At 35.1% G+C, this 1,153,433-nt stretch overlaps 3 long non-coding RNA genes, 1 other non-coding gene and 2 pseudogenes across 11 annotated transcripts; 3 read left to right on the forward strand and 3 right to left on the reverse strand.

The window, feature by feature from the left end:
- Positions 1 to 615: 615 nt before the first annotated feature.
- On the forward strand, positions 616 to 34,523 carry LOC123795724 (uncharacterized). Its single transcript, XR_006780576.2, has 2 exons — positions 616 to 3,525; positions 34,358 to 34,523. It is a non-coding gene; the product is annotated as an uncharacterized LOC123795724 (long non-coding RNA).
- Positions 34,524 to 65,591: 31,068 nt separating this feature from the next.
- On the forward strand, positions 65,592 to 935,737 carry LOC123795723 (uncharacterized). 8 transcript variants are annotated; one of them, XR_015722996.1, is made up of 10 exons: positions 65,592 to 66,163; positions 100,316 to 100,473; positions 239,816 to 239,997; positions 341,395 to 341,491; positions 435,813 to 435,885; positions 449,214 to 449,318; positions 554,123 to 554,320; positions 675,361 to 675,472; positions 844,081 to 844,225; positions 927,376 to 935,737. It is a non-coding gene; the product is annotated as an uncharacterized LOC123795723 (long non-coding RNA). The 8 variants fall into 8 exon arrangements; XR_015722994.1 differs by lacking the exons at positions 65,592 to 66,163; positions 100,316 to 100,473 and adding exons at positions 115,199 to 115,878; positions 745,522 to 745,595; XR_015722989.1 differs by lacking the exons at positions 65,592 to 66,163; positions 100,316 to 100,473 and adding an exon at positions 115,201 to 115,878.
- Positions 123,393 to 123,499, reverse strand: LOC123795821 (U6 spliceosomal RNA). Its single transcript, XR_006780606.1, has one exon. It is a non-coding gene; the product is annotated as a U6 spliceosomal RNA (small nuclear RNA).
- LOC123795686 (small ribosomal subunit protein eS6 pseudogene) lies at positions 444,243 to 448,455 on the reverse strand (annotated as a pseudogene).
- LOC123795827 (small nucleolar RNA U3) lies at positions 795,784 to 795,879 on the forward strand (annotated as a pseudogene).
- A 37,426-nt stretch (positions 935,738 to 973,163) lies between the features above and the next one.
- On the reverse strand, positions 973,164 to 1,030,436 carry LOC148107104 (uncharacterized). The gene is made up of 4 exons (XR_015723039.1): positions 1,030,359 to 1,030,436; positions 1,030,032 to 1,030,098; positions 1,007,669 to 1,007,758; positions 973,164 to 974,233 (listed from the first exon to the last, which is right to left on the reverse strand). It is a non-coding gene; the product is annotated as an uncharacterized LOC148107104 (long non-coding RNA).
- Positions 1,030,437 to 1,153,433: the final 122,997 nt, after the last annotated feature.

Consider the following 1,153,433-nt stretch of genomic DNA (forward strand, 5'->3'; position numbering starts at 1 on the left):
AGGTAGACAAATGTGTTAAAATATCCCGTCCTAAAATCCAGTAGGCTTTTTCTGAAGTAAGTGATTTCTCTTGAATACAGTGGATTCTCCAGAGTTAATTTATAGAAAGGACAGAAGAAAAGAGATCTATCAAAACATGAAAAAGGTAATAAATACAGTTTAAAGTAAAACATCCTTCCACTTGAACATTAACCTAAGTTTAATGGCAGCTGATGTCTTACTTGTTTCTGTTTTTTGTTTGTTTGTTTGTTTGTTTTGTTTTGTTTAGAATTTCAGTAAGTAGAATTTAAATAATTTACTTTGGAGAATGCAGAATTTTCCACTATTTCAAAAGGTATGTAAAAATAGCTTGCAATTGATGGAATATTTTGACATTCCTTAAAATGCAGATGTGAACCCTTTCTCTGAATGCTTTGGAAATCCAAAGAAACAAAGTTTTAAAATACAAAGTTTGAGGGGCGCCTCGGTGGCTCAGTCGTTAAGCGTCTGCCTTCGGCTCAGGGCGGGATCCCAGAGTCCTGGGATCGAGCCCCACATCACGCTCCTCCGCTGGGAGCCTGCTTCTTCCTCTCCCACTCCCCCTGCTTGTGTTCCCTCTCTCGCTGGCTGTCTCTCTCTCTGTCAGATAAATAAATAAAATCTTTAAAAAAATATATAAAGTTTGAGAGCGCTGATGCAATCAGACAATATTGCATATAGCATTACACGCATTCATGTGTATGCATATACAAAAAGGAGAGTTCAATGCATGACTAGAGAGTTCGTTGCTCACTGTAAAATCATCTTATGGTGTCAGCTCTGAAGGTGGCGTATTAACCACCCAACCATATCAATTAAAACAACTATTAATTTTAGCTTCTTAGTTCTTTTTTCATTTATTCATTATGAAATAGCAAGTCTGTCTCAAAAAATGATGCAAAATTGTACTTGTACATCTACTTTTACTTATAATTATAGTTGTACTTTTAACAAAATAAATTACTCTCTAAGCATTTTAAATAGATTCACAAGATGGACTCAGTGGAATCAGAAAACCCTCCAAATAGTACTTTGCCATTATGAGAAAAGAAGATCTGAACTAATATTGCTAGTAATGAATATTCTGTTGAAGTTTATGCTGCCACCTATGGGAAATGAAAATTCTTAGTAATTAATCTAAAATGTAGAAAGTACTGTTGCCAATTACAAGAGAAAATTGAAACTTCTAAGTGGATTTTATTACCATTTAACTGTCAAAGGAAAGTCCATTTGGAGAAAGCTGTAAATTCTTCACCTGTTCCTTGAAAAACCCAGATTTGATTATATGCCCATGGAAATTAAGCTACATAGTCCACAAGGCTTATTTCTAAGGAATGCCTATTTAAGTGTCAAAGTTGTGTATTTGGAATAAATTAAAAATAGTGTAAACAGAATTAACTCCATTGTGAAATCTTACGTAAATTGACTTAATCATGCTTTTGTTTATTTTCTTCACATCCCCTTCTTTTCACTTCTGCCTATTTAACGTGTACTAGTTTATTCACACTGGGAAGCAAAACAACTGTTTTTAGCCTCTTGTCTGCTAATATACCAATGTAGTGGAATGGAAATAGAAAAGTTCTGATTAAAGGAAGTCTTTTGTTTAAATTCATGGTCTAAAACTTGCTAATTGTATCACGTAAGAAAAGAGACTCTTGAGTATTCATCAGAAAATAGAACTGGTGGTACCAGTATCTTGTAGCAATGCCATAAGAAACATACGCAATACCTTACAATGCTTAACAGAGTGCCTAACACAGAATATTTGTTTTCTCCCAAAACGTACCATTACGTCGACAAGATCTAGAAAAACTGAGTCATACTTCATCCTGTCAGTTTCTACTGATCAATAGAATATGGTACAGGTAATGAGATGTTACTCCCATGATTGCATTATGAAGACTCCTTTGCTGGCTTTGAAGAAGTAAACATCTAGATGGCAAACTAAGGAAGGCCTTTAGAAGCTAAAGGTAGCTTCCAGAAAACAGGCAGCAAGAAGTCAAGGACCTCAGTGTACAATCACAGGGAAATGGATTCTTCCATCAATCTGAGTGAGACTAGAAGTGGACTCTCCTAGTCAGTCTATCCTCCATGAGAGAATCCAGCCTTGGCCATTTCATTAATTACATTCTTGCAGATGACCCAGTTAAAACGTACCTGGATTCCTGAACCACAGAAATTGTGAGATAATAAATGCATGTTTTTTAAGCTGCTAAATTTGTTACACAGTAATAGAAAAACAAATCTAATGACTTTTCTTGGCTAAGTTATATTTTCTTTCCTTTTTTTCTGTATAACTTTAAAAATGTGAAAATATGATTTATAATACATGTACAATATAAATAAGCATCCCTCCCACTCTACACGCCTACATCGCCTTCATCACACTCCCCAGAGGCAACCGTCATTTACTGTTTCATGTTTTCACCTCTGATAAAATGGTTTTCCAAATTCATAAATATATATGAAAATTTGAGAATAATTTATCTTTTAAGCTTTTCCTGATATTTATCATTTTCAAAAGTAACATTTTATTGGGCCATGGTTTTAAAGATATTTTAAAGCTAATGCAAGAAACTATACCATGCTGCATAACATTAAGTCTTAAATTTCATGGTCTATCCATGGGAATTGAAGTAAAGGGAAGCAATAAGCTTGGCCAATAGAAGACTATTTTTTAATAAACCTAGGTTCTTATGCAATATTGCTGCTAACTGGCCATATATCTTTATGGAAACTACTTCCTCTCTATATACCCTTAATTTACACATTCCAGATTTCAAATTACATATTTATATGCACTTTACAGTTTGTGCGTTTTGTCTTTCGTAATGGTACCTGCTGATTTGCAAACCTGACTGATCACAAAAATCATACTTGAAGTATTTAATCATTATCATCATCATCGTCATCATCATCATCATCACCATCATCATCATCATCATCAACAACTAGTCACCATCCCTAGATATTCTGAGTCCATGAATTTAGGACACGATTATGGGAATCTATATGTTACAATATTTTTACAGGTTATTCGGATCCACTTGATTGGAAACGGTAAGTTAGCTATTTTATTTATACACGTGTAAACCTGTAAGATAGTGGTCTGAAATTCACTGTAAACTACATGACAGAGAAGGCAATCATTCCAGTTATGGACTGAATGAAAAAAAAACAATTGCAAATAAAGCAGTTTAGAAAACGTTTAACTTTTGATCCTCTTTTCTCATTTATTCTATATTTTATTCATTCTTGCTTCAGTGGTTACCTTTATATCCTTAACAAAGCACAACTTCTTATCTCATATTCAGAAATCCTCCTCCTTCACTTAGAAGCCCTGATCCTGGGAAGACATGAGAGTCCTTTGGAACTGTCTTGAGTCACCAACCAAAGTTGGATCATTCAGGTGTTTCCGGTCTTCCAGTCCTGTTTTTGGCTTCGTTTTCTCATTGGTGGATCAAACCTGGGAGGTGACAGCTTTATCTGGTGCTTTGATATCATTAAGTAAGTTCTTTAGCAATATCTCCTATTCAAAAGTTGCTTTTGGCTTATACATTGTTACTGTATGTCAATTTTTTTCAACACATTCTTCAGACATGTCAAAAGTGACTTTACTTTGTAATTATTATGGAATTTGTTGGCTGTGCATGACCAGGAAATGAAAGGTAGTTATGGAGACTGAAGCAATTATACAAAGATCTAACCTCAAATATATGAAGACTGTAGCTACCTTACTCTCATCTTTCCTAATTATTTTAAGTGGGTAGGTAGGTAGCTAACTAGCTATAATTCACATAGCATAAAACTCACCCTTAAAGTGCACAACTCATTAGTTTTTTAGTATATTAACAGTGTTTTGTAATTCTCACCACTATGTAATTTTAGGACCTTTTTATTACCTCCAAAACAAACCCTGTATTTATTAGCACATGCTTTCTAACTCTCTCCCCAAGCCTCTGACCACTAATCTATTTACTGTCTCTATAGGTTTGCCTTGTCTATGGGATTGTGAAAAATTCATATAAATTGAATCATACAAATGTGGTGATTTGTGGTTGACTTATTTTCCTTAGGTTGTTGTCAATGTTCATCTACATTATAGCATGTATCAGTACATTATTTCTTTTGATGGCTGAATATTACATTGAATGGATATATCACATTTTGTTTATCTATTCATTGTTTGGTGGACTTTGGGTTGTTTTCATTTTTTGACCATTGTGAATAATGCCACTGTAAATGGTCATGTGTATGGTTTTTTCCCTGTATTTTGGGTATATATCTAGTAGTGGAATTTCTGGGTTATATGACACATCTATTTCTAACATTTTGAGGAAATGCCAAACAGTTTTCTAAAGTTGTCACACCATTTTACATTTCCAGCAATGTATGAGGATTGCAGTTCTTCCACATCCTTCTCAACAGTTGTTTTTGTTCAGTCTAATGGAAGATTAGTGAACCAAGTTTTGATTCTGTTGATTCTCTCTATTTTTTCCTATTCTCTGTTTATTTCTACTCTAATTTCTATTGTTGCCTTTCTTGACCTTGCTTTGGGATTACTTTACTCTTTTTTTCTAATTTCTTAATGTGGAAGATTAAGTTGATTAGAAATCTTTCTTTTTTATTCATAGGTATCCATAAATATATTCCTCTCTATGCACAGTTTAACTGCATTCCGTAAGTTTTGGCATATTGTATATTTATCTTCATACATCTCAAAGCATTTACTAATTTCCATTTTAATTTCTTCTTTAACCCATTGGAAATTTAGGAGTGCATTGTTTAATTTCCACATATTTGTGAAATTTTCTAATTTGCTTCTGCCATTTCTAATCGGATTTTATTGTGGTAAGAGAACATATTTTTCATCATTTATGCCATTTTAACTTCGTATAAGTTATACCATTTCACATTTACTGTGGCTTGCTCTATGGCCTAATATATGGTCTGTGTTGTGACTATTCTGTGTGCACTTGAGAAGAATGTGTTTTCCTCTGTTGTTGGGTAGAGTGGCTTATAGATGTCTGTTAGATTTGCTTGGTTTGTGGTGTCGTTCAAGACATCTATTTCCTTGCCACTCTTAGGCCTTGTTTTCTGTTATTCAAAGTGGGATATTTAAGTTTCCCGTTATTATTGTTATCTATTTATCTCTTTATGTATGTCAGTTTTTGCTTTATGCATTTTGGGGGCTCTTTTACTTATGTGCATATATGCATGTATTATTATTTTCCTGATGACTCGACCCTTTTTTCATTGGAAAATGTTTTCCTTTTTCTCTAGCAACAATTTTTGTCTTAAAGTCTGTTGGATCTGATATTAATATAGCCACTTCAGCTCTCTTTTGGTTATTGTCTACATGGTATTCCTTTTTTGTTCTTTTATTTTCAATCTCTTTGTATATACAAAGTACATCTCTTGTAGACAGAACAAAGTGGGATCATTTTTTAAAATTTATTTTGTCAATTTCTCCTTTCCAATTGGAGAATATAACCCAACAAGGTAAGGTTTAGACCTGCCGTTTTGCTATTTGTTTTCTATATGTCTTGTGTTTTTTTTCTTCATTATTGCCTAGACATTTTTTCTTGTGTACTATATTAATCTCTTTATTGTTTATTGTACTATATTTTTGAGATATATTTCAAAATTGTTGCCCTGAGGATTATAAAGTAACAACTTAAAACACTCTAGTTTTGGTTAATGACAATTTAATTTCAGTAATATACGAAAACTTTTTGTCTAGGAGCTGGGTGTGGAATTCTTGGTTGACAGCCTCTTTCAGCACTTCTAATGTATCATCCCATAGTCTTCTAGCCTTCACTATTTCTGATAGTGAATGTATTTGGGTATGGATGGCTTTGAGTTTAACCTGTTTGAAGTTGATTGAGCTCCTCAGATATATGAATTAATATTCTTCATCAAATTTGGAACTTTTCAGTCATTGTTTGTTCTAATGTTCTTTCTGCTCCTCCTTTCTCTCCTTCTCAACTACCATTATGCATACTTTGGTACATTTGAATGTGTCCAGTAGTTCTCTGAAAATTGGTTAATTTTGTGCATTCCTTTTTCTTTCTGTTCTTCAAAAATAATTAAGAAATGTCAATTGAACTATTTTTAAGTTGGTCTATTCTTTCTCCTGTGAGCTCAAATCTGCTTTTGAACATTTCTAGTGAATTTTCTTTTCAGCAATTTTACTTTTCAACTAAAAAATGCTATTTGGTACTTTTTGAATTTTTTTTTGTCTCAATTGATAACTCTCTGTATAGTGAGATATTATTCTCATACTTTCCCTTAATTCTTCAGACATGGCTTCCTTTATTTTCTTGAAAATATTTATAATAGCAGGTTTTTAAAAATTTGTCTAGTAAGTCCAACACTTGGTTTTCCTAAAAGATGGTTTTATTGACTTCATTGGATTTCTTTCTTTTCTTCCTTCCTTCCTTCCTCCCTCCCACCCTCCCTCCCTCCCTCTCTCTCACCTTCCTTCTTTTTCCCTCCTTCATTCCTTCCCCTCTCCCTCTCTCCCTCCCTCCCTATCTCTTTCCTTCCTTCCTTCCTTCCTTCCTTCCTTCCTTCCTTCCTTCCTTCCTTCCTTCCTTTTTTGTATATGAGCCATATTTTTTTTCTTTGAATGTCTCTCTTTCTCACTCTCTCTTTTTATTTTTTTGTTTTTGTTTTTGTTTTTGTTTTTGGTAGAAAACCGAACATTTGAAATACTATAATGTAGATACTCTGGAAAACAGATTCCTATTCATCATCAGGTTTTGTTGTTATTGTTATTGCTGTTTATGCAATGTTTTTCCTGGACTAATTCTGTAAAGTCTGCATTCTTGGTTAACTAATTTAGTGATCAGCTGATAATTGGACAAATATTTCATTAAATGCCTTGAACCAAAATTTCTCAACCCTTGTTAGAAGGGCTCTGTGTGTGCGTGATGGGGCATGACTTCAACTCTTGAGTTTACAATTATGCATTATTCATTTCCAGCTTGTGCAGATCCTAAAGGTCACCTAGAAGTAATGGATTAGGGGACTCTCAGGGATTCTGGGGTATACACACAAACCCAGGAATATTTTGGAGTCTATTAAAGTCCCATATGGGAATCCCATATATTTTCCTTTTTAAAATTTTTTGGTTATCCTCTTATTTGGTCCAACTGGTATCACTGTCTCAGGCAGCTTCAAGATTAAATAAATTATGCTGATTGCTTTTAACAAACACCCTAAGATAAGGCTTTCTACCGGACAAGCTCTGAGTCACGTCAAATGATGAAAAGCCTCACAAGAGGGCCTCTTCCAGAAAGCTGCTGCAGAGCTCAAATAGTGGCAGTTTTCTGGAAATGGGGATTTTATGGCAGCTTCAAATCTGTTCTTTTCCCTCCAGCGACTATTAGGTTACTGGTTTTTAAGATTACCACAGATCTGGCAAGAGGAGAATATGATAGGGCAAGTTAAAACACCACAAATTCCCTCATCTTACTGACATTCAGCCATTTTTCTCAAATAAATGCTTTCTGGATTTTGAAAGCTTCTTGTCATTTCCAGAATTCTGAAAAAGTTGATTTTGACAAATTTTTCCTGTGTTTTGATTGCTCTTACAAAGGAGCAGTTTTTCAAAGGTCTTTAGTCTACCATTTTAGAAAGACTTGCCTGTTTAATAATCTAATTCTTAAGTAAAGAATAATACATCTTTCCCTACATGTAGGAATTTGAGAACACCACTCCAGTTATGCTGATAGGAAAGAACTTGGTAGATGATTCAGAGTAAGCCTTATTCCCAGAGTTAGGCAGTGGAACAAACCTATTCAGTCACTAGGATATTTCAGGAACACTACCATTGCTTCGTTATTTTACAACTCCATAGATTAAAGAGTGCCACAGAAGAACTTCATTGAATATTCAGAGTTTATAAATGATAGCTCCAACTGTTCTGGTAGGATTTTTAGGCTCACCATTTTAGTGCTTTAAAATATAGACGTGTGTTTATCTGAATGAATTGCATAGATCTGTATTTTATTCTCATTACTAATTAGTTTGATTAGTTCTCAGTATCTATGAGCTCTTCCATTAGACTATAATTTCTTTGAGGGCTGATCCTTCAGTGTATTCAATTTTTAATACCTCATGTCCTATAAAGTGCCTGGTACTTTTTGTTAATTAATCAATTCACAAAATATATTAAGAATCTAGTACATACCAATCACAGTGAATTATACCAGGGATATAAGATGAAAGTCTACTCTTGAAGACCTCATGTCTCTTATAAATTTAATGAATATTCTTCATTTATTTTATTAACACATTATAATTCTGTAAGTGTTTAATTTTCCTGCGTCATATTGAGTAGTATGGATGGCTAGAGAGACTGAATGAGACCATAAGAGAATACCAAATGTAAGGTATCACAGTGTGCTTAACATATGAAAATGTATACATTGCTTAGACAACCATAAAGAGGCTGGTTCCAAGCATTAACATTATTACTACATTCAGCTGATATGTTCTAGTTAACTTGAAAATTCATCAATAATAATGATTGGACTCCTTTTAATATTTGAAATCTTATGGACTTTTAAATATAAGCAAAGAAAATAACATGCTGAGAAAATTAAATATAAGTGAAGAGTTATTAAATATAAATTAAGAAAAATATTTTTATATTCTCCAAATAATTTGGTTATTAAAAATATCCTGGCCTTACATGTAAGTTATTACATTCTGCACTTGAAAGATACAAAAAACTTCATGGCATTTTGTATTGACATTAGATCTTTTCTTTTCAACAAGAGTAGAGTAGAGAATATTATATCAGAATTAGCATTCCATGATAATAGACGTATTCCATGTCCCATTTTCATGAGTATAAAAAGGGGGTGTAGTTGAGTACATGAAATGGATGTCATTTGAATGAAAATGCAATGGCTAAAAAATTGATAATTTTGTTTAAGGATCAAAATTGTCTTAGTCAACTCAGGCTGCTACAAGAAAATACCATAAACTGGGGGCTTACACACCAGACATTTATTTCTAACAGTTCTGGAGTCTGGGAAGTCCAAGACTAAGCTGCTAATGGATTCGGTTCCTGGTGAGAGTGTTCTTCCTTGTTTACAGATGACCGCCTTCTTCTTGTATCCTCACATGGCAGACAGAAAGGGAGCTCTGGTCTCTTCCTCTTATAAAGAAACTAATTCCACTGTGGGTCCCTGCCTTCATGAACTCATCTAAATATAATTATCTCCCAAAGCCCCATCTCCAAATACCATCACTGTGGGGATTTGGGGCTTCAACATATGGATTTGAAGGGATACAAACATTCAGTTCATAACAAAGCATAAGAGAAATGAACATCTAGTTTTAAAACTGAATTCAGAAGATAATTCTTGAGTGTCAACATTTTACAAGACATTGAGGGAAATAGAAGATACTCAGACAAGCAAATGAAAGACACTGGTTCGGTCATTGAGTTTAGTTTCCAGTTTAGTGTCCAGATGGAAAGATAGAGCAATCACAACACACAGTATTATATACAGAACACAATATCAATATTGTGCTATTTATGGTATGGAGCTACTGGAACCCATTTTTGGAATTTACCATTGATATGTTAAAGGAATCCTTTCTAATTGTTCTCCCCCCCCCTTAAAAATAAATTTCTCAGCCTACAGGAGAACGTATTATCCAAAATGAATTAGCAGATACTTTCCAAATAGTTAATTTACTATCTAAAGAGTGTTTGCAGTCTAGTTTTATGTAAGGTTTTAATATTTTTTTTGTTTATAACTTTAAAAAACTGCTTAATTTGACTTTTTATTACTGTATCATCCTCATGTTCTCTGAATAATATCATTAAATTCAAGACCACATTTGTGTATTAATAAAATATATTTCCCCTTTGGTGTTTAACTTTTACTTTATTGTAGTCTTTCATGGTATCTCTCCATGTATTTACGTGTATGAAACCTTAACATAAAGGGAGTTGTTGTAAGAACACTTGAAAAGTAGACTCTCCACAAAATTCCTCCTTCACTAACTCACTTTGGAGGTAATAGAAAACATAATATAAGTAGAACAGTTTAAAACCGCGTATTGTGTTCATATTAGGATTTGCCTTGACGTGATACTTCTACATTGGGTTTTTTATGTAAATGAATACAATCCAGGGTTTGATGATATGCCTCTGGGTTTTCCTGATGCAAATTCATAGAATATTTAAGATGTTTAAAACCACACTTTTTACTTAACTAATTATTCGGCCCATCTTTTGAAACTAAGTTGGCTGTGAAATACACAAGCGTCTCCAAACTCTGTCTCTCAACACTGGGAAAATCTGAGGCATGCTGTGAGCACCTTCATTTTACATGATTTCTTTGCAATGGACACTACAGGATTCTATTAAATAGGAATTGAGGAAAGAACAGTTTAAAGAATTATAGTGAGGGCAAGTCATGGAATTTGATACTACTACTTGTTAACTGCTCTAGGTGATGCGTGTGAAACTTAATTTGTGTTAATCAATGTGAGGTGAAGAGAGCACAAATTAATTTGACATGCAGATTTTGTGCTTTAGTAATGATGCTGAAAATATTCCAGGCCCAAGAAAAGCCAGCATATTCACCTGATAGGTCAGTGGATTACACCGTGTCCTGCCTGTAGCAACATCATGCATATCTTCTTTAAGGCTGAATTGGGTAAAATCTCTAATCTAGTCCCTTTGGTCTTCTTGATAATAAACTGATGGAGCAAACTGACCCCTTGCCCCACAGCCATTATGATTAAGGACATCATACTACAGTGTGGGGTGGGGAAAACAGCGTATTTATTCTTGAAATAAACTTTACAGGAGGTAATTGCACCTTGCCTAGCAGTAGTCTTCAAATTAGATAAAACTACTTTGAGTCCTTAGTGAAAACAAAGATTTCCTTGACTTCTACAATTCCGGTGTCTGCACATACAAGCATGTGATAAAACTGTTGCTTTTCTACCATGAACAGACTGTTACATTAGTAATTATGTGTGTGTGTTTCTGTTAAGAAAACATTGCTGTGAACTGTCTTTCAGAGCTCAGTGTTTTGAAATCTGTACTCGCTTACAAAATATTGCAGCTATTTTATTAATGTCTCTGACTCAGTTTTTCTCTTTCAGAAAAATACAGAGAGCTAAAAATAAATTGTGGTGGAAAACAGAGCTATCTAACATAATGCCTGCTCAGTTAACAACTATTTACCATAATAGCCCTTGAATTTTTCTGTGTTTTTGACAAAGTCTCCTTTTGTTCCAGGATGATGACTTTTCAGTTAGAGGCACACTAAATTAATATGCTATAAAAAGTGATACTTTGACATTTTAATTTCAGGCAAAGACATACTCAATAATTTACTTGACAAAACAGTTCCTAGAAAAATTATAGAAAAATTTTGAATTGTGTCCCATGTTTGGATGAACCCAAAATGTTTCTCTTTTGTATGCATGCCAGTAAAAGGAATGAAGAGATAACATCTCTTTTACTCTTGCATCCCTTGTGCACGTGAACAATTTCCATGTATTTCTAAGTGCTCTTATGATTGATTAGCTTTTCTATTTTGTTTTAAATGTATTAAGTGGAGTTTGAATGCTAGATAGCCATGAGACAGAAAAAATATGAGATATTGGTAATGAAAGTGGTGCAGTAAAAGAATGCACCAATCAAAAAATGATTGCTCCTCATATCTTTTCTTATAGTCTTTTTCTTCTCAAGAATAAGAAACCTCTATATTACTTTTATGTAAAAACCGAATACTTTTGGAAATTGTCTTTTCCTTACATAAACATGTTTATTTTTTTATTTTATTTTTTTAAGATTTTATTTATTTATTTGACAGAGATAGAGACAGCCAGCGAGAGAGGGAACACAAGCAGGGGGAGTGGGAGAGGAAGGAGCAGGCTCATAGCGGAGGAGCCTGATGTGGGACTCGATCCCATAACGCCGGGATCATGCCCTGAGCCGAAGGCAGACGCTCAACCGCTGTGCCATCCAGGTGCCCCCATAAACATGTTTATTATCAATGCGTTTTTCTATCTGTGAACACGTTCATGTGTATGTGTACACAATTTCTTAAACTTTTTATTTAATGAATTGAGACTCTTAAACAAGGAATGAGTGAATTTCCATGAGTCATGGTAGAAACTTTTTAAATTCCTTTTTATCTAGAGTCATATTTTGACAGTCTGAAACACCCTTTATAAAGAATTTGTGAATGTACTATTGTGCATGCCTTTTCCACGTGGAGTTATTTAGGTACATCATTTCTGATTGGCCAAACGGAAGGCAGAATACAACTTAAACACGTTTTAGATGATACTTTAAGTCCTTTGGCTTTTTAAAGTCAGGATAGTTTATAGGAATCTAAAGAGAAAGCTTAAAATGAAAATTTGCATCCAGCTACCAAAGTTTGATGCTCATACTTTGGCCTCCAGGAAGATCACTTGTCCTTTCAATGAAGCAGTCGTTATAGAAGCAGTCAAGACATCATCTCTGAATAGAATAGCTGTAACATGTTGGAAAAGCCAGTGATGCTGTACCATGTTCCAATGTGATGAGAGACATCCGAGTTTAATGATACAGAGTTACCTCTCTCAGAAGTCTTCTGTGAACTTGTTGATATGACTAAACATTGACACCCACAGTGTAAGACCTTAGTGGTTCTGTAGTGCAAAGTTCTTCATTATATACAGCACACAATTAATTGGGCCCATTAATATCATTGCCATGGTGATTTGTTCCTTGATGAAAATACTAAGGGATACATTATTAATATTAGCTCAGTAGGTGCAATGGTTTAACTTTTAGAGCTGGTAAGTTTTTAAATTTTCTTAGGATCTTTAATGTCTTGGTAAATAATATAAGTGCATAACAGGGGATGTTATGCCCCAGTGATTTGAGGAGCATTTTATTTTATTTTTTTAGGAGAGGAGGAGCAGAGGGAGAGAGAGAATCTTAAGCAGACTCCACGTCCAGTGCAGAGCGCACTCAGGGCTGATCTCACAACCCTGAGATCACGACCAGAGCTCAAATCAAGAGTCAGGCACTTAACCAACTGAGCCACCCAGGTGCCCGAGGGGCATTTTAAAATCCTAAAATACAATGAGCATTCGTATATGCCAGACACAAGGTATATGTAAAATTATTATCTAATTTTATCCCCACAAAAATGTCATGAAGCTGTTACACCCTTTCTGTGAATGAGAAAATGGGGGCTCACAGTAATTAAGTTCATTATACTATATCCTTCTGCTACTGCATTGTGGAGCCAGCACCAAGTCCATTATTTAAAATTTATTCCAGAGGCCTACCTATAAACTAATATACAGAAGTACATCTTTCAAGAATGAGATACTGCATTCAATTCTGTCATCAGTGTTTCCCTTATAATTCTCTCAGGTGAAGGCCTTTTACTTTTTTTTTTTTTCCTAAGATTTTATTTATTTATTTGAGAGAGAGAGAGAGAGAGCACGAGGGGGGGGGGAAGGGGCAGAAGGAGAGGGAGAAGCAGACTCCTCACTGATCAGGGAGCCTGACCCCGAGCTCAATCCCAGGACCCTGAGATCGTGACCTGAGCCGAAGGCAGACACTTAACTGACTGAGCCACCCAAGTGCCCGAAAGGCCTTTTAGTTTTGTAAACACTTTTATCCAATTCATTGCCCACAGCAAGATTTATAGATTTATACCAGCTATGAAATCTTAATTTCAGCAATTATTCAGAAATTCAAAAATAATTATTGAATACTCTCAGGGCACCTGAACAGTGCGATTGGTTAAACATCAGACTCTTGGTTTTGGCTCAGGTCGTGATCTCAGTGTTGTGAGATTGAGCTCAGCTGGGAGTCTGCTTAAGACTCTCTGTCCCTCTGCCCATCCACCCCACTTCAGGCTGTCTCTTTCTAAAATAAATAAATCTTTAAACAAAACTTATTGAATACCTTGCTGTGCCACTAGCCACGCTAGGTGGTGGGGATACATCAATAAGTAGAGGCCAGATCCCAGGTCTCCAGGAAAGAGAAAAAAACCCGTATGATTAGGTCCTGAAAACCATGCAGTGGTGAGATAGAGAATAGCTGAGTGCATGTGAGAACTTAATTTATAATCATCTCTTATTCTTGCAACTTTCTCACTTCATTTCCTCACTTTGATCACATCAGGATTTTCATTTCCTAGATATTTTCATTTTCACCTGGCCTAGTTTCACTTGTTTTCTTTCCCCGTAGTTTCTGTAATTTGCTGTCAGCCACTTTCCAGCTAACTTTTTCAATTCCTCTATTATTTTTATTTCTTTTTGCTTTGCACCACTCATACCCAACCTTGGGCTAAAACTATCAACTACTTTCTAGAGAAGAATTATACCATTGCTGAGTGAACCACTACAATGTATTCTGTCAATCTTCAGTTAGGCCTTTAGCATTCCTCAGCCAACTGGTCTTCAATTTAGTTTTGATCGGCTCTTGTTTCTTGTTCCCATATAGCTATTGAACATTATTGCTTTCCTCATAATCCCTACCCATGCTCCTCAAAGTAACTGATCATTTTCCTACTTTGCTTTCAAAAAAAGAGATATAACATAAACTTTCTCAATGACGTGCTCTAACATCACTGGCATTTTCATTTTCTTTTTATTTCCTTTGTTCTGCCTGATATGTAAATTGTAGATGAAGCATCATCCTTCCTTTGAAATACTGATAATGTAGCTCTGTGGCCTTTTTCTTCTCAGGCCCTTCTCCATCCATAATGCAACTTTTTTTTTTTTTCCTTTTTCTTCCCCCTAAGCAAGTACATATACCTGTACCATTCTCCAAAAATAAAGATTAATGATAATGAAATCCTCAAAATTTAGTCCCCTCTTATTCTCATGTCTTTCCTTCTTCATTTTTCCTTCAAATTAAATGTAACTGGGAGTGGTGTTTGTTGAGTGACCTTAATGCCTGAGGTTCTGGAGTGAGTGCTGCAAGCCAGATGCTTCTGGGGTCACTGTAGGGTGGAGTCTGTTCAGCTGACCAGAGACTTGTGGCTGTTGGCTAGCACCCACCTCCCCTGGGCAGCACTGGAGGAAAACACAGTAACCCTCACTTTTTGGCTGAACCTTCTATAACCCCACCCCTTCTTCAGATAGCCTACACTTGCATAGTTTGAAACTTCCCTAAACTAACTTGGGTATTCCTAAAAGTCCAGGCTCATATGTTTATAGATAACTACTTGATTTACATTTATGAATACCTATAATTCTACACAAAAATGATTAGTTATGATACTTTCATCTGTAGTTTTTTTTTTTTCATTTTTACAGCTTTATACTTTGAGATTACATGTATATTCAAATATTGATTTTCTAAATTTCTAAATGATGGAATTTAGGATATCTCCTTTCTAATTTTCCATTTTTTTGGTAATTAAAAAAATACTTAACTGTAAAGTTCTTGTTCATGTACCCTCGTATTAAATATCTGCTTTCACTGTACATTTTCATTTGCTTATTGGCAATCTGTCTTTTCCCTTCAGCTACTTTCAAAATTTGCCATTGTCTTTGGTTTCTATAGTTATATTAATATTTGTCTAGGTATCTATCTTGCTTGTGTGTTTCTTTCAGATCTAAAAATTCATGTTTTTCTACAATTATGAAAAATTCCTGGCCATTTCTTTCTAAAATAATTATTTAAACTCAGCCCTTTTCTCTCTGAGATCTCTCTTTAGAACTTCTCATTCTGTTTTCATTTTTGCTAATTTCACCTTAACTTGGTTAGTTTATAACTTAATGTAAGCTTGTAGAAAATTTTTTTCAGATTTCTCTTCTACTTCATTGTTTCAGTTTTTCAGTTCTCTTCAATCTACTGTTTCATTCAGCTATTCAGTTTAAAATTTTTAAAGCAGGATTTTTAATGTCTAGATTTTTAGTTTACTTCTGAAATTTCTAAAACTGAAGGTGAGATTTTTTGACTGGTGAAAATGTCTCTATTTTAAAAACTGTGATATAACTTTATTTTCTCCCTTATACTCCCCCTGCATCATAGATGGCAGATATGGCAGATGGAATTTCTGAAACTATTTTCTGTAAGTCCCTCTCTCTCTCCCTCTAGTTATATTAACCATTTGGGGTTTTTCCATCTTGTTTTTCCAGAAACTTCCATTTAAATATTCTAAGTTACTAATCTTTTTCAGTACCTAAGTACTAATCTTTTTGTACCTCAGATATTTATATACAAGTGATTTTATATTTTTAGTTCTAAAGTCCATAATTTTTTTTGTCACTAAAGTATCATGGATTTAATGTTCTCTTTGATCTGCTAGGTGTATTATTTGCAGTTTTTTGTTTTTGTTTTTTTTTTACATTTTTGTTATTATTCTAATAACTGTTTTCCCTGTTAGCTTTTCTGATTATTGAGTTTGGTGCTCCTCTAATAATATTTTTTAAAACTTTGTATGCTCATCCTTGTTTTTGAGTTTTCTACTAGTTATTTTCTGATGCTCTACTAGTTTCTCAAATTCCTGTCTCAATGGGTCATGGGTAGTGGTGAGAAGGGCTACCACACACCAAAATTTTGACTTTTTTTTTTTTTTTTAAGATTTATTCATTTATTTGGGGGGGGTACAGAGGGAGAGAATCTCAAGCAGACTCCCCGGAGAGTCTGGGGCCTGAAGCAGGGCTTGATCCCACAACCCATAAGATCACAACCTGAGCCAAAACCAAGAGTCAGAAGCTTAGCCAACTGAGCCATCCAGGTGCCCCCAAAATTTCGACTTCTAAGAATGAGCCCTTACTGCTCTTCCAGAGTCTTGCCAGTGGCCTGTCCCTTGGAGCAAATTGTTCTACCTGTTGTTACAGTGTCAAAAAGCAAGTGTTTCTGTTGCCGGTGCTTAAGACTTTTTGAGTTACACTCTTGCAATCATTTTGCCATTTTTAATCTGTTTTCTTTTTGTGTGTTTTCATCACAGTATTGCTAAGGATAATTAAATAATCCTTTATTCTATAACATAATTTTCTTCTAATTTTCAAAGCTTCTTTAGCTCTTATTTCCTTTCTTTGACACATTTGACTTTTGAATTCTCCTTCCCCAATTCTTTTTTAGTTAGTTTGTTTTACTTTTAATTCTGGCAATTCTTTCTCTCTCTCTCTCTCTCTCCCCCTCCATCCATCCCTCTCTCTCTTTTTCTCTGCTTTCTAATAATTTTTATTTTTATTTAATTTATTTTTGACATGTAAAAAGCTGAACACTTTTAAAGTATATAACTCAGTATGCTTGATGATAAACACATACCCACGAAATCATCACCACCATCAAGTCCATAGACATATCCATCAATTCTCAAAGCTTTCTCTTGCCCCAATTACCAGTATTAATTTTTTCTTTGGAAAACACTTAACATAAAATCTACTCTCTTAGAAAATTTTAAGGATACAATACATTATTCTTAGCTATAGGTTCTATGTCATATAGATCTTCAGACTTATGTATTTGCATAACTGAAATTCTCCAAATCAAAAAGGGAGGCATAAAATTGTCTCTTTTTGTAGTTTACTTGGTCATCTATAAAAAAATCCTAAATATTCCACCAAAAAATCTCACTGATAAACAAATTCAATAAAGTTACAGGAGACATCAACATACAAAAATCAGATGCATTTTTATGTACTATCAATGAACTATCCAAAAAAGATAGGAAAACAATCTCATTCACAGTGACATCAAAAATAAAATACATAGGAATAAATTTAACCAAGAAAATGAAAGATCTGTACACTAAAAGCTATCAAAATATGATGAAAGAAATTGAAGAAGACACAGATAATCAGAAAGATACCAACTGTTGATAGATTGGAAGAAGTAATATTGTTAAAATGTCCATACTACCCAAAGTAATTTACAGATTCAATGTGATCCCTATCAAAATTCCAAAGGCATTTTTCTGAGAGATAGAAAAAGTTATCTTGAAATTCATGTGGAATCACTAAAGAATCTGAACAGACAAAACAATCTTGAGCAAGAGAAACAGCTAGAGGTATCACACTTCCTGATTTCAAATTATACTACAAAGTGATAGTAATGAAAACAGTATGGTAGGGGTGCCTGGGTGGCTCAGTCAGCTAAGCAGCTGCCTTCGGCTCAGGTCATGATCCCAGGGTCTTGGGATCAAGCCATGCACCAGGCTCCCTGCTCAGTGAGGAGTCTGTTTCTCACTCTGCCCCTCCCCCCAGCTCATGCTCTCTCTCCCTCTCTCACTCACTCTCTCTTCTCTCTCTCTCAAATAAATAAGTAAAATCTTTTAAAAAATAGAGAAAACAGTATGGTTTTGGCATAAAAGCTGACACATAGACCAATGGAACAGAATAGAAAGCCCAGAAATAAACTGAGACATATCCAGTCAACTGATCTTTGACAAGGGCTCCAAAAATACAAAAAGGGGAAAGAGCAATTTCTTTAATAAAGTAGTTTGGTGACTCTGTATATCTACTTGCAGAGAATGAAGTTTGACCCATATCTTTTGCCATACATGAAACCAATTCAAAATGAATTAAAGACTTAAATGTAAGACCTGAAACCATAAAATTCCTGGAAGAAAACAGGAAAAAAGCTCCTTCACATTGATTTTGTCAATGATTTTTGATATGGCACTAAAAGCACAGGTAACAAAAGGAAAAATAAAATGGGACTACGTCAAACTAAAAAGCTTCTGCACAACAAAGGAGATAAAATAAATAAGTAATCTCCAAAAAGGGAGAAAATATTTGAAAACCATGCATGTGCCAAAGAGTTAGTCTACAATATATAAGGAAGTCCTATAACTCAAGAGCAGAAAAACAACCTGATAAAAATTGAGCTAGAGACCTAAATAGACATTTCTCAAAGAAGGTATGCAAATGGCCAACAGGTGTGTGTATATGCTCATCATTAATAATTGAAATGTAAATCAAAATGAGTTATCACCTCACACTTAACATGGGTATTAAAAAAATAATAAAAATAAGAAAAGAAAGTTACAAGTGTTGAAGAGAATTTGGAACAAAGGGAACCCTGACATATTGTTGATGGGATTGTCAATGGTATTGCCATTATGAAAAATAGTATAGATGTTTCTCCAAAAATTTAAACTAAGACTACCATATGATCAGCGGTCTCATTCCTGGTTATATATCCAAAGAAAATGACATCAGGATCGTGAAGCGGTATCTTCATTCCCATGTAGGTATCTTCATTCCCATGTACATAGCAACATTATTCACAATAGCCAAGATATGAAAACAACCTAAGTTTCCATCAATGGATGAATGGATAAAGAAAATGTGGTGTATACATATAAGGGAGTATTTTCAGTTTCAGCCTTTAAAAAGAAGAAAACCCTACCATTTATAGCAACATGAATGGACCTGAAGGACATTATGCTAAGTGAAATAAGCCAGACACAGAGAGGCAAATGCTGTATGATCTCACTTTTACATGGAATCTAAAATGGTCAAACTCATAGAAGCAGAGAATAGAATGGTGATTTCCAGAGTTTGTGAGAAGGGAGAAATGAGATGATGGTCAAAGAATACAAAGTGACAAGACTTTTGAATAACCTAATTTTTTCTCAAAAGTTTTTCTTATCATATTTTTCCATTTAATAAATGATAAAAATCCTCAGTCTTATTTCTCAATTGCCCATCATTGTTTTTCATGCTCAACAACTACCATGTAATTTGCTCAATGCATATGGATTACCACTTCAGCCTAGATCTTACTGTCTAGTATACCTCCAACTCAGTATATACTCTAGATTATTATCCATTAGCCCTGAGCATTTATTTTAAATATGTGATCACTTAGAACTTTCCAGTTTCTGAACTTATTTTCTCATTTTAGAATCTATAAATACTTATAACAGCAAAGTAACAGAAGCCAAACAATAAAAACATGTTGTTATTATAGTTAATGTCTGAGGAGTTCATGAGATCTGAATTTTGTCTGTAGATAGAAATGGACTTACTGTGGGCCGCCTGGGTGGCACGTCTGCCTTCAACCCAGGTCATGATCCCAGGGTCCTGGGATAGAGTCCTGTATGGGGCTCCCTGCTCAGTAGGGGTCCTGCTTCTCCCTCTCCCTCTGTTGCCCCCTCCTGCTTGTTCTCTCTGTCAATTAAATAAATAAAATTTTTAAAAAAAGAAATGGACTTACTGCATAGCATAGAGAATCTCTGAGTAGTTCTGTTCTTCAGTTTCTGTGGTGGAAACTGCTCTTATAATATTTTAGGCATAAAACTTCTGCATAAAGCCATGGTTATCAGTAACAAATATTATTCTAAATAGCAAAAGCCATACCATATTTTGTCCATATTTGAACTTTATCCAAAAGAAAGAGTAACTTGGAGATACTGGTGTAAAGTAAGTGGTATTTGCCTCCTAGGAAAATTATGCCTCCTAGATGGTACTGTTTTCTCATCCAAAATGCCATCCAAAATATTCATGACTAATGGCCATGTATTCCTTGCATACAGTCTCTGCAAGTGTGTAGAATAGGTGGGGTTTTGGGGAATAGAACCTTTGCATTCTTTATATGAGGGGCACTCTCATTTCTGAGTCTTTGGTTTTCTCTTCTCTTTCATTATAAGCTGTTTGTAATTTTGGGGGCATTGAGTCATTCTGGTGTGGTGTGTAATTTGTTTTGTTCAGCGGTTTCTTATGCATAGATGAAAATGCCTTTTTTTAATCACTCCTTTAAATTATTATTTTCCTCTGGTGATGGATTTTTGCAGCTTCTGTATTTACTTTATTACTTGTGACTGAGGCATGTTTTCATACTGGGAACTGAACAGAGATTCGCGTTTAGTATTAATTCATCATCATTCAGCACTACACTCTCAGCCATATCCCTACGCAAAGAAAGAGGCAAGGAGTCTATATGTTAAATAGTTTCAGTGAAATAACTCCTGCCTTCCTCCTAGCCTCAGCCTGCATTGCAAATGATGTTACACTTTTACAACCTATATTAACATAGTCTGTTTCCTGGGTCCTATATTTCATACGGTTATGTTTTTGCCTTGAGCAGAAAGGAGACAGTGATAAAATGACATGAGCAGTTTTCTTCCCATCCTTTCTTTCCAAACTCAAATATGGATGTAAAATTTTTATGGAATGTCAAACCTATCCTTGAAGATTTAAGTGAGTGAATAAACTATTGTCAAATTTCTCTAAATCTATCGAGGCTCTTACATCGCTAAAAAAAGAAAAAAAAAGAAAAAGAAAAGAAAACAAAATAAAACAAAAACATGAAAATGTACAGATGTGCTCTTAGCATCTTATTTCTTCTGAATTTTCTGCTTAGTTAATTCCAATGGACCCAAACTTCCTCATTCATTCTTGAAGTTAAATAATTGGAAAGTAGTTTTAGTTGGTTTTAAATCCCATCCCCATTCTTCAGTAGAACCACTTGGAAATTGTCGTAGAAGATAAAAACCTATCCTGTTTGTTAAGAATCTCAGAGGAGCGAACTCCACTTACCTCCTTGTTAATGATCCTACATCGCTCACCGCTTGCTGTTTTCTAAAGCCTAACTAAAATCCTGAAAATAATTTGAGTCTACTTCTTGTGTTCATTCAGAAGCAAATATAACAATTCTTTTATCAAGTCATAGTGCTAGTCTCTGTAAAGCATGCATATTTGAGTCAGACACTGATCTTGCTGTTATAAAATGGTTTAGCCTTCCAGGGTTACCTGGCTGGCTCAGTCAGTGGAGCATAATGACTCTTATCTCAGGGTTGTGAGTTTGAGCCCCACATTGGATGTAGAGATTACTTAAATACATATAAAATAAAATAAAATGTTTTAGCTTTCTAGAAGAGATAATAAGCTAGGTGATTAAACAACTATGGAAAGTACCTTATAACAAAAAATATTCACGTAGTGGTATTATTGTTCAGAGAAATGTTCAGTTTCTTTCAATTGGAGGGATGTGGACTTCCTCTTGAGAACAGCTGAGCTCAATAGTATTAATGCTTGAAGAGTTGTATGAAATCAGGGCATTGGGACATATTATTTAAGATTTTAGATGCCAGTAGAAAGATTTTGAAGTTTATTCTGGCAGGAGCGTTTGGACCCAAGTTCTGTCTTATGGGTTTGGGCCAGCTATAGAAACATTTCTAAGCCCCAGCTTCTCATCTACAAGATCATGATAACAACATACAGGTTTCGACATATCTGTGAGAATAAAGTGAGATAAAATGTACAAAGTGTTTACTATAGTTCTTGGCACGTAGGAAGTACTCAGTAAGAGAAAGAAAGCTGATATTGGTAATGATGACAGTTATAATACTATATATTTTTTGTGACAATAGCAAGCCATCAGGAAATTTTGAGCAGTGGAGTGTGATTATAGTCATATTTCAAGAAAATTAATTTAAGAGTGGTATGTAGATGTGACTAAACAATGGTGATCTAGGAAGTAAGGATAGTTTTATGAAAAATATTCTAGATATTTTTTTGAAAGGCTCAATTAAGGGCAGGGACAATAATGAAGAACGACTGTGGGAAGGGTAATGGAGACAATATTAAGTCAAGAAGAAAACTTTTTCCTTTTAGATAGAGTGAAGTTTTGTATATTTAATTAGCCTTTAATTCATTTTTTAAGAAATCTGGTTCCTTTTGCTTACTGCTTATATTTTACAAAATATTTGGCACCCCTGTAACTCTAGCCATGTCTGTCTTGTGTTCTGCATTAAAGTAATTAAAACCCTCATCTCAATCAATTTCCATAAGGCTTTTCAAAGGTTGGCAAGTGGCAAGTAATAATCCTATCAATTGAGTAATTGAATTTCACAAAATTTAATTTAGGACACATGTTAAACTATAGTGTAAATAGATCATTATAAATTATAATTTTACTTTCCTTCCATATCTTCAAGAAATAGTCATTTCTAGCACCTGAATGGCAAGGGGAATTTGGAAAATTTCTCCAAAAGAGAGTAGTATAGACTTTATTAGATTTTGGTAAATTTATTTTATAACAGTTGAGAATTTGTATTCAGGGATCAAAAGGACCTGTGTTCAATTCAGAGACTGTTATTTACTGAATATGTGACCTTGGTCAAATAACCTTTTCATCTAAGTCAGCTTATTTATCTGTAAGTTAGAGGTAATAGAAGTAATCAATCATAAGGCTATTGTGAAGATTAAAGAAAATAAAGTATATATTTATCACATTGCCTGGTATATGAAATAATATTATTATAACTGCTATTATTACCATTAACATTAAGGTTCAAACAATGGTATATAATCTCCATTTGTTGTGCCTGAATTGTTCATGGTCCTGTTTTGCTCCATTTACTTCAATTCATAACCACCAACCTATAAAGGAAGGAGAAACTAGTTTTGTGTTATCAAATTTGTTTCTAAAAGGCTCAACTTTGAGGGCATATGTTACCAGTTGTCAAGATCCAAGATCTGTTGAAGAATTGCTTAGATATCCAGAGTTCATTAATCAAATTTCTTCCATAGCAGCTAGGAAGGGAGTTAGCCTCCAAATAATATTGGATACTACAGTAAAGAAATTTTTAAGGCATGAACTCAGCTAATTTTGCATTCAATTCCTATTCTGTGTCTTGAGGGCAAATATGAAATCATTATTATTGTTCTGAAGTATGTTGCTTTTCTTCCTCTTCTGACTGCTTAAGTCTTACTACTAGTTGGTTTCTAGTTAATCTTCTCCCAGGAAATCTTGTTTCCAATGTTATATGCAAATAATCAGAGATATATAAGGCAGGAGGGACCCTCAAACAGATCTGTATCTAAACAGTATCTGACAGATGTCAGAAACTGCATAATTTCCTTTGGTGGTCTGCTGTTGTGCTTATCTTGCCTATTTTCTGAAAGTTATGTCTATCCTTGATCACTGGCTGCACTTTAAACTGATTTAATCTGTTCTTTCCACTTTAGAGATCAGGAACATTTGGTTACTATCTCCTCCTTACTAATCCTTTACACATTTGAAAACTATTAATAAATTACCACCAAATTTTCTCCCTTGCAAGCTAAATTATTTCAGTTTCTTCAATCTTATCATTACTCAAAAGACCAATTTGCCAACTCTAAAATCATTTTTATGGCTTGTGCATCGCCTCTTTATTTCTCCAAACTCATTTAAAATTAGAAACTTTAAAAAAGACATAGTTTTATAAAAAAAATGATAGTCATCATTGATGAGCAGGTAGAGAAATTATGCTTTTCAGAGTTTATGCTCTGGAAAAATTTTAAACTGTGACCCAAAATTCTATATCATTTCCAGGATAATTATTTCCAACATGGGCCTAAAAAAATACTCTCTACTTCTGTTGGTCTTCTGTCTCTAAATTCCATAAGCTCCAATCCATACATAGTCTACAGAATGAATTACACACTTAGGGGAAAAACTGTTTTAGCTGGAAATCTAAGATGCTCATATCAATGTATAAGTTTTGTAATATTCAATTCCAGAGTATGAAGTAGAAAAGACCCAATGTTACACATTAAGTAGAAATTTTGGTAAAAGAAAAAAAAATATGTATATACTTGTATGAGCAGAGGTATTTATTCGTAAACCTCTCTCTGTTCTCTGTCCCCCAAAGTATCACCTTTAAGATTGTTCATCGAAGCCTGTGCTTTATATTTAAGGAATTTATCACAGTTTGGAATGTTCTTTTTCTTTGTTCCACAATACTCTAAACTTGGTGAGAGCAGGGACCTTGTGCATTTCTCTTGAAATTGTATCTCTGGTGTTTGGCGTGTAGTAGACAACCTAGCAATACTTGTGGTTTGCACAAACGAATGATGTGTTATTTGTTGGTTGTACCTGAAGAAATAAGCAATTGCTACTTCCCTATGAAGTCTGAAATCCCGCTTTATGTATTCTATTAAAATATGTGATTAAAAGCAAACATTTTCTAGGAGGAGATAATATGCCATTATTGAAAGTAAACATGTTAACTCAAATTTATTCACCCATTCTTAAGAAAGAGAAGACCTATGAAAATGGTAGATAGCAGAGGTCAATTTTGATGAGTGGGAGGTGGGTACAGGATTTGGAGAAAAAATGACTTTGGGAAATCAGCGGTCCTTTGCTACTTTAGCTGGATTCTATAGCAGGAAGACCTAAATAACAAGATATGTCTTCTGTGAAATGTCCTCTCTTTGGAGTATATGGGTCTGGAGAGTTTTAGAGGTGGGAAGACACAATAGGGCTGGTGAATACAGGTACAACATGAGTAAACAAGTACAACAAGAGTGCATGGCTTTTTATCAAAGAGGCAACATTAGGACTTTGAAAATAACCCCTCTATAATAATTTATTCCTTATTGCAACTTTTCTGTGATAAATATGCAAATAAAACATTCTCAATCTGTATTGGTACAGGATAATTCTCTTCACTTTCTAATCATTTACAGGGAGCCTGTGCATCTTATCTCATTTATTTCTTGTTTCTGCAGGCTAGAAATGTAATTTCCAGCAATATTCTTATAATACAGTAGCAGAAGTACATTATGACTTTTTAATATAAGAAATAGTAATAAAAATAATCTAAAATATACTAGACTCTAGATTCCTAATCTTTATGCAACTCCAAATAATTTACTATATCTATAAAACATGAATTCTTATTAAAATGTATAGATTTATATGAAAATATATGTAATATAATAAAATATGTCATGGGAATGACATTCACTTCATGGGAAGTGAAAATGGTATACTACTGGACTAAGAATGAGAACCCTGTGCTTTATATTTATGGAATTTATCACCGTTTGGAATGGTGTCACTGATGCTTTGTAACATGGAACTCAACTCTGGCCTTTCTTGTGTTTTAGTTGTCAGATCAGGAAACTGGTCTTACAAGTACTTTTTAAAAATTTCCACAGCCTTGGGCCCCTGGGTGGTTTAGTCAGGTAAGCGTGTGCCTTCAGCTCAGGTCATGATCCCCGGGTCCTGGGATCAAGCCCCGCATCTTGCTCTCTGCTCAGCAGGGAGCCTCTTCTCCCTCTCCCTCTGCCTGCGCTCCCTGCTTGCGCTCTCTCTCTCTCTCTGTCAAATAAATAAATAAAATCTTCAAAAATTTTCTCACAGTCTGAAAAACGCATATTTAATATTCCCTGTCTTTCAACACTGATGTAAAATGGTATCCTGTTCAGAAATGAAGATTTCTCCTCTATTTCCCATTTCTACTCTCAGTGTCCACATACAGGCTCTCGTTACATTTTCTTTGAGATTGCAACATAGTTTTAGATCATTCTACTTCCTCTTCCATGGTTGCTCCTTTTTTTCCATATTGCTGCTGCCAAATGCAGTTTAATGAAGCGCTGGTTCTCTGCCAGATTTCCTTGTTTAGGAACTTACCATAGTTTATTATTACCTATCACACTTGCATATTTCCTTTCTTTGAAACTTTTGGACCTATCTGAATCAGATACTGTGTGCTGCTTTCCAAATATACATTTCCCCCTTATTCCTTCTTCTCTGTTACATAAGTATTCCACTGTGGCCGGTTGAAGATAAAATAAAACAGAACATGGTTCCCGGGTCCCTGGTACAGGGAGGTGACCATGTGACATAATTTTGGATAAAAAGAGGTGAGTTTACTGGAAGCTTTTGGGAGTAGTAGGTTTCTTTTTCCCCTTCATCTGCCTGGAGCACAGATACCCTGCTCACAGTGCAGGAACTGTGTTGTAACCAGCACACTGAAGATGGTAAGACTGGCAGAACAGAAAAAGAAAAGGCTCCGGGATCTAATAGTGTCCTAGAGCTGCTGTACTGTCCTAAGCTGTCCACCTCCAATTTTCTTATTGTGTAGGATAAATAATCTGTTCTTTGGCTAAGCCACTACAATCAAGTCTCTGGTACATGCAACTGGACATTATATTTAACTGATACATGCTCCACTAATTCAGCCTTATTTTTTATCAGCCTCCCTAACCCATATTTCTGTTATGCCATTGCAATTTGCTCCTATCCATTTCTATGTTTTGGGTTATGTATTTTTATCCCTTACTACCCACGCTGAAGAAAGGTTCTTTCTATTGACATTAGCCTTTCCAAATCTCAGCATTCTTCAAGTCCACTCAAGTTTCACCCTCTCCATGAAGTCTCCTCTCACAAACCAGCCCAAATCTGAATTTCTACAGCACATATGCTTTCCACCACAATACACTACAATGTTATTTGTTCTGTAATTTTGTTCACTTGTGTTAACACTTTAGAGTACATATTCTTTAAGGGCTGGACTGTTTTTAAATTTATTAGAATATCTGTTCCTGAAAGTCAGAGCCAAGTTTTACATCCAACTGTGTTCTTCACTCCCCTCTTCCTCCAGCACCGCTATGCAACATGAGTGCTCAAAAATACCCTTTGTGTATGTATACATTCATACATGCAGAGACTTAGGGCATTTTAAATGACTCAGTGATTAATGATTAATTATATTCTAAATTTATCTTTTTAACCAAGAAATTTATCCTTTAGCACTATCCTTTATTAGAGGTGTTCTCACTCTGAAATGTTTAGCAAATAATTTAAAACACAACCTGTGTGATCTGTTTTCTCCTATCCAACTTACTGATTGTCTTTGTATAGGAATTTTGTGGGGGAACATTTATGAAGTTGACAAAAACTTAACCTTTGTGTCTAGTTATTGCCAGAAGTCAGGGAAAATGTAATGCAAAAGTAATAATTTACATGTTTGTTTACATTTCTATCCTCAATCAATTACATTTGAATAGGGAGATACTTAGAAAACAAACCTTTGAAGAGTGAAAGAGTTGCAACTTAAAGATTTTCTGGCAATCTTAAATCTTTCTAATAAAGAATTTTGTATATTATTTTAAAACTCTAATCACTCTCTCTCCTAGGTCTGGGTGAACAGATTGTGTTAGTATTAAAATCACAGCAGTCATTCTAACATAAAAATCACCAAGGGAAAAATAAAGATATGAATGCAATAGGATTTTTTCACACTCTATAAAGTTTTCCTCTTGTTAAGCTTTAAAGATTTTCTAGTGTTTGCCCATATTAGCACTATTTCTAAAATATCTGACAGTTGTTAGACTGCCTACAATAAATGAAGTAGTACTGAAAATAAGGAATGTGCCTACACCAGCCATTTGAAATGAAGTACTTTGGAGAAAGTGGAATTGCTTTCATTCTAAGGAAGCATTTACAGTCTGTGTAGGCATTTACTGTTTTATGTGCTTTGTATTATGCAAGTTTGGAATGTTCTTTCCATTCAGTCCTCTTAATTTTTTAAAGCACACTCCTGCTCTTGTTGGAAGAAGGCAGTCTGTGGTTCATGGCAGTGCTAACATAAGCTTGCATCACACTACATGGGCCTTACCTGGTTTTCTGGCTAATTGCCTGTGAATGCCAACTCAGGTATCCCTTCTCTACACATACTGTCTTCTCTCCCTCACCTTTCATGTTTGTGCTGGCTTAGGTCCAAACTACAAAATTTATATTGTTACATTGTTAGCTTGACATTTAAACTTGTACCTTTCTGGAAAAAAAAAAAAATGTCTTTTGGGTTCTGTGGATGAGTAGTGCACCAAGAAAGTATGAGAACTTTTTCCATAATGTCCCAAGGGCAGGTGGAGGCTATGATGGGGAAGTATTGAGCCTTCCTTCCTAGAGTTGGCTATCGGTGGCACTTCTGTGGCTCCATGGTTTCCTGGTCTCTATCGAGACCAGGAGGCAGATCTGTCTAGAGGAGCCCCATTAAGTTGTATAGCAGCTCTAATTGGTTGAAATGCCTTTGGAAAACTTAAATGAATCATTCATCTATATTACTTCAGATTTTTAAGTGTTACCCCTTTATAAAGCAATCTGTTCCTTTGTATATTTAAAAAAAGGGAGTGTAAGAGTACAAATTTAAGGAATAAAGTAATCTTTAGGTTAAATTTCCTAAATTTAAAATATTCAAAAGTCCATATGATTTTACTCCTTACCTTGGCCATTGGTGATGAGTAAGAGGTCATTAAGAATCTCAGAGCAAGGGATACTCACAGGTCCTTACAGAATTAAACAGATTTGAGCTGTTAAGTTCTGGCCACAGAACTCAAGAGTCAGATGCAAGACTCCAATCCTTGAAGTGGCCTTGTTCAGAGAGCAAATACTCCATCCCAGAAAGACACATAGTTATTTGGTGGGTTACCAAGTCAGATACCCAACCACAAGAAGTTGAGTTATCAGAAGGGGATTTTTTTTTTTCCATTGTGTGCCCAGAGCATAAAGTGAAGGTCAGAATACCAGCAACAAGACTTCAGTTTTGAAATAGAGCTAGATAAATTCATCCATGTATAAACATGACTGATCTGTGAGTCCATATTTGGGATCAAGGTGATGAGAGAGTCAGCGGCTAAAACTAGGTATGTATATATGCGTGTTTATGTCCATTTGTGGAAATATTGCACATGTGTAGGCTTTTGAGTGCTTCTACTCCCTGTCAAATATGCAACTCAGATAAGAGACGTCTGTTTTACAAAGATATATATATTTTGCCTGTGACCTCTACTTGATAGCCTAATATTTGGAAATAACCTTAATTTTTGAAGACACAAACTATTTGTGTGAAGCTCATACGTTTTTCCTGGATTTTTAAGTGTGTGTAAATCATTTTTATTATCTCTAAGAGGTCAAATTCTGTCAGCAGAACAGCAACAGAGACAGAGGACGTGGTAAGTACAGCTGCAGTCCTAAAGCTATTCTGGTCTTCAGTGCTTTCTTTTTGCACTCTTTGCTGATGACCAATGTTGAGGGAAAATGTAGCTTTCTTTTATCAGTTTCTATTTGTGTGGCAAACTTTGCTTCCTTATCTTTCCTAATTTATTAGCCACAATGAGTTTAGCTTACTTGCTGATGACTGTACACTTTTCTTACTTCCTATAATGTTATCTGTGATAACAGGGATGATCATAAAGATCTGAAGGTGCTTTCTCTAATTTAAAAACAAAAACAAATTCTGTTAATTTAGGACTTTGCCACGCATCCAACTTTCTTCTACTTTACTTCTATATCCATGAAGCCTATATAGTGCCATCCACATTGGTTTAAATTTGAAAAATGTTGTTTGTTTTATTTATGAGACTCATGATTAAACTGCAAATATCTCGAGGGTAAAAAAATTAATGTATTTGATATGAGTGAGGTAAATAAGATTTTATCCACATACCTTGGTGTTTTAACCTAGACTGAACCCCCCCCCCAAAGGAAGTAAATGGTAGAGTCAATACAAGATTCTGAGGTATCAAAGGTAAAATAACCTAGTGCTATGTTCATTGTTCACTGCTGTTTGATAATCACATTGTCTATTGCTGAAATACTGTTCGAAAATCATCTCCTGAGAACAAACCTAAATGCCTTATTTTCTATATCCGTGCATAGAGCACCAACCTGTGGACTGCAGTTCACATACCTGCCTGTTGACTTCAGACAATATAAATTGTCTCTCTAAAAACTAACCAAAAACAGTAATGAGATGCCACTTTTGTTTTTTCTAATAAATTAGCAAAATTAAAAAGAAAAGTTTAATGACTTTTGTGGGGAGAAATAGAAATAGATACTCCAATGTAGTTTTGATGGGAATATATGTTGCAGCAATATTTCAAAAAGCAATTTTTATCTGTAAAAAATTCTTGGATTTTATGACCCTCTAATCTAAAGAAGCTGTTCTACAAAAACAATAGCATGACAAATAAAAATATAGAAAAATATAGACATCACAGCATTTGTTGCAGTCTTGCTTTTAATAAAAATTGGAATTTGCCTAAATTGACTTCCATAGGAAAATGGTTGAGTGAAGTATGGTACACACATACAATGCATGATCTCAGTTAAAATGAATAAATCTTTGTAGACACAATAATGTGGAAAGATGTACATGAAAAGTTTTTAGCTTTAAAAAGCATCGAGGAATACAGTTTGATTCCATTGTGTTAAAAAACTTTGGAAAATGTGTGTGTGTGTGTAAATATGCATATATCTGACTTCATTTACAAATATATAAGAAATATAAATTTTGGAGGCATGGAGGGAAATATTGAATAAACACATGGAAAACTTAGAAGTGTTTCCTTTGGTGGGGAAACACCAGAGCAAATTTCACTTCTTTCACTTAAGTGGGTAATTTTTATGTTTGGAGGCATCTTAGTATGTATGTGTAGGGGAGGTATACTTTTAAGTAATAATAATAATAAATGCTACCAGTTTTGTACTCCTTAAAAATATAGATAAAAACACCTCTCTTTCAGTATTTGTACAAGGAAAAACAATTATATATGTAAAATGCATGCCATATATTTGGTTTTCAAATCTACAAACTGCATTATTATGAAACTGTTGTTCTCAATTATTGTAATGATGAGGACAATCTTATAATCAGTTTGGTGCTTAATTCACAATCATTATTAAATACCCACAGTATAAAAGTCTTTTGTAATTCTTAAGACGATTATCAGAATCTTCCCTCATTTTCCTTAGGATCTCAGGATTTGGTAAGATCTATGATTCTGAGAATGTGCTGAGCCTATACTGGAGAATAATCTTGTATCTGTTCTGACCTTTTGACCTCCGGAATCCGGCTGGCAACCTTAATATACACTTCTAAGAATGTCTTAACTATTACAAATCCAATTTACCTTAGCTATATCCAATTTGTAAGAATTGCTCAGTGAAATTCCAAGGCTCTGTTTTTCTTGAACTTCATCTCTCATACAACCCAAATGCTCACCCAGTACTCAGTACATTCCATCAGTTATTCATACAGTCATACATTTTGCCATTTGTATCTTTGTCCCTTCACCAAAGTATCCAGTTGCACCCCCATCTCCCATTTATTGCTTTCATTGAATTTATCAGAAGTTGTGATTTTTTGGTCTTTTAAAAAGTATGTTTACAATTTTTCATCTTTGCTAGAATGTAAGTTTCAAGACAGCTAGGATAATGTCCATCTCATTCACCATTGTTCTGTACATTTAGCACAGTTCCTGATGTGTGTGAGTGTGTATGACTACTTGGATAAATATTGGCCAAACATTTTAAAATTTAATTAACTTTCTAATTTATTCATTGAACACATGTTTATTGAGAGTTCTGTTTTGCCTGGCCTTATGTTTAATGCTGAAGATTCAAAATTTATGTTAGGTCCAACTCGGGTAGCCCTCCAAATTTGAGTGAGAAGTAGAATTACTGATTTTTATGCCAAAGTCAAAACTGAATATTTTACTGTCTGATCAAACTCATTACTTTTCCCCAAAAGTACTTGAGGTATCCTTTTTATTCTCAGCCTGAGATTTAGTATAGAATATTCAAAACCTAGGTCACAATTTTCTTTTGCTTTTGTTTTCTAACACTTATGAATATTATTTAGGAAATGGTAATACACTAAGTTAAATTTCCTGCTCGAAGCAAAGCGAAAACATCTATAAAAGATCTGTACGTGATAAACACAATTTTTAAAGAGAGCATAACAATTTTTATATAAATCTCAAATCAGTTAATTACCTATCTCAAATGCTTGTTTTATGTTAAGTCTTCAAAAATTAAAGAGATAACTGTTGGAAGGTGACAAACTGTGAGGACTTTTCTTGTTTGTGAGCTTTTTTTTTCTGTAAAATAATAGGCTTATGGGAATCTCTCTTTCTATAATTAGAGAAAAACTGACTTCTGTCTAGATTAGAGTCACTAAAGCAGATTAAAAAGAAACTCTCAAGTCTCACAAATACTTTATGTGGGGGACATATCTTACAGAGCCTGGAATTTTTTCTTTCCTTCCAAAGATCCTGAATTGAAAGGGAAATAGATACCTACTGACTAATGCAGGAAGAATACCTTAGGCATACATTTCATGTGATAATTGCTTTTCTTTTGCATTTAGGAACTACAGGCAAAAGTGAGAGAAATGTAGCTGGTTTTATTACCCAGAGGGAAAGCAATCACTATGCTTGTCAGGTCTATGAACATTTCTCCCATCCTGGGAAATCTTTGAAAAGTAAAATCATGTTGGTGGCTATCTTGCAGTGCAGTCAATTAAAGTTAAGTTGTTAGATTTTTCCCTAAGAAATGTCAGCTACTACCATTACCAAGTATCTGACCAGGTCACATGGAAAATAAACGTGTTCACGCTATACTATCTGCATTTGTCAGGGACTGAGCTAAAAAGAAAGACTGATGGGTATCTCATGGGTATTCTTTCTAGTTTTACTTGGGGCGAATTATATTCATCCTGTAAACTCTTTTATCACAAACTGTTCTCTTTTGCTGCTTGATTTGCCTCTAAAATGTAACGACAATACAGAACTTTATAATTTAAAATTGCAGATCAAATGCAACTGGTTTGTACATAGGCTGGATGAAAATTTGAAAAAAATCTGCCTCATCAAACATTAATAGAAAAAAGATACAATTAGAGACTGGCTGTTCTGTTGAGACTATAACTAAATTTCTGATTTTAGTTTCTGTGGAGGAGAGAGTAGCAAAAAGAGAGAATGAGTGACTAAGATGGTAATTGGGTTTCTGAGATTGTTCTATTTGGAAAATGTCACATTTCAGAGATTCTGCTGCCTTTCTTTCCAGGATAGAAGGTGAGATTCAAGAAAGCTTTTGTGGGTATAGAAAGGGCAAATTGCCTCATCAGTCATCCACTCCATCTTCAACTACTCTAATAACTCTCATTCCAGTGCTCAGCTGAGGCACAGACTCAAGGCCAAAGTCTGCTCCTGAAATAAAGGAAGAGTAGCGTGTATTTTTTAGACTGGAGAACTCGGGAAAAATTAAAACAAAATCTACTGGTCTAGCCCAATGTATTTTCTCAGAATGAGTTTGTCATGATCTTAATCCAAATTCTTTGTTTGCCAACGCTTGCTTTTTGTGATTGAGTTATCTCTAATTTTAGCCATTTGTACCCTGTGATATTGTTTCCAGTTATTCCAAAAAGCAATGAAAATTGCCAAAGCCCTTCAAGGAACATTTCTTTTAGGGTATATAACTTTATCTGCCCTGCCTCTAAATTTTTAGCAAAGGGTAGTGACATCACCTGAAAATGACTTCAATTCTAATATTTTCTTCTATAGATTTTGTTAAAGATGTCCATTTGATTCTTAGAGAGATGCAACTATGAATATTCTTTGAAGGTTTGTTATTATGTTTTTACTTTACTTAAATTTCATCTCCATAGATGGAACTATTCTATCACTATTTTGTCCACTTATGTTTTCAAAGGACTCCCAGCCCAAGGAATATTCACCATAATTTGTTTTACAAGTATTCCAACTATATTTGGTTTTTACAGTGTTCTCTATTATCCTGATTATATTTTTCTTATCTCAGGTTTCATTTATGTGAGAGACACAAAGGAGTTTGCGCAAGTCACACCCTTGCCATATCTAATTATATTAAACTCACTTCACAGTGGAAGCAGTAGTGACCAAAACAGAGCAAGGACGGAAAGAAGGAGAACTTCTTCATTATTTTACTTTCTCTTGCAAATGAGTAAGTCTATTTGTATTACTTTTGATCTGTTACTTGAGATTTTTTTAAAGCTCCAAATATGAATGCTTTTACATGGAGTACTTGTTTCATTATGACTGAAAAAGTAAGTTATCTCAGCAAAGTGGTACAGCATCCATGCCAAGAAAATATGAAAATATTGACTCTTCAGGAAGGAACTAACTTCACAAAGGAGTCTCATAATAAAGGCATATATGTAAATTATTAACAAAGCATAGAACGTGTTTAGCTCAGGAGTTTCCATTGGAAATATTAAATATAATCAATTCAGATATTTGTGGAAAGAAAAGCTAGACTCTAAATGAGAGGTGGAACCATTGTTGAGTAAAGGCCAATTTCTTGGCAGTGATGACTGAAATTAATGCTATGAAGTACACAGCTAAAATGTACAATTGTGAACCAAATCTTGTGGAACTTTGGATTCAAAAGATTAACTACAAATTATGGTGATTTTAAGGCTTTGCTTGTTACTCTTTGCTTATAAGTTTCTTTGCATTTCTGAAAATATACCATCAGAGAATTATAGAAAGTTAAGGCTGAAATTGTACTATGAACTACCAAATCTAATGAATGTTCATTCCGGAGGCAAACATACCAGTACTTCACTTGTGTTTACTTTAATTCTGCAAATGTGAAATATGATTTCAAACACTCTTCAAATATATGTTTATTTGTCCATTAAATATATATAATTCTGTTTCAAATTTATAATGCACATATCTCTCTAATTATGTAGTATTTATTTATTTGTTTTTTTCCTAAAGGCAATCTCCAAATGTTTCCATTGTCTCTGTTAAATAGGGACATGGCTTCATATGGGGAAAAAGATGGACAGTGTGCATAAGTAACTTGCTTTTAAAGCAGGTAATTGCTAATTTCCAGATCATATACTGAGCCTACATCACTTTTCAGGTAATATTTTATTGGCATATCATACAGAATGTGTTTTATAGTATAACTACAGAAATTAAGACAGAAATCTGTTTAAGTAACCACCTATGCATGCTGCCAGCTTAAAGTGGGGCCATTTGGGGTAACTGACTATACGAGGCAGTAAGAGCTGGAAAGAATATCTTATAGTTTCACACAGGATTTATTTTGTGTGTTGAGTAGTGCAAAAGAAGAGAAGAAGTTGGTAAGCTACAGCACCAAAAATGCTTTAGACTGTATTTTTGTTACTCTTCCAAGTGTTTTTTTCCAGACTATCCCTTGAAAGAATTTAAATATGTATTTCATACCTATATTGCATATACCAAGTAAAAAGCCTATGCTATATAATATAAAGTGAATATAGGTGCAAAAAAAAGACATGATTAGGAAGTCTGCATTTTATTATAATACCATATTATGAAGCTTTCCTTGAAGATTGATGTTTATAGTGAATATAGTTACTCTTTGTCAAGGGCCATGGGAAACTGAGATTTTAATTCTGTGGATACCTACCCATCCTCAAACCCCTCCTCGGATACCTGTAAAGGTGCTGGCAATCAATATGGGTTTCTACCATCTGTGTTAAAAGAGTCTCTTTCTCTTTAGCAAGATTTCTGCTCCTTCCCAGCTATACAGTTTCTAGTACTGTGAACTATTTCACTTACCTGTTCCACTTTTTTATAATGTTCTACATAGATTTCTAGTTTATTTCCTATGAAAATTATATTGGTATATAAATATTCAACTGTATGAATTAAGATAGGATCACCAGCTTATTCAGGACTTTTTTTTCTTTGATAGAAACACATGGCTCTGTCCCTGAACATAGGCAATTGGGCAGATTTTTAGGGGGTACTAGTGTTTAATCCTAGAGCTTAATATGAAAACAAAAAAGAAAAATGAGTCACCATGGGTGATTGGAGCAAGAATGTAGAAATTGACCTAGTTTATAAACAGTAGAAAAGCAGAATATCAGTTTAACTACCTTTTATGCCAGTAGGCCAGGGAACATACTCCTTAATTAGAAGAATATGAACTCTACTATTTCCAACATATTTTTAAAAATTTAAGCTACTTTATTAAAAACATTGCTTTCCTGTTTTTATATGTTTCTGTATGTGGAGAACAAGTGACACCGACCTACAGGCATAAACACAAGATTATAGGGATTCTGGAATGCTACAGTATTTTTGTCTCTAATTATTCTACTGAAGATAACTACTTCTATTTCTTTTTAATAATGTCACATGGTAAATTAGTATAAAGAAATGCATAATAAAAGACTTGTGCCAACATCACACATCTAAATCTTTTTTAATCCATGTGAAAGCAGACTTTCCTCCCTTTACTTTTAACAAGGTTAATTCATAGAAATCTCTATAGGACATTTCTTGATTGAGAAAGACTTGTAGCCCTTTAAATATTAGAGCTGTGCTGGAATGTCCATAAATAATTCCTACTCTCCCACAAACCAGAGTGCTAGTAAATGTGCAGACACTGCAGATTTTTACTGTTTTCTCTGCTTGCATTCATATTATAATAAATGAGAATAGATTTCTGATATCCATTTCTATTACATGCTTTAACTGAAGCTGTGGGGGTAAAGTGAAAAATTTGCTATAATTTGAGATACTGGGAAGGCCCATATGCTTATATGTGGGCAGAACATTCAGTATTTCTGCTATGTGTTTTGTTGTTGTTGTTGTTTGTTTGTTTTTGTTTTTGGAATAGCTTAAAATGTTCTGGGTTTGCTAAAGGTTGCAGAGCATTCAAGTACCATTTGTTAGTTTAATTGTAGCCTTTTCTGTAATATTTTTTGGGAGGATGAACCAGTTTCAATTAAAAAGCCCGAACTGAGAGAAAAATTAAGCCAAATTGAAATGTACACGAACAAGTTTAGATTGTGCACTTCTTGGCATTATTTTCTTTCCAATGGATAATTAGCATGAAAATGCACTGTAAAATTGAATTATAAGGAAGTTGTCTTTCTATCCACAAGTGAAATTAAAATAAATCTGGTATTTAGGACAATATAATTTCTTTTATAAATGTTGATTTGCCTATGTCTCAATTGATTTCTTTACTATGGAGGAGTTTAAAGATGTGAATTTCCACACCATAAACTTTTTGGTGGAATATATACCTGTATATCCCCATTTTTTGGCAATGCACATTATAAATACTTGCCAAAAAGGGATTAGAAAATCAATGACAGAGTTGGAATGTGGTCTCTGAAGACTCAAATTAATGGAATTCTGCTAGAGACATAAAAGTTGTTTCCCTGCTGTTCACATCTGTTGCATCCAGGAAAAAAAGAAAATGTTATGTGAAGAGCTGATGCTTGCATAGCTGAGTCTCCCTGATTTGTGCTGATGAAGCTGAAGCTTCAATCTTGGCATCTCCACTGCACATTGTCATCAGCAAGGTAGGAACACATCCCTGAATTAAATTAGAATTCAGTGTGAAATCTGATTTGTTTGACAGAAATTCACTTTCTAGTCTAATCTGTAGAAATGCAACTGTTTTGAAAGTACTACAACAATAGTTGGAAATATTACTAAAGGTAATCTCCCCACAAAAAAAAAAAAAAAAAAAAAGTACTTTTTGAAAAGTTTTCTCGTAGAGAGGACAAGGAATCATAAATACCATACAAAAGTTAAGGCCACAACGAAGGTGAGGAAAAGTCCTGGTCACAGCCACAAAAACCTGATGAAGGGACATAATTAAATGTTTTATAAACCTTGAGTTTATAACCAGTTCTAACTCACACTGTTTTTTTTTTTTCTTTCCTTATCTTTTTTCCTTCTTTTTATTCTTCTTTTGCATTGTACAAAGATCTGCGCTAGTCTTCTACCTCCCTAAGAATAAACATAGTATTAGTGTCAGGGATTTCTTTAACAAGATAAGGAGCATAACAAGATAAGGAGAAGTTTGGGTAAACTGATGGATTAAGAAGGATATTCTGTGGGACAGCCAAATTCTCACCTGGAGGTAATGGGAAGTCCTTGACTTTGAGATACAAACAGGAGAGTGAATAAAATGTAGGTGGCAGTTAACACCATAGAGATAAGTGAGATCATTTAGGGAAGAAAAAAAAAAAAAGTAAAGATAAAGGGGTTAAGTGAAGAAGAAAAATATCCAGCAAAGATACTGAGAATAAATAACTATAGTGGCAGGAAAAGAAGCAGTGTCTTAGAAAGTAGGAAGTAAGAATTTAAAGTAAAAGGGAATGGTTACTAGGGTTGCATGCTACAGAGAAGTTAAGTCAAAGTTAAGGTTGAAAGTGGCTATACAATTTGAATATTGCCAGCTTATTAGATAATTACTGGAGAGCAAAGTGAGCCAGAAAGAGATTTTCAAGATAAAAGAAGAAGTAAACAAACATGAATTAAGCACTGGAAAATAGTGAGAATAACCTCTTAGCAAATTGGACATAGATAAATGTGAGAATGATAGATTGAACCATGATCTTTCTAAATGTATCACGCATGGAGCCTATTTGGGAGGAAAATATATGGAGAAGGGATTTAAAATCTTGAACCCCAGAAAGTATGTGCAACAAGCTCTTCATTTCAGTGATTCGAAATATAGGTGCTATGTTTTTATTCCTACTTGAGATTATAAATTAGTGGATTTGGAAGGAAACTTGTCTTGATACAAAACAAATTTAAAAGGTAAGAAGTAGAGTTCCAAGACTGGATACAGAAATAATTCAAGATGGAATACAGGAAGAACGCTGTGCTAAAGAAGTTAATGATAATCCTCAGCAGCATGACAGATGGAAAATTATAAGAAAAGATAGAAACAAAAGAGTCAAGGAGCAGTACAGATTCCTCACAAGTTATCAGACATTTTCAAATTTTAAAAAGAATTTGACTTTCAATTTCTTATGGAACTATAATGAGTGTTTGTAGTCACGAGAGGGTTGAACAAAACCATGCTGGTAATCTCAGAAAGAAGAGATAACTAGAAATGTCGGTTCCAAAAGGAAGATGGATGTAGACACTTTCCTGGGGTGGGGCAAAGTAGGCCATCCTCAAGTCCATCGATCCTCTTATTTATTTATTGGTTTTCCTTTTATCAGTTATATTTGCACATAGTATAAAGTATCAAATATTTCTACAGGTTTATTTTGAGAAACAGCATCCCCCTGCAGTTCTTTCTCAGCAGCAATTCTATTTCTTTTAGCTGGTAATTTTGAATATCAACTCAATGTCTCTAGATAATTGCCTTCTATTATTAGTTTGTTTTTGTTTTTGTTTTAGAGCATTATATTTTGACATCCAACTATGGAAAATAAGGACTTAACTCTTATTTTCTTTCCTGTTTTCTCTACTTTAAAATTTTTCTGCTAGAGTTGATTTTTCTTTCTTGTTTAGTTTTCATATGTGCATGTCTCTAATTCAACCCAGACTTTTTTCTATTACCTATTACCTATGTCATCTGTCAAGACACTTTGGTGCATTAGGTATTCTGTCACTTTACTTTTTATGAAAAAGTCTCATGTAGAGTAATCTCACCTATTACAATCTGGATGGACTGCCCCTGTACCTGAGTACAACGATCATCCTGGAATCTCTCCTCTGCATCATCCTCGAACACTTTCATCACTCTCTTGCATTTTGTCTTTCATTCATCTGTCCATTAGTCATCTATTCATATTTTTTGTCTGTGTGTGTAATTTGATAGGTACTGTTTTAGGTGCTGGCTATATACCAAAGGGGGGAAAAAGAAATAAAATTCATTACTTTCATTGAATTTATATTACAGTGATAGTCAAAAGAGAATTCCCTTCAGTAATATTTTCCACCTCTACATGGATGCCTGATAAGAAGTATAAGAAAAACTAAATACTCATGGTGTTCTATGGAGAAATAACTATTTCATTATAGTCATAGCTTATCATGTACTACCTAAAAGCAATTTGAGAAAGTCAACAGAAGTGTACTTTTCCATCTTAGTCTTTTCTATAGTTTACTCCACTGTCTAAATAGTGTTTGGGAGGCACTCAAGATGAAACCTCTTTCAGAAATTTTAGAACTCACTTAGTAAGATTCTGCAAAAAGCATTAATGGACTTTTCTAATTTTTACCTCAAAGAGAGTTATGTAAACTTTGAGGACCATGGGGAAGATATATTTTTTAAGTTTTTATTAAAATTCCAGTTAGTTAACATACAATGTCATATTAGTTTCAGGTGTACAATATAATGATTCAGCACTTTCCTACAACAGCCAGGTTTCATCATAGCAAGTGTACTCCTTAATCCCCATCACCTGTTTCACCCATTCTCCCACCCACCGCCCCCCCTTGGTAACCATCAGTGTGTTCTTTATAGTTAAGAATCTGATTCTTGGTTTGTCTCTCTCCCCCCAGCCCTTTTTTTCCCTTGTTGTTTCTTAAATTCCACATATGATTGAAATCTTTGGTATTTGTCATTCTCTGAATGACCTATTCCACTTAGCCAAATACTTTCTAGCTCCATCCATGTCATTACAAATGGCAAAATCTCATTCTTTTTTATGGCTGAGTAATATTCCGTTATATGTATGTATGTGTATACACACACACACACATACACATATACATATACATAGCACTTCTTCTTTATCTTTTCATCGGTTGATGGACACTTGGGTTGTTTCCATAATTTGGCTCTTGTAGATACTGCTCCTATACATCAGGGTGCATGTATCCCTTTGAATTAGTATTTTTGTATTCTTTAGGTAAATACCTACAAATGCAATTGTTGGATCTAGGATAGTTCTGTTTTTAACTTTTTCAGGAACCTCCATGCTGTTTTCCAGAGTGGCTGCCCCAGTTTGCATTCCTTGCAGTGCAAGAGGGTTCCCCTTTCTCCACATCCTTGCCAGCACCTGTTATTTCTTGTGTTGTTGATTTTAGCCATTCTGACAGGTGGGATGGGTTACCTCATTGTAGTGTTGATTTCTATCTCCCTGATGATGAGTGATGTTGAGCATATTTTCATGTGTCTGTTAGCCATCTGGATGTCTTCTTTGGAAAAATGTCTATTCATGTCTTCTGTCCATTTTTTAATTGGATTATTCATTTTGGGGGGTGTTGAATTGTATCAGTTCTTTATATATTTTGGATTCTAACCCTTTATCAGATATGTCATTTACAAATATCTGCTTCATTCCGTAAGTTGCCTTTTAATGTTGTTGTTTCCTTTGCCATGCAGAAGCTATTCATTTTGATATAGTCCCAATAGTTTATTTCTGCTTTTGTTTCCCTTACTTCAGGAAACATACCTAGTAAGAAGTTGCTATGGCCAATGTCAAAGAGGCTGCTGCCTATGTCCTCCTCTAGGATTTTTATGGTTTCAATTCTCACATTTAGGTCTTTAATCCATTTTGAATTTATTTTTGTGTATGGTATAAGAAAGTGGTCCAGTTTCATTCTTTGCATGTTGCTGTCCAGTTTTCCATATACCATTTGTTGAAGAGACTGTCTTTCTCCCATTAGATATTCTTTCCAGCTTTGTTAAAGATTAATTGACCATATAGTTGTGGGTTCATTTCTGGATTTCCTGTTCTGTTCTATTGATCTATATGTCTGTTTTTGTGCCAGCACCATACTGCTTTGATCACTACAGCTTTGTAATATAACTTGAACAAAGTCCAGAATTGAGATGCCTCTAGCTTTGCTTTTCTTCTTCAAGGTTGCTTTGGCTGTTTGGGGTCTTTTGTGGTTCCATACAAATTGTAGGATTGTTTGTCCTAGCTCTGTGAAAAATACTGTTGGTATTTTGATAAGGATTGCATTAAATGTGAAGATTGTTTTGGGTAGTAGAGACATTTTAACAATATTTGTTCTTCCAGTCCATGATTATGGGATGTCTTTCCATTTCTCTTTGTCATCTTCAATTTCTTTCATCAGTGTTTTATAGTTTTCAGAAGATCTTTACCCCTTTGGTTAGGTTTATTTCTAGGTGTCTTATTATTTTGGGTGCAATTATAAGTGGGATTGATTCCTTAATTTCTCTTTCTGGTGCTTCATTATTGGTATATAGAAATGTAACAGATTTCTGTATGTTGATTTTGTATCCTGCAACTTTACTGAAAAGATTTATCAGTTCTGTTTTTCGGCAGGCTTTCAAGTTTTCTATATGGAGTATCATGTCATCTGCAAATAGGAAAGTTTTACTTCTTCCTTGCCAATTTGGCTGCCTTTTATTTCTTTTTGTTGTTTAATACCAAAACCAGATAAAGACTCCACTAAAAAAAAAACTGCAGGCCAATATCCCTGGCGAACATAGATTCAAAAATTCTCAATAAAACACTAGGAAACTAAATCCAACAATACATTTAAGGAATCATTCACCACAACCAACTGGGATTTATTCTTGTGTTACAAGGATGATCCAATATTTGCAAATCAATCAGTGTGATATGCCACATTAATAAAAGAAAGGATAAGAACCATATGATCATTTCAATAGATACTGAAAAAGTATTTGACAAAGTACAATATCCATTCATGGCAAAAATCCTCAACAAAGTAGGTTTAGAAGAAACATACCTCAACATAATAAAAGCCATATATGAAAAACCCACAGCTAGTATCCTCAATGGGGAAAAACTGAGAGCTCTTCCTCGATAGGAACAAGACAGAGATGTCCACTCTTGCTACTGTTATTTAAGATGGTCCTAGCCACAACAACCAAGGAATATTTATTTATTTATATAGTTTTATTTAAACATATTTACTGAAGTGAAAAAAAAGTCACAGGTAAGATACACAGGAAAGGACAAACACAAAAAAAGCAAAGGTACCATTAATACTGTCATCACTCTCAACTATCCTTGAAATCAAAAACAAACCCCAAAAGCTAGATATAAATTTTGATTAAAGAGAATGGGAATATATTTTACATATTTGCTTTTTTTCCTAAATAAATATTTTGAAGTATAATATCTGTATTTGACTCCTTTGTTTCCCATGTAGTTCTTAGACTCTTTCTGAGAAAGGGTATTTACAGGTAAGTTTTTGCAACTTTATACATATTACAATATCTTTATTTTCCAGACACACTGAATTGATATTCAGTCATCAAAAAATTTTAGGTAGTTAATACTTTCTTTCAGAAATCATTTCCAGTGTGGTGAGGAGTAATGCTATGCTGATTTCTTATCTCTTGCTTAAGACTTGTTTTATTCCTATAGAGTCTTTTAGAAGCTTCTCTTTAAAATCCCATTTTCAGAAATTCCAGAATGATGTGCCTTGTTGTGGGTCTGTCTTCCTTGAGCAGAACACTTCATGTGCACCTTCAATCTAGACTTTATATCCTAGGGTTTAGAATAATTATTACTATTATGAATGTTAATAATGTATTCCCTCACATCTTTTTTTCTTTCTTTTCTCCAGAAGCCCAGTTATGTGGATGTTAGTTAGGCCCTTTGAAAAGGGCCTCTAATTGTTTGCTCTTTTCTCTCCTACAATTCATTCCTTTGTCTCTCTGTCAGAATATCTAGGAGATAGCTTCAGTATTTTCTTCCAATACTTATTAATGAGTTTTTAGCACTGACACCAAAATGTTAATGTCCAGAAATTCCTTTTAAATTCACTGAATGTTTCTTTGCCAAGGAACCCCTTTCTCATTTCAGAATTCCTGTATCTTCTCTTATCTTTCTGGTAGATTTTATTTTTATGTTTTCTTTCCTAGGCAGTGATTTTTCTCAAATGTTTTCTTTCTTTTAGTTTGTTTTTGGTGCACATCTTTCATAATAGCATCTTTGCAATCTTTTTAGTTATCCTTTGTTGTTTGCTCAGACTTAGAATTGCAGCACTGTAAAGCTTGTGAAAGCACTGGGCATGTGTGTGGAAAGTGCAGATAGGAGCTTTATTTCATATGGGGTGGTCTAAATGCATATGTTAGTTGAAAATATGCTATCATGAGCTTTCTTTTCCTTTCTTTCCTTTCCTTCCTCTTTCTCTCTTTTTCTTTCTCCTTTTCTCTCCTTCTCCCTCTCTGTCTCTCTGTGTGTGAATGTGTGTGTGTGTGTGTGTGTGTGTGTGTGTGTCTTCTCTTAAGCTATTAAGATTCCTGATACAAGAGTCTTCACATATTTTTTCCTTAAAAAAATGTTTTTTTTTTCCTTAGAGAGCAAAGACCTGGCTCATGTTTTGTTAATTAAGGGAACCCAATGGAGAAAGGGTGCTGAGTGTACATCAGCATCCTTTATATGCATGCACATATTTTTCTTCAGTCTGAAGGATGGTGCCTAGTTTGCCTACAATGAGACTCTACTATTACTTATTCTTTTTAACTTTTTCATTCACAAAATAAATGTACAGTTGTTTTGCAAACTAGGGGAGCAGACATCATCTTGTTAAGCATAGCATGGGAAGGGATTGGATGCTAGAGTGCTTCCTGAACAGGTTTTCAGCTAGTCTTCCTTAGCGTAGCCTTCTTGTTCTTCATCCCAAATCCAGGATTGCCTGGTGACTTTCAGGGCTCTTGGGAAAAAAAATAAATTGGTTCTGAATCATCCCATTAAGAATTTATGATTCAGATTTCTTGCCTGTATTAGGTATTTCCACTTATTCATATGTTTTCCAGCTTACACAGTTGTGATGCTATTGTCTTTTTTTCTCTTTCTTTTCACTTTTGTGGGTTAATGACTTTTAAAAATTCATTTTATTGTTGGTTTGGTAGAATTTCATTAGATAACAAAATAGATATGTGTAGATTTGTATATTCAACCAATCCCCACCTTAATTTCTACTCACCTTCAGCTTTTTTTGAAATATTTTGGGATGATTATACTAACCAACACCATTACAATACCTGACAGTGTTAATATTCAATACACATTTGCTAAATTAACTAAATACATGAAAAATGAATGAATAAAGAAAACTTGCCTGTCTTTCTAGTGATATTGATGAGCACATTAGTAAATATAATAGTAAATAGAAGCATTTGGGAACATATGTGGACTATTTGCCACTTGCAATTGAAGGTTACAATTTGAAAGAACATGTATTTATGAGCAGTGAACAGATGGCTGTGGATATGAAGTTAAAAATAGGATTTTAAAATTCTCATTGTTGAAGACATTGGTTCTTACAGTAGTCAGAATAATGTAGTTAGCAAAACATTCCTATTTGATCAGAATAATTTAAACAAATATCAGAGAAGGGAATGCTCAAAAAAAAAAAAAAAAGCAAAAACAAGAACCGCAAACTAGATTTTATAAAAGAAGGAGGTATGTCATATTAATAATCATTGTAGAGAGAATGCATAGGAATTGCATATAGAGAAATAAAGATATTGATGTGTGGAGCTTCAATAACTGTTTACCAAAACTGCAGATAAAATGAAGACCTGATTATTTTTTTTTTAAGATTTTATTTATGTATTTGACAGAGATAGAGAAAGCCAGCGAGAGAGGGAACACAAGCAGGGGGAGTGGGAGAGGAAGAAGCAGGCTTCCAACGGAGGAGCCTGATGTGGGGCTCGATCCCAGAACTCCAGGATCACGCCCTGAGCCAAAGGCAGACGCTTAACGACTGAGCCACCCAGGCGCCCCAAGACCTGATTATTTTAATAGAAGTAGGTAGATATGTCCTCATGGTTATAAGAGAAATTCAGTGGAATAATATTCATAATTGGAATATGGCTGTTACTTTTAAGAAACAATTCTAGTCAAAGAAGTTGGGTGTAATAAAGTATATAGATGCAAAGTAACCACAAACCAAGTGGGGACGATGGTTCTCACCAGATGGCCCATTTATATACCAATTCTTGCAATTCAGGAAAACCATATACCTGGTTCTGGGCAATGGATTATGGGCAGAAGTGATATGTAACAGTTTTGAGACAGAATGATGAAGATATACACCTGATTTTGTGGTTGGCACTCAGTGAATTGTGACATTCCACGTCTTAGAGATCCTGGTCAACCTGGGACCTTGAACGACTACATGGAACAAGACTCTTCCCACTACCAAGCCTACCTGGGCACATATCATGAAAAAGAAAGAAACTTTCCTTGGTGTTTTTAAGAAATTTATGTTATAGTGCACTAGAACCACCTAACTAAGATAAATACATTAGTGAATTTACTGATGACTATTAGAGTGATGGAAAGCACAGTTTAGCAAAATTTTAGCAAAGAAGGAAAACATACATGTGAAGTGAGAAAATCTTATCCACATTTTGACTGGAAATTGTATTCACTTAACACAAGAATTAATCCTTTTTTTATTTGCCTGGCTGAAAAGTCAAGAGTTTGAATATCTGTCCACAACGGTGATGAATAATTACTAAAGGGTAGTTTGGGCATGGAACTATATTACTAGCATAAAATGATCATGATTATGAAAAATATAAATACAAATTAGAACATACAGTCAGATATATGAACTTCAGGAAATATGTTAAACCTTTACAGAAATAATAGAAATCACACTATAGATTGAAATAATAAAAAAGAAACAGACTGAAGATTGGAAAATGTTTGTTTTTTTTAAAAAAGTTTAAAAAAAAGGAAATATTAAAATGTCAAAGATAAACAAAAAGGAAAAACAAGCAGCTAAAAAAATTACCATTACCCATGTAGATTGCTATTCTATCAGTTCATATTTTAAAAGAATGAGGAAGAAACATACAAGCAAATTAAGAACACTGACTTAAACCTTACTAAGGATATTGACAATGAGATTAGATCTAGGAGTGAGCCAAGGAGGGTACCAGAAACAGAGAAGATTTTTAAATTTTGTTTTGATCATAAAAAAGACCCAAGGGCTCCTGGCTGTCTCAGTCAGTTAAGCATCTGACTCTTGATTTTGGCTCAGGTCATGATCTCAGAGTCCTAGGATGGAACCCTGCATTGGGCTCCCTGCTCAGTGGGGAGCCTGCTTGTCCTTCTCTCTCTGCCCCTTCCCCCGTTAATGTGTGGGCTCTCTCTCTCTCAAATAAATCTTTAAAAAAAGAGAAGGAGAGACACCCACAACTGAGGCAATGTTTGCAGAAAACAAAATTAAATAGAACTCCGTTTTATTTTGCTGCATCAAAGATGGTCTTGAAATTGATTAACATTGTATATCTTGCTTTAATGAGAAAAACACATGAGACATGTAGGGGTATATAAAAAGTCTACCCAGGAAGTTTAATTTCATCATAAACATTTCAACATAAACATCAAGCCTATGTAAATTAATAGAATAGTTTAAGAAATACAGAGAAATCATAGAAATGGGAATAGAATAAGAAAATGAAGATGGGCTGGGATTGCAGTTTTCAATAAAATGGATTCTGAGAATTATAAACTAAGTATAGTGAGCATCTTCAGAAAAAAAATTAAGAAAATGGATTCTTAAAAACAAGATATTGAAGTAATCATAAAGGAATATAGAACCAGAACCAATTCAATAATATAGCAAGGCTTGCTGAACTGATTTTCCTTATTTATTTAGAGTATATTTCAGAATTTTAGAAGAAAATTAATATATTCTCATATAATACTTACAGTGGCACAGTTGTTTTTTTTTTTTTTTAAAGGTATGTTGATGAATATACAGGGTCACATGGATTCTGACCTCTTTGCCAAATATTAGTAAAGGATAGATGTCTGTTGTCTCATTATTCTACAGTTGGCCTCTTCAAAATTTTTATCATGATTTTAATGAAACATAAAAAGCATGCTTATTGAATTTGATAATGACACAGCTCAGAAATCATGCTAATGATCTGAAATACTGAATCCTTTATTTGAATAAATTTGGAATGATTGGGGTAAATCTGACCAAGAAAAATTCCAAGGTTTCTCAGGTGACCCAAATTCAGATTTACAAATAGAAGCATATCAAGTATAGGAAGCAGGTCTTATTTCCACCCTCTGTTATCTGAGGAAACTGTCATTCATCCAGTAAATATTTGTAAACTCCCTACTATGTGCCAGGAACTTAGTCCACTGAGGATCTGTCAAATAATAAACAAGATCTAAGCCTAGAGAGGGAAGAAACATAAAAATTTTAAATATTTCCAAGTCTGTAGTTTAGTAAAGAGATTACAATTTTCTGTTTAGTTCTAAGAGATAAGAACCAATGGCCAAAAACACAAGATATATTAGCTATAAAGAAATACTTTCTCTTCATTGAAACTATTCATCGGTAGAGTAGGGTGCCTGGTAAGATTAAGGCCCCCCCTCTTTTTGATTAAACAGGCCAGATTCTTATCTGGTGTGGATGTTGATCTGACATGGAAGATGCTACCTGAGTTTCTCAAAAGATTATATCCATTATCCCTCCCCAGAGTCTATAGTTACGTAAGTCTTACCAGGCAGGTATTAGAATGTATGGCATTGGTGCATTCATTGCTTTAAAAATACTGGTTCGTGTCTAGCAGAAAATTGAGGAGACAGGATAATGGTGAATATAGTAAATATAAGTAACTTTGGGTTTCAATTACAAAAACAATAGAGCTGTTGTGAGAAATAAAGCAAGCAGTGCGTGTGTAACTGAACTAATGTGAGTTTGCTCCCTGCTAAGTTATAGGTAGAGACTGCACCAGGTGGACTTGTCACACAAAGAAAACTTTATTTGCAGCAAATAAGGAGATAACAGGAATCTTTCAAAGCCATGACTCCTCAAGTGGGAGTGAGTGGGTTTCTTTCATTTAGAATTAGGATGAATATTCAGAAAGGGGAGCTTTGTCATCACATGTAAAGGTGGGCATAAGGTTGCACAGGCATACTTAGAAAACATGCCTATACATGCATCCCATGTTATGGTAATGAAGCTTATGTTCTTCCTAACATGGAGACTAACATTATAGCTGGGGGCCTGAAATGACTTCTTTTTCTGGGGACCCCTAACTCCTCCTGCTTACACATGAGTATTACACGTAGCGTACTTTTATACAACACTGAAGAGTTATTGTCACATTTTGTTTTTACTGCAACATGCACATTTAAAGAAAGACACATAAATTAGGCTAAGCTGCAGGATTTTCAATTCTTATATTGCCTTATAAAAATACTGCATCTGTAAATGAGAGTCTATTGGGACAGGAATAAGTTGCTTGTTTTAGTTAAGGGAGAAATCTGCCATAGGAAGGGAGTTAGATGTATGATTTTGATTCCCTGCAGGATGGAAAAGATGATATCATTAGTATTAAAAACCCATCAACACCCAGCATGTTACTGAGGCTGTGGTTGGAAATGCTAAGTGATACTGACACACAAATGTTTTCAGGGTCATTTGCAGAAAGAGTGTAGAATCAAAACTAGACACTTTTAGACTTGCTGAACAGAAAAACGAATTTGAAAAACAAAATAGTTGAGTTTGCATAGGAATAGTCCTATTTCAAGGTTACTGTTAGTTAAATGATTGACACCAACTCTACACCTTTTCCCTGTTAAATAACAGGAATTAAACTGAGTAAATTTTAAAGATCTAATTGGCTTTATAGAATGATTCATGAATCAGGCAGCATCCCCTCTAGCAAGTAGAAAAGAGTTCCAAAGGGCTACAAAAAGGGAAAGGTTTTAAAAGGTGGGACAAAGCAGTCATAAACTACCAAACAAACAAAAAGGATAATTTGGGGGCAGGTCCCCTTGGGGGACAAGAGGGTCTTCTTAGATTACATTCCTGGGGAAGAATGAAACTGCAGGTATGTTAGGTGTTTAGCCCCAGTTTGGTAATGTGGGTCTAGCACAAGTGACTCCATTTTAGGCCTCTGGTTTTATTTTTAACATCCCACACGCACAACAGCATAGGAGAGACGTGAAGTATGTTAGCTGTTTACTCATTTAAAAGTTTAACCAATTGATTCCATAGAGATTCTGGTTTACAAGGTTAGAAAACCTTTCTACTCTAATTCTTATTTCCCAGAGTGACCACTATAAGATTAAGGTGAAAAAAGAGCAACATTGAAAAAGAAAGCATGGAATATCTGAGTAATAATTCCACTTTAATTAGACAAGTTTATATTTGAAACAAAATCCAATGGGAGAATCAATTTAGCTTACAACAGTTTATATTATTTTTAAGTTCATACATTTTAATTTTAACTCCTTTACAAAACATGCCAATAGTAGTTTAATTAATTTAATCCTAGATCTTTCAAAGGAAAGATTCTTAGATCAATATTTCCAAAGCTTTGACTTAATATGTTAAAAATCTTACCCTGTACTTCTCTTTGCAGTTTTCCAGCCCTCAAACTATGAAGGAGAACAGAATTTGCCACACCAAATGTGTCTCTTTAGCATAAGAATTATTTTGAGCTGGTAATTTTTTTAAAAAAACAGCAGACATGGGAGAAGTTCTAAAACCAAGATAGCCTTTGTAAGAGATATTTATACTTATAAGGGAAATTTCCATTTGTAAAGGTGTCTTCCTATCTGTTCTAGAAAGAGGGATATAATTCCTCAATAGAGAAGGCATGGACCAATGGAGAGGGTATAACAACCATACCCTTGTTTACTGTGCTTTGCCTGATAACTCCCATAACTGGCTACCCTACCTCAAAAATCTACATGTCTTTAGAGGGAGATGGTATTTAAGGTAATGGATTGAGTTATTTTGGGAGTTACTCAGTTTTCTTGGGTGTCCCTCATGTAAACTTCTGTTAATTTTTCTCCTGTTAATTTGTGTTTTATTATAGGGTGGTCTCATTCACAAACCTAGATGAGTAGAGAGAACATTATTTTTCCTCCCTACAAATGCTTTAACTCTCCTTGTTATGCCTCATTCATGAGAAGAATAGGGAGCCTAAAAATAGAGCACATTCTGAAACTAACGGCCAATGCCATTGAGTGGCATGCATCACCCAAAAGTACAGAATCTTAACTTCCTTCCTTTTGTTCATTTCTTTGGAGATAACAATTGCAAGTATTTGCCAAGTAATTTAATAAGTCTTTAAAGTCTGAAACTGGGAATTTATCACTGTACTTAAGTTTCAGGGCATAAATAGTACTTACTTTGACAGTCACAAACTTTACAAATAAAAAGAAAAAAAGAAAGCTCTAAATAGCTCAGCAGTAAATTCATCAGCTTAGCTTCTCACTCTCCTTTTCTTTCCAAGCTAAGCCAGTAGAACAATTGTTGCTGCAACTCAAGCAGAAGTAAATGAAGGAAGTTGTTTTGTTTTTGTTGTTTTGTTTTTATTTCTGTCTTCTGTTGTCTACGAAAGTGGTTTTTTTGTTGTTGTTTTCTCAGTTGTTAATATGCACAGCAATCACCCAGGGATTCTATTAAAATGTAGATTCTGAATCAGTAAATCTGGGCTGGAGGCCTGAGATTTTCATTTCTAATTAACTCTCAGGTTATGCTGATATTGCTGGGCTCAGATCACATTTTTAGTAACAAGTGTCTGCAATCTTAATTTCTTTCTTCTTCTCTTGATGTCATCCTAACATTATTGTTTGAGTTGTTCTCATTTGAGTTTTCTCAGAATTGGCCGTATATCTTGGTATTTATCTTTTTGCAGAAAAATAATCTAGTTTGTATTTATTTATTTATTTCTAACCTAATTGTGGTATTAATGGAGAAGTGGAGAATACAATGCAAGACGATAGATGCTATGGGTAAACCTGCAAGTGGATGTAGTATGAGGGTTGGAGGAAGCTCTGTAATGGAACCAACATGAGGTTGCTCTTTGGTGAATCAGAAACTGCACCACATCAAGTTGCCACACAAAGAAAATTTTATTTGCAGTAGTTGAGGTCACATGGAATGCTTTTGAAAGCTGTGACTCCCCGAGCAAGAGTGAATGGATTCGTTTTATTTAGAGTTAGGATGAATATTTAGATAGGGAAGCCTTGACATCATATGTAGAGATAGGCATAAGGCCGCATATCCATCTTAAGGAAACACGCCTATACACACATTGTATGTTATGTAAATGAAGCTTGTCCTCCTCTTGGGTGGAGATTTTAGTGTTATAATGTGATAAAGGTAGTTGTTGATCATTCTAGAGGTCACTCCATGGTCCATCTGTGCAGGTGTTTATCAGGGTTTAAGCTCAAACTGGTCTGGGTGGTCTGGGCCTGCTGGAAGTCTTGTCAGGGCAGTTGCTTTTGCTCAAAGGGTGGTTTCACTTTGCATCTTCCTGAATTAAGAGATAAACTGGAAAGAAAAGCATAAGGAAAAAGGTGGGACAGAGGTGGGTGAGTACAAGCATTTGGGTAGTAAAGGTCAGGTCTTGGGGTCTAGCTGGTGACAGCTCCACAGCAGAGTGCAGAATGGAGGGGCACTGCTGAGTTTCATCTCTCTCCCTCTGTATTTTGAAGACCAGATCAATAGAAATAGCTCTGGCTTCCATTCATTGAGCAGCTTCTGTATAACAGGTTCTACTTAACACTTTGAAAATATTTGTTTTAATTTTTTTTTAATTTAGAAGTTTATTATCCCTGTTTTGCAGCTAAGAAAAAATCGTTCATCCCATTTGAAAGATGAGGTTTAATTAGTCTGTCAAAAGTTAAACACCTCTCAACTCAGTTTCTGAGGCCAACATTACCTGATTTCCAAAACCAGTTAAGAGAATACAAAAAAGAAAAAAAAAAAAAAGAAAAAGAAAATTATAGACTAATATCTCTCATAAACCTATATGTAAAAATCATTAGAAATATTAGCAAATCAAATTCAATAATATAAGGAAAAAACATAACAACCAAATGAAGTGTATTCTACGTATGTAAGACAGGTTCAACATATGAAAATCAGTCAGTTTAATGTACCATATCAGTAGGATAAGGAGAAAAATCTCACAATCATATCAATTGATGCACAAAAAGTATTTGACAAAGCTAATACCGTTAAGGATAAAAATGATTGAACTAGAAAAAGAGAGACACCTCCTCAACTTGATAAAAATATCTACAAACAAAATCTATAGCTATCATACTTAATGGTGAAAGACTGACTATCCCTCTAAGATTGTGAAGATTTCAATGATGTCCACTCTCACTGCTCTTATTCAACATAGTATTGCAAATTCTAGACTATGTCATACGGCAAAAAAGGGGAGAAAAGGGAAATAAAATCACATAGATTGGAAAGGAAGAAATACAACTATCCCTATTTATAGATGATATGATTACCTCGGTGGAAAATCTTGATTCTCCTAACATAACTAAAATTAGTAGGTTCAGCAAGACTGCTGAATCAACACACACACACACACACACACACACACACACACACAAATTGTATTTTTTTTTTTTAACTCACAACCCTGAGATCAAGACCTGAGCTGAGATCAAGAGTTGAACACTTAACTGACTGAGCCACCCAGGCACCCCAATAAATCACATTTCTGTAGATTAGTAAGGAACATAATGAATCTGCATCAAAACTTTAGTACCATTTACAAATGTTCCAAAGAATATGAAATGCTTACATGTAAATCTAACAAAACATATACAAGATCTGTATGCTGCAATTTACAAAATGTTGATGAAAGAAGTAAAAGAAGACCTGAGTAAATGGAAAGATATATCATGCTCATGGATTGGATGACTCAACATACATGTTGGGGAGAAAGAATTTACTCTGCCTTTAAAGGTCCTTCTAGCTGGACTAAGAATCAGATTGGCATGAGCTAGGTTAACAGGAGAAAATAAAATTTAATAGCATACTTATGGGGAATCCACACAACATGGAAGTTTCAAAGACAGTGGCGCAACATGAAGCTTATATGAGCTGAGGAATGGGGTAGGGTCTAGGATACAAAGGGGAGAAAGACCATTAGCAGAAAGGTGGAAGATATTTGGAAAACAAATATTACCTTATTAGGCAGATAAGTTTCTTAGGTAAAGAGAAATCTCCGTTAAAAAGATCTCTTCCTGGTACAACCAGGCAGTTCAGGGAAAGGTAAAGAGCTTCTCTGAATCTGCGGGGATTTGATTACTTTTAGTTCAAGTAATATTCATCCCACAGTGCCCCAACTGGGGGCAGCCTTACCTTGGTCCCTACATAGGAAATATAAATTAAATCAATCCCTATTAAATTCCCAGCAAGGTCTTTGGCAGCATAGATAGACATACTATAAATGTGTATGTAAAAGGAAAGACCCTGGAATACCCAAAGCAATTCTGAAAAAGAAAAAATGAAGTAGGAGAAATCACTCTTTCTAGTGTTAATAAGACTTACTCTGTAGTTATAGCAGTGATAGTATTATGGCATAGTGAAATAGACATTGTAATACAATTACAGAGAAAGTTACACAGACCAATGGAACAGAATAAAGTAACCAGAAATAGCTTCATATAAATATACTCAATTGATTTTTGACAAAGTTACAAAAGCATTCAATGGAGGAAAAATTGTGTTGGAGTAATTTCATATATAGGCATTTTAAAAAAAAGAGAGAACCTCTATGTAAATCTCACACCTTAATAAAACATTAGCTTAAAATAGATAACGGATTTAAATTTAAAATATAAAAGTGTAAGATTGTAGGGGGAAAAGAAAGAGAAAATCTTCAGGACATAGGACAGATGAAGAGTTGTCAAACTTGACGCCATGAACACACCAATAAAGAAATATTAATAAATTGGGCCAAATCAAATTTAGGATATTGCTGTGCTGATGATCCTGTTAAGAGAATGAAAAGAAAAATCAGAGACTGGGTTAAACTATTTGCAAATTACATATCCAACAGAGGACATTTTTTTCTAGAATATATAAAGAACTCTCAAAAGTCAACATTTAAAAAGCAAATAATCCAACTAAAAAATAGGCAAAAGACATAACCATTTCACTGAAGAAAATCTACAGACATCGAATAAGGACATGAAAAAGTTTTTTCAACATTGTTAGCTACTGGGGAAATGCAATTAAAACCATAGTTGTAATCCAAACACTAAAATTAAAAAAAAGAAAATACTGATAACATCAAATGCAGGTAAGGATGTGGAAAAACTGGATCATTCATACATTGCTGGTGGGAATGTAAAATGGTACATGTAGCTTTAGAAAGTAGTTTAGTAGTTTCTTTTAAAACTAAAGATGGATACTATATAGGACTCAACAGTTGCATTCTTGGGTGTTTATCCCAGAAAAATGAAAACTTATAGCCACAGAAACTTGTACACAAATGTTCATAGCAGCTTCATTTGTAATGGGCCAAATTGAGAATTACTCAAATGTCCTTCATTGGGTGAATGGTTACACAGTCTATGATATACCGGTACCATAAGATACTGCTCAGCCATTAAAGGAACAAGCTATTGATACATGTAACAACTTGGATGAACCGCAAAGAAATTTTGATGAGTGAAAAAAATGCAACCTCAAATCCAATCTTTATCTTTATCTCCATATATATGTATTATATAGGTTTATTAAAAATCTACCCTGTGTATGATTCCATTTATATAATATTCTTTTTTTTTTTTAAGATTTTATTTATTTATTTGACAGAGACAGCCAGCGAGAGAGGGAACACAAGCAGGGGGAGTAGGAGAGGAAGAAGCAGGCTCCCAGCGGAGGAGCCTGATGCGGGGCTCGATCCCAGAATGCCGGGATCACGCCCTGAGCCGGAGGCAGACGCTTAACAACTGCGCCACCCAGGCGCCCCCCATTTATAAAATATTCTTGAAGTAAAATAGTAGAGATGGATAAAAGATTAATAGTAGGCAGCGATTATGGGTGGAGTGATGGGGTGGGTTTGGTTATAAAGAGTGACATAAGGGAGCCCTAATTTATGGTACAATGCCCCATCTTGATTGTGGCAGTAGTTACATGAAAGTACACATATCGTGAAATCGCACAGAAATTCACACACACATATACACACATACAAATGAGTACATGTATAACTGGTAAATGAATTGTACCGATGATAATTGCCTGATTTTGATATTGATGTAGTTTTGGAATATAGGTGAGGTTCAGTGGGGTGGAGTCCAGAGCCAGGACAAAGAAAGAATTCTTGAGATGTCTTTGGTGCAAAATGGTGGTTTATTAAAGCACAGGGACAGGACCCATGGGCAGAAAGAGCTGCTGTCCCCTGGGTAGTGAGGCATGGCTGAATATATATTATGGGGTTAGGGGAGGTAAGGAAAAAGGAGGTTTCAAAAGAACTTCGATATGCTAAAGAGAACCTACAAGATACCCGAGGCCTTGCCAAGTGTCAGGTTGAGGTGGTTTTTCCCCTCTAGCAAGGCATTAACATTAAGATAGTTGGGAGATTCCTGGAAGAGTGTCACACATTGTCCGACCCAGGCGTGGGGGTGGGGGAGGTTGCAGGGTGTCAGCACAGGATTTGTCTTTGGCCAGCCTTCTGCTCCCTCATCAATTTTGTGCTTTGTTATACAAAATGTCAAAATTGGGGAAGGCTGGATACCTGGTGAACTGGACCTCCCTTTACATTCCTCAACTTTTGTGAGCCTATAATTATTTAAAAATAAACATTTAAAGAAATGTCAGTTTTCAGTTAAAATCCTACTTATCTTGAAGGACATATTACTGACTTTCCAGCCTCTCCAGAACACAGTTCTTATCCCTTGTTCCATATTATATTATTCTAAAATCTAACAAGTGATATTTTGGGGTGAAGGTAAGAAGACAAAGCCAGGTTATAAAAGTTAGTATTAGATACAAGAATTCCATGACTTCGGATATATACAGATCTACTATTTGGGAAACCCTATCTTATGTGAAAAGTTGGATTTGTAACCTCAGTAAAACACCTATTTCTCTTTTCTTTTCTGATTCACGTTTTCTGTGCTCACCAAAGTCTAAATTGTGTTGAAATAGAATTCTAGGGGAAAACCTCCCATGTAGCTATTTGCTATCTTCTTTCTTATGGGTGTTACTCTACCGTCCTGAAAGGCTTTTAAAATACAGCACTATTTTTCTGATTCTGATTCTGATTTTAAGCAATAATTATTGCAAAGATATTTCTCTGGCTTAGTTTCAGTTATTTTCCATTCTAAAATGCTTAAAGTTAGTTCTTCCTCCCTAAGTGAATTCTTTCCAAATTGCTAGTTCTGTTTTTTCCCCCTTCTCTCTGTTTTAAGCATATAGAATCACATCTGCTTAACTCAGGGCTTGTTGAGATTTCATGGGGATTTGGGGAGTAGGAGGCATCTTGGCATGGAGATCATTATTACTTTTTGATCCGCCTCCAGTAAGCATTCTGACAATTCCTCCCACACCTTCTACTAAAAGTTTTCTCCTCAGGCTAATTGACTGTTAATGGAAGATAAGTAAGGCATTTATACATCCGTACCTCCTCAGTATACATGATTTATGTCACCCTCTTAAAAAACAAGATTTAAGCAGCAGTCGCCTGTTTTTTTCTCTGCCACATCAGAAACTGGGTTTGTGGGGTGGATCAGGAGACAGATTTTATTTTCTACTTGAGTACTTTCAGGTCCAATCGTGAGCTACTAAAGTTGAAGGTATAGGGATATAAAAAGGGCCATTTTTTATGTAATTGATATATATTTTGGTATTGTTTGAAAAATATTAAATTTTCATTTGAAAACAGTCTTAGCAACATAAATATTTTCTTTTCTGTGAAAATTTACTTGTGGATTAAGAGTTTGGTAGATTAGAAGTCTATAGGTATAGCATCTAATCTCTGACTAGCTTTTGACCTCTTCAACACAACAACAATTTTAAAGTTACAAATTACACTCTTTAGTTTTCCTGGCTAAATAAATACAAATAAAGTCATTTAATTAGCCTTCTTTCAGACTTGTTTTGGAAACAGCTAGTCGTTTTTGAAAAATGCAGTAGGATCTGTGGAAGAGATTGTGTTCTGACTCTATCATGTTCACAATTCCCTCACCAATGGAGATTGAATGGCTCCCCAAGAGAAATACATTCTATGCACAGTTATCTGAGACAGTTGTTTGAAAACAACCCTTTATGAAGTACAAATATTTCAGTTAATTCCAGGAAGTGGGTCTGTTATCCTGTAAATTCTCTCGAAGCTAGTCCTTCTCCTAAATTATACTGTTACTGTTCACACATCAGTCATCTCTTACAATAATGTGCCCTTCCTAATTTCCCAAAATGCAGGTTGTAGTCTTCATTATCCCCAATTAACTTTCTCAAATGCAGATCTTACTATGATACTCTCTTTAAAAATATCTCATTATGTTTCAGCATTGCTGACTAGGCCATGGATTGCATCTTTACTTTGGATTGCTCAAAAATTACTTGACAATGTGTGAACTGTATGTGAAATCAGAGTGTAAATAATTGCACTTATTCCTTGAATGGAAATTTTACTTAAGCATTAGGTAAACTTTTTAAATACAAAATACTGATTTATTATAGACTAGCATGAAATGCCATATGAATTTTATGATAAAATATGAAACCTCAAGGAAATGTCATCCTTGTAAAATCAATCTTTGGATTTTGTGTTCAAACTCCATAGGATATAATTCTCTTAACAATTAGACACCAACTGACACCGTATCCTGCAACTCCGTACTATTGACATTCTTATGAGATATCTCTTGTGGGCCACTATTCCCAAAACTGCCTATGCTCTTCATGCACCTTTTAATTTTTTCATGGTGTCCTCTCTGCCTAGAATACCATTTTCCAGTTTCTCTGAATTATGAATGCTATTCACCCTTAAAGTGTACAAACTTATTTGAACAACATAAATATATTATTCCTTCCTCTGCATCTAAAAAAATATTTCACATAAATCTATTCAAGTATATATTATATTGTATTATGCTTATTTATGTATTTGTTACTTTGACCAGTTATGAAAGCCTTGAAGTAAAAATATATGTCTTATTATTTTTTGTTTGTTTCTGCAGTGTTTTATAATATGGCCACAAATCAAATACTTTGACACTCCTCCCTCCAAAGAGTAAGTTTAGATCCCCTTTCCTTGAGTGTGGGCTGTACTTTATGACTCTCTTTTAACAACTAAAATGTAGTAGAAATTATGGAGTATAACTTCGAAGACTATATCATAATCAATACAAATACCTGGCAGTGTTTCATCATGCTGCCATGACATAGATGTAAAATCTCATTGGAACCGGACAGTGGATAAAACTGGTAGGATTTGGAAAAGAAAAGTAATGAAAGTTTTTACAAGCCTTGAAGAAACTCTGTGTAAAAGAATGGTGACAGTGTAGGGAGCTGTGCATGATGGCTGAAAATAAAGTTATCAGTATCTTAGTGGAACCTAGAGGAAAGGGGATCTTTGGTGTAGGAGTAAAAACGTAAGTAATAGTGACGCCTGCAAAAACATGGAAAGTAGAGAATGTACCTTACGACCTGGGAGATCTAGCTATGGTGCTTTCTAAACTAAATGTGAAGAGGCCATCTGATTTCTTCTTGATATTCATGGTAAAATGTAAGAATAGAGAGACAAACTTTATTAAGTATTGTTAAATATGAAGGAGCAAGGATTTTACTGCTTTGAAAATTCTCGACCACTTCAGATAGCAAACACTACTGAGAAAACATGCTCTACAAATGAAATCAAAGTTAGGACTATAAAATCTTTGTTAAGACTTCATAAAACTCTAAGGTGATGCCTCGGGGTACTATTCAGTAAAAAAAAAAAAAAAAAAAAAAAGGTGCTCTAAAAATTTTAAGAGTACGCCTCACAGATCCTTTAACTCAAGTGACAGAGGTGCTAAGAAGCTTAAGGATAATGCCCATTAGCTTAAGTATAAAGTTAAAAAAAAAAGTATATATTAAAGAGATTCGTCAGTTTGACTTTTGGTACATTAAGATCAACGGAAGATCCAGGCGGTTTTAAAAGAATTACATTTGTGGAAACAATGCCAGCTTAAAATGAAAGGGACAGTCTAAACTAGAGGTGATTTTACCATTGTAATTTTGAGCCTCAGAGTTCTAGCATGATTGGGTGTTGTAAAGTCATCCCAGCAACCATATGAAGTCCACATTTTGAGGAATTGAGATCTCCTACTAATAGCCAGTGAGAAATTAATGTCCCTAGTCAAGGTATATGATTGAGCCAAATTGGTAGTGCATCATTTAGTCTTGTCAAATCTTAAACTGACTGAAGCTCCAGCTAATATTTTGACTCTAACCTCATGAGAGACCCCAAACCAGAACTACCCAGTAAGTTACTCTTATATTTCTGACTCTCAGAAATACTGATATAATAAATATTTGTCTTTGTATGCCTTAAATTTGTGTGAATTTGTTACACAGCAAGAGTTAACTAACAATTTTTTTTTCATCTACTATATAGCTTGGTGTGTAGTTGTCACTTATCTAATATTTACTGGGAGAGGAAAGCAGAGAAAAGATGAAGACATTGTGGGTAGAATACAAAATAGAAAAGGTGTCTTAAGAAATCATGATATTAAATGGCTTTAAAATTCTCTCAATGAAAATTCTGATCATGATATATATTAAAAGTCGTTTGGCTTTAAATGTAAAAAATGTTTGAATTTACATTGACAAATCTAGACAAAGGTGGTGGGCACTGATATTTATTGACTTTTTCTGCACGTCAGATAGGCAGTCTATTTTGATCTTAAGATTTGTCATTTAATCTTAGCAAAAATTCTGGGAGGTAGGTATTATCACCAATTTATAGATGAGGAAACAGCCTGAAAGATATGAAATAATGTGTCCACAGTGATAAATCTAGTAAGTGCAGAGGCTGAATCTGATCCCACTTCTATCAGATTCCAATTTTTCTAATGTTTTTGCTATACTGTGAAATATATATTATTAAAGATGCTAAACTATAATAATTCAGCTTACTGGTTCTAGAATAGTAGGAGATATTTATTTTTCATGTATTATTAATTCAAGTTATTTGCTAAGAAGTTAAAATTACTAGCAGAATATTTAGGGACATTCTGGAGTCAACTATGTTTACTGATATATTAGATCTGCTTGAGGAGACAAAAAATATAAAAGTGTGGGGGCTCAATATAAGTAGGCCTAGGAATATGTTTTTGATAATCTCTATAGAAAAGAGAACAGAAAAATTATTCTAGACATTAAACATACACAATCCTAACTTTCCTTCTTTTCAATCTCATGTTAGCTTTTCAACTTTGTTCTCTCCTTCCTTTTTTCTTCTTTATGAAAACATTTATTGTCTATTGAATGTTTAATATTTTAATAACAAATTCATCATATAACTAAGAAGTAGAAGAATTAGATCATAGATTGAATAGAATTCTGAGATCCTTTACTGAAAATAACACTGACTGTTGTCTACAATGATACTGGAAATAAAAGGTTGAATTGGTTGTAATGCACATATGAAACAAAGAAAATAGTTCATATTAATGCAGGACACAGAAGACATCAGAGTAAGTGGGCTATCTCTCACTGTGGATATTGAATAGTTTATGAGGAATATAAAGTATAAAAAACGTGCAGGTGCCTGCCCGGCTCAGTCAAGAAAACATGCGAATCATAGAAATGAAAGTCAGCATGGGGCAATTAGGTGACTTGTTGACCAAAGCAGGTCATCCCTGTTGAAGAGATACGTGATAAAAGAGATGAGATAACCAAGAGCCTTTCAAATCAGGTTAATCTGGTCCAATCCACTGCTATAGTTTGCAAAAGGCAGACTACAGCAAGAGGGATTATTTAGGATCCTATTGCAGTATTCTGGAAAAGATAACTAAAAACCAGAATTTAGACGTTTTGTTAGGAAGTAATAAGAACTGATGAATCTGACCAGTATTGAAAAAGAAACTACAGAAAATCTGGTAAATAAAATACTGAAACAAAAGATAAAGTCAGTGTATACAGCTTAAATAGCTTACAGAATGACACCACTCCCCACAGTCTTTGGGAAGCTGGAATGATGAATTGTTTTGACAGTAATATTAGCATTATTTGGAATAGACTAACTATTATAATAATTACAAAAATCTTTTAAGTAAAACTTTCTTTTACAGATCTAAAGTATAATATTCCTGGTCTAGGGTTTCTCCAGAGCAGTTCTACTCTACCTGGTGACTCAGGAATTTAGGTCTCTTTGTCATGTGATTTCTTCAAATTTAAGGCCTTAGAGTCCTTTCCTTCCTGCTGCATAGCTGGGTAAAAAGAAATAACATGAGTGTTCGTATGGGAAAGTTTATGGCGAGGCATCCATATGGCATAAATCATTTCAACTATTTTACTAGACAATCAGAAGATCAGAAAGTAGGGCATCAATCAGAAGGTTCCAATTACATACCTACATGTGTGGGAGCTGGGAAATGTAGTGTGCTCAGGAAGAATAGGAAATAAGATATTGGTAAACATGAGTAGTCTCAGAGGTGCCAAAAGGAAATGTTTTAAAGGAGGCACACAAAGGGGTAGAAGGCTGTAATTGGGACTTCAGGTACAGGGCAACAGTAATACATTTCTTGTTTATCTTAGATTATATTTGAAAATATTTGTATTTATGAGACTTTATAAACTAACAATTTATAAATCAAACCGAAGATAGAAAATCACTTATTTAGGTTGTGACCACAAATCTTTAATAAATGATTATTCTTGTTCAATTATTATGTTCCTATCCATTTCTTGCCTTGCCCTGATAATATTCACTTTTAAATGTAAAGGTTCTTCAAAATTCACTGTTTTGTCTTACTTGATTCGAGTTTCTCCTACATTCAGTCCTGCAGTATATGCCACAAAATTTATATCCAATAAATTTATTTTTCTATATTCCTGCATGCTTTCAAAAATCTCTAAACAAATACTGAATTTATCTGTAACTTTTTGATTTAAGTACAGTCTCGGAATATTGTATACATTTGCTCATTCACTCAAAAGCGTAATCATTTTACTGTCTGGAACTTTTTCAGTTGGTGGGTTTTTGTTTTGTGTATGTGTGTGAACTTTACAAATTTATTTTACAAGTTCAAAAAGTTCTTTTAGGTCACCCAAGTAATTGCTGATTATGTGATCCTGGCCAGTGGGATTGTGAAAGCGTGTTGATAATATCAAAACAAGAAAGATAATCACTTCTATTCACAGAGCCCTGAAAATGTTACTTTGTCCTTCTCTTGACATTCTCTATGACTGCTCTGACTCCATGGTTTGCACTTGAGCTGCTCTCACTGTGGAGAGAACCTTGGATTCCCTTAAGTCTAATAAAGTCCAATTAAGGACTGCTAGTTTCTGAGCTGCATACCCTAAGGACACATGTTAATGATGAGTTTAAAATGGTGTCCTATTACAGGCTTATAGAGTGCCAGCCACCTTAGCACTTCATTTTTAAAATGAGTGATAATTGGTAAGACTTTAGCATTCCTATTTAAAAGATAAGGAAGTACAGATTCAGAGAACTTCAGGGACTTGATCAAGGTTACCCAGACAAGTCACATGTACAGCTTCTTAGATTCTAAGTAGATTAAATAATTGAATAACAGAGCTAAAATCTATTTCACCATGGCCCACGTTTTTTTTTTTTAATGCGTGTGTGTGTGTGTGTGTGTGTGTGTGTTTGGATTTTGGAAAGAGGATGCTTCCATTTTTGCCTTCATTTTTAAAGATCTGTCCAGATTTTTATGGAATGGAATTAACCAGAATACTAACAGAAATTCCTTTCGGTGCTATGGAAGAGTGCACCCAAATTTTGGGCCTAGTGTTATGATTTGCAGCTATCATAAAGATTGTTCTTCATGAATCTTAAGAATTGCAAGATTACCCAGGAAAAAGAGTGAAACTATATGGTCACCATCACCCCATTCTTGAAAATGACATTTGCAGCTTGCACATTTGACACCTCATGCTTTCTCCGAAACCCTGTCTCTACGGGGCCTTTTTCATGTGTGTAATAATTCACAAGTGGGCCCCAAATTAGAACAGCTGTTCATCTCAGTGTCCCAGGCTACTAATCCTCCATTAGCATAATTCTCTAAGCCTAGAAAGAAAATGCCCTGGAAAATATCCTGGTGATTGTATTTTGCCTTATACAATCTGAACTTAGGTATCATTTGAATAGATACCCTAAGATTATATAGGAAACACCTAAATGTCACAAGCTGACTTCCATAGATTCAAAGCATTAAGGGATAGAAAGAGATTTTAAAGTGTATATAGCAAAACTATTAACTTACGTATACAGTTTTTATTTAAAGTATGAAAAGTCAGGGGCCCGTGGGTAGTGCAGCCAGTTAGTTGTGCTACTCTTGGTTTTGGCTCAGGTCATAATCATACGGTGGGGAGATCGAGCCCTACTTCAGGCAGGTCATGATCATATGGGGATGAGATCGAGCTTGGCATCAGGCTCCATGCTCAGCTCATAGTCTGCTTTGAGATTCTCTCTCCCTCTCCCGCTGCCTCCCCCACCCCTGCTCCTTCTCTCTTTCTCTCTAAAATAAATACATAATTTTTTTAAAAAGTATGGAAAGTCAGACTCCTAGCTTTTGAATGAGAGAACATCCTAAATAATACAACATTCTTAAATAAAAATATCATAAAGAATACTATTATTTTTATGTGAAAGAAATGGGAAGGAGTGTATGTGTGATGATAATACGGTAATTGGAAGGGGCACTCTCCAAAGAAATGAAAAAAAGAGGGGCCTCTGGGTGGCTCAGTCGTTAAGCGTCTGCCTTTGGCTCAGGGCGTGATCCCAGAGTCCTGGGATCGAGTCCCACATCAGGCTTCTCTGCTGGGAGCCTTCTTCTTCCTCTCCCACTCCCCCTGCCTGTGTTCCCTCTCTTGCTGGCTGGCTCTCTCTCTCTCTCTGTGTCAAATAAATAAATAAATAAATAAATAAATAAATAAATAAATAAATAAGAAACAAAGATAATCCAAAAACATCACAATGAGAAATGAAACAGTGCACCAGAAATTGGAATGGGGACATTACTTTAATACACACACACGCACACACCCCAACTCCAAAATGAATTTACATAATAGCATCTATGCTTAAGTGTATAAAAAGTTCTCTAATTCCTATCTGTGCCCAGGTTAACCTTGAAGATGGAGTAGGGTCAGATAAAGATAGTTCTTAGTGGCATTAGCTTCCAGGGATCCATGAGGATTTTCAGTAAGTATTCTTCATTTTGGGTTCATAGTTATAGGTCACAGATACATGCTTCCCAGAAATATCTTAACAGTTTGGCTGAGAAAGAGATAGTTTGGCAGGTTTTCTCTTTGGGGCATGAAATATTTAGAACATTTCTAAAAGTGCTGTGAAAATTTGAATTTCATTCCATTTTCATATATATTTCTGTCCATTATCTCCTTCATCACAAAATTATAGCAAAGATGGAGGCAGAAGGAAATTACTTTGCAATCCAAGTCATACGGTAAGTAGTAGAGCTTAATCAAGAAGCATCAATAAGATAAGTACCCACGAATAGTCTCTTAAGTATATTATTCTTTCATGGAATTGCTGTTGTTGTTTTTTTCCCCCTAAGACTAGTGATGACGTTTTTCTACATCCTATAAATCCCACAGTGCCACATCCAAAACTGTGTTCACTTGTTTGTTTGATAAGTAGATCAACAGTGAGGTTTGTCAATTCCCTGATACAATAGTTCCACCAGCTGCTTTGAGGTTGCAGAGCAATAATGGTAAGATCTCAGAATCATACCTCTGGCTGACTTCCACATAGGGATGAACAGTAGATCCTAACAAATTTTAAGTAGCTCTAATACGATTACTATATAATTTTGGGGACAGCTGCTGGTGATTTTGAAATTCTTAATTCTGTGATAATAACTCTTCCATTTGGTGTTTTCTAGATAAAATTGGAATACATTTATAAAAGAGACTTAAAAAGGTAAGAAATTAAAGAAACTTGTGCTGTGTTTTTATCCACATTAAATTTCAATGATTCTTGGAATAAATACGCATTTTTTTAGGCTTTTCCTTATTACTCAGCTCTTTTTAAGGAATATTCCCTAGAGCAATAATAATCTTAGAGATGCTTCTTTTGCTATTTTCGTGTTACTTTATAAGAGATAGATATTTGATGAAAGTAAGAAATTGCAATTATTCATTTTAGGGTTTCACCCTGGGAAGTATTTAGTGTCATAATGATACTAGAAACTATATTGTTCAATTTTGACAAGAATTAATATTCTCACATGTTCATGGTTTACTTACCTGGTACTGGTAAAGTATCTTCTGTTAGACACAATGCATATGATTGTTTATTCCTATTTAGAATCTCTATGAGCTTCCACAATTTATTGATCAAGATGTTTTCATAATGATCAGTTTCCAGAAGACATCAATGCTAAGGTTTAGCTCTTCACATTAAAAATTCAGGAGAAAAATCCACAACATTACATTTAGAACGATGGCACTTTAAGCCTGTCATTCTAATATAGCAGGAGTGCTGCCTGAGTCTTTGAAAAGCAAGCAATACTGAGAAACTAGGTATGGTTTAGGGGTTAAATTAAGTATTTAAAAATAAGGATAAAGAGGAGAGGGTCTTTTTCTCCGACTCTGTTGCTTCATGGATTTGGTTTCTGTTTTATGCCATGCAGTCTTTATCGTTGCAGTCAGTGAACAGGATTCGTGTATTTAAGTGTTTCTACTATTATCCAACAAAACCGTGCAGTGCTTCAGGAGGTTAGATGAGTCTGATTTCTATTTTGGTGGGTACTATTGTACTAACAAGATGTCTAGTTCGGGCAGGGTATGTTTACAAGACCTACCACAATGACCATTAAATTCATTCCAGAGTAGAGCAAATTTATTTATCCTGAAATTTATTTGCTCATGTGAAAATGCTCTATATCTTTTCCAGTTTGGTGCTAGGTGGTTACGTTAGTCTTTTTTTCTGCTACAGTGAGATCAGTTTCAATAGTTGGCATGAGATAAAGGATTTGAATATTTAGTAATTATGAGAATCCCCACATGATCGTTCTCTACTTACTCCACCTCTTTGTCTTGGGTTTTGTTTGTTGCTCTGTGCATGGTATTTTTTCCAAAAGACAATGTCAGAACAGGATTATTCCTCACTCTCTCTTATTCTCTTGAGTGTGAGTCACAATATAACAGAACTAATAATCTATTACCTTTTTCTAACAATTAGAAAAATATCTCTGATAAGCCCCCATCCATCTCTGCTCCCTCTCCCTCCTTCCTCACCAAGGATATATTACAGCAATTGGAAAAAACAGTTTGTCTCCTTGAAAGCAGAGGACAAACAAGGATACTAGCTCCTATATTCCTATCTTTTTAGCTTACAGCTGGATAGGAATGATGAAATAAAGAAGATAAAAAACAATATATGTGTGTTTACACCCTAATATGAAATAATACTTTACCAAGTGATAAAGTGGCTTTTTTCCTGAAAAGGTCACTTTGTTTCCATACCTGTTGTCTTATTTATTGGAAACAGAGGCACCGACTGATAAGGAACAGACTCAAAAGTGTGCATATGTCAGTGGCAAAAGAGGGATTCAAACATTTGGACTTTCACTTGCTTGTCTCGACACTCAGCCATTTTGTCTCCTAATATGTATTTCTTCACAATCCAGGAAAACAAGTAATGTCTTCAGTGAGCTAGTAGTTTAAGAAGTTAATAAAGGTCTAAAGAGGCTAACTGCAGTAGTGGCACAGAATAGAATATCTAACTTAACCTTTTGTTGGCATATTTCCAAAGGCAGAGATACGCTTTATAAACTAGAACAACTGTGCATACAAAGGAATGACTTTAATTCATCTTGCTGCAGATGCGAATATAATCCTCTGATATTTCCATATCTGTATTTTTTCTCTAGTTATAAACTCAGCTTTAAAATCTCATTACAGTGAAATATTAAAATATATTGACCGTATATATGAGATGTATGTGTTTGATTATCAAAACTATGCACCTGAAAATGACCGTATTTGAGTGATGGAATTAATGTAATGATTTCTTCTGAGAAAAACATGAAGGTATATTTAGAGCTATGTAAGTTTAAATTTCAAGATTAGAAGCAAACTTAGGATCTAATATAAACATTTCATTTTACAAAAGAGAAAAATAAGGTCCAGAAAATGCAATGTTACTGAAGATTGTATCACATCCATCCATCCATCCATCCATCCATCCATCTGTCAGTGTCTGTCTATCATAGAAGTAATTTAAATAGAAATTAGTTAAGTATTGCATCTGTATTTTAAAGGCAAGGAGACCTGAGCTTCTGAGAAGACCTGATAAATAGTGGTGTGAAAATCTCCCATTCAATACTATTTTGGAGGGGATTTCTTCTGGAAAATGTTTTTCTTTGTAAGTAGATGGATACACAAGAGTTTTAATCTCTCCTTTTCTGTGCAATCATGAGTGCATATATGTGTTTGTGTGGATAGATAGATAGCATATATTAGAGTCTTGAAGGAAAAAGCATTCTAATTAAGTATTGAGGAGTAAATAGATGATTCCAGGTGGAATAATAAAGAGAAGAAATGTGAACATGAGGCACTGGTATGCACAAAGACACAAACATATAAAAACACTAGTTTATTCAAGGTATTCAAAACAAAAGTTATTGCTTGAAATGTCAGGTGTAAGTAAAAGCTAATGAGATTGAAGAAGTCGTTTAAAGACAGATAATAAAGGGTCTTTTATAAGAAATGATACATTTGAAATTTATAGCCCACAATGCCTTTATGCAGGGGAGTTAGATTTGATGTTTTTTTTTTTAAGACTTTATTTATTTATTTGTTTGTTTGTCAGAGAAAGAGAGCACAAGCAAGGAGAGCAGCAGGCAGAGAGAGAAGTAGGCTCTCCACTGAGCAAGGAGCCCAATTCAGGGCTCAATCCCAGAACCCTGGGATCATGACCTGAGCTGAAGGCAATTACTTAACCGACTGAGCCACCCATGCGCCCCTAGATTAGGTTTTTAACAAAGATTATTCTAGCAGCAGTGAGAGGAAAGACCAGAAAGGGGAAATATTGACAATAGGAAGTCCAAAAACAAGGTTGCTATAATGATTCAGAAAAGAAATGAGAATCTGAACAAAGGCAGTAGCAGTAGGGATAGAGAGGGTTAAATAGAAATGAGATGTTTTAATGCTTGAATGTATAAAACTGCTGATGTTATGTCCTCTGTGAAAAGCATAGAAGCATCAAAGATGACACCATCATGTCTAGATGGCCATCTGAACACCAATAACTGAGACAATAAATAGAGGAGAAACAGATTGGAATGAGTATGAAGATACTGAATACTATACTTGATTTGTTATGCTTTGATTGCAAGAGGTTTATTGAATTGGAGATGTCCACATAAGTGACTGGGTTGGGAACTCAGGAGAGAGAACAAAAGAGGAGATGAAGATCTGACAGTCAACAGTTATGTTTTGGTAGAAGTAATCTTATGAAATTATCCCAGGGAATGTATATAGACAAATATAAGTGGGCCGAGGATAAAATCTCAGAGAATACTAAAATGTTGTAATGAATTTTGAAAGTGGAGCCAATAAATTAAATAGAAATAGTATTTTCAGTTGTACAGGAAGTAAACTAGGCAAACCTGATGCCTAGGATCAATAGAAGGAGAGAATTTTAAAAGTTAAAGTGGTAAACAAGGACAGTGGTGCTAACAAAAGTCTAATAGATTAATGATTGAATATAGAGCATTAATTAGATTTGGCAATTTGGGGGTCATCATAAATTTAATAAAAGCATTTCCATAGTGGTAGGAAAGAAAGAAAAAGATTGTGATGGGTTAAATATATATAAGAATATAGAGATCTGTGAACTAAAGTTAGCCTTTTAGTAATAGCAGTCAAAATATAAAAGTAAGAAATAGCAATTATATTTTCTTTTCATTTACTTTAGGGATTATTGTATGAATGAGGCAACAGATCAAGAAAAAAAAGTGATTAAGAGAGCTGTTCCTCCAAATTATTCTTATATGCAAAGTTGGATATAACAAATTAGAATTAGCTGACAACATTGTTGGTGGGTTGAAAAACTGAATATTATGTCAAAAATAGAAGATAATATCAAAGTTATGGGGGAAAAAAAGCAAAGTTCTCCTCAGGGAGAAGGTGATAATTGTTGCTAATGGTCTGTAAATGAGGTGTCATCTCTGTAGAAAGTACTTAAAAGCAATCTTCTCAATCCAGACATTTTTGCCTCATTTTGTATATCTTTGAGGTCTATATGTTTTTTGTGCATGGTGAGAAAAATAAGGATCTGGATTTGTGAGATGGGTGATTGGGGTGCTTTGTTCCTGGATCAACACTGGCATAGGAGGGCAGGTCAGAAAGCAGTCCAAATTGCAAGCTAATGCTCATACTTGAGGTCGAATTCATTTTCTTTGCCATAGGAATCTACTTAGCTTTCACAAAATTGGCAACTTTCTAAAAATAAGATTAAGAAATATAGTTTATTCTTTCATAAACTAAGCAGATAGACCAAACCACGAGCCACTTCCTTCTTAGTGCATGGATTCTTGCCATGAAACATCGATAATAAATTATTCTGTATCCCTAACAATGCTGATTTGTTGGAGGACCACATGATATCATTGAAATAACACTAGATAATGATTGAAGAATCTATATGTTAGTCCCAACTCTGCTAAAAACTCTGAATAGAGAAGTGATTTTAACACATTAAGGATTTAGTTGTCCTTTGCATATTAAAAGTGTTGAATGCAATAATATACAGTGATCCCTCTAACCCTAAAATTTTGTGAGTTAATCAAGCTAGGCCAGAGATAATATTTTCCAGAAGCAATAGTATTAGACTAGATCTGTTTTATTTTGTTTTGTTGTTGTTTAACAAAATATACTGGATTATAACATACATAAAATAAAATGTACGCATACATATATAGTTTGTAAATTTTGGCAAATGTATACACCAATGTAGCCAACACACAATCAAGATTTGAAAACATTTCCATGATTCCAGAAAGCTTCTTTTTCCTTTTTACAGTCAAATATTCCTACGCATCTCCCATCGTGCCTCAAGCAATCACTTATCACCTGTATCACTACTGATTAATTTTGTCTATCCAGAACTTCATATAAATAGAAAAATATCATTCTTACTCTTCTCTTTCTGGCTTCTTTCACACGGTGTACTATTTTTGAGATTCGTTCATTCTTATTACTGCATTTATCAGTTTATTCCTTATTGTTGTGTATTATACCACTGTGAGAATATATTACAATTTGGTTTCCTTTCTCCTGTTGATAAAAATTAGGATTGGTTCTAGTTCAAGGCTCTTCTTTTCATCTCTTTCTATATTTGATTTGTTAATATTTTGTTGAAGATTTATGTGTCCATTCTAATAAGGAATATTGATCAATCATTTGTTTTCTTTTATTCTCTTTGTCAGGTGTTGGTATCAGGATTATGCTGGTCTCATAAAATAATGTGTGAAGCAAACAATTCTCTTCTATTTTCTGGTCAAGTTTGTAAAAGCTTAGAATTAAGTCATTTAAGAATTCAACAATATAATTACCTGACCTTGGAGTTTTATTTATGAATGACCTTTATTTTGAATTAAATTTATTTAATAGTTTTGTTAAGTTTTAAAATTTGTGTTATTTTTTCTATCAGATTTATTCACATAAAATTATTTTTAATATTCTCTTTTTATTATTTTAAAATGTGTAGGAGCTTTTGTGGTATATCCTCTTGCACTCCTAATATAGATAATAATGTTTTCTCTTTTTTCTTTTCTTTTTTTTTTAATGATTTTTTATTATATTATGTTAGTCACCATACAGTACATCCCCGGTTTCCGATGTAAGGCTCGATGATTCATTAGTTGTGTATAACACCCAGTGCACCATGCAATACGTGCCCTCCTTACTACCCATCACCGGTCTATCCCATTACCCCATCCCCCTCCCCTCTGAGGCCCTCAGTTTGTTTTTCATAGTCCATAGTCTCTCATGTTTCATTCCCCCTTCTGATTACCCCCCCTTTCTTTATCCCTTTCTTCCCCTACCGATCATCCTAGTTCTTATGTTCCATAGATGAGAGAAATCATATGATAGTTGTCTTTCTCTGCTTGACTTATTTCACTTAGCATTATCTCCTCCAGTGCCATCCATGTTGTAGCAAATGTTGAGAACTCGTTCTTTCTGATAGCTAAGTAATATTCCATTGTATATATGGACCACAACTTCTTAATCCAGTCATCTGTTGAAGGGCATCTCAGCTCCTTCCACGATTTAGCTATTGTGGACATTGCTGCTATGAACATTGGGTACATATGGCCCTTCTCTTCACTACGTCTGTATCTTTGGGGTAAACACCCAGTAGTGCAATGGCTGGATCATAGGGTAGCTCAATTTTTAACTTTTTAAGGGACCTCCACACTGTTTTCCAGAGTGGCTGTACCAACTTGCATTCCCACCAACAATGTAGGAGGGATCCCCTTTCTCCACATCCTCTCCAACAATTGTTGTTTCTTGCCTTGTCTGTTTTTGCCATTCTAACTGGCGTAAGGTGGTATCTCAGTGTGGTTTTGATTTGAATTTCCTTGATGGCTAATGATTTTGAACATTTTTTCATGTGTCTGTTAGCCATTTGTATGTCTTCATTGGAAAAGTGTCTGTTCATATCTTCTGCCCATTTTTTGATTTGTTTATTTGTTTCTCGTGTATTGAGTTTGAGAAGTTCTTTGTAGATCTTGGATACCAGTCCTTTATCTGTAGTGTCATTTGCAAATATATTCTCCCATTCCGTGGGCTGCCTCTTAGTTTTTCTGACTGTTTCCTTGGCTGTGCAGAAACTTTTAATCTTGATGAAGTCCCATAAATTCATTTTATCTTTTGTTTCTCTTGCCTTTGGGGATGTATCATGAAAAAGGTTGCTTTGGCCGATGTCGTAGAGGTTGCTGCCTATGTTCTCCTCTAGAATTTTGATGGATTCCTGTCTCACATCAAGGTCTTTCATCCATTTGGAGTTTATCTTTGTGTATGGTGTGAGAGAGTGGTCAAGTTTCATTCTTTTGCATGTAGCTGTCCAATTTTCCCAGCACCATTTATTGAAGAGACTGTCTTTTTCCCACCGGATGTTTTTTCCAGCTTTATCAAAGATTAGTTGCCCAAAGAGCCGAGGGTCCATTTCTGGGCTCTCTACTCTGTTCCATTGGTCTATGTGTCTGTTTTTATGCCAGTACCATGCTGTCTTTGTGATCACAGCTTTGTAGTACAGCTCGAAATCCGGCATTGTGATGCCCCCAGCTTTGTTTTTCCTTTTCAACAGTTCCTTGGAGATTCGGGGCCTTTTCTTTCTCTTTTTTCTTGATTAGCATTGCTAGGTGTTTATAAGCTTTATTAATATTTACAATGATTGGATTTTTACATGTTAACTTTCTCTGTTTCCTGCCCAATTTCTGTTTTGTTGGTTTTTATTTATAGAATCTTACATCATTTAGTTTAGTTAATTTAGGCATTAAAATCTCTAAATTTTCCTCCAAGTACCACTTTCACTGTTTCCCATATATTTTGCTACATTTTGTTTACATTATCATTATTTTCTAAATATTTTCTAGTTTACCCCAGGATTTCTTCTTTGATTCATAGATTATTTGTTAATGTGTTGTTTAATCTCCAAATATCTCTTTGTTATTGTTGGCTAATATAATTTTATTATAGTGACACAGAGTACTTCTTAAGATTTAACCTTTGAAATATATTTAGATTAATTCATTGGCCTTGTACATGTTCTGATGAATGTTCCATGTGTACTGAGATTGTGTGTATGTATTCATTCTTCAGAGATGTAGTGTCCTGTAAATGTCAATTAATTCTGATTAGTTGGTAATGTAGGTCAGACTTTCTATATAACCAATGATTTGGGGCGCTGGGGTAGGGTGGGTATTGCCAGGAAGGTTTCCTGTCATTAGGCTATCCTTTTCCCTCTTCTTTGGCTAAGGGAAAGAGGCTTTTTTGTTTGTCCTATTAACAGTTCCAGGTTACAGGCTTCCCCTCCCCCCATCCAGGATGCATGGGAGGCAACAAGGAAACACAGAGAATGTACCACCATGCTGCTCCTAAAATCCCAAATTTCTGGGAAGTCTGTCTTCTTCTTTCACCTTTCAAAGTATTCCTATGTTTATTTGGTCTGTTATGCCAGGGTTATTTAGTTGTCTGAAGGAGATCCTAGGAAAAATGAGATTATTCTGTCTTGGTTAATCAGAAGCCCCATAATTCTTTTTAACACCGTAGACCTCCAGCTGCAGCACCCAAAAGGCCAGAACTTCCCCCTCTGTAACCAAACTTATATGAGTTTGCTCCATAGTGAGTTACAGATAGACATTACACCAGGTAGACTGGTCACGCAAAGGAAATTTTATTTGCAGCAAATAAGGAGATCACAGGAATAACTTCCAAAACCATGCCCCCCCCCCCCAAGCAAGAGTGAGTGGGTTTGTTTTAGTTAGAGTTTAGGATGAATATCCAGAAAAGAGAACTTTGTCATAGCATGTCAAGACAGGCATACTTAGAAAACGTGCATATATATGCATCCTATCTTGTAGTAATGAAAATTGTGCTCTTCCTAGGCTGGAGACTTTATAATGAAGCAGAGATAACTGCCAGACAATGGGAAGGGACTATAGGCTTGCTCTGAGAGCTGTTATAAACCGGATGGCTATTGGGCTCCTTATCTCAGGTAAAGAATACAGGGCTTTGCTTACTTTTGAAACAGCACTGGGAATTTTAGGACTGATTTATTGTCTCTGATATGGTTAGGCTATTTCCTGGCCTGGTAGAAACTGTTCGTTTTTGCACCCCCTTTGTTCCCCTAATATCCTTAACTTCTGTGTTTCTTTGTAATTCTGACACCTCCTAGGAAGTTCTGCAAAAAGTACATCTAGGCAAGTAGAAGTAGATCACAGAAAATAGCTGGAAGGCTGAAATGCTTTCCCTTGTGTCACAAAAGCTATGTGTTGTCTTTCTTTCTCTGGGAACCCCCAATTCTCAGCTTACACCTCCATATCCCACACAGTTTTGGTGTGCAAGCAGGGAACTTATTTTCCATCCCTCAACCAAAAGAAGCAGGTGGTGCTCCTATTTTTTCCCCATGTAGTGTTTTCAGAGCTGAGCGGGAAGTAATGTACCCTGCTCTCTGAGGAAGTAGGTTGTGTCCCAATTTACCCATCAAGGTAATGGCAGTGGGTTCCAACAGTGATCTGAGCTTCCACCCTGACCTGGCAGCAATATGACTAAACAAAGCAGCCAGAAGCAGGGCTAGTTGCACTCTGAGCCCCTGGCCCTGGTGTCGGCATGCCCAGTAGGAACTGATCTTCAGTAGGTGAATGGTTAAACAAACTTATACATGTGATAAAATTGCACAGAACTAAAATACAGACACACACACACACACACACACACACACACATACACAGAATGCATACAAACTAGTAAAATCTGAGTAAGTCATGTGGATGTATCCATGTCAATTCCTTGGTTGTGATATTGTTACTGTAGTTATAACCAGGTAACTAGTGAAGATTTCCAGAATCTCTTTGTATTATTATATACCACTGGAAATGAATCTATAATTTTGTAAAATAAAAAGTTAAGAAAATAAATAAGCCTATGATCATGCCCAACAGCAGCAAAGTATCGCTAAAGTCTGTCTACTCATCTGTGGGTCAGAATTCCAACATCTCCCAGGAAGGCTTGATCTCAGATGTTGATGCAGGCAGGCTGGGTCCAGGGACCCAGGGGAGGGTCGCACAGGATCAGCCAAGAGGGCCCTTGGCTTCACACAGGATAGGCATCAAATGCAAGCCGGAGAAAGTGGAAACAGAGTTTATTGACTAGTAAGTGACAGAGAATAGCAGGAGTGTCTGGGAGACTCAGGAGAAGAGGAGAATGAATCTCACTGTTGCTTGGGACTAGGAGTTTATATTAGAAAAGAGTCTAGGGTACGGGGTTCTTCGGGAATCCATGGTAGAGTCCTATCAGAGGTGAGTGTCAGGTGAAAAATAGGCATTTTTCCATAAATTACTGAAGGTAGGAATGTTGATGCCAGTGCCAGCCGAGATTTGAAGCTAACATCCTGGAACATGTTTGGGATCTGGCTCTTCTTAGGAGTTATCAGGTGTTTGTGGCCTAGGACAAAGCTCAGAGAATGACCAACTTTCTTGCTTCTCCCTTGAAGTGCGAGCATAGCTTCTTTGGCTTTTTTGGAGGCAAAATATGGAACATGAGTGAATGGGGCCTAGCAGAGGAACAGCAGAGGTGGAACCTTTCGAAAATGGAGTCCCGTCAGCTTTCCTACTTCAATATCTCTGTTCTATTCCGAACTCTGTACCATCTGCTTTCTGGTAACCTTTTTATATTACCCTGTGTGCTCATAACCCAGAATCCCCAGGAGACCTTTCCACATGGATTTCTGTGGCTTCAATACCACACCCCTCCTCTTCCAGAAATAGAGGCTGAGCTGTGGTAGTGTCCACCTCTGAGTTCCCTTCTCTCAGGTCACAGTGCTCTGCTACCTGCAATCCAATGCCTAAAAAACAATTGGCTGATAATCCCCCTCCCTACTCTTACCGTTGTTCTTTTAAGAGAGGTATAGTCCAGTGGTAGTTAGCAGTCATGGTTGGGAGCGGAAAACTCCAGGTTAGTTCTAAACCCATTTTCTAGCACCAATGAATGTTATGATTTGGGGCACATCACCTGAGTCTGTTTCCTCATTTATAAAATAATACAAAATTCCCTTTAAAAATCAAGTTCTATCATCATCTAAATAAGTTGCCTTTCCTACTAAATACTAGCCTTCTAACTTTTGTCTGTGGGATCAGCATTTTATAGAAGATGAATAAACTATTTTTAGAATTTAATTGTACAACTCTAAACTGGAGGTTAAGCTAGAGTATACATGAGTCGTAATGTCTATATTTTCAAAAATGTGTCATGAACTTCCCTAATGCATGGATTTATTCTCTTAATAGCAATAATGTTTCACAAAGTTATATTGTCATTAAAAAAAACTTAAAACATCACCACATATCATAATGTTATAATTTAACAAAAAGAACTATGAAGTCCTCCATTATAATGACACATCTGACAGAATCTGCAGTTTGATATGAATCATCCCACCAACACAAAAGTAGTTCTGTAAACAAAGATTACTCTCTTGTACTTCTGTGAGAAATTAATACAAATTTGAAGGAAAATTGTTAGTTTGCTCTGACAGTCTAAATACATATTTCTCCAGGACAAAAAAAAAAAAAAAAGGCTTAACCAGTGCTTTTCTCAAATCAAATTTATTTCAAATACAATTATTCAACTAGAGTTATTTGGGATCATTAAATTCCTGCTTCAAAGTTACAATATCAAAAAGGAAAAAAAAAGTCTCAGAAACAAACAAATCCTAAATTATAGATTATCGGGTTAGGATCCAAATATATTGAATCTCACTGGACTGAAAATGCTTCCTTCTTAGTTGATTGATGTATATAGTTCACCCTGAACCCACCAGTGGGTATATTGGGCTAAGTACCATGGTAGATATAAGAGGTATAATAATTAGTACCTGCCCTTAAGTAGTTACAATTTTATTAATGATAACAACAAAAAAAGACAGCTCACTTAAAAAATTTACGTATTTACGTATTAAAGTGCAGGTCTCTTAAGAGTATAGCACGCTAATGTCAAGTATGTTGTAGAGGCAACAAGTGCTGTATCTTCAACATTTACACCTACAGCTATTACCTTGACCTTATATTTTCACAAACTGTTTAACCCTATGACCTTCATTCCTGTTCAATTTAGTTTTTTTAGAAGCAGACTCAGAGTGGCAACATACCAACATTTGGAACTGTTCAACCACAAACAATTGAATTTGCAATGTCTTTATCCTGCTTTTGTCCTTATCTAAACTTTAGTCTCTCTTTAATTCATTGGCCTTTACCTGGCTACATGCATTTCTCTATTGTACCTGGATCTCACAGTCAGTAAATAGGTCTAATCAAACGTAAATTTTCTAGTTACTGATGAAGGTCTAGAAACAGATTCCTTTCAGTCTATATGACTTGGCTATTATACCAACACCAAAAACAAACAAACAAACAAAACCAAAAAAAGAAAAAAAATCACAAACCGTGGTTAAGCCATCAGCTAGGCCCTCAGGACCTGGGCTGCCCAGCATAAGAGTCACTCAACACATTAAACAGCATGTTAAAACCAGTGACATATAGCATTGAGACCTAAATGCAAATGCTTCATCATAGGCTTCCAACTTCTTTGACATTCTTTTGGATAGAAATCACTATGTTAATCACACAGATTACAAAAACTACAAAACTATTGTCAAATCCCGAAAATAAATTGCTGCTGTTTGTTGAATAGTTGAACAATCACAGATTTAGACAGGACTATATGCTTTAAAATCAGAATAGCAGAATTCAAACCTCAACCCTACCTTAGTCAAATTAATAAATCTGTCAGTATCTCTGCTTCTTCATCTCTATATATTGATAATAATCTTATCTGCCTCATAATATTGCACATATACACACATATTAAGTCCTTAGGATAGTGCTGTTCTATATAAAGTGCTTAATGGACGTTTTTAGATGTATGAATACAGAAGAGCAGTTAGGAGCTTATAGTGTTTGTAGGGGAAAGGTGATGTGTGCCTAAAGTAAAGAGAAGAGGAGATAAATTCGAGATATTTATGATGTATATTGATATGTTGTAGGGTCGATAAGATGTTCGAATAAGTAAATGGGAGCAAAATCAAAGGCCCCTGTTTTCTGGCTTAAGTAACATGGACATTTTTCTTCACTGAAATTTGGTACGTAAGTAAGGAGGAAATTGATAAGAAAATTGGAGGAAAAATAACTAATGTAGTCTGGATCATATAGGATTTATGTATCTTCAAGTTTTTTTTTGTTTTGTTTTGTTTTAAGCTATTTAATCAAATGTTTACCGGGACCAGGCAGGTAATTTAAATGAGGGAGATGGACTTGGCCTGAGTGTGACAAATTGGACAACACGTACTGCTCTACAGGGCACAGATATGACTTAGCTCTGACTGTCGCCATGCTAGAATGTGGATCGATGTTGCTAGAGATCCTTTTTTGTTTTTTTTTCCCCAAACAGAACTTATAATCTAGGTTTAAAAGTTTCTAAATACTGGTATGCAGTATATTCTTAATTATGTCATCCCCCAAAATGCATGTGGTTCACATTCATCCCAAAGATTTCTAGATTGTGACTTCTCATATAGATCCATCCGTACACCCATCTATTTTTTCAAAGCATATTAATTAAATGCTTCCTTAGTGTTAAGAACAATTGTATGTACTGCATATACATGAATGAGTCCTCTGAGGATATGTTGTAGTTAGCGTTGTGTAATTTTAAAAATGTTGTCCAAGAAAATTAGATAATGAAAAGAAATAGATGGTTTGATCAGGTGCCTGCAGAAATACCAATGGAACTGTGATCTAAGGAATGCCTCAGAGAAAGAACAGGAAGAAAATTAGGGGGAATTTGCATGACAGAGATGATAAACTAATTTTAAGAAAGATGTTGTAGTTAACTGAGGCAAAAGTTACAAAAAGACCAGTATAATTTGGGATAAAAATGTGTATTTGGTCTAGTAATAAGTGTGTCAATGGCACCCTTAGAGAAAACAATTTCAGAAAAAAAAAAAAAAGGAATGGAAACCATATTTTAATCCTTGGAGAATGAATGGAAAGTGGAGAAGTGGGTGTGATGAGTATCATTTATTATTTCTAGAGGCTTGGTTAGGAAAGAAAGCACGGAAATAGTGCAGGAGATTGATGGGGAAAGCAAGCACAGAAATAGTGCAGGAGGTAGTTGGAAATACAGGGTTGAAGAAAGAACACATTTTTAAGATGTGAAAAAACTTGAGCATGTATTATAAAAAATCAGCAAAAAGAACAGGACTACAATACAATAAAGTGTGTGTGTGTGTGTGTGTGTGTGTGTGTGTGTGTGTGTGTGTGTGGCGGGAGGTGAACATGAATCAGAATTCCAGAAGAGACGACAGGTTTCTAGCAACTGAGAAACTCCTTTCACCTGATTTTTTCTGTAACCACCAAATTTCAGTTTCCTGGTTGCCTTATACCACTCCTACTCTTGATTATTGCTGCTGGGACTACTCAGTTTCACTCAAGAAAGTTGAAAATATATATATAAAATTTACAAAATATTATCAAATTCTACCTCAGTTTGAGAATCTGTATATGGTGACAGTGCCAAGAAATGATTACTTCTGAGTTGTTTCAGCAGCCAGCTGGACTTTCTCACTGTGTCATCTATCCATCTGTCCATCCATCTATCCATCCATCTATCCATCCACCCCAAAAAACTACATTTTTTTAAAAAAAGATTTTTCATTTATCTATTTGAGAGGGAGAGGGAGAAGCAGGCTCCCTGCTGAGCAGAGAGCCCAAGGCGGGGCTCAATCCCAGGACCCCAAGATCATGACTTGAGCTGAAGGCAGATACTTCAGTGACTGAGCCACCCAGGTGGCCCCCAAAAAACACATATTTTTAAGGACCTTCTCTGCTTGCCTCCAAGCTGGAAAATGACTGAATAGAGACATGATCAGGACCCACCTACAACAAGCTGCTTTGACAGCAAATCCAAAAAAATCTCATTTCACCACTGGACTGGTAGATCCCTTAGGGCAAGAATCGTATCTTATTTATATTTCTGTATGCATTTCTTGGCATGAAGTAGGCCTTAGGTACATTTCTTTTTGGTGTATGATCTGGCTTCTGTCTTCTTCTCCAACTTCATTTCTCACCACTCTGCCTCATCACTGGTGCCTCACCAGTGTTCAGCACCATGGGTCTCTACCCTGCTTCTGGATCATGCCAAGACTTGCCTTATCTATCTCACCAATTGTTCTTTCTCCTGACTCTAATATTCTTCCTCAGAAATTCTATTTGTTGGCTAATTCATATGCATTACTTCTTAGCTTCAATATGAATCCTCAGAATGGCCTTTTCCTGACCACATTACCTAAAAGGGGACATTAACATTCTAAGATATTGCCTTGTTTATCCCTTTGTAAATTTTTGTAGAAATTGCAAACTCATCCTGTGGAGGTCCCCCTTCCAAGTATCAACTTATCTCCAGAATCTATCAAGCATTGTTTACTCTCCAGAGCCTTAGGGTAGATTTTTTTTTTTTATTTTGTTTAATTTTGTCTGAGTTTAGAATCATTATCTGCAGGAAAGCTAATGCACTGGAAGATTAACATGTTTTGATTTCTAAAAAAATCCGAAAAGACCGTATTACTAAAAAAGCATGTGTTTCTTTAGGCATTTTCTTAAAAAGAAGAATAGTAAAAGTACACATTCTAATAATAATCGTCTTCAAAATAAAAAAATAAAAAAAAAATATTGAGATCTATTTCCTGCTACTTCCTTTGTAACACTCTGCCTTTTGACTGTTCTTTTATTTTTTACAATTTTCTATTTCTTGCTCAACTCAATAAGCTCTTAAAGAAGGCTTAAGCATGAGGAGTATTTGACTCATTGACTAAAACACTGCAAGATTCTGCAAGAGCAATACAGGTCTCATATTTTCAGAAAACATTTGAGTTAAAAATTCACAATTTTCTCAATCAAAGAAACGATCCTGTCTATACCCCATTTTTTTTTTCTTTTTCTTAATTACATTTTTATATTCCAAACTTACAAAAATGATTAGTGTACATTGTGAGCTAATTACTTCCCAACTTCATTTTAATTAACAATGCTATTTTTAGAGACACCAGAGCAGTGACATACATAACTCACATAGCTTTGATGTTTATATTTTTGTTACTCTCTTTTTAACTCAAATGACTATTTTTTCCCCTTCAAATTTATAAAAATCAGGGCTCCCATGGGCTCCAACTTAGTATGCTAAGCTTTATTTTAGAGGAAATTTTGTAGTGGAGAACATTAGGGGTTTATAATGGCTAAGTCAGCAGACCTTTAACTATAGTTATAATAAAGGGCATCTCAAGCGGAGAGATCATGCTCTCACAAAAACCTCCACAGTAATATCTCCAAGCTAAAGAGGAACAAGAGCCCCGGATTGGCACTTTGTTACTTGAATGGTCCCCCACTGATGAGGCAGAAAGGACATTAAGGATGATTTTAGCACAATCTAAAATCTCGCTGATGCCAAACTTAAAGCAGTGAAAGCCATAATGCCATTTCTAAAATATGCTCTGGAATCAGGAAAGCTTTGCTTTCCAAGATACCCAGGCCTTATTCTTCTTCCTACTTATTACTTGTAAAAGGCCCTCTTCATCATTCTGTCTCCTGTCTTCCACTGCTCAAGACAAACTAGGGAATAATCTTCATTTATATGCAGCACAATCCTTCTGCTGCTGGTGCCACAATATAAACGTGTTTTATTAAAAATTAAAAATATTGGTTTTACTTTCCATCAGGATGAAAAGTGAAGTCTCATTCGCATTTTCAGTTCTGTTTTCTCACAGCCATCCTTCTACATTGTACCTCAGGACACTGCTATTAACAGATAGGCCACATTCCCAGAGACCTTAAATTATGTCAGCCTTTCCCTAACTCTCAGTTGTGAGACAATAACAGAAGGCAGAGGACTTTTCAAAGGATAGGTAAGGAGATGCAATGCTCCACTGGGATTAAACATCTTTCTTGATCTTGTGTCAGAATGATGCTGAGAAAAATATATGTGGTGTCTTATCATCTTACAGCACATGGCTCTTAAAAGTCGAAAAGGCTATTATACATTGAAGAAAGTTAAAGGCCCAGAGAATTACTCTACAGTATTCGACTCTCCTTAAAAAATAAAAATAACAAGACACATGGTGGATGGTGTTCCCATGGTCATTTGTCTGCTACATTGCATGCTTGTTTCCCTTTTGTAATGTTAACTTTCAGGCTCCTGTTGGTATTTTTGGAAAGCAGAGAAGCATGTATTCCGTTAGTTGCCAAAATTGGCTCCATGGAGCAGCACGCTTTGCAATTTGAAGGTTAAATTCCTTTCAAAGAGACTTGTTGGAACTGCTCTTCTCACTCCTATTAACTAGTGGAACTGTCTGACCTTTATAAGTGCAAGTCAATATTCACACTGTCAGAGGAGTATCAGTGGGAGTAATCTTTTCAGTCCCAGAGAGAAACAGTTTGCCACAGGCAGATCATGACTAGAGAAGGGGAGTTGGTGAGCAGTGACATAAAACACTTTTAAGTGAATTCAAACAATGTCTTTGACACAGCTTGGAACTTTATTCAATTTTAGTTGTAACAGCGCCTACTGGTCCCTCTAAACTGCAAAGGTGTCATTTTGAAATAATACAGACATAGAATGTGAAATGAAGCCTGTTAAATGGGCTCATCCCTTTTTATCCTTACCTTTGAGAACACAGGTGGCTTTTGTCCCCAAAAATATACATCTCTGAAAGCCATTCAGAAAGGAACATTATTATTTTTAATGAGCACTAGTAATTCTTTTCTCCCCCAAGCAAGACCTAATACTGGAGTGACATTTTAATAAACTTGAAAAGAGAAATATATATATATATGCCTTTTGTGTACCCCAAATTGCCATCAGAGTTTAACTCCAAAGCGATTTTTTTCAAGTAAGACATTTTCCAATGTGACATTCACAAAATAAAAATAAGGGAGGGAGCACTGTAATATTGGTTTAAATTTTGGTTGGCTTTCTCTTCCTTAATATATCATTATAATTACATTTGTGATCAACTATGCTATTACAGGGCTTATTTTAATAAAAATATTTTAATGGAAATATAACAAATGTTTATTTAAAAGACTGAGTGAATTATTTAGTTACTATTCCTACCAATAGATAGAATACATCTTAGGAACAAAAAGAAATCTCGAATATTTCTTAAGTGTGTTGTTGTTAATGGCATCAGTGCAGTAAGTCTGAAGCTATTTAATTTATATAATAGAATTGAGGAAATGATTTTAAATATAGATATTATTGGGAATTAAATTCTTCACTGTGAAAAAAGGGAGATCTAGGAAACGGAAGAAGGAAAAATAAAACCACCTCCTAGTTTTTTTATTTGAATTAGAGACAAAATAGACATAATTTTATATACATGCCTAATACATATGTGTACACATGCATATATATAATTCTAAACATATAATGTAATTTTATAATTATATAATAAAGTACTCAAATACTGGGAATGAATTGATTGAGAAAGGATGTTAAAAAGGACTCTCATTGGCCAAATTTAGAAGATACTAAGCATCAAAAAGTAATAGAAAAACTATAGTATTGAATTAAAAACCAATCCATTAATTTATACTGATAATTATTTAAAAAATTAAATTAAAGGGGATATAGGGATAAATATCTCATTTGCAAAAATAAATAAAGCCAACTACGCTATTAAATATAGAAGAATTTATGGAGATAGCTCATTACCATTTCACAATCACCATAGCAATTAGTAGATTCAGGAAAAAGTCATCAATAGATGGTAAAAACTCTGGGGGAAGATATCTTTGAAAAACAGGATACTCATGCAGGATACTCATTCATTAGTTACAAAAGGAAAAAGTACGTTTTCAGTGGATGAATCTGGTGAAGACCGCTTTAATCAAATGACTAAACTTAATATCATTTATCATATAAATTGACATCATGTATTATGCAATATGATGAATTAATCACTCAGGTAGTACTCTCACCTAAATTTCTTAACCTGAATCTAATCATGAAAAATGAAATGAAGAAACAGTTAGAAAACCCAAATTAAGAGACATTCTGTAAAACAATCTACAATAGACTGTCTAAAAATATCAATATTCTGTGCTTTTTAAAAAAGAAAAAATCTGTAAGAAGTCTATAGTTTAAAGGAAGCTGAAGAATATATGACAACTACATAAAATGTGCAATCCATATTTGCATTCTGGATCTTAAAAAGTTTATAGAGCACATTATTGGGATAATTGATAGCAGGCAGAATTTAATATAGACTACATTAGATAATAGTATTGTATCAATGTTAAACGTCCTTTCTATGACAATTTTATTATGGTTATGTGAGAGAATGTCCCTGTTCTTAGATGATTAATGTTTCATGCTGAATTAATTAATGATGAAGTGTCACAATATTTGCAACTAATCCTAAAATGGTTTATTAAGGAATATGAGAAAAGAGAGACTGAGAGAGATTGAGAGAAAGCCAGAGGACAGGTGATAGTAAGAGAGAAAAAGGGAGAAAATGAGTAAAATACTAACAATTGACACATATAGGGTGAGGGCATATGTTCTTCAAACATCAAAAAGTTCCTGCAACTTTTTGATAAATGTAAAGTCTTTCAATATAAAATTTATAAAAGAATTAAAAAGTGCAGTGATTTTTATTCTCTGTTATATATCTCCCATAAAAGAATACAAAAGACTTTATCAATTTTGGCATATATTACGTTATATTCTGTATTACTTAGAATAAAATGTCTAATAATTTCTTGATAAAATATAGTTATTTATGTAGACAGTTCAAATACTTATAGAAATTTAGAGTTGCAAGGGTTTTGAGAGTCAGAGAATATTATAGAATCATAAATTCTCACATATGTTAGCTTTTCGATCATCTTTTTGCTTTCCTGTGTCTTAAATCTCTCTCCATTTATTTTTCTGTTTCTGATCAGCATTTAACATGCTCTACTTAAGACAAACCCCTTTGCTCAACCCAAAGCCTGCCTCTAGATACCACTTACCTGCTCTCTTCCTTCACATCTAAACCTATTCACTCTTTTCATCTGCTATCTCTTCCACACACAGCACTTAACACTACTGAATGGCTTTTGTCAAGGACACCAATGACTTGAATGTTGCTTGATCCAATGGGTACTTTGTAGCCCTTTTCTTGCTTACCCTCTAGAGATCATTTGACAAGGTTTATTTCCTCATTCAGGAGGGAAAAATCAAAGAAAAAACTTTCCTGTAGCTTCCACATTTCCCTCATTATTTTAGGTCTTTTATTGTCAGTCTCCTTTGCTGATTCTGTAGCTGCCCTGGTTCCTTAAATGTCTGATTGACAGATGTCTGTCCTGATGGTGTTGATATTTGGATATTTCATCTTATCTTATGCTTGCAATAACCATCTGTATGCTGGTGGCTACAAAATCTAAGCAGAATAAATGTCCTAATTCAAAATCTTCTTCTCCTCCTCCTCCTCCTCCTCCTCCTCCTCCTCCTCCTCCTCCTTCTTCTTCTGTCTTTTTTTTAAAGTAAGCTCCACATGCAGCATGGAGCCCAGCGCAGGGCTTGAACTCATGACTGTGAGGTCAAGACCTGAGTTGAGATCGAGAGTCAGACATTTAAACAAATTAGTCACCCAGGTGTCCCCTAATGCAAAACTTTTATATCCAGTTTACTATGAATTATCTTCTTTTGAATACCTTGTAGGTATCTGAAATTGAACATGTCCATATTTTATAATTACATTAATCTACTCCATACTAATGGAAATTTTTTTTATTCAAATATATTTATAAAGTGCCTGCCACATACCAGGTTATTTCCCAGGAGCTTGGAATACATCAGGCAACAAAAGAAATAGATTCTTGACCTGGTAGAGCTTTGTCCAGGCCAGAAATCTGAATGGCATCTTTAATGTATTCCTCTTCTTCACTGCCCCATCAAATCAGATATGAATTGGATTCCTTTTCAGTGTGTTAATTTCTTTCTGAGAATAACATATTCCTATTCTCTTTTGTCTATAATATTACGTAATCACTAGAATCAGTTTTAAACTCATGCCAATAACTTTAAACCCATGCTAATTGATCAATTACAACTTCATATCAGTAACCATGCTTCTGAAAACCAGCCAATTAGTAGAAGCCAATTACCAATGCCACAGTCCACACACCTACCTCCTGAAAGTCTGCCAAGTCCTGAATATTTTATTTTACTTTGCTTCTCAAAGCCTTTATAAGATCAGCAGTTTGTTTTGTTCAAAAGTACTGTGTCTTACATGCACAGCTCTCCCTTGATTACCAAGAAAAAATGCAGCTTTTTCCCCCTGATATTGAATGTACATCTTTTCTCATTCCACTGTCATTATCATTACTCTAAACCATATATTAACCATATCTGCCTGGGTTATTGAAACAGCTCTTTCGTTGGTCCACCTAGCTCTATCTTTTTCTCTTGAATCCATTCTTCAAACCTCAAATCATTCATTTTGTGAGCTCAGTATTACCTTGGTGCCAAAACCAGGAGGACACATCTCAAGAAAATAAAATTACATATTAATATCCCTTATGAACATAGATGAGGAAATCCTCAACCAAATACCAGTACACTGAACCCAACAACTGATAGAAAAATGATTATACATCATGACCAAGTGGTATACATTCCTTGGAATGATGGACTGGTTTCGCATATGAAAATCAGTGTAATCCATATTAATGGAACAAAACAACATAGTCATCTCAATTGATGCAGAAAAAACATTTGATAAAATCCAACACCCTTTCATGATAAAAACACTTGACAAGCTAGACATAGGAGGGAACTTCCTCAATTTCATAAGTAATCTGTGGAAAACCTACAGGCAACATTATGCTTAATGTCAAAGAGCAAATACTTTTCTTCTAAGATCAGGAACAAGAAAAGGATGTCCACTTGCTACTTCTTCTATTTAGTATTGTATTGGATGTCCTAGCTAGAAGAACTAGTCAAGAAGAAACAAACAGCATCAAGATTAGAAAGGAGAAATAAAACTATCTCTATTTTTACTTCATAAATTATATGATTTATATATGTAAAATCCAAAGTAATCCTCAAAAAAAAACTAAACAAACTTTTAGAACTAATGAATGAATTCAGCAAAGTTCTAGGATGTAAGATCAATACAGAAGAATCAGTTGTATTTCTGTATATTACCAATGAACAATTTGGAAATGATATTAATAAAACAATTCCATTTGCAATAGCACCCAAAGAATACAAAAAAAAAAAAAAAACCTTAAGTATATATTTAACAAAAGAAATGCAAGTCTTGTACACCCAAAACTATAAAACATCATTGAAAGAAAAGAAATACGACCTAATAAATGGAAAACAATATTTCATGTCCATAGGTTGGAAGAATTAATATTGTTAAGGGAGCTAATACTCCAGATCTACAGATTTATCATAATCCTTATAAAAATCCTAGTTTCTTTTTTTTTCTTTTTCAGAATTGACAAGTTGATTCTAATAGCCAAAACCATCTTAATAAAGACGGACAAAGTTGAAGGACTTACACTTCCTGATTTCAAAACTTATTACAAAGTTACATTAATCAAAACACATTGTGGTACTAGCATAAGGATAGACACATAAAGCAATGGAATATAATTGAGATTCCAGAAATAAATCCATACAATATGCCAGGTAATTTTCAACAAGTGTTCCAGAACCTTTTAATGGGCAAAAATGGTCTCTTCAATAAATGGTGCTAGAACAAATGAATGTCAGCATGCCAAAGAATGATGTTAGATCCTTACCTTACTCCATATACAAAAATAAATTCAGAATGGTTAAACAACCTACGTGTAAGAGCTAAAATTTTTAAATTCTTAGGATAAAACATATGGAAATATCTTTGTGACCTTGGATTGTGCAATAATTTGTTATATATGACAAAAGAATGAAAGACAAAAGAAAATAGAAATTGGACTTCATCAAAATTAAAAAGTTTTATTCTTCAAAGGCAACCATTAGGAAAGTAAAAACACAGAAGACTTGTATCCAGAATATATGTAGACTTTTTATCTCAACTACAAAAAGACAACCCAATTTAAAAATGGACAAAGACTTTGAATTTCTTAAAGAAAATATAGAAATGATCAACAAGCACATGAAAGATGCTCAATATCATTAGTCATCAGGGAAGTGCACAAAAACCACAGTGAGATACCACTTCATACCCTTAACGTGGTTTAAAAAAAAATGTTTAAAGGCATACAATAACAGGGGTGGCAAGGCTATAGAGAGAATTGTAACCCTCATAGATTGTTGGTGGGGATGTAAAAATGGTGCAGCCACTTTGAAACAGTTTGTTTCTCAGATTGTTAAATCTAGAGTTTCCATATAACCCAGCAAACCCACTCGTAGGTATATACCCAAGAGAAATGAAAACATCTCCATATAAAATCTTGTGCGCAAATGTTCAAAACAACATTGTTAGAATATCCATGAAGTAAAAACAACTTAAATGTTCATCAGCAGATGAACATATAAACAAATGTGGTGTATTTCCAGCCGTACGAAGGACTGAAGTTCCAATGCATGCTACAGCATAGTGCTACAACAGACATGACCCTTGAAAAAATGATGCTAAGTGAAATAATCCAGTCCTAGAAAACCACGTATTTTATGATTCAGTGTATATGAAATGTCCAGTGGTTGTTTGGGCTGAATAGAAGGAGGAGCGCAGAGTGAGTGCTAATGACCATGGGGTTTCTTTTTTAGAATGATGAAAATATTCTGGAATTAGATAGTGATGATGGTTGAACAACTCTGTGAATTTCTTTAAAAATGATGAATTGTACATTTTAAAGAGTGGAATTTATGGTGTGTAATGCATTTCTCAGTAACACTACCATAAAAATAAAACCAACCCAAAGCAATTTGTCTAAAATTTAAATCTAACCTTATGCAATCTGATTTTTTTTAAATGCTTTCCAGTAGCCTCCTCTTGTCTTTAGGATAAATTTTAAAGGCCTTGATGTGAGCTTCTTAACACTCCTTAATGGTAATCTCTATGTAACTCTAGTTGCATTTCTTGGGATTTCCAACCCCAACTATAGATACACCAAACTCTATGCTTTTGTCATATTAAACCTCCTTCAAGTCTATACCTTTTGAATTTTGAGTTCCCTTCACTCAGTTCTTCTAGCAGTCTCTTCATCTTTTGCCCTACTATGAAGCCTTCCTTTTCCCACCCTCCATTACTAATAAGTTAAGTATGCTTGCTCAATTATTCCACAAGATGCTAATAATTACTACACTTGAGTATAATTCCTTGTTTACTTTTTTGCCTCTCCCACTAGACTGGAAATCTACAAAGGTAGAGATTGTCTCTTCTATTCTTCTTTTCATTCCCAATGTTATAAGTAACAAAACACATATTTGTTGGATGAATGTATCAGTGAATGAATTCACTCTAGTGTTATTTTCTGAATACATTTTATATACTGGTTTTAGTAGCAGTTCTAATTAATAAAGCTGGACATTTTTTCTATAACATAAAATTTTTCTTACAAAATTTTTTTTGCATTTGTTTACCATGTTTATGATGTTGCTAAACTGATGCCTTAATAGAATACATCATAGTAGGACCATCCCTATGGCTAGACTTCCAGCCATCCTGGTCATCATCACACCCGTGTCTTCACAGGCATCATTATCCTTCATTAAACAAAATGCTTAAGCATCTGAATAATTAGTTTCTGCTTAAAAGAATTGATAATAATAATATAAATAAATTTGCACGGCATCATATTGCTTGAAAAATGAACAAGAATTTGAACATTTCTTTTATTTGTTTAATTTTTTTTTATTTTAATGTTTTTTATTATATTATGTTAGTCACCGTATAGTACATCCCTGGTTTCTGATGTAAAGTTCTATGATTCATTAGTTGCGTATAACACCCGGTGCACCATGCAATATGTGCCCTCCTTACTACCCATCACCAGTCTATCCCATTCCCCCACCTCCCTCCCCTCTGAAGCCCTCAGTTTGTTTCTCAGAGTCCGTAGTGTCTCATGCTTCATTCCCCCCTGAATGAACATTTCTTTTAAAAATGACTATATTTTCCCCTTTGAACATCTAAAACTTATTTTGGTCAGACTAGTCAGATACCATTAGGCTGAGTCTGCTCAAAGCCAGCTATGCAGAGAACAAGATTCCATAGGCCTCTTGAAGTTTTTCCAAGTCGGCTCTGCCCAGTTTGTTATAATAAAAGCATTTGTGTTGACTTCTATTTTCAGATGGGTTATCTTATTAAAACGGACAGCCACAAAGATGGAAAGATGCTTATTTGAAAACCAAGTTTTCCATCTAAATAATGTAGTTTATTTAATAATTCTTGATTAGTAATTAGCGATTTGTTAGATGATGCTTAGTTGGTGATTAGTTAATGTAACATGATCAATTTAATAGGTGTATTAGACAAGGTTCTCTGGAGAAACAGCACCAGTAGGATATAGAACTGAAGAAAGAGGGAGTTTTGATTTATTATAAGTAATTGGCTTATGCAGTTGTGGAGAAGTGCTCAGATCTACAGTCGGTAAGTTGGAGACCCAGGAGAGCTAGTGGTGTAGTACCAGTCTAATGCCCAGCTGACTTGAGACTCAGAAGAGCTAATGTTTCAGTTTGAGTCCAAAGGCAGGAAAATAACCTATGGCCCAACTAGAAAGTTGTCAAGCAGGAAGAATTCCCCCTTATTTGGGAGAGGGCCAGCCTTTTGTTTTATTCAGGCCTTCAACTAATCAAATGAGGCACACTCACATTAGGAAAGGAGATTTGCTTTACTCGGGGCATTGATTTAAATGTTAAATTCATCCAGAAACACTCTCACGGACACACCTGTAGTAATGAGTGACCAAATACCTGGGCATCTATGGCCCAGTCAAGCTAACATATCAAATTAACCATTAAAACAGGCATTTACTACCTGTATCTATTAGGTATCTTACTTTTTGTCTGTTATTATTTTTTATTTCTATTTTTTGAGGAGAGCTCTTGGTAATAGGTGGAATTCCTTGTGCTCCAGTTTTTCAGATTGGTATCTGTGGTAGGCAGAATTCTAAGATGAGCCCTAAAGAGTCATGCCTTCATAAAATCACATCCCCTTGAGTGTGAATTGAACTTGTGACTTGCTTCTACCCAATAGAATATGGCAAAGATAATTGGAAAGTCATTCCCTTGATAATGTTATATATACAATATTCTGTCTTAGCAGATTATATATATATATATATATATATATATATATATATATATATATATATATATATATATGTAATATTCTGCCAGCAGATTGGAGTAAGAGCTTCTGCTGCTGGCTTTGAGGAAGTAAGTTGCATTGTTATGACATAGCTAAGTGGCAAGGGACTGCAAGGGCCACTAGCTGCTGAGAGTGGCACCTAGCTGACAGCCAACAAGAAAGTAGCAACCTCAATTCTACAACCACAAGATAGTAAAGTCTTCCGACAGCCATGTGAGCAACCTGGCAAACAACTAGATTGCAACCTTTGAGATGCTGAGCAGAGGACCCAGTTCAATCATGCCTGAACTCCTGACCCACAAAAACCATGAGATAATTGTACATTGTTCTAAGCCTCTAAGTTTGTAATGATTTGCTAAGCAGCAGTGGATAACTAATGCTATATCCCTGCTACCAAGCTCTTCTCTAACCTCAACGTGAATTTGAAAAGTGGACAGGCAGACTGCATTTAATTATAAATTAATGGGACAAACAGACTGTCCAGAAATTGGAATGAGAATTGAAACCTGTGCAGGAGCAGGGCTACAAGAAATTCCCAACTGATAAGCAGTAAAGATTTGACTCAGACATTTCACATGAGCAAAAGCATGTTGGCAACAAATGCACAATGTATTCAAGTACAGTAGAGGGGATAAGGAAGTAGGCATATTTTGATATCTAAGCGGACTATTTATGTTGCCAGATTTGTAAACTCATAGCCAGGGTTTGGCTTCCAGGCACAACATTTAAATATCTAAGAAGTGATACCGCACAAAGTCAGGGCTCTATTCTAATGAATGACAGCAGCCTTAGCAAGCAGGGACAGGATTTAGGTCCATTGATAAGACAGTTTCTTACTTATGAGAACTGGAATAGACTATAGCGAAGCCCCAGGCTCCAGTGTTTGTGCTATAGTTCCTTTTAGCTAGGTTTGGGTCAGAGAGTTCTAGATTTCTTCCTAATCTGTGACAAATAACCGTCACTGGCATCTAAACAACTAAGCCAAAGATCTTTGCATTTAAGTGCAGGGTATATACATATATACATACATAAATAAAATGACTCTTTTGTTCCTGAGAGCAATTCCTAGGTCTTACAAAATAGGGACTTCCCTGAGAGGCTCTAGCTCCGTGATTATCATAGAGTATACCCACGCAATAGCGTGTCAGAGTGGGGAGAAGTTTACAGTAAAAGACAGATTTGGGCCCAAGCCCATGTCTTTGATAATGTTCGGCAGACATCCATAGCAACAATCCAAACTCCTCTCACAAGATGACTTCATGGAAAGTAGCAGCAGCTGGTCACTTCTCACCCCATTCTTAAACTGAATCAGTCCACACAATGTTTGGCTCTCCATCTCTTTAACTAATTTTTTTCTCTCATTTTTTCTAACAAATCCATTTATCTCTCTTTACCTTAATTCAATGAGCAATCCTAGAGTTTGTTTTTTTTTTTTGATACTTTTAGATGCACATTTATGTGATTCAAGGCTTTGTAAGAAATACTTATATAAGTTACTAAGTTTTTGCTGAGGAATCCTTAATATAAACTCATTTTCAAATCATCTCTTAATACCAAGAGAGTACATGTGCAATGAACAATACAAGCATGCGGATACATCTGGATGGAAAAAAACAAGACAAAACAAAAACCTAAGATTATTTTGTCACATTCAAACTCCCTATCTCAGATCAGGCTGGTCCTGGAGAAAGAACTGAACGTTTCAAATGTCCACAGCTTAGAAGAAAAGGAATACAGAGCATAGGTAATAATGAGGCATCAAACAAGATTATTAAAGCCCAACTCTCTGTAATGCCAGCATTAACTAAAATTCTTATTTAGATTCAGATCAAATGCTAAAAACTAGAGCATCGTTTTCCAAACTCTGCACGATCTCGACCAACAGTATATTTCTAATCTTGAATATAACTTTTTCATTTTACTCTAGCATACGCTATCCTTTTGGCACATTTATATGTGTTCTTTCTGTTCTTTTTGTCCACAATGCCCTTTAACTGGTGGTACTTGCTTTAATACTTCATTTTTTTTCCATAAAGTTTTACATCTTACATTCTGCCTAAAAACGTGGTCAAAATGTTTTTGTTCTAAAATAAATGCAGCCTATATACTGTTCTTGCTTTAAACTATTTCACTATCTTTCTTTATACCAAAAATCATCTTATAGTATCATGCCAGCAAGACAGTTGACTAAATATCCTAGAAAAAAATCTCTCTCCCACTATAGACATCCTAAAAATGCTAAGTAAAACCTAGCCACAAATGTTGTGCTCTTAAGAAAGCAAGTGAAAGCTACAGGTGGTAAGAGTGATGAAGTAGAAAACACGTTTGTTATGAGGATGCTGAAGCCACAGGTGCCTTGAGGCTGTTTGCAGATTTTATTAACTTAGAATCTAGGGAAAATAACATCTTTCCTGAGATTTCACATATGCAGGTCTTTCTTCTTTCACTGGGTTTTGAAATTTGTTATTTATATTACCTATATGGTCCAAGAAATCCTAAGTTGAAACATTAATTTAAAAGTTGTTATTGCCTAGTGGTGCCTAACAGAAAAGAATATAAATATTCTCTGAAGGGATTCAGCCTCAATTCAGGACACATAGATTCCCACACGTAAAACCCTGCTAAAGCTGAGCTCACAATACAAAATTTCCAAAAGTAGAAATAAACAAGCCACCAGAATTAAGAATTAGCAGAAAAAACAAGCGGCAAAATGAAAAGCTCCACAAACTCCACATACTGAAAATTTGGAAACAGAATAGAAGCTAGGTGTGCTTCAAAGATCTAACTAAATAAAATAGTAGAGTAAATTAAAAAACACACTTTGAAAATATACTTACAGTTATTCAAAAAGAAAAAAAATGTTGCATCCATATTTCTCTTACTTCCCAAGGACAGAAACTAATTTCAATTGCCTACTACTAGCTGGTCATTTTATGATGCGCTCACATATATTGTCCCCTAGTATGTACATCTACTCCATGAATAGCATAATATCAGTCATTGCAACTTCTGACACATCATGAGCCATGCAGATTTTTTTTTAAAGAGAGGAATAATAATCTCAACTAATAATGAGAAGACAAACGCAGAGAGGATCTTAGAGCTAACAACCCAGGGAAATGTGTTTAAACTCTTATCTTTCTGAAGGTACACTTTTGCTATTGATTCTCAATCCCTGTTTATAATTTCCAGCTCTGTATTCCATTAACACTTCTAAAAACATATTTCTAAAACTGATTTCATCATTTTATCCTTATAGCTATTTTTTCCATTTTCTTTACCACCTCTCATATTTCCATTGCCATCTTCCGAGTCACTCAAGCATGAAAACTTTGTATTGCTTCTAATTCTCTTTCCTCTTTCTTGCTGTCCACATGTGGTAAGCTACTAACATCAGCCCCTTATTTTCATTTCCATCTTCTTCTTCCTGTTGGTATTATTTCTTGTAAGGCTGTTGAAATTATATTTTAGCTGGATCTTTTCTTTTCAGTCCCCCTCTTCTAGTAGCTAAATTAGCAGAGTAATCTTTGTACAGTCTTACCAAGGCCCTGATATAAAATTTCTCTTTCAGATCTAATACATTTCCAGTGCCCTGTTTAAGGCCCTACCACAGTTGTTGTTGTTGTTGTTGTTGTTGTTAATTTTAATTCCAGTAGTTAACATAGAGGGTTATATTAGTTTCAGGTGTAGAATGTAGAGATTCAACAGGCGGTGTTGGGAAAACTGGACAACCTACTGCAGTTTCTTGACTCAGCAATCCATCGTGATCCTACACATTCACTTTCATGCCAGTTCCTGCTTTTTTCCCTATGACTTTTCCATTTGTGAGTGCCATGTATCTTCTGGTTAAAAAATGTCCTTGGTTGATGATTTATTATAAAATAGCTTAATTTCTTCAGGTCCTGTATATTAACATATTTTTGGCTTATTCCTAACCAAATATGTGTAACATCTCTTTAGTCATTGAGGGCTTCTTCCAGCTTCTTTATCGACTTGACTCTTTGAGGGAGACTCAAAAAGTTGATTTTGGATTTCATTACATGTGGCCGGCAATACCAGGTAGTTTGCAAAACGGATATAATAAACTTTTAGTATTTTCTCCCACCTTTCTCTCTTATGTATATGATTTCCTAACTTTTTATCATATGGCATGTGCATATAATTGTTTGTGTTTATATGAACTAATATCATAAATGAAAGCAGATGCTACAGAGATAACAAGCCGAGGACTCCTGCTGATTCAGGCAAATTAGATGAACATTTGGGCACAGAGTAGTTCATTCAAGACATGCACATCAGTTTTATATCTCACCAATTAGGAAGATTCTCTTTATATAATATTTTATTATTGAATACTATAGATAATAATTTAAGAAAGAAGCCATAGAATATTTCTATTTTGACATTTTAAATATTTGTGACACCTGCCAGAATTATCACTGTTCACCAACATTAGTTGTGCTCAGCTCTTGAGTACAGGAATGATGCCACTGTCTACCCGCTCAATTCATTGTCATGGGAATTGTTCCCAAATACTATTTTGTCTTCATTTTAAGATGCCAATGATTATGACACTCCATCTCTTTAATGATAGCATGTTGATGAAACATCAAGAAGCATTATATTAAGTGGATATATTGATACTTCTCAATATCAGAAATGTCTAAATGAGTATATCTATTTTATAATCAAGGAAAGACAGTGTTTATCCATTTATCTAAAGGAGAATGTATCATGTACTTCTTTGTTTCTTTGTTTGACTTCCTCTGGTGGGAAGAAACTTTTACTTCTCTTCTTAGATGACAAAACATGAAGGGGTAATGACCATGTCTATTTAACTATCTCTGTGTATTGGGTTTTGGAGCATTTTGTGTGATTTGTTCATTCTCCTTGGAGCTATGTGAAAACTAAAGCAGGTCTCCAAGTGGCTGTTAAGAGCCATGTATGAACTACCCAAGCATTCCTTCCCAATCATACATGTGATTGTCCCTCCTTCACGTTTGTGATTTCCCTTTCGAAGAATGGTAGGTATGTGTATATGTGCGTGTGCCAGCCCTAGTGTTCTAGTTGTGAAAGAGAGGTCCATTATCTGTATCTTATCATATATAGTTTCAACATTCTCAAGACTATGAGTGGCAAAATACTGATTTTTAAGTTTCCTCCTTCCTCAAGGGCTTGCTAGGGTTGCATCACTGAGAATTCCAGACACAGAACTACTTTCTGGCTCATACATGGAAGCCCGCCAAAGAGGGAGAGGCTGTAGTTTAAATTAATCTTCAGCTGGGGGTGGGGAAGACTTCGACACTCCCCAGGAGGATTTGGAAAGCATATTTACACTTCCTGCTTTGCCAACAATGAGAGCAAAACAGATCATTGTTCTCTACAGATAGCGTGATGGAAGCATATTTAACTGAGGGGAAGTTAAAAACAACAGTTGCTCAGATTGCCTCAGAACAAGGCATTTCAACAAGGTACTCTATTTTTTTTTTCTGTCCCTTAAATTTTCCAAAGATAGAGTATTCTCCACCTTATTCTTTACCTCTCCTTCATCCCAACGTAAGTGATATGCTGAGCTCAGAAAGAGGTCTTTCCTTATACCGTTTCCGTAGTCTTTCCAAATGAGTTAAAATCTAGAATCTGTAATTCCATTGCAAATATGTCATTGACATATTGTAATTGTCAAAGGGTGAACAGTTGATGCTGGCTTTAGTAATGAGTCTGGCTGTTAGCCCAAGGTTAACAAAGGCAGTACTGAGTTCATGAAGATGTTATTGAGAAGAGTCATAAGTACCCATCCCTCTTCCCTGTCCTTGTTTTGTTCATGCAGTTCCTTGGTGTCGTAGGGTAAGGAATGTGTTGAGATTTTTGGAAAATGTTTCATGCATTTTATCTGATCTTTCCCTATTTGTATCAATTTAAGTATATATTTAACTCTTATTGCAAATTTGCCAACCTGGGCTCTGAATTCCTCAGAAGGCCAATCCACATGAAAGTTTTGTGAATTCCAACAGTCCTGTAAGACATCTGTGAGATTGCTACACTTGTGAACACATTACACCCAATTATGTGGAAGTGAAAACCTATATATTCCAAATATGCAAAGTCTCCTTTTGTTTAAATTATGTCATAAAACTATGCCAATATATGTTTCTGATAGAACCATTTAGTCTTCAAAATGGAAGAGCCATTAGTGACCTCAAGATAAGGAACTTGGTTCTCTTAAATTGCCCAAGGTTAACAGCAGATCAATATGGTTCAACTTCCTGGACTTCTGTTCAAGTGCTTTGCCTGTGTTAGCTTTGATTTGGAACACATTTAATGTTTCCCAGGTGTCCCAATGATAATTTATCAGTTTTGAAAAACATTCATGCCCATGTAGTGAAAGCTTAATAAATATGCTCAAAGTACACCAGTAACCAGAATCAATTCTGGATGATAGCAAATTAACAAACAGTTCAAAATTGGACTTCGGAAATTCTTTGGAGCAATTAGTGGTAGTCAACTCATGAAATGACAGAGAAGAGACTACCACAGGCTATTAAGAAAAAAATAATCACCATCTCATGCAAACATACATTCACACCAAACATTTAGGAATATCCATTCCCTTGTAATCGCAGACATTGTATAGCATGCCCTCCCACTCTTGTGTGCACTACAAGCCGTGTGATAACTTTTTGTAGCATATTTTCTCATTAAAGGGTATTCTGCTGTTCATTTAATCTTTAGGCTCATAAAATTGTTGTAGTCCACAAAATATAACTCAAATTAGAGGAAATGTCCAGCATTTGCTTAGTCAGACATCTCCAATAGTGCTAATCATTTATCCATAAGGAAAAATATACATTAAATGTTACAGGAAAAATATTCATTAAAAATCAGTTACCCTGAGCCTTAAATCACTCATTTTCAGCAATTATTCAAAAAGTGACATCTTTTTGGAAATATATTTATTGTTTAGAGTGTCACTAGGATTATATTTAAGGTAGAAGAGTAATCCATTTCAAATAGCCCTAAAAAGGTTAAAAATACAATTTCAAAAACCTATTTCACCACCTGATACTAGGTTCATTGGAGAAAGTAAAGGATCCACTAGCCATTCAGACAACAACTGAGTGTTGAACACACTCAGGATTTCGTGTGGTACGGGGAGCTTTGATATAAATGTAAAAGAAAATGTACTTACCTCTAAGATGTAACAGTAAAGAAAGTAACCATTACATGCAGAGCCAAATAAATCCTAAAATTATAGGTGAAGAAAGACACACACACACACACACACAGTGTAGGGAACATGGAGAGAGCGATTAGGTTATAGGCATATCAAATAGAATTCAAGAAAAGGAAGTGTAATTGAATCTTTTAAGGGCCAAATTCAGGAGAGTGCTGAAAAGATACCAGGAATTAGAGCTTCCAACTTCTCTTTCTCTGGAGTCTCTGGATCTCCTATGACAGCTTACCTCTTTCGGTCTTGGCACTGTTTTTTCTCTTTTTCTCTTCAACTTATGTAAGGCTCAAATATAGTTCGTAATATACATGTATTTCCATATCCAATAACAATAGCTAATTGATAGAATCTCTTTGTGTCGCAATTTCAAACTCCTAAGACAATTTAATCAACTTGGTTTGGTTCTGTTATTACCCTTGATTAGACTTGGAAACTCCTCGCCTCCTCCCTGGAAAATTTATCTATGAAACTGGTTCATGGCAGGTAAGAACTCCTTTGAGACAACGTTAGCAATTCTAACATATTCTGGTATATTCCCATTCAAGTATTATTAGAGCATTCCCATGGGGAAAACCCTATGTTAGTTTGACACATGCAGAGATTAACAATATATAGTCCTTATATCTAAGGAGCTCAAACTGGAGTGGAGGAAACAGAAGATAACAAATCACCAATTTCAAGAGCTATATGCAATACCAGTGGCTCTGATACATTAGGTATAACCACTCTGGTCTTCTCTTGTTAACTCCTCCCAACAGGGTTGAGGAGTCTACCCGGCCCAGATGTCATAGAGCTGTCTCTGGATATCCTGGCATAGAATTAACCTTCCAAACGGCAGAGGACCTGTGTGAGCTTCATCTACATGATTGTTTTCTAGAAGATTATCCTACATTGTGCATTCTTCTCTGCCTAAAGGGTAGGTGAAAGGGTATGTGACTCAACTTTGGAAGAAACATCTGCATAAGCCCCCTGGGAGGGAAGCAGACAGGATAGTGATAGGGTAGAAAGCCAAAGAACTTGGAATTTGAGCAGGTTACCTCCCTTTGTACTCTTGTCCTAGATAACAAATGTTTGGGGCAAGTCTAAATACCCACTAAAGGACTATCATATAGATATTTTATGGGTGTTATGGGAGTACAGAAGAGAGTCACTATAGTAAAAGCTGATGTAGATATATTTGGAAAGAAAGATGATATTATATCTGAATTGTAAAAGACTATTAATAGTTACGTGAGCAAAGTGATGAAGTTCTTAGAAAGTATAGCATGTGGAAAGGCAGGCAAATCCATATTTGTGTGGTATGATATAAGGACCTATAGAAGGACTTTATGCATGATGCAACATTGGTACATATTAATAGATACTAAGGATTTTCACCTTCCTTTGGTATCAGCAGTGATCTAAGATATTTCCCTTCCTTCCCATCTGTGGCCTCACAAGTTTCTAACTCCTCAGTTGATGATTTCCTGGGAGTTAAAAATACTCAGCAATTCATTGAGCCTTTCCTCTGGAGATGGGCTGGTTATATAAGAGTACCTCCAAGGAGTGAGTAGTCTGCATGTTCTCCATTCAATAAAATAGAGTTTCGATTAATGAAGATTTAAATAAATATTAGGGGTTTACAGTTGAAGGTGGCAGACTGGTCACACACATGGTTTTCCATTCCCCCTTGAAAACCAATAAACTTATAGCAAAGGAATTTATAAAAAAGACTTAAGCCAAAAATGACAAAGATGGTAGAATATAACAATGCGATATTAGGAAAACTGGGAACTGGATGTATACATGGTGTGATGATTAATTTTATGCATCAGCTTGACTGGGCCATGGACTGCCCAGATCAATCATTATTTCAGAGTGTGTCTGTGAAGGTTTGTCTGGAATAAATTAGAATTTGAATTGGTGAACTGAGTAAAGCAGACTACCCTTTCCACCTTCCTTTGTACACTTGAGTGAGAATCATCCAATAGGTTGAGGACCTGAACAAAAATGTGAAGGAAAGAAGTCCCTCTGTCTGTCCGATTGCTTGATCTGGAACACTGGTCTTCTGCTGTTGGGCTAGGACTTACACCATCGGCACTCCTAGTTCTCAGGCCTTTGAACTCAGACTAGAACTACACCGCTGGCTTTCCTGGATTTCCAGCTTGCAGATGGCAGATCATGGGACTCCTTGGCCTTTGTAATCGTATGAGCCAATTCCTCATACTCGGTCAATCAATTAGTCTCTCTTTCTCTCTGGTTCTGTTTCTCAGGAGAGTGCTGACTAATGCACATGAAAAAGGCCTTTAGAAACCTAAGAAAGGTAATTTCTACCTGGCAACGAGCAAAGATGATCAAAAAAATTTGTTATACTGTGGAACACTCAGAAGGGACATCAAGTGCCTTTTGAAGTAGGGGGAAAACGTGAAATCAAATAAAAAAGATAGTTGAAAGTTTAATATTTATACCTGGACCTTCTTTATCTGTTGTGAGGCAGTACTCAGCTGTCAGTAGCATTTACATACTCATGAATTATGTATAGGGAACACTGATGTAACCTAAATGACCATCACAATATAGGTATATTGGGAGAATGAGGGTCTAGTAAGTGTGTGTGAGTGCGGGGGAGGGGTGGTGACAGGGAGGTAGCAGTGTACAAAGGACATCTAGACCCTCATCTTCCATAGAGGGAAGTCAACAGAGAATGCTTAGAAATCAACAACTTAAAAATGGTAATAAAATAATTTATTTAGATATATAGAGATATATAACAAAAGAATAACTTGCAAGATATGAAAGTGGTTGCCTCTGGGGATTGGTAGATTGAAGTGGGGATTAAGATACTGCTAATTTTTGACATAAATCCTATCGTATTATTTGAGCCTTTAAAAGACTACATGAAAATATTATTTAGAAATACAAGCTAAATCAAAAGAAATACCACTAAGTTCCATAAATTTGACATTCTCCCAGAAGAGTACTTGAAGTACTGATATTCTATATTGTATTTCAATTGTCTTCTATCCTTAATAATCAACTGAAGTAAAGGTACATTTTTGCCCATATTTGAATCTTCCTGGTTTCTCCACCTATAAAATAAATATAATTATATGCAGTCATATTTCCTTGCATGAATGTTCTGAGAATACTTGACATACCACACAATATAAATATAATCTATTTAGATCAACTGTAAGTAATTTAAATTTTATATATCATTTGATCAATGTTGAGAGGAGAACTAAGTGAGACCTTTAGAAGTTAATGACCTGCCTGAGGAATTTCTATTGGCAAATAATCATAATGATAGGAAAGTCTTTTAGTATTGTCATATGCTTAACAGAGGTATCCAGTTACATGTTTTTTAATTCTTTTATTCACACCAAATAAAAATAGGGTCTTACTTAAATTTTAATTCAGATTACTTTCATGGAAAGCTGAAGCAGTATCTCTGTAGAAATATCTTGGAATATTTCATAAACATATCATACTGCGTGATAGTTCCATTAATCTAATTTGAAAGTGACAGCATGAAAAATCTTTGATTCATAGAGTATTTTAAAAATACATCTCTGATGTTTTGTTTTGTTTTGACATGTCATTTTATATTATTCTGTCAGTACTTAGTCTAGATGACTGTAGTCAGCAGTGCCAACTAGCCAAGGATCATCCTTGATCTTCTTATATACAAGCTATGGAACATTTTCTTTATCATCAGCTCCAGAAAATGCTATTTATCAAGGCCCCTCAGGCAAAGCCTCCCTAGGGTAGAGTGAGGCCCAGAGTCAACTTTAAGAGTACAGAGGAAAGGTAGTTGAAATAAATACTAAGGAGAGATTCAAGGGAATTAATAAATCACAAAATGGCTTATGTACAAAAATAGGGAACATAAGGGATCCAAGGGTTCCTTGTGTATCTTGGGTCTTTTTATTTTTTCACTCATTGCAGAGGGAAATTCTAGCATCTCTAAGCCCTTTACTCTTTGCTATATGTACTGGTTATTGGCAAGAATGGTTAACTCAACCATACAATTTCTTTTCGGCCAAGTGTTAGGTTACTCTAAATCTTCAGTGTCTTTATCAGATGATTCAATTAAGATTTTTTTTGGTCAGAAATGTTAAGTAAACAGTGCTTATTATAAGAAATAATGATTAGTTTAGAACAAGGTCTCCTCTCTGTAAAAGATCAGACAGTAAATATTTCAGCTTTGCAGACCATACGATCATTGAAAATTATTCCACTCTTTCACAAAGCATGAAAGCAGCCAGAATTGATACACAAATGAATGGGCATGGCTATGTTCTAATAAACCTTTATCTACAAAACAGGAAGCAGATAGAATTTGGCTCATGAGCCATCAAATGCCAACCCCCTGGATTAGGTGCTATTATAACCAAGAAATCAAGGGTGACTAAATCTTGCCATAAATATTATATCCACTACTCAAGAAGTCCCCTAGAAGAATACACACAGTTGTAGTAGTATATGGGGAATCAAATACCCCATAGGTATTTGATTTTTAGGAGGGTAGAAGTTGTGCAACATCCAATGCAAATCTATGGATCTGATCTCTCTGGTTGAATCACATGACTAAGCCTAAGGCCCAAATGAGAGTTTCCTTTCTGTCTACACTGAAAGAGAATCTGACTCTTTGGATATTAGTGATTTCCTCTGTGCCACGTGCCACAGGAAATAAAACAGTGGCAATTATGCAGAGATAATGTTGGCGTGGCTCCTGAAGACTGGTGGGCACCCACTGAGCCACTATACTGAATGGAATAGGGATGGGTGGAATGAAGCAGCTCCAACTACAGAACTGGCCACAGTGTAGTTTACTGAGACAGCTAGATGCCCAGAGGATATATAGAAGAGATCACTCAGATTATTCATTCTCTTTCCAAGAAGTAAAATAAAGAGAACTGAAACTCCTGAGAGAGAGAGAGAGAAAGAGAGAAAGTGAATGAGGTAAAAACAAGTAATATTTCAAAGCAGTTCCTAATAATTGATAGTGATAGTGTCTCAATAAATGTTACTTCCCCCTGAGATCTAACCTTGGCCTTTATACAGATTAGTTGCATATATGGCAAACTTATAAACATTCTTATCCCATCTCTACCAGAGAGATGGGATAATATTAAATCTACCTTACCCAAAGCCTGTTCCTGATCTCAGCCCTATCTTAAATTCTGCAGCAAAGTCTGGCATGATTTCGTCCTGACTTAGGGAAATTAGCCTACTATACATTTTCATTGCTCCATCTACTACAATATTACATACGTTTCTTTTATTATCACACAGTTATTACAGTGTTGTTTTATATTCATTTATGTAGTTACTTGATTAACTTCTATCTCCTCACTAAACCATAGGTCTATTATTCTCTAGCACAGATTTTAGAACTCTTTTCTAGTAGCAATTCCAAGGAATATACACTCAGATTTTAAAACAAAAACAAAACAACAACAACAAAAAACTATTATCCTCTGATTCTCAAGGATCTTCATGTGTTCTTTCATTTTTATACTCCTTCATCATGAAGCCACTCCCATTTTATGACCATGCATTGTGCTAGGTCCTGATGAGACAGGCATGGATTGGCAGGAAGGGTCACCGCCTCATGGAGCATAGAGTCAAGAGCAGGAAACGGCACACATCCATACACAAACACTTATTCAAATATAGCTTTTAAAAAGGTGGTAAGGGATGCCTGGGTGGCTCAGTCAGTTAAGCGTCCAACTTTTGGTTTCAGCTCAGGTCATGATCTCACATTGTGGGGTCGAGCCCCAAGTCCGGGCTTAACACTCAGTGCAGCGTCTACTTCAGATTCTCTCTCCCTCTCCCTCTTGTTCTCTCTCTTTCTCTCTCTCAAATAAATAAATAAATAAATAAAATCTTAAAAAAAAATGCTTGTTAAAAGACAAGCATAGAGGGGCGCCTGGGTGGCTCAGTCATTAAGCGTCTGCCTTTGGCTCAGGGCATGATCCCGGCGTTCTGGGATCGAGCCCCACATCGGGCTCCTATGCTGGGAGCCTGCTTCTTCCTCTCCCACTCCCCTTGCTTGTGTTCCCTCTCTCACTGGCTGTCTCTCTCTCTGTGTCAAATAAATAAATAAAATCTTTAAAAAAAAAAGCATAGAGTGTTGTGAGCATATGAAATTAACATATTTGACTTTGTGAGTGATCTCAGTAGCTTTGAAGAGGAAGCGGCATTTAAGCTTATGCTTGAAGGATGAATTCATAGGTGAAAAGGTATTAGATAGATTACTCACACACACATGCACATGCATGCTGCCCACAAGGCAGTGTATGATAAATGCACATTTAATAATAACTGTAGTTAAAAAAAAATCAGAATATCCAGAAGTGGTCTAAGCTTAGACTTGAGCCATGTTTTGTTTCAGATCAGGACAGAGCTAGGGTCTGAATATTATCCTAGTAATGAATTTAAAGGAAATCCTGGTTAAGTCTGTCTATCTGTCTCTCTCTATACACACACACACACACACACACACACACAAATGCACACATTTGCCACATTTACCACAACTCAGCCATGAAATCTAATGTACTATAACTAAAATATTTTTTTCAGATAATCTGGAATTTTACTGATATAATACTTTACTCATATTCAGATATAGTTTTTTTAATTCCCTATTTTACAACCTTTATTGTATGAGAACTGATCATCCACATTGTCTTCTTTCTGAATTTTAATAAGGGATAATTTAAGACACAAGTATTCTCCATTCTCCCCTTTAATTTTTTTGCAAGGATAATTAAAGTAAATGGGGCATAATAAAGAAAGAATATTAACTTCCATGCAAGAGTTTCTAAAATGAAAAAAAAAAATTCTCTGTACTTTGGACTTGTAGAAAAGAAGACAGTCTAAATTGCAAACTATTTTAAATGTATATATTTCAGTCATTTTATCTATATTCAATAACAAAAATTGGATGTCAGGACTACATGTTGGAAATTGCTTTAAGGAACAGATAAAAATGATTTATAAGTAGACATGTTGGTCTACATTTTTTTTTACTATTGATGTTTTACATAGAGAAATTTTCCTTCATAATTAGTAAAAAGGTCAGTGTCAACTAAGACACTTATTTAATCATCTTAAGTTATAAAGTACTGAAGTTTTCCTCTTTGTATTTTTATCTTTTTTTAAAGATTTTTTTTTTTTTTTTTTGAGAGAGAGAGAGCATGTGAGTGAGAGACCAGAAGCAGAGAGAGAAGCAGAGGGAGAGAAAAAAGCGGACTTGCAGACTCCCCGCTGAACACGTACACCCCCCCCCCCCCCCCCCCCCCGCTGCAGGGCCCATCCCAGGACCCTGGGATCATGACCTAAGCCTAAGGCAGCCGCTTAACCAACTGAGCCACACAGGCGCCCCTGTATTTTTATTTTTATATTACAAATCTTTGGTATTCCTCTAGAAGTATCACCATCTCTAGTATGTTCAAAAATAAAAATGAGCAATTTTAATGCTTACGCAACGTCCACCGAATCTAATAAAAAAAACTCAACATTGTTTAACAGTTTTGTTTTGTTTAACTCCGCTCCAAAGATGGAGATTATTTAATTGCAAAAACAGTCAGATGATTTCTTTTTTCCTTTGAAACAAGTGGTGCGTCATTGAATGGGAAACGCCATTTTATACTTTAAGGGAGCCCTTTGTGAGTTTTAAAAACAAACCTTGGGGAGAGGAAGAGACTCTTGGGTGCTGAGCTGTCAGTCCAGAGATAATAATAACACATGTTTTTGGAATACTGCTAGCTCAGAGATGTGATAATGTGTCAGAAGTAAACACCCCCCACTCATTCCGGTAGTTTTATTGCTTCTGGCGTGTTATGATTAGAGATGTGTGTGGCTTTAAAACTGAAAAGATTGAATTGCTTAACACGCTATGTATTGGAAAGCCTGGGCCAAATGGAAGCTTAATCAGCATTTTTCTTCCTTCTAAATGTAAATGGTATGATGCAGTGTCCTGTAAATGATGCTGTTTATCATATACTGTCAGACGATGCTGCTGAAAGATGCATTTCCATTTGTTTCCTTACTTGAGTTTGATTTGTAAAATCAGATTTAAACAGTGGATGAAATTGAATCTAAATTTCAAGGACAGACAACCTAATAATATTTAGCATAACTAGAACGAAGTCTAGAAATAGTTATTCTAACTCCAGCCTTGAGGATTTGAAAGAACAATGTGTCTTTATTTTTACTTTTAAAATAATTAGCCCAAGTGTAATGAATTTTATGGTAATTATAGTCATTAGCAATGAAACTTAACCTCAGCCAAAATATTCATGTGCACACTATAATTCGTATACTGAGCTACAAAAGACCTTTTTTTTCTTACATGTATATAATACCACAAACAATTTTTAAAAGTGTGATAGAGATATTGCTTTTATTTATAAGTATTTTTATGATTATTATAGTTGTTTTGTGTGATTTTTCAGTGACTGGGAAAGAACATCATAATTTACATAAAAAAAGTCACTGACTCCAAGTTTTGGCATTGACTTGAGGAAACCCCTCTTTGACTCAGTTCTTTCATACATATGTGGATATACACATATAGAGAGCCTCCAAGACCTAACATACTGTGATGAGTTTTACTTTATTCTGAATGCTAACTCATGAAATACTGATAATAACATTTGCCATTTACAGAATTTTACATTGCTAAACTCTACATTGTAGACGTTTTTAGGGCTTTGGGGAACAACAGTACTTTAAGTTCAGTACTGGCTTAGAAAAAAATAGTGCAATCAATCATTTATATAAATGTAATTTGCTAATAAAAACTTCAATGAAAACTTCAACATAATATGATATGTAATTAAAATATAGAAATGTAACTTTTCCCCAGTAACTCTTTCTCTCACAAAATCTATTTTTCTATATTTTTGAAAATTTTAGGAATCAAGGACTATGTTAACAGACATTTCCTTGATTTCTGTGTAGAAGCCAATATCAACATGGTTTTACATCACGCACTTTGAAATATGTTGTAGAAGCCTTGATAATGGATAAAATAGTGACGAACATATTTGAAGTACAGGTTATTCTACAATCACATATTAAGTGCCTACAATAATGCCAGACAACATAGAAGGGACTAAAAAAATTGAGAAGATTTATTTTTAGGAGCTAGTATTTTTGTAAGAGAGATACACATATAATTAGATAATTCTGCCACAAAATGATAAATGATACAATGAAAGGAAAAAGGCTTTGGGAATTTATAGGAAAGGAATGATGAATTCTGCTCGTAGGAATACAGAAAAATATTCTGTTTGTTGTCAGTGGAGCTAGATGTCAGGGATGAGTAGCAGTTTGTGAGATTAGGAAAAGAGGAAGAACATTGCAGAAGTTCTATAGAAATATAGTTCCATAACTACGGCTAAAAAAGGCTTGTCAGAGAAACTGAGCAATTTATTTGTCTGGATATTGAGCCAGGTATATGGCAAATGTGGGAGGCAGTGGTCAAACATGAAGGGGATGAAGATGGCGAGGCAGGTTGAAATCTAAAGATAAAGAGTCTCTCTGGCATGTCATGCTGTATGTTAATTTATCTCCCATGAGTCCTTAGGATTTGGGAAAACTCTTCATGTAATGGACATTATGCATAAGTAGTAATGTATACATATGTGTGAGAAGTAATCTTGACAGAGTGCAGAACATTAACTACAATTTGATTACTCTAACCTGCATTCATTCAAAATTATTTAGAGTGAGTCTACTATGGGCTACTTATTGTACTAGGCAATAAGGTCGAGTTTTGAATATAATACACAAGTTATTTATTCAGATATTATGAAGGTAGAAAGTTCAGGTCCTACTAATGGAGAGAGTATATGTGTATATGGGTATGGGGGGGTGAAAAGAAAGTAGGAAATAAATTATGAGAAAAAAAATCAGAAATTTCTTTTGGAACATAGAATTTTTGACAATGAATGTATGATGGAAAAAGATGAAACAGTTGACTTAGGCATATGTTTAATGTATTTGTGTGACTCATGTAGAGATGTTCTAGAATTCAGTTTGGCCCAAGAAGATGAGAGGAGATAATTTAGATTTGGGAGTTAGTGTTATAGTGATTATGTGCTGAATTACAGGAATGGGAGGGAATCACTTTGGGGGAAAAATCATCAAAATGGTAAGAAATAGTGAAAAAAAAAGTTACAACAGAAGTCTAGGAAAGAGTTTGAGGAATATAAGGTATTCACTCTCAATTTAATTTGTGGAGATGCCAATGAGCAGTTAGACAGTTGGAGAAGGGACTAGAGAAACAAGATAGATTAAGGATCAAGGGTGTGTTGTGTTTTTGTTTTTACTTTTAATAGGAGAATTCAGCATGTTTTTTAGACAGAGAAGCCAGAGGAGATGGCAGCTGTTGAAAAGAGAGGGTGTAATGAACTGGGCAAGGTCTCAGAGGGAAGGCTAGAAAGAATAAAGTCCAAGGAAAAGGTTATCAGGAGTAGAAAGAAGGAAAATCACCTCTTCCTTGACAAAAGGAAGCATTTGGTATAGATTATCCTAGTGTCATTTTAATCTAAAATCATGGAACCATTACTGAGAGGAAAACAAATTACTTTCTCTTAAAATGCTCATAGGCTGCTGGCATTCTATTTCAGCTACATGATTAAATTCCACTTATAACAATGGGCACAGGCTATGGCTGTGCTGAGACCTTATACATGTTCTCCCAAATATAGTGATAACTTTTGAATAAAATAGAAATCCATATAAGGAGAGATTTCATTAGCTGCTAATGAGACTTTATGTACACACATCCCATACAACTTCAGAGTATATGATAACATTAATACAAATGGGAGTGTGGGAAAAATTTACAGTATGTTGATGTCATTTTGTGTCATCCAATGTAGAAATATCAGAGCTAGGAATCTGAGTCTGGCACTCAGGTGTTTATTTATTTATTTATTTATTTATTTATTTATTTATTTATTTTTAAAGATTTTATTTATTTATTTATTTGACAGAGAGAGGGACAGCCAGTGAGAGAGGGCGCACAAGCAGGGGAAGTGGGAGAGGAAGAAGCAGGCTCCCAGCAGAGCATGGAGCCCGATGTGGGGCTCGATCCCAGAACCCTGGGATCATGCCCTGAGCCTAAGGCAGACGCTTGTCGACTGAGCCACCCAGATGCCCCACTCAGGTGTTTAATGAAAGTCTTGATTTCAAGAAAATTTGGGAAAAACTCTCCCAAATATTAATTACATTTTTTCAAGTGATTGCACTGACAAATGGTTAGACATAGCTATAAGAACACAAACCTTGTAATATTATGAAAACAAAACTAAATTCACACAAATGGCAGAATTTTGATACTGATACAAGTCTGTGTGAACATTAGCCACTTTATTAATGGCTTCTATATAGATTTATTGCCCCTATTTGTCCTTATTTTGCCTTTCTTCCTTTATTATTTGTTTTATTTTATTGCATGCATTTTGTTGCCTAAGTTCATTTTTGAAACCAAATATATAAATGAATATAATAATATGTCAGTATCAGAGTTTTGCTTTCAATTTATGAATGCACAATGATTCACTTATTCATTCTAATGAAAATAAAGATTTGGGTTTTTCTAAGATTATAAATAATGCTGCTAAGAATATTTTGTCCATACATCATGTGTACATAGACGTACTTTTGGTATTCGTGATATCAACATCAGTGGAAATTTCTACACTGCTTTTAAAAGCAGATATACCACCTACAGAGTGTGAGTATCCCTAATATTCCTAGGGCAAGCATTAAGGTCAGGAAGGTCCTTTTGACATAGTAAATTGGGCATTCTCCCCACCAAGAACAAGAAGTTCATTTCTCCAACACCTGAGAACATATTGAGAAATAATGTCCAAAAAGGTCAAACTCTTCAAATCTCTATCAATGAATGCAGGTTAGAGTAATCAAACCAGCACTGAGGAGAAATGCCAGTTGGAAACCAGTAATTCTACTATCCCTGGAAGAGTGATACCTATCAAACAAAATAAATTGCCTGGGAAGCATAAGGAAATAGAAACTAAGAATTGCACTGAACGGATATTATGCATCTTGTTCATAATGCTTTTAACAGCCTGCTGTAGCCAGTAAAAAAGCCAGAGGGCCCATGGGAGATGACTGTGGGCTACTGATAACTGAACAAGGTACTGCTTCCTATTGATACGGCTATGCCCAACATTGCCACCATCTTAGATACCTTGGCCATGGTCCTAGGAGTATACCATGCCATAGTGGACTTATCAAAAAAAAAAAAAATTTTTTTTTTCAGTATACCTCTGGCCACCGAGTCACAGATCAGTTTGCCTGCAAGTGGGAGGGGCAACAATGGATCTTTCAAGTGTTTCCCCAAGGTTACCTACACAACCCCATGATATATCATGGGATGATAGCCCAAGATCTGTTCTCCTTCCCCACATCAATATAATGTTTATGTGTGAAAACTTGTCTCTGCTGCAGGACACTCTGTAGACTTTGCTGGAACATCTGTGACTGAGAGGATGAGTGGTGGACTCAGAAAATGCAAGGCCCAGACACCACCAAGTTTCTGGAGTTATATGGCCAAGAGAATCAGGGCAACAAGCTGCCTTTGGGAAGGCGGAAATACTAGTAAAGCAGATTAAAGCTCTGGGCATCTCCCAAGCAGGGCTGCCATTTGAGTTCTATGTATCTGTGACTCTGCAAGGTGTGGGTTGGGCACTGTGGCAGAGACAACAGAAGGAGAGAGTACCCTTAGGATTTCGGTCCCAACTCTCGAAGGGGGCAGGAACTCAATATATCCCCATAGAACAACAGCTCCTCACAGTGATACAATGTGCTCCTCCAGGTAGAGCCTCTTACAAGGGAATAGCATGTCATGGTAAGAACTTTTCTTGCTAATCAAGGGGTGGATTGAGAATATGTTCCATTGATCTACGTCTGCCAGGGCTCAAAACTCCCACTTTGATTAAATGGCAAACCTATTTGCAGCTGAGAAGTTCTTTGTCCGCCAGCCAACTTCTCTAGAAATGTGGACATTACTAGGCCCTGTAGAGTATACAGATCCTCCAAATGCCCCCACCCCTATTCCTGTGGTGGCTTTTGTGGCTTGTAGAGAGGGAATGGGGAGAATTCCCGTTGATGCCTGGTATACAGATGGGCCTAGTCAGGGGAACAAGCCCACTTGGACTGTAGTGGCTATTCTGCCCAACACTGATAACCTTTGGATGGAGACAGGAATGAATCGTAGCAGCCAGTGGGCTGAACTCAAGAGCAGCTTGGCTGGTGATCACTCATAAGCCCTGGCTGTTAACTCTTTGCACTGACAGGCTGTTCTAAAGGGGTTGACCCTATGGCTTGGAAAATGGAAAGCTGAGGTGTGGATGATCACGAATAAGCCCTTGTCAGGATATGTGGAAAAATATCTGGGTTCGCTTACAAGAGCCTGAAGCTGTCCTCACTGTCTTCCATGTCCTGACTCATAAAGTGCAGATACTCCCTGAAAATCAGGAAGCTGATACCCTAGGTCAGGTACCAGCCCTAGCAACTGACTTTTCAGGAGATACAGCTGATTGGGTGCACAGAAAGAGTGACCACTATAGTGCCTAAGAGGGATGGCATATTGCCAAGGATGCCAGATTGCCCTTAAAATGTAGTGACTTGATTAATGTAGTAAGATCATGAACTGTGTGTTCTAAACAACACTCTAGGTAACTGCCAAAGGAGTCTGAGGCCATCCACAGGAGGAACTGGCAAATTGATCGTACTGGCCCCCGTCTTCCTAGCGAGGGTTCTAAGTATGCCTCGGTTTGTGTGGACACGTGTCTGACCTAACCCAAGCTTTTCCTATTGCCATACAAACCAGGCTGCCACCATTAGGGGATGAGAGAAGCTGAGTACCAACTACAGGTACCCCTGTTGAATAGTGATAGGGATCACGTTTCAGAGGTTATGATATGCAAGAGCAGGCAAAAGAACATGACATTGAATAGAGGTTCCATCTCCCGTATAACACACAAGCAGGAGGATTTGTAGAAAGAAAGAATGAAATATTAAAGTATCAGATTAAATTACTAACAACCACCTTGGCTTGGCCGACTATTAATTTATGATGTCCTAATGTTATATCATCTTTATTAGATCACAAGGACACAGATGCATATTCTGAATGATTCGACCCCAGCCTATGGGACTTAATAAATCAGTGGTTTGTGTCAGAGGGCTCATGGTGGGAAAAAATATTGGTACTTATTTTGGGGATCATTATCTTAATCTGTATTTTCTCTTGCATGTGCTTATATTGTTGCTGTGGGATCTGCCTATGGTGCAGCTAGATAGTTGTCAAAGGAACTACCTTCATGCTAACAAACCTGCTGACTGCCCAGGGTACATTGTCAAAGGTGGGGAGACATGTCAGATTGTAAGAGCTGGTCAGGAGAGGTACAGTATTGGAGGAGGTCATCAAGAGGATGTGATTGCTGGTTGACCCCTGAACTGGACCCAGTAATCAGAGGCTCTTTATTCCTTCCCCTATTCTTGGAATGTATGTTCTGCACTTTTTTTTTAATTAACATCTAATGTATTATTTCTTTCAGGGTTACAGGTCTGTGATTCATCAGTCTTGCACAATTCACAGCACTCACCATAGCACATACCCTCCCCAATGTCCATCACCCCTTCCCACATTAGGAAATACTTCAGGTAACGTCCTTAACAGAGTAGTGTGGTATTGAGACCGTCTCAACTATATATGTGCCTGAACCCTGTTAAGGCCTCTAAACTCTTAAGATGCTGGCAGGCAGATACAGAGAGCTACTCCTCTTGCCACCACCCAAGACAAGCCTGGATTGTAAATTTTTTGTCAACGCAAAATGATCAAATCTTTTAGTAATTTTAAAGAGAAAGGAAAAGAGTTTTGTTTAAGCCCAAGTTAGGGCAGCTGCCTGGGATATACAATCTTCACCAAGAAGAGAGTGCTCCAGAAAAGGAACATGTGATGTAGGGTTATATATGTTGTTGTTGTTGTTTTCTATAAAGAGTTACAAACCATCATGCTGGAGGACATTCCAGAAAGTTGATCTTATGTTTTTATCTTATGTTTTTAGTATATGCAAGGCTTATGACTTTAATCTTATGAGAACCAGTGAAGTTTCTCTTATCATATGTTCAGAATGCTCCTTTTTGGGGGTGTCTAGGTCGTACCGTCTGTTAACAGGCAGACTCTTGGTTTCTGCTCAGGTCATGATCTCAGGGTCCTGAGATAGAGCCCTACCTGACAGTCTGTGCTCAGTGGGGAGTCTGCTTCTCTCTCTCTCCTCTGTCCAACCCCCACCCTCTCTCCCCCGCCAAATAAATTTAAAAATCTTAAAAAAAAGAAGAGAGAGAGAGAATGCTCCTTTTTGGTTATTTATTTATTTATTTATTTATTTATTTATTTATTTATAACAAAGCGGACGTGTGCCTGGGGCAGAACTAGAGCCCGTGTTTTGAGGTTTTGCCAGTCATTCTGACCTTGATAGATATTAAAGCATAGCTTCCTTAGGAGCCCAGAAGCAGAGCCCCAAACATTAAAAGTTGAAAATTTCCTCTTGCTTATTAAAACTTCCATCTGCCCATCTGGAATGGTCTACCTCTTCAGTCTCTCCTTGCCCTGTCATATACATGGGCCAGATTTGAATTCACTCTGGGGAAACACCAGAGCTGCAAACCAACAGACTCCACTGGATCAAAGCTGTACTCCGCATGCTTTACTTCTTCACCCTGATGATGTTGTAAACACAGTATGGAAAGAAGCAGCTTGACCAGAGGATTGTAAAAGGCTTTACAGCAGTGGTTCTGCCTTAATATTGTAATACTTACACGTCTTTAGTCTTACCTCAATAATCTTTGCCAGGGTAAGGCAGTCTCCATGAAAACTGCTGCATTCAATGACTGCTTTGTTAATTTGTAACATTTGGGGCCATCCCAGGTGTGAACAGAAAACCCTTCACTCAATCCAGTGTCAGAAGTAACAATTGAAAGATCTCCAGCAACTGCCCATTACATACGGCCGTTGAAAGTGAAGGAGGAAAAGCGTAGGCGCAAAGGGCGGCAGGACTCTGTGTCTGGCAGCGTTTCTGCCGGGAGGGGTCCGGAGCCACGCGGGACATCTCGCAGCTGCCTTCCCCCTGTCCCGCGAGAGGTCGTCCAGCAGGAAGTCAGGACACTTCCGGCTTCTCGCCGCCACAACTTTCTGTGGAGAATCTGAATAGCCTGAAGTGATGAAATTCCCCAGGTTCCCGTTTAATGGTCTCCAGTGCAAATGCCTTTTCACCGAGATTTGAAGGTAAGCCATGCGTGCCTATTCAGAGTTTCAGTTAATATTTTCATTCGCGCTTTTACTGAAGGAAAGCCTCTGCTCCTTGAGGGTTAATTCCGGCATGCCTGGAATTAGTCTGAGCTGTTTTGCTGAAGTAAGATATGTACCAAGACTGTATTGACTCCAGACAAGGCATGACTTGTACTGATTAATGGAGTTGCTTTTCAACTGCGGGGCCAAGATGAGTTTCTGCTTAATTGCACCGGCTTATGAAAATTGTTTGTTAACGGCGAGGTGATGGTTTACACCTGGTTTAGGTGACCTTCCCCCACCCTGACTCTGCCACTGGGGCTGGGTTCCTTCACAATACTACGCTTACATTAGGTCCCCTGGTCTGAGGTACTCTGTACCTATCTTGGTGGTTCGTGATTTGAGGGGAAGTACATCCACTACAACCCTGCAGATGGAGGATAGTAAGAGCTAGCTTGTGGCTTCTGATCTGTGCTGTGAGCAGCCTTTGAAATGAAGTTCCTACTTCAATGCCGCTACCATTTTGTATTCTTTTTTTGCAATAACCTGTAGATTCTTAAGCTTTGGTAATTGCAAGTCCTATGATTGAAACTTGCCTCACTGCCACAATTAGTGAAGCCTCCACCAAGAAAAGCAGAGAAGAAAACAAATAAGCAAAGCAAAACAAAACAGAACGGAAGAAACGGGGAGTGCAAAGAGAAGAAAACAAAAAGGCAAGAAAACCGTAACCCATATCCTCAAGAAGAAAGGGAAGGTGTTTATTGCATCCAAAGCAATAGACTTGGAGGCTATTTGAAAAAACATAAAAAAAAAAAACACAACAAATTCTAGAAAGTTTAGAAGATAAAGTAGGGGAAATCTGAAAAGCAGGAAAGAAGGAAATGAGATGAAACATAGTAGAGAAAGATCCAGGTGTTTAAATATTTTCTAATAGAAGTTCTAGGATGTTGGAGAAAAATGGAAGGGGAGAAAATTAACAATTCACAAAAATCCCAAGAAAGAAAAAGGCAATCTCCACTGTACCAGCCCAATGAATTAAAAGTCTCAACTAAAGAGGAGGGGAAAGATGGCGGAGGAGTAGGGGTTCCCTTTTTCGGCTGGTCCCCTGAGTCGAGCTGGATATATATATCAGACCAGCCTGAATACCCACGGAATCAGCCTGAGACGCAGGAAGACGCATCTGGATCTCTACAAATGAACATCTCCAGCGCTGAGTATTGAGGTACGAAGTGGGGAGCCGTGAAACCGCGCACAGATATCGGAAGATAAACAGAAGGGGGAGGGAGCTGCAGTGCTCGGGCGCCGGGAAGCAGTAGCCACCTGAACTGGGGAGCAGCCAGACTTGTGGACGGGCACCCTCGAGAGAGTTGACTGAGACTGTGAGTCTGGGAACGCGTATGTGACCAGACTGACAACTGGATCTCCGGAGCACACACTTGAACTAGACTGAAACCGAGAGCTTGGGAGCGGGCGCGCGACCAGACTGAAAACCGGCGCTTGGGAGTGCGCGCGAACCGCACTGAAACAGAGAGCTTGGGAGCGCACGAGGGAACCGGGGCTGCTTCTGGTGTTAGAAACACAAAGGACAGAGATGTGCGGGCCCTGGAAGTGAGGGCTGAGACACCGGCTGTGGGGTGTGTAACCCTGGACGCTGCAGGGTTTTTAGCAGCACCAACAGAAACAGAGTTAAAGAGGCCAAGAGAGCTCAGTGGAGAGCAACTGCAGTCTCTCTGTTCTGAGACAGAGGCTGGGATACCGCCACTGCTGCTCTGACTCTCAGAAGAGCCACAGAAAACTGCCAGGGAAAGCCACCAGAGAACAAAAGCCCGGAAATACCAGCTCACATTGTGCCAATGCCCATCCCCCCTTGCAGGGGATAGGGAGACTTTACCCAAACAGGGTTGCCTGAAAATCAGCGTGGAAGGCCCCTCCCCCAAAGAAGCCAACATCCCTAAGGTCCCTATAAAACAAGTGCACATTGCCTGGATCCTGGTCAATAATTTGGGCTCTGGGCAACCCCGCAACCTTTCCTCATCAGAATGACGAGAAGGAGAAATCCCCCCCAGCAAAGAAAAGATAATGAGTCTGTGGCCTCTGCCACAGACCTGATGGATATGGATATAACCAAATTATCCGAAATGGAGTTGGAGTTCAGAGTAACAATGGTCAGGATGATGTGTAGACTTGAAAAAAATATTAATGAAAATATTAACGAGAATATAGAATCTCTAAGGACAGAAATGAGAGCGAATCTGGCAGACATAAAAAATGCTATGAATCAAATGCAGTTAAAACTAGATGCTCTGATGGCCAGGGTAAATGAGGCAGAAGATGAATTAGTGAATTGGACGATGTGATGGTAGAAGAGGAAGTTAAAACAGAAACTTGACTCAAAAAAATCCAATCTCAAGAATGTAGATTATGGGAGATTACTGACTCAATGAAATGTTCCAATGTCAGAATCATTGGCATCCCTGATGGGGTGGAGAAAAACAGAGGTCTAGAAGAGATATTCCAACAAGTTGTAGCTGAAAACTTCCCTAATTTAGCAAAGGAAATAAGCATTCGTGTCCAAGAGGCAGAGAGGACCCCTCCCAAGGTCAACCACAACAAACCTATGCCACGTCATGTCATAGGGCAATTTGCAAATATTAGATCCAAGGATACAGTATTGAAAGCGGCCAGCGCAAAGAAATTCCTCACGTACAGAGGCAAAAATATCAGAATAATGTCAGACCTGTCTACAAAGACCTGGAATGAGAGGAAGGGTTGGCAGGACATTTTTAAAGCTCTATCTGAGAAAAACATGCAGCCAAGGATCCTTTATCCAGCAAGGATGTCATTCAGAATTGATGGAGAGATAAGGACCTTCCAGGATCGCCAGACAGTGACCAAATTCGTAACCATGAAACCACCCCTACAGGAGATATTAAGGGGGGTTCTATAAAAGTAAAAAAGGCCCCAAGAGTGATACAGAACAGAAATTTACAATCTGTAGAAACAAAGACTTTACTGGCAACATGACATCATTAAAATCATATCTCTCAATAATCACTCTTAATGTGAATGGCCTAAACACTCCCATAAATGCCACAGGGTTGCAGATTGGATAAAAAGAGATGACCCATCCATTTGCTGTCTACAAGAGACTCATCTTGAACCTAAAGATAGATCCAGACTGAAAGTGAAGGGATGGAAAACCATTTTTCATGCCAATGGAACTCAAAAGAAAGCTGGGGTAGAAATTCTCATATCAGACAGATTAGATTTTAAACTAAAGATGGTTAGAGATACAGAAGGACACTATATTATTCTTAAAGGATATATCCAACAAGTGGATATGACAATTAAAAATACCTATGCCCCCAACAGGGGAGCAGCAAGATACATAAGCCAACTCTTAACCAGAATAAAGAGACATAAAGATAAAAATACATTAATAGTAGGGGACCTCAACACTCCACTCTCAGCAGTAGACAGATCACCTAAGCAGAAAATCAACAAAGAAACAAGAGCTTTGAATGACGTACTAGACCAGATGGACCTCATAGATATATATATATAGAACACTACACCCCAGAACAACAGAATACTCATTCTTTTTGAATGCACATGGAACTTTCTCCAGAATAGGTCATATACTGGGTCAAAAAACAGGTCTCAACTGATACCAAAAGACTGAAATTATTCCCTGCATATTCTCAGACCACAATGCTTTGAAATTGGAACTCAATCACAAGGAAAAATTTGGAAGAAACTCAAACACTTGGAAACTAAGAACCATCCTGCTCAATAATGATTGGATAAACCAGGAAATCAAAAATCAATTTAAACAATTTATGGAGACCAATGAGAATGAAAACACAATGGTCCAAAACCTATGGGACACTGCAAAGGCAGTCCTAAAGGGAAAACACATAGCCATCCAAGCCTCACTCAAAAGAATAGAAAAATCTAAAATGCAGTTTTTATATTCTCACCTCAAGAAGCTGGAGCTGGAACAGAAGAACAGGCCTAACCCAAGCACGAGAAAGCAGTTGATCAAGATTACAGCAGAGATCAATGAATTAGAAATCAGGAGCACAGTGGAGCAGATCAACAGAACTAGAACCTGGTTCTTTGAAAGAAGAAAAAAGATTGATAATCCACTGGCAAGACTTATTCAAAAGAATAGAGAAAGGACCCAAATTAATAAAATTATGAAGGAAAAGGGAGAGTTCACAACTAACACCAATGAAATAGAAAGGATTATTAGAAACTTTTATCAACAGCTTTATGCCAATAAATTAAACAACCTGGAAGAAATGGATGCCTTCCTGGAAACCTATAAACTACCAAGACTGAAAGAGGAAGAAATCGATTTTTTAAACAGACTGATTAATTATGAAGAGACTGAAGCAGTGATCAAAAACCTCCCAAAAAACAAGAGTCCAGGGACTGACGTATTCCCCGGGGAATTCTCCCAAACATTCAAAAAAGAAATAATACCTATTCTCCTGAAGCTGTTTCAAAAAATAGAAACAGAAGGAAAACTACCAAACTCATTCTATGAGGCCAGTATTACCTTGATCCCCAAACCAGGCAAAGACCTCATCAAAAAGGAGAATTACAGACCAATATCCCTGATGAATATGGACACCGAAATCCTCAACAAGATCCTGGCTAATAGAATCCAACAGTACATTAAAAGGATTATCCATCATGACCAAGTAGGATTCATCCCTGGGATGCAAGGGTGGTCCAACATTCACAAGTTGATCAGTATGATAGATCATATCAACAAGAAAAGAGTCAAGAACAATATGACCCTCTCAATTGATGCAGAAAAAGCATTTGACAAAATACAGCATCCTTTCCTGATTAAAACACTTCAGAGTGTAGGGATAGAGGGTACATTCCTCAATTTCATAAAAACCATCTATGAAAAGCCTACAGCAAATATCATTCTCAATGGGGGAAAAGCTGGAAGCCTTTCCCTTAAGATCAGGAACACGACAAGGATGCCCACTCTTGCCATTATTTTTCAACATAGTACTAGAAGTCCTTGCAACAGCAATCAGACAACAAAAAGGGATAAAATGTATCCAAATCGGCAAAGAAGAAGTCAACTGTCTCTCTTCGCAGATGACATGATACTCTACTTGGAAAACCCAAAAGACTCCACCCCCAAACTACTAGAAGTTATAGAGCAATTCAGTAATGTGGCGGGATACAAAATCAATGCTCAGAAATCAGTTGCAATTCTATACATGAACAGTGACTGAAGAAAGAGAAATTAGGGAATCCATTCCATTTGCAATAGCACCAAAAATCATACGTTACCTTGGAATTAACTTAACCAGAGACATAAAGGATCTATATTCTAGAAACTACAAATCACTCTTGAAAGACATTGAAGAAGATACAAAAAGGTGGAAAGATATTCCATGCTCATGGATCGGAAGAATTAACATAGTTAAAATGTCTGTGCTACCCAGAGCAATCTACACTTTCAGTATCATCCCAATCAAAATACCAATGACATTTTTCAAAGAACTGGAACAAACAGCCCTTTAATTTGTGTGGAACCAGAAAAGGCCCCGAATCGCCAAGGAATTGTTGAAAAGGAAAAACAAAGCTGGGGGCATCACAATGCCAGATTTCAAGCTATACTACAAAGCTGTGATCACAAAGACAGCATGGTACTGACACAAAAACAGACACATAGACCAATGGAACAGAATAGAGAGCCCAGAAATGGACCCTCGGCTCTTTGGGCAACTAATCTTTGACAAAGCTGGAAAAAACATCCAGTGGAAAAAAGATAGTCTCTTCAATAAAAGGTGCTGGGAAAATTGGACAGCTACATGCAAAAGAATGAAACTTAACCACTCTCTCACACCATACACAAAGATAAACTCCAAATGGATGAAAGACCTTGATGTGAGACAGGAATCCATCAAAATCCTAGAGGATAACATAGGCAACAACCTATTTGACATCGGCCACAGCAACTTTTTTCATGACACATCCCCAAATGCAAGAGAAACAAAAGATAAAATGAACTTGTGGGACTTCATCAAGATCAAAAGCTTCTGCACAGCCAAGGAAACAGTCAAAAAAACTAAGAGGCAGCCCAGGGAATGGGAGAAGATATTTGCAAATGACACTACAAATAAAAGACTGGTATCCAAGATCTACAAAGAACTTCTCAAACTCAATACACAAGAAACAATCAAAAAATGGGCAAAAGATATGAATACTTTTCCAATGAAGACATACAAATGGCTAACAGACACATGAAAAAAGTGTTCAAAATCATTAGCCATCAAGGAAATTCAGATCAAAACCACCTTGAGATACCACCTTACAACAATTAGAATGGAAAAAAGTGGACAAGGCAGGAAACAACAAATGTTGGAGAGGATGTGGAGAAAGGGAATCCCTCCTTCATTGTTGGTGGGAATGCAAGTTGGTACAGCCACTCTGGAAGACAGTGTGGAGCTCCCTTAAAAAGTTAAAAATTGAGCTACCTTATGATCCAGCAATTGCACTACTGGGTATTTACCCCAAAGATACAGACGTAGTGAAGAGAAGGGCCATATGCACCCCAGTGTTCACAGCAGCATTGTCCACAATCGCTAAATCGTGGAAGGAGCTGAGATGCCCTTCAACAGATGACTGGATTAAGAAGATGTGGTCCATATATACAATGGAATATTACTCAGCCATCCAAAAGAATGATTTCTCAACATTTGCTGCAACATGGACAGGACTGGAGGAGATAATGCTAAGTGAAATAAGTCAAGCAGAGAAAGACAATTATCATATGGTTTCACTCGTTTATGGAACAAAAGAAGTAGGAAGATCGGTAGGAGAAGAAAGGGAAGAAGAAAGGGTGGGGGTAAACAGAAGTGGGAATAAACCATGAGAGACTATGGACTCTGGGAAACAAACTGAGGCCTTCAGAGGGAAGAGGGGTGGGGGAATGGGATACGCTGGTGATGGGTATTAAGGAGGGCATGTATTGCATGGTGCACTGAGTGTTATACGCAAGTAATGAATCATGGAACTTTACATCAAAAACTAGGGATGTACTGTAAGGTGACTAACATAATATAATAAAAAATATTATTAAATTTAAAAAAGTCTCAACTAAGTTATACTTTATCATGCCATTTTGTAACACCAGAAATAGAAATAAAAAGAAGAGATTTCAGAGAAAAAAGAAAACATGCTAAAAAACAGGATTGTGTGATATAGAATTCCACCAACGCAGAGAAAAATCAAGTATCTCTGGAGAAATTAAAAAAAAAAAAAATTTACAAAGAACGATTTAAAACTTAGAAAATTACAAAATTACAACAATTTCAAAATATATATTTGTAAGTCATGGTCATAAACATATGACTTCAAAAATGTATCAAGATTTTTTTTCATTATACGGAACCAAGGGATTATATAATGTGTGTGTGTGTGTGTGTGTGTGTGTGTGTGTGTGTGCGCGCGCGCGCACACGTGCATATGCACATGCATTTGTGGAATACTTCAGAAATTTGCACGTTGTCCTAGTGCAGGAGACATGCTAAACCTCTCTGTATCATTCTAATTTTAGTATGTGTGCTACTGAAATGAGTATAACTATCAATTGTGGTTAATATGAATACTAATAATTAAAAAATGGTCATATATTTTTTTTAAGTGTTACAAATAGTGGTCACATATTCTTCACTTTACTTCAATAGTAGAGACAACAAAGTTTCTAAATCACTATCCTCTGGTGGACCTGAGGACACTAGAAAATAAAATGTTGGTGTATTGACAATTATTTAAGTGTTAGATGTTTTAAAAAAATATTAGACTTTTTCATTTTTAAAAAGGTCAATAGTGGAAACGTATCAATTTGAAACACATGATAGTGACTGAATATTGTTCTTGATAATCATGGGTTTCTGTATAACACTGAAATACAACCACTGAAGAACAGTCATCAAGGGAAGGGGAGCTTTAAAAAGATACTTATTATTGTATCATTTGATTAATTCCTGTGTTATGTAGTCTGGGTATCAGTGTGCCAGAAAATTTAGCCTGTACATTTCCAAAAGATATTTTCTAAAGGTATTACTAATATTCTGTTTTTTATTACTTCTCAAAGGAAGTCATCTCTTTCTCCCCCCCCCCTTATATTGAATATGTATATTGATAGCAGGAGATAAAGAAGATAAATATATTTTCTTGACATTAAAATGAAGAGACTTTCATAAACAATGTGTATCTATGGCTGTAGTGCTTATGTGTGTGCCTATGTATGTGTTAACTTCATCAGGTTTTAATCCTTAACTGTACTATTGGAGATTACTGAGCACAGGCTTTCTATTTATAATCTCATAGTAGTGATTTTTGAAGGAGGAATAATCTTTGTTGTGTTATTTACTGCATGCAGTGTGGCTTAGTAAATAAATTGCACACAGATACGGTTTATTGTATGAAGGAGAATCTGTAGAGCAAAGAAGACTTGCACTTGTGTGCTCAGCACTAATCCCTCATGCTTTTTGTATTTGTGCCAAAGTACTTTCGGTAATATTAATTGAGAGGAGCCACATGGTGTTTTAAATAGAGTCATGGGAATTTGTCCTATTATACAACTGGGTAACTATACAAAACATCCATCAGTACTGACCACACCATCAAATATTGCATCGTGGCGTCAGCCCAAGACATTACATTTATCTAATCATTGACTTTACATTTACCTCAGTCTATTTCATGACAAGAAATGAAATGCTTGCTGCAAAATTACATTTCCAGCAATTTCTGATAAAGGAAGGAGATGAACTTTGAATAGAGCAATTGTTTTCTAAATGGATTTTTAAGACATGGTGTATTGGGTCTTGAGTTCATTGATTTGTACTGAACCAAGAGACAGGTTGAAAGAGGACATCTGTCCATTGGAGAGAGTTAGAAGGAGATTGCTTGTTCCCTGAATCAAAGGCCCCAAACCAAACTGAAAAACCTGCTCACAGAACAAATTTCTTTTGATTCCTTAAAATTTCAAAAATCTTATAAGCACGAGGATATCTTATATCTTTTAGGTAATTTTAAAGAGAAAAATACAGTAGTTCAGTAGATGGTCAAAGAGTTGGAAATGGGATATAGGACCTTTCACCCCTGGGTTACCATTTGATGAATGCCACACAGCTTTAATATCATAATTCTTTTTATTGTGTTGCACTATGGTCGTTTAAGGAATAGTCTAAGATTTTCATCAAGGTAAGAACCCTTGGATCCCCAGATTCCCAGATAGAAGGATTTCTGAACCTCGAAAAAAGCTATATAGTTGTTTGAGAGAATACATTTACTTATAATAAACCACCAGAATAAAAGGATACGTTTTCTCCAGCTAAGTATCTAATTTTTATTATGAAGCATGCAGATATAAAGCCTTTAATTGCCTCAGCCCCAGCTAAAATAACTACAGATACTCTTTCCATTCACTAAATCAAATCCAGTTTTTTAAGTGCCACTAAACTGTTTGCTTTAGTGTTATCCTGTGGAAATAAATTACATTAATAAAAAAGTTTAATTTTGTCTCTTATTACCATTAACTTTTTTCCTTATCCTTTTAGCAGATAAAAGGTAAATAAGAATATAGAGATAGTATTTATTCCCTGTTCATAATTTTAGAAGTTATATTTCTCTACCACTAAGATGAATGAGTTTGCCTTTTTTTTAAATAAATGCTTCCCATTAGAACTTAATTTAAAAACACATAAAACATCCATACAAATGAGTGGCATAGAAATCCCAACTTATTTCAATGAGAACCTGAGAGGTTCTTGTGTAGCCAATGGCCAGTTTAAACCCTACCTTGCTTTTAAACTGTTGTTGAGTTCAGGGGATGGTTGTGTCCCAGGAATCTCTCATCAAGGAATTTTGCCTTTCAAGAGCATCTGATGGGACTGTTCAGTGATCCTGTAGATGCATTCTATTTAAAGGATCAGGTCATGAACCATTGTGGCACAGAGAGTTGCTTATTTTTTAGATGAAGAATGTTAGAAGTGCTTACAAACAACAACAACAAAAATGTTGCAGTGTTCTCCTTGTGAGTAAATCCAGGGTTATTAATTTGAATTTGAATTCAGGATGCTGTGGTTCAAAAAGGGGCTTTTCCCCCCCACCTGTTTCTTTCTCTAAAATATAGATAAAGTAGCTAGTGTTAAAATGGTAAATGAAGGAGTGTTTGGGTGGCTCACATGGTTAAGCGTCAGACTCTTGGTTTCCACTCAGGTCATGATCTCAGGGTTCTAGGATTGAGCCCAGCCTCGGGCTCTGTGCTCAGCAAGGAGTGTGCTTGGTATTTTCTCTCCCCCTCTTACCTGCCCCTCCCCCCCACTCTCTCTCTCTTAAATAAAATCTTTAAAATGTAAATGAATTGTTATTGGCCATTTCAGATTTATAAATAACCCATTCAGAGGCTTTCAAATGGATGGCATAAAATTCCAGATGGTTTCAAAGTGAACCTGAGAGGTGGCATTTTAATTTATAATGGAAACTGATGAGATGATATAGTCAAAATGTGTCTAACCCTCTCACTTCTTTGGTGTGCAGTATTCAGAACTGCTTTTTCTCTTTTTCTTTCTTTCTTATTTCTCTCCTCTTCCTCTTTCTTTCATTCTTTCTTTCATGCACTAAAAGGAAACCAACATATTATGCTTTTGACTTTTCCATTATTGCTTCATTTTTTGGAGGAGACTAGATGGCATATTTCAAATGGCTGTTAAAATAGAATTTAAACATACTTAAAATAGGTTGATGTCAATAAATTATATTCCTGAAGTGCTTAAGCACATAACAAATTAGAGTACTGAACAAATTTTAATTGATGGTGTTGAAAATCATGTTTAATGGCAGAGTTATAAGTTCAAAGCTGGTAAAATTTTAAAGCTCATATCACCTAATACGGTAATTTCAATGTGCAGTTCATCATTTTACATTCTTTGATCAAATCTACATCCCACAAACATTCTATTATCTATGAAAAAACAAAAATTTAATGGGTAAACATGAAATTGGATTATCAGGGACTACATTTTACAATATAGAATTACCATAAATGATAACCAATGATATACTATATCTATGCACTATGCTTTATTCAAGTTTTGCCTGAGATTGTATAGGATGTGGAAAAAATATTTTTGTGCATTACCTACAAATAAATACATGGAAATCCTTCTTTTTAGCATATTCCATATGTGGAATCACTTTCGTGGTGGTTTTTGTTTTGGAATTTTGTTATCATTTTATATTAGTTTAGCTCTTAAATGTTGTCACTTTGCCCTTATCTATGATAGTAACTCAAGTCTACATTGTACAGTGTGCAGAAATTTAATAACAATATATACCCACCCACCTCTGCCTCAGGATTAGGGTACATACATTTGTGGTGTACATCATCATAATTATTTCTGACTCAAAGCTTCACTTCAACAGATTAATAGATTTCATGAATTAAGTCCATATCCTACCTATACTTTCCTTTCCATGCACACTTGGATATAAAACTTCATGAAACCATACATAATTTCATGGGGTATTTGTGTGTGCTGAATAATTTACTGAAAAATTTAGGAAATGGTAACAATCGTTATCCCCCAAATAGAGTGTATTGAAGACTAACTGATAGCGTCCATTGTTCTAAAAGTAGTTTTTTTCTCCCCAAGTCTTCACTGGTAAATTATTCACTTGTCATGTCTGCTCAAATAATGTATGCTTTTGCACTTTTTCATTGTTTTTCCTTCCTTTCCTTTCATCCCTTTTCATTTTGGAGAAATCACTATAGAAGCAAACGAAAAGGTTCTATACATTGCTGATGCAAAGGAACTTAATCCTCCCTTCATTTTTTCCCCTTTCCCTCTAGACTCTGTCAACAACTCTTTTTTTCCATCAAAGATGTTTCTAAACAAGGACAGTTCATCCTCAAAACAAATTATCCTTCTGTTTTTCAATACTATAAATACTTGAATGGATAAAATGTTTGAGTTATTATTTGCTTATTTCTATGATAACATGCTTGTTTTACAAAAGCCTACTTATGATGAGTAATATATTAAAAGAGTACAGTTCATTTAATAATAATAGGTGGAATTTGTTACACATATACAATCCAGTTTTTCAAGATTATATCTTCCCCTGAGGGTATGAGAGCCTGGTAACCACTGAGCAATTTGTCACTGGTTGGTCCCTAACCAAGTAACATATAGCTAATTGTCATCCTGAAATCAGTTTTCTTTCAGCCGCAAATATATGGGAACACCACCAATGGAATCTTAGTTAAATTCACACATTAGGATGGCAGTGACTCCAGTGGTACCTTTTTTTTTTTAATTAAACAATATATTCATTTCCTACTGTGTGCCAATCATAACATGAGATCCTGAGATTATAGCAGTCTATACAAAAGACGCATAACCATCCCTCATAAAGCTCACTAATGGAAAAGGTACATCTTTCTCAAAGCCATATTCTTCTGGCAGTTCAGCTTCCGATGTCCTAAAAGTCAACAATTCCAGCTCAGTGTGCTTCAAATTGAAATCTCAATATATCTTGTGAATATTTCCTAGCACCAATTGAACATAAATAAGTAGTAATAATACTATGAAATCTACCACCGGCATCAGTACATTAACTGTAGGGTGAACTTCCCAAAAGACCATCCAAAAAACATACTCATGAACTAAATCTTCTTGACGTAGTTTAAGTAGTGTCTTAGGGAATTCAGGAGAGGATATTTATAGGATTTTAAGCCATGAGCTAAATGGTTATGTGGTGACTCTAAGTCTGGAAACTGGTTGGTATTGGGCAGAGTTTGTGACATAATAGCTTTGGATTGGAGAGCAAGAACTTTAAGCAAGCTTTGAAAAATTAGACTTTATAAATAACATAGTTTAGTTGCTTCATAGTTTCCTAAGAGTATGTATTTCATGAAGCAAGTAGCCAAGTTATTTTTGCTTATTCTGAGTATTAATTAGTATAGGAAAAGGAGCATATACCAAACATCAACATTGTATAATACAAGAATCAAATTGTATCAATGTTTAGCTTACTTAAAAAATAATATATTAGGAAGTTCTTAGAACACTTTTTAGACATTTTTAATGTGGCTCATTTGTGAAACTTTTAATTTTGTTAGGATTTTGCTTTTGTTGACTCCTTTCTATTATATACTGTAGTGATGTAGGGCCTAAAGCTAACATCATTTTCTTTCAGTTGGAAAAATACATATATCTGTGTAATTATATATAAACATATATATGAAATACTACATAATATAAAATAAATTTATGTATTTGTATATTACATATACTGAATTTTACTTTCTTGTTTTTACTTTGTGGCAGCGGGGGAAGGTCTTTCCACAGTATTGCACCAAATACCCTGCAGCCTCACGATTATCAAGTTCTTTTCTTTATAGTTAATTCTACATGCTTCATCTGTAGAGAGTCATATCTATTAAAAACAAAAACCAAAACAAAAAGCCCTCATTCATGAAAAACCCCTTCAAAATGTCCTTACAATGACCTCCGATTTACTACAGGTACCACCTAAAATTTTGGTAAGTTGCTTGGTGGTCAAATCCATCCTGACCCACCTTATCTCATAATTTGCTACATTCCATAATTTACTATTCCCCTGGGTGCTTTAGCCACATTGAATTCTCTGTTAATAAATACATTTTAACCTATTTTCCCCCCTTTTCATGAGGTGCCCTTCTTTCTCTGTGTACCTACTTACTGTTTTGTTATCCTTCAAGACTCATTTCAAGCATTTCATTCTTTGTGGAGCTTCTTTTTTTTTTTTTTTTTTTATAATGTTTTTTTATTATGTTATGTTAGTCACCATACAGTACATCCCCAATTTCTGATGTAGTGTTCCATGATTCATTATTTGCGTATAACGCCCAGTGCTCCATGCAATACGTGCCCTCCTTACTACCCATCACCAGCCTATCCCATTCTCCCACCCCCCTCCCCTCCGAGGCCCTCAGTTTGTTTCCCAGAGTCCATAGTCTCTCATGGTTCATTCCCCCTTCTGTTTACCCCCCTTCATTCTTCCCTTTCTTCTCCTACCGATCTTCCTATTTCTTATGTTCCATAAATGAGTGAAACCATATGATAATTGTCTTTCTCTGCTTGACTTATTTCACTTAGCATTATCTCCTCCAGTCCCGTCCATGTTGCTGCAAATGTGGTGAAATTGTTCTCTTTGATGGCTGAGTAATATTCCATTGTATATATGTTCATAGCAGCATTGTCCCCAATAGCTAAATTGTGGAAGGAGCCAAGATGCCCTTCAACAGATGACTGGATTAACAAGCATTTCATTCTTAGGGAAAATTTCTCTAATGTCTTAAGGCAAAAATAATTATTCCTAATCAAATTGTGCATTATGAACATAGTTTCCTAAGAAAAGCATTCTCACTACACTTATTAATGACCATGAGATAACATTTATGTTAGTAATTCAAATAATAGCAAGAAATGTTCAAAAAAATCCATTCATTTATTCATCACAGATAGAGAATGGAAAAGAAATTAAAAGAGACGGCTGTCCTTACAGAAACCAAAGGAAGAAGGCTGCATTGGGATAAGTGAAAATAAAACAAACAAACTTGTTTAGGAAGTGTCAAGAAATGCAGGATAGAGAAGTACAATGGGAGCAAATTAAGCATGAAAAGAAGTTTGAGGTAATGACAAGTTTATCAAAGCAGCTTAAATGTAAAGGTGGAGGTAAAAATCAGATTTGAGGGGGCTGAGGTATGTTTGAGAGAAATAGTAACAAACCACACTCAAAATTGGGTGTGATAGAGACAGATTAGGAAGAAGGACCCATAGTCGAATTTGAAGCTCTTCTGTTTTGCAGGATGGAAAAAGAACAAAGATGATACATTTGTAACACAGGAAAGAAAGAAGATATTAGTTATATCAAATTCCAAGAAGAAGTAAGATTAGGTAGTAACTAGGTAAAACATGAGTAGTGGTATTACTCGTAAAATGGAAAAATGACATCGGATCCAGAGATGGGGAGAAAAGGGGAGGAAAATGGCTGCAGATGTAAATAAGTACCTGAATAAAGATCAATAAATATATGAAGATGGATGCAAGGCAATTTGCTGAGAAAGAAGGGTGTGCTGTCTGGGTAGGAGACTTGAGAGAAGGAGGTCTGGAATGGCAATTGAGGATAACAGAAGTTGTTGATCAAGGATAACTAAAAAGATTGATAAATTATTTTTCAGAATTCCACTAAGTTTGGAAATTGAGAATGCATAATGGCAACAAAGTATACATTTATGTAATTTGTATCTTAAGCTCTTAGAACATAATTGAAACCATGTTTTAGGAGTGTCTGGGTGACTTGGTTAGTTGGGTGTTCAACTCTTGGTTTCGACTCAGGTCATGATCTTAGGGTCTTGGGATTGAGCCCCAACTCAGGCTCCATGCTCGACATGGAGCCAGCTTGAGATTCTCTTCCTCTGCCCCACCCCCCAACTTGTGCATGCATGCACATACTTTCTCTAAAATAAGTAAATCTTTAAAAAAAAAAGCTTGTTTTAGAATGGGGACCTTTTTGAGGATTTTATTTTTTTGTGTTTTTTTGTTTGTTTTTGGTATGTAAAGCAGCAAATCAAGGGGGAAGGAAGTTAGGGTGCTGGTGAGAGATACTGAGCCATGGGATTCAATTTGGGAATGTGAACCAGCTTTATCAGTGGCAACAACCAACCCTAAAATCATAGTGGATAATGACAAAACACTTTTATGACTTGCTGATAGATGTACAGGTCAGCATTGATTTGGCCCTGTTCTACCTTGTTTGTCTTCTTAAAAGAATCTTAGAAACACAGCACGTCATGTCCACTAACATCTCATTGACCAAAGCAAGCCATATCATACGGTCAAGCAGAATATAGGGTACTATACACATTATATAGAGAGGCTTGGCAAATCTAAGCTGTATAAAACTCTTTGGGGAAGGGAGTGGATAATTGGGAAGAATAATAGAATATATTATATCTAACAGCAAAGATGTGAGGCTTAGTGGTAGTTTATGGGTTAAAGTAAAATGAAGTGGACAGGGACTGAAGACTAAAATAAAAGAGTACTGAATTTAATGGGAAGAAAGGACTGAGGCAGCCCAGATATTTATATTAGATGGAGCTAATTAAAACTCCTGAGGTAGACCACTAACCAGCAGTAGGAAGGTCTAGAATGTCATCATGAGAGAATGTTGCTGAAGTAATAGGATGGTGGTATTATTATTAGAGTTGTGGAGGGCAAGTAATTGTGCAACTAGAATTTAGGGTTGTCACCACATTAATGTTGAAAATGCCTAATTTAATAACAAGAGCAATGAGGGAAAAGAAGTCAGTGAAATTCCTGACTCCTGGAGGAGTAGCCCGAGAGTAAATGAATGTAAAAATATAGAGTGGGTAGAAGACTTCCAGTTTACACTCTGAAAGTCTCCACTCTACCCTAATGACAAATAAAAAACTAAAAAGACTGAAAAATCAATAACTTTTTTGATGCATAAGAGAGGGAAGGACATGGCAAGCCCCTCAAGGTTGGAGAGACAGATGAGCAAATGTAGGAAGTTTGGCTTACCATAGCAGAGACTCATGAGCAGAACCTGCTACAGGAACTAGTGTCAGGAACCAGTGCTTAGGTAAGAAAACCAGAACGTAATTGATGAATTGCTGAAGTTGGATGTGACAAATCTGAGAATTAAAAAAGTCCATGGGAATCCAGTGATCAGGGGGCTCCCCAAATATTGTGAAGTTTACCTCTAGGAGCTCAGTGAGATTCCTACAATAAATATTAGAGAAAAATCCCCTCCTGCTTCCTCCTTGGGGTGGTGAGGGAGAAACCATTTTGAAATATGTCAGAGCGCTCTGCTCTTTTCAATAAGACCTACACTCAAGGGAAGTTAACCAGAGTCTGACAGTCTGGGATAGTATCAGAGACTAACTGGTTTGGGGAGGGAGATAAAAAAAACTCCAGCCCATTCTAGCCATCCTGTCACACATAAGGAGGGAGAAGAAAATTAAGTACTTGTGAAGTGGTACAGGCTCACTGGAGGACTGAAACCTACTCATGGGACTGTAGAATGCTTCACCTCTCCAGGCACTTCACCACCATATTACTAAAAGCCTATTTATAGCAATTCCTTCTACTTAGTACATTATATTGGACTATCAAGAAAAAAGTTACAAAGCATACCGAAGGGAGGAAAAAGTGAAGAGACAGAGCAAACATCAAAACCAGACATAGCAGTGATGTTGTATTTGTCCAACTGGGAATTATAAAACAAAAACAAAACTGATTAATATGATAAAGGTTCTAATGGATAGAGTAGGTAGCATGTAAGAACGGATGGGTAATATAAGCAGAGAGATGGGGAATCCTAAGAAGGAACAACAACAACAAAAATGTTAGAGATAGTATTATAGGATAGGATATATGAGGATCAAAAGAGAAAGATAGTTTGGGAAATTATATACTATTTTTTAATAATTATGTGATAATATATGTAATAGTTTCTCAAATATATAAATATACATAAATAAGTAAATATACATACATATTTATGACAGATGGATGGGAAGCAACTCAAAATATGTAGTAGCAAAACCTATTTAATCCAGTCTATTCATATTAAAGTTGGGTCAAATATAGATTTATTTCCCTTTTACTTACTTTCCAGTTGGCCTAAAATATATATAAATGGACACGCTGGAAGGACATAGTCATAATGGTGAGTTTGAGAGAGGGCATGTACTGTTTGAAATAGGATGTATATTGTGATAACACAAGGGAGTTTAACACAAATGATCATTATAGAGCCAGTGTCAGGTGAATATCCACCAGAGGAAAATTTGCCTCAGAGAAGTAGTATTATTTGAAGTTATTCATAGCAACATTGAATATACTCAGGAAATCAAGGCAAGTTTTAGTGTTTTCCGAATATTTTTACTAACTTTTTAAGGTAATTTTATATCAAAATGAGTTTCAACTCTTAATGTTCTTTTATAATTCAATCAAGCGCTGTAATGTGTGCCTTGGAAAATTTTGAAAGTCCTTTCCCTAGCCTAGTGCTATCTGGGCAGGTCTTGAGCTTTTAATATTGCAAATTGCATAACATTTTGGTTTTAGGAAAAAGAAAATTTTAATAATATTAAAACTCATGGGGACTGGTTTAATTCCTTTGGATTTTTCTAAAACTACGTCAGAATACCTACTCGTCACGCATTCATCCAAAAAAAAAAAAAAAATCAGTTCTGAACAAGCTTCCAAATGTAAGACATTAGATATTGTTGTTGCATAACAAATCACACCAAAAATTAATGGCTTAAAATAACGCACTTATTATTTCATAGTTTCTGTGACTCTAGTATCCAGGCATGGCTTAAGTGGATCCTTTGCTTCAGTCTGTCAGAAATCTGCAACCAAGGTATTAGCCAAAGTTTACAGTTCCATCCGATGGCTCCACTAGAAGAGGATCCAATTTCAAGCTTGCTTAGTAGTTGTTGACAGCATTCAGTTCCTAAGGGGTGTTTGACTGAGGACCTCAGTTCTTCCAATAGCTGTTGGTCAGAGTTTCCTGTAGTTAATTGTCATGTGGGCCTCTCCCACATAGCAGTTTGCTTCATCAACCATGTAAGCCAGGAAGGTAATGAAGTGTGCTAGCAGTACAGAAGTCACAACCTTTCGTGACATAATCACAGAAGTGAGATGCTGTTTTTGTTTTTGTTTTTTTTTTGTCCATCTTCTGTTGGTAAAAAGCAAGTCATATATTCCGCCAATACTCAAAGCATGAGTGCTGAGTAGTCAAGAACATGAATACCAGGAGGTGGACATCACTGGAGACCATTTCAGATGTCTGACTGTCACATATGTCTCCTTAGATTTATTTAATTTCCCGCTCTATTGAGATAACATTGACATATAACCTTGCAAGATTAAGGTGTGCAGCCTAATGATTGATATATGTGTATACTGTGAAATGATTACAACCATGAGATTAGTTAACACACCTATCACCTCACATAGTTATAATTTTTGTTCTCGTGATGAGAACTTCTAAGATTTACTCTCTTAACCACTCTAAAATATACAGTATGGTATTGTTAGGAGTAGTCATCATGCCATATATTATATCCCTTGAAATTACTCATCTTTTAACTGGAAGTTTGTACCCTATGATCACCTGCACCCATTTATCCTACCCACCCACACATACGTACATACCCTCATTCTTGGCAACCGCTAATCTACTCTAGTTCTATAAATTTCTTTTTCTTTTCTTTTTTTTTAGATTCTGCATATAAGTGAGATCATACAGTATTTGTCTTTCTCTTATTTCACTTAGCATAATGCAGAAGTCATCCATGTTGCAAATGGCAAGATTTCATTGTTTTTTAATGGCTGAATAATATTCCTGTGTGTGTGTGTGTCTGTATGTGTGTATATGACATCTTCTTTACCCATTATTCCAATGTGTGTGTGTGTGTGTGTGTGTGTTTGTGTGTGTGTGTGTGTGTGTAACATCTTTATCCATTCATCAGCTGATGGACATTTGGGCTGTTTCCATAATTTGGCCATTGTTGATAATTCTGCTATAAGCATTGGGGAGCACATGCCCCTTTGAATCAGTATTTTTGTATCCTTTCGGTAAATACCTACTAGTGCAATTGCTGTGTCATAAGGTAATTCTATTTTTAACTCTCTGAGAAACCTCCATACTGTTTTCCAGAGTGGCTGCATCAGTTTGCATTCCCACCAACAGTGTAAGAGGGTTCCCCTTTCTCTGCATCCTCGCCAACATCTGTTGTTTCCTGTGTTGTTAATTTTAGCCATTCTGACAGGTCTGAGGTGATGCCTCATTGTGGTTTTGATTTGCATTTCCCTGATGATGAGCGATGTTGAGCATCTTTTCATGTGTCTATTAGCCATCTGGATGTCTTCTTTGGAAGAATGTCTATTCATGTCTTCTGCCCATTTCTTAACCGGATTATTTGTTTTTTTCGGTGTTGAGTTTGAGAAGTTCTTTATAGATTTTGGATACTAATCCTATTAAAATATCACCAGAATTTTTCACAGAGCTAGAGCAAACAATCCTAAAATTTGTATGAAACCATAAAAGACCCTGAATAGCCAAAGCAATGTTGAAAAAGGAAAGAAAAGCTGCAGGCATCATGATTCCAGACTTCCAGCTATATTACAAAGCTACAGTCATCAAGACAGTGTGATACTGGCACAAAAACAGATATAGATCGATGGAACAGAATAGAAAACCTGGAAATGGACCCACAACTCTATGGTCAACCAATCTTTGACAAAGCAGGAAAGAATATCCAATGGAAAAAAGACTGTCTCTTCAACAAATGATGTTGGGAAAATTGGACAAGATGCAGAAGAATGAAACTGGGCCACTTTCTTACACCATACACAAAAATAAATTCAAAATGGATGAAAGACCTAAATGTGAGACAGAAAACCATCAAAGTCCTAGAGGAGAACACAGGCAGCCACCTCTTTGACATATGACATAGCAGCTTCTTACTAGACACATCTCTGGAGGCAAGGGAAACAAAACCAAAAATGAACTATTGGGACTTAAGATAAAAAGCTCCTACACAGTGAAGGAAGCAGTCAACAAAACTAAAAGGCAGCCTGTGGAATGGGAGAAGATATTTGCAAATGACATATCTGATAAGATCTACCACATTTTCTTTATCCATTCATCCATCAGTGGACACTTAGGTTGTTTCCAGTCTTGGCTATTGTGGATACTGTTTCAGTAAACATGGGAATGCAAATGTATCTTCAAGATAATGGTTTCATTTCTTTTGGATATATACCCAGAAATGGAACTGCTGGATCATATGGTAGTTCTGTTTCTCATTTTTTGAGGAGTCCATATTGTTTCCATAGTGGCTACACTAGTTTGCATTCATACCAACAGTGAACTGTGGTTACCTTTTATTTACATTGTCACCAGCACTTATCTCTTGCTTTTTTTGGTACTAGCTGGTATGACAGTTGTGATGTGATATCTCATTATGATTTTGATTTGCATTTCCTGATGATTGGTGATGATTGGTGATATGGAGTACCTATTACGTACCTGTTGACCATTTGTGTGTCTTCTTTTAAAAATGTATATTAAGATCTTTTGCCCATTGTATAATTAGATTATTTATTTTTTGGTATTGAGTTGTGTGAGTTCCTTATATAGTTTGAATATTAACCCCTTTTCAGATATGTGATCTGCAAATATTTTCTGTCATTCCATAGATTGCCTTTTCATTTGCTTGACTGTTTCTTTTGCTAAGTTTAAGCTTTATAGTTTAGTATAGCCCCACTTGCTTATTTTTGCTCTTTGTTGCCTGTGCTTTTGGTATTGTATCCATAAAATCATTGCCAAGACCAATGACAAGAAGCTTTTTCTCCCATGTTTTCTTCTAGGAGTTATATGGTTTCAGGTGTTACATTTAAGTCTTTAATTCATCTTAATTTTTGTGAGTGGCATAAAAGAGGGATACTGTTTCATTCTCTTACATGAGATTGTTTAGTTTTCCCAACACCATTTATCAAAGACACTTGTCCTTCCCCGTTGTGTATTCTTGACACCCTTGTGAAAATCAGTTGACTCTGTGTGTGTGTGTGTGGGGGGGGTATTTCTGGGCTCTCCATTTTTCTTTTTTTTTCGTGGATCCATATGTATGTTTTTATGCCAGTACCAAACTCTCTTGGTTATTGGAGCTCTGTAATAATATTCTGAAATCAGGAAGTATAATACCTATATGTTTAATACGATGCATATAGGCTTATCACCATGACTTTTGTTCGGCATATGTTATTTACCAGCGGCTATTAACATCCAATTTATCACTACATTGAAAGCAGTCTGCCTTTGGGTTATACCTCCTGCATTCCAAAAAAGAAAATTCTTCAGTAATGATCACTTAGCGATGAGTTGTTTTTTGAAAAACTTTATCTCAACTAGACCATCATGCACTGTTTTTGAAAGTTAAACTTTAAACTGTGATATGATTGGACAATAGGACACTCAAAAGCACATGAACAAGCAGGCAACTATCATCTAAGAATATGATCTCTATTCCTTTACTCTATTGTGGATAGTCTATTAAATGCTAACTTTCCAACTTTAATTTGCTCCCTGAGCTGTCCTCTTTTTCCAGCTATTCCTGCAAATTATATTTATATAACTTCTAAAACAATTTCTATAACCATTTTGACTATAAACGATAACAGCAACAACAAAAACCAAGCATTTACTAGGGTCTTATCAAGAACCAGAGACTTTAGGGGCACCTGGGTGGCACAGCGGTTAAGCGTCTGCCTTCAGCTCAGGGCGTGATCCCAGCGTTCTGGGATCGAGCCCCACATCAGGCTCTTCTGATGTGAGCCTGCTTCTTCCTCTCCCACTCCCCCTGCTTGTGTTCCCTCTCTCGCTGGCTGTCTCTATCTCTGTCGAATAAATAAGTAAAATCTTAAAAAAAAAAAAAAAAAAAAAAAAGAACCAGAGACTTTAAATATATTACCTCACTTAATTCATGACATTTATCTATAATAGAAATTGGGTAAAGTGAGTATTTTAATTAACTTAAGAAAAAATAGCTAACAGTCAAGATTGGGACAGATGACTTTGAAACAACTTTTGTATACTGGAAAGTTACTCTCTTTTCTAGTCCAAAATCCTTTAGATATGGCATTAAAGGTAAATGCAGAGAATAATTACAATAAAGTACCTCTGTAAAGCACCATTCATATGAATAGCTCAAAGCACTTTTTATTACATTACCTCATTAATCTTTGTGGTATCCTACTGAGTGAGGATGGCAGGAATTTTATTTCTCTTTTATGGATTTTTTTTTTTTTAAAGTGAAACAAGAACTTTAACTTCCAGGTGCTCTCTCCATAGCATATCAATGACTGCTTGAACTAAAAGGTGGTAGGCTTAGATCTCTTATTCCGAAAATACTTCATTAATTTATTAAATCATACTTTTACCTAATAGTTACTGAGTGCAAATATATGTTATGTAATTATTAAAATGAAGGCTCTGAAAGAAGCCTACAATCTGAGAAAGGCTTTAAATATTATACTGTGTTTTTAATGGATGCAGTAGACAGTGGGAGCCCCAGAACAGTTTGAATTGGGGAGTGGACTAATAGAAGCTGCAATCTAGCCTTATAAATGTTCATTTTTGTCAAGTAAATCAGGAAGGACTCTCTGATAAGCTTTATGCAAAAGCCCTCCCTGGAAATTACAGTTTAACAGTCCTCTACCCACAATTTATATAGAGGCAAGGCTTAAGGTGATTTGATTGGTCTGAGTCATTTCAATTCATGACATATTTAGCAAACACCTATTGTGGCCAAGATGCTGAATATAGAAGTGAGAATGTCTCTGCCTGCTCCTTAAAAATATTCAATCTCGGGGCGCCTGGGTGGCTCCGTCATTAAGCATCTGCCTTCGGCTCAGGGTGTGATCCCGGCGTTCTGGGATCCAGCCCCGCATCAGGCTCCTCCGCTGGGAGCCTGCTTCTTCCTCTCCCACTCCCCCTCCTTGTGTTCGCTCTCTTGCTGGCTTTCTGTCTGTCAAATAAATAAATAAAATCTTAAAAAAAAAATTCAATCTCATGGGAAGGTTGAAATAAGTACCTAAATACTATGTAACAGAACATAAATATCATTAGAGAGGTGAAACAAAGTGCTACTGAGATATAAAGGCGAAAGAAAACAGAGTCTATTGGCCGCAAATCAAGAGAGATTTTAGAGAGATTATAACTCTCACAGTACTGCAGCTAGACCTGTGGATGAAGCTGTTTGCCTTTGTGTTTTACCCACAGTGATATGAATAAACAGAATTTCAGCAGGCTCCTATGACATGGTTGTGAGAGGACATTACCTGAAGGGAATACAACATTTTTTTAACAGGCAAGGATAAACATTTACCATGCAACAATTAATGGCTGTATAATTTTCCTTGAGAGTAAATACATAGGATCTGGGACCATCAGGAAAAAATGATTTTGAAAGGCTTTTAATAACAGGCTACTTTTCCTGTATTACGATAATGTATATATGGCTCACCACAAAGAAAAGTAATTTATAATTAATATTAGGTTAAATCATTTTATTTTTTGTAATGAGGGCTTCATCGCTCCAAGTGCTTTATGTTACATTTTGTCTTTATGTTATCCTAATGATCTTCTAACACTGCACATTTACCGTCAAGAAATTATTTCTCCTGCTTTCAGCTGGACCGTTGTTTACTCTGGAGGCTTGGTGCATAATTATCATTTTTCATTTCCCTTTACTGCCCTTCTAGCTAGTATTTACTCTTCCCTAGATATCCTGTCTTCCTCCTTTTTGATTTACTCTGGTGTACATCTGCAAGTAACTTCCCAGGTAAAGATGAGTAGCAGATCAGATTTCTGATGTTTAATTCTATACTCATACTTTTGAGTTTCAATTTAGTGGACATATAACTCAAAAGGAAAGTTACTTCCATTTGAAACTCGGAGTCATTTCCCATTGTCTTTTAGCATGCGGTTTTTCTGATGCAGACTGTAACGCCATTCTAACTTTTGTTCACTTTATATTTTCTGTTTTGGTATTTGTTGTTGTGTTGTTTTGTTTTTGGCTTTCCTTTCTGGAAGCTGTTTGTTATTTTACTCATTTTGGGTATGTGGAAAAAATCACTGTGAGATGTTTGGGTGAGGTCATTTTGTCCGTGGGGGTGTGTGTGCGTGCATGTGCTCAGGGTATTTAATCCTTTTCTCCACTTAGTGAGCCCAATCAATTTTAGTGCTTCTGTCACTTTTTATTACTGTGAAATTTTTTGCTATTATTATTTTACTGTATATCCTATATTCTTTTCAGGAATTTCTATTTGTCTGTTTGACAACATGAAGCATACCTTCATGTCTCCCAAATTTTCAGTTTCTTAGTTGTTTTACTCTAAATTATAAGGCTTTTCTTTGATTCTATCATTTTCTCAGCACTCTTAATTTAAAGTTATTTCTTTTTCTGTCATTTTCCCCCCAGTTTCTCATAGAAACCCATTCTGTTTTTTTATGAATACAAAATCTAGAATTTTTATAAAGATACCAGTTAGATACAGTTTTTTCAATATTTGAAATATCACTTTTTCATCTGGAATCAGGGATTAGCATTCTTATTTGAATTGCAGGTTTCCTTGACATGTTTAGTGGTCTTTGGTCTATTCATTTCTAAATAGGTGGGACTTTTAGGCTATAGACTTAAGCTAAGGAGCCACAGGAATTTAGCTATTATGTAGGATATTCTTAAACCCGTAGTAACACAAATGTGTGCAGACTCTCTTATTGTGTGGTACAGATATCCAATTATCCTATGTCTTTTAAGACTATTGGTTCAAACTCATTAGAGATGACTTTTTTTTTTTAGTCTGTATGTTTTTTCTATAATAGGACTAGAGGAGGCAGGGGAGAGGTTCAGGTGGGCCATCGAACACTTCATTTCCCACCCCCACTTCTCATATCTACCTCTGCCTGTCACTGTATTCCTGATTTTCAGCATCTCTTGGTATTCTTCAAAGCCATTCAGCTGTATCCTCTGCTACTGTTAACATTTTTTTCACTTTTGTTTTTATCCTTGCATTCATCTTCAACTATTTTTTGTCTTCCAGAGAAGTTTTAGCATTTCTTACCCACTCATGTCCTGTATTATATACACTTTATTGATTGTGAAATATACTTTTCTGTTTTACCCTTATATTCTGAAGAATAGAGTATAGACATAGGTGCTTGATTCACCTTCATAAATCATAAATGATGCCATTTTTTTTAAATCAGGGAAGTGATATGATCTGTACTGTGATTTAGAAAAATAACATAATAGTGTGTAATATGGATCAGAGTGGATATAGGAAATAGAATTTTTGAGGTTGTGTATTGTCAACATGCAAAAAGAGATCTATTAAGTATGTGAACAGTGGAAATAAGAAGGAAGAGATTTTAAGAGTTAAATCTGGAATCTATCAACTTTACTAATGTGCTTTGAACTAAGTTTTGTGTTTCTGGAAGTGCTGGAAGTTAATGAAAAAGCAGCATATCTAATACCATAAAATAGAAAAAGGCATTGGCTAATTTGGACATCCTTACATCATGGTAATTAGAGTTCCAAAGGCAAGTGCCCTGACATATAGAGGAAAGCAGAAGCTTTATCCTATTCCTGACCTAGTTCACTTCATCTACTAGTTGTTTGAACATTCACAAGCACCTATTTTCTGTTGGGAAGTATTAGTCACAATGGAAGGGCATAGGGAATCGTGTTGCTATCTATGGAAAATACCACCCATATCAAGAATCAGAATATTGCCAACAGGTATAATCTACTTGTGTATCTTTCTTGATCTCAAATATCCTCCAACAGGTCCTAGCAGACAGATTCCATTAAGGTTGGAGGCTTGGTAAGTGCCATGTTACAGCCCCTGTTTGACATCCAGATTGGTTTTAAGAAAATACAGAACACGGATGTGTCCCACTGTCCTTAGAGCCTTGTGGCTGGTGAAAGACATCTTCCTTTCTGCAATGGAGAGGGACATATATACCAGGAGCACTCAGGATCTGCATTATGACCAGCGAGGGCATTAGGGAGACAGTTCCTCTGACGAAGGATTGATTTGTGTGCTTAATCATTAATCAGTTTAAAATGGATTAATTTTATATTTGGACTAATTTGTTTTGTAAAAAAAATAAGCCTGAAGTACTCACTTTGTCAAAAACAAATACATACATACGCATACATTACACATACATACATACATACATACATTATATGTGTGTGTGTGTGTGTGTGTGTGTGTGTGTGTGTATCCCTATGTAGGTGGCCTAGATTGGTGTTTTCAGCAGAGGGCAGGGGAAGGGCTTTGGAAACCCTTTACTGTATAGTGTGTAGAATTATACTTTGTCTTCCTATTTTCAGTCTGTTCCTTTGTTTTCATCCCTCTTTTAGGTGAACCTCCATTTGGGTCCCTCTAGTTGACTTATTAAGTGAAAGTTGGCAATTTTTTTTCTGTCAAGAGGCAAATAATACGTATTTTTGGCCTTGCAAAACATACAGTCTCTGCTACAACTACTCTGCTCCATACAAAAGCAGCCACAGACAATATGTAAAGGAGTAGGTGTGACTGTGCTCCATTAGTTATTTATAAAATCAGTGATGAGATAGGTATGGCCAGCATACCTATGCATAAACTTCGATTACAGTGCAAAACTCAATTTTTTTTGCTTGGTGAGAGAGAAATAATATATGGAACATGGGTGGAAGGTTCTTTTCCACATACTAGTCAAAATCTGAATTTTTATCTCAACAACTCATTATCACTTTCTGTGGTTTCTGGTCCCTATTCTTCCTGAACATCTCTGGGATTCTGTAAGAAAATTTATTTACTTCCTTCCAGTTTATGTCCAAGTAGGAACTTCAGTATTCTCAAAAGTTCAGAGAAGTTATTTGTTCTGAAAAGTCAGTGACTTCTCATATACTTCTTTTCAGTCTTTCCAAAAGGTAAACGATAAAAACAGACAATTTTTATTGACTCTCTTTGTATTATCCCTTGCCTTTACCCTTTTCAATTTGTACTTTACACCTGTGCTGTATTTTATTAGTGTATCAGAAAGAAGTAGAGGTAAAGGCATGCCTTTACCTGCTCAACTTCTGCCACTAGCTGACCTCTTCCTCTTTTGAATTACCTGATTTCTACTGGTTAATTTACCCAACTTTTGCGACTTTAACGATATAATAACTACTTTGTATAACAATATAATTTTATGAAGCCTTTTTTTTTGGATAACGGAATAAATATAGTAAACATGAATAACCAGAGAATGAAGACTTTGTGGCTTTTTTTCTAACTAGTTAAAAAAAAAAAACAAATTATTATAGCTACACTAGCTACACTTTTGCAAAGGCATGTGTTAATAATCAAACCAATTTGACTCAGTTTGATAACTTCTGCTATAACAAACAACTGGAAGATTCCAATTTACTTAATGTTTGCTTATTTTTTTGGTGTCATTTTTACCATATTTTTTTACTTAATTTTAAAAATTAAATATTTGGGATGCCTGGGTGGCTCAGTCGGTTAAATGGCTGCCTTTGCCTCAGGTCATGATCCCAGGGTCCTGGGATTGAGTTCCACATCAGGCTCCTTGCTCAGCGGGGAGCTTGCTTCTCCCTCTGCCTGCTCTGCCTGCTGCTCCCCATGCTTGTGTACACTCTCTCTCTGACAAATAAATAAAATCGAAAAAAAAAAAAAAGAAAAAAAGAAAAATCAAATATTTGATACTGCTCACCTGGGTTTTCATGTGGGTATAATCTAAGTTTGTATAGTGAAGGTTGTATAATAACTAATTCTGCTATAATAATGAAATGTTTAATTTTTTAATATCTTTGTACGTATCTTTTTGCCAATAGGCATCTTACTTCTAAGGAATATTAAAGAGAAACTAAGACTGGATCCTCTATTTTATTTATTTTTTTATTTCCTTCTAATTAAAAGGGTAGGATGATATTACAGAATATAAACCAGTACCAAAGTGCAACTGTCCGGAGGAGTTTATGTACATCTAACCATTTATGTTCTTTTTTCCATCTCTGAGCAATAAGATAAATTAGTATAAATTAAGTTTGATATAATCTATGTCCCATCTTTAATGGTGTAAACTAGGGTGGCATAATGTTTCTGGTTTTATTCTACTCATTTTATTCAGCTGTCTGGGAAAAGAAAGAGCATATTTCCATTCAGGTACATTTATGATCTAAAAGGAAATTTTCCATCTCAGTAAGCTGTGGGGACTGATAAGCCCTTTGAGCTAGTCACTGGTAAATCACTGTGCAGTGACATGTTTTCTCTCAGTGAGATATTCTCTAGCATTCTCCATAGAAGCCAGTATACTATAGGTAGACCTGAGAAATGGTGAGCCTAATCATGAGACCAGTTTTTCGCATGGTAAGAATCTGAATAGATACCCTAAGACTAATATTGAATATCATGGCAGAATACACATATACTGACAGATGATTCATTGGCCTGCAGTAAAACTAGACATTGCACCAAATTCTTATTCTTATGAAGACCCTAGGGCCCAGTAAATCCCATGAGTTATTATATACATTTCTAAGAAAAATGTTCCTTGTTTTTTGTAAAACTAAGCCTAGAGTATGGGCTTGAGATAACTGTATCCCATACATTACACTCCCAACCAAGGAAGTAATGATAAAGGAAAATTGGTGAGGCAGTTGGTTTACTTCCTAGGTTTCAGAGGTTGTACTGCCACATATCATATCAAGCAGAAATTGTTGGCCTCATGGAATGGTGTACTGGCTTTTTAAAGACCTTCTTAATATGCTTACTAAGGGTGGAGGGATGTCCTACAAACGGTAGTAAATGCTCCAAGCCAGCAGTCAGTAAATGGTTTTCTTTCTCCTTTAACTAGCAAACACGAGTCCAGGAACCAAGGGGAACATGAGAGTCATTCTGTTTTGATTCTGATAACCCAGTCACCAGTGTTGCTTCCTATCTCCACAGGATTAAATACTGTTGGTCTAAAGATTTTAGTTTCAAAGAATAATATTTCCACTAAGATGAAGTTTTCACCAAATTGCATGCTAAGACTGCCACCTGATTCCTTATGACATTGAACCAATGTGGAGGCATAATATACTCCAGTACTCTTATATTGGCATCAGTGAGTAACCTTCGTTAATTTAAAGCATATCTTCGTCTGTACCTCCTGATTTACTCTTTATCATCTCCACTCTTCATTCTGTTCTAGGATGATAAATGGTATAAGCCATATCAACAGTCTCTGATTTCTAGTTTCCGTTAATAGAGGAGACCTGGGAAAGGATCTGAAGTCAGCATGTTTGTGTTCCAGAATTCTTCCTTTAAGATTGCTTTATGCTAACTATTCCCTTGTATTGAAGGTCACTGCTTCTTTGGAGCTAGTTGAACTAAAGCTCTTTTTTAGTTTTTATATTCAATCCATTCCTTTGTTCCTTTAGGCATAAACATGGTGTAGTAACTCAGTTGCTAAAGAACCACAGGTTAATGAACTATTTAATTTGGGGTTTGTAAAGGGGAAGCATGTCTTCCTTTGTGTAAGGATATTATGCCTTTAGGGTGGTTACATCATAATAGTGAAGAATGCTCATGTTGTAATTATTGTATTTGGAATATAAACATGGATAGAAGCTGTAGGGATGCTTATAGCCAAGGTGGTGGAATGTGCCTGATTGTCTCTTAGCCGCTCTGCACCATTCTCTCTCTTCTTTGCTCTCTACGTTATCCTAAGAAGTGAAAGATTGGGAACTACGCTCTTGGTGTCCTTACTAAAAGAATCTAGGTTAGATTCTGCAAGGTATTCATTTGATATTTGGAAGGCAGAAAAAAGACAAAACTCATACTAGTGTAACTTCCAGCAGTGGCAAGCGTGCTCATGAGCAGTGATAGACATGCATTCTGTATGAGTTTCCTGAAAATTACCTGCTTAATTCTGTAGGTAGCTGTGACCTAACTAGTGGTTTTCCTGTGATTCCTGAAACTATCCAATTTCAACTAAACTAGCTGGATTGACCTTCCTGATCTTCATTTTCTGGTCCTTCCAACGTTTTTGAAAGCATCTAAGTTTCTCAATTAAATTTTTTCGTGTGGAAGGCATACAGTGGTTTCTTTTTTCCTGAGTACTTTGATTAACACAGATGGTGTATATTTCCTTTTAATATGCGCATTTTATCATATATAAATGGATCTATCTATATACACACACGCGTGCACACACACACATATATAAAACTATGTATGCATACACAGAGTAAAGTCACTAAGGGAGATGAATTATTTATGCTTTCATTTAATTCATGGTGTGTTGTGAATAGAGAAATAAATTATAGTGCCAAATTAGAAATATGTCTAGGTTCTATATCTGGCAAGAAGATAAAACCATTTCAAGTGCTCCAGTTCTGAAGTATCAGGGAGGATTTTCTCTATGTGAGTTTTAGCTGATTCTGACTGTATGGCTAAGAATTAATCAAGTGAACAAGAAACTGAAGATAGCCTCAGTGGAGGAAAACCATGGGAAATGTGACATTGAAGTAAGAAGAGCCTAGTGTGTGAAAACTAAATGTATTTTGTTATTACAGGACCTCTTTAGAGTGGTGAGAGATGATGCTGGGCCTGGGTCATATAGAGGCGTATTGCCATTTTAAAGCTCTTGGACTTTGTCCTATATGCAATGTGAAAATAAAACAAAGTTAACCAGCTAGAAATGGAATAGATAGATTCAAAGCTCATGAATTAAGAATCACCACAAGTTTGTGTTATGGCAGCAAACGGTATTTAAAATATTAAAATATTTGCCCTTAAAATATTGCAGATTAATTTATATATGAGTAAAGGGCTCCTTCCCATAACTACCGTATAAATTAGGAGCTGGCTGTAGTCATGAAACATGATGGCAGCACTTAGACTTTGCATTGGCTAATTAAATTTAAGTTCTGATTTTGAACTTTTGGTCTACTTAGCCATTCATCGCAAAACATTCAGAAGAGAAACTGTTCTAACTTGAAAGCTCTCACAGGATGCTAAGTTATATAGTTTTAGATGTTGAGTCTAATTTGATAGCACATGAAGTCACTGTGAAGACTTTCTTATTTAAATATTTATGTATCACAATAGACATTAATCTTTGATTTTTCTTGCTTTCACTCATTCAGACAAAATCAGTCTATTTTCCACAAATAGCTAGGGGGTAAAATAAAATCTCCTTAAGGCTTTATTTTTTAAAATTTATTATTTATTTATTTAATTTTTAAGTTTTATTTAGAGAGAGTGCACACAAGTGGAGGAGGGGTAGAGGGAGAAGCAGGCTCCCCGCAGAGCAGGGACCCCCCCCCCCAATGCAGGACTCGATCCCAGGATCCTGGGATCATGACCTGAGCCAAAGGCAGACACCTAACTGACTTAGCCACCCAGACATCCCTCCTTAAGGCTTTAATACTTCTTTTTTGGAATATTGGGTAGAAACACATTGTTATTTTTTTTTAATTATTTTTTTAAGTTGAATGAGAACATAACATTTAAAGGCAAAATATTTAAATAATGATGTCAAACCTGAAAAATACATTTCTTTTTTTTTTTTTTTTAAGATTTTATTTATTTATTTGACAGAGAGAGACAGCCAGTGAGAGAGGGAACACAAGCAGGGGGAGTGGGAGAGGAAAAAGCAGGCTCCCAACAGAGCAGGGAGCCCAATGCGGGGCTTGATCCCAGGACCCTGGGATCATGCCCTGAGCCGAAGGCAGATGCTTAACGACTGAGCCACCCAGGCACCCCTGAAAAATACATTTCTACACTAAAACTTATTTTAAAATCACAAGTTATCATTATCTAGTTATTTAAAAAGGGATCTATGAATATTTAATAGCCTTATTTGTAAAATTTCATGTTTCCAAAAGGAGTATATAATTCAGTATTTACACAAATTCATACTGATTGATTTTATTCTTAATTGAGAGGTTTTTATATTTTATTTTGTTTTCTATTTATTGGGATAGCAGGTTCAGTACGTTAGCTGAAGCATAGGGGAAGCATCTGACACCTAGTATCATGAATGAGAAGTTGTTAATTAAGTCATGTCAAAAATATAAACATGAGGGGCGCCTGGGTGGCTCAGTCGTTAAGCATCTGCCTTCGGCTCAGGGCGTGATCCCGGTGTTATGGCATCGAGCCCCGCATCAGGCTCCTCCACTGGGAGCCTGCTTCTTCCTCTCCCACTACCCCTGCTTGTGTTCCCTCTCTCGCTGACTGTCTCTCTCTCTGTCAAATAAATAAATAAAATATTTTAAAAATATATATATATATCTGTATATATATATAAACATGATTACAATATTCTAAGAATCTAGTGTTATGTTCTCCTTGCAATCAATGCATGCATTAACTAAGTAGAAAAATAATTGCATTTTGTAGATTAAGAGATTGAAGCAAAAATAATCCATATGAGAATATTTTCAGAATAAGCATTGTAATTCTTCTATTTGACAACATAGAGATAAAGCCAAAAATTTAGCCATTATCCTGCTAGTATTTTTCACTATTATTTATAGCTCTGTCTAGGTCAGTAAATTGAATAGGTGGATGTCAATCTGTCTAGTAAAACAGTCAGCATTAAGAACATTGTTACGTTGGGAACACTATTTTCAAAATTAAATTTCCTAAACTCCTTCTTGGCAAGCCCTTACTTTTCTTGGAAGCAGGCAAAAGTGATTACATATTAGCATGAGAGTGAAAGTGGAATTGCAGAAATGAAGGTCTTTGCAGAGAACAATCAATAGAAATGAGGTAACTGAATGAAAATCAAGAGTTTAAACTGTCAATTCATCAGTAGATTTCCCTTGGTAACCATGAACTTTAAAGTTATGACCTTCAGTGGAAATAGATGTTCTTACAAATTGTTCCAAATTGAGAGTCAAAACCTGAGATTCTCTGAGAAAAAAGTTAATTATATCTCCTCTGTATATTAAACATACACAAGTACACACACAAACAGTATGTTAACCTAGTTATATGAACAACTGACTTGGATATAAATATAATTTTGTTTTATCAGTAAAATATAGGGCTAAAATAGATATAAGATAAGGAAAAAAAATAAATCAGATTTTAGATTTGTTTTTGATCTGGAGTAATAATACAACTTCTTTGGCTTCTAGTCCCAGTACAGTATCATCTTTAACTTTACAAGTAGGGTATTTTCTGTCATTGAGTCAAACTACTTATTCAATTTACTGTATTTGTCTTATCCTGGTTTATTTCATGTTACCTAAACGTCCTTAGAAGAGTTTCTCTAATTAAATCTTAATGAAATAGCTTATTTTGTGGACATAGGCTTTTTCTTCTTCCTGAAAGCACTGTATTTACTCAAATATTTGAAATATCTAATATGCCTCTAATTTGTGTGGTGAAATATAAGATTGTATTTCTTCTGTACATATGTTTCTCTAATCTGGCTGCAGTAAGAGAAGCAGTTCTGAAATCTAAAGATTCAGCAAGAGCACGTTCAGACATGCAATTGATTAATTAAATGTCTACATTATTACATTTTGCACATCTGTAACTCTTTTTTCAAGATCTTAGAGATGCCACTATGAAAAATATGTCTGATGGGATTTTATTAGATGGCCAATCTGACCTACATGCTAGTGCTCATGGTTCAGGTGGAAGCACTATATTATGATGCCTACTTTCTTGATTTCCTAGCCCAGTTTATCAGGATATGTAGATAAAATATGTAGATAAAATAAAACTATGCCGTAAAATTCAACATAGTCAATATTATTAAGCATACTGTTACAGAAACATTTCATTATGATTAGTACTCACTTACTTTCAGAAAGTTTGAGAGCTAAATATGATCAACCCAAAGCATAACTCTAATATTTTTGAAGGTAGAAATAAAATAGCTAAGACGTTAGTAGAAAATTTAAAAAAAAAAAGTCAGAGGTGATAATATTTTTATTGTGGTAGGAGCTTTTATGTTTTATACCTGACATGTAGTTATAAGGAAATATAAAGAAATGTAGTTTTAAGTCAAATTTTTAAAAAGTTTGATGGTTCAAACTGTAATACAGAATAACAAATACATATAATTCTATATATCAAATATAACCATAACTGTTTAGAAACTAAAAATCAGATTCTGATATGGATTTCTAGTTTTTAGTCATTTTATAAGTTATTTAAAACACTAATATAGGAGTAGCACGGAAATGGAGTTTCTTCAGGTTAGGTCCTCTGTGTTCTACTCAGAAGTCGTTCTGTGGGTCCTGAGCTGTTGGGTGCCCTCTTCATGAAGGCAGGACCATATTAGTCTAGTTCATTGTTGATGAACTCAAGTACAGAACTTGATAGGAAACCTGGAATATAGAACTCACTTAATAAATGTTGTTGAGTAAACAAATTAAAATTTGAAAGTGGGTGCCACTTTTTTACATAGGAAGTAACAGATTCAGAGGCACCTGGGTGGCTCAGTTGGTTAAGTGTCTGACTCGATATCAGCTCAGGTCTTGATCTTAGGGTCATGAGTTCAAGTCCTATGTTGGGGTCCATGCTGGGCTTGAAACCTACTGAAAGAAAAAGAGAGAGAGAGAGAGAGAGAGAAAAGAAAGAAAGAAAGAAAAGAGAAAGAGAAAAGGAAGAAAGAAAGGGGAGGGAGGAAGGAGAAAGAAAGAAAAGGAGGGAGAGAGAGAGGAAAGAGAAAGAAAGAGAAGAAAGGAAGGAAGGAAGGAAAGAGAAAGAGGGAGGGAGGAAAAGAGAAAGGGGAGGGAAGGAAGAGGAAAGAGGGAGAGAAAGAATGAAAAAGAAAGGGAAAAAGAAAGAAAAAGAAAAAGAAAAACATTCTTAGTCATTAGGTCTATAATTACAAAAATTTAAGCAATATAGTTTTTATATCTGATATTTACAAGGAATTTTAGTTCTTGTTCATCTCTGCAAAATGCATGTCATTACATACTCATTATATAAGAAATGTATTTTCTGTCTCTTTGAAAGGAATTAATTAAAGGAGTTAAAATGTGTAATGCTTTTGGCCAGAGCTTAGCACATATTTTTATTGTTTCTTTTTATTAATTACTTTTGATCTGAGCATTCTGGGTCCTGTGTTTATGCATGGTGATGCAGTAATAGTTGTTTTATTTATTTTTGTTTGTTTGCTTGCTTTGGTTAAAAAAGAGTAAATTCCTGAATTGAGTCTGAGCGGAAAATGGATCGACTATACAGCAAAAGCATGTGTACTATGAGACTTTATTTTGGTCATTGAAGCCAATGGTATTTTTGTTTTTGCTTTTGCTTTTTAATGTAAAAACAGTTACTGCTGCTTTGTCTTGAGCAACTGATGCATTAAATTACACCAGTGATGGGTGTCTTGTGTCGAATGAAGACTTACCTCCCCAGGAAGGGATTCTTAAACTAACCAGTGTTTCATGACATGACATCAATGACCAATTTATTCTTTAACAGCACGATAGTGCAGTCCACAGGGTAGCAGTCCATATTGTAACCTTTTGGTTACTTTGAAATACTCTTATCTGCTTTAGATAAATTAGTTTGGATTCTATTTGGAGGGGAAAAAATGGAGTTTATGGAATCTGAAGCTCATTCCCATCTTGTCATTCTATGATAAATCATGTTGGTTACAAAGCCAGTTGTCCTCTGAGGGCAAATCTAAAATTGCTGTACAAGTATATCTGACCTGTGCATCTATTGCTTCCAATAAATGTTTGCTTTTTAAACTCAGTATTAATGTAGATATATTTTGGGAATGCAAAACACACTTATATGGTTGGGTTAGTTTTTTTCTAAAGAACTGTTTTGTATTCCTTTACTAATAAACTTACATGTTAAGTGATATAACTAGGGTGTTTAACAAAACCCTTCATATTCTTTTTTAAACACAGCCTTTAGTCTCAGCCAATATATGTGGAATTGAACCCTATATTTTAAACTTCAAATTTCATTTATCTGCCCTAACCTGCTTTCAAAGAAAATGAGACTCCCACTCTGACAGCCACTTTACCAACTTAAAAACAAACAAACAAATAAAACTCAGGCTTTGATTCTTATTACCTGAATAAGAACACTGGATAGTAACTGTAACTTGTAGGTCTCACGTTGTAAGGCATGATAATGTGTTTAAAATACCATAGTTGGAGTTAGAGATACATAATTCCATAAATTAAAAGGAAATTTTCTTATCTATGCTAATTTTATAATATGTAGGTAGGCAGTGCTTTGGTTTTGAAATGACAGATATACATATTTCTATCTTAGTTTCAATACATGAGCTGTGTGGCTTGTAGCAAGTTTTGTTGGAATTATATAAAATAAAGTACTTTAGATTGCCTGGCATACTTCTTTTCATATTTTAATTACTGTTGCCAATTATTCAAGTCATTCTTTTCTACTATAGCCATAATGATACCAGCAAGAGAGTGCTAATATGCTGTGTAGTTTTTATTTTTACTGTGAAGGAGCTGTCATTAAGAGTAATGCCTATGAAACATAAAGTGCATTCAGTGCTCTCAATAAATCCATAATCTAGTCATGACGCAGGTTAATATTTGTATATCAAGTGACTCAGGAAACAACCAACATGGAGATTAAGAGAAGGGAATAAATAGATCATTGCGAACCAGAAGAGCAATAAGTTATTAGTAGTAACTGGCATTGAAGGCTTTCTCTATATTACCTCACTTAAAATGAAGACCCAAAGAAATAAAGTGGAAATATTCTCAGTTTACAAAGTTAGAAATTGAGGTTTATTGCCAAAGTCACTGAGTTACTGAGGAGTATAGCAAGATTGGGAATACAAGGAGTCTAACACAAGACTTTGTGTTCTTAATGGTCACAAAGTACAACTTTTTTAGGTCAAGATTTTTGGGTAACAGAGGAGGCTGCAGATAAATGTATGCATGTTAAAGAGCTGGGGCAAAGCAAAAGTACAGATTGAGTGTGTGGTATTTTTGGGACATTGAAAGTTATGGGGGAGATTATAGATTGGGTTACTTAAAATGCGAATGTTAGAAGTGAGATAGTCCAAAGACACCTTTGAATTCAGATACAGAGGAATTAGTTCTAGCCTCAACAACAACAACAAAATATGCACACAAATAGATACCTTTTCACATATTTTAAGTATAAGTGTACAGAATTATTTTGTTTATCCAAAACTTTGATCTCATCTTTCTCTTTCTTAAAATTACCTGGAAACATCCATCAGTCAGTTAGTGACTCAATATGGCAACAGTATTGCTAGGGCTTACTTTATACTGTACTTTGATTCACTGAAAACTGACTTATTATATTGATAACTGATGATGGTTACTCTTAAGCAAAGCGATATCACAGAGTTCTACTTAAACCTGTAGAAAAGATTTTATTGTTTAGCAATGTGCTGTTTTAAAAATATCGTTTCCATTGGTAGCATATTGCATAAGATTTGTAATAAACGCAATTTAAAAAATATTCTAAACATACCATTTCCATATATATTAAGTGAACTGTAAGATAAGAGACTTGTTAAAGTGGGAAAGGAACATCCTTTGTATTACTATAATAATTTCTTAATATCATAGAGCATAGTAGGTTAGGTTCATGTGAGTAGTATAGATGTGGAAAATTCCCACAGGAGTTTTCAAAAAGAAATAACCTGGAGTTACATTTTGGATGCCCTCCAAATTTAATATAACTGTATATAATTTGAAAATATAATATTAGCTGTATATTTTACTGTTATACTAGTTTCATTTTCATGAACTATTCTTGTACTGATGTCCTTGTATACCATCAGTGATATTGGTTAGATGTAGTCAGCTATGCGCTCAGATAGTCTGTTGTACAGCCAACTGTGTGTGTGTGTGTGTGTGTGTGTGTGTGTGTGAGAGAGAGAGAGAGAGAGAGAGAGAGAGAGATGGGAGGGAGAACAAACTCCATAGGATTCAGTCTTATCAAAATAGATTCTATAGATTCTCTTTTCTCTTTTGAATATATTGTTATCAGGATTCTTAGCATTTATTAATGCCTGCAGTTTTATCATATCATATACTTTGGGTTTTTAAACGATAAATCCATAAAATTCCATAAAGCTTCCTTAGAGTCCTTCTGTGCAGCACCTGTTATTTTTTGGTACTTGTATGGAGTTTTATAATTTCTGTAAATTATCAAACCAAATTACATAAACACATCTGCTCATTTAGATACTTCATAAACAATAAAGATGGTTATAATAGAATGGCTAATTTCCCAACAACATTAACCATGGATATTCTCTGATTTTAGAACACAATGGCAAGATTATACTTTCCAGTAGGAAATAATTTGAAAGTGTTTGCAGAACAGCTTTGCTCTTTGTTTCAGTCTTTTAGTAGCAATATATTAGATTATAACTGACTGATTCTTAATGCAAAAGCAAAATATGAAAATCTAATTTACATGTCAAAGCAAAGACAAGATGGGAAGAGAGGTTGAAAGGCTAAATTAATCATTTTATATTTATAATTAGAACGTATCCGTACCTATAAGACATGACAATATGCATACTTTCATATGAAAATAGTGATTACATCAAATCATGAGTTTGCTCTTCTTTTAGTAAAGGAAGTTGCCCTCATTGGCTTCATGTTATTTTCACTAATGAAGGAAGACATTATTGATGTCTCTCAGAGAAACTTTCTTCAAAACCAACCTCTTGAAATTTGAAACTTATCTAATCAAAATATTCCACTTTAGGAGAAATACCCACTCATTTTATTACTATAAGCTTAATGGTTCTAGAGGAATTGCATTTAATATTCCCTTTGAATCTGATTTTTCAAAATCAGTTAATTCTTAATTCTAATTTCAGTTCTTCTGGGCCATTGATTCTTTTCCTCATTAGGCTCTTTTAATCACTTGACTTCCTCAAAAAGCAACAGTTCAAGTTTCTTAGAGAAAAGTTTCTATAAAAAAATTAAATGCATATAAATGTAACAACCTAAATATGTTTTCACTACTAATGCCTTTTTCCCCTGCATTTGTAGTGTGAAGAAGTGTACACCAAACAAAATGAGTAACCTCTCCAGTTCCTTCTGCGCTATCTCTTCAACCTTCACTAACACTCCTGAAGCCACCTGACACATTATAAGAATATCGAGTGCAGTGTTCTTTTTGTACCATGATCTGTAATGGGTGTGATAATTTTTTTAAAACATTGCAACAGACTAGAAAAAAATTGTTTTTATATACTGTCAAATGCATAAATATTTTCTTAAATGTTTGTAGTCCTTAATTTGAATCACGAGTGTGTGCATGTGTGTGTGTGTGTGTGTGACTTTATGAAACCTCCTGTTATTTTTTAAATTCACCCTTGTTATTTTTGCAATATTTCTCAAAAATATTTTTTATCTTCATTGATGTTTTTGTTTTGAGAACATTATTTTACCAGGTTGTTTCTAGAGCAAGTGTTCCAGATTCTGTCCAGTATAATTCCACAATTTGTGAATTCACAAAACTGTCAGAGATTTGGGGGCAAATAATTATTCGTCAGGCTTCAGGAGACTGCATGCCGGGTGACTCAGAACACTCAATTTACTAACTGAATTATTCTTTCAAAAGTGTGAGCATCTGCTATGAATGGAGCAACTGGTTTGGATCTTTGCGTGATCTTGCCAAGTCAGTTATCTTATGTTAACAGCATTAAGAATCTGAAGCAGCCAAAACAATATTTCTTTTCCAACTCTTCTTTCTCACCCATAACACTTTAGCACTTTCTTTTCTTATTTTGTTAGATCTTATAAAAAGAAATGGAAATTTATTTGCTAGAATTCATTCCTTTAATTGGTGAATATCATTATCTATTTTTTTTCTTTACCTATAGACTGTTGCTGGTAACCTGTATTAGAATTTGATTCATATTTATACTCCTGTCACTAGTTAGTTTTATGTTAATTCTCACCAATTACAGTAAAAGCTCTCTGAAGGCAGGGCATTTTTCAAATCCAGTTTGGTTTCAGTATGTGGCACTAAACAAGGGTCTCAGGTAGAAGGGAGGTGTGCAAAGAAGAGTCAAGAGCTTAGAGAGAATGAATAATATCTCAAATGCTCAAATCACCTTGAGAACAGTTTTTTTTTGTAGGCCATATCTATAAATTTGATTTTTAAAACAAAGATAACATCTTTTTCTAAACCATTTCTCTTCTTTAGTGCCATTTTGATCTCTGTTTTCAAAGAGGCCGGTGACCACATGCTTTTCCCAACATTTTTTTCCTCTCAAGGACTCTTTTTAGAATAGAATCCTAAAGAGAGCATGGAGGCAGTGCTGGAAGGGAATACACTCTTGATAAAGAATAATGTGTTACCATTCTGAAGTGTATATGAAATTCAAGCAGGAAGTACATCCTTAACCAGAAGCATAGGCCTTTAATTTTGGAAGTTTCAGCACTGGCAAACTAGTGTGAAATGTATCCTTGAGTCATGATACCAATTTGGCCCCTTGATTTTATATAAAATTATGTAATTTTGATAAGCAACTTTAAGAAGAGTGATTATTGCTTTATGCAAATTATTTCATGTAATCCTAGAGCAACACTATAAAAAAAGTTTTATCTCAGGTTTCCAGAAGAAGAAACTGACATCAAAGAGATTAAGGAATTTGCCTGAGGCCACACAGTAAGTAAAGGAAGGACTCAGAACATAGATTTCTTTAACTCCAAATCTATGTTCTTTCTACTGATTTGCATGTTTACTGGATTTAGACTATTTCTTTCTAAAAATATGAGCTAGGTAATATTCCAGAAATAAAAAGGAGTTGTTGATGTTTATAGTTACATTACTACTATTACTATTAGTGTTTTTCATCATTTATTATAAAAATACACACACACACACACACACACACACACACACACACCCCATAAGTTTCTGAAATTTTGACTTGCAGCCCAGGTATGTTTATCCAAAAGGAAACAAACTGAAAACTGTAACTTTCTCACATATAACAATAGTACTTAGCTATCACTATGAACTAGAATCATGTAAGCTTTGAAAAATCTAGATTCAAGCACAGGCATTCTGATTTAATTGGTGTGAGCTGAGAGACTTGCTTGTTTATCCTACCTATCGATCTATCTAAAATATTTAATTCTCAGGATCGAGGACCACTGCATATGTAATACAAGTGTACACCCAATGTAATAGAAAAAGAACCCTTTTAGAAAAAAAAAAAAATTGATGTGGTCTGTTTCCAGAATAGATTTTCTAAAATATTGATTAGTTATCTATAAGCATCATAAATATAAACAGTACACGTTGAGCCTCCCTACTATCTGAAAACTCATAATACAACTGTTATCATAGTAGGCTAGTATAGTCTGCAGTAACAACCCTAGTATCTAAATAATTGAACCCAGCAGTTATTTCCCAGGTGCTAAATTCACTGATTCCCAATACTTTCCAGGATTTCAATACAATAACTAAATGATCCTCATTGCTTCTGTTTTGTCGCCTTCTTAGTCTGTGTGATGACGAAAGAAATCACAAGGAGAGCTCAGCTCTACTGTTTGTCAGATGGATAAATCATAGTCCATTTGTTCGAACTATTCACAAATCCTCATATTATTTCAGGAAGGTTGGGTAATATAGTGAAATACACGGAATATATAATTGACAGTACTGTTTCTGCCACAGTAAGTGAAGTAAAGAGCCAGGTTTATCTGCTTTTAGTTAGGGAGGAGATAGGTAGATGTTGAGGTGCTAAACAGCTATGGATAGTAGTGCAGACAGAATTTAGAAATGTCCCGTGTAACTTCACTCTCCTCCTGAAGGTATAGGTTTTCAGAAAATGTTTTTTCTTTCTTTCTTTTTTTTTTTTTTCCTCCTCTGAATGAGCTGCTTTTTTCTGTTTCTTTTTTCTTTCCTGGAAATATTATCTATTGAATGTTTAGGATTGTAGTTATATTAGGGTGAGATTAAAACAAGTAGTTTTTCCTCTTAGCATTGGCCACATCACCTAGGAAACGCAGAGTGAGTCAGAAGGCAAAATGGTATAAGTCAAGCCCGTGAAAATGAAAGCCAGGTGGGTTGGTTGCCATTATTCCAATGTGATTGCCTATGATAGTAAAGATGAGTTGGTTTGGATCTTTTACTTAATACCCCTTAGATGAAAATAATCTTACAATGAAAAGCTGCAAAAGGCATAGAACATTTATATTTTTCCTATCTTGGTTACTTTGGCATATATGAGAGTGCATGATTTATTTAGGGAATTTGTTAAGAGCAGCCACCTCTAGGTAACTTCTGATATATATGAGCTAATGATAGTTTGTAAATTTTACTGAGAGTCAAATACAGAGGTTCTTTAGCTAGTCCAAGGCGAAGCACCATTTTGAGCAAGAAGAAAAAGCACATAATTTTTTCAGTGTCAGATGCTCAAAATCAGTTGTTTCATCTATTAGCAATTAGTTTTATCTGCTAAGATGAGATGTATTTTAGGGAATGATCTATTCTGAAGGTTGTTCTCTTTTTATAAAATCTTACATTCATTTCTTATTCTGTTTTTCTCTTGATCCTCTTCAAATTTTAATGTCCTTCCAAATTGCTCAAACTAATTCTCTAGCAATTATTCAATCCATATAGCTGTTGAATTTATACAAAGCTTAACCAGAGAGGCTTCCTTACCTCGATGGCTGATAAGCAATTGATGAAGAAAAACCAATATGATTAGTGCCATGTAAGAATATAAATATCATGTATGGTAACATAGAAGCTGAGAAAAAAATATTTGATAGGAGATATTAAATGGTAGGCATAGTGGCATTTATACTGAGTTGTAAAAAGATGATGAGGATTCTCACAAGTGGAGGTGGGATCACAGAGAATTGCTTAGAGCAGTAGCAAGGTAAGTAATTGTGTAGTTATGGGGGAAATATTTAGAGTGTTGGAAAGATTAAGTGATCCAATATAGGTCAACAAAGTCTGCATGAACAGCACATTTTCTGGAAAATAGATGTTACAGCCTGTTTAAGGAGGATCTACAATTTCGTTCTAAAGGTTAAGCCTATTCTATAAGCAATCAAAGATTCTTGGTCTTTGGTTGATATGATTGTACCAGGCTTTGAGGGAATGACTTAAATATGGAAAAGATGTTTAGCAAGGAAAACATTTAAGAGGTTATTGAAATTTCTTGTGAGACATGATGAAACTAACATAAAGGAAAGGGGATGAATGCCAAAGATGTTGTGGGTAGATGCCCTTATATATTTACCATGGAAGGGTGAGAGGCATTAAAATAATTTTGTGGATTTAAGTACAAATGATTGGGTACTTTTTGGTATCAAAGACAAAAAACAAAAACAAAAAAGCTGAAAGCACAAACTGCATTTTGTGAATGAATCTGAGTTTAACTTTGTATATTTCAGAATATTTGTTTGAAAAGAGAATTACTTCAATTCAGCAGTCTGAACTTTGCTTTACCCTGATTAGCCATACTCAATATATCTTATTTCAGCAGGATATAGAAAATTATATATATTTCTGAGGTTAGATTTTACCTGATCCAAAGGTCCTCTCATCTCTTGTGTGCTATATCTGATTCTCATGTCCAAAACCTTATCTGACCGACCAGTTGAGTTCAGCTTGGGCGTTCTTTCTGGTATCTGATTGCTAGACAGTTTTTTAGCAATATTGCCTTCTTGACCTCTGCTTTTTTCAAACTTCATAATCTGCACCATCCTCCTGGCTTGCTGTTTATTACTGCCTCTTCCCTATATCTGTCATGTTTCTTCTGGTTCTGGATTTTATCCCTTCATCCCTAACCTACCACTACCTTTGACCCAGAAATAAGGCTTATACCTCACTCTTAGATAATATGATACATAATAAAGAAGCTTCAAAGTAGAATTAAGATAGAAACAGCTATTCTGGATGAGTCTATAAGGCCAGTTGACTTCCTTGATAACTTTTTTATGTAAATGGAGGCTAAGAGTGAACATTTGGGGATGGAATTGTCCAAGAGTCAGGAATTCATTTAGATGCTTAGTGTGTAGATTAGGGATATGAGTATCAGTGGGATCTTAGTTATGTGAAAGTAACAACTATTCCAGTACTTTTCAGTGCTCCAGCCAGTCATTGGAGGTAACTAGTATTAATTGTCAAGGGCACTTAAAAGCATCATTTAATACAATTACTAGAAATCATTGTGTGCCAGGATACATAGACTTGTGGCATATTAAAACTGCAGTGGTACTTATGTGTGATCTAATTCTATAATTTAGGACAGGATGGTCGTTTTTACTTCTTTAGTTCTGTGGCAGTGTGTCTACTGCTTTATATGCAATGAATACTAAATGATTGGGTCATATGTGTGACTTGTATTAATGAAATAAATATATTATCTCAGCCTGAATTTCGGACTGTTCTTCCATTGACTTATTTTACGATGAATTTAAAACAAATTGAATCATTTGAAAGATAGAACTTCTCCCCATACAACACATACAATTCTCAGAGGATGATATTTATGTTTCTTTGAATGACAGTCAACACTGTAGAAATTTAGTTAGAAGAATTGTGGGTCAAAGTTCTTGGATGTGAGTGACATTGGCAGCACAAAGAAATGATCAGGGAATAAGTATTTTTTGAACTTTGCCAGTCAATTTCTAGAAGTCAGAAGTCTTATAAGGAAACCTAAAGGAAAGGTTTGCCAAATGCAGTTATATTCTAGAAAAATGGAAACAAAATGAAATAAGGCAGAAAACAAAAGACAAGTGAGCTGAACTTGAGATGACAATTAGTGGTAGAGAGGAATTTAGGTTTGTGTGTGTGTGTGTGTGTGTATTTTACTTATTTTGAAATGATTTTAGATTTACTGAATAGTTGCCAAGATAATACAGAGAGTTCCCACATGCCCTGCACATGGGATAATGTTCACAACTCATACGATCTGGTATATTTATCGAAATGAAGAAATTAACATTGGCACAATATTGTTAACTAATTTCAGATTTGTATTTCAGAAGTGTTTTCGCTAATACCCTTTTTCTGATCCAGTACTCAGGACGGGATACCATGATTTATTTGGTCATCATGTCTTTTTAGTCTTCAATCTGTGATTGTTTTTCAGTCTTTCCTTTTTTTTTTTTTTTTACCTTGATGCCTTGGAAGCATAATTGTATGGTAGAATGTCTCTCAGTGTGGATTTGTCTAATGCATCTCATAATTAGACAGGTTATGGGTCTTGGAGAAGGATACCACAGAGATGAAGTGGCCTTCTTCTCACTTTATATTGTGGGTACATAGTATCTACATGAATTGTTATGGCTGATTTTAGCTTCAATTACTTGGTTAAGATGGTATTTCTGAGTTTCTTCACTACAGTTACTAATTTTTTCCTACTTATATTCTGTTCATTAAAAGCAAGCTACTAAATCCAGCCACCACTTGAGTGGAGGGGAATTTAGCTTTCTCTACTGAAGGGAAGAATATCAGATAGTTTGTGGACATGTTTTAAAACTACCATAGTAATTAATAAATATTTTGAGCAAGCTATGTTGACACCAAGCAAATATCCTAGTCTCTTTAAAGTTTTGCCCTCTGATTTCAACATTCTTCAGTGGATTTTGCCTACATATTAGCACTTTCTTTCTTTCTGTTACTACAAGAAACTCCAGGCTCATCTTGTATTTTTGGCCCTAGTTTTAGAATCAGCCACTGTCCAAGCATCTCCTAGATCTGTTCATTAGAAAATGATATCTAAAAACCAAGATATATACAGATGATGGTTCTGATCATTTCTGGTGGGATGTCAGTGTTTATAGGCTATCTACCATCTTAACATACAGAAGTAGGAAATATATGTATGTATACTAACTCAACTATATACAAACATTTGAGTATTTATCATCTACCTTTGGATCTATTGTGGCCTCACAGGGTTCATTCTAGCCTACCTCTTATTTTTAACTTCTACCTCTTACAATAACTACCCCCCGCTTTTTTTTTTACAGTTTATTTACTTACTTGTTCAACCCCATACATTGGTAGTTTCGGAATTACCAAATAGATTACCAATGTTTATGGACAGTTGTTTTTGTAATTTAATTCTGCATTACCCAGTCAAAACACTGTTTTCCAAAGTTAATTAGGTCAACTTCTTTTATCCTTCCCACCTCCTTCTGTGAGAGTATGTCATTCATTTTAATATAGTGAGATTAATTCTCCGTAATGAGTATTCCATTCAAAACTCCCTGATACCCTATTTATTTTTTTATTTTTTCATAGTAAAACTTATTCTTTGTGGATTATAGCTCTGTTGGTTTTGAAAATGCATAATCATATATCTGCTGACACACTACCACACAGAATACTCCACAAACCTAAAAATTCTCTTGTGTAGCCCTTTGTAGTCATCAAATAAAATCAGCTAATACTGAAGTCTGAGGAATTAATTTTAAATAGGTATAAGGATTTCTTGGTAATAGTGTGGTAAGTTATCAATTAAATATTTACTGAACTGAATTCAACTTAAGAATGTCTTAATTCTAATTATATTACAATGGTTAGGGTACAGCTCTCCTTAGATTCTTTAACTTTTGTACTATGTGTCTACAATTAATTTGAAATTTATTTAAAAGTGATTTATAGGTGAGGAATTGACAATCCAACATTGCAAATTGAATCTCTTTACTAAAAATAATTTCATATTCCAGATTACCTTTACTCAAGTCAGAAGATGAAGATCTGAAAAGATCATCTCACATGCATTCTGTCTCTTAGAGATTGGTAATAATAATATAGATTTATTTTTCTTATATAATTTCAGGCCTTTCATAGTGAAAGTCTAGTGAAAAACACTATATGGGCCTGAATAAAATAGTATTTTTATGAAATGGGACATGTAAGCACCATGACGTTGAAGGACTTTTAAAGAGCCTTGAGTGGTAAGATTATTATGGAAGTAAAGGCACACCTTAGAGATATTGCAGGTTTGGTTCCAGACCATTGCAATACAAATAGTATAGTGAAGTGAGTCAAATGATTCTTTTTTTTTAGTTTCCCAGAGCATATAAGCTAATGTTTATGCTAAACTATAACCTATTAAATATGCAATGGCATTATTTTTCAAAATAATGTATATATCTTAATTTAAAAATACTTTATGAAAAATGCTATTATTTGAGCTTTCAGTGAGTTATAATCACTGATCAGAGATCACCATAAGAAATATAAAAATAATGAAAAAGTTTGAAATATTACAAGTATTGCCAAATTGTGAAACAGAGACACAGAGTGAGCACATATTGTTGGAAAAATGGCACCAATAAACCTGTTCAATGCAGACCTTCAATTTGTAAAGATGGAGTATCTGTGAAGTGCAATAAAAAAGCTGTGTTGTGTTGGTTTGTTGACTGGAGTTTGGTTCTGATCAAAACTACAAGCCAGACATTCTCTTTCTACCTCAGGGCTAAAATTATACCCAACTCATGCTTGCAGATGACCTCTACTTTATTCGTGGGACATGACTTGTCTGCAATAAATTCATTTATTTTTACTGACATTGGATTTAGGGGCTTGATTTAAATCAGCATTAGCATTTACTACAGTATCTGTGCAACCTAAATACAGTAGCTTTCCCCGCCCCAACAAATTCAGAAGAGACTGGAAAGAGAGATCACATTCTAGAACTTTATGTCAAACTAAGTTTTATTCCTGCTATTATCTTTGAAGTTTTTTGAAGATAAATTGTGTGTGCCCAGATTGTTGGCTGAAATACATATGGTGAAGTTTGCAGATACATCTGATCTGGAATTAGATTTTATCAACCAACAGGGACCAGACTAACTGATCACAATGATGCATTCTCTCTAATGCCAGAATTTATGTTTCAGTGATATGCTTCACTGATGGAAATAATAATGGTTACCATTCATTGGTCATCTAACTAACTGTAATTTACCGAGCAACCCTAGAAGGTACACATCATTAGAATCATTTTATTATGAGATTCAAAGCTGTTTGAAATGAATGACTTAAAGTACCACTGGTAAATCTAAGTTTAACATCTTGCTGCTTCCATTATTTCTCACTTTTTCTCATGAAGCAGTATTAATTTATTCATTTCAACATTTTTATTTTTATGTGAGACAAAAACTCTGACCAGGAATTGCTAGAAAGGAGAGGGACTGGACTCCAGGATGAACATCAAACCCAACCCAGTAACTGGAGTGCTCAGACCTCTGTGTTCTAAAATGTTTAACTTGTACAGTCTCTCTTATGCTGTTTGTCAATAACTATTTCCAGATTCTGCAGTTTAGCCTACCAAATATCATCCAGATAGTGAACTACATATTTTGACTTTTTATAGTAGTGTTCTTATCATTACATCCTTATAGCAAAATTATATTCATAGAATGTGGCTGGCCAGTGTTAGAGAAGCATTCTGACTTTGAATGATTGTTCTTAATGTTCTTATTGAGTAGCATGTATTATGTTCCCTGAAAATATAAATTGTGTATCTAATTTGAAGAGTTTTATGAGTGTTAACTGTGATAATAAATGAGGTTTATTGTAAATGAACCTAATCGAGTCTCAATTTAAATGAAATTTAAGTGATTGTCCCTCCCAGTAAAAATGCTATCAACCTTTCAGCCCTGAAAAAAGCATGTGAAACTTGTACATAGTGGCCATCTTAAAATCTATACTGAAGTTCTATACAATGTAATGAATTATTTGGTAAAACATAGGCACAGTCAGATTCAGGAAAGTTGAGTGAATTATGCAACATTCCCTCATTTCTTCTATTCCACTTTTTTTGTGTTGTCTATTCGTGTTTTCTTTCTGGGTACTATCTGTGTGCTTTGTATATTTCTTCTTGTAAAAGTAACTGGAGAAAATAGATAGAATGACAGTTTTTAAAAGTAACTAAAGAAACAATATCTCAAGGTAGTATATGACATATTTTCTGTAGGATCGAGACCCCTTGTTTTTGTCTGCATGCTAGTTTATGCCTTCCATGTAAGTAAAAAATTCAAAGAGATTTTTGTGCTTTCATTATTAACTTCATTGTGCCTCTTGCTCTTAAATTTAGAATTCAGAATTTTCTTTTTAATATTAAGTAGATTTTTAAAGATGCATGCAGAAAGTGCCAATGTTATTTAGGCCTCTCCCACCCTTAACTTATTCCTGCTTCAGGTTCATTTGCAATGCTAAGCTAGTCAGATTAAAATAAGACAGTTCAATTGGGTTTCCTATAAAAATACTGAAGTGTAGCATTAACTGCCGTTATTATACAGAGTTGGTCTTATCAAAGTTCTTCATCTGATCCTGATACAGTACTTGAGGAAATTCTTTATTTCCATGAAAAAACAAACATAATGCCTACTGATAATCTATGCAGTCAGGGCGATAGATTCAATAAAGTATCTGTAGAGTGTTTGCCACACACAAAGTGGGTCATTTGGTGCCATGAATGCTGCTATGAACAAAACAGACCCTGATCCCTGCCTTTGTGGAAGTTACATTCTATCTATTCTAGGGAAGAACCCAGATACTTAACAAGTAATGTATAAATATATTCTAATTATTCTAATGCTAGTGTAAAACATGAATGTTAGGTTTCTAGAATAGTCCTAGGACATGGGTTGAATCTTTTGCAAATGCACAATGCAGAAATAATGACACATAGATCAGAATGTTAGTAATAAAGATGGAGGAAACCCTATAAATTAAAGAGATAATTAAGATTTGAAGTTCATAGGGCTGTTAGTTGAACAGCCATAGGAACTGAAAGGAAATAGGGTTAAAAGATGATTTCAAGTTTCTAGTTGGTAAAATTGGGTGTAAGGTAATGACTATAATGGGGACATGAATCACCGAAGTACAAGGATTCTTAAGGAAGATTAAGAATTCAGACTTGAACATACTGAGTTGGAGTTCTTTATGGGAAGTTTAAGAAAGAGGCTGAATTTTTAAGCATTGCTACATCTACAATCCAAGCAATGGAGGTAAATGGTGAAGGAACACAAGCATAACATGTAAAATAAAATAACTGTCATCTTAATTAGATTATTAAATATTAATCACACTTAGTAAAAGAAAATAAAAATAAGTTCTTAGAATTCTAAATCCTATATTTATCAGAAAGTAAAAATTAAAGTAAAATAAAGTTATTAAATGAAAACTTAAAATTATGACCCAGATTGGTTCTTATTTTTAGTATTTTTCAAGAAATAGTGCAGTGTTTCTCAGAAAACAGTTCAGATTTATGTATAAGTGTTCGTCTAGGAATTTTTGTGTTTTAAAAAAAGACAGATCAAAAGTGTCTAAAAACAAAACAATATAAGGTGTTCTTAGGATTATAATTAAGCACTAAGAGACACTGGTTCATTTGGATTGATAGGTGAAAAATAGATATTTGGCTATTTGGTTAAAAATTAAATAGTCTATCATAAGAACTAAAACTTCATCTTAGTACAAAAACATATGATTAAAGTGAAAACATTTTAAGTATTAAAAAGAATAAATTCTTAAAGGAACACAAAGCTAATGTCTTTTCATTAGTTTGCTCTTATATGGCCTTTTTATGTGTTTCACTCTCTCGTAGCATAATAAAATGCGTTCACATCATCTTGGCTTATTCAGATGTATACATCAAAACTCACACTGCCAGTAATATTTCTCGTCTTTCGGAATGTAATGTTTTCATCATAAAGGAATAATAGAATGGGGGAAGATATGACCTTATATAGGATCTGATGAACTCTAATTCTCACATACCGATAATTTGTGTAAGTCAAGGTGAATGAGCATAAACTACATAAAATAACTGAGAGGTTTAAGAGAATTTACAGTAATTCACTTTGTATCAAATGAATTTTTAATTCATGCAAGTTTTAATAGAAGGAACATAGCAAAGGCATTTCAAAATTTATGTTAAGATACACTCAATTTCAATTAATTCATTGCACCAGTGGAGCAGAAAACAGTTGGCTTAATGAATGTTAGGAATAGTGTCTGATTTCATGGTACCATATATGTTACATTTGACTTCTGCTGCACTGTGTACCATTATAGAAATAAAATGAATTCAGATCTGCAATGAAATGACTATATATACAATAGATGTTTTGATATTATTTAATAAAATGAAGCACTGTATTTTATGTTTGATGACATCTTAATTTGTGTCATATTTTGTTTTCCTTTGTGCTAAAATGCGTTTGAATGAGTATAAAGAAAGTTATTGGGTATCTTACCATGTAAACATGAATTTAAAGTTGAGAAAAATATGTTCCCTTAACAAATTATTGGCATTCGTTTGGATATTTTCAATAAATACTATGTAAATGAGCATTCTAATATATCCATTGATATTGGTTTGAATATTTTATATGTTTATTGTACTAATACATAGTGTTTTGAAGTTGCAGTGTTCAAGACTGTACTTCCAGCTTCCTTTAGGTCTCATAGTACTACATATTTGTCCTACTCAAATTACCTATCCAAGCTAATTTCTAATATTCTCCTAGATACACATATTTTTCATCAAAATTTGTGATCCTACGTTACTTATATTTTGAATACCCTTCCATGGACAGTAACTCCCAGAGCTGTTTCAGACTCATGTTGCTGAAATCATCTTCCCATCCAGTGGTTCTCTCCTCCCTCTTTAAACAGCCTCAGTTCTTCTAAGGTATCATGTTAAGATGCTTAAATTATAATTATTTATGTACACATACTTACAGAAAATTAGAGTTGAGAGAAATAGTAGAGCCTATCTAGTACATTCCTCTCACTTTGCTGATAAGGAAACTTGCATCCTGAGAGGTGAAGTGACTGAAATTGTGGGTTAGAAGTTTACTTTATCTTGGGGTGCCTGGGTGGCTCATTTGGTTAAGCGTCTGACTCTTGGTTTTGGCTTAAGTCATGTTCTCAAGGTCATGAGATGGAGCCCCACCTCAGGCTGCCCACTCAGCAGGGTGTCTGTTTGGGATTCTTTTCCTCTCTCTCCCTTTGCCCCTCCCCCACTTGTGTGAGCTTCCTTGCATGCACTCTTGCTCTAAAATAAATCTTAAAAAAAAAAGTTTACTTTAACCATTCATGTAAATAGTAAAACCTCTAAACTCAAGGTGAGTTTACTGATGGTGCCTGACATCTGTTAGTGACAACGGGCTTCATCAACTCTCAAAATGGTCCCACATTACAAGTACAGTAGTGGGGCCAAGTCATGTTATATTCTTCTCTTCATATGCCACTGGAATTATTTTGTTACTATTTGACTTACAGTTTTCTTATATATTCATGATAGTGCTTGGACTGTGATTTTTCTTTATTGTAGTCCTTGTGAATTTTTTTTGTCAATGTTACTTTTACCTCACAAAATAACTGGTAAATACTGCATATTTTTATATTTTATAGAAGAATTTGTATATGATTTTTCTTATCTCTTCCTTAAATACTTGTAGGAAATCATTGGTAAATACATCTGGGGCTAAGATATTCTTTTTGGGAATATTTTTAATTAATGATGAATTTATTTTTACAAACATATAGAATTATCCAGATTTTCTCCTCTTTTCGCAATTTTATATTTATTTTTCTAAGACATTGTCTCATTTTTATAAATATTTCTTAATATCTTATTAACTTTAACGTAGGATATATTAATGTATTAATATATTGTATTAATATTAACTTTAATATAGGATATATTAAAATTACTTTTTTTTTAAGTCCTGGTATTAGAAATTTGTGCCTCCTTTTCCTACCTCCATTGTAAAAAATCAGTCTTGTAAAGAGTTTATTGATCATACTTTGTCATTCCCTTTTTAACTTCATAAAATAGTGTTTATTTTAGCCTTTTATTTTGTTTCTGTTGTGTGCTTTTAAGGCTGTAAATTAGCTCTGTCATGATTTATCTAAAATCAGTACGTTTTAATGTATTTTCATTACCATTATTTTCATAGTATCTTATAATTTTCATTGGAACTTTCTTCATCCATAGGTTATTTTATTTATTTTTTAAGATTTTTTATTTATTCATTTGAGACAGAGAGGGACAGAGAGAGCATGAACAGGGGAGAGGGGGAGGGAGAAACAGACTCCCTGCTGAGCCAGGAGCCCAACACAGGGCTCCATCCCAGGACTCTGGTATTGTGACCTGAGCCGAAGGCAGACACTTAACTCAGTGAGCCACCCAGGCACCCCATGCATAGGTTATTTTAAAATATACTGTTAGTTCCCTTCTTTAAGGGATTTTCTAGTTTTTATTGTTGATTTCATTTTTTTTCCAACTTTGAGAAACTTGCTTTGTGGCTACTATATAGTCAGTTTTTCATACATACTTTAAAAGAATGGACAGTATGTCTTTTTTAGCTGTGGAGATTAATTTATGTTGAATTGATCAAGTTTGATAATTGTGTCTAATTCTTTAATATATTTTTATATTTTCTGCTTACTTTTTCTATCAACTATTGAGAAAGTAATCTGAAACTTTCTCTAGTTTGGAATAGGCTTCTTTTTTCAAATTTTTCAGTTTTAACTTTATATAATTTGAATAGATAATTATTAGTAATTATAGTTTTATAATGGTCATAAATGACTGATAATCTTTATTACTCCATATATCATTATGTAACTTCTTTCTCATTCTTAAGTACTACTTTCTTTTGTGTAATGTACTTACAGTGTGTGTTTTTTATCCTTTTTTCTTACACTGAACGTGTGATTTTAGTAAGTGATACAGGTATTGTTATTTTCTAACTCACTCTACAAGTTTTACCTAAATATTTAATTACATTTAATGTAGTTACTTATTCATTTGGACTTGTATTTGCTATCTTAGGATTTAGTTTTGTTCCACTGGATTTCCTGCCCTCTTTTTCTCTTTGTGCTGTCTTTTCCATGAACTCTTTATTTTATTTTACTTTTTTTAGAGATGGGCAGAGGGAGGGGAGAGAGAGAATTCCAAGCAGGCTCCACGCCCAGTGCAGAGCCTGATGCAGGGCTCCATCTCACAGTCCTGAGGTCATGACCTGAGCCAAAATCAAGAGTCAGACACTTAACCAGCTGAGCAACCCAAGTGCCCCTGAACTCTTTATTTTAATATTCAGCTTGTTATTATTCTTTTCATAGTTGTGAGTATAAAGTTAACAACACTTTATTTCTACATGGGAAGTTGACCTTGGGTTAACTTTCACTTAGCTATTTCACTTAGCAGAGAGCCCTGATGATAACAGTATTTCAATTGTTATACTAATTATAATTAGTAAACTCCCAGCAGCTGGATTGATAAGGAAGGCCATGGGTGAATTTTAAATATCAGGTTGGAAGATACAGTTTCGATTTTCCTTGTTTGTAAAATGATTTATAAAGAGGGTGTGTTTTGTTTTGTTTTATTGTTTTTGTTTTGGTTTGGTTTTGCGGGGATCTCGAAGTTATTCCCAAGCCTTCTTATGTGAAGCCTGTGGCTTCTAAGATAAAGTTTCTGCACTCAGATGTGTTGTTGCCTTACACCTAAGCTTTCAATTGGTAGGCCAAAGAATTGTTCCTGAATTTTTGTAAAAATTCTTGGTGATGCTGCCCTGTTGGCATCCTGAGTCTCCTGTCATCTTTGTTCCTTTAAAGCTGAGTAAACTGTACTGGGATCGTTTATTCACATCTGGGGTGTAAAAGGTATGGTAATGGATGTTCTATCAGAGTGGGTATTGCAGGGGCGCCTGGGTGGCTCAGCCAGTTGAGTCACTTCGGCTCAGATCATGATCTCAGGGTCCTGGGATGAGCCCTGCATTGGGCTCTGTGCTCACCTGCTCACCATGGAGTCTGCTTCTCTCTCTTCCTTTCCCTCTGTCCATCCCCCCATTTGTGTGCTCACTAGTGCTCTCTCTCTCTTTCTTGCTCTCAAATAAAGTCTTAAAAAAAAAAAAAACAGTGGGTATTGCAGCTGTATTACAGTATGCATCTTATAATATTGTAATAATACCACTTCTCAGATAATTTCATGGCCTTGGGACATTTTAATTCCCAAGTTACTTACGGTAACTTTATTCTCTTTTTTCTGTTTTTGCCATGCAATTTAATTATGCATATATTTTAAATGTTGTTATATTTGTTATTTATACTCAGTGTTATTTACATCCTCCATTTCTGTGCTTCACTCTGAATTGTTACCCTTCTGTGTGAACATTTTGATTTAATAGTTGCTTAGTATCAGTTTTCAGTGGTGAATTACCTCAATTTTTAATCATCTGTAAATGTTTTTACCAAGATTTCACTTATGTAGGATATTTTTACTGGATATGTAATTCTAAACTTGTAATGATTTTTTTTTTTAGTTTTTATTTAAATTCATCCTATTTAACCCATCCCCCCACCCACCTCTCTTCTGGTAACCATTACTTTGTTCTCTATAGTTAAGAGTCTGTTTCTTGGTTTGCCTCTCTCTCTCTCTCTCTCATTTTTTTCCTTTGCTCATTTGTTTCGTTTCTTAAATTCCACATATGGGTGACATCATATGGTATTTGTCTTTCTCTGACTGACTTATTTTGCTTAGCATAATACTCTCTAGCTCCATCCATGCCATTGCAAATGGCAAGATTTCGTTCTTTTTGTGGCTGAGTAGTATTCCCTGGTGCATGTGTGCATGCGTGCACATGTGCACATACCACTTATTTTTCCATTCATCAGTCTCTGGACACTTGGGCTGTCTCCATAATTTGGCAATTACAGATAATGCTGCTATAAACATTGTGGTGTATGTATCCCTTTGAATTAGTATTTTTGTATTCTTTGATTAACTATGTGCAATTGCTAGATCATAGGGAAGTTCTATTTTTAACTTTTTGAGGAATCTCCATACTGTTTTCCAGAGTGGCTGCACCAGTTTGCGTTCCCAACAACAGTGCAAGAGGGTTCCTTTTTCTCCATAACTTTGCCAACACTTGGTGTTTCTTGCATTTTTTTTTTAGAATTTTAGCCATTGTGATAGGTGTGAGGTAATATCTCACTGAAATTTTTGTTTGTATTTCCCTGATAATGACTGATGTTAGCATATTTTGGCATGTTTTGAGTATGTATCTATTGGCCATCTGGATGTCTTTGGAAAAATGTCTATTCTTTTTTTTTTTTTTTTAAAGATTTTATTTTATTTATTTGACAGAGAGACAGCCAGCGAGAGAGGGAACACAAACAGGGGAAGTGGGAAAGGAAGAAGCAGGCTCCCAGAGGAGGAGCCTGATGTGGGGCTCGATCCCATAACACCGGGATCACGCCCTGAGCCAAAGACAGACGCTTAATGACTGAGCCACCCAGGCGCCCCATGAAAAATGTCTATTCTTGGCTTCTGCCCATTTTAATTGGATTTTTTTTTTTTTAGTGTTGGTTTGATAAGTTCTTTTTATATTTTGGATACTAACCCTTTGTTGGATATGTCATTTGCAAGTATCTTTTCCCATTCCATAGGCTGCCTTTTAGTGTAGCTGATTGTTTCCTTTGCTGTATAGAGGCTTTTTATTTTGATGAAGTCCCAATAGTATATCTTTGCTTTTGTTTCCCTTGCCTCAGGAGACCTATCTAGAAAAAAGTTGCTATGGCCAATGTCAAAGAAGTTACTACCTGTGTTCTTCTTTAGGATTTTTATGTTTAAAGTCTCACATTTAGGTTGTTAAAATCCATTTTGAATTCATTTTTGTGTTTGGTGTAATAAAGTGGTCCATTTTCATTCTTTTGCATGTTGCTGTCCAGTTTTTCCAATACCATTTGTTGAAGAGACTATCTTTTTCCCATTGGATATTCTTTTTCTGCTTTGTTGAAGATAAATTGACCATATAGTTGTGGGTTCATCTCTGGGTCTTCTATTCTGTTCTTTTGATATATGTATCTATTTTTGTGCTAGTACCATACTGTCTTGATCACTAAAGCTTTGTAATATAAGTTGAAGTCTGAAATTCTGATGCCTCCAGCTTTGCTTTTCTTTTTCATACACATTTTAGGATTGTTTGTTTTAGCTCTGTGAAAAACGCTGGTGGTATTTTGATAGGGATTACATTAAATGTGTAGATTGCCTTAGGTAGTATAGATATTTTAACAATATTTGTTTTCTAGTCCATGATCATGGAATGTTTTTCCATATCTTTGTGTCATCTTAAATTTCTTTCATCAGTGTTTTATAGTTTCCAGAGTACATGTCTTTCACCTCCTTGGTTAGGTTAATTCTTAGGTATCTTACTGTTTTGGAGCAATTGTAATGGGACTCATTCCTTCGTTCTTTTTCTGCTGCTTCTTTATTGCTATATAGAAATGTAACAGATTTCTATATGTTGATTTTGTATCTTGCAACTTTACTCAATTTTTTAAAATAATTTCTAGGAGTTTTTTGGTGGAATATTTCCTCTATGGTCAGGAACAAGACAGGGTTATCCACTCTTAACCACCGTTACTTAACATAGTATTGGAAGTTCTAGCCACAGCCATCAGACAACAAAAAGTAATAAAAGGCATTCAAATTGGCAAGGAAGAAGTAAAACTTTCACTATTTATAAATGACATGATACTCTATATAGAAAACTTGTAGTATTTCAGCATTTTAAAGCTGTTATTCCATTGTTTCCTGGACTTAATTATTTCTCGTAAGTCAGCTGTAAGTGTATTTTTGCAAGATTGTTAATAGATCTGGCTTTTCTGCATACATCTTCATCTTGGTTCTGCCTATTGCTTTGCACAAAGAATCATTAAATGCTGAGGGGGAGGGTGGTGAGCAGAACATCTGCTAACCTGTGATTGCTTTCTGTCTTTGATCTTGGCCTCTCATTTCTGATGTCCTCAATCCTCTCTGATATTTCTTTTTCTTTCATTTGTCTTTACTTTTTCTAGCTGATGATACTGGTCTGAAGCAAGACAGTTCTTTGTTCATCATACTTAGAAGTGGAAATCTGTACTCATTGATATGTGACTTATTAGTAGTGTCTTTTTTTTTCTTTTTTTTCTTTTTTTTTTTGATGTTGCCATTTGAGTTTATGGTTGCCTAAAAAAGTCACTGAGGAGAAAAATGAGCCACTAGGAGCATATTATTTTTCCTTGCTACAACTGCTATCTCAAATAATGGAATTTTGTGCAAAATCAGTTGCATTGGGTCATAAACTGGATCCAAACTGCCTAATTTATACGTTGAGTCTATCACTTATTAGCTCTATGACCCTAATCTACTTGTTAAATGCCTCTAAGTTTTCATTTACTCATACGTTAATTAAGGATAATACCAGTTTTTACACCATGTTGTTTTTATGATAATTAAATTATACAACTTATTGTTAAGTCTTTGATGATGGTAATATTATAACTAAAATACTACTAATTCTGTAGATATTATATACTTAAAACTGAAGATGATGTTATCCTGTATGAGATAGTTATATATTGTTATATAGTTGTATTTCCCAACTGTACTAATACAGGTGTTGATACTAGCACAGGTGTTATAGCAGCTAATTTCTGTAGGTGATTTTACTAAAACACCTATGGAAATAGTATGTACTTTCACCCAAACTGAAGTTTGGGACTAACATTTCCATATATCATGTAATAGTCTATCTATTTTTGACCTAGTATAGGACCACTTTTTAATATTACAGTTGGATTGATTATTGATTCTCTATTTCTAGGAGAAATCTTATTTACCTAAAATGTGTATCATAAATTAAAAACACCTAGTTTTGTCTTCTTTGTGTATATTTTAACAAAACTTCTCTGTTATCTTGTTCGGGTGTTTTTCTTTATTTAATGCTAGATGTTTAAGAGGAATTGCTAAGTTATGAATTACGTTTTTTGGTATTTTTATGAAGTTCTGTGCTGTGAAACTATCAATTCAGTGGAGTAGTTATGCAATTTCTATGCATTGAGCATGAAGTAGCAGCTTTCATTAGCAGGTTTTCACAGTCAAAACTGTTATTTCTCTACCAACATCTCTAATTTAAAATGCAAGCTGCTTGTTTGCAGACAGAGAAATTGGAACTTGCCAATTATGTTAATCATCAGTTATAAAAATCTCTTGAATGTCTTATGATCTAAAGAACAATTGAAAATTCACTTTTTAATGCCTTGGGTACAACTTTCTATCACATTTTTCTGTCATTTTGACTGAATTACAAAGGGATTTTTAAAAGCCTTTTTTGTCAGTTAATGGATATTATTAATTATTAAATTTTAAGGGATTTAGTTGGGGTTTGCCACTGAATCAACTTACATTAAGTCTTCTATAAGTGAGCAGAAACAATGAGTTCTTCTGTGAAAGCTTAGATTACTCTTTACCATCCCCTACATTGTCTGGCTTAGAAATTTGGGAGTCATAACTTTAGTTCATTATGTCATATTCCAGAAGACTTTAAGATGTTTTAAGTCACTAATTTAATGCAATATTGTGAAAATTTAGATTATTATTCTTTTCTATCAGGCCAGAATAACATAATAACTTATTAATTGTTCACACTAATGATGTCATTACCTTAATATTTGTTACACTAGAAATGTCACTAGAAAATAGATTACCTTTGTTTTCTCATTATATGAAATAGTTTTATCGCTAAGTCTCATTGTCTGTCTTTTTAAAAGTACCTTTGACAAATAAAGCAAAATATATACATGCAAATTAATGTGGTATTTTACTAGCTTGATGCTAGTGTTAATTCTTTGAATCAAATTATTAAAAGTATGAATGCTGTGGATGGTTTCATTTGCATGATGTGTTGTTTTCCTAAAAGAGAACATACTTAGAAAAATAATTCAAGTTTGAAATGAAACATTTTGTATATTTTCACCACTTATTTGTTTAAAAAATACTTTTGTCTACTTTGCAAAATTTTCTATAATTGTTGAATTATTTTGAGTAATCTTTAGATGCTAGTATCAATAAAACTAATTTTTTTATATAGAATTCAAGTTACACATCACTCTTACCATTTTCAGGGACATTCAGAAAGCTAGTGTATCATTCAGTGTATGCTATGAAGGGATATTAATGTTACAATAGGAGTAATCTCATACTTCCTATAATTTAAATTAAGCAATGTGTGCTGTTTCAACTTATATTTGATGCAAAATGAATATACTAGTCCTTAGTACATTTAGGATTCTGGTTTGGGTATTTTGTTGTTCTTGCAGTGGTCACTGTCAGCCTTCTTCCCACCAATTTAGGAAAACTCATAAGTAAATTTAAAAGCTGGTGAACATATTAGCGAAGGTGTACGGGGATCTACAGTTCTTTTATCCAGAGATTGTTCAGAGAGTTTGTCCTCTTTTTGTAGTTTCTGCACCACTAGAGATATCCCTCAAAAAGGCTCTAAGGTCAGTACAAACATGATTCATTGCTAGCAACAACAGGTAAAGCCAAAAATTGTCTCTTCTCTACAGAACTTAGGCAAGCAGAATAAGCAAGGATGACGGGTTAGTTGAAATTCCAAAGAAATAGGGGGTCTGGGAGTGTAATACATGACAATTCTTTATTGTCTATTAAGGCATCTCCCAAATATTTCTATAGGTTAAGGACCAGATAGAGATTAAAAAGGAAAAGTTAGATATGCCATCCTAGAAATTGGAGAATATATACTACTAGAACTTGATGATGTAGTTTAATAAACTATAACCTTGGAGTAGCACACATAAAAATGTTCCTGTTAAACTATTGGCAAATTGTCAACCTTAGAAGTTTCTTTAGTCCTCTGTGCCACAGTGCCTCCATTAGTAAAATGTAAAACACTCCCACTGTGTGACAAAATTTGTAGTAGACAAATAAATGTAGACATACAGCAAAGAAACAGTGATCTTAAGAAGTGAGAAAAATACTTTAAATTTCTTGAGATATGTGATTTTTTAAAAGGCAATAGTCAAGAAAATAGAAAGTACAACTTTTTTTTTTTAATGAGGACTTAAATTTGCTCTCTCTCTTTTTTTTTTTTTTGAAGATTTTATTTCTTTATTTGACAGAGAGAGAGACAGCCAGCGAGAGAGGGAACACAAGCAGGAGGAGTGGGAGAGGAAGAAGCAGGCTCTCAGCAGAGCAGGGAGCCCGATGCAGGGCTTGATGCAGGGCTTGATGCAGGCCTTGATCCGGGGCTTGATCCCAGGACTCAAGGATCATGCCCTGAGCTAAAGGCAGAGGCTTAACGACTGAGCCACCCAGGTGCCCCAAAGTACAACTTCTTTTAAAAATATTTAATGTCGCATGGTAGCTCCCTTCTGATACAGAGGAATGTTTTTTATCAAGAAATGTTGCAATATTAAATGTCCTTAGCTTGCCCATGGAACAGAAATAAGAAAAGGAGGAAATTTTTGGTACCCTTTACTGCTTTCAGCTTAGAAGTAATGGCATAGGATGAGAAATCATGATATCAGGTTTTTAGATACAAAATTATAGATGTGGAGTTGTAGTAAGGTACTAGAAATACCTAATTAGGCATAAGGTGTTAGGCGCCTGGGTGGCTCAGTCGGTAAAGTGTCCAATTCTTGATTTTGGCTCAGGTCCTGATCTCAGGGTTGTGAGATCAATCCCCATGCTGGGCTGTGTGCCAGACATGGAACCTTCTTGAGATTCTCCCTCTGCCCTTCCTTCCGCCTCTCTCTCTCTCTCTTTTAAAGACATTAAAAAGGTGTCTTTAGGAGTACTTTTCCAATCACTGTCCATTGGCTCTGTACCTGAAGAGCCAATTAAATCTGATCCCAGAAAATATATCCCAAATGTCATTGATGTGTGTAAGTGTGGTTCCCTAAAATGCAAATCCCCATACTCTGGTCCATTCTTACCAAGAGAATGATGAATCATAATTTGTTTCTCCTAGTGGTGTATCTAAATAGTGTTAGTGCTCTTTTACTTTAGAATGTAGATTTTAAAGTATAAATCAGTGTTTCTCTGTATTCCTGTCTCAGTTTACTGCAATATCAACAAGAGTCAACTTTCCAAGAATAGTCAAATCTGGAGTTTGACAACATTAAGTCTGTGGACCAGTTGAAAGCATTAACTATCAGTTTACTAAAAAAAAAAACAAAACCAAAAAAACCGCCAAAAACAAACATTGCCCGCCTTATTCATTTGGGATATTGGGGATAAAAGATGACGATAGAAAATATTCAAAGCAAGTTGATATTTTCTGTCCATGTACTGCTTCATATTCAGAATCCTTCCAAAAGTGAGAATCTATTGAAAAATTAAAACTATATTCTGATCTTAACATCATGGATTCATATCTTTATTTATTTTGTGTATTGTAGTCAGGGAATACCATTATATTCAGTAAAAATTTCTGCAATGAAGGATAATAAGATGTGCCGCAGTGAATAGAGATAAAAGTAACATGTGCTAAGTCATCAAGCCCTTTAATTCTCTAGGACAGTTTTACAGTTCACGTGTCATAGTGAATCCTTAGACCATCAATAAAGAGTCATAGAAAATCACTACCTAAGGACAGGTACTCCAGTGTAAAAAAATAAAAAAAAAAAAAAGTCATTCTACTTTTCTGCAAATCAGACCTGCTGGGAATCTGGCTCCTTATTTTGCTTGTTTCTGAGGCCTACACTGACTTAATCCTGTTCAGAAAGCAAATCTAAATCCCTCAGTACTTTCTCAGCAAAGAAGAGGCTCTAGAAGTTCTCCAGAGCACTTGACAAGTGAATATCAATAGATTTTCTTTAAAAGAAAATATTCTATGCGTGAGAACTTTACTGAAATACAGCCAATTTATCTTGTTTTCTCAAGTTTATATTTGCTAACATATATATATATATATATATATAATTTTACATTCTGTCTGTGGAAATTATACATGTCCTCACTTGATAATATATTATTAAAAATAAAAATTTAATTCCCAAATTAAAAAAAGACCATGGGCAATATATTATTATTTAAATTATTTTTGAATCCTTTGATTTTGAATTTGTTGGCATTAGAAATATTAAACTCTGTGAAAAATGCGCCCTCAGAAATGTTCTCTTATGACATCTGTAGTTCAGAGTAATTAGCAAGGCCTATATGCCAAAAGGCAATCAACTACATTATGGCTAATTTTCTGTTTAGTGAAATTGTCAGTTGGTTATGCTTTAAAACTGGAATCATTGGTAGAAGATATGCTAATACTTGATAATACTTACTAATCCAGCAGGAAAGTGACAGCACAATAGATAGAACTAGGCCAAAACTCAATAAATACACGACTACTTAGGGGCTAATTATTGCCACTGTAGAGGCTGGTTCTTATGGGCAATCAATAGCTCCAAGGCACAAATACTGAGATACAGTGGGCTTCATTGTAATTTACACAGCCGTAAACACCTTTAGGATTTATCCAGGGTGTGAGGCAGAGCAGAAGCAAATCCATGATTCTGTAAAATATTGAGCAAATAGGTGGACAGCAGTCAGGGTTCTTTTTTTTTTTTTTTTTTTAAAGGTTTTATTTATTTATTTGACAGAGATAGAAACAGCCAGTGAGAGAGGGAACACAAGCAGGGGGAGTGGGAGAGGAAGAAGCAGGCTCATAGCGGAAGAGCCTGATGTGGGGCTCGATCCCATAACGCCGGGATCACGCCCTGAGCCGAAGGCAGACGCTTAACCGCTGTGCCACCCAGGCGCCCCAGCAGTCAGGGTTCTAAGAGATGTTTGCATGAGAAGAAGTAGGAGCAGATGCAGGTGTGTGGCTGCTGGAGCCACCAAAGACAGAGGGACCTGGTAAGAATTAGCTAGTTTGCCAGGTCTGACCAAGTGTGCAGTGCTGAAGGCTTGAGTGCTAGTCATAGTGGGGAACTATGGTATTAGCCTAGGAAATTAGAACAATTATAGTCAAAGTAAGCACAGGGGAAAAGGAGAAAGCAACAGAAGGAATAGAAAATGTTTTGCCTCAGTCTATTCATGAGCTTAAGGCTAGCACCTGGGGAATGAATCCTTAGTCTTCTTTCAATTAAAAATATTTTGACTAGGGAAAAGTTAAAGTGCATTTTAGGTTATTGATAAACCAGGTAAAACTGGAGACCATCAATTTGCAGAGGCAGTGTACATTTTTTTTCTATAATTTTTTAAAGCATGGGGGGGGAAGGTAGATACTAAGATTGACCCAGAATATTGTATGCTTTGGCCAGTAGATATAATAAGAAGTGAAATAATTGGTAATATAGTTATTAGTGGAATATCTCACTTCCCATCCATCATGACACTGAAGTCCCTGGTAAACTAGTGATTGTTAATAGACTTTTACCATTGAGTCTTTAACTGAATTGTTGAAGTGCATTAAAATCACTTAGTGCAATATAGTCAGTTTAACAGTGTGGCTAGTGTAGGAAGATACCTCCACCCTTTATGAACTTTTAAATTTGCATTATATAGTCACTGCTGGATGGGTTCACAGTGTTTGAGAGAAAGAAGGGAGAGTGAGTGAGAGCAAACTAGTGGAAGCGAGGGAACATGGGAGGAAATAAAACTAAAGTGAAAGGTCCAGCTATGACTATTTTCTATTTTGTGTTGCAAGCCATTAATACTCCAGACAGAAATCTATTCTTAAAAAGGTTTAACTGAACTTTAGCAATGTATTTTGAACAGTATTTTGTGGGGGGAGTTCCAAATGATGGATAGGTTTTGCAAAGATTAATAATTAAAATTATTCAGTGTGTTCTTGGGAAGAATCATTCAAAAAGGATGGTAGTACCTTTTAATCTAGTTTCCCTACTCAATAGTTTATAAATATATATTTTTGTGACTCATTGGAGGAAAATAAAGCTTTCCAAAACTAAGCCATGATAAAAATTAATTGTAGTTTTAAATGTTTGTAATGTCCAATGTTTCTCTTTCAAGGAGTAAATATCATTTAATTTACAAAAAAAATAATAATTTAAAGGTCACGGACTCTTTTTTCCCCCCTCTTTGACACCTTTGTGCATTCATCTCATTGTTTGACTGTTTACTTCATGCATTCGGTAATATAAATTCCTTGGCATTTAGCAGGATCTTTTTTCCCCTTGTGGTTTGAAGTTCTTTCCTTTTTTTAATTAGATTGACCTTTTGGTTCACTTGAATGCCCTCAACCTGACAAAGAATAACTGTTCTCTTCTGAGGCAACTAGAAATGAACAGAGAAAGAGTGAAAACACTGACATAAAATGAAAAATTTTGATGCAGTGATCTAGGTATTATAATTGTATAATCGTTACTTTTCATAGTCACTAATGTAGAGAAATACCGGCTCTGCACAATTCTCAGTACTTTAATGTGGTGAGCTGCTTCTCATCTTCCCAAGTGGACACTTTTATAGTGACTCCTTAAAACTAATGTCTTCAAAGTGTTTTTAAATGTCTAATAACAGCTGACCTGCCTTACCTTTCTAAAACCCAATGACTAGTATTGAACAAATTAAAAAATGTGACTATTCCTCATTGTCATTCTTTCATTGTGTGTCTGTACATATGATACACATATGTGTGTGTGTGCACACGTATAGTTTTTTTCATTTTATAAAAGTAAATGCTAAAGAACATTTAGAACTACAGCTATTTGTTAACATTGAATCCAAACTGCCTAATTTTCAAACTCTTTAAGATTCAAATATTTATTATATACACTTCCATACATGACTCATAATGTGTAACTCATATAAAATTGTGAGACTAGGTAGTAACCCACTTATTTTGACTGGTGCTAAAACTTGAGACATAAAGGAGGTAAGAATTTCCTCTGAAAACTTATGTTGAATACAACAGAGCCATAATAATACTAATGCAGGTTACTTCTAAGACATCACTTTTCAGTTCCCAAAAGAATAAAAAATTATTTTAAAAAGTATAAGTTTGGTATAAACTGACTGATGCATACTCCATTATTTCTGAGTTATCAATTGACAATTTAGGTAGTTGCTTGGTCAACTTGGCCTGAATGTAGGAAAATATGATCATTGGATCTCAAGGTAGGTAAAGCAATTATAAAAGAACACCAAGGTAAAGGCATCCTGTTCAAATTTCTAGCCTTTATCAAATTATATCTGGGATATGGAGCTGAAGATAGAAGAGATATCAGAAAAATAGACTAACAATGTAATTATTTTAAAGTAGACTCTGATGCCAGAACTCTGTAATAGAATATTAATAAAATTATATCACAAGCTCCACTTTATAGAACACTGTGAAGCCACAAAATAATATCTGTAAGTACCAGTGACATGGAAATATATTCATAATTTAATTTTTAGTTAAAAGAATATCAGGATACACAACAGTATATCCTGTTGTATATAGCATCTATATGTATCGGCATATATACAATTCAGGCATCTATTCCACCATTATTTATAATTTGAATGCGTAAAAGAAATTTAAACACTTAGGAAACAGTGTATGAATAGCTTTTGATCATATTAGAATCATAAACCAAAAATTATTCTGGCTCCGGAAAAAAAATTGGGTAGGCGATGAGGGTTTTGAACGTCTTTGTGTTTTTTAAATAGAAATAACTGATGGCGACATTAATGAGTCTATGTAAGGTCTCTGTGTTAAGGTAGGATACTGCATCCTAACAAAAGCTGGGTGTAATAATAATAGTAATCCTAATAATAACAGTATCAGTACCCACAACAAAAGTATGTGCTTGATTCCTTCAAAGGTGGTTAAAATGTTTAGTAATGATCCCCGCACAATTTTACAGAGGTGTTAAGGTGATTTAGTGAAAAGACTGTCTTTTCAAGAAATGGTGCTGAGACAATGAGATACCTATGTACACAAAGATCTATTCAGAGGTTTATCCTATACCATATAGAAAAATTAACTAAAACTAAATGTAAGAGCTCAAACTATAAAATTCTTGGGAGAGAACACAGGGGAAAAATTTTACACATTTGAGGTACATAAATATTTCTTAGCCCCAACAGCAAAACTATATAAAGAAAAAATTTAAATTAGACTTTGTGAGAATTAAAAAATTTTTCACTTCAATAGACACCAGTGAGCTAATGAAAAGACGAAAGAGTTGGGGAAAATATTTGCAAGTCATGTATCTGATAAAGAATGTGTATTTCAGAAAATTAACTTAGAGTTCAATAATATGACCACCAAATAAAAAAGGTAAAGATTTAAAAATTCAAGGATTTTACTGGACATTTCCCCAGAAAGGTTTTCAAATGATATATAAAGACATAAAAAGTGCTCAATCATTAGTTATTAGGGAAATGAAAACTGAAAACACAATAATATATCAGTTCACAAGCAGATACTGGCCAGATTGTGAAGAAACTAGAATTCTCATTCTTTTCTTATGGGAATATCAAATGTGCCAGCCATTTGGAATATAATTTGGCAGTTTCATAAAAAGGTAAACATAAATTTATTATACAAGCCAGCAATTCTACATCTAGGTATCTCAGAGAAATTAAGTTGTACATTAGCACAGTCTTGTATATACATTTTCATAGCAACATTATAATGATAAAAAATTGGAGACAATCCAAATGTGTATCAGCTGGTGAATGGATAAATAAATGTTATATATTCATACAGTGGAATTGGGTTGATGGAAATGTTTTAAAGGTGGAATATTGTTATGGTTGCATAGGTCTGCAAATTTACAAAAAGTCATTTCAATGCACAAATTTAATGTGAATTTTTTAATCAAATTACTCCTAAATATAGTTGTTCATAAAAAGTGCACGACTTAATTTTCTCTTCTTAGTATACATGATAGTAACATGTCACCACTTTTTATACCACAGTGTAATAGAATTTATAACCACTGCAATGAGGCAAGAAAAACAAAAGTATAAAGACTTGAAGAAATAAAATATCCAATATTTTTAAATAGCATAATTAGAGTTACAGGAGTGAAAATGATAGTTATTCTAAAACTCCATGCCTCCACAAAAGCAGTGAATAAGCTCACAAAAACTGTCAGAATGAACTCTTTCTGAATTATGGCATTTAATCAAACACAATAAAAAAATGCTTAACAAAGAAAAAAAGAACAGCTGAATTTTGATAAGAGAGCTTTTTGATAAGAGTGGCATTTTAACATACTCTGTTACCATGTCTCACTCCCCAGGTTGGAGGAACCTTGAAGACAGCAGCCTGCATTCCTGGTGCAGGTTTTTGTTACATAGAGAGTGATAGACCTTAGTCTCCAAAAATTATAGTTGTGTGTTATGACCTGTCTGGTGGTTCCTTGAAGGATCCCTGAGCATTTGCCTTTATTTTGTCTCCTCTGGACACAAGGAAAATTTAAGTGAGATGAATGAAAACAAAAATGTAACATATCAAAACTTAAGGGATTTAGTAAAAGTTTTCCTTGAAGGGAAATTTATATATAAATGCCTGTATTATAAAAAAGGAGAATATCAAATCAATAACCTATGTTTCCAATCAAAGGAAATAGTAGAAAAAGAACAAACTAAGCCCAGAGCAAGCAGAAGAGTAGTGAAATAGAGAATATAAAAACAATAGAATCAACACAACCAAAGATCAACAAAATTGACAGTCCTTAGCTAGAATGACCAAGAAGAAAAGAGATCAAACTCAAAATAATAATATAAAAAATAAAATTGGGGACATTACTTATACCCTTACATAAATTTAAAGAAAAAGGATTTTTAGAGAGTATTATGAATAATTGTATGAATGAATTAGATAACCTATGAAATGGACTTATTCCTAGAAGCACAACAAATACAGAAACTGACTCAAGAAAAAATAGAAAGTTTGAGTAGATGTATGATAAGGAAAGAGATTAAATAATCAAAAATTTCCCAACCAAGAAAAGCCCAGAGCAAGAAGGCTTCATTGGTGGATTTTACCAAATATTTAAAGAAGAATTAACAATAGTCCTTTACAAAGTCTTCCAAAAAATAGGTGGGAGAGAACACTTTAGTTAACTCATTAATGTGATAATGAAGCCATTATTGAAGGCATGACAATAAAACTACAAGCCAATATATCTTATAAATTATTGATGCAAAAATCTTCAGCAAAATACTAGCAAACCAAATCCAGTGGTATATAAAAAAGATTTATATACTATGACAAGTGGAACCTTTTCCAAGAATGCAAAGGTGGCTCATAGTATAAAAGTAATCAACATAGAATGAAGGAAAGCAAAAATGCATGATTATTTCTACTGATGGAGAGAAAGCATTTCACAAAATCTAGCATGCTTTCATGATGAAACAACACCACCAACAAAACACTCAGAAAACTAGTAAACACTAGCAAAGAACAATCTGAAAAGAAAGTTAAAAACAAGTTTCTTTTACAATAATATCAAAAAGAATAAAATCCTTAGTAATAAATTTAACAGAAGGTATAAGACTTGTGTACTGAAAACTAAAACATTGCTAAAATGGTAAGATCCTGTATTTATGGGTAAGAAGTCTTAAATACTGTTAGGATGGCATATCCCTCCTTCCAAAGTGATCTACAGATTTGTTCAGTTCTTATCAAAATTCTAATGGATTTTTCAGAAATGGAAATCCTGATTTTAAAATTCATAAGGAACTTAGGGTGATGAATGTATTCATTCTTATGTTTGTGAGGATGGTACACATATGTGAAAACAAACATGTACAATTATTTTACCTCAGTTATATTTCAAGAAAGCTGTTAAAAGTCAACGTATTTTTTCCTTTGTGTCCTAAAATGTAAGGTGACATGATAGAGCACTGACTTGAGAAACAAGACACCATTTTTATAAGAGACTCTTCTGATTTCTTTTAAACAGTATTCCTGTTATTTTATCATTCTTTTAAATGTTTTGAAATTTTCCAGGGAAATATACCACTCAAATATTTTAAACTTGAATTCGTTGACATGTTTAAATTTTGAAGTAGTGTATTCTGAATGTTACTCTATAAATCGGTAGTTGATATTCAGTGAAAGTCCTCAATCCTTTCCTCTACCAGAATTACTTTGACCAAATTATTTGTATTCGGCTTCATTCTCTCATTTGTCTTTTAATAAATATGCTAATGAGGGTTGAAATGATCAGAAGTTCAGAAAGAGAGCAATAGAGTAGATGCAAAGGGGGTCTGGACAGTGTCTATAGTGGATATGTTGTTCTTGAATAAACAATGATTAACTATAGTCAGAGCAATTGTAGCATAGCAAGGTACTTCTACCCACTATAAAACTAGTGAGCTTTTTGACATCTCCTTTGCCATGATAAAACTAGTGTTATTAGTGTTATTTTTTCTTTATTTTTACATAAATAATCATTAAATCAAATCTAAGACTGGTATTATATATGGTATTTTAGGTTCTCTGCTGAATATAATATTTTTTTTCTGTTTTATAGCATCTGTGTAATTTATTGTTGCAAGACCCAGCAGTTACCAGAATGAGGTATAAATGGTAATGATGGTGATTAACTTCCCTGCTTGTATACATTGAGGTTTTAGTATCATGCTAGGATGCTTTTCATAACATTCTTGACTGCAAGGAACACATGCTAATGAACTTCACATCCAGTTTCAGCTAAATGCATTAGTAGATCATTAGCTCATAAAAAAAAAAGGAAAATAAAAAGTTGAAATCTTGGGGCGCCTGGGTGGCGCAGTCGTTAAGCATCTGCCTTCAGCTCAGGGCGTGATCCCGGCGTTATGGGATCGAGCCCCACATCAGGCTCCTCCGCTGTGAGCCTGCTTCTTCCTCTCCCGCTCCCCCTGCTTGTGTTCCCCCTCTCCTTGGCTGTCTCTATCTCTGTCAAATAAATAAATAAATAAAATCTTAAAAAAAAAAAAAAGTTGAAATCTTATTTTGGATTTTTGGAATCGTATAAGAATTTATACTTTTTTTTTTTTTAAAGATTTTATTTATTTATTTGACAGGGAGAGACAGTGAGAGAGGGAACACAAGCAGGGGGAGTGTGAGAGAGAGAAGCAGGCTTCCCGCGGAGCAGGGAGCCGGATGCAGGGCTCGATGCTTGGCTCAATGCGGTGCTCGATGCGGGGCTCAATCCCAGAACCCTGGGATCATGACCCGAGCCGAAGACAGCCACTTAACGACTGAGCCACCCAGGCACCCCAGAAATTTATGCTTATTTTTAAAGTCACCTCTGAAGGGGCGCCTGGGTGGCTCAGTCATTAAGCGTCTGCCTTTGGCTCAGGGCGTGATCCCAGGGTCCTGGGATCTAGCCCCGCATGAGGCTCCTCCACTGAGAGCCTGCTTCTTCCTCTCCCACTCCCACTGCTTGTGTTCCCTCTCTCACTGCCTGTCTCTCTCTGTCAAATAAATAAATAAAAAATCTTTAAAAATAAATAAATAAAGTCACCTCTGAAGAAAGAAAGATTCCACATTTCGTGTCACATTTCATTGCTTTCCTTGGATATAGTATCTGTATCTATCTATCTATATTTTTCCCAAGACAGAAAACACCTCATTGTCATAACTTTTTCATAAAATATAGAATACATTGTTTTATTAAACAATTTATTTAAATTTATTTCAATTTAATTTTAATAATAAAAAATTTAAATTTATTTAAAAAAATATTTCTTTTCACCTTTGTAGTTGTACAGACTAACCTTCCTTACCCTAAGCTTTTCCTGTCATGCCCACCCTGCTTCTTACACAAGCCTTACCAAACATTAAGCCTAAACTGTCTTTTATTTTTAAATGGAAGAAAATGGCTCACACAAATCACAATGTGAAAATTGTGTAATGAATTGGAGAAACTAAAAAACAGAATGTTCTTTTTTTTAAATTAATGTCTTCGGTAAAACTATAAAAGGATAGAAATATTTGTTTTACTTTTTTTTTTTTTTTTTTTTTTTTTAGAGAGAGAGCGTGTGGGGTGAGCAGAGGGGCAAAGGAAGAGGGAGAGAGAGAATCTTAAGCAGGCTCCACACCCAGCACAGAGCTGGATGCCAGGGGCCTCGATCTCAGGACCCTGAGAAAGAATCCCACGTAGGCTCCATGCCCAGCGCAGAGCCCGATGCAGGGCTCAATTTCACAATCCCGAGGTCATGACCTGAGCCAAAATCAAGAGTCTGAGGATTAACAAAGCGCCCCAGAACTTGTTTTACTTTTAAAAAATTAATCTTATTTATCTTACTACCTTATATTTTTGGGTCACTAATTCTGATACTGCTTGATACCTACCTAATTTTAATTCTTTTTTTTTTTTAAAGATTTTATTTATTTATTAGACAGAGATAGAGAGCCAGCGAGAGAGGGGACACAAGCAGGGGGAGTGGGAGAGGAAGAAGCAGGCTCATAGCGGAGGAGCCTGATGTGGGGCTCGATCCCATAATGCCGGGATCATGCCCTGAGCCGAAGGCAGACGCTTAACCGCTGTGCCACCCAGGCGCCCCCCCCTACCTAATTTTAATTCTGTAAACTAGTTCCTCCTTCCTAAAAGAAAACCAGTTTATTTTGGTAGCCCTTTTCCTCTTTATAGTTCATGCCTCAGTGGAGACTGACACAATCCCTGCATTAGGGGTAGGTTGTGACTGGTCTAAGCTGATCATGGTGGTCCCTTTCCTCTTGCTTGTGACAGGTTTAGCTGTAGGCATATAGTATTATTCCAGCTGATGAGACATGAGTGGCACTCTGCTGCAAAGAGAAGTATATATGAAAACTATTTGATTTTTTTTTTCATTTCTGGAAGTGACACATAGATTTACTAAAGTTGTCTAGTCAGAGGAAACATCTAGGATTCTAAAGATGAATAAAATCTGGGGCCTTTGGGATATTTTTTAACACAGATTTGATGTCTAGATTCTTCCTATGCCTGACCTTCTTGTCCTAGGAGGTTAATACATTTCCTGATGTTAAAAGTTTGAATTCTTTTTTTTTTTTTTTAAGATTTTATTTATTTGAGAGAGAGTGTGTGTGTACAAGTCAGGGTGGGGTGGGGGGCCAAGGGAGAGCAAGAAGTGGACTCCCTGCTGAGCAGGGAGCTAGATCCCAGGACCCTGGAATCATGACCTGAGCTGAAGACAGACACTTAACCGACTGAGCCACCCAGGTGCCCCAAAAATTTGAATTCTTAATCATTTTTGTTACTTGCAGCAGAATGTGTCCTGACTAGTAGTCTCCTACTAAATAATAATAGTGATAATAATAATAATATAAATCATAATAATAGTTACTCTAGGCTATTCTTAGAATTATTTTTGCTGAAAAAAAATCACTCTCATGGGTGGAGAAAAATATGAATCTACATTTCAAATACTTCTGTAAATGTATCTATATTATTTGAATAGATTTTTGATAAACATTTATGGAACATTGATTTATTGGTAATAAAGTGATTAAAAAATACACACAACTTCAGTCTTATTGGCAACTAAGGTGTGTATGGAAAGGCAGACATAGGAAAAAAAACAATGAAAAGCAAATTTATCATAATTGTGGCAATTGTTATATAGGAACAGTTTAATGTATTTTGAAAACACACAATGAAAAGCAAGTGAAATGAAAATGGGATTGAGGTTGACTAGACATGATAATTGAGTAGATACCTTCCAGATAGTGAAATGGATAGGATGTGATTGGATAATTGCAGTTAAAGGAAATAGGATCGGTGAAGGCTTGAGATCAGAAGGAACATGGCATTTTCACGAAATTAAAAGTAAGTTTGCCAGGTTTTAGTTTGGTGACAGTAATGGGAGAGTCACATCCTGTACCTTTAGAAACAGCAGAATCTCACCAGAATAAACACACTTGTTCACGAACCCAGGTGGTTCCAATCATACCCCACAATGAGAAATGAATCCGTTTAATGTATCTTTAGCAAAACTATCTTATGGAAGCCTATAGGATCCAAAGACTATACGGCAGAAATGGTTTGATTATACCTTACCAAATTCAGTGTATGCTTGTCTGGAAAACTGCTGAGGGGGAGAGAAACTGAAACAGATGAATCCGGGTAGATCTGGCAGCTGGTTGGACTGCTTACATAAATGCACTCTTGGTGCAAACACTTTTTCTTTCTCGTGTTGATAGACCATTGCTTAATTTGTTTAGAAATTGGATACAGTATGTGAGTAAGCCAGGTATTTCAATTGCATAATTATTAAAATTAAAGAATTTTTTTTATATATCCAATATAAAAAATACCAAATTTATCTTTTCACAAGCTAAAACAATTTCGTTTTAAAGCAATGTGAAAATGTTGCTAAATGTTTTTTTTAGGAGGAAATGAAGATTGTGAGAGACCATGAACTGATAAGAGACAATATTACTTTTACTTAATAAATTTTTAAATGAAAATTGGAATTCTAAAGTATTCAATAAAAGAAATCAAATTCATTCTTTAATTATGACTAATAAATGAAACTGTTATGGAAAAATAAATGTATTTTATAAAATGACCATTGGAAATTTTAAAAAGTAGCATGGGCGTGCCTGAGCATGTGGCTCAGTTGGATACATGTGTGACTCTTGCTGTCCGCTCAGGTCATGATCTCAGGGTTCTGGGATCAAGCCCAGTCTGGCTCTGCACTGGGCAGTCAGTGGGCTTGAAGATTTTCTCCCTCTGCCCTTCCCCCTACTCTCTTGCACTTTTTTCCTCCTCTCTCTCAAATAAATAAATCTTTTTTTTTTTTAAAGTAGTGCTTTTTAATTATGTTTTGAATACAGTTGCTTTGAAAAATTGCCATGATATCAGAGCAGTGATATTTTATATATTGTGATAGACTGAACAAACAGGAAAGTGCTGAGCAAAACTATACTAATTTTGCTGCTGAACCAATGCAACATCAATGGAAGTAATTCTTTCTTTAAAAAAGTAAATCCAGCCCAAAGTTTTGTTTTCCTTTAAAACGAAGAGACATTTTTACATCTTGGTCTTACCTCATCTGATATAATGATAGTGCAGAAGATCTCAGTAAAATGCATCATTGCTTAGAGAGTTTAAAATTCATAGAAGAAAATGTAACAGATAGTTGTAATTCCTCTATGAAGTGCATTTGTGCAACCATCCACAGGAAGAACTAATGTTTTTTATATACTTATTAGGGCCATTGAAGTTGGGGTTTTAATTTTTAAATTTTAGGGGTTTCATCAGATATATAGAATCACCCCAAACCTCAGGCTATATAAATATATGTGTATATATGTGTATGTATAAATTTAACTTGATTCTTAAAAGATTCTGATATCCTTTAACTCATGTATTTCTGTGCACTTAACAGTTCAAAGATCTCAGATTTTAACCAATAATGACAAGGCTAATACATTTTTGGAGTGGATTCAGCAAGGGGATAACCTTTAAAATAACCTAATATAAATGAAACAAGTCATTTCAAGTGAGAAGTACCGTAATGTTAACTCTAAAGTTGAGAACAAAAATTTACATGAATGAGCTTAACACTGCTTTTTAAAAATGATGTCTGAATATTTGAGTAATTTTAATTTTTATGCTTAAAGAAGCATCAGTATTTAAAAGATTAATATCAATGCATCATTAATAAAAGGGCATAACAAAGAAAATCAAATGCTAATAAAAATTTTTAAAGTATTTGCAGTGAAATCCAGCTTCCTTAAAATTATCTAGTTATCTAGGTGTAGATATCTATAAATATCCAATACAGGTTTATTTCATGAATACCCATTAAAATAGTTGTGATAGGATTGTTTTTCTTGAATTTTGTTTTATTTTTATGTTTTACCCTAGGCCCAAAAGAGTCCTTTTCTTTAAGAATATTGTTTTATTTGATTAACATATGTATGAAATAGCCCATAAGCTAAACCTTAATTGGGTTTTATACATCCTACTCACTACACATAAGCCATAGAAATGAGAACAATAAGAATGTATTGCAGTTGTTCTTAAAGTGTGGGGCTCTCCAAGTGTATACAATATTTTACAAAACTAACTTCTTTAAATGAGGGAAGAAAAGTTGTAAACTAATAGCTTTTCTTTAAATTTATCTTAGCTTCTTTCTTTTATCAGCAAGTGGCCTTTGTTGTAGGTTTTTGGCATCTTTTCTGTCATGAATAATCTTACACCATTTTCTGTTCTATTTAATTATTCTCTCTGGCTCAAAGCATAATCAGCATTAAACCAGCTGTGCAACCTTGAATGAATACCATTTCAATAATACATTGATTTTTTAAAAAGTGCAAGGTGACTATTTATTTTACTTGAAACTCTCCCTCCTGATTCTTGCTAGTACACAGTTTTAGAGGCTGTATCCATTTGCCACTAAGTAGTACTCTCCCTAGTATACTTATTATACCAATGAATTCTCGCAGAGGCTGACACTATGAGTGGCCAGACAACCACTAATAGCCAGGAAGACACCTTTTGAGAAGAAGGCATTCTTAGTATCATGGCTAACCAGATCATGGAAAATCTTTTTAGTAGCACAAAAAACAGACCCGTTTCTTGAAAAAAGAGGGGAATTTTCTGAAAATCTTTTCTAGTAGGATATAATTAGTTCATATATTAAGATGACCTACCTGTAAAGAAACCAGAGTCTTGATAGAAAGGTGTTGATAATTCATTCAATCAATAGCAAAGTCAGATTGCTGGCAGAAAAAGCCTGAAATACTCCAAAAAGAAACACATAAATCATGAATATGTGGTGTCCAGGTCTGAATCTTGGCTAGTGATGAACCATAGGACTTACAGTAAATGAATTACGTGGGTTTTGGCATGAATTCTAAATATCAGATTTCACCTTGTGTGACCCATGCAACTTTATGGAATTTTAAAGTTCTAAAAAAATGATTGTATGCCACCATTCTGTTCCAGAGAGGAGGTCATAAAATCATTGATTATTAGTGCTGGAAAGACCCTTGGTGATTCAGTCTAATTCTTTAGTTAACCAACATAAAAACAAACCAGTAGAACTCAAGTGAATTACCAAATATGCAAAGCCTATTTCTTTTTGTAATTTTTTTTCTTACTTTGGATAAAGTTATATATTGTCACATATAAGATTTATTATCATAGTATGGACCTTTATTAGTTGGATAAACAATACTACCTTCTATAATAACCCCAAATCTCTGTTCCTTACCATAAAATGGGTTCGGTTTTTTCTTATATAAAGTCCAAACTTTGATGTTTCTGGTCAGATGACAATATTCATCCTGATCATTCAGGATTCAAGATTTGTTTAACTTTCTGGTTTTACTGTAGAGCCTTGTCCTTTGCTGGATCATCTGCAACAAGCAGTACATGGAGGAAGACAAGAGTGTGGAGGATTATGCAGGAGAATTTTATGGACCGGGCCCAGAAATTGAATATATCCTTTGGTCATATCCTGGGAGACAGTCCAACATCCTATCTCAGTATTCCATTCACCTTAAAACTTTTCTGGTGATTAGGTGCACTCTCTAGCAGGTCCAGCAATCATTAAATCAGAAAAGACAAGTTATTTGTCCCTAATCTATCAAATACATCATGATGGAGAAGGTCCAGAAAAAAAAAGAAAGAGAGGGAGAGAGGGAGGAAGGAAGGAGAGGGAGGGAGGGTGGAAAGGAGAGAGAGAGTGCAAAAGAGAAGGAAAGATGGAAAGGAAGGAAGGAAGGAAGGAAGGAAGGAAGGAAGGAAGGAAGGAAGGAAGGAAAGAAGGAAAAAAGAGAGAGAGGAAAAAGAAAAGAAAGAAAAAAAGAAAAAGGAAGAAAGAAAGTGGAAATTAAAAGACATGGTATTACAGATACTCTTAATGTTTGATAACCCTGCTGGGCATGCCTTATGGAGGCTCACATTTGCATTAGAGGTTGGTGAGGAAAATCCTTTGATTAGACTCTGATTTTGAATTCTGAAAGAAATATCCCTACTCTATCAATCATTCTCTCAGGGCTTTGGCTCTACCATTTGTAGGGTTCCTTCTTATAATCCTCAGTGCTCATATCTTATGTGAACAAGAGGGTATGTTCTGACTCAGGTCTACATATGCTTGCAGTTTACTTGTTGTTCAGGTGGTTTTGTTGTTTTTAGGTTTGAAAAGCTGCAGGCATTTTGGATGAGAGTCTTAGATATTTTTTTAAAATTTTTATTATTGAAGCATAATTGACGTACGATTTATATTAGTTGCAGGAGACTCTTAGTTTCTTTTGGCTATATAATTCCCACCAAAACTTGTTAAGCTTTTGATCTGAGTCCAGTTGGTTCTATGGGATAATAAGCAAAACCCAAAGTTCTTTCCCAAAGTTCTTAAATGTTTCAAATTTTCTTAACTCTGTCACTCTCTGTTATTCCCTTTCAACTATTTAACTTTCTTACCTATTTAATTTTCCCTGAATCATTTTTGTTCACTTCCCCCCCCCTCATGCTTAGCACTTTTCTAGAGGAGAATCTAGAATAGTTGTCTTTCCAATCCTGAATCTCCCATTCTTTTGAAACTTTGTAAGATAATCCTTTTAGAAACACTTTGCTAAAGGCAAGTCACTTTCTCTAGAGCAGTAGTCTTATTATGTGTTTGACTTGCCTTCCAAGTTATGGCAGATGGGGGTTTTGTCACACTGTAACAAATCTCTAGGGTTTCAGCCTGTGTTACCTGTTTTCTTATACAAATGCCACACAGTTTAGCTTTTTAAAGGCAGCACATTAATTACAGTTATTTTTTTTTTTTTGGTATTAGTTAGGGTAAATAATTATTTAGGGTAAGTATTATAACAAACATACCTCTGAATTTCAGTGTCTTAGCACAATATATTTTTTCTCACTCAACCAAAGTATGGTGTGAATATTTCCAGTCTTAGCATAGCCTTGGACTTGGTCATCTAGACACTTAGACTCCTTTCATATTTTTCTTTGTTATCTTCCTGCTTCTGATCAGTTGTCTGCCTCTGTCCGGCAGCTAGGGAAAGAGAGAGTATGGAAATTACTTGGATATGGAAATTTTTTGGGCTAGTCCTGAAAGCGGTGTACTTCAGCTTCAAAGAAAATCCTTTGGTCAGAACTTGGTCATAGAGCCACATTTAAATGTTAGGAAATGTAGTCTGGCTTCTCTTGCAGGCAGTAGAAATACATTTCATGAACACAGAATATCTGCTGTAGAGTCTTACTGTTTATATATTTTTCACTACATATTACAAAAACTGTAACAATTATTGTGTGACATCATTGCCATTGACAAATTTCATGATCACCTGAGTTCATTTTATTTCTCTGCTATAATATTCTTATATTTTCAAAATAAGATATGCAATATAGGGTTGCCTGGGTGGCTCAGTTAAGCGTCCAACTCTTGATTTCAGCTCAGGTCATAATATCAAGGACATGAGATCAAGCCACGCATCCAGCTCTGTACTGAGCATGGAGCCTGCTTAAGATTCTCTCTCTCTCGAGCTCTGCCCCTCCCCCCTGCTGTTCTTGCACACATAGGAACACTTTCTTTCTCTAAGAAACAAGTAATAATAAGATATGCAATATATTAAGCATGGATGTCACATCAAAAAAATTATTCTGGGGCAACCATATTAATTGATTAAGGATAGGGACAAGCATTGCACTCATAACCAAGCAAAATGATTTTTGGAAAATAACTATTAACTCCTAGAGAGTGTGTGTGTGTGTGTGTGTGTGTGTGTGTGTGTGTATGTGTGTATATAACCAGATTTTGCTTTGTTTCCATTCTCCTGAAATGTACCCTATAATTACATTTAATAGTCCCTAAGTAAATACCATGTAAACTGGAATCTTCTTTAAAGGAGAGAAGCAATCACATATTCACACTGTAATGATGGGGTATTTGCATGGCAATTACCAAGCCATTATATTGTCTTTCCTTTAATTTAGTCAACTTCATCTCTTAAATCTTCTTCAGGCAAAGTGGTTGAGCTAAATAACTTTTAACTACCAAAGTGTATATTTCTTAAAGCAGTTGTCATTGGCATTTTTATAGTTACTCTGATATTTCTCTTATTTTAATAATTTGGGAATAGAACATTTTAGACATCAGTTAAAGATTTATGCAAATAACCTATCTGACTGGTTGTTTCAAAAATATTCCAGCCACAATAATTATCCACAGTCACTATGGAGAATTGAATATTAAATTATAGGTAGAATACAATAAAATTATTCCAAAATACAAACGTACATGAAAGTAAAACCAAAGTTTAAATTATAAAATAATTCTTTCAGTTATGTGTCTAAGTGTCATGTTGCTTTTTAAACTAAACTTTTAATTGAAATACACCATGTATACAAAAATGCACAATTTATAAATTTATTGATTGAGGAATTTTCATAAATTGAATTTACCCATGTAATAATTACAGATACTGTGGATAGAACATTACCAACATCACAGAAACTCCTTTCATGCCCTATTCCAATTATCTTCCTAAAGTTAATTCCTATCCTGATTTCTAGTGCTATATATTAGTTTTACTTCTTTTAAAATTGTATTAAGTTGCAATTATGTGAACTGTAATATAGTGGATCCTGGGTTGTACTATTTTTAGCTTCCCTCAATCCCTTCAAATATTGTTTCTGCGATCATCCTCCAAGAAACTTATGTCCTGCAAATCTCTACCTCAGAGACTGTTCCAGAGAACACATCTAAGACAGTTAGTAATGGAAATGTTTCTGGGGAAAAGTCTCTACAATGGGTTTTTGAAGTTGGAATCCCTGCTAGCAGGCTGACAATGAGAACTATTACTGAAAGTAGGTGGAAAATTGATAACTATTGGAATACACTAATGGTGTAATTGTCAAAACTCTTATTAGTGTTGAATGAGATAGTAGAGAATGCATTATCTATACAATGTCTGATGTATTAGAGAAGTATGGGGGAAGGACTAATTTAAAGTATTATAGAATTGGACTGCTACTGCTGGGTGCCCTTAAAGCACTGAAGAAAGACAATGAAAGTCTGAGCTTGATTAATCACCAATTAAGACTAAATTTGAAAGCCAGAAGTCCTCTTTGGCAGCTTGGAGGCTCTCATTTCTTACAGTCGGATCCAGCGAGAGGTTGAACATGAAGCTTAATTATAAAGGGAGCAGAACTCCAGATAGGATGAGTTCTCAACTCAAGTAGATCTATTCTAAGAGGGCTTCTTGTTGGAAAGAATAGGGACCATGAAATTTGGCATGAAAGCATCCGGGTCAGGTTATTTGAGAACTTTGAAATCCTGAATCCTCATTATTCTTTGGGTCTTACCACATTTAATGTCATTATCAGGTGATCGAGTTGTGGGGCACAAAGGGAAGAAGGAGTGGGGCTTCAAAGCTATGAGCAAACATGAAAAAATGGAGTCAGGATCCTCATTACAGATATCGAACTTACTCATTATTGATTGTTATTTTTAATGTCCATGTTAAATATGAATATTTGGGTCATCCATGGATCATTACTTGATTTTATAGCCCAAAACTCACTTGTAATCTTTGTATAATTTGATCAATGTGAGTTTTGCTCAGTTAAAGGGTTTCTGACTGACCCTGTGGTATTTTCAAGGATTGCTTTCTGAATTCCTATTTTGTCACTTCAGAATGGTGAAACTGCCGAAAATCTCATGGTTTTGGTTTCATTTATATTTATATTTTGGTTTGTTATCGCTCTAGTTGATCTTTATTTAGAATTTGAAAAAACACCAAAATAAAGGATTCATGTTTCTAAGCCTCTCTTGGGAGGTTGGCCCCATAGATGCTAGTTGCTTTTGTAACCCAGGACTCCACCTTTTGCCTTGCAAATTCTATAAGGCTGCAAAAAACCTCTGTTGATCCATCTTTCCCTTAATAGTAGCCTTTTGCTTAGATTTGCCAAAAGTGATTACAGCCCTTGTGGCAAAATTGCCTTACTTATGGTTGATTTCACGTTTTTCTGAGATCTTGGCACTCTAAGTCTTTGATATCTCACCAGATCTCCAAGCCTTCATTGAATCTTTATATGTATCTATGTATCTGTGTATATACAAATATCAATCTGATTGTTTCAGTGGGAGTGTTGGACTTCTACAAGTTGCCCATTGTAGTTAGAAAGTCTTTTGTCAGTATTTTTAAATTAAAATTTCCTATGTTCTTTTTAAGCCTATGTATAGAGAGAAATATACAGACAAACATTAAGTGTCTAAGAAATAAATGGGTGAAGTCAAGTGCAGTTTATCTAAAATGCCATGGTAAGTCTGGGCTGTTGTAAATTTTGTAAGTCATTACCATCATTTCTCTGTTTTGATACTTGATACTGTAGTACTGCCTATTTTGTAAATAAATTTATTTTTCATAACTAAGTGATTTTTTTAAGAAAAATACCATGATAGTTCAGTTGGTTGAGTTCAGCTCCACACTTTTTCAACCCAAGTCTTTGCATTTTAGCACTATCTCTAGTTAGGTAGATTTCATAAAGTACTGTATTTTGGCATCCTGAAACTTAGTGAATGCATTAATCTAATTTTAAAAATAAGTTTTTATCAGTGCTGCAACTCTTTTTATTTACCATTTAGTAAAACATTTTGCAAGTAGAACTTCTCATATTTAAACTCAAAATAGATTTTACATTTATAACTCTAATGTATTGTATTTTTTAATCTGTAGAGTCATATCATCCACTTTTTTAAAACCTTTAAATTCATATAATTTTTTTGTGTATCCTTTTAGAAAAAAATTAATCTTGGTCTGTATCAGTTATTGATTATCTGCAGCAGAAAAGTAAAATTTTTATTGTCATCTTTCATATTGGAAGTCGTACCACAATATAGCACTAACTAGGGATGTAGGGACATTTTGTATGTTTTGTGGATCTTTGTATTGAGGTAAAAATGTGCCTCAAATTATCTGATATGTTTCAGAATTCATAGTTTTTTTGGACATATTTTAGATACTAAGGGTACAGATATTTTTATTATCTTAAGATCTTAAATTTTTACCATTTGTAATATTTTGTAAAATTATAATAAAACTTAAAATAAGAACATAGAAAACTTCAGTAAAAAGCAGTGAATGAGATTCTAAGGTTTTTGTAGAGGTACTTTGCTTTTATTTTTGTTTTTGTATTTTCTCTTAAATTATTTTGTTTATTAATTATCATTATTTTACTTTTTTTTTTTTTTTTTTTTTTGCTGTTGAATTTGAGGCATAGTTGTTTTGTTCCTGTTCTTACACCTAGAAAATTAAGCTTTGTCTTTAGGCCTTGAAAATAAAGTGGGAATAAAATAAATTTAAAAGCTGCAGGGTACCATTAGAAATAAACAGAGGAATGTGAAATGTTGATTAAAGATCAAAGGATAGTAGCAGAATTAATTATCTGGAAGCTGTGAAATCACTTATAAACTGCATAAAGCCAAGGCAAGGGAATTGAAAACTTATTACTAATTAATTCTCATAATACATTAATAAAACGGACAAGGCACATCACAATATTTCAGTGAAAATTTGGCTGTGGTGTCCACAATCATTTTTGAAGGATATATGATTCAATTGATTAAACTCTTAAAAAACTAGCTTCAGAACATGCACATCCAACTGGAATACAGGTCACAATTCAAGTGTAAATGCTACAGAGTTACTGGGTTCCTGTGTACAAATTATGAGGGAGTTTAAAGAATAGGAATATAATAGCATAGTTATAATGAAGTGTGCCCATACCAGAACTCTGTAGGGGAAGTAAAGTAATTCAGACTCAACCACTGAGCAAATATGCAGAACAAAATATATAGAACCATTGAACAAATATATAGAGCAAAGTGAGAGGTATAGACAGAGACCAGGATATTTCAAAATGGAAAAATGGATTTATGCAAGAATTTTAGCCTGTGATTTTCAAGTGGAATAATAGCTTTCAGAGTACAAACCTTCCAAACCTGGATTCCAGATTTAATACCAACAAGACTTTCCCCAGGTCTAGCCACTCTCTCAACTTCATGTTTATCCTTAAACTAGTCCAAGCGTTGAATGAAAAAAAAAGTTATGCATTTCACCTTCATTGTTTTAACATCAGTTGACATTGCCAAGGAGAAGTGCACAACCTTGAAGACTGGAGCTACAAAGCTATACTTTCCAGATAGAGCTGGGATCTAAGCAAAGTCATAAAGCTTTTTGTGGTGCCATAGGCTCTGCAAAACCCATAGATACCATCTTTAGGTATATAGAAATACTGTGTCACACTTGTAAAGGCAATATTCATACCTAATATTTTAGAGCTTAAATGATGTCAGAAAAGAAAAAAAAAAACCCTTCCATCCTCTTACTCCTTAATCTACTGATCTACTCCACTTTTCCATTCTGTCATAGAGACTGTAATTTCTTTCATTTTTCAAAGCTCATGTCTGTTATCTTTACTTCTGCCTCCCACACATCTTTATCAGGAATCTTATACCCCTACTACCTTAATTATTCATTCATTCATTGTCTGTCTTTCTGTTTCTCATTTCTCCTTTTCCTCTGTTGCTCTCCTTCTTTCTTTCTGTCTTTGATCTTTGTCCACGCTACATCTTTTTCCCAATTCTTGTGTTGTAGCATTCTTTAATGATGAAAACAAATTGACCAGGGAGAAGACTATCATTCTCTATTTCCTTTGAAAATTCTTATATCCTTTACCACATATCATCTTGAAATAATATCTGCACTTGTTTTCTCAGCTTTCTCAAATTTCTCAGCAGCACACATTTCTTAAGGCATTAGTGTCTGACCATTACTCACACTATTTTATTCAGTCTTTTAAAAAATTATGTTCAATATCAACTTATGGTGATTGGCTTATATGAAATTATACTAGTTGGTTTATAGAAAATGTTTACCATATTTTACCTCTTTGAGGTATTTGATGGTGTTATCTGGACTCTGAGTTCAATAATATGTTCTTCATTGGCTTCTGCAATTCATTCCTTCTGATAGCACTTGATTCTCCTCCTAAATTTCTGACCTAATCTACCCACAGATTAAATAATGGACTTCAGAGTTATTTTTGGTTTGGTTACTCTGTATTTTTTTAAACACTTACATGAGAAATGTTTAATGGCATATTAACTCTGATAATTTTATTATTTCTAAGCTGGGCATTCTCAAATTGGTATCTCTTTCTCCAAACTACAGTGAATTTCATAATGCCCTTACTGAAAGTTCATACCAATATTTCCATATAGAATTTTCATTCATAATCATTTTAACTCAGACTATTTTGTTGAATTCATGACTTACCTTCACAAGATATTATATATATAAATTATCTTGTCAACAAATTCTATTACTATTTACCCACCTTCTTTTTTTTCTTTTTTATCATAACCCAGTTTTATTGACAGTTTATTAGTCGTTTTATTAAATTAATGAACTTACTCTTGAATGTAGATTTTTCTTTTCTATACTGACAGTGTTTAAATCACCACAAATTAATCTATACTTGCACTATTTCAGGACTATTTCAGAAAATGATCAGGTCTGTCTACCAGTAATCTCTTTGCAGACTGGCTTACCCTGTACTGTGTTGGAAGATTTCTTTTTAAAAAAACAAACCACCCCCTTCAAAACTAGAGGTGTGTCTATTAACCAGGCTTAACCTTACACATTTATCTGTGCCTTAAAAGATAACATCAAATTATTTCGCTTAGTCCAAGAAGTCCTAGATAATCTCTCTCCTGTCTTATTCCCATACTTCACATATATTGCTCTGTTTTGTACTTTGTGATCCTCAAAAATGTTTCTGGAACATAAAAAGCTTCTTAATGACTCTAGTGTTTCTGGTTTCTCTTGAATGCTCTTCTTGATTTTACGTTCAACTTGGAAAAATTTTGCATGTACCAAGCTCTTATTCAAATGTTCTTCTTTTTGTTATTTCCCCAAGACATATTCTCTTCTTTACTATAACTGTGTTTTGCTCTTCTTGTCTTCTCAGAAAACCAATTGAAAACCAAGGTATATTTCCTGAATGATTTAGATAGGGCATATCTAAAGAATTGATGGGATAGATATTTTAGGAATCTTATATGAGGATTTATATGAGGGCCTAAAGCCTTGTAAAATTGTAAATTTATTTAAAAGAAACAGTTCTGCAAATTTAGAGTACTACTCCAAATCTTTTTCTAATCCTGCATTGATGTTAAGCCATTACTATGATTAGGGATAGTGCTGCAGAAAACAAAGATGACCTGTCTTTTTGGGGTGTTCTTTAATTACTTCTGCCCTACAGTTGGATGTTTTGGAAGTATCTTCCTTATTCTCCCAATTTCCTTTTATCATATTATCCTTAAATTATTGGTCTTGAGAGAACTTATTTATCTAAATATTAATAATAAGGACAGTACATCATAAAATAACTCTACTGATAGATAGTAGATAAATATAATGGACAAAAGGTAGATAAATGGTAAAAATAATATGCTGGAATTTTTCTGTAATACAAGAATCAGATGAATACTACCCCCTATCATAAAATAGAGAATATGACTCCTAAGAAAATAAAGGCAATGAAAAATAATTGAGAACCAAGAAGGAATATGATAATAGAAAATAATAAATATTTTTTTCACTTTAGTAGATTCCTAAAGTTTAAATAAAGACATAAAATAAATGAAAGAAATTAGAAGCAATAAAGACTAGGAAGGATACACCTTAAAACTGAGTTAGGGAAATGGGTGTCAAGTTTGAAAAATCATATAATTTGCAGTAGATAAAACCTAGACAGATAAGTAAATAAATACGTGTACCCCAAGAGATGTTGATATATAAAGAAGTTAGGTAAAAAGTTTACGATTTAAGCATAATTGATCTACCTAAAATTAGTAACACTATAAAAGAGTGATGTCATTAGATAAAAATCTGAATCTCCATATCAAGTGGTGTATTTGTCCAAAAAGGGTACTGATATCCTTGTATAGTATTGAACTAATAGAGTAAAAAACTGGGGGACTCTCTGCTTTCAGTTCTCACCAGCATAAAGAAAAAGTCCTGTGAGTATTCAGGCAGACTTGTTCCAAAAAAAATAGGAAAAGCTCTGGTTTGTCTTAATGTTCCACGTTCAATGCAAGATGACCAAGGAGCTTACACATCTTAAGGGAAAAAGAGCATGAACCAAATATTCCTTTTGGGGGCGGTGGGGGGGGCAGCAGCCAAGTTTTCATTTAAATGTAAAGAAGACAGAAGGTTGCAAACACATAAAGCCTTCAAAGATGGTACCATCCAAGCATTCCTGAAAAACAAAATGAAAATGTTTAAATTTAGCCAAGTGATGTAATATAAATTAAATTTTAAATTATTGATAAAATTATGGCATAAAATGATAAAATTATGGTATAGAAGGACTTTCAGTAAGCATTGCATGATAATATTATGGTATAAAAATGATAAAATTGTGGTATAAAAGGACTTTCAGTAAGCATTGCAAACATTTAAATATATAACAGAATGAAATATATGTTCTATCAATGGAAACTAGTGAAATAAAATATGGCAAAATAAAATATTGTGCAGCCTTAAAAACAATGAAATAGCCTTTTTCCATACTAGTATGGAAAAGTATCAAGGATGAATTGTTAAATACAATTTCCTCTTTCTATAACCTATGAGTGTGGGTGTCTGAAATTCTACCATATGTAACCTATCTTTATGGGCATATGTATTCAATAAAGTGACATAATCTACTTATTGAAACATATAGCCCTGAAAGTGGATAATGAACTAAGCAGAATAGACTTTTATGATTTGTGGTGTAACTGTCCTAAGAAAGATGTTTTCGATCAGCAGAAATGGTCCTACGTGGTGATTCAGAATGCAGGCTGCTTGAGACTTCTTTGCCTTTCTCAGTGTGTGGTCTCCATGGTCAACATTCTACCCTACCTTGACAGGAAGAATAGCACAGAGGAAATAAATGGTTTTATGGTCTATAGCTTGAAGTGATACACAACACTTTCATTACCATTTCTGGATAGTACTCAAGTCTTGTGGCTACACATACCTGCAAATGAAACTGGGGAATGTATGCCAAAGGAGAAGTGGAGAAAACAACAGAAACTGCTCGTTTCTTCCATGGCATTCATGATAAATAAATGAGGAAATGTTGTGAATTTAAAACACTGAGCTATTGAAATATCAAATCAGATTAGTTTTCCTTTTTATGACTAGAGTGGAAGAGAATATTAAGGACGGAGGATACATGAAGGGTACTATTCTGGAAGATGTGATGGGACATGTGGGAAGGAAAAATTGAATGAAGAGTTCAGTTACACATTTATCTGTTTTGGGTTTTGTTAATGCTGCTGCCAGCTCCAGGAGGCACAACCACACCACTGGTTCACCTAACTTTGTTCTTCCCCAATATGTTCAACATTGAGCCCTTGAGCCATGTCTCCTTTGAGCTGTTTGAAGTTGAAGTCCCAAAGATAGCAGAAAACTTGTGCTCGGAGTACCAGGAACAAAGGTTATAAGGATTCCAGATTACAGTATTATTCTGGGTTTTATGTGCCAGGGTGGTGACTTCCCATGCCCTAATGGCACTGGCAAGTCCATCTATGGGGAAAAATTTGATGATGAGAATTTCATCCGCAAGTATAGGGGTCCTGCCTGACATCTTGTCCATGGAAAATGCTGGACCCAACATAAACGGTTCCCAGTTTTTCATCTGTATTGCCAAGACTGAGTAGTTGGATGGCAAATACAGTTTTTAGCAAGGTGAAAGAGTACATAAAATGCTGTAGAAGACATGGAGCACTTTGGGTCTGTTATTGAACCCAAGTTTGGCTACTGGTCACTTGAAAGATCATTACTCATGGGACAAGTTGTGATGGAAAGGAATTTGAGCTTTATTCAGGAGGTTGGCAGACTCTTGTCCAAAAGCCATTTCCATCTCTGAGGTTTCCACCTGGCTCAGGGGTTTTTAAAGGGGTTTAAGGTAGTTAATCAGCAAAGGGACTGCAGTAGCCTGGAACATTTCTTAATCACATGAAGACTCAATTCCAGCTACAAACATTATCTCAGTGCTCATGGGTTGTGCAAGTGGGTCCAATTCCTGTTTTGTGATGTGATCTGCAAAGGGGGGTGACGTCTACAGATACACAAAGGGAAGTGAGTAAAGTCATTTGTGTGACCTAAAAGAAAGAAAACCCGCTATTTTTTTTTTTTTTTTTTGCTAGGCTAATCAGAAAGCTGAGGCAGCTTCATATAGACTTGTTGTCCTCTGTGGCCTGGGGAAGTTCCAGTTCTTCACTCCTCAAGGTCAGCAGTCTGCAAATCTCAAAGAAAGTAAACTAGTTCTGTTATAGATCAAGGGCCTTACGTCAGCCAAGTTAACCCTTAAGATTGGCTAGAGTGCCTTATAAGTTCAGGAATAACAAGACCAGCAAGATCACCATTGACCACTGTGAACATCTCTAAAACATTTGACTTGTATTTTATCTCAGCTATCAGACTCCTCCTTTTGTGGCTCCAGAGAGCACCCGTCCACCTCTATCTGCTCTCAGTATTCTATCTTTGTGCTGTCACTGCAGTTCTTTGGGTCCCATATTTTCCTAAATAGGTCTAAATAGATTGCAAGTCTAAATAGATTGCAAGTCTAAATAGATTGCAAGAGTTAAGCTTACAATTATAAAATATGAACTAAACAACAGTTTAAAATTTTTTAACTATTTTGCAGTTTTATCCAATCTGATCAAAGTACAAAACCATCTTTCAAATACCTCAAACTATTTTGTAAACATAAATTTTTGAATGAGTTCAATTATTTTGCTGTATGAAGAGAATTACTTGACCCTTTTTGTATTATAAACAAAAAATCTGAAATAGAGACATTGAAATTTATCTGTATCTGTGTGGATATTCAAATGATGAGTCCCTTGTTATTTATACTTGATTTTCCTCTTGTGGATGATTTTTCAAATGCTGTGTTTAAATATCAAGTTTGATCCCTCACTAAACTGAGAACTTGCTTTGTAGGGAAATGATTCTTTCTCTTTAGCAGATTGTCATGGCAGTCAGTATACCTGCTGCTTAAAATCCCCATTTACTTACTCCTTTTTTTTTTTTTTGGTCATTTCACATATGCATGAAAGTAAAATTATTGAATAACATAATTTTGAGCCCTCTTTAAATATAAGAAACCTTTTCTGAAAGATAGGGTTTAAGGTACAACACCATTTTGAGCCTTAAAAAACATTAATGTATTTTACATTTTATCATGCTTTATTACTATCTAGCACCTTATTTACAATAAAAAAATAATGAGTTGTAGAGATATCTATTAAGGGATTTCATGAGAAATGACTTCATTCTTACTATGAGACTAAATGTAGACAGCAGCACAGTATTGTTCAGGATAAATGGCTGTTTGATAGGATGATTATACCAGGAGGGATAGCCTTCGCTGTGGTGCACAAAGATTCTCAGACTCAGAAATCTAGTCAAATACAAGTAGGAATATCCCTGAGAGACCTTTTCTGGCAATGGATGAGAGCTCTTTCCTTTAGGACATTCAGAGGTCAGTGCTTACAATTTTGCTAGCAACCAATATCTATTTAGAGTGTCCCTTTTTAGAGAAGTGATGGGGATATAGATTTTCCTCAAATTTAATTCCAAAAAATAGAAAGTACCATGAAGAACAAGCAAAAAAGAATGTGGCAAATGTATGTAACAGTATAAAACTGTTATACTTCTATATACCTGTATTCTTCTATATACCTGTATATATACTTCTATATACCTGTATATATACTTCCATATACCTGTATATATACTTCTATATACCTGTAAATGAAGGCTTCACAAACAAAAAGGAATTTGGTAGTCAAGTAGAAATGAAGCCATGAACCTTAAAAACAAAATATCCTTCGTGCTGAGAATCATCTCCACCCTTTCATTTCTAGAAGTGATCACACATGTGACATAACTCTGAAGGATTATTTTGCAAGCCTTTTGTTGTTGTTGCTGTCGTTCTCTTAATCTCAGACTTTGGAGTATTAATGAATTGAACTGGGGATAAACAAGAGACTGCATATAGTGACAAACCTAGGTGCAATTAACTGGTATACAATAATAATGATTTTGAAAACTTTACCATTCCTGAAATTCACATGTATATATAATCCCAGAACATTTTTAGAGTCCGACTTGGCTTGCTTACACAGCTTGGAGTACTCTGGGATAAACAGGATTTTTTTTTTTTCCTGAAACTCATTTAAAGATACATTATGTGCATTTTGGGAGCTGAAGATCGAGGAGGGGACTACGTAAGGAGTGCAGTGAATTTAAAGCTGTTTGTCCTAATTTTCTGCAGTACAGCCTGTGAACCCACTATTGCAACAACTGAACTAACACATCAGTAGTGCCTTACAATCTCTTTGGGAAATGTGAAAAGGCTCTTTCAGTTGAGGTATCCATTTTCCTTAGTGCCACCTAGGTGACATACGCATTATTTATATATAAACTACTGACTGATTAATAATTGGAAAAATTTAAATGAACAAAAGTGTGTGTGTGTGTGTGCACACACACACGTGTGCATGTGTGGGCATATGTTCATGTGTGTGGCAGGGTCACCAAAATAATTGATGAAAGACCTTTTGAATTGAATATAGTTATCTGCTATACTTGATGGAATATGATTTCTTAACCATTCCTCAAATCCATATTTCTTTCAGTGCTGGAATTATTACAAATGAGACATTTGATATCATCTTCCTCCTGTCTCCACACTAAGAGTTGAGTAAACATTTGTCAGGTAACAGCAGAATCTTGTAGTTTTTTCAATACAATTATCCTTACACTTGTCTATGATAACTTATAAGTATTTTACCCAGTTTCCCAGACATAGTTTTGGAAACCTTCAGTCGCACATTCTGTTTCTCTGTCTTTCTCATTCTTATGTTCACTTTTTATTGGCTTTACTCCATATTCTCCAAATCCAAGTGAATCTATTAAAATAATTGGGTCAGGCATATTTTCAAACTATTCTCTCTGTACATTTCATATAGAACGAGGAACATGCATGTATCTATACAAAACAGGGTTAAATCAGAATGTTTCTTTTGCTAAGACATTTATTCAATGAGGAATGATCCGAATTGGTCTGAAGGACCCAGAAATCTCAGAGAATGAACAATTCTTCAGAGAATTCCGCTTTGCTTTGTACCTCAGCACATGTTTGAGGTCAGGGGCACTTGGATCTCCAGCTCAGGAAAGAAATGTAGCTCAGATTTTGAATTCTCAGGTGATGGTGATCCTTTCAAATAACATGCATGGTGAAGTAAAAACATTTCCACCTATTTAATTAAGATGTATATCCTTTACTGCAAAAAGGGAAATTTATGGGGCACCTGGGTAGCGCAGGTGTTGGGCGTCTGCCTTCAGCTCAGGGCATGATCCTGGCATTATGGGATCAAGTCCCACATCGGGCTCCTCCGCTGGGAGCCTGCTTCTTCCTCTCCCACTCCCCTGCTGTGTTCCCTCTCTCGCTGGCTGTCTCTCTGTCACATAAATAAATAGAATCTTAAAAAAAAAAAAAGCGAAATTTATATGTGATAAAGACATGCACTTTCTACTGAGAATTTTAACTGTCATTAAATTTCATAAATCCTTTCTAATTTTTTTTTTCAAATTTGGATCTTCTAAATGTATACCATTTTCCCAAATCTTCTATATTTGTAATTTTTAGAAAGTGTTATTACAGGTTTTCTATTTTGTTCTTCACAGATTGGAAAGGGAAATATCATTCTGTTCATTTTACAGATTAAAAAACCAAAAGAGAAAGAGATTTAGCTTAAATAGTTGATCACTGGCCATACCTAAAAAGCACTTATCCTGATTTCTAGTCACTGCTGTTAACTATGTAGTTATTTTCATTTCATATTCTGGTATTATATTTACTCAGGCTCAGTCATGTGTTTAAAAAAAACTTGTAAAAAAATAATTTAAAAGGTATCAAGTCACTTAAAAATATTTAAGTTTTTCCTGTTTTCGGGAACCATGAAGGAATACAAGAATAAAACAATATAGATTCATTCTGGTTAGGATATACGTCAGTTAAACCCAAGACAGAGAGGCCCTTTAGGAAAGTTCTGCCATATTCCTAGTCCACCTCCCCCTAGCAGAGCATTTCATCATTTGCAGTATGAAATATGCCTTGTTTGAGTCCCTACCAAGAGTAAGCAGCAGAAGAGGGAGCTGTGGATGCTGGCTTAGTCTCAAACTATTTTTAGATTCATTTTATCTATTAGTTTGTTTGCTTTGTGGAGTCTTTGTACTACCTTTTTTTTATCATTTAAAATCTTCAAGGTTTAAAAATAAGTGAACCCATTTTGTGCATTTCAGCATTACTCAACTTCTGATGCTTTTAGTCATGTCATGTTGTCCATGAAATATTTGATGGATGTGCTCTTTTCTTAAGCATCATATTTGCTTCTACAAACATATCTCAAAGTATGAGGAATTTGTAATTTTCATCATAACTGACAGGACTGGCAGACACAGTTCTCTCAATTGACTTGGTGCATATTTTTGATATACATAAATTACGAAAGCAGCATTTATTTGTTTATTACGAAAGCAGCATTTATTTGTTTATAATCTTAAATTCTCAGAGCAGCAAAACTGATTATAACAGACTTGTTCGAAATTAAATGAAAGTGGTATTCAAATTATTTTAGAATAAAACACTATTTTATTGTAGGAAGCTAAGGGTATTTGAAAAGCAAAAATGATGCAGTTAGAAGAATGCAAAGCTGATAAACACTGTGAGTTAAACTTTGTGCTAATAGTGTACATACTGCTTTAAATACACATTATTAAGCTGCCTTAACATAAAAGACTGTTCTGCTTGGTAGGTTCGTGGTAGTATACTGCTTTATGTTTCAAGTTTCAGCTTGGTGAAAATTGAATCAGCTGAGTTGCAAAATCAAATTTATCATAAATGTGGTAACTGACCATTAACTGCTATGTAATGCTGTAAACATGACCCTATCACGAAACTACAAGACGGCCTCTTCTAGAACATGACAAACAGTTAGGAGGAACAGGAAAAGTCAGTGTATTTATCACTAGGAACAGGAGAGATAAAAGAAACATGATCTTGTGTTGTTTCATTGTTTTCTTCACAATTTTAAGACACGCATTGTGCTCTTAATGGCAAATACCTAGAGGAATGGTGCCTTCATTTTAAATTACAGCTAGGTATGTTTAAGACATTGTATCGGCATTTTCAAGGAGTTACTTTTCTATAGTAGATATTTTTTTAAGTGCAGCAAAAGGCCAAGCTCAAAGTCATTCCTAATGAGCCATGTGTTAATGTCAAAGTCTCTGCTGTCCACTCAAATGCCAAAGAACACATCTGACTTTATAATGAGCCAAACAGTTGTCTCTTCATAATCTCCGTTAGCCTTCTGTTAGATAGCTGCATCCAAAATTTATAACACAGTGATGAAGGTTGTTGTTGTAATGACTGAAATCCAATCAAAGATGTAAAACTTCTTATATTGTGTCAATATTATTCCCAAGTCTTTGCCATTCTATCTCCACATCAAATAAACTGACCCAACAAATTCCAAATGGAATCTTGCCTGCTTTTAATCTACTCTATACACTAATGGGGGAGAGATCAAAACGAGATGACAGGCATCAAGGCAATCAGCCAGTGGTGGGGTGATTGGAATATAGGCAAAAGTTTGAAATGGCACTTCCAAATCTTTTTTTCCTCCGGAGAACACCCATTCCAACTAACCACCTAATTTTTATACTTTTAGGTCCTAAATTTGTTTGGTTCCTGATTTGACCCTTGCTGACATTCAAAAAGTTTAATGTTTATCTTTTTTTATTGTCTAGATAATATGTCATAGTTGCTTAACATGAAAATGAATGCCTTTACATAGTCATGGGTAATGAAAAGGATATCTAAAAATAAGGGGATTTGGAGATGTTTTGGGCCAAGTGTCATACATACACATGACAATTTTGAGTTGAAATTAGATATGTAATTCAGGCAAATCTATAAAATTGAGGGATACTCACATTTTTGTTTCATTTCCTAGTGAATCAGTCTATATTGATATAAGTTCCTGGATAGATTTTTCAAGTATTTACGCTTAAGTTTAATAGGGAAATTAGAATATTCATACATTAAGTTGAAAATATTTTACTTTAGTAGTGATAGAAATACATAGAAACACATCAGAAGAAAACCAAGACGTAAGTAGAAAAACAACATTAGAAATAAATGCAGTTAAACGTTACTGTCTTTGATTGATGAGATTATAAGAATTTTTACTTACTTTCTTGTATTTTCTAAATTGACTATAATGAGACTGCAATTTTTAAGGGTTTCAGTTGAAGTAGATAAAGTTCTAACTTCTGGCACTACACAAATTGAGCCTGATACTAGTGGGCTCTACTCAATGAAAGAAGTAGGGGCAAGCGTATTAAAATAATGTCACTAGCTGAGTACCTTTGCTACATGCTTCAGGATCTGTCTTAGTTTTTTTTTTTTTTTTTAATAAGCTTTCTTTAAACATGTCTTATTAGTAAAGAACTTAGCAACTAAAATGACAGTTTATATAAAATTTCTTTTAATGTATATGTTGATAAAATATGTAATTTTAATAATATCAAATATAGCAAGTACCTTAGAATTAATATAACAAAGAATACGCAGAACCCATACGGTAAACTTGTAGGACAAGCAAATTCTAAAATTGCTATGAAATTGCAAAGGGGCAAAAGAGATGGTTTTGAAAAAGGCAAAAACTAAAGGACTTACTTTGTCAGATATCAAAACTAATTACCAAACTATTGGGATTATGAGATTATTTTAAAGAATAGAATGCAATTGTTGAAAAGATCAATTTACTTCAAAGCTAAAAGCGGAAATTGGTGTAGTGATGCATCTCCAAATGAGGAATAAGGGAGAGTGAAGAGTAAGAGAGACTGATTCGCAAATCTGTATCTTTGACTCTGATTTATCCCTGAAATTACAGATTCATATATCCAGCTGTATACTAGACCACATCATTTTGTTGTCTAATATTCACCTCAAATTTAGCATATTCTAAAAAAGAACTATTGATTTCTTATGGTCGTCTTTCACATCTATATTTCTCTCAGTAAATTATTTTACAGTCCCATTCAAGCAAAAATATGGTCATGATCCTTATTTCCTTTGTTTTCTTAATTCCATCCAGTTTCTATTTCTTTCTTCTCTACCAATGCCTGTTAGTCAAAACTACATTTATCATTTTGCAAAACAAAGCAATTATTTCCTAATTGTTTTTCTGATTCCCTTCTTGCCCACCTCTTTATAGTTTGTTCTCAAAAATTTGTTTTCACCTTGGGTTCTGCCTTCAGCCTGGAGTCTGCTTAAGATTCTCTCTCCCCCTCTTCCTATGCCCCTCCCCCCGCACTTGCTCAAGCACTCTCTCTCTAAAATAAATAAATAAATAAATAAATAAATAAATAAATAAATAAATCTTTAAAAAAACATAATTCAGTAATCTGGTATTTACTTATTGATTTACACAACACACAATATGATGTAAATATCTCATAAACAGGACCCTTGTTCTTAGCTGTATCCTTGGTATCTAAAGTATTGCCTAACATGTGTAAGGTTTTTTTTTTTTTTTTAATATACTTATTGTAGAATGTTGAATGAATGATGGATTGCAATGAAAAGGCATACTTTTTTTAAAGATCTTTTTAAAAATAATTATTTGACAGAGAGAGGGCAGGTGAGCAAAAGCAGGGGAAGTGGCAAAGGGAGAGGGAGAATCCCAGCACCCTGGGATCTTGACCTGAGCCAAAGGCAGATGCTTAACTGACTAAGCCACCCAGGTGCCCCAAAAAGGCATACTTTTGCAAGACCAGTGAATGGATTAGGACTGGAACTCTAGTCCTGGAGAAAGTAGGAAAAAGAGTCAAACCAAGAGAAAATATTAGACCAGGCACAGTGAGAAGGTGCTTTCTCTGCAAAGGCAGATGTCAAAAGGAAAAACTTATTCATAGTGTTCGTCTTTTGGAAATTTTTGTCAGATCAGAATAAAATGATTATATCAGTTTCTCACATATTATGAGTCTCTGTATTGGCATAGGACCTTGACACCTACACTTTCTATTACCATACTAACCCAGGTTGCTTGTATTTGGATCTTGAATTATCCTTTTGCCTTTTTTTTCAAATCATAATAGGTGTGATGAGTACTTGTTCTTTATTCTAAACAGAATTTAGATAGTCCAAATTCTTTGGTTTAATTGAATCTCCTTTGCAACTGTAGTAGTGAAAAATAGTATATAGCATACTCTACTTACTTTTTTTCATTAGGAAAACCACAGCCTATTAAAATAATATAGTTTTATTTACAGCTTATATGGCCACTATTTAATTTGTTCTAATAATTGCTAATAAACCAATATTAAAGCAATAGAAGAATAAATATTTTAGGATAGGCAGCATTCTAACTATGATTCAAAATTATAATTCAGTGTTCATAACTTGTTCCCTCTAGGGGAAAAAAAAAGGTTTATGTTGTGTTATGATAATGCGATGTAAATCTTATTAAATCTGTGGCTTAGATCTATGTTCTAATGAATAACTTGTGATAGATGACAATTAGACAATTCAAGAAAATGCTTAGCATCAGTTATAAAAGTGTAGTAAATATAAATAATTATCCAGTACATCTAAATGTGTGTAATATTTTATCTAGGACTACATTTGAGTATATGGTAGTACTATTAATCATAAGAAGAGCGTTGTGACTTACTGTGTTTGATTTTCTTCCTTTCTCTTTTTATTTTTTGCCTAGCAATTGTTTTTGTATTCCCACCCTACTTCATTCTGCATATGGAGACACTCCAATATGAATTGCCCTCTCATATGAAGATTTAAATATTTAAGAAATAAGGATGAGATCTTATCAGCTCTTGTGTAATACTCATATAAGTATATGCATGCAAATTTATTTTATTACCATAAATATTTTTGTGTTTACCATATACCTTTAAACCAAGATTCATATACATTTTCAAAATATCAAAATTATTTTATAAATATTTTTTCTTTAAACTAAGAGCATTTAGGATAACATATTACTCTTAAATATACTCTAACACAGTAATCATTTTTTAAGATTAACTGAGCAATATAAATGGTATTTAGTAAGTTTTATTCATTTTATGCTGTAAAAATTTTAATACACTATCCTTTCAAAAAATACGTTAAAGCTCATATTTTAAGTTGAAACTACTTGATGGTATAGCTCATACTTTACATTTACAAAGCATTGAGTTCAGTTAACTACTTTATCGGATGAATCAATTGCTTAAGAGCTAGGATGTGGATTATCATTCAAATACTCTTCTTCCTTAGAATCAAAGGATCCGCCTCGGCAAAAAAAAAAAAAAAAAAAAAGTTATGTTTTAAATCATATGCAGCACTTAAAGATATGGTATTTAAATGAGTGGCTGCCATATATATAGTTAGCAGATCCTAGCAAATTAAGTAAAAATCTCAACCCAGACCTCTATTAATGGTATACAGAGGACCAACTGTAGAGGGCTAGAGGAATCCAGTTACATCTGTGCTGTGTTCTCGAACTCTGTCTCAGTTAATACCCGATCTATTCCCTGAACTACCTTGGTTGAAAGCTGAAACCCTGGATTAGATTTACCTGCTTCAAATCTCTGGTCTCCCACTTAATAGCTGTTTGACTTTTGTTAATTTACTTAATTTCTCTGCATTTCAACTTTTATTTATAAGGTGGAGATAACAATGGTATCTAACTGCTATGGTTTGAATATTTGTATCCTCCTCAGAATTCTTACATTGAAATCTTAACCGTAAAAGATGATGGTATTAGGAGGTGGGGCCTTTGGGAAATGCTTATGTTATGAGAATAACTCAGATTCTTCCATAATATTGTTGGAAATTTAAGATCATAAGACCCCACAAAAAGAAGATGTTACGGTGTCTCACAAAGGATGAAATAGTGCAGTTTGTTTGTATATCCTGTAGTTTTTCCTCCATTTAGATCTCTTTCTTATATTTAGAAAGAGCAGATATCATAGGACTTGGAAATTATCATTTATAAAGTTTTTAGAAAGCTTATACAAGGAGAGTTAGACCTAGGTATATTGTCATTCACATATTTCTTGAACCATAAGTCACTCAACTTTTCTAACACTCTGTCAGCTAAACAAAAACAAAAACAAAACAAAAACATATTGTCATTCAAATATTTCTTGAACCATAAGTCACTCAACTTTTCTAACACTCTGTCAGCTAAACAAAAACAAAAAACAAAACCAAAAACTGTCTTATTTTATTTTTCTCATTGTGGCAAGTGTACTCTTTAAGCCCCATCAACCATTTTACACATCCCTCCATCCACCTCCCCTCTGGTAACCATCTGTTCCTTCTCTATAATAAAGAGTCTGTTTCTTGTTTTGTCTCTCTGCCCCCCGCCCTTTTTTTCCTTTGCTCATTTCTTTTGTTTCCACATATGAATGAAATTTTATGGTATTTGTCTTTCTCTGACTGACTTACTTCACTTAGCATTGTACTCTCTACCTCTATCCATGTCATTGCAAATGGGAAGATTTCATTCTTTTTTATGGCTGAATAATATTCCATGATTAATCTATCTATCTGCCTACCTGTCTATCATCTATCTCTCTATCTGTCTATCTCAAATTTTCTTTTTCCATTCATCAATTCATCAATTGATGGACACTTGGGCTGCTTCCATAGTTTGGCTATTATAAATAATACCGCAATAAACATAGAGGTGTATGTATCCCTTAGAATTACTGTTTTTATATTTTTGGGGGGTAAATACCTAGTAATGCAATTACTGGATCATAGGATAGTTCTTTTTTTACTGTTTGAGAAACCTCCATACTGTTTTCCACAGTGGCTGCACCAGTTTGCTTTCCTACCAATAGTGTACCAGGGTTCCTTTTTCTCCACATCCTTACCAAAACTTGTTGTTACTTGTATTGTTGATTTTAGCCATTCTGACAGGTGGGAGGTGATATTGCATTGTACTTTTGATTTAAATTTCCTGGTGATGAGTGATATTGAGCATCTTTTCATGTGTCTGTTGGCCACCTAGATGTATGTCTTCTTTGGAGAAATGTCTATTCATGTCTTCTGCCCATTTTTAATTGCATTGTTTATTTTTTGGTTGTTGAGTTTTACACATTCTTTATATATTTTGGATGCTAACCCTTTGTTGGGTATGTCATTTGCAAACGTCTTCTCCCATTCCATAGGTTGCCTTTTAGTTTTGTTGATTGTTTCCTTTGCTGTGCAGAAGCTTTTTATTTTGATGTAGTCCCAAATTTTTATTTTTGCTTTTATTTCCCTTGCCTCAGGAGACACATCTAGAAATATGGTGCTGCTGCCAATGTCAGAGAAATTACTGCCTTTGCTCTCTTTGAGGATTTTAATGGTTTCAGGTCTCACATTTAGATCTTTAACCCATTTTGAATTTATTTCTTGTGTATGGTGAAAGAAAGTGGTCCAGTTTCATTCTTTTGCATGTGTTGTCTATTTTTCCTAACACCATTTGTTGAAGAGACTTTTTTCCCCCATTATATATCCATTTCTCTTTTGTCAAAGATTTATTGACCATATAATGGTGGGTTTATTTCTGGGTTTTTTATTCTATTCCATTGATCTGTGTGTCTCTTTTTATGCCACCACCATACTGGTTTGTTGTTATTATTGTTGTTGTTTTTGTCTTAAGTAGACTCAGCATCCAGTGTGGAGCCCAACGCAGGGCTCAGACTCAAGACCCTGAGATCAAGAGTTGAACTGAAATCAAGAGTCAGATGCTTAACCAACTAAGCCACTCAGTTGCCCAGTACCACACTGTTTTAATTACTGCTGTTTTGTAGTATAACTTAAAGTCTGGAATTGTGATACTTCCAGTTTTATTTTTTGATTCTGTCTTAATTTATATTACTCTGGGACCTTAGGATCTATATTTTGGGTGTGGTAAGACATTGATTTTTACATCCAAGGCATCAGCTCATTGATTTCTTTTTTAGCTCATTTATTTTTTAGGTATGCATAGCAATTAGGAGAGTCCAAGTTGCATAGAAAATTCCCCAGAATACAAATCTACGAAGTTCAAGTTAAGAATGTACCTTGCGAGGATACATGCATATAAAAAAGCAATATGGTTATTTACTTACCACATTTATTCATTTATTTGACAGTTAGTTCTTAAGCATCTATTATGTGCCAGGCACTATTAAGCATATTGCAGAAACATCTGAAAGCAGCAACAAAACAAGCTCCCTGTCTTCTTGGAAGGGAGAGAGAAGTACATAAGCAGATGCATAAATAAGATCATTTCAGAGTGTGATGAGTGGTATGAAAGGTGTTAGAAAGGGTGACTAGAAAGGGAGAGGAAAAAAAAAGAAAGGGAGAGAAAGAAAGGAGAGTTATCTTCAGTAGGATTTAGGTCAGACTTCTTTGAAGAGAAGACATTTGAACTAACTGATTAACGAGATGGGTCTAGTCATGTGAAGATTTGGGCAAGAGTGTTCCAGGCAAAGGGAACACTTAGTTATGCTAGTAAAATAAAAACAACCTTATCCTGATAAGAAGTATGAAGAAGGCCTTTGTTCACTGTAACTTGAAAAGAATGGGGAGAGAAAATCTTAACAGGAGATAAAATTAGTGGGATAGGAGGAACCGTATTTTGAAGTCTCCTGAGCTATGATAAGGTCTTTGGATTTATTTCTTTTTTTTAATATTTTTTTATTATATTATGTTAGTCACCATACGGTACATCCCTGGTTTTTGATGCAAAGCTCGACGATTCATTAGTTGCATATAACACCCAGTGCGCCATGCAATATGTGCCCTCCCCACCACCCATCAATAATAATAATATCTTAATTCTCTGGAACCTCATAGATAGATAAATAGATAGATAGATAGATAGATAGATAGATAGATAGATAGATAGATAGATAATTCAGCTGCGGTTAATTAAAACAAACAGGTAACATGGAACAAAACTGCTTTAAAAAAAACCAAACACTTTCTTTGACAGTCACTAACCTCAATATTATCAATGGCCAATGAACTGTGACTCCTTCATATCTTTAAAATTTTCCATGTATTCTGACAGTTATTTCTCTACCTTGCCAAATTCAGCACCATATTCTTCACTGTTTCTCTTACACATTAATAATATTAATAAAAGAATCTGGACAACTTTTTCTCTTGGATTCTTGGCTCCAGTATTATTCACTGTTGAGTAGTGTTGACTAAAAGAATATCACCTGCAATCTACAGTGGGAGCCAACAATATCCAACACTGTGCTCATAAGCTGGTTAGGGTATTCAAATACATTATCCTAAAAATCATGGCTCCCTTCCTGCCCAAATGAGGGCATATGGTTTTCATAATAGTTAAACTCTGGGTTGTTTTTTCTTATTCATTAAGCACTTATTATAGCTAAACATATCTACTATAATACGACTTTTAGAGCACCAAACTTAGAAGAAAAAAAGATAATTTGCATAGTAAGGGTATAATTTGCATTATAAATTTAAGTAGAAAAGTATGTGACAAATTATGTAATAAAAATACCTACAAATTTTTGGGGGAACAGAGAATAAATATCTCCAGTATTGAAAGAAAAATTAGAGAGCCTTTAACCTCAGGAATCCAGAGAAGTTGGATTTGTTTCTATCTCTGTCCCCTTTTCCAATGAGGATGTTGGACCCCTTTCAGGAACACACATACCACCCCCCCTCCCTGCCAGCCCCCCCCCCCCCCCACACACACACATACACTAGGAGTTAAAGCCCTAGGAGCTAAAACACTAGACTGGGCCACTGGCCAAAGAGAATCAAACCTACTCTTAGTTTGAAATGTCTAAAAATTTAAACAGATCAAACTAGAGAAGTATTACCAAGGTTTTTGTTGTTGTGTTTGTTTGTTTGTTTTTAAGCTGTATTTCAGCAGGTAACTTCCACAAGTAAGGATTAAAACATTTTCATAATAGTAGTATATATAAAGTTTCTTTCATAGAGTACTTGCTCAATAAATATTTGAATATATAAGAAAATATATTTTAGTTGTTAAGCTGCTAAGGCCTCCCTGATACAGTCGGTGCCTTGCCTGCCTTTTGTAATGCCAAATGATACCCATGGTTGTATTGATCAATCTGTTCATTGTAGTTCTTGCCTAACTACAAAGTCCTTACCTACATTTTTTTTTTGGCTGTCTTTTTGGCTGATTCTATTTGAGTTTATTCATATTCACTATTAATGGGCTGGTTTAACTGACCATTCAGGTTTTTGAGACATGCTCTATTTCAGACTATTCTTCTGTGGTCAACATGCAACAAACACAGGTCTAGTGAACAGATTTTATAATGTGTTTTCTGTTTGGTTACTAGATGGTTTGAGTTAGTTCTGCTTTTGCTAGATTCTTGTCATGCTAGGGTTAATTGAAGGTACTATGCAAATAACCTTAAAGTGAAAAGATGTACCTTGTCCTTTTATCCAAAATGAACACTTGAAAAATGTTATTATTTTGATGCATTTGTTAATTACAATATTTCTTTCAAGTCATTGTTAGACTGCCTTTAAGATTTTATTCCTTTCTGTCAAAAATTTAGTTGAGCTTATGTAATATATGTAATTCTAGTAGAAAGTAAAGAGTTTCATTCTGTAATTATCATTCCCTTTGCCATTTTAATAAAAATGTTTCACCTGGGCACTTGTATTTATGGCAATCCTAATTATAGCACTTAATAACCATTACTGTAAGTAGTCTGCTATATATTAATATTCACTCATAGATTGTGAGCATCTTAATGGTCTTCATCATTTGTCCATTCTTGTTGTGCCAATACAGAGCCTTATGTTTTTCTGGAACATAAAATGTGCTCAGTAAATGTTGATTGAAGACATGGATGAATGAGAAAACCATAGTAAAACTTTCATCAACATTGGAGGAAAGTTACATGGCATTCTATCTTTAAAAATAATGAATACTTTTTTTCAGAACTTCAAGGACAATAACTTTAATCCTTTCTAAAGACAAGACAATGTATTGCTTTCTAATCTTTCATAAATACTTATATGTTCAACTATTCATTATGTGTCTTTGTCAATATCTCCACTAACTCACATTTTAGTTATCTTAGTATTTTCTGATAAATATTATCCTCTTGATTTATTCTAATTTCTCATCTGGCTTCATAGTTTAATTCTTTGAGAACTTTGACTTTGCCAATTATATATTCAGATTTTTCTCAAAATATACCTTGGGCATAATAATTTCTGTATTTATATTGCCCTAAAATAAAAATATATATATATATATGTAATAAATTTCTTCTAAGTCAATTCTCACCATTTTTCTTTGATGCACTAGGTCATAAATAAAATACCATTTATTATTAATTCCAGTGTATGGTTGTCCTTTATGTAATGCTGTTAAAATTCTTTCTGAGTTATTTTTCTTCATTAATTTAATTTTTTTACTTTTTGTTATGTATTTTTCTTCCAAGTTTTTATTTAAATTGAAGTTAGTTAGCATACAATGTAATATTAGCTTCTGGTGTAGAATTTAGTGATTCAGCCTTTCCATATAACACCTGGTGCTCATCACAAGTGCCCTCCTTAATCCCTATCACCTATTTAACCTATCTGCCTGCCCACCTCCCCTCTGGTAACCATCACTTTGTTCTCTATAGTTTAGAGTCTTTCTTGGTGTTTCTCTTTTTTTTTTTCCCCTCCCTATGTTCATTTGTTTTGCTTCCTAAATTCCACATATGAATGAAATCATATGGTACTTTGTCTTTCTCTGACTGACTTATTTCACTTAGCATAAGACTTTCTAGCTCCATTCATGTTGTTGCAAATGACAAGATTTCATTCTTTTTTATGGCTGAGTAATATTCCATATTAAATATAATTTTAATACCGGATAGTATTTGGGGTGTGTGTGTGTACCATTTCTTCTTCATTCATCAGTCGATGGACATTTGGGCTCCTTCCATAATTTGGGTATTGTAGATACTGCTGCTATAAACATTGTGGTGCATGTATCCCTTCGAATTGGTACTTTTGTCTCCTTTGGGTAAATATCTAGTAGTGCAGTTGCTGGATCTAGGGTAGTTCTATTTTTAACATTTTGAGTAATCTTCATACTGTTTTCCAGAATGGCTGTACCAGTTTGCATTCCCACCTACAGGGCAGGAGAGTTTCTCTTTCTCCACATCCTCACGAGCACCTATTATTTCTCTTATTGTTGATTTTAGTCATTCTGAAAGGTGTGAGGTGATAGATCTTTGAGGTTTTGATTTCTATCTTCCTGATGATGAGTGATGTTGAGCATCTTTTCATGTGTCTGTTAGCCATCTGGATGTCTTCTCTGGAAAAATATTGATTTATGTCTTCTCCCCATTTTTTAATTGGATTATTTATTTTGGGGGGTGTTGAGTTTGAGAAGTTCTTTAAAGATTTGGATACTAACCCTTTATCAGATATGTCATTTGCAAATATCTTCTCCCATTCCATACGTTTATTTTTAGTTTTGTTGATTGTTTGCTGTGCAGAAGCTTTTTATTTTGATGTACTCCTAATAGTTTATTTTTTCCTTTTGTTTTTCTTGCCTCAGGAGGCCTGTCTTATAAGAACTTACTGTGGCTGATGTCATAAAGGTTACTGCCTGTGTTCTCCCCTAGGATTTTAATGGCTTCAAGTCTCACATTTAGGACTTTAATCCATTTTGAATTTATTTTTGCATATGGTATAAGAAAGTGGTCTAGTTTCATTCTTTTGCATGTTGCTGTCCAGTTTTCCAAACACCATTTGTTGAAGAGACTGCCTTTTTTCCATTGGTTATTTTTTGTTGAAGATTAATTGACCATAAAGTTGTGGGTTCATTTCTGGGTGTTCTATTCTGTTCTTTTGATCTATGTGTCTATTTTTGTGCTTGTGCCATACTGTCTTGATTATTACAGCTTTGTAATATAACTCAAAGTCAAATTGTGATGCCTCCAGCTTTGCTTTGCTTTTTCAAGAATGCTTTGGCTATTCGCGGTTTTCTGCGGTTCCATACAGATCGTAGGATTGTTTGCACTAGCTCTGTAAAAAATGCTGTTGGCGTTTTGATAGGGATTGCATTAAATGTGTAGTATACATGCTTTGGGTAGTATAGACATTTTAAAAATATTTGTTCTTCTAATCCATGAGTGTGGAATGTTTTTCCCTGTCTTTGTGTCATCTTCGATTTCTTTCATAGTGTTTTATAGTTTTCAAAGTACAGATCTTTTACCTCTTTGGTTATGTTTATTCTTCATTTCTCTTTCTGCTGCTTCATTATTAGTATATAGAAATGCAATTGATTTCTGTATGTTGATTTAGTATCCTGTGGCTTTCCTGAATTTGTATATCAATTCTAGCAATTTTTTGGTGGATTCTTTTGCTTTTTCTGTATAGAGTATCATGTCATCTGCAAAGAGTAATAGTTTGACTTATTTCTTGCTTATTTGGATGCCTGTTATTTCTTTGTGTTGTCTGATTGCTGTGGCTAGAGTCCAGTACTATGTTGAATAGTAATGGTGAGAGTGGACATCCCTGTCTTGTTCCTTTCCTAATTAATTTTAAATTTTATTATACATTTTTTTGCTTTTACCTATTTCTGTTTTCTTGATTTCTAAATGTCACAAACATGGGTTTGTATACTTTTGTGTTTTTAAAACACTCTTGTTTAAGTTGTTATCTATCACTTTGTGCGTAGGAACAAAATCTACACCTGTGTACAATGATGTCATTTTGAGCACTTAAGTGCCATGCAATAGGTATCTCTTTCTGACTCTGCCACTCTTCTGATTTCCTCAAAACAAACAAACAGAAACAAAACCAAAAACCAAAAACAGAGAAATCCAGAAAACTGGTGGAATGTATCTACCATCACTTGAAACTCAAGAATGCCTTGACCCATAATAACTCATCTTGACCTTGAAGCATTTTAAAGCTAAGAAAGAAGAAATTTTTGATATTCCTTTCTTGCTGTTGCTTTTTATTGTCATGTCAGCTAATAGGCTTATATTTTTTGTTCACTCTATTCCTGTTCCATTTTGTACAATTAAAACACATACCTATCAGAGTAATAAACAAAATTCTTATATAGTTCCAACTCCTGGAATGTTGTAGATTTTCCACACTGAAGTACTTGAGTTTCTCTTTCATTATGTACATGAGGGCAGGAGCAATTTTTACTCATTTGTAACCATGACCTCCACACCTAGCTCAGGTCTTGTTATGTATCAGGGGCTAAATAAAAGTTATTTAGTAGTGTATACATCTGGATATTAATAAATCATATGACCATCAGAATTGTTTTAATTTCAAGCATTTAATCAGGCTTGTAACTGTAAGATAACCAATCTTTAAGTAGTCTATTGCTGTATCTTCTTTGATTTATCATCACTTACTCTTTAGAATTTTAAGAGATTTAAAGGTCTGTGCTCCTTAGCAAGTCTATTATATGAGATTAGTGAATACTTTATCAAGGAAAAACAATAGCAGGGCATTCCTGGACTTATTTCTCCAGGAAGGAGGTTCTCTTTTAACTTTATTTGCTTCAGTTTGCAGATTTCAAATGTTCTGCCTTTTGTAGTCATTTTGTTTTACACTACAGAATGTTTTTTAGATTGTTTCACATAGACTTGTACTAAAGTAACATTTATTTAAGAAGATAAGAGGGACTGATGAGACATGGATCAAATATAGTAAAGAGTCATAATCAAACCTAGTCTGTTAAAAATAAGAGTAAATAAAACACACGTAAGTAAAATTTAATGTTCACATACTCCCTGAATCTAATAAAACTTTGAAAATGAGAACTAAAAAAATTAAGTACAGAAAAATCAAAGTAAACTTTGTGAATGTTTAGAAATAGAGTGTAAAAAATAAACTTTTAGTAAAGAAAAAAGATAAAATGTCTTGTGCCATGTAGAAGCAGTTGAAATTTTAAGTACAGTTAATTAAATATGACATTTTTTTCTTCTAAGAAAATGACATTTTGTTCTAAGAAATATGACATTTTTTTCTTCTAATTCTAAGTCATAGAGCTGATTTGTTTGAATATTGTATCTTTAACTTTGCTTTCATTGAAAACAAACTGACTTTTCCAACAATAATAAAAATAGGTGGATGGGATAATGTTTCAAGCACAAAATGCTAAATATTTGACTGCATTTCGTAAATTCGCCTTTCTCCCCCCATGCTTTAAAATAGCAACATTGAATTTAATTCTATAGCTTGATATTAAAAATAAATGCATGCTCTTTTAGCAGTTCAAAAGACATAGAAGGTTCTGAAAAAAAAAAAATCTGTACACTGTTCTTCTCATCCCACTTCCAACCCATCCATTCTGCATCTCCAACCTGCCTTTCTAATGCTGTTAATTACTGTTTATATAATTCTATATGTTTCTTTGATTATATAAACGTTTATGCACACAATATTTAATTGATGTTATATGCCTATTTTCAAGCAATAATATGTTATACTCAGTTAGAAATAAACACTTAATTGCCATGGCAATAGTTATAATGAAAGTCTGTATTTTCAATTCAAAGAACACAATTTCCCAGTTGCATTCCCAGTAGTTCCTCAGAAACAGCCAGTAAGAATACTTATAATTTATTACTTCTGCATAAATGACTGCTTCTGTTAGGGAACATAAAAAATAATATATTGAAATAATAGGTATGCTGGAGCATTGAAGAAAGTTTTAGGCCAAAACTTAAAATCACAAAAGCAGAAAATAGAAAAATTAAAGCTTAGCTACCAAGGTTATCAACATTGCATGTATTATAAAATGAAGTTCAACCTGAAGATGTTGAATTACTGAGCAATTGCACAGGTCGGTCTTCCAAATTCAAAGTAACCACATAAAGACAATTCAACATTTCTTTAAAAAGGTACATGATTTGTAATTTAGATCTTTTAACAGTGAAATGTTTGCTTTTCGTAGATGTTAAGATAAATTTTTTAAGGTAGCAAGGGCATTCTATAACCAATGAACTCAGGCTTGCTGGACAGAGCCTAACCAAAGTTCAAATCTGCCAAAAAAGTAGTTAGAGCAGAATGGGAAAAATTAATGACAGGTCTTCAATACTGAATTTGTTCATTTTGTGTCCATTTAACTCCTGGGCTACATAAACTGTGACCATTAGGGTTTTTTTGGTTTTGGTTTTGTTACTTTTTTTTTCATTCAGTTTCTTGCATATGGTCCCGTTTATCAGTGATTGAGAATCCACAGCATTCAAAGTTCCATGTTATATAGTGGTGAGCACAGCAGATAATCCCTGCCCTCAAGGAGTTCACAGTTTAGGACAAAGCAATAAGAAAGATGTGTACTTAGAAGCTAGTTTGCTAAATGCAATGATAGGAGTATAGATCGAGGTTATCAAACCTAGTGTGATTCATTTAGTGCTTAATTTAAAGAAATATTAGTGCTTGAGTTTTCCCCAAAAAAGACAGTATTTGAATAAGATTTGAATGCCTGTGGCATTTAGGTGAGTACGGAGTGGGCAGTATAAGGAAAAAGGAGTACAGAAAGTCAAGCAAGAAGCAGGCTGTGAGATTTAAGATCTTAGAAATAAGAGAGAGCATGATGTGTTCAAGAAATACTGATGCTTAGGAAGTACATGATAAGCCTTGAAGTTATTCAAGGTATAAAGAGGTCCTTGAAGAATGATGGAAGCCTACCCAAAAGGATACACAAGAGCCAGCAGCTTGAAGGGGCCTCCACTGGCCAAATCTGAGACAGTTTTGGCAACAGAATGCATAATGAAGTGTAAAGGATTGTAACTATAAAATGAAATAATATTCCATGACGCCATTATTGATATATACAAATGAAGAAAGAAAACTCTTCCTTGAAGTATAATTTCAAATAATAAATGAAGAAAGCATGATGAAATTAGAAAAATCACTATTTAGAAAGTGCCATAGCAATACTTATTTCAGGCAGAATTCATCAATGGATGTTATATTTAATAGGCAAAAGTATCATAATATATTTACATATTATCAAGGTATATCCTTGTAAGTTATCTTTTAATTCAAAGAGAAAAATAAAGAAGTCTGACAGCAGTTAATGCAGTGAAATGAGCAGTATGTGCATAACCTGCAATGGGACAAATCAGTATTATATGCCTCTTGATATGGTTCCCTTGAGGGGTAAAACATCACTTCTGTGCTATTTCTGCAAAAAATCCTTAATCTATATCGAATCACGATGACATCTCATGGAAATCCAAAGTGAGGGACATTGTACAAAATGACTTATCTATACCCTTTGAAAGTATTGAGGTCATGAAGGACACCTAAGGGAATATTCCAGGTTAAAGGAGAATGATGAGACATGAAAACTATTTATTGGATGTGATTCTGGACTGAATTCTGACTAGGTCATGATTTCTCTTTTGTTTTGCTATGTAGGATATTAGTTTAAAAAATGTTGCTATTTGAATAAGATATATATTGCATCGTTGTTGATTTCCTGAGTTTGATAGTTATATTTAGTTATATAAGAGAACACCATTGCTTTTAGAAAACTCATTTTGAAGTCTATACAAGTAAAGTAAGATTATATTTAAAACCCATTTTCAAGTATTTCAGGGAAAATAGAATAATAAAGCAAATGTGGCAAAGGTTAACATTTGGAGAACCTGGAAAAGGAGTATATAGGAGGCTCCTGGCTGGCATTTTGTAGAGCATGTGACTCTTGATATCAAGGCTGTGAGTTCAAGCCCCACATTGCATGTGGAGCCTACTTAGGGGGGAAAAAAAGATTATACAGGAAATCCTAGGGCTATTTTTGCTTTGCTGTTTTGTAACTCTAAAATTATTTTGAAATTAGGGCTATTGTTAAAAATTTAAAGAGAGAGAGAGAAGCAAACCATCAGAGACTCTTAACTATAGAGAACAAACCAAGGGTTGATGGAAGGAGGTGGGTTGGGGGATGGGCTAGATGGGTGATGGGTATTAAGGAGGGCAGTTGCGATGAGCACTGGGTGTTATATATAGGTGATGAATCACTAAATAAAAAATAATAAATATAAATAAATAAATGCAATGAACATCAGCTCTAAGCTTAAACTAATGCCTTTAAAGTCACTTGCAGGGACGCCTGGGTGGCTCAGTCGGGTAAGTGGCTGCTTTTGGCTCAGGTCATGATCTCAGGGGTCCTGGGATCAAGTCCCGCATTGTGCCCCTTGCTCAGCAGGGAGCTTGCTTCTCCCTCTGCCTCTACGTGCCTCCCCTCCCCGCTTGTGCTCTTTCTCTCTCTGTCAAATGAATAAATAAAATCTTCTAAAAAATAATAGTAATAAAAAAATAAAATCATTTGCAATGCCAAATTTTTATGTTATTTTCCATTAGAGGAAAATGAAATATTCATTACATATTAAAAATCCTGCAATTCCTTATTTCCCTTTTGCTGTCTATTTTTTTTACTTTCCTATTTTTTAATTGAAGTATAGCTGACATGCAATATTATTTTAGTTTCAGGTATACAACATAGTGATTTATCATTTAATGTATTACAAAATGCTCACTACAAGTGTAGTTGCCATCTGTCACCATACGAAGTTATTACAGTATTATTAGCTATATTCCCTATGCTGTACTTTTCATTTCCATAACTTATTTTTCATTTCTATTTTTTATTTTTGTTTTTATATTTTTATTTTGAAGTTTTTATTTGAATTCTAGTTAGTTAACATATATGATAAAATTGGTTTCAAGATGTAGAATTTAGTGATTCATCACTTACATATAACACCCAGTGCTCGTTACAGCAAATGCCCTCCTTAATACCCATCATCCATCTAACCCATCCCCCCACCCACCTCCCTCCATCAACCCTCAGTTTATTCTCTATAGTTAAGAGTCTCTGATGGTTTGCTTCCCCCTCTTTTTTTTTCTACCCTCCTTCCACTATGTTCATCTGTTTTATTTCTAAAAATCCACCTACAGGTGAGATCATATGGTATTTGTCTTTCTCTGGCTGATTTATTTCACTTAGCATATAATACACTCTAGCTCTGTCCATGTCATTGCAAATAGCAAGATTTCATTCTTTTTGATGGCTGAGTAATATTCCTGTGTGTGTGTATCACTTTTTTATCCATTCATCAGTTGATGGACATTTGGGTTCTTTCCATAATTTGGCTATTTTGATAATGCTGCTATAAACATTGGGGTGCAGATGCCCCTTTGAATCAATATTTTTGTATCTTTTGGTTAAATACCTAGTAGTGCAATTGCTGGGTCATAGGGTGGTTCTACTTTTAACTTTTTGAGGAACCTCCATGCTGTTTTCCAGAGTGGCTGCACCAGTTTGGATTCCCACCAACAGTGTAAGAGGGTTCCTCTTTTTCCACATTCTCACCAGCACCTGTTGTTTCCTGTGTTGTTAATTTTAGACATTCTGACAGTATGGGGTGGTATCTTATCATGGTTTTGATTTGTATTTCTCTGATGATGAGTGATGTTGAGTATCTTTTCATGTGTCTGTTGGCCATCAGATATCTTATTTGGAAGAATGTCTATTCACGTCTCCTGTCCATTTCTTAACTGGATTATTTATCTCATGGGTGTTGAGTTTGAGAAGTTCTTTATAGACTTTGGATACTAACCCTTTATCAGATATGTCATTTGCAACTATCTTCTCCCATTCTATTGGCTGTCTTTTAGTTTTGTTGATTGTTTCCTTCACTGTGCAGAAGCTATTTATCTTGATGAAGTTCTAATAGTTCATTTTTGCTTTTGTTTCCCTTGCTTCTGGAGATATGTCTACTAAGAAGTTGCTGCCACTGAGATCAAAGAGGTTGCTGCCTATTGTCTTCTGTAGGATTTTGATGGTTTCCTATCTCACATTTAGGTCTTTCATCCATTTTGAATTTATTTTTGTGTGTGGGGTAAGAAAGTTATCTAGTTTCATTCTTCTTCAGGTTGCTGTCCAGTTTTCCCAACACTATTTATTGAAAAGACTGTCTTTCCCCCATTGTATATTCTTGCTTTTCTTGTGGTAGATTAATTGACCATTTAAGCATGATGTATTCCTGGGCTCTCTGTTGTGTTTTGTTCATATATGTGTCTATCTGTGTGCCATTACCATACTGTTTTGATTGCTGTAGCTTTGTAGTATACCTTGAAATCTGGATTATGATACTTTCAGCTTTGTTCTTCTTTTTCAAGACTGCCTTGGTTATTTGGGGTCTTTTGTGGTTCCATACAAATTTTAGGATTATTTATTCTAGTTCTGTGAATAACACTATTGGTATTTCAGGAGGAATTGCATTGAATTTTTAGTTTGCTTTGGGTAGTATGGATATTTTAATAATATTAATTCTTCCAATCCATGAGTATAACATATCTTTCCTCTTACTTTTGTTGTCTTCAGTTTCCTTCATTGATCTCTTAGAGTTTTCAGGGTACAGGTCTTTCACCTCCTTGGTGAAGTTTATTCCTAGGCATTTTATTCTTCTTGATTCAGTTGTAAGTGGGATTGTTTTCTTAATTGGTCTTTCTGCTAGTTCATTATTAGTAAATAGAAACAACAGATTTCTGTGTATTACTTTTTTATCTTATTTTCTGCATCACTGCTTTATAAATATAAAAGTATAAAATGTTCATGGAGAGAATGTAATAAATTATATATTTCACATATATGTTCTACATATTTTATACAAACATTGCATTCGTAATTATATATATTATATATACATGTACACATTATGTGTCCAAAATTATTGCACACACACATAGGCGTACACAGATTTCTTAGCCAAGGGAGCAGGGAGAGATCTAAAAGGATACCTAACTCAGGTAAATACATAGTTATGATAATAGGAGAATAATGGATGTATAATTATAATTGACTGATTTTGAAAAGAGAATAGAAAAAGAGTAAAGAATAAAAGGCCTTTCTGACTTCCATCATTAATGAGCTAATTTCCATTTTAAAGTTAAACAGATCTTAGAGACCTACATCTTGGTTTTCTATGATCATTTGAGTAGGGAAATAAATTCTTTTCAAAATAAGTACTCTTACATTGCTCTTCTCTTTTAATACAACAGTATTATTAGAATAAGAATGCTAGAATTTGTACTCAAAGTATTAGACTACAATTTAATATGTCCTGAGTGCAAGATCAGGAAGATAAGAAGGTACCATCTCATAGATTGCTAACCTCTCTGTAGGACTAGAAGAGTCTGTCAAAGATACTTTATCTTACGTATGTCCAGGGTACTACTTTTCCAGACTACTTGAATATTGTGAGAATTTAAGAAGAATATAACATCAATTAGAAAAAAAAAAGGTGTAGAAATTTTTTTCTGAAACATATATATTGTTTTAAATGCCTACATTACTCTGAGTTACCACATATAAATTGCTAACTGCTATTTTAATCTCAGCTTGGACTACATATGAAAAATTACATCTTTTAAAAAGGAACTGAATTAATGTAATTGAGGGTGTATGGACGCGCACACATACATTTATGTATACTGAGTATCTTTGATTCAGTATATGAGAAAATGATTCATAACAAAATAATATTTTTGCCACTTAATGTCAATCTTGAACTGTTCATATTTGGATGTAATCTTGAAAAATAATAACTCAGGCCATGTTGAAGACAAAGATGGATAGATAGATAATAGATACAGACATTGGGGGTGCCTGGGTGACTCAGTCGTTAAGCATCTGCCTTCGGCTCAGGGAGTGATCCCAGTGTCCTGGGATCGAGCCCCACATCGGGCTCCCTGCTCCGCTGGGAGCCTGCTTCTCCCTCTTCCATTCCCCCTGCTTGTGTTCCCTCTCTCGCTGGCTGTCTTTCTCTGTCAAATAAATAAATAAAATCTTAAAAAAAAATAGATACAGACATTGATCTCTTCTTTCACATCGAAATAATTTATCCAAACGTTAGAGGGTTTTAAAAATTGTGAAAATACAGTATGTTCCATAACATAGTCAAAGAATGTCATCTAAAAATTAAAATAACTTATATAGTGATTAATGTATTCAAAAATCTAGTGAAGAAGACATTATGTCTTGCCCTGCAGGAAAACAGAAAAACAGTGATCCAAAATTTCAATTGCTTCCGTTCTTGTAGAATAAAGCTATAGCATAAGTACACGCACACACATGCATACTCACACACCCCAAGTTGCTTTTAGGTCCTTAAATTTGTATAATAATGCTTAGCAATTTTTCTTTCCATTAATGCATATTACTTAACCACATCACTTATAAGCCATATTCATATCCTTTAAGTAAGTGTATAGAAATGATCAAATGAAGGAAATAGTTAAGCCTGGTGGGGGAAGTGGGGAAGGGAGACCTCAGATTTTCTTTTGGGTTGTAGACTAAAAGAAAACACCAATTATAGGATTTCAGAAAATAAAAACATAGTGTGAGTAGGTGTTAACTTTAATGAATTAATTGCTTGAACAGTAAGTGTAGTATTCAGCCCTGATGCCTTGGCAAATGATTTGAATACGCAGCGAGGAAACTAAGTGGAAGACAGCCTGAAAAGAATACAGGAACCCTAAGCCACAAACACCTGTTAACTATTCTGAGCATCTTCAGTGCTGATTATGTCATTTCATTTGGCACCCTTTGAATGAATGGCATTGAAATTGTTTCCTGCCTGGTGATCTAGTTAAATGAGTGTACTGTGTTTTCTATCCCAATTAAAAGCAAAGGGTTGGTGGCATTTTTATATCATTATGGAACACTTCCTTTTTTACTTAAATACCTAAAATCGAATCCTGCCTTTCTTTAATCAAAGAAACCTCAAGTACAGTATCTTAGGCTAACACCTTTACTTCCTTTTCTCCTTTGACCACCTGCCTGACCTATTATTATTGACTTCTTGTTATTCAGTTAAGGATGATTGTTAGCAGTGAAGCCCAGAACACTTGGTTCTATTTAAAACAAAAGCCTACTGTTGAATTCAGTGTCAGAGCTGAGGTTTATAGCATTGAAGAATTGGCTTGATAAATGGCCCTGACATTACAGTTTCCACGACTCCACCTTCAATGTCATCACAACACAGCGTAAGTGTTAAAGTATGGCCACTGCTGCCTCCCCAAAACATATTAACTTGATGCTTACTCTATCTCTGGATCCCATAGGCACAATAAATGGAGAAAATAACACATTTACAAACTGATAAAACCCAGCAAAGCTAATAAAATCAGACACTTTATAGCTCGGCTAATCGTGTCCTTTGAAGGGCATCAAATAACACATCATGTACTGCTCAGGGGGAAATCAAATTAGGTGCAGCAATGTCCCTTCAGAACTAACACATTTGAATAGACAGAAGCTATTGTAGCTAATCAGCTTGTATTGTGGATGCTTTATCATTAATACAATGTTTATGTTAAGTGGGCATATGCAGTTTTTGTATGAAAAGGGAGTAAACCTTAAATTGTTCAGTTTGCATTCTGAATCTTTTTTTAAAATTTTTGTTTTGATTTTATTTTTAATATATCTGTCATATGTGGTATACACCCCCGCACATGGTGTTCAAAAGTCATTTAGCCTATAAGGAATTGACCAAGTTACTCGGCTCAGAGATACCCTGCTTTCCATTTTCCCTTCTTCGTATCCCCAGCTCCAAATGATCACCATATCAATGGCTTGGGAAAACATAAAGAAATGCTTGTAACAAATAAGGCCAAGTATCTAGCTGCAGAATGCTTAGCTCTGTCTTAAGCCAAAGTCTATGAAGAGAAAGTGCCAATGTTCTTTCTTCTCCAAATTCTTGAATTCAGGGTTAGTATTCTTTTAGTTATGTGCCAATTCTCTTCCATCAAAGCTTTAAATTACATTTAAAAAATTTTAAAAATGTCTTTTTGCAAGGAAGACAATAAGAAACCCAAAGCCTAGATGTTACTGCTGGGAAGAGGTCATTACAGCATGAAGAGGATCTGGGAATAACATTAAGTTAATGTTCTAAGGCAGGGATCAACAATCTATGGCCTTATAGCCTCTGACCCAAATCTGTCCCACCTGCTTTTATAAATAAAGTTTTATTGGATACAACCACAGTTAATTATCTTAACATGTCGCCTGTGGCTGCTTTCACAAAGTTGTAACAGAAACTGTAAAGCCCAGATTATTTAATAAAGCCAAAAATATTTAATATTTGACCCCCTACAGGAAAAAAAAAATTACTGACCTCAGTTTCAAGGGCATAACTCCATAGACCTTATTAAAGAAGAAAGAATGAAAAAAAAAAAAAAAGATTCCTAGTGAGAATAAGGTCTATATATTTAAGTGAAATCAAAGAAAATCCTTGTCATAAAAAGACTAGGAACCAATGAATCCATACTATTACAAATAAATGATATGAGAAATAAAAACATAGAGAATAGACAAATCTCCTATGCAAAAGAATTCCAAATGGTTCTTGTAAATACTCTGCCCCTAAGGAGGTGGGACATTTACTTCCTATTCCTAAACTGCGCATAGAGACTTCTTCCAAAGAGTACAGTATAGAAAGGAGAATGAAAGAGAGTAACTTTATAATGAGAAACCTAACAAACACTACCTCATTCAGGTGGTGAATGTTAGTATCAAAAATATTAAGTCATGCTGATAGTATGTATCCTTGATATGATGTGATGGAAGTGACATTTTAGTCTTCCTCTCACAAAACACTTAACCCCAGTCTAATCATGAGAAAAACATCAGATAAATCTCAACTGTGGGACATTCTATAAAATACCTGACCAGTTCTCCTCAAAAATGTCAACATCATTAAAAACAAGGAAATTCTGAGAAACTCTCATAATTCTGAGGCACCTCAGAATTGTAAGGAAATATTACAACTAAATGTAGTGTGGTATCCTGCATGAGATCCTTGAATCAAAAAGAATGAGCCTAGGGGCGTCTGGGTGGCTCAGTTGGTTGAGCATCCACTCTGGATTCCGGCCCAGGTCATGCTTTCAGGTCATGGGGTTGAGCCCCATGTGGGTCTTGGTGCTTGGCTTGGAGTCTGCTTGAGATTCTCTCTCTCCCTCTCCCTCTCCCTCCTCCCCCTGCTTATGTTCAGGAGCATGTGCTCTCTCTAAAATAATAAATAAACAAACAATCAAATAAATAAAATCTTAGGGGAAAAAAGGATGAGCCTAGAAATTAGAATATATGAATAATGCATGAACTTTACTTAGTAATAAATGTATCAATATTGGTTCATTAATTGCAACATATTTCATACCAATGTAAGATGCTAATTAGAGAAGGAACTGGTGTGGCTAATATGGGAACTCTGTACTGTCTTTGTAATTTTTCTGTAAATCTTAGCGTTGCTATAATTTTTTAAATTATTTTGAAATGTCTGGAAACTATGTTATGATAATATTTTATCATTTCCAGACTCCAGGTCATTTCTGTGACTTTAAACCCAATAAAAACTCATACTTCTCATATATAACGAAGATTATAAAGTAAGTGTAAATCAAGGAATTGCACAAAGCCTCAATGAATGAATAATATGAAGCTCCTTCATAAAAATGCTTAATGATTGCCCTGCCTGGGTGGCTCAGTCGGTTAAAGCATTTGGCTCTTGGTTTTGGCTGAGATCATGATCTCAGGGTCATGGGATTAAGGCCCATGTTGGGATTCACACTCAGTGAAGAGTCTGGTTGTGATTCTCTCTCCTTCTCCTTCTGCCCCTCCCCCTGCTCACACTCTAAATAAATAAATAAATAATAAATAAATAAATAAATAAATAAATAAATAAATAAATAAATAAATAAAATCTTTTGAAAAATGCTTAATGATTGTAAATACTATAACCAAAAATTAATTGTATGTAAATTACTGCAAACCTGGAACCCAGAATAAAGTTTAGTTACTGTAATACTATTCTGATATGTTCTTCATACCAAATGGCTGCTGACAAGCTTCAATGACTTGGTCAGCTCCTCACAATTATTTTCTAAGCACCAGTCATTCTTGAGGACCTATATCTTACTATCAGGGATAGGGAGGGAAGTGACTAAATCTCTCCATTCATTTTGTTTCCTTTTTTCCTTTCTTCCTTGCGCTTATGTTGTGACTCAAATCATTAAATGACTTGTTGATTACTGTAGAACTAGCAAATGACAGTATTGAAGTTGAGTTGTTGCCTTTGAAATATCTTCATTCATGCATTTACTTACACAAGAAATATTTATTACCAATTTTTTTTAAGATTTTATTTATTTGACAGAGAGAGAGACAGCCAGCGAGAGAGGGAACACAAGCAGGGGGAGTGGGAGAGGAAGAAGCAGGCTCTCAGCGGAGCAGGGATCCTGATGCGGGGCTTGATCCCAGGACCCTGACCTGAAGGCAGACGCTTAATGACTGAGCCACCCAGGTGCTCCTTTATCACCTATTCTCACCATTTGTTGTAGGTCCTGAAGCTTAGATTCAAATACAAAGGTAAGGAGCAATAAAAAAAATGATAAAATATGTACAAAATAAATAGTGGTTTAAAAAGTGATATGTGTAAGAAGGGTGACAGGGAATATGAATGGCAGAAAAGAAATATTTTAGCATCTGAGTAAACTGAGCTGGCTCAATAAAAATAAAGACACACAAGACCAATATAAAAAAATAGAAACTTTTATTATTAAAGGCCTTGCATCTTTCATATCTGTTTTTTTTAAGTTTTATTTATTTATTTATTTATTTATTTATTTATTTATTTATTTATTCATTTAGAGTGAGCGTGCATGCACAAACACACAAGGTGGGGAAGGGCAAAAGGAGAGGGAGAGAAAGAATCTCAAGGAGACCCCAGCACTGAGCACAGAGCCTGGTGATGCGGGGCCTTGATCTCACAACCCTGAGATAATGACCTGAGCCGAAATCAAGAGTTGGACACTTAACTGACTGGGCCACCCAGGCACCCCTTCTTTGTATTTAAAACATTTTATTGCTATACCTACCCCCTTACTTTAGACGGAAAGCCCTGTCTATGTATTTTTAAATTTCAGAGGTGAAGTCACAGCAAATGGGGTGCTCATTAAATGTACCTCTAGGCTAATAGAGACAGAGCTGTATTCTTTATTTTTTTCTAGAACTTACTTAACACCTTTATTTCAAGTAATAGACAACCTTCTTTGAATAAATTTTGTTTCTATGCTCTGAAACATTTTTCTGCCATAACCTTGTCTAGTTGCTAGGCGGTAACATGAAATAAACATCTAAATTATTCAAAGCAAGAGTTGAATATTATTTAAGAGGTAGATGACCATTGGAGGAAAAGGGAGAGGGGAAAAATGGCAAGCAGCTCTTTAAATATATTTTTAAAGTATGTGAAAAGTATGGGAAAAGAAGCATATGAATTAATTTGCAGAAGCTGGTTCCTGCTAGTATAAGCAGCTCTGGAAAGCAATCCGATCTAGATCTATTAGCATAAAAATTAAAAACAAAAAATTTAGATGTTGCATTTGTGATCAATCAACTATCATGCATTATGTTACTAAAGATTTTGCCTCTGCTAGCTATACCACTAACCACAAATTTGGAATGCCACTATTTTTAACATGTGTGTAATTAGTCTAAGCAAGAATATGGTCCAGAAAGAGAAATAATTGTTTTGGCATCGGTGATGCACTGGTTTCACACATTTGTATTAATCTCCTTTTCCTGGAAGCATCATCCTCAATTCCTTATAATAAGATACAAGAAAAAAAAAAAGCAGAAACTTGATTCTAGGGTATAGGAAAATAAATTCCTCAACAGGAGATTCTTGAAATTATTTCCCTTGAATAAATAGAATGTTCACCACTTTACCATAAGGTCCATTATTTTCATTAAACTCTACAAGAATCAGAAAAGCATCCATAAAATCCAAAGAATTATTAATACTAATATCTTTTTATATATACTGCTAAGATGAATTAGGTTTATTTTTCACACAAACATGTGATGGCTCTTCTCTCCTTGTAAGTAAGGTTCATTGTCATCTCGTTTCTCTTAGCAACTCAGTGGACATTACTTGAGGTTAAAATCAAGTCAATTAATCAGGATCTTCAGCTGGTTACAGAGAATGGAAGTTTTCGGCTTGCCAGAACACCTGCGCTACTCAAATGGTCTTGGCGCTTAATTGTTTCCAGGTGCAGCACATGCTCATTCTGGGCTAACACAGAATTGTGAATTTCTGTTGCCAGAGGACGCACTTCGGAAGTTGGAGTTAACTAGAAAGAGAATTAACCCTCAGTTAGAAAAGGTGTATGTGCTGCTTAATTATTAAAATGGAAATTTGCATAATATTCTCTGATATTCAGTTAAGGAACACACTTTTTTGTTGAGCTAACAGATCCTACCCTTGAAAACCTCAAAGATGTATGTACGTGAGTTGGTGATAATTTTGTGAAGTTTACTCTATAAATATTGAACACCCTCTATGTTTCAGGAGCTTGAAGTACAGCAAAACAAAGATCTTTCATGGAGGTTATATTCTCCTGGAGGACATTTTCTTTTCTTTTCCTCTCTTTCCTTTTTTCTTCCTGCCTACTTTCCATCCTTTCTTTCTCTCTCTTTCTTTTTCCCCTACTTTAGAATGTCCTTAAGTAGGATAAACATCTCTTTCAGAGTCTAGTTCGCAGGAAATAAGTGCACAGCTTGGAAACGAGTGGAGATTCAGTTTGGTCTTGCTCTGCAGTCTAACTTATCTTCAGTTCAGAGTACCAGAGAATAAGAAATCCTACTTTGGGACCTGGTGTCTCCCATGTTTTCTTATCTGATTTTACCAGAAATAATGCTCATACTCTGTTTTAATAGCCATCTTACATTTTATATTTAGAACATTGGGAGGAGAATGGATCATCGTGAACTACTCTAGCCTTCTCCCATTGTGCTCCATTTTTTTCTGGAAAATAGTAGCCAAATTATATTTATATTTCAGAGGGTCAGGATTTATGCTCTTCCTCAATAAAGAATGCACAATCCCTATCTCAAAGCAACAGATTACCAACAGAAACTTTGGAGGAATTTTGAGCTGTTTCCTATTTTCAGTTTTTACCCTGCTATGTGATATCACTAAGATGCATCCTCTGAGGGAAGGTAAAACAAGGCGAGAGGAAGTATCATAGCTCTAGGCAGGCATGGAGTCTACATGATTAACATTCATGAGGAAGACTGCTGATAAAAGATTCTGGTTCTTTGCTCATCTATTTTTCTTTTATTTCTTGTTAGGTGAGTATGTGCCAGCTTATTTATAGCCGGAATAAGATCAGAAACCTGGGAGTAAATCTTATCTCTGATTAAGCCAGAAACAGACATCACAGGATTACCTCCCTTTTGGTTAAAGATCTTCATTTATGCTGTAACTGTCCTCTTTTAGCTAGTTCTGTATGAATTAGGATATGAGAAAGATGATGGTACAGGCCAATTACATCTCATTGTAAGGCTAAAAACAAATAAATTACTAACTACTTTGGTAAGAATCTATGATTATCTTAACTCTTTTGAATACTTCAAAAAATTGTTGTTGTTGTTGTTATGTTATGTTATGTTATGTTATTGTTATTTTAAAATAACAAAGCTGACTGTTTATGAGTTACTTTCCAATGGTAAGAATCTATGATTATCTTAACTCTTTTGAATACTTCAAAAAATTGTTGTTGTTGTTGTTATGTTATGTTATGTTATGTTATGTTATTGTTATTTTAAAATAACAAAGCTGACTGTTTATGAGTTACTTTCCAATGACCATGAAGCTGTTTCTCAGGCAGAGTAGTTTCTGTTATTTTTTTTTAATGTATTTTCTTCCTACAGCATCTTACTTGTTTTGAGTGTTCACTGCATTTTCAATTCTGAATAATTTCATGTTTAACTTACACTTATTATTCTTTAGAGATTTAACCAAGTCATTTATATCTCTTTATCTGCCTCATTTTATTCTATGTCATTTCTCTATATTGGCTCTCCAAATTTGTGTTTCACCAAAACATGTGTCTTGTGGCATATTAGCTACTTTTACTCCAAAAGGGAACTAATGTTTTACCAGAAATGATGTCCATTCTGGGCTTTCATAAATATCTGGTATTCATTACCTAATTGGCTAGGTCATTAGAAAGACAATGGGTACCACAAACACTGTTGGTTATATATTCAATATCCATCATTCCTCCTATACTAAGAGAACTCTGAATTTTCTCCGAATGTCCACTCTCATTTCTCAAATGAATCAAACATATTTCAGAGAGGCTTACCCCAGATTAGTTTAACACAGTTATGGGGGTCCCATTAGTCATCATTGTGTGATGAAATTCTGGAAGTGATGAATGAGGAGAAATGTACTCTTGCCTCTAAAACACAGAAGAAAAGATGATCCCTTTGAATTTTGTCATATCCGAGTATCATTTTTACAATTGTTGCAGCTCTCAGTTTTTTTTTTAAATTTTGTGTATTAATATAGGTGACTTTCAAGGATGACTGGCTGCAAAGGAAAACAAAGAAGTGGGGTGGAAACTTATAAGAAAAGTGAAGAAGGTGGAAGAAAAAAAATAGGGAAGCTGATGAGAAAGATCCAGTAGAGAAGGAAAATTAATGGTACAGAAGAGAGTTGGGGAGGAGTGCTGAAGTAATACCCTTGAACAGGTAAGAATGGCTAAGAGGTAAGAATCAAATAGAGAGATGGATTTAGATGGGAGCACAGATAATCCATGCATGTTGTCAGGTTACATAGGGTATTGTGGATATGCCTGAAGGTAGGTGAGAACATATAGTTGTGGAAGTCTTGAAATCTTTCATCTAATTGTTTCAATTTTGAAGTATTCTTGTATTTTCATAATTTGTTCAAGGTCTTATCACTAATGAACTAATAAAGATTTATTTATTTATTTGTGAGAGAGAGAGTACACCCATGCTCACAAGTGGGGGGAGGGGTAGAGGAAGAGAATCTTCAAGCCCACTCCCCACTGAGCTCAGAGCCTGCCCACCACAGGGCTAGATCCCATGACCCTGAAATCTAGACCTGAGCCAGAACCAAGAGTCAGATGCTTGACCGACTGAGCCACCCAGGTGCCACAAGGTCTCATCACTAATAAAGGCAAGAAACAGATCAAACTCAGGAGTCTGTTCATATGTTTTTCCTATAAGCATCATGGCTTCTGAAAGTAGGCAGTATTACAATTCTGTCAAGACAAGATCCCCAAAAAATCTCCTTTCTTACCAAACTCTAGTTATTTTGTGATGCACATGTGAACAAATCTAGGCATTCGTTCATAATTGATCTAAAACCATCATAACAGTTCTCTTCTTCATTGTCCCAGCATCACTTGCAGATATGGGTGGTTCAGTTCTGGACAATAAGGTACAAGTTTGTTATAAATGTTTCTGGAAATGCTTCTTTCTTAATTAAAAGAGACCAGTGTTTCTAGCACTATCCCTATCTCACATTCTGCCTTTATATCTGTATCGAACATTTATGATAGCTGGGGCTACAGCAGCCATCTTGCCGTTATTACAAAATAAAACAAAATACTGTACTTAAGGTTGGTGCATTAGAAAGAATAATAGAACCCAGATTCCTAATGGCATCATAGGACAGCTGACCTGAATATGGATAAATAAATGACAGTTTGAATAAGTTATTTTTATGTAGGTACTTACTGCCTAATGAAGTTGTAAATGATGTGGCTAGAATGCCATCATTCTTTAACTTTTTTGGGGAAAAAAAAAAAAGAACCTAAAACTCTGTTATGATAGAATTCTCAAAACAGATATTAATTATGAAGCTACTGATTTCATGATTCTGCTGTGTTCTAAGAAATGCAAAATTAGTTGTAAATTTTTAATGTAGGTAGAAAATAAATCCTACCACTAAATGTTTAAGTAATGCTTGCACCCTGGTCATTTAAAAATGTTATTCATTTCATGTACTGCTGACACAGTATATTTTAAAATTCTTAAGCAAAAGTAATTTTCTATTGGCTTGAATTAGGAGAAATTAGACATCACATTAGAAGTTTGAAAATTAAGACGTGTCTAAATTAAGCCCATGTTTTTGACTGGAAAATTTCCTTTAATATCACCTTACAAAATTACATAGATCAGTTGGTATGCCAGGAAATGTATTTCCAAGTGTATTTTGATATAAGATTTTATGGTCTGACACTGAAAAATAATTTAAAACTTTATGCAGGCAGAGTGAAAAGAAGAAAGATCTCCTGGGAGTTTCCTAATTGTATTGATCCATTGAATTATCCAATTCAGAAGCTGCTTTACTTATGTTTTCTTGTTATGAGAGATGATGAATGGCCACACTGTTTAAAGCACTTCGAGTTGAATTTATTCTTACTTCAGCCGGTGTCCTAACTGATGAATAGTCAAACAACTCTGGAAAACACTAGAATTAACAAAATTAAAGAATATTGTTTGGAGGGTTAAGTTTATCTTTTGTTTTTTTTTGTTTGTTTTGAATTAGTTTGGTTTTTTGTTTACTGTAGAACTTCACTAAGGCTTTCAAATTCTAAGGTACATATTAAATTCCCTAAGCAAAGAATAAAGTAGGCAGTGTTTTGTAAATTTATTTGATCACAGAAGTTGTTATGTTAGAAGCTGCTCTCCCTACAGACACTTCCTAAAACACATATTAAATGGATCTAGAACTCACAAAATCATAATTTTAGCCTTGAAACACAAGAAAGGGAAAAAAACCAAAGCACCTAAAAGGCCAGACATATGTGGGTTTAAAACTGGTCTTCCAGTGATATACCCAGTTAGCTTTAGCCAAGTGGTCTGACTTTGCAGAGGCTTTGCTTCTTTGTAAACTGAGGAAATAATACTACTGTTTAACAGTGCTAGTTGGAGAATTCAAATGTTGAAATTTATTAAGTGTCTGGAACATACTGAGTACCCAATCAGTGGTGGTGTTCACAATAGCTGTTTATAATACTACCAGCAATGTTAATGGATATTATTAAAATGATGTTTTAGTACTATTATATATTTAATTTATCTATGCTACCCCTGACCCTGAGGGGGCCAATAAGTAACTCCTGCCTTCTTTGATAATTACTTTGCTCATGTTTTATATTATAAATCTGAGCTTTAGTGAACCTATGTCAGGATAGAAACAAACAATGGACACAATTCAAAGGTGGTTTTTTTCTGAATTATCCAAGTGCTAAGAGTGAGAAAGTCCTTGGAACTCTAGAGTTATAGAGAATGCCACTTGAGTTAAGGGTTATAGTTATTTGTTTACCATTCAGTGCAGAAATATTTTTTATCATGTAAATAAATGGAGATGAATAAAAAATTTACTATTTGATTGGTAGAAAAATAGGGCAGTTTTGGAGGATTTTACTGGCTTTCCACTACTACAACCCTCACCTCACAGGTGAAGGATCCATTTTGGGAGTTACTTCAGCTTCTAAGTATGTTTATCAAAATTTGTCCTCAGAGTGGGGAAATGGCCCACTGGGAAAGTTGTGGACCCAGTGGATGCATTTTAAACTAGACTGTAGCCAAGCAAGGCTTAATACTTGCTCCCTATATTTACCACTAGATCCTGTATGTCCCCCCATGTGCTCCATTCTAACTGGGGGACACTTCTGGTCTCTGGGCATCTGTATCAACTCAGCTGTACCCAATAGTCCTCAAAATATCTGAGCACTTCCCTTTTTTCTGCTGTACAGTTACCTGAGTAAATGACCGTAGATAACTTTGGCGATGAACAGGGAAATCTTCATAGCATATACTTACCATGGTTTTGCAAAGTCTACCTCTTCTGTCAGATTGCTCCAGATCTAAATATTGACTCAGGTCCAGGAACCAAGAAGTGTATTGTTGTACTTTATCCACACAATCACACACATTCCTACATTTCCATTCTTGCTTTTTTATTATGGATGTTAAGAATCACCTTCATTGGCTGACTATTTTTTTTCCCCTAGTGTTGTTTATATCTTCCCGAGGATTCATTCCTGTTGGTTGCCTTTCCATCCTTGCCCACCTTTCTATATAGTAACTGTAATCTCCTGGATTTTTGTGTTTAAGTGTCACCACCTGGCCTCTATTATTTCAGTGCCCCAATGTCCCTGTTTACATTGAGAGTAGCTCAGTGAGGGTTAAGTTATTCCTGGACAGCAGCAGAGAGGGACCACTAAACTTCTTACTGATGCAAGTACTCCTTTCAGTAGCACAGTGCTGATTACTTTGGGTGGATGATGTGTCCTCTGGGGTCTCCTATGAAACATAATCCTGGGTTTTCTGGCCTTACTATCATGTATCCTTTCCAGTATGCTCATTTCCCTGAACCTTATTTCTTTTTCTACCATCCTGAAGAATAAAAACGTAGGCATTTCTATTTCACTTACTGTGGGTCATTCTTGCTCCAGGCTTCTAGAGTCATTCTAGCAGTAAGTTTGCCCTATCACTGGGGTCTTGTCAGGTATTGCATCCTATATCTTCAGAAAGTGCCACCAAATTAATAATTTTTTTAATATTTAGTCTTACTGCTGGCCCCTTTGATGAAACACTCCCAAAATTCAATCTTACAGGTATTCCCAATACATGCTAGCTAATACTTGTATCATCTTCAGAGTGTGATGTCTTTCATCCCTATTAGACCCAACATATGCCCCAGCTGAGAAATGTTGAGCTGGAATCAGCAAGACTAGGTAATTCTTAGATTTGAAAATCCAAGAACAAATGAATGCCTCTTAGTCATCGTTTTCTGCTTTCTTTCTATATGTAATGATATTGACAAATTTATTCTTCTTTTTAATTGGTTTTATTTTTATATTATAATTTTTGTACCCTCCTAAAAATGTAACTCAAGTTTTTATTAATATTTGCTATAAACCATCATGAGATGGGAAAAAATTCTGATTTGGACTAATCAAGAAATACTAGTGTGTTTAAAAAATTTTATAGCATCTTTTAAGTGATGATATATTATATGCCTTCCTGTGTTCAAATGTGATTGATTAAGAGAGAGACTGATTCCAATGACTGCAGCCTTGGAGCTCTGTAGTCAATGTAGACTTAAATCCTGGATTGCTTATTAGCTGTGTGACTTATATATACTATAAAAGCTCTAACATAATTTCCATATCTATGTAAAGGGAATAGTTATGCTCTCTCTCGCATAGGGCTGATGTGATAATTTATGAACTAACTAGGACAATGAAAGCACTAAGCTAAGACTTGGCATGGAGTAAGTGCTCAACAAGTGGTACCTACTAGAGGATTATAATGAGATGTCACATCCTTTCTTACTCCCATGTTGGCATATATTGGATCAAATCTCATATCAAATTTTGCTGTATTCATAAATCAAAATAAAATAATTATAGCTAAAATAATCTTTATTTTGCTGACTTCCAGAGAGATTTTTCTATACTTTGCTTAGATTGCTTGTACACTTATTTTTTTTATTTTGATATTCATATAATATCTTCTATCCTAGGATATCATAGATACTTTTTAGAATAGGCATTATGTTTTGAATATTATTTTATCCTTCTACTCCATTCTCTGTAGTGTCTCGTATACACCCGGTGTTCAAACTATATGTTCTAAAACAAATAAGGAGCACTAAATCCTAACTAACATTCATTTTATCAACAATGAAACAGTTATAACTGTATATCCACCCACAGCATTCTTATAAGGACAGTGAGATATAAATTATGAATGTGAAAAGTGAACTGGGGAGAAAAAGCAAATGTAGAAGTTATGGTAGAATTATGTGCATTTGTGTCAAGGTTTCAGGTTCTTACTTTATTAGTACTTATGCCATGAGTGTCATAACTTTTAAGGACAAAGATGTGGGGAGATCATACTGTTGAATATTGCTGAAGTCAGTCTTCAAACATGTGTATAATCCATACCAAATACTTAAGCTTTTGAATGAATCAAGATAAAGACTGTTTTTGCAGCTTCATCTCTCCACCTTTCATCATCTCTTTCTCCTTGCCTTTGTCTTATTTCAAAGCCTAAGTCTGTCAAAAGAAAATAAAAGTATGTGTTTTTTCCTTACCTTTATGGGCCCTTTGCTAAAGCCTTAAATTAGCCCCTCCTTATAAATAGGGCATTTGTTTCCATAAAATGTGAGATCCTTTACTTGTCTAACTTAAAGTGGACAATGTGAACAGAACAGAATGGTTTCATTACTATTCCTCTTTTCCACACAGTTTAATAAATGTATATCCACATTTAAGTACAAAATGCATACACATTTAAATTATAGTTTGAAGGAGCTTGAGAATTATTGTTTTAGACGTTCCTTGAATATTTGTCCTCTTCTAAAAACAACTATTTTCTTTTTGCATTTGCAAATTACCATGAAGCAGGGATGAAAAACTATTATTGACCCCACCTCCCACTTGTTTTTGGAGAATCCGAGAAAAAGTAAATTTAATTGGTGTTACAGAGCCGAATATAGCATTTTCACATTAAAAATGAGGTCGGTCAAGTACTACTATGTCCACTCACACATATATACACAAAGCATTAACAAAGATTCGCTTTTCCACGTATGGTATTTGGATCTATGGTTAATGGTAACTCATAAATAAACTGTAGTATAGTTTAGAATTGGGCATTTTATTGGTTAGCAGTTAGTATATTCAGTTTAGAAAATATATTTTTTTGGTGTTTCTTTCTGTTCTGGTAATAATTCCAAAAACATTTCACCAAGTTTATCAGTGATATATTTCTCATTAGTTTGAAATAATAGAGGTTTTACAGTATTCGTTATATGAGGAAATTTCAAAGAACCACTTAATCAGTGGGTACAGGTTTTAAAAATATAAATCAAGGGGCACCTTGGTGGCTCAGTTGGTTAAGCTCCCAACTCTTGATTTTGGCTCAGGTCATGTTCTTAGGGTCCTGGGATCTGAGCCCCATTTTGGGTTCTGCACTCTGTACAGAGTCTGCTTATCTCTCTCTCCCTCCCTCTCTAACCCTTCTCCCCTAGTTCTCTCTCTGTGTCAAATAAATAAATAAAATCTTAAAAAATATATATAAATCAGTATCTCCCTATGTTAATAGTTTACTTAATATATAGCCCCTTTTGCAAGAACAAACATGTATTAGTTTTACTTTTTGTAGAAAAAAAATGACTGAAATAATGAATACAAAGTTCAACAAAAAATATATCTTTAGAATACCATTTGATATCATTGATCTCTCTGTGAATCTATCTGTGATCAATAATAACATGACCAGGAGTGAAAGAACAGAATAGAAAAAATAGTCACTGGATAACATGGATTCATAATACCGTGTTAGAGGCCATGCATAGTTCAGTTAAAATAATTTGTTCTCTGATTATTTTTCTGTTGTCAGTCCATTCCTAACAAGAAACTGAGGATCCAGGTGACTATCCTAAGCAAATGCAGGACTTCTGAGTTACAGAATTAAGTCACCATTATTGCATTTAGAGAGCCCTTATCATGACACCACTTTAAGATTTATACTATAAAGCTACAATAATTATGACAGACTGTTACTAATGTAAGCATATACATTGAGATCAATGGAAAAAAAACAAAGCCCACATGTAAGCAAATTTGTATATAGTCAATTGATTTTTTTAAAGATTCATTTATTTATCTTAGTGTGTGAGTGAGGGGTGGGGGAGGGGCAGAGGAAAAGAGAGAGAAAGAATCTCAAGCAGACTGCCTGGTGAGCACAAAGCCCAATGCGGGCCTTGATCTCACGACCCAGAGATCATGATCTGCTGAAATCAAGAGTTGGATGCTTACCAGACTGAGCCACCCAAGTGCCCCATGGTCAAGTGATTTTTGACAAAAGTGCCAAAGTAATTCAGTGAGGGAAGAGTAAGTGTGCAGAGTTTGAGAAACCCAGGCCGGGTGGGCACTCTCAATAAAAGCCCTGTAAAGCAAGGCTTGAGTAAGCTTTCCTGGTCGGCAAAACTACACGAATGCTGTCATACCTCATTGCTGGAAGAGTTAGCAAATCCCCAAGTGACTCCATTGGGAAGGAATACCTGTAAGCTTATGCCTGGTTTTTCCTGGACTTTACCCCATGGGCCTTTTCCCTTTGCTGATTTTAATCTGTATCTTTTCACTATTATAAACTATAACCACTAGTTTAACAGCTTTTCTGAGGGTTGTGAGTCCTTATAGCAAATCATTGAGTCTGCTGGTAGCCTTGGAGATCTTGGACCCAACTGTGTTTTCATCAGATGATATTGGAATTTCCAGATGTATATGGAACCAAAACCAAAATCCTAATCCTTATCTTACACCATAATTAAAAATCAATTTGGAATTTGTTACAGGTCTAAATATGTAGGCTAAAACTATAAAACTTCTGAGCAGAAATACGAATAGAAAATATTCATTAACTTAGGATGGGCAGTCATTCCTTACATAAAATGCAAAAAGCAAAAAACACAAAAGAAAAATTGACTGAAGTGTGTCACCCCAAATCCAAATGTTGAAGACTTAACTTTCAGTATGACTGCATTTCAAGGTAGGGCCTAAAGAAGGTGATTGCTAAATGAGTTCATAGGTTTGAGGCCTTGATCCAGTAGGATTAGTATCTTTATAAGAAGAGACACCAGAAAGCTCTTTTCTTTCTTTCTTTCTTTCTTTCTTTCTTTCTTTCTTTCTTTCTTTCTTTCTTCTTTTTTTTTTTTTTTTTTTTTTTTTTTCCTCTGCCATATGAAGACATAGCAAGAAGGGAGCTATTCACAAGCCAGGAAGTGAGCCATCACGGGGAATCCAATCAGCTACCACCTTGAACTTGGACTTCCCAGCCCCCGTAATGCTAGCAAAATAAGTTTCTGTAGTTTAATGCATATAGTCTGTGGTATTTATTATGAAAGCTTGAACTGATTAATATGGATGACAGACGACTTATATTCTGCAATAAAGAACCATACCAACTCAATAAGAAAAGAAGCCCCAACAGTGGGCAAAAAAAAAAATCGAGCAGATGCTTTATAAAAGAAGAAATACAGATGTCCAGTTAGCACATGAAAAGACACTCAAGGCATTTAGTTAAGAAATCCAAATTAATAACATAGTGAGATACCAATAACTAATCAATAGAAAGGCTTTAAAAGTATTAACAATGCCAAGTGATGGAGAAAAGGCATGACTTCAGCTTCATTCACTACTTCTGTGACTTTAAATGATACAGCCACTTTGGAAAATATTTGGCAATTTCTTGCAGAGTTTATTATATACTTACTATATGGCTAAGCAACTCTACTACTAGAAATTTATCCAAAGGAGATGAAGACATATTTGTACAGAAAAATGTACATGTGAATGCTCATGGTAACTTTATTCATAAGAGCCAAAACCCCAAAATAATGTGTATATGTATCAATAGATGAATAGATAAATAAAATAAGCTATGTCCATGCAATATAATATAGTCAATAAAAAAGGAATAAAAACTACATGGATAAAACTCAGAAATATTATGAAGGCAGGAAAAAAAATCGGGCACAAGAAGTATGCCCTTTGATTCCATTCATGTGAAATTCTAGAAATGGAAAAGCTACCTATTGTGGCAGAAAAAAGATCAGTGGTTTCTTGGTATGATGTGAGGGTGCAGGTGCTGATTTTAAAAGGGTACAGATGCACTTTGGCAAATATGGAAATATTCAATATCTTGATTTTCGTGGTATTTATACTGTATATTTGTCATATTTTATTAAAGTTATGTTTAACTATGTGGCTTTATTATTTGTAAATCATACCTCAATAAATTAATTTTAAAAAGAGGGAATGTAATGTGAAACATATATGCATTTAATTTGCATCTCCTGTTATTGTCTCTGTTAACAAATGAGACACTGCCAATATCGGCTGCTTCTTTATAGGGCAATTGTTTTAGGATGGTTTTTCCATGGTGTACCTTAGTATGTGTTTTGAATTTTGAATCAACAAATGTGTTACCTATTAAAAAATTACACTTTTTCCTTATATTCCAGAACCTAAACCATCCCAGGAATAAAGTAGGCACTATTAATGTATATTTAATTAAAACTAAGACTGTGAACTGAATCATGACTTATTGTTTAACACATATTGAGCATATATTATAGTGATAGCTTTCTACATATCTCAGAAGAAAAATTTTTACTGGATAATATTTCAAACAAGTACTATTTTAGGATAATAATAGAAGAAAATTTTGATATGTATCATTAGTTCTTTCAGTATTCTTCAAATTGGCTTTAAGGGGACAATAGTCATGAATCAATACAACAGAAATGTTTAAAACATTGATGTAGTGTCTAGCTGGACAGAAACTGTTACAATCAATAAAACAGAACATCCACTAAGTCATGGCACATAACAGATAGTGGTAAAGATACTTTTTTTTTTTTTTCACAGAAATTTGTAATAAAAACAATATGTAGAATTTGTTGACAACATTTCTGTGGGCTGGTGAATTCAGTTATTCTCTTAAGATACATGTTTTTATTTTGTTATGATTTTATTTTCATTTTCTTCTTTGAATATAGAAGCATTTGTTAAATATCTACTATGTATGAAGGTAATTTTACATCAATACAAAGTTATCTTGTTCCTATAATTACAGTTATTTGTAAACTAAATGACACTGGAAATAAATTTAATACACAGTTTTATTTCTATATAGTTATATATACATAGATTTTAAAATTATAATCTGGAGAATATATTTCAGTATTAGAAAGTTTAGTTTTAAAACATACATTTGAGAACATCTATGAAGATCATTTATCCCATTTATTCTGTTACACCTTTACTTCTTTTGGATATGTGCCACACCCACAATATTGTGTGTGTGTGTGTGTGTGTGTGTGTTTTTCCTCATTAACGCATTTTACAAGGGACACTAATGAATTGGAATGTGTGAAAAAGAAAGTGGCCTCTATAATTAGTGGGTAGGAAGCTATATTGCTGACAGTCAGCTCTCGCTAAAGATCAGCAGAAAAACTTGTGGATAAAGTAAAGATGAATTTACTAGAGTAACTTCAGGAAGGATGAACCAACTTTGAGACAGTCTTAATAGTATCTCAAAAAAGAAAAATTAGTGGAAGATATCTATAGTGTTTTAATGCATTGATTCTGTGATTTTAGGTTGGTGAACAGGGTGGGTGGGCAAAGTTTATGACAAGTTATCTTTGTATTAGTGGGCAAGCTGTGGTGGTGGTCTCGAAGAGAGCCTTGATCAACAAAGTTTTATCTTACTTAAGTGAGGTATTTTGCTAGTTCACAGCTTTGCTTAGCACAGGAAAGGGTGTATCTGTTTTGTCTCAGAATTGTTCAGCACAGGGACAGAAAGTATATTTGTTTTCATTTTCAATGTCAGATGAGTGGCAGTTTAAAAAACTGGGGCTGTTTAGTATAAATTTAACAATACTGTTCCCAGCTTGGAGTAAAGAAGAATGATGGTGATCATTAGTTTCTTAAATAAAAATCTATTGTAAAAAATTCTACAAGAGGGATTGGGCAACTGTATCAGCAGACCTGACATAGTAGCCCGAGCTTAATTTCTTGATGTCCTAAAGAAAAGAAAAAATCTAACACTGTGGAAGTACAGTAAATGTAAAAAGCACATAGAATCAGCTACATAAACTGTAAAAGAATACTAATCTGTGTATTAGTATGAAATCAAAAATTTTCAATTGTCTTCATTTATTTTACATAATATTTAATATAGTATTAGATATTAATAACATTCAGCATTTAACTGGTTTAAGGATTAGAATATTTTCAAAGAAATTTTGTGTCCTACAGGAAAAATAATCTTGTTGTCTTTTTATACTGGTAAGTTTGACATACTATGAGACATGTCCTCAGTGAGAATCTAGTCCTTTCTGGTCTATAAGAAAAAGCACTTTGTTGGAGTAAAAACACTTAGATTTTGATCTCTGCTTTGCCAGTTAATTCTAGCTGTGTGAACAGGAAGAAGCCCTTAACATCATTGACCTCAATGGGTCACTACTAAAATCATTCTAATAATATGAGAGAGAAAATGCATAGGATATTTGAAACACTATTATAAACTAGAACACAGTTTGCAGGTGGCTTAATATCATCTTTTTTTTCTATGAACTTAAAAAAATTCACGCTGAAGTTGTCTCACTTTGTTGAGACAATCTAGCAATCTAGCATTGCTTAGATTTCTACATTCCATTTTTCAGAGAGTACAACTGATTCTTTGGCTTCCTTTTGTTAACAAATGAAACACTGTATTTAAAACACAAAATCATGTGGAATCTGGTATACAAGGAAAGCATATTTCAATAGTCTGTGTGTTAACTGTTGTGTTTCTCAATTCTCTGTGGTGTTTCACTTTGCACAAAGAAGGAAATGTTTTCTACCAAGTAAGACTATTAATTTGGATGCAGGGCTTCTGTAGACTAACTGGGGTACACACATAATACCGTAAATCTTATTCTTGGTATTTTATTAAAATGAGCTATTGCAAAATCTTTGAATTCTGTTCTAGCTAGATATTCCCTGACAAATTTATATAGAACTTTTTCATCTCCACATTTGTTATCTGAATAATTATTTTCCATAATAATTCATAATAACTAAAAAGATTTCTCTGCCTCATATTGTAGTGTCTTTAAGTTTCAATTTTATTCAAAATTGTATACAGAGAATTCTTTTAAGTTTTTAATTCCAGCTAGTTAAAATACAGTGTAATGTTAGTTTCGGGTGTATGATATAGTAATTCAACACTTGCATACATCACCCAGTGCTCATCGCAGCAAGTGCACTCCTTAATCCCCAATAAGTATCTTACCCATGCCCTCATCCACCTCCCCTCTCATAACCATCACTTTGTTCTCTATAGTTAGGAAACTGTTTCTTGGTTTGCCACCCTCTTTTTTCCCTTTTGTTCATTTGTTTTGCTTCTTAAATTCAACATATGGATGAAATCATATGGTACTTGTCTTTATCTGACTAACTTATTTCACTTGGCATAATATTCTCTGGCTCCTTCCACGTCCTTGCAAATGGCAAAATTTTATTCTTCTTTATGACTGAGTAATATTCCATTGTATATATATATATACCACCTCTTCTCTATCCATTTATCAGTTGGTGGACATTTGGGCTCTTTCCATAATTTGGCTATTGTAGATACTGCTGCTATAAACATCTGGGTACATGTATCCTTTTGAATTAGTATTTTTGTATTCTTTGGGCAAATACCTAGTAGTGCAATTGCTAGATCTAGGGTAGTTCTATTTTTAACTTTTTGTGGAGCCTCCATACTGTTTTCCAGAGTGGTTGTACCAGTTTGCATCCCCACCAGTAGTACAAGAGGCTTTCCCTTTCTACAAATCCTCACCAGCACGTGTTGTTTCTTGTATTGTTGATTTTAGCCATTCTGACAGGTGTGAGGTGATATGTCATTGAAATTTTGATTTGCATTTCCCTGATGATAAGTGCTGTTGAGCATCTTTTCATGTGTCTGTTGGCCATCGGGATGTCTTCTTTGAAAAAATATGTATTCATGTCTTCTGCCCATTTTTTAATGTGGATTATTTACTTTTTGGGTGTTATGTTTGGTAAGTTCTTTATTGATTGTGGATACTAACCCTTAATTGGATATGTTATTTGCAAATATCTTCTCCATTCCATAGGTTGCCTTTTAGTTTTGTTGATTGTTTCCTTTGCTGTGCGGAAGCTTTTTTATTTTGATGAAGTCCCAGTAGTTTATTTTCGTTGTTCTTCCCCTTGCCTTAGGAGACATATCTAGAAAGAAGTTGCTATGGCTGATATCAAAAAGGTTACCGCCTGTGTTCTCTAGGATTTTTATGGTTTCTAGTCTCACATTTAGGCATTTAATCCATTTTGAGTTTATTTTTGTGTATGGTGAAAGAAAGTTGTCCAGTTTCATTCGTTTGCATGTTGCTGTCTAGTTTTCCCAACACTGTTTGTTGAAGAGACTGTCTTTTTCACATTGGATATTCTCTCCTGCTTTGTTGAAGGTTCATTGACCATATCGTTTTGGGTTCATTTCTGGGTTTTCTCTTCTGTTCTTTTGATCTATGTGTCTGTTTTTGTGCCAGTATCATACTGTTCTGATGACTACATCTTTGTAATATAGGTTGAAATCTGGAATTGTGATGCTTCCAGCTTTGCTTTTCTCTTTTAAGATTGCTTTGGCTATTCAGGGTCTTTTGTGGTTCCACACAAATTGTAGGAATTTTTGTTAGAGTGCTGTGAAAAATGTTGATGGTAGTTTGATAAGAATTGCATTAAATGTATAGATTGCTTTGGGTAGTATTGACATTTTAACAATGCTTTTTCTTTCAATCCATGAGCGTGGAATGCTTTCCCATTTCTTTGTGTTATCTTCTATTTCTTTCATAAGTGTTCTGTTGTTCAAAGTACAGATCTTTTATACCCCTTTGGTTAGGTTGATTTCTAGGTATCTCTGTTTTTGGTGCAGTTGTAAATGGGATTGATTCCTTGATTTCTCTTTCTGCTGATTCATTTTTGGTGTATAGAAATGAAAAACACACAGCTAATAGTATCCTCAATGGGGAAAAACTGAGAGCTTTTCCTCTATGGTCAGGAGCAAGACAGGGACGTCCACTCTCACCACTGTTATTTAACGTAGTACTGGAAGTCCTAGCCACAGCAATCAGACAACAAAAAGAAACAAAAGGCATCTAAATTGTCAAGGAAGAAATAAAACTTTCACTATTTGCAGATGAGAAGATACCATATATAGAACAACCCAAAAAACCCTACCAACAAACTGCTGGAACTAGTAAATGAATTCAGTAAAGTCGCAGGAAACAAAATCAACGTACAGAAATCTGTTGCATTTCTGTACACTAATCTTTATTTTCCGTTCTACAAAGCAGGAGAAGTGAGAGAAAATAGTACTAAGAAACTATTAATGTTTTTTTTAAATCTCAAGTTTTGAAATGCAATAGCAAAAAGCAAAGCAAATAGACTCTGAAGTTAGGTTACCTGGGTGTGATTATCTTACTCTGTGGTGTGAGTGATGTTAGGCATTATATGGCATCTTTTAACTCAGTCCCCTGATCTGTAAAATAAAGATAATGATAATACCTATGTTTTAGTGTTGTAGAAAGATTAAATAATATGATAGATATGGAAATCTCATAGTGTCTAACACAGTGTGGACACTGAATATTAAGTATTATTTTATAATTGGAGATTGTCTTTCCTTTTCTGCTCCAAGCAATCATATATGCTTGGAGATGCATACATGCACCTGGACACATGGACAGTTTTATCACCCACATTTAGCTTTTTGAATTATGACACTATAACTATGCAACTTAGACCTAATTTGGTAGTTGGAGGAAAATTTTCCATAGAAGTCCTCAAATGACTTGTTTAAGGACTTGTTTAGAGAGTTCATCTTGTAAGTGCTGCCAGGAATAGATAACAAATGCACAGCAGAAAGAGCTAAATATTATAGTCTAGAGAACCAATTCAGCAGACCTTCCTGAAATGTAATATACCCTCTTAACGGTGAATTCGAATATTGGTTTAGTTAGAAGCTTACTGTTGGTGAAGTTAGAAACCTGTGCTTACTGTTCTCTCTAAGGAGAACTAACTTTAAATTTTCTGCTACTTCAGAGGTATGGAGTGCTACACAGAAAGTGAATAAACAGTTTTAATGTAAAAAGTAGAAGAAAACAAGTAATTCTTTACAAAAAGTAATCTGATATATATATTAAGTGTAGAAAATAGGAGGTCTGAATCCAAAGCAGAGGAAATGTCATTTTCAAATCAAATTAAATTTAGACTAAAATTAAAATTAAATGTCAGTATAATATGTTACCATTTCCATATAATGTACTTTGTTGAATAAATGTTTAACTATAAATGTAAGAATTTTACATTCATGAATAAAAATCTATTATAAATTCTTCAACTTGTTTATATCTATATGAAATAAACCAAGAGTCAAACTTTAGGAGATAAACTATATTTTGGATAATAATTAATGTAAACTAAAATATTTTGGAGTCCAAGAAACTTAAGTCCCCCTGCTCCCAAAGGATGATTTCTCAGATAATTTTAAAAAAATAAAATTCACAAAATTTTCTTATTCTTAGGCCTTCCATCAATGTTTTTTTCTGTAATTTGTATATAAGCTTCTTTAATTTTTATCTGACTGTATAGTTCCTTTGTCACATATGTTTGGAAAGTTTTTGATCTGTCTTGAACTAATCACAGTGAGTCCAAAAATAGAATTTTTACAAGCCACACATTGTAAAGAGTTTATCTATGAAAGTAGGACCAGCTCTGATAGATTCGATCTGAATGAATCAAATAACAATTTATGATCAGAGCTGGTGAAGTTCACAGATAAACCCTTTTCCTCAAGTTCTGTTTGTTAACTTGGCAGGAAATAACAACCCTTTTGGTTTAGGCTAAGGATTTGTCACTCCTCCATTGAGATTCTTAGAGACTTTTTTTGCTAAATAATAGTTCTAGGTGTGTGTGTGTGTGTGTGTGTGTGTGTGTGTGTGTGTGTATGTTTTATGCTCATAAGGACAGTTAGTTGTTCAACCTGACTTATAAAGATTCCACTTGATTTCTGCAATTTCTCATTGGCTTAAATTGTGTATCATATATCCTTTCTTGTGGAAGAGAAAAAATACAGAATTGTTTCAGTGTTCTTCTTTTGTTCATTAACCAGCTGTACCAGTTTGAAAAGCATAGGGCATTTTTCTGACATCCAGTTAAACAAACAAACAAACAAACAACAACAACAACAAACAAAACTTGGTCCATTTAGAGCTTGCTTTCTGGCATTGCTAAGGTAGGTACAGAGCATCCTTTATTCTAGGGCAAGACTCTTCTCAGGACTGTACAATATGCTGTGTAATAGGAGGTCTTTCCAAGCTGGCTGCTATGGGCTCTGGGAATTGTTTGACTTACTCTTCTTTGGTTCTTTCCTTGGCCTTGTGGACTTTCATGCCATGCATGTACAAATTTAATGCAACCAAAGATTCAAGAAAACTCTTTTGCATCTTTTAGTAGCCCTTTCTCTATACCGCTCCCCACTCTGTGCTGCTCTGCCCTGCAAATTCTAGTCCCCTCAGTTTCCTTAAAATCTGGTCTCTATGTCCTCAACTCAGCAGAAGAGCGAAAAGGATGTGACTTCACTCTCTGCACTGAGTCTTGGAGACTATGCCATAGCAATACGATAGCATAATTTTAGAGCTCATCTCATTTGTTTCTCCTCTCAGCAATCACAGTCTTGTAGTGACTATTGTCCAATGTCTGAAAACCATTGTTTCATTTCTTTTTCCTCTGGCTTTTTTAATTGGTTAAAGCTGAAACATAGCAGTTTGGCAGTTTCTGGTGAAATCAAACATGAGCTTAACACATAAAATAGCAAAATTCCAGTCCTGGGTATTTACCAAAGAGAAATTAAATCATATATTCAGGAAACAATACAGAAATACTCATAGCAGCTTTATTTATAATAGCTACAATTTTAAATAATCCCAAAACACACAACAAACTTGAGTGGATTAACACATTTTCCTGTATTTGTATAATGAGACTATTACTGAGAAATACAAGAACATATCATTGATATGTACTACATGGAAGAATTTCAAAACTATTTTAATAAAAATAAGGAGCTAAACCAAAAACGAGTGCATTCTTTCTGATTCCATTCATGTGAAGTTCTAGAATGAACAAAACTAAGCTACAGTGATAGAAGTTGGACTGATTATTGCCTAGGGGATGGGGTTGGGAAATTGAACACTAAGAGCCACGAAGGAGGGATCTTTTTAGAGTGGTGGAAAGTTTTCTTATCTTGATTGATATAGTGACCATACACACACACTCTGTAAATTCAACTTAAATACATTTTTCATAAAAGGTAGCTTAGACAAGTGTGGCAGCAATGGAGATGGAATGAAGAATATGAATTTGGAAAATTCTAGATATTTAAAAGAGATAGGATTTAATGATGGAAATGACAGTGAAAGAGGATGGATAGGAAGTTTTTCAAAGGTAACTCTGAGATTTTGGCTCAGGTAGGGGTATATTCACTGAAGCAAGAAACCCTGGGAAAGAACTAGACCGAAAAAAGCTGAAGGTAGCAGGAAGAGGGCTGTAGTTCCAACTTTAGTTGGAAGTGCCTTTGATATATGCAAATAAAAATGCCATGCAATAAATGAATTCATAGGATTGGAACTAAGAGGCATGTATCAGAGAATCTGTCTGCCATTGGCATTTAGGAGTAATTGAACTACTGATGTAGATTAAGCTACCTGAAAGAGTGAAAAGAGAATTGGACTTTCAGGAATTGCAACTTCTATTGGTATTAAGAGGATGCAGATAAAGGATAGATTTATTTACACTTTGGATATTTATTCATTGATTCAGCAGATAATTTAGAATGCCTTTTATTTACCAGATACTATTTATTGTAAGCACTATAGATAAACAATAAATAAGATAGAAAGAGTCCTCCATTTACGATCACAAATTTAGAATGGAATCAGTTTGATCCACTGTGCAATTTTTCCAACAGTTCATTCATTCACTATTGGTGCATAATCAACTATTAATATATTTATGTTGATTCATGATTGGGTTTTTATCACTCACATTCTAAACAACAACAGAAGTTAACAGACTGGCAGCATGATTTGAAGACCATGGAATCTGGATGATAGATAAGAAGGGATATAGAAGTAAGGAAAGTATATGTTATGATTAGCAAGATTATTCTTTCAGAAAACAAAATTGGAAATATAATGAAGATGTCTTCTGATGTCTTGAACATATCATGTATGCTCCTAACTATGGTCCTAACTATGCACTAAACTTTATGTTCCGTCCATATGCAAAGGCTCTATTTGGAGTCCTTTTCATTTCATACAGAAACTGGCTACACACACACACACACACACACACACACACACACGCACACAAGTTGCTGGGCAAACCTTAATATACTTCCCTGCTGTTCTTCTGCATTGTTTTAAATTAATGGATACGTGAATTACCAAACATTCAAAAAAACTATCTTCCTACCAAGGGAAAATACTTTGTAGAAAATTAAAATGAAGATCAGGACAGGCTTACTATCCTTGGAGAAGTGCACAGCTGTCTCAGGGAAAGGACACTTCAAAAGCAACCAAAAAACATAATATGAACATTTAGAATATGTAAGCACATCGTTTACCTATAAATCCAGTTAAATTTACTATCTCTTATGAAATAATGAGCAATTACCACAGAAACTTTTAAAAAGTGATTAAATGTTGCAATTATATTTAAGAAAATAAAATAAATGTTCATTATAGCATTAAATTAAAATTGAGCCTGTTGAAGTGGCAGATACTTTCTGCAAGCAAAATAATAGGAGACATTCATTAATCATAGAGCCAGAGCAACAGCTAATAGAAAAGACACACACCCAACCATGCAAATTATCCTCTTCTATCAGAAAACTGTGCTCCCTTGACAAATATCTCTTGCCAGTTTCTTGACATATTTACAATTCTAGGTTTATTAAAAATACTTGTACAACTGTTCTAAGGAGTCAATATTTCATTCAATTATTTTTTAAAGATTTATTTATTAGAGACAGAGAGAGAGTGGGGAAAGGGGTAGAGAGAGAGAGAGATTCCTGAAGCAGACTCCCTGCTAAACCCAGAGCCCGACTCAGGGCTCAATCTCACCACCGTGAGATCATGAAATCATGACCTGAGCCAAAACCAAAGAATCAGACACTTAACCAACTGAGCCACCCAGGTATCCCACACTCAATTATGAAGTAGTTATAATACTTAATGTACTTGCTATAAAATAATTTTTGATATTCAACTAAGAGCTCCCTTAATTTATGTTTATTCTTCAACTAAAATATACCTCACCATGCTTACCATATGTCAATTCAGACACAGATCCATACCCAAATACCTACATTTTTTTATTATTGTTCCTTCGTTCCTTTCAAAAAATAACTGTGTTGATGATGTTGTTCTTTCTTTGTGCAATGGAAGATTACCATTCATCTCTTCCCTGAGTCCATACCCTATCTTTAATTTGCAGAGATCATCATTTGCAACTTATTTTGCCAAATGATTGAACATAGGATGAGGGCCATCAGATGCAATGATAAATATCATAAGTTGGAGTCAGTTACCTGTATTCAATTCCTAGTTTCAGGTCTAGTAAATGTATGACCTTGAGTAATTGTTTTTAACTTACTCACCTTAACTTCATTATCTGTAAAATGGAGAGAATAGTAGTAGATGGTATTACCAAGCACATATAACATGCTAGGCAAAGGTCTAATGTTAATGTATTAATTCATTAATCCTCTCAATAACTGTATGAGATTATCATCATCAGTATTTGGTTTAAGATGGGAAATTTGAAAAAGTAAGGAGAGAAATAATATACCCAATGCTATATACTTTGAATCAAGTCATAGCGAGTTTATTTAATCATAAACATTGAACAGTGCCAATTGCCCCAGCCCCACAAGAGATCCACCACTTAGTAGAATGCCTGTTACATGGTATGAGTTTCAAAAATATCTAACCTCCCATTTGTTGTGAAGGATTGGTTGACTCAGCTTAGTCAGCTGATGAGTTGGTAGGCATCCTTTTTTTCCTTGCCCGTGAAGCTTGCCTCCCTCAAGCTTCATATATGGTCAAAATGTCAAAAGTAGAGAATAATAAAGAGAAAAGTACTAAAGTTCATTCACCCCCTCCTCCCAGTTCCAACCCAAATATAGTCATTATTAATGATTTAGTGTGTTTTTATGAAGTTGTTTTTCTTTATACATTCCCTACTCACATACACATAGGTCATATACAAATACCTTATTTTCATTAAATAATTTGATTATTACACAAATATTATACTATATGCTCTTTAAAAAATGTATTCAATATATTTAGACAAAAAAAATCAATTCACCTATTCCTCTCATGCCCCATCCCTGCCTCTTGCTCTGTCAATCTGTCCTCTGTATCTACGAGATTGTTTATTTTTTTAGATTCTACATATAAGAGACATCATAAGGTATTTGTCTTACTCTGACTTGTTTCACTTAGCGTAATGCCTTTGAGTTCCATTTATATGTATACTATTTTTTATCCTATTTAAATGGTAGGCAGGTGCCCTGTTTAGATATAACCTATAAATTCTAGTGGCCCTCAGAAGCTGCACTGAAGATCTTGCTGTGGGTAGACAAGGTGCAGCTGTCGGAAGGTGTAGGGGAGGGGATGGCTTGGCCTGCCAGGGCGTTGCTGGTGATGCCGCCACAGAAAAATGGACATAGGCTGCTTTTTTTATGGATCTTAATGCCAAGTCTTTGCTGCCCAGCCCTTTGCAGATCCCTTGGTCAAAGAGATCAGGTTTTTCTTGTTTTTTTTTTTTGTTTGTTTGTTTGTTTGTTTGTTTTTTAAATGTTGTTGTTGTCTTTATCATTCATTTTGTTTGTTGCTTGTTTTCCTGTTGGAGGGCTTCCTGACACAAAATTAGATATGTATAGGTTATATGTATAGGTAAAATGAAACCCAGGTAACTCACAGCTGTCCCGCTTTCAGTATTATGGGCCCCAACCAGTCTACCTTCTTCAGAGTCCTTTTATGGTTGTCTTTTGAATTATTTCTTAAGTATTTAGTTGAATTTAGAAAGAAGGAATAGGGGGAAAAAAAGAAAAAAGAAAAAGAAAGCATAGGGAAAATGGGTTCTATACTCTCTTATCCAAGAACTGAAAGCTCAAAGCATCTATTTTTAATTGTTTTCAGTCATGAATTTTGCTTTTAATTTTATTTAATCCTCTCTTCCACAATATTTGGATTTATTCCATTGCTCTTTTAAATTACTGACCTTAATTTCTAGTATATTCAGTTAAATCTTGTTTCCTAATAAGGTTGGCATTGCAAGTTTTTATTTTGCATAAAAAATAAATGGAGTCACATCCTAGCATTTTTATGCGTAGTGCTTTCCCTGTCTTTTGAAAAAGACATTGTTTACCAAGTGAAATACAGGTACCATATTCCAAAGGTAGAGTTGACATTGGAAGGAAGCAGTCAGCCAGGGACTGCCTTCACACTCTTTTTCTTCCTAGAGTGTCCCTGTGACAATTTCTGGTCAGTAGATTGTGAGCAGAGGGTTTTGTTTTACATCTGTGCCTGGTCAGTATAAACCTCCAGCACACTCAGAAAACAGTGCAGAGCCTGTTAGCCCAAATTTTTGAATAACTCTTTGAAAGTTGCCTTTCTTTGTGTATACACTCGGTATTTACCTGAAAAAGAAATGAACTTCAATTCTGTATATTTCTGTGTACATGTTTAGATCTATAATTTGTAAAGCTTATTTGCAGACTGAATGATTCCCTCATTTGCAGATGAATTATTTAGAAGAGTCTTGAAGTTTAACCAAAAGATTTAATATTTTGGTTAGTTCTTAAATAGTATTTTCTAATTGCATTTATTGCAGTTAAAAATACAACATTAAAAATCTGCTCTTTGGGTTTATTGATATAATCTTTATGAATCCATATACAATTATTGTCATTAGTATTGTATAGGTTTTAGAAAAAAATTAATCTATGTAACTAGAGTACAGCAGTCATTATTTATCTATTAGATCAAGTTTACTAATAGTCAATTTATTCAGCCTGTCTGTATCCTTACTAATATTTTTCCGTTTGTTCTATTGATTTCCAAAAGGAGTATGTTAAATTTTCCAAATAAAATTATGTATTTGATCATTTCAATTTTGTTTATACATTTCAAAGTAATCGTTAAATACACTAATGTTCACAAGTATATCATTAATGTGTTTTTATCTTCAGTAACATATTTTTCTCTTATTCATTTTCTCAAATAATACTATTTTATTTAATATTATGACATTTAAAAATTATTGTCATAGCACTTTATAAAGATCTACCCTCTTAACAAATTTTAAAGTATTGTTACACTTTAAATGTTAATGTAAGTGTTACAGTGTTGTGAACTCTAGGCACAATGGTTGTAGAGCAGATTCCTAGAACCTACTCACCTTGTAACTGAAACTTTAGGCTCATTGAAGAGCAACCACCTCCCTTCACCCTCAGCAGACACCATCCCATTCTTCATGTTTATGAATTTCACTATTTTAGTTATCTCATATAATGGGATCATGTAGCGTTTGTCCTTCTATGGCTGGTTTAATTCACTTAGAATAATGTACCCCAAGCTCATTAATGTGATTGCATATGGAAAGATTTTTTTAAGGCTCAGAAATCATCCAGTGTGTGCGTGTGTGTGTGTGTGTGTGTGTCTGTGTGTGTGTAATCACATTTGTTTATTTATTCATCAGTCAGTGGACCCTTAGGTTATTTCCATATCTTGGCTATTGTGAATAATGCTTCAGTGAATATGGGAATGCATATATCTCTTCAGGATCCTGGTATCAATTATTTGGGGTTTATATGCAGAAGTGGGATTGATCATGTGATCATCCTATTTTGAATTATTTTTAAGTAAGATCCATCCTGATTTCTATAGTGGCTGTACTGTTTAACATCCCCACCAATGCTGTACAAAGGTTCCAAATTAGCCACATCCTCTCCTACACTTGTTATTTTGTATCTTCTTTATATTAACTGTCCTAACCATGTAAGATGATATCTCATTTTGGTTTTGATTTGAGTTTCACTGATGATAAGTGATGTTGAGCATCATTTCATATATCTGTTGATACTTGTATGTCTCTTTTGGAGAAATATCTCTTCAAATCCTTTGTCTTTTTTAAAAAATATTTTTTTGTAGAACAAACCATCCTAGAATTTTTATGGAACCACAAAAGACACTACATAGCCAAAGCAGTCTTGAAAGAGAAAAGCAAAGCTGCAGGCCTCACAATTCTGGACTTCAAGCTATATTACAAAGCTGTGGTCATCAAGACAGTATTATACTGGCACAAAAAACAGACACATAAATCAATGGAACAGAATAGAAAACCCAGAAGTGGACCCACATCTGTACGGTCAACTAATCTTCAACAAAGCAGGAAAGAACAAAAAAAAAGGGAAAAAAGACCATGTCTTCTACAAATGGTGTTAGGAAAACTGGATAGAAACATGCAAAAGAATGAAACTGGACCACTTTCTCATGCCATACACAAAAAATAAATACAAAATGGATGAAAGACCTAAATGTGAAATAGGAAATCATCAAAATCCTAGAGGAGAACACAGGCAGCAACCTCTTTGACCTCGGTCATAGCAACTTCTTACTAGAAACATCTCTGGAGGCAAGGGAAACAAAGGCAAAAATGAACTATTGGGACTTCATCAAGATAAAAAGCTTCTGCACAGTGAAGGAAACAATCACCAAAACCAAAAGGCAGCCAACGGAATGAGGGAAGATATTTGCAAATGACATATCTGATAAAGGGTTAGTATCCAAAATCTATAAAGAACTTATCAAATGCAACACCCAAAAGATAAACAATCCAGTTAAGAAATGGGCAGAAGACATGAATAGACATTTTTCCTAAGAAGATATCCAGATGGCCAACAGACACATGAAAAATGCTCAACATCATTCATCATCAGGGAAACACAAATCAAAACCTCAGTGACATATCAGCTCACACCTATCAGAATGCCTGAAATTAACAACACAGGAAACAACACATGTTGGCAAGGATGCAAAGAAAGGGGAACCCTCTTACACTATTGGTGGGAATGCAAACAATAGTACAACCACTGTGGAAAACATCATGGAGTTTCCTCAGAAAGTTAAAAGTAGAACTACCCTACAACCCAGCAATTGCACTACCAACATATTTACCCAAAGGATAAAAAATACTGATTTGAAGGGGCATTTGCACATCTCAAACAGCACATGCAAATTGGTAAACATGATATGCCACATTAAGAGAATGAAGGATAGAAATCACATGATCATTTCAAAAGAAGCAGAAAAACCATTTGACAAAATTAAACATCTTTCATGATAAAAACAAAGACCAAACTAGGTAAAGAAGGGATGTACCTCAACATAATGTAGGTCAGGTGTTAAAAGCCCACAGCAACATGATTTCAGTGGTAAAAAAAAACTGAAAACTTTTCCTTTAATATCAGGAACAAGACAAAGATGCCCACTCTTGCCACTTCTATTCAACATAGTATTGGCAATCCTGGCAAAATCACTTTGGTAAGAAAAGAAATAACAGTTATCTAAGGCATCTTCCTTCTTAGAAAGGAAAAAGTATAATTGTCTGTTTGCATATTACCTAATCTTATATGTAGAAAACCTTAAGACACCACCAAAAAATTGTTAGAATAAAAGAATTCGTCAAAGTTGCAGGCACACCTAAGGCATTACATTTCTGTATACTAACAGCAAAGTATCAAAAGAATTAAGAAAATAGTCCCATTTACAGGAGCAATTAAAGAATACAGTACTTAGGAATAAATTAACCCACAGAAGTGAAAGATCTCTACATGGAAAATGTCAAAACATTGATGAAAGAAATTGAAGAATATCCTATATTCATGGCTTGATGAATTAATATTGTTAAAATATCCACACTACCCAAAGTGATCTATAAATTCAACGCAATCTCTATGAAGATTCAATGTCATTTTTCAGAGAAACAGATGAAAAACAATCCTAAATGTCTTATGGAACTACAAAAGACCCTGAATAACAAAGCAGTTTTGGACAAGAACAAAGCTGTAGGCATCACCCTTCCTGATTTTAAAATATATTACAAAGCTACAGTAACCATAATAGAATGGTACTGGCATGAAAACAGATCCAGACCAGAGGAACAGAATAAAGAGTTCAGAAATAAGTCTACCCACCTATGGTCAACTGACCTTCAACTGTGTTTCCAAGAACACACAATGAGGAAAAAGAGAATCTCTTCAATAAATGGTGTTGGGAAGTCACCAGAATCACAGGCAGCAAAGCAAAAATAGACACGTGGCATTGCATCAAACTGAAAAGCTTCTGCACTGGCAAAGGATATAATCAACAAAATGAAGTGTCAGCCTAAAGAATAACAGAAAATATTTGTAAATCATACACCTGATAAGGGGTTAGTATCCAAAATATATATGGAACACAAATGAATCAATAGCCAAAAAACAAATAAACTGATTAAAAAATGGGCAAAGGACATGAATATGCATTACTCCAAAGAAGATGTACAAATGGCCAGCACCTACATAAAAAGATGCTCAACATCACTCGTCGTTAGGTAAATGCAAATGAAAAATGCAAATCAAGATGAAATATTGTCCTACATCAGTTACAATAGTTATTATCAAAGAGACGAAAGATTACAAGTGTTGGCAAGGATGTGGAGAAAAGGAAACTCTGATACACTGTTGGTGGTAATGTAAATTGATACCGCCATTATGGAAACAGTATGGAGGTCCCGCAATAATTAGAAATAGAGCTACCGTATGATCCAGCAATCTCACTTCTGGGGATATATTCAAAAGAAATAAAATTGTTATCTACGAGATATACCTGCACTTTCATTGTGTGTGTGTGTGTGTGTGTGTGTGTGTGTGTGTATAAATATATATATATATATATATATATATATATATATATATATATATATGGTATACCTTGTTCACTGCAGTTATTATTCACCATAATCAAGATATTGAAACAACCTAAGTGTCCATCAAACGGATGAATGGGTAAAGAAATTGTGTGTGTGTGTGTGTGTGTCAGTCTTAAAAAAAAGAAATCTTAACATGTATGACAACATGAATGAAACTGGGGAACATTATAGTAAGTGAAATAAGACACAAAAAGACAAATACTGCATGATTTCATTTATATGTGGAATCTAAAAAAGGTTGAACTCATAAAAGCAGAATGATGACTATAATTAATAATACTGCATTTTATACTTGGAAGTTTCTTAGAGAGTAGACCTTAAGTCTTTCCATTACATTCACACAAAAAGGTAGCAATGTTAGGATCTGCATATGTCAATTAGCTTGATTGTGGTAATCATTTCACAATATATACATATATAAAAACATCACATTATATACCTTAAATATATATAATTTTATTTGTCAATTATACCTCATTAAAGTTGGAAGAAAAAAAGTCATATAGACCAGTGGAACACAAAAGAGACCCCAGAAATAAACTCAAGCATGTACAGTCAACTGATCTTTGACAAAGGTGCCAAGAATATATAATGAAGAAAGGATCGCTTCTTTATATCATTTGTTATTAAAACTTCCTTTTTAAAAATTGATAATATTTAGCTGTACAAAAGTAAAAGTATGGTGAAAACATGTAGCTATGGAAGGAACAGAGCTTAAGGAATGAATAGTTTTATAAATGTATTTGAATTTCCAATGAATATATTCTTCTCCCCCCCCCTTCCTGTTTCAGTGAAGCAAATATCCTGAATTTGGTTGTTATTGCTTCCATGATTTTTAAATACATTCTTAATATATGTATGGTTCCTAAGTAATATGTATCATTGATTGTTTTGAATATTTTCATACTTTTAAAAAAGAAATCTGCCTTATATATATTTCAGCAACTTACTTTTTTGATAAAAATGAAGGTTGTAAATTTATCCATATTGTTAACTTTTACTACTGTGTATGTCCCTGTCTGTATTTGTTTAACTATTCTTCTATTGATGATGTTTAGGTAGTTTCTGATTTATTACTATCAGAAACAAGCCTGCTAATTGATGTTTTGTCCCTCACTACTTTTACATATATATTTCTTGTAGTAGATTCACACATGCACACAGGTGAGTGGTTTTTCTGAATGATAGGTGTCATGGAGCTTTCACTTAAAGTAGTTGTCACAATAGTTTCTGACGTGTTTGTGTCTGCTTACATCCTGGTGAGCACTGTATATGAATTGGCTTTCCTTTAAATACTCTTAATATTTATTATTTTAAATATAGATATAAATATGGATACAGATATGAATATATACATGTATATGTGCACATATACACATATGTTGATACTGAGATATATATATATATTTTAGAAAAACCTGAGTATTTTTAACATTCTTTAGTTAGTATACAATATGGCAGTATGGATCAAAAGCATTAACTTCAAAACATTGGCCCATATTCTAGGTCAATTCTAAAGAAATATTTAGGCTTATTTGTAAAGATCCATCCAAAAAACATATACATATATGGAATATATATATATATATATATATATATATATATATAGAATAAAAAAATACATATATATCTCCTAGACTTTAGACTAGGATATATATATATATATAAATATATATATCCTAGACTTTAGACTTTAGAGCAAGTTTAAATTATAATTTTTAGTTATTTTTTCTTAAATTATTACTTGTATCCTCATAATATTTTTAATAAAACACGCTTTAAAATATTGCATCAAACTGCATCAGTCAAACCCTTTGAATATTTTTTAGCTGTTTATGCCAGGAGCATATTTATCTATTAAACCATGGATGGTTTATTGATATTGTTGATAACGTTAACATAGTTCTCCTGCAACTGGGCTTCTTTCCATAGTCAAATAATTTAGCAGCATCAAAGGAATTAGTTAACTATAATTGCTCAGAACATTAATTAAATGTCTGTCAGAATTTAGATTCTGAAATAGTATTTAAAAATCTATTCAGGTTTGGTTGTATTACGAGTATATTTTCTTTTTTTCTGTATTGCAAATGTTTCTGTCAAATTCATCTGTACTTAACACAAGCCAATACCAATAACATATTAAAGCAATTTTAGCTAGTAGTTTCAGAATTGGTTGTTTTGATAAGAGTAATAGCATATGAACAATTGACAATAGAACTTCTGGGAGAATTACCACATTTTTTAAACCTCCTAATAGCATTTAATCCAATATAATCAATAACTACAAATAAATTGAGACAATCGTCTCCATACAAGCTTGCATATTCAGCACATAAATGTATGATGAAATAAACAAAAAGTATCATATTGTTTTTATTTTAGGTAATTTGTTTGAATTTTCTAACTTAAAGTATTTTATGACCTATGGTCTTCAATTGCAGTACACATTAACTGGATAGAAATTTTAGATGTGGCACAAAATGCTATTTGTTTTCTATTTCATAGATTCTATAATGTTCCTTTGAGACCTGTTTTATTGGCTTTTTAGTCTTATGCAGAGTCATATGAATGAATCATAAACTACAACAAAATTATTATCACTGTTTATTTTAAAACAGTCTAGATTTCTAAAAGGCCACAGACAGCTAATAGAGTTACACAGCCTTGATATGCAATCAGATCCTATTTCTACTATGGATATTTGAAACATCCTGGGAGCCCAGGAACTAAGGTATTAAAACCGAACTTACATGGTTTAATTTTTGTTTCTTAAATTAATTTTTTAGAAAGTATTTTATGGAGATAGTGAGATATTACATTCTCTGTTCCTGTGCTTTACTATTTCCTCTCCTGATAAAAGTACTACTACAGTTCAAGCACTTGTTTAATTTCCCCAAACAAAACCCTTGAGGCATAGCAACAATTTGTAAAAACCATACAGGAAGAGATAAATAGATACAAAAATTCACAAAATGTAGAAAAGTGATCAAAGCCTCTAGTATCTTTAAGTTCTATTGCATATGAAAACACTTTAATGGATAATTGTGAATTTTTAAAAGAGATTAGTTATGCAACAATAAAATTATAGTTTCTCTGAACAGAAGAACAAAGAAATTCCCAAAAAATTACTCCATACCTACAGATGAAGGAAGGAAGAACACAAGGAAGAAACAGAGTTAATACATTTGACTTAGCAAAGTGTTCATAGACAGGAGAAAGAGGACAAAATGGGGTGGCTTCAGAACAAAAAAAAAAAATTTTTAATGATTTATTTACTTACTTTTTAGAAAGCCAGGGCAAGCAGGAGGAGCAGAGGAAGAGGGAGAGAGAATCTCAAGCATACTGAGCACAGAGCCCAGTGCAGGGCTTGATCTCATGACCCTGAGATCGCAACCTTGAGATCACAACCTGAGCGAAACCAAGAGTTGGATGCTTAACCAACTGAGCCACCCAGGCGCCCCAGAACTAAACTTCTTAGGCATGTTATGCGTAATTACACTTACAATTAGTTTCCATTTTCTTAGAGTCTAGCATCACCACTTCAAGGTTTCTTTATCTAGAGCTCTGCTATATCTGATGTAGGACAGGAAACACATATTTTATTCTAATATATTTGTGATATTTTAACATTTTATAATAATTTAAGGCAGTATTTGAAGTCAACTACACATTCAAATTCTTTAGCAACTTCCTAAAAAAACTTATCAATGGAAACTGTATTGTGTATGTATTCTGTATTTAAAAGGAAATAATGGGTACTTTTATTAATCTAATACATTATCAAATATCCAGCAACACAGAATAAACTTTCTCATTCATTACAGTACTTTATAACTCCATTTAAAAATCATGTTTTGGTTTCCTGTTGTATAAAAATTGTATTCCAGACATTTCAGTGCATACCAAATTTAAAGATGTATTGAAACCATCAACTATGTAAAATCAAGTAATGAAAACAAAAATAACTGCATTCAGGTATAATTAAATAGGAATTTGAAGTATAGAAAAATGCTATCATGTTACAGAGATAAGGAAACTTTTTAAAAAGACATTTTTTTCAGAGCAGTTTTAGGGTTGACAGAAAAATTGAGCCGAAATACAGAGATTCCCCATGTACTTCCTGTCTCCACACTCATACAACTTCCCCATCAACATCTCCCACCAGAATGGTGCATTTGTTATAAGTGATGACCCTACATTGACAAATCATTACCACCTAAAAGCCATAGTTTATGTTAGGATTTAGTCTTGGTATTATATGTTCTATGCCTTTTGACAAATGTATAATAAAATGTATCCCACGTGATAATACCAAACAGATAATTTTCACTGACCTAAAAATCTTCTGTGTTTTACCAGTGCATCCCTATCTTCCTCCTAACCCTTGGCAAACACTGATATTTTATGGTCTCCATAGTTTTGCCTGTTCCAGAATGTTACATGGTTGGAATCATACAAAAGGTACTCTTTTCAGATTGGCTTCTGTAATATGCATTTAAGTTTTCTCTATGTCATTTCATGATTTGATAGCTCATTTCTCTTAGTGCTGAATAATATTCCATTGTCTGGATATACTGTAGTTTATCCAATTCACTGTCTAAAGGGCATCTTAGTTGCTTCCAAAGTTTGGCAATGTCCCTAATGACATGATATGCATCATCTTTTTACATGTTACTTGCCATGAGTATATTTCTTTGGTGAAGTATCTGTTCAGGTTGTTGCCTACTTTTTAATCAGGTTGCTTTTTTTTATTGTGAAGTTAAGAGTTCTTTGTATATTTTAGGTGACAGTCCTTTATCAGATATATCTATTGCAAATATTTTCTTCCAGTCTGTGGCTTGTATTTTCATTCTCTTGACAGTATCTCTCGCAGAGCAGAAATTTTTTTTAATTTTAATGAGGTTCGGCTTATCAGTACCTTCTTTCATAGATCATGCCCTTGGTGTTGTAGGAAAATGATTTTTTATTTTTATTTATTTATTTATTTTAAGATTTTACTTATTTATTTGACAGAGGGAGACAGCCAGTGAGAGAGGGAACACAAGCAGGGGGAGTGGGAGAGGAAGAAGCAGGCTCCTAGCGGAGGAGCCTGATGTGGGACTCGATCCCAGAACGCTGGGATCACGCCCTGAACCGAAGGCAGATGCTTAATGACTGCGCCACCCAGGTGCCCCGGAAAGTGATTTTTTAGACCTCAGAAGTTCAGAAACAGTATGTGAGACAATGATAATAGTGTCAGCAAAAACATAGAGGTATGAAAATTCATACTTGAGGAAAAAAGAAGTAGTATCATGGTGCTCAAAAATTACACATTTTGAGTGGTAGAGAGTAGGAAATGTTATTGAAAAAATAGTATGGCACTGTATTAGAAAGTAATATGAATAACATCCCAAGGAGTTCCTTTATATCATACAGGTATAGGAGATCATTGAGTTTTTCATTTCTCTCCCTACCCCCACACCCAGGACAAGGCATAAGCAGATTTTTTTTCTTTGTGTTCTAGGAAGTTCATTATGTCGGCAACCATTCATTGATAATAACATCGTTAATTAAGTCCTGAATGTAACAGCATGCTCTATATGTGTATTAACTCATTTAATCCTTACCAAAATTTAGTTTGCGAGAGGCATTAATTTTCAAAAATAACCTTTGTAATAGCAAAAAAACTGGAAACAACCTAAATATCCATCAACATATCCATAGAAAAATTAATTGAAGTTTTATTCATACAATAGAATATTAGCAATGAAAAATTTTAAATAATAGCTATAAACATAGCTCTAGGGGAGCGTGGGTGGCTCAGTCAGTTAAGCCTCCAGCTTTTGGTTTCGGCTCAGGTCATGATCTCATGGATCAAGCCCTGCATCAGGCTCTGCACTCAATGTGGAGTCTGATTCGTATTCTTTCTCCCTCTCCCTCCCCCTCTGCTCCTCCCTGCTCCTGTGCATGCTCTCTCTAATACATAAATAAAATCTTAAATATATATATATATATAGCTCTATGTGGATATACGTACTTCTAACTGGAATTTCCGGACCTTAAATATACATATATTCAAATGTACTAGATAATAAAAAATCATTATTGGAATGCATTTATTTATGTATTTATTTTCCTACCTGTGTATATGATTTCTCTTTCTCCCCTACTTCCCTAATACATGTTACTGTCAGTCTTTTCAATCATTTGTAGCCTACTCTGTATAAAAAGAGTGTTTCATTTTAGTTTTAGTGTGCTTTCCCTGATTAATGTTTAGGTTGGTATTTATTGATTATTTTGTTGAGCAAAATATTCATTGAACAAATTCTGTGGAAGACTGTTTCAGGAACTGGGAAAAAATTGGGATAATATAGATAAAAATCCATGCCCCATGAAGCTGATATTCTATAAATACTTGTTTGTCCACTTTTATTGATGTTCAGACATTTTCAATATATTCCGAATATTAATATTTTATTAGCAAATATTTTCTCTCAGATTGTTGCTTTTATTTTTACTTACTTTTTGTCCTTAACTTGTATCTTTTGATACATAGAAATTCAAATATTTACAGCTTTATCTACATTTTCCTTGAGGATTTGACCTTTTGGTGTTTTTTAAAAGAAATCTTTCTGATATACCTAAGAGTATTTTTCCATAAGGTTAATCTGTAGTCCAAGTACCACCGATTGATGTTCACCCATTTTGTGGCAGAAATCGAGTATATCAACTTGGGTCTGTTTCTGCCTTAAAGTTTCTATTCCATTTTATTTGTTGTCTTCCTGTGCCAATATTATGCTGTCTTATTACTGAAAACATATTACTGAACATATCTGGTGGGATGGGATACCATTACTTGTGTTTCATCATTTGTGTCATACTGTGGCTTTTTAAAGACCATCTTTAACCTATTAAATAAACATATAACCCTGTTGTGATTACTATTGAAATTGCAGTAAATCTATAGATAAAATATGGAGGATTGAATCTTAGTAATAGTTAGGCTTATACAATGACAGCATTTTATTATTCCAAATGTATAGATATCCTTTAATTTTAATACACAACTGTGTGTTTGTGGTTTTACTCTCTTAATGTGGTATTATTTACTAAAAGATATTCTTAATGTTTATGTAATACAATTTTCAGTTTTTCCTGTATGTCTAATGCTTTTTTTTAAATTTAAGAAATCTTTGCATACACTCATATTGAGAATATATTCTTCTATGCCTTTCTTTTTGTTTATTTTTATTGTTTTGCTGTGAGCATTTACATCTCAGATTGTTTAGAACTAATCTTTGTGTATGGTGAGAAATAGGGATCAAGTTCTGATTTTTTTCATAGATATAACCTACCTAGATTCCGTAAATAATCCTTTCCTTTTTCATGGCACCGATCTATCTGTATCACTATCACATTTTATAATTAATACAGCTTTGTAATACGTCTTGATAACTGGTAATACAAGTACCCTAGCTTTGTTGTCCTTTGTCAAGATTGTGGTTACTATTTTTACCTTAGGTATTTCTATAATAATTTTCTAGCTATCTTGTAAATTTCCACAAAAAAATCATGCAACAATTTTTGTTGGAGTAAAAAATATTGTTTGTTATACCTTCACAGCCTCTTAGTTGTGTTCTGTCAACCATGGACCTGAGTTTTCCTTTTGTTTTTGTATATCTTATTAAATATCTCCTCATGATATAGGGAGATTTTATTGTAAGAGTTTTACATATCATTGATTTTATTTGATGTTCTGTACTGATATTTTTTTTTAAAGATTTTATTTATTTATTCGACAGAGATAGAGACAGCCAGCGAGAGAGGAACACAAGCAGGGGGAGTGGGAGAGGAAGAAGCAGGCTCATAGCGGAAGAGCCTGATGTGGGGCTCGATCCCATAACGCCAGGATCATGCGCTGAGCTGAAGGCAGGCACTTAACTGCTGTGCCACCCAGACGCCCCTGATATATATTTTTTTTAATTTCAATTGATTGGTTGTTGTCACATCAATGTATAATTAATTATTGAATATCAGTCTGGTTTTCAATAGCCTTAATATAATTTTGAATAGATACAGTCATAAAAAGTATTCTCTATTATTCAATCATAAGAACACTTACAAAATTTAATCATTAACTAAGATAATTGGAGGTTTTTAGAGAAGCTCTTCTATAGAGATACTGCCTTTTGTTTCTAGTTTGCTGTAACTTTTTAAAAAATCATGAATAGATCCTGAATTTATTCAAATGCTTTTTTCGTTCCTATTGTGATGATTATATATCTTTTCTCCCTTTATTCTTTGAAATTATTCTGATTATTTAATTTACCTAAATTATTATTCATTAACTATGATCTAATTATTAATTCTAAACATCCTTGCTAAGATGGCTTCAATCATACATCCATGGTCAGCTGCTGGTAAGACAAGTGGCTCTATTGACTTGGCTCAGGTTTTTTGTATGGTTTGGCACCTTGCTGAAGTGGCTTAATTCTTCTCAGTTTGTTCTCAGAATCCATCAAAGAAGCTGAAGTTTGTCGTTTTGGGGAAGGCAAGGTCGAGGCAGACAGAGAGATACAGAGACAGAGAGAGAGAGAAACAAAGAGAAAGAGCCTGTAAAGCCTTTTGATGCTTGGGCTTGGAAGTGGAGAAACTCACTTTATCCACATTATGTTGTTCAAAGCAAGTAACAAGGCCAATCTAATTTGAGATCTAATTTCAGAATTTTAGGTAAGGGACTCTGCTTCTCACTTGAAGAATAGCTGTCTCCCACTAATATGGATAAGGGGACTAGTGAAAAAGTTGGGACATTTTTGTGCTTAGGCTACTACATATTATAAACACTGTCACTACTAATAGCTTTTATTTCATAATTACTGTGTTCCAGATATTACGCTAAGTATTCTATGCATTATCTGTTTGAATTTTATTATAACTGCAGGGGGTTGTCTTAGCCCAGGATGTTGTAATAAAATACTATATATCATGTGGTTTAAACAACAGGTATTTAATACTCACAGTTCTGAAGGCTGAGAAGTCTAAGATCAAGGTGATAGCCAATTCACTTCAGTGATGGCCTTCTTCCTAGCTTTCAGACAGCCACCGTGGCCTTACATGGTAGAAAGAGAGGAAGCTCTGGTCTTTCTACTTATTATATTATACTTATTATATGGAAACTAGTAAGGGCATCTCATCATGGGGGCTCTATCCATATGACCTCAACTAAACCAAATTAACTCTCAAAATCCCCAACTCCAAATACCATCACATTGTATGTTAGGGCTTGCTTCAATATATGAATTTTGGGAGAGAATTAACAATCAGTCCATAATAGATGTGAGTACAACTTTTATCTTTATTTGACATATGGTGCATTTTAAATTAAAATTTTATTATTAATGAATACTTTTACTGTGACTCTCTCAAGAAGTGGCATGGAAAAATGTATTTTGGTTATGTGATGATTATAATAGGAAATACATATAGATAAATATTCCTTGGACATAGAAAAAAGTATATCGTTCATAGGGAAAAAAGTAGACAATGAATCACAGTTAATCAATCCAAATAACTATTTTTTTACTGCCTCCATGATCAAAAATTTAGATTAGCTGTATAATTCTTCAATTTTGTGGATTCTTCGCTCTTAAATTTTATGGCTTTGCTTATTTTATCCTAAAATAAGAGCAAAGAATAAACAAGTTCTCAGAACAGCAAAAAGCTGTGAGATTTTGTCTCATCAGATGCACTTCAATAAATAATAAAAGGAATTTTAACAGGCTGAAGGTAAACTACGCCAATGGGAGACAGAGAAGAGTAAGAAAGAATGTAGAGTACCAGAGAGGAAATAGTTTAGTAAATATAAAAGGCTATCAACAGTTTGAAAAGGCAGTAATTACAATGTTTATAAAATATGTCATAGCAGGGGCGCCTGGGTGGCTCAGTCGTTAAGCGTCTGCCTTCAGCTCAGGTCATGATCCCAGGGTCCTGGGATTGAGCCCCTCATCGGGCTCCCTACTCAGCAGGAAGTCTGCTTCTCCCTCTCCCACTTCCCCTGCTTGTGTTCCCTCTCTTGCTGTGTCTCTCTGTCAAATAAATAAAATCTTTAAAAATTAAATAAAAAATAAAATATGTCATAGCAGAATATATAGTAATAGTATATAAGGTAGGTTTAGGGTTAAAAGACTTAAATAGTAAAACGTTGTTGCATATAAGGCTAGGATAAAGAAAGGTCATTTAGGCAACTTTCTCTTGATTGCTAGGCAATTTCTGTATCTTGATTTGGTAGGGGTTACATATGTGTCTAAACATCAAGTTTATTGAGCTAAAGTGAAGATTTTTATACTCTTAGTTTGTTACACCATACAAAAATTTAAATAAAATTTTTGAGCTATTAGAATTTTTATACTGTTTATATATGTTATTTTAGTATGTTAAGTATAAAAACTAATCAAACACAAAAACAAACTTTTCTTTTTATTGTAAAAATAAAAGATACCTCTTTTAAGAGGGTCAAAAATATCTGACAGCTAGTGTAGAATGAAAATATGCATAGTCTTTAGGAATAAACTTAAGTGGGTGAAATACTTTTATCTGAAACCTACTAATCATTGATGGAAGAAATTTAAAGACACAAATACATGGAAAGATACTCTGTATTCATGGATTGAAGGACTTAGTATCATTAAAATGCCAATACTACACAAAGTGGTCTACAGACTCAATGCAATCCCTGTTAAAATCCCAAAAATTTTTTTTAACAAAACTGGAAAAAATCCAAAATTATTGTGGAATCACAGAAGACCACAAATAATCAAATAAATCTTGAGAAAGAAGAACTAAGGAGGGAACATCATACTTCCTGATTTCAAATTATATTACAAAGCTAGAGTAGTGAAAACAGTATGGGATTAGCAAAAAAGCAGACATATGGATAGACCAAATGAACCAAATAGAGAGCCAGAAATAAACCCACACATAAAACAGTCAACTGCACTTTGACAAGAGTGCCAAAAAATATGCAATGAGGAGAGGACAATTACTTCAATAAATTATGTTAGGAAGTACTGGATATTCACATACAGAAAGGATGAAATTGAAACCTTATCTTACACCATACACAAAAATCAACTCAAAATGGAGTAAGATTTTAAACATAGGACCTGATACTGTAAAACTCTTACAAGAAAATATAGGGGAAAAGCTTCATAATGTTGGGTTGGCAGTGATTTCTTGGATGTGATACCAAAATCACAAGCAACAACAGCAAAATTAGACAAGTGGACTACGTCAAACTAAAAAGTTCCTAAACAGCAAAGGAAACAGTCAAATAAGGGGAAAGGCAACCTATAGAATGGAAGTAAATATTTACAAACCATGTATCTGATAAGGGGTTAATATATACAAAATATATGAGGAACTTCTACAATATAACAGTTAAAAAGAAACTGATTTAAAAAAGTGGGCAAAGGACTTGAATATATGTTCCTCCAAAGAATACATAGAAATGACCAACAGGTATATGACATGATGCTCAACATCACTAATTATCAGGGTAATATAAATCAAAGCCATGAGAGATACCACCTCGCACCTGTTAGGATGGCTATTAAACAACAAGAACAGCAACAACACAAGTATTGACCAAGTTGTGGGGAAATTAGAACCCTTGTAGACTTTTGGGGGGAATCTAAAATGGGGCAGCTACTATGGAAAACAACATGGAGGTTCCTCAAAAATTTAAAAATTGAGCTACCTTATGATCCAGCAATCCCACTTCTGGGCATATGTCCAAAATAATTAAAATCAGGATCTCAAAGAGATAGATACACTCCAGTATTTATTGAAGCATAATAGCCACAATATGATAGTGACCTAAATGTCCATCAACAGATGAATTAAATTGTGATAAAGATATATAATGGAGACATGTCTAGTAAGAAGTTGCTATGGCTGATGTGAAAGAAGTTGCTACCTGTGTTCTCCTCTAGGATTTTGATGGTTTCCTATCTCACATTTAGGTCTTTCATCCATTTTGAATTTATTTTTGCGTATGGTGAAATAAAGTGGTCCAGTTTCATTCTTCTGCCTGTTGCTCTCCAGTTTTCCGAACACAATTTGTTGAAGAGACTTTTGTCCATTGTATATTGTTTCTTGTTTTGTTGAAGGTTAATTGACCATATGGTTGTGGTTTCATTTCTGGGTTTTCTATTTTGTTCTTTTGATCTATGTGTCTGTTGTTATACCAGTACCATACTGTCTTGATCATTCCCACTTTGTAATATAAGTTGAAGTCTAGAATTGTGGTGCCTCCAGCTTTGTTTTTGTTTTGTTTTCAAAATTGCTCTGGCTATTTGGGGTCTTCTGTGGTTCTGTACAAATTTTAGGAAAAATTTGTTATGACTCTGTGAAAAATGCTGATGGTATTTTGATAGATAAATAATGGGATATTATTCATTCCTAGAAAAGAAGGAAATTCTACCATATACATCATGAATGAGCCTGGAGAACATTATGTCTATCATGGGAGGAAACACGCTACATGATTCCACTTACGATGTATCATAAAATTGATATGAGGGATTCGAAATAGTCAAACTCATAGAAATAGACAGTAGAAAAATACAGAGTTGCTATTCAATTTGTATAGTTTCAGTTATGAAAGATGAATAAGTTCCAGAGATCTGCTATACAACATTGTGCTTATAGTTATCAGTAGTGTACTGCTCACTTAAAAAATTTGCTGAGGGTGTTCTTACTACAATTATAAATGAAGTACTAAAAATATGACAAATATTAACAGTCTAATATTACAATACAAATGTGGGTATAAATTTCCTTTGCAGTAAATGAATGGACATATTCAACAAAAAGTTGTTTGTATGAATGTTCATTAACAGAATACTATTTGTAATAGCCCCAAACTGGAAACAACTCATCAGAAGTCATATGTATAATTGATGATATATTCATGTAAAGAATTATTACACAACAATGAAAATGAGAACAAAAATCTAGTGACATGAAGAACAGGGATGACTCAATATTTTCTGAAACAAAAAGTCATGCTTCCTTATTTTATTTATGGAAATTTGACAAAGAGACAAAACTAATTTACAACGTTAGTGGTCAAGACAGCTGTAAAACTGTTTGTATGTGTCAGGGTGTGGGGTGGGCAGGAGGATAGGGAATGGTCAATCTAATGGTACTGAAGGAAATTTCTGTTCTGTAATATTCTGTTGTTTCATTCATGCTAGTTACACAGTTGTATTCATTTTATGAAATGTATTGATCTGTATGCTTTTTAATGGAAATTCACAGCATAAACCATTTTAGGGCATATGATTCAATGGCAGTTAGTACTTTCATATTATTGTTCAACTACCACCTTTATGTAGTTCCAAACATTTTCATTCATCCAGAAGAAAATCCCATACTCATTAAACAGTTATTCCCTATGTCACCTTTTCCCCCAACCCCTGGTAACCAGCAAGTTGTTTTCTGTCTCTATGGATTTACCTATACTGGGTATTTCATACAAATGGGACCATACACTATGTGACCATTATGTCTGGCTTCTTTCACTGAACATAATGTTTTCCAGGTTCATCTACATGGTGGCATGAATCAGTACTCCATTCCCTTTTTTATGGCTGAATAATATTTCATTATGTGTGTGTTTGTGTCTATGTGCATGTAACTATATACCTTTGATTTTGACACTGAAATTTTTCCTCCTACTAAATTTACATATTTTGATACTCTGTGAAGAATTTTTTAAACAATTTTTACATTTAAATTTGAGGAAAGCCATTGGCATAGACACAGATTTTAAAATTTTCAAAAATGAGTTTTTGCTTTGAGAAAATATACTGATGTTTTTGTTCCTTCTAAGTGATTTTGGTAATTCTAGATAATAGAAACAGTCTTTCATTGAGAGTATTATATTGTATTTTTTTCATTTGAGAGGGAGTGTAATAAAAATATCATGTCATAAAATTACAATTTGAGAGACTACCCAGACACAAAATTAAAGAGGGTTTATATTGAATCTTTAAATACTCTTCAAATCTTACTTGGTAAGTTTATTTATAACAATGCTTCCTGGAGATTTATGCCTTATTTTAGAAAGTTTGTCTTGGATCATGATCTTTTGACCAAATGTGATGTGGAATATTATGTATAATGAAATTCTAGCTTGCAAGTTACTGCAGGGTTTTTTTCCCTCTCACTGCTGCAATGACTTGCCTTATTACAGTTTTCTATATTTTCAACTTATTGATATACTTTAGATAGTGGAATTGATTTTCAGCAGCCAATCTTGTCCCTCTTACATTATTTATTAGTTCACAAATTCAGTTGAGATGAGAGAAAGTCTTTTCACTTGACTTGTACATAGACTAACCTCATTTTCATGACATTGTACAGTATAATTTTGCTATTTATTCAGATGACTAAAATATTGAGCATGAAGAGTACTCATAATGAAAATGATGAATAAATAAAAACTCTATTTGATGGTACACAATATTGGAACTCTGGGTGCATCTCATTATAAGAAATGAAATCTATCAATAGTCTAGGCTAAAAATTTGATTAATTTTCAAGATAAGAAATACAAAGTTAATTTCTGCTGACAGAATGTGAATAAATGTTTTTAAAAACTTTTCTAATAAAAGAACTATTTTTACAGATAAGATGATTAGGAAAAAATGAGGTAAATGAGAACAACTTCATGACTCAAAAAATTGTGTTGGTTAAAAAAAAAAATCATAAGTGCACTCCTTAATCCCTACCACCTATTTAACCCATCTCCCTCCCCCCTCACCTCTGGTAACCATCAGTTTGTTCTCTATAGTTAAGAGTCTTTCTTGGTTTGCCTCTCTCTCTCTGTCTCTCTCTTTTTTCCCCTTTACACACTTGTTTTATTTCTTAAATTCCACATATGATTGAAATCATCTGGTATTTGTCTTTTTCTGACTAACTTATTTCACTTAGCATAAATACTCTCTAGCTCCATCCATGTCTTTGTAAATGACAGGATTTCATTCTTTTCTATGACTATATTGTACACCTGAAACTAATATTACTGTATGTTAACTTACTGGAATTTGATTAAAAACTTAAAGATTTCACATGCAGTCATCTTATGCTGGAATAGGTTAAGACTATAGTTATATAACTCAGCTAACATTTTTTTTCATTAAACAAGCAATATCATATACAAATTTTTATGCAGTTAACTCTTTTTGGCCTATTATAATGGAAAGGGTTTTGGACTTCGGTTTGAGAGATAAGGTTCAATTCTTTATTCAACTATCAATGACCTACATGCTAATAGTCATGACATAAGTCATAGATCATGGTTTTTCTTCTGTAAATAGGGGCAGCTAATTTCTTTTTAAAAATTGTATCCTGGTCTATATTTGTATGTTGATGCATTTTGGATATTTCACCTACTTTCTGGTATCTAAAATTTCCTCCAAAAATCATACAGAGTAACAGAGTAGTCATAAACCAAGATTGAAAATTAAGGTATTTGTGATTTATTTTTTAAGACCCTGAATGTTGTCAATATTTGTAATTTTAGTATTCTAATCAAACTGCATTAATCCTATAGTGTTGTGAAAGGGGAACATATTCATTTTAATTTTTGCTATTATGACTGTTCATCTGCCACAACACCATTTATTAAAAATATTCTTTTCTGAATTATTTTAAAACTTCATTTGTTGTGGTTTTTGTGTGTGTGTGTGTGTGTGTGTGTGTGTGTTGTTGGTTTTTGTTTGTTTTATTTTCTTTTGTTTTACTTAGGCTCCATTAGCTTTTTTTATTAAAGCATAATTGGCATACAATGTTATATTAGTTTCAGGTGTACAACATATTGATTTAACAATTCTCTACATTACTTGGTGCTCATCATAAGTATAGTCACCATCAGCCACCATACAATGTTACACAGTATTATTGACTATATTCCCATTCTGTACTTTCATCTCTACTTGTTTATTTTATAAATGGAAGTTTGTACCTCTTAATCCCCTTTATCTATTTTTTACATCCCTCATCTCCCCTCTGGTAACCACCGGTTTGTTCTCTTTATTTAAGATCATGTTTTTTGTTTCTTTGTCCATTTGTTTACTTCTTTTGTTTTTTAGATTGCACATATAAGTGAAATGGTATTTGTTTTTCTCTGACTTACTTTACTTAGCATAATATGCTTCTAGGGTCATCTGTGTTATCACAAAAGTCAAGATTTCATCCTCTTTTATGGATAAATAATATTCCTCTGTGTGTGTGTGTGTATGTGTGTGTGTACATATCTCTTCTTTGTTTTTAGTTTTTATTTCAATTCCAGTTAACGTACAGTGTTATATTGGTTTCACGTTTGCAATACAGTGATTCAACAATCCTAAATGTCATCCAGTGCCTCACAACTGGTATAGTCCTTAATCCCCATCACCTATTTAAACTACCCCCCAACGTCTGCTCTGGTAACCATCAGTTTGTTCTCTATAGTTAACAGTCTATTTCTTGGTTTCTTTCTCACTCTCTCTCTTTTTTTCCTTTCCTCATTTCTTCCTTAAATTGCACATATGAGTGAAATCATATGGTATTTGTCTTTTTCTGACTTATTTTACTTAGCATTATACTCTCTAGCTCCAGCCATGTTGTTGCAAATGGCAAGATTGCTTTCCTTTTTATGGCTGAATAATATTCCATTGTATATATATATACCAGTTCTTCTTTGTCCATTCATCAATTGGACACTTGGGCTGCTTGCAAAATTAAGCTATTGTAAATAAAGCTGCTATAAACATAGGAGTGCATGTATTTGTTTAGATTAGTGTTTTTGTATTCTTTGGATAAATACCCAGTAGTGTAATTGCTAGATCATAGGGTAGTTCTATTTTAAACTTTTTGGGAACCTCCATACTATTTTCCAGAATGGCTGCACCAGTTTGCATTCCTAGCAACAGCATAAGAGTTCCCCTTTCTCCACATCCTTGCCAAAACCTTTTGTTTCTTATTTTGTTTTTAGCCATTCTGACTGATATCTCATAGTTTTGATTTGCATTTCCCTGATGATGAGTGATGTTGACCATCTTTTCATTGTCTGTTGGCCATCTGTATGTCTTCCTTGGGGAAATGTCTATTCATATCTTCAGCCCATTTTTTAATTGCATGATTTGTTCTTTGGGTGCTAAGTTGCATCACTTCTTTTTTTTTTTTAAAGACTTTATTTATTTTTTAAATGATTTTTTATTATATTATGTTAATCACCATAGAGTACATCCCCGGTTTCCGATGTAAGGCTCGATGATTCATTAGTTGTGTATAACACCCAGTGCACCATGCAATACGTGCCCTCCTTACTACCCATCACCGGTCTATCCCATTCCCCCACCCCCTCCCCTCTGAGGCCCTCAGTTTGTTTCTCATAGTCCATAGTCTCTCATGTTTCATTCCCCCTTCTGATTACCCCCCCTTTCTTTATCCCTTTCTTCCCCTACCGATCATCCTAGTTCTTATGTTCCATAGATGAGAGAAATCATATGATAGTTGTCTTTCTCTGCTTGACTTATTTCACTTAGCATTATCTCCTCCAGTGCCGTCCATGTTGTAGCAAATGTTGAGAACTCGTTCTTTCTGATAGCTGAGTAATATTCCATTGTATATATGGACCACAACTTCTTTTTTTTTTTTTAAAGATTTTATTTATTTATGTGACAGAGAGACAGCCAGTGAGAGAGGGAACACAGCAAGGGGAGTGGGAGAGGAAGAAGCAGGCTCATAGAGGAGGAGCCCGATGTGGGACTAGATCCCGATACACCGGGATCACGCCCTGAGCCGAAGGCAGACGCTTTAACGACTGCGCTACCCAGGCGCCCCATGGACCACAACTTCTTAATCCAGTCATCTGTTGAAGGGCATCTTGGCTCCTTCCACGATTTAGCTATTGTGGACATTGCTGCTATGAACATTGGGGTGCATATGGCCCTTCTCTTTACTATGTCTCTATCTTTGGGGTAAACACCCAGTAGTGCAATGGCTGGATCATAGGGTAGCTCAATTTTTAACTTTTTAAGGGACCTCCACACTGTTTTCCAGAGTGGCTGTACCAACTTGCATTCCCACCAACAATGTAGGAGGGATCCCCTTTCTCCACATCCTCTCCAACAATTGTTGTTTCTTGCCTTGTCTATTTTTGCCATTCTAACTGGCGTAAGGTGGTATCTCAGTGTGGTTTTGATTTGAATTTCCTTGATGGCTAATGATTTTGAACATTTTTTCATGTGTCTGTTAGCCATTTGTATGTCTTCATTGGAAAAGTGTCTGTTCATATCTTCTGCCCATTTTTTGATTTGTTTATTTGTTTCTCGTGTATTGAGTTTGAGAAGTTCTTTGTAGATCTTGGATACTAGTCCTTTATCTGTAGTGTCATTTGCAAATATATTCTCCCATTCCGTGGGCTGCCTCTTAGTTTTTCTGACTGTTTCCTTGGCTGTGCAGAAACTTTTAATCTTGATGAAGTCCTATAAATTCATTTTATCTTTTGTTTCTCTTGCCTTTGGGGATGTGTCATGAAAAAGGTTGCTTTGGCCGATGTCGTAAAGGTTGCTGCCTATGTTCTCCTCTAGAATTTTGATGGATTCCTGTCTCACATCGAGGTCTTTCATCCATTTGGAGTTTATTTTTGTGTATGGTGTGAGATAGTGGTCAAGTTTCATTCTTTTGCATGTAGCTGTCCAATTTTCCCAGAACCATTTATTGAAGAGACTGTCTTTTTCCCACCGGATGTTTTTTCCAGCTTTATCAAAGATTAGTTGCCCAAAGAGCCGAGGGTCCATTTCTGGGCTCTCTACTCTGTTCCATTGGTCTATGTGTCTGTTTTTATGCCAGTACCATGCTGTCTTTGTGATCACAGCTTTGTAGTACAGCTCGAAATCCGGCATTGTGATGCCCCCAGCTTTGTTTTTCCTTTTCAACAGTTCCTTGGAGATTCGGGGCCTTTTCTGTTTCCATACAAATTTAAGGACTATTTGTTCCAGTTCTTTGAAAAATGTCATTGGTATTTTGATTGGGATAGCATTGAAAGTGTAGATTGCTCTGGGTAGCATGGACATTTTAACTATGTTAATTCTTCCGATCCATGAGCATGGAATATCTTTCCATCTTTTTATGTCTTCCTCAATGTCTTTCAAGAGTGATTTATAGTTTCTAGAATATAGGCCCTTCACGTCTCTGGTTAAGTTAATTCCAAGGTAACGTATGGTTTTTGGTGCTGTTGTAAATGGGATGGATTCCCTAATTTCTCTTTCTTTGGTCTCGTTATTCGTGTATAGAAATGCAACTGATTTCTGAGCATTGATTTTGTATCCCGCCACGTTACTGAATTGCTCTATAACTTCTAATAGTTTGGGAGTGGCTTCTTTTGGGTTTTCCATATAGAGTATCATGTCATCTGCAAAGAGAGACATTTTGACTTCTTCTTTGCCGATTTGAATACCTTTGATCCCTTTTTGTCGTCTGATTGCTGTTGCGAGGACTTCTAGTACTATGTTGAATAATAGTGGCGAGAGTGGGCATCCTTGTCGAGTTCCTGATCTTAAGGGAAAGGCTTCCAGCTTTTCCCCATTGAGAATAATATTTGCAGTAGGCTTTTCATAGATGGCTTTTATGAGATTGAGAAATGTACCTTCTATTCCTACACTCTGAAGGGTTTTAATCAGGAAAGGATGCTGTATTTTGTCAAATGCTTTTTCGGCATCAGTTGAGAGGATCATATTGATATGATGTATCACGCTGATTGATTTGCGAATATTGAACCACGCTTGCATCCCAGGTATGAATCCCACTTGATCGTGATGGATAGTCCTTTTAATGTACTGTTGGATTCTATTAGCAAGTATCTTGTTGAGGATTTTGGCGTCCATATTCATTAGGGAGATCGGTCTGTAATTCTCCTTTTTGAGGGGGTCTTTGCCTGGTTTGGGGATCAAGGTAATATTGGCCTCATAGAATGAGTTTGGTAGCTTTCCTTCTGTTTTAAAGATTTTATTTCTTTTATTTGAGAGAGAGAGGGGAGGAGTAGAGGGAGAGGGACAAGTAGACTCCATGCTGAGCATGGAGCCCAATGGGAGGCTTGATCCCAGGACCCTGAGATCATGACCTGAGCTCAAATCAACAGCCGGAAACTTAATCAACTGAGCTACCCAGGCGCCCTGAGTTGTATCAGTTCTTTTTTTTTTCTGTTGTTTCAGATTTTTATTTAAATTCCAGTTAGTTAACACATAGGGTAATATTGGTTTCAGAAGTAGAATTTAGTGATTCATCACTTATATCACACCCTGTGCCCATTCAAATGACATATCTGATAAAGGGATAGTATCCAAAACCTATAAAGAACTTATCGAACTCAATACACACACACACACACACACACACACACACACACACACACACACACACACACATATATAATGGAATATTACTCAGCCATCAAAAAGAATGACATCTTGCCTTTTACAATGATGTAGATGTAGAGTATATTCTGCTACGCAAAATACGTCAGTCAGAGAAAGACAAATACCATATGATTTCAGTCATTTGTGGAATTTAAAAAACAAAACAGATGAACACAGGGGAAGAGGAAAAAAGAGGGAAGCAAACCATAAGACTCTTAACTATAGGGCATTTGTTGTGAGTTGTATCAGTTCTTGATATGTCATTTGCACATATCTTCTCTCCCTCCATAGGCTGACTTTTAGTTTTGTTGATCATGTGCTTCACTGTAGTTTATTTTTGCTTTTGTTTCCCTTGCCTCAGGGGACCTATCTAAAAAAAAAAAAGCTGCTGTGGCTGAAATCAGAGAAGTTACTGCATATGTTCCTTTCTAGAATTTTTATGGTTTCAGGTCTCACATTTAGGTCTTTAATCCATTTGAATTTATTTTTGTGTATGGTGAAAGAAGGCAGTCAAGTTTCATTCTTTCGCACATGGCTGTCCAGTTTTCCAAACACCATTTATTGAAGAGACTGTCTTTTTTCCATTGGATATTATTATCTGCTTTCTTAAAGACTAATTGAGCATGTATTTGTGGTTTCATTCTGGGTTTTCTATTCTGTTCTTTCGTTGTATGTGTCTAAATATGTGCCAGTACCATATTGTTTTGATTACCATGGCTTTATAATATAACCTAATGTTCAGAATTGTAATGCCTCCAAATTTTCTTTTCTTTTTCAAGAATGCTTTGGCTTGGGGTCTTTTGTGGTTCTATACAAATTTTAGGATTGCTTGTTCTAGTTCTGTGAAAGATGCTGTTAGTATTTTGTATATTGATAGGAATTGCATTAAATGTGTATATTCCTTTGGGTAGTATAGACATTTTAACAATATTCGTTCTCCCAATCCATTTGTTTAGATAACTCTCTGTCTTTCTTTGCTAAAATATAAGCTCCAATAGAGCATTTTTTTAAAGATTTTCCTGAGTGGCTAGGATAGTATCTGACACATAGTAAATATTCGGAAATATGCATTGTATGACATTTAGGAAGTATAGCACCAAGACTAAATATTAGGAAACTTTGATTGCGTAGTTTATAAGTGATGTCCTTTCCTCCGTTCTCTACTCCACATACCATATAATTAGAGATGTATTCTCTCTGAGAACTCAAGAAATTCTAACCATCTGAGTTGGTCTTGAAAAACACAAAAGCATAATTTCCTGTTGTGTTAAGATATATTAGTCACCCACAAACTTAAATCCTTTGAGCAGGATAAGTAAGAATTAAGATGGCAATATAATAGCTGTCTTTTTTCCATAAAAACAGACCTCTGACACCCTCCGTGGTAAGAATGAGATGAGAAAGTAAATCAAGAATATGAAAGGTATTTCACTATTCTATTGATTTACTAGTTCCAGCTTTATACTAACTTACCCACTGAATGCATATCTAAAATAAAAGGAGTCTGGGAACGGATTTGAAATGAATCAAAGAGAAGAAAAATGAGAGCACATCTGTAATGATATGAAAATCAATTTTATTTATGTTAAACATAAATAAATCTTCTCAAGTATTCTCCACAGAATGTATAGTCCCACTGACCACTAAATATACTTACCTGTATATTGTACCTGTCATAATCACCAGACAGTAAACAAAGCCCTCTATATGAGTATACTAAAAATGTGTATACTACTGAGATCAAATTATAAAATATTTGTTAAGCATGACTCCTCAGAGCCCATGTTGTTTATGAATTAGATGACTAAGATTGAGAGCTATAAAAGTTAACAATGTACAAAACCTTTGCTCCAGAATCCTAATTTTAGATCTTTATACAACAGTTGTATATTTTATAATATACAAAATAAGATTGTGTGTAAGAGCATAAATAAATACATAAATAGCAAAGAAAATGATAACTCAAATGTTAATAATATGATGGTTAAATATAATATATCCCTTCAGTGTCACAGAGAAAAAGGTATATCAGTCTTTATGTAACAAAATTATAATTTTTTCCACAATTGATAGGTCAAGTTGAACAAATACATGAAACATGTGAAAATATTTGTAATTGGAAAATAATTCTATTATATCACATTTATTAACTTTTAACTTTTTATACAGTGGGATAGGTTCTATTATCATTTCTATTATATGAAGGAGGGAAGTGAGGCACAAAGGGGTAGACATATTTGGAAAGTTCTTTAAATATACCCGACATATGTAAGGGTTCTTTGACAATTAAGTTAATTAAAATAAATAAATATGGCATGATGGTTTTTCAGTATGAACTATTTTATGTAATAAAGTTAACTTTAAAAAAAAGTCAACTTTTCCTAGTACTTATATTGAAAACAAAAAACTAAATTATGATACCATTCTTAGGGAACCAATTTGTAAGTTACAGGCAAAACTTGTTTTAATCATTTTTGTGCCTGGTGTGTAAAAGAATATTAAATTAGAATATCTTAAGTCTTTAATAATGATCAATAGATACTATGACATATTATGTTCTCTTGATGTCTGTGCATTCATATTTTCTATATACCCTAGACCATAATTCTACCCCTAGAGACAGATATAGAGTTTCTGAATAAAAGGGAGCATAATTTCTGCCCCAGTAGAAGAGTATAGCAAATTCACATATATGATCAGAAATCTTTAGAAATAAATTATACTATATTTCCAAGAGAAATGCAGGATACTGTTAGTATAATTAACTTGTAGAAATGGTCCTTCTTTCTTTTCCTCTCTTCCTTTATCTTAGTTTGGGCTCCTATAACAGAATACCATAGGCTTCATGGCTTAACAAACATTTATTTCTTGCAGTTCTAGGGGCTGGGAAATTTAAAGTTAAGATGCCAGTGGATTCAGTGTCTGGTGACAGCCAGCCTCCTGGTTCATAGATGACCATCTTCCTACTGTATCTTCACAAGGCATAAAGAAGATGAGAGAGCTTTCTGGGCTCCCTTTTGTAAGAACACTCATCCCATTCATGAGGGCTCCACCCTCATCACCTAATTACCTCCCAGAGGTCTCACCTGATAATATCATCACCTTGGGGGTTAGGATTTCAAGATACGAATTTTGGGGGGACACAAACATTCAGTCCATTCCATTCTGCTTGCCCACCTACTTTCTTTCCTTCCTTCTTCTTTCTTTCCTCCCCCACTCTTCTCTGCTCTTCTCTTCTCTTTTTGTTCTACTTTTGGCAGCCAAAGTTTAGTTCATTCTTCTACCCATTCCACCAATCCAAGAGAATTCTGACTTACTGGGCTTAGTATTGATTCTTGGGGGTTATCTCCCACCCGGCCTTTTGAGTCATATTAACTTACTTCTGATATAGAAATGTTTGGGAATCAAGAATTGGTGATGAATATAGAGCTGTTTGATATATGCATAATTTTATCAGTGCATTAAATGTATCCTCCCAAAATCAAGGTCATATGACATTGCATTTTCTAAGAATGTTTTTGAGCTATTTATATTAGTTGTTCACAATTCCCTCTGCATAGATAGTAAATCTTAGTAGCTTATTAATTAAGAATCATGGATTCCTTCAAATGTTCCAGCCAGGGAAACTGAACAGTAAAGCCTTCTGTTTGTCGAGTGAAAATGTAATACAAAGGATTACACAAGTTTTTCCAGCTTTGTTTCAAAAAGAGTCATCAAAAACAAAGAATCTTTCACAGAAAGGAAACTTTCTGTCTGGACTCTGGATATTTTATCCAGATGGTATATGGAAAACTCTAGCTTGAGCTGATAAGGAAACTGAAACAAAACAGGTTTTGATTAGCTGGTTAATCAATCACATTGAAGCAATGCTTCCCAAAGACTACATTTAACTATATCATGCTCTGTATTTCAAAAGCAAAATTCCTCTTTTATAATTTTCTTCATTCAGTTTAAAAAGATTGGGATTCTTATTTTGTTAAATCATTGTATTTAACTTACTAGAGCAAGTTTAACCTCTGCAGTAAAACCTTCAACCTCTTGGGTTGAAATTATCTCTTGCAGTTATAAAAATTTTTGTATGTGCTATGCAGGAAATAGTATTATCTAATACAGTATAACTTATTTTTTACTTATATTAAAATGCTATCACCAATAAATCTTATTTTCTTTTTGTTTACTTTGTTCTTTTTTTTTTTTTTTTAAAGATTTTTATTTATTTATTCGACAGAGATAGAGACAGCCAGCGAGAGAGGGAACACAAGCAGGGGGAGTGGGAGAGGAAGAAGCAGGCTCATAGCAGAGGAGCCTGATGTGGGGCTCGATCCCATAACGCCAGGATCACGGCCTGAGCTGAAGGCAGACGCTTAACCGCTGTGCCACCCAGGCGCCCCCTACTTTGTTCTTTTAATTATATATTAGTTCTGTGAAAAATTCCCAAGTGTGTCCTTCATAGCCGCTGATGGTTTTCAGAAAAAGAAATTGATTTTATTTAAAAAAAAATAGTTTTGAATTTTTGTATATATACTTATTTTGTTACAGATAAAAATGACAAAGTGGGTTAATAAGGATTTTGAAGAAAAAAAGTAATATTATCATAAGGTTTCCTGGGTTATTAGAATGAAAGGACAAGCTCAAGGAAAAAAGGAATATTGTTAAATTTCTGTTGTTAAAGAAAATCCTGTCCATGTACATTTCTCATTTATATGGCATTAGCTATGAAAACAGATCTGAAATTTCGAGGATTTCTAACAGTATCTTGGTGGAGTTGTCAAGTGTTAAAAGTATCATATCTATATCTGTCATTCCATATATCTATCTATCTATCTATCTATCTATCTATCTATTTATCTATCTATCACCTATCTTTTGGCAAAATATTATTGGTAATATCTTGGTGTATTTTTTGAGTCAGTGTGGCAGTTGCAGTTATGTTGTTGGAGGGTATAAACTAATGGTTTAATAAGATATATTTAGTAAGTTTAGTGGTATTTGTGTGTAATCAAGGGTAAGGGATGGTTGTTTTGTCCATGGTTGAGACACTGAATTGGAGATTGTGGTAGAAAGGTGAAGGAGGGTGAGTAGGAGAAGGCACTGAAGGGTGGTCCTCTCCCTAGGGGCTTAACGAAATGAGTCAGGTGCCTCCTGGAGAAAGCAATAGTGTCGATTAATTTTTAGTGTAGCACAGATAGCAGTAACCTCTACCAGACTTCCCTTTTAGAACAGGAGTCTAGGGGTGTACATTTTGGTGAAATCAAGGGGTATAACCCGATTATGGGCAGAACATACAGCAAGCTCAAGAAGCATGATAGAATCCCTAACTTTGAAGGGAGAAATAACTGTCTTTTGTCCAATTTTCCAGCATCTTAGGAGAAGTAGCCTGTGGGTGTTGAAGGTTTTAGTGTCTGCCCTGGGGTTGTCTTTGGCACAGAGGCTGAAGTTATTTCCAATGGTAGATCTTAAAATATTGGGCTAGAGTGTTGTCATCTGATGTGATGTCATCTCCAGCAGCGAGGTCCTGAGCTGCATGATGTCATATGGGATATGGGACTGAGGTACCTTTTCTAAATGAGTACCCACTCAAGTTTGTGTGGGTCTTGTTTTTATAGTCTGTGGTATTATACAGCTGAGGTTGCAGCTCCAGAATTATTAACCTATAGGCAGGCCCACTAATTTGGCCAGTTGTATGGCCCTTTCCTTGATGTGTTTGGTTGGTGATGGGCAAGCCAGAGATGTCTTTGGATTATAGGGCTTATATTGGCCAAATTCCATGGCATAAGGGTCTCAGCATTTGCCGCGTTTGGTTGGAACAATAGCTTACTTGGAGGGTTTGGGCTTCTGTGTTGCAAACCAATGAAAGCATCCAGACCAAGGGTAGTAAGACCAGCAGACAGTAGAGTGGTGTGCAGCTGCACTTGTCAGGCTTTTGTTGTTCAATGTTGGTATTCCTTTAGCATACATTATTAACAAGGAGGCACTGTCTACTTTCATCATTATGGGATATAGTATTAATTTTATTATCTCTGAATATGATTTTTATTTACTGAATTTTCTATCTCCCCTTTTGGTAGCCTACACTATCTGTGGAAATAGCCCTATAGTACTAATTTTAATTTCCTGAGGGGGACTAGAGGGGAAGCCTGGATTAGTTATTCACCTCTTATAACCCAAATACTGAGGGAGGATTTTTGGGTGGTAAAAGCTTAGGGTCCCATAACAGATAGACAGCTGCCTAGCCTATGGGGGCGTTTGTGGTTAAGGGGTCCCAGGAGGCTATGTACCTTGATCTGGCCTCCATCCCTTATGGGTTATAGGCAAGATGACAAATTTATAAAAATAAGGGTAGACATTATTAAAAGGCCTAATAAATAGTGAGTCTTCCTATTACATAGAGGAGAGGTGTATTATTTTTAAATCTAGGTAGGAAAGAGCTATCAGAAGATTTTTTAAAGCTGGTGCGAGGTGTGTCCATCAAGGAGCCTTAAATTAAGAGATACTAATGCCTAATGCCTGGGGCAAGATACAGATCCATTTAGGGATGCATTTGATTGGTGTTTAAGAAGGAGATGTTTATCGAACACTACATCAAAAACTAATGATGTACTATATGTTGGCTAATTGAACTTAAATTTAAATTATAATTAAAAAATAAAAAATAAACGTTTGAGGAGACCTACATTATCTGTAAGGCAAGAGATTCCTGAGTTCTTTGACGTGAAGGGAAAAACTCTTAGGTAATGGACCAATAGTTTAGAATAAATGTGAAAATGCAGCCATGTTGGCTAAAGCATACAGTGCTAAGATCACTGCCTGAAGTTTGGCCAGTTGTATTGACCCTTGGGTTTCATCCTTTACCAGAGACATCATGGCTAAGGGATAAAAAGCAGCAACATTCCATTGATTTCCAGTATTAATGATGGCGTCATTGTCAACAGTATAGACTATAACTTCCACTGCTGCTAACTCAATCTCAAGAGGCCCTTCAGTAGCCAAAGACTCTGAGGAGGGGTGATCTTCTCTAGCACCATAGCATTAGACTGAGGACACAAAGGCTACTTCCTCCTGTAGGTGGAGTATGCCAGAGGGCTTAAGTTTAGCTCCATTCTCTATTAAGGAGATCTCAGTAGCCATGCTTAGCTCGTGGGGTATAGCTTCTAAGATCCAAGGTATAGTGAGCAGCTGGGTATGGAGGGTCATAGGCTAAGGGTCTGTGAGAGCCTCTGTTTCCAAGAGACTCTCGTATGCAGCCAGCAACTTTTACTTTAATGGTGTATTCCATAGGGTTGAGAGAGGCAGTATCTTGCATCAGAAGCCCTTAGGCAAATGGCTGTCATAGGTGTGTCCAGAAACCCCATGATGCATGAGAGGAGGTTGTAAAAACCTCTACTGTGAAGAAGTCTCTGAGGACACTAAGAGGAGTGTCTGTTGACTTTATTTTTTACATATTCTACAGCCTTTTGTTGGAAAGGTCCTCATTTAAGGGAGACTGATTTATAAGTAACATAATCAGTGAGATTAAGTAAAATTTGTGAATGAGGAATATATTGCCACCAGAACCCAAAAAGGACTATTCCATATTGGTTTGTATGTCCTTAATGAATGTGTCAAATAACTTTTGGAGGAGGACGTCATCAATTTAATGTCATACACGTGTACCCCTGAAGAAAGGTAGATACGATTAAAATTTTGTCTACCAAGATTGTGTGCAATGGCAAAGCTCTTGAGGTGTACCCCCTAGATAGCTTAGGAAACATGTGCTGTGACCTTTTGAGGGTGAAGGCAAACTGCATCTAAGAGGCTATTGAAATAGATACTGAAAAGGACATATTAGCCAGATCTATAAGAGCAAAACATCTACCAGTTATTATTTGAGTGGAATAAGTAATTTAATGACATTGGATATTGGGCATATTAGACTTAATGGACCACATTATTAAGGGTGTAGTAATCCACCATAAAGTGCAATGTATTCCTTCCATGTTTAAGAACAGGCAAAATTGGTATCAAATGGGGAAGCAGTGGTCATAATCACCTTATTATTAATTAGGTCTTATATAATAAGTTTCAATACTTGAAGGCCCAATTTTAAATTATATTGGAACATATTCACATTTTAACTGGAGGTCCATGGGGGCCCATTTTATCAAGCCAGTTTGTAAATGTGAAAAATTTAAATTAATTTGAATTTACTACTCAGTGTGTTCGAGTGTCTTTGCCAACTATGGGATATTTTAGGGCGATGGACACTATGACAGTGGGAAATTTAGGCAAGGCTATATTTAAGTGACTCATCCTTATTTTTTCCTCTATTTTATGTTTAGTTGCTAAGATTATAGGAAGTCCCATGTTTAAATTTAATGGGATACCCAGGTATAACTATAACTTGAGCACCAGTATTTATTAAGTCCATGAAGCTATGTCAATTGGTTTATTTTAGATGATGTTAATCTGGAACCAATCTTCTAGAGACATAAAACCAATCAGCGGCCCTTTTATTTGTTTGTTATATAAATTCTTTTAGCAAGTTTTTCATTTCCAGTTGGGTCAAATTATACACATTTGTTTTGATTTAGTTATACATATACAACAGATGATATATATACATTATTGTATATTACATTCATTATATGTAATTTAATTTATATACTTACCTTTTATTTTCGCCTCCTGTATCTAGGTGTTTTTAAAGTCTTTTTTTTTTTTTTCTTTCCTGTTTTAGCTACCTGAAGCCATGATTTTTAGTTTTTGTTTTTGTCTGACAACTCATAGTGCAGACTTTCTAGGTGGCTACAGGACAAGGTGGCAGTGGGGAGTGGGAAAGGGGCATGGTGGCCTACCTTATAAGCCTTCCAGGCTTTCTCAGTCTACCTCCCAGGGAATGTGATTTGCGTTTAGACCATTATAGCAGGCTTTCTTTGGGACAGCACACTTAGCCCCCATGTTTCAAGTATCAGTCCCATTTTTATTGTCTGTTTGAACAAATCTTTTTAGAATGGCTTTCTTTCTTTTTCTTTCTTTCTTTCTTTCTTTCTTTCTTTCTTTCTTTCTTTCTTTCTTTCTCTTTCTCTTTCTTTCTTTCTTTCTTTTCCTTTTCTTTTCTTTTCTTTTCTTTTCTTTTCTTTTCTTTTCTTTTTTTTCTCCTTCCCTCCCTCCCTCCCTTCCTTTCTTTTTTTCTTATTTATGGTCTAGTTTAGTTAACATATAGTGTAATATCAGTTTCAGGAAGAATGGCTTCTATTTCTAGTTTCTGTTATTAGTCTCTTGTCTGCCCCTGACTGCTTTTAGCCTTTGGATAAATTTTATCCAGATAAATTCCTGGTGGTCCATTATGGGCCTGTTCATAGGTCTGCCTCTGGTTCCAGGGTGTCCTAGTCGACCTGAAGGGACTGCAGTTGGCAACTAACTCACAACAGCAGTGGTGGCTCTGGTTCTAGCAAGGACTACAAGGCCTTTTTATCTCAACAACAAGCTCTTAGCCTGACAGTAGGCTGTGGCAACATTAACTCCAAGTACCATCCCAGGCTTGTGGGTGATCTGTGGGCAGTCTTCTACTACCACACTCTTAGGCAACAACAAACTAGATTATGACTTGTCTATGCCAAGCAACTTGCTAGCAGCCTTAATATAAAACTTTGTATTCATTTTGTATTGCTTCTGCTATAGAAAGCATTAGGATTTTCTCAACTCTGTGATCACTCAATTTATCATTGTAGTATAGTATAATATATAAATATGTAAAATATCAGATGTTGTGGGTGAGACATTCCAATTATATTTACAAATGTTTTTAGATAAAAATATTTGAAGAACCATATAATAACTACTGAAATATTCAGTCTCATAAAGGGAAGTGATGTGAAATAATTACATTTGGAAGTTTCAGTGAAGTTTTATGAGTAAATTACTAATACCATAAGCTTTATTGAAAACACAGGAACTCTTTATTTCCTTCGTTTTTAGTTTTCCCCTTATCTGTTTTTATCTTTACAATTGTTTCTTGTGTTTTTAACTGTCATTTTCTTTTTTTTCTTTCTTTACTGAATTTGTCTTTACCTATTCCTACCTTCTATTTCTTTTTTTCTGTAGTCTACATTTTTTATTTCTGTCTTTTACCATAATTCATATTGTTTTTTAATTATCTGTTCATAGTAAAAAGTTAAAGAGCCACGTTAAAATATTCTTTAAGATAAACATAAATTTTCTCTATTCACTGTTCTCATTTGTTCATTGAACATACTACAAAATCATTACTAAAATTTCTTATTTTGTGTATTCTTTGATAGGTATTTTTTCCTTGTGGCTCATTATCCCTCAATAGAACAATCTGCTGACCTTGTCTTTGTGCAAGTAATATCTCCATTTTATTATAAATGCATAAACTTCATGGCTTAGTTAGTAGTCAGAATGACAGAGGGTATATTATAGTAATTAGTCTCTCATATATAAAAGCATGAGTAAAATGACAACTTTTTGGTGATCATGAGAATATACAGTATTAGAATTCATTCCAGAAATTGTAAAGAATGTTATCTAGGTCTCTCTCCATTTGTGACAGTGATAGTTACTAACTTTCTTTCTAACAGTCACCTAATTTCTACAATTGAATCTGTGACTTGAAGAATGAAAGTAAGATTACAATAAATATATATGTTCTTTTAAGTCACATCCTGAATTTGCTATTTTATTTTATTGAAGGAATTATGTAATGCTTTTCGTTGAAACTGAAAAACAAAAAATACTTTGACTTTAACTAATGGGGTATTTGAAATTTGCAGAATGAGGAAGAGGATGTGTGTTTTCAGTTTTTATTTGTATATTCTCATTTATAGAAATTTACTATGTCATTTTTTCCATCTATGTAAATTTTATTATTGGGGTTAATACTCTTACAAATCCAAGTTATATGTATTTTTAGAAGTCATCTAGCACAGATGAGTAAATGAATACATGAATAAATTAATAATTTTGGAAATACATTATTGACTCTGATAAGCAGTAAGAGCCACCCTCCATTACAGTTTCAAGACATGTGACATTAAGTTACCTCAATTTCTAATAATTAGATTCTTCTGCTTAATGGGGATGAAAATAGTATTTAGTTTAGAATTATTTTGAGGATTATTTGGAAAAATTTATATCAAAATCATTATCAGAATATCTGACACATGGTGAATTTCACCAAATGTTATCTCTCATTTGAAAGCAATTATAGAAAGAATGTAATATCATTTCTCCTTTTTCACATCGAACATTACAGTAGAAGAAATTTAACGTAACTTGGGACATCAAAGAAGTGATAAAACAGGGATTCAAACCCACATCTATTTGACCTCAGAGCTAATAGTGTTTAACAACCATTAAAGCAAAAACAAAGACATATTAACATACCATAATAAAATAGAAAGAATAGACTAGGGAAGATAAGTAGAAAAATAGAGACTTTGACACTGACAATTAGCTATGCAAATCTGGTTTTGAGTCCATTGTCCTGTTACTTACATGAACCAACAATGTCAGCAGTACTTTAATGCAGCCTGGAAAAGTGTACTGATGTACTCTAGGTGGCTTTAAAATAGTCACCTATACCAGATATTATAAATTAGCATATATTGGGATAGCAATCTGCCCACAAAGGATTCACTTCTCCTAATGAACTATGGAAAGATAGTAAAGTTCCAGATGATGAGGCAGAGGGGAAACAATTTATCAATTGTCACAAATTTCTACTGTAGTGAACTATGGTAAAGTTAACTGTTCTGGGTGGACCTACTTTTCCTAAATTTATTAGATTTAAATAGCTTCGGAGCAACCAAGTTATTGCTAATACTCCGTGTATTTCACTCTTTTCCCCTCCTTTACTGCAAAGGTGTCTAAGGTGTCTGGGATTTAAGCATTGCTGATATTAGAATAGAAACACAGAAAGGTAGATTCACCTTATGTTGAATTTCATTTGATTTGATCTAGGACCTAACCCCTTCATCCATTACTACATTGGCCCTAGAAATTGCTGCAATTTTATATTTCCATAATTTTTTTCCATTTAGTAATTAAAATTCTGCTTGCAAGCCCCTAATGTATTGTTACACATACAGAAGAGAGATTTCTACATCTCCTTATCTGCCTGTGTGCATTTGTGTACAAAACCATGAATTCATAATGATAACTCCAGCTCTAATCCAACATGATAGAGTTTATTCTGGCCTTTCTCCTTTCTCTATTTGTGACTCCTTTTTCTAACAGTGAGAAATCACATCTTATTATGTATGTGTACAATCCTAGAATACACGTTAAGTATTTCAGAATTGCTAACCTATACCTCTGTGAAAAACAAATTTACTAACTAGAGTACAATATTTGTATATAGTACTTTTTGTGTTGCACCTTAGACAAAGATGGCCAAAATACCATTTTCCAGCTTTACTGAGGTTAATTCTCTTCTTTTCCATCCAATTCAGTGTTTTTATGTTATTATTTATGATACATTATATTAGTTTTTTCCAGTCTGTATTGTATTTGAGGTTTCTCCCCCCACTCCACATCAGGTTGAATCAGGCCTTTTTTTTTTTTTTTTCCTTATCCATCACTTGGTCATATAGAAACATGCCTCCCCACTCAAGGCCATAGAAATGAGCTGAGGGAGAGAAGTTGGTGCAGCTGTCATAGATGACATAGGAATCTAGGCCATCAATTCATCTGACTCATTTATGACCTGTAAACCTGTTTGAACTCTCTCCAGAATGCACCATTTAAATCATATGAACAATATGCATATTATACCTTATGACTTGGTAGGTCAGATAATGTATATGCTAGGAAGCTGTGGTAATATAGCCACTTGATGTCCTATGATCAGGCATGTAGTTTCTACTAGAGCACAGTATTATAGCAGCAGCTATCTTTGGAATGATGAGTAGTTATTTGCTATAGAAAGTATGGACTTATTATAGAGGCCTAAGAGTCTGCACAGTACTTCCCTTATTGGGCTTGTCAAGGACTCCACAGTGACTCAACCTACTATCAATACTACAAGCACTATGAGACGTAATAGGCCATATGGGAAAAGGGGCAGGGCCATTTATACTGCTGTTAAAATCTAATACAGAGCATTCTCTTATTCTGAACCCCAATCAAAACTACCATCAGAATTATATAATAAATTGGTAAAATTAGAATTTTTAGATGTATTGTGTGCTGTCTCTGAGATTTAAATAAGCCTACTAAGAGCTGTCACTCTTTCTTGGGGACAGGAACTGAAAGGTGCAATATGATCTTTTACCATGTTGGGGATGACTTAGCATACTAGAGTTGTTACCCACCATCAACAATTGGATTCTTGTTTTTTGGCTGACAAGTTATCAATTTCTGCTATCTCATACTGAGGATCTTCATTTGATAGGAGAGTAGGTGTGTATGAAAAGGAAATTGAAGGCATTTTAACAATATTGGTTCTTTCGGTCTATGAGCATGGAGTATCTTTCCATTTGTTTGTCTCATCTTCAATTTCTTTCATCAGTGTTTTATGGTTTTCAAAGCACAGCTCTTTCATCTCCTTTGCTAAGTTTATTCTTTTTGGCGCAATTGTAATTTCTCTTTCTACTTCTTCATTGTTAGTGTATAGAAGTGCAGTGGATTTCTGTATATTGATTTTGTATCCTGCAACCTTACTGAATTCATACTTTTATTTTGTGAATCCCTTGACTGACTTTTATGGATATAATTGATTTTAGTGCTTTTCCTTTCCTCTATACTGGTTTTATAAGTGATTAATCTACTACTTTCATTATGTTTGTATTTACTTATGAAATTTTTTCCTTTCATAAGGAAAGGCCCAGTTATGGCCTTTTCTTTCTACTCAGAGGATTTTCTTTACCCTTTTTTGTCAGGCTGGTTTAGTGGTGATGAACCCTTTTAACTTTTATTTGTCTGGGAAACTCTTTATCTCTTCTTCTATTCTGAATGAGAGCCTTGCTGGATAGAGTATTCTTGGCTGCCGGGGTTTTTTTGTTTGTTTTTTGTTTTTTGTTTTCCTTCTTTCTTCCTGCATTTTGAATAAATCATGACAGTTTCTTCTGGCCTACAAAGTTTCTGCTGAAAAATCAGCTGATAGCCTTGTTGTGTTTCCCTGATATGTAATTGTTTTATTTTCTCTTGCTGCTTTTAAAACTGTCTCTTTATCACTACTTTTTTTTTTGCCATATTAATTACTTTGTGTCTTGGTGTGGAATTCCTTGGGATGATTATGTTGGAGACTCTCTGTGCCTCCTGGATCTAGATGTCTTTTTCCTTCTCCAGATTAGGAAAGTTTTCAGCTGTTATTTCTTCAAGTAAATTTTTTCCCTTCTTTTCTTTTCTCCTTCAGAGATTCTTATAACACATACATTATTATGCTTGATGATGTCATCGAGTTCTTTGGGTCTTTGTAGGCTTGTTGTTAGGCAGTGTCATCAGTCAGACCAAATTCCTGCCTTTAGCTGGTTTGGTGTGATTGTGGTTGCACCAAACTGCAGGCCATTGTCCCTCAATTATCCAGAGAGGCTTTTGTTAGTCAGCGGGACCATCAGTCCGTCCACATGCCTGCAGATGCACTGATTAGTAGAGCACTCTCTCAGCACTGCCAAGGTTGGATTGCTGGACTGTAAGTATACTGAATATACTGGTCTGTGTGGTTATCTTCCCCTCTTCTTAGGGCAGGAGTCACTTTAGAGTGGTGTTGGTCCCTGCTGGGACTTGCTGGCAAGATGAGACATGGCAAGAGCCACTTTGGAGGGACTCCTGCTGAGTGGGGTGGGTTGAATGGGGCAGATCCAGAGAATACAGGGGTAGGGCATGGTATTAGCAAGTTAGGTGGAGAGTGTTTCTGCTGGTTCCTGCAGGTGTCTGTGTACCTAGTCTGGGGTAGGGAGTGGGGGACAGAGAAATTGCATCTGCCAGCTCTTTTGTTTTTGGAGACATTTCTAAAGATCCCTGCCACTCCAGCATGCATTCTGAGATTAGTAAATAAATATCCTTCACATATACCTCAGACATTTTTCAAGCTGCTGCTTGTATGTTGTATCTCAGCAGGACTGTTTTGTTTTTTTGGGTCTTTAAGGGAAAGACTCCATTTCTTATCATCCTTTGGCTTCCCCAAGCCAAACCCACTGATTTTTAAAGTACCCAGAGTTAAGTTTTGTTGTTTACGAAAACTCAAGAAGACACACTAGTTTTCAAAGCCCAGTGTTATGGGGGTCGTCTTCTTAGTGCAGGTTTCCCATGCCTGGGGTGCCTGGGGTGGGGTCTGCTTCTCTCCCATCTCTGTGCTTGTGGTGTCCCTTTTGTGGTTAATCTCACTGGGAATTTGGTTCCTGACTGCATCTCCATGTCTCCTACCCTTCTCAGTGTGTCTTCCTCTCTACAATTAACTCTGGAAAGTCTGTTCTGCCAGTCTTCAGGTAGTTTTCTGGATTGGATGCTCTGATATGACTGTTAGCTAGGTGTGTCCTTGAAACAAAGTGAACATCATTCCAATACCAAAGCCAGATCTACAAGAAACTTACAAGGTAATATCCCTGATGATCATAGATGAAAAAAATCCTCAATAAAATATTAGCAAATAAAATTCAACAGTATATTAGAAGGACCATACAACATGTTCAAGTGGGATTTATTCCAGGGATGCAAGGATGGTTCACATCCTCAAATCAATAAATATGATATAACACATTAACAAAATGCTCATCTTGGTGCAGAAAAAGCATTTGACAAAATCCAACTTTTTTTATGATAAAACTCAATAGATAAAAGTATAAATGGAATGTATCTCAATATAAAAAGGCCATATATAACAAGCCGTTAGCTAACATCATATTCAGTGGTGAAAAGCTGAAAGTTCCATTGAAGAGTAAAAACAAAGAAAAGGATCCAAATCTGAAAGAAAGAAGTAAAATTGTTTGTTTATAGATAACATAATTTTATGCATTGGAAGTCCTCACTTCTCCACCAAAAGACTGTTAGAACTAGTAAACAAATTCAGTAAAATTGCAGGATACAGAATCAATCTGCAAATATCAGTTATGTTTCTATAAACTAATGACAAACTTTCAGAAAGAGAAATTAGGAAAACAGTCTCATTTATAGTAGCATCAAAAAGAATAAAATATTCAGGAATGAATTTAACCAAGGCAGTGAAAATCTTTACACGAAAGCTGCAAGACATTGGTGAAAGAAATTTATGAGGAAACAGGTAAAGGAATAGTCTGTGTTCATGAATTGGAAGAATTATAATGTTGAAATGACCATATTACCCAAAGCCATCTACAGATTCAGTGCAATCCCTATCAGCATTCCAGTGGCATTTTTAACATAAATTGTAAAAAAAAATATGAATATGGGTCCAAATACCCTGAATAGCTAAAGTAATCTTGAGTAAGAAGAACAAAACTAGAGGTATCACACTTCCTGATTTTAGAAATAAACCCATGCATATATGAGCAATTAATTTTTGACAAAGCACAAAGAGTACACAATGGGAAAAGAATACTCTCTTTAATAAATGGTGCTGGAAAAACTTGTACTTGCATCCACTTAGTGAAAAACTGTCCACTTGAAAAAGAATGGAATTGTATTCCTATGTTACACCATACATAAAAATAATTCAAAATGGATTAAAGACCTGAAATCCCAAAAGAAAACAAGGATTAGCTCTTCGACACTGGTTTTTGTCAATGATTTTTTTTTTGGATCTGGTAACAAAAGCACCGGCAACAAAAGCAAACAAACAAACAAAAATAAGTGGGACTACATCATACTAAAAAGCTTATGTACAGCAAAAGAAAACCACCAACAAAATGAAAAGGCAACCCTGAAATGGAAGAATATATTTTCAAACCACATATCCAATAAGAGGCTAACATCCAAAATATATAAGGAAATCATATAACTCAATAGCAAAGGGGGAAAAAAATCCAATTAAGAACTGAGCAAAGGACTTCTATAGACATTTTTTTTTCCAAAGGAGGCACACAGATGGTCAACAGACACATGAAACGATGCTCAACATCACTAATCATCAGGGAAATGAGAATCAAAACCACAATGAGACCCTCAACACCTGTTAGGATGTCTGTTATCAAAAAGACAAAAGTTAACAAATGTGGATGTGGAGAAAAGGGAACCCTTGTATGTTGTTGATGGGAATATAAGCTGGTATAGCCACTATGGAAAACAGTAGGGATGTTCTTGAAGAAATTAAAAATGTAGCAATCATAAGACCCAGCAATCAGTGTCCTGAAGAGTTATCTGCACTCCCAAGTTCATTACAGCATTATTCACAATATTAAAGATACAGAAACAACCTAAGTGTTCACTGATGAATGATTTGGTGAAGTAAATGTGTATGTGTGTGTGTGTTATATTAGATATTATATATAAATTAATACAAATATTGTATAAATTATTATATAATATATATAATGGGTTTTTCAGCCTATAAAAGAAGGAAATCCTAATATCAGCAACAACACGAATGAACTTAGAAGGACATTATGATAAGTGAAATAAGACACAGAAAAGTAAATACTGCATTGGTCTCATATACATGTAGAATCTAAAAGCCAACTCAGAAACAGAAAATAGAATTATGGTTGCCAGGGGCTATAAGGTGAAGGAAATAGGGAGAAGTTGGTCAAAGGTTACAAAGTTTCATTTATGTAGAATGAATATGTTCTGGAGATCTAAAGAACAGCATAGTGATTACAGTTAATGATATTGCATTGTATAACTGAAATTTGCTAGGAAAATAGATCTTAAGCATTCTCACCAAAAATGAATGAATGAATGGTAATTATTTGAGGTGATGGATGTATTAGTTACCTTGGTGGAAATCTTTTCACATTGCATATGTATTTCAATCACATTGTACATTTTAAATATAATAGTATTTGTCAATTATACCTCAATAGGTTAGAAAAAATTAAATGAAAGAAATAAAAATAGTTGTTTGTAATTTTATATTATATGTATTTTGCTGTAATAAAAAATAGGAAAAATGAAATAAAAGATGGAATTGATGAAAAGTTGATAAAATTGATATAAGATTGAATTAATAAAAGAAAGTAGAAAGTTAGGGTGCCTGGCTGGCTCGGTCAGTTAAGTGTCTGATTTCGGTTCAGGTCATGCTCAGGTCCTGGGATCAAGCCCTGCATCAGGCTCCAGGCTCAGTGGGGAATCTGCTTGAAGATTCCCTCTGTCCCTACCCCCACTCACTCTCTGTCTGTCTCTCTCTCAAATAAATACATAAAATCTTAAAAAAAAAAAAAAAGTAGAAAGATGGGTGTAAAAAATTAAGGACAAGAGATTCATTTGAGTTGATCAACAAAGCCAAAACCTAGCCCTGAAAAGTTGGTTTTTGCCTAGAAATATAGACAAATCTACCTGATCAGAAGAAAGTACATTTAAACACTTACAATACAGACCCAAAATTGAATATTACTAAGACTGGAATCTACAGTTTATACATACTGATTTCTTATTAACTGCTTGTCACCTGAGCAAGTCCATGTAGCCCAACCCCCCCTCACCCCCACCCTGCAGTGAATAGTGACAGATATTTCAAGATAATTAATGAGTATCACTGGAATGTAAGCTCCTCGAACTTTCATTGTACATTCATTTTTAAAATACCACCACTTAAAAAATGGCTAGCATATATAAAATCTCAGTACTCATTTGTTCAATCATTGACTTATCATAAATGATCATGGAGAAACCGGCTCATCAGTTAGCTAGCCATTGACAATCTAGTTTAGGCCAAAACTAAGTCCTAACCAGAACTTTAAGTTGAGAAAACAGACATTTCTGATAAAATGTCTATACACCTTCTTGAATTTATGGATCATATTAATCTGTAGTTTTGAAAAAACTTGAGAAATAAATCACTCAAGCAAATGGAGAGAGAGGATTGATGGAATAGGAACACATAATAAACTAAAAAGCCATAGGGAGTCAGATAATTTTTTAAAAAGTATATTTAGATCAAGCCTCTGGATATAACTTTCAGTTTATAGGCAATTTGTGTGTAGAAGAAACATGTTAAATAATGATATTTATGCTACCAGCAAAATCCACATTATAGAGAACCACATGGTGAAGGACCTGTTACCTTCAACAACAACAAAAATTATAAAGAAAAACAAGAGATGGGAAGGATATAAGGGATACCTATAGTTTAAAAATGATTGGCAAGTTTTTAAATTTTGAAGATGGGTGATGGATACTTGTGGTTTATTATGCTAATGTCTCTCCTTGGATGTATGTTTGAAATTTTCTTAATAAAAATTAAAGGAATATACATTAGTGGGCATTTATTAAGAATCTATGCTGAAGCTATTAACAAAGCAATTCGTATATATGTATCATTAAACTATCTTGTAAATTAGGAATTCTTCAGTTTCAAATAATGCAATTATATTGTCTGTGGTCAGAGCTTATAAGGGATTAAACCCAGACCTGATGAAGTATTTGTAGGGTATTTTTCCTCTATGTAATTAATACTCAATTTTAAGAGAGTCAGTTTCTGAGGTCTATTTCTAATTTAAGGAGGAAATGGTATCAGAGACCACCCTTACCCACAACTTTTTCTTATCCATATCTTAATACTCAAAGAAGTATGTATGCAAATACCTATCTTGTCTTTTTTTGTTTTTTTTTTGACCACTTTCTTATGTCATCCACGAAAGTAAATTAAAAATGGATTAAAGGCCTATGGGGTACCTGGGTAGTTCAGTCAGTTAAGCATCTGCCTTTGGCTCAGGTCATAATCCCAGGGTTTTAGGATCAAGTCCTGCATCGGGCTCCTTGCTCCACAATAACAGGATCCTGCTTCTCCCTCTGCCTCTGCCTCTCTACCTGTTTGTGCTCGTTCTCTCTCTGACAAATACATAAATAAAATCTTTAAAAAAAATAAAAACTAAAACTAAAATAAATAAAAATTTTTAAAAAAAATTGATTAAAGGCCTAACGGTGAGACAGGAAACCATCCAAATCCTAGAGGAGAATACAGGCAATAACCTCTTTGACATTGGCCATAGCGCCTTCTTTCTACATATGTCTCCTGAGACAAGGAAAATAAAGGCAAAAAATAAACTATTGGGACTTCATCAAAATAAAAAGCCTCTGCACAGCAAAGGAAACAATCAGCAAAACTGTAAGTCAGCCTCCTGAATGGGAGAAGATACTTGCAAATGACATATTCGATAAAGGGTTAGTATCCAAAATATATAAAGAACTTACAAAACTCAACACCCGAAAAACAATCCAGTTAAAAAATGGACAGAAGATATGAATAGACATTTTCCAAATAATACATACAGATGGCTAACAGACACATGAAAGGATGTCTTTCTTGTCTTAAATTCCATTTATATATGAGAGAGAGGGAGAGAAAGGAGAGTTGATGAACACTGTTTGTCACATTTACCTATGCTTAGAGAGCAAGCATTTTATGCTTTTTACATATCCATCTATAGGGACGTCTATAGGGACAGTAAAGAGAAGAGTATTGAGACTTTAAAAATAATAACTTCCAGAATATTGTTTCTAGTAGGTAAAGATAAAGGAACATAGGGACACGTGGGTGGCTCAGTTGGTTAAGTGCTCAGCTCATGATCCCTGATGATCCCAGGGTCCTGAGATCGAGTCCCACATTGGGCTCCTTGTTCAGCGGGGAGCCTGCTTCTCCCTCTGCCTGCCTCTCCCTGCTTGTGCTCTCCTTCTTTCTCTCTGACAAATAAATAAAATCTTAAAAAAAAAAAAAAAAGAAAACTTCATTAGCTTCCTTTAAAAAAAAAAGAGAGATAAAGGTAATTAATTAATTAATTAATATTAAAGATGCTCTAACCCCTCTTTTTTAATCTCGATCATGTTTAAGTATTAGTTGTTTTCCTGTTGTGTCACTTTGTTGTTGGAATTCATTGTCTTTTCCAAAAAACTTGCAAGTTTAAACTTGGAGAAGGATACACATAAAACCAGCATCATAAACAACCAAATGTCATACTCCTGTTCATAGTATGAGAAAAAGACAATTCCTTTTATAATTTAGGACTAGATTTCTTAGAAAGAATTCTGAAGGAAAGGTTGAATAATTAACACTGCAAACTAATTCTTTTAGCAAAGCTTATTTCACAGTTTTGCTTCAGTGTTCACCAGCTGTAGAGAAGGCAATTCAAACTCCCTAAATTAATCCCAGCTGCAGTGCTTGCAACACAATTAACACATTTAAAAGTGATAAATATATGTTAAAAAAACAACAATTTGGGGTCAATTTAGAATGAGCTGTCAGAAAGTCGGAGATTGCCTAAATCCTTTTCATTTCTTGTTTGTTAATTGTAAATTTCCATAATCAATTTGGGTTGGGGGAAAGGTTTTAAATAACTGAAATATTAATGCTTTTTTCAAATGTGAGTGTACTCTTTAAATTCAAGGTGAAGAATGTGACTAGAAGAATGTTTCATAATTTCAGAGAATTTGGAAGATATCACGGCTTATTCATTTTAACATTTCAGAGAAAAGGGAGAAGAATAATTATGGTGCAGTTATCAAAGGGATACCACTTGGATAAGTGTTAAAAATAATATACATGGCTCCTGTTAGACTGTCTCAGTCATCCACATACCATGTGATTTCCATGCCTTACAACCTTTACAGTAGGAAATAATTGGAAGGAATCACCAAGATTCCGATAGTAGTAATTTGATGATCTGTATACATAGGACCAGTTTGGGGGCTTCCTCCTGCCATTTCTCACCTCAATCCCACATCCCTTCAATACGTATTTGGAAATACACAAGGTTGGTGGAGATAGTATTTACTTAAAAATAATAATAATTTTTGTTCCAAGAACTTTCAGGATTGCAAAATAGATTGTACTTTCTCCTTCTGGAAACAAATGGAAGGTCTGCCGTGCATTTTCCATTCTCCATTTTATGCTTATTTTATCATTTCATCTTCACAATAACCATTCGAGTATTATCTCCATTTTCATACTTGCGGAAAGTGAACCTCATAATAAAGATTTGCCCAACAATGAAGAACAATAAGCATGTCCTAATAAAAATGCACACACCAGTCATTTTTACTTCAATGTACATAGTGTTTTTTAGCATTTCACAGCTGTATCACTCTGTATATTTTCTCTTCATGAAATAAGTGGAAGATAGAGTTAAAATTGTAATGCCACTTTTTATTCAAGATAATTTAGCACCTTCATTTGTGGTGGGGTGTATTTTGTTTGTTTGTTTGTTTTTAAATTTTATTTATTTATTCCACGTCGAGAGAGAGAGCACAAGCAGAGGGAGCAACAGGCAGAGGTAGAAGCAAGCTCCCAGCTGAGCAGGAAGCCTGACATGGGACCCAGTCCCAACACTCTGGGATCATGACCTGAGCAAGGCAGACACTTAGCTGACTGAGCCACCCAGCTCCCTGTGGTGGGGTGGGCTTGGCTTAGAGATGTGGCAGAGAAAATAGTTAATAAGACCTGGGGATAACTTGGATACAACAGAACAAAGCTTGGTCACTGAGATTATGAATTTAGATGCATGGCAAAGTGTAGATTTGCTACTATAGCAACAGCAAGCTCATTGGAAGACTTATGTTTTAAAATTTAACAGGTTAGGTTTTATATTTGGAATGGCTATTAAAGTAAATATTAAGAAAATGAATGCTTAGCACAATAATTATGAACACAATAAATTCATATATGTTGGTCAATTTAAAGTAGAGAAAATTTTTAAAAAGGTACTAGGAAGAGGGAGAAAAATATTAGCTGGTAAGAAAAGATATAAGAAAATTTGACTAAAATAAAGTCAAAGCTATCTTAACACATAATCATAGAGTTAATTCTTAGGAGATAAATTAAGGAGATATAGTACAAAATTATTTACTGTTTACAATAATAAGAAAAGCTCAAAAGCTAATGCTGAGTGATTATAGGAATTAACTAGAACCCATGGATGAAGGACTGTGATGGAAAACAAAATCTTTAGAGTAAAAAGAGGTTATATTGTTAACATATAAAGATAAAAAGTATATATTAACAGGAGTTTGCTAGCTAATCAGATGAAAAGTAGAACAATTTTATATGTTAGATCTTTATAATGAAATGTGCTAGGCACTTTTCCAATGCCTATGTATAGGATTTTTAGTGCTTCTTCAGCCTCAGGAAGTATGCTATTATTTTAATTTTACATACCCAGATAAGCTAAGTGCGTGGCTAGTAGTTACACACCAGATGATTTGTGGAGCTGGGACTCAAACACATCATTTCAAAGTTCATCCAATTCTACTTTATATAACCTTCCACTATATCAGATTCATTTAGAAATAAATACAGTGAATAATATGGACATTTTGTGGAAATAAACTAAAAATCCATATAAAAATTAACAAGGATATCATTCCATCCATAAAATTCTTCCCCCTTAGCTTCTGTGATACTATTTACAACTGTTCTACATCCTTCTCCATTCTCAGTTTCTAGCTGCTTTTTTTTTTTTTCATCTTTTATTGTTAGAGTGCCACATTGTTTCAGGATCTGCTTCTACTTCCTCATGCACACTGAGGATTTCACCAACTGTTAATTTCCACTTACGACCTACAAAACATCTCCAAATATGTGCCCTCAAGAATTTTAAATTTATAAATTTGAAGTTTTAAGTTAGAAATTCTCCCATACCAAGTTGTATTAGCAAGCCAGCTGATAGTATAATTATCGTCACAATCATTAAAGCTAGAAATATTGGGCCATTCATTTTTTTTCTTCATTCCTTACATCAAATTAGTCTTTATCATTCAACTCAAAAATATTTAATCTGTCCTTCCTTTCTACATCTACCAAACTGCTTTAGTTTGCCTTCTTATAGTTTTTCAGACCAATAACTGGAATAGGCATTTAGCTATTTTGCTTACTGTTAGATTCCCCCTTCAATCTTCACTGCCTCCCAAAAGTTTTGTTTACAATATAATGCCACGTTAGAAAAATTTAGTTACTTTCTATAATTAGAAAACCCACAGTGTTACAGTTACATTGTACATATCCCATGTATTGTATTTCATGGAAATATCTTAAACAGAGTTGTACCCTTTAAACAAAATATGCCACCTAAGTTTGTTACTATTCTTCTAATTTGTAATAGTTTTCCATAATGCCAGTTTTACTTTTCCAGTGTGAAATCTAAAGCAAAGATTCCTGAACTTTCTCAGTTTGTAGTGATGTTAGTGTCTCAGAAATTGTTTCACAGTGCTCCTAGGCAATAAATAACTAGATAAAAAAATGATAGAAAGATAGATAATCATAATCTTTAAAGTTTCATTTATTAAGATAGTTATAAATAACCTATTAAGCATCAGTGTCCAAATAGCTACTAAATTGTTAGGATAAAACAAAATGACATACATGAAATTAAAAGATTAATAATAACATATCTAAAGAATCACAATTATAAAAAGAATAATATTTTAATTTAATTTTTAAATAATCACAATCACTATGATAATGTTCATGTCTATTGGCATTATACACTTCTTAAAACTTAGGCTCAGATTATCCACCACCACCTTTGTTTTCTATTTAACATTGATTTTTTTCTTAGTACTTGCTTTTTCTTAAAACTACCTCTCAAAACCAAATTTTGTACAGATATGATGTCATTAAAAGGAAGGCAGTATGATCTAATGGTGAAGTTGTGAACTCTCTGGAGGTAGTGTTCACACAATGACACTGATGTTAGGCATCATTAAGTTTTCACTAGAAAAACTAAAATATTAAGGGGGCATCTTTCTACAATGTACTACAATGTAGTGCCTTCGGATGATTTGGAATACAGTTTGGGAATTATGCAGAAAAAAAAACAACACAAGATTCCCAGAAGGCTTTTTCTTTCTTTCTTTCTCATGACTACAGTACTTACTGTAGATTTAATCAGTTGCACAAACCCAAATATCTAATTTAAAAGAGAATTTGTATCTTCCATTATTCTGACTGGGATCGTGGCAGAGACAAGTGGTTCAGTTTTTAGCAATATTATCTTTTTTTGTAGAATGGTAGTTCTTTGTGTCTGTGTGTGTGTTTGCCAAGGACCACTGAGAATCTGACAAAGCCTATAGGTGCCTTTTCAGAATAATGTTTTTCAAAATATAAGATATAATCATAGTGGAAGTCCTAGCTAATGCAATAAGACAAGAAAATAAAACATACCTATTGGGAATAAAAAGTAAAACTCATTTTTTTGCAGATTGTCTATGTAAGGAAATCAGGCATCAACAAAAAACTCTTGGAACTAACAAGCAGTAATAGCAAGGTTTTATGTTACAAGATTAAAACACAAAAGTCAATTGCTTTCCTATATACCAGCAACAAACAAGTAGAATTTGAAATTAAAATCACATTACTATTTATGTAGCATCCAAACAATTGAAATATATAAACATAAGTCTAACAAAATATGTACAAGATCTGTAAGGGGAAAACTACAAAATTCTAATGAAAGAAATCAAGGAAATAAATAAATGGAGAAGATAATCCATATTCGTGGACAGGAAGACTCAGTATCATCAAGATTTCAGTCCTTCCCAACTTGATCTATAAATTTCATGCAATTCCAATAAAAAAATCTCAGCAGTAATTTTATGAATATCAATAAACTGATTCTAAATTTTCTAAAATACTGAATTCTTAAATACTGAAGGTGAACATAGATTACTTACCTTATTCAATTTAAAGATTTACTATAAAGCTGCAGTAATCATGACTATTTATGGGTGAAAGAATAGATGAATCAATGGAACAAAATAGCCCAGAAGTAGACCCACATAAGTATAGGCAACTAATCTTTGACAAAGAAGCAAATGTAATACAATGGGAAAAGTCTTTTCAATAAATGGTGCTAGAACCACTAATATGTACATGCAAAAAAGGAAGGAAGGAAGAAAGGAAGGGAGGGAGGGAGGAAAGAAGGAAGGAAGGAAAAACTTGAATCCAGATACAGATATTAGACCCTTAACAAAAATTAATTCAAAATGGATCATAGGTCTCATATAAAATAGAAAACTATAAAACTCCTAGAAGATAACATAGAAAATCTAGGTGACCTTGGGTATGAAGATGACTTTTAGGTACAATGCCAAAGGCATGGTCTATGAAATAAATAATTGATTAGCTAACTTCATTAGAATTATAAAACTTCTGTCTGTGAAAATAACTGTGAAGAGAATAAGATGACATAGGATGTGAAAAGATTTGCAGAAGACCTATCTGATTAAGGACTGTTATCCAAAATTATATATAGAGAATTCTGAATATTCAACAGCAAGTAATGAACAACCTGATTAAAAAATGGGCAAAATATCCAGACAGATACCTCAGCACAGAAAACATAAAGATAGCAAATAAGCATATGAAAAGATTGGAACATCATATAAAATTAAGGAATTGCAAATTAAAATGACAATGAGGTACAGAACTATTAGAGTAGCGAAAAGCCAAAAAATTGAAAACATCAAATGCTGTTGAGACCGTGAAGCAACAGGAACTCTTATTAATTGCTGATTGGAATGGAAAATGCTACAGCCAACTATGGAAGATAGTTTGGCAATTTCTTGCAAAACTAAACATATTCTTAACATATGGTTCAGTAATCACACTACATGGTATTTATTTAAAAGAGTTGAAAACTTATGTCCAAACAAAATCTTGCTCACAGATGTCTATAACAACTTAATCATAATTGCCAAAATGTGGAAGCAACCAAGATGCCTTTAAGTAGGTGAATGTATAAATAAATTGTGGTGCATCCAGATGGAACATGATCCAGCACTAAAAATAAATGAACTATTAAGTCAAGAAGTGACGTGGAGAAGTCTTAAATGCTTATTACTAAATGAAAGAAGCTAATATGAAAAGGCTACACACTATGATTCCAACTACATGACATTCTGGAAAAGGCAAAATTGTGAAGACAATGAAAAGATCAATGGTTGCCAGAGGTTAGGAAGGCAGGAAGGAATGAACTGTTAGACCCCAAAAGATTTTTAGGGCAGTAAAACTATTCTGTATAATGCTATAATTGTGGATACATTTCATTACACATTTTTCAAAACCCACAGAGTGTACAACACCAAGAGTGAACTCTAATATAAACTGTGGTCTTTAGATGATAATGATTTGTCAATGTAGGTAACAAAATACCACTCTAGGGTAGGATGTTGATAGTGGGAGAGGCTGTGTCTGTGAGAGCAAGTATATGAGCACTCTCTGCACTTTCTGCTTAATTTTGCCATGAACATAAAACTGCTCTAAAAAAATAATATGTATATAAAAGATAAAAGGATTACAAAGAAAACTTAGAAATAACTCATCAAAACATTTTTTGAAAGTTTACAATATAATATTTGTGTTTTATAAAGAAATAAACGACATGATCAAACAATAGGTCTATGATTTATCAAAATCATGAAATAATAATAAAGGTAAATAATATCTTCAGAAACTTACACTTTAGTGATATAAAGTATCTCTGTTTTAGTTGTCAAATTTCAGGTACTGCTAATATTATTGTCTATTTTTATAATTGCAGATGTTAAAAAAATAAATATGTAATTGTTTTTACCAATAAACTTCTCAGGCACTCTGAATTCTACCCAAAAGTCTTTTGGAGCGTCATAAAATAGGATTAAGAGTCATAATTCAAAATGTCGTTGTAAGGCAGAGGCAAGTTCTCTTAGTGAGCAGTTCTGTAGCATGATGATGAGAGTTGATTCTGAAATCTCAGCCTAGGGTCTCTTTTTTCACTTTTCACAATTAACTTATATCTACACCCCTTAAGAAATTCTTTCTCCTTACCCTAACAAGAGTGGATCCTCTCTCTGCAATAAGAAATTTGTTATATACAGTAATAATACAGGATGCATTAGGAATTCAGAAATGCAGATAGTCTATATACCCTGTCTCCATTTCAGTCACAAAAGTAGTGTCCATAGAGTTGTACATTTTGAGGTAATAGTTGAGATTTCCTTTGGGAAATTAAAAAATATAAACAAAAAATGTGCATTATCTAAGGAAACTGACACATCAAAGCTAGCACTCATATCCAGGTATGTATTAGACTCTCTGTCCTTTGCATATTATTATTCATTCTATGCCACATTGTCTCTAATTTAATTTCATCCGATGGAATGAATGCCACAGTGAAGTCCTACATCTTTAAAAAGGGCTTATTGTACAATACTCATTTAAAAAACACAAACAGGGGCAGCTGAGTGGCTCAGTAGGTTAAGTGTCTGCCTTCAGCTCAGGTCATGATCCCAGGGTCCTGGGATCGAGCCCCACATCAGGCTCCCAGCTCAGTGGGAAGCCTGCTTCTCCCACTGCCTCTTCCCCCCATTGTGCATGTGCTCGCTCTTTCTCTCAAATAAATAAAATCTTTAAATAAATAAATATAAAAACCACAAACTAATCATTGTGTTAAAAGACTAATGAGATTTTTTTTTTTTGAGATTTTATTTATCTGACAGAGAGCCAGCAAGAGAGGGAACACAAGCAGGGGGAGTGGGAGAGGGAGAAGCAGGCTTCCCGCTGAGCAGGGAGACTGATGTGGGGCTCGATCCCAGAACACTGGGATCAATTCATTGATTTTCAGAGAAAAAAATGAGAGCAACACACATTTTGTGGAATGCATCATCCTTAAAATCCTTAAAAATACACAGAAAGGAGAGGCTTAAAGACTGAGCCACCCAGGCGCCCCAATGAGATTTTTTGTAATGTCATTACTTAAATAATTTTGGTGCTTCCCCATTTATACTTAATCTCAAATATTTGTATATATGAGAATGAATAGAACATGAAAAAGTACTCTAAAATCCTTAAGAACAGATTAGTGATACTACTAGTTTCCTGGATACTGCTTCGTTGAGTTATAGAAGGGAGAAACACTAGAGAGATTGTTTTATACATAAACTAAGGTTGGATTCTCTTTTCTATGTCAAGCAAACAATACCAGAATGTGTGTGGGTGTGCTAGTAAAAGGGAAAGAAACAACAAGAGAAGAGGCCTGGAGAGTTCAAGGTTCATATCCAAATAATGTAGTCTGAACTATTATCCAAGGCCAACATCTGAGAGCTATTCGGATCAATTCTGCATTATAAAAGTTGCTGTCCCAAGAATGAGGCTTTTTGTGGATTTTTTCCTTCATGCCAGGAACTTTATTTTGAAGGGGGATTTCAGCTGCATTCCGTCGGACCTCAATATATCTGGGCAAACAACTGAACTGCCAGAGGGAACGATAACACTGAATGAGATCTGAAAAGATTTACTATTAGTCAATGTGTGGAGAGAAATTTATTCAATCATTAAAGATTATATTTTCCAACCAAAAGAGAAAAAAAAAAAAGAAGAAGAAGAAAGAAAACAACATGGGAGTCTGTCTGTATCAACAGGTTGCTGATGAAATCCAGAGTTGTTAATTCGGTAGATGTCTACAGCATCACCTGTATCATCATCTGCATCTCACAGCATTCATTGATTTTCAGAGAAAAAAATGAGAGCATACATATATACATATATCTTACTTAAAAGAAAAACAAAGCTGGAGGCATCATAATTCCAGATGTCAAGTTATATTACAAAGCTGTAGTAATCAAAATAGTATGGTACTGGCACAAAAATAGACACATAGATCAATGGAAGAAAATAGAAAACCCAGAAATGAACCCACAATTATATAGTCAATTAATCTTCAACAAAGTGGGAAAGAATACCCAATAGGAAAAAGAATGTCTCTTGAACAAATGATGTTGTGAAAACTGGACAGCAACATGGAAAGAAATGAAACTGGACCACTTCCTCTACATAAAAATAAATTCAAAATGGATTAAATGCCTAAACTGTGAGACTTTTAAAACCATTAAAATCCTAGAAGAGAACACAGGCAGTAACTTCTTTGACATTGGCTTTTGCAGTTTCTTTCTAGATATGTTTCCTAAGGCGGGGAAAGTGAAAGCAAAAATAAGCTATTAGGACAGTATCAAAATAAAGTTTCTGCACAGTGAAGGAAACAATCAACAAAACTAAACAGTAACCTTTGGAATGGGAGACAATATTTGTAAAAGACATGTCTGATAAAGGGTTAGTATCCAAAACATATAATGCACTTGTAAAACATAACACCCAAAAAACCAAATCATCCAATTTAAAAATGGATGGAAGACATGAACAGACGTTTCTCTAAAGAGGTCATGCAAATGGCCAACAGACACATGAAAAGATGTTCAACGTTACTCATCATCAGGGAAACGCAAATCACCTCACCCCAGTCATAATGGCTAACATCAATAACACAAGAAACAACAGGTGTTGGCTAGGATGTGGAGAAAGGGGAACCCTCTTACACTGTTGGTAGGAATGCAAACTGGTGCAGCCACTCTGGAAAAGAGTATGGAGGTTCCTTGAAAAAAGCTAAAAATAGAACTGCCAGATGAACCAGCAATCACACTACTATGTATTTACCCAAAGAATACAAAAATGTTAATTGAAAAGGATACATGCACCCCAATGTTTGTAGCAGCATTATCTGTAACAGCCAAATTGTAGAAAGAAACATAAAATGTCTATGGACTGATGAATAGATAAAGAAGTGGTATATGTATATATATAAATTTTACTCAGCCATAAAAACGGAATGAAATCTTGCCATTTGCAGTGACATGGATGGAACTAGAGTATATTATGCTAAGTGAAATAAATCTGTCAGAGAAAGACAAATACTGTATGATTTCACTCATATGTGGAATTTATTTATTTTTTTTTCATATGTGGAATTTAAAAAAACAACACATGAGCAAAGGGAAAAAAGGAGGGGGGAGAGACAGACCAAGAAATAGACTCTTAACCATAGAGAACAAACTGACAGTTACCAGAAGGGAGGTGGTTGAGTGAATGGGTTAAATAGGTGGTGGGGATTAAGGAACACACTGTGATGAGCACTGGATGTTGAATGTAAGTGCTGAATCACTAAATTGTACACCTTAAACTAGTATTACACTATATAGTAACTAACTGGAACTTAAATAAAAACTTAAAAAAAAAGTGGGTTTCTTGAGATGTATTCTGCTCCTGGTGAAGTGCTGTGAAGATTGTTGAAATGTCAATAAAGTATTTAGTTTATTGCATAAACTTGGTTAAGAAAGCAATAGAAGGGTTTGAGAAGATTGGCTCCAATTTTGAAAAAAGTTCTTTGGGTAAAATGCTATCAAACAGCATCTATCACTTGTCACAGAGAACTCATTCATGAAAGTAAGAGTCAATAAATGTGGCAAACTTCATTGTTACCTTTTTTTTTTTAAGATTTATTTATTTGAGAGAGAGAGAGAGAGAGAAGGAGAGAGTGGGGGTTGGGGGTGAGAAACAGACGGAGAGGTAGAGAGTCTTAGGCAGACTCCACTGAGCTGAGCGCAGAGCCCCATGCAGGGCTCAATCTCATGGCCCTGAGCTCATGACCTGAGCTGAAACCAAGAGTCTGATGTTTAACCGACTGCACCACCCTGGCGCCCCCACTGTTACCTTATTGTAAGAAATTGTCAATTTTTTTTAAAGCAAAAATTAAAAAAAAAAATTGTCACAGCCGCTTCAGTCTTCAGCTATTGCTATGCTAATCAGTCAGCAGCTATCAGCATTGAGGCAAGACTCCACCAACAAAAAGATTATGACTTACAAAAAGCTCAGGTTAGCTTTTTTTACCATATTTCTTTTTAGGTTTTAATTTAAATTCCAGTTAGTTAACATATCATGTAATACTAGTTTCAGGTGTACATATAGTGATTCAACACTTCCATACAACGCCCAGTGCTCATCACACCAAGTGCACTCCCATAGGCATTTTAACAATACTTGTTCTTCCAATCCATGAGAATGGAATGTTTTTCCCTTTCTTTGTGTCATCTTCAATTCCTTTCATCGGTGCTTTATAGTTTTCTGAGTACAGATCTTTTACCCCTTGGCTAGGTTTATTCCTAGGTATCTTACAGTTTTAGGTGCAATTGTAAATGAGATTGATCCCTTGATTTCTTTCTGCTGCTTCCTTATTGGTATACAGAAATGCAACAAAATTTCTGTACATTGATTTTGTGTCCTGCAACTTCACTGAATTTGTGTATCAGTTCTAGCAGTTTTTTAGAAGAGTCTTTCTGGTTTTCTATACAGAATATCATGTGGTCTCCAAAAGTGAAAGTTTTATTTCTTCCTTACTGATTTGGGTGCCTATTATTTCTTTCTGTTGTCTGATTGCTGAGGCGAGGACTTCCAAGACTATGTTGAATACAGTGTTAAGAGTGGACAACCCTGTCTTGTTCCTGATGACAGAGGAAAAGCTCTCTGTTCTTTCCAATTTAGATTAACTGTGGTTTTTTTTCATATATGGTCTTTACTATGTTGAGATGTGTTCTCTATAACCCTACTTTGTTGAGGGTTTTTATTGTAAATGGATGTTGTATTTTGTCAAATGCTTTTTCTGCATCTATTGAAAGGATCATATGGTTCTTATCCTTTCTTTAATTAATGTGGTGTGTCATGTTGAATGACTCACAAATATTGAACCCCTCTTGCAGCCCAGGAATAAATCCCAGTTGATCGTGGTGAATGATTCTTTTAATGTTGGATTCAGTTTGCCTGTGGCTTATTGAGAATTTTTGTATCCATGTTCATCAGGGATATTGGCCTATAGTTTTGTTTTTTAGTGGACCTTTTATCTGATTTTAATATCAGGGTAATGCTGGTCTCATAAAATGAATTCGGAAGTTTTCCTTCCTTTTCTATTTTTTGGAATGGTTTGAGAAGAATATATAGCCACTGCGTGGCTCAGTCAGTTAAGCATCCAACTCTTGGTTTCAGCTCAGGTCATGATCTCACGATTGTGAAATCAGGCCCTGAGTCAGCTCTGCACTCAGCATGGATTTTGCTTGAGATTCTGTGCCTCTCCCCCCCACACACACTCTAAAATAAATAAGATCTTTTTTAAAAAAAAATTGTGTTAAATGTTTGGTAAAATTCACCTATAGAGCCGTCTGGCCTTGGACTTTTGTTTGTTGGTAGATTTTTGATTACTGATTCAGTTTCTTTGCTGGTTAACAGCCTGTTCAAGTTTCCTATTTATTCCTGTTTCAGTTTTGGTAGTTTATGTGTTTCTAAGAATTTATTTCTTCCAGGTTGTTCAATTTGTTGGCATATAGTTTTTCATAAAAATCTCTTATAACTGTATTTCTGCAGTTTGGTGGTTATTTCTCCTCTCTTGTTTGTGATTTTATTCATTTGGGTCCTTTCTCTTTTCTTTTTGATAAGTCTGTCTAAGGGCTTGTCAGTTTTATTAACTTTTTCAAAGAACCAGTTCCTGGTTTCACTGATCTGTTCTATTGTTTGTTCTAGTTTCTATATCATTGATCTCTTCTCTGATCTTTATTATTTCCTTCCTTCTGATGGCTTAAGGCTTCCTAAGTTTTTCTTTTTTTAGCCCCTTTAGTGTAAGGTTAGATTGTTTATTTGAGATTTCTCTTGTTTCTTGAGGTAGGCCTGTATTGCTATATACTTCACTATTAGGACTGCTTTTGCTGCATCCCAGAGGTTTTGAACCATTGTGTTTTCATTTTCATTTGTTTCCATATTATTTTTTCTTTGATTTCCTGGTTGACCAGTTCATTGTTTAGGAACATGTTGTTTAACCTCTATATATTTGTGGTCTTTCCAAATTTATTCCTGTGGTTGACTTCAAGTTTCGCAGTGTTATGGTCAGAGAATATGCATGGATGGTCTCAATCTTCTTGTTCTGGTCGAGGTCTGATTTTTGACTTAGTATGTGAACTATTCTGGAGAATGTCCCGTGTGCACTTGAAAAGAATGTGTATCCTGCTGTTTTAGGAGATTGTTCCAAATATATCTGTTAAGTCCATCTGGTCCAGGGTGTCATTCAAAGCCATTGTTTCCTTGTTTTCTTCTTTTTAGATGATCTGTCCATAGATGTAAGTGGGGTATTAAGTCCTCTACTAGTCTGGTATGATTGTCAATGAGTTCCTTTATGTTTGTTTAGTTGTTTAATATATGCGCGTGCTCCCATGTTGGGGGCATAAGTATTTACTGCTACTAGATCTAATTGGATTGTCCCCTTTCTTTCTTTTTTTTTTTTAAGATTTTATATATTTATTTGACAGAGAGAGACAGCCAGCGAGAGAGGGAACACAAGCAGGGGGAGTGGGAGAGGAAGAAGCAGGCTCCTAGCAGAGAAGCCTGATACGGGGCTCTATCCCAGAACGCTGGGATCACTCCCTGAGCCGAAGGCAGATGCTTAATGACTGCGCCACTCAGGCACCCCTGTCCCCTTTCTAAAGATCTAGTGCTCTTCCTCATTTCTTGTTGTTTTGGTTTAAAGTCTAGTTTGTCCAATGTAAGTATTGATACTCTGGCTTTCTTTTGACATTCATTTGCATGATAAATGTTTCTCCACCCGCTCACTTTCAGTATGCAGGTGTCTTTTGTAGGCAACATAAAAATTGGTCTTATTTTTTCATCCATTCTGACACCCTGTGTCTTCATTGGAGCCATTTATTCCATTTACATTTGGGGTAATTATTGATACATATTTTAGTGTCATTTTATTACTTGTTTTGTCATTGTTTCTGGAGATTTTTCTGTTCCTTTCTTGTCTTTGTCACTTTTGGTTTTTCCTTTTCACTCAAAGAATCCCCTTTAATATTTCTTGTGAGGCTGGTTTAGTGATCACTAACTAGTTTTTGTTTGTCTGGGAAACTATCTCTCCTTCTATTCTGAATGATAGCCTTGCTGGATAGAATATTCTTGGCTGCACTTTTTTCCCATTCAACACATTAAATATATCATGCCACTCCCTTCTGGCTTGCCGTGTTTCTGTTGAGAAATCTCCAACTAGCCTTATGGCTCTTCCCTTGTAAGTTAAGGAATTCTTTTGTCTTGCTGCTTTTAAGATTTTTTTTTTCTTTGTCACTATATTCTACAAGCTTAATTCAAGAAGTCTTGGTGTGGGCCTGCTTTTGTTGATTTTGATGGGAGTTCACTGTGCCTCTTCATCTGAATATCTGTTTCCTTCCCCAGATTAGGGAAGTTTTCAGCTATGATTTCCTCAAATAAATTTTCTGCCCCCTTTTCTCTCTTCTTCTGAGACTCCTATAATACAAATGTTATTATGTTTGATGGAGTCTCTGAGTTCCCTCAGTCTACTCTTGTGTTACATAATTCTTCTTTCTCTCTTTTGTTCAACTACATTATTTTCCATTTTTTTGTCTTTTATATCACTTATTCATTCCTCAACTTCTTCCAGTCTTGTATTCATTTCATCAAGTGTGTTTCCAATCTCAGTTACTGCATTTTTCATTTCTGACTGATCCTTTTTTTTTTAACAATTTTACTTCTGCAGTAAGGGTTTCCCTGAAGTCTTCCATTCTTTTCTCAAGCCCAGCAAATATCCTTATGATTGTTGCTTTAAATTCTCCATCAGCCATGTTACTTATATTTGTTTTGCTTTGATTTCTGGTCCTGACCTTATCTTGTTCTTTCATTTGGGGTGATTTCTTCTATCTTGGCATTTTGTCTAAGCCTCTGCCTTCTTTTCTGTGTTAGAAAAGCCTGTTATGTTTCCTGCTCCTGAGAGTAATGGCTTTATGAGGAAGAGGTCATATAGTGTCCAGGACCTCATGCCTCAGGGTGTGTCTCTGGTGTGTGCTGTGTGTGCTCTGCTATTGGGTTTTGGCTGCTCTGTCCTTCAGTGTAGTTGTCTGCAGAGGCTTTCCTTGCCTTCAGTGGGCAATGTTTGGTCCTTGGCCCTAATGTGGTGAGTTTTAACTAGATGTGCTCTGGTCTGCTTGTTAAATGAGACCTGACACCAACTCCAATGGTACTGAGGCCCTGCAGAACTCTCTGGTCAGATGTGGTGTGGGTAGGGGTATCTGCTAGTCTTCTAGGGGAGGGTCCTGCTGCCCTGGGACCGAGGCAAGCTTGACTGAGAAGGGCAATTGCTCCAGAGCACAGTGGGGTAGGACTTGGTATAATCAAGTTAGGCAGCCAGTGCTGGTGCTTGGCTGCTCCCAGAAGGTGGCTCTATGTTTCTGCTGAAGGGCAGGGGAAGGAAATGGCTCCAGCCAACTCCTTTTTCCCCAGAGAGGCATCTTGTGCACACTGGTTCTCAGGGAGTCACTCCAAGAGAAGTGAATTATCTCCCCTCTGTGTGCCCCAGACATTCTTCAGATCACTGTTGCTTTGCCCTCTTCCTCTAGGTTGTTTGCCTGCCTTCTCTCCAGGAGCAGCACAGTACACTTGGGGCTCTATCTCAGCCAAGCCCCAGACCTTTAAAACTCCAGTTTTTAAGGCCTGCTGGTTGCAAAAACTCACAAAAATCAGCTGCTCTCATTTCCCCAGCCAATGGCTTTGGGGAAACATTTTCTTCCTGTGTTCCTGTGTGTGCTCCTTTCTCCCTTGCTTTTCTCTGCAACAATGGCTTCCTCCCCTCTGTAGCACTGGCAATATGTGTCTTCCCTAAATCATGTCTCTGCACTTCCTACCTCTTCACTGTGGCTTCTTCTCTCCCTTTAGTTGTGGAGTTTGTGCTGTCAGTCTTCAGGTTGATTTCTGGGGTATTTAGAATGATTTAATAGTTATCTAGTTGTGTTGGAGGGATGAGATGAGCCTAGGATCCTCCCACTCTACCACAGTCTTAGCTCACACCTCTGAAACCACTTTCTTTGTTCATCCATAATAAGCAACTTCTCATTCATGGAACTTTTATCGTGAGATTGAAGCAATCTGGTCCTTCATCAGTCTCCACTTCTAATTCTAATTCTTTTACTTATTTCCACCATATCTGTAGTTATGGCTTCCCTTGAGGTCTTGAATGGGTTGGAATCAACTTCTTCCAAACTCCTGTTAATGTTGGTATTGTGACCTCTTTTCATGAATCATGAATGTTCTTAATGGCATCTAGAATAATGAATTTTTTCCAGAAGATTTTCAATTTACTTTGCCCAGATCCATCAGTGGAATCACTATAGATGGCAGCTATTGCTTTATGAAATGTATTTCTTAAATAACAAGACTGGAAGTAGAAATCACTTGTTGATCCATGGCCTACAAAATGGATGTTCTATTAGCGGGCATGAAAAGAACATTAATCGCATTGCATATCTCCATTAGAGCTCTTGGGTTACCAGGTGCACTGTCAATGAGCAATAATTTTTTTGAAAGAAATCTTTTTTTTCTGGGTAGTAGGGCCTAAAATACTCGGTAAGCCATGCTATAAAAAAATATGCTATCATCCAGGCCTCGTTGTTCCATTTATAAAGCAGAGGCCAAGTCCATTTAACATAATTCTTAAGGACCCTAGGAATTTCAGAATGGTAAAAGAATACTGGCTTCAACTTAAAGTCACCATCTGCATTAGCCCTTAATGAGAGTCGGCCTGTATTTTGAAGCTTTGAAGCAGGTATTGATTTCTATCTGTGGAAGTCCTAGATGGCATCTTCTTCCAATATAAGGCTGTATTGTCTACATTGAAAATCTGTTGTTTAGTGTAGCCATCTTTATTGTTATCTTAGCTAGATCTTCTAAGTACTTTGCTGCAACTTCCACATCAGCACTTACTGTTTCACCTTGCACTATTGTGTGATGGAGATGGCTTCTGTCCTTAAACTCCATTAACCACCAGAAGCTTCAAACTTTTCTTCTGCAACTCCTTTACCTCTCTTAGCCTTCATAGAATTGAATAGAGTTAGGACCTTGCTCTGAATTAGGCTTTGGCTTAAGGGAATGTTGAAGCTGGTTTGATCTTATCCAGTTTATTCCAACTTTCTACATATCACCAGTAAAGCTGTTTTGCTGCCCCTCCCCCCTTTTTAAATCATCTGTGTTCACCAGAATAGCACTTTTTCTTTGCATTTACAACATGGCTGTTTGGCCAAAGAGGCTTACCTTTTGGCCTATCTTGGCCTTTGACATGCCTTCCTCACTAAACTTAATCAGTTCAAGTTATTGATTTAAAGTGAGAGAGCTGTGATTTTTGCTTTTGTTCGGACACTCGGAGGCCACTGTAGCATTATTAAGTTCCCCAAATGCAGTGTTTTTGTATCTCTGGGAAGAGGAATACCCAAGGAGAGGAAGAGAGATGGGGAAACTGCCTGTTGGTGGAGGAGTCAGAATTCACACATGTATTAATTAAGTTCACTGTCTTACGTAGGTGCAGTTTGTGCTACCTCAAAATAATTACAATAGTAACATCAAAGACCACTGATCACAGATCACCGTAACAAAGTAATATTAATTTAAAATATAGAAATATTGCAAGAATTAGACACAGAGACTTGAAACAAGAAAATCCTTTTGGAAAAGTATTGCCGATAGACTTGTTTGACACATGGTTGCCAAAAATCTTCAATTTGTATAAAATGCAATATCTGCAAAACACAACAAAATACCCATGACTTTGGGTATATATTTAGTGCTATAAGATGAAATTCCTTTATGTCTTCATTTAATAAATTTGCAGGGAGAATAATCAGTAAGCTAAATAAAAAAAGATATACTACATATTTTGCTTAAAAAATAAAAAAATATTATAGAATATAATATAATAATTATATTCTAAACAGTCAGTAACATACAATCTGACCAGTAATAGATTTGAGAAATAGATATTAGAATTCTTAGAATATATTTTTAAAATGATGTTAGAAGAAAGCACAATGAGATACACAGCTATAAGATTTTAAGGTAAAGAAGTCTAATTAGAAAATTCTATAATATTTAGTAATGTTTTGTTTCTCTATAACAAGGAAAGCAAATTCATAATGACTCTAAAGTTTGTACTTTGTATCATAAAAAAAAATTTTGAATGGAAGTGATTTTCTACATTTAATACACATCCTTTTCTGTTATCTAGAAACTTGAGGTTCCTTATTTGAAGAATAATATTAAAATATAAGTAAGTAGAATTCCTCACTGAAAAAATGAAGTATGATTTACACATTGAGGGGTTGATGGACAAGACCAACAAAGAAGAGCCAAAACAAGGGAAAAGAAAAACTAGAATCAAGTCACAAATCTGGGGCAATCTTTTAGGAAGATGGACAATATGAGCAGAAGGGAGAAAATGTTTTTGGAAGTTTTATAATTTAACTTACACGTAATTCATAGACAAATTGGTTTCAATACTTGAAGTTTCATAATGTCCTAATTTCTTTATATTAAAATTGTATTTCATTCTTTGCAAATATTCTGATTTTTCGGCACTGTTTATTCACTATGCTTTTATTTGTCTTTCTTCTTCTTTACAATTTGGGCATTAGCATCTTCCATTTCCTTCACATTAACACATCCCTGACTTCCTGCCATTTGCTTATTATCACCTCCATTGGAAAAAATCAAAAAATAAATAAATAAAAAGAAAAAATATACACTAGTCACTTATTTTAAATCTTAACCATGCTGTTAGTACTTTAAATAAGAAAAGAAGTTTAAAAATATAGACTCTAATAAAACTTCAGAATTTTTGGTGAAATTTAACTACCCAGACAATGACACTTTAGGAAACATCTTTTAGGAGGGAGATTGCAATTTAAAGGATAGCTATCTGAGTTTATTGTCAACAAGTGGAGGAATATTTGTTAATATTATTTTTTCCTACGGACACTATTAAAAACCACAAAGAAACTGAGATCTTGAGGAAATATAATATTTATATCTAGAATGTAACTTTAAAAATTATTCAATGAATTAAATTTTAATATTCCTAACAGTTTATTTCTAAGATTTGAATTTGTATATTGTGGGGTGACTATATATAATATATATTTATACATATATATAATGTGTATAATATGTAGTATATATTATATATGTTTATATAATTATATATAACATAATTGGGTGTGTGTGTGTATATATGTAAAATTAAGGTATGCCATTTTGATGTCTATCATCTAAAATCAGGAATAAAAAAAGAGATAGTTACCTCTTAATTTTGACTCAATGTAAGAGAATTCCTGAGAAAATAATGGGTAGAGAGCAGAATATGCTAAGGGAGAATATGAGTTTAAGTACCTAATATTTAAAGTCGTATTGTTGGTCTAGGAAAGACAAAAAGCAGTCCTGCCTACATTTAAAGGCAGAATCTATTAGAGATCTTCAAACTTTGGGTTTTCATGAACCACAAAGGCTGACAATATTTTCATTTTCTAAGAAAGACCATTAAAAATAACACTAAAAGTGGTAGCTGTGATTATCTCTGGAAATGATAGTGAATTTAAAGCATATAGAAGGGGTATATATTCACTTTTTATTCTGTATTCTTAGATATTACTTGTTTTATAAGAGCTTATAATTCTTGCATAAAAATATTAAAAATGAAACAAAACTATCGAGTATTGTATTTACTTATCTGATATTGATAGGATATTTATATCTCTGTCCCTAAATGACATAATCACTTAACAACAGAATTCTTTAAAGTGAAATAATTTAGAAATAAAAACTCATTATACTGTCTTGATTTTTTTTGTTTTTCTATGGGCCCATTAAAACAACCATAATGATGACAATGATAGCTTCCAGTTAAAAGCACATATTATGTGCTAAACACTTTTTAAGAGACATACATATACACATGTGTGTATACCTATTTATTTAATCCTCAAGAAAAAATAAAAACAAAAATAGAAACTGTAATACATGTTATTTAATTATCCCATTGAATAGAGGAGAAACCTAAGGCTTAAAGAGATTTAATAACTTACCCAAGCTCTCACAGTTATATAAATGAGACAGGATTAAACACAGGCAGTTGTTACTGAGTGGCCTCTGTCCTTAATTTTTTATATATGTGAGGTGTTGTGCAAAACTCTAAATTGCTAGAGGGAGGAATCTGTGAAACTAGTGAAGGCAAAGATAGTGCACACACACATTTTGAAAATTCTTGGGGGAAAATAATAACAGTAAGGTTTGTTTTGAAAGAAATGTGGTTACACTCATACTGGATCTCAAGAGAGGGATGCCTAACAAATGTTAGGACTGTTGTATTTCCCTGTGCTTCAGGTTAGTAAATAATAAAAAAATCTACTTTTTCCAGTAATTTATTTTTTTCTCAGGTGTATATCACTGTTGCAAATAGATATACTTCAAGTATCCTGTTGTTATCAAATGACATTTTGGGTGAACACAGCAACTCAATATTTTGATATGTTAGTTGTCATGAATGCATTTCAAGTCCATATATTTTAAATTTAATGATATTCTAACAATATACATTTAGATGTATGCACATATATTCATATGTGACATAGTTTCTAATGGGCGTCTGGTAAATTTAACATTGTGATGAATTGGTATACACATATTAGTTAAAACTTTTAACAATAATAGCAGTATTTAGTGATAATGAGACATTTTGAGCTTATTATTATTATTGATCTGTTTATCTTGATATATATATCAAAAGTCCTAATTTAAAAGCAATTTTATTTTCAATTTCTACTATTTTCATTTTAAATATATTTTCAGTATAGTTTAAAAATTTATTAGCGTCCAAAGTTTCCAGACCCTGAAGTATGATTTCAAATCATGGATTATTGGACATCATGGGATTCTCTGGATATGTGAGAGAAGGATAATGACTAGTCCAAAAAATCAATACTGTTTTTTTGTTTTGTTTTGTGTTTTCTGATCTTGTAGTGAATGTTTTGTCTGTTTGGCTCTGTAAGAGCACCATCTGGTGGCACCCAAGACTTTCAAAACAACATGTAGACATCATTGTTGCCAATGATTTTGTGGTGGGTAGCAGAAACTTGTTAGAATGCAGATTTGTATCTTTTAGATTTGTTTCGTTTGTTCTAAGTTCAACAAGGCAGTTATTTATTATTTTGAGTGAATAATCCATACATGAAGTCACATTCCATTAATGAAGTGCATAAAAGATAGACTTTCCACAGGAGAAAAAATACCTTTTCTTGATTACTGATTATTAGACAGAAGTTTACAACAACTAGGGCTTAACCACAGGGAAGTCAACTTGCTTCAAATTGAAATGTGTATATCCCTGCTAAGACTATATTTAGGAGCAGAGAAGCTGTTCAAAATCAGACAAGGTTCACTGTCAAATATTCTGCTTATTCCAGTCCTTTGTAGTTGCAAGATATATAATAATTGCAATAACTTTTTACTGAAAATACTACTAAATGTTAGGATTATTTTAACTGAACTTTTGAAACATCTGTTACCTTCAGTCTTGTCAGTACAATCCCCATAAAAGTACACTTTATGTAACAAAACATTTAGGATAGTGAATGGCTGACTAGCTTGTAACAAATATAGTTCCAATAGAATATGATTTCAGTTTTAAAAAAACACTATCCAATATTTTACTAATATCTTTCTTACAAAAATAAAATTTTCTAGAGAAAAAATATAGTTTGTAATACCTAGAGAAAAATAATAATATAAACATTGTCTAAGTGAACAATTATTATTTATAAGTTACAAATATAAGGAACCAATTTTAGTAAGTCTTGATTTTTTTCCGATATTAAAGTATGCATCAGTTCTTCTCTTTTGGTTAAAGATGTGTTCGTTCTCCTGCATCAAGTGGAGAATTAAAGTTTATTTATATAAGTACATTCTGTAAATTTTTAGGTCAACAAATCTCTTTCCAACACATCCTTTAGAATCCAAAATATTATAAATTACTCGATATTAATTTTTACTCTTTTTATTGACAAATTTAAAAATAACCCAAAAAAGGCCAATGGTAAAGAATTTAAGTTCTGAAATCGGGCTATCTGGTTTGAATCATGGCTATGCTCCTTTCTAGCCATTGCTCTTGAACAAATTACTTAACTAGTTTCCTTACCTACAAAATGGAGATAAAAGCTTCAATTTCATAGGGTTGAAATAAGCATTAAATGATTTAATACAGATAAAGAGCTTAGAGTAGTGCCTTCTTTTATCAAAGCATTAAATAAATAATAGTATCTACTGAAATGTTTTCATAAGAGGTATTAATTTAACTCTACTTTGTGATTTCCTATGGAAGTATATTTAATTAATATTCTTCTTGTCTCCTGATACAATGAAAGAGTGACTTTATGCAGTGTAAAATATGTTTCTGTGGCAGAATTTCCTAGCTAATGCTGAAAATGAGTTCTACATTCCTTGGCCATTGGTGATCAAAGTCCCTGGGTTTGTTTTCATTGTCTGTGAGCACCTCTCTTTGTCACTACAGTATGTTGGATAAATGTTTCTAGGTCTTATCTATATAATAACATGTGAAGGTTTGGGAGACATTGCTCTAAGTTAATGGTGTGAAGCAATCATACATATTTCAGTAATTTATCATGTTGTTAGAAGGACTTAGGGTTTATAATTCATCATAAGAAAACCGAAGCAAATTCCAAATTAGAAAATTTAAATGAATAGTTCGTATACACAGATGAGTGGAATTCTAGTGAGTATCTCTGATTGCCTCATTGAAGTATCAAAAACCATTGTTAATTTCCTTTACTAATAGTTGGTCTTTTCATAACACCAGGTTATTAGAATTCTAGATTTTCTCATAAAAATATGCTCTTCTTCATAAGCATCAACATCTTTTACCTGCTTACAAAAATGTGTCTCTTTTCATTCTATGTTTTTTTTTTTAAAAACAACTTCACAGTGCTTGACTCACTATTGATTTTTTTTCAGATCATCTCACTCAAATTCACTTTTAAGTATTTAATTTTGGGTATGGCCTAGCAAATCAAAACAACAGGTTATGTATCAAGTAAATTAAATTTCCATCCATGAAACCAATTCAGAAAAATAAAAATTGAAAGGATAAAGTGAATATGTTCACTATTTTGATATGAATGTATACAGTCTAAGCCAGAACTGAAAAATTTTACTTTGAAAATAATGAGTTAATGGGAAAAACAACTTTGTGCCAAATCGATTCCACTTACTAAGATTTGGGTATAACCAAATAATTTAACAGGTTCCATATTCTTCCATCTGATTTTTGCATATATGTATTCATTACCTAAGGATAATACTGTTTAAATAGGAATAAAATTTTATAGAGCAAGAGATTACAGAAATGAGTTGTGTACAAATAAAGCACAAATAAACTAAGGTTATCTAAAAGTATAATGAACTGTTGATTAATAATACATTAGCAGTTAACACAAAAATCAAATTAGTCATCTAAAGAAGTTTGCATATATATGTTTCCCTTGTCATTGATGGGGCTGTAATAGTTTTTAAAGCAAGTATGCCTGTATGATGAGTTCATTTGGTATTCAGTGTAATAGCACAGATAATAATGAAGTCATTTGGCTTCCATTATATAAACATTAGATAATGGATACCTATATTAAAATGCAACTCTTATGTTTGTGCTTATTTTTGTCTTCATTTGTAAACAGTACTAAATCTTTAAAGTTGAGCTTTTATGCAAATTGTTGACATTTATAACTCTGGATCTCGAGTGAATTTTATGGACAAAAACATTCCATTATACTGTTTTATACTCCAAGATAAACAGCAGTTGGATTTGTTAAAAAGGGTGCTCTTATACTATTACCAGTTGTCTGATTTAATTCTCCCCCTTTCACTTTTTGTTGGTCTCTTTAATGGAAGCAAGCATTCACAAAAACATCTTGACAAAATATACTGTTGTATCATATATTTGAAATGATTGATTTTGTTTTTTATTTCTTGGGTTTTTGTTTGTTGTTTCTTTTGTTGAATCCTTTTTTTTTTCATTCAAACATCATTAAACAGAAATAAAGTGAAAATTATATTTTAAAATTATAATAAGAGTTTTCCTTTCCAAAGGCTGCTACATATAGCTAGATGATAATGGTTTAAAATGACAAGTACTTTCAGTTTCTTTTTCTATTGAATGACATTAGTTATTTCTGCCACATGAGATGGCAAAAACTCTTGAGAGAGGAAGGATTATGCTTATTATACTTCTGTATGTTTCTGTTTCTAAGAAATTGCCCATTTCAGAGTTTGGAGGCACCAAATATATACTGATTTTCTAATTTCAAAAAAAAAAAAAAACGAGCAGATACATCAAGCATATTGAAATTTTTTATATATTGTATATGTTCAAAATTTTTTGTAAATTCTCATTGTGTATGTATATTACAACATACAGCTAAAAGGAAAGTAAATAGATAATTATAATCGTGTACTAAGTAATTGTAATTTTGGAATAAAAATTGTACAATTTGTATTACGCTTCATTTTTCAAGGCCTGTTACAGAGAATTCCAAAATAGGTCTTACTTAAATTATGAAGAGGATAGGAGGTTTAGATTAAACTCTTCTAAAAATGCTTTCACTGCATAATGAGAAAACCCAAGTATGACACAGCCTTCAAAGTTGGTAAGAATGAAAGAAGTAAAGAGATTGGTAGAAGGAGCTTACACTTAATGAATAGAATTGGTAAGTCTTCCTGTGTTTGATCACTCTCTTCTTCCTTCTCTGAAACCATTCACTGGAAGCCTGGTTTTCTTTTAGGTCTCAGATTTGAAGAGGAAGCCCCCTCTAGCCCTCCTTGGGTTGGATGCTCCTCAGGCCAATTTTCAAATCTCCATCTGCATTTAAATTAATGTGATACGTTGTTTTGTCTTAAGAGTACCAAAAAAAAAAAAAAAGAGAGAGAGAGAGAGAGAGAGAAGAAAAAAAAAAAAAAGTCATCCAGGCTCACTAACACAGATAGGTAATTGGAAAAGAGAATGGTGTTTTAACTGCTGTTTCAGATAATGGTGAATATCCTTTGGTCAGTAAAATTCAACAATGGTAGTTTCTTAAAGAGCATCTGCAGTGTGGAATCTAGAAACATACCAATGAAGTTTTCATAAGCTGCTATATGAAACTCCACTGGCCTGTCTTGCATTTTTAAATGGATCTTTTATCTATACATGATATCGTCATATAACACTTCAGTCATTTAGAAAATGAGAAAATATAGGTCTGCTGAATTATACAGGTATTCAAAATGATGATCATTTCATTATAAAAAATGAAAAATTCATATTTGTTGGTATCACCAATAGTCCCATGAAAAAGCCTTTAAGTATTGGGGTGCTCTCAAGCTCAAGGTGGCAGATACAAGTTTTCCAAAATTACAGTTTTCATTTGAATGGCTGAATATTGGTATCAAATATCATCAGTTTTGTTTTTTTTTAAGTGTCAGCCTTACTTAGCTTATTTTTTAGAAAATGTCTACCAAATATCCAAGTATGAATAACTGTAGTTTGTCTGTCAATTTTCATTTCACATGAAAATGGTTTTGTATGGGAAAAAAAGGCATATAAGCACTTTTCTTCACAACCATCATAGTATATAGCAGATATGCTTTATGCATCCTTCTCATTTGACAACACAGAATATTAAAAAGACATTTACTCACATGGTCAGTGTTACTTCTTTTACTCCAAATTTTTACTCCTTCATCAAGGACATTCTTAAGTGAAACTAGCTTTTGTTTTGTGTTTTCTTACTATAAATATGTAGCAGTGTAAAATCAAAATCATCAAAGTTAACATCTCTGGTAACAGGTAAACTTCATATTAGCTTTTCAATATGATGCATTGATATATAGACACAGTATCACTTCTATGACATTCTCACTAAAAATTCATAAGCTAAATTGAATCATGGGTAAACTTAAGGCAAACCCAAACTGAAGACCATTCTGCAAAATAGCTGTTCTATTCAAGAGTCAAAGTAAAAGGCAAAAATTGAGGATCTGATTCAATAAAAAGTAGTCTGAGGAACATGACAGTTAAATGCAAATGTTATTCTGTTTTGGAATCTGGACCAGGAAAAGGTTTCTTTTCATTTATAGGGGTTTAAAAAAACCAAAAATACAAAAAGGAAATTTCTGTTATACATTTGTGATAACTCTGCATACTCCAATCAAATATTTTATCATGATTTACTTAAAAATATAACTACTAGGATATCAAAGGCATAATAGAGTCTAATAACATAAAACATAGGAGCAGGACAAAACCCCAAACGTCTCCAAAGAATGGCTAGGATCTTAAAACTTTAAACTGACTGATAATATATACTTGAGATTTCTTATTAATTTCTGAATTAACTCTTTCTTGAAATATAAAAATAAAGGACAGTCTTGGGGAGTCATATAGTTGGTAATGGCTGACTGTATTGTGTCTGTTTGTTGATGCACTGGAACAAATAAGCAATCATGAGAGCCACAACATGGAAGATCGCTCAAAATAAGGCTGAACTGTTTATACCCCCACCCTCTGGTCCCCATTCTCTACCATTCTCCTCTCAGTTTTGTTTTTTTTTTTAACACCACTATATTTTGATTGTTGGAACAAGATTTAATACCATTGTTTCACTATGATATTTATTATCTTTGCTGATATTGACACCATAGTCTGTGTAGTCAGCATTTCTCTTTCAATTTTTTCCCTGAGGCTCTGGGTTTCCTACTATATAGCTCAAGTGATCTGGAAAACCCAGAAGTAGTTTTTAGACACATTATTTACCCTTAGGAGCAAACAATACCACTACCAACAACAATAAAAATGGTTTCTTTATAAATTTCTTCTGTTCTCCCCTACCAGAATGGGAAATACAAAGATGTCAGTCCTCTTACATTCTCTAATTTAGATGCTAGTCTTTTGTGTAAATGGGGTTGATTTTGTCTTTTGTTTTTCAGTTTGTTGGATTTATATATAATTTCCATTTAAATTCCATTTCTCAGAGACTCTAAGCCATCACCTATATGATTGGTGGATATCAACAGTAATTATTTGTTGGTATCTTCCAATGGATGTCCTGTGTGTTCTCATAACTGTAGTCTTTACCTCTCCCATGATCTTACAGTTCTTACCCTGGCTCCCTTTGGCTGGTGCTTATTGTCCTAGAAAACTACTGATGTAGTATCTACCTTTGTTATTGTTAGGAATTTTCTTTGTGAGATTACCAGTACACGTGCCAGGGCTTCAGATATTCCCAAAATGGTCTTGGATTCTTTATCCAGGTTTGGAAAATGGCTCATTTCACAGGGCTAAGCCACAGATGATCAGCTGGGCCCTGAAACAATATTGCCTGCTTCCTGAATCTCCATACATCTGGCAAGGAAATCTTTAGGTGTTAGAAACAATACCCAAAATCCAGCAAATTATTTGTTTCATTGGAATGGAAAATAATTCAGTTGAGTCCCATCTCCATGCTTTCCTTCATCAATATTCCCATTCCAAAACTAACAAAAACCCAAACAAAAATCTCTTAACCAAAACAATAATGAGCTTTAAGACACAATTTAACCTTTTTTACACAGCAATTTTCATTTACAAAATATAATATCTAACATCAGTATTTAGAGTTAAAGTTGATTATATAGCTTTCCAAAAAATGTTTTAAACTTGGGTAACTAAAGTTCTACTGGTGAATTTTCTTAAAAATATTTTTGTTCCAAAGGTCAAGTTTAATCTTTACCTCTAGAGACTTTAAACTACTTATAATTTTACTTTCATCTTATTTTATATCTTAAAGTTTTAAAAATGATAGGGTTTGGGATCAGCCAGAAGACAGGTTTGGAAATTTGACCCACATTCTTTTGGTCATCATGATTCCCCTTGGTCACAGAATAGAAGAAGATTTAATCCTGATTTTCTATTTACTTGATCTAGATTTCTGATGTGATACTCAATGAGTAATATGTTCCAAGGTATTATGCCTTCCCTTCTTTCTCCATAAATAGTCCTTGGTTCTTCTACAAATGTAGATGTGTATGGGTCTTGTCAGTGCCTTCCATAAATTGCCTCAGGCCTATTTAATTCACAGTAATGACAGTTATTTATAACCATTGTTTCTGTAACTGCGCTTTTGCTTTAATGTGCCTCTTAAAGGCATTGTACTGAAGGTGTAGAAGACATTTTCCAGGCATTTAATTCAAAACATGAATCCCCAAATTTTACAGTATTCCTAAATTTGTGTCATCTGTGGTACATTTTTCCAGTGATGATCAAAGCAATAGAAGACAGTGTTTAGGGGGACTAGAAAACTACTAGTAATAGCAGAAGGCCGGTCTCTGTGGTCAAATGGCAAAATGCAAAGGCGGGAAGGTGTTGTGATGTACTATTCAAAAGATTTATTGGTCTGCTGATCACTACATGCCCTAAGTCTGGTGAATCGTATGATTTTCTTATGTTATTAAAACAAGAAAGATATAAATAGAAGATAAGGTAAAAATAAAGATAAAGCATGTTGAATAGGCTATGAAAGGAACTCACCAATTTACTCATTTAAGGAAAAAAAGGGAAAAATCAATACATAAAGTAGAATGTATCAATATTTTAAAGGAATATCTATACATAGAAGAAACCAACCAAACCAAACTCAGCAGCTGTGATCTCTAATATAATGCAGATTGGAAGCCAAGTTGCTTAAGGGCATGGAAATCAGACTAATCTGGGCTCATATTTGGCTCTGTTGGTTACAAATGTGATTTCTGGAGAGATCTTTAACCTCTCTGATCCTCTGATCTTTGGAGTTCTTAGAATCTCCTTCATAGCAATATTAGGAGGAATGAAATGAGAATTACATATAACAGTGCCTGGCACAGAGTTGGTGGCAGGTAATGGGTTATTACTATCATTAGTAGTAGGAACAGTATCACAAGGTCAGGAAAAAGTCATAATGCCCTCTTCAGCAATAAACTCATCTTTTTTTTTTTTTTTTTTTTTTTTTTTTTTAACAGTGCTTTCCACTTGATAGGCCCAGTGCAAGATGGTCATATCCAGAGACTCTTAAATTTTAATCACTGCTGATGAATTATATAGTGCAGAAGCTGCTTCTGAAGGCAGCTTTTGGAATGGAGGCTAAACTTTCACTAGTGGTTGGAAGTGGATAAATTAATTTATCTTTTCATCTCGGGTGAGCCCTTGGAGGAAATCATTATCATAAAACATTGTAAATCTATAGACTTGGCAGCTTTTGCCCTGCAGAGTCTCGGGACTTGAGTAAATATGGAGATTTAGAGATTTACTGTCTTTTCCTTTGAAGAGGTTATTTCCCTTGGTAGGGAAAGACGGACATGGCAATAGGAAAAAAATTTCTTGTTTTAACTTTGAACCTGAACCAGCTTTGAAATACATATATCTTTTTACCAGGATAGCTTTCACAGCTGCAAAGCCATTTTTATTAAATTACAATATTAAACTTTAGAGCAAAGATGAGCTAGGGGAAAAGATCTTACTCAATATATGCACCTATCAAGAATCAACATTAAAGGCTGTGAACCATTATCAAAATTTCCTCTGAGGCCTGGTGAGACAGAGAAACATCATTAGTATACATTGGCAAGCCAGGAAACTGAAAATGGAAAATAAAAGTAGCCATTCAGCCTAAAAGTCAAAAGTTGGATTTGTTTGAACAAAGTTTTTAAGAAAATGTTTAAGTAGATTTTCACAATAATTACCAGAGTCTTTATCTAAATTTATCCTGAGATACACATAATTAAAGCCATTACATATTCTTTAGATATACATAGGCATCATTTGATTGAATAAAATCATTTTAGAAAGCCTCCTGAAGAATGTTGAAAGGGGGGCATTCTTTAACAGAGAACATGCATCCTTGAAGTTAGGAAATTTTCCACCTGGAATCAATTCTGCATGACAGCACATAATAATGAAGTAGGATTCAAGCACAGTAGTATCTCATACATAGAACAAAAGAAAATGAAGGAACATAAGTTTTAGAAGGTATCTATTGACTATTCTGAAATGGAAGAACTTGTGGCATAGAAAAAGTTTAATTGTGTTTCTCTGTGTATGTGTGTGAGAGAGAGAGAGAGGCTGAAAGGAAATGAGAGGGAGTGTATGTATGTGCCATCATGATCCAAACTCTCCAACCTCATTGCTGTTGAGCAGCCAGAGGCTGAGCCTTCTTCCTATGTGAAGAGAACCCTCCTTATTTTTTTGTGTCCCTTTTCATAATACCATTGAAAACAATAGGGCAGAAAATTGGTTTCAAAGTGTATTAGAATTTTTTTCCTCTGAATGACAACAGAGTGCTAGTCAAAAGCGTATGGGACTTTAAAAAAAGATAGCATTTGTGAACATCAAGTAGATATACCATGTTCTACATATCCAGTAGCCAACAATATCTAGTGACAGGCCTCAAGAGCATAGATCAGATATGTATTTTGTGCTTTCTAGAATATTTGATATCTACAATACTCCAAGAAGAAAAAAGTTGAACTATTTATAATTAATAGATATACCCAAAATGAAAGCATCTCCTTAGGAAGTGTTTTCAATATTTAGAATGAATACAACCTACATTAGTTTCTTACAACTCTCAGATAATTGAGATAATAAAACTGTAAACATAAGAAATATATCTTCTCAATAAGGAATTCTAAACACCAAATTGTAAAATAAGTAATTTATTTTTTACTATAATCTTGAAGCATACATCTCATTTGGGCGCTAAGGACCCCAAGGTGGGATATGGTTACCATCTTGGGCCAACTACCTTCATTTCTGGATTTTACCAAATAAAATCACCTGTGTTAACTATGTCTTTGAACAGAGCTTGTAGATTGCAGTATGGGGCCAGAAAACAAAACTCTTAATAAAATAATTAACAATTTATTAGTAGTTTTCCTCTTCTAGGATTCTTTTTAAGTCTATATATTTGTTTGTGTTTGTGTAAGTATGGAAAAGTGTTGAAAGATACTTTGGCTAGCTAGTATCTGGAAACGTGTCAGGTATTCTTACCTCTCTGGTTGCCTCAGGGGAGTGGGAATTAGGGAGAGTCAGGGAGAAAATAAGCTATTGAAATTCTATATTAATCTTTGCATTATTTGACTACATGTAATGATTAATAATACATTCTTAGGAAAAGCATTAATAATACTAAAGAATTGTTCAAGTCCTAACCTAAGGGTTTTCAATCACTTGTTTTAAGTAGCAGAGGTCTCTTCTGTCTTCTGCTTCCTCTTATATCTTTTCTTTTGCTCCTTCTTGCCTATTTTCTCCTTTTTCTTTTGTCAATGATTAAATGGACCCTTACCTGAAACTATTACAGAAGAAATTATTACAAAAGAAACAAAGCCAGCAAGATTGAAACACAGATGAGTGCAGGAAATCAAGTCTTAGGTAACCACCATTAACTATCATAGCCTTTATTCCTATCTATAGGATATACTCAGGTTATATAAATAACTGTAGAATTTTAAAGAATTTGGTTTGAAAACTGTATGCTTAACTAAAAGGAAAAAATGCAGTAATGGTCAAATTTCATTTATTACTTTAGAATTTCACTTTCTTACTTTACACCTGTAAGATAGTTATTTTAGCAATGAAGTTGCCATCCTACAAATTCAAATAATTCCACTAAGGCAATAATAACTTCTTCTTTCTCCATCTTTGTTTCTGAAATTTTAATCTGTCTTGACTTTTGAAGCTAAATGTTTCATATTAGCTTCTTGGTGACCATGAGATGTAACATGAATTACTAAATAATGTTCAAAACCTTATAGTGCTCATGTTACTTTCCCCAGTTAATAAAAAATACTTTGAAAATGATTTTCTAATGTTTTGGGGAAGCAGACTTATTTATTGGATGATCAGATAATTTGCTTGTTTTTAAAAAACCAAATATACTGCCCAAATATGAGCCAGCAGACATTGAAATGGTGACAATGTGCCCATGTCTTTTGCTCTTCTCCTTTCAAATTAGTGGTCTTTTTATCTATGTTCATAGGTGTAGCAGAGTAAATCAGTTCTGAGTTATGAATAATCAGTATAAAATTGATGTACGTACCTCTGGTGGTCATAACCATCTGAAATTGAGAATAATGGAGAGTCTATGTGGAGATAAGAGAGGAACATAGCATATACTCCTTGTATAACCCCATAGTACCTTATTCAAAAAAAAGAACTCAGCTAATCTGTCTACTTCTTCTTATTTTTCTACAAAGCAGTTTATTTTCATCAATTTTCTCTGACCTCAAACAAGATATTTTTATATCCCTTCCTCAGAATACTCTGAAAGTAGTACGGTTATTTAACTCATTATTTTCCATTATATTTCCACCATTAGTATCAGTAAGTACAGATTGACTAAGACATAGTGGGGATGTACTACCTAGAGATGGTTTAGGGCAAACCAATACATTCTATGATTCTATCGAATGGTGATTTTGATGATCAATTTTTAATTGGCTTTATTTTTTAAATGCTTGAGAGTCTTGTGGACATCCAGCATCCTGAATGATAAAAATTAAAAGTAACTGAAAAATCAAGTATTTATAAATACTCTAATACTACATGCAAATAAATTAATGAAGATATCATATACAGAGTAAAAATAGAAGAATCTATTAAAAAGATAAAAAGCAAGCAAAAATCTATATTACAAATAAAATTGCTAAAATATTTTGATATTATATATTTTTTTTTGCTAAAATATTTTTTTAAATAGGTCTGGAAAGACATGGAAGGGATCCCCTAGAAAAATTATTCAAGTATACAAAGATAAAATGCCCCCCCCCAAAAAAAAAGACGCAAGATATATGACCAGTCTAAGAGGTCAATAGCTGATGCATAAAAGTCCCTGAAAAGAGAAGAAAAACTTGGGCCACCATTAATCAAAAAAATTGAAAAAGAATTTTCCCAGAGCTGAAGACATAAAATCCAAATTGAAAGATTCCACCAAGAGCCCAGAAAAATGAATAAAAATAGTCACGCTTGGGGGTGCCTGGGTGGCTCAGCAGTTAAGCGTCTGCCTTCGGCTCAGGGCGTGATCCCAGCGTTATGGGATCGAGCCCCACATCAGGCTCCTCCACTGGGAGCCTGCTTCTTCCTCTCCCACTCCCCCTGCTTGTGTTCCCTCTCTCGCTGGCTGTCTCTATCTCTGTCGAATAAATAAATAAAATCTTTAAAAAAATAAAAAATAAAAAAAATAGTCACACTTTGATTCCTCGTTATGAAACTTTGGAGTACCAAAATAAGGAAATGTAAAAGCCTCTAATGAGAAACTGAAGCAATAAAGAAGGTTCATACTCCTTCAGTTTTATTGGCTGTACAGTATACTGACAACAATGCGATAATTCCATCAAAATCATGGAGAAGAAACTATTTTCAGTCTAGGGTTTTATTAATCACTCATTATAATAATATCTAGATAAGTTTAGCTATGCAGGGATTTGGTAAGTTTGCCTTCTACAGACTTCTACTAAATTATATAAAGACTCCCTCCAACAAAATTAGACACATAAGAAAAAGCAAGACATATCTTTAAGGAGGCAGTGGTTCCATCTATGATAAGCAGTGAAGTAAGTTCCACTATGATCAATATCATCAAGAGTAAGAAAAAAATAGATTCATATGGAGCCAGAGAAATCTAATCTGTAGAAGAGAAGTTTTTTAAGTATATAGGGATTAGAGTAGAGAATAAAAAGATTGAGAATTGGGAAAGATATAAGAAAAGGTCAAAGTACTAAGAGTCTTATTTTACAAAATAGGGCTTATTATTGAAAAATTGAGATTTAGATAAATCTTTGTTTAAGCATGTTATTAAAACCACACAAAATAAGCCAGAGAACTAAATAAGAGCAACACTAATATGAATATAATTGTCAGGCAGAGAGAAAGGAGTGGATGATATCAATGAATTATATATTATCATTTAGAAAATCAAAAAGATCATCTGAGGTATTTAAAACACCAATTACCTAGCAAACTAAAACAGATTTGAAGAGATACATACATGCATATATGATTTAGGTTGCTTTGATACTACAGTGAACTTATACTGTAATGCAGATAATAAGAAAAAAATGTTAAAGATACATGATGAATGCAAAAAGCACTTGGTAAAATAAAATAAGTAAACACCAGATTTTTTTTCTTTTTAAGTGGTTATGAAGAGAGACTTACGTAAGGAATGCTGGGAGAAAGAAAACGAGGACTGCAAATCCTGCTACTGTTTGGTGATGTGTTGAAAGTGAAAAAGGTAAGTAAAAGAATAAATGTCTAAGGTTTTCTCAGGAAAACACTGTTCTTTGGGGCAAAGAACTGAAATATAACTGTCTTGACTATACATTCTCTTAACAAAAATGCACAATTTAAGCACTTTTCACTGGCACATGCAAACTGATAGCCAGTTTTATATTCAGATAGTGAGTTTTGAATAAAATATTTGTGAGTCATCTTAGTGAATATTAAGATAATGAGAATTCGAATGACAGGGCATATCTGCATTAATTTAAAAATATTTATGAAGTCACATATCCATTCTTTTCCTTTTGACTCTAATTCGGTAGGGATTTGTCTTCCTCTAATGTGTGGATCATGGGTCTACATTTCCTTTGTTGCGTATTAAATTATTAAATGTAAAATTTTTATTTTTGGAACACAGATATTTTTCCAGTGTTCCATCTAGACATAGCCTACATATCCTGTTTTAATCATTGTTTTTTAGAAAAATATTGTATGACCTGGTAGATGTTGACATTCCTTTCCTCATTATTTATTATTATTTAGCTGTTATTTAATGTTTTCAGTTAAACTAAAACAATTTAGAATCTGTTTATTAGATTCTATAAAATGTCTTATAACATTTACTTATTTATGCCCATATCAAACACCTTTTTGCATTTTAAACACTCAAATCAGTAAGTATGCATTGTATTTCCCCACCCATATCCCTAATGATAGAGTGTCTATATATATGAGAAAAGCTATCACAATGAAAATTTTGTTTAGGTTTTATAAATTATTAGTGTATAAACTATTTATTAGTCTTCATAAACTATTGTTGCATTTAAAAATAACCAAAGTAATTTGTATAAGGAAGAAGAAATGTGAGCATTTAGCTCAATACCTGACATGGGACAAAAGTTCTAGGTATATTTTTTTTCTGTTACTGTGTAATGAATTGAACTATGATGGACTGATATTTATTATGTTCTATATGTTGCTAAATAATACACTGATGTAAATAAGATCTTAGAGGAATCTTCTACAAGCAAATAAGAGTTTTCATGAAAAAAGCTTTCAGCAAAATTCATATTAATTGCAAGCGCTTAACACCTTCCATTAGACAATTGTTTGATGGTCTTAATTTGAAATATCTATAAATTCCTTAAAACAATATGTATATATTTATGGTAAAATTATAATTTGTATATATTTGTCATTATTTATATTTTCAGAAGTGACTTTTTCTCTTATAATTCCAGATCTGTGAGATATTCTGGTATTTGTAGTTTGTGCATTGCCTTTAACATGCAAATGGTATTGCTAACATTAAGATAATTCATTAATTTTTAGGAAGGTTAAATATTCATTTGCTGGCCATAAAAAAAATTTTACAATATCAAGCATTATAATATATCTCAACTCTAAGAAAATTGTCAAGCTGATTCACTTTTAATTAATATGGTCTGAATTAAATTTATCTTGGCAAAACTTCATTCCCCTGATGATTTGACCTAACTTTTACTTTTAAGTAGTATTATCTCTACTTTTTACATGCTTGTACCTACCTTTGTACTTCCTTGGTACCTGAAAATGTTTTCTTCATAATCATTAATTCAGCAAATGTTCACCTTTCCAAAACAATAGTATTTCATTACCCTTCTCGAGAAGCACTCCAAAGAGTTTCTTATTCTAATTGAAATATACGTTTTGTTTCTTTTCATTGCTAACATCTTTCCCCCCATTCCTGGTGATGTTAAATACTGTCTATTTATGATTTTTGTTCCCTTTGAAAAAATTAATTAACTCCTCCCTAAATTGTTTTTCTTTTCCATTCAAATAACAAGACATGTTAACAGTGCTCTGTAAGATTTGTTTTGACAATGTATGACTTATTGCATTGATTTTCCACGATTATTCAGGTGGTTAGTCACTTCTGAATTCTTCTCTCTGGCATCTCTGATAAGCTTCTTACAGAACACAGTGTTTTCCTTTTGTTGATTTGAAACTTATAATTAAAACCTGTTTATTTATCTGGTCACATTCAAGGTTATTTAAGGAAGCATGTTGGTTATCATTTTGAAATACTTTAAGTAAAATTTAAAATATTTGCTGAAAGTGTTAATTTCTGCCATTTAAATGAAACATTCCCTGTAGTAAAGTTTGCAAAATACCACCTTCTACTGATTTAGGTAAGTCTCAATAATTTTTGTCGTAGATGTAATCCTCCCTGCAGATAAGCTAAATGATTCCCCTTTTCCATATTTGTATTTTCAGTCCATTAAAATACTACTTAGTATGCTGTGGTAGTAATCTGTTGGATGGCACCCAGTGTCTGAGAAGTGCTAATGTAGATTCCAAAAGTTTCACTGAGTAACGTGTGCACTGGATTGAGAAAAACTTTTTTCCAGAGATACCTAAAATAAAACAAACCTAAGTCAAATAGTACATATATTTCCTAATACTCGTAATTTTCTTGTGTCTAAAATCCCATTCTCAGGCTAAAGCTCTTTGAAAGCAAGTCAAAGTTTAATATGTACATTATATATTAGTACTCAATACAATTATATAATACTACTTAAAAATCTTTAAAAATCTATACCAAGGTTCTTGTGAAATCAATTCAAATTGATTTTAGAGTGAGTGAAGAGTTCCTAGATTAAAAACAAGTTGAAGGTCATAGAAAAGATAATGCAACTGTCATTTATTAAGATTAATGAAACATTTCCCAAAATAATCACCATAGGTTCACACATGGTTCAGTATCTAAATTGTAATTCTAGAGATGAAAACACATAATGTCATAAAGAAGTGGTCAAACTCTAAGTTGTTGAAATCATGAATGAGGTTAAAATCAAAGTATTTGAAGAATTCAAAGAAGAACATAAGCAAAAAAATTAAAAAAGGAAAAAAGAAAATGGTGAAATTTTGAATCTAATTATAGAAGAGAAAACCAAATTATAGAAAGCTAAAGTAACTCGTCCAAGTTCATACAGCTTGATAGTGGTGAAATGACAGTTTAAAATCAGATTGTATGACTAGAAATTATACTCTTAACTTCTAGATCATGCTACCTCCTATGTAACTTAGGTAACTTCTCTAAAGATTAATTTCTTGACTTTAGGTAGGAATTATCAATTTAAATGCTTAGGACTACTGTGAGGTTCAGTTTCCAATTAAACAAATTAAAGAATGCCTTCTATGCACTGGGTGATATACTATGTATGAGGATACCAATACTCCTTACTATTACAGTGTTTTTGGTATCCTTAGCAATAATGATAAGGAAGCAAGCAATTAAGATAAAATGTGATAAGTCATTCTTCATAGTGCTCCTTCCTTCACTCCCATATTTAACAGTCAGCATTTTTTTTTTTTTGGCTCTACTTCTCCATGTATTAAATCTCAAATCTTATCCTCTCGATTTCTAAGGAGACTTAACCTACTTGCTTCCCAAGTTCTTGGGAATAGGACAGATTGATAGAGAAACGAGGAAGAGGCAGCTAGACAAGATTTAGAGGGTTAGATTTTTTTTTTTAAATATTTTATTTATTTACGGGGCGCCTGGGTGGCATAGCGGTTAAGCGTCTGCCTTCGGCTCAGGGCGTGATCCCGGCGTTATGGGATCGAGCCCCACATCAGGCTCCTCCGCTATGAGCCTGCTTCTTCCTCTCCCACTCCCCCTGCTTATGTTCCCTCTCTCGCTGGCTGTCTCTATCTGTCAAATAAATAAATAAAATCTTTAAAAAATATATTTTATTTATTTATTTGAGAGAGAAGGTGAAAGAGAGAGCACAAGATGGGCGAGGGTCAGAGGGAGAAGCAGACTCCCCACTGAACAGGGAGCCTGGTGCAGGGCTCGATTCTGGGACTAAGCCAAAGGCAGACTACTTAACTGGCTGAGCCACCCGGGCGCCCCTGGAGGGTTAGATTCTAATAAAAGAGTGTAGGGGAGAAAGAAATTACTCTACCCTTCAAGAACCTACTTGGACTAAGAACCAAATTGACATGAGACAGATTAACAAGAGAAAATCAAATTTAATAGCCTATGTATGGGGACTCCACCCAGACATGGAAATTCCAAAGACAGGCAACATGACGCTTATATGAGTTAAGGAGATGGGTAGGGGGAGGGGTCTGAGGGATACATAGGGGAGAAAGACCATTAGCCAGAAAAGGGAAAGATGTTTGGAAAACAAAGGTTGCCTTATATAGGTAAGTTTCTTAGGTAAAGAGGAATCTCTATTAATAGCTCTCTTGCTGATATAAGCAGGCAATTGAGGGGGAAGTGAAGAGTTTCTTCTGCTTCTTTTGGGTTTTGAATCCTTTTAAGTCAAAATACGATTCATGCCAAAGTGGTCCATCTTGGGGAGGCCTGCCCTTGGCCCCTACAAGAGTCTACAGCAACACCCTCTGCCTGTGTAAGATTTCGCTATGACAAAAAGTTCAGGATGGAGATACTCTTTCAGGAAAGGTGAATCTTAATTTAAGGAGAGAAGATGTAACATCTTAGTAAAACTAAAGAATTTCAGTTTGTTAGAAGAAAAGAATATCATAGGAAACCCCCCCACCCAAAGGAGTTTAGGTCAGATCATACAGAGTCTTGTAGGAGATATTAAGGATTTTGTAAATCATCTCTTAAGTTATGGAAATTTATTAAAAAGTTTTAAGCAAGAAAGAATGTGGTAAATATTGTGAAGTATTCATTAACAATGATGTTCATAATATTTGGGGTATTTATATCATTTACATTTAATGTGAGTTTTGATATTATTAGGTTTAAGTCTATCATGTACTATTTGTTTTCTATTTTCCCAGTCTTAACTTCATTCCCTTTATCCTTATAATGAGTTTAATTATGCTACTCCAGGGTATTGCTGCCTCTACATCCATTTTGTTTGGCCAAGCAGCCTGTGGAGGCCTTTAACGGACATTAGACCCTCATACAAGCACATGACCCAGATAACAGCCTAACAAATCACAAGTAAATGTAAATTCCTGATGCAGCTTTTCCGACAGCCCTTGTGATAATCTCCACTGCCTCCTAGGGCCTTCCCCTTGCATACTCCTTAGATAAGACCCCTACAGAGCTTCACCAAATCTCCGCTCTTTTTTTTTTTTTTTTTTTTTTTTAAGATTTGTTTATTTATTTGACAGAGAGACAGGCAGCGAGAGAGGGAACACAAGCAGGAGGAGTGGGAGAGGAAGAAGCAGGCTCCCAGTGGAGCAGGGAGCCCAATGCGGGGATTGATCCCAGGACTCTGGGATCATGCCCTGAGCCAAAGGCAAGATGCTTAACAACTTAGCCACCCAGGAGCCCCAAAACTCTGTTCTTTTTGGTTTGAATTAATTGATCTGGTCTTAGTGTGGAAACCCCAAACCACTCCACACAGACCTAAAGAAGCCATGTGCCCCTCATCCTGCTGCTTTCTCTGCCTACACCACCTCCCTGTGTGGTCCTTCAAGGCATGCTATGTATTTTCTGTAGGACCTGTGCATTATAAACTTTGTTTCACTTTCCCTTATGCTCTTTTGTTGAACCAAGTCTTACTATCCAACACTCTGAGGCTCTCTCTACTAACAAATGTTAATTTAACACAGTCACAACAACTCTCTTTTTTTGCCTTCTTATGGATTAATTTAATCAAAGTATGAATCCATTTTACCTCCTTTGTTGGCTTATTAGCTATAACTCATTGTTTTGTCATTTAATGGTTGTTTTACATTTATGGTGTTTTTCTTGATCTTATCACCATCTACCTTCAAGTGTTACTGTAGCACTTTCCTTCCCACCCCTTCTGGATTTGTTATTATTGCCATGCCTTTTATGTTTATGTATACAAAAATACATGTGTTATGTATATTTATGTATACTTTCATGTATGTATTTAAATATATGTATATTTTAAAATACAGTCATTTATCTTTAAGATAATGTTTAGATCATTTTAAAAATCATATATATTTGCCCAGATAACTTACATCTCTAATGCTCTCATTTCATATTTCCAACCAGCTGTCTTTTCTTCCTCTGACTAAAAGAAAATGGCTTTTTGCTATGATGGTCTGGGGCTGATGTCTGAAAAAGTCTTTTTTTCACATTTTTTGGAGATATATTTTTACCAGGTAGATAATTCCAGGCCAGCCACATTATCTTTCAGTACTTTAAAGATGCTATTCCATTTTTTTACTCACTCATATATTTTCTATGAGAAGGAAATCATCCTTGTCTTGTTTTTGTACATAACATGTATTATTTTAAATACATGATTAAGTTAAATAAGATGTCTTTTCTTTGGGCTGTTTTAAAGATTTTCCATCACTAGCTTTAAGAAATTTGATTATGTTGTGCCTTGGAGTACTTTTCTTGATGTCTCTTGTGTTTGAGATTTATTGAGACTCTTGGACTTTATTGTTGTGGGTTTTTTTAATTGAAGTACAGTTGATGTACAATTTTACATGAGTTTTAGGTATACAGTATAGTGATTTGATAACACTATATGTTATGCTATGCTCACCACAAGTGTAACTCCCATCTGTCACCATACAGAGCTATTATAATACCATTAACTATATTCCCTATGCTGTACCTTTCATCCCCATGACTTGATCATTCCGTAATGGAAGCCTATACCACCCACTCCTTTTCACACATTTTGCCCATCCCTACATCCCCTCCCCTCTGGCAACCACCAGTTTGCTCTCTGTATTTATGGATCGGTTTCTGCTTTTTTTTATTTGTTGGGTTTCTGATGTTAATCAATTTTGAAAAAAATTAGCAATTATTTATTGAAAAGCTGTTCTGTCCTTTCCTCCTATCTGGTATCTTCTAACCTTTGGAGACTCCACTTGTACATATATGAGATCACTTAAGTTTTCTCACAGTTCACTTACACTTTTTGCTCTTTTATTCTCTTTTGTTCTTTATGTTTTATTTTGGATAGTTCTTATTGTTATGTCTCAGAGTTCACTAATCCTCTTTTTTACATTGTCTAATCCATTGTTAATTCTGTTCACTGTATATTTGATCTAACTCATTGTAGTTTTCATCTTCAGAAATTCAATTTGGTTCTTTTTAAAAACATATATTTCATATCTCTAACTTTTTAAATATATAGAATGAAGTTATAATAACTATTTGAATGCACTTGCTTGGTAATTCTAACATTTGTGTCAGTTTAAGGTCACTTTTGATTGTTTTTTTTTTCCTTATAATAAGTTATTTTTCCTTCAATCCTCATAATTTTCTCTTGGATATGAGACTTTGGGACTTTCATCTAGTTGGGTGTTGCATATTTTTTATACCTAACATATTTTTCAGCTTTGTTCTGGGATACAAGTTGATCACTTGAAAACAATTTTATCCGTTGAGATTCTGATTTTAAGATTTTTAAAGGAACAACTGGAGGTGTGCTAAGTATCTTTCATGGATAAGGAGAGCTAAGTATTCTCCATGACTGAGGCAAGACGTTTTGTGTACTCTAGTCAATGTTATGAGAATCATGAGGTTTTCTAGTCCTTGTGGTGGAAAAAAGCACAATTCCTGGTGCCCGTGAGCACCAGCCACTGTTTCCTTTAATCTTTCCCCTGGTTTTATTTACCAATATTGGACAGCTTCCACAGGCATGCACTGATGCATTGTATGTTGAATACTACAAGGATATCCTCTACAGACTTCCGGTATTCTCTGTTTATGCCCCTCCATATTTTCTGATAATCTGACCTGCAAGATCTAACTGCCTAGAAAATTCTTATTTCTTCTGACTCTCAGATCCATGTTTTCAACTTAGGGAATCTCACATGGCCTGGATAACTTACCCCTCTCTGCACAGTGAACTGATTAATTTGATTCACATCTCTTAGAACCCTGTTGTCCACATTCAGTGAATTAAAAGCTGTTATCTCATATATCTTGTCAGTTTTATGTCATTTCAGTCAGGAGGGCAATTTGGGTCCTTATTATTCCATCTTGTCCAGACTCAGAAGTTCCTTCCTTTTGGTTTTAGCCAGGTAGACAGCCATCTAGCTAAAGACTACACATATTTGCCTTTATAGACTGGTGCAGTCATGCAAATAAGTACTGATTGATGGGATAAAAATAAGTTATATATGCACATTCTGAGGCCTGCCACTGAGGGGTTACACCTGGACCCCCACCCGTACCCCGTCCTTTCCCCCAGTTGGCTGATTATCATGGAGAGAACAAGAAAAGATGCCTGGAGGTTGAGAATAGCAGAACTATTTAGGTTGACAATAGAGAATATAAAGAGAAGAAGCCTTATATTTTGATAAAGCCACTGAATTCTTGAATGTTGTTTTGTAGCATAATGGTCTATACTCTAAATAAGAGAAAAAAAGGTGTGAGGAAAAACTATAAACCCAGTCCAGGAATTGTTGAGTTTAAAGTCCCTGTGGAGATGGATATGTAAGTGGAGAAGATTCTGAAGCCCATGACAGTGGTCCAGTTGGAGATGTGGACTTGAGAGCAGCCAACATGCAAGTAGAAAATGAAATTTCAGTGTGTGATTGAATGTACAGTGGTAAGAGAAGAATGAATAGGCTAGAAATCTGAGATAGTAGTTCTCAAACTTGTCTGCATTTTGGAATCAACTGAAAAGTTTAAGAAAGTATATTGAATCCTGAGTTTATCCCCCATATATTCATATTTAATTACTATAAGGCATGACCTGGGCATCGTGACATCTAAAAACTCCGCTAGTGATTCAAATATGCAGCAAAAATTGACTTCTGCTGCTCTAAAATATATTAAAACTTAAGGAAAAATAGAAAAAGATGTGCTCACAAAGGAGACAGGGAAGGAATAGGGAATGTGATAGGAAATCTAAGCAAATGTAGTGTTTTGAACTAATTTTGCATATAATAGGTCCCAAATAAATAAATGCTATGTTCCAGTCTGGATTTCACATGTTATCATGTAACTGAATTTGAGAATGTGTTTTTAACCTAAAGCAACTTACTAAATGAGAACCTCAATACAGTCATCTATAAAATGTGGATAATAACCCATTTCGTTTCACCTTATCACTATATGAATAATAAGATATTGACAGTGCCTTGCAAACAATAATGATACACCAATCCCAAGTGAGGTTTTTAAAGTCAAATTCTGTTCCACTCCTGACTTCCTACTTTTCTAACTTTCATAGGAAAATTAGATCTATGTCTAGGAAAAGTGACTTAGGAAAGAGAAATTCGGGGTGAATATAAATGACAGATAATTATTTGAGTTTCCTCTCCTTCCTAATGGCATAACTTCATCACCATTTTGACTACTATAACAATTCTGTTAATCATGTTTCTGATGTAATTGGCAGTTAGTAGCGAGGGAAGACAGCCTTGGGAGAAGGAGTAGGTTCCTCTTACATTATTGCACTAACAACCAGGAACTCAGAAAATTTTATTCAGTAATGGCAAAAGGAACAATTATAGTTCATTCCTAGAAGATACTGGATACTGGTAAGAGATATGATTTCCATACCTTCCAGAGAGATTCTGCCTGGTTCAGCCTTCGGGTAGAAGCATTAGAAGACACACTTATTGAACCTCTTTAAAGTTCAGATTGACCAAAAAAAAAAAAAAAAGAAAGAAAGAAAGAAAGAAAGAAAGAAAGAAAGAAAGAAAGAAAGAAAAAAAGAGTAATATACCACGGGGAATAACCCTGCCCAGAGAAAATATTAAAAGGGTGACTTAGCAGGTTATTTGCAACTCTAATTTCTGTAACTCCATTGGAATTGGGAGTAATGAAGTGTTCTTGAATGTTCTGATTAGAACACTTATTGGGAGCAAGCAATTAAATACCAGGTGAATCAATAAATGGCTAGCAGTTTATAGGCAGTAAAATAGGGGCTTGCACCACCACCTAAATATTAGATACCAAGGAAGAGAAGGCAGCACAGCTATATAGGTTTATTTGGAGAATATATCCAGATTCCCATGCCTTGATCTTCTAAACCAGATTTAAAACAAATCCTGAATGGAAGTTAGAAAAACGTACACCAAGATAAACTAAAGAATTACATCATGCTAAGGCTTACATGGTAAATGATACCACATTTTCATAGGTTGAGAAACAAGCTTCAATTTAAAAAAGGCTGGTTGCACATAAGATAGGGAATCTAAAAGTCAGATATTAAAAAAACAAAATATTTACTCACTTGGAAAGTATTTGATTCAATTTATGATTCATATATTTGGGAAGTATGTGATTCAAGTATATCAATTTAATATAAAAATCTTATGAACTGGTTTGTTATTGGAATGTCTATTTTAATAAATTTATTTCTTTGTTCACTAACCTTCAATAATGTGTTATTAGGTCTCTTTTGTTATATATGTGAAGGTTAATTAAGTTTTGTTCTACCTTTCAAGAACACTTACTTTCCTATAGGATAGAAACAAAACATTTATTTAATTTTAAAATGCAGGATAGAAAGTGATGTAGATCACACAATATATGAGTAAAATTATATAGGTGGGAGATGATATTTATAAACCATGAATCTGAGAAAGAATTCATTCATATTTAAAATATATAAAGAACTCTCAAACTCAGCAGAAAAAAGCAGTCAAATTAGAAATTGGGCAGAAGTCATGAACAGATATTTCAGTGAAGAGGATGTTCAGATAGTAAATAAGGACAGAGAAAGATGTTCATTATTAGCCATTAGGGAAATATAAATTAAAAGCACTAGGTGATATTTCTTCCTTCCCATCAGAATGGCTAAAATAAAAACAATAACACCACCAAATGCTAGGAAAGATGCAAGAAAACTAGATTACTCTCATGCATTATTGGTTAGAATGTAAAATGACACAGTCCTCTGGGAAACAGTTTGTCACACTCTTACAAAACTAAACATGCACTTATCATATGACCCAGCAATTACACTCTTCTGCACATCTATCCCAGAAAGATAAAAATTTATGTTCACACAAAAACCAATACATAAATGTTCATATCACCTTTGTTTGTAATAACCCCAATCTGGAAATGACATAAATATTCTTTAATTTGTAAATGGACGAAATGTAATACATCCGTATCATGCAATAGGAAGGAGTGAACTATTGCTACACACAATAGCTAGAAGTCTCAAAAGAATTAAACTGAGTGAAAAAAGCCAATGTCAAAAGGTTACATACCATATTTTTCCATCTATATATTATTAATTAAATAATTAAATTATTCAGATGATGAATAGATTAGTGATTGCCAGGTGTTAGGGATGAGTAGGGGTGAAACTGTAGGTAGAAAGAGGTAACATGAGGGAATCTTATAACTGGTGATGAAACAGTTCTGTATCTTTAATTGTGGTGATGGTTACGTAAATCTGCATGTGTCGTAAAATCATATAGAACTTTACACACGTCTATACAACAAACAGATGGGTTAGTGTACAGCTGGTGAGATCTGCATAAGCTCTGCAGGTGATACCACATTTCTGGCTTTTATATTCTATAGTATTGCAAGATGTTATCATTTTGGGGAAAACCAGATAAAAGGAATTTGGGGTTTTCCTCTATAGTTTTTTTATTTTTTTAAGTTTTTGTATTTTTAGTAGTTCCTATGAATCTCCACTTCAAAATAAAATAATAAATGATATGTGTTCAGAGTAAAGAAACCAGGGGTAATTTCATGAAAAAAAAAGAGGAATATAACTTAAAGAATAAAGATTTGGCTTGTTCAAAATTTAGAGGGCTCCACATTTAAGAGAGGGACCTTAATAAAGACTATATGTAGATGGAAATGTTTAAAACACAGTGGTTACATGAAGTAATTCTCTTGGAACACGCTTAAGGTCAATGAAGTAGTGAGAGATAAGTTTTGGAATCTAGGTTTGGGTCAGATGTTACAGAGCACTTCCAGTGTTAGGATAAGAAGTCTGATACCATTAAGTTTGAAGCTGATGGTCATAGAAGATTTGTGAGATGTTAAGTAAAATGATTAGAGTTATGCTAAATGGATTCAAGATAAAGTAAACATGGGGAGAATTGTGTGAAGGCTATCTCAATAGCGCAGAGGACAGATAATGAGTTTATGCTAAATCAAAATAGATTTGGTGAAAATGAAGTCTATCATTTATAAGAATTGATTGGCTGCAGGATGAATGAAAAAAGAGATTGAACTTATGACTCTTGAGATGTGTCTTTAAGGAGATAAGGACATTGATGACCATAAAAGTTTCTTTGTACTATAAACCTAATTTACATTTGTTCTCCCAGAAATCATTTTCTGAGGTTCATATCATCTCACCTTTTGGGGGAACATCTAAACCAATATATACAAGTGTATGTCAGTATGATTTTGAATGAAAGTGTCATTTCATAGAAGAAAAAACAAAAAAGGAAATAAAGAACAAATGCATTTCTTTTAGACTATGCTGTATAAATATATCACAGAGCAGTGAATATTTCACTCACTTTATATTTGTCTGTATTCTACTGGAGCCTGTATCAGAATTTCTTTGTTGGGCAGCCCTCTCAGGTCCCCTCCCTCCTTGAGAGTTTTTTACTATCACTCAATAGACTTTGCTTTCCTGCCCACCAAAAAAAAAAAAAAAAAAAAATTCTTTGTTAATGTTATAAACTTGTAATAAATATGTATATCTTGTTGTCATATTTAAATATTCAATTGATAGTGTTTGAAATTAGTCTGGATACCATCAAAATATGTGCTCTATTTTTTTTTTAATCTTATACCAACAATTTCATTCCAACTATCTCCTGAGGGGCATACACCATAAACAGGAAACCATTTTCATGCTTCTCACTTTTGTACACTTCAGAAATTGGCATGGATATGCTCACCATGATGTGTCCATTCAGTACCAAGAAGAAGGCTTGATTGGCATTGAACTAGAAGAGCCTTCTAATTATTTTGATGAGTTCACTCATGTTGACGTGATCAGGTGCAAGGACCTCAGTTTTATCCAGGATAGGAAACTGCTTCTCACCCTTGTAGGGTTCTATAATCACTGGGATTTTGGTAGGAATCTTTTATCATTTGTTCAAAGGTGAAGCACTACATGAAGGTCTTCTCCAAGATCTTGGCATGGTAGGTTAAGGTGGTGTGGCAGCGGTGGTGGCTCTGACTGTGATGACAGCAATTTCTGAAAGATTTATTTATTTTTTAATGTTTTATTATATTATGTTAGTCACCATACATCCCTGGTTTCTGATGTGAAGTTCGATGATTCATTAGTTGCATATAACACCCAGTGCACCATGCAATATGTGCCCTCCTTACTACCCATCACCAGCCTATCCCATTCCCCCACCCCCCTCCCCTCTGAAGCCCTCAGTTTGTTTCTCAGAGTCCATAGTCTCTCATGCTTCATTCCCCCTTCTGATTACCCCCCTATCTTTATCCCTTTCTTCCCCTGCTGATCTTCCTAGTTCTTTTGTTCCAGAGATGAGAGAAATCACATGATAATTGTCTTTCTCTGCTTGACTTATTTCACTTAGCATTATCTCCTCCAGTGCCATCCATGTTGCAGCAAATGTTGAGAAATCGTTCTTTCTGATAGCTGAGTAATATTCCATTGTATATATGGACCACAACTTCTTAATCCAGTCATCTGTTGAAGGGCATCTCGGTTCCTTCCACGATTTAGCTATTGTGGACAATGCTGCTATGAACATTGGGGTGCATATGGCCCTTCTCTTTACTATGTCTCTATCTTTGGGGTAAACACCCAGTAGTGCAATGGCTGGATCATAGGGTAGCTCAATTTTTAACTTTTTAAGGGACCTCCACACTGTTTTCCAGAGTGGCTGTACCAACTTGCATTCCCACCAACAATGCAGGAGGGATCCCCTTTCTCCACATCCTCTCCAACAATTGTTGTTTCTTGCCTTGTCAATTTTTGCCATTCTAACTGGCGTAAGGTGGTATCTCAGTGTGGTTTTGATTTGAATTTCCCTGATGGCTAATGATTTTGAACATTTTTTCATGTGTCTGTTAGCCATTTGTATGTCTTCATTGGAAAAGTGTCTGTTCATAGCTTCTGCCCATTTTATGATTTGTTTATTTGTTTCTCATGTATTGAGTTTGAGAAGTTCTTTGTAGATCTTGGATACCAGTCTTTTATCTGTAGCATCATTTGCAAATATATTCTCCCATTCCGTGGGCTGCCTCTTAGTTTTTTGACTGTTTCCTTGGCTGTACAGAAGCTTTTGATTTTGATGAAGTCCCACAAATTCATTTTATCTTTTGTTTCTCTTGCCTTTGGAGATGTGTCATGAAAAAGGTTGCTTTGGCCGATGTCGTAGAGGTTGCTGCCTATGTTCTCCTCTAGGATTTTGATGGATTCTTTTCTCGCATCATGGTCTTTCATCCATTTGGAGTTTATCTTTGTGTATGGTGTGAGAGAGTGGTCAAGTTTCATTCTTTTGCATGTAGCGGTCCAATTTTCCCAGCACCATTTATTGAAGAGACTGTCTTTTTCCCACTGGGATTTTTTTCCTGCTTTATCAAAGATTAGTTGCCCAAAGAGCCAAAGGTCCATTTCTGAGTTCTCTATTCTGTTCCATTGGTCTATGTGTCTGTTTTTATGCCAGTACCATGCTGTCTTTGCGATCACAGCTTTGTAGTACAGCTCGAAATCCGGCATTGTGATGCCCCCAGCTTTGTTTTTCCTTTTCAACAGTTCCTTGGAGATTCGGGGCCTTTTCTGGTTCCATACAAATTTAAGGACTATTTGTTCCAGTTTTTTGAAAAATGTCCTCGGTATTTTGATTGGGATAGCATTGAAAGTGTAGATTGCTCTGGGTAGCATGGACATTTTAACTATGTTAATTCTTCCGATCCATGAGCATAGAATATTTTTCCATCTTTTTGTGTCTTCTTCAATGTCTTTCAAGAGTGATTTATAGTTTCTAGAATATAGGTCCTTTACATCTCTGGTTAAGTTAATTCCAAGGTAATGTGTGGTTTTTGGTGCTATTGTAAATGGGATGGATTCCCTAATTTCTCTTTCTTCAGTCTCATAATTCGTGTATAGAAATGCAACTGATTTCTGAGCATTGATTTTGTATCCTGCCACATTACTGAATTGCTCTATAACTTCTAATAGTTTGGGAGTGGCTTCTTTTGGGTTTTCCATATAGAATATCATGTCATCTGTGAAGAGAGACAGTCTGACTTCTTCTTTGCCGATTTGGATACCTTTTATCCCTTTTTGTTGTCTGATTGCTGTTGCAAGGACTTCTAGTACTATGTTGAATAATAGTGGCGAGAGTGGGCATCCTTGTCGTGTTCCTGATCTTAAGGGAAAGGCTTCCAGCTTTTCCCCATTGAGAATGATATTTGCTGTAGGCTTTTCATAGATGATTTTTATGAGATTGAGGAATGTACCCTCTATCCCCACACTCTGAAGTGTTTTAATCAGGAAAGGATGCTGTATTTTGTCAAACGCTTTTTCTGCATCTATTGAGAGAATCATATGATTTTTGAATTTTTCCTTCTGCATAAAATCTATGACACTGATTGATTTGTGAATGTTGAACCACCCTTGCATCCCAAGGATGAATCCCACTTGGTCATGATGGATAATCCTTTTAATGTACTGTTGGATTCTATTAACCAGGATCTTGTTAAAGATTTTGGCATCCATATTCATCAGGGATTTTGGTCTATAATTCTCCTTTTTGATGGGGTTTTGCCTGGTTTGGGGATCAAGGTAATATTGGCCTCATAGAATGAGTTTGGTAGCTTTCCTTCTGTTTCTATTTTTTGAAATAGCTTTAGGAGAATAGGTATTATTTCTTCTTTGAATGTTTGGTAGAATTCCCCAGGAAAACCATCCGGGCCCGGAGTTTTGTTTTTCAGAAGGTTGTTTATCACTGTTTCAATCTCTTCATAATTAATTGGCCTGTTTAAAAAATCAATTTCTTCCTGTTTCAATCTTGGTAGTTTATAGGTTTCTAGAAACTCCTCCATCTCTTTCAGATTGCTTAATTTATTGGCATAAAGCTGTTGATAAAAGTTTCTAATAATCCTTCCAATTTCATTGGTGTTGGTTGTGACCTCTCCTTTTTCATTCATAATTTTATTAATTTGGGTCCTTTCTCTATTCTTTTGGATAAGTCTTGCCAGTGATCTGTCAATTTTATTGATTCTCTCAAAGAACCAGTTTCTGTTGATCTGCTCTACTGTACTCCTGGTTTCTAATTCATTGATTTCTGCTCTAATCCTGGTCAGCTGCTTCCTCGTGCGTGGATTAGGCCTGTCCCTCTGTTGCTGTTCCAGCTTCTTGAGGTGAGAATATAAAAACTGCATTTTAGATTTTTCTATTCTTTTGAGTGAGGCTTGGATGGCTATGTGTTTTCCCCTTAGGACTGCCTTTGCAGTATCCCATAGGTTTTGGACCGTTGTATTTTCATTCTCGTTGGTCTCCATAAATTGTTTAAATTGATTTTTGATTTCCTGGTTTATTGAATCATTCCTGAGTAGGATGGTTCTTAGTCTCCAAGTGTTTGAGTTTCTTCCAGATTTTTCCTTCTGGTTGAGTTCCAATTTCAAAGGGTTGTGGTCTGAGAATATGCAGGGAATAATTTCAGTCTTTTGGTATCGGTTGAGACCTGTTCTGTGCCCCAGAACATGGTCTATTCTTGAGAATGTTCCATGGGCATTAGAATAGAATGAGTATTCTTTGGTTCTGGGGTGTAGTGTTCTATATATATCTATGAGGTCCAACTCATTGAGTATGGCATTCAAAGCCCTTGTTTCTTTGTCGATTTTCTGCATGGGTGCTCTATTTCTGATAGTGGAGTGTTGAGGTCCAATACTATTAATGTATTTTTATCTATATGTCTCTTTATTCTGGTTAAGAGTTGGCTTGTGTATCTTGCTGCTCCCCTGCTGGAGGGATATATATTTATAATTGTCATATCCACTTGTTGGATACATCCTTTAAGAATAATATAGTGCCCTTCTGTGTCTCTAACTGTAGTCTTTAGTTTAAAATCCAATCTGTCTGATATGAGAATTGCTAGCCCAGCTTTCTTTTGAGGTCCATTGGCGTGAAAGATGGTATTCCATCCCTTTACTTTCAGTCTGAATGTATCTTTAGGTTCAAAATGAGTCTCTGGTAGACAGCAAATGGATGGGTCATGTGTTTTTATCCAATCTGTGACCCTGTGGCACTTTATGGGAGCATTTAGGCCATTTACATTGAGACCGATTATTGAGAGATATGATTTTAATGATGCCATGTTGCCAGTAAAGTCTTTGTTTCTATAGATTGTGACTTTCTGTTCTGTATCACTCCTGGGGCCTTTTTACTTTTATAGAACCCCCCTTAATATCTCCTGTAGGACTGGTTTCATGGTTACAAAATTGGTCAATGACTGGCAATTCTGGAAGGTCTTTATTTCTCCATCAATTCTGAATGACAGCCTTGCTGGATAAAGGATCCTTGGCTGCATGTTTTTCCCTGAAAGAGCTTTAAAAATGCCCCCCAACCCTTTCTCTCATTCCAGGTCTGTGTAGACAGGTCTGACATAATTCTGATCCCTTTGCCTTGGTATGTGAGAAATTTCTTTGCCCTGGCCGCTTTCAATACTGTATCCTTGGATCTAATATTTGCGAATTGCATTATGACGTGACGTGGCGTAGATTTGTTGTGGTTGAGCTTGGGAGGGGTCCTCTCTGCCTCTTGGACACGAATGTTTGCTTCCTTTGCTAGATTAACAAAGTTTTCAGCTACAATTTGTTCAAATATCTCTTCTAGACCTCTGTTGTTCTCCACCTCCTCGGGGATGCCAATGATTCTGACATTGGAACGTTTCATTGAGTCAGTAATCTCCCGTAACCTACATTCTTGAACATGGATTTTTTTGAGTCCAGATTCTATTTTAGCTTTCTCTTCTACTAACCCATCCGCCAATTTGCTGATACGTTCTTCTGCCTCATTCACTCTGGCCGTCATAGCCTCTAGTTTTGACTGCATTTGGCTCATAGAATTTTTAATTTCTGCCAGATTCGCTCTCATTTCCGGCCTTAGAGATTCTATATTCTCATTAATATTTTCGTTAATACTTTTTTCAAGTCTACACATCATCTTGACCATTGTTACTCTGAATTCCATTTCTGATAATTTGGTTATATCCATATCCATTAGTTCTGTGGCAGAGGCCACAGACGCATTGTCTTTTCTTTGCTGGGAGGGGGGGATTTCTCCTTCTCGTCATTCTGATGAGGAGAGGTTGCGGGGTTGTCCAGAGCCCAAATTATTGACCGGGACCCAGGCCATGCGTAATTGTTTTATAGGGATCTTAGGGATCTTAGGGATATGGGCTTCTTGATTTTTCAGCCTGCCTTCTGGGGGAGGGTCCTGCCGTGCCGATACTCCATGTCCCCTGTGAGGGGGGATGGGGATGGGCACGCTGTGAGCCGGTACTTCCAGGCTTTTGTTCTCTGGCGGCTTTCCTTGGCAGTTTGCTGTGCCTCTTCTGAGAGTCAGAGCAGCAGCGGCCGAATCTCAGCCTCTGTCTCAGAGCAGAGGGATCACAGACCATTCTCCACTGATGTTCTGGCCACTTTAACTCTGTTTCTGTTGGTGCTGCTCAACCCTGCAGCATCCCGGGATGTGCGCCCCACACCCAGCGTCCCAGCCCTCACTTCCAGGGCCGTCGCCTCTCTGTCCTTTGTATTTCTAACACCGCCAGCCACCAGCTGCCAGCCGCCCTCGCGCACTCCCAGACCTCCCAGTCTCAGTCTGGTTCCAGTGAGCGCACCGGAGCTCCGTTTCAGTCTGGTGGCGCGCATTCTCCGGCTCACGGTCTCAGTCTGCTCTCTCGCGGGTGCCGGTGCACGAGTCCGCCCGCTCCCCCTTGCAGGTGGCTTCTGCTTCCCGGCGCCCGAACACGGCGGCTCCTCCCCCTTCTGTTTATCGTCCAATATCTGTGCGGGGTTTCACGGCTCCCAATTCGTACCTCAATACTCAGTGCTGGAGATGTTCATTTGTAGAGATCCAGATGTATCTTCCTGTGTCTCAGGCTGATTCTGTGGGTGTTCAGGCTGGTCTGGTACCTTTCCAACTCGACTCAGGGGACCGGCTGAAAAATGGGTCCCCTACTCTTCCGCCATCTTAACTCCAACTCCCAAAATATGTACTCTAAAATCCATTTATGTCCCTTTGTTGGAGTTAAAGAGAGAGAAATAGTGTGATTTTTGAGAAGCAACTATTAATCTTATCTATCTTTTGGTTTTTTAGATACCACAATCTACTTTCAGAATATTATGTAAAATAAATGCTACTAATCCATTTGAGGAATATTCTACCACACTCCATATCTCCTAAACAAGGACTAAACTCATTAAACTAAAACTATTTTCTTCTCCTTATTGCAAGTCAATATTAGATGTTAACAGTATATATCACGTATTTTATACTTTTATTATATTTATTATTTTTTATAACAGTATATATCACATATTTTATACTTTTATTATATTTAGGATAATTCGTTCCCTTTCCCAAAATCTTAAGGTCTAAACGCAGGTTTCTGCAGACCACTGAACATAATCTATATCTTATATCCTGAAGGAACTACTTGAGTAGAAATTATAACAATCAAAGCAAAACATAGTTCTTTGTCACAGTTGAAATCATGGGTTGAAATATGTGAAACTTTTCATCAAATCAATGCTGTCTATGAAGTGTATAAATGTCTGCCAAAAGCATATATATAAGACATATATATATATATATATATATATATATTATGGATGACTCTTCCCCTTTAGGAAGTAGAATTTGCCACCCAAAAATATGCCTCTTTGATATAAAGATTGTTTTGAGCTGATTTTTAGAAATAGCAGCCACAGAAAAAGTTCTAAAAATGAGTAGAAGTTACCCTTTTGCAAGAGACACTTGTATTCTTAAGGGAAGTCTCCATTTGTAAGGGTGTCTCCCACCCTGTAACAGGAAGAAGAGGATAACCAGTCTCTACAAATTCTTATCAGTGGAAAAAGCAGCAATTTAATTTGTATAACATTCATTCCTATGCTTCGTCTGATAACCTCCCATAGGTGGCTCTCCTGCCCCCCAACATCTTTCTTTTGTCTTAACCAGAGATAGCATTTAAAGTGGTGGCTTGGGGGATGCCTAGGTTGCTCAGTTGGTTTAGCATCAGACACTTGATTTCAGCTCTGATCATGGTCTCAGGGTTGTGAGATTGAGCCCTGAGTCAGGCTCCATGCTCAGCATGGAGTCTGCTTCTCCCTCTCCCACTGCTCTTTGCCCCTGCTCACTTGTGCTCTCTCTCTCTCCAATAATAAATAAAATCTTAAAAAATTAAAAAAAAAAAAGTAAAGTGACGGGTTGGCTATTTCAGGGAGTTACTCAGTTTTCCTGGTTGTCTCCCATATATATAGGAAGTATACATGCTATTAGACTTCTGTTTGTTTTTCTCCTGTTGATCTGCCCTTTTTTTACAGGGTGAAGTGGGGGTGAGGTCTCAGCCAAGAAGGTAGAAGAATAGAGGAAAATTCTTTTTACTCCCCTACAAATCAAAACTGAGATTTTCCCTTTTTCACACCTAAAGGGGAAAAAAATGCCATTAATGCAGGAAGGAAAATCCTTGAAAAGTTGTCAACCTCTGTTCTGTTGGTTTTAATTTTCTCATTGGTACTGAACTATACAAGCCTAAATAGAACAACTTAAATTTCCTAAATATTTTCTTTTCTTAGGTGTATTAATAAAGAGATAAACTAGCCAGAGTGAATAGTAACAAAATACTTACTATTGCATATAAATTTAGAAACATGCTTTTGAGGATCTGGATTTGAGTTGAGAAAATTTATCATCTCTTTTTTATTTACTGAAAATAGTGATATTTCAGACACATACTTCAAAACCAGTTTCTATAAATGCAACCCATGCTAAGAATTTTTAAATATGAAGACAGAAGGTTTGGTAATAGAACTAAAGAAAAAAACAGCTGAGAAAATTAACATAGGACTTACAGGTTGAATATAATGAGTAGTCAGATAAGTATAAAGGACCTAGAAATACAAGATATACAAAATGACCTGAAATAAAAGCATGGATCAGAAAAAAATTTCTCTTGACATAAGTCCAACCATGATGTTCTGGATGCTGCAGTGTGATATTTTGTAAGTGTTTGCTTCAATATTGCTTCCTCAAATCACAACACTTATAATGTCATTAAAATTAATAATCTATAATATAATCATGCAAAAATGATTAGAACATTGAAATGAGTATCCAGATAACTCATATTTCTTCAACTAAAATATGGCATTACATCTATGAAGTTTTTTTTTTTTTCAGCGTTTTGGGATAATTATGTGAAGATGCTTTAAATTAGGTTTCTACTAAAGCAGATATCAACACAAGGACCTGGGTATAAGTAGTCTACCTACAATGTAATCCAAGAAGGTACAAGTGAGAGAATAGTAAAGTTAGGGATGGAGAAATACCAAGAACATATATAAATGAGCAGATTATCACAGTAAGCAAGAGACATCAAACACATTGGGAGCCTATAAGAGACTATGTGCAACACACATCTGAATTATTCCACAAGAAGATGGGTATATTAGTGTTAGGGAGGAAGAATTTTCTCTACCTTTTAGGTCCTTCTAGATGGACTAAGAACCAAATTGACCTGAGACAGATTAAGAGGAAAAAATCAAATTTAATAGCTTATGTACAGGGAATCCACATAGACATAAAAATTCTAAAGACATTCAGACTTAAATGAGCTAAGGAGAGAGGTAAGAGTCTGAGGATACAAAAGGGAGAAAGACCACTAGCAAGAAGGTGAAAGATGTGTGGAAACAAAAGTTTCCCTATTATGTAGATATGTTTCTTAAGTAAAGAGGAATTTCTATTAATACTCTCTTTCTGATACAAGGAGGCAATTGAAGGGAGGTAAAGAGCTTCTTCTGAATCTGCAGGGTTTTGATTGCTTGTAAATCAAAACAATGTTCATGTCAGAATGACCCATCTTGGGGTGGCCTTCCTTGGCCCCTATGCTAGTGAGGCCCAAGGGCCACTGATTCCTTCACTTTTCTAGATTCCACTTGGTCACAGCAAATAATCTCCTGCAGTACATAAGGAAGCCTTCCTCCAAATTCCTAATTAAAGAAGTGGAATAATTTGAGCATTTGAATAGGAAGCTATAAGCATGCCCAAACTGTGTACCTCTCCCACTACCACAACTGCAGGTAACTCATATGGGCCAAAAGGATACACAACAGTATCTGCGACAATTGATGATTCCGCATTTAAAATCTAATGTAGAGTCACCAATGTTGAAAATGGTATACTTGCTTTCTTAGTATAAACTCTTCAGTTTAATCATGTCATCTGTAAAATCTGTGATAAATTGATAAATGCATGGGTTTTTTGTTTGTTTGTTTTTAAAGATCATTGTTTAGGCAAAAAGACTAAAAGAATGTGGCCACATATTCAATATTGGTGTGTGAGGGATGCCTGGGTGGCTCAGTCATTAAGCATCTACCTTTGGCTCAGGGCGTGATCCCGGCGTTCTGGGATCGAGCCCCACATCAGGCTCCTCCACTAGGAGCCTGCTTCTTCCTCTCCCACTCCTCCTGCTTGTGTTCCCTCTCTTGCTGGCTGTCGTCTCTCTGTCAAATAAATAAATAAAATCTTAAAAAAAAAAAGCATTTAAAAAAATATATCGGTGTGTGAGACTGGGGTGTGAAGAACTTACTTTCTCCTGGAAAGGTAAAGAAGAAATACAATAAAAGCAGGTGTTTTTTTTTTTTTTTTTTTTAATCCTTTTGGTGTCATAAATGTCATCATTTGCTAGGAATCAACGTTGTGCTAGAAAAATTTGACTATTTTTACTGCTGTCAAAAACCAACGTTTGTGCCCCAGAGCCAAAATAGGTAATGTGAAAACAAGTTTGGGTATAAAGGGGTAAACAACAGCTTTTTTGCTTTACCAGGCAAAGGAAGGCAGAGGAAGGAGCTGGGGGTTTATAGGGAAATAGAGGATCAAGCTGGTTTCAACAGGACTTGTGTACATGTTACCACCCACTTTCTTATGCTTTCAGGATAGTACCAGATTCTTGAAATAGAAGAGTTAAGAAGGAAAGAGGGGATGTTTGCAGAAGAGAGGAAAAAGCTTACTTAGTTGAAAAATAGAGCCTCAGTGAAGCATTAATGCAGCCGTTTTGATTTTTGTTCAACTTTATGCTTTTAAGCAGTGTTTCATTACCAAAGGAGTTAAATACCTCAATGTACTGAATTTTCTTAAATTTAATGGAAAAAAAAACCTTTAATTTATGTTTTATTTTAAGAAACTGGTCAGAATTCTATTCAAGAAATAGAAAGCAATATAATGTTTTACACTATTGCTAGAAGATAGGAGCGAAATGTAAAACAAGTACACCTGTTACTTAGCTTGAACTTCAAAAATACTCATAAACACTGTAGGGGCAGAAAAGTTTTCCTTTCTTCCCTTCTAGGTTCTTTGGCTGGTCTAATAATTAAATTGATATAAGACAGTTTAACAGAAGAAAAGCAAACAGGTTTAATAACATGTATAACTCTTGTATACCTGGGAGAGACCCAGCAAAACTGGGTAACTCTCCAGAATGGCCCAAGCTGTCACTTTAAATACCATCTTCAGCTAAAGACAAAAGAAGATGATAGGACTGGGAAATCAGTTATGGGAGGTTTCCAGGAAAAACAGTAAACAAGGGTAAGGTGGTTATGTAGATTTAAATTCTTGTCTTCTTCATTGATAAGAGTTTCTAGAGATTGACTCATTCCTCTATTTCCTGAACACAGCTAGGGAGGCACCTCTTACAAATAGAGATTTCCCTTATAAATGTAAATGCCTTTTACAAAAGGGTAACTTCTATGCAGTTTTCAAAGCTTCCCCTGGGTCTGCCATTTCTTAAAAATAATAAGTTAACAAGTTTAAAATTGTCCTCATGCCTAAGAGACACATTTTGGGGTGCAGATTCTGCTCCTCTTCAATACTTTGTACTTAAAATGAGAGAATGTCTGTGTTCACAAGATTGCCAGGTACTCTTTAAACTATGGAATTACTCTCCTTCAAATTCAGTAGGAAGAGCACAATGTTCATCAAGGCAAGTAGGAAACTTCACACACAATTTCTCAGTCATTTTAATGGAAATTCTGTATTTAACTCTCCAAGCTCTCAGTAAACACATCTCTTAAGAAGATGGTTTCATCTATTTAATTGTTTTTGAAGTTTGATATTTCTTCTATGAAAATGGCTTTACTACTGAGTTGTTTTTATTCAATTCTGAACAAGTGAAGCAGAGCCATTTTATTCTCATTTTAAGCAAATGCCTTTTTAAAAAATACATCAAAAAGGCAAATACCATTAATGAATAACATTAGAATTTTGAAAATCCAATAAAATGTAATAAGCATGTTGTTTTCAAGTATAAGAATATACATATGTATATCTATATTTATGTCTCTGTACCTGTATGTATTCTTCAGTATTCATTCATCTTACTGCAAAAACAAAATAACTAATGAGAGTTTGGCAAAAGAGAATAGATTTTAAAAAAGGAAATAATCAAAAACAGTCTATGACAATTTTTTTTCAAAACAAAGAGGTACAAATTTCCTGATTTAAAAGACCACCAATTGCCAGTTTAATGGTGGGAATGAAAAATGACACTGTCACATTGAAAAAGAGAATGACAGAATCTTCCAAAGTTAAACATCCATCTACTTGTAGGTATTTATCTAAGAGAAAGAGAAATATATGTCTACACAAGATGGTATGTAAATGTTCATGGCAACTTTATTCAAAATAACCAAAAATCCAGAAACCACCCAAATTCACATTAATTTGTGAATGTATAAGCAAATTTTATAAATCCATATAATGAAATACTACTCAACAACAACGAATAAACTATGGATAAAACATCAAACTGGATGAATCTCAAGAGCAATATACTAAGTTGAAGAAGCCAGACACAAAAAAACTGTGTTTATATGAAATTGTAGGAAAGTCAAAACTATGGTAACAGAATGGGATGACTGAAATGTTTTAATTCATGAATGAAAGGGTAGTTATGTGATTTTATACATTTGCCACTTATTACACATTTAAAATTAAAGAATTTACTGAATATATATTTCATGTCAAAGAAGTGACTGTGCATCAGGGGATATCTTTGTGCAATTTCAGGACTTTAGGGACAAAGAGAAAATGCTATAGGGCTTCTGAAAACAAAAACCAAAACAAACACAAGACATTCAAAGAATTCGTTAAACTGAAATTTAGAATTTTATTTGGGAATGGTTTTCTTATATCAAATTTAGTAACTAAATGATTTACCAATAGAAAGAATTAAATTTTTTCCTGACTTGTAAGAGCAAAAAGACCACATCAAATCAGTATCTCCCATGTCCCTCTTCCAGAAAGATTCTGGCTAATGTGCTTTAATAAGTGCATAAACCGGGAACATATTTAAATAGCTAATGCAGAAAAGAAGGGATCAGATATTTGGAGATGGATAATGGATTTCCCAAGATCATAACCAAGAAATTCCAGTCATTACAGCTGGGTAATGGGCCTAGAGAGCAGTAACTTCCAACTGGAGTACAAGAAACTCAGGTTCTCATATGATATTAATTAGAATTTGTTCAAGGAATCAGAAAGCATTCTGTGTAATCCATGTCTGAATAATTTGAATAGATGGAGTTGGAGGCTATCACATCTGTTTGGAGACATTAAGGAGTGATGGTCAGGAGGCATACCACTGAAGGGCTCAGCCTGAAGCACCAAGGCAGATGGTTCTAAAAAGCTACCTAAGCAGGAAGCCACTGGTATTCTCAATTTAAGGAAGCTCTTGCAATTTCAGCTTTCGCTGGAAAGAGGCTGGTTCTATGGACAGCATAGTCCTACTCACATAGGCCCAAGCATTTGGCTATAACAATTTCTTTGACTAATGTCCTTTCCTTTTCTTCCGCCTTTGGAATCTTACATGAGTACTTATTGGCCCATTCTAACTTGGAGCCATACGAGTAAAAAGATATTGAGAACTGTAGGTCTTAGCTTCTCTTCTGAATTGTAGAAGAGAGTTTTTGAGGCATTGGTGGTAATGCAAGATTTACAGAACTGATATCTTCAAGGAAAAAATAATTGACGTTGGAAAAAATTTCTGTTATGTTGGAAATAGAGTTAGAAGATACATTTGAAAATTGATCTTATTCAATGAATAGAAAATAAATGAAAATAGGAATTTAATGATTAACTCCAAGGAAAGCAAAATTTGTCCAAGAAATTTAAAGTAATTACAGTATACTCTAAGACACAGCTTAAATTTAATGTCTCTCCCTCGAGTGTCAGTGCAGAATAAGTGGGGGAACTTGGACTTTTCTTTCTCTCTGGCAATAATGAAGTTTTATGCAACCCCTACCCTGTTTAGAGCAGTGTCATGGAAAGCCTGTTAAAGTCTTAAGATGACTGTAGTGTCTTATAATACAAAAATGTTAAGTTTTCAATTATAAATTATTCATTTTATCAAAAACAAGGAAGATATGTAACTTAATGAAAAAGATGACCAATAGATACATATGAATGAAAGGGTAGTTATGTGATTTTATACATTTGCCACTTATTACACATTTAAAATTAAAGAATTTACTGAATATATATTTCTGCAATGACAGAGATATACAGCTTATCTGAAAAATATCTAAAACAGTCATGATAAACATGCTTAAGCAAGCAATTGCAAAAAGGCTTAAAACTAATACTAAAAGTAGAAGCAAAGAGATAAAACACCTCAGCAGAAAAATAGAAAATATAAAGAAGAGCCAAATGGGAATTTTAGGAGAAAATATTCAATTACCAAAATAAATACATCCTTGGGTAAAAAGGCCAGTGGATGGGCTTAATAGTAGAATGAGATGTTGAGAAAAATGGATCCGAACCTGAAGGTAAGACAGTAGAAATTGTGTAATCACTGTGAGACTACAGCAAGAGATCTAAATTTTGTGTTATCAGAGTCCTGGGAGAACAAGAGAAAAGATGGAGGCAGAAAAATTACCTGAAGTAACAATAGAGGAAAACTTCTCTAATTTGGCAACAGACACAAACCTACAGGTTTAAGAAGCTAAACACACACCAAACCTAAAGATATTCATGCCATCAAGATAAATCATCATTTAATTTCTGAAATGACGTCTTAAAGATAGAGGAAAGACAAAATGAGAGCAAGTTTCCATCAGAAACAACAGAGGCCAAGGGAGTGGCACAATATTTTTCAAGTCCTGGAAGAAAAGAATTGCCAACTCGGAATCCTATACCTAGTGAAAAAATTCTTCTGGAATAAAAGGGAAATCAAGACATTCTCATATAATTGAAAACTAAGAAAATGTGTCACCAGCAGACCTAATCTAAAAGAATGGATAAAGGAATTTCTCTAAAAAGAAATGAAATACAAAATACAAAATGAAGGAAACGTGTAATATTAGGAAGAAAGAAAAGAGTAAGAAAAAATATCAGCAAACAAGCATATACCTTTCTTCTCCTTATGAGTTCTCTAAATTATTGTTGACATTGAATCAAAAATTATAATACAGATTGATTTTGTTCTAAATGTATGTAGACGAAATATTTAAGAACAATATACTGGGGTACCTGGATAGCTCAGTCGGTTGAGCTGCTGCCTTTGGCTCAGGTTATGATCCCAGGGTCCTGGGATTGAGCTCCATGTCAGGCTCCCTGCTCAGCAGAAAGCCTGCTTCTCCCTCTCCCTCTGCCTGCTACTCTGCCTTCTTGTGCTCTCTCTCTGTCAAATAAATAAATAAAATCTTTATATATATATATATATCTCATCGGCAGGGATGGGTAAAGATGTAAAAGACATAAAATTTCTGTACTTCACTTGAACTGGTTAAAAGATGACACCAGTAGACTGTGGTATGTTGTTATACCTAGAGCAACCACCAAAAAATTCTATATAAGGAAGGATATAAATATACGAAAATATAGAAAAATAGAAATTGAATTTCCAAAAAATGTTAAAGTAATCATCAGGAAAGCAGGAAAAAAAAAAAAAGAAAAGACATGCAAGAGAGAATTAAAAAAATATAAAATGACATACGGAGGACCAATCTTATCAAGAATTACATTAAATGATCAAATATAAATGGTCTAAATTCACCAAGTAAAAGATGGATTGGCAGAGTGCATTAAAAAACCTGACCCAAGGGGCACTTGGGTGGCTCAGTTGGTTGAGTGTCTGACTCTTGGTTTTGGGTCAGGTCACAATCTAGGGGCCATAAGATCAAGCCTGGTGTCTGGCTACACACACAGTGGGGAATCCGCTTGAGATTCTCTCCCTCTCCTTCTGTCCCTCTCCCAACTCACGCTTGTTCTCTCTTTCTCAAATAAATAAATCTTTAAATTAAACACACACACACACACACACACACACTTGACCCAATCATTTGCTATCAACAAGAGTCTCAATTGAAGTACAATGATATAGGCAGATTGAAAGTAAAAGGATGAATAAAGATATATCATGTAAACTTGCATCAAAGGAAAATAAGAGTGGCTATAATATAGAAAAATAGATTTCAGAGCAAAAAGAAAAAATTACCAGAGACAGGGACACTATATAACAATAAAAGTCTACCAAGAAGACATAGCGTTCATCTAAGTGTATGCACCAAACATGAGAGCTGCAAAATATGTGAAGCAAAATTGATTGAACTGAGAAGAGAAATACACAGATCCACAGTTATGGTTGAACACTCCTCTCTGAACGATTTAATCAACCAACTAAATAGAAAGTCAGCAAGTATATATAAAAACTCAACAATACCATTAAACAACAGGATCTAATGAAAATTTCTAGAACATCTTAGCCAACAACAAGAGAATATACATTAATATCAAGTGCCCATAAAACATGTAGGCTTTTAAAAAAAATGCTAAAAAATTTAAAAGCAAAGAAATCATAGAGAGCATGTTCTTGAATCACAATGAAATCAAACTAGAAGTCAATAACAGAAAGATAGGAAAATTTCCAAATATGTAGAGGCTAAAATCCACACTTAAAAATAATCTATGGGTCAGAGAAGAAATATCAAAGTAAAATTTAAAGATGCATTTAAATGAATGAAAATGAAAAGGCAGCATACCAAAATTTGTGGTGCACTGCTGAATCAGTGCTGAGAAGGAAATGTACAGCAATAAGTGCAGACATTAGAAAAAAAACTTCAAATAAATGATGTACACTTCCACTTCAAGAACAGAGAAAAAGATGAATAAAATAAAACCAAAGCAAAAAAAAAAAAAAGGAAGAAAACAATAAATATGACATCAGAAATCACTGAAATAGAAAATAGAAAAAATAAACAATGGAAATCAATCAATGAGACAAAGAATCCATTCTTTGAAAAGGTCAATAAAATTGACAAACATCTAGCAAGGCTGGCAAAGAAAAAGAAGGAAAAAGTACCAATATAAGGAATGAAAATAGGATATCAAGACAGACCCTGGAGACATTAAAGGATAAAAAGGAAATACTAAGCAACTCTAAGACGTGTAAATTTAACAACTTAGACAAAATGGACTTATCCTTTAAAAAATTTTTCTGCAACTCACCCAAAATAAAATAGATAATTTGAATAGCCCTAAAGCTATAAAGGAATTGGATTTGTAATTTAAAACTTTCTGTGAAAGAAATCTCCAGGTCCAGATAGTTTCTATGAAGAATTCTACCAAACTTTTAAAGAATACAAATTCTCTTCAACTCTTTCAGATATTTAAAGAGGAGGAAACACTGAATTGATTTTTTGAAGCTATTATTATACTAATACCTTATACCACACAAAAAAGTCCCCCTCATCCATAGAGAGTAGTGTCATTTATGAATATAGACACAAAAATATTTAACAAAATATTAGCAATATGTAATATGTAACTTACATATGACCCAATAGGGTTATTCTAGGGATGCATAGCTGGTTCAGTATTCACAAATTATTTAATGGCATTATCAATAGGCCAGAAAAGAAAAATGGCATGACTATGCCAATCTCTGCAGAAAAATCATGTGAAAAATTTCAGCACTCATTAATGATAAAAACTCTCAGAAAAATGGGAATCGAAGTAAACTTCCTCACCTGACAAAGAGTTTCTACAAAAAACCTACAGTTACCATTATATTTAATGGTGAAAGACTGACTAGTAGACCAGTAATTGCAGCATGATCAGGAAAATAACAAAATTGACCAGGGATATGATAACCATTGAACCTACACAGTTTCGAGGTCCCCTTCCACTCTGGGGTATAAAAACCCTATAAATCACCTCCTCTATTTTGAGACTAAGAGAGCTGTGAAGCAGGACATTGAGACACTGAATATTTCCCCTAGAGCGACTCTGAAGTGTCACCCAAAAGAGATTGTTTCAATTAGTTTTGGTAAGGAGTTGTATTCCTATTCTACTGCTACTGTAACAACTTACCAAAAACTTAGTGGCTTAAAACAACAGAATTTCATTGCCTTACAATTCTGGAGGTCTGAAATCCAAGATCGGTGTTAGAAGGCTAAAATAAGACATTAGTGGAATTGTGTTGCTTCTGAAAGCTCCAAGGAGAAAATTTGCCCTTGCCTTTTCCAGCTTCTAAGGCTGCCTTCTTTGTTGGGTTATGGCCCCTTCTCCCACTTTGAATTTTACTTGCTACTATTTCCTTTACTACAAGGTATCAGGCTTCTTTTCCTGAATGCCTTCAAACATCTCTTTTTAATAAAAAGAACATGATGATACATAGTGATGAGTTGTTTATAAACAATGGCATTAATAGTTTCCCAGCGTATTGTAAAATAAAAAAATGTTAAGACTTATGAAAACAGACATAGAAGGACTTATAGTATGCAGATATGAAGGCAAAAATAAAGTAATACATCAGTTTTCATAGTTGCATATGTTAGATTGCACAAAGAGTCAGTTTACAAATAAGACACGTGAATCTGAGATCTCATTCAAAGTCAAATTTTTACTAATTTTAAGGACACGGGTAATTATGAAGCACGCGAGAGGCATGGAGAAATGCATTGTCAGCAACACTCCTCATGTCCTTCTTTTTTATTTTACTGCATGTCTGACATAGATTTAACATATGCATTTTCACCTATTCTTGAGGCACATCGCTTACACAAAAGGCAGCTACGTGAGTTATGCAATACTTCCATTTTATGCCCTGAAAATGATCTGGCCTGCATGGCACTTTCTAAAGAGATAGATCAGGTTTATTTACAGGAAGCCATTTAGATGGAACAGGTACAGTTTGTGTAGAGCTAAAATGTACTCCCCCAAGTTCATATATCGAAACTCTAACCCTCAGTATCTCAGAATGTGACTATATGTGGAGATCTCTTCTTTATAGCCCTGATTAAGTTAAAATGAAATTAAGCTAATTAAGTTAAAATTAGGGCCATTAGGGAGAGCTTTTATCCAGTCTGATTTGTATCATCTTAAGGGGAGGGAGCTTGGACACACAAAGAGACATGAGGGTTGCAGGTAAACAGAGAAAAGACCATGTGAGGATACAGCAGGAAGGCAGCCATCCACAAGCTGAGAAGATAGGCATCAGGAGAAACCAGACCTGCAAAATCTTGATCTTGAACTTCTGGTCTCCAAACTGTAAAAAACAAATTTCTGTTAAGCCACCCCATCTGTGGTATTTTGCTATGGCAGCCCTAGAAAACTGGTAAGAGTTTTCTAAAATATTCCAAACATAAGGGCTTGCTCACTAAAAATATCAGTATGGGTTTTGCAGAAGGCTAGATATTAATATGTCTGCAAGATGATTTGACTAAGGCATCCTTCTGTCCCAGATATCCAGATAGATGGAAAAAATAGACTGCAGGCCTTTTCTTCCCAAAACCATGGCACTGAAATTCTATTTGGTGTATATCTGAAGACATTATCATACAGGTATGTCTGAAGGAAGATTCTAGTGTTAAATTTTATAGTGAGATTCTATTTGGTGTATATCTGAACACATTATCATACAGGTATGTCTGAGGGAAGATTGTAGTGTAATTTTTTTGTAGTGAGATTTGTTGTAGCACGCTGTGGATTGTTAGTCAAGTACACGGTTAGTTTTAATGGGCATTCATCATGGAACAATAGGCATCAGAGAAAGCAGACTAGATATGGGTAAGGCAACCTAATGTAAAGTGGACAAAACAAAGAATTATTTTGAAACTGACTACACATTTCCATTCTGTAAATTACAAGTACTGAATATAAATGCTTGTTTTAAAAGAACTTATACCAAAAAAATCATTCCCAGTTTCAACATCATAGAATAGCTTTCTGTGTGGTATATGGGAGAGGGAAATGCAAGTGGAGAATACAGAATAAAGTGAATTATACAAAGCCTGAGAATTTTATGGCATTGCCAGTGATAATGATGTGCCATGAAATGAGAAGTATTATTAGTTCAACACATCTGAATTCCAACTTTAAAAGCATATATTAATAGGGGTGCCTGGGTGGCTCAGCCGTTAAGCGTCTGCCTTCGGCTCAGGGCATGATCCCAGAGTCCTGGGATCAAGCCCCGCATGGGGCTGCCCGCTCTGTGGGAAGCCTGCTTCTCCCTCTCACACTTCCTTTGCTTGTGTTCCCTCTCTTGCTGTCTCTCTCTGTCAAATAAATAAATAAAATCTTTAAAAAAATAAATAAAAGCATATATTAATAATAAGACTTAAACAGAGAAAATCCTGAACCGAAAACCTTAAATAAATTTGTCACAAATATAAAAACATATTTTACAGTTAATACTAAAGAAAGCAGCCTAAAAGGTATACAAGAACAGAAAATGCAGTTTATTTTAGAAAGCTGATTACATAAAGCAATATAGAAATCCAAGGAAATAATACTAAAGATTTCATTAGCTGCTATTCATAAAAATATGTATTAAACATCCTTTTTGTGATTGAAATTCTCATAGGAATTGAATGGAAGAGAACAACAAGAATGAGGAAATTGTCTCAAATTTTAGATATTAAATCTAAAGATTCCAGTGACCTACTTACTGATTACACAGGAATGTAAGAAAAGTCAGATAATACTGAGGTAAAAAGAAGAAAAGCATTAAAGGTATTACTAGTAAAAAGAAGGAATTAGGAATTCTCTCAATTACCTACTTAATTATATACTTACTGCGTATCTTTCCACAAGACCATACCATGAGGACATAGATTTTGTCTGTCTTTTTCATCTCAGTACTGAAGCATCTAATCCAGTGTCCATATGTTCCCTAAATAATGTCTACTTAATAACTGAGGAGAATGTGTGTGATGAAGAGAAATAGAAAGAGGCAGTTTTATCAAAAGCCATGGGAATTCCCTGTAGGCAGATAGAACTATGGGGTATTAGAAGATCTTGAGCTTCTTCCTCAACCATTTATTTCACAGATTCTTTTAAGTCCTCTTTTAAGACTAAGGCACCTGGGAATAATATGATGGATGGGCAGACCCTTGTTCCTTACCTTCTCTGGCTAGTAGAAGACATGGTCTTTGTTCTTGTGTTTTCTTCATCCCAAAGAATAACATAAATAAAATTAGACATTATTTTATGATTTTAAAATGATTTTAACCTGTATAAACTTATATGGTAGATTCAGATTGCAACACTTTCACATTCTAAATTTTCTGTTGAAACACTCTCAGAGGCGTGCCAGTGATAGGTGATCTATGCATGTATATGAATGCTGTCCTTTCAGCTACTTGGAATTAAAGTTCTTTCACAAGCCATGTTCCTCCCTGTCTATTTAGGATTGACAATGACATTTGTCTTTACTCATGCGGAGATGCCTGATAACTCACTTCTATCACACACTCCACGGTCATGAAGTTTTAACACAATAGATCAAAGCTGTCTTGGATTTCTTTTTCACTTCCCCTATGATTGCTGCTTAGAGAAAATGGGGAGAAAAGGGAGAGGAGCATTAATTCATAAAATAAATTATTTTTGGATAATTATTCTGTAATAGAACATAAAAAAGCCTCTCAATTACAATGACAAATTCAGAAGTCCACGGTTATATGCCTCTGGCCATCTCATAGTTTTGTTAGCATGTCTGCGGTTTCCTCTGGTATATGCCAGATGCACGCACATATTATACGACAGCATGTCTACTGGTTAGCGACTGGACACTGAGGTCAGAGTTTTTTGGATTGGAATTGGACACTATTATTCATTTACCTTCTAACCATGGGTTTGATACTAATCTATAGCTAATTTTTTTCTCAGCTATAATTATTAGTAAAATATGTATAGAACTAAAATGTATTCATAAAGATTAAAAGAGTTTATGTAAAGCCCTTAGACAAGTTCCTGACATAGAGTAAAAACTACATAAAGTTTTTTTTTAATCACAAGTATGTGTGTTTTGTGTGTATGCATACGTATGCATAAACATGTACGCCAAATGCGGACGTATGTATACATACACATATAACTGCACGTGATGCAACTTTGAATTCGGCAAAATTAAGTGAGAGCCTCGATCTGAATTCACGGAGGTTAAAACTATAACATTTCCTTCGTCTATTTTAACCACACACATCAGCTTTTCTTTATGAATTTTACTTGCAATATAGGAAAGTATGAAAATACCCATATATCATAAGTAAATAAAATATTGAGGTAAAAGATTGCTTTAGCCACTGAGAAAAAATGCTGCAGGCTCTGTATGCCTTATAACTAGGGTTAGCATATCATCCAAAGTAGGGCAGCTTAAGAGTGAAATGTGTGTGCTTTTAATAATCACTCAGGCAAACCAGGAAGAATTGTCACTCTACTCAATGAGAAGCATACATTTACATGTTCCAAGGACAAAGGCGTTTTAAAAGAGTGGTACCACCTTTTCTTATGAAATAGTATCATCTATTTATGCTACCTATACAGCTCAGGCTGAATTTGTAACTCAGAATTGTCAATTTTTTATTTTCAGGTTTTATGATGATGATGATGATGATTATACATAATGCTTTGTCTCACAGTTAAAAACAATTGTTCTAAACTTCCAAGGCTGCTAAGGTTCAGCTGCCAGGATTTAGTGTGGATCACATTGTTTGAGGCGTTTGTTCAGCTGTCTGTTGAATCCCCTGAAACTAATGCTCAGTCTATATTAATGTCTCAGTCCCGGGAAACCTCAGCCTATTCTCTCCTATAATTAATCTTGCAGGTAGTGCCTTGACATTATTGGTTCACCAACAGAGCAGAACTGCCTCGGCCATCAATAATAATTCAACGCATTAGGATGAGGCCTGTGTACAGGCCACAGAGGTAGCCAGATCTGCACGATCTCCTGCATTCCTATCCAGTTGATGGGAAACTCCGCAATTGAAACTAGTTGTTTTGGTGGCTCGATAATTTGTAATAGAGGGGTCTTGGTGTTACTAATTGTTTTGCTTTATGCTTTTCTCCAAATGTAGCCACTGCTTGGCACAATGGGAGTGATTGTCTGTTTACTGAATCTTAATATTGAGGCTGTTACAAATTGTCTTTCACAGATGGTGGGAGCTTTTCAGATCGAGAGAGGCAGGGAATTTATTACTCAATATTTCTGTATTACTGATTGGGACGTGAGGAGCATAGAAAATCTGTCCTACTGCAGGCTTTGCCGCATGGTTTTTTCCCTCTGCAAAATTATGGCTGGCTCTAGACGTTTTTCTCATTTTGTATAGATAGCAGCTGTGTAATTTCAAGCAGAATGTTTGCTTTGATCCCCCTTCCTTTAATTGAAATCCACAATTATGAGATTTGTTTCTTTTATGTTTGCGAGTTTATTGGTTTAATCTACAAAATGTGCTGTCTTGCTGTCTTACACAGTTAAAGGCTACAGCACAGTTGGGACTTAAATGACAAACATTGGAAGGAGGGGCTTTCTTTTTTTCTTTACCGGTTGGCTGTGGAAAGAAACCAATAGATGCTTCTCTCCTCAGATAGCAGGCTGTATGACAACCAAATAAACTACCATTCTGTAGAATTTGAAGTTATGTCTCTAGTGCGTGTGTGTGTGTATGCATACGTGTACATATGAATGATTAAGCTCACTTCTAAAAATGCCTGTATGGGTGTGTGTGTCTAGAATGGAAGGATAGCCAACTGACATGGAATCATCTCTTGGATCAGAGTAACTAGTCTCATTGATATCAAGTCAGCCTTAGCACATTTTAAAGGAAAGAGAGCAAAGGATCATAAAGTAGGTAGATATAAAAACAAGACTGCTTGGCCTCTGAGATAGTTTCACAACAAATAACTTCAATGATTACATGTCAATATATTCTACCAGTGGATGAGGAGGTTTTCCTAAATGGTAAATTTCCAGATATTTGGAGTTCCTTTTGATCAAAATGAATGAAAAAAGAAATTAACGTGAAGAATAGGATTCCATTGCCAAGTTTACATTCTTCCTCTCATAATCTGTCATAAATTATAATTAATGTTTTTAACAGCCATTTTTGTTAATATTTTATATGTTATATTTTTTCTGGTTCAGGATGGTGAATTTTAATTTGGAAATCTGATCTGTGTCTATAAAAAGGAAATCCCATATTAACTAGTATTAGATCAGTTAGTTTTTAAGTGAATTAAACTTTCTATACAACACCCTCATCCCACTGCAACTAATTGGATTAGTTTAACAGCCTTGGTATCAATTGGGCATTTCTCCTAAATGCTCACGAATAATTCATTCACTTTGGCTCCATAAAACAAGGGATTTTTTGCACAACTCTTCCATTTGTTATTGTTTTTTTGGAGGGGGCAAGCAAAACAAGTAGTCATGAATATTTTTTAAAAACTTTAGAATTGCACGTTATGAGCATGTCTGCCATTTACTGTGTTGTCTCCTGACGATTACATGGTGAGGTCTAAAATCATTCAACTGTAGTATATATTCATTAAACTATATCTGTGTGGGCTGTGTATTTTGAATTCAGAAGATATTTATGCATTTCCTATATCCCATAGTAACAATTGGATTATAGGAAGAAAAATTATCCTAATAACATATAGTAGACTATAGCAAAGTCCTGATATCTACTATTAGAAAAATGTCTTATCTTTTTTTTGTAATAGTTATAATTTGATTATATTTCCAAACTTCCAGGAATTTATTTATAATAAAAACCTTGGTGATTTGAGATATTTGCATTTTACATGTGAAAATAAAAAAGTTAGGCTAATCAATCTTAAGTTACTTAAGAACATATAGAAAACTAAGGAAGAGGAACAGAATTCAAACCTATATCTTGCTGCCAAAACTGTGTTTTCTCTAATCTGACCCTCTTGCATTCCTTGGGTATGTAGTGACTTAAGAAACCAAAACGAGGCTTTGCATTATGTGATGAAGGTTCAGGAATCTTACGGACGTGGCTAGCCTGAAAATGCAGGGGAAGGTAGATGGGAGAAAACAAGACTGGGATCTGGAAACAGAAAGGGGAAAAAATGGAAAAGGAGACGGGAAGGTAAAGAAAGCTCAAGATAAACTATTCATTCACAATGTTTTTATGGGCAAATTCAGCCCATGTGTGAATAAGAGTTATCCTTAGGGATAAAGTGCTAGCTTTTTGGGGTCATGCTCATCTTTTTCATTTCCTACATGCAAGTCAGACTTTATTTATGATATCAACTCTTATGAGGAATATCTGTTGAATTTGCATAAAGAGGTTTATAAGGTAACATTGCTTCATACCTGGCTTTATTCAAACCATTAAAGGAAATACTCTCTCTTGGTGCTTCTAATAGTGACTAATAGAGTAAGAAACCTCCACTCATTTCTCCAGACAGGACAGTTAGGAAGATAACTTTATATGTCTGCTGTCTCTCGTTTGTCTCTCTTAGGAAGCAGAGGAAGCAGCCATTTGTCAGATTGGTGAAATTGAAACAAAAGATCCAAATATGTGGGGCATCTGGGTGGCTCAGTTGGTTAAGGGTCCAACTCTTGATTTCAACTGGGGTCATGATCTCAGGGTCATGAGATCCCAGCCCCACATAGGGTTGTGCTGGGCATGGATCCTGCTTGAGATTTTCTCTCTCACTTCACCTCTGCCCCTCACAACACCCGACCCCCTACCCCATGAGAGTGGGGACCCATATGTGCTCTCTCTCTCTAAAAAAAAAAAAAAAAAAAAAAAAAAGTCCAAGTATGTGTTTTAGCCACTGCTTCTTTTGGGACAGTCTATTCTCAGTTCATTTTAGTTCTGTTTCTCAATTTAGTGAGCTTACCGTGCAGGTTCTGCCCCAACCACGTGGAGTCCCTTTGTGGGACATGGATATATTTATTTCTGGGAATAAAGTGGTTAATCTGGCTGCACTATTTCTTGATTCACCTTTGTTGGTAATAAAGCTGGTCATTTTTATGACATCTGCATCTATTTCTTCAGAAGTGTGACTCTTAACTCATATTACCCTAAAACATACAAAGATATATCGATATATCTCAGTTTTTCAGCTGTTGCATAATATTTTTCTAAGCCACTAGTTATCAGCATCCTGGTTGTTTCCAATGTGTTATGAATTAGAAATTTGATGCCAAACAAGTAATGCTATAATAAACCTCCTTGTTTATAACTTGGTATGTGTTTATAAGTATATTTTATAGATTGAGTTTTGAGATTAATAGTTGAGTCAAACCATATGTTGTTTTAAATTTTGCTCCATATTACCACATTTCCTTGCAAGAGTTATACCAATTTATAATCCCACAACAAAAGTACAAGAGTGCTTATTGGCTCACACCCTCACCAAACCTTGATTTTATGAAATGTTAAAAAGTTTTTCAAAGTGACAGATTATCTCTTCTATCCTTTATTGTTTTTTGTTTCTTTCTTTCTTTTTCTTTCTTTCTTTTTTTTGGGGCGGGGGACAATGTTATTTTGGCCACAGATGTATTTCTTTGACTCTAAAATTTCCTATTTTATTTTAATCTATTTTTTCTCCTTGATATATTCTCATTTTATAGAATTATTATTTTCATTGCATTTTTCTATAGAACTATTATTGGGGGCATTTTGTATTTTATATGTTATAGAATGAATTCCTAATCTGCTGTTGGCATGTTCTTTTGTTGCCTTGTCGTCTTACTGTATAATGATTTTATCCTTGCCATGATTTGCAGCTTGCCAGGCTTAAGATAGACAGCTCTTTCACTTCAATGTATTGTGGGCAACTTTGTTCTTACTTTTTCACATTGAGCTACAGTTTCAGGACTGGGTTTTGAAATGTGTCTACTTTTTCTCTAGCCTTAGCGTATAGGGAATAGCCAGATGAACTCAGCTGGTATGCAGGCTTGGATAAAGGGCCTGGACACTTGTTCCCACATCTGAAATTTTATGAAAGAGCTCCAATATAAGTGTTTGCTTCATCTTTCCAGAAGTTTTATTTCCCAGGAGAAATAGCCTTGCTTTTGAATCATTTCCCTAAGTTAGCAGGCCTTGCCTATATCAACAAGCCATCTCAGATGTTTCCATCTCACCATTTTGCCAGTCTCTTCCTGGTATTTTCTCCCTCTATTCCCCACTCTAAGCCTTACTGGAAAATACAGATTTGGTTGAAAAGGAGTATGATGTCTTATCTTGTGTGCCAGGACAACCTGTTCATTTAAAGTTTTATGTATTTCTTTTCTTCATTATGCTGGAGACATAGGTTCTGAGGGTGTTTATGATGGTGCCTTATTCCCTTTCTGCTTTCTTTCCGGTTAGAGACATTAAAATGATAAGGTATAACTACTTTCCTATCTGTGATAGGAAATGAAAGTTAATATTTCATGGAAATTATCAGGTGTCTGTCAGGCTACCTACATAAACCCTCATTTTACCTGTCTTTAAATAGAGGCTTTCATGAGATATTTTGTGCATTTTGTTTTGCAAAACAAAGATAAATGCCGTGTGCTCTCTGAAAAGCACATCCCCCACCACTATTTCTAACATAACCTGAGTCTGAGAATTAAAGCCTGGTTTAATTAAGGACATATTTTTTATATTCCTTTAAAAATCTATTGTTTTACGTCTCCTAGTAGTCATTAGGGTGAACCCAAAACTCATTCCCTGCCATCTCCACTTCCCACTAAAATCCATCCTCTAAAAGGATTGCACATGCCCTTGTTTGAGTATATTGAAAACAAAAATCAAAACAAAACCCACAAAGACAGCTATTGCAATCAGTCAGAACTTGCTTCCAATCATGCTTCGTCATCTGGATTGTCTGCAATGGAGCAGATTACTTAACAACTCTGAAAAATGTTTTAACAGTCAAATGGGCATACTGATATATACTTCCCAGATATTTTCTGATGAGTAAATGAGATATTTTATCAAGGTAGTGATGAAAACTTGAACAAGAAACACACTTTCCCATATTTTCCATTTCTCTAAGCCAATTAATTGTTCTCTACTATATTTCATTATATACAAACATTTATATGTGTATCATGCAGTCTGAAATGTACAATGTCCTTTAATGTTCATAGGTTTATCTTCTTTATGAATTTAAAGAGGTACATTTTCGCTTTTATTTTTGTAATCTAGTTAAGAATGAAACGATTCTTTAGCTGGAAAATTTGCTCTATCCACCTATGAGAAAATATCTACAATTTGGTACAAAGCAGTTTTGTAGAAGGGTGAACTGCTCTGCCAAGTATTTAAAAGAATAGATATTTGGGTTGCAGACATTGACAGAACACTGGCATTATCTGAGGCCTCAGGCATTTGATATCCAAGCAAATGTCACTTTAAGTTATGCTTCCTTATTCTTTTAGAATGTTGCCAGGAGGGGCTTATTTTTTATAGCAGATGTTAAAACTTTATTATTTTATTACTCTAAGCTGATTTGAGTGCTATACATTTTAATTGAATCCATGTTACAGTTATATATTTGCTTCTACCGGGAGGTAACACTGGAAATTAGAATTTTCATTGTAGTTTTTCTCCTTAATATTTCAAGTTTGTTTAATTTACCTGAAATTGCTTTAGAAAGCAAATTTAACTCCTTATTTTTTTTTTCTGTTCTTTTTGTTGGTTATGTTGTTCTACCTTCCAAAAATTCTCATAATAGTTTAAGAGTGGTACCATAAGGATTTAAAATGAAAAAAAAAATATAGCTTCCTTATAATTAAAAAAATATTTTTGAATGCTGAGTTAGATGAGTTTCTGCAGTTTAGACTCCAACCCCTCTCCCCCAGGGAAACAATGTATTACTTGTTCTGCCAATAGATTCACTTTTACCATGGAAAAATAAAACTATCTTACAAAGTTCCAAGGAATATTGATGGAAAATATAGCTATAGATAACATTAGAACATTTTATGCTGTTAATTTTATTTTTCCTTAACTTAGTAGGATATAGTTCCTTAAACACACACATACTGTTACACATATAAGTGTCATTTGCTTTTAATATGGAAATTTAAACCATTTACATTTATTGTCATGATGGATGTTTGGTTTTGATTCTTTCATCTTCTTTATACTTTCTTCCTGTAGCAGTCCTTTTGCTATATACATTTTGTTATGTCTTTTTTTATATTCACACATTTTACTATTTATTTTATTAATTACTCTTAAATAACATATGCAAAAATATGATTTTTGGTAAAGAATTTAGTGCTGTTTTCCCACGTTTCTCCTCACTTCTCAATGCTCTATTACAGTTTAGAGTTTATAACCAGATAGTTTTATTAATTTTTTAAATAATTTGGTTTATATTTCGTGACTCATACATTGTATAATATTTCTGCCTTATTTTTACCATTTAAAAAAAAGACACTCATAGTCTTACTTTTCCATTTATTTACCTAGGAGCAAAATATTTTGCATATACTTTACCACTGGAATATTTCCAATTAGGACCATCATTAAATTTATTTTGCATTGCCAATTTTGATCTCTCTCACAGAATTACAAATTTTAATTCTCCTATGAGATTTGTTATATTTCTTGAAATTATTTCTGATGTCATTCATACCCCTTTCCAATTCATTCTGCTGTTTGTTCTCCTTTCCTTGTATTTTCTGCACCAAATTTTTTGAGGCCACATTTCCCACATATTTAATTATTAAACCATTTCCTAAGATTTTTTTAAGAAGATTTTATTTATTCATTTGAGACAGAGCAAGACAGAAAGAGAAAGAGCATAAGCAGGGAGAGAGGCAGAGGGAGAGGGAGAAGCGCACTCCCCATGGAGCCAGGAGCCTGACGTGGGGCTCAATCCCAGGACCCAGAGATCATGACCTGAGCTGAAGGCAGATGCTTAACCATCTAAGCCACCACGGCACCCCCTAAGATTGTTTTTATGATAAAGCATTTTCACACTTTTTTTTCTCACTGCGTAATAAAAAAAAAAAAATTGTCTAAGTAATTCTTTTATCAGCACTATACCTTTTCTGTCTGAGCTTATCTTTGTAGCTAATATCATTTTAGTATTTCTATTTGCATTACCTGAAGTTACAACTACTAATATTCACTGGATATATTTTATAATCAACAGGATGGAAGGTTAGTATATTTCCCATTCATCCAGATGGATTATGAATATAAAGATCCAGAGGAGAGAGAAAGCTTTCCTTATTTAAATATTTCTCATATTTTCTTTCCAGCTCTTTCATGGTGCCAAGTACAAAGTAGATTGTCAACAAATAATTTTAAATAAGTGACCTAATAATCTGAGAGAAGTCATTCAATTGGAATATGAGAGGACAAATGTCATAGTAGAGGAAGATAGAACAAGTGGGCCAAATATTAAGGTAAATTAAAGATACTAGAATTCATTTCAAAACTAGGGTAAGTAAGGGACTAATATAACCATATTCATGTTTTATGCAAATTCCTCTGATTGCAAATTGACAGTACTGGAGAAGGGTGATCAGTTAGGAGGTGAGCATAATTCAGCTGAGAATTGATGGAGGGCCAGACTAATTTAAAAACTATTTAAAGTATAGAATTGTTAGTACTTGCCACTTTGTATGTGTGTTATGTGTGTGTGTAGGGGATAAAGGAGAAAAAAGAACAAGGATAATATTCATGTTTCATGATACGGCTGCTCACTGATAGGGAATTTGGAAAGCATCTTCTATTTTCATTGATACTTCCCTGACAATCTCAATAAATGAAGTATAGGTAAAACTGGATTCTTCAAGATATAATACCACTAAAATTTTCCATGATTTTAACCTACCATGTGTTAGTACATTACCTGAAATCCAAGATGCATTGTGCTAATGGAAAGTACCTGTATGTTGGGGAGTCTATGCCTTCACTAATCATTGCCCCATTCTGAGTTTTGTGCTTTTCAAATAAATGTTGATACCTTGTATAAAGATAGAGTAAAATGAAGTAAACTAACTCTCTAAATTATTAACAAAAATAGCTTTTTAATTTTTTTTTAATTTTTGAGTTCTTACCTATTTCTGAGTCTTGAACATATTTTGTAGGAAGTTTGAAGACGTCTCAGAATTAGCTAAAAATTAAACCCCATTGTCATTAAACATTTAATACCTGTTGTGTGATTTTGTTCCTTTTATTCAAGTCATTTGAAAACTAACTTGATCCTTCTCTGTTCTTTGCTATATCCTCTTAACTATATTTCCACTAGATGATTACCTTATTTAGGTACACAAGAATAATATAGCTCTTTTCCACAGCATCCTTATGTTATTGAGTTTAGAATTACAGTTAAAAAGATTTCTCAGATACACCTTTACAAAAGAGAATGACATATGAAAATGCTTTTCTTTTTGGTAGTTTTCATTTTATTATCTGATTGGGTCACTTTGGACAAGTCTTTTCAATCCTCAATCTTGATTATTCTCACTGGAAAAAAAAAAGGCATAAAGTAATAATGATCTCTAAAGCTAGGGTCCAGAGATATTAACATGCTATTTAACCTAGTGTTCTTATGGATAGAAAGAAACAGTGCCCATATTTCCACACTCAGTCATTTTCCAGGAAATATTAAGTGAAATTAGCACTGAGCTAATTGACATTATAAATTATTCTCTATGTTTAAACTGGAAATAAGTAGAAAAAAATTAAATGTTTTTATTGTCCTATGAATAGATGGAAGATTACAACAGGAATTTATGATGCTTATCTAAACTATCCCAACCTTTCAGTTGGCCCATTTGTGAAATATCTGAGCTCTACAATCAATAACAAGGATCTCATTTTCTGTCTTGTCACCTTTAGTTCCTCTATTTTATTTAATATCTCTTTAGCAGATATTGAAATATGACAGGATACTTAAGAAATAATAAAGCAATCATATTTGAAGTCAAATATAATAGCTTTCCTTAGTTCATATCCAGATGATCAGAAACCCAGGGAAGTTTTTATATTTTTAGAGGGTTTTTTTTGTTTTGTTTTGTTTTAGGATTTAAAATTTTTAAGTTAAATTTACTTAAGCATACTACCATTTGTAGAAATTTAAGTCATTATTTTCAAACAGTGGATTTACTCAAAGTTCCTTTTCAGATAAATATTTAAATATTTGATGATGTATAAATAAAAATACAAATAAATATTTGAAATATATACCCCAAATTATCTTCTGTAAAGTTCAGTGTCTGGTATTGGACAAAATAAGGCACACATGACATAATAATGGATAACAAAGGATATCTGGAGTTTTATCAATTAAATAAACTGTATTGAATAACTACTACTTTATAGACATGGGATTGAAAAAGCAGAATGATGTCATATTAATATTATCAAGTAATTAGTCAGTCTATCAAAAATATATATTATCCTAATTTTGTATATAAGTAACAACATAGCTACAAAATACATAAAGAAAAAATTGAAAGAATTAAATGTTCAATACAAATATTTGGAAGTAGCAGTAAGATTTGATGGAACTCATGAATCAGAGAAAAAAATCTTAATAGAAATAGAAAACATTCAATTAGGTGATAATAAAAATAAAACATAATAAAAAGTGTGAAATGCAGCTAAAGTCAGGGAAGGAAATTTATAGCATTAAAATTATGTCTATCAAAATATGCTGGAAATCAATTTTTATTCATCTTTAGAAGTCAAGTATCAAAACTAGAACAGAAATAGATGAAATTATCAAATAAGTTGTTACTCAAAAAGTTATTAAAACAAATGTGTAAGAGAGAAAACAGAGATAAGGTCAGAAATTGGATATTGAAGTATTAATACAATCTGTAGTAAGAGAGATTTTTATGTATTAGGTATTGGTATATATGCTATAACATACCTGACATATTAGTATACATTACATTATATATTCTATATTACTAACATATTTGTCTAGAGATCAACTGAGCTGGAAAAGTGAGGTCTGAACTGCCAGGTGTTGGAATAGCCAATTAAAGCAATAGCCAAAAATGAATAAAGGTGGCATCCTGTCTTTTTCCTGGTATTAGAGCAAAAGCTTTCAGCATATACCATTGAGTATGATGTTACCTGTGGGGATATCATATATTGATTTTATTATATTGAGTTTTTTCCCCTCTATGCTCAGTTTATATGAGTTTTTATCATTAAGGTATGTTGAATTTTGTCAGATGTTTTTCTGCATCTATTGAGATGATCGCATAATTTTTAAACTTCATTTCTTAATGTGGTGTATCACATTCATTGATTTGATGTTGAACCATCCTTGCATCCCTGGAATAAACCCCACTTAATTATGATATATGACATTTTTAATGTATTCCTGAATTCAGTTTGCTAATACTTTGTTGAAAACTTTTTCATCTGTGTTCATCAGGAGTATTGGTCTGCATTTTTCTTTTTTCGTAATGTCTTTTTCTGGCTTTAGTATCAAGATAATGCTGGCCATGTAAAATGAGTGAGGTGTGGGAGTGCCTGGCTGCCTCAATTGATGGAGCATGTAACTCTTGATTTCAGGGTTATGGGTTATGAGTTCAAGCCCTACATTGGGTGTAGAGATCACTTAAAAAATAAAATCTTAGAAAAATTAGTTCTTTTTATTTCTTAGAATAATTTTTAAAAAAAGAATTGAGAAGGAATTTTTTTCTTTTATTTCTTAGAATAATTTGCAAAGGAAGAGTATCAATTCTTCTTTAAATATTTGGTAATTCACTAGGAAAACCTCTGTTCCTGGACTTTTGTTTGTTGGGAGGTTCTTGATTACTGACACAAGTTCCTTACTTATAATTGCTCCGTTCAGATTTCCTATTTCTTCATGATTCAGTCTTGTTAAGTTGTATGTTTCTAAGAATGTATCCATTTCTTCTAGGTTGTCCAATTTGTTTGCATATAATTGTTTATAGTAGCCTCAAGATCATTTGTATTTCTGTGATATTAGTTGCTCTCTCTTTTCTTTCATTTAGAATTTTATTTATTTGAGTGTTCTCTCTTTTTTTCTTTATAATTCTAGCTAATGGTTTGTATAGTCTATTGATAGTTTCAAAAAACCAGCTTTTATTTTTATTGATCTTTTCTATATTTCAGCTCTGATCTTTGTTATTTTCTTCTTTCTGCTAATTTGGGGTGTAATTTATTCTTCTTTTTCCTGTTACTTGAGGCATAAAATTAGGTTGTTTGAGATTATTTTTTTCTTAGTATAGATGTTTATCTAAGAAATTCCCCTCTAGAACTCCTTTTAATGCCATAAGTTTGGCATATAGTCTTTCCATTTTCATTTGTCTCAAGATATCTTTTGAAAATCTTTGACCCATTGTTTGGTCAGGAACATGTTGTTTAACATCCATGTATTTGTGAATTTTCCAGTTTTCTTGTTGTTTTTTAAAGATTTATTTATTTGAGAGAGAATGTGAGTGAGGGGATGGGCTTGGGGAGAGAGAGAGAATCCTCAAGCTGACTCCCCACTGATTGTGGAGCCCAGTGTGGGGCTTGATCCCAGGACCCTGAGATCATAACCCAAGCCAAAATCAGGAGTCAGACACTCAACCGACTGGGCCACCCAGGTGCCCTACCCCCCTCCTTATTTAAAAGATTTCCAGCTTTCCTCTAGTAATCCATTTCTAGCTTAATACCACTATGGTCGGAAAAATGCTTAATTTGATTTAAATCTTCTCAAATTTTTTAATATTTGTTTTGTGGCCCAACATATGATCTCTCCTGGGACTACTACTTAGATGGGTAAAAGAAACAAAAAAGGCATCCAAATCAGAAAGGGAGAAGTAAAATTTTTCTATCTGCAGATGACATGGTATTATATATCAAAAAATTCTGAAGACTTCACCAAAATACTGTTAGAACTAATAAACAATTTCAATAAATTTTCAGGATACAAAATCAATATACAAAAACCAGTTGCATTTCTATACAAAAATAATGACCTACCAGAAAAAGAAACTAAGAAAAACATCCCAAATACAATAGCATCAGACAGAACAAAATTCTTAGGAAAAAATTTAACCAGGGGAGTAAAAGACCTATACATCGAAAATGTAAGACCGTGGGGCGCCTGGGTAGCGCAGTCCTTAAGCGGCTGCCTTCAGCTCAGGGCGTGATCCCCGCGTTCCAGGATCGAGTCCCACATCGGGTTCCTCGGCTGGGAGCCTGCTTCTTCCTCTCTCTCTCCCCTGCTGTGTTCCCTTTTTAAAGATTTTATTTATTTATTTGAGAGAGAGAGACAGCCAGTGAGAGAGGGAACACAAGCAGGGGGAGTGGGAGAGGAAGAAGCAGGCTCCCAGCGGAGAAGCTCGATCCCAGAACGCCGGCATCATGCCCTGAGCCGAAGGCAGACACTTAACAACTACGCCACCCAGGCGCCCCATGATCAAAGAATTTTTAAAGACACACACATTGGAAAAATAGTCTATGTTAATGGATTGGAAGAATTGATATTGTTAAAATGTTCGTATTACCCAGAGTGATCTACAAATCAAATGCAATCTCTATAAAAATCCCAATGTCATTTTTTACAGAAATACAAAAACCAATCCTACGATTTGTATTGAATCACAAAAGATCCCAAAAATCTAAAGCAATCTTAATGAAGAAGAACAAACCTGGAGGCACACACTTCGTGATTTCAAACTATATTATAAAGCTATGGTAGGGTATTGGCATAAAAATAGTCAAGTAGATCAATGGAACAGAATAGAAAGTCCAGAACTAAACTACTACATATATGGTAAATTAATTTTCCACAAAGGAACCAAGAATTTTAAAAAGTGCAAAGGATAGTCTCTTCAATAAATGGTATTGGGAAAATGGGACAGTTACATACAAAAGAATGAAACTAGATCCCTATGTAATAACATCATACACAAAAATCCAACCCAAATTGAATAAAGACTGGTACATAAGACCTGATACAACAGAACTAGAAAAAGACAGGGTGTAAGGTCCTAAGCTCCCTGACACTGATCTTGGCAGTGATTTTTTTGGATTTGACACCAAAAGCAAAGAAACAAAAGCAAAAACAAATATGGGTATTATAACAAACTAAAAGGTACAGCGAAAGGAATCATTAACAAAATTAAAAGGCAACCTATGGAATGGGAAAAAATATTTGCAAACCACATACCCAATAAGGGGCTAATATCCAAAATTTACAAAAAAAACTGATACAATTCAACAGCAAAATACAAACAAACAAAATCAATTAAAATATGGTCAGAGGAGGGGCACCTGCGTGACTCAGTCGGTTAAGTGTCTGCCTTCAGCTCAGGTCACGATCTCAGGGTTCTGGATCGAGCCCCATGCGCAGGGAGCCTGCTTCTCCATCTCCCTCTGCCTGCTGCTCCCCCTGCTTGTGCTCTCTCTTTTGCTCTCTCTCTCTCTCTCTGTCAAATAAATACATAAATCTAAAAATATATATATATATATATATATATGGGTGGAGGAACTGAACAGACTTTTTTTTTTCCAAAGAAACATACAAATTGTCAATAGATATACGAAAAGGTGCTCAATGTCACTAATTATCAGGGAAATAGAATCAAAACCACAATGAAATATGACCTCACATCTCTTAGGATGACTATTATCAAAAAGACAAGAGATAACAAATGCTGGTGAGGATGTAGAGAAAAGGGTATACTTGTACACTGTTGGTGGGAATGTAGACTGTTAGTATAGCCACTATGCAAAACAGTATGGACTTTCCTTCAGAAATTAAAAATAGAAACATATGATCCAGCAATTCAGTTCTGAATATATACCCAAAGCAAACAAAATATTTACATCAAAGAAATATCTGTACCTTATACTAACATTACTCACAATAGCCAAGATATGGAAATAATCTTGTGTCCATCCCTGAATGAATGATGGATGGATGAGTATATACCTACAATGGAATATTATTCAACCTTAAGAACGAAGAAAATCCTGCCATTTTTCTACAACATAGATGAGCCTGGAGGATATTATGCTAAATGAAATAAGGCAAATACCACATGGTATCACTTATATATGGAATCTGTTAAAAAAAAAAAAGTCAAGCTCATAGATAAAGAGAGTAGAAAGGTAGGTCACCAGGGGCAATGGGGTGGAGGAGATAGGGACAGGTTGGTAAATGGTTCAAACTTTTAGTTATAAGGTGAATAAGGTCTGAGGATCCAAGGTATAATGTGGTGACTCTAGCTGGTAACACTATATTATATAACGAAAATAAAGATAGAATACACAGTATAGTGAATATAGACAGCGGTATTGTAGTATAATCCTCCAACTTCCCAAGACACTAGCTCTTAATTATTCCAGCCACAGAAAAGAAATGATTATTATGTGATTTGGTAGAGGTGTGGCAATCTATAATATATAAATGTATCAAATTACCATGTTCTACACATTAAATTTACACGTTACGTGTCAGATAAATTTCAGTAAATAAAAAATAAAAACAAAAAATATAATAAAATAAAAGACACTTCCTACTCTCAAAAGATAACTCTTCAAAACTTAAATGGACTGTTGAAAAACAAGAAATTTGCTGAAAGAAAAAAAATGAAAGAGTTAAACCTTTAATCATTACTGAATGAGATAAGCAACAGTCCAAACCTAAGAAAGCAATGACTTTTGTTCCATTGTCTCCTCTGGAACCACATGCTTGAGGCTCAGGTGGAACTGGGGGCCATGCCACTGTTGAGGGAGCTGCAAACACAATGCTCCAGTGGTTTTCTGGACCTTGATGTGGGGGTGCACAGAGGAGGAGCAGAGAGAAAGAAGGCGGCTAAGGGTGGAAAGTATAGGGTATACTAAGTCCAAGTGGGGAAAAATGTCTTAATTTAGATACAGAGTCTTTCAGTAAATAAAGTGAGTGACCAGGTGATTATTATATGAATAAATACTTAAAGAATTGTTGAATATAACTAATCCAGAAGTGACAAGAGCAAAGAACAAATATTTACATGAAAGTGGAGGAGAAACAGTTTGAAGGCATCATTGAGAAACCCTAAGCAAATTTGAGGTGTGTGTTATACAGAAGAATTATCAAAATCCAGTTGGATATTTTGGATAATCCTAGGAAGTTTAGGTAAAGAAATGTGGCATATAAAGCAAATCATGATAGTTGGAATTCAAGTAAGCCCTCTCCATTTCCAGAATCAATAACCGAAAGGAGTAATGAGGGGCTTCCTTATTTTAAACATCAAAATTTTATATTAATCATTTGGAATGTGAGTTTTTCTTAATTGGTTACCTTTTATATATGGCCTTTTTAAAAGTATATTGTGTAAATTTCAATTCCTTTTTATAACTAATATGTATATATGTAAAATTTATATATATGTAATATATATATATACATATATGTAAAATTTCTGCATCTCTCAAATACAGAGATAATCTCAATATTTGGCTATTTTTATCAAGGTATGCTATAATTTAATGTTAGTGTGTTCATTCCTTGTATGTTTATTCAGTAGTAGAATCCTAAGATGAATTTATCTTGTTAAAGAATAAATGGAGACACATTAAAATTTTCAAGAGTTTATTTGATCATACATCCATTCAGACCAGGGAGTGCCAAACCAAAAGTGGTTAGAAGCACTCCCCCAACAGGAGCTAAAGGAAAGGTTTTTATAAAGAAGACTCCACGCTAAGTAAGAAACTTATTTGATTGCCTATAGCTTAAGTGGTTGCCTTATTTGGGAAAGCCTAGTTGGTTGGTTGTGATTCGTTGTTTTTAAGTTTCATTTTCTCAGATTTCGAATGCATTGATTTTTGCTTAGGTTTTAGTTTGCTTATGTAGGCTTCCAAGACATTAGAGCCACCCTAGTCTAATGGCCTCCTTGTTTAATTACTTTAATAACCCCAATGTAGTTTGATCCATCCCACCCCCCACATAATCCTATACAAAAAACCCATTGCAAGTGGATTGTTGACATAAATATGAAAGAAAAATAAATCTCTAATGCTTCTAGAAAATGCTAAGAGAATATGTTCCTAAATTGTGGTGTAGAAAGTTTTGTTTAAAAGGATAGATAGAACACTATCCATTAAGGAAAATTATTAACAATTGGAATGTGTTTTAATGAGAAACGTCTCCAAAGACAGCATTAAAAAGAGTATACATGCCAGCTATGGATTGGGTATTTGCAATGTATGTAAATGAAGAATGGCTTAATCAAGTCAACAAAACCTTTCTGGATCTCAAACATATTTATACCTGAGGTCAAATTTTACGCATTTTCAAAGTTTTCTCTTATTTTAACTTAACTGCTTCAGCTCTCCTAAAAGCAGAGCAAAAGTAAGAGTGAGATTAAACTGTATAATGAGCAGTTAACTCAATAACTTTTAATGACCATAAAAAACGGATATGTCCAGCACTGAAGCACAATCTCATCCAGGGTCATAAAAGTCTATTTTATGTGCAGTAAATCTCATGGGAGCTGTGAAGTATGTGTCCCCTCTCCCAGTCTGAAACCTTGTGGCTTGTCTGATTGCTCTTTACGATGAGTGAGGTTAATATCTCTTGCCTATAAAATCTCTTGCCTATTTTATAAAGAAAAAGATTGTGAAGATTTCTTTATAAAGAAAGATTGTGAGCTATATACTTGAATTTGCTAACATATTTACTCAATCCTTTTTATCTAAAAATTATTTAAAAATATCCTCAATTTGTTGTTCTTAAAAAAGACAACTTTATGTTTCATGGTAACATTTCAGGTTGAAAATTCAAACTTAATCCCATGGTGTTGTGAGTGTAACCAAATGTTACTCATTCTCACTAACAAAATGAGAAAAGACAAATTCACATAATTATCTAGATTTTTTTTTTAAAGTCTGAATACTTCAGTACATAAACAATCTAGGCAATTAAGAAAAAACAAAAACAAAAACAGGGCTTGTTTTACTCTAGGTAATATCTTTGGTTCTTTATTTCACTTTGCATAATATGTTGGCACTATTTATGAAATTAAGCTGGCAAAAAATACTGGAACATCTGACCCACAAAAATCATGTGGACAATTTTTTATCAACTTTGTTTGCTGTTAGTTAAATATAAACATTCCATTAACTATAGAAGAACTCTAACAGTTTTAAAGTATGTATCCTAGACTGGGAGAGAAAGCTGTTTTTTTGCTATTATTTCCCATAAAATCTTTTTAACTGTTGTTTATTATAGCTACTATTTATGGTAATGCTGTTGTATGCATTATTACAACACTGTATTTTCAGTAAAATGCTCAATAAATGTATTTTTAAAATGCATTCTTCTCTAACTGCTTGAGATAAAATGTTGCTGTCATTTTACTGAACTGCACGAGCACATAAACATGGCAATAATAAATGTTTTAAATTTTCTAAAGCACTGAATGGTAGGAAATTAATCTGCATCATCACAACCTCTTTCATAACATTTTTTAATGAGTCAGATTCATCTACTCCATTTTGATGGCAAAAGTGGATCATTTCTTCAGGAGATATGTCAGCACAAAAACCAATATGAATTTGCCCTATACTTCAAAAGTCTGAAAATAGGGAGTGAAACTTTTCATTTTAGTACAGAATATAACTCTTTATCTACCTTGGCTTCTTCCAGGATCACAGATTCATCATTTAACCTGGAACTAGATGTTCTAAATGGGAAAAGGGAAGCATTCTAAAATTAATGTTACAAGGTGGTATTTGTTCCAGTGAATTTAAAGCAATTCTCTTAATCAGCATATGTCCTGATTTTGCTTCTACAATGATGAAATGGAACAACTGAGATCCTAAGAAATAATACTATTTATCACATTACACAGAGATTTCAGGACAAGAAATATAGTCTTTACTAAAATCTTCTAGTATACTTCAAATATCGTCACATTATATGAGTAAAGCGCTACATAGCATCTTTAGTACTTTGCCTGTTTGGAAATATTTATTTATTTTCCTGATACATATTATAATTTCTTCATGCTTTTCTAATGAAAGAATTCCATGAATTCTTGATAATCTGACAAAGGCACTGAATGTAGCCCATTTATATCTCATTTTTCAAAAATTTTCACAGACTTCATATACACCTGCAATTTATTAGGCTTCCCAGAGTTTTATGGACCCTATTAAGATATTGTTTTCCAAAGATTTATTAATACTGTATGTAGTGGTCATTAGGGTTTTCCCCAAATATTCCAGTTCTCTCCTGTATGTTTGTAGGAGATTGATTGTACTTCCCCCCTCCTTTGAAATTAATCTTGGCCAAGTTCAATTTAAGCTTGCCTTGTTCTGAAATATGTAATGTGAAATATTTGAGAACCAGATTCTATACGACCACCCCCCCCTTTTTTTTTCTTTTTTCATGTGTAGGAGTACATGTTGAAATGAAGCCTATATCAGCTTGGATATATGAGTTGTTAATATATTTGGTAGAACCCTTGAATTATACATGTAGTATGAACCAGGAATAAGTATTTGCCGTCTTAGACCTCTGAGAATTTTTGGGGGGAAGGAGGATTGTTAGGCTATCATGACTCACAGTGTATGCTTTTTTATCATTCATAATGATAATATAGTGATAAGAAAGTTGTATATTTCTAAATAATGCTTTACTTTTTCTCCTTGGTAACTATGAGGGATTTAATTTTTTTTTAAAAGAGAGTAAGATTAAATAATAATAATGTTCAGCACAAAATATATCATTGGTATTTAAGGTAAAAAATATATGACACATTTCTAAGCATCTAAGTAACAACTTATGTATCCAGAACTCAGCCATCAAACAGTGAATTATGAGAAAGTTCTTAAGACTGTCTCTCACTGGCAGCACCAGGGTGGCTCAGTCGGTTTAAATGTTGACTCTTGATTTCAGCTCGGGTCATGATCTCAGGGTCATTTGTAATCTCAGTGTTGTGAGATCGACCTCCTGTTGGACTGAGCATGGAGCCTGCTTAAGATTCTCTCTCTCTCCCTTTCCCTCTGCCACCCACCCCCACGCTCACCCTCTCTCTCTCTTAAAAAAGAAAAAAAGACTCTCTCAGTGTCTGGATACTTTTTGTATAGGCTTCTACATAAAAGCCTTTTTGTATAGGCTTCTTCTTGACACTGGTCCAAAGAAATGAAAAAGAACACGATCTAAAGCCATTTGGTAAAATGAAAACATGACCTAAAGCCATTTGGTAAACAGCAAATATATCAATAGGTATTTGGGAAACATAGTAATAAAATAGATAAGGTTCTACAAACATCCATTTGTTGACATTAAAGCTACACTGACTTAAAGTCAACATCTTTGATTGGTATTGCTTTATAATAAGTTTTGGAATCTGGAATGTGAGACCTCCAACTTTTTCTTTTTCAAGATTATTTTGACAGTGTGGGGTCATTGAGATTCCATATGAATTTTTGGATGGAATTTTCTATTTCTGAAAACAAGTCTTTCAGATTTTTAAAGGAATTACATTAAATCTGTAGTGATTTAAAGATCACTCTGGGCAGTATTGACATTTTAACAGTGTTAAGTTTTTCAATCCATGAACATGGGATATTATTCCACTTATTTGTGTTTTCTTTAATTTCTTTCAGAAATGTCTTGTAGCTTTCAGTGTACAAGTCTTGTCTCCTTGGTTAACTTAATCCCTAAATATTCTGGTTTTTGAATGCTATTATATATGGAGTTGCTTTATTAATTTTCTTTTCTGATTGTTTATTATTAGTGTATAGAAACGCAAGTGCTTTTTGTATGTTGATTTTGTATCCTGCAACTGTTTTGAATTTGTCGATTTGTTCTAACAGTGTGTGTGTGTGTGGTGTAATCTTTAGTGTTTCCTACATAGAAAATCATGCTGTCTGTGCACAAAGATAATTTTTCTACTTCTTTTCCAATTAAATACATTTTATTTATTTTTCTTAACTATTTTCTCTGGCCAGGATTTCCAGTACTATGTTGAATAAAAGTGACAAGAGTGGGTATCTTTATCTTTTTTTTTTAATGTTTTTTTAATTATATTATGATAGTCACCATACAGTACATCCCTGGTTTTTGATGTAAAGTTCGATGATTCATTAGTTGCGTATAACACCCAGTGCACCATGCAATACATGCCCTCCCCACCACCCATCACCAGCCTATCCCATTCCCCCACCCCCCTCCCCTCTGAAGCCCTCAGTTTGTTTCTCAGAGTCCATAGTCTCTCATGCTTCTTATTCCTGATCCTGGAGAAAATGCTTCCAGTCTCATCATTGAGTATGATTTCAGCTATGTTTTTTCTTTCTTTATTTTTTTTAAACATTTTATTTATTTATTTGTCAGAGAGAGAGATAGAGATAGAGAGTCACAAGCAGGAGGAGTGGCAGGCAGAGGGAGAGGCAGGCTCCCCCCTGAGCAAGGAGCCCAATGCAGGACTCTATCCCAGGACCATGGGATCATGACCTAAGTCAAAGGTAGCTGCTTAACCAACTGAGCTACGCAGGCATCCCTTTTCTTTCTTTCTTTCGGTAGTTTGTATGATCATTTTCTCATCATTTTTTTAATAATTACAAAGCCTTCTTTGAAGATAACTATCTTATCAATACTATATGTTTTAAAATTTAAATGTACTTTAACAATCTTCATTTTGTGATTGTATTTTTAGTCTTTATATAGTTAATATTATTACTGATATATTTCAGCTTACAGTTTTCTAATTTTTTGAACTAGTTCTACTTATAATTTATTTCTCCTTGCCTTTTTAAAATTAATCAAACATTATTTCATATTCCATGCTTTCCTTTATTAACTGTTATTCTAAGCATATAAGCATCAGGTAATTTTACCTTCAGTAAGAGTTTATTCATTCTTTCCTATGCAAATGCAATAAAGCTAACCAATTTTATAAATTAGGGCTGGAGCTGAATTGAGACATGATTTCTGTTTTGGCAATATTCATTTTACCTCTATTTAGTCATGTTCTTTCTGATAATTTAAATTATGTCATGGTGGTTTCACCATGGCCCCTAGAGCTTTTAGACCCTTAAATCTAATATTTATTTCTTAGATTTCTTGAAAAAGTTCTAGTATACACTTTTTACCATGGCATAATTAATAATATTACCAATTTCACTATTAAAATTGTTGAGTATCATACTTACAGCCACCGTTGTTACAGTCATTCTATTTATATAGCATATAAAACCTGAAGTGGTTTCTTGCAGTAGCTAAAGCCAGCATTTTAATGAGCACTGTATTTACTAGTGATATACAGATATTTGTATATAATCGTGTGTTGAAAATGAAATTCGTAGAGAAAAAGTAGAAGGTGAAGTTACATTAAAGAAAGACATGGTATGCCTTTTACATAAATGAAATTCAACTTGGGCATTTCATTTAACTTTGACAAACTCATTTATTGAAGCTATATTATATAATAGGAAATAGTCTACGCATTTTGGAGGTACCAAGTAATTTAATTCTAATAACAAAGTGTGGCTGCGTACTAGTTTCATCCACATATTCCACCTGAGAGAAATGAGTTACAGACAAGGTCAGGTACTTTAACCTGCCCATGGTCACAGATGGAGCAAATGGTAGATCTAGGATTTAAACTCAGAAAGACGAGTGCTAGAATCCATAATTTTAACCACTATACTATACAGCCTTGTCATACATTCGTGTGTGTGTGTGTATTTTATATATGAATTACAAAGTTTTATGTATAGTTCTTGCTATTGAGAAACATCTGCTATACACTAGTGAAAACTGTAACCATAGTAACAAAGATATGTGATAGCCTGAGGCTTATACTAGTGTGCTGCTTAATTTATCTTTAAAAATAGGAGATATTTTCAAATATGCTACACAGAATAATAATCTAAACATGACTTATTTTATGTTGAGAATTAATGTTACTATTACCATCTTCCTAATCTACCACTTGAAGCAATCAGAGGAAGTTCAAAAGAAACCAAAGGTAGATTGATCTATTGTGTTAAAGCTTCATGACTGTGGAGAATGTGATAGATGTAAGTGGGTTATCAAGCATCTCCACATGAGTAAAGACAAATGTTATTTCAGTCCTAAACAGACAACATTGAGAACTCTGCTTGTGAAAGAGCACTTATTTCCAAGTAAGAAGAGATTAAAGTCATATATATGTAGAAATCACACTACCCTAGCACTCCTGTTGAGTATGTTTCATTAGAAAAAAATAAAGATGCTGGCAACCTGAATTCCCCCATGCAAAGTAATATATTGAGATATTGTTTTGTTCTAGTAAAGTAGTTTTTTTGCCCTGAGGAGAACACATAACTAGAGAATCTGGCATATAGTAACCAGTGAAGATGAGAAGTCACTATGTTCTTTCCAGAGTGTCTTAAGTTAAATTTAAGAAACTAAGTTGACAGGAAGCTCCAGGCTCTTATTTCCAAACATAAACATCAAATAAACAAATACACACTGACTGAAATAGCTATAGGAGCTCTAGAAAGGAGTAAAACAAACAAACAAACAAACAAAACTACAGCAACTATGCAAATGCCTAAACAAGAAAAAGTCATATTCAAAATGGTAGGAAATTTCATGGCATTTTTATTCACCCTTGCTTCACTGCCTCCCCAGTGCTGTACAACTGGGAGGTTCTCTGACTTGGACCACAAAAAGTAGAATAGGAAATATTTGCTGGCCTGTCTTGGCTGCCTGAGGGACTGTAGCTATCCTGCCTGACTTGGAGATCAGACAAGAATGTCAGCATTGCTAGGATCTCAGACTGGAGGCCAGAGAGGCAGTGGCAGGTGGTGCAGCACGGGAAAACTAATGGAAGACTTCAGACCTACAGATGCCTGGGCAAGACATTATGAGCAAAAGAATATAATAGATTATTTAAGGTCCTAAGGAGATTCTGGGTGAGACTCTTTAGAAAATTAAGTCATTTCAAAACAAATGGGGGAAATTGGAAAAAGAAGTGCACACACTTTCAGGTCCAGACAGGACATATGACCAAAATATACCTGAGCAGACCTTAAGCCTTTACATCAGGCTGATCTCAAGGCTTAGGAGTTTGATGATTAGTAATGGTCTTCCACACCAGACTGTAAGACTGGAAGAATTTGTTGTTTCTTCAAATGCGTAACTGCCAACAAAAGATAATTAAAGGCATACAGAGAAACAGGGAAACAGCCAACAAAACAAATCGGAAACAGTCTTAGGGAAAAACACAAGACATATTAGACAGTGATTTTTAAAACAACTGTTTTAAATATGCTTAAAGAGCTAAAGAAAAACATGGAAAAAGAATCAAAGGAAATAAAGATAACTCATGAACAAAATGAGAATGTCAACAAAAGAGATAGAAATTACAAAAAGAATCAAATTCTGGAGATAAAAATATAATACTTGAATTTAAAAATTTACTAATGGAATGCAACAACAGAGTCAAATATTCAGAAGAAAGAATTAGCAACCTTGAAGACAGTTAATTTGAAATTGTTGAGTCTGAGAAGCAAGAGGAAAAAAAAAGAATGAAGGAAAGTCAAGAGAGCATCAGGGACTTACGCAACACAATCAATTAGATTAGTATGCACGTGATGGGAGTACTAGAAGGACAAGTGAAAGAGAAAGGAACAGAGAGATTGTTTGAAATACATGAATATAAACAACCAAGTAGCTTAACAAACTCCAAGTAAAACAAGTCTGGAGACCCTAGCTGAGACACATTGTAATCAAACTGCCAAAAGCCAAATACAAAGAGAAAATCTTGGAGCAGGAAGAAAAATTGGTAATCACCTTCAAGAAATCCCCGATACAACTTAGAGTGGATTTCTCATCAGAAATCTTGCAGTCCAGAAGGTATTGGTATGATGTGTTTAAAATGCTGAAAGAAGAAAACTGTTAGCCAAGAGTTACATCTCTGGCAAAACTGTCCTTCAAAAATGAAGAATTTAAGACAAACTCAGACAAACAAAAGCTGAAGGATTTTATACCACTAGATCTTCCCTACAAGAAATGATCATATGAATCCTTCAAGTTGAAGTAAAAGGACACTAGACAGTAATTTGAAGCCGTCCACAAATACAAAATTCTCCAGTAAAGATAAGCACTTGGACATATATAAGAAACAGTAGCAATGTAATTTTAGTTTGTAACTCCTCCTTTTATTTTCTACAAATTTTAAAAGACAATTATATTTTTTAAAGATTATAAATGATGTTAATAGTTGCACTAGATATAAAGGTGTTTTGGTGACATCAGTAACATAAACTGGGGGAGTAGAGCTATTAAGAAATAGAGTTTTTATATACAATTGAAGTTATATTGGTATCAATTTAAGATAGATTATCTTAATGATGATCTGTATGTAATCCTCATGGGAACCACAAAGATAATATGTATAGAATATACATAAAAGGAAATAAGAAGGGAATCAAAACATATCACAATGGAAAGATCAACTAAACACAAAGGAAGGCAGTAATGGGGGAAAAGAGAGACCCAAAAACTACAGGCATATTGAAAACAAATAAAATCATAGAAGTAAGTGCTTCCTTGTCGGTAATTACTTTAATTGTAAATGGATTAAACTCCCCAGTCAAAAGATATAATTTAGCAAAATGTGTGAAAAAAAAAGGCAGGATTCAGACAAGATGTTGTCTGTCACAAGAAACAAACTTTAGCTTTAAGGACACACATAGGTTGAAAGTGAAAAGATGGGGGAAAAAATTCCATATAAATAGTAATGAAAAGAGAACAGGGATAGCATTATTAATATCGGACAGAATAGACTTGAGGTAAAAAATTGTTATAAGGAACAAAGAACAGTATGTAATGATAAAAGTATCAGTTCACAAAGATGTTAATTATATATGCACAAAAAATTATAACCATATGTGCACTAAACATGAGGGATCCAAAATGTGTGAAGTGAACATTGACAGAATTAAAGGGAAGAAAAAACCCCAGCTCTACCACAATAGTAGGAGACTTTAAGGTCCCACTTTCCGTAGTGAGTAGAACAACCAGACAGATGATCAATATGGAAATGCTGAACAATGTTAAACAATGCTGTAGACAACTTATACCTTCCATATCTATACAAATCGCTCCGTTCAACAATGGCAGAATATGCAATTTTTTCAAGTATGCACGGAGTATCCTCCCTGATAGACAATATGTGAGGCTACAAGACAAATCTTAAGGAAAAAAGAAAGAATCTTTCTTTGAGTAAATAGCTTAGACGTCTTCTGGTATGGGCAACATGAAGATGTAATGTAATTTCTCTGCAGGAGACAAGAAAATCTGGGATGCAATTTTCTAGATCAACCATTTAAGGGTACTTGAAATATACGATAAATGGGAGATAAAAACATGAGAAGAACTTTTAAGAATTACTTCTTAAAAATTGTTACAGCTGGGGAGCCTGGGTGGCTCAGCGGATTAAGCATCTGCCTTTGGCTTAGGGCATGATTCCAGCACTGCATTGGGCTCCCTGCTCAGCAGGCAGTCCGTTTCTCTCTCCTGCCCCTCCCACAGCCCATACTCTTTCTCTCTCTCTCACTCTCAAATAAATAAATAAAATCTTTTTAAAAAAATTGTTATAGCTTTGTGTAAGAAAATGAATCTTTGACCATCTTGCCCATTGTATCCTGCTCCCACCAGCTCATTAGATCCTTGGTGGGGGGATAAACATCTGTAGTTTCTAGAGGTGGAAGACTCAATTCAGAATGGGAGATAAAAACCAGTGTCATAAGTCAAGACAAAGAAAACCTTCCAGTTTTTCAGTCCATTTTGGGGTGTTTGGCAGACCAGCCAGAAATCTAATCGGAAGCATCTGGAAGTGAGAAATCCATAGGGCTAAGATAATGTCTTCACATATTCCTGGATAACTGATAAACTATTTTTTATGTTCAGGAGACCCAAGAGAGCACAGCAAAATATGACTCAGGAGATACTTGAGAACTGGCTACAAATTTGATGTCTTCTTCAATCAATATATAGCTTAGTCAGTAAAACCTGAAGCATCTGATCACATTTACCAGAATATTGGTTGATCACTAAACTATGCAAACAAAGGTCTGTTGCCTCAGGAACCAGACTAAAAAATATAAATTGCGATTATAAAATCCGATGAGAGACATCAGCTCGGGGGAAACAATGCAGGGGAAACAAATATCACAATTTAAATTTAGCCAAGTTAGCAAAACACATAAGCAACAACAACAACAAAAACCATCAAAAATAAAATAAATCACATTCCAGAGTTGCTTGACAAAATATCAACCAAAATATATTATTTTTAACCAAAAATAATAGACACACTAGACAAAGAAAATTGTAACTTGACCCACACTTAAGGCAAAAAAAAAAGTATTTAATAAAAACTGACTCTTAGTGGGCCCAGATACAGAATTTAGAAGGAAAAGACTTTGAAGCAGTTATTATAAATATATTCAAAAAGTTGAAGTAAACTGTGATTTAAAAATTAATACAACATGCAGCCAGTTATTAAACAAATAGGGAATAGCAACAGAGTAAAAGAAATTAGTAAACAGAACCAAAGGAAAAGCTGAAAGTTGTAAAGAATAATAACTAAAGTGAAAAATTCACTGAAAATGCCAAATAGCAACTTTGTGATGGCAAAGAAAGAACCAATTAATATAGACCAATGGAAAATATCCAATGAAGAGAAAGAAATCATCAAAGAAAAATGAAGAGAGTCTCTAAGACCTCTGAAATAGAATGAAACAGTATAATACACATGTAGTGGCAGCAGTAGGAAATTAGAGAAACGAGAAAAAAAAATATCTAAGGAAAAGGATGAGAAGGAAGACTAAGCATCACATGATGGCATTCACGTGGAGAGGAGCTGAACTTAATTCAAGCAATGGCCTCACTCACCACTATCTAGCCAGCAATGAGAATGAGCCAAGTTTGCAGTGGATATTCCAAGCCATTCCTGCTGCACCTGACCCTGCATGGAACAAAGACCAGCTATTCCCCATCAGCCCTGCCCAAACTGAAGATTTTGTAAGCCAAACAATGATTATTGTTTGCAACCACAAAGTATAAAAGTGGTTTGTCACACAGTAATATATAATTGAAACTACATATGTAATTATTTAATTTGTAAATCATCTAGTGATATGTTTTATGATAAGTGAATGGACGTATACTGTTTTGGGCCTTTTGAGTTTAGAAGCGCCTTGTAGGGGCGCATGGGTGGCTCAGCTGTAAAGTGTCTGCCTTTGGCTTGAGTCATGATCCCAGGGTCCTGGAATCGAGCCCCGCATCGGGCTTCCTGCCCTGCTCGGCGGGAAGCCTACTTCTCCCTCTCCCACTCCCCTGGCTTGTGTTCCCTCTCTCTCGCTGTCTCTCTCTGTCAAATAAATAAATAAAACCTTAAAAAAAAAAAAAAAAAGAAGAAGAGCCTTGTAATCTGCAATAGTCAGGTTAACAGTGATGAATATATGCTCTAATAAGATTAAACCTGCATGCCTTAAGGAATGCAATTCATTGCTATATGGCCAGTTTAATTACAGATATGTAGTTTGTGAATGTTATGGCATTTCGTTTAAAGTTAAGTAGTAATATTGCACTATGGAGTAAACTGCAACAAGAATGGTAGCTGTGAATATGTGCCATTTGATTTATAAACATCAAATTCTGTAAAGCAGTGAAAGATAGAACGTAAATAATTTTAATAAAACATTTTAATGTAATATTTTACTTTGTTTCTCTTAGAAACTATGTGGGGAACGTAGGAAAAATGTGCCTATTTCATGTATCTTTGTAAAAATAAGGTGTTGTGGGCCTTATCTGTATGATTTCAAGTCCAAGAAAGATGTGGCTACACTATCTTTTAAAAGCTGTTAATATTTTTGGGGCTGCTTAGGGAAGAAAAAATGTTCATTAAGAAAGGGAGCACAGACTTAAAAAAAAAAAAAAAAGGCCGGTAGGGGGTGTTGCGAAGAAGAATGACATCTGACAAAACAGTTCCCAGTATGGGCAGAAACTTATCATTTGTGTTTTGTTTGCTATTTGGCAATTTTGACTTTATTTTCTCAGCCCCCATCTCAGTAGATCTAGTTGCTGAATCGCTTCCTGGGAGTGGTGTTTATTGGAGATGAGGGAAGGATGAGAGAAAGTGATTTCAAAGACATGGAGTGAATTTTATATGTGATATGTGTCATGTTATAACTGATTTGTGTCCCATCCCCAAATTCATATGTAAAAGCCCTAACCCTCAGTGTGTCTGTATTTGGAAACAGAGCCTTTCAAGAAGCAATTACAGTTAAATGAAGTTTTAAGGTGGGGCTCTAATCCAACAGGGACTGGTGTTATAAGAGCAGGAAACATCAGAGATCTTTGGCTCTCTTCCTGTCTCTATCTCTCCCTTTTTCTCTTTCTCTTTCTCTCTCTGCATGCACACAGAGGAAAGGCCATGTGAAGATACAGCAAGAAGGTAGATGATTATCTTCGTGCCTAGAAGAGAGGCCTCACCAAAAACCAAGCCTACCGGCCCCTTGATCTTGGACTTCCAGCTTCCATAACTATGAGAAAGTAAATGTTTGTTGTTTAGGCCACCAAATCTGCAGTATTTTGTTTTGGCTGCCTTAGTGGACTAATACAAGGCAGTACCAGGGGCATGAGAACAACCATCTAAGGTAATATGTACGTGAGATCAGTAGTTTGGTGGAAACTGAAAATTTAAGCAAGAGATAATTTTGAAAATGAGTTCACAGTAACTTAAAGAAACTTCAGGAGGGCATTACACTTCCCAGAAAATAATATAGAGGATTTAAGCAAACTTCATTTAACAGACAAAATTAACTCATCTGATACCTAGAATTTATTTTAGATGATTTATTTGGGATAAACCCAGGTTATTCTATAAAAAGACAATGAGGAGAAGTAAGAGTAGCGTTACGTTTCCTGACACAATATGGATTATTCATTTTGTTGCTATTTTATTTTGTTCCATCCCCAAACTCTATTTATAGTGTCTATATTTTTTATGGTTTTCATCTTGAAGGGCAGTACTAATGCCCATAAGACTTGTTTTATATATTGAACTATTTCAATTGTACTTTTAAATATAGAATCTTTGTCCATTCGATTTGATTTGAAATTGACATAATTTGAATGTTGGGGTGAAGGATATTGAGTTAGCTCCTTTCAGTTTAATGAATTTATTGTCTAAGGTATGAAAATTAAGGGCCATGTATTTCTTTCACCTGCATAATTGGACAAGAAGTGTGATCATAGCTTTTAAACAGTGAATACCTCAAGAAGTTTATGGGTGACGCAGAGCTTATACCTTCAGATTCTGAAGAGATTAACAATCTTTTTTGTGTGACCAAGCAAAATAAAGAAATCTCTTCATTAAGACCGGTTAATCAAATTACTTGACAGTAGAAGGAAAGCAGAAGATTTTTGGAGAATTGACTAAAAGGTTTTGCCAATGTAAAATCAGAAATCTGCCTAAAATACTGTTAAATGAAATTGAGCATGCTATATTTCACTGTTGCATAATATTTTTTAAATAGAAAAAACTTTTAAATCATTCTGCTCACTCATTACAGAGTAAATGAATTAATGTTTGTGACTTTTCTATTTCTATGCATATAAAAACTTTAAAAATTATTGTCTAAACATACTGTATATTAAAGACTCCTACATCTGTAGTTTTAATATTTAAAGTAATTACTTTCCATATCCTCAAAATGTGCCCAAATTTTATTTCTATATCTGCATATAGTTTCATTAGATGAATAAATCAGGATTAACTTAAATATTCTTCCATTTACATAATGCAGCTGATATATTCATGATGAAATACCTACCTCTCAGACTATCATTACATGCAAAAAAACTTTTTATCTATTGATAGTTCTTTCTATACAGCAGTATGTTTAATGCTACTCTTCGGGCATCCTAATCCAATAATAATAATAATAATAATAATAATAATAGGAATAACTAAGTGCGTTGCCTAGAGGTTTTTTATTTTGCTTTGATTTTTGTTTATTCATTGATTTTTGTCCAGGAAACTGTTGTGTAAACCGAGTATTTAAAAGTAACCTAAATTTAAGTGATCTAAATAGATTATTTTGGGTGATGGGCTATGATGAAAATGAAAAACATCAATAAAGGGCTACCTTTTACTTTCTGGAAAGGTCATTTCCAACATAAAAAGAAATTCAGCAATATGAAAAAAATATATAGTAAAAATATACAGTGAATATAAATGTTTATTATTTATTTAATGGTACATCTAACCTAGTGTGCTTCTTAAACTATGCTTGTTGAAGATCAAATTGTATTATTGATAATAATAACCAGGGAAATACACTGATAAGAATCCTGCACCAAATGTGTATATTAAATAAACACTTTTTAAAAAGAATTTCATATAGACAGTGTTTTACTGAAATTGTAATAAACTTCAAATTATGAACAAGTTTCTCATTGCATATTTACCTTCATGTAGTTTTCATGACATCTTTTAATAGATGTTAATTAAAAGAAATGTGATACATACATGTATCAAAGAAGAGCTATAAAGTACACAAAAAGAAAAAAAAGCTAAAGATGTGATCAAATAGCATTTTAAAAATTATTTATGGTTGACTAATTAGTGTACTTAACTGCTGGATGTTTGTGGTAGTTTTTAAATATATTCACGAATTCTCTAATAAATCAAGATACCTAAAGTAGCATGGGCAAAATGAATATCAAAGGTATTTTCTGTATCAATAAATGTCTGTAAGACATTTGAAATAATTTCATAAATCCAAAAAGGACCACTAAGCAAAATATCACTTGCAGTCTGTCTTGTAGTTCTAGCATCTCTTTTTAAATGCAATTTATCTGCTTTGAATAAAATCAATTTCACTAATAAATGATAAAATCTTCATAAAGGAAATACTAAAAATAACATTGAAATTAATGTCTTAGAAAATCTTTTTAGTCATCTAAATGTTATTTCGTCCTTTAATATAAAGCAAAAAAAATCACAATTTAGAGAGCACCTGAAATAACTTCAGATATCTTTTAGGAGAGTTGATTCATGGTGCATAACATGCGTTTGAGCTTCCCCAAATCAAGATTAAATTTTCAAAGACATTTTCTTCAAAACTGAAAAAAACTCAAATTGCTTGTCAAATGATTTTTTGCAACTTCCATTTTATGTCAGCTGACCCTTCCTGAATATCTACATTTCATGCTGTGTAAATAGAACCTCTTTTGTACTATTTTCCTCAAAATTTTCTACATTAGTCCAATCTGGAATCCTAGCAACAGACCACTTTGCTGTGTGCTAGTTCTCTTTTTGAGCAAATAGCTTTTAATTGTCAGATAGCAGCGATTCAGAAATGAATGTCACTGAATGCTTGACACCAGTATATTTAGTGACCTGGATTATCATTTTCTCCCTCCAGAATCGTAATGAAAACCTTATTAAATCACTTAAACATATATTTTAATGATTCACTTTACTTTTTTCCCTTAAATAAAAGTATGCAACTAATACGTGAATATATACACAGCATGAAACTACATAAAACTATGTGACTGTTCAACTTCACTCTCTTAACTGATACATTCCTTGTTTTCAGACACAACCACAGACCATGGCTAACAGTTTGGTTTGTGTTCTTTTTCTGTGCATTTAATAAACATAATTATGTACACATATCTCCAAGTAGATATTTTATTTATACAAATTCGTATCATTCTATACTTATTCTGACTTGTATTTTTCATTTAACAGTATGCCTTTGAGATTTTTTCATATCAGTAGTACTTGGCACAAAAAATATATTCAGTAATTGTTATCTCTAAGAGTGTTATTGTTGTCATGCAATTTTAAAAATGAGGTACATTTATTTTATCATATAAACAGTCTTTCTCTTTAATAGATTTATTTGAAATGTATTTTTGTTTTTGTTTAGGAACAATCAAAAAATTCAGAGTACCATTTTGGCACATCCCAGATTGTATAAGCAGTTTGGCCCTACTCTCTCCCTTATCCAAATCCACAGCTACAAAATCTAGGAAATGTACAGTTTGCATCTTAGAAATAGCAGCATCCCCACAGAAGACCTGGTGAGGCCTGGAGATTCAACCCAAAGAATGCAGCACACTCCTCCACCTTGGCACAGCCACGGTCCAAAGGCAGTAATAGATTTTTTAAAAGTGTAATTGTGTGGATGAGAACTGTGAAAGCAATAGTGATATAATTTGTTAAGTAATTATTAATGTGTTTTTCCCATTGACATTTCTGACTACAGAATATTTACTCTGTTGGTCTCAGTATTATCGGTTTGTAGAGTAGGATGTGTTTTGTGAATGGAAGATTGAGAATTTTCCTAGAAGATTGGGAGAAAAAAATCTAACCTTCAAAAATAGGATTATGCAGTAATACTATAACTTTGAAAGCCAGGGTAGATTCTCCGGACAAAACTGTTCTATTTTAATGCCCGTGTATCATCCTGAAGTTCAAGGGAGTAGTACCACCTTGTAAAGTAGACAAGATTCGGCTTTCATCTTCTGCAACAATGCCTTGAAGTGTGGTGTTCTATAGTAAAAGGATGCAGTATAAGAGAGATAAAAGGAGAGCCAAACACTTTTCCAATTGCAGGAGTTGCAGAGCTGCTAAAGCTGATCATGTTACTGAGAGTAAGATTGAGAGTAGAGCTACTGAGGACTAACATGGTACAAATAAATCAAAGAAAATTTGACAGCAAATGTTCAAGAAGAAGGCCCTATAATTCAGTGTCTTAATGTTTCTTAGCCACGCTAAGTTTCCTTGAGGAATGGAATTGAACCAGAAAGCTGAAAGTGCATCTGGGAACTTGTCAAAGGAGAGAATTCTGACAGGGTCTCAGTTCTTTGCCCTGAAGGCTATATTATAGACTGCCCTGTCTGGAACCAAATCAGTCACAGCAGATCTTTCAGATGTTTACAGTACTGCAAGGAGCTGGGATGCCATGGAGTTAGCTAGATACTCTCACCCAGACTCTGCCCAAGACAGGATAACAAGTTACATCCTTTTCAAATTTCAGTCTTGAATGCAACAATGCAAGGAGAGGGAGTACAAGAGATATTGTCCCATAGAACATGAGTAGGATTTGATAGTAAAAGACTGTTTTCTTTTGGGTTCCCTCTCCCATATTATTAATCATTTTATATTTTGCTTTATTTCCTCAAAAACAGAAAAATATGGGGCACCTGGGTGGCACAGCTGGTCAAGCTTCCAACTTTTGATTTTGGCTCAGGTCATGATCTCAGGGTTGTGAGATGGAACCCCATGTGAAGCCTGCTAAAGATTCTTCTCTCTCCCTTTCCCTCTTGCCCCTCCCCCTCTAAAAAAAACCACACACACAGAAAAAACATGAAATGGAGACTTAGGAACTTTAATCTAAAAATGATTTTACAGATTAAAATGTCTCTCTAAAATTATTTTAAATAATAATATAATAGAGAACATATCAGTAATTATATCTATTTTAATTTATTATTATAATATTTAAAATAAGTTAAATAATAAGGTTTCTTTTAATAATTGGATTAAAGACAGTTTTAGCCAAATGAATATTTAGTTAATTTTTCCTGCTAGCCAGTAAACTGAAGGCTTAAGAGAAAAAGTCAAATTATTAAAACAAACAAACAACAAGATTTAAAATTTTCCTTCCACATCCAAATTGTAGCATAAGTGAATCTAGTTAAGAAGAAGCTTTTCTCTTTTCTTTTAAGTTTGCTAAGAAATGTTTCATTGTTGTTTTTCTTGCTTTTTTCTTCAGGAATGGGTTCTGGGTTTTGCAAATGTTATGTATGACGTTTTGGAGATTAAATATAATTGTTTGTTTTTACTAATCACCTTACATTTGGTCAGTATTTCCTCAAATGTGCTTCACTCACTACAATTAAGGAATATGTATACTCTGTGCTCCAAAAGAAAAGATTCCAGGGAAGAGAAGCTACTTAAAAGGAAGGTAGATAAGAACATTCTATTGGCGGGGGCAGGGTGTGGGGAGGTTGTAATTGGTTTTCCTTGAGGGCTCAGACTTCCCCATGACTTTGGTTCATCCAAGACTTACTGTATTGAGTAGAAAAGTATGACTATTCCATGGGGCCCCTGTGTGGCTCAGTCAGTTAAGTGTCTGTATTCAGCCCAGGTCATGGTCTCGGGGTCCTGGGATTAAGCCCTGCATCAGACTCTCTGCTCATCACGGAGTCCTGCTTCTCCCTCTCCCTCTGTGTGCGCTCTCTCTCAGATAAATAAATAAATAAATAAATAAATTAATTAATTAATTAATTAAATAAAATCTGGGTGGGGAAAAAGTATGACTATTCCAGCAATGGGAATTGCTGAGTCCATCTTCCAAATCCTATCCCCGAGATCTTTTAAAGTAATTTTTGTTTAATGAAGATATAGTGGCTAAACAAAAATCACAGTAATTGGAGTACCTGGGTGGCTCAGTTGGTGAAGCATATGACTTGGGCTCAGGTTATGATCTTGGGGTCCTGGGATCAAGCCCTGCCTCAGACTCCTCACTCACTGGGGAGTCTGTTTATCCCTCTCCTGCTCCCTCTGCCTCTTCCCCAACTCATGCGCTCTCTCAAATAAATACATAAAATATTTTTTTTAAATCACAGTATTTTCCTATTCTATGTACTTTAGTGATATTACCTTATAAGTTATATACACATTGTTTGTATGTGTATATGATATCAGTTTTGTAGTCTGTATTGTTTTACAGATAGTCTCCCAGACTTTAAAGAACAGATAACCCTATAGTATTTAACTAACCAGAACTTTTTAACTAACTAACCAGAACTTTGTGAACTTTTTAACTTTAAGTCTATAATGACACTGATATCCCAAATTCAGCAAGAAAAACAATAAGGTGGAAATTATTTGATTAATTTCACTTGGAGTTCTGGGTTTAATGATATACTTTCCATCATTATCTTCCTTGATATATTCAACACTATTTCTTAATTTTTTTAAAAAAATAATAACTAATGTTTATTGAATCTACCTGGCTATATATATTTTACATCCATTACCTATTGTTTTTTTTTCATGCACACTTATAAGACAAGGATCATTATTAGATTATTTTACAGGTGAGGAGACATAAACTCTTTAAGATTTAGTTACCACCATTCTTGGGTTTTTGTGGGGTTTATTTTAGGTTTTTTTCCTCTTTAATTCCAGTTTTGGAAGTTTCCATTCAGATATCCTCAAGCTTAGTGATTCTTTTCTCAGTTATGTCTAGTCTACTAATGAGCCCAGCAAAGGCATTCTTTATTTATGTTGCAGTGTTTTTGGTATGTAGCATTTCTTTTTGATCGTTCTTAGAATTTCTTACCCTGCCCATCTGTTATTGCGTGTCGTCTACTTTATCTGTTAGAGACCTTAGCATATTAATCATGGATGTTTTAAATTACTGGTCTAATAATTTCCACATCCCTGTCATACCTGAGTCTGGTTTTGATGTTTGATCTGTCTCTTCAAACTGTGTTTTTGCCTTTTAGTATGCCTTGTAATCTTTTCTTGTTAGCTAGACATGATGCTCTGGGTGAAAGTAAATGTGATAAGTAGGCTCTTAACGATGTGGTGGTAATGTATGGGGAAGAGGGAAGCATTCTGTAGTGCAATGATTATGTCTCAGTCTTTTAATGAGCTTGGTGCTTCTGGATTGTCAACTTCACAAATGCTTCTCAGGTTTTCTCCCTTTTAGGTGGGATGGGATGCCCAGAGCTGACTGGAGTTGATTATTTCCCTCACCCTAGGTTGGTTAGGCTCTGAAAGAACTCCAGTAGTGTGGCTCTGGTAAAACTCCTGAGGGCAGACCTTGTTAAATAGAAAATAATACTCTGGCATATTTCAAAGCAGTATCCTTTCTCCTACCTCACCCTCCCTCCCCCACCAGAAGCACAAAGGAATTTTCCTCCAGTGTTCACTTTGAGAACCTGGTCAAACTCCTGGATGTAAACTGTATAAAAGCTTGGGAGCCCTCCATGACTGGGTTCTCCTGAAGTTTTTCATTCTCAGACTTGTTTACACTGAACAATTTGTCTATTACAGTTTAGGTTTTCCTACTCCAAACTGTTTTCCATGAATGTTTTTGCTTGTAAGTGTCTGATTTAGTAAGTTGCAATTCTTTGTATTCATCTACCTGTATCCGGGAGATTGCCTTGTTACATCAGTTCGCTGAAGGATCTATAAAGAGTTGTTGATTTCTTCAGTTTGTTCAGTTTTTTACTTGTTAGAACAGAATAGTGACTTCAAGCTCCTTACATGCTGGACTATTAACTGGAAGTCCCTCACACAAATTTTTAAACTTGAAATTTGTTTAAAAATAAATTTTTAAGATGATAAAGACGTAATAGTGGAAAGTATTAAGACTTACATCAAAATACCATTCTTGTCTTACCATTACTACTCTCCCCACCTGTTGCAAATTAAGTTCCATCTCAGACAAATTCACTGATGTGTTCTTTCAGACATTCAACAAAGACTTCAAGCCTAGGCTAATTACCCTCCTCCAGAGCACAGAGGAAGTACCATGTCTTCTTAATACTTTTTACCAGGCCAATACCTGATAACACTAATACATATATGGATGGGAGGATGGGGGAGGAAATGGTCATAATTTTTAAATGAAATTGAAAAAAAATCTTGAGCTACAGAATGGGTTATATTCTTTGTTCAGCCCTTCTATTGTTAGTGAGACAGAAAATGGGATAGGCAAGAGCAGCAAATAGATATCATAACATTTCCTTTCAAAAATGATTTGTCTCAGTAGTACATCTAGGGATGTAGGTGTACCCCTCTCAGCTTTTGGCCATTGTAGTGAAAATTTAACAGCCATCAAGCTAGCTGGTATGATCAGGAGTAGGAACAGCAGAGTTGAAGGACCACTTGTCTTTTATTTGGCCAGTTTTTCCTCAAGTATTTTTGTTTTAATGTTTCAAGTTTGACTGCCAGGTAAATGATTATGCTTTCGTCTTGCACCTTTTCTTATATCTAGATCTCTTTTGATTAGAAATAGTCGTCTAGAGAAATTAAATTGATTTCTAAAAAAAATTTCTTCCTCGTTCCATTCTGGGTCCTTTTGAGCAGAAGAATGGAGGTTCAAACAGGATATTTCCTATCTCTCATATTCTACCAAGATTCCAATCCAAGCAGAATTCACTTTAAGTGAATCTATAGTGCTTTGTAGATTGAAGAATGAGCTTTAGAGTCAGTCTGGCAGCCTTCCAATATTAGCTCTACCACTTGCTAATGCTAGGACCTAAAGCCTGTAGTTACTGCTATGTATTCTCCCAGGTCTGCTATCATTTCCTCAGGAAAGCATTCTATTATACTTCATCATAGTAGTGTTTTACATATTGCATTTTAATTTTATAGAAGTTTTGTGACCCTATTAAAAAGTCTTCCTTCTTCATTGAACTATAAATTTATGAGAAAAGAGACTGAGTTTAGCTTATAAACATAATATCTATCATTGACTAGTAGAGAAACTGACCAATAGTAGACACTCAATAAATTTGTTGAGTGAATGCATGTATCACTTCATAGTTTTAAAATTTTGTTTGCACATAGAATCTTAGTTTATCATAAATACTATTGTGTTGAATTTATTTGATAGATGATGTATTAACTTTGATGCTTGATGTGAACATAGTTCAATATAAACTGATGTGGATCTATGTGATTTTATTGAAATAATTTCCAGATAATAGAAATGAAAGTTAAAGATTTTTTTGAGACACGTTAACTGTATTTTAAGTGACAAAAACTGAGTATGTAGAGACGATACTATAAACTAAGAAAGTAAGTATAGTTATTGATATAGAGATAGTGACAAAAATATTTTTAGAGCAGCACAATGGCTACTATTTTTTTTGACAAAATAAGACATTAAAGAAACTTTCAAATTAGGTAAAACACGGAGGTAGAGAACTACTTTATCCATTGGATGATTTACAAGGAATTTATTTTATCATCACTATTATTACTGAAAAACTTTTCTTGAATATTGACCTATTCTTTTGTTAAAAATAAATTATATATTTCCTTCTAGAGATTTTGCATATGTGTCTTTAAACAAAGATTATGACTATGGTTGTTAATATTTTTCCATCAAAACACCACTAAAACTTGATGCATAGTTGAAATTTCTTTGAATAACTATGTTTTATCTTAAAATACTCAAACAAATTGAGTCTTCAACTCCATAATATGCCAGTATCCTTTGTTACATTCTATCATGTATATTGATATTTTAATGACATTCCATTGAGTAAATTTGACACTTGAGGATCAAATTTTACACATTTATCCCCTGGCTTCTTACATCCGTGGAACAATGTCAATATATCTGAGATAACATATCCCAGGGTATTATAATTTTGTACAGAGGGAAATCTGCTTAGAGAAATTTGCCCTTTACGGTTTTATTGCAGTAATATATTCAGAAAAAATTGACCAAAATGTAATACCTCTATAGATGTCAAACTTGAGAGTATTTTTCATGGTTTAATTGTACTACTAAATTGTACCAAAAGAATATTCTATGTTATTTCTATGTTAAAGTTTTTGTTAAGAGCCCATTTAAGGTGAAAAACAGTATTCATTAATCTATATTTATCTATAGCTACAGTAACTCTAACTCTATTGGTGAATTTGTATGTTACTTCTGTATATATAAGTGGCCAAATCATTGATGCAGGCTTTTATACCAACAAGTGATTAAAATGAAGCAGAGAGCATAAATATCATTTATAACAGGAGAAAAGAGTATTGTTGGAAATATTTCCCTTTTGGAGCCTTCATTTAAGATATTAAACAATCCTTGTGTTTTGTAATCCTAAAGTTTGTAACAAATTCCTTGTATCATCAGAATGAAGAATGATACATATAAAATGGTTTTTGAAAAGTTTTGGTTTATGGGCATAGAAATAGTCTAGTCTGAAATGTTTTGTCAATTTCTAAATAGTGTGCCTCTCCTAAATTTTTGTCATTTGGTTTGGTTTGCCTGATTTGTTACTCATGGCTTTGCAGGCTATTGCTCTGTAACCTAACTAGATCCTACAAGAGTCAACCAGACCTAAGTCCATCTGAAAGTTTCTTTTTACTCTCTGGTTTGAAAAAATTGGCACATTGAGTCTTACTTTGTATCCACTTTAACCTCAAAATCACACGTATAAGATCTGGGAAATTTATTAGATTTCTTCGGTCCCACTGTTTTCTCTAGGTCGTTTGTCTTGCCTAAACTATCTGATAAAATAAGGAGTAGTGTGGCCCTAGTGCAGGTGGAAGAGAACTCACAAAGCAAGGTGAGGAAAGCAAAATCTGAGGTTTGTGCCATATCTGTTTTACATAGCAATCCCAGAGTTTGACCACCCCCATGAAATTGACATAATTATTGAACATTTTCCCACTGGGTTATTTACAGTCTGAGTCAGAATTCCTTAGAGAGGAGCACCTGGATGGCTCAGTTGGTTAAGCATCTGCCTTAGGCTCAGGTCATGATTGCAGAGTCCCGGGATCGAGTCCTGCATCGGGCTCTCTACTCATGGGAAGCCTGCTTCTCCCTTTCCCTGCTGCTCCCCCTGCTCGTACTCTCTCTCTCTGTCAAATAAATAAGTAAAATGTTAAAAAAAAAAAAAAAAAAGACTTCCCCAGGGAAACTTACTTAAAGCTTGCTAATGAACTACACATTAATATGTTTTGTATTAAAATCACTCACCCTTAATACATACAAAATAGATTACAGTATCAATTTTACGTTTGGTGACCAAAAATAAGGATTGTCTGTTGTAAAAGGAGACTAAGTATAATTTTGAATGATCTTGTCTATTATTTTTAAATTAGGTTTTAATACTACAGTTATTTCCTAAGCATTTTCACTATTTTAGGAAAGGCATAGATAAGGGTAAAGGTATTTAATAAATAGATAATATTGACAATTTGATAAAATAATTTTATCTTTGGATTATTAAAGGATACAAAATATTTTTGTCATAGACATGAAGCTTAGTGGAGAAATGATTGACAAGTAGGTATAAATATGTTTGTTGGTTATAATTAAACATTTGGGCTATTTTATCATTTAAACAATCCCCATGTGGAGTTTGTGTTTATTTTTTTCATTTTGAAATTTTTTTGAGAGAGTGCATGTGGGTGGGGGTGGGGGGGCCTGACAGAGGAAGAGGGAGAGAGAGAATCAACAGGCTCCATGCCCATCACAGAGCCCAAGGTGGGGGGTTCGATGTCACAACCATGAGATCATAACCTGAGCCAAAATCAAGTGTCAGACACTTAGCTGACTGAACCACCCAGGTGCCCCTAATGTTTTGTTTTGTTTTGTTTTGTTTCATTTTTTAAATTTTAATTCAATTAATTAATGTATAATGTATTATTGGTTTCTGAAGTTGAGTCAGTGATTCATCAGTCTTATATAATACACAGTGCTCATTACATCCCATGCCCTCCTAAATGTCTATCACCCAGTTACCCCATCCTCCCATCTCCCTCCCCTCCAGCAATCCTCAGTTTGTTTCGTCTCTTATGGTTTGTCTCCCTCTCTGATTGCATCTTGTTTTATTTTTTCCTCTCTTCCCCTATGATCCTCTTTTATTTCTTAAATTCCACATATCAGTGAGATCATGTGATAATTTTTTCTCTGATTGAGTTGACTTTCGCTTAGCATTATACCCTCTAGTTTCATCCATGTCATTGCAAATGGCAAGATTCGAGGGGTTTTTGATGGCTGAGTAGTATTCCATTGTGTGTGTGTGTGTGTGTGTGTGTGTGTGTGTGTGTATTCTATTTCTTTGTCCATTCATCTGTCGATGGACATCTGGGCTCTTTCCATAGTTTGGCTACTGTGGACATTACTGCTATAAACATTGGGGTGCAGGTGCCCCTTTGGAGCACTACATTTGTATCTTTGGGGTAAATACCCAGTAGTGCAATTGCTGGGTTGTAGGGTAGCTCTATTTTCAACTTTTTGAGGAACCTCCATACTGTTTTCCAGAGTGGTTGTACCAGCTTGCATTCCCACCAATAGTGTAAAAGGGTTCCCCTTTCTCCACGTCCTCACCAATATCTGTCATTTCCTGACTTGTTAATTTTAGCTATTCTGACTGGTGTGAGGTGGTATCTCATTGTGGTTTTGATTTGTAGTTCCCTTCTGCCGAGTGGTGTTGAGCATTTTTTCATGTGTCTGTTGGCCATTTGCATGTCTTCTTTGCAGAAATGTCTGTTCATGTCTTCTGCCCATTTCTTATTGGATTATTTGTTCTTTGGGTGTTGAGTTTGCTAAGTTGTTTATAGATTTTGGATACTAGCCCTTTATCTGATATGTCATTCGCAAATATCTTCTCCCATTCTGTTGGCTATCTTTTGGTTTTGTCCCCTGTTTCCTTTGCTGTGCAAATCTTTTTACCTTGATGAATTCCCAATGTTCATTTTTGCCTTACCTTGGAGACAAGTCTAACAAGAAGTTGCTGCAGCTGAGGTCATAGATGTTGCTGCCTGTGTTCTCCTCTAGGATTTTGATGAATTCCTTTCTCACATTTAGGTCTTTCATCAATTTTGAGTCTATTTTGGGGTATGGTGTAAGGAAATGATCCAGTTTCATTCTTCTGCATATGGATGTCCAATTTTCCCAACACCATTTGTTGAAGAGACTGTCTTTTTCCGATTGGATAGTCTTTCCTGCTTTGTCAAAGATTAGTTGACCTTAGAGTTGAGGGTCCATCTCTGGGTTCTCTATTCTGTTCCATTGATCTATATGTTTGTTTTTGTGCCAGTACCATACTGTCTTGATGATTACAGCTTTGTAATAGAGCTTGAAGTCCAAAATTGTGATGTCACCAGTTTTGGTTTTCTTTTCCAACATTCCTCTGGCTATTCAGGGTCTTTTCTGGTTCCATACATATTTTAGGATTATTTGTTCCAGCTCTGTGAAAAAAGTTGATGGTATTTTTATAGGGATTGCATTGAATGTATAGATCGCTGTAGGTAGCATCAACATTTTAACAATATTTGTTCTTCCTATCCATGAGCATGGAATGTTTTTCCGTTTCTTTGTGTCTTCCTCAGTTTCTTTTATGAGTGTTCTATGGTTTTCTGAGTACAGATCCTTTGCCTCTTTGGTATGGTTTATTCCTAGGTATCTTATGGTTTTGGGTGCAATTGTAAACGAGATTGATTCCTTAATTTCTCTTTCTCTTTCTTCTGTCTCATTGTTCGTGTATAGAAATGCAACTGATTTCTGTGCAGTGATTTTATATCCTGCCACTTTGCTGAATTCCTGTATGAGTTCTAGCAATTTTGAGGTTGAGTCTTTTGGGTTTTCTACATAGAGTATCGTGTCATCTGCAAAGAGTGAGAGTTTGACTTCTTTGCCAATTCCGATGCTTTTATTTCTTTTTGTAGTCTGATTGCTAAGGCTAGGACTACTAGTACTACATTGAACAGCAATGGTGATAGTGGACATCCTTGCCTTGTTCCTGAGCTTAGGGGAAATGCTCTCAGTTTTTCCCATTGATAATGATACTCACTGTGGGCTTTTCATAGATGGCTTTTATTATATTGAAGTATGTTTCCTCTATCCCTACACTGTGAAGAGTTTTAATCAAGAAATGATTCTGCTTTGTCAAATGCTTTTTCTGCATCTATTGAGGGGATCATATGGTTCTTGTCCTTTCTTTTATTTATATAGTGTCACATTGATTGATTTGTGGATGTTGAACCACCTTGCAGCCCAGGAATAAATCCCACTTGGTTGTGGTGAATAATCCTTTTAATGTTGGACCCTATTGGCTAGTATTTTGGTTGAGAATTTTTGCATCCATGGTCATCAGGGATATTGGTATGTAATTCTTTTTGGTGGGGTCTTTGTCTGGTTTTGGGATCAAGGTAATGCTGGCCTCATAGGAAGAGTTTGGAAGTTTTCCTTCCATTTCTATTTTTTGAAACGGCTTCAGAAGAATAGATATTAATACTTCTTTAAACGTTCGGTAGAATTCCCCTGGGAAGCCATCCGACCTTGAGCTCTTGTTTTGGGGGAGATTTTTGATTACTGCTTCAATTTCCTTGCTGGTTATGGGTCTGTTCAGGTTTTCTATTTCTTACTGTTTCAGTTTTGGTAGTTTATATGTCTCTAGGAATGCATCCATTTCTTCCAGATTGCCTACTTTGTTGGCATATAGTTGCTCTTAATATGGTCTTATAATTGTTTGTATTTCTTCAGTGTTGGTTGCGATTTCTCCTCTTTCATTTATGATTTTATTTATTTGGGTCTTTTCTCTTCTCTTTTTGATAAGTCTGGCCAGGGGGTTATCGATCTTATTAATTCTTTCAAAGATCCAGCTCCTAGTTTCATTGATCTGTTCTACTCTTCTTTTGGTTTCTATTTCATTAATTTCTGCTCCAATCTTTATTATTTCTCTTCTCCTGCTGGGTCTAGGCTTTATTTGATGTTCTTTCTCCAGTTCCTATAGTTGTAAGGTTAGGTTGTGTATTTGAGACCTTTCTTGTTTCTTGAGAAAGGCTTGTATTGCCATATACATCCCTCTTATGACCACCTTTGCTGCATCCCAAAGGTTTTGAATAGTTGTGTTTTCATTTTCATTTGTTTCCATTATTTTTTTTTAATTCTTCTTTAATTTTCTGGTTGACCCATTCATTCTTTAGTAAGATGCTCTTTAGCCTCCATATTTTTTAGTTCTTTCCAAACTTCCTCTTGTGATTGAGTTCCAGTTTCAAAGCATGGTGGTCTGAAAATATACACAGAATGATCCCAGTCTTGTGGTACCAATTGAGACCTGATTTGTGACCCAATATGTGATCTGTTCTGGAGAATGTTCCATGTGCACTAGAGAAGAATGTGTATTCTGTTGCTTTAGGATGAAATGTTCTGAATGTATCTGTGAAGTCCATCTGGTCCAGTGTGTCATTCGAAGCCCTTGTTTCCTTGTTGACATTCTGCATAGATGATCTGTCCGTTGCAGTGAGTGGAGTGTTATTATATTATTATTGATGTGTTTCTTTAATTTTGTTATTAACTGGCTTATATAATTGGCTGTTCCCATGTTAGGGGCATAAAGATTTACAATTGTTAGATTTTTCTGTTGGATAGACCCTTTAATTATGATATAGTGTCCTTCCTCATCTCTTATTATAGTCTTTTGTTTAAAATCTAATTTGCCTAATACAAGTATTGCCACCCCAGCTTTCTTTTGATGTCCATTATCATGATAAATGGTCTTCCACCCTCTCACTTTCAATTGGGAGATGTCTTTAGATCTAAAATGAGTCTCTTGCAGACAGCATATCAATAGGTCTTGCTTTTTTATCTGATATGATACCCTGTGTCTTTTGATTGGGGCATTTAGCCCATTTACATTCAGAGTAACTATTGAACAATATTAATTTAGTGCCATTGCATTTCCTGTAGTCACTGTTTCTGTATATTGTCTCTATTCCTTTCTGGTTGATGTTAGTTTTGAGCTCTCTCTTTGCTTAAAGGATCCCTTTTAATATTTCTTGTAGGGCTCATTTGGTGATCATAAATTCTTTTAGTTTCTGTTTGTCCTGGAAGCTTTTTATCACCCCTTCTATTTTGAATGATGTCCTAGCTAGATAAAGTATTCTTGGCTGAATATTTTTCTCATTTAGTACCCTGAATATATCATGCCAGTCCTTTCTTGCCTGCCAGGTCTCTGTGAATAGGTCTTCTGCCAGTCTAATGTTTTTACCCTTGTAGGTTATAGACCTGTTGTCCCGAGCTGCTTTCAGGATTTTCTCTTTGTCCCTGAGATTTGCACGTTTTAGTGTGATATGTCCAGGTGTTGACCTATTTTTATTGATTTTTGAGGGGAGTTCTCTGTGCCTCCTGGACTTGGATGCTTGTTTTCTTCCCCAGATTAGGGAAGTTCTCTGCTGTAGGTTGCTCCAATATGCCTTCTGCCTCTCCCTCTCTGTTTCCTCTTCTCTGGGATCCCAATTATTCTAAATTTTTTTCGTTTTAGGATATCACTTATCTCTTGAATTCTCCCCCAATAATCCAGTAGTTATCTCTTTTTCTCATCTTCTTTATTCTCCATCATTTTGTCTTCTGTGTCACTCATTCTTCTTCCTCATTTATACTAGCAGGTAAAGCCTCCATTTTTTTATTGCTTGTCATTAATAGCCTTTTTAATTTCAACCTGATTGGATTTTAGTTCCTTATTTCTCCAGAAAGGGATTCTCTAGTGTCTTCTCTATGTTTTTCAAGCCTAGCTAGTATCTTTATGGTTGTTATTCTGAACTCTAGTTCTGACATCTTACTTTTGTCCATACTGATTAGGTCCCTGGCAGTCAGTACTGCTTCTTGTTCTCTTTTTGAGGTAAGTTTTTCTATCTTGTCATTTTTTTCCAGAGAAGAATAGATGAATGAGAGAACAAAATGCTAAAATGCAACAATGACCCCAGAGAAATATACAGTAAACAAATCAGAAGAGACCCAAAACTGGAAAAAAAAAATTTAATTAAAAAAAAGGGGGAAAAAAGTGAATATAATCAGACAGTTGGATGGAATAGATCAGTACATTGGATGCTTGTGTGTATTTTGGTCTGTTTGTTAGAAAACTAGGTCCCAAAGTTGTAAAGAAAGAAAAACTTATATATGTGTAAAAATAAAATTAAGTACAATGAAAGGATAGAATGTGACTGTAAAAATGAAAATTAAATGACACAATAAAACAAAAAAGCATAAACAACAACAGAGAGAGAGACACAGCGAGAGAGGGAACACAAGCAGGGGGAGTGGGAGAGGGAGAAGCAGACTCCCCACCGAGCAGGGAGCTCAATGTGGGGCTTGATCCCAGGACCCTGGGATCATGACCTGAGCCGAAGGCAGACGCTTAACAACTGAGCCAACCAGGTGTCCCTGTTGCACATATCTTGATATAGGTGATGGTTACGTATGTAAAAATATATATGGCTGGATACATATGGTATACATACAAGTGTATATATTTGTGAGAAGCCACCAAGATGTACACTTAAGATTCATGTACCTTGATGTAACTTATGACTTAGTAATTAAAATGAAAGTAAAGAAAATAATAAAAAGGAACAGGAGTTTATGCAGTAAGAAGTCGTGGTGGGCATCACTCTCTCTGCCATCACAGGATACCACAGTCTCTGGGACTCTGTTGGATTTCTTAGTTGCATTATGGTTGCTGTAGCTTCAGCTGCATGTCTGTGTTCCAGGCAGAATGGATGAAAAAGGAACAAACTGGGTATATATATGCAAGGGTAGGGGAATATGTTAGGAAAGAAAAACTTTTTCAGAATCTGCCAGCAGACTTCTGAGGAGGTTTCATTAGCTTGTCTAGTCACATGGTCAAATCTAGCTGTAAGGGAAGATGGGAAACATATTTTTCATTAGATATATCTCTCCCTTTGGAGGGAATGGTCTCTGTTAATAAGAAAGGATAGAATGCATATATTACAGACAATTAGCAGTGCCTGCCATATCACAAATGTGTGATTTTATTTAAATTATTCTAAGAACATAGTCTCTGAGCCAATTATAGCTTGAATGTGTGAAATATACAAGTGAATAATTATCATTTCCTAATGAATTTAGATTCATTATGTACTTGTGTATCTTGAAATATTTCATTGAAAATATGATTCAATTTTTAATCCTTTCAATTGGTTTCTTTTCTGCTATTTTGAACAAGTGACACTGTCTGTATTAGAACAGCTGTTTATTTCTTTTATAAAATATTGAAGAATAGCTAAGTAACAGGGAATGGCAAAAGTTAAAGGTGATGCATATATGTGACATTGAAGCCCAACCAAGTTTTGAGGGGAAAAAAAAAATCTACCATGCACAGTGATCCTATAAATCCATGTGGTTGAGATTCTACTTTAAATCTGGTTACAAAACTTGCTGAATTAAAAAAAAAAACAAACTTGAATTTTATTTAAATTAACTCAATGCACAGATATATGGGTAGAATTCAGGGTTGAAATGGCAATGAAAGTGTCTCAAACCAGATGACATAAAAAAATAGTTTTCAGATTTATGCTTCCATATCATCTGCCAGCCTGGCAGCATAATTCCCAAACCTCTCGGCAGAAAATCTTTCATTTGAAGTGAGCTTCTGTTTTGTGATCTTTTTCCCCCTGGCAGATGATGTGTTAAAAATGTACTATCTGGGAGATGGACCAGAGGCAGGTGCACAGGTTTTGATGTGGAAGGCTTGGCAGGTGTGACCCAGAATGGAATATATTCTCCTCAGAGAGACCCATTGAGATCAGATGTTCACCAGAAAGACAATGCTCAAATTATTCTAACATGCATATAATTATTTCTTAATGTGGTTTTGTGACCTTGCTATAATTTGCACACCAGCAAATACATTTAAGCCATGTTAACAATATCTGAACTCTAATGTTTCTGGATCTGTAAAAACATGAAGTTGCATTTCTAATCTTTTGTTGTACTTAGGAAATCAGTGAGAGAGTAAGTTAGCTGCCTTGATTAAAAGGGAAACATCATAGTAACTAAAGTTACTTTTAATTTTCTGCCCAATAAAATGCCACTATATAGGCATTTTGCAAAAATGGTTTCAATTCTTCCTTCCCTCTTCTTTGCATTCAATGCAGTTTCCCTTTCTCGAACACATGTCCTCTGTGCAGAACTCCCTCCCTTGACCTTAGACTTGGCTTTACCTCTATTTTCATACTTCATCTTTCTTAAAGATTTTCAAGTTTTGGGATTTAACTAAGCTTTTACCCAGTGTGTTGCTAGCATGTCACATGATGGGTATTCGGTATATATTTTAAATTTAATAAAGGAATGTGTAAATGAAGAAAGACACTGACCATACTGTAAGGTAAACTAGGCTCTCTTTTTGTATTCCTTTTTATTTCTCTGAAATGTGCTAGACTCTGTTTAGTATTCAACCTAGTTATAATACCTTATGAGCAAAAATTACTATGACCTTATATATGTTCTCATGTAAATTTGCAAAAGTAATTATAATAAACCCCAAATTATTTGGCACGCCATCATTAAAATTGTAGTTAAACCACTGGCAACAAGTTTCAGTAGCTCTTAATAGGCTGTGTAAAGAAGTTGTTGAGAAAAGTCCATGTTAGAATGGAAAGCATTAATTTTGTCCTTGTGATTTCTATAGAAATTTTTTTTAAAGGCCAGCAAATATTTGCATGTTGTCAAAAAAGATCATTAATGTATGCTTTTTGTGTCTTTTCATCATATATTTAAGTTACTGTTTGTTTACTAAAAAGAGCAAATATTTTTCTATGACATTGAATAGATGTTTTAACAGTCAACTTCAAAAAATTAACAACTAGTACCTTTGAAACTATTTATATATTTGTAAGAAACAACATTTGTTGGCATGTTTGCCTTGGAGAATTGTGTTTATTTACATAAACTTGGGTAACATGGTTGTCATAAGAAGTTGGATTTGCTCACATATTTTGTGATAATTGACTGAACCAATCATAACTTATTCAGTCGGTATATAAAAATTATTTGTCTTCTCGATTACGAATGTTTTCTTAGACAGCTATTTTTCATATGCAAGTCGGAAATTAGCACCTGACTTTTAAAGATTAATTTTAAAAACGGCAAAACTCTCACTCTTCCACAGCATGGAACTTCAATGTTTTTGTCGTTAACAAAATATTAGATTTTTGTGTCCAAAATGGCAAATAAATATGTTATTTTGGGGGGGACTTAAAATTCCAACAATGAAATGTAAGGCTTGAATATTCAAGATGAACAAAAACTCAGTTATACCAGTCCTTAACAGTTCTTTCCTTGGCAGTGTGTCTCCTTTTCCATTTATAATCAGTTTTAAAATGTTCTGCTGCTCTCTTTCCATGTAATTCCAGCATCCCTCCTCCTTCTCTTGCCAATTTGTATTCTGAAACTCAGAGTTCTGAAAAAGAAGAAAGAACATTTGCATTCTTTTGCTTTCCCGTGTTTACTTCTGTTTTATTTTTATGTTTATTTAGTTCCTCCCCTTTTTTTTTTTTAAGGTTTTACTTATTTATTTGATAGAGAGAGAGCACAAGCAAGGGGAGTAGCAGAGGGGAAGGGAAAAGCAGGCTCCCCGCTCAGCAGGGAGCCTGATGCCAGGCGGGACTCAATCCCAGGACCCTAGGATCATGACCTGAGCCAAAGGCAGATGCTCAACCACTGAGCCACTCAGGCACCCCAAGTTCTTCCTGTTTTTGTCTCATGTCAGTGGGCCTGGGTAGAAATACTTATAATTATAGGGTATGGAAAATATGGCGTATTCTGATTGGAAAACAAAATTTAAAAACTTGAAACTATTTCACACTTAAAGGCCAGCAAGCAGTCAGTAGGAGTGTGAGCATTGCTATGAATTGAAATTCATGATATTACTAATTTACTAATTTATCAGTAGATGCTCTACTCTTACAAGAAAGCAAGTGGTCAGTGGAACAAAGAGTATTAAAACACGAAGGAGAATGTAGTGACCTAGGAAATTTCTCTGTAAACATCTTAGCTGCAACCATTTTTGCCACATGACTAATAGGGTGTAAGACAATTTTGTCATAAAAGATAAAAAAATGAAAAATAAGAGGAACATTCAAAAGGACAAATGAGACACAAAAAATTTAATAAAATTATTAATTTCTTCCTTCCTTAAACGAGGTATTAGTTTTCCAAATACTAGGATGCATATTTTGTAACTGAGCTTTGTATTGCATTGTGAAAACTTCCTACAACTGTTGTTTATTTTTGGCATATTGTCACATGTCTGTTGATAGATATTCCAAAGTTCTGTGAGAAATGTGGGTGAAAATCCAGTGCTGTAATATATTTATAACTGAGTTTTGTTATCATTGAAACTGATGTTATCATTTTGTAGTATAGTACGGTATGCATCTGGGCTTACACTCTCTTATTTCACACTACCACTGTTTTATCACCCTATTTTTTATCAAGACAAAATACATAGTTTTTAATGTTCAATTCCATTGTTAATAGACAAGAATATCTGTTCTTTTGGGTTTCATTTTGTTTCTTTGTTTAATTGCTTTCATCAGTAAGTGCAATTAACTTCTGCTAATATAAATTCCAAGTTTATATCAGCATTCTGGGACATTAAAATACAGATATTTAAATTATTCTATATTTGACAACTTTCCAATCTCTTATTTTAGACTATTAAACAGCAATAATAATAGCAAGAGCAACCTCAAAATCTTTTTAAATTATTTTTTTAATCTAAAAGTTTCATCGTATGGACTTTTTTTTTTTTTTTTTTTTTGATACTCCACAGTGTCTATCAGACAGGGTGCAGTGTCCAGACACTGGGGTGGAGTACAGCTGGAGAGGACCTGATATCTGAAGCTAGATTTGAGAGAATATGGGAGAAGAAATAGTGAAGTACAGGTAAAGCACAGTAATTCACAGGGAAGTTGCTCCAAAGTTTTACATTCTATAGGTCTTTGTGTCATTACATATTCTGATCTCTATGCCTTTAGTGGCCTTGTGACGCTTTGAAATGTGTTTCCTGTAGGGATAATATGCAGAACAGAAGTTGGTGCCAAACTAACATTTGAGATTCATGAGGAGACACAGGAGTGGGCACTGACTCCTGCCCAAGGGAATCTGGAAGGCAGACAAAGGCTGATGAACTGCTTTGATGAAGGAGTCAGCAGAGTGCTGCTCCAGAATTGGGGGGACAAGAGATACATGATGGTTTACTGTGGAGTAGATTTGTGTCTGTGGAAGACAGAACCAGCATGGAATTATCTTGAGTCTTTTCTAGTAATGCTACCAGATAAAGAGACTTGGGCAGACAGTTCTTGGATTTAAGGTACCTGAACTAAAGGAACTGCCAAGAGACAAGTCCAAAAGGGACATATGCACAGTGCGTGAAAATTTCGCACAGGAATTAAGAACTCTGTCTTTAAATACCATATCATCAGAAAGGGCAAAACCATCTTAGAAAATTTTTAGCTCAAGTGAGAATTTAACCTCCCTGTTCCTCTTCTGGTCTCCAACTTATGTTGGAGGGACTTAGAAAGTTGGGAGAAGCAAGGCAAGAAACGGGAAAAGCAACTTTATACCCTTCCCCACAGCAAGATTCCAGCCTAAAACAGGCCGAAGCAGGGGAAGAGAAAAAATATATTTGGTCAAGTCTTAGGTTTTAGTTATTACATGGGGTCAGGAATCACAATTTTTTAATTGAGACTATTTCTGACTTAATGTGTTGCTAGTTACCTAAGAGTGAACAGAGAAGTTATGGATTTACCGAAGTTGAGATCTAATGACAGGGTAAGATTACCTCCACTGAATAAAATTCAGTGGGATGGCAGAAGAAAATCAGATTTCATTTTGATGATAATCCGTGTGTCATGTTTATTTAACGTACCAGTTTCACATGCTTCTCCACTGTCTTTCTGTACAACCCGGTAGAAAAATTTATCATAATACTTATTACTGATTTACTTGTCTGCCTCACTTAGAAGATGAATGATAAGATAGAAACTCATTCTAAAGAAAAGCCAGTAATAGGAAAATAGTTACGCTTCATAGAAAGTTTTCTATCAGGAATCAGGCTTGCTTGAAAGCAGGAAGGAAACTCTGATCTGCAGACATTTTTAGTTGAAAAGAAAAAAAAAACATTTCTTGTATTTGTCAGAATGCAACAAAAAAGGGAATTTTGAAACTATTGGCAGAAATATCTTTGTTTGTTGTGTAAACATTTCCTAATACACAGCCTTTGCCTCAAGCATTCCTCAAGCGATTGTTCTACTCCCTTGTTTGAAATGTTCAAATCAGCAAGCAGTTCATCATTTGATCTTGTTATTTAAGTTATAGGGATAGATATACCAGACTGATTTTCTTGGAAAGTTTTATGACCCATATCAAACTTACTTTGAGCTTTAATACTACTGACAACAACAAATAGGAAAATGGAAAAATTAATGATGCAAAGCTTCAACATTATAAGCAAGTTATTACATGTCTAAATCATTCTGAATATTTGAAAATGGAGCTGTTAAGGACTCTCTAGTTTTGTTAACCTACCTTATTTTGAGATGAATTCATTTGGAAATAAAATAATGTTCTTCTAAAGGAAATGCTGATCTTTTTTTTTTTTTAATGATTTTTTTATTATATTATGTTCATCACCATACAGTACATCCCCGGTTTCCGATGCAAGGCTCGATGATTCATTAGTTGTGTATAACACCCAGTGCACCATGCAATACGTGCCCTCCTTACTACCCATCACCGGTCTATCCCATTCCCCCACCCCCTCCCCTCTGAAGCCCTCAGTTTGTTTCTCATAGTCCATAGTCTCTCATGCTTCATTCCCCCTTCTGATTACCCCCCCTTTCTTTATCCCTTTCTTCCCCTACCGATCATCCTAGTTCTTATGTTCCATAGATGAGAGAAATCATATGCTAGTTGTCTTTCTCTGCTTGACTTATTTCACTTAGCATTATCTCCTCCAGTGCAGTCCATGTTGTAGCAAATGTTGAGAACTCGTTCTTTCTGATAGCTGAGTAATATTCCATTGTATATATGGACCACAACTTCTTAATCCAGTCATCTGTTGAAGGGCATCTCGGCTCCTTCCACGATTTAGCTATTGTGGACATTGCTGCTATGAACATTGGGGTGCATATGGCCCTTCTCTTTACTACGTCTGTATCTTTGAGGAAATGCTGATCTTAAGTGAAAACTTAACTGTTGCAGGTTGAATGCTCCAGGATTAGAAAAGCTGAGATGGAGTCAGGAGTGTAAGATGTTTGTTGGTGATTAACACCAGTGAAGGGCAGGGGAAGAAGCAGGATTAGGCAGAGGAAAAGTTAAACTGCAATACAGCCCTGACTGTGGGGATTCACAGTGCCTGGATAGACGAAATCTGACTTGTATATCCTGCCTGGATGAGACTAATTGAAAAGCAAAGGAGTGCCGGGAACACTGGGCCTCCTTTGAAGTTTCTTCGCTGAAAGTGGCCAGATTCTTACTGCAGTTTAAGGTTCTCCTCTAGGGAATAAATGTTAAAGTTTTGAAGAAAAACAGGCACCTGTGGTGGTCGTACTTCACAGACTCCTTGCCTCCTTGTTTTGTGCTTGCGCTTGGTCTATTGATAGGACCCCAATAAAAGTGGAGACAAAGCTTGGCTCGAGGCCTTTCACCACTAGAGCCTCTGGTCCCCAGGCATCTCCTTTCTCCTACTAAGGTATCTGGAGTAATCTTTTCAATCGCGTCTCACGGTTTGCTGCCCAAACCCGACACCTGACAAAGTCAACCCTGCCAGAAGCTCTAGAGTGCATATTGGCCAAAATTTGCCAAAAATTGACAAAATTGCCAAAAATTACACCAAATGGCTGAGTGGTTTTATCTCCATCTTGCTTATTCAGCAGATACGGGCTGTTTTGGGAAGGGTGAGACCTCTGTTGGCAGTTTTCTGCAGCTATGACTGGCCCTAAAGTAGTTGACAACTAAAAGACTATTTTGCTGACCACCCTATTTGTATCTGGTCATCCTTTCTTGATGAGGAGTGGGCCGTGCATTTATGCATTATCTGTATTATCTGCTACAAGTTTTGGATGCAGGAAGCTTAGTTAGCATAGACATGTATTTATTTACTGAAGATGTTTCTGTGTGTTCAACATTCAAAATTAATTGACTATCATATTCCATGAAATTAAGTTTTACTATTCAGAAGTGTCTGCTTGAGGATTATTCAAGAAATGTATAGATAAATCAATCTTCTCTGACTGCCTAAACTTAAGGTGTTTATGTCTTCATGTTATATTTGCTCGATGAAAAAAAAATTGTAGATAGAAATTTGAAAACAATTGAATATCAAGAGTATGTATAATCGCTATGAGCTATTACTGTCATATAACATAACATACGCATTCTAAAAGTTATTGTGCTGTGCAGAATAGGACAATAAAAGCTACATGCCTTATGGAAAAAATGGAGTTAGGGACACAACATTCAAAAACTTCATCAATGAAACTATTATGGTCTGAATGTTGTGCCTCCCTAAATTCATAATGTTGAAATTTTCACCTCCAAGATGATGATATTAGGAGGCGGGGCAGTGAGGGGATGATTACGTCTTGAGGACAGAGCCCTCATGAATGGGATTAGTGCCCTTATACAAGAGGCCTGAGACGGCTACCTCATCCCAGCCACCACACAAGGACACAGTGAGAAGTGGCAGTCTTCACCCTGGAAAAAGGTTTTCACCAAAACTCAAACATGTTGTCACCCTGATCTCAGACTTCCAGCCTCCAGACCTGTGAGAAATAAATTTCTGTTGTTTTATAAGCTACCCACTGTCTGGCATTTTGATATAGCAATCTGAATGGACTAAGACACCCACACGTGTACGCACACACACAGATGGGCCATGGTAAAAACATTAACACAGTCTACTCATGTGAAATTGTTAGGAAATGTACAAATACTACAACAAATATAGCACTTTGCCTTGAGAAATACCTGAAGTTTGCTTGTGGAAGTGGTCATAGGAAGGGTTGCATCCTGTGAGTTATAGATAAGTGATGGAAGAGGTTATCTGAGATTAGACAGAAAGTCGTAACACCAAATGTGGATGGGTGTGCCTCATTTCCCTCTCTCTACCTCCCTCATCCTCCCTCCCTCTCTCATTCTCTCTCTCTCTCTCTCTCTCTCACACACACACACACATATACACACACAGACGCACACACACATGCACACATGGTGTGTTTGGGATGGGAGATGTTATTCTTGCATGGGTTGGTTCAGCTGGGTGCACTTTTATGCATTCACCTACTGTTTCTCACCGTTGAAATTATGTATAAACAATCTCGAAATTTGTTTTATGCTCAAAGTGTTCCCATTATTGGAATAAATTTGCATTTCCAAAACAAACCTTATAGCAGAATGAGTGTACTTTTAAGGCATGTTGTTTCCTCTTTGTTCTTTAATGGGAAGACATAGCTAATAATATGTTAGGTGTTTTCACTTAACAGCCATTTAATCATTTCTCAGTCAGTTTTCTGGGCAGCCTTGAGAGGTAAATGTTATTGTCTTCACTTTTATAGATAAGGAATAAACTAAGAGCGGTTAAGGAAATTTCCAAAGGTATTACAGTCCATCAGTGGTGGGGCAGAAAGAAATTCAAATCTGTCAAATTATAAAGCCTGTGTTCATTGTCCAGATTACATTGTGTCCGCATTTTTTAAACAGAGTGAAGTGTGAGGCAAAAGTGGGAATCTAAAAAAATTTCTCCACTTGTATGGATCTACATTTTAATGCAATATTGGTAACTACATTTTCATACGGTATGAACATTAGCATACTGTTATAATTTTTATGTCTTTATGTTGGTTCTTAGCCATTTCCAAAGAAACTGCTATTTCCATGAACGACATTAAATATTTTTCTGCTGAAAATGCTTTTCCTTATCTACCTAATTTACATAATTCTTGAAAGAAAAGGAAATAATAGAAAATCTATGAGATTGTGAAAAAGTCTTGAATCACACATATACATTTTGCTCAATTTTCAGACATTACAGATAAGTTGTATATTCTACCAAAAAAACACTATAAATAGAGCAATTTAAAACCCATCATTAATACAGCTCAAATAGCCTGCATACTTCTCAATTTGTTATTTCTCATGATTTAATCTATGGAATATAACACCACTACTTTACAGCTAGCATCATTCCTTATATTTCTATGTGCATGATTTTAAGAAACTTAAAAGCACTACTCTTCATTTCTTTTGAGTCCATAAATGATTGTCGAGGCCATAATTTTGTCATCTCTTTTGCTGCAGAGCCATATCATGACTTCAGAAAACATTTCTTTCCACCATATATCAAAGTACATAAACATATGCTGCTTCCATAATTACCCTGCGTCTTCGCTAAAGGGTAGAAATTACAATTGGACAAAGTATGGGGTCATTTAGAGTATACAATATCAAGTGTACAAATGAGACTTCTTATCTCAAATATAATTTTAAACACCTGACAATCGTAATATCCTAATTGATAAATTCATCTGAACAAATGTAGTTATACAAGTATATAGGTATTTTTATTTTTATAGGTATATTTCTTTCCTTAAAAATAAAAATACCCTACAAATGATTAATCTATTAAGTGGCTGTAGTCATTAATATCTTTGTGTGCATGTACTTTCACATACCTCTGTGTCTCTTTTTTCACTGTGAGTTTATGCTTATGCATTAATGTGTATATATATATGTAATAATGATTATACAGATACTCTTTTGAAACTGCTTCTCATCTATAATACATCATGATAATCTTTTATGTCAATATATTTTCATATACAACATTGTTTCTGTAGGCCGAATATTATTTCATTATATGGAAACATCAAAATTTTTAAACAAGTCTATATTTTGACAGTACCTCTATTTTTAAATTTTTTAATATTTTGAATAACACTATGAAGAACAACCAAAACTATAAATGAGCACAAATGAATTCATACTCTCTTTAAGCTAAATACATAGAATAGAATTTTTAGGTGAAAGGGTAGGCACTCCTTATGGTATTTGCAGTTATTTCTGAAAAGACCCACCATAATTGGAACAAATATATTCCTGTACATGAGATTTCATTCTGTACTTCATAACCAATAATAAGTTGCATAATTTTAAAAGTTATATGCATTCCTTGATTGTTTACTGTATGTGATGCTTTTTTGTGCCTATTGTTACTTTGAAATTTCACCTATTTTTCTTATTGTTCTTTTTCCAAGTTGATGTTTTTCTAAGTTAGCCTGTTTGAATTTGCCTATGCTAAGCACCTCATGTAAATGGAAAGTACCATCTGTGATCTTTGTGACTGGCAATTAGTAAGTTTTCAGGGCTCATCCATATTGTGACACGATCACTACTGCATTTTTTTGTATTCCCAGTAGTATCCCGTTGTATAGATATACCACAGTTTTGTTTTTTGTTCATCACTTGTTGGGCATTAGATTTTTTTCCTCCACTTTTTAACTATTATTAATAATGCTCGTATGAACATTTGTGTACAAGCTTTTGTGTGGAAATACATCTTGATTTTTCTTGGGTATATACCTGGAGCGGATTTGCTGGATTACATCTATATTCCACTTTTTGACAAACTGCCAAACCGTTTTCCAAAGTGTGAATGAGTGCTCAGTTTCTCACATTCTCATGAAAATTTGTAATAGTATGTATGTATCTATGTTTTTATTTATTTTTTTGCCACCCTAGTGCATGTGCAGTAGTATCTCGTTGCAGTTTTGATCTGTGCTTCCCTACTAATGATGTTAAGCATCACTTCATGTGGTTAGAGGACATTTGTATATCTTCTTTGGAGCAATGCCTTTCCAAATCCTCAGCCCATTTTTAATTTGGGTTGCTTGTCTTTTTATATTGAGTTGTGACCCTTGTTTATATAATCTGGATACAAATATCTTCTCAGATATGTGATTTGGAAATATTGTCTCCCATTCAGTGGATTATCTTTTCACTCTTTTTGTTGGCGCTCTTTGAAGCACAAAGTTTAGCTTTGGTGTAGTCCTATTTATCTATTTTCTTCTGTTGCTTGTGTCATATCTAAGACACCATTGCCTAGCCAGGTCAGAAAGACATCCTCTTACGTTTCCTTCTAGAGTTTTGTAGTTTTACTTCTTACATTTAGATCTATGAACAATTTTGAGTTAATTTTTATGTGTGAAGTAGGAATTCAATTTTATTCATTTGTATATGGATATTCAGTTTTCCCTGCACCATTCGCTGAAGAGACTTTTCCACCGAATTGTCTTGACATGCTTGTTAAAAATCAATTGACTGTAAATGCGAGTGTTTATTTGTGGACTCTAATTTCTACTCCATTGATCCGTATGTCTGTTTATGACAGTACCGTACTGCGTCAATTACTATAGCTTTGTAGTAAGTTTTGAAACAGGGCTGCATTAATGTTCTAACTCTGTTCTTCTTTATTCAGATTGTTTTGGCTATTCCTAGTAGCCATATGAATTTTAGGATCAATGTGTCAATTCCTGCAAAAAAAGGCAACTGGGATTTTGAAAGAGATTGGGTTGAATCTGTAGATCAATTTGGGGATTACTGTCATATTAACAACGTTGTGTCTTTTGATCCCTGAACACAGGCTGTCTGTTTATTGAGGTCTTCTTTAATTTCTTTTAACAATGGTTTTTAATGATTTTCAGTGTATAATATACCAAGTCGTATCATCTAAAAAGGTTTCTTTGTCAGTCACAGACTAACAAAGACATGATTGTGAGATCATGATCCAGCTTCTTTAAGCTTTGGCTAGAAAGTAAAACATACCATTCTGTGTGCAGCTGTTTGCTCATAGCTAGTGGGGTGACCCTACCTTAACAGCAAGGGCTTGGGGAATGGGGAGAGAATGGATACAGTGCTTTCTGAGCACCTCTGACACAAGACACAACGCTAGTGTAGGAAAGAAAGAAACATCAGGCTTTATTGTTATGCAAGGGGAGAAAAAGAGATGAGAAACTGTGTTTATTCTAACATTTGTGTGAAACGAGAGTTATGTGCATAGATATGTTTGAATTGGTGTGGGAAATAAATGGCATGGTACAACACAAAAACTGATAACTATATTTGCCTCTAGGGAAGTAAACTTGAGTGTGGGACAGGATTGGATATGAAATTTACTTTTAGCTTTATACCATATTTTACTTTTTGAACTTTGTGCATTTTATCATAGTAAGCAACATAAAAAATACTAAAACCTGATATCATTTTCATTAAAATCAGGAACAAGTAGGAGATACACAGAAATATTTAATATTATTGTAAAGGCTTGAGAGAACAATATTAGATGAGAAAATATACCAATAAACATAAATAATTAAAAAGAATATGTTTTTATTTGTAGATGACATGATGGATTTCCCAGAAGAAACAGACTCTTAACTATGGAGAACAAAGTGATGGTCACCAGAAGGGAGGTAAGTGGGGGGGGAGGGGGGATGGATTGGATAGGTGACGGGGATTAAGGAGAGCACTTGCTGTGATGAGCACTGGGTGTTTATGTAAGTGCTGAGTCACTAAATTGTACATCTGAAACTAATATTACACTGTATGTTAACTAACTGTAATTTAAATAAAAAGTTTTTAAAATTAAATAAATAATGAAAACCTATTACAGAATTAACTTTAAAATGTTGGTAATTTCCCTAAATATAGGATATAGATTCAAAACCAGATTTCCTCTTCACTGGCATTAAGTTAATTAAGAGCCTATATAAATAATAATAGCTATGAAATGTTTTAAAATAAGTAAGACTATATTTAGCATAAAAGTTAAAAGATCTATATGAAAAATAATAAAACTATTATAAAATATATAAACTAGATTTTTAAAACTATATCAACACAACACATTCCAGAAGAGAAAGGCTTAATATCATATAAATGTCAAATTTGAGAATTTAAATATGATATGAAACAATTCCACTCCGAATTTTATTTGAATAATTTTAGGAGTTGAGAAATGCTTTTACTAAGCAATGGTTTAGCAATTCAATAGAAGTTTGAGAATAATGAAAAAATGTAAAAGGAGGGAAGTAAGAACAGTTATCAGTTATCAAAACTTGGTTCAGTGGTATAATAAGCAAAATTGTATTATGACAGAGAAATTAAGTATATTAGTAGAACAGTAAAGAGACTGGAAATAACTATAAGTATACCTGAGACTTTGTATATGATGAAGGTAATGCTTTCATTTCAGAAACGAAGCATAGCATGATACAATAAAATCACAACAGGCATATCTTACTATTCTTCTGCAAGAGAATGATCAACCTCTATCCCACACTGTACATAGAGTTCTTTAATGTGAGTGATATTTCCCTAAGCAAGGCAGCAAACCCAGAGCCCAATAAGAAAATATTGAGAAAAAATGGGGCACCTGGGTGGCTCAGTCAGTTAAGTGTCCAACTCTTGATTTCAGCTCAGGTCATGATCTCAGGGTTCTGAGACTGAGCCCCACATCAGGCTCACCACTGGGTATGGCATTTGCTTAAGATTCTCTCTCCCTCTCCCTCTGCCTTCCCCCACCCCCCACTCACCCTCTCTCTCTCTTTCTCTCTAAAATAAAAAAAAGGAAGAAAAAGGAAAAAAAATATTGAAGAAGAATGGACCATGAATTAAACCTCATTCAAATCATGCCAATTTTTTCAAAAAACAACAAGTTACTTCTAGAAACCCATGTATAACTCTAAAGAAAACCTTCTCATGAGACTTCAATTTACATAAACCAAAAATAAACACATGCCATATTTGAATTTGTGAAAGGAAAAAAGTCTATAAAAAGAAGCTTCCATGTAGACTATATATCTAACCATAATAAAAGATTTATATATAAAACAAAAATTGTCCAAAACATATTTTTTCAGTAAATAAGTTGAAATCAATTCATTGCAATATCATAGTACTTTATTTTAACTATAGCAAAACTCAAAATATATTTTGTTAAAATACAATTATATAAAATCTGTTTAGAGATGTTTATTTTGGCTTTGAATTTTGGAAACTTTTATTTTGTAACTAAAGTAATATTTGAGAAAGCCATTTCCTATCTTTGGTCTTAAAATTCCAGTTGTCAGGGCACCTGGATGGCTCAGTTGGTTAAGCGTCTGTCTTCTGCTCAGGTCATAATTCCGGGGTCCCGGGATCGAGCCCCGCATCAGGCTCCCCCCATCTGGCTCCCTGCTCGGTGGGGAGCCTGCTTCTCCCTCTCCCTCTCCCTGTTGCTCCCCCTGCTTGTGCTCTCTCTCTGTCAAATAAGTAAATAAAATCTTTAAAAAAAAATTCCAGTTGAAAATAAATTTAAACATTTTGTAGCTCCTGCTTCTCTGCCATCCACAATGAAAGAAGTATCAGTTGTAAAGAATCAACAGTACAGAATCAGATCACTATATACATGCAATCATTCTAAGACAAAGGTGACACTGCAAGGTAGTGAGGAAGTAATGGTCTTTCAATAAATGATGTTAGGTCAATTGCCTTGCCATAAAAAAAAGGTAAATTACTATCTTACATCATACATGAAAATCAACTCCAGAGGAACTGCAGATTGAAATGTGAAAAATAAAACCAAATATTTTAGAAGAAAACATGAGAGAATAGCTTCATAGCCATATGGTATGCCATATTTTCTTAAATAGGATGAACACAGCTTTAATTATAACCAAAATAAAAGTTATTAGACTACATTAAGATCAACTCCCTCCAGTAAGAGTGTGAATAGGCAGCCCACAGAGTGAGATATTTGTAATACATATATTTGCAAATGACTTGTCAGGATATATTTAAAGAACCCTTGGAAATCAGTAAGAAAAAGACAGAAATCCAATAGAAAATTAAGCAAAAGATTTAGACAAGCACTTTTAAAAAAGGATATTCAAATGGCCAATAAACATGTGTTTAAATTCATTCATCTTCAAAAATTACAAAATGTAACTACAATATGCTACTATTAAAATGAAACAGAAGTCAATGGCAAATGTTGGTAAAGTTGTGGAAACAAAAATTGATATAATGACTTTGAAAACCAGTTTGGCGCTATTTATTAGCAGTGATCATTTGCATACACTATTCTTTTGCAATTCCTCTTCTAAGTATGAACTCAACAGAAATATATACACACATTCACTGAATTATAGAATGCTCACATCAGCATTGTATATAATAGCTAAAAACTGAAACTAGCTATATTCCTACTGGCAGTAAAATGGATAAAAATATATTGTATATTCACATGTGGGATAATAACATATGAGACTGAGCATACTGTGAATGCCTTCACTGGTATGGCTGAACCTCACAAATAGAGTATTGCATGAAGGAAGTCGTACCCAAGAGAGTTCATACTGTCAGAGCCCTTTTGCATATAGTTCAAAAACAAAAGAATCTTCATTATGTTAAAAGTCAAGCGGTTTACCTTTATTATGTGATTGCCTATATGGGAGTCCCAGTAAAGTTGTCCTTTGACCCGGCTGCTGGTCACATGGGTGTGTTTGGTTTATGAAAGGTCACCCAGCTCTACCCTCGTGATTTGTGCCCTCTCCTTCATATACCTTATTCCTCAATAAAAAGTTCAAAAAATACTAAGAAGTCTAGCCCAGAGTGATTTTGGAATATATTCTCTGCATTAACCTATTTAGTCACGTAGAGAGATACTAGAATATTCCAAACTGAAAAAGGAAAGTAGAAACATTTGGAACCACAATTCTCTGAGCATAATACAACTTTTCATTTCATATAGTGAAATTAAGTGGAAATTTTTGTCTCAAATTAGCCCACTATCTTCTGAAAAAAAAAAAAATTTTTTGGAACTTAGCATTTCGGGCTTTCTTATTGATTCATAAATCTTTATGTATCCTGTAAGTGTTTGTGCCATCTTTTCATTAGCTGTACTGGATCTGCAGCAAGCCCATCCATCAGGACAGCAGATGTGCACAGTGTTATGCATTTAAACAGTGATCAAATTGTGGGAAGGTAAAGCATAAATAAGTAGATAAGGCTTGTTATATCAGGGCTCCTACATCAAAACAATGTTTTGACTGGAAACAGTTCTTAATAATAATTTCATATCCTAATCTATGGGGAAAATTCCATTTACTGTACCTGCTATGGGTATGAATTTTCAGTACAACTTTCATATTAAGGCTGCAGTGAACAGATTCTTTCTAAAGATGAACCCAGTAATTCATTTCTTGGACCAGTCATAAAAACCCTGTCAAACTTGACTAAACTCGAAATAACAGTCACTTGCCTGGTAATCTGTATTCAATGTTATGCGATATATAGGTTTTTCTAAATCTGATGGCTCACTTAGGTCAGTAATCCTGGCTTTATATTTCACTACTAATAATGCTAAGAAATTGAATGAAAATAGACTTTCAGATCCAATCTGGAGTAAATAGATATAGGGATTTTCTGAGTCTCTTTAGACATTTAAATTCAAGTTACATCAAAAACTCATCAATATTTTCTATTCTAATAGTTATTAGTGTATGAATAAGGTTTGCCATCAGTTCCTTCATTTTTTCAAGAGCAACTCAGCAAAATAAATTCTTTGACTCTCCAATTTTCTTTAAAGCATTTCTAAGTATTTATAATTAAAGAATCATGATTCCTTTTAAAACTATTGGGATTAAACAATTGGAATTTAAGATGTTAATTTCAGCAACTAGAAAACTATACTAGCTTTTTAATATGTTATTTTGACAAAGAATATATTAGACAAATGTAATAAACTTGTACCCCTACAAATTAATGATTAATAATAGCATATGATGAATAGTAGCCCATGTCTTTTACATGCTGGTCAAATTTAAATTATATCTGAACTATTGTATGGTCCAAACCCTGTCATGCTGTTTCTAGCTCAGTGTTTTTTCACATTCAGATTTTTCTGTCTTAATTTTCCAAACAATACCTTTTAGCCCAATTCCTCATTACCTTTTCCTTCCTTAATTGCCTCCATTTGAATGAAAAATATTGTCATTCACCAAATATTAAAAAAAATATGAGGGTGACTATACCTCCTGGTTTGCCTTGGACAACCCCTTTTGTCCAGGTCTAATTGTTAATACTGCCTCATTTTCCTGTCAAAAGTGTCCCATTTAGATGCCAAATTATATGGCAACATAATCATCTATGATTATTCCAGAGGTAATCATTGTATCCTGTGAATTTTATTTCTCAAATGTACCTGAAATCCAGCCTCTTCTCCCCATCTCTACTGCTATCACTCTAGGTCAGCTACCAGACTTCTGGAACAGTTTCTATCTGCACTTTCCCCTTTTCCCCCTTTAAATCTTTTGTCTACAGTAGAACCAGAAAGCTTCTTAAAGCAAAGCAAATGCCTATTTTTAGTTGTTTTTATGGCTCTTAGAATGAAATCTAAGCTTCTTATTCTAAGTCCCTATCTGACCTAGTCTTTGCCAATATCCCTGGCCTCGTGAAAAAAGAGCAAGGTGTGTTTGAGAAACCTCGTCTTTAAGGTTTTTGTTTGTGTCAGCTCTTGAGAGGTCTTTGCCATTCAAAAAATCTATGCGTTCCCTTTTTATTCTCTACCATATTGCCATATTTATTTCTTTCATAACTCTTATAATAACTTGGTAAAAAATGGCTTTTTGCTCATTTTCTTTCTGTCTGTTCCATGAGAACAAATTGTTCACTAGTCCATGTTAAGTGGTGAGCAAAGTGTCAGGCACATAGTGGTATTTTTAGCAACCGGCAAGTATATTTATTTCAAAAACCTAATTTGCTCTGAACCTCTTCCAGGTAACGGAGTACAGTTAGGAAGACATGTGCGATCTTCACCCTCAATATACATATTCCAGTGTGATAAAACTGATATGCTGTGAAGAAAATTAGAGTAGTGTATTAAAGTGAGACCAGAGGAGAAACCCTCTGCTTTCACTTCAGTGCTCAGAAAAGGCCTCAATGAGAAAGTGCTATTAGATGGGAGACCTACACAATGAGTAAGGGAGAGCTGTATGAAAAGACTTGCCAGAAAAGGAAGGAAGGAAGGAAGGAAGGAAGGAAGGAAGGAAGGAAGGAAGGAAGGAAGGAAAGAGACCTGCAAGGAGATGGAAAAACTTGTACAAAGCCCCTGAAACCAGAAGGTACTTGGCATATTAAAAACAGAAAGATGAGTTTGATGACCAAGCAAATAATTTATTTAATCTTTTATGTAATTCAGTAGATATTTATAAAGCATCTACTGTATACCACTGATTGCTCTAGGCTTTTGGGATACATCAGTGAATACAATAAGGAAATATCTCTACCCCTGGGACCTTTACAATTCTAAAGAAGGAAGAGTAAGTTATGATATTTAATAGCAAAATAACTAGGTATTTTAGACTAAATAATTTCTAGCGTCACTTCTGATACTCAAAAGTGAATTAAGTTTTGGGGCGCCTAGGTAGCTCAGTTAACCATCCAGCTCTTGATTTCAGCTCAAGTCATGATCTTGGGGTCGTAAATTTGAGCCCCGGCTTGGGCTCTGCACTCAGCGGGGAGTCTGCTTGAGATTCTTTCCCTGTCCATTTGCCTCTCCCCACCCCCTACCGCACCCCCCCCCCCGCTCTCAAATAAATAAATAAATCTTGAAAAAAGAAAGAAAGAAAAGTGAATTAAGTTTTTTTTTTTTAATTATAACACATTGAACAGTCTTCACATGTCACCTAAGGAACCAGAGAGGACTGTAAGCCTAGAACATGGATTGATTTGGTTCATTAGACTATCACCTAGTTCTAAAGCAACGAGCAGTTTCTTCCTATATGAGTTGTGTTTCGTGAATTGTCAAATCTAATTTTATGTTCACCAGTATGCTGAACTATTTTTACCACTCAGTTATCTTGTCATTAAAGGAAATGGAACATAGTCTATCATTGCTGATATCTATGATTTTCTAAGGGCTAAAAACCTGGAAACAATTCTAAGTTCATTCTTTTTTGTGGGAGTAGAAAAATAATAGTGTTATCTGAAGACCAGATACCAGACTGAAGAGGCCTGCAAAAGAAGAATTTTTCACTTCAAAGAATTTTTTCTTCAAAAGAAGAAATTTGCCTTCAGTGAAGGAACTTACATATTAGGTCTGTTCTATTTACTCTTTTCATTAATGCCTATTGCTTTAACCAAAGGCTAATTGAATATAGTTAAATATTCCATTTGTTCTATAAGAAAAATATGACCTATTTTGTTTGTTTTTCAGAGGGGAGTAAATTAATGGCAAGGCCTGAAGATCATAGGTTATGACCCGTTGGTCACAGTATTTTGTAGCCGCACAATGTAAACTCAGACGATGCTTTTCTTTGATTTTTTTTTATTGTAAGCATCCATATTTTCTATCTCAGACAAAAATAAATGGCTATCTTGCAGCAGGAAAAGGGATATAGCCTTTCTCATACAAAATGATGTCTAAAATCACCTTTTTTATTAAAATCTTTTCTTTTTTTTTTTTTTTTAAGATTTTTATTTATTTATTTGACAGAGAGAGAGACAGCCAGCGAGAGAGGGAACACAAGCAGGGGGAGTGGGAGAGGAAGAAGCAGGCTCATAGCGGAGGAGCCTGATGTGGGGCTCAATCCCCAGGACCCTGGGATGATGCCCTGAGCTGAAGGCAGACGTTTAATGACTGAGCCACCCAGGCACCCCTAAAATGTTTTCTGAATTAAAATCAAGATGAAGAAAGTATCTTCTCACTTTCTAGACTGTTCTGATGTAATCCTATCTTTCTAAAACTATGAGAATAAGATTGTGAATAACATGCTGATCAAATATCTGAAGTGTGTGACCCTTAAAAGACATAGTGTAAGTTGGCTTCAAAAAATTATAATTTGGATTTAGGTTATATTAGTAGAAATACAATATTTAGCATCAAGGAGGTAATAATCCTGCTCTAATGTTCACTGATCAGGTTACCATTGTGATATAATGTTCAGTTTTGAAGAATATTCTCTGTGATGTTTAATTTTATGTGTTAATTTGAATGGGCCATGGGATGCCCAGGTATTTGATTAAACAGTATTCTGGGTGTGTCTGTGATAGTGTTTCTAAGTGAGATTCACATTTGCTTCTGTAGAATGAGTAAAGCAGATTGCCCTTCCCAATGTGTGTGGGGGGGGGGGAGTTGGGGGGGAGGGAGACTTCATCTAATCCATTGAAGGCCTGAATAGAACAAAAAGGCAGAAGAAGGGAAAATTTGCTTTCTTTGCCTGTCTTTGAGCTGAGACATATGTCTCTTCCTGCCTTTGGACTTGGACTAAGACTATACTGGCTTTCCTGGGTCTCTAACTTGCAGATCTTAGGACTTCTCAAAACTGCATGAGCCAATTAATTATAATAAACTATACCTATCTCTATATCCCTATATCTCTCTATCTAATCTCTATAATTTATTGGGTTTGTTTATCTGGGAACACAGATTAATATAGTCTCTAAGAGTGGCAGTGGTAAAGTAAAAGTTATTTAAAGGGCGTGTTCAGGATGCGTATGGAATATATTAATTGTGAAAGTCTAGGCTAAAGTAGCATATAGATCCAAAAATTTATAAGTGTTTCAAGATACTGGTTTAGCTCTCATAAGAGTTCAAGTTGATTTAAAGATGTGACTCGGGTTCGGTTCCACATATTCATTGAGAGAGCCAGTCTGACAGAAGCTGTGCTGTTTTTAGTATGTGGGGTCCACAGTCAACTTGGGCACTGCCATCTCAGGCAAGCAGAGGGGTAAACAGAAATCAAGCATAGATTCTCATGAGTGTAGCAGTAGAGACAAACTCCAGAAATCATACAAAATCCGTGAGAGGTTTCTCTATTTTATACTTGGGAAAGGCTCCACAGATGACGCAGAAGTTGAGCCTGATGATGAAGTAACTTGTTTCAAGGGACCTGCTCAGACAGTTTCATAACATTTAAATCAAACTCCACGTGATTCTTAGAGATATTCTCATCTCAACAGTAATCCCTCCCCCTCCCTTTTTTTTAACTTTTTATTCCCTATTCCATTAGGATATCAAATCGTTGAAAATAGGGACTTAAGAGGTTTTTTTTGTTAAATCTTTTGTTATTAGTACAATGTCTCTAACACAGATGTTTTGAAGAAATATTTATCTAGAGTGTCCTGATGTCTCACTATACCCTAACATATACACATATAATTCTGTTCCATGTGGTCACGGCTACTTGAAATATAACAGAGACAGGTGTTTCTATCTCCTAGATAGATGGCACCTTGAATCCTTATACTCATAGATGAAACATTTTTAGTATAAATTAATGAGTTTAAGTGGTTTCCATCAATCTCTTCCTTAAAGGTTTTTATAAGTAGCTTATTTGGAAAATCTCCTAATGAGGAGGATGACATAAAAGAATTAAATAATGTATAAATAAATAATTAAATTAAAGGTAGGGCTTAGACGTCTTTGTCTACCTCTGTTTAAACTGTCTTAGTTTGTAGACTTTACATTATGATATTACATTGGATCAGTTCTTTGCCAGAATATAGAACTTAGCTCTCTCACTAGCAAGTGAGGATGAGGAAGAATCCACCTACTTCCTTTGTATGTCACAGTGTGTCTGTTAATCATATATGCTGTAATAATTAATGATAAATGAATGGCGCTGGGATATACTACAAATTCCCTATAGGATTTAGAACTACTACAAGGGAGCACTGAGTTAGTAAATAAACAGCAATGGCAAACTAAAAAAGTCTCCTTTCTTAGGAAATGTGCTACATGAGAGAACATCTTATCGGATAAATACATGCTGAGTATAAGTTAAAAAAAAAAAGCATACTAGGCTATTATGCTTCTACTTGCCTTACACTTACAAAAATTATTTAAATTCAATTTAGCTAATGTATAGTGTAGTATTAGTTTCAGGGGGGTAGAATTTAGTGATTCATCAGTTGCATATAGCATCCAGTGCTCATTACATCAAGCACCCTCCTTAATGCCCATCATCCAATTACCCCATCCCCCCACCCACCCTACTCCCCTCCAGCAGCCCTCAGTTTGTTTCTTATAGTTAGGAGTGTCTTATGGTATTTGCCTCACTTTTAAAACAGAAAGTGACTGTGAGTTGATTCCAATCTACTTTTGAATAATGTTTGCAGTTAATTCTCCATTGGAAAATTTGGAGCTATTTTTTTTTTTTTTCCTGAAGAAAACTATAGGTTATTAGTGAAATTTCTGGCACTGTGGGCTTCAAGTTGTTCTCTGTCGGCTGCCTCATAGACATGCTGTCCTTCATTTATGCAGATGGCACAGATGACCCACTATCAGTAGGATATTGCATCAATTAATGGCACATAATTGAGAAATAACAGATTGGGGTTAGGGGTGCAGTCCGTGAGTAGAGAGCAAAGTTTTCCCAGTCAGGAGTATACTGGCCCATACGGAAATTAAATATGTGACCTTGACTTTAATACCACCAGGATCTAATTGAGTTAACCATCTCTGCCACACAATGTCGTATAAATAACTAATATTCTTGTCATTATCACCCCATGATATCCGTTAATGTTATAAATCTCTAAGTTTCACTATTCAAATAATACTGTTTCCATGATGACATTTCTGATGATACATTTTATTTCCATGTAGTACAGACTTAGCATTGTCCTGGAACCGCTTTAAACTTTTTAAAGTTGTAATTATTAAATACCACTTTAAATTAAAATTTATAATTTAAACTGACTGCTTAAAAGACAATTATAGAAAGCATTTCTAAATTCTAAATGATAAGAGGTAATGCATTATGCTTGCTTGTTAATAAAATATTAGCTATCACATGTTGGGTTTTAAGGAGACTTAACATTATTGTTTTTTCCGTGAAGTTCAGGAACCAAATGAGAAATAAGACACAGGAGTCACTATTAATTTTCCCACATGGGGCGATCAGGCCAAAATGCATTTTTTCTATAGGCAGGCCAATTCAAAAGAGAGAGAATCTAGAAAAGGCAGAAACAAACAAGCTGAGTTTCTTTATTCACCCTCACCAAGTAGTGTGAGGAATGAGGAAAAAATTCAGGACATTTCTTTTCCTGAATTCCCTTGACAAGGAAACCTGGAGAATAGAGGGTCTCTCACTCCAAACACCATACTCACCTTCTCATGGCAGGTGTACAACATGTTTAATAATATGCTAAGCTGCTTACATGGGTGGCCTCACATTGTCTTCCTGGTATGTTGTGAGTCAGGCATTATTATCTGCAAGATAAAAGAGGGATCAGAGGCCGAAAGAAGTCAGTTAACTTTCTCAAATATTAAGTGAGAGGTCATGATTTTGAATTCAGGATTCTGATTTCAAAGCCTACATTCTTTGTTTCTGTAATTTTCTGCAAATAAGTTATTATATATAATAGCAGCAACCACATGCTGGCAGTCGGGGTAAAAATATTTCTTCTTTTTGAATGATTTGCAGAAATATGTTCAAAGCTGCTAATAAGCTTTATAAATGCAATCTCCAGCTCCCTGTTCCTGTCCCCAGTTCCCATCCATTTTCTTGCCATTTTCTCACATTAAGAGATCCAGAGACAAGTCTAGGAAGCATGTTCTACAGAAAATAAGCTCATTCCTCCCACCATTCAGTATTGTTCTAAATTCTTATTCTACATACATTGGATGCAAATGTTTATCTATCATCTATCTAATCTATCTATCTAATCTATCATCATCAAGCTATAGCCTTTGTATGTGTGTGTGTGTGTGTGTGTGTGTGTGTGTGTCTGATCTTATTTGTAACACACCAATGTTTGTGTTGGAGGACATGAGGAGTAATAGGATGCTGAATCTTGGGCGCTTTGGTTCTTGGTTTCTTCTTTGTTCAGGAGCTTTCTCACAGTGTACTGGCAGACATCATCTTCTTTAGAGAGACTGAAAAGTTTGCAGATTCTGGCAGCTCTTTTGGGCTCCAGGTGTCGAGGCACAGTAGTACCAGTGAGTCCAGGAATATCCTTCTCTCCTTTTTTTTACAGTGACCAAGTTGAGAACACTCTGATTGGCATCCACAATGCAACCTCAACCAGATTTGCACTTTCTCTCTCCAGTCCTCCTTGATCTATAGCAGGAATGCCCCCTTACTCAGCAGCAGGTAGACACAGCCATGGGTCCAGATACCCTGCTTCATGGGGAAGACTTGTTTGTCATTGCCACCACTGATCTGGACCATGTAACCCTTCCATTCTTCACCTAGAGACTCAGCAGCAACTTCTGTGGCCATACGCTTCTCATAAAAGGTACAAAGTTTGCATTCACCATCTACTTCAATGAGTCTCTGGCAGCCAGCAGCTGGGAGATGTTCAGCTTCATCCTAAAGCAGCCTACTGCCTCCGAGGCGCTACGCAAAAGAGCAAGCTATAGTACTGAAACATACCTTTGGCAAGAGCTTAGCTTTTTTGATCAATTAACTCTGTTCAATACTTATGACTGTATTGGAATCCGTTTTGACTGTTACTTTGAGCAATCTAGAATTTCATAGGTAACTTTGGTCTAAAAAGTCTGTGTTTACGTAATACTGCCTTTGGTCTTTCAACTAAAGTTGTGTTTTTCTATACTTCCCATATGGTGACTGATCATAAATTTCCTCATGGTAAAAATTAACTTGAACACATCATGAAATTTACTTTTCCAGTTCTGAAAATTATGTGTAATTCACATCTTCCTGAACTCTCTCAGCTATTTCCTCTGCCTTAAATATCCTTCCCTTTTTATGGGCCCATGAAACTCCTACTCTTTATTGAAGTCTCAACTATTAAGCCACTCAGTAAAGATTTTTAACTTCTTTTCCCACTTCATATTGTATCCCCTTTCATCATCAGCACTTATATGTAATCCTGAAATTTCACTCGTTTCCATTATTTTAACTATGTACTAAAAAGAAGTGATTGCATCTAAATTATTTCTCTATACATTTATTCTAGTATATTTATTGACATAAATTACTCATAAAGCATGTTTATAGAATGAATACTATCATAAACTTACTCAAATCCATCATTCACTTAAACATTTTACCAAATACAATGTTTACAAATAAAAATACTACACACAAAAATTCACCTAATTTTGGTAGAGTAGTCCATACCAAACTTGAATAAATTATATATTTCTTAAATTATGCTTGCTTTCTCTTTTATTCCCTGTTACAGACACAATAATCACGTGTTGTTAAGAAAGCTTCTGATTTTTACAATTAAGCGTATTCTCTCTTCCATCATCAGCAAAATAATATTTGATCAAGTTTCTTCCTTTTCTTTAGCCAATGTGTACTCCACGTCTGCAGTTTTATTGTCATATTTTTAGCCCCTCAACACCAGATTTTTTTTAACTTATGGAAAATGAGGTAGTAAGTCATGTAGGTGTCTCACCACCTCAAATTTTGAATTAATAGAGCTCAACAAGCTGTTTCCTCAATGCTTTATTTTCACAACTGCATAGCCATTCATTCTGTTTCTCTGTGGATTTTAATCCTCTTATAACCTACACTTTTCTAAATGTGACATTGCCTAAGTATCATTTGTTTTCTTTTATTGTTTATCTCTATAAATAAAATTTCAATCCATTTTTAATTATTCGATTCATTTTAAGTCTATTTATCTTTCTCACCATAATTACATGGTGACGTAATATGACGAAAAATGCAGTACAATGTAAACTTGACTAGCTCATGAATTTTCATTGTCTTCTTCTAGGAGAACCTGGCAAAACGATTCCTTTGCTTTATCTTCTTTGTCAACCCTCTTTCTGTCTTAGGGAGGTGATGCTCAAACTTCTGCGAATCCAGTTCAGTTCAGGTACTTGATGATTCTGCATTCTGCACGACTGCACCCTGCAAGGTGCTCCTTGAAGAAGACTGGGGTAAGTGCATACAGTATATATAAATTTATATTTTTCATCTCTGGTGATACTGCTCTTGTAAAAACATTGACCAACATTTGGAAAATGAAGCTTACAGCACATTATGGATTATAGTTCATAATTTAGAAACATTCTTGCTGTATCCTGGTGATTGATTTTACTCAAAAACAAGATGTCATAAGTTTCTATTGTTCCCCAAACACTGTGGCAATTCTTGTCAGAAGCTATCCCTTGTTAAAAAGTTATTGTGCATTGATTTCTTCTCTATTCTGCATATGTAACCGTAAGTCAATTCTGTGTAATCACAACCTCAAGAGAGCTTAAATATTTCTCTGGGTTATTGAGGTGGGATTGTATTTTGTAAGACTTGCCAAAAGGTAATATACCATTCAGTAGGGAGCAAGTAGAACTATTTATTTGTCACTTGCAAGATATATATAATTGTATGTGTGTGTGTGTCTATGTGTGTGTGTATATGCTTACATACAATTTTACTGTATGTAAGGTACTTCAGTACCTACTACTTTAGTAATACATAGTAGTTATGAGTGGTTTTTTTCAAATCAGACTTCCTGTATTTCTCTTTGTTCTGCTGCTTATGAAATTTGTAACCTTGAGCAAATTGCTTCATATGTCTCTATGCCATTTTCTTCATCTTTAAAGTGCAGAAAACAATATTTTCCTAGTGTTGTTGTAAACATTTCATGAGATAATGCAGGTAAAGCAAACCTTCAAGCACTGTTAGGATAATACGACAGGCAGAGGGGATGTAAAGATTAAAGCATACGGTTTCTCTCTTCCATGACTTAAATCTAGATCTGCTTATATAAACTGAAAAGAAAGAAGTTAGAGGTGTATCTTAGGATAAATAAATAAATCATGTAGTTGATAAGAGATGACAATATTTAAACCTCTTCTCATGTGCTGGCTGCTACATAGTCTTCCTCCTAAATACCTTTCACTTAATACAAGCATTTTAGCAAAGCAATGTGAATTCATAAAGTACTCAAAAGTCAAAAGTTTGAAGGCTGGGGGCGCCTGGGTGGCAAAGCGGTTAAGCGTCTGCCTTCGGCTCAGGGCGTGATCCCAGTGTTATGGGATCGAGCCCCACATCGGGCTCCTCCGCTATGAGCCTGCTTCTTCCTCTCCCACTCCCCCTGCTTGTGTTCCCTCTCTCACTGCTCTGTCAAATAAATAAATAAAATTTAAAAAAAAAAGTTTGAAGGCTGGAGCACCTGGGTAGCTCAGATGGTTGGGCATCTGCCTCAGGCTTGGGTCATGGTCCCGGGGTCCTGGAATTAGCCCTGCATCGGCTCCCTGCTTCTCCCTCTCCTTCTTCTCCTCCCCCTGCTTGTGCTCTCTCTCTCTCTCTGTCAAGTAGATGGATAAAATCTTAAAAAAAAAAAAAAAGTTTGAAGGCTATCAGCACCACTGGCTTAAATATAAGAAATGTTCACAGGAGTTTTTGTGCTGTTTACATGTTAGATATTTTGGCTTTTAGTATCTTTTATCATGTTCCATATAAATATGGTACTTAATAGAGAAATAAGTTAATGTCAATGTCACAGCCTGCCCTGCTCAATATTGCATGAGCCCTTTCCTGTAGGGTTAGGAAATTTGTGTGCAGATACAACAATTTTATAGGTAAAAAAACACAAAGAGAAAGCTGACAACTTTCTGGCATTTCAAATTCCTATGAATTTCATGCCTTTGAACTCTGATTTCTTCTCTTCTGAGGACTGTGACAAAAAGACAGTTGCACAGTGTTTCTCAATGGCCTCTGGCCTTTCCCAGTTGTCCCTTACATGGAACGCTAAGGCCTATGTTAAGGATACTTATCATGCAATGGGTAAGTAATGGTAGAAAGTACTTTATTTACTGGCTTTTTACATATAATTCAAGATTTAGATATATGCTTCTAATGATTATGTTCAGTAATAGTTAAAATGATTTGCTACTTGGAGTAAGTCTGTCCAATTCACTGTATCTTTTGTATTACTTTACTATGAAAAGAACTCTTAGGAATCTAGAATTGTAACATTAAGAGAGATGATGATTGTTTTCTTCTCAGTCCTATCATTTGGTGATAAAAGTAAATTCCTTTGAGTTTAAGGAATTTGAGCATCTTATCATGTAATGCTTTCAAGTAAAAACCAAGAAGTCCTGATTTTTTGTTGAGTAATGATCTGATGATGTTAGTATGTATACATACCTCTTAGATTCTGCGATGCATTCTTGGGAAGTTAGCAATCTACAGCCATTCACAAATGAGAAATGAGAAATACAAGAAGACATTAATTTCCTAGGTTGTTGGGAGATTTAATAATTACCTGTAGGTATAACCTCAAAGCATATTGCCAGGAAGCCCAATGTATAGTGTCCAAAAAGTATTCCAAATAAAGCTTAGTTCAGGACCTTCCCAGTAAAGGGACATTTCTCTTCTCTGAGTAATCATAGACTCTTCGCGGTCTCATAGTAACAAAAAGGAAAGAAACCCATGTCTTGAATAACTCAGGAGCTTTGATTCCCATTGACATTAAAAGAACTGTTGATGTGATATCTCAAATACTTCACACAAAATAATAAATCTACACTCTGTAAAAAGGAAGCAAAAAATAGGTTTTTATTGTAAAAAAAAATAACCTTTGCAAATATTGAAACTGTATCATACATAACAAAATGGCAGACTTCTATTTTTTGTTCTAAATGGCAAATATAACTGTATTATTTATGTATCCTTCTTTTTAGGTTATGTGAACATGGATAATACTTTGTTTGAGGTTGAAAGAATACCATCATCACAGTTCTAGGTGAAATTGTTAGTTATTCCAAAAAAGTCATCCCAAATACGGAGGAGCACTTTAAGTGGGTGGTGGTAATACAAGGAGCCGATTACAAATAGGAAACTATTGTGATGATTATTCTCTAAATTGTGGATAGCCAAGTCTTTGGTATGGCCCTAATTTGAGGACAATGCTGGAGTACTGAGCATACTAACAGAATAATAAAAGGGGGTGGGAGTTGAAGGTGGACTTAATAGAGATATTGCAGGAGGCAGTTGGGTACCAAACAGTTGTGACGGAGCAACCCAATCTGATTTTTGGTGAGCGTAATTCATTCTAAATTTGAGTAGATGATGAGCAGAAACTGATGACCTTCTGTGTTGGGCATAGGAATTACGGCTGGAGGAAATTCTAAACTTCAGAGTGGGGCTCTGATTAAATTTGAGGGGAAATGCCAAAGTCCAAGAAAATAAATCAGAGCTAACATAATGAAAAAGTCATTTACTTTCAGATGGATTGTACAAATATGATGAATACCAAATTATAATAAGCACCACCATCTTTTCTCTTTGGTATGGCATGCATGCCTACTCATTCAAGTTTATCTTTCTCTCCATCATATATGTTACCTTAGTTACCAAGGGAAAGAGACTGCTACTTGGCCTTGCTCTGCACAGTACAATATAACACTGTGGAAATACTTATTCTCCCCTAAATGAGGACTTGTAGCATGAACTAGTTATCAGACGTGGTAGAAGATTAACGTCTTTTTGGTTTGCTTTCTGGTACAGATTTTAAACTGTTCCCTCTTTGTCAGCTTTTTAGAGTCTTTTTGAAAATCAAAACACAAAACCCTTGAGTCAAGATCTCAAAGTTGCAATTCCATCTTTTCAATAACTTGTTATGTAAATTTGGTAATTCATCTCTTTGTGATTCCCTTTCTCATCCTAGAAGAGAAAATAATAACTGTCACTCACCTCCATTCTTACTGACATTGTAAAGAATTAATTATTAATGACTACAAAGCACTTCCCAAACAGAAAGCAATAGATGTTCTTTAAAAGAAGTCTTTTTCATAATACAATTTATACTGCCTGTTTGTATTTGGTGGAGATGTTCATTTATTTATGATTCATTTTAAAGAAAATAGAATATTTTACAGGGGAAAAATAAATATCATCACCAAAGAAATAGTTAAAAGCTTCCAGCTAGAGTTTTCATTTTTATCCCTTTGTGTATAGACTATATGCAACAGTCCATACTTTCATTTAGTGATTTTCATAACATTGACACATAAATAAAAGGAGTTAGAACTCCTATCTTGTGCGTATTTGACAAGCTCTAACAGAATTGTTTGCAAAATTTTATTGAAATCCCTGCTTTCATTTATCTTTGTTAGCACAAGCCCCAGAAATCAGTGGTATGGAATTCTTGTATAATTTAACTCCAAGAGAATTAAGTGTGCAGGTGTTCAGAGAATAGCCTATTTTTCTAAGCAAATAAAATCTTTTGGAAGAAAATATATTATTTTTATTACCTTATGAAAGAATATTAAATTGGCTTGATTCATTTCTAAAAGAACAAACAAGAAATATATTGCAAAGAAGGAGATGAGAAACCAAGAAACAAAAATGCAATTAGTTGCTAGTAATCTCACGTACTTGAAATAGTATAACAAGCTAAAATTGCTTGAACAGCTACAACAGAGAGTGTTAGAGCTGCAGGGCTTCTTAAGGTTGCTATATTAAACAAGGGCATGTGCACATTTAAGCTGTATTTCAAAGATTTTGATCTGGGAGCACTTTTCTCCTTGTTGTGCACTATCACGAATTCATCAGACAAACATTCAGACTTTAGAGAGTGGACGGAAACTTAGGAAAGATAGTCCTTGTAAGAACTTCAAGTGTTTCTCTTTCCACTTGTTAGGCTGGGCCTCATGTAAACTTTCCTAGATAAATGAGTTTCAAGTGCATTTTGAAAGGTCTGTACAAAAGAAATTTAGTACTTTCCATTTTAATGGCTTGCAGTCTTGATGGAAGTTCTTTCTTTCAGCCAACCTAAACGCTTTATACAACGTTTCAAGCTCACTTATTCTTGTTCTGCCCTCGGTGGCATCGGAGTACCGATCAGCACCTTCTATGTAATAATCCTTCATGTAATTGAAAACCAACTTGTTTCCCCAGCCTATTTTCCAACTTAAATAATATTAGTTCCCTTAACCTTTCCTCTGAGATTCTATTTTCCAAGCTATTAATCATGTTTATTGCTTGTCCTTAAACCTTCTTCAAGTTTTCCAAGGTCTTTTTAACTTAGTGAGGCCAGGCTTGCACACAGCACTGTGATTATGCTAGAAGAAATACTTCTCACATCCTATGCATTGTTCTTCTGTTTCTGTGTCCAAGGAGTTCGAATTGCTAATGCATCTTCGAAATGTGGCTCTTACACTGTTATTGCCATTGTTGTTACCTTAACACCACCAAATCTATCTTCTCCCATAGAATAATTAGGAGTTTACCTTTAAGTACACTCCACCTACCTTTGTGTAATTCTGAACCTTCTTAGTTGCAAAACAGTTTTGATATTTCTTGTTCAGAAATGGGTCATCCTGCTCACCTCGCCTAAGTTAGTATTCGCTTGTTCGTTTTTTTCAAGTTATATGTGTTTGGGAGTTTAAGATACACATACAATTTTATATCAACAGAGGCACTGTTATCAGAACTAATGCAGACTAACATTTCTTTATTTGGAGATGTTCTGCTTCGTGTGTTTTTCAGATTTTATGTGTGATTTAAAGTGAAATAAAATTTAAAACAGAGGTACATACATATTCCTTGCATAGAAATCACCAAAATGCAGGGCGCCTGGGTGGCACAGCGGTTAAGCGTCTGCCTTCGGCTCAGGGAGTGATCCTGGCGTTATGGGATCGAGCCCCACATCAGGCTCCTCCGCTATGAGCCTGCTTCTTCCTCTCCCACTCCCCCTGCTTGTGTTCCCTCTCTTGCTGGCTGTCTCTATCTCTGTCGAATAAATAAATAAAATCTTTAAAAAAAAAAAAAAAAAGAAATCACCAAAATGCTTTTCACTTCCAAAATCATCATTGCTACTTTCCACAAAATTATTTCCTACCAATTTCTTAGTTGTATTTTAGACTTTCTACAAATTTCTTGTTATATTTAGACTTTCTCCACTCCCACAATGGAACATATTTTGCTCCCATTAATACTTAGAGTCCTCAGCACATTGATTCCAATCTTCCTTATATTCTCCTCTCCATTTTTTTTCCATACAAGAGCAATGGGAAATATAATTACATTTCATTTCCATCCTGTATGATTTCCTTCATGCGATTCTGCAGATATTTTTTTACCATGCCTCACTTTCCAGTTTTCAGTCATTTTCATATGCTATAATAAAATATACATGCATTAAACCAATATGCAGCAAATGATTTTTCTCTATCAATATTTTTTAAAAGGTAAGTAGACCATCCATGCATTTTACAAACACATCTACATAATGCAATGCATCATTTAAAAATGAGCCATATATTGTTAAATTTGTCTATAACTACCTAATTCTGAAACTAGTTTAAAACCCATTTGCTTGCAGGAAAAAAAAAAATGTTATCACCTTGTGAAAACAGAGGTGTTAAAATAATGAGGTATGGTTCCTTCCTTGCTGTGGACAAAAATCTACTGAGATTCTGATTCCTTAAGCTAAGATTCTATTTTCCTTAAGAAGAGATAGATTAAAGATTTTATTGTTTATCCCTCACCTTTTTTACTGATTTTGAACAGTGCAAATCTTTTGGAATTTATGTAAACTAGAGATTCCTCTGAGTCTCTTTGCAATTCTGCTGAATATTATAATTCTTACTTTGACTTTAGATCATAAACTGATCCAATCTTTATGTGACTGATGTTTAGAGCATTTTGTCTTAGCTTGATTTCTAAGAATTCGTAAGGTGTATGATTCTTAAAACCTAAATACAAACAGGTGAAAGTGTATGCCACAATGCACGTGTTCATTTAATCTTCACAATAATTGTTGACATTAAGCACTTACGCCTAATGTTTAAATGGGTTATCTCATGCATACTCACAACAAGCCATAGTTATTACTGCTGTCGTCATCCCTGTGTTACTGAGACATGAAGTGGTCCTGTTTCTGAACTGTTCATAAAGGTGGCAACTGGTGACGCTGGGATTTCAACTCAGGTAATGAAACACGAGAGCCCATGTGCTTCTAACTAAACCACCCAGCAGGACAGAATGGATACGTTGTTTATTAATTCTCTTTGGGGAGGGAATAAAGGAAAATCTTCATCAGTGTTTTTCTGCTGCAATTATTTGTTAGTTTTCTAAACGATTTATTGTGTCATTAATCTACAAAATACAGCCACATTATCGTTTACCTTCCTTTTTAATTAGTCCCACAATCATGACACACTGGAAAGATTTGAACTCCATTTAAAAAAAAAAAGATGAATTGACATTACATTTCTAAACTATATATCATTTTCCAAATAATATTGTAAAATTATAGCTTTTAAAGTAACTACACATGGTACGCTATAATTTTATTTATCAGAAACTTAAAAGGAATCTCTTATGCCGAATATTTTTAATAAACCATTTCATAATTAAGAACTCCTGAGAATATCCTAATACTGTGTTGTAGTCCTAAAACTATCTACTTTACTTTTATCAAGATTGAATTCCTTTACTTCCCATTCCAAATCTAAGACAAGGCTAAACCAGTCCTGGAACCAGGATTTTTGTTCTCACTTTTCATGTCCACATGAATTGTAAGTATGTATATGAAATGGGAAATGCATGACCTTTTTTAGTCAATCTTTTAATTTAGACTATAATTATAGGGATTACTTTGGGAGTTGATGTGCATTGGCAACTCTATGGTGAGGCACACAGAGGTAAATAATGTAATCATGGCAGCAGCTGGGTTTCGGGTATGCCAACAGTGAACTTAGAGCTTCCTAGGCAGCTGGGGCAGGTGTTAGTGATCTAAATGGGGTTGGTGGAATGACTTTTATTACTTTACAATAGTTCTGGCAACTAGACCTATGTTCCTGCCATTCCAGTCCTGGTTCCCACTTTGTTTTCTGTGGTTTTCCAGCAGGTTTTTAAAAGTTTTATATCACCCCCAACAGCTTTACTACCACCTCTCTCTCCAGGCCAGATGAAGAAGTAATGCACAAAATTGTAGTACTTCCTTTTGCAGTGTATGTTAGAAGCATAACCATAATTTAAACATCCTGCCAGGAGTTCTTTTATTAACAAAGTGACCCCAGACATGACTGCAAACACTACCCTGTTTTGTAATAAAAGGGATGTATTATCTTTTTCTCTAAACACTAAATCAACAAAATTGATGGAATGCCTGCCATGTATAAGACATTTTTATAATAACTATTTAGAAGTAGTTTCCCTATCTTTAAGGAGCTTAAAGACAGTTGGAAAAGCAGGCTATAAGCTATGAAATAAAACCAACATTAGATGTTAGCAATTGGCCAGTGCCAAACTAATGGTATAGATATAAAGTTCTATAGGATTTTCAAGGTGGTAGAAAGTATATAGGAAATTCACATAAATGGACTCCATGGACTTGGTAAGGCATACAGATAATGAGAATTTAGATACAGTCAAAAGACGCATAAACATAGTGTGAAATTGGCATCTATTCCAGTTTATCTGTAGCAGATAGCCTCTATTTGAGAACAATGGGAGATAACATGGGGAAAATAATGAAACAGTTGTGTAACAATAATTATAGTAACAGTAGTAGTGATATTAAAATAGCTAAAACACAGGTGCTTGCTATGAGCTAAACATTATGTGTTTTCTTTGTGCTAAATAGCATCTGCTTTAATCCTCAGAACAAAATCAGGTAGCAGATAGTATGATTTTCTGAATCTTCCGTATAGGGAAATGGAAGCTTAGGGAAAGCAGATACTTGATAAAGAACATATTCCCTTAGTGGTAAAGCCAGGGCTTGAGTGCATCTCTCTTTGATATAAAAGGCTTTTTACTTAGCATCAGAGGAACAACTTAAGGCATGGCAGCATGGGGACACAGCCAGGATGAGAGAAAATTCTTTAAGGGGATTAATAAGTTTATAGATAGATAGAGAGATGTCTCAGATAGATATGTCTCGGGGAAATATGTCCCAGTATATATTGCAATGGGGAGAGAAAAAAAAAAATCATTTGGAGTACCTTGGACTCTCTCACCTCTTTTTGCCACTCATCCCTTGTAGGTCATTTTAGCCTCCTTGTTCTTTCCCAAATTTGGCAGGGATCTTAGGGCCACTTTTATATTTGTTCCCTCTGCCTAGGATGTATATGTTGCTCTCTCTTCCTCTGGAAGGAAATGTGGTTCTCTCTGTATCTCTTACAAGGTTTTACTCAAATGTTACTTCTCTTGACATTTCTGTTAAATTGCAGCAACCTCCTTCTCCAGATAGTTCTGATCCACCATATGTTACTTTGATTTTCCCTTTAATTCCATGGCACTTTTAACTTCTAAAGACATTATGTAATTTAGTTACTTATTATGTATGTTGCTCATTGTCTCTCTCTTATCTCTCCAAAGTATAAACTGCATAAGGGCAAAAGATCTTCTCTGCTTTACTCATTGATATATCTAAGAGCCTAAAAGAGACTCAAGTATATACAGTCATTCAATAAATATTTTTTGAATGAATGATTATATCATTAAAAACTTATTATGCAGATAATTAATGCCCATTTTAAAAACTTTAGAAAATACACAAAGCATAATAAAAACATTAAAATAACCATAATCTCACCAGTGGTAAATATTATTAATGTTTATTATTACAGTTTCATGCATTCATATATTTGTATTACTAAAAATTAGTTCTGAATCTATTCATTTTCAAAAACAAACATGAAAAATAACTTATCAAGGTGATTTCTGAGACATTTTTATTTGGAAGAAATATTTATTATGTATTTTAGCTATTCAGATGTCAACAAGACTTCTGTTTTTCACAATTTAGATGTATTTTATGATTGTATAAGCCTTTAATTTTGATTGTAGAATAAATTTAGAGATATGATGATCAGTAAGATTTTTGCATTGAAGATAAAAACAATGTTTAAAAATGTTGTCCAATGGCTTATTATCCAAAATATTATTTCAAAGTGAAAGCTTTCAGTGAGATGAGGCAGGGAAGATAAAGGTAAAAATGATACTACTGCTACAACACTCTAAATGTCCAGACCAGTAAGCTACTCAAACGAAAGCTTTTCAGAATTTCCATATTCATTCACCTTAATATAGCATCCATCACCGTGAGCAGCATTTATTATTTATACATCTCTATGTCTGGTATATTATTTCTCTCTACATCATTCTCCATTTTGAAGGGAGTGATATATCTGATATCTTAAAACCAAATATGTGACTTCCATATATATATGAGTATTTATAATTTAAACTAGAAGCCTAAACTAAATAGTAATAAAACAGAAGAAATGTAATTTTATGAAAAAATGAAAATATTACCAAATAGTAATGCTATGATTAAGGTAGACAAGGCACTTTCATAGAATAAAACAGTGAGAAAAAGATTTTAGATTTTGTGGATAGGTAAAGCCTCTCTGAACATGTGAAATTCTAGCTGAGAACTGAAAGGTTAGAAGTGAACTAAACAAAGTCTATGGAAGAGACTTCTAAGCCAACAAATTGTTTTCATCATGTTAAGTGTACCCTTTAAGACCTATTCCTTATGTCACCCATACCCTGCCAATCTCCCCTCTGGTAACCATCAGTTTGTTCTCTACAGTTAAGAGTCTGTTTCTTGATTGGTCTCTCTCTCTCTCTCTCTCTCTCTTTAAAATTTTGCTCATTTGTTTTGTCTCTCGAATTCCACATATGAGTGAGAACATATGGTATGTCTTTCTCTGACTTATTTAGCTTGGCATTATACTCTCTAACTCTACCCATCTACCTATATTGTTGCAAATGGCAAGATTTCATCCTTTTTTTATGGCTGAATGGTATTCCATTATTATTCAGTATATACAATATACACACTACTTCTTCTTTATCCATTCATCTATCAATGGATACTTGGGTTGCTTCCATAGTTGGCTACTGTAAATAAAGCTGTAATAAACATCAGGGAGAATGTATCCCTTTGAATTCATGCTTTTTGTATTTTTAGGGGATAAATACCCAGTAGAGCAATTACTGGATTGTAGGTTAGTTATCTTTTTAATTTTTTGAGGAGTCTCCATATTGTTTTCCACAGTAGCCACACCAGTTTGCATTCCCACCAACAGTACAAGAGGGTTCCTTTTTCTCCACATCCTCACCACTTCTTGTTTCTTTGTGTTGTTGATTTTAGCCATTCTGACAGGTATGAAGTGATACCTGATTATAGTTTTAGTTCGCATTTCCCTGATGATAAATGACGTTGAGCATCTTTCCATGTGCCTGTTGGCTATTTGTATGTCTTCTTTGGAGAAATGTCTATTCATGTCTTCTTCCCATTTTAAATTATATTATTTGGTTTTTGGGTGTTGAGTTGTATCAGTTCTTTATATATTTTGGATACTAACCCTTTATTGGGTATGTCATTTGCAAATATCTTCTCCCATTCAGTAAGTTTCCTTTAAGTTTCGTTGATTGTTTCCTTTGCTGCGCAGAAACTTTTTATTTTCATATAGACCCAATAGTTTATATTTGCTTTTATTTCCCTTGCCTCAGGGGCATATCTAGAAAAAAATGTTGCTATGGTTGATGTCAGAAATTACTGCCTATGCTCTTTTCTGGAGTTTTTATGGTTTCAGGACTCAAATTTAGATCCTCTTTTTTTTTTTTTTTAAAGATTTTATTTATTTATTTGACAGAGAGAAAGACAGCCAGTGAGAGAGGGAACACAAGCAGGGGGAGTGGGAGAGGAAGAAACAGGCTCCCAGTAGAAGAGCCCGATGTGGGGCTCAATCCCAGGACCCTGGGATCATGCCCTGAGCTGAAGGCAGACGCTTAACAACTGAGCCACCCAGTCACCCCTCAAATTTAGATCTTTAACCCATTTTGAGTTTGTTTTTGTGTATGGTGAAAGAAAGTGGTCCAGTTTCATTCTTTCGCACATTGGTGTCCAGTTTTCCAAACACCATTTGTTGAAGAGACTTTTTCTATTGTATATTCATTCTTCCCTTGTTGGATGGAGTTTTCTACTCCATTGATCTGTGTGTCTATTTTTAATTCCAGTACCATACTGTTTTAATTACTACTGCTTTGTAATATAACTTGAAGTCTGGGATTGTGATACCTCCAGTTTTGTTTCTCTTTTTCAAGATTGCTTTGGCTATTCAAGGTGTTTTGTGGTTCCATACACATTTTAGGATTGTTTCTTCTAGTTCTTTGAAAAAAAAAATGCTGTTGGTATTTTGATAGGGATTGCATTAAATCTGTAGATTGCTTTGAGTAGGGTAGACATTTTAACAATATTTGTTCTTCCAATCCATGAGCATGGAATTTCTTTCCATTTCTTTGTGTCGTCTTGAATTTCTTTCATCAGTGTTTTATAGTTTTCAGAGTACGGGTCTTTCACCTCTTTGGTTAGGTTTATTCCTAGATATTTTATTGTTTTTGGTGCAATTGTAAATGAGATTGTTTTCTTAATTTCTCTTTCTGCTGATTCATTATTAATGTATAGAAATGCAACAGATTTCTCTGTTGATTTTGTACAGTGTGGCTTCACTGAAACCATTAATCAGTTCTAGTAGTTTTTTGGTGGAGACTTTAGGGTTTCTGTATATAGTATCATGTCATCTGCAAATAGTGACAGTTTTACTTCTTCCCTTCTAATTTGGATGCCTTTTATTTCTTTCTGTTGTCTGATTGCTGTGGCTAGAACTAGTACTATGTTGAGTAAAAGTGGTAAGAGTGGACATCCTTGTCTTGTTCCTGACTCTAGTGGAAAATCTCTCAGTTTTTCACCATTCCATATGATGTTGGCTATGGATTTTTTATATAAGGCTTTTATCATATTGAGGTATATTCCCTCTAGACCTACAGTGCAGAGGTTTTTTGTTTTTTGGTTTTTGTATCATGAATGGATGTTGTACTTTGTCAAATGCTTTTTCTGTGTCTATTGAAATGATCATATGTTTTTTATCCTTTCTCTTACTGATGTAATGTATCACGTTGATTTGCAAATGTTGAATCACCCTTGCATCCCAGGATAAATCCCATTTAATCATCGTGTATGATTTTTTTAATGTATTGTTGGATTTGATTGGCTAATACCTTGTTGAGGATTTTTGCATCTATATTCTTGAGAGATATTGGCCTATAGTTCTCTTTTTTTTTTTTGTGGTATTTTCATCTGGTTTTGGTATTGGGGTGATATTGGCCTCATGGAATAAATTTGAAGGTTTTTCTTCCTCTTTTATTTTTTGGAATAATTTGAAAAGAATAGGTATTAACTGTTCTTTATTAGTAGAATTCACCTGTGAAGGCTGGTCCTGGACTTTTGTTTGTTGGGAGTTTTTTGATTACCTATTCAATTTCTTTGCTGGTAATTGGTCTGTTCAAATTTTCTATTTCTTCCTGCCTTAGTTTTGGTAGGTTATATGTTTCTAGGAATTTATGTATTTTTTCTAACTTATCCAATTTATTGGCCTTAAGTGAAGAGTCTTGAGGTAGAAAATGCAGTCTAACAAATGCAACTGGTGTTCATTAAACAAAAGAGAGAGCAATGTGAGTTGAGGTTGGTGAGATTAATGGGTGCAAGAGGATAGAGATTCATAGTCTTTAGTAATGAGTTTGCTTTTACTTTCTATGAAATTAGATGTCCTTGGATGATTTTAATCTAAAGTGTTATATTATTTAATTTAGGTTTTCTAAATCTTAATCTAACTGCGGCATGTTGAATTACTGAATTAGGGATAGGAGTGGTTGTAACTGGTTATACAAGATTAGAAGCTATACATTGTTGTTAACAATACTGTATTATATACTTGTAAGTTACTAAGAGAGTAAATCCTAAATGTTCTCACAACACACACAAATGGTAATTACATGATTATGTGAGTTGATGGATGTACTAACTAACCTTATTGTGGTAATCGTTTTGCAATATATATGTGTGTATCAAATCATCATGTTTTACATACCTTAAATTTTATACAATGTGATATGTCAGTTATCTCACTAAAACTGGGGGAAAAAAAAAGCAGCACAGAGACGAGTGGGGCATGGATGAGCCAGTCAGATGGTCTAACCAAGATTTTTAATCTTGAGACCAACATTGAAGAAATTAGCATATTTTATCTAATTCCTGATACTTGACCATACATTTAAATGAGTTGAGAATCAGTATATTTTCATGTCTATTATTTTTACACTATATGAAAGCATAATGTTGACAAATGTATATAAAAATGAATAGCAATCTCTGAATACATATACAACCTACCAAGATTAAATCATGATGAAATAGAAAATCTGGACATACTAATTACTAGTAAGGATGTTAAATCAGTTATCAAAAACTTTCCAACAAACAAAAAACCAGGACCAGGTGGCTTCACTGGTGAATTTTACCAAACATTCAGAGAATTATTACCAGTATTTCTCAAATTCTTTCCAAAAATAGAAGAGGAGGGCACCCTTCCAAACTTATTTTTTTTTTGAAGATTTTATTTATTTATTCAACAGAGATAGAGACAGCCAGCGAGAGAGGGAACATAAGCAGGGGGAGTGGGAGAGGAAGAAGCAGGCTCATAGCGGAAGAGCCTGATGTGGGGCTCGATCCCATAATGCTGGGATCACGCCCTGAGCAGAAAGCAGACGCTTAACCGCTGTGCCACCCAGGCGCCCCTCTTCCCAACTTATTTTATGAGACCAGTAATACCTCGATACCAAAACCAGACAAGGGTTCCATAAGAAAAGAAAATCAGAGGCCAATATGCCTGATGAACATAGTTACAATAATCCTCAACAAAATATTAGCAAACTAAATTCAGTAATACATTAATATAATCATACACTACAATTAAATGGGATTTATCCCAGAGATACAAGGAAGGTTCAACATCTACAAATCAATGTGATCTACTGTGTTAACAAAATGAAGGATAAAAATTATATGGTCATTGCAATAGATACAGGAAAAGCATTTGACAAAATTCAATATCCATTTATGAAAACTTTCAACAAAGCAGATACGGAGGGAATGTACCTCAACATAACAAAGGACGTGTACAATAAGCCCACAGTTAACATCATATTCAACAATGAAAAGCTAGAAGCTTTTTCTCTAAGATTAGGAACAAGACAAGGATGGTCACTCTATTTTTATTCAACATAGTATTGGAAGTCCTAGCCAGATCAATAAAGCAAGAAAAAGACATCCAAATTAGAAATGAAGTAGTAAACTGTCACCATTTGTGGATGACATGATATTATATATAAAAAACCATAAAGAATCCAACAAAAACTATTAGAACTAATAAATGAATTCAAAAAATTGCAAGATATAAAATTCAATACTATAAATGAACTGTCAGAAAGAAATTAATAATCTCATTTATAACTGCATCAAAATGCATTAAATGCCTAAATTTAGCAATTTTCTGTAGTTTTTTACATTAGCTCTGTGTTTTTAGAGAATTAAATACCATAGTTTGCTTGAAATGTCTTTCCCATTTGTGAGTTAATAAACTCATCTTTCATTTGGCAAAATTGTATCTTCAAATAAATTCTTCTGTAAGTGTATATGATTGCATTGTTGAATCATTCAATAATTTAAAATTATTTTGTATGTCCTTTGCACATAAAATTAAACTTAGGAAGAGTCATTAGTGTCTTTTTTCCCCACACTGACATGTCAAACTTGATCTATTGACTTCTGGCTACTGATGTTAAATTGATATTGAGAACTATAAAATAATTCCAGTTATTTGTTTTCTTTGTGGGCAATATATTTTTTATTTATTTCTCTTTGTTTCTGAAATCTAGGATAAGTCTTACTGTACTCTTATATATTAACGTTTCAAAGGTCGTGAGCTATTTTCTTTGACAGGTTAAGAGCAACTTGTTTTTCTAAAGTTTCTTTTATTATGCCAGAGAAGAGTTCATTTTGACAGGACTAAGCAATGACAGCTTTTAAACAAATTATTCCAGTGTTTTGTATGCATCCTGGACATTTATACTAGGAACAAAATAATACTTCTAATTATGTATTTTTCTAATTTTAAAATGTAAATTCAAATAAGTATAAAAATTAAATATTTTATAACCTTTCAAAAATAAATAAACAATGTTCTGAGTCAATTATTCAAAATAGGTGAAAGAAAATTGATAAAATGAAAAATGGTCATTTAGCTAAAACAATAGAGTGATTATGTGCATATATATCTGTTGAAATGATTTTTTTGAGGATGATATTATAATATCCTGTATATCCCAAATGTTTGTAAATAAATATGTATTTTATTTATAACTAGAAAATATAAAAATCATTCTCAGGAATATTATAAGATTATCTTTGAGAAAATTTGGATATTTATAGTTTTGGGCAATACTTTGCCAATTTTTGGAAACCAGAAATTTTGTGACAGCCATAAAATTCAGCTTTGGCTCCTAAAACCTATGTCTAAGTCATAAAAATTAGGCAGTTAGTCAAAATGAAATGAAATAAACTAGTGTGTTATAATTCCCTTTTAGTTATGTTCCATGGAAATGAGCAGCTCCATCTATTTAATGTTTAAAAATAAACTGGACTCAGTGATCCAATATTTAAAACATTTACTGGATCTCAATTATATGTTAGTTATAGTAAAGTAATATACATTTCACTTTGTTCCAGTGTTCCTAAGAAGAAAATCTAGTTAGCTAGTGGCTGGAATTGATTGGTAGTGGGAGATTATAAATCCTTTTGTGCTGTCTTAATTGGAACCTTGGTAGTTAAGTTCGCTTGCTCAAAAATTATTAACAAATGGATATTCTCCTTCTCAACTTATTTATTTGTAGTTATGAATACACTTGCTGTTATGATTACTCATAAAATGTTTCTGCAAAATATTTGTAATATTAGCTTCATGTACTTAGCTAATGTGTATTAGGAGAAATTTTGTCTAAGGTTTCAGGCAGATGCTTTAATTTGTTTGCTAAATTGTATCAGTTAGTTTTATGTTCAGCTATGATGAGAGAAACTCAAAGTAATTGTGATTAAAAGAAGGTAGAGAAGTTTATTTCTTTCTCGAATAAAAAGCCAGAGGTTGGTTGTCCAGGGCTGGTGGTGTTTTCTGTGCTGACAGTTATCCAGGCTTCTTCATCTGTGCTCTGCTGTGCATCTACTTACTTTCTAGGGTCATTTGGTGGTTCAAGGCAGTAGCTCCAACTCTGACATTGATGTAGGAAAGACGTTAGGATTTGAAGCCGATGCCCAAGAAAGAATTCCTGAGACATCTTCGGTGCAAAAAGGTGGTTTTAGTAAAGCACGGGGATAGGACCTGTGGGCAGAAAGAGCTGTACTGGGATCCTGAGGAGTGGCCCATTATATACTTCGAAATTAAGAGGGGGTTAGCATAAATCTCTAAGGAATTTTAGAAGCAAGGTTTCCAGGACCTTGAGGGAGCTAGCTATTGTTAGGAAATGTCATTTAATAAAACCTTGGTCGTGAGAATTTTCAGATGTATATCAGTGGGTCATATGCTTGGGGGATGATCGCCAACATGTATTTTGGAGGGGGGGTAGATAAAGGAAGTTTCCAAAGTAATATATGTTAAAGTAGACTTACAGGATCCTGGGGGTTGGGCTAAGGTTGTGTTTTGCCCTTAGCAAAGTATTAACAACAAGGCAGCTGAGTTCCTAGAGGAAGGTCACTCTGCCTGTTTCAAGGACTTGTCAATGGGCGATAAGTAGTAAGGAAATTTAATTTTCCTCTTGCCTTTGTTTCCCACATCAATATCACATACAAATTTCATGAGCAAAAAGCACAGCACTTAGGTTTACCTTCCAGTGGCCTAAGTGTAGTCACCTTTCTATATCTAGTTGCAAAGTACTGGGGGAAATACAGTCTTCATGCTAAATGAAATGTGTCCTACCCTGAATGTAAGGCTGCATTTCTAAAGAATTTGAGCAATTTATTTTGGGGAGCAAATATTCTCTGACAGATAACCGTTGTTAGGCACGCATGGAATGTGGCACCACCTAATCGCTATAGATAAGATGCTTTCCAAATTAAAAAAATCTATACTAGAGTTCACCCTGTTTTTTTCCCTTATACTACTACATTTTATTTTCAACACAGTAGTTGTATTAAAGCACAGGTAAGTCATGTTACGTATCTGCCCTTAAATTTCCATTGGCTCCCATCCCACTCAGAATAAAATCTGTTCTTCACCACGGCCCCGAAGGCCCTCCATGATATTGACTCTATTTCCCTGACTCTCTACCTATAAATCCTGGCTCACCATTTTTTAGCTACCTCGAGTCCTTCTTATTTCCCAAATAAGCCAAGCATGCTTCCAAATTAGGGCATTTCCGTGCTTTGAGAGTACTTTCCTTGACCACTGAGTCATTCTCTATCCATTAACCTGATTCATTTTTCTTTATAGAAATGTCACCTCCTGAGGCACCTAGGTGGCTCAGTTGGTTAAGTGGCTACCTTTGTTTCAGGTCCAGGTATCCAGCCCTGCATCAGGCTCTATGCTCAGAAGGCAGTCTGCTTCTCCCTCTCCCCTGGCCCCTCACCCCCCACTCCTGCTCGTCTCTCTCTCTCAAATAAATAAATAAAATCTTTAAAAAGAAAAGAAATGGCACCTCCTAATTCATATTCAGTATGAATTAATTTTTATCTCCTCTTATTAGAATGTAAACTCCATGAGAGCAGGGTCTTTGTTCATTGTTAGTTTGTATCTACTGCAATTTCCTTTTCCTTTAAATAATCACCATCCTGGGTGGCTCAGTCAGTTAAGTGCCTGCCTTTGGCTCAGGTCATGATCCCAGAATCCCAAGATTGAATCCTGTATCAGGGTCCCCACTCAGCGGGGAGTTCCTTCTCCCTCTGACCCTACCCCCTCTTGTGCTCTCTCTCACTCTCTCTCTCTCTCAAATAAATAAAATCTTAAAAAAAAATAATCACCATCCTTTTACTTATTCTTCTAGTCAGATATAAATGACTTTTTTTAAGGTAGCTGTTTTCATTACTGAGATGTATTTTTCCTCAACCATGGTACTTTAATTTCCTTCCCCTCGCAAGAGAACATGTTCTTTTTAGAAGTTTTACTTTCTCTCCCTCATCCACTAGTTTTTTTTTTCTTTTTCCATGATAACATTTAGAATACACTTACTTCCTCCTTCTTGACCTTCATTTCCTAGCTTTTTTTCTTTCCTGATCATTCGAGACTGATAGAAATTTTCTTAATTTCTGATTCAGCAAACTTTCCTTAATATTGATGTTATATATTTTTAAAGAGACTATCTTTCAAAATGTATCAATGTTCACATCATAGTACTATTTCCTCTGCTATTCATCTCTCCCCACACTGAGATCTCTGTTTGGGTTTATTCATTATTTTGAGTGAACTCTTTCCTCATGGACCTGAGTAATAAGGTTTCTTCATTTTTTAAATAGCCCCTTATAATTTTCCTCTCTCCCATGATGGGTATGGTATTGTTGGAGTAAAGTCTTTTTCTTTCTCGTTTTCACATTTCTCTCTGAATTCATTGTTTTCTACATTGTTTATCCAATGAGAAGTTTAGTGCTAGTTTATTAGTTTTTTTGTGGACCCTTGAATTTGAGACCTATGTTTTAAATATCAATAAGGTAGAATCTCCCATTTGGTAAAAGGCAGAAAAGTTAATCACTCTCTCCTGACCATTTTCAACACCACGAACACCAACCTATTCACTCCTGTTGAAGTTCTCTTTAGATGTAGGTACTCAGACTAAGCTCTTCCTGGGGTCTATTGCCCCCAGCTCTGCCTCTGCTTTCTACTGACTTTGTTTTTTTTTTTTTCCCCCAAGACTATTAAGGAGGGAACCCTTTGAAAATTTAATAGGGGTAATGGCACTACAAGGTTTCTAGTTTTAGTGGAATCCTGGCTAAGTAGATGCAGGTAAATTGTAGCTGGGATTGGAGGGTAAGGAAGGTATACGCAGGTTTCCATATTCCTGGAATCCCTCAGCAAGAAAGCCTCGCTTATTAACAGCAGAATGTTGAGATTGAACAAGATATGGTTTTTCTCTCCTCATAGAGATTTCCAAACAGAACAATAAATTATAAAGTGTTTATATTGAGAATATTTACTTTCAAGTGATTGGATTATTAGCTATGAAAATTATTTATTCTATAAATAACCCTTTTGTTGGAATAATGAAAATGATTAAACTTTAGTTCAAAGTGAAGGTAAGAACAAAAATAAATTTAATTGTTAAACATTGAGTGGGTACACTAATGTTATTATAAATCACAGTGGCTTTTACAAGTGAACTTTTGAGCAAAGAAAGGTTAACCTAATTATTCTGTTCTGGCAAGATTTTTTTTGTATCTGAAAAGAAGGAGGTAGGAAATCTAATTAAGAAAAATTTATGGATTTCAGAGAAAGATGGTAGCATAAGAATAGACTTACAAAGGTATTCTTTAAAAATCTGACCTAAATGATTAAAGAAAGATGAAGAAACCTAAAATTATTTTAGCATCATTGAAACTAAAAATCCTTTCTAACTATGAGGTTGAATATCATGAAATTGCTAATATTCAACCATTTTTGATCTACAAAAATAGTAATGTCATATGGTTCAGCTTAATATCAAATACATCCTTAGGGAAAATTCTACAGACACACTATAGCTTGATCACGTATGATAGAAGAAACAGAAAACTAATATTATGTAGAGAATTATTCATTGTTGTAGGAAGTTTTAAAAATGTAATAAGTATCAAGTTTTCATGACACCACTACCCTATTATAATTTCTCTATTTTAATTAAATAGTCGACTAGATTAATTGTTTAAAACATTTATTCTTCTTTTCAGAAAGGATATGTGCATGCTATCTGTTCAAAACTCCCGAGTATTTAAGAATATATGTCTTATATGTTAGTTATGTAATATGAGGAATGTTGTTCTCCATCAAAAATATGGACATAATCTTTGGTTTTCCTTCTTCAGAGGCAAATTCTGTGGACAAAGTAGCTCTCTATAGCATCTTTTTTTAATCCATTTGGATTAGTATGCCTGCTTATTACTAGGATATGTCTTAACTTTTATGCTCTGTCTTTTTGTGTGTGTATGTGTATACCAGATAGTTTTTATCTAAATTTTCAGGCATTCTGTTATTTCAGGAAAATTTCATTATATTTTGAATGTTTTTTCCAGTACCCATTTTTTCTCTTTTCTTTTAAGATTTTATTTATTTATTTGAGAGAGAGAGAGAAAGCAGGAGTGCGGGAGAGGGCCAGAGGGAGAGGAACAAGCAGGCTCCCCACTGAGCAGGGAGCCCAAGGTGGGGCTTGATCCCAGGACCCTGAGATCATGACCTGAACTGAAGGCAGATGCTTAACCCACTGAGGCATCCTGTACCCATTTTTTTTTCCTGTTTTCTTCAGAAATACTAATTATCTCTATACTGAATCTTAGTTTTCTCTCCTCCATAATAATCATCTTCTTACTAAATCCCTCTTTAATTCTACTGGAAATTTACTCTGATTTTCTGATTTTTTTCAAGTTTTTCATTCACTACTGTAAAGGATATTTTTACTGCATAATATATTCTCTAGTGTTACTTAGAGGATATTAATACTGTTCAAATAATAATACAAATACATATGTATGTACAAACTCTGAAGAAAAAGTATGTGGACTTTTAAAGTGTACGTGAGAAGAATCTTACATTTTTCAGGTGAAATATGAGTAAAATTAATAGGAACTTATGAGCAAAGGTAGTAAGAAGAAAAGACAGCTCCACACAGTGAGAGAATTGAGTTGAAGATCCTGAGATGGGAAGGATCATTTCACATTAGAAAATCCTACCATGCAGCTAGTGCTGCTAGACCACAGAGATAGAGTGGAATTCTCACAAACAGCTGGGGAAAAAAAAAAAAAAATAGGGCATTTGGGGCATTGTTTGTTTATTTAAATTTTAATCTAAAACCAATGAGAAACAATTATAATCAGGGGTATAATCAGACTTTAAGAATGTATCACTCAAGCTGTAGTATTAAGAATGAATCTTATGGAGGAGCAAAGGAGTATGACTATTTAGAAGTCTATTGAAGTAGTAAAGTGAGAATTAGCAGAATATAGAAATACAATATAGCATAGAGTAGCACTATGGTATTAATGTTATTTTTCCAGTAGAGTTCAGATATCCAGACAAAGTCATAGACAAAATATGTTTGATTTCATTCACATTTGAAATATAGACACATAATTATAGTGATAAAGCTTATGGAAATCATATTCCATAGACTCTATTCTGGAAAATACAGGTAAAATGAGAGAAGAATATAAATTGACACAAAAAAGGAAAGAATAAAATAAACTGAAGTTTTCGATAGTTTGCAGATAGCTTCTATAATTATCACCACAACACTGTAAGGTAAGTACTAGTATTATCCTAAATACATAGGTGAGGGAAATAAAGTACAGAGATGTTAAGTCACATGTTTCAACTTGTAAATTTGATACATGGTATAAATCAGACAAAGCACACAGAAAAGAAAGGAGAAGGAAGCCGGACTGAACATCACATCTTTCCTGGACAGGTGATACGGGCAACAGATATCCATGTTCCTCATAAACCACAGTGGGATAGTCTTGGTGTAGTTAACACTTTTTCATCTTCTCAATTTTAGTAGCTCCCATTTACTCTCATTCCATTTTACTGTAATGCCTTTTGTGGTTTCTTATTTCATACCTACCATGAACTCTAAAAATCCTCTTACAGATCAAAGCAGTAGAATGTTTCTTCTGTTTTCTAAACTAAATCATCCTTAAAGTGGCCTCTTCTTTTGCTGTTGTTGTCGCTTCTTTTGTTTTTGTTTTTGTTTTTTAGCATACCATATTCCTCTTCCATTGTGAAGAGATTCCATATTGTGACTTTTCTCTCAGGTCATCTTTGACTTAAGACTGTTTTGTTTGAACATGACTGATACCCCGGGAGGCAGCATTCATGTAGATTATGGAATATGTGGTGCTTCGTATCTCATGCAGTGAGTGAGCCCTGCATTTGGTCTTCCCATTTTAAGAAGAATAACATGAAAGTATTTTTCCTCATCCCAGTGGGCTGGTTTATTTAACTTTAGGGGTTTTTGCCTAATATCTTGAACTATAAAATGGCTTTTTTAAATGTCATTTAAGGTTTAAGTGTACTAGGGAGAAAATTGGAGTAATAAACAACCATAGTCTGAGTATACAGTCTCCATAGCTATTACCCTTCATTTATCAACCCTTTTGCTTTGGCAAAAAAGTTTCTACCTATTCTTGGTAGAAAGGGATGCCTTCCTTCCAGCACTCACACTGCTCACCTGCTTCTTTGCACGCTTGCCCTTTCTCTGACACAATGCCAAGAGTAAACCCTTTCAAGAGGTTAGGCCATTGTGAACATTTGTGTCAAACAGACTTTATGCCATAAATTTTTGCATTTATTCCTCTATTCAGTCTACTTTGGTTAGCAGTTATAAAGATTTTTGTAGGAATTTTCTTCTTCTATCTTTCCAGCCTGCCTAAGCAGGCTTCTATTTCTCCCTCTCCTATATGGAACTCTCCATTCAAATAAAATTAAAAAAAAAAAAAATACATCAAGTAAAACAAAAATTGGGGGACCACTAGGCCTTCTTTTCGGCCCTGTCTCCCTTGCTATGAAACTTCACAATTTAAAACATTTGCACTTTAAAAGGTACTGTTATTTACTTTTCCCTGTGAGTACTATTTCCATCTTTTGTACTTCTGCTTATATTAATCCCTTAGACTATGAAGTCCTTCCTTCTTTTCTCTGTTGTAAAATCCTTCTTGCTCATTGATATTCAAATCAAATACCATTTTCTCTAAGAACACTCTTCTGATTTCCCAATGTAGAATTAAATAATTCCCTTTCCTCCAAATACTGTAAAATCATCCCTTCACACTGACGATTAGTATAGTATTTATTCTGTCCTGCTGCATCTTACCGTTTCTTTAAGTTACAATCTGGTGGCCAACAAGCGAGTGATCCCTTTGAGGAGAGATCATGTCCCTTTTTTTATTTTAATTTACCACAACATTAAGCACATTGGTTTGTTCATTGGTTAAATAATGATCCTCTTTATAGATAGCAAATAAATAAATCAATATAGCCAATACTTCTCTCTTACTTAACCAAATAAAAGAATCAATATAAAAATCAGCGTTATAGATATAACTGGAAATAGTGCCAGTCTCTATATTTGAAAACAATGCAAACCAATCTAAATTTAAGTTGTTAAAACAAACAAATTCTAAATAAATAGATGAAAATACATTAAATAGGTTAAAAAATGTTTCCTGGTCCTCTGTAAATGAAAGCTTAGTATAGGACCCCTATTTCTTGGAATCACCCTCAATAATTGTCTACAACATGAACTGAATCTTGACACTGTGTAACACAGTTATCCTTGTACAATGGGATCTTTTACTTTCATGAGAAAAACATTGAAAACAAGCCATGCATTATGAGGAATTATGAATCACAAAGGTAATTCACTTTTTATTTGAATAGCCAACTAGGACTTATAAAATGTCCACTAGCTAAAATACAATTAAGTAAGCTAATTCTAGGAATGCATCCTAAATAAACAATTTAAGATGTAGACAAAGTTTGATATGTAAGGTTGTTCCTTGAAATATCACTATGGCAAAAAGTGAAAATAGTAGGCCAAATATCTTCTATTGCACCTCCAATTTGTTCTCCATCCTTCCTGACTCTGCTTGGACTTGGGATACTGACTTGTAAGGATTACATCAAAAGAATCCCCTCACCTTCTGACTTCAGGTTAAGTTCAGTCTGTGAGGACCCTTAGCAGAAGATAGAAAGAATAGAGGAGTGAATGTCATAGTATTTATTTTGCTGATTCCTCCCCTATGAGGTCTCCTTAGCTAGGTGTGTCTCTGTACAGAAAGGCATTGTTCTTGAGGCAGCCCACTCTACAGCTCCCTTTTCTTGCCAGGTTTTACTAATCTGTTCTCATCTAGCCCCAGTTCCAGATTTATTGCTTGTTAATTTCCTTATGCTCCTTCCTTTGTATTATAACATTCCTCAAGTTGTTCTTAATTGTTTACCATCTGTTTCCTATAGAGACTCTGACTAAGACAAAATGTAAAAACTCTGAGACTCAGGTCATGCTTTCCTATGTTCCTGTTCTCCTATATCTGTGACCATAGAGACATGTGTCAAATGGATTCTCCAGCATTGGAAGGAGGAGCCCCTCCTTGTCCTGTTAGGACATGTAGTATTCACTGAAATCAACCTTTTATAAACCACTGATATTTGGGATGTTTCTTATGATTGTATAATATCCCAGTTTATCATGATTAATAAACATTCCACTGTCAGGCAATATTCTAAGTGTTGGTGAATAAAATAAAAAACAAACCGGAGTTCCTGCCCTCAGGGAGTTTACATTCTACTAAGTGAGAAAGATAACTAAAAAATAGAGAATGTTATCGATTTTTGAATAATAAGCATTACGATGAAAAGTAAGAGGAGAGGTAGTTTGCATAGGTTACTATTTGTATTAGTTTCCTAGGGATACTGTACAAAGTACCGTACACTTCGTTGCTGAAACAACAGAAATTTATGCTCTCACAGTTCTGGAGGCTATTAGTCCAAGATCAAGGTATTGGCAGCACAGTACTCCCTCTGAAACCTGTAAGGCAAAATTCTTTCTTGCCTGTTACCAGGTTCTGGTGGCAGTCATCAATTCTTGGCATTCCTTGGCTTACATTTGCATCATTCCAATTTCTGCCTATGTTGTCAGGTGGCATTCTCCCTGTGCCTCTGTGCCCTCTTCCTATAAGGATACTGCTCTACTTCCATATGACCTCATCTTGGTCACATCTATAATGACCCTATTTCTTAAAAAGTTACATTCTGCAGTACTGGAAGTTAATATTCATATATCTTTTTGGGGAACGCAGTTTAACACATAACACTATTAGGGTTGGTATCTCTAAAAGCAATAATGTAATAATGTCTATTAAAATAAATATTAAAATAAAGCACATCTTACATTTGATATATAACTATAAAATAATTTGTAATTTCTAAAGACCTCATTTCTATCATATAATATTTACAATAAACCACTGTTCTTCATGTTCTCTATAAATTTTTTTTTGGTTGTTTCAACCACAATGTCCTCACCAAACTTTAATATGTAGAGAAGTGTCCTGAGAACTTTCATCAACACCTAATCTTTTAAAAAAGTTGAGAACATAGGAAATAATTCACCTTGCCCGGAGAATGTTTTGTTTTTATTTCTATGGACTGAGTATCCCTGTGATTGACAGGATGAAGCGTTTAACTATGAAAAGATCCATATTTCTTATTGTGACATTCATCACTAGGTAGTTTTACTTTTATTGTGTCAATTGTGTTTTGCTTGGAAACAAAAATTCACTGAATATTACAGCATATAAATGTTAATACATTCTTAAGGATTAATAATTTCTTATTACTTTAACATCATATCTTCTGAATAATAAAAGCATATTTAATTGATACCTTTATCTGTTAGAAAAGAGCCAAGCTAAGTTAGAGGTTATTAAAAATGTACCTGAAAAAGAAATAACGTGAAAGAAAAAATTAGGAAAGTTTTATATATTTAAAACAAATAAATTGCATATTACCAAGACAATATGCTTGGCTTGCAGCATGTTTTCTTGTTTGCTTGCTTATTTCCATTAATTAGTAGGTCTTATTTATTAGAGCAGCTATAATTTACAGAAAAATTGAAAGTATAGAGTTCCCATATACTCTGACCCTTTATATCCCTCCATTTTTCTGTTATTAACATTTTGCATTGGTGTGGTACATTCATTATAACTGATGAACCAGTAACTGATACACTATTATTAGCCAAAGCCCATAGTTCAAAGTTCATTCTTTTTTTAAAAAAAAGATTTTGTTTATTCATTTGAGACAGAGAGATACAGAGAGAGAGAGCATGAGCAGGGGGAGAGGCAGAGGGGGAGGAAGAAGCAGACTCCCTGCTGAGCCTGGAGCCCAATGTGGGGCTTGATCTCAGGACCCCAGGATCATGACCTGAGCCAAAGGCAGACACTTAACCATCTGAGCCACTCAGGTGCCCCCAAAGTTCACTCTTAATATACTACAGTTCCATAAGTTTTGCCAAATGTGTAATGTTATGTATCCACCAGAGTATCACACACAATAGTTTCACTGCCCTGAAAATCCCCTGTGTTAACAACTATTCATCCCACACACACACCCACATTCTGGCAATTACTGATTTTTTTTTTACCATCTCTATAGTTTTGCTTTTTCTAAGAAGTCATATAGAATCATATAACATGCAGGCTTTTCAGATGCTTCTTTCACTAAGTAATATGCATTCAAGATTCCTCTATGTCTTATGACTGCTGTTTAATTCTGAATGATATTCCACTGTATGGGTGTACCCGAGTTTATTCATTGTTTATCCATTTACCTAATGAAGGACATCTTGATTGCTTCCAAGTTTTGACAGTTGTGAGTAAAGCTGCAATAAACATTGTGTGCAAGTTTTCATATGTATGAGTGGTACAGTAAGCTTTTTCTTTGTTCTTAAATTCTACTATATAAACCAATCTGAAGCAAGCATCGCATTGCTGGCTGGTGTTGGTTTCTAATCCTAAAATCAACTTGTTGTAATTTTTGAAGAGAGATTTTTTACTGCCAATTTTGTAAAATAATATACTTTTCTGGCCTTGATGTAGCAATGTACTGTGGTTCACTTTCTGTTCTTAATAGGTCAAGGAATTAGACAGCAATCATATCCTTAGACCAGCATCCAGATTACAAGAAGGAAAGGGAGAACAAACATTTCCTGAATATATGCTTCATATCAGAAATGGTGCTAAGCATTACAGATCTATAATCTCTTTATGTATAGATATAATATGGAGATTAAGGTAAGGAAGTAATGAAGTATTGCTAGTTACTTCATTTTTTTAAAAGGAACAATCTATATTCAAACTCAGTTTACTTCTACTGAAAGAAACAGACAAAAAAACTTCAGTTAATTCAAATAATTCTTAATTACATACTAACTATAAACCACATGAATCATTATACAGATTGTTTTTTCTTTAATGTGTCGAATCATATTCCAACCATTGCACTGCTGCTATTTTATTTTATTTTATATTTTATTCTGTTTTATTTTTGGTAAAATATTAGCTGGTCAACTGGAATATCAGAAGGTGAAGAATGAGAAAACAGAAGAAATATTTGAAATAATAATGGCTGAAAATTTTCAAAAATTAGAAACACATACAAATACAAATCCAAGGAGCTCAGAGAACAGCAAGCAGAATAAATGCCAGATTCTACACTTAGGCGTATCATGTTCAAACTTCAGAAAAACAAAGACAGAGACACTTCGGAAGGAGCCAAAAGTAAACAAAACATCTTATCTATAGAGAAATAAGTATAAGAATTACAGTGGACTTCTCATCATAAACCATGAAAGCAGTAAGACAGTGGGGTGAAATATTTAAAGTGTGTAAAGTAGGGGCACCTCGTGGCTCAGTTGGTTTGGTTGAGCATCCGACTCTTGATTTCGGGTCAGGTCATGCTCTCAGGGTCATGAGATGGAACCCGACATGGGGCTCTGCACTCAGCACAGAGTCTGCTCGAGATTCTCTCTGTCCCTCTCCCTTTGCCCCTCCCCCTCTCACAGGTTCTCTCTCTCTCAATAAACAAAATCTTAAAAATAAATAAATAAAATAAAGTGTTTAAACAAAAAAAGCAAACCATAACTATAATCAGTGAAATTATCCTTCAGTAATGAGGAATAAAGACCTCATACAGACCAAAACTGAGATGCTTAATGGCCAGTAAACCTGCCTTAAGAAATGTTAAAAGAAGTTCTTCAGGGAGAAGAAAAATTATATAGGTCAGAAACTGGATCTGCATAAAGAAAGGAAGACTATCATAGAAGCAATAAATGAAGGTAGAATAAAATCTTTTCTTATTCTTAATTGATCTAGCAGATAACATTTTGCTTGAAGTAACAATAATAATGTATTGGGTGACTACAGCATATAAATAAATGAAATAAATGGCAACAATGTCATAAAGAATGGGAAGGAGGAACTGGGAATACTCATATAAAGTACTCATATTATGCACCAAGTGATATTTGTGTTATTTGATTTATTTGAAGTGTTATTTGAAGGTGGACTGAGATTAGTTAAAACTGTGTATTACAAACCCTAGGGTAACCACTAAAAAAAATTTTAGGTAAATTAGCATTCTAGGGGAAGAGATATGGTGGAATCATGTAAAATGTCAATTGATACCAGACAAGGCAGATAAAAGGGGGGAAGGGGCAGAACAAATGATATTAATAGAGAACAGCTACAAACATGGTAGATCTCAATCTAAATATGTCAATAATCACTTTAAATGTACATGGTCAAGGGGCGCCTGGGTGGCACAGCGGTTGAGCGTCTGCCTTAGGCTCAGGACGTGATCCCGGCGTTATGGGATCGAGCCCCACGTCAGGCTCCTCTGCTGGGAGCCTGCTTCTTCCTCTCCCACTCCCCCTGCTTGTGTTCCCTCTCTCGCTGGCTGTCTCTGTCTCTGTCGAATAAATAAATAAAAATCTTTAAAATAAATAAATAAATAAATAAATGTACATGGTCAAAATTACCAACTGAAAGATATTTTCAGAACAAATAAAAATATAAGACCCAATATCTTAGTTGACAGATTTCCCTTTATTTACTTAATAAACCTAAATATCATTTCAAACCTAATTCCTAAATTTAAAATAAAATCTCATGTTGATGAATGTACTTTGTGTTACATAGTTCAATGATATTTATACAACTGATCTTTCACATTTAAAAGCACAGCATATATGTGACATGGCAGTCTTTCTTGTGGCTATCTGCTGGGAGCTTACTTTAAGTAGTCTCTTCCCTACTGAAATTCCATGACATTCATGGATTTTAAAAAAATGTAAATTTATTCATATTGCAGTAAAAATGAAGTTTATCCCTAAAATATTTCTACATATCCAATGTTTACTTACTATAACAAATTCTAGAGATAATTACTTTTAGAAAAATCACATAAATTTTCAGAAACTCTGAGCCTTTAAAATATGAGATTCCATATTTTGTGTTTATATTTTCTGTCTTTTACAGAATTGCACATTATTTTCATATTTTTTCCCTCATGTTTCACACTGATGTGTGGTTTCTGTATCAAGTGAGGTGATTTACTTATTTAACAAGGCATTTATTCAACAAAGTTTGAGTGACCACAATGCATGTATAGAAAACTGCTCAACTGGCTCCTTTCTGCTTTTCTTTATTATTAAGTTAAATACTTATAACATACGAAGAATGACAGAAAGTAATGTGAGAGAAGGAATATGAGGGATAGTTGATTGAAGAGAGATATGTTGGAAAATATGGAATTGGTTAATGTACAACTCAGTAGTTTTGAAACCTACTTGCTATTCTATGCTAAATCGTGTGTGAATCTTATCAGGATGAAGTCGCCTTTTGTACCAGAAATGATAGTGTGGAAATAATAGAAATGTTTTGTATTTCTAAGTAGTAATGATAAGGAATAGATAGATCTCTTCTTTATAGTTAAAAAAAAAAGTCAATAACACCTTAAATCTACAAGCACACCAGTGTGTCTGATTTACACTTTTATAAAGCATTCACATTATGTCTCCTAAAAATGATGATTATTGAGCCAATGGAATATTATGTGATGGAAATAAGAAAAGGGACCCTTAATCATAGGCACATAAGGGGAAACACATAGGTGACAGAGTATAGATCTTGGCCCTAAAGTCTACTGTAGTGCCCAAGTCTCCCAGTTAATGTTTGACTTCTTGGTGTTTTAATGAAGAACATAAGCCAGTTTAAGTACTAGAAACCATTTGTTTAGAAAGATCATGCTTCAGTGCTTGCCAACTCTATGTAAGTTTCTTTATTGACCTCCTTTCAAGCAATGAGAACTTTCTGGAAAAGAAAGATGCTTTTATTGCAGATCCATGGAACGATCTACAGTTTATAGTTGTCATTGTTCTCTCACAGCACCCATATTAATACCCAGGTAGAAAGTAAACCAAAAGTCAAAAGAAGTAGCTGAAAGTTCATTTTATCCTCAATTTGGGCAGACTTATGTAAAAATTGATAACCATGACATCAAGAAAAAGTAGATAATTGGAAAGTACATTTGACAAACCTAAAATATTATTATGGATTTACATTTTTTTCTTTTAATTTATTTAGAAATAAAAGCCAAACATATCATTCATAGTAACCACATATGAACTAATTACATTGAAATCTTACATTGACCCACATAGCTAACGAATGAAGTCAGATGTTCATGCCAGAAACAGAAAGACCATCCCTTCTATTGAATTTCTTGGTTGTATAATAATCTGAATTTCAATCAACTTGGAATCATAGGATGGGACTATCATTCAATGGAGAATATTAAAACTAGTTTTCTCATTTTTGCAGTGATTTTATACAGAAGAAGAAACATCATTTACATGAAATATTTTTCTACATATGAAAGTAAATTTTGCTTGTGAAATCTGTACTATTTTACATTTTGTGAAGTATATTTAACCATTTTACAAAGAGAGAACAAAAGCCATATTTTGATTTGTCTACTGTCTTCATAGATTCTAAAGGTTGAGGTAAGATTCAGAAAAAAACAAAGCACTTAGTGAATTTGAATGTTATATTCTAAATAAGAGCAGGCTGATTTGATCTTGCCCTTTGCTGTTCTAATGCTTTAGAGTAGCAAATTAAAGTTTCCATTGCTCTAAAGGATAACTAATTATTGCCAAAAAATCTGTCATTTTTCTCAATGGTTGCAACAACCTTTAATTATCAGTACAAGAAAAGCAAGTTATTTCCCACAAGTGAAAATATTATGTATCTTAGGAGTTTTATGCATTTTGGATAAAAAATAATTAAGTGTAATTCAATGAGTATTTTGATTTAAAGAAATGAAAATGAACAAAGAATTTTAAACTACACTTCTGATATAGGCACACTGCCAAAATATTAGCAATCTGACTTAAACTATATTTTCATCTCATTATATAATAAACATTGCACATCTCCTATGCAAAAGGTGAATGAATTTGTTGGGAACAATGCTTTGAAGGCATTATTTTATTTTTCTCCTTCTAGATTATCTATTCCTTCCATTCTTGTAAGTAGAAATTGGTTTATTTTATGCAAAAACACAAACACTTATTTCTAAATGCTATCTGGAAAAAATTATACTTGACTACCATATTTTTCAGCAGGGTTTAAAGTACTTCACATGTATAAACTTATATTCTAAGTTATAGGGAAAAGATATTTTTCAGATTTAGAATTGTGGGAAGATGGCAGCAGAGTAGGAGGACCCTAGGCTCATCTCATCTCATGGACACAACTAGATAACTATCAAATTATCCTAAATACCCCAGAAATTGACCTGAAGACTGACAGAACAAACTGCACAACTAAGGGAGAGAAGAGACCACATCAAAGAAGGTAGGAAGGGCAGAGACGTTTCTCTCTTGGGGGAGAAATGGATTGTGGGTACTGCAGAGGGGAGTGAGCTGTGGTTGCAGAGAATGGCAAGAGAGGGGGGAACATACAGGGAAATGCACAAGGAAAACATTCCCCAAAGCTTAGAAAAGGAGAAGGGCTGAATTTTGTGAGTTCTTACAACCAGTGGGACTTAAAGCCTGGAGTTTTAAAGATCAGTGGGGTTGGCTGGGATATAGCTGGGAGGGCATTGCCCTGCTCTGGGAGAGAAGGCAGACAAACAACCTGGGGGCAGACAACATGGAAGAGAAGAGGGAGAAAAAGGGGCAGAAAATTTATTTCAAGAAATATTAGCAGGAAACTTCTCTAATCTGGAGAAGGAGATCTCTCTCCTTCTATCCAGATCCAGGAGGCATGGAAAACTCCCATCAATATCAACCAAAGCAGGCCAACACCAAGATATACTCTAAATTTGTAAAATAGAGTGATAAAGAAAAAATCTTGAAAGCAGCAAGACAAAAGAAGTCCTAATTTATAAGGGGGAAAACCCATAAGGCTAGTTGGAGATTTCTCAACAGAAACTTAGCAAGCTAGAAGAGAGTAGCATGATATATTCAAAATGTTGAATGGGAAAAATTTGCAGTCAAAAATACTCTATCCAGCAAGGCTATCATTGAGAATGGAAGAAGAGATAAAGAGTTTCCCAAACAAAAACTAAAGGAGTTTGTGACCGCTAAACCAGCCTAGCAAGCAATATGAAAGGGGACTCTTTGAGTACAAAGGAGATATCAAAAGTGACAATGACAAGAAAGGATTAGAGAAAATCTCCAGAAACAAGGACAAAACAACTAATAAAATTACAATAAATATGTGTGTATCAATAATTACTTTGAATGTAAATGGACTAAGTGCTCCAATCAAAAGACATAGGGTGTCTGAATGCATAAAAAAACAAGACCATCTATATGCTGCCTACAAAAGACTCATTTTAGACCTAAAGACCTGTGCATTGAAAGTGAGGGGGTGGAGAAACATCATGCAACTGGATGTCAAAAGAAAGCCAGGGTAGCAATACTTATACTGGACAAACTGGACTTTTTTGTTCATGTATTGTTTTTATTTTGCTTTGGTATCAGGGTAATACTGTCCTCATAGAATGATTCTGGATGTGTTTGTTCCCTGTATTTCATTATTTGTAAGATTTTGATAAAGATTGTTATGATGTTTTTAAAAATGTTTGGTAGAATTCACCAATGAAACCATATAGTCTTGAGCTATTCTGTGCTGGGACATTTTTGATTCCTAATTCAACTTTCATTCTTGATATTGGTCTAAGATTTCCTATTTTGAGGGTTCAAGATTCATGATTCAATCTTGGTAATTTATTTGTTTTTTAGGAATTATCTGGGTTTTTTAAATCTAAATTATCTGATTTGTTAGTATATAATTATTCGTAGTAATCTATTATCACACTTTGTATTTCTATGGTTATCTGTTGTATTGTTTTCTCTTCCATTTCTCATTTTGGTTTTTGAGTCTTCTCTCTCTCTCTTTTTTTTTTCTTAGTTAATGTAGTTAAAGCATTGCCAATTATGTTTATTTTTTTTTGGAAAAAACTTGTCATTACTTTAAATGTTATGCTATTGTTTATTCTGGTCTCTATTTCTGATTTTTCTTTGTTATTTCCTTCCTCTACTAAATTTCAGCTAAGTTTCTCCTTTTTCTAGTTCCTTGTAGTGTAATGTTGTTTATTTGAACTTTTTTTCTTAATACAAGCCTTTACAGCATAAATTTCACTCTAACATCTACTTTTGCTATATCACATATGTTTTGGAATATTGTGTTTCTTTTTCTTTTGTTTTGAGGCATATTTTGATTTGCCATTTGATTTCTTATTTGACCTGTTGCTTGTAGAGTAGTGTGTTGTTTGATATTTGTGTATTAAATATATAATATTTACATTGTTAAAAAAAGTGGCATATATGTACCTATACAATGGCATATTACTCAGCCATAAAAAGAATGGAATGTTGCCATTTGTAAAAACATCCATGGATCTAGAGGGTATAATGCTAAATGAAATAAGTCAGTCAGACAGATACAAATATCATGATTTCACTCTTTTGGGGAATGTAAGAAACGAAAGAAAGAAAGAAAAAAGAGACCAATGAAGAGACAGATTCTTAAATGTAGAGAAGAAACTGATGGTTACCAGAGGGAATAGTTGAAATAGGTGAAGGGAATTAAGAGTATACTTTTTGTGATGAGCACTGAGTAATGCATAGAATTGTCGAATCACTGTATTGTACACCTGAAATTAATATAACACTATATGTTAATTAATTAATTTATTGTTTTAAAGATCCTATTTATTTATTTGTCAGAAAGAGAGAGAGCATAAGCGGGGGGAGTGGTAGGCAGAAGGAGAAGCAGGTTCCCCGCCAAGCAAGGAGCCCGATGTGCAACTCGATCTCAGGACCTGGGGATCATAACCTGAGCCAAAGACAGACACTCAACCAACTGAGCCACCCAGGTGTCCCACTGTATGTTAATTTAAAACACACACACACACACACACACACACACACACACACGTAAAGATATTTTCCAGTAATATTAAGGCCTATATAAATTTGAATAATTTGTAGGTCAGGATTCTAGTAAGTGGCAAGTGAAAAATAGTAAAATTTGTCCATTGCATGCTTGAATCTATACAATAAAAACAGTTCTATCCCTTTTAATGGTTTCTACCTAAGAATAGTTAGGGAACAAAACTGCCCCATATACGTAAGAAATAATATATGAACAATACTAAATTATACAACTATTTTGTTCATCAAATAACATTTTTTGAGCAACAACTGTGTTAGATGCTGCAGGAATAAGGAAATGAAACAAGTGTGCAATTTACTCTTTGGGGAAGGATAATAAAAAAGCAGAAAGCAAAAAAAAAAAATAATCAAGGCAGAATCAAATGAAGCGTGAAGACTATACATGCAAAAACTGAAAAACATTTCTTTGGGGAAGTGATACATCTTTATGATGAAATTGCACTTAATTTGGACTTAGGGTAAAGGAAGTGCTTTTAACTCTAAAGGTATAAAATAATCTGAAGTACGAAGGGAACATAAAATGAGTAATTACTTCAGGAAATATTCATTCACTCATTCGCTCACTATGCATGTATAAATCTAGAAGGGGAAAAAGAAAGAATTCTCTTATGACTGGAGCATGAAGGGGAAAATAACAGTAAGGGCTAGAAAAGGAAAGGATTAAACCAGTGGGTAGAGAGTCTTAAATTCCTTCCTAAATTGAATGTGCTATAATCTGTAGGCAAGTTAGAGCCAGTTCAGTCTATTCTAGGCCTCATCATAACAGTCTGGAAACTCCCGGGAGATAAAATGAGCACAGAAAACAAATTATTATGAATGCAGGCCAGTTTACACCAGATATCTTATTTCAGACCATTGTACTTCCAAAGAGTAATACAAGGAGTAGAACAATTAAAATAATACTGATAATATGATGTATTAATTACTTTGATTTGATCCTAGTCTATCCAAGAAGTAATGGGATATTAGAGCTCAGAATGTTTCTACAACAGGTGATCTCAGAGAAATCCTAGTCTGTATAACTCAAATTCTTCCACTTCACAATCAAAGCACTCCTAAACTATACCCCAGCCCTCCCCCGAGATGGGACACAAATTACTGTTTATCTGTTTGATTGTGTTCTTTGAAATAGAGCATCCAATGCCAGAACCCAATCTGGGCTAAAGAGAAGCCGGTGCAGAACTTTGGTTTTAATCGTAAGGATGCAAAGCTTTTCTTAGCACTAAACTCAAAGTGACATATTATATGGTCATGTATGTGAGGGAAGTGTTTCTGTGAAAATGGGTCCAACCACATGGAAGGATAGATGACAAAAATAAGCTGAATTCTGATTACTTCTTTTGGACCCTACAACACCTTTACCTGAATCCAGATCACCCCTGGGATTCGTTTTTTCCTTCATTTTTTCTTCATTTATGTTAATTGCCACCAAAAGAGTCTTTTCTTCTTTGTCTGAAAATGTCTTTTATTTTTACTTTTTCAAAATGTTTTAAGGTATAGTTGATTTACAAAACACTGCACATGTTTAATGAATATAATTTGATGAGTTTGGGCATATGCATGTACCCATGATACCACAATCAAAATAACAAATATATCCATCACTTCCAAAAGTTTCCTTATGTCTTTTTTTTTTTTGCGCTAAGAAAACTTTACATGAGACCTAACTTTTTCACAAAATTTGAAGTGCACAATGCAGTATTAACTAGAGACATTATGTTGCTCAGCACAGATCTTACTCATCTTATGTTACTGTGACCTTTTACCTGTTGCATAACTTCTCATTTCTCCCTGCCCCCATCACCTGGCAACCACCTTCCTGTGCCCTGCTTCTATAAGTTTGACTATTTTAGATACCTCATATTAAGTGGAATCATGAAGTATTTGTCCTTGTGTGACTGACTTAGCATGTCTTCTAGGTTCATTCATGTTGTTGCAAATGGTGGGATTTTCCACTATTTTGAAGCTGAAGGGAGCTAGATGGTCATTTAGGTACAGGCCTCAGAAGAATACTCAGGATGTGAAGAATCACTTCTAAGAGAATGGTAATAAGATTGTCCAGTGACAGGATAGATAAAGGAAATACATTTGAAGAAGTTCTATATTTCATGAACAGGCAGAGAAAGAGAAACCAATGAACAGCTAGTGGAGAGCAGTAATTAGAAGGGAAGGAAAACTAATTTCTTTGAAATTTATATGTGATGGTTATTTTTTATTTTTTCAGTCTCCTTATTCATATTTAACAGACTTGAAACTCTCTATTACTGATCTTTCTTGGTTGAAACTACACTTTTCCAAATAGAAATGGGGAACTATAATCTACTAAGGAAGTTACTTTCACTGTTCTAAAATAGATGTGCTTTTCTAAGCTTTCAAAACTATTTTGTAAGATCAAAGAGCCAAATAAAACAAAACGTCAACACATATGAGTTTAAACATTCAGACGTAGAGAGTCAAGGATCATCATCAATTTCTGGCACCAGTTTTGTTCAAAAAGAGAACTTTATTCTTTATTTTCCTATTTGCTAGAGGCAACCACCAGTGATTTACTTCGTTTATTTCCTTTCAATAGTTGTTGCTAGCAGGACCGAATCTCTCAGAGTGAAAGAGCCATTGAGGGCTGAGGAAAATGAAATAATTTAAGTACAGATATAAAAGCACCTTCATAATCACAGTTCATTTATTAGGTACACCATCTTAAATTGTGTCTTAGAGAATTAACAGGGATCTTACTTCTATACAGGCAGGTCTAACCGAACCACAGGGAATGAAGCATGAGAGACTATGGACTCTGAGAAACAAACTGAGGGCTTCAGAGGGGAGGGGGCGGGGGATGGGATAGACCAGTGATGGGTAGTAAGGAGGGCACGTATTGCATGGTGCACTGGGTGTTATACGCAACTAATGAATCATCGAACTTTACATCAGAAACCAGGGATGTACTGTATGGTGACTAACATAATATAATAAAAATACATTTTAAAAAATTTTTAAAAAATAAAACTGCAAAAAAGGAAAAATAAAAAAATAAAAATAAAAGCAGAGTTTTCTCTGGCTTGCAGTAGGAATAGTCACAGAGATTTGAAGCATAAGGATTTAGTGTATAGGTGCTGTTTTAAAGATGGAAAGGACTTCATTCAAGGATCAGGGAGTGTCCTCTAGCACCTGAGACTGATCCCCGGGTGACAACCAGAAAGGAAATGAGATCCTCGGGGTTACAACCATTAGAAACTGAATACTTCCAGGAACCTGAATGAGCTTAAAGGTGACTTTCTCCCCAGAGCTTCCAGATAAGTACCAGCCTTACTGATAGCTTGAATTTGGGGCTTGTGAGTTAAGAATCCAGTAGGACCTGCCTGGACTTCTGATCTACAAAAATGTGAGATTATAATTGGGTATTGTTTTAAGTCACTAAGTTAGTGGCAATGTGTTATGGTGCAACAGAAAACACAGGGAATGGCACCTATGCGATCATCTTGTTAATTTTTAGATGTATTTCAAACCAAATAGGCAGAAATATGTAATTATATATTTTGTCATGAGTTTGTTTCCTACTATTCCCTATGCTAGTAAATTCAAATATCCTAAAATATCCCTCCACAGAGTTGGTGAGAATATATACATTTAGATTTTGAAAAATGATTGTGTATTTTGTATTTGAGTTATGGTTTTCAGTTGTAGTATTATTCCTTCCATATTCTTCTTATTTTTCATAAATCTGGAGGTTTTTTGTTTTTGTTTTTGTTTTAGATTTCTCTCTAACCTGAATTTTCTCTCTCCTAGTCCGTGTATTATCTTTTTTTTCCAAATATCTCTATCAAATTGCCTCCCTCTCCATTTGCTGGATGAATTCATTTATTTCCTATTGGACTTGTTCACATGCAATTCTGTTTTTGTATTTCACATTTTATTATTTTAGTTCCTTTACCTTTTATTTTCCTAAATAAAAAATTGTATTCCTGAAGAAATTTATTCAAATTATCAAAGCATGGTCTACTTCTTTGGCATTTCACCAACATACGAACTTTCTATTACTCTAAACTTCTTTTTTTTCTATAAATAAAACCCATCAGTAACTATAAGCTGAATTTTTACATTAAATGACTTGTGCAATTTCTTGTGCAAATATTCTTTTATAGTTCTTATTGGGCAGTGGGACCACAACATAAGAGCAACCACCTGGCAAAAGTTTCTCTGACATATTTTCTCTTTACCTGGCCTGTAAAGAGGTCTTTTAAGAATATTTCTTTTTTCTTTTAATTTTTCTTCTTTTCTGTCTCTTCCATATGATATTAAAATGTAGGTTAGTAATTTGTGCTTGTTTTGCCTGTTCCTCTTTGCATTCTATTCTCCAAATCATACAATTCTATCCCACTTACCTAGAATCAATATCCAAGTTTCATTTTACATTCAATCATATAATTTTCATTTATTACCTAGATAGTCTCTGCTTTTTTTCTAGACTTTTTTTGTGGTACCTCATTCAATTATTAAAAATTCACCTATTGGGGCGCCTGGGTGGTACAGCGGTTAAGCGTCTGCCTTCGGCTCAGGGCGTGATCCTGGCGTCCTGGGATCGAGCCCCACGTCAGGCTCCTCTGCTATGAGCCTGCTTCTCCCTCTCCCACTCCCCCTGCTTGTGTTCCCTCTCTCACTGGCTGTCTCTATCTCTGTCAAATAAATAAATAAAATCTTTAAAAAAATAAAAAAATAAAAATAAAAATTCACCTTTTTTTTTATTGATAATTGACCTTTTCCCAATCTAATAATACAGCCTAGCTTAAAATTATGAGTCTATTTTTCAAATACTTTACCTTCTCAATCTTCTCCTAGTAATATGTAATCAAGGATTTTATTAAATTTAGTATACCTTTTAATTCTTTTGTTCCAATAAAGAATAATTTTAGCTATATTTATTTCTTATATTTCCTTCTAATACTGATACATTGCTTTCTTATTTATGTATGCAGAACTGTTATATACCAACAGGTATATAATATCAGAGGTATGATGTAGTAACAGAAAGAAATAATATCCATGAATGTATTCTAGCAAACTTTCTGTAGAGATAGTTGATAATAGGATTATCAATAGTTACATGGATGTTCCTAGTAATAATAAGACGATATACATAGAACTCAATGAAAAGAGGTTTGATTTTAAAAATAATCTGAGTAGCCAGAAAATAATAGATGATTTAAAAATTATTACAACCATCTCACCGACGTTAAAACATTAAAAAAATACACAAAATAAAACAAAACATAAGACTGAATTAGAAAGGAGAGAATTTACCAAAATATGACAATTGATTCTTTGGTCAAATACAGTCAATAAACTAGAAAATAATTAGTATTATACAAAATCAATTTTTATATGTTTTTAAGTATTGATTTATGTCCTATAGTCAACACTCATTGAAATCTTTTTCGTCTTCTGTGACATTGCAGCTTTCCAGTTTTGTTTCTGTTTTTTGAAGGTTTTATTGTGGTCTCTTCACTGGCTTATTTTATTTCTCTAATCTGTGTCTGGTGAACATTCCCTAGGGCTCTGTCCTTCCATCTTCACTGTAAATTCATTTCACCCACCCAAGTTAATTTCTTCTTCACTTTTCCATTATACTAAGGGGTATTCTCTTCGGTTTTGAAATCCTGTGTCACGCTGAAGATCACACCCATTTTCTTTTAATTTCTCCTTTTTCCATTGCTCCTTTCTTAACTCTTACCTAATCAACCAAATTGTAAAGAAGCATTGTATTGACAATTATCATGCTTATCTACATTTCTGTAGTTACTGTCTCTTTCAAACCTTATTATTTTATTCCTGAATTGCCAAATTCTAGACTGTACTTTACTCTAAAACAGAGTAAATATAACAACTGGAAGAAATTAACTACTAATGTCAACTTTGAAAAAAAAAATTTTTTTTAAGATTTTATTTATTTATTTATTTGACAGAGAGGGAGATGGCCAGTGAGAGAACAAGCAGGGAGAGTGGGAGAGGAAGAAGTAGGCTCCCAGCAGAGCAGGGAGCCCGAAGTGGGGCTCGATCCCAGGACCCTGGGATCACACCCTGAGCCAAAGGCAGATGCTTAACAACTGAGCCACCCAGGCGCCCCTAAAAGATTTTATTTATTTACTTTAGAGAGAGAGACAGCATGAGCAGGGCAGTGGGGAGGGGGGGAGAGGGAGAAGCAGACTCCCCGCTGAGCAGGGAGCCCAACGTGGGGCTCGATCCTGTGACCCCAGGATCATGATCTGAGATGAAGGCAGTTGCTTAACCTACTGAGCCACCCAGGTGCCCCAACTCTGAAAATTTTTAACCTATGTTTGGGGAAATGATCAGAGATGGATACAATTATTAAATATATTATCTTGATCGGTGTCAGTCACGAGTAAACTTTAAAACCTGAGCAAAATAATAGGCTTGCACCAAAAAAACAAGCAATAAGAACAATAAAAACCAACAAATAAAAACAAAACAATAAGGGCTATCATACAGAAGACAGAAAAGAAGAGCTAGAGCAATTTAGTACTATCTGACATTGATCAGAAAGAACAGGATATTCTCTTTACTCTGCGGAATTTGCAACAGAGAATAAAATAAGATGCTTTTCTCCAGACATTTTGGCCAGAGAACATATCTGAATAATTTAAATACCTTGAAATTCATTTACATTTGCTGTACGGCCAGGATATGGTCATTTTATTTTGTAAAGCATCCTGTATGCTCTTGAAGAGAATATGCCTTCTGTATTTATGTCAATTAAGTTAAGTCAAAACGAAATTCCAACTACAAAGAACGAGAGCTGATCACCTACAAAGGACTGAAAATGAGTTTTATATCAAGTTTTAATACTTGCAACCTGGATGCAAGAAAATAATGGGATATTATTGAAGTATTGAAGGAAAATAACTCTGATGTATAGTGAACATTGACAATATTAAAAAAATATTCTCAGGCACATTCAACCAAACCAAAAAAATTGGTTTAGTATACAAAACATATACCAAAAATATTTTAAAGTATTCAAATAAGAAAATCAAACATAGATGGCATGCCAAGAGATAGAAAATGTACAAATCATAAATGTCCTAAAAAATTTATTGTTACTTCTTAATTTCTTTTTAATAAATGTTTTATTGATGTTTCACATGCATAGAAAAAAACACACAAGCTATAAATATATATCTTAATGGATACCGTATAATAAATATTTCAATGGATATCACAAAATAAAAAGAAAAACAGACTAGAATTTTGCAATAAACCTAAGTAACAACTACCTGAGCCAGGAAATTAAACCTGTCTAGCAACCCAGAATCCTTCTAAACTCCTTCCCAGGATAATTTGCTCCTACCTTTTCTGGGTAACTAATATTCTGAATCTCAAAAATATCTGTATAATGCTTTGTAGGTTTCTATTTTGAGGACTTGTACTCTATTAATAGATTAATTCCTGGATAATTGATATTTCTGATTTTATTTTTGGTAGCATAATATTTTCAAACTATATTTTTGTAAACTCCTTTTTTCCTGATAAATGGAAATGCAATTGATTTTCCATATTATCTTATAGCTAACTACCTTGTAAATTTATTCATATATTAAAAGTTAATCTGTAAATTATTTAAGATTTTCTGTAAAAAATAAGAACCATTTCTTCCTTTCAAGTTCTTACAACTTTTTTTCTTCTTGCCTTTTTCACAGCCTACATTGTCAAGTATAATGTTGAACAAAATTGATGATAGGGAGTATAATTTTTTTGTTACCATTATAAGGAGGGAAGTGTCCAGTGGGTCACCATTAAAAAAGATGTTTGCTACAGCTATATTGTAGATAGCCTTTAATAAATTAGGGATGTTTTCTTCCCATTTATAGTTTGGTAATAGTTTTTGTCATGAAGACCTTTGGAATTTATTAAGTGTTATTTACTTATGGAGAATTTCATATGATTTTTCTCTTTATACTGTTAAAGTGATGAACACATTCATTCCTATACAGTGTAACAATGTGGATGGTTTACATGTTGCTGGATTAAATGTGCAATATTTAATTTAGAATTTTGGCATCTATATTCATAAGAGTAATTGGTCATAATTGCCTTTCTTGTAATGTTCTTCTCAGGTTTCCATATCAAAAGTTATGCTAGATTCATAAAACAAGAAATGAAGTATTTCCTTTTTATTTCTGGAACTATCTGTATAAGATTGGTTTTATGGCTTTCTTAAATGTTTTGAAGAATTTCCTATTGAAGCATCGGAACCTAGAATTTTTGCATATGTATAACAAAATTATTTATTATGCATTAATTATTTTAATAGGGAGAGGAATACTTTAATTTTCAGATCTTCCTAAATCAGTTTTGATAAATGATAATTTTCAATAATTTTTTGTTTAATTTAAATTGTTGCACATGTTAACATAAAGCATCTCCTATCTTATGAATTTCTTATTTCTGTAGGATCTGTAGTTATACCGTGTTTTAAAATTACTGCACATTCTCCTGTCCTGCTGCTTCCTCACCACCCCACCCCCAAGTTTTGCAGAAGATTAATTTTATTTTTCTTTACAAAGAAACAACTTTTTAAAAAAAAACCTTGATTGTGTGATTCATAATGTACCCATTTCTGTTATCTTAATTTTTAAAATGGCTTCTATTTTCATTGGATTTGATTTACTATTTGGTTTCTAGTTTCTTTAAGATTTTTGGGCTTATTCTGTTTTCATATTATGGAATTTCACATTTCTCGTTCCTTTTTAATATATACCATTAAGGTTATATTAAGGTTATAAATTTTCTTGAGTTTCAGTGTCATATTTTCTTTCTCATTCATTCAAAAATGTTCTCATTTTTTTTGTTAATTTTCATTGAGATTTATTTTGTGACTTATAGATCATTTAAAAATAGACTGCCTGACTTTAACACATTGGGGGATTTTTATGTGGCCATTTATAATTGATTTCTAGCTTAATTCAACTGGTCAGAAAATATATCATTCCAATCCTTTAAAATTTGTCAAGACTTGCTTTATGGGACAGCATGTGGTGCATTTGAATACATATTAAATGTGCACATCAAAGAATGCATTTTGCAATGATCGAATACAATGTTCTATATATGTTAATTATGTCAAAGTTTTAATAGAGATATACAAATCTAAACTCTTACTGATAATTTTTTTTTATTTCTTCCAATAGTTAATAAGAGAAGTAGGTAAAAATTTCTAATACTATTATGGATTCATATATTTCTCCCACTGTTACATGCATACAAATTTTAAAGTGCCATATCTTCCTGGTATACCTCTCTTTTATCATTATGAAAAATATTCTTTATCCTTAGTACTCATTCTTGCCATAAAATTTATTTTTATCTTTTATTAGTATAGCTACTCTCAATTTTCTTTGGTTGTGTTAGCATGATAGAGAATTTTTTATCTTTTTTTCCCCAGAATTTCTATAAACTCACATTTTGTGTGTGTAAAAAGTTTTGAAATATTTTTAAAATTAATTTTGGAAATTCCCCTTAAGTGCAGTATTAAAATCATTTACATTTAGCTAAAGATACTTAGATTTTTATCTACTGCCTTGTTATTTTACCCATCTGTTATATGTTCTTTTTTATTCTCTTTTCTTGCTTTTTTCTTTTAAGTTTTATTTATGTAAACAATCTCCACACCCAACATGGGGCTCAAGCTTACCACCCCAAGATCAAGAGTTGCATGCTGTACTGACTGAGCCAGCCAGGCACATCTTACCTTCTTTTTTATTAAGCATTTTTATTCTTCCATTTGCCCTTATATTATCCTACCAGTTTAATAGCTTTTGATTTTACCTTAGATATTATATATGACTCCTTCACTTATTAATGCCTAATATAAAGTAAAATTTTAATCACTTGTTTTAAACTATAAAGATCTAGAATACTTTTGATGTTTTTTATTAGGTATTTTTTGTCAATTTTTATTTAAAATTTTATATTGTAGCATTTTTTTGTTTTTATGGTCAATAGTCACTTGGCTTTATCCACATTTTTTATCCTTCCCTTCCATGGTATTTGTTTCTGAATTTCTACATCTATATTTAGAATTTTTTTTCCTAAAGAATGCTATTTCCTTTAGTGTAGTGTATGTCTGATATAGACAAATACCTCATTTTTTTTTTGTTTTTCTGAAATGTCTTTTTTTTTTTCCTTTTTAAAGGATATTGTCATTGTGTATAGAATTCTAGTTGGCATTTGGCTTCCATCTGAGAAGTCATCTCTAAGTCATTGTCACTCCTTCGAAAATAACATCTTTAACTACTTTTGTTTTTAGAACTACTTTACGATAGTCTCTTTGTCTTTAGTTTTCCTTAGTTTTACGATAGTAGGTATGTAATTATCTCTGTATTTATCCTGCTTCACTGTGGTATTTCTTGCATCTGTGACTAAATTTTTCATCCTTCAGAAAATTCTAAGTCTTTACCTATTTAAGTGCTGCTTTTGCTCATTATATCTCTCATCTCCTTCTGGAATTCTACTTACTAGTTAATTCTGGTTAACTCTAAGCAAATTCTACTTACAAGTTAATTCTGATTAACTCTAAATATATGCTACTATATATAAATGCCATTAGGCCTATCTTTTCATTTCTTTGTATTGATTATTATTTTAAGCTTAGAATTTATATATATTTCTTTACCGAATCACAAGTACTTAAAATCTAAGTCTGCTGACCCCAGTATTTGGACCTGGATTTGTTCCTATTGTCAATATTTTTTCTTAGTTTTTAGTCAAACTCATCTTTTAGTATTTTATTGTATATATATGTGTTACATTCCCCTACACACACACACATATTTAAATGATGCTCATTGCTTATGAAAAATTGTTTGATAAGGTAAAAAAATCTGGTTTATTTTTTTCTGAACTAATTTCGTTTTGGGGGGATGGTCTAGGGGTTGGTGCAGATCACTGTCAAGCAAGTAGCAATTAAACTGATTTGAAGTTGGGTTGCAGTTCTGGTGAAGAATAATTTGTTTCATTTCTATCCTTGCTCTTAGGTCTTTCTCTTAGGTCTTTGTGTTTCTGATGAAACCCTTAGGTGTTTAAAAGGGGCCTTCCTCCTTGTGAGTTCTGAACCATATTTTTTATCCCTCTCAGCACTGTAAGACTATCAACATTTCTGCTTAACTTCTCAGCCTATCAATAAACATTTATAGATGGGAAAATGCTTCAAGGGGCAAAGGATAATCAGCAGTGCTGTTTCCTCTCTGAAGTGACCTTTTCTTCAGTGTTTTAGCCCTGCAATCCTTAATGGCTCAGTATATTTTTGACACCCTCACACATATTTTTAATACAATTTTTCTCAAGTGAAGAGTTAAATGTAGAGTTAGTTTATGATTGTTTAAAGAAAAAGATAATTCAAGAACAACAAAGTAAAGAGGTTAAAATTTTTTAAAAAATTTAAATTATAGGAACACTACGATTTTCATCTAGTAGATTAGGGAAACTTTCTTTTTTTTTAAGATTTTATTTATTTGAGAGAGAGCATGCACATGCATGATTGGGAGGGAGAGGGAGAAGCAGACCCCTTGCTGAACAGGGAGCCCCACTCAAGGCAGGGCTCGATCCCAGGACCCTGAGATCATGACCTGAGCACAGTCGGATGCTTAACCAACTGAGCCACCCAAGCACCGCTAGGCAATCTTTCTTGAAAAAATTTTATAGAACTATGGAAGACAAAAATGAAGTTGCATTGAGTGACATCACAAAGACTGGTTTGTTTCTTTGAAAAAATTGTATCATTGCTCTGTTAATTCTCACCAGTTTTAATTTCCTGAACTCTATTTTTGTTATGTAGAAATGTAAGGTCTGAGATGTATCCAAGATATCAGAGAATTGTTAGTAATGGTATTGAGAAATAGCAACATATAATTTTAATATGGAATTATAACCAAACTGTTATAACCCAATTGTACTTCCGTCTTTTCAAATTGGTATACAGCTAACTCTTGAACAACACGGGTTTCAACTGCATAGGTCCACTTACATGCAGATTGTTTTTGACAAATACAGTACAGTACTATAAATGTATTTTCTCTTCCATATGATTTTCTTTTTTTTCTTTAAGATTTTATTTATTTATTCGACAGAGATAGAGACAGCCAGAGAGAGAGGGAACACAAGCAGGGGGAGTGGGAGAGGAAGAAGCAGGCTCATAGTGGAGGAGCCTGATGTGGGGCTCAATCCCATAATGCTCACGCCCTGAGCCGAAGGCAGATGCTTAACCGCTGTGCCACCCAGGCGCCCCTCTGTATGATTTTCTTAATAACTTTTTCTTTTCTCTAGCTTACTGTATAAGATTACAGTATATAATGCATATAACATAAAGTATGTGTTAATTGATTGCTCATACTATTGGTAAGGCTTCTGGTCAACAATAGCGTATTAGTAGTTAAGTTGTGGGGGAGTGAAAGGTTATATATAGATTTTTTACTTTCTTTGGGTGACTTTAGTATTCAGTTGTTTTTTATTTTCTGCTGTTACTGTGGGTTTTTGTGGTAACTAAGATGTATTATTTATGTATATAGCACAGACCCCTGAGCAATAACAATAACAATAAGGGGAAACGGTACTAATAAAATCTTTTTAAAAATCAACAGAAAACATAATAAACCCAAATGGTGGTTCTTTTTTTTGTTTTTGTTTTTATTATAATAATATTTTTTATTATATTATGTTAGTCACCATACAGTACATCCCTGGTTTTTTATGTACCAAATGGTGGTTCTTCAGTGGATAAGAGTAAAAGAGAATTATAAACAAAACCAAGAATGCATGTTAATCTGTCATTATATTTCATTACAAGTAAAGAAATTCCAATAACAGTACTGAATGTATTGGAATTTCAGGTTCAGAAAGTTGAAGTTTCTGTTTTTCTCAGTCGGTTGATATTCAGGCATTACCGATTGGGAGAATCATCAGGATTTTTACATCCTGTATAAATTCCAAGGGCGCTGGCTAATTGGTTAAAAAAATTGATAGATGGACAATTCCCTCATTTCTTTCATAACTATTCACTCGGATTACTAACTGTAATCATCATATATACACACATACATACATATATATATACACATGTGTGTATATATGTGACTGCATTGTTGTTATATCTTTTAAAAATAGAGATACATTAGAAAAATGTATGCAATAATTTGAATGTTACAACCTTTTTTTTTTTTTAAATCTCACATCTGAGTGCAGACTGTGCTGTTTCATCTTTTATTACAAGATTCAGTGAATAAAACATATTTGATAGCTTGGCAATAGAAGAAAACTTTGTATTTAAATGAGGACAGAAGACATTGGGCGGAAATTGATATGATTATGCCACAACTGATGAGTCATAACTAATAACACAGTCTAGTGCTCATGAAGCAGATCTGCTGATGGGAGGGAGAGAAATGCAATCAGTAAGCCCGGAGGTGTGCACAAGGAAGACAGGAGCACAGCCACACGTGTGGCAGGGGATTCTTTAACAGAAAGCTTGTTCCTAACGGTGTATCTGTGGAAAACAATTTGTTTTGTTTCTCAGTAAAGGTCTTTGGAGTGAGAGATATTATATATCATGAAACAAGCACACACACAAATTGAGTCTAATGGCATTTGAAAATATGCTGGTCTTGAAATGCAGATAAAGCCAAATCAAATGGATAGCCAACGGACATTGGATATTTAAAACTCAGATTTCATTTTCTGTCCTCTTACATATAATGGTGAAGTGATGAATAAAAAATTATAAATTTTTCAGAAATAGCCACTTAACCTTTACCATACATTTTGAATGATTCAACATCGACATTGTATTATTACTGCCTTTCTTCTTTCTTATTGAAGTTCATCTCCTATCTTGTCTAATATTTTTCTATTCTTCTGATAATTTACACATGATTATAAAACACTAATAGTCCTGTATTTTGTTCTCCCTATCCTGAGAAACCCTCTATGGGGATATATTGTTCTTTTTCTATGTTTATATCTAGGACCAAGTAGGATGCCTTGCTTATTGTAAGTGAAACATAATAAATTTGGAATGCCTGTTTTAAAAAAAAAAAAGAGCATATATGAAAACAGCTTGAACATGAGAAGAGACTTGGGATATTTATATTCTAGACATCTGTTTTATTTTTTCCTAAAGCAAAGCTATTGCTATTAGAGATTGTGTTAATTTAAATTCCCTTATAAAAAAAAAAAAGTAAAACTAATGGATTAAAAAAAAATAACTTTCCTTCTTCATTCTTCTCAACCCCGAAAAGATGTTTGGAATTGCTAGTCCAGAACTGGTGCAAGGATGTGCAAGGACATGATTGAGGACCAAGACTCTTGAAATCTGACTCCGGTATTCTTGGAGTCTTGCTTAGTCCTCAGTTTATATCACTTTACATCACATTGCATCTATAGCCTAGGCAATACGAAGACAGAGGGACACAGGGCAAACAATGCTGGATAATTCTATTTCCTTTTAAAGAACTTTCGCAGAAGTATCACCTAGTATGTTTTATTTGGTTTTCATTTGTCACGACAACATCCATGTCAGCTCCTCCCAACTGCCTAGGTGATTGGAAAGTGGGTCTTTTTTTTACATTTTTACACCACCAACAACACAATCAGGCTTCTCTTAATAGGTAGAAAAAAAAAATTGATTGGGGACGCCACTGATGATGTCTGTTGCAGTCATTGTTGACTCGAATAGGCTTCTCCATAAATGTCCTCGGGGAATTATTTTTGCATGGATATGGGGAAGAATGTTCTTTGATTACCCTGTCAGGGGACGTTTGGCAATATCCGGAGAAATACCTGGTGTCACAAATGTGCAAGGGGCGCCATTGGAATCTAGTGGATAGAGACCAGGGAGGCTGCTAAACATTCTGTCAAATGCAGGACATCCTCCAACAACAAGTAATTTCTGGCCTGAAGTATCAATAGTGCTAAGGTTGAGAAAACCTCGCCTATACCACCTAGCATTGGCATATGATCTCCAAAGGAAATCTTAAAAGAAATGCAAGGTGAAGAAGCAAGTGGGGCAGCATAACCATAGCTACCACGATCAACCACAGAACTTATCTCCAAATATCTAAAAGATTGTTAGGCTTGTTAAAAATAGAAGCAGTATTTTAGCAGTATTGTTTCAGATAGCAAACCTAAAACAATTTGAATGTTTTTAATGATGAAGATATTAAAATCATACAATCATTGGGACTATCCAATGGTAAAATACTAGGCACCTTTACAGTATTCAGCGTAATTGGAGAATATTATTGTATCCATTTGTGAGGAATTCTTTATATTAAGAAATTTTGAAACATATGAGCATTTGAACCAAATCAACACAAAGATCATTTTTCTAACTCTTAAACATAAACTACTTTTAGATGAGAAAAGCTATCAATGTGGGTCTGTACAGGCTACTAGTCTACGCTCCAGATAATTTATACAAGAGAAATGTGATTGAGGAATAGAGTAACGGCCTTCTGCTGGTCTCTCCTGTACATGCTGGTGGAAGAGAAAGAGGAGTGACTTCTTAATGCCCTCTGCAGAATTATACTAGCCTCATCTCTGAATCACCTATTAATACTGAGCTCAGTTAGCACTGTGTCTCAGTTAACAATGAGAATTATATATTGGAAACAATGTGGTAAAACTTTTACCAGATCAGAAGCATTCTTATGCCAGTGAGTGATTTTTCTGTCCTTGCCTCTTTTTAAATTCAAGCTAAGACAGAATACCAGTAGACTTAGACTGCAAGCGTTCAGACTCCCATTGTTTTAAGTCAGCAGTAACAGCAGAATTAAAAATTTAATGCAGGGGGGCGCCTGGGTGGCACAGCGGTTAAAGCGTCTGCCTTCAGCTCAGGGCGTGATCCCAGCGTTCTGGGATCGAGTCCCACATCAGGCTCCTCCGCCATGAGCCTGCTTCTTCCTCTCCCACTCCCCCTGCTTGTGTTCCCTCTCTCGCTGGCTGTCTCTATCTCTGTCAAATAAATAAATAAAATCTTTAAAAAAAAAAAAATTAATGCAGGAACTAGGAATATTACAACTGCCTTTCCCTTACTGTCTCTTTCCTGGTCTTTCCCTTTGTAGTTATTTGCTCTTTGTCATTCATTTCTGGTGGAATGGGTAATTATGCTTTATAATAAAATATTCTTGAGAATACAAATACATAACCCTTCTATATAATTATAATCAGCAAATGCAACTCTTTAATATATTTATGTTAAACATCAGTCTACATATCACTTGTGATCCATATAGGAATTCATTTATAAGCATCTGTTAAAAATGAAATCAATTCCTTTTGTACTTCAGTGACTCAGCTTAATGAGGGTGATGTAATTAACAAAATAAATGCATTTTTAAAGTTGTTATAATTCAATATACTTTTTAAAAACTGTATCCTCTAAAATGAGCAAATACTTTCTACTGAATACCTATCACTTTCATAATTTTCACTTTTAACCAATAATCTTCACATCAGAATTTATCTTTTATGGCATGTCAGCTTTGTTTTGCTGTTTAAATGCAAAAATTAATGTGTGTGTGTGAGTGTGTGTGTGTGAGAGAGAGAGAGAGAGAGAGAGAGAGAACAGGGAAGTACCTACTTAATTCCATTCGTTGGCCACGGCAGCATTTATATTATGCCTCTTTCTATTGAAACAGTGGGCTAAATTTTGGAAATGTGGTAATACAGTCTCAGTTTGCAAAAAGATACTCGAATGAACAGAGAACTTTTTATTAAGGTATAAGATGGTCACATTATTTGGTGATCTATGACAACTCACCTCTGAAGTACATCATGTTATAACACAGAGCCATTTACTCTGGACAAAGTCACTTTCAGGAATGGTTTTATTACCATGAAAATGAATAGATGTACTGGCTCTAAAGTGCCACCGTTGCCCTTTATGAGAATGGTGAACTAGATTAGTTGGCACACTCGCTTCCTTCACTCTTTATGAGCCTTATGTGTTTGGGGATGTTTTCAACATTTTTATCTGGATGATGTTATTTTCAGAAAAATCTTATAACAGTTTTCACATAAGCAAGGAAAAAGTAAACGCTGAACTTGCTTAATAAAAATTCAGCCATGAAAATGTGTGTGAATACATTTGTTTAGCAATCCTAACATAGTGATCCTTAGACTTTGTCCAGAGAAATCTTTTGAGGTTTCATATTATGGTAACTTACAAAATCATGAATGTAGAAAAAAAATGATAGGAAAATAGGAGGTTTAAAATGATGGGGAATATGTTTATTTGGTTCCCTGATTAAAATTAAGTTTTGCACTTATGAAGAATATAGATATATCTGAATAGTTATATAAACGCAAGTATAAGACAGAAGTTATTGGTATGTCTAAGTAGAGAAAAGGCAGTGTGGGTTTTTGTGGTGGTGGTGGTGGTTAGCATTAATACGTGTGGATTGAATGAAATCCTATTCTCAAATCAGTTCAGTGGTACTTTCCATATACCTGGTATTTATATAGTATGCTAAAGGAAACATTGTTCTTGTAAAAAGGGAATTACAGAGAGAAAATTGGTAAATGTAATTAGTGAAAATTAATTTTGTGGGATGAATATTTTTTAAATATTCTTGTGGAAATTGATTAGACTAAAATTTTGAGGAGATTATCTTCCCCTACATCATTTTCACTGCCACTTTTGGAAAAAGCTAACAGTACTACTTAGTTCTTTAGCTTGCTAAGATTTTTTTTTTCTCTTTACATCAAATACTTCACTAGTTGTATGTGCAAAGAGTTCTCTATCCAGAAAGTGTCAACATGAAAGTCTTCTTCCTACTGAGGAGTGCCTCCATTACTGAAGATGTTGGTAGAGGTTATTATGTCCCCAGTAATAACAATTTGATCCTTTGTTAGACTTTTGTTCACTCCATTGTTAAATGAATCTCTGTTGAAAATTATGAAATCAAAACTACAGTACCTTAATAACAGAGAAGGAATGGGGTAAGGCAGTCTCTCATCATCAAAGCATCAGGGGTGTGTCTTTTCAAAGTGAAAAATATAGCTTCTCTAGTTAACAAAAAGGGCAGCAAGTTCTTTTATAGGTGTGAAATGGAGTCAGCAAAGTGGTGCTTGTCAAGCAGATGCCAAAGTTCCAACTTCTATACTAGATGATCAAATATGTATCTACTCTGCATTTAAAAAAAGCTATTATTAAAGGATCCAACACACTATATCAAAAAGAGGCAAGTCCTCATCCCAAGTAAAGGAATTTTCTTTTTGCATTTCTTTCTGTACTTAGAGACTTCTCAACTAGAGTAGAGAAAAATAGGGGGAAAAATAGTTCAAATTAACCCTTGAAGGATGAGGACAGTGAGAGAAGTCAATACCATTGCATAAAGGCTTAAAAACATGATATTGTGTGTGACCTTTGTGTAAGGTGGGGCATTTCCACGCTAGAGATGAGAACAAGTGGACTTTTATATTCTGAACCCTAAATTTCCATTCTCTCTTGGTCCCTTTGTTGACATTATTTCACTAAATTGGCCAACAAAGTGTTCAGATCTTCTATTAGAGGGAGTTGGAACTTTTGTTTATTAATATGCATTCGGCGAATATGCATAGTCCCTCCCTCCTTTGCACAAAGTAGCTGATGTGTGTGATCCATGTGAGGCAGACGTGTAAAGGAATATATGCAGTCAACTGTGTTATTGAGTGTAAATTTTGAAGTTTTGAAGAAATTATATGAGTGTCTCTATCAGTTGCTTAGTAAGCTAGTAGTATAGATATATACAACTTAGGTCAAAGCAATGCTAAGATTCAGCTGTAAAGTGTGACACTTCTGTATCAGGATGTCACCAACTGAGCATATATATAATTTCTATTTTGAGTTTAAACTTGGGAGCAGCAACTTAATCGAAAAGTCTGTGATGATGGAAATTTCTGTAATATAGAAACAGTCTTTTAAATATGGCTAGCCCTGTGGAAGGGCATTTTTATTTCATTTAATTTCAATTAATTTAAATATAAATATAAATAGGTGCATGTGTCTAATGGCTATCTTACCAAATAGCACACCTTTAGAACATCAATAAGACAAAGATGCGGATCCACATATAGTTGTAAATATAGAATACCAAATGTATTGAAACAAATAGGACATATACTTATTTTCGAATAGAATTAGGTGACACTTATATTTGCTTACTCATGCCCACGTGTGGTAATCTCATCAACAGTGCTGCCTAATAAGCATGGCTAAAGGAATTCTAAATATATTCGGCTAAAAGCAAGGCAAACAAATTCATCGAACACAATTTTATTAGAAATCTTGAGACTTTATTGATCAATTGAAGGTAGGTCCTGATTTCAAGAAACCAATTATTCAGTGAAGAGCAACACAAATCAACTAAGGTAAATACAGATGAAATGAGATCTCTATTACAGATCAAGGATGGTGCTCTGGAAGAACAAGAGTATTTAATTCCATGGTCAGGTAAAATAAACCGTTTTCTGGAAAGAGTGGTATTTGTGGTGAGCTTCGAAGGATGAGGAGAATAAAAGAAGTAAATGACACACTAAAAAAAAACAGAGGTCTGAAATAGCATATTATATTCATGGAAGTTTCAGAGTGATTGGAAAGTTACAGTTTAAAGTGATGCTAATAGGCAATCTGGTACCAGGACAAGACGGGTCCTCGATGTTATGCCTAGAAATTTGAAACTTATTCTGTGGAGCCCACAGATATTTTGATGGGTAAACCAACATGATTTCATCTATGCCTTAGGAAGCAAATGCCATGACAATGTATGGGGTGACTGCTAGGGTAAGAAATTAGAGGCAGGAAAACCAGTGTAGAAAACAAACTATAATCCAAGCAAGAAGATACTAGTAGCCTGAATCAGGCTAGTAACTTAGAAGGAATGTAAACATTATCTTTGTGGGACAGTGCAGAGTTTGGAGTTGATAATATTTAAGTTAAACATCTTCAGGAGCGGGAGAGGTCAAACATAGTTCACAGCCATCTCATTTCAAGGCCTGGCATAAAACGTGATGTCCTTAAGGGAAGGTTTGGTTTTAGTTTGCTTACTTCTTTGTTTTGCTTCTTTTTATTTTTTGGTTTCTTTAATTGGTGGGATCCTGATATTTTTGCAAACTCAGGGCAGAAACTGATCATTAAGGAAAAAGGACATGAGTTAAAGAGACGTACAATTCACAAAGTAGAACTCCAATTATACTTATATTTTTAAGAAAAATATTATGGAGATAATGCAAATTAAGTTGAAAAATACAAATGATACAGAGGTGTAAAGCAAAATGAAAAGCAAAATTAAGCTCACCTCTACCTTTTCCACCATCTTGCCTATGAGGATTTTCCACTGTGGATAATTTGCAGTTTTTACTACCTTAACTTTTTCTATATTAATATAAACATATGTATACGTTTTTAAATGGTAACAATTTCTCTTCACTGTGTAATTGTATGCAGAAATATCTATAATGCATACATAATAGCATTACTGAATTATATACCTGCATATAATGCTACAGTTGCATAATGCTACAGTTCCTCAGGTATATTAATTTATTTATACAAATAGAATGAAATTCAGTCAAAGAAACCATTTATCAACTTATCAGATACCTCTTCTGTGTCAGCATATATAGATGTATGTCATTATTTTCAATGGTTTGTAGGGTATTCCAAAGCATGGATGTATCACTATTTACCTATTCTCTTTGTAGTACACATTTAGGTTTTTAAAATGTCTTTACGTTATAAATAATGGTGATAATAGTACCTTAGTATCTTTAAGGATGTATTCCTTGTTCTAAAACAAGAGTCCTACTGGGAAATACATAAATTAGGCAACATTCAAATGTCAACATGCAAATAAAAATTCTATTTGCATCTACTTGTAGGTTTTAGAAGCTCTCCTGAAACAACAGAGACAATGATAGAAATGATCAGATATAAAATTTTTAAAAGCATTTAAAAATTTGCTTTGTATTATTTCCCAGTGAAGATACGATCTCATTTGTAATTATTCAAAAGTCATGTTATATAGGCATGTGGTTTTAAGTCTTATATTTATTCATTCACGGAGCTTCCAGGCAACACCCACACACACCACATACACGTGTTCACACAAACTTCAGGTCTCTTTACAATATATCATTTAAAAGTGATATGTTTTGTTTGAGGTTCGGTCTATGAAAAATCCACCCAATTGCAGTTCAAAGAATTTCCATTTGAAAAGAGGTGAACACGATTTCACCTTGTGAATATTCAGAAATTGAATCTCAGGAAGAAATTTACTCCCAGGAAACATTGTTTTTATATGGAAAATGAGGACCTAGGAAGTGGCAATTTTCAGAATGATGCAAATCTACAAACACAACTAGAAATATATTATAGCTTAGTGGGAATTGCAAAGAACTTTCTACTTGTGTAAATGTAATTCTTCCCTGGCAGGGAATTGACACTGCAGTTTCTCTTTAACTTCATTCAATTTAATTCAAATCTGTAATTACCACTTCCCATTAAAAAAATAAGAATAATCTGTTCTTCTGAAGGTAGAAACTACAATCAACTAACTATCAATATTTTGGAAGCCATATCTGTAAATTATATAAATCCAAATCGTTCTCTGACAATCCTGTGATCCTCTATGTCTCAAATTGCTGAAGACAGAAACTAATGCAATTATTTGCTCGTATTTGAGATCCCTAAATGTTGGAGTCAGAGATAAGCAAGTCATAATTTTTTCATACAGGAATTAAAACTTAAAAAAACAAAACAGACCACCTATCTCATGGGGTCTTCATCTGCCTTAATATACTGGGCTGCACACATGCCTTCCTATGTGACTATACAAGCATATCCACGGTACACATGGCTTTAAAATGCCGTACTATGCAAAAGATACAAGTGTAGTTTGGCTAGCCATAGGGGATTCCATATCTCAGGGGGTTGGGGGGTTTTGTTTGTTTGTTCGTTTGTTTCTTAACTGCCAGACCCCTCTAGAAAGATTCTAGTTAAGTCTCCCAATGCAGCTTCTGTGCTGCTGTACTGATTTGAAAGTTTTAGCATATACTAAGTTCAAAAATCCTTCACTTTTTGAATTGGAGCTCAAAAGAGTGAAAACCCAGAAATGCCCTGATCTAGAATCTCTTCAGCTTTAAGCTTGTGGGCACAGCTGGGGAAAAAATGCAATTCTCTTACACAATTCCAATTAGAATATGAAAGCTTTTCTGTTAGTTGTAAGACTCAATACATTTTACAGAGGTTTAACCGAAATTTTATGACCTTCAGTGCCTAGCAATAAAAACTAGCTAAATAAATTTTGGCATATTATGGAATGAAATATTAGGCAACTTGAAGAAGGAAGAGGAGGCAGCAAACAAGAAAAGAAAATCTATATATGCCTTTGAGAATGAGCCCCCTGATGTAGAAAAATACAGGGAGAGAAAGGGAGAGGTACGTGTACGTGCACGTGTGCACACACACACACACACACACACACACTCCGTTTTAAAAAGAAGATAATGACCACATTCAGATGTGTGTGTACTTGCACACAAAAATGTGAGAAATTAAAACAAGAAAGCAACAGCAGTTGGTGCTGAGGAGAAATCCGTATGCATACTCAGAGAAAGCCTTCCTTTTCCTGGCCAATGATTTGGCACTGTTGTCTTTTTTATCTCATTCATGAATCACTTGTCCGATCAAAATTTGGATTTTTAATAAAAACAACACATCTCTAGAGAGCTGGACGTTAATTGCTTCTTTTTTTTTTTTACATATTAAAGTAAATAAAGTATGTTATGATGATAGATTTATTCACTTCTCTTCTAAAAATAGTGTTTCTTAGTGATTTTTCAACCTATGGTTTATCCCCTGTTGTTAAACTATCTTCCTTCGGTTTCTAAATCACTGCATCTTTCTTGTACCTTCTAATCCCTTATACTACTTTGACTTAACTTTTTATTTGATTTATATTTGTAATCCACAACGAAATGGAAATATTCATTCAGTAATAATTTACATTCTTTGTCTCTATCAGCCCAAGCGTACACACACATGCACACCCACACAGACTCAAATAATCCTGTGAAGTAGATAATATTACCCCCAATTTGTGGGTGAATAAAGTGAAGCTGAGAGGAGAGTCTGAGAGCACATAGCACGTACTGAGGCCAAACGCGAACACAATTCAGTCTGATTTCAGAGACTATGTCCTCTCATAATACCACTCTGCATCTTCCTTTAATGAGGGCATTTCTCAACATTCTTACTGTCATCATTTATAATTACCCTTAATGTCATCCATTCTTAAGATTCGAATGTCCACTTTTCTATGAATGACACTTAAAGCCATATCTTCAGTCGTGACATTTCCCATATATTGCAGCCTCACAGTGACAAGTGCACTGACTCTCAGTAGTCACAGAAATGTCCAGTCATTAAGCTTTTAAAAATTATTTTGTCTTAACTGGAAATCATCCCAAATCATTTTCCCCCAACAATAGCACTTATTACACAAATCTTCCCATTGCTCAGGCTAAATATTTTGAAACCTTTTTCTTTCCTCATCATTGTTCACTATAAAATTTAATTTATTATTGAGTTCTTTTAAAATTATGTTTTATTATTTTTTATTTTTTATAATAATTTTTTATTATGTTATGTTAGTCACCATACAGTACATCCCAAGTTTTTGATGTAAAGTTCCATGATTCATTACTTGTGTATAACACCCAGTGCTCCATGCAATACGTGCCCTCCTTAATACCCATCATGGCCTATCCCAATGCCCCACCCCCTCCCCTCTAAAGCCCTCAGTTTGCTTCCCATAGGCCATAGTCTTTCATGGTTCAGAGGCAGCCCACGGAATGGGAGAAGATATTTGCAAATGACACTGCAGATAAAAGATTAGTATACAAGATCTACAAAGGACTTCTCAAACTCAATACATATGAAAAAAATAATCAAATCAAAAAATGGGCAGAAGATATGAACAGACACTTTTCCAATGAAGACATACAAATGGCTAACAGACACGTGAAAAAATGTTCAAAATCATTAGCCATCTGGGAAATTCAAATCAAAATCACATTGAGATACCACCTTACACCCGTTAGAATGGCAAAAATTGACAAGGCAGGAAACAACAGATGTTGGAGAGGATGTGGAGAAAGGGGATCCCTCTTACACTGTTGGTGGGAATGCAAGTTGGTACAGCCACTTTGGAAAACAGTGTGGAGGTCCCTTAAAAAGTTAAAAATTGAGCTACCCTATGATCCAGCAATTGCACTACTGGGTATTTACCCCAAAGATACAGACATAGTGAAGAGAAGGGCCATATGCACCCCAGTGTTCATAGAAGCACTGTCCACAATAGCCAAATTGTGGAAGGAGCCGAGATGCCCTTCAACAGAAGACTGGATTAAGAAGATGTGGTCCATATATACGATGGAATATTACTCAGCCATCAAAAAGAATGATTTCACAACATTTGTAGCAACATGGTTGGAGCTGGAGGAGATAATGCTATTTTTAATTTTTTTTTAATTAACATATGGTGTTATATTAGTTTCAGGTGTAAAATATAGTGATTCAACAATTCTATCCATTACTCAGTCCTCAGCAAGATAAGTGTACTCTTGATCCCCTTTATCTATTTCACTCCCCCTACTTCACCTAGCTCCCCTCTGGCAACCACCAGCTTGTTCTCCGTATGTAAGAGTCTGTTTTCATTTGTTTGTTTCTCTTTTTCTCTTTGCTTATTCTAATGTTTTGCCTCTTAAATTTCACATGAGTGAAATCATATATGATATTTGTCATTCTCTGAGTTATTTCACTTAGCATTATATCCTCTAGGTCCATCCATGTTGTTGCAAATGGCAAGATCTCATTCTTTTTTGTGGCTGAGTAATAATTCCATTCATTCTATCTCTAGATAGATAGATAGATAGATAGATAGATAGATATAGAATTCAAAATATATATATTCTATATATATTGGGTTGGTTTTGTGACTGAGTAATATTCTATTTTATATAAATATATTCTATATATATTGGGTTGTTTCCATATCTTGGCTATTGTAAATAATGCTGCAATAAACATTGAGGTGCATATATCTTTTCAAATTAGTGTTTTTATATTCTTTGGGTAAATACCTAGTAGTGAAATTATCAGATCATATGGTAATTCTATTTTTAATTTTGTGAGCAACTTCCATACTGTTCTCCACAGGGGATGAACCAATTTGCATTCCAACCAACAGTGCGCAGGTGCTCCTTTTTCTCCACATCCTCACCAACTCTTGTTATGTCCTACTTTTTTTTTTTTATTTTAGCCATTCTGACAAGTGTGAAGTGATACTGCATTGTGGTTTTGCTTTGCATTTCCCTGATTAGTGATATTGAGCATCTTTTCATGTGTCTGTTGGCCATTTTGTATGTCTTTAGAAAAATGTCTATTCAGGTCCTCTGCCAATTTTCGATTGGATTAGGGAGTTGATGGGTTGTAAAAGTTATTTATACATTTTAGATATTAAGCCCTTATTGGATATATTGTTTGCAAATATCTTTTCCCATTCAGTAGGTTGTCTTATCACATTGTCGATGGTTTCCATCTCTGTGCAAATGCTTTGAATTCTGGTGTAGTCCCAATACTTTAGTTTTGCTTTTGTTTCTCTTGCCCGAGGAGACATATCTAGAAAAATGTTTCAACAGCCAATGTCAAAGAAATCATTGCCTCTTTTCTTCTTGAGGCTTTATGGTTTCAGATCTCACAATTAGATCTTTAATCCATTCTGAGTTTATTTTTGTGTAGTATAAGAAAGTGGTCCAGTTTTATTCTTTTGCATGTAGCTCTTCATTTCTCCCAGCACCATTTGTTGAATAAGCTGTCTTTTCCCTCTTACATATTCTTGTCTCTGTGGTCATAGATTAATTGACCATATAATTGGGGGTTTATTTCTGGGCTCTATTCTGTTTCAGGGATCTATGTGTCTAGTTTTGTGCCAGTACCATACTGTTTTGATTACTACAGTTTTGCAGTGTAACTTGAAATCTGATATTTCATTCTCTTTATTCTTTATTCTTCACTATAAAATTTAATCTATGACTGAGTTCTTCTACTTATCACTTAAACATCTTTCATATTTGTCTCTTCTTATTCACTTCTACTTTCAAGATTTTTATCCAACATTTTTATTTATAAAATGATCTTCCAGTTAGTCTTCCTAGATCTAAATTCTGCCTTCAACATGTCTTATAAAATTGTCAATATTTCTGTCAATATGCTTTTGACTGCATTCAAATTTTTATTTTTTGGACAAAAAACCTAGGACAATGATTTTAAACAATAAAATGTGGTATAGTCTAGACACACTTTTCTTAGACAGTTTATTAAATTTGGGTTCCTACAGCTCTATTATAATGGCTTCTTCACATTTATATTATTTCTTACCATTTTATCATCACCCTAAACTTGCTAAACAATGAATCGCTTTATCTGCTTAATGAAGCTTCCACCTTAAGGAGGTATCCCACTACCACATTAAACACATACACAGTTGTTTTTTTAATATTTACAAAAGATAAGAAATCTGTCCAGCCATTTAGTTTTGTTTTTACATTGCTCATACGGAGATCACCAAAAGGCTAAGTAATAAGATTTCACTTCAGCAGTGCAAAGGGTAGAAATAAAAGGCTTTTGAAGAAAAGTTGGGTGATCAATTTTGACAAGAGCTCCATACAAAAAATTAATGTAAAAACTGAAAATAGTTAACTGGACTTGAAATGAAGGAGATACTGTGTTCTTTAAAAGAATAGCTTAAGGGGAGGTGTAGAAGTAGAAACAAGTTGGAGTAAAAGAGTGGGGAATAAGCAGCTGTAGTCTGAGTTAGTAGAACAGTGGTTTCAAATCTGTCCATCTATTAGAATCACATGGGAGTTTACAAATAAAATACCAGTGCCTGTGCTCTACTTTAGACCAATTGAATCAGAATTTCTGAGGTAGGGGATTGGGCATCAGTATGGTCCCAAAGCTCCCCATGTGATTCTAATATGTGGTTAGGTTTGAAAAACATTGCATATGGTATTCTTTTCAAGAACTTGGCTGTAGATGGAAAGAGAGGAAACTGAGAGAGGAAAGTAAGAGACTTGATGATACGAAATATGCGAGAGCCAACTGTGTGTGAACAGAAGGTGAAAATACAAGAGGTTAGGATCAGCTTATGGAATAACTGGAAGTACAGAGATCAAGGTCACTGGTGGAGAAATCATCCCTGAAAAGAAAATGATGAACAGCTCATCCTCTGTGACTGGTAAAAAGCTGTGAAAGTGAGTAGAGTTATAATCCTGTTTTTCTTTATGTGTTATATAAGGAAATCAGGATAAGAAATGGAGGGAATTTGATTGATAGCCACAATTTTCCCTAAGATTATATTCACCTTCTGCTGTAGTGGCAATAAGGTAAGGGATTTGAACAGACTGGCAAAAATTTGGAATAATTTACATGGGGAAAGGTAACTGATCAAGTTAAGTTTCAAGTAGTGCATACTGACCAGGTGAGATTTAGAGCATCATAATCTACATAAATATATGACATTTTTCCAGTATCACTCAGATACCAGGATATAAGAGGAGTAAAGAGATTGGTTGGAGAGATCCAATACTTGTCCATATCAGGGAAAATATGACACAAGGATAAGAGATTTAAACATTGAGAATACTTGTTATGAAGTTGCTTCAAACAGGCCATTGTTTCAGTAGATGAAATGCTGAAGTTTCAAATTTGAATTTTTTTAATGAAGATTTTATTTATTTGAGAGAGACAGAGACAGAACACTAGTAGGGGGGTGGGGTAGAGGAAGAGGGAGAATCAGGCTTTCTGCTCAGAGCTCAATCCCAGGACCCCAGGATCATGACCTAAGCCGAAGGCAGATGCTTAACTGACTGAGCCACTCAGGGGCCCCTGAATTGGTTTTGTATGAAGTAATATCCAAGAATGGCCATGAACACTATACACCAAGAGACTGGTTCTCTGTCATGAAGTATGGGGAAAATATAAGTGAAAGTATTTGAAATCATTTATGTTTATCAACCTAAATATTATCCATGATAAAAGCAGTACTTAGATTGGAAAGAGGTAGTAAATATCCAATTAAGGAGACAGGGAGAGGGACGGAATGAGAGAGGGAGAAGAATGAAGAAGGAAGGAAAGGAGCAGAGAGGGAGAGAGGGGGAGAAGGAGAAAGGCAGAGGGAGGGAGGGAGATGAGAGAATATGAATAACCTGAGTCCATGGTTTCTTAGCAAATCCCTTCCTTTGTTTTTCTCAGTTTTTAGTTATGATTCTTTGTCCTCTTCCCTCCTCTCAAATGTCAGTGTTTCCTGAGCTTTTGCTCTTGGCCCTTCTCCGCTTTCTTTATGAGGGTCCCAATGATTCCCTTCCCTTTGCAGTGTTCCATTATTATAAATATGTTTCTGTAATCCACATTTTATATCTAGACTTGTGCTCTATCGCTTCAGATTCATAGTCAAACGTCTACTAAGTACTTCCAGCTGGGCGTCCCAGAGCCCATTCAAATCCAGTGTTGCTTTCCAACACCAGCTCCTTCACCTAAACTACTCTTCCCCTAGTGCCAAGACTCTCAACCCCGACTCCCATGAGAATCACCTGGGGAAATTTAAAATTCTGGAACGCACTTTTGCAGATGTTGATTTAATCAATCTGGATGCTACCTGTGTATTGTAGGAGTAAAAAACAATGTTTCAGGTGCCTCTAATATTCAGTTGAGGTTAAGAGGTACCGTAATGATTGCAATATCAAGGTTCTAAAGTCTAACTTCATATTAGAATTGGCAGGGGAGCAATTTTTAAATACCATTCTAGACCCAATCCCTTAGCAATTAAATAAAAATCCCTGATGTTGTATCTCAGGCATTAGTAATTTTTTAAATTGAAGTATAGTTGACACACAATGTTACATTTGTTTCAAGGCATTAGTATTTTTAGAAGCTCCCCAGATGATGTTCATGGGTAGCCAAGATTGAGAACCATTGCTGTACTTGTTCCAATCTCAGTGAATGACTATAAAGTTAATAACTTGTACTCATTCAGGCCTGGGAGTCATGATAAACCCTGAATTAATCCCCATGTTCCTCTCATTCTACAGTCATTATAAACCAAGTCTTATGCATTCTACCTTTGTAAAAGATTCCTTAAAAACATCTCCTCTTGAGTGTCTAATAGCCATTTTATGTTTAACATGTATAAAACCAAATTTTTGATAATTGCCAGTCAAAACTAAGCTTGCAAAGTTCAGAAGATCATTTTGATATTACTCTTCCTGAAATGGTACTACAGGAAAAAAAAATCAATATTGTTAATTTGAATGAAGTTAACTTATTTGAATGATAGGGATTTTAAAAATCTGGTGGGGTAAAATTTTTCTTTGAATTTTGTATATCTTTTTTCCCTCAGGATAAATCGTTACATAATATTTAAGATTCTAGTATCTTGAGTATACTTCTATAGAAAGACAGAACAAGAAATTTATATAACTTGTTTTTGAAAGAAAAGAGCCTCTAAATCGTTGCTTCATATCTCTGTCATGAGTCAGGCACAGAAATTTTAAGTGTCAATGAATTGCCAAAGGAAATTGGATTCATAATAAGATGCAGGAAGAAGTAGTATTGTGAGTTTGAGCTTCCTTGAACTTGAGGTGTTTTCATGCCTGCTTGCTATCATTTTTAAAAATATTTTAAGCTTAGAGCAATCATAAAAGTTATAGTGCCCTCTTTGCTGTTAATATTGACCCGTATAATTTCTGAGTATGAGACTGCTTTGTTTAAAGAAAAATGAGTACTACCCCAATGTGGGCTTCTAACACAGCTTTTCAATACTTTTATGCCTGAGTCAATGAATTCAGTCTGCTGTGATAATATTGTAGCCGTGACATAGACCAGCCACTGCAAGGAAAAAATGAATTGTTAATAAAAGAAATATGTACATATTTGTGCAACTACCAGGATCTATCACATCCAATGTTTATTTGGCAGTTGTTAATATATAATATTTCCATTGCTTGCTCTTCCATAAATTTGTAAACAGGCAAAGGGAAAGAAAAAAATAAAAGTATTCTTCCAGTCGCAAAGTGGCTAAAAAGGCCTAATCAATATTACCTTTATTTTTTCCCCATAATTCTATATGTTTAGCTTTTGGAAATCTGTCTTTTAAGTATGCTATTTTTCTTAATTTGGAGTTAATCAACTAGAATAGGTTCATCCCTTTCATTTCATCAGGACCACAAAGTGACTGGGAGCCTGAGTTCTAATGAGGCAGCCATTCCAAACACGTACAGACAAAGCAGTGGTTTCCCTGGCAACGAGCACCATGAAAAAGCTCTCAGAATAGTTATTCCCACCCTTACACATGAGTCCTTTTCATTTCAGTAAAGCTTCCTGTCAGAATGCATTCATCAATGTAATTTACCAATGAAGTTTGAGAGATTAAATCCCTCTCCCCACAAGAATTAAAAAATAAAAACTGCAACTGAAAATCAGCAGCTATGCTGGAATTGTACTTGTGTTGCCAAATGATGCTTCAAAGGAAGTAAAGGACATCATAAGATTCCTGAATTCAGTTAACATCACTTTGAACGTGAGATTAATTTTCATTTGATTTTTATCTGAGGACATAGAAGGTAGATGTATCAGGAGGAGGGGTAAGTGCATTTAATCACTACCTCTAAAAGTATTATGATTCAAAAGCAATTTTCATTCAATAGTAAAAGTTCATAAAAAACTTAAACCGCTATATGTATCAAATTAAGATTTATGGTATTCTTCATAAGGATTAAACCTTTTTTAGGGATGTTTACCAAGAAAAGCAAATTCTGAAAACATGATGTTATCTGGTCAACTGATAGAATTAAGTAAAAGATTTCTGAATGAGGTACTTGAACCTACTTTCCATCTTTGTTCGCAATATAAAAAGGCACACGAAACACAGCATCTTGTGTTATATGGCATTTCAAACGAGAAAAAAAACCACATCGGGAAATAAGAGGAGTTCAGTTGAAAGAATTGCCCATAAATAAAACAATTGCAACACTTTGTTTGGCTTTCTTACTAGAAATCAAATTCCTTGAGTTTAAAATACACCCACCATATGTAATACAAAATGAGAATAACACGCTTTCATCATTTCTCAAAATGTTAGCACCCAACAGATGCAGACACAGTTTCCATGCTAGTGATCTGCCCGGGTCTCTTCATTGAGCATATATCTATGCCTGTTTTTCAGCCAGCATGCTACAGCAAGGGAACATTCATGTTGCCCAGGGCTGTTTCTTTAAACAGTATCAAAATTACTTTTACAGTAGATTAGATTGTGTTTTAGTGTTGAGAAAGTTTATCTTGCCTTCCTTTTTGACCCATGACATACTTAGCCTTATAATAGCATTATGAGGTCAAAGCTACCATTGCAAAATAAAACAAACACACCTGATTTCTTAAGAGGTAAGAAGAGAAATTTACATCGACAGGGGAAGCAGGGCATTCTCACTATTTGTTTCACCTGAAGATTGAAACGGAAATTCATTTCAGTTTGTAACATTGCACGGATTGCTCCAGACACAAAATGAATCAGGTCTCCTGTTGGATTTTGTGGGTGGTATTTCTTCTCTTCCCTAGTGAAATAATTCTTTGCTTATGGCTGTGGCATGCAAACTCAAATATTGTCTTTCTCAGAGTGGTTTCGAAAAGTGAGTTCCCATTTTACTGTTGTTTGGGCATAATAAAATCACAAATTTCATTAAGCATCAAAAAGAATAGAATAACAGTGTAAAAGAAGTGACAATTTAGGATACAATAGATGAGAATTTTATTCAATGAATATTCATCAGTTACTTAGAATTTGCATATTATGTACAAGCTACAGGAAAAAAATGTAGTCTGTGTGTTTAAACCTCAAAATATTTCTTCCTGCTGCTTTTCTTTTCAGCATAGGAAAACATCCACATTATAAAATATAGAACACATACTTTTAAATATTCAAATCTGTACTCTAACCAATCTGTATCTGTAATTTATATTAGTTATCAACCTTTTTAAAAAGATAAAGCACAGGGATTTTGTTTATTATATTTTTTTAAAAAATGGACGTACATAATTTTATGTCTACAAGACAATCCATAATTCAAGTACTTCCACGCAATAAAGTACCATAATACACAGTTCTCTATAATTAAACCTACAGTGCAAAACCTCAGCTGAAAAGTACTTCTAAAACTTCCAATTACAGTTTTACTAGTTTAGGTATTTTCTTCACAGTTGAGAAATATAACGCAAATAAAAGTTGAGTGTGCTTCTCTGCCTCCAACTACAACATAAAGTTGATCTTCCATGTCATGTTTCTTAAAAGCAACTCTAAAATAAGTTTCCTCCAGATCCTCTAAATTATTCTCTTTCCCTAATGGGTTGTTGTATTGTTCCCCAGCAGAATGACTAGAAAAGCCCTACTGCACTTAATCTAATTAGGGATTTTCAGAGAAACAGAGGTTGCATAGTTCTCATTAACTGACTAAAAAACTGTACCATCTCCAGAGGTTACAGAAACAAAAAAACAAAGAGAGAGAAAGAGAGAAGATGAAAAAAAAAAAAAAAAAAAAAAAAAAAGGATGATTCCTTTTAAAGTTCCAGAAATGAGTGTAAGTGTTCATATTCTGGTACATTAACAGTTTGTTCCAGTACATTGATATTTTATGTGGAAGCCCTACTCTGCAATTAATATGCCTGATGCAAATTGAAAAACCCATAATCCATCCTTCTCTGTTGGAATGTAAGAGTATATTATTATTGAGAAGCTACAGGATACCAGAACCATTTTTTAAACTTGAGTGCTCATTACCTTAAATCTGCATATAAAACAGTTTTGCATTCAGACGAGGTAATACATAATGGAATATATTGTGGCGCATATAAAAAAAGTGCTCCAAATAAAAACGACCTGTGGGCTTCCTTTGTAGAAGAAATTTATGCCGTTCCAGGCATTAGGGATTAATGATAGCTAACAGCGAAAGAGGAGGAATGAACATTAAAATACTGTGCCTAACTTTCCTGACTACCCCAAGGCTACAGGACAAACAGAATTGTCTAAATTTTCTTAAAGGTAAGGACTAGGTATTTATCATTAAGCAAATATGGTATTTGGGGATTGCATCTGATTTTGTCACATTAGTATTCAGAATATTTCTTATAGCTTTAAAGGAGAAAAGACAACATTAATGGAAGTAAGAGAAGAAAGAAACAAAAAGATATCCTTTGTTTATAATAGCTCAGAGAATCTCTTTCCTTGTATCTTGTTTCCAAAATTACACATAGTCATTCACAGGACATATAATTCTGCTGTTGTCTTCTGTGATGAACAAAATCCAAGATTTTAATGAAAGTTTTATTGTAATTATTTTAAAGGGAAGAGATTCAAATGTAATAGGTTCTCGAAAATTGAAATATCTCATGAATACAGGTTTATTTCATGGATCTCTCCTAAATCTATTCAATCCACTTGATTCCTATTCATTTTAATTCATTTAAAACTTGTTCAGTTTATTTACTACCTGAGATCTGAGCCTCGTTAGCATTTTAGCACTTGCATGGATCCTTCTTAGTTCTCTTCCTATCTGTCGTTTAGGATGTAATGCTTCCTACTGGCAGTTACCTAAATTTTTTTATTTTACTTACCTAGTGATAAGATTCTTAAGGCAAGAAGCTGTGTGATATGGTCTGTATCTTCCAAAAAAGCAGAGGGACAGAAAAATTTTCCTTTCTTCCCTTCTAAGTTATTTGGCTGGTCTAATTATTAAATGGAAGTAAGATTAACAGGAAAAAACATTTTGTATGTACATGAGCCTCATAAAAATATGACACCCAATAGGCAGCCAGGTAATTGAGGCTTACATAACATCCCAAGTTTAGGAAAGAGGTAGGGGTCTAAGAAAGGGGAGGAAGGCCATTCACAGGAAGGTAAGAGGAGATGTTTGGAAAACAAAGGTTGCTCTCTTCAGATAAGTTGCTTATGTAAAAAGGAATCTCTGGCAACATCTGTTTTCCTGGTACAGGACCCTTTTCCAGTTTAAGTTTAGGCATTTCTAGGGGGTGGGGTGGGGGGCAGATAAAGAGCTTTTCCTGAATCTGCTGGATTTTTTATTGTGATGAGGTGACAAATTCTGCTCCTCTTCAGTCCTGCCTTTGAAACTTCAAATAAGAAGTTTCAGAGTACAGAAGCTAAATTGAGAGATTGCTGCATATCTCATTAGACCAGTCTGTGTTGACAAATAGGTCGGTTCAGTTAAGCAGTTATGTTTCATTTCAGAGGGAAGTGATCCCACTGGTCTCCCAAAGTTAGGCCTGTATTGTATAAGCAGTCAGGTAATTAATAAGTGGCATTTCTATGAAAATAAAAGTAACACAAAGGGTAATGATTGGGGCAAATTTAAACCCAGTGACTGAGTCCTGAAAGCTGCCAGTCAAGATTTCTAGACATCATGCTCAAAGCATCTTCAAATAGAGTGAGGGCAGGCAGTGACAATCTGACAGATGTTTCTAGTCCACGGTTTGAATGTCCCTGATGATGTCTTTGGGTACACTGGTAAACTTTCTGAGTGAACCAAAGAAGATTGTGTGAACATAAGTTATTGTGTCATTTCTCTAAAGTTTATATCAAGTTTTTAGCTTCCATTTGCAGTGTTTCAGGGAAAAAAAAGGCAGTTTTAGTTCTCAGTGATTCCAAGTCAAAAGGATGGGGGGAAATTGGGAATATTAGTTTGAAGTGTCATAGCCAGATATTGGAGAAAACTGGAAGAATTCAGGATCCAGCTGGGTTACAGGTAAATAGCAAAACCTCAAAGCCAGTAACAGCACCAGATTCTAATATCCATAAGATGTGTGGCTGACACATAATTTTTCTCACTAAAATCACCTTCATTTTGACCAGAAAGAGCCAAATTAACACTAGTTTGCTTATAAAATAAATCTAGTTTTGATAAACTAGTCCTAATTATTTACATACAGGTAGTGAGAATAGTGAATGGCCAGACAGACTCAAAGTTTCCTTTGCTGGAACTTTTTCACAAGGAATCTCAGATTGAAGGCCAGGAAGCCAAGCCAAGGTCTTGCTATCAGACTTCACCTGCAATACCTATAGATTTGTGTGAATTCCTCTCTTCAAGGTCCCAAATATATCCCAAGGTTCTTACACCTGCCAGAAAGTGACCTTTCTTACTCACCTGGCCAGGTTGCCAGAAACCCTATAGGCAAGGGACTTTACTGGCTTCATAAAGTCAACCTTAGTTATCTAAAGTTGTCTGGCATATCTGATTCTATGCTCATCTCTCTCAAATATTAAATTCCAGTCAAAGCTTTCATAATATAACCATTGTTTCCAATTTTATCATGTTACAAGGAGAACAGATTCTTATTGAAATGCAAATAAATGTATTGCCATGAAGTAAGAATATTTACTTACTAAGATTTTACAAATTCTGGAGGGATCAGGTAGGGAGATAAGTAATTATTTCAGCTTTGTTTACAAAGGTACACTTAACCAAGTTGCTCTAAAACATAGGTAGCTTAAGAGAAAAAGTTTTCTTAAATTCAGAAAAGCAACACGTTAAAAATCAACGTTTCAAACAAAAAAAGGTCATAAAATTATAACCATCTTATCAGTTCATTCATTCCCATTAATTCATTCTTTTTCATTTTCTTTGTAAAGATTGTATTTATTTGAGAGAGAGAGCACATGCGTGCATGTGCACACGAGAGTGGGGGGAGGAACAGAAGGAGAGAACCTCAAGTAGACTCCACTCTGAGTGTGGAGCCTGACGTGAGGCTCGATCCCATGACCCATGAGATCATGATGTGAGCCAAAGTCAAGAATTGGCTGCTCAACCGACTGAGCCACACGGGCACCTCTCATTCTTGTTCTAGAGTCCAGTTTTTTCATTAGTTCTGAAAAATCCTTACCTAGTTTAGTTTCATGATCTTAAAGTTATCAGAACCCTGTGCTTGCCAGAGTCCTTTCCATGAATACCCCTGAATGAAGCACTTTCACAAGAATACTTTTGCATAGGCATCAGAGTAAACAATAATTGTAAACAATGACAAGATACTTTAAAATGTCAATTGTTAAAGACCAGGTGATGCATTTGACATGATAATGCATTGACAAAAAAAAATGTGGTTACTTCTGTGACATACCATACTTTAAGAAAACTAGAAATACAAGTTTTAACTTTATACCAGGACATAACAGAATTTTAGGAATTTCATACAATTTCTAAAACGCATACATCCCTGTAAAATACGACATAAAAAAAGGCTTAGCATTACTTCTTATTCGACAATGCTTCCCATGTAATTTAACATATTAAGTAAGCCTAGTGTAACGTCTTCCTTCTTAGGAAGAGAAAACACACATCTTTTGCTATGTCCCATGGACCCTTTGGAAAATTTCGAAGTTGGTTGAAGTTTTAAAAAAAGACTTCATTTAGACATTTAGAATTTAATTCTGGGACGTTTATGAAGTATATTGAAAGATGTGGAGACTTGAGGCCATTCATAGTAAGGAGCGAGGAAATATTTAGAAAACAAAGATTGCTCCGTAATATAAACACTTTGTTAGGTAAAAGGGACAATGGGGTAATAGCTCTCTTCCTAGTACCGGCCCCTTTTACAATGTTAATATAGGTAGTTGAAGGAGGAGGCAAAGCCCTTTTCCTGAACCTGCTGGGTTTTGATAGTCTTCAGCTCAAAATAATGCTCGGGCTAAAGTGACATATTTAGGGGTAACAAATTCTCCTCTCCTTCCAAGCAATAACACTGATCTGCTTGATTCGCATGATAAATTTTTGTTGAAAAAAATAGTCTTATTTTAATCCATTTTGAAATTCAAATTTTATATCCAGAACAAAAAGAGGAATATTAAGTGCCTCCATATTAAAACACTTAGGAGTATGATATTGGCAGGGAGCACGAATCCATGTCCCTTCAAAGGTCCTTCCTTCTAGCTGGACTAAGAATCAAATCGACATCAGACAGATTAACAGGAGAAAACCAAGTTTAATAATGTATGATGTAGTAAAGACAATAGGGTTCGAAGCTGACAGGAAAGAAAGAATTCTTGAAACGTCTTTGGTGCAAGAAGGTGATTTTATTAAAGCACAGGGACAGGACTCACGGGCAGAAAGAGCTGCACCGGGGTCATGAGTAGTGGCCCATTCTATACTTTCAAGTTGGGAGGGGGTTAGGGATAGTGTAAGTCTCGAAGGAATTTTGGAAGCAAGGTTCCCAGGACCTTGAGGGGGCTAGCTATTGTGGGGAAAGGTCATGTATTACTGTCTAATAAAATCTTAGTCATGAGACCCTTCAGATGTTTACCGGTGGGCCATATGCTTGGGGGATGATTACCAACACGTATCTTATGGGTTTAGAGATAAAGGAAGTTTCCAAAGGAATTTTTGTACGTTAAAGTAGACTTACAGGATCCCCCCGGCTGGGGGGGTCAGGCTAGGATTGCCTTTTGCCCTTAGCAAAGTATTAACAGGAGGCAGTTGATTTCGTAGAAGAATGTCACTCTGCCTATTTCAAGGACTTATCAGTGGGCCGTAGGTAGTAAGGAAATTTAATAATTTTTCTTCTGCCTCTGTTTCCCACATTAGTGTACATATGGAAAATCCACACAGACATGGAAATTCCAAAAACACTGAGGAAGAATAAGGTATAAAGAGAAGGTGGTAGGGGTCTGGGACTTCAGAGGAAAGAAATGCAATTCATAGGACAATTAGAAAAGCAGATGTTTGATAATTAGGTCTTTCCCTGGCCACACAGATAGGTCACTCAGATAAAATTTACCTCTGGTAATAACACTTATTCTGTAAAAGACCCCCCTGCCCACCACTACAGATTCTTCTAGTTAAGGGAAGGGCAGAAGTTTCTCTTGAGCCCATAGTGTCTTAATCACCTTTAGCTGAGAATAATTTTCATACCAAAGTGGCTCTTCTTGGAGCTGCTTGCCCTTGTTCCTACTATATGATAATGTTTATGGTCAAGAATTAAATTTTCACCTGCTGCTTTTCTCATGTAGTAGACTGGGACAAAAAAACAACTAGAGCTTCATCAGTGTGGTCAAGTTCACCTGCTAAGTTAGTTGCAAAGTTAAATTTCTTCTCATTGCAATGTATTTTTTTATTCTAGAGTGTTGCCACTATCAGGAAAAAAGTTAAAATGCATACTAGATTTTATGAGAAAAACATATATTTGTATAGGTTAGATCAGCATATAATTTCACACTGACTTGGAAAGGCAATACTTTATATCACGTGAATACACAAACCCACAACTAACTTTGGCTCCAATAAAATAGATTTGGGTTGTTCACATATTTTCTCCCTAGTGCAAACGTTTAGAGAAGGCTCAAGAGATCTTTTATGTGAAATTTTTGATAAACTAAAGTTCATTGTCTTCAAACTAACATAATTATTACTCAAAAAATTCTTTGGGAAGAAAGTGAAAATAAGAATGTAAAAATTGAGGGGCAAAAGGAATAAGGCCTGGGAGAAGAGAGGTTCTCCCACAGATCAAGTTCATTGCATATGTATGTGTAATCAGAGAATAAAATTGACTGCTATGTGATTCGATTCATGCTAAAATGACTCTCAGTATGAAAAATATCTCTTTTAATAGCCTTCTACAGTGTTTGACACTTTCACCATTAAAACAAAGCCTTTGGTTTAAGATACTGCATCTATGACATCTTTGTTACATAAAGAGTAAAATTAAAGGAGGAAGGTAGATAATATAACAACTCTGCAGGCTATTGCAGACGATTGAGGGGGGAGGGAAAGGGAACTGGAAAAAACTGTCCTGAATTACAGCTAAGTATTTTAGTTTAGACATAAAGAGAGTATTCGGAATGTAAATAACATTACCTATAATGCCAAGGGAAGTTGCGGAATTGCCTTCCCATGACAATTTTTAAGAATAGTACAGCTTCACAGCCAGCTAAGGTGGTAAGGATAGAGATGTGGGCAAGATAAAAATCCTTAATGACAAATCCAATCACTGTATAGTTCTTTCCAACTGGTGTGGTTCTTTTTTCATACAGATAATCGCTTTGTGTATTTCATTAAATTGTTTTCAAAATCTCTGTGAATGTCATGAGTATAGTTTTAAAGGCAAGTAATGCTTTCTGTAACCTCATAAAAGTAGTTTACAACAACCAAGGTGAACTGGCACCATAATGGAATAACTTTTACTCTTTTATTATTAAAAGTATACACACACACACGTACACACACATACGCATATAAAATTCACTGGAATAGAATGCAAATAAATACGGGAGGGGACTTCAAATAGTGAGCAGCTGTTCTTTCTGTCCACTGAGAACAAGAGAGTAGGAATGTTTTCCCTTTACAACAGGAACAGTTTACATTGAGACTTTCAGTATATTATTTTGACGGTTAAGGTTGTTAGACCTTGTGATATGTGACTCTGGGATGTTTGGAAGCTTCCTTTGGATATGTTCTATCTTTAAGTAATTTTCTCTTTTTGATGTGTCTCATCAGAAGCTCTTGAAATAGAGGACTATTTAAATATGATCTCTCAGGCTCACTTCCAACACAATTATTTTTTGATAAATAAAATTGAAAGTAGTTTAAAAAAGTAAAATTGAACATGGTTTCTATCTTACCCTTGGTAGATTATAACATAAAATCGAAGTGTTTCTACTTCATTGGCTATTCCTACCAGTTAGGCTGATGTGTATTGTTGAAGTCTAGTCACTTTGTCTAATTCCCACATGTAAACACTTTTAATGCCTTGGATATGTAGAAAAGTCATTGCTCTATGGTTCATCATTACCTAACTGTGGCATATATTCTTCTCCAAATAAACTTAACATAGAAAAACTCCAACCCTCTCACCTAGAAAACTATATTTTCTATATGAAATAACTCCTAAATTTTATCAGTGTGATAATCTAAAGATGCAAAATGTCAAATCAGACTCCTATGACCCAGGGATTTTACTAATCATTCTGATGACAAAAGAGACTAGGATCTAGAGACCCAGGGAGAAGCAGAGAGAGACCATGACTTTCTGGGAGTTTCCGTACTGCATCAAACAGACTCTGGTACATTACTTTACACGAAAAGTAAACAGTATCAGTTATGAAACATTTCCATTTTATATTCATATAGGCATATAACCTACTTTCCAGGAATCTGTGCCCCACATATACATAGATAATAGGTCTGTTTAACATAAAGAATGCTAGGCACTCGGGCACATCTGCTAAAATCACCCCTGGGATAAGACTGGGTGCCTTAAAAAAAGAGAAACTTATTTTGTCACAGTTTGGGAGAGGGAAGTCCAAGACCAAAGTGTTAGCAGATTTGGTTTCTCCTGAGGTCTATCTCCTCGGCTTGCAGGTGACCACCTACTCACTGTGTCCTCATAGGGCTTTTTCTCTGTGCATGTCAACCCCATCATCTTTTTATAAGGAAAACAGTCCTATTGGATTAGGGCCCTATTCTTTTTTTTTTTTTTTTTTTAGATTTTATTTATTTATTTACAGAGACAGCCAGTGAGAGAGGGAACACAGGCAGGGGGAGTGGGAGAAGAAGAAGCAGGCTCCCAGTGGAGGAGCCTGACGTGGGGCTTGATCCCGGAACGCTGGGATCACGCTCTGAGCTGAAGGCAGACGCTTAAGGACTGCGACTGAGCCACCCAGGCACCCCTAGGGCCCTATTCTTTTTTTTTTTTTTTTTCTGATGTCAAGTTCGATGATTCATTAGTTGCGTATAACACCCAGTGCACCACGCAATACATGCCCTCCTTACTACCCATCACCAGCCTATCCCATTCCCCCACCCCCTCCCCTCTGAAGCCCTCAGTTTGTTTCTCAGAGTCCATAGTCTCTCATGCTTCATTCCCCCTTCTGATTACCGCCCCTTTCTTTATCCCTTTCTTCCCCTACCGATCTTCCTAGTTCTTATGTTCCATAGATGAGAACCTAGGGCCCTATTCTTAAGACCTCATTTAATCTTACTTACCTCTTTAAAGGCCTTATCTTCAAATAGTCACATGAGAATTAGGGCTTCAACATATGAATTTGGAGGGGGGAGCACTACCCAGTCCATAGCAACAAAGATTACAACTTTATTTTTTTTTTTTTTAAGGATATAACCTTTTTTTTTTATTTCCTAGGTTTCCCCATATAAAGGGAGAATATGGATAGCAGGCTTGTTTCTTATCTCTTATTCCTAAATGTTTCAAAATCCTGTAGAATAGAGGAACTTCAAAAGGACAACTAGAAGTGATGAACATACAAATAGGCTAAATCTTCTCAAAGGTTATATTAAAACAAGAAAGAATGTTTACCACCAGGGAATTCTGGGGTGATATAAAATACTTCATTTATAATCAAACCTGAATTTATATGTAGTAAAAATATAAAATTCATTTTTTGAGAGCTACCAAAATATCTCTTCCTCTAAAAACAAATGTATTCCTAACAGTAATTCCTCTGTAGTAAAGTGTTCACCATTTTAATTATAGCTTTGAATTGAGCAACTCTTAAGAAACCCATGTCATAATATAGACCATAACACAAAATGTGGATTCACAAAGTAACCCATTTAACTTTTATACCATGATAAAGTCATTAGTTTTCCAAGTCATTTCTACAGTTACAACAGATATGTTTAATCAGGTATTCAAAATCTTAGGTTATCAAGTAGTTAGGTGCCATTTTGGAAACACAGAAATTAGAGCTGCAAAACCAATTCTCACACAGATAAATTTTAATAGGTATAGTAAAGTAGATCAGCCACAAATATGGAGTGGGAGCATTCAGTGAATGCCTCTAATAAAATTCTTAAGAAAACAAATTGTAATGGGCATGCTGGTTGCCTAACGCATGGGCTGATTTATTTGTTAACAAGACCCTAACTTCATTCAGATGTATGCATAGTCCCTGTGACTTGGGAAGGGCTGACCTTATTTCCTAGATTGAGAATTGAAACTAGTTCCTCTAAGGCAATCCTGGCAATTCCTTTCCATTGCTCATGATAATTTCAGAAATCAGACCTAAGTCAATCAGTACGTGAATTTGTCCGATTGCTATCCAGGGATAAGTAGATAGTTTAATTTATCTCAATTATATTGAAGCAAAGGACTTCTTCATAAAAGAGTAATACCCCTTACCTTTTATTCACTGACTTTGAATGTGAAACCCTTTAGTACTCTTGACTTACTCGTGGCAACTATTACCAGGGGAACCAGATGCAGGATGAGGCTGATGGGTGGATTGCAGGTAGAGAGCATAAAGAATGTGGTTTCTTGCTAGTATATGGGAACCATGAATTGACCAGAGCTGAAAACTTTACCTATTTACTTTTTCATATGTAATCTCTTCATTACTGAGGTCGGCTTTCTTTTACTTTCAGCTAAAAGCAAGATATATAAGGTATAATGAAGAACCAAGGATGTAAATAAATGTGCCCAATAGAGAAGAGCAATAAAAATTTTCATTAGACCATGCAGGAATTTTACTAAATCCCTTAATTCTTGAGAAAATCTGGACTTGTTTTTTTTTCCAAAGAAAATCCCACGAATCTGGAGATTTTCCTATTTTTATACTTATTTTAATCTCCCAGGTTTGGAACTTAACTGTCTGCTTGTACTCTTTCCTGAACTTTCCTCAGCATACAACCATTGGCAAATGGTGTGCATTTTCTCACCACAACACCTTTCCCAAATTATGTCCACTCTATTCTGTACCATCACCATATTTCAGATATTTATCACTCCCTATCTCTTTTCATTCCAATTAGTCCTTTAAAACATGATAGGCTATTTGGTAATAATGCTTCGGAAGTGAAATATGAAATATCGCACATGAACAGAGAGATGGTAAATGGAAAATAATAAAAAAATCCAGAAACAGCTAAATACTAAATCTCAAATCAGTGAAGAAAAATGAGTTGCCATTTTGCAGGAAAATAATATGAGTGAATCCATACCTTTTATTGCTTATAATAAGATTATTTACAATAGATTAAAACATTGTAGAAAAATTAAACCATAGAGATTCTAGATGAAAACATGGGAAATTTCCTTAATGACCTCGAAGTAGTTAAGGTCTATTTAATAACTAGAAGTCCAGAAGTCATATGATTAAAAATGGATAAATGTGAATACATTAAAAATAAACTTATTTTAAAAAAACAGTATGGAAAAATAAAGTGAAACTACAAATGATCAATTGAGAAACAGTATTTACTCGTATACAGTATAATTTCTCTAATACATGAAGGGTTTCTAGAAGTATATGAGCAAAAGATTCACAACCCAAGAGAAAAATAGGCAAGCACATAAACAATTTATTGATAAGTAAATTCTTTTAAACATTTGAAAGAATATTCACGTTCACTCAAAACAAGAAAACTTAATTAAAACTATAGTTTGATAGTATTCTTCCACCTATCAGAATAATACATCATTTGATAAGCTAAGCTTCTGCAAACATAGAGAAACAGGTGTTCCTGTTCTGTGAATCCATGGTTGGACTATAAATTGGTACACATCTGTCTATTGGCAACTTGATAATATCTACCAAAGTAAGAAATGCACATATGCATTTCCAATTAATTAGACTTTAGGTAAGTTATCCTAAGCAAGTACTTACATGTGAAATGACTTATATGTAAATATATTCATGGCACAAAAAGATATATTGCAAAATTCTGGAAACAAAATCATCAGTACAGTGTTACTTAAATAAATCATACTTCCCTTTGATGAAATAGTCTGTAACTGTAAAAAGTAATAATAATGTCCATATGTATTAGTATGAAAATACTTCAAGAAATATTGTTAATGAAAACAGCAAGATGCAGAAAGGACATATAATCTGCCAAAATAAGGGGGGTTGATAATTTATAATTGCACATTTCTTATACGTGCATAGAACTCTTAAGACACCAAGAACAATATTCACTTATGGTTAAGAGGTGACAACTTAGCAGATGAGAGCCCAGGATAGAATGGAGAGTTTTTTTTCTAAATTTGAATCATGTAAATATATCAGCTATTCAAAATATAATGTTCAGTTGTCCCCTATACTTACTAATATCCAAATTCTTTGGCAGTTATTTTATAGCCCTTCATATTGTTCGACTAGTATTCTTCTTTGCCTATGCTAAACTACCTGCTCTTCAGACTCTTCAATGCCTTAAATTTACCTAGCATTTTTCTACCCATTTAACATTGCACAAATACTCCTTTCAATGTTCTATCCATTATCACCTATAGAAATCCTACATGTCTTTCATGACATATCTCAAAAGACAGCTCTTTCAAAAACCCTTCTCTGATCACCCAAGTAGAAATGATTTTTCCCTCATCAAACTCCCTAGTGTACTTGTACTCTCTTCTACACATAAGATATATTCTTATACAAGAGGACTATCTTCTTACTAGTTTTGAAGGTCCTTAAAAAGGATGCTTTTTATCTATCCTTATTTTTCAAAGTATTGTATGAAGGGTGTCTATGCTAGACACCACATTTTCTTAAAAATTTTAGCTTAAAGAATAAAAAATAATTCAAAATGGAATAGTAAGTTGTTTTATCTTTATACATTAAGAAATAGCACCAACAGTATCTATACCAACAAACTAATTGATAGCTGAATAGATGATGAAAGAAGATGAGTTTCCATGGAAATGTTAATGGACTCTGGAGTCAAGTCTTAAGAAAAAAATAGAAAAAGAGGAAGAATCAGGGACAAGATTTGCCATCAGTCTTAAAAGTGTCAAAATCCGGGGACCTCACTAAAGACCCAAGGAAACCCTGGCTTTTCTGAGAGCTATAGCTTATGTTAAATAATGAATTTGCAGGACATGCGTCCTAGAATTTATTATTTTCTCCTGGAGAATATGCCAGTAATTTCCACAGAGAAAGAGTGCTCCAGATTATGGTCATTATTTGCAAATCTATGTTTAATCCATTAGCAAATAATTGATACCTAGTACATTTAAAATAAAAAAAATCTACATTGTACTCTGGAATTTCTTGATTCTGATAACTATACATGACATCTCCAATTAACTCACAAATGGTTTAGAAAGGAGAGTATGAGAGAAAGCTGACAGTACCTCAAAATGTAATCAAAAGTGAATCTGAATAGGGGTGCCTGGTGGCTCAGTTTGTTGAGCAACCAACTCTTGATTTCAGCTCAGGTCAGGATCTCAGGGTCCTGAGATTGAGCCCCAGGCACGCTCTGCACTTAGCAGGAAGTTTGCTTGAGATTCTCTCCCTCTGCACACCACCCCCCCCCCCCGCCCCTGCCCCGCCGCAGCTCTCGTGCTCTCTCTCCAAAATAAGTACATCTTAAAAAAAAAAAAAAAAAAAAAAAAGTGAATCTGGATGAAGAATGTATGGGAGTTCCTTCTACCGTTCTTACAACTTTTTATAAACTTAAAATTATACCAAAGTAAGAATTACACATGTACATGTACAACCAGGCAGAATGAATCTAAAATTCAGGGTTAAAATTTCATGTTAAAATTCAAGATAATTGCTATCTTTGATGGTGGAAATAGAGTTGGAAGTAAATGGTGACAAGAAGGGAGAGTTAGGGGATCTTCATGGGAAATCTCAATACTCTTTCTTAATCTATGTTCTGATTACCAAGAAGTACCATTCACTTGATGAAATTTCATCAAATTGTGCATTTATGATCAGTATGTATGTATTGTCATGTTTTCTGTATGTATATTATCCTTTAGTAAAGTTCAAGAAAAATAATACCAAAAGAGGAAAAAAGATTTTCACTTGATTAACTATTTTAGAATGTTTTTATTTTCTTCCTATGGTAATAAGAGAAAGGAAAGAAAATCTCAAATAGGATTTAAAGAACTTCTAAAGAAAAAAATCTCAAATAGGATTTAAAGGAATATAACCAGATATAAGTGCCACTTTTGCTTAAAGTGTTATCAATACCAGACTTGGTGGCCTCCTACCTAAATTAAAATTCACAATAAATCATCTGTATATTTATTCTGCTAATTCTAAAAGTTCCAAGTAATCAAAGTGTATATGAAAGTTATAGTATTGGGACATGATAGTCTTTATTAATTCTCACTACTTTATTTATATTTATTTATATCCTGAAGGTTTCCACAAATAAAGTGGGCTTAATACATCTGAATTATTTCATATGTATCTACATGCTTTTACTGGACATTTTTTTAATGAAACTTTTAAATTTCTACTTTTAGTACAAACTATAACAAAAGGTTTGACTTTCCTTTGTTCTTTTTTTTTCTTTTCTTCTGTCCTTTCATTTATCCAACATATACTTAAATATCTTAAGAAGATTTAATATAACTTTTACATGACAGTATATTTTTATGTATAAGGCACCATGTAAACAGAAAGCATTTTTAAAAATGCATCTGTTAGCCTAACTCAAACTATAAGATCTAAAGGAAGCATTCAGAGGTTGTGGTGTACGCGCATTTTTTTTTTCTTTCTGAAAAACCCAGACAAAATGATGAACTTTCTTTGGAATTGGTATCTTTCCACTCAGAAAAGAAGTCAGAATATACCACGATGAGTTCATTTGCTTCCAAAATTTTAGACAGTTACTTACAGATGGATCTTTTCACCTGCTAGGGCCTTGTATTCTTTTTCCTAAAAAGGGTCCCCACATTTGATAAGTTTCAGTTTCCACTAAGCTTGGATCTCTCCCCTTCAAAACTGATCTAGATAAATTTTAATTGGGAAACCAGAAGTGGAGCAGTCCTAAAATGAAATGAATATATGGAAAAATGTTCTCAGAACCTCACAGTAAATTTCATCCTGTGGAAATGGAGATCAAAACCAAAAAAGTATTTTGTAACCTAAAGCACAATGTGTGTACGTTGTGTCCGAACCTGCATGTTCCCTCCTGGATTGAGCATAATAGTACAGGGAACATGCAGGTTACAATTCTACTGTGTACCTCGTCGTTTACACAGAGCCGGCATATAGTAGCTGCATAATAAATATGTACGAAATTGTAGAATCAGCATCTCTCTGCCCTGCCATTACCCTGTTCATGGAAAATCTGTAAAATCCCTCTGACTCCAGGAAATCCTCCTATCTTTCTAGGACAGGAAGTAAAGACCTCAATGGTTGGAGGCCCTGTGATCCTCAGTAAGGGATAATCAACCCAAGGGGATAGAGGAGCAAAGCTGGAAGACCCTGTGATACTCTTTTCAAGTAATTTTTATTCATAGTCAATTGATTGTTAAAGCACTCCAGGGCTGGATTTCTTCTGAGGCTTTTTAATTTTTTTCTGCAACAAATGAGGAATTACTCACTATTGATTGGGCACATGTCAAAAAGCAAAAAGGAAACAAAATGAACAGTTGCATTTCAATTGTGGCCGCTACATAACTAATAGTTTATTGTAATTCTCAAGGGCTTGGTCCCAAATGCCCGTACAGGTTCACCCTTTGCTGACCTCTTACAATCTTTCTGTCAGCATTTTGAATGTTACTGATTCTGTGAGTAGTACTTGCCATAAAGGTCAGGCAGGCCAGTAAGTTCAGCGTGACCTCTCGCTCATGAATTCCCCTTCTTTTGTGGCTTTTCACATGAGTTCACATGTCACGGCCTCTACATCCCGAACTGCAGTAAGCAAATTCCAATCCCAAGAAAAAAAGAGAAAAAAGCAAATCCTACTGGACTATTGCTAGCTTGTTTACACTGCAGGTCTAGAGCAAGCTCAAATCAACAGGGTATAAATAAAAGAAAGTCCCCTTTCAGTAACATATACACAGTTTCAGATTCTTAGTCAGATGCAATTTATTTGTCACTAGCACTGCATTGTTATCAAAGGATTGATACACTTGTAGCTGTCAGATGTGTTAGCAGCTTGAGCAGTGCCCATTCTGGGCTTTTTCCTATTGCTTATTCCATGTATGGCCTTGATGAAATGTGAGTGGACACAAAGCTGATAAGACCTCAGCCCACAGGATTTGCCCCACTGATGATCTGCGTAAATACTTCCGATCCTTACTGCTAATATCCCTGAATGCAAACAGAGACCTGTGCTGCATTCTCTGAAGATGCACAGCAAGTCTCCTCCCAACGATGAAGCCCGTGAAAACACCCTCTCCAGGGTGCAATGACCTGAAAATCAATGCTAGCATAGCTTTTATTTCTTTTTCTGAGCTTTAATCTAGGATTGATGACAATGATAATGCTATTTCATTACACAGTTAGAATAAGAAAGAAAAGCCCAACAAACCAAGATATATAGGATGAATGAATAAGGTGCGTGTGGCAGGCTTGCTGTTTGCTATGGCTTTTAAAATATTTTGGTATTTTTGTTGGCCGCTGCAGTTGCTAGAGCTGCGGTCTGCATAAAGTAAAACCTTAATCACCTAGTCACACTGAAACATGTTAACAAAGGTAAAACTAATAGACATCATAAGCAAGATGTATTTCTGTGGCATCATTAATATGCTTCAGAAGTTTAGAGTAAATGTGTTTTTATTCTTTCAACACATTGGAATTGGATTTGGAGTCATGTCAAGATGTTCCCACTGTCGAAGACATGAGGAGGTTAAAATGGCTCTGTGTAGGGCAGTAACCTCAGGAGAGAAAGAACTGATAGAAAATAAATGGCAAGCTTTTTTTTTTTTCTTTTTTGTCATCTTTTGTATGATAAGCTTATAATGTACTGGTTTCAATGCAGAAAGCCCAGAGAAAAAAATAAATATGTGCTCACCACATTGTAGACAAAGCACTAAGCACGTATGTTGTCAGAAATTCAATATCCCTTTCTTTCCTCTATATCCTCTACCAAACAGAAGATTTCACATAAATCAGAGACTTTAGATGTCTATGTGACTTGAGTATAATTTTCTTTTTCTTTGTTTTTCCTTGCTTACTCTTTTCCTTTTATTCTTGCCTGAGACTTAGAGAATGCAAGATAAAACTGTAAAATCAGCCCCCTTTTTTTTTCAGGTAATTGAGAATAAATTATCCAAAACATAAAGAAGATAATGATAGCACTGCATGAATTTGAAAACCAAAGTTTTCTAGACCAAATCTTTTATTTTACCTGGATAATGGTTCACTTCTGATTGGGAACAATTAATAAGTTTGAATAAATGAGAAGTAGTTTTAGTAGTACAACAACAAATAGTCTTCATGAGTTATCTTATTTAATCCAAATATGTAATTGTTATAATTTGCACAAAATCTCAATTAGAAGGTAATTATTTTCTCTACGAAGAAATCAGAATAGAATTTTTTTAAATTAAGAAACTGAACACATAAATTATTCTATGGCCGTACATTTTTTTGCAGAAGACATTTATATAAAAATGTCAGTGGTCAAACACTGTGTAGCACAGAAACAATATTAAAATTTTAAAACCAAGCATTTATAGCAGAAAAATGGATACTAAAAGAAGCAGGCACTCCTCTTGCATTTATAATTATGGTGCTTTACAATATTTATAAAATACTTTCATAAATATTCTTTGCCTTTTATTCTCACAGAAATTCTGTAAGTAGGCAGAGAAGCCATTTTTGTCCCATTTTACCTCTATAAAACTGAGACTCAGAAGAAATGCGCTCCCCAGAATTATGTAATAATTAAGGGCCAGAAGCAGTGTCTGCATATTTTCATATCATATTTTGTTTGGCTTAAGTGTACTCTTACTTTTGGGGCTACTCATTTCATCTCACTGTCCATACCTTTTATATTTGTATTTTTATAGCAAAGTAATTAACAAACTCCATTTTTGGGTATCAGAAATAAGGATCTGGAAAACTACGAATTGCTGATGCTTTATCACTGGCTGTATGATAATTCAGAAAAAGGCACTAAGGAAGATATCCATCATAGATTCATCCTACAGAAGACAAATATAAATCCTGGCTTAATCAATAATTGATTAGATTCTTGAAATTTTAAAATTATTCAAAGAAATTTGCATAAGTGGGAGTAACTTAAACAAGAAAATAGACATGAGTGATTTGGATGCCATGAAAATTTTAAAGTAAACTAAACTAAAGCTTTCTCTGATAAGATGGAAAAGTGACATGAAATGAGCTCCCTTCCATGAATACAACCTTGGATATGTCACAGAAATAAGAGAAAGGCTGATGCGCCTAGTATTGAAGATTTGAGAAGCCCTTGGAGTTAAGGAACTACAGTGAGGTCATTAGTAGAGAACAATAGGGAGCAGAAAAGTAAACTCTAAGGATACCAACATAAGCTGAGATAGAGACTTTTAGTTTCACCAGTTTCTTTTCCTTGCATTCATTTTTTCCTGCTCATTCAAAATTTAGAGCACTCACTATGTGCAGAGTATTCTTCTAAATGGTGAGAATACAATAGACAGCAAAAAAAAAAAAAAAAAAAACCCAAAAAACAGAAACAAAAAAAAAACACCAAACTCCTACTGAAATGGAGCTGCCATTCTAGTAGGAGTGGAGTTCAAAGAGACCATTGCCAACTCCTTCAGAGTCATTTTGGAGTCCTCCAAGGCAGAATGTTACAAATAGGGTGAAACTCAACCCCAGTTGAAAATGAGGGAATAATGAGAAGTGAAGATAAACTATCTGAACCCTGAGCATTTTTTTCTAAACCTGCAACCGCACACACCAAGAGCGAGGCGGCTGATTAAAACGGAGGGAGACCACTCTGGGCAAAAAACAATACCTGGAGACATGTATGTATCAAATTTCAGAATGGAATGGTTATAGCGGAAGATGGCAAAGTGGAATCCAGCTATTTTCCTAATGTGTCCCTCATTCTAAACTCACTATGAAAGGGCCAAGCTTGGTCCTACTTCTTTTAGTTCCCTCTGCCATGTTTCCTTTCCTACCTCAGCATAATAATGCTCACCAAAAAAAAAAAAAAAAAAAAAAAAAGGGGGGGGGGAGAGAGAGAGGGAGAGAGAGACCTCAGAATTCAACCATGTTAAAAGAAAGTCAACGTATAACAAAACGAACCAGATAAATGTAGCCAAAATGTCAGCAATGTATAATATGTATATTAAATATTCTCAAAGATATGAAGAAGGATATGCTTATCTCAGAGATTCTTTGGGTTCAGGTCCAGACCACTGCAGTAAACTGAATATTACAATACAGCAAGTCAAATGAGCTTTTTTTTTTAATGCCCAGTGCGTATAAAATGTACGTTTACGCTATACTACAGTCTATTAAGTGTGCAATACCATTATGCCTAAAAAATGAGGTACATGCCTTAATTAAATAATACTTTATTGCTAAAAAATGCTAACCATTATTTGATTTTCAGCAAGTCAGAATCACTGATCACAGATCACCATAACAAATACAATAATACTAAAATTTGAAATACCACAAGAATTACCAAAATGCGATGCAGAGACACAAAGCGAGCAAATGCCGTTGGAAAAACAGTGCCAGTAGACTCGTTCACCACAGGGTTGCCACAAACCTTCAATTTGTAAAAAAATGTACCATCTACAAAGTATGATATAAAGTGAAGCTTAATAAACTGAGGTGTGCCTGTATTTGAAAACTGAAAAAGTAACAGTCTTAAGACGTGTCAAATATGCAAACCATATCTCTTGAAATGAAGGATGAAATGTATGGTGTAAATAGAAGGGGTCAGTTTGAGGGGCACATTTGCAAGACAAAAGGTGAAATTCAGATAGCAAGCAAATATCAAAATTTCAGGAAACTAGAACACATGTGCGCTGCTGATGGGAGTAGAGACTGGCACAGCTATACTGGAGAGCAATCTGGAAGTACTTAGTGAAATAAAACCTAGAGCTATGAAACAGCAATTCTAGTCCTGATACTTGCCAAAGAAACTCCCACCTAAATCTGTAAAAGGACATAGTGGCATGCATTAAAAATTTATTTGTTGTGACGAATCCAAGAGAACCAAGAATTCATCACTATGAGAACTTTATATATATATGGAAAATTATGTAGCATAAAAAAAACAATAGAGATACACACAAAAACTAGAATAGATCTCAATGATATAATGTTGAATGAAAAAAGTAAAAAAAAAAAAACCCACAAAACCAAAACCAAACAAATTCCCCCAAACTTTGCAAAAATCATACATACATTTCAAAGGTCCTACAAACACATTAGTGCATTTAGAGTGGGAGGGAAAGGCAGAGGAAAGGCAGAAACTCTAGTTTTAGAGTAAAGGTGAGATATTAGGGTAAGAAAAGTGATTAAAAGAAATGAATACAGAAATGTACATGTTACTCACCAGGGTAAGAATGTAGTTTAAGAAATATATGACTAATTCAATTCTTGAATGAATGAATGAATGAATGAATATCAGTTAAGACTTGATTTGTTGCTTCCAGGGTATGCTTCAGGCTTTGCCCAGGCACATAGGCTCCCAATTAATCCACTTCCTTTATATTTAGCACATGGACTCATTTCTATTTAAAGTCCGTTATGACCATTGGTGGACAGCTCGCTCCTGTACCCACAGTTCTCCCCTTCTCACATTTTCCTATATTTGGTCCTCATCCATTCTTGCATTTTCAAGAGCCTCATTAGCCAAACTAAACTTTCCAACTTTAAATCCAATCTTCTTCTTTCATATCTAGAATCACATCATTGTTTATAAAATTTAACCTTTAAAAGTTACTGCAGAAGGTAGAAAAAACATGAATGAAGGGTTATGTATTGCTTCTCAGTAGTATGGCCTATTTTTATAGTAGCACACAAAGTGTTATGCAAGTAAATCTAACCACCAAGTAAAAATTATATACAGGAAAATCCTCACGTTGAACTTGGAGAGTTCCCCATTTCCTTATCGGCATATGCATAAAGCTATATTGTCCACTGATGTCTTTCAGTAACTATTTAGCCTATTATTTTCATTAATGTGTATGTATGTTACCATGCAAACTTTTTGCAAGGTTGTATTTTCATTTTCTACTTTTTAAAAGTTTCTGTCTTTTTTATCTTATGTCAGTTTAATTTTGGTGTTTTACCCAGCTGTCTAATACTCCTGCCATTCAGTGTATTTATCCCCCCACCCTTGCACTTGAGTGAAGTACCCTTAAAAAGAGTAAGTTATCAGAAAAGCAAGAGGTTGGGGCGCCTGGGTGGCTCAGTCATTAAGCATCTGCCTTCGGCTCAGGGCATGATCCCAGAGTCCTGGGATCGAGCCTGGCGTCCGGCTCCTTACTCTGCTGGGAGCCTGCTTCTTCCTCTCCCACTCCCCCTGCTTGTGTTCCCTCTCTTGCTGTCTCTCTCTGTCAAATAAACAAATAAAATCTTAAAAAAAAAAAAAGCAAGAGGTAAATAATATTCCAAGAAAGTATATATACATATATATATATGTATATATACACTATATATATATATGTATATATACACTATATATTATATGTAAGAAGTTGTATATAAGAAAGTATATAGAAGAAATGTATATATGTATGTGTGGAGAAAGAGAGAGCAAGAGAGAGAGAAACCATGAACAATGAACTGTAAAGTCACAGTAAATTGAACACATGGTGATTTATAAAATTTTATAGGATATTAAAAATAGGCCATTACAGTAGCCTATTTTAGTCCACCCAAAATCAAGGAAGCAAAATATATAAAGTATCTAACTTTTGTACAGGCTTAGATGTTGCCTTCTGTAATGTTACTTAAAGGAATGATGTGTATAACTTAAAATCATTAGGCCATGAAACCCATGGTAGAGAATATTTAAGAATCAGTAACAACCTGCAGTGATGTCATGATTGTTGTTATTTTGTATTTCAGCATACAACATTATTAGCAATTTGTGTAGCTTCTTTATTTCTGAACTGTAAATCTGAGTGATTTTCTATAAATATTTCAAAGTCTGACCATTTTGGAATTAAGTAGAGGATAAACATTACAAATAGAGCACCATGTCTCCTTGGAAGGGACCTATACATCATGAAAACATTTTATTAAAAAGGACTGCATTGGAACTGAAATATAGATGAAATGATTCAAAGCAAATTCTGCAACTGTACTGAATAAACCTACAGATACCATAAAGGCAATTTTCTAAATGTTTCCACATTCTTGGAGGGGCAGATAGTGTGGTAACGTTATCTAATAAATATTAGCTAATGAACATTAGCTAAAATAAATATTCTCTAGTACAGGTGAATACATTTCTTGCCCTTTCATTAAAGAGAACAGTAACCATCTCCTTGTGAGAATAGAAACGGACCCATTTTTACTTGAAACTTTTACATAAATAAAGATTTTTAAAAGTAATTTTGTACCTATAATGGGTACAGTCTTTTTTACCTATGTTCATAAAGTAGATTCACTCAGAAGAAAGAGCAATCAGTATTAGAAAGGAGTAAGAAATTCACGGCAGAGTTGCAGTTAAAATATATTTAGCTGAAACTCTCTCTGAGGAAGCTTTTAAAGTTTGATATCCTTCTTTCTACTTTTCCCACATTTTGTTTCTTTTCATCTCCAATTTTGCCCTATAGTTAATGATTATCAGTGAAAGTCTTAATGTCTGAATGGTTTAGGATGAAAAGACTATTCACATATCTTAGAAATAGGATCATTTTATAGGTTGAGAACTCTCGGGTTACTTGGTATCATGAATGTAGAACTTTTCAGAGATGACTGGCTTTCTAAAGTATCTAACATAAACTCTTTATTACTTCCCCTGCTCTTTCAGCATTGTACTCATTCAGTTACAAAGCTTAGTTCTTTCATGGATGCCTTCACTTATTTTTATAAGCACTGTATTTTATTTTTCTATCATTCTATTTTCCATATGTAACTATTAGTTTATTGATCATATTTCTATTAAGATTTTTTTAAAGATTTAATTTATTTATTTGAGAGAGAGAAAGATGAGAGAGTGCACACAGAGGGAGAACAGGCTCCCCACTGAGCAGGGAGCCCGACATGGATCTCAATCCCAGGACGCTGGGACTGTGACCTGAGCTGAAGACAGACGCCCAACTGACTAAGCCACCCAGGCACCCTGTACTAAGATTTTTATTAACTGTCAATATTGAAATAATTATAGATTTAAAGAAAGTGGCACTATTGTACAATGAGGCCTCTCATATCCTTCACCCACTACCCCAGTGGTTATATTTTTAGTAACTATAATACAATGTCAAAACAGGAAATTGGCATTAATATAATGTATGCCTATAGCTCTATGTCATTTTATCACATGTGTAGATTCCTGTAACCACCACTATCAAAATACTGAATACTTCTAGTGAAAGGTAAAGTCTCTTTCAAAACTCTGTCTCTTTACCCACCTCTGTTTATTATATTTACAACTATTTCCTTTAGATACATGGAGAACCACATCAGGCAATGTTACTTTTTTTTTTTTTTTTTTGCTTCAAGTCAAAAAATTTAGAGAACTTATGAGAAGAGGAAAAATCTATTTACTCATATTTTTGCTCTTGTTTACACTTTCTTCCTCATGATTTAAGACACAGTCTTTTATCACTGTATTTCTGTTTCAAGAACTTCCTTTAGCCATTCTTTCGGTGACAGGTCTGCTGATGACAAATTCTGTTTTCCCTCTTGTAAGAATGTCTTTAATCTTCATTCCTAAAGGACAGTTTTGCCCAATACAGAATTGAGTTGACTGTTTTTGCCTTTCAGTACTTGAAAAATCAGTCACTTATTTCTGGCCTTCATGGTTTCTGATGAGAAATCCACTGTCATTCAAATAGGTTTTCCCTTAAAGATAAAGTGTTGTTTTTTTCTCACTGCTTTCAAGATTTTTTTCTCCCCTTTATTTTCTGAAGTTCTGTGTTTGTATTCTCTTTTGGTGTAGATGTCTCTTGGTTTATCCCTTTGGAGTTTGCTCAGTTCTTGAATCTGTAAGCTTCTGTCTTTAGCCAAACTTGAAAATTTTCCAGTCATTTCTTTAAATACATATTCAGCCTCATCCTCTTTGTCCTTTATTTTTCAGACTCTGAGGATATGAATATTAGATTTCTTGTTATAGACCCACATTTCCTTGGAGCTCTGTTTTTGTTGTTGATAGTCTATTTTTCCTCTGCTCTTCAGATTGGATAATGTATTTTATTCCTTTTTAAAAAATATTTTATTTATTGATTTGAGAGGATTGAGAGAGCATAAGCATGGGGGACAGACAGATGGAAAGGGAGAGGGAGAAGCAGGATCCCCACTGAGCAGGGAGCCTGGTACGGGGCTTGATCCCAGGACCCTGAGATCATGACCTGAGCTGAAGGCAGATGCTTAACCAACTGAGCTACCCAGGTGCCCCTTGAAGTTCCATTTTCAAGTTCATTTATTCTTTTCTCTGTTCTCTCCATTCTGTTGTTGAGACTATCAAAGTTTTTAAAATTTTAATTATTGTAATTTTCATTGCCAAAATTTCTCCTTTTTCTTTTGTATCTTTTATTACTTTGTAAAGCTTCCCATTTGTTTGAACATATTCATAATTGCTTATTAAAACGCTTTTTATGGTGGTGTCTTTAAAATCCTTGTTGGATACATCTGATGTATGTGTCACCTCCATGTTGCTGTGTGTTATCTTCTCATTAAAGATGTGATTTTCTGTTTCTTGGTATGCTGAATAATTTTCAATGTATCCAGGGCATTTTGAATATTATGAGACTGTATTTTATTTAAATTTTAATTGGTAAACCTCTTCTGACATGACACAGGGCAAAAGTGGGAGCTGCCTTGTTATTGTGAAATAGTGCTGAAATCCTGGTTCCCCACTCAACCTCTTTTGGAGAGTGATGCTTCTTAATTTTGCTCCTATATGGCCTTCGCTTAAGGGAGGGCAAGTATCGCCTTGGAACTTGTTACCACTGGATGGTGGTGAAAGTTCCAGTTTCTTACTTGGTCTCCTATGGCACCACCCTGCTGAGAAAGGAGAGGGGCACATTGTTACCACTCAGTAGGAAGAAAAGTCCCATATTCCCACTGGGCCTTCTCGGATACCATCAATGCAGAAGTATACTAGTTTGTGGGGTTTTGGTTTGTTTGTTTTTTATTGCACATTACCGAGTAAAATACTTTTGCATAAATATATGCTAAACTAAAAAGATAGAACCCACTGAAGATATGTAATTAAAGTTATGGTGTATATTTATAGTCATTTTCACAGATGCATTCAGTGTGTGGTTTAAAAAGGAAATTAAAAGTTTAGTCTTGCAGCGCCTGGGTGGCTCAGTCAGTTAAGCCTCCAACTCTTGATTTCAGCTCAGGTCATGATCTCAGTGTCATGAGATTGAGCCCCACATTGGGCTCCATGCTTAGTGGACTCTGCTTCTCGCCCTCCAGACTTTTCAGTAGTCACTTTTTTCCAAGTTTGAATATATATTAAGATTACCATTTTCATTAATCCCAATAGTATTGGTACTATTGACATTGCATATACATTATGAAAACATAAGTTTCAAACAATCATTTATTTTTCATTTTTTCGAAATATATCAAAAGCAGTGTACTGTATAAAAGAAAGTTATTCCACTGTTCTAAAACAGCTTGCAAAATGGAATGTACAAACTGGACAAAATACATACAAAAAACAGGGGGAAAAATCTTTCTAAGCAACTGTACTGATAAAGAGGAGATACAATCTCTCCTCTCTATTGAGTGGATTCAGTAAGGGTCAGTGCATGTAGTAGTCAATGGAATAAAAACCAATAAAAATATGATAAATGAGTGGAATGAAAAGTATCTAAGGGTCAAGTGCCAAATCTATTCTGCTGATTCTGGTGGATATGTATTTTTTAACACATAGGAAGACATCTGCCAAAGACACACATATGTATCAGACATAATAGTTTTCATCTGCAGTTTTCATTTTATTTTCACTTTTAGTTTTTCCATTTCTGTCCAGATTTCTTCTCATTGGTTGTCTAACCATTTCTGCTGTATGCTGAATTCTGCCTTCACCAGTGTTTAGCATATATACATTTAAAAGTATATTAACCTGATTACTTGTCCTCCTCATAAACAATATAATATATATAAAAGGCAAACTTTCATGTTTATCTCTACCTTTGTCCAGAGCTTATTTTAACTTTTAAGTTTATTACAGCCAAGTAATAGCAAATATTGCCATGCATTTAACTGTTTATTGTAGCATGAGCACAAAAGAGAAAATGAAACTTTGTGAAGCCTATATTCCATCACTCGAAAGTATGTATACAGATCATTACATATTCCTCACCATAGGCCAGTTGCTTAGTGACCAGAGAAGTAGAGAACTACTAATTGAAAGTATTCAGTATTGCTGTCCATGCTTGATGCAGGACATGAACTTAGAAATAGCAGAGACTTTGTCAGATAAAAATGTAGCTTGGAATGAAAGAAAACCAGTTGCAATATTATCTATCTAGAAGTGGTTATCATTTGCTTATATATAATAAATTTTGTTTGCAAAATAGTTTACTGTGTTTCATTCTCATGAAATGTAACTAAAATAGATTTTATCATTGTCAACTGTACAATCAGTAAAAACCAGAGTTATGTAGCATTTATTGATAAGACAAGAAAATAAAAGACAAAGAAAGAAGAGAATAAGAGGAGGAAGGAGAAGAAGCAGAAGTAGCACTAAGTTAGACCCAGCTTCCTTGAGGTTAGTAACAATATCTGTATGGACTTTTCCGTTTGTGTATTATATTTCATAATGAAAACAAAGGGGGAAGAAGGAAGAACAAAAAGGGAGAAGAGGAAAAGAAACAATGTCAAGTATGTAGGGGAAAGAAAATTGGAAAGAAAAAAAGAAAAGTAACAACACTGTAGATGAATTTATTCAAAACACTATGTATTCAAAGAAAATAAATGAGTGATCATTGTGTGTCCACCTTCATTTAATAGAAAAGACTAGGACAGAGAAAGAAAATGTCCTTCATAAGACCAAGACTAAGTTAGCAAATTAGCTCAATTCCCTTGTTAGCTTACTTCCTACAAGACATCTAATATAATTCCATATTTATGGACTCTCACTGTCCAGAGGCATACATGCATAAGTGTGTGTGTGTGAGAGACAGAGATTTGAATAATTTTTTCATAAGAGTTCATGTGTTGCAATAGTCAGTTGTCAATTGTATCTTTAACCAGATTACATCTAATAATAGCTGAAAACAGGATATACATTAATTCTGTGTCTGATCACCTGCTGGTTAACTGTACATCTTATGTGAATTGCAAATACTTTTAAAAAATGGCACATAGTTAAATGTTTAAAATCGCAACTGATCAGAATGTAATTGTTAATATCCAGACACCATGTCAAGACACATAGGGTCATTATGAATATGAGTTGTCTCCAGTGATTGTAGGTAAAGGTGGTAACATAAGAGATGGTCTTAGTCTATACTGTACCAACAATACAATCTTTTAAAATAAATCCTAGAGATAAGTTGTCATTTATCTGTTTCTCATAAAAGGTGAGTATAGAACATACTGAAAATCAAGTTCAGCTCTTTGTATTCTGGCTATACTTATGCATAATTTAAATATAACTTTTTATTTGGGTGTTCATAAATAGCATCTCTATTTACATACAAGTAGCATGCATTTTTTTCCCAAAGACTTAAAGTTAATGAAAGACAGGAGAGTTGATCAAAATTCTGAATAGCTGAACAGAAGTTCAATATGCCTTTGTTATAGCATACCAACCGACATTCTATCCAGAATCTGTTTTGTCTGTCCTTGTTTTAAAAATAAATACTTCAAGGGCCCCTGGGTAGCTCAGTTGGTTGGGTGTCTGCCTTCAGCTCAGGTCATGATCCCAGGGTCCTCGGATCAAGTCTCGCATTGGGTTCCCTGCTTGGCAGGGGAGCCTACTTCTCCCTGTCCCTCTGCCTGCTGCTTCCCCTGCTTGTGCTCTCTCTCTGTCAAAAAATACATACATACATACATACTTGAAGATATTACTATATGATTACAGCTTTCTATTGCTGTATGACAAACCACTTCAAAACACAACAGCTTAAAACAACTAAGCAGCAAGCATTTACCTGCTCACAGTTCTATAATCTGAGCTAGACACAGCTGTGTGGCTTGTTTTTCCTCCAGAAGGTGTTGCTGAGCTTTTCTCATGTGTTTGCATTCAGTGAGCAGCTTCACTGGAACTGGTGGACCCAAGATGGCCCCATTCATATGTTAGTGTGAAATGACTAAGGCTGACCAGGCTTTCCTCTCTGCCATCTTGGTGTTTTATTCTCCTAGTCTTTCATTCCCCTTTTCCACCATGGGGCTTCTCATCCTCAAGGAAGCTAATGTGGGTATTTTTTCACAGTGTCTGAGGACTAAGAGGGAATGAATAAATGGAAGCTACAAAGCCTCCTTTAGACCTAGGACAGGAACTTGTACAGTGTCACTTCTGTTTTCTCTTGGATCAAGTAACTCATTAGGCTAACCTATGTTCAGATTGGGAGGTCACTGCAAGGATATGAATTCAAGAGGCATCATGATTCACTGGGGACCATTTGGTAATATGTGTTAAGGTAAAAAATTTGTTGGAATAGAACATGTATATAAAAGCAGTACATCCTTATATTTGGTTCTTACCATTGTCATAAAAATCACCACAAACCTGGTGGCTTGAATTAAAAGAAATTCATTGTCTTGCAGTTCTAGGAGGCAGAGGTCTGAAATCTAAGTGTTTGGGTATTGGTTCTTTACAGGAGACTCAGAGAGAGAACCTATTTCATGCTGTCAGGAATTCTTGGTGTTCCCGGGATATAGGCATATCACTTCAATCTCTGCCTCTGTCACCACATGACTTTCTCCTTCTGTCTCTGTCTATTCTATCTCTTATAAGAACATTCATCATTGGATTTAGAACTCATTATAATCCAGGATAATTACAATTTAGATTCTTACCTTAATTACATCTTCAAAGACACTCATTCCAAATAAGGTCACCTTGTAAAGTTCCAGATGGACATACCTATGGGAGAACACCATTCGACCTACTACAATTCTCTGTCAAACTTTATAATTTCCCCCCATGCTTTTTCAGAAATTTCTACTACCAAGAATCTGGAATTGGAAAACCTTATACTCACACATATTTAAAGCACTGTTTCTCAAAACATATTCCTCAGGAAACTAGTGCTAAGAGTTCTTCTATGAGTAAAGGATTTCTTGGTCACATAATTTTAGAAAGTACTGCTTGCTATTAATACTTTCTGGAGAGTCAAACTGCACATTAATTTATTAAAGAGAAATTGTATAGGAAAAAAATACCAAATTTTTAAGAAACACTTGTTTTTCCTTAACATGGTCCCTGAACACCTCCATTTTTATTCAAGTAATACCTATCAGTACCTCACAGAACCGGGGTTATATGTGTCAAAGATTCTGATATGAACTGTGGTGTAGACTACATGATATTAGTTTCAAAATGTAAAACAAAATCAACCTGTACATTATTGAGCATTTTAATAATCTGCTTTCTGGTCCCTGAACATTTGATGCCTGGAATGTTTGTTCTCCTTTTTCTGATTAACTCCTACTTGTCCTTTAGAACTCTGATTAGAGTTCATTTTTGAAGACAACTTTTCTTAACTACCCAATGATGCAGTTAGATGTTCTTCCAGTGTTGTTTTCTTCTCCCTGTTCCTAATGTTAACATATCACTAAGGCATCCTACTATAATTACCTTGGTTTGTGTTCTTTATTTAGTCTCCAAACATGTTTGTTGGGGGTAAGAATCTTATTTGTCATTGATTCCTCAGACAGAACTGGTATTCAATACTTGTTGAACGTATGGATAAGAAAATTTGACATCGCGTAGAAATAGATCAACATAGCTCAGTGGTATTCATAATCCTAAAAGAGCATTCAGTTATAGAATATTTTGGATGGAAATCACTTTATGCTTTCAGAATAATGTCATCTGAAGCCTTCTATTTTCCACAGTTTGTAACAGTCATCCTCAGAACTTAACTCTTTGTGTTGTGAATGCCCAACACTAAACAATGGGTCAGTGGAATTATTACAAAAAACATCAAATAGATCAAAGAAGGTACATGGTAAAATAATTTTAAAAAATTAAATCCCTTTGATTCAATTAATGAAGACGGACTCTTTTTTTTAAGGATCATTTATTTATTTATTTATTTGACAGAGATAGAGACAGGCAGCGAGAGAGGGAACACAAGCAGGGGGAGTGGGAGAGGAAGAAGCAGGCTCATAGCAGAGGAGCCTGATGTGGGGCTCGATCCCATAACGCCGGGATCACACCCTGAGCTGAAGGGAGACGCTTAACCGCTGTGCCACCCAGGCGCCCCTGAAGACTGACTCTATTACTCAGATAATTAGGTTTCTCCAAGAAACAGTGCCAAATTTGGTCAAGCTATACATTAAGAAGAAAAAAACATTTCTCTTCTAACAGCCTCTGCATAACTAAGTTTATATCCCTTTCGGTAGTCTTCTTTAGAAACAAAAGCTCTATTGTTTTTTATACTCATTCAGAATTACTCAAATGCCGTAAGCCATTAAGCAACAAAGTTGTGGCAGTCCAATTAACTGAATCAACAAGAGAAGTAAATTTTAGACCGTGGGCATATCATCCTACTAGAGAGATATTTACCTCCAGCCTATCTGCCCCTATACCACTAACATGTTCACACTATTAGATAAAACTTACATATAATTACTTAACTTTAATTACATATAACTAATTAAGAACTTATGCTCAAAGGTTTCCAGAATTTCATATCTAAATACTTCTCTCAATATAAGACTTCTGAGCATGAGGGCAAGTTTGCACAGGGGTCATTCTCTTTTACATTTGCAAAACCGAAAATCTATTACATGTAGCAAATTTAAAATTCGTGGAATATACTTAGTTTGCTTAAGCCTCTTCTGATGGGGTTCATATCTATTCTACATTGTTAAGACAGTTAGTAGACCCAGCAGAAAGGACTTCAAAATATTTTTGTTTCCTATGGAAGTTTGGAAATCTGTTGACTCCCTAGATGTTCTGTTTGTAAGTCTTTCATGCATTGTTTTCCCTTACTTATTTCTCTTCACACACATGCAAGCTATTTTCTTTCCTATTGTGTGTACTTGGCAGATTTTCTGGGCACTGAGCCCAGTTGGTTTAATGTGTGCTTATTATTTTCTATAGCGTCCTTGATTCTGTTTTGGAGATGGGCATTCTATAAATTATTAATGATTATTATTGTACTTTAGATTCCACTTTCCTTTTGGAATTTAGAAACAAAGAATGAACATTAAACCCAGTTGGCAACAACCAAGAATATCAAAGCTATACCCAATGCTCAACTGTGAGATAGGAGAATAAAGAATGTTTTGGAGTGATTAAAACAGGATTATTCCTATAAATAGTTAAAATAAACAGATGTAAACATAAAGGACTAAATTTATCAATTGACAAAATCCTCACCCATTTCACCATCCAAACATTACCAATAAGTTTTATGATCAATGTTTCCATGGGTAAGCATATTCTTTAAATACATAGAGCGGAGAAAGTGTCAACTTTCTCCTCCAATTCACAAGAATCTGTGCACTTGATGTAGTAAGTATGATACACTATCAAACAATTAATAGGACATTGCTGAATTCTGAATTTTGTCAGATAATAAAAGCAATTTGAATTTAGCTATCATTTCAAAGAAGAAAAAAATGTCACATTTATAAATAATTTATACACACGCACATTTTTAAAGGAGTCAATACCAAAGGAAGAAAAATGCAGAGAAAAATAGGTGGGGAAAAGTCTCTGGAGGTAGAGAAGAAGAAAAAGAAATTTTTATTGGCAGTGAAATAATCCACACAAAAGTGAAATTTGGGTCTTTACCTTGTAGCTGTAATGATTCACATTTTGAAATTAGAGTTTAACTAAAGGACAATACATCCCTGATAAAGTGGAGCTAAGAAGATGTCATAAGAATTGTGAAGTAAGCACTATCTTATTATTTTTATACTGAAAGTGTATTGATTCTCAATTATTTTCATCCTAATGTAAAAAATAATGAAATTACATTTTATTTTCCAAAATCATCCTCTCCCCAATCATGTAACTTTTTTCTTCTTTCTCTCTCTTTCTCTCTTTCTTTCAAGCATTGTAAATACTTTTTAAATCCATTCTCCTGAAATTGGATCTGGATCTAGTGTTTTGATATACTCTGCTATAACTCTTTGTTTTCTTTGAATAAAAATATTTTCTACACTTTCATTATTCTAATATTGATTCAGCTTTAGGGTTAATTTATATGCAAAGCAAATAATTTACCCAAACTTGTAAGGGATATGCATTATCAGAACACAACACCTGCAGGACAAAAGAGAGGTTAATTTCATTGTTGCTCCGAAGCAAAAGGAGATCATTATGGAGCCTGCAGTAACCAAGCTCTGTGAAATAGCTGCATTAGTCATTAACTTTCCAGCAGTAAATTTCATATCAAACTCAATTAACTACTACATAGCTTTTAATGACAATATTTTTTCAGATGCAGCTCTTGTTTACTAATAAGATTTCACATCACGACTATCTGTTCCATTACTTTCTCCATGTTAATATTCAAGTCTTGATTTTCTCCAAAGAAAATGGGGCAATGAAAATTGCATTTGCTGGTAGTTCTCTTTGAATTATGTTTCAACATTTCAAGTGTGTTAATGTAATGCTTTAGAAGCTAAAGGGAACGATTATATAGGAAGCCAAAGTCCTCTATGTCTATCCCCAGGATTGATTAAGTTTGCTATTTATGCATATTTCCCCACAACATTGCTTCTGTGTTGGAATTCATCAGGATCAGAACCATCTAAATTGGAAATGTCCCTTAGTATATTTTTATCACAGTGAAAGTCAAAGCCCAGAATAACAAAAAGGCACAAAATTAATGTCATCAGGAAACAATTTACGCAGCTAATTAGCATAGCATTCTCATATAAAAAGACAGATGGATTAAGGGATCAGGTCATTCATAGCCTGCGGTAAACTACTTCAGTCTTTAATCCCCTGCTGTTACTTATCAACGGGTGCTCTTTTTATGGACTTAGATGGATCCTTGCAAAGATTTAGATTCTCCCATTAGATTGATTCACCTTGTTCCTTTAACTTTTATTGATGATATATTTCATTATTTTCTTACTAAAATAACAATAAGAACTCGAATTTAGTTAACAGCTGGAGAATTGAAATTAAAAAAGTCTCTGAACATTTCCCATACAATAGCTTCTACAACAGACAAACACACACATTTACTAGTCTGTCCTACTAAGAAACAGGCCTTGGTTTGAAGGCAACCTTTGAAGAGTTATTTCCTAGTTCAACAAGAGTTGGGATTATTTTGCAAGTGCTATGCACAGCATCCAAGACAATGAGGAGCCGCTAATGATCAACCATGAAAAACATCAAATTCTTTAAAGAGAAGTAGTCAATCAGAATAGATTGATTTCCATGAGTGTTCTTTAAAATGTTTGTAAGAATAATGTCTAAGAAAAGTATCACTAAAGATATTTGATCTAGTATATATAAAATCCAAACCAACAAATGAAAAAAAACTGTCTTTTTTAAGTTGCAGAACATAGGGAGATAAATTATTTCCTTTGATTATTGCATTAATTTCGTAGGACTGACCTAACAAAGTCCCACAATGTGGGTGTCTTAAAACAATAAAAATTTATCATCTGATGGTTCTGGAGAGGAGGACTTTGAAACCAAGTGTTGACAAAGTTGATTCCTTCTGGAGAACTCTGAGAGACTGTCCACTCCATGCCTCTCTCCTAGTTTCTGGTGGATGCCAGTAATCCTTATTTTTTTATTTATAGGTGCAGTCTGCCTCTGTCATCCCATAGCATTTTTCCCTATATGTCTCTGTCTCTCTGTGTCTAAATTTCCTCTTTTTATAAGGACGTTAGTCATTCAATTAGGGCCCACCCTAATCCAATATGACCTCATCTTAACTTGATTACATCTGTTAACACCCTATTTCCAAGTAAGGTCACATTCACAAGTACTGGGGTTAGGATTTCAACATACCCTTTTGGAGATATATTTTAACCCATAACAAAAAAAAATGCAATCAGAATGTTAGCTTATTAATGTATAACAAGAACTATGTTATATGAAATAAAATTCTTACTCCAGCATGACCAATATATATTTTTCCCCAAAGACACACCTGTATGGGAAAACAAAATATAGTCACATGAGAGCTGGGTATATATTGTATCAAAAAAAAAATTAGATAACTAGACTATTTTATGCCATCAAGCTAAAATAAATGGACACATGCATTTTAAGTCTTGCCAAGGGAATTGACAATTTCCATAGCTCAGACTTCCTCCATATTTCAGGACTTGGAATTACACTTGAAGAGAATGCAGATTTATACCTTAGGGGCTCATCTGCACCTCAGTTTCCATAGGTGACTAACTCTCCAGTGATTGACAGACTTTCTTTAGGTATCTTAATGAATTCAGCGGACACTACAAAACTTCTTGGCTTTAGATCCCTTAGTTTGCTTTAAAGAGCTTTAAGTCTCAGATGGTATTCTTCCTTCTCTTAGTTTTTGGAATTATGATTTTGCAGTTCTTCTCCTTGTTATACCCATGTGCTAGGAACCTGCCTCTCTATACAGAATATATATATACATTCATACAAATTGTCCCATTTGGAGAGACATGAAAGTATTCCTTTCTTTTTTTCCATTCTCTCTCTTTAACAATGATACACAACTCTGTACATATCTATATATGTGTAACTGTATATATATATATATATATATATATATACACTATATATAACTGTATATGTATGCAAATATATATATTATATATAAATAAATATATAATATATATTTTGGTATCTATATAATATATATTTATATGCTTATATATTCTACATTTATATATTTTATATATATATACATATATATGTATATACATACATATAACCATATATAATCACTGTTATCATTTATTGAGAACATATTATGTGCCATGATATATATGATATACTTTGCATTCATTGTACTGTTTAATTTTTTTTTTTTTAAGATTTTATTTATTTATGTGACAGAGAGAGACAGCCAGCGAGAGAGGGAACACAAGCAGGGGGAGTGGGAGAGGAAGAAGCAGTCTCCCAGTGGAGGAGCCCGATGTGGGACTCGATCCCGGAACGCTGGGATCACGCCCTGAGCCGAAGGCAGACACTTAACGACTGCGCTACCCAGGTGTCCCTGTACTGTTTAATTCTTAAGATCTCAATAGGATACTTATTATCATTTCTTTTTCAAAGGTAAGGAAACCAGGGCCAATATTGCTGCTCTACATTACTCATTTTCTTCATAGCAGGCATAAAAGAAATTAAAATTCATAGTTTTTCCACAATTTCAAAGGTTTTGCATCATGTTACTTTCCTTTCAGCAACCTGCATTATTCCCAACTTTATTTACCTCACGACCTTGGAGTTTGGACCTCCATGCCTTTGTCTTTGCTTCTCCCGTATGTAAAATGTCTCATTTCGACATATGTAACTCCGGGTTATTTTTTAAGGTAAAGTGAAAATATCAACTTTTCTAAGAAGTTTTTAGAAATAAGTTGAAATTAATAACCCGTTCTGTACTCACTTAGCCCTTTGTTTGTAATAATATTAAGCATCCTATTATCCCATGCCATTAATAGTTATTTGTGTATATATTTACCTCCTTCAGTAGACTTTCAAGTCCATTAGGGAGGCACCTGGGTGGCTCAGTCAGTTAGGCGTCTGCCTTCGGCTCAGGTCATGATCCCAGGGTCCTGGGATAGAGTCCCATGTTGGGCTCCTTGCTCAGTGGGAAGTCTGCTTCTCCCTCTGCCTACTGCTTCCTCTGCTTTGTGCTCACGCTCTCTCTCTGTGTCAAAGAAATAAATAAATCTTTAAAAAGAAAGTCCATTAGAGACTTGCTCCTTAATTTATTAATTAATTCAACAAATATTAGAATATCTAGAATAACTAGTATATTATTAAACACTGAATATACTACTATGAACAAAAGAGGTGAAATTCCTTCCTTAGGAAAGGAATATGTAAATCTTAGGGAATATGACATTTGTCAGATAAGTATTCAAATAAAGAAATAAAATTATAACATAGAAGCTGGAAATTATGCATTTAATAAATTTTTTACTGAACATTTAGTTTAACATTAAAAATAATATCAAGTAGTTATTTTGATTTAAATGCATTTATCTTAAATTAATACTCATTCAAAAACAAGAATTCAGAATTTATTTCTTCATATACAGCTTTAAAATAATGGATAAAATAATAAAATAAAATGATGCATAAATCGCTTTCTTCAAAAAAAAGGATATATTTGTTATTGTTATTGCCACTTTGCCATCATCAGATTAAAGAAAAAGAAAGCATTTTATATTGTATTGCCATAGAAGAAAGAGTTACATGGGAAGCACATAAAAGAAGTTCATTCTTCATGTTTCTGTATCTGTGGATATAATTAAGAACAGAGTCAGGTCAGGTATTTTTGTGCTAGTAATGATCTTGTGTAATCCTCGTTGTCTACACATTGTTGTTGTTGTTGTTTTACTTGTAAATATTACAGATATCTGAAAATTATTGTCAGTACCTAGCAATAAATAAGAAATGTGTAATTTTGGTGAATACACAGCAGTGATTTGATGGACGGAGATCATCTTTTATTTTCCTACCAATAAAGTAAATTGGAGATTAAGTTTTGCGGATTGTATAACTGGGAAGGAACTTAGAGATCATTCAGTCCAGAGATTTTATTTTATAGATGGAACAAATGGGGCTTGTAGAAAAAGTTACTTAAACAAACTTGCAGCCCTGTAAGGGACTTAGCAGTAGCTCAAAACTGTATTTTTTCACTTTAAGTTGACAATTAGGAAAATCAGCTATGACTGATCAGTAACATGTAAGAATTAGAAAATTATATAGATAAATATTTGTACTTTTAAAAAGAACACAGTAAAGCACTGTAATTTATCAGTTTTTGCTCTCAACATCCTATCAGCTTTTTGGGAAACCCACATTTTCTATATATTATTTTCCATTTTCAAGAGCAGTGATGCATTTGAAAGACATCTTGGAGGGCTAGAGTACTATTACGTTTTACATTAAAGTTGTTTTTCTGTTTGTTCTCTTCCTGATCCTCTTTATATTTGATTCATTTGGAAAAAAAAAATCCGTATCTTATGTTAACCTAGGAAGATAATGTATTTTCAGAAAGAAATGTATAATTGATTTCTAGCATACATTCCATAAATAAAATTACGCCTTATATAACATTGCTGTCTTTTTTAAGGCAGATAAGATCATCCTTTGTCACAGAGCAACACAAATACTATAGTCTCCTTGTGTAATGAGACCTGTCAAACTCAGGGAACTCAGGTGGGTGTCTCAGTGCTGTTTCAGGTTTGGACCATGACCGTATATCATCAATACATGTCCCAGCAGGAGCATCAGCTGTGTTGAGTTACAGTACCACTGTAAAGCTAATAAGTGATTCCCATTGACTTCCTTTGTGTCCTTTCTACAGGTTAAAACCAGAAGAGGGAAAGGGTAAATAAGCACACAGCTCTACCGTACATCATTCCGGCTGGGAACTGAGGCACATGTCTGCATGGAACTAGCATGGGAGGCACAGCATCCCACATGTGAAGGCTGTTAGTGAACTTCCTATGTGTGACGTTGTCCTGTGTGCATTGGAGTTGCTTGGAATCACAGCAATGCCGAAGTAAGTAGCTAAATCTTTAAAGTTCAATTCAAATAAGCAGAGTGCTATATACCAGATTTTCAGCCTGTGTTGTTGCAGCAGTTTGTGCTACATTGGATTACTTTTACTGTTTGTTATATTTTTTAGCCATAATTCCCAACCAGACGGTAAGTTTTAAACTAAACTGAGTATATCAAGTATATCAGGTTTGGACCTTTGCTTGTTAGGTCTAGGCACGGTTACCTAGGAATTAAATTAACCCCAATTTATCTTGTTCAGAATTACATTTTAGGCCAAAAAAGGAAATACACAGGTATTAGATATATTGATCATCTCCCCAGATTCCTGGTATTACCTCTTCCCTTTCTTGCTAAAAAAAGCGGGGTATCAAGTAATAAATTGATAATATTTATGTCTTCAGAAACCTAGACTGTTATATAGAAACATTGTAGAGGGGTGCCTGGGTGTCTCAGCTGGTTAAGTGACTGCCTTCAGCTTAGGTCACAATCCCGGGGTCCTGGGATCCAGCCCTGTGTTGGACTCCCTGCTCGGCGGAGGGCCTGCTTCTTCTTCTCCCTCTACCACTCCCACTGCTTGTGCTCTCCTGCTCACTCTATCAAATAAATAAATAAAATCTAAAAAAAAAAAGAAATATTGTAGAGTGGCATGTTTTATTTATAAACAGAGATAAATAGAATTTTTCTGAAGGGGCATAAGTGTACATTTTCTTGGGTTGGGTTCAGAAATAAAACTCTGAATAATTATAAATCAAATAATAAGACATTTATAATGTTTAGAACTCACCGTCTCTGTGTAGCAGTCATAAAGAGACACACAAGTGGCCTTCACATATAGTGGTCGAGCTTGAAGAACAACCTTTCTTTAAGAGAGAATTTGAGGTTGAGGCATGACAAATATGAATATGAAAAGGAGAAGAACTTATAGCTCAGGGAGGGGAAGAATGGCCCCTTACATGGATTCAGAATCCACTGACCTCCAGTCTCTCATCATGCGAGACTCTACAAGAAATAATCTATTAAGTATATTAGGGAAAACATAGGCCCCAAACAGAGGGAAAAAAGGAGAGAGAGAGAGATGAAAGCATTTTGGACCAGTAAGTAACATTAGATCTACACGTGTGAGAGAAATAATGAAATAAACATAGAAAAGAATTGAAAGGCTTAGGGAACAACAGAGAAGCACTTTCCACTGCTGCAGGAAGAGAATCAGATAGGAGTATCCCTTCCAGGGATGACTGTGATACATGAGAGTGATAAAAGTTTTTCAAGATCTAAAAAGTCTAAAATCTGAGGTCAGGAAAGATTTCAAGGATCATTGGAAATACCGATCTTCTCTGGGCATCTGTGGGCACAAACTATCAATGACATCTTGAAGCCAAAAGTTTTATAGGTGATTCTCTATTTGTGATTAAATGAAGAAAAAGACAAAGGGATTTTCTTTGATATGAGAGCCTTGGAACACAAAGACAGAAAGGCAAGAATTGGAATGTGGGCAAATGGTTATAAATGTTAATTACCCACAAGAGATGAAGGTAGTATGGAGGTATGGACATATTTCATACTAAATTCAGAACCCAAGTATATATAGAAGACTTAGTAGGGAAATGCAAACATAGGTGTTTAAACTAGAGCTGGAATATTGAAGAGGGGAACCATTTTTGTCCTAAGAGGCAGTATGGCCTTGATGCGGATCGAGATCTTTTAAGAACCTCCAATGGCAACCCTGAGCTCATAGGAAATGGGAGAATATATCAATGAAGAGGCCTTATGAGAGTGGGTATGGATTTGTCTATGTCAATCTTCTTTGTCCCAAAACAAATAGCCACACATTGGTCGATGATAGCCTTTACTATTTAGGCTCAATATACTGAAAGGCAGGGGAGACCATTTCTTTCTTCATGTTATTTCCTGAGTGGAGAGAGAATTCTACCTCAAACTCCAGAGGAAGTGTTTTTGCAGTGTCCTTAATATCCTCGTCTACTTTATCTATAAGAAAGGAATTACTGATCTTTGGCAACAGATTCATAAAAACCTCTTACTTTTTATTGAATATTTAATTTATTCAGTACATTTGCATATGGCATGGCTACCTATTCCCTTGACAAGCTAGGTTTCAGGCTGTGGGATTGACTGGTATTTATATTTTGTATATGGTGAGCAGACCAAGGGTAGACCTTTCTCTGCATTGCCTAGTTCTGTCTTATTGTCTCCATCTCAGTTTATCAGTCTGTAACTGGATAGCATAGTCTGAGACACTAGCTCTTCCAATTTGTGATAGGGATTTAGTGCCTTACTCTGTTGTACAGACCTTTTAAATTTATATTGGTAAGTAAGGAGTTTTTCAATAGAGCCATTAAAAAATACCTTGCATGTTGGGGGTAATGGGATTGTTTTCTTTGGCCTAAGAGAGCTTAGATTTTACTCATATATGTCATTAATTCTTGATTGATTTGTGTAGTGGGTTGACTAAAACCTAGATCTTGAAAAGGATTTGTTTCAGTTCCCTCTACCTTCAAATTTTACATATTCTGCCATATGCCTATATGTTTGGCAAAACTTTTACATTTGACTTCAGTTATTTGGGGAAGAACCAGAATTAATTAGAACTCAACCATCAGATAAAAAGAGCTCCCCAGCTTGGAGAAATCATTTCTCCTTAAAAATCCTGCCAAATTTATGGAAGGGATTGTAAATTTGAATATAGTCTACTGAATAAATGAGAATTTATTCAAAGAAAATCTTCATTTAGTTATTCCTTAGGTAGAGTGTACTTAATAAGATATTTACATGTATTTTCATTTGAACAAACTTATTTCACTAAAAATAAGAGTCCTTAGTGTCACAATATGATATTTTATTTATCCTTTCTTTAATGAAAATATGGAGGGATTTCTGTAGATTGGTAATTTTGGGAACCATTCTTGAAAAATGATCCTTTTATCCTTGAAAACTGTACTTTTAAAGACACAATTGAGGTGCCTGGGTGGCTTAGTTGGTTAAACGTCTGACTCTTGGTTTCAGCTCAAGTCATGATCTCAGAGTCATGAGATCAAGCCCTGTGTCAGGCTCTACTCGGTGCAGTGTCGGCTGGAGATATTCTCTCTCCCTCTCCCTCCTCTGCCCCTCTTTGCACGTGCATGTGTGCTCTCTCTCTAAAATAAATACATAAAATCTTAAAAAAAAAAAAAAACCCATACAATTAAATCTATTTTTGTAGAAACCTTGGCAATACAAAATATAGAATTGTAATTTTGATTTTTATATAATAATCGAATGTTATAAGTGGATAGAAATCAACATTTTGAGTCATTAATGCAATACCTTTTATTGGAGAATGGTATTAGAAACCAGATACAGAAACTAGGTTTGCTCGCTCTTACTAGGTAGTCGCTGCTCTTACGCATGGTCAGCTGACAGAGCAAGGAAAGAGAGCCTGTGTATATACACAGAATTGTAAATATTTCTATAAATAACCATGCATACCTCTATTAAGCTAAACATGAGTTCATACCGATATCTTCATCTTAAATACATTACCATGTGATTCATTCTAGCCTTCTCACCTAGTTCATAGATTCTCACTCAAACAGTGAAAAATATGGCTTCTGCTATCCAGCATCAATTAATTGTTCATTTGCAATGTACATGTATTGTGTTATCACAATGATTAGCCTGTACCCCTGGGAGGGGGAACTTCATTAACTGAAGTACTGTGCTTATATATAATTCCTTTGCCTATAATCTTACAGTCTCCTCTCATTTCCAAAGTTACTTAATTAAGCACATTTCCCTCACCCACTTCAGTGAGATTGTTTCATACATTTTAAGAGTTATATTTTTTGTCACATCCTGCACTCCAACATTTCGTAATCTCTCTACTTTCTAATGGATTTAAAAAAAAAAAAACTGCATAAATGAAGGTGTACTCTTCATGCTCAAAAATTCTATGGATATCAACAAATGAATAATGTCATGTATCCACTATTACAACATCATACAGTTTCAATTTCCTAAAAAAATCCCTGGTGTTTCACTTCTTTAACCCTCTTCACTCTACTCTCCCCTCTGGTACCCCTGGTCTTTTTCCTGTCTATAATTTTACCTTTTACCCAACTTCATATAGGTAGAATGATACAGCATTCGCATTTTCAGAAATTTCTGTCACAGAGCATTAGGTATTCAATAATCATTGATTCCTTCTTGCAGTCTGATAGTTTGTTTTTGTTTTAAGTCCTGAATAATAGTCTGTCGTACGGGTGTACCACGGTTTATAAATTAACCTTTTTATGGTCATTTTTTATGTTAATCTAGCTAGGAGTTGGGCTATGTATAATGTTTGATGTAACTCTAGGTATCAGAGATTTCAAATTCCTCTAGTGTCCTTTGTTTGTTTGTTTATTTTTCCTTCTCTCTTGACTTTGGGCTTCCCTAAGCACTTCTCTCCAAAAAGTGTCTGTTTCTACAGCTCTTTCAATTATAATCCTGTTATTATACTGGAGTCCTTTTGTTTTTAGTTGTAAGGTGTGAAGGAGGGAAAACACTATAACGTTATAATTAAATCTCAGCCTGTGTACTTTTATGACCTTTACAAGTATTTCTCCACTAGAATATCTTTTGTTTCTTCCTCTTAAGTGAGACAAGATTAGGCAGAGAAGGATGCCCTCCCTCAAATGTGAGAAGACTCTGGTAATGTCTTTTACCCTGGACTGTAAGTCTTTCCTATGAAGAAGGCAGGTATTTCATAACGACTCTTCCCTTTGCCCTGCCAGAGCCTTAACTTATCTTTCTCGGTCTTTACCGTAAGAACTCAGTGGGGTTCTTGGAGATAAAACCCATGAAAGTTTGGGGTTATCTATAAAATTGCCCCGCAGCAGCATCTCCTCTCACATTAATTCATACTCAGTCTCTGGTAATTAGTCAAAATTACCACGTAAGTGCTCCTCCGAAGTTTGGCTTCGATGTTTACCTCAGTAAGTAGATCTTGGCTGATTTGCCTGTCTCTCAATTCTGCAGTGGTATTTGCTCTGCAATCTCAGTTCTCTGATATATCCAAGAAAAGTCATTAATTTTCAATTTGTTTAGCTTTTCCTCATGGTAAGGACAGGAGTGACAACTTCTAAGCACTTTGCATGTTGTGAGTAAACTCAAATATCTTTCTGTAATATATTTCTTCTCTCCGTTTTACACCAAATGTTTGAGGCTGTGTTATTAGGGCCTCTTTTCCCTTAAAAAAAAATGCACTAAATATGATCTAGATTTTTCTACCCTCATGAGAAAGGTTATTCTGTACATTCAGAAGTAGCATAAATATCATTGCTTTGGATATAGTAGATAATGAGAGATCTTACTGTTAGTCAAAATCCAAGTATAAATTTAGGTCATAATTTTAAGTTGGTTATTCTTCAAAGCTGACATAGTTTTAATTTACAGTGTGGACTCAGGAGTGAAAGAGCATTAAATAACTCATTGATCCATAAAGACAATTTCAAATTTTACAGTAGATAGTGATGTGAAAATTTTCCATATTTGGATGTTTAACTTATCAGTGTTTAAAAATATTTGTATTGCTTAAGAAGAATAGTCAACAATTATTTATTTAAAAAGTGGCTTATGTATTTTTCTTATAACAAAGGTTTATTAGAGATAGTTTGGAGCCAGTATGCTGCCTCCAAGAGAGCAGCATCATCCCTGCTCACCCCGTCTTTCTGCGCAGTCATATTCAGTTTGTGTTTATTTCTTCATGGTCACAACATGGATGAGCTTCCTCCACCATGATATATATGTTCCAGGCGGGAGGAAAGAGAAAGACGAAGGTTGGGGTTGTTGTCCCATCAAAGTATAGAAAGTTTATTTGGTATGAAAATCAGCTGCTAAAAAATACCTTGTAAAAACAGAGTAAGTACAGGCTATATAAAAAAGAAACACAGGACTTTGTAAAAGTGTGCCATCTATTAAGGATTATGTGAATTTTTTTGGTTTTGATTTTCTCTGCTCCAAATTCAGTCAGTCAAAATTTTGTTCAAAAGCACGCAGTTGACAGAACATGTAAATGTCCTAGAATAGTGCAATTTATAAGTAAAATAATTCTTTTTTTTTTAAATATTTTACTTATTTATTTAACAGAGAGAGACAGCCAGTGAGAGAGGGAACACAAGCAGGGGGAGTGGGAGAGGAAGAAGCAGGCTCCCAGCGGGAGAGCCTGACGTGGGGCTCGATCCCCGAACACCGGGATCACACCCTGAGCTGAAGGCAGATGCTTAACGACTGAGCCACTCAGGCGCCCCATAAGTAAAATAATTCTGAATATTTACCTGAAATAGTTTAAAAAAACTTCTGAAAAAAAATGCCATTATTGTTTATCTAATCAGCATATTTCTCAGTGGGAGAATTCACCATTTGTTATAAAAAATTTTTGTCTGAAATTTCTCCTGGAAACTTCACATGGGAAAACGGGTAGGTATTCTAAGAAGAAGCAAAGTTTGTTAAACAGAATAAGTAGAAATTTTAATATTTAATATTGTCAAATGATTTTTGAAGGATTATAAAAACATTCTTATTTCAATCAATAAAGTCCAGATTTATGTATCCATTAAGATATAAATTATATTATACAGTGTATCTATTAGAGTGCTGACATAAAAGGACAATTGAATATTAAAAATTTCAATGTTGAAATGTGGATAATAAATTGAAAACATTGTTTTTCCAAATGAGATATTTGGTTGACACATTTGAAATTATGGGAAAACAAAAGGTAACAAATGCACTTCAGACTTGCTCCAGGATGGAGTGTGCGTGTGTGTTTATGTGTGTGTTTCTGTTACATGCAGAAGGTAGCAGAAAAAAATGGATTAGCTTTCCACTTCAAGTTGAGAATGGGTAAAGACAGAGAAGATCAAGAAAAGTCTGCATAATGTTAAAGTTCCATCAATCTATGTGACTTAGATTTTACCAATTTTTTTAAAGGTTTTATTTTTTTATTTATTTAACAGAAAGAGAGAGAGAGAAAGAGAGTGAGAGTGAGCACAAGCAGTGGGAGCTGCAGACAGAGGGAGAGGGTGAAGCAGGCTCCCCACTGAGAAAGGACCCTCCATGTGAGGGCTTCATGAGGGGCTCCATCTCAGGATCCTGGTACCATGACCTGAGCCAAAGGCAGATGCTTAACCGACTGAGCCACCCAGGCACCCCTGATTCTACCAATCTTTTAAGTGACTATCAATTTCCTTAATTTTTTAATGGACCAACTTGTGCATATAGTGATTTTTTTTCTATTTTTTTCCCCTATTTCGCTGATTTCTCTCATTCTTATTTTCATCTTTCTTTGGTTTAATTTGCCCTCTTTTTCATTGCTTCCTAAGTGGAATTTTTAATCTTTCTTTTATCCTCTAATATAAGCACTTAAAGCTATACAATTTCCTCTTACCAGTACTTTAGCTATATTCCATATATATCAATACATTGTGTATTCTGTATCATTCAATTCAATCTTTCCCCAATTTTCTTTGTGATTCATTCTTTGATCCATTCATGAAGCATTTATAGTTTATAAAGTGCTTTCAATTTCAGCTATTTTATAAGGTTGTTTTCATTCTACTGTGGAACATAGGAATATCTTCCTTTCTAATTTTGTATTTTCATATTTTTGGGAAAAACAGTTTTAAAAACAATACATCAGGCAAAGATATCTTCACTAGAAAATTATTTTAAATGTTTAGTAAAGAAATGATTATTTCAGAAAATTGAGGAGGGGCCATTTACCAATTTATTATGAGTTATCATAGGACTAATACCAGAGATTGCCAAGAACTTATGAGAAAAGGAAATCATAAATAATTTTCATGAACTTAGATACAAATATCCCCAAAAATATATTAACATACTATATCCAGAAAGACATAAAAATGAAAAATAATTTTGACTAAGTGGGGTTATTGCAGGAATGCAAGACTTCATTTGTATTCAAAAATCAATCATTGTAATTGGACACATTGATAGTATAAAGGCAAAAAAAATGATATCTCAGTAGAAACAGGAAAAAATTTGACAATAATCAACCCTTCTTCATGTTAAAGAGTCTCAGAATACTGGGAATAGAAGGAATTTACCTCAATTTGATAGAAGACATGTAAAATCCTGTAGCAAACATCATACTTAATGGTAAAATATTGTGCATGTCCCACTTAAGATTGTCTAATCTGAATAATGAAAAGGTACATCACCCAATTTTAAAAAGAGAAAAATTATTTGGACACTGTCTCTCTCTCTCTCTCTCTCTCTCTCTCTCTCACACACACACACACACACACACACACACACACACACGATATACAAATAGTCAATGAGTTCATGAAAAGATGATCAATATAATTAGATATTAGGAAAATATGAATTAGAATTAAAATCAGATTCTACTGCACTTTCAGTAGAATTTCTAAAATAAAAACAATACCAAATGATGAATAGAATAAGGAGCAACAACTAAACCTCTCATACATTACTGGTTGAAATGTAAATTCTACAGTGACTGTGGAAAACAGTTTGGAAAACAGTTAAACATGCACAAGTTTCAATTCTAGCAACTAAAATTTTATACAAAAAATTAAAACATATGTTTGCTAAAAGACTTGTACAAGGATGCTTATGGTAGCTTTATTCATAATGGCCCAAATCTGGAAACAACCCAAATGTCCATCAACCAAAGAATGAGTAAACAAATTGTGGTTTATTCATACAAGGAATACTTCTCAGCAATAGCAAGTAAGAAAGGCACCAGCATACACAAACATATGGAAACATTTTTTAAAACATCATGTGAAAGAAAAGAAATCAGACCCCAAAGAGTACATAGTTTACAATTCCATGTTTAAAAAGTTTAGGAACAAATGACACTACACCATAAGAATTGTAAAGTGAATAGTGGGTGCCTATAGTTGGAGAAGGAATGGACTGGGAAAAGATGCAAGAAAACTTTTTATGGTGCTGTTAATGCTCTATTACTCTACTGGGGTGTTGGGTATGTTGAAGAGGAAAAATAATTTCCCCTCTACCTTTCTAGGTTCTTGGCTGAGACCCCCCCTCACCCCATAATAAAATGCAGATTAACAGGAGAAAAACAAACAGGAGTCTAATAACATGTACACTTGCTATATACATGGGAGAGCACCAAGAAAACTGAGTAACTTTTCAAAATGGCTCAAACCACCACTTTAGATACTATCTCCAGCTAGTGATAGAAAGATGCTGGTGGCAGGAGAACAGAGGGGCAGTTATGGAAGGTTTTTAGGCAAAACACAATTAAAAGAGGGTATAGTTATACAGATTTAAGTCCCTGCCTTCTTCATTGATAAGTTTCTGGAGATTTAGCATCAACTCCTGTTCCTGGTACAGAGAGGAAGACACCCTTACAAATGGAGATTTTCCTTATAAATGTAAATGTCTTTTATAAAAGGATAACTTAGTAGTACTAAGTGTTCAGGGCTTTTCCTGTGTCTGAAGTTTCTTAAAAATAACCAACTCAAAATAATCCTTATGTCAAAGAGTCGTATTTTATTTTGGGGTCATATATTCTGCTCTCCTTCAAGTATATGGGCATGCATTTTTTAAACTTAATATTTGTGCACTTTACTGTATGTTATTATGTCTAAATTTTTAAAATGCTCTCTTAAAATCTGTAAAATCAGGTGTCTTGAGTTTACTATATTTTAGTATAGAGAGATTACTTTTATTTGTTCAGTGACATTTAATTTCATCTTTTGTAAATTGCTCATGTCACATATTTATTATTAATTTTTCCTCACAACTTTTTTCCAATTAGATATTTTAATATATGTAAATTTTCACAAGTTTAGAATACATGAAATGAGGGTAAAGTGTTGGTTTATTTTAAAGGCATAGCTTTAGTGCTTGATTGGTTATATTCAAATCTGACTCTGCTATGTGCTTTCTTCATTTGTAAAATTGAGATGATAATAAATTGGGGTAAATTTGGGATAATAACCTTATCAGGTTGTTATAATTATTAAATATATTGACATAAAAGTTCATAAAATAGTTCCAGCATATACTAAGTGCTGTAATTTTTTACCATTAATTTTTGTACATGCATATACACACAAACCACACAAACATTACATATGTATATATTATATATATATATATTTGCTTTTTGCATATTGGAATAAAGGATAAATTATATTTGGGAACATGCATATTTCTACTTAGAAGTATTGCTAAATCATTTCACCTTCTGAAACACAGCTTTTCCCCTGTTCATTAGCGAATACCATTTCTACCATTAGGGTTTTAAGTCATCACTATATTTAAAAAATACAAATAATCCTGTGGCCAAATAATTTTGGGAGGTCTAGGTGAAACACTGTTCAAAAGTCTTTTTAAATAAGGATATCACTGAGGCTTTAATATAATAAGATGCATTATGAATATGCAAATGGAGAATTTAGAGTATGCAGCATTTCCCAACATTAGTTTTAAAAGAAATTTTTAAGTGAAATATCTTAAATATTTAAGGTTCTGTGACAGGAACTTTAGAAAATCATGTTCCAGGTGCAAAATTAGTGGTATCTGGCAGATAGAAATGCAGTAAGTCAGAACATAGGCACTGGTGTCAAAAATAGCTGGATTCAAAATCGTCCCTGTGCAAACTTGTGAACTTGGGCAAGATATTCAGCATCTCTGACCACCACTCACACAGCAGAAGAATGAGAGCAGAGTGGTTGGACTCTAGTGAGCTCACAGTAAAAGCTGTTTTTATCACCAATATCATCATCAATCATCATTGTCATTATCATCTAAGTAATATTTTTTGAGTTTGGATTAGATATTTGTTCTGGTTCCTATTTACAATTAAAGAGGTCATTATGGAAAATCATTAATTAAAATAGTTGATTTGTAGTTTTCTGCTGATTCTCAGTAAACTGGAAAGTTACTTCCAGCATGAGTTATAAGGATTGTGCAACAAATCACAGAATTCCCTATTTTGGCTGTAGAGAGAAACAATCTGGCTGAAATAGTTTATGCACATTGAAAAGTGTGCTCTAGTTTTGAGCATTGATAAACAGAAAGTGATGTTAAATCTCTTCATATAGATGTTAAAAAGTTGTATAAACTGATAGTACATTCACTATTTTTCTTCACATCCGTATTTATATAGTAATTTTATTAAAATTCCTTCTCACATCATGGTTTCTCAAAATTCTCTGCAATTCTTCACTCCTGGAATGCTTTAATATCTGATTACTTCTTTTCCAAATATGGGGAAGAAAACTGCTTTTTCTCTCAAATCACCTCTGACTTTTTGAGGCCCCAATAGCCATGATTCTGCATTTATATGCATATTTTATCATGTATATATTAGTTTTAATAACAATAGAAACATCATGTTGTAATTGCTTCTTTACATGTAAGTTTTCCTACTAAACTGTTTCTTGAAGTCACAAGCATTTTTTGTGTTTATTTTCTCAATGCACACTATACATTATAGGTATTCAAAAATGCTTGTGATTAATGACTTCTAATTTTTTTTTCATATTTTATTAATAGTTAAATGATGGTAAGTCCTTTTTCCAGAAATCCATTGCTTTCTTTCCTTGCTTTAAATATACAAGTTTCAGGGTGCCTGGGTGGCTCAGTGGGTTAAGTATCAGACTCTTGACTTTGACTCAGGTCATGATCTCAGGGTCATGCGATTGAGCCCAGCATTGGGCTCTGGGCTCAGTGGGGAATCTGCTTGGATTTCCCTCTCTCTCTTTCCCTTTGCCCCTCCCCACTCATTTTCTCTCTCTTGTACTCTCTCAAAAAAAATAAAATAAAAACAAATAAATATACAAATTTGATGGGTTTGTAACCTTTTTTTTTTTACGCCATTATTGTTTCCCAGATATATAAGCTTAATTTCTTTTTTGAGTAAAGATAAGTATATATACTTCTATGATCTCTATTTTCTTACTCCAAAAAGAATGGTTAATTCAGATGTATTTAAAATTCTGAATTATACTGTGATGGTATTAATATTGTATTGAAGATACACACACCCACACCCACATTCACACACACTCATGCACGCAGATCATAAGTATAAAACTCAATGAAGTAGAAAGTGTGAATACCTCCATGAAACCTCCCAGATCAAGAAATAGAAAATTACCAGAGTCATAATAGCTTCCCTCTACAAATTGCCTTCCTCCAGTCACAAATTTCTGCACCCTAAAGAAACCTCTGTTTTCACTTCAAAATGAGATAGACCAATGGATTCATTTTGCCTCTTGTTAAACTTGTGGAATCACACACTACAGCCTCTTTAATGACTATCATCTTTTACTCAACATTATATTTGTGAGATTTATTCATGGTATTTTAGTAGTGATTCTAGTCATTCTTTTATTTACAGTGTTCCATAGTTGTTGCATTTAAACTTATCACCATTTATTTATCTACTATACTGTGGATTTTTTTTTTTGAGGTGCTTCTATTTTGATAGTATTAAAAGGAGTGCCATACTCAAGCACACACTTTTACATATCTTATGGCGTATGTATGCAAGCGTACCTAAGAATGCAATTGCTGGGTCATCTCATATGTGTCTGTTCAACTTTATACTAAAGATATCACAACACGGTTTTCTCATGTGGTGCACCCAATTACATTTTCACCAGCAGCATAAAAGACTTCTGTCTGGCCTACATCTTCTTTAAACTTGGTATTAGTCATCTTTTTCCCCCCAATTTTACATGTAGATATATTATATATTTACATGTAGATATATTATATATATTTTTCATATGTAGGTATGTATTTTCTATCTATCTATGTATTTTATATCTATATATAAATACTACAACTCCTAGGAGTATAACAACTCCATGCATTATTACAAAGCTAACACATTCACATAAATAGCACCCAGTTCAAGAAACAGAACAGTACCATTACCTCAGATACCCATTTGTGCCCTCCAGCAGTTACTTGCCTTCACAAAATAATCAGTATTCTGAAATCATTATAACTGTATCAACTTTCTTTTGGTTAGTGTTTGCATGGAATATTTATTCTTTTAATTTCAAATTTTCTTTATTTTTGTTTTTAAAGTATCTCCTTTATCCATTGTTATTGTTGTTGTTTGTGAAGAAGGAATACGCATACTAATTTATGTTAGATTTAATATGGCAAGGTTGTATAGTAATATAACTACTAAAAGAATAGTAAGAGAATGTGATACTACCATGCTGTAGAAGTAAAAGTGAAATGAAATAATAAAAAATACTTGACTCATCCGAAAGGACACAAAACAGGAAAGAAAAACAAATAGACCAGGTGGGGAAAAATGAAACCACATAATAAAATGCCAGATCAAAATCCTAATATTTTAATAATTACATTGAATATATATGGGCAACATACTGTAATTAGATGACAAAAACAGTTTATTCTCTATGTTGTTGTGTCTGATGTTACTATTCTTCATTTGGACCTTTGACTTCTTTAAGTTGTTTTGGTTTTCAATCCCTAAGTCGTTTCTTTTCCAGAGATGCCTTTCCTCTAACTGTGGACTTTGCATTAGAATATTCTGTCTTCACTGGCCACCTAGGACTTCTACCCCCTAAAGTATCACAAAAGTTACTTCTTTTAGGAATATATATATGCATGAACATTTCCAAAAACATCAACGTATTGAAAGATTGTTCAGAGAACATTAATTGTTGTGTATTGATTAAATTTATCATTAATATGAATAATACTTTTGAAATAGATTTCATGGTTACTACTAAGAAAACAGCTTGCACCTTCAAGCAGAAATCATCTCACTGTAAAAAGAAGGAACTGTGGATTTTTATTTTTTTTAATCATTTATTTGTCAGAGAGAGAGAGGATCAGAAAGAGCACACAGGTAAGCATGAGAGCACAAGCAGGGGGGAGGGGCAGGCAGAGGGAGAAGCAGGGTCCCCGAGCAAGGAGCCCGATTTGGGACTTGATCCCAGGACCTTGGGATCATGACCTGAGCCGAAGGCAGATGCTTAATGGACTGAGCCACCCAGGCATCCCGGGACTATGGATTTTTAATACAACATACCCTTTGTATTTCTCCCTCTCATCTTTCTATCCATCCGTCCATCCATCCATCCACCTATCTGTATCTATCCTGTGTGTGTAATAGTGGCAGATCCTATCCGTGGCATCTCTTAGGGTGGATTTGATTACAAACTAACCAATAAATTTAAGTAAACTTTCATTTAGTAATAGAGGTTGGTCAACTCCTATTGTTAATTGTTAGCTGTTTCCTAAGCAATAATCCCTCTCAGCTTAACTCTACCTACACGTTACAAGAATTTTAATGACTTACACCATATATAACTGAATAATATATTCCGTTTTTAAATAACCATAAATCTAATCTAGATATTAAAATGACAGATATGAAAGTAATTTAATTTTTAAGTAATGCAACTTGTTCTAAAAAATGAAAATGTGATTATGCCTTGATACGGCAATTCTGAATCCTGCCCTCAGGCAGCAGCTGAACATTGTGCTTTATTAGCCATCGACAATCTGCTGTACATGTGGATGGTTTGAAGACAGCAGTGTTAATGCTCATGTTCTAAGTGTCAGTCTGGAGGGAAGGCATTAATTGACCTCATGAGATTAAACTATAAAAATAGTATCTTTTATTTTGGGTATTTCATTTCAGACAGAGCTTCAGCTCTTGGTAAAATGTTACTTACACAATCCAGAACTGGTTTTCCCTCAAAGTTTACGTTAGAGAAATTGTTTTCAATTAGACTCTAAAAGTGAGAAGAAAGCAGGAAGAGTGAGTATGGAATGTCTTTCTCACCTACCTTTCTCCTTCCCAAGGTTCACTCACGGACATATACTTTGCTACATCCCCACGAATCCCTGGTGTGTGTCTCCTTGCAGGTCACTCACCTCATTTGATTGGATTTCACCTTCCTCTTACAGTATGAAAAGAGGGGCACCTGGGCGGCTCAGTCCATTAAGCATCTGCTTTCGGCTCAGGTCATGATCCCAGGGTCTTGGGATCGATCCCCATATCAGGCTCCCTGCTCAGTGGAAAGCCTGCTTCTCCCTCTGCCACTCCCCCTGCTGTGTTCTCTCTCTCTCTGTGTCAAATAAATAAATGAAATCTTTAACAAAAATAATAAGATGAGAAGAAATCCTTAAATCATGGAATATACATATGGACTATAACATGCCGTGAACTAGAATTATTCATTGATTTTACTTTTTTTCCTTTTACATTTTTGAATAAGCTGTGGATAATCTATTCTATAACTTGATTATTCCAAAACTGCATTTTTAAAAATTGATTCACATTTCTCCTCCCTCCTCTCTAAAACGCTAGGCAGTGCAGTCAGAAAACAGAAGCATATGAAACTGTGATACTTCTATGGTTGTATTATTTATGTATGCCTCTTTGGTTCCACAAAGGATATGAAAAAACATCTGCCTATGGTTTTAAAATTTCTAAAAGTAGCCCATATAAATTATCTCATTAATTATCATAATAACTTGTGAAATAAATATTTTCATCCTAGAGTAATATCTAAGAAGTCTTATATGCCTATAATACCTGAACCTGAAAAGCTGGAGTTTAGCTAGCTACTAAATACTGAGACTGGAGCCTCAGGCTGGCTCATCTGATTTTGAAAAGAGTTTTGCTATGGAAGTGCTACAGGCAATAAAACATTTAACTCTATACCTTTAGATAAAAAAATATATTTATGGGGCATCTGGGTGGCTTGGGTCATGATCCCAGGGTCTTGGGATTGAGCCCCACATCAGGATCCTTGCTCAGTGAGGGGCTGCTTCTCCCCTGCCTACTGCTCCCCCTGCTTGTGCCTGCTCTCTCCCTCTCTGTGTCAAATAAATAAATAAAATCTGAAAAAAAATATCGTTGAACCCCAAACCACACTGTTTAGCTTTCATCCTCTGTTTTTCATTTCTCTTTTTTGTTAATACATATAATTTAGACAATAACAGATACCAAAGACACCTTAAAAGCCATTAGTTGAAGCTGAACCTAACATTGTATCGAGATCTATAGAATACGTCTAGTATTAGAGAGCTCATTGCTTCTGACGGTATTTAGGGGCATATGTGCTGGTAGTAAATACAAAATAAATTACTCTATAATAGAAAAGAATTTTTATCTCCCAATAAAGGAGGGAAAATTCAATTTTTTAAACAGTAGAAGATGAACTTTGACAAATTATTAAATGCAGCTGGTAATTGGTGAAAGATCTGGAAACCCTGAAATATGGGGTATAATGGAGTTCATTAAAGATCGTTTGCTTTGAAAAGAGGTACAGTGACATGATTGGTCATATGACATTTGAAAGCATGTTATGTGATAGAGCACTTGGATATTGATATTGGCTACTAAGACCTATTGACAGCTATGCAGATCTTGGTTGAGTATAAAATCTAAACTTTCTACCAACTGTAGCTCTCAAAAATCAAATAACCTGCCTCCTCAATGAAAAATGTCTTCCCACATGGAAGTGTTAGGTCCAAGTCACAATTCGAGTATTATAAGTGTGGTGTTGATCAACTTCCAAGGTGCTTTCCAACTTGAAGTGTTGTACAAGTATTTTTTTTTAAAAAATCCTTCATTTCAATTAACTTTAGTCGCTTTTACTATTTTCCAGGTTTTTTTTTTCATGTTTCCTTTTTTTTTTTTAAATCTCACAGAGTGTTATTTTACCTTTTAGAGTAGAGTACAAAAATAAATGTACATCAAGACAGAATGTGGCAAGTCTTCCCCGGAAACTTGGGTTTTATTGATGCTGACAGTATTAGAGGACGGGCATGCCACCGCGGCGGTGCTTGTCTGCACGTAGGCTTTTGGCCTGTCTTACGCGTTCTGCTCCACGTATTTTAAGAGAGCTTAATGTGGGTTTTCCAATTCCATCTCAATAGAGTACTATGTGTATTATTGCTACTAAATTTTGTCTTCATCATAGTTCCTGTGTTATGCGGCCTATCGAAAAGCACATATTTATATCTTTAGGAGGATAAATGGGAAGTCACAGATCTAGAACAATAATCAACGTGAGCTCATGCTGCTAGCACAGGTATGGATTTTTAATATAATCTCAGGCAGGGAAATGCTTTCAGGCATGTTTTCTCAGCTGGGAGCTGAGAAGAGCATATGCACAATGGCAGACATCAGCAACTAGCCTTTGGCTGGTGAGAGATAGACTCACTGTAAACTTGGGTTTTAAACCAAATGTTCTGGGTGCCGTCTGGACTTATGCGTACAATACACAGTGTGTTTTAGAAGGAAGGTTGACAGTCATAGAAGTAAATAACTAAAAAATCTGTCATTTTATATTACCTATTCTTTATAATGACTGATAATTGATATTCCAAAGACCCCAGTTTCCCTTGAATTGAAATTGTGTTTCTTTTGAGCAGTTGGTAGAATTTCTGTGGGCATGTTTTTAAAAGATTAATAAATAATGAAAATTAAGCTCCATATAATAAAAATTTAGTTACTTGCTCTAGATTGATCTTTTACTATAAAGATGAGGAGCAGAATCCTTTTCTATTTTCCCTAAAAAATATGGTCATTGTCAACAATTATCTGTGTATGTGTATGTCTTAAATATAACTATGTAACTCTGAAAAATGCCTACATTTCTTAGATATCTGACTGAGACCTGTGAATTTTACCCAAGAAAACAGGGTCGTCTAAAATTGTGTTGATAATTTAAGAGGAAAATGGCAATGAATAATTTCTTGTTTTGTCTGTCACATTAAGCAGCAGTGATAAGTTTACCTGCAACATAAACTATGTATTAACAAGCTTATTTTTTAAGTAGTAAAATTATATATATATGTATATATATATTTTTTTACCCCCTACTCTAAGTTCAGAGTTGTAAAGGAAAAGCCATTCACACTGGCATAGGTCAGGGTGTGATAGATTTCCTCATAAAGTTAGAATCTATATTCATTTTTTAAGGACTAGATATGAAAATGTTAAGAACTGAACTAAAATTTTATTAATATACTTCTGTCAATATCTATCCTTTATGTTTCCTATTTAAGTTGTCAAATTGCTAAGTGTCATTGAAAAATGATTGTTTACTTATATTAAAATTCTGTTCTAGATATAACTTTGTTCTGCATTAAATACTCTCAATGTGAAAAAAAATCAATGACAAAGAAAAAATTGAGACTAATTTTGTAAAATTGAGTCCTTTGAACAAGTTTTAGAATTTACATGAGGGAATAATCTGATTGTCTCATTAGTAATGTTAGAAATTTGTGTATGGGAATTGGTATAAACAATATCCTGAAAAACAGGTTTTCTATAGCTAAATACTTCTTCAGCATCTATTCTACATAGGTCCAAAATGCACATACTGATATTCATCTCATCTGATGATGTTGGGGAAGACAATGATAAGCATAGGTCCTGGCTAATGAATGTATAAATGTCCTTATTATCAAAGGTTATGCATATCAGTTATTTAACACTCAGTATAGTCTAAGAAGGACTTAAGGCAATGCCTAAGACACAATAGAGCCACATAAATGTTACTGACTTAATATTTTAAGTTAAAAAGTCACCATTTTGGGATAAAATAACTATGACTAGAAGTTTTGTCTGATATAGTGCAGTGAGTTAGGAATCATGGTGTAGAACTGAGATGTCCCAACTTTAGTGTTTTTCACTCAATCATGCATTCCTAATAATTTAGGATAATGGCTCCTATTAAAACCCACTTCCTGCTCTTACTTTAAGCCTAATTGAAGGCCAGAAGAAGAGACTGAAATATCATACAGGATATAATATTTTCATTTGCTTCAGATTGAATGTTGTTTGCGGCTCAAAGTGATAACTTTGTACTGTGATGATTTCAGGGTATTGTACATTAAGCCCATTGCCTGCCGCTTGCTGTGAACCTGAAGAAAGAATTTCCTATCTGCAATATCTGTGTTTTGACCCAACTTTAGATAATTTGGGGTCAAAAATGATGCTTTGGAGAAGTAGTAGGAAATATAGAATCTTATCTTTATCAATGTTACCTTTCCATTTTTCTAAGGAGATGAGATTTTATTTGATATGTTTGCCAAATTCTATGTATAAAATGAAATTCTGCTTTAAATAAGTATATTCTTAATTTCAGTGATAGAATGGTTCTCTTTTTCCTGCTTTTAACTTTTTCGCAGTTACAATGAACTGTCAGAAGCAAATACACTACTAAGAGAACCGGAGCTTTATGAAATATTCCGTAGTGGTGTGATACTATAACTTACTTTGTCTGTCAGCATTATCCTTTTATTTCTCATAGACCCTTGCACTTGGGAGAAATAAAATGGCCTGCATCATTAATTTCTATGCCCAAATAAAGAGTTTCTCAGCAGGTTGCACATGAGCTATTTAAACTGGAGTGGTGGTAAGACAGTCATTAATTATCCAGAAATGAATCTTAAGAATGTGAAAATTGCATTCGTGAAAGTACATATCCTTTGAGAGGGGGCTGGCTAAAAGCTGGACAATGATGTACTGGCACCATCCAGCAAAAAATAGAGTGTTATTTCACATAGCTAGGGACTTCAGGCCATAGGTTTGCCGTTTAAGGTGATCTTAGAGCAAAGGGTGGGAATGGCCCATGTGTAATGCATTTCATCACTATCTAACCAAAAGCCATGAGTGCTGTTAGCTTATATATATATATATATATATATATATATATATATATATATATATATATATATATGAGATTAAATATAAGATTTAAAATATACAAAACAAAAACAAAACAAGAGTAGTCATCTATTCATCTGGAATTCCTGGATTGTGTATCTTTTTATCCCTTAGAATAACCAAGATTTGTAGTACTTCCTGTTTATTCTTCTATTAGCACTTAGCATATATGAATTCATTTAATACTCAAAACAACCACACAAACTAGGCATCTAATAACAGTCCCATTTAATAAGCGTGAAATTAAAGTAGAGAGAAGTTAAGTTACTTCTGAGAGCTGAAATTTGGACCCAGGAAGTCAGGCTCCAGAATCTATATTCTTAACTGTACACATGGATATAGCATATAAACCTGCTTCTTTTGGCCTGACCTGAGGGTCTTGTGGATCTCTGCTCCACCTTTACTAATCTTTTGTGTTCAGCAAATCATTAGTTCTAAGCAGTGAATATTACGAATGCTCTGGTAAAAACGGTAATGTCAGAGACAGGGTAGTAGAAGATAATTTCCCTCTAAAAAAAGACAATTTAGCTATTTCTAGGACTCCTTTGCTTTTTGATTTCATTTTTACTCCACTTGTCTAATGAAAGGGGGCAGAATTTCTTTTGAAAACTTCTCTAGTTAGAAGTCAAAACTCCTCTAGGTTTATAAAGTACCTTGTCAACTTGCTACTAAATGTTTTTTTAATCATTCTTTATTTTAATTTCTCTGACAGAAGCCTTGTAAAGAATATACAGATGTAATGAATATTTCATAAAGATATGATTTATTAGGACTTCTCTGCCTTTGCTTCAAAAATTATCCATCCTTCAGAAAGCAAATATACAAAAACTACCTGCTGGTATAGTAACTAGACCAAATCCTCTGAAGGCAAACCCAGATTTCATAATAACTTCTGGGCCTTATAGACCGTGCAAAAGATAGTTAGTCAATGTTCTATTAATATTTTAGCTGGCAAAGGAATATAGTTCTAAGCTACCACATGTGGCTGTCAGAACTGTCAGGTATGCCACTGTAAAATTATTAATGATTTAATTTTTTATGAGCTCCATATCTTTTTATATGAAAATAAAATTGATTTAAGGGCTTGAGGTAAAGAAAATGCTTATAACAGTTCCTTAGGGTACCTTACCAATACCGCCAATTCCTTTCCAAATATTCTCTGCAACTGGTTACTTCTCCACCCTTGGTAATTACACATACATGCATCTGTCCTATTCGTTTATGAATAGAGTTGCCTTCAAATGAACACCTTTTACTTTTACTACAATATTAATATTATGGCATGGTCTTGGTTATCTGCAGTGAACTCAGGCACAATTTGTCACCATTATTAATTATTATTTATAGAATATCCACTAGATAAATGCCTTAAAGGGCAACAGAAATACCTAAAGCACAAATGAAGACAAATAACTGTAATCTATCTCATTCTTCTTTTGCGTGACTCTGATTTGATATCTGACTCATTCTCAGGTTGCGGTGTACATCACTCTTAACAAAAGTATACTATTAAAGGCCAAATTTAAAATTGCCTCATTGGTCCCTGGAACATTTCTTATTCCCAGTATGCAATTGGATGCATTTATTTGTTACGAACACTTCTTAAGATACTCATTTAGTTGACGTGTTGGAAAACACAATTAGTGATTTTGTTCTGACAAAGACAGGCCTAAATATGTCACTTTTTCGACACCCCAAGATACGTTAGGTGCATCCTGAAGCCAAACATTACTGATTCAAATACCACTTCTGCTTGCTATTTTAAGAATCCTGCTTTGGCCTTTTAATAATATTACTTAAAAGCACATAAAGTGACATTACTTAAAAGCACCAAAAAAGAGGGAAAAAATTGGATATAAAGCATTTGCTACATTTTGCTGAAACAGAATATGCTAAAATTATATTCCCCTTGGGCATTGGTTTTCACACTTTAGTGTGCCCGAGAATGTTTTAAAATCCAGATTTCTGGACATCACCCCTAGATATTTAAATTCTTTCAGTCTGAGCTGTGGCCCAAGAATTTGCATTCTTAAAAATGTCCAGATAATACTGGTACTGCTGGTCCTGAGAATATATTTTGAGCACCGCTGTCTTAAGAGACTGGATGTAAACACTGATTGTTCTGCTGTGAGGAGATAAATGTTTTCATCACAATCACAGATATTGACATTACGTAAGTAACTTCACACTATAGGAGAAGAAAAAACAATGAAATTAGAGACTGACTGTGATCTAATTCAGATTAATATTGTTCATGTCTTGAACATCATTGGATAAGGAAAGAAATCAAGTTAAATAGGGAAAGTAAACACACTGATTTAATGCATGCCATATTACTAAGATAAAATAAAGAAATAAAATGAATATGCATTAGGAAATATGTTTTTAAAAGATAAAGATGTTACATTTAGATATTGAAACTGAAATGAGATAATTATAGTTGTTTTATGTTTCTTGATAGGCTTTTTAATAAAATAAATGAACAATGAAGGCTTGAGAACAACACTGAAACAAGGAAGATCATTTGGTATGTAAGATGAGTCTTGTAAAAGAAATGCCAATCTAACAATTAAACCTGCATCGTAGAGATTGGCTCCACAGGTGGTAGGATTTTTCAGTTACCAAATGTGCTCCATCCATGACCTCTCTGCAAAATCTACCACCAGAGGGTATAGCTAATGTCAGTGCAATGTACTTGTGAGAAAGACCACTAGTAACCACTTATGGATGGCCAACTCATTCTCAGCCACAGCGGGTTTCTAAAAAGCTATTACTGTTTCTGCTGACCGAGGGATCACTTAAATTTCTAAGAAAGATCTCTTTAATGTGTCACTTCTCCAGTTTTGTATAACACCAGTTCTACTCCAACCCAATTATTCAGCATTTTTTTTTTGAACTATCAAATTGGTAAGTTCTGACTTTTCTATTACTGAGCAACACCACTTTCTATTATACTAGACAGGGAAATTTTAATATATTAATTTAACCGTTCATAAATCACTTTAAGACCTGGGGAAGACTATGGCAGTTTGCCTCTAATCTGAGTCTAGACTGACTTATTCTTTTACTAATTCATACATTTATTCTATCAACCTAAATTTGATAAGTACATATTTCCTGCCAGTCTCCAATATAGGCAGTGTGTATACATGGATGAGTAAGGCAGGAGGACAGTATCCTTTTTAACCTCAATTAGCAAATGGTTTCATTGGGCCAAAGGGAAGATAACAGGTTTATAGCCTGCTGTGTTGTTAGGCAGGGACATGTGACTAATTCCGACCAATAGGTAGTACTCAGAAAGGATTTGGTTCCCATTTGAACTAGAGTACTTACAAGACCCTTAAAAGTCCTTTCTGTTACCATTAAAACAAATGATTTCTTGTATTACATTTTTGAAATAGGCAAATCAGTTCTTCTTTGATAATTTGATAATTATGGTTTTGAGACTATTTTAGCTTTAGAGAGTATACTGTGGAATAGAAGTCCTTGATAGCCAGTTTGTCCCACGCTAAGGCTTCTCTGGGGAGAGAGAAAACCAAGAATATGGGAGAGATGAGCCTTCAAGATCTGGTTAAAACAATCATTGTGTTCTGCAAACATCAGTTTAGCCCAGAACCCAAATTCTCCTAGATTTCAGACCCTGAAGTGTAACGGGAAACCTTGGTGGGTAGAGGCTGCTTTTGCCCTTAACTCTCAGACAGTCTGAGAAAAATGCCTGTGCTGATCTTGTTGCTTTCTGTTACTATTTTCCTTCCTCGTTCTTGTGGATAGAAAAGGTGCTTTGAGTGGTGTCCCTGCCCCCTCCCTGAAAGAGGCAGGAGTCAAATCGCTTTGTAATGCTTTGCTGAGAGTCCATTGTGTTATTTCCAAGAACAAGCGAAAAGGAAAAATATGTCCGATATTATATAATCCTAGCTTTCCAGAAAGAACAAAATTTTCAGAAAATGAATCAAAATTTTGCAATATATCACATAACTATGTGACATAATTTTGACTATGTTATAATTTAAAAAGCGACACATAAAATAGAAGGTAAAAAATTACTTTAAGGGACACCTGGGTGGCTCATTGAGTTAGCATCTGACTCTCTTGATTTCGGCTCAAGTCATGGTCTCAGGGTTATGAGATCAAGCCCAGTGTGGGCTCCGCATTGGACGTGGAGCCTGTTTTGGATTCTCTCACTCTCCCTTCCCTCTGCCCCTCCCCACCACCAATCTCTCTATCTCTCTCCCGCCCCCAAAAAAATTACTTTAAGAATAGTTAATCTAATGAATAAACTGGAACGTGGCAAATAGTCAAAAGTTATCACATTTGTATATTAAAGACATGAAGTTCAATTGAAGTTAGATTTGCTGAACTAAAAGCCCCTATCATATAAAGGAAAGTTTGTAGAAACACAAATATTACTATCACTATTTTACTGAAAATCCTTCAGGGTCGTTCCATTTTGTACAATATTTGTAAGAACCAAAAGTCTGAACATGGCTTCAGAGCATGTTGAATGGTGCAGAAATTGCTAGTATTTTCTGCCCTATTTCATAGAACTCTCCTTCCCCCAGTTTATTATATTGCTGCCCTTACTTCACTTTCAGAATTACTCCATGGTTCTTCCTTTATTGGGAATTTGCTCATGTTACTGTTTTTTTGTTTTTGTTTTTTTTTGGCTGGAATTATGTTACTTTAATACTCTCCATCCCATCCTTGCCTAGCTAATATAATGCAATTATAGATCTCTAATACCTACTACAATACATGGTAATTTCTCATTAGGTCTGAATTAATCAGAGTGTATGTGTGTATTTTGTATATTATGTATTAATGTGTGTATATGTGCACTTATGTGTAAATATATATGTATATATGTATACATACAATTTCAATAATCAAAAGTACCAATTAACCCTTAGGATATTAACTTTTATATGCAAATTTCATGGATTCAAATCCAACCTCCATCACTCGTTAGCTATGAGAGCTTAGGCTGTTATTTATCGTATTTTTATCCCAGTTTTCTTATTGGTTAAATGAAACCAGTAATATACCTATCTTATAGGTTTTAAAAACTAAATAGTTTATGGGGTGCCTGGGTGGCTCAGTCAGTTAAGGATCTGCCTTCGGATCAGGTCATGATCTCAGGGTCCTGAGATCAAGCCCCGCATGGGGTTCCCTGCTCAGTGGGGAGTCTGCTTCTCCCTCTCCCTCTGCTCCTCCCCCCTGCTTGCTTGCTCTTTCTCTCTCTCTCTCGTATGCTTTCTCTCAAATAAATAAATAAAAATCTTAAAAAAAAACTAAGTAGTTTAATTCATACTTAAAATGATATTGATTACTGAGAGTTCAATAAGTAATAGCAATTAGATGATGATAAAAATAATAATAATAAATAAAAATTATATTTATTATTCTATTACAGAATAAAATACTCCTCAGAATAACCTTCTTCATCTATCCTCAGGCATGCCTTCTTATATCATCTCCAAAAATCTTATTATTTTCTTTGACATATTTATCAATATTGATAAAATAATATTTTAATAATATATTTGTGTGTCATCTGCTTACTATCTCACCAAACACAATGAAAGACCTATACAAGAATTTAGCTTATTTGGTTTGTTCAAAAATATATCTCCAATGCTTTATGCAGTGCCTAGTAAATCCTCAATATATATGTGTTCGGTAACTCTATTTGTCGAACTTCAGATAGCCATAAAAATCCCAAGGAGTTCATAAATCTATTTTGATAATAATACTGAGATAAGAAAAATTTATCACATTTTGAAACTGAATATCTTATAATAAAGTGAAAAAAAAAGTACATAAACACCTAAAAGTAATCAATGTGATGATTAATTTGGCAGAGAAAAAAATAAGTTATTTTTATATAATCTGTAATTTCCTGACTAATTAATTCTTTTCTATTCCTTAGGTTATGTAAATCTGTATCATAAGTAATTCTCAATTTGTTTCCTTCTGGGTTGGATTATAATTTCTGTATAAGAAACCATTCTAAAATTTATCGGCTTAAAATTATAATTAATATTACTCCTAACTATCCTGCAGGTTGGCTGGGGACAGCTGATCTTGGCTGCCTTAGCTGGAGCTGCCCTACTCCATGCATCTCTCTGTCCTTGGACCAACTTACTAGCCTGGGTGTGTATGTGTGTGTTGAGAGTAGTATTATATATATATAATACATATAATGTAAGTATTATATATATGGTAAAAAAAAACCCACGATACTATAATATAGTATATATTATATACTATATAACTATTATATACTATAATAGTTATAATTATATACTATAATATATAATATATAAATAATACTATAATATAGTATATATTCTATACTATATAGTATATATTCTATACTATAAAACTACTATATACTAAAAAACCCACATAATTATATATAATATATATAATACTATAATATAGTATATAATATATAGTATACGATATTATAATATTATATATATAATGTATTATATATATATGGTAAAAAAAAACCACATAACACGTATTTGCCATTTTAGCCATTTTAAGTACATCGTTCAGTATTGTTAAGTATATTCGCATTATTGTGAAACAGATCTCCAGAGCTTTTTCATCTTGTAAATCTGAAATTCTATACCCATTAAACAATTCACCTTTTCTTCTCTTCTCCAGTCCTTGATAACCACATTCTACTTTCCATTTCTATGAATTTGACTATTTTAGATATCTCATATAAGTGGAATCATACAGTATTTGTCTTTTTGTGACTGGTTTATTATACTCAGCATAATGTCTTCTATCATGATGATTTCTTCTATCTTTTCTTTTAGGAGTTTTAGAGTTTTACTTCTTATGTTTAGGTCATTAATCCTCTTTGGGTTACTTTTTGCATATAAATTAAGTTAAAGGTCTAACTTTATTATTTTACAAAACTGGATAACCAGTTTTCCCAACACCATTTGTTGAAGAGACTGTTTTTTCTCCCATTGACTATACTTCACACCCTTGAGGAAGATCGTTTGGCCATATATATAATGATTCATTTCTTGGCTTTCTATGTTATTCTGCTGGTCTAGATTTTTGTCTTTACGCCAGTCACACACCGTTTTGTTTCCTGTATATTTTTAATATGTTTTAAAATCAGGAAGTATGAATCTTCCAATTTTATTCTTTTCCAAAAAGTTTTTGGCTTTTGGGATCCATTGATATGAATTTACACCTCATCTAAGTCTACTCTCAAATAACACTATATAGATTAAAGCTCAGGTATCCCTTACCTGGCATTGATTCCTGTGGCTGTTTCTGGTTTCCACCTGTGAGTCTCTGCTCCAGTAAGCACGACTCCTTATATTTGCCTGTCTTTCCAGTCTTTTGGGCAGTGGTTTATCCTCTGTTCTCCTTCGTGTTATGGATGCAAGGAAGGTTATTGACTTTTCAGTCTGTTTGTCTTTGTCCTTTCTGAATACAGTGGTGACTTTCAAGTCCTTAAATAAGGAAACAGAAAACAGACTCAACAGTTTTCTTTCTAAATTCTGCTTGTAAATTGGCTTGTTTTTGTTGTTGTTGTTGTTTGTTTTTTTTTGAAGGTGCCTCCATCTTATAGAACCTAATAATATGTGGTCAAAAGAAGCTAGCTTTCAGCATTCTGCCTGGCAACAATCTGCCTCAGTTCTTTAAGTACATTTTTAGTTACTGTGGGTGAAACAAGACAGGTTTCTATTTTTCAAGCCTCCAGTAATAGTTTTATTATGCTTTTCCTGTCTTCACTTGTTCTCACTTCCAAAGCCAGTGCTACCTATTTTAGGATTTTATTATCACAGCTCTCCATTTCTAGTTGCCAATTTTAGTAATGATTGGCTATTGATACATAACAAAACACTCCCAAATTCAACTGGAGGTTAGTTGATCCAAGGTGGACTCAATTGAAATGTATCTGATCCATATTTTTCTTATACTTTTTGTACCAATAGGCTAGACTGTGCATGTTTTTCTTAGGGTGATGGCAGAGGTTCACGAGGGGTTAGTAGTACATGTATTTTTAAGCCTTTGTCACTTTACACATGCTATATTCTACTGATGAATGCAAACAACATTACTGATCTTTGGATCAAGTTGTGCGATATATCTTCTGCTCAGAGGTTAAGGATAGTTGAAGTAAATATTTTTGAATAGTTATCAAATCTGCAACAACATTTTTCCATATTGGCATGTATGCTTTTAAATAGAACTTTCATTTATTTCTCTGTCTCTCAGTAACCACACATGCATGCAAATGTGCACACACACACTTACAGAGCTACTCCTGGCTCATGTGCAAATGAGAAAAAAAGGGTTTCTTTCTTATGAATGGACACATTTCTGATGTACAAGGTTTGATAAGTGAAGTGACCGCTAATTTAATTGTCATTCTTGCCCTCCTATTGAATCAGTTGCACTGCTAAATATCGATATCTTATATGAACACAAATGTAACAACAAAAATTACAAGTGTATTCTTAACAACTCATAGCTTTCTGGACTTGCAGTATGTAAATTCTTCTGCCATCTTCTCTAAACTACATTTTTTTTTCACATGAATCACCAATAACACATTCAAAATAGGATCTTTTACATTGAGAGAACATTATGTTTTGTTACTATGGGAACTGTCTGCTCTTCCTGAAAAGCCTTCATAGTTCTATCCTCCTGCAACCCCCCATCCCCGTTCTCTGCATGTTTTGCCCCTCATATTCTCTAGCTGCCACTTTGTGTCTGCCTTTGCTCTGACATTGATTGAGTGGAGTTTTATGACCTTAATACTCCTAGTATAATCATTTCTTTGAACTGAAATTTTGCTTTCTTTTCGAAGAAGGAAGAGTTTAATAATTATTTGTCATTTATTTCTACTTATATCTTGAATTTTTAGGTAGAAAATTGTCATACTCTAAATAAATCTTTTGCAGGAATAAATATTTAAGTAGATAAAATAATTACTAGTCATTGGGCACAGATTATATGATCATTTTCCATCTTTCTTTAGAATGATAAAGCATTAATCAGAAACTTTAACACAGACAAGAAAATCCCTGCAATCCATGATTTTCCCTAAGGCATTTGTGAGTGATATAAATACTGCCAGAAATTGTGCCAGTGGACTGCTTAAAAGATTTGAGACACTCCAAGTATTAAAACCTAAGAATGCTTCAGTAGAGTGTTTTGTCTATAAAAACACAGCTTACTTGGGAATAAGATGAGAGCAATATGTCTATCAACATTTTTGGAGAGAGAATGAATCCTCTACCTTCCTGTCTTACATAATGTTTAGATCATACCCTGGATTTGAAGATCATTTTCAGTTAAGAATTAGTGAAATATCTATGAATAATGGAATATTGATAGGCACAAGGTAAAGGATATCAACTCCATATTAAAATAGAGTTGGGATATGCTTTTTAATTATTCATACACTTTATTTTTTTTGGCATGGTGACTTTCTGTTTAGAACACAGCAGCTTGTAATTGTAAATTTCATGTGTCAACTTGGCTAGCTTATGGTATCTACTTGTTTGGTCAAACAGTAGTCTAGATGTTGCTGTGACGGTATTTTGTAGATCTGACTAACATTTGTAGTTAGTTGACTTTAAGTAAAGGAGAGTATGTTCAGGAATGTGAATAGGCTTTATCTAATCAGTTGAAGGCCTTCTAAGCAAAAAATTGAGGTTTCCAGGAGAAAAAGGAATTCTGCCTCAAAACTATAATGTAGAAATCCTATCTAAATTTGCATTTTGTCAACCTGCCCTATAGATTTTGGATTCAACACTGCAACTTCAACCCTTGCCTGAATTTCCATCTTGCCTGCCTGCCCTTCAGATTTTTGGCTTGTTAGCCCTCAGAATCCTATTAGCCAGTTCTTTAAACTAAGTCTCTTTCTCTCTGTATATTTACATCTCACTAGTTCTGGGGTTTTTTTGTTTGTTTGTTTTTGGTTTTGTTTTGTTTTATTTAGTAGTCTTAAAGGAAAAAAAAATATTCTGACACTTGTTAAAATGGAAGACTTTGTTTAAGACTGTTGTAACAGAGGAGAGAGCTCAGGCTTAACTCCAAATACAAGGACGAGTGGGAATTTATGGCCAAAGAGTAGGGTGAGAGGGTGAGGGACTCAGTGGATAGAAAATTACTAAGAAGGGACATCCGAGGTTGGGTGGGGTTCTTGCTAAACCAACCTAACAAGAGTCTTCCTGAAAGCATACTGAATGATTAGATATCAAGGGTGGGAGGAATTTTTGCTAAACTGACAAATAGGATTCCTGCTAAAATTGGATTTGTCTAGGACAGAGAAGCCCAGTGTTGAGGTCCAGTGGTGAAGAGGGCTCAGAGGAGCCTAACTAAACCCCAGTCAGGGAGAGCCGTTAGCAGAAACCATACTGATGCAATGAGTGCTTCCCCCCTCCCAAATATCACTTATTTATGCACCTAAAAAGCAAGCACATTTAGCCGCATTTTCTGGAAGAACATGAAGTATGACATAAAATATAAATCTCATTTAAAGAGTTTGTGTATATGTACTAAGGTTTGAGAATTCCAGCTTTTTTCTTAAATAAGTAATTGGCTAAACATAGAAATATTTAAACATCCATGAAAATACCTACTTGCCCACAATGAGTAGAAATTTCACATCTATGAGGGTAAATGTAGGGTGATTTTATTCATTTTTTAAGCAGATATTATTTTATTTTAATATTTTATTTATTTAATATTTTAAATATATGGACCAAGTTTTAATTTTATTGTGCAGAATGGTAAACTGTGTTCTCTTTATTATGCAAAATAATAGTATTTTATATTATTAAATATTTCTTTAAGTGGCAGCAGCTGGCTTACTGCTGTGTAAAGTGCCATCTCAGCTACATCCATTATTTTGAAATTGCTAGAATTGGAACTGAAAATAAGAGCAGATAAAACTTTATTAGCAAATACACAAAAATGTACTCGCTTAAATATAGGCACATAATTCTAAGGAATGGTTTAATAGTATATATGAAGCCCAACTCAGTAAGTGCTGAAGCTGTAAATACTCATCTCTGCACTACTATCTATAACAATGAACCATTTCTATTATCAAGATGAAGAGGTAATAATAGTGTCAAGGGATTCTATGTAAATGAATCTCATAGGCATTGTAACAGCACATAATAGAAATGACTTTCTCACCTGGTAAATGACTTTCTAAAAGGCCAGTAGTAGCACAAATTCAATTATTGCAAATCTGACTTTCTTTCCTCTCCTCTAGTTAGTATGTCTTTTTTGTTTCCTTAATAATAGGAAAGTGTTTGTAAAGTAGTAATGGAGAAAAAAATTATGGTTGGCTGATATAAGGAAGTGAGAAATGGAATATATCTCATTATATAGTAAATTTGCCACTCTCCTTTGAAGTGATGGAGATTATTTCTAGGACAACAAATAACCAAGAGGCTTCATGTGCATTTATTATATTACAGTGTAAGAGAGTACATGAATAGTTGAGTTTTCTGTCAGCCTGGTACTTTCTTGTGCAGTATTTCAGATCCCAAATATTTTCTAAAAAATAACAGGTCTTTGTAAGTGATAGGAGATAAAGTCACCATCTATGAGACTTAATGTACAAAGCAGATCACTGTAACCACTCCGTTAAAACAATAAACCATCCACTTTTGCACTACAGAAAAAGTGAATACCTTAAATATATTAATATACATTATGGTCTCCAAATAAATATAACTTGCAAAATTTCAAAGGCTTTATTTTTTATCCCAGCCTTCTCATGATGCTAATATCTAATAATGAAATGTTGTAGATTGAATTATTGTAACCAATTATTGGCTCCCTTTCCTGTAAAAAGAGGACTCATTTCTTTCAGGAGCTATGTAACTGGAAGAACCTCACTGTGAAGGGAGGGTGGGTATATTCTTGTCTGGTTGATTGAGGCTTGGCAGTATGACTTGTTTTGTTGGATGAAATGTGGGTAGAAGTGATACAGACTTAGATGGAAGATAAGTTTTAGGAGCCATCTTATGGATTGTCCGTATCCCCTTTTCTCTGCCATGAGGTCATAATTCATTGAGGTTGTTCTTTCAGCCTGGATCATAGAAGGAAGAGGAACCTGCAACAGCAGCAGGCAATCCTCAAAGGGTGTGTATTAAACTCCTTTGTTGTAGATTGCTAAGATTATTGGGTTATTTGTTACTACAACATAAAATATGTTGGCTATATATATTTAGGAAGAATTTATCCTAAGTGAATATTTGTATACTACATAACCAGAGAATTTACAAATTTAATATTAAAAGTGTGGCATCACTATTACTACAATCATCCAAATGTATATTGGTCTTATAAATTTATCTTAATATATTAGGCTCCAGTTACTGTAGAGTGTCAGAAAGACACAATCTGGCTTTAAGTAGCTTCGAGACAAATAGAGAATATAAATTTTGAACAATGGGAATACATTAATTATATAAACTCAAACTTGTATAAACAATATTCTTCATATCATAAATATAAATATGTATAAAAATAATATCTATTCATAATAAAGATTTGTATCAGTAGTGGAGATAACATTATTTAACATGATTATATAGCAATAAAAATTAGAAAAATGTTTTCTAAAATAAATATTAATAATTAATATACCTGTCATATATACAGGTACCTAAAACTTCAATCAAAAAACTATTACTAAATTGCTGGTCTGATGGTAACTCCTTTCTCAGCCCCATCCAAATGCTTTTAATGCTTTTCCTTCTCTATATGTTAAATCTTATAGTTGCTGGCCAGAGACTTTAGGCAGTAGTTCTGAGCTATTTTTCTGAATCTAATGGAAAAAAATTCTGATAAAATACAAAATCCAATTCTTGATACCAATTTTTTATGCTTTTCCATTCTCAGGATGTCCAACACTTCTTATGTGATGCTTGCTATCTATTTCTCTTTGTCTCATTCTACTTATTCTTCATGTCTCAGTAGCAATATGACCCTCCCAATGAAAACTTATTTGATTCCACTAACTAGAAGCACTTACTGTGTGTGAAAATATTTTCTTTTAAAGGACTAATAATTTTTCCCTTATGCTATAATCTTATGCGCTTGCCATCCATTCTGTTATACTGCTATTTCCTTCAGGATTGTAGTTACTCGTTACATTACACTCAGATACTAGGTTATATCTTATAGGATGAGTTCTATTTTCTACATAACCTGTCTTAGAATTCCATGTCATGCATGGTATGCATATTGAATAAATGAATGAATTAGAAGTCAGCATGCCTTGTACAAAAATACTAGTTTAATCCTTTTATACATTGCACCACTGAAAAAGCTCTAATTTGAGAATTCACTTTACTGAAATATAGCTTTACATATTGATTCAATAATTTTGTAAGTTAAAAAATGAGTTTTATAGATATGATATTATGTTATTTATACAAGGATTGAAAATTAATAGGCCTTTTCTGATTTTATTAGGACTTTATATATGCTTGATTAAAACTATCAGATATATAAAACTTCCTTTTTCATAAAAACTAATCATCAGCTATAGATGAGGAAAAAATTTCCTGAGTTTTATTTTATTCCCTTGAAGTGAACATATGGAAAGTTATATATGCATCTCTTAAACATTTTTCTTTGGCTAGTAATAGTGTATAAAATATATCATTCATTTATGTGACTATAATAATTTCAGTATTTCTCTACATTTTATTACTTTTTGCTCTGAAACAGAAAACTAGAATTTGCTAAATTCTGGAAAAAATGTTTTTCTCATTCAAGTATCAAAATACACTAAAGGGAGGAAAAGAAAGCACAAAATACACTAAAGGGAAAATCATTCATTTAACAATCATATAAGACAATGAACAACAGCTTGAGTTTTATACCCTGTACTTTCATTTCAATTTCCCTGTCATGGGCACCAAATCACTATAAATGTAAGAGCACATATTGGTGTTATTCTATCTGAGAGATATTGAATGAAAATCCAGCCATATAAAAATTAAATAAATATAGTTAAATAATATTGGTTATCCATATTTGATAATGTAAAAAATCTATTCTAGTTATATTGCTGATATTATCAGATATATGCAAAAAAGATAAAATGTTTTAATTTAGAGCTTATTTCTAATACTTATATTGTATCAGACAATTCAAGGGCCCACCATTAAAGTATAAAAGAAAAAAAATTTAAAAATCTTAACAGTACAAACTGAAAAATGATTAAACAATAGATAACAGGAGAGAAAACAAAAATCCAAATGAATTTGACATGTTGACAAAAAAAGTAGTGAGCAATAAAACTCCTATTACTCCTTCAGAAGGCAGTTTTGGAAGGAAATAGGAACTTAATTAATAGTGAACTTATTTTGTTCATTTTTTAAAAGTAGAAAGACGATTAGAAATGCTGTAAAACTCTCCTTAGAGCTTCTTTTGAATTTGCCTACATTGGTTTTCTATCACTGCCATACAAATTGTATGAACGTGGAGGCTGAAACAATACCCACTTATTATATCACAGTTCTGTAGCTTTCAAATCTGACATGGGTCTCACCAGGCTAGAAGCAAGATACTGCAGGACTGCATCTGTAGTGAAGGCTCTCAGGAAAAACAAATCTTTTAGGTTAGCCAAATTCAGTTCTTTGCAGTTATACGACTGATGTCCCCATTTTCTGGCTGGCTGTCAGCCAGAGACCTCGCTTAGCTACAAGAAGTTTCTCTCCAGTCTTTGCACATGGGTCCCTGCAACTCAGAATCAGCAATGGCAATTGGAATTCTTCTCATGCATGGAATCTTCTTGACTTTTCTTTCTGCTGGAAAGGTTTCCAAAGACTTTCATTAACTTGGAGACCAAGGAAATAATGTACCATGAATTTAATCTGAAGAGTAATGGAAAATTCTAGTGTTCGTGGGGATAAGGCCACTCTTATCTGGTTATTTAGCTATGGGACACAGGTATTGCTGCAACAGATATTTAAAAAAAAAAAAAAAAATCATTCCGTATGCTTAACTTGGTCTCAATATGCTATTTAATAGATAAAGGCAGAAAGATTAATAAGTGCACATATGAACAGAATAATTAATAAGCATAATTAAGCCACATGCAGAATCTGCACCTTAAAAAAAGAAAATGCACAGAATGGCATAAACAGAAGTGTTTAACTGCTGGAATTCTTCAAAGAACAGTAGACATTCTTCTATATTTGTGTCATTTTGTTTTAGGGATACATCTCTGTTTTGATAATATTTTCATAAAACTATCAACACTGATTTAGATTTAATTTTTTAAAAAATATCAATATATCTGTATATTTTTAGTTTACTTTTTTTTTTAAGATTTTATTTATTTATTTGACAGAGAGAGACAGCAAGAGAGGGAACACAAGCAAGGGAAGTGTGAGAGGGAGAAGCAGGCTTCCCGCTGAGCAGGGAGCCCGATGCAGGACTCGATCCCAGGACCCTGGGATCATGACCTGAGCCGAAGGCAGACGCTTAATGGCTGAGCCCCCCAGGCGCCCCTTTAGTTTACTTTCATTAGCATTTCTGTCGCACATCAGGGAAAGAGCAAGTGGAGTACTGCATCCTTAATTCTCTGTCATCTAACACTAGAATCTACTATATTCCCTTATTTTAAATTAAACCTTGACCAGATAACTAATAGAAGATAAGTAAAGGAAAGAAATATTTTATGTCAGAAAGGGTCATTTATAGTAAAAAAAAAAAAAAAGTGTAGCAAGAGCTTTAGAGATTACTGAGAGGACATTTTATTTGGGGCTTTGTCTTTTGTTTCAGTCGAGTCAGTTTTATAAGGCTGCTTTCCCCAAGACCTAAGAAATGATCTTGTTTTTTCACTCCTTAGAAGAATGTAGATGATATTGTAGAAACTAAAAATGTTTATAGGGTACTCAAAATTACGATATTGAAAAGAAAGTTTTATTCTATACATTAACCTGTATGATCCAGATAAGTTTAAAGCACATATCACTGTGACTAAAATTACAAGGTCTAAACAAGTGGTAATTACAAATTTGCCAAGAATCAGCCCTCCCAAAAAAGCACAATTCTGATGTGATTTTAATGAGGCAAGTTTCACTTTACTTTTATGTCCTTGATTAAATGTCTATAATGGATTAAAATGAAATTAAGCAAAATCATCTGTACTATTTATCATCATGATAAAATACTTCATGAACACCCTCAAACCAAACATGCAATCATATATAACAAATGTAGACAATTGGCTTTCACTTCAAATCTGGATTTTTTTCTTCTTCTAACAAAATGGAATTAACATTGAAGTTACAAAGTACCTTTTTAAAAATTTTATAATATGATTATCGTCCTGAATCATAGAATAAATCTTACTATCTAATGAGGATTAATCACTTGAAAGCTAGAAGAGTTGATTTCAGGCAGAAATAGGACAAAATTATAATCAGTTATGTTACTTTAAAATATTATTTAGTAAATAATTCCTATATAGTTATTAGAATTAGTGCTGTTCTTGGAGGATGGTAGGAAGAGGAGGAGAGAAGATGGAATCAAATGGAATATAGGCAGAATTTTAGAATATGTGTATACATGGGATGACTTATTCTCCTCTAAAATTTACCCCTTAAACACAACCACATATATACACATAGAAGTTATGAAAAACTATATTTGTTGCTAAAATCTATTATGGGTGGGCAGGTATAGATATCCATATACTTTATGAACACAAAACCAAGTATAAATGAAAGTAGGAATGAATCAAGGACATCTATATCTAATCTGACATAATATTTTTCGTTCTGTATTATTTGTCTGAAGCCCTTGTGTCCACATATTAAAAATAAAAATCTTTATGAAAAGAGAAGCTTCTGAGCTTTAGTGAAGGATAATACAGCTTGCAATGATTAGCCCAAAATTTTGGTAATCATGTGGGAAAATATTGAATTTGAAACAGGAAGTGATTCTGCTTTCATAAAAAAGGAAAAACAGCGGCACCTGAGTGGCTCAGTTGGTTAAGCATCTGCCTTGGGCTCAGGTCATGATCCCAGAGTCCTGGCATCCAGCCCTGTGTGGTGCTCCCTGCTCAGTGGGGAGTTTGCTTCTCGCTCTCCCCTGCTCATGCTCTCTTTCTCTCTCTCTCTCTTACATAAATAAATAAAACCTTTAAAAAAACCAAGGAAGACACATCTCCAGGGGGGTGTGGTTTCCAAGTACATTGTGTGTTTGCATGTGTACAGCATGCAGGGTGGTATACATCATAAGAGGCTTTTACCCTCTAAAACCATATATTCAATATGTTTAAGTATTGAGTTTTGTTATTATCAAGCTTAATAAAAAATACTGGATTTCTAGAAAATCTTCAGTGTTCAAGTCTAAAAGACATTAAGTATACAGGAAGGCGGCCTAGACTTTCAGGGTGCCTAGACCTGTGCCGATATAAATGTCAAGGAAACTAGAAAGATCATACACAATCAGATCCTACACACAAAGATGATAATAGAAAAAAGAATTGTGGTATCGGTCATTGTTTAAAAATGATGTATTTGTACAATGTAATAGAAAAATGTAGAGGGGGGCACCTGGGTGGCACAGCGGTTAAGCGTCTGCCTTCGGCTCAGGGCGTGACCCCAGCGTTCTGGGATCGAGCCCCACATCAGGCTCCTCCACTATGAGCCTGCTTCTTCCTCTCCCACTCCCCCTGCTTGTGTTCCCTCTCTCGCTGGCTGTCTCTATCTCTGTCGAATAAATAAATAAAATCTTAAAAAAAAAAAAAAGAAAAAAAAAAAAGAAAAATGTAGAGGCACCGATGTGACACTTCAACCTAAGAGAATTCTCCACAGTATCATCTGCATACAAAAGTTATTATCTAAAATATGAAACATATTGCTCATTATTGGAGGAAAATGAATTTTTGTGACAATTAGTAATGTTACTTAACATGCGTTTAATTTGATCAAGTAGTACGGTGGTTCCGTAAAAGCATAGATAATCCCTCTCAACAGACGAATAGATTGCTTTAAGAAAAGATTTCTCACTCAAGATATAATAAATCTCCTTGGATTCCTATAACAGTAATATGAAATTTAAGAAAATGTAGTACAGTGGCAAACTGAAGATTATCTGCCTTGTGTGTTGAACTTATCTAATAAGGGACATGAAAAAGCAAGCAAACAAAAGACTGACATATGAAAGCTTAAATCTTAGAATTAGTTTGGCTCTTAATCATTTTATCCAACCCTCTCCCAAAGGGAGAATTTTCTCTACAACGTCCTCGATTTTTTTTTTTTCCATTCAACTTCTCTCTCACTGATTTCTGTTCCTTAGGAGATATAGGCTTCCAGTTACATAGTGAATAAGTCCCGGGCATAGAAGGTACAGCATAGGGAATATAGTCAATGGTATTGTGGTAGCACAATGGTGACAGATGGGAGCTACATTTGTGGTGAACATAGCTTAATATATAACCTAGTTGAATTACCTGAAACTAATGTAACATTGTGTGTTAAGTATATTGGGAAAAAAAGGGACTGCTTATACAAAAACATTTCTAAAATCTTTATTTTGATAATGCTTCTGTCAGTATTTTTTAAAATATTTAAGGAATTTAAAATATTATAACAGGAATGGGGTGTAATAGATATTTTCTGAGGAGTACAGATTTCAGTAATCACTTCAGTAAAGTAAGACACAATATTGTTTCATTGATTGTAATAGAAAACATGCCAATTACAGCGACAACTTCCTTTTAAGCTAAGTGGGCCCTGTTAAATAAAAGCATCTTTCATTTTCCTGACATATTGAAGAGTGTGGGTATTGCAGTTTTGGGAAGAGATCTAAGCCAGGGGGATTTCAAAATAAATTAAGACTCTCAAAGCATTTTGGAAAATGGGTAGCATGGGAAGAAAACAGGAGAAAAACTAAACAAAAAATGATTGACAATTTGGTGCTATACTGGGTGAAAGAAAAAGTAATATTCCTATTAATACTTTATATTTTTATTTATATAGAGAAAAGTTACTAATTTATATAATAAGAGTATATGTGTTTCCATCCAGCCAAATGATCAAATGGCAAAGATAATATTTAAAATTTCCATTTATAGTGACATAAATATAAACCTAGAAATAAATCTACTTAATGCTGGAAAAAAACTCTATACTGAAAACAAAATATTACTGAGAAATATTATATAACTCCCAAATAAACAGAGGTTCATTCCATGTTCTTACATTAGAACACTCAATATTTTGAGGGGTCAATTCTATCTAATTAGATATAGAGATTTAAAGCAATACCATTCAAAACCTCGAAGACAATCTTTTTGTCTTTCCTTTCTTTCTCTTTCTTTCTTTCTCCCTTTCTCTTTTCTTTCTTTCTCTTTCTTTCCCTTTCTTTCTTTCTTTCTTTCTTTTTTTTTCTTTCTTTCATGAAAATATAAGAAGCTTACACAAACCAGAAATAATATTGTAAAAGAAAAAGCAGGGAGGACCTACACTATCAAATATTAAACCCTAATACAAAACTATGGTAATTAAACAGGGTGTTACTGACAGCGTGATGCACAAAAGACAACACCAATAAATGGAGTATGGAAAGAGACACACATATGAAATCACGTAACATGATAAAATGCTGCTATAGATCACTAGGGAAATGAATTTCTTTTCAGTACATTGTGTGAATAAATAAGATATCTATATAGAAAATATTAACCTTCACACTTACATCACTAGCTCAAATATTAACTTGTGAGAGAAAATGTTTCCAGAATAAAAATAGTAAATATCTTAATGAGTTTGGAATAAACATTTATTTGATAAATAGGAAAAAAAATTCCTATAAAAGATTGATTAACTGGACTTCATTAAAATGTAGAACTTCTGTTCAATAAAGTGTATCATTCATAAAATAAAAAGTCAAACCAGTTACTCAGATTAGATATATGCTACACATAAATCTCCTAAAGGCCTCACAGATAGAAGAAAAAGAACAGATTTAGATCAATAACTTCACAATATAGTATATCCAAATGACCAAGAAAAATATTAAAATGTGCTCAACATCATTAGCATAAAGAGAAATTCAAATGAAACCCACAAGGAGATTCTACCACATTAGCCCCCACCCTAAGGATTGATCAAGAACAACAACAACAACAACAACAACTACTACTACTACTAGATATTCTAGTTGAGGATTATAGAGCAACTAGAAATCTGATAGATAATTGCCCAAAGTATAATTCCTGCATTCACTTCAGAGAACTATCCAACAATATCTAAAGGTAATATATAGTACTTGTAGTTTTAGTTTTACACTCAAGAGAAAAGAGTGCATATTTGCACAAAAGACACATAAAAATGTGCATGGCAGTTTCATTCATAAAGGCCAAAGACTAGAAACAACCCAAATATTTATCCAGTGGAAAACCAATAGGTAAATTGTGGTATATTCATAAAATGGGACATAGCATGGTAATCAAAGTATATCAGTGGTACACGCAACACGAATGAATTTTTTTAAAAAACTTTATTTTAAGCAAAAGATGCTAGACACACCTTAGGGTATGTTTCCACTTTCAAGAAGTGCAAGAAAAGACAAAACTCATCTATGAATTTAGAGGTCAGAATAGTGGTTACTGACAAGGGGCACAAGGGAACCTTCTGGGAATGATGACAATGCTCACTGTGTTAGTCTCTAAGGTGGTTATATGGGTTTATGCTTGAGTAAAACACATAGCTATACATACTGAATTTTGTGCATCTTACTGGATGTAAATATTATATCATTTAACAAAGAAATACACTTCACTCTTGCACAATGCAGGGATTTAGTGGCAATCACCCCACACACAGTTGAAAACATTTGTATGACTTTTGACTCCCCAAAAACTTTACTAATAGCCTACTGCTGACCAGGGCCCTTACTGTTAACATAGTCAATTAGCACATTTTATATGCTAAATGTATTATACACTGTATTTGTACAATAAACTAGAGAAAAGAAAATGTTATTAAGAAAGTCATGAGAAAACACATTTATAGTGCTCTACGGTATTTATCAAAAAAAAAAAAAAATCTGTGTGTATGTGGACCCATGTAGTTCAAACCCCTGTTGTTCAAGGATCAACTGTACTCCAAAATACATAGATTATAAATACTTTTATGAAAACAAATTTATAAATTAAGTTGAATCATATTAGCAAAATACAATACTTCGAATTAGACACCTAAAGAAGTAGGAAATTTAATTAGTTCTATAACTGTTAAGTAATTGAAATATTATTTTAAAATCTCCCCCCAGGGGTGCCTAGGTGGTGCAGTCGGTTGAGTGTCAGAGTCTTGAGTTTGGCTCAGGTCATGATCTGAGGATCATGAGATCGAGCCCCATGTGGGTCCCTGTGCTCAATGGGAAGTCTGCTTGAGATTCTCTTTCCCTCTCCCTCTGCCCCTCCACCCTGTGTGTGTATGTGTGTGCGTGCGCTCTCTCTCTCTCTCTCTCAAAATACACAAATAAATCTTTAAAAAAATAAAATAAAGTCTCCCCCTGAAACTTTGGGGATAATGTAGTTTCACCAGTGAATTCTACTACAATTTTAAAGTTGATAGAAACAAAGGGAACATAATCTAAATAATTTTATGAGACCCATCTTATCTTTATATAAAAACCTTAAAAGGCAATCACAGCATGGGCTATTATATGCCAAACACTTTTTCAAAATAGAGATCCCTTAGGCAACAAATCAGAACAAAGATATTTGAAATATGCAATATGAAGATTCGGGGGGCAGGGAGCAGACAAATAATCCAGGTGCTACTCAGCTGTGCCACACAGCTATTCTCTGCCAAGTCTGGACCTTAATCCCCAGCCTTTATACAGCGAGGGGGCATGGTGGTGAGGTCACAGAGTAGTTACCTAAGTGGCGCCATCTGTGTACTAGAGGATCTCTACTAGGATCTCTATTAATTATCTGAAGTGGAGCCTTCGGGGTGCCACTTTAGGGAAAATCTGAACAAGCCTTCCCACATTCTAATCAGGGCATGTGTTAACCTCCACAGGGCCTGGAAAATGTAGTCCCAAGGGAGGTCATTGCACAGGCATGAACAAGATGGAGGGCCAAAGATGGAGTCAGTGTTGTAAGCACTCCTACAAAGTTCTAGGTTAATAAATTTAAAAATGACTTGGAAGTTGGATATTGATTTATGAATTGTTGCTGAGAGTAAAAGAGAGGGAGGCAGAGAGACTTTGGATTTGTCCTTTTCTTCACTCAGTGGTTTTACCATGAAAATATTATCCAGTTCATGTCTATATTTTAACTACACATACACACACACACTGTGCACATATAATATTTAGTAGGTGTTTTTCAATTTTTATCAATTTCTATAAATATAATAATGAGTCATGATATTTGAGTTTTTCACCCAACATTAAATTTTCTAGACACCCATGGGGATTTATATAGATTTGTCTAATGGGTTATAACTGCTAAATATAGATATAGAAATATATCAGAATGTATTTGCTCATTCTTCTAATTATTGGCACCTCACTTATATCCAGTATTTCTCCATTACAAATAATGCTGCTTTGAACACCTTTGCCTGTGACTCCTTATATGTTCTCTGGGGCAGATTGGTGTTTGAAAAAGAGAAAGTGGGAGATGAAATGTAGAAATATTGGACACAAACATTTACTTTGTGACATGCCATAGGAAAGAAGAGAGAGTTATTTTATATTATCAATTATTCTCTAGGTATTGAGATAATAGCAGTGTTTCTGCCTTTTGGGGACTTACTTTGTTGTCAGGGACAGAGAACATAATCAAATAACTATATATGTTAATGTCATTAACAAATGTTATAAAGAGGAATAAAACATATGGGATGGAGATAATGGATAGAGATGATTTACAGATGAGGCTTAGATATGGGTGATAGAATGGTCCAGTAAGGCCTCAATGATGTGATATGTGAAGGAATATACCTAAATGGTATGAGTATACCTGGCTATACCAGATGCCTATACAGAGGATATTCTAGGGAAAAGTAATGGTGCATGCAAAGGCTTTAAGGCAGAAACATGTTTGATGTGTTCAAGGCATGACAAAAAGCGCAGTGTGGTTGGATTGGTGAGCAGGGTAGAGGGCCTTAGGAGATAAGTTAAAGACTTTGTCAGACGTCTGCTCACGTAGGTTCTTTTGGATATGTCACAAACTTCAAACGTTATTCCAAGTGTGACCTAACATCCTGAGAGTTGAAAGCAACTCATGATCTCTTTTCCTTTTAAGTATCTTACATTCAAGGTGGTAGAGAATAAATCATAGGGAGACAGAGAGAACAGAGTGGAAATGAGAGGCTAGGGTAGATTCTATTACTATAGTTGAGAGGAAAAATCATTATGGCTTAGAAAACAAATCAGAAATCGAAGAACTAAACTTGATAGAATTAACAGTACAGTTTCGTAGTATTTGCTGAAGGATTGGTTGAAAAGTAGGACATAAAGAGAGGAATAGCATTTTGCCATGAGCGTCTGGGATGAAGGCAATGACAATACCTTTGGTGGGAAGGCCTGGTGCAGGGGATATGAAGAGGCAAAGGAAGAAGTAAGAGTTGTAATTTACATGTTAAATGTGAGATGTTTCTTAAGCATCAAAGAGTGGATGCCAAGTAGAAGTTTAGATGTTAGTCTGGAACTCAAAGGGGAGCTCCGGGATAGAGATAATAATCTGGAAGAACATCAGTTTATTTAAACACATTGGAAAGTACGAGATCATCAAGGAAGGAGTGGGTGTAGATAGAGATGAGAAGCAATGAAACCAAGAGGGCATGGCACCCTGTGGGCTAAGTAAAAATATGGTGGTTGTTTTGTTCTTGGATATGTCCTGTTTCTTATTTGTCTTTGTTTCTATGTAGCCAATAGCCTATGAGCTCTTTAAAGGAGCTTTGGTTCCTAGAACTTGGCATCAGTGACTTGCACCCAGTGTCTACTCAATTTATGTTGAATAAATGAAAAAGCAGATGTCAAGTTACGAATAATTCTGGAATGTGTGGCATATAATTTTGAATGAAGAGTGAAAATAGTATGCAAAGTGCCTTAAGAACTTAGCCTAGGAAACATGATAGAGCTGAATGAAGATGTGCTACTCTGGGAGAAGAGTATAAAAGAGGGAGGCTAAAATTGTACAGGCAAATTTCAAACACCTCACAGCTTTGCCTTTGGCTAAACCTGGGGCTGAGACTGTTAGATTTAGCAAAAAAAAGGTAGCAAGTATTGGAATTTTGGAATATAAATTACTAGAAGCCTAGATAGTTATAGATTATTGTAGTTTTTTATGTGTAATATATCTGCCATGTTGGTTACCTGCCAATTTCTTAAAGAGATAATAAAAGCCTTCATTTTCCACTTTGACACTTTGAAAATGTATCATAGATTCATGAAGGTTAGTAGGTGATGCTTTCCAATAATATATGCATAGTAGATAACCCCAAATCTTATAAGTAAGATTTTTTTCCAGGCAAAAATATGATTAAACTAGATTCAGCCTAAAGCAAAATTTCATTTATGATTTATTGATATTTTTGGTCGGTTAAATCACTGCAGGGGAATTACGTTAGAAAAGCAGTTTGTGTCATCCTAGTGAAACTTAACCCTGTATCCAACAAATGACAAGCAGCACTTATATTTCACTTTGCTACGTACCAGAGAGCTGGGATCTATAAACTGTCCTGAATATAAATGCTTCTTGTACCTTGGAGCAGTACTAAAGAACATAAAGGCATCAACATACCAAATACAATAAAATACAAGGTTCTACTTTAATTAGTGATCTGGCATCATTTAAGATGTTTTTATGTCAAGGAATAACTGCATATTATAGGATAAGTAATGAAAATTATTCTTTTGAAATGTCTCTACAAGGGCTAAAATAACAAACAAGGCAATTTTGTTCTTTAGTGTTCTTCCTACATAATAACATGGAATGCATCATCATCAGTGAAATATAAAGTATGTATAGAATTTCTCTGGACTTAAAAATTTTTTAATGTTAAATTAATCAGTATATTTTAGTTTCAGATAATTAATATCTTAAAGTACAGGTGTGCATGAATAAAATGAAGGACATGGTGAATATTTACAACATTTAGATAAGGTAGGTAGCCATTTGCAAACATTTAAAAGCATAAAAAGTATGTAAGGGAAGAATAGAGGATATAAAATAAGATCAGATTTTAATTGTAGTATCAACAACTCTAAGGCCTTGAGGAGTTATCCGAGTTTCAGTTTGTTCATCTCCATTTAATGAGGGAAAACGTACATGTATCTTTCAGTTAAATGAAGATAAAGAAAATTGTGAAGTAAAATTGACTAGAATTGACTAAATTATAGAATTAACTAAGAAAGTATATCTTGTAAAGTGCCAAATTTCATTTGGTATTGCAAAGCATTAAATGATCTTTGAATTGAAAATGGTTTTATAGAATATTTTCCCAAAGAGAACTATGCAGATAAAATATTGGTCTGTAGGAGTTCACAAACTTTCTCATGTGTCTTGAAATCAATAAATGGGGATCAGTGTGTGTTACTAAAGAACAATCTTGAATTATTGAGTTTTTAAAAATCTATCCAATTACTGATCAAGTCTATGTTAGAGCACAGTTTTGACACAGACTGTATATAGGATTGCCAGATAATAAACAGAATGATCAATTATATTTGGATCTCAGGATATAGCACATGTTTTTTAGTATAATTTTGTCCCATGAAATAGTACACAATTATACTAAAAACTCATTCTTCATTTATTTGAAATTCAAATTTAACTGGGTCTCATATATGTATATTTGCTAAATATGGCAGCCATAACTGTAAGTTTCCAGATTTTAGAAACAATGCAGGATAATATTGCAGAATAGCCATAATATTGCAGAGAGTAAATGAATCTGATTGTCAATTCTCCCTTTTCCTCCTACTATTAGTGGAGTGATATAAATCATCTGGGTCATGTTCACCTTATTTACTGAAAAAGTATAGTAATTCAAAAATTATTTGTAGATGAGTATGTATTGATTGAGTTTGGGGATTTAAAATTCTGCAAAATGTAATTAAAATAATCATTTAAAATATCAGACATGTAATTTCTTGCCATATAGTCCTCTTTTTAAATGCACTATAAAGTTGATCTTGAATATTACTTGTAACCACTTTCTGAGTAGTAATATATCAGTTTGGAGGTTTCCTCATCAAGAGTTCTGAACCAAGAGCACTTAAGTATGAAAAAAATTGAATTTTTATATATTTCTATTGTTAATAAAGAGAAATACAATCAACATGATTTTAAAATCATGTTGTTAATAAAGAGAAATACAATCAACATGATTTTAAAATCGTCTTCCTAATTAGGTTCTTAAAAATATATAATGTTCTAAAAGGTAATATCCCATGAGGAAGATAACTAGTATGATGCCAAAGCCTTTAAATATAATTTTACCTTCTACAAGTCAATATAGAAAGAAGTATTTGAATTTTGACAATTTTTGCCAATGTGGAGAGAAATTAAAGAAGACCTAAAAATAGAAAGATCTGTTTTTTTTTCATAGACTGGAAGACTTGATATAAAGATGGCAATACTCCCCAAATTAATCTACAGAGTCAACACTATCTCCATCCAAATCCCAGCTGCATTTTTTTTTTTTGCGGAAATTTTCTAGACTTTATATAAAAATTCAAGGAACTCCAAATAATGAAAATGATTTTGAAAAGGAAAAACGAAGTTGAGGACTCACCCTTTGTGATTCAAACTTTCTACTAAGCTATAGTAATCATGGCTGTCAGGTACTTGCTTAAGGATAGATATACAGAGTAATAAAAATGGGTGGAAATTTCAGAAATAAACCTTTATATTTATGGTCAATTGATTTTAGACAGGGAGTCAAAACAATTTAATAAGGGAAAGTAAAGTATTTTCATCAAATAGTGCTGGGACAATTGGATGTCTACATGAAAAAGAATGAAACCAAATTCCCAGCACACGTATGCAAAATATAACCCAAAATGAATCAGAGACCATATTTAATACACAAAACTATAAAAATTTTAGAAGAAACCATAGAAGTAGGGGCGCCTGGGTGGTACAGCGGTTAAGCGTCTGCCTTCAGCTCAGGGCGTGATCCGGAGTTCTGGGATCGAGCCCCACATCAGGTTCCTCTGCTATGAGCCTGCTTCTTCCTCTCCCACTCCCCCTGCTTGTGTTCCCTCTCTCGCTGGCTGTCTCTGTCAAATAAATAAATAAAATCTTAAAAAAAAAAAAAAAGAAAGAAACCATAGAAGTAAATCTTTGCAACATTAGATTAGGCAATGGTTTCTTAGATATGATACCAAAACCAGAAGCAACAGAAGCAAAAAAAAAAAAAAAAAAAAAAAAAAAAAAATTGAACTTCATCAAAGTTAAAAATCTTTGTGCTTTTAAAGATACTACCAATAAAGTGAAAAGACAATCCACTGATTCAGAGATAATATTTGCAAATCATATATATGACAAGTAACTTGTTTCTAGAATATATAAAAAAAGTCTTACAGCTGAACATTAAAAATTGGGCAAAGATTTGAACAGATATTTCTCCAAAGAAGATATACAAATGGCCAATCAGCACATGAACAGATGCTCAACATTGTTAGTCATTCATTAGGGACACACAAAACAAAACCATAATGAGATATAATTCAAACCCACTAGGATTGCTATAATTTTTAAAAAGCTGGACAATAACAAGTATTAGCAAGGATTTGGAGACATTTTTACCTTCATAAATAATTGGTGAGAATGTAAAATGATGCAGCCATTTTGGAAAACAGTTTGGCAGTTTCTCAGAAAGTTATATAGAGAGTTACCGTAAAACCCAACAGTTGCACTCCTAGGATTATATACAAGAGATCTAAAGACATGAACATACTAAAACTAGTAAACGGGTATTCACAACATCATTATTAATAGTTAGCCAAAAGTGTAAAAGTACCAAATTTCCATGAACTAAGGAACAGATTTAAAAATGCGGTATATCCATACAATGGAATATTATTCAGCAAAAAAAGGGAATGTGCTAGCAAAATTTGCTGCAACATAAACGAACCTTGAAAACATTATGTTAAGTGAAAAAAGCCAAATACAAAAAAACACATTTTGTATGATTCCATTGATATCATATCTAAAGTAGGCAAATCAATAAAGGCAAAAATAGATTGTTAATAGACAAAAAAAGCAGTAGTCAAGTTCTGGGAGAGGGGATGATGGAAAGTGATTGCAAATGAATATGGGGTTCCATTTTGGGGTGTTGAAAATGTTCTAAAAGCAGATAGTGCTGATGGCTGCACAACTCTGAGTAGACTAAAAGCCACTGAATTGTATACTTTAAACAGGTGTATTTTATAGATTAGTATTTTATCTCAATAACACTGTTATAAAAATAGAAAACAATGATTTTTGAAATGAAACTTGTTCACTCTGTTGACTAACTTAAATTTTTAAGAGATGCCTATTTACTTCACAGTTAGCATAGGTGTATAGAAGTCCACTCGAGAAGTTGGGAATCAATACATCTGTGAAATTCTTGTGCAACAGAAGACTGGGTCAAACTAATTTATGCTGCATAATCAGGCTCTTGGGATGGGCCGGCTCCAGATCATCTTCCCACTGTCGACACTGCCCTTGTGTTTTGTTTTTCTCATAGTACTTTGCATTTGTACTTTAACTACCGGTTTCCTACATGCAGTTTAGAAGAGCGTAATATAATTAAAAAATAGAAAGATAAAGTTGGACAATCTCTCTGTATATGTTTAATTAAAATTTAAAAATTAAGCTTTACTTATATTCAATATGTAGGTGGTACGGACTGATTAGTGTCATTGATACGTTGAAGATCTAATCCCCAATGCAATGGTATTTGGAGGTGGGACCTTTGGGAGATAATTAGGTCATGGGATTAGAGTCCTCATAAGTGGGATTACTGCCCTTAAAAGAAAAGACAAGAAAGAGAGGATCTCCTTTTCCACCATGTAAGGCGAGGAGTCTATCTCTGCTAGAAAGAGGGTCCTCGCTGGGATCTAAATTGGCCAGTACCTTGATCTTGGAATTTACCAGTCTCTAGAACTGTAAGAATAAGTATCTCTTGTTTAAGCTACCCAGTCTATGATATCTTGTTATAGCAGCCTGAACTAGGACGGGAGCAACATCCACACCCTTCTTCCTCTATGTATGAGAAACCCTCTGATTCCTAAATACCTAAGTGAAATTTCTGCAAGCATACTCTCCATAAATCTTATATATGCATAGAAGTTATATATGTGGTATGTAAGATATGAAATCTATCCATCTATATATCTTATATACTCTATATAGAGTCATGAATTATATGATGTAGTTTTTAACTATGCATTACCAAATAGAAAAGTAGCATAAAAATATCTCTACACAAAAACATGGATTAGAGAAAATATTAACAATACAGTTAAAAGGAAGGAGTGACAGAAAGTAAGCTGAACACTACTATCCCTAGAAAAGCTCTTGGTTAGCCGAGATGATAAAGTAAAGAAGTGAGAGTGCAACCTAATATTAAAAAATATAAAACTTAAAGCTGCTCTGCAGTATAAGTGTGATAACTAAAGAGATTTTAAGTTTTTTTTTTTTTCAAAGAATAACCTTTATATTACGGAGAAGACATTTTAGAAACATTTTGGAAAGAGTTCCATTATTATATGTTAATATGCCTCAAGGGAAATTGCTATTCACTAGTCAACTTTCCATGATAACAAAAACCAGTAATTGGTTGGCGTGATTGAAAAAGTGAATATCATCTAAGTACTCACAGAGTAAAATGTCCCTTTACAATTTGGCACATCTTTGAAAAAGCATTGTTTTCATTTATGATGAGCTTAAAACAAGTCTAAAACAATGAATTTAGACTCAGACCCTTTAATTGCTTTGAATGAAGTTGAGAAGGGAGACAAAAATCAGTGACTTACTGTCATCACAAGTGTTCATAGAATGAATATTATCTTCATTTTGCAGAGGGAAATCTTAGTTTCAGAGACTTTGAATAACTTTCCCAAGTTTAACACAGTAACTGATCCAGAGTTCAAACCCATGCTTCCTGACTCCCAGCCAGCCTTTCTTCTTTTTTTTTTAAAGATTTTTATTTATTCGACAGAGATAGAGACAGCCAGCGAGAGAGGGAACACAAGCAGGGGGAGTGGGAGAGGAAGAAGCAGGCTCATAGCAGAGGAGCCCGATGCGGGACTCGATCCCACAACACCGGGATCACGCCCTGAGCCGAAGGCAGACGCTCAACCGCTGTGCCACCCAGGCGCCCCTCAGCCAGCCTTTCTGAACCTCCCTTAGGAATTATTGTTCTTTTGAATAGACAATATTTTACTCTGTTACGTACAAGTTAGGTAGAAGTATGTTTTCCCTACTTATAATTCACCTTAGAGGTTTATGAGTTCCTGTCTCATTGACTTTATTTAGGCTTGGCCAGATGACACGCTTTGGCCAGTGAGACAGTCAGTCATAGAACAGCATTGCCCATCAGAGTGGATGCTTTAAATATGATTGTGTGATCCCCTCTGGCTTTCCTGTACTCCTCCCTTTTACCACAAGGCTAGTAAGCCTAGAGAGTGGTTGCTGTTTCAGTCCAGGTCCTGGGTGAGGAGACACATAAATCTTGGTAGAGTCCAGTGAAACCACAGCCAATACAACGAGACCTACTATCTATTATACTTAATCAGAACTGATTTCGCCTTTACAGGTGAAGAATATTATCTTGCAATTACACTATTTGTAATAGAGGAATTTAGAAAATAGATGAGTAAATGTTTATTGGAATTTTTGCAGTTTAGGTTACTGGAGAGAATAAGTATCTTATGTTTCTGTTATCTCTTTTAGGGTGTGTAGCAAGATTTGTTGTCGGGATATCTATTCTTCCCTGCAGCCCTCAGGAATAGAGTGAGCAAGTATGCAAACAAACTTTTATGTGCACCAGTTGTGCTTGAGATGACAAAAACAATAGTTATATTCAAACAATATTTAGAGAAAGTAATTTCCATAAAACAGTCTATAGTTGAAATTTACTTACTCATTGGTTGCAGTCAGATCAGCAAAAACTGGTTATTCGGATCTCCCTGGCCCACTAACAGAACTGTTTACCCAAAATGTAATTCTACATGATACTGCCAATTGATATTAAGTTCCATTATAAGAAAAAATAATACAGTCTCATGAAACTCATTCTACCTGTGTCTCTTTTAAGAATAATTTGAAGATGTTTATTACACAGCAGAGAAACTTCTGTCTACAATTTGTACAAAGAATAATACACCTCTCAAGTACCATTAGTAAATGGTTTGTTTTGATCTTATCTTTGCAGTAAATTTGTCTAACTAACCAGGTTCCTTTTGTTTCTTTGAAACTAAAAATCTTACACCTAAATTTGGCATTCATTTTTCTTAGCTATATTTTTCCTGTACGTCTGTGGAATTACATTCTTTTCTTGTTGTTCCTTTTATTTTAACTTTATATATCATGTTATATTTTGTGTATCATTGTAAATTCTTGAAAACCTTTCTGGAACAAATCATGGCATCAATATAGAAATACGTATTTTACAATTCTGACATGAATCCATATACGTTGGTATCTGTAAGAAAGCATTATGTTTTCACAAAATACCAAAAAAATACCAGTAAGTGACACAACAATATATCTCTAGTTTTCTCGTGTAAAAATAGGATTACTAATTATCTAATATATAAGGTCTTTTTTAAGCCCAAATAATATAGGACTCTACGAACTCTTTTAAGTACAAGCAACAATTACCCGGTCCTTTCCATCCCCACCTAGTACCAGTAAGAACTAATACAGGAATAAACCTCCTTCATCACCTTGTTCTCAGTAAGATCATACTTCTTTCACTTTCGTGTGCATATTAATTACCTTAGGACCTCCATTTGCAGATTCTGTAGTTATGGGGGGGGTCTGAGATTCTGTATTTCTTAGGCTGACACTGCTTGTCAGCAAACCACACATGAAAGGGATTAGACTCAACTAAATGTGGTGGGAAATAATTTGATGTTAGCAGCTCAAGCAGGAAAAATTTTACAGGTGCTCTCAAAATTGAAAAATAGATCAGGGACCTGTCACCACATTTTAGATCTGGTATTCCAAAAAAAAAAAAAAAAAGGTAAAAATGCTACATGTAGCTGGCTATTGACCTTGAATTATCCTATCTTCAAAAAAGGGGATATTTACATTGTGTAATTTATAAAACCAAAACAATACACAGCACAGGAAAAGAATAATAAATGAGTAAGCATTCTTCACCTTAAGAAAAAAGGGACAAAAAAGGAAGTTGCTAGGACCAGAATCAGAATTTTAATTACTAAATTTCAGCATATTTTAAAAAATAAGTCCTAGAATTTAGGTTGTATAGTTAGCTTAAAGAAGACGTGATTGTTTATGCATTTTGTTTTGGTTTAAACAAATCTGTTGGCATTCTGCAAAGAGAAACAGAGACAAATGGTTTAAACAGAGCTTTGCTCTGTGTTTCAGCACACTGCCATAAAACAAGTTAGATGAAATTAAGCATGCAGTAAGATGGAAAAATTTTGCTGGCGTTATCACAAGTGCTTCCCATAAATATAGTACATGCAAAAAGACTGCAGGGAAAGCTAGTGCTATCAAACTGTGAATTGATTTCATCCATACTTTGCAGACTGGCTGCTTTTGTTTGTTTATTTTGGTTTGCTTTGTTTTGTGTGATTATCATTCACAACTGAAATATGCAGAAAAACACACCATTAATTCTCTCCATTATTTGTGAAGCATTAATGAGGAATTATGTAAACATTGATATTTTTAATGAAGACAGCTTTCCTTTTAGCGAATTTATTGGGGCTAGGGGGATAAGAGTGTTTCATGTTATTAAAAATAAATCTGCAGAAAAAATATGCCTGCCTTGACACTAGACTGTGATCTTCTTAGGGGATTTTCATTTTATTCATCTTTGGACCCTCAGAGTTTAGCATAACTGTTGGTAAGTAATTATTTGCTATATCATTGCTTCTTCATGCTGTATCATATGATAATAAGAAAAATCTTATTAGGTCAAATTAATGCTGTATTAAACTTAGTTTTCTGTTATTTAGACTATCCTCTAAGCCAAATTATAGAAGAATATAACAATGATGAAGGAAGTTAGGACAGAAACACATTGCCATATGATTTATTTTTTTTATTATAGAAACAAGAGTTCTATGACCAAGGGAAAACTCAAACTCTTTACTTCTCTTTTTAATTTCATGAACTATATAGGACCATCCTTGGCTTATAACAAATATAGTATGATATTATTTTCATGATGCTTAGGGTTCCTATTCTGTCCTTTTATTTGACGACCACAAAGCTTATAGGTCTAAGGATTGGAGACCTTTCCTATAGTCATACACTCAAAAACTTTGTTTCTTTTCAATTTTATCAATCAGTTTTCTTCCTCTCTTGATGATTAATGTTGGTCATGTAGATACAACATCTGCATACACTGTACAACTGATTTTTTAAAATTTACTGAATGCCTGTTTGTACCAATTACTGTGCCAATGAATGAGACCCGAGTCTGCCTTAATAGTGAACATAATCTAGTGGGTACTGTCAGACTTTTCATTGTTTACTGAACTTGTGGTTCACATCTTGCTAAAAGCAAAAGTCTAATTTTGTGATGCACTTAATTTTTTTCTTTATTAAACTTTTATATTTCTTCATATCATCACTTGTAACAATCCCACTAATTTTACACTTTTAACTCACCTTAGACTTCAATATTTACTACCTTAAGCACAAATTCAGCAAAAAAACCTGTTGACTGGTGAGCATGTCCCTACCTGAGCTTTAAATAAGATTCACTCAGAAAGCGTTTAAATATATTTATGCATGATAGACTTAACAAGAGTTTCTAAAATATATACAAGGAAAAACTATAAAACACTCCTAAAAGATATAAAACTGGAATTGAAAAGTGAAAAAACCTATGCTGTTCTTGAATAATGACAGACATAACAGATATTAAAATATTTTATAAAGTTCCCTTAATCAAAATTAATTCATTAATGTATCAAATGGGTAGCAATAGAATATTCCAAAGTAGATTGAAGTAAACATTTTACATATGAAAGGGTAGCAAATAAATCAGTGGGAAATAGGGGCACCTGGGTCACTCAGTGGGTTAAGCGTACAACTCTTGATTTCAGCTCAGGTCATGATCTCAGGGTCATGAGATCAAGCCCCGTGTGGGGCTCTACGCTCAGCAGGGAGTCTGCTTGGGATTCTTTCTCCCTCTCCCTCTGCACCTCCTACCTCTCACACACGTGTGCTCTCTCTCTCTCTCTCTCAAATAAATAAATAGATCTTAAAAAAAAATCAGTGGGAAATGAACAATGTTTTAAGAGGTCTTAGATAATTAGGTATTCATATGGAAAAATTAAAATGTGATCTGGTTCAGATACCACATACAAGAAAATAGATAATTTATAAGTGGATTAGAGATATGCAGATAAAATTAACAATTTATGATTACTAGAAAGGTTTGGGCAATTTTTATATAAAATGGCTGTGGGGAAATGTGCTCAAATAAGGCTCAAAATCAGGAGTAATACTGGCAAGAATAACATACATGACGAAATATAAATAAACAAAAATTACATATAGAAATACACCAAGATAAAAGTAAAAAAAACATTTAATACTGAGGGAAAACTGCAATGATATCACAGAGTTTATATGATGAATATATTTAAAAAGTTCTAAAAATGATATAAAAAAGACCATCACTTATAGAAAATGGATAAAATATAGACACAGAAACTGTTCTCATTTATAATTAGGAGAAATGTACATTAATATTACATGAAATACTACATCTCACCCATTGAGACATTTGTCATTTAACAACATTCTTGATGAGCTAGTGGGAAACGAGTATGCTTCTACACTGTTGGTGGTAATACAAAATGTTACAACCTCCTACGGAGGTGAATTTGGCTATCTCTAAGAAAATTACACCTTTATTCACCTTTTAACCCCATAATCCTTTGTCTAGGAATTCATTCCAAAAACACGTTGCAAAAATTCAAACTGACTATAGGCTAAAGGCTATTAATTACAGTGCTCTTTAAAATAGCAAAAGACAAAAAGAACTCAATGTTCATCCATAATGGAATGTATAAGAAATTATTATACATAGACACCATGGCACCACCTTTAAAAGGGACAATCTCTAGATAATGCTTTGGGTTGATCTCCAGGATATGCTGTTCCAAAAAATGTAAATAGTATAATATCTTTTAATAAGAAATTGATGGAATGAAAAAAAGAATATATATATATATAATTGGTTTTATTTCTGTGAAAAACCCTGACAAGATACATACAAGGAAACACACACACACACACACGTAGCTCCCATCTGTCACTATACAACGCCATTACAATACCATCGTCTATCATCCCTATGCTGTGCCTTTCATCCCTGTGACTTACTCATTCCAAAACTGAAAGCCTGAACCTCTCACTCTCCTTCACCCATTTTGCCCACCCACTTGTGGTGAGCATAGCATCATGTGTAGGGCTGTCGATCACTGTGTGGTACAGCTGAAACTAACATAACATTAACTATACTTTGATTAAAAAAAAAAAGATTAGAAAATATAAAAAAAAAAAGAAGAAGAAGAAGAAGAAGAAGTAGGGCTTGAATGTTTAAGTGTTTTAGGAGCTCCCAGATAATTTAAATGTGCAAGCAGAGTTAAGGACCACCGCTAAAAACAATAAGGTGGTCAAGGTTGAAGTGACCACCAATAACACTAACATATCTGTTGATGTGAGCTGGTTGGACACATTATAGCTTTATTTGTGATATGAATATTAAGACATTTCCTGTCATGTGGGATCTTTCAAAGGCACTGAAAACTGATAACAAAGCAATAGCTTTCAAATAAATTCCTTTTTTGGCATCTGTGAAGTAATTGAGGGCAAAATCAGTTTTACAAACCTAAACTCACCTTTCTCCCAAGGGCTTTTTAAGCCAATTTAGAATTCTGTAGAGTGAGGAAAAATTAAAGAGTATAGAGTGAGCTAGTGGTATGTGTGGTGTTTTCCTTAGAAGTTGGGAGAAAAGATGTATACTTTCCCTTCTTCTCAAACCAAGTGAAGGTATCTTTAAGGCAAAATTAGGAGATGTTGGCTGGTGCTAGTTGACGTTGATGGGACATACGGACTGACTTCAGGCACGGCAGGGACAAGTCTAAATACAAAGGACTATGGCACTAATGGCTTGAGATGGCAAAAAAAAAAAAGAAAAGAAAAGAAAAGAAAGAAAGAAAAGAAAACAAAGAAAAGAAAGGCACTGCTAGAAGTAAACACGTGCCTACTTAGACCTGCCCATTTGCAAAGGACCGGATGTGGATCTGCCAGGAGATTTATAAAGAACTTCTATCCAGGAGGATACCTGGAAAGCCAAGGAGATCTCGATGAAATAGTGAACTGCTAAAGGCCCAAGACTCAGAGAGTATTGTAAAGCAGTTAGCTATAGCAAGTATGAAATTACTATAGTTGGAGGTCTCGGAGCTTCATCAAAAATGTACACACACACAACATGCCAGAGAAAAAGACTCAGCAACTAAACATCTGGCACCTACAGGGCACAAGCACCCAGACTGGAAGACCTTTTCTGCTCCTTTCGGAATCTATTCCAAGAGGGGCCAAGATAGTTGGGTGGTATGGAGTTTTCAAGTTAGGGCATAATAACCAGCTTATAAAGCTCCTTTCTCCACTTTAGACCTTGAAGCGTAGGTTAAGCATGAGCAGCAGAAGGGGAAAAGTTTGAAGTTTTCATGTGTTTTGAGCATTCATATGACGTAGCACAGTAATTTACATTTATTGAACTGAGGCAATTTTTGTGATTGAATAGTGATGTGGTTTGGAGTGATGGCGTTGGGGTCTGGAGCCCATGGGCAAAAAGGTGGTTTTATTAAAGCACGGGGACAAGACCCGTGGACAGAAAGAGCTGCTGCACCGGGGTTGTGAGGGGTGACTGATTATATACTTAGGAGTAGGGGGTAGGTAAGGTAAAAGGGAGTTTTCCAAAAGGACCTTCATATGCTTAAAGAAGACTCACAGGATGCTGGAGGCCTGCCTATAGTCAGGCTAAGGTGGTTTTCTTCCCCCTCTAATAAGGCATCAACGTTAAGATAGTTGCAAGTTTCCTGGAGGAATGTTATACTCTGCCTGTTTCAAGTATATGTCAATGGGCTACAGGTTATAAAGAAATTTAATTTTATTTACATTCCCTTCTCTCTTTGTTTCCCACATCTCTGTGGAGAGGAGTGTAATAATGTTAGAACTCCAGTAAATTGAGTCTATGGGTCTGGGTCTCTGGAAGTTAGGTTATTGATAAGAATGTTTTTTTCTTATAAATTACTAAGACATTTATAAACTGATGGGGACTCATGTCCTGCAAGACTGTGATCTCTATCAGTTAACCATTTGTTTTTTGTTTTTTTGTTGTTCATTCCCTTAGCTTTAGGGCAGCCAGGAGTGCCTGAGGAATGTCACACAGATCCCACCTGGGGGGAGTGGGGGATGCAGGGTGTTTGCTTGTGCTTTGCCCTTAGCTGGCCTTCTGCTCTCTCATCAAATAGTATCTAAAAAGCAGTAAGTCTTACTCGAGATTTCATCCAAATTTGGTAAACATGGGGACTAGAAATCAGATTTGTGAAAAGAGGAAAAATAAATAAAATGTATTGAACAGTCTTATAACAAGTTATAAATATGTAAGTAAAAGAGATATCACACTTGCTTATTTGTCTAATACCTGTTTGTGTGACATCTAAAAGAACTAGAGAGAATGAGAAATATTGTTTCAAACTATTTTTATGAACTAAAGTAAAAAATATCCATTAAACGTCTAAGAATTCTTCTCGTAAGAACATGATGTACAACCCCTATTCTATGAGGCTGTGTGTGTGAGAGAGAGGGTGGGGGGAGAGGGAGAGAGAGAGAGAAAGGGAGAGAGAAAGACTGAGACTTCATTCAGACATTGAAAGAGAAAAATGTGGGAGAAAATAAAGCGCACCCGGATCTGAATCTCATGGAGTTACATAGAATGTGCTTCGGGCTTCTCATCATAAAAATTCACAAAGGGTTGATGGTGAGTCTGATCTCATATATATGGATCTCTGAACTACTGTTCCACAAAGACACAGAAAGGGACCAACCAAAGAACAGCAGAGGAGCCATGCTGGCATTCAATGAATGCACTAACTGCTTTTTTACAGTGCTCTTCAATGTGTTACTTCTATCATGCTGGGACCTGCATAAAAATGAAATGTCATACTTCACTACCCTTCCAGCCAGTGGTACAGTTTATTTTCTTGTCTTCTGATAGAGTTCACAAATTTAATAACTGCCTTTTATCCTGGTCTCTATACTCCCTTTCAGCTTCCTATTCAGGCTTCTCTCTCTGCAGGCTTGCAGGAAATGCCTCATTTTAGGTTTTCTATAAAGGACATAATAGACAAGAAAAGCAAAAAAGGAGAGGATATTATCTATCATTTAGAAATGGACAAGGGGCAATCAGACCATTTTAATAGAGACAGAGTGGCGGGGGGGCGGGATCTCCTTGCTATTGTAGTATTTACCATGTTCTTTTGGATGAGACAATTTGGACTGGAATAAATTGAGCAGTTTGTGTTGAAAAGTATATTATGATTCTTCTGATCAATGTCCATTTTGAAAAAAAAGTAATTGATCCTTAATCAAAAAAATAATAGGGTTATTTTCAGAGAAATCTGACAAAATGGGACTGATTTTTCAGCTAATTAAGAAATACAGTGATGAATTTGAGTGTTTCTGCTTTGATGCATGTGGCTATAATTAATAATGACTTTGCAGGTCTCCACATGTTTCCTAAATGACAATGACAATATCATTAATGAGGTGCATTATTGTACAGATTTTTTTGGAAGTTGGGAAATAATAGAGTGAGGTTCAGGCAATATTTCTAAAGAAATATCATCTGCTGGTGAAACCAATAATCCTTCATTTACATTCTCATTAAGGTCTGAATAGGCAGCACACCACATTTGAGTTCCTTGTAAACATGCAGGCAAGCACGTTACTAGCAAATTGCAAGAGTGAGTTTGTAACTAGACATCTTTGTTCCTGTCCCATGCTCTATACCTTTCACCTCTTTGATTAAAAACACAGCGTGTAGGAATGAATCATTGTTAATCTCAGAGAAAATGGTTTCTAACATTGAATTATTTAAATGCTAATTGCAGTGCATTGCCTACAAATAATCAACCGGAACTTTTAACTAGATGATGTTTAATTCTCTTTTGAAATACCAAGTGGCTCTCAATGCTTCCATAGTCCTTTTTGCATCCCAATAAGTAAACATCAAAGTGTGTACTTTAGAAGAAGTATGAGATTGACAATTGCTGGAATTAATTTTCTATCATATCCTATTCTTACCCTATGGCATTAGAATTCAGGAACATGATGTTGTCCTATGTAGTCATAAAAATTCCAATACCAGATACATTTGATATGAATGTACTCTTATTATAATATTCAGAATTTCATCAGAATGCATTTCATGCCATTTTATTTTTTCTCTTGCAATGCTAAAGTCATAATGGGCTTTGTAAGAAAATTGTAAGGTGGCTCATAGTTAAATCATTCTCTCAGTGAAATTTTCAGAGTTGATGAAAGGCGATATTTTTAAGTTAGAATATTAAGAAGCTGTTCTTAAATTTTGGTGTGCATAAGGCTCATTTGAGGTATTCATTAAAACTACATTTTCCTGGGCTGCATCTCTAGAGATTTGAAATAAATACTTTGGCAGGAATCCCCAAACTTTGCATTTTAATTGTCAACTCCTTATGTGATTCTGTTACATTTACAAAAACACGTTTTGAGAATTTGTTTTTTCATTACACTTTTAAATATCTTTATTATCTTTAATACCATCGTCACGTTTCCAATTCTTCTGAATTTGCTAAGCAATTTACTTCATTTTATTCTTTCTTTCCCTAGTCTTAAAACTACTTCTTCTCTCCTTAAAATAACTTTGGTTTAATTTATTATCTATTTTTTGTGCTTATATAACTACAGCACCTACCTGGTTGACTTCCCTATGCCATTTTGCATGATGTCAATACATTATAAATACTGTCATTAAAACAATTCTTAAATTTATTTAATATCTGTCGAGCCACGTTGTCAAAACAATTATGCATAGATTAACACAAGTGCTTTCAAATGTCAAGACTATGACTCACAGTAAGAATGCTATTTATAATGTGATGGTATATACATATATATTACTGTAGTAGACGTATGCATATGCAAAATTTGTTTTGTGAAGCAGTACTTACTCCAGTTATATGTGATTCAATTCTTTTAGACTGTTTTATTTCATCCTTTGATATTTTAAATTATTTATAAAAATTTACCTAAACTGACCCACAAATAGCTTTTGACTTGGCGTTTTGACTATTGGCCATAGCATTAGTGACCACCTCCAAGAGTCCCTTTCTATGTGGAGACCTTATTTTTAATCGCTACTTTTTTTTTTTTTAAGATTTTATTTATTTGACAGACAGCCAGCAAGAGAGGGAACACAACCAGGGGGAGTGGGAGAGGAAGAAGCAGGCTCCCAGTGGAGGAGCCTGATGTGGGGCTCGATCCCAGACCACCGGGATCACGCCCTGAGCCGAAGGCAGACGCTTAACGACTGAGCTACCCAGGCGCCCCTAATCGCTACTTTTTGTTCAGAAAGTCATTGCACAGAAATATGAATTTATTTGATGGTGAAACAGAAGGCTTGGTTTTGTCCTGGTTTTCTAAGTACTGGAACGCTGCAAGTATGTTTTAGTTTATATTCCCTGAGACTTTATTCTGTAAATATTGTAGTATATTATCCACAAATAATCAGATTTATATTCTCAAAGAGATTTTTATTTTATTACTCAACAGTAAATTTATTCCTTTGGTTATTTGCTATTCTCAGCACTTTAATTTACCTAAAGCAAGTACTTATACCTATTTTTACCAATAAAAACTTCTCCCCAGGAAATCAGTATTGTAGACATACTATAATCTGTATTTCATAGAATGTCAGAGTTCTGGGGCATCTGAGGAGCCAACTATTCCTGTGATTCATGAGTTTCCTCAACAATGTCTCCAATAGACACTGATTGTAGTTGAAACACTTCCAGAGACAGAGGACACAATGATCAGACAGAAAAAATGGAAGTTACCTGATGGGGGGAACAAAGGCAAAAGAAATGTAGATAAAATTATATTTTCTTATAACCTGCAGCCCATCGACAAACACTTGAGGCAGGCAGAGTTCAACATTCCTCCAGGACACTCCCAACTGTCTTAATGTTAATGCTTTGCTAGGGGGAAGACAACCTTAGCTTGACAATAGCTAGGCCTCCAGGATCCTGGGAGCATTCTTCAGCATGTGAAAATCTTTCTGGAAAATTCCCTTGTCTTTACCTCCCCCAACTCCATGGTATATAATCAGTTGCTCCTCACAATCCCAGCTCAGCGCTTTCTGCTCATGGGTTCTGTCCCCGTGCTTTCATAAAACCACCTTTTTGCTCCGGAAACATCTCAAGAATTCTTTCTTGGCCATCAGCTCTGAACCCCAACATTTCCACATCATTACCTAAAAGAGACTAGAAAGATGAAATAGAGTAAAACTTGTCTGAAAAAAATATCAAATACATACTTTAAAGTAGGGATTTAGGGGTGCCTGGGTGACACAGTCGGTGATGCATCCAACCCTTGGTTTCAGCTCAGATCGTGATCTCAGGGTTGTGAGATCGAGACCTGTGTCAGGCTCCATGCTTAGCATGGAGTCCGCTTGAGTTTCTCTCCTCCTCTCCCTCTGCACCCCCTCAAATAAATAAATCTTTAAAAATAAATAAATAAAAATAGGGGTTTAAAAATAGTAATAACAGGTTTAGAAGAATACATGTAAATGGATTAAAGTTAAGTGGATTTAGTGTCAAGATTCTCTTTTCTGTCTTGTACTGTTATAGATCCTTGCATCCATCACTCAGTAGCTGGCATTTTTCAACTTTCTACCAACTTTAGATTTTCATGTTTATATATGAATCCCTGAAGTAAATTCCAATAATGAATACACTGACCTACTCTTAATTAAAATAGTATCTTTCATATAATGATTAATGTGTTTCAGCAGATTAATTAAACTGGCAATAGACTTTTCATTTGCAATTCTTCAAATTTGATAGCCTTGGTTTGCCTCACTCCCCACCCCCGCCCCCACCCCCAAGTTTGATTTTCAATGTTTTTAAATTTGTGTCAGGGGCTTGTGAAAATAGTTTCTTGTGGTTGATTCTTCAGTTCCCTTAGGTTGTAAATGTTTTTCTGTCCTCCACCAGAAATTTCTGGTCTGATATTTTTTAAACTATTTTCAAGATGTGGGCTAGATGTCAACATTCTGTAATTGTTCCTGTGAACTCAACTAGAAAACTTTTCATCTGATGGAGATATTCAACCTATTTGCAGTATAATTATATTCATGAAAATGAATTATAGTGCATGATAATCCAGACATTTCCACTGCTAGGAAATATAATTCTTTCCATGTTAATTATTTTAAGTAATACATTGTTGACATTTACTTCAGTGAACAAAACAAACAATTAAAAAGGCAAAAAATAAAAAGGCAACGTTAGAAGCACAGAGTGAACTAATATAAAATCATTTAAAAGCATCATATCATAATATTTACAAATAAATTATTCATTTACCTTAACTTTTGCCCTTGTGAAGCAAATAAAATGCTTCCTCAATTAAATCAAAACTGAAAATTCTTATTAAAAAAAGTTGCTAAGAAAAAAATGACTTCTTATGAAATCATCTAATGAATTAATTATCCTTATACTTCAATAATATTGTAATTTACTATATTCCTTAGCAGCAAAACAGTATTTTTAAAAGGTGAAGCCTGAGTGAGTAGTTTCTAAATCAGATATAAAAGTTCCTTATGGGTTTATATACTGCCCTGATATAAAATACATTTTACATTAGGCAAAGTATTAAAAAGGATTACAAATAACCTAACAGTGGATATTAATGATGTATATTTAGATTTTAACATTTTAATGTATTAACAACTAAGTCTTATTGCTAAATGCGTTTCTAATAGACAACAAAAATTCTTTGCAATATCAAGACCTCAAGTCATCTCTTTCAGTGTACAACACACACACACACACACACATTTGCAGTTCATGCATTTGAAGTTTTAGAAATTTTCGTTATTAAAGTTTCAGAAGACTGAGTAGTATGAATTTGTCAGATTAATGCATATGCATATGTGATTAATTATATTTTCTTAACTCTTTCAAGTTTAGTTTTTTCTTTTAATGGGGTGGGTGGACTTTAAGCTCAAAAACATTTTGAACATAAATACATACAAATTCATTCTAAACCACCATGTGTCCAACAATCATTCTCATGACCTCTCATACAGTTAAAAATGTTTCCAGTGAAGAGTAAACAAACAGGCTAACAAACCGCTATGAAATAATTCTAAATTGAATTTTTAGCTACTCAGCTGTTACACTCATGGATTTTGATGATTTAAGTTGGAAAGTCTGTATTTCTGATGCATATGATTGTGATTAAAGAAAAATATTCATTTTGGAGTTATAGTAGGCTTGTTCAAAATAATCATTTTCTTTGCTTCATACAAATAAAACAAATAACTTAGTTTAGATCTGATAGTTGAATTTGTGTGGACTTACCATATATTTATTATCCCAATTTTCCATGCAAAAATGGGTTGCACCCAGCAGTGGCATCACAAGAGAAGGGCAATGTAAGTTGTCGGCTACCATGCGGAGAAGCAGTGTTCTATCAATGACACTGTTTAAAACTGCCAAGACTTTCTTTCAGTAGGTCTTCATATTGTTTTAAAATTTTCAACATAAAACATACTTCTTATTACATGTACCCTTGGTACTTCCCTTACCTATGTTATATAGTTGTTAAGATTAAATACGACTTTTGTGGACCTGGCTATTCTGATATTATTGTAGGCATTTTTCTTGTCTTAAAAATACTAAGAAAACCTAGACATAAGTATAGTTTTCATATTTGGAATAGCATTTCTTTTGTAATTTTACTATATGTTTTTAAAGTAAAAATCCAGGATTGTCTCTTTTTGTTCAATTTGAACTGTAAGATTGGTTATGATTCAAAATACGTTCAGAAGATACCTGAAAACAAAACATGTTTGCCAAATTCATCCTAATGAAAATAGTTTTTTCCTTAACTTTCCAGATAGTTAGCTTTTAACTAGTCCATGTGTTATCAACTTAAAGAGTTAGGCCATAATTTTCATTCCTATTTCAAATATTTGAAAAAGTTCAGGTATATAATCACAAAATTTAAAAATAAATAAATTGTAACAAAATATTTAGAGAGATAGAAATAAAATTTATTAATTTATTTTAGATATTTGTATTCTTAGTGGATTTTTGAGGTTTAGATCATACTTTAAAAATGAACAGATTATGTAACTAAGTAGTATATAAATAATACGTACATTTAAAATAAGCATATCTATGTCTATATGAGGATATAGATATATGAGGATCTCTGGTTGGATGAGTCTTTTTTCTTACATACATATGGAAGGTATCATCCCCCATTTCTTCCTTTGCAGTCTCACTTTCTTAATAGTATCTTTGAAGAACAGAAATTTCCTTTTAACAAAGTACAATTTATTGGCCAGATCCTTTATGATTAATGTCTTTAATGTTTTTCTAGCCTATTCATAAAACCTTTATCTAGCCCAATGTTAGGGAAGTATTCTATCTGTCTTCTACAAACATAATTGGGTTACTCCAAATTAATTTTATAATCCATATAATCTTTTTTTGTATATGGCATTAGATAAAACGTTTGTATGGAGAACCAATTACTGTGGTAAGCTTGTTGAAAAAGTCATCCTTTTCCACTGCCATATATACTTTAGCATCAGCTGGTCAGTTTTTAAAAAAGCTGCTGGAATTTTGCTTGGAATTGATTAAGTCTGTAGATCAGTTTGGGGGAAGTTTTCATCTTAACATTATCAAGACTTCTAATTGATGAACATACTGTATTTTCCAATGGATTTATGTCTTCAATTAGGTCTTTTTTAAGAAGCATTTTTTGGGGGAAAAATATTCAGAAGTGGTATTGCTGAATCATATAGTAGTTCTATTTTTAATTTTTTGAGGACACTCTATATTGTTTTCCACAGTGGCTATACCAGTTTATATTCCCAGCAATAGTGCACAATGGAGGTGAGCTCAGGGTCCTCTTATGCTGCCATCTGGAACACCTTCTACCTTCTAAGTATTCTGAATATAAAGTAGCAAAGAAATTGAGGTTTCTTTTAAATGTGGAAGTAATAAAGCAGCAAATCACAGGGAAGTTTTTATGAAAAGGCAGAGAAGTTGCCACCATAAGCTTAGGGAAGCAGAGCTGAGCCCCTGGCATGACATACTGAAGAAGGTGTTTACCAAAAACTAAGTGGAAATTACAGCCTTTTTAAAGGAATTTCTAGGAAATCTCCCACCACTATGTCGGTTGGCAGCTGTGTAGTGGTTGTTCTCAATTCTCACCCAAAAGCAGCTGTGACTCTCATATCTGCTCACTTGTGTGCTTGTAATCACTTCCAGGGAATAATGACCTCTGCTTCTCTCCTGCTTTCTAAAGGAAGATTCTAGGAAAATATAGTCTGAAGCTTCTCTACTGTTATGTAGAGGAGGTTTTGAAAGAATTTGGTGATTACACTGAATTGTTAACAGATAACCGAAATACCCCGCCAATTTGAAATTAGATGTAGCCGTGTGATTTCCTTTGGGCGATGAAACACGTAAAGTATTTGTATCATTTCTGGGCAACATATTATTGCTAACAGTCTAAGAATAGGGGAGACTTCCCTCATACTTTCCCCACCAGGAAGAAATGTGCATGTGTCAAGATAGACCACCATCAGCCTGGGTCTCTGAACAAAGCTGCCTTGAAAACTCACATTGGACATGTTGGCTACATTTTATGGGACGAAGCAAATCACAAGAATGCACTTAACTTCCAGACTTCAGGGAGAGTAATCCTATCATAAGCCTGGAAGAAAAGTGAACTATAGTATTTACTAGTATTCCTAATTATTGTCACAGTGGCATGAAACTCAAAGAGATGATACGTTACAATTAGAGGTTTTTGAAAGGCTTTTCACAAGCTAGAAAGATAAATTGGTTACAGGATATAAAATTCAAGAGGGATATAAACAAAGTTTCATATTCAGTTCCCCAGAAATAAACTCTTCAAGTTCTCAACAAACTGCACATGTAATCAAATGACAAACCAAATACAAAAAGCAGTTTTAATTAAAAATAAACAAATTTAAACCCAGAATACTGATGCTACTTTTTTAAAAAGTTTTAATTCCTAGTAGTACATTATCTTTAAAGAAGAAAAGTTTTTCCTTATTCTCATACATTTCTAAGATAGTCCTGTCACTTCTAAGCACTATATATATATTTTTTAAAGATTTTATTTATATTCGACAGAGATAGAGACAGCCAGCGAGAGAGGGAACACAAGCAGGGGGAGTGGGAGAGGAAGAAGCAGGTTCATAGCGGAAGAGCCTGATGTGGGGCTCCATCCCAGAATGCCGGGATCACACCCTGAGCTGAAGGCAGACGCTTAACCGCTGTGCCACCCAGGCGCCCCCTAAGCACTATATTTTAAGGGGTATAACAGTATCCCAGACTGCTATTGAACACAAGGTATTCTAACATAGTTTGGGAGGAGTGAGGGAATGGATTGTTAAGAAAAAAAAAACTAGAAATGATTATTCTCTAGAATAAATATTTCTCAATTTAATAACAGCTATTTGGAGATACTTGGAAGAGAATTATACTTAATCTTTAGTCAAAGTAAAGAAAGAAAAAATGTATGGAAGTAATGAGAGTGATTTTAATCTAGTATAAGAAAGAATTTTAAGATACCTTTTTTTTTAAAAGATTTTATTTATTTATTTGTGATAGAGAGCACAAGCAGGGGAAGCAGCAAGCAGAGGGAGAAGCAGGTTCCCCACAGAGCAAGGTGCTGAATGCGGGACTTGATCCCAGGACCCCGGGATTATGACTTGAGCCCAAGGCAGACGCCTAACCCCCTGAACCACCCAAGCATCCCTTAAGATACCTTTTAAAGCAAAAAACAAACAACAAGAATAGCAATGACAATAAAAGAGAGAACAGACCCTGGCAGAAAATACCATCTATAAGTAATTTGAAAAATAAGTGCTCATTATTAAGCACTGTCATATTGATGTTATTAAAATATTCCTATCGTATGAGAGATTTGTTGTGTCTGACATGGTTAGATATTGTGTTACATGAGGCATTCAAAAAAGCAAATTATAGGTCAAGCAGAATAAGTAACAAGAGAAAATGGAGATAATTTTGAACTTCAGAATTTTAGGTTTCTTGATTGTCATACAAAGTAGTTTCATATGTAATTATTATGTCATCTGGGCAGAGAAGTGTAATTCTCATATTTTAAAATCTTAAGAACGAGGCTAAAACAAAAATATATTTTAAGCAAGAAAAAGTATTGGCAATGATTAATGTTCATTTTAGTATGACTGTGCATGTGAAAATTAGAGGCCAATACTTTGAAATTTATAAATGTTTTAAAATCGACGTAGCAAGACATCTGTTGTTAAATGGGTTTTAATATATTTATTCATTCTTAAACTATGAAATATCTATGAAATAATCACATATTTTGCATAGAATACACTTTAAGCAATGAAAAGTGATCTAAACATTAAACACTATTGTCTTAGGAAAAAGTGATATTCATCTTTATAAAAGTAAGAACATGAATTTTAGAAGATTCACACTTTCACTTATGTGAAATAAAATATAGTTAACTTTACACTTATTTTCCTTATAAGGGTGAACGACAGCTTCTAGAGAGAACATCACTGAGGAGTTCCTTAAAAAGGAATTGCACCTTTGCTGTGTGGAAGATCTTTACACTATAGGTCAAGGTTAAGAATAATACATTCTTTTACAGAGTCATAAAATGGTTGTGCAGTCAGTCTTAAAAAGCCTAATACTGGTGCAGATAGATAAATTGTATCCGTCTAGCTTACTATTGACAAAAAGGTCATTCCTATTCAACATTATTACAGGCATAATAATGCAAAACAGTTGTTGAGGGTCACATAATGGATTTGAAGAGTGTATTGATGGTAAGAGGGCTGTGGTTAGTGTTTGGGCTGTTATAACAAAATACGACAGACAGAGAGCTTACAAACAACAGAAACGTACTGCTTATGGTTCTGAAAGCTGGAAGGTCCAAGATCAGTCACCGACATGGTCACCTTCCGGTGAGGATCCTCTTTTTGGTGCAGAGCTGGAAACTTTTCCCTATGTCCTCACATGGCGGAAGAGATGAGAGATCTCTCTGGAGCCTCTTTTATAAGAGCATAATCCTGGTCGTGAGGGTTTACCCTCATAGCTGAAGCACTCCCCCAAAGTCCCCACCTCCTAAACTCTGAGGGTTAGGATTGCAACATATGAATTTTGGAGGGACGCATTCAGACCATAATGTGCTTTTTTTTTTAAGTTAAAATACAAAAATTCTAACACAATTTTACTCCTAAATATATTCGTGTTTTCCACCACAGAGATAATGAAAACTTACATTTTTTACTAGTTAGGAAATAGACCACGTAAAACCATGTAACGGGTCACTGATGGGATATTATATCTAGTATCAATATTAATTCTACATATAAAATTTGAAGGTGGAAAATATTTGAATATATATTAATTATGTTAACCTAAAGAAAACTTTTACTGAAATGTCTTCAAGGAAATGAGTTGTTCATTATTTTAAAATAAATGAAATTCAAGAGGCTAAAACTTATGCAGGTAAAACATATATATAGCATTAAAACAATACAATTTACGCTTAAATTTCTCCAACCTCAAGAAATCACAGATGACATGACAGTGAAATTTAAATTGGGCCTATGCTAACTGGGATAATTATATTCCATAACCTGAAAACTGAATGTCTTTAATAAATCAGTTGTAGGCCCTCTGTGTCATGCTTGCTCTATATTGTCCAGTTATGACTGTGTGGAATCATTTTTAAAAAAAGGAAAAAAGGAGTTGTATATCATATCCAATGAAGAATTGAAACTGTTTGGATAATTGTAATCACATGACAATTCTTCAGTTCACAATAATTTTTCCTAATTTTCTACCTTTGTAGCTGCTGCTCTATTGCTAATTTAGACTGAAATTATTAGATGAAATCATTAGATGCTTTTACAAAATCAGCATATAGTATATATTTTAAAGTGAAAACCCTTCATTTCCCCATTATAATAGAGAACTAAAAAGCTCTAATTTGAATAATTAATCATAAACTCAGTACTGTTATAATTATTGGTGGAGTGAAAATGCGACATTTGGTTTTACCCCAAAAGGATTCTACAATGTTATTGGGAAATCGGGACTTACGGCAAAAAACCAATTGCTGTTTTATCAAAGAATGTTAAAGTTACAAGAGTCCTTGAATACCATATAACATGGCTTTCTTATTTTGCACAATGAACAGGAGAAAAAAAAATGTTTAGGAACTCTCTCAAAGTCATTTGGTCATTTGGTCAGAAAAAAATGACCAAAACAAGAGTAAGACCCAGGTGGGAAGCAGAATATGGTAGGCAGTGTTATTGATTTCATAGGGAGAAAATTTCTGAAATGACCACTTCGTGTCATAAGAGTATGACCCACCCTTAAACTCAATGAGCCTCAGTTGCCTCCTCTATAACCCTCCTGAATTGTGTCCCCTCCAAAAATCATGTCTTAAAATCCTAACCCCCAGTACCTCAGAATGTAACTGGTTTTGGAGATAGGATTTTTCAAGAGGTAATTAAGGGAAAATTAGTTTACATGACTTAGGCCGTAATCCAATATGACTCGTGCCCGTGTAAGAAGAGGTTAAGACATAGATAGACACAGAAAACCAAGTGAAGACATAGGAAGAAGGCAGCCATCTACCAAGCAAGGAGAGAGGCCCTTAAAAGAAACCAACCCTGCCAGCACCTTGATCTTAGACTTCTAGTCTCCCGAACTCTGAGGAAATAAATGTCTGTTGTTTAAGCCACCTAGTCTGTAGTACTATGTTATGGCAGCCCTTGCAAACTAATAAACCTTTAAAAGCATAGAGCGGACAGTGTTGATGAAATAGGATTATATGTAAACCACATAGCATATAAAAGGTGATCAATCTGTTTTAGTTACTTTTCCCTTTCTAATACTCCCTTCTTCTTTTCTCCTTCTTCCCCCTCTCGCCTTCCTCCTTCTCTACTTCTTCTCTTCCTCCTCCTACTTAAAAAAAAAAAAAAAAAAAAAAAAGCCTGAGATGAAGAATTCCCAGGACATCCAAAAAAACTCAGTAGGCAAAAAATTTGTGGGTGAAGATGTTCAATTGTGTCAAACCTGCAGAGAAGGAAAATAGGAAGAGAACCAAAGAGGTAATTATATTTATCATTTCAAAACCAATTGGTCACCTTTCCAAAAGGAGCTGAAATTACATTTCTGAATTGATCAGGACATTGCAGAGGTGAATTTGGTTATATTCCTACACATGGATTCGAATAGGCATGGAAGAGCTAAATAAGGGTCAACAGAGCTCCTTCCTGTTATCTTCTCAAAATGAGTTACTAGGAAACATTTTATCATTTATCAAAACATCATATCTGAAAACATTGGTAAACATCCCAAAAGCTTATGAGTTGAAAACAAGTAGAAAGTAATCTAATCTTAATGTTTTCAGGTTTCAAAAAAAGATCAGGACATGATTTTTCCTTTGTCCAATCAATCTTCTCATTGACTAATTATTATTGACTAGAGATAATTACTTTTTAAAAATCCTTTATTTCTTTTATGCTTATCCTAGGCCTCTCCAGGGAGTCTTGTGTATTAACTAGGCAAACAATTTGAGACATTGCCTCAAGATAGATTTATTTAAAATAAACAGATACCATTAATCTGACCATTAATCTGTACAGGCAGATATTTCTGCTTAAGTGTGCAATTGCATACTGCTGAGCCATCATGCTGGGATGCAGAATAGAGCTCTGACATTTGAATTTAGTAAAGTGTATCCCCTCAGGTCTCCAAGAGATGAGAAGGTAAATTTGACATATGGAACACTGTCTTTATGACCCATCAGCACCTTCAACAACACAGTGCTATGTCTAGGAGACTATGAAATATGCCCTATGAAATATCCTTTATATCTAACATGACTTTTTCTTGCAAAAAGACAAAGGAAAGTATAGTAAGCTATAACAATTTTCTAAATATATTGCCTTTTTTTAAAATAAAGAATAATTCTTTAGTATATATTATATGAACAGATTGAGTTAAATTGGCTGCGCTTTTCTCTGAACTGGAAAGATCAAAGACAAAGTAAAGCCAAAAAAATAAAATAAGATCAAACACATCATGATATGATGCTAATTTAAAGTTAGATCAATCTCTGTTCACTGATTTTGTACCATCGGATGGGCCCTTTGGGAAGGATAAGTCATTTGAGAGCCTTGCAGTCTGAACCCAATGAACATCAGTTGGCCTTCCTGAGAGTTATCTAGATCTAGGTCCCTGGGACAGGTGACAACAGCAATGACCCATTACAACTTCTGGCAATGTATTTTTTTTTAAGATTTTATTTATTTATTTGACAGAGAGAGAGCACAAGCAGGGGGAGCAGCAGAGGGAGAGAGAGAAACAGGCTCTCCACTGAGCAGGGAGCCCCATGGGGGCCTGGGATCATGACCTGAGCCAAAAGCAGACACTTAACTCACTAAGCCACCCAGGTGCCCCCAGGCAATGTATTTTTTTTAATTAATTTATTTATTTGAGATAGAACGAGAGAGAGAGTGAGAGAGCACAAGTGAGGGGTGGGGAGGGGTAGCAGAGGGAGAAGCAGGCTCTCCATTGAGCAGGGAGCCCGATGCAGGGCTTGATCTCAGGACCCTGGAAAGGCAGGCACTTAACCAACTGAGCCAGCCAGACATCCCCAGGCAATGTATTTTTAACTGTAGGGATACATCACTATCTAGAGAGATTAACCTCTGGGCTCTTGTTAGTGCAATTGGAAAAAGGAGTTTAGAGACATCCAAGAAATATGACTTACCTAAGAAGGAATTTGGGTGTCTATTTCTCAAATCATATGTGGGTTTTGAATGTAAAAGAAGAATGTAGCACTCCCTTCCCCAATACATTGGTATGCTTGTCATATATTTCCACTTATGTATATGTTAAATCATTTTTTAAAAGTTGAGGTATCTTAATAAGATTTAAAATGAAATTCTGATACAATTATAGAGTCTGGAGCAAAAAGTAAATATAATAGGTTATCTGACAACTCACTGGATGAAATGTCTAACGGAACATTTTTTTTAAAAAAAGATTTTGTTAGTTTATTAGAGAGAAAGAAAGGATAGAGGAAGAGAGCACGAGGCAGAGGGAGAGACAGAGGGAAAGGGAGAATCATATTAGCCACTGAGCAGGGAGCCTGATGCTGGGCGCATTCCAGGAACCCTGCGATCATGACCTGAGCGGAAAGAAAATGCTTAACCATTGACTGAACCACCCAGGCACCCCACAGAATACTTTTTATTACGATTTTGTGAACTTACAAAAAATAACCACATAATCAATGAAAACACCATTTTTTGAGATTTATCATGTGCAAGACACAGTATCTAATACCATAGAAGCTGATAATTTTTTTGCCAGTAGTCTGTAGATGAGGAAAGTGAGTTTTGGTGGGGCAAATAATTTACCCAAGGAATAAGTGTTAGGACCTAGATTTCAGGACCTGTATTGAAAGCTGGGTTTGTCAGACTTCCAACCTAATATTCTTAGCCAGCATAGTGTGGGTGTAAATCTCCAGAGAAGATATCCAGAAATAAAATTAGCCAACATATCATGGGCAAAATGGAAGTTTATTTTCTCAGGTAAAGGCAGTATTCTTGAATGTTCTCAAATTTCTCTTTTCAGTTGTACTAAGAAAGGCCAAAAAATTTAGTTTACATGTACAATGATTCTCACTTGAACAACACACACACATACACACATATATGTGTATAGATAGATAAATGAAGGAGAGGGAGATTAGTTAGGGTTCTCCAGGGAATCAGAACCAATAGGTAATATATATTATACATAATATATAATATACAAAACATATATTATAAGGAATTATCTTATGCAATAATGGAGGCTAACAAGCCCCAAGATCCGTAGTCCACAAGCTAGAGAACCAGAAGAGCTACTGGTGTAGTTCCAGTGGAAAGGCCACTGAGCTTGAGATCCAGGAAGAGTTAATGTTTCAGTTTAAGTCTAAATACAGGAAGAAAATCTAAGGCCCAGTTGGAAGGCAGTCATGCAGGAAAAATTCCCTTTATTCACTGGGGAATCAGACTTTTGTTCTATTCAGGCCTTCAGTTGGTTGTAGGAGGCCCACACACATTGGGAAGGGCAGTCTGCTTTCCTCAGTCATTTACTCCAAGTCAATTTGCTTGTTTAAATATTGAACTCTTTCAAAAACACCCTTACGGAAACACCCAGAATAGTATTTAACTGAGTATCTGAGTACCTTGTGGCCCAGACAAGTTGACACATAAAATTGTCCCTTGCAGACAGATATATGAATAGATAAAAAGAGAGGAAGGAAGGAAGGAAGGAAGGAAGGAAGGAAGGAAGGAAGGAAAAAACACAAACCCAAAGTTGGCTTCAACATACAGAGAAAACACAGCTATAGCAAATAGAAACTGTAGTAAGATTAACAGTGCTCATTACCTAGAAATATCAAAAGTTTAGACCATGTATAAATGAAGTTAGTATAATCTCCAATCTAGCTTTATTTTTAAGTCTCTAATTTTCAGTCTGATTTTAGTATTTTTATTCTATTTAATAGAAGATTGTCTGGCTTTGCAAATATTTTTTATTAATCAAAGAATTTTTGTGTTGTTAAGTAGATATCATTAGGGCCAATTCTATTGGAAAGATAAAAGGTCTCATGCGTTGAAATTTCATTCCCTTGACATTAGATCCATTGATTTTTCTTAAAAGATGTTTATACACATCAATTTTACAGCTTTTTAGAGGAGAGAATATAATTAAGTATTGACATTCTCAAATGCATATATTAAAATAGAAGATTTATAATTAAAAAAATTTCAATGGTCAAAAATAAAAAGATTTGGGATATTTCTTACTATTCATGATGATGTTCATTTGCTCCTATGTTCTGCTTCAAAGCAGATCATGATTAATTCATTGCGAAAATCCATAGAGGATTTCTTGCAATTATAATTAAACATTTTTGTCTTTATCAGATTCTTAGAAAAAAAAGGTGATTGATTTTGAACCCAGGGAATTGCCTTATGTGTCAAACATCAAGACTCATTTCTTTATTGAGAAAGACACTATCCAATATATATTGGAATAAAAGATCATGGATACCCTGTTACATTTCTATAAATTTTTCCTCCCTCCCGGTCTTTCTCCATGAATTTTAGTCTCACAGTTTTTATATATGTAAAACTTAATTATTTGATATAAGATAGAGAGAGGAGCCAATTTACCTGCCAGTGAAAAAGCTTTAATTACTTCCATCTTTGTCTTGTTCCTCCACCTCCCAGCATACAGAATTTGATGTAAGCATTTATCATTTAATCCCATGGAATCAAAAATTAATTAATATTTCCCTGTCCCCCATCTCTCCATGTATTTCCCCAGGAATTTCAACTTTGAAATGGGCTCTTCTGATATCAATCCCAGGAGAAATAGGAAAAACTGTGCACTATTAATAGAAATTTGTTACTTGATAACATAATTTATCGTATTATTTGAGAACCTAGCAAAATGTATATAAATACTGTGCACTGTAGTGGAGCATAGTCATTAGAGGTAAATTGCATAGGTTTGAATTCTGTTTCTGTCAGTTGCTAGTTGTGTGATCCTTCTGCGTCCCCATTTTCTCATCTTTAAAATATGGATAAAAGTATTAACTGTGGTATTAATTGTAGTATTACAATGTTAATGAAAGCCTGAAATGAGTTAATTAGAGGTAGGTATTTGGTAGACTACCTGATAAAGAAAGTACTCTTCCCATGTTTGCTATCATATTGTTAGTTATTTGAATAATGCACTTGTCTTATATGTCTATTTCTGTATAGTAGCAATGCATTTCTGTTAAGGACAGGTTTTGTTAAGGTATTTGTCCTCGAAGCACCCCAGAAAGACATTTTCATGCATCATCCCAGTTAACAAATTAAGGAACTGCCAACTCTAAGCAATAAAATTCTTGGATCACAATATTTGATTTAACCCCTTATTTAACTCTGATCACATAGATAAAAGTGAAAGTAATTTCCTCTGATTACACATTTTGTTGTAAGGAGATAAATAATAATTTTATTGATTTTGGGGGGAGACAAAAACTTATTACAGCTGGGCTGCATTTAGTATAAAGTACATCTCTGTACTCTACTTTTTTTTTATTAATTAGGTTTTATGTTTAAACATGTATGACAGAAAATAAAAAGACTTTGGGTGGATAATTAATACAAAAATTAGCAAATTTTTAGTTTGATCACATCAGCAAATTTTTATGTATTCCTAAAATGTTAGGACATTTTGCAAAAGCCATATCAGCATAATATTTTCATATATAGTTATTGGTGGGTGGAGAAATATGCCTTTTTGTATCTTGTTATATGTATTTAGTTTACATTTTAAATTATTGGTTAATATTCCTAATTCAAAGCCATCCAAATGTGGCTTTTTTCTTATGCATTTTCTTGTTCGGTTGCTGATGAATCATGAAGAGTTTAGATTAAATGAATTGAACTAGTTTTTTCTCCTTCATGGAGAGTAAGAACAAGTTTACATAAATAAGCTGCAAAAGTTTCTAGTTTTTATTTAAACCTCTGACCATTTGAGCAAAATTTTGAACTTATCCTTGGTCCATAGACATTTTATTATAACTAGTGACACATAAACTTGTTTTATCAAAATAAAGTTTTAATTTTGATTTTTGAAACTCACTATCTTTACATCTCTGTTGTATTTTTTTGAAATACAAATGCTCACAATAAATGAATAGACCATGAACAAAGAAATCTGTTCTTCATATGTGTATAGAAAAATGCTGAAAATCTACCATCAAATATTAAAAGGTAGCATAGAATTTCAGATCACATACAACAGAAATTGCATCTTAAGTTATGCTTGGACCAGTGTAAATAGGTTCAGATAACCTGAACTCTGACCTGGGAAAATTCATGCTTATCTGGGTATTGAATGGAGTTTCTTGTCAAGAAATTTTTTGATGGCATCTCAAAACTAAGCGTGAAGCTCAAGGCTACACTTCAAGATTTTCTTCTGCTTTTACCATGAAATACAGCACTACTGTATTAGCCCCTAAGTAAATAATTGAATGCCCAATTCTACTGGGATAGTCCAAATTTAAACACAAGAGCTTTATGTTTTATGTAAGATTAGTGGGGTAAGAATGCTACATCCATTCTATAGCACTGTATGTTTTGTTGGGTAGAGATGAACTTTAAAAATAGAGGAATGGATTTATACATGTACGTCTGGCCCACTTTCTAGTCAGCTCCTTATGTTACTTATAGATGTAAAAGAAGAGAAAATACTTCACGGTGATGTTTTAATTCACTTAAAAATATAATCTATAAAAATGTCACAGTATTTTTAAAATTATTATTAGAACACTTATATTTATTTATTCATTTATTTATATTATTTTTTTAAAGATTTGATTTATTTATTGGACAGAAAGAGAGAGCGAACACACAAGCAGGGGGAGCAGGAAAGGGAGAAGCACGCTCCCTGCTGAGCAGGGAGCTGGACTCAGGGCTCAATCCCAGGACACCCGGGATCATGACCTGAGCTGAGGGCAGACACTTAACCAACTGAGCCACCAGGTGCCCCATAGAACAATTATTTTTAGATAGCTCTTCAGTTGTTTGAAGGGAAAAGTAGAATGACATATGTGAGGGGGTTGATAAATCCCCTTTCCAAAAACCAACTCTAACTACTGAACAGTATTGCTGAAAACAAACATTAAGGACTCTAGAGATTGACCAAACGCAAATCAATGCATTGTGAAAAACTATTGAACTTCGAGTAAGAACAATGTAGCATACTTGACTGAGGCCAATTCCATCCACCCAGTGCAGTAGGGCTGTAGTTCTGCTGGGCTGGAGAAAGACACAAAACCCCTCAGCTTCAGTACCAGAGATGACTCACTTAATTTAGAATGGAAGGCAGAAAAAATCATGCTCGAGTTGTAGGTAAAAGTAGCAATCCCAGTGGCAAGTGAATGGAGACGTGAGCAGCTCTGATGGCCTGAGGTTGCAGTTCCAATTACAGCAAGCAAGGGATCAGTGAACTAGCAAGAATTTTAACAGGGAAATCCTGAAAAGAAATAGCCTTGTATAAGGTCTCCACACAGCCCTGGCCACCTTTTGCATGCATAAAACCTAGAGGATGTCCAAGATAAACACTTCTCTGGTTGCCCAGCAGACTGCTTACATGTGTGGAGGTGATGCAAAAGGGGCCAGAGAAAAGCCTGACAGGTCTGAAAACTGCCAGGTGTTTGAAGACACTCTCCGACTAGCTTGAGCATAGGTTCTGACAAATCATTGTCCTGACCACCAAGCAATGCAAACTAAAGAGTGACCCTTAAAGTGCCGGGTTCAGAAAAAATAAAAAGAATAGATATATAAAATTGAGCAGAGACATTAATAGCCACACACTGCTTTGGAGACAGATTTTACAGATTTATTACAGGAAACACATTAAATAATAAACAAAAACAGCAATAGCAAACCTCAAGGGGGAAGTTAGAATCCAAAGTTGCATATATATATATATATATATATATATATATATATATATATATATATATAAAATTTTTTAAGATTTATTTATTTTAGAGAGAGAGAGAGAGAGCAGGATGGGAAGGGGCAGAGGGAGAGGGAGAGAGAAACTTAAGCAGACACTGCACTGAGCACAGGCCCAAAGCGGGGCTCAATCTCACAACCCTGAGGTAGATCACAACCTGAGCAGAAACCAAGAGTTGGCTGCTTAACCAGATGCACCTACCCAGGCGCCCCTTAAAGTTGCTAAAATATATTATCTAAGTGTACTTTAAAGTGTTCAGATTTCAAGAAAAAAATCATAAGATATGCAAAGAAACAAGAAACCGTAACATATACTTTGGGAAAGTCAATAAAAACTATTTTTTAGTGGGCCTACATGGAATTAGCAGACAATGACTAAATATAAATATAAATATATAAATATATAAATATATAAATATATAAATATAAATATAAATATAAATATAAATATAAATATAAATATAAATAAATATATATATATATATATATAGCTAAAAATGTTTAAAAAGTTACGGGAAAGTATAATGTCAAGGCCTCCACAAAGGAAGAATTTTAATAGAAAATTAGAAATATAAAATAATGGAAATTTTGGAATTAAAATTATAATTTTGAAAAATACATACTGCTAGACATAAATTTTCTCATCTCAGGGCTTTTTATGCAGGTACAGAAATGAGCATAATGTTGTATTAGGCACATAGATAAATGGAACAAAAAAAGTCTAAAAATATATATACGCATATATGAACAGTTAATTTTCACCAAAAGCACTATTCAATAAGTAATTTGCCAGGGAATTTTCAACAAATGCTGCTGGAAAAACCAGATGAACTTATGGAGGAAAAAGTAAAAGAATTTTTATCTTTACACCATCCACAACAAATTAATGTAAAATGTGTCATAGGCCTGAGTAAAAGCTATGACTATTTTTTCTTGGAAGATTAAAGGATAATATTTTGGACACTTTAGGTAGGCAAAAATGTTTCAAACAGATCATATACACACGAGACATACCAAAAAATTTAAAAATAAGCCTATTCACCGTAAATATTCACACTGAAATATATACAAATTTGTACATAGCAATGTTATTTATGATAGCCAAAATGCGATACAACCCAAATGTCTTTCAACAGATAATAAGATTTAAAAAATTGCAGTGTATTCATACAATGGAGTATTACTCAGCAGTGAATAGGAAGGAATTCTTGGCATGCAACAACAGGAATAAAAATATTACATGAATGAAACAAAACAGACATGAAAAAGAGCATATGCTGTATGAATTAATTTGTATGGGCCAGCTAGCAGCAAAACGGTAGTAATAAAAATCAGACCAGTGGTTGTCTAGGGTGAGGTATGGGAGTTTGGGAAAGGGCATGAGAAAAAACTTCCGGATGATGGCAGTTTTTTATATCTTAATTTGGCTGTTTGCAGCAGTGTATACATTTTTTACAATTGACCAAACTGTATATTTGAAGTATGTACAATTTATTTTATGAAAATCCTGCCTCAATAACAAACTGTAAAGAAAAAAGCATATGCGGTCTCATCCATGGTCGTGGTTTCAAAACTTACATATAAATCATTTGCCAAACTCTGGCTCAAATCTTAATTTCTTTTGGACTCTAGATCATGTATCTTTCTCTTTGACATATCAATTTCAATATCTAACAGTATTCTTAAACTTATTTCAAAAATAACCAAATAAAAATATCAGTTTGTTTGCCTGCAACTTTCACCATCTCTATTAACAGTACTTGTATCTATCTGCATTATCTCTTTTATCTATCATCTACCTATCTTCAAGTCCGAAATCTGCCAGCTATTCTTGAAATCTTTTCTCTCCTTTATTTTTTACATCTAATTTGTATTTAAAGAATTAATGGAAAGTATGATGACAATGACTCAACAGAGAATTTCAGATTGGTATTTTTCACATCTATTCTTGTTGCTATACCTCTATGATATCCACGATAGTCCTATTCACTATCTCTTCTTCCAGAATTATAGTCCTCATCTTAATCTTCCTGGTTTTTTTTTTTTTTTTTTTTTTTTTTTACTCAGCCTATTAAAAAACCATTCTCCATATATCAGCAGCACAGATATTTGGAAAGTGTAAATGAGGTAATAAAAACCACTGTTTATATCCATTTCATTGATTTTCATTAAATTTCAAATAAAATGCAAACTCCTATCTGTATTAGGTGTACATCTCCAATATGAAAAACAGCTTTCCTATTATTCATTACATTGCATAGATTTATCTTCAGAGAGATTCCATTATAAAGAGTAATATTCATCATATAGTAGACACCTGATAAATATCTATTGAATTAATAAATGAAATTGACTACATTCATTTTCTAAATGAGCACAGTGCTTTCCTATATCAGGGTTTCTATAACTGATATCCTTATTACCTAGAATATCATAACCTTAGTTCTTTGCCTGTCCAACCAATTCATCTTCCACTTTTTATTTTAAATGTCAATTTATCTGGCAGGGCTTCCACGATTCTCCACAATTTGAATTAGGTTCCATTCTTTTAATCTATTTCAAAATACCCCAAACCCTCCTTTTATGGTATTTATCACATATAGTAAATATTTATGTTTAAATATTGTATTAAACATTTTAAATACACAGAAATGTTCGGGAAATAATGCATTACATATCTATATGCCAAATTAACAAGATAAGAGAAGGGTTAACATTTTGCCATATTTGCTACATTTTACTCTCTCTTTCTTTTTGTCTCCCTCTCCCTTTCTTTTTTTTATAATATTTATTTTGTTATATTAGTCACCATATAGTACATCCCCAGTTTTTGATGCAATGTTCCATGATTCATTATTTGCATGTAACACCCAGTGCACCATGTAATATGGGCCCTCCTTAATACCCATCACCAGCCTATCCCAATCCCCCAACCCCCTCCCCTCTGAAGCCCTCAGTTTGTTTCCCAGAGTCCACAGTCTCTCATGGTTCATTCCCCCTTCTGTTTACCCCCCCTTCATTCTTCCCTTCCTTCTCCTACCGATCTTCCTATTTCTTATGTTCCATAAATGAGTGAAACCATATGATAATTGTCTTTCTCTGCTTGACTTATTTCACTGAGCATAATCTCCTCCAGTACCATCCATGTTGCTGTAAATGTTGTGTAATCGTTCTTTCTGATGGCTGAGTAATAGTCCATTGTATATATGGACCACATCTTCTTAATCCAGTCATCTGTTGAAGGGCATCTCAGCTCCTTCCACACTTTAGCTATTGTGGACAATGCTGCTATGAACATTGGGGTGCATATGGCCCTTCTCTTCACTACGTCTGTATCTTTGGCATAAATACCCAGTAGTGCAATTGCTGGACCATAGGGTAGCTCTATTTTTAACTTTTTAAGGGACCTCCACACTGTTTTCCAAAGTGACTGTACCAACTTGCATTCCCACCAACAATGTAAGAGGGATCCCCTTTCTCCACATCCTCTCCAACATTTGTCATTTCCTGCCTTGTCAATTTTTGCCATTCTAACGGATGTAAGGTGGTATCTCAAGGTGGTTTTGATTTGAATTTCCCTGATGGCTAATGATTTTGAACATTTTTTCATGTGTCTGTTAGCCATTTGTATGTCTTCATTGGAAAAGTGTCTGTTCATATCTGCTGCCCATTTTTTGATTTGATTAAATCCCTCTCTCTTTTTAAAAATGCAAATGTACAAATAAAAGTAAAGTCTGTTCCCTACTTTGTGGTTATTGCTGCTGTTCCCCAAATATTTAACCCCTCTGAACCTGTGGTAAGATTGCAGTTCCTGGCATCCTTCTTGTTTGAGGGAGCTATACCCATGGCTCTGGCCAATGAGTTGTGAGTTTAAGTGATGCCTGTCACTCCTGGATCTGGGAATTTTATTGCCCACGTAATCTCTTTTCCTTTGGCACAGGGTACAGTGATAGTTGAGATGGAGCTGCTCAATTGAGCTTGAGTCACTGAGTAGCATAAGCAAAACTGTTCCCTTTCCACTCTTGATCCATAATAGGTAGTAGCATGTATGAAAAAGGTTTTGTTGTTTAAAGACACTAAAAGTTAGAAGTTGTTTTGTTGTGCAAACAGTCTTTCCTCACTGGTAAAGTCTATGTCTCCTTATCCTTTCTCCATCCCTATGCGAAAACTCTATTATGAGTCCAATGTTTATCCATTAAAATACACTATTATTTTAAGAATATATATATATATATATATATATATATATATATATATATATATATATATACACCTTTCTTTTTTCACTTTACCTTACATTTTTAAAAACTAGGAACATTTATATATGTAGACTAATTTTAACTATTGTATGATTTTTTGTGTGGTAAATAACATTTCTCTATCCATTCACCTCCTGAAGCCTGGTTGTTTTCCTTTCTCACTAGCAAAGCTTAGGAGTAAAAAGCCTTACAGCTGTGCAAATGACTCCTTTTGCATATGTGCAAGAATTTCTCTAGACTGAAAGCTAAATATATAATTGACCACGTTTTGGATCACTTCTTCAACTTTACCAATTTTTCTGTGAGGTTTTTGTACAATTCAGGTTCTCCTTAGTAATATATGGCAGTTCCCATTTCCTATATCCTGTCTACTACATAGGTTTATTAGACGTTTTTTCATCCCTGGAGGGTATGAAATGAAATTCATAGTTGTTTTAATCTGCATTTCCCTGATGACTAATAGGTTTGGCCATCCATTCAGGTTTCTTTTTTGTGAATTAACTTTTCATATATTTTGCCCATAATTTTTTCCAATCTAAGTGTTTGTTATTTCATAATATTTTATGGAATTAAAAAATTATATTTATTTTAGAGAGGGCAGGGTGAGGGGCAGAAGGAGAGGGAAAGAGAGACAATCTCAAGCAGACTCCCCACTGAGCAGCCAACCCTAAGGTCATGAACTGAGCTGAAATCAAGAGTTGGATCCTCAACTGATTGAACCACCCAGGTGCCTGGTAGAATGTTTTCATTTTCATTTTCATACCAAATCTTTGTCAGTTATATGTGTCTCGAATGTCTGTTACTTTTTTTTTTAAATCTCACTTTAATTGCGGTTACTTGTAGGATATGAATTTTTCAAAAAATTAATAGAGTTAAATTTATTATTCTTCACTAATGATGATCAAGGAAGGAAAACAAAATTCTGATACTTAATCTTATACTAAATGTTGTACTTTTACTTACCCTTCTTAACCTTTTAATTAAATGTTTCTATCTGGTAAGGGGAATCCCTGCTTGGAATCATTATTGAAAATTATCATGATCATTCTCACCCTTTCCCTTTACATATAAATTTAGGATTAGTCAAATTCCCTGGCATTGCAAGGTATTTACAGATTAATTTGGGGAGAATGTCCATCTGTATATTATTGAAGAACATTATTTTAATTGATCTAGATCTTATTCTATGTCTTGTGTTTTATTTAATATTAAAATTTTCTTTATATAATTATTTCACATATTTAAAAGTTTATCATTAGTAACACATAATTGTTGCTATTTTCATGGCATATTTTAAGTTTTACATTTTATAATTTTCCTGGAGCTGCTATATATTGAGAAAACTTGCTAATAACTACACACACATATATATGCATAGCAAAATTATATTTGTCCTTATTAATTTAGGATTTTTATATTCACATTATTAAGTGATATTTTTCTTTCTCATACAGTTCTTGTATGAGTTGTTATATAAACTTCATAAAATAACTTGAGGTTCTTTTTCTATCTTCTTATTCTGTATTGGTTATTTTCCTTGCAATTTTGGTAGAACTAACTTGTAAAAGCAAATAGGAATGGTGATGGAAGGGGGATCCCAGGTTATGTGGAAGATTTTTGATTAGTGGTTTATTTTCATTATTGGTCACAGGCCTTTTCTGGTTTTCTATTTCTTGTGAAATATATTCTTAAAATTGTTTTTCTAGGAAATGTTCTTCTTGGGTAAAATAGATAATATTGATTTAAATATTCACTTGTGACTTAGCTTTAATGATACCCAAGACTTGTTTTAATCAGGTATGGTAAGACATGAAGTTGTGAAAATGCTTGTCATAAATGGCATTTTCATTCTACTCACAGTCCCCAAGAGACAGGAGGAAAGGCACACTTAGGTCAGGTCACATGGGAAAGCGCAGAGGAGTGATAAGCAGGCAGAGAAAGAGAAAAGAACTGCTGGCTGGTGCTTTTATCGTGTTTCATGGGAAGGAATGGGGGAGGCAAAGTAATACATACAGTTAAGTAGATTTAGGATTGTATAATTTTAGTAATTTGGGTGAATTCTGAGATGTAGGAGTGGTCCCTAAATACCAGGTACCTGGTCCAGGAGTTTTTAGGGCAGGGCAATGGTGTCCCAGGGTGTGAGAGCCCTGTACAAGGAGGTGGTTGAAGGTAAGGGCTCTGGATTGGCTGGTTTACATATTAAAAGCACGTTCCTCACCATCCCATTTACTACCTGTAGCAGTTACCTAATCCTGGGAGGGACAGGCCCTCCTGAGTCAGCAAGGCCCCAAGCAAGTCAGCAAGATGTTAATGAATCAAGAATAGAAAAAAATATGAAAATATAGTTAATACTGACAATTTTTTCTTGTGATTTTTAAAAATTTATTTATGTTTATCTCTGTTTTCTATCTCTATCACAGCACTGAATCTCCTTGAGGACAGGGATCACACCTGGTTTTTATATCCATCACCTCCCACAATGTTTAATGCACAGTAATACCAAACTAACATTTGTTGAATGAATGAGGAAACAAATAGTATTTTCTTTTATATTCTATCTTGTATAATTTTGCTATTAGTCTGCTGCTTAATTTAATTAGCGTTATTTTTCTAATAAAAATTGTGCTCTTCTTTTCAATTTTCTGGAGAATAAGAAAAGCTGGATTTAAGAATGTAACTTACAGTTTTTAACAAGATGAGACTTTGACTTCCATCTTTTGGAATTGACATTGGACAGATTTGCAGAGCCAATCCTGTTTATAAAACTTATATTTGATGATAGAGATGGCGGGGGAAGAAGATATTAAGCCTACCTCTAAAATGTCTCTTTCCTTTGGAGGAACTAGTATGCAAAGGGGAAAAAAAAAAAGCTGTGAGGAAAGAGGACATAAGATATTCTTTGGTTTCTACGTAGTTGGAAGGATGGATCTCAAGCTATTTGGCCTATGAGATAACTCTATCTCTGAAACACAAAGTTTATAGTTTTAAAAAGATGTGCAAAGCAGCTTTAGTTGGAAAACAAATGTTTGGTTATGATTTTTGTGAAACCCAAACTTCTTTAGAATAAAAAAAACAAGAAGAAGTTATAGAAACATCAATATTGTGAAATATCATGGTTTATCATACACTACGGAAATATAGAGATTTTCATTAAAACTAAAGCAAAACATCTAATTGGCACTGCCAATTAAGAATACTAATAAATTATTTTTATGAAGCCATGGCAAGAGCAAAAATCTTTTCAGGGTCAAAGATATCTAACATCGTACAATGCCAAGAAGCAGCTAGTAAACTATAGAATTGCGATGGCAAATGAGTGTGATTTTTTTCCTAACCTACAAAATTATAAATAATACTCATTTTTTAAGAAGAAAAGTAACAACTCTCCTGCATATGGAAAATGTGAAACTTAGTGTGCCTGAATAAAGAATAGTTTCCCATGTCACATGAACCTTATTGCCCATTAAGTTTATTGATGGTATTTTTTATTAGTTCCCAATTCAATTCTACTTGTAAGAGTGAAAAATAATTTATTTCATCATATCAGCTCTTAACATATTCTGATCTTCATCTTTCACTACAAATACATTTATCCTACCTTGCAAAGCTGTAAGCCCCATGTTGAAAGGAACAATACGTTCTTCTTTAAAATGGGGAACAGACCGAGATCCTTCCCAGAAATATTGCCCTTTTATGCTATTATCTGTCCCCTCATATACCATATGTGATGTTGGTAAGTAGCGATGTTAGTTAGAGTAATAATTGTCAGCAAGCCTATACTTCTTTTTTCGGTGAGTATCCTAGCAATGACACTGAACTTTAAGATTCTCAGAATGTTTGCAATTTAGCAAGTTAACACGTATAAGTTTGTATCCATTTTTTAGAGTAAATTTCCTTAACACATTCTCCTACCATATTTAATTCTTTTCTGCATTGTATGTATACCAGAGTAAATAGAAAGGCAAGGGGTTAGCCAGATTTAAGGTATGACTTGATGGTTACATGGTTTAAGTATTTCTAACATGTGTAGTGATTTTCTTCAACATGGAACCTTGGAATCAAAGGGATAAGGAACCAAGACATAACTTTGGAGAACGTCAGGTCTAAATACTTTAAATATACATACAGGCATAATGCCTGTTTGACTGCCAAACTTTCATGGCAAGGGATGATGAAAACGTGCAGCCACTGGAGGTTAGGGACAGATTATTTCCTTCATGGGCATCTTCTTTTAATTTAAGTTTGAACACCAAGATGAATACACAGGAAGCCAATTTCTTTGACTACATCTCTAAAATTTGCAGAGTACAGAGACCCTTGGAGTTTTTCCTGTACTTGCATATATCACTGTCTTGACTATCTAATGTTGACTTCCAGACCTCTTATGTCCATTTTTTCATCACTAGTCCTACTGCCACTGCCTCAGTTCAGTCACAAATCATTCCTTTTGCGAATTACTCTAATAGTTGCCTCTACCCACTCCTACCCATATCTTCTATGCACTTTAATAATTTGGTCATTTCATGAATCCTTAATATCTGATTTGCCTTGTTCTTCAGATATGTTAACTCCTCCTTGTCTCTATTTTCTCAAACTGGGGTACTCTATACCCTACATTGGGCCAGGAGGCACTTGAATTCACAGGACACACATGGCACACAGCTATTGAGTGTCAGGGTTTTTGTTGTTATTGTTTGCTTGCTATTTAGAATTTGTGGAAGAAAATATTGTTATTATATGAAAATTATACTGACACGTGAAATAAAATGTAAAATGGGAATTTATTTAAAGGTCTTTATAAATTCAAGATTTACTATGGGCTAACCATGTGGATGATGAGTTTTACATATGCCTATTATCCATTTAAAAAACGTCATGTGTTGAGATGTCTGGGTGGCTCAGTTGGTTAAGTGTAGGACTCGTGATTTCAGCTCAGGTCAGGATCTCATGAGCGGTGAGATCGAGGCTGCGTCCCTGCCGCTTGGGCTTTGCTTGGAATTCTCTATCTCCCTCTCTCTCTCCCCCTCCCCCGACTTGTTCTCTCCCTCTTGCTCTCGCTCTCTCTCAAATAAATAAATAAATCTGTAAAAACAAAAACAAAAAACTTAATGTGTTAGCTACTACTGTTTTGCTCACGTTATAAACAAAGTACTGGAGACCAGCAGTGGCAGGAGCAGGGAGCTGCCCAGGAGGGGAGGAGAGCGGGGGAGGAGAGGAACCACAGCGGCAGCACTGGGAGGGAGGAGCTATAGGAGGAGCTGCTGAGGAGGAGAGTCTGTGTCTTTTTTGTTTATAATCCTTTAATGCATGTTCCAAATACACCCTTCACGGAGCTGCAGGTGAAGTTAATGATGAAGAAAGAAAATTCACAAGGATACACTCTCAGCAAACTCTAGGCTCAGGAACCTAGCTCTTAATCAGTGACACGTTGTCTTATTGAAATTTTGTTTTCGAAGGAGAGATTTGAGAGTTCACCTCCCTTTATCTCCACCTCCCTCAGGCTTCACCTCCCTCTACCTTCATCTTATATAACGTTATGCTTCTCCTCTCTGCTCCCCTTTCAGTGTTGTGTAAGGGACATTTGAAAAGCACCGTCTATTGCATTTCATGCCACATAAAGGCCTTTAGGAGATGGCCCCTGCACACCTGTCCAATGTCATCTTCAGGCTCCTATGTCTACACACTCTACTTCTACTGACACTTCTTGCTCATTTCCTCATACTTTAGTGTCATGGACAATGCTATTCCTGCTGCTTAAAATCTCTTCTCCCCTCTCCATTTAGTTAATTTTTATTTACTGCCCAACTCTCATCTCAAATGATACCTCGTTGATGAATCCCTCATCCTTGAAAAACAACTCATTTTAGCATTAATTCCATGGCAACCTGTACTAAAGAAAGGATTCCAGCATTAGACAGAATTAAAATAAAGATAAAAACAAAAAAGGTGTGGGATGCCAGTAGAATAGGAAGAGGAACCTGAGAAAAGAACTAGGATGGCTCAAAATAGCAAAAATTAACTATCGTGCACCTCCTGATGCTAGGGTGCAATACCATTCATAAGCTTGCCAACATCATTAAACCTGAGTAGGAGCAAAGCTCTGAATCTAGCTGATTATTTGCAAGTGATAGAATAGAAAAACATGTCAAACTGCACTGTGAGAATGAAATCTGCAAAAGTAAGACTGGAAAACTCTACGGGTCAAATGGTCCAGCTTTTCAACACATGGATTCTAAGGAAAAGGAATGAAGGGAGAACCTATGGGTTATAAGAAACATGAAATACATAATGAGTTTAAGATTGGGCAAGGCTAAACTATAATGTCAAAGAATGCACATGGGCGTAGTAACATCTAAGACATCTAAGGAAGTAATTATGAAAGTAGCCAAGAAAGTGGATAATTTTGGAGAGAATAAAGAGGCTATGAATGAGAATAGGCATATAAAGATATTCATATATAATAATTCATTAACACATTTCTGTATCGTGGGTTTTTCTGGCTAGAGACTGGTCAGTTCCACTTTTTGAGTAGCTGATTAATTCCATGCCCCAACCCCTTCCTTTATCTGTGTATGGAGCCACTATGCACCTATACCAATTACCCGAGGGCTAGGTACCAGACAACTAGCCACACTCCTATTCCCCAGAGCCTGCGAAATTGTCCAAATTAGCAATCTACAAGGAACCTGTAAATTTTAGTTAACCTCATTGTGCTTGGCATATATAAACTGCCTCCCTACAGCTCCAGCTTGATGGTATTCTGTCTCCAGATGAACCCTTTGAGTGAGGTCCTGCATGGCAGCCTTCTCTTGGGGTTATAAGTAAGAAAGAGTTTTGTCTTTCCTCCATTCAGTTGTCATTATGTATTATCTTACCAAAAGAATCTTTAAATCTATAAAAACAATATGTAATCTCATCAACTGTATTTGAGTGCATTATACTGTAGAAATTGAGTAGAGGATATGTGTCACACAAGGAGTAAAACCCAGATGGAAAGACAGAAGGTCCTGGAAAAGTGAGGTTTAACCCAAGAGACTGATGAAGAGAAACATGAGGTGACATCTATAAAATAAGAAGAAAGAGCAATGTGTCAGGTTGGGAGAGGGACCGTGAGCTCTGGGAGGGCAGTTCTTGGGACAAGGGAGGGTGGGGTAATGATGTGATACAGTATTTGGAAAATATATTGCTAGTTTATTTAGAGGTCTGTTGGGGCAGGGAGAAAAAGGTTAGATAAGTGAAGACCATTTTTAAAAATAATTAAGAGAAAAATTATAAGAAAGAAAAAAATCAAATTATAATTTTGATTCTGTTGCAATAATATTTACATGTAAAGATTAATATAATATTGGTCATTTAACCAATGGACAATAGATATATCTACACTAGCAAGATGGAAGGAGGGGAAAGGAGGGTGTAGAATAGAAACTTCAAACATAGTAAGAGGAATTCAGTAGAAAATTTGATAAGCCAAGAAACAGCATTCCACAACCATTATATAGAAATAGAGATACCAGAATAAACAACTAAAAGAATTGAGAACATTTGGTTCCAAGAGTGGGACTATAAACTCAAAATCACAAACATTTCCACTTTCAGTAAAATGGCAACAGACTTGCAAAGTGTTAGCCAAATCATTATTTAAAGTGATTAGAATATTTTCCAGTATTCTCTTAAACTTTCTAAGCAATAAATGCTAGTGTTTTTCTTTTTTTTTTTTTCATATTTGGTTTTACCATTTTTTGTTACAGATACTGTAGTCATGCCTAGACTTCCCCAAACTGAAAACATTATAAGTTTATATATGACCTAATAAGTTTAAATATGATACAACTGGAATATCTAAAGGAGATATGCAATTTTGAGTTTGTATAAGCCTTTCATATTTCTATTTTCTGAATAAAAAGGAAATATACTTTCTTTGTTATGAAGCAAGATAAATCTTAAATGATGCTTTCCCATATTGGTTTGAGTAATAGAAGTAGATTGGGTCCATGGAACAAAGCCATCAGCATTTAGGATTAAGAATCACAACAAATGACAGATTTTATAAATGCCCATCATTTTGTTACACCATTCTGTAGAGGAGAGCCCAAGTCTGACTTTTTCCATTACAAAGAAATAAGAATTTTCTGGGTAAATTGGTGAATTTTGTTTTGCATTTTGTCCATGAGCTGAGGGACCCAAAGACGAGTATATTTTCAGAAAGTCAAATAAAGTTAAGTAGTAGTATGTTATTTCATAATTGGAAATATCATACTGCCCATTGCAAAAAAATATATAGACAAGGAGAGAGTAAAGAAGCTAAAAACATTTAATCATTATTAGTATATTATTCATTTTATTTTTAGCCAATAATCCAAAACAGATCATTAGGGCTGAGATGCCTATTTCATGGTATGTACATAACACAAAAGCTAATTAGCATATATATGTATACACACATGTATATATACATATATTCATATATTTTAATAAGCTCAAAGGTTAAATATCTTAAGGCTGCGTTTTGGAATACAATTGAACCATTTAATTTCAAATGTTTTATACAACAATAACTGAAGTCACAGGCAATATTTCAATTACTAAATCCTCTAGAAGATCGTGTGTGTGTGAATCTGACTTGGACATAGAGAAAGTTGGAAAAATACCACTACCTAATGGTTATCCAATAATAGTTTTAAGTAAGCAAGAAAACAGAACACAGAGGTTTTAGCAGTGTCAAGAAAAAGATTCTCTGACCAATTATTATGAGGTCTTAGGATCCACATAACAGATTGTAGGGGCCTGGAACTCATTTATAGTTAAGATAGGACTGCAAGTAGAAGGTGAAAAAAGTCATCTACCACGTTGCTGCAATAGGCCAGATAAATAGATAGATACACAGGTTTGGGAGGCAAAGCCTGACACCGTGGCTCTCAAACTTCAGTGTGCATGAGAATCACCTGGATGGTTTGTTAGACTTCAGCTGCTCCAACACAATTCCAGAGTTTTCGATTCAGTAGGTCTGAGTAGAATTTGAAAATACTGAACATTAGGTGAACCCTGTGCTCCCAGAAAACAGTAATGGGTAAGAAATACTCCCAAACTTTTGTTTCCCCAAATCCCCCCCTCCCTTTTGGATTCCGAGAAATGGTTTCCATATGACTTAGAAAAGGCTCACTGTCCACACTTTCTCGTAACTCAGACTTGCAGATGACTCTTGTTTACTTGTGTCAAGGCCAAACACAGGCCGTCCAACTTTGTGTTCTTTGTCCCATGAATGATTAGCTCATGTTTGTCCCCTTAAAACTGGCTATATGCAGAGACAAGCTCCTGTTCAGCTGACTGAGACATCCCCTGATTGCAAAACAATTACAAATGTAAATCATCCCTTCCACAGCTCTGCCCCTCTCACTGCAGAAGTCTAAGGAGAAACCACCCTGCTGTGACATTGTGACCTTCCAGCCTTCAGTGTTTGTGCTATGGCAGTGGGCTGAATAAAATCAGTCTCCTTACTTACGTTTGCATCTTTAATAAGCCCCTAATTTTACATTTAGAACAAGTACCCGGATGAGGCACATGCTGCTGCCTTGGGGACCACACTTTGGAAACTGCCACCTGAATGCAATTATAAGCAATTGGAAGAATATTCGATTCACACTATTCAGGCAAAAGGACGCTAAGTATGAAAAGCTGGTGAATAATTGAGCTAAGTAACAATGTTTCTCAGGTGAAAATTAGGACTTGGTATAAAAATGGAGGAAACCCGCCTCCCAGATCTTTCTGGTGAAAGGGTGAGGTCGCCTTCAAGATCATGACTTCGCGACCTTTTTCTCCGTTGGTAAGGGGTCATGCCCGTAAGGAGTGTGATTTCCTGCGCGCGGAGAAGGCTAGGGTCCCGGAAGCCTGGAGAAACTGAAGACGGAGAAGAAATTCGGTAAGTAGAGCTCTACCTAGAGAATTCAACTTTATGCGTCCTTTATTATTGCCACCAAAGTAGTGAAGTAACTGTTTATTTTCTTCGTTTATGAAGGCATTATTATCTCCGATTTGAACTACATTTCCCCATCCTCTCAGATAAACACGAAAACAGAACAAAACAAAAAGAGCCCCAAACTCTGTTTTATAAACTTGAGAAAACAGAACTGAAAATGCCTAACAGAATTTATGCTTAACTGAACACTCAGCAATGTTTTAACTATTGCCTCCGTATTTATCTTTCATGTCAGCAGAGTTAACAATTTGGGTGCTGTAGCTGAGAACAGCGGTGCAGGCGTTCTCTTACGTTATAGACCTCCTGGCATGACATTTCTATCTTTGGCCCAGTGTTAATGATGTTCCATGCTGACCCTCTTGTGTGAAGGCAGAGCTGGAGAGCACAGCTTTGATAGCAGTGTTTACATGAATGTTTGATAAGCATCTGTCAGCTCCTAGCATTCTACAAGCCTGAGAACACAAAAGAAGCCAGGGAACCCTGGAGCTTTTGCCACCTGAAAGCATAATCTGGTGTGTTTGCTGAATTTCAAATCAGCACTGAGATTGTTCCCTTTGTAGCTTGGATTGTAATTTATGTATTATTTACTCAAAAAATAGAATGAACGATAAAAGAAAATTACTTTTTCTAAAAAGGGCTTTGAGTACGGAGGCCAGAATTCTTTTAACGTATATTTATTTTGCTATGTTTTTTTGGTCCCATTGGACACAAAATATCATGAATATTGAAGTATATTTGACAGACAACAGTTTTAAGAACATTGACTGGGTTCCTCTTCACCACCCCTTCCCCCCACCCCACCTCCAAATCACAACATATTTCTCCCTTAAAAGAAAAGATGGTGCTTAGGAAAGACTTTGCATATACACAAAGCAATCTATATTTTAGATGTCTTGCTGTGGGCGATACAGAAAAAAAAAATGTACATATTAATTGGCTTTGAAATGGAGACCCCACACCTTTATTTTGGCTATGTTCTTTGTTCGGTAATTCATGAGTCTTTATCTAGAACTGGAGACAACTTTCTGTTTTTGACAGTTCAGGGATATAGAAAGTTTAAAAATTTCGTCGGGCCGGAAATACTAACTTCATTCTCTTAAAATCTCTGCAAATTTAGTGGCATTTTAGCCAAAGAGAAAATGTCTAAAATAGCTTACTGGTATCTGGTATTCTATAAAAGATGAAAATATTATAAAAATCCTAAATTAGTATTGCAAAATTGTACATTTTGTCCTGATAAAGTTGTATATATAAATATGCTTTAATTAATGTGAAGATGCTCAAAAATGGAAATGGTAAAAAGGACAAGGCATGAAATCTAATGATCTGGAGATAGCTCTCAACTTTCTTGCTGACTAGTTGTGTTAAACTGAATTGTGTGATCTCTGTCAGCTTGAGAAAATTACTTGAATTTCTGGGTCAAGATGTTCGGGAAGCTAGTACGATCCCTTTTCTAGTTTACTTAAGCCGGTATGTCCTTTAAAATACGACAACACCACTTAAACTAGATAGAGACGGTTTTAATTTGCAAAAGAAAGATGTATGAATAATATACAATATCCATTTTAGGGTGGGTTCACCAACATAATTTTACTAGATACTGAATTTCATCCTTTTAAAAATTTTTTACCAATCTATTTACTCTTTCTATTATGATTTGGATTGTCTTACAGATATGGGTTAGGATTGGCCAGTTATACTCTTCACAAATATTTTCAGTGTTGTATATCTTTGAAAATATTTAACTAGCTTTCTTTTTCTGTATTGACTTTCTGTAAGGGGATATGCTGGCTGTGAAATCACATATACATACATTCTGGTATATAAGAGCTATCTTAGAAAGTTAATTCTAATTAATAAATTGGAATTCTGTTGACATATCCTACTCCTATGAACAAGATTTAGGTTTATATAAAACCATTGCAAGACAAATTCCTACTGGATTAATAGGATAATATCAGATTTCTGATCAATGTTTTAAGGCTCAACCCTATAAAATGGCAGAGTCATTATATAATGACTACCTCCTACCTCCCATCCTTACTGTGGTTCCTGTTTGTATATATTTCCAGCCTTAACTCAGAAGAGGAAGCATGCTTCAGCATCTGAGCATGATTTTTTAATAAGCTATTTCTTTTACATCTTTACAAGCTAGGTGTGGTAAAGTAGAACAATGTAAGTGGTTTTTCAAAAGTTGATTTTTAGATAATACCTGAAAAAGTCAAAAGAATAAATAAGCTTGAGAAATGCTAAGTTCTATTCTATTAAATGTTTTTTTTTTAAGTACACCTAGAGTATTAAGGAGGACGCTTGTGATGAGCACCAGATGTTGTAAGTGATGAATCACTAAATTCTACACCTGAAACTAATATTACTGTATGTTAACTGGAATTTAAATAAGAAATTGGAAACAAAAATTACATCTAAAAATGGCTAAGACATTTTGAATAGCCAAGACCTAATTTAACCACAGCAGCCCCCCCCCTTTTTTTTTTAAATGGAATGTCTTGAGGTGTACTTGGAAAAGATTTGACAAGAATGAGGGTTGCGTGAAAAATCATAGTGGTCATAAGGACTAAATAGTTTGCAGCCAACTCATTCATAGCCTTGAATTGAGGCCAAATACTTCATATTTTATTTGTAAAGTAAGTAGTTACTAAAAGCTTTAGGATTGGGTGTGACACTTCCAGATTTTCACCCAAGGATAACTATTCTGAGAAGCCTTACAGAATTAAATATATATCATGGTACCGGTCAATGAAAAGTCAAATTATGTTTTTTTCCTCTAGGTGATGAGAGCAGACACAATAATTTTGTTTAGTCTATTCTTCCATACTCTATGTAATAAGCAGTTTTACTATTTAAGTTTAAAAGGTTGAATCTCTTCATTCAAGAAATATCAAAACCTTAGTTTTAGAATAGTGAACTAAATATTGAGGAAAAATGTGAGAATGGGAGCAAAATAGGAAAATTATAATGACCTAGATATTAAAGGACATAAATAACTAAAACGTCTTGAAAATGTATATGTGTTAACTGATAAGTGGATTTGGCAAAGGATGGGATGACTAGGTTTCTTGGACTGTAGAGATGATAAGTCACTGCCATCAAAGAACTTACTTGGAGAAAGCAAACTAATATACATGAATCCACTTAAAATATGTAAATGCTACATTGTGTAGAATTGACTAGAAGGGGAAGTAGACTTTATAGAAATGGAGATCAATGTTAGAAAAGCCTAAAGAGAAAGAAAAAGGAGGTAACCAGATTTAAAAGAAAGCTTTAGATCAGCGAAGGTGAAATGCAAGTGTGACTGAGAACAACAGCTGATGAAATAGCCTGGAGTCTGAAAGAGGACGGTGGACAGAGAAGAGATGCGAAGTCCTATCTCACTGACGTTGCTGCTCTTAAGACCTAATGTATGTGACAAGGGAACAAGCCACCAAAAAAAAAAACCTTTTTTGGGGGAAGAAAAAAAAAATACTTGATTCATCTATTCACTTTGAAAATTTGGCTAATTTAATTAGGTATCTCTTCCTTAAATGTTACATCAGAGTCCTCAGTGGGTTCCTTTGAAGAATGAAGGGGCTGATCCACTAGTACCCAGTGTAAGAAAAGAGCTTGGGAATGTTTAGTGACCTAACATGGTAACATAAGAACCGTGAGAAAGAGGGAGTTGTGAATCTGAGAAACGTCTGGAGAGAAAATCAAGGATGACCTCAAAGCAGGCTATAGGGATGATAAAATTTGGAGTCCTACTTTAAATGCAATGGGAAGGCATTGGAGAATATTTAGAATATTATAGGTCATTGGTAAGTATTAAGGCAGCAACAATCTTACTTACATTTCATAAAGCTTAATCTATATACTGAGTAACAAATTGAACAAAGAATAAAAAGGTGGAAATGGGGTCATCTTGAAGTCCAGTACTAAGCTCTGAAAAAAGATGCCAATGGATTGGTTGAAAGCCCTGATAACATATAATAAAGACAGTGGAAAGACTGATGTTACATGTTTTAGGTAAATCATAAGAGCTCAGTGATGTGGATGGAGGGTGAAGGAGAATCAAGAATAATTTCAGGTCTTTCAGTTTAGTAACTGGATGACTATTGGTGGTTAACATTTACTGCAAAGGAAAAGATTAAATACAGTGAACACTTTGGAACAATTCTAGACCTAAGAAATCTTAAACTACATGGACAAACACGAAGATGTTACTGGAGTTAGTATACAAGATATTGAAAGAAGGGAGTACAGATTCAGAAAAACTCAAAAGAACATTTTTACAGCAAAAACATTTGGGAATATGGGCCTGGATCAAGATTGTGGTTAGAAGCGGGAATTCTGGGGGTGCCTGGGTGGCTCAGTCATTAAGCGTCTGCCTTTGGCTCAGGTCAAGATCCCAGGGTCCTGGAATCGAGCCCCACATCAGGCTCCCTGCTCCACCGGGAGCCTGCTTCTTCCTCTCCCACTCCCCCTGCTTGTGTTTCCTCTCTCACTGGCTGTCTCTCTGTCAAATAAATAAAATCCTTAAAAAAAAAAAAAAAAAAAAAAGGAATTCTGTAGGAAAAAAAAAAAGTGGCTTGGAGGAACATCTTAAGAAGTTCCAGGAAAAGTTACCCATGATTATCTTCCTTATCATTTACTCAGACGATTAATGATTTATCTACAGGCATTTGACAAGTTTAACCTTTGGAAAGTTCTTCCCCTTCAGCTAACTGTTTCCTTAATCTTAAGAGAGGATAAATAAGAAGATACACCTCATCAAGCACTAGACAGATTTAGTTTCTGAACCAAATGATAAATTTAGTCTTTCCTTGTATGGTAGTGGAAAGAAATCCCATACCTTGAACAAGTCTGTAAAAGATTCAGGAGTAACAGCCAAGATTTACTCTCTGATAATAGGTTGGGGATTTGTAGAGATGATTTCTGAAGGCAATTAGTACAATATATATCAATAAACACATAAACAACACTTCAGCGAGCTTTAAGGGAATTTTTTTCTAAAATACAGAAATTGTTGCTAAAATTAAAGTGTATACTTTTCAACATGATAATATAAAACATTTAATATTACTATAAATTCCTCTAAAGTGACTTAGAGAAGACAGATCTGAATTAAAAGCCTACCAAAAAATACTTTTCGTGGTGGAGTTATATTACTTTAGTGTGCATATAAATTTTCAAAATAATAAAAATTTGCTATATACTGTATACCCAAGTATGTTTAATAAGTTGAAAAGGATAATTTTAAGTTCTATAGCACTATTGGTAAACATTTTTGAGTGCATTTAAATTATTTACAAGTTGAGGAAAAAGTTTTCATAAAAAAAATTCACCCCCAAAGATGTTTATAAAACCAAGTTTGTTTATAAAATAAGTAAATATTTTTCCACCATTCTCTGAATTAAAACCAATTTCAAGTCACTGAAATTTGTGTTCAACTATTCTATGATCATTTAATATTTTACTAAATGTGCATAATTGAAAGAGCAGATCATTTTTCTTTATGAAAGCTTTCTATTCAGATATATTAGAGCTTAAAATGTAAATCAGTTAAAATTGGCATTAAAGTATTAAAATCAAACTAGACTTTTGTTTGACATATTTCTTTAGTACTTTTTAATCAGCTAAAAATATCTTTATTTTCACTCCCATGGGTACTAACCTAGTGTGTATTTTTCTAATATCGATTAAAAATTTTTTGTGCCACCTCATTAGAGTGAACACAGACAAACCCAGGAGGAAATTTAAATAGTCTATATTATTTTTCCTGGAAGAATAAACAGTAAAATGCTAATTGGTGTTTGTTCTGTTGTTCTGCAAGCTGTGAAATAAATTGTGCATTATATGCTATACAACTAGCTTCGAGTAACAAAATCCAGGAGGGGGTAAGCTCTGAGAGTTATATGTAGATTCAATTTTTCTATATAGATGTATATGTAATATTTGTAGGCATATTTGTCAGCATATACATGTACTATTCATAAAAGTCTTAGAAAATGTCTTTCTAAATATTTCAGTTAGGAACTTTATGAAAACTCAGGCCATTTTGAAGTATTATTTACAACACTACTTTAAAATGCTAAAAAGCAAAAACAATGTAGAAATGCATTAAATAAAATCCAGAATGATGACCTTCAGCAAATTTCACTCTTTATATGTGAAAGTGCAAATCTCCAGAAACTGCTTACCTTGCCTGTTTCTTAAACCTATGCTTGCTTCTAAAATAAATAATAATATGTATTTTATATATATTATATTTATATATATTTAATATATATTTATATATTATATATTATATATTAAATATATATAAATGTGTATATATATATATATATATGTATAATATATACCCAAGAACTCTCCAAGAATTCTGGTAGAGAGCCCATGTGACTTGAATGCCTTCCACATACCATATCACTTCACTGAACAAACTCTGACATTGCCTTTGTCATCTCTAGGAAGCCCAGCCTCCTTTACAAGCTCTGAGGAAAATAGTCTCTGCTAACACCTCCAATGTCCCTTCCCCACCGCTCTGTATCCTCTCAAACTGCAGGAAGATCAGCCATTGAGATGATCTCATGTTTCTATCTTTGCTTATACTATTTTCTTCACCTGGAATTTCTTCCCCATGGAAAAGTTCATTTCGTTACTGTGAATAAATTCAGGTACCATCTCCTCAGGAAATGTTTGCTAATATCTTTGCCTTACCACTTAGTCATGCTTGCTTTTTCTTCTGCTCTCTTAAAGTCTTGTATGTTGCTAGCATTTTACTACCCAGAGCATAGTAGATCTATCTCTTTAAAATTAATATACTCTGGGGCACCTGGGTGGCTCTGTCAGTTGGGTGTCTGCCTTCAGCTCAAGTCAAGATCCCAGGGTCCTGGGATAGAGCCTGCATCGGGCTCCCTGCTCAGCAGGAAGCCTACTTCTCCCTCTCCCACTCCCTCTGCTTGTGTTCCCTCTCTCACTGTCTGTCAAATAAATAAATAAAATCTAAAAAAAATTAATATACTCTACTAAGCAGTTTTAGGTTTACAAAAAAATAGTTTACATAGAGTTCTAATACACCCTCTTACCTCCCCCCCTTCCCTTTACATTATGTCGTACATCTGTTACAGCAAAAACATTTGGGAATATGGACCTGGATCAAGATTGTGGTTAGAAGCGGGAAGGAGCCAATATTGATACATTACCAGTGTTGTCCATGGTTACATTAGGTTCAGTTATTGTGTACATCTTAGAGGTTTTGACAAATGTATAATGATAGATATCCACTGGATAATAAAGAATAATTTCATTGTCCTAAAAATTCCCTGTGCTCTACCTATTCATCCCTCCCTCCTCCTACCTACACCCTTGAAAATCAGTGATCCCTTTGCTTTTTGAATCATACGGTATGTTACATTTTCATACTGGCTGCTTTCACTTAGCAATATGCATTTAAGTTTCCTCCATGTCTTTTCATAGCTTAATAGCTCATTTCTTTTTATTGGTGAATAACATTCAATTGTGGTGTACTACAATTTGCTTACCCATTCATCTATTGAAGGATGTTTTGATTGCTTCCAAGTTTTGGTAATTATGAGGAAAGTACTTGTAAACATTCATGTGTAGGTTTTTGTGTAGGCATAAATTTTGAACTCTTTGAGTAAATACCAGTGAGTAGTAATTGCTGGATTATATGGTAAGAGTGTCAGATTTATAAGAAATTGCCAAATTTTTCCAAAGTGGCTGTACCATTTTGTATTCCCATTAACAACAAGAACTCCTCTTGTTCCACATCTTCACCAGCATTTAGTGTTGTCAACGTTTTTTAATTCTATTTGTTCTAATAGATGTGTAATGGTATCTCATTGTAGTTTCAATTTGCAATTCCGAAATGGCATAGTATGATGAGCACGTATTCATGTTTAATTGCCTTGTCTATTTCTTTTCTGGTGAGATGTCTGTCCACACCTTTTGCCTATTTAGTTGGATTTGTTGATTTCTTACTGCTAAGCTTTAAGAGTTCTTCACATATTTTTGATACCAGTTCTTTATCAGGTAGGTTTTGCAAAGATTTTCTCCCAGTCCGTGGTCTTTTTATTCCCTTAACAGTATTTTTAACAGAGTTGAACTTTATATTTTTAATGGAATCAACTAGATAATTTTTCTTTCACGAACCATGCTTTACATGTTACACTTTGAAAGTCCTCAACCATATGCAAGGCCCCCTAGATTTCCTCCAGTTCTCTGCTAGGAGTTTTATAGTTGTGCATTTAATATTTAGGTCTAGAATCCATTTGGGGTTAATATTTGTTAAAATGTGAGGTGTGTAGCTAGACTAACTTTTTTGCATGTGGACATCCAGTTCCAGCATTATTTGTTGGCAAGATTTTTTTTTTTTTTTCATTGAATTGCCTTTGCTCCTTTGTCAAAGATCAGTTGATTATATTTTTCTGGGTCTTTCTGTATTCATTTCATTTTCCATTACTCTATTTGTATATACTTTCACCAACACTACATTGTGTTAATGAATGTAGTTTAAAATTATGTCTTGAAGTTAAGTAGTGTCAATGCTCCAACTTTGTTCTTCAATGTTATTTTGACTTTTCTGGGTCCTTTGCTTTTACATAAGACTTTAGAATCAGTTTGTCAATAGCTACATGATTCTTTGCTGGAATTTGAATTAGGATTGCACTGTGTCTTTAGATTTAATTGATAATAGGGAATATCTTCTATTTCTTTAGCTCTTGTTTTCGTTCAATAGTTTTTTTGTAAATTTTCTCAGATTTCGTACATATTTTGTTAGGTTTATACCTAAGGACTTCATTTTGTTGTTGTTGTTGCTGATGTAGATGCTATTGTGTTTTTCATTTCAAATTCCAAGAGTTCATTGTTAGTACGTAAGAAAGCAATTAATTTTGTGTATTAAACTTCTTCAACCTTGCTGTAATTGCTAGTTCAAATAGATTTGGTTGTTGAATCTTTGGGATTTTTGCACGAACATGTCATCTGTAAATACAAGTTTTATTTCTTCTTTCCATTTATTTTCTTGTTTTAGTGCATTTGCCAGGACTTTTAGTACAGTGCTGAAAAGGAGTGGTGAGAAGTGTGTATCTTTTCATTGTTCCTGATATTAACAGGAAAATCTCTAATATTTCACCATTAGGTTTGATATTTGCTTTTTTCCTATTTAATGAACTGAGGAAGCCTCCCTCTGTTCTTAGTTTGCTGAGAGATTTTTTTGTTTTGTTTTGTTTTTAATCATGAATGTATGTTGGATTTTTTTTTTCAAATGCTTTTTTTTGGGTCTCTGTTGATATGATCATATGATTTTTCTTTAGTCTGTTGATATGATGTATTACATTGATTTTTGAATCCATTAATGTAATACATTAAGTATATGTGGTGTATTATATTAATTGATTTTTGAACCAGACTTGTATATCTGAAATAAATACCACTTGTTTTGGTGTATAATTCTTCTTATACATTGGAATAATTTGCTGGTATTTTATTGAGGATTTTTGCATCTAAGTTCATGAGTGAGATTGTTTTCTACTCCTTGCCCTTGTTCCTTTTTTCTTTTTTTGTTTTTAAATCTTCCACTCTTTTTTTCTGCTTTCTGATTTTGAGCATTTTAAATGGTTTTTTCCCCCCTATCCTCTTAGAATACCAGTTGTACTTCCTCCAATTTTTAGTGGCTGCCCTGGAGTTTGCAATATACATTTACAAGTAATCCAAACTCTTTAAGTTATACCAAACCATTTCACATGTAGTGTAAGTAACTTATAACAGAATATTCCCAATTCCTTCCTTCTTTTCATCCCTTATATCATTATTTCATTTGTTTAACTTATCTATAAGCTATAATCACCAAATACATTGTTGCTATTAATATTCTGAAAAGCTGTATGTTAGTCAATTAATAAGGAAAATGTATTTTTTTTTACCATGTATCTCAAGTTCTTCCTTTCCTTAAGTAGACTTAAGTTTCTGACCTATATAATTTTCCTTATTGCTAAAGAATTTCTTTCAACATTTCCTGAAAAACAGGCCTACTGGTGACAAATTTACTCAGTTTTGGTCATCTGCATTTCCTTTCACTTTTTTTTAAGATTTTATTTGAGAGCACACACATGTGTGTGCATGAGCACAAGCAGGGGGGAGGGGCAGAGGGAGAAGCAGACTCCCTGCTGAGCAGGGAGTCCGATGTGGGGCTCAATTCCAGGATACCGAGATCATGACCTGAGTGGAAAGCAGACGCTTAACTGAGCCACCCAGTTGGCGCCCCACTTCTTCACTTTCAAAGGGTAACTTTGATAGATACAGAATTCAAGGTTGGTAGGGGTGTTTCGTTTTGTTTTTTTTACTTCCAACACTTAAAACATTTCACTTTACTCACTTTTTTTGGTATAGTTTCTGAAACACAGTCAAGTGTAATTCTTACCTTCAGTCCTTTATAAGCGAGCTCCATCCCCATCTCCCCATCCTTAGCTTCTTAAAGATTTTTCTTTGTTTTTGAGATTTTGCAAGTTGAATATGATACGCCTATATGTAGATTTTTTTTTTTTAAGATATTTTTTCTCCTTGTTCTAGATTTCTTGGTTTGTGGTTTGATGTCTATCAATTTTGGAACACTTGGAGTCATTAATGTTTCAAATATTCTGTTCCTTTTTTCTTTCAGATAATCCCATTATGTATATGTTACAACTCTGCAATTATCCCACTTTGGGGGGATCTTTTTATTTTATTTATTTGATTTCACTTTTCTCTTTGCATTTATATTTTGGGAATTTCTATTGACCTTTCTTTAAGCTCCGTGGTTCTTTCCTCAGGTTTGTCCAGTATATTCCTGAGCCCATTAAAGGCATTCTTCATTTCTGCTACGGTGTTTTTAGTCGCTAGTGTTTCTTTCTGATTCTAAGAATTTCAGTCTCTGTGCTTGCATTACCAATATAGTCTCACTTGCTCTCCACTTTTTCCACTAGAGCCCTTAGCATATTAATCAGTTGTTTTAACTTCCTGTTATGATAACTCCAGCATCTTTGATATCCAAGTCTGATTCTGATGCTTGTTCTTTCTCAAACTGTTTGTGCTTTAGTATGCCTTGAATTTTTTTTTTTTAAGCGCAAGACATATACTAGGTAAAAAGAATTGTGGTAAATACACTTTTAGTATGATGTTTTATGTCTAGGGTTCACTGTAGCTGTGGGTATCTGAGAGTAAAATCCCCTCTAATGTTCTTGGTTTTGTCTCCCTATTGTTTGTGAGTTTCCCTAGAGTGTTCTAGGGAAAAGGGCTAAGATGTGCTGTTCTGCTTGTGTTCTTATTATACCAGAGCTCCACTGACGTCATGGTAAGGTGTGGGAGGGGAAGCATCCCATAGTCCTATGATTAGGTCTCAGTCTTTTAGTGAGAATGTGCCCCTGGGCTGTGACCTTCACAAGTGCTTCCAAGTCTGACCCTCCACCCCTGACGCATTTAGGTGCAACAGGAAGGATAGAAGGGATTGGTGTTGGGTATTTCTGGCCCCTCCCCCACTCACTTAGAAGCAGGAGGTGGCTGGAGTCAGTTTTTCTTTTTCCCAAGGTCAGCTGAGCTTTGATAAAATATTCATCTTGAGGACAATCCTTGTTAAGGAGAATCGAATGTTCTAGGGGTATTTCAAAATGGCTACTTTTCTCTTTCCCTGGTAGAAGCATAGGGGATTTTTCTCTGAGATTTCCTGTAAAAACTTGTAGGAGTTTTACCTTCAGTAGTCCTACAAGTGCAGGACCTCCCTAAGACTGCCCCCCCCATCTGTCCCAGAGTTTTTAACTCTAAAACATGCCCACACTGAACCTTCAGTCATCTGCCAATCACCATTTAGATTTATCTAGCCAGTGCAGGTTCCTATGGAGATTTCTGTTCCTGGGTTTCTGCTCTGCTGTTTTGAGTTTCTATATCTGCCTGTCTCTCCAACTTTGGGGGCAGTGGTTTGCTTTGTTGCCTTAATTAGCCAGTGGATCTAAGAAGCATTGTTGATTTTTAAGTTTAGCTTATTTCCTGTGAAAATTGGAGTGATGCTTTCCAGGGCCCTTGTGAGCCAGACTGGAAACTAAAAGTCTTAAATGTGTCTTTCTTTTCTTTTTCTTGTTTTTTTTTTTTTTTTTTAAGATTTTATTTACTTATTTGACAGACAGCCAGCGAGAGAGGGAACATAAGCAGGGGGAGTGGAAGAGGAAGAAGCAGGCTCCCAGCAGAGGAGCCTGATGCGGGGCTTGATGCCAGAACTCTGGGATCACGCCTTGAGCCAAAGGCAAACGCTTAACGACTGAGCCACCCAGAAGCCCCTAAATGTGTCTTTCCATTTCCTTTTTATGCCTGGTAGCTCTGAAGGACCAGAAGGTCATAAAATAAGATGTATGTAGAGTGCAAAAATTGGTTCTCTGTGACCACTGATCACTAATGTCAGATTAAATTCCTTAAGATCTAGAGCATTTTTTAAAAATTTCCCATATGGCAATACCCAGCATCTAAAAGCATTTTCAGTGAATAAGTTGATGTAAAAGCACGGCTTTTTGGTATGAACCAATGCCCCCAGATGAGCTTCAACTTGTGCAAAAGAACAAAATGCACTAAAATAAACCACTTCAGTTTAATTGACTTCACAGCATACTAAGAGAAAGATAGGTACCAGAGAATAATTAATGGTCACCATAAAAATGATGAGACATTAAAGGATACCCTGATAAACAGAGAACTTCTCTATTTTGAGATTCTCTACTTCACATTTTGTACACAGCTTTGCAGGAAATAATTAAAATTAAATTCATAAATACAAATTAAAATAGGTGAAGATAAAGAGTTCTCTATCAAATAGTTAGGTGGTTCTAGTTAGTTTACAATCTTTCTTTTGCTGCCTAGTCTCAATCCATAAAGACTGGATTCCTGGGGTACAAAATGTCTCTCTTTATGCTTCCTCACCATTTAGCATCCTTATGAGGGGATTCGCCACAGAGTTCTTCAAAGGGAAGCAATTCAGCACCCCAGGGCCAGGCCAGCAACAGCGCTTCCCAAACCATCATCAGGCACTTTTAAGGATGAACAACAGCTCCCCGGGAGGTGTAGTGCAAATCCAGCCCTTTAAACTCATTTACTTTAATTGCGCAACATTTTAAATACTGCACGCCAGAGAGAGGCAGGTGCATCAGCAGGTGCAATGTGGCGAGCTGCCAATAATGGCATCAGAAAAACAGTCCCTCACAGAGGCAAGAAGCAAAAGAGACTGAGTGAAGAACTCCTCTGAGTTTAATGTCTATTTCATCCGGTAATTGCAACAGAGGGGAGGATTTCCAAGCAATCTAAACCAAAGCTGTTTTATTCATTTTTAGCTATGCCTTTTTTCTTTTTTTAAACAGGGGAGGTCTCAGAAATAGAATTTTAGTCCAAATTAATCCAAATCCTTTGCATGCACCCAACTGAAACTCATGTATGGGTAAAGATGTTAAAGAAAAGAGAAATTGTGAAAACAAATGTTTTCTTTCTAAAACTTTTTCCATGAATAATATGAAGCCTATCCTGCCATATTTTGTATTTAGGCATTAATTTAACCCAAGTAAAATTTGAAGTCAAATTATAAGAATTTATGACTTTAATTTCTAAACTAATAATTTTAAACTTTCTATTTTTCCTTTTATTGGCACTTTTATGTATAAGGGAGAAAAATAGTATAAAGTATAAAAAAGTATATTATCGAAAGTTAGATACTTGTAGAAATACCCAAATAGGAGATGAGAGAAAGGTAAATGAACACAGATTTGTTCTTTTTTATGTAAAAAGGCAAATCTTGATAGGTACTATTTGTTTGTTTTTATCACTGGCATGATTGATTGACTCGGTACATTTTGACCAAATTGAGCTCTGAAGGTAAAGTAGTAGTGAGTAGAGGAAGAGTGACCCCCCCCACCTCGTATTTCAGCCTTCCCTTTTGCCCAAGTGGCATCCTGTTGAAGTTTATAAAGAACCAGCAATTAACAAAGTATCATCAGATCTCATACCCTCAGCAGCAGCCCCAAACCATTCAGGATAAAACAGAGGAAGGCAAAATAGAAGGGACCAGTTAATAAAATGTAAGAGCTATTTTCCAGACCCTGTGGTTTATCTGTTTTATCTACATATTCTGGAGGCATATGTTACTGTTTTTACTTTTCACTTTCTTTCTATTTGTTACTTGTGTTAACCGAGGCTAAGGTGTTAGCCCCACCCATATAGCTGTTGGGTAGTAAAGAACAGTTTCAAACACTTTATCTTTATGCCACAGTGAGCTATTGGCTTGGCACATACACTTCCCAAGATGTATCAATAATTGAATTTAGGGATTATGTGCTAGAAATGAGAGTATATCTTCATATGTTTTTATTACCAAGATGATGGCAGTAGTGAAAGCCCCAAGAAGAGATAGGTCTGAAGAAAACTATAAACAGCTATCAGAGTCCTGCCTACATGTAAGATAAAAAAGAAGCTGTTGGCTAATTTCTTTCATCTCTATACTTTCTGGTAATAAAAATGCTTGGGCCACCTAAGTCAGAAAACACGTCCCATGTAAAAACTTTCAGTCCTTAATACTGTACCAGCTTTTCTTTCTGGCCAGTGTGCAATACAGTATTTTCTTGTAACTTTTTTCACATCATTCAGGGTATTTTTTCAGTGATGGCAGGACACAAGGAAGAAATCAGGCAAAATAGGGCTATGAGGGTATGTGTATTTCACACCAAAATAAAATTGAGATCAGAAAAAGGAACTTGTATAATGAAAAACTATACATAGTATCAACCTTAGAAATAAAAGCATTTTTACCAGCAAATAAAGGGGGTTTAATTCAGGAATAGGAGATAACTACAACTGGGGACAAGCACACTACGGTAAAACCTTAGGCAAACCCCATAAACAGAAGAAAGGAACCTTACTTTACGGAGAAGGGGGGATTAGGGAGGGGTTGTTTTGAATGAAAATTCATTGGAGAAAAATAAGAGTTCAGGGTAATAATGGTTTGTCATTGGCTGAGTTGCAGGAGTAGTCAATTTTTTGTAGGAGACATAAGTACTTGTTTCCCTGTTGGGGCCTGCAATTGATGATTCTTTCCTATAATTGACATTGAGTGGCACAGTTCCTCCTTCCAGCCTCTCCTCCTATCATCACAAGTCCACTTTAGTGAGCTTTCCCTTTATTAATTTTCACAACAGCATAACTGTGTTCCCATTTAGATTTTCAAAAGTAATTAGAATTGCAGTTCACATAATTTTCCTGAAATGATGTCTAGAGTGACTTAATCTTTTGTTTCTGAGCCTGAAAACTTTCTCTGGTGGTGGTATAGTATCTCTCCTTTCTGTCCTGGCACTTGGAGTGCCTTGAATAATCTTCCCTGCAGCGGGAGTCATAAAGCCAAGTTAGGCAGATGCAAGAAGGAACATTCCTGATTGCTGATGAGGCCTCCTAGGAACCATAGATCTGTTTTGTAAGGATTGGAGAAATCTTATCAGATACCTGGTGAGAATAAAAGACTGGTTTAAAGTGAGTAGTATTCTGTTATTTGAGAGGTGAGAGGTTGGGTAAATGATGATGCAGTTTGTGGATTACCCAGATTCTGACTCCATCATCCCAATTTTAGATAGTAAAACACATTTAATTCCTTCAAGAAGAAAAGAAAGGGGAGAAATAATCAGCCTGTTTTTTTTTTTTTATTAAGCAAAATTCTGGGTTCCGAAGCTAAAACCACATCAAAAATCACATTGATGTGAAAGAACGATTTGATTTATGAGATTCTTCCATTATCCTGAATGACAAGTTTGCAATATTCATGAGGTGAAAGTGATTAGACATATTGTCTGGTTGGTAAGAGAAGTGGTGCAGCATAATTTTTGCTTTTATTGTTTACAACAGGGTTTGTCTTAACATGGGAGATAGATAAGTCAGAAAGGCTAGGTTAATTTCCATTACAAGAGGCAGAAAGTTCCTAGGCATAAGGTGTGGGTAAATCTAAGAATGCAAAAAAGAAGAATTGAATGAAATAAAAGAGACAATGAGTTTTGAGAAATTTGAAGGATTTTTTTTTTGTTATATTCAAGTCATAATGACTTATTCACGATTTTGTTCCAAAATTGCATTAGTCAATGTTCTCCAGTGTATGTTGCCAAATTTAGGATTTTTGCCAATCTACTAGTTGAGAAATGGAACTCCAGTGTGGTGTCGGGTATGCCCTGTGATGACAGAGGTTAAAAATCTTGTGTGTTTAAACATATTTTGAACTCAAAATAATACTTGCGCAACTATAACCAGATTATTATCCATGCATCGGGGTTTAGCATAAGTAAAACTTCTTGGGGGTCATGATATAGAAAATACAATAACCATGTTAGAAGTTAAAGGATGAATGTTTGACTCAATATTATGAGTTACTCTTTGTTAAGATTGTTATTTGTTAAATGCAAAAATTCGGACTCTGTTCAGGATTGATATTTGTTTTCGAATTAGTACATTTAGTAAAATCCATGGCATGAGAAACAATTTGGAGCATATCTTCAAGGCTCCTTGGTGATAAATGAGCCTTAAAATGTTTAGTTAAGGGGCGCCTGGGTGGCACAGCGGTTAAGCGTCTGCCTTCGGCTCAGGGTGTGGTCCCGGCGTTATGGGATCAAGCCCCACATCAGGCTCCTCCGCTATGAGCCTGCTTCTTCCTCTCCCACTCCCCCTGCTTGTGTTCCCTCTCTCACTGGCTGTCTCTCTCTCTGTCGAATAAATAAATAAAATCTTAAAAAAAAAAAAAAAGTTTAGTTAAATCCATCTGCCTCACTCTGTGCTCAGCATTCATTAAATCTATTGGATTGGAAAGTCTCAATAAGGAAAAATCCAGAACTATTTTCCATTTATCAATTCTTTTGTGACAAAGAATTTCAATGGCCGAATGTTGAGGCTTTTCAAAATGTGATTTCTGTATTTTTTCCCTATTGAAATCATTGACATGTAATGTTTCAGGTATACAACATAACGATTCAGTCGATGTATATGTTGTGAAATGATCACCGCAGTTAAGTCTAGTTAACATCTGTCACCTCAGATATTTTTTTTCTTGTGATGAGAGCTTTTAAGATCTCTCATAGCAACTTTCAAATATATGGTTATCATTAACTATAGTCACCATACTGTACCTAACATCCCCAGGACTTATTATCTTATAACTGGAAGCTTACACTCTTAGACCTTAACCCATTTTGCTTTTACACCCTCCTTTGGCAAACACCACTCTGTTTTCCATATCTGAGTTTGGTTTCATTCTTATTTTTAGATCCCATATGTAAGTGAGATCATGCAGTACTTGTTTTTGTGTGACTTATCTCACTTAGCATAATGCCCTCAAAGTCCATCCCTGTTGTTGCAAACATCAGGATTTCCTTTTTTTAATGGCCAGATAACATTTCTCTCTCTCTCTCTCTCTCTCTCTCTCTGTGTGTGTGTGTGTGTGTGTGTGTGTGTGTGTGTGTGTGTGAAAGATAACTTATCCATTGGTGGACACTTTGGTTGTTTCTATGTCTTGTCTATTATAAATATGCTGGAATAAACATGGGGTATATATATCCTTTTGAATTCCTTTGTTTCCTTTAGATAAATAGAAGTGTAATTGCTGAATCATGGTAATTTTACTTATTTTTTTTAACAATCTCTATCTTTTGTGGTGGATACGCCAATTTATATGCCTGCCAGCAGTGCATAAGGGGTCCCTTTTCTTCACATCTTTGCCAGCAGTTGTCATTTCTTGTCTTGTTGGTAGTAGCCATTCTAACATGTGTGAGGTGATATCTCACTGTGGTTTTGAGTCACATTTCCCAGAGAAGTGATGTTAAGCAATTTTCCTGTACCTGTTGACCATTTATATCCATTTTGAAAAAAGATCTATTCAGTTCCTTTGCCCATTTTTAATCAGCTTTTTCAGGGGGTTGGTATTTATTCATTTGCTCTTGAATTGTACATGTTCTTTATGTATTTTGTATATTAACCTCTTACCCAACTATGACTTGCAAATACTTTCTCCCATTGCACTGATTGCGTTTTAACTTTCTTTGTGGTTTCTCTGCTATACAGAAGCTCTTAATTTGATGTAACTCCACTTGTTTGTTTTTGCTTTTGTTGCCAAATCCAAAAAAAAATTTGTGAAGACTGATGTTCAGTATCTTAGCCTGTATGTTTTCTTCTAGGAGTTGAATGATTTCAGGTCTTATGTTCAAGTTTGTAATCCATTTTTGAGTTGATTTTGGAGTATGCTAGAAGTTAGTGGTTCAGTTTCATTCTTTTGCATGGAGCTTTCCAATTTTCCTAACACCATTCATTAGAGAAACTATAAAGGCATTTTTATATGCTATCGGTATGTAAATCTTATTAAATGTCTTCTTTTTTTCCATATCTGATGAAAGATCATTGGGTAATTTTCTATTTTGTGTACTGTTCTGCATTAATAGATTTTTTTTTTATACTGGACTATTCCTTCAGTGTTAGGATAAATATGACCGTTTATTCTAATTTGTTAAATTTAGTATTTGATTTTGACAAATACGTACATACATACACAAACACATATATATGTTTTAGTTTCTGTGTGCATATATTAACTGTTTTGAGTATCAGTTCTTAATTGTGGAGTGATTTGGTAATACATAGCTCTTTCCTACATTTGAATATTTTCTATATATCTTGATTTTTCTATTTTTTTGGTGTGTAGAACAATTCACATGAAAACAAGGCTGACTTGTTTTTCCATTAACTAATTCATTCTTACACTTAATTATTCAAAAATATGTTAAGGCAAGGCATCCAAAACAGAAAGAGTAATGTAATGCTGTTTTGACTTCAAGAAATTTAAAATTTGTGAAACACACAAGACAATTTAACGTTCTAGTTGAAAAGATAGTATTTTTAAAGGCTACTAGGAAGAAGATAGAGGAGATGAATATCCTCCAAGTGCATTGATCGATCCATAGGAGGCCCAGATATCACCTGCCCCTTGATGTGATGAAATAGAAAATAACACTGTATAGTATTCTTAGTTACAGATAATAAATGAACTTCATTCTTAGTATTCCCTCAATGACAGGGTGAATGGTGGATAAAGATACAGTTTGAACAATACAGTACGGAATCAGACAAATCCAGAATTTGGGACATTCTCGAGTGCGAACAGTCTTAAAATTGGGTTCTTAAAATGATATTTAAAAAGTAAGGTGCAAAAAAAAAATGTTATGAAGTAAAGGATACTTAAAAACAGGCACACAAAATGCAGTGTGTATATACCTTTGTTTGATCTTGATTGAAACAAATCAACTATAAGGAGACATTTGAGAGACAATCTTAGAGATTTTAATACATTCTGGGTAATGAATGATAATTGTGATAAGTATGATAATATGCTGCATTCTTAAACATATTTAGAATATTAAGAATTAAAGGTAAAAGAATGGTTATGTGGGATTTACTCTAAAATGCCAAATCACAACAATAATACAGAGATTTAGATAAAATTAGCAAAATAGATTTACATCAGGGTTCACTATACTTTTCTCTCATTTTTTAGATACTTGAAATTTTCCATGAGAGAAGTTAAAAAATAATAAAAGACCTGAAGGAAAGATAAACCTCTATTCTGAAAGAATAAGGAAACGTTTCTTAATAGTGTTCAAAATGTTTATGTAAATGAACATTTTTTTATAACCTGCTAAGACTCATGCTATGCTATTTAGAATCAATGGTTATATGCCATCTGGAAATAATCTTTGAAAAGATACTACCCAGACATTACACAAATAACATTCAAAAGCCCTCATTCAAGACTCTTGTTTGGATTATAAAACACAATTTTGTTAAATTATTATGGACTATGGAGAAAGAAAGGACATAACAATTGAAGAGCAGTTTTCTCCCTGTCAGTGTTAATATAGATAAAATTTGTTTACTTACTACTTTTCCAAAAAAAGTATATATAAAATAGTACCTAAACACTATTAAGCTTTTATTTTATTTTTTTAAATAACAGATAACTTTGATCTGAAAACAGAAAAGACAACAAAAAGCTTCCCATGTATGGAACTACATTCAATATTTAAAAATTACTCTTAAATAATTTAGGTTTTCATGCCCTGGAGAAAAAGCACCCACAGCAACTGTGCTAAAATAATCCACCTTTTTGAGAAGGAACTTCAAGAGTAGGTTTTTTTGCACGAGGGTGCAAAGTAGATTTTACAGAAGGTTCTTGGGGCACTGAAATGAGGACTTGTGCCACACACGAAAAAGAGAACAACCTAGTAACACATTTGAGACTTGTATTTCCCTCAACATTCCTCTTTTACTTAGGGGCCACCAGGCCCCTCCTCTTTCTTTCCTGAGTACTCCCCACAAGATAATATTCCTTGCTTTTCTCTAACTGGAGCTATTTGAGGACTTACAGGCCCTACAGGCCCAATTCAGAGCAGGCTTATCAAATCATTCATCTAATGAACTCCTCTAACTGCCTAGAGGGACTCTGCTGTGAGAAAACTCAGTTTTGTTTGTCATTATCCTTGTGTCCTGGAATGTGAAAGAAGGGGTTGTTAGGACAGAGGTTGGAAGGGCCCTCCGTGAAGTGCGAAGTGCGGGCAAAGGTTTGCTTTCTTAAACTGCATAAAGCCTATGCAGACCAACCATTGCCCTGCCTTGTTTAGAAATAAACTTCCCTCCAAGCAAGAAAACCAAGCAAGTAGAGTGAGCAGAAGCGATGTGTACTGCAAAGCTGATTTCCACAAACGTCTGCTTCATTAGGCTCCAGGCCTGTCACTCGCAGAGGCCATTTAGGTGCTGTGAGTTGGCTGGGTTATGCAGTGTTTCTCAACCTTGAACGTGCACACGAGTCACCTGGGGATTTTGTCAAAATGCAGATTCTGATTGCCTAGGTCTGAACTGTGGCCCAAGGTTTGGCATTTTCACCAAATTTCTATGCTTCTGGTTTGTGGATTACACAAGGAGAGTGTCCTAGTAAGGGTGGAGGTGGTGACAGAATGGGGAAGAGAAGGGATAGCAACTTGGAATTAGAAGGCATTTCTGTGTAAAGTGTCTGGTAAGTTAACTAAAGGGAAAGATAATCCTACTTCTACGGTGCCAGTAACTTATTTTGATTTCTTTACTCGTTCTAAATACTGTATCAATTTTGTAACTAACTTTATATTTGCAATTTCATATTCTTGGTCTTGAAGAGGACCCATAAAATTGTATAGGCTTCAGGCTCCATAAAACCTGCATCTGTCATTGTTGGACACCAGAAATTGGACTTCGAAATGTATACATTCTCGTAGATTCCTCCTCTTAGATGTTGACCATGAGGCTATTAGTAGGAATAGGTCAGTAAGGGGGCGGGGGGAGTCTCTGTATAATTGGATGCCAAAAACAAAGCCTAGAAACATTTCTTTTCAGTCAAGCCTGAGTAAAAGATAAGTTAAAAGGCTTTACTTAAAACATAAGACAGGAGCATTATAAAAGTAGGAAGAAAAGACCAGTTATTGAATCTGAATAATTTTTAAAGTATTCTCTGAATATTTAGTAATGTAAGAAAGAAAATCGTGAAAGCTTCAGGAAAAAGGAAAAGAGACTAAACGATGGGTCAAATATATGAAATTAAAACCATGGAAGTCTGGATAAATTCCATCTAGGGAAAAGGAAAAAAATCTACTTTCAGAAAAATAAGCACAATATATAGAGAATGTAAAGTAAAATTACATGATACCAAGTTATAACCTCAGAATATAAACGTTAAAACCTGGAATCAGAGGTATCCCGTCCAAAAGGAGGTTACTTTTGCTACAGTGAAAAGACACTGGTAGAAAATTCATGTTGAATTGGCAGGAAATAAATCACCGGGGAAAATATCAATATAACAGTATTAGTCTATGGAATCTTAATTAGACAAAGATACAAAAGGGAAATAGAAACCATAAGGAACATAATTGATAGAAAATTATTTCTACTAAGCTCTAACTTAATAGAATCCTTTTCAAGAATCAAGCTTTATGCTGAACATGCACATATCTTAGATTAAAAAATTATTTAAATACAAAAGTGCATAAAATCCACATTTTGCCAACATATTAAAACATGCAAATAAAAAAGGTTTTAAGTTAGAAAATGCTTTTCTGAAACATTAAGTGATCAAAAATGCGATGAAACACACTTTGGGAAAAACATGTCAAAATTGAACAATAAAAGCTACACTTGGAAGTAAAATCACAGTCCACATGCTTTGGTTATCTAAAGAAAAAGTACTTTCAGCTATGGTAATTAGAGAAAGAACAAATAAGAAAATACAAATATGAAGAAAATATTATAGTACAGGAGAAAATGGGAAAAATTAGAACTGATAAGTCCGAAAGCTACTTTAAGCAAATCTAATAGATAATTGTAGCAAATGTGTATTTAATCAATGCAAATTCAAAATGGAAAATATGAAGTCTTTTAGTAGAGACAGAAACCCATGTCTGACTTCTTTAAAGGGAAAAAGGTGAATTAAATTGCTGATATTGAATTATATCCTAGAAAACTGCAAAAAAGATTATGAAAAGGCAGGGATGCTAAAGTAAAATAATGGGGAAATGTTGGGATTTGGAGCAAATGATCAAGGAAGAATTCTTAAGACCCCTTTCTTGCAAAAAGGTGGTTTTGTTAAAGCACGGGAATAGGACCCGTGGGCAGAAAGTGCTGCACTGGGGTTGTGAGGAATGGCGGATTGTATACTTCGAAGTTGGGAGTAGGTTAGGGACCACACAAGCCTCCAAGGTATTTTGCAAACAAGGTTTCCAGGACCCTGAGGGGGTAACTATTGTTAGGAAAAGGTCGCTTATTACTGTTGAGTAAAACCTCAGTCATGAGGTCCTTCAGATGTATGTCAGTGGGCCAATATGCTTGGGAGATGACTGCCAGCATAAGTCTTGGAGGGTAGAGACAAAAATTTAAGGAATTTCTGTATACTTCAAGTAGACTCACTGGATCCAGGTGGGGGGGGGGTTGCTGTGTCAGGCTAAGATTGCCTTTTGGTCTTAGCGAAGTGTCAACATGGAGGCAGCTGAGCTCCCAGAAGAAGGTCACTCTGCCTGTTTCAAGGACTTGTCAATGGGCTGTAAATCGTAAGGAAATCTATTTTTTTTTTCTTTTGCCTTTGTTTCCCACATCATAAAACAAGAGCCCTCAGGTCAGAAAGCTTCTCCTTAGGGGTTGGGTACCTAAAGGTTTTAAGAGCTGTAGCTTATTTACCAGGGCTGATTTTTATTTATTTTTTTACAGTTTAAGTCCCATAAAACTTGTGTCAGTGGCTTATGATTTTAATTTCTGATAAACCAGTATAAAAAAACAGAACTAGAAATCTTGTGGAATCATGCACTTGCATTTTTTGGGTTTTTTTGTTTTGTTTTGTTTTCGACAATCTATTATCTGAGGAGTATACACCCCAATCTAAATTTCCAGATGGTGCTTTCCCTGGCATAATTCGGCAACTCTGCCTGGGAAAGTCCAGCATTTTAAAGCTCATATATACTGTATAATGTTAACTCAGGCCCGAGTGAATGCATTAGACTTAACTTGACAAGGGATACGTTATTCTAAGAGAATGGGAACAACAAGAGTTGATATGTGGGATTATCAGGTTACACTGAGATTTTTAGCTACTCTGTAGCTCTATTCAAATGGCCATGGGCCCACAGTTTATTAGCACACTAACTGGAGGTTGCAAGTAAATCTGGGCCTTATACACAAAAATCTGTTTCTCACCAGTTGGTTTTGAATCTTCTACCACAAGAGAAAACCTGTCCTTTAACAAGGGTGAAAGTTACCATGCTATTTTCTTCCTGGTTTTATACATGAGCCCCTGTGGATTTGAACATGAAAATCTTGATTACCTTGATTTAGGCCATAAGAAATAGTAATAGACTTTAATCTGTACCTTTCTAGAATATGCAAGCGTGTTCCAGTCTTAGGAGGCACCTGCCCAAGACATGCCTAGTGGTGTTTTATTCTTTCACTGTGTTAATAGGTCTGTCAACTGCCCAGTCTAGGATCAGGGACACTCACTATTCCTGCCCAACCAGCTCAGGGAGGAAATACAAAGCAAATGAGACCTTTGAAATCCCATAGCAAGCTGGTAGACCTAAATCATGTTAAATATGACCTCCACTTCTGGGCAATACAGACCAATAGGAACTGGATTTATCCTCTCTCCTGAAACAAATAAATACAAAATAACAGGTTTCAGACATTAGAGTCAGGTAGTGAAGAACAGTGATTCCTGACACAAGGAAATAAAATGAGTTCTGCAACTACTCTAGCTACTGTCTGGAGAGACCATCTAGGCTATGTCGAGATGAGTGGGAACCCAAGCAGACCTGTGAGGTCTCTCTGAGTTAAGACAAGTTAGAGTTGGCGAAGGCCAAAGTGGCTAGGGATCACGGGCCAAACAGTGTATGTTCAATCTGTGCATTTACCTCTATTCAAGTCTGCCTCAATTAGAAAACTCCAAAGAAAAAAAGTTATTCTAAAACTATAATTGAAAGAGCGGCACTAGCATAAGACTAGACAGAAAGATCAGTAAAACAGAATGGATAGTTTGGGATCCTATTCCAGTATTTGAAATAAAGGTGATAACACAAATCAGTGAGGGGAAAAAAACTTACCCAAAAATACTTAGGATGGTGTTAGGTTTTTAAGGAACAGTGAGATTGTAATCACATAACATTAATTAACAAAATGATAAATTAAGTAATGCATTTTACCTGTAACTGTTGAGGTGTGTAGGATACTAGGAATTCTGCTAGATGCTGAGTCAAATGTGGAATAGGAGAAACTTAGTTTCTGCCATCAGAGATTACAGTCTAAATAGGAGGGTGAGGGTAATAAAAGTGGGACAAACCACGTAGGAAGAGAAAGTATGAAGTTTACAAAGAGTGCATTTCAGGTGAGCCTGTCCTAGAGTCAAAGGTCTTTCTGGGGGCGCCTGGGTGGCTCAGTCATTAAGCATCTGCCTTTGGCTCAGGGCGTGATCCCAGGTCCTGGGATTGAGCCCCGCATCAGGCTCCCTGCTCCACTGGGAGCCTGCTTCTTTCTCTCCCACTCCCCCTGCTTGTGTTCCCTCTCTCACTGGCTGTCTCTCTCTCTGTCAAATAAATAAATAAAAACTTTAAAAAAAAAAAAAAGTCTTTCTGTAGCAATTTCTTTAAATAGATAATTTAAAGAGATACCACAGTATGAGTAAGGAGGTCAGAAGAGTGTCTCTGTCAGGAGTGAGTTCATTATGAAGGCTCTTAGGTAAATGAAGTTGTAGAATTGAAAAAAAATTACAAATATATAGGTTTTAATAAAGTACCACATGTCTGAAGCTGAAAGGTGGGAGAAAGTGTTGTGAGATCTAAGGATAGATTGCTGGGAATAAGTTCAGAGCAAGTAACTTTTAAAGTCTTGTGATAACAAGAGGCTCATTTTTCTCACATAAAATGAAATTACTCTCTCATTAGTTGATCTCAAATATGGCAAGAGCTACCTAGGCTATTTCTGTCTTTATGGCTCTGCCATTCTTAATGTTTACTCTTTCCCCTCCTTTTAATGACTTGTAGTCCCAGGATGGTCACTATAACCCCAACAATCTTTTCCACATTCAAGGCAAGAAGAAGAGTGACAACACCCTTTAATCAGGAAAGTAAAACAATTTTATTTTTTGTTAAATACCTAACTTGTATCTTAAGAACCCAACCCCACAAACAGCATACGTTACATTAATAATTTTAGTTTCACCTTAAATATACATATATGTGTAGAAAAATGTCCATGTTGAAAGGCTTTCTACCTGCCAGAGAAGCTGGCAAAGTGAGTAGCTTTCGCAGCAAGGAGAAATTGTGCTGGAAATCGTTGTGGCTTACCCAAACCAGCGTCTGGCACAAAGAAGGCTGAAGCTTGGTCCTGGAGGGCTTGCATTTCTGAAGGACTTGTCTTTATCTTTAAGAGAAATTAAGAGAGATTAAAAAAGCTTTAGGCTTGAGAATTTCAAAAGCTGGTATGTTTTTGGAAAGCCCGTTATTGCTGCAGGAGTACAGAGAAGAGAGAAAGATGGCATGGGGTAGATGAGGAAGGGAGTAGAACAGGATACAAGTTGATAATTGGAGAGAGGTTAAGAAATGGTATCACCTTGGGGCGCCTGGGTGGCACAGCGGTTAAGCGTCTGCCTTCGGCTCAGGGCGTGATCCCGGCGTTATGGGATCGAGCCCCACGTCAGGCTCCTCTGCTATGAGCCTGCTTCTTCCTCTCCCACTCCCCCTGCTTGTGTTCCCTCTCTCGCTGGCTGTCTCTCTCTCTGTCAAATAAATAAATAAAATCTTAAAAAAAAAAAAAAAAAGAAATGTCATCACCAAGGTATAAAGCTCGATGGGATTTCAGGAGTAAAACAGATGAGGTGAAGATTTTCAGGTCTTTGGTTTGAACATTTGAGGGGACTTTCGTGCTGTGGATTTAGATAGGAACCAGAGCTGGATGGAAAATAGGTTTGAGGAGTAGAGAATGTGGACTTCTCTTTACCAATTGAATTTGAGTGCCTGAAAGAAGTCCACCTAGAGATGATAATTAGCCATTTGGAATTGGAATTCAAAGGAGAGCTTGAAATATTTGCGTTAATAAATGTGCCATAGAGTGTTGACTGCCATGTGTAAGAGGACCTCAGAAAGAGCTTTGGAAACCGCAATAAAAAACTGATTGGTGAATGTGTGAAAGCAGAAAACCAGGACGGAGGATTCCACAGGAACCAAGGAAAGTGAGTTGAGAATGAACTGATCAGCATGCTGAAGGCTGTTCACATGTAAAGAAATGAAAGGAAGAGCAAAGTGCAAAGAGTGCAAAGTGCAAAAGCTGCAAAGAGCAAAAAAAAAAAAAAAACAAAAAAAACAAAAAACCTCACAGTCAGAGACATTGTAACAGGAGATTGCAGTCGAATGGTAAGGATCCCTGTGTCTTATCATTTGTTTCTGAAAGAGTGCAGGGAAAACAAATGAATGGAAAAGGCTTGCCTTTTTTTTTTTTTTTCCTAATAAATTTCATGGTAAAAGCAAGTAAACAGAGGGGAAAATGGTACGGGCTTGAGGAGAAGGTGTGTATGTTATTTTCATGAGTTCAGAGAATTAAATATGAATCAATGCTGAGGGAGGCCATTAAGAGATGGAGGGACAGCCGTGGTGTGGGCATGGCGAGAGGATAGGACAAAGTAGGCTGCTTTGAAAATATGCACGTGGACAGGGTACCTGGGTGGCTCAGTTGTTTAAGTTGGGGTTAGGGTTAGAAGAGAGGATGAAGGGTTGAAGACAGTAGAAGTTTGAAAGTCGTTTGTTTTGAAGAATGAGAGAAGCGCCTGACAAGGAGAAAAAGAACAGTTGCCAGAAAGTTGGAAAACCTGGTTGATGCCGAACCATAAATTTATCCTGGCAGCTGGGTTAACTACCCAGGTGCAGGCTTAGAGAAGGCAGCTAATCGGATTTGTCCAGCTCTGTAGTTTTGCCAGGCAGGTGTGTTGAAAGGACAAAAGCTCAAAAGATAGTGTAAATGTTGCAGATTATGGTCGAAATGAAACATGGAATCTAAAATATCTGGGGGTGGGTTACATGATGATTTTTATTTTCATAATTTTCAAAGTTGCCAAACTGTCTAGAAATGTATTTTTTTTTAAATGCAGCAAGTCAATTGATTTTCAGTAGTTTAAAAGTTTTAAGTAGCTCAAGAAAACAGGCAATGCCTGGCGAACATTACTGGACAGCCTGTAACACTATAGATTGCTGAATATCAGTAGTTACAACTCTATGTCCCTCATTCTTCCCTGCCGCCAAGAAGATTTGATCCTTTCCTTGGGGATAGCGTGTTTAGCCTGAACTTCACTGCCTTTCCTGCTTGGGTCATAATACTTGCAGTTGGTTCTGGTCATTTTCATGTGCAGCTCACCATCTGCCTTTAGACTCTCAGTGAGGTAGCTTCAGTGGTCTGTGTGGCTCATCATTCCCTCCCTTTAGTCCCTACTCAAAGTATCCATCAGCAAGAAAAATATTCCGAGTCTTGTTCCCACTGGCTATTCTCCTCTCCTGGCTGTCTCTGGTCCTGCATCCTGTTTTAAGAGGTGTTTTATCTTTACCTTTTGAAATGCATATACTAGTTAGTGGTTGCTACCTCTGTAAGCTCAAAGCCTCTGATTTCTCCAAAGGCGTTGGGAATCCCATTCATTTAATAGGGGTTGCCATCTTGTACTTCTTTATTTCTGTATCTTCCTTTTTGTTACTCAGAAAACTTCATTATATAGCCGTTCATCAGCATTAAATCTCTGGGGGCCTCCCTATTTCCAGATGCTTAATTTTCTCAGTCTGTTCTTTGTAATAGTCATATTTTTTTAGGTTTAAATATTTTCATAATTTAAAATTTTCTTTGTTGATGTCTTATTTAATATTTGAACAGTTAATTTAAAAAATGATAGCCTGTATCAGTAATACTGAGCAGCATTAAGGAAACATTTTTTTAATCCATAGTTGAACAAGTTTTTAAATTTGTGTATTTATTTAGATAAGTTCATTTTTTAAAAAAAGCAAATGATAGAAGCAAATACAATAACCTGTATCACTGCCAACAGAGAGCTACTCTTAGTTCCTCTACCAGTATCCTTCCAGAAATACTATGTGGATATTGATAAATGTATGAGATCAAGATGTACTTTTATTTCTTGGTTTGATCATTTACCCAGAAATGTTGAAACTCATGGTTTTATACATTGTTAAAAAAAGAAACTGCATGACAGATCATTTTCATTAAGGATTTTTTTTCTTCTTCTTCTAGGAATCCTGCAAGGCATTGCACCTAAGAATTCCTTTCAAAGATTCCCTAAGTCAGTTACAGTTGTCTGTCCTTATTCATGAGAAGATACCTGTTGGAACAGAAGAAGTCAAAGGTATGTTATGGGAATGCCCAATCTCTCAGTCAGAAATTCTTGTGAAGTTTCAGAGTTGATTGCCAACAATTATAGGACTAGAAAAGAGTGGAACAATTCAAAATGTAAGTTATTTTATTTGTGTAGGTAGAAAAAGGACATAATAAGGAAAACTTAAATGCACTTGTTAAATGTATTTTTATCATGTTAACACTTACAAATGATCACGAATGTAATTCTTCTCTCTGCGGTGAGAAGTGTTTTATGACTTAGAACATAATTTTCAAGGTCGCGTAGTATTCTTTTGGATTACTATGACTTGTAATATCTGTCTATTGGATATTTATCTTTTTCTAACTTTTATGCAGTGAATAATATGACCAACATACCTTATTACTTGGATGAACCTCAGGTAATTTCATTAGGATGAATTCTGAAAACTAGAATTGCAAAGTCAAAGGCATGCACATAGTAAGAATTTTGGCCTACCTTGCGAACTGACCTCTGGAAAACTTCCAAATTTTATTATCATAGGCAGTACATGATTTTAAAGGAAAATTAATGGACAATACCTTTGAGCATGATGATAATCATTGTTAAGGAAACCTAAGGACAAAGTAAAAACCATGTGGAATGAGTTTAATCTATTTCCACAATTCTCCTTCTCCATCTTAAAATCCTCTTACTGACTTTCTTTTAGAAACCCTGAAGGGGGCATGACATCTTGTGTTGCTGTTGATAATGATGTCATTCATAACATAAGGAAATCTGTCGGTCTATCTATATATATGTATAATGGGAGAGGGTTCCATTCTTCATAGAGCATATGCTTTGTTTTCAGCTCTTACAAGTCTTTGCTTCCTGGTAGAGCCTTTTCACATACAGGTGTGTGCGTGTATGTGTGTGTAATACATATATGTGTATATGTATAACCTACACATATCTTGTTGAGGCTATATGTAAATTTAAATGAGGAAATTTCAGTAAAATACATGTTTTTAGAGGGCAACAGATAGTCACGTTCAGCACATCCTTATTTACCTGCTCAGGAAGATAGGAAAGACAACAAATAGTCATGGATGTTGTTTCGGGGCACAAGCACCATTGGATCATTATTTACTATGTGCGGAGGGAAGAATAAAGATGGCTTCCAGAAAGTATCTAACATTATGCTTCCTGTTACACCCATACACAAACCAGATAACTCCACTACAAATCAAATAAGTGGTCTTTTATTCAAATCTCTAACGGTCAGTAATCTCAATGGTGCAAATTAAATCAACATTCCATTTTAAGGGCTTCCAAAGAAGGGTTTCCTATACTTTTTCTCAGGAGTTTATTTAGAAAGTTTTCCCCCATAACTAATCTAGACTCACTGTCCCTTGGGATCTCTTAAGTATTTTTGCATTATGTTTCCTTCCTGGTTTCAAATAATGCAGTCTCTCCTCTTAAGATTATCCTTCATTTAAATTAATCCATTTACAAAATCTATCTTAAAATGCACAAATCTGAATAGATTTTTTTTCCCTCTCTACAAATAAAGCAAATTAAAAATACCTTTGTTGCTTTACAACCAAAATTCTTAATGCCTCTTCTAAATGAAATTTCACTTATTAACCCTCATTTTCAATATTCTCTACAAATCTAAGTGGTTGTTTAAGTTTGAATAATTCACTTGAATATTTCAATTGTAATTCAAAACTAATGGATATGAAATATGTGTGCCTTGGTGAATGTAAAAATATGTCTAGGAATATTTAATGCAGAACAGAAATATTAATTTATGACAAAACATGCCATATTGTATTAAAACAATATAGAAGCACATGAGTCAGATTGTGTACAAGAGAAATGCATCAGTTAGTTAGATGTTTACTTAAAATTTAGATACATTTACTTTAATATTGATATTCTCATATTCTGTTTCTGCATTAAAGAGGTTGAATAAAGTATACTTTGCTGGTAACAAACTATTAAGATGAGTCATTTGGAGCCTAAAATGACAGTTTTAATTTAGTCTCCGTATGGAGATCTGAAAATAGTTTTAGGCACTGTTAATATTTCTGCATTAGAAAATTGTTGACTTTCAAGTGATTCTTCCGGGCATAAAAACTCACAAACAATGAGAAACTGGAAAAGTTTTAGTCAGAAATTTTCAGTGTTAGTTTCTAAGAAAGCTACTAAATGAATAAAGATTGGATATTACCATTAAAAAAAAATACTTTGGTATTAGAGTCCATCGGCTCAGTATGGGGAGGGGGAGAAAGAAACACAACACTTGATAAATTAAAGGCTGATTATTAATATCCATACTCTTCCTACCGCTTTTGGTTTAAAATTAGGGGAAACGGAAAAATGAAAACCTTCAAACTATTTTTTTGTTGTTGTTGTTCTGGATATAATGATTGATGCAATTAAAATTCTATAGAAGTAAGATGAGGATTTAATTTTTGTAGTCCTTTTTCCTGCTTTTACTTTTTCTCATTACCATGGATGATTGAAAATTAATTATACAATATATCTCTCATCGCACTCACATAAAATTGCCACGATCCCTAACTTGTCATATTCTCTGTACTGTTTGTACTCTGTATCACTGTGATGACATCAGGTGTCATCTGTTTCTCTTATTTTAGTTCTTTCCGACTAAATCTTCCCTTAGTATATAATATGCACAGTGTCTTTCCATAGGTAAAACTGGTGTGTCTAGTGAATGTGTCTTTTGAAAAATGTCAAAATTTGATGGGGTGGAAAATGTTTAATGCTTTTCTTCTATGCTGTCAAAATGTTGACATCTGACAGAGTGGGAAAAACTTTAGTATTATTCCTGGAAGGTGTTCGTAATTCTTGTCTGAGATTTCATTTCTTTTCCTATAACCCCATTTTTACCCCATAAAACTTGAATCCTCAAGTAGAAGGCCGTGTGTTATGGTTTTGACTCTGAGATGCTGAAAAGTGCAACAATGTGCCATGCTTTCTGCAATGCCATAGTTACAGCAAACCTGTGTTCTTGTTGGATAATATGATGCAAAAATTGATCATTCAATGGCATTTTTTCTGCGTGGTAGTGGATAGAATCGTCTGTACGTATTGATGTGACACAACTGTGTAACTGTCGTTTTGCAGTTGTATAATACTATCATTCCCAGACCTATTGTTATGCGAAGACTAACAGGAATTTTAAAAGCAGAGTTGCCCCAAGGAAAAATATCTAGAGGATTGTAGCAATTTATCTTAAAATATTAAGATGAATGTGTGTGGCTAGAGAGATTAGTGAAGAGAGCTTGTAGTTGTCACAAGTCATCTTGGGATTGAGCTAGTAGATAAACTTTGGACAATTTTAAAGCAATGCAAGAGTTTTAACAATCATAAAGATCTAAACATTTGCAACAAACGGTAATAAAATAGATAGGTCGTAAGATTTGTAGTTCTGCATGGTGTAGCAGTGTGCAGTGATTTTATGTTGGTGTTTGATATAGTTTATGGTTGTTTTGTTCAGTTTTTTTTGTTAAAATAGTTGCCAGACCGTTAGTCTGAGAAGTTCTATACCTTTTAGATTCATTGATTCTTCTGACAGCAGCAAAGCATTAACTTCTGTTTTTAAGTTGAGATATAATTAACATTGTTTTGTAATGCAAGAACAACCTTAAAAAATTAAAGGAGCTGATTAAGGACAAGGAGAAAAGTTCCAGGGCCAGACCATAGATACATAATCGCAAAGAACAAAGGTTTAAAGTGATACATGTTTCCATTTCACTTGTCAATTAAGTTCTACACACATTTAAAACATAGCTAGGTACAGATACAGAGATATCTCTAGCTTAATCTTTGCTCCAGGGACTAAAAAGATACAAATTAATACATTAAAATACATTAACGAGCTCTTGAATGATGAACAAGAACATGTTTTAGAAGAATTACTTTGACCATGTAAAGTTCTGTAGGCTGGTACTCTCCTTATTAATGCCACTTCGGATTTCTTGAGACAAGCATATGGAAGAGAGCTATGTAACTGATAAAAAAAACCTGAAGACTTTTAGGCTTGATAACATGCATTCCATTCTGTTAAATGTAATAATATCCAAAATAACAGTAAAATAGTGTCATGGATCTTGTTTTATAAATGGTATTTCTAGATTTAAGAATTTTTAATTATTTTTAAGGCAATCCATACGGTTGATGGGATTTATTAAAAGAAACTGCCATGTATACAACAAATAAAAATCAAGATTTTAATCTTTTCAAATTCATTGTTTTACCCCAGGTAGAGAGAGAATGAGAAGAGAACTTGATAATAAAGCTTGTAGATAATTACTTGCACATTTGCTGATACATTTCCTCAGCGAATATGAAAAAAGCCAGAGAACTTTCTATAGATACTAATATAAATTTTGATTTCTTAAATATGGAGAATAATACCTTATATCTCTCACGAAAAATGATTTCCTATTGTATGCTTGTACAGAGCTTTATGGAGTCGGCAGAACTATTTCAGGAACTGTTGTAAGCATTCAGCAAAGATTAGGCGTGGATCTGAGCCATCCACCTCAGTTAAAGTCTAACTATTGAATAAAAAGAAAAGATGTGTACAAAAGTATTTAAATGTGTTAAATAAAAGTTGAAATACTCCAAATATAAGGCACTTTATTAACTAATAAAAGGAAAGACCCCAAATGTAAGGCGCTTTATTAACTAATGAAAGAAAAAAATAAGTATCACGTTATTCTAGATAAAGCAATAGGCAATTAGATATAAAGGCTAGCCCATCCCTCAGGTTTATTCACTGTAGTGGAAAAGAAGACATAAAAACCTGCAGCTGATGAATGTGACAAGTGAATGTTTTAAAATTAGATAAAGGTTTTTTGGAAGACCAAAAGTAATTAATTTTGCCGCAGAGGAAAGGAGAGAAAGAACACTAAATTAGTACCTAAAGGGTAAAAAGTATTTCAGCTAAGCCAGATTTAGGGGGAAACATCAGAATCAAAGTGAACAGAGACAAATAATACTAATTATTATTAATTATTAATATTAATATATTTATAAAATGTAATGTATTTGAATTGTATTAATAGTAATATCATTACTATTAATTACTATGTCTGGTATTTATGGAACACTTACTATGTGCTAGCACTGTGCTACACAATAATTCATCTAATCTTCAACCCTATTTGATAGGAACTATAATCGTTCTTTAATGATGAAAAAATTGAGGTACAGAGAAGTTCTGCAACTCTCCCCAATCACCTACTGGTAAGAGATAGAGCCAAGGTAGGGATGCTGACAGTTTCTAGCTTTTGTAATTTCAAATAGACCATAATATCAGAACAGCAGTTTGAAGTAACACCATCTGTTAATACGTTGATGAAATATTTATCAATCCTCTTATATTCTAGTGTTGTCCTAGACATTGGTACACAAATACCTCTTCTTTAAAAGTGTGCATTTTACCTGGGCCTATGTACACAGATAATTATACCATGATATGGTAAGTAAGAATAGCTAACACTTACATAGCTTTTAATATTCAAAGTGCTTTACATATAATAGTTGATTCAGTGTTGATAATCATTCTAGGTCAGAACAATGATTAGCCTAATCTTTCACTTAAGGAGATTAAGACCCAGTGGCATGAAGTGACCTAGGACCACACAACTGGTAAATAATGGACCAGCGGAGTGGATGCAAAGCCAATGCAGTAACAAGATACGGGTTCTATTACAGTATTCTCAGATGAGGAGAAAAAATATACTTAAATATGTCTTAAAATCAAGGAGTTGGTTTCAGCCGGGAGAAGGAAATTGGCGGGGGGCGCGGGGGAGAGACTGCAAACTCTCAGGGCAATAATAGTAACAACAACAAATAACAATGCCAGGATAAAACGTTTTACAACTTTCTTGAGTCTGTCAGAGTTCTGGGGACACAGGGTGATGAATTAGCCCAAAACTTAAGGGGACACAAGCTTACTTGGGCACTGGCTTGCTTAGAAACTTGAAGCCAGACACTGGTAAGAGTTCAACTAGGATAATCAACAAATCTGTGGAAGATAGTCACATGTGTAATGGTAAGAGAAAGAAGGTCCTTTACTCTCTGAACCCTCCAGGTACTCAAAATAACAATTACAATTTATACGAAAAATGAAAGAACACACACGTAGGTAGATAGGTAGTTAGGTGGGTGGATGGATGATAGAAAAAGCACTAGCAAATGCTCCTTCCTGCTGCAGAATTGGGTGAGAGGAACAGCTCTTGGGAAGGGAGTGGGGATAGTGTTCAGAGACTCCACTAGGAAACTTTCTCTAATATCTCACAGACGAAAATCCTGAGTCTGTGAGAGTAAGGGCAATGAACATGGTTGCCTTTAGAACATATATGAAAGCCCTTTCTCTTGGCGAAAAGAGAACAGAAAACAAACCTTCTATCCTATTCCGGACTCAGACCTAGGCCAGGGGTGTGGCAGGAGCACGAAGAACACCAACACCATGAACCTTGGGATCTGGTTCCTACTTAGAACAGAGACTTGATTAAAAACTAGTTAGAATGCACTTCCCACCCACATCTTCATCTTCAGGCTGAAAATTACTACTTTGTATACAATACCTTGCAAAATATTTCTCTGGTGTGGAGCATAAGGGAGAGACCTAAGGCTGAAGGTAGAATAGAAATTGGAGGGGAAAGAAAAACATTTAAATAACCTAGTTCCTACCATGCCAAGTATAGCTGAAGGGATTGAGAACGGAGAGTATACTAAGGGTAAACGTAGTAGTGTCAACTTCTCGAACTTCTAATTGGAGGAGCTGTAACCTCCCACACCAAAGGCCTAGCAGAAGTGGCATGCCCATTTCCGCTTGTAAAGGTATTTGCCTCAGTCTCTAATACCCTATACAGGATGTCCATTTTTTTTTTTTTTAAATAAGGAAGGTTTCTTGGGTGACAGTAATGTTCTATATTTTGATAGGGGCTTGGGTACACAAGTATGTTTGTCAAGCCTCAAAATGTACACTTAAGATTTTACATTTCATTGTATATAAATTACATATCAAAAGAAAAATCGAACTGAAATTCTTAGGTGACAATTGGTTGATGCCTACAATTTATCTTTTCTTTTTGAGCTATGATTTATATTAGTTTTAGATGTACATGGTTTGATATTTATATATGTTGCAAAATGATTGCCGCAAAAGTCTAGTTAACATCCATCACCAGACATAGTTAAATCATTTTTTGTGATGAGAACTTTTCAGATCTACTCTCAGCAACTTTCAAATACACAATCCAGTATTAACTACAGTCCTCATAGTCTACATTACATCCCCCTGACTTATTCCTGGAAAGTTGTATCTTTTGATTGCCTTGACCCATTTCACATACCCCTCACCCCCTGCCTCTGGTGACCACAAATCTGTTCCCTGTATCTATAAGCATAGTTTTTGTTTTATATTCTACATATGAGGTCATACGGTATTTGCCTTACTCTGTCATATTTACCTTTACTCTGTCATGTTTATAATACCCTCAGGTACCTTCCATTTTGTCAGAAATTGCAAGATGTGTTTCTTCTTTTTGGCCAAATAATCCAGGGGGTGTATTTGTACCATTCATCTGTCAGTGAGCACTCGGGTTGCTTCTGTGTCTTGCCTGTTATAGTGATGCCATGAATATGGGACTGTATATATCTTTTCAAATTAGGATTTTAATTTTCCTCAGATTTCTGGATTATATAGTAGTTCTTAATAATTTAAGGAACTTCCATACCGTTTTCCATCTTTTAACAGAAAATGACAAAGCACTGCACTCTAAGGAGACAAAACAGTTATCAAAACTAGACTCAGATATGACAAAGATGTTAAAAGTGTCTGACAGGGAATTTAAAGAACTATGATTAATAGGTTAAAGGCTCAAATGGGAAAGATGGACAACATGCAAGATCACAGCTAATTATAGCAGAGAAGAAAGTAATATTAAAAAAATCAAATGGTAAGGCTGGATTGAAACATAGTAACAAGATGAAAAGTGCCTTTGGTGGCTCATTATTAGACTAAGAGGAAATCAGGTGAATTTTAAATGTCTATTGAAATTGTACAAACAAAAGAGGGAGAGAGTAGATCCAAAGCCTTTGGGACAACATCAGATGGTCTTTCATATATGAAATTGGAATCCCAGTAGAAGAGAAAACCAGGCCAAAGAAATACTTGTAGAAACAAGAATTTTCCCAAAAGAACAGATCCAAATTACAAATCTAAGAACTCCTAGAAGAACAACAATAACACATACCACCCCCCCCAGGATTTAAAAAAAAAAAAAAATCAAGGCATATTATATTTCAAAAAATGGAAAACCTGAAGTACTATCTTGAAGGCACTCAGAAGAGACACCTTACATTAAAGGAATAAATAATTACTGCAGAATTCTTAGCAAATTTCACCAAATATGTTATGCAGATGGCAAATACACTTATGAAGAGGTGAACAATGTTATCACTCATCAGGGAACTGTAAGTTAAACTACATCTATTAGACTGGATTAAAAAAAGCCAGTACCAAGTGCTAGAGAGGGTATATTGCTCATGGGAATGCAAAAGGGAAGAGCCATTTTAAAAAAGGTTTTAGCTATTTTTAAAAAGTTAAACATATACTTTCACACATACAGGAATTCCACTGCAAAGTATTACACTTGGAAGTCAAAACTTTGGTTGACACGAAGTGCCATGCATCACGTGTGCAGCAGCTTTGTTCATCGTTGCCAATGAGTAGAAACGATTCCTATGCCCTTCATCAGGTGAATGATAAACCAGATGAGTCACACAATGGAATACTATTCAGCAATAAAAAAGGAACAGACTATTCACATAAAAACATAGATGAATCTTCAGTATATTTTACTAAATGAAAGGAGTTGGACACAAGAGTACATGTTGTAGGATTCCACTGATGGGACATTCTGGAAAAGCAAAAGTGTAAGGATGGTAAACAGATTGTTGGTTTGCAGGGATATGGAAAGAAAAAGGGGTTGATTATGAAGAGTTAGTGTGGGGCAAATTTTGGAGTGATGGAACCCTTCATGAATGTTACATGGTGGTAGAAACAGGATTCTAATATTTGTCAAATTCTTCAGAATTGAACACTTAATTTTACTGTATGTGAATTAAAAAAAAAAAAATCAAGGATGTCAGGGGGAATCCAAGAGGGAATGCAGAATGTGACAAATGAATCTGCTTGTATTACAGATGGATGATAAAGGCACACTGAAGGAGATAGGAGAGTAGAACTAATCTGAATAACTTTGGAAAATAGTTATGAGTTTATTCTGTAAGGCTAAAGAAAAAACCGTAAACACCTTATTGGTCCCCCCCCACATACATTTGTGTGTGTGTGTGTGTGTGTGTGTGTGTGTGTATATATATATGTAAATATATATATATATATATGTAAGTGTGAAAATACCTGAATAAAAACTAGATGGGGATAGGGTACAGAGGGTCTGGGAGTGTGGTTTTGCTGGATTTGTTTCTTGTTCCAGTGTGTGTGTGCGGGGGGGTGGGGGTCATGTACTTGTTTGGAGAACGACTAAAGAGGTCTAAGATCGGGCAAGGGGAGCTGGGTGCTAGGGTAATCCTAGAAGGGTTAAAAGGGAGAGAAACAAAGACCTTAGAGAGTTAGTCTTAAGCAGTAGAGGCTCATATTCTGGAGCTAGGACAGAATGAAAGTAAGACTGAGAGAGGAAGGCAAAGAACTTAGAGGCAGAAATGAGGAAGCTCATGCCTATTGACCTCCATTCACTCAATAAAATAGAAGGAAAAACATCTCTGAGAATGAAAAGTGATGACCCGTCCAGTATGATACAATCCTTATTGAAAAAAATATTCCATAAGATAAGACTAATACAGTATTCTCTTGAATGTTCTGGGAAAGACAATGAATTTTATTTGAATATCTAGGAAAGTATCTACCCACTAGAGCAAAAACAAAGACCTTTTTATTGTTTAACAGAAACAAAGATGTAATCTATTCAGTGACTTGGCTTGCTTGACATTTTTAATGCAAGTGTTTAAACCACCTTTAAATTTGCAAATAAAGAAGCAACACTGGAAAAGTTCATGCCTGCCATACTTGGGGAGGATTAAATAAAACAGGACATTGCATAGGTCTCTGTATCTATAAAGTCAAATGATATTTTTCTGAAGTAAATATTTTAATCTGAAATATTCAGTATTTTCAAATGGTGGGTTTCTTAAAGAGGATCCAAGGGGTGCATTAGTTCAAGAAAAGGAAGGTTATTAGTGTCCAATGTTGAACATCTACATTTATCTAAGATCTCCAGAAGGTACCCATTTCAAAGTGAAAAGGGATAGTGTAACGCAATGCACATGACTGAGATGTTGAAATGACAGACTCCAGATTTGGAAAGTGGTAATATTATCCTCTTGAAAACAATATCACATGGTAGCAATTTAAAGATGTTGACCACCCAATGCAATACAACTCACTAAGAGAATCCCAGTACGATTCCATGCTCTTCCCTTCATTAGCTAATTAATAGCCAGTTGATACGCCTAACACGGCAGAATTTACCACACCAATTTCAGTGACAATCTCCGTGGACCACAGGGTTAAATGGTGTGGAACTATGGTAGGCATGAATTCTGTACAGTTTGCTCAAACTTACGTGAAGCCACAGTATAATTTGAAGAACATTTTAATTTTATTTTTCTGGTCAATGTTAAGCCTACTTCACTTCAAAATATTTTATTAAATCCAATTAAAAGTTTCAGTGTGATATACTTAGATTATATTTCAATTTCATGTAACAATATAAAATGTAGTTCTAATAGTTATCAATTACACATCAGTTGCTAAATTAATAGTCCTTAAGTGCTGATTCATTTTCATGAATCTCAGTCTTTCTAAATACAATTCAGTTAATTGTCTATTAAATACTTGCCATCCTTTTTGTCCCAAAACCAAAAATTAATATTGCTCAATCTACCTTTCTAAAAATGTCTAATTTTTAAGTGGTGCATTCTTGAATATCTATGTTTAAACGAATATCCTTAAGAATGTGAAATTTGTACAGAGACAATTAGTGGCTTTAAGTCATTAATACAATTTAAATATTTTAAATATGTCTGTGGAATTTGCTTAATTGTGAGGGACAATAGCTCAGGTTTCAAATGCATGCTCTTAAGCACTAATGGGCAAATAAAGCAATCTATTGGTTCTGTTTCTGGTCATAAATGCAAATATTCTAATCTATTTTCTGAAAAGCTTCCAAGACACATATGTGTTTGTTTCGTATATACTAAGTGATTTTTCTTTCAATTTCTTTGAATTCCAGTATAAGCAGGTCATGTCACCTCTTACCCATCCTTCTCTCCCAACAGTCAGGTTGTAAACTGTTTCCTTTCAAAAATGGAGTTCAGTCTCCAAATTACTGCCAGTTTGGAGTAAATTCCTATTACCTGTTTCTCAGAGCTGTGTTTTGCCTGCAAGCACATACACTCCAATATCTGTAGGTAACGTGGCGCCCAGCAAGCATAGCCTTGCCTTGGCGAATCTGGCTAGTCCCAGAATCTCTTAATAATCTGATACCCTATACTGCCAACCACATCCATAACTGGCAGGTTTTCTTGTTCTATTTGGTGATGGAATTCTGTAATTATTAAAGTGAAACTAAATACTAACAAATTACAAAATTGCATTAGGATCTTAACATTCATACAAGATGATAAATAATTATGCAAGGCAACTAGGCTTTTTGTTATAAGGTCATTATGGTACGAATATGACAAATGTTTGAGGGAAGCATAGGAGTTTACAAGCTGTTATCTACAGCAAAGTCTTTGGGAATTATTATAGATAGTACTTAAAATGGTACCAGCATAAGCTGTCATTATTATTGTCATTATTTAGTAAAACTAAAACCAAAAATATACTCCAGTTAGCACTTGTCAAGATTTTCCACAAAATAGCAAAAGGTGAGGGATGCCTGGGTGGCTCAGTAAAACATCCGACTCTTGATCCCAGCTCAGGTCCTGAGCTCAGGGTCGTGAGTTCAAGCCCCATGTTGGGCTCCACACTGGGCATGGAGCCTACTTAAAAAACAGTAGCAAAAGGTGATAATTATTCATAATGGAGAAAAAAAGTTTAAAATTTTAAGGTTTTTATATAGCTATAATTATTTTATTCTATTATCCGAGGGCATATCACCTACAATTTTGCAACAATTGTCAGATGGGGAAGTGCAGAAAAAATTGCTGGCTCACATATATGTTGCTCCCAGTGCAAAATCTTGTGTTACAAAGCAGGCTGTTTGAAGTACTGTATTTCTTGTGCAGAAAATGGCTGTCTGGGCTGTGCAAGTTGGCATGAAGATTTTTGTTTCTATGAAACTGAAATTTAAGAGTGTCACGTATGGTAGATCATGTGTTTGAAAATCTAACTCAAGTGATCAAAACCAGCTGAATATATGTTAAATCTGTAAGAGACAAAGGAACTCCTACTCCTGTTCTGCCAGTCTTAGGGTCATTTTCTGGGTCATTGATGTGGGTGTTACCTGGCTGTGTCCATGGGAATGGGGTCCTCCTCTACCACCAACTTCCCCTGAGGCAATATCTTACCTAAATGTCAACTTTAGAAGTTTTGCTCTTATCAGTTGTAAAAGTCAAGCTTGTGAGGGTTATTTTAAAGCTCCTTCTCTCATTTTGAGAAAATAACATCATCCTATTCCCCTACACTGCACGTCTAATGCATGGGAAGATCAAGAGGATAAATCTTATTTCACTGATTTCTTAATTTGTTCTCTACCTAGTTCGCTAAGTGGCCATAGACAGTAGACTAGTACAGGGTGCAAAGGGTATATCAAAATTTCATATCTTTATTTTTTTATATTCTGAATATTTAGGGAAAGTCATTCAGTATGGACCGCAGGATATGATTCTGGTCATGAACTATAAGGGGGAAAAAAAAGCTACAAAGGCAATGTTTGGAAAAAGGAAAAAGTGGAAAAATATTTTGACCTCTCTAAGCATTAGGAAGACATAATCATTAGAGACTCCAGATGTTAAAAAGAGTAACATCCTGTAGATCTGAAAGTGTGGACATGACATAAAATGCTGATCTTAAGCATTCAGCATGTTCACGCCAAGCAAAGGTCTAGACTCTTCCAGTACCTTATGCATGACCGTGCATACATTTAAGTTGATTTATCAGACCAACGTTTTTATTACCTCACAACACACGACGATGGCATTTTGATGCGTCATGCCTCTTCAGGGCAGCGAGCTGATATCAGGCCCTGTTCTCATGGTGGACTTTTCCCTGATCAGAGTAATCTTTGCCTTTATGGATTTCTCCCTATTAACTGTCCTGTTCCATGACGTGAAAAAGAATTTATGCTATTTTATAGTTTTCCACCAAGATTCTTTTTTGTCTTATTACAGATGTACTCATTTTGAGGAATCAAAATGGAGATAAAGGGAACCTTACAATTATTTTGGAGGTTATAATGTTGGGGATAATGCTGATGTGAACTCTCCCAGTGTTCCTCTGTTTGCGGCTGGACAAATGCCATTGACTTGCACTCTGCAGATAGGAAAAGAAAGTTCCAGATTATTACTGTCATTTTATTTAAAATGGGCCATTAAGAAATTGAAAAATGCTATCTTTTATTTTCTTGATGATGTGTTAGGAGAGGTATAGGACGTATCCACTAAGGAACATTATTATAATAATAATCATAACCATAATCATAAATGATCATTTTTGTAGAGTGACTATTGGCCAAAATTTATCTACATGCTTACATTTATTGTGACTGTCAGGTAGGTGTAGTATTGACTGTAAAGCCCAGTGTCTTCTCTGTAGTTGAATTTTACCTTATGTAAGTACCGAAGTAATGCATCTATGTTTTAGGATGTTTTGGTAAAAGGCACTTCTGTTCCTCTCTCACAATATTAATTCAATCTTTTTAGTATTTTCTTTTGTGGGCCGTATTTAATCTCCCTACTATTGACATCGAAAACATTTTATTGCCTAATATTATCTCTGTATCAGTTTGTCTAGTGTCTAAAGGATTGTTGGTGCTTAACAAGTATGTGCTGAATTAAATTTAACTGAAAGTAGCATTTGCTTCCAGGTAAGATTTTGGTGTGTTTTGTTTTTTAATTAATTAAAAAAGAGAAAGCACACAAGCATAAGCCAGGTGAGTGGCAGGCAGAGGTATAGAGGAAGAAACAGGCTCCCCGCCCAGCAGGGAGCCTGCAGGGCTTAATGTGAGGGGCTTGATCCCAGGACCCTGGGATCATGACCTGAGAGGAAGACAGATGCTTAACTGACTGAGCCACTCGGGGAATACCAAGATTTTGTATTTTTTAATGAGAAGAGCTTTCCTGTTAGTTTCTTTTCAGAGGAGAGAGATTCCGTTGGTAAATTTTATGAATGTTTAGGGGAGATATTCACTTGCCTAAATCAGCAGAGAAAATACTACCTAAAATTATTTTGTGCTGGCAAGGACTCTCTAAATAAATAAGAAATAAGGAATCTGCTGATTTTTTTTCCCCTTCACATAACCACATGATGTGAACAAGGGGCCTCTCAAACTATTCCAGTAGAGAAAGAACCTAATACTTTCAAATAGTCTTTGGCCAGTGAAGTATTCTTGCACCACAGGCATCTTTCTGAGAATAATAAAGTACTGCTTTCAAGTGTGTTAATAAGGTCAACTGGCACTTATATTATGCTAAGTCTAATCATTATTTTCAACCTTCTTTGCTGAGTCGAGATTTAATTTTCATTCAATTCTAAAAATTTAATCATATCAACTTTACATTTTAACCCTTCCTCAAAGACAGAAGTTTTTAGTAATTACCTTTCTAACTAAAGTTGCTCATATTCATCCTGAGACATATGCCCTATGTGATGCTGAGGCACTATATGCATATGTGTGTACACAGACACACCACGCTCAAGTTTGTGAAAATGTAAGACAGTCCTATCGATAACGGTGATGAGGTGTGCATTTTAAGAGTATTTCATGGGATCCATCACCAGTTGGTGTATTAGCCAGAGTCCTGGGGCTTTTGAAAGAAGTGAAAAGAAAGTTTTCCCTAAAGGATGAGCCTGCTCGCAAGGAAGTAAGATGAATTTTAATATACATAAGAGCAGTTCAGCAAGTGCACTATGTATACACCGTGTAGCTGCGAGGGCACATTTTGCCAAAGTATGTCTTAATTACAGTGAGCACTGTTTCAAAATTAATGATGACAACAAATATATATTACCTCTAAGTGGCCCAGTATTATGCCAAAAAATTATGAAGGTAGATGTTTAGAAAATGTATTCTAGGGGCGCCTGGGTGGCTCAGTTGTTAAGCCTTCGGCTCAGGGCGTGATCCCGGCGTTATGGGATTGAGCCCCACATCAGGCTTCTCCGCTGGAAGCCTGCTTCTTTCTCTCCCACTCCCCCTGCTTGTGTTCCCTCTCTCGCTGGCTGTCTCTCTCTCTCTGTCAAATAAATAAATAAAATCTTAAAAAAAAATGTATTCTAATGTAAGATTCTAGGTGATGTAGAGACTGTTTGTAATTTGTTCATTGCAGCCCGTTAGCTTTTAGAGACCTATGTTCTTTGGACTAATCTCTTTGCTAGTACAAAAACTATTCTATTTCAGTTTTGTTTTTTGTCCTAGACTCAGATCATTATATTTCACTTAAGATTATTCCATATAAAAATATTTTTTCAGAGCTCAAAATATGAGGAACAATACATGGATGCCTATTTTTACTACTTCCATTCACATGGTACTTAGAAGGTATAGCCAGGAAAATTAGGACGTAGGCATAAATGATGTTTAAATAAGAAAGGAAGAAGCAAAATTTTCTGTTAGCAGAATACATGATTTTATATGTGTAATATCCTAAAGACTCTCCCCAAAAACAAAAAACCTGTTAGGACTAGTAGGTTAATTTAGCACCATTGCAGATACAAAATCACTAAACAAAACTCAGTGTTGTTTCTACACACTAACAATGAATAATCCAAAAAGGAAATTAAGAGAACAATTCCACTGATAATAGCATCAAAAAAAAAGTAAAATAAGAATAAACTTAACCAAAGAGGTGAAACACTTGTACAGTGAAAACTACAAGATGTTGCTGAAAGAAATTAGATACAAATAAATGAAAAGACATCTTGTGCACATGGATTAAAAGACTTACTATTGTTACAATATTAACATTACCCAAAGCAATCCACAGATTCAAAATACAATCTCTATCAAAATTCCAGTGGTGTTCTTTTGCAAAAATAGAAAAATCCATCATAAAAGGCATATGGAATCTGGAAGGACCCCAGTAGCCAAAGGAATTGGAAAAAGAACACATTTGGATTCTCACTTTTCCTATTTTCCAAACCAATTACAAAGCTACAGTAATCAAGACAGTGAGATATTGGCATAAAGACAAGATGAATGAAATAGCCCAGAAATAAACCCTAATAATGTACATGGTCAAATGATTTTCGACAGAGTCCCAAGACCATTTAGTGGAGAAAGGCCAATCTTTTCAACAAATGTTGTTTCACATGGATATCCACAAATGGAAATCCACATGGAATAAAATAAAGTTGGACCCTTATAGACAAAAATTGATTCAACATGGATCAAAGATCTAAACTAATAAAACTATAGGTTTTCAGAAAAAAAATATAGGGTAAAATCTTTGACATTGGATTTGACAATGATTCCTTGGACGTGAATGAACCACGAGAGACTATGGACTCTGGGGAAAAAAACTAAGGGCTTCAGAGGGGAGGGGGGTGAGGGAATGGGATAGGCTGGTGATGGGTATTAAGGAAGGCACGTATTGCATGGTGCACTGGGTGTTATACACAAACAATGAATCATGGAACACTACATCAAAAACTAATGTACTGTATGGTGACTAACACAACATAATAAAAATTAAAAAGCACGTGCAAAAAAAAATTAGATTTCATGAAAATTTAAAACTTTTGTGCATCAAGGGACATAACAGTGACAAGGCAAGTCACAGCACAGGTGAAAATATTTGCAAATGATACATCTGACGGGATTAATATCTAAAATATATAAAGAATTCCTATGCTCAAGAACAAAAACAAACACAAACACACACCTGGGTGGCTCAGTCCGTTAAATATCTGCATTCAGCTCGGGTCATGATCCCAGAGTCCTGGGATGGAGTCCTGCATCAGGCTCCTTGCTCAGTGAGGAGCCTGCTTCTCCCTCTGCCGGCCACTCCCCCTACTTGTGCGCGCACTCTCTCTCTCTGACAAATAAATAAAATCTTAAAAACAACAACAACAACAAAAACCCTAGTTTTAAAAAAGGGGCAGGGGTGCCTGGGTGGCTTAATTGGTTAAGAGTCGGACTCTTGATCTCAGGTCAGGTCTTGATCTCAGGGTTGAGAATTCAAGCTCCACATTGGGCTCCACGCTTGATGCAGAGCCTACTTAAAAAAAAGGGGGGGGACAGAAGACTTAAGTATTTCCATTCATTCTTCTCTCCTTGATTTGAATTCTTTACTAGTTTCCTTAACCATTTTGTTCATGGTGGCACGCTTGTATACACTTTGCATTTGCTCAGTGGCAATAAGTTTTTCCAATAAGTGTTCTTTATCCGTTTTCATTCTTGAGTCTTTGTTCAGTTTATCTTCTATCATCTTTGTAGATCTGTTTTTTCAATATGTTATCTTTGAACAGAGTGAATTTTTTTTTTCAAAGATTTTATTTATTTATTTGACAGAGATAGAGACAGCCAGCGAGAGAGGGAACACAAGCAGGGGGAGCGGGAGAGGAAGAAGCAGGCTCATAGCGGAGGAGCCTGATGTGGGGCTCGATCCCATAACGCCAGGATCACGCCCTGAGCCGAAGGCAGACGCTTAACCGCTGTGCCACCCAGGCGCCCCTGAACAGAGTGAATTCTTGAGAATAAAGCTGACAGCAGTTAACACTGGTTTGTACTGTACACTATTTTTCCTATAAAACATAAATGTGTATATGTTTGTGTGTACGTAAAAGAGTCTTTTTTTTTTTTTTAAGTAATCTGTATCCCGAACATGGGGCTCTAACTCAAACCCAAGATCAAGAGTCATATGCTCTACTCACTGAGCCAGCCAGGCGCCCCTGTAAGAGTCGTTTTGGTCCTTGCTTCTTTCACCTAAATGAGATTAACCTTTGTAGGGTTGCTCGTTTTTTGCCAACCAAAAGCAACCTTGCCGATGTGCTGCATCCTAAAAAGATTGTGGCTTTGTGTTTACTCATTCAGCACCACCTCCCCCATACTCAGTGGTACCCAACAGGGTCCAGGGAAATGTTCACCACCAGCCCGTGCTCACTATGCTTGTCTTGGCCCTCAGGATATTCCACTTTGGGGAATTGCGTTCTACCATCTGTATCTGCAATCAGCTGCAATCATCCTTTCCTGACATTTTCCATGCTCATTTGATTTTTCCTGTTTTTGGCAGCCTACAAATATTTTGGTTTGGGACTACCAGTGTAGTTCCTTCAAAGAGAAGGTTTTTATTTCTGTTTCTGGTTTTGCTGTTTACTTGAAGATCATTTCTAAGAGAACGTGGCGAAGACTAATTCTTCCACTTAAAAAAAAAAAAAGGATCACCATTCTTTGTAAAGATCTATTTCAATATTATTTAAAAATATATATTAATGCTCTGCCCAAAATTGTAGAAAACTTTAAGATACCAAATTATGTCTGTTTCATTCTCCACAATGAGTCTGCTTCTATTCTGTGTTGGAATTCTTCTTAATGATTTTTTGGTGTTACTGAATGATACCATCATAGATTCCTTGTGATCCCCCTGAGCATGACAAAGTAACTTAAACACAGTTGTTCAAGTCCTAGCTGGAAAATTCTTGTAAAATTTTGTTTTTAGTCAGAAAAATTTAAGAATTGTCTGTTTTGAATAATATTCACACACACATACATTTATCTACTGTAAATAATTGTTACATATAAGGCTTCCTCATCCTTCATATATATAAAGTAGGAAATCGGGCGCCTGGGTGGCACAGCGGTTAAGCGTCTGCCTTCGGCTCAGGGCGTGATCCTGGCGTTATGGGATCGAGCCCCACATCAGGCTCCTCCGCTATGAGCCTGCTTCTTCCTCTCCCACTCCCCCTGCTTGTGTTCCCTCTCTCGCTGGCTATCTCTATCTCTGTCAAATAAATAAATAAAATCTTAAAAAAATCAACTATACAGTATTGGTTTCAACCTCATGCAAAATTTTAGTGCGTTAAGAACATCTTAATGATCATCTGATCATCAACTATATTTTGTGGCTTAACAGAGGGAGAAATTTGATAAAAAACAGCTCTCATCACTTCAACCAGTGAGCATTGCACATTCATTTAATGTGTCACATAAGTGATAATATTCGGTACTTGTGAGATTCTGAACTGCAAACAGATGCCACAATTTCTGCCTGAATGGGTCCTATCTGACCCTTCCAAGCATGAGTGGATCATATTTTCCTTAGTTCATTAAAGATGCAGCCATCGCATTTATCCATTTCAGAGCCGTTTATACATTCGCTAATAAGCCATTGAAAAGACAACCAATTTTACTAATCATTGGGAGGGTCATAGAAATCATACATTCCAACCTCCTATCCATTGCAAGAACACCTAATACAATGTGTTGATTTCAGCTTTTGTTTGAATCCAGATAGAAATGTTGAATTTGGATATTACTTTAAAAAACCAGTTTAGTAACAAACATTTAACACTTTGGAGAGCCGTACTAGTAGTATTAGCGGTAGTAGTAATGATGTTGATCGTGCTAGCGGTGATAGTAGCAGTACTTGTAGTCAGGCCTTAAATTCATTGAATGTTTTATTGCATAGAAAACGTTGTTCTAGGCACCTTACCTTGATTATTTTATTTAAACGCTTTCCACAAATCTGAGTCTTCTGTCCTGTTATTTTCCTCATTTGTGGATGAGAAGACTTAGGAGCAAGAAGGCTAAATTTAAAGGGCAAAATTAAAATTAAATTCCAAGGCAAGTAGTATTTGGAGTAGCCAGTTCTTAGGGCAGGTGTTCTCCTTTCCAGGGCCTGCTTTGTGTCTGTTTTCCTGCCTCCTTTTTATGCTAAGCCATGTACTTTTCTTTTATTAAAATATTTTGTAGGGATTGACAGCAACGTGTTTTAAGGTTTTGAGAATCAAAAAAATGTTTTTTTTTCATTCATGTTGGTAAGAAAGTCAACTTTTTTCTACTCCCAATTTTCGAACACTGTGCTGTTTTTTGTAATTTTTTTTTTATTATAATATTTTTATCATGTTAGTCACCATACAGTACATCCCTGGTTTCTGATGTAAAGTTCCATGATTCATTAGTTGCATATAACACCCAGTGCACCATGCAATACGTGCCCTCCTTACTACCCATCACCAGTCTATCCCATTCTCCCACCCCCTCCCCTCTGAGGTCCTCAGTTTGTTTCTCAGAGTCCATAGTCTCAATGAAGCATGAGAGACTATGTTTTTTGTAATGTTTCAAGAAGGGCTGACAGTAGTTGAACTCTCATAAGGGTGTATTCTGTCTGGGATGTAGTTCCTCTGATTTTGAAGGCCTGTTGGAACTTTCATATTAATGATTTGCTTCTCATGGGTTAAATTGCTTCTGAAACATGTTTATTCTACCCTTTCTAATTTTGAAAATCTCTCAGAAACAGTATTGGGTAATTCTTTTGTCATTCTGCCACCAATTATCTTTATCTCATCACAAAAAAAGTGAGTCTTACCCTTTATTTACCCTTTTGCCTTGGATACTGCTTTTTAAAAGCACTGTTTTACTGTCCTTAGATTATTTTGGCCTTTTTAAAGATTTTCACAAGAGCCTACTCTAAACATTCCCTGTCAGGCTTTGATTCTCCTTTGGCCAAATGCACATTCTCAGGTAAAATTCTTACATACTTTTAAGTTCAGGGAATGCCCTAGTATTCCTTTTCTTCTCTTCTTTTCTTTCCTTTTTTTTTTTTTTTTTTGTCCTCGTTTATTTCCCTTACGTTCTTTTTAAATGTACTGCTAGAAATATATTTCTTGAGAATCCCCAGGGGACTTTTGTATAGTCATAGCTTTTTCAATTATGGAGTCTTAGCTATCTACTCATACATATAAAAAAAACCCTACTTTCCTGTGGTGGAGATTAAATGCCCTACAATGCTCACAGATTCTTTACTAATTTAATATGTATTAAAATTTCATGATCATTTTATTACCCACACTCTGTTTTCTAATTTATCAAGAGGTTTTTTCTCAATTTTATTAAAAATTCAGATTTGCAGGTTTTCTTACTGCTAACTATAACTTAGTAAGTTGTCATCAATGGCAACTTAAAAAATACGTATTTGTTCCGCCTTTCCTAAAATAATTTTAATTGTTATTATCTAATTATTATGTAGTAATTCTAATTAGAGGTTTAGTATTAATATAATGTTGATATACCATCTGTTGAAATTTTGTTATATTGATTGGGAGATAATCATCCATACTTACCATCTGGTCAAGTGTTTTATATCATGTTCTCGAAATGCCTTCCTTCAGTTTCCTTTCTATTCTAACCTATTTGCACCAGATACTAGATTCATCTCTGCATCATAGCATTGATATTTTTGTTATATAGAGACTCCATCCTCAACCTTTCTGATTGATGTGTTTTATTGGAACATGACCTCCCTCACATACGCAGTTTGACCCGTGGATCTGTCTCATTAAATCATAGTGCTAAGTAGAGGATTACATTAGTATCTGTGAAAAAAAAAAAAAAACTTGCTTGATTTACTGCATTGTAGCTGTACAGTGGCTTGTAGAGACTTGAGTTTGTAAGTACTTTCCAGATCTTCTATAGTGTATTCCTTTCAATTATTGGACTCCTCATCTGTTGTTTCTTTTTAAATTTTGTATTTCCATCCAGAGTGTCTAAGTGACAATTTTCTCTCGGCTCCACAGATTTAAATTTGACAGAAAAATTTTCAACGTCAAGTTTGGATGAGAAGCAACCATTTAATGAGTAGTAAATATGTATATATCGACAGTGAAGATACATATATTACATGTGGTTACTGAGAAAAAAAACCAGATTATTAGCTACTATGCTTTTGTTTGTAGAGTAGATCAGAAGAAAGGAAAGTTAAAAGCTACCTCAAGGAAGGTGGGTGGAGGCAGGGGAGAAGTGCAATTATTCCGAGGGAAACATGGACCGCAAACAGCACTGGGGACTGAGCTCAGCACTCGTATGGCCTGGTCTCCCCAGTGTCCCTTTGCTGCAGTCTCCTGCAGCACATAGATTCTGCTTCCTTGCATTGGCTTCACATGGATTTTTTTTTCTTTTTTTAGATTTTTTAAATTTATTTATGAGAGAGAGAGAAAAAGAGAAAGAGTGGGGAGGGAGGAAGAGGGAGAAGGGGAGGGAGAATCTCAAGCAAACTCCACACTGAGAGCTGAGCCAGATGCGGGCTCAATCTCACCACCTGGAGAGCATGACTTGAGCCCAAATCAAGAGTCTGATGCTTAACCAACAGAGTCACCCAGGCGCCCCAGCTTTGCATAGCTTTAAACAGCGGCATTCAGTTGTATTTTGTTGTTTTTTTTTTTTGTTGGTTTGTTTTTTCCCTGATATCCTTCCTACATCATAATCTTTCTGCTTTCAGTTACTCTGCTACTGACAGGTTCTTAGTAACCCAAGTCCAAAGTCTGAAGAAAGAATCTGGCTGACCTACCTCATCTTTGCGTATTTTACACAAAGAGGTGACAAGGCAACCTAATAGATTAATAGATTGACTCTCCATAGTTCATGTACCCAACCTGTACACAAATCAGCTGTGGCCCAGGCGAGACAGTTCTATGACGAGTATGTTTGTTTAGGCATCAGGAAGAAGCAGGCAGGTGATGCCCTTTGAAGATGCTTAAGCCAGCTAGACATTAATTGATGTTCCTTTGTCCATATACACACATTATCTGCTTCACAAAACAAACCCATATATACCCCTTCTCAACAGGATCTATCTACCACTGAAACACCCTCTCTTCCTCAAGAAGAAAAAGTCTAAGACTAATGCCATGATGATACCAGAGCCAGAGTCACAGTCCAGATGCATATCTGCTGTCAGTCTCTGGATCCACACTCTCCAGCAGGTGCCCATGTATCTTCTTTTTCTGGCACAATCATCTGGTATATTCTCCACTCCTTGTCTAAATATGATACTTAAACTGCAAATTTAACCTCAAGTAATATACCTTTTTAAAAAGTCAAAATGCCATTTAGAAAATAAAGAAAATCATTTGAATTTCTGTTCCAAAGAACAGTAACTTGCCCTGCAATATAATTCCCCATGTAATACTATTAATATCAACATTATTATTAAAGCATGGTCTACGACTGGTGAATCCCATGGGTATCTGATCATTGTCTTATTCAATGAGAGTAGAGTCTGGCCCTTGGTCCACAGTGTTAATTCTTCCACATTCTACTTTCTGGGGGATTGGTTTCCCCCAAGGGGACTCTCTAGCCAGCAGTGACTTGGACTGCTGAAAACATCTTTTATAACCTGGTCAAGAAATTGCTGAGCATCTAAGATTTGGTAAAGATTTGAGTCAGTCTTTTGGGGTATTAAAGTATGCATCACACAACCATATTGATTTGACCAGTGAAGCCTAACTACTGTGAAGGGGCCTGGAGTATTATGTCTGCAAGTTTCATGTTCCTTAGGGACAACCCAGTCCTCAGTAATCCGTCTTCCTAATAATGGTGAATAATCCATGATTCTTAAGGGTGAGATACAGAGATACAACATCAAAGAGACTTTATTTACAATTGACTATTGCTCTTTGGATCTCACTATATTCAAGCCTTAGGCCCTAATCGATAAATTTGGAAATACCTACATTTATCAGGGATTGGTAGGTTGCTCAATTGGAATGAAAAATAAAAGGGGTGGGTTATTCTCTTTGATCCTCCTTCTTCGTACAACAGGTATGTTAGGATAGAAAGATTTTAGAAAGATTGGAGTTTTGTGGAGGGTCCAGCCCCTCCTGTGAACTAAAATTCTAGCCTTCGACATACCAGGAATTCATTTTTCACCAGTGTAACAGAAGTGGAAATTTGTCTGAATTCAGTAACGTGCATAATGAGTTTTTAATGATTTCAGAATTTGCCTACAAGCAGGAAATGTTTCCAGAAACAGAGTCAGAAGCTATCTCTGCCTTTTCTTATCTGCTTCCAGCAGGCAACATGGTCTGCAGTTAATCCCTTTCTCACCAGTGCATGCCTTATTCTCTTGGACCTTCTCTCAAACATTAGCTACAAGGTCCTTCAGAACCTTACACTCAATGAGCATGTGATCCTTGTACTACAGGTGGACAGTTTAATTACTACACTGTATTTATCAGCACAGGATTGAGAGGGGCATCTCCTGATTGTGTACTTCACCACCATGCATAGTCAGCAACTTTTAGTAAGTTTTATTTTCTGGTTTAGATTCCTGTGGTCATAAGGATAGAAGCCTACTAAAGTTACTTCAAAAGATTAAATGAATCTGTTAATGACAGCAGGTTTTAAATGTAGTCCCTAAACTTAGGTCTAAACAAACCTAAGGTCTAAAAGAATTCTGTCTTTATTTTCTAAAAACAACTTTAATTTTGATTCTGTGATGCCTTTTATTTGGAGGGAAATATAACTTACTTTTGTAACTGCAGATCTCTCCGCTAAGTTCATGTCACAGCCCAGGATCCCCCGTTCACTTCCAGATGTTGGAGAAAGGGAACAAACCAGGCCCTTAATCATGTCAAGTTGTTACTACTGGGAAATCCGCTGTCACTGATGCTTAGATCCCTTCAGATCTTTTCCTACTGATTGCAAACCACTCTTAGGGCAGAAGACTTTTTTGTGCCTATGGGACCTGTCTGTCAAGAGATAACAGGTAGTTAGAGCCTTTCTGCTGCTTGAGCTGCAAATCCCCTGGTGGCACTGCCTGTTTTAGTTCACATGCTCCTCTACTCTTAGGATCTGTAGACCCCTTTTTGGGGGGGACTTCATGGTATAACTTACAATTTATATGTTGAGGTTATAACCTCTCATCCCTCAGAGTCTGACTGTATTTGGAGATAGGGCCTTTAAAGGGTAATTAAAGTGAGGTCATATAATGGACCAATATGACTGGTGTCCTTAGAAGATTAGGACACAGGCACAGAAAGAAGACAGTGTGAACACAAAAGACAGCCATCTATAAGCCAAGGAACAAGCTTGCTTTTTTCTTTTTTTCCTCACCCTCCCTCTCACCCACACCTGAAGTAATGGAAGAGGTAGATTTATTTTTTCTTTTCTTTTTTCTTTTTTTTTTTTTTTTTTGTATACACACGTCATTTCTTTTTTGTGGCCAACGTGCTTCACTCATGCCCATAGATTCCTTTCCCCTTAACTTACTCTAACAAACTTACTACATCTCCTAATGTATAGTTCAGGGAACTAAAAACAAACATAAAAAAGCACGTATACCTCTAAGCTATATCTTCCTTTTGCCCTACTGAGACTCATACCTCTCTCAAAGTAATGTGCACAGTGCTATATATTTGCTTGAATAGAGGTAGGGGAAAGGGAAACAGAAAAACATGCCATCAGTTCAAACTATTTTTCCGTCTACACCTGGAAGACAAAGGATAAAACTGCAAACTGAAAAACAGAGAAAGATTTACAAAAAGTAAACCAACTCCTCAGGTATCTTTTATAATTACCTATGTTGATTTCTTTTCTCTGTCTTTGTGGTCCACTTTCATTTTTTTACTAATTGGTGTCATTTTCTTTTTCATAATTTTACTCCCCCACAACACGGTCTTTTTTTTTATCCTATGTTGGCTACCATCTGATTTCTGTGTGAATCTTTTATGTATATAATTGTCCTTCCTAGCAATTCTATTCTCATTGTCAATTGATGGAGCCCCATAATATAAACTGTTTGGCCTTGGGTCAAGTACCAATTACAGAAGGAAAAGACCAATGATACAGAATACAGCACACCCTTCTGTTATAGTATAGGGGTCTGGTCAAGCTGGTGGCAAGGAGAAGGTCTGGAAGTGTCCAGCATGACATGAGGAATAGAGAAGGTAAAAATAATAAGCGTCTAGAAATGGGAAGAAGATTTCATGATTGACCAAAAATGGAATATATAAGTAGTTCCATGAATGTTACTTTGGGAGAAGAAACTAAGTGTAGATATGCCTTTAGGAAACTTTTTCTGGAGTGAAAAGCATACAAGTTACACCCTTAAAACTTGTTAATATCTGCATTAATCCTCAAGGTATATTTCAGATCTGTGGCTTTTTTTTAATGTGTCTCTAAGCTAAGAAAAGGACCCTATAATTAGAGTTGTATTTGGGGGACTAATGTCAGTATTTAGCACCTCATAAGTAGTGCTCAGCTACCTTGTATGTTAAATGTTTAACCTTAGACATAAGCTGAGAGCATCTTTGACAGAGACTTCCCGGTTGGAGAATTCAAGCTAAAAAGGAGTTGTGGGATGATTAGATGCATACTGTTGGGCTTCTTTGAAATGCAAGGGAAAAGTCAAAGAGACTTCATAGGGTTGGTGATGATGGAGTCAGAATTATCTTAGAAATAACTATATTTGGTAACACTATGGTCTAGAATAAGATGATTCAGTCAAAGATCAGGTTAAGGCAATGTTAAAGAAATATATTAAAATTAAAATATAAAAAATCTCCTTTATAAAATGAAGGCTGCATTTTTTTTTACCCACATCTCAAATAACATTTTATCAGAAAAAAAGTGCTCGTTTTGATAGTTAAAAAAGTCTTTGTCATACATTTTCATACTAGGTCAAGGCTGCTAGACAAATTCACCACACAAGACAGTATGCCTGAGTATCTAGCAGCTACTGTGGAAGCTGTGATAAATATAAATGAGGTATGGGAATATGGTACAGACCGAATTTCTCTCAGAAACTTGAGAAATTAGTGGGGAGTACCATGCAGTGAAAATCAGTATAGGATTTTGATTTATCATTAGGACTCTACTAAAAATTGCACAGGGATACACTAACACAGAAGTGAGGGTATCTGTCAAGGCTCTACAGATTTATATGCTTGAAGGGGTCGGGAAGGCAGTGTAAATAAGTAAATTGATTGAGTTTAATATAATAGTGATAGAGGTTGTAGTAAACTTAATATTTCTTGCCAGAGGTGAAGGGGAAATTGCTGTGAAATAGATTTTGTTGCTATAAGGGAATACATGTCCAGTTTGGGTATCTTTTCTAACAAAACTAGAAGTCAATCCACAATTTGTGAGAAATATTTGAATCTCTACCTGTTGGCAACTAAACAAATTTATTAAATAATTGGTTTGCCAAAAGCATATTTGTAGACCAAATCTGGTCTGCAAATAGCCCCTCAATTAAGTCATCTTAGGGCTGCAGATTTGGCTACCTAGTGTTATTCATAGAGCCAAACCCATATAAAATTCAGTTTCTTTAGGGCACTGCCTTCTTATAGTGGACCATGCCTTCTATGAAGGGTGGACAGTAGCTAGAATTCGTGGGTCAAGTACATGAATTGATATCATTCCCAGGGAGAAAGATGTTCAGGCCCTGTAGTTACTTTGGAAAAAATTACTCTTTAATTGTCTGCTTGAGGTCACTTGAAAGGACATGGTACCTTAGAGATATCTGAATAAAGTTCGGGTGGGAATAATTTATAATGAGGTCAAAATTTTCACCACTAAAATTGAGGCTTTGAAACTATATGCTGTATTTTTTCTGTAAGTACCTTTATCTTTATTCATACAGTTATCCTCTCACTGGATACTAAAGTAGGAGTTAAAAGGATCTTAAAATTGCCACAAAGATATCTCTGTCTCCTTCTTTAAAGTAAGCTTTTTCAAGTTGAAAAGGCTTTCTCCTGACATGGTCAGAGCCTAGGCTCCAAGTTGTGAGTCATAACCAGGCTCCATTAAGTTTTACGGAAGGCCAACTCTTTTTCTGGGAATTTAGCTGGCAGGGAAGCAGTCTTGAATGACTTAACTCTTCTTACTTTAGAGTAAAGCTAGAATAAAAGAGTACAAAGGAAATGACTGGCATTTAGAAAAGACATTCTTGCCACAAAACTTGTCTTTCAAGACCGTTTTCTCACTGTATGTTTAAAAGAGTAACCTTTGAAGACTCAGATCTGTTGCTAGTTCTAGTACCAACCATTTCCATGGATCATGAGCTCTAGAATCATATATTGGACTTGCTTATCAATATCTACAGTGGACATGTAATAGGCATCTCAAGTTTGGTACGTGTACAATAGATCTCTTGATTTCTAGTCAATATCCATGCCAATCCTGATTCATCCCAAGATCTTTCCATACCAGTAATTGGCACCACCATTCATCAGTTAAATTAGGTAAACAAAGTCTCAGTTAATCTAATCTTATAATACCTCCTACCTAATCAATCAGCAGGTGAATCTAAATCTACCTTTTCATATCTTTCTCAGTCTAACCATTGCATCATCTTGACAGGTACCATGAATGTATGGCCTCCATTGCTAAAATAGCCTCATGATTTCTCTGCTGCTTTTCTTGACTGTTTGGTCTGCTATTTTAGAACAGATCCTAGAGTCTACAATAATAGTTTAAATATGTATGTCATATCAGTTTCTTTTTTTAAAAATTTAACCCCCTTCACCAATTTCTCCCCACCATTACCCCGTAGCAACCACCAATCTGTTCCCTGTATCCGTAAACATTTTCCCCCCATGTAACAGAGATAATATGGTATTTGTCTTTCTCTGTCAGACTCATTTCACTTAGCATAATGCCCTCAAGCTCCATCCATGTTGTCACAAATGGCAAGATTTCATTCTTATTTTTATAGCTGAATAATACTCCATTGTACATATTTATGTATGTATGTGTGTGTGTGTACACACACACACACACACACACACAAACCCCTCGCTTTATCCCTCCACCCAATGATGGACTCAGATTGTTCTCATATTTTGTTTGCTGTAAGTAGTGCTACAATGAACATGGGGGTGCATGTATCTTTTTGAGTTAGTGTTTTGTTTTCTTCAGAGAAACACCTAGAAGTGGAATTGCTGGATCATATGGTAGTCCTATTTTTAATATTTTGAAAAATCTCCATACTGTTTTACATAGTGGCTGCACCAATTTACATTCCTACTAAGAACAAGGGTTCTCTTTTCTCCATATCTTTGCCCACACTTGTAATAACAAGACAAGAAATATCTTGTCTTTTTTATAATAGCCATCCTAATAAGTGAGAGGTGATATTTCATTGTGATTTTGGTTTACATTTCCCTGAAGATTAATGATGCTGGACACATTTCCATGCACTTGCTGGCCATTGGTATGTGTTCTTTGGAAAAATTTAGATCTGCTCATTATTTATATTGAATGAATTCTTTATATATTTTGGGTATTAATCCCTTATCAGATACATGATTTGCAAATATTTTCCACCATTCAGTACATTGTCTTTTTGTTTTGTTGATAGTTTTGTTACTGTGCAAAAGATTTTTAGTTTGGTGTGCTGCTTTTGCTTTTGGTGTCAGATTCAAAAAGTCATCACCATGACTTACGTTAAGAAGATTACCACCTATGTTTTCTTCTAGGAGTTTTATGGTTTCAGGTCTTATATGTTCAAGTCTTTAATCCATTTTGATTTAGTTTTGTATGTAATGTAAGATAGTGGTCCAGTTTCATTTTTTTGCATGTGACTGCCCAGTTTTTCCAACAGTACTTATTGAAGATAAATGAAGAAAAACTATTATTCCCATAATATATCATTGGCACACCTGTCATAAATTAATTGACCATATGTGCTTGTGTTTATTTCTGGGCTCTATTCTCTTCCATTGGTGTGTGTGTTTCATGCCAATACCATGCTGTTTTAATTACTGTGGCTTTGTAATAGAGTTTGAAATCAGGGAGCATGATGCTTCAGCTTTGTTCTTCTTTCTCAAGATCACTTTGGGTATTTGGGGTTTTGTGGTTCCATTCAAATTTAGGATTGTTTGCGCTATTTCTGTGAAAAATGTCATTGAAATTTTGATAGGGATTGCACTGAAACTGTAGATTTCTTTAGGTAGTAGGGACAGTTTAACAATATTCTTTCAATTCATGAGCACAATGGATCTTTCCATTTATTTGTGTTGTTTTCAGTTTCTTAAGGTTTTATAGTTTTCAGTGTATCGGTCTTTCACCTACTTGGCTAAATATATTCTGAAGGATGCCATTAAGAAAATAAAATTGCAAATGGGATTGTTATCTTAATTTCTCTTTTTGACTGCTCATTATTTGTGTATAAAAATGCAACAGATTTTTGTATATTGGTTTTGTATCCTGCAACATTACTAAATTTATTAGTTTTAACAGTATTTTTGATGGCGTCTTCAGGGGTTTTTATATATAATATGTCATCTGCAAGTAGTGACAGTTTAATTTCTTCCTTCTCAGTATGGATGGTTTTATTTTTCTTTCCTAACTGCCCTGACTAGAATTTTCAATACTATGTTGAATAACAGTGGTGAGAATGGGCATCATGTCTTGGTCCTGATCTTAGAGGAAAAGCTTTTAGCTTTTCACCTTTCAGTATAACATTAGCTGTGGGTTTGTCATATACGGTCTTTGTTAAGTTTAGGTACATTCCCTTTCTAACCACTTTGTTGGGAGTTTTTATCATAAATGGTTGTTGAATTTTGTCAGATGCTTTTACTGCATCTATCGAGATTATCATATGATTTTTATCCTTCATGTTGCTAATGTTGTATAACACATTGACTGTTCTCCATATGTTGAACCAGGCTTATGTCCCTGGGATAAATTCCACTTAGGTATGAGTCATTGAATATATTGTTGAATTTGGTTTGCTGAATTCAAATTGTTGAGGATATGTGCATATTTTTATCAGGGATATTGCTGTAATTTTTTTGTAGTGTCCTTGGTTTCTTTTGGTATCAGGGTAATGCTGGCCTCACAGGATGAGTTTGGTAGAATTTCCCCCTCTTTTTGGAAGAGTTTGGAAAGAATTGGTATTAATTCGTCTTTGAATGTTTGGAGACTGATTTAAATCATGTCTTTACTAGTAATTGGTCTGTTCAGATTTTCTATTTCTTCCTGATTCAGTCTTGGTAGGTTGTGTGTTTCTAGGAATTAATCTATTTCTCTTAGGTAATTTAATTTCTTGGCGTACAATTGCTCATAGTAGTGTCTTATCTTTTTTTTTTTAAAGATTTTATTTATTTTTTTGGTAGAGACGTAGCAAGAGAGAGCACAAACGGCAGGGAGAGGCAGAGGGAGAGGGAGAGGGAGAAGCTGTCTCCCCGCTGAGCAGAGATCCTGATATGGGGCTCCATCCCAGACCTGGAGATCATGACCTGAGCTGAAGGCAGTCACTTAACTGACTGAGCCACCCAGGCACCCCTGACCCTTTTCATTTTTGGGGTATCAGTTGTAGTGTCTATCTCCTCTTTCATTTCTGATTTGATTTACTTCTGTCCCTCTCTCTATTTCTCTTGGTGACTCTAGGTAAAGGCTTATCAATTTTGTTTCCAAAGAATCAGCTCTTACTTTCATTGATTTTTTTTTTTTTGTCTCTTTAGTCTCTATTTCATTTATTTCTGCTCTATCTTTCTTATTTCCTTCCATCTGCTAACTTTGGGCTTTATTTATCTTTTTCTTTAATTCTTAATTTTTTAAGATTATTTTTTGTTTCTTGAGGTGGGTATCTTAGAACTGCTCTTAGAACGGCTTTTGTTGTGTCCTGTAAATTTTGTTATAGTTTCCTTTTCATTTGTTTCAAGGTATTTTTTTTTCTCTCTTGATGGTTGTTCTCTGGTCCATTGGTTGCTCAATTGCATGTTATTTAATTTTCACATATTTGTGAATTTTCCAGTTTTCTGCACGTAATTGATTTCTAGTTTCATACTATTGTGGTCAGAATAGATGATTGATACGATTTTAATCCTCTTAAACGTATTAAGTCTTTTTTTGTGGCTTAACATATATATCGTGGAGAATTTTTTTTTTTTTTTTTAAGATTTATTTACTTGAGAGAAAGAGAGAAATTTAGAAAGCATAGGGGGGAAGGGCAGAAGTACAGGGAGAGAGAGTCTTGAGCAGACTTCATGCTGAGCATGGAGCCCGATGCAGGGCTTGATCTCACTACCCTGAGATCATGATGTGAGCTGAAATCAAGAGTCCAACACTCAACCGACTGCACCACCCAGGCGCCCCTATCCTGGAGAATGTTCTATATGCACTCAAAGTATGTGTATGTTGTTGCCTTGTTGTTGCCTTTGGATTAAATGTTCTGTATGTATCTGTTAAGGTCTTCTAGTCTAATGTATCATTTAAGGACTAATTTTTTTTAATGATCTTGTGTCTGGAAGGTCTAGCCATTGATGTAAGAGGGGTATTAAAGTCTTCTACTATTATTGTATTGCTGTCTATTTTTCCCTTTAGATCTGAGGTCTGTTAATATTTGCTTTATATATTTGGGTGTTCCTATGTTGGATATATAAATATTTTGAAATGCTATATATTCATGTGGAGTAGCCACTCTATCATTATGTAATGCCCTTCTTTTGTCTCTTATCACAGTTTCTTAAAATACTTAGAATGAAATTTAAACTCTTTAACATAGTCTAATGGGCCCCATACAGTGGAATGCCTGTTTTCCTCTCCAATCCTGTGTACGACTGCTCCTACTCATTCTGAATGTGCTGCAGCCATCCTAACCTGGTCGTTGAAACACCCCAAATCCATCTCCACTTGACAGCTTTTGCCACCTAAAACCCATTCCCGAGTCTTTGGATAGTTTATCTTTAGTTAGGTATCTGCTCAAAGAATTTTTCTGAATACCTTACCTAAAACTTTTCTTTCCTTCTATTACCCAAGTTATTTTCTAACTTATGTTCCCCTTTTATTTTTTATTATAGCACTTACCAAAAACAAATTGTACATTTATTTCTTTTTGTTTGTTGAAGAGTTTCCCTATTATAATGTAAGCTTCACTAAGACCAAAACAAAAGTGTCACGATCATCTATGTATCGTAGGTACCTAGTACAGTGTCAGGACATTGTACTATTAAGTAAATACTTGTAAATGAATGAATGAATGAATAAATAAGTCAATGGAGGACTTTTCCTTCTGGGTGGTATTTACCCTCCCCTTGAAAGAATAAATGTCATATCTTCAAAGCATGGAAATACACAGGACAAGAATATTTGCAAGAACTTAAACTCCATCACTAAATATGTCAAAACATTCTTTTGTTTAAAAAATATTTTAGGAGCACCCTGAGTGGCTCAGTCAGTTAAGCATCTGACACTTGATCTCAATTCAGGTCTTGATCTCAGTATTCTGAGTTCAAGCGCTGTGTGGAGCCTACTTTTAAAAAAATGTATTAAAGAATATGTTCCTACTACTTGTCCATTTAATTTGCATTTTCAAAACAACATGAAAATTTCATAGAAATTTTCATAGAAACTATGCCTCTAGTTGTCCATATTTCTCATCCTTAATTTTTTTTTTTTTTACCTGTTATTTTTCCTGGTTAATCTCACTGGATATTTGACAATAGTATTCATCTTCTCAAGGACCAATTTTTCTATCTTGTATCTCTGCTTTCTATCTCAATAGTATCTGTTATTTGTATTATTTCCTGCAATATAGGCTATTACATTTATTTATCCTTCTAAATTCTTGAGTTTCAGAATGGCTCATTAATTTTGCGTATTTCTGCCTAATATGACCACTTCAAGTTATACATTTCTCCCCTAAGAACCACCTTACCTGAATCATACAAGTTTGCTATGTTTTATGACCATTTTATTCAGTTTTGTTCATTTCTACATATTTTATAATTCTCAGTATAATACCTAATTTGACCAATGAGCTATTTAAAGTTATTTGAAGTGTGTGTGCTTTTGTGTTTGTTTCCTAGTTATTGATTTAAAAATAACATTAGAATCTGTATTTTGGTATATATGGTATTAATTTCTTGATATACGTTGGAATTGCATCGTGGCCTAGTACGTGGTCAATTTTTATAATTATTCCATGTGTCCTGGAGGAGAACATGAACTTCTCAGTCTCTGGATACAAAATTCGATATATTCCCCATATTAATGAGTTAGTTCAAATATTCTATATTCCTACTAATTTTTTCCACTGACCTATAAATTATCAAGAAAAATTTCTTGAAATCCCCAGTCTGATGACAGAATTTTTTGTTTCTTGCATAATTTTGATCATTTTACATATATATTACATATATACATTATATTTAAAGATTTCTTTATTTGAGAGGGAGCAATGGTGCAAGCAGTGGGGTGGCGGGGTGGGGACAGGAAGAGGGAAAGAATCCCAAACAGACTCCCTGCTGAGGACAAAGCTTAATACAGGGCTCAATCCCACCACCCCAAGATCATGACCTGGGCTGAAATCAAAAGTCGGACACTTAACCGACTGACCTATTCCAGGCACCCCTATTACTATATTTTTAAATAAAATTTTTATATTACCCTAATTTTAAATTTACGGAAAAGTTGCAGATATAGCACAGAGGCTCCCGTATACTCCATACCCACTATCCTCCATTATTTGCATCTTAAGTTAATACAGTATGCTGATCATAATTATTGGATCCATATTGATACATTATTATTAACTAAAGTCTATACTTGATTCAGATTTACTGATTTTTCTGTTTTAGCTGGTATAATTTTTCTATTATTATATATTCCATCCTGGGTACTATTAAAATTAGTCATAGTGTCTCTTCAGGCTCTTCTTGTCTATGACAGTTTCTAAGTTTTTGAGGAGTTTTAAGGCAGTTTTGAAGAGCTCTGGTCAGGTATTTTGTAGAATGTCTTTCAGTTGGGATTATCTGATTTTTTTTAATGTTTAGATTCAAGTTATGGGTATTTGGGAGAAAGACTACAGAAGTAAAGTGTCATTCTTATTACATCATATTGACTGCACATGCAGTCAATACTACTTGATATCGATATTGATCAATTGACTGAGGGTCACATCTGTCAGAATTCTCCACTGTGAAGTTCCTCTATTTCTCCCTTTATGTTACCTTCTTTGGAAGGAAGTCATTAAGAGCACAACTCCACCTTACTGAGAACAGAGTATCCACATAAACTGTTTGGAATTCCTCTGCATGTGAGATCTTTTTCTTCTCCCAATTTATTTCTTTAATAATTAATTTATATAACTGCAGCCTTGTAGAAAATCGTTTTATATCTAGGGTTATAATCTAACATTATTTTTGCTTCTTAAATTATTCCAGCTCTGGTCATCAGATGTTGAGCTCTTTCATTTGAATTCTGTGTTCCTTTAACCTACCCCCATAATTGTGGATGGGTTTTTGTTGCTTGTTTTGGTTTATTTTTTTGTTGTTGTTTTTATTTTTTTTAGCATTTCCATATTTTCTGCCACTGTAAGACATACCAGCTCATCATCTTGTATATTTCTTGCTCCACTCCTAGAAATAGTTATTTCTCCAGAAATCTCTGATTCCTTTAATTGGACCATGGTATTCAAAACTAAGATTTGGGTGCTCGGCATACTTGTTGGTGCTGAGGTATCTTTCCTTCCTTCTAGCTTTCTCAGTGGACAAAGGAAATACGTGTGTGTGTACTAACCCACATTTGTATATTTTCCTATAAATATTTCTCTGTGTAGCCATTTATATTTGTTTTAAGCATGAGTTCATAGTGATATATTGAATTTTAATCTACCACCACATGAATCATTCTAGGCTTCTCCCCTTGCCTGTCTGTAAGCTCCCACTCCAACAGTGAAAAACCTGGCTCCCATGAGCATCATTTATTTACTCAATTTTCAATCCAAGTATACATGTATAGACAGTGTCACAGTTGTTAATCTGTACTCTTGTAGAAAACAAGTTCATCAACAGAACGCAGTGCTTATGTGAAGTTCCTTTGCTTTGTAGTCTTACTGGTATCAGTCATCTTCAAGTTCGGATGGAACACCACCTCTCCCTCCACCCCCTTCAGTGAGGTTGTTTGACATATTTTTAAGACAGATTACTGGTAAATTATGAATTTCATCCTGGTATGCCCTCATCCCCTAAAGGCTTTTTTTTATTTGAGATAATTAAGGTTCATTCTGTGCTGTGTGTTTTGGTTTTCACAAATGCATAGTGTTATTTATCCACAGTTATGGTATCATACTGAATAGTTTCATTTCCCTCAAAAATCTCCTGTGTTAACATCTATTCATGTCCTTCTCCCTAAATTCCTGGAAATCACTGATATTTTCACTTGCTCTATAGATTTGCTGTGTTCAGAATATCATATATTTGGAATTACAGATGATGTACCCTTAAAAGCCTGGCTTCATCCACTTAGCAATATTCGTTTAACATTCATCCATGTCTTTTCATGCTTGGTATTTCATTTTTAATTTTTTTGATCAAAATACTTTATATTTTTATTTGTAGAGCACCTTTAGGTTCACAACAAAATTACTGATTTTTAAATTTCTAAATTACATTCCATAGTGTGAATGTATCACAGTTTGTTTATTCATGCACCTGTTGAAGAACATCTTTGTTGCTTTCAGTTTAGAGTGATTATAAATCTGCTATAAACATTTGTGTGCTGGTTTAGTCTGAACATAAGCTTTCAGATAAGTTGGGTAAATATCCGGGAATATAATTGCTGGATAACATGGCAAGCCAATGTTCAGCTTTGTAAGAAACTTCTAAACTGTCTTCAAAGGGGTTGTACCAGCCTGCATTGCCACTGGTGTGCACGTGAGTTCTTTCTCGGCCGTATCTTTTTTTTTTTTTTTTTAAAGATTTATTTATTTATTTGAGAAAGTACGAGCAAGTGTGGGTGGGGAGAGGGACAGAGGGAGGGAATCAGACTCCCTGCTGAGCATGGAGCCTGACATGGGGCTCCTTCACCCCACACTGAGATCATGACCTGAGCCAAAATTAAGAGTCCGATGCTTAACCAACAGAGCCACCTAGGTGCCTGTTGTGCTACGTCTTTGTCAGCATTCGGTGTTGTCCACTTCTTGAGCCATTCTAACGGACATTGTTATTTTTCTTGTTTGTTATAATTAGCAGTTCCGTAGTGGCAAATGATTGTGAGCATCTTTTCATGTGCGTATTTGCCATTTGTGTATCTTGCTTTCTGGGGTGTATGTTCAGAACTGGGTGTATGTTCATTGATAGTTTTCTGCATATTAACCTTATATTCATATTATATTTATATCTAGTATATAAATATTTGTGTGTAATACTATACATATAATGTATTACTGATATGTGTGTGTATATATATATATTTTGTACATATATATATATACACACATACATATTTGAGTTCAAATTCTAATCATTGCTGATATATAGTAAATTGGGTTTTGTATGTTAACCTTGAATCTTGAGACCTTGTTATACTTGTTTATTACTTTCAGGAGATTGTATATTGACTTATTAGAACTTTTTACATATACAATCATGTCTTCTGAGAATAAAAGAAGTTCCATTTCTTCTTTTAACCTGTTACCTTTATTTTTCTTACTAGCTTGAACTTCCAGTATGATAGTGAATGCAGCTTCTTTGGCCTTTTTTGGGGTCTTTCTCCCTATCTCAGAAGAAAAGCATCCAGTCCCTCAATATTATGTATGATGTTAGCTGTAGGTTGTTTTGAATATGCTCTTTATCAAGTTGTGGACATTTCCCTCTAGTCTTAATTTCCTAAGAGTTTTTAATCATAAATGAGTGCTAAATTTTGTAAAGTGCTCTTTCTTCATCAATTGCTAAGATCATATAATTTTTCCACTTTAGCCTGATGATGTGGATTATATTGATATTTGAACGGTGAACTAATCTTACATACGTGGAATAAATTCCATTTTGTTGGGGTATGTAATTCTTTTTATACATTGTTGGATTCAATTTCTTCATATTTGTTGATAATTTTTGCATCCATATTCATTCATGAGAGATGTTGATCTGTAGTTTTCCTTTTGTGCAGTGTCCTTACTGATTTTCGTATTAGGGTAACGCATAAAATGAGTTAAGTGCATTCAATTTTCTGGAAGAGATGATGGAGAATTGTATAATTTCTTCTATAAAAGTTAGAGAAAAATTCACCAGTGAAACCATCTGAGTTTGATGCTTTCTTTCAGAAGGTTATTAATTATTGACAAAGTGTGTGTGTGTGTGTAGTTCTATACGGGTTACTTCTCCTTATATGAATTTTGGTATTTTTTTTAATGTTTTTTTATTATATTAGTCACCATACAGTACATCCCTGGTTTCTGATGTAAAGTTCGATGATTCATTAGTTGTGTATAACACCCAGTGCACCATGCAATACGTGCCCTCCTTACTACCCATCACCGGCCTATCCCATTCCCCCACCCCCCTCCCCTCTGAGGCCCTCAGTTTGTTTCTCAGAGCCCATAGTCTCTCATGCTTCATTCCCCCTTCTGATTACCCCCCTTTCTTTATCCCTTTCTTCCCTTACCGATCTTCCTAGTTCTTATGTTCCATAGATGAGAGAAATCATATGATAATTGTCTTTCTCTGCTTGACTTATTTCACTTAGCATTATCTCCTCCAGTGCCATCCATGTTGCAGCAAATGTTAACAAATCGTTCTTTCTGGTAGCTGAGTAATATTCCATTGTATATATGGACCACAACTTCTTAATCCAGTCATCTGTTGAAGGGCATCTCGGTTCCTTCCGTGATTTAGCTATTGTGGACAATGCTGCTATGAACATTGGGTGCATATGGCCCTTCTCTTCACTACGTCTGTATCTTTGGGGTAAATACCCAGTAGTTCAATGGCTGGGTTATAGGGTAGCTCAATTTTTAACTTTTTAAGGGACCTCCACACTGTTTTCCAGAGTGGCTGTACCAACTTGCATTCCCACCAACAATGTAGGAGGGATCCCCTTTCTCCACATCCTCTCCAGCAATTGTTGTTTCTTGCCTTGTCAATTTTTGCCATTCTAACTTGTGTGGTGGTATCTCAGTGTGGTTTTGATTTGAATTTCCCTGATGGCTAATGATTTTGAACATTTTTTTCATGTGTCTGTTAGCCATTTGTATGTCATCATTGGAAAAGTGTCTGTTCATAGCTTCTGCCCATTTTATGATTTGTTTCTTGCGTATTGAGTTTGAGAAGTTCTTTGTAGATCTTGGATACCAGTCTTTTATCTGTAGCATCATTTGCAAATATATTCTCCCATTCCGTGGGCTGCCTCTTAGTTTTTTTGACTGTTTCCTTGGCTGTGCAGAAGCTTTTTATCTTGATGAAGTCCCACAAGTTCATTTTATCTTTTGTTTCTCTTGCCTTTGGAGATGTGTCATGAAAAAGTTGCTTTGGCCGATGTCATAGAGGTTGCTGCCTATGTTCCTCTAGGATTTTGATGGATTCCTGTCTCACATCGAGGTCTTTCATCCATTTGGAGTTTATCTTTGTGTATGGTGTGAGAGAGTGGTCAAGTTTCATTCTTTTGCATGTAGCTGTCCAATTTTCCCAGCACCATTTATTGAAGAGACTGTCTTTTTTCCACCGGATGTTTTTTCCTACTTTATCAAAGATTAGTTGCCCAAAGAACTGGGGGTCCATTTCTGGGTTCTCTATTCTGTTCCATTGGTCTATGTGTCTGTTTTTGTGCCAGTACCATGCTGTCTTTGTGATCACAGCTTTGTAGTACAGCTCGAAATCCGGCATTGTGATGCCCCTAGCTTTGTTTTTCCTTTTCAACAGTTCCTTGGTGATTTGGGGCCTTTTCTGGTTCCATACAAATTTAGGGACTATTTGTTCCAGTTCTTTGAAAGATGTCATCGGTATTTTGATCGGGATAGCACTGAAAGTGTAGATTGCTCTGGGTAGCATGGACATTTTAATTATGTTAATTCTTCCGACCCATGAGCATGGAATATTTTTCCATCTTTTTGTGTCTTCCGCAATGTCTTTCAAGAGTGATTTATAGTTTCTAGCATATAGGTCCTTTACGTCTCTGGTTAATTCCAAGGTAACATATGATTTTTGGTGCTATTGTAAATGGGATGGATTCCCTAATTTCTCTTTCTTCAGTCTCATTATTCGTGTATAGAAATGCAACTGATTTCTGAGCATTGATTTTGTATCCCGCCACATTACTGAATTGCTCTATATCTTCTAATAGTTTGGGAGTGGATTCTTTTGGGTTTCCCATATAGAGTATCATGTCATCTGCGAAGAGAGACATTTTGACTTCTTCTTTGCCAATTTGGATACCTTTTATCCCTTTTTGTTGTCTGATTGCTGTCGCCAGGACTTCTAGTACTATGCTGAATAATAGTGGCGAGAGTGGGCATCCTTGTTGTGTTCCTGATCTTAAGGGAAAGGCTTCCAGCTTTTCCCCATTGAGAATAATATTTGCTGTAGGCTTTTCATAGATGGTTTTTATGAGATTGAGGAATGTACCCTCTATCCCCACACTCTGAAGGGTTTTAATCAGGAAAGGATGCTGTATTTTGTCAAATGCTTTTTCTGCATCTATTGAGAGAATCATATGATTTCTGAATTTTTCTTTCTGGATAAAATCTAAGACCCCGATCGATTTGTGAATGTTGAACCACCCTTGCATCCCAGGGATGAATCCTACTTGGTCATGATGGATAATCCTTTTAATGTACCATTGGATTCTATTAGCCAGGATCTTGTTGAGGATTTTGGCATCCATATTCATTAGGGAAATTGGTCTGTAATTCTCCTTTTTGAGGGGGGTCTTTGCCTGGTTTGGAGATCAAGGTAATATTGGCCTCATAGAATGAGTTTGGTAGCTTTCCTTCTGTTTCTATTTTTTTGAAATAGCTTTAGGAGAATAGGTATAATTTCTTCTTTGAATGTTTGGTAGAATTCCCCAGGAAAACCGTCTGGGCCTGGAGTTTTGTTTTTTTGGAAGGTTGTTTATCACTGACTCAGTCTCTTCATACTTAATTGGCCTGTTTAAAAAATCAATTTCTTCCTGTTTCAGTCTTGGTAGTTTATAGGTTTCCAGGAAGGCCTCCATCTCTTCCAGATTGCTTAATTTATTGGCATAAAGCTGTGGGTAAAAGCTTCTAATAATCCTTCCAATTTCATTGGTGTTGGTTGTGACCTCTCCTTTTTCATTCATAATTTTATTTGGGTCCTTTCTCTATTCTTTTGGATAAGTGTTGCCAGTGGTCTGTCAATTTTATTGGTTCTCTCAAAGAACCAGCTTCTAGTTCTGTTAATCTGCTCTACTGTACTCCTGGTTTCTAATTCATTGATTTCTGCTCTAATCTTGGTCAACTGCTTCCTCGTGCATGGATTAGGTCTGTCCCTCTGTTGCTGTTCCAGCTTCTGGAGATGAGAATATAAAAACTGCATTTTAGATTTTTCTATTCTTTCGAGTGAGGCTTGGATGGCTATGTATTTCCCCCTTAGGACTGCCTTTGCAGTATCCCATAGGTTTTGGACCGTTGTGTTTTCATTCTCGCTGGTCTCCATAAATTGTTTAAATTGATTTTTGATTTCCTGGTTTATCGAATCATTCCTGAGCAGGATGGTTCTTAGTCTCCAAGTGTTTGAGTTTCTTCCAAATTTTTCCTTGTGGTTGAGTTCCACTTTCAAAGGGTTGTGGTCTGAGAATATGCAGGGAATAATTTCAGTCTTTTGGTATCGGTTGAGACCTGTTTTGTGCCCCAGAACATGGTCTATTCTTGAGAATGTTCCATTGGCATTATAATAGAATGAGTATTCTTTGGTTCTGGGGTGTAGTGTTCTATAGATATCTATGAGGTCCAACTCGTCGAGTATGGCATTCAAAGCCCTTGTTTGTCGATTTTCTGCGTAGGTGCTCTATTTCTGATAGTGGAGTGTTGAGGTCCCCTAGTATTAATGTATTTTTATCTATATGTCTCTTTATTCTGGTTAAGAGTTGTCTTGTGTGTCTTGGTGCTCCCCTGTTGGGCATATATATTTATAATTGTCATATCCACTTGTTGGATACATCCTTTAAGAATAACATAGTGCCCTTCTGTGTCTCTAACTATAGTCTTTAGTTTAAAATCCCATCTGTCTGATATGAGAATTGCTACCCCAGCTTTCTTTTGAGGTCCATTGGCGTGAAAGATGGTATTCCATCCCTTTACTTTCAGTCTGAATGTATCTTTAGGTTCAAAATGAGTCTCTTGTAGACAGCAAGTGGATGGGTCATGTCTTTTTATCCAATCTGTGACCCTGTGGCATTTTATAGGAGCATTTAGGGCATTTCCATTGAGTCTGAATATTGAGAGAGATGATTTTAATGATGCCATGTTGCCAGTAAAGTCTTTGTTTCTATCGATTGTGACTTTCTGTTCTGTATCACTCTTGGGGCCTTTTTACTTTTATAGAACCCCGCTTAATATCTCCTGTAGGGCTGGTTTCGTGGTTACGAAATTGGTTAATGACTGGTGATTCTGGAAGGTCTTTATTTCTCCATCAATTCTGAATGACATCCTTGCTGTATAAAGGATCCTTGGCTGCATGTTTTTCTCTGAAAGAGCTTTAAAAATGCCCCTCCCCCCAACCCTTTCTCTCATTCCAGGTCTGCGTAGACAGGTCTGACGTAATTCTGATAACTTTGCTTTGGTACGTGAGCAATTTCTTTGCCCTGGCCTCTTTCAATACTGTATCCTTGGATCTAATATTTGCGAATTGCACTATGACGTGACGTGGCGTAGGTTTGTAGTGGTTGAGCTTGGGACGGGTCCCCTCTGCCTCTTGACACGAATGTTTGTTTCCCTTGCTAGATTAGGGAAGTTTTCAGCTACAACTTGTTCAAATATCTTTTCTAGACCTCTGTTTTTCTCCACCCCCTCAGGGATGCTGATGATTCTGACATTGGAACGTTTCATTGAGTCAGTAATCTCCCATGACCTACATTCTTGAGCGTGGATTTAAGTCCAGGTTCTATTTTAGCTTTGTCTTCTACTAACCCATCCTCCAATTCGCTGATACATTCTTCTGCCTCATTCACCCTGGCCGTCAGAGCCTCTAATTTTGACTGCATTTGGCTCATAGAATTTTTAATTTCTGCCAGTTTCGCTCTCATTTCCACCCTTAGAGATTCTATATTCTCATTAACATTTTCGTTAATACTTTTTTCAAGTCTACACATCATCTTGACCATTGTTACTCTGAATTCCGTTTCTGATAATTTGGTTATATCCATATCCATTAGTTCTGTGGCAGAGGCCACAGACTCATTGTCTTTTCTTTGCTGGAGGGGCATTTCTCCTTCTCGTCATTCTGATGAGGAGAGGGTGTGGTGTTGTCCAGAGCCCAAATTATTGACTAGGACCCAGGCCGTGCACCCTTGTTTTATAGGGATCTTAGGGATGTGGTCTTCTTGATTTTTCAGCCTGCCTTCTGGGGGAGGGGCCTGCCATGCTGATACCGTGGATACTCAGGCAACCCTGTTTGGGTAGAGTCTCCGTGTCCCCTGAGAGGGGGGATGGGGATGGGCATGCTGTGAGCCGGTATTTTCAGGCTTTTGTTCTCTGGCGGTTTTCCCTGACGGTTTGCTGTGCCTCTTCTGAGAGTCAGAGCAGCAGTGGCCGAATCTCAGCCTCTGTCTCAGAACAGAGGAATCGCGGACAGTTTTCCACTGATGTTCTGGCCACTTTAACTCTGTTTCTGTTGGTGCTGCTCAACCTTGCAGCGTCCTGGGATGTGCGCCCCACACCCGGCGTCCCAGCCCTCACTTCCAGGGCCAGCACGTCTCTGTCCTTTGTGTTTCTAACACCGCCAGCCCCCAGCCACCAGCTGTCCCCGCGTGCTCCCGGAGCTCCCGATCTCAGTCTGGTTCCAATGAGCGCACCGGAGCTCCGTTTCAGTCTGGTCTCGCGTGTTCCCCGGCTCACGGTCTCAGTCAGCTCTCTCGGGGGTGCCGGTCCACGAGTCTGCCCGCTCCCCCATGCAGGTGGCTACCACTTCCTGGCGCCCGAACGCGGCGGCTCCCTACCCCTTCCATTTATCTTCCGATATCTGTGCGCGGTTTCACGGCTCCCGCTTCGTACCTCAATACTCAGTGCTGGAGATGTTCATTCGTAGAGATCCAGATGTATCTTCCTGTGTCTCAGGCTGATTCCGTGGATGTTCAGGCTGGTCTGTTACCTATCCAGCTCGACTCAGGGGACCAGCTGAAAAAGGGGTCCCCTACTCCTCTGCCATCTTAACTCCCCCCCCGAATTTTGGTATTTTTTATCTTTAAAGGAATCGGTCAATTTTGTATAGATTATCAAATTTGTAGTGATTTAGTTGTAGAGTTACTTTACTATCCTCTTAATGTCCCTGTGATCAGTAGTACTAACTTTCTTTTATTTCCAGTAACGGTAATTTGTGTCTTTTCTCTTTTCTTTGTTAGCCTGGCTAGAGATACATAAGTTGGCTTGTACTGCTGTGACAAAATACCACAGACTGGATGGCTATTAAAACAACAGAATTTATTTTCTCTCACAGCTCTGGGGGCTGGAAGTCCAAGGTCAAGGCATCAGCAGGACTGATTTCTGGTGAAGCTTGTCTCCTTCTCTCCTTGGCTTGCAGATGGTTGCTTTCTCACTGTGTCTTCACATAGCCTTTCCTCTATGCATGTACACTCAGGTCTCTTCCTCTTCTTGAAAAGACACTAATCCTCTTGGATTAGGGCCCTACTCTTAAGACATCATTTAACTATAATTATGTCATTAAAGTCCCTATCTCTAAAGATAGTCACATTGGGAGTTAGTACTTCAACATGTGAATTTGGGGAGTGGGGGACACAATTTAGTCCATAACAGAGGCTTATTAATTTTATCGATGTTTTCAAAAAGCCAGCTTTTGGTTTTATTTCATTGATTTTCCCCATTGTTTTCCTGTTTTCAGTTGTATTGTGTTTTGCTCTAATTTTTATTATTTGTATTCTTCTGCTTGCTTTAGACTGATTGTTTTTCTTCCCTAATTTGCTGAAGTTAAGCCTAGTTACTAATTTTAGATCTTTCTTCTTTTCTAATGGATGTATTTATTGATACAAATTTTTCTTTGTGTACTACTTTCTCTATATCCCAAAATTTTTAGGAAATATATTTTCATTTTTATTTAGTTCAAAATATTGATTTCTCTTAAGAGTTCTTTTTTAACCCCTGGATTATTTAAAACTCTGTTGCTCAATTTCTAGAGATGGGGGATTTTTCCAGCTATCTTTCTGTTACTGATTTCTACTTCTGTTGTGGTATAAGAACATACTTTCTGTGTGTTCTGTTTATTTAAATTTTTTGTTGTGTGCTTTGTGGTGTACCTTAAAGATTAAAACATGAGAGCTTGAGAAGAAAAGTGCATTCTGCCCTTGTTGGATAGAGTATTGTAAAAGTATCAGTTAGATCAAGCTGATTGTGCCCATAGATCATTTATATCTGTGTTGATTTTTTTAAAGATTTTTATTATTTACTTGAGAGAGAGAGGAGCACCGGACGGGAGGAGGAGCAGAGAGGGAGAAGCTGGGCAGGGAGTCTGACATGGGGCTTGATCCCAGGACCCCGAGATCACGATGAGCCTAAGGCAGATGCTTACCTGACTGAACCACCCAGGCACCCCAACCTGTGGAGATTTTTGACTGCTTAATCTACCCCTTCCTGCCATAGAGATACTGAAATCTCTTAATGTAATAGTGGATTTTTCTGATTTTCCATTTAGTACTATCAGTATTTGCCTTATGTATTTTGACTCTCTTTGGTTTGGTATATACATGTTAAAGACTGTTATATCTTCTTGGAAAACGGACCTCTTTATCATTATGTGATGCCCTTCTTTGTTCCAAATAATCATCCTTGTCCTGAAATCAGCTTTGTCTGACATTAATATAGCTACTCTTACTTGTTTTTAGTTAGTGTTAGGATGTTGTATCTGTTTCATCCCTTTTTATTCAACCTAAATACATTTTTTATTTATTTTTTAATTCTTTATTTTCTTAAAGATTTTATTTTAAAGAGAGGGAAAGAGAGAGTGTGAGCACAAGCAGGGGGAGTGGCAGAGGGATAAGAAGGCTCCCCACTGAGCAAGGAGCCCCCGCTAAACTCCATCTCAGAACCCTGGGATCATGACCTGAGCTGAAGGCATATGTTTAACTGAACCACCTAGGTGTCCCTAAATACATTTTTATATTTAATAAAGTGGGTTTCTTATGGACAACATACAGTTGGGTCATGATTTTTGTACTTACTCTAAAAAGTCTGTCTTTTAAGCGATGGATTGAGGTCATTCACATTTAAAGTGATTGTTGAGGAGCACCTGGGTAGCTCAGTTGGTTAAGTGGTTGACTCTTGATTTTGACTCAGGTCATGATCTCAGGGTCCTGGTATTGAGCTCTGTGTGGGGCTCCTTGCTCAGCAGGGAGTCTGCCTGGGGATTCCCCCTCTCCCCCTCCCCCTGCCCCTATGCTCTCTATGTCTCTGTGTCTCTCTGTTTCTCTCTCAAATAAATAAATCTTAAAAAAAAAAAATAAAGTGGTTATTGAAATAGCTGGGTTAATACCCACCACATTTGTGTTTGCATTTCTTCTTTTTTCTTCCACTTTTTGTTTTGCCTTTTCAAGTTTACTGAGAACTTTATAAACTTAAACCTACCTACTTTCCTAACATATTAATTATACTTATTTCATTAATTTTGGGTAGACACTGGATGTTAGATTTCCCAGTATACATTTCTATCATCTATGGCCACCTTCAAATAACACTATGCCATTTTATGTGTAGTCTAGTTGCTTTGTAACAGATATTTCCAGTTCCTCCCACTGTCTCATCTGACATCGAGTTACTCATTTCACTTATCCACATGCTACAGTCACCAAATAAATTATTACTATTATTGCTTTAAGCAGTCATCTTTTAGATCAGTTAAGAATCAAACATTATTTTACCTTCTTTTCCTTCATTTATGATGTTCTTTTCTTTATATAGATCCAAGTTTCTAACCTGTATCATTTCCTTCTGACTCATGAACTTTAAAAAATTCTCCTTTCAGGTTGCTGGTGATGAATTCTTTCACCTTTTGCTTGTCTAAGAAAGTAGTTTCTCATCTTTGAAGGATAATTTTACTGCATAGAGAATTCTAGGTTAGTGTGTTTTTGTCTTTCGATACTATATTTACCTTCCCTGTATTTTTGCATGCATGATTACTAATGAGAAGTCCACTGTAATTCTTACTTTATGTTTTCTCCAAGTATAAATTTTCCTTTTTTCCTCTGAATTCTTCTAAGTTTTCTTCGTCTTTCATTTTCTACATTGGAATATGTTATGCCTGTTTTCTGTTTTGACCTTGGTTTTATTTGGTATTTATCTTTCTCAGTCTTCTCTGATCCTCATGTGTCTCTGGCTTGGTGTCCGTCAATTTTGGGAAGATTTGCTCATTATTTTTAATATTTCTTCCCCCATTTTATTTTTCATCTCCTTCTGCTATTCCAACTGCATGTATATTACACCTTTTGAAATCGTTCTACAGTCCTTGGATGTTCTGTCTCATCCCCCCACTCCTATTTTCTCCTTGACTTTTGGTTTGGGAGGTTTCTAGTGATCTATCTCCCAAGGCATTGGATCTTTCCTTGGTTTTGTCCAGTATACTTTTTAGCCCATCAGAAGTTCTCTTCATTAGCGTGTGTGTGTGTGTGTGTGTGTGTGTGTGTGTGTGTGTGTGTGTTTTAATTTCCAGCATTTCCTTTTGATAATTCCTTGCGGTTTCTCTAAGTTTAATATGTTGTCTATTTTTACTATTATTATTTTTAACATATTAATCATAGTTATTTAAAATTCCCTATCTGATCATTTCAATGTCCATGTCATCTGAGTCTAGTTATGATACATGCTTTGTATCTTTAAACTGTGTTTTTTTTTTCTCCTTTGGGTTTTGGTGGGGTTTTTTTTGTTTGTTTGTTTTGTCATTTTCTTAATTATTTATTGAAAACCAGACCTATTGTATCAGATAAGAGGAACTGAGACATCTAGGACTCTTAAGTGAAATTTTATGTCATTGTGGTCAGGAATGGGGCTGTATTTGATGTTTCTATAGCTATAGGTGGCAGAGGCTTCAAATACTTCTAATATCTATGTTTTTGTCTTTCCTCTTAACATTTTACTTCCATAAGCATTCCTCTTCAAAGTCAGTCTGTGTCTTACAGCTCTCTCTGTTACAATCTACTGTTAGGATGATGAGACCCTATTGTTGTAGTAGTAATGCTTGGGAAAGAGAACTCATCTTTGGATTAAATCTGTGTATCAGTGGGCCTGGGTCTTGGGGCTTGTGGTAAATAAGGGTTGTTCTAGTGGGTTAGCTTCTTTCCCTACTGACGGCTATTCTCTTTCCTGGCTTCACTATTCCCAGTCTGTTTATTTGAAGTCTTGACCCCAGTTGACTATGTTTCTTCTTCCTTTAGGTAAAAGAGGAAAGCTTTGGTGAATCAACATTTTCCCTAGCTCTGATAAGGCTCTACCAAATTATTTTACTCCGTATAGTAGGCATTTCTTGAGAAGGTCCTGGACCTATTTCTTAATGATCTTCCTTCCTTTCTCCTTCCAGGGCCTCAGTGGAATCTTTATCAATCCTAACTATTTGAAGTTGGTGGGAGAGAGTGTCCATAGATATACGGCCACACCTTTATGACCATAGTCTCCAGGAATTTCTCATTTTCATGCTAGTTCATACTCAGCTTCCAGCAATTCCTTGAAATTATAATTTGTGTTCCTATCAGTGATTTTCTGCTACAGTGGTTTCTGCTCCATGAAATCAAATTTGTAGATTTCTTTTATATCTCTCTGAATCTATCTCTCCAGATTATTGGAGTCACAGTTATCCCTGAGACTTTAATTCTTTGATGGGTACAAGAAAGTCACTGATTTTTAGTTTGTCCAACTTTTCTTGTCCTAACGATAGGAATGACAACTTCTAAGCTCTTTACATGTTGAAGCCAAAACTGAAAAGTCCTCATGTTCTTGTATTTCTGTATTTGAATGAATTATTTTCCCGAGAGGAGGAGAAAAACTATAAGCATTTATGTTGCTGAATACTTCTTTTATTCTCTTTTGAGCTCAGCTATGCAAGTGAAAATATATAATACTACTATATAATAGTAGGCCAGATAGTCTCAATGTGTGAACTTCCTACTTGTGATAGATGCTGATGTTTGTTAGTGAAATTTGAGGAAGAGAGGAAAGTGGATTTAGCAGCTCTGTATGACCAAACCAGCAAATGGAGCTCATATTCATAGTGTCAAGGCAGAGTTGGGAACATAAGAAAATGAATATTTGCCTCAATCTCTTGAGATTGGAAGTAGACAAGTGAGGTGCTATTGTGTGTGGGGGGAGGCCTCAATCTGAAAGCCCAAGAAACAACTCTGAATTTAAGTTGGAAACTAAGGTTGCTAATTTCCAGGTTCTGGGTAGCAAAGTAATACATAAACCGAATTATTTTGGTTGCTTAGACAATTATATCTGTTTTCATGAGATACAGACATAATTGGGGACAATATAATAATTACTTCCAAAATTGTCAAACTTTGAATTTGGAAAGAGCTCTGAACTTGTCATAAGTGTGGCAGTGAAGGATAGCTTGGAGTAGACTATATAGAGATACTTCCTTATTGCTAGTTCACTCTTTATCTCCTAGGGCCACTTCTGAGTTAATCAGTGGGTGTGTTAAATAGTTGCCAGTACTCTGATGCCTTCCCAATTCAAGTCCCTGAGCCTCTGCTTGTCCATTTGGGAGATTTCTCTAGTGCCAGAGGACTTAGGTCAGCTCATATTTTTGACATCACAGAAATGCCAGGTGTTTGGCCAGGTATTGAATGCCCCAGCCATAATCTGCAACTAGTGAAGGTTGGGAGTCAGTGGGGAAATGTAAAATAAACCAGCTACCATTTTGTTTTGTAGGAAAATTATGGGACGTGCTCTATGAAGCTTTTCTAAGTGTTTCCAGAGGGGTTCTATGTCAGTGGCACACAGTGGCAACTTGATGGTTAATTTAAACTTTAGTACCCTTTCATGCTCTCTTTCTCACTTTCTTTCCTTACTCACCGTGCCACTAGGGATAACCATCTAAATAAATTAAATACACATTCCTTGAAGGGACTTAAAATCATGTAATTCTTTTCCTGACAGAACTCAGTGGCTGCAGCACATTCCTCAACTTTTAGAAACCCACATCTGTGATGTAGAGGTGATAAATGTAATACTGTCATATTGCACCTTAGGTTTTTATCTATATTTTTGAGCTCCAAGAATTTCAAAAAGGAAACTTAAATGACACAATAAAGCTCAGCTCACCAGTGTCTTAGCATTACCCTATGGGGAATGTAAAAAGATAACCACGTACACTTGAATTTGGTGAGCCCCTGAAAGTCCCAAGTAGCTATGATAATGTTTGCTGTGTATGCACCAAGTTTTCACTGGAGAGAGCTATTACATGGCCATTTCTGGCCAGCTAATTTATCTATTTTTTTAAAAATCGAGAATAATATTCAGAGGGGGACAAGGCTATGTTTCTTAAGGTTTTCCTCATTTTACTCTAGGAAGAAGAAGGTGGTACAGAGAGTATGCAGAAATCCCAGAATTGTTAGTCTGCTTGGGGTGGAGAGGTCATGGGGAACCAGAAGTCTCAGCAGATACATCTAGCCAGGAGACATATGGGAGCAAATGTGGAATTATGGAATGGAATGGTAGGTCAGTATGGCAACCCCGTGGTCAAAAGAACACAGAGGAGATTTCCAGTAGTTTTCCTCACTGCAAAATAGCAGAGCTAGTAAATTTAGGATTTATAGGAAGCTCCCTGTTTTTCTCTGAAAACCCCTAAGCAGGATATTTTAAGAATAAAATCAGTAAAGGGCTACATAGTTATTCTAAGTTCCCGGATCATAAAATCAACCTTTTCTTCCCCATTACATACACATCTGTCTATTAACTAAGTCATATGGAGCCCCAGGATTTATTACATTCATTTCACGTGTGTGTGTGTGTGTGTGTGCGCGCGCGCGTGCACATGCACGCACACATGCACAGATAAACATACAAAATAAGTGTGGACAGATGTGGTTATTTATGGAAATAGACTTGTTTTTTCTAATTGCCTTGCAATGATACCACATATATTACGGATGAAAAATTTTCTATGATAAATAAAAAAAAGTACTTTTGAAAATGTCTTGATGAGGTCTGCAGTGATTCTACCAACACATTCCTGTTCTCTCTCTTTTTTTTCTTTTAAAGATTTTATTTATCTGACAGAGAGATAGCCAGCAAGAGAGGGAACGCAAGCAGGGGGAGTGGGAGAGGAAGAAGCAGGCTCCCAGCAGAGGAGCCTGATGCGGGGCTCGATCCCAGGACTCTGGGATCACGCCCTGAGCAGAAGGCAGACGCTTAAAGACTGAGCCACCCAGGCGCCCCTCCTGTTCTCTTTTTTATTATTGTAGTAAAATATATAAAACATAAATTTTTTCTCTTTAACCATTTTTAAGTGTACACTTCAGAGATATTAGATTCACACTATTGTGGGACTGTCATCAGTATCCATTTTCAAAAAATTTTAATTACCCCAAACAGAAATTCTGTACCTGTTAGGTTAAAAATTCCCAATTCCTCCTCTTCCTTCTCTTCTTAGCTCCCCCAATCTATTTTCTCTCTGTAGGTTTTCTGATCCCAGATAGTTCATATATGTGGCATTATACATTTACCCTTTTGTGACTGGCTCATTTCATTTAACGTAATGTTTTCAAGGTTAATCTATGTTGTAGTTTGTATCAGAACTTCGTTCCTTTTTATAGCTGAATAATATTACGTGGTGTTTATATACGACATTTTGTTTATTCATCTGTCGATTCACAATTCTGTTGCTTCTACCTTTCCCTAGTGTAAAAAATGCTACAGTGATCGTTGGCATACACATATCTCTTTGAGTCCCTATTTTCAATTCATTCCTGTATACCTAGGAGTAGAATGCTGGGTCATGGTAAGTCTATATTTAGCTTTTTGAGGGACTGCCACACTGTTTTCCACAGCAGCTGCACCATTTTACATTCCTACCAGCAGCGTATTCCCAATTTCTCCACATCCTCACCAACTCTTGCTAATATTATGTATTATAGACAACCTAGGCAGGTGTGCATTGATATCTCATTGTGGGTTTTATTTGCATTTCCCTAATGAATAAGGATTTTTAATAGCTTTCATGTGTTTATTGGCTATTTGTATATTTTCTTAGGGTAAATGTCTACTGATATCCTTTACCCATTTTAATTGGGTTATTTGTGTTGTTGAATTATAGTTCCTTATATATCCTAGATATTAAGCCCTATCAGATAATGACTTGCAGTTATTTTCTCCTACACTGTAGATTGTCTTTCATTTTCTATGTAATGACTTTTAATGCACAAAAGATTTTAATTTTGATGTTCAATTTACTTAAATTTCTTTTTTTGTTAGTGCTTTTGTAATCTATTGCCAAGGTATAGAGTTACCTGTATGTTGCTTCTAAGAGCTTTATCATTTTGGCTCTTATATTTGAGTTGTTGAGCCATTTTTAATTGTTAATGGTGAAAGTAGGGTTCCAACTTTATTTCTTTACATGCAGAAATTCAGTTGCCCAGCATCCTGTATTGAAGAGATATTCTTTCCCTAATCAGTGGACTAGGCACCATTGTCAAAAATAGCCATAAATGTATGAGTTTATTTCTGGACTCGCAATTCTATTCCAATGGTCTATGTGTCTATCCTTATGCCAGTACCATACTGTCTTGATTACTCTGACATTGCAGTTTTGAAATCAGAAAGTGTGAGTACTCCAACTTTGTTCTTTATCAAGACTGTTTTGTCCATTTGGGGCCCTTTGGATTCCATATGAATTTGAAGGTTATTCTCCATTTCTGTGAAAAAGGCTGTTGGAACTTTGATAGGAATTGCATTGAAACTATAGCTTTAAGTCATATTGACATCTTAAAAATACTAAGAATTCTTGATCATAAAAACAGGATGTCTTTTCTTTAAGTGTTCTTTAATTTCTTTTAGAAATATTTTTTCAGTTTCTGGTATATAAGTTTTTCACCTCCTTCGTTAAATTTAATCCTAGGTATTGAATACTTTAAATGCTATTATAAATAGAATAGTTTTCTTAATTTCCTTTTTTGGATTGTTCTTCACCAGTGTACAAAAAAAACCAAATAATGTTTGTTGATTTTTGTACCCTGAAGCATTGCTGATTTTTTTTTTTTTTTTAGCTCTAGTACTTTTTGTGGATTCTTCAGAGTTTTCTAAAACTGGAATCCTATCTTCAGAGAATCAGAATAATTTTATTTTTCCCTTTCCAATATGGATGCTTTTTACTTATTTTTCTTGCCTAATTGCTCTGGCTAGAATGGTAAGTTTGGTGTTGAACAAAAGTGGTAAAAGTGGTCATCCTTGTCTTGTTCCTAATCTTAATGAAGTTTTTAGTCTTTCACCATTGAGTATATTAGCTGTGTATTTTTCAGAAATGTCTTTCATCATGTTGAGGAAAGTTCCTTCTATTCCTAGACATTCCTATTGAGTTCTTATAAAGAATACTGTATTTACTGATAAAAGCCATGACTTCAGTCACTTAAGCCTTAATGCATGAAACATGTTATTTAACATCATTAATATAACCCGTGGTTTAGTTCCTCATATCCATGAAAGTTTAGGAAGAGATTAAAGATGTGTATGCACAGATTCTTCAGTTGCCTCTCCAGATTCCGAAAACACCAGAAGCAGTCCAGATGATTTTGGATGTCTCCTTCAGTCCCTCTGTAAAAACAAACACAGTTTACAGCTTTTGAATTTGATGTCTTAGAAGACTATTGCAACTGCAGTACAGTTAGCCGTGTATATATTTAGACCTCTCTCCACATTCTTTCCTCTTTCAGGATTTCCTTTAAATTTTCCTTATCTTTATCATTCCGACTGCCTTGTGAAGTACCTCGTTCCCTAAATGAAGTTAACTTGTCCTCTATGTATGAAATTGGTTATTTCTTCATCTGTATTTTAAAACCACACATCCTTATTTTTACCCCTCGCATGCTGTTGGTCATGTTTTACTTGTGTTTGTCTTTACCCCTGCATAACTTCCTCAACAGTGAGATGGTAGGCAACTTTTCATTTTCTATCCATCATCCATGTGTTTGCCTTTAGTCTGGAAATGTACCTGTTCTCCTAATTCAGCTTTTCAGTGTCCATGGAATTGATTCCCAATCTCCATCAGCATAACTCAACCCTTTAATCAACATAAGTTATTGAAGGATTGGCATATGCCCCAACCTTAAGCAAATTACTGTATCACGTTACCTAACCAATTTGACTGTTCAAGATGATGGTCAGCAAACTTTTTCTAAAAAGGGCCACATAAATATTTTAGGCTTCAGACTGTAGTGTTGTCTGCTGCATATCCTTCATGCTATTTATTTATAATCACTTAAAAATGTAAAAATCACTCTAAATTTCCCCTAGGAAAACAGATCACTTGCTGGATTTTATCCAAGGGCTGTAGTTTGGTGATCTCTCTAAGGAAATACGACCTAAATGATTGTGAGCAGAGTCAGGACTTTTACTAGGAGTGCTGACTTAACCCTTTCTTCTGCCAGGAAAAGGGAATGTTTACCCCCCAAAGCTACTGGAAGCTGTCTTGAAATTACGAAGGATTCAAACTATAAATATGTGTAATACTAAGATTTCAAAGAAGCAAGAGAAATAAAGTTGATCCATGTTGAGCTATAGAATCAACTCTCCCCATCAGCTATTTCTACACACGCACACTTTACAATTTAAGTGAGCCAATAATTTCCATTTACTTTGTTTGGAATCATACTTTTTTATTTTTAATCAAAATTACTTTAACGGATAGAGGTATTAATCTTTATGATCGTAACACATAGGACAGGACACATTCAGTGCATGTTTCTTGTAAATTTATGGGAAAAACTACATACTTATTCATTAGTTCCTTTGGCAAAGAATGTTGTAAACCTTCTTTTATATGAGTGTCTTAGGGGTTGTGGTCAACAGAATTTTGCTCAATGAGCTTTGAAACTATAGTTCAAGTGAAGCCACATGCTGTGCCAAGAGAGTTGAAGATACAAGTGAATGAAGTCAGAGTCTACAGTCAAATGGTAATGGGAACATATTCAAATGTCAAGTCCACAGAGACTGAAGCATGATCAAAATCAGGATCAGATTTTTTTCTGTCAGAATTGGGAATATGGGAATTAGCTGGTCATAAAATGAGGTCAATACAGCAACCAATATTTTCTTGTAGTTCGAAAGAGTTTCCTAAAACTTTTTCATATAGGCCCATGACGGTGATTGTTTTAGAATTTTTGAAGACTTTCTTGTATTTTAAGCTCTGTTACTCTGGATTCTTGCATTTATTTTCCAGACAGTGTTATGTCAGATCACTTTAGCTTTTCTATGTATTGATTTTGGCTGCAAACTCAGCCCCCAAATACTCTTCATTTATTTATTTTTATTATTTTTTTAAGATTTTATTTTTTCAGAGAGAGAGAGTACAAGCAGGGAGAGGGGCAGAGGGTGAAGCAGGGTCCCCCTGAGCAAGGAGCCCGATGTGGGACTTGATCCCAGGACCCTTGGATCATGACCTGAGCTGAAGGCAGATGCTTAACGAACTAAACCACGCAGGCATCCCTACTTTTAATTTTAGATTTCATTTTGAAGGGTGCATGTTGCCTTTAAGAGATGGTTGTTTGTTCTAATTATATGGTTTTATAAATCTGTAGTTCAGAGGCTCAGGTATACGTAGAATCAGGTGGTTCAGGAAAAAGAGTAAATATCAGATTATCTTCCTATCCTTCAATCTTCGCAAACCTTCTTCCTAATCCTGAAAAAAATGCAAAAATTCATTGCATACGGAATCATAAAAGTCCTCATTGTAACCCAAAAAGGGGAGAACAAACTGTCTTTGGCGTTAACAGTAATACTGGAAATAACAAGAAGCAAAAACAGGACAATAGAAAAAAAATTACTCTGCATACTTGAAATAGAGGAGAGGAATTTCTTCTTTTGAAGGACGAATTAGAACTTCAAGGAGCATTTCACACCTAAGAGTAGCTTACATTATTTTGAGAACCTTGTATTTAATAGAATATGATATTTAAAGAATATATAGGGGTGCCTGGGTGGCTGAGTCAGTTAAGTGGCTAACTTTTGGTTTCAGCTTAGGTCATGATCTCAGAGTTGTGGGATTGAGCCCCACCTCAGACTCTGCAGTCAGCATGGAATCTGCTTGGGATTCTCTGTCTCCCCCTCTTCTGTTACCCCTTCCCCTGCTTGTGCGCTCTCTCTCTCTCTCTCTCTCTCTCAAATAAATAAATAAATAAAATAAAATCTTTTATAAACATAAAGAATATTTAAAGAAACTTTTAAAATTAATTTCTTTATAACTGAACATTTTCAAAGGTAACTAATAAAAATGAAAAGTTGAACGTGATTGTTTCTGTCACAATAAATATTAAAAATCAATTCTCTCATCTGTATAAACAGATGAAAATTTAGATATGTAGTATAATGTTATTTCAAATGCAGTTGAAAATCAGTACAGATTATTAATTTTTTAAAGATTTTTATTTATTTGTTTGATGTGGGGAAGAACCAGGGGTGAGGGGAGAGAGAATCTCAAGCAGATTCCCTGCTGAGCGCAGAGCCCAACAGGGTGCTCAGTCTCACGATCCTGAGATTATGACCTGAGCCGAAATCCGGAGTCCAGCACCCAACTGACTGAGCCACCTAGGCGTGCTCACAGCACAGATTATTAAGCTGGATTTTTCCTTCCTCCTCTATTTTCTTCACAATTCTCTATTTTCTGGATTATCTAGATAATTTTCTCAGGTTGTTGCTATGTGATTTATCTGCATGATAGCAGTCTATCTCAAGTACAAAGTATGGCAGGTATATTGAAGGGCACTGCCATGTTTTTATTTAAAACACAAATGAATAGGTCTATGGATACTAGAAGGGTTAATTGCCTGAGGCTGTCTTTATAACCTTGAGTGTAGTACGGTATTCTACATACAGTAGGTACTCAATTAATGACTATAGAATGGTTTTCCATTATGATTAAAATTAAGAAACTTAGGTAACTGAGAGTGTGAATTTTGAAAGAATCTCAAATATTTGTAGCAAAATCCTTATCAGTACACAATACTCTTGCATTAACATACATGTTGCATGCCATAAAATTGACATTTATTTTGCTGAAATACTCAAATGGCATTCATATAGTTTATGGTGAAAAAGAGAAATAGGATTTACAGTAAAAAAGATAACCTCGTTTAGGGCTATAAGGTCGCCTGCGAATTCGTTACTGGTAGAAAGACTATTAGAGCTTTGGAGTTTTCATCATTTTTGACCAACATGCCTGTGGAATAGAGCGTTCTGATACTGCATTTGTTAAGGGACGTTGGGAATGGATTTCATTTTACTATGCCAGTTATCAGCACTGCCTTGTCATTTTCATCTGCTACACATTTTCTTTGCCCGTCTTCAAAATCTCACTTTAGTATTATCGCCTTGGCCTGTTGACATAGGCCACTGGTCTAGCAGAAAGCATACTATCAATCTAAACCCAGTAACAAAGAACAGATTACAAAAGAGAAAGATAGTTGTCATAGCCACTTTCCTGAATTTCATTCCCATAGGCTCTGGACTCAAAAGCTTCCCCTGGCCCATCAGCTGAACCCATGTTGTAGAGTAATACCATATCCGTGTTATAATCTAATCTATAGATGAAAATATTTCCTCTTTGGAGACTTGATATATTCTGACTTTATTTCTAATCTCTTTCTCCTGCTTACCCTTTATCAAAGAAGGAAGAGCTTGTCAAACTCATTAATTCTCTTCCATTTGAGTGGAATAATGTTATCAGCGGGAATGCCTGTGAAATTTTAAATGTTGATTTGTTCCTTTTGGGGGATAGGCCATACAATGTCATTAAAGGCTTTAAATGCATTCATATAAATACTCTTCTTATACACTTGTGCATAAATTACGTTGACTACTAAAATCTGAATTTAATCACAAATGCGTGAAACTTCCTAGTGTGGTAAAATAAATTTGCTGTAAAGTTTTATTGTCAGTTATTCCAAATATAATTTAGTTTTATATTCTAATTGGCTTAATGTAAAAGAATATATCATATTAATCCTATTTGAAAAAAATGCTATTATAGGATAGTTCATTTCTCTTTGCTTCTGGTTTTTGTTCTCTCCACCTCACCCCCCCCCCTTACTGTGTTGGTGATTTTACACCTGCTTTCCTCTAGTGAAAAAATTAAAGATGTCTTCCTTAATATTCATCCAAAACCCAACTGTCACTCTTATCTGCTACTTTTGAATGAATATTAAAAAAAGAAAAAAAAGCCCTGGTAATTGCATAAGGCAATGCCACACTTGCTTTCACCTTACTGTTTTTCCTTAGTTCCCAGTTTCTATCCCATAATTTATCTGCTTTAGGCTCTTCAGTTTGTGGGAAACTTTCAAACGCTATTCTGTAGCTAATAGGATTTGTCACTGTTAGAATTTAGTTCAGAATGTTCTGACATTGGACCTTGGTCTCATGCATAAAATGAGAAAAAAAAAACTGGTAAAGAAAATTGATGGCATATTGTGTATTCCTTTCCTTTTATTTCATGAGTATATTAGGTTTTCCGTTACGATGTTTGATATGCTAGTGGTTTCTAAGTGAAAGCTTTCCATCCATGTCCCCTTCTAATACAGTACACCTCATGTGGATGTTATGCCCCAGCCACAGTTTATTAGATTAAGCCCTGGGTTCTTGCCATAGAAATAGCAGACATACAGGTGGGAGAATGATCTGATGTTACCTGGACAAACAAACAAACAAAAAACAGAACAAACGTGACTTTGATCAATCCGTATTTCTCTATGAAATTTGAAATGAAAAACACAGAGAAAATAAGGCAATTAGAAATGATATCTATAGATGAAAGGTTCTTTAAAAAGACATAGCAAAGGAGAGAGGGGGAAAAAAGATACAGAGTAAGAATAACAGATGACATCTGGACGCTTGCCTTCAGAAATCAGACCAAAGGCCCCAGATGGAAGTGTGTACCCAGGGATCACCTATTTCCCACCAGTTTCCCAGGTTCAAAGAGCCTGAGGTCTAGTGATAATACAATATTATTAGTAAGGGATGACCCAGAAATGACACCAGAAGGGATAAAACATATTCATAGAGGGAATGCAATGTCAGCATCAATGTCAGCTGTGGTCCAGCTCGGTATCAGCTTGTAAAGTACAGACAGTAAGATACCAGAGAGAGCTGTTGCTTAACCCTTTATGTCTGATATATATTTTCCTTGTTTCCTTAATTGAATCCCAGTTTCTTGAACTACGAAGACACTAATTTAAATATAAACAACATGCGTACTTTTTTCAGGAAACAACATATTAAAATAAGTACTAAAGATGTGGTTTTTAGACTGTGTGCATCAGAATCATGTGGCATGTTTATTAAAAATAGAGATTCCTGAGCCTCCCTCAAACCTGAGAAACCTAAAGACTTAGAATCTCCAAAGGAATGGCTCAGGAATCTACATTTTTGACAATTTATACAAGGTGACTCTTTTTATGTATTTATTTTTTGGTGAACTGAAACAGCACCCATTTATTATCTTACAAGTTCTGCGGGTTAGAAGGCTGGGCACGGAATAACTGGGTTCTCTGTTCAGAGTCTCTCATAAAACTGAAATCAAGATGTCAGGAAGGCTATATTCTCATCTGGAGTTTTGGGTCCTCTTGCACGCTTCCAACCCTGATTGTTGGCAGAATTCAGCTTCTTGTGGTTGTGGACTGAACCTCATTTTCTTGATGAGTATTGGTGGTGGTCACTTTCAGCTCCTAAAGCGGCTCTCAGGTCCTAGCTACATGATCTACTTTGTAGGCAGTTCAAACCATGGCCGTTTGTTTTCAGCCAGGCAAAAACAGGGTGTCTATTGTTGCTTCTTGTCTCTTTTCGGAGCTTAGGTCAGGTCCATCCAAGATAATCTCCTTTTTGATTTATTGTGTTGGATATTGTCCTTTTATTCCCCACATTTACTCAGCCATATATTTAAAGCCTGGCCTCAATGATCGCAACAAGAAGAAAAGTTGGGATGTGAAGACTTCCCTGGTGGGCTGTAGAGGAAGGAGCTTGGAAACTCAGAGAGATAGAGATCCTGGAATATATCCATTGCAAGTTATTTAGATGCCTCCTAATCAAACTACCCTCTCCCATGAGAGAGAGAGAGATCAGAGTAAACTCCTTTCACCAAGTTTTAGAAATAGAAGCAACCTGGAAATTCTTTCTGGGGGCATTCTTCTGGGCAAGAGATATTAGTGAGAGAGTCTATAATTTATTTTGATCCCAGAATGGTAGAGGCCAAGTGGTGGCTATTGACTCGCAGAGGCAAAAACTTACCAACAAATGGGGCATTAATCAGTGTTTTGACCTAAAGTGGTGATTCTCAACTGGAGATTTTTGCCCTCAGGGAACATTTGGCAATATCTGGAGACATCTTGGTTATCACAACCCGGAAGTGATGGATGCTACTTGCATCTACTAAATAGAGGCCAATAATGTTGCCGAATATCTTACGATGCATTGGAGAGCCCACCTCAGCAAAGAGTTATTTGGTCCTGTATTTCAGTAAGCTTAAGCTGAGGCTGAGAAACTCTGATCTGAAAGAATCTATAACAACAACTATTTGACCAAAGGATAGACAGAAAAAAAAAAATAGATGGGCAGAACACTAAAGTGTAATTTAACACACATAAGCAGAAAACTTCTAGATTTGACGGACAGACATGTAACTAAGTTGCCAGATTGGTGATTCATGGTTTTTAACCCAGCTTCTAAACTGGAACTGTTTACAGATCCAAACAGAGGGGAAGCTTGTCTTTTTAAGGAGAGGATTTTCAGTGCCAATACAGTTGTAATCCTGACTCTTCCCTCAGCCTTCCCCAAAAAGATAAGTGACTCTTATTAGGGTAGGGCAAATAGCCAGATCTTTGGACAGGTATTAAATACTGGCTCTGCGCCAATGGGAATCTTTGGAGAAAGAAAGAACCACCATGGTCTACCAATCAGGGACTTAAAGAAGTCAGGGGAGATACATATAGTCTTGACTTCAATGTGCCTCATTTCGGGTTCAGTGGGACCATATTCAGTGTGTGTGTGTGTGTGTGTGTGTGTGTGTGTGCGCGCGCGTGTGTGAGGTTCACTCCCAGGATATATAGGGCAAAGAGATATGTTAAGTAATAGATGGAATCTCTACATTGGTTCCCTGACCCATTAAGTGAGGGCTATTAACAAAGTTAGAAACAAATGCAAGCCCCTGGACCTTCTCTCCTCTTCCACCTTCTTGATCAAACAATAAATCAAAATGCGTGCTGAATGTGAGTACAAGTTGCAAGAGGAAACTACATATCAGCCATGGCTCTTGTCGCTGTGCTGCCCCTGTTGTTCACGCAGCAGGCCATTTACCTTTGTGTGTTAGCCTTTCTGAAGTTTTAAGATAAGGTTAAAAATAACCTTTCATTAACATTTTTCCTCTTCCATTTTGTTGTGTGGAAGTTGCTGTTAAAAAGACAAGAAAAGTGAGAAAAGAGGGGAAAGAGTAGACCCATATAGCACTGTGGACAAAGCTGGGGTTCTAGGTCTCTACAGAGATTGTTGAGGAAGTCCTGCAGTCCAAGGATGCGCCATATTGGAGAAGACCTGGACAGAAAGTGGCATGAACGCAGGCACAGAAAAATACTTGGGTAGGAGAAGGAAAGGAGACAGACCGTGTATGACCATTACAGGTGACTGAGCTGAGTCTTCCACTACACTCAAGCTCTCAGGGCCTAGATACCCTATGCTCAAACTTTAACCTTTAAAAGAAGATGAAAATTCAGAAAGAGAAGGTAGGAAGCCAGTGATAATTCACATGCAGTATGTCAACAAAATGAAGATCTCAGAAAATCCTGCTCATTTTAAGCATGAGCAATATAGGGAGGAAATGGCATGGTATCTATGCAAATATACCAGAGGGAACAAAAGTAACAGTATTCAAAATAGGAGGCTTTCATTTTAGAATTGATATTCAATAGGTTGAAATAAATTTTCACTTTATTATGAATGTGTTATGGAAGCAAATACAATCCAAGGAAAATAAGTCTCTCTGAGAATTGTGTTGTAAAAGAATTTGTAAAATGTTTTTAATTAAAATAAACTGAAATTAGAGAATATGGAAGAAAGAATGGATGCCCATGAATGGTTTAAAACTCTATATAAAGAAAAATAAAGAAAACTCTCTATAAAGAAATACTATATAAAGAAATAAAGAAAATGATATATAAAGAACAATAGAAAATGAGAAGACTGAGAATGAAAAACAATAAATGAATAGACATAACACAAAAGCAAATTACTGACAAAGTTGTAAGGCAAATAGCATAATACAACGGTAAACAACTTTTAAAATAAGAGAAGATAATTAATACATTGTACAAAAAGGAGAATCACGGTTTCTTTAAGTCTCTGAAGAAGCAAGTCAAACAAATTAAAACTGAAAAAGATTCTCAAGTGAAAATACAAGATAATTTTCCTGAATTCAACAGAACAGAGATAGCAGATAACAAAATGCCTTCTAATAGTGCTGGAAAATTGCATCAGGATAATCAACTTTTGAGATACATCCTAGTCATGTGATTCAATTTAAAAAATGTAAAATATTCAGGAATCCAGGCTGAGAAGTGCACGAGAGGGAAAAAAAAAATAGGGTAATCTGAAATTTCTTCATAGCTGCATCTGTGGTCTGAAGTGAATAGATAAATGTCTATGAAGTGCTAAGAGAAAGAAAATAGGATTCAAGTGTGCTGTATCCAGCCACCTTGTCAATAAAGTGGAAAGGGAACAAGCACTCATTTCCAAATGTAGAAACTATCAAGGAATATAGCACCCAAGAGAGCTGCCAAAAATATATATATATATATCCAGCCAAACCAGGAGCTCTAGTTAGAGGACTAGTGATCGTGAGAACACCAAGAATGCTTAGTACTGTAGAACTACCATAGCTTATTAGATTGATAATGTGGAGGTTTTCTTCACTGAGGAATATTCAAGGCTCCCTAAAGCACATTATTAAAACAAATACTAAATATTTAAAATTGGGAGGTAGTGGTGAATGGATCTCTCATTCTCTCATTGTTTATATTTGACTCTGCAAGTGTCTCCTGTGTTTTCTTGGAGACTTTAAACAAGCTAAAAAATACAAGCTCAAACAATATAGTTAGAAAATGGGCAAAAGACATGGACAGATATTTCAATGAAAAGGAATTACAGATGGCAAGTAAGCACATACAAAGATGTTCAACATCATGGGCTGTTATTAAAATGCAAATTAAAACTACAATGAAATCGCAGTACGAACCTATCTGAATGGTTAAAATTAAAAAAAAAAAAGTGATAAAACCGAATGCTGATGAGAGTATGGAGAAACTCCTCGCAATGAAGGGTTGGACTCCATTGTTTGATGTTTGACTGCTGACAACTTTTAACCTCCACAGTTTTGTGCCGGAGGCATATTTCTTAATCTCCAAAGTATACACTGCTGTTGCATACCAAACATCATTCCGCGTTGTTTGCTTAATACAGTGCTGATTTTGATTTTGATTAAAGCATCAATATACGCAGCTTAAAACTCCATTTCCCAGCTTCCCTTTCAGGTAGGAGTTATAGCTGATGAGATCAATGGCAAAAGTCAGCTGAATGACTTCTGGAAAATGCTTGTGTTCTTGACAGAGGCTCTGCTTCTACCTCTTCTCGTTCATCTCTTCCTGCTTATAATCTTGGTCTTCTGTCTTAGGGAAGAACACAGTTTTGCAACTATGAAGGTGAAACTGAATGCTAATAGTGAGAGAGATTAAAGGAGTCCTTGAAGACTGACTTAAGCAAGGACATAAACCCCTGAAATATGTACTTGCTGAGCTCGTGAGAAAAATCAACACCCCAATTTTGGGAGTGGTGCTGGTATCATGGAGAGCCAAATGCGTTTCTTTAAGTCTCAGTTTCTCAGCTGTAAATGTGATTTAAAAACACATTACACGAATTTATTTTTTAAATAAGATTGGCTTGTTTAGTCATTATTGTTTCTGTTTTCTACTATTAGCAGCAAAGCTTATTTTAGCTGTCACACTAGACTTGTTCACTGCAGTATCCACTACAAATAGCCTGACACATAGTAGGCATTAAGTCTACATTTATATAAACTCATACTATCTGTGTGAATGAATCCCACTGAGAAATTGTGTTAATAAAATTTTGGCTTCTTTATACAACTTTCAGTAATTGCTGGTAAAGATAAATATTATGGTATGAAGTTAATACAGGCATACCTTGCAGATAATGCAGGTTCTGTTCCAGACCACCACAATAAAGTGTCTATCACCATAAACTGAGTCAAATGACTTTTTAATTTCTCAGTGCATGTAAAAGTTACGGTTACACTGAGCTATATAGTCTATTAAGTGTGCGATAGCGCGAAGTCCAGAAAATCAATATATGTACCTTAGTTACAAAATACTTGGTTGCTAAAACATAGTAGCCATCCCCTGAGCTTTCAGCTGCTGACTGATCAGGGTAGTGGTTGCTGAGGGCTGAGGCGGCCGTGGCAATTTCTTATAATAAGAGAACAGTGAGGGTTGCCACGTAAGTGGGCTCTTCTTTTCACAATTGAGTTCTCTGTAGTATATGATGCTGACAGCATTTTACCCACAGAACTCCTTTTGAAACTGGAGTCAATCCTCTCAAAACTTTCCACTGATTTATAAATTTATGTCATCCTGTAAATCCTTTGTTGTCATTTCTACAGTCTTCACAGCATCTTCATCGGGAGTAGATTCCATCCCAAGAAGGCATTTTCTTTGCTCATCCTTATGCAGCTCCTTATCCATTCAAGTTTTATCATGACGTTATAACAACTCCGTCACGTCTTCAGGCTCCACTTCTTTTTTTTTTTTTTTAAAGATTTTATTTATTTATTTGACAGAGATAGAAACAGCCGGAGAGAGAGGGAACACAAGCAGGGGGAGTGGGAGAGGAAGAAGCAGGCTCCTAGCGGAGGAGCCTGATGTGGGGCTCGATCCCATAATGGCGGGATCACGCCCTGAGCCGAAGGCAGACACTTAACCGCTATGCCACCCAGGCGCCCCCAGGCTCCACTTCTGATTCTAGTTCTCTTGCTGTTTTCTCCACATCTGCAGTTACTTCTCCCACTGAAGTCTTGAACCTCTCAAATTCACTTACGATGGTTGGAATTAACTTCTTCCAAGTTTCTGTTAATGATAATGTTTTGACTCCTTCCCATGAATTGTGAATGGTCTTAATGGCATCTGGAATGGTAAATCCCTTCCAGAAGGTTTTCCATTTACTTTGCCCAGATCTATCAGAGGAGTCACTATCTATGGCAACTATAGCCTTATGAAATATATTTATTAAATCATAAGACTTGAAAGTACAAATTACTCCTTGATCCATGGGCTACAGAATGAATGTTGTGTTAGCAGGCATGAAAACATTAATCTCATTGTACATCTCCATCAGATTTTTTGGGTGACCAGGTACATTGTGAATGAGCAGCAATTTTTTTATTTTTTAAAAGATTTTATTTATTTGAGAGAGAACACAAGTGGGGAGAGGGGCAAAGAGGGAGAAGCAGACTCCCCACCCCCAGCAGGGAGCCTGACATGGGCCTTGATCCCAGGACCCTGGGGATCATGACCTAAACTGAAGGCAAACGCCTAAATGACTAAGTCACCCAGGTGCCTCTGAGCAGCAATAGTTTAAAGGGAATCTTTTTTTTTTTTTTTTTTTTTTTAGCGTTATGACTCAATAGTGGACTTAAACTATTCTATAAACCATGTTGTAAACGGATGTGCTATCATCCAGGCTTCGTTGCTTTATTTATAGAGCCCTGGCAGAGTAGATTTAGCATAACTCTTAAGGGCCCTATTATTTTTGGAATGGTCAGTATTGGTTTCAACTTAGTCACCAGCTGCATTAGCCTCTAACCAGAGAGTCACCTGTCCTTTAAAGCTTTGAAGCTAGGCATTGATATCTCCTATCTATGAAAATCCTAGATGGTATCTTCTTGCAATAGAAGGCTGTTTTGTCTACACCAAATATTTGTTGTTTAGTGTAGTCACTTTCATTCGCTATCTGAGCTAGGTCTTCTGGGTAACTTCCTACAGCTTCGACATCGGCAATTGCTGCTGCTTCTTGCACTTTTATGTTATGGAGACAATGCCTTTCCTTAAACCTCATGAACCCACCTCTGCTAGCTTCAGGCTTGTCTTCGGCAGCTTCCTCACCTCTCTCAGCCTTCACAGAATTGAAGAGAGTGAGGGCCTTGCTCTGGATTAGGCTTTGGCTTAAGGAAATGTTGTGATTGGTTGATCTATCCAGACCACTAAAATGTTCACCATATCAGCAATAAAACTGTTGTACTTTCTTCTCATTTGTTTACTGGGGGAACATTTTTAATTTCCTTCAAGAATTTTTACTTTACATTCACAATTTGGCTGTTTGGTGCCAGCATCCGAACTTTTAGCCTCTTAGCTTTCAACATGTCTTCCTCACTAAGCTAAATCATTTCTAGCTTTTGATTTAAAGTGAGAGACGCGTAACTCTCTTCCTTTCACTTGAACACTTAGAAGGCACTATAGCGTTGTTAACTGGCCTAATTTTAAAATTGTATCTGAGGTAATGGGGAGGCTCATGGAAAGGGGGAGAGAGATGGAGAATGGTGGGTCAGTAGTCAGAACACACACAACATTGATCAATTAAGTTTGCGTCTTACGTGGGTGCGGTTTGCGGTACCTTCAAACAATGACAATAGTAATATCGCAGATCACTGATCGTAGATCCCCATAATAGTTATAATGATGATGAAGAACTCTGAAATACTATAAGAATTATCAAAATGTGACAGACATGAAGTGAGCAAATGCCATTGGAAAAATGGGTCCAATAGACTTGCTCAATACCGGGTTATCACAAACCTTCAATTTGTAAAAAAAAAAAAAAAAAAAAATGTATCTGTGAAGTGCAAAAAAGTGAGGCTCATTAAAACAGATTATATACCCATATCAATTTTTAAGTTATTCTTCATATAAATATCCTATTTCTTTACAATTAAACTTGTACTGCCGAAGGAAAAAATACCTCTTTTTGGGACATTTATACCAAAGAAGATAAAATGATATGAACAAAGAAAATGCATTCCAAAATGTGTCTATTATGAAATAATATAGAAAATGAAAACACTTAATGGCATATAGGAAACACGGATTTGGACTTACCTTTTACTTTATCTTCTAGCAGTCAAGTGGGTAATAAACACATTGTTTAAATATTTAAAACAATGTATTTTTTAAAACTTCATCCCCATTTTAGATCTAACAGAATTCTTGTTAGCATTTATATAATTCTATTTACATTTGGTTTATCCAAAAGATAAACGATAGAATGAAATCTTTAAACAAACTCCCTTGACGTCCATTCTCTAAATAATGGATATTTCACACGCATTTAAAAAGTTTGACATTATTAAATTTTTGTCTGTGAAACAGTGGTGACAGAGCAGTAAACATTTAGACAGCATAGGACCTCCTTTTTTTCTTTTTAAAGAGGGTTACAGAGACTGAACAAGAGTGTATTTCCTCACCATGGCTACTTTTAACAGAAGAACGTGTCCTATTCTGAGGTAGGTGAAACTCTTTTTTTTTTTTTTAAGCTTTTATTTATTTATTCGACAGAGATAGAGACAGCCAGCGAGAGAGGGAACACAAGCAGGGGGAGTGGGAGAGGAAGAAGCAGGCTCCCAGTGGAGGAGCCTGATGTGGGGCTTGATCTCAGAACGCCGGGATCACGCCCTGAGCCGAAGGCAGATGCTCAACCGCTGTGCCACCCAGGCATCCCAGGTGAAACTCTTTCTTAGATAAAAACAGAGCGTAGAGTCTTGGGTCCTGAGATTGAAAGCTCTGCATCGAAGTGCCGACTTTCTATTTAGACAACACTGAGATAACCCCAGAGGGAGGAAGATGAGGGATCATCCTCCTAATAAGGGTCAGTCCACACACATAAGAGATCCCTGCACTGGGACACCTGGGTGGTGCAGTCGTTAAGCGTCTGCCTTTGGCTCAGGGCTTGATCCCAGCGTTCTGGGATCGAGCCCCATGTCAGGTTCCTCTGCTAAGAGCCTGCTTTTTCCTCTCCCACGCCCCGTGCTGTGTTCCCTCTCTCACTGGCTGTCTCTCTCTGTCAAATAAATAAATAAAATCTTAAAAAAAAAGAGATCTCTGCACTGAGTGGTTATGTTATTGATAGTTGATCTTCAAGTTGAAAAATAACATGAAGATAATATTGACTAAAAATATCTGACTAAAATGATAGTGATGTAAACTTGATAGAATGTTTAACTTCTAGGCCCTACTTTTTCCTATTTGCCAAAAAGAAAGTGAAGAAAATCTGAGTTTATTAGCTCAGTGTAATTTCAAGTCAATTATGCACCCACAACATTTCAGTGATGAATTGAATAACCATCCACGTTCTCATAATACTCTTGACAGCCAAAATCCACCAAAAGAAAACCAACAAATTAGATAAGAAATTCTTGTGATATTGACAATAGAAAATTATAAAGTGACAATATGAATAATTAATAGGATACGGTCAATGACATATGCTTATTAATTCACTGTACTTCTAACATGAGCCAAGTATCCATGCTTTCAAGAGCAATGAAAACAGAAATAAGTTCTTAGTAGTCTGTAAGTACCCGTATTTCCGGCAGCTAAGGAAAAGGAAATTCTAAAATAGCATGGTGCACTGGCTGTTATACGCAACTAATGAATCATCAAACTTTACATCAAAAACCAGGGATGTACTGTATGGTGACTAACATAATATAATAAAAAAAATTATTATAAAAAAATAAATAGCTAGATAATTTATATATGTACCTGACTTCTTGTATAATCCAGGTGGGCACAATAAGGACTCTCTTAAATTCAAAACATGAATATTTACAAGATCTATGTATTTGTTACCAGTTCCTAGATAACCTTTCTAATTCTTATTTTGTTACCCGTGAGTTAACTCAAATTTTGACAAATGCTACAAACCAAATCCCTGGAAGTGGAGCAAAAGTGATTGGGTGATGACCAGTTTGGGGGTCATTAATTTTTAGTCTTATTTGCGGTTGTGCTGATAATTCTGTTTCTTTCACTGCTTTCTGCTTCCCATCCCATTCTGACTTCCCATTAATAGACTGGCAAACACCATTTAATGAATATTAAAGGTGCATTGATATCAATCTTGTTTATTCATCTGCTAACATATTTTTTGTCTTTTTAAATATAAATTGGAAAATAGTTCAAAGAAAAAATGTTTTTCGTTGAAAAAAGACTGAAAGGACAAAAGGGAATTATTATGCAAATTGCCCCTGGTATACTTGCATAAGTGATTAATATGGAATATTTCTTTTCATGTCAAAAGTGTACAGTAATAGTTTCTTACCTCCTATATTCTTTCTTCACATAGCATTAATTTAATTTTGGATCAACTGGTAAGGAACAGGAGACAGCTGGTTAGGCAAATTTTTGTAAATCCTGAAAGACTTTCTCCATCCATGCTTCGGAGGAATACTTGTACATCTGCTTATTTTCCTTTTTCAAGGCAAAAACTCAGGTGGATATTTCCTCTCCATTTACTATCATATCTAGAACAGATGTAAGTGTTTGAAATAATTGAGATGACTTATAAAAATGGTGGGTTACTGTTATTTTGCCATGGCAGGTATGTCATGGTAGCAGCGATGTTTGGTGAGGCTTTTTGAGTAAATTATTTTTTGCTTGTGATTCCAGGGGGAATATGAATAAAGAAAAAGAAAAGAAACCCTCAGAGATCTCCAAGGAACTGTGCCTGGTGTGCCAGACTAGTAACCCTTTGACCTTTACGTTGAATTCTATAAACCACCAATTATTGAGAAATCTTACTCACTTTTATATTATTTCCTAGGATTACAGTGGCACTGTTTCTGTAACATACGCTTACTCATGATACAAATATTTTCAGTATTCTTAAGACAGTAGAACATAATAATTGTCAGGATTATTGCCAAAAATATTTGTTGATAACTCATTTGCCGTTCACTTTCCATATGTAACAGGAGTTAAAATGAAGCTGTTGGTGTGAGCTCCAGAAATTGCATATTAATTTCCTCAGTGTGGTACCAGACTAAGGTGAAAATGTAAAAAGTCAGTGCTCAACTTGTTCTTGAAACACACACACACACACACACACACACACACACACACACACACTTAACTCTTAAACCTTTCATCCACACCGAAGTTGTACAGAGTGTGTAAAAGTGATAATTAGGAGGATTTTTGAATCAGAGTTTTGGAGTTGCTATGCTATGGTTCCCAAAAACAGGCATCCCCAAAGAGGGAGGGTGGAGTTTGCCTAGATCTCACCTAAAGCCTGTCAGAGGAGCTTCAACCTGACTTTTATCCCTGCTACGTGGGCATAGAGTGACCTATTATTTTATACTTTCTTGGGAAATTTTAGAGTCAGAAGAAGAAGTGGTTCAATGCTGATGGGCCAGCTTGAACACAAATGGCTGAATTGAGGACAGTCCAGCACACTGGATCTTGTCAGGGCAAGCAAGGCTTGAGTATTTCACAGGAAATATGGGAGAACCAGAAATAAGTTAGTGACTGTGTGGGGTCACTGTATGTTCTGCCTACGGGTTTTGGCTGGAAAGCAATTAGTCATCAACTGATAAAGGCTACAGGAGAGGAAATAGCAAATTAGCAAGTGACCAGATAGAACAGAAATTTATCCGTTCTGACTAATGGTGACATCACTGACCGGAAGATTCAACTTTGGATGCCTGCCAAGCCCATAACATGATGCTACATGCAAGGTCCTTACCAGGTATCAGTCTATTCAGAATGTTCCCTCCCCACCACTTTTCTTGCCCTCTAGTCCTGAAGCAGTCCAGGACAGCATCTTGAGAGTGAAGGAGGAGATGGGTGCAGAGGAAACAAGCCAGCCATATCCCCTTCCCTACTCAGGTTACCCATACATAGCCAGCTCAAGCAAGGAGAAATGTAACTTGAAATCCAGTTTGGAATATTGATTAATATTGGACTTGGTATTCTAATATCAGAATCGGTATATTATTTTGTAAATGAAAGGGACAGATGATTTATTATATACAAACAGCTGTTATCAACCTTAACTGCACCTTGGAAGTTTTTAAGAATCCACATACATGTAGGCCCTTTACCTCCAAATTTTGACTTGTTTCAGTAATGGGCCTGGGCGTCAGAGTTTTTAAGAGCTCTCTGTGTGACTTTAGTGTTGAGAACCACTGATTTAAAGAAACAGCAAAATCATGGGGTCTGTTAAGAGTTTTCATCCAGCAAAGCAGAAACAATGACCCCTGTAAACAGATTTAAGATTATAATGTGAGACAAAAACGAGATGCCTTGTAAAGGTACCACGTGAGCTGTGTTCTCTCAGGTTATTGCTCCACATTTATTATCCCCATTGTTTCCTGTACCAGCACCACGAGGAAGTGTTTAATACCTCCTCTGATGACACACTGATAGGAAATCTGAGTACAAAGACGAGGTCTGTGCTCTTTTTACCCAAGCATTGCTCCATCTCAGTACAAAAGTTAAACAGAAATAGTGTTTGGATTCAGAGAGAGAAAATTGAGAATAGGTTAAAAAAAAAAAATGTGAAGATTAAACTTGTGCTCTTTGCCTTCTTACCCAGAGATGTGGCTTCCTCTGTGTAACCTTATCTGTTAGAATGCCGCAGGTCAGAGTCTCTTTCATGTCTTCTGGTTTTCAGCAGCATCATTCCACCCTGCTTCTAGGTCTAACATAACTGCCTTCTTCACATGTGACTTGGGTCAAGGGAGTACCACTAGTAACATAAACCCTTATCTTCTATGAAAGCCGAATCAAAGAACAGCACGGAGTTCAGGCTACCAGTTTGCACCCACATTTACCATGACAACTTTAAATATGAATACAATTTCTGTCAGCTTAAATGAATAGCGAAGAGCTGTAGCCAGAGTTTACGGGCTGACTTTCTCCCTTTCTTTCTCAAATTGTCACTTACTAAAATGACACTACTTTTTTTTTTTTTCAAATATCTTATGAGAATAATTGTCATTAAGTAAAAAGTAAACTCAAGATTAACCTATTAGGTGGATGAAAGTGTAGGCATTATTCAGGGTGTGTTGTCTATTATATACAGCAACTGACTCGTTTGAAAGGATAAGAAAATACCATGCCACTTTTGGGAATTTCCTCTGATTTGAATTCAAATAAGCTTTTTCTTTTTTTCAGCTGTTATGCCACAACAGAATAAGGACTGTGTGGATCATTTGTGTTGGTACTGAGACCTGTGGTGTTCCCTAAATACAAACCCAGCCTGCAGGCTTCCATGTCTCTTCCCATATGGTCACTGCTGGGAGATGGTTCTCCATGAGTATTTTGACATTTCTGCACAGTGCAAGATTTCTGAGCAAAGAGCACTAAAAACAAGGTTAAAGGTGATTGAATGGCAGCCATGCCTTAGAAGTCAGAGATATGTATTGCTCCAAGAGATTTAGAGACTTGACCTTTCTCCTCCAGAACCATTTGCTCACATTCTAGGAGAGAGAACTTATTCTCTCCGAACAGGAAAAGATTTACTTATATTCCAGAATGAAGGTTTCTCTTTATTTCCTCTCCCTGGAAGGGAGAAGGGGCATGTGTGTCGGCTCCCCATGTACGCTCTGGGTGTCATCATTTCAGGGTTCCTTTGCAGTGGTGCAAGCCTACTGCCCACTCAGGCGAACATCTGGCCACGTTGTGCTGTCCTTGGGGAACTGGACCATAGGAACTGCTGCTAAAGTGTGTTGTGAGTAATTCTCAGCATACACTCGGATCCAGTCATTTCTCACTTCCCCACAGAATAGGAAAATCCATATATACACGCACACACATATAACACACATGCGTCCATATATATGTAGGAAAATGTTCCCCCCTTTTGAAACGTCCGCTTCTCATTCTTCAGCTTTTCTGCCTGGACAATCCTATTCTTCATCTAATCTGTTAGTGTCCCCTCTTGAGTGAAGTTATACCCGGGAATGGCAAGGTAGTTGTCACCGGTTCGTGTCGTAGCACTTTGTGAATATCTCCTCAAGTACTTATCACTCTGTATTATAATATTGGGTTGAGAATAAGTCTTTCCCTGTAGAATCACAGTCCTGAGAGGTAACAGCCGTCTTCTATTCATTGGCTCATTCTCAAAGCTAGCTCACTTCCTAGACTATAATAGGTGATTAAGAAACAATGAATAAATGCTAAATCAGAAGCCTTGCAGTCATTGGGTCACAAAAGATCATAATCTCTGCCATCTCTAGGTCGCTAATCAGTTTTTACAGGGATGAAATTTTATATGCCCTGAGCATGCTGGTGAGTAGATGCACCATAAGCAGGAGGCAATAGGTTTCTTCTGTATTCCTGATGGTGACAGATTGGCCAGTTGGTTCGTTGATTTCAGGGTGAAGATGTTACACTGGCTTTGTGAAAGAGGTACAGATTCTCCGTAGCTAACCTAATAGACCCTTGTTTTCACTCTAAAACCACCCTCTGAGCTCATTATCTAAACTCTAAACCAGACACTGATCCAGTATATATATTAGTAATGACTGAATTTTCTTGGTAAACTGTAATTAAATCATGCCTTGATGAAGCAGGGGACCACAACATGACTCTTCGCTAATAAGACAGGCTTCTTAATATTTTACCAAAGTTTAAACAGCAAAAATATAAGGTAAGTTCCCAATTTCTGAAAGAATGTATTTCTTCAAATACCTGCTGTTAATGTATAAAGCTCGTGTAGATTTTACATAGTGGTTTCCCCACAGCACCATAACATTTTTAGGTGAGAAGTTAATTTCACTCCCAATGCATTTTCTCTTTATGACCTGATTCCTACTTGAACCATGAGGTATGGATTAATTTGATTAATTAAGAAAGAGAGAAACAATCTTCGATGTGGTTAAGATCAGTGACAAAAGCGACTGATATAGTGGCTATTTTTTTTTTAATTCCATGAAAGAAGAGTATGCAGGCAAGAAATGGATACATGATAAAACAAAAATAAAGATTGCTTCAAAATCTTCAAACGTATTTTCAGGAGGGCGTTGACCATAGCATATTATTCAGTGCCGCCAATAGTTATTCAAAATATATGCAGTCCTCCCATATTTTCAGATATGAACCATAATACTCACTTTTTTCTGTGTAGGAAAAGGTGATCATAATACATTTACACAATTAAAATGTATAGAAAAGGAGAATTTTATAGATGAGTGATTATGGATTCCTACTTGGACCTTCTAATGTTGCTTGTTTGCAAACTTCCGTGTGCAGCTCAGTCGATATCACAGCATTTATTAGTCACCACATTCAGTTGGCAGAGTCTGAATTGGCCGTGACCACATTGCTTCCTCTAAAAAAGTAACACCAAATATCCTCATTCACTCTTCAATTTATAAAGCATTTTCTATTTTCCTATGACCAGCTTCTCCCTTACTATTCCAAGTTAGCCCTTTAGCTTAAATGTAAAAACAACTGATGTCCAGCTGTAATAATGAGGCTCAGTTTACTTTGTGACACTCTTTTCCCTAAAATCACACTTGTTTTTCAGAATAAATATGTGTATATATAAAGTGAATGCAAAATATTGATGTGCATATATATATGAATTTATACTTGGGTATGTGTACTTATACTTCTCTATCTATATGTAAAATGATAAGAATTAGAACTTGCCTATCTCATACCAAAATATGGTACTGATGGATCTTCGTTGCTCTTAGAGAGTTTGCATTATACCACTTTGCTTTTACAAAAGACCTACACTATTACTGTTTCTCTAAGCAAAAGAAATATGAAGAGGATTTTTGCTTTTATGAAAAGTGAGAACAAAAAAGCGTTCAGCATTTGTTTTTGCACTGAGCCATTATATAGACAGTGCACACCCCTAAGCAGAGAGAGGGACCCAGCCGAGCTCCTTCCCCAAGAACTACACTCAGCATGTCAGCATCAAGCTGCCACAGCTTTGAACTGTATCTGTGAGCATCTGTGCTTTCTCTCGATTTATTTTGTGCATTCATTAGCAAGATGTGTCCTAAGGTAACAGAGAAGCCTAAGAGAGGTTATTTTTTGGGTCTGGGAACACACGAATATTACCATATGAATTAATGGTAATTGCTTCTTTGCTTTAAGCCATTTCTGCTTACCAGAGTCTTCATACTTCTACTTTCAAGTAGTGGGGGAAACCTGTATTCTAAATGGTTGTGGAAGAAGAAATGATAGGTGGGAGTGGGGAAGAAAGGGAAAAAAAGTCTGAATTCACTTCAGTCACTTTGATTAAATGTTTTAAGTTTTCACTCTGCATTACAAATGAAACAGGTGAGGTCAACCAATGACATGTAACAGAACATCGCTGCTCTAAAGCATCATCCACTTTGAACCTTCATTTTCATGTTATAATTTTCCTTCCTTTTCATTGTGAGCTCTTATAGAAAATGACTTCTAATACATGCAGCACTTTGGCTATTCTAGAGATGCCTGCTATTAGACATTATAGGTCCAGCTATTCTGCATTTTCTCTTCCCTGACTTTGCTTTAATGATCGAGCATTGTGAAGAAGTGAGCACATGTCTGTATGTTTCAGGGGAATATATTGGAATTGTTCAAAGCTACTGTGTATGGCAAGTAAGCTTGTAATAGATGAGTGATGTTTCTCAGTGCAATTTGGAAAGACTCAGTGGCTGATAGAGAAAGGGCTTAGAGAGACTTTTCTGTCACGCAGGAATAGAGGGGTTTTACCTTTGTCCTGTTATCCAGCTGCCCAGAGAGTAGATAACAGTGGTCAGAGATAGCCCTATTATCCAAATTGAAGCAATAGTGGCCTGTTCATCTGCTATTCCCAGCACACAGAAGGCCCTTTTATTTGCCTCTCTAATTCTCCATCTTCCTCCCCAGGATTATCAAAAGAATTGCTCCTTATAATATACACACATTACCATTCTACACCAGTCAATTCTCCGCAGTTATAAATGCATACAAAGTCTCTTGTTACTGCGTGAGCTATACAACAAACTAGAAAATACCTCTAAATTTTGTGTAATTGCCTTTTAAGGATATTCAGTTCTCTATAGCCTGGCAATTCCGAATTTGGATATTCTTTTCATCATGGTATCTGTTTTGTTCTCCGACACCATTTCTTCCCCCTGCCCTTCAAGAAATAGCATTATTTTAAAATGTAATAGATCAATATATCAAAATGAGTTATTTCTGTACTTCAAATGCTATATCTGGTCTGTATTTAAATCTTAATTCAACAGTTGATTTACCTGAACATTCAAGTTCATTAGAATAGAAGTTTAACTTGCTACGGATGAAAATTAACTATTGTTTCAACTCTTCCCTCTTTTTATTAAAATAATAACATTTTTAGAAGTGAGAGTTACCTAGATCCACAGCCTGAGTTACTGAGACTATGAGAGTGCCACAGAGAGAAATAAGCTGTTTACGAGGGAACGATGATTGATTTGAATAAATCAATGGCATACAGACACTATATTGATTATCTTATACCAAGAGGTCTTATTATATTATTTAATATGTTATTAAGTATATCTTAAGTATTATCTTGTTAATTCTAACAGCTTGGGCATAGTTCTTTTGGAATGATCTGCATATGACAATCATAACATCCTTGAATACAGTGATATAGTTTACTTCTTTCTTCCGAAATTTTAACATTTCATTTATTTTGTCTCCAGGAAAATGTTGACTAGAAAATGAATAGCGAACAATCTTTTCTTATTCTAGACTCCAAGGGGGAAAGCCTTTGGTATTTCACCACTAAGATTAGTGCTTAGCTCCTTTTTAAAAATTTTTTTTAACTTTTATTTATTTATTTTGAGATATCTTTATCAGGTTAAGTAAGTCCCTCTATTCTAAGATTGCTGAGAGGGTTTTGTTGTTGTTGCTTGAGTCACAAAAAGAAATTTAATTATCTCAAATGCTTCTGCTCGCCAGAAACTATGACTTATCTCCTTTTTTCTATTAATATGTTGAATTGCAAATGTTTAATTTTCAAACGTTATACATCTCCTTTCCTAAGATAAATCTCACTTTGTCATGATACATTTTTTAACATAACTAGATTTAATTTGGTAGTATTTCATTTAAGATTTTTTATGTTGCTTACAGAGATATTTTAATTTTTCTTTCTTGCATTGCTTTTGTCAGGTTGAGGCACTAGATTATGTCGACTTCATAAAATGAGTGAGGATATTTTCACTCCATTTCAATTTTCAGAAAAAAATGTGTTTGGAATTGATATTAATATTTCATTAAATATTTGGAAAAATTAACAGTAAAGTAATCTGGTCAGGGATGGAGATTTTGTGGTACAGTTTGAATTAAGGATAACATTTGATGTATTTATGACTATTCAGATTTTCTATTTCTTCTGCCAGTTTTATTAATTTCCTTTTTTAAGTAATTTGTCCATTTCATCTACATTGTAAAATATATTTACAATTTTTTTCATAATACCTTCTTATTTTGTTTTATATTTATATTATGTTTGTAGGTTGTCACTTTTTAAAAATTCCAATATGGGAATTTGTAATTTTTATTTGTTTGATGAGTCTGGCTAGAGGTGTGTTAAATTTACTAATCTTTCCAAAGAACAAACTCTTAAATACCTTGAGTTTCTTAATTGTATACACACTTCTTATTTGACTAATACTGATTTATACTTTTATATCTCTTACTTTCTTCCTTCTACTTACTTTAGACACATTGTAAATTTACAAACAAATAAAATGGGAGATTTATTTTTAATTGCATGATGGTTAGAGAACAAACTTGTATGATTCACTTGTTTTGAAATTTACTGAAGTTAGCTTTATGGGTCAGCATGTGGTTTACTTTGTATACTTGAAAAGAATACGTCTCCTTCAGATGTAGAATATGATGTGTTATAAGTGGCTCATACTTCAATTTCGTTGATTGGATTTTTCAAATTCTTAAGTTACTTTAAGAATTGTTTGCAAGTATCAAAAAGTTTCTACGCCACCTTTTTAATTATTTACTTTTGAACATACAATATTTTAAATACATTTAGAATGTTATATTTTCCTACTGAGTTAGCATGTTGTAATTGTGAAATGTACCTCTTAAACATTAGTAATTTTTTTTTTTAAGATATTACTTATTTGAGAGAAAGAGAGCATGAACAGGGGGAGCAGCAGAGGGAGAGGGAGAAGCAGACCCCCTGCTGAGCAGGGATCCTGATGCAGTGCTTGGTGCTTGATCCCAGGCCCCGAGATGATGAACTGAGCTGAAGTCAGATGTTTAACCAACTTGAGCCACCCAGGCATCCCTCATTAGTAATTCTTCTTAAATCCACTTTTTCTAAGGAAGGGGAAGTTTGTACTGAGACAAATTGCTTCATTAGAGTGATGAATAGAAATTGAATGTATACATTCATATCTCTTACAAGTTTCTTAAACATTTCTGATTGATACACTTTTACTTTATCAAAGTTTTTATTATATCTAACTTATGTAATTGAAATATTCTTTTAATATTTGACTTTGGAATCAGTTTAGGCCCCCTTGATAAATTCTTCATGTAGATGTACAATAATATTTCTTAAAAAAAAAAAAAAATCTTACCACTTTGCTTCCCTATTTAAAAACCATCTTTGAAGTCCTTTATCCTTGAAATAAAATCAAAACCTACAGCAGAATTTACAGGACTTTCAGTGTTTAGCTATTCTGCTTAACTTTTTTTTGACATTTTTATTTAAATTCTAGTTAGTTAACCTATAGTGTAATACTGGTTTCAGGAGCAGAATTTTGTGATTCATCCCCTACATATAATACCCAGTGCTCATCCTCCTTAATACCTGTCACCCATTTAGCCCATCCCCCTGCCCACCTCCCCTCCATCAATCCCATTTGTTCTCTTAAGAGTCTCTATGTTTTTTTCTCAATCTCTCTCTTTCTCTCATTCTCTCTTTTTCCATTCCCCTATGCTCATGTGTTTCGTGTCTTAAATTCCGCATGAGTGAAATTGTATGGTATTTATCTTTTCTCTGACTTATTTCTCTTAGCACAATACACTCACTCCATCCACATGATTGCACGTGGCAAGATCTCATTCTTTTGGATGGTTTCTTTATCCATTCATCGGTCGATAGACCTGTGGGCTCTTTCCATAATTATGTTATTGTTGATAATGTTGCTATAAGCACTGGCTTCTGCTTAACTTTTTAAACTCCTCTCCTTCCACTACCCTATTTTAGTACCTCACTCCATTCACAGCAAATGAAATGCATCATGATCCAAGAGGTCTCCAAATAGTCACATGCAATACACAGTAGGACTTACAATATCCTTCCTACACCAGCCACTCCAATCTGCTTGGTGTTACTTTCTATTTCCTACAGTGCTTAAATATCAACTTTAAATTTCTTGACTCTTCCCCATATCTAGCTCCCACTCCTCTCTAATCAAGTTGACAACTTTTTCTCTCTTCTCTACATAGCACCTTATCCATACTTCTGATACAACACTTAAAATAATACACAACAATTGTTTATTTGCATATCTGCATTTCTAATGAAACCAAGCCACTCAGGGAAAAGCTTACTTATAATTAGTTTGATATTAGAATATCAAAAATTGAAATTGAGAACAGATTCTGAGACTCTATAAATATTTTTTAAACAAAGTAAGGGAGAGCCCCCAATTTATTTTACCAATATGTTGCTAAAATGGTTAGACAAAAATGTATACTTCTCAAAGTGATAGACATTTAAGATACAAGTAGATTTGACTCAATGGCTCTACCATTAGGTAGCAATGTAACATTGACTTAGTTACTTCCCTTTTCGTAATCTCTGTTATGGACTGAATTGCATGCCCCCCAAAATTCATCTGTTGAAGTTCTAAACCCTACTACCTCAGAATGTGACAATCATGGGAGAGAGTGTCTTTAAAAAGATAATTAAGGTTAAATAAGATCATTGGATGGGCCTTAACCCAAAAAGCCTGATTTCCTTATAAGAGGAGATAAGGACACAGACATGCACAGAGGAAAGACCATGTGAGGACTGAGGGAGGAAACAGCCATCTTCAGTAAGGAAAAAGGCTTCAGAATGAAACCAATTCTGCTGGCACCTTGGTGTTGGCTTCTAAACTATAGAACTGTGAGGAAATGGATTTCTGCTGTTCAAGCCACTCTGGTGTATTTGTTATGGCAACATTAGCAAACTAATACAGTGTCCTATGAATTTCATGATGGTTGCCTGAAAAAGAAGTTACAATTTTTGTGAAGTTCTAGTATATAGTATTTTATTCAATAAGGTAAGTAAGAAGTGTTCTGAATTTTATATTAGTTTTTTAATTGTTTTTAACTCCTCTATCATTTTTTAAATTTTTTATTTTAATTCCAATATAGTTAACATACAGTGTTATATTAGTTTCAGGTATACAATATAGTGATTCAGCAATTCTATACATCATTAATCAGTGCTCATCATGATGAGTGTACTCTTGATCCCCTTCACCTATTTTACCAATCCTTCCACCCCCCCATATGCTTTATTTTAAACAAGTACCCTCAGTTACTTTTTTTCAACAAGAACATTTTTTTTTCCTTGAAACATACTTCAGAATATATAGTTCTAAAAGATATATATAAAGCATTCCATACAAAAAACACAGAAGACACATTTTCTTCAAATACACACAGAAAAATCCACTGGTTAAATCACATAAAAAGAGACATAAAAAATATTACAAATTTAGGAAGCCTGCAATCATACCGAGTATATTTTCCAACCACGATGGTACAAAACTAAAGATCAACAATAAAACAAAGCTGGAAAATCTACAATATAAATATTAAATATTTCATATGTAAATATTAACACAGTACTGCACAAGCACTGGGCCAAATAAGAAATCAAACAGCAAATCAAAATATGTCTCAAAACAAAAGTAAAAGACACAATATTCCAAAGCCTATAGGATGCAGCAAAAGCAGAGTGAAATTTATGCTATAAATGCTTGTGTTAAAAAAAAAAAAAAAGTTCAAATAAACATTACACCACAAGGAACTAGAAAAAGAAACTGAGCTGAAATTCAGTAGAGGAAGAAAATAACAAAGAAAAATGAGAAATAAAATAGAGACCACAAAAACAGTAACATAGCATTGAAAGTAATGGCCAGTTTTTACAAAAATATAAACAAAATTGGCAGTTCTTTAGTTGCATTAAGAAAGAGGATCAAAAACCAAAATGAGAAATGAAAGAGAAAATAATACAATGGTAACCATAGAAATACATAGTGTGATAACAGATTACTGTAAATAATTATATACTATAAGTCAGATAACTTAGAAAAAAAAGTTCCTGAAAAACACATAAGTTACCAAGATCAAATCATGAATCTTGATTCCAAGAATTAGGAAATCTTCTTAGACCAAAAACAAGAACGAAAATTGAAATAGAAATAAAAAAATATCCCAGCACAGAAAAGCGCAAGACCACATGGTTTCATTGTTTAATTCTACCAAACATTTTTAAAAAGTAAGGGCAATCTTTATCAAATTCTTACAAATAGTGGAATAGAGGGAACATATTCAAAATTATTCCATGAGGCCAGTATGACCCTGACAGCAAAGCAGGATAAAAAGAGCACAAGAACAAAAAAGTCTAGTTTGCTCAATATAAGTATTGCTATTCTGATTTTATTTGGTCATCCATTTGCATGAGAAATGTTTCTTCACCCCCTCACTTTCAATATGTAGGACATGTCTTTAGGTCTAAAATGAGTCTCTTGTAGGTGGCAAGTGGATAATAGATATGTCTTATTATTTTTTTTTAATCCATTCTGACACCCTGTGTCTTTTGACTGGAGCATTTAGTCCATGTACATTCAAAGTAATTACTGATAGATATGTTTTGTCATTTTATTTTTACTTTTTTGTCATTTGTTTCTGGAGATTTTTATCTGATTCTTTGTCACTTTAGGTCTGCCCTTTGCAATCAAGGAGTCCCCTTTAATATTTCTTACAGGGCTAGGTTAGTGGTCATGAACTCCTCTAGTTTATGTCTGGGAGACTGCCTCCTGTTCTGAAAGATAGTCTTGTTGGATAGAATATTTTTGGCAGTGGATTTTCCCCTTCAACATGGAGAATATATGATGCCATTCTCTTCTGACTTGCTAAGTTCTTTTCTTTTTAAAGATTTTATTTATTGGAGAGAGAGTGAGAGTGGGAGAGCAGCAGAGGAAGATTGAGAGAGAGAAGCAGGTTCCACTCTGAGCAGGGAGCCTGATGTAGGGCTCGATCCTAGGACCCTGGGATCATGAACTGCGCCAAAGGCAGACACTTAATTGACAGCCACCCAGACTACCCAATGGCTTGATAAGTTTCTCTTGAGAAATCTCCAGCTAGCTTTATGGGTTTTCCCTTGTAAGTCAAGGACTTCTTTTGTCTTGATGCTTTTAAGATTTTTTTTCTTTATCAATATATTTTGCAAGTTTAATTATAATAAGTTTTGGTTTGGGTCTACTTTGGTTAATTTTGATGGGAGTTTTCTGTGCCGCCAGGTCTGGATGTCTGTTTCCTTTCCTAGATTAAGGAAGTTTTCTGCTATTGTTTCTTCAAATGAATGTTCTGCCCCCTTTTCTCTCTCTTCTTCTGGGACTCCTATGATATGAATGTTATTACATTTGATAGAGTCACCACGTTCCCTAAGCATAAACACAGAACCACCTGAGGGAAGCAGCATAGCACCAACACTGGCTGCCTAACTTGCTTACACAACCCCCCCCCCCCTGCTCTGGTGGCACTGTCCTTCTCTGTCAAGCTTGCCTCAGTCTCACCGTGGCGGGCCCTTCCCCCAGAAGACCAGCACAAATCCCTCTCCCCACCAGAGAGTTCTGCAGGGGAGAACTCAGGGTCTGGTGGAGTTGGTGTCAGGTCCCTTTCACCAGCAGACCAGAGAACATCTAGTTAAAAGTTGTCACATTCAGGCCACAGACCAAACATTGCCCATAGTAGGCAAGGACAGCCTCTGCAGACAACTGGACTGAAGGATAGAGCAGCCAAAACACAACAGCAGAGCACGCACAGCACGCACCAGAGCACTCCTTGAAGCACCAGAACCCGGGCGCTCCATGACCTCTTCTTCATAAAGCCAGTAGTACTTTCAGGAGCAGAAGATATAACTGGCTTTTCTAACATGAGAAGGCAGAGACTTGGACAAAACGCCAAAAGGGAGGAAATTATCCAGGTTGAAAGAACAAGATAAGGGCATGGCCAGAGATCTAAGTGAAACAGATAGAGATGGAGAATTTAAAGCAACAATCATAAGGATACTCACTGGGCTTGAGAAAAGAAGATATCAGGGAGAGCCTTATCACAGAGATAAAAGTGTTAAAAAGAATCAATTAGATGAAGAATGAAATAACTGAGATTAGACACAGGTTCCATGCAATGAATAGCAGGCTGGAAAAGCATAGGAATGAATTAGTGACCTAGAAGGTAAAATAATGGAAAATAATGAAGCTAAACAAAAGAGAGAAGGCTTATGCAACATGAGAAAAAACTTCTTTATCATTTTTAAATAAACATTTTATTTTAGAACCATTTTAGATTTACAGGATTATTGTGAAGATAGAGAATTCCAGTATACTCTATACTTAGTTTTTCCCTGTTATTAACATCTTAGATTCATATAGTTTTTGACAAAATTAGTGAAACAATATTAATGCATTATTACAAATTAAAGTCCACTTTTTAGGCGAGCCTTGGTGGCTGAGGCAGCTAAGCATCCAACTCTTGATTTCGGCTCAGGTCATGATCTCAGGATTGTGAGATTGAGTCCTTCATCAGGCTCCATGCTGGTGTGGAGCCTGCTTAAGATTCTCTCTCTCTCCCTCTTGCTGCCCTTCCCCCATTTCTTAAAAAAAAAATACACTTTTTAATACACCTAAAAAAAATTTTTTTTTAAAGATTTTTTATTTATTTGACAGAGATAGAAAGCCAGCGAGAGAGGGAACACAAACAGGGGGAGTGGGAGAAGAAGAAGCAGGCTCCCAGCGGAGGGGCCCGATGTGGGACTCAATCCCACAACACCGGGATCATGCCCTGAGCTGAAGGCAGATGCCTAACGACTGCGCTACCTGGGCGCCCCAATATACCTGAAATTTTTTATCGTATACCTGTTATTTTATATTTATAATGTTTGAGTTAAAAGGCTTTTAGAGATGGTACTTCAACCTGTTTTCTGACCAACAATAAATCAGCAGTAGACAAAGATAAAATAATTTTTTAAAAGATTTATTCATTATTTGAGAGAGAAGGAGTGTGTGAGTGTGGGTGGGGGAGCGGCAAGGGGGAGAGAGAGAGAGGGAGAGAGAGACTCAACCAGACTCCTTGCTGAGTACAGAGCTCTATGCGGGGCTTGAGCTCATGACCCTGAGATCATGACCTGAGTCAAAACCAAGAGTCTAGGGCTCCTTAAATGACTGCTCTTTCCTTTGAACAATTTATTGATGAATTAACTCAATGTAAAATTCCCACTGTTACCTAAACATCTCTCTCAAATTTCTTTAATTGTAAAATTTGACTAGTATTTTTTTTTGCCTCTTTCCTTTGAAAAGCTGAACCATCTTCCATATGCTTCTCTACAGAAGGCATTCATCACTCTTCTCACCACGCCATTCTCCAGTTTTCCATCATGTTCCACACTAAATGAAGAAAACCAAAACTCCAGTAGTAGACTAAAATTTGGCTCCTTCTTTCTGAGCTTTTGAGTCTTGTAGCTTTTTCTGTCTCTTACAACTGCTTTCTCTTACCAGCCTTCTACCTTCCATTCCTCATTGTCATCACTATTCTCTGGGATTCTCTTGCCCCGGTTCAATTTCAATGTTAACATTAAGTGACAGATTGTTACCAGAATCATTAGCAGCAGCAGCAGCTTTTTCTCAGTACATCACAGTCTAACACATACTTTTCTGATGGTTTGCCTTCTATCAGACTTTTAAGTGTAGCATATATTTTTGTGCAGTAGCCTTCTGAAATTTTAGAAATAGAACATTTATGCAATTCTAGATTAGGAATAACTACATTGTGCCATCCATCTTCAATATTATCCATGGTGTTTTTCTTTCCTTACAGATAATTTATTTACTTTATAAGTGGGGTTGTATTAATATAAAGAAGAAAGAAGAAAGTGGAAACTAATTAATTTAGATTGGTGATTAATTTAGACTGGTGATCTAAATTAGTTTCCACTTTCTTCTTCGTAGCAATTCTGCTATGTCAATAGAATATAATGATTCTGTTATATAAATATTATCTATTTATACATATAAAATGTTACATGTTACATATAAATAAAATTTAAAAATATAAATATAAATATTAAAAAAATTATATATTCATTCCCCTCCCCATGTATTTCCAGGTTCCATTTGCAAGCAGCTATTAGAATTGAGACCTGGAATCTTTATTTAGAAAAAGGTCCTCAAATGATTTAATGAGAGCTGTGTTTGTTAAGCACTAGTTTAGGGGTAACTATTGTAATTCCAGTGTCAAATAGTCACCTCAACCATGCCGTTATCTACAGAGTATTGATATTCCAGGACCCACTCAAGATCTCTGAGAAGATTTTTTTCCCCCCGCAGTTACCTCTGGTCCCAATGTCTACCTTTCTCTGAAGTAATTCAGTTTAGGGAGGTATCTCATCATCTCACATGTGTGGCTATTATTCCTCACTACATAAACACAGATGTGGAATGAAACCCTTTTCCTTCTTTTATAAACACATGCACACACATAAACATATACACACAGAAGACATTTGTGTATTAAATTTTATTGATACCTATGTAATAAAAATTACAGCAAACAAATAATTTAAAGATAAATATTTAACAATTTTCTTAAAGAAGAAAGCGTTACTTTCCCTCACCTATTTTGTAGTCTGAGCTCTGATTTCCTGCCAATTATTAGTCACCTTTTCAGTCTTCTGTCAGTCTTTTCAGTCATCCTTTCCATAAAGAAAAAAAATCTTGTTTTATTTTTTGTGAAAATATGATGCTTCTTAAATATGTGTCCTATAAAACATCTACCCTCAGATGATATTTCAGGTCAAGTGTGCGGCTTACTAGAGAACCAGTACCACGATAGCTGTGAATGAGCTTATTAGTTTTGCATGTCAAATACCTTTACGAACACACTCTATTTTTTAATTTTTTATTTAAATTCCACTTAACATACAGTGCAATATTAGTTTCAGGTGTACATATAGTGATTCAACACTTGCATACATCACCCAGTGCTCATCACAACAAATGCATTCCTTAATCCCCATCACCTATTTCACCCATCCTCCCACCCACCTCCCCTCTGGTAACCATCAGTTTGTTCTCTGTGGTTAAGAGACGGCTTCCTGGTTGCGCCTCTCTTTTTCCCCACTTTTCTCATTTGTTTTATTTTTAAATTCCACATATGAGTAAAATCATGGTTTTTGTCTTTCTCTGACTGACTTATTTAGCTTATCGTTATACTCCCTAGTTCCAGCTATGTCATTACAAATGGCCAGAGTGATTTCTTTTTTTATGGTGGATTAATATCCCCTGTGTATGTGTGTATGTATATACCTATACACACATACCACATCTTTTTTATCAATTCATCGATAGACGGGCACTTGTTTTGTTTCCATAATTTGGCTATTGTAGAAAATGCTGCTATAAACGTTGGGGTGCATGTATCCCTTTGATTTGGAATTTTTGTATTCTTTGGGTAAATACCTAGTAGTGCAATTGCTGAGTCAGAGGGTAGTTCTATTTTTAATTTTTTGAGGAACCTCCATACCGTTTTCCAGAGTGGCTGCACCAGTTTTCATTCCTACCAACAGTGCAAGCGGTTTCCCCTTTCTCCACATCCTCACCACTACCTGTTGTTTCTTATGTTCTTGATTTTACCCATTCTGACAGGTGTGAGGGTGATAGCTCATTGTAGTTTTGATTTGCATTTCTCTGATGATGAGTGATGTTGAGGATCTTTTCATGTGTCTGTTGGCCACCTGGATATCTTCTTTGGAAAAATGCTTATTGTGGCTCCTGCCCATTTTAATTGGATTATTTATTTTCAGGGTGTAACTTTTTATAAGTTCTTTATATATTTATCAGATAATGCATTTGTAAATATCTTCTCCCACTCAGTAGGATGTCTTTTAATTTTGTTAATTGCTTCCTTCACTGTGCAGAAGTTGTTTATTTTGATGAAGTCCCAATATTTTATTTTTGCTTTTGTTTCCCTTGCCTCAGGAGACCTATCTAGAAAGAAGTTGCTATGGCTGATGTCAAAGAAGTTACTGCCTATGTTCTCTTCCAGGATTTTTATGGTTTCAGGTCTCACATTTAGGTCTTTAATACATTTTGTATTCATTTTTGTGTAGAGAAAGTTGTCCAGTTTCATTCTTTTGCATGTTACTGTCCAGTTTTTGCAACACTATTTGTTACAGAGACTATCTTTTCCCCATTGGATATTCTTTCCTTCTTTTTTGAAGATTAATTGACCATATAATTGTGGGTCCATTTCTGGGTTTTCTATTCTCTTCCATTGATATATATGTCTTTTTGTACCATACTGCTTTGATTACTACAACTTTGTAATATAACTTGAAGTCCAGAATTGTGATGCCTCCAGCTTTGCTTGCCTCTTTCAAAATCGCTTTGGCTTTTCAAGGTCTTTTATGGTTCTACACATTTTAGGATTATTTGTTCTGGTTGTGTGAAAAATGCTGTTCCCTCTAAACCTAATTTGTTGAGTTTTTTTTTTTTTTTAATCATGAATCAGTGTTGTACTTTGTCAAAATTTTTTTCTGAATCTATTGAAATGATCATCTGGTTTTTATCCTTTTCTTTTATTAAGTGATGTATCGCATTGGTTGATTTATGAATATTGAACCACCCTTGCAACCCAGGAATAAATTCCACTTGATTGTGGTGAATGATTTTTCCTAATATACTATTCTTATTTTCTTAATATACTATTAATATAATATAACATTAATATACTATTGGATTTGATAGGCTAGAATTTTTGCATCTATGTTCATCAGAGATACTGGCCAATAGTTCTCTAATTTTGGTATCAGAGTAATGCCGGCCTCATAGAATGAAATGAGTGGCTTTCCTTCCTATTCCTTTTTTTGTAATAGTTTGAGAAGAATATGTATTAACTCTTCTTTAAATGCTAGGTAGAAGTCACCTGTGAAGCTGTCTGGTCCTGGACTTTTGTTTGTTGGGTGTTTTCTGATGACCAATTCAATTTCATTGCTCATTATCAGTCTGTTAAAATTTCCTATTTCTTCCCATTTCAGTTTTGGTAATTTATATGCTTCTAGGAATTTATCCATTTCTTCTAGGTTGTCCAATTCATTGACATATAGATTTTCATAATATTCTCTTATGAGTGAGTTTATTTCTGTGGTGTTGGTTGTGATATCTCCTTCCTCATTTGTGATCTTATTTATTTGGCTCCTTTCTTTTTGATAAGTCTGGTGAGAGGTTTATCAATTTTATTCATTTTTTCAAAGAACGATCTCCTGGTTTCATCACTCTATTGTTTGTTTAGTTCCTAGATCATTCCTTTCTGCTCTAATCTTTATTTTTTCCACCTTTCTGCTGGCTTTAGGCTTTATATGTTCTTTTTCTAGCTCCTTTAGGTGTAAGGTTAGGTTGTTTGAGATTTTTCTTGCTTTTGATGTAGGCCTGTTTTGCTAAATACCTACCTCTTAGGACCACTTTTGCTGCATCCCAAAGGTTTTAGACTGTTGTGTTTTCATTTTCATGTTTTTCCTATATATTTTTTTATTTTGTTTTTGAATTCCTGGTTGACTAATTCATTGTTCAGTAACTTTTTATTTAACCTCCATGTATTTGTGGTTTTTCCAGATTTTTTCTTGTGGTTGACTTCTAGTTTCATGGCATTTTGGTCAGAAAAGGTGCATGGTATGACTTCGATCTTCTTGTATTTGTTGAGGCCTATTTTGTGGCCTAATATGTGATCTATTCTGGAGAATGTTCCATGTGCACTTGAGAAGAATGTGCATTCTGCTATTTTAGAATGGAATGTTGTGAATATATCTGTTAAGTTCATCTGATCCATTGTGTCACCAAAAACCATTGTTTCATTGTTGATTTCCTGTTTAGATGATCTGTCCATTGATGTAAGTGGGATGTTAAAGTCCCTGCTATTATTGTATTATTAACAATTAGTTCCTTTATGCTTGTTTTTAGCTGTTTTATGTGTTTCGATGCTCCCATGTTGGGTGCATAAATATTTACAATTATATCTTCTTGTTAGGTTGTCCCCCTTATTATTATATAATGTCCTTCTTGGTCTCTTGTTATAGTCTTTTTAACCTACAGTTTGTCTAATACAAGCATTACTACCACCTTTCTTTCGGCATTCACTTACATGAAAAATATTTCTCCACCCCCTCATGTTCAATGTGCAGGTGTCTTTCAGTCTGAAATGAGTCTCTTGTAGGCAGCATACAGATGGGTCTTGATTTTTTTATCTACTGTGTCATCTGTATCTTGTGATTGGAGCATTTAGTCCATTTACTTAAATGTACTCATTGATAGATATGTACTTATTGCCATTTTATTACTTGTTTTGTAGTTGTTTCTGGAGATTTTCTCTGATCCTGTCTGGTCTTTTTCATGTTTTGCTGATTTTCTTAAGTGATTTATTCAGATTTTTTTCTTTATTCCTTGTTTATTAGTGGATTTTTAAAAGTTTTTATCTAAATTCCAATTAGTTAACATCCAGTGTTCTATTAGTGGTTTTTGACATATGGTTACCATTAGGTTTTTGTATAACCTCTTCTGCATATAGGAGTATATATGAAGTTGTTGTTCATTGAAGTTTGAACCCATTCTTTTTTTCCTCTCTTCCCCACATTTTAGGCATATGTTATTATATCATTTTTTGTGAATTCTTTGATTTTTTACAGAAATAGGCATATTTACTGTTTTTTTGTTTCCTACTTTTATACTGTCACTTTGGTTCCTCCTTTCCTCTCAAAGAGTTCCTGCATGGCTGGTTTAGTGGTCCTGAACTCCTTTAGTTTTTATTTGGGAAACTCTTTATCTCTCCTATTTTGAATGATAGCCTTGCTGGATAGAGCATTCTTGGCTGCAAGATTTTCCCTTTCAGTACTTTGCTTATATTATGCCATTTCCTTTTGGCTTTCACAGTTTCTGTTGAAAATCTCCTGCAAGTCTTACGGGCTTTTCCTTGTAAGTTACTGACTTCTTTTGTTTTGCTGCTCTTAAGATTTTTTTTTTTTTCATTATCAGTATATTTTGCAAATTCAGTTACAATGTATCTTGGTGTGGACCTGCTTTTGCTGGTTTTGGTGGGAGTTCTCTGTGCTTCCTGGGAATCTGGATGTCTGTTTCCTTCCCCAAGTTAGGGAAGTTTTCAACTATTATTTCTTCAAATAAATTTTCTGCCCCCTTCTCTCTCCTCCTTCTGAGACTCCTGTAATACAAATGTTATTACATGTAATGAAGTCACTGAGTTCCCTACGTCTATGTTCCCTAGTCCTGTTGCATAATTGTTTTTTTCTCTCTTCTGTTCAGCTTCATTTCTTTCTATTACTTCATCTTCTAGGTCATTAATTCATTCTTCTGCTTCTTCCAGCCTGCTGTTCATCGCATCAAGTGTGTTTCTAATCTCACATATTGTGCTTTTCATCTCGAATTGATTCTTTTTTAACTCTTTTATCTTTGTGGTAAGGATCTTCCTGATGTCTCCCATTCTTTTCTCAAGCCCAATTAGTATCCTTATGATTCTTGCTTTAAATTCTCCATCAGGCATGTTACTTATATCTGTTTCACTTAGATCTCTGGCCATGCCCTTATCTTGTTCTTTCAACTGGGATAAATTTCTCCATCTTAGCATTTCGTCTAAGTCTTCTACCTCCTTCTCTGTGTTACAAAAGCTATCTATGTTTCCTGCTCCTGGAAGTACTGGTCTTATGAAGAAGAGGTCATGGAGTGCCCAGGGTCTGGCGCTTCAGGGAGTGTCTCCAGTGCGTGCTGTGCGTGCTCTGCTATTGTGTTTCGGCTGCTCTATCCTTCAGTCCAGTTGTCTGCAGAGGCTTTCCTTGCCTGCTAAGGGCAATGTTTGGTCCCTGGCCTGAATGTGACAACTTTTAACTAGATGTGCTCTGGTCTGTTTGTGAAATGGGATGTGACACCAACTCCACCGGAACTGAAGCCCTGCAGAACCCTCGTGGGGAGAGGTGGTATGGGTAGGGGTTTGTGCTGGTCTTCTGGGGGAGGGGCCTGCCACTCTAGGACTAAGGCAAACTCAACTAAGAATGGCAGTTCCACTGGAGCACAAAGTTAGTGGGGTCAGGGTGGGTTTAGCATAAGCTAGTTAGGCAGCCAGTGTTGGTGCTGAGCTGTGGGGAAGGGAAATGGTGTTGGGTAGTTCCTTTGTTCCTGGAGAGGTGTTTCCATGAATGCCGCCTCTCAGGGACATGCTCTGAGAAGAGCAAATAATCCCCCTACTGTGTGTTCCAGGTGCACTTGGGATTGCTGTTTCTATACTGTCTGCCCCAAGGTTGTTTGGCTTTCTTCTCTCCAGAAGTAGAGACCTAGAGACCTAGCTCAGACCTTTAAACTCTAGGCTATAAGCCTCACTGGTTGCAAGAACTCATGAAATTCACCCCGTTTCATTTTCGAAGCTAATGACTATGGGGAAATGTTTTCCTTGTGAATTCCTTTGCGTGCTCTTCTCCCTCTCTTTCTCTTTCTCTCTCTCCCCTCTCCTCTCTCCTTCTCCATCTTTCTCTCCCTCCCCCCATCCTCCCTCCCTTCTCCACAACCATGGCTCCCTTGCCTCCACAGCAGCCAGGATCCATTGCTCCCCTAGCCCGTATTTCCATACTTTCTACCTTCTTAAGTGTGGCCTCTTCTCTCCCCTTTGTTGTGTAATTTGTATGGTCAATCTTTAGGTCGATTCCTTGGGTATTAAGATGATTTGATATTTATCTAGTTGTATTTGTGGGAGGAGCTGAGCCTCAGGTCCTCTTACTCTGCTGCCATCTTCCTTAGGGTCATCCACATTTTTTTTTAAACTCTCATGAAAACGCTGCAAGCTAAATGTGTTTTCTCATTGTGCAGATAAGGAAACTGAGGTGCCAATAGTTGAAACAAATACTGGCAGTCACACATTTGTTAAAAAGTTTGAGAATAGGAATTTGTACTCAAATACAACTCCAAAGCCCAGATTCCTTTTACATCTACACTTCACTTCTTTAGACCTCTAACATGATTCTGCTGGTGCCACTTCCCACCATGAATTGTGCTCGAGCCTATGAGCATATAATGGACAGAGCAGTATATTTCCCAGGAAGTTGAAGCAATCTGGACAGTGGCAGGAAGCAAATTGGCAAAATTAATGGTGATGACCAAGAGTATTTGTTGCCATTTTGACAGATGTAGCAACTACTGGCATTAATTCTTCTGTAAACTTTGTGCCTGTACCAACAACTAGTATTAACACCATCCAAAAGGGGTTGGATGGCGGGGCTAGAATGATGAATAGGACAAAACTTCTTGTCCCACTACAATGGCCTGGATACATATTATGTGGTCACCATATGCTCTCCTAAATTAGAACTTCTATGTATTTAAAAGCAACACAGTTTCTCTTTGCGAAGAACAATGCTTTGTTTTAGGCTTCCATTGTACGTAACTGATCCAAGGATCTGATTTGTACTCTATGGTCTTTAGTTACACCCCAAACACAGATGGATAAGCTCCAGTCCATCAAGAACTGTACCATTTTAGAGAGATCTGGAGAAATTGTACTTCTTTATATGATTAAAAGTTCTGAAAGTAATTTAGTTTGACCACTTTGCCCTATATTCAATTTTACCTAAAGCTGGTGAATATTATTATAATACAAATTATTTTGTTATTTTGCTAACATATAAGCAAAACGTTAAGTATACTTGAGAGATTTTCCTCATATAAATCTTGGCTTTAAAATTAGTATTTAAAAAAATAAAAAATAAAATTAGTATTTTTAAAATGAATTTGCAATTATGAGTATAACAGTGAAACATCTATGTAGAAAGTGTTTCATGATAAAATTAAAAACACTTGTGCAGCATTTTCTTTTTTCTTTTGGGTATTCTAATTTTCTCTGTAATTTTCATAGCTAGCTATCATAGTATGTAGGAGAGATCAGTGTTGTTTCTCCATGTCATATATGATGATTACACCAGGTAAGCAATCTGATGAAGGTTGCATAGGCTTCAGAATCTCTGCATGAGCACAGAGCTATAAAGTGCTTAGTACAATGTCTGACACTCAAGAAACCCTGAGTAATTGATAGCTATTACTGCTGAATATTTGACTATATATAGCACTTGTTTTTCTTTTTTATAGAAATCTAGACCTAAAGAAAATATACACCTTTAATGAAGAAATAAAGCTATATATAAAATTCCATGCCTAGAAATTGAATTTCCTTCTGTTCAGATAGTGTTCTTTTTATTATATCTATAGCGATACCTGTTTAGATAACCTAAATGTAAGACAGAAGCGTATGATTTTTTGTACGTCTTACACTATATGGGTGAGTAACCATTCACACTTGACCATTTCCTTTAGAATTGTTTTGTATTTGGAAGAACTTTAGGTTAATTGGAGTTATTAAAGTTAAAGACACATATTAAATTCGAAGGAACTGTGAGGTATTTTCACACACATAGATTCAGCACTCATCTCTTGGGTAGTTTTTCTTTTCAAATACTGGCTATGGAGCAGACATTTTCATTATAACAGTGTAGCCATTTGTTGAACTTGACTGAAATTTAACAGGCAGATGTAGAATTTTATTTTTTGCTAACAAAAGCAAGATGGGAAGTCTTCTTTGAAATGAGTGACTATTGACAGCTTCTACAAACAGCCACTGTGTTTCTGCAGCTGGTGACAATGCCTAACGCTGCAGCTCCATAGACTTGTATTGGCCGGGGTCCAACCTGCCTGTTGGATTTCAAAGAACCCATCTGGATAACGCTCCCCTGAAACTGACCTGAATGGAGATCACAGACTGGCACAGTCCTTCAGATTCTAGGTATTGTGCACCTTTATAAATGGCAGACCATGACACTGGCAAAAGAAAAAATATATTATCTGTATTGACAGATTTTTTTTCTGTTGCTATAGATTTAAAGGAACAGATAGAAATCAAAATAAAAGGCCAAAAATAGAAAAATCCTTTGTCTTGAGCATAAATTGTTTGTATTTTATGCTTATGTTCATAAAAATTATTTTCCCAAAGATTTTCATTTAAATTAGGGATTTAAAGAGCATTGTGTTAGGAGATGGGATACTTACATGAAGAAAAACGGGTGTTTTATAGTTTAGACATTACTCTCCGTGTATTATCACCAGCTTTAGTGAGGCATTAGATGAAAAGTTAGGAAACATGATTATGTACGACTTTTTGTTTAATTGCAAAGTAATTGAATATTTGCATGTTTTATTCCTCTGCCTTAAGGAATGTAGGAGAAGCTGCAGAAGGTTCCTTGACTTAAATCCTGATAAGCCATCACTTGGGAAGAACAGTGCGGGTCTCCAACCTTTAAAAGCTACTGCAGCCTGCCTATGAGCAGTATATAAAGTCTCTTAGGCTCCATGAGTCATGTCCTGGGAGCCCCATTACATGACATAGCATCACAAGTCAGGGAGCAGTTTTCTCACCAAAAAACGTACTTAGAAAAATTTTGGATCAAGAGGCAGAGAGTAACAAGACTCCTCCCACTGTGGCTCCTATTGACCATAGTCACTGCCTCTATCAGTCAAGTTAGACTAGGTTATATGGTAATGCCTAGTGCATTCAAATTCCTCATGGCTTGTATTTCTTAAACTACGTGGGTATTTTAGGTACAGTGTGGTGTGCATTTGGGTTTTCTTCCTACTGGAACACAGGCCGATGGAACAGGCTCAGTCTGAAATGTTGGTTATTGTATCAGAGGGAAAAGAAGATAGAGCTAATTATGATATTGCTCTGAAAGCTTCTTCTCAGAAGTGACGTGTCACTTTTGCTTACATTTTATTGACCAAAGCAAGTCACCACTAAGCCCCAGTTAACATTGCTAAATGGTACAAAAAAATGACAAGCCATTTTATTTCTAGTTCAAGGTGTTTTTAGGCTGGTGTTATATCCAGGTGCCTGAGAGAAAGAAATATAAATCATTTCCAGAGGATAAATATTCATTTTAGGTCCCTATGAGGTCAGGCCTTCAAATAACTTTTATCAGTTCAGTCAGATATTACCAAGAACAAAGGAAAAACTGTGAGAACTAAAGAACAAAAAACCCCAGCCTAACATAAGCACGTTCCTAAAACTTCAGATATCTAAATGATCACAGTAAAGTAAAAAATGTGAAGTGAGTTTACAGTGTTGGAAAAAAACTAGTGTGAAAACCTGTGCAGGAAACAGTAACATGCCAATTTTAAAACTTTAAGGAGAATTTGAAAAATAGTTTCAAAAGATGAGAAAATAATTTTACCTTGATTTACAATAAAACTCCTAGCAATTTAGGAATAGAATTTACTTAACCTGAAAAACAGTGACTTCAAAATCCTAAAATAACCTCCTTTATATATGTTGATACATGGAGGGCTTTCTCTTTGAGACCAGGAGTACAGCAAAGATGCTTCTTCATACTATATCGTTTATACATTGTGTTAGAGGTCATTAAGAGAAGAAAGGAAAAAGTAAGTGGATTAGGGGAAAAAAAACCATCTGCCGTTATCTGCAGATAATGTAACTGGGTTTACAGAAAATCTAGTATACCTTTAGAAAGAAATTTACTAATTTAAATGATAGCAATTTTTAAGATACACGGTTAGTATATCAAAATCACTTAAATTCCTATAATCCAGTTATATCCTATCAATAACATAAAATGTAGAATAATTTGGGGCGCCTGGGTGGCTCATCAGTTAAGTCTCTGCCTTCAGCTCAGGTAGTGATCCCCGAGTTCTGGGATCTAGCTCCCCCCCACCCCCCTGCTCAGTGGGGAGTCTACTTCTTCCTCTCCCTCTTCCCCTCCCTACTGCTCCTGCTCTCTCTCTCACTTTCTCTCAAATAAAATCTTTAAAAAAATAGAATAATTTTACTAATAATTTTACTGTTGATTAGCATCAACTTTATAAATTACACAGAAGTGAACTTAACAGAAGTCACACATGAGAAAAATTACTTTAAAATACGGAAAAACAGGGGCACCCGCGTGGCTCGGTTGGTTGGGCGTCTGCCTTGACTCAGGTCATGGTCTCAGGGTCCTGGGATCAAACCCCACATCGGGCTCCCTGCTCAGTGCTCCCTCTCCCTCTGCTGCTCCCCCTGCCTGTGCGCGCTCTCTCTCTCTCTCTGTCAAATAAATAAATCTTTAAAAAATATAAGGTAAAATAAAACGCAGAAAAACAAAATATAAACAGCAAAATTTATTTTCTTACTATGGAAGACTTGATATTGTATAATTATCAGTTCTTCCTAAAGTGTTCTATGGAGCCAATGCAGTCTAAATCAGAATCTCAACTGTTTTATTTTTATGGACCTGACAAGCTGATTTTAAACTTACATAAAATCCTTAAGGATCAAGAATAACTAAGACACTCTTCTGAAAAAAAAAAAATGATGTTGGAGGACTTAGCCAAATAGATGAAAAAATTTAGTAGAAAGCTGTAGTACTAAGTCAGTGTGCGATTCATGTAGAGATAGCAAATAGATCAGTGGATAAGACGAGAAGATCCAGGGGCACCTGGGTGGCACAGCGGTTAAGCGTCTGCCTTCGGCTCAGGGCGTGATCCCGGTGTTCTGGGATCGAGCCCCACGTCAGGCTCCTCCGCTATGAGCCTGCTTCTTCCTCTCCCACTCCCCCTGCTTGTGTTCCCTCTCTCGCTGGCTGTTTCTATCTCTGTCAAATAAATAAATAAATAAATAATCTTTAAAAAAAAAAAAAAAAAGACTAGAAGATCCAGAAACTCATCCATAATATATTGACAAATATATATTATTAGTTCCTAGGGCTGCTAAAAATGTACCACAAAAAAATTTATTGCCTCACAGTTCTATTGGCTAAGTCTGAAGTCCAGATATTGGCAGGGCCATACTCTGTGCGAAACCTGTGGAGAAATCCTTTCTGAACTCTTACTAGCTTCTTAAAATTTGCTGGCAATTTTTGGCGGTGGTGGCTTGTAGATGCTTCACTCCAATCATTTGGCTTCACATGACATTCTTTCTGTATCTCTGTCATCACATGGCCATCTTCTTATAAGGATAGTAGGGATGTTGTATTAGTGCCCCGTCCTACTCTACTATGACATCAGCTTAACTCATTACACCGGCAATGTTCCTATTTCCAAAAATAGTCTGAAGTATTGGGGCTTACGAAGTAAACATAAGACTATTTGGGGGACTCAATTCAACCCATAATAATAACATTCAAAGAATTCCTTAAAATTTCTTAACACAATATGTTGAAGGAATATGGCTAGTCTAGAAATCTAGTGAGTGACCTATTGTTTAAAAGCGAACATTTTCAACAGCATGTCTCTCTATTCCCCAGCTGCCTTTGCTTGCATTCTATTAACAGAAATCAGCAAGACATAGTACGTGTCTCAAACAACAAAAGCGGTGATTTAAAAAATTGTTTACTGACTCACCACAGATAATGAGGTCAAAGAGAGAAGTTAAAGCACAATACTGCCATTAAGTAATAATTTGTCTCAACCTTCCATCTGGGAGAGAGATATGAGCAGTTTGTTCTGCACGATATTGGAATTTTACCGGCAAGATAAGTAAGTGAATTATTGAGGAGGTTTTTTTTTTTTTTTAATAGAACATTTTCAAAGTTTTGGATATGATTGCCCCATTTGATTATTTCAAAACAACAGAAAGTAAATCACCTCCTTTAGATTAGACAATGTAATTGGAAAAATGAAAGCATTAGTGAAGTAAAACCTTGAATATCCATGACACATTAGTGGTTTTCCATTTAGCTTCAAATATATTTGAAAGAGAAAATTCAATAACACTCAATCATCCACCCACCCTACCCCAACCAGAATAAATTGTGATATTTCCTCTTCCTAAACCCACTTCATTGTGGCAACTCAACTGCACTGCCTTTTCCTATGTTATATGGACATAATGATCATGCCTTTTGCTTACGGCATTACAGCTCCATATATCCGTGGATTAACTGAATACATTATAGTCAAATTTAGTAAGCAATCATATTTTTAGTCACCTACATTTAGTCTTAAGAATCTTAGGCTACTCTCCTGGAACTGCTTAAACTAATACCTAAAAGTCACTTGACATCAGCCAATTCCTTAAAATAATAACAGATCTACCAGAGACTACTGATTTGAAAACACCAATTTTAGCACCATTTAAAGAAAATCATAACCTTCTCCATTCCAGCTTGACTCTGACTTTCACTTTCTCTTACAGAGATTTATGTTCTAATCACTACTTCAAAAACTTTAGAAATGATACGCTTTAAAAAACTTTTGGAACTTTTTTTTTTTAATGGGAAAATATTTCCACTGATCAACTTAGTGTTTGAAAAAGTTTTGTGTTAATGATTTTGACTCTAACAACCACTTCTGTGTTTTATCTTCACCTACAGACATTAATTTATTATATCCTTCTGGGTATTTTACAACCATTATTACATCTTTGCAAATCCCTTGGACAAGAAAGCAGTTCTTTAATCTTCTTGTTAATTATCTTATATTTAATTATGGTGAAATCATGGTTGGATATGTTATTTTGTTTATTTTTTCTTTTTTAAAGTCTAGTTCTGCAGGACTTTGAGAAAATACATTAAGGGAATTTTTCTGCCTCTAGTCAGGAGTCCTTGGTGCATTCAGCCAGTATGTATATAAAGTTTAGTGTTTTGTAGATATTATTATGGTTTGCGTTACGTTTTCAGGATAGAAATCGAAGGTATGGCCAATGCAAATGAGGCATTTGTAGGACAGAAGGGGTAGGAATGCCAGATTAAATACATGACACCCAATTAAACTTGAATTTCACATAAACAATGAAAGATAGATGTTTTTAGTATAAGTATAACCCGTACATTTTTTTACCATGCTATATTTGATGCAAATATAACATGGGACCTGAAAAAAAATCATTCGCTTAAAATTGTCTGAAACAACCTCACTACTTAGGGTGGGGGAAAAAAACAACAACACACTGAGCTAACTTTGGAAATGAGTGGAATCTCTGACTTAGTCCATGAAAAACTACACGTATGCCCTGTGCTCAAGTTGGTGAAGTTGTTTTCCATGGGGTATAGGCTAACAAATGTGATACCAATATACATATACACTGGAATTAAACTCTTAAATGAATGGATGAGAGTTGATGGCAACAGCTTTCTCACTGTTGGAGTCAGAGATTACACATAAGTGGAGAAGGTTAGAAAGCTCATGTGTTAATATATCTAAGGCGAAACATCAGTATGAATTCATGTTCACCTTGATATAGATGCTTAAATATAGGAATATTTATAGAATATTTATACACATAGATTAGTGTACAGACATATAAGTCTTTGCTTTGTCAGCTTGAGAACTTAGAAGGAAAGACACCCCAGTACCAACAAGCAAGTCTACCTTTCAGAAATTTTAATTTCTAGTACTGTCTCCTGGTGCTAGGGTTCTTTGTACAAAATGGCTAATTCTAGGATTGGGGAGGGAAGTATACAAGGTGAGTCTGAAACATTCTGTAATGACTGATCTAAGGAAGTGCTAAACACACACACACACACACACACACACACACACACACTATTGGGGGTGTGTCATAAAAAGACATAGGTGCCAGCTGAAAGAGCTCCCAATGATCAAAGCTGGAAGAGTTTGACAAAATAGTGTTGGATTATAACTCAAAATATCTGCAAGTCCACACTCATATAGGTGATGGAATAAAAAAACCAATGGAAGTGATATGGTAATTCCCCAGGAAGAAAAATTCCAAATAGTTTATGGAGCTACTCCAGCATTCTTAGAATCCTGCAGGTTGGAAATCCAACACAGCTCTCACCAAGTAAAATTCAAGGTGTAATCAGGGCTGCATTCCTTTTTGAAGTCCTTGGAGGGGAATCATTTTCCTTGCCTTTGCCAACATTTAGAAGCCACACATACCTTGAATCATGGCCCCTTCCTCCCTCATCAAAGCAAGCAACATCACACCTCAATATTCTTCCATAGTCACATCTCTTTTACTGACTCCCCTCAATTTTTTTTTATTGAAGTGTCCTTGATATACAATATTACATTAGTTTGAGGTGTACAGCATAGTGATTCAACAAATATATACATTATGTTATGCTCACCACAAGTTTAACTACCATCTGTCACCATACAATGCTGGTACAATACCATGGTCTATACTCCCTATGCCGTACCTTTAATTCCCATTACTTATTTATCTTATAACTCCCACTCCCCTTTACCCATTTTTGCCCACCCACTCCTGCACCGTTCTGGCAACCAGTTTGTTCTCTGTATTTATGGATCTATTTCTGATTTTTTTTTGTTTGCTTGCTTGTTTTTAGATTCTACCTGTAAGTAAAATTACATGGGATTTGTCTTTCTGTGTCTAACTTACTTCACTTAGCATAACTTCCTTGAGGCCCATCCACATTGTCTCAAATGGCAAGATCTCATTCTTTTTTATGACGAATATTCCTGGGTATGTGTGTGTGTGTGTGTACACACCATGTGTTCCTTATTCATCTGTTAATGGACACTTAAGTTGCTTCCGTATCTTGGCTATTGTAAGTAATGCTTCAATAAACATAAGGGTGCATGTATCTTTTCAAATTACTGTTTTTTTTTTTATTATTATTTCTTTGAGTAAATACCCAGTGGAATCATTGGATCATATGGTAGTTCTGTGTTTAATATTTTGGTGAACTTCCATACTGTTTTCCACAGTGGCCATACCAACTTACATTTCCACCAACAGTTCATGGGGTTGACAGTCCACATCCTCACCAACACTGTTATTTCTTACCTTTTTAATACCAACCTTTCTGACAGATATGAGATGATATCTCATTGTGGATCCAACTTGCATTGCACCTATTATTAGTGTTGCTAAGCATCTTTTCTTGTGTCTGTCGGCCATGTGTATGTCTTCTTTGGAAAATGTCTATTCAGGTCCTCTGCTCATTTTTAATCAGATTATTTGTGGGGGTTTTTTGGTATCGAGTTATTTATGCATTCTAGATATTAACCTCCTGTTGGATATATCATTTGCAAATATCTTCTCCCATTCAGTAGGCTGCCTTTTCATTTTGTTGATAACAACTCCACTTTTAAGAACCCTTGTAATTAATTGGGCCCCACTAGAAAATCCAAAATAATCTCCCTATTTTGAGGTTAGTTGATTAGTAACCTTAATCCCTTTTGAACTTTGTCATGTGAAAAGACATATTTACGGATTCAGGAGATTAGAACATGGATATCAGTGAGTGGTCTTATTGTGCCTACTACATCGTTCAAGGACATAGAACAAAACTTCCCCATTTCTTGAGTGTGGTCTGTGTGTAGTGACTTCCTTCCAAAAAGTAGAGTATGGAAAGAGTAAATAACTTCACTGTTGGATAAAACTCATCCATATTTCCTAAAGCACATGATGAAGATTAACAATGATGTCAGGTTGACAGTATATATCCTTGATTTGCTGTTATGAAAATGACATTTTACCTCTGTGGTCTTCCTCCCCAAAATGCAGAACCCCAGTTTGATCACAAGAAAAATATGAGGCACATTCCAACTGAGAGGCATTTTACAAAATACCTGAACAGTGCTTCTAAAAAATGCCAGGGTCATCAAACACAAGGAAAGCCTGAGAAGCTGTCATAGCCAAAAGGAGGGTGCAGAAACATGACGATAAACATAACGTGTATCCTGGATGAAATCCTGGTACAGAAAAGGGGCATTAGGAAAAACTAAGGAAACATGAATAAAGTATGGACTTTAGGCAATAATAGTGTATCAGTATTGGTTCATAGTTATAAAAATGGTACCATACAAATGTAAGATGTTTATAACAGGGGAAACTTAGTCTGGGTATGGCGGAAACTCTTTGTACTGTATTCACAATTTTTCCATAAATCTGAACCTGTTCTAAAATTAAAGTTTTATTTTTAATGACATGTAAAGCCATAAATATGCTGCCAGGGGAGCCCAGTGAAGTACCTAACCCAATTTGGAAAGTTCGTAAACATCACCTTCTTCCAGTGGAGTTAGCATATAAAGAGAATGTTGTGGGACGAAAAAAAGTAAACTATGTGAGTCTCGATGCTATTCCAGATAGAATATTAACTCATGAGATGGCATGTCTGAGCTCACCAGGGCAATCTAAATAATGGCAAATGAGACAGAATCATGAAACAAAGAGTTTAGCGAGAGAGTATCAAGTAAAAGCAAGAGAGTAGGAAGGAACAAATGGGGGCCCAATGTTAAGGATTTTGGATTAAGTACTGTAATGGAATACAAAGTATTTCCAATTAAAAAAAAAAAGAAAACTAAAAAAACAAAGCCTCCTTTGACAGAGGTAATATACTTACGTTCAACCATAAAAAATCCAACCCATTGAGGTTTAAGCCACTTTTGCTTCATTTGTCTTCAGTAAAGTAACTTGAGGAAAACAATGAGTCGCTTGAAAAACTAGACCTTGCATAGATTTATTTCCCTCATCATTCATCCTATCACGCCCAACCTAGCCAAACAAATGTTAGTAAACAACAGGCATACATGTGGCTGGATACCTGTTTCAAAGCCAAACGGATTTCCTCTCTGGCTCTTAAAGAAGCATTTGCTGATCCTATCCTAGAGATCACTTTATTTCCTTTACTAAAAAGTGACCTAGAAATCAACAGTGGGAACTATATTAAAATATAGGTTTTCCCTATTATCTAAACATCTGGAGTATTTTATTTACATGGGCTTGCAACTTCTGTTGCCAGGATGAAGCATATTGGGTTTTTTCACCCTTATTTGGTCCATAATGCTCTTGCAGTAGTATCAATAAGAAGGGGTTACTGAAGTCACTATTTTAGATAAACTAACAAAAGGAATACTGGTTTCTAGAAGAATGAATGAAGAATGTTATGAAAATGAATAAAAGAATGAAGAAAACTACATTTTACGTTCAGAGAGGAGTTCTAGATTTCCAGGACATGTGATGTTCCCATATTTCACAAAGCCAGATTTCTGAACATATGTTCTAAGGAGGAACTTGATGATTCATGCCCGCGTTCTTTCCCTGCTAATACCTACTGAAGGTAATTCAAGGAATCCCAATATGGGGACTGCCTCTGCCCTTCAGTGGGAATCACTTTTCCATGATTTATGCACAGACGGGGAGGGGGGGCAACTCAGAACATAAAACAAGATGCAGAAATAGAATCTCTTTCCCCATCGAAAACCGGTAATAAGTATGTATACATACATGTGTGTATGCTTCATATATGTATATATTTATGTATATATTTCCATATACTTATGAGAAAATATTTTTACTATTTTCTGTCCTGACCAGTTACCGTATAGAAATATTTGTTTACCATAACTGTTGCGGTTTGAAGGATTTTTAAAAGTTTTATATTAGCAAGGTTTGGTAGAAATAATCAACCATCTACTTGTATTGTGGAAATAGGGGAAAAAGGACTTTTAAATTGGAAAGTGGACCAAAATCCATTCAATACCAGGTATTAATATTTTTAAAATGAGTGATTTATGGCGATTTTTGCCCCAATGAACAGGGCACCTTCTTTCCCTTCTGGGAATATTTATTCTAATAATGTGATTCACTTTTTAAATTTCTTACTTTCAGTTAGAAGCCTCTGTATGACTTTTCTTTTCCTCTGTGTCTGTAGCTCCCTGTTTGTTTAATCACAATGCATTTTGTTTAATATTTCAGTGCTGTTTATCGAGACACTTTAATTTGTTTCCTTTCGTATTTGTCTTCACCAGGTGTTTCTTGACTGGAGCACATTTCCCACATGATAAAATTAAAGGTCTAATTAATGCCTTTAAGGACATTGGTGCACAATTCAGCACCTAATTTTCTGCAGGGGGCATATTTAGGTGTTTAACTAGGTGGAACTCTGTGCCAAGGATTGCATTTGCATACAAAGTCCCTCTTATTTCTTTGTAAACACCCTTCAATACAGAAACAAAGAATGCATTCACATTACTTGGTATGCACTTTTCTAGCAAGGAAAGAGTACAGAAAATAAATGTATCTAAGCCACATTTCATCAGAGCAGAAACAAAAATCCTATTAGATGAGGTGTTGAAATATGAGGTCCATTTCTTTGGAGCAGTGAGGATAATACTCAGCATTTGAAAATGGAGGGGCAACCTGCAAAAGCACTGCATGAAAAACGAATGCTTTGAAAAATCACATCTGAGATGTAGAGGATCTTAAGAAAAATATGGCATCACATTAAGCACAAAAAGGAAAGCTAAATCACCACCAGGCAACTGCTGGCAGAGAGCAGGCGGGGAAACAAAACTCATTGATCTATCTAAAGGCTACAAGGACCAGAAAAAAGGCCATCTATGTAAAGATGTTTCTAATCTCATTTCATTTCACTTTCCGTCTACTTTGAAACATAAATTGTGACAAGTTGTGGATGCCTTAGAATTATAACAAATAAAATATTTGATTATTAGCATATTAAATGTATTAAAACTTACATTTCATCCACTGTCTTCAAAAACAAGGTTTGTCAGATATGGGGATAAAATTTTAGCTCAATTTCCACATACCCTCTACAAAAGCATAATCTTTATCAGCACTTTACTTTTTTCCTAAAGATTTTATTTATTTGAGAGAGAGGGAGAGAATGCATGGCACAAGTGTGGGGAGGAGCAGAGGGAGAGGGACAAGCAGACTCCCCGCTGAGCATGAAACCCCTGACAGGGCTGCATCTCCCAACCTGAGATCATGACCTGATCTGAAATCAAGAATCAGATGCTTAACCAACTGAGCCACCCAGGCCCTCCCCTCACTTCACTTTGACACGAGCAACACCCATTTGCTCAACATTTGTAAAATGTTAGTGTCAAAGCAAAAATTGCTCCGACTAGAGGACAAAGGTAAACAGGCAAGGGAGACTGTATTCAAGGATGTTGCAGTGGGGGGCTAGAGATCAGAACGAGGTCCGAGTTCAACTCCACTGAAACAGAAAGCTCAAGAGTTTTTAAGAGCTGGTGTAGAGGGACGATAGGCCATCTGTGTTTGTTAATGGGCTTCACTGAAAGAAGTAACCTTTCTTGTATCTTTATCACAGGAAGTAGTTGTACAACTTGGACAGATACCCCACAAAGTTAGGCTCCTACCTTCCCACAGAAACTTGGGAATTTGAGGCTCTACTTAATGTTTATATCCCAAACAGGCAGAAAAAGAATTTAAAATTACAAGTGTTCTAAATAAATTCTCTAAGAAAAGGGAAGTCAGGGGTCTAGCATCAAGAAGAAGCCTGTCTAAAGTTTAGTCAACCTGAAGGGAATTTTAAAATGACCTTCGTCATTGGGAATAACAAGTTTTAAAGAAATCCAGCACACCTGCCCCTTCCAATTTTATCATTGCCTCTATGTCTCATCTAAATAGAAACATTGGAGTCTCTGCTTTTTTATCTCTATTGTTAGAATAACAATTTCCTCTAGGATTTATTCATAGCCATATACTAAGTCATAGTATATAAGTACTATACAGGGTGCAGTAAAGCAGATTTTAAAACAGGAATCAGATATTAAAATGGAATTTATAGTAATCCCAATGATCAAGTAATGTGAGTTACAGTATTTCATATTCTTGTTTTCCCTTTATATTACAACTATACAATAGTCCAGAAGCGCTTCTCAGAAACCCTAGGGTTCGGTTCGGAGGATAACAATGAAGAAATGTTAATTTCAGATTCTCTTTCTAGCACTGGACTAGCTACATAAAATATGGTGCCTAGTTCAAAATGACAACATGGGACCACTTGTTGAAAAAAATTTAGAATTTCGAAATAGCAACCATGGATCATTAAACCAAGTTCAAGGCTTTTCTGGATAACTGCAGAAGTCTTATACCCATGAAGCTTGTAGTTCTCAAATCCTAATTTTCCTTTAAGAATATTTTTATCATCCTTACCCACATATGACCACCCCTTTTTATGAAATGTCATAGTACTTTGTTCTTTTGTTTTGCTGTGTATTCATAATTTCTAATCCCTTCTCCTGCTCCTTATTACACAGGTGCCACTTGAGAGCACAGTGCATGCCTTATTTATCTCTCTAAGCTATGCGACACTTTTATTTTGCTTTTGCTTCTGTTTACGTTAGTCCCAAAATAAGTAATACATGATATGGTTCAAAAAGCACAATAAGAAAAGCATCTGTTGCAAAGTTTGTCTCATACTGCCTCATCCCCCTTGTTTCTAACTCGTCCCCCACCTCTGTAGGTAATCGGTAGTTTATGGGTGCATTCCTCTGGAGTTTCTTTAAGCAAATGTTAGCACGTATGAATATATATTTCTAGTTATTCTCTTTCTTGTGAATTGCAGTATATTTTTGCACACACACAACACTGTTCTGAACTTGCTTTTTTCATTTAACCATTCAACTAAAGAATGTTCCATATCCTTCATAGAGAATTTCCTTATGTGCCATAGATTATTTAACCAGTTTCAGCAGGTGGATACTTGGATTATTTCTAATCTTTGTTACTATGAACAATGTGACAATGCATGAGTTATTTAATGTATAAAGGCATATTTATAGGATAATGCTTAGTAGTAAAAATGAAAGCATAATCATAATTTTGATTGTTTTTGCCAACTTATCTCCTATAGAGATTGTAATATTTGACAGTCACCTCAACAGTGTATGAAAAGGCCTTTTTCTCCCCACCTACAACCTTATCACTGTATTTTGTCAAATATTTGGAACTTAATACTTTCTTATGCTATTTGGTTTGTGAATATTTATAACTATTATTCTTTATTGTTAACTGTGCGTATTCATAAACTGCCCTCCTTTTTCCTTTAATATATTTGGGGCTTCTACCATATCTGATTTTAAGAATGCAGCCCCAACTTTTCTTAAAATTAGTTACATTTTTATTGCAGTATAACTAACATACAATGTTATGTTAGTTTCAGGGGTACAGCATATTAATTCAATAATTCTATACATTACTCAGTGCTTACAATGGTAAGTGTAGCCACCTTCTCTCACCATACAATGCTATTCAATATTATTGACTATATTCCCTATGCTGTACTTTTCATCTCTGTGACATTTATTTTCTAACTGAAAGTTTGTACCTCTTCATCCCTTTAACTATATCAGACATCCCCCCCCCCACCAACTTAATCCCTTCCGGCAACCACCAGTTTGTTCTATGTGCTTAAGAGTCTGTTTTCTGTTGGAATTATCTTTATTTATTCACCTATTTTTTCAACAAATACTTTTTTATTGAAATAGCATTAACATACAATGTTATATTAATTTCAGGTGTATAACAACAGTTCAACAATTCTGTGTTATTCAGTGTTCACCATGATAAGTGTAGTCACCATCTATTACCAAAGTTATTACGACATTATTGACCATATTCCCTATGCGATACTTTGCATCTCCATTTCTTACGTATTTTATAACTGGAAGTTTGTATCTCTTTTTATTTTTTGAGTATAGTTGACACATAGTGTTAATTTCCAGTGTACAACATAGTGACTCGATATCTTTATAGGTTAGGCTGTGTTTACCACAGTGTAGCTACCATCTATCACCATAAAGCGCTATTTCAATAACATTGATTATATTCCAGTGCTATACCTTTTATTCCCATGACTTAATCATTTCATAATTGGAAGCCTGTGTGTCTCATTTCTCTTCACCCATTTGCCCAACCCCTACCCCCTTCCTTCTGACAACCCTCAGTTCTTGTACTTCTAGGTCTGACTCTGCTTTTTGTTTGTTTTTCAGATTCTATATATGAGTTAAATCATGTGGTATTTGCCTTTCTCTGACTTATTTTACTTAGCATTATACTCTCTGGATCCATCTATCTTGCTGCAAATGACAAGGGCTCATCCTTTTGTATGACTTAGTAATATTACACTGTGTGTGTGTGTGTGTGTGTGTGTGTGTGTGTACATTCCAGATTTTCTTTATCCATTCTTCTATGATGAACATTTAAGTTGCTTCCATATCTTGGCTATTGTAAATAATGCTACAATAAACATAAGGGTGCATATATCTTTTCAAATTAGTGTTTTTGTTTTCTTTGGATAAATACCCAGTAGTGGAATTATTGAATAATATGGTAATTCTATTTTTAACATTTTGAGGAATGTCCATACTTTTTTCCACAATAGTTGCACCAATCTACATTTCCAGCAACAGTGCCCGAGGGTTCCCTTTTCTCCACATTTTCACTAACACTTGCTATTTCTTGTCTTTTTGATGCAAGCCATTCTGACTGATGTGAAGTGATATCTTTAATTTGCATTTTCCATAATGATTAGTTATGTTGAGTATGTTTTCATGTGCCTGTTGGCCACGTGTCTGTATGTCTTCTTTGAAAAATGTCTATTCAAGTCCCCTGACCACTCTTCCATGGGAATGTTTGCTGATTTTGGTGTTGAGCTGTATAAATTCTTTATATATTTTGGATATTAATCCCTTACTAGATAGATCATTTGCAAATATCTTCTCCCATTCTGTAGGGGTTTTTTTGTTTTGTTTTATTGATGGTTTCCTTTGCCATGTAAAAGGTTTTCATTTTGATGTACCCCTAGTAGTTTATTTTTGTTTCCTTTGCTTGAGGAGGCATATCTAGAAAATGTTGCTAAAGCTGACGTTGAAGAGATTACTGCCTAGGTTTTCTTGTAGGAATTTTTGCATTTGGTATAATATGCATATTTTTGCATATGGTATAAGAAAGTGGTACAGTTTTAAACTTTTACATGGGGCTGTCTGGTTTTCCCAACAACATTTATTGAATAGACTATCTTTTCCCCATTGTATATTTTTGCTTTCTTTGTTGTAGATGAATTGACCACATAGGTGTGGGTTTATTTATGAGCTCTCTATTCTGTTCTATGGATCTATGCTTAATTTTGTGCCAGTACAATACTGTTTTATTACAGCTTTGTAGTGTATCTTGAAATCTGGGATTGTGATACCTCCAGCTTTATTCTTTCTCAAGATTGCTTTGGCTATTTGGGGTCTTTTGTGGTTCCATACAAATATTAGATTTGTTCCAGTTCTGTGAAAAATGCTATTGACATTTTGGTAAGGGTTGCACTGAATCTGTAGATTGCTTTGGGGGTAGTATGAACATTTTAACAGTGTTTTTCCAATCCATGAGCATGGTATGTCTTTCCATTTATTTGTGTCCTGTGAACAGGACAGCCCTTCTATCAATGTCTTGCAGTTTTCAGAGTATAGGTCTTTTATCTCTTTGGTTAAGTTTATTTCTAGGTATTTTATTCTTTTTGGTGTGATCATAAATGGAATTGTTTTCTTAATTTCTCTTTCTGCTACTTCAAAATTAGTATATAGAAATGCAACATATTGCTGTATATTAATTTTGTATCCTGCAATTTTCCTGGATTTTTTAATAGTTTTTTGATGGAGTCTTTAGAATTTCTATATAGAATATCTTGTCATTTGGAAATAGTGACAGTTTTACCTGTTCCTTACCAATTTGGATGCCTTTTATTTTTTATCTGCATGGTGCAGGCAGGGCTTCCAGTACTGTATTAAATAAAAATGGTGAGAGTGGACATCTTGTGTTATTCCTATTTTTAGCAGAAACACTTTCAGTTTTGATTATGATGGTAGCTGTGGAATTGTCATATATGGCTTTTATTATGATGATGTATATGTTCTCTCTAAAACCACTTGTTTCCAATGACCCTGTTTTCCAGTTCGTCAATCATTCTTCTGCATCCTCTAATCTGCCGTTGGTTCTCTCTAATGTATTTTTACTTGTTACTGAATTCTTCATCTCTGACTGGTCCTTTTTTAATTTTCTACCTTTGATGAAGTTCTCAATGAGATCATCCACTCTTTTCTCAAGTACAGTGAGTATCTTTATGACTATTTGAATTCTTCATCAGGCATATCGCTTTAGGTCTCCTACTGTGATTTGTGGTGTTGTTTTTCTTTCATTTGGGACATCATCTTCTGTCTCCTCATTTTTCCTAACTCTTTCATTTTTATGTATGAGGTAGATCGGCTACATCTCCAGGTCTTGAAAATAGTGGCCTTGTTTAGAAGATGTGCCGTGGTGCCCTGTCACACAATCGACACTGACCTCAAGAATCAGGGGTGCTAGGGTTGTCCCCTATGTAGGCTGCACACACCCACTGCCTTCAGTCTGGCTGGCTGCAGTTGACCTGCTTTGCCTGCGGTGGGCACACCGGGCAGGGTTTGTCACTGCACTGTTAAGAGACTTCTGAGGCTGCAACAGACTCGTTTGTGGGCAGGCTGCTGGTTGGCCCTAGTGTCTGCAATTAGCCTCTCTGCCACAGTCGCAGTCATACCAAAGGGCAAGTCTCTTTGCCTATGCAGCTACCTGCAGGCAAGGCTGCTACCAGTGCAGGCATGCTGATGTGTGGGCTTATCTCCCTTTCCCCTCTCCCTTTCTCCCCAGGGCTGGAGTCATTTTGGAGGGGTGCCAGTCCTGACCACGGCTCCTGCATTGTATGGAGGGGCAGGAGCCATTTTGCAGCTATTCCTGCCGGGAGAAGTGGGTTGGACGATGTGAATCATCAGGAGGGGTGGGTCATGCAGTGCTAACAAGGTAGATGGAGAGTGTTAGCACTGGCGCCTGTAAGCATCCAACTATCTCAGCCGGGCAGGGGAAAAGAAACAGGGCCCACCAGCACTTTTGTCTCTGGACAAATCTCCTGAATATCTCTGGCCCCTCCAGCGCATGTTCAAGATTAGTCAATAAATCTCCTTCACACAAACCCCAGGCACTTTCTAAACTGCGGCTTCTGTGCTGTGTCTCAGGAGTTGTTACTTAGTATGCCGGCTCTTCAATGGTGAGGACTCCGTTTCTTATCACTCTGCTGCTCTCCCACAGTTAAGTCCTGCTGGTTTTCAGAGCCTCATGTTACAGGGACTCACCTTCCCAGTGCGGGTCTCTAGTGCCAGGGGTGACCGGCGTCGGGTCTGATTCTCTTGCTTCTCTGTGTTTATGATGTCCCTCGCATTTGGGGTTAGTCTCATGCGGGGTTTGGTGCTTGAATATATCTCTGCCCTTTCTACCCTTTTTGATGGGCCTATTTCCCACAACTAGCTGTGGGAGTTCTTTTCTGCTAGTATTCAGGTCATTTACAATCTCATTTGCATGCTGCAGTTGTAATTTTGGTGTGTCCGTGGGAGCATAGGCTCCTCCTACTCTACCATCTTTCCTGTGCTCCAGTTTTTATTTGCAGTTGCCTGGTATATATTTTCTCATTTTATTTTTAATATTTATAATGAAAAAAAACTGTCTTTTTTAAGTTGCAGAACATAGGGAGATAAATTATTTCCTTTGATTATTTTTAATATTTATAAATTATGTTATTTTAGTCAATTACCTTATTTAGCATAGAGATAAGTTTGGAATTTTTAATTTAGTTTTATATATTTTATTTTAATGTACAAGTTAAGCCCATTTATATAACAGATGTTTCAATTTAGTTGTATCATGGATTTTTTTTTTTATATACACATATGCACAACATCAAATTTAGTTTGAATTTTCGGGGCACCTGGGTAGCTCTGTCAGTTAAGCATCTGCTTTCTGCTCAGGTCATGATACTGGGGTCCTGGGATCAAGTCCCACATCAGGCTCCCTGCTTAGCAGAGAGCCTGCTTCTCCCTCTCCCTTTGCCCCTGCTCCTGCTCTGTCAAATAAATGAATAAAATCTTAAAAAAAAAAATTAGTTTGAATTCTCTTATATCTCTCTCTCTTTCCTCTCCTTAATCATGTAATTTTAGTTAATATAATTAATGTTCTTGGTGTTTACTCTTACATATTTTTAAATTTTTACCACTTATTTTTCTGCTCTAAATGATATCTTAAATATAATTATATGTAGATGATATGCAGATGTATTTATAGTGTAGATGTCTGTATTATAGGTGTTACTTGAAATGAGGCAAACTTTCAACATCTCTTACCCTTTCCTCATTTAATAATAGTATAATTACCTATTGTCAGAGTGTATAATATTTACAACACATTTTGTCACACTTCCCCATCTTTTTGGCAGGTTAAAAAATGTCTATAGCTTGTATAATTGAAGGAGAATTTGGCTAGTTATGAAATCTTTGTCTCACTTTTCTTTCTTTAGTAACTTGTGGGTGGTACCCCACTGTCCTATCATGCGGAATGTTGCTATGAAGAAATCTGATGTCAGGATGATTTTCATTCATCTTCAAGTGAATTTTATTTTTTCTGGCTGCCCAAAGGAATATTGCTTTTTATAAGCCTAATAAATTTACTAGAATATGCTTCAGCTTGGTTAATGTTTTGTGCCCTTTTAATATGTAGACTCATTATTTTTAAGAAAAATGCTTGTATTTATTTTCTTTTAGTTTTTTCCTCTGTGGATTCTGTTTATGTGTAAATCAATCTTTTTTGTAATCTGAATTTCATATTTTTCCTAATCATTAATCTTTCATATCTTTTGTTTCATTTTGTTAATTTCTCTCAATTTTCCACCATTTTTTCCTTTGCTTTTCAGCAGTGTATTCTCCACCTTGCCCCTTTTAATTTAGAATTTCTGCAACAGTTTTGCCTGTCTTTTTTTTTTTTCAGTTCTTTCCCAAAATTTTAACCTTTCTTTTTCTTCTGCTATCTAGCCACATCTTTCCTGAGTGCTGTATTTCTCTTTTGAAGATTGGCTTGGTAATGATTTCACTAAGGTGCTGGGTTTTCTTTTTTAAGTCGTGTTGGAATTTTCAGCCTATGCTTTGTGTAAGCATTTCAAATGAAATATTCTTCCAGTGAGTTTTGCTTTTATTCATTGTTGTCTGTATGCTAGTATTCCCATTTTTCTTGTATCTTTTTTGGAGACACTATATTTACACTTTTTGTTGTTTTTATTTGAATTAGTTTAATTTCCTTGGGTTTTAATGTAATGTCATTGTAAGAATGGAGGGGCCACAGACTTTATCAGATTTTTCTGTTCAGGGCCTCTCTCTTTTGCTATAATGGCACGATTCAGATTATGAGACTGACGCATTGCCCACTGTCCCAAGAGGGCCTATAATGACACATCCTTATTTAAAAAATGGCTGTTGCGTAGGATGATTTAACCTTTATCTCTCACTCAGGATCTGATATAGATTGGGAAATCTTCTACTCTTAACTTACCTCAAACCCTGGTAGCCTCTGTGTTTTTCAAATGTTCCCTTTACTTTCAAATGCATTTCTACTTTTCCCATGAGTCAACTCTCGGACCCCAGATTCTTTCTACATGTAGTTTCTCTGCTTCTACATCTCCAAAGAATGAACTCTGTTAGATTCAGTCTGTCTCATTAACACTTCAGAATCCCAAATTACCTATTTTCCAGGAGAATGTATTTGCTATGCGTCTTAGACCCCTACACATATCCTGATGTTGCTAGCATACTGCCACACAATTTTGGCTGCCCACATCAATTGTGCTGGTCTCAGTTGGTTTTGATCACACTTAAGTTTAAAGTGTGGTTCTGTTCCATGTGCTAGTCTCATTGAAGAAGTTGTTTGTAATTTTTCCTCTTTTTTTTTTTTTTTTTGTTGTTGTTCAATATGATTTTCAGCCAAAAATATAGGAAAATAGGGAAGAAGTTGCTGTTCTGTTCTTACTAGACCTGGCTGTGTCCATCTAGCTCTTGATAAAACATGGTACATAACAAATTTCAGGAGAGATTTTCATGATCACTCAATCCTTCTATTTTAGAAATTCCCTCCTGAGAAAGCTGTTTTTAAAGAACAAGAATCAAATGGAATCAAAACACCACTTTATTAAGTGTGAGGAAGTACTCTGTCCCTCCAAATGCAGAACTTCCATAACCTTGGAATGGAGATTGCTGTTTAAACTGTGCTCTCTTTCTTTCCCCTTCATTTAACAGTTAAGATAGGCAAGTCTGCATCAAATTCTAGCATCAGCTCTTCACTCTGCTGTGGGTGATGCCAGAAAACAGAAGAAGATAGGGTATAGCCAGCCCCTACCCAAGTGAGCTTGCTCTATGGGGAATATAAAGCACAAGAGAAAGACTGAAGATAGGTTTGCTACCTAAGGCAAAGTAATCACACTATCTGGTAAAAAACATGACTTATCTTAGAGGTCAGGTTTTGTATGAATGTAGTAAGAGGGTAGAGAGTATGTTAAAAGCATGGGAAAGAGAATGGAAGTATGAAATATGTGTCTCCTAGTGAAGAATGAACAAATATGGGAAGAAAGCAAGGGATTTTTCTTCCTCTACACCTGACATATAATAAACACAGAATAAATTTTATTAAATACAGTTTATTTTTTAACATATTTCAACATTTATATGGGAAGTCACTCCCCAAAATTAAATCATCTTTGAAAATTTAATCCAAGTAACTTCATTTTCATGTAGTTTCTTACTTTGGGAATTTATTCATAAATGTTCCTTAATTAATTACACTGTGGACATGGATCACTCAAACCTAGTCATTTCTTGTCCTAGGAAATGCTGACCTATATAAAGCCCCGCCATAGCATTGACCTGCTCTGTTGTTGCCTTCCAAAATCAGGTCCTCCTGTAGAACAATCCTGATTAAGAGGTCTAGGACAGTATAAAGGGACTCATTTTCATTAGAAGAAATATTTTAGAGCATGTAAAGGCAAATTAATGTGATTATAATTCATCTCCTAATGTATGTAATCAACAATTGGTCAATATCCATAAATTATAAGAATATCTCCACATTCCTGTTAGGAAATTATTTCTGTTTTTCTCAGTACTATTTAGTGGGAAAATAGGAAAAAACAGTCCTCTCAGTAATACAGTTTAAACTTGCATACAGAAGCATAATTTCTCATTTGGATAGTTTTAATAAGCAGCCAAATTATAATGGGCTAGGAGTCTACATTTATCATATCTGGTGTACTTGCTTTGATCTCTGGTTGCACAGATTAGTTCCCTCCCAGTCCTGCTAATGGGTTGTTTTGTGGGTTGAGGATAGTTAAGCAAAAAAAATAGAGGGCCTCTTATCCAGGAAGATGGTCCTGCCTGCAAAAGTTCATGGTGAGATCAGGCTAAAAGCAAACCAAAACAAAAAGCAAACACCATGAGCAAAATAAAAAGTACTAAAAAAATATAAACTACCATGTTTGAGTGTTTTATTTTATGCCAGTATGGGTTTTAACAGCTCCATTTTAAAGATAAAGAAATTTAAATGCAAAGTGTTTCATCCAAGATCACACAACAAGCAAAAGGCAGAGCAGGGACTTGGGCCCAACTACTTTGCATTTCATAAACCAAGGCTTTCTTTTTTGCCACACTGGCTCTTCTAGAAGGCCCTGGATAAGCAAGTGCCAATTTGGACCATGAACAAAAAAGAGTGCTGGAAATTCCATTTTTTGTGGTGTTTTGTGAAAAATACATATGTGGCTAGAAGAGCTTAAAGAAATAGGTCCAACTGGTTAGTTTATAGGATTTCAAACTTATGTGTCTAAAAATGAAGTCAACATATTTTCCCCAAATCTATTTTGCTATGTGTCTCCTTCCTTAATGAGAAATACCAACAGCTACTGTATTTTAGAAACAAAAACTAGGAAGTCTTCTCTAACTCATCCCTCACCTATGTCAGCCTTTATATATATTGTCAAATCCACTCAGATTTCCTTAATAAGTGTCAAGCCTGGATGCCTCTCATGATCTCCACTCCTATTATACTGTTTAAGAAAAGCATTCCTACAATAACATCCCAAATGTTTCTCCCCTATGTGTATCCTTCCCAGGCTCAGTCCATCTCCACCCAGTGCTTCACCCTATAATTCAGAGTGATTTTTCAGTGCTAGTTTAATCATGTTACTCTATCATTTACAATCCTTCTCAACTCCTCTCAGGAAAAAATCCAAAGGGTATAGTGTATAACAAAGATGAGAGTTCACGTCACATTCTCTAGTTGAGGAAGAAAAGTAAATTCAGTCGTTGAGGGGGGTGGTGAAACTGATCAGTTCAGGTTTGGACTTCTTTAATGTGAAGTGCTTATGGTATATCCCATTGGAAATATCCATCTGGCATTTGGATACACGTATGTTAGCTGGTCTTTGCTCTCACACAAGAAAGAAACTGGGCCAAGTTATTCATAGGAAAATATTAGTAAAACTGTTATCACTCATCCCAGGAGCATTTCTTTTGCATTAAACAATTTTGAGAAAATATTAATTCATACATATAATCTCAAAACATAGAACCTCAAGCACAGAGGAATTGAGTTGGAAAGATATTTTTAAAGGGTGGGTTTTGGTCCTTTAAATCATGATGCTTGTGTATTTCATATATGCGATAAGAGGTGCTCATTTTAGAGAAACTGCTGGAAAATTCACCGTGGCTGAAACATGCAAATCAGCACAGAATGTTTGCTGGAGGGTAAATCAGAGCAATGCCATTGAAGTAGCCTGTATATGCATATCTCATTGGTGACATCTTGAGCTCTGTTAATCAATTCCTATTTGAGATAAATGCATCTGCTTGTATCTCAAAAGACTAGATTCACAGAACCGTGACTAAGATATTTCATAGATGCTCTCCAAGGACTTTAAAAGATAGACGACAGGAAATTTACTAAATCCATACAGCTAACCTAGAGAAAAGGTTAAGCAAAACTCAGAATCCTCCTTTACAGTCTGCAATTTTTGATAAACAGTGTCCTAACTCTGTCCACCTATTTCTAGAGATATTTCATTGTAATGATATCTGTATTACCAGGACTTAGAATTCTGAGGTGCTAATTCCTGTCCCAGAAAATAATGTATCTCAGAATTTCGTTCCTCCATTGACCATTTCCCTTCAAATATTTTAGAAGCAACACTTCCATCTTAGGAAAAACTGAACAAAAAGTATCTGACAAGGTAACAGAGAATGGCAGGATTTTATTCAGAAGGAAGCACTAGAGAACGTGGCTCACAATTATGCACGGAAGTCCTAAGGGCTATCTAGGACATCTTTACCTTAGATTATTTCTCTCCTAAATCATCGATAATAGAAGCCCTAGGCATTGTGAAGTAAACCCTGACTCTAAACAGACTCTAAGGGGTATCATTTTCGTGATTCAGTTAACAAGAGAAGTGAAACTCACACCATTATTTGACTGACTTAAAATGTATCCTTTTTGTGTTTTAAGTTCTCCTACCCCATGTATTCGCCATTATTTGGCCGTTAGCATTCTCCTTGAAACTGTCCTCCTCTGTCTGTTTCTCCTCTTGTTCGCTGTGACATTTTTTTTTTTTTTTACACCATAGCTTCTAGCTATCCCTCAACCACAAAGGTAGTCGAAGCAACCTCCAAAAATACCAGCTCCCAGGAGCTGTTAGTTCTGTGCTTAGAGTATAAAACGGGTCTCAAGCCTGGGTAATAACTGAATTCATGAATCTCAATTCCCAGATGACATTAATAGCAGCATAGAGCAGGAAGCAGAGTTATGTTAATTTCTGCAGGTAATGTGTGAAAGCAGATAGGGAAAGCTTGAAAGGTCAACATCTGCTGTCATGCAGGAGTGTTGCAAAATGTGATTGGCCAGTAAATGTCAACACCATGTTCTAAAATCTACATGCCACCCCTTCAATTTAATCTTAGCTTGCAACCCAGCTAACAATCATGCAGCATGTTTCAAAAGCCCTTGAATTCTAAAATGGAATTGTATGATTGCATTCCCATGGCAATAAGACACCTGTAAATTACAAACTTGTCATTTAATCAGCATAAATATAGGGAGTTTGTGCAACCACCAGAATTTTTTTCATATCTATTTTCAGGGAAGGCTGAAGACCTCTTAATGATTATATACCGTAACGGACTGCAGGTCTAACTGTTGCCATGGTATTATGTACTTCTTTTCTTTTAAAGAAGTGACTGGAATGTAGAGCAGATAATGAATCTAATTGATTGTCTCCTGCTCCACACAGATATACTTTATATTCTCTCCCTTTTGTGCTCTTTCTCCCTTTCACTCCAGACTGGATTCACAGGTATACATTTGTTCAGTGACAAGAATGGCTGTTACACAGAGCAACTCCCACCTTATAAAAAGAAATAAATATAAAATAATCTGCTTTGAAAAATATCTATAATAAAAAAGTATATGTATAAAGAGCATAGGAGAAAATATTAGCATTCACTGCACAAACTGTCAGTTTAAATCAATGAAGATAATGGGATTTTTTTGATGAACAAAAAGTATATAGTCGGTGCACTCATAGTGTCCAAGGTTATGTATAACAAGTTCTCTTTAATATGAACTTAAGTTAGTGAATCTTAAGCTTTCCAGATACACAAATTCAATTAGTCATTAGCATATTTGATAGGTAACTGGGTTTTTAGATTATAATTATTAACACACATTTGCCAACTGGATCCATTTACAACACAAAACACAAAATTTAATACAATTGACATCTATTCTCATACCATTTGCAAATACACCAAAAATAGAATTAATTTTTTTTAGTTGATACACAATGCCACATTAATTTCAGGTGTACAGCACACTGATTCAACTTCTCTATATGTTATGCTCACCACAAATGTAGGCTATTACAATATCATCTGTCACCAGACTATTACAATATCATTGACTGTATTTCCTACATAATGTCTTTTATTCACGTGACTTACGCATTCCATTACTAGAATCCTGTATCTCCCACTCCCCTTCCCCCATTTTGCTTATTCCTTCACCCCCCTCTCCCTGGCAACCATCAGTTCTCTGTCAAAAATAACATTTTAATAGAGGTGTTTTAGTTTGGGTAATTATTTTGGATAGAATCATAAATGGCTTCAGAGTACCCAGTCTTTCCCCATACAAAATAGACTTACAGACCTGAGATAGCAGAAAAGGGGTCCTGATGTGTTTCTTTGAATGAGATAAAAATTTATAGATGAGTGAATTTAGTCACTGGAGAGATTTGGTCAGAGCCACACAATCTGGTGAGCAGACTGGCTGGGTCTGTTTTTCTGACTCCTCGTTGAAAATTCTGGCTCCTTAGAATTCGGGTAACATTTTTACATCTCTCAAAATAACAATAAATTTTAAAAGAGATAACTTTTTCCTTTTTATTTTTTATCTTATTTATTTTTTAAAGATTTATTTTTTTAAAGATTTTATTTATCAGAGAGCATGAGCAGGGAGGAAGAGGAGAAGGAGAGGGAGAGGGAGAAGCAGACTCCCTGCTGAGCAGGGAGCCTGGCCCGGGGCTCCATCCCAGGACCCTGAGATCATGACCTGAGCTGAAGGCAGATGCTTAACCCACTGAACTACCCAGGCGCCCCTATTTATTTATTTTAGAGAGAGAGAGTGTGTGAGTGGGGGGAGGGGCTGAGGGAGAGGAAGAGAGAATCCTCAAGCAGATTCCCCGCTGAGCAAGGGGCTTGATCCCAGGACCCTGAGATCATGACCTGAGCCAAAATCGACAGTTGAATGCTTAACTGACTGAGCCACCCAGGTGCCCCAACTTTTTCCTTTTTAAAAGGAAATGGAGACAGGTGCACATCCCCTGAGTGACTGCTTACTGTCTTTAAGTTATGCAGGAGCATAAATGGTGTGCTCACGGTTAATGGGTTAGGTACTCCTATCAGGGTTTACAAAAGTTTAGATTAAAAAACAACAGAGGCTGTACTTTCAGGGATCATTTCTATAGTTCGTTACTAGAGAAGGTTCTCTGAACATGTAGAATATCCAAAAAACAAAACCAAAAACATTGTTTTAAGTAAGGACCACCAGGGGCGCCTGGGTGGCACAGCGGTTAGCGTCTGCCTTCGGCTCAGGGCGTGATCCCGGCGTTATGGGATCGAGCCCCACATCAGGCTCCTCTCCTGTGAGCCTGCTTCTTCCTCTCCCACTCCCCCTGCTTGTGTTCCCTCTCTCACTGGCTGTCTCTATCTCTGTCAAGTGAATAAATAAAATCTGTAAAAAAAAAAAAATAAAAAATAAAATAAATAAATAAGGACCACCAGATAGAAAATACTGAATTATCACAAAACCCTTTGATTTTATTGACAACTTAAAATACAAATTTAATTCCTGCCTGTGAATATGTGAAATGTATTTTCTTTATTTGACTGATGATATGCTATTGAAGATAAAGCACTGGTTAAAGATGCCCACTTTTTATTCTGCTCAAACACTTGTTAAGCACATACATTAATCAGCACAGCTTCCTACTTTCCACCGTGAACTAGTTGGACAGGCTTTTAATAATGCTGAGAAACCCTTTAGTCACAGTGGGAGTGGGACGTTGACTCCCTACTGTTGGCTGTGGAACTTTGGGCAAGATGAGCCATACAGGTTGTCCTTTGCCAGTTTGTCTAATTCAAGAGTATGACTCCCCAGTGAGTATTTCACCTCCCTTTCATGCTTAAACTAGTAGATGTTATGTATGAATATATAGTTGAATGAATCAATATGAACAATGCCACATTTTACAGAAATCTTAATAATGCAGCTATACATGGGGCAGAAAGTGCGTAGGACCAATGACCACTACACAATGGCATCAGCAAAATATTGTCGAAGACAAACCAGACGTAGCCATCCCATTCAGTCTGATAAAGACTTTGATTTTCATTTTCAGCAACAAAGGGTAAGCTGGTTCTCCAATTCAGGGGGATAGGACCACCAGATAGAAAATACTGAATTATCACAAAACCCTTTGATTTTATTGACAACTTAAAATACAAATTTCAGAACTGGAACTGAATCTGAGAAGATCGAAAAAGGGCCTCTTTGAAACCACAATCATACAGCCGAGTGTTACCGAGGTCCTTCATTGTTTGAGGGAGGTCACCGGGGCTGGCACTGTTACCTCAGCCACAGCATTGAACTTTTTACTAGTAAGGAAGCAAGAACTACTGTTGAACTCAATTCCCTCCAAACAGGAATCATTTTAAAAACAAGTGTCTTTTCCTCATTCGAATATAAACTAGACACCAGGGCTTAGGTTCATGTCCTCAGTTAAGAGTTAACCTTGATACAATTCCAGAGGCCCTCTTTCAAAGGGTGTCAGGGCAGTGTAGGAAATCATAAAATTCTAAGAGGTTTTGATCATTGCACTGCTTCTCTTCCCCACATTTAGTTTATCACATAAAGAATTTGCCCATGGGGATTTTTCAGACTGAATTGGCAAGTATGAAGTTTTAATGATTCCAAATAAAGTCAGGGACATGTCCTATTCCACGTTTAAATGACAAAGTTTCACCAAGTCCCATTAGTCATCAGAAGTATGATCAGTAACACGACTGTATCATTTTCTCTTTTTTGCGAAGTGTACATTGAAAGAAATTCCACTGTATTTGTGACTTTTAGAAGAGTTGTGGGTAATCTTTAAAAAAACATTTTTATTTAAACTTCCCAGTTCCTGAAATGGCCAGATACACCCTCTGCGTTCTTCCCTTGAAGACGAATTCTTATTAATACACCGTAAAACTTCATCTGAAATAATGTCAATGTTACGGTTTATTATACACTACCTCCTATCTCATACATCACCAATTCATTGCTATATGCTGGTGATTCCTAAATTTATATTATCCTCTCTTTTATAAATACCATAGCAAAACATCCACAAGAAACCTCTCTCTAGATACCTTCCAGGAACCTCCCACACACCATGGACAAAAATGAAATTAAATACTTTTCACCTCCTTCTTCTGTAATTGTCTCACTTACTGATGCTGGTTTAACCTAGGACAAGAAACTGGAATTATCTTTGCTCCCTTCATCTAGATTATTCCCAAAATATGAATAGTAGCAAATATTGACATCAGAAATCCACTCATGACTGATCCCCTTTCCTCCATCCTTCTGCTTTAGATCAGCCTATATTATGGTCCAGAGACTAGAGAGAGTCGATGATGGTGATGATGATGATTGCTATTACAAGAACTCCTGGAAGAAAGGAAAAAATAACCACTGGGAAACAAATAGTTCTCTGGTGTAAGAGTCTTTACCCTCCTCCAGAAACAGTATCATAAGTACAGGAAATGCAGTTAATAAGTGGCATAGATTACATGCTTATTATATGATCACGCAAGAGAAGTTTAAAGTGAAGCCGGAGATGATCCTATTCCAGTAACCAAATGACAAGTGAAGGCAGGGAGAGATCGCCCACGTAAAAGTCTTTGTAGTCTTATTCAAACTTTAGTGTGTTAAAGCTAAGAACCAAAGGGTCATCATCTTGGTTATAATCTCCGTAACCGATGACCACTATTTCATGGCTTTAGGTCCGGGCATTCATGTCAAGAACTAGATAACATACAAACAAAAACTTTTATTTTTCTTCTGAACTCTCACATTTCTTCCTTTTCCCCTTCTTATCATTCTTCTGGAAATCTTCTGAACTATGCCTTTCCATAGAAACAGGAACCTTTGCCCATTACTTTGATCTTGCCCCGTTTCACTTCTGTTATTTCTGAGATCGTTTCATTCTCTGCAAATGTTACACAGTAGTGTGGGAGCCTAGAGGATATGGGATCAGTGTATAATAATTGCATTTATTGGTGGTTCCTGGATATAACGCATTAGTTGAAAAACAGGCAAAAGGAGTATCTATTCTGAATAAGAAGCCCTTTGGCAGTTGATAAATGTATAGCTTCTTGCTCCACTGTATAGACTATTGGCTCCTTTATTGACATACATTCTGGAGAATAGTGAGGAGGAATTAAAAGCAGACATGTCTCAGCAGTGATGGCGAGAGTAGGCCATCTAGTCAAAGGGTTGAGGTACTGTTTCCACCTGTTTAAAAAAGGTGTTGAAATGTAAAGACACTAGTGTTAGTTGAACAGTTTATAACATCTACTTTTTTGCAACTGTTTTATATAGAATTATCCCATGGAATACTCACAGAAATGATGATAGAGCACCAAAGTTGAACGAAAGAAGGAATGGAGCTAAATCTCTTACCTTTTAAGTATATCATTCTACAAACTGTGAAATTGGTTGAAATCAACAATTTTGATAATGAGACTCTTTACTGAGAATGTGTTAAGAGCCATCCGTTTCCCCATATTACTTTTGTCTGCCAATCACACATTTTATTTTCCTACTCAACAAACAGCATATTAAACTTGTAAAATATATTTTGATATTGTAGAATTTCATTGTCAAATATCTTACACAAATGCACACACTTACATACACACTTCTTCCAAATATGGAAGAAAAGCAATGATCCTAAATTCAACTATCAAATACTACTAGCTACATTTTTACTCGACTGTAGTTTAGAAACATTTTCAAGAATCCTGACCCCTTTCCTCATCTGGCAGAGAAGATTGAATGGGTCTCCTCACTATACTGATGATAAGAAGGCAAAGATAAACCAGAGAAGTCATGCTTGCCTTTAGGGATTCACCTGGTAAATTGCTGCTTAAAGAGTGCTGTCAATAAGTTAACTTCTTTACTGTCAGGGCAATTCTGTACTGGCGGTGAGATGGACAAGATGACCGAATAGATCTTTTTTCATCTCAAGATCCAAAGTTTCTTTTCAAGGAATTGTGACTGGAGAACAGAAACAGTGTTTAGGGCCTGTTCACAAACTCTTAACTTTAAAAGAACATGCATTTTATTATGTTCTTTCTTTAGTGAACTGGTTTAAACTAAAAAAAATCTTTATTCACATTTTGCATCGCTTCTTTCCTTCCCTCCTCCCTCCCTTCCTTCCTTCCTTGCTATATTTATTGTTTAAATATTGATAATGGTTAAGAGCCATTCCAGGACTTAATATTATAGGGTGAAGATTTCCTCTTATGCCTCTTTTGTTCTCCTAGCTTCCACAGTACCTTAAAAGGAAGACTTTCTTCTTCCATTTCTATATCTTTTAGTCAGCAGAGAGATACAGTGAAATGGCTAAAAACACAAAATTTAGAACCAGGTTGGGTTTTTATTTATTTATTTTAATTGAAGTATAATTTACATACAGTGTGATATTAATTTCAATGTACAACCTACTGATTCAATAATCCTGTACATTACTCAGTGCTCACCGTAAGTGCAGTTGCCATCTGTTACCATAAATGTTATCATGTTATTGACCATATTCTTTATGCTGTACTTTTCATCTCTGTGACTTATTTATTCTATAACTAGAATCTTGTGCCTCTTAGTTCCGTTTATCTGTTTCACCCATCCTCCCACCCACCTCTCTCCTGGCAAGCAACCACCAGTTGTTCTCTGTATTTAAGAGTCTATATTTTGATTGGTTTGTTCATTTGTTTTTTAGATTCTACATAGAAGTGAAATTTATATGGTATTTGTCTTTGTCTGCCTTATTTTACTTAGCATAATATCCTCTAGGTTTATCCATGTTGTCACAAATGGCAAGATCTATTCTTTATGGTTGAGTGATCCATTGTACGTATGTGTACACACATATACACACATATATATATACACCATATCTTCAGTCATTCATTGATTCATTTATTGTAAAGCCAGTATAGTGAACATACAGTGTTATATTAGTTTCCAGTGTATAATATAATGATTGAACAATTCTGTCAGTTACTCAATTCTCATCAAGATAAGTGCACTCTTCATCCCCGTCACCTACATTACCCATGCTCCCAACTACCTCCGCCCTGTTAACCATCCCCTTGTTCTCTGTACTTAAGAGTCTGGTTTTTTTTTTTTTTTTTTGGTTTATCTCTTTTTTTACCATTATCTCCTTTTTCATCTATTGATGGACACTTGGGTTGGTTCCATATCATGGCTATTATAAGTAATGTTGTTATAAACATAGGGATGCATATATCTTTTTATATTAGTGTTTTTGTTTTCTTTCAGTAAATACCCAGTCATGGAAATCCTGGATCATTTGGTATTTCTATTTTTAATTTTTGAGGAACCTCCATACTGTTGTCCACAGTGGTTGCACTGATTGAATTTCCACCGACGGTGCGTAAGGGTTCCCTTTACTCCACATCCTTGCCAACAACGCTTGCTATTTCATGTCTTTTTGAGTCCACCCCTTCTGACAGGTGTAAGATGATATCTCATTGTGCTTTTAATTTGCATGTCCCTGATGATGAGTGATGTGGAACACCTTTTCATGTGTCTGTTGGCCATCTGCATATCTTTGGAAAAATGTCTGTTCCGGTTTTCTGCCCATTTTACCTTGCCTATGTCGAAAGCACAGATTTTAGAACCAAGTTGGGTTTTTAAATATAACCCTGTCACCTATTAGCTATATGACATTGAACAACTAACACCAACCTCGTTCTTCCTCAGTTTGCTTATCTGTAAAATGGAGAAAATAGCACTTATCTTATATGGCTGTTGTGAGAATAAAATGAGCTAATATATTAGAAGAATACCTGGCACATGCTAAGTGTTGAATAGGTGTTTGATTCTGTTGCTTTTATTAGGAGGATGGTTATTATTGTGGCAGTTCTTTTTTTTTTTTAATTTTATCTGTTCATTTATTCATTTGAGAGAGGGAAGAGAGAGCATGAGCGGGGTGAGGAGCAGAGAGAGAAGCAGACTCCCTGCTGAGCAGGGAGCCCAACGAGGGGCTCAATCCCAGGACTCTGGGACCATGCCCGAGGGGAAGGCAGACGCCCAACTGACTTGAGCCACCCAGGCTCCTCTGTGGCAGTTCTTATTAAAGGCACTATACTTTTTTTTTTTGTTTGTTTGTTTTTTTGAGAGAGTGCATATGAGAGAGAGAGAGCATGGGCAGAGGGAGGAGCAGAGGGATAAGGAGAAGCAGACTCCCCGCTGAGCAGGGAACCCGATGTGGGGGCTCAATCCCAGGACCCGGGATCATGACCTGAGCCGAAGGCAGATGCTTAACCGACTGAGCCACCCAGGCACCCTAAAGAATGTTAAATTTTTCTCTAATTGTATACATTAGATAAATCAGTTTCAGAAATCATGCCACATTAAGACTCCACATTAGATGAGTGATGGAGTGGTTTTTGCATTAACCTTGCTAGGTTAGGATGGTAATGTTGGAGAAATAAGAAACCTACACATTGTAGAGGCCTTTGTAATTGAAACAATGAAGTTATCTTGGCTGAGTGAGGGAAGAAGTGTGTGCAGCCATCACTTCCCTATCATGGCACTGAGTGTGGATAGTTACTGGAGACCCCAGTGTTGAGAATAAGTAAGATTCAGTGGATTTTTAGAAAGACCATAGTTTGCGTTTGGTAGATGCGTTTTAATTAAACCAATACCTTATTTATGATGAATGACAAAATCTTTCCATGTTTCAACTAACTTTAAATTCAGGGGACCATCTGAATCAAAACTACCCTTGAGTTCTTGCTCACTGGCCATGGTAGGAATGTTGCTTCCATTGCATTTTCAGAACTCATTGAATCCTCAGGTGCATAACTTATTTATGGTATTATCTTGTTTAGGGACTGAGCCTCTTGTTTACTAGACTGTGAGTCACTTATGAGTAGTAGCGACATTTCTTTAATCTTCATAGGTCTCAACATCTAACACACTGGTATAGAATAGGTTTTTATTAAGTATTTGTGGAATAAAGGCATCAATAAATGTCATCTGCCACTTTTTAATGTTTAAGACTACTTATTCCCCCAATGTGATGTCACCATGGTTGTCTGTCCTCACGCATTTCATTATTGAGGCAGGAAAAAAGTGAACGGGTAGCATATGACTTAGTAAATATGAATTTACACTACAGAACTGGGATTTGCCTTTTAGGTTCTTCAACTTTCACAAATTCAATATATAGTCACATTTTCAGTGTTTACAAATGTCTACTTATTCCTGGAAATCCTGGAAACTGTTGCTGCCATATAATTTTGTGCTGTAAAATCTCTGGATCTGGGTACATATGGACAAAGTCAAACTGTTAGTATATTTTATGGTGCATAAAATATATCAAATGCATAATTTATATTTTCACTGAGTTTTCTGTATTATTGACCATGAGTTTTCTATAGCCTATAATTATCTTGCTTATTTGAAAGCTAAAATTATAAGAAAGACAGTGTTCTTCTAGTACCTCTTTCCCTTTACTCTCATATACCAAAAGAACGGTTCTCTGAAGGTACAAATAATTAACATATATTTCTACATTCTGTCTTTTTTGGGAAGAAAGCAAACTTCAAAGTAAGGGAGGACTTGGATGAGGACGCTGAAGTTGCAAATTCTTTACATAGAGAATTTCCAGCTCAGGTTTTTCAGGGGGAAGAAATGCTTGAGAAAAATCTTCCTATCTTTGCCCCTAAGGAAATTAAGTTACAACCACAGCCACCTAATCTAATCACTTTTCTTATTCCTTTCATAGATTCATCTCACGGGTGGACTGGTTTTCCTCATTTTCATTCTTTTCATGCATTCTTTTTTAGCCTCTGATTCCCTCTTGATATCTATTGAAAAGTGCACGATTGCAATTTTAACATTAAATTTCTCTCTCATACTGCTTGTCTCTTTTCCTCTCATTGATCCAAAGGGGTGTGCCAAGTCAGTGGAGCAAAGTGAGCTTAATTCTTCCTTTGGCTTGTTTACCTTCCTTCTTATCAACCAGCAGCAATTAAAAGACAGAACACCTCAGTTCTTTTCTTTGATATAATTAGATGAGTAATTCCTAAGGAGATCTGCTTATTATTGATTCCTTTCAACTTTTCTTCCTTTCCCCCATTCTCACTGCATCCCACTTCACTCCCTCCAAAGTTAGCCACAGAAGTGGGACATCTGCTCAGAAAAACATTTAGATTGCTAATGATTCTTCTTAACATCTGTTACACTGCTACTGAACAGTTGTTGTTTCTTTAAGGAGGCTCAAGGGACAAGACCTATGTCACCTTAATAGTGGGTACTTTTTGGAAGTAGTAAGCCCTGTGCCTTTGGGAGCTCTCCAAAAGTGCTATTGTGTACATACATAAACTTAATGTTTCCAGTCTTACTTTTTTTTTTTTTTTTTTTTTTTTTGGTCCAGGGCAGTATTTCTGATTAGAGTACTTTGTGTTTGGTTATTGTTAGTACTTGACAGGGATTGGTTTTTTCTTTTTCTTTTTCTTTGTCTTATTCCATTGCTCATTACAGTTGCACTTTTAAAGAGAAACACTATTAAGTACAAAACCTCTCTCATATCACCTATCGAATTGGATGTGAGCTTTTTATCAAAAAAATTTAAATGGGCTTTGATACCAACAACTCAATCTGTATGATAATTCACAATAAGGAAATGACTTGAGAATATGGTCTGAGACCAAATTTTTCTTTTCTGTTCAGTAAATGCATGTGTACTTATTCACAAACACTTTGCATGAGAAGGAATAAAAAAGAATTGCTTTTAAATATATCTTCCCAGGGTATCCTGGAAATATTCTCCTACCTTCATGTTACCAAAAATGTTATTCACACCTTCAGACCACAGGGGCCAGAGATTACTGGGGAGACTAGATGTGGTTCACATAAAAATTAGCTCTCTGGTAATTCAAAAAAGTGGCGAAAGATCTAAAAGGAATTTAGGAAGTCAGGTTAAAAAAAAAAAAAAGCTAGAAACTGATAACTGAAACAGAACTTAAAATAAGTATAAAATGATAATGGTTTGCTAATTTTTTCCATTGTTTAGATTAAGTCAAATTTAATATCTACTTTAGACTTTTATTTATTACATCTGTTTTATATACAAATATGTATAGATAGATGACATAGTAGAGAGATGGATAGCTTTCTCATATTCTGCACAGTCTTGATATTTCCCATTGTCTTTCAACTGCAAAAGCCCTATGGCAACCTCTGGTGGATGAATCAATTATGATACTGGAGAAAATAACCTATCTTTAGAGGAATTTATATAACTATAAAGACTATCTTTTACTTCGCATAACAAATCAAAACTCTAATATCAATAATGTAAAATGCAAGTTATTTTTCATCTGACACCTTGAAGCAAATATCATGGTTTGCGGTTATTTTGCTTTGATTTGATTTGTTTGTTTGGTTTTTACCATCTTAGGAAAATCCAAGTAAAAAACAAAAGCAACAATCAAATTAACTCAGCTCCCTGGATTATTCCACTTTTGATTTTTCATTCAGCTATAACTAGGGTGGGTATAAGTACTCTGATATTTTAGGAATTTTGTTATGGAGATTATTCATAAAAGTAAATTATCTGTAGTTTGTTAAGCCAATTAAATGACCGATAATCTCATACAAGTTTTCTCTGGGATGGATAATGCAATTTTGTACCAAGGCATGGAATTTAAAAGCTAAGTGGTTTTTGTTCGCTCTTTCCTAAATATTGTTCAATAGATGACATATCACTTAAGAAGTAATTGGAATCTTAAAAGTGTTGTAGACAACAGATGTTAATTGGCATAAAAGAAATAATGGTACAGTTTAAACAGATTATGCAAAAGTAGCACTGGAAGAAACTAGTACAAAACAAAATACGACAAACAGTAACCGTTTGTGACTAATTCTAGATCTGAGATTCCCTGACTTAAGACCATTATGTTTTTCAAATACATTAAAATTGTGCTTCATAATTGAGTTTCAGTTTAGTTACATAAAATGAAATTCCTATGTGAAAAGTTTACATACTTGGACAGTTCATTATTTTATTTTCTTTTTTTTTTTTAAGACTATTTATTAGAGAGAGAGAGAGGGAGAGCAAGCATGAGCAGTGGGGAGGAACAGAGGGAGAGGGAGAAGCAGACTCCCCACTGAGCAGAGAACCTGATGCAGGACTTGATCCCAGGACCCTGAGATCATGACCTGAGCTGAAGGCAGACGCTTAACTGACTGAGCCACCCAGGTGCCCCTTATTTTGCTTTTTTAAATTTTAATTTTTAAGAGATAATGGTAAACTTTTGAATTAAAATGAATATAAATCTCATTGTGCAATCTGTCCCCCTTCATTTTACACATACCTCAGTATGACCACTCAAGCTCTTATCCCATGAGAAGTTTCAGATATGGGAGACTTCAGAATAATCCAGCAAAGTCTGATTCTACCCAAGGCTCTCACAGTGGTTTTCTAAGCCTTTTGTTTTACATTTTCATGTGTCTGAAATTTGTATGCATCCTACAATTAATGACAGATCATATTTTAATGATTTTTTTTCTTTCTTAGTGAACATAAAATCATGGTACATCTTACCATTAATGACATGTTAGGGTCAGTAAACGTTAAGTAGGTGCCAAAGAATATATTGAATTTAGGAAGAACCCATCAGTCAGATTATGCAGAATATTCCTTTTTAAGCAATAGCTAACACTTGATGCTTTTAATCCTTCTTGTTGTTATGTTACCTAGAATCCATCCAAGTCACTCACTAAATTTTTAAGCTGATTACATTTTCCCTCATTTTTCTATCAGCCAGTTCTCCAAAGTACAGCTTTATGAGAGAAAACAGTGACCCTGGAATAGATCATATCTGTTAGACCGTGTGGCCACAGTACAGATCATATATGTGAGATTTGTGGAACATTACCAGTGAGGTACTCAAGTGGATTTTTATAGTGCAGCACTCAAAATAACCTCGTATACGCTTAGATGGTATTTCATTATGTAAACAGATTTTCCTTTATAGATCCTAAACTTTAAAAATATCCAGCCAGTCAGGGAAACTTTCTTAATATATAAATGCAATATTCTTTCAGACTTCACACAGCAAAATTTACGCTTAAGACCTACGTGTTCTTGTATTTTAGTTTCTGCACATCCAGTCAGCAAACATGAACTCCATGGCCTCCAGCACTGCACCGCGTTTCTTGCCATTGGTATTGCGGGGGGGGGGGGGGGGTGGCGGAGATTGCATAAAGTTACATAAATGGTAAGGTCCTGAGTTTGTTGTGTATAAAGAACTCAGTAGGATAAAAGGCCTCTTTGGGTAAATCTTTCCAAAAAATCTAACGTCACTAGCAATGACAAGAGTGCCATCCATTAGCCCATTCTTCATTCATATGCAGCAGGAGGCAAGGAATTGAAACTGGCAAGCCAATTTCTGCCTTTTCTCAACCTTTAGGTCTTTTTATTCAAGGGCTATGGCAGCCCTTTCCATTTAGCACCACTCAGGATCCCTTGGGTGTGTCACTGTCACCTTGGTGAGTCTCAGCTGCCTTGAGATGTCTCATCTTGCTAACCTAAGTGTCAGGTACTCTATCTCAAAGGGCGCGCGCGTGTGTGTGTGTGTGTGTGTGTGTGTGTGTGTGTGTGTAAGAGCCCCAACATAAACACATAATATTGCCAAATTTGAATCCAGTATTTCAAAGTGAATTTAACGAGCACACACAACACAAAAAAATAACTAGCATGCCTATTCAGACACAAAGCAAGCAAAAGCAATAGAATTGTAATGCAGTGGCCCTGCATTATATTTATTCTAGAATAAGCAATATTTAAAAACTCATTTTAATCATTCAACTCCTTAGAAAGGTCAAGATCATTATATATTTTTCTTGGACTGTTTAATTTATTGTTCCCATTTACACAGCTGCCTTCATTACTGTACAGATATAAAATGATAGGAAAAATTTATGGAGGGAGGTTATCTTCAAAATATTCATTAGTACAAAGAATTACTAATATTCATTATCATCTATAAAAATGGGGACTATTTCAGTAGAACTTCCGTTCAAATGGTTTACTTAAAGTCCCTAAAATGTAGTTTGGAAAAGGTACTAGGATGACAAGGAATAAAGAAAGGAAATACAGAAATCCCTATTAAACCACTTTCTTTAACTATATTTATTATATGTGATCCTCAGATTTTAGTGAAAAGGCCTTCCAATCTCGAGGTATGCATATTAGCAACACAGAATAAATATCCCATGCTATTTCATTCAATTTTAAAGCAAGCCTGCTTATGTCTTTGTTCACACTGAGCTTGGGGGAGGAAAAAAAAAAAAAAAAAGCAAAGGCCAGTTCTTAAGCCACTCAAATGTTTTACTCCCGCCTTGTGGCAGTGTGCTGCATGGCTACTTTTCCAAATTTGACTTATTTTCATATTGTCTTAACCACTGATGAAAACAAGATTGATTAGGAGAGGAGCTTTGTGATTTACCGAAGACGGAGGTCTGTGATACAGGGCTTTTGCAGCATGCAAATCAGGAGAGTGATATGAACGGTGCTACAGAATAAACAGGCTTCCTTTCTCTACGTTGGATGTAAAATTTGACAAGAAATTTTGAGGCTCCTCTTTTTGACCAACTACAATAAGACACTTTGATTCAAAATGTTTTTAAATACCACCATTATTTTCACAAGCCAAATTTAGAGTGTTAACAAAAGCACATCTCATCTGGTTTCTTTTAGCATTAAAAAACATGCTAAGAAATACATTGGATATCTCTCCAAAACGAGACTACATGAATTGTCTGCAGAACTACAAAGAAAACTGAGCTCGAATGCTTATTTTCACAATTTTCCCTCTTTCCTTTTCTTTTTCCTTTATGTGGATTGAAAAATAAATGGAAGAAATACCTCTGGCTGGCAGGTCAGAGAAATAGATCGGAGTATGTTGTTCACATCCTTAGACTTCTGCTTATTCCACAGCTTACTACCTTAAACTATTAGCCAAAACTACGCCCATCAAATTCTTCTTCCCAGATTAGTTTTACTCTCTCCCTAATTGAGTTTAGCATCCACATTTATTAGAAAAAAACGCTCAGCTTCTTTGAGCTAGAATAAAATAAAAGCATCTTAGTTTCAGGATGAAACAACCCTAAAGCCAGGGACCAAACTTTCTTCCATACTACAGCCAGGGACTTCTTCAAAGGCATCTGTGAGTCCTGCCTTCTTGTGTTTCAGCAAGTTCTGGCAATTTCTGAAGACAACCAGTTTTATATTTTCCAAAGGCTCTCCCCACCAAAAGCTGTGCTGGTGTCAGCACGATTTAACTTATGACTGACAGCCTCTATTTGAGAGCTGCCTTTCCATTCAAACTTATCAGATCGAGTTCAGGGAGATATAGTTCAATAGATTTTATTGTTTCACAAAAGTGAAACAATATGAGTAAGGAGTTAGTGTAATTTATGAAACAGAATTCCTAACTGATTTGAAATTGGATATTCCCTTTTAAAAACATAAATCCATTGAATTATTTTTTATTTGTAAGATATACAATGATTTTTATATATATATACAAATGAATACACATACATACGCACACATACATTGTTTTTTTTCTTCCTAATTTTTGACGTTCATTAATAAAAGTACTATAATTTAACTATTTCAATCCTCAGGGTGCTTAGATTATGTAATAAATAAACTTTGTTCTTTATCCAGGTGTTCACAATTTTTTGTCCCTTAAAAATAAGTAATGGAAAGAGATCAGTTTTTACTATCTAGTTGTTATTCACAAGCAATTAATGTTACTAAATTGGAAAAATAATTCATTTTCATTATGATTATCTTAATATTCTTTAAAAAAAGAATGAAACAATTTCAGACATTTGAAATCTTTGACCAGAAACTCCTTCCAAGTTTATAAATGATGAGGTAAATTTCAAAATGCCAGCCACGTAGCTGTACATTTCAAGTCGAAGATGCATATGGGATTAAATATTAGACACGTCTCTGATATCTACGTTATTTCACATGTAACATTAACTTCTAGATAACATGTTCTTCATTTCCTCTAAAAGCATATAAAAGAGCTTTTCTATTAAACATCTTTAGAGACAGAATAAAATATCTATCTCCTATTTTCTTTTTAAAAACTTGTTTCTGCTATATGTGTAGGAGATTTTTTTCTCTCTGCAGAACTGTTGAGTTAGGAACCAGCCAGCTCTGTATATCTCCTCACACTCTCCACCTGCATTCTTATCCGAATGTCTCATCTGGGAGAATCTGAGTTTGGTTTATCGATGTTGCATTCGTAACTGACTGCATGTTAGACCAGTCTGCCATCCCTTTAGGAGCTAAACCACAGTAATATATGAAGTTGAAATTCTTTATTCCTCATCTGGCACAAGTTATTAGTTTTCCTAAGAAAGGAGGTATTTGTAAGGTTGCATTCTAGTCTTTCTCAAACCCTAAATTTTTTTTCATTGTGAAAATTTCTTCCATTTACTTTATTGTTCTATCCATTTAGAATTTAATCTTAGGAGTTCTCACATAAGGCTGAGGGGAAAAAAAATTTTTTTTTCTTTGGGTCAAAATGACCCTCCAAGATTTACAAATGTTGAAGTTGCTCAAAATAGTAAATAAGAATTGTCCCTTTCTCCTCAATATCCAAATAATAGAATATCTCTGGATCACATTGGACATACTCCAAAATAGCTAAGAATATGTTCTTTCTCATCAGAAACAGGGATCTCCGACTCAAAGTCATGGACAGTTAAAAATTAAATTTTATTTTTGCACTTCTCTGTTACATAAACAATAGAAACTGTATAACTCAAGCCGATTATTGATGGTTTTGTTTTCCTAAATTTATTACTTTCAGTGTTTGATAACTATATGTGTAGAGTCTATCATTTTAGGAAAACTGGAGAATGAGCACAAGGAAGTGAATAGCAACAACAGTGAAACTATAGCCTAGAGAAAACATTGTTCTTTGATATTAAATAGCAGTAGGGGAAATTTTACCAGGCTTAGTGCCTTCTGGAATTCATGCCTTGACAGAATTGAATAAGGCATTTGGCTTTAATAAGAAGAAAGAATTGAGTCCCATTTTCCGGTGACTTCAAACTGGCTTCATGTATCCAGGCTACATGGAGGTCTGTTGCATGCTTTATCACTTCGTAAGAAGAGCATGGAAAAAACTCCAAACATGTGAGTGTATGTACATACAAATGCAGATGTACCCCCCTCTAATCTAGGGGTGATAGGTTTGTGCCCCCTGACAAATTCATATGATGAGACCCTAAGTACAAAGTGATGGTATTTAGAGGTGGGGACTTTGGGAAGTATTTAGGTTTAGAGGGTGTTACAGGGGTAGAGCTCTTGTGATGGTATCAGAGTCTCTGCAGGAAGTGATTGAGACTAGAGCTCTGTGGCTCTATGGCTCTGGAGTAATAGTAACGGTTGTCAGTGAACCAGGAAGTGGGCTCTCACCAGACACCTGCTCTGCCAGCACCCCACGCTTGGACTTTGTAGCCTTTACAGCTGTGAGAAATAGATGTCTACTGTTTAAGCCACCCGGGCTACGGTATTTATCATAGCACAACACACTCGTCAAGACAAGTGGTATTCCAAATTTTAAGAGCTAAGATGCCATGTGAAAAACCTTTCAGATTTGTCATACTCTTAGTTTCCTTAATTTCTATTGAGCACATTTAAAAAGTCTCACGTTTTAGGATAACAGAAGCTATAATTTTATTTAGCAATAATTGAAATAGACCTGGAATTTTACAGCTTAAAATACAGGTTTCTTCTTTCCTGGACTCTTTCAACATTATTCAAAAGTTATTTTTCTTAATATTATTTTGTTTGGTTAGTCAACATTTATGCAGTGGCTACTGTTGGGCTTAGGCATGTTACTTTGACAATATACAAAAGTAAAACATTTTCCCTATTCCAAATTGCAAGAGTATGCTTGGGCCTCCCAAGAGTAAGACGAAAACTATTACAAAGTGTGACAAGATCACAACAAAGATAGGCACTCGATCGTCAGGGTCACATGGAGAAGAGCATGTAGGTGACACTCGTGGGGAAAGGTCATGGTATTCTGGGTGATAGCCCACCAACTCTGAGCTTTCAAAGAATACTCCTTAAATTTTTTTTCTTTGACAGAGCTTTAATAAGAAAGCTCTTTTCAAACAGGAGAAGGAATAGAACATATTCATTTTAATGTATAATTATGCTTATTTTAATGCAACATTATCAAGTGTCAAATGACCTGAGTAGTCCTGTGAACTTCCTCAAGAGAATGGCACAACTATTTTTTGAGCCCCTAGTACTTATGAGACATTCTATTAAGAAAAATATAGAAAAAAAAAAAGGTTTCCAGTTTCTGGAGTTCAAAACTTTGTTTACAGAAGCCAAATAGAGTAAAGATTTGAGTAAAAACATATCTAGATAATTTGATCAAGGTAGAAATCCTTTCTATGATTACTCCAGTGTAAATACAAGCCACTTTGACCCTCTGAGGACCAGAACCGTGTGCGTTATCTCAGACTGAAGCAGAACACTGTGGGAGATCTGAAAAGGCAATTGAAACCACAGTGGGGAAACTTGTTATTGGATTTTTTTTAGATCTCATGCCTTGTGACATACTAGCATTTGAGAAGGTCAGCCTTGTAGAGGCGTGGATACTTTAATAACAAGCATCTCTTCATAACAAACTTCACTTGATACTGTAATTGACTTCAAATCTGTGAGATTTTTATTACTGTGGATTTTCATCAACACTTCACCCAACATCCTAACTTGCCACTGAATAATGCCTTGTGAGTATCACGGACCTGAGATTACAAAGTGAGCTATGTAGTTGATAGCGTCTGTTATAGGACCATTGCCAATATATAAATATGATGAAAAAATGTGCAAGCTGCTGGTATTTGACCCTTGCAACAGTTATCTGTTTATTTCACTGTGCTACTGGCAAAGAATGACTTTTCCTTTCCTGGCATCTTCATAAGTCATGAACTCCTGAAGAACTGAACTAAGACTTCAACTTTCTGGAAAACTTCTTGTAAGAAACTGCCACATTCTCATAATTTAAAACAGTTTTGATCAATTCTCTTTACAATATTGTTTAAAAAGGTTCCCATGAATTAGAAAGTAAACCTTCCCTTTAAGATGAGATTAGAAAGACTAACAGAAGTTGTGTGGTTGAACTGAAATGTCAAGCTTTCTTTTATATGGGCTTTCTCTTACACAGAGTCCCTACACAACTCCTGAAAGGGAAGGGTGAGTGAATGGCTGCTTAGGAAGGCTCCAAAGATACTTAAGCCAGAGAACAAACGTCAGGCAGACTCCTTTCCCCCCAGATTACTTAATTAGCAGGTATCTAATAAGTGCACCGTCTTCTCTGGTAAAACTAGCAGGAAGAATCACAGCACAGTCAAGGTAGGTAACGTTGATACCAAACCAAATTCGAGCAGGCAGGAATCTGGTGCAATCTTGTGCAAAGGCTTTCAGAGACAAAGAAGGCTGAAATTTGGCTTTGATTGGCAATATAATATTAAAATCAGCAAGTAAAGGAAATCAGAAAGAAAAAATTGAGGAGGGCAATGAAGAAAACAAAACCAAATCAGTTTTCCCCTTAGTGATCCCACATAAATGCAGTTACTGTTCTATTCATTCTTATAACATTTTATTTTTTTTAAGATTTTATTTATTTGAGAGAGAGAAAGAGCACGAGCAGGCACAGAGGGAGAAGCAGGCTCCACGCTGAGCAGGTAGCCCAATGCAGAGCTCAATCCCAGGATCCTGGGATCATGACCTGAGCTGAAGGCAGACACTTCACAGACTGAGCCACCCAGGCGCCCCCATTCTTACAACATTTTCTAAACAAAAAGTTCTATATATAGAAAAAGGGGAACATTGTCATTCCTCTTCACTCTGAAATTCCTTCTGTGTGAAAACCCAGATCTATATCAGGGTCAACATCTTATGCTACCCAATACACCAGAGGGGAAAAAAGACCATTGCTATTTATTAGGCACCTACTATGTGCAAGAGACAGCAGATTATCACTTACTTAAATCTTCAGTTGCTCTGCGATGTGGCCATCATCTGGCCTTTACAGATAACAAAAACAAGACTCATAAATTCTATACATTGTTCAACTTCAGTTTATCAGGGGCTAAGTCAGCATTTGATTGGAGTTTAGATGGACACCAAAGTCCATATTTTTCACTCATCTGACATTGTAGGTACTGAGAGCTGCTGACTGCACAAGGCCAGCCATTTAATTAATGTTGTAGGTGGACTAATTGATTTTGGCCAGCGAATGTTTAATGATTATTTCACTTTCTCCCTTGACTAGCTGTAGTTAACGCACCAAGAAGGCACTGATTATTCTGAAACGCTAAAAAATATAAAAGATAAATTGATAAGGGAGTGCTACTTCTATGAGGTATACATAATATTCTGTAATTACATTATCATGATGATAATCTTTTTCCGGTGAGTCATTCTAATATATTGTCTCTCCCAAAGTAAAGGCACTATAGCTAACACCTTACTTCTTGCCAATACATGGTGCAAAATATATATTGGGGAGGGAGGGTAATCTAAGGTTACCTACTAACTGTTCTAAACTGGAAAACTGTGAATATTGAAATATATTTTAAGAGGAGGTGGGTGGGGAGATGAGTGAAATAGATGGGATTGTGAGTACACTTGATGAGAACTATGAAAAGTTTAGAATCGGTAAATCACTGTGTTGATTACCTGAAGCTAACATAACATTGTATGTTAATTTAGACTTACATTTTAAAAAAAAAAAGGAGGAGAGCAAAACTTATAATAGATGATACTCTGATTGAGTAGGTAGTAAATTGCTCCTATTTACTGTGTGTTTACTTGTCATTGAAGGGGCAACTATTAAACAGGGTATATTGATGTTTCTTTAGATTCCAGAAAGAACATCTTAAAGCTACCAACATCCTTACTGCATTTTCACTATTACTGATCTAGAATCTATCATTTTATTACTTGTTCATCTAGAAAATCTGACAATGCAGTGATTAAAGACACAGGCATTGAGTCACTTAGACATAGATTTGTATTTAAATTCCAGTATTATTAACATACAGTGTTACATCATTTCAGGTGTACAATATAGTGATTCAATAATTCTCTACATTAGTCAGTGCTCATCGAAATAAGTGTACTCTTAATCCCCTTCACCCCCCCACCCCACCCCACCTCACCTCTGGAACTATTAGTTTGTTCTCTATAGTTAGCAGTCTGGTTTTTGGTTTGTCTCTTTTTTTCCTTTGTTCATGTGTTTTGTTTCTTAAATTCCATGTATGAGCAAAAACATATGGTATTTCTTTCTCTGACTTAATTCACTAGGCACTCACCATACCCTCTAGAGTCATTCATGTTGTTGCAAATGGCAAGATTTCATTCTTTTTTATGGCCAATATTCCATTGTATATATATTTACACCACTTCTTTATCCATTCATCTATTGATGGACACTTAGGCTTCTTCTATAGTTTGGGTACTGTAAAAAATGCAATAAACATAAGGGTGCATATATCTTTTTGAATTAGTGTCTTTGTATTCTTTGGGTAAGTACGCAGTAGTGAAATTACTGGATCACATGGTAACTCTATTTAAATTTTTTTGAGGACTCTCTACATTGTTTTCCACACTGGCTACACCAATTTAAATTCCAAACCAACAGTGCATGAGAGTTCCTTTTTCTCCACCTCGTCCCCAACACTTGATGTTTCTTGTGCTTTCAATTTTAGCCATTCTGACCCATGTGAGGTGATATCTCATGGTGGTTTTGATTTTCATTTCCCTGATGATAAGTGGTGTTGAGCATCTTTTGACATCTGTTGGCCATCTATATGTCTTCTTTGGACAAATGTCTGTTCATGTCTTCTGCCCATTTTTTAACTGGATTATTTGCTTTTGGGGTTTGAGTTGCATCAGATCTTCATATATTTTGGATAGTAACTCTTTATAGGATATGTCATTTGCAAATATCTTCTCCCCTTCAGTAGGTTGCCTTTTAGTTTTGTCGATTGTTTCCTTCACTGTGCAGAAGCTTTTTATTCTGATGAAGTCCCAATAGTTTATTTTTGTTTTTGTTTCCCTTGCCTCAGGAGACATATATAGAAAAATGTTGCTACGGCCAATGTCAAAGTAATTACTGCCTGTGCTCTCTTCCAGGATTTTTATGGTTTCCAGTCTCACATTCAGGTCTTGATTGCATTTTGAGATCATTTTTGTGTATGGTGTGAAAAAGTGGCTCAGTTTCATTCTTTTGCATGTGGCGTTCCAGTTCTCCCAACACCATTTGCTGAAACACTATTTCCCATGGCATGTTCTTGCCTCTTTTGTAGAAGATTAACTCACCATATAACTGTGGGTTTATTTATGGGCTATTCTGTTCCATTGATCTATGTGTCCATTTTTGTGCCAGTACCATACTGTCTTGATTGCTAAAGCTTTGTAGTATATCTTGAGATTTGGGATTGTGATATCTCCTGTTTGGTTTTTCTTTTTCAAGGTTGCTGTGGTTATTCGGGGTTTTGGGGGTTCTGTACAAATTTTAGGATTGTTTGTTCTAGTGCTGTGAAAAATGCTCTCAGTATTATGATAGGGATTGCATAAAATCTGTATATGGCTTTGGGTAGTATGGCCACTTTGACAATATTTGTTCTCCCAACCCATGAGTGTGGAATAACTTTACGTTTGTTTGTGTCATCTTCAATTGGGTTTGTATCTGAAATATCTTGTACTGGATGTAGAATCCTCCATTTCATACCTTCTTGGATCTAACATTTTCTTAACTATAAATTAGATCGTATGTGTGTGTGTGTGTGTGTGTGTGTGCGCGCGCATACACAATTTATATCCCTTCCTCTTCTGTTATATCATTATTTTCATCATCATCAGTACCATGTTTATTTCTCAGTCTATGAAACAAACTATACATAAACAGTAATTTTAAGCTATTAATCAAGAAAAAATATATTTCTAATCCATCATAAAATAAGTACTGGTATAAACAATTTTTATAAATTACTGTAGTTTTATGATATGGATTCTTTTGGACAGGCTATAATTTCCTCTGAAAAATACCCCTGACTTATCCACCTCATGACACTGTATTCCCCTACATCCTTGCCTTTGTCTTATCTTCACCTTCTTCCTTGTCTTTGTCTGGCTTTCTGATTTTTGCTCTAATTGCTAAAACCCATCCTTCTCAAACTCTTCCTTTTCGTTTGAGTTCTGAAATACTTGCAGTCCCCCATTTTCTCTTTTCCAGCTAATCTCTTATACACAATAATTTTATTTACCTCTTTCACCGTTTCTTTTTATTTATTCAAAATTTATTAAAATCATCCTTATTTTTTGTTCATTATAATTCTAAGTTAAGACAAGTATGTTGAGATTTTCCCTTTTTTATAAAAGGCATTTATTTTTTCAATTTTTTTAATCATAAAGGCATTTGAACTAAACATTATCACTTGAGTATAAGCTTTTCTTTGTTTTACAGATTTTGACATGAAATTTTTGTTTTATGGCTTTCTAGAGCTATACTAATTTCTCATTTGACTTTTACTTTGAATCCAATGTTATATTTAAGAAGTTGCCTTTAATTTCCAACCAATAAAGATTTTTGCGTCTTTCTTTATTATGCATTTCTAATTATATTTAGTTATGTTCAAAGAACAGGGCTACAAATCTCTACTTCAAAAATTATTACAATCTTCCTTATTGCCATTTTTGTAAATGTCTCTATAAGTGACAAAGATACTCCTTTTTTTTTTTCCAGCTTTATTGAGGTGTGATGGACAAATTATAATGGTATACATTAAGGGTGTAAAATGTGATTTTTCTAAAGATGTACATCATGATGATTTAATACACATATATATTGTGAAATGATTATCACAATTAAGTTAATTAACACATCCATCACCTCACATATTAGCACATTGTGTGTGTGTGGTGAGAACACTTACAATTTATTCTCTCAGCAACTTTCAAGTATACAATACAGTAATATTAACTATAACCAGCATGTTGTATGTTAGATTCCCAGAACTTGTTCATCTTATATGAACGTTTGTACCCGACGAACAGCACCTCCCCATTTTCCTCACACCCCAGCCCCTGGCAACCACAGTTCTGCTCTTCTATGAGTTGAACTTTTTTAGATTCCACATATAAGTGAAATCATACAGTATTTATTTGCCTTTCTTTGTCTGGCCTATTTCACTTAGCGCAATGTCTTCCAGCTTCATCCGTGTCACAAATGACAGGATTCTCTTCTTTTTTTAAATGACAGAATAATATTCCATTATATAAAGAGATAGACATAGGTGTGTATAAACGTATAGATATATCACATTTTCTTTACCCATTCATTTGTCAAGAGACACTCGGGTTGTTTCCATATCTTGGTTATTGCGAATAATGCTGTGAACACATAGGGAATGCAGATTATCTTTTAGAGGTACTGATTCTTGATTCCCTTGGATATATGCTGAGAAGTAGGATTGCTGGATCATATGGAGGAACTCCATACAGTTTTCTACAATGGCTATACTAATTAACATTCCCACCAACAGTGTAGATGGGTACCCTTTTCTCCACACTCTTGTCAATATGTAACCTCTTGTCTTCTTCATAATGCCCAGCCTAAAAGTTGTACGGTGATTTCCCATTTTGTTTTTGATTTACATTTCCTTGATGATTAGTGGTGTTGAGCACATTTTCAGATATCTGTTGGCCATTTGTGTTTTGTTTTTTCTGTAAAAATGTCTATCCAGGTCCTCTGCCCAGTTTTTAATTGGGTTATTTCTTTGCCCTTGAGTTGTAGGAGTTCCTTATATGTTTTGGACATCAACTCCTTATCAGAAACAGGGTTTGCAAATATTTTCTCTTGTTCCTTAGAAATCTTTTCATTTTCTTTATTGTTTTCATTGATATATTGAAGCTTTTTAGTTTGATATAGTCCCACTTGTTTACTTTTGCTTTTGTTGCCTGTGCTTGTTTGAAACCCCAAAAAAATCATTGCCAAGACCAATGTCAACTAACATTTAGTTTTATGGCTTACATAAAAACATAGAACATTTTTTTTTATTTAGTTTTATGGCTTACATCTTTAACCTATGGTTTAATTTATAGTTTACAATTTTTAATCCATTTCAGGTTAATATTTATGAATGGTGTGAGACAGGTCCATTTCAGTCTTTCGCACATACTTACCCAGTTTTATAAACACCATTTATTGAAGACACTGTCCTTTCTCCATTGATTATTTTGGCCATCTTGTTAAAAATTAGCTAATCATATCTGTGTAGGTTTATTTCTGGGCTGTTTATTCTGTTCCATTTCTATGTGTCTGGTTTTATGCCAGTACCATATTTTTTCACTGCTATAGCTTTGCAATATAGTCTAACATCAGGAAGTGTGGTACCTCCAGTTTTGTTGTTCTTTCTCAGTATTGCTTCATTTGTTTAGTCTTTTATGGTTCCATACAAATTTAGGATTCTTTTAATTTCTGTAAAAAATGTCATTGGAATTTTGATAGGGATTTCATTAAATCTATAGATGGCTTTGGGCAGTATGGACATTTTAATAATGTTATTTCTTCCAAAACGAATATAAGGTATATCCATTTATTTGTATCCTCTTTAATTTCTTTCATCACTACCCCATAGTTTTCAGCGTACAGATCTTTCATCTCCTTGGTTAATTCATTACTAGGTATTTTTTTATGCAATTCTAAGTAAGAGTTATTTATCTTTTGGTAGTTTGTTACTAGTGAATAGAAATGCAACAGATTTTTGTATATTGATTTCATATCCTGCAATGTTACTTAATTTACTTATTCTAACATTTTTTTGGTGGAGTTATTAGGGTTTTCTATATATGCTGGGAATGGCCAGCACTCCCTGTACTGACAGGTGAAAGATTACTCAAAACTGCTGTGAAAGAGAGGAGAAGGCAATGGGGTCAATGCTCAAAGAGGAAGACCGGTTGCTCTTCTTTGCTCCTGCCTTTACTGGTCCTTCAGGATAATCACAAATCTTTATCACTGTTTGTTTAGCACCTGACCTTTGACAAGTAGTCTTGCTAGAACTAGGAAGATCTGTTTACCGGAAAGATACGATATGCTAATCTGCACGTTCTATGAGTTCTGCTAAACATAGCCTAGGGGACAGTGCATGCAACTCTTAAATCACAGGGCAGCTGTTTGGACTAAGAAAGCTTCGGGGAAGGCAACTCCCCGGAGGCAGGCGTTACTGCGGCAGAGCGGTCATGGAGGCCTTGGCATTCCAAAGGCCTACGCCCTTCTCCAAAACCTTCCCTGCCCCCAGCGGCCTCCGTGTTACATTTAGCAAGCCAGGTATTATGGCTGATTTCATGCTCTACGTTAACCCCAACATAATATCTAAAGTTGCCATCTACAAACATTTTACTTCTTCCTTTCCAATTGAGAACACTTTGTTGTTTCTTTCTTTTTTTGTCTACTTGCTCTGTCTAGAATTTCTAGTACAACGTAGAAGTAGTGAGAATGGCCGTACTTATCTTGCTCCTTAGGGGAAAAGCTTCAAGGTTTTCACAGTTGAGTGGAATTGTTTTCTGTGCGCTTGTCAGATGGCCCTTATGATGTCGAGTTAATTTCTTCTATGTTGAGAGTTTTCATCATGAAAGAATGTTTAACTTTGACAAATGCCTTTTCTGCATTTATTGAGATATTATAATTTTTATCATGAAACAAACGATGGTAGCTCTACCTGCCTCCGGATGTTTTTGTTGTCAAACTAAATAAATCCCTATGTAATCTCAGTGGACTTTCAGAGGACGCTCGTTGGCATGTAAACGTCACAAGGACAGGGCTTTTGTTTGCCTGAGCTTCACAGATGCGCTACTGGTTCCAAGAACATTGCTGAGCACGAAGTAAGCGCTCCGTAAATATTTGCTAAATAAATGAGTGAATATTATGTTTACTGCAAATGGGAAACATTTATATATCTTTTCATTATATTTATCTTTTAATGGCATTTCATCGAATATTAATATCACTGTTACTGCATTTTGTTTGTATTTTAGTGTTACCTTTGTCTACATTTTCATTTTCCAATCTTTTTGTATCTTTGTTTTGAGTCTGTTCCTTAAAACTGAGTTGGTTTTTTTAATTATTCTATTTTATTTTACCAGGATTAGTATACTCTTTAATTCCCATCCCTTATTTCCTTCATCCCCCAACCACCTCCCCTCTGGTAACCATCAGTTTGTTTTCTATAGTTAAGAGTGTGCTTCTTGGTTTGTCTCTCTTTTTTTGTTTCCTGTGCTCATTTATTTTGTTTCTTAAATTCCACATTGAGTGAGATCGTATGGTATTTTTCCTTCTCTGGCTGACTTATTTTGCTTAGCATTAATTACTCTGTAGCTCTATCCGTGCTGTCACAAATGATAAGGTTTCATTTTTATGGTTGACTAATATTTCTTATATAAATATACCGCTGCTTCTTTATCCATTCATCAATCAGTGGACATGTGGGCTGCTTCCATAGTTGGCTGTTGTAAATAATGTTGCTATAAACATTGGGGTGCATGGATCACATTGAATTAGTATTTTTGTAATTTGTGGGTAAATAACCAAGTAGTGTGATTGTTGGATCAAAGGGTAGTTCTCTTTTTAATTTTTGGAGTGACCTCCGTACTCTTTTCCACAGTGGCTGCACCAGTGTGCATTCCCACCAACAGTGCATGAAGGTTCCTTTTTTTCCACATCCTTATCAACATTTGTTGTTTCTCAGGTTGTTGATTTGAGCCATTCTGATAGGTGTGAGGCATTGTGGTTTTGATTTGCATTTCCCTGATGATGAGTGATGTTGAGTATCTTTTCATGTGTCTGTTGGCCATCTGTAATATGTCTTTGGAGAAATGTCTGTTCATGTTTTCTGCCCATTTTTTGATTGGATTAATTTTGGGGGGTATTGAGATGTATCAGATCTTTATATATTTTGGATGCTAACCCTTTATATGTGATCTGCATATATCTTCTCCCATTCAGTAGGTTGCCTTTTAGGATTTTTTAAGTCTTTATTTGAATTCCAGTTAGTAACATACAGTGTAATATTATTTTCAGGTGTACAATATAGTCATTCCACACCTCCATAAAACACCTGGTGCTCCTCCCAACAAGTGCACTCCTTATTCCCCATCACCTATTTAATCCATCCCCCACCCACCTCCCCTCTGATAACCGTCAGTTTGTTCTCTATAGTTAAGATTGTGTTTCTGGGTTTGCCTCTTTCTTTTCTTTCTGTCTGTCTTCTTTCTTTTCCCTTCCTTCCTTTCCTCCTTCCCTCCTTCCTTCCTTTCCTCCTTCCCTCCTTCCTTCCTTTCCTCCTTCCCTCCTTCCTTCCTTTCCTCCTTCCCTCCTTCCTTCCTTTCCTCCTTCCCTCCTTCCTTCCTTTCCTCCTTCCCTCCTTCCTTCCTTTCCTCCTTCCCTCCTTCCTTCCTTTCCTCCTTCCCTCCTTCCTTCCTTTCCTCCTTCCCTCCTTCCTTCCTTTCCTCCTTCCCTCCTTCCTTCCTTTCCTCCTTCCTTCCTTTCCTCCTTCCTTTCCTCCTTTCCTCCTTTCCTCCTCTCCCCCCCTCCCCCCTCCCCCTCCCCCCCCTCCCCTCCCCTCCCTTCCCCTCCCTTCCCTTCCCTTCCCTTCCCTTCCCTTCCCTTCCCTTCCCTTCCCTCCTTCCCCCATTTGCTTGTTGATTTTCTTAAATTCCACACGAGTGAAATCATATGGTCTTTCTCTGACTTATTTTGCTTAACATAATACTCTCTAGCTCCATTCATGATGCTGCAAATGGCAAGACTTCAGTATTTTTTATGGCTGAGTAAATTCTGTGTGTGCGTGTGTGTATCATCATTTTTTCTTCTCAGATCTAGGTTTAGAGTTAGGGTTATGGCCAGGGTTAGGGTTTGGGTGAGGGTATGTGCCTGGTATCCTGCTATTTAGGGACCTGGCCACAGGGTTAGGGTCAGGAGTTAGAAGTTAGCGTTAGTGCACTATTGTAGTGTTAGAGTTAGGGTATGTGCCTGGTTACCTTTTAGTTTTGTTGATTGTTTCCTTTGCTGTGCAGAATCTTTTTATCCTGATGAAGTCCCAATAGTTTTATTTTTGCTGTTGTTCTCCTTGCCTCAGGAGACATATCTAGAAAAATGTTGCTATGCCCTATGTCAGAGAGATTATGACCTGTGCTCTCTTCAAGGAGTTTTACGGTATCAGGTCTCACATAAGTCTTTAATCCATTTTAAATTTATTTTGTGCATGGTGTAAGAATGTGGTCCAGTTTTATTCTTTTGCATGTGGCTGTCCAGTGTTCCAAACACCACTTGTTGAAGAGACTTTTCCAATTGCATATTCCTTCATTCCTTGTCAAAGATAAATCGACCATATAATTGTGAGTTCATTTCTGGGTCTTCTGTTCTATCTCATTTTTCCATGTATCTCTTTTTATGCCAGCACCACACTGTTTTAACTTCTGCTTTGTAATATAACTTGAAGTCCAGAATTGTAATGCCTCCTGCTTTTCTTTTTTAAGGTTGCTTTGACTATTTGGGGTCTTTCATTATTCCATACAAATTTTAGGATTGTTTGTTCTAGTTTTGTCAAAAATGCTGTTGGTATTTTGATAGAGATTGCGTTAAATGTTTTGATTGCTTTGGATAGCATAGACATTTTAACAATATTTGTTTTTCCAGTACAAACGCATGAAATGTCTTTGCATTTCTTTGCATTGTCTTGAATTTCTTTGATCGGTATTTTACAGTTTTCAGTGTACAGGTCTTTCACTTCTTTGGTTAAGTTTGTTCCTAGATACTTTGTTTTTGATGCAATTGTAAATGGGACGCTTTCTTAATTTCACTTTCTGCTGATTCATTATTAGTGTGTAGGAATGGAACAAGTTCTGTACATTGATTTTGTATCCTAAGACTTTACTGAATTCACTTATCAGTTTTAGCAGTTTTTTGGTGGAGTTGTTAAGGTTCTATGTATATTATCATGTCATCTGCAAATCGTTTTACTCCATTCTTAATTGGGATGCTTTTTTATTTCTTTAAGTTGTATAATTGCTGTGGCTAGTGCTTCCAGGACTATGTAGAATAAAAGTGGTAAGAGTGGACATCTTGTCTAGTTCCTGACCTTAGGGGAAAAGCTCTGTTTTCCACCATTGAGTATGAAGTTGGCTATGGGTTTTTCATATATGGCCTTTATTATATTGAGATATATTTCCTCCAGACTGTGGAGAGGGTTTTATCCTGAATGGATGTTGTACTTTGTCAAATGCTTTTTCTGCATTTATTGAACTGATCATACGGTTTTTATCCTTTCTCTTATTGATGTGATATATTACATTGCTTTGCAAATATTAAACCACTCTTGTATCCAGGGAATAAATCTCACTTGATCATGGTGTATTTTTTAAAATATATTGTTGGATTCGGTTTGCTAATATTTTGTTTAAGATCTTTGCATCTGTATTCATAAGAGATATTGGCCTGTAGTTCTCTCTTTTGTGGTGTCTTTATCTGGTTTTGATATCAGGGTGATACTGGCCTCAGAGAATTAGTTTGCAAGTTTTCCTTCCTCTTGTATTTTTTGGAATAGTTTGAAAATAATGAGTATTAACTCTTTAAATGTTTGGTAGAATTCACCTGTGAAGCAGTCTGGTCCTAGACTTTTGTTTCTTGGGAGTTTCTTTTGATTACTGATTCCATTTCATTGCTGGCAATCAGTTCAAATTTTTTATTTCTTCTAGATTCAGTTTTGGCAGGTTATGTGTTTCTAGGAATTTATCCATTTCTTCTAAGTTGCCCAATTTGTTGGCATACAGGGTTTTATAATATTCTGTTGCAAATATTTGTATTTCTGTAATGTTGGTTGTTACTTCTATTTGGATCCTTTCTCTTTCCTTTCCTTTTTTTTTTTTTTTTTTTTTTTTAAGATTTTATTTATTGATTTGACAGAGAGAGACAGCCAGCGAGAGAGGGAACACAAGCAGGGGGAGTGGGAGAGGAAGAAGCAGGCCCCCAGCACAGCGGGGAACCCGATGCGGGGGCTCGATCCCAGCACTCTGGGATCATGCCCTGAGCTGAAGGCAGACACTTAATGACTGAGCCACCCAGGTGCCCCTCTCTTTCCCTTTCTTTTTAATGAGTCTTGCTAGAGGTTTATCAGTTTTGTTGATCTTTTCAAAGAACCAGCTCCTGGTTTCATTGATCTGTTTGTTTGTTTTTTTTTTTTTAAGTTTCTGTATCATTTATTTCTGCTCTAATCTTTATTATTTCTTTTCTTGTACTGGCATTAGGCTTTGTTTGTTGTTCTTTTTCTAGTTCCTTTAGGTATAAGGTTAGTTTGTTTTTTGAGGTTTTTCTTGCTTTTTGAGGTAGGCCTGTGTTGCTATAAACTTCCCTCCAGAATCACCTTTGCTGTATCCCAAAGATTTTGGACCCTTGTATTTTCATTTTCATTTGTTTTCATGTAATTTTTGATTTCCTTGATTTATTGGTTGACCCATTCATTGTTTAATACCATGTTATTTAACCTCTATGTATTTGTGCTCTTTCCAGATCTTTTCTTGTGGCTGATTTCTAGTGTCATAGGGTTGTGGTCAGTCAGAAAAGATGCATGGTATGACTTGAATGTTTTTTAATCCAATGAGACTTGTCTTTTGGCCTCACATGTGATCTATTCTGGTCATGTTCTGTGTGCACTTGAAAAGAGTGTAAAACTGAGTAGTTTTAATTTTTTTCTTCCAAGTTTTTACTTAAATTCCAGTTAGTTAACATACAGTATAATATTAACTTCAGGTGCAGGATTTAGTGATTCAACACTTACATATAACAGCCAGTACACATCACAAGTGCCCTCCTTAATATCCATCACCCATCGAACGCTTCCCCCTGCCCACCTGCCCTCCAGCAACCCTCAGTTTATTCTCTATACTTAAGAGTCTTTTTTATGTTTTGCCTCTCTTTTTTCCCCTATGTTCATCTGTTACATTTCTTAAATTCCACATATGAGTGGAATCATGTGGTATTTGTCTCTGACTTATTTCTCTTAGCATAAAACTCTAGCTCCATCCATGTCATTGCAAATGGCTAGATTTTATTCTTTTTAATGGCTAATATCCCATCATATATGTATAGTACATCTTCTTTATCCATTCATCACTTGATGGACATTTGGGCTCTTTCCGTAATTTGACTATTATAAACATCAAGGTCCATGTATCCCTTTGAATCAGGATTTTTGTATCCTTTGAGTAAACACCCAGTAGTGTAATTGCTGGGTCATGAGGTAGCTCTATTTTTAACTTTTTGAGGAACTTCCATACTGTTTTCCAGAATGGCTGCATCAGTCTGTATTCCCACCAATAGCACAAGAGGGTTCACCTTTCCCTGCATTCTAGCCTACATCTGTTGTTTCCTGTGTAAAACTGATAAATTTCCTGTGTAAAACTTTAAAGTTTTTAAACTTATTTCAACAGTTTCCATCTTTCAATTGAAAAGTGCAGCTCATTCTTATTTAGTTTAAGATAGTTTCTTTACTTTATCTTACTGTGTGTTTATTAGGGGGTTCTCTTAGTACTTTTTTTCTTGTATTTCCTTAAATTTATTCTTCAATGACTTGATCTAGTTGCTATACCCTTGAATTTCTCCCTTATCAACCAAAAGAACTATGTGATACTCAGTATAAAATATGTATTTCTCTATTACATGGTAATTGGATACCTCTTATTTTCCCAACAAAAGTATTCTAATGTGTTTGTTCTTTTTGATTTTACCCCAAATAAGCCATTTAGACCATATTCTCATTCTCAGTTTTCTCTCAGCACTTTGCAAATGTGATGTTTGAAGCATGTTTTGTTCTCTATGATCCTGAGACAGTTTAGTGTATGTAACTATTCACTAGTATAATTTTTCATGAAATATATTTCTTTCCTTTCAAGAATCCTGATTTAAGGGAATACTCTTACAGATTAGAGACAACTATATTGTTCACCATTGTTTTACTTTCTTCTCTACATCAAGACCCCTGGTTTAATTCATGTGTAATTTGGCTAGGTGTTTTTTTATTTTTGTTTTTTTGTTTGTTTGTTTTTGAATCAAGAATTTACCTAGATGAACCAGTTTGGGTACTGTCTGGATCCTTCCAGATCTGTGAATATCTTTTGTTCTGACTAATGAATGATGTATGTATGGACTGTGCATAGTTTTCTCTCAGTAGTGTGTAATTGTTCCAAACTATTTTCAAGCTGACTTGAACTACTTCTCATTATTGATCTTTCAAGCATGAACTTTGATTTCAGCAGGGACCGTCCATTTCTAAAACCTATTTATTGTATGTTTCAGTTTGATAATCATGGTTGTAGAACCATAATACCATTTTATGTGTTTAATGGAAATATACTTCGGTATTCTTACTAAGTGATAATTGGAGTATACGATGCAATAAATTGCAGAAGTCTTTGACCTACAAGTTGTTTTCATACCTGTCTTAAAATGTAAAGATATTTTAATTGTGCCGGTTAAAACCTTCTTTTTGACATTTCAGAGGGACCTAAAGCAAAAAGTGAACATTAAGACCCATCCACTAAAGCAAAGTGGCAAGAAAGTGTAAATTTAGAGGAAATTTAGGAAGAATGTAACTGAAACCTTCACTATGAGAGGGAAAAAGTAGATCAAAATTATTTATGGTCATAAAACACATTGTTTCCAGAGGCGTCAAGGAGATTCTTTGGAAGATATTTTCTGTAATTTCGAATAATTCTAACAGAGGCACCACTCTTGGGTTAGTAATAAGACGTAAGAGTAAAATAATATGAAGAAAAATAGATGAAAGAAATAAAAATAGGCTCTGTTTTTAAGGATATATTACACATATGCAGATGTGGGGAGCATACAATATTCAAAACGAATTTGTTATATTCGAGTGAGGATGTGTTAGTGTTGGTCTTTTTCACAATAGTGAACGCCACAGAATTAGACCAGTCACTCAAGACCATGTGTAGAGGGGCGCCTGGGTGGCACAGTCGTTAAGCATCTGCCTTCAGCTCAGGGTGTGATCCCGGCTTTATGGGATCGAGCCCCACATCAGGCTCCTCCGCTGGGAGCCTGCTTCTTCCTCTCCCACTCCCCCTGTTTGTGTTCCCTTTCTCGCTGCCTCTCTCTGTCAAATAAATAAATAAAATCTTTAAAAAAAAAAGTGTAGAAAGAGAAAAGTATGGAGGAAAATATAAATGTTTATATTCTTCACACTTTAATAATTGGATAAAACAAAACCACAGTTGGACTTTGGCACAGTGAAATAGAACTGAACCAGTACTAGATTAAGCAGGCAGAACTCTAGTACCTTGGCAATACCTCTTACATAGTTATGATATAACAATGAGAATAATGTGTGGGATAGTTAAAATCAGGTAGCATTTAGCCAGGGTTTCCTTCCCTAAAGGGAACCTCGGGGGAAGATCTAAGAAAAACGAGCAGGTGTATTTTGTGTCACATAGATAAGATGAGACCATAATTTAAATTATGTATGAAGCATTTAAATCTGGTGTGCATGCATAATATCACCTCAGGATAACCAGTATCTATTGTTTGTCCAATGCATTTTAATCTCAGTCTTACAGTTGGTTGCATGTCAGTATCGTGTCTTTAGCTCTATTCTTTAGTATCACTGCCTAGAAGGATTTTGAAAGATTTGGTAAGATTTTCCTCCTGGTAACCAGGACGGAGTGGCTGAGAATGAACCAGTGGTTAGACCCTATCAGTCACTTGCCCATAGAAGATATAGACATATAAACTGTTACTGTACATGCAAATACTTAAAAGCGAATCATTGTTTTTTATGCCCTTAAAAATGAGTGTATTGCTACTTCAGAGATATTAAAATGTGAATCCATGAAACATGGAAACTACCATTAGCCAAGTTTAAACCTTGATTTGACAATAACTTCCTTGTGTTTCTTGCCTCTAATTATACTCTCTCCAATTCATTCAACACCCTGAACAAGTTTAATTATGTCAGCATATCTCTGATTATGTTAGTACTGTCTAGAAAAATCTTTGTCTCCCTATCAGTATACAAAGTAGATTACAGAATTCTTAGAGTTTTTACTATATTTTTTTTTGTAATACTTAAGGAAGATGGGGGAAGTTTGAAAGAAATCCTTGTTGATCATTCATAAATAGCACCTGCATTTTGTACTCCAATGAGATGATATTTCTGGTGTACACATATGCTGTGAGCATCCCTACCATGAATATTTCACAACATAACACTTCCTTCCATCTCTACCTTTTTACCTTTCTTACACATCTCCACAAAGTCGTCTTTTTTTTATTATAATAATATTATATTATGTTAGTCACCATACAGTACATCCCCGGTTTCCGATGTAAAGTTCGATGATTCATTAGTTGCGTATAACACCCAGTGCACCATGCAATACGTGCCCTCCTTACTACCCATCACCAGTCTATCCCATTCCCCCACCCCCTCCCCTGAGGCCCTCAGTTTGTTTCTCAGAGTCCACAGTCTCCCATGCTTCATTCCCCCTTGTACTCTGCCTCTCCGTCATTGTCAGCATCTCTCCTACAGCACTTACAATTGCCTAGTTTGAGTTGCTTGTAGTATATTGTATATTATCTCATCATTCATTCATCTTTAAGTTTTTTGAGGGCAAGATCTATATCTGATTTACACTTTTTTCCACTCCTAGGGCCTGATGTGGGAGGTGCTTGACAAATATTTGTTAAATGCATGTTTTTGTTTAGTTCATAAACATTATATTATCATATTTGTTAGTTTGGCAACAAAAAACATACCCAGTACCTAACATTATGCCTTTCATATATGAAATAACCCCAAATTTTTGAATGAAGTAATTACTCGAAATGGGAATATTGGTTTTGTTTTATTAGATATGGTTGTTTTTAGGTCACTTACTCACTGACATGCCTAGCTTCTCATTTTCCAAGTGTGAACTCTTGTCAGGGCGAATGGTAATTTGTTCCGTATGGATTAAGGCAGTATCATATTAACCTTTGGGGATCTGTCTGGTTTGCAGTAGTGAGAAACTCCTACGCAATCTCCTATGGGCTAATACTGGTCCTATTGAGTTTAGAACCTATGAGCCCGATACCATTCTACAAAAGAATAGACCAAGTAGCCTGTAGAAAGCCTTAGAACTTCCTTTAAGTTTAAAGGGAAGATCTAGGACATGACCATACTTTTTGTGTTTGGCTTAAGAGTAAACAGTTTTGATCACAGGGTATCACTTGTCAAGTAATTAAGACTACTTTTTTACACAAAAGCATTAGCAGTATTCCAAAAGATAATAACTAATAACTTTACAAATAGAGAAAAATCCATATTCCTTATTCAAATGTGTTTTTTTTCTAATTGTTATTCCTTAAAAGCTTACGCATCCCAGACACTCAATAACATTACGTTATTTATAGATAGCATTACAAAATAGCAGCATTGTAAAATTAATTTCCTATAAACCATTTTCTTCAGAAGATTATATTTTCCAGTGGTCTGGCTGCCATGAACTAATACACTTGCCAAACTTTTTGAATTGCCTGTGAAAGTTCGTGGCAAAACCACAGTCTGAAAAAAAAAAAAAAAACCCCACAGTCTGCATCTCTCTTTCTCAGACGTAGATCACTTGGAAAATTTTTAAGTCTAAACCAACAAGAATAAAAATGTATAATATAATTTCTTTGGAAATTGAATAAAAATCCTTTTAAATAGAAAAAATGTTTATTAAATAGAAAAAATGAACTTCACTTACATTGCGTATCATAAACTGAGAGGAGTTATTTTCCCCAGCTGGTGCAGATACAAGCGAGAATGGTGCTTCTTGCTCAGAACCTCAGAGTTTGGATAAATATGACTCCTATGTCTTATTTCAGTGAGATGGCATAATGCTATGAGCCCGACTAGCAGTAAAAACATATTACATGCCATTGTGCTCTACATTTTGCATGTAATATCTCAGTATTCAAAACAGATCTAAAAATATAATTATTTCCCCATTTTACTTACAGGAGACTGAGGCATAGAGAGACAAAGTAACTTGCCATGGGCTATATAACTACTTAATCCGAGAGCTGAGATTTCAATTCAGTGCTGTCTAATCTCACAGCGTGGACTCTGTGTTATTACAGAATATTGTGAAGATCTAATTCTCAGGTTCTATAACCTGACAGTTGAAGTTTCATCAAAAATTGAAATAGTGTTAGAAATTTATGTAATAGAGGCAGCTTTGTTCTGAGGACTAAACAAAGGTTTAAGAGAATGGGATTCAATGTCAACGAACAGTTGTTTTAGTTCTCTCTTTCATTCCCTCTCAGTCTGACTCTCTTATTGTACTTTTTCCCATCTAATGATAATGATTAATATTTGAGTGTATGAGGAGGTGGCTGATAGGACACTAAACGTGCAACCCTTTAAAGCACAATATAAAATGAATGTACCATAAAATCAAATTACATTTAAAGTGTTTTTTGAAATGTACTAATATCATGCAAACAGAACTTGGTGTTCCTCATAAAATTCTAATGAATATTAGAAATAATTTTGTTAAGTATTTCCTGTTCCTTTTCACTCTAAGATGTATGTATTCCTATCTCAGGCACTCTTCACCAGTTCAGCCATCAAGTCTTTGTTGCTAGTCCGTTTTGATTGGTTGGCATCCATTTTAACTTGTTTATGCCTATACTGTACTAGTTGTTAAATATTTTTTAATAACACTACTGATCTTATGATTTCCCTTAGGAATTTGAAATCAATATTGCATGTTAGGTAATAGTTGGTCCTGGTCCATCAAAAAAACAGATGCCAAAATAGAATTATATTTGAATAAATTTTAATAAGAGAAAATGCCTATGAAAGAAAATAGAAGGGAGTTGGGATGACTGAGATAGTTCCTTTTGCACTTATGGCTAACCTAGTCATCCCAGCTGCCTCCCTTATAATCTAAAAAAAAAAAAAATAAATAAAATAACATTTCTGTGTATAATCAGTGTTCTCCATTCTCTCTATTATGAAATCTATTATGAAAACTAGTTTGGGAATGATTTTCTTTAAGCATATTCTTAGAAACTTATCCCCCAACCCAAAAAATAACAGGAGATGAAACATCCAGTTACCCCTAAAAATATTGAGATAAACAGTTGTGTCCTAAATAACAAAAATTACACCCATTCATTGTTAATATACATTTATTTATTTATACTAAGAATAGAAATGGAAAAAAACCTCAAAATTGGCCTTTTTGTTGTGATTTTTGACAGATGGAAGAAAAAAGCAGCAATAAAAATAAACTGGGACATTTGGCCACAATTTACTATTTACTTTTACCTAATTCTAGTATCCAAAAAACAATTGGCAAGGAGTTGAAATGCAGAATTCAGTTTAAAATAAGTGTGGCTTTCTGGTAGTAATATTTGAAAATTATAAATGAATTTAAGTTCCTTGGTCTACAACATTCAACAATAACAACAAGCAAACACTTCGGAGCCAGCAATGCTCCATTATCATTTGATTTGGTAAAGGAGTAATACTTTTTTCTTTTTTCAAACGGAGATTAGAGGGTAAGTGAACCAGCAAAAAACAATTAAGTTGGAGCTACACTTGCTTTCTCCAGGACTCAGCAATATGAATGCAGGCATAATGCTGTTTTTATTCACCAGGCACACAAATAAATCAACTTTAATGTCAATAAAGTCAGTAATGATAGATTTCATCACTAAAATATAACTAAGCAATAATGACCAGGAAGAAAGTAAGTAGCTCACAGCAGCAAAAGCGATTTCTTTTTTGTCCTAGGTGAAGTCAAGGGTATCTGAAAAGACTGGCCTTTCCCCCTCTATTATTAACTGCAAATCATTCTTGTCATGTTAGAAAGCAGATTGTTTTTTTTCAAGTGTTATACACCATTATGTTTGGATCACATAACCTGACCTTATTCCAAGCAACTTAAATTCCATTTCCAATTAGCAAAAATGCTTAGAGTAGGGATGAAGCCTATCTGCCTATTAAGCCTTTCTTCTTATATCAATTTGAGCAGAAATTTATATTCTCTATTCCCCCCATGCTGATGTTACCTTGTGGCCAAACGTCCCCATTTATTTTCATTGCTAATTTTTATCCCCATCTGCCAAAAGCTATAACCAAAAGGCCAATTTTGAGGTTTTTAAATTTCTACTCTTAGCTGAAAAATTTTGTCATATCACAGCAGAGGAAATGCAAGGTGGGGTAAAGGGTTTGTTTAAGCAGTTAAAACAAATTTAATGCAACAGTCACATCTGGGACTTAACCAAAACCACCACTTGAGGAAAGATGCTATAAATTGTACAAGTCACTCACATTTTGTCTTAAAACAATGTACCACCATTTTATGTACGGAGTGTTTAACCCTTGGTCCTTGGCACTCAGTGGCAATGTGTCAAATTTTTGGCTGACATTCAACCAATGTTGATAATACATTTAGTTCAGTTAGTCTACCCAACCGATAATACATTTAGTTCAGTTAGTCTACCCAACCGATAATACATTTCGTTCAGTTAGTCTACCCAACCGATAATACATTTAGTTCAGTTAGTCTACCCATCTGTCCTCTGCAGGTGCCTATTCTTTGGAAAGCTCTTGTTGAAAGCAACAGTGTTTCTCCCAGCTTCATCTTTGCCATTGTGATCTTGTGGAAGGAGAAGGTACAACATTCCCATGATTACCATATTTTAAATAATCTTTAATTTGAAAAAATAAAGTTTGAAAAAATTTAGATCTCAAACACAAATGAACAGACTATTTTTCCCAGATGAGTGTTCTAAACCATCTGATTCTGCCTTTACGCCATTTTGTACTCCACTGGAACAGAATTCAATAGAAAAGTAGATGGAATACTTATTGAAAATGTTTTCATTAAAGGAGCTTAAATTTATTATAATGTAATTGAATCCTTTAAGCCCAAATATGACTTACAGTTTCTTCATTTTTTAGTTGATTCATTCCTTAAATAATGAAGCAATTACTATTAAAAAATAAGGAATAATTTGCCATGAAACTGAAAATGACTAGCTATGTGAAGTTTAAATTCAGTCCTTGGTATATAATGGTAAAATTTAATATTGGACAAAAATAAGTGGTCAGCAAAATGAAACTATTCTCAAATAATATTTCATTAACAATTATGCATTTGCATTTGACAACTACAAATTATATCTATCTTCTATGAATATATTGCCAAATAGTATTACAGGGGTGTAGATATGAGAGAATATGTTAATATCCCAAGAGCCCCCTTTCTTGTATCACTTTACATATTACCTTAACATATGTTTTATTTCATTCAATTCAGCTTCTATGTGGCTTGTATTAATACAAGTGAATGGAATTTCTAAATTGCAGTATGTTTGTGATGCTTCATAGTAAAGCTTATTATTTAAGCTGCTATGGTAAAAAAAAAAAAAAAATCCAACATTGTTCCAAAGAAATATAGGTAGCTCTATACTACAGAGACCATAATTATATTTTTTCCAATAACAAATAAATTAGAAAACCCATCATATCTTTCCAGATTACACTGCTTTAATATTTCTTATTGCTACTTGGGAAAAAATCAATACATAGATTACCTTATAATAGATATGAAAACTTAATAAATTTAGGCATTAGGTGGTGAGATTCTTTTTTTTAATATGTTCTGTACAATTAATGTAGGAAAATGCCATGTTCTCTACAAAAGATAGTTTTTAAGAATTTCTCCCAGATTTTGGGTTCTAGCATTGTAAACTCCTCTTAACACGGCAGTTCTTCACATGATAGCAAATTAAAACTCTGAAAAAAATATGAAATGTCACTATATGATGTCTTAGGAGAAAAATCAGGTAGATTTTGGAAGGGGGTCCAAATTTTGAAGAAGGGACTGATACCTGGTGAATTTCCCAAGTTATAGCTTTCTCCTGAGGGTGGACAACAGGGCACGATTCGGGGTACTAAAACTAAGGTAGTACACCCTCCCTATTTCATAAAGAACAAAACAAAACAAAAACAACAGAGGACAGGGACCAGGGCAACTGGAATAGCTAGAAAGGGAAGGAGTCACCTGAAAAAACAGAGATCGAGTGAAGAACAGCCGCAAATGCTATGTAAAAATTCTTCCTAACTTTCCTGCTGAGCTGCAAATCATGGAACATTGAAGCAGACTCAAGTGAGTTTCCTCTTAGGCCAAAATGACAGAGCTGATTTTTTTTTTTTTAAGATTTTATTTATTTATTTGACAGAGAGACAGCCAGCGAGAGAGGGAACACAAGCAGGGGGAGTGGGAGAGGAAGAAGCAGGCTCATAGCGGAGGAGCCTGATGTGGGGCTCGATCCCATAACGCCGGGATCATGCCCTGAGCCGAAGGCAGACGCTTAACCGCTGTGCCACCCAGGTGCCCCAGAGCTGATTTTTGAACTACTGCCCATGACAGGACAGACAGTAGTTGAAAGTAAATTTAAGAAAGTTAATTGCCACTAAAACAAAAATCTCTACCCTCTTTGGAGGAATATGAAGCCAGTTTCCACAAATAAACATTCAAAATATAAATAATACAATTCAAAAGTAGTTGGCATAAAAAGAACCAGAATAATATGACCAATTTTTCACAGAAAAAGACAATTGATAAGGGTTGGACCTACGATGATCCTGACAAATACTTTGAAGGAATTCTCATGACTATTCTCAATGACCATATGTATTTAATTTCTTATATTAGAAAAGAAAACTTGTTAAGACCTAAAATTACTTTAAAAAGGTAGATACACAACAAAGCAAACCCAAAGCTATAGAAAGAAAATAATAAAGAGCAGAAATCAAAGTAATGGAAAACAAACAACAAAGGAAATTAGCCAATTTTGCCAACGAAATAGAGGATGACAACAAAACGAGAAAGGGTCCAAACAAAAAATAATAAAATAATTAAACCCTATCCAAGGTTATAATTATAAGTTAATGAATTCTTTATTTTTTAATTTAAAGAAAATTTGTATTCAGATAGAATTAAGAGAACATCAAATTAGTTTCAGCTGTATTACATAATGATTGGATATATGTATATATTTCCAAGTCATCACCACAATAAATTTTACTTAACGTCTACCACCAAATACAGTTACAAAAAATTTTTTCTTGTGATAAGATCTTTTAAGACTTTCTCTATTACCAACTTTCATATGTGCGATACAGTAATAACTAGAGTCACCATGTTGTACATTATATCATCGTGACCTATTTTATAACTGGAAGCTTGTAGCTTCTGACTACCTTCACCCATTTTGCCCACTCCCCACCCCACCTCCACTCTGGCAACTGTGAATCAATCTGTTCTTTGTATAGATGAGCAAATACTTTCTTCCAGTTGGTAGATTGCCTTTTCATTTTGTGGATGGTCCCCCTTGATATCCAAAAGCTTTTTAGTTTGATGTGGTTCCACTTGTTTTTTATTTGCTTTTGTTGCTTTTGCTTTTGGTGTTAAATCCAAAAAATAACAGCCAAGACCAATGTCAAGGACTTTATTGCCCATGTTTCCTTCAAGGAGTTTTAAGGTTTCAGTCTTATGTTCAGATCTTTACTCCATTTTGAATTAACTTTTATATGTGGTATAAGACAGTGATCCAATTTCACTGTTTTGCATGTGGCTATCCAGTTTTCCTGCTATCATTTGCAGAGGAGTCTGTCCTTTCCCCATTGTATTTTTTGGCTCTTTTGTAGTTACATTCATTGATAATGTATGTGTGGGTTTATTTCTGGGCTCTATTCTGTTCTTTAATTTCTGTGTCTGTTTTTATACCTATAGCTTTGTAGTATGGTTTGAAATCAGGGGGCATAAAGCTTTTAGTACTGTTCTGAATCAAGATTGGATTGGCTGTTTGGGTTTTTTTGTTTTTTGTTTTTTTTGTTTTTTTTTGTGGTGACATACAAATTTAGGATTGTTTGTTGTATTTTTGTGAAAAATGCCATTGCAATTTTGATAGGGAACGCACTGAATCTATATATTGCTTTGGAGGTTATGGACACTTTCATAATACTAATTTTTTCAGTCCATGATCATGGAATATCTTTCTACTTTGTTATCCTCAATTTTTTATCAATATCATGGTTTTCAGTGTATGTTATCTTTGTAACAATCCAGAACATCATGCTGTTTTTTAATGCATTATAATGTGTCCTGTTAGTAAGGAAATCTGAATCTTTCATACAGAATGTAATGATACACATTAGATTTATTCCTGCCATCTTTATATATGTTTAAAAGTTTTAACTTGTATTATTTTTGCTTTTTTTAAAAAATTATGGTGTGATCAAATTCTAGTTCTATTTCCTCTTTTTTTGAAGTCCCTTATTCTAATATTAATGTTCTTTGCCTTTTCTTGCATTGCTCTTGTTAATAAAGCATACGTTTCTATATTAGAAAAAGAATATCCTGTTTTTCCCACTATTCCATTCAGAGGGAGAACTGAATATATCCATTCAACTCTCTCTTGGCCTCTTTGGGACCAGGGAAAATGGTTACCATCAGTAGTGCCTCTGTCAACCGTGGCTCACAGCTTCAAAGATCTCTATAGTCCAACCTCTTCCCAGTATCTTCATTTTTCTGCGCTTTTCTCCTGTCCTCTCTAACACTTTATTATCTGACCTAGTGCAGAGAAGAGAGAGCCCCTGCGGTCCTCTAAGCTAGACCTACAGACAGCCTAAGATTTCACATTCCCACAGTGATGATAAGCTTGAGAATCTTTTTGGAAGTGGGAAGGAAAATGCCAGACTTTTTTCTTTCTTCCCACAATTCAGTTATTTATTTGACTCACTGTGTGTGTGTGTGTGTGTGTGTGTGTGTGTATACACACACACACACACACACACTTAATTTGACTGTATGTGATAAACCTATAGATATATAGAGAGATACATAGTGACTCAACTAAATGGCTTTTTTTTTTTTAAGATTTTATTTATTTATTTGAGAGAGAGAACACGAACAGAGGGAAGGGCCAGAGGGAGAGGGAGAAGCAGACTCTCCAGTGAGTAGGGAGCCTGACGTGGGGCTAGATCCCAGGACCCTGGGATCATGACCTGAGCTGGAAGCAGATGCTTAACTGACTGAGCACCCAGGTGCCCCTCAACTAAGATGGCTTTTAATTGAAATTGAGTATTAGCCATTTTGCATAAATTGACAAATTTAAATGTCCACATATATTTAGGTTCATATTATTCTATGGAATGCCTGGGTGCACATTAGATATACGCTTTCTACCATCATTAGCCTACATATCAATATCTATTATTTGAGTGATATTATGCATTGAGATATGTCTTCTCTTCAAACTCATTCTGGGTTTACTATGTGAAATGTGCATTTATTTTGGTAGCCTAGGTGTAATTCTTAAAACATAGTTTTTGTACCTAGGCATAATATTTTATTATTCATCTGAAACAAAGGATCATTTTAAAATGAAGTTAAATTTTTCCATGAAGGGGCACCTGGGTGGCTCAGTCATTGGGCACCTGCCTTTGGCTCAGGGCGTGATCCCGGCGGTCTGGGATCGAGCCCCACATCAGGCTCCTCCGCTGGAAGCCTGCTTCTTCCTCTCCCACTCCCCCTGCTTGTGTTCCTTCTCTCGCTGGCTATCTCTCTCTGTCAAATAAATAAATAAAATCTTTAAAAATTTTTTTTCCATGAAACAAATTTATGATTGGGTAAGATAGCCAAGTACTCTGTATTTAAAATAAACACAGCCTGATTTTCTTACTACTTGAAATTGGTAATCTATATATCATGTCTTTATATTTGGGGAAATCTGTTCTAATTATATGAATTTGAATTGAATCCAAATTTCAACTGTTTGAGGATTGTTTTTAAAGCAACCCTTTAATTTTACTAATAGGGAATGTAAGAAGCAAATGATAAAATTAGAGTTGTGATTCTCTTTAATATATAGAGGTAGAATAATCAGTAACTATCTCTTTTCTGTAGTTCAAGAGACAGATGCAGAAATCTTATCCTTTATTTAATGTTTAAGTTAGTCCGTGTTTGAGAGTTCATACTTACAATTTCTACAAAGAAAAAAGCAAGAATGGCAACAATGATAATGTGCAAAAAATTATTTCTTGGAACTTCCTTATATTTCACAGTAGTTAAAATTTAAAGGAAGAAAAGCTATTCCTAATATTGTTTCCAAAAATTAATGTACATTTTAAATTGAATTTTTATTTTTTAACTCATGATTTATTAAGTAACTGTGGTGAGCAGTTATAGAGAAAAGCATTACATTTTTATTCTGTTCTTAAAGTATCTATTTCATTGTGTTCTTGATGTCGGATTTAGAGGGCAGATACATAAATGCCTGGTATTGCGCAATTAACTCTACTTGGGAGATTCAGTGATGTCTCCACAGAGGAGACTTTTCATTTGGTGTTTAATGATACATATGAGTTTTCCGGGAAGAATTTAGGACAGATAATTAAAGCAATTACAAGAAGAATAAAGTGCGTGTGAGAAGTCATAAAAAAAAGAATGTTCATGATGTTTTGAAAATGAGAAATTTAGTGGGACTACAGCATATCGTGTCAAGGATATGTAGTTGGGGGCTCCAACTGACACGTAGCTATTCGGATAGATGATAGGTGACTTCCTATGAAGAGATGAAGAAAAGTTCTCCTCAAGCTTCAAACAAATATAAATATTTTAAAAATAATTTAAACAATACACAGCCTGTGGAAAAAAGACAGTCTCTCAACAGATTGTGTTGGGAAAACTGGACAGCAAAATGCAAAAGAGTGAAACTTATCACTTTCTTATATAAGACACAAAAATAAATTCAAAATGGATGAAAGACCTAAATGTGAGATAGGAAACCATCAAAATCCTGGAGAAGAACACAGGCAGCAACCTTTTTGGCCTCAGCCATAACAACTTCTTACCAGACACATCTCTGGAACCAAGGGAAAAAAAAGCAAAAAAGAATTATTGGGACTTCATCAAAATAAAAATCTTCTGCACCGTAAAGCAAATAGCCAACAAAAAGGCAACCTGCAGAACGGGAAAAGATATTTGCAAATGACATATCTGATCAGGGTTAGTAGCCAAAATCTATAAAGAACTTCTCAAACTCAGCGCCCACAAAATAATCCAGTTAAGAAATGGGCAGAAAACATTAATAGACATTTTTCCAAAGAAGACATACAGATGGCTAACAGATACATGGAAAGATTCTCAACATCACTGATCATCAGGGAAATACAAATCAAAACTACAATGAGATACCACCTCACACCTGTCAGAATGGCTAAAATTAACACAGGGAATAACAGAAGTTGGCAAGGATGTAGAGAAAGGGGAACCCTCTTATGCTGTTGGTGGGAATGCAAACTGGTGCAGCCACTCTGGAAGGCAGTATGGTGTTTGTTCAAAAATTTAAAAATAGAACCATCCTACGATCCAGCAATTGCACTACTGGGTCTTTACCCAAAGGATACAAAAATACTGATTTGAAGGGGCACACGTACCCCAATATTTACAGCAGCATTATCATCAATAGCGAAACTATGGAAACAGCCCACATGTCCATCCAGTGATGAATGGATGAAGAAGATGTGGTATATATACACAATGGACATTTACTCAGCATTCAAAAGAATGAAATCTTGCCATTTGCCACAACGTGGATAGAGCTAGACTATATATGCTAAGTGAAATAAGTCAGCCAGAGAAAGACAACTACCATCTGATTTCACCCATGTGGAATTTAAGAAACAAAACAGATGAACGTGGGGGGAAAAGGCAAACCATAAAGGAGACTCTTAACTATAGAGAACAAACTGAGGGTTGCCGGAGGGGGGGATGGGCTAAATGGGTGATGGGTATTAAGTAGGGCACTTGTGGTGACGAGCACTGGGTGTTGTATATAAGTGATGAATCACTAAATTCTACTTCTGAAACTAATATTACACTATATGTTCACTAACTGAAATTTAAATAAAAACTTGAAAGAAAAAAAAATACATAGCCAGGTGTGAAAACAAGGAACAGGAATGGTGAAGTGTGGCGGGGGGGATAGGATTAGGAAGACTGAAAGTCACGGAGTTGAGTAGAGACTGAACGTATAAAGTTATGACGCTAGTCAAATTTGACATAACCCAGGAGCAAAGAGCTATTATTTTAAAGGGGAAAGAGGATTCTTCCTTTTGCAATTGTGCCTTGCTTCAACCTAGGAGGTTATTTTTTCAGTTATTCCAAGCAGATAATTTTAAACTAGTTTAGAAAGGGGAGAAATACACTGAATTCCAAATTCGCACACCAAATAAGCACAATCATATAGGGGTGATAAAAATGCCTTAGAACATAGAAAACAGAGAGTGCATGGAAAATAACCCGCCTCACGATGAGGTCACAGTCAAAAATTACAAACTGCATAATGAAGAATAACACCATTAAGAAGAAACACTTTGGAATAAAAGAAATAGTTGTCATATCAAGAACTAAATGTAATAAAATATTTAGGAAGACAAATTAAGTATATTTAACATCCAAAAGAAGAAACACCAAGGCATAGAAACTAAAAGTCAGTAAAAAAAAAAAAAAAAAGTGAAACATTGAGAGAAAAAAAAAAACCAAATCTTGCTATAAAAATAGTTACAAATATTTTAGCTACCTTAATGAAATGATATAACCAGGAGACTATATGCAGGGGAAGGATTAAACCCTTGGTAGATAACTTTGGGAATCACTCAGAATACAACACAGATAGGAAAACTATAAAAGAAGAGACATGGTAAATAGATTGATGGGATCTATCACACATTTATTCATTCGATAAATATTTATATTCTACGTGCCAGCCTGCATTCAAAGTACTTGTCTACGTCTGTGAATAAAATAGACTCCCATCCTTGGGAAATTTATATTCGAGCGAGGTGTGAGAGTAGGGGCCAATTACAGTATTCGATAGGGTGTTCAGGAAAGGACTCTGAGGAATTCAAAAGAAAATATTGAAAGGACTAAGGGATTTAGTCAAATAGATAGCTATTAGAGTTGTACTTCGGGCAGAAGGAAGATTTAGAGCCAATGCTCTATGTTGAGAGCATATATGGTGAATTCAAAATAAGCAGGGAGGTAGGACTAGGAATAGGAGATGGGGTCAGATACCCTATCCTGGAAGGAATTATAAGAATTAGAAAGGAATTCAATTAAGTATACAGGCATCTGTGGGTCCTGAAAAGCAAAGGAATGGGATTTGAGACCAAATATATGTTAAAGGATCTTTCTAGCTGGTACATGGGGAGTGAACCATTGAGGGAAGGCAAGTAGAAGTTTGGAGGCCTGGTATGAGGCTATTACAGTAATTCAGTTCCCAAGACAAGAGACAATGAAACTGGGAGAGATTATATTCTAAGAGATATTTAAGAATATTGCAGAATTAAGAAAAAAATGAATCCTGAGACTGAAGCAATGTATGGAGTCATCTCTTTGCCCTGTTTTTCTGTCTGTCAGTATCTCTCTCTCACACACATACACATCTTAAAGCTAGATACATTATAGGAACATTGAGGAAAACCAATGAAAATGAGAGCAATTAAAAGCAATCAGAATTTACCTATAAAAATGATAATTAGACCAAAGTTTATTGCTCATTAGCAAAAACAGAATTCAGAAGGCAACTGTATAATACCTTCAAAGTTTAAAATCACTGCCGGTTCTGGTACTAGGTGATATCAGACTAAACATCTCTCTGATAGCAACTGTAAACTCTGGACAAAATATTTTAAAACTCAACTATTTGAAGGCATTGAAGCACAACTGAATACTGGCAGAAAATGGAATTGATTTGACCTTCAAAATAAGGAAACAAAACAGGGGGAGAGCTATATTTATATGGTTCAGAGTGCAATCCTCAGTCCATATAGAGTGGGTCAGCTAAACTCAAGCAGAAAATTCCAGTTTTTTGGCTTAGAGTGTCAGAAGAAAGAATGTGGGACTGCCAGAAGACTGGAAACTGAGGAGGAAAATAGTTCAGGGAATAAAAGTCCAAAACTGGACCATAAACCCCTCAAATTCTTGACTGATTTTTGAAATAGGAATGCATGGGGGGCTCCAAGGAGCACTGTGGAAAGCAATTGAAAATCTACAGGATAAAAAGCTAAGCAGAAATTTCAGCTCCAATTTTACTATAATGAAGGCAATAATAATTCTACATTACTGTTCAGAGTTGGACTTGTTTGGTGTATTTCCTAGAAACAATATTCTCAAACAGATGCATCAAGAAAGAACCTCTGGATGGGGATGAAAAAAATTATGAAAGCATAAAATTCATATGGCATTTCAGTCAACTATTGTAATGAAACAAATACATAGACTCGCAGTAGTCTACCATATATTACAAGCTCCTGCCCATTTTTTTTTTTAAAGATTTTATTTATTTATTTGACAGAGACAGCCAGCGAGAGAGGGAACACAAGTAGGGGAGTGGGAGAGGAAGAAGCAGGCTCCTAGTGGAGGAGCCTGATGTGGGGCTTGAACCCAGAACGCTGGGATCACGCCCTGAGCCAAAGGCAGATGCTTAACCACTGCGCTACCCAGGCACCCCACTCCTGCCCAATTTTTTTTTTTTAAGATTTTATTTATTTATTCGACAGAGATAGAGACAGGCAGCGAGAGAGGGAACACAGGGGGAGTGGGAGAGGAAGAAGCAGGCTCACAGCGGGAAGAGCCCGACGTGGGGCTCGATCCCACAACACCGGGATCACGCCCTGAGCCGAAGGCAGACGCCCAACCGCCGTGCCACCCAGGCGCCCCCCAATTTTTTAAATCTGGTTAACAAAATGCATTTTCCCTGCCTACAAGCCCTAATAACCCAGTTTTGTCTCCCTCTTCTGCAAATTTATACCTCTACCTTCTCTTCAAAATTCTGTCCAAAATTCTGCCACATAAAAATCTTATGAAATCTATTTCCTATAAAACCTCATGGTGTAATGTTTTCATTTCCTCTGAAAAAATGTACAGCTACAAAATTTTGGTGTTACATTTATAATTTATCTTTCATGTTTCTTCTGTTGTATTTGTCCATACTGGTATACAGGTATAGATTAGTAAATATTGCCTATAATAGATTTAATTTATCATAATAAACATAGTAAATTACAGTACTTTCTCCAATGCTGTGAAAGTGTTATTGTCATAAAAATCACAAAAGTTAGAAGAAGAGATACCAGTTATCTTTTTTGCTGACTTTTATTTATACATTTTAAATATTTATTTATTTGACACAGAGAACACAAGCAGGGGGAGCAGCAGGCAGGAGGAGAGGGAGAAGCAGACTCCCCGCTGAGCAAGGAGCCCGACGCAGGACTGAGCAAGGACCCTGGGATCATGACCTGAGCCGAAGGCAGATGCTTCACTGATGGAGCCACCCAGGTGCCCCTATTTATACATTTTTATTTTTTGTGTTAAGATATAATTGATATATAACATTATCTTAGTTTCAGATGTACAGCACGCTGATACATTATTTGTATACACTGTGCAATGATCTCCACGATAATAAGCCTAGTTCACATCTGTCACTATACATAGATGCAAATTTTATTTCTTCTGATAACTTTTAAGATCTATTTTCCTAGCAACTTTTCAATAGGGAATACAGTATTATTAACTATAGTTACCACGCTGTACATTGTGTCACCATAACTTACTAATTTTATAACTGGAAGCTTGTACATTTTCATATCCTTCACCCATTATGCCTTTTTCTATGCCCCCTGCAACCACCAGTCTGTTCTCTGTATCTGTGAGCTGTTTGTTGTTGTTGTTTTAGATATCACATATAGGTAAGATGAAACTGCATTTCTCTTTCTCTGACTTACTTCACTTAGCAAAATGCCTACAAGTTCCATCCATATAGTCACAAATGGCAGGATACTGGGTAGTTTGTTTTGTTTTGTTTTTTCCAATGACCAACTAATACTCTATTACACACCCCCACATCTTCTTTATCCATTTAACCATCTATAGACCCTTGGTTTGCTTCCAAGCTTTAGCTATTGTAAATAATACAGCAGTAAACATGGGAGTGCATATATCTTTTTGAGTTAGTATTTTCATTGTCTTTAGATGAATATCAAGAAGTGGAATTGCTGAATCATTTGGTAGTTCTATTTTTAATTTTTGAAGAACATCCATACTGTTTTTCATAGTGGTCGCACCAATTCATATTCCCACCAAAAGTACACCAAGATCCTCTTTTCTCCACATCCTTGCCAATACTGGTATGTCTTGGCTTTTTGATAATAGCCATTTTAAAAAGTATGAAGTGATATCTCATAATGGTTTTGATTTGTATTTCCTGATGATAAGTGATGTTGAGTACTGTCCATATACCTGTTGGCCAGCTATTTGTCATCTTTGGAACAATGTCTATTCTGATCCTCTATCCATTTTTAAATAGACTTTTCTTTTTTTACACTATTGAGTTAGGTGAGTTTTTAAAATATATTCTGGATATTCACCTCTTATTAGATAAATAATTTGTTAATACTTTTATTCTTTAGGTTGCCTTTTCATTTTTTTCATGGTTTCCTTTACTGTGTAGAAGTGCTTTATTTTGATGTAGTTCCACTTGTTTATTTTTGCTTTTATTGCCTTTGCTTTTGGTGTCAAATCCAAAAAATCATTGCAAAGACCAATATCAAAGAATTTATCACCTGTGGTTTCTACTAGGAGTTTTATGGTTTCAGTTCTTACGTTCAAGCCTTTACTTCATTTTGATTTAATTTTTGTGTATAATGTAAGTTAGTGGTCCAATTTCGTTCTTTTGCATATGGTGTTCCCAACACCACTTATTAAAGAAACTGTCCTTTCTCCCTTTGTCGTAATTTAATTGACCATTTTTGTGTGGGTTTATTTCTGGGCTCTCTATTCTGTTTCATTCATCTATGTGTCTATTTTTATGACCATTTCATACCATCGTGATTACTGTAGCTTCTTAACATAGTTTGAAATCAGAGTGTGATGCCTCCAGCTTTGTTCTCATTTCTGAGGATTTCTCTATTTGGGGTCCTTTGTGATTCCATACAAATTTTAGAATTGTATGGTCTATTTCTGTAAAAAAATGCCATTAGTACTTTAGTAGGGATTGCATTGAAACTGTAGATTGCTTTGGGTAGTAGGGACATTTTCGCAATACTATTTGTTTTCCAATCCATGAGCATGAGATATTTTTCCATTTATTTGTGCCCTCTTCAATTTCTTTCATCAATGGCTAAATTTTTTTTTTTTTCAGTACACAGGTCTTTTACCTCCTTGGTTATTATGTACTCCTAGGTTTTTTATTCTTTTTGATATAATTATAAAATGGGGTAATTCTCTAAACTTCTCATTATGATAGTTCACTATTAGTGTATAGAAATGCAACAGATTTTTGTATGATGATTTTATATCCTGCAGCTTTACCTACTTTATTAATTATAACAATTGTTCTGGTATAGTCTTTAGGATGTTCTATATATCATAGATATATAGAATTTAGATTCCTTTCGTTTTCTTACCCTAATTGCTCTAGGTAGGATTACTAGTACTCTGTACAGAAGTGGTGAGAATGGACAACCTTATCTTGTTGATGATTTTCGAGGAAAAGCTTTCAAATTTGCACCCTTGATTATGATGCTAACTATGGGCTTGTCATATATGGATTTAACATATGTAGAGGTAATATCTTCCATTCCTAATTTTTTGAGGGATTTTTTTTAAATCATGAACTGGTATTGAATTTAGTCAAATGCTTTTTCTGTATCAATTGATACAAATCAAAATCGTATGATTTTTATCCTTCATTTTGTTAATGTGGTGTATCATACTGATTGATTTGCAGAGGTTGAACCATCCTTGAATCCCTGGAATAAATCCCACTTGATCCTGGTGCATGACCCTTTTAATGCATTGTTGAATTCCGTTTGCTAATTTTTTTTTTTTTTTGAGAATTTTTGCATCTGTGTTCATCAGGGATATTAGCCTGTAATTTTCTTTTGGTATCCTTGTCTGGTTTGGTATCAGGGTAATGCTGGCCTTGCAAAATGAATTTAGAAATGTTCCTTCCTCTGCCATTTTTGGAAGAGTTTGAAAAGGATTGGTATTAATTTATTTTGAAATGTTTGGTACAAATCATCACTGAACCCATCTCGTCCTGAACTTTGTTGGGGATTTCTGATTACTCATTCATTTTCCTTATTAGTAATTGGTTTGTTCAGATAGCTATTTTTCATGATCCAGTCTTAATAGGTTTTTGTTTCTAGGAATTTACCTATTTCTTCTAGGTGTCAAGGGTATTGGTATATATTGGTCATGGTAGTGTATGATCTTTTGTATTTCTGTGGTAACAGATATAAAGTTTACCCTTTCATTTCTGATTGTTTGAGTGTTCCCTCTTTTTTCTCATTAAGTCTAGCTAAGGGTTTGTCAATTTTGTTTACCTTTCCTTTTTTTAATTGGCTCTAGTTACTTATTATCTTTGTTATTTTCTTCCTTCTAACTTTAGGATTTTTTCTAGTTCCTTGAGGTGAAAAGTTAGGCAATTTGAGATTTTTCTTTTGTGTGAGGTAGGCATTTATCACTGTGTATTTCCCTCTTAGAACTGCTTTTGCTGCATCCTGTAAGTTTTGGAATGTTGTAGTTCTATTTTCACTTATCTCAAAGTAGTTTTTTCTCTTTTGATTTCTTCTTTGATCCACTGACTGTTCAGTAGCATGTTGTTTAATCTCCACATAATTGTGAATTTGCCAGTTTTCTTCTTGGAATTAATTTCTAGTTTCATACCATTTGGCCCCAAATGATCCTTGATAGGATTTTAATCTCCTTAACTTTATTGACACTTGTTATGTGGCTTAACAAATAATCTGTCCTGGAGAAAATTCCGTAAGTGCTTAGGAAGAATTCTCTTGCTGTTGGATAGAATGTTCTGTATATATCTATTAGGTCCATCTGGTCTAATGTGTCACTTAATGCCAATGTATTTTTATTCATACACTATCCGGATGATCTACTACATGGTAAAAGTGGGGTACTACAGTCCCTTACTATTATTGTATTGCTGTCTACTTATTCCTTTAGGTCTGTTAATAGTTTTTTTTATATATATATATATATTTAGGTGCTCCTATGTTGGGTACAGAAATATTTATAAATGATATGCCCTCTTGTTGAATTGTTCTCTTTATCATTATGCAATGCCTATCTTTATCTCTGCTTACATTCTTGTTTTAAAGTCTATTTTGTCTAAGTACAGCTCACTAGATTTGTTGTCATTTGTATGGAATATATATTTGTTTCATCCCTCCTCTTTCAGTCTACGTATGTCCTTATATCTGAATTTAGTCTCTTGTAGGAAGCAGGTACATGGGTTGTTTTTCTCAATTCATCACTGTGTCTTTTGATTTCTTAATTTAGTCCCTTTACATTTAAAGTTATTACTGATAGGTATGTGCATATTGCCATTTTGTTCATTTTTTTGTGATAGTTTTGTAATTGTTTCCTTTTTCTGTTTTGTGATTTGATGACTTTTTGTAGCTCTATGCTTAGATTACTTTCTCTTCTGTGTATCTACTTTGTGCTTTGTTGCTGCCTTAAGGCTTACATATAACCACTTAAAATTGTAATAATCTATTTTAAGTTGGTAGTATCTTGAGTTTCAATGAACTATAAAGCTCTACATTTCTCACCTCCCACATTTTGTTTTTATGTCACAATTTACATCTTTTTATCTTGAGTATCCCAGAACTGATTATTATGGTAGTAGTTATTTTCACTAGTTTTATCTTTTAACCTTCACACTAGCTCTATATGTAATTGGTCCATCGCCTTTACAAAATTAGATTATTCTGATTTTTACCATCTATTAATCTTTACCAGTGAAATTTATACTTCTATATTTAGTTTTTTTTTTTTTAAGATTTTATTTGTCAGAGAGAAAGAGAGTGAGAGAGCACAAGCAGACGGAGTGGCAGGTAGAGAAGCAGGCTCCCCACTGAGCAGGGATCCTGACCTGGCAATCAATCCCAGGATCCTGGGATCATGACCTGAACCAAAGGGAGATGCTTAACTGACTGAGCTTCTAGGCATCCCTATTTGTAATAATTAGCATCATTTCATTTCAGCTTAAAAAGTTCCTTTAACATTTTTTAGTGAGGCTGGTCTAGTCATAAAGAACTCCTTTAGTTTTTGCTTGTTGAAAAAAATCTCTCTCTCCTTCAATTCTGAATGATGACTTTGCCAGGCAGCGTATTTTTGGTTGGAAGCTTTTTCTTTTAGTACTTTGAATTTATCATGCCCTTCACTTTTGGCTTGCAAAGTTTTTGCTGAAAAACCTCATAGTCTTATTGGGGTTTCCTTATACATAACAATTTTTCTCTTGTTGCTTTTAAGATTTTCTCTTTATATTAAAATATCAAAAGTTAAAGACCATGTATTTGTGTGTGTGTGTGTGAGTCTCTGGGTTCATCTTATTTGGAGCTCTCTAGTGTTCATGGATCTGGATGTCCATTTCCTTCTTCCATTTAGGGATGTTTTCAGCCATTATTTCTTTGAGTAAGTTTTCTGCCCCCTTCTTTCATTCTTCTCCTTCTGGGACCATGATAATGAAAATCTTGGTCCACTTGATATTGTCTCATAAGTCACTTAGGCTACTTTTTTAAAAAATTGTTTCTTTTTGCTGCTCTGATTGGGCAAATTCCACTCTCGTCTTTGGGTGAGTTCACACATGGCCCCTTTAAGAACTATTTCTTGGGGCACTGGGTGCTTAGTCGGTTAAGCAACTGACTTTTGATTTTGGATCAGGTCATGATCTCAGGGTGGTGAGATGGAGGCCCACATTGGGCTCCATGCTGACTGGGGAGTCTGCTTGAGATTCTCTCTCATGCTCTAAAATGAATAAAATCTTAAAAAAAAAAAAAAAAAACTTTGTGATTTTGCTGTAGCCTTTTGGACATGACCCCCATTGACTTTCAAACATAGATGCTTTAGGGGTTTGTTTCATAGATACAGGTCTTAAAATTTGGGGTGCCCAATGTGGGGTTCAACTGCGCTACTCCTCAGAGTGAAGTTCTGGATTTTGTGTTCCCTCCCCAATTGTGGCTCACAGTGCTGGGATTTATAGTGAAAGTCTATCCCTGTCTTTCCTACCTGTTGCAATGAAGGTTTTCTTTGTCCAATATATGGGAGTTACTCAGCCCCTCCACCCCCAAGGCCACTTTTCCATATGTGGCTGTAGATTTGTTGTGGGTCCATGCGTAGAGATGAAAAATCTTCCTACTTCACCATCTTGAATTAGCTTCTTTATAATGTTTAAAGCCCTGTATTAATTGATGCTAATAAAGATTAGCTTATTAATCTTGCAAGATACATACTATTATCAGCCCTTTATATAAATGATGAGAGAGGTTAAATAGTTTACCTAAGTTTACAGAGAAAGATCAAGAGCCAGTTCATCTAGTTCTGCAGCCTGCCATCTTCGTCACTTCATACACTTTAAAATTTTCCAAATTCTTGTTCAGGAAAAAAAAAAAATAGGTGACAGGGATTAAGGAGTGCACATCTTGTAATGAGCACCAGGTGTTGTATATAAGTGTTGAATCACTAAATGGTACACCTGAAACTAATATTATGCTGTATTTTTAACTAAATAGAATTTAAATAAAAACTTAAAAAAGGGGGGGTCACCTGGATGGATCAGTCAGTTAAGTGTTTGACTCTTGATTTTAGCTCAGCTCATGATCTCAGGGTCCTGGGATCGAGCCCTGTGTTGGGCTCCAAGCTCAGCCACAGTCTACCTGGGATTCTCTCCCTCTCCACCTTCCCCTGCTCCCACTCTCTAAAAAATAAAATCTTAAAGAAAAAGAAACAAGCAGAGGGGAAAAAAAGAGAGAGGGAGAAATCAAGAAACAGACCCTTAATTACAGAGAACAAACTAATGGTTTCCAGAGGGGAGGTGGGTTAAACAGGTAATGGGGATTAAGGACTGCACTTGTGATGGGCACAGGGTGTTATATGGAAGTGCTGAATCACTATATTGTACACTTGCAACTAATATAGCACTGTAGGTTAACTAACTAGAATTGAAATAAAATAAGTCACGTTATTCAAACCCCTGATTGTTGAATCTGAAGTCCAGGAAAATTACATGACTTTACCTAGATGTTCTTGAAAAACCATTTAACTTTCTTCAATTTCTCATCTTTCTTTGCTGTTACTATGACAACAGTGTCTCTTACTCTTAGTACAATAAGGAAAAACTTGTAGGTATGAGATAAGATGAAAACTTGGGGGATGATAATTAAGTTTAGTAACCATCACCAATTTTTATATGCAGTATTATTTTCTATTTATATACCCTTTAAAATATTTGCCAAAAATGAGGAAAAGGCCAAAATTTTAATACGAACATTTATATGTGAAAAGAACTGTATTTCAAGGAAACAACATAACTATACTGCAAGTAAGAAAAATGAAAAAGAACAAGTAACTGTGAAGAAATATCTGGACAATATGTTCTCTGGCTAAAGTCAAAAGCCACTCTAAATAAATAGTATGATCAAATTCATAGGCATTTCTCTCTTTTTTTTTTTTCACAGTAGCATAGAATAGCAATTAAACTATTTTTTTATACATTCTAGAAATGAAGTAAGTAGTGGTGCCATTTTTGTACTGTTGAAGAGAATCACAAATAAGGAAATGAGTAAGAATTAAACACAGCAGTGTTGAAGTGGAACTGGAGATATCAGTGTCAATGTCAGGAAGTTAGATATGTATGTATGTACATGCTCTGAGAGGCTCTAGAAGCAATGACATATAGTAGCAGTGAGCAAAGACAGTGCTCAAATACATTGGTTTTTATATACCATTCTCCAGTAAAAGGAGTGGGGCTTCTAGGATAGTGGCTGACTCGAGAGTTGGGCAGGGCAAGAGTAAAACTAACCTGGAATGCTTTGCTGTGTTACAAAACAAGACTTAAATAATGATAAGGACGTGTTAAGAGGACACCAGGGCCAGTTTAAACAGGTTACCACTGGCTAAATATGGGAGCTGGAGAAGCAAAATTACCAGTGATGATATTATAATTTATAGAGTAAAATTAGAATCCACAAAACCATAGAAATATTAACTAATCAAGAGTGGTACAGAGAAAGATTTTCTGTTAGGAAAATCTTTAAAAATGGAGAAAGAATAATATAACTAGAGAATAACCATTTTAAAACATTATCATATTAAGAATCATCAATGGATACAATTAATGAGTAAAATTTGGAACAGTAAGAGAATATTATATAGTCTCAAAGCATCTCCCCAACAGATATTCATTAATGACAAAGAGTAAAAATAGTGGTGTTACATGACAGGTATTAGCTTAGTCAAATTATCAAATATAACTCTATGGTGATGAGACTACTGACAGCAAGGGCTTTCAGATATGATGTCATGTAAAGAACTCAGCATCACTTCGGCATCCTTGCCAAAAAAGCATAAGTTGGATCTAATCATGGGGAAACATGAGGCAAACCTAAACTGTGAACAGTTCTATAAAATAAATACTTAGTCTGTATTCTTCAAGTAGGTCAATGTTATGAAATACAAAGAAAGACTGAGGAAATGATTCAGAATAAAGGAGACCAAAGAGAAATGACAATGTACTGTAACACACTCTCTTATATTTTCTTTCATTGTAAAAGACATCGGTACAGTTGGCAAAATCTCAATGAGGTCTTTATGTTGGATAATACTACAATATCAGTTAATTTTCTGATTTTGACTATTTTGATTACATAGAATTCTTCAATTTTAGAACTACATACTGAATAGGAATAAAAGGATGTTTTGTCTGCAACTCACTCTGACATCTCAGAAAAAGACAAACATACATTTGTATTGAAGAGATAAGAAAAAATAAAGCACATACATAAAATGAAAAACGAAAACTATCTGGGAACTCTGTGCTATTGCAATTTTTCTGGAAGGCTAAAATTATATCAAAATTAAAAAGTAAATTTCTCTTAAGTTATAATAAATACTTCTCTAATAGTAAATAATTGAATAGGTTTTGTTAAGTTTAGTAAAAACAATGTATTATGTATACTTAATAGCAAGTAGAGTTCTCCAAGCATTGTGGAGATAGAAATTCGTTAATTGACACACACTGCAGTTGTGATAGAAACTCCTGTATCACATACCCAGTAAGAGAACAGACATAAATATTTTGTCAAACTTATAAGTTGCAGATACTTTAGTGGGGGGAAGTGAAAACCAAAGCACTGTAACCTGAACTTTATATATTAAGCCGGTTAATATATCAGCTTTATATGTTAAACTTTATGTACTAAACTTTATATATTCCATTTGACATGAAATTGATATAGAAGAAAATACAAATAAAAATAAATGTAGTTATACCTTTTTCAGTAATTTCAAGCAAATATTTTCCAAATCAGTAAAAATGATAAATGATGATATATTTGTACATTGACAGAATCTGTTAAAATTTAGTAATTTTTTAAATCAGGTATTTGCCAATTATATATGTACATTTCTTCAAACATGAGAATTTTTTACAATGATTTTATAAAAGATCTCTTAAATAGAGCAGAAGCAAATACGTGCAAACCAGTATATGCAAATGTAAATGTAACTGGATATACTCTTGCTTAATTTATTGAAGATGTGTTTAGGAACATAATGACCAAGTTGTATAAAAACATGGACATGTGCTTGCCTTTAACAGCTATAAACAATCCAGATTCAAACAACAGAGTTAACAAGCTAGGCTCTGTGACAATGATGAATGTGTGTGTGTGTGTATGTGTGTTGCGGCACATCTTTTTTTTTTTTAAATTTTTTATTCTGTTAGTCACCATACAGTACATCCTTAGTTTTTGATGTAGTGTTCCATGATTTATTGTTTGTGTATAACACCCAGTGCTCCATGCAATACGTGCCCTCCTTAATACTCATCACCAGCCTATCCCAATCCCCCAACCGCCTCCCCTCTGAAGCCCTTAGTTTGTTTCCCAGAGTCCATAGTCTCTCGTGGTTCATTCTCCCTTCTGTTTACCCCCCCCTTCATTCTTCCCTTCTTTCTCCTACCGATCCCCCTACTTCTTATGTTCCATAAATGAGTGAAACCATATAATTGTCTTTCTGTGCTTGACTTATTTCACTTAGCATAATCTCCTCCAGTCCCATCCATGTTGCTGCAAATGTTGGGTAATCGTTCTTTCTGTTGGCTGAGTAATATTCCATTGCTTATACGGACCACATCTTCTTTATTCATTCATCTGCTGAAGGGCATCTCGGCTCCTTCCACAATTTAGCTATTGTGGACAATGCTGCTATGAACATTGGGGTGCACATGGCCCTTCTCTTAACTACGTCTGTATCTTTGGGGTAAATACCCAGTAGTGCAATTGCTGGGTCATAGGGTGGCTCTATTTTTAACTTTTTAAGGGACCTCCACACTGTTTTCCAAAGTGGCTGTACCAACTTGCATTCCTGCCAACAGTGTAAGAGGGTTCCCCTTTCTCTACATCCTCTCCAACATTTGTTGTTCCCTGCCTTGTCCATTTTTGCCATTCTAATTGGCATAAGGTGGTATCTCAATGTGGTTTTGATTTGAATTTCCCTGATGGCTAATGATGTTGAACATTTTTTCATGTGTCTGTTAGCAATTGTATGTCTTCACTGGAAAAGTGTCTGTTCATATCTTCTGCCCATTTTTTTATTTGATTATTTGTTTCTCATGTATTGAGTTTGAGAAGTTCTTTATAGATCTTGGATACCAGCCTTTTATCTGTAGTTTCATTTGCAAGTATCTTCTCCCATTTTGTGGGTTGCCTCTTTGTTTTGATGACTGTTTCCCTTACTGGCAGCACATCTTATTTTTGTGTTATGACACATCTTGAAATTTTCATGTAATCTATTTAAAATTAGTAAGTCTGATCATGGATATGGTTCTTGTAATATATATCTTGTTACTTAAATCTAAGGTGGTGACATTTTGCAAAGACATTTTACTTGAGGTATTAACTACATCATTCAGTGGGAACTGCTTTATGTTAAAATTACTACATCTTGGGTGCACCTGGGTGGCACAGTATACTGAGTGTCCAACTCTTGGTTTTGGCTCAGGTCATGATCTCAGGTTAATGAGAAGGAGCCACATGGGCTCCGTGCTGAGCATGGAGTCTGCTTGGGATTCTCTCTCTCCCATTCCTCCTCCCCCCACTCACTCTGAAATAAATAAATAAAATCTTTTAAAAAATTATTATATCTGGGTGATAGTAACTACTGAACACAGTTCAAATTTGTGCTTGATAAATTAGATTTACCAACTGTTTAAGATATATAGATTAAATGGTTTAATGTGTGATGCACAGAGATGTTTGGAGCTGACTAAAAGTTTTTAAAACTTGCTGAGTGACACTGCAACTTATATAATTATGTCCAGAATGTTTACATATGTACGATTTAATTTGGTAGTTATCAGTGATAAGATTCAGTTTTTAAAATCTCATTTGCCTACATGACAGATAGTTTTTGAATTGTGACATAGTTGTCCGGAAGTGAAAAAAAGGTACAACAGACAGACAAAAATAGTTGAATTGAGACTATTTCTTAATATATACTTCAAGGTAGTATATTAATAGTGTATAATTACTTATGAAAATAATATTATACCATTCTATTTATATTTGCAATTAAAAATGCATGACAATGTTCAGGGGGTGGGAAGCTGGAACAATTTTGCTAACAGCCAAATAAGGTAGCGTCTTTGATTCACAGTAATCCGATACGGTCCAGTGTTTGTGTCTGTGGCAGATGCACAAATATACACTGGATCACACATAAAAGCGTGCACTTCTTATTTTAGCTAATAATAATGTAGGTTTTCTTCAGTTTTTTAAAAATCAAAGTACAGTTGACATACAGTATTAATTTCAGGTGAACAACAGTGATTTATTAATTATATTAGAAAATGCTTACCGTGATAAATGTAGTTACCATCTGTCACAATTAAAAACTTATTAAATAATATTGATTATATTCCCTATCCTATACTTTTTATCCCTGACTTATTTATTGTATAAATGGAAGTTTGTACCTCTTAATCGCCTATACCTATTTCACATATACCTCCCTTTCCCCCCCCCCCAGCAACTACCAGTTTGCTCTCAGTATTTATAGGGCTTATTCTGCTTTGTGTTTGTTTAGATTCCACATGTAAGTGTGAAATCCTAGGGTATTTGTCTCTTTCTGACTTCACTCAACGTAATACCCTCTAGGTGTATCCATGTTGTCACAAATGGCAAGAATTTATTTTTTTTATGACTGAACAATATAACTTTATATATACTGCTTCTTTATTCATCTATGAATGGATACTTGGATCACTTCCATATCTTGACTACTCTAAATAATGCAGCAAGAAACATAGGGACGCATATATCTTTTCAAATTAGTGTTTTTGTTTTCTTTGGGTAAATACCCAGAAGTGGAATAACTGGGTCATATGGTATTTCTGTTAAGTTTTTGAGTAGCCTCCATACATCTTCCTAGTGGCTGCACCAACTTACATTTCTACCAACAGGGCACAAAATTCCCCATTTTCTCCCCATCCTTGCCAGCTCTTATTTTTTGGTATTTTTGACTTAGCCATTCTGATTGGTATAATAGGATAATACATTATGGTTTTGACTTGCATTTCCCTGAAGTTTAGTGATGTTGACCATTTTTTCATGTGTGCTGGCTGCATGTCTTCTTGGCAAAAATGTCTACTCAGGTCTTCTACACATTTTTAATTACTTGGGTTTTGTTGCTGTCTACCTTGATGGATTTTTTAATATATTTGGGATATTAATACTAGGTTGCCTTTTTGTTTTGCCGATAGTTTCCTTTGCTGTGCAAAAGCTTTTTAGTGTGATGTAGCCAATTGTTTATTTCTGCTTTTGTTTCCCTTACCTAAGGAGACATATCCAGAAAAGTACTGCAAAATCTGATGCTCAAGAGATAACTGCCTGTGTTTTCTTTTAGGAGTTTTATGGTTTCAGGTTTTAAATTTAGGTATTGAATCCATTTTGAATTTATTTTTTTGCGTAAAGTGTAAGAAAGGGGTCCGGGGTCATTCATTCTTTTTTTATTGAAAAAAAAACTGTTTCCGATTACACATTTTTGTCTCCTTTGTGGTAGAGTAATTGAACACATTAAGTGTGGGTTTGTTTCACTGATCTCTAGGTCTGTTTTTGCACCAATACCATACTGTTTCAGTTACTTAACCTCTGAACTATAGTTTAATACCTAGGATTGTGATACATGCAGTCTTATTATTCTTTCTCAAAACTGCTTTGGCTGTTCAAGGTCTTTAGTGGTCCCATACAAATTTTCAGATTATTTGTTCTAGTTCTGTGAAAAATAATATTGGTATTTTGATAGGAATTGCATTGACTCTAAAGATTGCTTTGGGTAGTATGGACATTTTAATGATATTCTTCTGATGCATGAGCATGGATTTCCATTTAATTGTGCCATTCTCGATTTCTTTAACCAATGTCTTCTACTTTTCAGAATACAGGCCTGTCACCTCCTTGGTTAAATTTATTCCCAGGTATTTTATTATCTTTATGCAATTCCAAATGAAATTGTTTTCTTAATTTCTTTTTCTGCTACTTCATTATATAGAAATTGGTTTCATTGCTATACACTAATATCGATTACATAACCTACAAAGTTTGTGTATTCATTCTAATGGTTTTTTGGTGGAATCTCTAGTATATTCTGTAAACAGTATCATGTCATCTGCAAATAGGGATAGTTTTATTTCTTTCTTACAAATTTTGATCCTATTTATTTTTTCGTCTTTGATTGCTGCAGTTAGGATTTTCAGTACTATCTGTTGAATAAAACTGGTGAGGGTAGGCAAACTTGTCTTTTTCCTGATGTTAGAGGAAAAGGGTTCAGCTTTTCATCACAGAATATGATGTTAGCTGTGAATATGTCATATATGGCCTTCATTCGGTTGAGGTATGTTTTCTCTAAACCCACTTTGTTGAGGGCTTTTTATCATCAGTAGATGTTGAATTTTGTCAAATGGTTTTTCTGCATCTCCTGAGATGATCGCATGATTTTTAGCCTTCATTTGGTTAATGTTGTGTAATTTGCGTATATTGAACCATCACTGCATCTCTGGAATAAATTCCAACTGATCGTGGATGAATGATCCTTTTAATGTGTTGTTGAATTCAGTTTGCTCCTATTTTGTTAAGGATTTTTGGATCTATGTACATCAGAGATATTAGCCTGTAATTCTTTTCTCTTTCTTTTTCCCCTCCCTTCCTTCCTCCCTATTTCTTTTCCTTCATTTTTTTGGTAGTGTCTTTGGTGTTGGTATCAGGGTAATTCTGGCCTCATAGAATGAATTTGGAAGAATTCCTTCCTGTTCTATTTTTTTTGGAATAGTTTGAAAAGAATATTAACTCTAATCTAGTGTTTGATAGAATTCACCTGAAAAGCCACATCTAGCCCTGCACTTTAGTTTGGAGGTTTTCAATTACTGATTCAATTTTGTCACTCCTAATTGGGTGTTCAGATTTTCTGTTTCTTCTTGGTTGAGTCTTGGGAGAGTGTATGTTTCTAGGAATTTGTCCATTTCTTCTAGGTTGCATAATTTGTTGGCATATATTTTTTTGTTGTACTCATAATGGTTTCTATTTCTGTGGTGTTGACTACACTTCTCTTATTACAGTCCTTATTGATGAGTCTGGATAAAGGTGTATAAATTTTATCTTTTCAAAGAACCAGCTTAGTTTCATTGATCTTTTATTTATTTATTTATTTGAGGAAGAGAGAGCACAAGCAGGGGAGGGGCAGAGGGAAAGGGAAGGGCAGGCTCCTGGCTGAGCAGGGAGCTTGATGTGGGGCTCAATCCCAGGACCCCAGGATCATGACCTGAGCTGAAGGCAGATGCTTAAGAGACTGAGCCACTGGGGTGCCCCTCATTGATCTTTTCTGTTGTTTTTAGTCTCTATTTCTGTTCTAATCTTTATTATGTTCTTCCTTCTATTAACTTTGAGCTTTGGTGGTATTTTTCTAGTTCTTTTAGGTGTAAGGTACAATTGTTCACTTGAGATTCCTCTTGTTTCTTGAGGTAGGCCCAGAATACTATAAACTTCCCTTTTAGAACTGCTTTTGCTGTGTCTCAAAGACTTTGGAACTGCTGTGTTTTCATTGTTATAGATCTGCATATATTTTTTTTTATTTCTTGGTTGACCCATAGGCTATTCGGTAGCAGGTTTAGCCTCCATGTGTTTGTTTCCCATCACGACCCGCCCAGTTGTTTCTTATAATTGATTTCTAGTTTCATGCTGTTGTGGTTGGAAAAGATGCTTGATATGATTTATGATTTCAATCTTCAATTTAGTGAAACATGTGTTGTGGCCTATTACTTGAACTATTCTGGAGAATGTTCAATGTCACTTGAAGAGAGTGTGTATTGTGCTGTTTTGGGATGGAATGTTCTGTATATATCTGTGAAGTCTCTCTGGTCTGATGTGTCATTCCAAACCTTTGCTTCCTTGTTGATTTTCTGTCTAGATCCAACCATTGAGGTAAATGGGGTATTAAAGTCCCCTACTATAATTGTGTTGTCAATTTCTCCCTTTATGTCTGTTAAGGTGCTCCTATGTCGGGTGCACAGATATTTACAATTGTTATATCCTATTGTTGGATCAATCCCTCATTATGTAATGCCTTTCTTTGTCTTGTTACTGTCTTGGTTTTAACTTTTTCACTTGCAGTTCAGGCTATGTCTCTCTTCATCCCTTTACTTTCAGTCCATACATGTCATTAGGTTTCATGTGAGTCTCTAGCTGGGCTTGAGTTTTTCGTTAGAGAATTTAGTTCTTTTACATTTAAAGTAAATACTGTTAGATATGTACTTACTGCAGTTTTGTTCATTATTTTATGGGTGTTCTAGAGTTGTTGCTCTGCCTCCTTGTGATATCTTTCTTTAATGTTATTCTTCAATACAAAAATCTATAGGGAGAGGAATCTAAGTTTTTGGTTAGCATGAGGTTTATATGTAGCATCCTAAGTATACAGCAGTCTCTATTAAAGTGCAAACAGATTCTAAAAGAACATTTTATTTCTTTATATAGTACCATATTTTAAATCTTTTTATCTTGTGTATCCTTTGACTAATATTTGTAGATAAAATTGATTTTACTACCTTTGTCTTTTAACCTTCAAACTAGCTTTATAAGTGATTGGTATACTAGCTTTTCTCTATATTTGCTTTTGCCAGTGAAATTTTTTCCTGTCATAATTTTCTCATTTCTAGGGAGGGCTTTTCTGCTTAAAGAAACCCCTTTAACATGTCTTATAAGGCCAGTTTAGTGTTAAAGAGTTTCCTAGAAAAAAGTTAAAGAAGTTCATCATCTCTCATTTGAGTGATTATTTTGCTAGGTACAGTGCTCTTGGTTGTATTTTTTTTTTCTTTTCAGCATTTTGTGCAGGCCAGAAAAGAGTGGCATAATATTTTCAATATTTCTGCTAAAAAAAACCAGCTGATCGCTTTAAGGGAAACCCCATATACATAACTGTTTGATTTTTTTCTTGCTGTTTTTAAGATTCTCTCTTTAATGTTTGCGATTTTCATTATTATGTGTTTTTTGTGGACCTACTTGGGTTCAGCTTGTTTGGTATTCTCTGTGCTTCGTGAATCTGGATGTCTGTTTCCTTCCACAGACTGCGAAAGTTTTCAGCTATTATCTCTTCAAAAAAAGTCTCCTGCTCCGTTCTCTCTCTTCTCCTTCTGGGACCCTTATAATGCAAGGGTTAATACACTTGATGTTGTCCCAGAGTTTGTGATCCCCAATTTCTTATTCTTTTTTTGATGTAATGGAAGGAACGCATCTCCTCCAGGTTGCTGATCCATTCTTGTGCATCCTCTAATCTGTTGTTGATTCCCTCTAATGTAGCTTTTTCATTTATACCTCACCTCTGATTTGTTCCTTTTTATGTTTTTCTCCTCCTCTGGTTGATGTTATGAGTTCATCCACTCTTCTCTCAACCCAGCGAGCACCTTTATGTCCATTACTTCAAACACTTTACCAAGTAGGTTGCTTATTTCCAAATTTAGGTCCTCTGAAATAACCAGCTGCCCTCTCATTTTGTCTTTCTGTTCGCTTCTCTGAGTTAGGCAAAATAGCTACTGCTCCCAGTCTTGAAGGGGTAGTCTTGTGTAAAAGAATCTCCCCTGTGTAGAAATATATGCCTAGCAGCTTAGCCTGGCTGGCTGGAGCTGAAGCAGGCATGGGCTGTGGTATCTCAAGGTGTTTTGTGCCTGGTCTACCTTGGTGAGACCGTGGGAGCTGGTGTGGGCTAGGCACCTGTGGCTCAGTAAGGTGGCAGGCCAGCTACACTAACAAACAGTCTGCACCATCGGGGGGAGAGGGAACATAAATGAAAGTACTCACTAGCACCTCCATCCCTGGAGAGAGCTTCAACAGTTTCCCCATGCTTGGTGGACACTCCAGGTTTAATAAATGGATTTTGTTCCCATATAGTCTAATTTCCTTTTAAGCTGCTGTGTTTTTGTTTGGTCTGCACATGAACCCCTCAGTGAGATCATTCCCTACTGAGAATGGGAGTTCCCATGTTTCTCTCTCTCCTGCCATTCCTCTCACCTTCGTTGTGCAAAAACTGTTTGATCACCTTCAGCATTTCTGAAAGAATTTCCAAACATAGATTCAGTGTGTCTGAGAGCGGAGGTGAGTTGAGGGTCTTCCTATCTTGGACCCTAAGCCAAGTTTTGCTCCTAGAAATCATTGTGATCCTTTGTCTCTGCATTAGGTATTCAGCTACTGGCAACTTTTTTGAGTGCCCTTTCTCATTCTTCTTCTTGTGATAGTTTAAAAATAACAAAGAGAAGAGAAATCTTTACCAGGAAAGTTGTATATATTGCTAAATTAATATCGATAGCGTGAAAGCAGGGTTATAATTGGGTTATGCTGCAATGCAGTGTGTTAATAAATTAATTATACATTTGTCAAGCAAAAAATGTCAGACAAAGACTCTATTCAAAGCTATTGCAATGAAGAAGGGAGTGAAGAGGCAATCTAAACTCAACTCCATTGGTAGGAGGGGTTTTAAAGTCAGAGGTTTGCTAGTAGGGAAGTATTGGAGACATTAGGGAAGAAGTTGATCAATGGATAATGTCAAGCTCATTGAGTTAGTTCCAAATTAGGAAATACATTTCTTTGTGATTAGTCCATCTGCATTTGCTAATTTTGCCCCATTAAGTTAGACTCCTATACTTCCAACAGGCTTATAAAAACATGTACTCAGATCTCAAATGGCCAGAGAAAGTATTTAGAACTTTTTGTAAAGAAAATACCCTAAAAGCAAAGGATTCCCAGATCCAGCATCAGAAAGAAGCCTGTATCAAGTTTAGTGAAACATTAAGGTTGGTCAACATGATAAACCTGAATGAGTGATTATGAAAAACGTTTATGCATAAAATTACTTAAGAAAAATCACTGTCCTAAGATCCTATCCCTGTTTGCAAGTATCCAGGTTTATAAACAGCTAGTTTTAATGACAAAACTAAACAAATAAATAGTACTTCTTGAAATAGGACCTGTTTCAGCATGACAAATGCAAAACTAAATTTGAATTTTTTAGTATAAGGAAAATGTTTTTTAATCCCAAATCAAAGGAATTATTAAATAATTAGTCAATTTGAAATAAAATCTTAATATTCATGGGTATGTTATGCTATATGCAGAAACAGCACAAAACAATTATTTAGTAACTCTAAAAAACAAAGAATGATTTTTCACTCATCTTACATGTCCATTTTCATCCTCACCCCTGGATTCAGGTTAATGGATCCACCTGGGACACTGTAGGAGAGACTAGGAAAATTGTTTACTGTATCTTTAAGCATCTGCCTTAATAATGCTTTCACTCATGTTTCATTGATTGAAGCCATCCATAATATTTAACTTCAAAGGGTGAGGTCTGCCTGGAAAGCAGAGCGAGTAAAGTATTTGGTATAAAGCATTAGTGCCTATCACAGTCCACTCACTCATCACTAAATATTTTCATTATGCTATATAACAAACATATGGAAAGACAGAACATCTACTCACTTTTAAGTTATGTGTGATGATGGGATTTTGATTTGGTCAAAGGTAAGGAGAGAATATATACAATTTCCTCAAGGAAACAATATCCCTATCCTCTTCCCCCTACTTCAGAATGAAGTCACAACTTGACTTTCTAAGACAACAGCCTTTAGAAGCTGGGTATGCAACATAAATATACCTATTTTTTAAATAATACTATGGCTAAATCCAGGCCATTCAGACTAGCACAACTGCTTATAATATAGCCCTGTAAAAATACAGAAATATTTATTTACTTACCAGTGTTCTGGCAGTTGACTATTCTTTCAACAAATCTGTATTCTATAATCTTCCAAATTTATTACTTTTGCTTATTCTTTGTTCATCTGTTTGGCTACTTGGCAAGCAGCCCACAGAGAAGACAATAAATTTTGTGCACAATGCTATTTCCATGAAGTTTCTCTCAAAGTATGCTAAGATTTTTATAATATTTGGTTTCACCAAAAATCTCCTCTGGGACTTAATTTTTCCAGGCAACTAGGTGAGTAAGCTAACCAGACAAGAGCTAGAACAGAGTGGACTCCCATTTCTCACTGGTCTTCTGAGTAACAGTCTTCTGGCTGTGAGTTGGCATGAGCTAAAGGCTTTTCTCTGGTGAAAGTTTCTCCCTAGTTGTTCAAGAGACTGAAATACTTCAATAAAAATTATACAATGTACTTAAATATAATGGTAGATTCAGTAGTTTGAACCCAACTTCCTACTAAAAATTACTAGAAAACTACATATGTTTGAAGGAAAATGAGAGGTACAAATTCATTGACTAATTGGGGACTAAGATCTAGAAGAGAATGTAAGTCTGAAGAGAGAAGCCTAGTTTTTGATTCAGCTCTTGGCAGTTGATCGTTGTGAAAGTACCCCTTAGTAGAGACTGAGAAACTGAACAGAATTTCCATCTAGCTCATGGTGATAATAGAGCAAAAAGGCCCTACAAATTCTCCACTCTAGAAGAAAATGTAAAGTAAAAGACTCCTACGTAAAGGCTCCATTTTGGGTGTAAAGGTAAAGAAGGAAATCTGCAAAATACCCACACATTTTGGGTTGGAACCCTAGAAGGATTGTAGCATAAGAGAAAAACAGAAGAAGATACAGACAAGCCCTTACAGGAAAAGCAGCCTAACTCTGAATCAAGTAATTTTTTTTATCAGATTAAGGTAATCTAAAACAGCAAGTTTCTGAAGCTAATGCAACGCAAAAGTCAAATGATTATTTGGGGAAGAAACTAACATGATCAGAGAATCGAGTTCTCTTTTTTTCATATGCAATTTTAGTTGTTGAATCAAAAATTTGGTATTTTTTTTTAAAGATTTTATCTTTTAGAGAGAGAGCAAGGAAGGGGCAAGGCAGAGAGAGGGGGAGAAGCAGTCTCCCCGCTAAGCAGGAAGCCCAATGTAGGGCTCAATCCCAGGACCCTGAGATCATGACCTGAGCACAGGCAGACCCCCAACATGCCCCCAAAATTTGGTAATTTTTAACAGAAAAGAATACATGACACAAAGAGAAGCATCAACTAATAGAGATACACAGGAAATCTAAATATAATAGAAACTGGCTATTAGAAACTAGGTCTGTTAGAAATGGATCTGCATGTATTGTATATATTGCATATGTAAATATCATACTGCATTTTCTAGATATGCTTTGGATTTATAAGAGGTTAACTTAGAGGGGCCCAACATGCTGGTATAGGAACATCTTGAATTTACCTCCACCCAAAGACACACTAAATCTACAGCTACATATTGTTCATTTGCCTCCAAAAAAAGATCTGAAAATTAGATGAATTGCTCTCCACAACAAAGAATAAAAGGACCACATGGAGATAGGAAGGACAACTGACTGAGCCATCCAGGCACCCCTGCATGTATCTTTTTCAATTAGTGTTTTCATTTTCCTTGGGTAAATACCTAGTAGTGGAATTACTGGATCATATGGTAATTCTATTTTTAATTTTTGTTTAAATTCAATTAGCCAACATATAGTACATCACTAGTTTCAGATATACTGTTCAATAAGTCATCAGTTGCATATCAAACCCAGTGCTCATCACATGCCCTTTTTGATGCCCATCACCCCTCCAGCAACCCTCAGTTTGTTTCCTATAGTTAAGAGTCTGTCATGGTTTTTCTCCCTTTATGATGACTTCTGGTACAGCCACTGTGGAAAACAGTATGGAGGTTCCTAAAGAAGTTAAAAATGAGATACCCTATGACCCAGCAATTGTACTACTAGGTATTTTTAATTGTTTTGAGGAATCTCCATACTGTTTTCCACAGTGGTTGCACCACTTTAAGTTCCCAGCAACATTGCGTGAAGGTTCCTTTATCTTCACATTGTTGACAACGCTTGTTTCTCGTGATTTTGATAAAAGCTATTCTGATAGCTATATCTCATTATGGTTTGGATTTGCATTTCCCTGATCAGTAGTGATCTGGAGCACTTTTCATGTGTCTCTTGGCAATCTGTATGCTGCCTTTGGAAAAGTGTCTAAGGTCCCCTGACCATTTTATAATCAGATTATTTGTGGGGGCTTTTTGGTGAAGTTTCTTATATCCCATAAGGCATTAATATCCAAAGATATTTGCAAATATCTTCTCCCATTCAGTAGGCTTCCTTTTTGTTTTCCTGATGGTTTATTTTGCTGTGGTCCCAATAGTTTAATTTTGCTTTTATTTCCCTTGCTGAGGATATATAACTAGAAAAATATTTCTATGCCTATGTTTTCTTCTAGAAATTTCATAGTTTCAGAACTCACATTTAGATCTTGACTCCATTATTTTTGGGTATGATGTAAGAAAGTAGTCTAGTTTCATTCTTTTGCATATAGCTGTCCAATTTTCCTAATGCTATTTCCTAAAGAGACTTTTTCCCAAATATTCTTGCCTCCTTTGTCAAAGATGAACTGACCACAGAGTGTGGGTTTATTTCTGGATTCTGTTCCATTGATCTGTGTGTCTGTTTTTGTGCCAGTACCACACCACTTTGATTACTACACCTTTGTAGTATCTCTGAAATCTGGGATTGTGATACCTTCAGCTTTGTTCTTCTTTTCAAGATTGCTTTCGCTATTTGGGGTCTTTTATAGTTCCATACAAACTTTAGGATTTTTGTTTTAGCTCTGTGAAAATGTTGGCATTGTGATAGAAATTGTATTGGGTTTGTGGACTTCATTGGGTAGTATGGACATTTTAACAATATTGCTTCTTCCAGTCCCAGAGTATGGTTTATCTTTCCATTGGTTTGTGTTATCTTCAATTTACTTTATCAGTATCACATAGTTTTTGGAGTACAGATTTTTGCCTCCTTTGTTTAGGTCTTTTTTTTTTTTTTTTGATGCAATAAGAAATGGGATTGTTCTCTTAATCTCTCTACTACTTAATAAATAGAAATCTGTTGCATTTCTATATATTAATTTTGTGTCCTGTGACATTACTGCATTCATAAATTAGTTCTAATTGTGCCTTGGTGGAGTCTTTATCTGCAAATAGTGACAGTTTTACTTTCTAATTTGGATGCATTTTATATCTTATCCAATTGCTGTGCCAAGGAGTTCCAGTACTATGTTGATTAAAGTCATGAAAGTAGTCCTCCTTGTCCTGTTTCTGATCTTAGGGGAGAAGCTCTCAGTTTTTCACACATGGACTTTATTATGTTGACATATATTCCCTTTAAACCTACTTCTCCTATTGAGGGTTTTTATCATGAATGGAGGTTGTATTTTGTCAAATGATATTTCTACCTTTATTGAGATGATCTTATCATTTTTATCCTTCCTCTGGTTGATGTGATGTTCCACACTGATTGATGTGCAAATATTGAGCCAACCTTGCAACCATGGATTAAATCCCCCTTGATTGTAGTCTATTATTTTTTTAATGTACCGTTGAATTCAGTTTTGCTACTATTTTGTTGAGGATTTTTGCATCTAAGATCATCAAAGATACTGGACTGTAGTTTTCATAGTTTAGTATCAGGATAATATAGGCCTCATAGAATGAATTTGGAAGTTTTCTTCTATTTTTTGGAATAATTTGAGAAGAGTAGGTATTAACTCTTCATTAAAATGATTGGAAGACAGGAAACCACCAAAATCCTAGAGGAGAACACAGGCAGCAACCTTTTTGGCCTCAGCCATAGCAACTTCTTATTAGACAGATCTCCAGAAGCAAGGGGGAAAAAAAACAAAAATGAACTATTGGGGCTTCATAAAGATAAAATCTTCTGCACAGTCAAGGAAACAATCAACCAACAAAACTAAAAGGCAACCTACAGAATTGGAAAAGATATTTGCAAATGACATATCTGATAAGGGTGAGTAGCCAAAATCTATAAAGAACTTCTCAAACTCAATGCCCCCAAGACAATCAAGTTAATAAATGGGCAGAAGACATGAATAGACAGACATTTTTCTGAAGAAGACAAACAGATGGCTAAATGAAAAGATACTTATCATCACTGGTCACCAGGGAAATACACATCAAAACTACAATGAGATACCACCTCACACCTGTCAGAATGGCTAAAGTTAACAACACAGGGAAGAACAGAAGTTGGCAAGGATGTGGAAAAGGGGAACTCTCTTACACTGTTGTTGGGAATGCAAACTGGTGCAGCCACTCTGGCAAGTCGTATGGAGCTTCCTCAAAAAGTTAAAAACAGAACTACCTTATGATCTAGCATTTGCACTACTAAGTATTTACCCAGAGGATACAAAAATACTGATTTGAAGGGGCAGACATACCCTGATGTCTGTAGCAGCATTATCAGCAATAGCCCAATTATAGAGAGCACCCAAATGTCCATTGCCTGATGAATGGATAAAAAAGATGTGGGGTGTGTATAATATATACATATAAATTTGTACTTAATATACAGAGAGAGAGAAGAGAATATTACTCAGCCATCAAAAAGAATGAAATCTTGCTATTGCAAAGACATGGATAGAGCTAGAGTGTATTATGCTAACTGAAATAAGTTAGAGAAAGACAAATACCATCTGATTTCACTCGTGTGGGATTTGAAGGGGCATATGCTCCTCAATGTCTATAGCAGCAATAGCCAAATTATGGAAAGAGCCCAAATGTCCACTGCCTGATGAATGGATAAAAAGATGTGGTGTGTGTCTGTGTATGTGAATTTAAGAAATAAAACAGATGAATATAGTAGAAAGGAAAAGAAAAAAAAAGGAGAGGGAGGCAAGCCATAGAGACTCTAAACTAGAGAGAACAAACTGAGGGCTGCTGGAGGGGAGGTGCCTGGATTGTAGGCTAAATAGGTAACGCGTGTTGAGGGCACTTGTTGTGATGAGCACTGAGTGTTAAGTGACAAATCACTCAGTTCTACTCCTGAAACTACTACTACACTGTATAATTAATTTTTTTAAAAAAAAAAAACTTGAAACATGAAAAAAGATGATTGGTAGAAGCTACTGTGAAGATATCTGTTCCTGAAATTTTTAAGGATTTGATTACCAGCAATGAAATCGAATCTGTTCAAAATTTCTTGCTTCCTAATTCATTTTTGGAAGATTATACATTCCTAGGAGTTTATTCATTTCTTCTAAGTTGTCCAGTTTGTTGGCATATAATTTTTCATAATATTCTTGTATAATCCTTTATATTTCTGTGGTGTTAGTTATTTTTCTACCTTCATTTCTGATTTTGAGTCCTCCCTCCTGCTCTTTTGATGATCTTGCTAAAGGTTTATCTTTTTCAAAATACCAGCTCCTGGTTTCATTGATCTCTACTATTAACTATTTCATTTATTTCTGTTCTAATCTTCATGCTTTCCTTCCTTCTACCAGCTTTTGACTTTGTTCTTTGAGAATTTGCTTGCTTCTTGAGGCAGTCCTTTATTGCTATAAACTTTAGTCACTTTTGCTGCATCCCGAAAATTTTGGACCACTGTGTTTTCATTTGTTTCCAGTATTTTTTATTTCTTGGTTGACCCATTCATGTTTAGTAACATGTTATTTAGCTTCAATGTATGTGTGTTCGTTCTAGTTTTCTTATGGTTGATTTTTACATTACTGGTTGGAAAAGTTGCATGGTATTAGTCTTTCGCTGCTGCCTTGTTGCTTTTCTGTCTGGATGGTCTAACCATTGATGTAATGGGGTATTATTAAAATGCCATTATTAATATTGGCTTTATATGTTTATATTGGATGCACAGATATTTACAATTATTAAAGCCTATTGTTGGATTGATCCCTTATCATTACGTAATGCCCTTCTTTGTCCCTTGTTACAGTCTTTGTTTTAAAGTCCCTTTTGTCCAATATACATATTGCTACCCTAGCTTGCTTTTTCCATTTGTCTGGCAAATGGTTTTTCCATTTCTTCACTTTCAGTCTGCATGGGTCTTGAAGTGTGTCTCTTGAAGGCAACATAGTGATGGGTCTCGCGTTTTTATCTACTCTGCCACCCCTTTCTTTTGACTGGAGCATTTAGTCTATTTACATTCAAAGTAATTATTGATAGGTATATACTTATTGCCATTTTGTTCTTCTCTATTCCTGTCTTTTCTTGCTCTCTTGTGGTTTTCTTTAGTGATAAGCTTGGATTCCTTTTCTTCATTTTTTGCATATCTTAAAAGATTTTGATTTGTGATCACCGTTAATACAGGCTGCTGTATGCAGAAGGTGATCTAAGTTTGACCCTATTCCAAAAGCACTAAATTTTTACTCACCCCCCCATAGGTTATGTATATGATGTCATATCTCATATCCTTTCATTTTGTGAATTCCTTGGTTTTTATAGATATAATTGACTTCACTGTTTTAAAACTAGGACAGAGGTTAAAGCATAAAAGTGATTACTATTTTTATTAGGTTTTTATGTAGCCATGTAATTTTTTTCTTTCCAAATCAAAGAATTTCCTTTATTGCTTTTTTAAAGCATGCTTTAGTGCTAATGAACTCCTTAAAGTTTTATTTATCTGGGCAATTCTAGCCCTCCTTCTATTCTGAATGATAGCTTTGATGGGTTGGAGTACTGTCATGGGTTTTTCCTTTCAGTACTTTGCAGGCCAGAGGGAATGGCACGATGTATCCCAAGTTTCTGCTGGAACATCAGCTGGTAACTTTACAGGGTTTCACAGATCTTGCTGGTTTTAAAATTCTCTTTATCCCTGCTTTTGCCATTTTAATTTCGATGTGGACCTTCTTGTGCTGATGTGGTTGGGGGCTCTCTGTGCCTCCTGGATCTAGATGTCAGTTTCCTTCCCCAGACTGGGGAACTTCTGGCAATTACTCAAGTAAGTTTTCTGCCCCCTTTCTCTCTTGCTTTATAGAAATCCCAGGAGGAGGAGAATGTTACTGTGCTTGATGATGTCATTGAGTTTCCTTAACCTATTCTTCTTTTTCTGTTTGCTGTTCACCTTGGTTGTTTTCCATTACTTTGTCTTCTACCTTTTCTAAGCCACTATTGATTCCTTCTACTGTATTTTTAATTTTAGTTACTGAGTTAATCTCTGATTGGTTCTTTTGTGTATTTTCTATCCTTTTCTGGAAGGTCTCACTGAGATTCTCCACTTGTTTCTCAGGTCCAGTAAGCATCTTTATGACCATTACTGTGAATTCTTTGAATATAACTTACCTGTGTTTCATTTAGCTCTTTTGCTGTGGTTTTGTCCTGGCCTTTCATTTGGGACATATTCCTCTGTCTCCTCAACTCTGTTTTTATGTATATGAAAGCTTGTAGTGCCCCGCACCACAGAACCAAGTGCTTCAGAGGGGTCCTTCAGACCAGTCAGCTGCAATGATTTACTTTGCCTGTTTTGGGCAGAGTTTGGTCCCTGTGCTATTAAAATTCCAGTCTAGGGCCACCATGGCCTTGCAGTTGGGTAGTGTCAACAATCAGACCAGACATGCTTGCCCTGAACTCATTTGCTGAGGCTGCAGTCATACTGAACTGCAGGGACTTCTCACTGCAGTGTCCTAAGAAAGGTTTTTGTCAGGGGGTGAGATAGGCAGGCTGCCCCCAGACCATGTGTGCAGCTCCAAACACACTGATCAGGGGGGCACTCTTGACACTGCCAGTTGCAGGGTTTGGCTGCTGGGACTACTGTTGAACTGATGTGTTTGTTTGCTTATCTTCCTCTCTCACCAGGACTGCTTATAGGATGAGGTGGGCCTTGTTGGTTATGCTGGATCCCAAGTACAGAGGGGCACAGCATGTGGTGTAGCAAGTTATATGTAGGGTGTTTGCAGGGGTTCCTGCAGCTGTCTGTACAGGCTGGGGGGGGGGGGTATTGCTTGCCAGTCTTTTGTTCTTGGAGAAGTCTCCTAAAGATTCCTGGCCCTCCAGCCAGCATCCCTTCTGAGACTAGCGAATAAATCTCTTTCATATATACCCCAGGTGCTTTTCAAATCTCTTTCATATATACCCCAGGTGCTTTTCAAACTGCTGCTTCCATGCTGTGTCCCAGTGGGATTTTTATTAATGATGTCTTTTTGAGAGTGGGGACTCAGTTTCCTATCATCCTTAGGCTCTTTCCCCTAGCCCACCATGCTGATTATTAAAACAACCACAGCTAAGCCCTACTGGCCTTCAAAGTCAAAGGTTATGGGGACTTCTCTTCCCAGTGCAGGTCCCACATGCCAGGGTAACTGGTGTGGGCTCCGCTTCTCTCCTTTCTTTGTGCTTGTGGTATCCCTCCCACTTGTGGTCAGTCTTGCTAGAAGTTTGCTTCCTCCTGCATCTTCTCCCCTCCTACCCTTTTCAATGTATCCCTCTCTCTACAGTTAACTGTGGAAAGTCTGTGCTGCCACTCCTCAGGTCATTTTCTGGGTTGGTTGCACTGATGTGGCTATTCTTTAGGTGTGTACATGGGACCAAGTGAGATTAGTATCCTCCTACTCCACCACCTTTCCAGAAGTGAAAAAACAAAACCAGCAGTTCAAAAAGAACATAGATTACACACGAGGGAAATTCATTTTCTGACCTGAGGGCATTGACTGGAGGGCCAGGAGACAGTTGATGGTAATGGATAACATTTTTTCATTCCACAGAGCCTGCTAGCTCAGGGAGGCAAAGTATCACACGGCACCTTCATGATACATTGCTGAGACTGGCACCGGAAAGTGGTCCCAACACTTGCTGAGGCCAGAGAATCTAGGTGGTTGCAGTGCTCCCCACTCCCTGTCCCAAATAATCTCCACTTGCCTTCTTAAAGCCAGGGGTTGAACATAATCCAGGTAGAAGAAACCCCTTTATTGCCTCAACCTTGGGACTGTAAAAATTGGAAGGATACTTCATGGCAGATGACCACTCCCAGGGCACTATACGTATACAGATAGACTGTAACATAGTCCAGTCCTTCTGTGAAAAAGGCCAATTCTTTTTTTGCCTGGAGCTTCAGACTATGGGATAGGCTGCAGATTTCTCCCACATCTAGAGGTCAAGGAGGCACTCACAGAGAACATAAGCAGGGAGATACCATCTTTGCAATCCTCTTAGTCTTCATACAGCTTGGGGAGATGAACCTACCAGAAAGGAGCTTGTTCATATACCTGGAATCCTGATTTTTGCAACTAACTCTCAGGGAACACCTCCAGATCTACTGGTTTGGAGACCAACAAAAATTACAATTGTGACTATAGTTTAGAAGCCAGACCCTCAAACAGCAAATTTTAATCAGCCTGAAACTACTAAATAAGATTCTTCTCCTTGGGTCATAGGCTTTGGCACAGCCTCAGCAACATTGACATGTATTAAGAAAAAAAAATCAGATGGTTTAGGCAATCACAAAGGCTCAAGAGACAACCACAAGCTAGACTAAGGTTGAACAATATGGTTCATCACCTCTGCATGGCCACTCCTTAGGGACTGAGAGAGAGAGTTGTTTTACCTAATCCATAGAAACAAACACAGGGAGTCAAGAAACCTGAGGAAACAGAGAATTATGTATCAAATTAAAGAGCAAAATGAAACCTCAAGAGAAAGACTTCAATGATACAGAGGTAAGTAAAGATTTCAAAATAATGGTCACAAGGACCTCTACTAAACTCAGTAGAAGAATGGATGAACACAGTGAGATCTTCAACAAAAAGAAAAAATCAAGTGAAGGTGAAGACACGGTAACTGAAATGAAAAATACATTAGATGGGCTCAACAAGGCTACACTAGAATAAGCAGAAAAATGAATCAGGAAGCTGAATTAAGCAATAGAAGTCACCCAGACAGAGCAGCAGAAAGAATTTTTTAAAATATTAAGGGACATCTGCAGTATAAGGATTCTAGAAGAATAGAAAGAAGGACAGAAAAATGGTTGAAAGTTTCTTGAGACTAGGGAAGGAAACAACTAGCCGGATAAAAGCAGCCGAGGGTATTCCAAATAATATGAACCAAAAAGGATTCACACCAAGACGCATTATAATTAAAATGACAAAAGTTAGAGATTCATGATTCATAAAAGCAGCAGGAGAAAAACAGATGATAATATACAAGGGAACCCCCCCATAAGACCATCAGCTGATTTTAAGCAGAAACCCTGTAAGCAAAAGGGAATGGCAGGATATATTCAAAATATGAAAGAAAAACTTCCAACCAAGAAATCTGTACTTGATAATGTTATCCAAATTTGAAGGAGAGAGAAAATTTTCAAGACAATCAAATAAATTCATCACTACTAAACAACCTTAGGGACTTCAATGGCACTGATTTATAGTAACAAACAACTAAAACTCACGAAATTAGTAAAATCAAAACTACAATAAGAGGACATATATATACATATTTTTGAATGTGTTCAAATTTGTTACTATAAAAAGGCTGTCATATACATAGTATGATTACCATGAAGTTCACAAATTTCAGCAAGCAAAATCTTATGGTAACACTAAAGAAAAATAGAAAAGGAACAGAGCACAGAGGAACTACAAAAACAGCCAGAAAACTATTAAAGTGTCAGTAAGTACATGCCATCAATAAGCATTACTTTAAATGGACTAAATTGTCCCTTCAAAAGACAGTTTGGGAGACAGCTAAGAAGATGCAGAGTAGGATTCTGAACTCATCTGGTCCAGTAGACACACACACACACGTAATTAACTCTCAGAACGATCTGAGGCAAAACAGGTTTTCCACAGCTAATTTTAACAGAGGTAGAGATACAGTTGGGAACCAAACTTGAGGCAACCACAGATACACAAACCGGAAGGATATCACAAGCATGGAGAAGTAAGAGGACCAGACTCTACACTGGGCAGATGAGTCCCTGTAACATTGGCCTTTGAAAACGAGTGGGGCTTACCTTGAAGAGTGCAAGAGTGTGATAGATAATGCAGTCCCAAAGAGCCAGCATAAGCAGCAGCAGTTTGAAATGTGTCTAGAATATATGTGAAGGAGGCTTACTGACTAATCTTAGAACATGTGCTAAAGGGGCAGGGATCCTTAGGAGATTTCTCCAGGAACAAAAGAGCTGTGCAGGGGAAGAGAAACAGAGACCATCAGCAGAGATAGCTGGATGCTTACAGGAGCCAGTGCCAACACTCTGGAACCCATCAAACCAACTGTCTTGGCAGGCATTCCTCCACAATCGCTCCTGCTGCACCACACACTGCAGGCAGCCACGGTCAGGAAAATACCACTTCCACGTGACTCCAGTGCTGGGGAAAGGGGCAGATAGCCGCACACATCACCATGCCTGCAGTGGCAGCAACCGCGTATCCTAGGTAGCTGTGCAGGAAGCAAGCCCTCCATACCAGCAAGTCCGTGGTGGCCTGAGAGATGGCTCTCAAAAACACAGGAACCAAACCCACAGTGGGCAAAGTGGGTCACTGCAGACTCTTAAGCTGTAAGAATTGGTAATTACCAGATGGTAGGCTATGGGTGTATTGGTGAAACAGATAAAAGTGGTTAACAGGTAAAAACTTCCACTTTTACACAAGTCCTGGAGGTGAAAAGTACAGCCTAGGGAGTGCTCTCAGTAATATTGTAAAAACTTTGTGGGTGGCAGAGGGTGACTACCCTTATCATTGTGAGCAATGAGTAATGTATAGTATTATTGAGTCAGTGTGTTGCACGCCTGGAACTAATGTAACTTTGTATGCTAATTATACTTCAACAAAACACAAGACAGAGTGGCTAAATTAAGATATCAATATACCACATATGCAAGAGACTCACCTTAGAACTAAAGACACACACACACACTGGAAGTGAATGAATAAAAGAAGGTATTTCATACAAAGGGAAAGGAGAAAAGAAAGATCATGTAGTTATATTCGTATCAGACAATATAGATTTTAAAACAGAGACTATGGTAAAAGACCAAAAGGGGCACTATATAATGATGAAGTAAATCTAGCAAGAAGATGTAACATTTATATATATATATGCACTCAACGTCACAGCACCAAAATATATTAAGACATACTAACCGTCCAAAAGTTTAAAATTGACAATACAATAGTAAGAACTTTAGTACTCGACTTACATCAATGGATAAATCATCCAGATAGAAAATAAATGAGAATATCAGACTTAAATAACACAATAGACCAGGTGGAATTGATAGAATATTCCACTCAAAGCAACAACGTATGTTTTTCCCAAGTGCACATGATACACAGATTACACTACCATATACAGTCTTAGTAAATTCACAAAGATTGAAGCTATAGATAGCATCCTTTGCTACCACAATGGTATGAAACTAGAATGAATCACAAGAGAAAACTGGAAAAACTACAAATATGTGGACATTAAGCAACATGGTACTGTGTAAGTAATAGGTCATATTTCTGTTTTCATTTGTCTCTAGGTATATTTCTACTTCTTTGATTTTTTTTTTCTATGACTCAGCAACCAAGAGGTAAATTTAGAGCAATACAGGCCTACCTCAAGAAATAAACAACAGAAATCTCCAATGAACAATTTAACTTTATACCAAAAGAACTAGGGGGGAAAAGGGGCAAATGAAACCAAGAGTTCTCTGAAAAGAAAAACAGAAAAGAAGGCTAAAATAAAATCACAAATAGAGAGGTTACAACTGACACCACAGAAATACAATTGTAAGAGACTACAAACAACTATATGCCAACAAATTAGACAACATAAAATAAATGGATAAATTCCTAGAAACATGCAACCTTCCAAGACCAAATTATAAAGAACTAGAAAATTTGAAGACTGATTATTTGCAAAGGGATTGAACTATTATTCGAAATCTCTCAACAATACAAAACAGGACCAAATGGCTTCAGTGGTGAATTCTACCAAACATTCAAAGATTTAATACATATTCTTTTCAAAGTCTTCCAAACTCATTTTATGAAACCAGCTGATACCAAAACCAGAAAAGGGCACCACAAAAAAAAAAAAAAATCAAGAAAATTATAGACCACTGTCCCTGATGAAGCTACATACAAAAATCTCAAAGAAATATTACCAAACCAAATACAATAAATTAAAATAAGCATATACCAAGATCAAATGAAAAGTAAAAAAAAAAAATTCTGTAAAAATCAATCAAGGGATTTATAAAATAAAAGGATATAAAATATGACCCCATATAGTTAAAACATGGGAGGGAGACAAGTAAAGAATGGGTTTAAATTTAAGTGACCATCAATTTAATATAGACTGCCATATGCAGAAGATGTTACATACAAACCTAATGGTAACCACAAATCAAAAACCATTAAAAGATGAATAAAGAGAAAGGGATCCAAGTATATCATTACACAAAGCAAACTAACCATGAGGGCAAGAGAAGAAAGGATCAGAGAAAATCTATAGAACCAACCACAAAATGGCAATAAATACATACCTATCAATAATTAGGGTGAATGTAAATGGACTAAAAACTCCAAACAAACAAAAGATACAGGGTGACACAATGCGGGGGGGGGGGGGGGAGCAAGAAACAAAAAGAAGACCGGTCTATATGCTGCCTACAAGAGGCTTATTTTGGACAGAAAGAAACATGCAGATTGAAAGTGAGGAGATGGAGAAACAGTTATCATGGACGCCAAAAGAAAACTGGAGTAGCAAAACTTAGTAAGGAACTTTAACACCCCATTTACATCAATAGATGGATCATCCAAACAGAAAATCAACAAGAAATGGTGGCTTACAATGACACATTGATCCTTTTGGATCGAACAGATAGACTCAAGCATTCTGTGCTAAAACCACAGAATACACATTCTTTTCTAACGCACATGGAACATTCTCCAGTTAAATGATTTTCCAGTTAATGCATGTTAAGCCACAAAACAAATATCAAAAGCCCAAATAGACTGAACTCATATCATGTATCTTTTCCAACCACAATGCTATGAAACTAGAAATCAAGTATAAGAAAAAAATCAGGAAAGAACAGACATGCATGGAGGTTAAATAACAGCTACTAAACAGTGAATGAGTCAACGAGGAAATCAAAGAAGAATTTAAAAATGCATGAAAACACAATGATTCAAAAACCTTTGGAATATACCAAAAGCAGTCCTAAGAGGGAAATATATAGCAATACAGGCCTACCTCAAAAGCAAGAAAAATGTCAAATAAACAACCTAACCTTACACCTAAAGGAGCTAGAAAAAGAAAACAAAGTCTAAAGCGAGCAGAAGAAGGGGGAAAAAAATAAAGTTTAGAGTAGAAATAAATGATATAGAAACTAAAAAAAAAAAATCAATGAAACCAGGAGCTGGGTCTTCAAAAAAGTGGATAAACCCCTAGCCAGACTTATCAAAAAGAGAAAGGACCCAAATAAAAAAAATCACAAATGAGAGAAGAGAAATAGCAAACACCACCACCAAAATACAAACAGTTGTAAGAGAATATTATGAAAAACTATATGCCAACATATTGGACAACCTGGAAAAAATAAATTCTTAGAAACATATCAACTACCATAACTGGAACAGGAAGAAATTGGAAAACCTGAACAGACCCATGACCAGCAAAGAAATTGATTCAGTTATCAAAAAAAGATTCCCAACAAACAAAAATCCAGAGCCAGATGGCTTCATAGGGAAACTCCACCAAGCATTTAAAGAAGAGTTAATAACTATTCTCAAACCGTTCCAAAAAATAGAAATGGAAGGAAAACTTCCAAATTCTTTCTATGTGTCCAGCATTACCCTGATACCAAAACCAGGCAAAGAAGCCATTGAAAAAGAGACCTACAGATCAATATTCCTGAGACCATGGATGCAAAACTTCGCAGTAAAATCGTAGCAAATGGAACCCGGCAAGACATTAAAAAAAATCAATCACTACCATCAAGTGGGAATTATTCCTGGGCTGCAAGGGTGGTTCAGTATTCACAAATCAATGTGATACACCACATTAATAAAAAAAGGATAAGAGCCATATGATCTTTACAATAGATGCAGAAAAAGCATTTGACAAAGTACATCCATTCATGATAAAAACCCTCAACAAAGTAGGGATACAGAAAACCCAACTCAACATAATAAAGGTCATATATGAAAAACCCACACCTAATATCATCAATGGGGAAAAATTGAGAGCTTTTCCTCTATGGTCAGGAACAAGACAGGAATGTCCACTCTCACCACTGTTAGATAACATAGTACTTGAAGGCCTAACCTCAGCATTCAGGCAACAAGAAATAAAAAGCATCCAAATTGGCAAGGAAGAATTCAAACTTTCACTCTTTGCAGATGACATGATACTCTCTATAGAAAACACAAAAAAACTACCCTAAACCTGCCAAAACGGATACATGATTTCAGCAGTGTCACAGGATAAAAAAAAAATCAATGTACAGAAATCTTTTGTATTTCTATACACCACTAATGCAACAGCAGAAAGAGAAATCAAGGAATCAACCCCATTTACAATTGCACCAAAAATTCTAAGATACCTAGGAATAAACCTAACCAAAAAGGTAAAAGATCTATACTCTGAAAACACTGATGAAAGAAAATGAAGATGACACAAAGAAATGGGAAAACATTCCATGCTCATGGATTGGAAGAATATTTTTAAAATATCTACATTACCCAAGCATTCTACACATTTAATGCAATCCCTATCAAAATACCACCAGCATTTTTTCACAGACCTAATATAAACGATCCTAAAATTTGTATGAAACCACAAAAGACTCCGAATAGCCAAAGCAATCTTGAAAACAAAAACCTGGTGGCATCATAATTCTGGACTTTAAGCTATATTACAAAGGTGTAATGATCAAGACAGTGTGGTACTGGCACAAAAATAGACACAGAGATCAATGGAGAATAGAAAACCCAGAAATGAACATAGTCAATTAACCTTCAATGAAGCAAGACAAACTATCCAATGGGGAAAAGACAGTCTCTTCAACAAATTTAGTTGGGAAAACTGGACAGCAACATGCAAAAGAATGAAATGATCACTTTCTTACACCATACACAAAAATAAATTCAAAATGAATGAAAGACAAAAGTATGAGACAGGAAACCATCAAAATCCTAGAGGAGAACAAAGGCAGCAACCTCTTTGACATTGGCCATATAAACTTCTAGATATGTCCACTGAGGTGAGGGAAACAAAAGCAGAAATTAACTATTGGGACTTCATCAAAATAAAAAGCTTTTGCACAGCAAAGGAAACAATTAACAAAACTACATGGCAATTTACAGAATGGGAAAAGAAATTTGCACATGATGTATCTTAATATATCCAAAATATATGAAGGACTTTAGGGGCGCCTGGGTGGCACAGCGGTTAAGCGTCTGCCTTCGGCTCAGGGCGTGATCCCGGCGTTATAGGATCGAGCCCCACATCAGGCTCTTCTGCTATGAGCCTGCTTCTTCCTCTCCCACTCCCCCTGCTTGTGTTCCCTCTCTCGCTGGCTGTCTCTATCTCTGTCGAATAAATAAATAAAATCTTTAAAAAATATATATATATGAAGGACTTTAAAACTCAACAAAGACAAATACTTTTGTTAAGAAATGGGCAGAAGACACGAATAGACACTTTTCCAAAGAAGACATCCAGATGGCTTACAGACCCATGAGAAGATGCTCAACATCATATGGCGAAAATGCTCAGTATCACTCATCACCAGGGAAACACAAATCAAAACCATAATGAGATATCACCTCACATCCGTCAGAATGGCTAAAATTAACAACACAGAAAACAATAGGTGTTGACGAGGATGCCAGAAAAAGGGGAAGCCTCTTACACTGTTGGTGGGAATGCAAACTGGTGCAGCCACTCTGGAAAGCAGTATGGAGGTTCCTCAAAAAGTTAACAACAGAACTGCCCTATGATCCAGCAACCACACTACTAAGTATTCACCCAAGGAATACAAAAATACTAATTCAAAGGGATACATGCACCCCGATGCTTACAGCAGCTTTATCAAGAATAGCCACATTATGGAAAGAGCTCAAATGTCCAGTGACTGATGAATGGATAAAGAAGATGTGGTATACATATAGAATATTACTCCGCCATAAAAAAAAGAATGGTATCTTGCCATTTGCAATAACATGAATGGAGCTAGAGAGTATTATGCTAAGTGAAATAAGTCACTCAGAGAAAGACAAATACCATATTATTTCACTCTTACGTGGAATTTAGGAAATAAAACAAACAAACATAGGAGGAAAAAAGAGGAACTCCAAGAAACAGACCCTTAACTAGAGAGAATAAATTGATGGTTACTGGAGAGGAGGTAGCTGGGAGGATGGGTTAAATAGATGATGGGAATCAAGGGGGGTACTGGTTGTGATGAGCACCTGGTGTTGTATATAAGTGATGAATCACTAAATTCCACAACCGAAACCAATATTACACTGTATGTTAACTAACTGGAATTTAAATAAATACTTGAAAAAAATAGTCATACAAATGGCCAACAGACGCATGAAACGATGCTCAACATCACTAAGGACAATCAGGGAAATGGGAATCAAAATCACAATAAGACATCCCCTCACACTTGTGAGACTAGCTAGAGTAAAAAGCACAAGAAACACAAGAATTAACAAGCGTTGGCGAGGATGTGGAGACAAAGGAACCCTCCCCTTCACTATTGGTGGGAATGCAAATTAGTGCAGTCACTATGGAAAATAGTATGGAGGTTTCTCAAAAAAACATTTAAAAATACAGTTACCATATGATCCACTAATGCCACTACTGGGTATTTACCCAAAGAAAATGAAAACACCAATTCAAAAAGATATATGCACCCCTTGTTTGTTGCAGCAATATTTACAATAGCCAAGGTATGGAAGTGATCCAAGTATCCATCCATAGATGAATGGATAAAGAAGAAATGGCATATATACATAATGGAATATTTACTCAACCATAAAAACAAATTAGATTTTGCCATTTGCAACAACATGAATAGACTTAGAGGGTATAAGGCTAAGTGAAATAAATCAAAGACAGACATTATATGATTTCACTCATATGTGAAATTGAAGAAACAAAACAGAAAAAAGTGACAAATAGCAGACTCTTAAATATAGAGAACAAGCTGGGGGATGTCAGAGAGGAGGTGGGTGAGGAAATAGTAAAGGATATTAAGAGGACTATTATCAAGTGATGAGTACTAAGTAATGTATAGAGTGGCCAAATCATATTGTGAAACCTGGAAATAATATAACACTATGTTAATTATACTTCAAGAAAAAAATCCTTGGGAAAACCACATTATGTTAAAACAACACTGCATATGAAATGTCATTAGAAATACTAAGAAAAGATGGAATTTCAATGAGGCTCTTTTTTATTGTAATCAAAAGTCCCAAGAAACAAAATTTACTCTTTTCTACCTTGTGGGATTTAACAGTAAAAAAACTTTGAAGGTAGAAATAAACCATGCTGAATTCATAGAATATATTATACAAACATTAAAATTATATTTAAACTGATAGGATGAGGAAAGGTCTATTAAGTCTTATTTAGTCTGAATCTATTATATACTGACTGACATAATAGTTGTAGTACATGTAGTATGAGATTTGATCATAATTTTACTATTAATTTTTACTTTTTAAATTCTAGAACCCAGGGAAAGACAAGTTATGTAATTGGACCAAATTCTTTCAAATCATGAATGAGCCAGGTCCTGGACCCAAGCTTGATGGTTTCTAAAAGATACGCTCATACTCAATGCTACACTACCTTGATTTTTTTATTGTTAAATGGAATGGCATAATATAAAATTACATTTATAATGTAATGTCAACTGTGTTTATATTTCCCAAAACATTAAAAAATTTTATAATTATTAACCACATTAACAGGTGATGGAATCATAAGTGATTTTTCTATCTATATATGCCTCTATATTTGATGAATAAAATTGCTTTTATAATTATAAAAATTGCTTTATACTTTCACAGGATGTCTTCAAAATATATCTCACTTGCACACACAAATTCACAAATTAACTTGAATGTTACTTTTGGGTTTTAAATGTTTGGGCCTACTTGTGAGGAATGGGAACTTTTTCTTCAATTGCTTCATCTAGGGTCGCCCGGGTGGCTCAGCCGGCTAGGTGGTTGCCTTCGGCTCAGGTCATGGTCCCAGGGTTCTGGGATCGAGCCCCACATTGGGCTCCTTGCTCAGCGGGAAGCCTGCTTCTCTCTCTGCCTGCCACTCCCCCTGCTTGTGCCCTCTCTCTACCTCTGACAAATAAATAAAATCTTTTTTAAAAAATTGCTTCATTCTATAGATATTTTTAGGGCTCTAAAGAAGAAAAGATCTTTTTTTTTTTTTTTAAAGATTTTATTTATTTATTTGACAGAGAGACAACCAGCGAGAGAGGGAACACAAGCAGGGGGAGTGGGAGAGGAAGAAGCAGCCTCCCAGCGGAGGAGCCTGATGTGGGGCTTGATCCCAGAACTCCAGGATCACGCCCTGAGCCAAAGGCAGACACTTAACGACTGAGCCACCCAGGTGCCCCAGAAGAAAAGATCTTAAAAATCTTCCACCTTAACAAGAACTCATTTCATTGGCTGATAAATAAAACATGAAAAGGTTTTAAAATAGAATCGCGTAGTATCTATGCTGGCAGATATCTTTGAGGTCATTGAGCTCAAACACTACAATGCTGTAAAGAGATGAATATTGCAAGAGTGGGCATAGGCATCCATTTTTCTGTTTGGACACTTCCATTGACAGGTTGTTCATGATTATCTCAGAAGATAGTCTATTCCAAAGTTGGTCACACTTATAATTACTGAGAAGTTTCTCTTTATTCCTTTCTTATTATATCCACCTGAGTATAATTGCTTTTCCAGAATGCCAGTCTACCAAATACTTGACATCTAATGTTTTTTCCTTAAAACTTTAGTTTTTAATTACTCCAAATATCTTCATTTGAAATGGTTTCAACATCTCAGTCACCCATCTCAGAACATGTTTATGGACTTGTCAGTGTCCTCTTAAATATGAAACCCATAACTGAAAATCATACTCCAGGTGATGTATGATTAATGCACAAAACAGTAAACTATTCCCTTCTTTATTCTGAATACATTTCTAGTAATATAACCTAATAATACATTAGCTGTCTTTTGACAGCCATGTCACACTGTTGACTCTCACTGAAATCATTGTTATTAAAACTTCTAGCTAGTTTACACATGGAAAGTGATTAAATCAGACTTCAAAAGTGCAGAAATTTTGAGAAAAACCAGTAAGAATAAGGTGGAAATTTCTCAGAAGCAGATCAGACAAGCAACTATGAGTCACCCTGATGTTATTTTAAAAAAGAAAGGGAGGGAAATTAACTTCAAAGATGAAACTAGATACATAAGTAACTTTTCCCTGACATCACAGGAAGTGTATGTGTGGAGTTCTGGAATAAAGTAACAATGAAAGCATGCTGTCCTCTTTTGCTTAGTATTAGCATGGTGTATCTTTATCAATCCCTTTACTTTTAACCTGAATTTTAAACTGATTTTTTAAAATTTTTTGTAGAGAACTTGCTTATTCAATCAGAATTTCTGTCTTTTAATGGCTGCATATAGATCACACATTGTTAATAAGCTAGATTAGTATTTACTATCTTGTAACTATTTGCTATTTGTTGCGTTTCTTAGTTTCTTTTTTCGGTATCTTAGTTTTAAGTAAGAGCTTAATATAATTCAATCTTATCTGCTTGTTAGCATGCCATTTATATTTTTTATTTTTTCCTATATTGAGTTTACGACATGCATTTTAAATGAAGTCCACTTTTAAATACACTTCATGACCTCATACAGTACTTTATAACATGAGTATCCCAAGTCCTTCCTCTATCCCTCATGACATTGCCGCAATTCACTGCACTTATCCATATAATTACTCAATACATTGCATTTATTACTTTAGCAAGTTATATTTTAAATAAAATCAATAAAAAAACAAAAGATTATATTTTACCTTCATTTATTGCCCGACACACTTTCTTTCTTTCTTTATGTGATCCAAATTTCTGATCTGTGTAATTTTCCTGAATTACTTTTTATTTTCACTGGCTACAGAATTCCAGGTTTTTCTTGTTTTGTTTTACTTTGAACACATCAAGGTATCACTTTACTCACCTCTTGCTTGCATGATTTCTGAAGATAAGTTTGATGTAATTCTTATCCTTATTCCTTAATGGTTACGATACTTTGTTTTGCCTTGGCTACCTTCAAGATTTTCTCTTTGTCTCAGATATCCTGCTGCCTAAATATGCCTACTTTGTGTGTGTGTGTGAGGGTGTGTGTTTTGTAGTTTGTGTTTATTACAAGCTCTCTTTCACATGTTAGAGCTGAAAGCGGAGTTCCACGTGTTAACTCAAATTCCAATGGGAATAATAAAAATAATAAGTGAAAAACATTTACTATGTGCTATTACATGATGGGCACTGACAGATATAGTATATACCAACACATATATGTAAATAGATTGATTTAATCCTTACAATAACTCTATTGGCCACTATTTTCCCATTTCATAAATATAAAAAAATAAAGCCTAAAGAGCTTTAACAATTTGCTTAAGTCCACAAAGCTAAATAACTGATGGAATCTGAATTCAAATGTACGCAGTCAAATTCTAGAATTTGTACAATGTAATCCCTCCATTTTATTGCGTGTGCAACTGAATACACCGTTTCTAGCTCTGTACCATAAGTAGGAGCTGTGGCTGAGTGTTCTCCATGGCTCAGAGCTTCTGAGGAATATTTGGCACAACTGGTGCAGCTGAGATTACATTCAAACAACAGCTAATGGGTTAATGTGCTACCATCCTTCTGTGAAAAGGAAACTTAATGGGTGTAAAGTCAAGGACAAAGACAACTGGTAGCAATTAGCTGACATCCCATAATCCGAAGGGTTAAGTTTAGGCTTCAGAAATTGGTAAAATTTAGATCCTATCAAGGTCTGTGATCTCAGATACTCGTCTTCCAGTGAGGGTCATCCCGAGCAGAGAGCAAATTCTGTTAAACCTTGCTCTCTTCGTGAACACTCACGCCAAGCCCGGAACACACAGACGAAGACACTTCTGTGGTTCCAGCTGCCTCCTCACTTCTCTCACCTTTCTAGATCTCAAAATAATAATAAATAAATGACTGCAAAAATTATTTTCCATTTAAATTTGAAGTATTCAACTCTACAAATCTATTTAAATATAAGCCAAAATTAGGCGAGTGCAGCCTTCCTTAGCCAAGGAGTCACTAGTGGTGAGAAACCATTAGTTTAATGAGAAAATATGACAATTTATAAAAGACAAACTATGAGTCAAAAACATCTTTCTAAATCTAATTTTTGCAAGAAAACAGGTAACATTTTATAAAATGCCCTATGCATATTATGCAAGTATTTTTCTGTCCAGAATAAGTTTGAGCTCATGTGTTTAAAACCTACTTAAATGATCAAATAAACTTAATAGGACAAATTACATTTTCCAGCAAGAAGCCAGAGAATATTGTCAAATATTGACATTTCAAGGAACTGGATATCAATTAAAGCAGAGTAAAAGATGGAACAATTGACCAAAGAGAGTAAGGAATCTGCCTGAAAATGAGTATTGGGACTAAGGGTAGAATGCAAGGACCCCACCTAATAATTTTTTAAAAAAATATAGCTTAGATAAAAGTGCTGAGTCAGAGCAGGCACTGAAATCTGAACTTTTGAAATCCAGCTTGTATTCTGAACATGAGTGGCTTAGGGAGAAGGCCTTACACTGGAGGGATATTTGCCCAGAGTATCTTTTTATAACCCTGCTGAAGTTTATTTTTCTGCTAGTCCCTAAGATAATGACAGAACCCATGACCTATAGATCCGGATATGGGGAGCTGCAGTAACTACGGTAAGAAATGGGATCATAGAAGCCTGAACTAAATGATGTGATATTCTTCTGCCCTTAACAGGTGACATCCACATGAAAGCCAACAGTTTATAAGAATGTTTTTTGTAGTATGTAAAAGATGTATGTAGTATGTTGGGTAGGGTTCCGGACTATTGTATATAGAACAATTGTTTAGTTGCAACAGATTATTACATCTGTTGTTATTTATTGCTGTTAACAGACTATTAATTGTTCAATTGCAATAGATTCCACCAGATCCAATATTTGCATCCCATTTCTTACTTTACCTTAAAAAAAAATATATTAGGTTTAAGGAAAAAAAGAGAGGCAAACCAAGACACAGACTCTTAACTACAGAGAACAGACTGATGGCTACCAGAAAGGAAGAGGTGGGAGGATGGGTTAAATAGGTTATAGGCAAAAAGGAGTGCACGTGTTTTGATGAGCACCAGGTGTTATATGGAAGTGCTGGATCACTATATTACACACCTGAAACTAATATTACACTGTAGGCTACACTGTATACATGCTAACTGGTTAAAAAAGAAAAAAGAATAGTGTACCCAAAAAAGGAGGAGGATTGCATGTATATTTAAAAAAAAAAAATCTACAGGGAAAAAAACCCAGAAAAGATCAATAATCATAGAGATGAAAAATATGATTATTGAGGAAACAAATTCAATGAAGTTATGTCAACAGTATTTAATAGAAGTAGTGAACACTGGCATGATAAATTTCAGAATGTAGAGAAGATAAAGAACATGAACATGAAAATTGCCTGTGTTTACAATTTTCTAAAGAGAAAAATTCTCAAAAAATGATTCTATCTTTTCAAATAAACTTAAATTTTTAAATAAAGTACTATAGAAAAAATAGGAGTAATAAGTAAAATATGATTCAGTTTGTATTAAAAGTAAAAAGTAATATTATCAACTAAATTCCCAGAATTTTTCTGATATCACTGTAAAGATCACATGATATGGCTTTCTAATGTCCTTATTTGAACACTCGGTACATAGTAAAGTATTACCAAATAATAAGTTATTTTGTTATATTTGTTATCATTAAGAAGAATGTCAACCTCTGCCTCAAGCTTCAGACAAGGAGAAAATATTCACGTTTGAGTATGTATATAAAAGTATATATAAGTCTGACAAAGGACTTAGGTTAAGAATATATGAAGAACACCCACAAGTCAATAAACAATTCATTAAAAATAAGACTTCTACAAAGATTTCACAAATAAAGATGTATGAACGGCCAACAAGCACACAGGAAGGCACTGAATACCATCAGCTGTCAGATAGATGCAAATTAGGACCACAAAGACATAAAACTGTGTGTTCTCAACAATGGCTAAATTAAAAGGACTGCCAGCAACAATTTTTAGTGAAGAAAGAAAATGGTTTATATTATTGATAGGAGGGTAAAAGACTAAATTGACTTTAGAAAAAAAAAATTTGCAATTTCTTGCAAAATTAAATATGCTCTTACTCTATGACCATACAATTCTATTCCTAGTTACACTTCAAAGAGAAAAAATGTATGCCTGCAAGAAGGAGTTGTAAAAGCATGTTCACAGGAATTTATTCACAATAGGAAAACCAAAACAACCCAAATATTCTACAATAAACATACTGTAGTGCATTTGTTCAATACTACTCAACAACAAAATGGACAGAACAAATGGATGAGTTTCAAATACAGACTAGGAAGAAAAAAAAATAAAACACCTGGGTCTAAAGGAGTACATACTGTATGATTCCATTTACATGAAGTTCTACAACACGTACATGGTTGTTGCTCTGTCAGAAGGGGCAGGAAGGAACCTCCTAGAATGATGAAAATGTTTTTATAATATGAGTGTGGTTTATGCTGATGTATACATTTGTAAAATTTATCCAATTGTAAGCTTAATATTGGTTAAAATTATATAAGGCAAAATGCACAAACCAAAAAAAAAAATATACTGAAAAAAAATTGAACTCCTTTGACTAGGTTTCCTTTTCATTGTAGTATGTTTAAAAATTCTGAAACTATTTTTATGTATTATCTGCTGAGCAATTATGTACGAAGGATTATGGAAGCCAGATTTCTCATAGTTGGAAACAAGTGTTACAAATATGAAAAAACAATATTAGTGTATGCTCGGTTTGCTGGGAGAGGCTAGAAATAACGCACAAGTGCCATTGAATTTATCTAGCACTTGCTTACTAAATACCACATTTTGCTAAAAAGAACTAGGATTCAGAAAAACAGATTATTTCATGGCTAGGGGAGGGTAAGTACAAGAGCCTGGAATAATTTTTGCATGTGAAAGTTGGAAAATGCTCCTCAAATGACTTAGAAATATAAAGAGGACATAAAAGTTACCTTGAAGGGGCTTCCACTGGCCAAATTTGGGGAAATGTGATCATTAAATAATTTCGCTAATGAATGATAACCCACTGTAAGAAATAGGAATCCATGATTTGGATATCCTTGATATAAACAAACAAACACATGAAATATCAAGTAAATGTGGGAGAAAAAAACATACTCTTACTTACTGTAGAATACTAGCTAACAAATATTACAAATATTATCAAAAGATAAAACCAGTGTGTGATAGTTTAATGAATGAAGAACACTATATTTACATAGTTTCAAAATATCTGCCCGCTACCAGAGAAACAAAATTGCAGCAGAAACTTAACAGCACCCACTTTAAGAAAGTGATTAACATCATTATTTTATTGGGACAAACTGACATCACGTTTCCAAATGGAAACATCATTCCTGTGGTATTCCTGCCAAAATACATAACCTGAATGAGTGCTAAAGAAATGTCAGCTAAACCAAATTGAGGAACGTTCTACAAATAATTGGCCCGTACTCATCAAAATATCAAGGTCAGGACATCTGGGTGGCTCAGATGGTTAAGCAGCAGACTTGATTTGGGCCCAAGGTCCTAGGACAGAGCCCAGGTCAGGCTACGTGCTCAGCAGGGAGTCTACTTCAGGCTCCCCCCTCTACCCTTACCCCTCCCCCTACTCACGCACTTTCCCTCTCTCTAAAATAAGTAAATAAATAAATCTTTTTAAAAAAAGTCAAGGTCAAGAAAGACAAATTGAGAGATATTCTAGACTAAAAGAGGCTAGAGGCATGACTAAAATGAATTTAGCATCTTTGATTCTTGCATTCTTTATTTTTTATTGCATCTTAGGTTTTTCTTTTTTTTTTAAGATGTAAAGGAAATCATTAAAACAAATGATGCAATTTGAATATTGGCTAGCGTTGTGGGTCAACTAATACTACTGCATCAATATCAAATTTTCCAATTTTGACAAGGGTACAATACTAAGAGAATGTCCTTGTTCTTTAGAATTACATGCTGAAATATTTAGAGGTGAACACAGTGTTTCCCACTTTTCTCACAAGATTTAGAGAAACAAAATTTCCATATGTACTTTGAAAGCTGGCCTGCAAAAGGGATCCTCACGATCCCTGCTTCCTGGTACTTCATTGACTGGACTTGGTGACTAGCTTCTACGGACCAGAGTAAGACAGAGTTATGGTATATGTCATGAAAACTGGGTCACAAGTGTCAGTGTGGTGTTACTGTCTCTTACTTTTTCTTGGAGTTGATCCCCTGGCCCCTTCAGACTACAGCCTCAATGCACATGATGAACATAACCTCTAGAGAGACGCTGAGCAGAGAATTTAATAAAAATCTAGAGGACTAAATGACCATGTTTTCAATGGAAAATTCATAGGAAAAAAAATCACTTTTAACCATAAGCTTGGAGTAAAAATAAAAACATAATCAAGGCAAAAAAAGTATTCAATTAGGGAATTGACAGAAAGAACAAAATACAGAAACTTAAAAAAGGAAAATAATAAATATTAAAATGGCAAGAAATACCTATAATTTATAAAACATAAAGTAGAGAGCTTGTTCTTTGAGTAGAACCATAAAATTATAAAATATATATTAAATAAAATCAAGGGCAAAAATAGTAAAAAACAATAATCAAAAACTAAACAACTATAAACTACTACTTATCAATGAAAATGATTTTTAATACTCTGATTACATAAGTTCTGAGAAATCAGGCACTGCCTGGACTTTGCTCACTATTATACAAAATGGGTAGTCAATAGATACTATTGAATATGTACATATATCAATGTACAAATGAGTATTCCCTTATAAAGAGGAAAAAGCAACATATTCATATTGATAGAGAAACACAAATGAAAACAATGATTATATATATCTCATACAGTTAATTAGCAAAATCACATTTTTAAAGATTAGTTGTTTTGAAATTTGCAGGGAAATAGTCATACACAGCTCCTGGGAGTTTAAATTGGTAGAGGCAGTTTGGGGGGAGATGTGGAAATATTAACTGTTCATTCTTTCATATCAAAATCATATTTATATGTATCACCTCTAGAAAATACTCAAATATGGGCACAATATGCATATAGGGACTATCCCTACAACATGGTCAATAATAATCAAAGAGGAAATACTTCTGAAGACAACTAACACCTATACACATGGACCTGGCTAAATAAATGACATGACATTCATCTATGGATGTTATATACGCAGCAGTTCAGAAGACTGAAGAACTCAATGTGTTGAGGAAGATCTCCAAGATGAACTAACCAAAAAGGAAAAAAAAAAAAATTGCAGAACAATATAAAGGTATTTACCTAAAAAATAAAATGGAGTCTGTATTACTTTGGTAGTGTATGAATGCTTTTAAATACAGACTCCTGCAATATCTTATCCATACACAGCCATCATATTACTTCCCTAACTATATTTACAATAAGATGTATGTCTAATATACTTTAGGTAAACCCTCTAAAGAAGCAGGAGATTTGGGGGCGCCTGGGTGGCACAGCGGTTAAGCGTCTGCCTTCGGCTCAGGGCGTGATCCCGGTGTCATGGGATCGAGCCCCACATCAGGCTCCTCTGCTACAAGCCTGCTTCTTCCTCTCCCACTCCCCCTGCTTGTGTTCCCTCTCTCGCTGGCTGTCTCTATCTCTGTCGAATAAATAAATAAAATCTTAAAAAACAACAACAAAAAAAAGAAGCAGGAGATTTGATTAGTGAAAAGCACTTCCAGACTTTTCTTTTCAATACTAAAAGTCGATATAATCTATATTGTTCACTTCTTTTCATGTTGAATTTTGACCTTTTAAATATCCTTACCCCAAGAAAATGCTTTAAAATTATTTTTTAGCTAACATAGTTTAGATATGAATTCTACAATAAGTAGCATTTTAGGGCTGTCAAATATGAAGAATAAACGTCTGTATAGTGGGCAAATTTTCTGCTTTCCAAGTTGTAAAAACTAGTTTGCAAAAATTGTCTGATCATACATATTTGTTATAAAATGATTTAATACATTTTCTTAAATAATTGGCATTGAGAAGTTTTCATGATACATGTGTATGTATATGAAAAGTGAGTTGATTTACTTGCATTTTTTATTCAGTTTCCTTATAGAAATTTTTTTATTTGGTTTCAATTGGAGATATTTATAAACTTTTAATTAGCTGCAGAATTATAATCCAGTTTGTACTATCCAGTGCACATGTATATTTTAAAAACTACATTTGTGAAATGCCGTACTTAACTGAACACAGAGTGTCCTGCTGCTGAACATTGACTTAATCTTAGGATATCAGGGCTGTCGAAGTAAAGAACTAGGCAAACTTAAATAGAGACTGTTGAATGCTTCCATTCACCTGCAGCTAATCCACCAAGTGGGACACCCTATTTGTTGAGAAATGCTGTGCCAAGGATATCACATTTAATGGCTTTGGCAAGAAGAATGATTTTCATCAGCTGTAACAAACAAGTTCCTCATCTCCAACCCTACCATCTGTCCTCCTGGTTCCCACCCAGAACTCTATATATGGGCTCAATTGAACAGGTTTCAGACTGCCTAAGGTCACAGCACAATCAACCTTAACAGATGGCATCACAGCGAACATCTAAACTGTAGCAGTGGCCAAATGCAGAGGATAATCCTCATTGCTGAGGAAGAATGCCCTCTGTGCATGCCGCCCTGATGTTCTGATTCTACTAAACATTTCATATGAAAATAAGGCTCCATAGTCTACATTAATAGCTTAACTGGATCAGTCTTTGTACTAATTTTCCAGTGCATTTTCTATCTCAAACCTTGTTTCTCTTATTTTCATTGTGTTGTTATAATTAAAGAGAATACTCTGACAATATCTACTCCTAATAACCATTTGAATATTACATATGTGTTTAAAAGGAGAAGTAGGCATGCCTATTTTGTTTTAAGACATTAGTGGGTACTGAAAAACAGTACTGTCACTATTAAAAGTCACACACAGCTTAAGATAACCACAAGTAATTAATGATAAATGCAGCATCTCTTTAACTCCAAATTTAGTCCTACTTAATACCCGTATGCACATACTTAGCTGACTTATATTCCTATTTTTTTAAAGATTTTTAAAATTTATTTGAGATATAAAATGTGGGGGGGGGCTAGTAGGGAGAGGGACAAGCAGACTATGCTGAGTGCAAGCCTGACTAAGGGCTTGAACTCATAACCCTGAGACCATCACAGGAGCTGAAAGCAAGAGTCAGCAGCTTAACTGATTGAGCCACCCAGGCACCCCTCAGTTGACTTATATCCTTACTTGACTTCTCAACGTCACTTTTTTTTTTTTAAGATTTTATTTATTTATTTATTTGACAGAGAGAGAGAGAGAGAGACAGCCAGCGAGAGAGGGAACACAAGCAGGGGGAGTGGGAGAGGAAGAAGCAGGCTCCCAGCGGAGGAGCCTGATGTGGGGCTGGATCCCAGAACGCCGGGATCATGCCCTGAGCCGAAGGCAGACACTTAACGACTGAGCCACCTAGGCGTCCCTCTCAACGTCACTTCTAATTCAAAAACAAAAGCATTCTTCTTGCTCTCAAAGCAGCTTTAATCCCTAATTTTCATTTATCTGTTATGGGTAGTTTTATTCCCTCATCTGCCTACCTATAATATTTGAAGACAAACAATGCTGGAATTTAAAGCTCGTCCAGTCTCTCCCCCCTCCTCCCCTGCCAAATTAACACTGTTAGCCACTTATTCTATCATGTTCCAACAATCCTGGAAGCCAAATTTATATCCTCCAAGTGGGAAATGAAGACATCCTTTCTGAAAAAACAGACCGGCTCAAGAGAAATACCTATAGATACTGAAATCTCCAAACTCACAATCAAATGAGTCAGAGAAAAATTTCTGCAGTAAAAACAACCATTCATAAGCCCTATTATGCACACTGAAGAATAGAAGATACAGTTGAGAGAAAATATTTAAAATTAGAATAAAATTTAAATAGAGGAGAGGAAGATGGCAACAGAATAGGAAGACCCTACAAATGTCTTCTCTCATGAACACAACTAGATAATATAAAAATCATTCTAAATACCCAAGAAATCATCCTGAAGACTACAAAACAAACTCCACAACTAAAGCGAGAGAAGAGGCCACAAGGAGGGTGGGAAGTGTGGAGACATGGTTTAGGGGAGAAATGGATCATGGTGCTGCATAGGGGAGGGAGCTGAGGTAACAGAGAAGGGTGAGAGAGAGGGGAATGCGTGGGGGAATGGAGAACATTTTTCCAAAGCCATTGGCTTAGATAAGGAGAGGGGCTGAATTTCCTGAGTTCTTGCAATCAGTAGGGCTTAAAACCTGGAGTCTTAAAGGTTAGCAGGCTAGGCTGGGATAGAGCTGGGAGGGCATTGCACTGCTCCTGGAGAGAAGGCAGGCAGGAACCTGGGGTAGACAGCATGGAAACAGCCATCTGAAAAACACTTGGAGCACACTGGGAGAGATTATTCCTTCTTCTCAGGGTGCACCCTGAGCAGCAGCATTCCCTGAGAACAAAGGAGTGGACCAGTGACATTTTCCTCCCCCACCCCTCAGCATAAGCACAGAGCCACCTAAAGGAAGGAGCTCAGTCCTGACACAGGTTATACGGAGCCCCACCCTGTATACTCCGGTGGGACTACTCTTCTCAGTCAAGTTTGCTTTAGTCCCAGCAGGGCCTCAGTTCTGGTGGAGTTGGTGTCAAGTCCCAGTTCACAATGAGAGCACATCTAGTTAACAGTCACCACATTGAGGCCAGGGACAAAATACTACCCATAGCAGGGAAAGAGAGCCTCTGCAGACAACTGGCCTGAAAGACAGAACAGCCAAATCATAACAGCAGAGCATGCATAGCACACAGTGGAGACACTCCCTGAACTGTAAGACCCTGGGAACTACATGACCTCTTCTTCATCAAGCCATTACTTTCAGGAGCAAAAGACGTAACTGGCTTTTCTAACACAAAGAAGAAGGCAGAGACTTAGATAAAATGCCACGGTGGAGGAATTCACCCCAAATGAAAGAACTAGATAAGGCCACAGCCAGAGATCTAAGTGAAACAGATATAAGTAACATGCCTGATGGAGAATTTAAAGCACAATCATAAGGATACTCACTGGGCTTGAGAAAAGAATACAAGACATAAAGGAGACCCTTCCCACAGAGATAAATGAGTGAAAAAAAAGAATCAGAGATGAAGAATGCAATAACTAAGATTGGAAACAGGCTTTATACAATGAACAGCAGGCTAGAAAAAGCAGGGGACTGAATTAATTATCGAGAAGACAAAATAATGAAAATAATGAAGCTGAACAAAAGAAAAAAGAATTATGGAACACTAGAATAGACTTAGGAAACTCAGTGACTCCATCAAATGTAATAACATTCTTATTATAGGAGTCCCAGAAGAGGAAGAGAGAGAAAAAGGGACATAAAGTTTATTTCAAGAAATAAGAGCAGAGAACTTCTCTAATCTGGAGCATAAAATTTATTTCAAGAAATAATAGCAGAGAACTTCTCTAATCTGGGGAAGGAAATGGGAGACAAAGAAAATGCCCATCGAAATCAACAAAAGCAGGCCAACGCTAAGATATACTATAATTAAATTTGCAAAATACAGTGATAAAGAAAAAATCTTAAAGCAGCAAGACAATGTAAATCCTTATCTTACAGGGGAAAACCCACAAAGCTTGCTGGAGATGTCTCAACAGAAATTGGGCAAGCCAGAGGGAGTGGCATGATCCTGCATCCAGTAATATTCTATCCAGTAAAGCTGTCATTCAGAATAGAAAGAGAGATAAAGAGTCTCCCAGAAACTCAAAAACTAAAGGAGTTTGTGACCACTAAACCAGCCCTGCAAGAAATATCAAAGGGGACTCCAAGTGCAAAGGAGGGATCAAAAATGACAAAGAAAGGATTAGAGAAAATCTCTAGAAACAATAACAAAGCAAGTTAAAAAAAATGGCAATAAATACATATCTATCAATAATTACTTTGAATGTAAATGAACTAAAAGCTCCAATCCAAAGACACAGGGTGTCAGAATGGATTCAAAAACAAGACCCATCTATATGCTGCCTACAAGAGACTCATGTTGGACCTAAAGACACCTGCAGATTGAAAGTGAGGGGGTGGAGAAACATTTATCTTGTGAATTGATGTCAAAGGGAAACTGGAGCAACAATACTTGCACCTAACAAACCAAGGACTCTAAGAGGAGATGAAGACGGGCACTGTATCATCATAAAGGGGACTATCCAACAAGAAGATCTAACAATTGTAAATATTTATGCTCCCAATTTGGGAGCACCCAAATATATGACAACCAATAACAAACATAAAGGCACTAATTGATTACATTAATAGCAGGGGACTTTAACATTCCACTTAGTCAATAGATCAAGTAGAAAATAAACAAGAAAACAACGGCTTTGAATGACACACTGGATCAGATAAACTTAACATATATTCAGAACATTCCATACTAAAGCTGCAGAATACAAATTCTTTTTAAGTGCACATGGAACATTCTCCAGAAGAGATCACATATTAGGTCACAAAACAGGCCTCTACAAATACAGAAAGATTGAGATCATAACATGCACCTTTTCTGACTAAGACACTATGAAACTAGAAGTCAACCATAAGGAAAAATTCAGAAAGTCCACAAATACATTGAGGCTGAACAACGTGCTACTAAACAGTGAATGGGGTCAACCAGAAAATCAAAGACATAAAAAAAAAAAAAATACATGGAAACAAATGAAAACACAGTGGTCCAAGACCTTTGGGATGCACCAAAAGTGGTCCTAGGAGGGAAGCATATAGCAATGCAAGCTGACCTTAAGAAGAAAGAAAGATGTCAAACGACCTAACCTTCCACTTAGAGTAACTAGGAAAAGAACACTAAACAAAGTGTAAAGCCAGCAGAGAGAAGGAAGTAATAAAGATTAGAGCAGAAATAAATGATATAGAAATTAAAAAAAAAAACCAATAGACTGGATCAATGAAATCAGGAGCTGGGTCTTTGAAAAAATTAATAAAATTGATAAACCCCTAGCCAGACTTATCAAAAAAAAAAAAAGAGAAAGGACCCAAATAAATAAAATTAATAATGAGAGGATAAACACCAACACCAAAGAAGTATAAGCAATTATAAGAATATTACAAATCAATGAAAGATGGGAGAAAAATTAAATTATAACATCATCCCAGGAATATCAAAAGCTGTATAATAGAAAATCTAAAAAGACAGAAATAAAAGAGGAAATTATGAAGACTTTAAATAAATTTTCTAGAATTTAAGGACATTAGTTTTCAGACTAATAGGGTTTGTCAAGTGCCACTGAAGTCCTATACTGATGGCACTTCATCATGAAATTTCAGGAGAGGAGGGAAGTGGAGAGAAGATCATGAAAGCTTCCAGAAAGAATAGAACAGGTCACATACAAGGATAAAAAGTCAGAATAGCAGCATTGGAAGCTGGAAGATAATACATAAAGCCTTCTTATATAGGGGGATAATACTTAGATATCTGAAAAGGGAAAAATAATGAATTGTATGGCTACAACAAAGATGTTTTCTGATAAGCAAATTATCAAATATTTACCCCAGAAGTTCTGAAGTTCTTCTCAATAAAGCATAGGATATAAACCAAAAAAGAGAAGACTTAGTATGAAATCACTGGTCCAGATCACAAGATTAAAAGGAGGGGACAAGAAGGTCTTGAGGAAAATTTAAAACAAAAACAAAACAAAACCTGTAGAGTGCCTGGTGTATTTAACCATGTGTAAGATAATATCTTCAGAGGTTTTATAATTCTTTTCTTAATTTGGGAAGAAATTACATAGAAAATTAAGCAAAATAGAGCAAGAGCTTGTAAACTTTGGGAATAACCAAGGGAAGCATACCTTCTTACATTAGTGTCTTATGATAGTCATCATCAATACAAAGCAAACATTACATTTTTGATGTTTAATCAAAAACTGCAGTATATGTTATCAGGAAGAGTAAGGGAAGTTAAGTCAGAACTTCAGTGTGGTAGTTAAGCAAGCTAAATTCTTATGGTAGGAAATCAATAAAAAATGTCTACAATTGATAAAAGGAGTATCTGAAGAATATAGTTTACAAATAGGTAGATACCAGAACTATTGAAGATTAAAGAGAACACAGAATTGAGAAGATGGAAGCATTCTATTAGTCACAGTGTATCATATTTTTTCTTAAAATCATGCTTATTTATGTAATAAAAGAATTATAAATGTCAATGGAAAAATAAAATATAAAATTAATACATAACACTAGATGCTTACAGGAGATAAAAGATGAATAGAAGAAAGTAATAAGATAGGTTTTAAAAGGGGTTGTACATGAATTCCAAGCCTTATAGTAAGAAATCAAGTCTCCACTAAGTTCAATTATCTTAACCTGTGATAAGAGGAAGAGAGGAGGGAAAAGAGACAGGGGGAAGGAGAGAGGTAGAGAGCTCAAGAAAATATAAAGGAAGAGAATTTTAAGTATAAATGCCCCTATATCAGCAGACTCAGAAAACTATGGGTAAGTTATTAGAGTGGGGTGACAAGGGAGTATAATGTCTTTCAAGGGGGAATAAAATTTTTTCTTGTGTGAAAACTCTAGCCAGGATCTCCATTATACTTTTGACCACTATTGCAGGAAAGGAAAGACCATCAGAAACAAACTTATGTGGACAAAAATAAGATCCTATATAAATGAGTTAAAAGTTTTTGCTGAAGTGGGAATGAAACCCTCAATTACTGTCTCTCTCCCATCACCCTCACTTCATCCCCCACACATTTCTAGGCAGTTATACTAATCTGGAACCACAGATACTGGAACACTGAGAATGCAGAAGTAAAACCAACAATCTAAATCAATTCGAGATTTGTATTAAACTGAACACAGACAATGTATATGATTTATCCAGATTTATTCAGCAGAATTTAGTCCAATGCCCTACTACCCGATTCTATATTTTTCCCTCAAATGTAAATATTTTGAAGAAATTTTCCTGTTTTCATTTCTCTTTTCATTTAAATCACTTTAATCCAGAGATTCTTAGTTGGTCTCTCCTTTTTAAATGTATTTATTTAAGAGAGAGGGAGTTGTAGAGGGAGGGGAGAGAAAATCTCAAGCATACTCTGTGCTCACTGCGGAGCCCAACATGGGGCTTATCTCATGACCCTGAGATCATGACCTGAGCCGAAACCAAGAAGTCAGACGAATAACTGACTGTGCCACCCAGGTGTCCCTGGTCTCTTAATTTGCCTTCTTGCACATAAAATGTATTTTCACATCTCTCAACCAAATCCATTTTTCTGAAATGCTATTACCAACATGATATTAACCATGTTATTGTAGTGTACTAACTTTGTCAAGCTCAACAATCAGGTTGTAATAGTGTTTATACAACTCTTTGCGTGGTGCTGGCCTTTTCTTATACTATTGAAAAGGTGGGTGGAATGATGGGTTAAACAGGTGATGGGGATTAAGGAAGACACTTGTGATGAGCACTGGGTGGATGAGCACTGGGTGTTGTATGGAAGGATTGAATCAGTATATTGTAAACCTGAAACTAATATTACACTGTATATTAACTGGAACTTGAATATAAATATACAGAAAATGTAATCTGTTCCTTAAAAATTTTCAATTAATTTCCACCTAATGTAATGTACCGTGTTGTATCTAATTGAATGTATTAATATTTATAGTTAATGCTCAGGCTTTTTACATTGTATTGAACCAATTTAAGGGAAAATAATGTATAGGTATTTTCTACTTTATTACAATAAAAAGGTGTTATTCTTTTATATTTTTGTAATCTTTGTCTTATCTATATTTCCTTTCTTTTTTGCTATTTTTCTCTAATTGAATTTGTTGCTATTGTTGATTAGTTTCTTCAATAGGTTTGTAGATTTGTTCACTAAGTTTTTTCTGCTCAGTAATCCCAAAATATATATTTTCATTAAAATGAAAGTTTTTTTTTCTGACAATGGAGTACACAATAAATTAATAAAAGTTAAAGGATAAATGGGGAAAAATTAGGAAATGGCTCAAACTCCCAGAAATAACCAGGACTAAAGCACTGGTGTATGGTCTTCCAGTCTTTGTTTTGAGCATTTATTTCTGAGTGTGCATTTGTATATATGGAGAGAGAACAAGAGATAAAGAGAGCCACAAACAGAGAAAAATACTACTTGTTTTACAAAGTGAAGAATCTACTCTACAACCTTTTATTTTGACTTAACAGTATATTAAGGATATATATAAAGTTATATATATCTTACCTCATAAAAAACAATCATAACTGTAAGAATTCACCTCTATTATTTAACCTTGGGGTTTTTTTTTGACATTTCTGTTATTTATGTTTCTTCTATAATTAGTATTATGTTAAAATGAATGTTGACAGATACATCTTTGCATACACTGGTAAATATATATATTTAGGATAAACTCTTAGAAGTAAAATTCCAGCTAGCTACTAAACAACAAAGGGGTCAAAGAAGAAATCAAAAGTAAAATAAAACATTACCTTGAGACACACACACACACCAAAAGGAAACACAACATACCCAAATTTAGGGAAGGGCAGCAAAAGCAGTTCCAACAGGGAACTTGATAGTGATAAGTGCCTACCTTGAGAAACAAACAAAATGTCAAACAACGTAACTTTGCACTACAAGGAACTAAGACACAAATAACAAAGCCCAAAGTTAATACAAGGGAGGAAATAAATTTAAGACTGGATATAAATGAAATAAAGACTACAAAGGCAATAGAAAAGATCAGTGAAAATAAGTACTGGTTCTTTGAAAAGATAAACAAAATTGATTATCCCTTAAACAGACTCACCAAGAAGATAAAGAACTCAAATCAGAAATGAAAGAGGGGAAATTACAACAGATGTCATAGAAATACAAAGGATCATGACACTACTATGGACATCATATGTCAATAAATTTGGATTTCTAGAAGAAGCAGATCAATTCCCAGAAACATAAAACCTAGGAGGACTGAATCATGAATAAATAAAAAATCTGAACAGAGCAATTACTAGTAAAGAGATTGAACCAGTAAACAAAAAGGCCCAACAAATACAAGTCCAAGAGCAGATGGCTTCGCTGGTGAATTCTGTAAAACATTCAAAGAATTAATTCCATTCCTTCTCAACCTCTTTAGAAAAAATAAAAGGGGAAAGAACACTTCCAAACTCATGTTATGAGTCTAGTATTAATCTGACACCAAAACAAGGATGCCACAACTAAAAAATTACAGACCAATATCCCTGATGAACGTAAACGCAAAAATCCTCAATAAATATTAGCTAACCCAATTCAACAGTGCACTAAAAAATATATGCTATAATGAGCTGGGATTTATTCCAGAAATGCAAGAATGGTTCAAAATCTACAAATCAATGTGATATACAACATTAACAGAATGAAGGTTAAAAATCACACAATCATTTCATTAGAAGCAGAAAAAGCATTTGGCAAAATTCAACATCCATTATAAAAACTCTCAACAGAGTGAGGATAGAGGGAACATACCTCAACACAATAAAAACCATCTAAGACAAGCCCATCGTGAACATCGTACTCTATGGTAAAAAGCTGAAAATTTTTCCTCTAAGATCAGGAACAAGACAAGGATGCCCACTCTCACCACTTGTATTTAACAAAGTACTTGAAGTCCTAGCCCAAGCAATTAGGCCGGAAATAGGGAGGGGAAAAAAGCGTTCAAATTGGAAAGGAAAAAGCAAAACCGTCACTATTTGTAGATAACCTGATACTACTATAGAAAACCTTAAAGATTCCACTAAAAATGTTACAACAAATAAACAAATTCAGTAAAATTACAGGATACAAAATCAATATTCCAGAATTTGTGTTTCTATAAACTAATAATCTATCAGAAAAAGAAATTCAGGAAACCATCCCATATACAATTGCATGATAAAGAATAAAATACCTAGGAATAAAATTTAACCACTATGGTGAAAGACCTGTACACTGAAAATTAAGACATTAATGGAAGAAATTGAAGAAGTCACACATAAATAGAAAAATACTGAATCAACTTGGATTGGTAGAATACTGTTAAAATGTCAGTACTGCTCAAAGCTATGTAAAGATTCAGTACAATCCTTATACAAGTTCCAATGGCATTTTTTACAGAAATAGAACAATCCTAAAATGTGTATGGAACCACAAAAGGCCCTGAATAGACAAACCAATCTTGGAAAAGAACACAGTTGGAGACCTCATTCCCTGATTTTGAACTATACTACAAAAATAGAGTAAGCAATACAGTATGATATGTGCATAAAAAACAGACACAAACCAATAGAACAGAAAACAGAGCCCAGAAAGAAACTCATTCCTATATGGTCATTTAATTTATAACAAAAGGAAGCAAAAATATACAATGGGGTAAAGACAGTCTCTTCTATAAATGATGTTGGGAAAACTGGGTAGCCACATGCAAAAGAAAGAAATTGGCCTACTATCTAAACCATCACAATTCCATTAACTAAAATGGATTACGAATGTGAACCAAACCCCTGAAACAATATAATACTTCAAAGAAAACGTAGGTGGTAAGCTAGCTGGCATCATTCTTGGTGATCATTTTTTTGGATCTGACACCAAAAACAGAGGAAATAAAGACAATATAAACAAGTCAAACTAAAAAGCTTCTGCACATTGAAGGGTACCATTAACAAAATGAAAAGACAACTTACTGAATAGGAGAAAGCATCTGCAAACCATTTATCTGATAGGGAGTTAATATCCAAAATATATAAATAGCTCATTCAACTGAGTAACCAAAAACAATCCAATTAAAAAATGGGCAGAGAATCTGAATAGACATATTTTCAAAGAAGACATATAGCCACAGGTCATGAAAAAATGCTATCACTAATCATCAGGGATGTGCAAATCAAAACCACAATGAGATGTCACCTCACATCTGTTAGAATGGCTATTATAAAAGATAAGAAATTACAAGTGTTCCTGGGGATGTGGAGAAGAGGGAATCCTGGCGCACTGTTGGTGGAAATGGAAATTAGTACAATTGCTGTGGAAAATAGTTTGGAGGGTCTCAAAATATTAAAAATGGAACTACTATATGATCCAGCAATCCACTTCTGGGTATTTATCTAAGGAAAATAAAAACACTAACTCAAAAAAATAAATCTACTCCCACATTTACTGTAGCATTATTTACAATAGCCAAGATATGAAAGCAATCTAGCTGTTCATTGGTAAATGAATAAAGGAAATATGAAATACACACATCAGTATTATTCAGCCACAAAAAGAATGAAATCTTCTCATTTACAAAAAAAAATGGGTGGATCTTATGGATCTTGAGGGCATTAATTTAGATAGTCAGGAGAAGACAAGTACCATATGATCTCACTTATATGTGAAATCTAAAATAAATGAATGAATGAATGAATGAATGAATGAATGAATGAATGAATGAATGTAAAATACCTGGCTCATACATACAGAGAAAAGATTGGTGGTTGCCAGAGGCAAGGCGTAAATGAGTGAAGTAAGTATATGGGGTCAACAGGTCCAAATTTCCAACTACAAAATAAGTCATGGGGATAGAATTATAGTGTGGTGACTGTAGTTAATAATACTTTATTGCATATTTGAAAGTTGCTGAGGGAGTAGATCAAAAAGTTTTCATCACAAGAAAAAAATGTGTATTTATGGATGGCGATGGATGTTAACTAGCCTTATCATGACCATTTTGAAATATATTCAAATATCAAATGATTATGTTGTATACCTGGAACTAATAAAATGTCATATTCTATTAAACCTCAATAAAGAACTCATCTGTAAACTATTTTTGTATAAGTACAAAATGCTACAGTTGTAACATCCATCAGATAATATATGTGGGTTTTCAATAAAATGAGCAAAGACATTGTATTTATATTTTTCACTTGCTAATTAATAATGAGATTTACTATGGTTTCACTCATTTATGGAACATAAGAAATAGCAGGGAGAGCGGTAGGAAAAGGAAGGGAAGAATGAAAGCGGGGATAAACAGAACGGGGAATGAACCACGAGAGACTATGGACTCTGGGAAACAAACTGAGGGCTTCAGAGAGGAGGGGGGTGGGGGATTGGGATAGGCCTGTAATGGGTATTAAGAAGGGCACGTATTGCATGGTGCACTGGGTGTTATACGCAAGTAATGAATCATGGAACATTACATCAAAAACTAAGGATGTACTGTATGGTGACTATCATAACATAATAACAAATTTTTTAAAAAATAATGAGATTTACAATTGAGATTTGAACTTTTTTATATAAAACATTTCAGCGCTTATTTCTTTTGTGACTTTATTCTTTTAAAAGCAATATTCTCTTTTTAACTAATATGAAAAAGTGATTTATATATGAAGGGCAGTATTTTCCAACTCTATTTCAGACTCATTTACAATTTGTTGACTTTTTTTTTAAAGATTTATTTAAGAAAGAGAGAGAGACAGAGGGAGACAGAGAGCGAGGAGGAGGGGCAGAGAGAAAGGGAGAGAGAGTCCTAAATAGACTCCTCACTGAGCTTAAAGCCCCATGTGGGGCTCGATCTCACGACCCTGAGATCACGACCTGAGCCAAAACCAGAAGTTGAACACTTACCCAACTGTGCCACCCAGGCACCCTGTCTTTTAATAACAATCAAAATTTGATACACTTTCTATATTAAAGTGAAATTTATAATGCAGTCAATTTCAGTGTTAGCCTACATGTTCCATAGTTTTAATGAAATGTTTAGAAAGGCCTCTTTAAGTACATAAATATTTGCTTATGTTTTATTCTAATACTTTATTATTTCATTTTATCTTTCTGGCATTAATTTTGATTTGTGATAAAGTTGCTTTAACTTAATTTATCCTAAGATGTTTTCTTTTTCTCCAACACCAGTGAATAAGCCATTAATTTTCCATTGCACTAATATACAAACTGTATACCGTTTTTCTTTTTTTTTTTTTTTCTTTTTTTTTAAAGATTTTATTTATTTATTCGGCAGAGACAGAGACAGCCAGCGAGAGAGGGAACACAAGCAGGGGGAGTGGGAGAGGAAGAAGCAGGCTCCTAGTGGAGGAGCCTGATGTGGGGCTCGATCCCAGAACGCCGGGATCACGCCCTGAGCTGAAGGCAGACGCTTAACCGCTGTGCCACCCAGGCGCCCCTGTATACCGTTTTTCTATGATAAATCAATTAGCAAATACCATTGGCAAATAGGAGAATGATATCAACATAATATAGGAAACTCATTGCTTCATGCATTACATGACTTTTTCAGCCCATTAATGTTCTATGATGTCAAATAGTAGGAGCTGAACATAATACAGTTAAATATATAATGTCACAGAGGAATGCCCATTAACATTACCTATTGACCCTGTGTCCTTCATTTTGTCTCAATTTGGCCATTGTTCTGCCTTGCCGGTATAGTTCATTCCAATTGTTTTGTATTTTTTTCTTATCTTCACAAATTAGCAGACTTAACCCTTATACACAAATTCAGTTTTATCTACTTGAAACACTTATGTGAGAGTTGGAGGGAAGACATAATATGGAGGCCTTATCCTCATTTATTTTTTAAGATTTTATTTATTTATTTGACAGAGAAAGAGCACAAGTAGGCAGAGCTGCAGGCAGAGGCAGAGGGAGAAGCAGACTCCCCGCTGAGCAGGGAGCCCGATGCAGGGCTCGATCCCAGGACCCTGGGATCATGACCTGGTTAAGTAGATGCTTAACCAACTGAGCCACCCAGGTGCCCCACCCTCATTGCTCTTGAAGCCCACAGTGAAGGTTATAGACATGTGAGACTTGGACAGCCACACTCAAAATTCCCTGTCCAAACTCAGCATCAAGACTCCTGAGAGACGGTGGTACTATCAGTGCTACAGAAACCGTGAGCTCTAGTTTACACCTATGAGATTATATACTCCAGGGATATGTCATGATTTCCAATCCTTTCCAACAATTTTGGAAGCACCAAATGTCTTATATTATTATAGTTTTATTGTCTCAAATATCTAGAACGATACCTTTTGCTGCACTATTTCCAAGAATTATATACTACTCATTATGAGTCACTTTACTCATCAAAGCGTATGGGAAAACAACAACAACAACAAACAAACAACAACAATAACAAAAACCTTGGGTAAATGGGTGAAGTCCACAATACAGGAAAACAAATGATACATCTGTTAGCTCGAAATAGAAAAGGTTAGTTGGCAATGTCATCACTGTTTTGGAACACCTGACCAGATACTTATAACGACAATAGTAGTGATGGTCACTGAGTAAGAGAACTTCACGCACTGAGAGTGAGAGAGATTCCATGAGATATCTTTTTAAAAATCTCAAGTTACCGACTAAGGGACAAACACCTGAGTGGCTAATGATATAGCTATAAAATCTGGGTCCCTAAAGAGCTTCAAGAATAAAAAATTCCCAACAATCTGCCCTTAAGTATTAGAATAGCCTGAAGGGACGGTACGGATTGGGATCCCTGACATTTTTTCAATGTCTGTTGTCCAAGCATAAGGAGGATAAAATTTATACTTGAAATAGAAAATGCATGTACTCCTTTCTGACATATTTGCCATTCTTACCTGAAAAACATTAGTGATGTTAGTAAGATACTTGGTTTCTGTTACAGTATAGATATTATAGTCCAAAAGTCTTCTAAAGGGAAATACCTAGGAAATAAATTTAAATCTCCAAAGAAAAGTATTCAAAAAATTCAGGCAGCCGGTATTTTGAAGGCGCTTATTATCTTATTTCAGTAATGATTGTTGATTATGGTAATTGATCATTTCAATAATTTCTTATATAGATAATTGGTAAGAGTAATTTAAGTACACTCCTATTTTAAATATTCTTAATTAGTAAAGCACATTTAAATAAATTACCATATTGTTGAAGGTCACACATAAGTATGGTTTGCCACAATTTTATAAAGTGATAGCACTTTATATTCTGTGAAATTTATCTTTAAGAATAGCTCAGCAACATATAAATAAGACATTTTAGGAGTAAACAATTTGTATAATAGAGCATATTTCTCAGTGTTACAACCAAAATCAAGCATATTTGGCCAAAAGTAGAATATAAAAAATTTGATGGCCAAAGATTGGTCACTTTACACAGAAAAAGCAGAAATGTTTTTCTTTGTGTTTAGCAATATACACAGAAGTGGAGAGAATGAAGATGTTGGAAAGAATAAAATGATGGACAAACAAATGAACAAACAGCACTTCTCGGTCTACTCAGATCACCTAAGTTAGCCAAGCTGATAAACTGGGAAACCCATTTTTATTATATGGCATACACTTGAAGAAAGGAAGGCAGGGAGAAATGGTAAGAAGGAGAAAATGATGGAGAAAAAAGTTTATTAAACACGGACTATACTTAAGTCACTTTATATTTGTTACGTCCTATACGTACTCTTATAACTAATATAAAATACATACATGGTCAACTAATAATTGACAAAGAAGCCATTAACACTCAATGGGGAAAGAATAGTCTCTTCAACAGAATGCTAAAATCCTAGACAAGTACACAAAGAAACATCAAATTGAATCACTATCTGGCACCGCTCACAAAAATTAGCTCAAACTGAATTAAAATCCCAAACGTAACACCTGATATAAAACTCCTAGAAGAAAACAGAGGAGAAGCTCTTTGACGTTGGTCATAATTTTTTTATTGTGACGCCAAAAGCACACACAAATCAAAAACAAATAAAACTACATCAAATGAAAATGCCTCTGCAAGGCAAAGTGTGTCATTCAAAGCTGTTGTTTCCTTGTTCATTTTCTGCTTAAATGATCTGTCCATTGCTATTAAGTGGGGTGTTAATGTCCCCTAATATTATTGTATTATTATCAGTGAGTTCCTTTATGTTTGTTATTAATTGTTTTATATGTTTGGGTGCTCTCAGTTGAGGACATAAATATTTACAATTGTTAGATCTTCTTGTTGGATAGACCCCTTTATATAGGGCCCTTCTTCATCTCTTGTTACAGTCTTTGGTTTAAAATCTAGAATGTCTGATATAAGTATAGCTACCCTGGCTTTCTTTAGATGTCCATTAGCGTGATAAATGGTTCTCCATCCCCTTACTTTCAAACTGCAGGTCTTTAGGTCTAAAATGAATCTCTTATAGGCAGCATATAGATGGGTCTTGTGGTGGTGGTTTTTTTTTTTAATCCATCTGTCTTTTGATTGGAGCATTTAATTCATTTACATTCAAAGTGATTATTGATAGGGGCACCTGGGTGGCACAGCGGTTAAGCGTCTGCCTTCGGCTCAGGGCGTGATCCCGGCGTTATGGGATCAAGCCCCACATCAGACTCCTCCGCTACGAGCCTGCTTCTTCCTCTCCCACTCCCCCTGCTTGTGTTCCCTCTCTTGCCTGGCTGTCTCTGTCAAATAAATAAATAAAATCTTTAAAAAAAAAAGTGATTATTGATAGATACGAATTTAGTGCCATTGTTTTACTGGTTAAGTGGTTATTTCTGGAGACTTTTTTAGGTTCTTTTTTTGTCTTTTTCACTTCTGGTCCTTCCCACTCAAAAGAGTCCCCTTTACTATTTCTTGCATAGCTGGTTTAGTGGTCACAAACTCCTGCTTTGTCTGGGAAACTCTTTCTCTCTCCTTCCACTCTGAATGACAGGCTTGGTGGGTATAACATTCTTGGCTACAGATTTTTCCCATTCAGCACGATGAATATATCATGCCACTCCCTTCTGGCCTGCCATGTTTTTGTGGAGAGATCTGCTGCTAACTCTGTCTTCCCTTGTAAGGTAGGGATTTCCTTTCCCTTGATGCTTTTAGGATTTTTTTCCTTATCTCTATATTTTGCAAATTTTACAACTTGTCTTGGTGTTGGCCAGCTTTTGTTGATTTTTTTTTTAAGATTTTATTTATTTATTTGACAGAGAGAGACAGCCAGCGAGAGAGGGAACACAAGCAGGGGGAGTGGGAGAGGAAGAAGCAGGCTCCCAGCGGAGAAGCCTGATGTGGGGCTCGATCCCAGAACACCGGGATCACGCCCTGAGCCAAAGGCAGACGCTCAACGACTGTGCCATCCAGGCGCCCCTAGCTTTTGTTGATTTTGATAGGAATTCTTGGTCCTCCTGGATTTGGATGTCTTTTTCCCCAGATTAGGGAAATTTTCAGCTATAATTTCCTCAAATAAACCTGTCTGCTTTTCCTTCTCTTCTTCTGATACTCCTATGATACAAATGTTATTATGCTTTACAGAGTTACTGGGTTCCCTAAGTCTACATATGTTATCCAATATTTTTCTTTCCCTCTTCTTTTCAACTTCATTATGTTCTATAACTTTATTTTTGATATTACTTATTCATTCCTCTTCTTTCATCCTTGTGGTCATTACAATCAGTCGGTTTCACATCTCAGTTATAGCGTTTTTTATTTCAGTTTGACTAGTGTTTAGGTCTTTTATCTCTGTGGTTAAGGGACTCACCGTGGTGTTTTCTATGGTTTTCTGAAGCCCAGCTAATATTATGATTGTTTAATTTCTGGATCAGACATATTACTTATATGTGTTTCGATTAGATCCCTAGCTGTGAACTTCTCTTGTTCTTTCTTTTGGGATGAATTTCTCAATCTTGCTATTTTGTCTAGGTCTTTGTCTTCTGTGTTTTAGGAAAGCCTGTTAAGTTTCTTGCTCCTGAGAGCTTTATTAAGAAGAGGTCATATAGTGTCTAGGGCCTGGCATTTCAGGAAGTGTTTCTGGTGTATGCTGTGTACACTCTGCTGGTCTGTTTTGGCTGCTCTTTCCCTCAGGTCAGTTCTCTGCAGAGTTTCTCCTTGCCTGCAGTGGGAAGTGTTTTGACCTTGTCCAGAATGTGACAAGTTTTAACTAGGTGTGCTTTGGTCTGCCTGTTAAAAGAAGCCTGATACTATTTCCACTAGAGCTGAAGTTTTGAAGTACCCTATGGTCACTAGACTTGGTGCATGTGGGGAGTCTATGCTGGTCTTTTGGGGGAGGGACCCACCACTCTGGTTCTCAGGCACACTTGCTCTAGTAAAGAAGTACCTTCAGAGCACCGTGGGGTAGGGCCTGGTGTAAGCTGCTCAGACCTCCACTTTTGGCACTGCACTGCTCACTGTAGTCAGAACATGCTGTAGGTGGGAGAGAAAAATGGTGCCAGTCCTCTCCCTCATCCCCTGAGGAGTGAGTTTGTGCCCACCCCTATCAGTAGTATTTCTAAATGGTAGCAATGAGCATTTTGAGATGACTTTAAATGATAATTTATAACATAAAATTTCAACATACTTCAGTGACTAACAAAATATGTGAAAGACTCGTATATTTAAAGTCCTAAATCATTGTTGAGAAAAATCAAAGACAACCTAAACAGAATGAATCTAAATATTCAATGTTGTTAAGTTGCCCATTCTCCCCATTCTGAGCAACAAATTTAACACAATTCTGATCGAAATAACAGCAAACGTTTTGTAAATATTGACACTATTTGCAAAGTTTATATGGAAATGTGAAGGACTAGAATAGCCCAAACACTTTTGAACAAGAAGAGAGTTGGCAGACTTGAATGCTCTGATTTTACTATGGTAATCAAGATTGAGTTACTGGCATGAGTATAAATGTTTAGATAACTGGAACAGAATAAACTACTCCAGAAGTAGGTCCATAAATTCACGATCAAATAGTGTTGTCAAATATGTAAATTTATGGAGAAACAAAGATAGTATTTTTCAAAGAATTGTGCTGTAACAGATAATCAAATGGGAAAGAATGAGTCTCGATCTCACACTGTATACAAAAATTAACTTCAAATGGATCTTAAACATGAATGCATTTTTTTTTCAGTAAAAAAAAAAAAATTCTGGGATCTCAATAAAATGGCATACTACTCAGCCAGGAAAAGGAATGAACTGATACATGCAACAGTGTATGGTTTTATGCCGAGTGAAAAAAGGTAGATGCAACAGATTACATACTCTATAGTTCCATTTATTTGATATTTTATAGAAAACATATTTGTAAGGGAGAAAAAGAGATCAAAGCTTCTCAGGGATTATGATTTGTGAGAGAGTATTGACTCTAAAGTGACATGAGTGTGTTTTTTGATTTAATGAAACTATTCCATATTTCCATTCTGAAGATGGTTTCACAATTGTGTATATTTATCAAAACTAATTGAAATTATACATCTTAAAAGGATGCATTTGTTGTACATGAACTATACTTCAAAAAATCTGACTTTTAAAAAGCAGTAAGAATATATGTATTTGCCATTAATAAGGACGAATGTTTTTATTAGAATTAGAGAGAGACATATGTATTAAAATGGTTCTACAAAAACTGTTTTTAATTCCCTAGAAGGCTTTTTTTTTAAATATCAAATTATAACTGTATTTAAAATGAAACCTCAAAATTTCCTCACATGTATATATTCCAACCACCAAGTTGACCAAAATTGGTAACGTTTTGGTATGAGTTTGGTTTATAGTCTAGGTATAGGAACTAAAAACAGGGGTGCCTGGGTGGCACAGCGGTTAAGTGTCTGCCTTCGGCTCAGGGCGTGATCCCGGCGTTATGGGATCGAGCCCCACATCAGGCTCTTCCGCTATGAGCCTGCTTCTTCCTCTCCTACTCCCCCTGCTTGTGTTCCCTCTCTCGCTGACTGTCTCTATCTCTGTCAAATAAATAAATAAAATCTTTAAAAAAAAAAAAAGGGAACTAAAAACACTATTTTCAAACTTATTTTTAAATGCCTGTATCTTATGATCAAAGTTATTTTTTTTAAGTTTTCAAGAAAGAGTTTAAATCTGCAACTGATTTACTTATTGTGATATTATAAAAAACCTAATTCCTTTTAAATGTAATACCTTTTGAAATGAAGAGATTTATCATTATAAGGATCAGTTTCTTTTTACAATATGAGGTTTTTTTTTAAAGTAAAATTATGAAGGGCTATATCTTGTTTCTATATCAGAAGAAAGAATTTACCCTCAAGTTTTAGCTCAAATCATCCAATTAATATCAATAAATGATCAAGAAGCATGGAGAAGATATATTCTTAGATAACAATCATTTATATTATTTTGGAGAGGTAGCAACTCCATAATGGGATTTACAAATTAGAACAGTATTTCCTCAACATGAAGGCTTACATTATAAAAAAAATACAGTATACAATGTTTATGGTAAAATGTTAAACATCTTCATAGGTTATAAATTATTCTTAGATTCATATATTATGTTTCTAACTAAAATAGTCCAGCTATTTTGAAAGAACAAATCATTAGAGTCTATATATAACTTACAAATCTTTTGAAAGAATAAATGAAGTGCTAGATATTGTTAAAAATACAATTTAGAGTTTCAAAAAACTATAATGACATTTAATGAAAAAATAAAGGAAGGAAATCATTAGCTTGGTAGCCTCCAAGGAAATCAGTGGTACTGATAACTAAATAATTAGAATTGGGATTTTGTGAACATCTTTATTAACCTTATATTAATTTGCAAAGTGAGGATAAAAAATAGAAAAAGCCTGATTCCCAGAAGTTACATTGAACAATGCACAAAATAAATAGGAATCATAATAAAAGTGATGGTCATAAAATGTACAACAAAATGAAACTTTATGGTTTCTCATAATCAAACTAAAATGGGATTTTTTTTAACAGAATAGTGTATCTTGTAAATTTCTCCTTTGTAAGTTGATCAGATTGCTCAATATAATAATAGTAGATATGGTGAGAGAAAAATACATGTATTGTGCATATGTATAATTTTACACATAAATATCTATGTCAAAATATATACACAATGTCTCTAGGACCATGATAAATCTCTAAACTAACTTATTGCTATTCATGTTTCTCAGGGAAGTGAATGATGAATGAAAGTGGCATACGTGTTTTAAATAAAGCCACATGGTCATTATGTAGCTATAGGTTTGCAAAAATAATTAATGTAGTTGGAATGAAAAGGCATAATAAAATTTCTAGAGAATTTAGAATGACATTATCATGTATTTCATGGAAGTTATTTTTTCTTGTGTTACTCATGGTTAATTTCTTTGCTGTCCATAAATAGAGAGATGAGCGCTAGATTATACATTCAACAGAATCACCTACCACTACCTACTAATTCTGTAGTCAGTGTGAAGGAATCTGAATGTTTCCCTAAATGTGCAGCCTCACGAAGAGTAGCTATTATTACCACTGCTTTCATATGTATTTATGAGATAATTTTGTCAAAAGTAATTCTAAAAATATAATTGGAAATAAGAAATTAAAATCTGGTCAATTGTCAACTAAAATATATCCAGTCAACACTACCAACCACAAATCAGGATTTGAGGATCATTAATACCACATTTACTAAAAATATTATAGTTTCCAACCTGCTGTACCGTATAGATAACTTGTCCACTTCATTTACATCAAGGCTTTCTGAAATAATGATGGCAAAAGTCATGGCGGATGGAATCAGTGTATTGTCATTATCACAATGTATATTTTGAAACACTTTTTTAAGTTTCATGAACCATTTTTTTAAATGCTTCATATGCATTATCCCTTTTAACCCTCAAAAACCTATGCAATGGGAAATATTAATCACATTTCACAAATAAACAGTAAGTCACTTGTTGGAAGTTAATTAACAACAGGTCTAGAATATCTTGTCATCTCTTAGTCCAAAACCAGTGTTCCTAATGACTGTGCATGTTAATAGTGAAAGAGGCCTTAGATATTATTTTACCATTGTATAAAGAAGTTGAATCCCCGATGTTTTATAACTTGTCTAAAGTCAAGTAAAAAGAGAACTAAATTAGATTCTAAATTAAGTGATTTCTTAGTCTATAGCTATTTCTTACATAATGGTTTATTTTGAGCACATTTTGTCATCAAGGTATTTTTATCTAAAAAAGTAAATTTAAAGAAACATTATTTAGAAATTGGGTATACTAATTAAAATCTACTCATTTTCCCCTTAAAGTAAAAAGAAGGTAAATTCATTACTCTCAAATTTATTCACTCATTCTCCCAAATTTATGCTTCTGGGGAAAATTGTCATTTATATTTAATCCAAATGAAACTATGAAAAGGGGGACATTTAGAAGATAAATATCAGCATTTCCACAATTGGACTATATAGTCCAAAATCTGTGGAATCTCAAAGTATTTACCATTCTGCCCTTTTCACAAAATAAAGACAAAATTTAAATAAGGCAATACTCTAAGAACTTTATATATATTTTAATCTCCATACTACTTTAAGGCATAGAATTTATCTTGATTTACAGATAAGAAAGCTGAATTTTAGAGAAGGTTAAGTCACATACCAAAATCATATAGCTAAAACAGAAGAAACAACTGTCAACCCCCAAATCCACTTCCTTTTTAAATTCTTTACCATATAATCAACATTCTTTCTTATCGCAGGAAGAGTGGTACAAAGGAATAATGTATTTTTGTAATAGAGACATAACATTTCACCTTTTAAAAGGGTATTGGTTAAACTACCAAGGGAATGAATATTTAATTATGAAAACATAGCTTAATTATGTTATCTCATTAATGAGTTCCAAAAGGTCAGTAAGGTGTTTCTGAATGCTACCACCAAGAGACACCTCAAATCAGAATACTGATCACAATTTAATAAATGTGAAAACTCAAAATGTACATTAATATAAATATGCTTTAAACCTTCAGAGTTCTCTGCCATGTCAATATAGTGAATTAAAAATTTAGGTTTTTGATACTCTACTGTCTCATGCGGTATGACTACATAAAATAAAGTGGTTTAATTATCAACAGAACCACATCTTCTACATGGGGCTTAGAGAATCAGTCTCATTATCACAGTTTCCCTGATTTTCACCACAAACACGAAAAAAACAATTTCCTTAAATGATCACTCACTCTATTAATGCTGTTATGACAACTTTGACTGTTTACAAAATGCATAATTTATCCTCAAAATCAACACTTTTAAAACATTCAAATAAAAGACATATTTTTAATTCAAAAAAGGAAATTTCAAAAATAGTGAGAAGACAGATGATTGTTAGATTAAAGGTACTATATAGTTTTGGAAGGCAACTACTTTGAAACCATCGATATACAGATGTGTAATTTCTGATATTTACTTTTTAAAATCTAGTACTTTTATGTCATAAATCAGGCATTCAAGGTATTTACAATCAATTTTTTAATGTCTTAATTGTCTAGTAAGCTTAATACTGACTCCTGGAAAGATCTAGTTATTCTTGATTTGTTCCCCCAGATTCATTCTCTACCTTTCTCTGCCTCTTCCAAGACCAGGAGGATTGTATCACCCATATTACGTTTTTCATTAGGTTCTGTGGATGCAAGTCACCAGCTGAAAATCAGACTAGGCAGAAGCCAGCGGTTGGCATATTTCTCTGCATACCCCTGCTCCGCCCCATCAGATCTCTGGAAGTATCTAAGCCTCCATACCTCTAACTGCCACACTGCTCTAGTTATATCATTCCCTCCCCTTTGCCCCTTCAACCCTATGGGTAGAAACTGCCTCCCACTGTTGCTAACCTTTGGATGCCTCACCATCCCTTACTAGTTCTCTTAATGTGTTTCAGCCACTATAGATCACCTTCAGTTTAACCTGAGTGTGTCATCTGTTTCTAGTGCAGGACTCATATGTATGAATACACAAAATATACAAATTTATATATATTATTTATATATATGTTATATTTAATATAAATATATACATATAAATTATATATATATAATTCTTTTGTAACACAATTTCCTAGCTATATAGACATGAAAAAAAAACATAAAATGCCTTTTCTCATGGAATTTACATTCTGATTGAGGAGACAATCACCAAACTTATAGTATGCAGGATGGTGACAGTACACAGGAGATATATAATATAAGGAAGGGGCATAGGAAATATCAGAGGTTGGATATTGCAGTGTTAGATGGGTTGTCCAGTAATAGCCTGAGAATTTAGCAGTTGAGAAAAAACTTAAAGGGAGTTGTGCAGATATCTGGAATAAGAACATTTTAAGAGTACAGGCTTTCTTTAGTATTTCTTGAAAAGCAAATTTCTGTGTAACAAATTCTCTCAATCTTTGTTTAACTGAGAATGTATTTTATCTTCATTTCTGTAAGGATAGCTTTACTATATATAGAATTCTAGAATGGTATTTTTTCAGCAATTTGAATTTATTGCCCCACTGACCTTAGGCCTTCATTATTTCTGAAAAGTGGTTTTTCTTTTGCAGCTTTCAAGATATTCACTCTTTCCTCTAACAGTTGAGTTTGATGTCCTATATGTGGATCTCTTTATTTTTATTCTTTGTTTTACTGCTTGCATCTGTAGATTGTTTTTTAATCAAAATTGGGACATTTGCAACCATTATGTCCTTGAATAGTTTTTTTTCTCCCTTTGCTCTCTTTTTTTTTTTGGATTCCTAAAGCATGTGTGTTGGCCATGTTTCATGGTCTCTGAGGCTTGTTCATTTTTCTTTTTCTATTCACTATTTAGATAATTATTACTGATTTCTCTTCAATTTATTTCATATTCTGCCTCAAATATGCTGTTTAAACTCATCTGAATTTATTTCATTTGTTCTCTTTTCACAGACAAAGCTGTCATTTTTTTCAATGCTTCCAATCTCTTCATCGAAATTCTCTTTGTGTTCAGTCAGGGTCATCATGCTTTACTATAAACGTAGTTTCCTTTACATCACTGGATATATAATAGCTTCTTTGGAAGTCTTTGGAAGTCTGGGCCAATTCAAAGACTATATATGCTGACTACTTTTTTTTTCTGAATACGGATCATCCTTTCCTATTTATTTTCGTGTCTTATAATTTTTTGTTTTAAAGTGGACATTTTAGTTAATATACTTTAGCAGCTCTGCATTCTTACTCTTTTCAAGGATTGTTTTTGCTGCTTTTCGTTTGCTGCTTTAGAAATGTGTCAGGACTGATTTGGCTGAGTCCTTCTCCTCTGCAGTGATTGGCCACTGATGTCTCTACTTTAAGTCTGGATTCCTAGAATTAGTCCCTCTGTATGTAAAGCTTCAGAGTCAGCAAATGATTGGTGACTTGTTGTTCTTAAATATCTCAAGCCAACAGAGTTCCTACAATTTGCTGATGGATCTCTGTCTAGATTGTGTGCAGTTCCTGTGCCTGTGTGTGCAGCCACTCGGTCAGCTAAAGATATATGGGCAGCTTTGGTCCTCTCCTTTCTTCCCTGCACATGCATACAGAAGGTAGTCATGTATGCGTAGAAAGTTTATCATGACCTGTAAAGCTGTCATATACCTAGGATATCCCTATGAAATACCTGGTTACTCTGATGGTTTACTGCTTGTCTCAAATAATAATGCAACCTCAGTCCAGCATAACCTCTGGCCTTCCTTATTTGCTTGCCACTGAGATTTCTACCTTTTCTGACAAAGTCATCAGGCATGGCTTTTTCAGTTTTTTTGCCCTTAGTTCCAAATTGAGATCCTTTTAGCAATAAATTTGTCTCACCCTGATAGAATTACCATCCTACCACCTGGTAAGAAAGTCACAGATACTCATTGTTCTTACCTGGAGATCAGTTTTTCATAAATGGCATGTTTCTAAATTTCTTGTTGACTTTGGTCAATCTCCAGAGACCCAAAATGACTTTTTTTGGACAATTTCATCCAGCTTTTTCATTATCTGTGGAGAGTATTTTCCAAGCTCCTCACAACGCCATACCAGAACCCTACCTCCCAAAAAAGGGTTTTGACTAGGGGATGACATGACCTGGCCTGTGTTTTAAATAATATGGATATTTTTTATCTTAAGTGAGAAAAAGAAAAAAAGTCAGTTAGTCGAGAACCTATCACAGTAATCCAAACAACAAATGTTGCAGATTTACACAAAAGTAACAGTAGTGAACACTGAGAGATGTGGTATCTAAAGAGTTTGCTGATGGATGGCTATGCAGTAAAAGAGAAAGACTCAAAGGATAATTCTAAGACTCATGCCCACACATTAAGAATGAGTTTTCATTTACTATAATGGAAGAATCTGCAAGGGGGTAAACTTGAGGGATATTTATGACTATCAGCACATTAGTTTAGAGCCTATAAGGGTTTTTTAGAGAGGGAGGGGTGTAGGGGAAGAGGGAAAAGGAGAGAGAGAGAGAGAATCCCAAGTGGGCTCCACACCCAGCATGGAGCCCAATGCAGGGCTCAATTTCACAACCCTCAGATTATGACCTGGGCTGTAATCAAGAGTTAGATGCTTATCATATGAGCCATCCAGGCACCCCTGGGGCCTATAAAATTGTAATACTTATTTTACTTCTAGATATCAAGTCAATAGTTAAACATGCAAGTTTGGAATTTAGGGAGGAGGTCAAAGATGTAGAGAAAAATACAGCATGCATCAGAATATAGAATACGGGTTGAATTTAAAAGCATTGATTGAGATTATAAAAAAAAGAATACATCAAAAGAAGAGATTCAAAAATTGATGTATGGGTCATACCAATGTTTAGAAGTCATAAAGATTAGGAAGAACAATCAGTGGAGACTGATAAGGATCATCCAAAAGGCAAGTTCCCAATCTTGGCAAGTCTACTGGAATCCAAGTGAAAATGTTGATTTAAAGGAGAGAAGGATCAACTTTATCAAGTGTTCCATTAGATCAAGCAAGATAAGGACTGAAAAACTCTTCGTTTAGCAATGCAAAAGTTCTGGTGACCTTAATAATAGTCGTGAGGCAAGCAGTGCCTGGGTGGCTCAGTCATTTAAAAGTCCAACTCTTGATTTTGGCTCCAGTCATGAGATTGAGCCCCGCATCAGACTCTACCCTAGGTGCAGAGCCCACTTGGGATTTTCTCTCCCTCTCCCTCTGCCCCTACCCCACCTCGTGCTCGTTCACTCTCTCCCCACCTTCCTCTATTAAAAAAAAAATTTTTTTTTTGAGGCAAAGCCTGATTGGAATTGTTTAGGAAGTAAATGGGAGAAGAATTGGAAATAATTTATGGGAATTTTTTTTTCAGTTTTCTGTTATTATAAGGGGAAAAAAAGATGCAATAGGATGGATTTTAGTTGGAGTATTGGGTTACTAGAGAAATGTTTGTTGTTGCTTTTAAAGATGAGAGAAAATAATGGGTTTTATAGGGAATGACTGATTACTGTGGAGGAAAATAACAACTGAAGAAAGAGAACGAATATTTAGTGGAAAAATAATCAGTAGGGGGGTGAGATTTAGTGCACTAGTGAAGTTGTTCACTTGGACAAGGAGCAATGGAAATTAATCCATAGGGCAACATAGAATATATGGCCAAAGATGCAACAGGAGATGGATAGGGTGGTGAGGAACCAATCCTATTAGATTTTAGTAAAGTAAGAATTAAAGTCGTTGAGTGTGAGTAAAGACAGGCCAATATTGGAAAATTGAGGAAAAAGAGGATAAGTTAACGAGATACTCATCTAGGAGGATAAAAGAACAAATGAACAAGAAATCAAATGGTTTGAAAGGTAACTTTAATGGTCCACTTGAAATTAAAATTTGCAAATCTGAAGTCAGACCAGAAGATATGATCATATGTTTTAACCCGGTCACGTTTAACTTTTCAGATGCAGTCACTGAGTAGTAGGCATAGTGTTCGATTTTCGGCATTTTGGCTTTGCTAAGAGAGAACTACAAAGCAAATGGTCAAGTTAGTGAATTATGTACACCGTAAATAACATGATTATCAGTGAAACTGAAGATAGAGAAGGCAAAGAGGGAGGCTCTGTGGGGGATTAAGAACAGGGCAAAGATGTTAGAATCAATAAATTATAGGTCCAGTACGGTCATGGGAGTTTAGAAGCTGAGATACTAGGAGTGAACTGAAAAGGCCAGAGGTGGAGGCCAGAGACTGGGATGGTTAGATTCAGATCACGTAGGGGTTGTAGGCACTGATAATGACCAGGAGCATCAACGTGGGCAGCTAAGGAAGGAGGGTAAAAAAGATCTTTGGAAGGAGCTAAAAAGAAAGCTATTTTAAAAGATCACCTAAGTGGACATCAAAATCAACAAAATTTGTGTCAAGAAGTATTGCAGACCACTTCACACACATTTGGAGGGCTATCATTAAAAATAAAATAGTGGACAATAACCAATGTTAGCAAGGATGTGGAGAAATTGGAATCGTGCGAGGAAATCATGCATTGCTGGTGGGAATGTGAAGTGGTGCTGTCACTGTAGATTTGATACAGAGATTCCTCAAAAAATTAAAGATAGAATTACTGTATGATCTAGCAATTCCACTTCTAGGTATATACCCCAAAAAATGAAATCGGGGTTTTAAGCAATATTTGTACACCCATGTTCATAGTGGCATTATTCACGATGGCCAAAAGGTAGAATCATCTCAATTGTCCAATGATGAATGAATAACCAAAATGTGGTGTGCGCACACAATGGAATATTATTGAGCCTTAAAAAGGAAAGAAATTTTGATACTTGCTAGGCATAGATGAACCTTGAAGACAGTATGCCAAGTGAAATAATCCAGATGCAAGAGTACAAATATTGTAAGATTCCACTTATATGAGGTACCTAGACTAGTAAAATTCACAGAGGCAGAAAGTAGAGTGGTTGCCGGGGCCTGAGAGAAGAGAATTGGGAGTTATTGTTAATGGGTACAGAATTTCAGTTTGGGATGATGAAATCGCTCTAAAGCCAGCTTGGACGGTGGGGATGGTTGCACGACAATGTGCATGTATTTCATGCCACTGAACGGTATATTTTAAAATAGTTAAAATGGTAGATTTTATGTTATATATCTTACCATAATAAATTGAACACACATACACTCAACAACAAAAAAGACAGTATTGGAGAAAGCCTGACCAGAACCTAAAATTTTTGAGGAATAAGAAAAATTGAGCTTTTCTGTTATCAGAGGTACTTTTAAAAAATGGGATTCTGGGGCGCCTGGGTGGCACAGTCGTTAAGCGTCTGCCTTCGGCTCAGGGCGTGATCCCGGCGTTCTGGGATCGAGCCCCACATCAGGCTCCACCGCTATGAGCCTGCTTCTTCCTCTCCCACTCCCCCTGCTTGTGTTCCCTCTCTCGCTGGCTGTCTCTCTGACACATAAATAAATAAAATCTTTAAAAAAAATGGGGTTCTATACTAGATTAAGTTTAAAAACCTGGAAATTATAGAAACATAATTACATGAGCACAGCATGAGAATTCTAAGAATTTGAAGAATTGCCTTACAGATCTTAATTTTCTTAAACTGAAAAGAATGTGATTTCCTGAGAGTGCTGAGAGGAAGTAATGGCATTTTTGGTAACAAACTTGAAAGTAGAGAAATTCTGCAGTTACTCTTTTTGAGAATGTAGGAATGAGCTAGCCGACAGATGTGTCTATCGCAATTTAGATCCTCCTGTTTGAGCTTTAACAAGCTGTATTAGCACTAATCTACTGTGTGCTGTCATTTTTATTTCGCAGTACCAAACCCCATGCATTACGCAATATATGACAAATATATGAAGAAAATATAATCAACGACAGGATGGTGTGCATCCTACAGGGGTTCTCTTTCACCCACACCCCCAATAGTCTGCACTTCATTTCCTTTATGTATTACTCTGGAAACTCACTTAACATAGTCTCTCTTTCCAGGGGTCCCTGAATAGAGCATGAAGATTCTTAAGAGTTGCATCTAGATATATTACTGTGCATTAATTCAATAACACACACCTACGTACACCCACACACACGTATGCACGTGTGCAAATTGCCTTGAGGAAGAACATTGCACATGAAACGCACTCACCAAATATTGTGGGACATATACTGAATGAATACCAAGGTAAAAGGGGAAACCAAGAAATGAGATCTTACAACTTTGGGTGCAGTTCTCTTTCCATTACACCCCATGATTTTCCCTAAGGCAATTATATAATTAACAACTAGGCAAAATAGATGCTGTCTAAAAAGGTCCAAACATATTATGATACTAATTCCCCATTGGAAAAAAAAAGTTAGTTTCAGTTATGCTCTGTTACTTATACCAATTATTTAAAATTAATTTACAGAAGTTTCTATAAAAGTATATAATAGAGTTCAAATTCTTCATCTTAAAAATGAACTAGAAAACTTCCACAACTAAAATTATATCAATTTAATTTAAAAATAGAGCTAAAAACTGTTTTCTGAATTTTGTTCTAAATTACATTTTCAATTGCAACTCTCTTTTCAATTCACACCTGACTGAATTCATAGTTCACATTACTTGTGACTATGGGGAACAAGGAAGAATCCTAAAATCATTTATGTTGAGGACAATTCTTCATTTTCATCCTTTGAGACTAATAAACAAAAAGGAAGGCTAGTTTTGTAATAGAAGCCATACTGAATACTAATCTAATGAGCTAAAGTAAAATCTTCTTAGCTCAGTGGCTGAATGTATCTATCTCTTTGCCAATCATTGTTTTGGTTAACTAAATAATTAGCATTTTTATCATATTAAAAGAGCCTTAATTATATTAGTCCATATTTTAAAGTATAGGGAAGAATATGAATATGGTTTCAGAATTGAAGAGTAGGTTTGTACACTTGAGAATATTTTCCTTCCAAATTAAGATATGAAACTCAAAGAAACCAGTAAACAAGATACATTGAAGGTTGACATTTTAACATTATGGCATGTAAAAGTACATTAAATTGATGTGTGTAAAATTTTTGAAGTTAAAATATATAAATATTACTTCTGCCACTCTCATATACATGTTTTCTTTTTACATACACACATAATAGAAACATGAATAATATATATAATACAATACCAATCACATACATACGGCAGAAATCTTCAATATATTTGAATATACTTTAAGTTATTTGTGACAGTGAAGCTTCAGTTGTGCCATATGTCAAAAGCCAAAGATATGCTCCTTGTGGTACTGCATGCATTTCAGTGTGGCCCAAACACAAGCAATATGCTCTTTACATAAGAAATCTTACTTAACCTCTTCACTCATTGTTTTCTGACATGTCTAGGTAGACGGAAACTTGAGTATGTTATATATCTGTTACACTGTTTCCCCAGCAACACCTTCTTCAGGACTAAAATGTGTTGCACGCTTCACTAGTAATCACAGGTAATCAAAGTTGCTTCTTAACTCAAATTTTATCTAACAAGAAAGAAGCAAATGGCATAAAAATTTTAAAACAAAAACTTTTTTTAGTTATTTGAATATACTGTATCATCTGCTTGCTCTTCTCTTTCTGGAATAATCTAAACAAATTAAATCAGGTAGCTCAAAGGTTCCTCTGCTCTAATGTTTGACTTCCATTCTGGCACCGTGACACTGGACTCTCCACTGATTTCTAAATTGCTTTATTGTGTAATTTGGGAGGACTAGAGGAATAGAATCTACAATCAGAGGCAGCTGGTCGAAACAGGTGTTGCAGAAAATTATAATCCTACTTTGATTAATCCTGTTTTTTACAGCCGCCCTCCAGTTATGCATGACAGGTATCCAAATAATCAAACATACAGTCTTCATTGCAACAATCTGAGTAACTGTCAGGAGAAACATCAGGAATTACCGAAGCATTGATGCCAAAGTAATGTGTGTTTCATGAAATCGGCTTTTGTTTTTCCATCATTTCTTGAATTTTCTGGGGAAAAATGTGTGTGTGTGTGTATGCACACACACACACAATCACACACATCATTGTAAAGCTGTGCATTTTTCTGTTCATAATGGTGGTTTTCAATAACCCACTAAATTTTCTTTTCAAAATAATTTTAAAATGCTGCTTAGTGTTAACAGGTCCATGGTAATTATTATATGCAGCATCTGGAATACAAATACATCTGTAACAAGGCATATACAATATTAAGGATCTCTATCTATATAGTTATTAAAACATTGTGTGATTTTCATGTGTATGTCAATATGTTGTTAACGCATTCCTTCTCCTGACCTGCTTTATTTCCTAACACATAGCAATCACATCCTGACAAGCATGGCTCATTGGAGCTGTCCAGCATTCAGTCCTTTTGAGAATGGTGCTGTTAGTATATTTGGTATGAGGATTAGCTCATAAGTGAGTTCATGTGATTGAAGTTAATCCCCTCAGTACAGCCAAGGAATGAAAAAAAATTTCCTTGCCTCATTTTATAAATCAACTCTGGTTAAGTAAATGAATCATTAAGATAAAAACAGAACAGTTAAGATATGTACAAACAACTGTGTATTTATTAGACTTAGCGAGGGAAGTACCTTAGTCATTTCTCAATCTTTGACCCAGCTTTCCCTGGTAAAAATAAGTAAACATTATAATGTATCTTGACCAAATATGATGCTTTAGCGACATGAGGTGCTAACATATGTTATTAATACATTAATATATTTTACTTACATATATTTTCAATGTGAAAGTTTGAGATTCCAAACTTTTAATGCTTCAAAATTGTTATATTATTGCTTTTAATATTTCACAAAATGTCTTAACTTTCAACTTTACTTATATGGAATTCATTAGCACCATGATAATGGGAGCAATATCCTATTTTGCATCTGAAAAGGAGATAACCTTGATTTGACGAATATTGTAAGGATTATATTAGAACTCTGATCTCAGCTTTTTAGCAACCAATGGATAGTTTTAAAAAATGAAATAAAGAAGCTTAGCATTTGAAATGGTTTTGAAATACCCATCTAATTGTTTTTGAGTCATTTTTTTTAACAAGATTTTATTTATCTATTTGAGAGAGAGAGACAGAGAGAGTGAGAGCACAAGCTGGGGGATGGAGTAGAGGCAGAGGAAGAAGCAGACTCTACCCTAAGCAGGAAGCCGCACACAGTGCTTGAACCTGGGATCATGACTTGAGTCTAAGGCAGACGCTTAACTGACTGAGCCACCCAGGTTCCCCCTTGAGTCAATATTTTAAAATAAATATTTGAGATATATAAAATGGATATGTTATTGAAATTAAATGTCATTGTCACATGATATGTGTCATATATGCCATTGGCTATATTTGCAAAATTCAATTATTGTTTGAAGTTAACTTATTTTCACTTTATTCTTCTCCTTCCACTACTACAATAGTCAACCTATCAAAGTTATATATAAATTGTGAATTGGACCAAGACAGACCTCATATTTGCTATCTACTTCAGTAAAAATACTTTTTCAGGGGTGCCTGGGTGGCTCAGTCAGTTAAGCGTTTGCCTTTGGCTCAGGTCACGATCCCAGGGTCCTGGGATCAAGTCCCATGTAGTGCTCCCTGCTCAGTGGGGAGTCTGCTTTTCCCTCTGCCTCTCCCCTTGCTCTTGCTCGCTTTCTATCTCTCTCTCCAATAAATAAACGAAAATATTTAAAAACTGCTTTTTCAATAGGGCTTCAAGTTAAGCATCAACCTTAAACTTAAACGTAAGAGTTTATCAAATCTTTCTACTTTATTTAGTGACTTTGGAATCACTGTTTAGATTAGTGTTTTCATTAAAAATGAAGGATCATTTATCTGCAATCCAATTCCAGGAGCATTATTTTTAGAAAGCTCTTAAAGTACTTGGAGATTTTTTTTTTTTTTTACTGTTTTTGAGAGAAATAATCATGTTAATGTGACATTTTAGGTAACAAATATGTATAGAGTAAATGTAGACATTTCTGTACTCACAGTTTAATTCTTTTCCTATTTTCCTTTAAATCCTATTTCATCAGGAGTTTGGCCCACACAAATCCACAGAAATGGTTCTTTTTTTTTTTTTAAAGATTTTATTTATTTATTCAACAGAGACAGAGACAGCCAGCGAGAGAGGGAACACAAGCAGGAGGAGTGGGAGAGGAAGAAGCAGGCTCATAGCGGAGGAGCCTGATGTGGGGCTCGATCCTGTAATGCCGGGATCACACCCTGAGCCGAAGGCAGAAGCCTAACCGCTGTGCCACCCAGGCACCCCCATAGAAATGGTTCTTAATCTAGGTCAGCAGTGACCCCCGCAATCTAGTGGTTATCACTGTACACAACCTACCAATAACTGAACAGAGCAGTCTTTCCTTCCCGGATGTACATTCTCACTTGGATTCAAGCATTCTATTCCTTCTGCATTCCCTCCTATTAGACTTGTTTTGTCTTAGTCTCCTCTCCTGGTTCTTCTTCAAATCCCCATCATCTTAACTTCAGTGTACCCAGGGACTAAGCATTAGAACGCCTTGTCTTTATTCATGCTAATTCTCTTGGTCAACACATTTAACACCAACCTTTTAAATGACATTTATGTATTTTTAAAAACCTGAGAATATAGATCTCGAATCTGGGACTCTCCCCTGAAATATAAATCGTAGGCTACTATAGAATTTATACAACTCCAACCAGAACTGTAATGATCATTTCAGATGTAACGTGTTCAAAATTAACCTTAAAATGTTCCTTCAAAATCCTGTTCACTCGCAAAGACTTCTCTGTCTTGGTGAATGCCAGTTCTTCACTTTTTATTGCTTCAGCCAAAAATATTGACATTATCCTCTGCTTCTCGTTTTCATTTGCAATCCACCTTTTGTCCAGAAACTACTTCTGTTGGCTCTATCTTCAATATATTCATATACATACATAGACAAAATCTGGCTGCTTCTCGTGACCTACATCAGCAACCCCACTTCCAAAATGCCATCTCTCGTCTGGATCAGTGTAGCAGTCTCCTGTTTCCTCATCTCCTCTTACCTGTTTATACTCTGTTCTAACCAGAATAGTCAGAAGAATACTTTAGAACTCTGAGGTCTGGTTATCCCTTTGCTCATTCGTCTTGTTTCTTAAATCCCACATATGAGTGAAATCATATGATAGTTGTCTTCCTTTGACTGACTTATTTCATTTACCATAATAGTCTCTAGCTCCATTCGCATCATTGCAAATAGGAAGATTTCATTCCTCTTCATGGATATGTAATATTCCATTGTGTATATCTACACCACATCTTCTTTATTCATTCATCAGTCAATAGTAGGTTAAATAGGTGTTGGGGATTAAGGAGTGCACTTGTGGTGGTGAGTGCTAGGTGTTGTATGGAAGGGTTGAATCACTATATGGTACACCTGAAACTAATATTACATTGTATGTTAACTAACTGAATTTAAATAAAAACTCAAGGGGTGCCTGGGTGGCTTGTCAGTTAGGCATCTGACTCTTGATTCAGGCTCAGGTCATGATCTGAGGGTCATGAGACTGAGCCCCGCCTCAGGCTCTGGGCTCAGGGGGAGTCTGCATGAGATTCTCTCTCTCCCTTTCCCTCTGCTCCTTCCCCCACTCATGCTGTCACACTCTCTCTCTAAAAATAAATAAATCTTTTTAAAAAGACCCAAAAAATATATAAAGTCTGGTTATATTGCTTTTCTACTGTAAGCCCTCTACTGGCCTGCTATTTCCCAAGATAAAACTCTCCCCCTCCCCACACCCAAAAAACCCCAAGCCATTTCCTATAAGGCTTTATATGATTTGTTCCACACTCTTATTCATGGGTACAATTTAATATTGCTCTCCCCCTTCTAACTTCACTCCAGACAGAAAGAGCTCACTGCTTTTCTGACATTTATTTCTTCCCAGATCTCTACAGGACTTATTCCTTTCCACAAACAGGTCCTTATGCAAATGCCACTTCGTGGTAAGTACTTCCCTAATTTCCCTATTTAATACTACAACTCCCAGCACTGCTTTTCTCCCACCAACACTTTAAATATATTCATTCATGTTACTTTGAGATAATTTCAGAATTACAAAAAAGTTGCAAAGGTGGTACAGAGATTTTTATATATTCTTCACCCAGATTCCTCTAATGTTAACAATATACAAAACATAGTCTATTTCCCAAAACTGAAAAAAAAAATGGTACTGTACTACTAGCTCAGTAACATTGAAACAGCACTAATAAATAAACAATCATTTAGATAGTGCCAGTTTTTCAACTACTGTTTTTTACTGTTTCAGAATCTAAGGATACCACAGTGCATTTAGACATCATGCAGTCATGCATTAGTCTCACCGATGTCCTCTTCTCTGGGGTCATTTCTCAGTTTTTCCATGTTTTTCATGACCTTGACACTTTTGAAGAATACTAATCAGGTATTTTGTAAACTATCCCTCAGTTCAATTTGACTAAAGTTTTCTCACTATTAGACTGAGGTTATGGAGTTTTGTTTTCTATTTTTAGGTAAGAAGAGGTGAAAGTTATCTATGTGTATTATTTGGATTTCCTCTAACAGGAATGTTTATCTCTTCCTCCTTATTTATTCATTTAATCATTTATCATTTAATCAGTATGCATTTATGGCTATTATTGGATATATAAAACTGCCTTTGTTTTGTTGATCAAATTGTTCCAGATTTTGCCAGTGGGAGGTTCTTAAGGTTGGCTCTGTGTCTTTGTTTTTTGTTTTGTTTTTTAGCACCTCCTTACTTTTTGGCAATGCAAGATACTTGTCTCATGTTGTACTTTTGCTTCCACAGTACTAAACTCAACCATCTCTGCAAGAAATTGCTGAGTCTAGGCTTTCTCAGTTGAGAAATCTAGGAAATATATGGTATCTACTAACCCATGAATACACTCCCACACACATCTAGATTTATTTCTGTATTTGTGTATCTGTATAAATATCAAAGTGAACATGAGCTCATATTGATATCTCCAACACTGATTCCTCCAGAACCACAGGGTTCATTCTAGCTTTTCTTCCTTTCTCTGAGGATGAGAAACCTGATTTCCATTAACTAAGATTTATTTACTTATTTGTTCAATCCTAGTATACGTGTAAAGTAATTTCGGAAATGCTCTAATAAATGAGAGTGTGGTATTTATGTTAAATCTTTTGCATCCAGTCGTAAAATAGCCAGTTAAAACACTGCTCTCCAAAGTTACTTACATCAGCTTTTTCTCTGCCCTCTTAAGATTATAGTTGATATTTGTAACATTCATTTGGCACAGTCTGCATTCCACCCTGTGTACCCTAAAACCAGACTATAATTATGTTATTGTTGCTGTTTTCCCCATTTGTGGTGTACAAGTTAAAAAAAGATGGAATCATGTGTCTAGCAACCTAGTATTGTGTAGGAGTCTTCTTTTCACTCTAAAAATTCTTTTTGGAAGCCTCTTTATAATCAGTCCCTTACCCGTCCTCCAATCCCTGTAGTGGTGAAGGATATTAATCTCTTGGGGACCTTGGATGGACCATGAGATGAGGCAATTAATTGGCTGTTTACAGGGGTCCTCATCCTGTCATCTCATTTCAGCCTAAGTCCCTACTTACTGAGGTACACGGTACTAGGATTTTGCTTCATAAAAAGAACTCCTTCTTTTGGATTTCCTTTCTTTTTTTTTTTTTTAAACTACATACATATATATATATATATTTTTAAATTTAAATCCAATTAGCTAACGTACGGTATATTAGTTTTTGATATACTGTTCAATGATTCTAATGAATCATTGGTCTTCCCTTCTTCCGTTGTCCTGCAGCCTTAAGTTTTAGCTTTCTCCAGGTTGCTCTACTTAAACCCATGTTATTTTGCCTCACTCTCTTTGCTATTACCCCAAGTTACATTCCCTTTTTTTCTTTGAGTGTATTTCTTTACTAAAATTTTTCTGGAGTTTAAGGAGGAAACAAAGCTATATATGTGTATTTAATCTGTCATATTTAAATAGAAGCATACAACACGGACAGATTTTGAAAACAAAGTTTTCGAGTGAAAAAAAATTAAGTTCCCAAAATGTACATTACACTGTTTATGTAAATATATATATATTCAATTCAATTGATATATATGTTCAGTTCAATTGATACATATGTCAATCCAATATATATATTTAATTCAAGTGATATATTCAATTATATGTGTGTGTATATATAGATATTTTTTTTATATATACATTAGGACTGGATGAGTATACACAAGGATAATCAGAACATTTTCCTCCAAGAATGGTGTGGAAGATGCCTGAGGAGAGGAACAGAAAGAACTTCAATGTTTACTGCAATGTCCTGTTTCTTTGTTTAAAAACTCCTGAGTTAAAAAATTGTATTTCAATTAGGATAGTGAGCATATGGATATTTGTCATATATTGCTTATGACTTTTTATGTGTTTTAAGTATTCCATAATTTTAAAAATTAAATTTACCTACACCTGAAACTAATGTTACATTGTATGTTAACTAACTGGAATTTAAATAAAAACTTGGGGAAAAAATTTTTTAAAATAAAAGTAAAATTTACCGTTGTTTTCTTAATGGTCAATAACACATTTTATTCACTAATGATTATATATCTATTACAAGACAACTTCTGGGAATTTTTACTATCAGATAAGAGAAAATTTCATATTTCTATCTTTTGTCCATCGCCCTTTAATTCCAAAGTTAAAAATGTCATTAATTAATACACAGAGGAAATAAAATTAAAGATAACATTTTCTTAAAGACTAATCCGAGACAACCTTTGTATCAAAATGGTAAAAGACAGTGATAAGATTAAGTATGCAACCTAACAGCAAAAAGAACAAAATATCTGGGCTTTTAGACAGATAGTCAATAGATACATATTTTCAGATCTTTCTTCTTCATTAAGGATCCTATGATAACTCAGGGTTATTTTGCTATTATAAATACATAGAAAGAAGGCTAGAAACTCCTATCTGTTTAATTTTTCCCATGTGGAATACCAAACTCTTCACAGGTTTTAAAGTCTACCTAGGTCCTTAAGATCTTTAGCAGTTATGAAATGGAATGGGGAAAAAAAAAAAACAGATGCATAACAAACGTTTCTGACTCCAATAACATCTTACAGATACAGAACACATATGCCCATGATTCTAATCACTATAGGTAGTAAGTTTTCGTTGTCACTGGCCAGGTGGCAGATCTGTTCACATTCCAAAAATTTACTTTTGAAGACCCCCACAAAGGGCTCCCCTTGGCATTAGTCAACAGCAGAGGATGTCTGCTTTAATGTGAACACTTGGTCTCAACATCTGTCATTTTCTTTGCTGCTCTCGCCCTGCATCCATGCTTTTTCTCTTTGTTTTCCAAACATTTGCTATCTATATTATGTTGCCTTGCTTTCATCACTTCACGCATTTTAGAAGCTATTTATTTTAATAATAGTATCTTTAATTTTCCTGCTATAAATGTAATCGATGCTGACTAAAACATTCCAACAATACAGACATTTATAAAATTGAATATAAAATGTTCCTGAGTAATTTTTATTAGCTGCAACCATTTGATGAATATACTATATGCTGTCTACAAAAGATTCACTTTAATTTCAATGGCACAAATAGGCTGAAAGAACAAGGATGGAAAAAAAATATGCTATAGAAACAGTAACTAAAAAGAGAGCTTGTGTTGCTATACCACTATCCAACAGAAGAGACTTCAGGACAAAAACTGTTATGAGAAGCAAAGAAGGACATTACGTAATGATAAAAGGATGAATACACTGAAAATGGAGAACAATTATAAACATATACACCTAACAAGAGAGCCCCAAAATACATTAAACAACTGACAGATTTGAGAGGAGAAATAGCAAGTCTACCAATACTGGTTGAAGACATCACTACCCCACTTTCAATAGTGGATAGAAAAACTAGATAAAAGATCAGACAGGAATTAGAAGAAAAGCAACTGGAACTACAAGAGATCTTGTAACACTCCACCCAACAATAGCAAAATACACATTCTAATCAAGTATGAATGAAACACTCTCCAGAGCGGACCATATGATAGGTCACAAAACTACTCTCAGTAAATTTCAAAAGACTGAAATTATTAAAAGCATGTTCTGTGAACAAATGGAATTAAATTAAAAATTAGTAAGAAGAGAACTCGAAAATTTCACAAATGTGGAATTATGATCCAACAATGCCACTGCTGGGAATGTATACAGAGTAAATGAAATCAGAATCTCTAATTTCTGCACTGCAGTTCATTAGAGGACACGAATTACAGCCAAGGTATGAAAACAACCGAACTGCCCTTCACTGAGTGAATAAAGAAAATGTGGTCTATATATGAAATGGAATATTAACTATAAAAAAAATTGAGACGACATGGTGAACGTGGAGGTTGTTATGCTAAATAAAGCCAAAGACAAATATTGTACGGTATTATTTTGTGTGAAATAATAATAATAGCCAATTTCATAGAAACAGAAGATAGAATGATGGTTGCCAGGAGCTGAGGGGAGGAAGAAATGGGGAAATACAGGTGAAGGGTACCAACTTTCAGTTATAAGAATGTCCAGGTGATCTAACGTACAGAACAATGATTACAGTTAGTAATACAGTATTCTATGCTGGAAAGTTGCTAAGAGTAGATCACGTGTTCTTACCACACACATACAGGCAAGCATGCATACACACACATGAGTTAACTATGTGAGATGATGGATGTATTAATTATTTTGATCTTAATTATTTTATAATATATATGCCTATCAAATCATCACACTGTATCTTTAAATATGTAGTTCTATTTATCAACTTTTCCTCAATAAATTTGTAAAAATAAATGAACAACACTCTGTATTGGTTTTTACAGCTGCTGTAACAGTGTCACAAAACAATAGAAGTTTTTGCGTCACAGTCTAGAGACTGGAAGTCTGAAATCAAGGTGTTGGCAGGGCCATACTCCCTGTGAAACCAGCAGGGGAATCCTTCCTTGCCCCTCCCTAGTTTAATGACGGTTTCCTGGCAATCTTTGATGTTTCTTGAATTGTAGCTACGTATCTCCAATCAGTGCTTTATTGTTACAGGGCATTGTCCTTATGAGTCTTTTTGTTTGTTTTTGTCTTTTTGTTTTTTAAAGATTTATTTGTTTTGGGAGAAAGAGAGCACAAGCCGAGGGAGTGACAGAGGGAGAGGGAGAAGAAGGTCCCCCGCTGAGCAGGGAGCCAACATGCGGGGCTAGATCCCAGGACCCCGGACTCCTGACTTGAGACGAAGGCAGATGCTTAACTGACTGAGCCACCCAGGCACCCCCTCATGAGTCTGTTTTCACATGCCTGTCTTCTCATAAGGACACTGGGCATCTTAGATTAGGGGCCCACCCTTATTCCTCTATGATCTTATTTTAACTAATTACCTCTGCTGCAACTCTATTTCCTAATAAGGTCATATTCTGTGATAGCAGGTGTTAGATACATTTCAATAGATCTTTTTGGAGGGGATATTATTCCTTCCAATAACACACTCCAGAGTAATGAATGGGTCAAAGAAGAAATCTCAGAAGAAATTAGGAAAAGTAACAACAATGACAGATGAATATCCCTTATGAATATTGATATAAACATCCTCAAAACAATAGTAAACTGAATCCCATACCATACTGAAAGGTTTAGACACTATCGCCTTCTGGTGTTTATTCCAGTTTTCAAGATTAACTGAACATGTGAAAAACATTCAATGTATACACCATATTAATAGAATTAAAGAAGTAGAAAGTCTTATCAATAGATGCAGAAGAGTGCTTGAAAAAATACACCACCACCAAGTTCCATTATAAAAACACTCAAGTTAGGAACAGAAGGGAACTCCCTCAACCTGATAAAGAGCATCTATAAAAACCTACAAGTAATATCACACTTAATGATAAAATACGGAAAATTTTCCATGAGATGAGAAACCAGACATGATATCTGTTGTCGCTTTTAACATTCTAATTGAAAAAAAAAAATTCTCCTTTTCAGAAGTACCCTGATGTATGAAGTAAAAAGTTAAATCCCTGGGTTTGTACAACCACTCTAGCTTCCAAAAACAATTTTATATATGAATTTAAGATCTTTTGTTTTGTATATAATAATCTAACCTATCTATTAACATTGTATTAAAATACGTTTCCACATTATTCCTAACGTGTTAAGAATGTAATGTTTTCTAATATTAGTGAAATAGTATCTTATTATTTTGGTTTGCATTTTTTGTCATACGTATAGCATGATACTTTTTGTATGACTATTATTTACATTTTGTTGTGAATAACCTTTTCATAGCCTTTGCCCATATTTCCATTTGGTTAATTATCTATGTCTTCATTTATAGAACTCTTTAAATAACACAGCAGTTAATCATTCTTCTGTCTACATGTGGTAAATATAAAACTGGGATAAAATAATTATTTTTTGACTATGCTCACGATTTTTTTTCAGATGATATATATAAAGGTTTTTGTGGTAAAATCTGGCAATATTTTTCTGTATAGCTAATGAGTTTCAAATCTGTCTAAAAACATTATCTTTTCCCAAGACTTTAAAAAGACTGTCCTGTATTTATTAGTTTGTAGTATATTATTAATAATTTGAAATTTATTGCTTCTGGAACTTATTTTATACACTCTGAATCATGTACCTAACTAAAAATTTCTTCAAACATTATAGCATCTTTAATAAATATTGCCAGTATTTTAAAACATCATTGTAGACAGTTTCACCATTTTAATATATTTGTATGTCATTTACACAGTAATTTATCTAAATCAGATTTAACTTAATTTCCTTAATATATCCGTGTGTTAAATTATAATGCTTATGATTTTTGGGGGGGGGTAGGTGAGTTGAGGCACTTGTTATATAAATTTCTTATGTCAGTTAAAATAACAAACGATTTTTAAAATTTGTATTATTCTCCAAACCACATAAAATAATCTTGTTTACTTTTGCTGTTACAGGAATCACACATTGGGGCATGCCAGCATGTCCCAAAGGATTCAAAATGCTGTCTTTCCTATACACGAGATTTTCAACTATGCATGCTGTTTTTGGTATTTCTTTTTCATTTTCACGTTGTATTCTTATACTAAAATCTTATACTAAATAATTCTTATACTAAAATCCGGTTTTTTGTGTTTTATTTTGTCTAGAGTTTGTTGTTGTTATTTAAAACTGTAGCTTTATTGATACTTTACTGATTTCTTTACTTAGTCTTTCCTTTCAATTGGATGGTTTTGATAAATCACAGATGAACTTTAAATCCGTTTGTCAAGCTATTCAACAAATTCTTAAATTGAATTGACCATATGGAATCATCAATCACAAGCTGATTTATTGTCACAATATTGACTTCATACAATTTTTTCAGTATAATGCTAGGTCTCTCCATTTGTCTATATTATCTTTAAAATCCTTTAATAAATGTATATATTTATGAAATGGTTCTGTTACATTTATTATAAAGTTCATTTGTTTTATTTTTTTTCTTTCTGTAATGCTTAACCTTTTCCTCCAATTAACAGTGTTGGTTTATTTCTGGTATGCTGCAAAGCTATTAATTTGTATGTTCCCATATGTTTAAAAAATCTTTTATCTGTTTGTACTGATCATTTCTAGTAATTTTTCAGTTGATTCTCATTTTAAAAATATGTCAACAAAATAATTTAATACTTTATTTTTTCCAACAGTTAGAGACAATTTTGTTTTTGTCCTTATTGGGATAAACAAAGATTTCCAAAAGAAACCTTAATACTAATAAAAAGCAGCAGCAGCAACAGTGGCAGCATTGGCAGCATATCTGTCTTGTTTTTAATTTTAATGGCTATAACTGCCTTTATTTTTTTATCACTGTGAATATTCAATATATTTTAAGCCTTTTGTTCTCCCTTCAGGAAACAGTTTTTTAAGCACAATTTACACCTTCCTCTTGACTTCTGTATCCTTTATATGATGTAATTGTTTTGATATTATGGAAATTTTTCCTGTAATATGTCTTTGATTTAAAAATTGATCACTTAGCAAACTGGTGTTTACCAGGTGGGTGGGCGGTGGGTGAAATAGGTGATGGGGATTAAGGAGAGCACTTGTGATGAGCACTGGCTGTTATATGTGTGTTAAATCACTAAATTGTACACATAAAACTAATATTACACTGTATGTTAATTAACTAGAATTTAAATTAAAAGTTAAAAAATTAAAATTGATCTCTTAACCATTACTTTTGCCTTTACGTGTCTATTATTAAAACAGTGTAAAATTATATGTTCTGATAGTTTTATTGCTCATTAATCTTTTCAGAATACTGTTGTCTTAGCATTCCGTTCTTTCCTTTTATTCATTCAGCTAGAGTATGTCCTCAATTTTATTCTCAGAGATAGTATACATTTACACATATTTTTCTGGACTTCTGTATATTAATATTTTTCATATCTCTTCAAAGAAAAATTAAGTGTATATATAATTCTATACTCATAATTCATATCTCTCAGAAAGCTAGTTTTCAAGAATTATGCTGCTGAGATCAAAACTCTATTGTTAGTCTGCCATTCATCTGTGTAATTTTTTTTGCCTAATAACTTACAGTATAATATTAACTTACAATAGTTAAAATAGTTTTTATATATGCATATTAAAATTTCAACAGTGGGTAACTTTTAGAGGACAAAGACCAAATTGATACTAGCATTCTAATGAGAATAAAGATAAAATTCAGGCTAGGAGGGTCTAGACTCATGGACATTTTTCCCCCTGAAGACATTTGTGGAATTATGTAGGAAGGCTGAAAACTAAGTGGTCATATTTTAGAAAGAAAAAATATTGAGCTTTTGACAATCTTGTCATGCCAAAAAACAAGGATTTTTCAGTGAACACACCAGGATTTTAGTTGAAAGGTGTATGGAGCTATATCCTTCAAACAATTTTTAACCAGAAATAATTTGAGCCTTACCAAAACTGCAAGCCAGTCTCAAATCAGTTCTACCTCTAGCTGGATTAAGGTAACCAGTCTCTACTGTAGCAATATTTTTTTTTTAAATCCTCTGAAAGCTCTGCAACTTTTTCTTATATACAACATATATCTGTCGTCAATCAAAAATTAGTTGGCTGTCAAGAGACAGGACCAAACAAAGATAAATAAATAAGCATAAAAACAGACCACAGGATGGGGTGCCTGGCTGGTCCGGTCCGTTAAGCATCTGACTCTTGGTCTCGGCTAAGGTCCAGAGCTCATTGTCCTGAGATCAATTCTGCATCAGCTCTGTGCTCAGTGCAGAGTCTCCTTGAGATTCCCTCTCTCCCCCTCTGGCCCGCTCTCCACTCGTGCTCTCTCTCTCTCTAAAATAAATAAGTCTTAAAAAAAAAAAAAAGACCATAGGCAATCCATATATAGATATAAGAAGACAAGATTTTTTTTATAAAGATTTTATTTATTTATTTGACACAGAGAGTGAGCGCTTGAGCACAAGCAGGGGGAGCAGCAGGCAGAGGGAGAGGGAGAAGCAGGCTCCCCTCTGGGCAGAGAGCCAGATTCAGGGCTCGATCCCAGGACCCTGGGCTTATGACCTGAGCCAAAGGCAGATGCTTAACCAACTGAGCCACCCAGGGGCCCTGAGCAGACAAGAATATTAATAAACTCCATTAAAGCAAAATGGACAAATTACAGGAAAAGTTGGAGAATTTCACAAGGGAGCTACCTCTAAAAAAATAAACCCATGTCAACACAGATGCACAGGAAAGGGCATAAAAGATGATAATATTCTATAATCTTGATGGGGCATGGTTTACATGGATGCATGGATTTTTCAAAATTGATTTAACTGTATATTAAGATCTGTGCATTTCACTGTATGTAAATTATACCTCAGTAAAAATATTGGAGACAGGAACACAAAATGGATATTATGTAATGAGAAAACAAATATATGAAATTAGAAAATGACTGGATATGTGTAAGAGTAGATTTTACAAGAAGATAGAACAATAGAAAATATCCAAACTGAAACAAAGAAACAAAGTTAGAATATTCAGAAAATGTATACAAGACATGAGCAATAGGGTAAAAGGTTTTAACAAATGTTACTCAGAATTTCAGAAGGAGAAGAGAGGGAGAACTAGGCAAAATAAATATTTGATAAAACAGTAGTTGCCAAAAAGTTCCCAAAGTTGGGAAAAACGACCTGCAGATCCAAGAAGTAAACCCCAGGAATGAAGAATCATACATACAGACTGTCCAAACTTTGGAAACCCAAAGATAAAGGAACATTGTAAAATCATCACAGAAAAATCATATGATATATAGGGAACCAACTCTAGATATAATGATTACATTCTTTTTAGAAAAAAAAAAATCCAAGCCATAAGACAAACAGATAATATATTTTGAGTGCTGAAAGAAAAAAAAATGTTTCTACTCAGAATTCTGTAGCCAGCAAAAACTTTCTTCAAAAATGAGGGTGCAAACTGATACAATCCATGGCTGATAGATGTACACGTTGCTCATTAGACATACCAAAGAAAGTTCGTCAGGCTGAAGAGAAATACTCAGATGTACAGATTCAAACTCAGATGTACAGAAAGGAATTAAGGACAATAAACATGGGGGGTGACTGGTTAGCTCAGTCAGTAGAGCATGCAGCTCTTCACCTCCAAGTCATGAGTTCAAGCCCCACGTTGGACATAGAGATTGCTTAAGTAAATAAACTTAAAAAAAAAAAAAAAAGAATAACAAGGGAAATACATAGGTAACTATGAAAGGTTATCTTTGCTTTCATTTTTTCCCTTTTCTCTTAAGTTCTTCAATAAACAACTGACCATTTAAAGCAACCTTAGACATATATTATGATTTTCACAATACTCTGAGTAAAAATATTTGATAACACTAACAAAAAATGAGGTTAAAATAGAAGTGTATTTTTATAGGTTCCTTCATCTTATATATAGTTTAATATTAACTCTAAATAGAATGTGCTAGAATTCATATGGTAATCACTAGTGCAACCACTAAAAGAATAATACAGATAGGTATTGCTGAAAAGACAATAGATGAAATAAAACAGAATAACAGATAATGTTAATAGAAACAATTCAGGAAATTAAGAGCAGAAGAAAAAGCATACATGGGAAAAATAAAAATAGCAGGATAGTAGTCTTATTCTGAATCATAAATAATCACATTGATATAATGGATTGAATGTTTGCATTTCAATTTAAAACGTATCAGACTAATGATAAAAAGCCAATTTATCATAAAGATATAGATCTAAATATGCATGCACCTAAAAAAAAAAAAAAAGACCTTCAAAAAGCATGAAGCAAAAACTGAGAGAAACAGAAGGAATAGAAAATCCACATTCACAGTTGGAGATTTTGGCAGTACTTTCTCAGTAATTGAGGAAACATGCATAATTAAGGATATACAAAATTTGAACAACACTATCAACCAACTAGACCTAATCGATATTTCTTAGTACACTAAATTTAGTACAGTAAAACCAACATCTGCAAAATACTTTTCAAGTGCACATAGGATTTTCATCAAAACATAATAAATGGTAGGCCAACATCCCTCTACGTACTAAAAGCATTGCTCTCATACAGAGATCTCTGATCACAAAAAGTGTTTAAGTGATCAATAATAGCAAGATATTAAAGAAATCCCAAAATGTTTAAAAATAAAATAATAGTCTTCTAATCAATCCAAAGATAAAGAATACCTTCGGGCAATTAGAAAATGTGTCGATTGATGGGAAAACAAACAGACATCATGTCAAAAGTTGTGGGGTTTACCGAATAAGTCAGAGAAAAACAAATATCATATGATTTCACTCATATGTGGAATTTACGAAACAAAACAAATGATCATAGGGGAAAAAAGAGACAGAGGCAAACTAAGAAAAAGACTCTTACCCATAGAGAACAAACTGATGGTTACCAGAAGGGACACAAGTAGGGGGATGGGTGAAATAAGTGATAGGGATTAAGGAGTGCACCTGTCATGAGCACGGAGTGTTGTATGTAAGTGATGAACCGCTAAGTTCTAGAGCTGAAACTAATATTACACTATATGTTAACTAAACAGAACTTAAATAAAAACTTAAAAATAAAGTTGTGGGCTTTAGAAAAGAATTTAGAGATGAATTTATAATTTAAAATTATTTTATTAAAAAATAAAATGGCTAAAAATATAAGTAGAGGGAATAAAAATAAAACTAGGGATTAATAAAACAAAATAAAAATAGAGCAAATTAACAACAAAATTTATTCTTTGAAAATATTAATTCAATTTTTATCTTCTAGCAAGAATGATCAAGAAGAGCAAAGATAATATCAAATGCTGGGAAGAGTGTGGAACAATTCCAACTATCTGCTTGTGGGAAGGCCAACGTTGTAAAACTGAGAATAAATGTCTAAAATTAAACTTATGCATGCCCTATGACCCAGATATTACACACTCAGCTGTAAGACATGACCCAGAATTTCAATGTTCACAGCAGGACCACTGATAATAGTTAAAAATGAGAAAATACCCAAACACTCATGTTCATTAAGTGTTGAATGGATAAATTATAATATTTTCATAGAATATTATATATTTATGAGAATATATAAACTACTACTATAAGCAATGTCATGAAAGGATCTCGAAAGTACAATATTCTGGGTCGACCAAGAAATCAAAGAAGAAATCAACAATTACATGAAAACAAATGAAAATGAAACCACAATGGTCCAAAATCTTTGGGATGCAGCAGAAGTAGTTCTAAGAGGAAAGTTTATAGCAACATGGGCCTACCTCAAGAAGAAAAATCTCAAACAATCCAACCTTGCACCTAAAGGAGCTAGGAAAAGTACAAACAAAACCCAAACCCAGCAAAAGGAATGATAAAGATTAGAGCAGAAATAAATGATCTAAAATGAACTAAAAAAACCAATAAAATAGATCAATGAAACCATGAGCTGGGTCTCTCAAAAGATCAGTATAATTGACAAACCTCTAGCAAAACTCGTTTAAAAAGGTAGAGAGAGAGAGAAGACCCAAACAAACAAATTACTAATAAAAGAGGAGAAATAACTACTAGCACCACAGAAATATAAACAACTGTAACAGAGGATTATGAAAACCTGTATGCTGACAAATTGTACAACTCAGAAGAAAGGGATAAATTCCTAGAAACATATAACCTACCAAAACTAAAGCAGGAAGAAACAGAAAATCTGAACAGACCAATCACCAGCAATGAAATTAAATCAGTTATCAAAAAACTGCCCCAAAACAAAAGTCCAGGACCGACAGCTTCACAGGCAAATTCTTTCAAACCTTGAAAGAAGAGTTAATAACTGTTCTTCTCAAACGATTTCAAAAAATACAAAAAATACAAGAGGAAGGAAAGCTTCCAAATTCATTCTGATACCAAAACCAGATAAAGACACCAGAAAAAAAGAGAACTACAGGCCAGTATCTCTTATGAAAATAGATGCAAAAATCCTCAACAAAATATTAGCAAACCAAATCCAAAAATATATTTTAAAAAGCCATACAACATGATCAAGTGGGATTGGTTCCTGGGACGCAAGGGTAGCTTAATATATGCAAAACATTTGATATGGTAAGTCACATCAATAAGAGAAAGTATAACAACCATATGATCATTTCAACAGATGCAAAAAAAAAGTATTTGACAAAATGCATCCAGCCGTGATAAAAACCCTCTGCAAAGTATGTCTAGAGGGAACATATCTTGACATAATAATACAAAAATCAATGTACACAGGGACGCTTGGGTGGCTCAGTGGGTTAAGCGTCTGCCTTTGGCTCAGGTCATAATCCCAGAGTCCTGGGATCGAGTCCTGCATTAGGCTCCTTGCTCAGCAGGAAGCCTGCTTCTCCTTCTGCCTGTCACTCCCCCTACTTGTACTCTCTCTTCACTTTCTCTAGAAAATAAATAAAATCTGTATTAAAAAAAAATCAATATACAGAAATTTGTTGCATTCCTCTATACTAATAATAAAGCAGAAGAAAGTGAAGTAAAATAATCCCATTTACAATTGCACCAAAAACAATAAAATATCTAGGAATAAATGTAACCAAAGAGGTGAAAGATGTGTACTCCAAGGAAAGAAATTCAAGATAACACTAAGAAATGGAAAGACATTCCATGTTCATGGGTTGGAAAAATAAATATCGTTAAAATGTCTATGTTACTTAAAGCAATCTACAAATTTAATGCAATTCCTACTAAAATTCCAACATTTTTCACAGAACTAGAACAAACAAACCTAAAATTTGTATGGATCCACAAAAGACCTCGAAGAGCCAAAGCAATCTTGGGGGGGGGGGGCGTGGAAAGAAGAAGGAGGAGAAGGAGAGGAAGAGGAAGAGGAAGAGGAAGAAGAGGAAGAGGAAGAAGAAGAAGGAGGAGGAGAAGAAGAAGAAGAAAGAAAACTGAAGGTATCACATACATACAATGGGATATTATTCAGCCATAAAAAGCATGAAATCTTTCCATTTGCAATAACACGGATAGAGTTAGAGTATAATGCTAAGTGAAATAAGTCTGTCAGAGAAAGACAAATACCATATGATCTCACTTATGTGTGGAATTTAAGCAGCAAAACAAACAAGCACAAGAAAAAAAAATGAAAGAGAGACAAACCAAGAAACAGACTCTTAGCTACAGAGATGGTAAGCTACACTTACCATGATTTAAAAAAAATAAATGATAAAACAGTTCAATATTAAACAAAAGAAAACTATTATTGCATTTACAGTAAATCATAAGCTGATTCTGGTAGAAATGACATTAGTGGTGGCACTTTTTCAGATGGTAGTAACTAAAAAATTAAGTGAGAGTAATTTCCATGTTGCTGATAAGCTCATTTCTTTTTCCCCCACCCCCCCCCATTGTAACAGGCAAAACTGTTTGTTTATAATAGCCAAAACTGCAAAATAACTACAATGTCCCTTAGCAGGGAAATGTTCGATCATGGTACATGACTCTCAGGAATCTTACTCAGCAATGAAAAAGAGTGAGCTATTGATACATGCAACAACCTGAACAGATCCAAAGAATAATGCTTGGTGATAAAAGCCCATCCCAAAAGATTATATGCTCTATAATTATATTTATATAACATTCTTGAAATAAAATTATAGTGATGGAAAACAGATGAGGTGATGAGGTGCATGTGGGTATAAAGACACAGCGTGAGAAAAATCTTTGTGGGGATGCTTGGCTTTCTGGATCCAGGTGCAAATGCAGAGATATATTCTTTTTGTTAAAATTCTTAGATTTTTATACTTTGAGTTATGCACTTTATGGCATATACTTAAAGGTTTTCTTAAAAATTGATCATAGTCTGCTGTAACGGGAAAAGCAAATTTATGATGGACAGAAAACTGTCGAATAAAAGGACACATTCCATTATGGCTTGTTGCCTTCAGTTTCATTACTTCACAATTACAAGATGAATAATACTACAGTCAGAAAGTTAATCTCCCGTATTTATTAATGATAAATGAGTCTTTTTTATGTTCTTAATATTCACTGTTCGAAAGAAACAATGGTAATTTTAAAAATTAGCCTGCATGTTTTTTTACAGATCTTGCTAAAGTTATCAGACCTAGCAGTAAGAGTCCTTTAATTGGAAACATGCAAACTTTCTTTCATTTAGAAATATGTTATTACTAATTCAGATTTAATTATCCTATTTCTGCAGTTCTGTCCAACAGAAGTTTGTGTGATAATGGAGGCACTCCGACAAAATTTCTTCTAGTCACATGTGGCATTGGGTACTTGAAATGTGACTACTGCTACTAGTCACTGAATTTTTAAGTTCATTCAGTCATCTAATGTAATTTGAAAAAGTCACAGAGCTATTGACTACTACATAGAGCTTCTATTTAAAAAGATACTTGATATTCTAAAGCTGTGTTTTAATATTTTCTTTTCCTTCTTGGTATTTTGTTACATATATTAGAAAACAGAACAAACAAAAAGCAAAATCTTCCTTGAATTGGTGTTTGGAATTCCTAATTCAGTTTTCAAAAGTGCTTTTACAGCAAGTCACTGACATTACTTTTTTTTAATGTTATCATTGGATGCACACGTTTACTGATGAATTGCTATTACAGTGTTTCTCAAATGCTGGTAGTTTCATAGGAGCTTCCATAGTACATCATGGGTAGATTTTTTTTTTTTTCACATGCAGTTTCTGGAGAGCCCCATCAAGATTACCAAGTGAGAATTATGGCAATGGAATCTTGAAGTTTGCATTTGTAACTGTCTCCCCAGTGATTCTTATGCAAACCAATATTCAAAAGTCTCTAATCTACAACATTCAGTATTTTAACTGGTGCTCTGTTTAGCACCTATAATGTCAGTTTACTACAACATTCACATAATAAATGGGAATACTGTCTTTCCTGAAAGACACAAGATGGACCTCTAGCCAAAAGTTTTTTTCCCCTTAAGTATGTGATTTACTATAGGCAAGGGGCTGGCTTACATAAACAATAAACGTTTACTATTTTTACAGAAACCCAAAGATCCCCAAATGTATACAGAATATTCATGTCTGTGTAAGCTTCATGGGTTACATAATATGGGTGGGAACTTCAGGGCGCAGAAGTCCAGGCCACATTAAGATTTCAAATGATTTTTAAGACTATATTTCCTTAGTTCAGTGGTTTTTTAAACCTTGGTGAGTATTGGGATCACCCGTCAAACTTGGTGAAAATGCACAGATCTGGTCTCCATCCAATTTCAATGAGCCTCATCTCTGTGTTCTTTACTTTAAGGTAACTGATAATTTTGAGAAATCTAACCTTTGAGAATCTCTGTTCTAGCTGTCAGAGCCAAAAGGGAAATTGGTTGAGTATACTTAAGATACAGATTACTTTTATATATAAGGTATATTAAAAAATATTTTTTTCTTTTCACTACCACAGAATTAGTATAGTTCTCCTTATACACTGTCTTTATCACAGTACTCTATATTGTCATTTAAAAACATAAAATGACTCAAACAATGCTGTTTTCCCTCTTAGATGGATGACATTAACTCTATCACGATATAGCCAACAGTGGTCCCTAATATATTTTAGTTATGAAAATTGCCAGCCTTTCTCAGTATCCTGTTGTCATGTTTTATTTTTGTTCTCCGCCCACATATTTTTTCTCTGTTTATCCGTCTATAAATTAGAAGAGTTGCCCTTTGCTTTACTCTCATCAACTTGTGAATACGGACTTTTCCACTCAGATTAATGGCCAAAGGAGTAATGGGTAGATATAGCTCCTCACCCATTTCCCACATACAAATCTGTTTCACCTGGTGTTTCTTCTCTTTCACTCATGTTTGGTTTTCTCATACACTGAATACACTGAGTTCATAAAATACTTCAATTTCCAGCTCCAGTTACTACTGTGGTTCTTCTGAACTCTGACTTGTGATGATTTATTTGTAAGGCTAAAATTTCCAAAATATAATGTGTCACTGCCAAGTCCTACCTCATCCCCGTTTCCTGTAAAATTGTTTTCTGGGAATTACTATTTCTGATTGGCATAAAAGATAACGAGAACTTAAAAAGTATCCTAATAAAGCAATTAGTGAATAGCACATAATCCAGTAAAAGAATGGGCAGAATATCAACAATCACAAATAAAGGAAATACAAATGGCAACATGCTTAACTTCACTAGAAATTGACGAAAAAGAAAACGTTATTGCTTTCAGGTTGGCAAAAGTTGAAAAAAATGGTCAAAAATCTTATTTTGGCAAGTATATAGATAAATGGATACTCTCGTCCATTTCTGGCGTGAAGTCAGATTGATAACGCAGCTTACTGGTATCTTTCCTAGAGAAATATTCATTCACATGATCAAATGGTTGACTTAGGTACTATAATTAAAAAAAAAATAGGAACACCTAAAAATCTTTATGTAAACAAGGAAGTGGTTAAAAATACATTGGACGTCAATATTACAAACTACAGTGAAGAGATTCTGTTCACTGACAAAAAAAGATGGCCTAAACACATGTTATTCATAAAAAAAGCGACCACCAAGAGATTCCAAGTGATACATACTGCGTGGTTTTATTTGTGACAACAAAGAATGTTTGTGTATACGTGTGTATATAAAGACATACTTTTATATGTTTGTGTATGTACATATATTTGTATTGTGCAAATGCAGAGTAAAATAAACTACAATGGCATACCAAATCAGTGACAGGGACACTCCCACAGAGGAGGTGTGACTGAGTAGAATACAAGTCTTTTTCCTTTACCAGTATACTGTGAATTCATATGTGAAAATATATTTTTTTCTATTACTAATTCAATTAAAAATAAGTGTTGAGCAGGGAAAGCCATGCTAATCGGACTGCTCAGAAACTGGTTCCTGAGGGGCATAAGTACAGTTGCCCAATATTCTGGTTGATAAAGACACTGAGTCAGAATGTAGGAAACAGAGGGGTATTCCGATGTCTTACTTTTCTCATCTGAATATGCTTTTCTCGATCTGGTGTCACCTACGCTCAATGTATTTTATATTTCCCCTAGATTTTAGCCTTAGGTAAACTGTCAGTGTTAGGATTGGGAAAATTGATCTCTTTTCTCTTCTTATGTATTCTAATGGGAAGCTGAGGAAGCCAGCATCAGGAGCTGAAAGCCAGATATCACATTAAATCAGAAGCCAAATAAAATATTTATAAGATGCATTTGAATTTGCTGAAATATTCCCCTGGAAATTCATCCTGAGACCCCCCTTTGATACTATACAAATACAAAAATATTAAACAAGGCCCAAAATACAATACACCAAGAATCAGTATGTTGCCTGCTGGAAATTGAAACTGGTGGTGAGTGTGGGAAGGGGTTTTAGGGAGAAAGTATGGCAAAAGGCCCTCCAGGATCAGCGTCTGAATGCTACTGGGAAAGAGCACGCCAAGCCAAGAGCAACGCGTCACAAGGCAACTGGGCTTCCTTCTCAAGGAAAAACTTAGAAAAAGATTTACAAAATTAAGCTGCCAAATCAGAAAGAACTCTACGGAGTACCATAAAAAACTTTTTCCATATTTTATAAATGAACTCTCCTTTATACCTGAATAAAAATAAAGTTGAGACTTTGTATAATCTTATTTCCCATTCTACATGTGATACATTAAGAAGAGAGCTACTGATTACGGAAATTTGTTACTGCCCCTTAAATTTTTATTGAGAATTATACTTGCCCTATATAAATTTTAATCTCCTTCATAGTCCCTGAAGGACCAACTTAAAAACTAACCTCCAGATGTGCCATGACTATGAAATCTCTCCAACCAACATAATGACCAGCAAAGCTCTATTATTTTCTTTGTTCCTTTACTCTACACTCTGCTTAGCTTTTCTTTTTCTGACAAATATTTAACCGAGTCCCTTAGCAATGGACTCAGTTCCTTAAAGACCTACAACTCATCACAAACTGGGAAATCTCCAGTTCGCATCAGATATTAGTAATATCCAGTGGAATATCTCTGTGCATTTAAGACAGAGCAAGGAAATGCTTAATGCGAAGTGGTTTCGTTATAACAAGCTGCTGAATTATTTACACCAATAAAAATTTATCTGCTGGAGTCGCCTGAAAAAAAATTATCCTCTTGGTATATAGAATTGTTGTCTGCAGTGAAATAAGGATGCATAGCATTGCCATCCGACAAGCACCACAGGAACATTTAAATTATTCTCCTATCTCTCATTGTCTTTCTGTGTTTGGTAAAGGGAATTTAAGGAAATTAATGCCTGGTTGGACTGAAAGCAATGACCACAAAGCGGTATCATTATCTCTAGAAGATTTTGCAAATTACATGGTTTTAACAAATAGTTAAAACTCCCAAGTCTCAGTATGTGTGTGTACACACACACACGCACACATACATATTGGTGTGTGTGTGTAATATATATATATATATATATTATATACACACATATATATATGGTTTGAAATAACCATGACAGTGTATAGGGCTCCTATCCATGAGAAAAAATAGGCCATGATTTTTTCTTATATATGTCAGAATAGAAAAAAAAAAAAAAGAATTTAGATTGCCATTAAGTTAAGAATAAATTCTTACAGAGTCGGGGTTTTAAAACGTTATAAATTCTTATTTCATTTTAGTTGTATTGATTTCCTCCTTTAGACTCATGGAAAGTTTTCTACAGAAATATTAGTTAGAAAATAGGCCAGGTAAGGAATAGTGTCCATTCTGAGAATCAAACATTCACGATCAAAACTGTTAGCTTCTGCACCAAGACAGCAATACAAGTAAGCTCCTGAATTTCTCCCCTCCTGTAGATGCACCAAATGTACGACCATCCCTGGAGCAACTTCCTCTGAAGCTCAGAAACTAGCTGAGAAACTCCTACACATAGGGCGAATGAGAAAATACCCATGCTGAAATGGGTGGGAAGGACTGAGATACACTCACCATAAGCCCTAGCCCCAGCACAGCACCATAAAATAAAAGGTAAAAGGTTTGGACCATACATTTGGCACTCCAATTTTTAAGGCTCCCAGAAAAGGAATGAGTCCCCAAAACACCTTGATCTAAAAACAACAGGGTTTGTGTTATTGATTCCACGGGACTGTAACAAACCGAAAAGCAGTTAATGGGAGCCTGAGCGCTCACCATGCCTATTCACCCAGGGCTGAGGACAGAGGGAGGAGGTGACAGTGCCTATCTCCCAATCTCTCCCTGGAAGGGGTTTGGCTGCATATTATTTAAGCCACAGCCTGAGGGTGCAGCTGCTAATTAGCAAGCATTTAGGTGCTCACTGTGATCCTCCCAAGAACCCAGAAGAGTCAAAAGTCACTTTCCCTGCCTTCTCCCTATGGCTCACACTTCAATAATACAAACAGGATGCCAGTATCCCCCTGGCAGGAGCAGATCCACACATCTAGAACTTTATCTATGGCTTGCATCCCAGGGACAGTCTCCAAAATTACCTAGCTTTGATAACCACCAAGGTTTGAATTCCTGAGCAGAAGGCAGACACTTAACAGCCTGAGGCACCCAGGCATCCCAAGGAAGTGGTTATTAAATGAGCACCGGGGAACTACCCCAGGCTATACACATGAGCCCAACCTAGAGGAAACTCAAAAGACCCAATACTAATAAGGATGCTTAAAGTTTTCATAGAAGTGAAACCTAGAAACTCCATAACTATTGTGATGAGATCATCTAAATTGAAAAAATATTTTTAAGTGTTTAATTTTAATTTAAAAAAATGTGATTTTTTGCATCATTTTGCAGTAAATGTACATGTACCAATTATCAGTACCCATGCCTTATGTCATGTTCTGTTGACAATTCCATTACATTTCTGATAGTTACAAGAATTGTCTTATCTCTGGAACTCTGATGTTTTCTGTGATCTATCATGCTTCTTATAAAATGCTTATTTTTAAGGAAAAAAACAAAACAAAACAAAAAAACACCTCTCAACAAACTAGGAGTAAAAGAAGTTATCTCAACATAATAAAGACCATATATGACCAGCCCACAGCTAATATTCTCCATGATGAAAAGCTAAAAGCTTTTCCTCTAGGATCAGGAACAAAACAAGTTTGCCCACTGTCACTTTTATTCAACATAGTACTGGAAGTCCTAGTCAGAGCATTTAGGCAAGAAAAAGAAAGAAAACATCCAAAGTGGAAAGCAGGATGTAAACCCGCCTCTTTTTGCAGATAACACAATTTATATACTGAAACCCTAAAAACTCCACCAAAATTTTTAGAATAAATGAATTCAGTAAATGTACAGGATACAAAAATCAACGTACAAAAATCAGTTGTGTTTCTATATATTAACAGTGAACTACTGAAAAAAGAAATGAATAATCCCATTTACAGTAGAATCAAAAAGAATACTTAGCAATAAATTTAACCAAGAAGGTGAAACTCTGAAAACTCTAAAACGATGATGAAAGAAAACATGAATAAATGGAAAGATTTTCCAAGGTCACGGATTAGAAGAGTTTACATTGTTAATACATACTATCCAAAGTGATCTACAGATTCAATGAAATCCCCATCAAAATTCCAATGGCACTTTTCACAGAAATAGGAAAAAGTAATCCTACAAATTGTATGGAACCACCAAAACCCTGAAGAGCTGAGCTATTTTCAGTAAAAACAGGCAAAGCTGGTGGCATTATGCTTACCGTTTTCAAACTATGTTACAAAACTAGAATAACTAAAACAGCTGGTACTGACATAAAAACAGACACACAGATCAATGGAACAGAACAGGAAGTTCAGAAATAAACCCATGCATTTATGATCATTTATGAGAAAATAACCAAGAATATACAATGGGAAAAAAGGTAGTTTCTTCCAAAATATACAAGGAATTCATGCAACCCAATAACAAAAAAAAATGGCTTTCAAATGGGAAAGATTTTACCCCTCAGGAGGCATTTGGCGATTTCAGGAGACATTTTTTGGTTGTTAAAACTTTGGGTAGGAAGTTTCTAGTGCCTAGAGGCCAAGAATATGGCTAAATCTATAATGCATATGAAAACCCTGTAAAAAATAATCATCAGTTCAAAATGTCAGTAGTTCCAGAGGAGAAAAATCCTGCTTTGGAGTATTACCTTATTTAACTCCTTTATCTATTTATCTATTTTAGTCTAAACCTAAACCAGAGTCTATTTACTTAGTAATTCTCAAACTCTAAACCCTAGAGAATTAACTTCATGAATACCAAGACTTCCTATTATTCTTTGGCCTATGAAAAAAGTAATGATATGTAGTTCAAACTAATCCTTAAAAAAACAGAACAAAACAAAACTCTGACATTTTATATTCTTTTAAAATTATACTCTAAAAATCTTTTACTTGTAGAAAAATCTATTAGGAATTAAGAGAATAAGGAGATAAGCTACAGACTAGTAGAAAATATTAATAAAGGACATAGTGGATAAAGTACTATTACCCAAAATATGCAAAGAGCGCTTAAAACTCAACAAGGAAAAACCTGATTTTAAAAAATGTTGGAAATCTGACCAGATACCTCACCAAAGAAGATATGCAGATGGCAGATAAGCCTATGAAAAGATACCTAACATCATAGTTCATTAGAGTAATACAAAATAAAATAATGAGATACCACTACAGGCCTATGAGAAGGCCAAAAATCTAGAACAGTAACACCAGATGCTAGCAAGAAAGTAGGGCAAGAGGAACACTCATTCACTGTTGCTGGGAATGCAAAAGGATACAGTTACTTTCAAAGACAGTGTGTTTATTCCTTAGAAAACTAAACATAGTCTTAACATGCAATCCAGCCATTGAGCTCCTTGGTATTTACCCCAGTGAGTTGAAAACTATGCCTCCACAAAAAACCTGCACACATTTACAACAGCTGTATTCATAATTTCCAAAACTTGGAAGCAACCAAGATGTTCTTCAGTAAATGAATGGATAATAAACTGTGGTACATTTAACAATGGAATACTACTCAGCATGAAAAAGAAATGAGCACTTGGTTCATGACAAGACATGGAAGAAACTTAAATGCATATTGTAAGTGAAAGCAGCCAATATGAAAGTCTACACATACCGTATGATTCCAGTACTATGATATTCTGGAAAAGGCAAACTAGAGAGACAGTAAAAAAATAACTGATATCCAGGAGTTAGGAGGGGAGGGAGGACTGAGTCAGCAGAACTCAGAGGATTTGGGGGACAGTGAAACTACTCTGTATGATACTATAATGGGGCATATGTCATTATACATGTTTCAAAATCCATAGAATGTACGCTCCCAAGAGTAAACCCTAAAGTAAACTATAAACTTTGGGTGATAGTGACCTGTAGGTTTATCTGAAGTAACCAATTTATCGTTCTGGTGCAGGCTGTTCATGATAGGAGAGGCTATGCCTGTGGAGAGTCAGGGAGATACGGGCACTCTGTACTTCCTGCTCAATACTGTTGTGAATCTTTACTTTAAAAGTAAAGTTTATTGCATAAGTAATTACTACTAGAACCGTAAGTCAGGATAAATCATTCAAGTTTGTTTTCTATGCTTTTCATTTTAGGTATCTCTTTGGAAAAGGAAAGCTGTTATTTCCCATGCATAGCCATACAAGCATAATTTAGTTTTGAGTTAGGATAGGTTTATTGGGCACATAACTCCTGACCCTGAAGCTCATAGAGCCACATAGAGCCTCCATAAACAAACTTGTAGGCGGGAAGAGTCAAGAGTATCTATGCGGCATTACATAGTTGCTAGAATTCAGATTCTTTAGGATTTCGCCGTGGCTAGCTCTTCCAAATGTTCCTTCAGTCTCTCCTAATTGCCAGTGGTGGTGCTGGTCCTCTGGCTCTTGAAGACAGAAGAGGAGCTCTTGATTTGCAGCACTTGCTAATCTTCAGGATGGGCATACTCCCACCATGGCCTATGTCAAGGTACAAGCTCTACGAGGCTCACAAAATTTTTCCTCCTATTCTTATCTCAGGTTGCATTTCACCCAACTCCTTTATTTTGTCTTCTCTCTGTTTCTATGCTTAAGTTTTAAAAAATATATCCACTGATCCTGAAGCTGATTTTCAAAACTATAGGGAGATTTCAATATTCAGAAGTAACTGGAATAGTTTGTTGGATCTCCTTACTTGGCCAAATTGTTGGAATTTAAAGTATGTAACTTAAGAGTTAAAGAAAATAATCATTGAAAATATTTTGGTCCTAATCACATTTTTCAGGAAAGTGAAATAAAGCACAAAAAAAAAAGAAAAAAAAAAACCCACACATTTAAGGAGCACAATCATAGGACAGATAAGGCGTTACCATTTGCTCCCGCCGTGATGCATGACATGGATGAAGTTTCTATGTGGCTCATTCTGATGTGCATTTCAGGGACCTCTAGCATTTAACTACTCCACCTTCCAAATAACAATACGCAAATAAGCAGAAGTGAGAACATCCAACGATTATCTTGAATCTATTCTCAACTGTATAAAAACCATTTGAAAATTTTAGAACACTAATAAGTAGTGGTGTGACAACTCAGATTGCCGTGATCTGATGATTTGCTTTAAAATACGTCTTTAGAGGTTATTATTTCCATATGACTTGATAAGAAACAGAGCATTAAGATAAAACACCACTGTTGTTGTTGTTTTTTTTTTTAAGATTTCATTTATTTATTTGACAGAGAGCGTACAAGCAGGGGGAGCGGCAGGCAAAGGGAAAGGGAGAAACAGATTCCCCGCTGAGCAGGGAGCCCAATGCGGGGCTCGATCCCAGGACCCCAGGATCATGACTTGAGCCGAAGGCAGACGCTTAACTGACTGAGCCACCCGGGCGCCCAACACCGAGTGGTTTTACGTTATTTTTTACCCAAGGTCACATAGCCAATGTCAACAGAACAAAAATCCAGTCATTCATTCAACAGAAATTTATTCAGTGCTAACATGATCACATGTAAAAAGTCTCTGCTCTGTTCAGCTTACAGTCTGAGGGACAAATAATATTAATTCATGATCACCACACAGTAATAAATGCTACGGTACAGGTGCGCATATAATACTCGGAACACAGAAGTGGGCGCCTAAATAATACTGATAAGAGAAGGAAGTAAAACAGAAGCTGACATTAAAAGAACTATTAGAAGTTAGGTAGATCAATAATGTTAAGAAGGTCATGCCCAGAGGTGACAATATACTGAAAGGCAGTGAAAAAATATGGTCAATTTGAGTAGCTTCCCTGACTTCAGTGTGACTGGATGAGAGAATGCATAATCTGAAGGGTGAGAAATAAAGTTCGAGAGGTAGGCTGAGGCCAAAAATGTAAGTAACTTCATCTTCTATTTCTTGCCCAAAAGACTTCACTTGAAAAGTATGCATTCCACTTAGTACCTGCATCTCTTACAGCAATGATTCTAAATTGATAATGTGAAACGAGGACATCTCAGACCATGCAGAGTTTCTGACTGTTAAAATCCACTCAGAAAGCTAAATGGGGCCTATTGATGGATTTTGAGGAGGGAAAAGACAGTCAAATATGAAATTTAGAAAAGGTATTTCAGCAGCAGCACAGAGCCTTGGAGGAGCAGACAGCAGAAATATTGGTCAGAATACATTTGCAATAATTCAAATGAGAAGTACTGATGGTTTTAGTTAAGCCTGTGATGAAGGGAATGTAGAAGATTCAAAACTTAATCTGTACATGTTGATATAGAGATTTAGTAATGTACGGTAGAACGGCTCCCTTTTTCTGATTTCTATAACACCACTATTCTGAACATTTTGGGGGTCACAGACTTAAGAATCTGACTAACCCTTGGGGCGCCTGGGTGGCACAGCGGTTAAGCGCCTGCCTTCGGCTCAGGGCGTGATCCCGGCGTTCTCGGATCGAGCCCCACATCGGGCTCCTTTGCTGGGAGCCTGCTTCTTCCTCTCCCACTCCCCCTGCTTGTGTTCCCTCTCTCGCTGGCTGTCTCTATCTCTGTCGAATAAATAAATAAAATCTTTAAAAAAAAAAAAAAAAAAGAATCTGACTAACCCCTGTCCTGTGACTAATAGGAACTCATGCTATTTCCTGAGTTCCAGGAATCTATCTAAAACACCAGGCTAAATAACACTACACTGGATTATCTATGAAAATATGAATATGCAAAAATAGTTTGGAGAGGAGGGATAATAGCTCATTCATTCTGGACACGTTAATGTGCTTATAGAACATCCTAAGTGAGATATTGAGAACTTAGTTATATTGGTCTGAAAGGAGAGAAGTTGTTGGTGAGGAGTATTAAATATGTCACCTGAAGACACTGTGTAGAGTGAGCGGAACGATCATAAAGGGTTTGAGTTCAACCATAATCACGTAACGGATGATCAAAGGGCAGAAATACACACAGGAAGGACAAGCAAAAAGAGAAATCTGGACATCAGAGTTGGGGATTTCAATCACCACAGTCAGAACTTAGAGATTAAACTTAATACAATGTGTGGATTTATAGACCTCTCCAAAATTTTGACCCAACAGAGATTTTGGTAATGTTTAACGCTCTGGGTGTTGCTTTATACATGCCATATGTGTATGCTTGTTTCCTAAAATGTTAAATATTAACTTATACTTGATATGTGGAAGAGAGTGTGTGCACGTAATCTCCAAGTGCCCTGTTTTAGAAGATAATGAAGCTTATGTTCAAACCTGGATATGGCTCCAGCCTAAGGAATCTTCCTATTTCATCACGAGAGAAAGATAAATGTAATTGGTTTAGAGTCTATTTAACATTGCTAATTATTGCTGTGTAATGGTGGGTGGATCACTGTGTAATACGCTGTACAGTGTTAAAAACAATTAAGAGAAACAAAGTCCAAGAAAGTGTCCTCTCCACTTCACAGGTTTTATAGAACTGCACCATAGTCTTCCTACATGAATGGGTAGGAAGCTACTATCATGTACAAAAATAAAATGAATGGTAGCATTCAGGAAATAGGTAACGAATTTGTAATATAAAGTACTCAGACATTTCAGATTTTAGTAATTTCTCTTGACAAGTTCAAAATACATTGAAACCTTTCCTCAAGATAGATGCAATAAAGATTTTTTGTAAAAATATGGATGACAGTAATGTATATTGATATACTTTTCAGTTTTCAAGTCAAAACGCACTATCATTTGAGACTTAGAATTCCTTGAGCTATATAGGTAATAATCTTGATGAAAAACGAAAACCTAAGAGAACTGCATGGCAATATAAACTTATTAAGGGCTAGAACACAGCCCTTCTGACTTTAGTCAACTACACTTATCTGTGAGCCTTGCTGACTTTCTAATACTTAGATGACACTACTGTGTCATATCATTGGTTCTATTCAGGTAACTTCCCTTTAAAGTTCAAGCTCAGAACATTATTTTGAGTTCCGTTTAATTGTGGTCATATAACGAAATTTCAAAAAAATACATAAAAGCGGTAGTTAAGCATAACAAACAGTGGACTATTAACTCCAGGATACCTAGGTAAACTGTCTAAAAATAAGAGAAACTTGGAAATTTTCATTACACTTTTGAAGTCACTATGGTGACGTTTTAAAATTTTAATTCTGTCAAATGACAACAGCATTAAGGGGGCATTCTTTCAAAGAATGAATAATGCCACACTATTCAGAAGGAAAACAAATAGGACCTCACATTTGGTTTATCTTGCAGTTGGGTCTACATAACTACTTCACTCCACCAAGGTTACAACAGGTCACCTCCCTTGGTGTATTCCTCAGGCTAGCATACCAGATAGAACTGCTGAGTACTTCACAACGGCCCTACGGAGAAAGTGAATCTGGTCAGAGAAAAATCAGGGTCTCCAACAGAAACAGCAAATCTAATTTTAGAAATCTGAAGATGACTTATCTTGAGCTCTGACAGTCAGTGTTGTATTTCCTGGAAGTTTCTAAAGAGATCTGTTTCTGCCCATCTCTCAAAGTCACAAGGTCAAAGTTAGACTATCAAAGAAAGATGAATGCCCTGTTGACAGGAATTTGACCACATCACAAGTCCATTCTCAGTGGCTTTGTTGTACCAAGGAAATTGTTCTGTGATAATAAAGTGTCTTCTGCAGACACCTCCCCTGAACCAGATCACATCGTGTGCAAGAAAGAGGGGCAGAACAGTTGATTTAAGAATTTGAGGTCCAGTGGGGGGATTTTGAGAGCCTAAATACGGCTAAGCATCACCATTAATATTTAAGAAAGTTTTTACTGTTCTTGCTATAGGGGACTTGCCAAAAAGATCTTTGAGTCAATCATCTGTGACGGTGCATTAAAAGATTTCAGAAGTCCTTCCCATCATCTATCTCAATGACTCTACATATCATAAACTTAATAAAGATTTTGGGAACACCAGTTCTCAAATTCTTCCATACACGGATCCACTGTAGCATCTGCTTCACCTTGTTTATCAGAACTCAAATTGTTAATTCCTTGGTATTTTTCTTCATTTTTCCTATTTTTAGATAATGTCATAACTCTTTAAGATCATTTAAAAAACCATTTTCATGCATCTATTATACCTCCAAAGTAGCTAACTGGTATGACTAAAATATATTTTTAAGCTAGATAATTCATAAATGTCAGATATAATTATCAGCCATAAACCTTTGAAAATTCTTGAAAGGAAATTTCAATGTTTCTTGAAAATGGAATCTAATATCTCAAAATTCAGAAACTGATTTTTTTCCTAATGAAAATTACTCATTATTTCATGAAATATTCTCAGTGAAATTAAATGCTGTACATTTTACTCTCTAAACTATATCATATATACTACCCTTTCCATAAGCCCCTTTATCTAATTCAGTAATTATTTCCATTAGTACATCTGATCTTTGTCCATGTTTGCCTTTCTTTTTCAAATTGCAGAGGCCCTTATAAGAACACAATGTGAATTTCATGAATTGAGGACTATGATCTGTTCAGTTTTAAGTTCCTTATAATGTACCCACTGTGCTTTCAATTTAGAGAAGCTCATAGCATTTTATACATGAATGAATCATGCCTTCGTAATATATTGCTAATAATTATTTTATAAGCAGCATAAAAAATGAGTTTGCCCCCTCCCAATGTTTTAAGGGCAATGATTACAAATTATTTAAAGGTAGACAATAATAGACATAGATATGTTCTCAGGAGGGAGATCTATTCAATCATCTAATTTTTCAGGTTGTACAGCGACACGTTACAATCTATAAAGTTAAAGAACAAATACCAAAGTAATAATCTTTAACCCGCTCACAATTTGTGGACAGTCACTTCATGTTTTAAAACCCTACACTTTGAAGTAGGAAGATCAGTAGGAGAAGAAAGGGAAGAAGAAAGGGGGGGTAAACAGAAGGGGGAATGAACCATGAGAGACTATGGACTCTGGGAAACAAACTGAGGGCTTCAGAGGGGAGGGGGGTGGAGGATTGGGATAGACCGGTGATGGGTATTAAGGAGGGCACGTATTGCATGGTGCACTGGGTGTTATACGCGAGTAATGAATCATTGAACTTTACATCAGAAACTAGGGATGTACTGTATGGTGACTAAAATAATATAATAAAAAATACTATAAAAAAAATAAAACCCTACACTTTGAAAACAAAAAGGAAAGTTGGAGAGAAATAGAGAAAGGAGAAAGGAAAAGAGAAGGAAGGAGGGAGGAAAGGAGGGAAGCATCTCTCCCCTCCCTGCTTGAGAGAGAGATGAGGAGTAGGGGAAAAAAGGAAATTAAATGAAGCCCAAATGAACATAATAGGACTAAACACTTTTGCTTACAGTATCTGATATTGGTAAGGTAAATAATTCAATGTGTAGAAGTACCACGTAGGGTTCTGTATAATTTTAGCTGGTAACTAACTCTGAAGAAGGTAAAAGTGCCACACAATTAACCAAAATCTAGTCTCTCATAAATCTGTCAAAAAAAAAAAAATCTGTCCACAATAAAGAAGAATTCATTTCCAAGTGAATTACAAACATTTTCAACATTGCAAAATAAGCTAAACTCATTTAGGCATTTAACTCAATTAGAAATAATATATTGTTGATTATGTATGTGCAGTTTATTCATTCATTTGAATATCTAGCACTCACAACTGATTAAATCAGATTGTGCACTCTGAATATTAAACACATTAGATAATATTTCAAGATTTTACTTCTGTAAATTGAGGAGCTCAATTTCATTTAAAAGCAGGTAACAATTAAAATGAAGTTTTAAGATTATGTATTGCAGTCCACACAAAATTGGTTTTTATAGGTAGTTTGCTGATAATTTCTTTAGATCTCAATTCTACAGTAATGTCATCAAATACGTTAGAGAAAAATCCAGGAGGGGAATAAAAATGCAATGGGGATGGTAAAATGTAATAATCCTGGCCCAATAAAGAATTAAATTTGATGAGATCACAAACCCTTTCCTCATTTCTTACATTTGTTCCAACTTAGCTGCTTAGAGATTGACAGCCGAAAATAATAAAAGTCCAATTATTTTGATGAGTGCTGCATACTATGTTTGGTGTCTAGAACCAGTTTCAGGAAAAGAAATTTTGGTCCGTTCTCCATACTGCCTAATATCCCTAAATCCATATGGTTCACATCTATAGGACTATCATGTTATGAGATGAAGGAGAATCAAGACATTATAATGTACCATAAAAGACAAGGTCGGTGGAGTCAGATGATTTAAAATCAAGGCTTATGACATTAGTTTTATGAATAAAAATGTTTTTTAGATTCTTTGGACTTCTGATTCATTCAACACAAAATGTCAATGACAACATTTATCTGCTGTTTCTTCACAGAGTTAATTCACAAGTTATATTAAATAATGGCCATGAAAATGATTTTTAAAATATTAGACCTCAGTAAAATGTGGACCGTAGTAATGGCAATATAAACTGTAATAAAAAAATAAAATGACAATGTCAAAGAAGGAGAAGAAAGAGAAATAGAGATTTATGGAACTCAGTTAAATTCTTCAAACTTGACAATTTAAGAAAGCAACTTTCTCTATAACAATTGAGTAATAAAATACCCTGCCATATAAACATGTAGCAGCACTTTTCATAGCAGAAATTATATTCCATTTTATTTTCATGGACAAGTGAATTGCCTATTAGGCTTATGTACATGTTAAAACCCATCTTTAATTTGTCCTATGGTGTTCACCAAATACCTACACCAAAAAAAAAAAAAAACAAAAAACAAAAAACCACCAAAACCCTTACCTCACCTTCCCACTCTTGGTCAATTGCCCCTTCATGTGCTTCAATAGCATATATGGCCTAGTATCTTAAGCCATTCACAAACTTTATCACAGTACTGTAACCAAGGATCTCTCAATCTAGAATAAGCTTCTTGGGGTCAGGAACTCGTACTTTGTACCTCGGAAGTCTCTGACTCCCAATAAGAGCCTATTAAGTAATCCAAAGGCTGTTGGTCAGTACAATGGTTAAATGAGAGCATGCTGCCAGATATAACAAATAAAATACAGGACATCCAGTTAAATTTGAATTTCAGATACACAACACAAATTTGGGACATACTTATATGAAATATTTATTCATTGTTTATCTGAAATTCAAATATATCTAAGCGTCCTATATTTTATCTGACAATGCTAAATGAGAAGGGAAAATGTTTGATGGCTTCGAGGCAATTGAATTCAGATAACTACATCAAGAAATCATTTAAATTCAACTTTAAGTTAGCAATAATGCATGTAAGGAATAACAAAACCTTCTAAGTTAAAAGTGAATTTACTGCTTAAAGCAGCACAAAACTTTCTGGTATACTAATCTAACAAGAAAGGAAACAACAAAGATGTTGCCTTTCAAGTTAGGATATCAATTTTGCCATTGTCATAGATTAGATTATTGCTTAGCAAATACTCACATCTCTATTTCTTTGAAGGTGGACCTGAGAAATTAATTTGCTTTGGTTGATTTCCCATGTGTGTAAGCAACAGTGCGCCAATTTCAAGCCTAGGTCTTAAGAAGTTGAGAGTGTTTTTGCTTATCCTTCTGGGAGTGCAACCTCTCAAAACAGAGAGCCAAACTCAGAGACCTACAGATTGAGACAGAGTCACTCCCACTGACCAACAACAGACCTGTGATTAAGGAACATGTGTGCAGTGTTGAATGCCACTAACATTTTGTTGGTGTTTATTATGCAGAATTCCTACTACGATCTGTACAAGAGGCAACTGATACAGCCATTGTTCTCACAGAAACAGTCCTCCTCCATTAGTCCAAGGCAAATCTGGACAGTTGGTACCCTCATCATAGCTAAAGGATGTGTTTAAACCACCCCACCCCACCCCCCGTTTTCCTATGTCAGAGTGGAGAAAAACTCACTTCTTTGATTGTCCATCTCTTATGCTGTATATCAAAGCAGTAGTGTATCCCTGGGACATATTTGTAAAACAGTCATTGTTTTGATCTTGCACCTAATATGAATTAACTTTTAAAAAATGCATTTTATGCAATGAGGAATCAGGCATGTCAAAAAAGGTGATAGTATCACCTTATAGTCTATAAATCTTATTGGCAGAAAAAGCATCATTAATCCCAGTATTCATGTTTTTCATACACAAAATCATGGGACAGTCCTGTCTAAGACAGGGAATGCATTTATATTTCCAGGAGAGAATTTTTTTTTTCTTTAGAAGAACTCCTAGGGAATATTTTATTTTCTTCCTAAGTATTTGAAGCTGTATAAATGCTAGGAAATTACCCAGGAACTATTACGCACATAGTCTGTATTTGCTAGGAAATCAAAGGATATAAAAGCTGCACTTTTGCAGGGCTCCAACTGAATGCAACACACTGTATTAGAAACAATCTCCCCCCAAAATGGAGAACTGATAAAATAAGGCAAGTGAACTCTCTTGCTTTTTAAACAAATTATGGTGAGAATTCCTAAATGGAGTATTCTTTTTTTCCTATCTGTACACTGAGTTGGTCCTTTCATACTGAAATTTTGTTAATATATAATATCTTTGCCTACCATGTGGGTTTCCAATAATGTTATGAACTGAATGTTTGCATCTTCCCAAAATTCCTATGTTAAAGCCCATAACCCCTCATGTGATAGTAAGAGAAGGTAGGGACTTTGGGAGGTAATTAGGTATAGATGAGATCATGAGATTGGAGTACTCATGGAGGGATAGGTGCCTTATGAGAAGAGAAAGAGACAGCAGAGCTTCATGTGAGATTATAGCAAGAAGGCAACCACCTGCCAGACAGAAAGAGGCCCTCACCAAGAACTGAATCTATGGACACCTTGAGCTTGGACTTTCCAGCATCCCGAACCAAGAGAAGTCAATGTCTATTGTTTTAGTCACTCAGCCCATAGTATATGGTTATAGCAGCCCACGCTAAGACATGTAATAACTGGGAGGACACAAAAATGGTTATTACACAACATAATAGACTTTTCTATGTTCCTTTGTGTATTGGCTATTAGTCTGGGAGACCAAGTTATTTCATCTCTGCATTCTTATTATCAAGAATATTGCATAGATGAAAGTTCCTGGGTATGAATATGTGGAATGAATATTCTATAGCAATTTTCGAGGACCAATCCTGAATTGAAAGTATAAGTATTTAAGATGCTTTGGCTATACATTCTAGAAATTAGTGTCAAATATTAACCTAATCCCAACCTTGAATTCAAATCTCAATAATTTGCTATCTACTTTTGGTTTAATTGTTAACTTTATTTGCTACTCTAAGATCACTGCCACTTTTAAGACCCACAGCAACACTTAGTCTAGCTCTGCTAATAGTTCTTCTACCTATGGCCCAGGGTTTATACCTGGACTCCTCTTCCTGAGGGCCAGCTATGAAACAGAGGCCCTGAGATTTTCTGTCCAGTTTTTTTTCTGAGGGATGGAAATCTTGTCTCTGACTCTTGGTGTGGTATTTGGAGCCCCACTGCATGTAGACAGGCTTTCCTGATGAGAAGAGCCTACTTAGGCCAATTTTTAATCTGGGTGACCCATGTAATAATTGCTCTGTTGGAGGCTCCTGGGTGGCTCATTCAGTTAAGCATCTGCCTTCAGCTCAGGTCATGATCCCAGAGTCCTGGGATTGAGCCCCGCATCAGCCTCCCTGCTCAGTGGGGAGCCTGCTTCTCCCTCTCCCTCTGCCTGCCACTCTACTTGTGCACACGCTCTCTCTCTCTCTCTCCCTGTCAAATAAATAAATAAAAATCTTAAAAAAAAACAGTAATTGCTCTGTTGTTCTTTTGTGATCTCCTTTGGTCACATTATGCACTCTTATTATTAAATACATACCTAATTGACCTTATTGCAATTCAAATAACAAACTCTACCTATAAAAGAGACTTGTGTTTCTGTATCTAGTGAATATGGTGATTTCCATGTGCAGACCCCTCCCAGTTTGGCTGCCCAGTTAAAATATTCTCCCATCTAATTTCTGATTAGTTTGCTCACATATAAACAATTTTAAATAATTTGTTGGTCATCATACATATCTTTGTAACAAGATATTTAGGGCAACTTTCATTACAATAGGCTTATTATATTCAAACGAATCTATGTTAATTCATCTTAATTTTATTATTTTTATTTTTTTTTAAGATTTTATTTAGTTGACAGAGATAGAGACAGCCAGCGAGAGAGGGAACACAAGCAGGGGGAGTGGGAGAGGAAGAAGCAGGCTCATAGCAGAGGAGCCTGATGTGGGGCTCGATCCCGTAACGCCAGGATCACGCCCTGAGCCGAAGGCAGACGCTTAACGACTGCACCACCCAGGCGCCCTAATTTTAAAATAGGGTATTGTAAACATTGAGATTTCTCTAAAGATGTTTGTTTCTATGATTTGGAGGAACACTCTTCGAGGGAAAGAATCAAACAATTACCCATCTGGTCATTTCTGGAAAGGAAAGATTAGGTTTTTATATCACTGAAGAAAAACTGTACACTCACATTTCCTACCATTTCCTGATTTGTCCCTCAAACATGAGAGTATTTTGTTTTCCTCTTTTCCTTTCTGAAACAAATTAATAGTCTGTGAAAATAATATTCAAACTCCCTATTAAGTCTTTCTACACTCTAACAAATTGATTTCCCCTATATCCACCTTATTTCCTAATCATTACTTTCAGCATTTTGAGTAAAAAATATATGTCCTCCATTAGGCATTTTCTAATTAAGCTAGAACTGCATTTCACCTTTGCCTTCTTGGAGCAAGCAACTTTTTCACACCTCCTCTGGGTATTTGCTCACAGACATTATTAGTACTCATATATATTTACATATATGTCACTCATCTTACCAAACTCATGGAAAGAATCTTCATATTATTATCCAGATATCTAAGGGAACTCCTACCTCATGATTTTCCAACTTAAGTACTTATTTGTTTACATTTGGTACCTGTCTTCTCCACTAGAAGGTAAGTTTTATTATGGCAGTGATCTTGCCTGTCTTGTCCTCATTTTACTCTTGGCATCTGGTTATGTTCCTGGCATATATAGGTTTAATAAATATTGGTTAAATCTGTCCGTGAACGTAGGCAGTAATGACAGAACACTACTTTAGTATCGTTTATTATATCCTTGGGTGCACCACAGATTTCAAATAAGACGTTTTTAAAGCACAAATTACCAAATAGTCATTTATGTACATGTGAAATTCATGTGGAGATAGAATTTTGATCAAGTGGTTTCAAATGAAGAGTACAGTTCTTCTAAAAACAATAGTCCAAGCCATGACTGTCACATTACTAGGTAAAATACGAGGAGGATTTTTCTCTTAGTAGGTACTCAAAAAAGACTTATTTTCATGATGGATATTAAATAATCATGAGACTAAATAATATTTCATTAAACTGACTCGTGATTTATTTGGAGGGAACTAGTAGCCGTTATAAATGCAATTTGACACAAGGATAAAAGAGTCAAACGAGAACTTCCTAATTGTACGTAATAATCAGTATAGTATAATAATTTGCAAAGAACAAATAAAAACATGCAGATATTTTAGACCTGCATATTTGTATGGGAGTAAACATTCTGAAGGCCTAACACTTAAGTAAATGGCCTTGACTAAACCAGTAAACCTGCTCATGGAAATTAAGACTACAAGTCATTAGAGGCAGTCAAGAAATTGATATTGTCAGAAAAAGCATGCACACGTGCATGTTATTTTTGCCAGTCACACTATTTTAACAGTTCATGTATAATTGTAAGACTAAATAGGTGGTGGGGCATTTTGAGATGCTAGTGTAATTTTACAATAAAAGTATACTTAAACTGCTGTCTTTGAGTTAATTATGATGCTTTACTACAGCTATGTCGATATATACATTTTTTGTGCTCTCAGTAAAATATTAGATGTGACTGATTCCCCGCTACCAAAATCTCTCATGCAAGAAAGAATTCTCATTTGGTTACACGGGATTGTTTGGTAACTTGTCAGAAAAACAAAAAAGTTTGATTCATTTGTTTTATGCACAATTCTAAGTACATTAAATTAGACATTATTAACAGTAATTCCGAAGTTTCATATACGTCCGTGTAATTATTTGTTCCCATTAAAAACACGTCCCCTATTCAAAACTAATCTGGGATCCTTGTAAAGTAACTGTGGAGTAGAACATCTTTAATAATATGTTGCAAAGTTGCTATCATGTACAATTGATGGATAAATTCCACAGAGACTGGAACATTTCATTAATGGAGTACAGGCCTAATTTTCCTTTAATCCATTTAACATGTTTAAGATAAACAAGTATGGAAGCACAATTGAGTCAGAGGCATGTTTGTAATGCGAAATAAAAAAATTTTTTTTTTTTTGACGTAAGAACATTTCCCTTAGACTAAGTTCTAAGATTCAAGTTTAGTGCTAGGATACATTATTGAGCCATCACAGTAAGTGAAACCATCAAAATAGGCGACATCAGTTCATGTAAAGAAGTGATTATCCATAGATTTTTAAAAAAATTTATATATAAATATATATATATAAATGCTTCTGGTTGAAGAGTTTTAATGTAGTAACAACCCTCATAGTCAAGTTCAGTGACATAAAAGTCTGTGGAATTATTTCCCAGAGAATCAAAATATGAGTGAATTATTCTATTCTGTAGAATCTACTTATATAAATTTTATCCTTTGCAGTTGAAATTTTCAACCAAACCATCTGTCAGGATAAGTAGGATAAGGTTTTAATTACTTACAGCAATGCAATTATACCATTAATGTTCAGCTAAAATTGAACCCATTCAATTTAATTAGGAATGCAGCTGTGAGTGGAAAGAGATGGGTACTTTCAGATCGCCAACACAAGAGGTTATAAAAGCTCTTTTTTCTGTCTTTTTTTGTTTGTTTGTTTTTGATTTGCCAGGGCTTGTTCTGGCGTAATCCTATTCTGCTGTACTACTTTTTGAATGTGTGTGTGTACATAGCATATGGTAGATATACTTACATATGCCTTTTCTGACAGAGTGTGTATATACATATATATATTTATATATTTTTATATAATATATATTATATTTATATATTTATTTATATTTATATATTTATATATTTTTATATATTTATTTATATATTTATTTATAAATATGTATATTTAATTATATATTATATATAAATTATATAAATTATATAAATATATTATATAAATTATATGTGAATATTTATATATTTATACATATAAAATATACATAATAACCAAATAATTCCATATGCATAAATACACCTTTAGAAAAGCAAATCACCTCCTATTTGTGCCCACGACTTTATATCTGCCCCACATATGCCATGGAAATGGAATTAATTCAACTCACTGAGAAACAATCTTCTTTTCAATTAAAATTAATGTTTTGGTTAACACATTCTCATTACAATAACTACAGTAGTCATGGGCTAAGGTGAAAATAAAAGATAAGCATAAAATTTATCTAATCATCTGAAAATGTCTACAATCTATTTGAAGAGATGAGACATTCATGTATACAGCAGTTAAATAAAAATGCAAGAAACACACTTTGTAGATAGATGATAATTGAACAAAACAAACAATATGTATCCTAACATTTTGAAGAGAAAAAATAATGTAGGCTTGAGAAGAATAAAATTTAGACTTTTTCTGAACTTCAAGAAATGGTTTGGATATGAATAAGCATGTATGGAAGGGAAAGGACACTCCAGGTTGAGACAGCGTCTGGTGGATGGCCTTAGACATAGTGAGAAAGGCCTTCCTGGATAAAAGGATCATGTTTGGGAAATAAAGGTAGGTACCCTGGGTTAGAGAGCCCTAAAAGCATTCTAAAGAGAACCATTATAAAATTTGCTTCTTCCAAGAAGCTTTTGTAAAATAACTAAATTCCTGAAAGTGAAGCAACTAATTCTTATTCTTTGATCTTGCTAACACTTATGTTTCCTAAATGGAAATATTTTTTAAATGTTAACACCACGAACATAAGGAAGGGATTAACGGGGTCAGATTTGTGAAGATTCTCCTATCACATACCTCGCAGTTGCCATAGCAATGTTTTCACAAGCAAAGCCAGAAGAAGAAAACTGGCACGTTTGGAGAATTGACCAGAATTTTTTCAACTCAAGACGGAAATAAATGAAGAGGCAGCATAGTGATGTATTAAGAGCATGGACTCTGGGTCTGCTAGGACTGAGTTCAAATTCTACTAATATGTAGCTGTGTCTGCTCAGAGCTAATTAGTTAGGTCTTCTATACTTTATTCTCCTCATCTATGAAATAAATAACAATACCTCGATAGAGTTGTTGAAAGAATTTGAATACTATTTTAGGTGAAGCTCTTATAATGGTGGCTGACAAAAGATTATTATATGTCAGCTATTATAAATAAATCAATTTCACAAATAACATTTAATAATCAAGTTCCCAAATTATTCTAATAACCAAATAACTAGAGAATCTTCTAACTGTGCTTATATCATGTTTAGTAAGAATCACCCTCAGGTTCTAATTCTATGAATAACTATGTCAGTTATGCCTTAAGTTCCACCTCCAGGTTCTATGTAACCAGTTGGATGAAGTTTTAAAAAGTACGATCTAAATGTATAATCTCCTAACTTCACACTTTCTTGGTAAAAACCTGAATTGTTATAGTCCTATTTTACCAACATAAATGCCCTTACATGTAGTTCAGATACTTATAATAAATATGTGAAGCTACAGGAATACAGCAATAGGGAAGCTCAAGGGTTGTGACCAGATGTCCCCACTGGAAGGCAGTGGGATTTGCCTACACAAATTATGTTTGTAGGCTCGATTTGGCTATCAGACCATTCAGGCTACAACCCCATTAATGCTTCATCTCAAGAAGGAAGAGCTTCCCTACTATTTGATTACCCATTGCTGCAGGAAACACCTTACTTAAACTTTCTTCAGGAAAGGAGGAAAACATTGCGTTTTGTGATATTCTTTCACTCTTCCCTCAGAGAATAGAAACATTGTCGGTATCAAAGAAAAATAATTTTTCTCCCTCATATTTGTTTTCCTCTGCCTTACTAAATAAATAAATAAATTAGAAGTGTTCTTTTAGCAATCATCTATGCAGATGTGATCATGATAAAGGAAGAATGCCCAACTCTGAAGCATTTGCTTTGTAGATTACTCACCCACTAGATATATTAAATATATAAATGTTAAAACAATCAAGGATTATAGAAACATTCTTTGCTGACTTTCATTAGTCATCAGTCCAAGGTGAAATAAACCGTCTAGATAAACCCACTAGAGACTACCTCATCCATCCTGCCTTTACAAACAACCAAATGAATTTTGAGTCAAGAACCATGAGAGACTATGGACTCTGGTAAACAAATTGAAGGTTTCAGAGGGGGGGGGGTTAGCCCAGTGATGGCTATTAAGGAGGGCACATTTTGCATGAAGTATTGGATGTTATACACAAACAATGAATCATGGAATCCTACAACAAAAATTAATGATGTACTGTAGGGTGACTAACATAACATAATAAAATTAAAAAGAAAAAAGAAACTACTGACTACAACTTGCTGGAATAACTAATCATTACAGACTAAGACTAAAAGCAGCCCAATAATTCATCATTAAGGGATGAATCAAGTAAACTAGGAAACATCTGTAAAATAGAGTATTTTGCACCTGTAAAAGAAATAAAAAACAGTTCTAGTTACTGCTATGTAGATGCTCTGGGATATGTAAGTGAAATACATCAAAGGAGGAAAATGTGTTTAGTATGTTAAAATAAGCTACCATTTAACCAAGAAAGTATAGAGATCCATAAACACTGAAGGAAAAGTTACTGATGGAGATGGGGGAAAAAATAGGTATAGGTATTGGGAGACAGGTATAAAAACTTAGAATTCTTTTGAATTTTAACTGATACTATAGATTTAAATATACAAATGTCTACATGTTTGTAAAATATATAAATATATGAAATATGTACATACTCGTCTATAAATAAAAGGCATTAAAATTAAAAACAAATTAAACAAATGAAAATAGTGTACAGAGCTGGTAGACAAATTACACAGAGAGTAGTTGTGTTAAGACAGTGAATTTTCTGAAGTACAAAAAACTTCAAATTCCTGATATTTTTCATTAATTATATCAGTTCTGGTAATAATATTGTATTGGGATAACGAATTATGTTAATGCCACTAGAAACAAAGACTTCAGGTAAGGGAAAAGAAATACAATGGGAAAAAAAATCAAAGAAATTAATTAAAAGCCCTGTAAATGTTGTTTAAAATGAAAATACCTGTAGAAACTCATATTTTCCTTTAGAAAATACAGATTTCTTGGTAAACTAATCTTTGGCAAAGCAGGAGAGACTATCCAATGGAAAAAAAGACAACCTTCAATAAATGACTTGGGAAAATTGGACAGCCACATGCAGAAGAATGAAACTGGACCACTTTCTTCTACCATACACTAAAATAAGTTCAAAATGGATGAAAGACCTAAAGATGAGATAGGAAACCATCAAAATCCTAGAGGAGAACACAGGCAGCAACCTCTTTGACATTGGTCAAAGCAACTTATTAGACATGTCTCAGCACTCAAGAGAAACAAAAGTAAAAATGATCCATAGGGACTTCATCAGAATAAAAAGCTTCTATGCAAAAAAAAAAAAAAAAAAAGCTTCTATGCAGCAAAGGAAACAATCAACAAAACTAAAGGGCAACCTTTGAGATGAGAGAAGATATTTGCAAATGACTTACCAGATAAAGGGCTAGTATCCAATAAAGAACTTATCAAACTTAACACCCAAAAACCACATAATCCAGTTAAGAAATGCGCAGAAGACATGAATAGAGATTTTTCCAATGAAGACATCCAGATGGCAAACAGACACATGAGAAAATTATCAACATCACTCAGCACCAGGGAAATACAAATCAAAACCACAATGAAATACCACCTCACACCTGTCAAAATGGCTAAAATTAACAACACAGGAAACAACAGATGTTGGATGCTGAGAAAGGGAAACCCTCTTACACCGTTGGGGGGAATGCAAACTGGTGCAGCCACTCTGGAAAACAGTATGGAGGTTTCTCAAAAAAGTTAAGAAGAGAACCATCTTACTATTCAGCAATTGCACTACTAGGTATTTAACTAAAGGATAAAAAAAGACTAATGCAAAGGGGCATGTGCTCCCCCAATGTTTATAGCAACATTATCAACAATAGCCAAATTATGGAAAGAGTCCAAATGTCCATCAAGTGATGAATAAAGAAGATGTACTATACATATATGATGGAATATCAACCATAAAAAAGAAATCTTGTTATTTGCAACAATGTGCATGGAGTTAGAGTATATTATGCTAAGTGAAATCAAAGACAAATACCATATGATTTCACTGCTATGTGGAATTTAGGGGGGAAATGAGAGAAGCAAACCATAAACACACTCAACTATAGAGAAACAAATTGAAGGTCTCTGGAGAGGAGGTGGGCAGGGGGATGGGCTAAATGGGTGATGGCTACTAAGGAGGGCACTTGTGATGAGCACTAGATCTTTTAAGTAAGTGATGAATCACTAAATTCAACTCCTGAAACAAATATTACACCATATGTTAACTAACTAGAATGTAAATAAAAACTTGAAACATTGAAAAAAAATAAAGTAGTTTAAAAAGCAAAAACAAACAAACAAACAAACAAACAAACAAAAAAAGCCAACAACAAAAACACCAGATTTCTTACTGTTGTCCACTCAAAAGGTCAAGAAATGATAAATACACCACAAAGATCAAAGGTCTCTAAATACCATTCTTCACTATAAGGAACCAGGATTTCTTGGAGAAAAGGGCAAAATCCCAGGTTGGTGGCACAAATCTATAGCACGAGCTTGAACTAGTTTTTGTACCCGCAACGAAGGAAGTTCTGACAGACCACTATTTTTTTATGGTTGAGGGACTTTTGGTTTTAACTTGAAAAGCTTCCATAAGTCCAAATTAGAACATTTGATCATCACTAAAGACATAGCTATAATGGATTGAAATATATCTCTATTTATAAGCCTATGTGCTTTCAAATATTAATAAATCAATTTGTTATTTTAAGATGGGTAAAATTGGTAAATGAGAAAATCAACATTAAAATGTTCCCTCTGCTTTTGAAATATTTCAAAATAAAAAAATTTTCTGGCTGAAAAAAATCTTGTCACAAAATTATAATAGTTGACTTATCAAATAATATTTTGCTCAAAAGCTACAATATCTGATTTTGACACCTCTCTGGGAAATGGTTACTGAGAAATATAAGAGATAAAGACAGATATAGAAAACTTGACAGAAAATACCTAGCAACCTGCCTAGCTCTTAACCAAGGTAAACTTTTTTTTGAGAAGTTTTAGGAAATGTTACTACTTTTTACAATGAGATAGCTAAGATACATTGGAAGTACTTGTGACGCATTTGTATTAAAACTCAATTGGTCTACTGAGTTCCATTTTTCGAAAACATGATGCAATTTTATCACGAGTAGAACTTATTTTATTAAGAAAAATTCATCAGTGTTGCCCTAATTCCCTCAGTCTTATTATCACTGAAAAAATGATGGTGTAGCAAAGTCAGCACAAGTGCTGTCATTAGATGGTCTAGAAATCGAAACCTCCGGCATAGAATGTAGTTTAACTTAGATGCGCTTCATTTTACTGTATGAGGAGTATAATAATTTTTAGTTTAGAGAGGGTTGTTTGTAATGAAATTATGCGGGTTCCGCCTTTACCTCAGTGACGGGCACAGAGTAGATGTTCTCCTGTGAATTCCCTTCTCCACAACATCTATAGTCACTGTTCACAGAGAGGTTTGACGAGCAACAGTTAGGAGTAGCTTTGCAGATAATTCTTAACTTCCAGTGAATTGGAATAATTCAATTATTTAATGTTAACTATATTTCAAGCCTGCTGCATTCCAAATCAACATATGTTAGAAAATGGAAATAGAGGGTAAAGTACACACGAAGGCTCCATTTTAGTTTGAGCATACCAGCCTCTCCTTTGCTGCCTTTTGATTTGTTATTTGCACATCTGGTGCCATTGACATTTATGAAGTGACCTCTTTTTTTCTTTCTTCCACATGCACACACCCAGTGCAGGGAGTTGAACAGTCATACATGCAATGAACACAGTATTTCATGGTTAATGTACCATCCTTTATGAGAATATGCTAGCATAATGATAGGGGGCTGAAGCATGTAATCTATAATTAATACAAAGTGAACTGTCATGTAGGGCAAAATGGGCCTTTCTGCAGAAGTATAAGTGCAGTCATGGAAACGGCTATAGCTCCTTGATTGTAATTATTCAGCCTCACTAGGGGTCTGCAGCTAGCTATTAAAGTGCTAGTGGTCCCTCATGGAGTAGTCTACTATCCAATTAAACTTTCACAAGTCTATTCAGGAGGCACACTTCAGGCTGTCAAGACATTGTGGGACACCACTGTGTTCCATTAAATAGTGTCAAGCACCTGCATTTCTAATAGAACATAATGTTTTTGGTTACCTTTTGCATATAGAATTTCATCAGAGAATTTTCTTCATCTGATTTGAACAATTTGAATCTCTAGACAGATAAAACATTTGTAATTGGAATAGATAAAGGTCTTTAGTATCTGATACTTAGCAGGACTGTACTAATTTACCATTTTCTCTCCTCTATCAAAGAAAAGCATATGCAGAAGTCAGTGAGAAACAAAGAAAAGTTAAATGTTTGGGATAAATGGCAAAATAAATGCAGCTGAAGTTAAAAATCAATAAACAAAATATTTCAATGTGTATTCAAAAGTTTGTACAGCCCTATTAGATACAAATCCCAAAATCTAGGAAAAATACACACCACCACCACCAAAACATTCTATGGTTTTATGAGTTAAGGACTTCCATTAAAACTATTGCAAATTCTACTGCAAACTTCAAAATAAAAATGGGCTGAATCTCCAATACGTGAAATGAAAATGATTTTGAAAAACCCTGTAGATGCAGAATGTTGTGGAAAAGTCTTAACTGACAAGTAGGTTACTTGCTTCATCTCTCCATGACACCGTTTTCTAATTTGTTAACTGAGGTATTTAGGCAAAAAGCTTTAAAACTCTGAAACAATGACTTTATTAAAAAGTAGCAGCCGATCTTGAAAATATGTAATTTCAATAAGAATAAGCAGACTTCAGAGAAGGAAAGATCAATCTTCATACTTTTTGCTATCAACTTTTGCTTTTCATTTTAGTTTCATTTCATTTTGTTTTTGCATTAGGAGGTAAATGGCTAGTCAGTCATTAACATGGTATTTTCAGAGGTATGTGCAGATTATGTTAAATTACCAATTGTACACAGGTATTTTATCTGCTCCCTGGAGTCCATAACAATAAAAGAATAAAAAATTAAAAAAAAAAAAACCAAAACCAAAAAAACTGCACAACCCTTCCTCCATGGAGTGGGTACCACTTTGGAGAAAGCTGGAGTGCTCTTTCATCACTTCCCTCCACAACATCATTACTATGATTGTTCGGAGAATACTGTTCTCAAAAGAACCAAATAGGATGCAGAGAAAGCACAGGAAGTGAAGAATGATCAATTAAAGTGCAATAGTCAGAGACAGGAAGAAGCTTGGTAGACAAAATAGAAAGGAACCGTAGGGAGGTTGTTTAAGGTAATTCACTGGGTCCATGTCAGAAAAGCAGGTCTATATGAAAATGTGTAGACACCAGGAACTTTGTAAAAAGCTAACCCCATTGCACTTGTATTTTACTTCTTAAAGGCAAAAGTCCAAGATAGAATAAAGACTGTTTACTCATAAAACTTGTAGCAAGGAAATCTTTCAGCCATCCTTTCATTTCATTTCAGCAAGGGATCAAAGGTGTTGGGGAAAAAAGGTAAATTTTATAGAGGAAAAAAAAGAAAAATCTGAGTCTCTGGTAAGCATTCTATTAAGGGGGATTTTTTATTTTTGGAAGTGGGGGAGACTTGCTAATTGGTCTTGAGGTACATTGATTGGTATTTGTTTGGTTGCACCAGGACAACAAGGCAGTTCGAGGACATCTTTTAAATGGAAGGATTGTTTAATATTAGGGTGGATGGTTTTCTGTGGCCTATAATTTCCTGGAAAAGCCAACTGGATCATTTTTCAGAGACAAACTGTCCTTATGAGATGAGCGGATGGCTACTATAGCAGGCAGTTTGTCAAATTTTACTCAGCCATTCAAAAAAAAATCTAGAAATTTCTAATGGTACACAACAATGTTAACTCAATAAAAGTCTTGGTCATATAGGTAGATATTGCATATGATACTGTAGATGATGTATGTTATACATACAGTACATAGCATAATAGATAGATAGATCCCAGTTAGTCACTCAACAAAGCTTCAGTGTTCTCACTTGTAAAATATGCTAACACCCGCTTTACAGAGTCATTTCAAGTTTTTTTTTAATACTTAGCAGAAGAGTGCTTATCATATAGTGTATACCACACATATATTCATATACATCTGTCATATCCAGAAGGATGGTTAATATTACATAAGAAGTATCACAGTAATTCTGGGGTGATGAAATCATCTCAGTTTGTCCCAAATTTCCCCCATTTTAAAGCTGAAAGTTCTACACCACGGGAGCTCCTTAGTCCTGGGTGAAGAAGGACTGTTGCTCCCCTCAGTAGTTCATATGGAGTGGCTGAAATGAAATTTATTTTTAGATCAAACTCTAAGAATGAATCCCTTCCTAATAAACATGACTTTAAAACCATAATTGAGATTAGTGTAATAATATAATGCAGTTTTCTGACCCCAAAACATCCCCACCCCTAAGAGAACAAAACTGCAGGTAAGAGTCAGAGTTACCCAACTATGCAGCCATTTTTTGGTTGGCAAACAAAACTAACTCATTGGAATCAAAATAAAAGGTGCTCATGTAGGTAAGATACATACAAATTATGACTAGAGTAATTGGAGCCATAACAAAAAGAGATACAGAGAAAACACAAACTGACCGTCCATAACACCACGCCTTAACACACTAATGAAGATCGTTATTAATTCCTTGTAAGGATATATAAAAACTGATGCCAGACCTCTGTATTTATATATATATATCATATATGCATACATACAGAATTCATACTATATACACATAATAAAATGGTCTCGGTGTTTTTTGTTTTTGTTTTTTTATCCTCAACCAATCATTTCCACATTTTGCTAATCATTTTATTCCTGATACATAAATGACAATACATGCAGGAAAAATATATTTAATTGAAAAAAAAAAAGAGAAACGAATAACGTGGTGGCCAAAATAAATTCCTTACTTAGCAATTCCCTTTGGGCAGGATTTATAGCCATATGAAGTCCAGATCCAAAGTAGGAAAAAACAATTTTCATTTATAGACGATTGTTTTGGTCACGTATGATACATAGCCTCATATTGTTATATACACATGTTGTATTGTATTAAGAACTGGGATAATCAATGGATTAACAGTACTATCCAAAACTGAAAATAAATGATGAAAGTGTTGTGTTAAACCGCCTCCCTGTAACCACGGGGTTTAGCACTTACCTTTCGAAGATCTCTCTGCGTATACTCAAATAATGCAGTGTTTCGACTCTGTATTGAATGTGTTAACCCTAACCAGGAGACGTTTTCCATGTTACTAATACTTGCTAATGTTACTGACTTCTTACCATGTACTAAGGTATTTGATATATTATTTTCATTACTTTATTCCATGGAATCCCAAAACAAAACTATGAGGTAGTATTTCAACTGCCTCTATTTTCAGACGAGAAAATTAGTCGTAGAAAGATAAAGTAATTTACTCTAAGTCAAACAGTCAAGTTGGGATTTAAACTAAATCTGTCTTATTCTGATATTAAGTAGAATTCATAAACAGAAAACTATTAAAAAAATGCTTAGAATAGCATATTCAATTATGAACAGTGTCACATTTCCTGCTCTCTAAGAATGGCGGGGGAGGGGGGGAAGCAAGTATCTCCAGTTAACTCCTCAGTATTTCCCAAGGAAATAAATTTCTGAGGAAACCACTAGAGTACATATTCAGCAGGCTGTAGAGGACTTCAGGATCCATGCAGTTACTCATCCTGCTTGCTACAGTTCCAAGAAGTTGGGTCATAATTAATTAAGAAGTTCTTTCTCTAAATGAACTAAGAAGGTGAGACCAACATCAAAAGGATTCTCCCCTTCAGGAATTTCTAACACAGGCCTCATCTGAACAGACTCACAGACTGAGGGAAAAGCCTTTTCAATAATATGCGCTGTTCCTTTCGCAAGATGTTTCTTCTGATTTGCTGTATAAATATCTGGCATTGGAGAACAGAAAAAAAGGTCTTTTGCTGTTTCAATTCCTTTCGTGTAAATTATTTTGAAAACTCCACTGTCAGTCAGCAGACTTTTGCAAGATGGTGGAATAGGAAAATCCTAACATAACTCCTCCCATCGACACACCAAATCTAAAATCACACATGGATCCTTTCGCTCTGAATAATATCTGAAAAGTACATAAACCGCTTCTTCACAACAGAGGATAAAAGGACAAGATTGAGACATGTAGGAGTGAAAAAGACACAATCTTGCCAAAAACTCTATACCCAAATGAGGCAAAACTTAACAGGGAAGAATCTCACCTGAGACGTGTTTTTCCCAGAGGAGCAAGGGGTTGGTATCCCACATCAGGCACCCCAACTCCTGGGCTCTGCACTGGAGAGAGGAGCCCCCAAATGCCTGGCTTAGAAAACCAGTGAGGCTAATGTCCAAGGGACCCAAAGTGATAGAGGAAACTGAGATTCTGTGAACGTACAGCAGTTTGAAAAGTGCCTAAGACTGTACGTCAAAGAAATACGCTTGCCAATTTAAAAACATCTGCTGGAGGTGCAGGGGACAGTTAAAACTCTACCTCCAGAGACAGAAGTGCTGTCAGATACCATTTCCCCACTCCCTACCTACCCTGCTAGCACAGGTGGACGAGCTCACACAGGGTATCTAGCCCACCGCCACTGCATGGACGCAGCTGAAGAGCACCCCAGGTGCAGCACCCCCCCTTCTCTGGCTGGGTCAGGTGAGAGCAAATGGCTGGGGCATGCCCCCACTTCGCCGTTCAAGTCTGCACTCACGGATGATTTGAGCACTTCGCTATTCCCTGGCAGGGCTGGCTGAGTATGAGAGGTCTTGGCAGTCTCCCACTCCCAGCCTGAAGCTGGTGCCTACACAGACAAGGCCCTCTCAAAGCTGCATCCCAGAAGCCTGTGGGCACATACAGGCAAAACATTTTCCCGCTGCCTTTCTGAGGCAGGTCAGCATGGCCAATCCCTATGCTCTCCAGCTGCTCCGCTAAAGCCAGCGGGAATGGGCAGTCCATACAGGGGATGCCTCTTGATCGCCTGGCCCTGGTGACCAAGGACACTGGTGTTCCAGAGCTCCACAGGAAGGTAACAACTGGAGAGACAGTTCTTGGCAGGCCGCCACTGCCCAGGGCACTGCGCAGACAGCAGACTAAAACACAAACCCAGATGTCCTATGAAAAAAGCCTGTTTATTTAGCCTGGAGCCTCAGCCTGAGAATCAAGCATTAGTTTTTCCACACATCTAGAAGCTAAGGAGGTATTCCCAGGGAATGTAAGCGGGGAGACACCACCTTTGGGCACTCCCTTGGTGTCACTACAGCCTGACAGAACCCTTCAGAGAGGAGCTGACACGCTCATCTGAAGCCCTGCTTTTTTTTAATTTTCACCCGGGGAACACCTCCAGATCTGGTCTGAAGCCCAGCAGGGATTATGATCGCAGCCCCATAGGACTGTATATATTTGAGTACTTTAAAAGTTGCTGCATGGGGGGTCTGCCTTCCAATCAGCCTGAAACTGGTGCTAAATGAAATTCCTCTCCTTGGAATACTGGCAGTTCTTGGCACACCCTCAACGGCAGAGACAATCAAGAAAATACTAGGCAGTTCAGAGTTCAAAAGACAACCAAGAGCTAGGAAAAAAACTGAATGAAAAAGTTTATCACCTACACAAGGCCACTCCTTCAAGACTAAGAGAGGTAGCGGTTTCACCTAATTTATAGAAACAAACACTTTAGAAAGTGAAGCAAAATAAGCCAACAGACTAATAGGTTCCAAAGGAAGGAACTAGATAAAACATCAGAAAAATAACGTAATGAAATGGAGATAAGTTCCCTAGCTGATAAAGAATTCAAAGCAATTGTCATAAAGATGCTTACTCAGGGGCGCCTGGGTGGCACAGCGGTTAAGCGTCTGCCTTCAGCTCAGGGCGTGATCCCGGCGTTGTGGGATCGAGCCCCACATCAGGCTCCTCCGCTATGAGCCTGCTTCTTCCTCTCCCACCCCCCCCCCCGCATGTGTTCCCTCTCTCGCTGTCTCTATCTCTGTCGAATAAATAAATAAAAAATCTTTAAAACAAAACAAAAAAAAAGATGCTTACTCAATTCAGGAAAAGAATGGATGAACAAAGTAAGAACTTCAATGAAGAAATGGAAAATATAAGAAAGTACCAAAGTAAAGACAGAGGAGAATAATACAGTAACTGAACTGAAAAAATACACTTAGAGGGTCTCAGCTAAATAAGCAGAAATACAGATCAGGGAGCTGGAAGACAAAGCAATGGAACTTACCCAGACAGAGCAGCAGAAAGAAAAAGTAATCTTTAAAAATGAGGATAACCTCAGGGATCTCTGGGACGGTCTCAAGAATAACGATCACACAATAGGGTTTCCAGAAGGAGAGAGAACGAGAAAAGGGGCATAAAACTTATTTGAAGAAATAATTGCTGAAAACTTCCCTAACTTAGAGAAGGAAACAAGACATCCAGCTCCAGGAATCCCAGAGAACTCCAAATGAAATGAACCTAAAGAAACCCACACCAAGACACATTATAATTAAAACGTCGAAAGTTAAACAGAGAATCTTAAAGGCAGCATGAGAAAAAGAAATTGTTATAAATAAAGAAAACCCCAAAAGGTTATCAACAGATTTTTTCATCAGAAACTTTGCAGGCCAGAAAGGAGTAGCATGACATAGTCCAAGTGCTGAAGGGAAAAACTTCCTATGAAGAACACTCTACCCAGCAAGGTGGTCATTTAGAACTGAAGGAGAGAGAAAGACTTTTCTTAATAAATAAAGTTCTAAAGTACTAAACTAGCTTTACAAGAAATGTTAAGCAGACTTTTTTTAAGCTGAAAAGAAATGACATTAATTAATAACAAGAAAACATACAAAAGTAAAAATTTCAGTGGAAAAGGGAAATATATAGAATAAGTAATTAATCACTTATAAAGCTCCTATGACAGTTAAAAGACAAAAGTAGTAAAATTAAAACTGCAATATTTAGGTAAGAGATAAAAAGATGTAAAATGTGACATCAAAACAAACTGGGGGAGAAGGAGTAAAAATGTAGAGCTTCAGAATGTCAAATTTAAGTAGCTATCAACTTAAAATAGATTGCATACATAAAATGTTATATATGAATCTCTTGGTAACCACAAAGCAAACATTTATAGTAGATACACAAAAGAAAGTGAGAAAGACATCTAAACGTAACAGAAGAAAGTCATCAAACCACAAGAAGAGAGAAAGTAGAAAGGAACAGAGAGGAACTACTAACACAGACAAAAAACAACTAACAAAATAGAAGTACATACCTATCAATAATCACTTAAATGTAAATAGACTAAATTGTCCAATCAAAAGATATACAGTGGCTGATGGATTAAAATTTAAGAACCATCCCTATGCTACCTACAAGAGGTTCATTTCCGATGTAATGACACACACTGACTAAAAGTAAAGGGATGGGAAAAAGATATTCCGTGCAAATGGAAACAAAATGAATGCTAGTGTAGCTATTCTCATCTCAGACAAAATAATCTTTTTTTTTAAGATTATTTATTTATTTGACAGAGAGAGAGCTCACAAGCAAGGGGAGTGGAAGAGGGAGAAGCAGGCTCCCTGCTGAGCAGGGAGCCCAATGCAGGACTCTGTCCCAAGACCCTGGATCATGTCCTGAGCTGACGGCAGACACTTAACCGACTGAGCCACCCAGGCACCCCCAAAATAGGCTTTAAAACAAAGACTAATAAAAGACAATAGGGGCACTACATAATGATAAAGGGGCGAATGCAGGAAGGAAATAATTATAAATATATATGCACCCAACATAGGTGCACCAAAATATAAAGGGCAAATATTAACAGACTGAAAAGGAGAAATTGAAACAATACAAATAATAGAAGACTTTTAACTCCCTACTTATGTCAACGGATAGATCAGACAGAAAATCAGTAAGAAAACCTCAGACTCAAATAATACATTACACCAGATGGACTTTACAAAACAATCCATCTGGAATTAGCAGAATACACATTCTTCTCAAGTGCACATGGATCAGTCTCCAGAATAAAGCAAATGGTAGGACACAAAACAAGTCTTAATAAATTCAGTAAGATTGAAATCATATCAAGCTTCTTTTCCTATCACAATAGTATGAAACTAGAAATCAATTACAAGAAGAAAATTGGAAAAACTACAGATACGTGGAGATTGAACAACACATTAACGAACTACAAGACCATAGAGGAAAACAAAGGACAAATAAAAGAAATACCCAGAGGTAAATGAAAATAGATAAGACATATCACAATCTATGGGATTCTGCAAAAGCAATTTTAAGAGGGAAGGAAGTTCACAGCAATACAGGCCTACCTCAAGAAATAAATGAAATCTCAACCAATTTACCTTTACACCTAAAAAAAAAAAAAAAAAAAAATCCAAAACTAAAAGGAAAGAAATGCAGATCAGAATAAAAATAAATGAAAATGAGTCTAAATGAAATAGCATCTAAAAAGACAGTAGAAAATATCAGTGAAACTTAAAGTTGGTTCTTGGAAAAGATAAACAATACTAATAAACCCTTAGCCAGACTCACCAAGAAGAAAAGATAGCAGACTCAAAAATCAGTAATGCAAAACAACTTACTACTGATACTATAGAAATATGAACGTTCATGAGACAGTACTGTGGACAATTATATACCAACAAATTGGACAACCTAGAAGAACAAATGAATTCCTATAATTTTATAATCTCCCATGAGTGAATTATGAAGAAACATAAAATGTGGATAGACTCGTTTCTAATAAGGATTGGATCAATAATCAAAAACTTTTCAACAAAGTCAAGGATCAGGCAGCCTCAAAAGTGAATTCTATCAAACATCAAAAATTTAATACCTACTTCTTTTGAAAATCCCCCAGAAAACTCAAAAGGAAGGAATGCTTCCAAACTCATTTTACTAACAGTAAAATAAGAGAAGAACACCACAAGAAAAGTACAAGACAATATCCTTGATGGACAGAGATATGAAAATCCTCAACAAATACTAGTACACTGAATTCAAAAACACATTAAAAGGATTAGATACTACGATCAAGTGGGACTTATTCCAGGGATACAGGGCTGGTTTGACATCTGCCATCAATGTGATATACCACTATAAGAAAATGAAAGATAAAAATCATATGATCATGTCAACAGAAATAGAAAAAACATTTGACAAAATTCAATACACATTTATGAGAAAAACCTATCAACAAAGTGGGTATAGAGGGAATGTACCTCAACATAATAAAGGCCATAAATGACAAAGACCATAGCTAATATACCCAAGTGAAAAGATGAAAGCTCTTCCTCTAACCTATGGAAAAAAACCAGGATGCCCACTATCCCAAGTTTTATTCAAGAAGTATTGGAAATCCTAGCCATAGCAATTAGACAAGAAATAAAAGGCATACAAATTGGAAAAGAAGAAGTAAAACTGCCACTATTTGCAGATGACAGACTATAAATAGAAAACTCAAAAGACTATCAAAACACTCTTAGAAATAATATATGAATTCAGTAAAGTTGTAGGATACAAAATTAATGTACGAGAATCTGTTGCATTTATATACACTAATAATGAACTATCTTATCAGACACAAAGATCAAGAAAACACTCCCATTTATAATAGCATAAAAAAGGAATAAAATACTTGGGAATAAATTTAACCAAAGAGGTAAAAGACCTGTACACTGAAAATTATAAGATGCTGATAAAAGAATTTGAAGGGGGCGCCTGGGTGGCACAGCGGTTAAGCGTCTGCCTTCGGCTCAGGGCATGATCCCGGCGTTATGGGATCGAGCCCCACGTCAGGCTCCTCTGCTATGAGCCTGTTTCTTCCTCTCCCACTCCCCCTGCTTGTGTTCCCTCTCTAGCTGGCTGTCTCTATCTCTTCAAGTAAATAAATAAAATCTTTAAAAAAAAAAAAGAATTTGAAGAACACACAAATATATGAAAAGGTATCTGGTGGTTATAGATTGGAAGGATAAATATGATTAAAATGTCTATACTACCCAATGCAATATTGGTGCAATCCCTATCAAAATTTCAGTGTCATTTTTCACAGAACTAGAGCAACTAATTCTAAAATTTATATGGAACCAAAAATGACCCTAAGTAGCCAAAACAATCTGGAGAAAGAACAAAGCCAGAGTTATCCCACAACCTGTTTCAAACTATACTACAAAGCTATAATAATTAAATCAGTATAGTATTGGCATAAAACAGACAATGTATCAATGAAATGGAATGGAGTATCTAAAAATGAACCCACACACATCTAGTCAACTTACAACAAAGGAGGCAAGAATATTCGATGCATAAAGGGAAGTGTCTACTTTCCTACAATTTCCACAAAAGGAAATTGTACATCTACCTTCAAAAGAAGGAAACTGGACACTATCCCATACCACATACAAAACTTAACTCAAAGTGTAAGTTGACTTGAACTTAAGACCTTAAACTATAAAAATTCTAGAAGAAAACCTAGCTCATAATCTCCTTGTCATCAGTCTTACTGATATTTTATTTTGGATCTGACTCCAAAGGCAAGGGAGACTAAAGTATAAATAGACAAATAGGGCTACCTCAAAATAAAAAACTTCTGCACAACAAAGGAAACCATCAAAAAACAAAAAGGCAACCTACCGAACAAGAAAATATATTTGCAAATCATATATCTAACCAGGGTTTAATATCCAGAATATATAAAGAACACATACAACTCAATAACAAAAAAAGCAATCCAATTAAAAAATAGAGAATCTTTTCCAAAGAGGATATACAGATGGCCAACAGACAACTAAAAGATGTTCAACATCACAAATCATCAGGAAAATGCAAATCAAAAACACAATGAGGTATCACCTTACACTGGTCACAATGGCAATTATCAGAGAAAGAAGAAAGAAGTGTTAGTGAGGATGCAGAGCAAAGCAAACCCTTGCGCATATGATTGTGAATGTAAATTGGTGACCTGTAACAGAAAGCAATATGGAGGTTTCTCAAAAAACTAAAAATAAAAATACCGTATTATCAAGCAATTTCATTAGTGGATCTCCAAAGAAAATGAAAACACTAATTCAAATAGATGTGTGCAACCCTATGTTCATTACAACGTTATTTACAATAGTCAAGATATGAAAACAACCTAAGTGTCCACTGATGGATGACATGATTACTAGTAAGGATAACTTTATTCATTACTAGTAATGGATAAAGAAGATGTGGAATAGGGGAACCTGGGTGGCTCAGTCGGTTAAGCATCTGCCTTGGCTCAGGTCATGATCCCAGGGTCCTGGGATAGAGTCCTGCATCAGGCTCTCTGCCCAGTGGGGAGCCTGCTTCTCCCTCTCCCTCTGCCTGCCACTCCCCCTGCTTGTGCTCTCATTTTCTGTCAAATAAATAAATAAAATCTTAAAAAAAAAAAAAAGATGATGTGGAATAACCCCCCCCACATACACATTGGAATAATTCCCCACCATAAGGGGGGGAAAATGAAATATTGTCATTTGTGACATTAATAGACCTTGAGAGCATTAAGCTAAGTGAAATAAGACAGAAAAAGACAAATACCTCATAATTTGACTTATATGTGTAATCTAAAAATCAAAACAAACAAATAAACCAAAACCCAGACTCATAGATAAGGAGCACAGATCTGTGGCTGCCAGAGGAAAGAGATGGTGGGGGAAGCAAAATTGGTGAAGGGGATCAAGAAGTACAAGCTTCTGGGGCGCCTGGGTGGCACAGCGATTGAGCGTCTGCCTTCGGCTCAGGGCGTGATCCCAGGGTTCTGGGATCGAGCCCCACATCAGGCTCCTCTGCTGTGAGCCTGCTTCTTCCTCTCCCACTTCCCCTGCTTGTGTTCCCTCTCTCACTGGCTGTCTCTATCTCTGTTGAATAAATAAATTAAAAAAAAAAAAAAGTACAAGCTTCTAGCTATAAAATGAATGTATCATGGGGAATACAGTCAATGATATTCTTTGAACTTTATATAGGGAGAGATGCTAACTAGACTTATTATGGAGAATACTTTGCAATGTATACAAATGTTGAATCACTATGTTGTACAGCTGAAACTAGGATAATATTGTATGGCAATTATACCTGAATAGAAAAAAAAAAAAATTCCAGTGTCAGAGTTGTTTTTTACTTTCCTCCCTAACTTTTTGAGAGTTCTATGCCTTTAAACATCAGAATAAGAATTGCTTCACAGTTTATAGATTATCTTTAAAGGTTGCATCACCACATCTTTTAGAAACAGTCTTATCTAATACCAGCTGACCTTGTGGTATGTCGATCGGCTTAAATCAAGGATTGGCAACCATTACAAATGAATCCCCACTCAAGGCACAGTGCCTGCACTATTGACACCTGCCTCACCTTGTGCTGCCAGAGTGCAGACAGATTTCAGAGTATCTTACTCAGAGAATTACTCTCTTGATAGTTGTAGAATTTAAGAGCAAGAAGAAAACGAACAAAATGTTGAAAAGAAATACCAGAATTGTATTGGGGGTGGGGGAGAAATAGCCCTCCCACCTCCTCCCTATAAGACAGTCTGAGCTCTTTTATCTCCTTCTCAAAAGAACTGACACACCCAACAGCAAGAATTAAAAATGCTAAATTTGAAGGACCATACATCTTGCAACCGTAATATACTTCTTAAGTTTTAATTAGCAAAGGGGTATAGATGTTTCAAGGCTGTTTCTGTGTTGTATTTCTAGGTCTAGAAATATCGGCTATGCTATATAGTAACAAATCTTGTGCTCCCTTATTGGTTCCAAATAAGCCCTGTTTTTATTAACAGTTAAAATGTCAACACAAATTATGCTCCAAGCATTGCTTACAATCATCCTGCTCTTGACAGCTCATAGCTAACACCAAAGATGAGCTTGTCAAACCAGATTCCCATAGAACAGAGAACTTACCCAGTATCAAGATTTACTAACAAAGCATGCAGGTGTTCAAGAGGCCTGGATGAAACAAGAGGTCTGGGACTTCCACATCCTTTCTTACAACTTCAGGAATTCGCTCCTTGGGTCAGAATAATAATAATGGACTCTGGGAAACAAACTGAGGGTTTTAGAGGGGAGAGGGGTGGGGGGATGGGCTAGCCCAGTGATGGGTATTAAGGAGGGTACGAATTGCATGGAACAATGGGTGTTATACGCAAACAATGAATCATGGAACACTACATCAAAAACTAAGGATGTACTGTATGGTGACTAACATATCATAATAAAAAAATAAAAACAAAAACAAAAAACCCAGAATAATTAAAAAAAAAAAAAAAAAACTCAGGGGAGATACCCGAGTAGGTGCCTGGGTGTCTCAGTCAGTCAAGCATCAGACTCTTGATTTTGGCTCAGGTCAAGGTTGTGGGATCAAGCCCCGTATCGAGCCATGCTGGGGGCATAGAGCCTGCTTAGGTTTCTCCCTCTGCCTCTCTCTCTGCCCCCCCCCATCTATTCCCCTCCAAAAAGAAAAAAAGAAAGAAGAAAAGATAGGTGCCTGAGATCCCTCAGAAAGCAGTGAGCATTTAAGTCCTAAAATGTCACCATTAGAGAATTATATGAGAGCCATGTCTCGAAAGTCCATAGATCATTGGTTTTTTGTTAATCACAGATAATCCTAAACTAAGGACATTCTGTTCAATCACTGTATAGATAAGGACTCCTCTCCTTACAAATTTGATTAGTCTACTTGCCCAGAGGCCCACCTATCATATTCCTAAGAAGAAACCTAGCCACCTGCCCTCTTTTCTTTTCTTTGGAAACACAGGCTCACTCAAAACCCCACACTCAGCAATTGGAGAATAAATGAATCATAGGGCACCTTTTAACTTTTTTTTGTTAGCAACTGACCTTGGAGAAACTCATTGACAACTCATCAAGATGGTAAGGATTCACTGGCGCTGTGACAAAGTAGACTTTTTAGGTCACAGGCTCCATAACCACAAAGAGAAAATGTTCCCTCCCTTTTAGAATTCCTACTGACTTTTGAATTTGTGGGGAGAAAAAAAAAAAAGTGACTATCCACATTCTGTTTCATGAATTTTCTAGTGAATATATCCTATTGACCTTATTACTAAAAGCTAATCCTATGAATTATGAACAGCTATATCAGCATTGAATTCCTAGAATGCAATCTCACTTGTTACATTTAACTCATCTTGTAAAATAAGACAGGTATAAATCAAGACACATGATTTCTGATTTCGTTAAATAAATGAACTTTTGGTGATAGTGCACCTTCACACATCATACCTCAGTTTGTTAAATGTTCTCAGCCTAGAAAAAGCTAGTTTTAGGTAGAGATCAAACTATTTAACCATGCTTGAAAGCAACCCTTTTAAAACCTGTTCATCTCCGATATGACGGTTACATTAACTTCCCTGATCATTGACACTCAATACATTAGTACTGCCTATTGTTATCCATTCTTTCTAAGAGAATAAAAATACAAATAACTTTTAATTAGTTCCTAGTATATGCCAACACTTCGTTCCAGATGCTTGGACTCAATCATTAAATTCAGCTGAATGGTATTCTCTTTGATGCCAAACAAAGCTGCATTTAGAGGGTACACGAATTTCATCATGACAAGTCTTTACTGCTGTAATTCTATGATATACCCTTCCTTAAAATCTCGGTGGCGTTCAAAACCAATAAAAGTGACCAAAATGCAATTCCATTGAGTTGCCACCCCTTAAGCAAATGCAAAGAGGGATTTTAAATGATACCTAACTTTCGAGTTTGTTGACTTTTAAAAAGTTTTATCATTTCAATCAGAGTTGCATATTAAATTCTGCTTATACTGTCATTTCTTATGGTTTGTTATTGGTTTCCCTCCCCTCTCCCTCTCACTCATATCATCACCTTTTCTCCAGAACCTACTATCTTTAGAGAAGATAAATATATTTCATTTGTTCAGATGTACAAGTCCTCTTATCCTATGGGTTAACTGCCAATGTCAGACTGAAGCTGCCATTAATAAATATTTACTACCTACTGGAGTTTGAACTTTTTCACTATTCAAGAGATTATTTGCACTTAAATTTTTTGATTACGGAAGAATTACCTTTCTAATAGATAATTTGATTCCCAAATTAAATTTTAAAACCAGGTACTTGCCTAAACTTAAGCAGAACTACTCAAATTCCATTTCTAATTACTTGACTATATATTTCTTCCTAGAATTCTGCAATTAGCCTCATAGTTTTTAGATTTTTTTCTCTTCCTACCTCAGCAAAGATCTACAGTGAAGCTTTCATCAAGTTAAATTAACCTATAAATAAAACTTTGCTTTTCACAACCTAGACATTTTATAACATAGTATGGACATATAGTAGAAAAATATAGCAGAAACTATGTCTTTGCATAGTTTGACCTGCCAACCCATATCATTATATTTTTTAAAAAGGCAATTATATGCAACTGATAACAGAACTCTACCTCTTGAACTAATAATGATACACTGTATGTTAATTAATTGAATTTAAATAAAATAAAATTTAATTAGAAAAATAAAAAAGCAATTAAAGAATTCCATATAAATATTTAATGCTATTTTCAACATCTTTAGTAATCTTTCTTTAAATTATTTGAATGATGTATAAAATATCTCAACTTGAAGATCAAAGATTAAATACAGTATTAGGTTAAAACTGTCTCAGTAATTATTCCATACAACTTATTTTACTTACACAGAAATATAGTTTAGGATAACAAATAGGGAAATTCATGTGAGATGTTTAAGTTCTTATTTAAGAATTGATCCATAATAAATCGTGGAAGGAACAGAGATGCCCTTCAACAGATGACTGGATTAAGAAGTTGTGGTCCATATATACAATGGAATATTACTCAGCTATCAGAAAGAATGAATTCTCAACATTTGCTGCAACATGGATGGCACTGGAGGAGATAATGCTAAGTGAAATAAGTCAAGCAGAGAAAGACAGTTATCATATGGTTTATCTCATCTATGGAACATAAGAACTAGGAAGATCGGTAGGGGAAGAAAGGGATAAAGAAAGAGGGGGTAATCAGAAGGGGGAATGAAGCATGAGAGACTATGGACTCAAAAACAAACTGAGGGCTTCAGAGGGGAGGGGGTGGGGGAATGGGATAGACTGGTGATGGGTAGTAAGGAGGGCACGTATTGCATGGTGCACTGGGTGTTATACGCAGCTAACGAATCATCGAACTTTACATCAGAAACCAGGGATGTACTGTATGGTGACTAACATAATAAAAAAAAAACATTAAAAAAGAAAAAAGAATTGATCCATAAAATTAAACTTATTTATCTCTGAGATTGTATGGAAAACTGGCCACGCAACTCAAATTTAAGAATGCTAAATATTATACTTATTTTTATTTCTGCCAAAATAATCCCATTTCTACTGAAAGCCCTAAGTAGGAACATCCAGTGACAATTATACAAATATTCAAACTTCAAACTGTTTCTCTGAACTCAGGCTTCCTCTATGACTTTTAGGAGAAGTCTGAGAAAGAAAAGTCCAATAGTTTTTAATCAATAGGCAGGAAGTGAATTACACAACTATAGGGATGATGATAATTTCAGGCAGAAAATTATTACACCAATAACCAGAGGCAAAGGTTTTTACTCGTGACTGAAGATTGTTATATGAAATTGATAGTTATTGGAAACATAGGTTTCTGAAGAGTTTTTCAAATGATCGATCCTCTGGGTACCACTTAAAATTCTGATTCATGAAGTCTGGAGTAAGATAACTAAATTTTCTTCCTCAGGTAATCCTGCTTATCCAGCAGGCCCTGAATCACCGCTTTCATTTAAATGCTAAGCTATAGGTGCCAAGATTTTTAAACACTAATGATAAGTATCACAGGACAACTATTTGGAAGGAATGCTCCCGCCTCACTCCTGTTTCATATACGTAATTTTTCAAATCAACCCTACTCCTCTTATTTTCCCAAGAAGAGTAACTAATCTCTTAGTTAGTTGGCATATAGGGATTAGCCCATAGTTCCCTAGTGAATAGAGTTAATCTAACAGAAACCCAGAGCATCAAAAGATTTGGTCTTTTTCCTCCTCCTTTTGCCACAAGGCCAGTGGCCACAGCAACCTGGCTAAGAGTTTCTCTTCTGCAGTTTACTCTTTGAAAATTGTTGCAATGCCTCAAATGGAGAAGTAGAGGTAAGACTGTTGTAAGGTCTCAACTGAAGGATAGCCCTGGGCAAGCCAATTCTGATATTGTGTTGCATTTTCTAAATTTGTATTTAGGATGAATTTTTTTCTGATATCACAAGCATGGGTCTTATTTTTCACCTGGGTTAGAACTTGTAGAAAAGAGAGGTGCTATATATAGAACCTCAAAACTGTAACAACACAAATAAATTATGGCTGAAGTTGAAACACGAAAGTAAGCATGAAGTAATTGAATATATTATTTTAGAAATGTGAAATCCCAGTAGTGTTCAGGGCAGGTCATTTTTTTTAAGGGAAATCCAGTGGAATTTTAGTGAATCCCAATGGAATGGAAGCATACATTTGAATTCCTAGCTTGAAAAAAAAAAATCATTAAATATACTCAATAAAAATGTGTGTGAGAACAAGAGGTAGTCAGAATATCTAGTTATACCCACTTGTTCCATTTGATCATATATCATCCCTCACAACTTTTAAAGAATAACACAATATGGATTATACAAATTTATCCATAAAAACCTAGATATTCCTTGCATGAGATGTAATATAAAAACCTGTGACATCCCAATACATATGAAATATCTTATTCGTTATGAACAATTGTCCTCCATATCCGTTATTTTCTAAGTTTTTAAAAAGAAATACTTTCAAATAGCATTACGAGTAAGTGAAGTTACGTTTAAGGAAAAATAAGCTGTACACACAATCCAGAATTTATTTCTCCCTGTGTGGTAGATATCTAGGTGTTCCATTTTTTTGTCAAACCTATCCTAAATATGCTTTTCTTTCTGAATTCCTTAGGTCATCTTGAATTTCTCATTTTCTTCAAGCATTCAATCACAATTCCTATTGACTATACCTCTGCAAATGTCTCTCTGAACTAATGCAATAGCTTATCTAATCTTCAAATTTCTCATTATTTCCATATTCTATTCAGTATTTGCACAATTACCAGACTAATTTTCTAAAATGGAAATTTCATCGTGCTCCTTTTCCATCCCTCATTTTTAAAACTTTCAACAAATCCACATTTTTTTTTAACACAGTAAAATATAAATCTTTTAGAATGGAACTCAAAATACCATTCCACTCGTTTGTAGTACTTTGTCACTGCTGTGTCACCATTCTGTCTCCCTGGGGTTAGTGCTGTAATTACATAGACACACCAGCAATTCACGGAGTATGCCACTCATGTGAATGTCCCTCTTTCTGAAAGTTTTAAAACATCTTTAAAACCCAGCTCCAGTATCACCTTCATTGAAAAGCCTTTTCTGAGTCTCCCATGTCTCCCATGTTATAGACTAATCACATCCTGCTCCTCTGAGGTTTTGTTTTTGTTTTTTAAGTAGGCTCTGTGCCCAACATGAGGCTTGAACTCACAGCACTATGACCATAGGGAACAACACTGTCTTATGTGCTTGAAAGTTACTAAGAGAGTATATTTTAAATGTTCTCACCACACGCGTGCACACGTGCGCACACACACACACACACACACACAAATGGTAGTTAGGTGATGTGATGGATGGGTCTTATTGTGGTAATTATTTCACAACATATGTGTGTATCAAATTATCACACTGGATACCTTAAGCTTGTTGTAGGTATATTGTATGCCTCAATATATTATATTTCAATAAAGCTGGTGAGGGAAGAAGAACCGCACATAAAAAGGAAGAAAAGGAAGGACAAAGATGATGGAAATGGGCTCAATCACTACTCAATAATTGTTCAGGGTAATCATTAAGCAAATATTAAACACAGGTCTTGGGAGTCCAAGAATACTTTCTATCTTCATGCTGTGAGCTCCTAAAGCAGTTAAGACAACAAGACATTCCATTCTGGATGTTTTAATAAGGAATACTTGTATCTGCATGTAATAGAAAGCCTGACCAATAGTCCGGAAGTACAGAGACTCCAACTGGCCCAAAAGTTCAATAACAGCATCAAGAGTAGACATACAGATGACCAACAAACAAATTAAAAGATGCTCAACATCGCTTATCATCAGGGAAATACATATCAAAGCCACAATGAGATGCCACCTCACACCTGTCAGAATGGCTAAAATCAACAACACAGGAAACAACAGATGTTGGCAAGGAGGCAGAGAAAGGAAAAGCATCTTACACTGTTGGTGGGAATGCAAGCTGGTGCAGCCACTCTGGACAACAGTACGGAGGTTCCTCAAAAAGTTAAAAATACAACTACCCTATGACCCAGCAATTTCACTAGTACGTATTTACCCAAAGGATACAAAAATACTGATTCAAAGGGGCACATGCACCCAAATGTTTATAGCAGCAATGTCCACAATAGCCAAATTATTTAAAGAACCCTAATGTCCACTGACTGATGAATGGATAAAGAAATGATACACACACACTCACACTCACACAATGGAATATTACTCAGCTAAAAAGAATGAAAATCTTTCCACTCGCGGATTTCTGGGGAGGAGTTAAGATGGCGGAGGAGTAGGGGACCCCTTTTTTAGCCGGTCCCGAGTCGAGCTGGATAGGTACCAGACCAGCCTGAACATCCACGGAATCAGCCCGAGACACAGGAAGATACATCTGGATCTCTACAAATGAACAATTCCAGCGCTGAATATTGAGGTACGAAGCGGGGAGCCGTGAAACGACGCACAGATATCGGAAGATAAACAGAAGGGGGAGGGAGCCACCGCGTTCGGGCGCCGGGAAGCAGAAGCCACCTGCACGGGGGAGCGGGCGGACTCGCGGACCGGCACCCGCGAGAGAGCGGACTGAGACCCTGAGCCAGGAGCGAGCGCCACCAGACTGAGGACCGGAGCTTTGGAACGTGCGTGGGTCTGCTGGCGGCTGGCGGCGTTAGAAACACAAAGGACAGAGACGTACCGGCCCTGGAAGTGAGGGCTGGGACGCCGGGTGTGGGGCGCACATCCCAGGACGCCGCAGGGTTGAGCAGCACCAACAGTAACAGAGTTAAAGTGGCCAGAACATCAGTGGAGAACAGTCCGCAATCCCTCTGTTCTGAGACAGAGGCTGAGATTCAGCTACTGCCGCTCTGACTCTCAGAAGAGGCACAGCAAACCGCCAGGGAAAGCCGCCAGAGAACAAAAGCCTGGAAATACCGGCTCACAGCGTGCCCATCCCCATCCCACTCGCAGGAGACACGGAGACTCTACCCAAACAGGGTTGCCTGAGTATCCACGGTATCAGCATGGCAGGCCCCTCCCCCAGAAGGCAGGCTGAAAAAACAAGAAGCCCACATCCCGGAGCACTTGGGTGGTGCAGTCATTAAGCGTCTGCCTTCGGCTCAGGGCATGATCCCAGCGTTCTGGGATCGAGTCCCGCATCGGGCTCCTCCACTGGGAGCCTGCTTCTTCCTCTCCCACTCCCCTGCTTGTGTTCCCTCTCGCTGGCTGTCTGTCACATAAATAAATAAAATCTTAAAAAAAAAAAAAAGAAGCCCACATCCCTAAGATCCCTATAAAACAAGGGTGCACGGCCTGGGTCCCGCTCAATAATTTGGGCTCTGGACAACCCCGCACCCTCTCCTCATCAGAATGAGGAGAAAGAGAAATCCCCCCCAGCAAAGAAAAGACAATGAGTCTGTGGCCTCTACCACAGAACTAATGGGTATGGATATAGCCAAATTATCAGAAATGGAATTCAGAGAAACAATGGTCAAGATGATGTGTAGACTTGAAAAAAGTATTAACGAAAATGTTTAATGAGAATATAGAATCTCTAAGGGCGGAAATGAGAGCGAATCTGGCAGAAATTAAAAATTCTATGAGCCAAATGCAGTCAAAACTAGAGGCTCTGATGGCCAGGGTGAATGAGGCAGAAGAACATATCAGCGAATTGGAGGATGGGTTAGAAGAGAAAGCTAAAATAGAATCTGGACTCAAAAAAATCCATGTTCAAGAATGTAGGTCATGGGAGATTACTGACTCAATGAAACGTTCCAATGTCAGAATCATTGGGATCCCTGAGGGGGTGGAGAAAAACAAAGGTCTAGAAGAGATATTTGAACAAATTGTAGCTGAAAACTGCGCTGATCTAGCAAGGGAAACAAACATTCATGTCCAAGAGGCAGAGAGGACCCCTCCCAAGCTCAACCACAACAAACTTACACCACGTCACGTCATAGTGCAATTCGCAAATATTAGATCCAAGGATACAGTATTGAAAGAGGCCAGGGCAAAGAAATTTCTCACGTACCAAGGCAAAGGTATCAGAATTACGTCAGACCTGTCTACTCAGACCTGGAATGAGAGAAAATGTTGGGGGGCGGGCATTTTTAAAGCTCTTTCAGAGAAAAACATGCAGCCAAGGATCCTCTGTCCAGCAAGGCTGTCATTTCTAATGGATGGAGAAATAAAGACCTTCCAGAATCGCCAGTCACTGACCAATTTCATAACCACAAAACCAGCCCTACAGGGGATATTAAGGGGGGGTTCTATAAAAGTAAAAAGGCCCCAAGAGTGATACAGAACAGAAAGTCACAATCGATAGAAACAAAGACTTTACTGGCAACATGGCATCATTAAAATCATCTCTCTCAATATTCAATCTCAATGGAAATGGCCTAAATGCTCCCATAAAACGCCACAGGGTTGCACATCGGATAAAAAGAAATGACCCATCCACTTGCTGTCTACAAGAGACTCATTTTGAACCCAAAGATACATTCAGATTGAAAGTAAAGGGATGGAATACCATCTTTCACGCCAATGGACCTCAAAAGAAAGCTGGGGTAGCAATTCTCATATCAGACAGATTGGATTTTAAACTAAAGACTATAGTTAGAGACACAGAAGGGCACTATATTATTCTTAAAGAATGTATCCAACAAGTGGAGATGACAATTATAAATATATATGCCCCTAACAGGGGAGTAGCAAGATACACAAGCCAACTCTTAACCAGAATAAAGAGACATATAGATAAAAATATGTTAATAGTACGGGACCTCAACACTCCACTATCAGAAATAGAGCACCAGAGCAGAAAACCAACATAGAAACAAGAGCTTTGAATGACATACTCGATGAGTTGGACCTCATAGATATATATAGAACACTACACCCCAGAACCAAAGAATACTCATTCTATTCTAATGCCCATGGAACATTCTCAAAAATAGACCATGTTCTGGGGCACAAAACAGGTCTCAACCAATACCAAAAGACTGAAATTATCCCCTGCATATTCTCAGACTACAACGCTCTGAAATTGGAATTCAACCGCAAGGAAAAATTTGGAAGAAACTCAAACACTTGGAGACTAAGAACCATCCTGCTCAGGAATGACTCGATAAACCAGGAAATCAAAAATCAATTAAAACAATTTATGGAGACCAATGAGAATGAAAACACAACGGTCCAAAACCTATGGGATACTGCAAAGGCAGTCCTAAGGGGGAAATACATAGCCATCCAAGCCTCATTCAAAAGAATAGAAAAATCTAAAATGCAGTTTTTATATTCTCACCTCAAGAAGCTGGAACAGCAACAGAGGGACAGGCCTAATCCACGCACGAGGAAGCAGTTGACCAAGATGAGAGCAGAAATCAATGAATTAGAAACCAGGAGTACAGTAGAGCAGATCAACACAACTAGAAGCTGGTTCTTTGAGAGAATCAATAAAATTGACAGACCACTGGCAAGACTTATTCAAAAGAATAGAGAAAGGACCCAAATTAATAAAATTATGAATGAAAAAGGAGAGGTCACGACCAACACCAACGAAATTGGAAGGATTATTAGAAACTTTTATCAACGGCTATATGTCAATAAATTAAGCAATCAGGAAGAGATGGAGGCCTTCCTGGAAACCTATAAACTACCAAGACCGAAACAGGAAGAAATTGATTTTTTAAACAGGCCAATTAATTATGAAGAGTTTGAGTCAGTGATAAACAACCTTCCAAATAACAAAACTACAGGCCTGGACGGTTTTCCTGGGGAATTCTACCAAACATTCAAAGAAAAAATAATACCTATTCTCCTAAAGCTATTTCAAAAAATAGAAACAGAAGGAAAGCTACCAAACTCATTCTATGAGGCCAATATTACCTTGATCCCCAAACCAGGCAAAGACCCCCTCAAAAAGGAGAATTACAGACCGATTTCCCTAATGAATATGGACACCAAAATCCTCAACAAGATCCTGGCTAATAGAATCCAACAGTACATTAAAAGGATTATCCATCACGATCAAATGGGATTCATACCTGGGAGGCAAGCGTGGTTCAATATTCGCAAATCAATCAGCGTGATACATCATATCAACAAGAAAAGACTCAGGAACCATATGATCCTCTCAATCGATGCCGAAAAAGCATTTGACAAAATACAGCATCCTTTCCTGATTAAAACCCTTCAGAGTGTAGGAATAGAAGGTACATTTCTCAATCTCATAAAAGCCATCTATGAAAAGCCTACTGCAAATATTATTCTCAATGGGGAAAAGCTGGAAGCCTTTCCCTTAAGATCAGGAACTCGACAAGGATGCCCACTCTCGCCACTATTATTCAACATAGTACTAGAAGTCCTGGCAACAGCAATCAGACTACAAAAAGGGATCAAAGGTATTCAAATAGGCAAAGAAGAAGTCAAAATGTCTCTCTTTGCAGATGACATGATACTCTTTATGGAAAACCCAAAAGAAGCCACTCCCAAACTATTAGAAGTTATAGAGCAATTCAGTAACGTGGCAGGATACAAAATAAATGCTCAGAAATCAATTGCATTTCTGTACACGAATAACGAGACCGAAGAAAGAGAAATTAGGGAATCCATCCCATTTACAATAGCACCAAAAACCATACGTTACCTTGGAATTAACTTAACCAGAGACGTAAAGGACCTATATGCTAGAAACTATAAATCACTCTTGAAAGACATTGAGGAAGACATAAAAAGATGGAAAGATATTCCATGCTCATGGATCGGAAGAATTAACATAGTTAAAATGTCCATGCTACCCAGAGCAATCTACACTTTCAATGCTATCCCGATCAAAATACCAAGGACATTTTTCAAAGAACTGGAACAAACAGTCCTTAAATTTGTATGGAAACAGAAAAGGCCCCGAATCTCCAAGGAACTGTTGAAAAGGAAAAACAAAGCTGGGGGCATCACAATGCTGGATTTCGAGCTGTACTACAAAGCTGTGATCACAAAGACAGCATGGTACTGGCACAAAAACAGACACATAGACCAATGGAACAGAATAGAGAGCCCAGAAATGGACCCTCGGCTCTTTGGGCAACTAATCTTTGATAAAGCAGGAAAAAACATCCGGTGGGAAAAAGACAGTCTCTTCAATAAATGGTGCTGGGAAAATTGGACTGCTACATGCAAGAGAATGAAACTTGACCACTATCTCACACCATACACAAAAATAAACTCCAAATGGATGAAAGACCTCGATGTGAGACAGGAATCCATCAAAATTCTAGAGGAGAACATAGGCAGCAACCTCTACGACATCGGCCAAAGCAACCTTTTTCATGACACATCCCCAAAGGCAAGAGAAACAAAAGATAAAATGAATTTATGGGACTTCATCAAGATTAAAAGTTTCTGCACAGCCAAGGAAACAGTCAGAAAAACTAAGAGGCAGCCCACGGAATGGGAGAATATATTTGCAAATGACACTACAGATAAAGGACTGGTATCCAAGATCTACAAAGAACTTCTCAAACTCAATACACGAGAAACAAATAAATCAAAAAATGGGCAGAAGATATGAACAGACACTTTTCCAATGAAGACATACAAATGGCTAACAGACACATGAAAAAATGTTCAAAATCATTAGCCATCAGGGAAATTCAAATCAAAACCACACTGAGATACCACCTTACGCCAGTTAGAATGGCAAAAATAGACAAGGCAAGAAACAACAATTGTTGGAGAGGATGTGGAGAAAGGGGATCCCTCCTACATTGTTGGTGGGAATGCAAGTTGGTACAGCCACTCTGGAAAACAGTGTGGAGGTCCCTTAAAAAGTTAAAAATTGAGCTACCCTATGATCCAGCCATTGCACTACTGGGTATTTACCCCAAAGATACAGATGTAGTGAAGGGCCATATGCACCCCAATGTTCATAGCAGCAATGTCCACAATAGCTAAATTGTGGAAGGAGCCGAGATGCCCTTCAACAGATGACTGGATTAAGAAGTTGTGGTCCATATATACAATGGAATATTACTCAGCTATCAGAAAGAACGAGTTCTCAACATTTGCTACAACATGGACAGCACTGGAGGAGATAATGCTAAGTGAAATAAGTCAAGCAGAGAAAGACAACTATCATATGATTTCTCTCATCTATGGAACATAAGAACTAGGATGATCGGTAGGGGAAGAAAGGGATAAAGAAAGGGGGGGTAATCAGAAGGGGGAATGAAACATGAGAGACTATGGACTATGAGAAACAAACTGAGGACTTCAGAGGGGAGGGGGGTGGGGGAATGGGATAGACCGGTGATGGGTAGTAAGGAGGGCACGTATTGCATGGTGCACTGGGTGTTATACACAACTAATGAATCATCGAGCCTTACATCGGAAACCGGGGATGTACTGTATGGTGACTAACATAATATAATAAAAAATCATTAAAAAAATAAAATAAAAAAAAAGGATTATCCATCATGACCAAGTGGGATTCATCCCTGGGATGCAAGCATGGTTCAACATTCGCAAATTGACCAGCGTGATACATCATATCAACAAGAAAAGACTCAGGAACCATATAATCCTCTCAACTGATGCAAAAAAGCATTTGACAAAATACAGCATCCTTTCCTGATTAAAACCCTTCAGAGTGTAGGGATAGAGGGTACATTTCTCAATCTCATAAAAGCCATCTATGAAAAGCCTACAGCAAATATTATTCTCAATGGGGAAAAGCTGGAAGCCTTTCCCTTAATATCAGGAAAACGACAAGGATGCCCACTCTTGCCACTATTATTCAACATAGTACTAGAAGTCCTGGCAACAGCAATCAGATGACAAAAAGGGATAAAAGGTATCCAAATCAGCAGAGAAGAAGTCAAAATGTCTCTCTTCGCAGATGACATGATACTCTTTATGGAAAACCCAAAAGAATCCACTTCCAAACTATTAGAAGTTATAGAGCAATTCAGTAATGTGGTGGGATACAAAATCAATGTTCAGAAATCAGTTGCATTTCTATACACGAATAATGAGACTGAAGAAAGAGAAATTAGGGAATCCATCCCATTTACAATAGCACCAAAAACCATACGTTACCTTGGAATTAACTTAACCAGAGACGTAAAGGACCTATATTCTAGAAACTATAAATCACTCTTGAAAGACATTGAGGAAGACACAAAAAGATGGAAAGATATTCCATGCTCATGGATCAGAAGAATTAACATAGTTAAAATGTCCATGCTACCCAGAGCGATCTACAGTTTCAATGCTATCCCGATCAAAATACCGAGGACATTTTTCAAAGAACTGGAACAAATAGTCCTTAAATTTGTATGGAACCAGAAAAGGCCCTGAATCTCCAAGGAACTGTTGAAAAGGAAAAACAAAGCTGGGGGCATCACAATGCCAGATTTCAAGCTGTACTACAAAGCTATGATCACAAAGACAGCATGGTACTGGCATAAAAACAGACACATAGACCAATGAAACAGGATAGAGAACCCAGAAATGGACCCTTGGCTCTTTGGGAAACTAATCTTTGATAAAGCAGGAAAAAACATCCGGTGGGAAAAAGACAGTCTCTTCAATAAATGGTGCTGGAAAATTGGACAGTTACATGCAAAAGAATGAAACTTGACCACTCTTTCACACCATACACAAAGATAAACTCCAAATGGATGAAAGACCTCGATGTGAGACAGGAATCCATCAAAATCCTAGAGGAGAACATAGGCAGCAACCTATATGACATCGGCCAAAGCAACCTTTTTCATGACACATCTCCAAAGGCAAGAGAAACAAAAGATAAAATGAATTTATGGGACTTCATCAAGATCAAAAGCTTCTGCACAGCCAAGGAAACAGTCAAAAAAACTAAGAGGCAGCCCACGGAATGGGAGAATATATTTGCAAATGACACTACAGATAAAGGACTGGTATCCAAGATCTACAAAGAACTTCTCAAACTCAATACACGAGAAATAAATCAAAAAATGGGCAGAAGATATGAACAGACACTTTTCCAATGAAGACATACAAATGGCTAACAGACACATGAAAAAATGTTCAAAATCATTAGTCATCCGGGAAGTTCAAATCAAAACCACACTGAGATACCACCTTACACCAGTTAGGATGGCAAAAATAGACAAGGCAAGAAACAACAATTGTTGGAGAGGATGTGGAGAAAGGGGATCCCTCCTACATTGTTGGTGGGAATGCAAGTTGGTACAGCCACTCTGGAAAACAGTGTGAAGGTCCCTTAAAAAGTTAAAAATTGAGCTACCCTATGACCCAGCCATTGCACTACTGGGTATTTACCCCAAAGATACAGATGTAGTGGAGAGAAGGGCCATATGCACCCCAATGTTCATAGCAGCATTGTCCACAATAGCCAAATCGTGGAAGGAACCAAGATGCCCTTCAACAGATGACTGGATTAAAAAGTTGTGGTCCATATATACAATGGAATATTACTCAGCTATCAAAAAAAGAATGAATTCTCAACATTTGCTGCAACATGGACGGCACTGGAGGAGATAATGCTAAGTGAAATAAGTCAAGCAGAGAAAGACAACTATCATATGATTTCTCTCATCTATGGAACATAAGAACTAGGATGATCAGTAGGGGAAGAAAGGGATAAAGAAAGGGGGGGTAATCAGAAGGGGGAATGAAGCATGAGAGACTATGGACTCTGGGAAACAAACTGAGGGCTTCGGGGGGGGAATGGGAGAGACTGGTGATGGGTAGTAAGGAGGGCACGTATTGCATGGTGTACTGGGTGTTATACGCAACTAATGAATCATCGAACTTTACATCGGAAACCAGGGATGTACTGTATGGTGACTAACATAATAAAAAAACATTAAATAAAAAGATGTAGAGGATTTCTACATTAAAAAAAAAAAAACTTTCCACTCGCAATCATGTCGATAGACCTAGTGTGTACAATGTAAGTGAAATAACCCAGTCAGAGAAAGCCAAACACCATATGATCTCACTCATATGTGGAATTTAAGAAAAAAAACAGATGAACATAGGGATGAACATAGAGAACAAGAGAGAGAGAGAAAGGGAGGGAGGGAGGGAAGGAGGGAGGGAGAAGCAAGCCAGTGAACAGACTCTTTAATTATAGAGAAGAAACTGAAGACTGCTGGAGGGGAGGTGGGCAACCCTGGGAAGGGCTAAATCGGTAATGGGCATTAAGGGAGGGCACTTGTGATGAGCACTGGGTGTTTTAAGTGATGAACCAGTGAATTCTACTCCTGAAGCTTATATTACACTGTATTTTAACTAATTGGAATTTAAATACAAGCTTGAAACTGGGGGGGGGGGGATTTTAAATGTAAAAAAAAAAAAAAGAGAGAGAGGTTGTGATGCTGTCCTTGGGCTAGTTACCTAAAATTCAAAGTAGGGCAGCTATCCATCTCTTTACATTGAGCAAGTTTTCACAGAAACTGCATTCAGTATCCTTCCACTTCACCCCAAACTGGAATACTATCTAATCTTAACTTCAAAGCAGACTGGTCAACTATTTACATCCTGTCTACTCAAAATTCGTATATATTCTTCTCTCCATTACACAGAACACTCTCACCCGCTATTCAAAGGAGCCCCAAAGTTCATCCAGTCACTGAATGCGGATTGCATGCCCAAAAGACAACTCATCTGCCAATAACATCTACACTATACATATGTGAAGAAACTGCAATTAAAAAAAAAAACCCTGCTTGGAAAAAGGGAGCATGAAAAATACATAGCAGAATTCAATCTGTATCACATATCAGAATCAACATATGTCTGAACTAGCTGATAAGATTAGGGAGACTCTCTGTCCTATAATAGGGTAATTTTCCTGATCAGACATACTGGAAGTTTTTACATCTACTCTGTAAAAATCTTCCTTTTTCATTATCCTCCAAGGTAACACCTCTGATAAAAGGGATGGGGATACCCTTCCTGCAACCTGCATGGCTACAACAGCTTTCCCCCCAATCTGTGCAACTTAAGATATATAGCATTTGTATTAAGGATTGAAAACTCAGGAGCTATAGCTGGCCAGCCTGCAGTTTCCCAAAAAACTCTGATCTCAAAATATATAGCCAACTTGCAGTCTTTACACTTTTAGCCAATTCATTTTACATGCAAACAAGTCAAACTGACCATCTATGCATAACATTACACCTAGTAATTTTAGCTTCTAAGTATAGACTTCTGTTATACTCCCCTCAATCCACCAGGCAGTCTATCACATAAATTTCATTGGCCAGATTCATACAAGGTCCTGAACTGTGAGATAATAGACAGTTGAGATTTTTCGTTTCCTGGGCTATATAGAGAGGAAGGCAGAGAAGAAAAATGGTAGTGAATAGAGTTTGGGTGGGTAGTCAATAGGGTTTGATGACTGTCTTTTTGGGTTCCAGAAAGAGCTGTTCTTTGTTCACCATCTATTTTCAAAGCAGACACTATACTTCTATCTTTAACGTTAGGTTTCTGGGATTTGGTGACATCCATGCTCACTTGATTTTATAGCATTTAATAATAACCAATATATTCATTTAGTCTGACTAGTGTTAAGTCTTAAAAGAAAAATATTACATGACTATCATAAAGATTTAAACATTGTAAAAAATTCCAAAATTCTCAAAGAAGTCAATAAAATTTACAACTCATAATCATTATTAGCATTAGGTCAAATACAATAGTTTTCAATGCATACTTAAAAATGGAAAAATAGATGACATGTAAATAACTAGATATATAGGCAGATATATGTACACACACTACATAATGTGTATATATAGCTCTGTGTGTATATTCACATGTATTTGTATACACACATACTTACAAACACAGATATTCAGAAATCTGGTTTTGGTAATAGATAAGTTGAAAAAAAAAACCTCAAGTTGTAAAATAAGTATTACATTATAAAATTTCTTCTATATAGCTAGATGAGCTCACACACAAAAAAAGTAAAGAATATTACTGGGTATTACTAGAGACCAGAAATGAAGCCGGAGCTAAAAGTGAAGACATTAAATGTATAAGCTGAGTCAATGATTATCTTGGGAGCCTTTGTTGGGGAAGGTCAGTATTTCTCAATAAGATGCTAGTGGCATTCAGGGAAGGACAGTCCCTTGTTTTGTGGTTCTGTGTACTTGAGAATCACTAGCCCGAGTAACTCAAGGGGCTTATGTTTCAATGCCAAGATGTGGACAGGAGATGAAACCTTAGGGCAAGTTAAGACAAGGATTTAGGACTGAAATTCTCATAAAGCCAGGATCGTCAAGGGGGTGCAACTTTAATGAAAGGTTGAATAAGAAAAGTATCTACACTCTGGTAAAATGGGATGAGAAGGAAAGTGGTCTGTTTTGGCTGTTCTCTGATATATTTCCCCTGAGGTCCTGAAACCACATCGTTGATCATAATAGGTCCAGGGTTTAATTTATCAACAATACATGATCTATGACCCTCTAGGAAAAGAAATTAACACAAACATCAGACTCTAGCCATTAAGAAACTTAAGTTATTTGGGGAAAAAAGCAAATGCGGAACTATCAGAGAAGGAGAGGCTCCCACCAGTTGCCCAGTATTCTCAATTGGATCCACAGTGAAGATAATGACATATATAATTTCAAAATATACAGTGAAACCATCAACCTAGAATGAGATTCATAAGATATAAACAACATCAATATTAAGTCACTGTGAACAAATAATAAATTATCTGTTATACATGAAATAATTAAATACATAAGAATTTTTAAAAACATTTAAAAAGACCAGAAATTGTGAAAGAGTCATATATAGAAAAATAAACACTTCAGACTTCCAGAATGTATATAATCACTGAAATGCAATATTCAATACATGAAACACATAGTAAATTAGACAGCTAAGGAGAAAGTTCATAAACTAAAGAAAGATGGGAGGAAATTATGCTAAATTCACACAGCTATGTGAAGAAGGAAGTACTAAGAAAAGGAGAGTAAGGGGCATGAAGAATAGATAACTGTGATCCAACATTTGTCTAATGTGAATTCCAAAGGAGAAATCCAATAGAGAATAGGTAGGTAGAAATTAAGGATTAACAATGAATCTTGAGTAGGATACACAGAAGAAATCCATGGCTAAATAATCACACCAAAACTTTAAATTACAACCCACAAAAAGAATATCTTTAGGGAACTGAAGTCAAAATACCGCACCTTTCAAAATAAAATTACACACACACACACACACACACACACACACACACACTTCACAAGCAAAAGCAGAAGCCATAGGACAATAAAAGGGGGGGGGGCAAAGACACAAAGAAAGCGAAGAATAAAAGAAAAATCAAGATATATCTACAATCACAATAAATACAAATGGAATATACTCACCTCTTAAAGGACTCATTTTCAGATTCAATTATTATTTACAAAAGTTATCCCTAAGTGCACTTGTGATGAGCACCGGGTGATGTATGAAAGTGTTGAATCTCTACATTGTTACATCTGAAACTAACATTACACTGTATCTTAACTAACTGAAATTGAAATAAAAACTTTTTAAAAAGCCATCCCTAAAGCCTAATGGCACAGTAAAACATTTATAAGGAGAATATATGAGATAGGAGGCACACCCTAAGTAGAAGAAAATAGTGACAAGTACATTCACAGATGATGGGATCAAAAAGCACTGTTAGGCTTTCAAACTGGTAATATTAAAAGACATTCTACTAGGAAGATTTAACAATCCTGTTTGGATGTATTACATTGCACAGCTCACATTATACATTTTGGGAAGATAAAATTCAGGTGAATCCAGACTTAAAAATTTTTAAATTTCAGAAAGAAACTAGAATCAATTTATAGAATGTTATCTCAAGAAAATAAAAGATTTCAACAGAACACAAGCAGCAAAAAAAAGTAGTAAGAAAAAAGTTTGATACATTTGATTTTAATAAATTCAAAACCTCAATACAACAAAATTATAAATTATGAAAATGATAGATTTAAGAGAACATACACACTTGACAAATGTTTAACAATGAAATATATTAAACATCAATATAATGCAGTTGGCAAGAGGGCAAGAAGTAAAATCAGTAACATGGTGGAAAAAGAGGTCCCAACACTAGACTTTCCAGAGAAACCAAATTCAACAACTATCCACAGATGAAAATACCTTTTTAAGAGCTCTGGAGCACATCTGAGAAGTTCCAATATGCTGGCAGAATAGAAAATTCAAAAACAGCCACATTGAAAATGGTGAAGTTTCACTTTATCCCCAAGAAGCCTTCCCCAAACCAGCACAACACAATGCTAAGAGAGACCGTCTTGGCCAGTGATTTCTCCTGTAGGGGAAAGAGAGTAAAATAGGCACCCATTTCCCTCGGTCTTTCAGGGCATTACCTGAGGAACCCATTTATGTCTCACCATTCGACAAAGAGTTAGCAACACTAAAAAAGAACCAAACAGAAATTCTGGAATTGAAGAAAATGGGATGATACATTCAAAGTGCTAAAAGAAAAAAAAAAAAAAACTGTCAACCAAGAATACAAAGTATGCTTAGTAAAAACTGTCTTTTAAAAATGAAGTAGACTTTCCCAGAAAAACAAAGCTGAAGGAGTTTGTATCACTGCTTTACAAGAAGTGCTAAAGAAATTTCTTCAAGTTGAAACAAAAGGATCATAAAGAGTAATACAATAGCATATGGAAATATAAATCTCACTGTTAAAGGTAAATATATAAATACAAAATAAAGTACTATGTAAAGAAGACACACTGAGCACTTTCAATCCTAGTGTAAGAGTTAGAAGACGACAGTACTGTTAATAACTTTAACTATAAAAATGTGTTAACAGACATATAAACATGTTATCGATGTCACAATATACAAATTGTATTATGAAGGGAGAAATAACGGTTATAGAGTTCTTGTTTGTAATTGAAGTTATTATTAGCTTAAGCAAGATTGTTAAAACTCTAATCTTTTTTTGTAAGCCTTGGGGTAACCACAAAGAAAATACCCAAAAAAGATACACGAAAGAAAACTAGAAAGGAATCAAAGAATATCATTAAAAAATTGCCAAATCATAAAAGACAGCAAGAGAAGAAGCAACAGTACCACAAAACAGACAGAAAATAATTAACAAAATGCAAATAAGTTCTTACCCCGTACTGACTTAAAATATAAGTGGTTTAAACTCCACAATAAAAAGACACAGAGTGGCTGAATGGTTATAACAGTAAGATCCATCTATATGCTGTCATCAGGTTGAGCGGCAGGCAGAGGGCGAGGGAGAAACAGACTCCCCACTGAACAAGCTCAATCCCAGGACCTGGAGATCATAACCAGAGCCAAAGGCAGACGCTTAACCACCTGAGCCACCCAGGCACCCCAGGAGAGTCACTTTAGATTTAAAAACGTCCGTAGCCTATAGGAAACAAACTGAGGGTTGCTGGAGGGGAGGTGGGTGGGGGGATGGGGTAACTGGATGATGGGCATTAAGGAGGGCACGTGATATAGTGAGCACTGGGTGGTATATGCAATTGACAACTGAACTCTACATCTGAAATTAATGATACACTCTATGTAAACTGAATTTAATTAAAGATTAAAAAAAAATAAAAAAGAACAGCCACAGCCTGAAGATGAAGAGATAGAAAAAGATATTGCATGCAAATGATAAGCAAAAGGAAGCAGGAGTGGCCATACTTCTATCAGACAAAATAGAGTTGAAGTAAAAAATTTCCCAAGAGAAGATCATTATATAATTATAAAAGGGTCAGTTCAACAGGAAGATATAACAATTAATAATACATATGCACCCAACATCAGAATAAGCATATAAACCAACACTGACAGATCGGAAGGGAGAAATACACAACAATACAATACATATGGGAGATTTCATTGCCTCATTTTCAATAGTGTCTACAACATCCACACAGAAGGTCAATCAGGAAACAACAGACTTGACCAACACTACAGACCAAATGGACATAAGAGGCTTATACAGAATATCATACCCCAGAGCCTCCAAATACACATTCTTCCAAAGCAAACAGAGAAAATTCTATAGGAGACATCACATTAGGTCACAAAAGAAGTCTTAATAAATTCTAAAAGACAAATTATCTCAAGTATTTTTCCAACCACAATGGAATGAAATTAAAAATCCATAATATTTAAAAAATGAAGATTTTCATATATATGGAAATTAAACATACTATTTTCTTATTTTTTAGTTTTAAACAACATACTCTTGATCAAACATAAAAGTAGAATCAAAAGAGAAATTAGAATATATCTCAAAACAAAAATGAAAACATACTTTCTTGGATACAGCAAAAGTATTATTGAGTGATGTTAATAGCAATAAATACCTTGATTAAAAAAGAAAGATTTCAAATACAAACCTAAAAGAAATAAAGAACTAAGCCCAAACAGATCAGAGGAAATGATAAATTTTAGAGCAGAAATAAATCAGAAAATAGAAACACAGAAAAATAACTAGGAGTTTTTTTTTTTAAATATCAGCAAAATTGACAAAACTTTAGCTAGACTAAGAAAAAGAAAGAAGACTCAAAATCAGAAACTAGGAAACATTACAACAGATGTCACAGAAAAATTTTAAAAGGTTCATAAGAGGCTGTTATGAATAATTATACACCAACAAATTGGACAACATAGAAGAAATGGATAGATTCCAAGAAATATACATACTACCAAGACTGAATTGTAAAAAAAATAAAAAATAAAAAATAAAAAAATAAAAATCCAAACAGATCTATCACTGGTAAGATTGAATTAGTAAACAACACCTCCCAAAAAAGGAAATACCAGACCAGAAAGTTCAAGGTGAATTCTAACAAATTTTCAAGTATTAACACCAATCCTCAAACTCTTGCAAAAATTAAAGAAGAGGGAAAACTTCCAAACTCATTTTATAGGGCCAGCATTGATTACCCCCACACAAAACCCAGATAAGGATACTCCAAGAATAGAAAACGAGGGGTCACATTCCTAATATAGATGCAAAAGTCCTCAACAAGATATTAGCCTACTGAATGCAATTGCACGTTCAAAGAATCCCACAACATGATCAAATGAGTTGTAACCAGGGGACACATATGAAAATTAAGCAATATAATCCACCACATTATCATAATGGAAGATAAAAATCATATCATTACCTCAAGAGATGCAGAAAAAACTGAAAAAAGTAAATACCATGATAAAAAATGCTCAACAAACAAGAAATAGAAGGAAATTACCTAACATAATAAAGGCCATATATACTGTGCCCAAAGCGGTATGTACTCACCAATGAAAACCTGAAAGTGTCTTTCTCCTCTAAGATCAGGAACAAGGATGCTCCTTCTCACCAGTTCTATTCAACGTAGTACCAGAAGTCCTAGATACAAAAATTAAGCAAGAAAAAAATATGTCATCCAAACCCAAATGATCTCTGTTTGCAGATGATAAGCTGTCATGTTATGCAGAAAACCTAAAAAATTCCACCATGCAAAACAAAAATGTCAGAACTAATCAATGAAAGTTGCAGTACACAAAATCAGCATACAAAAATCAGTTGCATTTCTATATGCTAAAAAGCAATCTGAAAAGGAAATTAAGAAAATAATCTCATTTTCAATAGTATCTTAAAGAATAAAACACTTAGGAATAAACTTAAAGGAGGTGAAAGACTTCTATACTTAAAACTATTAATCATCCAAAGAAATTCAAAGACACAAATAAATGGGAAAGACATCTCATGCTCACAATTGAAAGACTTAATATTGTTGCAGTGTCCACACTACCCAAAGTGATCACTATCAAAATTCCAATTTTTTTTCACAGAAATAATCCTAAAATTTATATGGAACCATGAAGGACCTTGAATAGCCAAAATAATCTTGAGAAAGAAGAACAAAGCTGGAGAGCACAGGTTTCCTGATCTCAAAACACATACAAAGCTACAGTAAGCAAAACAGTCATACTGGTCTAAGAACAGACATATAGACCAATAAAACAAAATAGAGAACCCAGAAATAAACCTCTACATACATGATGAGTTTCAGCAATGGTGCCAACACTACATATGGGACAAGGATGGTTTCTTCAAAAAATGGTGCTGATAAAACTTCATATTCACTTGCAAAAAAAAAATTAAATTGAACTTTTACCTTTTACCATACACAAAAATCAACTCGAATGAAATAAAGCCTTAAATGTTAAGACCTGAAACTGTAAAACTCCTAGAAGAAAACAGGGTGACTTTGGCAATGATTTCTTGGGTACGATGCCAAAAGCCCAAGCAACAAAAGCAAAAATAGACAAATGCAATTATGTTACTCTAAAAACCTTTTGCAGGGATATCTACCAGACCATCCTGAACACCCTGGAAAACAGCATGAAAAGTAAGAAGATATATTTATATCTCTACAAACAGAACATCTCCGGCACTGGATATCAAGGTATGAAGTGGGGAGCTGAGAGCTTGCGGGCAGATATCAGATGATAAATGGAAGGTGAAGGGAGCCGCCACACTCGTGGGCTGGGAAGGCAGAAGCCTCCTGCGCTGGGGAGCAGCCGCACTAGCAGACCTGGAGCAGCGGGGAAACCAGATGAAAGCAGGAGCTCGGGAGCGTGCACATGCGCACAAACGGGGGGGGGGGGGGGAGGGTGGCTGGCGGTTTTAGAAGCACAAAGGGCAGAGGCAAGCTGGCCATGGGAGTGAGGACTAGGAGAGTGGCTGTGGGGTGCACAAACCAGGATGCTCCAGGTTTCTAGCAGCACCAACAGAAATGGAGTCAGAGTGGCCTGGAGAGCTCAGTGAAGAGCAGAATGTGATCTCTCTGTTCTGAGACAGAGGTATGGATACGGTCACTGCTGCTCTGACTCTCAGAATGAGACCCAGAAAGCTGCCAGGGAAAGCCACCAGAGAACAAAAGCCCGGAAAAACTGGTTTGCGCTGTGCCCATCCGCACCCACACACACACAGGGGGCAGGGCAACTCTACCCAAACGGGGTTGCCTGAGTATCAGCACAGCAGGCTCCTCCCCCAAAAGGCAGGCTGAAAGAACAAGAAGCCCACATCCCTAAGGTCCCTATAAAACAGGCGCACCTTGCTTGCATCCTGGTCAATAATTTGGGCTCTGTACATCCCCACAACCACACCTCATCCAAATGACAAGGAGGAGGAACCCCCAACAAAGGAAAGAAACAGAGACTGTGGCCTCTGCCAGAAATTATGGATATGGATATAACCAAATTGTCAGATGGATATGGATATAACCAAATTGTCAGTTCAAAATTTATTTGAACAAACTGTAGCTGAGAACTTCCCTAATCTGTTCAAGGAAACAAGCATTCGTGTCCAAGAGGCAGAGAGGACCCCTCCCAAGATCAATGAGAACAGACCAACACCACGACATACAATAGTACAATTCACAAATCTTAGATCCAAGGAAAATCTTGAAAGCGGCAAGGCAGAAGAGATTCCTCAAGTACGGAGGGAGAAACATCAGAATAATGTCAGACCTGCCTACCTAGAGAGACCTGGCAAGCCAGAAAGTGCTCTGAATATGTCTTGTCAGCCCTAAGTGAGAAGAACATGCAGCCAAGGATGCTTTATCCAGCAAGACTTGTCATTCAGAATGGATGGAGAGACAAGGAGCTTCCAAGACTGGCAGAAACTGAAAGAATATGTGACCATCAATCCAGCCCTACAAAAAAATATTAAGGGGGATGCTATAAAAGTAAAAAGGCCCCAAGAGTGATACAGAACAGAAATTTACAGAAACAATCTATAGAAACAAGGACTTCACAGGCAACATGACAACATTAAAATCATATCTCTCAATAATCACTCTCAATGTGAATGGCCTAAATGCTTCCATAATGCCACAGGGTTGCAGATTGGATAAAAAGAGATGACCCATCCATATGCTGTCTACAAGAGACTCGTTTTGAACCTAAAGATACATCCAGACTGAAAGTGAAGGGATGGAGAACCATTTTTCATGTCAACAGATCTCAAAAGAAAGCTGGGGTAGCAATTCTCATATCGGACAGATTAGATTTTAAGCTAAAGACTGTAGTTGGAGATACAGAAGGACACTATATTATTCTTAAAGGGTATATCCAACAAGAGGATCTAACAATTATAAATATTTATGCCCCCAACAGGGAGCAACCAATTATATAAGCCAATTCTTAATCAGAATATAGAGACATATAGATAGTAATACATTAGTAGTAGGGGACCTCAACACTCCACTCTCAGCAATAAACAGATCATCTAAGCAGAAAATCAACAAAGATACAAGAGCTTTGAATGATGCACTGGACCAGATGGACCTCAGAAATATATACAGAACACTACACCCCAGCTTTGAATGACATACTAGACCAATGACATACTAGACTAGACATACTAAACAGAACCCTATACCCCAGAACAATAGAATACTCATTCTTTTCGAATGCACATGGAACTTTCTCCAGAATAGACCATATACTGGGTCACAAAACAAGTCTCAACCGATACCAAAAGACTGAGATTATTCCCTGCGTATTCTCAGACCACAATGCTTTGAAATTGGAACTCGATCACAAGGAAAAATTTGGAAGAAACTCAAACACTTGGAAACTAAGGACCATCCTACTTAAGAATGATTGGGTAAGCCAGGAAATTAAAGAACTTAAGCAATTTATGGAAACCAAGGAGAACAAAAACACATCAGTCCAAAACCTATGGGACACTGCAAAGGCGGTCTTAAGGGGGAAATACATACCATACAAGCCTCACTCAAAAGAATAGAAAAATCTAAAATGCAGTCCTTATATTCTCATCTTAAGAAGCTGGAGATGGAACAGAAGAACAGGCCTAAGCCATGCACAAGAAGACAATTGATTAAGATTAGAGCAGAGATCAATGAATTAGAAACCAGAAATACAGTAGAGCAGATCAACAAAACTAGAAGCTGGTTCTTTGAAAGAATAAATAAAATTGATAAACCACTGTCAAGACTTATCCAAAAGAATAGAGAAATGCCCCAAATTAATAAAATTATGAATGAAAGGGGAGAGATCACGACTAACACCAAGGAAACAGAAACAATCATTAGAAACTATTATCAACAACTATATGCCAATAAACAACCTGGAAGAAATGGATGCCTTCCTGGAAACCTATAAACTACCAAGACTGAAACAGGAAGAAACTGATTATCTAAATAGACTGATTAACTGTGAAGAGATTGAAATAGTGATCAAAAACCTCCCAAGAGTCCAGGGCCTGATGGATTCCCTGGGGAATTCTACCAAACATTCAAAGAAGAAACACCTATTCTCCTAAAGCTGTTTCAAAAAATAGAAACAGATGGAAAGCTACCAAACTCATTCTTGAGGCCAGCATTAAAAGGATTATCCATCACAACCAAACGGGTCATCGCTGGGATGCAAGGGTGGTTCAACATTCGCAAATCAATCAGTGTGATAGAACACATTATTAAGAGAAGAGACAAGAACCATATGATCCTCTCAATTGTCACAGAAAAAGCTTTTGACAAAATGCAGCATCCTTTCCTGATTCAAACCCTTCAGAGTGTAGAGATAGAGGGTACATTCCTCAATTTCATAAAAACCATCTCTGAAAAGCCTACAGCAAATATCATTCTCAATGGGGAAAAGCTGAGAGGCTTTCCCTTAAGATCAGGAACACGACAAGGATGCCTACTCTCGCCATTATTGCTCAATGTAGTACTAGAAGTCCTAGCAACAGCAATCAGACAACAAAAAAGAATAAAAGGTATTCAAATTGGCAAAGAAGAAATCCTCTTTTCGCAGATGACATGATACTTTATATGGAAACCCCAAAAGACTCCACCCCCAAATTACTAGAACTCATACAACAATTCAGTAATGTGGGAATTCAGTAATGCTCAGAAATCAGTTGTATTTCCATACACGAACAATGAGACTGAAGAAAGAGAAATTAGGGAATCGATTCCATTTTACAATAGCACCAAAACCCATAAGATATCTTGGAATAAACTTAGCCAGAGAGGTAAAGGAACTATACTCTAGAAACTACAGAACACTGATGAAAGACAAAGACACAAAAAGATGGAAAAACATTCCATGCTCATGGATTGGAAGAATAAACATAGTTAAAATGGCTATGCTACCCAGAGCAATCTACACTTTCAATGCCATCCCGATCAAAATACCAATGACATTTTTTCAAAGTGCTGGAACGAACAATCCTAATATTTGTGTGGAACCATAAAAAACCCTGAATTGCCAAGGAAATGTTGAAAAAGAAAAACAAAGCTGGGGGCATCATGTTGCCTGATTTCAAACTATACTACAAAGCCGGGATCACCAAGACAGCATGGTACTGGCACAAAAACAGACACACAGACCAATGGAACAGAATGCAGACTCCGGAAGTGGACCATCAACTCTATGGTCAACTAATCTTTGACAAAGCAGGAAAAAACATCCAGTGGAAAAAAGACAGTCTCTTCAATAAATGGTGCTGGGAAAATCAGACAGCTATATACAGAAGAATAAAACTTGACCACTCTCTCACACCATACACAAAGATAAACTCCAAATGGATGAAAGACCTCAATGTGAGACAGAAATCCATCAAAATCATAGAGTAGAACATAGGCTGTAACCTCTACGACATCAGCCACAGCAACTTCTTTCATGACACGTCTCCAAGGCAAGGGAAACAAAAGATAAAATGAATTTTTGGGACTTCATCAAGATAAAAAGCTTCTGCACAGCAAAGGAAACAGTCAACAAAACAAAAAGGCGACCCACTACTTTTTTAAAATGGCAAAGGATCTAAATGATATTTCTCCAAAAAAGATATATAAAATACCAACAGGTATTCGTAAAGGTCCTCAGTATCATTAAACTTGAGAGAAATGCAAATCAAAATGTAAGAATGACATATTACCTTACACCTGCTAGGATGGCTATTATCAAAAAACAAAAGATAATAAACGTTGACAAGGATGTGGGGTAAAGGGGGGTGCCTGGGTGGCTCAGTCAGTTAAGCGTCTGCCTTCAGCTCAGGTCATGATCCTGGGGTCGTGGGATCGAGCCCCGCATCCAGCTCCCTGCTCGGCAGGAAGCCTGCTTCTCCCTTTCCCACTCCCCCTGCTTGTGTTCCCTCTCTCGCCACCTCTCTGTCAAATAAATAAATAAAATCTTAAAAAAAAATAAATAAAGGATGTGGAGTAAAGTGAATCATTAAGTACAGTTGGTGGGAATGTAAACTGGTGTAGCTACTATGAAAAACAGTATAAAATTTCCTCAAAAGATTAAAAAATAGTACTACCATGTGATGTAGCAATCCAAATTCTAGGTGTATATCCCATAGAATTAAAATCAAGATCTTAAAAAGATATCTGAATTCCCTGTTTACTGCAGCATTATTAACAATAGTCACTTTAAATGACCATCAGGGATGAATGGATAAAGAAAATGGAATGGAATATTAGTATTAAAAAAGAAGGAAATTCTCTCACATGCAACAGCAATGTCCTATCCTTGGACCATCCCTAATTCCTTGGGAAAGCTCCAATTTCATTAAATTTTTCTTTCGTTATATTGGCCTGAATAAAAACATGGATAAAAATTTACTAGAATTAACAAATATAGACTATTTTAAATTTTCTCTGTTATATTTTACTTCATGTTATTAAAAATTGTGTTGGGTGCTTCTGGTCCCAGGAATATCAAAGGCTGATTTTATTCAGGGACTTGTGATGACTCCTCCAAGCACCCTTAAAAAATGAGTAGTTTGGAGACCACCAACCTAAAAATACCGTTGAAGTCTGTGTTTATATATAAGGCATTGCACTGAAATATCCAATACTAGAATTAATTTACCATGTTTTGACTACTCTTACAGGATCCTGAAGATATCCTGTTTATTCTCAACAGCTTGGCATTTCAGTCAAAGTTGAGAATTTTATTGTGCATTTCCTCTAACAGACAGTGCATATGAATGCTAAATAAAACTGGCCAAATAGTTATCTCTGGTGAATTTCTGCTGATACTTACATTGCTCCTGCCAGAGAAGTGTCTATTTATCCTTTCTATTTGATTCCTCTTTGTAAGATATCCCCCCGCAAGCTTTTGACAGCTAGTTTTATTTAAATAGCCTTTGCTGTGAACATTTATCAAAGATTTCTTGTAAGTTTCTATAAATCACATGCAACAGTTGCCTGTTTATATGCAATATTCGATCAAATTAAAAATAGTTAGGTTGTCATAATCTCTGCCTGTGCTTCACCTGTATCTTCTATAAAGACAGTATCTTTATTTACCAATATAGCTTAACACAGAGTCTTCCAAGTAAGCTTTCAAAAAATTAATGAGTATCCCATTTTTATTTTTGACAGTTACAAAAATGAATATGTGTAAAATGAAACTAAATTCTTAAACTGTAGTCTCTTCAAGGCTTGTAAATGTACAAGATCGGCAAAGTGTTTGTTGCCAGATTTAACAAGTGAAAATAAACCCAGCTAAATTTTAACTTAAGGATAAATTTTATCATAAATGTGCCTCCAAATATTTCATGGGATTTATTTAAACTGAAGAGAAAAACAACATCTTTACTTGAAATCAGATCTCACTGGGCATCTTGAATTTTATCTGGCCCCCCTACAAATTGGTATTCTGTAGCTCAGTGTGGTTGTTGCTATTTTAAAGAATAATTTCTTATTATCAAGCAAAAGATTTCCTTTAAAACTTTGAGAAAGGTATCATACATCCCAGGTAATCGGTCTTCATTTAGTTTACTAATTAGGTCTAGAACAGCCTGTCCGTATACTAATTTGTAATCTAATACTGCAACCCTACCTGTTACAGGCTACTTTTGAACTGAAATTTTTCTTTACAATATTCCTATTAAAAATTAAGGCAAACTTTCAGTTCAGTTTAATGGTATTTCTGGTTTCCTGAGTATACGTTTTCTTCTCTATCATGTAGTTTTACATAATTGTTGTAAAGGTATCTTTATTTTATTTTTTTTTTTTTAAAGATTTTATTTATTTATGTGACAGAGAGACAGCCAGCGAGAGAGGGAACACAGCAGGGGGAGTGGGAGAGGAAGAAGCAGGCTCCCAGTGGAGGAGCCTGACGTGGGGCTCGATCCCGGATCGCCAGGATCACGCCCTGAGCCGAAGGCAGACGCTTTAACGACTGCGCTACCCAGGCGCCCCGTAAAGGTATCTTTAAATATCATTTGATTTTGGTGTCTAATTTAAAATACACCTTTACCTTCATCAGTAGTACTCCTTCCCTTTGCCTCCCTACTTCCAGGCAAAATAATAAATGTAGGATTTTTTTTTCTCTTCCCAGTTTCCCTGAGCTTTTACCTAACAAAAGGCTAGTATCAAAAAGTAGTGACAGCTTCTGGCAACAGAAGATTAATAGGATACTGAATAAACTCCATACTCATTTTCAGTGTTTTAAATGTTAAATTTTTTTTCTGTAATTAAAAATAACATGGCTTTAGGAGGAAATGTTAGGCAATGTTCACCAGAAATTATTTTAAATCAATTTCCTTATTTAGTAAGGTAACTTCAGACTTCTGTTATTTTTAAGTAATCTCCCTTTCCATTTTTAATACTATAGCTTAGAAATTGATAGACTTCGGGGCGCCTGGGTGGCACAGCGGTTAAGCGTCTGCCTTCGGCTCAGGGCGTGATCCCGGCGTTCTGGGATCGAGCCCCACATCAGGCTCCTCCGCTGTGATCCTGCTTCTTCCTCTCCCACTCCCCCTGCTTGTGTTCCCTCTCTCGCTGGCTGTCTCTATCTCTGTCAAATAAATAAATTAAAAATCTTTAAAAAAAAAAAAAAGAAACTGATAGACTTCATTTTTTTAGAGCAATTGTAGTTTCACAAAAAAATTGAGTGGAAATACAGAGTTCTCATATACTCCTTTACCCTCCCCAGCACTGCAGACACACACACAGATTCCCCTATTAACATTGTGCATTAGTGTGGTACATTTGTTACAATTGGTAAGCCAAAATTAATACACTATTAGTAACTAAAATACATGGCTTATATTAGGCTTCACTCTTTGTATTAAACATTCTGTAAGACTTTAATATAGAATGCCATATATCCAGTATTACAGTATCATAAGAATAGCTTCACTGCCCTAAAAATTCTTTGTACTTCACCTATTCATCCCCTTCTCCTGCTCCCTGAATCCCTGGCAACCACTGATCTTTCTGTCTCCCTGATCTTGCCTTTTCCAAAAGATCACTTAAGTTGTAATTACAGTGTATGCTGCCTTTCAGACTGACATCTTTGATTCAGTAGTATGCAATTAAGGATCCTCCAGGTCCTTTCATGTCAAGATAGCGCCTTTCTTTTCATTGCTGAATAATATTCCATCGTAAGGATGTACCAAAATTTCTTTATCATTTGTTGAGAGACATTTTGATTGCTTCCAAAGTTTGGCAAGTATGAATAAAGCTGCTATAAACACTTGTGTGCAGGTTTTTGTGTGGACACTCATAAGACTTTCCCAATAATTTTGGATTTTTCCTTCTCTTACCTGGATGTCAAATTCAGTCAAGTTATGATCGCCATTACATGACGGTTGATGTACAATCATCGTCTCTATCAGTTCTTGTTCACCTCTCAGGACAGGAGCTAATTCAGAGGATTATAGCATCCGTCTCTGTGACTCCACAGGTATTGTGCTGTTTTTAGTGTCTCTATCAGTCTTGTAATGCAATGCAGTAGCTCTACATTGCAGTTATCATGGCAAAATAAAAAGTGTTGGAATGTTTATGGGCGGGGGGAGACAGCTTGTGAATAGTCTCACTTGAGATGAACAATATCACCTCTCAAGAGTCTTCCAATACTATCCTTGAGTTGGTACGTCACACCAAACAAAAAGTTATGAATATACAATCAAGTATGTTTTCAAATATCGTATTTCATAAGGACTTATTCATTAAAGCCATATTATTTTGTATTCCTATGTGTTACATAAAGGAGCATATGAAGAAAATTAAGTCAGAATCAGACAACTGTTCAAATACTGGAATATTCAAATGTTAGAATTATTCCTAATAAAGAGCTTAAAATATGAGATAATCTCCATTTTTCATATTAAGATAATTATATACTGCATTTGTGGCTTTTGCAAACATAGCTGTAATTACCCCTGGCATTGTACTGCTTACTGTCTTCCCCCCCCTTATTAAAGCTATTTATTTACAACAAGTGCTTTGTATGCAAACATTAGTCTGCTGTTAACAAAAGTGAAGCCCAAATTTGTAATTAGCTACAGCTGTACATGCTGCTTCCTTTATTCAAAGTCTTCTATCACTTTGAAGCTGGTTAGCTCATTTTATTCTTTGTGGGAACCAATCTTGGATACTAGATAAAGCCTTGTTCTCCATATGCTGAGTTCAAATCAACCATTATGTGTTCCAGTTGGGATAGGGGTACAGTTCATAGCAATAGCTGGATTGAAGGGAAGAGAAGGAAAAGGCCTTAGGCAAACTTGTGCATATTGCATTAAATAAGTGTGAATATTATACATCAGTAATTTAAACACCAATTCAAAGTTCCATGTCTAAGTTATATATATCTTTAGTTCCAATTAAAATTAAGTGCTTCTCTTCTATCATAGAATCGAAATACGACCTGATATTTTTTCAATATCATTTAATCCTATCTCATGTATAGCCCATTGATAGAATCTCATATAAATTAGCCTGGGCTCTGTGACTGGGAAGTTACCTAACCTCTCTTCAGTTTATTCATGTATAAAATGAAGATAATAATAGCATATACTTCATTGGGTTTTAGTGAGGATTAACTGAGTTAACATTCATCAAACACTTCGAATGCTGCCTAATACACAGTGATAGTAGTGTTAAATTATTTTAAGATCTTGTGTATTTTAGGAGGTACTTTTTTATCCATTATTGATGTTATTGACCAAAGTCTACAAATATAAAGACATCTCTATTAAGTTAACTAAACTGATGGGTTATACAGGGGGGAAAATTGGGCAAAGGAGCAAGATATTTTCTTCAATATTTTGTTTATATATGGTTGAAAATTCTAGCAGGGGAAAATGTCCTACCACTCTTTCCTAGGATTTGGGTGTTTTTGTAGTGCTACATGAAAACAGGAGTATATTTAACTCCATTGGCTTACTTCCAAATTCCAGAAAATTATCATGGAGTAACTGACACTTTTACTTTCCAAATTACCACTACAGATATGCCCAGAAAAGAAAATTACAAAACCTAGTAAGGTTGGCCTTTCACCAATGGCAGTTAAAATTTTCCAGAGAGAAATCTGTTTGATATTTGACAGATAAACATCAAAGAAAGGAGTTAATAGAAAAACAGCATTATTTTTAAAAATTCACTCAAAAAGATTTATGTGTAAAGATCAAAAGTTAGAATTTCAAGTTATCAATGGAGTTTGTTCAAAGTAAAAGATACATTTCAATAACTTGGGCTTTCATAAACAATAGTATTTTCTTAATTTAAATATTTTTAAAACATACATAAATAAATCTCAATGAAATCTTGTGATTTTCAGGTAGGATTTACAGGGTAACACATCAATTAAGACAATCTGAGTATTTTGTTTCTTTACTTTCCTTGAGAAAGTCTCCTAATTTAAAATCAAGTTGACACTGGAGGGGCGGGACCTCTAGATATGGGTCAATTCTTTCAATAACTATTAAAACTAAGCCCAATATTAACTAATGACCAAGAAAATATTGATGCAAAGTAGGAAAGTACTGTCAAGATTGAGTAACTAGAACACGTCAGGTTTTGCATTTGTTAGTTTCAAGGTAAGATGGTCATGTGCATGTGGGTGCATTTTTACAAGGTGAGTGTTGACAAGGACAGAAAGATAGACAAGATTAGAGGAAGGTGGGTCTTTGATTCCTGCCTCAAACAATTATTTTCTGCAGTACAGACTCTCAAACAGCAAACTTACGTGGTTCTTAACTACTTCAGTTTATTAATAATGTGCTGACAAAACCCCAACACCAAGCAGCAATGATGAATGGCACCCAAATACAAAAGCGCGTTGAATCAGGCATCCAAAACTTGGATTTTTTGCAGTTAGCAAATTTTTAACACCTATTCAGAAAACATTTCTTTTGAAAGATTAATTGGTTTCTGCATGCTTTAAAATTCAGAATTCAGTTCAACAGTTGGTAGTCTCAATTTATTTGCCTCCTTATGACACTTAAGGCCACTATCAGTCCTGACAGCATTAACATAAAGGATACAACTTTTATAATTAGCTTCCATTTCAAGTTTCCTGAGAATAGCTTGGGATCTGACAGGCACATCATGGTACCCAGCTGGCACTCAAGGCACTAAAGGCAAAAATACCTCTAGGGCCTTGGTAACCCACAAATATCCAGACCTTTCTTCAAAACTATTGTTGCCTGTCCACTGACGGCGGACTGTAGAGACAATTGTGGCAAAGTTGCCAGAGCTCCCATGGCTTACCATTTGCCTACTGATTCTGAATTGTTTTCCTGACCATAACCCTTCCCTTATGTACCTTGGTCATCACACTGGACTTCCTCCTTGAATCATGCCTAAACTTGCTATGTTCTCTGAACTCTGCCTTGGGACAACCAGTTCTTTAGTTGTACAACCTTATTAGTTGGACAGCATCTATCTCAGCTGCTCATGTCTTTCCCCATTTCTCCATCCTTTATACTATGGAGAGTCTAGCTTGTTTTGCACCTTTCCTGTCTCAGGTCAAAGCAGTTCCAGGGGTAATATCTTGGCTTCATTGCCACGGTAATTTTTCATCACATTCTTGGTTACTGAATTTAAGAAGGTTTCTCTGATATAAACCTTAATAGATTTGTTTCTCCTTATTTAAATAGTTACAAATGTGATTATTGAGTGCTCCTCCTTACCAACCAGTTAATTTTTTTAAAACTGTTGATTAGTGGTTTATCATAAAAATTCTATTTTGCCACAATTGAAGTGTTATATTTTTCTAAGACGGTCATAATAAAAAATAATGAAACATTTAAAAACTCTAATGTGATGGCTGTACTCATACTTGAAATCTTTATCTTTTAGGAGTATGAGACTACAACCCAGATCTTAACAGAAATAAAATTAAAATTGGCCTATGTGTGACAAGCTGATTTAAAAAACAGAAAAAGGGCAAATTAAAGAGAATATGTTTTGTTCAGCTGGATTGGAATTAGAGCTGGTTGCATGGTAGTTTTCCTAAAATGGCCTACCCATAAGGTTTTACCCACCAGGAAAGGTATACATTTAATCATGATAAAAGCAACAAGATGTACTGGAGTCAAAAAGCTGAAGAACCAGTATCAGGGCTAGCTGCAATTACAAAAGAATAGAAGCAAGAAACCTTAGATATCAAAAGCATGAAATCACAGGTCATAAGGCAGAAGCCCAGGTAAAAGCCTGTGGCATACTTCCGATGTTCTAAACGTGGCAAGGCTCTAAGCACAACAGATGCAAAATAGAATACTCGTCTACTTCCCACTTTAGTTCTGTTGAAGAGAAGGGGGACTTACAGCTGCTTGAAAGTAACTCTTGGGGTCCAAAATCCAATTCCTGCCACAAGGACTGAAAATCTGTTCATTCTTATTAAAGACATTTAAAGATGTTCACATCTTTGACGCTACCGTATCCCACAATTTGGCCCTTTCCATATTCACTTTTTCTCTGTGAATCCTAGCCCCTGTAATTCCTAGCCCTCCGGTTTCTGGACCTCTTATCATTTTGAATCTATTTAACTAAATGCAAATTAAAGGGAAAATTATCAGTAATTTTGTGTTAGCCCCCAAGAAAGGGTCAATAATATCTTAATAGGATCTCACTGTTGTGTGGTCGTATTATCATCTGACGCCTCACAACAGCTAGTAGGAGCCTCACCAGTCTCTACCATCATTTACACTAAATCTCAACATACAACTTCACCTGCTTCTTTCCAGCAAAACAGAAGCTACTGGATGAGAAATCCCTCAACATCTCAATCTCTCCCGCCACTGAAAACAAATTGGAACCTCCTCTCTATTTATGTCCTTATAGCCTCCTTTTCAGGGCAAATTTCTCCTCCTGTCATTGGAGAATTTCACTGTCTTCCAATCTGCATGAACATTTATCAGCTATCACTTCTCTCTTCTGGATTCCTCACATGCCATTCTTCTGCAGTACTCAAACTTGGCTTCAGATTGGAGTTGCTTGGAGAACTTAAATACTTATTGCTGGGCTTCACTTCTAAAGATTTCTGTGTAATTGGTGGGAAGGGTAGCCTGGGCATTATCATATTTAAAAGCTCTGCAGGAGATTTTGATAGGCAGCCAAGACTCAAAGTCACTTAGGCTCTACTGGCTCATTTTCCCTAAACACAAAACATCCAAAATTATTTTTTTATTTTGTTTTTTTCTATGATTTTATTTATTTATTTGAGAGAGAGAGAGAGAGAGAGAGAGAGAACGATCATGAGGGGGGCAATGGAGAGAGAGAGAGGGAGAGAAGCAGATATCCCTTGAGCAGGAGCCTGACCCTTTTGGGGGGGAGTGGAGCGGAGAAGGGCTTATCTCAAGACCCTGGGATCATGACCTGAGCCAAGGGCAGGTGCTTCACCAACTGAGCCACCCAGATGTCCTTGTGTTTACTTTCAAAAAGCCACTTTTCTAAATGTTTGCCTCCTTCCTTTCTGTACAGTCCAACTTCTCAAAAGGATAGGATCTATTTTTTTTCTTCCATCATTTGCTTTCTTTTCTCAAGCCTATGTATTTGAATTCTTTTTTTAATATTCTACTGAAACTACTCCTACCAGTATCATCTCTGGCTTTTACTAAACTCAACAAAAACTATTGTTTTTATGCATCATTAGTCTTCCTTCTGAATGCTGTAAAATAGTTTCCCGGTTTTTCCTCTTTTGGGCACCAGAAACACTCTAAGGGCAGGAGATGCAGTGGTAAACAATACAGAGCAGGTTCTTGTTCCCAGGAAGGCTGCATTCAACTATGGGAAAACAGATGACAGAGGATAAACAAGGTTGTTGGATAATAGAGTAACACAACAAGGTTGTTTGACAGAGAATGAGCAAAGGGCGAGGGGAATGTACATAAAGGATGGTTTTAGATAGGTAGGTCAGAGAAGGCCTGAGAAAGCTCTATTTGAGCTGAGAAAGATCAGAAAACATGGTAGAAGGCACTCCTGGCAAAAGGAGCAGCAAGTCCAAATGGCCTGAGCTCTGAACACACTTGATGTGTTTGAAGAAAAGAAAGAAGAGCGGTGTGGCTGAAGGAGAGTGATCAAGGAGCGGCATGGCGGGAACAGCAGCACGGAAGGAGTTGGTATTTTATGCCAATTGTAATAGAAAGCTATTGGAATGTCTTGATCAAAGCCAGTGGGGCTCTCGGATTCACATTTTAAGGTGAAAGTGGTGCTTCCTTTTCTTCACATCCCCTAAGAATAATGTTGTATGATTACTGTATTATTTATTTCCCCTTCATTGTCGGCACTTCTTAAGTACTCCATCACAGACCCTCCACTCTTCTCAGTATACATACTCTTTTCATGATCCACCCTGTGACTTTAGCTAACACTTATCTTTACTGATGACTGTGCAGGATCTCTTTTGAGCTCCAAATCTATTGTCTAGCTGTCAGGATACATCAGCATAGACTCAGCGGTCTCCTCAGACCAGCTTTCTCCTTTCTGCATTCCCTAATTTAGTGAACGATACCAGCATCCAGTCAGAATCATTGTAGGTAGCCTTGGCTATTGCATACACTTGGTCAATAACCTTGTCACATAAAATTTCCTCATTAAAATCTATGTTAATCTAGTTTATTCATCTCTTTCCTCTGCCTGCACTCTAATACTAATACCCTGCTATCTTTGCAACACTTCTCAACTGATAAATGTCAAATGCCTGGTTTCCCTTTTTCTAGTTTCAGCTCTGTCATATACAATCCATTCTGCTTACTGCTGCTGGATGCATATTGTAAAAAACAAAACACAAACAGATTTGATCACGAGAGTCTCATGCTTAGACATATTTGATTAAGGGAGGTCTTTTCAGTGTGTCTCTATTTGTTTTTATGGTGATAATTTATTGAGTTCCTGGCCTAACAGTTACATATGTATTAACCCATTTCTCACATTAACTGTAAGAGTCAAGTTCCATTATTACTTCCACTTTACAAACGAGGTAACTGAGGCACAGAGAGCTTGAGTAACCTGACCAAAGTACAGAGCCAGTAAGCAGTAGCACTAGGATTTAAACTTAACCTGATTCCAGAGTTGTTGGTGACCAGATTCCAATTTATTAGTACAACGTACAAGTGTCTATGTGGCTGCCCTTTGAAAACTTCCCAGTCTTCATTTCTCAAACATTTCTCTTATATCACATTCTCAGGCTATATTAAACATATTATAGGTCCCTTGCTGACATCATTCTCTCATATTCTATGCCAGGTCCCTCTGCTGTGATCGCTCTCTTCTTTGTCACCCAATTAAAGCTTCTTTGTCACCCAATTAAAGCTTCTTTGTCTTTTAAGACTGTCAAAGTCTATTTTGTCTACCTCCAGGAAATCTCCCAGTTAATGTTGTTGTCTATTAGTGCATTACCAATCTGTGCCTTCCACTATTATAGTAACTAATCCCCTCTACGTCATCTCAACGTTTACTTATTTATATTCCCATTAACATTAAGAGTTTCTTAAGACGACTAAATCGTTCATTCCTATATACCAGTAATGGTATACACATTACTTGTGTAATGACTGGTTCATAACATTTTTTTAAATGTATTAATGAATAAATACCACCCACATTCGTTGCTATATCATAACAATTCAGTTTCATGGTTATCTAGTAGAAAAGGTGGTCCTTAAAAATGGGGTACATAAGAATTTTGAGAAATAAGATGAGAACATCTCTAAGCATAGGGAAGCTACTCGGTAGCTGATACATAGGCAGGAGCAATTGTTAGTTATTGAGAGACTATCGGGACATTGAACGCTGGAGGAGGGGTCAGAGGTTAGAATGCTATGAAGGAGAAAAAGGATACATTAAAAATTGTATACTAGACTCAACCAAGAACTTAATAGCTATCCTGTGTTATTATAATAGTTACCACCTTTCCTGGGAAATGAATCTAACTAGCCACAACCATCTCACCACATTGAACTGTTTTCTTTGTTCTACCGACCTATAGATAATTCAGCTACAAAGAGAAAAAAAAAAATTCTGTCAATCACTTTGCCGAGTTAGAACCTTGGAATTAAACTTATGATTTTACATTTAAATAAATTGACTAGGGAGATAGCTTTATAGAGAAAACTAGTGGGGTTTTTTTGGAGGGAAGAATTTAAAGAAGAATAGAGGTGCTAGAAAAGAGGGCTCAAGAGTCTGAAAATCCAGCCAAAACCAAAGCTTCAACATTTAAAGAAGATTGGTACTTGGAAAGCTATTCGCTAGTGCAGTGTTCCAGCCTGGAAAGGTGGAGAATAAAATGCTGTTTACAAGTTTTCTCTAGTTTGTTATATAAAATGTGTTGTGCATGTGATATCTAAATTTAAAGTAACATGATTTAAACTGCACTACGTGATGAAGAGTCCTCTGAGGTCACTAAAGCTTTGATTTTCCAGTTAGCTTACTTTATAGCTAGTGCTTTGGAAGCCATCAAGTCCATAACGAGATAGATCAATCAGATTGTTTTTATTGGTCTACTGCGTACCATACACTATACACAGCAGTATTCACTGAATCAGACTGCTTGGGAACAGCAGCTTTAACCTTGAGACTAGAGCAGAGAAAATAACAGCTTCAAAATTAAATCCCCATGAATTATATATATTCTTATATAAAATTGAATTTTTAAACAGTGTCAATTGAAATCCGTTGGTAATGAACCAAGTGCAGTTATTTCAAAGAGGAATTGTGGTCAAAACATCACATGTTCAGATTTAAAATAGCTTTCTAAACTTGATATTCAAACATCAGACTTTGCAGAGGTTCAAAGAAACCCATGTTTGTAAAATGGCCTCAATAATCTACTATTTTATAATGAATCATCGAGCCTTACATCGGAAACCGGGGATGTACTGTATGGTGACTAACATCATATAATAAAAAATCATTATTAAAAAAAATAATAGTAATCTACTATTTTAAAGGTCAAGTAAAAAGAAATAGATGACCTCCAGAAGTTGCTTCAGAGGCTTATGGCTTTAGATTTGTCTATCCCCTTCCAAAAAAGAATCTAAGGTAAATTAAAAGAAGGAAGGCAAGCCAGTCATATAATAAATAGCACTCATGGTATTCAACAGATGTCAACTATTTCCTCCAGATTTTTGAGAAGGCTCAAAAGTCTATATAAAAAAAAAAGAAAATCAGCAAATTGCCTTACCTATGGGTTTCTTAAGTACAAATCCTTAGCTTCATCAGTGTTCAGTTTCTCCCACAAAAACTCAATTGGCAATCAAGGGGAAACTGGAGAGACTGGTGCAAGGATCACTACGCAGAAATAGCGGAACTTCTACCACCTTACGCCAGTTAGAATGGCAAAAATTGACAAGGCAAGAAACAACGATTGTTGGAGAGGATGTGGAGAAAGGGGATCCCTCCTACATTGTTGGTGGGAATGCAAGTTGGTGCAGCCACTCTGGAAAACAGTGTGGAGGTCCCTTAAAAAGTTAAAAATTGAGCTACCCTATGACCCAGCCATTGCACTGCTGGGTATTTACCCCAAAGATACAGATGTAGTGGAGAGAAGGGCCATATGCACCCCAATGTTCACAGCGGCACTGTCCACAACAGCTAAATCGTGGAAGGAGCCGAGATGCCCTTCAACAGATGACTGGATTAAGAAGTTGTGGTCCATATATACAATGGAATATTACTCAGCTATCAGAAAGAACGAGTTCTCAACATTTGCATCAACATGGACGGGACTGGAGGAGATAATGCTAAGTGAAGTAAGTCAAGCAGAGAAAGACAATTATCATATGGTTTCACTTATGGAACATAAGAACTAGGAAGATCGGTAGGGGAAGAAAGGGAAAAGAAAGGGGGGGTAATCAGAAGGGGGAATGAAGCATGAGAGACTATGGACTCTGGGAAACAAACTGAGCGCTTCCAGGGGGTGGGGGAAATGGGATAGGCTGGTGATGGGTAGTAAGGAGGGCACGTATTGCATGGTGCACTGGGTGTTATACGCAAGTAATGAATTATGGAACTTTACATCAAAAACTAGGGATGTACTGTATGGCAACATAAGATAAAAAAATACTATTAAAAAAAGAAATAGCGTATCTTCAAGACAAGGTTAGAAGTTCACATTACAGTATCTAAATAAGCACAGTATATAAACAGGGGTAGAATTCATATCCAAAGGATCTGGTCTGTGGAATGTGGACATGGCATGAGCATCTGTGGCATTGAGGATTCACAGGTGGTTGAGCCAGTTTTGGTTCTAAAGAATTCCTCCAAGTTGAAGTAAACCTACACCCAAACTTGTCATTTAGGAAAAAAAATTAATAAACCCCTTAAGTTAGCTGGTAAGGAATTAACCAGTGGCCAGCGTCTTAAGAGATATAGCTGAAGTTCACGGTGCAGCTTCCATCTTAGCAGGCAACTCAATGCAAATCCGGAACTAGCGAACAAGTACTTGGCTCCAAGGAGCCTGCATAGAATTCAGCAGCGTGGTTGAGAAACCAACTTCCAAAGTACTCATGATGCACCTAAGCAGTTGTACGTAATTCCAAATATAGTATGAATTAGGTTTACATTAACCCAGGCATCGGGGAGGCTGAAATTTCATAATGGTCTCTTACGCCTCATCGACAAGCCCGGGCAAACAGACGGCTATCGTAGAGTTGCCCAGAGCACTCAACTGTCAATATTCCCCTATCCCATCTGATACCATGACCAGAACTAACAGTTTCTTAGGAGAACGTTCAGACATTCCCAAAGCTTACCTCTAGGCCTCTGTCAGGAAGAATTTCACTAAGACAGACTCTCAATATTTCAAGGCCTCAAAATTAAAACCTTACTTCTCAATTTTTGATGATTAGACTGACAAGGGGTCAAAAATTATATTCGACTTGCAGATGAGATAAAATTTTTCTGCTTCATCTTGCTTTTTTTTTTCCTTCTCTGCCACCAGATTATAAATTCCACAAGTGCAGAGCCAAGTCTATTATAGCCACCATTACACACCCATAACCTAGTAGGTGCTCATCTAATATTTATAGAACGGTATGCACGAAGAGATGGAAAAATGTTGCTGCTGAATTAAAAAAATAAATAAACCTGCTCTTGAGTTTTTTGGGACAACTCTTAGTGACTCTCTTTTCCTACAGCAATCTCTTTAAAATAGCCCTTTACGACTTGGTTTTCGGTGTTATCCTTTGCAACATTTTTTTATGCTTCTTGGTATTCACTGAAAATATTCAATATTTTTCTACATTAAATGCTTTTCTTATAATAAAGCAAGCACCAAATACTTGAGAAAATCCTGTGAATACTAAGTTATCAAATCATCTTTTTCAGTCTCCCCTGCTACACTGTGATTTTGTTGGACCACAAATAGGGTCTTAAATTAATCTCTGCCTTTCTCCAAGCCTAACTCAGTAATCTTCTATACGGTGGGTATTCAAAAAATATTCATGGATTGAAAGATAAATAATCATCAATAATTTCACTAGGTACTAGTATACTAGAACCACAGTAATTCATAATTTGACCAAATATAAATCTACGGTTTTATTCAATACAATAGAGCTACTGATTGCGAACCGAAACATCGGGGTCTTAAAGAAGGACCAAGGGCTAGAGGCAAAACATATGGTCCAAGTCAGAGAGTGATGGTGCCTAAGGACCACTGTCTAAACAGAAGGCGTCTTGTTGGCATTTTTCTTCAAACTTCCCTGAGCCTGTGGCAGTATGGCAAGGAGACTGCGAGACACATTAAGAGAGCTCACAGCCTATAAGGAAGTAAATGTGACAGCTGCCATTTAAACCTGCCTTGGGGCAAAACTTAGAGATAAAAGAGAAGCATTAACAAAGAGAGATAAAAGAGGTTTAACAAAGCTTCCTATTTAAGAAAAAGTCCCCAAAACTGCACAAAATGCACAATTGGGTAAAAAAAGTTTTATAATAGATATTTGTCCGTAGAAACTGACAAGAGAGTTTATGATGGAAGAAAATGGTCCACGCATTTGCTGTGACTCAGACATCATTCCCCTCTGCCCTCTTTGCTCTAAGACATAGGGTTATTTGGTGACAGAGAATGCAAATCAGAACGAGACACTGCTCACCAGAGCAAGACACCCTAATGTGCAGGGTGTCCTCAGGTACGTTCACAAAGTAGGGAAAGGCACTGCCATGGAACGATTACACCAACTGATGTTCTCTGTGACTCCTAAATTTAATCCAGTTCAAGAAATATGCATTGACCACCTATCGTGCAGCATACACCGAGGCAGCTTTGTGGAACAGTCAAGTAGGCAAAAAGAGTTCTGCAGATACGAACTGCAGCTTCAATCCATGCCTCAACACATTCGCTGCCTGAGCTCTTTTAATAATAATGGTAATAATAATAACAGTATTCGTTGAGGGGTTACTAATCCCCAGACGCTGTGCTAAGGGTTATATAATTCGGTCTTCATAACCAACTAATGAGATACACACTGTGATTACGATCCCCTTTATAGAAATGAGGAAATTGCAGCCTGAACAGGTGAACTAATTTTCCTAATGTGACACAATTAATACATAACAAGGCCCGGATGTGGCTCCATGCAGTCTGAACCTGCACATGAGATCTTAATAGTCACTTCATGTTATTTCCCAGTTCATTTGCAATTTCTGGTACTGTTTCCTCATCTGAAAAAGGAAAACTGATAGAAAAGACTTCCTTGCTGCATTATTATGGAAATTAAAAATACTGTAATTTTAATGACAGGAATAAGGTACAGAAAGCATCTAACATAGCAGAGTCACTAAATTATCTCCATTATAATTCAGTACTATATTTTTAATAGATTTTTTCACCCATTCTTGAAATTTCACATACTTCATGGTTTAAACTACACAATTTAAAATTCACTTATACGATCTTAAGTTTTTTTTCTTGAGTACTGCTGAACCTGTATTAGTCTCAGGTGTGCAACATAAAGACTCGACTTCTCTGTACTTTATGCTACGCTGTCAGGTGTAGTGACCCTCTGTCACCACTCAACACTATTACAATACTACTGAGTATATTCCCTCTGCTGTACGTTTTTTTCCTGTGACTCATTCCTGAACAGGAAGCCTGTACCTTCCACTCCTTTTCACCCGTTTTGTCCAGCCCCCAGCCCTCTACCCTCTGGCAACCATCAGTTTGTTCCCTGTATTTACAGGATAGAGTCTGCCTTGTGTTATTTTCTTTGCTTGTTTGTTGTTACTCATTCGGTTTGTTTTTTTAGATTCTACATAAAATTTACTCATATACTATTTTGTCTTACTTGCTAATATTCACAACACATCATAGCCTTCTTTTCCTATATAATTAATACATTCATGGATGAAACCATAACTCACGTAACACACACTCCCCTTAATTTACCCACTCTCAGTTGAACTTACCTTCATTTCTCTATTGCCTTCTGACTGAGATCTGGGTTCTTGATGAGCTGAGTACTCATTTCTTCCACTGTACAAATAAGCCATCGCACTCAATCTTTCCATTTGGATGGCTGCCCCAAGGTCTAAATTTGTGGGACGGGAAGGACTGGCAAATCCCTTTGATGACCGTGATTCACGGTCTCAGGCCTACATAGATTTGGGGCCGGAACCCACTGCCCCGTACCTGGCCAGGCCTCCGAGGCAAGGCTCCTCTGCACTGTTATTCTGATAGGGAGTGGGGTATACAGTGGGGTGTACCAATTATCCAAGGAGCACTGGGGTTCGTACCATCAGTGGTGTGAGCCAGCTCCCTACGGACAAGTCTGCAACACAGACCTTCAACGCCCAGGACATCCAAGCGATTCTTCCCTCAGGACTTTCCCCCGCCCACCCCAGCCTTAAATAGATCTCCCGCGATCCTTCGAGATCAGGCGTCTGCTGGGAGGGGAGTTCTCAGCTGCAGCACGTCAAGACTGATTCTGCCATCCTCTGAGCTCCCCTGACAATCCCAGCCCTCCTCTCCTGACCCTCCATTAGCACCTGCATTTCTCCCACACACCTGAGGCCAATAGTGCACCCTGGGGGGGCTCCACGTGTACGTTGCTTGCCTTCCTAGGAAACTCCAAGTTCCACTAGCCCAACCATACCCCAGCGTGGCCCCTGGACGTCCCCACGGTGTTCAAAAGAAAAAAAAATTCATACCTGAATCATGTTCGCCAAAAGCAGTTTTAGTAATAAAGATACATTTGATATCCAGTTGCCTAATTCTTCCTTCTGTTAGGTTGGTTCTAATCTCCAGATAGGTAAAGATAGGGGGGTAAATATTAAATCTTTAAGCATCCCCCCCAGTCCACATCTAACTAAAATACTTTTTACCCCCACACTTGTGGCTTAAAAACTACGTCCAAAATGCTTACATTACTACGTCAATAGCTGACATATAATAAATGTAACTTTTTTCTTTTGCTTATTGCAAAATCTGTGTTCTTTCTCACTGTGCTAAGAAATGACTGTGCTAAGGGAAGAGGATCTGCAAAGTTCTTAATACATACCTGGTATTTAATCAATCTAATTTCTTTTTTTTCCATTCTAGGTACAAAACATAGTTTTTAGTACCAAAAAAAAAACCCAGTTCTGTTTAAAATGGCTGGCTAACCAAGTGTGCTTGAAACTCACATCTTTGTTTTGTTCTCACAATGTTTATCTCCCATGGAAAGCTTTTTGAATCTATTGGCATGCTTTATAACCAGGAGTTCCTTAGTATGAATCATGGTTAATTGTAAGGTGTGGTTGTAAACAATCCTATCAATTAGTTCAACAGCAAGATCCTGTGAGGAGCGGCCATTTGCCTTCTCTGAACATCAGATACACATTTGGGTCCTTTTGCAAGTTCTCACTCCCGCTCGCTTCCACTTTGAATTTCTGTATTTCCAACATTAAAAAGTTGAGAACTGCACTTCTGAGACCCTCTTCAGATAGGCTTCTGGAGTCTAATTAGTTCCCACCAATTAGATAGCTGAACACAATATTTGGAAGGTAAAAATAACTCGGTAGCTTGCTTCCTGCCACTTTGTCTATTGCCGCTACTAAAATGGTTCATGGACATGTTCATTTGGTGCAGGGTTCCACTGTTAATTTTCATGGGTAACAAAGACGGCGATAGCCGGGGCGGTGACAGGATTCAGCCTCCTGGTGGACAGTCGGTGGCTACCTGGGAATCAAGAGGAAGCTGTGGCAGTGGTGGGGTTAGTTTTCAGTCCCTGGACTGGAGCGGTAGTGGGGTCTTAAACTGATCAGTTCCAGTATTGCCCTCAGATTTCACTTTCCCGAGTAACTATAGCATATATTTCTGAGTGTCCTTGGAGGACCAACCTAAAGCTTCGTTCAACTCCTCCATTTATTTTATAATCATTCAATTTTTAATATTAAATGACTTTCTGTTTAAAATTATAGCAGTATTTTCTGATGCCTGAAATGAGCCCTGACTGCTACAGAACTTCTCAAGTTTAATTTTTGAGTCTGTGCTGATTTTGCAGAATTAAAAACTTATTTTCTAAAGCACTTCCATTTTTTATCTATTTTAGCACTACTTTGAAAAGCCTGAAAGGACTATTTTTCATTCAGTACTTTAGATTTGTAAGTGAAATGTCATGGATGGGTCATTATAGCAAGAAATTACCGAATAGTCTTCTATTTCTACTATCACAGGTGTCATAGAATTTGAAGGCAGACATTATTGATGGATATACTAGTTGCGAATAATTTAACAGGCATTAAATATAAAATTAGCAGATAGGGATAGATTTTTATATAACCATATATAATGTTTTAAATGTTAATAACATTAAGTAAATGTTAATAAATGTAACTTCTATCAATTTTTTAAGGGTTACAGGAACCCAAAGACATTCAAATTTCATCAATAAAATAACTTTATTAAAAAGAGACTAGCAGAAAGGTTATTTAGCTTTGGAAAGGATCAGAACCTAACCTTTATAAAAGAGAGAGAATGCTCCTATGTACATATATTTTTTTTCTAGCTGCTACATTTTGGGACCATTCCTGATGCTAACAGAACCAGATGTCAGCTGCTAGAAAAGCAAACCAAAATAATGGAATTTGTAAAACTCTGAGCAAAAAGCAAAACAAGGCAACAGACAATGAAGAGTATGGGTGGGAGGAAGAGGGGAATAAAATTAATCAAAACATGAAATACATCTTTCTACTTAAGAAACTCAAGCATAGGGGCGCCTGGGTAGCGCAGTCGTTAAAGCGTCTGCCTTCGGCTCAGGGCGTGATCCCAGCGTACCGGGATCGAGTCCCACATTGGGCTCCTCCGCTATGAGCCTGCTTCTTCCTCTCCCACTCCCCCTGCTTGTGTTCCCTCTTTCGCTGGCTGTCTCTATCTCTGTCGAATAAATAAATAAAATCTTTAAAAAAAAAAAAAAAAAGAAACTCAAGCATAATTTTATAATTTTGATGAGATCTGAACTTTATCAAAATAGTAGTATGAGTGCTGAAAATGTTGAAATCTGAGATCAGATTTTATATGTAAACCAAGGAAAAGGTAAGTACAATGTAAAACAGACATATTTGCGATTTGCAGCATTAAAGAGGTTTATTCATCAAGCTTTTACAATCATTACTGAGTTTGTTTTTCGTGGAAAGGCTAGAATGTGTCCCACTTGTTATATATTGATTGGTTACTTTTTGTATTTCATTACAATAACATGTTAGGAAATAGATTTCCAACATTTTATATTGTTGGGTAAATTGTAAGCTGCCAGAGCCAGGAGATCTTGTAATACAAATTTCAAGATTCTGCAAATATAGAGACTGTATTTAGGTTTATTTTAGACACAAGATTGCAGGGTCTAGACAGGGTGAAATAGGGTTCTAATGGACAAAAATTTGGGTCTGAGGTAGCCAATCACCTTGTCACTCTTCCAAGACATTTTTCCCACTTACTGGCTTTTAGTGCCCAAGATAGATAGTATTTAGTTTTCAAGTATGGGCTTCAATAAAGAATTAGAGTTGAAAGGGAGCCTTATGGGAGAAGAAAAAGACAAGATAATGGGTGATTTGTACTGCAGGCTTGTTGTACCATTGATTTGACTATATTCTATTTAAAATAGACTCCTTCAACTTCTGCATCAAAATTCAGGTCTATGTTATTCAGTTGCATAAACAGACTTAACAGTTATCATGTAACTTCAATTCAACTTGGCCGCTTTGAAATATTAACGTTAAAGAAAGAAGAAACTAAAGGTATCTGCTTATAAAATGGATTGGCCTAGTGCCGGGAATGACGAGCAATCCCTGTATCGACAGGTGAAAGATTACTCCAAACTTTGCTGTGAAAGAGAGGAGAAGGGCAAGGTGTCCACGCTCAGAGACAAAGATCCTTTGCTCTTCTCTGCTCCCGCTTTTATTGGTGTTTCAGGATAATCACAAATCCTTACCACTGTTTCTCAAGCATGTGATGTGTGACAAGGGCTCTTACTGAAACTGGGAGGATCTGTTTACCCGAAGGATACGATATGCTAATTTGGGCGTGTTCTATTAAACCGAGCCTAAGGGACAATGCCTACGTGTCTTAGATCACAGGGTGACTGTTTGGGCTAGGAAAGTTTGGGGAAGGCAGCTCCCCGGGCATTCCAATGGCAGAGTGGCCACATAGGCCTTGGCAGTCCAAAGCCCTATGCCCTTCTCCGAAAGCTTCCCTGCCCTCAGCGGCCTCTGTGTTACATTTTAGCAAGCCAGCTATTATGACTGGTTTTTATAATTTAATCCTAGATTTCTCATGTATGACTCCGATCAGCTAGATAAATGGCATTGAATAACAGCCCATCATAGGCACAGGGTACCTCAGCGGCACTTGTCAGAGTTTTGCATCCATTCCACCATAAAATGCCCTTCTACTTTTTCTGCAAAGGACATGCTTCCTATATATATTTATATTTTCAATCAAATGCAAGGGTGTTTCCTTTAATCAGGACTCCTGAAAACCAGAAATGAACCAATCGTGAATAAGTCTTATATTTCTCAACCATTGAAAGGGGAAAAAAATGTTGATTTATCCTATCAACAAAATCACAGTAGGGATATCCTATTAGAGAATACAAATATTAAGGACAAATATGTCAGAGCACCTGAAAACAGTTGTGAAGGCCAAGGCATGCCATAATCTATATAATTTTAGTGACTTTTATAATCAGGCTTGGGGCCCAATTTGTATTTGTAGGGCTTGAAGCCCTATTTTAAAATGTGACTCAATACAAATTTTATTTTCAAATTACTGAATCAAATTTGCATATGTATCTTGATTAGTCAATGGAAAGAAGTAATAAAATAAGTTTTCTGGCTCTGCTAGGAAACAGAATATTATGAAAATACTGTGATAAATATTTGCTTGGTGTTCTGCTTATTGGTCTACTCAAAGATTACTTTTTTCCCTGCATGAAGTATGGCAAGAAATAAATAGTCATTATCTTTTATATAATTAGCGGACTCTGCTAAAAAACGACTGTATTCTTGAACTGTCTTTGCCCTAGTCGTGGTCACTGAGCTCATAGGATCTTAGTTAATTTTAACTGTGATTTGGTGTTATTTAGAATATTCTTTTTCATCATACCATGTCTTATCTAGGGTTAACAAGACTATACTCCACATCATTTAGCTGTGGTTAGGTTATTCTAGTTAATGGGTAGAAACAGTCAATAGAATTCCTATGATGAAGGACATCTCTCTAGACATGTAAATCAAAGTTTGAAACATCTTTTTACAGATGTTTTCCTGATTTAAATATAACCTATATTTTCACTTGAAATATATATATTTTTCTCATTTTCAAACTCATTCTTCACTTTAACTTTCTAGTCAGTATCATTCATTTAATGCTGATTGAGTTCCTACTCTGAGCCATATCCTATATACTCTTCCATACCAAACACCCTAGAAATCCTGATGTGCCCTTCGCTGATTACGGGATACTTCCTTCCCAGAGGTAACCATCCTAGCAAATTTTGTAATAATCAGTTTCTCATTTTTCCTTAGTTTCACAATCTGAGTATGTGTTGTTAATTATTGTAGTTCTAGTTAGATTTTATCACATTTTGAAAATGGAATCATAAAGCATTTGTCTTTTGCAACTTGAATATTTTATTCTTTTGCTCAAAATTATGTTTTACATATTTACCCATGTTGAATGGTATACTTGTAGTTCATTTTAATTACTGTTTATTACGTTTTAATATATCACAATTTCTCTATCCTACTGTTGATAAAATTTCAGTATTTCCAACTTTTTCCCATATAAAAATAGTGACAGAACATTTTTGCATGTGTATACATTCTTGTGTATACAAGAGTAACATAATATATATACATACATATACACATATAAATGTTTCAATTATAATATTTCATATTTAATCTTTTTATGTATCTTCTCGCATATACATAGAGCTTTTCTGAAATGGAATTGGTGAGTCACAGGGTATGTGAACCTTTCATTTTTTCAGCAAACTGTATTTTAAGATGTGGTAAAATCAATAGTTTATGTTAGTACCCAATGTTCCACGATCTTGCCAACACTTGATTTTCTTAGGTTTTTAAATTTTTGCCAATCGGGTGGGTATGTAATGCTATCTCATGATGTTTTAATTTGTATTCACCTGATTGCAAATGAGTTGAGTGTCTTCTCATGTTTATTCAATCATATTATGTTTTAAATGCTTTCCTGTTATCCCATTCACAAGTAAGGCTTTTAATCTACTTGGAAATTATTTCTTTTATAATAGGAAGTTTGTGACAGGTTTTATTTTTTTGTACATTTACCCTATTTATTGAAAATTTATTGAAAACTGTCTCGTCCATGTCGATCTACGCCATGATCTCTTTGAGGTAGTCTACATTCATATACATATAGGTCTGTTTCTAGGTCTCCTATTACTTCATTTGCTCAAATTTTCCATCTGTGTGCTAATACAATAGACTTAAATACTCCAACTTTATAGTTGGTAGGCAGCCACACCCAAAATTTGGTTTGCATGTGATACTCATGATGCCACACACAGAAGAGTATATGGAAAGGCTTAGTACTTACAAATGATCTTTCTGAAAAGATCAGCGCAGGCTTCCCAAACAGGCTCATAATTCCTTGAGAGAATGAAAAGAGACTCTGGACTCTGGGAAACAAACTGAGGGTTACAGAAGGGAGCGGGGGAGGGGGACGGGGTAGCCCGGTGATGGGTATGAAGGAGGGCATATGTTGTGATGAGCACTGGGTGTTATACACAACTAATGAATCGTTGAGCACTACATCAAAAACTAATGATGTACTATATGCTAACTGAACATAATAAAAAATATTTAAGTAAAAAAAAAAAAAAGAAAATGAGACTTGGTTAGGGTTTTTACTGAGTTAGGGAGTGAGGCCAGTATACGTGTTCCCACATGAGGGCAGAGGCTTACTTGGCTTGAATCTCCTGCTGTGGCCAAGACTGAGTGCTTTCTTATCATTTTGCCTAGATGTGGGGCAGAATTGGAAGAGGGAAGCTGTCAGCAGTTAAATGTTAAATTATGGAGACAGATTCTTTATTATAATTCATTCCTGATATTTACTGATTACTAGATATGCCATGTTTCATTTAATTGAATTTGAACTTGTTTAAGTCATGATGATGTTCTATGAAGCCTGCAGCCTGAAGTGTGTAGAGTAGGTAAAAGTTCCATTGAATGCTTTGTTCAAGAGCCCAGCATTAGGTATTTCACTGAGAAGTGAAATGAGTGTCTTGTATATGATCAGTAATGTCTGAACCCCAAAAGAGATAGAATGTCTTTCCAAGACCTTGTATTATGGCTTTAGTATATGTAGATGCATGTGGGACCTTGATTTATATTTGGAGTATCTGCAAGGCAAGAGATTCCCAGAGTCTTTACCACAAAGGGGGAAACCTTAGACAAGGATTTGTTTTGCTGCTTTTGGCTAGACCCACACCCAGACTATTTGCAATGTCCCATATGCATAAAGATATGCATATGTGGTCTATTGTTGTTCAGGACATTCAGTGCTAAGATGACTGCATGAAATGTGGTCATTTGTGCTGGCCTAGGGTCCCATCCTTTATCAGGGACATGCTAGGAATGAAAAGCAGCAACTCTACTCAGTTCTATCACAGCAATGATGTTGCACCATAAATGCGTGAACCCCCCTTGTTATTCATTTACTAAATTGCAAAGAGTCACCTGACTGGGCAAGGAATCCTCTGGCAATAGGGTGATTGGAAAAGGACTGAATAGAGGGAAGACCATCTACTCCTGCAGGTGGATATGGTAGAGGGCTTAGGTTTGTCTCCCATCACATGGTAAGGAGGCCTTGGTAGCCATGCTGAGCTTATAATGAGCTGCTTCCATGACCTAACATGTAATAGGCAGCTATGTATAGATAGTCAAAGGCTGACGGTCTATGAGAGTTTCTATCTCCAAGACAGTCCAGTATATGGACTATGATTGCCACTCTAATGGCACATAGCATAAGACAAAGATGGACAGTTTCTTGCATCAGAAAACCATGGGCAAATTATGGCCTCAATGAGAGACTATAGGAGGCATGTGAGGCCGTTATTAAAGCCTCTAGAATGAAGGATTATCTAGGACTCCTTCAAGCACTATCAGAAGTGCCTGTTGTATTTCAATTTGGATAGATCCTAGAGCCTTTTGTTGGACAGTCCCATTGAAAGTTGGGTTCATTTATAAGGTACAGTATAGATAACTTAAGTAAAACATAATTGTGGAATATTTGGCCTCCAGATCCCAAAAAGGCCTAAAAGATATTGTGGGTATTGAAAGGATCGACAGCTGTTTCTTTATGGTGTCAGTTTGCCAAATAATTTTCAGGAACTTAACTAATATAACAGAGGCTTACACAATGTGTGAATCAATGGCTCATCTCCTTTTTTTTCTGAGCTTTTTAGTATATGCATGTTCTGAAGGAATGTGTGAAATGAAACTCCTCAGAAAAGGATCTTATCAAGGTAACGTCTTACCTGTGCTCTTGGAGAAATTTGCATGCATTTAACATCCTGCCTGCAGAGGTGTATTTATGTCCCTACAGAAGTTAAGGCATTTTGCCATAGATACTTCTATTACATCATTATGTTGTATACCTTGAACTTCATAGTGTTGTATGTCAATTAAATCTCAATAAAGCTGGGAAGAAAAAGAAGTTAAGACAAATTATAGTTGAAAGCTGTTGAAATAGGCACTGAATAGAACATACTAGCCAAATCTATAATAGCAAAACATTTATCAACTGCTGATAATTGGTAAAATTGGATGGAATCAGTAATTTCAAATTTCAGAAACATTGGGTAGCGGGGCTTAATGAGGCCCACAGTATCAAGGTTGTGGCAATCTACCATGAGATGGTACTTTTTTTTTTTTTTTTTGTAGGTTTAAGAGCAGGCCAAATTGGACTATTGAATGGAGAAGCTGTGAGGATAATCATGCTTTCTCAAAAAGTTTTGTATAATGAGTTTCAATCCTTGAAGGCTTTGATTTAATTTACATTTGGTCCTATTATTTTAACTAGGGGAGAGAAGACATATTTATGGGGTCCCATTTTGCCAAACCAATTTTTAAGTGACAAAGATTCTATTTAATTTTATTACTTATTGGGTCAGAGCGTCCATTTCTACTATAGGGATTCTATAACCACGGAAAATTTAGGCCACGTAATAGTTCTGATGGTTAACATGAGGTGTACCTTTTTGTCCTCCATTGTACATCTTGTAATTCCTCTAAGGGTATGGGGGTTACCCTATTTAAATACAGTGAAGCCCCTGGATATAATATAATTTAACCCCACTTTTAATTAAAGCCATGAGATTTGCCAATTGGTGCATTTGGCAGGTGCGCATAATCCATGTCGTCATGTCATAGAGGTGCAAAAGCCAATCAGCATCCTATCTTTTTTGCAATATAAATTATTTTAGTAAATTTTGGATTTTGATTGGGTCAAATTGTGGACTTCAGTTTCAGTTGTTTGCTCCCTCCCCTATTAACCAGGTTTATTTCTTTCTCCGCCCCCCCCACCTTTTTTTGTCATTACTAGATCGATTTTGTGGTGGAGGAGGTCCTGTCTAGCCTGTTTATAAGTTACTTCCAGAGGACCTCAAATTAGTATTGTCAGGGTTAGGAGAGTCCCCCACGTCAAGGGTTTCTTCACAGGGTTTAAAGACCCGGGGACAAAGTACAGTTTGAATTAACTCCTTTTCTGGTACCACAGGGGTGTTATGGTTGAGATATGGGTGAGATATGGGTGAGATAGAGGTGAGATGGGTGAGATATGGTTGAGACATGGGTGAGATAGAGGCATGGGCAGCAGCAGCAATGGGTGAGATATGGGTGAGATATGGGTGAGATATGGGTGAGATATGGGTGAGATAGAGGTGAGATGGGTGAGATATGGTTGAGACATGGGTGAGATAGAGGCATGGGCAGCAGCAGCAATAGCAAAGGCAATCTATAGGGTCCTGATAAGCCACCTACCTTTAGGATCATAGACCTCAACAATTCAAATCTTCAAACAGCAACCAATGTTCAAATAGTGTCTACTCTTCCTCCATGTGAGTAATCACCCAATGGGCCTGTATGTAGCACAGGTTATAGTCTTTCTCATGAATGCTCTTGGTTGAGAGGCCAATACTTGGTTGAGACACATAAGCAGTTGATCACAGATTAAGAGTCTATCCCCTGATCCTAATGTCAGCCACAGCTTACAATGGAATAAAGACACATGATACAATCTAAGACACACTTATAAATAGAGGCTGAGACACATGATACAGAGCTACCTTTATGTGGGTCCCAATCCTATACCTCTGTCCTTAAATGCCGACTAATAATTGAACTGACTTAGTTTGGTTAAATCTGTGATAGAGTGCCTGAGTCAGTTTGATCAGCTATAGAAGAATACTATAAACGGGGTAGCTTAAAAAGCAAACATTTCTCACAGTTTGGAACACTGAAGTCTGAGATCAGAATGCCAGCATGGTTGGGCTCTTTGTGAGACTTCTACCTGGTTATGTTTTCACATGGCCTTCCTTCATGCATGCATGCATAGTGAGATCTTCTGTCTCTTCCTCTTTTTATAAGGGTATTAAATCCATCATAAGGGCCCCACCCTCGTGACCTAGTCCAATCCTGATTATCTCCCAAGGTCATACCTCCAAATACAATCACACTGGAGATTGGAGTTTCAACATGTGGATTTTGTGGGTCGCAAACATGCAATTCATATCACAGAGCCATAGAGAACCCAGTGAATGTAGCATAGAGCAACTTAGTTCAAAGTGCAAGCTGGCAGGCAGACAGTAGATCAAAATGTATGCACACCACCAGGCAGCAAAGCCAGGAAGCACCAGAGCAAAAGAACAAAGACTCCTGGTGGTGATTGACATCCTACTCATAGTGCTAATGCTTGTGTCCACCCATAAGAAGCTGTACAGACCCCAGCCAAAAATGTGGTTCTAATGTCAAGACTGATGATATCTGATGAAGAGTAGTTGAAAATATTTACTATCTATCCAATGAGGCAGTCAGAGTTCCCAAGGAGATCAAAAAATGGCTTCAGAAAGTGAGGAAAGCGCTTGTTTGAGGTTTTAATGTGATTGGTCCTTGGGGTCAGGCTAAGGGTTCCTACACTTAGGCAGATATTTCAAAGGTTTGAATCCCCATCTAACACCAAAAGAAGGAATCCCAGACTTTCTTATTAGTCTGATCATTTGTGTGGCTGAGGGGAAGAGGGAAGGATAAAACTTAAAAGCACTCAAAATCAAATAAAATATGGAATACTTTCTTAAGTAAGACATCTTCCCACTTACGTAATTATAAGATGCTTTGCTGGGATTATCTTTGTGTTCATCCTTCTTGGAACTTGTTGGGCCTCTAGACATACACATTCATGTCTTTTATCACATATAGAAAGTTTTTGACTATTATTTGCTCCAATATATTTCCCCCTGCTCTCAGTCTCCTCTCCTCTGGGACCCCATATATTCATATGTTTTTATACTTGATGGTATCCCATAGTCTCTTAGACTCTTCATTTTTCTTCATCCTCCTTTCTTCTCTTCAGAGAAGATAATTTAAATGAAGTTATAATCCAATTTGTTCATTTTTGATTGTTTACTCAAATCTGCTATTTAAAAACCTGTCATGAATTTCTCATTTCAGTTATTGTACTTTTTAGCTCCAGAATTTGTTTGGTTCTTTTTTTATAATTTCTATCCCTTGGTTAGTATTTTTTGGGATGTCATTCTTCTGAAGGTTTCCTTTAGCTCTTTATCCATGATTTCCTTTAGATCTTAGAGCATACTTAAAGTACTTGATGCAAAGTGTTTGTCTAGTAAAACCTATTGTCTGTGCTTCCTCTGGAACAGTTTTTGTTAATCTTTCCTATAAATTGGCCATACTTTCCTGTTCATATGCATGCATCATAATTTTTTGCTGAAAACAGCATTTTTAATATTATAATATTCTAACCCTGCAAATCAGATTATTCTTTCTCAGTGTTCTTTTTGTTGCTTGTTGTGATTGTAGTAGCTTGTTTAGTGACTTTTCTAAACTATTTTGTAGTCTGTAGTCATTGTAATGTTTTGACCCTCAAGTCTGTTTCTTTAGTTTGTGGTCAGCTAGTGTTTTGAAATAGATTTTCTTGAATGCTTGGAACCAAAATTTAGTTTTAAAAAAAAAGTAAAAAAAAAAAAAATCTCTTCTAGTCTTTGCAGATTGGTTCTGTGTTGGAATATCTTTCAATGCTTAGGCCATTTACAAGTCAACCTTAGCCTTCACTTCCTGCTTGTGCTGAACCGAGAGATCTGCCAAAAGTAGGAGTCTTAAGGGTATAATTTTTGAATGCTCATTATTGCTTGATTTTCTTCTGCTTTTCTCATGTTTTTCACCTCTTTGTCTAACTGACCTGCTTTATATTTCAACTCCTTGTGTAAAAAAAAATTTTTTTAATAAAAAAAAGACTATTGCATTTAAATTCACAAAAGATTTTTTTTGTTCTATTCATTATTTTTTTCCTTTCTCATAACACTTTGCTCTTCTTTATGATAATTTTATTTATTATTTCTTTAAGGTATCATTCTACTGCTTATATTTTCTCTTCATTTTCTTTTTTCCTCTTTGCTTGTTGGCCCTGAGCGTTATTTTGTATTCATGAAAGTCTATTAAGGACAAATATTTTATTTTTTAAGAATTAATATTTAATTTATTATGCTATTATTTTAATTTCTTTGTTTTAAATACATTTTATAAATCAATATTAAATTTAGAAGTCTTTGAACAACATATGTTCAATTTCAAAGGAAGTTAATTGTAAACTTTAAATTGCATTTATACATGTCATATTTTTAATTTCTCCTTCTAAATTACTTCAATTGTCTGATTAAAACAAAACCTTCCCGTGCATTTAAATGATTTATAAATCTAATAAAGTAAACTTATGAATATGATTAATCCAACGTTCTCTCAGAGTTTAACACTGAGTATACGCTTAGTAAGATTACATCTCTAAATCAAAAAACTAAATCAATTATTTAATAGTAATTAGAAGACTGTCACTCTAATAGGCCAAACTCTCTTAAAGATTGTAAGTGTATAAAATACCATAAATGTAGATACAAATCCACGTGGCCTAGGAAACTCATTCCATTTTTCCTTTATATACTTTGCCGAATATAAAGCTCAGCAGATTTAAGGCAGCACAATGGAAAACCACAAAGTTCTCCAGGTGCTCCATCTTCCCAACAAGGATATATACCCCCTCGGGAAGCTCCTATTGCTAGTCAATGAGGTGATCCCTACCTTTTTCTAGCTCCCTCATGATTATGCACAGAAAGATAGAAATGGGCCCCCTCTACTGCCTCTCTTACGTACTGTCTTTCTCTCATGGACCCACACAAGCTTTTCTGTGGAATAATGAGAACTCAAAAAATTATATGCACTGTACTACAGAGTTCTGTGCCTGCAAGCTACTCCAATAAACCTTGTTGGCTTTAATAATAATGTCAACACACAATTGCTCTACTAACAGAAATACATACTTACCATGATGTTATATATGAGGAAGACAGTTCTTCCAGTTTATTGAAATAACTTACTATTTTATAGTTTTGTTTTGAGCTTCAAAATTTCAACAGCACGTGGTCTTGGATATTATAAAATAAGCATCCCTTCATTTATTAGGAAATTTTACATTCACGTACGCCAAATTCTATGGTCAGTGCCTATTGAACTTTTATAGGAATAATGAAAGCATATTCTTGTCATAAGGAAAATTATGGTGAAGGCAGACTATAAACATTAAGGAGGTCAATGTCGTCTAAGAAGGAGAATGTAATTTGAGTTGTGGTAATAATATCAGATTATTCTATATTTCTGGTAACCTTGAAAGAGAGGGAGGGTAGAGGTTGCTCAAAATGGTGGAAATACCAGAAGAAAAAATAAGTTGGTAGTAACATATTTGTAAATGTTTTTAGATCTAACTCATTTAAAAACATTGCAACTATAGCAATGTGGAGAGAACTTTGTGAAATTTAAAATAATAGGTTTATTATAGCAAGTCCTTCTGTATTAATAGTAATTAACCATCTGCAGCTTTCATATCACAAGCAGAAACTCATGATAATTCCCTGTTCACTAAGGCATGCAAAAGCTATTATTTACTCATTAGCACATTAGTTTAGTATTGTTCCTTTAATTACCAAATTTTGAGATATAAAGTAATACAAGTTTTCTTTCAATTTAACTTACAAAATATAGAATATGTATTGGCTCATATGCTGCTGCTGAATATATATACCCTGATTGATTATTTTAAAATTTTATGTCTAGAGAGAATTAAATGTTGACTACTTACGTTTCCCTGCTAGGAGAAAATAGATTTTCCATCAATGCTTGGGTGACATCAGACACTACAGAATACACAATAAAAATACATTTATTTCATATCTGAGATGTCTGGCACAGATATTTCTGAAAGGCAGAAGGCATGTAAAATGTAAAAACTCCTGGAAAGGTGCTAAACGCTGTAATCCAACCTGTCATAACTGTATTGCTGTTTAAAGATATTGCCTGAAAAGAACATTTAGAAAACTCTTGGGTCGGTAAATCAAAATGCTTCACTTTTCTCAGTAGCCAATCAAACCAATATAATTTCACTCCTAAATATAGTGCTGTGTACATAGAAGTGGGGGTGTGGGAGCTGAATTTTTCCGATTTTTATTTATTTTTACTTCTTCCTTTAGAAAATTTACTTTTCTATTAGATAAAAAGAATAGGGAAGACATGTTTAAGGATGTCACCCAGCTCAATTTAAAAATTCATAGCTATTTAAAAAAAAAAAACTGCACAATTTGTAGGGCCCAGTACAATATAAAAATGCAGGACTCCTTCTTCAAAGTGATTAAGAATTTCAAGATGGCATCAATCCAATTGCAGGGTCTTCCTTAGCTTGGAGACCATTGTGAATGCACAAATCACATGCCCTATTTGTATACAAATAGAATTTTATGGATTATGCAGTTTAATATTCTCAATTTACAAATGAGAAAGTATAAACTCAAAGAGGTTAATGGCTAACCCATGATTACAGAAGATATAAAGATATGAAATATCCTAGGTTCCAACCTTCAAAATAAATCTGGTATTGCTTTTTCTTAAAATACCTGTGAACACATCTCAACTGTTAAATAAATTTTATAAGTAGAGACAGAATAGGAAACAAAACCAAAGTGTTTTCAAAGATTATTGATATCTAAAACATATAATAACATTGTTAACTATTCACCTAATGGATAGTATGGTAGTTGGACAACATCATGAATGTGCTTAATGCCAATGAAATGTAAACTCAAAAATGGTTAAAATGATAAATTTTATGTTCTGTAAATTTTGCCACAATTGAAAAAAAAAAAAGTCCGTGTAATGGTTAAATTTATGTGTCAGCCTGAGTAGGCTCAGGAATGCCTGGATAACTGGTAAAACATTTTTCTGGTTGTGTCTGTGGGGGTGTTTTTGAAAGAGATTAGCATTTGAATTGGTAGACTGAGTAAAGAAGACTGCCCTCACCAATGCAGGTGGGCATCAATCAATCTGTTGGTCTGAATAAAACAAAATGGTGGAGGAAGGTCACATTTGCTCTCCTGAGCTGAAATACTGATTCTCTCCCGCCCTTAAGCAGGTACTCTTGCTTCTCAGGTCTTTGGACTCCAACTAGGATTTATACCATTGACTGCCCTGGTTTTCAGACCTTTGAGTGTGGGCTAAAACTACACCACCAGTTTCCTGGATCTCTGGCTTAAGGATGGCAGTTTGTGAAACCTCCATAATCACGTGAGCCAATCCCTCATAAAAACTCTCTTTCTTTATCTCTCTATATATCCTATTGGTTCTGGGTTTTTTTTTTTTTTTTTTTGAGGATCTTCTGAGATCTATTTATGATAATAATGATCATGATGATGATGATATCAACTTTCAAGACCATTTAACCCACCATTTTAGTCTTAAAAGACTCTCTATCACTTCCTCATTTCTGTTTGGTGGTCATAACAAGTAAAGCATACTTACCTAAACTATATGAACTTTCCTTTCTCCATGTCTTTGCTTGATCTGTCTTTCAGACTGAAATACTTCTCCTTTCCGACATACCCTCTTTATTCCTGACTCAGGAAGCCAACATTTCCCCCTCTTTACAAATACACACTCTCTTATTTCAGCTTTTGAAGTCCAGCTTATGCATCAAAAACCATGCTAAAGGTAATTTCCAAGAAGTGTTCCTTATGTTCAACAATAAACAAATATTCAATTTCTTCATAATTTCATTGTTTTTCTCTTAGTCTGCAATGAATTACAATTAGTTATATACATATCTGTCTCATTACCTCAAATTGCCTTGAAGTCAGAAAACTCAGCAAATATTTTATAATACTATTTGCCTTTGATTCACCATAATAAACAAGATTTTTTTTAAAAGCACTCTATCCTTGCCTTACCTTCTAAAACTTAAATGATAAACTGTACTTCTCATGAACTTACAGAGCTTTAACTCATACGAACATACAAATCATCTATTTATTTAATATTGGAAAACATCAGAATTTCACATATACTTTCTAAAGTTACAGAATTAGAGAAAACAAAGTATCAAGTCTTTTCTCCATGTGTATGCACTATGAATACCACACTTTTCTATGGGTCTTAGATTTCGGTCAGAATATTTGTTAAGTGCTAGAGAGAGATTGAAGTGTTCTTTACTAGCTTCAAGTTAGAATTAGTTCTAATAACTTTTCTATGAACTTGAGTGCAAAATTCAGAGAGGCATTGTTCCAATGCATCCTTTTGCAAACAGATGTTGCTTTATGCTTGTAATCCCACTACACAAATGAGCATAGCATTATTACAACATGCCAGCCTGGTCTTTCCTTTTAATTCTTTTGGAAAATTGGGTATGTTCTATTAAGCCTGAAGAAAAAACTGTATAACTCCCCCTGAACTAATTCCATAATAATAAAATTCCCGCTTGATTACATTCCAATTGAGATCTATTTCACTAAGACCATAAATACTAAGCTTAAGAGACCAAGTTAAAATAGTTTTCTCATTAAACCATATACAATATTGACTGATAAAAAAAAAAAAAAAAAGAAAACTTGACATCAAGGCCACTTAGTCCTACTTTGGTAAGATTTTGAAGAAATATAGGTTTCCTGTTTTAAATGATTTACATTATTTCCTAATTTTAGCAACTGGTGACTAAGAATTAATTGACTTTTACAAAGTCCTTCAGGAGTATTAATTTAACTTAGTGCAATTCCAAGTTAATGAAGTATGAGCAGTATGCATCTCATTTTTAATTTATATTTAGTCCTTAAAACTAAAATAATTTTAATTAACATTTTTCTGGAAATGAAACTTAGTTGCTTTTGACTTACTAAAGTCTGATACAGATTCCAATCTAATATTAAAAATTAGTCATTCTCACAGGGAAGAAATATTTTATAGATTTAATCTAGGATTTGGGAAAGTAAAATAATTTAGAATTAGAAACTCTTGATGTGTGTATATTTAAATAGCTTTATTTTGTGATTATTATACATATAAATGAATGCTTATTTCTATAAGAATAATATTATACCCAAAAATATAAAGTGAAGGAAAAAATTAACCCCAAATATTCCATTTTTAGAAAATATTTTTAGTACTTAAACATTATTATGTCCTTTGAGTATGATGTGTGAATGTGTACTAGAATTTCTAAGGACTGAAAAAGGTCAAAAATCTCCTATTACAATTGGAAAGCTGTCCATTTACAGCTGTAATTGAGTTGAAATTTGAATTAAAAATGGTAATGGTTTGTATTTTCAAGTATTAAAACATGACTAGCATATCTTTATTGTGATAGGCATAATGGAGTACTGGTCAAGATTATAGTCAATACATCTCAGATCTTTATGTTAAAGAGGAATTCTTAATTTTTTTAAAAGACTTTTTAAAGATTTTATTTATTTATTTGACAGAGAGAGAGAGAGAGCACAAGGAGGGGCAGACCGAGAGGAAAAAGCAGACTCCCCGCTGAGGGGGGGAGCCTGATGCGGGACTCAATCCCAGCACCCCGGGATCATGACCTGAGCTGAAGGCAGACACTTAACTGACTGAGCCAGGCACCCCTAAAATGTTTTTTTAAAGTAATCTCTATGCCCAACATGGGCTTAAATTCATGACCTCAAGATCAAGAGTTGCATGCTCTATCAACTGAACCAGCTGGGCACCCCGAACTTTGAATTTTTTTAATTCCTTTCATTTTTAATTATTTATTGAGGTAGAGTTGACAATGTTACTAACTTCAGGTGTACAACATAGTGATTCTACACCTCTATACATTATACTACGCTCACCACAAGTGTAGCTACCATCCGTTACTATACAACACTATTATAATATCATTGACTATTCCCTATAATGCACCTTTTATTCCCATGACTTATTCATTCCATAACCGAAAGACAATATCTCCTACTCCCCTTCACCCATTTTGCCCATCCCACCCCACTCCTCCCCACTAGAAACCATCAGTTAGTTCTTTGTATTTATGGGTCTGTTTCTGTTTTTTGTTTGCTTGTTTATTTGTTTTATTTTCTTTTTTAGATTCCACATACAAGTGAAATCATATGATATTTGTCTTTCTCTATCAGACTTATTTCACTTAGCATATTACTCCCTAGGTCCACCCATGTTGTCACAAACAGCAAGATCTCAATCTTTTTTATGGCTAAATAATATTCCAGTGTGTGTGTGTGTGTGTGTGTGTGTGTGTGTGTGTGTTTTCTTTATCCATTCATCAATCAACGGGCACTTGGGTTTCTTCCATATCTGGGCTATTGTAAATAATGCTGCGATAAACATAGTGCATATATCATTTCAAATTAGGATTTTCATTTTCTTTGGGTAAATTAGTACTGGAATTATTGGATTATATGATATTTCTATTTTTAATTTTTTGAGGAACATCCATACCGTTTTTCATAGTGGCTACACTAATTTACATTCCCATCAACAGTGCGCAAGGGTTCTTTTTTCTCCACATTCTCACCAACGCTTGTTATTTATTGTCTTTTTGATTCTAGCCATTCTGAGCTGTGTAAGGTAAAATCGCATTGTGGTTTTGTTTTGTATTTCTCTGATGATGAGTGATGTTGACCATTTTTTCATGTGTCTGTTGGCTATCTGTATGTCTTCTTTGGAGAAATGATTATTCATGTCTTCTGCCCATTTTTAATTGGATTATTTTATTTTTTTGGTATTAAGTTGTATAAATTCTTCATATATTTTTGATATCGACTCTTATCAGATATGTCATTTGCATATATCTTCTCCCATGCAGTAGGTTGTCTCTGTTTCATTAATGATTTCCTTTCTTGTTCACAAGTTCTTTGGGGTGCCTGGATAGCTCATTCAGTTGGTTAAACATCTGACTCTATCTCAGCTCAGGTCTTGATCTCAAGGTCATGAATTTGGGCCCCACATTGGGCTTTCTGCTGGGTATGGAGCTACTTTAAAAAAAAAAGATTTTTTGATTTTGGTGTATTCCCAATAGTTTATTTTTGCTTTTCTTCCCCTTCTGAGGAGATATGTCTAGAAGAATGTTGTTAAGGCCAATGTCAAAGACATTACTGCCTACATTTTTTTTCCTAGGGGTTTTATAGCTTTAGGTCTCACATTATGTTTTCAACCCATTCTGAGTTTATTTCTGTGTATGATGTAAACAAATGGTCTAGTTTTATTCTTTTGCATAGCTGTCTAGTTTTCACAGCACTGTTTATTGAAGAGACTTTCTTTCCTCCATTGTAAATTCTTGCCTCCCTTGTCATAGATTAATTGACCAAATAAGCTTGGGTTTATCTCTGGGCTCTCTATTTGTTCCATTGAAAAGATAAACATTTGAGTAAACAATTTGGTAACTACTGGATAGCCAGTTGGAAAAACAAATTTTGATCCATATATTATATACCAAGAATTTCACATAGAGCCAAAAAAAGTAAAATAAATAAATACATAAAATCATACAATTATTAAAAGAAAATATGGACAGCTTCCTTTAAAACCTGAAAGTAGATATGGTCTCTCTAGGCCTCAAAGGCCAGAAGCCATTAAGAGAAAAATAAAACTAATTTGACTAGCTAAAATCAAAATTTCTATTTTGCAAAAGCATGAAATATTAATATATCAAAAGATATATGACTAACCTGGTGACAATGTTTGCTCGTTTTTTCATAGACAAAGAGCTAGAAATGCAGAACAAAATAGCCCAATACAAAAATACATAACGGACGTTTTCAGAAATTCATTGAAAGAAATACAAATGATATTAAATATATGGGAAGTTGCTCAAACTCAGTCATAATATGAGAAATACAAATTAAAAGTACTAAGATAACATTTCTCAACTATTCAATTGAGAAAAACCCAAACATAAAGAAATCCCTTAAATAGAAAAGAATTCCCCAAATGGTTAAAGCTAACTATGCATCAAATTAGAAACTAAACCAGAGAAAGTATTCTTTGCAAATAAGGCAGTATAATAATTATTTATATTTAGTAAGATATATTGTAAACACAAATTCTTCAAAGTTTTTAATATTTAAACTTCTAGTATATTTTAGTTTATTGATATGCAGGAATTGATGTTTTATACATTGTAGCAGAGAATAAATAAGTTAATACTATCAATATCTTCAAAAGATAAAAAATAAAATTAGAAAATTAAAGTAGTTATGCTGTATGCTGGAAATATTATAAACTTATGATATATATTTTTTCTTTCTCTGAACTTTGAAACCACATTACATTGCAATTAGTACCTCAAAAGACACATTTTGCACTTCAAAACCATTTATAGCTAGAAATAGGTAGGTTTTGGTAAGGAAAAGAATAGGAGATTGGGATATCTTATTGTGACAGAAAACAAGGAACCTTTGAAAGGCTATGACAAAAGGACTGGTGAGCCAAGTTCAAAGAACCCAGAGTGGAAAACGCTGTGACAATTTGAGCATCAAAAGAACAAAAACTGCAGTTGAAACACTTTAAATCTGTGAATATCCAGAAATTAAAAAAGATACTTTGAAAGGAAAAACCAGGAAAATATCTTTCTCACCACCCAAGATGGTATATAATGAAATTTTTACTTTGAAAAATGGAAAAGGGAAAAATAATTAATATAGTCTGCCTTTGCAGTAGAAATTAGGCTTTATAGCAACCAAATATTCTAGACTATTAAGGGAAAACAGACATAGAAAAATAGCTAGCTAATAAATGTGCAAGAAACAGCAAAATTAGGAAATCATCAATATACATCTCTAATAAAAGGATTCATCCATTCAAGTTTTATGAATAGGAACTAAAATCATTAGGAGAATGGTTCATGTGGAACTGGGTGCTCATATGAAAAACTTAACAACAAAGGAAGGATTATGTGGACCCTACCTGGAATCACTGATTAATCCTTAGTATTATTGGTGGTAAAACAATGAGATAGAATGAATATCCTCATGTATACTATACAATGTGAACTATACAACATCATTAATTATTTAATGTTATCAAAATAATTTTACTTGAATTTTACCAACTCTTAGATATAATTTCCTCCTTCAAGAAATAGTAGGATTTTAGAGGATAAGCTAAATGACCCCAGGAGGAAAGTATCACATAAATAAAATTGGGACATTCTATAAGGCGGGTCTCCATAGCAAATAGGGCCATTAATAAAGAACTTTTATAAATCAAAAGAGACCTAAAGGATATATCAACCAGGCACAATGTACGCTGCTGAACTGGCTAAATGTACTATAAGGGACATTTTGGAGATAACTAGAAAAATGAACTAACTTCTAGATGATACTAAGGAATTATTGTTAATTAGGTGTGATTGTATCACTTTGCCTAAGAAGGAAACGGTTCTATGTTTTGGAAAATAAACGCTAAAATATCTAGGATAATATGATATTTGCAACGACTTTAAAATACTTAAGGAAAATAATAATAATAATGCTGGTGAAGCCAGACTGTTTTCAAATTGTGACCTTGGCACTTTGTACCTGTGTGGCCTTAGGTATGTTGTTGAAAAATTCTGTTACTGTTATCCTCATCTTTGAAATGGGGATGATAATAATACTCCCTATTTCAAGCTTATTTTGATTAAGTAATTTCATAAATGTAAAATATTGAAAAAGAGGGACTGATCCATAGGAAGCAATATATAACTATTGGCTATTAGAGAATGTTATAGCACTCATGGTACTGAAGAAAGGGTTTTTTAAATTTTTTTATTTATTTATTTGAAACAAAAAGAGAGACAGTGAGAGAAAGAAAGAGCGCGGGGAAGAGCAGAGGCCGAGGGAGAAGCAGGCTCCCTGCTGAGTGGGGAGCCCGATGTGGGAGTGGATCCCAGGACCCTGACATCATGACCTGAGCCGAAGTTAGACGCTTAACTGACTGAGCTACCCAGGCGCCCCAAAGAAAGGATTTTTGTCTCTAAGTTTGCCATGTATCTATTTACTGATAATAAGATGAATAAATTGTTATTGACCCATTTCACACATACCTAGGCAATAAATAAGTTCTGGCTTAGAACATAGGATTGGGTGCTTTAAATTCTCTTATAAGCCATTATCTGCTGGTATGGTTAGAAAGGAGAGAATGCCATCTATCAACAGGGATTTCCTGTCTACTCAATTTATAAATTACTATAAACATCTACAATGGATTCAGCACTACCACATAGAGGCCTATATTTTTTTGTGGGGTTCAAAGATTGAATTTTCTATTTTTTTCTTCTTCTTTTTTTTTTAGGGGTAAACCATCAATGCAGTGAGAAATCAGCTTAAAGAATGGTCCTTTAAACCATAAACTTTTGGGTTGCTGTATCAGTATATAACTTCTTTACTCAGTGGTCTTTACTACTGCTAGATCATGCTTTACATAGCCATGTGGTTTTCCATCTTTGCTATCAAAGGAAAGAAAATGTTGATATGCAATTGTTCTTTGAATGATTGTTAAACATGTTGAAAGCAATCTATGGGATGGACACATTCTATTCTTCTCTCTAATTTGTATAATCTGTAGTTCTACTCTGTCCATATCAGAACGGTAATGCTTTTCTTATTTTCTTTTATGAATTTCCCCCAATTTTCATGGCTTTATCCAGAAGAGAATGGATATGTTGCACTCCACAGTTCTGCTATTCATTTTGTTCCAAATTATTTAATATGTGCATATTAAATATTTAAAACATAAAGTTTGGACTCTTTCCACTGGTTAATGACATTTTTCTTTACAATTTATTTATCTATGTATTTATTTATTTGCTTTTTATTTTGGACAGTGTATAACACAGTAGTTTTACTCTGGTTTGTTTTTTAACTTAACCTTATGCCACCATTTTTTTCTAGTAATGATCTGATCTAGTAGAGATCTTTAGATCAATAATCTAAAATTTTGCCCTTATCATCTTTGGAATATCCACAAAAAGAAAAGCTTAAGTAAACCAATGGTATGACAATCTTGATTGGTCATCTTCTATAAAGAGTATCTAAATGCTACAGTCATTACCAAGATTTAAGAGCCAACCAGGAGTGATATTAACAAGATGACAGAATAGGAAGTCCAGGTTTTTGTTTCCCCAAAGAAATACTTATTTAACAATATACAAACCAAAATGCCTTTAAGAGAATTCCAGAATTGAGGTAAGAAGGTATAGCACTCTAGGCAAGCACAAATCAAGAAAACTACATTGAAATGTGTAAGTAAAGCAATTTCATTTTACTCACATCAGCCCCTCCCCCAAGCCAGCACAGTTCAGTGCCAGGAGGGAGCACCCAGGTCTTCACTTCTTGCTTGGGAGGAAAGAGAAGAGTAGAGTATGCATCCTGTATCTGGGCTTTTTAGAGGGCTGCCTGAGGAACTGAATTATGTCTTGCCCAACTCTGAGTGCTGATGGAACTGGCATAGTTTGGATATCTGAGGACTGCTGAGAAAAAAAGAAGAATGAGGGCAGCTTGCTGTAGCCAGCAAGGCTTGGCACAATCAAGATAAGGAGCACAACTTGAAGCTTCTCCCTGGGAGGTTAGGGGGAGGGAGGTGAGGCATGCATCCAGCTTCTGGCTCTTCAGAGGGTTGCCTGAGGGACTGGCATCTCTCTTACCTAATTCAGAGTATTGATGACAAGTCAATATATTTTGGATGCCTGATGGCTGTTGAAACAAATGACAGTGTGGAGTCTTGCTGCTGTTGAATGAGAGAACTTTCGCTGATGAGCAGACACCAGCAGGAACAAGAGATTATAAATTCCTGAAAGTAGAACCCACAAGCCTTTCTAATTGAGAACTTGTATGCACAGGCCAAGAGAAGTTGCACCCTGCACCACCCCCCACCTCCAAGAAAGAATGTGAGAGGCCTCAAAAATCTCTAGGTAGGCTGATTGGTGAGAGTCTTCCTCTGTACAAAGCCAATCCATAAAGACTAGGAAACGTTTTTTGTTTTTTAATCAAATGAATGTAACCCAATATGAAATTATGAGACACATGAGGAAACAGGGAAATAAGGCCCAAATAAAAGGAACAACAATGATGACAACAAATCCAGAAACTGATCCTAAAGAAATGGAGGTATATGAATTATCTGACAAAGAATTAAACATTAAAAGATGTTCAGCTAACTCAACGATGCAGAAACAAAATGAGAGTATAAGCAAAGAGATAGAAAATATAAAAAATAAACCGACCAGAAATTTTGGCAAAAAGGAATATATTAACTAAAGTAAAAAATGTACTAAAGGAGTTCAACAGCAGACTTGTTGAAGCGGAAGATAGAATCATCAAGTTAAAAGACAGGTTGTTTTAGGGGCGCCTGGGTGGCTCAGTCGTTGGGCATCTGGCCTTCGGCTCAGGGCATGATCCCGGCGTTCTGGGATCGAGCCCCGCATCAGGTTCCTCTGCTGGGAGCCTGCTTCTTCCTCTCCCACTCCCCCTGCTTGTGTTCCCTCTCTCTCTGGCTGTCTCACTCTGTCAAAAAATAAATAAAAAATCTTTAAAAAAAAAAAAAAGGCAGGTTATTTTAAATTTTCCAGTCCAAGTAACAAAAATAAAAAGAATAGAAAAGAATGAAAAAGGCCTAAGGACGTTATAGGACACCATTCAATGGACCCATACCTATATTACGGGAGTTCCAGAAGGAGAAGAGAGAAAGGGCAGAAGCTTACTTAAAATGATAATGGTCATAAAGTTCCCAATCTGGAGATGAAAATGGACATCCAGACTGAAGACCAATCGATTCCAACCAGGACGATTGCAAAGAAATCTACTGTGAGACATATTAAAATCAAGTTGTCAAAAGTCAAAGAAAAAGAAGAGAATTTTGAAAGCAGCAAAAGAAAAGTGCCTTGTCACATACAATGGAAGCCTAAGACTATACGCAGGTTTCTCAGCAGCAGCCTTAAAGGCTAGAAAGGAAAAAGATGATACATTCAAAGTGCTGAAAGAAAAAATCTGCCAAGAAAACTATATCTGGAAGAACTACATTTCTAAAATGAAGGTGAAATAAAGACTATAGACAAAAATTGAGAATTCACGACTTGCTTTACAAGAAATGCTAAAAGGAGTTCTGCAAGTTGAAAAAAAAACATTAAAAAAGAAAAACAAAAGCACGTGAAAATACAAAACTTGTTGGTAAAGTTAATATAGAGACAAATACAAATTACTATATTGTAATGATGTTGTGTAATATACTTTTAAATCTGGTATAGTAGTTAAAAGGCAAAAGTATAAAAAAACCTTTAACAATATGTTCATAGATACACAATATATAGACAGAATTTGACCAACAACATAAAGTATATTCGGAGGAGTGAAAGGTAGAGTATTTGTACATGATCACAGTTAAGTTGCTATCAACTTACAAAAGATTGTCATAACTATAAGATGTTTGCCCAATGTGGGGCTTGAATTCACCACCCTGAATTTAAAACCTGAGCTGAGATCAAAAGTCAGACACTTAACCGACTGAGCCACCCAGGTACCCCTATAAGATGTTTTTTTTAAGCCCCATGGTAACTCCAAAGAAAATACCTATTGAAGATACACAAAGAAAAAGAGAGAGGAATTAAAACAAGTAAGCAAGCAAGCAAGCGGGAGGGAGGGGAAGGAAGGGAGGGAAGGGAGGGAGGGAGGGAGAGGGAGAGGGAGAGGGAGAGGGAGAGGGAGAAAAAGAAAGAAAGAAAGAAAGAAAGAAAGAAAGAAAGAAAGAAAGAAAGAAAGAAAGAGAAGGAAGGAAGGAAGGAAGGAAGGAAGGAAGGAAGGAAGGAAGGAAGGAAGAGAGAGAGAGAGAGAGAAAGAGAGAAAGAGAAAAAGAGAAAAAGAGAAAAGAAAAGAAAGGGGGGGGCGCCTGGGTGGCACAGCGGTTAAGCGTCTGCCTTTGGCTCAGGGCGTGATCCCAGTGTTATGGGATCGAGCCCCACATCAGGCTCCTCCGCTATGAGCCTGCTTCTTCCTCTCCCACTCCCCCTGCTTGTGTTCCTTCTTTCACTGGCTGTCTCTATCTCTGTCGCATAAATAAATAAAATCTTAAAAAAAAAAAAAAGGAAAAGAAAGAGGGACAAAAGAGCTATAGAAAAGATTTATAAAATTTAGCAAAATGGCACTAGTGAGTTTTTACCTACCAATGTAAATGGCTTAAATGCCCCAATCAAAAGAGATAGAATGGCTAAATGGATTTAAAATATAAGGTCCAACTGTATGCTATCTACAAATGTCTCACTTGGGATTTAAGGACACACACAGGCTGAAAGTGAAAGGATAGGAAAAGATATTCCATGCAAATGGTGACCAAAAGAAAGTATGGGTAACTATATTTATACCAGACAAATAGACTTTATCAAAAACTGCCAAAAAAAAGAGAAAGATCACTACATAACTATAAAAAGATCAATTTAATAGGAATATTTAACCAGTATAAATATATATGCACCCTATATCACAGCACCCAAATATATGAAGCAAGCATTGACATAACTGAAGAGAGAAATAGATTGCCGCACAATAATAGTAAGATTTTAATACTTCCCTTTTAATAATGAGTAGAACAGGGGCGCCTGGGTGGCACAGCGGTTAAGCGTCTGCCTTCGGCTCAGGGCGTGATCCCGGCGTTCTGGGATCGAGCCCCACATCGGGCTCCTCCGCTATGAGCCTGCTTCTTCCTCTCCCACTCCCCCTGCTTGTGTTCCCTCTCTCGCTGGCTGTCTCTATCTCTGTCGAATAAATAAATAAAATCTTTAAAAAAAAAATAATGAGTAGAACGTTCATAGAGATAATCAATAAGGAAGCAGCAGATTTAAACAACACTACAGATTGCACGGACTTAACAGACATACAGATTATTCTACTACAGCAACAGAATATTCTTCTGAAGCACACATGGAACATTTTCCAGTAGATCATATAAATCACAAAACAACTCTTAAACATTCTAAAAGATTCAAATTATACCAAGTATATTTTCCAAAAACAACTGAAGGAGATACAAAATTATTGGCAGAAGGAAAACTAGAAAATTCACAAATGTGGAAATTAAACAAAATCCCCTTGAACAAACAAAATAAATTCAAAGGGAAAGCAGAAAATATCTCAAGGCAAACAAAAACAAAACAACATACCAAAACTTATGAGATACGACAAAAGCAGTACAAGAGGGAGATTTATAGGGATAAGCTCCTATATTTTAAAAAAGGAAGATCTCAAACACACACACACACACACAAAACCTAAAAAAAATTGGCAGAAGGACGTAACAAAGATTAGAGAAGAAACAACAAAGTAGAAAAGAGAAAACAATAGAAAAAATTCCACAAGACTAAGAGCTGTGTTTTGAAAAAATCAACAAAATAGAGAAAATATTAGCTAGACTAAGAAAAAAGAGAGAAGATGGAAATAAAATCATAAATGAAAGAGAAGACATTACAAATGATGCCACAGAATAAAAAAGGATTATGAGACTACTGCTAACAATTACCCACCAACAAAGGATAACCCATAAAAAATGGATACATTCCTAGAAACATATAACCTACCAAGACAGAATCACAAAGAACTAGAAAATCTAAACACACCAATAATGAATAAAGAGACTGAAGCAGTGATCAAAAATCTTTCAACAAAGAAAACCCCAGAACCAGAGGGCTCCCATAGGTGAATTCTACCAAGCATTTAAAGAAGAATTAATACCAATCCTTCTAAAACATTTCCAAAAGGACTGAAGAGGATGGAACACTTCCAAACTCATTCTATGAGGCCAACATTACTTTGATATCAAAGTCAGGAAAACTACAGGCTATTATCTCTGAGGAATATAGATACAAAAATCTTCAACAAAATACTAGCAAGCCAAATTTAACAGCATATGAAAGGATCATATACCATGATCAAGTGAGATGTATCTGTGGGAGGCAAGGTCTTTCAATGTATGAAAATAAATCATCGTGATAGACCAAATTAATAGAATGAAGGATAGAAATCAAGTGATCATATCAATAGGCTGCCTGGGTGGCTCCGTCGGTCTGCTTTCAGCTCAGGTCATGATCCCAGGGTCCTGGAATGGAGCCCGCATTGGGCTCCCTGCTCTGCGGAGAAACTGCTTCTCCCTCTCCCTCTGCCTGCTGCTCTCCCTGCTTGTGTTCTCTGTCAAATTAATTAATTAATTAATTAATTAAATCTTTTTTAAAATTATCATGTCAATAGATACAGGAAAGAAAAATTGATGACACGTGGGCAAAAGATAGTTTCTTCAACAGTAGCATTGGGAAAACTGGATATCTTCTGGCAAAAGAATTGAATTAGACCCCTGTCTTATACCACACACAAAACAATCAACACAAAGTATATTAAAGACTTAAATGTAAGACCCAAAATACAAAATCTCAGACAATACATAGGCTTAAGTCTGAATAACATCAGTGTTAAGAATGATTTCTGGATATGACGCTAAAAGCATAGGCGACAAAAGCATAGATAAGTAGAACTACGTCGAACTAAATCTGTACAGCAAAGGAAATAACAGAGTATTAAAGGCAACCTATGGAATGTGAGAAAATATTTGCAAACCTATGTCTGATAAAGAGTTAATATCCAAAAAATATAAGGAACTCCTATAATTCCATAGCAAACAAAACAAAACAAAACAAAAAACCCATATAATAAAAACATAACTTAAAGATGGGCAAAGGTCTTCAATAGACCTTACTCCACAGAAGACATCTAAATAGCCAGTAGATATTTGGAAAGGAAGTCAAAATCACCAACCATACGTGAGATTGAAACCACAATGAAGTATCATCTCACATCTGTTAGGATGGATATTGTTTTTTAAAAAACACACACAAAGAAAATAACAAATCTTGATGAGGATGTACAGAAATCAGAATTCTTATGCACTGTAAGTAAGAATGGAAAATAGTACAGTCACTATAGAGAACTGTATGAAAGTTACTCAAAAATTGAAAATAGAACTGCCATATGATCCAACAATTTCCCTTTTGTGTATTTATTCAAAAGAGTTGAAATCAGGTTCTCAAAGAGATATTGGCATTTCATGTTTATTGCAACATTATTTGCATTCGCCAAGAGAAGGAAACAATTGTCCATCAAGGAATAAAGAGATAAAAAAAAAAAAGAAAGTGATATATACATACAATGGAATATTATTGAGCCATAAAAATGAAGACTGTTCTATCCTATGCTACACCATGGATGAACCTTGAGGCAATTATGCTAAGTGAAGTAAGGGAGTCATAGGATTAACACTGCAAAATCTCCCTCGTATTAGGTGTATAAATTATTCAAACTCTTAGAAGCATAAAGTAGAATACTAGTTGCAAGGCACTGGGTTGGGGAGGGGGAAATGGGGGTTACTATTTGACAGATACAGAATTTTAGTCATGCACTTTGAGGAAGTTACAGAGACATGCTGTACAACATTGTGCTTAGAGTTAACAACACTGTACAGTACATTTAAAAATTGTTAACAGGGTAGATCTCATGTTATATGGGGTTTTTCTTTCAACCACAATAAATAAAAGAGCTAAACAGAAAAGTGTTGGTCATGATAAGTTGCTTTCTTTTTCAGTTTCCTTCTGTTCACTTGCAAAACAGAACTTCAGGCTCAATGCCTTTGTAAATTTACAATTTGCTAAATTATTCAAATGTAGGACTAAAATGAGCTAGGTTCCAAGAAATAATAAACAGTAGATCCAAGCTATTACATTTTTTAAAATTGGGCTCCTTCAACATATGCCTATTTCTATGCAAATACTGATAACATTATTTAACTGAACAAATGTCAGAAGGCCTCCCCCCCCAAATTTTTTTCTAATGCCTCAATATAATATCAAGAAAAAGAAAATTAAAATGAAATTAATATATTCAAACACTTGGTATATTTGGGGCACTGTGGTTTAATCTATCTATGTATCATACTTTTAATTCTCAAGTGCCTTACTCTTTTGGGTGCTTATCATTGAAAACATGAGCAATCATGTGAACTCTTCTGCAAGTTTTATGTAGGTTTTAAATAAAGGACTACCGAAAAGGCCTGCCCATTTTCTACTGAAAAATACGCATGTTTGGTATAAAGTTCCCCAAGGAAATGGAGCTGGTATGCCTTTTTACATTTCTCAGCATCTAAAAATGTGGGCAACGAACAAACATTCAATATGCTTGTAAAATCAAATATTAAGTGCTGCACTAGAATGAAATAGAGCAGGGAAGCAGGGAGCGAAGGGGGAGGAGGGAGGAAGAATCTGAAAAGAACAGGAAATGTAAATATACATTCAGTAAATTCGGATCAACATGTGAATCCCATATTTGCCCTGAAACTTAAGTAGTGTCCCTTTTTACCATGGCTGATCCAGAATTCACTGGAGAATTTAATATCAGACATTTACCTCTTAAAAATTCTTAAGTATAGATAGCTTTATTTAAAAAACCCTGAAGAGCATAATTCCGGAATAACTACAGAATCAAACATATGCTATAATAAGCCTTGTCATTAACCTTGTATTAAAGGAATCAACACAGGGCGCCTGGGTGGCTCAGTCATTAGTCATCTGCCTTCGGCCCAGGGCATGATCCCGGCGTTCTGGGATCGAGCCCCACATCAGGCTCCTCCGCTGGGAGCCTGTTTCTTCCTCTCCCACTCCCCCTGCTTGTGTTCCCTCTCTTGCTGGCTGTCTCTGTCAAATAAATAAATAAAATCTTTAAAAAAAATACAAATAAAAAAATAAAGGAGTCAATCATTTTGATAGTTCTTTCCTAAATGTCTCAAAAATAAAATGAATGCTTCTTCCATTTAAATGCCAAGACAACAACTAACTTAAGACTCAAGTCAACAATAGTGAAACAGTAAATATATGTATGTGTGTTTATACACAAAAACGTGAATGTTTGGTATACATATGTATATGAGCATATTGATAATAATGCAGCTTCAAAGCTATATTTCAGTCAGTAATAACAGATAATAGGTGATGATTTCATTTTCAAATAATGTATTTCTCTCTGTATTTTCCACTTACTTTCCCCAAATTCATTATCCGGTATATGATGTTAATCCATACTGAAAATGTACAATTCTTAACTTCCTAATAATCTAGTAATACTCTCTGGATGGAATGTGATCCTTAACTTATCATTATCATAGACAAATCAGGGTGATTATATGACTTACACTGACATCTGTCAGCAAGAATTGTGGTTAAGATCAGGAATGCTATGTTGTCATGTATATGCTATGTAAGTGAGAATCCTAAATTATACGTTGCATCTGTGTTTTAGCAAATGCATTTGAAACTCTGTCATCAAATACATTTCTAATTATTCCTTAAGACTTAACTCAAATAGCGGCCCCCATGTGAAGCTTTATCCGACTCTCTTAGCTGGCTCTGCCATTGTGCTTCTCTCATACTTCACATAATTCTGCATCTCTCTCTCCTCTCATTAGATAGGACCCTCTAGAGCCATCTCTGTATAATAGTCTTCTTTGAATTTCTGGTATTTAGCATAGTATTTGGCATATGGTCATTTCTGAATAATGCTTTTTGAGTAAATTTAGTGGCTATACCTCCAGTATGCTAATATTGAAATATTTTACATGAATGTCAGACAAAAGATGGAGAATCAGCCTCAGAGATAAGTTTCTAGTGCACTCATATTTGGGGAGGAAGACTGTTAAGACATCGTGCTGTGTTTATAGGAAAGTAGTTGAAGAACCATCTATAATAGTCCAAGGGATTTTAGGTATTAACAGAAAAGGGCACAAATTGACTTTATACTTAGTTATCTGACAGTCACAGGGTGGCAAGGTACAAATTCTACCTTTTGGTCCTGAACTAGGTATCCAGTCACCCTTAACTCTTTTTGATAATGTAACACAGAACGGTAGTCTTATAAATACTCTAACTTGTGTAATGACTAGACAAAATTATGTAAGTATTCACCATTCATTGCTTAAATATTTCCCTGAAAAATGTCAAAGCCAAACAGAAACCATTATCAGGAGCCCGGCTGCCCTGCTCCTTCAATTTCTAGAGCAGCACTCATGTCAAGGTAGCTGCCCCTACAGAAATTCATGGCCTTTATTTATTTTTTAAAGTTGATCAAAATCTTTACAATAGTAGTAAGAGCCAAGACATAGTTAATACATACATCACTCCTCCCCTAGCGCTGCAAGATTTTTATTTCCCTCACAACGCTTCAATCATTTCAGTGTGTCATCGTCAACCACCAGAAGTTCATGAAAATGCAAAGGATTAAACCAGTTGGCTCTAAATCATAATGTGATATGGCCTTGTCAATCTTTTCAAAGAAATTTATATTCTTTGGGATTTTTTCAGCAGATTCTTCAGAGTCTCCAAAAGGATTAATGGTGACTTGCAGTGCACAAGCTTGCAAGAAGGCAGAAAATACAGAACTAGGCTGATAATTGGGCTTAATATCAGAGTACTCTATTCCAGGCAGTAAACATCTTACCGCAGCCTCTAAGGCTTTCTCCACTTTTGACTGAGCCACAGGGAACAGCATATCATGTACTCATTGCTAAACCGCTCTTCTCAATGTCTCTTTCACTTTCAAATACCTTTGAAGTCCTACAGCACTCCATGTTTTGCAAACCAGTGCTGCGTTCACTTTCAAAAATGATTTGGTGGGGATGAAGCCTAAATATTTAGTATGACTCCAGGCTGATTCCTTTATGCCAAACATAACTCAGTATTAAAGATTGAAGAATAGGGGCACCTGGGTGGCTCAGTCGTTAAATGTCTGCCTTCGGCTCAGGGCGTGATCCTGGCGTTCTGGGATGGAGCCCCACATCCCTCCACTGGGAGCCGCTTCTTCCTCTCCCACTCCTCCTGCTTGTGTTCCCTCTCTCGCTGGCTGTCTCTCTCTCTTTCAAATAAATAAATAAATAAATAAATAAATAAATAAATAAATAAATAAATAAATAAATAAATAAATAAAGGTTGAAGAATATATAGACTCAGCGTACACTATGGCTTAAATAGGTACTGATTTTATTAATGTGCTTTTTATGCATGAATGCAGAATTTTTAAAGAATTTTTTGAAAGGAGTATATCCTGTTTTCAGGTGCATTTCAGACTGTGCTTCACCTACATTAAGCCACTTATATTAAACTGTCAAGACCCTGTCTATAATAGTAAAATCTCCCACTTTCTATTATACTAGGAAGGCTTATATTTACATGGTAAAGTGTTCAGGAGTCTGGAAATTTTATGTTAAAAATAGAATTAGGGGAAATTTATGTTTTAATTCATTTTGTAGTGCTATTTAGTTTTTGAAAATGTCTCCTTTATCTTTCCTCAAAGCTTACAATTTTCTTATATTTCTATTATACCTCTGAGTTTATTTTACACATTATGGGCTGAATAAATGTGCTATATTGTAGCATGAACAATGATTCTTGAAGAAAGAAGAGTTTCTGGTGCAGATTATGTGCAGGATTATTAACAAATTTTACCAATATTCTTTTTTTTTAAGATTTTATTTATTTATTTGAGACAGAGAGAGAGGAGGGAGGGGCAGAGGGAGAGGGAGAAGCAGACTCCCTGCTGAGCAGGGAGCCAGGGAGGGACTCGAGCCCAGGACCCTGGGATCATGACCTGAGCCAAAGGCAGATGCTTAACAGACTGAGCCAAACAGGCACCCCAAAATATTACCAATATTCTATAAAAATAAATATGGAATCTTCATCCATACCTAAAAGGTATAAATGATTAAAACTGCTATAATATAGTTAATATAATAACATAAATAATGTAACATCTTCTGAGATAATATAAAAACTTTCTGAGAAGTATTTCTCAGAAGATCCATGAGTGATTATGGTGTTTAAGTGGTATATAACTGTAGGGGCATCAGATGGTTTAGTAGATTAATCCTCTTGATTTTGGCTCAGGTCATGATCTCAGGGTCCTGAGATCAAGCCCCACATGGGGCTCTGTGCTGAGCATGGTTTCTCTGTCTACCTTTCCCTCTGCCCCTTCCCACTCTCTTCCTCTCTTTCAAAAAAAACAAAAAAGTGTTACATAACTATGGAGTAAATTCCCAAGCAACTTTTAATTTATAGGCATATAAATATAGTTATTCACTTTTATACTAAAAGATAAATATACTTACTAATCATTTGCAAGTATTCCATCCATGGTGTGTCACTGTGCAGGTGTGTGTATTGACGCTTGGTTTTAGATGTTTGTATTTACTTCTATATGGAAATGTATATACATGTGAGATTCATATTTTGAATTTGCATATTTATTCCTTTTCCTGCATCAAGATTTTATTATTAAATCATCTTTCAATTCAACCACCAGTAGTTTAACTGGCTCACAAACTTTTAATATCAGAAGTTGACAGGTTCATTAGTCATGTTGCTGGGTTAACACAAACTACAATCCTAAACCTGTCATAATAATCATATATACAGTAGACATTTGTTGTTCACTGCTAAAGGAGTAAAACTGGGATTTGCTATCATTCTTCAAAGTAAAACTGAAGGAATTAAATAAACTAATTTTAAAATAATTTTGCTTTTTTGGAATGTAAAGAAATGCAGAAGATCATTATTATTAACAATAAAGAAAACTGATGTATAAATTGACATGAAAATAAGTTAATATGTATTTAATAAGTACCAACATTTTTTACTATTCTGTGGATAACTCTTAAAATTTACAGTCTGGTTGAGTCACCAACTATTTAATGTAAAATTATTGGAGAATTATTGTTTGGCCATAATTTTCCACTATAAAAATGGGAGTTCAAAATATGAATTGATGAATAATATAGACTGGAATTTTCAAAGCATTATTCAACAACCATGGGGAATCTAATGCTCTCAGCCTTAAAGAATAAGTGATCTCTGGTCCACTGAGAAACTATGAAGATGGGAGGGACAGCTTGAACAAAAATACAAGGACACTAAGAAAAATGATGTATGAGGGGCGCCTGGTGGCTCAGTCGTTAAGCGTCTGCCTTCGGCTCAGGGTGTGATCCCGCCATTCTGGGATCGAGCCCCGCATCAGGCTCCTCTGCTGGGAGCCTGCTTCTTCCTCTCCCACTCCCCCTGCTTGTGTTCCCTCTCTCGCTCGCTGTCTCTCTCTGTCAAATAAATAAAATCTTTCAAAAAAAATGATGTATGTAAGAATCAATGAGAAGACTGATATATTAATAGAGAAATATAAAAATTTATGAATAATCCACGGACTCGAGGTTCTGAGACCATACAAGATGGTGCAGGAAAAATCTCAAGTAAAATCTTACAAAATATTTTCTATTTTATTGTAAATCAGACCAAGGGGAAATTAATGTTTCTTAATAATGAAAACAATTTAAGAATACCAGAAATATGAACTAGGACCTGTGAATATCTTTCACTTTATACTTCAATACAATACACACACACACACAATTGAATAGCATACTGTATGTTTTGGGACAGTAATTAAATTATATGTATTAAGAAAAATAAAAAATATAATAAGAAGTAAAACAGCAAATAGACATTTTAAACAGCTAAACCTTAGATAAAGAACCAGCCAAGTCTGCTTTATCTTCTAACTTCACTTTTCAGGTTAGGCGTTACACTTTGAGTGCAACTTATTTGTCATTTCTCCTTTAGTGAATCACTGAACATAGTACATTCCCAATAGGTACTAGTTGAAGAGATAAATCAATTGGATGCTGTTTTCTTAATGATAACATGTCCAAACACATTGACAATCTTCAGCTCTTTTAAGAGTGTTTGTTACAGATTAGAGTAGTTATAATCATGAGGCCCAAAATATTTTGAAAAAGATATCTTGGTTTTTGCTTTTCTGAACCAACTGTTAATTTCTCCAAGAATTAAGATTGTCTGTTGGACACAGAACTGGCTAGGCAATTCTTTTTGATGATTACTCCTCTGAAGAGCTGATATGTAAATGTAAATAAGTTTGTACAATACACACATTATAATCAAAAACTTATCAAAGTATATAATTATTTAATAATCTATTTTCCATGTTGAGTATGAGAAACTTCAAAAAAAGAAATTAGTGTCACTTGCTTTTGTTATTTTTTGAAAAAATGATCAGGTAAATAAAGGAAAAAAATTAGAAGTGATAATATTTTTTCTAATGTTCAAGTGATCCATTATGATTTTCCTATAAGAAAATGAACTTTAAAATACACTCATAATGCACTGAATTAAAAGTCAAATTAGACATTTTTGGTTTTGTTGTTTCTCCTAACCTAACATAGAATCGAATCGGCATATTGGACTTGCATGAATCAGAGTTCTGACTCAATATCAAACTTCAGTAATAATTTCAAGAATACAGCCTATCCATAGACATTGACAAAGCAGTAAAAAGACACATCAAAGAGAACGTTCCAAGTCCCAGCTTCCAGCATCAGATATACATCTTCGTGAAATCCTTAACACAATGGGAGCATTTGCATCATAAACTGTCTTCATTCTATACCCCCAGAAATTTATAAAGCTTAAACATTCTCCATATAACTATGTATCACAGATTCTAGATTCTATTTACTAGTTACACTTCTAAAAGCATTCAGAGATAAAGTCTCTTGTTTCTATAAACTATCATTCATCTATTTATTTACCAAGAAGTCCAGTTCACAAGAAAAACTGCCATGTCACCTATCTTCTTTTCTTTCTCTTGAGGCATCCCCGCCCCCCCCCAGGAAAGGAAGAGAAAATATATCCTTCTAACTATTTTATCTCCTCCCTTTATGCATATTAAAAGTTTACCTGCTTTATAAGAATTTATAAATTCAATACAAAAAAATGAATAATCCAGTTAGAAATGGGCAGAAGACATAAATAGATATTTTTCCAAAGAAGATATACCAACAGCCAACAGACACATTAAAAGATACTCACAACACTGATCATCCGGGAAATACAAATCAAAATTACAATAAGATATTGTCTCTCACCTGTCAGAATGGCTAAAATCAACAACACAAGAAACAATAGGGATTGGCAAGGATGTAGAAAAAGGGAAACGCTCTTGCACTTTTGGTAGGAATGCAAACTGGCGCAGCCACTCTGAAAACAGTATGGAGGATCCTCAAAAAGTTAAAAATAGAGCTACCCTATGATCCAGCAATTGCACTACTAGGTATTTACCTAAAGAATACAAACATACAAATTCAAAGGGATACATGCACCCCGATGTTTATAGCAGCATTATACACAATAGCCAAATTATGGAAACAGCCTGTGTCCATCGACTGATGAATGGATAAAGAAGATGTGGTATATATACACAATGGAATATTACTCAGCCATAAAAAGAATGAAATCTTGCTGTTTACAAGGACATGGATAGAGCTACAGTATATTATGTTAAGTGAAATAAATCAGAGAAAGACAAATACCATATGATTTCACTCACATGTGGAATTTAAGAAACAAAATGATGAACATGGGGATAAAAGAGGGCATCAAACTATAAAATGGACTCTAAACTACAGAGAACAAATTGAGGGCTGGTAGAGGGGAGGTGGGTGGGAGATGGAGTAAATGGGTGATGGGTATTAAGGAGGGCATTTGTTGGGAGGAACACCGGGTATTATATGTAAGTGATGAATCACTAAATTCTACTCCGGAAACCAATATTACACTGTCTGTTAACTAACTGGAATTTAAATTAAAACTTGAAACAGTAAATAAATAAAGGGGCACTTGGGTGGCTCAGTTGGTTAAGTGTCTGCCTTCCACTCAGGTCATGATCCTAGGGTCCTGGGATGGAGCCCCGTGTCGGGCTCTCTGCTCAGCAAGGAGCTTGCTTCTCCTCCTTCTGCTTGCCTCTCTGCCTACTTGTGCTCTCTCTCTCTCTCTAATAAATAAAATCTTAAGGGGGAAAAAAGCTACAATAAATGAATGAATGAATGAATACTGTTTGACTATTCCATTCCTTTCAATGAAATATCTGCTAGTAGACCTATATTAGCTCCTTTGCATGTAATATCCACTGTTTTTAATTTGTCTCCCAATTAAAATTTTTCATTATTACTCATCATGGGTATATTGGTTGTAATGTGACAGTCTAGTTTTCTTCATTTTTTTCTTGTGACTGGGGTTTATTAGCCTTCTTAGAACAGGGGTATAATTTTAATCTAATTTGGAAAATTTTCAGCCATTATTTCCTTATTTTTCCATCACTTCCTCTCTTTTCTCTTCATTTGGAATTCCAATTCCACATGTATTAGGTTGCTTGGAGTTGTCCCTCAGCTGATCAACCTTCATTTTTTTTTAAATCTTTTTCTTTTGATGTTTCATTTTGGGTAGTGTCTATTACTCTGTCTTCAAATTCACTAACAGTTTCTTCTTCCCTCTCCAATCTGCTGTTACACATCCACTGTATCTTTCATCTCAGCTTTTGACATTTTCATCTCAAGAGGTTCATCTAACTGTGGTGTGTGTGTGTGTGTGTGTGTGTGTGTGTGTGTGTGTAAAACACTATAACACAATAAACCACTTTATATAAGAAACACTATATATATATAGAAACACTATGTATATGTGTATATATATATATACACATATACATATACACACTACTTTGTTACTTTCTATCTTATCACTCTACTTAACTTTTAAAACATAGGGAATAGAGTCATAATGAAAGTGTTAATACCCTTGTTTGCTAATTCTAACATCTGTTTCACTGGGTTAATTTTTGATTGATTGATTTTCCTCCTCCAATCCTTTTGGGTGCTTCTTTCTCCCAAGCTCAGTAGTTCCTTACATATGTACTGATTAGTACTGGTTAAATATTTGAGGAGGACACTGCAGCTCTCTGCACTCCGTGGTTTTCTGTCTCTGCTGCTCTCTCCTGTCTGGTGCTTTTCCCTGAGAACTCTCACTGCATTTGGTCTCCAGTCTCTACAGTTCATGTCCTCACTTCAGGGAGTCAGCCAGTTCCTGTGTGTATCCCCCTCCCTGTGCCACAGCCTGGAAATTTTCTCAAGGTAATAACGTGAAGAAGTTTTAGAGACCATATCATTTGTTTCCAGTCTCTCAGAAATAATTGTCATTCACTATGTTCAGTGCCTTGAAAATCACTCTTTCGTATATTTTGTCCTTTTTTTATTATTAGGGTGTATCTAGTTCCTGTTACTCCATCTTGGCCAGAAGCAGAGTTATCACTAGGCAACTCTTCAATTAATAGATTATATACAAGCAGGAAAAATCCTTCACTATATTATGAAGTAGAAAAGTCAGAAAACATATGATTACATATGGATAGAAAAAGATAAAGAAAGGAAATATGCCACAATACAGTAATAGTAGTATTTAAATAACAGATTTGTAGTAATATTTTTTCATTTTCCCCCCACTTTCCAAATTTTCTCTGAGCATCATGGATGACTGGTTCTTTAAGTATACAGTGAGATTGTCTTTTGAGTGAAGTAATTGGATTTGGCTAACAGAATGCTCTAAAATTTCAACTTCTGTAGAAGAGTGCTTTGTTTAGAAAATATGGTGCTGGGGCGCCTGGGTGGCACAGCGGTTAAGCGTCTGCCTTCGGCTCAGGGCGTGATCCCAGCATTATGGGATCAAGCCCCACATCAGGCTCCTCCGCTATGAGCCTGCTTCTTCCTCTCCCACTCCCCCTGCTTGTGTTCCCTCTCTCGCTGGCTGTCTCTATCTCTGTCAAATAAATAAATAAAATCTTAAAAAAAAAAAAAAAGAAAAGAAAATATGGTGCTAATGTAGCAAAACCTCTGTAACAGTTGTCTTAGTAACCGTGGAGTAAATCCCTCCTCCAGTAATCAAGTAAATTAGTATCCCCAGCCTTGGCCATTTTGGCTTCTATAGCCCTACACACATCTCTAAATATGCCCTTTGCTATTTGTTTTATCATACAAATTGAAAAAAGATGTGAATGGCTATTTCTCTTTTTTTAAAGTCACCTTAAGAAAAAAAGAAAAAAAAACTGCTCATGGACATAACTTAAATGGATGTTAGCTCCAATTAACCTCACAAACTGATATCTCTTCTCATTTTTACACTTACCCCTCATTAGTCTACAGGAATGAAAATACTCACCTTTGGACAACATGTTTTGTGTTCACAATATCATCAGTGATAAAAGAGGGTAAAAATAATGTCTAACTTTTCATCTATTTTGTAAGTGATTCATTTATTTACTTACTCAGCAGATATTTATTTAGAGTCTACCATGTTTAAGGTCCTCTGTTTGGCATTAGGTATATAGCATGCTGAATAAATCATACATACATCTCGCCCCCATTAAAAAGAAATCCTGGCCCCAAAGTGCTTCTGATCCAGTTGGAGAATACAAAAATGCACGTTTCAAGTTATTTATCTAATTATTCACAAGGATACTTCTATCACCTTACTCTTACAGGGCTTTGTCCTATAGTCCTACTGATGGAGCCATCTGCATTCACTTGTTTTTGCTTCCTGGCATATCAGATTTTTCCATATTGAGCCTTGTTAGCTCATGCAGTAGTTAAAACCAGGTCTGAGCTGAAAACTTTCACAAATCTGCCTTAATACTGCTTCTTGGACTCATTAAAAGTTCAGAGTTCCTGTGACTTCCTGACTCCAATAAGCATATACACGCCTCTGTGCTTTGGGACATTCCAGCAATATCTGGTTAGTCATTTCTGCAATTCCCGTTTGTATTTTCCCAGCATCTCTGGCATTTTAGAACAATGAGATCTTTCACACAAATTGTCTAGAAATGGATTTAAAATTTAAAATTCAAGTAGTCAGGCTTTGCTTACTTTATCCATTATTATGGTACAGTTTTATAATGTATTTATTTCCTTGCTTCTTAAATGGAGAATATATACAAGGTTTTTCTTGATTACTCATCCATTTGTTCTTCCTTCAAGCAGTCATATACTGAGATTCTACTATGTGCCTGAATCTTTGGAGAACAATGTTAGATAGATTTAAAGATATAATACATTAATTGTCTTTGATTGTACAACTCATAGCTGAGGAGATGATTAAGAGACAGGTGTGTCAATAGTGGTTTTCTTTTTTAACCAGGCTTTAATTATAAATATGAGGCCCAGATGAGGGAAAAAAAAAAAAGAAACCACAATGGGAATGTTTACCTTAGGACTAGATAATAATTTGTAATATAAGGTACATGATAAAGAAAAAGACAAAATACAGAAAACAAAACTCAAAAATAGCTTTGGGCCAGGACATTAAGAACTGGATGCCAAGACAAAGAGATTAGTTTTTTTTTTCCTGTACAGAATTGGGTTTTATTGGCATGTTACAAGATCATATTTGTGTCTAGAAATATAACTGTGAAGATGGTTCAATCAATTATTATCTCAATGGAATTATATATTTTTTCTTAACTTAATAAAAAAAGGTAAATAAATTATCAAATCCACCCTTAAATATTACTTCTTTAGAAACATACATTGCCTACGTTCTGTATGGTTCTTGTTTACCAGGCACCAATATGAGAATTCTTTAGTAGCGCCTTGCAGAGTTTCCAAAAATCACTAACGCAATCCAGAAAATGCATGTCTTTTTTGATTTTCCTAAGTCTCAGGTAGGTGGTAATCTCATATTATCTCACAGGAAAAAAAATACTCAGAGTGTTTATGAATTCGCCATATGGTATTTAAAACCTCAAGTCAAAGTAGTGTTAGAAATTATATAGACAGAATCAGAGCATGCTGGTTAATGTTGTTCTCCATTCAGGGACCATGGAGATTACTTTGTGTGCCAAAAACTGAAGCCAAAGCATCTTAATATTTGACTTTTACTCTATTTTTTTAATCAACTGCACAAACCAAGAATTACATTAAGAGCCTGGAGGGTTTTTTTCCCTCACATAAAAGTTACACATAGAAACATAATTTTTCCAAATCTACCCCATACAAGAATGCTTCCGACTAATTTATGTAGCACTATGTCTGTTCATCTGTCTAATTATCTTCACTGATTATTTGCAGGTGTCAATGAATGAGAAGCCAGGGAATGGGTCCATTGGTTTATAATAAATATTGAAATGACTTGTAAAATAGATTGTGAATGATCCACATAATGGAAAAAAGGAAAATATAAATATTTGTATAATTCTTATCAAAATGCCCCTACAGAACAAAGATTATAAATGTGAGAACTATAGAACTTGTACTGATTATTGGATAAAAGAAATCTGTGATGGAAGATGGTCTGAGATTATGGGGACTCACTTTCTTCCCTCATGAACAGAAAATACATTTACATTATGTCATGTGAAATTATTGAACAGCTGCTTGGAGAGAGAGCAAACAAGAACAACAGCCTGCCAAGGGGATGCAGCGCCGAAAGGAGATCAGATGCATAGAGTAAATAGAAATGGCATTCAGGAAAGGTGATAAGCAATCAAGTAAAGACCAAAGTGAGATGCTCTGACCTTATATTTCGCATCCGTGCCAAATTAGCATAGCTGTGCAGTGTACTAGAAAATTAAGTGGAAAAAAAGGACAAAGTAAGTGTAAAATCAAAGCAGAAGTTGCACATGTTTGGAATATCTGAAATAATTATGCTCTATTTCATATCCAGAGGGCTACACTGTGGGCAGCTTATCTTTTCATGAGGAGCCTCAGGTTCAAAAGAAAATACTATGAGCTTGACCTATACTAATTAAACAGAAGCAGTGTGCTCTCTCTGGGTCGTGGCCTAGATGAGTCTGAGTGGTCTCGGGGTAAAGAGGTGACTTAAAGAGAGGAACAGAGATCCTTAGCTTCATTCATTATGCTAGCCTCATTTTCTTTGCTGCTCAGCCACAGTTCATTAACTCAGCAAGTTTTCTTTCCACATATCGTGCGAGGCAGTGTACCCGGTTCAACATATACGGACTCACAATGGGCCAGATAGCCTCCAGGAAAGAAACAGTGAGGTCAATCAGTCCTTTGTGCTCCATTCCTCCACCAGGATGCTAATCATTTCTTGACTATGTAAATGAATTTGCTGGATGCCCTAAAGCTTCCTGAAGTAAGTTATTTGAGCAGAGGTAATTGATTCCAAGAGAGAGAAAGTGCAAGTCATTCAATTTGTCTTTTATTCTTAACATTAAATCAAAGCTATTCAGATAGATGAAAGAAAATCAAAGTCCTGTTTTATGCAAGTAGTGGACACCAAGTTCAAATCTGATCACAGACTCTCCAATGTTGTAAGAGAACCAATGGCTATCTTTCTAACACAGAGATCCCATAGCAGACTGCCACCTGTCCTTTTGCAGCTGGCTCCTATGAAAAAAATCCATAATGAGTATAATCAGTCCTATTTCCCAGCATCCTAACATACAACAGAATCTGCAATAGGCCGCCTACCAGGACAGCATAAACTTATTTTCTGTGGCTTATTCTTTTTCCTTGTAAGAGAGAGATCAACTAATCACAGTCAGTTTTTCTCAGCAGGAATCATAGGAATGATTTACACTTGGAAAGAAAAAGAGACTAACATTCTAGAGCCAAATTTGCTAGGGGTCCACATTCTGGGGTCTCACTCGGCAAATACATCCTCCAACAGCATCTGGCTCCACATAAGTTTCTTTTTTCTTCACATTACTAGTGCTTCTGCATGTGACTTTCGAGTAAGTTCAAAAGTAAAAAGAAATAAAGGCAGATCCACATGCTATCTCTGTACTTCAAAATCATTTATGTTGTAAATAGAGTCAGAGAAACTTAAATTGTCAAGCCTAGAAAATACTGTAAAATTGAATACTGTTTGTTTTCCTATTCCTTTTCCAAGAATGTGACACCTCTCTTCAAATTCATGTCTCTCATTAACTAGACAAGAAGATTTCTCCTTTCTTTTCTTTCTCCCTAAAATTTTAGGAAGACAGGCTGGACATGTCTTTCACAAGGTCTAAAATGCTCAACATTCCCTTCAACCAGGTATGACCCTGCCATGGACCTCCGCTCTGGGAAATGGTGCTAGGTCATCCTCTATGCATGGGTCACCACTGAATGGATCACCAGGGCTCTAACTGCCCATTGCGAGTTGCCTGTGGAAAGGTTGCCTTCAGTCCACTGATGACAATGAGTTGAGCTAATTAGACAATATCTCTCTTGGACTTTGACTAGAGAATACAGAGATAAGTGGGCAATTGGTAGTGGGAGAATAAATCAAGAATAAAGTAAAAGAATGGTTTGTGAAAAAGCAATCAAAAGGTTTAGAGAGATCAAGAGAGAGAAGGAAAGAGCATTTCCTGGAAATGCCCTCTATCTCCTTCCTGTTCTATTCTACACAAGTAATAACAGTTACAATAAACTCTCTTTTTTCATAACATAACTTATATAATTCTCTTTTCTTTCATGATCAAAATCACTTAACACAGAAAACCTCTTAGCGGTTCCTATAAATCAGGAAATTGAAAATAATGATACTCTTTTGGCATAGTTCTGCTCACACATTACTCTGATTCTATTTCCACAGGTCCTCAAAGTATGGTTTCTCAAACAGTCACATCAGCATTACTTGGAAATGTATTAAAACTGAAAATTCTTAAGACCAATTCCACACCCACTCAATCAATTAAATAATAAATTCTGTGAATGGGGTCCCAAAATCTGTCTTTAGAAAACCCTCCAAAGGGGCGCCTGGATGGCTCAGTTGGTTAAGTGCCTGCCTTTCAGCTCAAATCATGATTCTGGGGTCCTGGGATGGAGACCCGTGTCAGGCTCCCTGCTCAGTGGGGAGTCTGTTTCTCCCTCTCCCTCTTCCTCTGCCCCCCACTCCCACTTGTTCTCTCTCTCTAATAAATAAATAAAATTCTTTTAAAAAGAAAAAGAAAACTCTCCAAAGATGGCCAACTAAAATTTAGCAGCAATAGCACTGGGACATTGAAATGATTGGACTAGAATTTCCCTAAGTTCTATTCTAGGTTTCAAAATAGTATATAGACTGAATTACATAATGTTAAATGTATCAAAAACTGGTTCAGTCAGTTGAAAATTTACTGAACAATACTTAGTGCAAGGCAGTGGATTAGAGTCAAGAAATCATGAAAATGAATGAGATAATATTCAGTCAGATGGAGAAATACATTCAAGAAATGGCTACAATACAATGATATAACTGAAAATAGAGGTATGTACAAAGTTTTAGTACACATAGAAGAAGTCGCTATAGATGTCAAGGAGATGGAATCTGAACAGGGAAAAAGCAATTTCTATGCACGTAGGAAATTTTTATACAATACATCACTTGGCAGCTAATAATATTTTTCCAGTAAATTATGGGATAATCTAGAGAGGCATTTCTCTTTATCATGACACACGATTGCAGAACTAATGTGGTATGTCCTTCCATTTTGAGCCAACGACTTTGTGCTTCAAATCAGAAGGGTTTGAAATAATATTAACATCTAGAAGATTACACCAATAGCTTTCTAAAGAATCAGTATGCATTTAGAGTCCCCAACCTATCTTACAAGACATTCTGTAGGCACTACCTTCAAATATATCCAAGAATCTAATCATGTCTTACTATTTCAATTGCTACCACCCTGGTTCTAGTCACCATTATCCCTTACCCAAAACTTGTCTCCCTGCTTCCAGACTTGCCCTTCTTTAGTCTATTTTCAGCACAACAGCAAATGGGATATTGTTGGACTATAAATCAGATTATGCTATTTTTCTCTCAAAACCCACCAAACATTCTCTACCTCAGAGTCGAAGCTAGCTGGCATCTTTACAATGGCCCACGTGAACAGAGTCCTGTTTCCCACTGACCTCTTCTACTAATTGTCGTTCTGTTCACTCTGTGCATACTGGACTCCTTACTTCCTCAACATGTTAGTTATTCTCCCATCTCAGGGAGGGTCCTGTTCCCCCTACCTGTAATGTTTTTCATGGATATCTATGGAGCTCACTCTCTTATGGCCTTTAGAAGTTTTCTCTAATAAGACTTTCTAAAACAACAACAACAAAACAACTTTCTCAGATAGGACTTCCTAAGCAATCTAAAATCTCAACTTGCCCCAATATTTATGGTCCCCCTTCTCTATTTTTCTTCTTACCATTTACCAACATCTGACATAATGTATCTGTTGCTTATTTATTTTGAGTTGGTCTGAGTTCCCACATGACAATGTAAACTCAATGAAAGCAAGAATATTTGACCCTTCCCTCTTCCTTCACTGTTATATCTTAGAACAGTGTCTAGCTATTGAAGACGAAAATATTTGTTAATGAATCATTCGTATTAAAAGACGTCTATGCCTTTGTCTCCCAAGATACATTCCTTGATGTACTTTTCCGTATACCCTACCCCAGGCTCACACAAAAAATATTTTTTAAAAATGTATACTTTATCTTTTCTTAAGGATTCATAACTTGCATTAATGAACGAACGATAGTAAGAATAAAACTTTTAAGAATAAAACCGTTTTCCCAAATTTATTCGATTATGGACCATTTTTTTCCTTTCTATTTTACAGTTTTTAAAATTTTAGTTTTTAAAATTTTCCTGTCATGCAACTATCACAAGTCACTTTTAGAACATTTCATTACCCCAATAAGATCATTCCTGTTAATTTGCAGCTAATCCTCATTATCCCCTCACCATCACCACTCCCAGGGAAAACATGAGCCAACATTCTGTCTCTATGGATTTGTTTTTTCTAAACACTTCTTTTAATCTTTCAACTGCAAATGTTTACCCTTTGAATATCTCCCCAATTTCTTCATCCCCGGTCCCTGATAAACACCATACTACTTTTTGCTTCTACAAATGTGGCTTTTATAGATTCTACTTATGAAATGTTATCATTCAGCATCTCATCTGACTTCCCTCACTTGGCATAAGGCCTTCAAGATCTATCTATGTTGTAGTAAATGGCACAGTTTCCTTCTTTCTCATGGCTGAATAATATTCCATTGTGTATTGCATGTATGTGCACGTGTGTGTGTGTGTGTGTGTGTGTGTGTGTGTGTGTGTGTGTGTATCACAACTTTATTCATTAATCCATTGGCGGACAGGTTTCCACATCTTGTTTCCAATCCTTGACTATTGTGAATATTCTGCAATAAACAAGAGAGTGAAAGCATATTTTCAATATGCTGTTTTCAATTTCTTTGATTATATATCCAGAAGTGGGATTGCTGGAACATATGGTACTTCAATTTTTAATTTTTTGAGGAAGCCCCAAGCTGTTTTCAATACCGGCTGAACCAATTTACTTCCCACCAACAGTGCATAAGGATTCACTTTTCTCTGCATCCTCACCAATCCTTGTTATCTCTTGTCTTCTTAATGAGTGCCATTCTAACAGGTGTGAGGTGACATTGCGTTTTGATTTGCATTTCTCTGGTTAGTGATAATTGAGCATATTTTCATGGTAATATTTTATAATCCTATGTATTTATGTGGTATCAATTGAAATGTTTTCTTTTTCATTTCTGATTTTTAGTCTTTTTTTTAGTCTAGCTATAGATTTTTTAAATTTTATTTATCTTTTTAAAAAAACAGCACTTTGCTTCATTGATCTTTTCCACTGTTTTCCTGGTCTTGATTTCATTTAGTTGAACTCATCATTTTTACATCCCTTCTTCTGCTACTTTTAGACTTAGTTTGTTCTTTTTCTCATCCCCTGTAGTATACAGTTGGGATATTTGTTTGAGATGTTTCTTTTTTCTTTTTGTATATGTTAATCACTATAAATTTCCTCCTAAGAAATTTGTAGCATCCCATAGGTTTTGTTGGGTTGTTTAAAATAAGGAAATACTATTTGATGCCATCTTTGACATATTTAGCCAGTTTTAGTAGCCAAAGAATGAAAATAGAAATGCTTGATCCGGGGCGCCTGGGTGGCACAGCGGTTAAGCGTCTGCCTTCGGCTCAGGGCGTGATCCCGGCATTATGGGATCGAGCCCCACATCAGGCTCCTCTGCTATGAGCCTGCTTCTTCCTCTCCCACTCCCCTTGCTTGTGTTCCCTCTCTCGCTGGCTGTCTCTATCTCTGTCAAATAAATAAATAAAATCTTTAAAAAAAAAATGCTTGATCCATCTTCATCAAAGACATTCACTGGTTTGGTGTAACATTAAATAAAAAAGAAATTGGGGAAAAAAGCGTTTTCTTGTATGTTTAAAAATAAATGGTGTCCAACAACACACAGAACACTGCATCAAAAACTAATGATGTACTGTATGTTGGCTAATTGAACATAATATTAAAAATAAATAAATAGTGTCTTATTTTGTTGACCTTTCCTCATTTTATCAAACTGTCTCCATTATTGAAGGTGGTGCTATGATCTGTTTATTGAGCATTATCTGCTGATAAGCCTTTTATCAGTTTCTTCAGCTTTCTCTTCTTTCTACGTAGCTCTGATTTTAGAGACTTCGCTTTCTGTGATCCACTGATCCTCAGATGAGGAGAACAACACATGTAATTATTTTTTTTATTCAATTTTCATCCCAATAAGTGTCCAACAAAAAGATGACTTTTAAAATGTCTGTCAGTTTTCACTCTCTTATAACCTCATGATTTCTTTTACAACCTTTACATGAGGATAACAACAATGGACTAAAGGCACTGGCTTTAGTGTCAAACTGCCTAGATTTGAAATCTGGATTTGACACTTAACAAATGTAACCCTGGACAAGTTAACTAATTCCCTGTGCCTTAGTTTCCTCATCTACCAAATTAGGTGGTAATAATATCTACCACATAAAACTGCTGTAGAATCAAAAAATTAAATCGATGGAAAAATCATTAGAGTAATACCTGCATATGATACAAATATGTCAAAACTAGCTGCTATCATGATCTTTCGTGCATCATGCAGGGCAAGTCACAATAATCAAAAGCTGATTAGCAATTCTAGACACAAGGCCCTACCCCAAAGAAGAAAAATGACATACTGATTAAAAACTTGGGCCCTGAAATCCAACAAAACTAAATTAGGATCCTGTCTTTATCCACTTACCCTGTTTGTGATCTTGGCAAATATCGGGGTCTTCATCTGCTAACTGAGGCTAGAAAAAAGTAATAATAAGTATGATAGTTTCTATTTTATAACAATTGGGTGCAGATAGTATAAGTAAATGTAGCAACTATTATTAATACTATCATCCACTCTATTAGACCTATTTTAAGGTTGTTTGGGAGATTAAATGAGCTAGTGTATATGAAATAATTTTGCAAACTCCAAAATGTTGTATTAACTCTAAGAAACCATGTTCCTAGAGACAATTATACAGAACAGGTCACGTGGAAGAGATGTTTGCTGTATTTCACTGAATCTATGATGTCATCAAACATGAGACTACCATATACCATAAGGTTATTAATATACTTCATATATTACAAGGTAAGAAAAATGAGACCATTAAATTATGACATATTTACTTCTCTGAAGAATTTTGTTTTCATTACATGTTATGTTTTGGGGTTATTATTTATACAGAGATGCTTTTATTACTCTTGTTGTCATGACCTTTAGCAATATTCAATAATTGTGTGGACAGCTAGCCTCCTTTATCTTTCTGATCTCAGGGAGAACATTTTCATTACTTCACTCCTGGTTGTAAGTTTACTATAGAATTTTTATAAAAAGGCCTTTCATGTTAAGTTCTCTTTTATTCCTATTATGCAGGGTTCTTTGTCATTATGAACTGTTAATGAATAGCATATCAAATAGTTTTCCTGAATCCACTGAAATGATGATACAGTTTCACTATTGTTAATGTGATAAATTACATTGATGAATCTTGAAATGTTAAATCAACTTTAGTTAACATTTTTCATATCAAAAGTCAGATTTTATATCATTCTTTTTAATACTGACATTGGTTTTTATGCTTTTACTCAATTATTTTATTGATCAGGTCTTTCAGGAATGTATCAATTTTATAAACATTTATATTTTATCTTTAATTTCATTCTTTTGGGTGTGATGGGGATTTAATCTGCTGTTCATTTTCTAAATTCTAGAAATTGATAGATTACTGATTTTCAGGCCATCTACTTTCCTAATATACGAATTTAAATTATGGGTTTTTACCTAAGAATTTTTACCGACGCACAAATTTTCTAAGTTTTTATTTAAATTCCACTTAGTTAACAATGTAGTATGAGTTTCAATATGAGTACAACATAACGATTCAATAATTCCATACAACACCTGGTGCTCACCAAAGTGCAATCTTTAATGCCCATCACCTATTTCACTCATCCCCCCACCTACCTCCCCTCTGATAACCATCAGCTTGTTCTCTATAGTTAAGGGTGTGTTTCTTGGTTTGCCTCTCTCTTTTTCTTTCCTATGCTCATTTATTTTGTTTCTTAAATTCCGTATATGAGTGAAATCATGGCATTCACCTTTCTCTGACTTATTTCACTTAGCATAATACTCTTTAGCTCCATCCATGTCATTACAAATGGTAAGGCTTCATTCCTTTTTTATGGATGAGTAATATTCCATTTTGGTGGGAATGCAAACTGGCACAGCCACTCTGGAAAAGAGTATATATATTCTTCAAAAAGATAAATATAGAACTAACCTACAATTCAGCAATTGCTCTGCTTGGTATTTATCCAAAGGATACGAAAATATTAATTCAAAGGGATACTTGTACCCCAAAGTTTTATAGCAGCTTTATATACAATAGCCAACCTGGAAACAGACCAGGGTCCATCAACTGATGAATGGATAAAGAAGATGTGGTATATATATATACAATAGAATACTATTCAGCCTACATGCAAATTTTATACGTAGTATTTTAATAATAATTTTCTTCAAAATATTTGCTACTTTCTATTTTTTATTTATTCTTTGTAACACTAGCTGCCTACGATAGAAAGGTGCTAGGTAAATTACCAACCATGTAAGGATAGTCTCATTAAAATTTAGTTACTAATTTCGAACAATTCCAACATAATGAGAATGCTTGCTCTCAAATTTCCATTCTTTGAAATGTTGAGACTTGTGTTATTAAACTATTCTTATAAATGTTCCAAGTATATTTGGTAAAATATGTTTTTTAAATTTGAAATTTTGGGATATACTTCATGACTCAAGTTATGGTCCATTGTATAAATGTTTCACATTTACTTAAAAATGCTATGTAATCTGACATTGTTGGACTAATTATTCCATATATATATATATATATAAATAAATTAATTTTGCTACTTAGTTCAAACATTTTCATTGTTACTGATTTTTGTGTTACATGTTTCTGAAAGAGAGAAGTCTCGAATCTCTTTATAATTGGCATATATTTCCTTACATATATCCACACAAACTTAAATTTGTTACATATTCCTACTGAAATGATCCTTTTATCTTCAGGAAGTTTCTTTCTTCATTGCTGGTACTGTTTTTTTGCCTTGGTATCTACTTTGTCATTGTAATTGTTTCAGCTTTCTTTTGATTAGTATTTACATAATGCTTTTTCATTACTTTTACTTTCACTTGTTCCGTATCTTTATGTTTTAAATGTGTTTTTGGCAAATAGCATGCAGTTGTTTCTTCTTTTTTTTAATGGTTTGATAAGCTTCATCTTTACTTGAAGTATTTGATCAACTTACAATTAAGCAAATATACATCTTAGTCTTTACTTTCTATTTATCCTAATTGATGTTTGGGTATAAAAACAGAGTAACACTTTAACTCACCTATCCCCCTCAACTTGTATGCTGTTACATTATATTTTAATTTCCTATATATTTTATACAGCACTGGACAATACTATCCTTATACAGTAGATATGCCTTTGATTTTAGCACATATTTACCCTTTTAATTAATAGTCATTGTTTTTGGGGGCTCCTGGGTGGTGCAATTAGTTGAACCTCCTACTCTTGGTTTCCACTGGGTAGTGGTCTTGGGGTCGTAGATCAAGGCCCCCAGCAGGACCTGAGCTTAGAGCTGAGTCTGCTTGGGACTCTTTCTCTTTCCTCCTTGGCCCCTCCCTGCCAAACCCCCTCTCTCTCTAGAATAAATAAATAAATATTTTTTTAAAAGTCATTGTTTTCTGCATCTATAAATGTCTTTTCATAAGGAATCACTTTTCTTCTCCGTGAAAGTAATATCTCCTAACATTTCTATTAATGTAAGTTAATGGTAATTAAATCTCTCCTATTTTAATGTCCTAAAATATATTTATTTTACCTTGAAACAATAGTCTTTGAAGAACATTTTTCTTGGACATAGATTTTAGGTTTCCACTCCTTTCCATTCAAGACTTGAAAATACCATGACATTGTCTTACAGGTCCCATTGTTTCAGATGAAAATCAGCATTAATGCAGTGTTTGATCCTTTGAGAATAATTTGCCTTTCTTTCCCTCTGGCTGCCTTAAATATATGCCTTGGGGCACCTAGGTGGCTCAGTTGGTTAACCGTGGACTCTTGGTTTTGGGTCAGGTCATGATCTCAGGATCATGAGATGAATCCCCACCTGGGGCTCTTCACTCAGCTCAGCATGGAGTCTGCCTCAGATTCTCGGCCTCCCTCTGCCACTCCCCCTCTCATGTGCACTCTCTCTCTCTAATATAAATTACTTAATTAAAATCTTTAAATAAATACACGCCTTTATCTTTAGCAGTTTTCTACTTTTTCTTTTTCCGTGGGGGGGTTGTTTTTTAAGGTGATTAGGGCTCTTCACGCTGATGTTCCTCACCAATTTTGAAAGATTTTCAACTGATACCTTGCTTCTGCTTTTTTTCTCTCTACTTTTTTCTGGGACACCAATTACATGGATGTTAGATCTTCTCACAAGATTGTTTGCATCTTTTAATGTGTCTTTTTTATGTTCTATCCTTTATTCTCTCCATACTTTATTCTGGAAAAGTTCTTCTAATTTACATTTAAGTTTATTATTTTTCCCTTTAGCTATACCTAACTTATGATTGAATGCATTCACTGAGTACTCTATTTCAATAAGTATTTTTCAGTTCTAATATTTCATTTTATACTTTTTTACATTTTCTAATTCTCTGACAATATTCTCAATCTTCTCTTCAATTGAACATATTAAGCATAGTTTTTTAAAATCTGTTTTTCTGGGTCCTCTCTGAGTCTATTTCTATTACCCATCGTTCTTCTTGGGATCCCCACATTGATTGTCACTTCCTTAGTTAAGCCAGTGAGTTTTCATTAAATGGGAGACTGCATTTGAAAAACTGTGGAAATAATCAAGGCCTAAAAATACATTATTTTCCTCCAGAGAGAGAAATTACATTTGCCTTTAAAGGCAACCAGACAATAGCAATGGAGGGTACTTTCACCCAATTATATAGATTAAGACGTTCTGAAATAGGGCTTCTCTCTCTGTGACAGCAAGCGATTGCTGATTTGCCTTCACTCCTAGGATTTTGCCTTTTAGAATCCTCACTGAGAGTATGTTGGTTTAACTAAACTATCCCTTCTTGGTGTGACCAGGACTCCATTTTTTTTTTCTTCCTATCCCATTGATCCTTTGAGGTTCAGGGTAGCTCTACTCCACTCTCTAGTCTCTTAGTTACATATTTGGGAATCTGGCAGATTCTTCCAAGGGAGAAGCTACCCCAAAAGGCAGACTGATTACTATGGATTTCCTTTTTCTTTTGAAATTTATTGGCTTGTAAGCACCCAGATGTCATCAAGCTATAGTCTATTTTTAGTTATCATTATCAAGAATATTGGATCACGTTTCCTAATCTTTCATTGATGCAAGTGAAAATTGTACATTACTTTTATATCCAAATAAGTTGATGTTGTGTTTCCACACAAAAATGTTTGGGCTTTTTGGTTTTTTGCTTTTCTATTTTTGTGGTAGGAAGAGCATTGATGATGCAGTATTTCTTAAGAGTATTCCACTCCTGTTTCTGTGTTTTTTCCTTTCAAGATGCTGACACTCATCCTATAAGTTTTGATCTGACACTTTCTCATTTTAATAACATGAGATTTTTTTTCCTGTTGAAATTTAAGTCTTTGGAGGTTAAGCGGTTTCCATTCAAAATGTGCACAAAGTTTTATAAATCAATGTGTGACACATTAATGACTGACTGATATCATGCATGAATTAGACACCAACTTCTAGTGGCTTTGAAATTTCCTTCATTTACTCAGAGGGATTTGGTAATTTCACCTACCTACAATTCATACAATATAAGCAATTGTATCAATTCAGTTAAAGTGATAAGCAAATAAATAGCTCTAACTAAATTTGCACGTGGACAAAGGCAGTAATATCATGATTGCTGTCTGAACAAAAGTGATTAAAAAGAACTCTGATGTTAGATAAGTAAATTGTGAAAAGAATCTGTGAAATACAGTACTTTTCATGGTATAGACTGTGGAAATCAGCCTATCATTCATTTAATCATTTAATTATTAAACACATTTTAATAGAATGCCTGTTCTGGACTAGGGAGAAACATATAGCCAGTGGGGACGTAGGAAATAGCAGCTCTCTCTAAGCACAGTTTTTGAATATTGTTTCTTTTTTTTAAATAAAAAGTACTATATTGACATTACTGTTAGGTTTACAAGGCACAATTCTGTTCAACATTTTACTAGAATACTCACCATGTCGATAAATATGTTTAGATAAAACATTTAGGGAAAAAAAGTGTTAATAGAAAATAGCTTTCAATTAAGCTGGTAGTTATGTTTTACAGTGATTTGAGTTTTAGGAAATCACTCTAAATAACAATGAGGAGAAATAAGTTGGAAACTTGTTATGCTGTTAATCTCAAAAAGAGGTGACACTTTGGCCCAGTTTTGGTTTCCTCTGCATGGCTGTAACATAACAAAGCCGAAAGGACTGTCCCTGTTTCTGCTCTACTCTGGCTAATCCTCTTATGTTACCCTTTGGGCACTGAATAAATTACAGCTAATCTACAAACAACAGGAGGATTTATGCAATTTCAGCTTTTAAAAGCAAGGAGAGAAAAATTTTCTAGGGGAATGACAAGTAAGGAATAATGAACACCATCCTACCATGGCTGTATTTTTAAAGAAAGGTGAAACTATATGTTCAATCTTGAGCAAATATATTTGTGGGGGGGAACCCACAGAGGTATACAGTTTACTTTAGTCACTGGTAAGTGTATTCTACTCTGTTCTTTGAAATGTTGAAGGAAGAAAATCCTTTGCAGGGAACTGACTTAATTGGATTGATACAGATACCACTGTAGAGATGGGTATTAGAAGTCTTCCTGAGATGGCAAAGATATATCCACATCAAAAAAGGAACACTAGTCACATCAAATTTGACAAGTGGTATAAAAACGTTTCCAGCCCAGAAAAGAAAGCAAGTGTCCACCCCTATTGAAATTTTATAACACTCTGGATACCTCCCCAATCCACCTACCTTTGGCTCAAGGATTACTCCACTAGCCCTCAGAATTCAGTCATAAGATCAAAGACAAATACTCTCCTAGAATTCTAGGATATAGGGATTGTTGATATTTTGGAAAATATTCTTTTCACATTTGTTAGTCTACTTCTATCTCCTCTAAATTGCCTCTCTCTATTTTTTGCCCACTTTCTAATGAGAGATTTGGCTTTTAATTGTTTGTTGATGCATTAGATCTCTTTAAAGTCTGAGGATGTTAAACAGATGCCTGACATGTAGTTGCAGATAATTTCCTTCATTTACTTTTAGATTTTTAATAATGCTTATGTTTTTGCTCATAATCTTATGAATTTCCATTTTTTATATATCCACAGCTATTAATAACATTCTGCACAATTTCTGCCTTTGGTGTCTTATAAAAATGTTTTCTTACCCCTGAGTTTATATAAATATTCATCTATCTTTTCTAGAGAGATAGATATTAACCTCATTTTTTCCAAAATGTTTTCTCAACACCATTATTTATATCTAACCTTTAAATCTATTTGAAATTGCTTTTGAATAAAATGCGAAAAGCTTCTAATTTATTTTTTAAGGGTAGATAATTATCAGACAATTGTCTCATCTATGATTTACAGTATAACCATTATAATATGGTAAATTTTGATTTTGTCTCAGTGTTCTGTTTTATTTTACTGGCTCATTCAAGTTTTAGAAAACAAATTTAATATTTAATAATATTGGACTTTCCTGTTGCTTTTTTAACTACTGGATTAAGATATAATTGATACACATTAAATTGCACATATTTAAACTGTACAATTTGATAAGTTTAAAATATATAAGCATCCGTTAAGTCATCTCCAGGATAATAATTAGCATGTCCCTCATCCCCAAAAATTTCCTCATGCCTCTTTGTAATTTTCTTGTCTTTCCATCCCGCCCAGTTTCCACACCACCTTTAGGCAACCATTGATCTGTGTTCTCTTCTGTCACTACAGATAGCTTTAGACTTTTATGTAAAAGCAGTCATTCAGAATGTAATATTTGAGGAAGGTGTCTGGCTCTTTTTACTTACCATAATTATTTTTAGATTCATATATATTGTTACATGTATCAATAGCTTTTTTTTATTTTGCTACATAGTAAATTATTGTTATTTTTATACAACAATGTGTCTATACATTCACCTGTTGGTGGATATTTGAGTTGTTTCCAGTTTTTGGCTACTAGAAATAATACTGCTTTGATATCTGTGTACAAGTATTTGTACAAATGTATGCTTTAATTTTCTTGAGTAAATACCTACATGAGAAAATGTCTGGATTGTTTGGTTGATATATGTTGAACCCTCCCCAGAAACTGCTAAATTATTTCCAAAGTGGTTTTACCATTTTACATTCCTACCATCAGTGTATATCTTTGTAGACAATCTATTCAAATCTTTTGCTCAATTATTTTCTTGAGTTGTTTGCTTTCTTATTCCTAAATTTTTGGAGGTTTTTTTTTTTTTCTGTATTTTCTGGATACAAGTACTTTGATATATTATTTGTAAATAGTTTTCCCCAGTTTGTGATTCGTTTGCACACTCTCCTAACATTGTTTTACACAGAGTGAATATTTTTGGTTTTAATGAAGTCTGAAAAATATTTGACTGCCTTAAGATTACCAATTTGTTCCCGTATGTTGTCTCCTTGGCGTTTTATCATTTTACATTTAGTTCCGTGGTAGGTTTTCGATTACTTTTTTAGTATAAATTGTGAATTATAGGTCAAGGTTTATTATTTCATATGTGGACACCCAATTATTCTAACATCATTTGCTGAAAAAGACTAACCTTTCTCCATTGAACTGCCTTGGCACATGTCAAAAATCTATTAATATATATGTATGGATCTATTTTTGGACAATCTGTATTGTTCTATTGATAAATTTGTCTATCTATGTCAATGCCGCACTGACTTGATTACTAAAGCTTTATAAATAAGTCTTTAAATCAGATGGTATAAGTCCTTCAACTTTATTCTTACTTGTCCAAACTATTTTTGGCTATTCTAGGTCCTTTGCATCTTCACATAAATTTTATAATTAACTTGTCAATTACTATCAAAAAAAAAAAAACCTCCTGTGATTTTGATTGGGATTGGATTGAATTCATAGATCAATTTAAGGAAAAGTAAGATCTTAATAAAATTGCATCTTCTGATGCATTACATACCTCTTACCATTTATGTAGGACTTCAACTTCTCTTACATTATTTTGCAGTTTTTACTGTGCAGATCTGGAATATCTTTCCTTGAACTTATCTCAAAGTATTTCATATTTCTGATGCTGTTGTAAATAGTTTCTTTTCTATTCTTGAATACTTGTTCCTAGTATATGGAGATAAAACAGATTTTTCTATCTTGATTATCTTGAAATATTGCTAAAGTTATTTATTCTGGTAGCTTTTTATAGATTCCATAGATTCATTTATATATAAATGATCATGTATTTTGCAAGTAGAAACATATCTGCCTTTCAAATCTGAATGAAACTTATTTATTTTTCTTACCTGATTACACTGGCTAGAACCTTCCGTTCAATGCTGAATAGAAGTGAATAAAGCAATTATCCTCTTATTGCTGAATTTAGGTGAAAAATATTTAGTATTTTGGCATTCAGTAGAATATCGGCTGTAGAATTTTTTTGGAGATGCCTTTGTTCAGATTGAGAAAAAGCCATTTTATTTTAAGTTTGCTGAGAGACATTACTGAGAATAGATATGGGGTTTTTTTCAGGTACTTTTTTGGGCATCTATTGAAATGATTATATGGGTTTTTTTGTTTGTTTATTCAGTCCATTTATATGGTGAATTACATGACAACAACTGTAATTTTGTCTATTTGTATCTGCAGTTTTATAAATTGCTTTATTTATTTGATGCTCTGTTATTAGGTACATATCCATTTGGATTCTCATGCCTTCTTAAAGAAATCTGGCCACTTTATTATTATGCCTGGAAACATTTTTACTCATAAATCTAAATTGTTTGATAATAATAAAGCTACTCCAATTTTCTTTTGATTAGTATTAGGATAGAATGTACTTTTTTCTCTTATTTTAGTTTATATCTGTCTTTATATATCAGCAGTATATTGTCTCTTTTTTTGTCAGAACAATCTCTTACATTTTGTTTGTGTTTTTTAGTGCATATTTTAGGTTTAATAGTATTCATTTTTAACATATCTCAATGTACTTGGCAAATAATATTTTTCACCCCATATAAATAAGAACCATATAATAGTGTACTCCCATTTCTCCAACCCATATTATGTGCTATTGTTGTCACACAGTTTATTTCCACATACATTAAACATTACACACTACATTGTTTTTTGCTTGAAGGATTCATTTTTAAAAGGTTAATATTTAAGAAAAAGTATTTTATGCTCACTCACATATTCACAACTTCTGGTATTCTGTGTTTCTTTGCATGAAGATAGAACACACAATTACCATATGATCTAACAATTCTACCCCTACATATATCTCCCTGAAAACTGAAAACAGGTATTCAAGCAAACACTTGTACATGGATGTTCATAATAGCATCATTCAAAATAGCCAAAAGTTGAAACAATCTAAATGTCCCTCAACTAATGAATGGATAAACAAAATGTGGTATGTCCACAGGATGTAATATTGTCTAGTTATAAAAAGAAATGCAGTACTGTATGTGCTATAACATTGATGAACACTAAAAACATCATGCTAATTAAAAGAAGTCAAACAAGAAAGTCTACATATTATATGATTTAGTTTATATGATATATCCAGAATAGGAAAACCCATAGAGATAGAAAGCAGGTTGTTGTTTGCACGGGTTGGAAAGGGTGAGAGAGTAGGAAGTGACTCCTTAATGTGTGAGAGTTTACTTTTGGGGTAATAAAATTTCCTGGAACTAGACGATGATTATGGTTACATGTCATAGTAAATGTAATTAACAACAGTGAATTGTACATTTTTAAATGGTTAAAATAGTGAACTTTATGTTATATGTATTTTACTATGATACCAAAAAAAGCTTGATATCCTGATTATATTCTTACTACCATTTTCTCATTCTTCCAAGAATATTTTGGAATAGAAATTAAACTATGTTATAGAATTTTTCTCCATCTTTCCAACCATGGACCATGTAATTTCAGAGAATTTATAAGGATAAAGGATGACTTGGTGGTCTCTTGGCTATCTGCCTAATTTTACAAATGAAGGCAAAGCCATAGAGACATCAAGAAACATATACATGACAAAATAAGGTTAAGAATTCAAGACTTTTGACCCTCAGATTAAGATTATTTTCACTATTATAGAATCCTGCTTCATACCAGCAAATATGCATATATAAAAATAGGTAGAAAAGATAAAATTAACACATATACTATTAAATTCATAAAGGTTTTTCTAGAGGTAGGCTAAAATGTAGTCTTTGAGCCTTCTGGAATTCAAATAAAAGAAACTTAAGATGGAAAGTATTTTTAAAATGAAAATATATGCATGTGTGTATATATACTAACATTTAATAGTATATTAACTATTATTATGTGTTATATATATTTATATATAAATGTGCCAGGTGGAACTATTAATAACAATGAGACTTGAAATATGTTTCCTCTCATGGATTCCCCAATAAAATATCTTACATAATATATAGAACATAATCCATCATTCCCATGCTTTTTGATATTTTTCATAGCATGTTCTTTAATTCATCATCCTTATGATGTGGTGTTTTATAGCATTTTTTTGTAACATATAGGCTGAAAGCATAAATCTAAGTAGCTTTCAAATTTTAGCAATTATTACACATTTAATGAGGTAATTTGAAGAAAACAAATTTTAGCACCTCGAATTTTAGCACCCAAAGAAAATATTCATCGAAGTTTTACTGCATTTTTTTCAGTTTTTTATGCATAGGATATTAATGTAGTTATAATTACATGCTACAAAAAATGTATATCCCAATTCCCAGTGTTTTCTTTTTTCACATAATATACTAATATTCCAAGCATCTTACACATAGGCATAGTATCCTTTCATTTTGTTTTGTTTTGTTTTGTTTTGTTTTAGCAGGCTTCATGCCCAGCATGGAGCCCAGTATGGGGCTTGAACTCATGACCCTGAAACCAAGACCTGAGCTGAGATCAAGAGTCAGATGCTTAACCGACTGAGCTACTCATATGCCCCTAGGCATAGTATCCTTAAACAATTTTTGGTGATGGCATTATAGTCTATGTAATGAATTTGTACTGTTACATAATCAGCTTCTCATTGCTGGACATGTAGTGATAGATTGCTTCTAAACTATTCAGTATTATACATAATACTGAAATGATAACTCAGTGGCTTTTTCTTTTAAGAATTATTTCCCTAGGATAGAATATTGTCAAAATGTATGAACTTTTTTTAGGTTCTTGATATATATATGGTCAAATTTGTTATCTAAAAGATATTCTAATTTATAGCCCCAACAGTAATACTTGCTATGTCCCATCTCTCCACATTCTCTATAATATCCAATATTAATTTTATTTAAGCATCTAACTTGGTACGTAAAATGATGAATGCATTTCTTTGGATACTATTGAGGCTGAGCTTTTTTTTGTTCAATTTAATGATTATTTTTTCTTTTATATTTTTTCTTTTAACTTCTTTTATCTATTATCTTTAGAGTCATCCCTTAACTGTATTATCAATACATGTAACAACACGATTTACTGGTTAATAGCTATTCAAATTTTGGGGCACCTGGGTGGCTCAACCGTTAAGCGTCTGCCTTCGGCTTAGGTCATGATCCCAGGGTCCTGGGATCAAGCCCCGCATCGGGCTCCTTGCTTGGTGGGAAGCCTGCTTCTCCCTCTCCCACTCCCCTTGCTTGTGTTCCCTCTCTTGCTGTCTCTCTCTGTCAAATAAATAAATAAAATCTTTAAAAAAAATAGCTTTCAAATTTTGATATATAGTTCAACTTATATACAGAAATCCTCATTCATACAGCAATAGGCACATTGAATAAGTGTGAGTATAAGGTGCAATAAGAAAGCAATTTAAATCCCCACCTTGTTTACTAATGCATCTATTCAAAACCATTTTGTAAGGTGAACTGTTGCCTGCCGTTTGGGTGAAATTGTAGACAGGTGCCGTTAATAAATCTGGCCATTCCTGGTTAATGAAAAGTCCTTCTGTGACTTTTAGTGATAAAAACGACCTCACAAAGATAATTAAGATTTGTGACTCCACATAATAACCAAAACCTGAATTTTTTCACTGAATGTTAAAACTTCTCAACAAAGCTAAAAGGGAACCTACAGAATGGGAGAAGATATTTGCAAATGTCTTATCAGATAAAGGGCTAGTATCCAAAACATATAAAGAACTTATCAAACTCAACACCCCCCCAAAAAAAAAAAAATCCAGTCAAAAAATGGGTAGAAGACATGAACAGACCTTTCTCCAAAGAAGACATTCAGATGGCCAACAGATACATGAAAATATGCTCCCCATCACTCAGCATCAGGGAAATACAAATCAAAATCACAATGAGCTACCACCTCACACAGGTCAGAATGGCTAAAATTAACAACTCAGAAAACAATAGATAGTGGCGAGGATGCAGAAAAAGGGGAATGCTCTTACACTGTTGGTGGGAATGCAAACTGGTACAGCCACTCTGGAAAGCAGTATGGGGGTTCCTCAAAAAGTTAAAAAAAAAAAAAAAAAAGAAAGCTTCCCTATGATCCAGCAATTGCATTACCAGGTATTTATCTGAAGGATGCAAACATAGTGATTATAAAGGGCACATACACCCCAACGTTTATAGCAGCAACATCTGCAATAGCCAAAATATGGAAGGAGCCCAGATGTCCACTGACAGATGAATGGATAGAGAAGATGTGATTTTATATATATATATTGTATTTTATATATATATGTGATTTTATATATCTATTACATATATGTACATATTAGTATTTGCTAAGTGAAATAAGTCAGTCAGAGGAAGACAAATACCATATGATTTCACTCATACGTGGAATTTAAAAAACAGAGCAGATGAATATAGGGGAAGGGAAAGGAAAATAAAACAAGATGAAAACAGAGAGGGAGGCAAACCATAAGAGACTCTTAACTCTAGGAAACAAACTGAGGGTTGCTGGAGGGAAGGTGGGTGAGAGGAATGGGTAACTGGGTGATGGGCATTAAGGAGGGCACTTGATGTAATGAGCACTGATGAATCACTAAATTCTACCTTTAAACTAATACAATAAGTTAAAACTTCTCTGTTCCAACTATAACCTGCTCCAGGTAGGAAGCTTGCAGAAGAAAAAAAATGTACAGATTGTTTTTTTTCTCCATTAGGGTTGGAGTTGAGGTATGCATTACAGAGAGTGGTAATTTAGCAGCATATGTAAGAGCACTGACTTGAGCCCTATCGCCTTGGAAGGAATCTCAGATTTGACATTTACCAAATCTGTGAGCCTGATAAGTAATTGCTATTATTAAATGTTTTCTCGGTCAAGTAAATTAATACATATACAGCACTTAGAAGAACTCGTGGAATATAATAAGGGCTACCTATAGAATATTTGTTGCCTAGCATTTGCCCCAATATTCATCACCTCGCTTACTAGTAAGCCATGATATTTACCCACTCTAGGGTTGGGGTGAGTTATTGTTAGGTAGGAGGGAGAGAAGAATTAGAGCAGAAGACATTTATAATGAAAAGAGAATTGATATTCATTTCCTCTGTCCGCGGTAACTTTTTTAAAGCTAACTTTTGCTTTTATGGGATCTTTATGGATTTTTCAGTGAACTCGTAACGAAGGATATCTCACTTCTCTGATGCATTTTTGTCAACATGACCCTCACACACCTTCCAGCATCTTTTTTTCATGATCTCATTGCTCTCCTTTCTTACTTTTTTAGAGTGGTAATTATAATGACCCCAGGCTGGCTGGCTTGCTTGCTTGATTGGCGCATATTTACTCATCACAAACACATATATCTGACCTGTTGACCATAGGCGTGCAATAACTTTCCGAATGCAGCCTCTGCTTTTCTGCCACAGATCACTTTAGCGAGCAGCTCACCTATAGACATTTCATTCAACACGTGCTGTTGACTAATCTCTCCACTATTTCCCAAATTACAGAAGTTATATTAGCTCTCCAAATGGTCGGTCCCACCAATGTCCTTCCCTTGATTTGAAACAAGCAGGAAGCATCACTCCCTGCTCCACTACCTCATGTGAAGGTGGAAGATGGGAGATCGACAGCACAAATCCCTCCAAAACAAGGCCCAGCTTTCCAGCTCTCAGTCTCTTTTGGTGGTAAGTAAACACTGAGCTAAAGGTGATAGTTTTGGGAGCTCTGCTATGCCTGCTTACATGAGCAAGCACTAAACAGGAATCAAGGATACTTAGCTCTATTTTATTGGGGCCACAGTAATAAACAAAGGTAAAATTGCTGTCAAACAGAATCTTATATAATCAAATTTATATTTCTAAACATGGTAAATTAAGGGAAAGCATTATTTGAATAACGATTTAGAAGATTTTAACAAATACTATGGAATTTATTCTATATTTATTGACCATCTTCTATTTTCTATGCATATCAGGCGAATATTCTGCTCTTATGGGGCAGAATTATAGTAAAATAGTTAACACTTACTGAAATGTTTTATGCTGTATGATGTAAGGGACGATACTTTTTCTGAAGAACACTGTAACTCTGAGCTTCCATTGGCAAGGCAGTGCTATGCTGCCAATCCAGTCCTAACACTGTCTCACGGCTATCAGTACTAATAGCTCTTTCAATAGTAATAAGGATACCTTTGCATTTGGTATGAACAAACAAAATGTCACATAGAAGCTTCTTTGAGGGTAAACATAAGCTAAGGAGACAGGTATTATTTATTCCTCATGCCACCTGTAGACCCCTTTATAATGATATCGTGTCCTTCTTTCTCTGTTATCACAGTCTTTGGGTTAAAATCTGGTTTGTCTGATACAAGAATGTCTACTCCAGCTTTCTTTTTATGTCTGTTAGCATGATAAATTGTTCTCCACCCCTTCACTTTCAATCTGGAGTTGTCTTTGTGTCTAAAATGAGTCTCTTCTAAGCAGCATATTGATGGGTCCTGTTTGTTTGTTTTTTTAATCCATTCTGATAACCTACGTCCTTTTATTGGAGCATTTAGCCCATTTACATTCAGAGTAATTATTGAAAGATATGAATTTAGTGCCATTGTATTACCTGTAAAGTCGCTGTGCCTGTAGATTGTCTCTGTTTCTTTCTGGTATTCGTTACTTGGGCTCCCCAATCAAAGGATCCCCTTTAATAAATCTTACAGGGCTAGTTCACTGTTCACAAATTCCTTAACTTTTGTTTGTCCTGGAAACTCTTTATCTCTACTTCTATTCTGAATGACAGCCTTGCTGGATAAAGTATTCTTGGCTATGTATTTTTCCCACTTAGCACGTTGAATATAATATGCCAGTCCTTTCTGGCCCACCAGGTCTCGTGGACAGGTCTGCTGCCAGCCTTATGTGTTTGCCCTTGTAGGTTAAAGATTCCGACCTGATCTGCCTTCAGGATTTTCTCTTCATCTTTGAAATTTGCAAGCTTCACTATAATACGTCAAGGGGTTGACCTATTTTTATTGATTTTCAGGGGACTTCTCTGTGTCTCCTGGATTTGAATATCTGCTTCCTTCCCCAGATTAGGGAAGTTCTCAGCTATAATTTATTCAAATAAACCTTCTGCCACTTTCTCCTGCTCTTCATCTTCTGGGACCCCTATTATCCAGATATTATTTCACTTTATGGAATTGCTGAGTTCTCTAAGTCTCTCTTTGTGATCTAATAGTTTCTTTCTTTCTCCTTTTAGCTTCCTTACTTTCCATCATTTTATCTTCTATACCACTGATTCACTCTCCTGTTTCATTCATCCTCATTTTTATGTCCTCCACTTAGGACTGCATCTCTGTAATAGCATTCTTAATTTTGGCCTGACTAGATTTTAGTTCTTTTATTTCTACAGAAAGGGATTCTCTAGTGTCTTCTATGTTTTTTTCAAGCCCAGCTAGTTATTTTTATAATCATTTTAAATTCTAGTTCAGACATCTTACTTATATCCATATTAATTAAATCCCTGGAAGTGAGGACTATACCTCCTGTTCTTTCTTTTGGGGTGAATTTCTCTATCTCGTCATTTTGTCCAGAAACAAAAAGAAGAAAGAAAAAAAACCTGGAGGTGTCTTTGGGTCTAAAATGAGTCTCTTGTACAAGAGAAAAACAAAAACAAAAACACAAAAACCTAGATCCTGGCCATGTTTTGGTCTGCTTGCTACAAGAAACTAAATCCCACAATAAGAAAGAAAGAAAAGGGATGCCTGGGTGGCTCAGTCAGTTAAGCATCTGTCTTTGGCTCAGGTCATGATCCCAGGGTCCTGGGATTGAGTTCCACATTCCGCTGAGCACATTTCTCAGTGGGGAGAGTGCTTCTCCCTCTGCCTGCCGCTCCCCCTGACTGTGCTCAATCTCTGACTAATAAATAAAATCTTTTTTAAAAAAGAAAGCATACACACACACACACATAATGAAAGGAAACAAAATATATATAATATATATATAAATTAAAATTTAAAAAGAATTGAAAAAATAAGAAAATAACTGGAAAAATAATACTAAAAGACTAAAGAATAAAAATACAAAGAATGCTATAGACTGCGTTCCAAAACTCCAAATTTTATGGACTCCTGCGGGGCAGACCTGTGCTGTTCCTCCCAGGGATGTGTGTGAAGGGGGATGTCTTGCCACACTTCTGCCTCTCGCTGGATCCCTCCCAGGAAAGCATGACCATGCAGCAGTTCACAGAGCAAAAAGCCTGAACCTAAATTCTCTGTTTGCAGCTGGCTTCCCCACTCCTGTTCCTGGGAACTCTGCCCCACTCAGGCACCACCTGTTCTTCTGGTGACCCTGGGGATCATGAGGTCATGCTGTCACACCTGGGATACTGCCCCACTTCACCACCTGAGCATCTTTAAGCCACGCATGTCCCACACTGTAGCAGATTTCTAAAAGTCCTCGTTTTGCACTCCTTTGCTTATAATACTTTGCAGTAGCCTTCTTAAACAGGCTCCCTCCCCTCCACCATATCCTCAGCTATATCACTCCGGATCTGAGGTGCAGACGTCCTACCTTACAAACGGTAGTGGCTTTTCTTCTTGTAAACTTGCAGCATTTCTTTTGTCAGATCCCCGATCAATTTCTCAGGTGCTCAGAATGATTTAATAACTATCTTTCTGTATTCTAGGGATGAGACAAACTTAGGGTCTCCCTACTCCTCTGCCCCTTCCATTATATTTCAAGAAGATCTAATTGCCCATCCACAAGTAACATATTCATTCTATGTATGTGACAACATGTACTTTTATTTCCATATTAAATTACTTTTCTATACAGAAAAGTGTCTAAGTTATTTGCAGGCAAAATTTTTTAAATGTATGTAATATTCTATTTTATTAAATTATAATTTTCTCAGCAAATGTCACAAGAAATTATCAAATATCTTAAACGTAATATACCATCATTATTAAAATGACTAATGATCTTGCCTTAAAGTTTTAGAAAAAGGATTTTTCTTACAAGTCTAATGAAAAAGTTTTCCTTAATACTTCAATCTCAATTACGACTATATTAAAATTTGCTTTTTTGACTAGACTGAATCTTATACAGCCCTTCATAGCCTATCCATTTGACAGTTTTCTATTTGGGGTATTAATACTTATTGAAAATCACTGAAGCAAAGTAGAATTATTCTGGTATTTTAAAAATCTTTTTAAAGGTTAAAAGAGTTCTTTTGCTATTTATATTTAAGACTTTCAAAAACATTTCTAAGAAAAATTCAGTTGAAATCTCAGTTAATAAGAATCCAGCTAAATGGAACAAATCATATCTACAAAATTTTCAAAGGAAGAGGAAGATTGGTATGAAATACATTTAAAATCTAACAATAATATGAACCACACAAGGTTTAGTTCAGATTAAAATGGATCACATATACCTTGTCCATCTACAGAACACTATAATGAGAATTGACATTAAATTGAGAGCGTGAAGTCACTGTAATCTCGAAAAGTAAACAATGTTTTTATTATCTTTACCTTACCATTCTTATCAAGGCTAAAAGTAGACTAATAAAAATTTTGGAACATATTTTTTAAAGATTTTATTTATTTATTTATTTATTTATTTATTTATTTATTTATTTGAGAAAGAGTGCACCGACGGTGGGGAGGGGCAGAGGGAGAGAGAGAAGCAGACTCCCCTCTGACTAGGAAGTCTGATGTGGGGCTTGATCCTAGGACCCAGGGATCATGACCTGAGGGGAAGGTAGACACTTAACTAACTGAGCCACCCACGTGCCCCCAAAATTTTGGAACATTTAAAATATGAGAGTTTCTGAGTAGAAAGCCCTCAACTCACCAGAAAATAAAGTTGAAGAATACTTCATCTACTAAGAATTCTGATTAATTAAGTTTATAATCAGAGTTTAGTTTAAAAATATCACAACTACAGAATGTACTTCCATTGTAAGAATAAAGCCTTGGTTCTTAAGTATCCATTTTTTTTCCTTCTCATTTACGCTTTGTAATTAACTTCAAAATTTTAGTTACCCCCGCACGAGCCTGAGAAGAAAAAGCGATCAAATACGTTCATTAGATGGTCACACCTGTTTAGACCAGCAGCAAGAGAGTGATATTTGGTGGGTCTAGAAGGACTCGCGCTTACTTGGCTAGTCCACCTGACTCCAGTCTCTCTTGATATCCTTATCACAGGCTCTGTACTAAAAACAAAAGAACCAACAGCTGTACTTCTGCCCTACTTCTATTTTGAGTTTTGAATTTGTTGGTTGTCAGCCATTTTGGACTGAAAACCAGATAATCAAGCCTCTTCATACTGTGTCTTAAATAATTAGATTCATAATGAAACTATTATGGTATTTCTAAAACTTATAAGAGGCAAATTCATATGTTTTGAAACAATGACTGTATTGGCTACTCAGAGGTATTATTTCCTATTCATTTAACATTTTAAAGATTTTGGTAATGTTAAATTAATGACATCTGGAATAGGAAATTATTAATGTATGTGCTGCTTATTGGTAAGCTGGTGAATTTCATAGACATAGTTTCGGTGAATGGCTTCCTAACTGAAAGTAATAACCTCCAAATATGTAAGATAATCTTATAATTTGTTTATGGACAATATGTTACTTATGTTAGAGATACTAAATTCAAAAATGTGTTTGATCATGTTTTTAAATGGGAAGTAAAGAGTGCATAGAGAAAAACTTATCCATTGAATCTAAATTAGAATAGAGGATGAAGAAATTATATGATACCACTGGACAAAAATGGCCCAATATTTGCATGATGTTCATTGTTACTTAAATTCAGTCTATCCACGTAAATTCTTTTGAAGTTGGAAGGTATGCCACATGGCAAAGATTTCACCAAATCCTGAGCAGTCAACCAGCCAGCCTAGCAGATGGATGGAGAAGAATCAACCCAGAATGCACTTGCTCCATGCCCTGCAGCTATGAGGTGTATATTAAGTCCATTATTTCCTGATGAGCAATTCAAAACATCTATCTACTTGGGGCTGCTATTTCACCAGTTGGAAGCCTGTAACAACCACTAAAAAAATCTTTGAAGGGCTTTCTAGACTACCAAACAAAATCATTTATAGCTGTATGTTCAGATGAAGGTGATTGGTCTTATTTAGAACATTTTTTTCCCCAAATTTTCTAAAGATAACACTGAATATAACTTAATATTTGTTTAGAGGGTTTTATTAATAAGATATTCTACTTTTATTAATATGATGACTGAATCTTTTCTGTTCGCAAAACTACTACTATTGGAAGTAAGCACATCAAAACCCTGATATAACTCAATGCCCCTACCTCCTGGAGTATTTTTTAAATATATCCAGATTATCCAGTGGCCAACCACTTTACCACATCTACCAAATTAATCAAAAGTTCCCACCTATATCCACCTATTTGTGACAACTCCGAATACTATAGTTATGGCTACTGACTAAATAAATGACATTGGAAACTATAAGCCTCACTGTGTGTAGGTCCCAGCAAAATCTCTAGCCCTTTGTCTCACTGATAGAAGGTTCAATATACTCTCCTTGTCTCATTATTATTTTTAATATTTAAGAAAAAATATCTTTTAAAAATGGTTTCTTTGTATAATTAATAACCCCAAATAAGTTCAGTCCTCATGTTTTTGGGTTACCATATGATGTTATAAAATCCTCTCACAGCTTGGGGTGCCTGGGTGGTGCAGTTGGTTAATTGACCTACTCTTGGTTTCGGCTCAGGTCGTGATCTCAGGGTCATGATCTCAGTGTCATGAGATTGAACCCTAGTCTGTCTCTGTGCTCAGTGCAGGGCCTCCTTGGGAGACTCCCTCTCTCTCTGCCCCTCCCCTCACCACACATTCTCTCTCTCTCTCTCTCAAATAAATAAATCTTTAAAAAAATCCTCTCACAGCTATACTCAATCATATTGACTTCTGGTTTTATTTTGGTCTTGAGGCTGTATGAGCCCACAGCAATTCTTTTCTTCCCATCAGCTGGGAAATTATTTGGTGAGTGATAAGCAAAGCTACAAAGGATATTCACGCACTTAAAATTGAGCAGTTGCCTGGATTTGCTTCCCGTGCCATCCACTCACTGCTTGAGTGATTATGCTGCTGTACTTCTTAGGTACAAAGTAGCTCTTCATGGAAAATTCACCTCTAGTCCCCATCACTAATGATCAACTATCCCAGTCTTTGACACAATCTTTTTCCAGGCTCCTCATCCCCGGGGCTGGGTGGCAATATTAAGATAGTCAATGAGGAAAGTGAGAAGGAAAAAAAGAAAATATAGAAACCCCCTTTCCTCTTCCTTATACTTAGGCACCTCTGTTGCATACCCCTCACTCACTTCCACACACAAAGCAGCAGGCTGTGAGTATTTAGGATTGATGTAGAGATCTGGGTTTACACTGATAACTTCACAGCCATCAATCAAGAGGTTCTCAACAGCCCTCCAGCTCTGTTGCTAGACTGACATTCTTTGATAACCAGCTGAACGTATATGAGACATTGCAGAGTCTGACCAGTGCAACAGTGTAGTCAAGGAGTTACTGGATTTAAACAGCACTTAGGCAATGCCTACATTTCAAAGGGAAGCGTTAGAACCTCAGGGTAGATAAAAGTTTCTGAAGAGAACTCCTGAGATGACATCAGAGGAATGAAGGTGAGATTCACCTAAAATCCAGGAAAGCTAGGACTGTGAAAACCTTCTAATAGTTGTAGAGTTGCTACAAGATGGCAGATATTTCAGGGGCAAATGTTTCAGACTCTGATGTGCAATGCTGGTGAGCAAATGGTTGGCTTCTCCAAAGTCTATACACCTTTAAAGTCTCACTAGGAGCTTCAGAAATTATGAAAGAAATCTGGATCATCCAGGCCCAAATTATTTGGGGATTGAGGGAGTTATCTCAGGTTAGAATCACTTAGAGCACCCTACTTACAGTTAAAAGGACAGTTTGAAAAAAAATAATGAAGACTATGCAGCAAAACATTTGACGTACGAAATTTTTAAAAATTTCCATGAACATTTAGAAATAGGGAAAAGCAAGGTATGACAATATACTTTATAAAAGTATTCCTATACATTAAAAATATAACTCAATGATCTATATTATAAAATATCAATTTATACCCATCTTAAGAATATGTGAATTGTACAATGTGAGAAGTTTTTGATTTTACACCTAGGTGACACAGAAGCCAAGTCTTTTAAAACCTATATACATTAAGTAAATTTAAAAAAAAAATCTCAGGGCTGGTATAATTTTCACAATTGAAAGGATTCCAACTGGAAGTACTCTTCTGTTACTGTTGCACAATAACTGCTTTTCCAAAGACTGCCTGATAGATAAATTCATAATATTACTATTTTGAATATTACTGAGTTATTGCCAACAATAGGGTAGGATTGAACCCAGTAGGATCAATCTTATAAATTTCCTCACATACAAATCTCTTTACTTCTCTTTCCCTACTTAATGGTAATAACCCATTGGTTAGTCTGTTTAAATATTCCTAGACTAGGTCTCCACATTCCCGAGCTATTCCACACTATAGTCTCAGTCATGGATTCCAACACTACAGCCTTAATATGGACAGATTCTTAAATAAAATGGAAACTCCAGCTTCCAGCTTTATAATAATAATGTGTATATGTACATATGTCTATATGTGCATATGTCTGTATAAGGTATACTTATGTGGTGTTGTATGTTTGTATAACATGTATAGATTTCATGTACTAGTGGTTACATATCCACAAAGCATAAGAAAATATCTTTGTACAAACTCAGTGTAGTTATTTTTTTAATAAGTAGATTCACTGTTCGCCCCATCATTTGTGATAAGCCTCCTTATACAGGTACGACTTTGATGATATCAATGTAAACAAACTAGAGTATTTCTTCAAATGGAATCTCTTGTACCCATCAGTGAAAGGATGCGTAGGAAACTTGTTTCATAACTCAGAGAACGTCTGTGTCATCTTGACTTTTATGTCTCCAGATTCTTTATTCTGCTTTTCACATTGCTTTGCTTATTTCTTATTGCACCTCGGTAAATGAATTTCATTTCTCAGTTAGGCTCAAGAGATCTATTCTTATAACCTTTTCTCACCTTATCTTAATTCCTTAGGGGTTGACTGCACTTATTCATTGCTGTGGTATTGTCAGGGGAGTTTCACCTTTTCCAAGGGATATCAAGATGTACATTTTATGAGATGTCAATAATAGTAATGGGAATAACTGTTACTTTATTATTCCAGAGCTTTCACCGAGATTATACTGTATTTCTAATTACCATTCTGCATATAACCTTTGATTAAAATATTTCTTTTTTATTTCACAATGTTCTTTTAGATATATAAATTGGATTAATAATAATTGGGTTATATAGTTTCAACCATATAGTCAAGCTTCATTGAGTTATGATGATTTAACATGCATTCTTTCTTTTTTTCATCTGGTCTCTTTTTGTTGGTTTTCTCTAATTTGGTGCCTTCAGAAGGTGAGAAAGATAAAAGTTGAAACTGCTGCTTATCTCATGTAACTCATTGGAAATCCTAATAACTTTTGGTGAATGTAGAAATAATTAAGGAAAGGATGTTTGAAAGTTATATATAATTCTATTTACTATTCAAGCACTTTTCATTTCTCACTTCTATTGATAATTGATTTTCATCATTGTAAACTAGAAATTTTAAATTTAAAAATATTTTATTATGGTTTTAATAGCTCCTGTAACTTGGATACTTAGCACTTCTGACTCCTTGAACCTGAAATATTTAATAGTTTTCAACTAAAGATTAAATTTTAAACATATGTATAAGTTATATTTATTTTATTACAATTGATACTTACATACATAAAAATGATTGCATAGGTAAAGTAAAATTCTGCCAGGCAACATTATAGATTTTAATGATTCTATCTTCAAAAATTAAATTAAATTTGCCACCTAGTTTTGGGAAAATGTTTACAGTATACTTTGTAAGAAGAATAAACATCAACAGACTAAGAAGACAAACCACAGACAAGGAGAAAATATCTGCATAAGACACATCTGGTAATGTACTGTTATCCAAAATATACATAAAAGTCTAAAAACTGAAAAAAAAATTGAAAAACTCAACAATAAGGAAATGAAAAACACAATTTGAAAAGATGCTTAAAAGACTTCGAGCAGACACCTTACCAAAAAAGATCTAAAGATAGCAAATAATATGAAAAGATGTTCAACATCACATCATTAAGAACTGTAAATTAAAACAACAATGAGAAACCACCGCATACTAGAAGAATGGCTGAAATCCAGAACACTGATAATACCAAATGTGATGAGGCTGTGGAGTAACAGGAACCCTCAGTTACTGTTGATGCAAATACAAAATGTTATAGCCACTTTGGAAGACAGTTTGGTAATGCTTACAAAACTACACATACTCTTACTATGTGATGTAGCAATCATACTCCTTCGTGTGTACCCACATAAATTGAAATTTTAGTTCCACCAAAAAAACCTGCAGAGATATTTATAGCAGCTTTGTTCATAATTGCCAAAACTTGGAACCAACCAAGATGTCTTTCCATAGGTAAACAGATGAATAAACTGTGGTATATCCAGCCAATAAAATACTATTTAGCACTAAAGAAATGAGCTTCGAAAGTAAAGGAGAAATAAAGACTTTGTTAGATAAACAAAAATTGAGGGTATTTGTTGCCATTAGATGGGCCTTGCAAAAAATGAAAAAAAAAAGTTTTTAGAGAGAAGGAAAATGATATAAATCAGAAAAACAATCTACATAAAAAAGGAAGAACATCAGAGAAGGAATAAATGAAGGTAAAATAAAAACTTATTTTTCTTGTTTTTAATTGATTTAATAGTTTGTTCAAAATAATAGCAATACTACATTTGAATACATATACATATGTATAAGTGAAATAAAGGGCAGCCATATATAAGTGAAATGAATAGCAGTTATGATACAAGGGAAGGGGAGTAAGAATTAGGATTACTTTGTTATTATAAGGTACTCACACTACCCATAAAGTGCTACAGTGTTATTTCAAAGTAGTCTTGAATTATTTGTAAATATATATTGCAAACTCTACAGTAACCACAAAAAAAAGGACAAGAAAACAAAACAAAAACAACTACAACTGATACATTAAGGAGTAAAAATAGAATCATAAAATAATTAAAATAAAAAAGACATAGTTTGAGGAGAATAGGTATTAACTCTTCTTTAAACTATTGGGACAACACTAAAATAAAATGTTTCTGCACAGCAAAAGAAACATCAACGAAATTTAAAAAAAAGTAACCTACTGAATGGAAGAAGATGTTTGTAAATGACATATCCAATAAGTGGTTAATATCCAAAATATATGAAGAACTTCTATTAACTCAACACAAAAAGAACAAATAATTCAATTAAAATGGTCAGAAGACCTGAAGAGACATTTTTTCAAAGAAGACATAAAGATGGCCATCAGATATATGAAAAGTGCTCAACATCACTCATCATCAGGGAAATTCAAGTTAAAACCACAATGAAATATCATTTTACACCTGTTAGAATGGCTAAAATAAAAACACAAGAAATAACAAGTGTTGGCAACATGAAGAAAAAGAAACCCTCTTGCACTGTTGATGGAAATGCAAATTTGTGCAGCTATTGTGGAAAACAGTATGGTGGTTCCTCAAAAAAATAATAATAAAATTACCATATAATCCTGTAATTCCACTACTGGGTGTTTACCCAAAGAAAATGAAAAGACTAATTAGAAAGATACATGCATCCCTTTGTTTTCTGCAGCATTATTTACAATAGCCAAGATATGGAAGCAACCTAGTGTCCATCAATAGATGAAAGAATAAAGAATACACACACACACACACACACACACACACACACATAAACACACACTGTGGAATATTACTCAGCCAGAAAATAATAATAATGAAATCTTACCATTTGCAATGACATGGATGAATCTAAAGGGTATAATGCTAAATTAAATAAGTTAGTCAGAAAAAAACAAATACCACATGATTTTACTCATATGTGGAATGCAAGAAACAAAACAAATGAACAAAGAAAAAAAAGAGACAAAATCTATAAAAGACAAACTGGTGGTTGCCAGAAGAAAGGTGGGGGGGGGAAAGCATGAAGTAGATAAAGGGGATTAAGAGTACACTTATCTTGATGAGCACTGAAAAATGTATAGAGTTGTTAAATCATTATATTGTAAACCCAAAACTAACCTAACACTGTATGTTAATTATACTTGAATAAAAAATATTGATAAAAGAAATAAACACAAAAGACAGAAAAAGAGTGCAAAACAAAAATAGAAACAAAGAAGGGCAATAAATAAAAATTAGCAACGAGTATGTTAGGTATTCTATATCGGTAATCATTTTGAATGTCAATGCTTTAAAGTACCAACTAAAGTGCAGAAACTGTCAGAGTGGATCAAAACCCAACTGTATGTCATTTACAAGAAACTGAATTTAAATATAAAGGCATATATAGATTAAGAAAGAATAAAGGATAAATAAAGTCTTAAAAAAAAAATGGGGCGCTTGGGTGGCTCAGTCAGTTTAGTGCCTGCCTTCAGCTCAGGTCACAATCCTGGAGTCCCAGGATCAAATTCCATATTGGGCTCCTTGCTCAGTGGGGAGTCTGTTTCTCCCTCTGCCTGCTGCTGCCCCTGCTTGTGTTCTCTCTCTCTAATGAATAAATAAATAAAGCCTTTTAAAATAAAAAAGAAAGAATAAATGGAAAAAGATATAACACTAATACTAATTCAAAGAAAGTGAAGCAGCTATATTAATTTTAGGTTGAGCAGACTTCAGACCAAGGGAAGTTATCAGGGATAAAGAGGCAGATTATGTAATGATGAAGGGGTTAATTATCCAAGAAGACATAATGATACTTAACACATACACAACCAAGACAGGGCATTAAAATACTGGAGACAAAAACCTGATAGAACTTCAAGGAGACATAGATAAATCCACTATTACAGTTGCACATTTCAAAACTCTTCAATCAGAAATGGACAGATTTAGCAGGCAAAAAATCAATAAAGACATAGTTGAACTGAACAACACCATCAATCAACTGAATATACTGGACATCTATAGAATACTTCATCCAACAACAGCAAAATATACATTCTTCTCAAGCTCACATGAAACATTTCCCAAGACAGACCACTTTCTGGGCCATAAAACACACCTTAACAAATTTAAAAGAATAAAAATCATATAATTTCTGCTCTCAGACTACAATAGAATTAAATGAGATTGAAAATCTAAAGATAGCTTAGAAAAATTCCAAAATACTTGGAGATTAAACAACACATTTCAAATAACACATAGAATAAGGAAGAAATTTCAAGAGAAAAATTTTAAAAATATATTTTGAATTAAGCAAAAACATAAACTTTGTGAGATGCTGTGAAAACAATGCTTAGAGGGAACCTTTTAGCATTTAATGCATATATTAGAAAAGAAAAATGTCTAAAATTAATAGTCTAATCTTTCCCATTAGAAAACTAGAGAAGAAGAGAAAATAAAAGCCAAAGTAAGCAAAAGAAGAGAAATAGTAAAAATAAAAGTATAACTCATTGAAATTTAAAACAGGAAGACAATGGAAAAAATCAAGGAAACTAAAAGCTGGTTCTTTAAAAAGAGCAATAAAAGTGACAATTCTCTAACAAGGTTAACTATAAGTACAAAAAAGAGTACAAATTACTAATTTTGATAATGGAAGAGGGGACATCGCTACAGATCTCACTGACATTAAAAGGGTAATAATGGAATGCTTTGAATAACTCTATACCTACAAATTTAATAATGTATATGAAAAATACCAATTCCTTGAATGACACAATCTGTCAAAATTCACACATGAAAAAACAGACAAACTGAATAGACCTATATTCATCAAAGAAATCAATAAACTTCCAAAATAAAAAGGACCAGGCCCCAAATGGTTCACTCGTGAATTTTGTTTGCCTTTTAAGGAGGAAATTAAACTAATGCTCTACAATTACATACAATTCTCTGCTTCAGAACATAAAAGCAGAGAAATATTACTCAACTCACTGTATAAAGCTAGCATTACTGTAATGCCAAAGCTCGGAAAAGACATTACAGGAAAACAAAACTATAGACCAATATCACTAATGAACACAAATGTGAAATCCTCAACAAAGCATTAGAAAATCAAATTCAACAATATTTTAAAAGGATAATATACCACTACCAATTGGATTTATCCCAGGTATGCAAGGCTGGTTCAACATTCAAAAATTAATTAATATAATCTATCATACCTACAGGCTAAAGAAGAAAAATCACATGATTACATCAAGAATGTAGAAAAAGCATTTGACAAAATCTAATACATATTCACGATAAAAAAAAACTCTCAGTAAACAAGAAATAGAAAGGAACTGCTTCAACTTGCTGAGGAACGTCTACAAAAAAAAAAAAAAAAAAAAAAAAAAAAAACCACAAAAAACACCCAGGTTAACCTCATACTTAATAGTGAGAAACAAGAAGTTTTCCCACTAAGATCAGGAATAAGGTAAGGATGCCCCCTTTCACCAATGCTTTTTTTTTTTTTTTAAAGATTTTATTTATTTATTTGACAGAGATAGAGACAGCCAGCGAGAGAGGGAACACAAGCAGGGGGAGTGGGAGAGGAAGAAGCAGGCTCATAGCGGAGGAGCCTGATGTGGGGCTCGATCCCATAACGCCGGGATCACGCCCTGAGCCGAAGGCAGATGCTTAACCGCTGTGCCACCCAGGTGCCCCTCACCAATGCTTTTTAACACTATACTGGAAGCTCTAGCTAATGCAGTAAGACAAGAAAATAAAATAAATGATATAATATTGGAAATAAACAAATAAAATGTGTGTTTGTTCTTAGATGATGTGATCATCTATGTTGAAAACCCAAAAGAATTAACAACAACAAACCCTTCTGGAACTAATGAGCTTAATAGGAAAGTTTCAGGCAAAGTCAATTGCTTTCTTATGTAATAAAAAAGTGGAATTTGAAATTTAAAAACACAATACGAAAGAAAGAAAGAAAGAAAGAAAGAAAGAAAGAAAGAAAGAAAGAAAGAAAGAAAAGAAAGGAAGGAAGGAAGGAAGGAAGGAAGGAAGGAAGGAAGGAAGGAAGGAAGGAAATGTAGGGAAGGAAGGGAAGGGAAGGAAGGAAGGGCAGGGATTGAAGGGGTGGGACGGGGAGGGAAGGGGAGGGAAGGGAAGGGAGGAAGGAAGGGATGGCTGACTTAGGTGTAAATCTAACCAGATATATATAAGATCTATATGAGGAAAACAATATCCTGATAAAAGAAATCAAAGAATTAAATAAATGGAGATATACATGTTAATGAATAGGAAGGCTCAATATCATCAAGATGTCAGTTCTTCCAATTTGATTCAATGCAATCAAAATTCCAGCAAGTTATTTTGTGGATATCAAACAAAATGATTCTTCAGTTAAAATGGAAAGACAAAATACCTGCAAGAGCCAACATGATATTGCAAGAGAAGAACAAAGCTGGAGGACTGATAATATACAGCTTAAAATTTACTAAAAAGCTAAAGGAACCAAGACAGTGTGATATCTGTGAAAAATAGATAGATAAATAAATCAATGGGACAAAATAGAGAGCCCATCAATAGACCCACATAAATATAAGCAACTGATTTTTGACAAAAGACCAAATGCAATACAATGGAGAAAAGACAGTTTTTTCCATAAATGGTGCTAGAAAAACTGGACATCCACATTCAAAAACAGTAAGTCTAGACACAGATCTTTACACTCTTCAAAAAAAGTTAACTCAAAATGAATCATAGACCTAAATGTAAAATGCAAAATTATAAAACTCCTGAAAGATAACTTAGAGGAAAACTTAGATGACCTTGGGTATAGTGATGTTTTTTTTGATATCACACCAAGGGCAGAACCCACGAAAAAATGACTGATAAACTGGACTGTATTAAAATTAAAAATTGTTTTGTGAAAGATATATTGAGAGAATAAGAAGATTAACTACAAACTGGGATGTGATATTTGCAGAAGACACATATAGTAAAGGATTGTTATATAAAGAATACAAAGAAATTTTAAAAATCAACAAGAAAACAAAGTCCAATTAAAAATGTTTCCAAAGATATTAAAAGACACCTTACCAGAGAAGATAAGCAGGTGGAAAATAAGCATGCAAAAAGATGTTTCACATCATGCTATTAGGGAAATACAAATTAAAACAATAATGGGGTACCACTATACACCCTTAGAATGGCCAACATCTGAAACACTGATAACATCAAATGCCAGTAAGGGTGTGGAGCAACAGGAACTCTCATTCATCACTGGTGAGAATGTAAAATGGTACAGCCACTTTGGAAGACAGTTTGGTACTTCTCACGAAGCTAAACATACTCTTATCTCATGAGCCAGCAGTCACACTCACTGTATGTATTCAAATGAATTGGCAAACTATGTCCACACAAAAACATGAACAGTTGACCCTTGAACGACACAGGTTCGAACTATGCCTGTCTACTTTTTTTAAGAGTTGACAGCAAAAGCCACAATATGTTTATTTATAACTGCTCACCCCAGTCTCTATGGTACACAAAAGCAATTGGCACGTAGGTAGAGCCTGCTGCCCTCCTGAGTACCCAGGGAGGCCCCTCAAAGCCATCACCATGCCCAGTGGGCCCTGGGACTGGGCAGCATTGGAGGTTGCCCCCGTGCCCACGAGGTGGTTGAGTTGAGCACTCAGTGCTGGCAAAGAGGAGGCTAGGCTGAAGTGCAGGAACATGCCCAGAAGTCAGGGATAGTGCTGGGCAGGGCAATTTTTAGGCATTCTTTTATGTGTTAAATGAATGAATATAAAAAAAAAAAGAGAGAGAGAGAGAGAGAAAGAAAGAAAGAAAGAAAGAAAGAAAGAAAGAAAGAAAGAAAGAAAGAAAGAAAGAAAGAAAGAAAGAAAGAGAAAGAAAGAAAGAGAAAAGAAATTTCAATATTCCTAGTAAAAAATAACTAATGTTTATCACAGGCTGATTTTGAGCAAACCATTCTTCTAGAATTTACTTCCATTACCTCACTTAATCTTTGGAGTCCTGCTAATCTACCTATATAAATCTTATATAGGTGGAGCCATTGGGACTTAATCCAGACAGTGTAACTATAGAGCCTGAATTCTGAATGGCTATATTATACAAATTATTAATAACACTCATTTCCCTATTCACTTTATTGTTTTGTCTCCTCTGCCCTAAGATAGATGTTCCACAAGGGGAGGAATTTTTCTCTCACGTATTCACTGCCGTATCCTCAGTGCATGTATTAATGCATGCAGCAGGTACTCAATAAATGTGCAATGGAAGATTCAATGAATGAATACAAACGGATAGTCTTGGAAGGATTTTATGAGATAAATTAATATAAATAAAATAATTTCTAACTAAATACGTTTGACAAAGAATCGCTGTGTCTGGAGGTTCTGCTGTATTACTTTCACGTTCAAGGTATAGCTGTATCGAAAGACTGGATTCAAGTCACCTATCAGTGACTTACTACCTGTCTGATCTTCAGAAGGTTCTTACATTTTTTTTAATTCTGATTCCTTCTCTATAATTAGAATGTATATTTCACGGGTTTGTGAGAATTTAATGAGTATAGTATATGAGAATATGCAAGATAGCACTTGTAGATTATAAAAAATACCATGTGCATTAAAACTCAGTATTTTTAACGCATTTCTTTCTAGAGTGCATTTTATGGGCCACAGAATTTACTTAGTTGCCTTTTATGAAGTACTTCCAATATATTGGTAGATCTTTTTGGACAGAAAAAAAAAACCTCATTTTTTGAGCCTTATGATGACATCAGAATGAGCAGTTAACTAAAATTTAATTTTTTCAGGGAGTCCTATCTCTGAGTGCCATCTTGTAAGTACGTAATAAAATATCAGAGAGTAAACAGAAATCACTGTCCAGGAAATTCCACAGTAGCCACGCATTTTGCTATCGTACAATAGTTAAACAGATTTATCATTTTCTACTTTCTGACTAGAGTAAAATTCTCATGAAGAATTAGCTAGTCAGAAGTGTTCTGTGAAATACAAGCATTAGCTGCTGTTTTACAGAATGTATGGATCAAAATAGAAAACAGATATTTTTAAAGAATTTTGGTGTGAAGCATTCACTATACCAAATAAAATACAATTAGCTAGAACATCTATCTGCTAGGACATGAAATTATTTATAATTATATCCAAACTGATGTAATATTAAAAATCATGTAGTGGAAAGAAAAACCTTGGTTTCCAATCCTGGCTACCTGATTTTAGGCAAGTTAATGAACATATCTTGCCGGGAATGGCCAGCAATCCCTGTACCGACAGATGAAAGATAACTCCAAACTTTGCTGTGAAAGAGAGGAGAAGGCAAGGGGGTCAACGCTCGGAGGCAAAAACCCTTTTGCTCTTCTTTGTTCCCGCTTTTATTGGTGTTTCAGGATAATCACAAATCGTTATCACTGTTTCTCAGCCATGTGATGTGTGACAAGGGCTCTTACTGAAACCGGGAGGATCTGTTTACTGGAAAGATACGATATGCTAATTTGGGCGTGTTCTATTAAACAGAGCCTAAGGGACAATGCCTACGTGTCTTAGATCACAGGGCGACTGTTTGGGCTCGGAAAGTTTCAGGAAGGCAATTTCCCCCCCCCCCCCCAGCATTCCAATGTCGGAGTGGTCCTGTAGGCCTTGGCAGTCCAAAGGCCTCCGCCCTCCTCTGAAACCTTCCCTGCCCTCAGCGGCCTCTGTGTTACATTTTAGCAAGCCAGGTATTATGACTGATTTCATGCTCTATGTGAACCCCAACAATATCTGAAACTTAGTATCCAAATATTCTAAATATGAGCCTAGTGATAACTATCTTTCAGGGGTTTGTAAAGATTAAATAAGCAATAGGTTTCTGCCACTATCTGAAAGTAGAACATTCTTACGAAACCTTTCTTAAGAAACCCTAAGCCAAAATGGCATAAAATGAAGAAGAGTATCCCCTGTTTTCTGAAAGTTTGCATCATGCTACTTAACTTTACAAAAGACCTACATTAGTATCTGCTTTTTTTTCTAATCAAAAGAAATCCAAAGAAGATTTTACTTTTATAGAAAAAAGTTGTTACCATACTGATGTAGGTTTTTCGTAAAACAGAAGTGGGATAACACCAACATTCGGAAAGCAGGTGAGACTTGTACATGTAAATGGATCTATCATACTATATTGTGGAAGACATCTGAATATATTTCTCCCCTTCCCCCCTCATTCTTTACCTCATATCCTTTTAACTTTTAATTTCAAATTTTAATCATGGATCAATGGGTAGACATTGTTCTAGGGTGAAACAGGAATAAAACAAGAGAGTTTGACTAAGGACACTACCGTCTCCACATCTATCTTGACCGCCACCATCCCCAGTTACTGTCAAGTGTTCAAGTAAACTTGTTATAAGTATTTTCATGCATCATTATCTCATTGCATTCTAACAACATCATGAAAAATATACTTTACTACAGAGATAGATCAGAATTCAAAAATTTGAGAAGAGAAAGAAATTGCCAGTGAACAGAATAAGAAAGAGACGATGGGTATAAAGTGCTATTATATAAAGACATGATACTTTCCCAAAGAGATAGAACATCTGCCATCTTGTCTTTCGAATGAGTGCAATGAATTCTAGGACTAAAGATCAGAAATAGCAAAGGTTTGAACAAGATAAATGTTTAATTCTCTTTCTTCTAACATAAAAGTAGGTAATTCTCAGTATAGTACTCCATGTGACATCAGCGACATGGCCTTCTGCTATCTTCGTGCTCTACCATTCTTAAGCCAGGGAGTTTCTGCTCAATGCAGCATTACAGTCTTAGATGATTGCTGAATTCCAGAAATCCTGTCTGAATTATGAGCATGGATGGGTTGAGGAGGATGTCAAAAAAGCACATACGCTTACTGTGTGCTACCACTCTTAATAAGCTTTCATTAGATAGAGTACCACCCAATAATTTCTACTCATATTTTACTGTCCACCTTAAAGTATAAGAGAAGCTGGAATACTGCCATTTAACTGGGCACATTGCTACCTAGAATAAAGTCAGAATCCTATTACTAAGAAAGAATTGTTATTGTAAAAGTGACAAGAAGACTCTGCCTAAGAGAAGAGACTAAAAATTAGAAGACTAATTTTTATTTGCTGAGAAAGTTGAGGCTTTGGAGGACTTGAAATAGTGACATGAGAAACTTCTATCAAGCAGCATTGAGAGAAAGAATCTGGGTGACAGCTATCGCCCCAATCAGTCAACTCAGGTACTATATACATCATTGGTTTAGACTTCACTGCATTAGTGTGATTTATTATTCTCCACCATTTAAGCGTATTTAATGAAATTGACAGGAAAACTTCATTAACTTTCATTTAATTAACCTTATCTGATAATTAATAAAAATGTTTCTCTCTCCATTTATAATTTAATTACAGAGTTAGATAATAAAGTTCACTCTGATTTTCATTTTTCCATACCAACAAAATACAGTTTAATTTTTTAAAGATTTATTTATTTGAGAGAGAGAGAGAGAGCAGGGGGAGAGGCAGACAGAAAGGGAGGGGGAAAGAATTTCATGCACACTCCCCACTGAGTGTGGAGCCTGACTCAGGGCTCAATCTCACAACCCTGAGATCATGACCTGAGCCAAAATCAAGAGTCAGACACTTAACCAACTGAGCCACCCAGGTGCCCCAAAATACAGTTTATTTGTAAATATGTAGTAATATATATTTGAAACTAAGTTATAACTTTCAAGAGTTCTAGAATTTGAATCAATTATTTTAAATATTTGTTTTCTTGTTCGGTCATTATTACATTACTTACTACTCAATAATCTTTAGTTCAGTAATACATCTACTACTACTACTAACAATAATATTAAAAATAATAGTAATAGTTACCATGTGTTGCTTGCTTACTATGTGCCAGACATTTTATCATCAATATTTACAAAAAACTTAAGGGAATATAATTATTATTATAATTACATAAATGAGGAAGATGAAGTTTAGAGAGGCCACACTTCCAGATAGAATTGGGCAAGTTCTGAACATAGGAAGGCCTATACTCTTAAATACCATATAATTGATTCCAAGTCCTGATGTCATTGAAACCCTAGCCCAAGACTAGAACCACTATCCCCAGGTTTCTTGTAACATAAAAAAAAAAAAAAAAAAAAAAACCATTACTGTCTAGGCCATATTACCATGATATCTTGTTATTTGTAGCATGCTAACATATATACGTACATCTGTGAACAAAAATCAATGTTTTATATTATACACAGAGTAAAAACTGTAATTAGAGACCAGCGTAAAGCAAGACAGTTTTTATTATAAAGTTCACAAGAACTAAAGAAATTAAGGTCAGATTACTAAATCATAATATTTTGAAACCAAAAATGAAATACACTTGAACATATCTGAACAAAATATTTTTGTAATTTTAAATTTGTTCATATTAAATATTCTACAAGGTTATAGGTATTACTTATATTTATCAGCAACAATATTTTAATTAGAGCTTAATGATTTTAATCAAGTACTTATATGTTTAATTGATTTCAATGCATATCATTGGACTTCTTACATCTTTGCCAACTTTTTTCTTGAGTTATTTTTATTTGCCAATTAGTAATCACAACATAAATGTCTTTTGAGCCTCTTTTTCTTTTTTTGGTTTTTTTTTTTTCACATGTAACATCTGGAAAGTTACTGAGCTACATGAAAATAATTTTTGGACCACAATCATTTTTCACTGAAACTATAAAAAGTGTTTTATTTTTGCCATTTATTGTTTTGAAAAGTTCTGCCTGTCTATATTTTCCTTCAAGTAAACATTTGTTTTAATTCAAAACTTTTTAGAAGTTTGTGTGTGTGTATTCTTTTCCTTAATTATCGTGTAACACGGTGAACTGTGTCTAAAATCCGTCTGGTCTTTGTGAGATTTGAAATATGTTTAACTGTTATTTTTTTCTATTCATATTATTTTACTTATAATTCTTGTTCCATGTGCTCACTTTGCTTATTACATAATAGCTAATATTTATGATTGTATTTTCATGATTTGTTCTCCATTGTCTACTATCTTCACTTGACTGTTTTTAATTATTTTATCTCCATTTTATATGTATTCTGGAAAAGTTTCCCACATTTATTTGTGTATCGTTACTCTGCTATTTACTGCCTTACGTTTTAGCTCCCGGTTTGCTCCCAGTTTCATTATTCTTTCTCATTAACTAATCTTGATTTCCTTTTATTTTGCCCTATTGTGATTTAATAGGAAGGCAACGTGCACAGTGGTTAAGCACATGGTTTCTGGGCTATCCGCACTTACCAGCTGTATCCTAGGGCAAATTAGTGAACTCTGTACATCAATTCCTCATCTATAAAGCAGAAGAGTAATGGCAATTTCTCCAAAAGTAGTTGGAGATAAAAGAGTTATAATATGTAAAGTTATTAGAAGAATGCCTCACACATGGTACTATTATGTAAATGTGTGTTATTAATAGGTACAATACACCTCTGTATCTGAATATTAAATTGTTCATATTTAATATCTACTTATGTTTCCTAAACTATTCCTGAGAAAGACTTTTTTAATAGGGTACTCAGAAAAAAAAAATTTTTAATTGGAAATGTTTTCATTATGCACATGAACCAAGAAATTCACTTCATATAAAGAGAGTTCTAACTATTCTGGATTTAGAAAACATAAGGAACTGTGCTAATTCCTTTTATAAAATCAAACATTGGATTAAGAATCAAGGAATACTCTTTATAGAAGGCGATCTTACAGTTCTCATGAGGCTTTATAATATCGATTCTTCTTTTTTATATGCTCAATGAAACTCCAACTTTCACACACCTAATATATGGCAAGTATTGTTCTAAGCACTAATGTCCCTCTTTCTTTGAGTTTAAACATTTAAGTTTAGAGAGAAAGATCATGATCATGATGATACATTTTCATCAGTGATAAGTGCTAAAAAATACAACCCTAGAAAATGGAATATAGAATGATTCTAAGTGCAGGGCTGACCACTTTAGAAAAAAAAGTCAGTCATGAAAAAAATATCTTAATAAAACACCAGTTGAAGAAAGAACTGAATAACAAGAAGTAGTCAAATCATAGAAACGTCTCTGGAGAAGGCCTTCCAGTTACTGACATGAGAATGAATCTGCTGGGTTAAAAAAAATAATAATAAAAAAAAAAGCCAGTATTGGAAAAAAAAAAAAAAAAACATGGTCAAGGGAGAGAGACTTGACATGGGGTCAAACAAGATAGAGAAAGAGGAAATCATGTAGTAAATTATAGATAAAGACAAAAAATATATTTTATTTTAAAAGGCTATAGGGATTTTGATGCAGGATACAAACATTATGTGTATTACATGGATTATAAGTGTAAGTATGGAAGCATGAAAAGTCGTTAAAGAGAATATTACTGTTGTTGAAATGAGAGATGGTAATACAGATGGGTGGTAACAGTTAAATGTTGGAGAGTAAGTTGTAAACCTACAGGAACTCAGAAAGAGTTAGTATGGAAGAAGAAGGGAAGAGAGGAAACAAGGCTGACTCATATATAAACATACACACAGATACATACATATATATGTAAATATAAATAGGTGTAGATATCTAGACACATACATATTTCTTATTTACAGATATTCATACTATTTAAAAAAAATTCTTATCAAGCTCTCTATTCTAGAAGAGAATCCTAACACAGGAGGTGTAATAGTAGTCTAAGTAAGAGATGACTAAGACTGAAATAGGATCAGGAATAGAGGAATTTATTTATTTATTTATTTATTTATTTATTTATTTATTTATTTATTTATTTATTTATTTTAAGATTTTATTTATTTATTTGACAGAGATAGAGACAGCCAGCGAGAGAGGGAACACAAGCAGGGGGAGTGGGAGAGGAAGAAGCAGGCTCATAGTGGAAGAGCCTGATGTGGGGCTCGATCCCAGAACGCCGGGATCACGCCCTGAGCCGAAGGCAGGCGCTTAACTGCTGTGCCACCCAGGCGCCCCAGGAATAGAGGAATTTAAAGTAAAATACAAATATTAGAGAAACTAAGAAAAAAAATCACCAAAAAGTAGTAACTGAATAATCATATTGGGTATAGGAGGGATTTGGTCATATAGAAGAGAAAAAATTTTAGAGGCTGTATGCTTTGAAGCTAAGAGGGGGTGTCAGTTTGGGAGAGAAGGCCATGAGTCTTGTTTTAAACATACTGAATTTGAAATAAAGATAAGCAAGTAGAAATGCTCTTTGGGCATGTGGCATCATCTCTCAGGAGAGAATGTGACTAGAGTATCTGCATATAGGCGATGGCTAAAGAATTCAAATGAGTAAGGTCCCTGTAAAAAAGAATAGAGAAAGGATCAGAGAACAAAGATAACATTTCTAAAAGTATTATGCCTCTTCCCTCTCTGTTCCTTTTTAGGTAGTCATGAATATTTAAGAACAAATAAAGGAGTAAATGTGGAATGGATCAGCTATTTTTAAATTCTTATTTAAGAATTTAATTACTGCTTGAAGTATACCTACCACCAAATTCATGTACTTTATAAGTAAGGATAAGACAACATATGTGAATGGGTTTCTCTTGGTTATTTCAATATGGGCAAGCTGTATTTTAGATTTTTCTTTTATTTAGCGCACATCTTTTAATGTCTACTCTGTGATAGCATCTCATAAAGGGGAAACTAAAATGATACACAAAATTTGATATGAACTCTTGCTTTTCTTAAAAGGAACCGGACCTTTATGTTTTCTGTCAGAATAAATTAAACTATGTATTTTTATAGGAGTAAATGTCATAATTTTATACTATCTTACTTTCTTCAACTGCTTTGGAAGAAAGAAAAAAAGCCACACTCTTCAGCTTATGGTTTTCAGTAATACTGTGCCTTGAACTCTCAAGAATGATGGTACTAGAAGAAATCAATAGAGATAATCTGTTCTATATACTATCTTCTAAACTAAAATCTCTCAGATAATAAGGATTTATTGTGCGGATCTCAAATTTTAAAGTACATCAGACTCACTTAAGGTGCTCCTTAATAAGAGGGAATCTCAGGCTTTGCCCTCAGAGATCCTAACTCCGCAGATGCAAAGTGAGGCTAAAACTCTGCATGAAGGCCGTTAGGCTGCTTCATCTGGTAGACCAGTCTATCAAGTTACCGATTTATTAAATCTTCACAGATCGCCCAACCTTGTATTCAATGACATGACTAAAATTACTAAATAGGTGACTTTGTTTAATCATCAATTATGCAAAGATTCTCTGCTTATATTGGGACAGGAGAGATTTAGGCTAGAGTAAAGGCCTCTGGCTGAAGATCAGTTCAAAGAGAAAGAAGGCAGGCACATTAGACTTCTGGAAAAGCATATGAAGTAGGGGCGCCTGGGTGGCTCAGTCGGTTAAGCTCCCGACTCTTGGTTCCAGCTCCAGTCATGATCTCGGGGTAGTGAGATCGAGCCCCGCATCTGGCTCCGCACTCAGCAGGGAGTCTGCTGGAGAGTCTCTCTGTCCCTCTCTCTCTCTGCCCCACTCCCATCTTTCAAAATAAATGAACAAATCTTTTTTTAAAAACTACAATAATTAGCTAAGGGATACTTAAAATAAAAAGTAAATGTGACATCAAAAACATGAAATGTAGGGTGGAGGGAGTGAAAATGCAGTTTTGGAACGTGTTGGTATTTAAGTTGTTAATCAATTTAAAATACATTGATATACATAGGACGATATATGTGAACCTCGCAGTAACCACAAAGCAAAACTTATAAATACACAAAAGAAAATGAAAGAGAAATCTAAACATAACACTAAAGAAATTCATCAAATCACAAGGGAAGAGTGAAAGAGAAGAAAAAAGAAACAGAGAAGAACTATAAAAACAGTGAGCAAAAAATCAACAAAATGGCAATGAGTACATACCTATTAATAATTAACTGTAAATAGACTAGAGTCCCCAGTTAAAAGCCATAGAGTGGCTGAATGGATAAAAGATAAGACACACCTATATTCTACCTACAAGAGACTGACTTCAACCGTAAGGACGCTCCACAGGGTGAAAGGGAAGGTTTAGAAAAAGATAATCTAGCAAAATTAAAAGAAAGCTATTGTAACTATATTCCTATCAGAAAAAATAGACTTTAAAATAAAGACTAGACTGGACTTCCGTGGAAGATGGTGCAGTAAGAAGATCCTTAAGCTACCTCTCCCATGGCTACAAATAGGTAACACCCACCTCAGTGTAAATAACCCAGAAAACGACCCAAAACAGACTCTCCAGAGGTAGATGTAAAGAGGCCACATCAAAGAGGGTAGGAAGGGCCGAGATGCCGTCCGAGTAGGACTCTCCTCAGGACAGAGGAGCGCCGCAGGTGCATGGAACGGGAAAAGAAACAGATTCTCACACAGGTATCCCAGGGATAAAGAAGCATCTTTAGGGGCGCCTGGGTGGCGCAGTCATTAAGCGTCTGCCTTCGGCTCAGGGCGTGATCCCGGCGTTATGGGATTGAGCCCCACGTCAGGCTCCTCCGCTATGAGCCTGCTTCTTCCTCTCCCACTCCCCCTGCTTGTGTTCCCTCTCTCGCTGGCTGTCTTTCTCTGTCAAATAAATAAATAAAATCTTTAAAAAAAAAAAAAAGAAGCATCTTTAAAAGGCTATAGCTATACATTCGTATTTATGTGGCCTCCTCACAAAATCAAAACTATAGAGAACAAACTGATGGTTACCAGAAGGAAAGTGGATCGGGGGATGGGTTCATCAGGTAATAGGAATAAGGAGTGCACTTGTTATGATGAGAACTGCGTATTGTATGGAAGTAGTGACTCACTGTATTGTACACCTGAAACTAATATTACACTGTGTATTAACTAACTGGAACTTAAATCAAAACTTTAAAAAAAAAAAGAACATGAAAACAGTAATTCGAAAGGATATATGCAATCCAGGTTTATTGCAGAATTATTTACTATGGCCAAATTATGAAAGCAACCCAGGTGTCCATCGATAGCTACATCGATACACACACGCACACACGCACACACACACACACACACACACACACACACACACACGAATATTACTCAGCCATAAAAAAGAACGAAATCTTGCCATTTGTAACAGCATGGATGGAGCTAGACGGTATAATACTAAGCGAAATAAGCCAGTCAGAGAAAGACAAATACCATAGGATTTCACTGATATGTGTAATTTAACAAACAAAACAACGAAGCAAAGGGAAAAAAGAGAAAGAGAAATCAGGAAGCAGGTCCTTAATTAAAGAGAACGAATTGATGGTTGCCAGAGAGGAGGGGGTTAAATAGGTGATGGAGACTAAGGGGTACACTTCATGTGATGTGCACAGGGTGATGTATATAAGTGCTGAATCAGTATATTACATGCCTGAAGCTAATATAACACTGTATGTTAACTGGCATTAAAATAAAAACTTTAAATAAAAAAATAGAAGAAAAAGCATAGAGCAAAAACCTATACTTCATCCATGATGCCTAATAAGACTGTTTAATTCGAGATACAATTACAGGACACCTGACACTATGTGTGGTGGTAAACAGTAGTCGTATGGTCTATAAGAATAACACATCATTTTGGAACTTCACACTTCATGCAGGTATAAAATGTAAAGAGGTAAGAGTCAATTGGAAGAATTAAAATTCATCTTTAAGTATAACAAAATAATTATTTTAAGACTACTTTAAAAATCTTAGGCTGGTCATTTAATCCTAGTAAAATGTATGTTTATACATTAGCCAGTTAAAAATTTGTGAAACGCAGTTTAGATGTAAGATCATCGTATTACTTTTAGAGGATGAGGGTAATAATTATCACAATGAAAAATAAGATTTTTCTCCAGATGATGTATTCTGTCTACTTCCTTGCGAGAAGCCTCAGTGTGAGTGTGCCGGTCTCTTCCGATTCATAAATCCACGAAAGTCTCCCGACCAACAAACCGGCTCGTGCTCATACAGCCCCGCCTCGCAGCTACGCACTCTAATTAGTCGAGGTCATTTAAATACATTTTGCATGAAGCATCTAAAACTCCATGTGCCATTTTGTGTATTTATCAAATTACTAATCAATATGCTACACCACACTTATACCAGGCCTTCAGCTACCGGAGAATGCTACATGCATTAAAATTGTCCAGGCCGTCATCTGCGTAAACAAAATTAGCCTATGCCATTATTTTTCATGAGAGAGGCAACGGAATGCACTCGAAAAGGAACAAATCACCACCAGTAGTTTGCGTAAGCTTAAAATGCTTTTTTTAAACTTTAAAAAACCTAGTATTAAAGTGGCTTCGATTTCACTTTCTCTCTTCAACATATTACCTCCACTCTACTGGTAAAGTAATTTATTCCATCCTCTGTGGAGAGCCAGGATCTTATTTGCCAGCATATTTATCTTTTCTGCCACTGCACTGTCATTCATCTGCAATCTCCACGGAGGACCAGACCTGTGCAGAATTGCAATTAGGATTGATTCAACTAAATCCAGGCCACAGAGCTGATGCTGACAGGGTGACCTCAAGAGAATTTAAGATGCTGGGTTAGAAAACACACAGCACATGTGCACACAAACTCTCTCTCTCTCTCTCTCTCTCTCTCTCTCGTTCCATCATTCATTGGGCTTTTGCATGTACTTATTATACTTTGGACCAGAGCAGACATTTTTTTAAAAAAATGTTTGGTACTACAATGAAAAAGTAAACTGTTTCACAGCAATTTTGAAAACCTAGGGGAAAAAACTTCCATAGAAATTTCTATGTTGAAGTAGTTTAAAGGGCAGTTTGTAAAGAACAGAAACCTAATTTCCACTAAGGTTATGTACCTTTAGCTTTCTGTTCGATCTGAGCAGAGTGAACCAGAATGCAAAGCAATACAGATCAAGTGGCTCTGTTCTCACGTTCCTGTTGTCACAGATCTCCAGCCATTCCATCATCATCACCAAAAGAGCACCACCTGCGTGTCAGTTAAATGCTCTAATACAATTTCCCAAATAATTCTTGGTTCAGTGGGACAGTTTCGTGGATTCAAAAGGCAGTAGCTGCAAGCACAAGCAGGAAGCGATGAGTTTCTCTGACCTATCGTATATAACGTGGCTTACCAATCCTGAGGTTCTGCACCTTACAATAGGAGTCATCTGTTATAGATGACCTGTCCTCATTCTTATTACATAGAAGGGAGGAAAGTTTGCCATGAGGGAATGAGTCAAACTTACTCTGCAAAGTAAAAAGGAAATTGGAAATGGATAATAACAGTAGCTGAGTAATCTTCTCTAAGTAGATTTTCTTTACATTTTTCTCTCAGGAGACAGAATTTTGCTCTCCCAAAGGGATAATGTTGGATGGGTAAGAACAATCTGATTTAATCTAATAAGGGAAATGAGAACATCACAGAAAGCAAAATTCAATAAAGGAAAATCGAACTGAGCAAAGGAGAGGATTATGTAGTTTGGTTAATAGAATAGAGGATGAGGTGTCAAAACTCCCTCATTCTTTTTTCCTGCTTAACCAAATCACTTCAAGAAAAAGGTCAATAAAAGAAAAAAAGCTCCTCCTTCCCCACAAAGTCTATCAAAACTCGTTGTAATGGGCACTAAGATTTTAAATTTTTTAAAGAGTGCACTGCAATTAATTTTGTGAGAGAAATAATAATGAATTCTATTCTCCCCCACATGAAGACCAGATTTTTTCCCCTTCTTATAGCAGAAACTATAATGAGCATTCTATACTATCTTTCCAGTCTGGGTCAAGAAAACCACTAAAATGGGAGCTGACGTTTTGCATACAGTACTCAGAATTGTCCGTAAGAATGCAAGAAGGAAAAAGTAAGGTTTCATCCAGTATCATTGAGCCTCTTTGAATGTGGGTTTACTGAAATTTCAGTTTTCAGACTTTAAAGGAAAACTCTACAACATATATCTCTCATCTTCACAGGATATCATCCATATAAATAACTTCTGGAGAATAATACGGAGCTAGATTGTCCATAAGCCATATTGCTATCCATACCACCTGAAAAGCATGGTGTTGTTTTTTATCTTACTACTTTTCCTATTTTACTCTGCTAATCAGGAAAAGTATCTAATAAGTACAAGAAAAATGTTGTTCTTATAATTGATCCTTTCGTATATGAAGTAGCAAGAAGAGAAAGTATAAAGTATCAATGTGCTTTAATTCACAATAGCAGTTGAAGAGGTATTATGTCCCTACTTACAAAAGAAAATTATTTCCTGTTTCTGTTTATAACTATTAAACTGCTTTTATGAAGCATTCAGAACCTCCATTAGAAATGAAATTATAGAAGAGTTATAACATTCCAGCAGTTAAGATAATTATCAAAAGAGAAAGAAAAAGATGTTTCATTAAGTATTTGTGGCAGTCAGGGTACTACACAATCTAAGTTGGATTCTTAGTTTTACATCACAGAAGCTGAGTTTTATCGCCATGAGGTGATTTTGAACAGGTAAATAAATCACATTAACCAGACCTCCTAAAACATTGATTCATACACCTGAATATTTATTTTTTTTTTACCAGAGAATATGGGACATATATTTCCAGTTACCAATGAATCGATTTGTTTTCTATAACACTATCATCTCAAACTTGAGATATTTAAAAAACCAAACTTAGAATTACAAAGTAGTCGTGCAAGTGTGAAGTCAGAATAAAGGTAGTTTAACAGTTTTACCTGCTATTTGATCCATCGGTGGTAAAGCTGGAAAAAATTTTAATGGTTGTGTCGATCAGATAGAGCTGCTGAATAAATACTTAAAAGACCTTACTATCCACTTCCAATATTTGTTATTACTCAACAAATCTTCTATTAGAATACTTCTATATAATAAAGATGTTTTCGTTATAGATTAATTTTTTTATTAATTATACTTCAATTGTTGCCTTTTTTTCCCCAGAGACATACTTCAAATCTCTCATAAGATTGAAGAAGGAACGTCAATCCAATCACAAATATGAATTACTTTATAGTTTTTTTAATGCTTCAGAAACTTTTCAGAGGTGTCTAAGCATATCTACTTTATGTTAAGTGTTTTTATTTTTAGCTTCTGATATACTTTTTAAATTGCGGGGTGTTTATCCTATTAAAACCTGCGACTGCTATGTACCGCTGACCCAAGTATTGTCTGTGTGGGCAGGAAAAATTCATAAAAAAATTTTATGCATCACTGACTTATAAATAGCATTTATTATGTTATTATTATTGACTATAAAAGAAACTCGTGTTTTATAAGTTTAAATATTTTTAAGTGTAGGTAACAGAAAACCCATCATAAATTGGCTTATATAGTAAAAGTATTATTTCATATAACAAGAAATGCAGAGCAGGCATAATCCCAGGACTGGTTTATTTACTGACTCAATGACGTAATTAAGAACCTACATATTCAGGGGGAGGAGAAAAGATGGAAGAGGAGTAGGGGACCCCTTTTACAGCTGGTCCCCTGAGCCGAGCTGGTTATCTACCAGACCATCCTGAACAACCACAGAATCAGTCTGAGACGCAGGAAGATACATCTGGATCTCTACTAATGAACATCTCCAGCGCTGAGTATTTAGGTACGAAGTGGGGAGCCATGAATCCACGCACAGATATCAGAAGGTAAACAGAAGGGGGAGGGAGCCGCGGCATTCAGGTGCCGGGAAGCGGTAGCCACCTGCATGGGGGAGCAGGCAGACTCTCGAACCGGCACCCGCGAGAGAGCAGACTGAGACCATGAGCCTGGGAACGCGCGAGCAACCAGACTGAAAACCAGAGCTCTGGAGTACACGCGTGAACCACACTGAAACAGGGAGCTCGGGAGCCCGCACAGGAACCGGGGGCGGCTGGTGGTGTTAGAAACACAAAGGACATGGGGCGCCTGGGTAGTGCAGTCGTTAAGCATCTGCCTTTGGCTCAGGGCGTGATCCCAGCATTCTGGGATAGAGCCCCACATCAGGCTCCTCCACTGGGAGCCTGCTTCTTCCTCTCCCACTCCCCCTGCTTGTGTTCCCTCTCTCGCTGGCTGTTTCTCCATCCAATAAATAAATAAATCTTTAAAAAAAAAAAAAAAAGAAGAAGAAGAAGCACAAAGGACAGAGATATGCCAAACCTGGAAGTGAGGGCTGGGACAGCAGCTGTGGAGCGCACAACCCAGGACACTACAGGGTTTCTGGCAGCACCGACAGAAAGAGAGTTAAAAGTGGCCAAAGGAGCTCAGTGGAGAGCCAACTGCGAACTCTCTGTTCTGAGACAGAGGCTAGGATACCGCCACTCTCAGAAGAGTCACAGAACTACCAGGGAAAGCCACCAGAGAATAAAAGCCCGGAAATACCAGCTCACATTGTGCCCATCCCCATCCCCCCTCTCAGGGGACAGGGAGACTCTACCCGAGCAGGGTTGCCTGAGTATCAGCACAGCAGGCCCCTCCCCCAGAAGGCAGTCTGAAAAATCAAGAAGCCCACATCCCTAAGGTCCCTATAAAACAAGTGCACACTGCCTGGGTCCTCGTCAATAATTTCGGCTCTGGGCAACCCTGCAAACTCTCCTCATCAGAATGACGAGGAGGGGAAATCCCCCCCCCCCCAGCGAAGAAAAGATAATGAGTCTGTGGCCTCTGCCACAGAACTGATGGATACGGATATAACCAAATTGTCAGAAATGGAGTTCAGAGTAACAATGGTCAAGATGTTGTGTAGACTTGAAAAAAATATTAATGAAAATATTAACGAGAATATAGAATCTCTAAGGGTGGAAATGAGAGTGAATCTGGCAGAAATTAAAAATGCTATGAATCAAATATGGTCTAAACTAGACACTCTGATGGCCAGGGTAAATGAGGCAGAAGAATAAATTAGTGAATTGGAGGATGGGATGGTAGAAGAGAAAGTTAAAACAGAAACGTGGCTCAAAAAAATCCATTCTCCAGAACGTAGAGATTACTGACTCAATGAAAAAAATCCATTCTCAAGAACGGGAGATTACTGACTCAATGAAACATTCCAATGTCAGAATCATCGGCATCCCCAAAGGGGTGGAGAGAGAGAGGTCTAGAAGAGATATTTGAACAAATTGTAGCTGGAAACTTCCCTAATCTGTCAAAGGAAACAAGCATTCGTGTCCAAGAGGCAGAGAGGACACCTTCCAAGGTCGATCACAGCAAACCTACACCACATCACGTATTAGTGCAATTTGCAAATATTAGATCCAAGGATACAGTATTGAAAGCGGCCAGGGTGAAGAAATTCCTTACGTACAGAGGGAGAAATATCAGAATAACGTCAGACCTGTCTACAGAGACCTGGCAAGATAGGAAGGGTTAGCAGGGTATTTTTAAAGCTCTATCGAAGAAGAATATGCAGCCAAGGATCCTTTATCCAGCAAGGCTGTCATTCAGAATTGATGGAGAGATAAGGACCTTCCAGGATTGGCAGAAACTGACCAAATTCATAACCACCAAACCAGCCCTACAGGAGATATTAAGGGGGGTTCTATAAAAGTAAAAAGGCCCCAAGAGTGATACAGAACAGAAATTTAGAATCTATCAAAACAAAGACTTCACAGACAACATGACATCGTTAAAATCATACCTCTCAATAATCACTCTCAATGTGAATGGCCTAAATGCTCCCATAAAACGCCATAGGGTTGCAGATTAGATAATAAGACATGACCCATCCATTTGCTGTCTACAAAAGACTCATCTTGAACCTAAAGATACATCCAGACTGAAAGTGAAGGGATGGAAAACCATTTTTCATGCCAATGGACCTCAAGAGAAAGCTGGGGTAGCAATTCTCATATCGGACAGATTAGATTTTAAACTAAAGACTGTAGTTAGAGATACAGAAGGACACTATATTATTCTTAAAGGATGTATCCAACAAGTGGATATGACAATTATAAATATCTATGCCCCCAACAGGGGAGCAGCTAGACACACAAGCCAACTCTTAACCAGAATAAAGAGACATAGAGATAATAATACATTAATAGTAGGGGACCTCAACACTCTGCTCTCAGCAATAGACAGATCACCTAAGCAGAAAATCAACAAAGAAACAAGAGCTTTGAATGACATACTAGACCAATGACATACTAGACTAGACATACTAAACAGAACCCTACACCCCAGAACAATAGAATACTCATTCTTTTCGAATGCACATGGAACTTTCTCCAGAATAGACCATGTTCTGGGTCACAAAACAGGTCTCAACTGATACCAAAAGACTGAAATTATTCCCTGCATATTCTCAGACCACAGTGCTTTGAAATTGGAACTCAATCACAAGGAAAATTTGGAAGAAACTCAAACGCTTGGAAACTAAGAACCATCCTGCTAAAGAATGATTGGGTAAACCAGGAAATTAAAAATCAATTTAAACAATTTATGGAGACCAACAAGAATGAAAACACAACAGTCCAAAACCTATGGGACACTGCAAAGGCAGTCCTAAGGGGAAAATACATAGCCATCCAAGCCTCACTCAAAAGAATAGGAAAATCTAAAATGCAGTTTTTATATTCTCACCTCAAGAAGCTGGAGCTGGAACAGAAGAACAGGCCTAACCCACGCACGAGAAAGCAGTTGATCAAGATTAGAGCAGAGATATATGAATTAGAAACCAGAAATACAGTAGAGCAGATCAACAGAACTAGAAGCTTGTTCTTTGAAAGAATAAATAAGATTGATAATCCACTAGCCAGACTTATTCAAAAGAATAGAGAAAGGATCCAAATTAATAAAATTATGAATGAAAGGGGAGAGATCACAACCAACACCAATGAAATAGGAAGGATCATTAGAAACTTTTATCAACAGCTTTATGCCAATAAATTAAACAACCTGGGAGAAATGGATGCCTTCCTGGAAACCTATAAACTACCAAGACTGAAACAGGAAGAAATTGATTGTTTAAACAGACCAATTAATTATGAAGAGATTGAAGCAGTGATCAAAAACCTCCCCAAAAACAAGAGTCCAGGGCTGGAAATTCCCCCAGGAATTCTACCAAACATTCAAAGAAGAAATAATACCTATTCTCCTGAAGCGGTTTCAAAAACAGAAACAGAAGGAAAACTACCAAACTCATTCTATGAGGCCAGTATTACCTTGATCCCCAAATCAGGCAAAGACCTCATCAAAAAGGAGAATTACAGACCGATATCCCTGATGAATACGGACGCCAAAATTCTCAACAAGATCCTAGCTAATAGGATCCAACAGTACATTAAAAGGATTATCCATCATGACCAAGTGGGATTCATCCCTGGGAGACAAGGGTGGTTCAACATTCATAAATCAATCAGTATGATATATCATATCAACAAGAAAAGAGTCAAGAACCATATGATCCTCTCAATTGATGCAGAAAAAAACATTTGACAAAATACAGCATCCTTTCCTGATTAAAACCCTTCAGAGTGTAGGGATGGAGGGCACATTCCTCAATTTCAAAAAAAACCAATTTCATAAAAAGCCTACAGCGAATATCATTCTCAATGGGGAAAAGCTGGAAGCCTTTCCCTTAAGATCAAGAACACGACAACGATGCCCACTCTCGCCACTATTATTCAACATAGTACTAGAAGTCCTTGCAACAGCAATCAGACAGCCAAAAGGGATAAAAGGTATCTAAATTGGCAAAGAAGAAGTCAAACTGTCTCTCTTCACAGATGACATGATACTCTATATGGAAAACCCAAAAGAATCCACCCCCAAACTACTAGAAGTTATAGAGCAATTCAGTAATGTGGTGGGATACAAAATCAATGCTCAGGAATCAGTTGCATTTCTATACACGAACAATGAGACTGAAGAAAGAGAAATTAGGGAATCCATTCCATTTACAATAGCACCAAAAATCATATGTTATCTCAGAATTAACTTAACCAGAGACGTAAGGATCTATATTCTAAAAACTACAAATCACTCTTGCAAGATATTGAAGAAGACACAAAAAGATGGAAAAATATTCCATGCTCATGGATCGGAAGAATAAACATATAGTTAAAATGTCTATGCTACCCAGAGCAATCTACACTTTCAATGCCATCCCAATCAAAATACCAATGACATTTTTCAAAGAACTGAAACAAACGGCCCTTAAATTTGTGTGGAACCAGAAAAGGCCCCAAATCACCAAGGAATTGTTGAAAAGGAAAAACAAATCTGGGGGTATCACATTGCTGGATTTCAAGCTATACTACAAAGCTGTGATCACAAAGACAGCATGGTACTGGCACAAAAACAGACACATAGACCAATGGAACAGAATAAAGAACCCAGAAATGGACCCTCGGCTCTTTGGGCAACTAATCTTTGACAAAGCAGGAAAAAACATCAATAAACGGTGCTGGGAAAATTGGACAGCTATATGCAAAAGAATGAAACTTGACCGTTCTCTCACACCATACACAAAGATAAACTCCAAATGGATGAAAGACCTTGATGTGAGACAGGAATCCTTCAAAATCCTAGAGGAGAACATAGGCAGCAACCTCTTTGACATTGGCCATAGCAACTTTTTTCATTCAACATCTCCAAAGGCAAGAGAATCAAAAGAAAAAATGAACTTGTGGGACTTCATCAAGATAAAAAGCTTCTGCACAGCCAAGGAAACAGTCAAAAAAACTAAGAGGCAGCCCACAGAAAGGAAGAATATATTTGCAAATGATGCTACAGATAAAAGACTGGTATCCAAGATCTACAAAGAACTACTCTACTCAATACATGGGAAACAAATAATCAAATAAAAAAATGGGCAGATGATATGAACAGAAACTTTTCCAGTGAAGACATACAAATGGCTAACAGACACATGAAAAAATGTTCAAAATCATTAGCCATCAGGGAAATTCAAATCAAAACCACATTGAGATACCACCTTACGCCAGTTAGAATGGCAAAAATGGACAAGGCAGGAAACAACAATTGTTGGAGAGGATGTGGAGAAAGGGGATCCCTCCTACATTGTTGGTGGGAATGCAAGCTGGTACAGCCACTTGGAAAACTGTGGAGGTCCCTTAAAAAGTTAAAAATTGAGCTCCCCTATGACCCAGCCATTGCACTGCTGGGTATTTACCCCAAAGATACAGACGTAGTGAAAAGAAGGGCCATATGCACCCCAATGTTCAATGCAGCATTGTCCACAATAGCTAAATCGTGGAAGGAGCCGAGATGCCCTTCAACAGATGACTGGATTAAGAAGTTGTGGTCCATATATACAATGGAATATTACTCAGCCATCAAAAAGAATGATTTCACAACTTTTGCAGCAACATGGACAGGACTGGAGGAGATAATGTTAAGTGAAATAAGTCAAGCAGAGAAAGACAATTATCATGTGGTTTCACTCATTTATGGAACATAAGAAATAGGAAGATCGGTAGGAAAAGGAAGGGAAGAAGGAAGGGGGGGTAAACAGAAGGGAGAATGAACCACGAGAGACTATGGACTCTGGGAAACAAACTGAGGGCTTCAGAAGGGAGGGGGTGGGGGATTGGGATAGGCTGGTGATGGGTATTAAGGAGGGCACGTATTGTATGGTGCATTGGGTGTTATACGCAAGTAATGAATCATGGAACATTACATCAAAAACTAGGGATGTACTGTATGGTGACTAACATAATAAAAAATTATTCTTAAAAAAAAAAAGAACCTACATATTCAGGTTCTTTCAGTTCAACCAACCTCAGTATCAGTGCTTTTCTATCTAATGGTAGCCAGGTAAATAAATATGGAGACCAGAAATCATTTGTAACATATTAATAAGCTGGCCATGAAAATATTCCTTCTGGCTCATTATTTTATGATCTCTCCCAAATGCTTCCTTAGCATATTCCCCTCACATTTCATTGACTCATACTATATTTTGTGCAATATCTATATCAATCATTGGCAAGGCAGTGAAATCAAAGTAATTGCTACAAACTAGTGATTTCCAAACTTTACTATGCATCAGAATCACCTAAAGGAATTGTAAAAATACGGATCATGAGTTCCCACCAAAATGTTTCACATCGGTATGTCTTTGGTGGGTAATATAAATTCCTTTTTTATAAGTCCACAGGTGATACTAATGCTGTTGGTCCTGGAGCCACACTTTGAGAACGGCTGCTCTAGTGTATACAGTAACTGATCTTCTGAAAGACTATACATGAGTGCAAAAATCCCCTTATAAAATCAAGATGTAACTTTTGCACCAGAAGAATCAAATTCAGTGACCATTATGGTATCATATGCACAAATTTTCAAGCTAAAGTTTATTAGGAAAGCCCACGACTGGAACTTAGAGGCAAAGTTTTGCTATGCAAGATTATCGCAATCTGCTGAATGTAAATATTAAGAAAATGCATTGTATTTTGGGCATGTGCTCAAGCTAAAACTGAGCCCTTTTGAAATCTAGGAAATTTAAAAACAAGCCAAAAAAAAACCCAAATATAATCTAAAAGCTACAAGCATCTTTTTTAATTTTTTTTTTTAGTTTACAAAAAGAAAATTGTTTGAGACCAATAGTTTGGGAAAAACAATCTTAAAGAGCCATGTGAAGAATTTGCAATGCAAGTAAAGTAAGAGAAGGAAGTACAGGGACAAATTGAATTGAGTCTTCCCTGGACTCTACAGAATAGATAAGAATACAACAGGTAAGATATCCCCGGGACTTCAGACACACTCTGACTACCACGCTTCAGGACAGAACTGCCACACAGAGCTTCTCAAATTTTAATGTTCTTGTGTATCGATTGGGGAACGTATTAAAATGCAGAATATGATTTAGGTGGTCTGGAGCAAGTCATGAGATTCCATTTTTCTAACAAGTTCCCACATGTTGTCAATACTGTTGAAACCAGAGTGCATTTTGAGTAGCCAGGTTTTACAATCAAACAAGTGTTAAGTAGACCTTGCTACAATTGGCTACATAAGAATTATCCAGGGAACTTGTAAAATGGCAATGAGGAGCTAGTAAATTGCTGTAAGAAGGGAACTAAAGAATGGATTAGGGGAGCATATAAACATCAGGGAAATCAGTAAAGAGAATATCTCAATAGTCCATGAGAGAGCATATAAAAGTCTGAACTAACTAATGAAGTTGAAGAGGAAGAATCATTTTAAAGAGATATTTTTGGTGTAGAATAAGCAGAAACTGGTAAATATAATTTATTATAAGTAAATACACAGGAAAGGCAGAAAAAAAGTATCTGACTTGGAATAAATGATCTAATAAATTGGAATTCACTGAGATAAGGTAAAAAGAGAAAAAAAGAGAGATGAGGTCATTTCCAAGTGTGTTGAAGTTTTGGAACTTGAAAATGTGTGTGTGTGTGTGTGTGTGTGTGTGTGTGTGTGTGTGTGTACACTCTTCTGAATATATATAATTATAATATATATTATAATTCAGAAGAGAATTGCATGTCTGAGTCTGGAGTAAGCTGAGATCAAGATTTGGAAAGTGCAGTCTACAGACAATAGTTACAACCATTGGCATTAGTCCAACAATTATCAAATGAAAGGGAAAGAGATAAGAAGAAAGTCATAACCAATATTAGTACTTCAAGGGCCTATTGAGAAAAATCCTCTAACAAAAATGTATAGGAAATAATGATCAGAGAAGTGAGTTTAAAGTGAGTTTAAAATGGATGGCAATTATTTAGAAGAGAGCAGTCAAAAGGACCCAGAGGTCAAGTAAGAGAGGGACTGACTATAACTCATTGTATTGGGTTATTAAGAAATCACCACTGACCTTGGCAGAGGAAAAAAAAAATGGAAGTGGGATAAAAAGATAAATTCAGCTCTTTTAAAGAAGAAAATAATAGTGTGAGTATGAAAGAATATGGTGGGGATCATATATACAAGGGATTACAGCATTTACAGAGAAAGGCAATATGTGGGTAGAGGAGACCTAATGGATGAACTCAAGTAATATTTTAACCTAGTTCAAACTCCCAGGAGCAGTGAATTTAGCTAACAGTCCCACATTATCAGACCATTTGGATTTACATTTGAAAGCGTGTCAAGTAGAAGAAAAAAAAAAAACAAGCTAGAACTGCTAAGAATATTTTTGTTAAGTCCACCAAGCTAAGACATTTCATGAATAAAATCTTAAATAAGCTGCAAAAGCAGGGTACACAGTGACATGGTTAAAAAGATACTGTGAAATAGTAACTCATCTAGAAATGAGATGATGGGTTTAAGTGTCTGCCAAATTATTTGACTTAGAGGTACAGAAGAGTTTTAACTGATGTAAGGAACAGCTGAAAACTTACTAAAAATGTGGTTTAAGAACTCCGCAGAAAGTTGTGTGTAGTTAGAGTGTTCAGAATACTGACAGAATAATGCTATTCCATCATTAGGTATAGGACAAGCAAGGACACACGCACGTGAATTGTCCAAGAACAGGAGACACTTAGAACCAAATCAACCTCCAAGGCCCAGAAGTAAAACTGAAAATGGAAAATATGGGCTTCTAACATTGGCTCAATAATAGAGAGATAAGTGGTAATAGGAGTGAAGAGCAGACTAAGGGAAAGGGAAGACAGCAAAACAGAGCTTCCACGGAAAATAACATTTGTATCCAGAGACTGGAACGATGGACGAACTGACATTAGCTGAAAATAACCTAAGTTAGAGTGTGAGCCTGCTTCGGAAAATAAAACTGCATGCCACGCCTATAAAGAACAACTTTTGTTAAGAGGAATGGGGAAACACCTAGGGAAATTCATGGAGAAGAAAAGCAGAGAACTACCTATAGTGTCTCATGAATTCTTACCAAAGTTAAAAGAAAAAAAAAAGCAGAAAATGGAGCAATAGAAATAAAGGAGTTAAAGAAAAGACTGTGTACACACACACATACACAATTCTGTAGATAATAGATCAAACCAGGAGCACGTAAAATCGGTTAAAGACAAAGCAGGCTGAGGAAACTGCCTACATAATTAAAGGAAGAACTGGAGAAATAGGAAGAAATGGATGGAATTAGGTCTATTGTTTTCATGAACCACTGGGATATGATTGAATGCATAGGTAAATTTGTTTTGCTTGTACAGTGTCAAGTTTAAGAATTGTAAATGAGTTACATACAATGGCATTTTTATTTTTAAAAATATACTGTTGAAAATCAAAGGAGATAATGCAGGTGAAAGTGTTTGGATGAAGTTAAGTGTTCTATGTGGAAGGTGCAATTATTATCTTTACCTTGTAATTCCAGTGCTGGTTTTCAGTCCTTAAACCTTTGCTCATATCTAAGCAATTTGAATTCATTCTACGGCTAACATGCCATTATCTTGTACCTAAGGCTCTACTAAATTTGAAATATATTTCATCTAAGTGTGCACCTTCTGTCAACTCATTCGCAAAGCTATCAAGAAAATCCATCAATTTTTCTAGCCTGTTTTTGATTAAAAGAAAAATAATTTTCCATGTACTCTTCAAGAAAGAACATGCTTATTTTTAAAATATTTGTATTCCTATTTCAACAAGAAAAAAAAGAGAGGTTATACATCAAAAGCCCTATTTTAGTAGGTTTAAAAACACAAGAAAAATAAATCAATATCATGCATTTTAGAGTTTGTTATAAATATTCTTACCAAAACACAACTCTATCTCCCAGTTCATATTAAAAGTGATGAATGGAGAAGTCATTTGGGTTTTAACTGTATCCGCAACAGTCTATTTTTCAAAATAAGTGAAACACAAAGGCAAATTTTTTTTAAGTTGGATGTTGATAATATGTATTTCATTGTCTTGGTCTCTATACATTTTTTTATATTGTGAATTTGCTTATTAAAAATAGAACCAGTAAAGGCCATGATTTTAAAAAGTGGGAAATTGTATAAGTGATGTAATCAAATAAAGATTATAAAATAATGATGGAATTACTTCACAGAAATAAAAGAAAATAAAAAAGTATTTGTGTGTGTGTGCACGCTACATTTCCTCTTTCCTTAAAAATTAACTTAGAAAATTGTCAGGCCACTCAGAGTGAAAAGGATACTATGTTTGAACTATATGAAATTGCTAGTACTTAACTATGTTTTGGCCAAGAAAGTGTAAATCTCTTATGGTTAGCCTGCATTAAATATCTCTGACTACTTAGCATTTTGAAAAGTTTCATATTAATTACAATTGAAGATAAATCTGGAACTTTAATTTTTTTAAGACTTATTTATTTGAGAGAGAGAGAGACAGGGAGCATGAGCAGGAAGAGGAGTAAAGGGGGAGGGAGAGGGACGGGTAAGGAATCTCAAGCAGACTCTGTGTTGAGCATAGGCGACTGTGAGATCATGACCTGAGCTGAAAGCAAGAGCTGGATGCTTAACCAACTGAGCCACCAGGCACCCCTGGATCCTTAACTCTTTAATGTGATAGAAACACCCTGTTAAATTTTTAAGATAACCACCTGATATATTTATATAGCATTTATTTTCCAATGGATATGATTTATTTATATTAAAATTTTTTCTTAGTGCTAGCTGTCTTTATGACAATTGAGACATATTTTAATTTTATATGGAGACTCGTTTTAAAAGGAAGTGAGCCTCAACAGGCCTAGAACTGAAACTTATGCCTCTGCTTCTCTTATCAACAGAGTCAATTTGTTAAATTTTGTGTATAATCTAAAAAGTTGCCTATGTATGAAAAAAAACAACAACAACAACCTGTCATCCTAAAATTAGGAAATTTCAAAGGACTCTGACTGTAAAAAGTCAGAATTATACAAATCCCTTGCAGATGAATAAAAATGAGCACATTCAATGATTGTGTTACTTCTCAAGTAAATGTTGCATAAGGAGCAAAGGTAGATGATTTCTTCTATAAGTAAAAAATAACTGTACTATCAATTTTATGAACTTTTCACCAAGCTGCTGTGAAATAAGAGATCTAATGGCCATTTGAAATTCCTTCAGAGCCATCTAAAATTCTTTTGAAAATGTTATTAAAGCCATACATTAAATTTCATCATGACCAGGGAAGATTTATTCCAGATATACAAGGCTCATTCAACATTGGAAAATCAATCAAAGTAGCCCTCCATATTACCAAGCCAATAAAGAAAAATCATACACTCTGAATTGATAAAGAAAGAAAGAAAGAAAGAAAGAAAGAAAGAAAGAAAGAGAGAGAGAGAGAGAGAGAAAGAAAGAAAGAAAGAAAGAAAGAAAGAAAGAAAGAAAGAAAGAAAGAAAGAAAGAAAGAAATTAACAGGGGCACCTGGGTTGATCAGTTGGTTGAGGGTTTGACACTTGATTCAGCTCAGGTCATGATCTCGGGGTCAGGAGATCAAGCCCCAAGAAGGGCTCCATGCTCAGTGGGGAGTCGGCTTGCAATTCTCTCCCTCTCCCTTTGCCCCTCCCCCTGCTCATGCTCTCTCTCTTTCTCAAATAAATACATAAAATCTTTTCAAAAAATTGATAAAAACCAACACCCATTTTCAGCAAGTTAGGAATAGAGGGGAATTCTCTCAATTTGATAAAGACCGTCTATATAAACCTGCAATTAACATCATACTAATGACTAAAAGACTGAATACATTTTTCCTAAAATAGGGAACAAGGGAAGGAGGTCTGCTTTCACTATTCTGAACAATGGAAGTTCTGAGTGAGTGCAATAAGACAAAAAAAGAAAATGGATACATATTGGAAAGGAAGAAATAAAACTGATCTATTTAAAGATGACATAATTGTCTACATAAGAAAATACCAAGGAATTTACCACACGCACACAAAAATACCCTCCTATACCTAATAAGGGAGTTTACCAATGTCAAGGATCAAAACAAAAATCAACTGCATTTCTGTATATTGACAATGAGTATGTAGGAACTGAAATTAAAAACACAATAATCTTCATAATCACTCTAAAGCAAATTAAATAGTTATGCACTTAACAAAACATGTATAGGACCTTTAACTTGAAAATTATAAAATGCTGATGAAAGAAATCAAAGACCCAAATAAATAGAGAAATATTTCATTGTCATTGATTGGAAGACTCAAAAGAGTAAAAATGTCATTTCCCCCCAAATTGATTTATATGTGTAATGAAATTTCTGCCAAAATTCTAGCAAAGTTGTTTGTGGGCACTGACAAGTTAATTCTAGAATTTATATGAAAAGGTACAGGCCACATACTGTACAGTCCCAGGACTCACTAAATTAATGTTGAAAAAGATGATAAAGGAGGAATCATTCTACTTCATATTAAGGCTTACTATATAACCAAATTAGTCAAAATAGTGTGGTTTTGGTAGCAGGCTAGACACTTTGATCAATAAGATAGAGTAAAGATGTTCTAAGTCATATCAATATGCCCAGCTGATTTTTTTTTAAGATTTTATTTATTTATTTGACAGAGAGAGAGACAGCCAGCGAGAGAGGGAACACAAGCAGGGGGAGTGGGAGAGGAAGAAGCAGGCTCATAAGGGAGGAGCCTGATGTGGGGCTCGATCCCAGAACGCCGGGATCACGCCCTGAGCCGAAGGCAAACGCTTAACTGTTGTGCCACCCAGGCACCCCTGCCCAGCTGATTTTTGATAAAGATGTAAAAAAAATTCAATGGAAGAAAGATAGCCTTTTCAATGTGTGGTAATGGAAAAATTAGAAATCTGTAAACAAAAATATGAATTTTCACCTAAACTTCTTACTTATTCAAAAATTACTTCAAAGTGATCATGGTTCTAAATGTAAAATGTGAAACTACAAAACTTTTAGAAAAAATATAAGGGAAATCTTTAGGATCTAGGGCTGGTCAGGGTTTTTGGACTTGACACAAAAAGTATGACCATTAAAGGAAAAATTGGTAAATTGGATCTCATCAAAATTAAAAATTTTGCTCTATAAAATCTCATGTGAACAGAATTAAAACACAAGCTATGGAACTGTAGAAAATATTTGCATACCACATATGCAGCAAAGGACAAGTATCTAAAGTATATTAAAACCTTTCAAAATTTTACATGAAAAATTCAACCTGTTAATAAAATGAGCAAAAATTATGAAGAGACAGCTTACTGAAAAATATATACAGATGGCAATTAAGAATAAGAAAATATATTCATGGGGCACCTGGGTGGTTCAGTCACTAAGCGTCTGCCTTCAGCTCAGGGCATGATCCCAGAGTCCTGGGGTCAAGCCCCATATTGGGCCCCTCCCTTGGGAGCCTGCTTCTTCCTCTCCCACTCCCCCTGCTTGTGTTCCCTCTCCCACTGGCTGTCTCTCTCTCTCTGTCAAATAAATAAATAAAATCTAAAAAAAAAAAAAAAGAAAATATATTCAACATTAAGAAAATGCAAATAAAAACACAATGAGATATCACTATATACTTATCATAAAATAGTAAATCATTAAAATATCAAAAAGTGAAAATACCAAGATTCAGGGACACTGACTATTCTTATATTGATGGTGGAAATGCAAAATGATATGACAATACTGAAAAACAGTTACAAAATTTCTTATAAGTGTAAATATGCAATCACCATAAAATCCAGCAATTGTACTCTTGGGCATTTACCCCAGAGAAATAAAACTTATGTCATCCAAAACTCATAAATCAATGTAGCATTTTTATTCATAATAGTAGTTTTATGCATAATATAATTCATCATAGCCAAAACCCGGATAGCTAAATACCAGAAATACTAGATACCATATAACATGTGAGTTTAGAAATGACATGAATGATTAAACTATTACATACATGCCATGAAATACTACTTAGCAATAAAAACCAACAATTATTGATTCGAGCAACAACTTTGAAGAATCTCCAAGGTATTAAACTGAGTTAAAAGAGTTAATCCTAGGGGCGCCTGGGTGGCTCAGTCGTTAACCGTCTGCCTTCAGCTCAGGGCGTGATCCCGGAGTTCTGGGATCGAGCCCCACATCAGGCTCCTCCGCTGGAAGCCTGCTTCTTCCTCTCCCACTCCCCCTGCTTGTGTTCCCTCTCTCGCTGGCTGTCTCTATCTCTGTCAAATGAATAAATAAAATCTTTAAAAAAAAAGTGGTAATCCTAAGAGATTACATGCTGCATGATTCCATTTGTATAACATTTTGAAATGGCAAAATTTTCAGAAATAGAGAGGAGCAGTGGTTGCCAGGAGTTAGGTGACATAATGGGTAGGGGTACAGGGAAGAGAAGTGGGTGTGATTATCAAAGGATAAGAGCTGCATGAGCAATCCTTGTTATGAAACTTCTCAGGATCATGACTATTGTAAAAAATAAATCTACACATGTGACAAAATTATATAGAACTAAAGTACACACGCAATTAGAAATGAGTATAGGTAAAACTAGGCAAATCTGAATTACATGAATAAATTGCATCAATGTCAATATCCTAATGTGACGTTCTGCTATAATTTTTGCAAATTTTTGCAAATTTTTACCATTATGGAACACTGGGTAAGAGTACAATGAGATATCTCTGCCTTGTTTTTTACAATGCATGGAAAATTTACATTTGAGAGATAAAAACTCAATATATTTTCATTGGTATTGCCATTTTTCTCCCAGTTTCATTTACAAAACACTTTCTTTTTAGGTTTTAATCTGCAAAATAATTTAGTATTGAGTAATTTTACTTTGGAGAAAATAATTTACACGTAGGTACGTATGCATTCACTGTGTTAGGTGATACGTTAGTATAACCCGCAACACTGACAAGTTGTGACGTCATTAATTCCAATCAGCTATGACTTAACCTATACATTTTCATGTATTAGGCCTTAACTTATTTAGTATTTTATAGGCATTTAAAAACATTTCACCTACAGAAAATCTCTCCTAAAGGACCATGTAGTAAAGTCAGACAGTTAGCTGGTCCATCAGGCACCACATTCATGACAAGTGAAAGTGCTGAGCGTTGTAGTGAGTACATAAATGAGCCAGAGCTCTTGAAGCTGTGCAATCAATCTCACTTTAAAATGAATGGGTTGTCTTGATGATAGTTTTGTTTGTGTGTTTGGTACTCAACTGAATCCGTTTGGGTAAGTAAAACTTGGAAGGAGGCATTCTATCTCTTTTTTCTTCATCAGTCAAACATCTCATCGATAAGCTATTTTTCAGAACTAATTTATTGAATCTATTAACCTCAAACTTATTTGTAACTCATAGAAAGAAAAACAGAACAGTGAAGTTCTGCCCATTTAAGTTCAGTTATGTTAAATTATGTATCGGCAGAACATCTACACCGTAGGTTTTGCCGGCATAAGTCAGACTACACATGTCCCCAAAATCATCTCCTTTCTCTCTTGTAAATTCTAAGACCTTCACAACTAATATTAGTGGAAGAGAGTACTGGGTAATCTACAGCTTTTAATTATCTGTGCCACTGCTGCACTCCTATTATTAGCCTTGTGATAAGTAGACAAGTGGGGAAATCTATATTCCTGATGAATGATATAGTCTATACCTCTGGGGAAAGGGGGTGAGCCAATTAACTTATTGAAGGGAGAGCCTTAGCCACAGTGAAAGCAATCTTAGCTAACCTTCCCACAAATCCACAACAACCATAGGCAAAGATTTGTTTTGGTGCCAAACACTTCAAGAAAGAGAAAATGAGTATTAATAGCTTCAAACTAGTTGGAGGAACTTAGCAGATAATTTGAAATAGAAAATATTTTTAATTAGCTAACTCTGAAGAACTTAAATGATAATAATAATAAATAAAACCATACTGTGAGTGGCTTAACATTTCATTTGAAGTTTTTATTTTTCCTCACTTTGGCTAATTGGATCATTTCCACATGAATGAAATACATGCTAAATTATTTACAGATAATTACATGGCTATGCTGTTGCTAAAATATTGAGACACAGTTGTCCCACAGGAAACATTGCAACAGACACAGTCACATGAAGAAATGAATAGCCAAAGAGGTAATGAAGGGGAATTAGAAGAAAAGCCCATAGAACTAGAGCAGTGTTATTAAAATTAATTTATTTTCAAAATATTATTGGCACTCATTTTTTCATTCCCCCACCTTTCTCTTCAAAATTAATGGCTCAAGTATCAGCCCCTTAAATTTGCTTAATCTGAAAACTTGTATCAGAAGTTAGACAACAAATACATTTAAATTAGATTCATAACCAATATTCCACTCCCAATAAACATGCTATCAACCACACCTGCAGAAAGGAAGGGTTCTATTTTCTATAGTTTAACTAAAGTGAGCCAGCTTTTCATTTAATAATGCCATTATTAATATCTAAACAAAGTGCTGCAGATCACATTAGTGGGCATTGAAACTAAGGGCATCTTGACTAATCATAAGTGGTAGTTTTAGGTATTGCATTCCTCAGGCACTGTAGGCACTAATTAAGTATATTTTTGCATCATTGATCTTTAGTTAACAGTTCATTTGATACCATTTTTTAAGCTACAGAAATTGTGCGTTAGGTCAGAGTTGTAACCTAAGAAACAGCAATTTCTCAAGTTTGAAGTTACTATGGGGCAAAATGAAATTTATTATATTACACGCCTTCAATCTATTCTTCTGACTCTCCACTGCCAACTCCTAAAAATAATTCTATTGTTCTCTCTTGACTTCACTGCATTCCTCCATCATTCAAGGGAGGTTTAGCCAGCCTTCTTAAAGGACTTATGTGCTTTAGAATCAATAGAATGGAGAGGTACACAGCCCTCTAAGCTGGGATGTAGGATTTTTTTCATACATATGGGTGTTAGTATAACCCTATACTAAAAAAAAAAAAAGAAAGAAAGAAAAACTATAGACAGAATACAAGTAGAGACAAAGTGAGGAAATAAGAGACTTAAATCCAAGTTTTTAGGAGAAATCTGGGGGGGGGGGTATTATTATGTTATTGTTTTGTTTTCTATGTTATTAGTTACTAATTTAGGAATAATACTTAGAGACTTCAGTGGATCTGCAAGTTAAGAAAGATACTGAAGAGTGGATGAGGAAAGCCCATTTTAGGAAATAATACTATGGATTATGAATAGGCTTACTTTTGATAATTTCTTAGAGATGTCAGTAAACACTGGAAGGATTTTAAGTACTTTGGGGCCCAATAGTTATGTTCCCAGGTCATCAAACTTATCCCTGCCACTTTTCTTTTGCCTGGAAATAGAAACTTGAATGCCCTCTTAATATGAGAAGTTTCCTTTCCTTCTTGATTTGCTTTGTAATTAAAGAAGTGCTCATCTCCTTCCAGCCCTTACTTCTGGACCCATTACCGAGGGATCACAAATCTTGGTTTTCCATGCCATACTCCAACAAAAGGAATAATGGCCTTTGGAGAAAAAAATGACTCTAGGACTTGGGTGAGAAATATGCAAAATTTCCCTGGAGCATACTGTAGTGGTAGCAAGTAAGAAAATCCTCAAATTAATAATAATTATTATTATTATTATTATAATAAATTATAAAATACACAAAGATGGTAGTTTGCCAAAGGGAAACAGGAGCCAACTGAAAAAGCTCCTAAGGACCAAAGCTGGAATAATTTCAGCAACAAAATATAGTCTTGTTTTATTATCCAAAGTATAACATAAAGTCCATCCCAATAACAGCAATAAGAAGAGTGAAGAATTTAATAAATATGGGAGAAGAGACAAATCTCCCATGCAGAAGAAAACACAATTAATTTGTGTAGATGCAGCACCTTTTTGGAGCACTCTTTGAGTGAGAGCTACACATGACGATGTCCTGACAAAGAGTACAGTGTGGAAAGGAAGAAAAATAACTTTATAGTGGAGAAACCTGACAACCTCTGCTTCAGCCAGATGCTTAAGGTCAACATCAACAGTCACAAACCATGTTGATAGAATGTACCTTTGATATGGTATGACGAAAATGTCACTTTATCCTTGTAATCTTCCTTCCCCAAAACACCTAACCACAGCCTAACCATAAAAAAACAATTCAGACAAATACCAATTGAGGGACACTCTATGAAACATATGACTGTACAACTCAACACTTTCAACGTCATCAAAAACAAGGAAAGTCTGAGAAACTGTCACAGCAAAGAGAAGTTTTATGACACACAACTCAATGTAATAGAATGTCCAGGAGATACTGCAATAGAAAAAAAAAAGTGGGGGGTCATTAGGTATAAACTGAGGAAATATGAAGAAAGTATGAGCTTTAGTGAATAATAATGTATCTATATTTGTTATTAATTATAACAAATGTAGCATACTCATGTAACAGGCTAACAATAGGGGAAACTGTGAAGTATATGGAAACTCTGTACAGTCTTTGTAACTTTTCTTTGAATCTGAAATTGTCCTTAAATTACAAGGTTTATTTTAAAAAATTACATGACAAACTTCATAAAATTATTCCCTATTATTGTCATTTAAAAAGGAAAAAATAGTTAACATGCCCCCATGGCTTTCTATATTTTCTTTTCATATTTACCTGTAGTACAGATATAAGCCTTAAGGTACAACTTCTGTCTTGCCACCAGGAGAAAACGGCCATAAAGATAGAGGCCAACGCGTAAGGATGGAGAAGTAAAAAGATGAGAAGGACCTGAATTCATGATAGCATCACTGAACTGCCTTTTTTATTTCTGAACTTCCTACCTTCAGATTTCTTATTTCCTGAAACAAATAAATGTCCATCTCTTTATGTGATGACTACTCCAAAGGACCAGAAAATGAACCCCATGAGAAGAAAGGCCAAGGATTATGGTTCTGCCATAAACATGGTATTACAACAGTACCAGTACTTTCCTTTCCCTGCCTTATGCCACAATCTCAAACATCCAAATGCAACAATTAATTCAGACTGAAAAGGTAGAGCTAGAAAGGAGAAAGCAGTTGACTGTGCTTCCCAAACCACCGAAGGCTTCCAGCTGCATCAAGCCTGGCTTAGGGGAGAGAAGAAAGTTTTGTTAAGTTTTCAGAAATTTATATTATAATGTACAGACTGGAGTTATATTACACCAGAATAGACTTTTATCATCTCAAAGTCATGAGAAATTTCTAGAATTTCTCCAAATTTTTATCCAAGAGAAGAGGAAGAATGAGTCTCGGGAATGGGACCAAAGAGATATTGGGAACCCATTTAAAGTTGTTCATTTGTTCCCCACCAAATCCAGCACATTGAATAAATCAGTTACATAGGTTTACAGAAAATTTTGGGAGAGCCCTGTCTTTTGGTAGCTTGTGTTTTCTAACTATCAAAAACCCTTAAGGATGCAGTAGGAAGAGCTTATTTTTATACCTACAGGTAACAAAAGGGAGAAGATGACCTATATCTCAACAACAGCAACAATGACAAAACTTTCTAATGTGTTGGTATACAGACAAGTTTAAAAATACTAAAAATGAAACTGTCTAAGCTCCTGCTTACAAAGTTTAATTTATAGTTTGCTTCCTTTTGTTTTTTGGATAAATTTTATTATTAAAACCTTTTCATCTTTTTCTTCTACATCTTTTGAAATTATCATTCATTTTTTTCTGGTTTAATGTAATTCATTTATATATATATATATATATATAGGCTATCTTTCTCTAGGGGAGGGAGGGATAGATTAATAAGACTAGTTGGGTGATCCTGTCAATATAAAGCAACGTAAGGGAAGCAAGCTAACAAAGTAGCACTGATACAGACCACTTGGAGAATTTGACCATTATTTAGTAAATCTGAAGCCATACTGAATTTGTTAAACTATAGAATATTTTAATAAAATCTAAAGTATGATATCCTAAGATATGTTAACTATTACTAAAAAATGAAGTTAGTCCATGGAAACATTGCCTTATGTAACTGCATGCACAAAAGTCATAACATCATAGCGATTTTAATGTGAAATTATTTATTAGACAATATTTAAAGAAACATTGAAGAAATATATAGTTTCTTGAATATGGTTTTGAAATATAATGGTTTGGATGCCTTAGAAATTAAATATATGACCAAACATGCTAAAGTCAAGTAAAACTGCTTAGGACAATATAAAAATCAATAACGCCATAAGCAAAGATAAAAATATGCCATCAATAACTCTATAAGTAAATATTATACAGTACCTCAACTCTGAAATAATTATTTTCCATAGATCAAGAAGTAATTTATAGCTTTACTGCACTTTCTACTAAACTGATGATATTTAATAAACTTAACGTCTTCTTGATTTTCTGTAGAACACGCTATTGCAAGAAAATGTGCGTCTTCTACTCTAGTGCTTATTTATTTATTTATTTATTTAATTAAGATTTTATTTATTTATTTGACAGAGAGAGAGAGTGAGAAAGGGAACACAAGCAGGGGGAGTGGGAGAGGGAGAAGCAGGCTCCCCACTGAGCAGGGAGCCCATGCGGGGCTTGATGCAGGGCTGGATATGGAGCTCGATGAGGGGCTGGATCCCAGGACCCTGAGATCATGACCTGAGTTGAAGGCAGACACTTAACGACTGGGCCGCCCAGACACCCCTCTAGTGCTTATTTAACATACAAATCATCTCTATACCTATAAAAGTAACCACTTTGAAACTCCTATAAAATCTCTACTTGGACATTTTCATTTGGATTTCTTTCTTTAAAAAATAAAAGATTTTATTTACTTATTTGAGAGAGAGCACGAGCAAGGGGGGAAGGGTAAAGGGAGAGGGAGAAGCAGGCTCCCTACTTAGTAGGAAGCCCCACGTGGGGCTCAGTCCCAGGATGCCAGGATCATGACCTGAGCTGAAGGCAGACAGTTAACTGACTGAGCCACCCAAGTGCCCATGGATTTCTTTCTAAATTGGGCCTAGAAACACAGAATTACTCTTTAAGATTTATATATCTCAGTCTCATACTCTATTCTAGAAACATCCACAAGATTGACAGTACCTTCAGAAGCTTTTAAATTATGAAACCCACTTAATTTCCTCATGCTTTTGAATATAGATAAATGATTAGCCTGTCACCAACATTTGGTATGTATGCCATTCTCCACAGTTCTTACAAAGTTATCAGCGACTTCTCATGATCTCACCTGGAAGACTCCATATCCTAGGCTGTCAATTAGATGACAGTCCCTAATTACTTCACTTAACCTGAGCTTCTACTCCATTTGTTCAGTATTGTGTTCTTTTTTTGCCAATCTTTGTGGCAGATAAGAAAGAAAGTGAAAGTTTTGCTTTATCTCCAGCATCCGTTCATAGTTTTCTGTCAGTCCTAAGTCTTTTGCACCTCTTGCTATGAACATATATTTAGATTTTCATAGGTTCGTCCCTACTGTTTTTTATGGATGTGTGTTTCTTTTGGACTTTAGTCTTTCTAATGTTATGCTTACAGGTCTATAAAATCCTTTTATAAACATCCTTGATTATATTCTCTTATTCCCTCTTTCTCTCTCCCACCTTTACTTTTTGATTTTCTATATGTCCTTTGTAAACATAAGCATTTCAGCCAGCTATGTATACAAGCCTGTGAGATGTATTTCCAGCTAGTTTCAGAAGCCATCCATAAAGTATAATTAATTAATCAAAATATTAGTAAATTTCCCCAATGGTATGAAACTAGAGATCACAAGAGGAAAGATGAAAAACCTACAAATACGTGGAAATTAAACAATAGACTTCTGAACAACCAATAGATCAAAGAACTCAAAAAAGAAAGAAAAATTTTTCTTAATAGAATAAAAAATAAAAACACAATATAGCTTATGGGATACAGCAAAAGCAGATCTGAGAGGAAAATGTATACCAGTAAATGCACATATTAAGAAATTAGAAAGATCTCAAATAAACAATCTACCTTTATACTTCAAAGCAATAGAAAAAGAAGTTAAGCCCAAAGTTAGCAGAAGGAAAGAAATAATAAAGATCAGAGTGGAAATAAATGAAATGGACACCAGAACAACAATAAAAATAATCAATGAAAGTAAGAATTCATTTTTTAAAAGATAAACAAAATTGACAAACCTTTATCTAGACTAAAGAAGAAAAAGAGAAGACTCAAATAAATAATATTAGAAATCAAAGAAGAGACATTACAACTAATAACTACAGAAATGCACAAGATGGTAAGAAACTACTATGAACAATTATATGCCAACAAGTTACGTAACTGAGAGAAACTGATAAATTTCTAGAATGCACAACTTACCAAGACTGAATCAGAAAGAAAGAGAAATCTGAACAGACCAATCAGTAAAGGGACTGAATCAGTAATCAAAAACCTCCCAACAGAGAAAATCCTAGGACCAGATGCCTTCACTAGAAAATCTACCAAACATTTAAAGAAGGATTAATGTCAATCCTTCTCAAAATCTTCCAAAAATTTGAAGAGAAGAAAACACTCCCAAACTCATTCTACAAGGTCAGCATTACCTTGATACCAAATCCAGATGCAGATAATACAAGAAAACTATAGACAAACATTTCTGATGAATACAGATGCAAAAATTCTCAACAAAATAAATTCGAATTCAAGAACACATTAAAAGGATTTCACATCATGACCAAGTGGGATTTATCCTTGGAATACAAGAATGTTTCAATATATGCAAATTGATTAATGCAATGAAAGATAAAAATCACATGATCATCTCAAAATATGTGGAAAAGCATTTGCGAAAATGCAACTTTCTTTAATGATAAAACCTTCAAGAGACTGGGTATAGAAGGAACATACTTGATCATGATAAAGGCCATATATGACAAATTTACAGCTAACATTATACTCAAAGGAGAAAAATTGAAAGCTTTTTCCTCTAAAATCAAAAATAAGACAAGAATGCCCAGTGTCATTCTTCTTATTCACTATAGTAGTAGAAGTACTAGCTAGAGCAATTAGGAAAGGCAAAGAAATAAAAGACATCCAAATCAGAAAGGAAGAGGTAAAACTGTCACTGTTTGCTTATGGTATGACTTTGTATTTAGAACATCCCAAAGACAGCTGCAGGAACAAATCAATGATTTCAATAAACTTGCAGGATATAAAATTAAAAAAAGCAGAAATCAGTTGCATTTCTATACACTAATGATGAAACATCTGAAAAAAAATAAAGAAAGATATCCCACTCATGATAGCTTCAAAAACAATAAAATAACTAGCAATAAGTTTAACCAAGGAAAGGAAAGATCTATACAATGAAAACTACAAGAAATTAAAGAAACTGAAAAATAAAAAACAAATAGAAAGACATGTCATCTTAGTGGATCAGAAGAATTTATATATTTTAAAATATCCATACTATCTAAAGCCATGTATAGATTTAATGCAGTACTCAACCTCATCAAAATTCTAATGCCATTCTTTAACAAAAACAAACAAATAAGCAAAGGCACCTTTAATTAAATGGAAACACAAAAATCCTGAATAGCCAAAGCAATGATAGAACAAAGCTACAGGCATCACACTTCCTGATTTCCTGATTTCAAACTATACTACAAAGCTATAGTAACTAAAACAGTAAGGTTTATAATAACTAATATTAGACAAGGGAGTCAACAACACCCAATGGGGAAAGGATGGTCTCTTTAACAAATGGTACTTGGAAAACTGGATAAACACGTACAAAAAAAAAATGAAATTGGACCCTTATCTTACACCACTTACAAAATTAACTTAAAATGGATCAAAGGCTTAAACATTAAGACCTCATAAAACTTCTAAAAGAAAACAAAGGGAAGAAGTTCCTTAGCACTGGCCTTAGAAATTTTTTTGGATATGACACCAAAACCACAAAAAACAAAAGCAAAAATCAATAAATGGGATTACATCAAACTTAAAAGCTTCTGTACAACAAAAGAAACAATTAACAACATGAAAACACAACTTCCAGAATGGGAGAAAAATTTTGCAAACTGTATCTCGGATAAGGGATTAATATCCAACTAAATTGTTTCTATACCTTGGCTATTGTGAATAACGCTGCAATGAACATGGGAGTGTTTCATTTCCCTTGGGTATACACCCAGAAATGAAATTGCTGAATCACATGGAAGTTCTATTTTTAATTTTTAAAATTTTAATCTTAATCTCCAAGATACATAAAGAACTCATACAACTCAACAACACCAAAACCCCAATCTGATTAAAAAATTGACAGAACTAAATAGACATTTTTCCAAAAAAAGACATCTAAATGGCCAATAGGTACATGAAAAGGTGCTCAACACCACTAATAATCTGATCAATAAAATAAATAGAAGTACTGAACTATAACTCATAGTATAAAATATATATTAGTCTATACTGACTGATATAAATAAGTGATCTAACTAGTTAATTTGAAAAGAAGATGAGAAGGGATAAATTTTCCTTATGGAGGAATTGAAAAAGAACATATATATGTATATATATGCAGATCCCATCTTCCCACCCCACCCCCATAAGAGTTGGAGTTAATTCTCCTTCATCCTGAGTACAAGTTAAACTTCATGACTTGCTTTCAAAATATGGAAAAGGAAGAATTTGGAAAGGGAAAATTAGTAACTTAATACTATTGGGGAAATCTGGAAGACACTACTTTATTCAAGTGATCAATATTAAATAATCATATGTGCATAGAATGTAATGTGACAGGATATGAAAGTCACTTCACCTCTGTGGTATTATTTCTAATAATCCATAACCCCCAGTCTAAGGATGAAAATATCAGACAAACCCAAACTGCGGAACATTCTACAAAATGACTTACCAGCACCCCTCAAACTTTCAAACTAATTTAAAAAAAAGGGGAAGGGAAAGACTAAAAAATCATTACAAACCATTCAAGACTAAGACATGACAAGTAAATGCAATATGGCATCCTGGGCTGGATCCTAAAACAGAAAAATGTTGTTAATTGAAAAATTTTTGAAATTTCAATTAAGACTAGAATTTAACATAGCACTGTTTATTTCTTAATTTTGATAAATGTATCATAGTAATGTAAGAAAATAACATTAGGAAAACTGAATCTGGGTGAGTTTTCTTTTTTTTTTTTTTTTTAAGATTTTTTTATTTATTTGACTGAGAGAGAGACAGCCAGCGAGAGAGGGAACACAAGCAGGGGGAGTGGGAGAGGAAGAAGCAGGCTCCCAGCGGAGGAGCCTGATGTGGGGCTCGATCCCAGGACCCTGGGATCATGCCCTGAGCCTAAGGCAGACGGTTAATGACTGAGCCGCCAGGGGCCCCTGGGTGAGTTTTCTTGTTTCCCTTGAAAATTTCTTTAAAAATCTAAAAACTTTCCAAAATAAAATTTTCAAAATAAAAATGTAATTATATATGTTATAGTATAGTTTCTTTAAACCACAAATATTTAACTAATAGGTAATTTATTCTAAAACCCCTTTTGGAGTGCTTTATACAGAGTTTCCATGTACTGGGGAGATTAGAGACATAATGGGACTACATTTTACCTGTACTTACAGATTAGCATTGTCCAGTAGGACTTTGTGATGATGAAATGTTCTGTACCTGTGCTATCCAATATTGGAGTCACTAACTACACATGACTGTGGAGCACCTGAAAGGTGACTAATGAGACTGAGAAAATGTAGTTAATTTTTATTTAAAAATCACTTGTGACTAGGGGCTACTGTGTTGGACAACACAGTTCTAGATAATCCATCAGATGGCATGTTCCCTCAAAGCAAGGAATCAGCATCATAATTAATTTTTTATTTTTAATAGAGATGCTTTAATATATTAAGCAAACAAATATTTAATAGAAATACTATCACTTTAACACATACAAACAGAAAGATAAACAATTATAGTTGTTAGCCAATAGTCATCTCAAATTTAAGTGTATTTGATACATAGAGAAGTGCATTTGATCTACCAACAAGTTAGTTTTTCTCTAATCCTAAGAAGGTGATGTTTTCTTGCCTCTGTGCTTCCGGATGAAGCATGCTGTTTTGAACTAGGTTCTCTTATTTTCTTCGTCTTCTTGAGATACAGTCTGATGTGACCTGATGAAATGTGACATGCTTGTCACTTTTTGTTAAAAGTGAGTATAAATGAGAAAATATCCATGTAACTAGAATGTTTTCCCATTACTCGTTCCTGGCAGGTAATAGTCTACTAACACAGCCCTACATGGGAGGGAAAAAAAGCATTGGTATTAAAAGCAGCTGATGCCTTAACAAAAAACAGTTAAAACATTAAATTCAAGAGAGACTGCTTCTATATTCTCAGGATTCTATCTTGCTTCCCCATAGTCTTATTTGAAAGGCTGAATAATAATTACTTCTGAAGGAAATAATCAGAATATATATGGGGAATGAGATGAGGAACAGATAGGACCAGTATACCAGTATTGCTTTTTTGTGGAAAGCATATTTAGTGAAAAGGGAGAGAAATTGCGTAGACAGTTCACGATATATAACTAGAATTGTTTCTTATTAGAATACTTTTCTGACTAGTCCAGGAGGCATTATACTTTAAGCCATGTTCTTGGTGATGCAGAAAATTTCTACTTATAATGCCATATGAATTCTACCTCCTACTATTATGAAAATGAGGAGTAACAGAAAGATACTCCATTTTCTTTTTGTCACTCTCAAAAATATTAAGGTAATAATATGAAAAAGTATTTATCTAAATGGCTATCTTTTTTTAAAGTCCATGCAAGGCAAGAAATAGCCCAATGCAATTTGATTAAATTTATACATGGTTGACAAAAGATAACATATAGCTGAAAGAATGTATTTTAGCTGGTAAAAGTAGAAATCATTTCAAGGAGCCCAAATATTCTAGATTTACCTTTAACTGTCACAGATAAAAAGGATTAATTAATGAAGTCTGCACTCAATAGATAAAGGGCTCCACTGGTACTCTGTTAATTTTCTTGACAGAGAAAGATAGTCCAGGTTGAATTTCCTCGTTAGCTTGAAATGGATTCCAGCTCTGCCTTCTTAATATCAGGAGAAAAAGAAAAAGCAGAATATAAAAGCTAAAATTAATCATAAATATTATATCAGTAGCATCCTTTAAAACTGCCTAAATATGCAATGTATATTTAAAGTCATGAATTTCATATACTTCACAAGATATCATCTAGTATTTTTTTCTAAATCAAAGAATCTGTAATCTGTTATAGTTCATATGATTTATGGTACCAAAGAATATTAACATTATATAGTGTTACATTAGTCAAATTAGATTCCATGCACATAATGATGGAATAGAATCTCTCATATTATTTATTCATTTTATTTTTGAGGGGAAACAATGCAAATCTACCATTTATTTCAAATGTCCTCGCAACGTTGTGTGAAACATTCTTTTTTTTATGTTTTTTTTTTATTATATTATGTTAGTCACCATACAGTACATCCCTGGTTTTTGATGTAAAGTTCCATGATTCATTAGTTGCGTATAACACCCAGTGCACCATGCAATACGTGCCCTCCTTACTACCCATCACCAGCCTACCCCATTCCCCCACCCCCCTCCCCTCTGAAGCCCTCAGTTTGTTTCTGAGTCCATAGTCTCTCATGCTTCATTCCCCCTTCTGATTACCCCCCCCTTTCTTTATCCCTTTCATCCCCTACCAATCTTCCTAGTTCTTCTGTTCCATA

Source organism: Ursus americanus, chromosome 35 (genome assembly GCF_024610735.1).
Source record: "Ursus americanus isolate L20-20 chromosome 35, mUrsAme1.1.p, whole genome shotgun sequence".
NCBI lineage: Eukaryota > Metazoa > Chordata > Mammalia > Carnivora > Ursidae > Ursus > Ursus americanus.